Below are 1,153,433 nucleotides of genomic sequence, written 5' to 3'. Positions count from 1 at the left end.
GATATGGTTCTGCATATTTTTATCACGTAGTCACACAGCAATATAGACGTAGAAAAGCTATGTCCCTTCAACCATTCAGTTCTTGAACTAACCAATACACCCTCAACCATGTCCCTTTTGATCACTTTGCTCTGAAATGGAATTAGTTTATTTATTCTTTGTTCTAATTGTGTTCTTTCTTTTAAAAGTTGCATATTACTAATAGTACTAACAATCCTGAACACTGGGGATCTCTCGTGATCCTGAACACTGGGGATCTCTCATGATCCTGAACACTGGGGATCTCTCGTGGTCCTGAACACTGGGGATCTCTCGTGGTCCTGAACACTGGGGATCTCTCATGATCCTGAACACTGGGGACCTCTCATGATCCTGAACACTGGAGTCTCTCGTGGTCCTGAACACCGGGGCCTCCACACCAGGCGGAGGTGCAGCCAGTCAGAATGTCAACTTTACACCAACCATTGCTTCCTCACTTGGCGTGACTCCCGTGAACATCACTACAGACCTACTGCAAAGCCAAATTGATTGAGAAGAAGAGGTCCAGAGGAGTTATTGGTTTCCTACCCAATGTTTACCCACTAATCAAACCACGAGAAATAAAATCTCATTATTACCTGGTGAACTGACAGTGTGGAAGCATGCTGTTGTATTTCCTCTGATACAGAAGTGACTATGTTTCAAAATACTTCTTTGAGTTCAAAGCACTTTGAGATACTTGGAGCTCATGGAAGACAAAACAAGACAATTATAGTAAAAAGTTGTAATCTTTATCTGCCTCAAAGACTGGCATTCCTAATTAAAGACACAAGGAAAGATTGTCTCATCAATGCAGTGCCGAGTCTTTGAGCATATGGAAAGCGGAGGTTCATAGGTTCTCGATTGGTAAGGGCATGAAAGGTTATGGGGAGAAGGCTGGAGAATGAGGTTGAAAGGGGTAATAAATCAGCTGTCTCAATGGGCTAAATGGTCTAATTTTTCTCATATATCTTATGTTCATCCTAAGTACAGAAGTTTGATAAATGCTTTGCCATTAGGCAGTTGGAGACAGGCAGTTAAATACTGCTCAGCTTGTAAAGCCCACAAGGTGACTGTAGCAAAGGCTGCTGCACTTGAACACAGCAAGAGCCCATCACCACACCAATGGCACCATGAGATTTTTGTTCTGGGGGTCTGCTTCTATATTCTATTTTAAAGACTGCATAGTCCGCACTCCCTCAGCAATGGGAAATCTAGTCTTCAGCCCTTCAGGTCCCTGGAGGAGGACTTGAACTCACTCCTGAGCTGATAGCAGAGGAAGTGCTTGTTTGCCAGTTACCAAACCCTGACATCTTCGACTTGTTCTTTCATGCCCATAGTTTCCCACGTGGCCAAGGCATAACCCAATGCCAGATAACTGAACTCGAGTCTCATTGAGAACACTTCCTGTCGTACATCCTGCAAGGCAACAGTGTGAACAGCGGGACGAAACAATTCCCTGAGGACTAAGAAGTCAAAGCTGCTCTCAGGAAATGTCCTTCTTTGTGCCTGAGAATCTCTTTTGGTTCCACACTGCTTTGTCTCAGTTAAACAGCTTGCAGAGGGTGCATAAACACGAGAAATATTGCAGATTCGGGAAAACCAGAGTACACACACACACAAACACACACACACAAAGTGCTAGAGGAACTCAGCAGGTCAGGCAGCATCCATGGAGAGGAATAAAGAGTCGATACTTGGGGCCAAGAGATGCTTGATCAGGACTGGAAAGGAAGGGGGAAGAAGCTGGAGTAAGAAGGTGTGGGGAGGGAAAGGAGTACCAGCTGGAAGGAGAGGGTATTTAATAGTCATAATGCAGCAAAGCAAAGCAAGAAAATATAAGCCCTTAGTAAACACTCACTGAAAACATGAGAAGCTGCCTCCTTTATTTATTAAATATATCACAGCATCTTGTTGCTCATTCTTACAATATGAACAGTTCACTGTTGATACGAATATTGGAAATAGGAGCAGGAATGGTTCATTGAGACCTCGGTGTCTGTCCAGTCAATCAATAACGTTTCAACTGATCTTCAAACCCAGCAGCCCCTCTAGTCCAAACCCTATATCCCTCTGTTCCCTGAGAATCTCCAACAATCTACCAATCCCAGAATATACTCAGAGATTGAAACTCCACCAAAGGTTCACCACACTCTCTGGATGAAGCAATTCCTTCTCACCTCAGCCCCAAATAGCAAACTCCAGCTTAGAGAGTGACCCCAGTTCTAAATACTCCAAGAACCGAGCCCAGGTTCTAAATTCTCCAAGAACAACAAGAACTTTGTATGGTGCTGGAGTGGGGCAACTCATTCCAAGCTTTTCCCTGTAGATCCACTCATCACTTCTATTACAATCGTTCCATGCTTTTAACTCAAAATTCTCGGCTGCTAAGAGTTACTGTGATCTTGCACCTTCTTGTTTACCTGCAGTGCACTTTCTCTGTAGCTGTTACACTTTATCCTGCACTGTTATTGTTTCTCCTGTTCCCACTCTATGCACTGTGCAATGATATGATCTGGATGAACTGTACATAGGACCAAAGTCAAGGACAAGGATCAACGTCAGTCACCAGGAGCAGTTATATGTATCAGGAATTAGGCATGCTGGCATGACATGCAACAAAAACACCATTCAACAATCATAAGAATAAAGAACTATATAAAAATAAATTTAGAAATTAAAGCACAGATATGGAATAAATGTGCATAAATACATAAATGCCATTATATATTTACAATGTAAACAGCTTTATAAAAAATTGTTTGAAGTGTTTGCAGTACAGGGCAGTAACTACCCGAAACTACTGTGTCGCGCCAATGGCTTTTAGAACCACCTGGTAAAGGAAGCCATTGAAATAAAAGTAGAGGAAAAGAATTTTAACAAAGAGGAAGGTCTCCCTCCAAGTAAGAACGAGAATTCGATTGTAACCAAGGTGGGAGAGCAGAAACCTGATTGGATGAGGACTAACCAATCAGAAGGTACAGACAATGAGGTTATAAATACCAGCAGACTAGACATGCCCAGGCATCATCCCTGATGAGGATGGCAAAGTACCTGGCTGGAAGCCCGAGAAGAGTTTATTTATGGTTTAGTTAACATGCTACTCTATAATTGAGAGAAACATGACTTTGAAATTTCCCTTGTTGGTGATGATGTTCCCATAACCTTCATTAAGGAGCATGTTAATATTTTTGTCTAGTTGTTGCTGTAACCCAGGAGGTTCTGTACAACAATTACCTGGGACTTGAAGGGACGACTGAAGGACGGTTTCTGTGATGGATTGAGGGGTAACAACAATCTACACGATGGAACTACACAAGCTGCATTCATCAGTCAAAGTGAAGGGGAATTGAACAGCAAACACAATGTCCACTGCACAACACATCAGTGCAGCCTGCTGTCCCAGTGCCTTGACTGCCAGAATAAGCCAGAAGCCTGAAAGCTAATTTCTGTTCAGCATCTCAATGGCTGTTAAGCCAGGGAGTAGCAAGCAGTGTTAGGAGGCTTTTGGGAGACTTTTATCAAACCACATAGACATTAATTATCCTCTGGCAGGTAAAAACTCTTCAGGGAATGTGGCTGCATTTGCATATTAATGTTAGTGGCCCAGTGAGTGGGGAGAGCCAGTGACCGGGACATATTTCATTACAGAGAAGCCTTAGGGTCTAATTTCAGAATGGAGGTGGTGCCCTACAGTGACAGCTGCTAGAAATGCATTTTAAACATTCATACAGCCAACAAAAGACTGGTATTTGAAAGGAAAATGTCAAAGGAACTGTGCGTTAAGACATACAGTGAGGCTCTTAATAACTACCCGGTTAACTGCATCACCATCGTAAGCATGGCAGATGAGGTTTTGCTGAGGATGCTTCTCTCCTTAGCTCAGAACGTAGAACAGTGCAGCACAATAAGGCCCTTCAGCCCACAATGTTGTGCCAACCTTTTAACCTGCTCTCTAATCAGTCTGTCACTTCCCTCCATTGTTCTTTCATCCAGGTGCCTATCTAAGAATCTGTTAAAAGCCCCCAGTGTATCTGCCTCTGCCCCACCCCTGGCAGTGCGTTTCAAGCACCCACCACTCTCCGTAAAAAAAACCCGCCCTTGACATGAAGTAATGAATTAAAAGTATTATATATGGATGCACAGAGTATAAGAAATAAAGTGGATGAGCTTGAGGCTCAGTTGGAAATTGGCAAGTATGATGTTGTGGGAATAACAGAGACATGGCTTCCAGTGGACAGGGCCTGGGAAATGAATATTCATGGTTATATACGCCCTATCGAAAGGACAGACTAATGGGCAGAGGGGGTGGGGTGGCTCTGTTGGTGAGGAATGATACTCAATCCCTTGTGAGGGGGGACACAGAATCCGGAGACGTAGAGTCAGTACGGATAGAACTGAGAAATTCTAAGGGTAGAAAGACCCTAATGGGGGTTATCTACAGGCCCCCAAACAGTAGTCTGGATGTAGGGTGTAAGTTGAATCAAGGATAAAATTGGCATGTCGCAAAGGTAACGCTACAGTTGTTATGGGGGATTTCAACATGCAGATAGACTGGAGGAATCAGGTTGGTACTGGACCCCAAGAAAGGGAGTTTGTGGAGTTCCTCCGAGATGGATTCTTAGAACAGCTTGTACTGGAGTCTACCAGAGAGAACGCAATTCTAGGTTTAGTTTTGTGCAATGAAGCGGATTTGATCAGGGACCTCGAGGTAAAGGAGCCATTAGGAGGTAGTGACCATAATATGATAAGTTTTAATCTACAATTTGAGAGGGAGAAGGGAAACTCGGAAGTGTCAGTATTACAGTTGAACAAAGGGAACTATGGTGCTATGAGGGAGGAGCTGGCCAAAGTTCAATGGAACAATACCCTAGCAGGGATGGCAGTGGAACAGCAATGGCAAGTGTTTCTGGGAATAATGTGGAAGGTGCAGGATCAGTTCATTCCAAAGAGGAAAAAAGATCCTAAGGGGAGTAAGGGGAGGCCGTGGCTGACAAGGGAAGTAATGGACAGTATAAAAATAAAAGAGAAGAAGTATAACATAGCAAAGATGAGTGGGAAGCCGGAGGATTGGGAAACTTTTAAAGAGCAACAGAAGGTAACTAAAAAGGCAAACACAGAGAAAAAATGAGGTAAACTAGCCAAGAATATAAAGGAGGATAGTAAAAGCTTCTTTAGGTATGTGAAAAGGAAAAAAATAGTTAAGACCAAAATTGGGCCCTTGAAGCCAGAAGAGGGTGAATTTATTATGGGGAACAAGGAAATGGCAGACGAGTTGAACAGGTACTTTGGATCTGACTTCACTAGGGAAGACACAAACAATCTCCCAGATGTAATAGTGGCCAAAGGACCTAGGGTAATGGATGAATTGAAGGAAATTTATATTAGGCAGGAAATGGTGTTGGATAGGCTGTTGGGTCTGAAGGCTGATAAGTCCCTGGGACCTGATGGTCTGCATCCCAGGGTACTTAAGGAGGTGGCTTTAGAAATCGTGGATGCATTGGTAATCATTTTCCGATGTTCTATAGATTCAGGACCAGTTCCTGTGGATTGGAGGGTGGCTAATGTTGTCCCTCTCTTCAAGAAGGGAGGAAAGGAGAAAACAGGGAATTATAGACCGGTTAGCCTGACGTCGGTGGTGGGAAAGATGCTGGAGTCAATTATAAAAAATGAAACTACGACACATCTGGATAACAGTAACAGGATTGGTCCGAGTCAGCATGGATTTACGAAGGGGAAATTGTGCTTGAATAATCTTTTGGAATTTTTTGAGGATGTAACTATGAAAATGGACAAGGGAGAGCCAGTGGATGTAGTGTACCTGGACTTTCAGAAAGCTTTTGATAAAGTCCCACATAAGAGATTAGTGGGCAAAACTAGGGCACATGGTATTGGGGGCAGAGTACTGACATGGATTGAAAATTGGCTGGTTGACAGAAAGCAAAGAGTAGTGATTAATGGGTCCCTTTCGGAATGACAGGTGGTGACCAGTGGGGTACCGCAGGGTTCAGTGCTGGGACCGCAGCTGTTTACAATATATATTAATGACTTAATGAGGGAATTAAAAGTAACATTAGCAAATTTGCTGATGACACAAATCTGGGTGGCAGTGTGAAATGTGAGGAGGATGTTATGAGAATGCAGGGTGACTTGGACAGGCTGGGTGAGTGGGTAGATGCATGGCAGATGCAGTTTAATGTGGATAAGTGTGAGGTTATCCACTTTGGTGGTAAGGACGGGAAGGCAGATTATTATCTAAATGGAGTCAAGTTAGGAAAAGGGGAAGCACAACGAAATCTAGGTGTTCTTGTACATCAGTCACTGAAAGCAAGCATGCAAGTACAGCAGGCAGTGGAGAAAGCTAATGGCATGCTGGCCTTCATAACAAGGGGAATTGAGTATAAGAGCAAAGAAGTACTTCTGCAGCTGTACAGGGCCCTGGTGAGACCACACCTGGAGTACTGTGTGCAGTTCTGGTCTCCAAATTTGAGGAAGGACATGCTTGCTATTGAGGGAGTGCAGCGTAGGTTCACAATGTTAATCCCCGGGATGGCGGAACTGTCATATGTCGAAAGATTGGAGCGACTGGGCTTGTATACGCTGGAATTTAGAAGGTTGAGAGGGGATCTCATTGAACCATATAAGATTATTAAGGAATTGGACACGCTGGAGGCAGGAAGCATGTTCCCGATGTTGGGGGAGTCCAGAACCAGAGACCACAGTTTAAGAATAACGGGTAGGCCATTTAGAACGGAGTTGAGGAAAAACTTTTTCACCCAGAGAGTGGTGGATATATGGAATGCTCTGCCCCAGAAGGCTGTGGAGGCCAAGTCTCTGGATGCTTTCAAGAAAGAGATGGATAGAGCTCTTAAAGATAGTGGAGTCAAAGGTTATGGGGATAAGGCAGGTAAGTCAGTGGATGATCAGCCATGATCACAGTGAATGGCGGTGCTGGCTCAAAGGGCCGAATGGCCTACTCCTGCACCTATTGTCTATTGTCTACTGTCTATTGACATCCACCGTATACTTTCCTCCAATCACCTTAAAATAATGCCCTCTCATATTAGCTGCTTCTGGCCTCGGAAAAACTCACTGGTTGTCTGCCCTATCCATACCTCATCATTTTATACACCTCTATCAAGCCACCTCTCATCCTCCTTCGCTCCAAAGAGAAAACCCCCAGCTTGCTCAACCTTTCCTCTTAAAACCTGTTCTCAAATCCAAGCAGCATCCTGGTAAATCTCCACTGCACCCTCTCCAAAGCTTCCGTATTCTTCCTGTAATGAGGTGACCAAAATTGAACACAATATCCCAAGTGCAGTCTGACCAGAGTGTTTCAGAGCTGCAGTGTTGCCTCATGGCTCTTGGGTTCAATCCCCCGACTCATGAAGGCCAACAATAAATCTGTCCTTCCTTAGCATAAGGGCTGGAACAGCCCGGGGTAATCCGATCATTGTTGTGTGTCTCCTTCAGCGAAGACAACAAGTTGTGGGTACTCGTCCCACTCTTACAGAGCTCAGTTCAAAACTTCTAAGAGGAAGTAGGGACCTGATAGTGCTGCTGTAAATCAGGAGAGGGAGGAATCCCCAGTGTCCTGGTTATTTCCCAGTAAACACAGTGAACAAAAATAACCTCGGGACACAGGCAAGTGCAAATCAGTTGCTGCTTTTCACATTGACTACCCTGAACACAAGTCTCCCTGCATTACAAACACCCAACTTACGGACATCCCGTACGGCTGCTGGGCTGGATGGGGGATGGATTTGGTGGCTGCTGTGGGTCTGCAGCCATCTTCTACTGGGTGGAAGGGAGGGGGTTTCCACGTGCCTCAATACACAGGGAAGTAAGAAACTGTAGAGAGTGGTGGACTCAGCCCGATACACCACAAACACTTCCCTCCCCACCACTGGTCATATCTACTGGAGACGATGCCTCAAGAAGGCAGCATCCATCGTCAAAGATCCCCACCATCTGGGCCATGGCATCTGCTTAGAGCCACCATTGTGCAGGAGGTACAGAAGCCTGAAGTCCCACAACACCAGACCCAAGAACAGCCACTTTCCTTCAACCATTCGGGACCAAGCTGTACAACCCTAATCACCACAGTTCTGCAATAGCATTACATCCTTGCACCAAAATGCACCGTTGTTTTGTTTTCATTGCACTTCTCTTTCTTGTAAAAGTTGTGCATATTTTACGTTTACTTTGTACTTCCCTTGTGAACGCTGCTTATATGATGCCCTTTAACTGTGTTGCTGCTGAAAGTAAACATCCCATTGCATACGTGGACGTGAACTTGTGCCTACAATGATAAACTCAGCTTTGACTTTGACTGAGCCACAACAATCAGAATCAGGTTTGATTGTCACTGGAATGTGCTGTGAAAATTGTTATTTTGCAGCACAGCACATTGCAACACATAAAAAATACTATAAATTACAGTAGGAGCTACCTCAATATATATATGGCACAGTGCTGGAGCAATTTTGTGTATACTGGTTCAAAAAAAAATCATGACATGTGAGTGATGATAAACCTGATTCTGATGTGGGTCTGCATTGTGGTCTGAGAGCGGGAAGGGGGCAGGGAGAGGGGAATCATGGTTGGGAAAAAGGGGAAGGGAGAGGGGAGGGAGCAGGAAGCGTGAGAGACATTCTGTAATGATCAATAAGCCAATTGTTTGGAATCAAACGACCTTGCCTGGTGTCTCAGAGCTGAGCGTGTCTGCACTCACACCACCCCTGCCCCGGCTCTCCTTCTCTGCCACCTGTCCCACACCCCTCCCACAGCGCTCCACCCTCGCCATTTCCAACATCCTACGCTCCCACCAGATTTACAAACTTGCTCTCTGCTCCACATTGATAAATACAGTACTGTGCAAAAGTCTCAGGCAGCCTAGCTATAGCGGGCAGATGGGGCTCGTCAGCCTTGGACAGCAACCCGCCTAGGAGAAGGAAAACTCTGATTTGAAACCTCTGCTGTCTTGTAGCCATACACACCCATGGGAAAGGCTTCGGGAGTAAACCTCGAGGAAGAAATCCGGAGCCGGGTTCCCCAAGGCAGTTTAAAGTTGTTCACAACTTCACTCTGACAACCTCTGCGACGACATTGGTGCCAAGCTGTATCAGCACTTGCCCTTTCCCAGGACTACATCAGTGACGTAGAGAGGAGGAACCCACTGCATGGGCAACGATTGGCTCTTCAAATCCTCCTGCCCAGGCTTGCCTAAGACTTTTTCACAATACTGTACATACTATGTATTAACTTTGTATACATAAAAATTCAATAAGTAGTTGAAAGAACAGTAAGAATAGTGAGGTGAAGGGGGTGTTCATGTCTGTTTCTTGTATTATGGCAGAAGGGAACAAACTGTTCCTAAAATTTTAACTGTGCACCTTGAGGTTTTGAGGCTCCTGTACCTCCTCTTTGATGGTACTAGTAAGAAGAGAGCCTTTTCTGGGTGTTAGGGCATCTGAAGGGGCTAGGTTGGCCAGGAGCACCGAGCAGACTCACTTGCTCTCTGAGTGAGTCAGTCAGACCTGATGGCTGCTGCCTGCTAACTCCCCTGTCATCCTCCCCCTCACACAAGTTTTGTTCATTTCTGACTTACACACTGTCTGGGTTGCAAATAGTTTTGGTATGAAAATGCTTCAGGGTGGTGCATTTCACTGCATATTTTAATGTTTCAATGTTCATGCAACAAGTAAAGCTAATCTTTATCTTAAAGTTAATCATTCAATTCTCCAACTCTGGGTAAACAGCTCTTTCCTCTGTCCCTTTACTCTCTCCTCTTAATGCACTCAACTCCTCCTACCCTCAGCCAGGCTCCCCTTCACCCTGTTTCACCTACTCCATCTGTCCGTCACCCACATGATCCTCCCACTAGTTCCCCTCCCCCATTCCCATCTGCCCACCCCTCCTCCATTATTTGGTTCCATACTTCACCTTCCTCTCCTATCAGCTTCCATCATCTTCAGCTCTTTGTTACTTCCTAACCTCTGTCATTACTTCCTCTCTCTACTCCTAACACTCTTCCTCCCTGTTGCTCTTACAACAACGAACAGTTCAACATAACACGGGCCCTTTGATGCAAGATGTCGTGACAACCTATATATATCTACTCCATGATCAATCTATCCCTTCCCCTCTACACAACCCATAACCAGCCATTTTTCTTGCATCTCTTTAATGTCTCTGTTATATCAGCCTGTACTACCTCTTTCTCCATCCCCTCCTTCCACCTTTTCACACTGGCCAGGTCCTCTCCAGACGAAGGCTCTCGATCTGAAATATCAACCGTCCATTTTCTCTCCATGGACCCACTGAGCTGAAGCTGCACCTTCTCCATTGTTATCAATCAAGTTGACCATTTAGCAATTCCATGTTAGGAAAAGCCAGCCATTTGCATAAAGCTCTTTAAGATCAGACTCTGCCACTTTCACCTTGTTCGGACCAATTTATGACTTCAGTTCCACATTAAAATGGTTGACTGAACTGTCTTCTGAAATGGCTTAGAATCTAATCAACTGCAAAATGGAGGACAGCATCAACTCTCTTCAAAAGTGCCAGGTATAACCTTAGGGAGCTGTGGTGTTATACTCCGCTCTTAAATTGAGTCCAAATTTCAAAATGAACTGCACTGCCATACTTTACACTGATGGCCACTGACAGATGGTGAATTTCTAGATGAGAATCAGGTCAACACATGCAATTGTATTCCAGGAAGAGTTTGGTAATGTATGGGTGAGTCCTTATTCTGAAGGTGGGTGGTGGTAGGAATGTAACGAATCACTTAGAGACCAGAGAACTGTAATAATGTGTGCATTATGTAGATTTCAGTGTCTCGAACAACAGTGCCTGTCTCTGCATTCACTATATATGACATGTTCTTAGAGAAACTACAATTCCTTCCCCTTTCTGAAATTCCATATTATATTCTTTCTTTTTTATTTCTAGATCTAAGCTCTCTTTGATCTTCACAAACGAATTTGTTATAAGTTTATATCAACTTCCTGACTTGGGGAAGGTGACACTTGTTAGTTCAGTTATTCCTTCAACATCAGACTCCTGAACCAGTGTGGACGACTTTACTCTGAACTGATTCCATATCCAATGGACTCACTTTCAAACACTCGACAACTCAAGTTCTCAGCATTATTTACTTATGTATTTGCACAGATTGTCCAGATTGTCTTCTTTCGCACTCTGGTTGTCTGTCTGTTTTTCACTGATTCTACTGTACTTCATTGTACTGTGAATGTCTGCAAGACAATGAATCTCGATGTAGTGTATGGTCACATATACATTCGTGACTGGATAATACATTTACCTTCAACTTTGAACTCAGTTCAGTAGAATCTTGTGTTGACTCTCTCAAAGTCCCTCAGTTTCAGGACTATAGTTACAACCACATAACCCTTCCACAATTGCCTCTGTATCACTCGTTGGAGTGGTGTCATTCATGTGTATATTTATCATTCCATCCCTTTGTACCACATACGCCTGCCCGTTGTCTCCTCGGTCATCTGATTTCTGAATGATGTGAGTGTTAACACACAAACTCTGTCACGTTGTTTATAATGTTGGGGCTTAAACTCTAATTTTGTTTCATTCTCAACTGCCCCTCTTTCACTCTCCCCTAAAGATATGGCTGAACTAAGCTCAACTGTGTTCCACACATTGCTAACCCTGCAGGGTATGACATGCTGTGGAATGTGACCGCTTGCTAATTGATGTCTCATTGTTAAACATGAGTATCTGAATAATGCTTGCTTGTTTGCTTCCTTGATGTCACTGGTTTCTCTACCATGTGATCTAATACTGGATGAAATGGTGAAATAAGTACATGCCAAATTTTGTTTCACGAGAAGTTACAACAGGATGTCCTGAGTGGTCAGCAATGGAGAGAGTAAACAGCTTCAAGTTCCTGGACATCAACATCTCAGAGATTCCCAGCACATTGATGCAATCATGAAGAGGACATGCCAGTGCCTATACTTCATTAGGAACTGGAGTGGGTTTGGTATGTCACCAATGACTGTAGCAAGTTTCTACGGATGTACTGTGAAGGGCATTCTGAGAAGTTGCACCACTGCCAGGCACAGAGGCTCCAAATGGCCAGGCTGTGGAGGGTTACAGTCTCAGCCAGTTCCATCACAGCATGAGCCTCCCCACCACCGAGGACATCTTCAAAAGCCGATGACTGAAGAATGTCCTCACCAAATGGAACATGGCCTCTTCTCATTTCTACCATGATGGAGGAGGTACAGGAGCTTCAGACACATTAAAATTTTTAAGAACAGTCTCTTCCCCTCTGCCTTCATCCTTCTGAATGTTCCAATGAATGCTGCCGTATTATTCCTCTTTTGACTTTATTTATTTATTGTAACTTCTATTACAATGTAATTGTACTGTATAACCCAATAGCGCCTTACTGCTACCAGAAAACAACAAATTTCAATCCATATTTCAATAATTATTAATGGGATTCCGATTCTGATTCTGAGAAATGAACAGAGCTGGTGACCGTTCTCCGAGTCCAATTATCCGATAAGCCGCGATATGTGGAAATGGATATCAATTCATTAATAGCTCATTCAGTTGTAGTACAGGGCCCAGCACATTATACCTTGATCCATTTTGATTGATTACCTATGAGTACTGAAAACTTGTCAATTCCTTTTCCACAATAATCAATGCTCACACTGTGAAAAGGTCTCATTTTGAAGCAGGCTTTGCTGGCTCGCACTGCAGCCTTGAAGGTTTTCAGATTTCTGTCATTCTATGTTTGCAAACCATTTAGCCCAAAGTAAACTCTATCTTGTTCAGCAGGAATGAACACAAACTTTCTTTAAACTTTATATTGTGTTTGTGTGGCTGTGTACTGTATAACTTCCAGTATTTGAACAATTTCTCGTTTGGTACAGAAGTTGTCATTTGGATTGCATGACTTGTCCAAGGTAGCTTGAAAGATTCTCAGGGATGATTTCATGGCTTATCATTGACCATCAAACCTAGAACATTACAGCACAATGCAGCCCTTCAGCTCATTATCTTGTGCTGACCTTTTAATCTACCATAATGCAATCTCAGCCTTCCCTCCCACATAGCCCTCAATTTTCCTTCTGTCATCCACATGCACATCTAAGACTTTCAAAATGCCCCTAATGAATCTGCCTCCACCACCACCCCAGCAATGTGTTCCATGCACCCACCACTCTCTACCTCTGACATACCCCTATATTCTCCTCCAGTCGCCATTAAGTTATACCCCCTGGCATTATCCATTTCTACCCTGGGAAGAAGTCTCTGCCTAGCCACTCCATCAATGCCTCTTATCATCTTATACACCTCTATCAAGTCACCTCTCATACTCTACTGCAGGTTTAAATTGGTTTTCTTTACAAACACAGGAATTATGCTCGTTAATTGTCAAGTATTCCTGAGCATCCTGCCTAAGCTCAGCTGAGGAAATGAATGCGATAGACAGAAGAGATTCTGCAGATACTGGAAATCCAGAGTAACACACAAAAAGTGCTGGAGGAACTCAGCAGATGAGGTTGCGTCTCTGGAGAGGAATAAACAGTCGATATTTCAGACCAAGACCCTTCATCAAGATGTACACGGCTCCGGTGAGGTGGATAATGGGTACTGCTTGTCATCAACTAACTGGTTCAGTGATGCACCTTATAAACATAGTCAATCTCGTCCAGTTTGATTATCCTTGTGACTGGTGCTATCCGATCATTCTAGCTTGTCTTGACTACAGTTGCATTTCATTCCAGTTTCTCAAACTCTTCTTCTTCTGTATCTAGATAATCTGTAAAGGCTTGCAGCCCTGGCCTACTACAATAATGGGCATTATAATCTGTATTAAGCAATCTCGCATTCACTCTACGATAGAAATCTTTCCATCCATCAGGGAATTGCTATGGTAGAAGGCTTCCATATAAAATTATGAAATTGTAAGATAAGATGGAAGAAAGAATGTTATTTCCACTACTAAGTGACACTAGAGGAAGGGGAAATAGCCTCAAGATTTGGGGGAATAAATAATAGGACAGAGATGAGGAGAGACATTGTTTCCCTTCACATCTCTCCATTATCTTTTCCTTAGCAGGAGAGTCAAGAATCTGAGGGCACAGCCACGGAATAAAAGGACATCCTTTAGTACTGGGATAAGAATAGATTTCTCAGACTATAAGACCATAAGTCATAAAAGCAGAATTTGACCATTTGTCCCATAAAACTTTCTCTGCCATTATGATCATGGCTGATTTATTTTCCTTCTCAATGCCATTCTCCTGTCTTCTCCCTGTAACCTTTGACACCCATAATAATCAATAACATCAACTTCCATTTTATATAAACCCAATATCTCTGCTTCACGGAATCTGAGGTAATGAATTTCACATGTTCACCACCCTCTGGCTAAAGAAATTCCTCCTCATCTCTGTTGTAAAGGGATATCCTTGTATTCTGAGGCTGTGTCTTCTGGTCCGAGACTCCCCCACTATAGAAAACATTCTCTCCACATCCATCCTATCTCAGCATTTCAATACTCTATAGGCTTTTCAGCCAGATGGCGGTATCTGTGGAATTCATTGCCATAGAGTGCTGTGGAGTTGGGTGTATTTGAGACTGGGCTTGATTGTTAGGGGATTAAGGTTTATGGGAAGAAGACAGAAGAATGAGGTCAAGAAGAAAAAAATCAACCATGATTGAATGGTGGAGCAGAGTCAATGGGCCAAATGACCTAATTCTGCTCTTGTACTCTATGGTTTTATGAACAGTCCTTATTATTACTTTGCTCTTTAGCCAGTGAAGGATGTAGTTATTCAAACACGAGAGCTTAGAGGGCATCATAGAGTAGATGCTGTGATGTTTCCACTAGTAGGAGAATTTCAATTGAGGGGACATAGTTACAAGATTAGGGGCAGCCATTTAAAACCTGGATGCTTGGCAGCCTCTTCTTACAGTGGGTAGTGAAGCTGTGGAGTTTTCTTGCCTGGAGGGTTGTGTAGGCTGAGCTAAAGAGGTATACGAAGAGGAATTAGATTTTTTTAAAGTCAAGGAATCTTTAATATGAGCTCCATTTGTCACATATGCAGTGCAATGTGCCGTTTGCATCAACAACCAGCACAGTCCAAATACGTGCTGGGGGCAGCCTGCAAGTACATCAACATAGCAGGCCCACAACTTAGTAACGCTAAACTGTACATCCTTGGAATGTGGGAGGGAACCCACACGGTCACAGGGAGAATGTCCAAACTCTATACAGACAGAGTCGGGAATTGGACACCGATCTTCCGACCCCTGTGCTGTACAATAACCGCCGAGCTACAGTGCTGCTATGAGGAACTGAGGATAATGGGGAGTGGGTACAGAAGAGATGAGGAAGGGGCTGATTAGCCATGACATATAGAATGGTGGGATAGGTCAGAGGGGCTGAGTGGCCTACTGCTCCTCCTTTTCTTACATTCTTATGTATGGCACCAACGCATTCTAACATGTTCTGTTCATTATGAGCAATTGCGGTGCACAAATAGAAAGTTGCATTTCCCGCGTTATGACTATTTCAAACTGTATTTCAATGGCTGGAAAATGCTTTGAAAATAGCTGGTACTTTGAAAGGTACTTTGATTAACATTAACACAGAGAGATAAAAAGCAATGAAAAGAGGGTGATGAATCAGTCCTGATGAAGGGTCTCGGTCCAAAACGTCGACTCTTTATTCTCTTCCATAGATGTTGCCTGACCTGCTGAGTTTCTCCAGTATTTTGTGTGTGTTACTCTGATTTTCAGCATCTTGAAAAGAGGGGAGGTTGTAGCAGTAACATTGACTGAAGTCATTATGAACGTGATATTGTGTGGTAATGGTCAGACAAGATGAAAAAATTACATAGTGGCCCTATCAATGTTAAACACTAAAACATTTTTTATTCTTTTTGTTTTGAACAGCTCTGTGCCCTGCTCTGATCTTTTGCAATAATTTCTAAGCTATTCCTCAATGCAAGTGGAACTAGTAATTAAATCCCCATCATTGATTCAGTTGCATGCTCTTTCACGTTGCAAAAAGTCCCACTTTTAAGAAGCTCCCACCTCTGTGATTGTGTAAGTTTTTTTTTCATTTGCCATACTCTGCCAGAGCCTCAGGGACCACTTTTTTTTCAAGTGACTGTCTTGGAGGAAAGTTCTGTGAGTGGTCCCCCACGTCCTTCGCACAGTGCAGTTTTTTTTACGAGGCCGAGTTGCAAGTTCGACACTCAACCCAGCACGGATGGAAAGCATGCCTGGGGGCAGCCCGACTGGATTCGAACTCGGGACCTTCGCTCCGGAGTCCGGCGCTGATGTCACTGCGTCACCTGCCAGCGTGTAAGTTTAGGACCAACATCTCTTGTTTCAGCAGATGGCCAGACTTGAATAAGACTTGTGCTGATGACAGCAAAGAACTTCATCCATCCTAATTAATAGTCTCTGTTGGAAGATCCCTCTTGGGGCATTGCTCATGTTTTCAATCCATTGCAATCACTCTGAGTTATGACACAAGAATGGTGTGGTCACTTGTGTCGGATATGAAGTTCTCCTAAAGTGTTGTCCCCATTGGTGACGGTAGAGGCCAATGCGGGATCTACATACTCTGGTGCATTGTGGTTAAGAGTGGCTGTGGTTAGTGGCTGGGTCTTTTGGTTGTTGAGTCTCTCCTTTCACAACTGTCGCTTGTTCTCTGTGGCACATGGAGGTCTCTCATGTAGCACAGCTCCCTCTTGAACAGATTTCCTCCAGGTGTATCTATTGAGTGCCAGGTCTTCCCAAATTTTAGATGGAAAATTGAATTACTTCAGGCTGATTTTGATGTTACCTTTGAAGTGTTTCCTTTGCCCAACACGAACTCATTAACCTTCCTTCAACTGGGAGTAAAAGATCTATTTGGGGAGGTGTGAGTCTGGCATCCGAGTGATCCATCAGAGTTGGTAATGCTTTAACCCAGCAGCTGAAAGTAACGGTTAAAACAGCATCACCACTAAATCAAAGGAGTGAATTCTCAACATGTCTGGTGGTGTAATATGACATTGCTCACCCATGGAAAACTTAGACATTGGTATTATTACACCTGGAGAGTGGGATGAGCACTTGTTCACCCACCTGATACACCTGTTTGACTGTCAGCCCACAGCCAGCATTAACTCTGTACACCATCCAAAACTATCCCTCTAGTTTGTGTCATCAACAAGTGCAAGTCAAGCTTCCTCACTGGCCCTCTGAGCCTTTTATTTATATTGAGTCACAGAGCATGGGGAAAAAGCCCTTCTGCTCAACTGTCCCATATCTACCAAGATTCCCAGCTAAGCTAGCCCCATTTGCACGTGTCTGACCCATATCCCTCTGAACCTTTCCTATCCAGCTTCCTTTTAAATGCTGTCAATGCATCTGTCTCCATCACTTCCCCGGCAGCCAGGCCTGAGTTTTCGGGAGCCGTTGGCCATGCAAGCTCTTTATTCACTGGAGCAGAATGAGGGGTGACCTTATAAAAGTCTGTAACAGCACAAGGGGTACAGGTAAGGACTTTGTCTTTTTCACAGGGCTGGCAAGTTCAAACAGGTGCAAGAAAAGAGGAGAGAGATTGAAACTTCCGTACGCAGAGGGTGGAGAACAACTGAAATGAGCTGCCAGTGGAAGTGGTTCAGGTGGGTACGATTACAACATCTAAGATACATTTGTGCAGGTATATGGAGACAAGGGGCTCAGACAGTAATGGGCAACTGAGACTAGCAGGGAGAATGCTGTGGTTAGCATGGACTAGTTGGGCCAAAAAGCCTGTTTCCATGCTCTATTGACTCCATGATCTAAACCCACAAGCTTATATTGAGGTCGCACATCATCCTGACCTAGAACTGCATCTCCATTCTATCCCAATCGAATAATTCTACGGGAGAACCTTCACCAGAGTGACCGGAATGGTTCAAGAAGGCCACTCCCTCCCACCTTCTCAAGGACTATTAGAGACAGGCAATAAATGCTGCACTTGACAGCAATTCCCCCTCGTACAACTGAATGAAAACCAAATCACTGTCTCATAAAAATGTTTAAGCACCAGGGAACAGATATGCTGCAAGCTCACAGCATCAGTATACAGTGTGGTCATTAACCTAAAACAATTCTTAAGTAGGTACATACACACAGTAGACACTTTATTGGCCACATAATGAAGTGCTCACTGAGTGTGTGTTTGTGGTCTTCTGCTGCTGTGGCCCATCCACCTCAAGGTTAGAAACATAGAAACATAGAAACATAGAAAATAGGTGCAGGAGTAGGCCATTCGGCCCTTCGAGCCTGCACCGCCATTTATTATGATCATGGCTGATCATCCAACTCAGAACACCGCCCCAGCCTTCCCTCCATACCCCCTGACCCCCGTAGCCACAAGGGCCATATCTAACTCCCTCTTAAATATAGCCAATGAACTGGCCTCAACTGTTTCCTGTGGCAGAGAATTCCACAGATTCACCACCCTCTGCATGAAGAAGTTTTTCCTAATCTCGGTCCTAAAAGGCTTCCCCTCTATCCTCAAACTGTGACCCCTCGTTCTGGACTTCCCCAACATCGGGAACAATCTTCCTGCATCTAGCCTGTCCAATTCCTTTAGGATCTTATACATTTCAATCAGATCCCCCCTTAATCTTCTAAATTCCAACGAGTACAAGCCCAGTTCATCCAGTCCTAGACCAGTCAGTCCCTGACTAGGTCAGTCAAGGTTCAATGTGTTTGTGTGTTCAGTAATGCTCTTCTGCACACCACTGTTGTAACGTTTGCCCACTTGGGTTACTGTCACCTTCCTGTCAGCTTGAACAATCTGGCCATTCTCCTCTGAACTCTATCACAGTGAAGTGCTTTCACCCACAGAACTGCTACTCACTGAATACTTGTTGTTTTTTTGCCTCATTCTCTGTAAACTTTAGAGACTGTTGGGCATGAAATCCCAGGAGATCAGCAGTTTCTGAGATACTCAAACCACCCCATCTGGCACCAACAATTGTTCTATGGTCAAAGTCACTTAGATCGCACTTCTTCCTCATTCTACTGTTTGGTCTGAGCAATAACTGAACCCATTGACCATGTCAGTATGCTTTTATGCACTGAGTTGCTGCCACATGATTGGCTGATTAGATATTTGCATTAACAAACAGATGTACAGATGCACCTAATAAATTATCCTCTGATTGTATCTAGGCCTTTCTTTTATCAAGAGTTGGTTCCTACAAATATCCTTCTCATGTTGTTGGAAGGAATGGTTGCAGGTTTTTCCTGTATAGATAATTATCCATTCATAGTGAATTGGACAGCCCAGAGGGCAGAGCAACGACTCACAGTTGGGTCATTAATAGAGGCCTGTTAGAAAATGGGTTGTCTTCCTCCTGATGTTTGCTACTAACTAGCTGCAAGCCTCAATTAGCAATTAGTCTCACACTGAAAGCTTTCCTTGGGAATTGCAGGTACTGCTGCGGTTATTAACTGCAATCTGCTGACAAGATTGGTTCTGGCTGGAGTGCCTACTGAAATATAAGACTTTAAAAATAAAGCTGAGGCAGTCAGGGTTATGTTAATGGAGCAGTGGAAAAGTTTGCTCTATAGGTTGATGTGATAATGTAACTGTGATTTCTGAGATTTTCCTATAAGGCCCTAAATTCAATCTTGTCAAGAATGGATAAAACTCAACAAAATAAATAATTACATTTATTTAACATCATTTTTATCCCTTTCACAAAACCTAAAGTACTTGACAGATAATAAAATACTGGGAATGGTAGAATGAGAATGTAGAACTTTGCAGTGGTGATGGTATTGAGATCGCTGACCACAAAGCACTAAACTCAAATGAAGACCATAATCCCTTTCTGATATAGATACCTACAAGTGCCCTCACTAAAGGGAGATCGTGCTGTAACTACTCAATCTTCAAGACACTGGTTCACTTCCCTGTTTATCCTCCACAGTGAGTTTAGGTGCCAATGCTCACTATTTGAGTGGTGGGTCGCCCCACCCTGCCAAGGTGAAGATAGTTCCAGCTGACAATGTATCTGAGCACAGTTCAGTAATTTTCAGTGATACACGTTAAAATCCGGAAAACATTCTTAAACATACATTTAAACTCACGGAGGATTCCCATCTTATAAAAGATTTCCAAATTACAAACAAATTCAAAAACACAAAATATTCCCAAAACACAGGTGCTATTACCTAAAGCTAAAAACAAACGAATCTACAAGCTGCAGACGAACTAATCATCTGTCGCAGAAATCGCAGGCAGAGGAATTGATTCTATTTCACCCATGCTTCTGTCATTATTTTTGAAGTTCCGGAACCATTCCTAATAAACTTGAACTTCTCTCTTCATTTATACTATTTCTTTTCCACTTGGGTGACTTCACACACATATGATATTTTATCAGATACTTTTTAACCCAATGCTCCAAAAACTTCTGGAGGTAATATCCAGGCACCCATAATTAAATTTGTGAAGATTACTCTTTGAGTACATAAACCTTCTAATTTATTAACAGATTAGCTATTGATATGCTAAGTGATATTATCCATCTGGTCTGCCAGCTTCCTTGAACTAAACAACTTAGCCAGTGTTATCTGTTTTGAAACAGGCCAAATTAATTAACCTATGATCTTATACTGCATCTCTACATCAGTTAGCACAGATGCTGTGGGGCCAGCAAATCTGCCCTATGGACAGTACTTCTTTGCAAAGCCATCTTTCCAACTTCAAACTGATTACTGCTTCCCATTTACATTGAGAGCAGAAGACCGGCTCCCGTTTAGCACCAGAAGCTAAACAAAGAATATTAGTTGGAAGTTTAACATTAAAGAAACAATTTGATCTTAGAAGCTCACAGCTGCTAGAGTTTAGAAAGCTGAGCTTGGCAAAAACCAGAGGCCCCCTGGTCCAGGTTAGTGAATATCTATCACACAGACTAGTACAAGTCCTTCGGCCCATGATGTTGTGCTGAACTTTTAACCTACTCTATGATCAATCTACACACACAAAGTGCTGGAGGAACTTATCAAGCCAGGCAGCATCTATGGAAAAGAGTATAGTTGATGTTTCAGGTCAAGACCCTTCATCAGGACTGAAACATCGCCTTACTCTTTTCCATAGATGCTGCCTGCCCTGCTGAGTTCCTCCAGTGTTTTGTGTGTGTTACTTGGATTTCCAGCATCCACAGATTTTATCTTGTCTAGGATAAATCTAACCCTTTCTTCCTACATAACTCTCTATTTATCTATTATCCATGTCATTACCTAAGAGATTCATAAATATCCCTAATGTATCTACCTCTATCACTATGCACCCACCACTCCCTGTGTAAAAAAAATCATCTCTGTCTTACCCCCTATAAAGTACTCTCCTCCAATTACTTTAAAACTCTGCCCCCTTGTATTAGCCATTTCCAAGCTGGGAAAAATGTCTGACGATCCACTCGATCTATGTCCCATATCATCTTATACACATCTATTAAGTCGGCTCTCATCCTCCCTCACTCCAAATGGAATAGTCCTAGCTCGCTCAGCCTATCCACATAAGAAATGTATAGTGATCATGACAAAGTCATCCTATTTGATATTGAACCTGATAGAATCACTTATGAGATTATATGTAAGGTAGTTTGGTAGTTGTGGGATGTTCCTGAGTTCATATGGTTGCTGAATTTCCTCCATGATGCTTCTAAAGTGCTTCCTTGGTTGTGCAGAGTGTCCAGAGATCCTGAGGTCTGCTGAGATACATTACAAGCTGAAGTCCTATGCTTTGATTCACAAATGTGAAGAGCTGATCTGAGGAAGAACCTCTCGTTGCATCCGTGTGCACACTGACCCTTCTGGCCACCTGCATATATCAGGTCTCTATCCTATGTCTTGCCTATTTAATTCCCTGTCTTAAACATAATGAATGTATCTAATCCACCACATTCTCTGGCAGTGATTTCTAGATATCAACACTCTTACTCTAAGTCCAGTAGTATAGTATCCATTACAATTTGCATTTCAGCAAATACATATCAAGCTTCTTCAATGGTCTTCCAAGAATGTGAATTCAGTATACCGGGTATATTATATGCACTCTATATTGAGTTGGTTTATAGCTAAGCAGGGAGGAGTGTTGTGTATTTACTATTTCAGTAATATTTGAGTACTATTGTAAATATCATGTTTTCTTTTTTTTCCAGTATTTTTTATTGATTTCTATATAGAAGAATACAGAGTTCAAGAGAATACATATTATAAAACAAAAGAAAAAATATAATAACACCAGATACAGTATATTGAATCACATTAATAAACTCCTTACTCTATATTTATATAGATTAGATTAATTCATATATTAGAATATAAACAATTTTATTAAAAAATATCATGTTTGATGAAGAATTTTTTGTTGTTTACATAATGCATTTTTGGTTATATGTAAAAATACGCAAATGGAATACGTCATCATGCCACCATGTCATAAGCACATGCCTTGCTTAAAGCAAAAATGAAACTAACACACATACATTCCAGACTCTCTTGTTTTCATTTCAATTTGTTTCATGTTTTGGAGTTATGAGACATGAGAATGCAGAAATTTCCTCTTGTGGAAGGTAATGAATTTCTGCTATCTTCTACTGGGGAGAGTTGTGGAAGCTAGATCATTAGCAGGTATATAGAGTGGAGACTGATAAAATTTGGAAAGTAAAGGAAACCAGATGTCCATGAGCAGTCCTCATTGGAGGATCAGACACGCAGAGGATCAGTAGTTTTAAACCCCTCGGTGTTATTATTTCGGAGGATCTGTCCTGGGCCCAGCACATTAAGTGCAATTACAAAGAAAGCACAGCAGCATCTCTACTTCCTCAGGAGTTTGCGAAGATTCAACATGACATCTAAAACTTTGACAAACTTCTGTTGATGAGCTGTGGAGAGTATATTGACTGGCTACATCACAGCCTGGAATGTAAACACCAATGCCTTTGAGCAGAAAATCCTACAAAAAGGAGGAGATACAGCCCAGCCCATCATGGGATTTATCCCAGGTTATTGAAGGAGGCAAGAGATGAGATTGCTGAGGCCTTGACCAGTATCTTCATGTCCTCTCTAGGCACAGGTGAGGTCCCTGAGGACTGATGAGTGGCTATGTTTTACCTTTATTTAAGAAGAGAACAAGAGAAATTGCTGGGAACTATAGAACAGTGAGTCTCAAATCAGCTGTAGGGAAATTGCTGGAAAAACTTTTTAGGGATAGGATAAATGAGAATTTGGAAACCCATGGCCTAATTAGGGAAAGCCTGGACGACTTTGTGCAAGGCAGGTCGTGTCTTACCAGCCTGATTGAGTTTTTTCACAAGGTGATGAGAGAGATTGATGAGGGTAGTGCAGTGGATGTTGTCAAGATGCATTTTAATAAGATATTTGACAAAATTCCTCATGGGAGGCTAATCCAGAAGATTAGGATACATGGGCTGCTTGGTGAATTGTCTGTTTGATTCAGAACTGGCTTGTACATAGAAAACAGAGGGTGGTGGTTGAAGGGACTTGTTCAGGCTGGAGGTCTGTAATTAATGGTGTTCCACAGGGATCTGTGCTGGGACCTCTGCAGTTTGTGATGTATATAAATGACCTGGATGAAAATGTACATGGGTGGGTTAGTAAGTTTTCGGATTGGTGGAGTTGTGGATAGTGTAGAAGACTGGCAAAGAATATGGCATGATATAAATCAGTTGCAGATATGGGCTGAGAAATGGCAGATGGAGTTTAACCCAGGTAAATGTGAAGTGTTGCACCTTGGTGGGGCAAATGCAAGGAGACAGTGCTCCTTAAAGTTTTGTTAAACAGAGAGGTCTTGGGATCCAAGTTCATAGCTCCTTGAAAGTGGCTACACATATTGATAAGGTGGTTAAGAAGGCTAATGGAAGACTTAGTTGAGGCTTTGGATTCAAAGGTCAAGAGGTTATGTTCCAACTTTATGAAACTCTGGTTAAGCCATATCTGGAGTATTGTGTACAGTTCTGGTCGCCCCACTATAGGAAGGATGTTGAGGCTTTGGAGAGGGTGCAGAAGAGGTCTACCAGTATTCTGCCTGGTTTAGAGGGCATGTGCTAACATTAGAGGCTGGATAAACTTGGGTTGTTTTCACTGGAGCGACGGAGGCTTAGTGGAGATTGGTAGAGGTTTACAAGGCTATGAGAGGCATAGATAGAGAAGACAGGGAGTACGTGTTTCCTGGATTCAAATGTCTAATACCAGGGGGCATGCATTGAAGGTGAGAGGGGGTAGGTTGAAAGGGGTGTGAGGAGTAAGTTTTTTACTCAGAGACTGGTAGATGCTTGGAATGCGCTGCCTGGTATGGTCATAGAGGCAAATACATTAGAGGCTTTTAAGAACCATTTAGATAGGCACATGGATGTGAGGAAGATGGAGGGATATGCACTTGGTGTAGGTAGAAGAGATTAGTGTTTGGGTGTTTCTGAATTGCTTTTTAACTGGTTCAGCACAACATTGTGGGCCGAATGGCTTGTTCTAGGTTCTGTGTTCTAAAACATTCCCCACCATTGAGCACATCCACATGAAATGCTGTTGCAGGAAAGCACATCCATCATCAGGGACCCCCACCACCCAGGACATGCTCTCTTCTCACTGTTGCCATCAGGTAAAATGTACAAGAGCCTCAGTACTCAGACCACCAGGTTCAGGAACAGTTACTACCCCTCAACCATCAGGCTCCTGAGCCAAAGGGGATAACTTCACTCAACTTCACCTGCCCCATCACTGAACTGTTCCCACAACCTATGCACTCACTTTCAAGGACTCTTCATCTCATGTTCTCAATATTTATTGCTTACCTATTTATTTATTGTTGATATTATTATTTTTTTTTCTTTTTGTGTTTGCACAGTTTGTTGTCTTTTGCACACGGGTAGAAAGCTCAAGTTGGTGCAGTCTTTCATTGATTCTGTTATGATTGTTATTCTTCAGATTTATTGAGTATGCCTGCAAGAAAAAAGAATCTCAGGGCTGTACATGGTGACATGTATGTAGTTGGATAATACACTTACTTTGAACGTTGACTTTGAACTCTGGCAGCCAAGACTTCAGCAGCTGAGGTCTAAAGTTCTGAAAATCCCTTCCTAAATGTCTCTACCTTTCAATTCTCGTCCTCTTTTACAACAAGGGTGGTGTAGCAGTTAGCGCAATTGCTTTACAATGCCACTGATCACTGCTTAGGGTTGTTTTTCATCATTTAAGAGAAATTTGGATGGGCACATGGATGGGAGGGCAGGTGCAGTTTGAGGGGACTTGGGAGGTTAATGGTTCAGCACAGACTAGATGGGCCAAAAGGCCTGTTTCTGTGCTGTAGTGCTCTATGACATCACAAAACGCAACATCCATTATGAAGGACCCCTACTACGTGGGATAGACCCTCTTCTCATTATTACCAACAAGGAGGAGGTAGAGGAGTCCCAAGAACTCCCCTCAATATTTTAGGAACAGCTTCTTCCCCACTGCTGTCAGATTTCTGAATGGTCTATGAAGCCATGATCCCTATCTCACTATTTTTTACTCTTTATTGCACTACTGATTTATTCTTGTTATATCTATTTATTTTTGTAATGTATAGTATATTTTATGTATTGCACTGTACTGCTACTGTAAGAAAACAAATTTCACAGCATATGTCAGTGATTATATGTCTGATTCTGACCATTTGGGTATAAACAGCAGTATGCATCATTACCTGAATCTGAATGGAAAATATGTTTCAAAATCTCTTTATCTGTCTTAATCCTTGATGTAGTTTGCTAACACTTCCGAGAAAGGGCTTGGCATCTTTCGAGGGTGCTATGTAAGTGCAATTCGCTACACTGCATGTAGTTTGTAATTACAGTAGAGGAGAAAAGTCAGACATAGCTTGACTTAGAACATAGGCACAGCACAGCACAGCACAGGGAAAGGTCCTTCTGCTCACACAACATCCATTCCCCTCCATTCTCTCCAGGTTAATGTGCCCAACCAAGAGCCTCTTAGCTCCTCTATTCTATTTGCCTCCACTTCTGTACCTCTCTCTTAATGGTAGCTGTGAGAAAATGGTATGGCTTGGAATAGTGTATCTTGATTTGCAGAGAAGGAGGCGATGTGGTTTCCTGTAAGAACCACCCACTAAGCCACTTCTCCAGCTTTTGACCCACATCCCTGCAAAGCTCCTGTTCCACTACAGTACAGGCTGACTACACTGTCAGAGAAGATGATTTTCAAATGAAATATTAAACCGAGGAACAGCCTCCTCTCTCCTGTAGACCTACACTGTCCCACGGCAATCTTTACACCCGATATGTAGACTAAGAGCTATCCTTCAACCAACAGGCAAAATGGGATGATTTAGTCATCAACACATCGCAGTTTGTGGGAGCTTGTTGTATGGTAATTGGCAGCAATAATTCCGATATTACAGCACAGATTTCACGAATGCTTTATTGTATGTGATGCCCCTTTGGAGATATCTATAGAAACAGAATCAGAGTCTGGAGTAATATCATTGGTATGTCATGAAATTTGTTGTTTTGTTGCAGCAGTACATTACAATGCACATTACAAAATCTATAAATTACATGTAACTCTCGCTTCGGCTAGTGGCTTAATATAGGGGGTTATAGCCCCCAGCCCGGTCAAACTTAAGAAATCTCATTTGGAGGGATGCTGCGCGATGTGTCCCCTATGACAAATCAGTACCCCGAAGTAACAAACAGTACACAATATGCGATTAAACGATTAAGCTTTATAATTCTTAATTTGTCTATATGGTTAGTAAAGAAACAAAAGAAAGAAAAGGGCCCATTCTCATGAAACAGTCTAATGCGCAACCTTGGAGATCACTGACAAGACCATTCGTCCACCATCGACCTCCTCCGATCGTCGCTGACCTTCAAACCCTCACTCTAAGTCCACCCTGTCCGGCGGTCTGTTAACTCTCTCCATTAGTGTCTTCTGTCCTCATCTCTCCCCGGCAAAAGACCACGAAAATCTCTCTTCACTGATTCTACTCTGTCTTCGTAATGGGGGGTGGGGTGGGGGTGGGGGGGCAAAACAGTAGGAAGTCATTCAGAATCAGAATCAGGTTTAATATCACTGGCATGCATCATGAAATTTGTTGTTTTGTGGCAGCAGCACATTGCAATACATAGTAATAAAAACTATAGATTACAATAAGAAGCATGTATAAAGAAAGAAAATTAAACTAAAGAAGTAGTGCAAGAAGATGTCCTGGCTGTTGGGAGTCCTTGATGATGGAAGCCACCTTTTTGAGGCATTGCCTTTTGAAGGTGTCCTGGATGCTGGGGAGGCTGGAGCTCAGGATGGAACTGGCAGAGTTTGCACCTCTTATGGCTTTTTCCAATCCTGTGCAGTGGCTCCTCCATACCAGATGGCAAAGCAACCAGAGAGAATGTTCTCCATGGTACATCTGTAGAAATTTGTGAGTGTCTTTGGTGACATACCAATTCTCCTCAAGCTCCAAATGAAATACAGCTATTTTCACTACATCTGTGTTCACTCACAAACCAACACCATTCTCCACTCATTTTCCCAAAACATCTGTGTCAGATCACAAATGGATAACTTTAACCATTTCCCCAGTAGATCTGTGTTACCTCACAAGCCAATACCATTCTCCTGCCATTTTCACAGTAAATGAGTTGAGTCACAAAGCAACAACCATTCTCCACTCATTTCCCCTTTATCTTATTCTCTCCTTACTCCCATCACCTCCCACAGAATCCACCCCTCAGCTGCATTTAGTGCAATTTGGAGTGGGATACCTTTGTGATGCTGGAGGAATCCCACATGCTCACAGTGCGAACATGCAAGGCTCACACAGGCAATACAGGAGGTCAGGACTGAACCCGCTCACTGGGGCCGTGAAGCAGTGATCCATTCACATCGACAGCAATAAAAAAGTGGAATTTGAAACATTTCACAAAATGCAAATTAAAAATGAAGAACATACGGGCATAGATGAGAGGGAATAGGTTTACAGGGGAGTTGCGAAGCAACTTGTGCACATGGGGCTTGGTGAGTGTATGGAAAGAGCTGTAAGAGAAGTTGGGACGCAGGCACAGTTACAGAGCTTAAACCATGTGAACAGGTACGTGGATGGTAAAGACGTTTCACGAGGTACATGGATAGTAAAGACATTTGAACAGGTATATGGATGGCTAAGGTTTAGAAGAATGTGGGCCAAATACAAGCAAATGGATGGACTCCTTGGTTAGCATGATCGAGTTGGGTTAAGGGGCCTATTTCCATGTTGTATGATTCTGTGACTCCAGATAAAAGATTAGATTTATTTGTCACATGTACATTGAAACATCGAAACATACAATGAAATGTGTCTCTCGTGTCAACAACCATCACTGCTGGAGGATTGGGCTGTGATTGTTGGGGCTGTAATGTGATTGCACTAACTGCTACCGTGCTGTGTCATAGAGTTTTAAAAATTACTTCACTCTCCATGCAAATAGCGGTTGATGAAATCCAATTACATAATCATTGCTACGTTGCATATTCAGTATGTACATATAATAGTGAATCATTACCTTGTCATATTTTGAAATACACTTTTGAAGAAATAGTAGTCGAAAAAGCCAATAGGCTGTTAAGGTCAGTGAGTTTGATAAACTGTACAGGAACACACAATCATAAGATCATGGAGGCAGGAATAGGCCGCTCAAGTCTACTCCATCATTTATAGTGATCTTCAATGATCTCTGCTGGCCACAGCTCTTTCTCTGTTCTCATTTCCCATAACCATCAAATCCTTGACCTTTCAATCATTTGCCCCTGCATTAAATATATCTAATGATCTGGATTCCACCTCCTCCTCAGTGGGTAAAGTATGTCAGCGATTTACTATTCTTTCTTCTTCTTCCTCTTAAACCCATCCCCCCTGCTGGGGCACAGGCTGCTGACAGCAGCTCACCAAGCTCCTCTGTCCTGGGCCAGACTTTCAAGTTTCCTCAGGTGTAGCCCATCTTCTTGGTGTAACCTTCCTCTCCCAAGGATGAGGTCTTCGGAGCTTCTGTTGGTGATTCTGCAGCACAGGGGTTTTATAGGATGCAGTTCTTAGCTCATGCCCAACCCTTCTCCTTTCGTAGCCAGGCTTGGGATCGTCCATGGTGGAGTTCCTTTGAGATAAGAAATTTCTATGCACCTCATTTTTAAATGTTCCACCCCTGACTCTGTAAAATCATTATGGTTTAATTTGTCAGTAAGTATTCACTTACATCTCACATAAATAAGCACAATGTTTGCATTAAGACCAGACAGTAAATACTTGAAGATCTTGCCAATTTACCGAAGATTACCTTGGAGAATGTTGTAGAAGATTACACTGTGAGCAGTGGAGGGAAGGAACGTCAACTCAGACCATGAGAGGCCTGCGTCGGGCATTTTCATGCCTTATAAGGCACAGATTGGAAGTCTGTGTGGGGCGCCACTCCTCACACAGATACTAGAGCAATGTCTGGTTAAGTGCCTTGCTCTAGTACACAAATACGCTGCCACAGCTGAGGCTCGAACTAGCGACCTTCAGATCACTAGACGAAATCAAGGCTAAACTGGAATATTGATCTTGCAATTCACATTGCAATAACCTGATTACATTTATAACAAATTACTAAGGATCCGCTATCATCTTATTCCCTAGACGAACGCCTTAACCACTTGGCCACGTGCCCAACACTTGCAGTGAGCAGTGGAAAGGCATAATCTCTTGTCTTGCACCTTCTAACAGCAGATGGATGAGTTCTGAAGATTTACTGTGGGGCAAAGCCACACAGCACCATTTTTCCATGGTAACAAACTACAAGAATACAAGCTTATTAAACCCAGAAAAGAATAACAGAACAAGTTCCCAGGTTCTGACTGTCAAGTCCTCTGGACCGAATATATTTAATATTGGCGTGCCACTTTATATATATTGAACCAGTTATGGGGAAAGGTTCAACAGGTTATGACTTTATTCCCTGGACCATAGGAGAATTTGATAGAGGTATTCAAAGTTACAAAAGGTATAGATCAGGTAAAGGCAAGCAGTCTTTTTCCGTGGAGGTTGGTGACGACTAAAACTAGAGGTCATAGGTTAAAGATGAAGGGTGAAATATTTAAGGGGTACCTGAGAGGAAGCTTCTTCACAGACGGTAGTGTGAGTGGGGAGCAATATATTGAGGATATGGGTTCGATTTCAATATTCAAGTGAATTTTGGATAAGGACATGGATGGGATGCGCATGGAAGTCAATAGTCCAGGTGCAGGTTGATAGGACCAGGCAAAATATCTGTTCGGCATGGCCTAGATGGGCCGAAGGGCCTGTATCAGTGCTGTGCTTAACTACGATATCTACTTACCTCTGCCACACCAGAGTTGGACCATTCCAGCCAAGGGTTTGACAGTCAGTTTGATAACTTCAATATTTGCTAATTATCTTTGAATGTGTCTAAATCAGATTTTGAAGATGATGGTATAAGGAATAAAATGATAGCGGATCCTCAGTAATTTGTTATAAATGTAATCCGGTTATTGCAATGTGAATTGCAAGATCAGTATTCCAGTTTAGCCTTGATTTCATTAGATGCGAGGCTAATCCTGCTGGCACTGAGCCACATTCATCTGCTGGTGTTACATGCTGACTAAGAAGGACATCTCCTAGGATATCTCAGTTGCAGTTATTACTTCTATCTGCCTGAGCTGCTCCACCATCTTGAGACTATTAAAGTGTGTGTCTAGTACAAGGTGAATAGGAATTTTCTTCAATGAGCTACCGTGAAGGTTAAAGCCATTGGGCCAGACTTTGATGCACCGTCATCGCTGATTAACTGGTCTCTGAAAACTCACACTCATTCCTCAATCACACTTCATTTACTTGTGCACAAGAAGAACAGCGTGGTCCTTGTCACCACACTGTCTGAGGTTTGTTCAAAGAAGTACCACTTTTACAGAGAAATTGACCAGTGGACACAGATATTGACCAATTGCTAACTTTGTGTATATTCAAATTCCTTATTTGCATAATCAGTCACCAATCATACTGTGATAATATCGGGATTAATAGCCAAAAGAATTTATATGCTAAAAGCCAATAATATTTCAAGATTAGTAAAGTGACCAACTAATAGTAAGTGTCACCCTGGAATCCTTTGTTTTCATCCTTATCTTGTCTTGGTATGTCAAAAAGCTTTGGCTCCCCGCTGTGCAAAGGGAACTATGCTCTTCAAAGGCCTTTCTTGCCTAGGTTGATTGCACACTGTTTGTGAAATATCTTTGCTGGACATTACCTTAACTGCAACCTCCACAGCATGATCCATCCACTTGCATCATTAAGTGAAGGAAACGTTGAAAGGCAAGTTGATAGGAAAAGTAGGCGTTTGGTGCGTTGGTCTTCATTAACTGAGGGATTGAGTTGTAGAGCCAGGAGATAATGTTGCTGCTCTGTAAAGTAGTGCCTAGACCACACTTGGACTACTGTGTTTATTTGTGGTCACCTCAGTACAGAAAGGATATGGAAGCTTTAGAGAGGGTGCAGAGGAGATTTACTAGGATGCTGCCTGGATTAGAGGACATGTCTTATGGGGGAAGAGTTGAGCAAGCTAGGTGAAAGGCAATTTTATAGAGGTGTATATGATTATGAGAGGTATGGACAGAGTGGAAAGCCAACACCATTTTCTCAGGGTAGTAATGATCAATACCAGGGGAAATCCATTTAAGGTGAATGGAGGAAAGTTTCTGAGAGATGTCACTGCAGAGAATGGTGAGTGACTGGAACACGTTGGGGGCAATGTTAGAGGCTGATATGACAGGGATAATTAGGTAGGCACATGGATGTATGAAAGATGGAGGGACATGGGCTGTGTAGGAAGGAAGGGTTAGATTGATCATGGAGTAGGTTTAGATAGGTTGGCCTAACATCGTGTGCTGAAGGACCTGTAGTGTTGTACTATTCTATGTTCTATGAACACCCCACATTTCCAAACATATTCAATCCAGATGCAGGTAGTCCATCTTGGGCCTAGAACCATTCCAGTGTCCAAGGGTGAGCAGGGTCAGGGTCATGAATGGTACCCTGCAGTGTCATGGTCCGGTCCGTGAAGTTCACATTCCGGTTCACAGTCCAGTTGGTGGACTCAGGGCTCCAGGTCTTCCAGCTGTCCCTTGTTTGACTAAATCAAAGGCGCCTGATTCCCATCTTTGGACTTGCAATATAAGTAGTCTTGGATTGAGTGTGGGCTGCTGGTTTGTCTTGTCAGTCCTCCTTGGAGAAACCTGCTGATGGAAGGCTAGTGAAACCATTTGGTGATCTCTAGGCCTGGTTGGAGGACCACTGCTTCATGGAGCCTTGTTGCCACTCATTGGAGTGGTCTTTGCGGTGTGGATTCGGCTGTTTCTCAGCTGGCTGAGTGGCTGCCAACCACTCCAAGCTAAGTAGGGATCTGGCTGTTTCCTTAGCCTGCTGAGGTTGCTGGCTGAACTGAGACTCAGAGCTTCCCCGGAGCAGAGATGGAGCTGTCTGTCATTCTTTGGTGTTTGTCTCTTCTTGTCCTTGCCTCTGTGGGGCAAACCAGGCTGTTTTGCTGTTGTCTTACGGGGGGGATCTGTCTTGTCTTGTCCTCGCCTCCATAGGGTAATCCATGCCGTTTTACCGTTGCCCTGCGTGGGGACCTGTCTTGTCTTGCCTTGCCTCTGTTGGGTAAGTCTGGCCATTCTGTCATTACCTGACGGAGAGACCTGTCCCACCCTGGTGTGAAGATGAAGTTGAGTCCCGGCTTGTCTTAGGATAAATCCCGGTTCTATGTCTATGTTCTGTCCTGTCTCATGTTAGTGTTGTGTTAAAGATGAGTCCCGGCTTGTCGAAAGATAAATCCCAGCTCTATGTTGATGTTTAGCTCCCAGTCCGTCTCTGAGCTCCAAGAACCCAAGCCTTGAGGATCCCGCAGCCAAGCTCCAAGAACCCAAGCCTCGAGGATCCCGCAGCCAAGCTCCAAGAACCCAAGCCTCGAGGATCCTGCAGCCAAGCTCCTAGATCCCAAGCCCCCAGCTTCAAGCCAAGCCTCAAGATCCAAGACCCCAGCCTCAAGCCAAGCTTCAAGACCCAAGACCCCAGACTCAAGCCAAGCCTCAAGACCCAATACCCCAGCCTCAAGCCAAGCCTCAAGACCTAAGACTCCAGCCTCAAGACCCAAGACCCCAGCCTCAAGCCAAGCCTCAAGACCCAAGACCCTAGCCTCAAGCCAAGCCTCAAGACCCAAGATCCCAGCCCCAAGCCATGTCATGTCCTTGCCTGGTTCTGGGGTCCGAACCTGAGGCAAGACCCAGGTTCTGGGTCCTTGTCCAGGCTCGGAGTCCAAGCCTTGTCTCCTAGTCCATGGTTCCTAGTCCTGGTCCCGCTTTCCCTAGCCCAAGTCTGCGTTCTTGTCCTTGCTCCTTGCCTGAATCCTGTCATGTCCCTACTCTAGTCAAGTTCTGTTCCTTGTACTTCAGTGTCTGTGCCTTGCATTTGGGTCCGTTTCCAGCACCCGATCGTGACATGCAGAGAGCCCATCCATGAAGTACCCCTGCAAGCTGTGATAATCAATAAACTTCTGTCATCAGCTTTGCTGGCTGTCAATTCTACATAGAACTACCAATGTCTCTGAACATCTGTATCCCTCAAAAGCTGTGAAAACTAATAATGAATACTTTTTTAAAAATATTGAAATATTTGATAATGCTGATATGATCTCCCTTTGGAACGCTGCAATACAAATTGTCGTTTGGAGGTATAATATTAAAACTGACCTCTCTATAGATGTTGCATTAATTTATAGCAATCCTTCTAAATAGCTCTTGTTAATAATTAATAAGTACCTTGCCTGGGTAGTGGGGATCTTTAATGATAGCCGTTGCCTCTTTGAGATCGTGTCTCTGTAGTACTGCGTTTGTACATTCTCCCTGTGACCGTACTGTCTTCTTTTGTATCTTCCAGCTTCCGCCCACATTCCAAAGGGCTAACAAGTTGTGACCATGCTCAGTTGGCACTGAAAGCTGACACAAATGACACATTTCACGATATGTTTCATTGTACACATGATAAATGAAGCTAATCTTTCTGCTTTAGGAAAATATAATGAGGACAAAGTGCATAAGTGATTATGATTATACAATTCCACAAGTTCTTTGCTGACACCTGCCTCTCTCCAGATGTGATTGTCTCTGGTATCTTATAACTGAACATAAGGAGAAACAAGTCATTGTATGTACTTATCATTACAAGCCTTAGCAATGTTAAAACATGCACTTTGGTTTATCTGTCAGAGTAAATCTACATTGTACTCATGAGGTATGCCATATTGGATGGTTGTCCACTATATCTGCTTAACCTTGTTTACTTCAACAATCCTGGGGACCGATTAGTTTTTGCACAAACCATATCATAGCCACCTTAACCAGAATTGAATTGATAATTGAAAATCGGTTCACAAGAAAGTTGGTTCCCTTTGTGAATGCTGTGCCACAAGAACATGTTCTACTGTCTACAAATTCTCCCTGTTGTACCACTAGTCAGAAGGCTGCTGTTCTGATGCTATCCTCAGCCCTCACCAATTGACCAAGTTCATATCATGTTTGCATACTTAAGGTTCTGCATCCAAAGTTTCAACTGTTGGTTCCCCTCTCCTCCGAAGATGGCTCCTGACTTGCTGAGTTCCTCCAGTATTTTGTGCATGTTACTTAGCACAGTAAGGTCCTGAGGGGTGGAGGATGCTTCTCCTGGTGGGGTATCTAGAACCGCAGGGCATAATTTCAGGGTAAAGGTTTGGTCACAGAGACGAGAAAGCATTTCTTCCTTCAGAGGGTTCTGATTCTCTCAGATTTATTATCCTAGAGGACAATGAGTCATTGAATCCTCAAGATTGCAGTACCCTTCCCAAAGGAGATCAGAATCTAGCTGTTTGTAATTTTGAAATCATTTGCTCTAACTACTCGTAAAACCCGAGAGCTGCTGGAATCTGGAGCAACAGGCAATCTGCTGGAGGAACTCAGCAGGTCAAGTGGCAACTGTCAGGGGAAAGGAATTGGCAATATTTTGAGTTGAAACCTTGTCTCAGTCTGACCCAAAATGTTGTCACTTCTTTTCCTCCCACAGATGCTTCTCTCTCCGCTGAGAACTTCTTGCAGATTGCTGTCCTAACTACTCCTTGTGCTAGCACATTCTGCAAACAAACTATTCCCTGGGAGAAGGATTGTTCTCAAAACTCCTTGTTGGATTAATTAGTGACAATCTCCACATTGTGGGTAAGACAGTAGAGCCTCTGCCTCAGGGTGCTGTCTGTGTGGTGTTTGCATGTTCTTTCCGTGATGGCATATGTTTCCTCTGGGAGACCTGGTCTCCTCGCACGTCCCAAAGATGTGTGAGTTATTAGGGTAATAGGGCACAGTAAATTGCCACATTTGAGTTGGTGTGTAATAGAATCTGGGGGGATTTGGCAAAAATGTGGGGAGACGAACAAAATTGGGATTAGTCTGAATAAGTCTTAACGTCTTCAAGATGGCGCTAGTGACCAACACAACCAGTGGTGATGTCCTGCAGACAGTTCAGGTTTCATGGTGTTTCTTTGTTTTGTGATTGCCTGTGGGAGATCAAATCACAGGGTTGTATACCGTATACTGTGTATATACTTCGATAATAAATGTATTTGAATCGATGAATCTTTGAAATCTGGATTGGAGTAAGTGGTCATTGGTGTTCAGAGTGGATCAAAGTCCCTGTTTCTATTCTGCATGACTCCATGACTCTGCAGTGTACCATTGTGTGAAATAGTTCAAAATTCAAAGTTCGAGGTAAATTTATTATCAAAGTATGTATAGCATATACAACCTTCAGATTCATTTTCTTGCAGGCACCCACAGGCAAATAAAAGAAATACAATAGAATCCATGAAAATCCATGCAAAACGTAGACTGACAAAGACTCAATGTGCAATAGAGGGCAAGTAGTGAAAACGAAGGTTGAGTGCCCCTCATTCTTGGAGCTGGAAGTGCTTTGGATTTTGGAATATATGATGAGATAGCTTGGGATCACCATAATTTCCAACTCTGAATTTATGTGCTACAGGTAAGCAGTCCTTGCCTTACACTTGTCCATCACAAATATGTACTGTACAGTGTATAAGATTTTCATCAGCAACGATCTTGGCAAGCTCATCAATGAACTTCTCTGCGGCTTCATGATCAGCAGGCTCTTTATCACCACAAAACTTTAAAAATTTAATGCCGTGCCTTTTCTTAAGTTTCTCCAACAAGCCTGCTGAATATTCACTATTATTTTTTCTTTTCATTTCATCATGCTAGATCTTCGCTAGTTTCATGATCAGCATACTGTTAAGCAGTAAATGTTAAATCCAGTGCTGATGAGTCCACTCATTCAATGCACGTTCAAGATCTTCAATTTTTGCTTTATGCCATGTTCTCTATTTAACATTAACTTCTGCTCATTACATATGTGAGGTCACTTCTCAGAACTGTCCGTGGTGCGCAGGGACAAATGTATTGCCTGGGAATTTTTCATTTGTGAAGTCATGTTAGCGCTCAAAAGATTTTCAGATTTTGGAGGTTGTTGGATTTTGGAATTTCAGATTAGGGGTTCTCAACCTGTGTTCAAAAATTAAACAAGTGATGCTGAGAACATGAGCTGCAGAGTCCCCGAAAGTGAGTCCGCATGCTGTGTCGTCAGTTCAGCGCTGAGGCGAGGCGTGTGAAGCCAATAATATAAGCAAAATTATAAGCTTCACATAATTCTGTGTATGAGCAAAAAGCGACCCTGTTCTCACCCATGGATAGCTATATTTTGTTTCAAATATTTCTTGAAGTGTCTGCCCAAAAGATAGTGTCATCTGCAGTATCCGCTGTGCAAAGCATCTTTGCTCCATCAAGCCTCTGCATTAAAATCAATTCTTCTAGATTTTATGCTTAATCTTCTGTTAACAAATTTAAATTGAAGTCCACTAATCACCAACTCCTCAACTGGAGGAAACAGCCTTGAATATTTGCTCAATTGAAAAACTTCCTAATCTCAAAAAGAAGTCTATTTTTGCGTGTTCTTCTTTATTTCTTTATTTTCCTGTAATGCCTATCAGATATATAAGTACTTTGATCATAAATTTGCTTTGACTTTGACAATATCCTTGTGCACATGACAATAAACTCAACTTGTCCTAGTTCTTTTCAAATACCCTATTTGTAAAGCCAATATGGAGTTGTGTATTTGGGGAATTGGAACTGTCAACTATCCCTGCCACTGCCGAAGGGTCTCGGCCTGAAATATTGACTGTACTTTTTTCCACAGATGCTGCCTGGCCTGCTGAGCTCCTCCAGCATTTTGTGTGTTTTGCTTGGATTTCCAGCATCTGCAGATTTTCTCTTGTTTATCCCTGCCCCTGCCCATTTTCTTTTTCAATCTTTTTATTAATTTCGAAGTATAGAAACAAAACATAGCAATAATACAAATAGTAGGAGAAATGTTGTTACACTTAGGAAAAGTAATTGTAAAATCAAATAGTGTAAGTTAACAAAGCTCCCAATCATGTAGAACTGACAACGGATAATACAAATCAAAAAAAAACTGAAAAAAAAATCATGAAAAAGAAAAAAAAAACAAAACCAAAAAAAAAAACCCCATCCCCAAAGAAAAACAAAATTAATCAACTAAACTAAAAGACTTGGGCAAAACTAACAACTTAAAAATGGAAAAGAAGAAAACCTTAGTGTCGACGACTCCATTCCCCTCCAACAACAGTACAGAGAGATAAAACAAGTTTGGAAGCCCCTGCCCATTTTCAACCATTTTGTTAGATGGAAATATTCCATTTTGTAAGAACATAGGAGTATAAGAAATAGAAACACAAGGAGCCCTATAGCCTTTGTGATTTACCAGGATCATAAATGACCTGATCTTGGCCTCAACTCTACCCTTTGTCTTATAATCTATAATACTTGAGACCTTGGTAGTCCAAGAACTATACTTATCTCAGTTTTGAATACTGGATATTCAATGATTCAGTCTCCGTCAATGAAGAACTTTGAAATGGAATTATTGTTCACTCCTCAACATCAGTAAGACCAAGGAATTAATTGTGGACTTCAGGAAGAAGTTGGAAGAACACACACCAGTCCTTATCGAGGGATTAGCAGTAGAAAGTGTGACCAGCTTCAAGTTCACTGAATATCTACCCTGGGTCCAACAAATTGATGCAATTATGAAGAAGGCACACCAGTGGCTATATTCCATGAGTCTGAGGAGATTTGGTATGTCACCAAAGATTCAAGCAAATTTATAGATGTACTGTGGAGAGCATTCTGACTGGGGCTTCTCCATCTGGTATGGGGGCTCCAATGCACAGGATCAGAAAGACCTGTAGAGGGTTGGAAGCATATCCAGCTTCATCATGAGCACTAGCCTCCCCAGAATAGAAACATAGAAACATAGAAAATAGGTGCAGGAGTAGGCCATTCGGCCCTTCGAGCCTGCACCGCCATTTATTATGATCATGGCTGATGATCCAACTCAGAACCCTGCACCAGCCTTCCCTCCATACCCACTGATCCCCGTAGCCACAAGGGCCATATCTAACTCCCTCTTAAATATAGCCAATGAACTGGCCTCAACTGTTTCCTGTGGCAGAGAATTCCACAGATTCACCACTCTCTGTGTGAAGAAGTTTTTCCTAATCTCAGTCCTAAAAGGCTTCCCCTTTATCCTCAAACTGTGACCACTCGTTCTGGACTTCCCCAACATCAGGAACAATCATCCTGCATCTAGCCTGTCCAATCCCTTTAGGATTTTATACGTTTCAATCAGATCCCCCCTCAATCTTCTAAATTCCAATGAGTACAAGCCTAGTTCATCCAGTCTTTCTTCATATGAAAGTCCTGCCATCCCAGGAATCAATCTGGTGAACCTTCTTTGTACTCTCTCTATGGCAAGGATGTCTTTCCTCAGATTAGGGGACCAAAACTGCACACAATACTCCAGGTGTGGTCTCACCAAGGCCTTGTACAACTGCAGTAGTACCTCCCTGCTCCTGTACTCGAATCCTCTCGCTATAAATGCCAGTATACCATTCGCCTTTTTCACCGCCTGCTGTAACTGCATGCCCACTTTCAATGACTGGTGTATAATGACACCCAGGTCTCGTTGCACCTCCCCTTTTCCTAATCGGCCACCATTCAGATAATAATCTGTTTTCCTATTTTTGCCACCAAAGTGGATAACTTCACATTTATCCACATTAAATTGCATCTGCCATGAATTTGCCCACTCACCCAACCTATCCAAGTCACCCTGCATCCTCCTCACAGCTAACACTGCTGCCCAGCTTCGTGTCATCGGCAAACTTAGAGATGCTGCATTTAATTCCCTCATCCAAGTCATTAATATATATTGTAAACAACTGGGGTCCTAGCACTGAGCCTTGCGGTACCCCACTAGTCACTGCCTGCCATTCTGAAAAGGTCCCGATTATTCCCACTCTTTGCTTCCTGTCTGCTAACCAATTCTCTATCCACATCACTACCTTACCTCCAATACCGTGTGCTTTAAGTTTGCTCACTAATCTCCTGTGTGGGACCTTGTCAATAGCCTTTTGAAAATCCAAATATACCACATCCACTGGTTCTCCCCTATCCACTCTACTAGTTACATCCTCAAAAATTCTATGAGATTCATCAGACATGATTTTCCTTTCACAAATCCATGCTGACTTTGTCCGATGATTTCACTGCTTTCCAAATGTGCTGTTATCACATCTTTGATAACTGACTCCAGCAGTTTCCCCACCACCGATGTTAGGCTAACCGGTCTATAATTCCCCGGTTTCTCTCTCCCTCCTTTTTTAAAAAGTGGGGTTACATTAACCACCCTCCAATCCTCAGGAACTAATCCAGAATCTAAAGAGTTTTGAAAAATTATCACTAATGCATCCACTATTTCTTGGGTTACTTCCTTAAGCACTCTGGGATGCAGACCATCTGGCCCTGGGGATTTATCTGCCTTTAATCCCTTCAATTTACCTAACACCACTTCCCTATTAACATGTATTTCGCTCAGTTTCTCCATCTCACTGGATCCTCTGTTCCCTACTATTTCTGGAAGATTATTTATGTCCTCCTTAGTGAAGACAGAACCAAAGTAATTATTCAATTGGTCTGCCATGTCCTTGCTCCCCATAATCAATTTACCTGTTTCTATCTGTAGGGGACCTACATTTGTCTTTACCAGTCTTTTCCTTTTTACATATCTATAAAAGCTTTTACAGTCAGTTTTTATGTTCCCTGCCAGTTTTCTCTCATAATCTTTTTTCCCCTTCCTAATTAAGAATCGAGGACATCTTCAAGAGAAGATGTCTGAAGAAAGAGGCATCCATCATTAAAGTCCCTCCCCACCTAGTAAATGCCCTCATTTCATCACCACCATCAGGGAGGAGGTACAGGAGCCTGAAGGTACACATTCATCATTTTAGGAACAGTTTCTTCCCCTTTGCTGTCTGATTTCTGAATGTTCTATTGAGCCCATGAACACGACCTCACATTTCTGCTCTCTTTTTGCACGACTTATGTTTTCTTGTTATTCTTCTTCTGACTTTGATTAATTATTGATCTGTTGAACTGTACTGCTGCCATGAAACAACTAATTTCATGACATACGTCAGTGATAATAAAGCTGATTCTGATTGTTGTAGCATGGGACCCACACACCACGAGAGCTGCAAGGGAATCCATCATTGTCATCTTCTCTGGTCCAGTCTGAGGAACACAGACACAACTCCTTCTTTCCTCTTTGTTTTTTATCCCACTTTCTCTCTGTGGCAATGCACTTGAGGAAGGGCCTCGACCTGAAACATTCCTCTCCATAGATACTGCCTGACCTGCTGAGTTCCTCCAGCATTTTTCAATGTGCATGTAAATGACTTCATTTTTCAACGTGCATGTAACTTCTTCTTCAATCTCGCCTTACAACAGGTTAAGAGGGAATGTTATAAAAATGATGTTGACTGTGTTCCATTTAGATCCCTATCAGACATGACTTGGCTTCAATAAACCCATTAACATGCACTTTTGTTAATGTTATGTTGAATTATAGATTTAAAATGCTTGCCTGCATTTGCCTTTAATAAAACTGGTGAGTTGTTACTAATTTCATCTTCTCCCCTGTCGTTGAATAAACATGCTCAATAGGGCTTCCTTCCAGCCCGACAGAGTTTACTCAGTAAGTGTCTAGTTTCTGTCTGCCGTCAGGGGCTTGTGCTTTCAACCTTAAGTCCTGCTATTTTTTTTCGGAACTAGCAGAGTTTTTGCCCTTTGGAATATGTGGATGTGTGGATCACTCTTCAGATCTGTGTCTACAACATCTCCATGACTGAACAATGCCATTGAGAGCTTTAACTTAAACTGATCAAAGTCAAAGTTGATTTTATTGTCATGTGCACAAGTACATGTGTGTGCAGGTGCAATGAACAAAGGTGAGGAGGAATTTCTTTAGCCAGAGGCTGGTGAATCTGTGAAATCCATTCCCACAGATGGCTGTGGAGGCCAAGTCATATTTGAAGTTGAGGTTGGTAGGTTCTTGATTAGTAAGGGTGTCAAAGGTTATGGTGAGAAGGTAGGACATTGGGGTTGGAGGAAAATAAGTTTGTGATGATGGAACGGCAGAGCAGAATTAATGGGCTTAATGGCCTAATTCTGCTCTTATGCCTTTTGGTCTAATGAAAGGCTTTCTTGTAGCAGCATTACAGGCTCCTGGCTGTCTGCCATGGCGGTTCAAGCGCTCAGCCACCACTCTCTCAGGCAGTACCTTCCAGATCCCACCCACACTCAGTGTGAAAAGATTCTTCCTCAAATATCCTCTCAGAGTCCCACCTCTTATTTCAAACCTAGTCGTAAATACCTCAGGCAACGCACAAAAAATACTGGTGTCACAATGTGAGCTGCAATGTGGACCCTGAGTGTGGAGGAAAGAGAGGCACAGACGTTAGAGATGGTGACCAGTGTTTATTCACAATAATTCCAACAGAACATCGGTGGCTTGGCTGAGTGATACCACAAGAGAAAACATTCTCAAAACCAGGACCCTGCGATTAGCACTAATCAGGCGACCACTTAAATAATACAATTAACACAGAATCCCCGAGCCTATCAAAATAAGTTTAGCAAGTTTTAACAGAAGCACCAGCAGACTACATTTTAAAGAGTGAGTTACTCAAGAAAAACACAAGGAAATTAAATGAATAATGACTCTCATTAAATAGCAATTAACCAATTCAGCTGTTCTAAAGAGCTCAGAGCCCAACACTGTCTGGCTCCTCGCACAGGCCCAAAGAGCTCTTACATCTGCAGAAACTCAGCCGGTCAGGAAGCACCTACAAAGAGAGATTAGCAGTCAATGTTTCGGACTAGGATCTTTCAACTGGGGAACATACTCCTCAGTATCTACCCAACCTAACCTTTGATCCCTAGACAATAGATCTTATAGGATTCAGCTGAAAAATTATCTTGATATCACCCCTCAACAGACAGCTCCAATTTTGCTGGTATTCTCATTTCAGGCAACAAAGACACTAGTGGAAGTACAGTCACTTTACTTTCCCATCCATTGTAATCATTTTATACCATTAAGGCTGCTTTTACGGTTGGCAAGTTAGCAACGAGTGGCATGGTAGTGTAACAGTTTGCGAGTCGCTTTACTCTGCCAGCACTCAGTGATCGAGGTTCAATTCCCTCCACTGTTTGAATGTTCTCCCTGTGACCGCATGGGTTTCCTCCCACATTCCAAAGATGTACAGTAAGTTGTGGCCATGCTATGTTGGAGCTGGAAACTTAGCGACACTTCGGATGTGGCAGGTCATCTGCCCGTTGTTCCCTAGAGAACTTCATCTCTGCCCACTGTTGCTATAAAGGATTCAATGATATCAACAGAACAGTATTTCAGAGCCACTGTTTATATTAGATTAGATTATGAGGACACGCAGTCCTCTTTTACTGTCATTTAGTAATGCATGCATTAACAAATGATACAATGTTTTTCCAGAATGATATCACAGAAACACATGACAAACCGACTTAAAAACTAACAAAAACCACATAATTATAACATATAGTTACAACAGTGCAAAACAATACTGTAATTTGATAAGAACAGACCATGGCACGGTAGAAGTCTCGAAGTCTCTCGAAAGTCCCATCATCTCACGCAGATGGTAAACCTCCAGCGCCGCCAACTTGCCGATGCAGCATCCCGGAAGCATCCGACCACAGTCTGACTCTGAGTCTGTCCGAAAACTCGGTGCCTCCGACCAGCTCTCCGACACTGATGCACCAAGCACCATCTCTACTGAGCGTTTCGACCTCGGCCCCGGCAACAGGCAATAGGAAAGGCCGAGGATTTGGGGCCTTCCCCTCCGGAGGTTCTCAATCGCACAGCAACAGGGAAACAGGTATTTCAGAAGTTACTCCAGATGTTCCTCCGTGCTTCTTCACGTCTGTCTCCATCAAATCAGGATTGTGCACGGCATCCTACTTCACAGGTATGATATCAATTTGGAACGGCCGCGCGCACTGCGTCGCGCCGGCATCTTCTCCTCCCTCCCTGCAATACATCACTTTTATCATTATAGATTAGGGGTTAGTTTTACAAGAACATTGAGATCGAGTACATAGCTAGGTAAGGTTTTGAGAGATATGGGTCAATTTCAGGCAAATGGGACATGCTTCTCTGGGCACATTGGTGGGGATGAATGAGTTGGGCAAAAGGACCTAATTCGTGGACTCACAGATAATTACAGCACAGAACCAGGCCTTCTGTCCCATCTACTCTGTGCCAAACTATTATTCTGCCTAGTTCCATCGACCTGCACTTGCACCAGTGCCCTTCATATGCCTCCTGCCCAGCATCCTTGGACTGTGTTTGTCATTGATGTAAGCGACATATTTCACTGTAGTGATCGATGCTTCCGTGTAAATGTGAAAAAATAAAACTAATCTTTAATCTTTATTTTTTATTCTAGAATACTCCACGTGGAAGCCCTCTTAACTTAACCCTTTTTAGTATTTGGTGAGATGCTAGCTTCTGTGCTGGAAGTTTCTGTGGTCTCAGAATCGGAATCAGGTTTATTATCACTGACATATGTTGTGAAGTCTGTTGCTTTATGACAGCTGCACAGGAGCGGAATTAGGCATTCGGCCTGTCAAGTCTGCTCTGTCATTCCATTACGGCTGATTTATTCTTCCTCTCAAGCCCGTTCTCCTGCCTTCTCCCTGTAACCTTTTATACCCTTACTAATTAAGAACCTATTAAACCTCTGCTTTAAATATACCCAATGACGGCCTCCCCAGCTATTTGTGGTAATGAATTCCACAAATTTAGCACCCTTTGGCTAAAGGAATTCTTCCTCATTTCGATTCTAAAGTGACGGCCTTGTATTCTGAGGCTATACCTTCTAGTTCAAGACTCACCCACTATAGGAAACGTCCCCTCCACATCCACTCTATCTGGACCTTTCAATATTCCATAGGTTTCAATGAGATCCACATCATTTTTCTAAACTCAGGCCCAGAACCATCAAACAATTCTCATATATTAAGCCTTTCATTCTAAGGATCATTCTCATTAACATCCTTTGACTGCCATATAGCAATGAACTAATCTGAATTTGAAAAAACTAATTTGAAATTCTCTTCTTTTTATCATCACTTCTTTCTATCCATCCCTTCTTTCTCTCCTACCTTTTCTGCTGTCTTGCCTAACTTGTTTCTCTTTTTGTCAGCTCTGATGAAGGATCCCAGCCTCCCCAACTTCTCTCCATAGCCCAGTCCCTCAAATCCAGGTTGCATTCTCATAACATCTTTTTCTGAACTCTCCCTAGCTTCATGGCATCTTTCCTATAGCAGGATGATCAAAACTGAATACAACGTTCCCCGAAACATCGACTATTCATTCCTCTCCAGAGATGCTGCCTGACCTGCTGAGTTCCTCCATCATTTAGTGTTTATTTTTCTACTATCCAATGAAATGCCTTGCATTAAAAATTCTCTTTTAGAAGAACAAGAAGAAGCAGAAGACCCTCTATGGATGCAGAGTGGAGAGTATCACGGCCTGGTATTGGAAAAACAATGCCTAGGAATGGAAAGCTGGTGGAGACAGCCCAGTCCATCTCAGGCAAAGCCCTCCCCACCATTGTGCACATTTTCAACCTCTCACTGCTACGGGTAGAAGTTCCCACTTGCTTCAAAAAGGCAACAGTTATACCAGTGCCTAAGAAGAATAATGTGGGCTGCCTTAATGATTATTGCCCAGTAGCACTCACATCTACAGTGATGAAATGCTTTGAGAGGTTGGTCATGACTAGACTGAACTCCTGCCTCAGCAAGGACCTGCACCCATTGCAATTTACCTATTGCCACAATGTGTCATTAGCAGATGCAATCTCAATAGCTCTCCACATGGCTTTAGACAACAAACACCGACGTTAGGATGCTGTTCATTGACTATAGCTCAGCATTTAATACCATCTTCCCACAATCCTGATTGAGAAGTTGCAGAACCTGAGTCTCTGTACCTCCCTCTGCAATCGGATCCTCGACTTCCTAACTGGGAGACCACAATCTGTGTGGATTGATGATCACACCTCCTCCTCACAGATGATCAACACTGGCACACCTCAGGGGTGTGTGCTTAGCCCACTGCTCTACTCCCTATATACACATGACTGTGTGGCTAAGCATAGGTCAAATACCATCTATTAATTTGTTGACGATACAACTATTGTTGGTAGAATCTCAGGTGGTGACGAGAGGGCGTACAGGAGTGAGATATGCCAACTAGTGGAATGGTGCCGCAGCAACAACCTGGCACTCAACGTCAGTAAGACGAAAGAGCTGATTGTGGACTTCAGGAAGGGTAAGACGACGAATCCTCATAGAGCGATCAACTGGAGAGAGTGAGCAGCTTCAAGTTCCTCGGTGTCAAGATCTCTGAGGATCTAACCTGGTCCCAACATATTGAATCAGTTATAAAGAAGGCAAGACAGCGACTATACTTCATTAGGAGTTTGAAGAGATTTGGCATGTCAACAAATACACTCAAAGACTTCTGTAGATATACCATGGAGAGCATTCTGACAGGCTGCATCACTGTCTAGTATGGAAGGCTACTGCACTGGACTGAAAGAAGCTGCAGAGGGTTGTAAATTTAGTCGGCTCCATCTTGGGTACCAGCCTACAAAGTACCCAGGACATCTTCAGGGAGCGGTGTCTCAGAAAGGCAGCGTCCATTATCCAGCACCCAGGGCATGCCCTTTTCTCACTGTTACCATCAGGTAGGAGGTACAGAAGCCTGAAGCTACACATTCAGCGATTCAGGAACAGCTTCTTCCCCTTTGCCATCTGATTCCTAAATGGACATTGAACCCTTGGACACTACCTCACTTTTTAAATATGTATTATTTCTGTTGTTTGCACAATTTTAATCTGTTCAATTATACTGTAATTTATTTATTTATTTATTTATTTCCTTCCTTCTAGATTATTGCATTGAACTGCTGTTGCTAAGTTAACAAATTTTATGTCACATGCCGGTGATAATAAACCTGATTCTGATTCTGATATACAAGGAGCGCTGCTACAAGACAGCAGCATCCAACATCAAGGACCCACCATTCCAGTCCATGCTCTCTTCTCACTGTTATCACTAGGTAGGAGATACAGGAGTCTAGTCCGACACCACCCATTTCAGGAACAATTATTCACTTGTAACTGTCAGGCTCGTGAACCGGTGTAGATGCCTTCACCCACCTCAGATCTGAACTCATCTGCAACCTAGACTCACTTTCAAGGACCCTCGAACTCATTTTCTCAGCAGTGTTTATTTAATTTTCACAATGTGTCTTCTTTTGCACATTGGTTGTTTGTCAGTTTATGTGGAGCTTTTCCATAAAATCTACTGTATTGCTTTATTTTCCTGTAAATGCTACCTTAAGATTCATCTTGTTGCAAGCATTTACAGGAAAATAAAGAATTATTACATTTTGTAAACATTAACACTGAATGTTTCCAACCTCAATGTGCAAATTTCAACAAAAAAGTCATTAATGTTTGAATAATGATTGCTTTTTGTTCAAAATACCTTTGGATGTCAGTTATAAAATAATCACAATTATGTAGTTAGATCATTGCGTTTTCAGACAACACTTGAATAGAATCTTATTGACACCTTAATACTGCAGAATAATTGTTTGACGTCCTCTTTGATTTCTGACAAGTAGGTCTCCTCCAGACTTGCTTCAGAATCAATAATCCTCCCAAATAACAATTGCTTTTAATATGAAATCGACCTGTAGCTCATTTTCTGTGATAAGGGCTAATATTCTTTTTAACAGTCCTCTCCACAGTTTGGTTATGTTCCTGATGACTAAAGCAAAATGAGTGGCTCAGTTTGACTTATCCAGTTTGTAGATAATTTCAAGATTTAGCTTGTTTAGTTAAATACATTGAGAAGGTTAATTGAAGCTAGTAGATGCTCCTTAAGTGCCGTTTTACACTTTCCGTAGAGTGAGAAGATCTGTGTAGCCTCTTCATATTGCCAAAGGATAAACAGGGGATCAAGGGTTGATTACAATATATTGTGTTCTGGGCTTGTGGGATGCTATTTGAGGAAGGATTGTTTGGTGCCAGGAGTCACATATGGGGAAGATTAACAGGAAATCGGAGAATTAGGTTTCTCAACAATCAAAGTGAAAGTAAATTTATTATCGAAGTATGTATCAGTGTCAATAAAGTTTACAAAATGTGAAATAGACAGTCAGCCAATCTAGCCCCTGAGCAGGGCAAAGTGGGAGAGGATTGACTGACTGGAGCTTAGACAACCGAGGAACATCTAATTCTGTAGAAGTGACCTAAGATTAGGACTAATTGTATTGACAATGCGATTATAGTATCGGAGACACGTGAAAGTGAACACTGGGACAATCTCTCGATTGAAGGCTCGGAGTCAGAATCAGGTTTATTATCACTGGCCACTTTATTTGGTGCACCTGCTCCGTTACGTAAATATCTAATCAACCAATCATGTGGCAGCAACTCAAAGCATGAAAGCATGCATATGTGGTCAAGACATTCAAGCATCTGAGAGTATGATCATGGTCTTCAGCTGCTGCAGCCCATCCACTCCAAGGTTCAATGTGTTGTGCATTCAGAGATGCTCTTCTGCACATCACTATGGTAACACATTGTTGTTTGAGTTATTGTCACCTTCCTGTCAGTTTCAACGAGTCTGGTCATTCTCTGACCTCTTTCATTTTTGCCCACAGAACTGCTGCTTATTGGATGCTTTGCTTTTAGTTTCTTGCACCACTCTCTGTAAACTCTAAAGATGGTGGTGCATGAAAATCCCAGAAGATCAGCAGTTTCTGAGACACTGAGACCACCCCATCTGGCCCCAACAATCATTCAATAATCACATTTCTTCCCCATTCTGATGTTTGGAGTGAGCAACAACTGAACTTCTTGACCATGTCAGCATGTTTCCATTGGATCAAACTTGATCTCCTTGTGGACGTACAATAGGAAAGCATTCTTGGAAAGGGAAAATGAGAGCTGGAGTTAGCTTGGTTCCATCAGAACTATCCACTGGCTCCAGGTACCAGGAAAGAACTGATCTACTCAGTGGCCATTCCTATTGGATAGCTGACAGGTGGTAAGGATGGGCTCCATCACCTCTGCCCCTCTGCCCCTCAAGACAGGTGCCCCTCAGGGCCGTGTCCTGAGTCCCCTCCTCTACTCCTTTTGCATCCATGACTGTCCTCCCACACACAGCTCCAATCTGCTGATCAAATTCACAGATGACCTAACATTGATCGGTCTTATTTCTAGTGGTGATGAGACAGCCTACAGAGGAGAGGTTAACATCCTGACACAGGGGTGCCAAGGTAACAACCTCTCCCTCAATGTCCGTAACACAAAAGAGCTGATCGTGGATTACAGGAGGAATGGAGACAGGCTCACCTCCGATCAACATCAATAGGACTGCAGTTGAGAGGGTGAGCAATTTCAAGTTCCTCGGTATACACATCACCAATGATCTCACCTGGACTGTATTACCTGGACTTTGTGGCAAAAAAAGCACTGCCGCGTCTCTTCCACCTCAGACAACTGAAGAAGTTTAGCATGAGCCCTCAAATCCTCAAGACCTTCTATAGGGGCACCATTGGGAGCATCCTGACTGGCTGTATCACCTCCTGATACAGGAACAACACCAACCTTGATCGCTGGGCACTGCAAAGGGTGGCACAGGCAGCCCAGTGCATCTGAGGATGTGGACTTCCCTCCATTGAGGACATTTACAGCAGAAGGTGCAGAAAGAAGGCCTGGAAGATCATTGGGGACACCAGTCACCCCAACCATAAACTGTTTTGGCTGCTTCTCTCTGGGTAATGGTACTACAGCACCAAAGCCAGGACCAACAGCTGTGTGGCAAAAACAGCTTCTTTCTATAAGCCATTAGATTTTTTAATTCACATGTCTGTACACTGCGATGGAGTCATAACCCAAAGATTTTCACTCTCTCACATGAGGGACACATGTAAGATTTAAATAAATTCAATTCTCTAAGTTCACTAAATTCAATTCGCTGAGCTGCTGCCAAGTGATTGGCTGATCAGATATTTGCATTAACGAGCAAGTGTACCAGTGTACCCAATGAGGTGGCCACTGAGTAGATCATTTGTTTCCTGGTACCTAGAGCAAGTGGATAGTTCTGATGGAACCAAACTGACTCCAGCTCTCATTTTCCCTTTCCATCAATACTTTCCAATTGTCTGTCCACAAGGAGATCAAGTTTGGTGTATTGATAATTGATTTGCTGAAGGAAGACAAATCTAGCTGCTGGTCTAATGATTGTCCTGACAGGTAAGACGTGTCTGTTGACATATCACACTTATGCATTGTGGCCAGTTCAAGGATGATTAGAATCTTTATATAAACCGTGACAGGCTCTCTCCTGACTTAGTAATGTGATCCTGCTGATTTTGACTTTATTTGTACTAAGGATGCTTCACCCTTGATGTTTAAAGAATTGCTTTCCTCATTTGGGTAGTTTATTGGATTGCTGTACGTTATTGTGGAGTCACGGTCTGCTAAAGGCCTCAGGGATTGATGTCAACAGCGTTGGTTTAGGTATGTTTCTGGGATTTCTCTAAGGGTTACATCAATTGGTCGGCCAACGCGTAAGAGTTAGCGCAGTCGGTTTACAGTGTTAGCGATCACTGCTCGGGGTTCGATTTCCGCCGTGGTCTTTAAGGAGTTTGCATGCTTTCCTGTGTGGTTTTCTTTGGGGTGCTCCAGTTTCTTCCCACAAGACAGCTGGTTAGGGTGAGGGTTAGTAAGTCGTGGCCATGCTACGCTGCCGGCAGATGTGTGGCGATACTGGCTAGCTGTCCACAGCACAATCTTTGCTGACACAAGAATGATTCACTTTGCTGCATGTTTCCATGTACGTGTGGCTGACAAAGCTAATCTTTAACTATGAAGTTTGGACAGATAGTTCAGATGTGTAGTATAGTCCAAGCACCAGCAAGTGTGGTGCTTGTGGCACAACAGATTTGGAGCAAAATTGATTTTGAAATATGATTGGAACTTGCATATCACTGTTGATGCTGGTGTTCTTCACAGGTGGTCCATTTAATGGTGATGTTCCAACATTTAAGCCTGTAAACATGAGGGGCTTGAATGGTTAAACAGGGCTTAGCAGTTGCGGATAAGAAATAGAAGGAGTTGGACTGGTCTTCCATTGAACTGATTCGATCTTGGCTGCAGCTTCACTTTCCTGCCTGCTTTGCATTATTCCTGCAGTCTAAAAATCAATATCATCGGCTAATAGGGTCAATGATTCAGCCTCCATTACTCTCTTAGAATAAGTTTCAAAAAATTGACAACCCTCTGAGAGAAGAAATCATCCTTCATATTAAATGGACAACCCTACAGTCTTAACCAGTGCCATGGTGCTAGATTCCTCCACAAGAACAAACATTCTCTCAGCTTCTACTTATCAGCCCCCTTCATGTCTTATACATTTTATTAAAATCATCTTTCATTTTCCTGAACTTTATAGAGTACACACTCTACCCTCTCAGTCCCAGGAATCAACCATGTGAATCTTCTCTGCAGATAAGATTCCAAACCTGGATATAGATTTTACCTTGAGGTACACACACACACACACACACACACACACACACACACACACACACACACACACACACACACACACACACACACACACACACACACACACACACACACACACACACACACACACACCTGGAGGAAGTCAGCAGTAGAGTTTCAGGTTGACACCCTTCATCAAGACCAATGAAGTGTTCTGATGACAGGATCGGCCCAAAATATTGACTGTTTATTCCTCTCCACAGATGCTGCCTGACCTGCTCAGCTCATTCTGCATTTTGTATGTGAGTAACTCTGGATTTCAAACAAAACTCTACAGAATCTCTTGTGTTTAACAAGTGTGAAAAGTATGTGTGGTTGTTGTTAGGGATCATTCTGAGATTGTGAAATTATGGATTAATTAGAATGAAAATCTGTCTTCAGGAATTAAAACGTGTAAAAAATTTATCTTCTAACTGCTACTTTGAGTTGAGTCAACCCAATCAATGGGTGTGGCATATTGTGATTCTGTCCCATTGAAACTACATATGGAAGAGAATGCACAAGATATTCTGCAGAGCAACACACAGGCAACCTTTAAGCCATTTTACTGAAACTCAGTCAGCATCGAAGCAAATGAATAAACAGTCGATGTTTTGGGCCGAGACACTTCATGGGGACCCTGAACCTAACCCTGACCCTGACCCGAACCCAAACCCGAACCTGAACATTAACACTAACCCTAACCCTAACCCTAATTCGCATCCTAAACCTAACCCTAACCCTAACCCTAATCCTAATGCGTGGGCCAAAAACAAAGTGGCAGGGTTGCGTGAAATTGAACCAAGTGGTGTCGGAGCACAATAATGAAAGCCATGGGCCAGATTCACCTGGCTTCACCACGCAAGCCTATACGCCATAGCACCTCATACCTCACCACTCAAAACTCCACAGCCTTACCTCTCCCATTCACACATATACGTCCACCAGCCCAACAATCAAACCTAATCCTAACGTCCAAGGGGGCACACACCCCCACAAACCCTTGGCACATCCCGATTATCTCTGCCACACCCCCACAAACCCTAGGCACACCCCGACTAACCCTGGTCACACCCCCACAAACCCGATGACCTTTGTCAGGAGGGGCAAGATCCAAGAAAGGCAAGTGTTGGACCTGGTTAATGAAGGCGTGGGCCAGATCAAAGTGGCAGGGTCGCGTGAAATTGAATCTCAAGTGAGGAGATCAAAAAGCACAAGAGGGCTGATTTGCCCACTGCCCGCATACTCTCAACCTAACCCTAACCCCCACCCCCACAAACCCTCGGCACATCCCAGAGATCATGCCACACCCCCACAAACCCTAGGCACACCCCGACTAACACTGGCCACACCCCCACAAAACCGAGTACCTTTGTCAGGAGGGGCAAGATCCAAGAAAGGCAAGTGTTGGACCTGGTTAATGAAGGCGTGGGCCAGATCAAAGTGGCAGGGTCGCGTGAAATTGAATCTCAAGTGAGGAGATCAAAAAGCACAAGAGGGCTGATTTGCCCACTGCCCGCATACTCTCAACCTAACCCTAATCCTAATGCGTGGGCCAAAAACAAAGTGGCAGGGTTGCGTGAAATTGAACCAAGTGGTGTCGGAGCACAATAATGAAAGGCATGGGCCAGATTCACCTGGCTTCACCACGCAAGCCTATACGCCATAGCACCTCATACCTCACCACTCAAAACTCCACAGTCTTACCTCTCCCATTCACACATATACGTCCACCAGCCCAACACTCAAACCTAATCCTAAAGTCCAAGGGGGCACACACCCCCACAAACCCTTGGCACATCCCGATTATCTCTGCCACACCCCCACAAACCCTAGGCACACCCCGACTAACCCTGGCCACTCCCCCACAAACCCGATTACCTTTGTCAGGATGGGGCAAGATCCAAGAAAGGCAAGTGTTGGACCTGGTTAATGAAGGCGTGGGCCAGATCAAAGTGGCAGGGTCGCGTGAAATTGAATCTCAAGTGAGGAGATCAAAAATCACAAGAGGGCTGATTTGCCCACTGCCCGCATACTCTCAACCTAACCTAACAGTGACACGCTCTTCATTCTCCCGGTCGACAAAATGCCAAGAACAAAGCCCAGATGCCCAAACGGCAAGAGAGAACCAGAAAGTTAAACCCAAGCTGGGTCCACAGAAAACCAGTCACCACTAAACTCAGGTGCAGAGACACCGAATGCCCAGTAAACACTGTCAATTTAACCCATGCATCCCCAGGCATACAGATGCCAGGTAATGATGTTTAAAAACGGCATTACCCTCATAGTTACATGCCTCTCATTATCCTGTTCCATGGGAAAACACAAGCCGAGCTTGATCAACTCTGGCTGGGTCGCCTCGGGGAGGGTGTCTAACGATGAAAGACCCGAAACACCCCATGATCCGAGGATGCATTACTGATGATGTGTCCCAGTGCACACCCGGTCCATTGAACCAAGCGGTGTCGGACCACGATAATGAAAGGTATGGGCCAGATTCACCTGGCTTCACCACACAAGCCTATGCGCCATAGCATCTCATACCTCACCACGCCAAACTCTGCAGCCTTACCTATCCCAGTCACACATATACATCCACCAGCCCAACACTCAAACCTAATCCTAAAGTCCAAGGGGGCACACACCCCCACAAACCCTCGGCACATCCCAGAGATCATGCCACACCCCCACAAACCCTAGGCACACCCCGACTAACCCTGGCCACTCCCCCACAAACCCGATTACCTTTGTCAGGATGGGGCAAGATCCAAGAAAGGCAAGTGTTGGACCTGGTTAATGAAGGCGTGGGCCAGATCAAAGTGGCAGGGTCGCGTGAAATTGAATCTCAAGTGAGGAGATCAATAAGCACAAGAGGGCTGATTTGCCCACTGCCCGCATACTCTCAACCTAACCCTAACCCCCACCCCCACAAACCCTCGGCACATCCCAGAGATCATGCCACACCCCCACAAACCCTAGGCACACCCCGACTAACCCTGGCCACACCCCCACAAACCCGAGTACCTTTGTCAGGAGGGGCAAGATCCAAGAAAGGCAAGTGTTGGACCTGGTTAATGAAGGCGTGGGCCAGATCAAAGTGGCAGGGTCGCGTGAAATTGAATCTCAAGTGAGGAGATCAAAAAGCACAAGAGGGCTGATTTGCCCACTGCCCGCATACTCTCAACCTAACCCTAATCCTAATGCGTGGGCCAAAAACAAAGTGGCAGGGTTGCGTGAAATTGAACCAAGTGGTGTCGGAGCACAATAATGAAAGGCATGGGCCAGATTCACCTGGCTTCACCACGCAAGCCTATACGCCATAGCACCTCATACCTCACCACTCAAAACTCCACAGTCTTACCTCTCCCATTCACACATATACGTCCACCAGCCCAACACTCAAACCTAATCCTAACGTCCAAGGGGGCACACACCCCCACAAACCCTTGGCACATCCCGATTATCTCTGCCACACCCCCACAAACCCTAGGCACACCCCGACTAACCCTGGCCACTCCCCCACAAACCCGATTACCTTTGTCAGGAGGGGCAAGATCCAAGAAGGGCAAGTGTTGGACCTGGTTAATGAAGGCGTGGGCCAGATCAAAGTGGCAGGGTCGCGTGAAATTGAATCTCAAGTGAGGAGATCAAAAAGCACAAGAGGGCTGATTTGCCCACTGCCCGCATACTCTCAACCTAACCTAACAGTGACACGCTCTTCATTCTCCCGGTCGACAAAATGCCAAGAACAAATCCCAGATGCCCAAACGGCAACAGAGAACCAGAAAGTTAAACCCAAGCTGGGTCCACAGAAAACAAGTCACCACTAAACTCAGGTGCAGAGACACCGAATGCCCAGTAAACACTGTCAATTTAACCCATGCATCCCCAGGCATACAGATGCCAGGTAATGATGTTTAAAAACGTCATTTCCCTCATAGTTACATGCCTCTCATTATCCTGTTCCATGGGAAAACACAAGCCGAGCTTGATCAACTCTGGCTGGGTCGCCTCGGGGAGGGTGTCTAATGATGAAAGACCCGAAACACCCCATGATCCGAGGATGCATTACTGATGATGTGTCCCAGTGCACACCCGGTCCATTGAACCAAGCGGTGTCGGACCACGATAATGAAAGGTATGGGCCAGATTCACCTGGCTTCACCACACAAGCCTATGCGCCATAGCATCTCATACCTCACCACGCCAAACTCTGCAGCCTTACCTATCCCAGTCACATATATACATCCACCAGCCCAACACTCAAACCTAATCCTGAAGTCCAAGGGGGCACACACCCCCACAAACCCTCGGCACATCCCAGAGATCATGCCACACCCCCACAAACCCTAGGCACACCCCGACTAACCCTGGCCACTCCCCCACAAACCCGATTACCTTTGTCAGGATGGGGCAAGATCCAAGAAAGGCAAGTGTTGGACCTGGTTAATGAAGGCGTGGGCCAGATCAAAGTGGCAGGGTCGCGTGAAATTGAATCTCAAGTGAGGAGATCAAAAAGCACAAGAGGGCTGATTTGCCCACTGCCCGCATACTCTCAACCTAACCTAACAGTGACACGCTCTTCATTCTCCCGGTCGACAAAATGCCAAGAACAAAGCCCAGATGCCCAAACGGCAAGAGAGAACCAGAAAGTTAAACCCAAGCTGGGTCCACAGAAAACCAGTCACCACTAAACTCAGGTGCAGAGACACCGAATGCCCAGTAAACACTGTCAATTTAACCCATGCATCCCCAGGCATACAGATGCCAGGTAATGATGTTTAAAAACGGCATTACCCTCATAGTTACATGCCTCTCATTATCCTGTTCCATGGGAAAACACAAGCCGAGCTTGATCAACTCTGGCTGGGTCGCCTCGGGGAGGGTGTCTAATGATGAAAGACCCGAAACATCCCATGATCCGAGGATGCATTACTGATGATGTGTCCCAGTGCACACCCGGTCCATTGAACCAAGTGGTGTCGGACCACGATAATGAAAGGTATGGGCCAGATTCACCTGGCTTCACCACACAAGCCTATGCGCCATACCATCTCATACCTCACCACGCCAAACTCTGCAGCCTTACCTATCCCAGTCACACATATACATCCACCAGCCCAACACTCAAACCTAATCCTAAAGTCCAAGGGGGCACACACCCCCACAAACCCTCGGCACATCCCAGAGATCATGCCACACCCCCACAAACCCTAGGCACACCCCGACTAACCCTGGCCACTCCCCCACAAACCCGATTACCTTTGTCAGGATGGGGCAAGATCCAAGAAAGGCAAGTGTTGGACCTGGTTAATGAAGGCGTGGGCCAGATCAAAGTGGCAGGGTCGCGTGAAATTGAATCTCAAGTGAGGAGATCAAAAAGCACAAGAGGGCTGATTTGCCCACTGCCCGCATACTCTCAACCTAACCCTAACCCCCACCCCCACAAACCCTCGGCACATCCTAGAGATCATGCCACACCCCCACAAACCCTAGGCACACCCCGACTAACCCTGGCCACACCCCCACAAACCCGAGTACCTTTGTCAGGAGGGGCAAGATCCAAGAAAGGCAAGTGTTGGACCTGGTTAATGAAGGCGTGGGCCAGATCAAAGTGGCAGGGTCACGTGAAATTGAATCTCAAGTGAGGAGATCAAAAAGCACAAGAGGGCTGATTTGCCCACTGCCCGCATACTCTCAACCGAACCCTAATCCTAATGCGTGGGCCAAAAACAAAGTGGCAGGGTTGCGTGAAATTGAACCAAGTGGTGTCGGAGCACAATAATAAAAGGCATGGGCCAGATTCACCTGGCTTCACCACGCAAGCCTATACGCCATAGCACCTCATACCTCACCACTCAAAACTCCACAGCCTTACCTCTCCCATTCACACATATACGTCCACCAGCCCAACACTCAAACCTAATCCTAACGTCCAAGGGGGCACACACCCCCACAAACCCTAGGCACACCCCGACTAACCCTGGCCACTCCCCCACAAACCCGATTACCTTTGTCAGGAGGGGCAAGATCCAAGAAGGGCAAGTGTTGGACCTGGTTAATGAAGGCGTGGGCCAGATCAAAGTGGCAGGGTCGCGTGAAATTGAATCTCAAGTGAGGAGATCAAAAAGCACAAGAGGGCTGATTTGCCCACTGCCCGCATACTCTCAACCTAACCTAACAGTGACACGCTCTTCATTCTCCCGGTCGACAAAATGCCAAGAACAAAGCCCAGATGCCCAAACGGCAACAGAGAACCAGAAAGTTAAACCCAAGCTGGGTCCACAGAAAACAAGCCACCACTAAACTCAGGTGCAGAGACACCGAATGCCCAGTAAACACTGTCAATTTAACCCATGCATCCCCAGGCATACAGATGCCAGGTAATGATGTTTAAAAACGGCATTACCCTCATAGTTACATGCCTCTCATTATCCTGTTCCATGGGAAAACACAAGCCGAGCTTGATCAACTCTGGCTGGGTCGCCTCGGGGAGGGTGTCTAATGATGAAAGACCCGAAACACCCCATGATCCGAGGATGCATTACTGATGATGTGTCCCAGTGCACACCCGGTCCATTGAACCAAGTGGTGTCGGACCATGATAATGAAAGGCATGGGCCAGATTCACCTGGCTTCACCACACAAGCCTAAGCCCCATAGCACCTCATACCTCACCACTCAAAACTCTGCAGCCTTACCTATCCCAGTCACACATATACATCCACCAGCCCAACACTCAAACCTAATCCTAAAGTGCAAGGGGGCACACACCCCCACAAACCCTCGGCACATCCCAGAGATCATGCCACACACCCACAAACCCTAGGCACACCCCGACTAACCCTGGCCACTCCCCCACAAACCCGATTACCTTGGTCAGGAGGGGCAAGATCCAAGAAAGGCAAGTGTTGGACCTGGTTAATGAAGGCGTGGGCCAGATCAAAGTGGCAGGGTCGCGTGAAATTGAATCTCAAGTGAGGAGATCAAAAAGCACAAGAGGGCTGATTTGCCCACTGCCCGCATACTCTCAACCTAACCCAACAGTGACACGCTCTTCATTCTCCCGGTCGACAAAATGCCAAGAATAAAGCCCAGATGCCCAAACGGCGAGAGAGAACCAGAAAGTTAAACCCAAGCTGGGTCCACAGAAAACCAGTCACCACTAAACTCAGGTGCAGAGACACCGAATGCCCAGTAAACACTGTCAATTTAACCCATGCAATCCCAGGCATACAGATGCCAGGTAATGATGTTTAAAAACAACATTACCCTCATAGTTACATGCCTCTCATTATCCTGGTCCATGGGAAAACACAAGCCGAGCTTGATCAACTCCGGCTGGGTCATCTCGGGGAGGGTGTTTAATGATGAAAGACCCGAAACACCCCATGATCCGAGGATGCATTACTGATGATGTGTCCCAGTGCACACCCGGTCCATTGAACCAAGTGGTGTCGGACCATGATAATGAAAGTCATGGGCCAGATTCACCTGGCTTTACCACATGAGCCTATGCGCCACAGCACCTCATACCTCACCACTCCAAACTCTGCAGCCTTACCTATCCCAGTCACACATATACATCCACCAGCCCAACACTCAAACCTAATCCTAAAGTGCAAGGGGGCACACACACCCACAAACCCTCGGCACATCCCAGAGATCATGCCACACCCCCACAAACCCTAGGCACACCCCGACTAACCCTGGCCACTCCCCCACAAACCCGAGTACCTTTGTCAGGAGGGGCAAGATCCAAGAAAGGCAAGTGTTGGACCTGGTTAATGAAGGCGTGGGCCAGATCAAAGTGGCAGGGTCGCGTGAAATTGAATCTCAAGTGAGGAGATCAAAAAGCACAAGAGGGCTGATTTGCCCACTGCCCGCATACTCTCAACCTAACCCTAATCCTAATGCGTGGGCCAAAAACAAAGTGGCAGGGTCGCGTGAAATTGAACCAAGTGGTGTCGGAGCACAATAATGAAAGGCATGGGCCAGATTCACCTGGCTTCACCACGCAAGCCTATACGCCATAGCACCTCATACCTCACCACTCAAAACTCCACAGCCTTACCTCTCCCATTCACACATATACGTCCACCAGCCCAACACTCAAACCTAATCCTAACGTCCAAGGGGGCACACACCCCCACAAACCCTTGGCACATCCCGATTATCTCTGCCACACACCCACAAACCCTAGGCACACCCCGACTAACCCTGGCCACTCCCCCACAAACCCGATTACCTTTGTCAGGAGGGGCAAGATCCAAGAAGGGCAAGTGTTGGACCTGGTTAATGAAGGCGTGGGCCAGATCAAAGTGGCAGGGTCGCGTGAAATTGAATCTCAAGTGAGGAGATCAAAAAGCACAAGAGGGCTGATTTGCCCACTGCCCGCATACTCTCAACCTAACCTAACAGTGACACGCTCTTCATTCTCCCGGTCGACAAAATGCCAAGAACAAAGCCCAGATGCCCAAACGGCAACAGAGAACCAGAAAGTTAAACCCAAGCTGGGTCCACAGAAAACAAGCCACCACTAAACTCAGGTGCAGAGACACCGAATGCCCAGTAAACACTGTCAATTTAACCCATGCATCCCCAGGCATACAGATGCCAGGTAATGATGTTTAAAAACGGCATTTCCCTCATAGTTACATGCCTCTCATTATCCTGTTCCATGGGAAAACACAAGCCGAGCTTGATCAACTCTGGCTGGGTCGCCTCGGGGAGGGTGTCTAATGATGAAAGACCCGAAACACCCCATGATCCGAGGATGCATTACTGATGATGTGTCCCAGTGCACACCCGGTCCATTGAACCAAGTGGTGTCGGACCATAATAATGAAAGGCATGGGCCAGATTCACCTGGCTTCACCACACAAGCCTAAGCCCCATAGCACCTCATACCTCACCACTCAAAACTCTGCAGCCTTACCTATCCCAGTCACACATATACATCCACCAGCCCAACACTCAAACCTAATCCTAAAGTGCAAGGGGGCACACACCCCCACAAACCCTCGGCACATCCCAGAGATCATGCCACACCCCCACAAACCCTAGGCACACCCCGACTAACCCTGGCCACTCCCCCACAAACCCGATTACCTTTGTCAGGAAGGGCAAGATCCAAGAAAGGCAAGTGTTGGACCTGGTTAATGAAGGCGTGGGCCAGATCAAAGTGGCAGGGTCGCGTGAAATTGAATCTCAAGTGAGGAGATCAAAAAGCACAAGAGGGCTGATTTGCCCACTGCCCGCATACTCTCAACCTAACCTAACAGTGACACGCTCTTCATTCTCCCGGTCGACAAAATGCCAAGAACAAAGCCCAGATGCCCAAACGGCAACAGAGAACCAGAAAGTTAAACCCAAGCTGGGTCCACAGAAAACAAGCCACCACTAAACTCAGGTGCAGAGACACCGAATGCCCAGTAAACACTGTCAATTTAACCCATGCATCCCCAGGCATACAGATGCCAGGTAATGATGTTTAAAAACGGCATTACCCTCATAGTTACATGCCTCTCATTATCCTGTTCCATGGGAAAACACAAGCCGAGCTTGATCAACTCTGGCTGGGTCGCCTCGGGGAGGGTGTCTAATGATGAAAGACCCGAAACACCCGATGATCCGAGGATGCATTACTGATGATGTGTCCCAGTGCACACCCGGTCCATTGAACCAAGTGGTGTCGGACCATGATAATGAAAGGCATGGGCCAGATTCACCTGGCTTCACCACACAAGCCTAAGCCCCATAGCACCTCATACCTCACCACTCAAAACTCTGCAGCCTTACCTATCCCAGTCACACATATACATCCACCAGCCCAACACTCAAACCTAATCCTAAAGTGCAAGGGGGCACACACCCCCACAAACCCTCGGCACATCCCAGAGATCATGCCACACCCCCACAAACCCTAGGCACACCGACTAACCCTGGCCACTCCCCCACAAACCCGATTACCTTTGTCAGGAGGGGCAAGATCCAAGAAAGGCAAGTGTTGGACCTGGTTAATGAAGGCGTGGGCCAGATCAAAGTGGCAGGGTCGCGTGAAATTGAATCTCAAGTGAGGAGATCAAAAAGCACAAGAGGGCTGATTTGCCCACTGCCCGCATACTCTCAACCTAACCCTAATCCTAATGCGTGGGCCAAAAACAAAGTGGCAGGGTTGCGTGAAATTGAACCAAGTGGTGTCGGAGCACAATAATGAAAGGCATGGGCCAGATTCACCTGGCTTCACCACGCAAGCCTATACGCCATAGCACCTCATACCTCACCACTCAAAACTCCACAGCCTTACCTCTCCCATTCACACATATACGTCCACCAGCCCAACACTCAAACCTAATCCTAACGTCCAAGGGGGCACACACCCCCACAAACCCTTGGCACATCCCGATTATCTCTGCCACACCCCCACAAACCCTAGGCACACCCCGACTAACCCTGGCCACTCCCCCACAAACCCGATTACCTTTGTCAGGAGGGGCAAGATCCAAGAAGGGCAAGTGTTGGACCTGGTTAATGAAGGCATGGGCCAGATCAAAGTGGCAGGGTCGCGTGAAATTGAATCTCAAGTGAGGAGATCAAAAAGCACAAGAGGGCTGATTTGCCCACTGCCCGCATACTCTCAACCTAACCTAACAGTGACACGCTCTTCATTCTCCCGGTCGACAAAATGCCAAGAACAAAGCCCAGATGCCCAAACGGCAACAGAGAACCAGAAAGTTAAACCCAAGCTGGGTCCACAGAAAACAAGCCACCACTAAACTCAGGTGCAGAGACACCGAATGCCCAGTAAACACTGTCAATTTAACCCATGCATCCCCAGGCATACAGATGCCAGGTAATGATGTTTAAAAACGGCATTACCCTCATAGTTACATGCCTCTCATTATCCTGTTCCATGGGAAAACACAAGCCGAGCTTGATCAACTCTGGCTGGGTCGCCTCGGGGAGGGTGTCTAATGATGAAAGACCCGAAACACCCCATGATCCGAGGATGCATTACTGATGATGTGTCCCAGTGCACACCCGGTCCATTGAACCAAGTGGTGTCGGACCATGATAATGAAAGGCATGGGCCAGATTCACCTGGCTTCACCACACAAGCCTAAGCCCCATAGCACCTCATACCTCACCACTCAAAACTCTGCAGCCTTACCTATCCCAGTCACACATATACATCCACCAGCCCAACACTCAAACCTAATCCTAAAGTGCAAGGGGGCACACACCCCCACAAACCCTCGGCACATCCCAGAGATCATGCCACACCCCCACAAACCCTAGGCACACCCCGACTAACCCTGGCCACTCCCCCACAAACCCGATTACCTTGGTCAGGAGGGGCAAGATCCAAGAAAGGCAAGTGTTGGACCTGGTTAATGAAGGCGTGGGCCAGATCAAAGTGGCAGGGTCGCGTGAAATTGAATCTCAAGTGAGGAGATCAAAAAGCACAAGAGGGCTGATTTGCCCACTGCCCGCATACTCTCAACCTAACCTAACAGTGACACGCTCTTCATTCTCCCGGTCGACAAAATGCCAAGAATAAAGCCCAGATGCCCAAACGGCGAGAGAGAACCAGAAAGTTAAACCCAAGCTGGGTCCACAGAAAACCAGTCACCACTAAACTCAGGTGCAGAGACACCGAATGCCCAGTAAACACTGTCAATTTAACCCATGCAATCCCAGGCATACAGATGCCAGGTAATGATGTTTAAAAACGGCATTACCCTCATAGTTACATGCCTCTCATTATCCTGTTCCATGGGAAAACACAAGCCGAGCTTGATCAACTCTGGCTGGGTCGCCTCGGGGAGGGTGTCTAATGATGAAAGACCCGAAACACCCCATGATCCGAGGATGCATTACTGATGATGTGTCCCAGTGCACACCCGGTCCATTGAACCAAGTGGTGTCGGACCATGATAATGAAAGGCATGGGCCAGATTCACCTGGCTTTACCACATGAGCCTATGCGCCATAGCACCTCATACCTCACCACTCAAAACTCTGCAGCCTTACCTATCCCAGTCACACATATACATCCACCAGCCCAACACTCAAACCTAATCCTAAAGTGCAAGGGGGCACACACACCCACAAACCCTCGGCACATCCCAGAGATCATGCCGCACCCCCACAAACCCTAGGCACACCCCGACTAACCCTGGCCACTCCCCCACAAACCCGATTACCTTTGTCAGGAGGGGCAAGATCCAAGAAAGGCAAGTGTTGGACCTGGTTAATGAAGGCGTGGGCCAGATCAAAGTGGCAGGGTCGCGTGAAATTGAATCTCAAGTGAGGAGATCAAAAAGCACAAGAGGGCTGATTTGCCCACTGCCCGCATACTCTCAACCTAACCCTAATCCTAATGCGTGGGCCAAAAACAAAGTGGCAGGGTTGCGTGAAATTGAACCAAGTGGTGTCGGAGCACAATAATGAAAGGCATGGGCCAGATTCACCTGGCTTCACCACGCAAGCCTATACGCCATAGCACCTCATACCTCACCACTCCAAACTCTGCAGCCTTACCTATCCCAGTCACATATATACATCCACCAGCCCAACACTCAAACCTAATCCTAAAGTGCAAGGGGGCACACACCCCCACAAACCCTCGGCACATCCCAGAGATCATGCCACACCCCCACAAACCCTAGGCACACCCCGACTAACCCTGGCCACTCCCCCACAAACCCGATTACCTTTGTCAGGAAGGGCAAGATCCAAGAAAGGCAAGTGTTGGACCTGGTTAATGAAGGCGTGGGCCAGATCAAAGTGGCAGGGTCGCGTGAAATTGAATCTCAAGTGAGGAGATCAAAAAGCACAAGAGGGCTGATTTGCCCACTGCCCGCATACTCTCAACCTAACCTAACAGTGACACGCTCTTCATTCTCCCGGTCGACAAAATGCCAAGAACAAAGCCCAGATGCCCAAACGGCAACAGAGAACCAGAAAGTTAAACCCAAGCTGGGTCCACAGAAAACAAGCCACCACTAAACTCAGGTGCAGAGACACCGAATGCCCAGTAAACACTGTCAATTTAACCCATGCATCCCCAGGCATACAGATGCCAGGTAATGATGTTTAAAAACGGCATTACCCTCATAGTTACATGCCTCTCATTATCCTGTTCCATGGGAAAACACAAGCCGAGCTTGATCAACTCTGGCTGGGTCGCCTCGGGGAGGGTGTCTAATGATGAAAGACCCGAAACACCCCATGATCCGAGGATGCATTACTGATGATGTGTCCCAGTGCACACCCGGTCCATTGAACCAAGTGGTGTCGGACCATGATAATGAAAGGCATGGGCCAGATTCACCTGGCTTCACCACACAAGCCTAAGCCCCATAGCACCTCATACCTCACCACTCAAAACTCTGCAGCCTTACCTATCCCAGTCACACATATACATCCACCAGCCCAACACTCAAACCTAATCCTAAAGTGCAAGGGGGCACACACCCCCACAAACCCTCGGCACATCCCAGAGATCATGCCACACCCCCACAAACCCTAGGCACACCCCGACTAACCCTGGCCACTCCCCCACAAACCCGATTACCTTGGTCAGGAGGGGCAAGATCCAAGAAAGGCAAGTGTTGGACCTGGTTAATGAAGGCGTGGGCCAGATCAAAGTGGCAGGGTCGCGTGAAATTGAATCTCAAGTGAGGAGATCAAAAAGCACAAGAGGGCTGATTTGCCCACTGCCCGCATACTCTCAACCTAACCTAACAGTGACACGCTCTTCATTCTCCCGGTCGACAAAATGCCAAGAACAAAGCCCAGATGCCCAAACGGCAACAGAGAACCAGAAAGTTAAACCCAAGCTGGGTCCACAGAAAACCAGTCACCACTAAACTCAGGTGCAGAGACACCGAATGCCCAGTAAACACTGTCAATTTAACCCATGCAATCCCAGGCATACAGATGCCAGGTAATGATGTTTAAAAACGGCATTACCCTCATAGTTACATGCCTCTCATTATCCTGTTCCATGGGAAAACACAAGCCGAGCTTGATCAACTCTGGCTGGGTCGCCTCGGGGAGGGTGTCTAATGATGAAAGACCCGAAACACCCCATGATCCGAGGATGCATTACTGATGATGTGTCCCAGTGCACACCCGGTCCATTGAACCAAGTGGTGTCGGACCATGATAATGAAAGGCATGGGCCAGATTCACCTGGCTTCACCACACAAGCCTAAGCCCCATAGCACCTCATACCTCACCACTCAAAACTCTGCAGCCTTACCTATCCCAGTCACACATATACATCCACCAGCCCAACACTCAAACCTAATCCTAAAGTGCAAGGGGGCACACACCCCCACAAACCCTCGGCACATCCCAGAGATCATGCCACACCCCCACAAACCCTAGGCACACCCCGACTAACCCTGGCCACTCCCCCACAAACCCGATTACCTTTGTCAGGAGGGGCAAGATCCAAGAAAGGCAAGTGTTGGACCTGGTTAATGAAGGCGTGGGCCAGATCAAAGTGGCAGGGTCGCGTGAAATTGAATCTCAAGTGAGGAGATCAAAAAGCACAAGAGGGCTGATTTGCCCACTGCCCGCATACTCTCAACCTAACCCTAATCCTAATGCGTGGGCCAAAAACAAAGTGGCAGGGTTGCGTGAAATTGAACCAAGTGGTGTCGGAGCACAATAATGAAAGGCATGGGCCAGATTCACCTGGCTTCACCACGCAAGCCTATACGCCATAGCACCTCATACCTCACCACTCCAAACTCTGCAGCCTTACCTATCCCAGTCACATATACATCCTCCAGCCCAACACTCAAACCTAATCCTAAAGTCCAAGGGGGCACACACCCCCACAAACCCTCGGCACATCCCAGAGATCATGCCACACCCCCATAAACCCTAGGCACACCCCGACTAACCCTGGCCACTCCCCCACAAACCCGATTACCTTTCTCAGGAGGGGCAAGATCCAAGAAAGGGAAGTGTTGGACCTGGTTAATGAAGGCGTGGGCCAGATCAAAGTGGCAGGGTCGCGTGAAATTGAATCTCAAGTGAGGAGATCAAAAAGCACAAGAGGGCTGATTTGCCCACTGCCCGCATACTCTCAACCTAACCCTAACCCTAATGCGAGGGGCTAAAAGAATGGGAAGGGTCAAGAGGAAATGCACCATTAGAGGAAAATTTACCTTCAAGTGTTTTAACAAACAAGGCAGGCCCGTATCCTAGCAACAGTCAGAGGCTACAGCAGAAATGGACAAACAGGTTTGGTAAAACAATACAGAGGTTGGGGAGGGGAGTTGGGGAACATTTTAAAGGAAGACTACTTCAGTCTTTACAGAATTTCCTCTCAGGAAGCCACAGAGAAGAGGCGAAAATACAGACTCTCCCAGTCATAAACCAGCAGATAAAGGAAGCAGCATAGTTATCATGGACAAACAGCAATATTAGTGATAATTTTTCAAAACTCTTTAGATTCTGGATTAGTTCCTGAGGATTGGAAGGTGGCTAATGTAACCCCACTTTTTAAAAAAGGAGGGAGAGAGAAACCGGGAAATTATAGACCGGTTAGCCTAACATCGGTGGTGGGGAAAATGCAAGAATCAGTTATCAAAGATGTGATAACAGCACATTTGGAAAGCGGTGAAATCATCGGACAAAGTCAGCATGGACTTGTGAAAGGAAAATCATGTCTGACGAATCTCATAGAATTTTTTGAGGATGTAACTAGTAGAGTGGATAGGGGAGAACCAGTGGATGTGGTATATTTGGATTTTCAAAAGGCTTTTGACAAGGTCCCACACAGGACATTAGTGTGCAAACTTAAAGCACACGGTATTGGGGGTAAGGTAGTGATGTGGATAGAGAATTGGTTAGCAGACAGGAAGCAAAGAGTGGGAATAAACGGGACCTTTTCAGAATGGCAGGCAGTGACTAGTGGGGTACCACAAGGCTCAGTGCTGGAACCCCAGTTGTTTACAATATATATTAATGACTTGGATGGGGGAATTAAATGCAGCATCTCCAAGTTTGCGGATGACATGAAGCTGGGCGGCAGTGTTAGCTGTGAGGAGGATGCTGAGAGGATGCAGGATGACTTGGATAGGTTAGGTGAGTGGGCAAATTCATGGCAGATGCAATTTAATGTGGATAAATGTGAGGTTATCCACTTTGGTGGCAAAAATAGGAAAACATATTATTATCTGAATGGTGGCTGATTAGGAAAAGGGGAGGTGCAACGAGACCTGGGTGTCATTATACACCAGTCATTGAAAGTGGGCATGCAGGTACAGCAGGCGGTGAAAAAGGCAAATGGTATGCTGGCATTCAAAGCAAGAGGATTCGAGTACAGGAGCAGGGAGGTACTACTGCAGTTGTACAAGGCCTTGGTGAGACCACACCTGGAATATTGTGTGCAGTTTTGGTCCCCTAATCTGAGGAAAGACATTCTTGCCATAGAAGGAGTACAAAGAAGGTTCACCAGATTGATTCCTGGGATGGCAGGACTTTCATATGATGAAAGACTGGATCGACTAGGCTTATACTCTCTGGAACTTAGAAGATTGAATGGGGGATCTTATTAAAACATATAAAATCCTAAAGGGATTGGACAGGCTAGATGCAGGAAGATTGTTCCCGATGTTGGGAAGTCCAGAACGAGGGGTCACAGTTTGAGGATAAAGGAGCAGCCTTTTAGGACTGAGATTAGGAAAAACTTCTTCACACAGAGAGTGGTGAATCTGTGGAATTCTCTGCCACAGGAAACAGTTGAGGCCAGTTCATTGGCTATATTTAAGAGGGAGTTAGATATGGCCCTTGTGGCTAAAGGGATCAGGGGGTATGGAGAGAAGACAGGTACAGGGTTCTGAGTTGGATGATCAGCCATGATCATACTGAATGGTGGTGCAGGCTCGAAGGACCGAATGGCCTACTCCTGCGCCTATTTTCTATGTTTCTATGTTTCTATACCTATTTGAGGCACACAGACAATTAAGCAACACGGAACACTACACCAAACTAAGGGAACCCATATACTGGGAAACACACAGAAATCAGGAACATTTTGCGAGAACTGGAAAGGACTAGATACCTCGGGAAGAAGCAAGTGGAGTACCTGACAGGGATACAGCCACGAGCAAGAAAGTTCTATATCCTCCCCAAAATACACAAGAGCCCAGACTCATGGACTGTTCCGGGAGAAATACCACCTGGCCGGCTCATCGTGTCGGACTGCGGCAGTGAGTCATACAGGATAGCAGAATACATTGATGCCTTCCTTAACCCACTATTGCAGAAACACTCCAGCTGCATCAAGGACACGCACCACTTTGTCCAGATAGTCAATTCCATGTCAGTACTCCCTGAGGCCATACTCTTCACCATGGACATTGAAAGTCTGTACACCAATATAGAAATGGACAGGGGTATAGAAGCAGTGAGGGATACCCTACAGAAGAACCCTCAGCTAGAGGGACCAGACGAGGCCTTGATAGAACTCCTTCACCTCAGCCTGACTAAAAATGACTTTGAATTCGATAATGAATTCTAATTACAAGTCAAGGGCACAGCGATGAGAAGGAAGTTTGCTCCAGCCTATGACAATATATACATAGCAAAGTGGGAGGAAACAATTTATCCAAAGTGTCCCAAAAACCCCATGTGTCTCTGTAGATACCTGGATGAAATCTGGGGAGTGTGGACACACTCAGAGGTAGAATTAGAGGAATTTATTCAAATCCTAAACACTCACCATCCATCGATTAAGGTTAAGGCTGCAACAAATAGGGAGAAAATTGACTTCCTGGACACTACGGTATTTAAACTAGCACCAGAAAACAGCAGCCAGAAACTAGCCACCAAAGTATTCTTTGAAACCACAGACACACACACCCTCCTACACACCGGGAGCCACCATCCCAAACACACCTAGAGGCATTGTCAAAGGACAGCTGACCCTGTTTCACCGCATTTGCACCAGGGCAGAGGACTTCCATCAAGCCACTACTATCCTCTTCTCTGCACTTAGACACAGAGGCTACATCAAATCTGACTTTTTAAAAAGTATCACAAGTCCCCGACTACGGGGCAACACAACACGGAAACTACCCTTGATAACAGGATACAGTGGAATGGCAGTGAATATCCACAAGACAGTCAAAACACACTTTGATAATCTTAAAGAGGAAGGGGGGACACTGGGACAATACACCACAGTTTCAGCCTTCAAAAGGGGTAGAAACTTAAAAGACATACTAGTCAGTACCAAAGTACGAACAGCGCCAAACTGCGAGGTGGGAAACTGCAGGGCATGCATATACATCAGAATTTCAAAAAGAATACACAACAGAGCTACAGGAAAGTGAGCCGAGATAGAGCAGAGGATAACTTGCGGACAGAAGAATGTAGTATATGCAAACCAGTGTAAACAATGCCATATCATATACATAGGGGAGACAGGCAACAGCTTGAGAACCAGACTCACAGGACACCTCAGTAATATCACAAGAAGAAACCAAAACAGACCAATTAGCAGGCACTTCCTGGAACATGGAATGTATTCCTTAGCAATCCTGGGCCTGGAAACCAACATAAACTGGTCAAACCTCCAAAGAAAATGAGCAGAGAGGATATGGATTGAAAGACTACAGACGTATTCCCCAAACGGCCTAAACGAGGCCTAAAAAGCTAGGCCAACAATATACAATATACCCACTAGAGGGCCAACACTGCACCAATAATTAAAAACATTGAGAAAATTAGAGGAGGGAGGAAGAGAAGGAGCCCCTTCAGTCACCCACCCTGAAACAAAATTAAGACAGGTGACCATTAAATAGGAAAGGTACGTCTTTCTTGGAAAATAGAGCCTAACAACTAGGCCCCAGAACAGAAACTAATGCCCCAAATAGAGAGAGATAACGTGAGAATTTATAACTCTACAAGGGAGAAATTATAACTCTACACTAGGAAGAAGAGACTCGTAATGACTGGTTTGATCCAGACACAGCACTCGCCCCAACCTCCCAGCTTGCCCCATGGAGTAGAATGCATCCCCAGCACATGGCCCTGCCCTGAAACCTAACATCTTCACACCCCATAAACACAGGTCCTCTTCTCGCCAGAGGGCCAGACTCACCCCACACCACCAGTTATACCTCCCGCCGCCCAGTGGGTCCCCCTCAACCCTACCCCCCCCAACCTAAACCTATGATCCAAAGGACCACACACCGCAACTAAACCAGATGGCGACCTAGTGGACCCTGGCCACACCCGCACAAAGGGGCCTACTTAACACTGGACCCCATGCTCCTTTTCTTCCTGCCCCCTCCCCCCCATGGGTAGGCCTGAGTGCACATTCCTCGGCCATATCCACAAACATAAGGACTTCACCCATCCTACGCACCCCAATAAACCTGAGATCTCTCTCCACCAGGGGGCCAAGTTCACCCCACTACACCATCGGTTTGGGTGCTCTAATCCTAGCCCTAACCCTCCCACCACCGCCAGGTCCCGTGGCCCCACTTCCCAGCCATACACCTTAGCCTAACACCTCCAACCCTTCAGCACACCCCCATAAACCCTAGCCCTCTCCCCACCAGGGTGCCAGGTTCACCCCACATCACCAGCACCACACCACCCCATAAACATCCCCAACCCTACACTTCACCCTAATCCTAATTTCCAATGGACTGCGCACCCCAACTGAACCAGACAGCACCCCGAATAACCCAAGCAGCCTAACACCTCCAACCCTTCAGCACACCCCCATAAACCCTAGCCCGCTCCCCACTCGGGAGCCAGGTTCACCCCACATCACCAGTACCACCCCACCCCACAAACATCCCCAACCCTAACCACTCACCCTAACCATAACTTCCAATGGACCGTGCACCCCAACTAAATTGGACAGCACCCCAAATAACCCAAACCACACCACAGCAAAGGGCTTATGTACCAGTCCTTTGCCCTACCACTATACCTAACACCTCCCACCCTGCTACACACCCCCATAAACTCAAACTCTCACCCCATCAAGGGGCCAAATTCACCCAATATCACCAGCAGTTAGGCTCCTATTTCAGCCCTCCCCGCTACTGCAAGGGCCAAACACGCACCCCCGCAATACCATTTGCCACCTCACCCCACCTTCCTTCACCGTGAATCCTCAACCCCCATTACCTAACTCTACCCCCGGGCATGTCCCTCCCCACACACCCCTCAATTAGCTACGGCACAACCCCCAGATCACAGCACTCAGTCCCTATAAAAAAGCCCCCAAATCCAAAACACTATCCATAGGCAATAACTCCACCATTTTAACTTAAACTCCAGAATGGAGGTTAAAGAGGAGGAAGATCCCAATAAAGGCAAATCGGGGACAAAGTGGGCCAAAAACAAAGTGGCAGGGTGAAGTGATACTGCATCTCCAGTAAGAGATCCACAAACATTAGAGGGATATTTTGCCCACTGCCCGCATACTCGAATCCTAACCCTAAATTAAGAAATTTATGTAAAAATTAAATAATTCATGTGAAAAGAGAGCAAAAATAATGAGGTATCGTTCATGGATTCATTGTCCATTCAGAAATGTAACAGTGGAGGGGGGAGTATTTGTTACTAAGACTTTGAGTGTGTGTCTTCTGGCTCCTGTACCTCCTCTCTAATGGTGGTGGTGAGAAGAAGACGTGCCCTGGGTGGTGAGCGTCCTTAATTATGGATGCTGCCTTCTTGAAACATCACTTTTTGAAGATCTGCTCAATGGTGGTGAGGCTAGTGGCCATGCTGGAGCTGACAGACTCTATAACACTCTGCAGCTTTTTCCCAATTCTGTGCGGTGGTGCTGACATACAGATGGTGATGCAACGAGTTAGAATGGTCTCCACAGTACATCTGTAGAAATTCACTCCACCTTTTGGGTAGATATCAAATCTCCTCAAGCTCCTAATAACGATGTGCCTTTTTCATAATTGCATCAACATATTTCAATATTCAAAGGTGTTGACACCCAGGAACTTGAAATTGCTCAGCCTTTCCACTGCTGAACCCTCTACGAGCTCTGATGTGTGTTCCCTTGACTTCCCACAGTAAATGCAGTCCTGCACAGAAATCTTAGCCACATATATATAGCCAGGGTGCCCAAGACTTCTGCACATATGTGACTGATAAACCCAATTCTGATATGGGTCTCTATTGTGAACATAGAGTGGAAAGAGGTCAGGAAAAGGGGAATCACAGTCAGGAAAAGGGGAAGAGAGAGGGGAGAGAGCAGGAAACACCAGAGAGACATTCGATAATGATCAATAAACCAGATGTTTGGAATAAAATTACCTTGCTTGGTGTCTCTGGGCCAGGTGCACCTATAAAAAGTATTCAGCCCCCTGGGAAGCATTCATGTTTTATTGTTTTTTACAACATTGAATCACAGTGGATTTAATTTGGATTCTTTTGATACTGATCAACAGAAAAAGACCCTTACATGTCAAAGTGAAAACTCATCTCGACAAAGTGAGCTAAATTAATTACAAATATAAAACACAAATTAAGTATTCACCCACTTTAATATGACACACTTTATTACTTTATTGTCGCCAAACAATTGATACTAAAGTGTACAATCATCACAGCGATATTTGATTCTGTGCTTCGTGCTCCCTGGAGTACAAAATCATCACTGGTGCAGCCAATTGGTTTTGGAAGTCACATAATTAGTTAAATGGAGATCACCTCTGTGCAGTCAAGGTGTTTCAAATGATTATAGTGAAAATGCACTTGTATCTGAAAGGTCCAACTGGTGGTTAGTCAGTATCCTGGCAAACACTACATCATGAAGACAAAAGAACACTCCAAGAAACTCCATGAAAAAGTTATTGAAAAGCACCAGTCAGGAGATGGAAAAAAGAAAATTTCCAACTCACTGAATATCCCAGTTAAGTCAATCATCAAGAACCCGTCTCTTTTGTACAGGTCACACCTGCCCAGAAGAGATTGCAATTATCCAGAAATCTGAATCCCTGTCCCCTGCTCCAATTCTTCAGCCACACATTTATCTGCCACCTCATTCTATTCCTATTCTCTTTGTCGTGTGGCACAGGCATTAATCCTGAGATTACTACCCTTGATGTCCTGCTTCTCAGCTTCCTTCCTAATTGATTGTATTCTTTTTTTTCAGCACCTCCTCCCTTTTTCTACTGATGTTGGTATCAATATGTACCACAACTCCTGGCTTCTTGCCCTCCGTGAAAATGGTGTCATAGTTAGATAGTGTTGTACTGAGAGCTTTTAGAACACTGACCTTCATAAATCAAAGTATTGAGTACTGGAGTTTGGATGCTATGTTGAAGTGGTATAAGACGTCGGTTCAGCCTAATGTGGAGTGTAGTATGCAGTTCTGGTCACCAATAAATGCAAGTAAGCTTTTACCACTGCATTTGGGTGAGATGAGAAACTAGAGGTCATGAGTTAAGAATGAAAGGTGAAATATGTAAGGGGAACTTTGAGGGAGATCCTCTTTACTAAGAGGATAGTGTGAGTGTTGAACGAGCTGTCAGCAGAAATGGTAGATAAGAGTTCAATTGCAACATATTCGTAAATGGAAAGAATATGGCACAGCTGTAATTCTGACCATCCTCAAAGTCTGGGTGACCGTGCAAGAAGAGGACTAGTGAGGGAGGCCACCAAGAGACCTATGACATCTCTGGAGGAGTTACAAGCTTCAGTGGCTGAGATGGGAGAGACTGCACATACAACAACTGTTGCTTGGGTGCCTCACCAGCCATAGCTTTATGGGAGAGTGCCAAAGAGAAAGCTCATATGAACTCTCGGCTAGAGTTTTCTAGAAGGCATCTGGGAGTCAGCTGGAAGGAGGTTCTATGATCTGATGAAACCAAAATTGAGTTTTTTGGCCATCAGACTAAACGTTATGTTTGGTGTAAGCCAAGCACCGTACATCATCAAAAACACACGATCCCTACTATGAAGCATAGTGGTGGCTGCATCATGCTATGGGGATGCTTCACTGCAGCAGGACCTGGAAGGCTTGTGAAGGTAGAGGGTAAAACGAATGCAACAAATACAGGGAAATCTTGGAGGAAAACCTGATGCAGTCTGCAAGAGAGCTGTGACTTGGGAGATTTGTTTTCCAGCAGGGCAATAACCACAAGCATAAAGCCAAAACTACACAAGAATGGCTTAAAAACAGCAAATTTAATGTCCTGAAGTGGCCAAGTCAGAGTCCAGTCTTCAATTGAATTAAGAATTTGTGGTTGGACTTAAAAAGGGCTGTTCACTCTTGATCCCCATGTAATCTGACAGAGCTTGAGCAGTTTTGTAAAGGAGAATAGGAAAAATTGCGGTGTCCAGATGTGCAAAGCTGATAGAGACCTATCCACACAGACTCAAGGCTGTAATTGCTGCCAAAGGTGCATCTACTAAACACTGACTTGAAGGGAGTGAGTAATTATGCAATCAATTATTTCATGTTTTTTATATTTGTAATTAATTTAGATCACTTTGAGAGAGATTGGTTTTCACTTTGACATGAAAGAGTCGTTTTTTGTTGATCAGCATCAAAAAAAAGCCAAATTAAATCCACGCAACACACATCAAAGTTGCTGGTGAACGCAGCAGGCCAGGCAGCATCTCTAGGAAGAGGTACAGTCAACGTTTCAGGCCGAGACCCTTCCTCACAAAGGGTCTCGGCCTGAAACGTCGACTGTACCTCTTCCTAGAGTTGCTGCCTGGCCTGCTGCGTTCACCAGCAACTTTGATATGTGTTGCTTGAATTTCCAGCATCTGCAGAATCCCTCGTGTTTGTGAAATTAAATCCACTGTGATTCAATGTTGTAAAACAATAAAGCATGAAAACTTCGGGGGGGGGGGTGAATACTTTTTATAGACACTGTACTCTGCACCTGTCCCATACCCCTCCTGCTATACTCCACCCTCTCTGTTCCCAACATCCTTTGCTTCTGCCAAATACACAAACTCGCTCTCTGCTCCACATTGACAAATACCGTACTGTGCAAAAATCTTAGGCACTTAGCTAGATATATATGCCTTTGACTCTTCCACAGTACTGTATACAGTATTTTAAAGTATCAGATAATTATACATATAGTTTATAATAACAACAGAGTGATCAGAAAGAAAAATCTCACTGCCTTTTGGGTTTCCTAATTGCCACGGTAACAAGAAGGTTGCATGAAGCAATGGTTTTGTTTTAAAGCACACAAAACTGATGAATTTTCATTATAAAGCAAAGTATATTTATTTATAAATTAGATCAACTATTGTTGCATTCGATATCTGTAATATATAAATACAGGAAAAAGCTTGGATAATTACATCAACACAGCTTTCCACTTTATTACTTTATCACAAGCAATTCAAATCACATACACAGCAAGGAGCCAATAATTAGGAAAGGCTCAATGTTATCAGTGGTGCAATATTTCATTAGAGAATATCATGAACCAATCATCAAAAAGGATTTCACATATACTCAAAGGGATGACATGAGAAATTTGGCATTAAAACCTTTGGAATCATTAGCAATAATTGTCAGAATGCAAAATTAAATTACACGCGGGTAAATCGTTGCAGCAAAAGCAAGTTTAACTGGTGCAAGCTCAGTGAGGTATGTCCACAGATTTTACATTCTTCGTAGTCCTTCTGTTGGAAGTGTTTTTGATTTTTACATGACTCTGTAAGGCACACTGCAGTGAGGTGGTTAAGAAAGCAGGCCATTTGTCAGGTCAGGGAACACCTGGACACTGGGGAGACAGCCTGGTCGGGTTACAGAACTGGTTCGATGGGCCAAAGAGCCTAATTCTGCTCCAATGTCTTACGATCTGGAGCTTTCTCCTTTTTCACTGGTCACCCTCTGCAGAAACACCTCAGCTGTTCATGCAGAGAGCAATGAACCATCGGAAGACTGTTCTCCATGTCAGAATATGATTTACAACTGCACCTGTAAGACTGGGGCTGTATCCTGTAAGGAGTTTGAATATTAGTAAGTTGTGGGCTGCCAAGTATAATCCTCACTGATTTGATTTGGCTCGAATGACGCATTCCACTGTACTTTGGGATGTACATGTGACAAATAAGGCTAACATTTGAGAAATGCTGTAATCTCTTTCTTTAATTTTTGCTGGATTGGTATTCAGATGGCTGGAACTTTGATCTTGAGTTATGAGTTCAAATCCCAGCATGACAGCTGGGGAATTCACATTCAAATAAATAACTGCACTTAAAACAAGTGGTAAGCTCATTATTGGTTAACATGAAACTGGTGGATTATCACAAGAACATACCTGGTTCATTAATTTCTTTGGCAGATAGAAATCTGCTGTCCTCACTTGGACTGAATGCATGTGAGTCTAGACGCATCTCTGTGGCTGATGTTGTACTGTCTTTTTAGTGTAATGCCATGGAAAAGGTTACACTGCTAAGGTAATGGTCTTCCTGTAGACGCAGTGTCTGGGCTATGGTTAGATATAATCGGTGCTTCGGAATGTGAACCGTCCAGTCAGTGTGCCTGACACTGGTGTGAGCTGGGGCCTTTGTTCGGCGGGAGATGCAGAGAGAAGGCGCTGGAGAGATCTGGTCATAAGACACGACCTGGTGGGGACCTTGATTCGATGGAGCAGAGGTCTGAAGATTGGTGAATATGACTTTTGGAAGAGTTAAGCTCCAACTTCTGCATATTTGAGTGTTTAATTATAATGGGCTCTTTTTAGGTTTTTTTCTTTACTAACCCTTTAAGATTCAAATATAATTCCTTTAATCGTATGCAGTGTGCTGTCTGTTATTTCTTGGCACTGAGTTGTAACAGGGTAGCATCCACACAGACCGGAGTTTGGGGATAGAAGAGCCATCCCAATCTCACGGATTTGGTGGGACCGGAGTTTTTTATTCCCTAGACGTAAGCATGTGATGGCGCGTGGCCAAGTGGTTAAGGCGTTGGTCTAGTGAAGGTCGCCAGTTCGAGCCTCAGCTGAGGCAGCATGTTGTGTCCTTGAGCAAGGCACTTAACCACACATTGTTCTGTGCCGACACCAGTGCCAAGCTGTATGGGTCCTAACGCCCTTCCCTTGGACAACATCGGTGGCGTGGAGAGGGGAGACTTGCAGCATGGGCAACTGCCGGTCTTCCATACAACCTTGCCCAGGCCTGTGCCCTGGAAACCTTCCAAGGTGCAAATCCATGGTCTCGCAAGACTAATGGATGCCTATAGATGTACCCAGCCCAGGGAAACCAGGGTTTCATTAGTTTAGCTCCAACTGGGATAGATTAAAAAAGTATAGCCTTGTCAGTGACATCCATGTTCTGCGCATGATAAAATTAAAACTCTGAAGACCTATCCTGGACCAAACATATTGGTCCAATTATAAAGGAGGCTTGCCTATGGCTTGATTTCATTAGAAGCTAGAGGAGATTTGGTATGTCACCAAAGACTCCAGGCATCACTGTCAGGTATGGCGGGGCCGCTGTACAGGATTGGAAAAAGCTGCAGAGGGTTGTAAACTCAGCCAGATCCATCATGGGTACTAGCCTCCCCAGCATTTTCAAATGGCAATGCCTCAAGACGGTGGCGTCCATCATTAAGGACCCTCACCAACCAGGACGTGCTGCCTTCTCATTACTACCATCGGAGAGGAGGTGCAGGAGCCCGAGGATCCACACACAATAGTTAAATAACAGCTTCTTCCCTTCCACCATCAGATTTCTGGGTGGTCGATGAACCCATAAACATTACCTCACGATTTTGCTCTTTCTTTCATCACTTATTTACTTTTCTAAATTTCTTAATGTAACTTGCTGTGTAGTAAGTTGCAAAAAGTCCTGAAGAAGGTTCTCGGCCTAAAACGTGGTCTATCTATTCACTTCCTTCAGCACGTTGTTTGTGTTGCTTCCTGCACAGTATTTGTTTGTGCATCGTACTGTATTACTGCTGCAAACAACAACTCCCAATGATATTAAACCTGATTCTGATAAAATAAATGTTGAATTATGTGGTAAGAAGAGAGAATCTTGATTTCTCAGTCTTAAAAGAAAAACACTATTGGAAATATTTTCTTTGTATGTTGCCTTTCAAGTTCTTAGAGCCATGCTGCATTTACGTCCTCTGCAGAATGAGAGATCGTTGCAGTTGTAAAGTAGAAAACATAGCATTGAATTTTGCACAGGAAGCTCCCATACAGAGCAACGTACTGACCTGATAATCTCTTCATGCTGACTGACAAGAGACTGTTGACCAGGCCACCAGGAGTAACTCCTCCTTTCTTCTTCCCAGTGGTCCTATGGGATGCCATTTGTCTGACTGAGACAAACCGAGCCCTGGTTTAACTCTTCAACCAGGAGAGAGCACCTCTGGCAGTGTGGCAGTCCTGTAGGACTGTTCTGAATTGACGAGCACGGCTTTTGCTTGCATGAGGGACGGCCTCGGTCGGTGTGTCTCCACCAAGTATCAGAAACCTCACATCAGGAGGAAGGAGTAGCAGAGGGAACAGGACGCTTAAACACAAGAGATTCTGCAGTTGCTGGAAATCCGGAATAACACACACAAAATCCTGGAGGAACTCAGCAGGTCAGGCAGCATCCGGGGAAAGGAATAAAGAGTTGTCGGTTTGGGCTAAGACCCTTCATCAGAAAGTTTTATGTTCTCATTAGGTAGGTCAGTCAGGATTATTGTGAAACAAATGCTACTGTTAGAATCAAATGTGCCATATCATTAGTTTTGTGTTAGAGAAAATGTTCAATATAAAGATGTTACTTCTTAATGATGCCTAACTGTGACTGCAGGAAGATGAATTTACATCTTTCAATTCTGCTTCTTTAAGCTGTTATTCTCACCATTGTTGACTTCACAAACACTGTGCACGTGGTTCGTGTAGCACAGGTTTTATCACTGATGACTTTCAGGATTTTATCGTGTGTCTTCAATATTTAAGCATGTTACTGGCATCCTGCTTTAACACAGTGGCTACCTGTCAGGCACCAATTAATGATGCCACAATGATGAGACAATGTTGAACCATGACAATAGCTGTAAGAGTCAAAACAAACCAGCTTAATTGAGGTGAGCTTTTGTGTCAAACTAGAACATTTGTGATTTGTCCATCCCCTGCTTTTCCCATCCGCGACTCAATTATTATATGAACAATGGAGCACACAATGAAATGTGCCGTTTACATCGACAACCAACACATCCATGCAGCCCACAAGTGTCACCACACATTCCAGCACCAGCATACTCACAATGCTCAGCAGAACAACACAGAACACAGCAGAACAGAGTGACAAAGCCACAACAGCACAAGCTCCGTCTCTCTCTCGCACCCACACACACACATACACAGTCCTCTAACCTCAGGGCAGGCTGTCTTCTTTGGCCTCATCCTCCAGCGGACTGGTGGATTCACAGACACTGGGCCTTCACCTTCCACAGAGAACTCGCAGATGCGGCCTCTGGCCACTTGGCTTTGACTTCTGGACTTCCGACTGACCTTCAGAAACATTGAAACATGCAGTGAAATGTGTCTTTTAGTGGCAGCAACCAACACAGTCGGAAGATGAGCTGGGGTCAGCTTGCAAGTGTCTGAGGAAGTTTAGGACCAGAGGGCACAGCCTCAAAATAAAAGGATGTTCCTTTAGAACAGAGGTGAGGAGGAATTTCTTTAGCCAGAGTGTGGTAAATCTGTGAATGTATTGATGACTGTGGAGCCAAGTCATTGGGTATATTTAAAGTGGAGGTCGATAGGTTCCTGATTAGTCAGGGTGTCAAAGGTTACAGGAAGAAGGCAGGAGAATGGAGTAGAGAGGGGTAATAAATCAGCCTTGAAGGAATAGTGGGCAGACTCGATGGGCTGAATGGCCTAAATATGCTCATATCTTATACTCAACCTGGACATGCCCTCATCTCATTTGTACCATCAGAGAGCAGCTACAGGAGCCTGAAGACATACGCGGAACGTTTTAGAAACAGCTTCTTACTCTCTGCAAATACAATTCCATTGTTTAAGAAAGAACGAAGAGAGAAAACAGAACTTTAATCCCATTAACTGACATAATGATTAGGGAAAATAGAAGACGTTATTATTAAGCATCGAAAGGATGTTCAGGAAATAATAATGGTATTGAGTAGAGTTGATATGGATTCTGGCATAGGGTCAAGGAAGTCTTAAGTCTATTCCAGCCTTGAGGAGTGGAAGATGGCTGGGGAGAAAGTCTTTTCAAATGAGGTCGATGTTGGACAACAGATACAACACAACGAAAGAGAAGAACTGGCAGGGACTCCTGTTTGCAAGGATATCTGATCATATCTCACTATCCAAGCTTTGCTCTCTTCTTGCTGCTGCCATCGGGAAGGAGGCTGAGGTGCCACACCAGCAGGTTCAGGAAGAGTCACTAACCTATAACCATCAGGCTCCTGAACCAGCATGGATAACTTCACTCACTTCAACACAGACTGACTACTGAACACCACCTATCGACTCATTTTCAAGGACTCTACAACTCATGTTCTCAGTGTATATTTATTCGTTCATTCATTCATCTATTTATTTATCTTTTATTTGTGCAGTTTGTCTTCTTTTGCACATTGATTGTTTGTCAGTCTTTGTCAACAATTCAAAGATTCAAAATACATTTATTATCAAAGTATGTATGTAGTATACAACCCTGAGATTCATTTTCCTGCAGGCAGCCATGAGACAAAGAAATGCCATGGAAACCTTTCAAAGAAAACATCAAACACCCAACACACAACACCCAACAAATCGTGCAAATGGCAAAAAACAAGCGAATAATAGACAGAATATAAAACATCAAACCACAGTCCTTGCAGAGCCAGTCCACCCCAATCGAAATCATGCCAAATAGCAATAAACAAAAGGAGTACTCAGAAACACATCAACTGCTGAGTTTTCTAATGAGTCCAATCCACAGAGCATGCTGATCAAACCTTGCCCAAGACCCAAGGCCCAAGGCGCCCGCACCTTGCTATTCAACAGGAGGACAAGAAGAGGTAGTTTCATGGACTGTCTGCAGGTTGCATTGGTCGCTGGCACCATCTTGCCACAGGTTTGTAGTTTTTCATTGACTCTTTCGTATTTCTCTGTTCTATTGTAAATGCCTGCAGGAAATAGATCTCAAAGTAGTACATGGTGACATATACGTACTTTGATAATAAATTTACTTTGAATTTTAAACTTTGATCCAATTAACAAGCACCTGCTCCCCTCACATTGCCAGGGGCAGCAGGTTTATTAAAAAAGTTCTGGCAAGTTTCCACAGTCCATTCTGTCAACTGTTTGCACCATTGTCACAAGATGAATTGAATGTCAAGGGTGGAAGACTTCCTATTGAACAGGTTTCGGTATCCTAGTCTGCCTTTTGGGTTATAATCCTAATTTTCTACTTGTTTCCATCGTTTTCTTAATTGAAACACCATTGATTTGAGAAGTTGTCATCCTATCTCTATAATTACATTATCCTTCAGTATATAAACTGATTTATCTATGCAATGTTAGGAGAAGTAAGCTGTAATTACCTTACATAAGTGGCAGCTTTGTTCAGTTAGCCTGTGGACATGTAGTTTATATGCAAAACAATCCATCATCCGGCTAGGATTAGCAAAATGAGCATCAGTTCAATTATCTCAATCATTGCTTAAGGAAACACAATAACGAGAGTTAGAAAGCTGCTTTGAAGCATGTTTGATACTGTTGTGGCAGCACAGGTGCTCAAGCATTCATTCCTCAAAGGGCTCCGTTTTGAGAATCAATTTGAAAGCTGAAGAAAATGCAATCATTTTGTTCCAGCTTTATTTTCCTCTCACTTCTCAAAATGGTTTCATTACTAGCCCAGGAGCCCCCCCCCCCCCCCACCACAGTTAATTAGTTAATTCCTAAATATATCTTCCTCCGGGTACTTCATACTTAAAGCTTCAGTCTTCATGACTGATTTTATGAAGTCTTTTTAAGTTTCTTGGAACATTTGCAACCCTCCTGTAACTCTTCCAGCTCACCTGTAATCCTTCTAACGTTCATTGAACATTTCTATCCCTCCTGCAACTCTTCCAACTTCCTGATATACTTCCAATTCTCCTATCGCTTTGGCCATCTGTTTCTTTTCTTCTAGGTCATGAACAATTTGCATTTATTTCCAAGTTTGTGTGGGCTCTGGGGTGACTCATTAGTCCAACATGGGACCCCGCAGACTTTGGGAAAGTTGGTAGCTTGAGAGGTAGTGCACTTCCATTCTGGCATGGCCTCTGCGTGCTCCTAATGCATGGACATTCCCAAACATCCCTTCTCCATCTTGAAGAGTCATCTCAGAACTTCCAAGGAGACATTGGCTATTTAAATTACTAATCCACGTGATCTCTGGAATGTGGGAACAAACTGGACCAACTAGAAGAAATTCATGAGGCCAATGCAAATTGCACCTGGGCAGGATTGAGCTTCGATCTCCCATGCAGCAGGCAGCGACTTTACCAGTTGCACTATTGTTATATCCTGGGTTTTAACGACAGATGCAACAAGGAGATATGTGCATTCAGAAGGAAGGGCTTCAATTTCTGTTACACCCTTCATAACTTTAAGAGGTTTCTGAAGTGTTAGTAATCAACGAGTTATTTCTCAAGTTAATCCACTGAGATATATACAGGACAGGAGCCAAATTGTGTCTATCTGTCCCACACAGTCAATAGTCTGGTATTGAAAGGGAAGTCTGTTTTACTGATGTTAATAACCATTTATTTATGATGACACAAAGGAGAGCATTTGGCCCTTTGGATAGTACTGTTACCCAAGAGTCCTAATCCCTCTCACTTTCTTTAGCCTTACATACTGTATATCTTTCAACTTCCCTCTGCCATCCCCTTAAGATGTAATTTACAGTAGTCGGGTAGCCCACCAGCATGCCTTTGTGAAGAAAGCAGAGCACCCAGGAGAGACCAACACTTGCTCAGGACCCTCACCATCCAGGGCATGTCCTCTTCTCATTATTACCACTGGCCTAAACTCAGTGATTCCGTAATAATTTCTTCCATCAGATTTCTGAATGGTCCAGGAGCCCACAAGCATTACCTTGTTCAATCTCCATTACCAATTCTGACATGTTTGTTCATGGCTTCCTCTACTGCCATGATGAGGCCAAACTCAGGCTGGAGAAGCAACACCTCATATCCAGTCTAGGTAGCTTCCAACCTGATGGTGTGAGCATTAATTTCTCTAAATTCCAATAATTTCTCCCCCCCTTTTTTCCATTTCCATTCTGATTACTGAAAGTACGCATGTAGGTACAGCAGGCAGTAAAGAAAGCTAATGGCATGCTGGCCTTCATAACAAGGGGAATTGAGTATAGGAGCAAAGAGGTCCTTCTGCGGTTGTACAGGGCCCTGGTGAGACCACACCTGGAGAATTGTGTGCAGTTTTGGTCTCCAAATTTGAGGAAGGGCATTCTTGCTATTGAGGGAGTGCAGCGTAGGTTAATTCCCCCGTATGGTGGGACTGTCATATGTTGAAAGATTGGAGCATCTGGGGTTGTATACACTGGAATTTAGAAGGATGAGAGGGGATCTGATTGAAACATATAAGATTATTAAGGGATTGGACACGCTAGAGGCAGGAAACATGTTCCCAATGTTGGGGGAGCACAGAACCAGAGGCCACAGTTTAAGAATAAGGGGTAGGCCATTTAGAACAGAGTTGAGGAAAAACTTTTTCACCCAGAGAGTTGTGGATCTGCAGAACGCTGTGCCTCAGAAGGCAGTGGAGGCCAATTCTCTGAATGCTTTCAAGAAAGAGTAAGATGGAGCTCTTAAAGATAGCGGAGTCAAGGGATATGGGGAGAAGGCAGGAACGGGGTACTGATTGTGGATGATCAGCCATGATCACAGTGAATGGCAGTGCTGGCTCGAAGAGCTGAACGGCCTACTCCTGCACCTATTGTCTATTTACCCTCTCACCCCGACTCTTCTCCCATCTGGCCCATCACCTCACTCTGGTGCACCTCCCCTTCAGCTTCTTCCCTTGCACGATGCATCATGTCTGATCCTGAATCCCACTAAACCCCATATACCTGGCTTCTCGCCATATCCTTTGATGCCCTGACTGATCAGGAAACTATTAACTTCTGCCTTAAATATACCGACGGACTTGTCCTCCGCCGCAGTCTGTGGCAGAGAATTCCACAGATTCACTGCTCTCTGGCGAAAACACTTCTTCCTTACCTCTGTTCTAAAGGGTTGCCCCTCTACTTTGAGGCTTTGCCCTATGGTTCTGGATACCCCCACCACAGAAAACATCCTCTCCACATCCCCTTCCCTCACTGACCCACTATCCCCCTCACCTACCACCTTGTACCTCTTCCCCTCCCCCCACCTTTTTCTGCCCCCTTCCTCTCCAGTCCTGACGAAGGGTGTCGGCCTGAAACACCAACTCTTTATTCCCCTCCATAGATGCTGCCTGAGCGGCTGAGTTTCTCCAGTACTTTTTGTGCTTAGCACAAAATTTTCAGCATCTGCAGAATCTCTTGTGTCAGCCTCGTTATTCATGGTTTTTTGCACTGTATATTTATTTCTGTAATTTATTTTATGATTATATTCTATCCTGCAGTGGCAAAATACCGACAGCGCCCAAGGTTGGAATTGAACCGGGATCCCTGAAGCTGCTAGGCAGCGATGTTCAGAGCACGAATATCAGCCGGGGCACTGAGCAGAACTCGTATCTTATTCAGTACTTTACCGTCACCACACAAACAGGCAGATATTCATTTGACTGAGATCTCTGTAAGACACAAAAACATACTGCATTGCCTTGGATCGTTTGTCCTCTGGGGCAACTGAACAAATGAATTGTTATAACAATGGGTGTGAGCAGCAAGGACATTAAAATATTCCAATTAAATTATGTTTTGTGTAATGGCTTAATTATATTTGATATATTTGGATGATCTTGAACAAGGTAACTAATTAGGTAATAATTTCAAGAGTGATGAATCCCTAGAGCAGGAACGTAACACAATCATCCTAATATTGGGCTGCTATTTCAGCCATTGAGCAGAATCTTGGCTTGCCAGGACATCAACAGTAAAATCTGTCTTTAACTAAACAGTTATTCTCATTTTCCTCTTCTTCCTCCTCCTCAGCGATCAGCCCTCCTCGGTCACAGGGCCGCCGAAAGCAGCTCACCAGAGCTCCTCTGTCCTGGGTCAATAGAAGTTTGACTGGCCCTGTGGCTTTCGTTTTCGTCGCCCGACTCCAAATGTTTTCCGGGCAAAGATCCCTCCCCTCCCAAGGATGAGGTCTTCAGAGCTTCTGTTGGCCTCAACAATTTGTTTGAAACATGTTAATGCAGGTTGTTATCTTAAAAATGATCTGGACTGAATAGAGAGCAGGTATCTAAAACACTGAGACTCCCCAGTCCCGATGAAGAGCCCCGGCCTACAATGTCGACTGTTTATTCCCCTCCGTAGGTGCTGCCTGGCCTGCTGAGTTCCTCCAGAACGCTCTGCGTGTTGCTGAAGATTTCCAGCAAGTGCAGAACCTCTTGTGTTTATGACTTCTAATTAAACGACTTTGATCACTCTGGTGCGACAGAATCAGAGCCAGATTCATTATCACTGGCGTATGCCATGAAATGTGTTGTTTTGTGACAGGACATTGCAATACATAATAAAAACAATACTTTACAATAAGAAATATATATATATATATTCAATAAGTGGTGCAAAAAGAGAATTATATATATATAGTGAGGTAGTCAGTGTACATGGGCTCACTGAGCATCCAGAAATCTGACAGTGGTGATAAAGAAGCTGTTCCTAAACTTTTGAGTGTGTACTCAGCCTCCTGTGTCTCCTGTGTGATGGTAGGACATGAACAATCTACCGTTCCAGGTCCCGGCATCTGCAGTCTCCTCACTCACTCTGGGCCTGCGCACGTGAGGGAGGACACGTTGGCCTCAGAGAAGTTCACTGGAATGAAACCCGAGATAAAATGCTGGAAGCGGTAGATGTGATGCTAATTACAAAGTTGAAGAGGACAGGTTTATGCTTAGGAATGGTTTGGACGGGTATGCAAATGGCATTAGCTCGTTTCAGCCACTTAGCTGGCATGGTGAATTGGAGATGGAACTGGAATTCGAGTAGGAATTGGTTTATTACCGTCAGGTGTGCAGAGATACAGGGAAATGCTTGCCTTGCATACTTTTCATATAGATCAGTTCATTACACAACACACTAAGGTAGAGCAAGGGAAAAGCAATGACAGATTTGGGGGGGGGGGTGGTGGCCACAGTAGCGTAGTGGTTAACGTAACACTTCTACAGCACCAGTGATCCAGGTTCAATTCTACCGCCGTCTGTACGAGCCTGTGCGTTCTCCCTGTGACCGCGTGGGTTTGCTCCCACATTCGAACGGCGTTCGGGTGAGTTGTTTAATTGGTCACGTGCGTGTCATTGGGCCGTTCGGGCTCGTTGGGCTGGACATGCCTGTTTCCGTGCTGTATCTCCAAATGAAGTAAGAACGCAGAATAAAATGTGACAGTTGCAGAGAGAATGCAGTGCTGGTGAACAATGAGGTGCAAGATCATAGCAAGGTCTATGGATTGTGAATTCGAGGAATCTACCTTATCATACAAGTAAACAACAGGAATTCTGCAGATGCTGGAAATTCAAGCAACACACATCAAAGTTGCTGGTGAACGCAGCAGGCCAAGCAGCATCTGTAGGAAGAGGTGCAGTCGACGTTTCAGGCCGAGACCCCTCGTCAGGAGTACGTGCTTTCAGGACCGGGTACCTGTCTTCAGTTGGGCCGAAGGGCTTACTTCTGTCTGATATATCTCCATAACTTTGTAACTTTGTGACACTGTGGGAACAGGTTTTCACAGAATTATTCCTTCCAGTACAGGGCTGGTAAAAGATGAATCGAGTTTGCCAGATGGAAGGAGCACAGAGCAAGAAGAGATCATTTGAACTAGGAGCCATGCTGCTTCAAGCACCATATCATCCCACAGTGGAAGTGTGGAAGCCTTTTCCCTGGAGAAGCTGAAAGTGAATATTAAGACTGATAGATTTTTGTTAGCAAAGAGTATTACTGGTCATGAACCAAACAGAACACGTGAACCATAGTTAAGCTGAATAATGCAACGTATATACAGAACAATATTTTTTCTGTCAGCCCCAGTGAATCAGGAGTGAGAGAGGAGGCAACTCACAGGTGAGATTTAAAAAGGAACGTTTGCAGGATTTTAGCATTTTCTGGCAGCCCAATCAAATCACGATTCATTAGCAAGGGCAAATAAAAATAAGGCAGGGGCAAGCAGAGGGGCCATTGTTGGAGTTGGCCAGTGTTAGAGTGGGGAGGCTTTGGTAAAAACAGGCTCAGGTGAGGTAAGCATTCGGTAAGTTTCTTCTTCATCCTTCATTCTTCATCTGTTAGTACACAGCGCATTAAGAATGGCTCCAGGGGCTGTGTTGTGATCTTTGTGTGAGATGTGGGCATTCTGAATAACCACATCCACAGTGGACACATTGAGCTGCTGCTCCTCAGAGAATGTGTTAATGAACCCAATGACCTTCAGCTCATTTGGGAGACCGAGGAGGTGATCATATCACAAACCAGAGAAAATCTGCAGATGCTGGAAATCCAAAGCTACACACACAAAATGCTGGAGGGACTCAGCAGGCCAGGCAGCATCTGTGATGAAGTCCTGATGAAGGGTCTCAGCCCGAAACGTCGACTGTTTACTATTTTCCACAGATGTTGCCTGGCCTGCTGAGTTCCTCCAGCATGCTGAGGAGGTGATAGATTGGAGCTACAGGAAGGCAGTTGCAGGAGGCACTTACCTGGGTGACTGTCAGGAGGGGGAAAAGAAAAGGGCAGCCAGTACAGAACAACTCTGTGGTTGGTCCCCTCAGTAATAAGCAGATCTCTTTGGATATTACTGCTGGGGGGAATGACCTGCCAAGGGGTAGCTGCAGGGACTGGGTCTCTGGCACCGAGTCTGACGCTGCAGCTCAGAAGAGAAGTGGGGAGACGAGGACTGCTGTCGTGATATGGGATTCCTCAGAGGAGCAGACAAGAGGTTCTGTAGGTGTGATAAAGACACCCGGAGGGTACGTTGCCTTCCAGGTGCCAGGGTCAGGGATGTCTCAGATCAGTCCACAACGTTCTAAAGGGGGCGGATGAGCAGTTGGGAGTCTTGATACACGTTGGCACCAATGACACAAGTATGAAGAGGGAGAAGGTCCTGAACAGAGAACTTATGGATCTACGTAGAAAGCCTCCAGTGTATTAACCTCCAGATTACTGCCCATGTCGTTTCCAGAGAGGATAAGAATCGGGTGAATAGGGCAGATGAATGTGTGGTCGAGGAACTGTTTTTTAAAAATACTTTATTAATTTTTATTAAACACAAACAAAAGCAAAAACACTGGACATATGCTAACAAAGCTAGGGAATCACACATAAGCAGCAACAAATATATAACTATTAACTTTAAATATACAAACAAAAAAGAAAATCCACTCGAAATACTGCTGGACAGAAGGAACTATATCTAAAGGGAGTCACAAAACAAAAACATTTACAGAAATAACCCAAAACGTTGATAAATTTGTACAGTCTTTACAGCTTTCTGGTTACGGGAAGTTTTCAGAGTGTTAGTGTATAGTTTGAAGTCTAACGTAAAAAATATAAATGAAGGTTTCTTATTGCTTATTTGCATTAATGGATATAAAATTTACTGTAAATTAACAAAAGATTTATGATAAAGAAATTATCCTTATGAAATTTGTTATTATTAGTAAACCCAAATAAAACATTTTCAAAACAAAAAGTAAAATCCACATTAGTCTATTGATCTATAAATTGACAAACATCGACCCAATAAGTTTTAACATATTCACAATCCCAAAACAGATGAAATAAATCCTTTGGATATAAACCACAAAAAGAACAGTTAGTTTCAATATCAGAATTAAACCTTGTCAAATAGACATTGGTTAGATAATATCCACGTATAATTTTAAAAGAAATTTCTTTAATTTTATTCCTCAATAAAAAATTATTAAATGTCTCAAATACTCCTCCACGCCAGATTCCCCAAGTGACTGTTCCAAAAACTAACAGCCGTAAGAATAGAAGTAATGTCTTTTTGAAACAAACTTCTAATACCTCTTTTTTTTTTCAGAAAAGACAGAGGAAAACAAATCTTTCCTACAGCTGTACTGGATGGTCCAAGCTGGGTAATTCAGCTACTGAATATGATGTATTTCTGAACAACATAATTACACCAGAGGGAATTGCATCCATAACAACAGCAAATTCTTTTGGAATTTGGAACTGGTGCAGGGGGAAAGTTTTCAGATTTCACCATCATCACTATGTGCCATTTTGTATGACATAATCACTGTGTGCCATTGAATGACATCATCACTATAATACTGTGTTGAATAACATCATCACCATGTGCCGTGCTGAATGACATCATCACTATGTGCCATTTCGTATGATGTGGGCGACCATGGTTAATGACCATGATTGTTTTTGGCAAATTTTTCTGCCCATGTGGTTTGCCATCATCTGGTGCCAAGCTGTACGGGTCCTAATGCCCTTCCCTTGGACAACATTGGTGTCGTGGAGAGGGGAGACTTGCAGCATGGGCAACTGCTGGTCTTCCATACAACCTTGCCCAGATCTGCACCCTGGAGAGTGAAGATATCCAGGCGCAGATCCATGGTCTCGCAAGGCTAATGGATGCCTTTTTTTTTAGAGGAATGGGAATCTTTTAAACAAAAAACAACAGAAGAAGCCATCTTGCAACTAAAAAAAGGCCATAAAGAGGGAAAAGATGAAAAATGAAGGTAGACATTAGCAGGCAGTGTGTCAGAGGTTTAAGAGTGTCAGTGGGAAGAAGTGAGTGCAGTTGCTATTATGAGGGAGAAGGTGCTTGGAAAGCTGAAAGATCTGAAGGTAGATAAGTGACATGGACCAGATTGACGATACTGCTGGGTTTTGAAAGCAGACATCCCACCCTGCAAAAACTCATTTCAGGGAGGTAGCACCCCGCCCCCTGCAACCCCATATCCCCCCCCCACCAGTCGACCTCCAAGGGCGTATGTATACGGGACATTTGATTACAAAAGAGCACAATAATTTATTTGACACATATTGCAACTACACACACACACACACACACACACACACACACACACACACACACATATATATATATATATTCCTTGTTGAGTATTTTGTTGGCAATCTCAATGCTAATGCAAATAGCTTTTCCATTTCTTTTGCAAACTTTTCTTGTACTGTGATGTGGCTCTGCTGAAAAGAACTGTGAAATACTTGAGCAGCCTTCCCTGTGATTAGCCTCTGTAATATATTGTGGTCCCTAAAAGAAGTAAAAGCATAAGGTGTATCCTTACTATATTGTCTTATGTAATACTTTGTTCAGTGATTTTGCCTAATCTGTAATCTGTAAACTGGGTATATGCAGAAAATGTGACAATAAAATGTGTACCATGGAGTCGTTTTTTTATTCGATTACAACTTTAAGCACGTCTACAGGGAGTTTGGCCTCATCACGTAGGACATCAATAGAGTAGCTCCTTGGCAGCTGGTCAGCTAGTTTAAATAACGTTAGCTATGCTAATGAACGAATGACACCTGTTAAACTCACCTCAACATGTCTTTTACAGTCTTAACCCACCATGGGCAATAGAAAAGTCACTGTTGCAAAGAGTGCAGCGAGCAACACTGTCATTACTTTTGACTCCTATCAGGCAGGGGTACACTTTAGTGTAGTCTGGGGTGACGTACGTTTTATATTTTTTTTGAAACATTCTGCCATGGTGGTGCAGGACACTAAACTGAACTGATGGAGACAGAGGTCGACAGAGAAAACTGATAGGTCTACTTAGCACAAAGAGACACCAATCAGGATGCTCGCTCTCGCTCTCGCTCTCGCTCTTGCTTGCTCTCGCTCTCGCTCCCGCTCTCCCTCTCCCTCTCATTTCCGGGATATCGTATATAACTTGCGGGCATCAGGGAGCTGCTATTAATATGAGGGAGACTCCTGCAACTTCTGGGAGAGGTGGGATGTCTGAGAAAGAGGTAGCTGAAGAGATTGTGGAGGCATTAGTAATGATCTTTCAAGAATCACTGGATTCTGGCATGGTTCCAGAGGACTGGAAAATTGCAAATGTCACTCCACTTTTCAAGAAGGGAGGGAGGCAGAAGAAAAGAATTTATAGACCAGTTAATGTGACTTCAGTAGTTGGGAAGATGTTGGAGTCGATTGTGAAGGATGAGTGTTCGAGTTACTAGAAGACACGTGAAAAAGTAAGCCAAAGTCAGTCAGCATAGATTCCTTAAGTGAAAATCTTGCCTGATAAGTCTGTTGGAATTCTTTGAGGAAATGACAAGCAGGAAAGACAAAGGAGAGTTGATGGATGTAGTGTACTTGGATTTTCAGAAGGCCTTTGACAAGGTGCCACACACAAGGCTGTTTAGCAAGATAAGAGCTCATGGTATTACAGGAAATGTACTAACATGGATAGAGCATTGGCTGATTGGCAGGAGGGAGAGAGTGGGGTTAAAGGCAGTATTTTCTGGTTGGCTGCCGGTGACTAGTGGTGTTCCACAGGGGTCAGTGTTGGGACTGATTCTTTCTATATTATATATGTAAGTGATTTGGATGACAGAATTCAATGTCTTTGTCCTAATTTGCAGACAATAGGAAGATAGGTGGATAGGTGTGTAGTGTTGAGGGGGATGCAGAAGGACCTAGATAGTTAGGAGAATGGGCAAACAAGTAGCAGATGGAATACAGTGTTGAGAAGTGTATGGTCATGCATTTTGGTAGGAATAAAAGCATAGACTATTTTCTAAACAGGGAGGAAATTCAAAAATCAGTGTTGCAAAGGGATTTGGGAGTCCTGGTGAAGGCTTCCCTAAAGGTTAACGTGCAGGTTGAGTCGGTGGTGAGGAAGGCAAATGCAATGTTACCATTCATTTTGAGAGGAATAGAATATAAAAACAAGGACGTAATGCTGAGGCTCTATGAGGCATTAGGGAGGCCTCACTTGGAGTATTGTGAGCAATCTTGGGCCCCTTATCTAAGATAAGATGTGCTGACATTGGAGGGAGTTCAAAGGAGGTTCACAAAAATGATTCAGGGAATGAAAGGCTTACTACTGGAATTTAAAAGAATACAGGGGGATCTCATTGTAACCTATCGAATGTTGAAAGTCTCAGATGGCATGGTTGATTCCTGTGCTGGGGGAGCCTAGGACCTGAAGGCACAGACTCAGAATAGAGGGATATGCACTTAGAATGGAGGTAAGGAGGAATTTATTTTGCCTGAGGATGGTAAGTCTGTGGAATTGACTGCCACAGGCAGCTGTGGAGGTCAGGTGATTGGGCGTACCTAAACTGGGTGAAGATAGGTTGCAGGGAGAAGGCAGGAGATTGGGGCTGAGAGGGAAATAGATCAGCTATGATCAAATGGTGGTGCTCTTGATGGGCCGAATGGCCTAATTCTGCTCCTTTATCCTGTGGTCTTTTATGTATATGTGTAACGCGCTGTATGGTTTCACTGCTAATGTAATGGCTTCTCTGTAATGTTCACTGCCGAGGTAATGATTTCTCAGTAGCAGCAATGTTTGGGTTATGGCTGGAGATAACGGGATGCATGTTAGCCAATAAGAGGTTTTTGCTGTGTTTTGTGAGTCTGGAAAGGTGTTTTTCTCACGGTCTTTTGTCGAGGAGAGATGAAGAGGGAGGATGCATATGGAGAGAGCTGGTAGACCACCGGATGGAGTGGACTGGGATCTGAGGGTCTGAAGGTTGGCGACGTTCGGAGGAGACCGATGGTGGAAGAATAACTATTGAGTGAGCTCCAACGTGACTTTGACTTGACTTGGGCCCTTTTTTTGGTTTATTTTCATTACTAACCCCATATTCAGATTAAAGTTCATAAAGTTCAATCACTTAATTGCATATAGTGTACTGTCTGATATTTTGCATTGTGGGTTTGTAACTGGGGGTACATTACACAGCATCCACATAAACGTGATTACGCAGTTTGGCGGGGCTGAAGTCTGCTTCCTCTAGACGAACGCGAGCTGGGCAAGCCTGAGGGTTATATATGTTCCTGTACATCAACACAAGAAAGTGAACGTGAGGTACTATTTGGTGATATATATGTACTCTGATAATAAATTTACTTTGACTTTCTGAATGCTCCTTTGCAAAGTGGTGATAATGTTTTGGTTTAAAACCAGATTTAATTTAATTTGTGCACTCAGAAGTAAACCTCACCATCCCAGGATATCTCCAACACCTTACTGTCAAAACATAGTTTTGAAGTGTTCTACTGTAGGACTTGATGCAGTTACTTTCTGCACTGCAGGATCCCAGAAAAAATCAATTTAAAGATCCCATCCGTGTACCTATCCAAACTTCTCTTAAATGTTGAAATCGAGTATGCACCCACCACTTTCACTGCCAACTCATTCCACGCCATCACCACACTCGGAGTTAATGGGGGGGGGGGGTCCCCCTTAAATAATTTGCCTTCCAATCGCATGCTACCTCAGTAGCATTACTCCTATCTATAGCTCCTATAATTTTGTCTACCTCTATCAAATCTCCCTGCATTTACCTGTGCTCTTGGGATAAAAGTCCTCACCTATCCAACTTTTCTCTGCAACTCAAATCCTGGCAACATCCTTGTAAATGTACCTAGGGAACGTGCTTTTCTCCTTTGACAAGACCCCGGCTTTTATATATCCATGGCCAAAGGGTGTCGAGTGATGGACTGGGTGACCCATGAATGTGAGTTGCTACTCTGTGCTTCTTTTTGAGTAATTGAATTTTGACGTGTGTTCGGTATGACTACCACCCTTTAAAAAGGCTTTGTTGAAAACAAAGTTACAGATATCCAGAAAGCAGACAGAGGAGATTCACTCACCCCACCTTCTTACTCTGACTTTTCATCTTTTTTTTTAACCAGTCTTAAGGAAGGGTTGTCAGCCCACAATGTCAACTACTTACTCTTTTCCATGGATGCTGCCTTGCCTCCAGCATTTTGCGTGTGCCGGCTGCGGAATAGTTCAGCGTCAGGGTGAATGAAGTTGTCCACATTGGTTTAGGAGCCTGATGGTCAAGGGGTAATAACTGCTCCTGAACCTGGTGGTTTGGGACCTGAGGCTCCTGTACCTCCTGCCTGATGTTAGAAGTGATGGGAGACCGTGTCCTGGATGGTCCTTGATGATGGCTGCTGCTTCTTGTAGCAGTACTCCTTGTGTACGGTATCAAGATCTTTATCTAACGAAGGACGTCAATGAATTGGAGACAGAGAAGTTCAGAGAAGGTTTACCAAACTAAGACTTGGAAAAAATCAGACAAGCTGGATTTGGATCTTCTGGAGTTTAGAAGAATGAATGGGGATGATTGGAAGTGAAGAATCTAAAACTAAAGGTTACTAGTTAAAAGTTAGGAGTTGCCATTTTTAGACAGAGATCAATTGAAATTGTGTGTTTTCACATTTCTCTTCTTCAAAGAAACAACCTTTGGAAGTTTTTAAGGCAGAGTTTGAACATAGAGCAGTACAGGCCCTTCAGCCCATAATATTGTTCTGACCCTTTAACCAACTCCAAGACCAATCTAACAATTACCTCCTGCAAAGGTCTCTATTTTACTATTATCTGGGGTCAAGGATCAAGGGGCAACTTTATTTGTTATATACATTAACTGATATTAGGAATTTGCTGTGGTGTGTTGGTGTAACAAAAATAACAATATTCAACAACGATAAAGAATACAGGGTAGATTAGATTAGATTATGAGGACACGCAGTCCTCTTTTATTGTCATTTAGTAATGCATGCATTAAGAAATGATACAATATTCCTCCGGTGTGATATCACAGAAACACAGAACAGACCAAGACTGAAAAACTGACAAAAACCACATGATTATAACATTTCGTTACAACAGTGCAAGCAACACCGTAACTTGATGAAGAACAGACCATGGGCACGGTAAAAAAGTTCAAAGTCTCTCGAAAGTCCCACATCTCACGCAGATGGGAGAAGGAAGAAAACTCTCCCTGCCCTGCCCGACCACAGTCCGACTCTGAGTCATCCGAAAACTTCGATCCTCCAACCAGCCCTCCGACACCGAGCACCGAGCACCATCTCTGCCGAGTGCTTCGACTCCAGCCCCGGCCACCAGCAGCAGGCAAAGCCGAGGATTTGGGACCTTCCCTCCGGAGATTCTCAATCACACAGTAACAGCGGCAGCCAACTGGGCATTCAGAAACTTCTCCAGATGTTCCTCCGTGCTTCTCACGGCTGTCTCCATCAAATCAGAATTGTGCACGGTACCCTATTTAACAAATATGATATCATTTCACCAGAGAGCTGTGCGTGCTGCATTGCGTCGCCATCTTCTCCTCCTGATAAAAAATATATATAAAGTTTGAAGTTTGGATATGGTATAAACTGTGCACAAGATAGTTTGGTAGATGCTTCATAAGCAAAGGGAGTGAAAGGTTACCACCTGTAGATATGAATAAGGACTGAGGTTACAATAGCCATGATGCTATGAAATGGTAGCAGGCTTGAGTTGCCTCCTCCTCTCTTTAACTTATATGTTCAGAGGTCAGGGGAGTTCTCCCTCAAGCAATATTTCGAATGTAGAATATACCTTCGGTTGTGAAGTCAGTGATTTTAGGAGGTAGCTGTGTGAAAATCAGTAGCTGCGTTTCCTACGGAGAATCATACAGGTGCTGAGTTTGATCATGCTCAGGGAGTTTCACCACAAATGGGCAAAGATAATCTGAATCGGCCTAAGGCAGTGTGAAGCACGCCTGGTATTCATATCTCCCTGGTAACCAGGCAACTTTGGAGTCTGCTTTTGTAACTAGATCCACATAGATTGTCATTCAGGAGTACAGAAGCCTCAGGTCCCACATCACCAGGTTCGGGAACAATTATTACCCTTCAATCGTCAGACTCCTGAACCGAAGTGAATAATTTCACTATTCAGATTTATCACATGTGAATGTTAACATACAGTAAAAAACATTATTTGCATTGGCCCATAGTGGTTGTCAGAGCAACACAGAACATAGCAAAACAACATGTAACAAGCAACAAAACAAGGCCGAAGAATCCCCTTTCTCCTCTCCCACACACGGACAGTCCTCCAACTCCTGGACAAGCCTTGACCATCGGGTTTTGACTTGCAGACCCTGATCAACCTTCCGCATTCTATCTTGACTAGCCAATGACAGGACCCCAGGCTCCAGGCCTGAACTACAGGTGCATGCACTCACTGACCCTTGTGCTTCCTGCTCCCATGGTCATCCGATCCCAGGACCGACTATTGTTGGCCTTTGAGCGTGGCGAGGAGACCTGGACTGCAGATGTCCTTCATCGCTTTGAGTGCCGGGCAGAGGCCTAGTCTGTGGACATCCTTCTTCACTCATCCACATCATCGGACTTTGAACGCGGAGCACGGTGTGTCGGCCTGGCCTCTACCTTCTGTACATCCCTGTCCCTAAACCCTAACCTGACCCTTAAATCCACTCTCGGTCCCCAAAACCATCTATGCCTAAGCAACAAACTCGACAGAGGCCTCAGCTTGGTGCCAGCTTGATTTAAGCTCTAATACATTTGTTTACTTTCCCTGTAAATGCCAGTAAGAAAATGAATCTCAAGGTCGTCCAGTTTATGGTTAGATATAGTATACATATGGTGAATGTAAATTTATTTTCAATTTTTTGAACTTTGAACTGGGAAAATGGTACACATTCTGACCTTCAGAATCATGACATCCTGATCACCACATTATTGCAATCAAATCAGGGTCAGTCCAAACTCTAGCCTCGAATCCTGTTAATAAAATCATCAAAGTCATGACAACAGGGCCTGCGATGCGGCTAGATTTGTATTTGCAAAGATCACTGCAGACAGTTGGAGTTCACAGTGATTTCTGGAGCCGATATCAGTTTTGATGGTTTTAGTGCAGCAATCTGTATAAAGTTCCCACCTTCAAAGCTGCCAGGAAGATCGATTAGCTGTAAAAGTCCTGCCAGACTCCAGCTGCTTCCAACACTCCTTGAAGTTTCTTTTTTTGTTCATTCACTTGTTCACTGGAAGTGCAAATCTCGCACAGGACCTGCGTGTATTTCCTGCACTGACTGTCCCTGAATGATAGAGTCATAGAGTACTACAGCACAGAAACAGGCCTTTTGGCCCATCTAGTCTATGCTGAACTGTTATTCTTCCCAGTCTCATTGAGAGGCTCAGTTGATCAAATAGTTTGGTTAAAACAAAACTGACTTGTCATCAGTTTTGGGCCAAACCCCTTTAGGATGGTAGATTTTGGGCCAAGCTCTGTCTGCATGGTAGATTTTGGACCAAACCTTGTCAGGAAGGTAGATTTTGGACCAAACCCTGTCTGCATGGCAGATTTTAGGCCAAACTCTGCATGGTAGATTTTTGGGCCTAATCCTGTCAAGAAGGTAGATTTTTGAGCCAGACTCTGTCAGGAAGCCAGATTTTTTTGGGCCAAACCTTGTCATGATGGTAGATGTTAGGCCAAACTCCATCTATATAGTAGATTTTGGGCCAAACCCTATCAGGAAGGTAGATTTTGGGCCAACCCTGTCAGCATGGTAGAATTTGCTGCTTGCAATGAACCAAGTGGATTTTTACAACAACCGGTAGTTTTGTGATTACTGATTTAGGCTTTTTTTCAAGGATTAACTTTATTTGTCACATGTGCATCAAAACATTCAAGCATACAGTCAAGGATGTGCTGTGGTCATCTTGCAAACGACATCATGCTTCCAGTGCCAACATAACATAACATGCTCACAACCTACCGGCACGTACCAACCTGTATGTCTTTGGAAAGTGCGAGAAAACTGGAGCATCTGGAGGAAACCAATGTGGCCACACAGAGAACGTACAAACTGCTTAGAGACAGTGGTGAGAATTGAACGCAGGTCGCTGCTGCTATAATCAAAAAATGGGTTTCATTTTACCCAGATTTTATTTTAGTTAATTTAATCTAAATTTAAATTCCCCTATTTTATGTGTCAAATTAAGTTCACCTCTCTCATTGGGTCCTCTCACCCCTAGCACTCCCATCTGTCCTCCCCCACCCCCCCACCACCATCCCTTTATTCCATTGTCCAAATTCCTCTCCAATTAATTTCATCACTCAGCTCACAAATTCTGGTGTTATCTCCACTCTCCCGGCCCCTGGCCTTATCTCCATTCTCCTGGCCCCTGGCCCTATCTCCACTCTCCTGGCCCCTGGCCCTATCTCCACTCTCCCGGCCCCTGCTGTTATCTCCACTCTCCCAGCCCCTGGCCTTATCTCCACTCTCCCAGCCCCTGCTGTTATCTCCACTCTCCCAGCCCCTGGCCTTATCTCCACTCTCCCAGCCCCTGGCCTTATCTCCACTCTCCCAGCCCCTGCTGTTATCTCCACTCTCCCAGCCCCTGGCCTTATCTCCACTCTCCCAGCCCCTGCCATTATCTCCACTCTCCCGGCCCCTGGCCTTACCTCCACTCTCCCAGCCCCTGGCCCTATCTCCACTCTCCCAGCCCCTGGCCCTATCTCCACTCTCCCGGCCCCTGGCCTTATCTCCACTCTCCCAGCTCCTGCCATTATCTCCACTCTCCCAGCCCCTGCTGTTATCTCCACTCTCCCGGCCCCTGGCCCTATCTCCACTCTCCCGGCCCCTGGCCTTACCTCCACTCTCCCGGCTCCTGGCCTTACCTCCACTCTCCCGGCTCCTGGTGTTATCTCCATTCTCTCAGCTCCTGGCCTTATCTCCACTCTCCCAGCCCCTGACCTTATCTCCATTTCCCACTCTGCCATCTCTAGTTCAAGTTCAGCTTCACCTTTATTGTCATTGAACTGTACACATGTATACAGCTAAACAAAACAACATTCCTCGGGGACCTCTCTGCGAAACACAGTGAGGTCCACCTGCCGAGAGCACACACTATGGCATTACTTCACCTTCCCTTCCACCTCAGCGCCTCCCCCAGATCCTGTGCTGTTGCAGCTGAATCTCCAGGAGCAGGGACAAGGCTTACTAGCAGCTTTGACTCCCATCCTTCCACCAAACCTGAGTGCCCTTTGTGCCATGCTGGCCTGTCATTCTGGATTAGGAATGAAGGCCCACTTAGTGCAGCCACTCACCTCTGAGACCCTGTCGAGCTGCACCTTTCCAAGCATTGATCCCGCCTCACTCACCCAGCACTCAGCAGGCGGAGTGGGTCACCGCCTGTAATCCCTGGGGAAGGTCTGTTTAGAGCTTGCGTCCAGGAGACCCACGGTGGCGAGGACCCACTGCTTTTGAGCCCTCAGACACCCCCACCCATGTTGCTCATAATGTGGGTTGGTTTGGCCCCGAGTGGGATTCTCTATCAGAGGACACAGCGGTAGCTGTCTTCAACCATCCACACCCAGGAAGGGTCATTCCGAAACCTTGGGATGCCCCCCTGTCTCCGTTAGGAACGCGACGGATTTCCTGTATCAGCCAGGGTGCTGGTGCCCAGCCTTCTCCACAATCGTTGCTGCAGCTGTCGGGCTCTTCAGATGCTTCAGTACCCAGGTGGGAGAGGCCACACTCAGGACCCGTGGCCTTCTGGGGCCACTGGGTGTAGATGCGTTCACGTGGCGCCTCCACAAGCTCAGAGAGTGAGGGTCCAGTGGACATTGTCCAGTTCCAGACTCAGGGTGTCGACAGTATATCCAGAGAACAGGGTCCTGTGGAGAGGCTGGGAACTCCCCACTCCCAGGTGTCTCTGTCTCGGCAACAAACTGCTTCCCATTGGTGCCTCAGTGACAGGGTGAACTCACGGCTACGTCTGCCAGGGCCTGGCTCCCTCAGCTGCCCTGGGCCCCACCCTCACGAGTGGATGATCCAGACAGGGGCAATCCAGATCCCCTCTGGACTTGGGACGGCTCACCAGACCGAGGGGGCTGCTTGCGTCCCCAGACAGAAATCATTCTACTTGGGTTTCAGGGGAATGGGGTGACGGCTCTGCAGTCTGTGGTCCTTTCTCCAGTTCCTGTTACCAATCCAGCTGCCTGATCTCCAGGACGCTAGCGAATGCCGCACCGGATGGTGGTCCTGGTTAACCCTTTCCTGGCCTCTCACACTGTCCTCCTCATACACACTTGTGTTTCACCACTGCTGGGCCGGCTTAGGAGCCCCAGGAAGATGCCAATTTGTCTGACATTTAAAGACAAGCCAGCCTCTGTAGGGACTCTCTTCATCCCAACCTACCCCTCACACTGCTGAACTCTGTCTAACGGGACCTCAGGGTGAGGAAGGCAGACCTTGTCCGGCTCCTGGGACAAATTGCTCAAAGTGAGGGTTATTCCTGGAACTCCATCACCAGACCCAAACAGGAACTGAACGGTTAGGACATGGAACTGGACCTTCCAGCTTCTGACTGATGATCTGGCAATTTTGAGATGCCCATCAGATTCAGGAGTCTCAGCGAAGCGACATTCATAGAGGATCAAGCAACACACATCAAAGATGCTGGTGAACGCAGCAGGCCAGGCAGCATCTGTGGGAAGAGGTGCAGTCGACATTTCAGGCCGAGACCCTTCGTCAGGACTAACTGAAGGAAGAGTGAGTAAGGGATTTGAAAGTTGGAGGGGGAGGGGGAGATCCAAAATGATAGGAGAAGACAGGAGGGGGAGGGATAGAGCCCAGAGCTGGACAGGTGATAGGCAAAAGGGGATACGAGAGGATCATGGGACAGGAGGTCCGGGAAGAAAGACGGGGGGGGGGGATCCAGAGGGTGGGCAAGAGGTATATTCAGAGGGACAGAGGGAGAAAAAGGAGAGTGAGAGAAAGAATGTGTGCATAAGAATAAGTAACAGATGGGGTATGAGGGGGAGGTGGGGCCTAGCGGAAGTTAGAGAAGTCGATGTTCATGCCATCAGGTTGGAGGCTACCCAGAAGGAATATAAGGTGTTGTTCCTCCAACCTGAGTGTGGCTTCATCTTTACAGTAGAGGAGGCCGTGGATAGACATGTCAGAATGGGAATGGGATGTGGAATTAAAATGTGTGGCCACTGGGAGATCCTGCTTTCTCTGGCGGACAGAGCGTAGATGTTCAGCAAAGCGGTCTCCCAGTCTGCGTCGGGTCTCAGAAATATATAAAAGGCCACATCGGGAGCACCGGACGCAGTATATCACCCCAGTCGACTCACAGGTGAAGTGTTGCCTCACCTGGAAGGACTGTTTGGGGCCCTGAGTGGTGGTAAGGGAGGAAGTGTAAGGGCATGTGTAGCACTTGTTCCGCTTACATGGATAAGTGCCAGGAGGGAGATCAGTGGGGAGGGATGGGGGGTACGAATGGACAAGGGAGTTGTGTAGGGAGCGATCCCTGCGGAATGCAGAGATGGGGGGGAGGGAAAGATGTGCTTAGTGGTGGGATCCCGTTGGAGGTGACGGAAGTTACGGAGAATAATATGTTGGACCCGGAGGCTGGTGGGGTGGTAAGTGAGGACCAGGGGAACTCTATTCCTAGTGGGGTGGCGGGAGGATGGAGTATCATAGAGGATGCCGACTTTGGTCATGTCTGTGGAAAGCACTTTAAACCTCTCTTCCCTCTCTTCCATCCCTCCTCATCCTTTGGGCTAGTTGGTCAGTCGTCAGCAGTGTGTGGAGGACGCCCAGGATGAAGATCGACTCCCTTTTAGTCCTTCGTTCACTGCTCCCTCCTAAGTCCCTCTTCATTCTTCAGGCGACATTTTCCACTCGGTTTTCAGGGGAGTGAAGAGTCTGTTTGTTCCTGTTTCTGGGTTGTCTTTGGGTGTTAGACACGCTGAGTTCTGGAGCCTGCTCACAATTCCCCAACCACAGGAGCCGGGGTGGGTGGGAAAAAAACAGGGTGTGGCCTCCAAAGGAAAAGCATCCAAAACACATCTTCACACACCTGAAGACATTCTCCCCCACCAGTCACTGGGAGCTGATGTTTCTTCCAGACACTGCTGGCTCTAGAGTTCTAGACCAATCAGCACAGCCAGCCCTAAAGTAATGGCATCAGCTGTCAGCCAATCAGCAGCCATCACTGTGAGCACTATGGTACAGGATGGGAGAGGGTTTCAGGCCAACGATAGGAATCAGGGTTCTGTCTGGCTGCTGGTCCGGGGAAGGTACTAGACACCACTAAGACCAGGCTCTGAGCTCAGACGGAGAGAGTGGTCACCGAACGCAATATTGTTTCACTGGTTCGCTGTGATTGAAAAGTAAAGTGGAGCTGACCAGCTCTGGAGTGTTTGCTGATTTGTGCACAGGGAGATTGGGGGAGGGGCAGCGGGCTGCTGACTATCACCAGGCTCAGCTAGTTTTCTGAACGCCGAGACACAGACTGGTGAGGGGCATGGTAGCATAGCGGTCAGTGCAATCGGTTGACAACTCCAACGATCACTGATTCCACGTAGGTTTCCTCCAGATCCTCTGGTTCCAAAGAAGCATGGGTTAGGATCAGTAAGCCTTGCGTGGTAACTCGAATCACCACTGCTCTGAACTAATTCCACAACTGGCAGGTTTGTTTTTAAGGACTACAACTCATGTTCTCAGTATTATTTAGGCATTATTTTAATTTGCACTGTTTTACTTTATTTGCACATTGGTTGTTTCATATTCTTGGTTTGTGTATAGCTTTTATAAACCCTATTGTATTTCTGTATTTTTCATGTGGATGCCTGTAAGAAAATGAATCTCAAGGTAGTATATGGTAACTTATATGTACTTTGATAATAAAGTTTCCTTTATCTTTGACCTTGAACCTGACATTAGTTTTGGGTGATGTCTTCGCAACAAGTCCAGGTGTCGGAGCAACTTGGAATAAATCTGCCTGTTCTGCCTTTGCAGAAGAAGGCACTCATTCAGTTCCTCTTCCTCTCCGCCCCCCCCCCCCACACCACAGCACTCAGTTTAAATCCAGTTTGCTGCAGCAAGTTCCCATGGTTTGAATTAGAAACTCTGTAACATCTTCACCAATAACTCAGCAGTTAAATCATCCAGTCGCAAGACAGATGAAACGTGACATTGGCCCATTTTGTCTCTGAAGAATCAATGCCATTTTCAAAGACCCTGAACTGCAGGGAAGCCTGGTTAAACAAAATGTAAAATATATCCTTCAGCTGAAGATTGGTAACAAACTGCTTCTATGTCAGAAAAAATCAGGACTCTTTCAGTGAGATTGTGAAACTATTGTGGCGGAATTGATGATTGAATGATTGGCGATGTTTGGGGCGGATAGTGCATAATATTAAAAACTAGCGGAATGTGCACTTACCTCCCAGTTTAGGAAGCAAGCGCATTTAATAATTATTATGTAGATTATTGAGGGATGTCTAGTGGATTTGCATTTGAAAATGCGGTAATTTTGATTGCAAGATTCAAGATTGTTTTGTGCCATAAAGGAGAACAAAATAATTGTTACATGTATTACATGCTAAAGGAGATCTGTTGTTTTTTGTGAGAATGATGTAATGGTCTTTTGGAGGTCACCTGATGTGATTTTCCCGCCGATGTGAGGTCACGTGATGACATGTGCCCCGTGACTATATAAGGGTCGACCCAGGTGACGCAATGGGTTTTTGAGTTTGTAGTTTTCCAGGTAGAACGTGTTGTGCCTCTGTTTCTGTTGCGTGTTTGTTTTTGTGATGCAATTTCATTTTTAAAAGGTGCGTTCTCTTACAAGATATTGCATTTGGACTGGAAATTTGTGGCTGGAAGTGCCAATTTACTCAATTCCGACCGTTTTGAAGGGAGAGTGAAGAATTCATCGAAGTGAAGGATCGAGAGAAGTTGGCATCGTTTGGCAGTTTAATAAAGGATCGACCTTATTGAGTCTTCGTTGGAGAGAACCTGCATCGAGATAACTCTTGCAAAAGGGCAATGAGTTCATGCAAAAAGGTGCTCTCTCTCTCTAAAGGAATTTAAGGTCAGTTGATTTAAACTGTTTATTTTCGGCATCGGGAATCCTGTGGACAGAACCAGCAGTAAAGGTGCGTCTGTGAAGAAATCCTTCTCCAGAGAAGTCTCTCCCAATTGAATGTGTAAAACTGTTGGACTTTCGAAGTTGTTGCTTTTAAGAACTATATCTGACTGTATCGCTTTAAGAACTGTTTTCGCATTTAACGCTTTAAGAACCATGGCCGAGTGGAGTTGATGAACGGCTGCGTACCTGTTAACCTCTGGTTAAAGTTTTCCTTTGTTTTTTTTTTCCTTATCGTTTATACGTGTTTAATAAATGTTTGGTTGTTTTTAATATAACCTGTCTCGATTAATATTCATTGTTGCCGGTTACGTAACACATGGGATTTGATGCAGCACAAAAAGAACATGATAAAATAAACACAATGAATATAAACACATTGATAGTTTATGTACATAGACTGATTGTACTGTATGTGCAAAAAGTGATTTGGAAGTCTTCAAAGTTCATATTGTTAATATTCAATGAACAGAGGACTGTTGTATAAATGATAAACACAAGAGATTCTGCAGATGCTGGAAATGCAGAGTAACACACTCACAATGCTGGAAGAACTCAGCAAGTCAGGTAGCATCGATGGAGAGGAATAAACAGTCAACGTTTCATGTCCTGATGAAGGTCCTTGGCCCAAAGCATTGACTGTTTATTCCTCTCCATCGTTGCTGCCTGACCTGTTGAGTTTCTGCAGTACTTTGTGAGCGTTGCACAGTCATATAATTGCCTCTGTCAGACCAATTTTTGTTAATATTGAACTTTCCTTTAGCAACATGTGAATCGATCACATTTATAACAAGGTCCGATAAAATCTATAATGAAACACAAATTACTCTCATACCAGGCAGTGCCTGTTTAAAGAAAAATGGTTAATGTTTCAAGATTCCTTCAAACCCTGGGAGAGCTCGAGATAAAGTATCTTAAAATGCAGAGACAATGGCAATGACAGAGAGAACAAAACCAAATCACTGTTAAAGGACGTGGTTGAGTGAGATTGAAGGAGAAGAGATGGGATAAATCCAGGTGGGTGGGGTGGTATGGTAAAGGGACCAGTGAGTGTATAAAATGGTGAGAGGCATACAGTATATAAGGTAGGTAATCTTTTCCTCAGGGTGGGAGTGACAAGTATCAGAGGGCATGGATGAGGGGGAAGTGGGTGGGGGAGTTTCAAAAGGAGATGCACGAACCAAATTTTTTACAGAGAGTAGTACACACTGCCGATGTGGTGGCAGCAGATACAACTGCAGCATCTAGACAGACAAATAAACAATAGAGCGATATAGATTTCACACTGATTGTTCCTTGAGAATGCACTGTGTTGGCCTCAAATAGTAAGACCTTAAGAGATTGGAGCAGAATTAGGCCATTCAGCCCATCTAGTCTGCTCCACCATTCCATCATCACTGACTTATTATCCCTCTCAGCAACATTTTGCTGCCTTCTCCCTATAACTTTTAACACTCTTGCTAATTAAGAACCTATCAAACTCCACTTTAAAAAACCTAATGACTTGACCTCCACAGCTGTCTGTGGTAATGAACACCACAGATTCACCACCTAAATAAATTCCCCCTCATCTCCATTCTAAAGGAATATACTTCCATTCTGAGGTTGTGTCTTCTGGTCCTAGACTCCCCCATTATTGAAAACATCCTCTCCATGTCCACTCAGTCTAGGCCTTTCAATATTAGAAACATAGAAAACCTACAGCACAATACAGGCCCTTCGGCCCACAAAGCTGTGCCAAACATGTCCCTACCTTAGAACTACCTAGGCTTACACATAGCCCTCTCTTTTTCTAAGCTCCATGTATCCATCCAGGAGTCTCTTAAAAGACACTATTGTTACCACCTCCACCATTGCCGCTGGCAGCCCATTCCACGCACTCACCACTCTCTGCATAAAAAACTTACCCCTGACATCTCCTCTGTACAATACACCCTGGCTGCTGTATTCTGGTCGTCTAAGAGACCAAAGTGGGAATGGGATGAATTAAAGTGACAGGCAAGAGGTAGTTCCAGGTCACACTTGGTGACTGATTGGAGATGTTCTTCAACTGTGTATGATTTCTCCAAAATAGAGGAGAGCACAGGCATGGGAGAAACAACAGGATCTAAATGGTGTCGAAGTGACATCTTGCTCCACTTGGTTGTTGTGATAGTGACCATGGACTCTGAGGGTGTTGTACCTCCTGTGGTTGCATGGGGAGGTGCTGTAAGGAGATTAGAGAGTATTGGTGCAATCTGCAGGAAGTTGTAAACTCAGCCAGCTCTCACATGGGCACTAGCCTCCCCAGCATCGACGACACCTTCAGAAGATGATGCCTCAAAAAGGTAGCTCCATCATTAAAGACCCCCATCACCTAGGACATGTCCTCTTCTCATTGCTATCATCAAGGAAGAGATACAGGAGCCTGAAGACAGACGCTCAGCATCAACTCTGGCAGGATAGGCAGGACACTACTTCCTACAAAGTTAAACCCAATAGCATGAATGGCAGTGATGCTTCTCTACCAGATGAACTCAACGACACCTACGCCTGACTTGAAAGGGAGGCCAATGTTAGGCTGTCTGTAAGGAGGGTGAACCCTCGCAAGACAGCAGGCCCCGATGGAGTACCTGGTAAGGCTCTGAAAACTTGTGCCAACTAACTGACGGGAGTATTCAAGGACAGTTTCAACCTTTCACTGCTACAGGTGGAAGTTCCCTCCTGCTTCAAAAGGGCAACATTATACCAATGCCTAAGAAATGTAGTGTGAGCTGCCGTAATGAATATCATCCAGTACAGTGACGAAATTCTGTGAGAGGTTGGTCATGGCTGGAATGAGCTCCTGCCTCAGCAAGGACCCGGACCCACTGTAATTTGCCTATCGCCACAACAGGTCAATGGCAGATGCAATCTCAGTGGTTCTTCACTCCTGGATCACCTGGACAATACAAACACCTATATCAGGATGCTGTTCATCGACTATAGCTCAGTGTTTAATACCATCATTCCCACAGTCCTGATCGTTAAGCTACAGAACCTGGGCCTCTGTACCCTCCTCTGCAATTGGATCCTCGACTTCCTAACCGGAAGACCACGATCTCTGCAGATTCTTCTTCTTCTTCAGCTGTTCATCGAAATCCGATGACAACGTCCACTCCTTTAACGGTAAGATCTTGATGACTATACAGTCCTATCCTGGACCCACGAGCTCTACTGCAGGTGGGACATGTATACGTGGTAGTGGTGGCAACCGTGGCTACATTTCTCCTGGCTCTCTTCTGCTGTCTTCTGGTTGTTCTTTCCATCTCCAGAATACAAACCCTGTCCCTACACAGCTGTCGCCAGTGGGTATGGTCAGCAGCAACCTCCTCCAGGTCCTCAGGACTGATCTTGCACTTCCTTAAAGCATTCTTCATCTGATCCTTGTAGCGCTTCTTCAGCCTTCCAGCTGAGCGTCGACCATGAAGTAGCTGGCCGTATAACACTCCGCGGGGTAGCCAACATGGGGGCATCCTTATCACATTCCCCAGCCACTGCAGCTGATGCTGGGTGATCATGGCCTCAATTCTCCTGCAGTTGGTCTTTACAAGTATTTCAGTGTGAGGCACCCGCTCATGCCAGGTAATTCCCAGGATGTGCTGGAGGCAGCTTACGTGGAAGCACTCCAAGGACTTGATGTGACGGCTGTAGGTTACCCAAGCTTCACAGCTATAAAGGAGGGTGGTGACACAGACCGCTTAGTATATGGTGACCTCTGTGGAGGGAGGAAGGCTCCTGTTCTGAAAGACTCTACGCTGAATTCTCCCAAAGGCAGTTGATACCTGTTTAATGCGGCTCCGGATGTCGTTGTCAATGCCGCTATCCTGGACCATTAAGATACGTTAACTATGGCGCCGGTAACTGGCAACTTTGCGCATGCTCTCCCGAGCAAAATGTCCTCTCCACTATCCTATACCCGAGAAATCCTCCTAAACCTCCAATCTAGCAAGATCAAGATCAACAACACCCTGGCGAAGCTACTGACTGAGCTGGAGGCCACCGTGCCAGAATTGCTTCTGAAACTCCGGACCGCGCCTGGACCCGACCAGCGAGGCCCACCACATTCCCGGAGACCCACGGTCTGCCACTGTGCCGGAGCACTTGGAGACACGGCCCATTCCGACCAGCACCTCTCCGGAGCAGACGACCACACAGAAGTGACGGCGGAGAACTCAAGGTGCCCCAGACACTTCCTCGGAGTGACCACCGTAAAGCCCTGTTGGTGGCCATCCACAGCTGCCAGAAATGAGGCCTCCGCCGCCGACCTCGGAAATCGAGCCCGAGGCTCAGCCGGAGCGGAGGCCTCCGCTACCGTGACTCGGCTTACGGGCTTGTTTCAGCAAGGAGCCCAGCCATCGGGGATTAAGTGTCGGCTTCGGGGCCCGACCCAGTCAACAGCCCAGGCGCCCAGCAGCTGTAAGTGGCAGCGGAGCCTCCCTCGGTTACTTGGCCCGACCCAGAGCGTCTGACGACGCGACGGGCCAATCGATCCCAGCGGGATGCGTCCACCAACCGCAAAAAGCTGACAACAACACACCGTATCAATGGAAACCTGGAAAGATGCACTACTTACTGCTGGTCAGATTGAAGCTGAGGGGCTTCAGGGTCCCTATGCCCACATCCTACTAGCTAATGTGCAAGCCATAGAGAACAAGGTGGATGATCTTAAAGGGAGGCTCACCTACTGCAGGGAGATGCAGAACTGCTCTGTATTCTGTTTCACTGAGACCTGGCTCTCCCCTACCACCCCCGACTGTGCCATCCGACCGGAGGGATTTTCGATCCATCGGATGGACTGCACGGCGTCTTCGGGCAAGACGAGGGGAGCTGGTGTCTGCCTACTGATCAACACTGGGTGGTGCTCGGACACAGTGGAACTGACAAGCTCCTGCAGCCCGGACCTGGAACACCTGTCGGTGAAGTGTCATCCCTACTACCTGCCACGGGAATTCACCTCGGTCATACTGACAGCGGTCTACATTCGCCCCCAGCGGACGTGGAGTGTGCTCTGAACATACTGTATGCCAACATCAGTGAACTTGAGACCAGGTATCCGGAGGCTTTGTTCATTACAGCTGGGGACTTTAACCAGGCCAACCTCAGAAAGGCGCTGCCAAAGTTATACCAACATGTCTCCTGCCCCACTAGAGGCCCGAATATACTTGACCACTGCTACACAGCAGTCAAGGATACCTACCGTTCCGTCCCATGAACTCAGTTCGGAAAATCGGACCATCAGGCCGTACTCCTCCTCCCGGCTTACAAACAGAAACTGAAGCGGGAGGTCATGATGTCAAAAGTAGTGTCGCGTTGGACAGAGGAAACGGATGAGGTCCTCCGTGATTGCTTTGAATCTGGTTAATATTCAAGGACTCGGCAGCTAACCTCGATGAGTATGCCTCAGCTGTCACGGACTTTATTTGGAAATGCACGGAGGACTGTGTGTCTCGCAAGATGATCCGAGTATTCCCTAACCGGAAACCTTGGATGAATTATGAGGCCAAGTCCCTTTTAAAAGCTAGAGCTGTGACTTTTAGGTCCGGGGATACAAGTCGCTACATGGAATCTAGGCGTGAACTCTGGAAAGCCATTAAGGGTGGCAAGAGGCAATATCGAGCCAAGTTGGAAGCCCAGGCTAACCAGAGGGATGCCAGTAGACTATGGCAGGGTCTAAATGAGATCACTGGGTGCAAAGAAAAGGCTAGGAATATCAATAACTGTGGCGCTTCTCTTCCTGATGAACTTAACGTATTCTACGCAAGATTTGAACAGAAGAGGAGCGTCCCGCTCCCTCTGGATGAACCGGACCTGGTGACATCGAGATTCGTCATCACCGAGGAGGATGTTAGAAGGGCCTTCCTGAAGATAAATCCAAGGAAGGCGACGGGCCCAGATGGTGTCCCAGGATGGATTCTCCGGGCCTGTGCAAGCGAGCTAGCTGGAGTGTTTGCTGACATCTTCAACTGCTCCTTGCTTCAGTCTAAGATCCCCCTGGTGTTTTAAGAAGACAACGATAATCCCAGTGCCAAAGAAGAGCAAGGTGGCATGCCTGAATGACTCTCGACCTGTGGCTCTGACATCAATTGCTATGAAGTGCTTCGAGCGATTGGTTATGGCACACATCAGCCACAGCCTACCGGTCAACCTCGACGCTTTGCAATTTGCCTACTGGAGCAACAGGTCAATGGTAGATGCCATCTCTCTGGCCCTACATTCCTCCTTAGAACACCTGGAGAATAAAGACACATATGTAAGGCTCCTTTTCATTGACTACAGCTCTGCCTTTAATACCATCATTCCAAACAAACTGATTCCTAAGCTCTGGAACCTGGGCCTTAGCACTCAGATCTGCAGCTGGATCTTCAACTTCCTCACAGACAGGACCCAGGCTGTAAAAATAGGGGACAAGCTCTCCTCTACAATCACTCTGAGCACCAGTGCCCCACAAGGCTGTGTACTCAGCCCCCTGCTGTACTCACTGTACACCCATGATTGTGTAGCCAAATTACCATCGAACTCAATATATAAGTTTGCTGATGACACAATTGTCGGCCGTATCTTGGGTAATGATGAGTTTGAGTACAGAGAGGAAATTAAGAACCTGGTGGCATGGTGTGAAGACAATAACCTATCCCTCAACGTCAGCAAGATGAAGGAATTGGTTGTTGACTTCAGAAGGAGTAGCGGACCCCACGACCCAATTTACATCGGTGGTGCGCAAGTGGAACAGGTCAAAAGCTTTAAGTTCCTGGGGGTCAATATCACAAATGATCTGACTTGGTCCAACCAAGCAGAGTTCACTGCCAAGAAGGCCCAAAAGCACCTTTACTTCCTGAGAAAACTAAAGAAATTTGGCCTGTCCCCTAAAACCATCACTAATTTTTCTAGATACACAGTAGAAAGCATTCTTCTAGGGCGCATCACAACCTGGTATGGAAGTTGTCCTGTCCAAGACCGGAAGAAGCTGCAGAAGATCGTGAACACAGCGCAGCACATCACACAAACCAATCTTCCGCCCGTGGACTCACTTTACACCGCACGCTGTCGGAGCAGTGCTGCCAGGATAATCAAGGACACGACCCACACAGCCAACACACTTTTCGTCCCTCTTCCCTCTGGGAGAAGGTTCAGGAGCTTGAAGACTCATACGGCCAGATTTAGGAACAGCTTCTTTCCAACTGTGATAAGACTGCTGAACGGATCCTGACCCGGATCTGGTCCGTACCCTCCAAATATCCGGACCTGCCTCTCGTTTTTTTGCACTACCTTACATCCATTTTTCTATTTTCTATTTATGATTTGTAATTCAAATTTTTAATATTTACTAAATTTTACTATTTTTAATACTTTTAATATTTAATATTTGTAATCCAGGGAGTGGGAAGCGCAGAATCAAATATCGCTGTGATGATCGTACTTTCTAGTATCAATTGTTTAGCGACAATAAAATAAAGTATAAAGTATAAAGTATCCTCAGAGAGAATGCTCCCCAGATATTTGAAAGATGGCACTTTACTGACAAATTAGACCCTCACTGACCATCAACACTGGCGCACCTCAGGGGTGTGTGCTTAGCCCACTGCTCTACTCTCTCTATACACATGTCGGTGTGGCTAGGCATAGCTCAAATGCCATCTATAAATTTGCTAGTGACACAACCATTGTTGGTAGAATCTCAGATGGAGGTGAGAGGACATACAGGAGCGAGATATACCAGCTAGTGGAGTGGTGTTGCAGCAACAACCTGGCACTCAACGTTAGTAAGACGAAAAAGCTGATTGTGGACTTCAGGAAGTATAAGACGGGGTATCACAAACCAATCCTCATAGGGAGATTGGAAGTGGAGAGAGTGAGCAATTTCAAGTTTATGGGTGTAAAGATATCTGAGGATCTAACCTGGTCCCAACATATCGATGCAACAATAAAGAAAACAAGACAGCTGCTATATTTCATTAGGAGTTTTGGTTGTCATCTAAAACACTCGAAAACTTCTATAGATGTACTGTAGAAAGCATTTTGACTGGCTGCATCACCATCTGCTATAGGGGTGTGTCTACTGCACAGGACCAAAAGAAGCTGTAGAAAGCTGTAAAATTAGTCAGCTCCATCTTGGGTCCTAGCCTCCGTAGTATCCAGGACATCTTCAAGGAGCAGTGTCTCAGAAATGCAACATCCATTATAAAGGACCCCCATCACCCAGGGCATGCCCTCTTCTCTTTGTTAACATCGGGAGGGAGGTACAGAGGCCTGAAGGCTCACACTCAGTGATTCAGAAACAGCTTCTTCCCCTCTGCCATCCAATTCTTAAATGGACATTGAACCTGTGAACACTACCTCACTTTTTTAAAAAATATATGTTACTTCCCTTTCTGCACTATTTTAAAATCCATTCAATGTACATGTATATACTTAATGTAATTGATTTACTTATTTATTTTTTTCTTTCTATATTACCATGTATTGCATTGAACTGCTGCTGCTAAGTTAACAATTTCATGACGCAAACTGGTGATCATAAACCTGATTCTGATGTTTCTTATTTTAATTAACTGTCTTTTTAAATTATTATTATTTATTGCAATGTACTGCTGTCACAAAACAACACATTCATGATAAGAAAGGCAAGCATGCTGTCATTACCAATACACACAAAATGCTGGAAGAACTCAGCTGGTCGGCAACATCTCAGGAGGGGAATAAACAGTCAATGTTTTGGGCCAAGAGCCCACAATATTCCTCTCATCAATATACCTACCCGAACTTAGCTTAAATGTTGAAATTGGACCTGTATCCACCAATTTCACTGGCAGCTCATTCTATACTCACACAATCCTCTGAGTGAAGAAGATTCCCCTCATGTTCCACTTAAATATTTCACCTTTCACCTTCTATGACCTTTCGTTTTCGTCCAGTCCTCAGTGGAGAAAGCCTGTTTGCACTTACCTTATCTATATCCCTCATAATTTTGTATACCTCTATCACCTCTCCCCTCATTCTCCTACACTCCTGGGACTACAGTCCTCAAGTCCCGGCGAATGTTGGCAAATTTTCTCTGCACTTTTTAAACTCATTGATATCTTTCCTGTAGGCAGGAGACCAGATCTGCACAATGTCTATAAGACCACCAAGCATAGGAACAGAATTAGATTATTTGGTCCATCGTGGCTACTCTGCCATTCCATCATGGCTGATTTATCATCCCTCTCAACCCTATTCTCCTTCCTTCTTCCATAACATTTGACACACTTGCTAATTAAGAACCTACCAACCTCTGCTTTAAATATACCCGATGACTTAGTCTCCACAGCCTTCTGTGGCTAAGATTTCCACAGATCCCCCACCATCTGGCTAAAGAAATTCTTGCTTATCTCTGTTCTAAAGGGACCTCCCACTTTTCTGAGGCTGTGCCATCTGGTCCTAGACTCTCCCTCTATGGAAAACATCTTCTCTACATCCACTCTGTTTTGCCCTTTCAACATTCGATAGGTTTCAATGAAATCCCCCTTTATTCCAAGACCGAAGGAAGCTGCAGAAGATCATGAACGCGATGCAGCACATGACACAAACCAATCTTCCGCCCTTGGACTCACTTTACACCGCACGCTGTTGGAGCGGTGCTGCCAGGATGATCAAGGGCACGACCCACCCAGCCAGCACACATTTTTAATATTACTATCGATTTGTACTCCAAGCAGCGGGAAGCGCAGAATCAAATATTGCTGTGATGATTGTACGTTCTAGTATCAATTATTGGCGACAATAAAGTATAAAGTATTCTTCTAAACTCTAGTGAATACAGATCCAGAGCCATCAAACGCTCCTCACATGTTAACCCTTTCACTCCTGGAATCATTCTCGTGAACCTCCCCTGGAACACTCTCAAGTGCATTTGCTGCTCTTGTACGTTTCGCAACAAAAGCCAAGATATCACCTGCTTTCTTAGTCACTTCCTGTACCAGCTTGACAACTGTCTGTATCTTACACGTGAGGACACCACACTATCCTTCTGAGCATTTTCACTTCGGTTCTTATCAAGTCATCTGCTCCACCCAGGACCACAAGGCACGGCACAGAACTGTGAATGAGGGAAACCAGCTTCCTTTTCATTGACTCTATACCCCCTACTGCCTTGAGAAAAGTAGCTAACATCATCAAAGATCCCAGCTCAGCTTCTATTATGCTGTTATAAGACCTCTTATATATGGGAGGCAGCCGGCCAGCTCCTTGCACACTTTCCATCCACGCTCGGTTGTGCATCGAGGTAGCAACTCGGACTCATACAAAAATAGTTCAATGCTATGGAAACAGCAAGAATACCACCCGAAAAGGAGATATGGTAGTGCAGGCGTGCAGCAACAGTGTGGTAGCAGTTCGCACAATGCTCTACCGATCCAGTGATTGGAAGTCAGCTCCTGCAGCTGTCTGTAAGGAATTTGTATGTTCTCCCTGTGAACGTGAGGGTTTCCTCTGGGTGCTCCAGTTTCCTCCCACAGTCCAAAGACATTTACGGGTTAGAGTTAGCAAGTGTGGGCAAGCTATGTTGGCGCCAGAAGCCATGGCAACATTTGCGGGCTGCCCAGCACATTGTCAGACTGTGTTAGTCATCAGCACAAACGAGTCAGTTCACTGTCTGTTTCAACGTTTCAATGTGCATGCGACAAATAAAGCTAACTTTTAATCTTATGAGAAAAGATGAACTGGTGGTTCCTCAATCTAACGCAGGGGTTCCCAACCTGCGGTCCCCAAACCCCTTGCTTAATAGTATTGGTCCAGGGGGTGGAAAAGGTTGGGAACCCCTGATCTAGTGCATTGTGCCCTTTCCACCTTGTTTGTCTGTCTGCAGGACACTTACTCTGTAACAGCTCATTCCACAATCTGTTCCTCTTTCCTTCTGTACTGCTTTAATATCTATGGAGTGGTCTGTCAGGATGGCAGGCAGACAAAGGCTTTTCACTGTATCTCGGTACCTGTGACAATAACAAACCAATTATCTACTCATTTAGAGTCATGGATTCATAGAGCCCCAGAGCAAAGAAACTGGCCTTTTGGCCTATGTAAGGCCATAAGACCATAAGATATAGGAGAAGAGCTAGGTCATTTGGCCCATCTAGTGCATGCTGAATCATTAATCTGCCTAGTCCCATTGACCTGCACCTGGTCCATCGTCCTCGATATCCTTCCCATCCATGTACTTATCCAGATTTCTGTTAAATATTGAAATCAAAACTGCATAGAACATCAAACATAGAGTGTATAACATCGAACGCAAAACATGGAACATATATAACATTGAATATAGAAAAAAGAACATATAGCAGCGAACATAGAACATAGAACACAGCAAAGGAACAGGCTTTCACTGGCAGATCATTCCATATTCACACTATCCTGTGCGTGAAGAAGCTCCCCTCAGGTTATCCTTAAATATTTCACCTTTCGTTTAACTTATCCTCATTATCAAAGATGAAGATAAAAAAATTGCTTTTTTAATTTCTTACACCTTATGAATAGTTTACTGGGAATGACTAAACTTCGGTTTCTGCTCCTGTTGGACCTGGAGATGATCTTGTCCAGCATTCAATAATGAAGCACAAATCTTGTGGTTACAACTATTTTATCTCTTTGTTCATCACAAAGAAAAGACAGTAAAGTGCAGCAGTAGGGGACGAAGTAACTGTAAGCAGCTGACTCTAACAGAGAACCCGCCTCATGAGCTCACTGAAAACTGGTTCAAGCTGGCCAGAGAAAGCAGGATCTCCCAGTGGTCACACATTTTAATTCCACATCCCATTCCCATTCTGACATGTCTATCCACGGCCTCCTCTACTGTAAAGATGAAGCCACACTGAGGTTGGAGGAACAACACCTTATATTCTGTCCGGGTAGCCTCCAACCTGATAGTATGAACATTGACTTCTCTAACTTCCGCTAATGCCCCACCTCCCCCTCGTACCCCATCTGTTACATTTATTTATTGTTCTATCTATCTAATTAATTAATTAATTAATTAATCTTTTTTTTTTCTCTCCCTCTGTCCCTCTCACTATACTTCTTGCCCATCCTCTGGGCTCCCCTCCCCCTTTCTTTCTCCCTAGGCCTCCCGTTCCATGATCCTCTCGTATCCCTTTTGCAAATCAACTTTCCAGCTCTTAGCTCCATCCCTCCCCCTCCTGTCTTCTCCTATCATTACAGATCTCCCCCTCCCACTTTCAAATCTCTTTCTACCTCTTCTTTCAGTTAGTCCTGAACAAGGGTCTCGGCCCGAAATGTCGAATGTACCTCTTCCTATAGATGCTGCCTGGCCTGCTGCATTCACCAGCACTTTTTATGTGTATTGCTTGAATTTCCAGCACCTGCGTATTTCCTCGTGTTTGTGTCAAACTGGTCAAATAAAGGTTCCTCCCTGAAAAGAACAGCCTGTGAGACAACAAGCTCTATCTTGACACAGGCTCACAGACAAAGAAACCACAGAAATACAGACCCAGCTGCACTACAAATTACTGAAAATCCACTGAACATTTACAGACAAACAGGTCATCATACAAACATAAAGCTTCAAAGGTTTCTTTGTAACCAAAGTATATAACTCTGAAACCCATCAATTCTCCAGATATCCATGAAACCAAGAAAGAAAGGAAAAGAAAGGTGGGGGGGGGCACCATCATCGACCCCCAAATCCCACCTCCCTGCAAAAACAAAAGAACAAAAACAAAACAGGCCTATCAACCCCAAAATGCCTCCTCCCTCACAAAATCCGAGCGAAACGGATCAGGCACATCAACTCCCATAAAGAAATAAAGCAATGTTTGTCTAGCTTAAGGAAAGTTAAACCACAAGAAAAATAACAATTTAGGTCCCAATCCAATTCTCCTTTAACCACTTTTCCATTTAGCTACCAACAAGAACTGGAATTTGAATTGCTTTATTTTGTTGCGTGTACTGTGCCATCATACAGTGAAAAACTTTGTTTTACATGCCATCTATACAGATCATTGCATCTCATCTGTACACCAAGGTCGTACAAAAGAAAAACAACAAGAGAATGCAGACTGTCGTGTTGCAGTTACAGAAGAACTGCAGTGTAGGGAGACAATAAGGTGCAAGGCCACGTCGAAGCAGATTGTGAAGTCAAGGATTCATCTCCTTTGTACAAGATGTATCTTAAAATCTTACCCACAATACCTTGCACACTGGGAGGAACGTCATCAAATCCTTTTTGGAAATCAATACACACAATACCCACTGGCTCTGATGTGACATTCTTACAGAAACCGAATTCTTTTTTTCAAGCTTGATTTAATTCCTGATCTCCAATGCAAGCTGCCACTATGCTGAATTTTGATAAATGTTTCTGCATCTGTTACTAAGTCTCCAAACCTTTTCCTAAAAGGCTAACTGCTGGTTTTCCTACTTCAAGCTTCAAGACAACATCATTTATTGTCAAATGACATTCAGCTGGCAGCAATCTCTTGTTGGAAGCATCATAAGAAAATAAGACTGATAAGACGGAGGAGAAGAATCAGGCCATTCTGTCCATCGAGATTGCTCCTACATTCAATCATGGCTGATTGATTACTCCATTCTCCTGCCTTCTTCCCAGAACCCTTGACTCCCTTTCTAATCAAGAATCTATCAACTTCTACTTTAAATATAAACATTGCCTTGGCTTCTACAGCCATCTGTGGCAATGAATTGCACAGAATTATCACTCTCTGGCTGAAGAAATTCCTCCTCATCTCTGTTCTAAAGGGACGTTCTTCTATTTTGAGGCTATGCCTTCTGGTACCAAACTCTCCCATTCTCTGTTCCGAGTTCCTGTCTCACTCTAGAAACTTGTGGACAAAAGAATTAGGTGTCCAGTTCTGTGCAGCGGTGATGGAGTATGGTATTATTGGAGGCATGTTGACAATTGAGGCGGGAATGGATGTGCAAGATCCCAACATTCTGTATTGAAGAGTTAGGATGACCCTGGGTTGCAGGGAGAAGGCAGGAGAATGGGGCTGAGAGCAAAAATAAATAATCCATGATTGAATAATGGGGAAGGTTCAATGCACCAAATGGCCTAACTCTGCTCCTATATCTTGTGGATGCATTGGGAGCATCTCACAACTCCCCCGATCCAGGTCCAACCTTGACGAGGGCACTTTGCATGTATCGATTTAGCCAGGGTACACTGCTTTCCTCCCACACTCAACAATAGCTTAATTACAAGCATATCCCTCTCACTAATTTATTCTTGTGGAACATCCCAGCCTAATGGAGTAGGAATTCTTATGGATGAAAACATGGCAAAAAGCATTTTAGAACGTTGGGCAATATCAGAAAGAGTGCTCCTTGTTAGATTCAGAGGACAACCATTTGATTTAGCAATTATACAGGTATATGTACCAACAACAGATGGAACAAATGAGGATATAGATAATTCTATGAAGAGCTTGAACAAGCAAAGAATGGATGCAAATCTCAAGATATTGTTATTGTCATGGGAGATCTGAATGCTAAAGTAGGACAAGGTGCTGATGGAAATACCATAGGAAAATTTGGGCTAGGGGAAAGAAATGAAAGAGGGCAGAAATGAGTAGAATGGTGCAAGATGAATAATCAGATCATTATGAATACCTACTTTAAAAACCATCCAAGACACTTGTGGACCTGGAAAAGTCCAGGTGATAACACTAGAAATCAAATTGACTTCATTACTATAAACCAAAGATTTAGAAACTCAGTGACTCAATGCAAAACATATCCAGGTGCAGACTGTAATATTGACCATAACCCAGTAATATGTCATGTAAAAGTAAAACTTAAAAAACTAAAGAAGCAAACACCTGAACAATCCCTTGACTACTCACAATTAATTAAAGAAGAAAAGTTAAGACAAAAATTTACAATTGAAGTAAGGAATAGATTTCAAAGTCTAGAAATAGAATCTGTTGAAGATGATAGCAATCATGTAGAAATGAAGTTTAACTCTCTGAAGGATGCCTTGGTAGAATCAGCAAAGTCAGTGATTGCTAAAAAAAAGCACAAAGAATAAATGGATGACAGATGAAATCAAAATTCTAATGGAAGAAAGGAGACGGAAGAAAGCAAATCCTATGGAATATAAGTCCTAAGATAAAAAAGTTAAAAGTTTATGTCAAAAAGCCAAAGAAGTTAAACAAGGAATGTGAGCAACTAGAAAAAACCCTTATTACTGATCCAAAAAGGTTACATCAACAAATCAAGAATATCACTGGTAAAAAGCTCTTCTGTTCTTCAGGTGGATGTCTGAAAGCAAAGGACAGTACCATTATCATGGACATGCAGGTACAGCAGGCGGTGAAAAAGGCGAATGGTATGCTGGCATTTATAGCGAGAGGATTCGAGTACAGGAGCAGGGAGGTACTACTGCAGTTGTACAAGGCCTTGGTGACACCACGTCTGGAGTATTGTGTGCAGTTTTGGTCCCCTAATCTGAGGAAAGACATTCTTGCCATAGAGGGAGTACAAAGAAGGTTCACCAGATTGATTCCTGGGATGGCAGGACTTTCATATGATGAAAGACTGGATCGACTAGGCTTATGCTGTCTGGAATTTAGAAGATTGAGGGGGGATCTGATTGAAACACATAAAATTCTAAAGGGATTGGACAGGCTTGATGCAGGAAGGTTGTTTCCAATGTTGGGGAAGTCCAGAATGAGGGGTCACAGTCTGAGGATAAAGGGGAAGCCTTTTAGGACCGAGATGAGGAAAAACTTCTTCACACAGAGTGGTGAATCTGTGGAATTCTCTGCCACAGGGAACAGTTGAGGCCAGTTCATTGGCTATGTTTAAGAGGGAGTTAGATATGGCTCTTGTGGCTAAAGGGATCAGGGGGTATGGAGGGAAGGCTGGTACAGGGTTCTGAGTTGGATGATCAGCCATGATCATACTGAATGGTGGTGCAGGCTCGAAGGGCCGAATGGCCTACTCCTGCACCTATTTTCTATGTTTCTATGTTTCTATGAGATTATGAACAGATGGACTGAGTATACCCAGGAATTGTTTGAAGACAATTAGGGTGAAAAACCAGAAATTAAGAAGAACATTGAAGGTCCAAGTATTTTAAAATCTGAAGTTCGTAATGCAATAAATAAGATGAAGAAAGGAAAGGCAGCAGGTCCTGATGAATTAGTAATAGAACAAATTATTGCCCTTGAAGATAATGGAATTGAAAAACTTACTGATTTAATCAATGACATTTATGAGACTGGATTAATACTAGAAGAGATGAAAAAATCAGTATTTATCACTCTTCCTAAGAAACCTGGAGCAATAGAATGTGAATTACATAGGATCATAACTTTAATGAGTCATATCACTAAGATACTTCTAAGAATTTTGATGACAAGAGCTAAAAGTAATATACAAGCTGAAATAGGTAAAGAACAATGTGGTTTTGTGAAAGACAAAGGTACAAGAAACGCGATATTGATGTTAAGGATACCATCAGAATGAGCTATTCAAGTGCAAAAAGACTTGTTTGTTTTATCGACTACACAAAAGCATTTGATAAAGTGAAGCACAATAAGTTATTCGAAATATTCCAAGAAACTCTAGATCTAGATTCGAAAGACCTCCGCCTAATCAGAAATCTGTACTGGGAACAAACTGCCGCTGTAAGAATAGATGGAGAAGTGAGTCAGTTTATGAAAATCAAGAGAGGCATTAGACAAGGGTGTGTTTTCTCCTCTGATTTATTTAATGTGTACAGTGAAACAATATTACAAAAAATAAAAGTCATCTTGGGAATCAAAGTTGGCAGTGAAAGCTTCAATAATTTCAGATATGCAGATGACTGTGTTAATTGCAAGTACAGAGGAAGTACTGCAAAATTGATATAGTTGTTGGAGAAAGTGCAAAAATTGGTCTATCTATCAATCGCAAAAAGATAGAATGCATGGTGATATCCAAAAAGAAGGAGAATCCTATCTGCAGGCAAAAGGTGAACAGAGAAGACATAAAACAAGTACAGAACTCTTGCTACTTAGGAAGCTAGGTGACATCAGATGGCTGGTACGACGGGGAAATCAAACGAAGAATAGAGATGGCAAAAGACACCTTTAGGAGAATGAAGAGTATGATAACCAAAACTAAACTAGGCATGACAACCCGCCTCAGTGTACTGAAATGTTACGTTTATCGAGTTATATTATACGGATCAGAATGTTGGATAATATCTAGTAACATGAGGAAACAAATTGAAGCAGCAGAGATGTGGTTTTTGAGGAGGATGTAAAGAATGTCATGGACGAAACAAATACCTAATGAGGATGTCATGAACAGAGCAAGCACAAAAAGAGAAATAATGTATGAGATCATGAAAAGGCAACTCCCGAAACAGGAATGTGTAGGCGATGGCAGTCAAAGCTCAATCTGGGCGTGGCACCTGATGATGATGATGATCTCTCTCACTGGGATTCCTACACAACCTTGGCTCATCAGCTAACATTCACGTGACTCAGCGGTGAGAGCACCTTTCATAGACAGTATCTGTGTCTATGTTCAACCAACCAGGACCACTGGGAATTCCGATGAAATGAACCTGGACTTGAGCAAGTGCTGTGCAAATACCATCAGTGCACAGTTATCGGTGGGCAAGGAATAACTGATCATACACTGCATACAATTATAAGAATGTGTATTTTCCAATGTCAGCTTTATTAAACAGTTAACAAGATCAAGAAAAGACAAAGATAAAAAGGTGCAGTACAGTTAAACCAGTTCAATGTGCTCATAAATATTGGAGCTCATGTTGTTGTTGAGTGACTCACCGAGCTGGGTTGTTAACTTGCAGACGTTTCATTACCCAGCTAGGCAACAGCATCAGTGCAACTTCGAATGAAATGTTGGTGATCTACATGGTTAGTCTTTTACTTGTCCTGGGATTTGTGTGTGTGTGTGTGTGTGTGTGTGTGTGTGTGTGTGTGTGTCTGTGTGTGTGTGTGTGTGTGTGTGTGTGTCTGTGTATGTGTGTGTGTGTGTGTTTGTCTGTGTGTGTGTGTGTGTGTGTGTGTGTGTGTATGTGTGTGTGTCTGTGTATGTGTCTTTCTGTGTGTGTATGTGTGTCTCTGTGTGTGTGTGTGTGTGTGTGTGTCTGTGTGTGTGTATGTCTGTGTGTGTATGTGTCTGTGTCTGTGTGTGTGTACATGTCTGTGTGTGTGTGTATCTGTCTGTGTCTGTGTATGTGTGTGTGTGTGTGCATGTGTATGTTTGTGCATGTGTCTGTCTCTGTGTGTATGTGTGCCTGTATGTGTCTGTGTGTGTATATGTGTGTGTCTGTGTATGTGTGTGTGTGTGTGTGTGTGTGTGTGTGTGTGTGTGTGTGTGTGTGTGTAAGTGTGTATGTGTCTGTGTGTGCACGCGTTCACGCCATTTCTATTGGTTACCGATGATGTAATCCACGATAGGTTTGATTAAAATCCGATTAGGTCGTAATTGTTGTCCAGGCTACGATATTCTACCGTTATGTCGGATTAATGTCATCCTCATTGACTGACAAGCAAAAAAACAGGTGTGAATTGGCTCTTGGCTCTAGACTGACGACTTGACGCTGAAGTGGGATGTAAACTGTTTCGATGTCCTTGTTGGTAGAATTTGGTGTGGAGAACAAAGCCTCTAAGAATTCTCGGGCTTGGCCCAGGATAGTGACACTGGTCCAGTCGAATTGATGTGCTTCACTGTCACAGTTGACCATGGCGGTTTACAGCCAGTTGGTGTTCATGTATCCTTGTTGATAGTCTGTCCAACATACTGTGTTGGTGCATGGAATGTTGTACCGTATATGGTGTTCGTTCTGTACGTCGTAGCTAGGGGAACCTGCGAACAATAGAGATCACCAACATTTCATTCGAAGTTGCACTGATGATGTTGCCTAGCTGGGTAACGAAATGCCTGCAAGCTAACAAGCCAACAACATCATCCTCAACCCAAACTACAGATCTTTTCCAACATCTCATTGGATCTCATTCTGGAGTAGCCAGGGTGTATCACTTTACTCACACACTGAACCCACTATCTGCTTGAAAGTACCCACCACATTCCGAGCTTCGTTCAAAGACCATCTCCAATGAACCGGCTCTCTCTCAGGAGTATTGACCCTTTCATCTTGGAGCCATTCATCTGCACAAAGCACTTCTTGCAACGTGGATTCTCCTTTCAATGGCATCCTGCAGCATCTTCCCTTTTGTCCGCTCCACAGCTCCGCCAAAAGACGCCCAACCAGACCAATGTCCTTCAGAAAACTCTTCCCCACAGCTCTCTCAACCCTTCCCTCACATCCCACCATCCTGATTGGCTGACACACATTCCTAAGCCGGACAACATGGCTTCATTCTTTCCAGCATGGCGCACTGTTTTTACAGAAAACTGCTAAAATAAACTACCTCACAACATGGCAGTAGAAATCTTAACCAAGGCTAGTTTACGCTAGTTTAATGGGCTTCAGAGAAGGTAAAAGGCAAAAAAAAATTGAAGGGGTTATAGAGTCATATTGGAATGGAAACAGGACCCTGGGCCCATCAGATCCATGATGGCCAAGATGCCTATCTGATCTAGTCCCATTTGCTTGGATTTGGTCAATGTGAATGTGAGTGTGAATAAGTTACAGGGAAGTAAGAGATGGAGAGGATGAGACTGTTTGTCTGTGACCTTATCTAACAGCTCTCAAATGGTCCTGGCAGCAACATATTCCAGACACCCACCACTTTCTGTGTAAAACACTTGCTCTGTACACCTCCTCTGAGTTCTTCCTCCCACTCAACTTAAGTGGATGCCCACTGCTATTAGACATTTTGACCCAGGGGAAAAAAAAAGATTGCAGCTCTCTATCGATGCTTCTCATAATTTTGTGAGTTTTTGTCAGATCTCCACTGCTCCAGAGGAAACAAATCAAGTTTCTCTAACCTTTCCTGTTAGCACTAGCCTCTTCTGCACCCTTCTCCAAAGCCTCTGCATCCTTCCTATAATAGGACAACCAGGAATGAATGCGATACTCCAGCTGCAGCCGAATCACAATTGTGTACATCTGCAAAACAGTTTCCTGAATTTGAATCCAGTCCCTGAGCTGATAAAGACAAGTGTGTGGGACACTTTCTTTTCCATCCTATCAAATTGTGCAGCCACCTTCAGGAAGCCATGAACTTGGACCCCAAGGTACAGTTGTCTGTCACTATCCTTCACCCACTGAAGACACAGAAGAGATTCTTTGAACAATGCGGGTGAGGTAGGACGTAGATTCAGTGACAAAGGGAATACACTTCGACATCGGGATGGGGCGCAACGGGGAGGGGAACTGGTATGTGGTGGTGCGCATTTCAGCTACTGTGGGCTGGGGGGAGGGAAAAGTATGACCGAGGGATGTTGCTGAATGGGATGCTTGTTAAGAACGTGGCTTTGTCAGTTCTAAGGACACATTAGACAGACTGCGTTTGTTTTCCCTGCAGTGGATGCTGCGCGGTGACCTGCTACAAAATTATGAGGGGCCGAGATAGAGTGCGTTGTAAATATCTTTATTGGTTAATGAGGGGCAGAGATAGAGAGTGTTGTAAATATCTTTATCTGTTTATGACAGACAGAAATAGTGTATGCTGTAAATATCTTTATCTGTTAATGAGGGGCAGAGATAGAGTGTTTTGTGAATATCTTTATCAGTTAATGCAGGGCAGAGAGAGGGGGTGTTGGAAATATCTTTATCAGTTAATGCAGGGCAGAGAGAGGGGTTGTTGGAAATACCTTTATCAGTTAACGTGGGCAGTGAGAGGGGGTGTTGGAAATATCTTTATCAGTTAACGTGGGCAGAGAGAGAGGGTGTTGGAAATATCTTTATCAGTTAACGTGGGCAGAGAGAGGGGGTGTTGGAAATATCTTTATCAGTTAATGCAGGGCAGAGAGAGGGGGTGTTGGAAATATCTTTATCAGTTAATGCAGGGCAGAGATAAGGGGGTGTTGGAAATACCTTTATCAGTTAACGTGGGCAGTGAGAGGGGGTGTTGGAAATATCTTTATCAGTTAATGCGGGGCAGAGAGAGAGGGTGTTGGAAATAACTTTATCAGTTAACGTGGGCAGAGAGAGGGGGTGTTGGAAATATCTTTATCAGTTAACGTGGGCAGAGAGGGGGGTGTTGGAAATATCTTTATCAGTTAATGCGGGGCAGAGAGGGGGGGTGTTGTAAACAGCTTTATCAGTTAATGCGGGGCAGAGAGAGGGGGTGTTGTAAATATCTTTCTGTTAATGATTGGCAGAGATAGGATGAGTTGAAAATATGTTTATCTGTTATGAAGGGCAGAGACAGGGTGTGTTTTAAATATCTTTATCTGTTAATGAGGGGCAGAGATAGAGTGTTTTGTGAATAACTTTATCAGTTAATGAGGGGCAGAGAGAGTGGGTGTTGGAAATATCTTTGTTGGTTAATGACAGGCAAAGATAGGATGTGTTGTAAATATCTTTATTGGTTAACAAGGGGCTGAGATAGGGTGTGTTGAAAATATCTACCTGTTAATGAGGGATGAAGATTGGGTGTTTTGTAAATATCTTTATCTGTTAATGAGTGTACAGAGGGAGTGTTGTAAGTATCTTTATCTGGTTAATGAGGGGCTGAGATAGGGTGTGTTTTAAATATATCTATCTGTTAATGAGTGCACAGATAGGGTGTGCTGTAAATATCTTTAATGGTTAATAAGGGGCTGAGATAGGGTGCGTTGTAAGTAGCTTTATCCCATGATGAGGGACAAGATAGGGTATGTTTTAAATACCTGTCTGTTAATGCAGGACTGAGATGAGTGTGTTGTAAATATCTTTATCCCATGGTGGTTGTGTTATAAATACATTTATCCCAAGAAGGCATTGGTTTAAGGTGAAAGCAAGAATATTTACAAGATTGTTTCTGGTCCAAGTCCTTCAGTTTCCCTCTCCTCAGTTGCTACCTGACCTGCTGAATGTTTGCAACATTTTATGCTTTTGTTTCAAATTTACACATTTAAAAAAATTATTTACCATAACAAATGCCCTGGTAATTGTCCCAAGGTTGTTCATGGGATCTTGCTGTGCTGTGTGTAAACTGCCCACCACTTGCTCTGCGATGTCAACTATTTTACTACAGAGATTCAGCTTTCAGGCTGAACGAACTCATTGCACCCGATCACATCCATGCGACCATTTAACCTACTGACTCGTACGTCTTTGGAAGCTGGAGCAGCCGGAGGCAGCCCGTGCAGTTAATCAGGAGAACTCCTCACTGACAGCAGTGGGCATTGAACCCAGGTCACGGGCACGGTGATGGCGTTACACTAACTGCTACGCTACTGCGTTACCCATTTGGCAAGCATTTCTGGCACTGGTGAAGGTCCCGTGGTTTATTCATTCTTTGACTTTTGCTGAGAGGGACAACTTCAAGCAGTACAGAACGCTTTGATGAGCAGTCAAGCTTAATTAGCCACACAGTGTGTAACCACGGTCGGTAGGAAAGGTGCCCACAAGGGGCACTTAAACCCGTTTAGCTACTTTTCGCAAAGGGACAATAAAATCAGAATGCCTATGTGTACTTGAAAAGGTTGATCCTCACATCTCAAACAAAGAACAATATTAAATAAAGATTTCAGAATAAATGTGAAAGGTAGATTATGGTTTAGCCCAGCCAAGTGTTAAATTGGGTCTCCAGCATCCGGCTAAACTATTAGAAATGCTTTACTGCTTCACATCAATTCAGACTTGACTAAAAGCTATTAAAAAACATTCAACGCTCTGCGTTTCTTTTAATAAAGCACTACTCCAACGTTTACATTTCTCCTTTACAAAGGTGAGGAGTTTTAACCATTTAGCAGCAAGCTACTAAACAGAAAGAGAAATTTACACGGACGTTGCCGGGACTTGCGGAAGTGAGTTATAGGGAAAGGTTGCCTAGATTAGGACTTTATTCTCTGGAGTGTGGGAGAATGAGGGGTGATCTTATAGAGGTGTACAAATCATGAGGGGTATTAATAGGGTGAATGCAAGCAATCTTCTACTGAGGCTGGGTGAGTCATATTCAGGGTGAAAGGTGAAATGTCTAATTGAAACCTGAGTGGGTAGTCTTCATTCAAAGAATGTGGAACGAGCTGCCAGTGGAAGTGGGAATGGGGGGGGGGGGGTTGATTGCAACATTTAAGCGGTTTGGGTAAGTACATGGATAGGAGGAGTGTGGAGAGATAGGTGGGTATGGAGGGATAGCAAGGGTATGGAGGGATAGGAGGGGTATAGAGGGATAGGAGGGTATGGAAGGATAGAAGGGGTATGGAAGGATAGGAGAGGTATGGAGAGATAGGAGGGGTATGGAGGGCTATGGTCCAGGTGTGGGTCGATGGGACTAGGCAGAATAACAGTTTGGCATTGACTAGAGGGGCTGAATGGCCTGTTCCCGTGCTGTAGAGCTCTATGACTCTTTGACTGTATACTCTGATTTGGGCAGATATTGTTGAGAATGAGTTCCTTGGCTGGGGAGCTTCAAACGTGGGCGAGAAGGAATGAATGGATGGGGGCGGGGGTCAGTCTCAGGATGTCTCAGTCCATGACAACAGAATCTCTTCAGTCAGTAGAGGGACTCTCTGATTTTGGATGTTTGGTTGCTGAGTGTATTCAAAAGTTGAACTGATAGATTTGAGTCTACGTACAGTACATTGGCTTTACTGCACTGGCGATCACTGATCGGGGTTCCATGCCCACTGCTGTCTGTAAGGAGGGTGTACGTTATCCCTGAGACTGTGCTGGCCTCCTCTTGTGATCACATTTACTCACACACCCCGAAAGACAAACAGGTCAGATGGTTGATTGGTCACATGGGTGACATTGAGTAGCACGACCTCACTGGGCTGGGAGGGCCTGTTACGTTGCTTTATCTCAAAGCAAACAAATAAACAGACAGACATATAGATAGACAGATGGATAGATAGACAGATAGACATAGATCAACACACAGATAGATAGACATTGGTAGACATAGATCAATACACAGATAGATAGGCATCGATAGACATACGTCGATACACAGGTAGACACAGATAGACATAGATCAATAGACAGATAGGTACACAGATAGATAGACATCATTAGACATAGATAGGCAGAGAGATAAATAGACTGATAGATGAATTGATAGTGAGATAAATAGATAGATGGATAGATAGGCGGATGGACAGGTAGATGGACAGGTAGACTGATAGATAGACAGAGATAAATGGGGAGATAGATGGATAGATAGACGGACATATAGATAGATAGACAGACAGACAGATATTTAGATAAATAAGCTAAGAATGTATATCTTGAGTAGAGGGTGATGGTCTTGGACTGGAAACATCCAAAGGACCTGTGGATTTCTGGAGAGACTGGTATGCAGAATGGACATTGGACCCAAGTACATGTGGAAAACATGTAGTTCATATTCACCTGGACCACTTACCTTCACACAATGTTGTGGTTCAAAGCAGAGACATTTATGGACTCACACCCATTCATGAGAGTGTAGCAGAATCAATTCCACATGTGCTAACTATCCAGCCTTACCAGCGTTCCTTACTCCCAAAGGCCCCTTACACATTAATGGAAGACACCAGAGGAATTTCACCTTTGAAGTGCATCTGCCCAGTTGTGATTTGGCAATGTTCTCTAAGTCCCTGAATATGTTCTAAGGTTGAAGAGTCAGATTCAGCTGGTAGCTGTTATATTTTGTGTTGATGAGCAGATTTAATCTTGTTAGAAGAATTTTCATTGAAGATATATTATAATTGCTATTACAATCCACAAGACGCAAGATCACAGTCTACAAGTTGCTGTCTTCTTCCCACTCCCAATGGGCAGGAGATACAAAAACCTGAAAGTACATACCACCAGGCTCAGGGACAGCTTTTGTCGCCTGTTATAATTTAATAAACGGTTGCCAAGTATGATAAGATAGACTCTTGTTTAAGGTGGCACTGGTGAAGCATAGTGACGACTTTCTGGTAGAAAATGAAACAAAATATTTCTGTATTAATCACATTTTTTTCTCAGATACAATCACTGCAATCAGTTTCTTGTTAACTTGCCTGTAACTTCCCTCTCGGAGTTCAGCTGGTGGATCACCTGTAAAACCTGGCACTTTTGTGCAGTGAACTGAGTTAGAAGGTGCAGGATGATTGCAGTGTGGCGCCTATAGACTGAGTTGAGGTGGCAAGGCCCGGGCACAAGAGTGGGGAATAAGCCAGCGTTCGCACATTGCTGGAGTGGACTTGGATGTAGCAGAACTGAGGTAAGATGAGCGGAGGCGATGCAGGACCAAGGCAGTGGAGCCCAGGCCCCCGGCCAAGAGGGAGAAAAGAGCCGAGGTTTGATCGATGTAAACACCGGGCCAAATCGGAAAGCTTAGGTACGGGCCAAACTGAGGCGGTAGGGCCTGGGCCTGGGAGTGTTTTCAACTGGCAGGGCCTAATAGTGTGTTGAAGTGGCAGGGCCTGGGAGTGTATTGAACTGGCAGGCCTGAGAGTGTGTTCAACTGGCAGGGCCTGATAGTGTGTTGAGGTGGCAGGGCCTGGGAGTGTGTTGAAGTGGCAGGGCCTGGGAGTGTGTTGAAGTGGCAGGGCCTGAGAGCGTGTTGAGGTGGCAGGGCCTGGGAGTGTATTGAACTGGCAGGCCTGAGAGTGTGTTCAACTGGCAGGGCCTGATAGTGTGTTGAGGTGGCAGGGCCTGGGAGTATATTGAAGTGGCAGGGCCTGAGAGCGTGTTGAAGTGGCAGGGCCTGAGAGTGTGTTGAACTGGCAGGCCTGAGAGTGTGTTCAACTGGCAGGCCTGAGAGTGTGTTCAACTGGCAGGGCCTGATAGTGTGTTGAGGTGGCAGGGCCTGGGAGTATATTGAAGTGGCAGGGCCTGGGAGTGTATTGAAGTGGCAGGGCCTGAGAGCGTGTTGAAGTGGCAGGGCCTGGGAATGTGTTGAACTGGCAGGCCTGAGAGTGTGTTGAGGTGGCAGGGCCTGGGAGTGTATTGAACTGGCAGGGCCTGAGAGTGTGTTGAAGTGGCAGGGCCTGAGAGTGTGTTCAACTGGCAGGGCCTGATAGTGTGTTGAGGTGGCAGAGCCTGGGAGTATATTGAAGTGGCAGGGCCTGGGAGTGTATTGAAGTGGCAGGGCCTGGGAGTGTATTGAAGTGGCAGGGCCTGAGAGCGTGTTGAAGTGGCAGGGCCTGGGAGTGTATTGAAGTGGCAGGGCCTGGGATTGTATTGAACTGGCAGGGCCTGAGAGCGTGTTGAAGTGGTAGGGCCTGAGAGCGTGTTGAAGTGGTAGGGCCTGGGAATGTGTTGAACTGGCAGGCCTGAGAGTGTGTTGAGGTGGCAGGGCCTGGGAGTGTATTGAACTGGCAGGGCCTGAGAGTGTGTTGAAGTGGCAGGGCCTGAGAGTGTGTTCAACTGGCAGGGCCTGATAGTGTGTTGAGGTGGCAGGGCCTGGGAGTATATTGAAGTGGCAGGGCCTGAGAGCGTGTTGAAGTGGCAGGGCCTGGGGGTGTGTTGAACTGGCAGGCCTGAGAGTGTGTTCAACTGGCAGGGCCTGATAGTGTGTTGAGGTGGCAGGGCCTGGGAGTGTGTTCAACTGGCAGGGCCTGAGAGCGTGTTGAAGTGGCAGGGCCTGAGAGTGTGTTGAACTGGCAGGGCCTGAGAGTGTGTTCAACTGGCAGGGCCTAATAGTGTGTTGAAGTGGCAGGGCCTGGGAGTGTATTGAACTGGCAGGGCCTGAGAGCGTGTTGAAGTGGCAGGGCCTAATAGTGTGTTGAAGTGGCAGGGCCTGGGAGTGTATTGAACTGGCAGGCCTGAGAGTGTGTTGAAGTGGCAGGGCCTGAGAGTGTGTTCAACTGGCAGGGCCTGATAGTGTGTTGAGGTGGCAGGGCCTGGGAGTATATTGAAGTGGCAGGGCCTGGGATTGTATTGAACTGGCAGGGCCTGAGAGCGTGTTGAAGTGGCAGGGCCTGAGAGTGTGTTGAACTGGCAGGCCTGAGAGTGTGTTGAAGTGGCAGGGCCTGAGAGTGTGTTCAACTGGCAGGGCCTGATAGTGTGTTGAGGTGGCAGGGCCTGGGAGTATATTGAAGTGGCAGGGCCTGGGATTGTATTGAACTGGCAGGGCCTGAGAGCGTGTTGAAGTGGTAGGGCCTGGGAATGTGTTGAACTGGCAGGCCTGAGAGTGTGTTGAGGTGGCAGGGCCTGGGAGTATATTGAAGTGGCAGGGCCTGGGAGTGTATTGAACTGGCAGGGCCTGAGAGCGTGTTGAAGTGGTAGGGCCTGAGAGCGTGTTGAAGTGGCAGGGCCTGCAAGTGTGTTGAAGTGGCAGGGCCTGGGAGTGTGTTCAACTGGCAGGGCCTGAGAGTGTGTTCAACTGGCAGGGCCTGATAGTGTGTTGAGTGGCAGGGCCTGGGAGTATATTGAAGTGGCAGGGCCTGGGATTGTATTGAACTGGCAGGGCCTGAGAGCGCGTTGAAGTGGTAGGGCCTGAGAGTGTGTTGAAGTGGTAGGGCCTGGGAATGTGTTGAACTGGCAGGCCTGAGAGTGTGTTGAGGTGGCAGGGCCTGGGAGTATATTGAAGTGGCAGGGCCTGGGAGTGTATTGAACTGGCAGGGCCTGAGAGTGTGATCAACTGGCAGGGCCTGATAGTGTGTTGAGGTGGCAGGGCCTGGGAGTATATTGAAGTGGCAGGGCCTGGGAGTGTATTGAACTGGCGGGGCCTGAGAGCGTGTTGAACTGGCAGGCCTGAGAGTGTGTTGAACTGGCAGGCCTGAGAGTGTGTTCAACTGGCAGGGCCTGATAGTGTGTTGAGTGGCAGGGCCTGGGAGTATATTGAAGTGGCAGGGCCTGGGATTGTATTGAACTGGCAGGGCCTGAGAGCGTGTTGAAGTGGTAGGGCCTGAGAGCGTGTTGAAGTGGTAGGGCCTGGGAATGTGTTGAACTGGCAGGCCTGAGAGTGTGTTGAGGTGGCAGGGCCTGGGAGTATATTGAAGTGGCAGGGCCTGGGAGTGTATTGAACTGGCAGGGCCTGAGAGTGTGTTGAAGTGGCAGGGCCTGAGAGTGTGTTCAACTGGCAGGGCCTGATAGTGTGTTGAGGTGGCAGGGCCTGGGAGTATATTGAAGTGGCAGGGCCTGAGAGCGTGTTGAAGTGGCAGGGCCTGGGAGTATATTGAAGTGGCAGGGCCTGAGAGCGTGTTGAAGTGGCAGGGCCTGGGAGTGTATTGAAGTGGCAGGGCCTGAGAGTGTGTTGAAGTGGCAGGGCCTGAGAGTGTGTTGAACTGGCAGGCCTGAGAGTGTGTTCAACTGGCAGGGCCTGATAGTGTGTTGAGTGGCAGGGCCTGGGAGTATATTGAAGTGGCAGGGCCTGGGATTGTATTGAACTGGCAGGGCCTGAGAGCGTGTTGAAGTGGTAGGGCCTGAGAGCGTGTTGAAGTGGTAGGGCCTGAGAGCGTGTTGAAGTGGTAGGGCCTGGGAATGTGTTGAACTGGCAGGCCTGAGAGTGTGTTGAGGTGGCAGGGCCTGGGAGTATATTGAAGTGGCAGGGCCTGGGAGTGTATTGAACTGGCAGGGCCTGAGAGCGTGTTGAAGTGGTAGGGCCTGAGAGCGTGTTGAAGTGGTAGGGCCTGGGAATGTGTTGAACTGGCAGGCCTGAGAGTGTGTTGAGGTGGCAGGGCCTGGGAGTATATTGAAGTGGCAGGGCCTGAGAGTGTGTTAAACTGGCAGGGCCTGATAGTGTGTTGAGGTGGCAGGGCCTGGGAGTGTGTTGAAGTGGCAGGGCCTGGGAGTGTGTTGAAGTGGCAGGGCCTGCAAGTGTGTTGAAGTGGCAGGGCCTGGGAGTGTGTTCAACTGGCAGGGCCTGAGAGTGTGTTCAACTGGCAGGGCCTGATAGTGTGTTGAGTGGCAGGGCCTGGGAGTATATTGAAGTGGCAGGGCCTGGGATTGTATTGAACTGGCAGGGCCTGAGAGCGTGTTGAAGTGGTAGGGCCTGAGAGTGTGTTGAAGTGGTAGGGCCTGGGAATGTGTTGAACTGGCAGGCCTGAGAGTGTATTGAATTGGCAGGGCCTGAGAGTGTGATCAACTGGCAGGGCCTGATAGTGTGTTGAGGTGGCAGGGCCTGGGAGTGTGTTGAAGTGGCAGGGCCTGGGAGTGTGTTGAAGTGGCAGGGCCTGGGAGTGTGTTGAAGTGGCAGGGCCTGGGAGTGTGTTGAGGTGGCAGGGCCTGGGAGTGTGTTCAACTGGCAGGGCCTGATAGTGTGTTGAGGTGGCAGGGCCTGAGAGCGTGTTGAAGTGGCAGGGCCTGGGAGTGTGTTGAACTGGCAGGCCTGAGAGCATGTTGAAGTGGCAGGGCCTGGGAGTGTATTGAACTGGCGGGGCCTGAGAGCGTGTTGAAGTGGCAGGGCCTGGGAGTGTGTTGAACTGGCAGGGCCTGATAGTGTGTTGAGGTGGCAGGGCCTGATAGTGTGTTGAGGTGGCAGGGCCTGAGAGCGTGTTGAAGTGGCAGGGCCTGGGAGTGTATTGAACTGGCGGGGCCTGAGAGCGTGTTGAAGTGGCAGGGCCTGCAAGTGTGTTGAACTGGCAGGCCTGTGTCCGGGAGTAAGGAACGACCCAAGGAATGAACAATCTAAGCACCAGGGCAGATTGAAAAGGTCAGGGTGTCAGAGCCAGAAGCGAAGCAGGGGCCAGTGTTCAGCTTGTTTCTGCGCTGAACAGAGGCTGCGACCTGCAGCTAATGGGCTTCTGAACTGACTACAGTGATGACTGGCTTTGTGGCTGTGAATTCACTTCTGTGAACTTCAGTTCAGAATGTCACTTGTTTTCCATTATTGTTGGCATGGTTTTTTTTCCTGCACATTTGGTGTTTGACAATCTTCATTTTTTAATGGGTTCTGTTGGGTATCTTTGTCCTGTGCAGGCTGTAAGGAGACGATCTCAAGGTTGTATAGAGTATACATACTTTGATAATTAAAGTAATTTGAACTTTACCTGATCCTGTAGCACACCGTCCACCTGTACTGCTCTTCCTCCGTAACCGTCACACTGTATCCTGCATTCTGTTATCGTTTCCCCTCGGACTACTGCAATGCACTGCTTAATGAAATGATGAATGTGGATGGCAGACAAAATGAAGTTTTTTCACTTGCTATGTGAGACCATAATGAGGAATTAGCGCCACGGTCGCGTAGTGGTTGGCAGAACACTATTGCAGCTCTGGGCGGTCCGGAGTCTGGCTTTTAGTTCCAGTGCCGTCTGTAAGGAGTTTGCTCATTCTCCCTGCGTGAATGTATGTTTCCTCCGCGTGCTCTGGTTTGCTCCCACCATCCAAAGACATACTAGTTAGCAGGTTACCTGGTCATTGTAAGTTGTCCTGTGATTGGGCCGGTGTTAAATAGGTGGAGTATTTAATGACTCCATTTGAATTTCTTTTGCTATTTTAATATGGGCTGCTGTCTACCCAATGTGAACATGTTGCCAAAATAGCAAAGAAAGGAATGTAATCCAAATGTTCTATGTGCTTACATTGATATTGTGATTGACTCAGGTGACACTGGTATTGCCATTAATCTAGCTGTATCAATAAAGTATTAACTTGGGTTACATTGCTGGAGCAGAATTACCATTTTACTGTCATCCTGAGTAGGGATGACAGTAGAAAGGTAATCAATCAATGTTGATTAGTTAGGGCTGCATTGGAACAGTGATTAGCTCTTGCTACAGTACAGCAGTGTTGCTGTTAGTGCAATGCTTTAGAGCAGCAGTAATCACCGATCACGGTTCAATTCCCACTGCTGTGTGTAAGGAGTTTGCACCTTCTCCCCGAGACTGTGTGGGTTTGCTCCAGGTGCTCTGGTTTCCTCCCACAGTCTGAAGAGGAACAGCTTAGGGTCAATGCACCGTGGGCACGCAATGTCATGTTGGCGCCAGGAGCATGGCAATGGTTGTGGGCTGCTCCCAGTGGAATCCTCAGAGCGCTGGTGGTTGATGCAACATGATGCATTTCACCATAGATCTTTGGATATGCGTGTGAAATATAAAGCATATATCATGCTCACCTTAATAATTATCCGGGTTTGTGTCTTCAGTACATTAATGAGCTTGGGTTACTTCAGCATAATGACGAACGGAGGCTACATCAGTTAAATAATTGACGAGAATTTTTTTTCTTTTGGTAATTTATTTTTAGTCGATTCATTAGCTGGGCCAGCATCAGATTAACAGCTACAGAGAATGCGGATCCTAGAACCCGGATGCTAAAACACAAGCTACTGCAGCAACTTGCAGGTCAGGCGGAATTTATGGAGAGAAAAGGACATTTGACATTTTGACTCAAATCCCTTCATCTGGACAGGAGGGTCTCTGTTTATATGTTGTTCATAAATTCATTGCTTTTCTTTTTTTCCCTGCAAATGCCTGCAGGAAAATTCATTTCAAGGTAGTATACATGTAGCATATACAGTACATACTTTGATAAAAAAATTATTTTGAACTTTGAGATTCTGCCTGACCTTTTGAGTTCCTCCAGCATCTCGTCTGTTTAACACCAAACTTGGGCGGTCAGTCCATGAATTAACAACTGCTAATAATAGTTTAATAATTAACCAGCATTATAAAATGAACAATGAGGTAGATCATAATTGACTCAGTTTTATCCGTGCAGAAATTATTCAGATTACATCAGTTTAATAATTTACTTAGTTTACCCAGTCTATTAATTAACAATTACTACGATGGTTTTCAAATTCACCAGCATTATATACGTTTTCTCATTAGGGTTGTATTCATTTGAATAAATAACCTGTGTCAGATAAACACAGTATCTAAACCGTGAAGCATTTGATTAATAATTGGTTCAGGTTAAATCAATATTGATAGCTAATACTACATCAGACTAACAATTAAATAGACCTGGACCAATTCAGGTCCATGAATGTTATAACATTGCATGGTTTTTGTTCCATATTTAGTTCTACAGTGTGTATTGCCTCAGTCACTGTACTGCACTGTAGACACTTTAAACCACTTGTTATAATGCTCTTTACATTGTAAATATATGTTGGTATTTATTTATTTATGCGCATTTTTTCCATATCCATCCTTTAAACTCTAACTTTATTAGCTTTTTATATATAATTCTATTTTTATATAATTTTGTTTGTTATAATTGTTGAATGCTATTTTTTGTTGTCTGTTGTATCCTGACCAATGCACAACAGCAAATTCCTAATACATCTATATGTATATGGCCAATCCCTGGGGAAGCTTGACCTGGACTAGCAATGCACAATAGTGAACTCACAGATAGTAAAGAAGACAATCCTTAGTTCTGTGAAATTCACCAGTTCTCTCCATGCTATTCTGAACATCTTCATGCACTTAATCAAGGCTGCTACACATGGAGATGAATTAGTAGTTATGTACGATAGGCTGCTGGTATCAAAAGAGAGGATGGTTAACAACTTCAAAGTAAAATTTATCATCAGAGTACATACATGTTACCATATACAACCCCGAGATTCTTTTTCTGCGGGCATACTTAGTAAATCTATTTATACAGCGGTAACTACAAACTCTAAACAACCTGTGCAAATGCAGATATAAATAAACAGCAATAAATAACTAGTATAAAATAACAAGGTAACAGAGTCCTTAAACGTGTGTAGTTATCCCCTTTTGTTCAAGATTCTAGATGACTGAGGGGTAGTAATTGTTCTTTACCCGGTGGTGCGAGTTCTGAAGCATTTGTACCTTCTTCCTGATGGCAGCAGTGAGAAAAGAGCATGGCCTGGGTGGTGAGGATCTGTGATGATGGATGCTGCTTTTCTATGGCACTGTTTCATGTAGATGTGCTCAATGGTTGCGAGGGTTTTACCCGTGACGTACTGGGCCGAATCCACTACCTTTTGTAGGATTTTCCACTCAAAGACATTTGATTTTCCCATACCTGGCCAAAATGCAGCCAGATAGCAAACTTTCCACCATACACCCATTGAAGTTTGCCGAGGTTCTTGAAGACATGCCGAATCTCCACAGACTCCTGAGGAAGTAGAGGTGCTGTCGTACTTTCTTCACAATTATATCTACATGACGGGTCCAGGACAGGTCCTCTGAGATAGTGACACATCAGGAATTTAAAGTTACTGACCCTCTCCACCTCTGATCCTTCGATGATTACCGGCTCACGGACCTCTGGTTTCCCTCTCCTGAAGTCTGCAATCAGTTCCTTGGTCTTGTTGACATTGAGTGAGAGGTTGTTGTTATTACACCACTCAGCCAAATTTTCAGTCTCCCTCCAGTATGCTGATTCATCACCCCATTGATACAGTCCACAACAGTGGTGTCATCAGCAAACTTGTATATGGTGTTGGAGCTGTACTTAGCCACACAGTCACAGGTGTAAAGAGAGAAGAGCAGGGGGCTAAATACACATCCCTACGGTGCTCCTGTGCTGATGGAAATTGTGGAGGAGATGTTTTTGCCAATCCTGACTGATTATGGTCTGCAAGTGAGGAAATCCAGGATCCAATTGCACAAAGTGGTATTGAGGCCCCCGTCTTGGAGTTTACTCAACCAACACACATCAAAGTTGCTGGTGAACGGCAGCAGACCAGGCAGAATCCCTAGGAAGAGGTACAGTCGACGTTTCAGGCCGAGATCCTTCGTCAGGACGCTAGTGGTGCACCTGTGCTGATGGAGATTGTGGAGGAGATGTTGTTGCCAATCTGAACTGACTCGGGTCTGCAAGTGAGGAAATCCAGGATCCAATTGCACAAGGAGGTGCTTAGGCCAAGATGTTGGAATTTATTGATTAGCTTTGAGAGGATGACGTTATTGAACGCTGAACAGTAGTCGATAAGGAGCATTCTGATGTATACATCTTTACACTCCAGATTTTCCACCATATACTACATGAGATTCAAAGTAGAACAACGAAATACAACTGAATCAATGAAAAAATATACACAAATAAGTAATATACAAATGAACACCAGGGGTTCAGAGAGATAATAAATTAGTCATGATAGAATGATGGAGCAGACACGATGGGCCTAATGACCTAATTCAGCTTCTACAGTACGTCCTATGGTCTTGTATTCAACAGACCCAATCAGCTGGCTTTAATACGCTGAGGCTTCCTTGGAAGTCAATGTCCTGAATCAGAGGGAATACAATCTTTGCTTTTGAGATCTTACCTTCTAATTTAACCCCTCGCAACCAGGTACCATCTATTAGAAACCTATGGACTTGCTTGTCCAAAAGTCAGGCTGTGGTATTAAAGAAACATAGAAACATAGAAACATAGAAAATAGGTGCAGGAGTAGGCCATTCGGCCCTTCGAGCCTGCACCGCCATTTATTATGATCATGGCTGATCATCCAACTCAGAACACCGCCCCAGCCTTCCCTCCATACCCCCTGACCCCCGTAGCCACAAGGGCCATATCTAACTCCCTCTTAAATATAGCCAATAAACTGGCCTCAACTGTTTCCTGTGGCAGAGAATTCCACAGATTCACCACTCTCTGTGTGAAGAAGTTTTTCCTAATCTTGGTCCTAAAAGGCTTCCCTTCTATCCTCAAACTGTGACCCCTCGTTCTGGACTTCCCCAACATCGGGAACAATCTTCCTGCATCTAGCCTGTCCAATCCCTTTAGGATCTTATACGTTTCAATCAGATCCCCCCTCAATCTTCTAAATTCCAACGAGTACAAGCCCAGTTCATCCAGTCTTTCTTCATATGAAAGTCCTGCCATCCCAGGAATCAATCTGGTGAACCTTCTCTGTACTCCCTCTATGGCAAGGATGTCTTTCCTCAGATTAGGGGACCAAAACTGCACACAATACTCCAGGTGTGGTCTCACCAAGGCCTTGTACAACTGCAGTAGTACCTCCCTGCTCCTGTACTCAAATCCTCTCGCTATAAATGCCAGCATACCATTCACCTTTTTCACCACCTGCTGTACCTGCATGCCCACTTTCAATGACTGGTGCATAATGACACCCAGGTCTCGTTGCACCTCCCCTTTTCCTAATCGGCCACCATTCAGATAATAATCTGTTTTCCTATTTTTGCCACCAAAGTGGATAACTTCACATTTATCCACATTAAATTGCATCTGCCATGAATTTGCCCACTCACCCAACCTATCCAAGTCACCCTGCGTCCTCTTAGCATCCTCCTCACAGCTAACACTGCCACCCAGCTTCGTGTCATCCGCAAACTTGGAGATGTTGCATTTAATTCCCTCATCCAAGTCATTAATATATATTGTAAACAACTGGGGTCCCAGCACTGAGCCTTGCGGTACCCCACTAGTCACCGCCTGCCATTCTTAAAAGGTCCCGTTTATTCCCACTCTTTGCTTCCTGTCTGCTAACCAACTCTCCACCCATACCAATACCTTACCCCCAATACCGTGTGCTTTAAGTTTGCACACTAATCTCCTGTGTGGGACCTTGTCAAAAGCCTTCTGAAAATCCAAATATACCACATCCACTGGTTCTCCCCTATCCACTCTACTAGTTACATCCTCAAAAAATTCTATGAGATTCGTCAGACATGATTTTCCTTTCACAAATCCATGCTGACTTTGTCCGATGATTTCACTGCTTTCCAAATGTGCTGTTATCACATCCTTGATAACTGACTCCAGCAGTTTCCCCACCACCGACGTTAGGCTAACCGGTCTATAATTCCCCGGTTTCTCTCTCCCTCCTTTTTTAAAAAGTGGAGTTACATTAGCCACCCTCCAATCCTCAGGAACTAGTCCAGAATCTAACGAGTTTTGAAAAATTATCACTAATGCATCCGCTATTTCTTGGGCTACTTCCTTAAGCACCCTGGGATGCAGACCATCTGGCCCTGGGGATTTATCTGCCTTCAATCCCTTCAATTTACCCAACACCACTTCCCTACTAACATGTATTTCGCTCAGTTCCTCCATCTCACTGGACCCTCTGTCCCCTACTATTTCTGGAAGATTATTTATGTCCTCCTTAGTGAAGACAGAACCAAAGTAATTATTCAATTGGTCTGCCATGTCCTTGCTCCCCATAATCAATTCACCTGTTTCTGTCTGTAGGGGACCTACATTTGTCTTTACCAGTCTTTTCCTTTTTACATATCTATAAAAGCTTTTACAGTCAGTTTTTATGTTGCCTGCCAGTTTTCTCTCATAATCTTTTTTCCCCTTCCTAATTAAGCCCTTTGTCCTCCTCTGCTGAACTCTGAATTTCTCCCAGTCCTCAGGTGAGCCACTTTCTCTGGCTAATTTGTATGCTGCTTCTTTGGAATTGATACTATCCCTAATTTCTCTTGTCAGCCACGGGTGCACTACCTTCCTTGATTTATTCTTTTGCCAAACTGGGATGAACATTTGTTGCAGTTCATCCATGCAACCTTTAAATGCTTGCCATTGCATATCCACCGTCAATCCTTTAAGTGTCATTTGCCAGTCTATCTTAGCTAATTCACGTCTCATACCTTCAAAGTTACCCCTCTTTAAGTTCAGAACCTTTGTTTCTGAATTAACTATGTCACTCTCCAGCTTAATGAAGAATTCCACCATATTATGGTCACTCTTACCCAAGGGGCCTCTCACGACAAGATTGCTAATTAACCCTTCCTCATTGCTCAAAACCCAGTCCAGAATAGCCTGCTCTCTAGTTGGTTCCTCGACATGTTGGTTCAAAAAACCATCCCGCATACATTCCAAGAAATCCTCTTCCTCAGCACCTTTACCAATTTGGTTCACCCAATCTACATGTAGATTGAAGTCACCCATTATAACTGCTGTTCCCTTATTGCACACATTTCTAATTTCCTGTTTAATACCATCTCCGACCTCACTACTACTGTTAGGTGGCCTGTACACAACTCCCACCAGCGTCTTCTGCCCCTTAGTGTTACGCAGCTCTACCCATAACGATTCCACATCTTCCCGGCTTATGTCCTTCCTTTCTATTGCGTTAATCTCTTCTTTAACCAGCAACGCCACCCCACCTCCCCTTCCTTCAAGTCTATCCCTCCTGAATATTGAATATCCCTGAACGTTGAGCTCCCATCCCTGGTCACCCTGGAGCCATGTCTCTGTGATCCCAACTATATCATAATCATTAATAACAATCTGCACTTTCAATTCATCCACCTTAATACGAATGCTCCTTGCATTGACACACAAAGCCTTCAGGCGCTCTCTTACAACTCTCTTAGCCCTTATACAATTATGCTGAAAAGTGGCCCTTTCTAATGCTTGCCCTGGATTTGTCGGCCTGCCACTTTTACTTTTCTCCATAGTACTTTTTGTTTCTACCCTCACTTTACACCCCTCTGCCTCTCTGCACTGGTTCCCATCCCCCTGTAGTGAACTAACCTCCTCACGCCTAGCCTCTTTAATTTGATTCCCACCCCCCAACCATTCTAGTTTAAAGTCACCTCAGTAGCCCTCGCTAATCTCCCTGCCAGGATATTGGTCCCCCTAGGATCCAAGTGTAACCCGTCCTTTTTGTACAGGTCACGCCTGCGCCAAAAGAGGTCCCAATGATCCAAAAACTTGAATCCCTGCCCCCTGCTCCAATCCCTCAGCCACGCATTTATCCTCCACCTCATCGCATTCCTACTCTCACTGTCGCGTGGCACAGGCAGTAATCCCGAGATTACTACCTTTGCGGTCCTTTTTCTCAACTCCCTTCCTAGCTCCCTATATTCTCCTTTCAGGACCTCATCCCTTTTCCTACCTATGTCATTGGTACCTATATGTACCACGACCTCTGGCTCCTCACCCTCCCACTTCAGGATATCTTGGACACAATCAGAAATATCCCGGACCCTGGCACCAGGGAGGCAAACTACCATCCGGGTCTCTGGACTGCGTCCACAGAATCGCCTATCTGACCCCCTTACTATCGAGTCCCCTATCACAACTGCCCTCCTCTTCCTTGCCCTACCCTTCTGAGCTACAGGGCCGGACTCTGTGTCGGAGGCATGGCCACTGTCGCTTCTCCCGGGTAAGCTGTCCCCCCCAACAGTACTCAAACAGGAGTACCTGTTGTTAAGGGGCCCAGCCACCGGGGTACTCCCTATTACCTGACCTTTCCCCTTCCCCCTCCTAATCGTGACCCACTTGTCTGCATTTTCCTTTGCAAGCTGGACATTTCCAGGAACAGGGAGCAAAGACCATCCAGCCAGAAGTCTGAATGGACATCCGTTTGGATGGATGATCTGTTTGTCAGCTCCTTTTACCATTCAGGTTTGGTAGCCCTTGCTAAGCTTTGCTTTCCAGAAAGCCATGGTCCAGAAGTCAAGGCCCAATGGCCAGAGCCTGGGTCTGCAAGTCCGCCGGAGGGTGGAGGCCGAAGAAATTGCCTGTCCTGGGGTTAGAGGGGTGAGAGGGTAGGTGGCGGGAGGTAGGGAGGACAGGGGCTTTTTTCTCTGTTTGTGCTTTGTTGCCTGGTGTATTCCATGTAGTTCTGCTGTACATGGTGAGCATGATATGTTGGTGCCAGGAAGCATGGCAACACTTGTGGGCTGTCCCCAGCACATCCTTGAGAGTGTTGTTTGTTAGCGCAAATGATACATTTCACTATATGCTTCGATGTACATGTGATAAATACACCTAAATCTAATCTGATCTCAGGAACGTATGTTCTGAAACTGTCAACTGAATCGCTACCTGGTCTCCAGCTCAGAAAATCATGAGGGGCAAAGGTAAGTTGGATGGTCAGGGTAGTGGTGTTAGCAGACAGAGGTTTAAACTGAGAGGGGAAAGATTTAAAGGGGACGAGTGATGCAAGTTATTTACACTGAAGGTAGTTGGAATGAGTTTGCCAGAGGAAGTGGCTGAAATGGGTAACAATGATAAAGTTCAGAAGCTTTAGGGCCAAATGCAGGCAAATGGGCCTGGCTTGGACACACGTCTTGGTCGGCATGGATGAGCTGGGCTGAAAGGCCTCTTCTCCTACTGTATAACAGCATGATTAGCCCCCAGCAGTGTTCAGGAACAGAGCTGACAACCTGGTACGGCTTTAAATATTTCTTCATTGCATTTTGGAGCAGTGTTTCAGTTTGGTCACCCTGTCATGCAAATGGTGTGATTAAAATGGAAAGAGTGCAAAAAGATTTACAGTGATGTTATCGGGACTCAAGAGACAGTTATAGGAAGAGGTTCAACACATTCAGATTTCAATTCTTTTACTTATCACACGTACATCGAAACATACAGTGAAGTGCATCGATGGCAATATCAAACTCCACTATTATAGGAAACATCCTCCCCACATCCATTCTATCCAGGCTTTCAATAATCAGTAAGTTTCAATGATATCCCTCCTCGTTCTTCTAAACTCCAGCGAGTACAGGCCCCGAGCCATCAAATATTCTTGACCTTTCCCACCCACTTGGCTTCACCTATCACATTCCAGCTAGCCTCTTTCACATCTCCCCACTCCACCTATGTATTCTGGCATCTTCCCCACTCCTTCTCAGTCCTGAAGAAGTGTCTCACTGAAATGTTGATTATTTATTAATTTCCATTGATGCTGCTAGGTGTGCTGAGTTCTTCCAGCATGTTATATGTACAGCTTTGGATTTCCAGCAGCTGCAGATTTTCTTCCGTTTATGATTTGCTCCTCATACATTAATGCTTTCATTCCCAGATTTGTTCTTGTGAACCTCCTCTGGACTCTCTCCAAATCAAGCACGTTTACTTAGATAAAGGGCCCAAAACTGCTCACAATACTCCCAGTACGGTCTGACCAATTCCTTATAAAGCCTCAGCATTACATCCTTGCTTTTGTATTCAATTCCAAGTCCCTTTGCACCTCTGTTTTTTGAATTTTCTCCCCATTTAGAAATTAGTCTAGGCTTTCAGTCCTTCTACCGAAGTGCATGACCATACACTTCCCTACACTATATTCCATCTGCTTCTTCTTTGCCTGTTCTCCCAATCTGCCCAAGTCCTTCTGGAGACTCATGCTTCCTCAACATTACCAGCTCCTCCACCTATCTTTATCTGCAAATTCGGCCACAAAGTTATCAATTCCATCATCCAAATCGTTGACATAAAACATGAAAAGAAGTAGTCCCAAGGTTGACTCTTGCAGAACACAACTGGTCATCAACAGCCAACCAGAATAGGTCCTCTATATTCCGACTTTTGCCTCCTGCCTATCAGTCAATCTTCTATCCATACTCCTATCTTTCCTGTGATTCCATGGGCTCTCAACTTTTTAAGCAGCCTTGTGTGTGGCACCTTGTAAAAGACTTTCTGAAAATCCAAGTGCACAACAGCAACCGGTTCTCCTTTGTCGATCCTGCATGTTATTTCTTTAAAGAATTCCAACAGATCTGTCCGGCAAGATTTCTCCTTAAGAAAACCATGTTGACTTTGTCCTACTTTATCATGTGCCTCCAAGTACCCCGGACCTTCATTCCTAGTAATGGACTAAAACATCTTCCTAACCACTGAAATCAGACTAACTGGCCTATAATTTCCTTTCTTCTGCCTCACTCCCTTCTTAAAGAGTTGAGTGACATTTGCAATTTTACAGTCCTCTGGAACCATTCAAGAATCTAGTGATCTTTGAAAGACCATTACTAATGCCTCCACAATCTCTTCAGCCACCTCTCTCAGTCCATCCGATCCAGGTGACTTATTCATCTTCAGACCTCTCAGTTTCCCAAGCAGCTTCACCTTAGTGATAGCAACTACACTCAATTCTGACCCTTGGCACTCTGAAAGTTCTAGCATAACATTAGTGTCTTCTCCCTTGAAGACTGACGCAAAATACTTATTAAATTCATCCGCCATTTCCTTGACCCAATTACAATCTCTCCAATTTCATCTTCCAGCAGTTCAATATCCACTTTTCCCTCTCTTTTGTTCTTTATATATCTGGAAATAATTTTTGGTATCTTCTTTGATACTTTCGGTGTCTTCACATTTTATATTTCCTATCCTTATATTTTTAGTTGTCTTCTATTGGTTTTTAAAAACGTCCCAACCCTCTAACTTCCCACTAATTTTGCTATATTATATGTCCTCTCATTTGCTTTTATTCTGTCTTTGATTTCCATTGTCACCTACAGTTGCCTCACCCTCCCTTGTTGGGTAGATGGGAGGGACCTGGTTAAGGGCCCTGTGCGCATGACCCTCCGGATAAAAATCTCTGATGGGTAGATGAAAGACCTTATTGATCCTCTCAGCAGTGCTTGCAATCTTTTGCAGGGACTTGCAGTCAGACGCCTTACAATTCCCCTACCAGATGACAATGCAGCTGGTCAGCACACTCTTGATAGTGCTCCTGTAAAAATTGGTCAGAATGGGCTGGGGGCGGTGGATAGGGGCCTCACTCACCTCAACCTCCTCAGCAAGTGGAGACGCTGCTGTGCATCTGTGACCAAAGAGGTGATGTTGAGGGACCAGGTGATTTCATCTGTTTTGGTCCTTCCCAGAAACTTGGTGCTCCTAACTTTCTCCACGGAGAGGCCGTTTATATACAGTGATGAGTGGTCAGCCTCCACCTTCCTAAAGTCCATATTTGTCTCCTTGGTCTTGTCCGCATCGAGTCTCATACCATTCTACCAGCTGCTCTACTGCGTCTCTTGTCATTGATGTTGATCAGGCCAACCACTGTTGTGTTATCAGCGAACTGTTGGGACCCGGGACTAGACAGTACAGTCCTGTGTCAGCAGCATGAACAGCAGTGGGCTGGGCACGCTGCCCCGGGGGGTGCGCCAGTGCTCAGAGTGACAGAACTGGAGATGTTTCTGCCAACATGGACTGACTGTGGTGTTTCTGCCTAGAGGCCTAAGATCCATTTACAGAGGGAGGTGTTGACACTCAACGAGAACAGTTTATGCACCAGCTTCTGAAGAATGATGGTATTAAACGTCGGGCTGAAGCCGATGTGGCATCTTTGCGTATGAGGCACTATTTTCCGGGGGGGGCACAGGACGGAGTGGAGTGCAGTGGCTATGATGTCATCAGTGGACTGATTGGAGCAATAAGAGAATGGGTAAGTTTCCAGTATAACAGGATGGTGGGATTTAATGTGACCCATAACCAGCTGCTCAAAGCACTTCCCGAATCACCAAGTGTGGGCCGCTCAGTAGCATAGCAACTGGCGCGACACTATAACACGTGAGCGATCGGGGTTGAATTCCCGCTGCTGCCTGTACATTCTCCCTGTGACCGCGTGGGTTGCTTGCGGGTGCTCCATTTCATCCCACGTACGGGTTAGTGAAGATTAGTGAGTTGCGGGCATGCTATGTGGCCGCCGGAAGTGTGGTGACTTGCCCCAAATCATCCTCGGACTGTTCTAGTCATTGATGGGTTTGACTGTCCGTTTCAATACCTTGATGCACATGTGACAAATAATGCTCACCTGTGATCTTCATCCCTTTGAAGTAGTCATAAAAAAGTCATCTGATTTACAAATGTTTATGATTTTTATTATACGAGAAGGTATTTTACCTTTTTTTCTCCTTAATAAACAGCTTCGGTCTTGGTAGGGGTTAGATTCCTTTTTTTGTAATAAATTAGTATATTTCAATATAACTTTGACTAACCTGCATGAATACGGGGTAATGAGATTGTTATTATGAATAGATATAATGTAATTGGTAGTTGTTTTTTACGACCTTTACATATACTTTCTTGTACTCTGTATTCTTTTATGTAGAAACTAATAAAAATATTGAAAGACAAATGTCCTCCCAGCAAAGAAATCTGCCACTTTTACCTGTTTGACCCACCGCTGAGGTTGGGGCTTAAACGTCTCCACAGATAAAGCAATTTAGAAACAAAGAAGCAGAGTTTTGATTCAAGACGCCGACAATTCCTTCCTTCACGCAGATCCCTCTCGACACACTGATCTCCTCTAGCAGATTGCTTGTTGCAACACACACAGAATGCTGGAGGGACTCAACGGGCCAGGAAGCATTGTGTGTGCCTTGCTTGCATTTCCAGCATCTGCGGATGTTCTCGTTTGGTAGATTGTTTGGTGCCTCAGATTCCAACATCTGCACTCTCTTGTGTCTCTCAATAAAAAAAAATGCAAGTATTTTCAAATGGAACCACTGTTGTGCTGCAGGAGATGCAGCAGGCAATTTTGGCTCAGTGAGCTTCCCACACAGAGGAACGTGATAATGATCAGATAATCTGTTTTAGCAATGTTAATTGAGGAATAAATATTGGCCGAGACGCCAGGCATGGCTCATCTGCTCTTCTTCAGCATAGCACCAGGGAATCTTACACATCCAGTTGTGGGAACAGATTAAACTTCACTCTAACGCTTCTTCTGAACGTTGGCACTTCGAATGTGCAGAGTTCCCTTGGTGCTGCAGTGGAGGTCAGACTGTGCTTCAAAGCAGATCAGAAATTAATTCTTTGAAGCATTCTCACCTTCCAGAACAGCTTTTAATTGAATTCCTCAGTTTTCTTTATTGCTGCTCAAGTTTTAGTAGCTTCTTGCCGTAGAAACTGCAAACAAAATCTTAATTAGGCCATTTTTTTTTCAAAATATAAGGAAGCCTCATTAAATATTTTACTCACCTTGTGCTTGCAGATCTTGTGAGATCACCCCGTTTCCATGGAGACACAAGGGATGGCAGATGCTGGGATCTGGAACAACGCACCGTCTGCCAGTGAAGCTCAGCAGGTCAAGCAACATCAGTAGAGCAAAGGGGAGCTGTTGATGTTTCAGGATGAAAGACTGCTTCGGCATTCCATTTCCATGTCCCACTGTTTCCTTACCTTTTCCTGCAGCAGCCCACCCTCACCTTATTCACCTTCTCATGGTGTTTCCAAACTCCCTGCATTGTTCAAATCCTCCCTGTGGGCTTCCATGCTTTCCGTGGAGCCTGGGATGATGGCAGCTCTCTCGGCGACACCCCTGACTACCAGCAGCTTCTCACAATGTCAGATGGGGTTGAAACAAACCCTGATGCAGCTCCAGAGTCTGCAGTAGAATGCAAAAATGGGGGAAATCACACCTTGAAGCTTATTCTGGGTCATTAACACTAACGGTGCTCCAGAGCAGAGAGAAGATCTTCACATTCAGATTCGGATGAGTGTATTGTTACTTACACCACAATGTAACGAAATTCCTCGCTGGTGTGAACCTCAGAATGAGAATCAGGTTTATAATCACTGACGTATGTCATTAATGTTGTTATTTTGGGGCAGCAGTACAGTGCAAAACATAAAAAGACTATAAATGGCAAAAAGAAATATACATAAAAATTAAATAAGTAATGCATCAAGAGATAAAAGCTAGTGAGGTAGAGTCTATGGGCTCAGTGTCCATTCAGAAATCTGATGGCAAAGGTCTAGAAGCTATTTCTAAAACATTGATTGTCAGTCTTCAAGCTCCTGTACCTTCTCTCTGAGGGTACTAATGAAAAGAGGGCATGTCCTGGGCAATGAGGGTCCTTAATGATTGAGTTTGCCTTTTCAAGGCATTGCCTTTTGAAGATGCCCACGATGCTGGTGCCCATGGTGGAACTGGAAGAATTTACAACTTTCTTCAGCCTTTTCCAGTCCTATGCTGTGCTCTCTCCATACCGGACAGTGATACCACCAGTTAGAATGCCCTCCATGATACATCAGCAGAAATTTACTGGAGTCTTTAGTGACAAACCAACTCTCCTCAAACTCCTAATAAAATATAGCCACTGGTGTGCCTTCTTCATAATTGCATCAGTACGTTGGACCTGGAAAAGATCTTCGGAGATGTTAACACCCAGGAACTTGAATCCCACAGAATAATAAATACAACGATAACTACAGTGATGAGTGCAAAACAATAAAATGGTCCAAAGAATGACAGAGGTATCTAAGCTAGTGCAAATAAAAAGAAGACATTGAAGAGACAAGAAGAGGCTATTCAGATTTATTTATCACATGTACTTTGAAACATACAGTGAAATGCTTTGTTTGTGTTAACAACCAGCACTCCCAAGGATGAGCTGGGAGCAGCACACACTGTCGCAACACAGCATGCTCACCGTGCTCGGCAGAACAACACGGAACATAACCAAACAAGGCATACCAAGCAACAAGACAACAACATCAAAACAAGCCCCATTCACCCCTGCCCCCCACTCACACCCCCTGCCCCCCACCCACACCTCCTGCCCCCCACTCACACCCTCTCCCCCCCACTCACACCCCCTGCCCCCCGCTCACACCCCCCTGCCCCCCCACCCACACCCCCTGACCCCCACTCACACTTCTTGCCCCCCACTCACACCCCCCTGCCCCTCACCCACACCCCTACCCCCCACTCACACAGTCCCCTGACCAGCTCTGGCCTACAGCCTCCAGAGGATTCACAAACATTGGGCCTTTGACTTCCCCCGCGGACTCACAGGCATGGGGCTTCGGTCATTGGGCCTCAACCTCTGGGCCTCCAATTGACCTTTGGGCTTCGATCTTCAGTATCAACCCAGGGCTATCGATGACAATGAATGAGGACCCCGGATGAGGTAGAGTTAAGGATTTAAACTGTCTTTACAGTTCTTTCAAACTGGAAATCAAATACAACTGCAGATGCTAGGAGCTGCAAGGAGAACAGAAGAACTCAGCCAGTCAGTCAGCACCTGTGGAGCTGTAACACTTTATTCTGCACTCCATCATTGTGCTGTCCTTGTTCCACCTCAGTTCACTGTTGTATCGATTTGATCTGCAAGACCGGTACGCAAAGCAGGGTTTTCTCTGTACCTCAGTGCATGTGACAGTTATAAACCTACTTACCAATTTGTAGAACTAATGACTTCTTTCAGACTTCTCCTCTGAACCACTCATCTCTTTCACATCCCCTTCCCAGTGTTGCTGACACCTTCTCCAGCTCTGAATTGTGCCTGTCTCTGCGATTCCGTTGTTGTCACTGGAGCGTATCTTTTTGTTCTACTTCAGATCTCACTACAATGTTCGCACTTTTCCATCGTTTTGCCCTCATCGTAATGAGTATTATTAGTGTATCCTGTTTGTCCTGCAAAGGGATTTCAGCTGAGGAGTTGTGGAAGACCTTCAAGGCTCCTTTTCACAGTGCACAATAAAATTATATGCCGGTTAAAAGCCAGGGAGTAAAGGTGAGGAGAGTCAGCCTTGGAGAACTCGGAATCAAATTCAAGGCTCATGCATGCAATGTCATCAAGTGCAGTGAGGAACTGGAAGTTTGGCGGGTTGTGAAGATGGACCAGTAGGCTGTGTTATAAGGTTATCTACCCACTGTTCTACGATGATTGAACAGACATCTGGTACGATAAAGCTCTCTCAATCTAATCGATCATGGCTCTTGCTCTTCATTTGTTCACCTAAACTGCATGTCCTCTGTAACTACAGCACCAAATTCTGTTCTCCCCCCCGCCCTTGAAGTGCTTTTGTAAAGTGTGGTATGATCTGTCTGGAAGGGACTCAGGCAGATCTTTTCACCAGTGGATGGAAGTTATCCTTGGGCTTACTGGTACCTCTTCTCAGGTTGCCACTGACAGCGGAACCCCTTCCTCAGTCTGTCAGTCACCTCAGACTCCTTTCTCAGCTGAGTAACATATACAAAATACAGGAGTAACTTGGCAGGTCAGGCGACATTGATGGGCAGGAATACACAGTTGATGATCTGGACCGAGACTCTTCATCCAATCTGGAAAGGAAGGGGATAGAAGATAGGGGGAGGGGAAGGAGTACAAGCCAGAAGGTGATAGGTGAGGCCAGGTGAGGGGGAAGGTAGGTGGGTGGGGGAGGGGGATGTTGAGTAGCAGGGAGGTGATAGGTGGAAAAAGTAAAGGGCTTCTGGTTTTGATGAAAGGACTCGGCCCGAAATGTCATCTGCTTATTCATTTTCCAAAGATGCTGCCTGATCTGCTGAGTTCCTCCAGCATCTTGGGTGTGTTTCTCTGGATTTGCAGCATCTGCAGAATTTCTCGTGTCTATCCTTTATCACCATTACCATTCCCCTTCTCCTTCTTATCCTCTCAGGAACCCCACACAAACTGTTTCCAGTTCCTTCCTCCCCCACATATGCCGCTCAGCCGTGGGATTCCTCCAGCAGCTGGTCTGTCACTCACGATTCCAGCATCTGCAGAATCTCTTGTTATTTATCGAATAAATCTTCTACGGTCAAGGTGCAAAACACAGAACCAACAGTCACACACAGCACATATAGCACAAATAATTATGTTGGCAGAAAAACCTATGGTTATAAAAAATATTAATGTAGCCCAAGTCCCTAAGTGTCGTGCCTGTAGATTGATGGTGCATGGATGTTGGCCTGGAGCCATGTTTCTGAAAGAACAAGCCTGCAGCAGTTCCTCATCTCATGTAAGTGCAGTCCCAGATGACGCAATCCAGCTTGTCTTCGACCGAGCAATCAGTTTGCTTCATGTGGGAAGGAGATTTGCAGCCACTGAACACGGCAGAGTTCACCATTGCCCACTGAGCCACTTAATCACAAATTATAACACACTGCAGCATGGTTTGCAAAGCTGATATAAAGCAGACAGCTCTGAAACTAGAACCACTTTATGACACCTTCCCGCTGAAAACGTATCACTGCACTGACAGATGCAAAAATCATTTATTACAATAATTCAGAATAATTGATTGCAGTGTGACTGTAGCATTGTGCTGCTCATAATGAGCTCTGTGGGGAGAATTTTCACTGAATATGCAAATAGTCAACTCCAGAGATTGTGTAATGTTCATCCAATCTTTACTGAAGTGCTGGTTCTTTTTGCACAGTTAGTAACAAAGGACAGATTTTTGCAGTTTCAACCCCTGCTCTCTCCTATTTTCATTGCTGGGGAATGGGACAGCAGGGACAACTGACTCCTTGAAGGTTAAGTGGGGAATGGCTCTTTGAGCTTTGATTCTGATCGGTGGGTTCACACTTATGTACACTAGATCATGAGACATAGAAGCAGAATTAGGCTATTCTGCCCATCGATTCTGTTCCACCATTCAGCGGGAGGAGAGAGAGCAGCGCACCGCGCATGCACAGCCCTCTGATGAAAAATGATATCGTATCCGTTAAATGGGGTCGTGGACAATTCTGATTTGATGGAGATGGATGTGAAAGCACAGATGAACATCTGGAAAAATTTCTGAAACGCAGTTCGCTGCTGTTGTTACTGCATGATTGGGAATCTTTCGGAGGGAAGGCCTCAAAATCCCTGGCTTTGCCTGTTGTTGGCGACTGAGATGGAGGTCGAATCATTCGGATAGAGATGGCGCTCAGTACTTGGTGTCGGACAGCTGATCAGAGCTCGAAGTTTTCAGGTGACTCAGAGTCGGACCGTGGTCGGGTATGGCAGGGAGAGGTTTTCTTCCTTCTCCCGTCTGCGTGAGATGTGGGACATTTGAGAGACTTTGAACTTTTTACTGTGCTCATGAACTTCTTCATCAAGTTATGGTATTGTTGCACTGTTGTAACTATATGTTATAATTATGTGGTTTTCTTAGTTTTTTTCAGTCTTGATCTGTGCTGTGTTTTGTGATATCACACCGGAGGAAATATTGTATCATTTCTTAATGCATGCATTACTAAATGACAATAAAAGAAGACTGCGTGTCTTCATAATCTAATCTAATTCTGTCGTGGTTGATTTTTTTCTCTCTCTCAACCCCATTCTGCTACCTTCTCCACTTCTGACACCCTGACTAATCAAGAACCTATCAACCTCCGTTTTAAATGTAAGGGGGTTTCTTTTTTTTATGTCACTGCGTAATCTAATTAAAATGGCTTCTTTGTTATGTTATAATTGAAGGGGCTTCTTTGTTATGTTAACTGCTGAGAAAGTCCTTCCCACTAGCAGTTTGTTTGAATCACGTTACTGATAAGAAGATGTTATGAACCAGTTGCGATAGCTGTTATGTTTTTAGTGTATCTGTAAGATATTGTATGCGTGGGTTTTGGGGGAAAAGGCTGGAGAGAGAGACAGAGGATGGACCAGGTGATGTGAGTCCGTTAACAGGGTCGGACCCCGAGCGGGGCGTTCGGCGAGGAGAGGAGATGGAGACGGACTCGTGTGGAGCGTCTGGTCAACCACCGATGGTGATCCCAGGTGGCTGGTCGAGGTGGTCTGAGGGGTTGCAGGTTGAAGGAGAAGTTGGGTCCTGAGCTCCAACTGTTTGTGCACGAAGAGATTGAACTTTGATACGTGTGGCATCTTTTATTTTCCTTTTATATTTTATTCTCTATTAATTATATAGTTCCAGTAATATCTATAAACTGTATATCATTTAATCATATCTGGTGTATTGTCTGTTATTTGGTGGGGTACATCACACAGCATCCACACAAACTGATTCCCCAGTTTGGCGGGGCCGCGGCTGTTTCCCTAGACGATAGCGAGCCGAGCGACCCTAAGGCTGGCCGGGGGACTACATAAATTTTGTCACGTACCCCGTGACAGGTTAAAGAACCAGCAGAAATGGAAAACACTTTGGCGTCTGGTATTGCTATTAACTAATGGTATTTATTAGTAACTACGCAATACAGTAATATAAAATCATATATATCAAACAGGTTAGAAATGATTTTATATATATAAGTGTGGAAGTATAAAAAACAAGCTTCTTCAAACCTCAGGGTAAATGGATACAGTTTTACAGTGATGAGTAAGGTTCAGTTCAGTTCGTGGTATTGAGTTGAGTAGTGATGGAGAGAGAGAGGTGTTTAGTTCTTCAAGTGAGCTGATGCTGTCACTCTTTCCGTTGTCCTCCGAAACTTCAAAGTTAACCGTCTTCAACCCAGGCAAAGGTTAGACACACTGGTAGACTCCACAGGGTCCCTCTTTCATGCACTAATAATCACAGATCGATCCCTCAGAATCGATCCTCAGTCCCACACTCGTGGTCACCTGAACAGGATAGTGGTAACTTCACCATACCCTTGTGCGTCTGCACCCTGTCCTGTGAAACAAGCAATTACGCTGGTTTAAATATTGTTGTGCTGAACACCAGCTGTCCATCAAGTAGCTCCTCCCTTCTCTCTCCGTAGGAACTTAGAAGCTGGCAGTGTCCTTGCAGAAATTTCAAACAAACTGTGAGCAGTCTATGCCTCTCTCTCTCTCTCTGTAATAAGGTGTTTGTGCTGTACAACTGTCTCTCTCTCTCTCTCTTTTTAAGAACACAGTTTATAAGGATAATTCAGGATCCTGTCACAATATGCCCAGTGACATGGTCTCCACAGCCATCTGGAACGATAAATTCCACAGATTCACCACCCTCTGGCTCTAGAAATTCCTCCTCATCTCCATTCTAAAGGGACATCCTTCTATCCTGAGGCTGTGACCTCTGGTCCTGGACTACCCCACCACAGGAAATATCCTCTCCATGTGCACTCTTATCTAGGCCTTTCAATATTCAATAAGCTACACCTAAAACCCTCAGCCAATATCGGCAATCGTGACCAGGAAATTTTCATCAATGCCAACGTAATTCTAGAGCTGATGCTGTGATAACATACTCTATACCCACATGTCAATTATCACACACCCTCAGACCCCACTGATGACTAGTAATTGGTTTATTATTGTCTCAGTTGCTGAGATACAGTGAGACATCTTAGTTTGTGTGCCATCCGGACAGATCATTCCGTACATAAGTACATCATGGTCACACAAGAGGAAAACCAATACAGAATATAGTGTTAGGAAGTTAGATGTATTATCACTGTATATCACGGGAGATTCATTTTCATGCAGGCATTTTCAGAAAAATGAAGAAATACCAGAGCATTTATGAAAGAAGCTACACAGCCAAAGATTGACATACAACTCGTGTGTAAAAGAAGATAAATTGTGCAAATGAAGGTATAAATTAATTCCAGGGAAAGCGCAGTGCAGGTAGACCAGTACAATGCAAGTGCCAAGACGAGGCAGATTTCAAGATCAAGAGTTTAGCTTTATTTTACGAGAGGTTCGTTCAAGGATATTAGAGCGGTGGGATAGAAGCTGTCCTTGAGCCTGGTGTTTGGTATTCTCAGACCTTTGTATCTTCTGCCTGATAGCCGTGGGGAGAACAGAGGAGGTTACCGCAGTAGGTGGGTGGGGGGAGGTGTCTCTGATTATGTCCACATCTTGTGACACTTTATAATAGTGACATACTCCCAGACCAAATGTGGCACATTCCCAATCCTAGGACCAATAGGAGAACTCTCAAACAAGTAAATAACAACTCTTCAAGCCTGCAGCACATACAGTATGTATGAACACTGACATGTATACTGTACATTGAATGTTTCACTGATAAGTGTTTCTTTCATCATCTCCTTCAATCACCATGCCTTAACTCATAGAGTCCTACAGCACGGAAACAAGATCTTTGGCCGAACTGGTCCATGCCGGGCAACATACCCATTCAAGCTCGTCCCATTTGTTTGCATTTGCACTTAAAACCATGTACCACTACCGTTTAAGTGTTTGCTGTACCTGCCTTAACCACTCATTCTGGCAGCTCATTCCACTCTCTGTGTAAAACAATTGCCCCTCAATTTCCAACTAAATCTCTCCCCTCGTAACTCAAACCTGTACCCTCCAGTTCCTGATTCGCCAACCCAGGCAAAAGAGACTGTGGACATTCAGCCCATCTCAGAAACATTGATTTATTAGTTCCATTACTTCTATTTATCATAAGAAAATGCACCTTTGCATTAACAACCGGAGCAGTCCGCAGGCGATGCCGCATATTCCAATGCCAACGCAATATGCCCCACAATACTCAAAGCTCAAAGCAAGTTTATTATCAAAGTACATTCTATCTATGCCACCATATTCTGTCCTGGGATTCATTTCCTTTCAAGCATTTTCAGGGAAGATAAAGAAATGCCAAAGACTTTATGAAAACTCCACGTAACAAAGACTGTCAAACAATCAATGTGCAAAAGTGATGTTCAGCAGGACAACACAAGCAAAAGCAACAATGACAAAAAAGGCAAACCCCTTTCCCCCCTCCCTCCCTCCCACTCACACACACACAGACGGACCACCAGTGTCACAGCAGGCCACCTCCGGGCCTCCAGTCTCCAGTGCGCTCAAAGACATTGGGCCTCCGACTTCCCCAGTGGATTTGCAGGCTCAGAGACATTAGAGCTCTTGCAATACATATTCTTCATTTGACTTGGTCAAGCCTCCCGTTCTCCTGCCTCACAATCAATTTTACCCTCTTGTCAGCATTAATGCTTCCCTTACCCACTGACTTCAGGAGAGTGCTCATGTCTGGTCAGAGGCAAATGAACCAAACTGAGCATGAGGATTCTGCGTCCAAATAACCTGCCTCCACTCAGCCCTCTTCATTCTCCAGCTGAGAGTGGGCACGCTCCTGAGCTAGCGTGGCTTGTCATTCCATTCCGAGTTGGAGGTGAGAGCCAGGTTAGTGCATGAGCAGTGAGGCGGGTTCGATTCTGCTGCCATCTGTAAGGAGTCTGTACGTTCTCCCCGTGATTGTGTGGGTTCCCCCACCCCCAGATGCTCCAGTTTCCTTCCACATTCCAAAGACATACAGGTTGGAAGTTTAATTGGTCGCATGGGTGGAACTGGGTACGTGGGCTTGCTGGACCAGAATGGCCTGTTACGGTGGTGTATCTCTGAATAAATTCTTAAAAAAGGATCCATAAGACCGAAACACATAGGAGCAGAATTAGGCTGTTTTGTCCACTGAGTTTGCTCTGCCAATTGATCATAGCCAATTTATTTTCCCTCTCAACCCCATTCTCCTGCCTTCCCCCATGATCTTTGACCTATCAATCTCCGCTTTAAATATACCCCAATGACTTGGCCTCCACAGCTGTCTGTGGCAATGAATCTACAGATTCAACACTGTTGAGCTAAAGAAATCATCTCTGTTCTAAAAGGGCATCCTGAGCTCCTCCCCCTCCTCCAAGCACATCAGCGCATCACCAGCAAAGAACAGGCTGTTTCTCGTTGTGGGGGGTGGTCAAGGCCAGCTGATAATGACAGGATGCGTCAGACATAGCTGTGGAAAAGCTTGCGAAATATACACTCAGTGGACACGTTAGGTACATGTGTACACCTGCTCATTAATACAAACATCTAATGTGGCAGCAACTCAATGCATAAAAGCATGCAGACATGGTCATGAGGTTCCGTTGTTATTCAGACCAAACATCAGAATGGGGAAGAAATGTGATCTAAGTGACTTTGACTGTAAAATGATTGTTAGTGCCAGACAAGGTGGCTTGAGTATCTCAGAACTGCTGATTTCCTGGGGTTTTCATGCACATCAGTCTCTATTGCCTGGGGTTTTCATGCACAACAGTCTCTACAGAGAATGGTGTGAGAAACAAATTACATTCAGTGAGTGGCTTTTCTGTGCGTGAAAGCACCTTGTTAGTGAGAGAAATCAGAGGAGAATAACCAGAGTGGTTCAGTAACCTAAACAACCATGTATTTCAACAGTGGTGTGCAGAAGAACATCTCCAAACGCACAACATGTCAAACCTTGAAGTGGACGGGCTACAGCAGCAGTAGACCTTGGGCATACACTCAGTAGTGACTTTATTAGGAACAAGAGGGAGGTAATAAAGTGGCCATTGAGTGTATATTAACCTTCCCCAGCGTCCTGATCACCTCAGTGAGTCATTTTAAAGAACGATTCCAGCAGGGAATCTCTCTTGCTTTGTGCAGCGATCTCTCTCCTGAAGTTCTTGGGTTTTTTTTCTCTGACAGATAATTATTATTGTAAAGTGCAGAGGTGCTGCATGTGTGGGAGGTAGGAGCAGATGCCTCTCAATAAAGGCAGGCTGGGCGAAAGGGATCTGACATTATAGTGCAAACTCGATTAATCACCAGGCATCTGTTCCAGCACCACACAGTCTCTCCACAACTTAAGTCAAACTCTTGCTTTTGTCTAACACAATTTCTGTACGATATCAGTCTCATTAGAGCTTGTTGGTAAGTATAATCTTGTGATTGAGAGCCCTCCATCACTCGGAGTCAACCATGGATGATGCATCCCAGCTGCCACTGCATTACACAAGCCTGGGCAGTACGATATGGAGAACAAGCTGTTGCCCATGTAACAGGCTCCCCCTCTCCACACGACTGATGAATCCAAAGGAATGGCAGAGGCTGATATAGTTTGGCACCAGTGGTGTTGCCAGTCAACATTGAGCTCAATGTAGGACTGCCTTAGGGACTCCAGCTCTGCAATTTCCTTTGGGGTTTACTCCCGAAGCCTTTCTCATGAGTAGGTATAGCCCCAAGGCAGCGGAAGTTTGGGATCAGAGTTTTCCTTCTCCTGGATGAGCTGCTAACACAATGGATGAGCCCAACTGCTCAAAGCGACAGTAAACCACTTTTGCCCCTTCTCCTGTCAGTAGAAATGTTTCCGGCAGGCTTTGTAGCTAAGCCACATGTGAAGACCAGGAACTAGACACAGTTGTCAGAGGCTATTTGAGACGCACACCATTGGAAGCAATTAATAGGTAGTGGGAGCTTATCCTCACTGACAACCTTAAGGGTACTTCAATTTTGTGATACACAAATAGAAAAAGAATATGTCTTCAGATATTCGGCAAGCTTCATTAACCTAGACTTCTGTATTTGCAGTTAGCCTCCAGCCACACAGTGTAAAGGTTTCCAGAGGCACTCTGAAATGTAGTGATAACACAATAGGAGAAAGTTAATCTCTTTCACAAGTCTTGTTTTGCTCCATCACTGTCCAACATGATTATCCTCCTCCTTGTGCATTCGGTTAACTTCCCAATAGTATTTATTATTAATTAATTATTATTATTGTTATTATTTACATTTGCACATTTTGTCTTCTTTTACACATTGTTTGTTTGTCCATCTTTGCTTATGTGTAGCTTTTCTTTGTATCTGTTGTGAATACCCGCAAGAAAATGAATCATTGCGGGTAGATTTAAGGGAATGCAAGGGTAAGAAGAACAACGAGAGTTATATAAAGACCTCTGAACAGCTGCCAGAACATCTAGCTACAGATTACAAAGGGAGATAGAAAGTGCATATCAAAGGGGCAATGGTACAATTGTCATGGGGGATTTCAATATGCTGCTAGATTGGCGCAGATTTTTCACCCCAAGAGAAAGAACTTGTAGAATGTCTATGAGATGGTTTTAGAGCAGCTTGTAGTTCAGCACACGAGGAGATCAGCTATTCTGCATTGAGTGTGGTGTAATGAACTGGATTTGATTAGGGAGCTTAAGGTAAAGGAACGCTAAGGAGTGAGTGATCAAAATACGATAGAATTCACCGGCAATTTGAGAAGGAAATGGTAAAATCAGACGTATCGGTATTACACTGGAGCAAAGGGAATTTCAGAGGCAAGAGATAGCAGCTGGTCAAAGTTGACTGGAAGGGGACACTAGCAGGGCTGATGGCAGAACAACAATGGCTGGAGTTTCGGGGAGCAATTTGGAAGTCGCAAGATCCCAAAGAAAAAGTATTCCAAAGGCAGGATAATACAACCATGGCTGACAAGGGAAGTTAAAACCTACATAAAAGCAAATGAGAAAGCATATATGAGAGCAAAAATTAGTGGGAAGTTAGAGGATTGAGAAGCTTTTATAAACCAACAGAAGGCAACTAAAACGGCCATAAACAGGAAAAGGTTGAAATATGAAGGTAGCTAGCAAATAATATCAAAGAGGATACCAAAGGTTTTTCAGATTCTGCATAGTTCCAGAGGACTGTAAAATTGTAAATGTCACTCCACTCTTTAAGAAGCGAGGAAGGTAAAAGAAAGGAAATTATAGGCCAGTTAGCCTGATCTTAGTGGTTGGGAAGATGTTGGAGTTGATTATTAAGGATAATGCTTTGGGCTACTTGGAGGCATATGATAAAATGGGCCAAAGTCAGCATGGTTTCCTTAGGGAAATTTTTGCTTGACAAATCTATTGAAATTCTTTGAGGAAATAACAAGCAGGATAGACAAAAGAAGATGTTGTGTATTTGGATTTTCAAAGGCATTTGACAAAGTGCTACACATGAGGCTACTTCACAAGAGCCCATGGTATTTCAGGAAAGATACTGTCATGGATAGAGCATTGGCTGATTGGCAGAAGGCAAAGACTGGGAATAAAATTTTTCTGATTGGCTGCCAGTGACTAGTGGTATTCCACAACAGGTAAGCATTAGGACCACTTCTCTTTACATTGTATGCCAATGATTTGGATGACAGAATTGATCATTTTGTGGCCAAATTTGTGGACGATATGAAACTCAGTGGAGGGGCAGATAGTGTTGCGGAAGCAGGAAGGCTGCAGAAGAACTTAGACAGGTTTAAAAAATGGGCAAAGAAGTGGCAGATGGAGTTCAATGTCGGGAAGTGTATGGTCATGCTATTTGGTAGAAAAAATAAAGGCATCGCCAATTTTCTAAATGGAAAGAAAGTTCAATGCTCTGAGGTGCAAAGAGAATTAGGATCCTCGAGCAGGATTCTCTGAAGCTTACCTTGCAGGTTGATTCGCTGGTGAGGAAGGTAAATGCGACGTTTATTTGAGTGTATTTAAGGGGGTGGTTGATGGATCCTTAATTAGTTAGGGCATGAAAGGTTACGGGGAGAAGTCAGGAGATTGGAGCTGAGAGGGAAATAGATCAGCCATGATCAAATGGTGGAGCAGAGTCGATGGGCCGAGTGGCTTAATTCTGCTCCAATATTTAATGGAGTTATGGTAGAAGAAGTAAATACGATAGAATCTTTATACTTTATACTTTATACGTCATAGTCGCCAAACAATTGATACTAGAATGTACAATCTTCACAGCGATATTTGATTCTGCGCTTCCCGCTCCCTGGATTACAAATCGATAGTAAATATTAAAAATTTAAATTATAAGTCGTAAATAGAAAATAGAAAAATGGAAAGTAAGGTCGTGCAAAAAAATACCAAGAGGCAGGTCCAGATATTTGGAGGGTACGGACCAGATCCGGGTTAGGATCCGTTCAGCAGTCTTATCACAGTTGGGAAGAAGCTGTTCCTAAATCTGGCCGTACCAGTCTTCAAGCTCCTGAGCCTTCTCCCAGAGGGAAGAGGGATGAAAAGTGTGTTGGCTGAGTGGGTCGTGTCCTTGATTATCCAGGCAGCACTGCTCCGACAGCGTGCGGTGTCAAAATACAAAGAGAAATAATAATAATACTAGATAAATAGGTAAATAAACAAAACTGAGAACATCAGTTGTAGTGTCCTTGGAAATGAGTCCATAGGTTGTGGAGTCAGTTCAGTGTTGTCGTGAGTGAAGTTATCCATGCTGGTTTGGGAGCCTGATAATTGTATGGTAATAACTGTTTCCAACCTGGTGGCGTGGGACCTGAGGCTCATCAATTAATTAATGTCATTCAATTAATGGACAAACTAACACAAGTAGTGAGAATCACACACAGAGCGTGGGTTGTGAAATTAGCTTTGGAGCAGGAACGTGCCAGTCAAACTCAAGAGCTTCTTCAGCCTTTCAATTAGATGATAGCTGATCGCTATCTGAGTAACTTCTTGCTTTGGCTCTATAATCCTTTAACACCCTCACCTAACAACAAACTATCAATCACTGCTTTGAAATGTTCAATCTGTACTTCCAACGGCTTTAAGGGAAGAAGATTTGAGATTTATAGTGCTTTTTGTGGAAGGAAATGCTTCTTGACCTGAGCACTGAGTTGCTGAACTCTGATTTAATGCTGAATCCTCTTCTCCTGGATTCGCCCAAAAGAGGAAATTCTTTCAACCTCACCCAATTGGTTAAATCTATCGGTAAAATAAATTTTGTATTCACATTGCCTTCTAGCGTACGGCAAATTCAGTCTCCTGTTGGGAAACAAAACTGGCTAACTGGCTGATATGTCAGTGGGTGAGCACTCTAGTACAGCAGATGTTAAAACTATAATTGTTCTTCGTACCTGTAGAACCCCCAGGTCAATGCTTCTTCTTTTAAAATAATGATCTCTTTTGATGGAATTTCTAGCTGAGATTTTAGAAAGGAAAGTTATACTGGAAGCAGGGGGTATAATGTTACCTGACCCATTTTATTTTAGGTATAGTACATGCTGAGTTGCCCTCTCTGTGAGAAAGCATTCCTGACAGGCATCTTAAATGGGAGTATTTTGGTTCCTAAATTATTTTATTTCATTTAGCATGCTAATTGGCCGCTCCAGCACAATGTGCCTGCGTTGTCCATGTGACCAGTTAACCACTTACCCACAGCTTTTTGGAAAGCGGGAGGAAACTGGAGCATTCGGAGGAAACCTACACAAGAGAATGCACAAACTCCCTCCAGACAGTGCCTGAGTTGTGACAATAATAAACCAATCCTAACTCCAATCCAGTTCCAATTGTCAGACCTTGTTAAGGGGATTTTCACATTGGTCGGCAGTCAAACATTACGCAGACTGCCTGAGATTTCATCCTATCAGAGACGTTTCAGTAAACCAAATGATTTTTTTCTTACAACACAGGTCCTTCCCGTGTTACGATAGGGTTTCTGTTCCTGAGAACTGTTTGTAAATTGGAAGTATGGCAGCCTGACATTATATCTAAGCAGAAGTGTAAAACAGTAAAGGGCAACATGTTGTTAAGCAGGGGTGTTAACTCAACTATTTGGATTTCTCTGCCACTAACTGAGTTCCCACTTGGCTGAAGAGCTCTGCCTTCCTGCAGCTGGCACAGCCATCCCATCAGTGTCCAAATTGCCTGATTGTTTTCAAGGGCTGTACATAAATTATGCATCCATTACCTGGGCAGCTCCTGTGATACAGTAGGTTCATTGTCCTCATTCAGGTTACCGAAGGATTTAAACTTTCACTGCCCCTCTAATGAGATTTAAACTCGGCTCTCTTGCTTGTTAGATTTGGCCTCCAGGTTATAAATTTAATAGCTTTAATCTCTCCTGAATTCTCCCTGACTCACCTTACTTGCTGCTAAAACCTCCATCCGAGTTTTTGCTAATGTTTGAAAATTAACACCTCAACGTACTAAACCAAATATTAACACCAAAACTAATATCCCAGACACCGGGAGGGGGAGGGAGAGAGAGAAAGAAATATAGAGAGAGATGGACAGATAGAGAAAGAGAGAGAATTGGGTTGATAGAGAGATAGAGATAAAGATAGATAAAACATAGAAAGAGAAAGGAAGAAAGAGAGAGATAATGACAGAGAAGGAGATTGATAAATAGAGAGGTGGACAGATCAATAGAGTCTGGTTTAAGATGGCACTGGTGAATCTCAACAGCTTCTGGCTGATGGCCATGAAACAAGGAAAACAACTAAATACCTTGTTAATCACTCTTTTTCTGGCAAACAATCATCACAAACAATAGCCTGTAACTTCCCTTTGGACTTGAGGCAATTTGATGTGGGCAGAACTGAGGCGAGGCGAGGCAGCGGGTCCATTGTCAACAGCGTGGAAGACTCTAAAGCCCAATTTATACTTCTGCGTCAAATGTACGCCGTAGGTATCGCATACCGTATGTCGTACCCTACACCGTAGGATGACATGGGCCTCCCCAAAAAAGTAACTCACGCGTCGTGGCAACACAGACCGCAACAACTGTGACTGGTCCATTTGGTAGCATCACATTTCCTGTTGCTTTTCGCCACCATATCTGTACACTGATGTGAAGTAAATGAATGGAGACGATGAACCAAATCGTCAAATCTACCTGCTGACATCCGAAAATATTTGAAATGCATTTCCTCGTCCATGTCTCTCACGAAGAAACTCAACGCAGTGGCATAGAAACCCTACTGCCAACTAGCGTTTTGGCAGTGAATTGCAGAGCGACACAGACGCAACTACACATGCTCGCTACGACGTAGGGCTACGCAAAAGTATAAATCAAGCCTATGGTGTAGCCCGTATGTACAAGTATAAATCAGGCTTTAGTTCGATCTGTTTAAGCGCCAGGCTGAATCGGAAGAGTCGGATACGGTCTGAATCCAGGCAGCAGGGTCCAAGCCCAAAGCGTATCGGAGCGACTGAATCCAATGTTTGCACGACGATTCAGGTGCTGGGCCAGATTGAAAAGGTCGGGATGTAGGGACCTGAGGTGTTCAGCTTGTTGCTCTGCGATGTTTACTTGGTTCTGCGCTGAACTAAGGGTCCATAGACAAACTTGTTTTGTAGACTGCAGTTCAGAACGTGTTTATTGTTTGCATTTTTTTTCTCTCAGCACTTTGGATGTTTGACGGTCTTATATTTTTGGCGAGAGAGAAATGCGCATGCGTAGGGGAGTCATTGCTTTAAAAGCAATAGACCACGACATCACACGATTACACTTCCTCCCCCTTTAGATTACACATCGTAAAGCTGTATATCCACAAAGCACTCAATTTCCCTTTCCCAAATCATATTCAAATAAACATGCATTCACAATAACAGTACATAACTAACTTCACAGTTCTAAAGATCCAGACTTTTACGTGGTGCTCTGTTTCTTTCAGGATAGTGTCTCTGGATCAGTGGAGTGACATCAGGTTGACAGATGTCTTGTCTCAGACAACATTCTTGGTTTCTGGTGTCACGTTGCTGTCAGTGACATGTTCATCACTGCAAGGCAAGTCTGGTGTCTGTAATGTGTCTGATGTTGTTGGATGCAATCAATTCAGGTCTGTTCATCAGCTGAGCATCCAGTATCTGGTCCACATGACGTCTCCATGTCTGATCTCCCACATCCACTGTGTACATCAGAGGTCCAGTTCTTGTAGTTCTCCTACCGAGTGTCCACGTGTCCTCTTGGTAATCATGTGCTAAGACTTCCTGTCCAAACTTGAAACTCCTTTCTGCTTCACTTGGCAACTGGCTGAACTGTTTATTCTGCACTTCTCTCCATAGATCTATTTTCAGGAGGTCTATGGGAGATCTCAGATTCCTGCTCATGAACAGCATTGCAGGAGTTTGATTTGTCATCGCATGAACAGAGTTCCGATACACAAAAAGGAAATTGTCCATCTTGTGCTGTAGAGAAATGTCCTCCTTGTCCAGCACTTTAATGGACTTCTTGAAGGTTTGGATAAACCTTTCAGCTAACCTTTTCATTGCTGTGATTTGAAATGTCTGATGCCATTTTTCTTCATAAACAGCCTGAATTCTTCTGATGTGCATCACTCACAGTTGTTCTGGGAAGTCATTTCTGGCAAAGGTAGTCCTCAGAGTGGAAACAGTCTTTGCTGAGGTGATTGACCTCTTCATCATTCTTGTCAGTCACGATGATGTTCCTGGGATATCTTGGAGCCCTTGGCCCATTGTTCTTTGCCAAATTGCTGGAGCTGATGCAACACCAAAGACGAGACGATTATACTGGAACAGTCTCCTGTGAGTATTGACTGTGAGGAACTTCCTGTTTGACTCATCGATCTCCACTTACAGATAGGCTTGTGACAAGTCAATCTTTGAAAACCTCTTTCCTCCTGCCAAAATGTCTCCTATTCGTGGCAGGAGATACTGCACAGTACACAGCACTGGGTTGATGGTTGGAAATCCCCACATATGTGAATGGCTATGGCCTTCCCTTTCCTGATCACTGGGACAATGAGTGTGGCCCAATCGCTCCATTCTACCTTGGAGACAGTTCCAGACGTCTCCAAGTTCTGAAGTTCAGCATCAACGTTAGGATGTAGTGCATAAGGCACTGGATGGGCTTTATGGCATCTTGGTGTTGCTGCTTCATTCAATTCTGGCCTTTATTCCTTTGAGTTTACTGATACCCTTCTCAAACACCTTCTCATTAGCAGTAAGCAGCTGTAACAGTCTCTGATTAGTGGTACTGTTTGGGCTGCAGTTGCCTGTTGATGCCACACTGAGAGCTTTGATTGTGTGCCAGTCTAGTTGGATTTTTCTCAACTATTCATGTCTGAAAAGTGCTGGCCCTCCACTTTTCAACACATAAAGCTCTAACTGTTATACTTGCCCTCCATTTTCTGTAATTCTGCCACATCCTTTGCTGCAGTCGCTAATGATATTGCAATGGTCAATGCCTGTTCTGAGGTTAGGTCTCTTTCTGCCAGTAGCCTCTTTTGAGTGCTTTGACTATGCATGTCCCTAATGCATCAAAAAGTCCAGCTCAAAGTTCACAGCACTGGGAAAGTCCGCGCAGTTCTGCAATGTATTCAGAAATGCTTTCATCCTTTTACTGGTTCCTTTAGTGAAATCTAATTCTCTCTGCTATTACCAGTGATTTAGGGCTCAAGTCTAAAATTGCAACAATTTCATCAACTATGTTGCTTGCTGGCTTTGCAGGGGTTACCGAGTTGCACCCATTAAGCTTAAAAGCATGGGGACTTTCTTTTCTTCATCCAGATTGTTTGCATTACAATACAGTTCAACCCTCTTGCTATATGACTCCCAGCCATTAGTACTATTGAATGCACCAACTAAAGCCATTGCCATGATATTTTCACTTTAACTTTGCTGGTCACATCTTTCACTGTGCGCTATGTGGTTACTCATGTGTCCCTTTGTTAGCGTCCATGACAGCTTTCTGTACTGCTTATCTCTTTCTCCTCACTGTCCTGTAATTGTCCCATAACCTTTGGTTCATTTGGTAGTATTCTCTGACATATTTGTCACCAATTTGTAGTTTCACAGACACAGCATATACATACTTTGATAATAAATGTACTTTGAACTTTGAGATAGAGACAGTTAAGTCTATAGAGATAAAAACATCTATATATATATATATATATAGAGAGAGAGAGAGAGAGAGAGCGAGAAAATGAGGTGAGAGAGAGAGAGAAGGGGGTGAGAGAGAGAGAAAGAAAAAGAGAAAACATATCACAGCTGGCTCAGTCTGTGAGTAAGAGTTCCCAGTGACTTGTCATTTGAATTTCCCACCAACTCTCAATCCGATCCTTCTGTCTTTGAGCTCCTACATTGTTTCAATGAAGCCCAGGGAACAACACTTTCCCTTTCAAATATCTAACAATCAGCAATCCCAGTCTTTATATACTACATTTCCATAAGACCACAAGATGTAGGAGCAGAAGTAGGCTATTTGGCCCATCAAGTCTGCTCCACCATTCAATCATGGGCTGATCCAATTCTTTCAGTCATCCCCATTCCCCTGCCTTCACCCCAGACCCTTTGATGCCCTGGCTAATCAAGAACCTATCGATCTCTGCCTTAAATACACCCAGTGACTTGGCCTCCACAGCCACTAGTGGCAACAGATTCCATAGATTTACCGCCCTCTGACTAAAGTAATTTCTCCGCATCTCAGTTCTAAAAGGACGTCCTTCAATCCTGAAGTCATACCTTCCTGTCCTAGAATCCCCTACCATGGGAAATAGCTTTGTCATATCTAATCTGTTCCGGCCTTCTAACATTCAGAATGTTACTATGAGATCCCCCCTCATTCTCCTGAACTCCAGGGAATACAGCCCAAGAGCTGCCAGACGTTCCTCATATGGTAAACCATTCATTCCTGGAATCATTCTCATGAATCTTCTCTGAACCCTTTCCAATGTCAGTATACCCCTTCTAAAATAAGAAGCCCAAAACTACACACAATACTCCAAGTGTGGTCTCACGAGTGCCTTATAGAGTAGAGGTCCCCAACCTCTTTTGCACTGCAGACCAGTTTAATATTGACAATATTCTTGCAGACCAGCTGACTGGGGGGAGGGGGGTAGGGTTGCCAACTTTCTCACTGTGTTTACCCCAAGAAAGACTACCATGACCATGAAGTCTTGCGCGACCACCTGTGTGCGCATAAGTGCATACATTACGTGCGCTTGCTTGTACATGCCGATTTTTTCCACAAATTGTTTTTGGCAATTCTGTTCAGTGAAACTACATTGTACATACATTATTTCTACTTTATATAGGCTGTGTATTTATCCTATCATTCCTGCTTTTACTATATGTCATTGTTATTTTAGGTTTTATGTGTTATTTGGTATGATTTGGTAGGTTATTTTTTGGGTTTGGGAACGCACAAAATTTTTTCCCATATAAATTAATGGTAATTGATTCTTCGCTTTACGCCATTTCAGCATGAAAGGTTTCATAGGAACGCTGTACCTTAGCGGGGGAAATACTGGACAAGGGTGGTCCCGTATGGGACAAACCAATTTAGCCCAATATACAGGATGTCCCAGCTAATACGGGACAGTTGGAAACCCTGGGGGGAGGGGGTGGTGTGTTAATCACGACCGGAATATAGGTGATAAGTCAACTATAAGTCACTTATAAGCGGCTAATACACTCAATTTCATTTCTAAAAGGGTTTATCTAACGAATTTAATATTAAACACACAGTGCGTATTTTCCTCGCATGAATATAGTGATAAGTCAATCATAAGTCGCTTATAAGTCAATAGCATCATAACATTTTAAGTAACATTAGGATATTAAACACACAGCGCATATTTTCCGCGTATGAACATATGAATTCATTGCAACACACCAATATCGCTGAATCAGTGGGAGCCCTGAGCTTCTTTCCCTGCAACAAGACGGTCCCATCGAGGGGTGATGGGAGACAGCGATACTCGAAGGGGGTTCCTTATGTCCAGTCTATTCTGCAATTTATTGCAGAATTTTGCAGAAAACCCCGCTTCGCAGAGGTATGTTGGAAATGGAAGCAACGTTTTCAGTGCTCTCATGGCTGTCTTTGGATATTCAGCCTTGACTTTGATCCAGACTGCCGGCAGAGATGTTATGTCAAACATACTTTTCAGCCCATCGTCACTTGCAAGCTCGAGGAGTTGATCTTCTTCCTGCGCTGACATGGATGATGCGTGCGTAATGACCTCGCGTGCGTTCAAGTTCAACAGTGGGCGTGACAGGGGATGAGGAAAGGTGCAGCTGACTCATATCGTTCCATGTCGCCAAATCATACCGTTTCCTCGCGGCCCGGTAGCACATGCTTTGCGGCCTGGTGGTTGGGGACCAGTGATCTAAGTCTCTCTGCAGGCTCTCTGTTTTCTCAATACTACCCGCTCCTCCACCTATCTTTGTATCATTGGCACATTTAACCACAGATCCATTAATCCCATAGTCCAAATCATTGACATACGTTGTAAAAAGCAGCAGTCCCAACACCGCCTCCGTGGAACTCCACTGGTAACCAGCAACCAGCCAGAATGGGATCCCTTTATTCCCACTGTCTGTTTTCTGCCAATCAGCCAATGCTCCAACCATGCTAGTAACTCCCCTGTAATTCCATGGGCTCTTACCTTGCTAAGCAGCCTCATGTGCGGCACCTTGTCAAAGGCCATCTGAAAATCCAAGTTCACCACATGTACTGCATTTCTTTTGGTCATTTTTTCACTTTTGGAAATCTTACATATATTTGTTCACCCTCTCCTGACTAGCTAAACCTCAGAACTGCCTAATGCTTTATTGCCATTTTCACCACTTTCTGTCATCCTCTTTGGTACATAATCTTTCCGACCCTCCAGCAGAAAGGTGACCTTTCCATTCTTACCCTCTCCTCTTTCATTGCTCCTTCAAAGCCTTGTTCTTCTCTCCACGGGCATTATCTGGACCTGCTGACCGGCTTGGAGGCACAGGAGGTGGCAGATACTGGAGTCTGGAGCAACAAACAAGAAGCTGGAGCAACTCAGAATCTGTGGAGGGAATCATCTGCAGAGGATCGTAGCATCAGCCACTGTCAAGGACATGCTCATGAGGTGATAGTTCAAGCAAGCAGCATCCTTCGTTAAGGATCCTCAGAGCCCGAAGACTCACACTTAATGTTTCAGGAAAAGCTTATTCCGCTCCACCATTAGACTTCTGAACTCATGAACACAACCTCATTTTTTTTGCACCATTCATTTATTTTTGTAATTTATAGTGATGTTATGTCTTAGCACTGTGTTGCTGTCACATTGGTTCGACCACATTTGGAGTAATGGGAGCAGGTTGGGGCCCCGTATCTAAGAAGGGATGTGCTGACATTAGACAGGGTCCAGAGGGTGACCCTGGGAATTAAAAGATTAACATATGAGGAGCATTTGATGGCTCAGTGCTTCTACTCAGTTGCCCCTGAAGAATGAGGGAAATCTCATTGAAACTGACCAAATATTAAGTGGATCTAGATAGAGTGGAGAGAGGGTGTTTGCAGAACTGGGAGAGGCTAGGATCAGAGGGCACAGCTACAGAATAGAATTACATCTCTTTACAACAGGGATGAGGAGAAATTTATTTTGACAGAGGATGGTGACTCTGTGGAATTAATTACCACAAATGGCTGTGGTGGCCAGGTCATTGGGTATATTTAAAGTAGAGATGATAGGTTCTCGATGAGTAAGGGGTCAAAGGTTAAGGGTGAAAGCAAGAAAATGGGGAAAAGAGGGATACTAAATCAACCACAATGAAATGGTGGAGCAGACTTGATAGGCCAAATGGCCTAATTCTGCCTCAGTGTCTTACGGTCTAAAAAGACAAATTTCATGCCTTCTAAGTCGGTGTTACTGAATCTGATTCTGATGGACAGCCGATGTTTTGGGTCGTGACCCTTCATTTGGACTGTGATATTTCCGTCAATGTTTGTTTTGTTGAAGAGAGGGGTTTGGATAACAGTTGCTGAGTTCATCATCTTGGTAAGCAGAGAACAGGCAGAGATTATCTGGGCAGTTGAGGTAACTTGGAAGCTGTTTCAAGCGGCTACTTTGAAAACAGATGCTTTGTCAAGGAAACTCAGTAAATAATGGGCTTTCTCTTCACATTTTGTTTCCTATAAAAACACACTGCTTGCCAATCTATCTGTAATGCAATTTTGGTTTATAATTCTTACATTAAGGTTCTGTTAGTTTGATTGATTTGGCCTCAGTCCTGATTTCCATCCGCAGCTGTAAAGTGTGAAATAAATTTCATCACTGACAGGGCGCTGCCTCCGAATTACAAATGCAGTGATAACAGTCAGCAACACAGTAAATTGCCCTTGTGCTATTATGAGGTTATATCAACCGAAGACCAGTTTCAACTGGATCAGCCCAGCAATCTGCGGGAAGCTCGCAGCTCGCAGACAGAAAAAGGAATGCTCTTTCATGAAAGTTATCAATTCCGGCTCAGCTGGCAGTAGACACCGGAGAGGAGGAACCCCTCGGCCTGTTAACTGTCTCCAGCTGCCCATCGATCTGCGATGGACTTGTTCCACTCAAGTTCAGGTTGGAAAATCAAACACTGAAAATCAACCGAGTAGTGAATGCATTTCAACAAACAATTTACTGCTTGGCTCGCTCCATTTTTCACTCAAACAGGATTTCAAAGGTGGGATTCAATAAGTCTCGAGCTGCTTTTGCATCTCCCTGGGCCTGCACTCAACTCTGAACTGATTCCACAACCTAAAAATTCACTTTCCAGGACACTACAACTCACCTTCTCAGTATTATTTATTTATTTTTCTTTATTTGCACAATTTGTCCACTTTTGCACATTGGTTGTTTGTTAATCGTTATACATCATTTTCATAAACTCTGTTGGATTTCTTTATATTCCTGTAAATGGTTGCCAAAAAAATAAAATCTCAAGGTAATTCACGGTGACATCTACACTTAGTGGCCACTTTATTAGCTACCCCCTGTTGCTGCGGTAGCCCATCCACTTCAAAGTTTGACATGTTGCATGTTCAGATATGCCCTTCTGCACACAGTTATTTCAGCTGCTGTCACCTTCCTGTCAGCTTGAACCAGTCTGGCACCTCTTCTCTCATTAACAAGGCACTTTTGCCCACAGAACATTGGATTTTTGTTTTGTTTTTCACACCATTCTCTGTCAACTTTGGAGACCACTGTGTGTGAAACTCCCTGGAGATCAGCAGCTTCTGAGATACTCAAACCGCCCCATCTGGCACCAATCTGATGTTTGGTCTGAATGACATCTTAAACTCTTGATCATGTCTACATGCTTTTACGCATTGAGCTGCTGCCAAATGATTTGCCTTCATGATCAGGTGGTGCAAGTCTACCTTATAAAGTAACCACTGAGGGTGTGTACCTTAATAATAAATTTACTTTGAACTTTGACTTTGGATCATTTGGATAACAAAGACAACTATGTCAGACTCCTACTGACCACAGCTCTGCCTTCAATACCATATGTATCCTCATTGAGAAGAGCTGGTGCATTGAATTCAGGGTTAATTCTAACGTCTACTGTTGTGCTTTCTCGCACTGTATTCCCGTAAGTGGTGGCTTCCTCATCTCTCTCAGTTACCTTCCTGGGATCATCCTACTGTCCGGAGCAGTGTGGCCCAACCTCTTCCAGTCCAAATTTGGTGAGATTTCGGGTTGGATTTTGATTGGAACTGCAGACAAGGAGTGAGGGTTGGGTGGGTGTTGGCAGGATCAGAATCAGAATCAGGCTTATGATGTTTCGCAGGAGCAGTACACAGCAATACTTAAGCGATATTACTAATTACAATAAGAAAAATGAAATAAGGATGTAGTGGATAAAGAGAGCAAGAGCATTGTGGTAGTGTTCGTGAGTTCATGGTCCATTCAGAAATCCGATGGCAGATTAGAAGAAGCTGTTCCTAATAGGGTGTGGGGTGTGTGTGTGTCCATGTCCTCAGGTTCACATACAGTACCTCCTCTTTGACGGTAGTAATGAGAAGAGGGCATGTCCTGACCGGTGAGGGTCCTTAATGATAGCGCAATTGGTGAGCAAAGAGGGAGGAGTGTTAAGGAGGAGGAGGATAGAGGAGGAGAGAGGGACATACAGGAAGTAAAGGAGCACAGCAGTGCAGTGAGTAGAGAAAACTCTAACCTCAAACCTTCAACACACATCAAAGTTGTTGGTGAACGCAGCAGGCCAAGCAGCATCTGTAGGAAGAGGTGCAGTCGACGTTTCAGGCCGAGACCCTTCGTCAGGACTAACTGAAGGAAGAGTGAGTAAGGGATTTGAAAGTTGGAGGGGGAGGGGGAGATCCAAAATGATAGCAGAAGACAGGAGGGGGAGGGATGGAGCCAAGAGCTGGACAGGTGATTGGCAAAAGGGGATACGAGAGGATCATGGGACAGGAGGTCCGGGAAGAAAGACAAGAGGGGGGGGGACCCAGAGGCTGGGCAAGAGGTATATTCAGAGGGACAGAGGGAGAAAAAGGAGAGTGAGAGAAAGAATGTGTGCATAAAAATGAGTAACAGATGGGGTACGAGGGGAAGGTGGGGCGCTAGCAGAAGTTAGAGAAGTCGATGTTCATGCCATCAGGTTGGAGGCTACCCAGACGGAATATAAGGTGTTGTTCCTCCAACCTGAGTGTGGCTTCATCTTTACAGTAGAAGAGGCCGTGGATAGACATGTCAGAATGGGAATGGGATGTGGAATTAAAATGTGTGGCCACTAGGAGATCCTGCTTTCTCTGGCGGACAGAGCGTAGGTGTTCAGCAAAGCGGTCTCCCAGTCTGCGTCGGGTCTCGCCAATATATAAAAGGCCACATCGCGAGCACCGGACGCAGTATATCACCACAGTCGACTCACAGGTGAAGTGTTGCCTCACCTGGAAGGACTGTTTGGGGCCCTGAATGGTGGTAAGGGAGGAAGTGTAAGGGCATGTGTAGCACTTGTTCCGCTTACACGGAGAAGTGCCAGGAGGGAGATCAGTGGGGAGGGATGGGGGGGACGAATGGACAAGGGAGTTGTGTAGGGAACGATCCCTGCGGAATGCAGAGAGAGGGGGGGAGGGAAAGATGTGCTTAGTGGTGGGATCTCGTTGGAGGTGGCGGAAGTTACGGAGAATAATATGTTGGACCCGGATGCTGGTGGAGTGGTAGGTGAGGACCAGGGGAACCCTATTCCTAGTGGGGTGGCGGGAGGATGGAGTGAGAGCAGATGTACGTGAAATGGGGGAGATGCGTTTAAGAGCAGAGTTGATAGTGGAGGAAGGGAAGCCCCTTTCTTTAAAAAAGGAAGACATCTCCCTCGTCCTAGAATGAAAAGCCTCACCCTGAGAGCAGATGCGGCGGAGACGGAGGAATTGCGAGAAGGGGATGGCGTTTTTGCAAGAGACAGGGTGAGAAGAGGAATAGTCCAGATAGCTGTGAGAGTCAGTAGACTTATAGTAGACATCAGTGGATAAGCTGTCTCCAGAGACAGAGACAGAAAGATCTAGAAAGGGGAGGGAGGTGTCGGAAATGGACCAGGTAAACTTGAGGGCAGGGTGAAAGTTGGAGGCAAAGTTAATAAAGTCAACGAGTTCTGCATGCGTGCAGGAAGCAGCGCCAATGCAGTCGTCGATGTAGTGAAGGAAAAGTGGGGGACAGATACCAGAATAGGCACGGAACATAGATTGTTCCACAAGCCCAACAAAAAGGCAGGCATAGCTAGGACCCATACGGGTGCCCATAGCTACACCTTTAGTTTGGAGGAAGTGGGAGGAGCCAAAGGAGAAATTATTAAGAGTAAGGACTAATTCCGCTAGACGGAGCAGAGTGGTGGTAGAGGGGAACTGATTAGGTCTGGAATCCAAAAAGAAGCGTAGAGCTTTGAGACCTTCCTGATGGGGGATGGAAGTATATAAGGACCGGACATCCATGGTGAAAATAAAGCGGTGGGGGCCAAGGAACTTAAAATCATCGAAAAGTTTAAGAGCGTGAGAAGTGTCACGAACATAGGTCGGAAGGGATTGAACAAGGGGTGATAAAACAGTGTCGAGGTATGCAGAAATGAGTTCGGTGGGGTAGGAGCAAGCTGAGACAATAGGTCGGCCAGGACAGGCAGGTTTGTGGATCTTGGGTAGGAGGTAGAAACGGGAAGTGCGGGGTGTGAGAACTATAAGGTTGGTAGCAGTGGACGAGAGATCCCCTGAGTGGATAAAGTCGGTGATGGTGTGGGAGACAATGGCCTGGTGCTCCTTAGTGGTGCTCCCCAGTACTGACCTCTACCTTGCCGAGGCACAGCGACAACTCGCGGATACCTCCTCTTATTTACCCCTCGATCGTGACTCCACTAAGGAGCACCAGGCCATTGTCTCCCACACCATCACCGACTTTATCCGCTCAGGGGATCTCCCATCCACTGCTACCAACCTTATAGATCCCTCTGACTATACCCCATGCCCATCCTCTGGGTTCCCCCCCCCTTGTCTTTCTCCCCGGACCTCCTGTCCCATGATCCTCTCATATCCCTTTTGCCTATCACCTGTCCAGTTCTTGGCTCTATCCCTCCCCCTCCTGTCTTCTCCTATCGTTTTGGATCTCCCTCTCCCCCTCCAACTTTCAAATCCCTTACTTACTCTTCCTTCAGTTAGTCCTGACGAAGGGTCTCGGCCTGAAACGTCGACTGCACCTCTTCCTACAGATGCTGCCTGGCCTGCTGTGTTCACCAGCAACTTTGATGTGTGTTGCTTGAATTTCCAGCATCTGCAGAATTCCTGTTGTTAACCTCAAACCTTCGCTGTCTTGTGGCAGTGCTTACTCACGGGGAAGGCTTCGGGAGTAAACCCTGAGTGAAAACCTAGATCTGAGGCCCCCAGCGCAGTCTGACATTGAGTCCCATGCTGACTGGCAAGTCTGACTACACCGGTGCCAAACTTTATCGGTTTTTGCCGTTCCTTTGGATTCACCTGCTATGTGGAGAGGGGGAGCCCGCTACATGGACAACAGCTTGTTCTCCATATCGTACTGCCCTGGCTTGCATATCGGGTTCAACAGCCGCGACGCACCATCTCTGGTTGCCCCAGTTGGTGCTGCAGCCTCAGAGTTCTGGTTCAATCCTGACCTCATGATGCTGGATGCAATTACAAACTCTCCCTGCAATCACATGGATTTCCTCCGGGTGTTCCGGCTTTCTCCCACATCCCAGAGATACGCTGCCTGTTAGGGTAATTGGCCACTATTAGTGTGGGGAAGGGTGGGGGAATTAGGAAAACAGGTGGGAGTGCAAGTTGAGTTTATTGTCATTTGCTCAGGGATGTGTACAAACAGGGGAGGGTATGAACAGAGACGTATATGACAGGGACGTGTATGAATGGGCAAGTATGAACAGGGGCATTATGACAGGGACGTGTATGAATGGGCAAGTATGAACAGGGGCATTATGACAGGGACGTGTATGAGCAGAGACATGAATAAGCAGGGACATGAATAGATAGGGACATGTATGACAGGGACATGTATGAACGGAACATGTATGAACAGGGACAGGTGTGCACAGGTGGAATGGAAAAGTTACCTGTAACAGATCGCTGGTGCATGGCATCAGATAAGTTGATGTGTATGTGGGAATGAATAGGTTACAGGGAAGTAGGTGGGGAATGGCTGTGAAAGGATTGGTCTGAGAGCTGGCATAGATTCAACAGGCCAAATGGATTCCTCTGTCATAAGAAAATCTAATTTCGGACATGTGGAGGGAAAAGAGGGAGGGAGGGGTGAGAAAGCTCCGAGATGGAGAGTAGACAGTAAAAGGGGAAGGCAGGAAGGCTCCAGAAGGAGATGGTGTGTAAGGGACGGTGAGGAGAGGGAGCTCTGAGTGAACAGTTCCAAGCCTGGACCCATCTCAAGCCAGGACGTGGTCACCAGTTAGCAAGTCAAACCACATCACTGCTTCAATCAAAGGAGCTGAGCCAAGTTGTCTGATTTGATTTCTGTAGCCAGGAGGGCAAAGGTCAGGAGGAATCTGTCACTTCAAGGCAGAAAAGGTAAAGGATATATAAAGGAGGGGAAAAGTACCTGGGGGAAATACTTGAAGTTTGAACAAGAGAAGAGTTGGGTTACCATAATAATACTCATAAACTGAGGAAATTATATGAATATTGTGAAATAAAATGTGTATGGGACAGAGAGCGAGGACAAAACAGAGAGAGGATGGAGGAGAAAAAGAAAGACAGAGAGGAAATAGATGAAAGATGGATAGATTGATAGAGAGAAAGAATTCTGATAGAAACTGCAAGGAAAATATTAAAAGAATTCTCCCAAGTCCTATAAGAATAATCATGTGCAATGGACACAAAATGCTGGAGGAACTCAGCAGGTCGGACAGCATCTATGGAAATGAATAAACAGTCAACATTTCAAACTGAGATCCTTCATCAGGACTGGGAAGGAAGGGAGAAGATGTCAGTATAATAAAGTCAGGGGAAGGGGAGGAGAAGAGGCTAGAAGGTGATAGGTCAAGTGAAGTAGGTGAGAGAGGATGTATGAAGTGGGAAGCTGGAAGCTAAGTGGAAAAGGCAAAGGGCTGGAGAGGAAGGAATCTGATAAGAAAGAAGAGTGGACCATGGGAGAAAGAGAAGGAGGAGGGACACCAGGGGGAGGTGTGATAGGCAGGTGTGAAGAAAAGGTAAGAGGCCAGAGTGGGAAATAGAAGAAGAAAGAAGGGGGAGGGGGAAAAATTACCAGAAGTTGAAGAAACCCACCGCTGTCTGTGAGGAGTTTGTATGTTCTCCCCGTGACAGCGTGGGTTTCCTCCGGGGGCTCTGGTTTCCTCCCACAGTCCAAAGTCATACCGATTGGTAGGTTAATTGGTCATTGTAAATTGTCCCGTGATTAGGCTCGGACTAGGTTGGGGAATTGCTGGCCAGCGCAGCTTGAAGGGCCGAGAGGGCATATTCTGTACTGTATCCCAATAAATAAATTGTTAAAGATCGATGTTCATGCCACGAGGTTGGAGGCTACCTAGATGGAATACTAAGTGTTACTCCTCCAAACTGAGGCTGTTCTGATTGTAGCGAACAAGGAGGCCATGGACTGACGTGTCAGAATGGGGATGGGGATGGGGATGGGGCTAGGAATGAAAATGGCTGCAGTAACATGCTGGATGGACAATGATTCAACGGAGAGCTAAGACTAGCAGCTATGAGAGCTAAAATATGTTGGGTTACAACTTAAGAGGTTGCAGTTCTGTAATTTTTAATTAGTGGTGAAAGCTCAAGAAAAGAGGAATACAAGAGATACTGAATAGATGTAGTAAACAACCAGTCTGCAGATCTCGACGAAAGGCACTGCGCTGAATGTAGAGGAACACACTCAAATATTCAAGCTCATCTCCTGTGCTGTCAGTGCCACAGGCACCTTCCTTTCAGGTTTATCTTCCAGCAGCATCTCGTATTGTGACAGCATTACACGGTTCTCAGAAATCCCAGCTCCGAAAGATGAAGTGTACCTTCAGGCCTTGTTAGAAATGACTTGCTTGATCTGTTCCAGGACAAGAGGATATTCAGCCACAAGGTAACAATGGAGTTGTGCTGTAACATGTAAACAAAACAAGAGAAGTAAAGTCTTCGAGCCACAGATAGAGCCATAGAATCATGCTGCAAGGAAGCAGACTGGTCTCTGTGACCTAGATTCCCATCTAAGCTGTCTGTACCCTCTGTTCCTCTTTCTCCTTTGTTTCCTCACGTTCTGGTGGCCATTCCCTTCCCTTCCCCTGCCCTTGTGACCTACCCATCACCTCCCTCTAGTCCACCATCTCTTTCCCCGTTCCACTGTCCTCTGCTATCACATTTGTTCTTCTTCAGGCCTTTGCTTCTTCCCTTCTGCCAGCACATTTCTGAATGGTTCATGGACCATTAACACTACCTCGCTATTTTCCTCTCTTTTTGAACTATTTTTTATATATTTCTTATGGTAACAGTGCAATTTTTAATGTCTTGCACTGGACTGCTGCTGCAAAAAACAAATTTCATGACACTACACGGTGATAATAAATTTTTTTCTGATTATGATTCTATCAGTTCCTAGCTTCTCACATTATTCCCTTTCGTCTCCCTCCCCCACCCTGATACCTCCCCCCTCACTGGAGTCACCTGCCAGCTTGTGCTTTCCCCACTCGCCCCACCCCACCATTTTATCCCAGCTTCCTGCCTCCTTCCTTTCCAGTCCTGCTGAGGGGTCTCTGCCTGAAACATCGACTGCTTATTCCCCTCCATAGATGCTGCCTGACCTGCAGAGTTGCATCAGCTCTTTGTGTGTGTGTGTGTGTTGTTGAAGATTTCCAGCATCTGCAGAGTTTCTTGTGCCGCCTCCCATTTAAGCTCATCCCGTATCTCTCTAGTCTAAAACTTTCTGATCTGTGTACCTGTCCAAACACCTTGCAAGTGTTATTAACGCACCTGCCTCAGCTGCATCCACTGGCAGCTCATTCCATGCATGGGCCATCCTCTGGGTGAAAAAGCTGCCCTTCGCATTCCTAGTTCGTACTTTCTTTAGTTGCACACTCGTTCATTTGGATTCGGAAGGTCCACGTGTAATGAGGGCTGAGGGAGCACCACTGTTCTCAGTCAGAATGAGGATGAATGATAATTTACCAGTTATTTGCTGCGGTCTGTCACTGGAATTGATTACCTTCCACTTGTTGCTTTTGGCCTCACAAACGATCTTTCCCTGATTGGAGGGGCCTGACGTGGTCTCAGTCACAAGCGCAATATAACCAGACTCTAATTAAACACAGCCCCTTCAAGGTAAGTGCAAAGATTGCTATAAAGTAGGCTGTTTACTGTTAACATTCTGATAAATACCATTTGTTCCCAACATTTATCTGACACATCAATCCTGGCCCCACAAGATTCATGATAGTTTAATGTCATTTCCCATACACAAGTGAACAAATTAATTGCTACTTTGGATCAGATGCAGCACAAAAATAACACAATAAGATAAAAGACACGATAATAAAAAAGAACAAATATCAATCCATTCATTAGCTTATATACATAGATTGATTGTATGTACAGTACATAAAGTGACACTAAGCATAGGGGTGTCTGTACATAAGGCGACTCTGACAGGAAATGATAAAGTAGTGGTGGTTGGGGGTGTGGAGGCCTGGGTTAATGGATGGAGGTGTTGATCAGTCTTACTGCTTGGGGAAAGTAACTGATTTTGAGTCTGGTCGTCCTGGTGTGGATGCTATGTAGTCTCCCTCCCTAATGGGAGAGGGACAAACAGTCCGTGAGCAGGGTGGGTGTGATCCTTCATGATGCTACTGGCCCTTTTCTGACACCTTTCTTGAAGGCAGGCAGGCTGGTGGTCAATGTAGAGTGTCCCTGCCAGCTGCCTCAGCACCAGGCATGCCCTCTTCCCCGCTTCCCTCGGCAAGCCAGAAAGCATGCACCACAAGACTCAAGGACAGATTCTATCACTTGTTATAAGATTATTAAATGGTTCCTTAGTAACATAAGGTGGACACTGGACATCACAATCTATCGGCATGTCAGAGTGGGTAACACAGTAGAATATCGGTAAGCAAATGCTTTACTGCACCAGCAACTGGGTTTCAATAACTCCCCCCCCACCCACCCACTGTCTGTAAGGAACTTGAGACCGCACAGGTATCCACCGGCTGTGTTATTTTCCTCCCACACTTTGAAGACATACAGGTTAGCATTAGTAAGCTATGGGCATGTAATATTGGCGCTGGAAGCATGGCGACACTTGTGGGCTGCCCTCCTTGGACTGTGTTTCCTGTCGATGCAAATGAAGCAATTCACTGTATGTTTCAACGTGCGTGACAAATAAAGCGAATCTCACCTTGTTATCATCTTGCACCTGCAACCTGCACTTTCTTTGCAGCTGTTATGCCTCATTCTATTATTGTTTTACCTTGTTTTACTCAATGCACTGTGTGATGATCTGATCTGTGTGAACAGTGTGCAGGACAAGCTTTTCACTGTATCTCAGTACCAGTGTCAATAATCAACCAATTCCAGTTCCAGTTCCAAATCGCTGAGTGACCTTTCAAACTGAGCTCATGCCAAATCTCTCAGGAAGATGCAAGGTCTAATTGCAAGGAAGAGTAAGGCAGTTCTCACTGGTATCCTGGCTTTGAAGGGCAGAGTATATTCAAGCTATGTCTGAACTGGCTGGGACCTTTAATTAAGATAAAACATTGCAGCTTTACTTGTTTGTAAGGACAAACACAACTGAATGGAACATGCCATGATTTTAAAAGCAAAAATATCAGATGCTAAATATCTGGAACAGAAAATACTTGGAGTATTGTGCTCTATTCTGGCTTCCTCACAATTGGAAGGATGTGGAAGCTTTAGAGAGGGTGCAGAAGAAATTTACCAGGTTGCTGCCTGGATTAGAGAGCATGCCTTTTGAGGATAGGTTGAGTGAGCTAAGGCTTTTCTCTTTGGAGTGAAGGAGAATGGAGGTGACTTGACAGAGGCATAGATCGAGTGGACAGCCAATACCTTTTTCCCAGAATGAAAATGGCTAACAGGAGAGGGCATAACTTCAATGTGTCTAGAGGATAGTATTAGTGGGGGGAATGTCAGAGGTAGGTTTTTACTCAGAGAGTAGTGGATGCATGGAACACACTGGCAGTAGATGCAGATATGTGAAAAGAAAAAGATTGGTTAAGACAAATGTAGGTCCCTTGCAGTCAGAAACAGGTGACTTGATCATGGGGAACAAGGACATGGTAGATCAATTGAATAACTGCTTTGGTTCTGTCTTCACTAAGGAGGACATAAATAATCTTCTGAAAAAAGTAGGGGACCGAGGGTTTAGTGAGATGGAGGAACTGAGGGAAATACATGTTAGTAGGGAAGTGGTGTTGGGTAAATTGAAGGGATTAAAGGCAGATAAATCCCCAGGGCCAGATGGTCTGCATCCCAGAGTGCTTAAGGAAGTAGCCCAGAGTGGATGCATTAGTGATAATTTTTCAAAACTCTTTAGATTCTGGATTAGTTCCTGAGGATTGGAGGGTGGCTAATTTAACCCCACTTTTTAAAAAAGGAGGGAGAGAGAAACCGGGGAATTATAGACCGGTTAGCCTAACATCGGTGGTGGGGTAAATGCTAGAGTCAGTTATCAAAGATGTGATAACAGCACATTTGGAAAGCGGTGAAATCATCGGACAAAGTCAGCATGGATTTGTGAAAGGAAAATCATGTCTGACAAATCTCACAGAATTTTTTGAGGATGTAACTAGTAGAGTGGATAGGGGAGAACCAGTGGATGTGGTATATTTGGATTTTCAAAAGGCTTTTGACAAGGCCCCACACAGGAGATTAGTGTGCAAACTTAAAGCACACGGTATTGGGGGTAAGGTATTGATGTGGATAGAGAATTGGTTGGCAGGCAGGAAGCAAAGAGTGGGAATAAACAGGACCTTTTCAGAATGACAGGCAGTAACTAGTGGGGTACCGCAAGGCTCAGTGTTGGGACCCCAGTTGTTTACAATATATATTAATGACTTAGACGAGGGAATTAAATGCAACACCTCCAAGTTTGCGGATGACACGAAGCTGGGCGGCAGTGTTAGCTGTGAGGAGGATGCTAAGAGGATGCAGGGTGACTTGGATAGGTTAGGTGAGTGGGCAAATTCATGGCAGATGCAATTTGATGTGGATAAATGTGAGGTTATCCACTTTGGTGGCAAGAACAGGAAAACAGATTATTATCTGAATGGTGGCTGATTAGGAAAAGGGGAGGTGCAATAAGACCTAGGTGTCATTATACACCAGTCATTGAAAGTGGGCATGCAGGTACAGCAGGCGGCGAAAAAGGCGAACGGTATGCTGGCATTTATAGCGAGAGGATTCGAGTACAGGAGCAGGGAGGTACTACTGCAGTTGTACAACGCCTTGGTGAGACCACATCTGGAGTATTGTGTGCAGTTTTGGTCCCCTAATCTGAGGAAAGACATTCTTGCCATAGAGGGAGTACAAAGAAGGTTCACCAGATTGATTCCTGGGATGGCAGGACTTTCATATGATGAAAGACTGGATCGACTACGCTTATACTCTCTGGAATTTAGAAGATTGAGGGGGGATCTTATTAAAACATATAAAGTTCTAAAGGGATTGGGCAGGCTAGATGCAGGAAGATTGTTCCTGATGTTGGGGAAGTCCAGAACGAGGGGTCACAGTTTGAGGATAAAGGGGAAGAATTTTAGGACCGAGAAGAGGAAAAACTTCTTCACACAGAGAGTGGTAAATCTGTGGAATTCTCTGCCACAGGAAACAGTTGAGGCCGGTTCATTGGCTATATTCAAGTGGGAGTTAGATATGGCCCTTGTGGCTACAGGGATCAGGGGGTATGGAGGGAAGGCAGGTACAGGGTTCTGTGTTGGATGATCAGCCATGATCATACTGAATGGTGGTGCAGGCTCGAAGGGCCGAATGGCCTACTCCTACACCTATTTTCTACATTTCTATACATTAGGGAAATTTTAAAAGAATCTTAGGTAGGCACATGATGATAGGAAAATGGAGGTTTATGTCGTAGGGAAGGTTAGATTGATCTTGGAGTAGGTTAAAAAGTTAGCACAACATTGTGGGATGAAGGGTCTGTAGTCTTCTGTAATGTTCTATGTTCTATTTTCTGAAATGGTGAAAGAAACTCCAATGCCCTTGAGTGGAAAATTCTAGGAGAAGTAGTGGGTATGGTCCAGTCCATCACGGGTAAAGCCCTCCCCACCGTTGAGCACAGCTACCCTGCATGGTGTCACAGGAAAGCAGCATCCATCATCAAGGACCCCCACTAGGCCGGTGATGCTCTTTTCTTGCTGCTGCCATCAGGAAAAAGGTAAAGGAGCCTCAGGACCACACCCCCAGGCTCAGGAACAGTTACTACACCTCAACCATCAGGCTAATGAACCATAAGACCATAAAATATAGTAGCAGAATTAGGCCATTTGGCCCATTGAGTCTGCTCTGCCAATTCATGGCTGATTCATTTTTCCTCTCAGCCCCAATCTCTTCTCTTTGTATCCCTTCGTGCCCTGACCAGCCAAGAATCTATCAAACTCTGTCTTAAATATACATGAAGACCTGGCCTCGACAGCCCCTTATGGCAATGAATTCCACAGATCCACCACTCTCTGGCTAAAGAAATTCCTCCTCAGCTTCATTCTAAAAGGATGTCCCTCTATTCAGAGGCTGTGCCCTCTGGCCTTAGACTCTCCCAGCATAGGAAACATCCTCTCCACATCCACTCTATCAAGGCCTTTCACTATTCCATAGGTTACAATTAGAATTATGAATTCTGGTGAATACAGGCCCAGGGCCGTCAAACACTCTTCATGTGACAAGGCATTCAATCCTGGAATCATTCTTGTGAACCTCCTTTGAACCTTTCCAAAGTCAGCACATCTCATCTAAGATAAGGAGCCCAAAATTACTCACAATACTCTAAGTGAGCCCTCACCAGTGTTTTATAAAGTCTCATATTACATCTTTACTTTTATATTCTAGTCCTCTTGAAATGAATACTAACATTGCATTTGCCTTCCTCACCGCAGACTCAACCTGCAAATTAACCTTTAGGGAATCCTGCAAAAGTACTCCCAAGTCCCTTTAGCCTCAGATTTGTCTATTTTCTCACCATTTAGAATATAGTCGACCCTTTTATTTCTTCTACCAAAGTGCATAATCCATACACTTCCCAACATTGCATTCCAGCTGCCATTTCTTTGCCGATTCTCCTAATCTGACCTTCTGTAGACTCTCTATTTTCTCAAAACTACCTGCCCCTCCACCTATCTTGATATTGTCCGCAGACTTTGCAACAAAGCCATCAATTCCTTCATTGACGTATAATGTAAAAATAATCAGTCCCAACACAGCCCCTGTGAAACACCTCTTGTCACCAGCAGCCAACCAGAAAAGGCTCCCTTTATTCCCACTCTTTGCCTGCTGCCAATCAGCCACTGCTTTATCCATGTGGTAGTCAGATGGGATACACTCACTCAACTTTACTGAACCGTTCCCACTGAAATGTACTCACTTTCAAGGACAAACAAGAGAAAACCTGCAGATGATGAAAATCTGAGCAAGTCTCATACACAAAATGCTGGAGGAACCCAGGAGGCCAGGCAGCATCTATGGAAACACTCACAACAAGCTGGAGGAACTCAGCAGGTCGGGCAGCATCTGTGGAAACGATTAGTCAATGTTTCGGGCTGGAACCCTTCGTCAGGGCTCAAGAGGGAAGAGGCGGAGGCCCTATATAGAAGCTGGGGGGAGGGTGGGAAGGAGAAGGCTGGTAGGTTCCAGGTGAAAGGCCATTAAGGGGAAGGATTAAGGGGTGGGGGAGGGGAGGCAGGGAGGTGATAGGCAGGAAAGGTGAAGAAGGAAAAGGGGAAAACACAATGGGTAGTAGAAGGAGGTGGAATCATGAGGGAGGTGATAGGCAGCTGGGAGAGGGGGCAGAGTGACATAGGGATAGGGGAAGGGAGGGGGAGGGAATTACCAGAAGTTGGAGAATTCTATGTTCATACCAAGGGGCTGGAGACTACCTAGACGGTATATGAGGTGTTGCTCCTCCAACCTGAGTTTAGCCTCATCATTACAGTACCCATTGTGTTTTCCCCTATTCCTTCTTCACCCTTCCTGCCTATCTCCTCCCTGCTTCCCCTCACCCACCACTTTATCTTTCCCTTTACTGGTTTTTCACCTGGCACCTACCAGCCTTCTCCTTCCCACCCTCCCCCCACCTTCTTTATAGGGCCTCTGCCCCCTCCCTCTACAGTCCTGACAAAGGGTTCCGGCCCGAAACGTTGACTGTTCGTTTGCACAGATGCTGCCCGACCTGCTGAGTTCCTCCAGCGTGATATGCATGTTGCTTTGATCCCAGCATCTGCAGAATATTTTGTATTTAGCATCTATGGAAAAAAGCAGAGTCCACGTTTTGGCAGGACTGGGAAAAAAAGCTGAGGAGTAGATTTGAAAGGTGGGAGCAGTTCAAGCAGGCTCATCACTCTCATAGCCATGGATTCAAGCAGGCTCGTCACTCTCATAGCCATGGAAACTGCATAGCTGAATTTGGTGATTTCCTGCACAGCAAACTGGGCCTTGGTTTGTACAAAACCAGCAGTGACATTTTGCTCCCAAAACTCTGGCAGTTTCAAAGCAACATGTTCAGTAACTCTGGAATCATGCTTGAGCATCGGGGTCTCCAGTGTAAGTTTTCACAAATAAAACACAGTGAGGAGTTTTATGCTTAATGAAACCCATAACACATTTTATTGGATTTCAAAGCCTAAACCCAAAAGTACACTGAAAATCTTTACGTAACAATGTCAGACCATCCTCTTAAAGTGAAACCCCAAGGTCATTGTTGGCGGTTGTGAATTTATGTACGTTTCCACCAATTACATTACCCTACACATTTCGATAGGTTTCAATAGGTACATTGGGAACATGGTGGGTTTCAGCTGCCAGGGTCAGCCATTGCTCATTATGGACACCAATTTCAGGGCAGCGCTACCTTGTGGTGCTACCTGGCACCCCTTCCCTTCTGTCTGGTGGAGCCACGACTTTTCGGGGTCGGAGATGTCGTCTCTGCCCCTGAGCCCCAGAGGAGTCTGGTTCAGGGACAGGGTGTTGATCCAGGGGAACAGCAGTCCCCAATGCAGCCTGGGCCTGTTGAATCCGGGGTCCTTGTTGCAATCCCACCGCTACCTCTGTGAGCCCCGAAATGGCAACTGGCGCATCGTAGGGCAGCGGCAATGCCCACTGGGGGAATAGACCTCCTGGTATGGACGGGACGGCATTAGTATTCATCATCAAGCTGTTAATTTCCCTTTTTTGATCTTAAGTTTAGGGAGTTGTGTCTCCTCGCCTCCTCCTCCCATTTATTAAAGCACCATATCATTGAATCAAAATCCCACTTAGGATCCACATTCCCAGCCCTGGTTTCTCCTTTCCAATATCCAATTTTTATCCCACCAAAACATCCTCTATAGGGCCAATCTCCTTGACTCCAACCGCATAAATCACTGGAAGCTGTACCTGCTGTCCCGTTTCCAACCAAACCTTATCGGCGGAACAAGTAGGTCACCCAACACTCGCTTTGTCCTTTTGTATTTTATTGAACTTTATTGATTGGAGTCTTCATGATCGGATCGGTCGGACATCATTCATGTTGGGGGTCCCTTATCCTTTTTCGATGTTGATTGGTTGGCTTGACCAGGGACTTAACAGCCAGCCTAGTTACCCATTTTACTGTATTCTTACTTAATTATTAGTGCTCTATGCTTCTATACTAACCAAGCTTCATAATTGGCTGATTACCTGGGTCCCGTTAAATTTCATAAAATACTTTGTGTATTAGGTCTAATCTCCTTCTCCCAGTTTCCTTCTTGATCGAGCTGGAGCTCAGGAACTGGTCTCCAGCCGGTTAGGGACGACCTGCCTCATGTCTCACCCTGGTCCTGGCCTTGACTCCCACCTTTCAGGGAAGTCTCACAGGTAGGGTCTCAAATTTATTTATTTATTTTATTTCTTACATCCAAGGGAGTAAAAATCTTCATGCTGCTCCTCCGTCGCGATGTACAAGCATAAAGAGGGGAGCTATGGGAGGATAAAACAGCACCAAGTCATGAAACTGTTCGGAAAATTCTATTTCCACACCAGTCACGGACCTAGGTGTTCAAGAGACTTTTTATTTTACATGACACGGAGAGCTGCCCCTCCTGAGGGCAGTGACTTGGTTACAGAGAGTTCCTTTATGTAACGTACAGGACATGCAAGCAGTGTGGTTACACATTTCAACAAGAACGATCGTTAGAGATAAAACAGGAACTTTGACCCAGACCTTCTTCAACTGAATGCAAACACATAAAAACACTCTAGTCACATAATTTTGTGATTTACACATATAGTCTTGTGATTGACACCAGTAGGCTAACGGGCAGTACCTGATTTCTGCTGATCTACACACTGAGCAGTGCAATTCTATAGTCGTGCAAAGGTATGAACCCCGAGTTTGCCAAAATTCCTCCACAGTCACCCAGGGCTCTGCCAAAGAGAAGAGGGAGGTAACACCACAACACTCAGCTCCAAAGTACAAGAGATTCTGCAGATGGTGAGAATGCAGAGTTCCACAGGGTTTCAGCCCAAAATATCAACTGTTCATTCCTTTTTGTAGGTGCTACCTGACATGCTGAGTTCCTCAAGCATTTTATATGTGTTACTCAGCTCCAGAGAGCTGCCTGCAGATTTACAGCCATCACTAACAAACTGTAGCAGAAGTTAATTAAGTACATTTGTTCTCAGTATGAAAGCATTCTCAGAATGGTTGCACTTCATCTTCATTGATTTTCCATTCACTGGGTAGAGACGCACAGAGGAAACTTTACCAAGAAGCATTGCTGCTGCCAAAGGCAATCTTATTAATACAGACGAGGGCAACCGAACAACACAATTTAAAGAGCCATCTTTGTGACACTGCTTCAGGCAGTCCCTTTTAACCTGCTCAGCTGATGAATGCGACAATATTCTGGGTATCATCTTAAACTAAAGCGTGTCAGTAATGCTGGGGATGACACTTAAACTGCAACAGTTGATGTCCTTGAAGTAAATAAACATTGCATCACCCTAACCCTAATGCAAGCAGAGCAGTCCAGGGACCCACCTGTAATTAAGACTGGGTGATCAAAAAGAGGTGGTCCCTACAACGGGGGAGGGAAGGGTGGAGAGAAGGAGTGCTTTAGAGCAGGAATTTCAGGATTTGGACCATTTGAAACTGAAGATACAGCTGTTGGCGGTCGGATACTGAAAGAGGTCGGTGCGAAGGAGTGAAGCAATTTTGGAGCAACGTACCACCCGCACTTTTACCACTTTTCATAATGATGCTTACATTGTAAATACTTGCTGGTATTTATGTATTTATACACATTTGATTCTGTATCTGCTTTTCTAACCATATTTTTATATAATTCTTTATTTTTATAATTGTTGAATGTTACAATTTTTTGCTGCACGGCCTACCAACACACCGCAGCAAATTCCGAACAAATGTAAATGTATATGGGCAATAAGGTTGATCCCTGATTCACCATTTTTTTCACACAGCTTGGCTAAAGCAGTGAGAATGGGGAGACTTGTTTGATCCTGTTGACATCGATGAAGCAAGGTTGGATGTTTTTGTGTCGTTGTGGAGCATGTGTTGCTATGGGGATTGTTTGGAGAGGAGATTACTGGATGTGAGGAATTGTTGGCCATTCAGGTGCGTTTTGTTTTGGGGAGTAGACCAGCTTGCCTGTCGGATACACCAGAGACCCCTTCTCTGTTTGGTCTTTCCTGGTTGGTGACTTGGTCTCCACCCTCACAGTCCCAATGGATGATTGTATAAATCATGAAAGATTGAGGAGTTACTGTTAATAGGTGGTTTAGGGAACAAGTTTATTTAAAGCTGAGGGGTCTCAGTATTGTTTTGTGAAGATAGGTTGAACGTGCTAAAGGGCTTTTTTTCTTTGGAGTGAAGGGGGATGAAAGGCTACATGGATTTTCAGAAGGCCTTTGACAAGGTGCCACACATGAGGCTGCTTAACAAGCTACGAGCCCATGGTATTACAGGAAAGATTCTGTCATGGATAAAGCAGTGGCTGATTGGCAGGAGGCAAAGAGTGGGACTAAAGGGAGCCTTTTCTGTCTGGCTGCCGGTGACTAGTGGTGTTCCACAGGGGTCTGTGTTGAGGACCGATTCGTTTTACATTATATGTCAGTGATTTGGATGGTGGAATTGATGGCTTTGTTGCAAACTTAGCGGCTGATATGAAGATAGGTGGAGGGGCAGGTAGTTTTGAGAAAGTAGAGAGGCTACAGAAGGACTTCGACAGATTAGGAGAATGGACAAAGAAATGGCAGATGGAATACAGTGATGGGAATTGCATGGTCATGCACTTCGGTAGAAGAAATGAAAGGGTTGACTATTTTCTGAATGGAGAGAAAATACAGAAAACTGAGGTGTAAGGGGACTTGGGAGTCCTTGTGTAGGATTCCTTAAAGGTTAATTTGCAGGTTGACTCTGTGGTGAGGAATGCAAATGCAATGTTAGCATTCATTTTGAGAGGACTAGTATATAAAAGCTAGAATGTAATATTGAGACTTTATAAAGCACTGGTAAGACCTCACTTGAAGTATTGTGAGCAGTTTTGGGCCATTATCTCAGAAGGGATGTGCTGAAACTGAAGAGAGTTCAAGGGAGGTGCACAAAAGTGATTCCAGGATTGAAAGGCTTGTCATATGAAGAGTGTCTGATGGCTCTGGGCCTGTATTCACTAGACTTTGGAAGAATGGGGGGGGGGGGTGACCTCATTAAAACCTATCGAATGGTAAAAGGCTTTGATAGAGTGGATGTGGGGAGAAGGTTTCCTATGGTGGGAAAGTCTAAGACCAGAAGTTGCAGCTGCTGAATAAATGGACAATCCTTTAGAACTGAGATGAGGAGGAATTTCTTTAGCCACAGAGTGGTGAATCTGTGGAATTCTTTGCTACAGGCAGCTGTGGAGGCCAAGTCTTTATGTATATTTATGGCAGAGGTTGGTAGTTTCTTGATTGGTCAGGGTATGAAGGGATATGGAGAGAAGGCAGGAGATTGGGGTTGAGAAGAAATTAGATCAGCGATCAGCAGACTCAATGGGCCAAATGACCTACTACTGCTGTACATTATGGTCTTGATAGAGGTGTCTGAGTCCCTTTGTTGGTCGGGATCGACAGTAAATGTTGCATCCATTTGTCTACATGATACGCAGGCCAGGGCAGGACGACATGGAGAGCAAGCTGTTGCCCACGTAGCAGGCTCCCTCTCTCCACGCAGCTGATAAATGCAAAGGAACAGCAGAGACCAGTACAATTTGGCACCAGAGGCATCAAAGCTGCCAGTCAGCATTAAGCTCAACATAGGACTGCCTTAGGGACTCCAGCTGCAGATTTTTCCCTCGGGGTTTACTGCCAAAGCCTTCTCCATGAGAGGCAGTGGAGGTTTGAGATCAGAGTTTTCCTTCTCCGAGATGAACTGCCAACTGTGGCTGACGAGCCCCATCTGCTCGAAGTGACTGGCTTTAAGGCACCAGTAACTCACTTTTGCCCCGTCTCCTGTCAGTGGAAACGGTTCCGCCGGGCCTAGTAGCTAAGCCATATGTGAAGGCCAGGAGCTGGACAGTTGTCAGAGGCTGTTTGAGATGCATGCCATTGGGAACATTTAATAGGTAGTGGCAGAGTTTATCCCTGCTTCTCTCCCTGGCTATAAAAACCTTTAGGGACCTAATTGGCAGGGATGGTAAGGACATTTAAGAAACTCTTGGGCATGCACGTGAATGATAGGAAAATGGAGGACTATGTAGAAGGGAAGGGTTAGATTGACTCCTATTGGGTTAAAAGGTCAGCACAACATCTTTGGCCGAAGGGCCTGTTGTGTGCTATAGCATTCTATGTTCTATGCTGGAGGAACTTAGTGGTGTGAGCGGGACCTGAGGGAGAAAAGACACCGTCGACATTTCGGGCAAAAACCCTGCATTAGGAGTGAGTGATTTTGGAGGCTGTTAGAGTTGGAATGTGTTACAAAGGAGTAAATCCATTGTGTGGATTAGTTTTAACCTGGAGATGATTGCAGTTTGGAGAGAGTTACAGTACAGGCAGTGTGGTTGTTAGTGAGGTTACATTTACTTGCATACACAGCTTGGGAAATGTTGGTGGATTATGAGAGCAGTAACTCTTACATCTAATTAAAGTGAAGAGGGAGATAATTATTTACCAATCATTCTTAAAACAAATCTGGATCCATGGGATTAAATCTCTCTTCTATAAAGTGGCTCCTCCTGTGCATTCTGAGGTGGCTGACAAGACCATCGCAGTCCCCTCTTGTCAGTAGACAGTTTAGCCATTAGATGCTCTTGGAGAGGAGGCGTGAGTGAGGATAGAGGCACGGTGCTTGCCAAATCCCAACCCTGATGAGTTCAGCTTTTGTACTGCATCACGGTAAGGGGTAGCATAGTGGTTACAGTGACACTATTACAACTCAGGACGTTGGAGTTTGGAGTTTAAACCACCCTGTAAGGAGTCTCTCTATGTCCTCCCTGTGGAATGCATCATTTTTCTCTTGGTGTGCTGGGTTCCTCCCACAGTCTGAAAATGTACAGGGCAGGTTAATTGGCAGGATAAATTTATACCCTGTGGTTAAGCATTTTTTACAAACTTGGCTCTAGTTCCGTACTTTTTCTAACCTTAAAAAATTTAAACTTTGTAGTTTAATTTATTGAAATTAGTTTTTTAAGCCTTCGTTGAGTGATCCAATTTTTTTACTTTGGAAAAATAAAAGTATTAATTCTTTTTTCAATTTATTTAAAGAAGATAGACTTATGCCTTCTGAACAATTAGCTGATAAATATTCTCTTTCATACTCGCACTTCTTACAATACCTTCAAGTTAGACATTTCTTACAAAAATATTTAAGTAGTTTTCCTTACATATTGGATGCTGACCTGTTAGATACTATTATGAGTATGAACCCTTTGATGAAGGGTTCCATTGGAAGAATTTATAATTTACTATTACAATGGGATAAGCGTCCTTTATTTAAGATTCAACAAGATTGGGAAAAGGAACTTAATTTGACTTTTATGACAGAGGATTGGACACGGATTCTGAAGCTGGATAACTCTTCTTCGATCTGTGCTAGTCATTCACTGATTCAATTTAAAATTGTACATCGTTACCATTTGACGAAGGAGAGATTGTCTAAAATAGTCCCTAATGTTGATAGTTATTGTGATAGATGTAAAATTGAGACAACTACACTGACACACATGTTTTGGTCTTGCTGTATACTGGAACAGTTCTGGAAGTCAGTTTTTTTGAAAATTTCTAAAGCACTTAAAATTAATTTACAACTTAACAAATTAACTGTGCTTTTTGGAATAATTCCTCAAAATATCCGTGGTATCTCTTTGTCTGACCAACATGTTATTGCATTTGTTACATTGATAGCCAGGAGGGCCATTTTGCTGAAATGGAAGGATACATTGGCTCCCACTTTGTCACAATGGTTCTCTCAAGTGATGCTATGTCTTAGTTTGGAGAAAATTAGAAGTCAAACCTTTGAACCTATGTTTGATTTTGAGAAAGGATGGGGTTCATTTACTCGTTATTATCATTTAAGTTAATTGATAGATTTCCTCCACGATCTAATTGTAAAATTTTTGGTATTTTTTTCCCTTTCCTTTCTTTAGAAGCTTTTTGTGTGACGCATGGCTCCGGAGTTGAACACCTAATGGGGTTTTTTTCTCACTTTTTCTTGCTTAGTAGGGTATTTTTTTCTTTTTTTTAATCACCAAAATTTTTTCAATCTTTAAAATAATGTTTTTTTTTGAGACATTGTAAGTGTTGCTTACTTCGATGTACTCTTGTTAATTTTGGATAATAATAATAAAAAGATTTGAAAAGAAAGGTTAATTGGTCATTTAATTTGTCCCGTGATTAAGTTAGTGTTAAATTTGGAGTTGTTTGTGGTGCTGAGGGGGCAGCTCGAAGAGCTGAAAGGGCCTATTCCACATTGTATCACTAAGTAAAATAAATCACACACTCCAAAGGCATACGTGTTAATAGCTTAATTGGTCACACGGGTGTGGGTCATTGGGCCAGAAGGGTTTCTCACCATGCTGTATCTCTACATAAATTATTTCTTGGTGCTGTGGGACTTCAGGCTTCTGTATCTGTTTCCCCAATGGCTGCTGTGAGGTGGCGAGACCCAGATGGTGGGGATCTTTGATGACAGACGTAGCTTTCTTGAGATACGATAGATACAACTCATGGTGGGGAGGGAGGTGGCTGGGGTGGAGCCCAATAACTGAGAACAATTTCAGTGTCAGTCCAGGTGTAGAAAGCGAAAGCTTGAGAGGCAAGTAAAACAAGGTCATGAAAGCGTATGGTGGATAGCAAAGTTTTAAAAAAGTACTATTTTTAATTTACAACATTAAATATCTCCCCATAAGGTCAAAACTGAAAGAAGTGTCCTTTTGAATGGCACTGAGCATGAGGGGAACTAATTAACAGCTCTTGCTTCATTAAAACAGTACTTAGAACCCAGAAGAGTTGTCTAACAGGCCCTTCAGCCCATGATGTTTGTGCTGACCATGAAACTTATCCTATTTTCCTGCACGATCCCTTCCCTGCCTGATCATACGTCTGTCCAAGTGCTTCATAAATGTCACAACTTACAGTATATGCTTACACTGCTTCTCCCCACCTCCCGACAGTGCACCCACCTCCCTCTGTGTAAAAAGGTTGTCCCACACACTTCCCTAAAACTACACTCTCTACTATTTGATATTTTTACCCTGGGGAAAAGAGTATATCTACCCATTTTATAGACTTCCCTTAGGACTTCCCTCAGCCTCCTGTGCCCCAGGAGAAACAATTCGGGTTTTAATCCAGTTCGAATGACTCTCTGTGGTGAGTTGACATTGTGTCTGCTGCACTTCAACATCAGGAGGTGGTGAATTGAGAATTGGCTTATTATTGGCATGTGTATTGAGAAGCAGCGAGCAACCTTCCTTTGCTCGCCACCCTGACTAATCATTTCCCAGGTATGTACTGAGTAGCAGTGAGAAACCTTTCTTTGCCTGCCACCCAGACTGATCATTCTGTACGTAAGCACATTGAGATAGTAAAAAGGAAAACAATGTAGAATTTAGTGATGGCGTTACAGAGAAAGTTCAGTACAGGTAGACAAATCAAGTACAAGGCATGAAATGAGGTAGACTGGGAGGTCAGGAGTTCAGAATCGGGTTTATTATCATTGATATAGGTCTTGAAATCTGTTGTTTTGCAATAGCAGTACCATGCAATACTTAAATAAATATAGGAATTAAATACTAATAAATTAAATAAATAATGTAAGAAAGACAGCAAAAATATTGAGGAGGTGTCTATTGGTTCATTATCCATTTCAAAATCTGATAGCAGAGGGGAAGAAGCTGTTCCTTAAATGTTGAGTGTGTGTCTTCAGGCTCCTGTAGCAATAAGAAAAGGGCAGTTCACAAGTTCTCTAGCACAAGAGAAGTTGAAACAAGATTCTGATTACAGTAGGATGGAAGCTGTCCGTGAGGCTGGTGGTACGTGAGCTCAAGCCTTTGTACCTCCTGCCCAGTGAGAGTTGGGAGGGGTTAAGCAAGAGCAGGAAGCTGTTTTAGCAGTGGTGGTATTTCCAGTAGCCCTGCTTTCTCATTCCATCGCATATTCCTGACTGATGCCCACCATTAACCCAGCGAAGAATCCGAATCACTCAAAGTTTCAAAGTAAATTTATTAACAAAGGATGTACTGTATACGCCACCAGATACTACCCTGAGATTTATTTTCTTGCAGGCATTCACAGTGGACATCAGAGAGACAATGGAATCAATGAAAAACTACATACAAAGACTGACAAACCACCAATGCGCAAAAGAAGACAGTATGTGCAAATAATAAATTGGTAAATAAATAGGGAGGTAAGTACATAAATAAATATTGAGTGTAGATTCCTTGACAGTGTGCCCCTAGGTTGAAGTTTAAATAACTTCATTCATCTCAACTCTGAACTAGTTCAGGAGCCTGCTGGTTGAAGGCTAATAAATGTTTCTGGATCCGGTTGTGTGGGACCATTGGCTCTTGTACCTCTTGCCCAATATCCTGGAAGGTGGGGTCCCTGATGATGGATATTACTTTCCTGTGGCAGTGTTCCTTGTAGATGTACTCAATTCTGGAGAGGGCTTTTCCTGGGCTCTACCCACCATTTTTTTGAAGGCTCTTCCATTCTTGGGCAATGGTGTTTCCATACCAGGCCATGATGCATCTGGTCAGGATACCCTCCGCGGTGCATCTATAGAAGTTTGCCTAAGATTTAGATGACATGCTGAATCTATATGTAGCCCCCCAGCCAGCCTCAGGGTCGCTTGGCTCGCTGTCGTCTAGGGAAACGGCCCTCGGCCCCACCAAACCGGGGAATCCGTTTGTGTGGATGCTGTGTGATGTACCCCACCCCACCCAAATAACAGACAATACACCAGATACGATTAAATGATATACAGTTTATAGATATTACTGGAACTATATAATTAATAGAGAATAAAATATAAAAGGAAAATAAAAGGCGCCACACTTATCAAAGTTCAATCTCTTCGTGCACAAACAGTTGGAGCTCAGGACCCTTCGTCTTCACCCTGCGATCCCCTCGGACCACCTCGACCGGCCGCCTGGGACCAACAACGGTGGTCAACCAGACACTCCACATGAGTCCGTCTCCATCTCCTCTCCTCGCCGAACACCCCGTTCGGGGTCCGACCCCGTTAGCGGACTCACAGCACCGGGTCCATCCGCTCTCTCTCTCTCTCTTCTGCCTTCTGCTCCAAAACCCCGCGCATACAATATCTTCAGGCACACCAAAAGCATAACAACTATCCCAATTGGTTCATTCGTCCTCTTATCAATAGATACTCCAAAACAAACTGCTAGCAGGAGGACTTTCTCAGCAGCTAACATAACAAAGAAGCCCTTTCAACTATAACATAACAAAGAAGCCATTTTAATTAGACTGCGCAGTGACATAAAAAAAAGAAACCCCTTACACTCTCCCCCCACCAAATAATGTCATGTCCTCATGACTTCTAAATAACTCGCCAACCAGTCCTACAGACACAGAAACCCATCCAGATACACACAGTGACATTGCTCCCCAAATAGTGGACCTTCCGCCCATTCACGGGCGCTACATATACAAACTTCTAAGAAAGGAGAGGTGCATGGTGCTTTCTTTGTAATGGACCGATCCTCTGAAATGATAATACCAATGAATTTAAAGTTAGTGACCCTCTACGCCTCTCAACCCTAAGGAGGATTGGTTCATGGGTCTCTGGTTTCTTTCTCCTATAGTCAATAAACAGCTGTTTGGTTTTACTGGCATTGAGTGAGAGGTTGGTGTTGTGGCACCATTTGACCAGATTTTCACCCAGAGAAAAATAATCATAGAAAGTGTTTCTAATATTTCCCAACAACAGTTTTGCAGTTGGTCTGAAACAAAATTATCAATTAAAAATATAACTGTTTACTTTTACAGTTCCTCAGGCAATTACAAGGGCAGATGTTTGCTCAGTGTTTCATATTCTATGTTGTGTACAGCTGTTACATTTTAATTATGCTTACACTTAACAGTTTTAGCAAAATGATTAATCCATTTACCTCATGACACACTGGAGGTGGAATTGTTAAATGAGTTAATTTGTCACACAGTGATGAGTTGTTAATCTTGATGCGTGTTTAGTTTTCTGATCACAACCTAACAGTAGCAAGATGTGATAGAACGTATCCACCATATTGTTGTATGGCAGTAATGTTGCAGAAGGCCATTTGGCCCATTGTGTCCATGCTGTCTCTCAATAGTTCAGTCCACAGACCCATTCCCCTGCTGCTTATCTGTTGCCCAATCAGTTATTTTCACAATTTCCTTTAGAAACTCCTGATCGGGTTCGGCATTGGCTTATTATTTTCAGATGTACAAGATACAGTGAAAAACTTGTCTTGCATATTGTTCTTATAGATCAGATCATTGGCACAGTGCATTGAGGTAAAAGAGGGCAAGAAGGTGGGAGGTGATACATGAAACTGGGAGAGGAGGAGGGGGTGAAGTAAAGAGCTAAGAAGTTGATCGGCGAAAGAGATAAGGGGCTGGAGGAGGGGGAATCTGATAGGAGAGGACAGAAGGTCGTGGAAGTAAGAGAACAGCACCTGAGGAAAGTGATAAGCAGGTAAGGAGATAAGGTGAGAGAGGGAACCAGGAATGGAGAATAGTGAATATCGGGGGAGGGAATCATTACTGGAAGTTTGTGAAATCGATGCTATTGCCATCAGGTTGGAATAAAAAGTGTTCCTCCTCCAACCCGAGTGAAGTAGAGGAGGCCATGGACTAGCGTATTGGAATGGGAATGGGAAGTGGAATTGAAATGGGTGGCCACCGGGAGATCCTGCTTTTTGTGATGGATAGAGCAGAGGAGCTTGGTGAAGCGGTCTCCCAATCTGCGTCGGGTCTTGCCGATATACAGGAGGCTACTCTGGGAGCACCGGACACAAAATATAACCCCAACAGACTCACAGGTGAAATGTCGCCTCACCTGGAAGGACTGTTTAGGGCCCTGGATGGTAGTGAGAGAGAAGGTGTATGGGCAGGTGCAGCACTTGTTACAAGGATAAGTGCCAGGAGGGAGATCAGTGGGGAGGGACGAATGGACAAGGGAGTCACATAGGGAGCGATCCCTGTGGAAAGCGGAAAGTGGGAGGGAGGAGGGAACATCGACTCAGACCATGAGAGGCCTGCGTCGGGCATTTTCATGCCTTACAAGGTGCAGATTGGAAGTCTGTGTGGGGCGCCACTCCTCGTACAGACACTAGAGCAATGTGTGGTTAAGTGCCTTGCTCAAGGGCACAAACACGCTGCCACAGCTGAGGCTCGAACTAGCGACCTTCAGATCACTAGACGAACGCCTTAACCACTTGGCCACGTGGTGTTACAGCTACATAGGACCCTGGTCAGACCCCACTTGGAGTACCGTGCTCAGTTCTGGTCACCTCATTACAGGAAGGATGTGGAAACCATAGAAAGGGTGCAGAGGAGATTTACAAAGATGTTGCCTGGATTGGAGAGCGTGCCTTATGAGAATAGGTTGAGTGAACTCGGTCTTTTTTCCTTGGAGTGATGGAGGATGAGAGGTGACCTGATAGAGGTGTATAAGATGATGAGAGGCATTGATCGTGTGGATAGTCAGAGGCTTTTTCCCAGGGCTGAAATGGCTAGCATGAGAGGGCACAGTTTTAAGGTGCTTGGAAGTAGGTACAGAGGAGATGACGGGGTTAAGTTTTTTTATGCAGAGAGTGGTGAGTGTGTGGAATGGGCTGCCAGCGACGGTGGGTCTTTTAAGAGATTCCTGAATAGGTACACGGAGCTTAGAAAAATAGAGGGCTACGGGTAACTCTAGGTAATTTCTAAGGTGAGAACATATTCCGCACAGTATTGTAGACCGAAGGACCTGTATTGTGCTGTAGGTCTTCTATGTTTCTGTGGGGTGGAGGGAAAGATGTGCTTGTTGGTGGGATCCCTTTGGTTATGGCAGAAGTTACAGAGAATTATGTGCTGAATGCGGAGGCTTGTAGGGTGGTAGATGAGGACAGGAGGAACCCTATCCCTGGTATGATGGCGGGAGGATGGAATGAGGGAAGATATGCATGAAATGTGGGTGAGGGTAGCATTGATGGTGGAGGAAGGGAAGCCTCTTTCTTTGAAGAAGGAGGACATCTGGAATGAAAAGCCTCATTCTAAGAGCAGAAGTGGTAGAGACAGTGGAACTGAGAGAAGATGGAATTTTTACATGTGATGGGATGGGAAGAGGTTAGCACAATGACATTACAGCTAGGGGTGTCTGTAAGGAGTCTGTATGCCCTTCCCGCTAATGCGCGAGTTTTACCCGGGTGTTCCGCTTTCCTCCAAAGACATATCGAGCACGTTAATTGGTCATTATAAATCGTCCCCTGATCCGGTTAGGGTAAAACTGGGGTTGCCGGATCGCTGGGCCAACACGTCTTGAAGGGCCAGAAGGGCTATTGCACCCTGTATCATTAACTAATAAATAAATAAATAAAGTGATTCCTGCCCACTTGTAAGATCCTGAGATTCAGTAATGATTCCACTTTCCTGGCAATAACTTGCAGTCAATTCAAATGCACCCCCCGAAGACAGTTCAGCTCTTTCACTGCAACAATTAACATTGACCTTATTAATAGAGTGTGTACCGGCCAAGAGGGGAATGTGTCTGAACACACAACAGATAGTCAACTGTGCTGTGAGCAAAATCAATTTGCTCACTAGGCAGAGTCCACAGAACATAGAACAGTACAGGCCCTTCGACCACTGTGCAGACCTTTCAATGCAATCTAGGATTAATTTAACCCTTTCCTCCCCAATAACCCTCCACTTGACTCTCATCCATGTTCCTGATGCATCTGCCTCAACCACAACCCCTGGCAGTGCAGTCCATGTACCCTCCAACGCGAGTGTAAAAAAACTGCCTCTCACATTCCCCCCCCAACTATACTTCCCTCTAATCACCTCAAAATTATGCCCTCTCATAAGAACACAAGAAATAGGAGCAGGAGTAGGCCATCTGACCCGTCAAATCTGCTCTGCCATTCAATAAGATCATGGCTGATCTGGCCATGGACTCATCTCCACCCACCTGCCTTTTCCCAAAACCCTTAATTCCCCTGCTATGCAAAAATCTATCCAATCTCGTCTTATTCATTCGTAAGGCCAGTGATGTTGTGGGGATGGAACTGGACTCTCTGACGGTGGTGTCTGAAAAGAGGATGCTGTCCAAGTTGCATGCCATCTTAGACAATGTCTCTCATCCACTACATAATGTATTGGGTGGGAACAGGAGTACATTCAGCCAGAGACTCATTCCACCGAGATGCAGCACAGAGCGTCATAGGAAGTCATTCCTGCCTGTGGCCATCAAACTTTACAACTCCTCCCTTGGAGGGTCAGACACCCTGAGCCAATAGGCTGGTCCTGGACTTATTTCCTGGCATAATTTACATATTACTATTTAACTATTTATGGTTTTATTACTATTTATTACTTATGGTGCAACTGTAACGAAAACCAATTTCCCCCAGGATCAATAAAGTATGGCTATGACTATGACTATTAAATATACTTACTGAGGTAGCCTCCACTACTTCATTGGGCAGAGAATTCCACAGCTTCACAACTCTCTGGGAAAAGCATTTCCTCCTAATCCTCATCCTAAATCTACTCCCCCAAATCTTGAGGTTATGTCCCCTCATTATCAGCCATTTCCATCCTGGGAAAAAGGCACTGGTGTCTATTTGATCGACGCCTCTGATAATCATGTACACCTCCATCAAGTTCAAAGTCTAATTTAATGTCAGAGAAATGTATACAATATACATCCTGGAATGATTTTTCTTCGCAAAACATCCACGAAAACAGAGAAGTGCCCCAAAGAATGATCGACAGTTAAACGTGAGAACCACAAAGTCCCCCCCCCCCCAGCTCCCCCTCCTGTGCGTAAGTGGCAGCGAGCAACGATACCCTCCTCACCCCCCGACAAAAAGCACACCCGCTACCGGGCACAGCTGTGAGCTAGGCGATAGCAAAGATGCAGACCTTGCAGCTACCCAAAAGATTATCGCAATTCATCTGGCATTCGACAAACCACAGATTCTCTCTGTCCCTAATAAGGGAGAGTGAGCTGTCCCCCATTTTCACAGCGAGCGGGAGACATAACAACAACCCGCTGTTTTACAATGTTAAAAGTCTATTTTGCTGTTTATTACGAGTTCTGTGCCTGAAGATCGCAAAGATCTCGGGTCTTAGGGCCCACAGGGAAAGATTTTCTGACCTCCCCGACGACATATGAGTCTCCTGCCATGACACTGACCCTCGATCCACCCATCTCCAGACCCCCGAGATCTTAGGCTTCCAATCACTAGGCCACCTCTCAGGCTGAAAGCTTGGCATGCCAAATAACAATGGCCGGTCCTGAAACCCCAACAGCAGGCTCTATTTACTCAAAGAACTGAAGTCTGCATGTACCTCTTCAAAAGTACCCTGAAAGGGAAAAATAATGATATTAAAGGTGGAAATAGAGCTGTCTCTGAAGATGCAAACAAAGAAGTCACCGTTTAGCACTATCTTAACTCCATTTCCAACCTCCTTTATTGCAAAGAGAAAAGCTCTAGCTTGTTCAACCTATCCTCATAAGACATGCTCTCTAATTCAGACAGCATCCTGGTACATCTCCTCTGCAGCCTCTCTAAAGCTTCCACATCCTTCCTATAATGAGGTGACAAGAACTGAGAAAGAGTACAGGTAGAAACAGAAACTAGGGCAACTGGGTGAATTTCTCCAGAGGGGGAAGTGAGAGGGAAACAAGTATCATACCTCAGTGCTCAATCATATCTCCACCGTCACTGACCTCACAGAAGATAACACAATCATTTCCATTCTGGAAGGAGATACTAATGTCACCACTTACAGCGTAGAATTCAAAAGGTGAGTTTTGTCTTTATTCTTTCAGAACATATGGATCGATTAAAAATGCATTCATCATTGCTGTCATATACACAGAGGTACAGTGAAAAACTTTGTTTTACATGCCATCCATACAGATAATCTCAGCACATCAGCAGCGATACTGATGTCTCACTAGTTACACAATGATACATGTAACCTGTAAATAGTTATGGCTTGTCAGTACTTCCAGTTGAACTCTGTCTTTTTGCAGGCAGATAATAAGGTTTTCCCCCTAACTGTCAGTCTGTGATTTTGTATTGCCATGTGCTCTTGTCCCTGCTCCTGCTCTATTCCAGCCCCTGTATTACTGAGTACTCCGTCTCTCATCTGTCTCTCATTATTACCTGTATTGCTGCCACCCGTGTCTCATTGTGCTCCACCTATCATCTGCCTCTCTGTTTATTGCTCACTGTATTTCAGTCCTGTGTTTTTATCTGTTTGTTGCCAGATTGTGTCAGTGAGTTTTCCTGAGCCTTTCCAGCATTTGTATCTGAACTCTGTTGTCTGAATATTGACTCTTGCCTGTTTCCCGATTCTGGTTTTTTGGATTTCTCTGGAATTTTTAATCTCTGCCTGAACTTGTTGCCCCTCTGAATTTGCTACTCAGTAAATATCACAGTGTGCACAGTACTCGTTCTGCGATTGGGTCCCTGCTTCAGCACCCTGACATGGTTATAGAGAAAGTGCAAAGCAGGCAGATAATAAGGTAAAAAAAGGGAGATTGTGAGGTTGAATCTATTTTACTGTACTAGGGGACTACTCAATAGTCTTACACCGTCTGTCCTTGAGCCTGGTGGTATGTCCTTTCAGGCTTTTCTATTTTCTGCCCAATGGGAGAGGGAGAAGAGAGAATGTCTGGGTGGGAGCTGTCTTTGATAATGTTAGTGGCTTTACTGAGGCAGCATGAGATGTAGACGGAGTTCAGGGAGAGAAGCTGCTTTCTGTGATGTGATGAATATATCCACAACTCTCTGGAGTTGCTTGTGGTCTCTCCCAGAACACTTGTCACTACCAAGCCATGATGCATCCTGCCAGAAAGCTTCGTATGGTGCATCGATATAAAAACTGGTGAGGGTTGACAGAGACGTGATCAATTGTTTTAGTCTCCTGAGGAAGCAGAGGCACTGGTGCTCTTTTGTGATCATGCTGTCTATCTGATTGGACCAGGTCAGGCTATAGTTGAAGCAAACTGAAGCTGTCATACCTCTTGATCTCAGACCAATTGATGTAAATAGGAATGTGTGCACTGTACCCCTTCCAGTAATCTGTAGTTCTATTGTTTGTTTCTATTGCTGTTAATCTGTATTTCTACTTGCTTTTGCACTGAGCAGAGAGTGAGGAAGGGACAATGACACTGCTCTGGGCCTGCAGACTCGTATCGGCCTGGCTGTGTGAGGACCGGTTCCCCTCCCTGAACAGCATTAATAAACCAGACTGGTTCTTGCAACAGCCCAGTGATGTTATTATTGTCACGATTGTTCTAAACAACATTGAATTCCAACATTTATTCAGTAAAATAAGCTGAACTCACGGCTATCGGTTATTTTCCAAGCCCTCTACCCAACCCTGGCAGACTATTATCTAAATGGAGTCAAGTTAGGAAAAGGGGAAGCACAACGAGATCTAGGTGTTCTTGTACATCAGTCACTGAAAATAAGCATGCAAGTACAGCAGGCAGTGAAGAAAGCTAATGGCACGCTGGCCTTCATAACAAGGGGAATTGAGTATAAGAGCAAAGAGGTCCTTCTGCAGCTGTACAGGGCCCTGGTGAGACCACACCTGGAGTATTATGTGCAGTTTTGGTCTCCAAATTTGAGGAAGGACTTTCTTGCTATTGAGGGAGTGCAGCGTAGGTTCACAAGGTTAATTCCCGGGATGACGGGATTGTCATATGTTGAAAGATTGGAGCGACTGGGCTTGTATACTCTGGAATTTAGAAGGCTGAGAGGGGATCTTATTGAAACATATAAGATTATTAAGGGATTGGACACGCTGGAAGCCAGAAGCATGTTCCCGCTGATGGGTGAGTCCAGAACCAGAGGCCACAGTTTAAGAATAAGGGGTAGCCCATTTAGAACGGAGTTGAGGAAAAACTCCAGAGAGTGGTGGATGTATGGAATGCTCTGCCCCAGAAGGCTCTGGAGGCCAAGTCTCTGGATGCTTTCAAGAAAGAGATGGGTAGAGCTCTTAAAGATAGTGGAATCAAAGGTTATGGGGATAAGGCAGGAACTGGATACTGATTGTGGATGATCAGCCATGATCACAGTGAATGGCGGTGCTGGCTCGAAGGGCCAAATGGCCTACTCCTGCACCTGTTGTCTACTAACAATAACAGAATGCAGAATACCTTGTGATGATTATAGGGAGTACAAAGCAGGCAGACAATAAGGGGCAAGGCCATAACAGTGGGCAGGCTGAGAGGCCAACATCTCATCTTGTTATAGATCTAGATACAGCACAGTGACTGGCCCTTCTGGCCCAATGAACCCTTACACCGTGTGACCAGTTAACAAACTGATCCAGACACAAGGCCATCCAGGTGGTCATGGGAGAGCATTCAAACTCCTTACCAATGGTGGGATCGAACCCGGCTTGCCGGCGCTATAATTGTGTCATGCTAGCCATCATGCTACCTTGCCAACCAGAACAGTCCCCGTTCAGTAGCTTGATTCTTTGCTGGTGTTAGCACATGCAACAAGTGCAATGGCACTAATATCTTTTAATCTGAAATTGTCAACTCTTTCTTGGGGTCTCAATTAAATGGCTGCCCTAGCAGTGTAATAGAAGTCCATCCAGGTATCACTTCCATACGTGTGAAACAAGTCAGTGGATGTTCACGCAAACAGGAACACAACCTTGTCTGGAGGACACCATCTCTGTATATTATGGAAAGGGTCTTGGGAATGACAGGGTGAATGTATGAGAAGTTTTTGATAGCTCGAGGCCTGTACTCGCAGAGTTTAGAAGAACAGAGTTGGTGTCTCTCATTGAAACCTATTGCACTTTGAAAGGTCTAGACAGAGTGGATGTGGAGAGGATGTAGTGAGGGAGTCTAGGACAAACGGGCACAACCTCAGAATAGAAGGATGTCCCTTTAGAGAGATGAGGAGGAATTTCTTTAGCCAGCAGGTGGTAAATCTATGGAATTCATTGCCACAGATGCTGTGGAGGCCAAGTCATTTGTATATTTAAAGTGGAAGTTGATAGGTTCTTAATTTGTAAGGGCGTCAAAGCTTATGTGGAGAAGGCAAGAGAACAGAGTTGAGAGGGATAATAAATCAGCCATGTGAAAAAGGCAGAGACGACTAGATGGGCCAAATGACCTAATTTTGCCTGTTTACATCAGAAAATCTGCGGATGCTGGAAATCCAAAGCAACACACACAAAATGCTCAGCAGGTCAGGCAGCATCTATGGAAAAGAGTAAACAGTCGACATTCCAGGCGAGACCCTTCACGAGGACTGGAAAGGAAGAGAATAAGTCAGAGTAAGAAGGAGGGGGAGGGCAGGAAATGTACAAGGTAGTAGGTAGTAGGTGATAGGCAAAACCAGCGGGGGGGGGGACGTGAAGTAAAGAGATGATGGAGTGAAAGAGATAAGGGCTAGAGAAAAAAATGGTCTTCTGTCCTCTCCTATCAGAAATAAAACTTCTGGTAATTGCACTCTTCTCTCCCCCCACCCCACCCCTCCCACCTCTTCACCATTTCTGTTTCCCCCCTCTCGCCTTATCTTACCTGCCATCACCTCCCTCTGTTGCTCCTCCACTCTTTTCTTTCTTCCATGGCCTTCTGTCCTCCCCCTTCTCCAGCCATGTCTCTCTTTCACCAAAAAAAATTCCCAGCTCTTTACTTCACTCCTTCCCCCTCTCCCAGTTTCACCTATCATCTGCCACCTTGTACTTATTCCTCCATTACCCCCCCTTCTTACTTTGACTTCCTCTCATCCTTCCTGATGAAAGGATTCGGCCCGAAGCGTCCACCGTTTTCTCTTTTCCATGCCTGCTGAGTTCCTCCAGCATTGTGTGTGTGTGTTGCCTGTTTCATCTATTGTATGTTCCTCTATAATGTGTCAAGCACAATTACCAATGGGCAGTGAATTCCAACCTCTTCTCATCCTGAAAAGTGAATAAGTATTTTTAAAAAAAGGTGGTTTCATAATTGGTAATTTCCACGTGGGGCTGAACACTTTCCTCTGCTGGCTGTGTTAAGGCTTGAAGCAAAGCATTGAACTCCAGCTGTGAATGTGAAGGTGGAGATCAGCACAACACGAACAAAGGGAAACTGAAAAGCAATCCGACCTCTTTCACCCAATGCATTAATGACCCTTCTGTTTTGCTGTCAGAGGACGAGATCGCACAAAGACAGCAAGGGTACATTCCATCTTTTAAGGCTTTTGTTCATTTCCCCATCATTTCCCATGCTTCACAACTCTGAATACTTTTACTTCCCTGGGTTTGCTGTGGCACAAGTTCAACTGAACGGCCCTGTGGTTGGGAGACAAATAAAGCACATCAGAGTGTGTGTAGCTCAGCACTACCTCGTGTAGCTGGATTGTGAAGTGATCTGCATTCAGTCTGAGTTGGAGAGGCTCAAGTGATCATTCCTTCAGAAACAAGGCTCCCATACTGACCAGGATTCCCATCGAAGCTCTTCCTAAATATGCTTAGGACCATGTCCCTCTTAGCCTTTCCTGGCCATGGACCTGTCCAATACCGTGAGCACGAGAGATTCTGCAGATGCTGGAAATCCAGAGTAACACACACACACACACACACACACACACACACACACACACACGGCTGGAGGAACTCAGCAGGTCAGGAGCTCTGTGGAGAGGAATAAACAGTCAACATTTCAGGCCGAGACACCCTACCCCCCCCAGTTCTGATGAAGGGTCTCGGCCTGAAACGTTGACTTTTTATTCCCCTCCATGGACGCTACCTGGAGTTCCTCCAGCATTTCGTGTGTTGCTTTAAGTGTTGTTATTCTGCCTTAAACAATTGTAATGTTTAAAAGATATTTAGGGAGGTGCTGAACATGGAAAGGAAAGGTTCCGAGGAATTTGTCCCAAACAAGGATGCGGGGCTAGCTTACGTTAACAATTTGGTTAGCGAAGATGAGTCGGGCTGAAAGACCAGTTTCAATGATGTACGTCTCTGTGACTCTATAACATTGCTTTAATTATTTAGAGATATAGCACGGTAACAAGCCTTTCCGGCCAACGAGTCGAAGCTACCCAATTACCACCATCTGATTAATTAACCTTCTAACCCATTAGTCTTTTGGAATGTGGGAGGAAACCGGAGCACCCAAAGGAAACCCACACGGTCATGGGGAGAGCGTACTAACGCCTCACAGAACCTGGGTTGCTGGTGCTGATAGTGTTATACAAGCCACTATTGTACCCTGCAGCGTACAATAGGATTTTGTGCTCAATACCCATAAAACTAACGTTTTCCAGCAACCTATTTGCTGAAAAATATATTCTCCAGCAATAAATATCCACAAGACCCAGGAAAGTATTTTAAATATTTATACCATTGCTTGTCTTATTATAATGATGCCCGTAACATTAACGATAGTTCTTAACGATAGTTCTCACACTTTGTGTCAGCCTGTCAACCTTTAGGCCATGCCGCTCAGGGACTTGTGCTGACATTATTTGTGACCCTACTGTCTGTGCTGGGTCGTAACTATAGGTGTTGTGTGTGACTGTATTTTACACCTTGCCCCAGCGGAATAATGTTTCGTTTAGCCTTGCACGTGTGTGTGGTTGAATAAGCTTGAGCTTGAAATTGAAGAGAATGGATCACTTTCCATATCTTGCTGGCCTCGGCTGCCCCAGTCTGGGAGAAGGGGGATTTGGAAAAGTGTCCTATCCTATTTAGGGTGAGCAGACTGGCCCTGCAACAGTACGCCTCTCTGTTGTCAGCTGAGCCAGTCATCACCGATGCAATAGATAGATAGATAGATATACTTTACTAATCCCGAGGGAAATTTGGTTTCATTACAGCCGCACCAACCAAGAATAGAGCATAAATATAGCAATACAAAAATCCCCAACAATCAAACAATAATATGCAAACTATGCCAGATGGAAAATAAGTCCAGGACCAGCCTATTGGCTCAGGGTGTCTGACCCTCCACGGGAGGAGCTGCAAAGTTCGATGGCCACAGGCAGGAACAACCTCCCGGGACGCCCAGTGTTGTATCTTGGTGGAATATGGCCAGGGTCCAACAGCAAAAAGTTCAATATCCGGTCTACAAACATGTTCCTCGATCGTAATATGACCAGGATTGCACCATCTGTCGTTAACCAGAACAGCAAGCCCCCAACTCCTTTATGCTTACCACTTTCAGTGCACTTCCGGTCAGCCCGAACAGTCTGGAAGTCATCCATGGAAAAGTTTTGATCGGGTATGTCCTCGTGCAGCCCCATTCCAGTAAAACACATAACACTGCACTCCCTAAATGTTCTCTGACGCCTGGCTAGCGCTGTGAACTCGTCCATTTTATTACCCTCCGAACTCCTCTTCTCCATAAGTCTCTGTTGTCTCGACCTGGTCCTCTTTCCTCGACTTTGTGATCCCTCTCTGCATCCTCTGTGTGTTTTCCTCCAGATTTCAGCAGGGGTGTCTGCCGCTCTGTTCACTAAACCGGCCGGCATAAGTGCAATCATCTGGTCCCTGGAATAAACAATACGACTATACTGCTGCCATGCTAATGAGACGTGTCGGAATGTAACTATTTCCAGCCCTAAAAACCCAAATAAAACTCTCTCCACCAGCATGTTAGAGAGGGTGCAGCTTCAACGTGTTACCTTGAAAAAAAATACAACAAATAACGTAAGTTAAAAAAGTAAGAAGAAAAAAGTAAGAAAACTAGTCGGAACGGCTGTAACAGGCTGTATGCACGACTGGCGCATGCGCACCGGAAATTCAACATCATCTCCAATTTCCAATATAACCTTTGGCTGTTTAAGCACATAGTTCATCTCAAACTATGAACAAAACTCATGGCATTAGAATTGGATCTGGCCTATTACTGTCACATGGGCTGAGATACAGTGGAAGACTTGACTTGTAAACTGTTTTTACAGATCAGATCAGTACACATTGCTTCCTCTTCATAGATGTTGCCTGAACTGCTGAGTTCCTCCAGTATTTTCTCTGTGGAATATTTGTCATCGCAAGGTGTTACCAGAGCAAATACTTAAGGACGTACTTAATGCATCATGGGAAAAAATGTGACATCATCAGTTCCTGGCTTTTGACGAATCAAACTGAAGAAGGAACCTAAATACCTGGTGTCCAAATTCCCCACTAGATGGTCCAGTAAGTCAGTTTATGCAGATGGCCTTGTCAAACACCTCAGAGCCCACGGAACCAGATTAAAAACTGTTGAGTCCTGATACTTCTGTGATCCAAAGGTTCTTCAGTGGCTAAGCATGAGTCATAAAGCTTATTGCTTGCGATCTTTTTACTTACTCTCCTCCCATCCGGTAGGCACTACAGGAGCTGCCGCTCCTGAACCAGCAGGCACAGGAAGAGCTTCTTCCCTGAGGCTGTGACCCTGCTGAACCTCACATCACAGCGCTAGGCAGTATTGCACCCATATTGTACTGTCTCAGTACTTTTATATTTGAATACTGTAGCACTTACTTTTTATTCGCAGTTATTTTGTAAATAACACTATGCTTTGCATTTCTGGTTAGATGCTAAATGAATTTCATTGGCTTTGTATCTGTACTCGGCACAATGATAATAAAGTTGAACCTAATCTAATCTAATCTAATTTAAGTGTTTCAATGAGCAGAAAATGAACAAGAAAAAGAAGCGGAGAGAAGAAAGAAGAGATAAAGGGAAAAACAGTCGTGGTCATCTCATACTCAGTCCACAGAAGACAAAATTCCAGTGATTAAAAACTAACCAATCCAATCAAGCACATTATCTACAAGCCTGAGGAACTACCCAAGTAGAAGAATTTCCTTTAGCGGAGAGGTGTTCGACTGTCAGGGATAAATTTAAGATAATTGCTGTAAGTTTTGGAGGTGATTCAGAGCATTTGATCGCATAATGGTTCGAATACTCAGCTGACAGTCAAAGTTCTGAATCACTGATCCCAAGGCTTGACTACTTCCGGTAAGATGGTGGCATATGCTAATGCAGCGGCTGCTCTGGGACCAACCAAAAGTGATTTTTTTCTTTGTAAAATTATTTTTTTATGATCCAAAGACAATTCCATTCCAAGAATTTGTAGAGCAGTGGACGTAGTGTGTATGGATTTCAGTAAGGCATTTGATAAGGTTCCCCTGCAAGGCTCATTCAGAAAATATTGAGGCATGGGATCCAGAATTGCCTTGCCCACAGAAGGCAAAAGGTGGTGTAGATGGTTTGTATTCTGCATGGAGGATGGTGACCAGAGGTGTTCTGCAGGGATCTGTTCTGGGACCCCTCCTCTTTGTGATTTTTATAAATGACCTGGATGAAGAAGTAGAAGGGTGGGTTAGTAAATTTGCTGATGACACAAAAGTTGGAGGTGTTGTGGATAGTGTGGAAGGTTGCCAGAGGTTACAGCGGGATATTGTTAGGATGCAGAACTGGGCTGCAAAGAGGCAGATGGAGTTCAACCTAGATAAGCGTGAAGTGCTTTATTTCGGTAGGTCAAATTTGAAGACAGAATATAATATTGATGGTAAGACTCTTGGCAGAGTGGAGGATCAAAGGGATCTTGGGGTCTGAGTCCATAGGACACTCAAAGCTGCTGCGCAGGTTGACAGTGTTGTTAAGGAGGCTTACAGTGTGATGGCCTTCATCAACTGTGGGATTGAGTTCAAGAGCCATGAGGTAATGTTAAAGCTGTATAAGACCTTAGTTAGACCCCACGGAGTACTGTGTTCAGTTCTGGTCACCTCACTACAGGAAGGACATGGAAACTATAGAGAGAGTGCAGAGGAGATTTACAAGGATGTTGCCTGGATTGGGGAGCATGCCTTATGAGAATAGTTTGAGTGAACTTGGCCTTTTCTCCTTGAGCGATGAAGGATGAGAGGTGACCTGATAGAGGTGTATAAGATGATGAGAGGCATTGATCATGTGAATAGTTAGAGGCTTTTTCACAGGGCTGAAATGGCTAACATGCAGGGGCATAGTTTTAAAGTGCTTGGAAGAGGAGATGTCAGAGGTATGTTTTTCACACAGAGAGTGGTGGGTGAGTGGAATGCACTACCAGCAACAGTGGAGGAGGGGGATACAATAGGGTCTTTTAAGAACCTCTTAGATAGGTACATGGAGCGTAGAAAAATAGAGGGCTATGTGGTAGAGAAATTCTAGGCAGTTTCTAGAGCAGGTTACATGGTCGGCACAACATTGTGGGCCGAAGGGCCTGTAATGTGCTGTTCTATGCTCTAACTTCGGGTACTGCAAGGCTACTTCGCCAGTGAGCTGCCTGTTGCTCAGAGTAGCTGGACTGGTGTCGGCAGCAGCCGGCCAGGATACTGGAGAAGGAGCCAGCCGCGATATCGACCAGGATGTTGGAGAAGGAGCCAGGCAGGGTGTCGAAGAGGCCGCCCGGGATGTTGGACGTGGAGGCAGTCGGGATATTGGAGGACCCTGTGGGATATCAGAGGAGCCGGTATGGTTGGAAGGAGCCAACCTGGTAGCAGATCGTGCTGCTGCCCGCTACTCAGAAACCTCGGAATTGGCTCAGTATAACTGTGGGAGGTTGTCTCAGCCACTTCGCTTGCGATCGCAGGACTCTGCTGGACAGCGATATGTAAGTTGCCACAGGCCTAGGGAGGTAGGGAGGGGACAGACGATGTAGGAGCTTTGTACCCTTGGTTGTAGTGAGGACTAAGCCTGAAGGCTCAGGCTAGACCGCTGCTGCAGACCGGAAGAGAGGGCGCGGAAACATTACAGCATAGTGTCCCTGCTCCATTTGGGTCTGGCCTCTCCTGTCAGTGCTGCCCTCCTGTGTTCAAGCGGTGGAATGACAGGCTGGACTGCATGTGTCTGCACACTGCCGGGAGACTGTACCATCGACTGCCGGACACTGTTGCTCAGGGATTTAGACTATATGTCTTTTTTCAAGTGAAAGTGCTTCCCGGTCAATATTTTGAATTGTGTCACTCGCTATTTTTGAATGTCTGCTTGCTATTTTGAATGTCTTGCCCTTGGTCCTGGAGGAACACTGTCTCCTTCCGTAGTATCTATGTATGGTTTGAATGATGATTAAACTTGATCTGAGTTCAATTCCCAATAAGGGAGGCAGGCAAGTTAAACAGATGTGTAATTTTGGACAGCAGAATGGTGCAGTGGTCAGTACTGATTCCTCACAGCTCCAGCTGTCTACGTGGGCTTTGCACATTCTCCTTGTGATTGTGTGGGTGTCATCTCACATTGCAAATATGTGTGGGTTGGGTTAGGGTTAATTGGTCTCGCTGACTGACCCAAGTGTGGTTGTTGGACGGTAGAGGCAGCTGGAAGAGAAAATAGAGAGGATGTACATGGGGGAATGAGATGGATTTGGAATCGGAATCGAAATTGATTTATTATGATCACATGTACTGAGACACAGTAAAAACTGAGTAGTTTTGCAAACTATCCATACAGATCACTTCAAGACATACATAAGTACATTGAGGTAGTACAAGGTAAAAGCAAAAACAGAAGGCCGAAGTTAGTGTTACAGTCACTGTTATGTAACCGGCAACAATGAATATTAATCAAGACAGGTTTTATGAAAACAACCAAACATTTATTAAACACATATAAACGATAAGGGAAAAAAAAAGGAAAACTTTAACTGGAGGTTAAACAGGTACGCAGCCATTCATCAACTCCACTCAGCTCTGGTTCTTAAAGTGTTAAATGCGAAAACAGTTCTTAAAGCGATACAGTCAGATATAGTTCTTAAAGCGACAACTTCGAAAGTCCAACAGTTTTACACATTCAATTGGGACAGACTTCTCTGGAGAAAGATTTCTTCACCAACGCACCTTTACTGCCGGTTCTGTCCACAGGATTCTCGATGTCAAAATTAAACAGTTTAAATCGACTGACCTTAAATTCTTTTTAGAGAGAGAGAGCCTTTGTGCATGAACTCATGGCGCTATTGCAAGAGTTATCTCAATGCAGCTTCTCTTCAACGAAGACTCAATAAGGTCGATCCTTTATTAAACTGCCAAACGATGCCGACTTCTCTCGATCCTTCACTTCAATAAATTCTTCTCTCCCTTCAAAACTGTCGGAATTGAGTAAATTGGCACTTCCAGCCACAAATTTCCAGTCCAATTGCAATATCTTGTAAGAGAACGCACTTTCCGTTTTAAAAAATGAAACTGCGTCACAAAAACAAACATACAACAGAAACGGAGGCACAACACGTTCTACCTGGAAATCTACAAACTCAAAAACCTACTGTGTCACCTGAGTCGGCCCTTATATAGTCACGGGGCACATGTCATCATGTGACCTCACATCGGCGGGAAAATCACATCAGGTGACCTCCAAAAGACCATTACATCATTCTCACAAAAAAAAAGCAGATCTCCTTGAGCATGTAACATCACAATGAAAGTGACCTGCAGAAATATGGGCCATGATGGGGTACATTGTGAGGTCAAATGTTCATCTCTAAAGTACAAGGTCCATTCTAGTGTTTTAATACGGTGAGGTAGAAGTTGTCCTTGATCCGGGTGGTACGTATTTGCAAGCTTTTGTATCATCTGTCTGAGAATGGAAGATGGCCGGGGTGGGTGGGGTCTTTGATTATGTCGTTTGCTTTCCCAAGGCAGTGGGACGTGGAGTCCATGAAGGAGAGACTGGTTTCCATGATGTGCTGAGCTGAGTCCATAGCTCTGCAGTTCCTCGTGCTCTTGGGCAGAGCAGTTAGTTGGCAAGCAAAGCAGATAGGACACTCCTCCACTGTGCACTCTAGGCCAGTACGGTAGGTTGGCAATTAGCATAAACCATTACATTGCCAGCTTTAAGATATGGGCTCAATTCTCGCTACTGTCCGAAAGGAATTTGTACATTCTCCCTGCAACCGTGTGGCTTTCCTCAGAGTGTTCCAGAATCCTGCCACGTTCCAAAGACAGACGGGTTAGGCTAAGTGAGTGGTGGTCATGTTATTTTGGACCGTGTTGGTCATTGACACAACAACACATTTCACTATATTTCAATGTAGATGGGAGAAATAATCTTTAAATCCATAAAAAAAAGGCAAGGATAATGGGGGACGGGCTGGCTTTCCTTAGCTTACTGTGGAAGTCGAAGTGCTGATGTGCTTCCTTCTCCATGGTGTCTGTGGGATTCTTCTGTGAGCTAGTATAGACTCAATGGGCTGAATGGCTTCCTAGACAATTAGTAAAGCAAAACACCAGAGTAAAATCAGGTTTAAACTCACTGGCTGAAAGAACGTTGCAGACAGAAACTGCCAAATTTAGAAACTACCGGCATGGATTCTGACTACAGGTGAGGCTGGGAGGTGGCAGTAGTCTTTATGCTATTTTATTTAGAGATAGAGCGTTGACAGGCCCTTCCAACTCAATCAGCCACATTGCCCAGCAACCCACACTGACTTAACCCTAAGTTATTTATTAATGGGATTAACTTGCTCACCGGTACGTCTTTGGAACGTGGCGGGAGACTGGAGAACCCGGAGGAAACTCGTGCCTTCACAAGGAGGCCATGGAAACTCGTTACAGTCAGCGTCAGAATTGAACTCTGAACCCTGACAGTCTGATTTGTAAAAGTGTCGCACTAACCGCTACGCTACCGTGGCATTCCCCTACCCCCCCGCAATTCTAGTTCTAGAACACAGTTCAAGCTGTTCTAGACTCTCAGGCCAGCATGGACGTGGTTAACTTGCCCTGCTTGGTGCCTCGAGTTTCTATAGTCACATCATTACAGGGATCAAATAACTCACAGACAATTACTGCAGCATCGCTGGGGGATGCCTGTGCTGTGATAACCTTGGATGAGCCAGTGCAAGAAGGAAGGCTACATCAGAGGGAATAAATACATTTTAATGAAGAGAAGGCAAGGTTAATTTCAGCAGGCTCCTTGCTGGAGTTTAAAATGAGTCATCTTGTTTTCGTTATACCTGAACTTCTCTTTGTACTTTTCTGATGTGCAGCATCATGTTGCATTGTGAAGCAACATTTATTTTAGAATCTGGGCAATGTCTAAATCTAAAATGTCAGAGGCAGAGTACTGATGATTCAAACTGCATGAGCAGGTGTGAGGCCGAGAGTGCTGAATTATTTACAAAGTCAGTCAAATGTGCTACTTGTGCCTCATCCTTTCATATTTAACAGTCTGATGGTGCCTGTAAAGATGCAGGGGAAGGAGCACAGAGGGGAGAGTGGGGCTGACGATTGGTAGATCTATCAATCGGAGGAGGAGGAAGGGACTGAGGGGAATATCAAAGAAGCAGCAGTCAGGTTCCTCAAAGATGAAGATGTGAATTGAGAAGCAGAAATGGATCTTGTGTCAGTCATTGATTTGGTTTTGTATACAAACAAGGTGTATCAATGCAATAAAGAACTCAAACAGTCACCATCTAATTGAGTAATAGAAAAGTCTCGAGGGGCTGAATGGTCTCACGCTCTATTTCACAGGATGCCAAATGGGTAATGGGCTCAGTCAACAGTGGGAGCAGTGGTAGAAGGTCCAAGATCTCCACTTTAGGGAAAGTTGTCATAAGATTTTTGAGTGATTCCTTAGTGCGATAAAATAGCCTCTAGACCTCACAATTAATGTTGTTATGATGTTGCACCTTGCCATGTACCTTCACTGTACTTTCTCAGTGCTCTAACACTCTATTCCGCACTTAGTTATTGTTTTACGTTGTTCTACCTCACTGCACCGTTGTCATGATTTGATCTGTACGAACAGCAAGCAAGACCAGTTTTTCACCATACCACGGTACATGTGACAATAATAAACCAATTTAGTACTGGTAGTGCAATCGCGTGAATTGAGTATGATGTTCTCCGAAGTAGTTGTCTTCTGTGGGCCATCAGGTGGCTGTAAAGGCTAATCCAGGATCCACACAATCCGGGGTTTACGGTGGATTCCAGAATCCCTGTGCGAGACTTTGCTTTGTGGATCAGTAAAATCAACTTACCAGCTTACCAAGTGAGGAGAGTGTGACTTGGAGGGGAACCTGCACTAACTAGCATCCCAGGCCCCTGCTGCGGTTGGGAGTTGGAGGTCAGAGTTCTGGATCCTCATTTTTCCCCCTGATCTCCGCTCATTGCCTCTGCATTTCTCATGTGTTTCTGTTTACAAATAGATGAGCATTTCACATCTCTGCTAAATAATGCCCGAAATCATTTGCTTCATGTGTAATGAGTGGAAAATCATTGTTGAGGGTATTCCTCAAGTCCTTGCCAGCACTTGATCTTAAATCTATGCCTGGCCTGCGGCAGTGTGTGGCTGCCTGATATACCTTGGTCAGGCATTTTCAAAGAAACAAAAGATTCACACCACATGCATGTATGAACACAAGTGCTGGACAGTCACTCACCATCTGATCCATACTGTTACATGTCCTCTTCCTGCTTTTACCATCAGGAAGGAGGTACAGGAGCCCAAGTGTTTTTCTGGTGTTGGCATGGTTGTCCAGGAAGACTTATGTCATTTTGTGAACTCATTCGTAGTGGCTCTACTTCATTAGGACTCTGAAGAGGTTTGATATGAGAACAAAGGCTCTTACAATATTCTCCGGATGTAGGGTGGAGAGCATCCTGCCTTATTGCATCACTACCTGGTATGGAAGCTGAATCGCTAAAGGCTGCAGAGTGTTATAGACCCAGCCAGTTCCATCACGGGCACAGCACTCCCCACCACTGAGGGCATCTTCAAGGGGCAGTGCCTCAAATAGACAGTATCCATCACTAAGGACACTCACCCTCTGTGAAGTGCCCTCTTCTCATTACTACCACCAGGGAGGAGGGACAGGAGCTTGAAGACCCACAATTAATGTTAGCAGAGCAGCTGCTTCCCTTCCGCCATCAGATTTCTGCAAGGCCCATGAACCCATGCATCTCTTTATCTCCTTATTTCGCTTTTGCACTTTTCTTTTTTTGTAGCTTAAAGTAGTTTTTTATGTCTTGATAGGGTAGGATTTTCCCCATTACACTGTAAGGTTTGCGAGCACCATGCTGTTTCCCTCCTTCTAGCTCACTGACAGGGAACCGCAGGGAGGTGATGGACGGGTTAGGACAGCCTTTCTCAACCTTCGTGCCTTGGAGGACCCCTTGAAATAATTTTCAGGGCTCAGGGAACCCCTACATAAAGTTATTATAACTACAGCGCACGGGACATTAGCATGATCGATAAGTTGTAGATATAATAACCCAAAAATAATTGTCAATGCTCTTTTGAGTAGAGAATGAACTTCCAGCCAAACCTTTTTGGGAAAAAAACAGATAGTTAAGTTTAGTTTACCTTTCTTGAAATTATCCTTTCTTTCTCTTTCATAAATTTTAAAAACTCATACAGCAATTCTGGATCAAATTTGAGAAAAGCACACATGGATTAAATTGAAATGAGACAATTTCTATCCTTGCTCTCAATGCTTGTTAAACAAGAAAAAGCTTGCTCACACACGTAAAAGGTTGAAAACTGCAGCAAAATGTTCATTGCTTTCCTATGAATGGCAGGATACTCTTTCACAGAAATCCAGAACTTGTCCAGGGGCAGGTCAGGAAACCTCATCTTGAGTGCATGATCAGAGTGCAGCTCACAAAGTTTTTCCTCTTCTCTCAAAGTCAAGTTCTCAGGCTGAGTAGAAGATTCAGAGAAAGGGATCCAGCTATAGGCGTGTTGAAAGGGAGGAAATATACTGCTCAATTTTGTTCTGCAGTTCCTCCAGGTGATTCTCAATAAGACTCCAGACTTTCTGATATCCTTCCTCACTCTCAAGCCCAAGCAGCAGTGGAAACATTTCAAGGTTTCCTTTTGGGACATGATTTATCCAAAGATCCGGTCTCCTTTTAAATCCAAGAATCTTGTTACTTGAAGTCAAAATGTTTACCCCAGAACCTTGCAGAGACTTGTTTAACTGGTCCATGTCACGAAAAATAGCTGTTAAGTAGGCTAGTTCCTGCAGCCATTCTTCATCTTGAAAGTACTCCTGCAATTCACCTTTCAGCTCAAACACCCTGTTGAGAACTCCTGCTAAGACACCGGATTTCTGTATGTAACAGGAGATTGGTCTGCTCTTTGTCCAGGTTTTCATATAGTTTTTAAAATATTCTAGAGAGAACTGGTCTTAAAACTACTAAATAACTTGTTTTCTGAACCCTTTTATTGACTGTGACTTTACTTTCAAAAGCTTTAATCTGTTTGTTTTGAGATTCCAATTGTCATATAGCTGTGATTTGTAGTTGAGTATCCTTTTGCTGGAGCCATTACTACATTTGTAAATTGTCTGCCACAGACTAGACACAATGGAATAGGACAACTTGGATCACCAGTCTATGTAAAACCCATTGATAAGTAGCTTTCGTTGTAAAGACATGGTACCGGCTGATTATTTTAGTCCCGCCCACTGCTTTTGTCTCCAGGACCCAGAAAAGCCTGGTGGACTTCTGGGGCAAGAGATGCAATCTCATTGGCTCTTCATGTGGACAACACCAATACTGATGGCAGGCTGCTGTTTATTGACTACAGCTCAGTGTTTAACACAATCATTCCTACAGGTCTGATCAAAAAGCTCCAAATCTTGGGTCTCTGTATCTCCCCCTGCAACTGGATCCTTGACTTCCGCACCAGAAGACCACAGTCTGTGCAGGTCGTAAATAACATCTCCACCTCACTGATGATCAACACTGGCACACCTCAGGGATGTGAGCTTAGTCCGCTGCTCTACTCTCTATACACCCATCACTCTGTGGCTAGGCACAGGTCAAATGCCATCTATAAATTTGTTGATGATATAACTATTGTTGGAAGAATTTCAGATGGTGACAAGAAGGCGAGACAGATCAGCTGGTTGAGTGGTGTCCCAACAACAACATTGCCCTCAATGTCAATAAGACCAAAGAACTAATTGTGGATTTCAGAAAGGGTAAGACACACCTGTCCTCACAGAGGGATCAGAAGTGGAGAGAGTGAGCAATTTCAAGTTCCTGAGTGTCAATATCTCTGAGGATCTATTCAAAAGTTCAAAGGTTCAATTTAATGTCAGAGAAATGTATACATCCTGAAATGTTTTTTCTTCGCAGAACATCCACGAAAAGAGAGGAGTGCCCCAAAGAATGAACGACAGTTAAACATAAGAACCCCAAAGTCCACCCCCCCAGCTCCCCTCCCTCCTGCATGTAACAGCAGCAAGCAACAATCCCCCCTCCCCCCACCAGCAAAAAAAACATCAGCACAGTCACCGAGCACTCGGTGTGAGCAAAGCAATAGCAAAGACACAGACTTGCAGTTACCCCAAAGACTTCGTGTTTTACCCAGCATTCGACGTACTGCAGGTTCTCTCTCTCCCTAAAAACAGAGAAGGAGGTTTCTCCGTTTTTTTCCCAGTGAGCAGGGAGACATAACAAACAGCTTGCTGGTTTATGATGTTAAAAGTCCGTTACGTCGCTTTTTCTGAGCTGTGATCCCAAAGATCTCAAAGATCCTGGGTCTTTGGGCACACGGCAGTAGATTTTTTGACTCCCCTGATGACACACGGGTCTCCTGCCGTGACACCGACCCTCGATCCGCCCGTCTCCAGATTCCTGAGATCTTAGGCTTCCAAATCCGAGCCGGACTCTCAGGCCGAACCCTTGGCGTGCCGAACAACAGCCAGTCCTGAAACCCCGAGAAGTGGTCCCATTCCAGCAAAGAACCAAAGTCAGTGCGTCACTCCAGGTCAGGATCTTCAAAAGAACGCTGAAAGGGAAAAATAAAGATACTAAGGATGGAAATAGAGCTGTCTCCAAAGATGCAAGCAAAGGAGTCGCTGTTTCGTGCCATCTTAACTTCGCTCTGGGCCGAACATAGGCACGACAATTACTATATTTCATTAGGAGTTTGAGGCGATTTGGTACGTCACAAAGGGGAGGGAACGTCAACTCAGACCATGAGAGGCCTGCGTCGGGCATTTTCATGCCTTACAAGGCGCAGATGTCACAAAAGTCACTTGCAAAATTCTACAGATGTACCATGGAGAGAATTCTAATTGGCTGCATCACTATCTGGTAGGGGGGCACTGCTCAGGATCAGAACAAGCTGCAGAAATAAGATATATTTTCATCTGTATCTGATATTGACAGAAATCATTTTGTTCCATGTTTATACACAATGCATTGCCTGAAAAAGCTAATTTCGCAACATTCAATTATAATTCTCAATTCACTTAAGAAGGCTTTTTTCCCCCTTAGGGAAGCTTATAAATTACTACGATTGAATTCCCAGTTTACCCATTCACTGAAATGGTTTGTATTCCATTACTATACTTTCCTTCTCGGGTCTGGCATGCTTGCCCTATTAGTCGATATACTGAATTTAGGGGTCAGGAAGTTATGTTGAAGCTCTGGTTAGGCTGCATCTGGAATATTGTATTCAGTTCTTGTCTCCACATTAGAGGAAGGATGTGACGGTTTTGGAAAGAATGCAGAACAGATTTAGCAGGTTTTGCCTCAATAAGAGGGTAGGTGCTATAAGGAGAGGTTGGACAATCTAGGATTTGTTTCCTGTAGAGGGGAGACCTGACAGAATTTTGTAAAATGATAAGGGGCACAGATAAGGGTGAGATGTCTAATGCATTTACAGTGAGAAGCGGAGTATTCAGAGGAGATGTACAGGGAAGAGCTTTTCTCCGCAGAGATGCCTAGCGTCTGTGGCCAGGGAGGTGGTGGAAGCAGAACCAATAGACACAAGAGATTCTGCAGTTGCTGGAAATCCAGAGCAATACTCAACACGCTGGAGGAACCCAGCAGCTCAGGCAGCATCTATGGAAGGGAATAAACAGTTGATCTTTCAGGCCAAGACCCTTCATCCAGACGTATTTACTCCCTTCCATAAATGGCGAGTTCCTCCAGCATTTTGTGTGTGATGCAGGTATGAAAGCGGTGTTAAAGTGGCTCTCTGACAGGCAAAATGAAAACGCAGCAGTTGGAATAATATGGAACAGATGCAGGCAAAAAGGATTAGTGTAATTGGCCATCATTAGCCGATCTAGTTTAGCACAACGTGGTGGGTCGGAGAGTCTGCCCTGTGCTGTACTCTTCTGCCTTCTTCCATTGCTCCTCCTCCCTCTATGCTTTATTCCTGCTGAAGAGGCCATATTTCATTAGGAGTTTGAGCAGATTTGGTATGTCACCAAAGACTCCAACAAATTTCGACAGATGTACCATGGAGATCATTCTAACCAGTTGCATCACCTTTGGGTATGGAGTGGCCACTGCCACTGCTCAGGATCAGAAGAAGCTGCAGAAATCTGCAGACTCATGGACAGTTGCTTCCCCAGCTTCAAGGGCATCTTCAATAGATGATGTCTATTGCTGCCATCAAGAGTGGAGGCACAAGAGCCTGAAGATACAAATACAACATTTTAGGAACAACTTCTTCCTCTCCACCATTAGATTTCTGAATGGACAATGAAGCCATGTACACTGCCTCACTATCTACCTATCTATCTGTCTATCTATTTAATTATTTTATTTTCTCTTTCTTTGCACTACCTATTTAATTTTGTAATTTACAGTTTTTATCATGTATTGCAATATACTGCTGCTGCAGAACAACAAATTGCATGACATATGCCAGTGATATTAAACCCGATTCTGATTCAGAGGTGATCAAGTCTAAAGCTGGAGAAAAGCAGAGGCATCAGTATTCATGGAATGTTTGGAAATAGGAAGAGTTAATTTGGAGAAACCTCATTCATCCATCAAGAAAATTAGATTGAGCTGACGTTGACAAATAGCCAGATTGATTATAATTATTAACAGCGTGACAACTGAGTAATAAGGCCCAGGGTGCAGGAAGCCAGAAAACGTAGGACAAACATCAATACTTGCTCTGACCCCTTCACATCTATCATCCCCTTTAAGACTGTGATATACGTATGTATACAATGTAAGTGATTCACGTGGATGCAGAATATAATGCTCTCAATATGTAAATAGTGCCCAGTTGTTAGACTGGAGACTGCTATTGGTGTAACTTTAAGTGTTGCTGTGGTTGGAGTGTAACCACAATTCATCAATGCCCACTCCAGAATTTGTTGCAATTGGCAACAAGGATGGTGATCAGCTCTGACATGGATTAGTGGCAAAATCTTCAAGAGAAAGATCAAGCCAACAGGCTAGTGCTCCCAAGGAGGCTCACCAACCTCCCTCGTTCCTCAGGAGCCTGACCATGTGGACCTCCATCATAGAGTCATACAGCATGGGAACAGGCTTGTTGACAAGCCCCCGTCTACTCTGACCAATTTCCATTCAAGCACCTTCGAAAGCATTCTTTCTGGATGCTTGGTATGCCGATGGCTCTGCACGTGACTGCAAGAAACTGCAGGTAATTGTGGACACAGCTCAGCACATTATGGGAACCAAGCATTTCTTCAGATACATCAAGTGTAAAAGAGAGCTGAGAGTGGATAGCGGACTGCTAGAAAATGATGCTGGAGAGGTAGTAATGGGAGACAATGAAATGGTGGATGAACTGAGTAAGTATTTTGCATCAGTCTTCACTGTGGAAGACACTAGCAGTATGGTGGAAGTTCCAGGTGTCACGAGTCATGAAATGTGTAAAGATGCCATTACTAGAGAGAAGATTCTTCTGAAACTGAAAGGTCTGAAGGTAGATAAGTCACCTGGACCAGATGGTGCAGACTCGAGGGTTCTGAAAGAGGTGGCTGAAGAGACTGTGGAGGCATTAGTAATGAACTTTCAAGAATCACTAGACTCTGGAAGGTTGCAGAAGACTGGAAAATTGTAAATGCCACTCCACTCTTCAAGAAGAGAGAGGGGCAGAAGAAAGGAAACTGTAGTTGGTTGGGAAGATGTTGGAGTGAGGATTAAGGATGTTGGATTAAGGATGAGGTCTCAAAGTACTTGGAGGCGTGTGATAAAATAGACCATTGTCAGCCATGGTTTCCTCAAGGGAAAATCTTGCCTGACAAATCTGTTGGAATTTTTTGAAGAAATAACAAGTAGTATAAACAAAAGAGAATTGGTTGATGTGTACTTGGATTTTGAGAAGGCTTTTCACAGGGTGCCACGCATGAGGCTGCTTAACACTGGTAAGCCGGAAAGCAGATAAGCTGGTAAGAAGGCTGGTATTACAGGAAAGATTCTAACATGGATACAGTAGTGCCCGATTGGCAGGGGGCAAAGAATGGGACTAAAGGGAGCCTTTTCTGGTTGGCTGCCAGTGACTAGTGGTGTTCTACAGGGGTCTGTGTTGGGACTGATTCTTTTTACATTATATGTTGGTGATTTGGATGATGGAATTGATGGCTTTGTTGCAAACTTAGCAGCTGATGTAAAGATAGGTGGAGGGCAAAAAGTGGGAATAAAGGTAGCCTTTTCTAGTTGGCTTCTGGTGACTAATGGCGTTCCACAGGCGTCTGTCCTCAGGCCAATTCTTTTTACATTATATGTTAATGATTTGGATGGTGGAATTGATGGCTCTGGAGCAAAGTTTGCAGATGATTTGAAAATAAATAGTTTTGAGAAAGTAGAGAGGCTACAGAAGGACTTAGATAGATTAGGACAATGGGCAAAGAGAATACGGTGTAAGGAAGTGTACAGTCATGCACTTTGGTAGAAGAAATAAAAGGATAGACTATTTTTTAAATGGAGAGAAAATATAAAAACACCAGAGGTGCCAAGGGAATTGGGAGTGCCTGTGCAGGATTCGCTAAAGGTTAATTTGCAGGTTGAGTCTGTGGTGAGGAAGGCAAATGCGATGTTAGCGTTCATTTCAAGAGGACAAGAATATTAAAGCAAAGATGTAATTTTGAGGTTTTATGAAGCACTGGTGAGGCCTCACTTGGAGTTTAGTCAGCAGTTTTGGGCCCTTATCTAATAAAGGATGTGCTGACATTGGAGAGGTCTCAAAGGAGGTTCACAAAAATGCTTCCGGGATTGAACGGCTTGTCACATGAACAGTGTTTGATAGCCCTGGGCCTGCATTCATTAGAACTTAGAATGATGAGTGGTGACCTTATTGAAACCTATTGAATAATGAAAGGCCTTGATAGAGTGAACGTGGAGATGATGTTTCCTGTGGTGGGGGAGTCTAAGATCAGAGGACACAGCCTCAGAATAGAGAGGCATCCTTTAGAACAAAGTTGAGGAAGAATTTCTTTAGCCAGAAAATGTTTACTCTGTGGAACTCTTTGCCACAGGCAGCTGTGGAGACCAAATCTTTATGTATGCTTGGGTTGATAGATACTTGATTGGTCAGGACATGAAGGGATACAGAGGAGAAGGCAGGAGATTAGGGCTGAGGGGAAAATTGGATCAGCCATGATGAAATGGTGAAGCAGGCTCAATGGACCAAATGGCCTAATTCAGCTCTTACATATATCCTGTGGTCTTATGGAAACCAGCCTCCCATCCATGGATTCTGTCTACACTTCCTGCTGCCTCAGTAAAGTAGCCAGCACAATCAAAGACTTTACCTGCCCCTGACTTTCTCTCTTCTTCCCTCTCCCAGTAGGCAGAAAATACAAAAGCCCGAGCGTATGAACCAGCAAGCTCAAGGACAGCTTCTGCCCCACTGTTATCAGACTCTTGAACAAACCTCTTGAACGATATGGTGGACTCTTGGGTTCACAGCCTACCTCATTATGACCTTGCATTTTATTACTTACCTGCACTCTTTTAGTAGCTTTTGCTTTTTATTCTGTATTCTTATTGTTTTATCTTATTTTAGCCCCATACACTCTGTAATAATTTGATTGTATAAACTGTATATAAGGCAAGCTACCCACCGTATCTTGGCACATGTGGTTGTATAAACCCACACCACTGAGTTTTATATAAAGAAGTGACATCAAATATTTATAGATTCCTTTGAACGATTCTGGTTTCAAAGACCTGATTGCATGTTCAAAGATCCTTTAAGGAAACCAGTGTTCTAAATTTCACAGTGTTTGAGCCAGTGAGCAGTGACGGAGAGCTTTATAGTACAATTGACATTAGCAGTCTTTTGTCTTGACATTTAGGATAAAGGTCAACAATTCCAAATGCTGCCACTGTACAGTGTTAAATGCTGATTAAAGTCTGTTTATAGTATGTGACTAATTAAACCTAAACTTTACCATGTTACATATATCGCCTTTGTCCTATCCGTCTGTCCCTCCATCTTCTCTGCAGATAAAACCCAGATTTGTTGTCTTTATTTTCTAAAACATAAACTCTGTTTCTCTTTCCACAGATGTGACTGACTGCTCAGCAGTTCCAATATTTTCTTTCCGGTCCTGATGAGGGGGTCACAGCCTGAAACATTGACTGTTTGGTCCTTTCCAAAGACACTGCCTAGCCTGCTGAGTTCTTCCAGCCTTTTGTGTGTGTTGCTCTGGATTTCCAGCATCTGTAGAAACTCTTGTGTTTAGTTAATAGTCCTTTATTCACTGTGTTTATGATTTTCAAAATTTTCTGTATTTATTTCAGACTTAAGGCAGCTGCAGTATATTTTCATTAGCTAAACCTCTCATGCACCATTGTTCAGACAATGCGTGCCAGCACAAAACCAAAAGCCTAATATTTCTAAATTCCTAAATCACATCAGGCCACCCCATGTTGCAGATAGATCATTCTTAAAGACAAAAGATTACCTTTCCTATCTTCAGAGATTTTCAGCGACGAGAGTTAAAATGATTAAGAAAAACATTGAGTTATTTGTGACATTGAACATGAATAAGCCAGAAAATTAATCGTGCATGAAATTGAGCAGGAGTGCTAAATCGGACAAACCTCCAGAAGTGAGGCAGTAAAGCCTGTGATCCTATGACAATTATCAGACTATGAAGTTAATCACCTAAAACACTTCATCCGTGGAAGGCAAAATTTGGAAAAAAACACTTTGGATATCAAGTAGCACTTAGATTACTTGGGAAGATGTACATACTCAGTTGAGCTGTGACTAAATTACTATGAATTGCTTTGGGTTCAAAAACAGTAAAAGTCAGAAACCGTCATTTTTAATGCAAGTCAGTGTAAAAAGTTTCCAATATTGAAAGGCCTTGATAGAGTGGATGTAGAGAGGTTATTTCCTATAGTGGGAGTGTCTAAGACCAGAGGACACAGCCTCAGAATAGAAGAATATCCGTTTAGGACAGAGATGAGGAGGAGTTTCTTGAGCCAGATGGTGGTAAATCGTGGAATTCATTGCCATGGATGGCTGGAAAGGCCAAGTAAATTGGGTACATTTAAAGCAGCGGTTGATAGGTTCTTGATTAGTCAGGGTGTCAGATGTTATGGGGAGAAACCAGGAGAATGGGTTGAGGGGGATAATAAATCAGCCCTGATGGAATGGTGGAGCAGACTTGATGGGCTGAATGGCCTAATTCTACTCCAATGTCTTATGGTCTTATATTTAGAACTTACAATTTACAATTCATGACCTTTGGATAATCAATAATGCACTTTTTCATTTGTCATTGTTACTGCCAGTTAACACATCAGCAACCATCCCGTTCAGATCAAGCTCTCACAAAGCGGTGATGCCCAAATATAATCTGTTGATTTTTTTAATAAATGATGATGCTTCAGTTTATAACCAAGAGCATGGCACAAATGAGAAATGCATAGAAAATGCTGGAGGAACTCAGCAGATCAGGCAGTATCCATGGAGAGGAATAAAGACTCGATACCGTATTTCAGGCTAAGGCATGTTGCCCTGGATTTCCAGCGTCTGCAGAATCTCTTGTGTATATGGTTTGCAGCACCAATGAGAACCCTGCTCTTCCCTGAACTGTGCCAACGGATGACTTCGGCTGAGCCGACGCTGCCTCGGGTTAATGTCTCGTCCAAAGAAGATGCCCCTGACAGTGCTGTACTTCCACAGGAACTTGTCACATTGCCAGGCTACAGCACCTGCTCGAATGGTCTTGAATCTATGTCCAGTGAGATGAGCTCTCTTTATACTGAAAACAGATCCAGAATAAGCACAAAATGGCGGAGGAACTCAGCAGGTCAGGTAGCGTCTATGGAGAGGAGAAAACAGTTGACGTTTCGGGCCAAGACCCTCCATCAGGACTGGAAAGGAGGTGGGAAGGATCCAGAATAAGAAGGCAGGGGGTGGAGGGGAAGGAATACGGACAGGCAAGTGATAGGTGAAGGGTGGGGGTGGGGGAAGGGAGGTGAAGTGAGAAGCTGGGAGGTGATAGGTGGTAAAGGTAAAGGACTAAAGAGAAGGAATCTGATAGGAGAGGACAGTGGAGCATAGGAGAAAGGACCCGTGAGATGTTTTGAATGTGAAACTGCCGAAACTATTGACAAGTATGGAATCCTGTACAGGGCAGGTGCTCCAGCGTTAACAAAATGGGAATGACCCTAAGCATGATTCTGCTTTGTGGACAGTGGCACTTATTGAAAATTCAAGAGCATGTGGAAGGGAGAGAGGGTGAGGAAAGAGGAAGATTGAGGACTGAGGAGAGGGGAGAAGATGGAAAACTTTGAGACAGTGGTCCAGATTTGAACTGGAACCAGAAAAAAATCAAGTTTCATTTGTTCAAGTTTTGCACATTACACCTCTCTCGTTGGTGGGGATGAGCTGCCTTCTCGAACCATTGCATTCCTCTAGTGCTGCTACAGCATTGAAATAAATGCTGATAGAAGCCCATTTATTACACGTAAACTTAATTAAACCTAGACCACACCATGACATATATTTCCTTTGTTCTGTCCACCCTTCCCTCCATTTTCTCTGCAACGATAACCTGATAAGTTGCTTTTCTCTCCTGAAGCATTAAATCTGTTTCACTTTCCACAGATACTGATTGTTGCAACATTTTCCATGTTTATTTCAGATTTGCAGCGGCTGCAGGTGAGTGTGGAGTATCCTTCCAGGGGTGGTGGTAGAACCAGATACATTAGGGGTACTTAATGAAGTCTTGGATAAGTACATGGGCGATAGAAAAATTGAGGGCTTAAATTGGTCTTGGGGTAGATTAAAGGGTTGGCAAAATATCGTTTGCTGAAGAATCTGTACTCTGCTGTAGTGTTCCTGTCCTGTTTTGTGTGCTCCCTCAATGTTCCACACTTTGAACCCTGTTACAATAAAAGAAAGACAGTAAACAAATGACCCTCGATTTACAGGGAGACTGAATTCCAAGGAAACAGGCCAAACTGCCAGTTTCTGTAACATGAAGCCATATCACCTGCTCATGCAGAAAGATATGTGAGTCAAAGAATGATATATTTTAAGTTTGTTTATTTATATTTTTACAGAAACTATGTGAGCAGCTTTTTATTCTGCACAGGTATTCCAGATTTTTTGATAGTGAATTGTGATAAGGGCAAATTTCCCATTACCTGAACTTGGGGGAACTGGCTGTAGAATGAAGCTCCAATGATCCGGCATGCTCAGGGCTTTGAAAGGTTAGCAGATTTTATAGACCATTGGATATTATTTCAGTTTATACCACAACAATCTTCCAACTTACTTTTATTAATGTCACCCAGTGAGATAATAATTTAGCCAGTGAACCCAGTCAGCTGGATCATGGGAACCAGGACCCCAGTGAGTGGAATGAGAGCACTGGAACTTGACTCTAGCTGAGTGACTACCCAATCAGCTAGATTTCTAAAGAGGTTGCAGATTATTGGAGTTTCATTGTACTTCCAATTCAGAATCAGAATCAAATTAATTATTAATGACTTAGATGATGTGAAATTTGATGTTTTGCAGCAGCAGTATAATGCAAACACATAAAAGAACTATAAATTACAAATATAAATAAATAGTGCAGAAAGAGGAATAACTGGGTAGTGTTCATGAGCATTCATGGAGAAGCTGTTTCTGAATTCTGAAGTGTGGGCCGTCAAGCTCCTGTACCTCCTCCCCACTGATAGTAATGAATAGAGGCCATGTGCCAGATGGTGAAGGTCCTAATGTTGGGTGTCCCCTTCTTCAACCTCTTGAAGATATCCCGAATGGTGAGGAGGGTTGGGCCTGTCATGAGCTGGAGGGAAGCTGCAGACAGTGGAGTTCACTGACTGAATTGTCAGTGAAGGGAGGGGAGGAGAAGATGGCAGCGCGACGCAGCGCGCACGGCCGCTCCGAAATGATATCGTATTTGTGAAGTAGAGGCCGTGCACAATCCTGATTTGATGGAGACAGATGTGAGAAGCACGGATGAACATCTGGAGAAACTTCTGAAATGCCTGCTCCGCTGCCGCCTCTACTGTACGATTGAGAATCTCCTGAGGGGAAGGCCCCAAATCCTCACCTTTGCCTATTGCCTGTTGCCGGGGCCAGGGTCAAAGCGCTCGCAGAGATGATGCTCAGCGCTCAGTGTCGGAGGGCTGGTCGGAGGCTCAAAGTTTTCGGACAGACTCAAGAGTCGGCTGTGGTCAGGTGCTGCATTGGCAAGTTTGTGGCGCTGGAGGTTCATGGCAGGAAGAGTTTTTTTCTTCCTTCTACCACCTGCATGAGATGATGGGACTTTCGAGAGACTTCGAGACTTTTTTTTACCGTGCCCATGGTCTGTTCTTATCAAATTAAGGTATTGCTTTGCACTGTTGTAACTATATGTTATAATTATGTGGTTTTTTGTCAGTTTTTTAGTCATGATTTGTCTTCTGTTTCTGTGATATCATTCTGGAGGAACATTGTATCATTTCTTAATGCATGCATTACTAAATGACAATCAAAGAGGACTGCGTGTCCAATTGCCTTTGTCCTTATGGGTTTGAGAGGTGCCATTGGAAGGGTCTGGATACACAACTTACTATTGGTCCTGGCTGAGCTTGTGCAAGTAAATGAGTCCATCGGCTGCCCCCTGTGACCACTCTAAAGAACAAAGGCTGAGTACCACGAGGTTCTACTGTTGCTGGCAAGAGCTATGCTCATTGAATCTTGGCAAATTAAACAAACACGGGCAAACAATCAAAGTGTTTCCAGGTGAGGAAAGGCTAGAGCAACCTGAGCTCACTCTGAAGTTTGTGAAGGGAATTGGCAAAGCCAGTCTCAGCAAATTGACCAGAATCTCAGGAGAAAGCTGGTTATAAATTAAGAACAGGAAGCCACCTTTACAGGAGGATTATGAAATCTGTTACATGAAGAACCGTGACAAAGACTTTAGCTCAGAGTCCACAGGTAATGTTATCATATTCATTGCAAAATTGTCATCAGTGGGGTCTCTCATTTATGCAGATAACCATTTTAACATCTTCTTTGTTCAGGCCTCTGAACACCTCCATGATTTAACCAATATGACATGCTGAATACACTGGAGTGCAAGAAACTCCATAACAGTGCCTTCAACACTAATTTTATGCTTGAAACTCTGTCTATACCCAAATCAAAGTCAAACCTGAGTTTATTTCCCTATGCACAAGTTCATGTATGCCTGGGTGCAATGAAAAACTTACTTGCAGCAGCATCAGAGACACAAGAGATTCTGCAAATGCTGGAAATCTTCAGCAACACACAAAGTGCTGAAGGAAGTCAGCATCTATGGAGAGGAACAACAATCAATATTTTGGGCCAATGTTCTTCATCAGGATATAGCATTTTAGATACAGCATTCACTAGAAAAAATATAAATGAAGCATTGATTATATACAAAAGAATTTCAAGACAGAAATTAATGTCTGGGCCTATGTATTTGAGATATGAGGCCAGAATGTTTTTTTTTAAATTTTTTTTTCTCATTACCACTTTCCTGGGGAATATACACTTGAGAATGGTAAATATTTGCCAGTAATGTTGCTGACAATAGTACCGTGAGGTTTTACTGTCGCTGGCAAGAGCCTATGCTCATTGAATCTTAGCAAATTAAACAAAGTCACTGGAGAATATGGGGCAAACAATCAAAGTGATTCCTTTCAGGTGAGGAAAGGTTTAAGCATCTTGGGCTTGTTCTGAAGTTTGTGAAGGGAATTGACAAAGCCAGTCTCAGCAAACTGACCAGAATCTCGGGAGAAATCTGGTTATAAATTAAGAACAGGAAGCCAACTTTACAGGAGAATTACTGAATATGTTACAGAAAGAACTGTGACAGAGACTTTAGCTCAAAGTCCACAGGTAAATGTCACCATATTCAGGGTTCCTGCCTATGTCCTTCTAAATAAATGTATGCTGATCTTGCTGGTACCTGCTCCCAAGCCTTTTCCCTCATGTGCTCTGACAATGGACCACTAGTGGCTTCAAACTGAGAGAGCAAAGTTGCAGCAACCCCTCAAACCTTCAACATGTACATCGACTAAACAAAAATGAGCTCAGTTAAATGGTCCAGGCTGGGATAGGAACATCTCCATGCATTTAACAGGGGAGAAATGCTATGATGAATAATGTGGTTAAGGTAAATCCTCCAATAAAAATTGATTTATTTATGTCTTGGTCTTCATTTTTTTAAAGTTATATTTAATTTAATTCATTAATTTTTGATAGATTTAGAATGCTTAAGACACTCAGAAACACTCGGTGTTTTAGACAACTTCAACAGCCATCTAAGCCATGACAAGCAGATTTATGTGTTAACATCAGAGACTGTCATGTTGACTGCTGTACTTTAAACATTTGATATTAATATCAATGCTTACATTGCAGTTACTGTCTATGTATTGTTCAGTGTCCCTTAAAAGGTGGATTATATTAGATGTGGAAATATATCTGAAACAAGTTCAGATTACAGGCTCCAGATTCAGGAATAGCTATTCCCCTTCAACCACCAGGCTCCTGAACAAGTGTGGATAACTTCACTCATCTCAGCTCAGAAATGATTCCACAACCTTCTGAAATGCCTGCTTCGCTGCTGCTGCTACTGTGTGATCCAGAATCTCCAGAGGGGAAGGCCCCGAGTCCTCGGCTTTGCTTGTTGCTCGGAGCCGGGGTGGGGTCGAAGCGCTCGGCAGAGGATGGTGCTCAGTGTCGGAGGGCTGATCGGAGGCTCGAAGTTTTCGGACGGACTCAGAGTCCGCTGCGGTCGGGTGCTTCCAATGGTGCTGCATCGGCAAGTTTGCAGCGTTTGGAGGTTCATGGCAGGGAGAGTTCCTCCCTTCCACTGTCTGTGTGAGATGATGAGGCTATCGAGACTTGAGACTTTTTTTACAGTGCCCATGGTCTGCTCTTATCAAGTTACAGTATTGCTTTGCTCTGTTGTAACTAATGTTATAATTATGTGGTTTTGTCAGTTTTAGTCTTGGTTTGTCTTCTGTTTCTGTGGTATCTTTCTGGAGGAACATTGTATCATTTTTTAATGCATACATTTCTAAATGACAATAAACGAGGCCTGAGTGTCCTCATAATCTAAATCTAAATCTAAATCTAAATCTAAACAACCTATGGACTCACTTTCAGGAACTCTACATCTCATGTTCTCAGTATTATTCATTCATCTATCTATCTATTTATCTATCTATTTATTTAATAGTTTAGTTGTTAATTTGCAAAGTTTGTCCTCCGCACATTGGTTGTCACTCTTTGTGTGTAGTTTTTCACTGATTGCCTGCAAGAACATCAGTCTCGAGATAGTATATGGTGACACACAGAATACTCTGCATACCTTACTTATTTTGAACCTTGTTCTTTGAACATGGCCCTGAGTAATATACTGAATCATTAAGTATGATATGCTGTCCTCTGTGCATTGATTGGACAGGAGGGTCACGTGGTGTGCAGCAACATCACATCAGACCGGGCCAATAGTCGGATTATATTTCCCCATGGTGGCAATGTCATACACTAGAGAGCATAGGTTTAGGGTGAGAGGGACAAAGTTTAAAGGTGTGCGAGGCAGATTTTTTAATATGAAAGGTAGAAACAGATAGACTGAAAATGTTAAAGAGGCATTTGGACATGCACAGGCAGGGGATGGAGGGATATCGATAAGTTAGATTGGTGTCATGATCAGTACAGACATTGTCGGCTGAATGGCCTGTTTCTGTGCTATATTATCACCGACTGTACGGGACATTCAGTCTGCCATGCACACTTAAAATATAATGGCTCAAATGAGTTGCCTTTTAAAATAAACCATTAGGAAGCAGGTTATACACTCAGTGGCCGCTTTATTAGGTACACCTGTATGCCTGCTCGTATCTAATCAGCTAATCACGTGGCAACAACCCAATGCATAAAAACATGCAGACATGGTCAAGAGGTTCAGTTGTTGTTCAGACTAACTACCTGAATGTGGTAGATATGTAATCTAAATGAATTTAACTGTGGAATAATTGTTGGTGCCGGATGAGGTAGACCGAGTATCTCAGAAACTGTGGATTCCTGGGATTTTCACACAAAACAGTGCCTAGAGTTTACGCAGAATGGCGCAAAAAAAAAAAAAATCCAGTAGTGATAGTTCTGTGGGCAAAAATGACTTCCTAATGAGAGAGGTCAGAGTAGAATGGCTGGACCGATTCAAGCTGACAGGAAGGCAACTGTAAGACAAATAACCACACGTTACAGCAGTGCTGTGCAGGAGCATCTCTGAACACACAACTCATTGAACTTTGAAGTGGTTGGGTTACAACAGAAGAACAGACCAGGGTCTACTCCTGTACCTAATGAAGTGTCCATTGAGTGTATGTTTACAGGCAGTCCCTCCTGATGAAGGATAGGTTGAATTCACTTCAGTTTTATTGGTTCTAGGGTGGCTAATGAGGTCAGTGTTGGAACCAGACAGGACAGGAGGTACCTGGCAGTGTGGGTGGACAGGCACTTAAGTTCAATCAGGCAGCGGGATGCAGATTCTATCCGCTCTCAAATATCCTCTTTGTTTCCCCCCTTCCTTTCTAGTCCCAGTTTTTGTCACACAGGGAGTGGTGGGTCCATGGAGTGAGGAGGTGGTGGAGGTGGCTCCAGAATCAGGTTTAATATCACCAGCACACATTGTGAAATTTGTTAATTTGGTGGCAGCGGTACAATCCAATACATGATAAATATAGAAAAAACTGAATTATGAAAATATGTATATTAAATAGTTAATTTAAAATAAGTAGTTCAGAAACAGAAACAAAACAAGTAGAGAGGTAGTGTTCATGGATTCAATGTCCATTTAGGAATCTGATGGCAGAGGGGAAGAAGCTGTTCCTGAATGACTGAGTGTGTGCCTTCAGGCTTCTGTACCTCCTTCCTGATGGAAACAGTGAGACAAGAGCGTGACCTGGGTGTTGGGGGTCCTTAATGATGGACGCCGTCTTTCTGAGGCACCGTTCCTTGAGGATGTCTTGGATACTACGGAGGCTAGTGCCCATGATGGAGCTGACTAATTTAACCACAATTTTACAATTACAATGTTTAAAGATTTATTTATTTAGAGATACAGCACGATGACAGACCCTTCCAACCCAAGGAACCTGTGCTGCCCGTTTAGACCCATGTGACCACAACCTAGGAATGTGGGAGGAAACCAGATCACCCGGAGGAAGCCCATGCGGTCATGGAGAGAACGTAGAAATTCCTTACAGACAGCAATGGGCATTGAACCAAGGTTGCTGGCACTGTATTAGCATCATACTAACTACAACACCAGCATGCTGCCCTGTGGATATATCGATAGGAAAGGTTTAAATTGGTAAACTAGTTTATTATTATTATCACATGTACAGTTAAAAACTGCTTTTGCATGACATCCAAAGAGATCATTCCATTATCTCACTGAGCTGAGATAGTACAAGGTAAAGCAGAAACAAAAGGAATTCAGAATAGAGTGTTACAGTTACAGAGAAGGTGCAGTGCAGACAGACAATAAAGTGCAAAGCGATAATGAGGTAGATCGTGAGGTCAAGATTTCAGAATCAGAATCAGAATCATGTTTATTATCACCGGCATGTGATGTGGAATCTACTAACTTAATCTTATCTTTAAAATAAGATTTCATCTTATTGTATTAGGGAAGCATTATCTAGTTTTATAGACAATAGACAATAGGTGCAGGAGTAGGCCATCTGGCCCTTCGAGCCAGCACCGCCATTCACTGTGATCATGGCTGATCATCCACTATCAGTATCCAGTTCCCGCCTTATCCCCATAAACTTTGATTCCACTATCTTTAAGAGTTCTATCCACCTCTTTTTTGAAAGCATCCAGAGATTTGGCCTCCACAGCCCTCTGGTGGGTGAAAAAGTTTTTCCTCAACTCCATTCTAAATGGCCTACTCCTAATTCTTAAACTGTGGCCTCTGGTTCTGGACTGACCCATCAGCGGGAACATGCTTCCTGCCTGCAGCATGTCCAATCCCTTAATAATCTTATAATCTTATCACAGCGGAATAGAAGCTGTCCTTGAGCCTGGTGACACGTGTTTTCAGGCTTTTGTGTCTTCTGCTTGAGAGTGGAGTGCAGGGAGAAGTAGGCATGTCGTGGATGGGTCGGACTTTCCGTTATGTTGGTTGTTTTATTGAGCTGGCGAACAGAAGCTGATGTGATGTGCTGAACTGTGTTTGCCACTTTCTGCAGTTTCTTGTGGTCACTGGCAGAGCAGTTGCCATACCAAGCTGTTATGCATCCAGATGGAGCACTTTCTGTGGTGCATCAATAAAAATTGGTAAGTGTCGAGGGGGAAATGTCATTCCTGAGGAGATAAAGGTGTTGGTGAGCTTTCTTGTCCATAGCATGGGATAACTGTAGGCAAATGGGACCAGCTCAAGAAAGTACCTTCGTCAGCATTGGGTTGAATTATTCTGTACAGCTCTGTGATTCAATAGCACTAGACAACAAATATTATACTTTTGGGTGTATCTTATGGATTTTTGGGCTGTTTTTCATGAAAAACACCATAAAATTTCCCTAACATGCACCATTTTGAAACTCAATTCATAATTGATCAACATTATGAATTTTATTCAATTAATTTTTGTTGTTTCAATTCATAATTCAAGTCAATTAAAATGTTGCCCACAATGTAAGCTGAAAAGTTTTCTCTCTTGTCCAAGACCTGCTTAGGCAGGGTGGTGCTGCATGGCGGGACAGGTAGAAAGGCGATAAATTTCCATGATAGATATCGATATTTGAGACATACGTTTCCCAGAATAACTGATGCCAAGATTAAGGAAGGCATTTCTGTTGGTCCACAAGTCAAACAGGTCATCAATGACAGGCAATTCAAAGAGCTTCTAGTGGGACCAGAGAAAATCGCATGGAAGGCGTCCAAGGATGATGTTGAAAATTTTCTTGGTAACTACAGAGCACCAAACTATGCGTCGTTGGTTTACAACATGCTTCAAGCATGCAAAACCATAAAGTGCAAAATGTCACTAAAGATTCATTTTCTATATTCCCATTTAGACTTCTTCCCTGCAAATCTTGGCACTGTCAGTGACGAGCATGGTGAAAGGTTTCTCCAGGACATTGCGGACATGGAGAAATGGTATCAGGGCAACTGGAATCTATCAATGCTGGCTGATTATTGTTGGACACTTAAGCAAGAAGCTTCAAGCACAGTCCAAATGAAAATCATCAAGAAAACATTTTAGCTTAGTCGAACTATTGCAAAGTGTCAGCGTCATTATGCAATTAAACAAATTATATTTAATAAAAGTTATTTTTTTGTCTCTCCAAATTCCTTCATGATACCATTAGTCTGAAATTACATTTGTGTTCAATTTCAAGCAGTCTATCATAAACAAAAACAATTCTGAGGAGGGAAGGCAACGCTTTTGGAAAGATTTTCTGTCCAGCATAAATAATTTCAGATTTACCAGTGCAGTACACATTGGAATGTAAAAAAGGCTGGAGTAGCTGAGAGGTTTCTCCGGGAGGCAAAGAAAGCTGAGAGGATGTTGTAAAAAGCTACCCAAACATGTTGTTTCAGATCGAGTAGCTAAGGAGCAATGTCTGGTGACAAGAGACACAAAGACAATTGAAAATTGATCTGGGAAGGAGATGGTGAAAACTATCTTAAACCACAAATTCTTATAATCTGGATTGTTTGCTTGAGATCCAATGGAAACAAAATCAATAGCAACTTCTAAAGAGATTCAGGTTATGCATGAAAGAGAAAATCGTAGTAGGGTTATGGCTAAAGAACGGTGCAGTGGAGCAAAAAAAAAGCAAAGACATGTACCGTGGGAGGAAACGCCTCCTCACCACTGCAAGAACCTTTGAAGAAAGTCTTCAGAGTTCATTAGAGGATAAGAGCCTAAATATTTAAACTTGGAGAAATAAAACTTTTAAGTTAGTTTTGCAAAAGTTGTGACTGTGTTGTGAATACACATTTTCCGGTAACAAATGCCACATACTGTACATATATCTGCTGGAAAGCTGGTCCTTTGTGATAAAACCTATCTATAATTAATCAAAAATAAACCAAGTTCTTCCATTCATTTTGATAAGGGGTCCTCTTAAAACCCTGGTAGACTCTTAAAACTCCAGGCAGACATTTATGTTTTATATTTGATTGACTTCTTAAAAAGTTATAGCATTTCCACATCCTCTGTCAAGAAATGTGTGCAGCTTTGTATGATGAGGCAGATGGGTATCCATTTTTGTCTTTATTACCAGGGTGATGTCTGGACCATTCATTTCGCTCTACATCAGGTTTCAGTGCAAGGAGACAGCACATTAAATTACACCTGACAGAGACAAATGTAAAGGATGGCAGCAAATATAATAATAGTTGCATCGAGAGAGAAAACAAACCGGCAAGCTGCAAGCATTTGAAAATAATGCCTAGAATTAAAAAAAATTGACATGCAGCAGGGAAATCTGTTAGATTTATGATCACAATTGTTTATAGTTAATTAATTTAAAATAATCAAACCAGAAAATTGTAAGACAAAGGAGCAGAATTAGGCCATTTGACCCAGCGAGTCTGTGTTGCTATTCCATCATGGCTGATGTATTATCCCTCTCAATTCCATTCTCCTGCCCTCTCCCTGCAATCTTTGATGCCCTGACTAGTCAAGTACCTATCAACCTCTGCTTTTAAAATGCCCAATGACTTGGCCTCCACAGCCGTCTGTGGCAACGAATTCCACAGATTCACCACCCTCTGGCTGAAGAAATTCCTTCTCATCCATGTTCTAAAGGGACGACCGTATACTCTGAGGTGGTACTTCCTAGTCTTATGCTCCCCCACTATTGGAAACATCTTCTTCCAATCCATTCTTTCTAGACCTTTCAATATTCAATGGGTTTCAATGAGACTCCACATCCCATCCCATCTCTGCTGGTTGACAACATGCTTCAAGCATGCAAAACCATGAAGTGCAACATGTCACTAAAGATTTATTTTCTACATTCCCATTTAGACTTCTTCCCTGCAAATCTTGGCACTGTCAGTGACGAGCATGGTGAAAGGTTTCTCCAGGACATTGTGGTCATGGAGAAATGGTATCAGGGCAACTGGAATCTATCAGTGCTGACTGATTATTGTTGGACACTTAAGCAAGAAGCTTCAGGCACAGTACAAATGAAAATCATCAAGAAAACATTTTAGCTTAGTTGAACTATTGTAAAGTGTCAGCGTCATTATGCAATTAAACAAATTATATTTAATAAAAGTTAATTTTTTGTTTCTCCAAATTCCTTCATGATACCGTTAGTCTGAAATTACATTTGTGTTCAATTTCAAGTGGTCTCTCATAAACAAAAACAATTCTAAGGAGAGGAGAGGAGGGAGATTTTAATTTTCCACACATAGACTGGGAAGCCCATACTGTAAAAAGGCTGGATGGTTTGGAGTTTGTAAAATGTGTGCAGGATAGTTTTTTGCAGCAATACATGGAGGTACCAACTAGAGAAGGGGCAGTGTTGGATCTCCTGTTAGGGAATGAGATAGGTCAGGTGACGGAGGTTTGTTTTGGGGAGCACTTTGGGTCCAGTGATCACAATGCTACTAGTTTCAATATAATTATGGAGAAGGATAGGTCTGGACCCAGGGTAGAGATTTTTGATTGGAGAAAGGTTAACTTTGAGGAGATACAAAAGGATTTAGAAGGAGTGGATTGGGACAACTTGTTTTATGGGAAGAATGTAATAGAGAAATGGAGGTCATTTAAAGGTGAAATTTTGAGAGTACATAATCTTTATGTTCCTGTTAGGATGAAAGGAAAGGTTAAAAGTTTGAGAGAGCCATGGTTTTTAAGGGATATTGGAAACTTGGTTCAGAAAAAGAGAGATATCTACAATAAATATAGGCAGCTTGGAGTAAATGAGCTGCTCCAGGAATATAAAGAGTATAAACGGAATCTTAAGAAAGAAATTAGAAAAGCTAAAAGAAGAAATGAGGTTGCTTTGGCAAGTAAGGTGAAAATAAATCCCAAGGGTTTCTGCCATTATATTAACAGCAAAAGGATAGTCAGGGATAAAATTGGCCCCTTAGAGAATCAGAGTGGACAGCTATGTGTGGAGCCAAAAGAGATGGGGGAGATTTGGAAAAATTTCTTTTCTTCGGTGTTCACTAAGGAGAAGGATGTTGAATTGGGTAAGATAAGAGAAACAGGGAGGGAAGTTATGGAAACTATGATGATTAAAGAAGAGGAAGTACTGGAGCTTTTAAGGAATATAAAAGTGGATAAGTCTCCGGATCCTGACAGAATATTCCCTAGGACCTTGAGGGAAGTTACTGTGGAAATAGCAGGGGCTCTGACAGAAATATTTCAAATGTCATTAGAAATGGGCATGGTGCCGGAGGATTGGTGTATTGCTCATGTTGTTTCATTGTTTAAAAAGGGTTCTAAGAGAAAACCTAGAAATTATTGGCCTGTGAGTTTGACGTCTGTGGTGGGTAAATTGATGGAAAGTATTCTTAGAGATGGTATATATAATTATCTGGATAGACAGGGTCTGATTAGGAACAGTCAACATGGATTTGTGCATGGAAGGTCATGTTTGACAAATCTTACTGAATTTTTTGAAGAGGTTACTAGGAAAGTTGATGAGGGTAAAGTGGTGGATGTTGTCTATATGAACTTCAGTAAGGCCTTTGACAAGGTCCCACATGGAAGGTTGGTTAGGAAGGTTCAATCGTTAGGCATTAATATCGAAGTAGTAAGATGGATTCAGCAGTGGCTGGATGGGAGACACAAGAGAGTGGTGGTGGATAACTGTTTGTCAGATTGGAAGTCGGTGACTAGTGGTGTGCCTCAGGGATCTGTACTGACTCCAATATTATTTGTCATATACATTAATGATCTGGATGATGGAGTGGTAAATCGGATGAGTAAGTATGCAGATGATACTAAGATAGGTGGAGTTGTGAATAATGGAGCAGGTTTTCAAAGCTTGCAGAGAGATTTAGGCCAGTTAGAAGAGTGGGCTGAAAGATGGCAGATGGAGTTTAATGCTGATAAATGTGAGGTGTTACATTTTGGTAGGACTAATCAAAATAGGACATACATGGTAAATGGTAGGGAATTGAAGAATGCAGTAGAACAGAGGGATCTGGGAATAATGGTGCATAGTTCCCTGAAGGTGGAATCTCATGTGGATAGGGTGGTGAGGAAAGCTTTTGGTATGCTGGCCTTTATAACTCAGAGCATTTGAGTATAGGAGTTGGGATGTAATGTTGAAATTGTACAAGGCACTGGTGAGGCCAAATTTGGAGTATTGTGTACGGTTTTGATTACTGAATTATAAGAAAGATGTCAACAAAATAGATAGAGTACAGAGAAGATTTACTAGAATGTTACCTGGGTTTCATCACCTAAGTTACTGAGAAAGATTGAACAAGTTGGATCTCTATTCTTTGGAATGTAGAAGGTTGAGGGGGTACTTGATAGAAGTATTTAAATTATGAGGGGGATAGATAGAGTTGATGTGGATAGGCTTTTTCCATTGAGAGTGGTGGAGATTCAAACAAGAGGACATGAGTTGAGAGTTAAAGGGCAAAAGTTTAGGGGTAACATGAGGGGGAACTTCTTTACTCAGAGAGTGGTAGCGGTGTGGAACGAGCTTCCAGCAGAAGTGGTTGAGGCAAGTTCGATGTTGTCGTTTAAAGTTAAATTGGACAACTATATGGACAGGAAAGGAATGGAGGGTTATGGGGTGAGCGCAGGTTGGTGGGACTAGGTGAGAGTAAGAGATCGGCATGGACTAGAAGGGTCGAGATGGCCTGTTTCCGTGCTGTAATTGTTATATAGTTATATGGTTATTCCATTCTTCTAAACTCCAGCAAGTACCGGCCTAGAGCTATTAAATGCTTCTCATAAGTTAGCAGTCAGTAAATGTGAAAGCCTGTCAGCTTTCTACATTGACAGCAGATATATAAAAAATATAGAACAGGAGCAGGAGTCTGACACTGGAGCTCTGTTTTTCAAAAATTTGTAGAGGTTTTGAACTTTGCTCTTGGTTCTCCTGTCCACAAACCCTATAATTGCTGAATCTGTAAATTATAAAATCTATTCAGAGGAGATTTACCAGGATGTTGCCTGGATTAGAAAGTACGTTTTATGAGGACAGGTTGGGAGAGCTGGGTCTTTTCTCTTGGAGTGAAGGAGGTTGAAAGGTGACTTGATGATTTCAGATGGAAATGGCTAACATGAGAGGACATAATTTTAGGGTGATTAGTGGAAAGTATAGGGGGGAGTGATGCCAGAAGTAGATTTTCTATACAGAGCCATGGGTGCATGGAATGTGCTACTGGGGTTAATGGTAGAGTCAGATACATTAGGGATATTTAAGAGACTCTTAAGAGGCACCTGGATTAAAGAAAAATGGAGGGCTCTGTGGGAGGGAAGGGTTAGATTGATCTTGAAGTAATTTAAAAAGTTGGCACAACATCATGGGCTGAAGGCCTTTACAGTACTGTATTGTTCTATGTTCTATGTCCAATGCTCTATGTTCTACGTTCCATATTTTACACTCCATGTTCTATGTTCTATGTCCTATATTCTATGCTCTATGTTCTTCGTTTTATGTTCTATGTTCCATGTTTATATTCTATATTCTATGTTCTACATCTATGTTCTATGTGCTGTTCTACATTCTATGTTGTATGTTCTATGTTTTACGTTCTACATTCTATGTTTATTGTCTAGATTCTATGCCCTATGTTTTACATTCTATGTTGTATAATTTATGTTCTAGGTTCTATGTTCTACATCTATGTTTTACATACTATGTTCTATGTTCTACTTTCTATATTCTATATTATGTTTGGATATTTATCTAATAGCCTCGACCACCATTATTGTATCTGCTTCCAAGAAGCCACCTCCAGCTGATCCAGTCACCTAATCTGCCGCTGCTGCTCTACAGGTGAGTTTATGATATGATCCATGGTAAAATTTTATTAACATATGAGAGACGGCGAGGTGAGAAGAGACCGGTTACAGAAGAATCCACAGTTACCCTCGTCCAAGAAGTGCTGCAACTATATAGCTACATCCCTGCCTGGTTTACAGTCTGTAAACTTGTATGTGTTTAATGTTTGAAAATGGCAGTTTTGAAACAGCATTCAAGTTTGTCAGGGTTGCGATAGATGCATGATTCACAAATAATGTTCAGTTTTGCAGAATGTGTCTGGAGCAGCCCTGATTAAAATGTGTGCTAGACAGCAGCCTCCTGGCCTCTTTAAGAGTTAGATGGTGATGTTGCAAAGATGTATCCTCATTCCTCAAACACAGTAGACTGGAGGAACAACTTCAAACTATCCTTATAATTATTGTAAAAATGGATGCAAGAAACCAAGGGATCAGCTCAATCACTAAGGATCCACAAATGACAATGAAGGTTTAACTGCTTTGAGAGCTAAATATCAGTCAAATTGTTGCCATGTCTCCCCACTGGAGAGGGCAAGTGTGGCCTCAGTCTAATATCTCATCTGAAAGGTGATAGCTGATAGAAATATCTCAGAGCATTCATTTAGATTCTGTGCCCAACTCCCTAAAGTCGATTTAAAATGTTGCAAACAACTTTGTGATTCCCCACCACTGACTGAGTCCAGTGCTCCCGTCTCTGACACAGGACTCTTCTTCAAATCTGATCCTCTGCATTGATTGTGTAAGACATGACCGCTCTATAATATTGATTCCTTCAGAGTTTTGTCTATTTCCAATATTTTCTGTTTTTATTTATTACTGAATGGCTCCTTAGGAGATGAAAATTCAGCCTGAAGCTTTCCTCATTCATGGCTTTATGAAATGGAGGCAAGTTTACACTTTACATGGAATTGGTATTGGTTTATTATTGGCACACGTAGTAAGACACAGTGACAAGCTTGTCCTACATGCAGTTTATACAGAACAAATCATTACACAGTACATTGAACTAGATAGGTGGAGGGGCAGGTAGTGCTGTGGAAGTAGAGAGACTACAAAAGGACATATTAGGAGAATGGGCAAAGAAGTGGCAGGTGGAATACAGTGTTGAGGAATGTGTGGTCGTGCACTTTGGTAGAAGAAGTGAAAGGATTACGGGAAGAAAATTCGAAAATCTGAGGTGCAAAGGGACATGGTAGTCCTCATGCAGAGTTCCCTGAAGACTAATTTGCAAGTTGAGTCAGTGGTGAGGAAGGCAAATGCAATGATAGTATTCATTTCGAGAGGACCTGAATATAAAAACAAGGATTGAATGCTGAGGAATTATTAGGCACTGGTGAGGCCTCACTTGAAGTACTGTGAGCAGTGTTAGGCCTCTTATCTTAGAAAGGATGTGCTGACATTGGAGAGGGTTCAAAGGAGGTTCACGAAAATGATTCAGGGATTGAAAGGCTTGTCATACTGTATGAGGAGCGTGTGATGGCTCTGGGTCTATTCTTAGTGGAATTCAGAAGAGCATGAGGGGGATCTCATTGAAACTTATCAAATGCTGAAAAGCCTAGATAGATTGGATGTAGTGGGTGAGTCTAGGACTAGAGGGGCACAACAGAATAGAGGGGCTTCCATTTACAAGGGAGATGAGGAGGAACTTCTTTAGCTAGAGAGTGGTGAATCTACGGAATTTGTTGCCACAGGTAGCTGTAGGTAACCAGGTCATTGCGTGTATTTAAGGCGGAGGTTGATAGATTCTTGATAAATCAGGAAATGAAAGATTACAAGAAGAATGCAGGACAATGGGGTTGAGAGGGAAATGAATCTGCCTTGATCAATTGGCGGAACAGTCTTAATGGGCTGAATGGCCTACTTTTGGTTCAGTGTCTTATGGTGTAATAGGGTAAACAATAACAATACAAAATAATGTGTAAAATTGCAAAAAGCATGACGCAGGTAATTGATAATCTGCAACATCATAACGAAATAGATTCTGAGGCTGAGAGTCAGCTTGATGTACGTAAGGTCCATTCAGGAGTCTGAAAACAATGCGAGCAAAGCTGTCCGTGTGTCTGGTCATGTGTGCTTTCAGCCCGAGAGACGAGGTGGTATCAGAACTAGAGGTTACAATGATGCGTACTTCTCTCACCTACCATCTCTTTGCCAATTGTATCTCCTCTGTTGATTTGAGTCCACATTCACTTGATGTTATTCTTGACTTTGAAGTTATAACATGAACTAACTTGGAAATAACCTTGCCTTTGTTCATACTATATTGACAAAGAATCTTCGACCTGAAATATTGCCCAAGTTTCTCCTCCATGCAAGGCTTATTGAGAAAGTAAGGAGGCATGGGATCCAAGGGGACATTGCTTTGTGGATCCTGAACTGGCTTGCCCACAGAAGGCAGAGAGTGGTTGTAGACGGATCATATACTGCATGGAAGTCGGTCACCAGTGGAGTGCCTCAGGGATCTGTTCTGGGACCCCTACTCTTTGTGATTTTTATAAATGACCTGGATGAGGTAGTAGAGGGATGGGTTAGTAAATTTGCTGATGACACAAAGGTTGGAGGTGTTGTGGATAGTGTGGAGGGCTGTCAGAGGTCACAGCAGAACATTGATAGGATGCAAAATGGGCTGAGAAGTGGCAGATGGAGTTCAACCCAGATAAGTGTGAAGTGGTTCATTTTGGTAGGTCAAATATGATGGCAGAATATAATATTAATGGTAAGACTCTTGGCAGTGTGGAGGATCAGAGAGATCTTGGGCTCTGAGTCCATAGGACACTCAAAGCTGCTGCACAGGTTGACTCTGTGGTTAAGAAGGCATACGGTGCATTGGCCTTCATCAATCATGGAATTGAATTTAGGAGCTGAGAGGTAATGTTGCAGCTATATAGGACCCTGGTCAGACCCCCTTTGGAGTACTGTGCTCCGTTCTGGTCGCCTCACTACAGGAAGGATGTGGAAGCCATAGAAAGGGTGCAGAGGAGATTTACAAGGATTTTGCCTGGATTGGGGAGCATGCCTTATGAGAATAAGTTGAGTGAATTGGGCCTTTTCTCCTTGGAGTGACGAAGGATGAGAGGTGACCTGTTAGTAGTGTATAAGATGATGAGAGGCATTTATCATGTGGATAGTCGGAGGCTTTTTCCCAGGGCTGAAATGGCTGCCACAAGAAGGCACAGGTTCAAGGTGTTTGGGAGTAGGTACAGAGGAGATATCAGGGATAAGTTTTTTACTTAGATAGTGGTAAGTGCATCGAATGGGCTGCCGGCAACGGTTGTGGAGGCGGATACGACAGGGTTTTTTAAGAGACTTTTGGATAGGTACATAGAGCTGAGAAAAATAGAGGGCTATCGGTAACCCTAGTAATTTCTAAGGTAGGGACATGTTCGGCACAACTTTGTGGGCCGAAGGGCCTGTATTGTGCTGCAGGTTTTCTATGTTTCTCTATGCGCTGACCTGCGAAGTCTTTACAGCATTTTCTGCTTTTATTTTTTAATATACTCTATAAGTGACTGCTTGGACATGTTATTTTGGTAGCAAAGAAAGATTTTAAAGATTAGCTTTATTCGTCATTTGTCCATCTAAACATGGAAATGAAACGTTAGTGAAATGCGTCATTTTCCGTTAGTCTGAAGATGTTCTGGGGGCTCTCTGCACATGTCACTTTGCTTCCAGAGACAGCAGAGCATGCCCACAACTTTACTAATACTAATTCATAATTATTTGTTTTGGCATGTGGGAGGAAACCAGAGCACCCAGAGGAAACCCACACAGTCACAGGGAGAATGTACAAGCTCCCTACAGACAATGGTGCAAATTGAACCCCAATGACACTGTAGAGTGTTACGGTGACCACTATGTTATATTCAAGCAAAGTAAAAGCTGCCATGACTGTTGGTGTTAATCTCAGCCACATAAACCCAGAACTTTAAGTACTAGTGAGAGAAAAAAAAAGAGAAGGCAAGGATGGTCCAGCCTGGTCTTCTGCTGCTGTGGCCCATCCTGTTCAAGGACTGATGCACTGTGCATTCAGAGATGCTCTTCTACACAACACTGTTGTAGCGCGTGTTTACTCGAATTGTTATCACCTTCCTGTCAACTTGAACCAGTCTGGCCATTCTCCTCCTACTGCTTTCATTAACAAGGCATTGTCACCACACACAACTGCCACTCACTGGATTATTATTATATATATTTTTGGTTTTCACAATATTCTCTGTAAACTCTGAAGACTGTGAAAATCCCAGGAGTTCAGCAGTTTCTGAGATATTCAAACCACCCCATTTGGCACTAAGGATCATTCCACAGTCAAAGTCACTTGAATCCCATTTCTTCCCCATTCTGATGATTGGTCTGAGCAACAGCTGAACCTCTTGACCATGTCTGCATGCTTTTATGCAGTGAGTTGCTGCCACATGATTGGCTGATTAGATATTTGCATCAGCAGGTGTACAGAGGTACCCAATAAGTGGCCACCGAGTGTAGATGAGGGTACAGCAATTCCCCTGGAATCATAATGCCTGTTGGACAATCGATCAAATTGAGTTTTATTTCTGAATTTTGTTACCTTCTTCTACATAAGAAATGCAGAGAAATCAGATCAAAATAAAAGCAAGCTTTCCAACATTACAAATTCGGTGACTTACAAAGAAAGTTAGACCTGCTTCACAGTGCCCTGCCAGTTGAATAGATTGTAGAGCAGCACTGTCAATCCTGGTTAAATGCATCCCTCCCCTGTGGAATGGCACACTCGGAAGCAGCCAGTGGACGAAGTGAGATTGATTCCACAGATTAACGCAACCCAGCTGGAACCGGCTGCAGATGTGAGAATGGGACAGTCTCCCTGTGTCACGGGCTGACCTGTCGAGGTGAGAGGTGAGAGCTTGCTGCTTTGTTGCAGAGAGAGGCTGAGAAATGAGGTCGGCTCCTTCACCCAAGATTATCACACCACTGACTGCAGCAGCTAAGCTTATAGAATGTTTCTAGACGCTTACACTTTTCTTACTGTGGTCCAGAAATGGGACATGCCCCATTCACCAAGTAGAAACTGTTATGCTAAGTCGTAGAGTCATACATACTTGGAACATATTTTATTATTTGTTAATTTATTTGTGGTAATATTATTGTGTGTGTTATGTGCTGTGCATCTGGTCCCGGAGGAACATTGTTTTGTTCGGCGGCATACATGTATACACTTCAATGGCAACAAGCTTGAATGTGAAACAGGCTCTTCAGCCCATCACATCCATTCTGAACCTTTTTCCCCATCGATACTAATCCCATTTGTCCACATTAGTTCCATCTCTTTCTTTGCCTTGAGTATTTAATTTTCTATCTAAATGCCACTCACATATGGTGAAGCTATCTGATTCCACCACCTCCTCTGATAGCACGTCCCAGATATCAACCACATTAAAAAATGTATCCTTCAGATCATCTTTCGAACTCCTTCCTCTCACCTGAAGCCCATGACCCTCACTTTTGAATGAATTATTCAGGTATTGCTTGTCTGTAATAAAGGTAGAGTAAAAGTGAAGGCTTACAGTGAAAATTGTTAAACTGTGAAAGGAAGATTCAAAATCACGAACAATGTTGAGAGAATGAAGTTCACGTTTCAAGTTTATTGTCATTCAACCATACACATGTGCAAAACTATACAAAACATTGTTCTTCTGTGGCTAAGGAGCAAAGTACAGTACAGTGTGATGGTATGCACTCTGTTTTGCACCTTGATAGAGGCATATAAGATGATGAGAGGCAATGATTGTGTGGATAGCCAGAGGCTTTTTCCCAGGGCTGAAATGGCTAGCACGAGAGGGTACAGTTTTAAACGAGCTGCCGGCGACGGTGATGGAGGCGAATACGATAGGGTCTGTTAAGAGACTGCTGGATCGGTACATGGAGCTTAGTAAAACAGAGGGCTATGGTTAACCCTAGGTAATTTCTACAGTAAGTACATGTTCAGCACAGCATTGTGGGTCGAAGGGCCTGTATTGTGCTGTAGGCTTTCTATGTTTCTTCTATGTTTGACTTCAGAGGAACAATGTTTCATTTAGCTACAAACGTACATATGGTATGGTTGATTCACTATAACCTTGAACTTGAATCAACTGTTGGAAACTCTACCCAGCGATACAGGAAGCCCCAGAGAGAAACAGGTTCAAGTTGATTGGCCAAAGGTCCATTCTGTCTGTCTGCATCGCCATCCGGAAAAGAGACACCAATGTTCAGGATCGGGAAAAGCTGCAGAGGGCTGTAAACAGCCAGCTCCATCATGGGCAGCAGCCCCATCCCCCCACCATTGAGAACATCGTCAGTAGGTGACAGCCAAAGAAGCTGGACCCTAAGGAGGGTTTGTACGTCATTATGGACCATCACCACCCAGGACATGCCCACTTCTCATTGCTACCATCAGGAAGCGGGTACAGGAGCATGAGGACACACACTCAATGGAGCGAAGTTAAGATGGCACTAAACGGCGACTCCTTTGCTTGCATCTTCGGAAACAGCTTGATTTCCCCCTTTGATAAGTCTGGTTTTTCCTTTTCAAGGTTCTTTTGAAGACCCTGACCTGGAGTTACGCTCGACTTTGGTTCTTTACGGGAATAGAATCCTTTCTAAGGGCCTTGTGACTGGCCGCTTTTTGATAGGCCAAGGACTCAGCCTGGAAGGCTGGCGCATCCACGGAGTGCGGGATTTTCGTGACACTGGAGACGTGCTGATTCTAGGCCGGTGCCCCTGACTGAGGTGTCACAGGTGAACACTGAACATCCGGAGCAGCGGGTTAGCTGTTGTCTGTGTGTCCAGAGACCTGAGCCTTTCTGGGGGCAACTCTCCGGGCGCAGAGCTCAGAAAAAGCGACGCAACAAATTTTTAACATCATAAATCAGCGGGGACATCTCTTTCTCCCTTATTAGAGCCAGAGAGCCTGTGGTATGTCGAATTACCGGGTGAATGAGTAGTCTTTGTGGTACTGCAGGTCTTGCTCTTTATTGATGCTTTGCTGCACACTTGGGTGCTCAGTCGTGGGGGGGTGCCGATGCTTTTTTGCTGGTGGGGGAGGGGTCATTGCTTTGCTGCCGCTTGTGCATGGGAGGGGGGAGCTGAGGGGACTTTGGGGTTCTGACATTTAACAGTCATTCATTCTTTGGGGCACTCCTCTGTTCTCATGGATGTTTGTGAAGAAAAAGAATTTCAGGATGTATATTGTATATATTCTGACATTAAATGTACCTATTGAAGCTGATTGAAACATTTTAGGAACAGCTTGTTCCCCTTTGCTCTCTGATGTATGAATGGTCCATGAACCCATGAACATCACCCCATTATTTGCTCTTGTTCATCCTACATATTTATTTTCTAATATTTCTAATTGTAATATGGCAATTTTTAATGTATTGCTCGGTAATGCTGTCATGAATCAACAAATTTCATGCCATATGCCAGAGATAATAAACCTGATTCTGATTCTAATTTATTTTCGACTCAGTAATGTGTGGTGACTGCTCTTGCAATGGTAACCGTCAAACAGGAATGGGAAATGTGCTTTTGAAGCAGCTTTTGCAGAGATGTCGGGGGAGAACTGGCTGTTGGAGGCTCCACAAGAGAGTCAGTTAGACACGAGTCTCCCGGATTTGGCTTATTATTGTCACAGGCACCGAGCTACAGTGAAAAGTTTGTCTTGCACACTGTTCATATAGATCAGTGCAGTGAGATCAAATAAGATAAAAAAAAAGTAACTCTGCAGAATAAAAGGTAAAAACCACAGTAAATGTGCTGTCAGGTAAAGCACAAGATCATGATGAGGTAGATTGCGAGGCCAAGTGTCAATCTTATCACACAAGAGGATTTCCACAGGAATTGCTCCCTCCTAGTCCTTTTGCCCGTCCCCACTAATCTCCCTTCCAGCAGTGATCCCTGTAAATGGCCGAAGTGTTACACCTGCCCATTCACCTCCATTCAGGGCCCCAAACTGTCCCTCCAGGTGAGGCAGCACTTCACCTGCAAATTTGCTGGGGTCGTTTATTGTGGCCAGTGCTCCTGGTGCAGCCTCCTCTACATTGGTGAGACCCTGCGTAGATTAGCGGACCACTTCACCGAGCACCCTGCTCCATCCGCCACACATGGAACTTCTTGGTGCCCAAACATTTTAATTCCAATTCCCACTCCTGTTCTGACATGTCAGTCCATGGCCTCTTCTTGTGCCAAGGACAGGCCACCCTGAAGGTGGAGGAGCACCACCTTATATCTCTTCTGGGTTGCCTCCAACCTGAAGGTATGAATATCGATTTCATCTTACGGTAAAAAAAAGTTCCCCTCTCCCTTCTTCCTCTATTCCACACTCTGACCTTTTATCTCTTCTCACCTGCCTATTACTTCCCATGGGTCCCTTTCTCCCATGGTTCACTCTCCTCTCTTATCAGACTCCTTCCTCTCCATCTCTTGACCTTTTTGCCACTCCAATTTGCCTACTTGCACAGCAGATACCACTTCACTGGGTTTTCATTCACTCCTGGAACATCTGGACAGCAATAATGCATCAGGATGCTCCTTACTGACTACAGCTTGGCATTCAATACTACCAGCCCCTCAAAACTACTCAACATGCTTCAAAGCATTGGCCTCAATACCTCCTTGTGCAATTGGATTCTCAGTTTCCTCATTTGCAGGCCTCAGTCAGTTCAGATTCACAGCAAGTCTCCTCCACGCTCTGCATCAGCACAGGTGGACCACAAGGCTGTGTGCTTGGCCCCTGCTCTACTTGCTTTGCCCTTATGACTGTGCACAGCTCCAATGCCACATTCAAGTATTCTGATGAACCACTGTCACTGGCTGAATCAAAGATGGTGACGGATCAGCATATCAGAGGGAGATTGAAAATCTGGCTGGGTGGTGCCACAACAACACCTCTCACTCAAGCAACACACACAAAATGCTGGAGGAACTCAGCAGGCCAGGAAAAAGAAGTACAGTTTGACGTTTCAGGCTGAGACCCTTCAGCAGGACTCACTCAATGTCAGCAAGACCAAAGAGCTGATTATTGACTTCAGAAGGAGGAAACCAGAGGTCCATGATCCAGCTCTCATCGGAGGATGGGGTGTGGAGAGGTTCAGCAACTTGAATTTCCTCTGTCTTATCACTTCAGAGAATCTGTCCTGGGCCCAGCATGCAATTGCAATTACAAAGAAAGCTCGGCAGAGCCTTGACGTCTTCTGGAATATTGAATGTTGAGGTTGTAAGATTATTATGTTTTAAGTTCACTGACCTGTGCGGTGCTGATGTAGTATGAGATTTGTTTTAAGTTAACATCCTCTGCAGTCACCCACTGTACTGAAATAGTCTACAAAGGTTTCTTGGTAATTACCTTGACTTCTATGCCACTGTAGTAGAGTTAAATGTGTTCTATTGATGCCAGGTGAAATATTTCACGGCTCCTTGTAAATTTAGTAGAAATTACAGGGACAGTATGCTACATACATTAGCCTTTCAATGCACCTTCCACTCGAAGGACCATGAACCTGGTACCAAGAACGCTAGGGGTGGTATGGTAGCGTAATGGTTAGTGCAATGGCTTTACAGCTCCAGCCGTCACGGATTCCTGCTGCTCTCTATAACGAGTTTGTACACCCTCTCTGTGAACACACGTGCCTCCTTTGGGTGCTGCAGCTTCCTCCCACAATGTACAAGGGAGGGTTAGGAAGTTGTGGATGGGCTATACTGGTGCTGTACGTGTGGCGACATTTCTCCTAGTACAAACTTTTGACAGTGTTGGCCGTTTACGCAAAATGACCCATTTTACTGTCTGTTTCAATGACTTGATGTACGCGAGACAAATAATGCTAATCTCTTCATTTTTTAAACAAACCTTGTACTCAACATCAACAAGGCCAAGGGCTTGAGGAAGGTGATGTCCAGAGAACACGCACCAGTCCTCATTGAGCGGTCAGCAGAGGGACAGGCAAGCAGCTTCAAGTTCCTGGTTGTCAGCATCTTCAAGGATCTAACCCTGGGCCCAATATGTTGATGTGATCATGAAGAGTGCCACTAGTGGCTCTAGTTCATTAGGAGTTTGAAGATTTGGTACAGATGTCACCAAGGTCACCAGCAAATTTCCTACTGATGGTTCGAAGGACAGGTTGTATCACTGCCTGCTATCGAGGCTCCAATGTGGAGGATCGAAAGAGGCTGCAAAGGATTGTAGGCTTGGACAACTCCATCAGAGGCACAACTACCCATACCATTGAGGACACCTTCAAGCAGTGATGCTTCAAGAAGGCATTTTCCATCTTTAAGAGCCCTCACCATCTGGACACGCCCTCTTCTCATTCTTTGCTCATTATCAGAGAGCTTGAAGACCCACACTCAACTTTTTAGGAATGATTTCTTCTCCTCTACCATCCAATTTCTGAATGGTCAATGAACTCATGAACACTACCTCACTATTCATCTTTTTCACTATTTACACAAGTGAGTGACGCCTCCATCGCTCAGAGTTGACCATAGATATTGCGTCCGAGCTGTCTAGATACACACGCCTGGGCAGTACGATATGGAGAGCAAGCTGCTGCCCATGTAGCAGGTTCCCCTTCTCCATGCAACTGATGAACCCAAGGGAGCAGCAGAGACCGATATAGTTTGGTACCCAGTGTCGCAGGAGCTGCCAGTCAGCATTGAACTCAATGTAGGACTGCCTTAGGGTCTCCAGCTCTGGATTTTTCCCTCAGGGTTTACTCATGAAGCCTTCCCCATGAGTGGGTACAGCTGTAAGTCAGCGGAGTTTTCTTTCTCCTAGATGAGCTGCCAACCACGACTGATGAGCCCCATCTGCCTTGTGCAAACCATTGGGAGCATTTAATAGGTAGTGGGAGATTGCCTATTACCACCCTCACATTAAGAATTAAATTTATGGATTTAATAATTTTAATCATAACTTAAAATGATTTTATATTGTGTACTGTACTGCTGCCAGAAAACAAATTTCACAATCTATACCCATGATAAACAACCTGATTCTGAAAGGGTGAAGTGTCCATTTCCTGCCCGGCCATTGCCACCCATATTGGAAGGTATGAAGGAACTTTGCGTCACAGTACAAACCATTAACCCATCTGATCTGTGATCTTTAGGAGTTCTGACCCAAAGTGGTGAAAATTTCTTTCCCTCAATAGGTGTACAAGTACATCATTTCCTGAAAGTAGTGTCTCGGGTAGACGGGGGGTTTGAGGTGGCATCTCCCATGCTGGCCTTCATCAGTCAGGCCAGTGAGTATTGAAGTTGGGCTGTTATGTTGCAGTTTCAAAGGTACATTTAATGTTTGAGAAACGTATACAATATACATCCTGAAATTCTTTTTCTTCACAAACACCCACGAAAACAGAGGAGTGCCCCAAAGAATGAATGACAGTTAAATGTTAGAACCCCAAAGCCCCCCCCAGCTCCCCACCCACGCATAAGCAGCAGCAAGGCAACGAAACTGCCCCCCCCAACCCACCAGCAAAAAAGTATTGGTGCCCTCCACCAAGCACTCAAGCGTGCAGCAAAGCATCAATACAGGCACAGACTTGCAGTACCCCAAAGACTACTCGTTTACTGGGTATTCGCCATACCACAGGCGTGCTCTCTCTCTCTCTCTCTCTCTCTCTCTCTCTCTCTGTCCCTAATAAGGGAAAAAGAGGTGTCCCCAGTTCACAACAAGAGGGGAGACAAAACAACTCACTAACTTATGATGTTAAGAGTCTGCTGTGTCACTTTTTCTGAGCTCTGTGTCCAGAGAATCTTCCTTGGAAAGGCCCAGATCTCTGGACACACAGCCAGCTGCTAACCCGCTGCTCCAAATGTTCTGTGTTCTCCTGCGATGCCTCAGTAGGGCCACCAGTCTTGAATCAGCCCGTCTCTAGAGCCACAAAAATCTGGCACCCTGAAGGCATATTAGTCTTCCAGATCGCGTCCTTGGGATATCAAAAAGTGGTCGGTTGCAAGGCACTGAGAGCCTCAAAGAACCGAAGTCAGTGTGTAACTCCAGGTCAGGGTCTTCAAAAGAATCTTAAAAGCAAAAAAAAGAGATATCAAAGATAGAAATAGAGCTGTTTCCGAAGATGCAAGTAAAGGAGTCGCTGTTTAGCGCCATCTTGACTTTGCTCAGTTGTAGAAGGTGTTGGCAAGATTGCAGCTGGAGTATTGTGCACAGCTTTGTTTACACTGTTAGAGCAAAGGTGACATTAAACAGGAAAGAGCACAAAAAAAGACTCACAGGAATGTTGTCAGGGCTCGAGGGCCTGAGTACAGGGAGGCAGGGACTTTCTTCCTTAGACTGAGGGGAGACCTTACAGAGGTATATAAAATCAAGTGGCATAAATCGGGTGAATGCACAGTCTTTTCCCCATGGAAAGGAAATTAAAAATGAGAAGGTAAAGGTTTAATGTGAGAGAGGTAAGATTTAAAAGGGATTTGAAGGGTAAATTTTTCACACAGAGGATGGAGAGTATATGTAGTAAGCTGCCAAAGGAAGGTGTAGAGGGAGGTACGGTAACAAGATATAAAATACACTTGTACGGATAGGAAAGGTTTGAGAGGATATGGGCCAAATGTGGGCAAATGGAACTAACTTTGATGGAGATCTTGGCTGGCGTGGACAGATTGGACCAATGGGCTTTTTCTCTTACAGTATAGCTCTATGAAATGCTGTCATTCCCACTGATTACTTGCCGCTCCAGATTCCAGCATCTGCTGCCACGTGTGCCTCCTGGGATCCGTTAGCCACTCCCTCCAGATGAAGTTCACCAGGATCAGCGTCTGAGATAATGGCCACTCCCTCGAGAGGAAACTGCAGGATTTCAATGGGCGATCTCTGAAGACGAGAATTATACTCATTTTCTTCAGGGACAGAGCATTTTGAGAAATATGTAATGTGTGGAGATGCTGACTGGTGTAAACCCACCAGACTGATAAACATTTGAGTGCAATTTTAGACTCAGTACTTTCGAAATTATGTTACACACAATTGGATGGATGGCTGAACCCGGTTTAAATTGCTTTTGGCATTGAACTCATTCTCAATAAAAATGCATGAGGTTCCATTTCAGACCCATGAACAACCTCAGCAAGTCTCTTTACATCCACCAAGGTGCTGTTAAATCACTGTCATGCAGGAAACACAGCAGAATCTTTATCCAAATAACCAGGAGCTGTAAGATCTGTTTAGCTACAAATACAATGAAAGCAGAAATTGCTGGATATACCCAACAGGCCGTGTGGCATCTGGGGGGAGGGAGACAGAGTCAATATTTCAGAATGAGAACCTTCCATCACAACTATTCTGACAAGTAACCAACCCCAACATTTTACAGTTTCTCTTTCCCCAGATACTGTCTGACCTGCTGATGTTCCGATTTTCTTAAGAGTTCCACTATCTCAGTGGTCAAGTTTGTGTCTAAGAGGCTCTGTTTATTGCACCTTGCTGATACTGGAGATGGCTCAAGTTTCAGTGACATTGTGAAGGCAGTAGACGTATTAAACATTCAATGTGCTGCGCAAGGTTGCTTTGTCTTGGAGGAAACAGACTTTGGAGATGCATTCATCCAGGTAAGTGGAGAGTATTCCATCACGTTCCTGGCTTGTACCTTTATTTTGTTTAGAGACACAGCACAAAACAGGCGTTTTAGGCCCAACAAGACTCACCACCCAACAAACCAACTATTAACACTAGCCTAATCTAGGGACATCTTACAATGACCAACTAGCCTACTAACTGGTACAGCTTTGGACTGTGGGGGAAAACTGGACCCAGCGGAGGAAACTGAGGCAGTCACAGGGAGAACGTAGAGACTTCTTACAGATGGTGCCAGAATTGAACTCCAAACTCCTGCAGTGATAGTGTCGCACTAACTGTTACGCTAGCTTGGCGCATGATGGTGCAGATGGTGGAAAGTCTTTGAAAAGATAGGGAGATGAACAACTACCATACGTTACCTGGCTTGTTGTATTGTTCCTTTTGTTGGAGATAGTCACGTCCTGTCTTAATCACCAATTGCTCGTCAAAGTAATGAATACAATAACTTTCTGGTCAATGCTTACCTCAAGATAGTAATGGTGGGGAACTGAACAACACTCATGCTGCTAAACAGTTGATGGTAGACAATCGCTTCCAGTTTTCATCACCTGTCATTCTACTGAATAGAGAGTATGAACTAAACTTATCCAAGGATGGACAAGTTCCAATGTCAATGAGTCTGACAGTCCAGGGCCAAGGACTCTGGAGACTGCTCTGCAGTTATTTTGTTCTGTTGTTGCTGTTTGTGTTATTCTGCTGAACACTGTGGGCCTGCTACTTTGGCACTGGAACGTGTGGTGACACCTAGGAGCTGCCCCCTGCACAGCCTCAGTTTGTGTTGGTTGCATTTCATGCCATGTTTTGATAAATAAGTGAATCTGAATCTAAAGCATGACGACTTAAAGCTCACAGCAAGTGCATGTTGCACAGAAAGTTCCCACTGAGAGTTTATGACAAAAGATTCTTCAGCATCGCATTCACAAACAATGTGAACAGAAGCCCTCTTTCAACATACTGTGCTAAGACCACAAGTCATAGGAACAGAATTAGGCCATTTGGCCCATCGAATCTACTCTGCCATTCAATCATGGCTGATCCTTTTTACCCCTCCTCAGTCCCACTCCCTGGTCTTCCCTCCGTAACCTTTGATTCCGTGTCCAATCAGCAACCTATCAAGCTTTGCCTTAAATACACCCATCGACCTCCACAGCTGCCTGTGGTAATAAATTCCACAAATTCACCATCCTCCAGCTAAAGAAATTTCTCTGCATCTCTGTTTTGAAAGGGCACCCCTCTATTCTAAGGCTGTGCCCTTTTGTCCTAGACTCTCCCACCAGGGGGAACATCCTTTCCGCATCTACTCTGTCTAGGCCTTTCAACATTCAAAAGGTCTCAGTGAGATCCTCCCCATACTTCTAAATTCCAGCGAGTACAGGCCCAGAGCTATCACACGTTCCTCATATGATAACCCTTTCATTCCCAGAATCATCCTTGTGAACTCCCTCTGAACCCTGTCCAATGCCAGCATATTTTTTCTTAGATGAGGAGCCCAAAACTGTTCACAATACTCAAGGTGAGGCCTCATCAGTGCCTTACAGAGCCTTAGCATCACATTCCTGCTCTTGTACTCTAGACCTCTTGAAATGAATGCTAACATTGCATTTGCCTTCCTCAGTAAGGAGCAACAGTTACTTCACGTCGGATCGCAAGCTTGTTGAAAACCTTCAGTAATTCAGTGAGGCATCCAAATTAGACACAGCAATACTCTGACTAGTGGAATCTCTACATCTCCTGAGGCAAGTGAAAAGGAAAAGAGTGCCACCATCACAATATTACAGTCTGAGTGTTAATAATTAAATCACCACAAACATTTGAACTTGAAGCAGTTCCCTGATTATCTCTCGACCATGTTTGGCAAGGTGGTACCCCAGCAGAGTGGTGGCTGTCTGGGGAGATATTTAATTTGTGGGCTCACTGTGAGTAATTGAAGGTAGATGCTGGGATGAACCCTTCGATTAAACTGTCTGACCTTAATCACAGCTGAATTCACATCAGCAGGTCTGCAGCCGAGAGATAATTTGAGCTGTACATCAGAGGTTACTTGTTATTAAAAGTAATTCTCTTACAAACTTCTTAAAAGAGTTTACAAGTTGTTTCCTCCTTTACAATGCCAGACAAGGCTCTATAGGCATTATTGTAGTCTACAGGTCAGAAGAGTGTAAGTTCAAGAACCTGTAAGTCAAAAGGCTGTGAGTTCAGCAGTCCACAGGTCAGATTGTGAGTTCAAAGTTCAAAGTAAATTTATTACCAAAGTACATATATGTCACCATATACAATCGAGAGATTCACGGTCTTGCAGGAATACACAGTAAATCCAACAAGTACAATGGAATCGATGAAAGACCATACCCAACAGGATGGACAGACAACACACTGTGCAAATACAAAAGAGAAAATTAAATAATAATAAATAAATTAGCAATATATATTGGGAGCATGAGATGAAGAGCCCTCGAACGCGAGTCCGTGGATTGTGGTGTCATTTCAGTGATGGGACAAGTGAGGTTATCCCCTCTGGTTCAACAGCCTGATGGTTGAGGGGTAATAACTGTTCCTGGTGAGACTCCTGTACTTTCTTACTGATGGCGGCAGGGAAAAGATTATGACCTGGTTAGTGAGGTCTTTGATAATGGATGCTGCTACTAGTCAGAGAGTTGCGAGTTCAGGCATCTACAGGTCAAAGTGTTGCCAGTTCAGACGTTCACAGGTCAGGCGTTTGTGAGTTCAGGAGTTTACAAGTCACTCAGTTACGAGTTCATCTCCTCATTAAGATATCAGACTGAGGCTAGAGGTGTTGTCATTAGGAAGTAATTATAAATCTGGTCTACATCAAGTTCTAGTTCAAGGTGTCGTGGGCCCTGGTTAGCTCATCCGTTATGTGCACACTGTGGGATTTTGTACTCTTCACTTTCTCCACAGCAGAACCATTGATGTGCAATAGACAGTGGTTGACCTGCAGTCCGCAATAATCTCTTTTGTCCTGTGCACTCAGGTTGTTGTCCTTGGACTATCTGGAATCCATGCTGAAAAAGAATCAGGTTCTTCCACCCTCCAACCCCACCGGCCCCCTATACAGCCCCCTGCTCTGCTTCACTACAGATTTCAAATGTACACAAGGCTCAACGGAGGGAAGAGAAGATGGCAGCGCAACGCAGCACGTGCAGCTCTCTGGCGAAATGATGTCATATTTGTAAGTAGGATGCCGTGCACAATTCTGATTTGATGGAGACAGTCGTGAGGGCACGGAGGAACATCTGGAGTAACTTCTGAAATGCCCGGTTCGCTGCTGCTGCTACTATGCGATCGAGAATCTCTGGAGGGAAGGCCCCAAAACCCCCTGCTTTGCCTGCTGCTGGCGATCGGGGCTGGGGTCAAAGCGCTCGGCAGAGGTGGCACTCGGTACTCGGTGTCGGAGGGCTGGTCGGAGCTCGAAGTTTTCGGACGATTCAGAGTCGGACTGTGGTCGGGCATGGCAGGGAGAGTTTTCTTCTTTCTCCCGTCTGCGTGAGATGTGGGACTTTCGAGAGACTTTGAACTTTTTTACTGTGCCCATGGTCTGATCTTCATCAAGTTATTGTATTGTTGCACTGTTGTAACTATATGTTATAACTATGTGGCTTCTGTCAGTTTTTCAGTCTTGGTCTGTCCTGTGTTTCTGTGATATCACACCGGAGGAATATTGTATCATTTCTTAATGCATGCATTTACTAAATGACAATAAAAGAGGACTGCGTGTCCTCATAATCTTAAAAAAAATAAAAATAAAATACCTACATCTGACACCTCCCCCCAAAACTTCCTTCCAATCACCTTAAAAGTATGTATTTTTTGTATTAGCCATTTCTATCCTGGGGAAAATGTCTCTGGCTGTCCACTTTATCTATACCTCTTACCATCTTGTCGACCCCTATCAAGTCTCTAGTCCTCTTGCACTCCAAAGAGAATAACCCTGATACGCTCAACCTTTCCTCATAAGAAATGCTCTCTAATCCAGGCAGCATCCTGGTATACCTCCTCCGTGTATAGTTCTAGTCTGACCACCATTGTTGACCAGGGAGACCCAGCACAACAGGATCAGATCAGGAGGTGTGTTCTCCAATCATTCTACAAGATGCAGCAACATAAACGCTCTTTGGAGCAAACACAGCTCACTAAAGGAAAATTCTCGGCCAAATAATTTGCCTTTCAACACAGGCCATTGCATTCCCTGTGTGTTTTGAATAACTAACCCTCCCCTGCCTTGATCTCTTCATGACCACTGACCCAGCAACACAAGGTCCAGTCTCAGAACTCAATGGCATCTTCACTTTCAATAACTGCTATCCATCACTCTCCACACCCCAGCAAGACACTGACAGCATTGCTTCCCTTTGCAGCCGCTGTTTGATATTGAGGTTAACAGACGGTGACTGTTTTTTTACTGGACTGTACAGACATACTCTGCAGATCCCCAACAGTGAATGATAATTTCTGCAGGCCGCACATTGCACTGTAACTCTCTGATGTCGCTGCAGCATCGCTGCATTAATCTGCTTTGGAAAGCATGAAAGGGCTCTGTAGACAATGTCTGGTCATAAAGTCAGAAAAAACAAACCCTTCAGGCCAATTCAACCATACCAACCTGCCAGCACTTGGCCCTTATCCGTGTAAGTTCTTTCCTCTCCACGTACCTGTCCAAATGACTTTTAAACATTGTAATTGTACCTGCCCCGTCTCTGTCTGACAACCTGGGAGGACCAGAGTCCCCCAGGCTCAACACTCCTCCCCGATTATGAGTTGATTATTTTCACCTGTGCCTTGTTTTGTTCCTCTATGTAAGTTCCCTGTTTCGTTCATCTTTGCTCGGACTTGAGTTTATCTATCCTGTGTGTACTGATCCTTGAGTCCTAATCTCTGGCCTGTACTATTCAATCCACAGTAAAGGGTCTTTGTTCAATTCCATCCTTGTCTCTGGTATCCTCTGAACCTGGGTCCACCTGGTCCAAGTCTCTACTGTAGTCCACTGGTTAAAGGTATGGAAATTCACCATAATAACCTCGTTTCAAACACAGCCTGGAAACCACTCGGGTTACAGTACCCCCCCTCTATCACTTGTATTTCTAGCCTTTTTTATACACTGTAAATATCATCAAAAGTGGGAAGTTCACATCTACTAATGTGCTGGGCTGTCCGCACCACTCTCTGCAGAATCCTGTGATTAAGGGAGGTACAGTTCCCATATCAGGCAATGACGCAGCCAGTCAGGATGCTCTCAATTGTGCCTTTAGGATTTGGAGGCCCATACCAAACTTCTTCAACAGTCTGAGGTGAAAGAGGCACTGTTGTGCTTTTTTCAGCACACAGCCAGTACGCACAGACCACATGAGGTCCTCGGTGATGTTAATTCCGGTGAACTTAAAGCTGTTCACCCTCTCAACCCCAGATCTATTGATATCAATAGGGGTTAGCCTATCTCCATTTCTCCTGTAGTCCACAACCAGCTCCTTTGTTTTTGTGACATTGCGGGAGAGGTTGTTATCTTGACACCACTGTGTCAGGGTGATGACTTCTCTGCAGGCTACCTCATTATTACGTAGAAAACCTACAGCACAATACAGGCCCTTCAGCCCACAACGCTGTGCTGAACATGTCCTTACCTTAGAAATTACCTAGGCTTACCCATAACTCTCTATTTTTCTAAGCTGCATGTACCTGTCCAGGAGTCTCATAAAAGACCTTATCGTATCTGCCTTCACCACCGTCACTGGCAGCCCATTCCACGCACTCACCACTCTCTGTGTAAAAAACTTACCCCTGACATCTCCTCTGTACCTGCTTCCAAGCACCTTCAAACTGTGCTCTCTCGTGCTAGCCATTTCAGACCTGGAAAAAGACCTCTGACTATCCACATGGTCAATGACTCTCATCATCTTATACACCTCTATCAGGTCACCTCATCCTCCGTCGCTCCAAGGAAAAAAGGCCCAATTCACTCAACCTATTCTCATAAGGCATGCTCCCCAATCCAGGCAACATCCTTGTAAATCTCCTCTGCACCTTTTCTATGGTTTCCACATCCTTCCTGTCGTGAGGCGACCAGAACTGAGCACAGTACTCCAAGTGGGGTCTGACCAGGGTCCAATATAGCTGCAACATTACCTCTCAGCTCCTAAACTCAATCCCATGGTTGATGAAGTCCAATGCACCGTATGCTTTCTTAACCACAGAGTCAACCTGCACAGCAGCTTTGAGTGTCCTATGGACTCGGACCCCAAGATCCCTCTGACCCTCCACACTGCCAAGAGTCTTACCAGTAATACTATATTCTGCCATATTTGACCTACCAAAATGAACCACTTCACACTTATCTAGGTTGAACTCCATCTGCCACTTCTCAGCACAGTTTTGCACCCTATCAATGTCCCGCTGTAACCTCTGACAGCCCTCCACACTATCCACAACACCTCCAACCTTTGTGTCATCAGCAAGTTTACTAACACATCCTTCCACTTCCTCATCCAGGTCATTTATAAAAATCACAAAGAGTAGGGGTCCCAGAACAGATCCCTGAGGCACACCACTGGTGACCGACCTCCATGCAGAATATGATCTGTCTACAACCTCTCTTTTCCTTCTGTGGGCAAGCCAGTTCTGGATCCACAAAGCAATGTCCCTTGGATCCCATGCCTCCTTACTTTCTCAATAAGCCTTGCATGAGGTATTTTGTCAAATGCCTTGCTGAAATCCATATACACTGCATCTACTGCTCTACCTTCATCAATGTGTTTAGTCACATCCTCAAAAATTTCAATCAGGCTCGTAAGGTATGACCTGCCTTCGACAAAGCCATGCTGACTATTCCTTATCATATTATGCCTTTCCAAATGTTCATAAATCCTGCCGGTCACGATCTTCTCCATCAACTTACCAACCAAGATTAGGCTAATCAATGTAGTGTCGTCAGCAAATTTAATTGGCAGATTGGAGCTGTGAGTGGCGACAGTCATGAGTATACAGAGAGTAAAGGAGGGGGCTTAGGACACAGCCCTGGGAGCCACCTGTGTTGTGGGTCAGAGGGGCAGAGGTGATGGAGCCCACTCTTACCACCTGCTGGCGATCTGACAGGAGGTCCAGGATCCAGTTACTCAAGGCAGGGTGAAGGCCGAGGTCTCTGAGCTTCTTGCTGAGCCTGGACAGTGGATGATGAAAGAAAGGGCAGGTGGAGGGGCACCGGTGGGCAGGTGAGGAGAAGAAAAGGGGAGAAAGGGTAACCAGAATTGGGAATGGAAAAAGAAAGAAGGAGATGGGGAGTATTTACCAGAATTTAGAGAAATCGATATTCCTGCCATCATGCTGGAGGCTACCTGGAGAAAATATGAAGTGTTGAAGGAGCATAGCCTCCTCATGGTAGTAGAGGAGGACATGTTACCAGAAGTTAACATTTATTTTGTTTTTTTTCCTTCATTTATGGTCAAGTGTCACATTTCTGTCTCCATGGAGCCGACCTGGCCTGTTGGGTGCTTCCAGCTTTGTTTTATTTCAGATTTCTTTACAATCTGCAGTATATTTTCTGGGAGTGCTGGTGGAGTTGAATCTTTCTCCCTAGCCATGTCTCGTCCAGTGCCCTTGTGTGACTTCCATGACAAGTATGCACTGAAGATGTCTAACCCTTCTGTGCAGCAAAGTGTCGAGAACGATGCAGAACTGAGTGACACTCTGTCAAGAATCTAAAGGTTCCATTTTGAAGCCCGTTTCTAGGAGTTAACCACCCCACATCTCCAACATCTTTTTGACCAAATTTGTGACTGCATTTTGAAAGGGTGAAACACAATGATAGTCAGGGAGACCAAAAATTGGTGCCATCCGGTTTTTAAGGAAATTGTCCTTCAAATCTTTCTCAGTACCTCAAAAACATTGAGTTCATTGGACATCCAACAGTTGTCAGTCACTGTTAATTCAAGATTCATATCAATTTATTGCAGAATTCAGTAATAAAGAAATGTAATTTGCTTTCCATATTGAAAACTAATATTGAATAACAGAGACAACAGGAATTCTGCAGATGCTGGAAATTCAAGCAACACACATCAAAGTTGCCGGTGAACGCAGCAGGCCAGGCGGCATCTGTAGGAAGAGGTGCAGTCGACGTTTCAGGCCGAGACCCTTCATCAGGACTAACTGAAGGAAGAGTGAGTAAGAGATTTGAAAGTGGGAGGGGGAGGGGGAGATCCAAAATGATAGGAGAAGACAGGAGGGGGAGGGATGGAGCCAAGAGCTGGACAGGTGATAGGCAAAAGGGGATACGAGAGGATCATGGGACAGAAGGTCCGGGAAGAAAGACAAGGGGGGAGGGACCCAGAGGATGGGCAAGAGGTATATTCAGAGGGACAGAGGGAGAAAAAGGACAGTGAGAGAAAGAATGTGTGCATAAAAATAAGTAACAGATGGGGCACGAGGGGGAGGTGGGGCCTTAGCGGAAGTTAGAGAAGTCAATGTTCATGCCATCAGGGTGGAGGCTACCCAGACGGAATATAAGGTGTTGTTCCTCCAACCTGAGTGTGGCTTCATCTTTACAGTAGAGGAGGCCGTGGATAGACATGTCAGAATGGGAATAGGATGTGGAATTAACATGTGTGGCCACTGGGGGATCCTGCTTTCTCTGGCGGACAGAGCGTAGATGTTCAGCAAAGCGGTCTCCCAGTCTGCGTCGGGTCTCGCCAATATATAAGAGGCCACATCGGGAGCACCGGACGCAGTATATCACCCCAGTCGACTCACAGGTGAAATGTTGCCTCACCTGGAAGGACTGTTTGGGGCCCTGAATGGTGGTAAGGGAGGAAGTGTAAGGGCATGTGTAGCACTTGTTCCGCTTACATGGATAAGTGCCAGGAGGGAGATCAGTGGGGAAGGATGGGGGGGGGACGAATGGACAGGGGAGTTGCGTAGGGAGCGATCCCTGTGGAATGCAGAGAGAGGGGGGAGGGAAAGATGTGCTTAGTGGTGGGATCCCGTTGGAGGTGGCGGAAGTTATGAAGAATAATATGTTGGACCCGGAGGCTGGTGGGGTGGTAGGTGAGAATAATATGTTGGACCCGGAGGCTGGTGGGGTGGTAGGTGAGTTGTAGGTAGATTGAATAACAGAGATAAGGGTGGAATATATGACAATGGAAATTGGGTGTGTTATTCCTCATAATAGGAACATTTTAAATCTATTTTATTTCCAAAATGACTTTTGGGTAGTGTGCCTACTCCAACATGGTGATAAGTTATTATGTAGACCTGTGGGTGGTTGGGTGAAGGTGGAAGGGTAACATAGTGGTCAGTTTGATGCCGTTACAGCACCAGCGACCCAGCTTCGGTTCCTGCACTCTGTAAGGAGTTTACATGTTCTGACCGTGACCACATAGGTTTCCTCTGAGTGCTCCAATTTCCTCCCGTATCCGAAAGACCTACGGATTAGTGGGCTGATTGGTCACAAGGGTGTGATTGGGCAGTGTGGGCTGGTCAGGCCACAACGGCCTGTTGCCATGCTTCATCTCCAAGAAAAGGCGGGGCTAAGAGGTAGAAGACATTTGAACAGAATAGGCCACTCAGCCCATCAAGTCTGCTCTGCAATTCTATCATGGCTCATGGGATGATTCAATGAATCAGCACTAATCACATTAATGTACACACAGTACATCTTTGAATTTCACTGTTGGCATTTCCAGTTGAAACAACAGCATCCTAGGAGGGGATAACAGTCCTATGTCCTTTGAGTCCAGACCAACCATGTTGGATGCCACAGCCAAGAAAACTCACCAACACCTCTACTTCCTCAGGAGGCTAAAGAAATTTGGCATGTCCCCATCAACTCTTACTCATTTTTAATTGAAGCAACATAGAAGGCATTCTGTCTGGATGTATTAAAGCTTGGTACAGCAACTGCTCCGCCCACGATCACAAGAAACTGCAGAGAGTTGTGGACACAGCTCAGCACATCACTGCAGCCAGCCTCCCATCTACGGACCCTGTCTATACTTTCCGGTGCCTCAGTAAAGCAGCCAGAATAATCGAAGGCCCACCAACTCCAGACGTTCTCTCTTCTCCCTTCTCCCATCAGGCAGAAGATATAAAAGCCTGAAATCATGTACCAACACGCTCAAGGGTTGCTTATATCCCACTGTAATCAGACTTTTGCATAGACCCCTTGTAAAACAAGATACTCTTCACCTCACTATCTACCTTGTTATCATCTGGCATTTTATCGTTCACCTGCACTGCACCTTCTCGGTAGCTTTTACACTTTATTCTGCATTGTTACTGTTCTGCCTTGTTCTAGCTCAAAACACTGAGTAATGATCTAATCTGTATGAACAGTATGTAAGACAAGTTTTTCACTGTATCTTGGTGTTACGCACTGTAAGGTTTCACTGTTCATGTAATAGCCCCTCTGCAATGTTTCACTGCTAATGTAATGGTTTCTCTGTAGCAGCAATGTTTGGGTTATGGCTGGAGATAACGGGGCTTTGGAATGTATGTTATCTAATGGGAGAAATGTTGTTCTTTCTTGTCAGTCTGGAGGAGAGATTTTCGCAGTCTTTTGTTGGCGAGAGAAGAAGAAGGAAAACGTGTGTGGAGAGAGCTGGGAGACCGCCAGATGGAGTGGACTGGGAGCGAGGGTCCGAAGGTCGGCGATGCTCAGAGGTCGATGGTTGATGAATGACTGTACTTGTGAGCTCCAACATGCACTTTTGACTTTTCTCTTAAAATTGGGCCCTTTTACTTTTTATTTTCTTCACTAACCCTCTATCCAGATTGAGATGTATAAAGTTTGATCAGTTGATTGCATATGGTGTACCCCTGATATTTTGAGGTGTGGATTTGTAACCAGGCAACACATCACGCAGCATCCACACAAACGAGATTTCTCAGTTTGGCAGGGCCAGAAGCTGTCTTCCCCGAGACGAACACGTGCTGCCCGAGCCTGAGGGTTACAATGGTATATGTGACAATAACAAACCAACACCAATACCAAGATTCAAATTAGCCTCGCTTTAACTGAATAGCAGGACAGGCTTGAGGAGCTCAGTCAATTTTTCCTTTCCCTTGGTTACGACATGGTTGAAGAGAGATGAATTAAACAATCTGGACATCTTAAAGCAGGCATTACTTTCAACTATTTCAAGATGAGTGCATAACATTTACATATACTGTGAGGATTTAAAAGATGTCAAGTTGCTCGGCAACTTTCAAACTAATATAATGAATCCACCTGGGAGATTTCTAAAATTAGTCATTAATGTTCATAGAAAGATTAAAGTTTAATTTCCATTCAGTGACCATGGGGATCATTAATGTTGGATGAACAGTGAGTTAACTACCAAATCTACAGGTCCAGATATTCCCTAATTGCATTGAACAGGTACCTGTCTGATACCAGCAGATACTCCCTGTATAACTGACTGTGGGGTCTCAGAGTTTTTGAAGGACCTGCTTACTGTGACAGTTCTTCATGGCATTCTGCCAGGTTCAATGTCATCAGCCATTCCTGCAACTGGATTGCAAGCCTCCTGTGAGCAGAGCTTTTCCTTCTCAGTCCAGCCCTCTCAGTAAATTGTAAACAGTAGTGAGCTCCAGGGATCCAGGGCATGTCAGCTGTGTGGAACATACTGGACACAGTATGCACGTTGTTTGGTGCTGCTCTCCTTTCTAATGTAAGCTCAGAAGTCCATTGCCAGCTGAGATAGTGCAGAGTTCTCTTACTGTTGAACAATGAATTCTAGGACCTTCCCCCAACAAGGAAGATATGGCTGATATCTAAAGAAGTTGAAGATTAATGATTATGTTTATTTGTCACATGTACATTGAAACATAACTGCAATGCGTTGTTAGCGTCAATGACTAACAAAGTCCAAAAAGATGCTCAGGACTCCGGCGCTAATATAACATACCGACCCTTTCTAATCCATATGTCTTTGGAATGTGGCAGCAGCCAGAGGAAAGGTGATCGAGCTGCTACATCACTATGTCACCCAGGTTGCATGATAACCTGAAGGAGTTCTCATGTCATACGTACATTGAAACATACGGTGGAATGCCTTGTTTGCATCAAGACCAACACAGTCCAAATATGTGTCGGTGGAAATCCGGGAGTGTCACCATGCTTCCAGCACCAACGTAGCATGGCTACAATTTGCTAACCCTTACTAATCGTTATGTCTTTAAAATGCGGGAGGAAACCCACGCGGTCACAGTGAGAACATACAAACTCCTTACAGACAGCAGTGGGAATCAAACCCCAAACACTGTGAAGTGTTATGCTAGCTACTACGCTACCATGTTGTCCAGGTTGCATGATAACAATGGAGCTCTCGAGCACCTGCTCCCCTTACTTGTGTCTGAATGAAGGGTTTCAGCCCAAAACACCGACTGTTAATTCCTTTCCTCAGATGCTGCCCGATCTGCTGAGTTCCTCCAGCATTTTGTGTGTGTGTTGCTCTGCATTTTCAGAATCTGCAGACTCTCCTGTGTTTACACTCCCCTTATTTGTCCTGCTTGGTAAAGTCTAAATAGTCAGATTGCTTAAACTGCAGACTTTCTAGTTGGGCTAGTGAACTGGAGATGAGTCCAAGTTCTTGGAAGTCAACAGTGAAAGTGGATCCAAACACCTATTAACCAAAGATCAGAAGATCATATACCTGGGAGCTGGAGGCATTGTTCCAACAGTTCATCGGAACAAGCAAGCATTAGAACATGAACCAATTAATTAGAAACTCTGTCCTGGATGTAAATTAATGTGATGTCTCTCCAGGCATCAGAGACAGTAGTGAATGTGATGTCTGTCCAGGAATCAGAGACAGGAGTTTAATCAAATGATAATTAACATTAGAAGGTGCATGGGGATCTCACTGAAACCTACCAAATGTTGAAAGGAGTAGATAAAGTGAATACAGAGAGGATGTTTCCTGTGGTGGGGTATTCAGAACTAGAGGGCACAGCCTCAAAATTGAGGGGCAACCTTTTAGAACAGAGGTAAGGAGGATTTTTTTTTTAGCCAGAGTAGTGAATCTGTGGAATGCTCTGCCACAGACTGCGGTGGAGGCCAAGTCCGTGGGTATATTTAAGGCAGAAGTTGATCGTTTCCTGATCGGTCAGGGCATCAAAGGATATGGCGAGAAGGTAGGTGTATGAGGTTGAGTTGGTTCCAGGATCAGCCATGATGAAGAGCAGACTTGATGGGCTGAATGGCCTAATTCTGCTATGTTTTATGGTCTTATTGTACTCAGTTAATATTTAATGATGAAACACCCTTTCCTGACAGAAATCGAGATCCTGATGAGTATTAAATAATATTCCTGAACAAAATACATTTTCTCTCCACTTATCAGAAACAAACTGTAATGGATATTATTACCGGTAAATATGCACTTCAAAGAAATAACCTTGAATGACCATAAAAACATTTTAATCAAAGTACATCATTACAGAGTGCTGTGTTTGTGGCTTTGCTTCCTCTAGAGGTGAGGAGTGAGGTGAAGAGAAATTATTTAGTTAAAGTGGTGCAGGTTGAGGCCATTCAGTCCATTGTTGTCATACTGGTCCATGAAATAATTATTTAAATACTCTCATTTCCTTCTCCTTGACTCTCAGCCTATAACACTTTGCTCTGCATCCTGTTATTGCTTGACCCTGTACTGCCTCAGTGCCCCATGTAATGATTTCATCCGTATGAACAATGTTGCAAGACCAGCTCGTCACTGCAACTGTGAAACAAAAATAAAGCAGGAGCACTGATGAACTCCTCACAAGTCAGACTAGTCTGGACAGTCAGGTTATGTTTTTAGAACATTATTTGGTTGTCTGTGGGCCTGAACAGCTGGATTGTTCCACAAAGTCTCACTAATGAAACTTGGGCTCAAAGTATACATCCAGAACCCATCCTTTGGCACAAAACCATATTTGGAACCCATCCTTCCCCTGAACCCCCATTTCCATCAGCAGATCATTCATTGTGTATCCTGTAAGAGCCTGGCAATCACTCCTTACTCAACCCTCCTCTCTCCTTTTCTCTTGTTCCATTCCTCATTCTGGTTCCTCCTCTCTCATTCCATTCCTTGTTCTAGTTTCCCTCTCAACCCTTCCCTTCTCCTCACCAGCCCATCATATCCCTCAAGTTCCCCTCCTCGTTCCCTTTCTTCCATGGTCCACATCGTTACATCATATAACATATATCCATATGACAATTACAGCACAGAAACAGGCCATCTCAGCCCTTCTAGTCCATGCTGAATTCTTACTCTCACCTAGTCCCATCGATCCGCACTCAGACCAAAACCCTCCATTCCTTTCCTGTCCATATATCTATCCAATTTAACTTTAAATGACAACATCGAACCAGCCTCAACCACTTCTGCTGGAAGCTCGTTATGTTGGTTACTAATGCAGACGTTGCACTTCACTGACTGCCTCAATGTTCATGTGATAAATAAATGAATCTGAATCTAATTCTGTCCTCTCCTATTAAATTCCTCCTTCTTCAGCCCTTTCCTGCTTCTAGTTTCTCACTCCATTCCCCCTTTCCACCCTCCCGTCACTTGCTCTTGCTGATCACCTGCCAGCTTGTACTCATTTCCTCCATCCCCCCGACTTTTTATTCTGGTTTCTGCCCCCTTCCTTCCCAGTCATGATGAAAGCAGGAAGCTCCCACAGTTTATTCCTCTCCTTGGATGCTGCTCGATTCTGTGAAAATTTGCAGCATCTGCAGAATCCCCTGTAGTTGTCATCCTTGCTTGCTGCATTTCCTGTCAGGAAATTCAAATCCAGTCCTCTGAACCCTGTTTAAACAGGGACCATTCTGAAATAATAAACACTGAAATAATTAATTGCCTTATATTCAAACTGACTGCAATGTTGTATATGCTTCATTCTGTAAATGAAATACTACAGGGTACTAACTCCTGGAATGTGCAGAAGAGGCAGAGCACTGGATAGGCACAGAATTTATTCCTATTCTGCGCAGTGTTCCCAGTAAAGCACCAACAATGACCTTGCATTTAGTGACAGCATTCTATGGGGGAAAACATTTCACAGCCATTCAAAGCAGCTTTAACCATTGCCAAAAAGCAGGAGTTGTCATAGTCCGGTCCGTGAAGTCCGTGTTCTGGTTCACGGTCCGGTCTATGGTTCCTTGTTCCGGGGTTTCTGGTTTTCCCCAGTTTCTGTTGTGGGCACATGTTTCTCATTTTGGGGCTGGACATAAATACCTCTGCAAACCAGGGATTCCCTGCTGGACTATCCTGTTCCCCTCCCTGTCTTTTCCCCCTTGCTTGACTCTCTGTCTGGATAACTTGCCTGGATAACCCGCCTGTATCGCTGAAGCCTTACTGCCAGAGCAAGACCGGAGCCGTTTGCTGCTGCCTAGTGTTGGGATCTGTCTCTGTGTCCACACCATCGCTAGGTGGGTCCGGCTGTTTGCCGTCACCTTATGTTGGGATCCGTCTCTTCATGTTCAGTGTACCGTGTATGAGTCCCGGCCCTACGTCCTGTTCCCAAGGAGGGGTCCCGGCTCTGTGTTCCGTGCTCCTGTCTCTTCTAGTCCAAGGCTCCATGCTCCTGAAGGCCCTCATCCAGTCCGTGCCTAGTCCAGTCCTATCCGAGTCCCGTCCATGTGCCTTTACCTGTCCTTGTGTCTCGCCCTACCCAGGAGTTCCACACCCAAGCCATGTCCAGTCCTGTAGCCTCGCCTTGTCCTCGCCTAGTTCTGGAGTTTGAGCCCGAGTCAAGTACAAGGTTCTGTGTCCTTGCCCAGTCTCTGGCTCGGAGTCCATACCCAAGCCTCAAAGTACCCTAAATCCAAGACCCAAGACCCCAGCCTGCAGGCCTCAAGACCAAGACCCCAGCCTGTCTCCAAGCTCAAACCTCAAGGCCAAGACCCCAGCCTGTCTCTAAGCCTCAAGCCTCAAGACCCCAGCCCCCAGTCCTCCAGTCATATCATGTCCATGCCTGGTTCTGGGGCCCGAGCCCAAGGTAAGACCCAGGTTCTGGGTCCTTGTCCAGTCTCTGGCTCGGGGTCCAAGCCCTAGTCAGTGTTCTTGTTCCTGCTCCTTGTCTGTATCCTGTCACATCCCTACTCTAGTCAAATCCTGTTCCTTGTACATCAGTGTCTGTGTCTTGCATTTGGGTCCGCTACCAGCACTCCCATTATGACAGGAGTAGGCCACTTGGCCCCTCAGTGAAAGTTTATGTCAGGAAACGGAGAGGACGCCTGACCCAAAAGCAGAGCAGTGGAGACGATTCAGCAGTGAACGATAACTTTGATACTAGATTGCAAAAATAACAAAACACAAAGGGCCACTGACAAGGGAGAATGGATATTAATCATCGCCACAAGCAACAAGGTAACCAAAGGCCAGGAGCAACTGGTCAAGGCTGACTGGTTCAATGGGTGAACACACACTACGGATGGGAGCTGGGTTTATATAGGTTGCAGGTGATGAGTTAAAAACAAGTAGTAGGTGACTCCTGTTGGCTGGGTGGAGACTGGAAGGTGCCAGCCTATGCAGGCCTGACAGTTCAAAGTTCAAGATTCAAAGTAAATTGTTTATCAAACTATGCATGTGTCACCATATGAGATTCATTTGCTTGCAGGCATTTACAGTAGAACAAAGAAATACAATAGGAATCGATGAAAAACTGCACACAGAGACTAACCAATCTACAAAAGACGACAATTTGTGCAAATACAAAACAATAATAAATAAACAAACAAACAATACTGAGAACGTGAGTTGTGGAGTCCTTGAAAGTGAGTCCATCGGTTGTGGAATCAGTTCAGTGTTGAGTTGAGTCAGGAGCTTGGTGGTTGTAGGGTAATACAGAAACTGTTGTTGAACATGGAGGTGTGCGCCCTGAAGCTCTTCCACCTCAATCCTGCCCCTCTATTCAATATAGTCATGGAGGACCTGTCCCAATCCTCATCTCCTCTTTTGTACCAGTTCCACTTGGTCCCTAATTCCCTTCTCTTCAAATGCTATCAGTGTTCCTGCTTCCAGAATCTTCTGAGGCAGGGGATTCTAGACATTTACCACCCAGATTTGGCAAGTAAGGGACTAAAAGGAGAGGTGAACAGAACACTCGTCAAATAAGGATGTTTTTAAGGATCTTCAAAGATGAAGATTCTGGGATCAGGAACAGCCTCAAGGAAATTCAGGATTGTACAAGAACACAGTAAACTAAAACAAAAATTATTGTTGATACTCAGCAGGTCAGTCAGCATTCTTGGAGAGAGAATGAGTGAATGTTTCAGCTCATTGACGTTTCATCAGAACGAGGTAATGTTAGAAAGAACATGGCAGAGGGGTGGAGGGAGCAAAGAGAAGAACTGAGATAGGATGGAGACCAAAGAAATGACTTGATGCAGACTTTGCAGAAGACTGATGGGACGCATGGCCAAATTCTGAAAATAGGTCTTCTGGAAAGCTGTGATGAGCTCAGATGAGACAAGAGTTACTGATTTTAGACCTCAGCTGGGTGTCACGGGATAATATAAAAGGCCAAAGACAGAAAGATCAGATGGTGAATGAGATAAATAATTCAAGTGAGAGGCATCTGGAAACTCACATGGTTCTTGTAGACTGAACTGAGGTGTTCTCTAGAGCTTTACAGAGGTGGCCACACTGCAAACACCAAACATTGTGCCTTCAAATAGAAATGGAGTACAAATAAATGGTTGAATTGTAGGAATAAAGAAACTGAGAGCCTTTGAGGGGTGAGTGGCTTCTGTTTTTCACAAACAGAAGTGTGGGTGGCACGACTGGAAGGTGTGTTTACAGATATTTTTAATCTCTCCCTCTCTCAGTGTAAATTGCCCTCCTGCCTCAAAGCATCCACCATTGTTCCTGTACCTAAAAGACCAAGGTAACATGTCTGAACGACTGGCGACCTGTCACACTCGTGTCCATAATAAGCAAATGTTTTGAGAGGCTGGTCAAGGACTACATCTGCAGCATGCTACCGCCCACACTGGACCCCAACAATTGGCTTACTGACACAACCGAACGACAGATGATGCAACGGCCACAGCTCTACACACCATCCTTACACATCTGGAGAGGAAGGATGCTTATGTGAGAATGCTGTTCTTAGACTACAGTTCAGCATTCAACACCATAATTCCCTTCAGGCTCAACAAGAAGCTCAGAGACCTTGGCCTTCACCCTGCCTTGTGCAGCTGGATCCTGGACTTCCTGTCAGATCACCGGCAGGTGGTAAGAGTGGCCTCCCTCAGCTCTGCCCCTCTGACCCTCAACACAGGCGCCCCTCAGGGCTGTGTCCTAAGCCCCCTCCTTTACCTCTGTACCCATGACTGTGTTACCACCCTCAGCTCCAATCCGCTAATTAAATTTGCTGACGATACTACACTGACTGGCCTAATCTCAAATGATAATGAGGCAGCCTACAGAGAAGAAGTCATCACCCTGACACAGTGGTGTCAAGAAAACAACCTCTCCCGCAATGTCGCAAAAACAAAGGAGCTGGTTGTGGATTACAAGAGGAATGGAGACAGGCTAAGCCCTATTGACATAATGGATCTGGGGTTGAGAGGGTGAACAGCTTTAAGTTCCTTGGCCTACACATCACCGAGGATCTCACGTGGTCTGTGCACAACGGCTGTGTGGTGTAAAAGGCACAACAGCGCCTCTTTCACCTCAGGTGGTTGAAGAAGTTTAGTAATGCCCCCCAAATTCTAAAACTTTCTATAGTGGCACAACTGAGAGCATCCTGACTGGCTGAATCTCTGCCTGGCATGGGAACTGTACTTCCCTCAATCACAGGACTCTGCAGAGAGTGGTGCAGACAGCCCAGCGCATCTATAGATGTGAACTTCCCACTATTCAGGACATTTACAGAGACAGGTGTGTAAAAAGGGCCCGTAGGATCACTGGGGACCCGAGTCACCCCAACCACAAACTGTTCCAGCTGCTACCATCCAGGAAACAGTACCGCAGCATAAAAGTCAGGACCAACAGGCTCCGGGACAGCTTCTTCCACCAGACCATCAGACTGATTAATTCATGCTGACACAATTGTATTTCTATGTTATATTGACTGTTCTGTTGTACATATTTATTATAAATTGCACATGGCACACTTAGACTGAGATGTAACATAAAGATTTTTACTCCTCATGTATATGAAGGATGTAAGTAATAAAGTCAATTCAATTGAATCTCTTTAACATTAGGTTCTTTCTTTTACAGCCATTCACCACTTCCACCTATCCCCTCCCAGCTTCTTCCTATATTCCCCTTACCCACTCACCCAGATTTCCCCCTCACCTGGTCTCGCCTTGCACCTGCCAGCTTATACTCCTTCCCCAACTCCCATCTTCTTATTCTGGTTCCTGCCCCCTTCCTTTCCTCTCTGCCTGAAATGTCGACTATTCATTCCCCTCCATAGATGCTGCCTGACCTGCTGAGTTCCTCCAGCATTTTGTGCGTGTTACTCAAGATTTGCAGCATCTGTAGAATCTTTTGTGTTTATGAAAAAATGTGAGTTTTCATTTGTAGGAAATGTAGGGGGGGGGCTGGGCTGGAAAAATGGAACGGTCAGATAGGGTGAGACCAATGAGCTGGTGTGACAGCTGGGAGCAGATGATACTTCAATATCTGGTTTGTGTTGCTAATAGCAGGGATGTGGTATCTGTCCAGCTGAAGAGGTAGAGAGAAGGACTGAGAAAAAGATTACAAATGAATGATTGACAATCTTGGATCTGGTGATATTGATCCAGAGAGGATCTGCAAAAGCGGAAGAATGAGGCGTAAAGGTTGGTGGTTTCAGTTGTTTTATTGAGTGCTACAAGAATAAAAACCGAACAAAGTGAAAAGGAAAACAAGTTGTGGTCACCTCACAGTCAGGCATAAAACTGCTGAGGTATAATCCTGCGAGACATCCCCATTCTGGTGGTGTGACACCAGCTGCAGGAGAACTGAGGAGCCTGCAGAAGATACAGAATGAGCTGTACCGCAGTTGTTAGGAAATTTACGGAACATTACACACATTTGGGTGATAGTGTAAAAACTATAAGCTAGCAGACGAAGGTTAAACTACAAGGAAAATGCATAAAAATAACAATTCTACACTCTAATCCAACAATGAATAAGGCCAGTTCTGATATGGACAGAGAGAAAAAGAAAAAAAGATTGCTGATCTCTTTCTGAACAGTCCATGAAACCAGGAACACTGTCTATTTCACTCTCATTTTGCACTTTTAAAATATATTCCCACTGAAGCTTATAGTTTCTTCATGCTGCTGCAAAGCAACAATGTTCACGACGTGCGTTATGCCAGTGATAATAAACCTGATTCTGACCACAGGTGCTGGAATCAGGCAAATGGTGGAGGACCTATGTAGATCAGGCAGCATCTGTGGGAGGAAAGCAATTGTCAAATTGCAGTCCTGGTGCAGGGTTTTGACTCAAAACATTGACAATTCCTTCACCCCCAACAGATGCTGCACGACCTGGGGAATTCTTCCAGCAGACTGGTCGTTGTGAAAGAAAAAGCAAGTTACCTTAAGTCAGGACACAGCACTAGACCAGGGCAAGAATGCAGAAAATTTTAAAGGGACAAGTTCTTCATACTGCATATATAAAGGAAACTAACAAGTGGTAGAGGAGGATACTGTAACAGGAATGGTTTCCAGGCTGTGTTTGAAACGGGGTTATTATGGTGAATTTCCATACCTTTAACCAGCGGACTACAGGATAGACTTGGACCAGGTGGACCCAGGTTCAGAGACAAGGATGGAATTGAACAAAGACTCTTTTCTGTGGATTGATTAGCACAGACCAGAGACTAGGACTCAAGGATCAGTACACACAGAATAGATAAACTCAAGTCTGAGCAAAGATGACCGAAACAGGGAACTTACATAGAGGAACAAAACAAGGCACAGGTGAAAATAATCAACTCATAATCGGGGAGAAGTGTCGAGCCTGGAAGACTCTGGTGCCCCCAGGTTGTCAGACAGAGACGGGGCAGGTACAATTACAATGTTTAAAAGTCATTTGGACAGGTACGTAGAGAGGAAAGAACTTACACGGATAAGGGCCATTTGCTGGCAGGTTGGTATGGATGAATTGGCCTGAAGCGTTTGTTACTCTCTGATTTTATGAATGGACATTGTCTACAGAGCTATTTCATGCTTTTCAAGACAGATTAATACAGCGATGCTGCAGGGACATCAGAGAGTTACTGTGCAATGTGTGGCCTGCAGAAATTGTCATTCACTGCTGGGGATCTGCAGAGCATGGTGAACAGCTTTAATTTCCTTGGCATATACATCAACAAGAAACTCACGTGGTCTGTACATGCCGGCTGTGTGGTTAAAAAAAAGCACAACAGCGACTCTTTCACCTCAGATGGTTGAAGAAGTCTGGAATGGGCCCCCAAATCCTAAGAACTTTCTACAGGGACACAATTGAGAGCATCCTGGCTGGCTGCATCACTGCCTGGTATGCGAACTGTACCTCCCTTAATTGCAGGACTCTGCAGAGAGTGGTGCGGACAGCCCAGTGCATTGGTAGATGTGGACTTCCCACTGTTCAGGATATTTACAAAGACAGGTGTCTAAAAAGGGCCCAAAGGATCATTGGGGACCTGAGTCACCCCAACCACAATCTATTCCAGCTGCCACCATCTGGAAACAGTACCACAGCATAAAAGCCAGGACCAACAGGCTCCGGGACAGCTTCTTCCACCAGGCCATCAGACTGATTAATTCATGCTTATACAAATGTATTTCTATGTTATACTGTCTGTTCTGTTGTACATACTATTTATGACAAATTACTATAAATTGCACATTTAGATGGAGACGTAACGTAAAGATTTTTACTCCTCATGTATATGAAGGATGCGAGTAATAAAGTCAATTCATTCATTCATGTGTGGGTTTTACCCTAAGGCTGGAAGAAAAGCCCAAGGAGCACTGGAGTTGAAATGGAGTAGAGGAAAGAGTTGTCATTTCAGTGTTCTCCCTGATCTTTATACTTTATTGTCGCCAAACAATTGGTACTAGAACGTACAATCATCACAGTGATATTTGATTCTGCACTTCCTGCTCCCTGGATTACAAATATTAAATGCTAAAAACATTAATAATAGTAACAATTAGTAAATATTAAAAATTTAAATTATAAATCATAAATAGAAAATACAAAAATGGAAAGTAAGGTAGTGCAAAAAAAAACCGAGAGGCAGGTCCGGATATTTGGAGGGTACGGCCCAGATCCGGGTCAGGATCCGTTCAGCAGTCTTATCACAGTTGGAAAGAAGCTGTTCCCAAATCTGGCCGTACGAGTCTTCAAGCTCCTGAGCCTTCTTCTGGAGGGAAGAGGGATGAAAAGTGTGTTGGCTGGGTGGGCCGTGTTCTTGATTATTCTGGCAGCACTGCTCCGACAGCGTGCGGTGTAAAGTGAGTCCAAGGATGGAAGATTGGTTTGTGTGATGTGCTGCGCCATGTTCATGATCTTCTGCAACTTCTTCTGGTCTTGGACAGGACAACTTCCATACCAGGTTGTGATGCACCCTAGAAGAATGCTTTCTACAGTGCATCTATAAAAATTAGCAAGAGAAAAAAAGCATAATGTGGAATCTTGTGCTCTAGTTGTACAGAACGTGCAGTAGAGATAAGCCAATAGAGCGCAAGTGCCATGATGAAGTAGACGGAGGGATCAGAAGTTCATCTTTATCATATGAGGTCCATTGAAGATTATAACAGTGGGTTAGAAAATGGTGGAATGAGTTTTCAACCTATTGTATCGTCTGCTCAGTTGGGGGGGGAACAAAGGATGATGAACAGGTTGGGCAGGGCCTTTGATGATGTTGGTTGCTTTTCCAAAGCAACCAAACATGTAGACAGAGTCCGTGGAAGGGAGGCTGGCTTCTGTGGTTGACTGGGCTCTGCAATTTCTTGTGGTCTTGGGGTCGAAATTGGCAGTGGTATTTCACAAGTTCAAGAACCACTGTTGTTTGCACTTTATATTCATGGTATCAGAAACTATTTCTAAATTTACAGCAACGCCAAAGTGAGGAAGAGAGCCATTCGGGAGGAGGATAGAAACAGTGACAGAATATTAATAAACTTGCAGAGTGGACATGAAATCGGCAAATTAATTTCAGCATGGATAAATCTGAGTAGTGGGTTTCGAAAGAAAAGAGAGATTAGTTTTATTTGTAACATGTACAGTACTTTGAAACATATAGGAAAATATATCGATTGTGGATTGGGTGGGGCAGACACAAGAGTTTCCATGTTTCCAGCATCAACATAGCATGCCCACAATTTACTAACCCTCACAAACGTGTACAAGAAGTGATTGATAAGTTCGTGGCCTAAGGTAGAAGGAGTCAATTTTAGAAAACCTAGCACATTTATTTTTCCTACATTTACACAATTAGTCCAGCGGTCGTGGAGCATATGGATCCCTTCTTTGTAGAAGTCAGCGTCTTGGACCTCCAGAAGTGGTCCACAGCAGGGGTGATTGATAAGTTTGTGGCCTAAGGTAGAAGGAGATGAGTTATTAACTTCAAACTTGCTGCATTTTTTACTCAAAGAGTTGAACTGCACATGCATGAGCTGTATAACTCATCTCCTTCTACCTTAGGCCATGGACTTATCAATCACCCATCTGTGGACCACCTGGAGGTACAAGACACTCTCGTTACATGCACTTGCGTGTGTACATGTAGGAGGGGACTATGTTGAAAAATAAATGTGCTAGGTTTTCTAAAATTGACTCCTTCTACCTCAGGCCACGAATTGATCAATCACCCTGGTGAGTCTTTGTAAGCTGGGAGGGATTCAGAGCTCCTGGAGGAAATCCACATGACACGGAGAGAATGTACAGACTCATTCCAGGCAGCAGAGGGAATCAAACCCAGATTGGCGATTGCTGCCGTTGTAAAATGATTACACAATCACCACGTTACCACGCTGCCCACTCGAGGGGAAAGTTGAGCAAAGGGACAAATAGGCCAATGTCAATAGGTCAAAAATACCATAAGACCCCTGAATCAATAACTAGACTTTACTTCTAGATTCTAGAGCAGTCTTTCTCAACTTTTTTTTACCCTGGAGGAAGCCTTGAAATAATTTTCAGGTCTCAGAGCACCCCTGCATAAATATTATTATATCTAGAGCTCACGGTATGTTAGCGTGATCAGTAATTTGTAGATATAATAATCCAAAAATAATTGTCAATGCTCTTTTGAGTAGAGAATCGATTTTTAGCCAACCTTTTCTGAAAAAAAGCAGGTAGTTAAGCTTAGCTTACCTTTCTTGAAATCTCTTTCTTTCCCTTTCATAAATTTTTAAAAATCCTATGGCAAACATAATAAATTTCTGTTTTGAATAAGACTCTAGACTTCCTGATATCCTTCCTCACTCTCACTCTCAAGCCCAAGCAGCGGTGGAAACATTTCCAAATTTCCTTTTACAACATGATTTTTTCCAAAGATTCAGTTTCCTTTTAAATCCAAAGATCTTGTCACTTGAAGCCAAAACATTATCTCCAGGGCCTTGCAGAGACTTGTACAACTGGTTCACATGATGAAAAATGTCTGTTAAGTAGGCTAGTTTCTGCAACCATTCCTCATCTTCAAAGCACTCAGCAAAATCTGGCCTACTATTTTCTTAAAAGTACTCCTGCAATTCACCTTTCAGATCAAACACCCTGTTGAGAACTCTCGCTCTGCTAAGCCATCGAATTTCTATATGTAGCAGGAGATTGATGTACTCTTTGGTCAGGTTTTTACGCAGTTTTTTAAAACATTCTCAAGTGAACTGGTCCTTGTTTAATAAAGTTAACCATTTTTGCAGCATCATCCAGAACTATTTTCATTTCATCTCCAAGAGTCTTTGACATCAGCACCTTTCTGTGCAGAAAGCAGTGTGTTGTGACATCAGGATTTTATTTTTTTTGTGTGTGAGGGAAACTAAATGGCTCATGGAGCCAGCCATTGATGAGAGACCACCAGTACAGATAACACAGTTCCTCCAAGACAGACACTTTGTTTCCAGATATGAAGACAAACATTAAATGTATCTTGCCCTTTGCTTGTTTCGGGCAACTCTTTGCAACAGAAAAAGTTTTCTTGAATTTCACCATCATTTACAAATCTTACAAATGCATGACATTTATTAGTGAAATCGGATGACTCATCAACCTGGATAGAGAAGCTGTTGTTTTTCAATTTATCACACAAAACCTCTTCAGCGTCATGTGACATGCCATCGACACGTCAAATTATTGTACTGTATGAGAGTGAAACCATTTCAATTTCTCGTACTGACTGCATCTTGTCCTAACACAGGGGTTCATAAAATATTTAAAAAAGAACGGCATAGTCAGCAACTAAACAAGAAAATCGCAAGAAAATGAAAACTTTACGATACAATTCACCTAACCTACAAAGGTGCGTAAAAGTTGCTTCTTTAGAATGAAGATTTCCCTCCAATGTTCCACTACACTGGTAGTTTGTTCATTCCCAGGAGTCAGTCGGCGGTGCATCTGGGGAAGTTGGAGGGGGAGGGGGAGTAATTTGGGAGGCAGAGGCTGACGTCAGAGCCCACATTAGGCAAGTCCGTTCAATGCTCGGAAAATGCACCTCACGCTCCTCATCGGCCTACCGTCCCCTCCATGCAATACAGCGCTCACCAATTATCAGCCTACTGTCCTCCCCTGTGCAATTATCAGCCTACCATCCTCCCCTATCTCACATCAAAAGCTGAGAATGGACTCAAGCAAATAAACAGGGTCCCACCGCACACTGCCATACTGGGCTGAGAGACCTCCGAGGAGATTGTTAATGGGGCTGCTAGGTCACTGCCCACCACTACAAGCACTGGCACCATGCTTTGCGCCAAGTTCAGAAAAACCGTGTTTCTTTAAAATCATGATCTCTTACGGAACCCCGGATGAGAAACCCCACTCTGCAGGGTGGTGCCTATATTTCTCAAAGATAATACAGGAAAGATACTACTAAACCAGGAAGAGGGCAGGAAAGGACGTTGCCTGAACTTGGGGGAATTGAGTTACAAGGAGAGGTTGCGTAGATGCGAATTTTTTTCCCCTTGAAACAGGAGATTAAGGAATGAACTGATCTAGGTATATAAGATCACAAGGGGCACTGTGAAAGCAGATAGTCTTTTTCCCAGGAAGGGAATGTCACAGATTTAAGACCAAAGGCAAGAAATTTAAAAGAGTGCAAATACTCAGCTTTATGCAAAGGGTGGTGTGTATTTGGAACGAGCTGCCAGAAATAGTGGTGGAGTTGGGCACGTTCTGCAGGATGCAAAGGGTGGTGTGTATTTGGAACGAGCTGCCAGAAATAGTGGTGGGGTTGGGCACGTTCTGCAGGATGCAAAGCAACCACTACATCACAGAGATTCAGACACTCGTAAAATTAAATTTCCTCATACTAACATTTCAGTGAATTTTCATTGTGCTGTTATAGCACTCCGAAAGATTTCACTCAGCCCATTGAATCTATGTCAGATCCCAGGAGAATAACTCTTGGGAAGGTGAGAGTGGAGTGCAGGTGGATTTTTGGCGCCATCTGCCTGTGTTTGGCTGGTCTTCCTCTCCCTCTCGTTAGCTGCTGTTGGAAGAAAGTGCGGGAGTTGTGGGTTCCATGTTGCAACGATTGATTAGCGAGGTTTGTGGCTGTCGCATCGTTATAGGAGACTCTGAGGTTCCTGTTCTGTGTGTTTCTGGATTCCGATTACCCATTTTTGCTGTCTTTGAGTGGTCTGTTCGGGGCGATCAGGGCAGTGTGGGGCTCTTCAGCAAAGACTGGCTCTGGCCAGGTGCGCTACATTGAACAAAACTGATTGCTGCTGGACTCCTGGTTTGATGTTTGATATTCTGTGTTGTCTGCTCACCTTTTGCTGTTTGCGCAATTTGTCCTTTTTTTGTGCGTTGGGTGTTTCCTGCTTTCTTTGAACAGGTACCATGGCGTTTCTTTGTTTCATGGCTGCCAGTCGGAGGACGGATCTCAGAGTTGTATTCTGCATTCATCACCCTCTCTCTCTCTCTGGCTATCCATCCCATAGGATGATGATGGTTCCTTTCAGTAAGTTAGTGGAGTTTGTGAGGATACTCCACTCCTCAGAAAGGAACAGCGTGTGCCTGAATGGATTTTAGGTGAGTAGGGGGTTGCACAGGTCCAGACGCACCCTCTCGGCATCCCCTCCCGGATCCAGCAGCATGGTGGAGTCCAAGACAGCTGGGGGAAGTTCTGTTGCAGTGAATGGCCAGACCAAGCTTCGATGCAAGGGATGCCCTTTCCGCGCTTCACAGCACGTGTTTGCTAGATGGCCGTTGACCCTACGAGAGGGTTCACCTGCCCTTTGACAGGTCTGTTTTTCATCCTGCAGGGTGTCTAGCCACCCTCCTCACCAGGCAAGCCTAGTGGGGGAGCTGGTTTAGCCACCGACCACCCGACCATGTGACAGGTAGTACTGGGTTACATGGTACCAGTAGGACTCAATCAAGTGACCTGTATTCATACTTAGATAATAAATGTACTTTGAATCTTTTGTGTCTTCAGTGAACATAGTACAGCACAGTACAGGCCCTTCAGCCCACAATATTGTGCCAACCTATATAAACCCGCTCCACAATCAACCTAACCCTTCCCTCCTCAGCAACCCGTAACCCTGTGTTTTTCTTACATCTATATGCCTATTTTCGCATCTAGCGAAAAAAACCAAAAAAAAATGAATGAGAGATGAAGAAATGGAAGTTGTGACTATCTCATACTCAGACTGGAGATTAAGGAACGTTCTATCGATAGGGTGTAATCTATGAAATAGCCAGATTCTGGCGGTGGGACTCCTGCTGCTGAAAAGCTGAGAAACATCTAGAAAATATAGAATCACCTATTTTACTTAACAATTACACATATACTGTATATGTGATTATATAAAAATATAAGCGAGCATAGGAGAGTTAAATAGCAAGAAAATACAGTAAAAATAATAATTCTACACCCTAATCAAACACTTTCTGAAAGTCTCTTACATGTCCCTATGACGTCTACCATTATTACCGCCTCCCCCAGCCCCGCTGAGCAATACATTCCAGGTATTCACACTCTCTTCATAAAATAAAACTATCTCTGACATCTCCCCTAAACTTCCCTCCACTCACCTTAAACAGATGTCTTCTAGAATTGGCTATCCACTCTGTCTATGCCTCTCATAATTTCCCACATATCTATCAAGTTGCCTCTCATCCTCCTTCACTCCAACGAGAGAAGTTTTAGCTTGTTCAACTTTTCCTCATAAGACAAAAATGTTTCTGCATGTACTAGATCACGACAGTGACCGCATTTTTAATCTATTTCCTCGGTTGGAAATTGTCAGAGGTCTCAGAGTCATGAAAGTAACTGGTTCTTGCATCACATCATTAACACTCGTAAACACTTCAAAGAACTGTGAGACCATGCAAAGTTCTCCATCAGGGGCCTGGCAAGAAAATTGACTTCAGAATGTTTTCTACACTGCAGGAGCGGGCATGATCAGGAAACGAAGAGTAAGTTATCAAAACAGGTGAAGGTGACGGGGAGAAGGAATATTCATCACAATATACAAAGCTTTGGAGATGAAGACAAGAAAAGAGCAACAAAAAACAACAGCTTTGTGCAAAAAGCAAGCACAAAATTGGCCTGGCAGAACATCAGAAATATAATGAAACAAAAAAGGGCTGACAACGCCTGACCTTCGGTAAATTATTGGAAGTGAACTTTACTGGTGAGCTTACACTTACCAGGAATACGGACAATGGGCAAAATAAAGCTGAGCTAACTGTCATGTGCACAAGTACAGTAAGGTACAGCTACAATGAACACCCTACCTGCAGTTGCATCAAGGGCATGTAGGCATAGTCAAAACAGAAATCTGTAAAATAAATTATACATATGTAATGCCCTGGTTCATATTTTTACTGTTATGCCATATGTATTTCATTTTAGTAGTTCTGTAAGAACTGCTTGTTTTCAGCTTGCTCCATTTCAGCCTGTTCGGGTTCTTGTTGAAGATGAGGGATGATGTGGAATGTGTGCCATCCAATTAGCGGGAGCTTTTCTTGGTGAGGGACAGTAAGGTTGGTCTTGGGTATTTTTTTGTTCCACGGGAGAGGAAGAGGGAAGACGCTAGGGAGAACCGGTCGTTGCATTCGACCCAGTGGGAGACCCGTTTGTTCGAGATGGATTGCGAGCGACGTTCAGAAGGTTGTGTGTGCTTTCGTGCTGACAAGGGCCCAGTCCGTGAGTGGCAGCCAAGTTCAAGGTGAGCTCCAACTTGGGCACATTTGACTGTTTAATTAGAATGGGCCCTTTTCTTTTTGTTATTCTTTACTAAACCTTTAGTTAAGATTCATAAATCTACTTCCTTTAACTGTATGCAGTGTACTGTCTGTCATTTTGTGGCACTAATTTGTAACAGGGTAGTAAATTACCCAGCATCCACACAGACTGGGGTTTGGGGTGGGCTTATGCCTCAATCTCATGAGTTTGGTGGGGCCAGAGGTTGTCTTCCCTGGACTTACGCAGCCGACGAAACCAGGGGTTTCACTTACATAAAACCACACAGTGGAGGAGAAGAAGACTATGCAAATGTAGGACTTCAGTGCAAAAGAAAGCAAAGATGCAAATGAAGACAACTTCATAGTAGTTTAAGAGGTGGTGTGTAGTGTTCCATTGCTGAGGTATGGTTAGTGTTGTGCAGGTCAGTTTAGATACCTGATGGTTGTTGTTCCTTAGTGTGCTGTTATGTAGTACTGCCCAATGATAGTAGACCTGGAGAGGGTTCAGAAGAGATTCACCAAGATTCTGTCTGGATTAGAGGGCAGGTGCTATAAGGAGAGATTGGACACATTCTGGAGTGGCAGGGGTTGAGGGTAGACCTGATAGAAATTTATGGGATTATGAGTGGGATAGATAGACAACCAGTATCATTTCCCAGGGTCAAAATGCCTAATACTAGAGGACATACCTTTAAGGTGAAAGAAAGAATGTGTGGGGCAAGTTGCTTACAGAGAGTGAGTTGATGCCTGGACTGCACTGCCAGAGGTGGTGGTTGAGGCAAAGACAACAGTGATATATAAGGAGGCCCTTAGAAAGGAACATGGAGGTGCAAAGAATGGAGGGTTCTGGATATTGTGTAGGAAGAAGGGATTAGTTTAATAGGTTACTGATTCCTAGTTTAATTAATTTGGCTTAACTTTGTGGGCTGAAGGGCTTGTTCCTGTGCACACGTGCAAACTCAAAATGAAGCAGAGTGCCATTCACTCACAGTAAAGGAAAATTACTGTAGCCTTCCTTCAATCATCTGCAGCTTTGCAGGGATGTAGTTATTACCTGTACCTGCACCAAGTCAACGCCTGTACTCTCTTTACTCCTGTTAGTCATGGGTTGAGGTCAGTAACTCTGTCTATTTTGGCTTTCATTGGTTTACTTTAAAAGGTAAATCAGTTCTGAACAACATGTTGAATTGCTTTTAAGGCACTCTAACCCAACGCCGCCCTGGGAAGCAAACAGAAGGATTTCGGAGACATGCCCTGCTACCCAGTATACTTATTGAAAAGAGTTGGCAAACGTTAGTTCATCTGCCAAGGAGAAAGATATTGAACACTGACTATTCCATTATAATAGAAGCAATTTCTGTCTGTTCATTCTCAACTTTGCTTTGTCTCTTGGTATTTGACGGCTGTTTTACAAGCTTAAGGAAGAATGGCTTTGTTTCATAACAACATAGGGTATGTATATAGTTTTACATACCCTACATGCAGTGTGTAAGGAACACCATCAAATCCTTTGACTCTAAGGTAGTCAATGTACATAGACTCACACAGCAGACAAGTAGGCCATTTGGCCCATCATACCCTGCCAGCTCTTTGAAAGAGCTTTCAATGCCCTCTCCTTTCCCAATGTCCTGCATTTTTATGTTTTTTTTTCTAAGTATATTTCCGTTTTTAACAATTTCTGTCTGAAGACTGCCATTGAAACTGTTTCTATCACACTTTGGGGACGGTGTATATTAGATCAAAGTTAAAGTCAGAGTCGATTAATTGTCACCTCCACAAGTGAGTGTCTCTAATGAGAAACTTACTGGCACAGAGCATGAGAGACACAACATTCACAATACAAACATAAACTATATAAGAAAGAACACAATTAGAATAAAAAAGCAAGGTGCACTGTGGTTCAAAGCGATCATAGAGTTGCTTTATCGAGGTAGAGATCAGGGTTGTGCAGACTGGCTCAAAAACCAAGTTACTGAAAGGAAATGGCTATCCTTCAACCCAGTGGGGTGGGACTTCGGGCTTCGGTACCTCCTGCCTAATGGTAGCTGTGAGATGATGGTATGGCTTGGACGGTGGAGATCTTTGACGATATGAAAGTGGATAACTTCACTCACTCAACATTGAACTAATTCTACAATTCACGTTCTTAGTATTATTTATTTAATGTTTTTTTTTTGCATTTCCTCAACTTTTCTTTTGCACATTGTTTTTTTTGTGTGTAAATTTTCATTGATGCTATTCTATTTCTTTGTTCTACCGTGAATGCCTGCAGGAAAATGAATCTCAAGGTAATATATGCTGATACAAAGTGTACATACTTTGAAAATAAATTGACTTTGAACTGTGAGCAAAACTGGACACACAGTAGCTGCTGATAAGCTGTAGACAATTAACACTGATGATACAATGCTGATTTGCCAGGGAAGTTCTGCTTTTGGCAGATGGAATGGAGGTGTTTGACGGAGCGAAGTTGTGCAGAATGACATGGCTTGAGAAAGTTGCAGAGTCGCATCATTCTCAGCAACATCCACCATCTGCAAAGGGATCCTAATACTAAACACATCTTCACCTTCTCCCCAACACCACTTTCCACAGGGATCACTCCCGCCATGATTCCCTTGTTCATTTGCCCCTCTCCACTATTCACCCTCTTGGCATTCAACCCTGAAAGCGGACAAAGTTTCTCACCTTCCCATTCACCTCCTCCCTCACCTCCACTTAGGACCCCAAACAGTCTTTCCAGGTGAGGCAACACTTCACCTGCGAATCTGCTGGGGTCAGCTGTTATGCCTGGTGCTCCCAATGTGGCCTACTACTCTTCATTGGAGACCCAGGGTAAACTGGGGGACTGCTTCATTGAGCACCTCTGCTCCATCTGCCAAGAACGAAACTTCCCAGAGGCCCAACATTTTAATTCCAATTTCCATGCATTCCCATTCTGACATGCCAGTCCATGGTGTCCTCCTGTGCCACGATGAGACCACCCTCAGGGTGAAGGAGTAACACTTCATATTCTGTTTGGGAAGCCTCCAACCTGATGACATGAATATTGATTTCTCCAAGCAGTTAAAAAAATCCCTCCCACACCCCTCCCCTTCTTTTCTTTCCCACTCTGGCCTATTAACTCTTCTCATCTGCCTTTCACTTCCCCCTGGGTCCCCTCCTCCTCCCCTTTCTCCTATGGTCCATTCTCCTCTCTGACCAGATTCCTTCCTCTCCAGCCCTTGACCTTTCCCACCCACTTGGCTTCACCTATCACCTTCTAGCTATCCTCCTTCCTCTCCCCCCATATTTTTATCCTGGCATCTTCCCTCTTCTTTTCCAGTCCTGATGCAAGGTCTCAGCCCAAAACATTGACTGTTTATTCATTTCCACAGCTGCTGCATGACCAACAGAGTTCCTCCAGCATTTTGGGTCTGTTGCAATGTTGTGGTGACTAAACAGATCTGTTGATATTAACTGAGGGATACATCTTGACAGGAACCAAATAACAAATAGATATCAAGCTTTCTTTGCTATTTAGTAAGATCATTGCTGATCGATAATTTCAAGTCCAATTTCTTGCACAGTTCTCTGTTTCCCTTGATGTCCAGGGTTTCCTCCTTGCCAATGGTATCAGTGCTTGATGTTGTCATGTCATGTAGCTGACATTACAACAAGTTTATGATTTCAGTGTGTGTGTAGTTAAAACCAAACTCCCATTGTGCAATGATCTGAAGGTGATAAGAGAGCTTAAGGTTAAGGAACCCTTAGGGAACAGTGATCACAATATGATCAAATTCACTTTGAAATTTGAGAAGGAGAAACTAAACTCCAATGTATCAGTATTTCAGTGGAATAAAGGAAATTATAATGGCATGAGAGGGGAACTAGCCAAGGTTGACTGGAAAGGGACACGAGCAGGAAGGACAGCAAAACAGCAATGGCGGGAAGTGCAAGACAGATATATGGGACTAGCGGAATAATGTTTCGGCACAGACTAGAAGGGCCAAATGGCCGGTTTTCTGTGCTGTAGTGGTCTATGTTTCTATTCCAAATAAGAAGAAATTTTCGAATGGAAGAAGGACACTACCGTGGCTGACAAGTGAAGTCAGAGCCAAAGTAAATGCGAAAGAGAGGACATACAAAGAAGCCAAAGCTAGTGGGAAGATAGAGGATTGGGAAGCTTTTAAAAACTTGCAGAAGGAAACTCAGAAGGTCATTAGGAAGGAAAAGATGAATTATGAAAGGAACCTGGTGACTAATATCAAAGAAGGTATTAAAAGCTTTTTTAAGTATATAAAGGGTAAAAGAGAGTTGAGGGTAGATATAGGACCAATAGAAAATGATGCTGGAGATATTGTAACGAGAGCCACAGAGATGGCAGAGGAACTGAATGTGTATTTTGCATCAGTCTTCACAGTGGAAGACATCTGCAGTATACCTGACATTCAAGAGTGTCAGGGAAATGAAGTATGTGCAGTGAAAATTACAACTGAGACGGTGCTCAGGAAGCTTAATGGTCTGAGGATGGATAAATCTTCTGGACCTGATGGAATGCACCCTTGGGTTCTGAAGGAAGTAGCTGGAGAGATTGTGGAGGTATTAATGATGATCGTTCAAGAATCGATAGATTCTGCCATTGTACTGGATGAATGGAAAATTGCAAATGTAGCTCCGCTATTTAAGAAGGGTGGGAGGCAGCAGAAAGGAAACTATAGACCTGTTAGCCTGACATGAGTGGTTGGGAAGTTGTTGGAATCGATTGTTAGGGATGAGATTACGAAGTACCTGGAGGCACATGACAAGATAGGCCTAAGCCAGCACGGTTTCCTGAAAGGAAAATCCTGTCTGACTAACCTACTGCAATTTTTTGAGGAAATTACAAGTAAGGTAGACAAAGGAGATGCAGTAGATGTGGTGGACTTGGATTTTCAGAAGGCCTTTGACAAGGTGCCGCACTTGAGGTTGCTTAGCAAGATAAGAGCCCATGGAATTACAGGGGAGTTACTAGCATTGCTGGAACATTGGCTGATTGGCAGAAAACCAAGAGTGGGAACAAAGGGATCCTATTCTGGCTGGCTACCGGTTACCAGTGGAGTTCTACAGGGGTTGGTGCTGGGACCACTGCTTTTTACGATGTATGTCAATGACTTGGACTATGGGATTAATGGATCTGTAGCTAAACTTGCGGATAATACAAAGACAAGTGGAGGAGTGGGTAGTGTTGATGAAACAGAGAGCCTGCAGAGAGACTTAGATAGTTTAGGGGAATGGGCAAAGAAGTGGCAAATGAAATACAATGTTGGAAAGTGCATGTTCATGCACTTTGATGGAAGAAATAAACAGGCAGACTATTATTTAGATGGGGAGAAAATACAAAATGCAGAGATGCAAAGGGACTTGGGATTCCTTCCGCAGGATACCTAATGGTTAACCTCCAGGTTGAATCAGTGCTGAAGAAGGAGAAAACAATGTTGGCATTCATTTCTAGAGGTATAGAATATAAGAGCAGGGATGTGATGTTGAGGCTCGATAAGGCACTTGTGAGACCACATTTGGAGTATTGTGTGCAGTTTTGGGCTCCCTACTTTAGAAAGGATATACTGACATTGGAAAAGGTTCAGAGAAGATTCATGAGAATGATTCCAGGAATGAAAGGGATGATTGAGGAATGATCGTTCTCTGTGGCATAACGGAGCTCATTCTCGGACAGCACATGAGTTATACAACACAGTTAGAGGCTCTTCAACCCAAAACATTCATACTGACCATGTTGCCTAGCTGAGCCAGTCTCATATGCCTGCATTTGGCCAATATCCCTCTGAACCTTAAACACAAGAGGTCCTGCAGATGCTGGAAATCCAAATCAACACACAGTCACAAAATGTTGACAGAAATCCGCAGGTCTCAAACTTTCCTATCCATGAACCTTTCCAAATTTCTTTTCAACTTAATTGTGTCCACCTCTAATACTTATCTGACAGCTTGTTCCAGACAACTACCTGTCTCTGTGTGGAAAAAGTTGCCCCTCAGTGCCCTATTAAATCTTTCCTCTCTCACTTGTAAGTGTATAACTTCTGATTTTGGATTCCCCTACCTTGGGGAAAAGGCTGTGATCAACTGCTTCATCCATGCACCCCATGATTTTATTTCTATCTGGTCACTGTCAGCCTCCTTCACTCTGGGGTGGGGGGGGGGGAAATCCCCAGTTCATCCCCTCTCTAAAATTGTTTTCCAAGTTACTTGTGTTTGTTGGATACTAGGATGATGAGTGTTGTCAGGGATTTTTGCTACATTATAGCTCAGAAGTGCCTAATTAGTTGTGAAGTACTTTTGAGAGCTGCAGAGATCATAAAAGATATAAGAAAGGACTGTTGCTTCATAAACTTGGGTCCACTTTATTTGGAAATCCAGTTGCAGCTTGTGAAAGTTGGAGAGTAATTTGATTTTGTATATCACGGATGACCTTTTATCATCACAGGGTCGGCAATCCTAGATTTGCTTCAGAGGGGACAGAGGCTACTAATGAGAGCCACTTAGGTCTGTAAATTACTTCCAGCAGAAATAATTTACGTGAGTGACGTTTTCTGATTGTGGTGTGAATGCCATACTATCAGAGACACACTTCATGTTATTTTAATCTTTTGTATCTAAGCAACTGTCCTGAATTTTGATATAGGCTGAAATTGTGTTCACCTTTCATCAACCAAGCCTTGAAAACATAATTCTAATCTGTTATGTACCAGTCAAGTAAAAAGGCAGATATCTTGAGCATGGCGTTCAATTTGAGGAGTGAAGGAGACAATTTTTCAGAGATTCTCAATTTTATTCCGTCTTTGCAACATTTCACTTAATATTAAATTGTGAGTCAAATACATCTGGTCTTCAGTTCACTCAAACATCAATTAAACTTCCATTACGGCCAATGCAATCACTCCAGTCTTGTACTGTAAGATGAAAGATTATCCTTTGGGATTAATTATCCACAACATGAATTTTGCTTACAGTTGGACATTCAGCATTATTAATTTTTATTTCTTTCTGTTTAGGGACACAGCACAATAACCGGTCCTTCCAGCCCAATGAGCCGATAAGACATAGGAGAAGAATTAGTCCCATTGCGGCTGCTCCACTATGACATCATAGCTGATTTATTATCCCTCTCAATCCTACTCTCCTGCCTTCTCCAAGTATCCTTTGACGCCCTTACTAATCGAGAACCTCTCAACCACTGCTTTCAGTACACCCACTGACTTCGCCTCCACAGCCACATGTAGCAATGAATCCCACAGATTCACCACCCTCTGGCTAAAGAAATTCCTCTTCATCTCTGTTGTAAAGTGATGTCCTTCTATTCTGAGACTGTGCCCTCGGGTCCTAAACTTCTGAACTATATTTACCATCTATCACTCACTGACACTCGTACGTTCACCCCATCTCTTTTATTCTCCTCACAGATTCATGAATTCTCCCAGTTCCTACCACTCACACACTCACTAGGGGCTCAAGCGTCTGCGGGAGCTGGGAGGAATCTGGAGCACTCAGGGAAAACGCACACAGTTACAGGGGAGACAAACAAACTCTACTCTGACAGCACCCGAGGTCAGGATTGAATCCCTGCCTCTGGCACCGTGACAAACAAGAGAAAATCTGCAGATGCTGGAAATCTGAGCAACACATGCAAAATGCTGGAGGAACTCAACAGGCCATGCAGCATCTATGGAAAAGAGTAAACAGTCAACATTTCGGGCCGAGAACCTTCAGCAGGCTAGTTCTGCCGAAGGGTCTTGGCCCAAAACGTCGACTGTACTTTTTCCAAAGATGCTGCCTGGCCTGCTGAGTTCCCCTGGCATTCTGTGTGTGTTGCTTTGGCACGGTGAGGCGGTCGCACTACCAGCTGCTGCACCGTGACACCTGCTGTGACTTGGAGTCAAGAGTCATTAGTTAAAATCTGACAACAGCAGCAAGGATTTTCTCTCCTGGTAAAATGCAAGTCTTAATAACAGTTCCCATGAAACCAACAGAATGCAACTAAAACTTCTTTCATTCCGTAATGTCCTTTAGGGAAGGGACTCTCCCCTGCCCACTCACGGAAATCTGTAAAAATATGCCTTTCTATTTTCCTTTCATTGAATATGTTTGTAGCAGGCAGATCCACCAGCACGTAGCCATTAGCCTGAGCTATTGCAGCAAAAGCAACACGGATTCAGTTCCACAGCTGCCTGTATGGTGCTTGTACATTTTTTCCATGACCACGTACGTTTCCTTTGGGAGGTCCTGTTTTGTCCCACGTTCCAAAGAGTTCATTGGTGACATGGATGTACTGGGCAGCATGGGGCTGAGGCTTTATTCAAATTGCACTTGCCGTTAGTTTTGGGCCCCTTCTCGAAGAAAGGATGTGCTAGCATTGGAGAGGGTACAGGGGAGGTTCACAAGAATAATCTTTGGAATGAAAGGGTTAAAGTATGAGTGTTTTAACGACTCTGGGCCTGTACACACTGGAGTATAGAAGAATGGGGGTGTGGGAGGATGTTTATTGTGTACTAGGCACAGCTCAAATGCCATCTATAAATTTGCTGATGATACAACCACAGTTGGCAGAATTTCAGATGGTGACGAAAGCCTTAACACTCAGATCCACAGCTGGATCTTCAGCTTCCTCACAGACAGGACCCAGGCTGTGAAACTAGGGGACAAGCTCTCCTCTACAATCACTCTGAGCACTGGTGCCCCACAAGACTGTGTACTCAGCCCCCCTGCTGTACTCACTGTACACCCATGATTGTGTAGCTAAATTTCCATCAAACTCAATATATAAGTTTGCTGATGACACCACAATTGTAGGCCATATTTCGGGTAATGATGAGTTTGAGTACAGAGAGGAAATTAAGAACCTGGTGGCATGGTGCAAAGACAATAACCTATCCCTCAATGTCAGCAAGACGAAGGAATTGGTTGTTGACTTCAGAAAGAGTAGCGAACCGCACGACCCCATTTACATCAGTGGTGCACAAGTGGAACAGGTCAAAAGCTTTAAGTTCCTCGGGGTTAATATCACAAATGACCTGACTTGGTCCATCCAAGCAAAGTCCACTGCCAAGAAGGCCCACCAGTGCCTTAACTTCCTGAGAAAGCTAAAGAAATTTGGCCTGTCCCCTAAAACCCTCACTAATTTTTATAGATGCACCGTAGAAAGCATTCTTCTAGGATGCATCACAACCTGGTATGGAAGCTGTCCTGTCCGAGACCGAAAGAAGCTGCAGAAGATCGTAAACACAGCCCAGCACATCACACAAACCAATCTTCCGCCCGTGGACTCACTTTACACCGCACGCTGTCGGAGCAGTGCTGCCAGGATAATCAAGGACACAACCCACCCAGCCAACACACTTTTCGTCCCTCTTCCCTCCGGGAGAAGGCTCAGGAGCTTGAAGACTCGTACGGCGAGATTTGGGAACAGCTTCTTTCCATGTTTCTGATCACGTCCATGATATCCTGAAGTGGGAAGGAGAACAGCCAGAGGTCATGGTACATATTGGTACCAATGACATAGGTAGGAGAAAGTCCTGAAAACAGACTGAAGGGAATTAGGGAGGAAGTTGAGAAGCAGGACCTCAAAGGTAGTAATCTCGGGATTACTGCCTGTGCCACGCGACAGTGAGTATAGGAATAGAATGAGGTGGAGGATAAATGCGTGGCTGAGGGATTGGAGCAGGGGGCAGGGATTCAGATTTCTGGATCATTGGGACCTCTTCTGGGGCAGGTGTGACCTGTACAAAAAGGAAAGGTTGCACTTGAATCCCGGGGGATCAGTATCCTGGTGGGCAGGTTTGCTAAGGCTATTTGGGAGAGTTTAAACTAGAATTGCTGGGAGTTGGGAATCGAACTGAAGAGACCAAGGAAAGCGAAGTTGGCTCACAAATAGAGAAAGCTTGGAGACAGTGTGAAAGGGAGGATAGGCAGGTGATAGAGAAGGGACGTGCTCAGACTGATGGTTTGAGATCTCTCTACTTTAATGCGAGGAGTATTTTGAACAAAGCGGATGAGCTTAGAGCGTGAACAAACAACAAACAACAGGAATTCTGCAGGTGCTGGAAATTCAAGCAACACACGTCAAAGTTGCTAGTGAACGCAGCAGGCCAGGCAGCATCTCTAGGAAGAGGTACAGTCAACATTAGAGCATAGAGCGTGGATCAGCACTTGGAGCTATGATGTTGTGGCCATTACAGAGACTTGGATGGTGCAGGGGCAGGAATGGCTACTTCAAGTGCCTGCTTTAGATGTTTCAGAAAGGACAGGGAGAAAGGCAAAAGTGGTGGAGTGAGGTGGAAGATAAATGTAGGTAGCACTGTTGATCAGGGATAGTGTCACGGCTGTAGAAAAGGAGGAAATCATGGAGGGGTTGTCTACAGAGTCTCTGTAGGTGGAAGTTAGGTATAGGAAGGGGTCAATAACTCCACTGGGTGTTTTTTATAGACAACACAATAGTAACAGGGACATCAAGGAGCAGATAGGGAGACAGATTCTGCAAAGGTGTAACAATAACAGGGTTGTTGTGGTGGGAGATTTTAATGTCCCAAATATTGATTGGCATCTCCCTAGAGTGAGGGGTTTAGATGGGGTGGAGATTGTTAGGTGTGTTCAGGAAGGTTTCTTGACACAATATGTAGAAAAGACTACAAGAGAAGAGGCTGTACTTGATCTGGTATTGGGAAATGAAACTAGTCAGGTGTCATGTCCCTCAGTGGGAGAGCATTTTGGAGATAGTGATCACAACTTTACCATAGTGTTGGAGAGGGATAGGAACAGACAAGTTAGGGAAATATTAATTGGAATAAGGGGAAATATGAGACTATCAGGCAGGAACTTGGAAGCATAAATTGGAAACAGATGCTCTCAGGGAAATGTACGGAAGAAATGTGACAAATATTCAGGGGATACTTGCGTGGGATTCTGCATCGGTACATTCCAATGAGACGGAAAGGATGGTAGGGTACAGGAACCGTGGTGTACAAAAGCTGTTGTAAATCTAGTCAAGAAGAAAAGAAGAGCTTATGAAAAGTATAAAAACTAGGTAACAATAGAGATCTAGAAGATTATAAGGCTAACAGGAGGAGCTTACAAAGGAAATTAGGAGATCCAGAGGGGCCATGAGAAGGCCTTGGCGGACAGCATTAAGGAAAACCCCAAGGCATTCTACAGATATGTGAGGAGTAAGAGGGTAAGGTGTGAGAGAATAGAACCAATCAAGTGTGACAGTGGAAAAGTGTGTATGGAACCAGTGGAGATAGCAGAGGTACTTAATGAATACTTTCAGCATTCACTATGGAAAAGGACCTCAGTAGGCTGAAAAGCTTGAGCGTGTGGATATTAAGGAAGAGGATGTGCTGGAGCTTTTGGAAAGCATCAAGTTGGATAAGTCACCAGGACCGGATGGGATGTACGCCCAGCTACTGAGGGAAGTAAGGGAGGAGATTACTGAGCCTCTGGCAATGATCTTTGCATCATCAGTGAGGACGGGAGAGGTTCTGGAGGATTGGAGGGTTGCAGATGTTGTTCCCTTATTCAAGAAAGTGAGTAGGGATAGCCTTGGAAATTATAGACCAGTGAGTCTTACTTCAGTGGTTGGTAAGTTGATCGAGAAGATCCTGAGAGGCAGGATTTATGAACATTTGGAGAGGTATGATATGATTTGGAATAGTCAGTATGGCTTTGTCAAAGGCAGGTCGTGCCTTACGAGCCTGATGGAATTTTTTGAGGATGTGACTAAACACATTGATGAAGGCAGAGCCGTATATGTAGTGTGTATGGATTTCAGCAAGGCATTTGACAAGGTAGCCCATGGCTTACTGAGAAAGTAAGGAGGCATGGGATCCAAGGGGACATTACTTTATTCTGCATGGAGGTCAGTCACCAGTGGTGTGCTTCAGGGGTCTGTTTTGGGACCCCTACTCTTTGTGATTTTTATAAACGACCTGGATGAAGAATTGGAGGGATGGGTTAGTAAATTTGCTGATGACACAAAGGTTGGGGGTGTTGTTGATAGTGTGGAGGGCTGTCAGAGGTTACAGTGGGACATTGAAAGGGTGCAAAACTGGGCTGAGAAGTGGCAGGTGGAGTTCAACCCAGGTAAGTGTGAAGTGGTTCATTTTGGTAAGTCAAATATGATGGCAGAATATAGTATTAATGGTAAGACTCTTGGCAGTGTGGAGGATCAGAGGGATCTTGGGGTCCAAGTCCATAGGACGCTCAAAGCTGCTGCGCTGGTTGATTCTGTGGTTAAGAAGGCATATGGTGTATTGGCCTTCATCAACTGTGGGATTGAGTTTAGGAGCGGAGAAGTAATGTTGCAGCTATATAGGACCCTGGTCAGACCCCGCTTGGAGTACTGTGCTCAGTTCTGATCGCCTCACTACAGGAAGGATGTGGAAACCATAGAAAGAGTGCAGAGGAGATTTACAAGGATGTTGCTTGGATTGGGGAGCATGCCTTATGTGAATAGGTTGAGTGAACTCGGCCTTTTCTTCTTGGAGCAACAGAGGATGAGAGGATGAGAGGTGACCTGATAGAGGTGTACAAGATAATGAGAGGCATTGATCATGTGGATAGTCAAAGAAAGGCTTTTTCCCAGGGCTGAAATGGCTAGCACGAGAGGGCACAGTTTTAAAGTACATGGAGGTAGGTACAGAGGAGATGTCAGGGGTAAGTTTTTTTATGCAGAGAGTGGTGAGCGTGTGGAATGAACTGCTGGCTGTGGTGGTGGAGGTGGAAACGATAGGGTCTTTTAAGAGACTCGTGAATAGGTACATGGAGCTTCGAAAAATAGAGGGCTATGGGTAACCCTAGGTAATTTCTAAGGTAAGGACATGTTCAGCACAGCTTTGTGGGCCAAAAGGTTTGTATTGTGCTGTAGGTTTTCTATGTTTCATATATTGTATTGTACTGCTGCCGTAAAGTTTACAAATTTCACAACAAATGCCGATGATATTAAACCTGATTCTGATTCTGAAACTTATGAAATATTGAAAGCCCAGGTAGAGTGGATGTGGAGAGGATGTTTCCCATAGTGGGGGATTCTAACACCAGAATGCATTGCCTCAGAATAAAATGCTGTGTCTTTAGAAATCTGTGGAACTCATTGCCACAGCCGGCATGGGTTCACTGGGCTGAAGGGCTGTTTTCATGCTATTTATTTCTACCTCTCAGTAACTTAACCATTAGCCTACCAGAACTATCTTAATGTAAATGATAAAGCATTACCAAATGCAAGATACCATCTCCTTTTATGTGACTAATTTGGCTATTGGGGTTACACATACTCAGAGGGCTTTGCTAAGGATATAAAGTCACTGGGATGGAGTTGTGCAGAATTCAATGAGTAAAACTGTACTATTCACCAATTTAAAATTAAAAAATGGAATCTAATGTGAAGGGAATAATTTTTTTTAAAATACCCCTATCAATTAATAATTGAATCCCCTGTTCCATTGTTTCCATCTGCCCACCTTCCTCTCCTATCAGATTTAACCATTTGCAATCTTCTGCCATCTCCATGCATCACCTCCCAGCCTCTGTCACTATTTCTACTTCTCCCCTCCTCCATCTACCAACAGTACCTCCTCACCTGGAGGCACCTGTCTCTACCATCTCCTGCTCCATCCTTCTCCCCCCACATTTTGACACTGGTCATCTCCCTCTGCCTTTCAGTCCAGATAAAGAGCCTCAGCTGGAAATGTCGACTATCTACGTCTCTCCATAAATGTTGGAGTTGGAGGACTGTGCATATGCATGGGTGGGAAAGAGGGCGAAATGAATGAACATGGCTTGTTTTGTTGCTTGTTGTGTTCTGTTTTGTTCTGCCAAGCATTGTGGGCATGTTATGTTGATGGAGAAATGTGTTTCAACATATTTCTGGTGCATTGGTTCTCAACAAAATGGCACATTTCATTGCATGCTTCGATGTACGTGTGATAAATATTATCCCTCAGCCATCGGGCTACTGTACAAGTGTGGATAACTTCACTCACTCAACACTGGAGAGGTGAAATTTCACAATCTATGGACTCATTTTCAAGGATTTATCCACGCATGTTCTCTGCATTTATTTATTTCTTTGTTTGTTTGTATTTGCACAGATTGTCTTTAAAACCGATCAAATATTGAAAAGCCTCAATAGAGTGGATGTGGAGAGGATGTTCTCTATGGTGGGGGAGTCTAAGACCAGAGGACACAGCCCCAGAATAGAGAGGTGTCCATTTAGAATGGAGATGAGCAGGAATTTCTTTAGCCAGAGAGCAGTGAATCTGTGAAATTTGTTACAATGGGCACCTGTGGAGGCCAACTCATTGAGTATATTTAAGGCAGAGGTTGATAGATTTTTGATTCATCAGAGCTTGAAGGGATACGGGGAGAAGGCAGGAGAGTGAGGTTCAGAGGAAAATGGATCAGTCATGATGAAATGGCGGAGCAGACTTGATGGGTCAAATGGCCTAATTCTGTTCCTTTATCTAATCGACCTATGATCTTATGTTCTTCTTATGCACCATGATTATTTGTGTGTAGTTCATTTTATTCTGTTTTATTTCATTGTTCTGTGAATACTGATAAGAAAAGAAATCTTGGGGTTGTATATGGTGACGTATACATACTTTAATAATAAATTATTTTAAACTTTGAAATAAATCGGAATCAGATTCTAAACACTGGTTGGCCTGCGGAGTTTCCCATTCCAGCATCTTTTCTGCAGACTGAACTCATCTGTAGCTTTCTGGCATTGTGTACTGATTTAGGATGCCTTTTATTCGCATGTTCTCTATCAATCATATGAACAGCTTTTTGTGAAAAATACATTTTTTTTCTATAAGAATAACCATATGCCATCACTTTGATGCATATTGAAGTGGTCACTGTGTAACTGAGAGCTATATTCGAGTGTTTAATGCATCCAACTCCTGCAAGCACGATTTACTCATTCTGTTCTAATTCACAAATTTTCCAACCCTGTAACTTTCAAGTCTGTTGCACTTTATCCCTCTGAAACCACCTCTCTTGCATTTTGTGTCAGAGAAGTGAAAACTCCAGCCAGGATAAATATTGCTGTTGTAGCTCTGATTAGTGAATCAAGTCCTAATCCTTTGCATATCAGTGACATCACACGTCAGCCAGATTTACAGAGAGGACATAAGTAGGTTCAAATGTGTTGCCTATCTGAAAGCAGGGATAGTGATTAGCACTTATCAGGAGGACATCTTCCCCTGAGGGAAAATCAGTCACTTTCATTGGTCGTGCGCAAGGTAAGCTGCGCGCTCGTGCACGTGGCCTGCCCGCCGCGGTTCAGCCATCGGCGGTCCCCTCGATTCGGGGGATCCGCTGGGTGTCGCGGCGCCGACGCGCCCCCGGCCCACGTACACCCCTTTTTCTCTCTCCCCCAGGGTTCGTATGCGAGTGCCGAGAAACGTACCGACAATTTGCTGCACCGCCCGCCGGACCGCTCACAAGGCTCTCCTCGTCCCGAGGACACTCGCCTTCTGGCGGCCGGACGTCTCCGGCCTCTGGAGGAGCGGGGAGGGGACGCGCGGGTGCCGCCCGGCCGGCCGTCAGTCGGTAACACCGCACGCGCAGGGCCTCTGGAGGAGCGGGGAGGGGACGCGCGGGTGCCGCCCGGCCGGCCGTCAGTCGGTAACACCGCACGCGCAGGGCCTCTCCGCACGCGCAGGGCCTCTGGAGGAGCGGGGAGGGGACGCGCGGGTGCCGCCCGGCCGGCCGTCAGTCGGTAACACCGCACGCGCAGGGCCTCTGGAGGAGCGGGGAGGGGACGCGCGGGTGCCGCCCGGCCGGCCGTCAGTCGGTAACACCGCACGCGCAGGGCCTCTCCGCACGCGCAGGGCCTCTGGAGGAGCGGGGAGGGGACGCGCGGGTGCCGCCCGGCCGGCCGTCAGTCGGTAACACCGCACGCGCAGGGCCTCTCCGTCCTCTCCTTCGTGACCGAGGATCAACGCTTCGGTTGCGTCAGGCTGAACGGGCATCTCCCTGCCACTCTGGCCTATGGAACTCTCCCGACTCTCTCGCCTTGCCCCCGCGGCGCGAAAGAGTGCTGCTGCGCCCGTCCCCTGCTCTCTCGGGCCATGTCGTCGCAGTGCCGCGCCATCCCCTATCGAGCCGCGTCGCTGGCTGAGGTCCGCACCCACACCCTTCCGCCGAGCTGGCTCTCAGGGCGGTCGACGGTCGCCGCTCGCCTCCGTCGGCCCAGGGCCTAACGCCTCGCCATCCCACCCCGTCGATCGCGCCGGTGAGGTCCGCACCTTCACCGCCTAGGTATGCGCATGGGTGCACCTGCCTTCTCGGGATGGTCGACGGTCGTTCGACCGGCCCCCGTCATCTATGGGCACAGCAGTCCCGTCCGCCGGCGGGAGACTCCGTCAATCGATCGTGGTGCAAACGTGCGAATGCCCAACGGCAATTCCGCCCAAAGCATGAAGCCCTCGGTCGGCAATCGGGCCGCCCCGCGGCAGACCCAGCTACCCACCTCCGGAGATGGTAACGAGCCGAGCGCAGAAGTTCGGCGCACGTGTCGAGACCGTCGCTTCCACTCGGCCTCTCCCAAAGGTAGGACCGGCCAAGCCGGATCGATCGGGAAATCATTATTCACTTTCATTTCCATTATTTACTGCAACAAACCCTCTCTTGCTTGTTGCACACAGCACAGTTGGAGACCATGTCTCCCATTGTCCTTGTGTGTAGAATCAACCAATAAACCTTTTTACTTCCCAGCTGTCTGCTCAGAGTCCCACAATTCCTTCCTCTTCACCTAGGAAAGGTCTGATTAAGTTTTCATCATCCTTTTAGGGAACAGAATCTACAGCACAATAAACTATCATTTGAAAATAAAATTCTTGGTTAACCCCCTGTTTTTACCTTGTCTTCTGGTTTGGAGATCTTACTGAATGTTAATTGGCTACTCCAGTTCTGACAACACAACTGCGATGAATCATCACAATCCACGATGCTGTGAATGGCTGAATTGCAATATAGGTGCATTTAATGTTCAAAGCTACTTTTCAGCTGTGCTTATCAAAATATATTATTGAAGTATGTGTACCAGTTCTTCTTCCTCCAAAGATGCTGACTAACCCATTGTGTTCCTCCAGCAGATCGTTACTGCAGATTCCAGCATCTACAGCTCCCACATTTCCAACTGAATCCGAGCAACTGGATAGAGAAGAACATAATTTGATGTAAGCACAAGAGATTCTGCAGATGCTGCAAATCCAGAGTAACACACACAAACAATATCCTGGAGGAGCTCAGCAAGTCAGGCAGCATCTATGAAAAAGAATAAGGAGTCAATGTTTTGGGCTGAAACCCTTCAACGGGATTGGAAAGAAAGGGGGAAGACTGGTATGTCTACTCTGAGATTCATGTTCTCATAAGCAGTCACGGTACAGCAAAGAAATCAATGAAAAACTACACACAAATACAGACAACCAACCAATGTGCAAATGAAGACCATTTGTGAAAATACAAGAAAAGCAAATAATAATAATAATAAATTAATTACATGGAGAACCTGAGTTGTCGAGGCCTGGAAAGTGAATCCATAGATTGTGAAGTCAGTTCAGTGTTGAGGTGTCTCTTCAATATAATGAGGATGAAACACTTTAGAATAGAGGCTGATTGCTGAATACCACCCACTGTAAAAGATACACATGCCTGAATCCTCAAGCTTTTCACTTCCAACAGAATGGAATTTGAGCAGCAATTAAACATGAGCCCAGTGACAGTAGGAGATTGAGCGGCTGGTGGGTGGATGTGGATCGATTGGAAAGAAACATGTTTTGTTGAGCTTAATGTTCTACTGTTTTCTAAAGCTCTACAGCAGTCAGTGTAGTAGTCCAGTTTATTACGGAAGCTTGTAGAAGTGACTCAATTCTCCACTGATCATAACAAGACATCATTCAGTAGCCTTTCCCAGGTTTGGTAATCTGACAGAACTGGAGCCCCAAATCTGCAAATCTCAGCAAGTCCACCAGGGGAGTCAAAGGCCCAATGTCACCTTAGAAGGAGATCCCTTTGGAACAGAGATGAGGAGGAATTTCCTTACTCAGAGGATGGTAAATCTGTGGAATTCATTGCCACAGATGGCTGTGGAGGCCAAGGCTTTGGGTATATTTAAAGTGGAGGTTGAAAGGTTATGGATTAGTCATTGCATTCCTATGAATGGCAGAAATCCAGAACTTGTCCAGGGGCAGGTCAGTAAATCTGATCCTGAGTGTATGATCAGAATGCATCCCACAAAGTTCTTCCTCTTCTCTCAAAGTCAAGTTCTCGAGCTGAGCCGAAGATTCAGAGAAGGGGCCCCTCGCCCAGTCATACGCTTGTGTTGAAAGAGAGGAAGAATACTGTTCATTTTTTTCTGCAGTTCTTCCAGGTGGTTTTCAATAAGACTACAGACTTTCTGATCCTTCCTCACTCTCAAGCCCAAACAACAGTGGAAACATTTCAAGTTTTCCTTTTGCAACGTGATTTTTTCCAAATGTAGCCTCATTGCTACCGTAGAGGAGACCTTGGACTGACATATGGGAATGGGAAGTGGAATTAAAATGGATGGTCACTAGGAGATCCCGCTTCTTCCAGCGGTGTACGGCGAAGCAGTCTCCAAATCTACATCGGGTCTCTCCGATATACGGGAGACCACACCGGGAGCACCAGATACGGTAGATAACCCCAACAGACTCACAGGTGAGGTATCGCCGCACCTGGAAGGACTGTTTGGGACCCTGAATGGTAGTGAGGGAGGGGGTGTCGGGGCAAGTGTAACACTTGTTCCGCTTGCAAGGATAAGTACCAGGAGGGAGATCAGTGGGGAGGGACAAATGGACAAGGGAGTCGCGTAGGGAGCGATCCCTGCGGAAAGCAGAAGTCGGGGGGTGGAGGGAAAGATGTGCTTAGTGGTCGATCCCGTTGGAGGTGGCGGAAGTTACGGAGAATTATATGTTGTCCCGCTTCGCCCACACCTCAGCGAGTTCCTCGTTAGCCATTGCGCTGAACTCTTCTTCCGCCGGCTCCGTCTTCGAGCCTACTTCTTCAGCAAGGACTCTCCCACCCCCACCGATGACCCCTTCTCCCGTCTTCAACCTTCCTGCTCTTCATGGACACCTCGCTCTGGTCTTCTGCCTGCTCTGGATCGCTTTATTGCTCACTGCCGACGGGACATCAACCGACTCGACTTTATCACACCTTGTTCCCATTCCAAACTCACTTCTTCCGAACGCTCTGCTCTCCTCTCCCTCCATACTAATCCTGACCATAATATTAAACCCGCCAATAAGAAGGGTGCTGTTATAGTCTGGCGTACTAACCTCAACCATACCGAGGAACAGCGACAACTTGCGGATACCTCCTCGTATTTACCCCTTGATCATGACCCCACTAAGGAGCACCAGGCCATTGTTTCCCACACCATCACCAACTTTATCAGCTCAAGGGATCTCCCATCTACTGCCACCATCCTTATAGTTCCCACACCCTGCACTTCCCGTTTCTATCTCCTACTCAAGGTCCACAAGCCTGCCTGTGTCATAGTCCTGTCCATGAAGTCTGGATTCTGGTTCAAGGTCCGGTCCATCGTTCCTTATTCCAGGATTTCCGGTTTTTCCTTTTTCTGTTGGGTGCTCTAATTGAGGTAGCTGATTCACATTTTGGGCTGGCTACATAAATAGCTCCTTCGTTCAGCTTCAGTCGCTGGATGGTTCCCATCAAAACCCCCTGTCTGAATCCCTTCTCTGCCCCTTCCTCCTGAAGCCTTGCACTGCAACCAGTGTCTGGAGCCTTGCCTCGCCTGTAACCTTTGCCCACACCACTGTCAGGTTCAACTGCCTGTTGTTGTTCTGAACTGTCTCTGTGTCCACGCCTTCACTAGGTAGGTCTGGCCGTTTGCCGCTACTTAGTGTTGATAACCTGTCATAAGGTGGTGGCTGGGAACGGACACAAGTGCAAGACACAGACCCTGAAGTACTAGGGACTGGACTAGGATACAGGATGAGGGCTAGGACATGGACACGAAAACTGGGAACGTGGAACAGGTCTGGACAAGAGATCTAGGAGCCCAGGCTTGGACTCCGAGCCAGAGACTGGACAAGGACCCAGAACCTGGGTCTTGCCTCTGGCTCAGACCCCAGAACTAGGCAAGAATGTGACTTGGCCGGCAGGCAGGACGAGGCTGGAGTCTTCAGACTTGAGGCGAGGCTTGGGGTCTTGAAGCTTCTCCTGGGAGGGTGCGGATCACCTGGGCAGGACGCGGTACTCCACCCGATGGAGGCAAGGGACAGAACCAACCGCAGGGTAATGGCAAGATGGCCTGGTTTACCTGACGGAGGCAAAGGACAGGAAGGGACAGAGCCAACCGTAGGTAACGGCAAGACGGCCTTGCTTACCCGACGGAGAGAAGGGACAGAACCAATCATAGGGTAATGGCAATACGGCCTGGCTTATCCAACGGAGGCAAGGGACAGAACCAACCATAGGTAACGGCAAGATGGCCTGGCTTACCGGACAGAGGCAAGGGACAGAACTAGCCACAGGGTAACGGCAAGTGGGCCTGACTTACCCGGCAGAGGCAAGGGACAGGAAGGGAGCTAGGTACAGGGTGGCTCCAAGACAAGTCTTCAGGTGAGGTGAGAGTTACCAGCAAGATAAGGCAAGGCTTCAGGCAATGAAAAGCGAGACAAGAATTTCAGGTGAGGAAACAGAAGGCAGGAGAAGGGATACAAGGACAAAAACAATCCAGCAGCCATGCCCTGGTCTCTGGAGGTATTTACGCAGCCAGCCCCAATGAGAATCAGCTGCCTCAATTAGTGCTCAATAGGAACAGAAAAAGGGTAGACAGGAAAACCTGGAGCAAGGGTCGATGGACCGGAACATGGACTTCATGGACCGGACCATGACAATACTGTTCTCTGTGTCCATGCCTTTGCTAAGTAGGTCCAGCCATTTGCCGCAACCTTGTGTTGGGAACTGTCTCTCTGTGTTCTGTGTACAAGTTCTGGCCCTATGTCCTACTCCCTAGGAGGGGTCCTGACTCTGTGTAGAGCCCCAGCCCCAAGTCCTGTTCCCAAGGAGGGGTCCTGGTTCTGTATTCCATATCCCTGTGTTCCTGTCTCTCCCAAGACCAAGGCTCTGTGTTTAATGTTCCTGTTCTGCCAAGACCAAGTATCTGTGTTCCTGGTTCCTGTTCTGCCAAGCCCAAGTCAAGGCTTTGTGTTCTTGTTCTGTCCATGTGCCTCATCCGCTCTATGTGCTTCATCCTGTGATGGAGTTCCGTCATCTTGCCCAGCTGTCTCTCATTCTGTCCTGTAGCCTGGCCTAGTCCTGTCTCCCAAGACCATGTCATGTCTTCGCCTAGTTCCGGAGTCCGAGCCTGAGTCAAGACCCAGGTTCTGGGTCCTTGTCCAGTCTCTGGCTCGGAGTCCGAACCCAACCCTCGTCATGTCCTCTCCTCGAGGAACCCAAGCCACGAAGAATCCAAGCCTCGAGGAACCCAAGGCATGACCTGTCCTGTAGCCACATGTCTTCGCCTAGTTCCGGGGTCCGAGCCCAAGTCAAGACCCAGGTTCTGGGTCCTTGTCCAGTCCCTGGCTCAGAGTCCAAGCCCAGGCTCCTAGTTCCCAGATCCTTATCCTGGTCCTGCTTGCCTAGCCAACGTCCTAGCCCAAGTCTGTGTTCTTGTCCCAGCTCCTAGTCTGCATCCAGTCACGTCCCTAACTCTAGACACTAGTCCTGTCCTGTTCCTAGTACTTCAGTGTCTGTGTTTTGCATTTGAGTCCGCCACCAATGCCCCCTTATGACAGAACAGTCCACCCAGACATGGACCCAGCGACACAGACACTGTCGTTTAACTGTTGCTATCCTGGGATCTCTCCAGTTGAATCCCCCCCCCCCCGCTACCCACCCGTGTCATCCATAGTCTGGGGAAGCCTTTTGGGTTGCCAGGAGGCTCCCATGGGGTGGTGGGGGCGGGGGGTGGTTTCTGTTATGGTCCGGTCCATGAAGTCCGGATTCCGGTTCTCAGTCTGATTCATGTTCCTTAATCCAGGTTTTCTGGTTTTTCCTTTATCTGGCAGCTAATTTACGTTTTGGGCTGGCTACATAAATAGCTCCATGGTTCAGCTTCAGCTGCTAGATTGTTCCCGTCATAACCCCCTGTCTGAATCCCTTCTCTGCCCTTTCCTCCTGAAGCCATGCCCTGCAACCAGTGTCTGGAGCCTTGCCTCGCCTGTAACCCTTGCCTGCAACCTTTGCCTGCACTGCTGTCAAGTTCAACTGCTGGAGCAAGATAAGGAACTGTTTACCGTTGTTTTGAGCTGTCTCTGTGTCCACGCCTTCGCTAGGTAGGTCTGGCCGTTTGCTGCTACCTTGTGTAGAGAACTGTCTCTCTGTGTTCTGTGTACGAGTCCTGGCCCCACGTCCTGCTCCCTAGGAAGGGTCCTGACTCTGTGTAGAGCTCCGGCCCCAAGTCCTGTTCCCAAGGAGGGGTCCCGGCTCTGTGTTCCATGTACTTGTGTTCCTGTCTCTCCCAAGACCAAGGCTCTGTGTTCCATGTTCCTATTCTCCCAAGACCAAGTATTTGTGTTCCTGGTTCCTGTTCTGCCAAGACCAAGTCTCTGTGTTCCTGTTCTGCCAAGCCTAAGTCAAGGCTTCGTGTTCTCATCCTGTCCATGTGCTTTGTCCTGTGCTGGAGTCCCCACACCTTGCCCAGGAGTCCCTCGTTCTGTACTGTAGCCTCGCCTAATCCTGTCTCCCAAGACCATGTCTTCACCTAGTTCCGCAGTCCAAGCCCGAGTCAAGACCCAGGTTCTGGGTCCTTGTCCAGTCTCTGGCTCAGAGTCCGAACCCAAGCCTCATCATATCCTTGCCTCAGGGAATCCAAGCCTCGAGGAACCCAAGCCATGACCTGTCCTGTAGCCACGTCATGTCCTCGCCTAGTTCCAGAGTTTGAGCTTGAGTCAAGACCCAGGTTCTGGGTCCTCGTCCAGTCTCTGGCCTGGAGTCCGAGCCTGGGCTCCTAGTTCCCAGTTCCTTGTCCTGGTCCCGCTTGCCTTGCCAATGACCTAGCCCAAGTCTGTGTTCTTGTCCCAGCTCCTAGTCTGCATCCTGTCACGTCACTAACTCTAGTCTCTAGTCATGTCCTGTTCCTAGTACTTCAGTGTCTGTTTCTTGCATTTGGGTCCGCCACCAATGCCCCCTTAAGACAGCCTGTCCAGGTAGACCCATTGTCTCAGCTTGCTCCTGCCCCACCAAACTCATTTCTGCATACCTCGACACTGTTTTATCCCTCCTTGTTCAATCCCTTCCTACCTATGTTCGTGACGCTTCTTACGCTCTGAAAATTTTCAATGATTTTAAGTTCCCTGGCCCCCACCGCTTTATTTTCACTATATATGTCCAGTCCCTATATACTTCCATCCCCCACCAGGAAGGTCTCAAAGCTCTCCGCTTCTTTTTGGATTCCAGACCTAACCAGTTCCCCTCTGCCACCACTCTCCTCCATCTAGCGGAATTAGTCCTTACTCTCAATAAATTCTCCTTTGGCTCCTCCCACTTCCTCCAAACCAAAGGTGTAGCCATGGGCACCCATATGGGTCCCAGATATGCCTGCCTTTTTGTTGGCTTTGTGGAACAATCCATGTTCCAAGCCTATACTGGTATCTGTCCCCCACTTTCCTTCGCTACATCGATGACTGCATTGGTGCTGCTTCCTGCATGCATGCTGAGCTCGTTGACTTCATTAACTTTGCCTCCAACTTTCACCCTGCCCTCAAGTTTACCTGGTCCATTTCCAACACATCCCTCCCCTTTCTTGATCTTTCTGTCTCTATCTCTGGAGACAACTTATCTATTGATGTCTACTATAAGCCTACGGACTCTCACAGCTACCTGGACTATTCCTCTTCTCACCCTGTCTCTTGCAAAAATGCCATCCCCTTCTCGCAATTCCTCTGTCTCCGCTGCATCTGCTCTCAGGATGAGGCTTTTCTTTCCAGGACAAAGGAGATGTCTTCCTTTTTTAAAGAAAGAGGCTTCCTTTCCTCCACCATCAATTCTGCTCTCAAACGCATCTCTCCCATTTCACGCACATCTGCTCTCATCACATCCTCCCGCCACCCCACTAGGAATAGGGTTCCCCTTGTCCTCACCTACCACCAGCCTCTGGGTCCAACATATAATTCTCCGTAACTTCCGTCAACGGGATCCCCCCACTAAGCACATCTTTCCCTCCCCCCACCTCTCTGCTTTCTGCAGGGATCGCTCCCTACGCGACTCCCTTGTCCATTCGTCCCCCCCATCCCTCCCCACTGATCTTCCTTCTGGCACTTATCCTTGTAAGCAGAACAAGTGTTACACATGCCCTTACACTTCCTCCCTCACTACCATTCAGGGCCCCAGACAGTCCTTCCAGGTGAGGGGACACTTCACCTGTGAGTCAGCTGGGGTGATATACTGCATCCGGTGGTCCCGATGCGACCTTCTATATATTGGTGAGACCCAACGCAGACCGGGAGACCGCTTTGCTGAACACCTACGCTCTGTCTGCCAGAGAAAGCAGGATCTCCCAGTGGCCACACATTTTAGTTCCATGTCCCATTCCCATTCTGACGTGTAAAACCACGGCCGCCTCTACTGGAAAGATGAAGCCACACTCAGGTTGGAGGAGCAACACCTTATATTCCATCTGGATAGCCTCCAACCTGATGGCATAAACATTGATTTCTCTAACTTCCGTTAATGCCCCTCCTCCCCCTCGTACCCCATCTGTTATTTATTTATTTATATACAGACATTCTTTTTCTCTCAAACAACAGGAATTCTGCAGATGCTGGAAATTCAAGCAACACACATCAAAGTTGCTGGTGAACGTAGCAGGCCAGGCAGCATCCCTAGGAAGAGGTACAGTGGACGTTTCAGGCTGAGACCCTTCGTCAGGACTAACTGAAGGAAGAGTTAGTAAGAGATTTGAAAGTGGGAGGGAGAGGAGGAGATCCAAAATGATGGGAGAAGACAGGAGGGGGAGGGATGGAGCCAAGAGCTGGACAGGTGATTGGCAAAGGGGATATGAGAGGATCATGGGACAAGAGGTCTGCGGAGAAAGACAAGGCGGGAGGGAACGCAGAGAATGGGCAAGGGGTATAGTCAGAGGGACAACTATACCCCTTGCCCATCCTCTGGGTTCCCCCCCCCTGTCTTTCTCCCCGGATCTCCTGTCTGGACTGACGGGAAAACTATTTTTAATTGTTAATTTTTTGGGGGAAGCCATGAGATTGAATCAGGGCGAGTGGCTGCTGCATTACCTCAGCCGGGGGAATGGAATACTCATCTCTTTGAATCAGATTTGTGGATGTGAAAACGCTCAAGCCTGGCCTTCTCCTCGGTGGAAGGGCCGCTATCGCATGATTCGATTCTGGTGACAAGGACGGCAGTAAAGGTAGAAGGAAAGCCTGACTGAATTGACGGGACGCGGTGCAAGCTCAATCATGGTGTAGGACAGCCCGGTGACACCAAAGAAGAACGAAAGTTGTATCATTGCTTACTTTTTTATATCTTAGTTATGAACTTGCTGTATGCTTGAATACTTCTGCTTACTGGATTTGTACACATATACCGCATTATGGGGAGGGCAGGGGAGACATTCCCTTGGTTCTTGCCTCCTTCACCTTTCCCCAAATGGAGGCATGGCCACATTTTAATAATAACACGGGAAAGAGCCAGCAGAAGCTGATAGTACAGTCAGGGCATAGGACGACTGGGAGCAGTAAGACTAAAACCTCTGGAATCAATGTTGTTAGAAGACAAGGTAGGAGCCTCCGCCTACGGCCTAAGGAGGTCTCATTTATCATTCACTGTCTTTGATGGGTGGCACCTGTCCGCCTACAATAGAACTAGGGAACCCCGCCCCCCCACCCCCTCCGAGCCCCAACAGAGCTGGTGGAGGGTGACCAACGCCTATGCCAAGGGGTGGTTGATGGAAACAAAAAGTAGTAACTGCAAAGTAATTAATAACATCTCTCTACGCTTCCCTCAGCCTTCAATGGAGCACACAGGGTTTGCGGAGTGAGCTTGCCCTCAGACTGGGAGGGTTGTGTCATTGGCCAACATGGTACCCTATATGCATCAACTGAAGGATATAGCCAAGCACCTCTTTTGGTCTCCAAGCAAGAGGACCATTTCAGAAACTGAAAGGTTTTGGATGATAACATTTCCCATTGGAGAGCAGCAAGGGATTCACAGGAATTGATAAGATGGCCCCAGCCTTTGTGAAATTGGCCAATGATACAGTCACGGTCACGGCACCAGAAGATCCCCAGAAACAAATAAAGTGACAGCAGAGGTAGTAGCCATTAGAACAATAACCCTGAAAAATAGAATGACTCTGGACTTCATACTAGCTGCAAAAGGTGGAATCTGTGCTGTCGTAGGACAGGAATGTTTTACCTATATCTCCGATGAGCCTGACAAAAGATAACCTATTTGGTCAACCATATTCAGAAGAGTGTGAAACAAATACGTAAGGTAGGAGAATAATTCCACAACTATAATCCTCCTGGAGGCTGTTGGCCTTTGGGAATCTCTTAAGAGACTGGTGGACAACGGTTGTGCATTATGGATTGATAATAGTGGTTGTAGCGATCTTTAGATTTACGTGCGCCTTGGTACCCCAGCCCCGGCATGGACTCATAGGGATGTTTCCAAAAGTGAAGTTGGAACCCCTTGATCCTGAGTATGATGAAGATGCTTGTTTAGACATGCGGCCTCCAAAGCCCCTTATCCAGAAGATGAAGAGGAATAAATTTGATCTGATGATCAAAAAGGAGGTGACTGTGGATGAAAATTAAGCCTGTGAATTAAGGGTTAACAAGATCATGCAAATAGCAGGGTGAGAAGCAGATGGGGTCTGTCTACTCATACTAATTAACAATAAGTTCTGTTAGAAATGAAGAACTGATGGCGCACAGTTGTAGTAAATCATGTTGGCAATAAAGAACTGATAAACCATGGATGCGTGTGTAAGGAGGAACCCTTAGCCCTCAAGGCTACATGATTAACAGCTTGGTTTCTTCTAATTAATGGGGAACTGATGGTGTACATGGGGACCCTATGTCTTACTTTGTGTAAGATATAGAAGCATCCTGAACTTTGTCGATGAGATCTAAACAGGAACTCCTTACCCCCTGAAAACTGCTGAACTGCGTGTAGTTTAAGGTATTAAAGACTATGGTTGTGCTCTCTTTATCAGAGTCTCTTAGTGGGGCTTTCCATGATCACGTAGCAAAGTAATTAAACCGAATGCCTGGGAGGGTCTATGTCGTTATTTAAGTCTAATCGGTGATAGTAAATTTCTCTGACACCTTCTCAGCATATTTATTGCTGGAACTCTCACCTATACTTTTGTTACCACTGGACCTGACTCTCCCACCTCCTGCTCTTTTGCAGTCCAATATTCTGCTACCAAATTTGTCTGAAATATTGAAATCAAACCTGCATCTATTACTTAAGTTGGCAGCTGGTTGCACACTCGTACCACCGTCTGAAAGAAGAAGATCCCCCTCAGTTTCTCCACAAATATTTTACCGTTCACCCTTAACCTATGACCTCAAGTTCTAGTCTCACCCAACATTAGTGGAAAAACCTTGCTTGCAGTTACCCTATCTATACCCCTAATAATTTTAAATACCTCCATCAAATCTCCCCTCATTCTCCTATACTCCAGGGAATAAAATCCTAACCTATTCAATCTTGCCAAATAACTCAGGTCCTCCTGTCGTATCAACATCCTTGTATATTTTCTCTGCACTCATTCCATCTTATTGATATCTTTCCTGCAAGTAAGTGATCAGAGCTGCACACAATAATGTCCTAATATCGCTAACATTTTTAAAAATTTGCTGATGATATACATGGAATTTTTCTTTATGTCTCATTAAGGGCTTTCTTTATGATGTTGGAAAACATAGAAAACCTACAGCATAATACAGGCCCTTCAGCCCACAATGCTGTGCCGAACATGTACTTACTTTAGAAATTACCTAGGGTTACTCGTAGTCCTCTATTTTTCTAAGTTCCATGTACCTGCCGAGGAGTCTCTTAAAAGACCCTATCGTATCCACCTCCACCACCGTCGCGGGGAACCCATTCCATGCACTCACCACTCTGCGTAAAAAAAACTTACCCCTGACATCTCCTTTGTACCTAATTCCAAGCACCTTGAAACTGTGCCCTCTCGTGCTAGCTATTTCAGTCCTGGGGAAAAGCCTCTGACTATCCACATGATAAATGCCTCTCATCATCTTCTACATCTCTATCAGGTCATCTCCCATCCTCTGTCACTCCAAAGAGAAAAGGCCGAGTTCACTCAACCTATTCTCATAAGGCATGCACCGCAATCCGGGCAACGTCCTTGTAAATCTCCTTTGCCCCCTTTCTATAGTTTCCACATGCTTCCTATAGTGAAGTGACCAGAACTGAGCACAGTGCTCCAAGTGGGGTCTGACCAGGGTCCTATATAACTGTAACGTTATCTCTTGGCTCTTAAAATCAATCCCACGGTTGATGAAGGCCAATGCACCGTATGCCCTCTTAACCACAGAGTCAACCTGCACAGCTGCTTTGAGTGTCCTATGAACTTCGACCCCAACATCCCTCTGATCCTCCACACTGCCAAGAGTCTTACCATTAATACGATATTCTGCCATCATATTTGACTACCAAAATGAACCACTTCACACTTACCTGGGTTGAACTCATTCTGCCAGTTCTTAGCCCAGTTTTGCATACTTTCAATGGCCCACTGTAACCTCTGACAGCCCTCCACACTATCCACAACATCCCCAACCTTTGTGTCATCAGCAAATTTACTAACTCATCCCTCCACTTCCTCATCCAGGTCAGTTATAAAAATCACGAATAGAAGGGGTCCCAGATCAGATCCCTGAGCGCACCACTGGTCACTGACCTTCATGCAGAATATGAACCGTCTACAGACACACTTTGCCTTCTGTGGGCAAGCCAGTTCCAGATCCACAAAGCAATGTCCCATTGGATCCCATGCCTCCTTACTTTCTCAATAAGCCTTGTGTGGGGTACCTTGTCAAATGCCTTGCTGAAATCCATATACACTACATCTACTGCTCTACCTTCATCAATACGTTTAGTCACATCCTCAAAAAATTCAGTGAGGCTCATAAGGCATGACCTGCCTTTGACAAAGCCATCAACCAACACACATCAAAGTTGCTGGTGAACGCAGCAGGCCAGGCAGCATCTGTAGGAAGAGGCGCAGTCGACGTTTCAGGCCGAGACCCTTCGTCAGGACTAACTGAAGGAAGAGTGAGTAAGGGATTTGAAAGTTGGAGGGGGAGGGGGAGATCCAAAATGATAGGAGAAGACAGGACGGGGAGGGATAGAGCCAAGAGCTGGACAGGTGATAGGCAAAAGGGATATGAGAGGATCATGGGACAGGAGGCCCGGGAAGAAAGACAAGGGGGGGGGACCCAGAGGATGGGCAAGAGGTATATTCAGAGGGACAGAGGGAGAAAAAGGAGAGTGAGAGAAAGAATGTGTGCATAAAAATGAGTGACAGATGGGGTACGAGGGGGAGGTGGAGCCTTAGTGGAAGTTAGAGAGGTCGATGTTCATGCCATCGGGTTGGAGGCTACCCAGACGGAATATAAGGTGTTGTTCCTCCAACCTGAGTGTGGCTTCATTTGACAAAGCCATGCTGACTATTCCTAGTCATATTATGCCTCTCCATGTCGTGGTCCAGTCCGTGAAGTCCACATTCTGGTTCACGGTCCGGGCCATCGATCCGTATTCCAGGTTTTACGGTTTTCCTTTGTCTTGCTGTGTTCCTTATGTGAGGCACATGATTCTGATTTTGGGCTGGCTATATAACTAGCTCCTGGGTTCAGCTTCATTTGCTGGACAGTTCTCTTCCCTTCACCTTCCTCCTGAAGCCTGCAGTCTCTGCCTGAACTCTTGACCTGAAGACTTGCCTGCAACCTTGCCTGTATCGCTATCAAGTTTTATCACCGGAGCAAGACCGGAGCCTTGCTGTTTCTAGATAAGGAACTGTCTATTGTTGTTTGGAACTGTCTCTGTGTCCACGCCTTCGCTAGGTAGGTCCGGCCATTTGTCGCTACCTTGTGTTGGGAACCATCTCTGTGTCCACGCCTTTGCTAGGTAGGTCCAGCTGTTTACCGCTACCTTGTGTTGGGAACTGTCGTTCTGTGTCCTGCGTATGAGTCCCAGCCCCAAGTTCTGTTCCCGAGGAGGGGTCCTGGCTCTGTGTTCCATGTTCCTGTTCTCCCTCAACCAAGGCTCTGCATTCCTGTTCTCCCTCGACCAAGTCAAGGCTTTGTGTTCTCATCCAGTCCATGTGCCTCGTCCTGTGCAGGAGTTCCACATCCTGTTCTGTAGCCACATCCTGTCCTTGCCAAGATCCTAGTCCCAAGTCTTAGTCTAGACCCGGGTTCTGGTTCCGAGTCAAGACCCAGATTCTGGGTCCTTGTCCAGGCTCTGGTTCAGGAGTTCCGTGTCACTAGTCCAGGCTCCTTGTTCCTAGTTGCTTGTCCAGTTTCCATGTTTCTTGTCCATGTACTAGCCCAGGCCCTGCATCCTAGCCTCGTCCAGGGCCTGTGTCAATGTCCAGTGTCCTTTCTTCCCCACTTCCCTTGCTTTCTTGACACTCCGAGTCCTGTTCCTAGTACTTCAGTGTCTGTGTCTTGCATTTGGGTCCACTCCCAGAGCCCCCCATATGACACTCCAAATGTGCCTAAATCCTGCCTCTCAGGGTCTTCTCCATCAACTTACCAACCACTGAAGTAAGATTCACTGGTCTATAATTTCCTGGGCTATCTCTGCTCCCTTTCCTGAATAAGGGAACAATATCTGCAACCTTCCAATCCTCTGGAACCTCTCCCGTCTCCATTGGTGATGCAAAGATCATTGCCAAAGATTCAGCAATCTCATCCCTCACCTCCCACAGTAGCCTGGGGTATATCTCATCTGTCCCAGTGACTTATCCAACTTGATGCTTTCCAAAAGCTCCAGCACATCCTTTTTCTTAATGTCTATATGCTCAACCTTTTCAGTCCACTGTAAGTCATCCCTACAATCCCCAAGATCCTTTTCTATAGTGAATACTGAAGCAAAGTATTCATTAAAGTACCTCTTCCACCTCCTCTGGTTCCATACACACTCTTATACTGTCACACTTGATTGGTCCTATTCTCTCACGTCTTATCCTCTTGCTCTTCACATACTTGTAGAATGCCTTGGGGTTTTCCTTAATCCTGCTCACCAAGGCCTTCTCATGCCCTCTTCAGGCTCTCCTAATTTCATTCTTAAGCTCCTTCCTGCTAGCCTTATAAATTTCTAGATCTCTATCATTACCTAGTTTTTTGAACCTTTCGTAAACTTTTCTTCTTGACTAGATTTTCAACAGCCTTTGTACACCATGGTTCCTTACCCTACCACCCTTTCCCTTTCTCATTGGAATGTACCTATGCAGAACCCCACGCAACTATCCCCTGAACATTTGCCACATTTCTGCCGTACATTTCCCTGAGAACATCTGTTCCCAATTTATGTTTCCAAGTTCCTGCCTGATAGCTTCATATTTCCCCTTACTCCAATTAAATGTTTTCTTAACTTGTCTGTTCCTATCCCTCTCCAATGCTATGGTAAGGGAGGTAGAATTGTAATCACTATCTCCAAAATTCTCTCCCACTGAGAGACCTGATACATGACCAGGTTCATTTCTCAATACCAGATCAAGTACAGCCTCTCCTATTGTAGGCATGTCTACATATTGTGTCAGGAAACCTTCCTGAACACACCTAATAAACTCCACCCCATCTAAACCCTTTGCTCTAGGGAGATGCCAATCAATATTTGGGAAATTAAGATCTCGCACCATGACGACCCTGTTATTATTACCTTTCCAGAATCTGTCTCCCTATCTGCTCCTTGATGGGTAGTCTATAAATATGGGATATTGGGTAGTCTATAAAAAACATCCAGTAGTTATTGACCCCTTCCTATTCCTAACTTCCACCACAGAGACTCAGTAGACAATCCCTCTATGACTTGCTCCTTTTCTGCAGCTGTGACACCATCTCCAATCAGCAGTGCCATACCCCCACCTCTTTTGCCTCCCTCCCTGTCCTTTCTAAAGCATCTAAATGTTGATTGAACTCTTAAACTCAAACCATTACTTCAACTCGAATCGTTAACCTAAAAGCTGGGTCAAGGATACTCAGCACTGAATTGTCACCCTTTGCTACACGACAGCAACATTTGATTTATATATTCCTCATTAGATAAATCAGAAGAGCCTGCAATATTATCCTTATGTAATGGGAGAACTTATTCAGGATAATCACATTTAAGACAATACCTCAGATGAAGCCTTTTATCACCACTTTAAGATGGCAAAAAATAGCAGTGGTAAGTGGTGGCAATTTCAGACAGAAAAATTATTCTTTGTTGGATTCTAATTTATTCAATGATTATGTGCAGAAATAGACCATGCTTATATAATCAGACAGATAATTTGTTCAGAATTACCCACTGACCAACCAATTTATACTACCCTTTCTTTGTTATGGCAGAATCCATAGACTGTTCTCCGCAGCCATGTAAAATTCTGTGTTTTGTAATGAAGACTTATAGATTCATGAAGGGTTCACTTGGCAATGCTCTTGTTCCTGGCTCAGAGGGTGATGGGTTCAAGACCTGCTTCAGAGATTTGATTGCAGAAATGAAAGGTGATGCTGTTGTTCCCTGCTGTCATTCAGAGCTTTGACAGTTGCCCAGAGATTTGAGTTCACAGCAATCATGACATTCATGTTGAAATTCAGGGTCTGAAAGATAAAAGGTAATCTTTGCTGACTGCATATAGAATAGCATAGAATATCAATTTATTGTCATTACTCAACACCACGATATTGTGGTGCTACTCCAGTCCGTGCAAAAACAGGTATTTACAAATGCAAGCGGTCTGGCTTAATTTTTTTAAAAACTTATTGACAGCACATGCAACAAGTGACTTTGATCGTCCATAACACTGACTGCAAAACTATCATTTTTACACAGAAACCACTTTGCTTCACCTACACCTTTTGACCATAAGACCATAAGACATAGGAGCAGAATTAGGCTATTCAGCCCATCAAGTCTGCTCCACGATTCCATCATGGCTGATCCCAGATCCCACTCAATCCCATACACCTGCCTTCTTCCCATGTCCTTTGATGCCCTGACTAATCAAGAAATGATCAACTTCTGCCTTAGTATACCCAAGGTCTTGGTCCCCACAGCTATCTGTGGCAGAGCGTTCCACTCTCTGGCTAAAAGAATTCCTCCTTACCTCTGTTCTGACGGGTCATCCCTTAATTTTGAGGCTGTGCCCTCTAGTACTGGATACCCCCACCATAGGAAACATCCTCTCCAAATCCACCTGATCTGGTCCTTTCAACATTCGGTAGGTTTCAATGAGATCTACACGCATTCTCTAAATTCCAGTATGTACAGGCCCAAAGCTGCCAAATGCTCCTCATATGTTAACCCCTTCATTCCTGAAATAATCCTTGTGAATCTTCTTTGGACTCTCTCCAAAGACAACACATCCTTCCTGAGATATTGGGCCCAAAACTGTTGACAATACTTCAAGTGCAGCCTGACTTATAAAGGCTCGGCATTATCTCCTTGCTTTTATATTCTATTCCCCTTGAAATAAATGCCAACATTGGATTTGCCTTCTTTACCACAGACTCAACCTGTAAATAAACCATCTGGGAGTCTTGCACGAGGACTCCTAAGTCCCTCTGCACCTCTGATGTTTGAACCTTCTCCCCATTTAGATAATAGTCCACACTATTGTTCCTTTTACCAAAATGCATTATCATACATTTCCTAACACTATATTCCATCGGCCACCTTTTTGCCTATTCCTCCAATTTGTCTCAGTCCTGCTGCAACCACATTGCTTTCTCAGTACTACCTACCCCTCTACCTACCTTCGTATCATCCACAAACTTTGCCTCAAAGCCATCAATTTCATTATCTAATTCATTAACAAACAGGAAAATTTTAATTGGGGAAGGGCGATTATGAGGCTACAAGGCTAGAACTTGCGGGTGTGAATTGGGATGATGTTTTTGCAGGGAAATGTACTATGGACATATGTTCGATGTTTAGAGATCTCTTGCAGGATGTTAAGGATAAATTTGTCCTGGTGAGGAAGATAAAGAATGGTAGGGTGAAGTAACCATGGGTGACAAGTGAGGTGGAAAATCTAGTCAGGTAGATTACATGAGGCAGCATACATGAGGTTTAGGAAGCAAAGATCAGATGGGTCTATTGAGGAATATAGGGAAGCAAGAAAGGAGCTTAAGAAGGGGCTCAGAAGAGCAAGAAGGGGGCATGAGAAGGCCTTGGCAAGTAGGGTAAAGGAAAACCCCAAGGCATTCTTCAATTATGTGAAGAAAAAAGGTTGACAGGAGTGAAGGTAGGACCGATTAGAGATAAAGGTGGGAAGATGTGCTGGAGGCTGTGGAAGTGAGTGAGGTCCTCAATGAATACTTCTCTTCGGTATTCACCAATGAGAGGGAACTTGATGATGGTGAGGACAATATGAGTGAGGTTGATGTTCTGGAGCATGTTGATATTAAGGGAGAGGAGGTGTTGGAGTTGTTAAAATACATTAGGACCGATAAGTCCCCGGGGCCTGATGGAATATTCCCCAGCCTGCTCCATGAGGTGAGGGAAGAGATTGCTGAGCCTGTGGCTAGGATCTTTATGGTCTTGTTGTCCATGGGAAGGGTACCAGAGGATTGGAGGGAGGCGAATGTTGTCCCCTTGTTCAAAAAAGGTATTAGGGGTAGTCCAGGTAATTATAGACCAGTGAGCCTTACATCTGTGGTGGGAAAGCTCTTGGAAAAGATTCTTAGAGATAGGATCTATAGGCATTTAGAGAATCATGCTGTGATCAGGGACAGTCAGCATAGCTTTGTGAAGGGCAGATTGTGTCTAACAAGCCCGATAGAGTTCTTTGAGGAGGTGACCAGGCATATAGATAAGGGTAGTGCAGTGGATGTGATCTATATGAATTTTAGTAAGGCATTTGACAAGGTTCCACATGGTAGGCTTATTCAGAAAGTCAGAAGTCATGGGATCCAGGGAAGTTTGGCTAGGTGGATTCAGAGTTGGCTTGCCTGCAGAAGGCAGAGGGTCGTGGTGGAGGATACATTCAGATTGGAGGGTTGTGACTAGTGGTGTCCCAAAAGGATCTGTTCTGGGACCTCTACTTTTCGTGATTTTTATTAACAACCTGAATGTGGGGGTAGAAGGGTGGGTTGGCAAGTTTGCAGACGACACAAAGGTTGGTGGTGTTGTAGATAGTGTAGAGGATTGTCGAAGATTGCAGAGAGACATTGATAGGATGCAGAAGTGGGCTGAGAAGTGGCAGATGGAGTTCAACCCAAAGAAGTGTGAGGTGGTACACTTTGGAAGGACAAACTGCAAGGCAGAGTACAAAGTAAATGGCAGGATACTTGGTAGTGTGGAGGAGCAGAGGGATCTGGGGGTACATGTCCACAGATCCCTAGTTAAGAAAGCTTATGGGGTGTTAGCTTTCATAAGTTGAGGGACAGAGTTTAAAAGTCGCGATGTAATGATGCAGCTCTATAAAACTCTGGTTAGGCCACACTTGGAGTACTGTGTCCACTTCTGGTCGCCTCACTATAGGAAGGATGTGGAAGCGTTGGAAAGGGTGCAGAGGAGATTTACCAGGATGCTGCCTGGTTTAGAGAGTATGCAATATGATCAGAGATTAAGGGAGCTAGGGCTTTACTCTTTGGAGAGAAGGAGGATGAGAGGAGACATGATAGAGGTGTACAAGATAATAAGAGGAATAGACAGAGTGGATAGCCAGCACCTCTTCCCCAGGGCACCACTGCTCAATACAAGAGGACATGGCTTTAAGGTAAGGGGTGAGAAGTTCAAGGGGGATATTAGAGGAAGGTTTTTTACTCAGAGAGTGGTTGGTACGTGGAATGCACTGCCTGAGTCAGTGGTGGAGGCAAATACACTCGTGAAGTTTATGAGACAACTAGACAGGTATATGGAGGAATTTAAAGTAGCTCTTCTTTCAGTTAGTCCTGACAAAGAATCTCGGCCCAAAACATCGACTGTACCTCTTCCTAGAGATGCTGCCTGGCCTGCTGCGTTCACCAGCAACTTTGATGTGTGTTCCTGGAGTTACAAGCTGAATTTGGTTCTTTGTGGGAATGGGACCCATTCTTGGGATTTCAGGACCAGCTGTTGTTCGGCACACCAAGGGGTTGGCCTGAGAGGCAGCCTAGTGATTGGAAGCCTAAGATCTCGGGGCTCTGGAGACGGGTGGATCGAGGGTCGATGTCACAGCAGGAGACTCTTATGTTGTCGGGGAGGCCAGAAAATCTTTCGCTGTGAACCCGAAGACCCAAGATCTTTGCGATCTTCAGACACAGAGCTTGTAAAAAGCGATGAGATGGATTTTGTAGCATCGTAAACTAGTAGGTTTTTGTTATGTCTCCCGCTTGCTGTGAAAATAGGGTACACCTCCCTCTCCCTTATGGGTTGTGGAATGCCGGATGAATTGCGATAGCCTTTGGGGTAATTGCAAGGTCTGTGTCTTTGCTATCACCTAGCTCACACTTGTGCTCTGTAGTGGATGCGCTTTTCGTTTTGCCGGTGGGAAGGACGGGGGGATTGTTGCTCACTGCCACTTACCTGCGGGAGGGGGGTTCTTTGGGGTTCTCATGTTTAACCGTCACTCATTCTTTGGGGCACTTCCTTGTTTTTGTGGTTGTTTTGCAAAGAGAAAGCATTTGAGGATGTATATTGGATACGTTTCTCTGGCATTAAATTGTACCTTTGAACAACAAGCAACAAAGAGCAACAGCAAAATCAAGCTCTGTTCCTCCCTCCCACACACAGGCATATATAGTATTTTAACCTGACAGACCTCCAGCCTCTGTGGAGGCAGACTTGGGCTTGTAGACACAATGTCCCTAGCGGACTTGCAGAGATTTGCAGAGTTGGTTCTGGGCAACAAGACTCAACTTCCAGACTAACAGTTTGTCCTCAGGACTCAATCCTCGGCATCGTTCCCACAGCACACTAATCACTGAAGAATGAATCTCTTAAAAAGTTCTCCAAACCGGCCTAGTAACTTAAAGGATTCTCACTGATCCAGCCTAGTAAGTTCACAAGGAGACAGTGATCCGGCCCAGCAAGTGAACATTTGGGCAGGTGAACCAGCCCTTTCATTCTTAAAATGAATAAAAAGCAAAATGAATTTTTCAACTTGGATGACAACTCTGAGCTAAAATGGACTTTCTCTGCCAATTGTGTTCTTGTAAAAGTGTGTACAATTTATGTTTAATTTATGCTTTTCTTGTTGAGGTGGCTGATTTGATGCCCTGTTCCATCCAACAATAAACTTGACCTTGACTCACGACTTTTGTCAGAAATTATCTTTCTGGATGGGATGGAAGCAAAACTGACCGACAATACAGACTGTGAATATTTGGGCCATAGACTTTCTTCCCAATGGTTCACATTTTATAATTGACATTCTATTACTCTCGAGAAACTTGCTTCAAAATAATAATAACTCCAACACCTTTGATCATCTAGATGTGAAAGGAAAATTACATCTAAAGTGCTTGGTCCGTGATTTCATTGCTTGGAATGAGCTGGGATCCAGATGTTCTCTGGTTTGATCCCCATATTAGGTCAAGTTCATCAGTGTTTACTGAACCAGTGGTTTCCACAAGCAGCTTCTCTCAAAGAATTTCCTCTCTGAGAATGTTGCCAGGACACCAGGGTCTGGGTTGTAGGGAGCAGTTGAGCAGGCCTTGACTGAGGGGTGACCTTGTGAATGTTTGTAAAACTGTGACGGCCCCACACAGGGTGAAGGCACACAGCCTTTATCCCAGGGAAACAAAATCTGGAAGGCATTGGTTTACGGCGGTAGGTGAAAGATTAGAAAGAACCTGAGGGACGACTTTGTGCTACGTAGGTGGAATGAGTTCCCAGAGAAAGGGTCATAGGTCATAGAGTCACAGAAAATACAGCACAGAACCAGGCTTTTTGGCCCATCTAGTCTGTGCTGAACCATTTAATCTGCCTACTCCCATTGACCTACACAGGGACCATAACTCTCCATACGCCTACCATCTATGTACCTACCCAAATTTCTCATGAATGTTGAAATCGAGCTCACACGCACCACAAGATCACAAGACAAAGGAGCAGAAGTAGGCCATTTGGCCCATCGAGTCTGCTCCGCAGCTCCCCCATGAGCTAAACTATTCACCCATCTAGTTCCAATTTCCGGCTTTATCCCCATATCCCTTGATACCCTGACTAATTAGATACCTGTCAATCTCCTCCTTAAACACCCTCAATGATCGGGCCTCCACAGCTGTATGTGGCAACGAATTCCACAAATCCACGACCCCCTGGCTAAAAAAATTTCTCCTCATCTCTGTTTTAACCGGGCACCCTCTAATTCTAAGACTATGGCCTCTTATCCTGGACTCACCCACCAAGGGAAACAACCTTTCCACATCTACTCTGTCCAACCCTTTCAACATTCGAAATGTTTCTATGAGATCCCCTCTCATTCTTCTATACTCTAATGAATACAGTCCAAGAGCCGACAAACGCTCCTCATATGTTAGCCCCTGCATTCCAGGAATCATCCTTGTAAATCTCTGAACTCTCTCCAACATCAGTACATCCTTTCTAAGATAGGGGGCCCAAAACTGCACACGGTATTCCAAATGAGGTCTCACTAATGCCCCATAGAGCCTCATCAACACCTCCTTACTCTTATACACTATTCCTCTTGAAATGGATGCCAACATAGCATTCGCTTTCCTTACTGCCGATCCAACTTGGTGGTTAACCGTTAGGGTATCCTGCACGAGGACCCCCAAGTCCCTTTGCACTTCTGATTTTTGAATTTTCTCCCCATCTAAATAATAATCTGCCCAATTATTTCTTTTTCCAAAATGTACAGCCGTACATTTGTCAATGTTGTATCTCATCTGCCATTTCTTTGCCCACTCTCCCAAACTGACTAAGTCTCTCTGCAACCTTTCCATTTCTTCAACATTTCCTGCTCCTCCACCTATCTTGGTGTCATCCGCAAACTTAGCCACAAAACCATTTAATCCATAATCCAAATCATCGATATACATCGTAAAAAGAAGCCGCCCCAACACCGACACCTGCGGAACACCACTATTAACTGGCAACCAATCAGAATAGGATCCCTTTATTCCCACCCTTTGCCTTCTGCCTATCAGCCAATACTCCACCCGTTCCAATATCTTTCCTATAATTCCATAGGCTCTCATCTTATTAAGCAGCCTCATATGCAGCACCTTATTGAAGGCCTTTTGAAAATCCAAATACACAAAATCCACAGCCTCTCCCTTGTCAATCTTATTCGAGGTAACCTCAAAAAATTCCAATTGGTTGGTGAGGCAGGATCTTCCCTTCATGAAACCATGCTGGCTTCGGCCTATCTTGTCATGCTGCTTGAGGTATTTCATAACCTCGTCCTTGAGGATTGACTCCAATATCTTTCCAACTACCGATGTCAGACTAATAGGTCTGTAATTTTCTTTTTGCTGTCTCCTTCCTTTCTTAAATAGCGGAACTACATTTACAACCTTCCCGTCCTCCGGAACCATGCCAGAGTCTATTGATTCCTGGAAGATCATTTCCAATGCTTCCACAATCTCCAAAGCCACCTCCTTCAGAACCCTTGAGTGCACCTCATCTGGACCAGGAGACTTATCTATTCTTAGTCCACTTAGCTTCCCAAGCACTTTCTCTCTAGTAATCTTGACTGTACCTACTCCTATTCCCTGATACCTCTGGCTATCAGGTATATTGCTCATGTCTTCCACTGTGAAGACTGATGCAAAATACTCATTCAGTTCCTCTGCCATCTCTTTGTTATCCATTATAATTTCTCTAGCATCATCTTCAATCGGTCCCGTATCTACCCTTGTCACTCTTTTACTCTTTTACTCTTCATATATTTAAAAAAAACTCTTACATTGGTAGCTCATTTCACACTCTCACAACCTTCTGAGTGAAGAGGTTTCTACTCATGTTCCCTTTAAACTGTTCACCTTTCACCCTTAACCCATGACCTCTGGTTGTTATCCCACTCAACCTCAGTGGAAAATGTCTCTTGCATTGACATTATCTATACCCCTCATAATTCTGCATACCACTATCAAATCTCCTCTCAATCTTCTATGTTCCAAGGAATAAAGTCCTGACCTATTCAATCTTTACTTATAACTCATGTCCTCCAGATCCAACAACATCCTTATAAATTTTCCCTATACTCTTTCAATCTTTTTCACATCTTTCCTGTGGATAGGTAACCAAAACTGCACACCATACTCCAAATTAGGTCTCACCAATGTCTTATACAACTTCAACATAGCATTCTGTCTCCTGTTCTCAGTACTTTGATTTCTGAAGGCAAATGTGCCAAAAGCTTTCTTTACGACCCTATCTACGTGATGCCACTTACAATGAATTATGTACCGGTATTTGTTCTACCACACTGCTCAGTGCCCTACCACTCACTATGCAAGACCTACTCTGGTTGGTTCTACCAAAGTGCAATATATTGCACTTGTCTGCATTAAATTCCATCTGTCATTTTTTAGCACATTTTTCCAGCAGATGCTGATCCCTCTGCAAGCCATGATAGCCTTCCTCGCTCTCCACTACACCTTCATTCTTGGTGTCATCCACAAATTTGCAGATCCAGTTAACCACATTATTGTCCAGATTGTTGATATAGATGACAAACAACAATGGACTCCACTAGAAACAGGCCTCCAGTCAGAGAGGCAAGCATCTACTACCACTCTCTGGCTTTTCCCTCAAAGCCAATGTCTAATCCTAGTTGTTACCTCACCTTGAATGCTGAGCGACTGAACCTTCTTGTCCAACCTCCCAGGTGGGATCTTGTCAAATGCCTTACTAAAATCCATATACTGAATGATCTGCAAGAGGAAGTGGTTGAGGAACGTACAATAACAATTTTTAAAGGACAGTTGAACATGGGTAAGAAATGTTTAGAACATTGTGGGCCTAACATGGACAAAAGGGACTAGCTTGGAAGGATATCTTGGTTAGCATGGACTAGATGGCGCAAAGGGCCTTTCTCTCTGTGCTCTATGACTATGACTAACGATGGATTCAGAGGGTCAAACTAAACCTATCTACCTTTGCAAACTTTCTTGGGAACTGATGAAGGGTCTCAGCCCAAAGTGTCAACTGTTTACTCTTTTCCACAGATGCTCCCTGACTTGCTGAGTTCCTCCAGCATTTCGTGTGTGTTGCTAGGGTACTGAACAACTTTGTTACAAGAGATCTACCTGTACTCTCAGACAAGATGGGGTCTGTTATTGAAAGGAGATTCAGAGGTTGTGATAGTGGAGAAATGAGGAAGAGGAAGGAACTTTTGCCTTACAGCTCCAGTGATCTGGGTTTGATCCTGACCTCGGGCACTGCCTATGTGGTGTTTGCTCATTCTCATTGTGACCGTGTTGGTTACCTCCAGGTGCTCCAGTCTCTGCTCATATCATAAATACACATGGATGGGTAAGTAGGAGTCACCTAATTATACAGCATAAAAACAGGCCCTTTGGCCCAAATTGTCCATGCTGACCTATTTGTCTACTGAGCTAATACCATTTGCCTGTGGTTGGCCTTTAGCCCTCTATAACTTTCCTATCCATGTACCTGCCCAAACATTGTAACCTTGCCTGCTTCTACCACTTTCTCCAGCAGACCATTAACCACCCCTCTTTAAGCCTATCCTTTATAGCTTTATGCTTCTGGCACCAACATAGCATGCCCACAGCTCTTTAACCCTAAGCCATATGTCTTATAGTGTGTGATGAAACTGGAGCACTGGAGGAAACTGATTCGGTCACGGGAAGAAAGTACAAACTCCTTACAGACAGCAGCGGGACTGGAACCTGGATTGGTGACCACTGGTGGTGTAGAGTATTGTATTAACAACTGTGCTGCTGTGCCGTCTGTGTTCAGATGGTCGCTGTTGTTAAGGGTGCTAAGTAAATGGGAAGTAATGTTGCAGTCTTATATACATAATTAAAATTAACCTGCTAATCCTTTCCTTATTGTGTTGGTCCTTCTGTTCTTCATCAGGTCATCCACAAGTGCATCATCAGCAAATCATTTTTCCAAAGAAAGGAATGCCAACATTGCCAGAATGTTGTCTGGCTCTAGACAAGGTAATTTCCATAAAACGCAGGAGTAGAATTTAGCCAGTCGACCCACTGAATCTGCTCTGCCCCATTATCTCTCAGCCTTGTTCCTCATCCACCTCTATCTCACTCCATTGATTCCCAGGAATCAGATTCTTCTATTAAAAGGAATTTACAAGGCTGAGTGAAAGATGTTATCAAAACTGAAATGCATAGACAGAGTGGACATGGAGAGGATGCATCCTACAGCTACAGAGTCTAACAAAACAGGACACAACCTCCGAATTGAAGGATGTCCCATTGGAGAGGGTCCAGAGGAAGTTCATGAGAATGATCCTGATAATGAAAGGATTAACATCTGAGGAGTGTTTGATAGCTCTGGACCTGTAATCACTGGAGTTTATAAGAATGAGGGGGCACCTTTTTGAAACTACCCAATATTGGAAGGTCTAGATGGAGTAGATGTTGAGAGGATGTTTTCAACAATGCCGGGGCGGGGGGGGGGCGGGTGTTGGTCTAGGACCAGAAGGCATAGCTTCAGAATAGAAGGACATCCCTTTAGAACACAGATAAGAGAGTATTTCTTTAGCAAGAAGTTGGTGCATCTGTGAAATGTATTACCACAGATGGCTGTGGAGGCCAAGTCATTAAGTATATTTAAATCAGGGGCTGATAGGTTCTTGATTCATAATGGTGTCAAAAGTTGTGTGGAGAAGGCAGGAAAGTGAGGTTGAGAGGGAAAATAAATCAGCCAGGATCAAATTGTGGAACAGACTTGATGGGCTGAATGGCTTAATTCTGCTCCTAAGTCTTTATATTATTGTGGAAGTGTACTGGATTTTGAGAAGGAGTGGAATGGTATATGAGGATATATTGTTTCCTCTGGCTAAAGAGTCTAGAACAAGGATTCCTAACCTGGGATCCAAGGGCCCCGTGCTAATGGCATTGGTTCATGGTAAAAAAAAAAGAGTTCGGGACCCCCTACTCTAGAACCTGAGGGCTTGGGGAACACAGGTAATGGAACAAACATTTTGGATGAACATCTGGAGAAAATCAAAGTCAAAGTAAATTTACTATCAAAGTACATATTGTATATGTCACAATATATACTACTCTGAGATTCACTTTCTTGCAGGCAGTCACAATTAATGCAAAGAAACGCAACAGAGTGAATTAAAAAAAACAACAAAGACTGACGAACAACCAGTGTGCAAAAGGCAACAAAGTTATCGAGAACATGAATTGCAGAGTTGTTTGCACAGTGGGGTGTACATCTTGCTGAGCCAGCTGTGAAGAGCGAATTGTTGAAGATATCGAAGACCGAAAACCACACAGAATGAGAGGATACAGGGATGAGGATGAAGCACAGAATCTGGTGTTGTTTTATTTTATGATCCATTCCTGCTTTTATTTCTTATGCTTATGAGTGCACTGGTTCAAAGGTCACCTCATCATTGGGACCAGGACACTAATAAAATAAACTGAGTTGTCCGATGCAATGAGTAACTCAAAAATTCACTCCAGCATCTCTCTCCTTGCAAAACAAGGCTGTCTAAACTGCTTTCTTTAATAAATGTTTCTGCATCTGTCCTGGGAGTTCCAAATTATTGAAGTAATTGGAACTTATTGCAAGACAAAACCAGCCTGCCTTGTGGGATATACTATAATGGGGAGTTAAGACACCAGCTCTCAAAGAACTGGAATCTGAATTGGTATTGTGATTAAAGAATTGATATCTTGATACTCTTATATGACTGATAACCTGATTGCATTTTAATAGTAAGATGCACTATTGAAATCTTGACGTTATAAATGTTTGCCACTCAATACTAGATCCATCGCTACCTCTTTTTTTCTTCCTGTGAGCGAACAGTTCATCTCTTCTAACCACCCACACACCCAGCAGCTGGAAAAGTTATTCAAATTCTTATCTAGCTTCATCTCTTCTTCTCACTAATTCCATCTGCGGTATCTATTTGCCATTTCTGAATAAGCCTTTGAGCTCCAATTAGATAAAGGCTGTTGCAAAGTAATCCTAATCACTGGAATTGTAAGGAATTCATGTGTCTGGATAATTATTGGAGGGCTGACCCTTTATTCTGCATTGAATTAATGATCTTTTCATCTTAAAATAATTGAAAATCATTTTTAAACTTTGTATTCAGCATCTCAGTGGCTCCTTTATTAGTTATTTCCTGTACCTAATAAAGAGACAGCTGAGTGTATCTTTATGGTTTTCTGCTGTTCTAGCCCATTCACCTCATGGTTCAACGCGCTGTGCATTCAGAGATGCTCGTCTGCATACCACTATTGTAACATGGTTATTTGAGTTCCTGTTGCCCTCTTATCAGCTTGAACCAGTCTGTCCATTCCCCTCTGACCTCTCTCATTAACAAGGCATTTTCACCCACAGAACTCCTGCTCACTAGATTTTTCGCACCATTCTCTGTAAACTCTAGAGATGGTTGTGCATGAAAATCCCAGGAGATCAGCCGTTTCTTAGGTACTCTGGCATCAACAATCATTCCACGGTCAAAATCACATTCCTTCCCCTTTCTGATGTTTGGTCTGAACAACAGCTAGACCTCTTGACCATGTCTGCATGCTTTTTGGCATTGAGTTGCTGCCACATGATTAGCTGATGAGATATTTGCATCAATGAGCAGGTGTACAGGTGTAGCTAATAAAGTGCCCACTGAGTGTAGACTATCACAGAGAGAAGGTTTCCTGCACTGTACTGATGAAGATTTTAAAAAAGACAAGAGGTAAAATACCTTACGTTAATACAACAAACTTTGCTTTGAAATTGGGTTTGGTAGCTATAGTAAGGGATAGTAAATTCATAGTTGGGAAGAGATGGTGGGATTAGCATGTAGTAGTGAGATAAAGGGGGATCTAACAGGTTTGTACCAGGCAGCGAACACCTACAACAGATTCAACCCGCCTGAGCCATAAACTGCAGGTGAAAGTGAACTATAGTCACCTCATCCCTGACTACCAGCCTAGCAACAGTTTCAAAGTTCAAAGTAAGTTTATTATCAATGTATATATATGCCTCCAGATACAACCCTGAGACTTGTTTTCTTGTGGGCATACTCAATAAATCCAATAATCATAATAGGATCAATGAGAGCCTGCATTAACAGGGCGGACAAATGTGTACAGAAGACAACAAACCGCAAGTACCAGAAGAAAAAAATAAAGGAATAATAATAATAATAATAATAATAGATAAATAAGCAATAAATATCGAGAATATGAGATGACGAGTCCTTGAAAGTGAGTTAGTAGGTTGTGGCAACAGTTCAGTGATGGGGCAAGTGAAATTGAGTGAGGTTAACCCCTCTGGTTCAAGAGTCTGATGACTGAGGGGCAATAACTGTTCCTGATGATGTGAGTCAAACTCCAGGATAGAAGCTCGCCATTGTACAGATATATTCAAAGTGGAACTACACACAGCTCACATGGAGCAAAAGTGCTGAAGCTTGACTTACCTAACTCTATTACACACAGTGCGTGTAGGTGGACAGAGTGGGGGAAAAATAGGAATATAGAAAACCAACAGCACAATACAGGCCCTTTGGCCCACAATGCTGTGCTGAACATGTACTTACTTTAGAAATTATCTAGGGTTACCCATAGCCCTCTATTTTTCTAAGCTCCATGTACCTATCCAGGAGTCTCTTAAAAGACCTTATCGTATCCACCTCCACCACCGTTGCCGGCAGCCCATTCCACACACTCACCATTCCCTGCATAAAAAGCATACCCCTGACATCTCCTCTGTACATACCTCCAAGCACCTTAAAACTGTGCCCTATTGTGCTAGTCATTTCAGCCCTGGGAAAAAGCCTCTGACTATCCACACAATCAGTGCCTCGCATCGACTTATAAACCTCTATCAGGTCATCTCTCATCCTCTGTCGCTCCGAGGAGAAAAGTCTGAGTTCACTCAACCTATTCTCATAAGGCATAGAAACATAGAAAAATAGGTGCAGGAGTAGGCCATTTGGCCCTTCGAGCCTGCACCGCCATTCAGTATGATCATGGCTGATCATCCAACTCAGAACCCTGTACCGGCCTTCCCTCCATACCCTCTGATCCCTTTAGCCACAAGGGCCATATCTAACTCCCTCTTAAATATAGCCAATGAACTGGCCTCAACTGTTTCCTGTGGCAGAGAATTCCACAGATTCACCACTCTCTGTGTGAAGAAGGTTTTCCTAATCTCGGTCCTAAAAGGCTTCCCCTTTATCCTCAAACTGTGACCCCTCGTACTGGACTTCCCCAACAATCTTCCTGCATCTAGCCTGTCCAATCCCTTTAGGATTTTATACGTGTCAATCAGATCCCCCCTCAATCTTCTAAATTCCAACGAGTATAAGCCTAGTTCATCCAGTCTTTCATCATATGAAAGTTCTGCCATTCCAGGAATCAATCTGGTGAACCTTCTTTAGACTCCCTCTATGGTAAGGATGTCTTTCCTCAGATTAGGGGACCAAAACTGCACACAATACTCCAGGTGTGTTCTCACCAAGCCCTTGTACAACTGCAGTAGTCCCGCCCTGCTCCTGTACTCGAATCCTCTTGCTATAAATGCTGGCATACCATTCACCTTTTTCACCGCCTGCTGTACCTGCATGCCCACTTTCAATGACTCCCCAATCCAGGCAATATCCTTGTAAATCTCCTCTACACCCTTTATATAGTTTCCACATCCTTCCCGTAGTGAGGTGATCAGAACTGAACACAGTACTCCACGTGGGGTCTGACCAGGGTCCTATATAGCCGTAACATTACGTCTTGGCTCCTAAACTCAATCCAATGGTTGAGGAAGGCCAATGCACCGTATGCCTTCTTAACCACACAATCAACCTGCGCAGCAGCTTTGAGTGTCCTATGGACTCGGACCCCAAGATCCCTCTGATTCTCTACATTGCCAAGAGTCTTACCATTAATACTATATTCTTCCATCATATATGACCTACCAAAATGAACCACCTCACACTTATTTGGGTCAAACTCCATCAGCCACTTCTTAGCCCAGTTTAGCATCCTATCAATGTCAACTGTAACCTCTGACAGTCCTCCACACTATCCACATTCCCCCAACCATTGTGTCATCAGCAAATTTACTAACCCATCCCTCCACTTCCTCATCCAGGTCATTTATAAAACTCACGAAGACAAGGTGTCACAGAACAGATCGCTGAGGAGCACCACTGGTGACTGACCTCCATGCAGAATATGACCCATCGACAACCACTCTTTGCTGTCTTGTGGGCAAGCCAATTCTCGATCCACAAAGCAATGTCCCTTTGGATCCCATGCCTCCTTACTTTCTCAATAAGCCTTGCATGGGGTACCTTATCAAATGCCTTGCTGAAATCCATATACACTACATCTACTGTTCTACCTTCGTCAACGTGTTTAGTCACATCCTCAAAAAATTCCGTCAGGCTCGTAAGACACGACCTGCCTTTGACAAAACCATGCTGACTATTTCTAATCATATTATGCCTCTACAGATGTTCATAAATCCTGCCTCTCAAGATCTTTTCCATCAACTTACCAAAGCTGAAGTAAGACTCACTGATCTAAAATTTCCTGGACTATCTCTATCTACCCTCTTTCTTGAATAAGGGAATGACACCTGCAACCCTCCAATCCTCCTGAACCTCTCCTGTCCCCATTGATGATGCAAAGATCATTGTCAGAGGCTCAGCAATCTCCTCCCTTAAGTCTCACAGTAGCCTGGGGTACATCCCGTCCGGTCCTGGAGACTTATCCGACTTGATGCTTTCCAAAAGCGCCAGCACATCCTCTTTCTTAATGTCTATATGTACAAGCTTTTCAGTCTGCTGTAAGTCATCACTACAATTGCCAAGATCATTTTCCGTCGTGAATAGTGAGGCAAAGTATTCATTAAGTACCTCTGCCGTCTCCTCCAGTTCCATACAAACATTTCCACTGTCACACATGATTGGCCCTATTCTCTCACATCTTATCCTTTTGCTCTTAACATACTTGTAGAATGCCTTGGGGTTTTCTTTAGTCCTGCTCATCAAGGCCTTCTCATGGCCCCTTCTGGCTCTCCTAATTTCTTTCTTGAGCTCCTTCCTGCTAGCCTTATAATTTTCTAGATATCTATCATTACCTAGTTTTTGAACCTTTCATAAGCTTTTCCTTTCTTTTTGACTAGATTTTTAACAGCCTTTGTACACCATGGTTCCTGTACCCTACCATCCTTTCCCTGTCTCATTGGAACATACCTATGCAGAGTAACACGCAAATATCCCCTGAATATTTGCCACATTTCAGCCGTACTTTTCCCTGAGAACATCTGTTCCCAATGTATGCTTCCAAGTTCCTGCCTGATAGCTTCATATTTCCCCTTACTCCAATTAAATGTTTTCTTAACTTGTCTGTTCCTATTCCTCTCCAATGTTATGGTAAAGGAGTTAGAATTGTGATCACTATCTCCAAAATGCTCTCCCACTGAGAGATCTGACACCTGACCAGGTTCATTTCCCAAAATGAGATTAAGTACAGCCTCTCCTCTTGTAGGCTTATCTACATATTGTGTCAGGAAACCTTCCTGAACACACCTAACAAACTCCACCCCAATCTAAACCCCTTGCTCTAGAGAGATGCCAATCAATACTTGGGAAATTAAAATCTCCCACCACAACAACCTTGTTATTATTACTCCTCTCCAGAATCTGTCTCCCTATCTGCTCCTTGATGTCCCTGTTAATATTGGGTGGGCTATAAATACACATCCAGTAGAGTTATTGACCCCATCCTGTTCTTACCTTTCACACACAGAGACTCAATAGACAATCCCTCCATGACTTCCTCCTTTTCTGCAACTGTGACACTATCTCTAATCAACAGTGCCACAACCCCACCTCTTTTCCCTCCCTCCCTGTCCTTTCTGAAACACCTAAAGCCTGCACACTAAGTAATCATTTCTGCCCCTGAGCAATCCAAGTCTCTGTAATGGCCACAACATCATAGCTCCAAGTACTGATCCACGCTCTAAGCTCATCCACTTTTTTCATGGTGCGTCTTGCATTAAAATAGAACACATCTCAATCCATCGGTCTGAGTGCATCCCTTCTCTATCACCTGCCTATCCTCCCTCTGACACTGTCTCCAAGCTTTCTTTATTTGTTAGCCAACTTACCTTTCCTCCGTCACTTCAGTTTGGCTCCCAACCCCCAGCAATTCTAGTTTAAACTCTCCCCAATAGCCTTAGCAATCCTCCCTGCCAGGATATTGGTCCCCCTGGGATTCAAGTGCAACCTGTCTTTTTTGTACAGGTCACACCTGCCCCAAAAGAGGTCCCAGTGATCCAGAAATCTGCATCCCTGTCCCCTGCTCCAATCTCTCAACCAGAGGTGTGTTAAGTTTCATTAAGTCTTACCTCATTCTCTTATACAGAGTGCATGTAGGTAGAGATAGTTGGGAAAAGTCAATAAATAATATAAAAATAATGAAAACTTTGGACCAGGGATCATTTGTTCATGGTTGCACCCATTTGACATGTCATTCAAAACTTTGACAAACTTCTATAGATGCACAGTGGAGAGTATCCTGACTGGCTGCATCGTGACCTGCTTTGGAAGACCATTGTCCAAAGATGGAAAAGCCTACAAAACGTAGGGGCACCACCCAGTTCATCACTGAAAAAAGCTCTCAGCATCATTGAGCTCATCTACAAGGAGCACTGCTGTAAGAAGGCAGCATCCATTATCAAGGACATCCCCATCCAGGCCATACTCTTCTCACTCGTGCCATCGGAAAGGAGGTACAGAAGCGTTAAACTCCACACCACCAGGTTCAGGAACTGTTATTAGCTTTCAACCATCAGGCTGCTGAACCAGCATGGATAACTTCACTCATCTCAACATAGAACTCATGTTCTCAGTACTATCTATTTACAGACAGTATTGTGCAAAAGTCTCAGGCACCATAGCAATAAGTGAGCTCGAAAAAAATTAACGCAATGGACTTTTAACATCGTAAACCAGCGAACTATTTGTTATGTCTCCCCTCTCGCTGTGAAATGGCGACAACTCTTTCTCCCTTGACACAGAGAGAGAGAGAGAGAGAGAGAGAGAGAGAGAGCGCGCCTGTGGTATGTCAAATACTGGGTGAATGCGTAGTCTTTGGAGTACTGCAAGTCTGTGTTTTTACTGTTACTTTGCTCACACTTGAGTTCTCAGTGGCGGGTGCCGATGTTTTTTTTGCCAGTAGTGTTTGCTCGCTGCCACTTACGCGCGAGAGGGAGAGGAGCTGGGGGAGATACTTTTTTGGTTCCAACATTTAACTGTTGTTCATTCTTTGGGGCACTCCTCTGTTTTCGTGGATGGTTGTGAAGAAAAATCATTTCAGGATGTATGTTGTATACATTTCTCTGACATTAAATGTACCTTTGAAACCTTTGCATGTGCCTAAGGCTTTTGCACAGTACTGTAGGAGCAGAATTTTAAATTTCATTATGTCAACTGTTACGTACCCCGTAACTGGGTTGCCAAACCAGCAGAAATGGACCACTTAGTTGGAGTCTGGATTACTGGAACTAAGAAAGTTTTATTAAAGAAATAAGTAACACAGTACTCTAATAGTAAGGATATAAATGCAACAGGTTATCAATGAATAAACACACATGTACACAGAACTAGGATAATAGGATCAATCAAGCTCTATCGCAGTCTAGGGGTAAAATGATCAGTCTCAAGTGACATGGAGTTCAGTTCAGTTTCAGTTCGCAGTAATCGCCGTTGTGCCGTTGGGGAGAGAGAGAGAGAGCGAATGCTGATATTCAAATCCGATTCAACAGACCTTTGATATTCCTTGCAGTTAGCTTTCGGCGTGAGCCCTTTTTAATGTGTTGTAAGGTCACCGACTGTGACCCCTCCGTTCCGGATACAATCGTCCTTCTGCGGTGAACCCGGCACCCAGGCAAGGGTGGACACACACACTAGGTTTCCGCCGATCATACCGTCTCACCCTGTGCGTCTATAGTTGGTCCTGCGACCAGACCTCCAAAACTCCCACCAACTTGTGGGGGCACACTGCACTTCCAGGGTCTCATTATCTCGTGGTGTCGTGGTGTGTCTTGCCTTAGCGAACCTTTTCCTATTATCCCCCTGCTGGGGTATCGCCTGTCCATCAAACTTCAAACAGTTCAGGTTCAAAGCAACCGGTCTCTGACAATACTCGGAACCGTGTCTCCTATTCATTAATCCCTCTCGTCTCTTTTTTATTAGCATTTTGAATGTTTCCTCCATTTGTCTCTCGCTTATCTCTCTTATCGGCATCTTCTGATAACTTGGTCACACCCCTACCCTTCAAAGGATTTTTACCGGGGTAAAAATTATAGGCATGAATACATTATTAGATACACACAAATATACATGTTCATCAGTTATTTGGCTAATACAAAGAACTTTAAGTTGTCAACACTTGACAGACAGTCAGCAGTCACATTTTCTGTTCCTTTTATATGTGTTATTTTAATAATCTTCTAAAACCAGGCTCCAATTTAGCAAACTTCATAGTGGCCGAAAACACTAATGAATTGTGATCAGTGTAACTTCTCAGTGGTTTTCGCCCCGGACACAGATAACAAGGGTCGTCCCACACCAACTTAGCATTCTTTGGCAAGGGCTTAGTAAGAGGGTGGGTAATATCTGCAAAGTTTTTTTTTGCAAAACTTCCGATAGTACCCCACCATCTCCAAGAACCTTCTCAGGGCTCTCTTGTCTGTCGGAGTTGGGACGTCGGAGATAGCCCGCACCTTAGCTTGCATCGGAGCCAGCTGCCCCTGTCCTACCACAAATCCCAGATAAGTGATTTCTCCGTGGCCGAATTCACTTTTTGCGAGGTTCACTGTCAGGCTGGCTTTAGACAGCCGTTTAAACAGTGCCACAATGTGCTCTTCCCACATATCACTCCAGACTACTACATCACCAATATGTGCTTCTGTGTTCTTTAGCCCTTTTGTCACTGAATTAATCATCCTATAGGGATGTTGCTCACTAGGCTGATCTGATGTGACAACAACTCCATGTCCCAGCTCTTTGCATCGCCTTGGGACATCTGGACCTACGTGTGCGTGCTGTTTAATTAGCTCTCTTAACGGGTCGCTTTGTTCGGGGATTACGTGAGAGAACTCATCAGCAAAGTTGGTCAACACAATAGAGTTCTCCCATCTGGTCAGCACCACACTTATCTTTTCAAAATGGGTCCTCCCCTTACCAGGTGGCACCCTAGCCTCATTAATTTTCATGATATCACCAGCTAGATCTGTTTTCTGATCGTGGTGAGCTTTTAACATGTTAATAGCCTCTAACTGTGCTAACTCACATCTACAATAGTCAATAACATCCTTCCTCTTGTGCAGCCAGTAAAACTCTTTCATGATTCTGCCGACTGTTTTCCTCCCCGCAAAATGTCCACCGAGGGGTATCTTGTGGGCCAGGTTAAGAATCTCATCCCCATAAATTTTTGGCACCATCCCCCATTCCTCATCTGCGGGCGCGGTACTTGGTCTCCCTTTCTTCCTTAGCACTCCCTTCTCCACACAATAGCCCACTGGCTCCCTTTTTAATTCTGCTTCAGAGAGAGCTGTCTCCGCCGAAACCATCAGCTCCTCGTCTTGCTCCTGTGCCTGTACAAACTCCTACCTTGCTAATGCTAAGTCTGCCTCAGCTCCCTCACTTCCTCCTGTTTCACTACGCTCCTTCTTTTCACTTTCTAACCCCCCCCGTACAAGGCTGGTAAAAACGTCTCAGCCAATTCTGTAGTTACTTCGGCAGCCTTTCTGGAGACACGCAGAGTCACTGCGCAAACGGGATAAACGTGTGAGTCCATGGGCGGGGCCTCAATCCTGGCAGGCTGGCTTGTCAGTTTTACTGCTGAGAAAACATATCCGCCGGCGAGACCACGTCTTTCATCGGTAGTTCGGGCCTCACCCCGATCATGACCAGTCCGGAGACCAAGTCGCTTTTTAGGTGTATCTGGTGCAAAGGTACTGCCTCAGTCCCTTTCCCAATGCCTTTTATGACCCTGACTTTCCCAGTCTCAGTCTCTGAACTAAAGTCTAACACCCTCTTTAATATCAATGACTGACACGTTCCCGTGTCTCTCCAGATCCGTACTGGAACTGGGTTTAACTCTTCCTTCACCGACACCAATCCGGCCGAGATAAACCTCTCGCGCCCTTCCTGAACTTTGTCAGACCTCTTCTCTCCTAGCGGTTTGCTTACCAGCTCAATACAGTCAGTCGAAACTGCCGTTTTTCCTTTCCCCGTCTCCTTCTTTGGGGCAAAGCACCTGGACGCAAAGTGTCCGGCTTTCCCACAATTATAACATACGACCCCAGGAGATTTCCTACCAAACTGCTCCCGGTCTACCTTATCCTTCTCACTAGTCCCCGGCTTACTTTCTGACTTTTCTGGCGGTCTCCCCCCGCCGTCCTGACTACCCTTCTGGTAGCCTTTACTCGGGGCAAACTTCGTTTTATGTTTCTACGCGTACTCATCCGCTAATTTAGCAGTTGCGGCTAAAGTGTCTGCCTCTTTCTCATCTTGGTAGGGTCTCATACCTTCAGGGACACAACCTTTAAACTGCTCAATTAAGGTTAGTTGTAGCAGTCTGTCATAATCCCCATTGACAGCTTTCGAGGCGCACCAATGCTCACAATATGTCTGCAGCTCACGGGCAATCTCTAAATACGTGCTTCCTCGCATTCCGGAACCTCTGCCGGTATGCCTCCGGGACCAATTCATAAATCCTGAGGATGGCCTCTTTCACCACCTCATACCTCTGGGCATCTTCTGCGGACAAAGCCGAGTAAGCTTGTTGGGCTTTTCCTTTAAGTACACCCTGAAGCAAAACAGTCCACTTATCCCTCGGCCAGTCCTGACTTACAGCAACTTTTTCAAAATGGAGAAAGTACCGATCAACATCGGTCTCGTCAAATGGGGGAACCAGCCTAACCTCCTGGGTCTCCCTGAACCCTCCACCTTGGTTCGGAATGGGCCCCTGCGCTGCCCTCATCTTTATCCTCTCCAGCTCAAATTCCCCTTCCCTCTTTTTCTCTTCGTGTTCTAGCTGCCATACCCGGAACTCGTGCTCGAGTCTCAATTTTTCAAGCTGCACCTGTACTGCGTCTCTACCAGGTTTTCCAATAGATATCACCTCCAGCTCCCCTTGGGGAAACACACCTTTAGATACATAATGCTCTATGATAGCTCTGTGCATCTCCTCTCTCCTCATTGTCGACTTCCCCTTAAAAGATTCAACTGTTTGGCCACAGCTGCCAATTCTACTTTCCTGGCATCCTCTAATGCCTCCAAGGTCGGCGCCTTTAGAAATTCCTCAATCTCCATTTCTGCTGTTTGCCTTTTCTTTCTTTCGGGAATTTTAACCCAATCCATTTACCCAGTCCCAAATTTAGCGTTCAAAGTCGCAGACGAGAACCCTACTTATGTTACGTACCCCGTAACTGGGTTGCCAAACCAGCAGAAATGGACCACTTAGTTGGAGTCTGGATTACTGGAACTAAGAAAGTTTTATTAAAGAAATAAATAACACAGTACTCTAATAGTAAGGATATAAATGCAACAGGTTAGCAATGAATAAACACACATGTACACGGAACTAGGATAATAGGATCAATCAAGCTCTATCGCAGTCTAGGGGTAAAATGATCAGTCTCAAGTGACACAGAGTTCAGTTCAGTTTCAGTTCGCAGTAATCGCCGTCATGTCGTTGGGGAGAGAGAGAGAGAGAGCGAATGCTGATATTCAAATCAGATTCAATAGACCTTTGATATTCCTTGCAGTTAGCTTTCGGCGCGAGCCCTTTTTAATGTCTTCTGAGGTCACCGACTATGACCCCTCTGTTCCGGATACAATCGTCCTTCTGCGGTGAACCCGGCACCCAGGCAAGGGTGGACACACACACCAGGTTCCCGCCGATCGTACCGTCTCACCCTGTGCGTCTATGGTTGGTGTCCCGCGGCCAGACGTCCAAAACTCCTACCAACTTGTGGGGGCACACCGCACTTCCAGGGTCTCGTTATCTCGTGGTGTCGTGGTGTGTCTTGCCTTAGCGAACCTTTTCCTTTTATCCCCCTGCTGGGGTATCGCCCATCCATCAAATTTCAAAGAGTTCAGGTTCAAAGCAACCGGTCTCTGACAATACTCGGAACTGTGTCTCCTTTTCGTTAATCCCTCTCATCTCTTTCTTATTAGCATTTTGAATGTTTCCCCCATTTATCTCTCGCTTATCTCTCTTATCGGCATCTTCTGATAACTTGGCCACACAACCTATTATCCCTCTCAACCATATTATTCCTGCCTTATCCCTATAAACTTTGGTGTTCTTACTAATTTCCCTGATTTGGACTATGGGATTAATGGATAAATGGATATAAAGATAATTGGAGGAGCTGGTAGTGTTGAGGAAAGAGAGAGCCTGCAGAGAGACTTAGGTAGTTTTGAGGTATGGGCAAAGAAGTGACAAATGAAGTACAGTGTTGGAAAGTATATGGTCATGTGCTTTGGTGGAAGAAATAAATTGGCAGACACTGGTCGTAGATGTAGCAAAGAATCCCCCGCATCCTCCTTCTACAGGGAAAATCTTGTTCTTCCAGCCATTCTGAGCAGCTTCAGTTGCCAGTTCAGCGTACTTGGTCTTTTTCCTCTCATAAGCTTCTTCGACACCAGCTTCCCATGGTACTGTCAATTCCACAACGTATGCCAGCTTGGCTGTTGTGGACCACAGGACCATGTCTGGCCAGAGTGTTGTAGCTGCAATGTCTGGGGGAAACACAAGCTTTTTTTCCCAAGTCCACGTCCATTTTCCAATCCCGAGCAACCTGCAGAAAGCTTACCTCTTTTGATGTTATATGGTGTTCTGGAGGTTGGCCTGCTGGTACAACTCGTGTGATGTGGATATTTCCTGCCGATATTTGTGGGAGAGCATTTGTGGTGATTCACCTCTGTTCCAAGATTGATGACAGCTGTCTGAGAACTTGGTTATGCCGCCAAGTGTACTACCCCTGGGTGAGACTCGTGGTGCATCCTGTTAAAATGTGCCTTAGTGATCCAGGTGCTTGACAAAGAGAGCAAGCGGGGTCTTCTCCCCACCACTGGTTCAGGTTCTGGGGTGTGGGTAAGAGGTCATAAGTGGCTCTATTGACAAAACTTAGCCGAGATCCCTCCATCTCCCAGATGTCACGCCAGCTAAGTTTCCTCTTTTCCAGGCTCTCCCAATTAGTCCATTGGCTCTGCTTGGTCATTGAGACGGCCCTGGTGTTTCACTCTGCCTCTTCCTGTCTTCTCACCTCCTCCACCATGAGCCGTCTCTTCTGCACTGATGTTGCCTTGTGCCATTGAGGAGCCTTTGGGACAAGCTCGAGCCCGGCTCTCCCATGTTGGACTTGGCCAACCACATCCCTGAAGCGAAGAGCAGACTTAGCACTCTGAAGAGCTTCAGATGGGGTTCACTTCCTCCCTGTTACCACACGGGGGGCCACTGTTCGAATAACAGTATCCTCAGATTCAATGAGGGTCATGACCAGCCTTGCTTTGGTGCATTTGAATTCTTCCACAAGACTTGCAATTGGTAATTCCAATTTGCTTTTCCCGTACAGTCCAACAGGACTTAAGCATCGTGGAAGTCCAAGCCACTGTTTCACATGTGTGCTGATCACTCTTTCGAGCTTTTCCACCTTGCTGATGGGGATTTCATACTGTTAAAGGCCACATGAGTCTTGGGAGTATGCCGAACTGGAAGCCCCACAGCTTGAGTTTTCCTGGCAGCCAGGTCTTGTTGATGAGAGCTAAGTACTTGATGGTATCCTTTTTGAGTTGTTTAAACTGCTCGGTGTCCTTGAGCTTAGCATCATACCATCAGCGCAAGTTCATGAATCTATGTGGGAATTTCTAAGATTTACAATCCTTAGACTAAAGGAATCTCAGTCCTAAAAAGTTCAAATTTTAAAGTAAATTTATTATCAAAGTGCCATCACATACTACCTGATGATTCATTTTCTTGCAGGTATTCACAGCAAATATAAAGAAAGACAATAGAATCGATTAAAAACTTCACGCAACAAAGAGAGCAGAAGTGATGACACCCTCTTATTAGACTGTCTGTGGTAACTAATTTTTTATAATTCTTTCTATTTCTCTTCTAATATTTATATCTCTGTACATGTAATGCTACTGTGACACTGTAATTTCTTTTAGGATCGATAAAGTATCTATCTATCAACCAATGTGTAAAAGGCAAGAAGCTGTGAAAATACAATAAAAAGATAAAATAAAAATACAGACAGATAAATACAGATCAAGAACATGAATTGTGGAGTCCTTGAAAGTGAGTCCATAGTTTGTGGAATGCCTGACCCTGGAGCCCGAGTCCATTCTCCTAATTCTAGAATTTGCAGCATGATCCCACCCAACAGCAATGAATGGGAGCAAAACAGCAAACTGCTGGAGAAAATCAGTGTCTGTGGAGGCGAAGGCCCAGCTGACTTTTCTAGACCCTGTATCAGGACTGAGAGTGTGGAAGCACACGAGGAGTGAGAGGGAGAGGCTGGAAGGTGGGTGGTGGATTTACTTGTGGGGGCGGGGGTGATGGGAGGATAGTACCAGTTGGAAGAGGGTAACATCTCCAGGTAATGACAGTGGTAGGAAGAGGGGTCGGACAAAAAGAACAAAGGGAGATAGAAATTGGATGGATAGTGAGTGTGAGAAAGGAAGATGTGCTGTGGGTTACATTAAAGTGAAAACTTCATTGTTTGGGCGACTGACGAGGAGTCTACCCAAGTGGAGTATAAAGTGCTCCCTAGTTCCTGAAATGCGGACCATTTCTCTGATTCCACAGGTGCAGCCTGACCTGAGTGCTTCCAGGCAGTTTACTGACAGATCCAGATTCCGACGCCTGCAGTCCCTTTTCTCTCCAATGAATGGGATATTTCCAAGTCAGAAGAGTACATGATTTGGCGAGGTTCAAACGGCTACTGTAGACAGAAAGTATTCACACTGTCTGGGGCTTAACTCCAGAATAAGCTTTCTCTTTTTTACAAGCTGACGTCAACGGGGAGACGTTCAAAATTCAAAGTAAGTTCATTATCAAAGTACATAGAGTATATATCACTTCATTTTGTTGTAGATATTCGCAGTAGAACATTGAAATGCAATAGAAACAATGAGAAACTACACACAATCAATGACTAACAATTGATAGTAAAAGAAGGCAAACTATACAAATACAAATAATTATTATTATAATAATAATAAATAAATGCAGTACTATCTTACGCAACCTAGCTCTAGACTTTTGCATATTACTGAATGTCTTATGGTCTTATAATCATAGATCCAACCCTCCCCCCTGAATATTCTCTCTCTGTTCTCCATTCGAGCAGAAGATACAAAAGCCTGAAAGGAAATAACCACCAGGTTCAAGGTCAGTTTCTACCCCACCGTTAGAAGACAATTAAATGGCTCCATAATACAATAAGACCATAAGACCACAAGACAAAGGAGCAGAAGTAGGCCATTCGGCCCATCGAGTCTGCTCCGCCATTCAATCATGAGCTGATCCATTCTCCCATTTAGTCCCACTCCCCCGTCTTCTCACCATAACATTTGATGCCCTGGCTACTCAGATACCTATCAATCTCTGCCTTAAATACACCCAATGACTTGGCCTCCACTGCTGCCCGTGGCAACAAATTCCATAGATTCACCACCTTCGGACTAAAAAAATTCCTTCGCATCTCTGTTCTGAATGGGCGCCCTTCAATCCTTAATTCATGCCCTCTCGTACCAGACTCCCCCTCATGGGAAAAAACTTTGCCACATCCACTCTGTCCATGCCTTTCAACATTCGAAATGTTTCTATGAGGTCTCCCCTCATTCTTCTAAACTCCAAGGAATACAGTCCATGAGCGGACAAACGTTCCTCATATGTTAAAACCTCTTATTCCCAGAATCATTCTAGTGAATCTTCTCTGTACCCTCTCCAACATCAGCACATTCTTATTTAAATAAGGAGACCAAAACTGCCCACAGTACTCCATGTGAGGTCTCACCAGCGCCTTATAGAGCCTCAACATCACATCCCTGCTCCTATACTCTATTCCTCCAGAAATGAATGCCAACATTGCATTCGCCTTCTTCACTACCCACTAAACCTGGAGGTTAACCTTAAGGGTATCCTGTACGAGGACTCCCAAGTCCCGTTGCATCTCAGAACTTTGAATTCTTTCCCCATTTAAATAATAGTCTGCCCGTTTATTACTTCTGCTGAAGTGCATAACCATACACTTTCCAACATTGTATTTCATTTGCCACTTCTTTGCCCATTCTTCCAATCTATCCAAGTCTCTCTGCAGACTCTCTGTTTCCTCAGCGCTACCGGCCCCTCCACCTATCTTCGTATCGTCAACAAATTTAGCCACAAAGCCATCTATTCCATAATCCAAATCGTTGATGTACAATGTAAAAAGAAGTGGCCCCAACATGGACACTTGTGGAAAACCACTGGTAACCGGCAGCCAACCAGAATAGGATACCTTTATTCCCACTCTCTGTTTCCTGCCAATCAGCCAACGCTCTATCCACGTATGTAACTGTCCCGTAATTCTATGGGCTCTTATCTTATTAAGTAGCCTCACATGTGGCACCTTGTCAAAGGCCTTCTGAAAATCCAAATATACAGCATCCACTGCATCTCCCTTGTCCAGCCTACTGGTAATTTTCTCAAAAAATTGTAATAGGTTTGTCAGGCAGGATTTTCGTTTAAGGAATCCATGCTGAGTTCTGCCTATCTTGTCATATGCCTCCAGGTACTCCGTAACCTCATCCTTGACAATCGACTCCAACAACTTCCCAACCACTGACGTCATGCTAACAGGTCTATAATTTCCTTTTTGCTTCCTTGCCCCCTTCTTAAATAGCGGAGTGACATTTGCAATCTTCCAGTCCTCCGGAACCATGCCAGAATCTATCGACTTTTGAAAGATCATCGCTAATGCCTCCACAATCTCCATCGCTACTTCCTTCAGAACACGCTGGTGCATTCCATCTGGTCCGGGAGATTTATCTACCTTTAGACTATTCAGCTTCCTGAGTACTTTCTCTGTCGTAATTGTGACTGCGCACACTTCTCTTCTCTGCCACCCTTGAGTGTCTGGTATACTGCTGATGTCTTCCTCAGTGAAGACTGATGCAATATACTCGTTCAGTTCCTCTGCCATCTCCTCATCTCCCATTACAATTTCTCCAGCATCATTTTCTATCGGGCCTATATCTACTCTCACCTGTCTTTTACTCTTTATATACTTGAAAAAGCTTTTAGTATCCTCTTCGATATTATTTGCTAGCTTCCTTTCATAGTTAATCTTTTCCCTCTTAATGACCTTCTTGGTTTCCTTTTGTAAGGTTTTAAAAACTTTCCAATCCTCTGTCTCCCCACTAATTTTTGCTTCCTTGTATGCCCTCTCCTTTGCTTTAACTTTGACTTTGACTTCTCTTGTCAACCACCGTTGCATCCTTTTTCTATTCGAAAATTTCTTCTTTTTTGGAATATACCTGTCTTGCACCTTCCTCATTTCTCGCACAAACTCCAGCCACTGCTGCTCTGCTGTCTTTCCCGCCAGTGTCCCTTTCCAGTCAACTTTGGCCAGTTCCTCTCTCATGCCACTGTAATTTCCTTTACTCCACTGAAATACTGACACATCAGATTTCGGCTTCTCTTTTTCAAATTTCACAGTGAACTCAATCATGTTATGATCACTGCCTCCTAAGGGTTCCTTCACCTCAATCTCTCTAATCACCTCCGGTTCATTACACAATACCCAATCCAGTACAGCCGATCCCCTAGTGGGCTCAACAACAAGCTGTTCTAAAAAGCCATCTCGCAGACATTCTACAAATTCTCTCTCTTGAGGTCCAGTGCTGACCTGATTTTCCCAATCCACTCGCGTTAAAATCCCCCACAATTATCATAACACCGCCCTTCTGACAAGCCTTTTCTATTTCCAGTTGTAATTTGTAGTCCACATCACTGCAGGTGTTTGGAGGCCTATAAATAACTGCCATCAGGGTCCTTTTACCCCTGCTATTCCTTAGCTCAACCCATAAAGATTCTGCACCTTCCGATCTGTATCAGCTCTTTCTAATGATTTAATATCATTTCTTACTAATAACGCCACGCCTCCCCCTCTGCCTACCTTCCTATCCTTCTGATACGCCGTGTATCCTTGGACGTTCAGCTCCCGGAGACATGCATCCTTTAGCCAGGTCTCAGTGATGGCCACACTGTCATACCTGCCAATCTGTAGCTGTACGACAAGATCATCCACCTAAGGTGGACTCCTGACCTTACAATCTACTTCGTTATGATCTTGCACCTTGCTGTCTACCTGCACTGCCCTTTCACTGTCACTGCTACTCTTTATTCTGCATTCTGTACTGTTCACCTTGTTCTGTGTTAATGCTCTGTGTAATGATTCAATCTGTACAGACAAGCTGTTCACTCTGTCCTGGTATACGTGACAATAATAAACCAGACCAGATTGCAGTTCCAAAGTTGCTGAAGAGATTCAATGGGCAGCATCTGTGGAGGTAGAAGCAAAGGCGACAGTTCGGGTTGAAAACCTGCATCAAGACGTCACACCTGATCAATTCAATTAATAACTAATTAGAAGTGCATATAATTCAATTATTTGGAGCTCTTTAGCAAGAAGGTTCAAAATGTTTGGACGTTTATCACTGTCTCGGAGGTCGATGTCAGGCTGTTTTTCAGGAGGTTGAACCCTCACAATGCAGAAGGTCCCGATGGAGTACCTGGTAAGGCTCTGAAAACTTGTACCATCCAGCTGGTAGGAGTATTCAAGGACATTTTCAACCTCTTACTGCTATGGTTGGAAGTTCCGACCTGCTTCAAAAAGGCAATTTGCCTATCGCCACAATAGGTCAACGGCAGATGCAATCTCAATGGTTCTTCACACTTGGATCACCTGGACAATACAAACACCTACGTCAGGATGCTGTTCATCGACTATAGCTCAGTGTTTAACACCATCATTCCCACAGTCCTGATCAATAAGCTACAGAACCTGGGCCTCAGTATCTCCCTATGCAACTGGATCCTTGACTTCCTAACCAGAAGACCACAATCTGTGCGGATTGGTGATATCTCCTCCTCGCTGATGATCAACACCGGTGCACCTCTGGTGCTTAACCCACTGCTTTACTCTCTCTATACCTATGTCTGCGTAGCTAGGCATAGCTCAAATACCGTCTATAAGTTGCTGATGATATAACCATTGCTGGCAGAATCTCAGATAGAGACAAGTTTCTGCAATTTACTTTAATCTTGTGCAGTAACCCCCACCCTCCACCCATCCTCTCAATACCAGACAGTGATGAAGCCAGTCAGAATGCTTTTCACAGGACATTTCAAAGGTTTCAAAGGTACATTTAATGTCAGAGAAATGTATACGATATACATCCCGAAATACATTTTCTTCGCAAACACCCACGAAAACAGAGGAGTGCACCCAATGAATGAATGACAGTTAAACGTGAGAAAGGGAGAAAGAGATGTCTCTGTTTCACAGCGAGAGGGGAGACATAACAAGCAACTGACTGATTTATGATGTTAAAAGTCTGTTGCTCCGCTTTTTCCGAGATCGGTGCCCAAACAACTCGAGTCTCTGGGCACACAGCCAGCAGCCAGCTCGCTGCTTTCGATCTTCCATCTCCCATGGCACACCGGATTCCTGCAGAGTCACCGACCTTCGGTCCACCCGTCTCCAGAGCCACGAGATCCTGGAATTCCGAAGATGAGCTAATATCTTAGGCCACATCCTCGGCATATTGAATAACGGCCAGTTGTGAAACACCAAGAGCGGGACCCATTTCCACAAAGAACCAAAGTCACTGTGTAACTCCAGGTTAAGGTCTTCAAAAGAACTTTGAAAGGTAAAAATAGAAAAATTAAAGATGGAAATGGAGCTGTTTCTGAAGATGCAAGCAAAGGAGTTGCCGTTAGGTGCCATTGACTCCTCCTAAGCTCCTCCTCCTCCATTTGTAGAAGTTTGAGTGTTTCAGTTGACAAACCAAATCTGCTCAAGCTCCCAATGAACTATAGCCTTCTTTATGCTTTGTCCAGGTTAGTTCCTCAGCGATATTGATACCTAGGAACTTGAAATTGTTCACTATCTTCACTTATGATCCCTCTATGAGGATTGATGTGTGTTCCGTCACCTTACCCTTGCTGAAGTCCACAATCAGCTCCTTGGTCTTAGTTACATTGAGTGCAAGGTTGTTATTGTGACATCACTCAACTAGTTGGTATATCTCGCTCCTGTACACCCTCTTGTCTCCATCTGAGATTCTGCCAACAAGGGTTGTATCATTGCAAATTTATAGATGGTGCTTGAGCTGTGCCTAGCCACACAATCATGGGTGTAGAGACAGCAGAGCAGTGGGCTAAACACACATCCCTGGGGTGCGCCAGTCCTGATTGTCAGTGGGGTGGAGATGTTATTTCCAATCCACACAGATTGTGGTCTCACAGTTAGGAAGTCAAGGATTCAGTTGTAGAGGGAAGTAAAGAGGCCCAGGTTTTGTAGCTTTTCAATCCGGATTGTGGGACTAATGGTGTTAAATGCTGAACTATAGTCAATAAACAACATCCTGATATAGGTATTTGCATTGTCCAGGTGATCCAATGTCATGTGAAGAGCCAATGAGATCACCTCTCCTGTAGACCTATTGTGGCAATAGGCAGATTGCAGTGGGTCCAGGTCATTGCAGAGACAGAAGTTGTTTCTAGCCAGGACCAACCTCTCAAAGCATTTCATCACTGTAGATGTGAGTGCTACTGGGTGACACTGTGGTTTCATTGCTGCCTGTACCAGTGAGATTAAAAATATATTTACTGAGTTTGACTAAAGAGCCAGAGGGAAGAAATGGAGACAATTTTCACAACCTACTGTGTTTCAGAAAACACAAATGGAAAATTAAATGACACGTTTACAAGGAAATTGTATAAATATTTGAAGAAAGATACTTGAAGGGATTGGTGAAAAAGTGGGAGAACAGGAATAAATGAAAAGAACATAGGAAATAGGATTAAGAGCAGGTTTTCTCGTATCCTTGAAGCTGCTCCACCATTCAACAAGATTATGTCAACCTCAACATCACCTTCTGGCCAAGGTAACCCAGGAGAGCTGAAGTTTGCTAAAGCAACACAGATATAGTAATCTCTGGAGCTGTGGATACTTTGTAGAATTTATTTGATGACAGAGAGGCAAATTATGGTTTTCTTTACTTACAAAAGTTTATTCTTTGACAGAACACACTATGCAATAATCAAGCCAGAATTATTTCGCATTTCAACTTAAGAGTCTTCTTCGGTTGTCCATTGAAATCCGATGACGACGTCCACTCCTTTAACGGTAAGTTCTTGATGACTATACAGTCCTGTCCTGGACCCACAAGCTCTATTGCAGGTGGGACATGTATATGTGGTAGTGGTGGCGACCGTGGCTGCATTTCTCCTGGATCTCTTCTGCTGTCTTTTGGTTGTTCTTTCCATCTTCAGAATATGAACTCCGTCTCTGCACAGCTGTTGCCAAACTAAGATATGATTATTATTATCTACCAGACCCTTGAGCCCATGAGAGGCTCACCATTCCTGGAAACTCATGAACCACACGTGCTCCTTCTCCCAGGACAACTAGGCAAGGATGTAACACTGGTAATCGGCCCAGACTGAACCCTCAACTGTTCACTGCCTGGACCTGTGAATGGCCAGCTTGGCTAGGCCCAGGAACAAATTGACTAGGAGATCCCCTGAGCAGGCAACATCTCCCAGGCAAAATACTGTTGGATTAGAGTGTTTAAATGTTATTTTTCTCATTGTTTAACTTATACTGTTCTTGGCTCGTATTTTTATCACCTATATACATGTAATTATTCATTGAATTTTCTAATAATTATAGTATAGCTGATTCTGTATTTTCTGGAAGCTTTTTAATTTTTCTACAGCAGGTGTTATGTCACTTGGACCTATGTTGTTTGTTATCCTGGAATGTCTTATCTTTCTAGTGTAGGACAACCGTAACTTATTTTCCCTTTCTTTCTTGGTTCTTTTCTTGTTCTTATACCACTTAATAAACAGCCATAAACAGAAAATTTTATGCTTCATCTATTATAAACCTACCTATTCTGTCTGGGTAGCCTCCAACCTAATGGCACGCCAATCAATTTCTCCTCCTGGTAAAAAAAATACGAACAGCTCTGACCTTCGTTTTCTTGATCAGCAGAACAATAGGAGTAGCCCAATCACTCCACTCAACCTTGGAGGGAATTCCAGGCGCCTCTACGTTCTGAAGTTCCACAACCACTTTAGGACGTAGTGTGTAAGGCACTGGACGGGCTTTAAGGAATCTTGGTGTTGCTGCTTCACCCAGTTCAACTCTGGCCTTTATGCCTTTGAGTTTACCGATACCCTTCTCAAACACCTTCTTATTAGCATTAAGCAGCTGTGCCAGTCTCTGGTTAGTGCTACCATTTGAATTGCAGTTGCCTGTTGATGCCACACTGAGAGCTTTGATTGTGCACCAGTCTAGTTAGATTTTTCTCAACCATTCACGTCTGAAAAGTCCTGGCCCTCCACTTTTCAACACATAAAGCTCTAGCTATTGTGTTTGGTTTCCATACATCACACTCATCTTCAGATTGCCTTTGGGAGACACTTTTTTGACTTTGCAGGTCTTTAGCATCAGAAAGGTCTTTTCTAATGGTACCCTAGAAAACAGTATGTTGTAATTATCCTCTGGAATTATTGGCAAAGCTGGATCCAGTTTCATTTTCAGGTTTACACCAAACACATCTACTGTGATCCAGATGGTTTTGTGATCTGCTTCAGTTATACTATGCAGTTCTAGGCATGATGGTTCACCTTTGTCAGACTCTGTGTTGTCTTATTCTGTTTCATATTCAGTCACTTTATGCATTTGTTTGTTTTATGTGTGAAGCTTTTCACTCAGTGTGTTTTTTCTCATTGGTTGTGCTTTTTATTTGATTTGCACACTCTATCTGACCTTGTCTGTGACACTTTCTGCAAACTTTTTCCCTGAACCAACAGTCGTGTTTTGGATTTGCCACATCAATAACGTTTTTGGCTATTTGCACTATTTAGGGACATTTTGTCGATTTCACATTCTAATCTCCTTTTCCATAGTTCTGCTGCACCCGTTGCTGCAGTCTCTAATGATATTGCAATGGTTAAAGCCTGTTCTAAGGTTAGGTCTCTTTCTGTCAGTAGCCTCTTTTGAGTGCTTTGAATATACATGCTGCATACAAACCTGTCCCTTAGTGCATCAGAAAGTCCAGCTCTAAAGTCACAGTATTGGGAAAGCTTGCGCAGTTCTGCAATGTATTCGGAAATGCTTTCATCCTTTAACTAATTCCTTTTGTAAAATCTAAATTGCTCAACTATTACTAGAAATTTAGGGCTCAAGTGATCTTGTAAAATTGTGACAATTTCATTGAAAGACATGCTTGCTGGCTTTTCAGGGGTTATTAATTGTGTAAGAGACAGTATATTTTTGCACTCATTAAGCTAAGAAACGTGGGGGATTTCTTTGGCTCATCCATGCCATTTGGCTTACAATACAGTTCAACCCTCTCCATATCTAGCTTCCAGCCTTCATTAGTGCCACCAAATTCATCAACTTTCCCAACTGAAGCCATTGCCACGTTATTTTCACTTTAACTTTGCTAGTCGTGCTTTTCACTGTGTACTATGCACGAGTCTCTTTGTTAGCATCTGTGACAGCTCCATACTGTTTAACTCTTTCCTCTCACTGTTTCATCCTGTAACTGTCAGTGCAGTTGGTGATATTCTCTGACACTCATCCTCATCGCCAATTGACTGTGCACAAATGCATATCAATTAAAATAAAAAGAATGAAGGTGGGAAATGGCTTTAACTGGTGCATTCACATTGTAGAGAGAGAAAGAGAGAGAGAGGGAGAGCAATATGCATGTGTAGACAACAGATCATATGTAGCCCTAAGGGGAAATCATAGCTCTAAAAGAAATAGATCCATACATTTCAGTGACATATATGTACAGGTACTTTGATGTGCGCACAGGTGCAATGCAAACCTTCTTGCAACAGTATCACAGGCACAGACACACGACCTTCACAAGTAATGATAAATGTAAGTTATTCACAACTTTTACAAGAAAGAACCCAATTAGAACAAAAAATCAATTTTAGTGCAAAGTGTAATGGTTATCATGTTACCATACTCTGGTGTTATGTACTCCTAGGGTTCATATTTTCTGTGGACTGCCACTTTAAAACGTCGGGAGAATGAGACTGACTTTTGGGCACTGTTTGAGCTGTTACAGAGAGAGAGGGATGAAGCCTGCCTTGAGATAATGTTCATATGAACTCTAAAGCTTGTTTTGAATATACAAGGACACTGCCTGCTTGCGAGTTCTTACAGAGAGAGAGCTCGTGAGTCGTCATGGTGACCGAGGGCGGTGTTAATTGATGGTGTTCAACATGCTGAGATAAATACAAGGTCAGCTGGCTGCCAGCCGGACACACGGACACACATGGTTTTGGACACTGGATGAGCTTTGCTGTGCCCACAGAAAGGTGGGTTTTTGGAGGATCGATCGGGAAAATCGATCAGTGGCACTCGCAGTGTGGAAAAGCAGTGACTGGTGGGAAGCTATCAGTGTGTCCAACCCTCGCCTGGGTTGATAGCTTAAGCACAGAAGATGGTCTTTTTTTTTGTGGTCACATTCGGTGACTTTAAAGGATTTCAGAGGACAATGGAGGATCGATGGCAAAGGCTTACTTGGCTAACGAACCACACCTCTCTCTCTCTCTCATCCCAACATTACTCAACTCAATATCATGAACTGAACTGACCTCGCTTACCCACCGCTGTAAGACTGTATCAATTACCACCAGAGCATGGAAAAACTTAAGTCCTATATTTCCACACTTATATATATAATCATTGCTAACCTGTTTTTTTACTGTATTGCGTAGTTACTAATAAACTAGCTTTAGTAAATAGCAATACCAGACTCCAGGTGTATTCCATTGCTGCTGGCTCTATAACCCGTTACGGGGTGCATAACAGTGGTAACGTTTAGGATTGTGCCAGTTGGTTCAAGAATTGAATGGTTGAAGGGATGTAGCTTTTCCTGAACCTGGTGATGCGGGACTTCTGGCTTCTGTGCCTCATGCCCGATAGGAATTGAGGAGATTGTATAATTGAGGTGGTGGAAATCTTTGATGATCGAAGTTGCCTTCTTGAGGCGGTGCCTCATGTGCTGATGGTTCTGCAGTCGATCACATTGTTACCTCCACAGATATCTCCGGTGCTGGACGTCTGTAACTTACACCTTCTCTGCACATCCATGGTTTCCAATGGTTTCCTTCTGCATCCCAAAAACATGCTGCAAGTTTTATCGGGAGGTAGAATCTGGGAGATAGTCAGCGTGTATAGAATAACGGCAGACACTGAACTATATAAATCCCTACCCAGAATTAAAAAGCTCTAATTTTGAGCACTGTTGTGCTGCAGACAATCCCACACATCGCTAATAACCGCAACCAGTGCTGTCTGTGTGAAGTTTGCACATTCTCCCTGTAACCATGTGGGTCTCCCGTCAAATCCCAACTCCTAAGCGCCGTCACAAGGAAAGCGCGACAGTGCTTCCACTTCCTTTGGAGTCTGCGGAGATTCGGCGTGACATCTAAAACTTTGACAAACTTCAATAGGTGTACAGTGAAAGTGTATTGACTGGCTGCATCACAGCCTGGTATGGAAACACCAATGCCCATGAATGGAAAATCCTACAAAAAGTAGAGGATTCGGCCTAGTCCATTACGGGGAAAGCCCTCCAAACCAGCGAGCACTTCTACATGAAACACTGTCACAGGAAAGCAGCATCCATCGTCAGGGATCTGCACCACCCAGGACATGCTCTCTTCTTGTTGCTGCCATCAGGTAGAAGGTACAAGAGCCTCAGGACTCACACCTCTCAGTTCAGGAATAGTTACTACTCCTCAACCATCAAGCTGTTGAACCAAAGGGGATAACTTCACTTGCCCCATCATTGAAAGGTTCAATGACCCATGGACTCGCTTTCAAGGACTTTTCACCTCATGTTCTCAATACTTATTGCTATTTATTCGTGTTTAGATTTGCACAACTTGTTGTCTTCTGCACTCTGGTCAAACACCCTAGGTGGGCAGACTTTCATTGATTCTGTTATAATTACTATTCTATAGATTTGCTGAGAATGGCCTCAAGAAAATGGACTTCAGAGTTATACATGGTGACGTTTATGCACTTTGATAATAAAATTTACATTGAACTTTGGAATCCCAAAGAATTGCAGGTTGGTAGATTATCTCCAATCACTGTAACTTATCTCTAATGTAGGTGGGTGGAAGTAGAATTTGTTGTTCGGACAATTTAGATGCCAGGCCACATCGGAGGCCAGAGCCGATTTTGCTTGCTCTCCGTAATCTTCACTCCTCTCTCCAGGGTGCCAGAGCCTTTTACCGTTCTGTTGCTTGGTCAATTTAAACGCCAACCCTGATAGACTGAAAAGACAGGGTATCGGGATCAGGGAGTGGGGGAGAACCAATTTTGCTCATTCTCCGTGATGGTCACCTCCATATTGCTGAGGCTGTGAAGGCTGCCCCAGCTGCTGTGCTCCATGCCTGCTAGTGTGATGAAGTGATAAACGAGATAAATGAGACAGGGTTTGGATCTGAGGACTCAATTTTGGTTTCGAATGCTGTTGTTTGTTTCAACTCTTTGCATGATTTGTATCTTTTTCCTTCTCTTGCATATTCAGTGTTGGTCTTTCATTTGTGTTTTTTTTCTTTAATTAGGTTCTTACAGGTTTCTTGCTTTATGGCTACCTGTGAGCAAGCAAATCTCTGGGCTGTATAATTTATACATTCTTTGTTAAAAATGTACTTGAATCTTGTATTCACACTCATCAAGTCAGAGAGTAATACAGTAGGGAAACAGGCCATTTGGCCCATCTGGTCCATTCTCACCTAAACTAGTCCCATTTGCCCACATTTGCCCTAGATTCTTCTAATCATTTCTCTATGTACTTGTACAATTATCTATAAAATGGTGTTAACAACATCATCTGGCAGCTCATTCCATATACAGACCACTCTGAGTGAAACGGTTGCCCCTGAGGTTCCTTTTAAATTTGTCTTTTTTCTCCTTGAACCTATACGCTCTAGTTATTGCTTTCTCAACCTTGAAAAATGTTCACACAGACATATCCAGACCCATTTCCTGATGAACCTAATTTCAGTGATAAATACCTCATGTCATCTTTTGTATCCAATCACAATCCCAAATTCTAAATATATATTTTTCCCAAAATAAATCTAGCCAAAATTTAAATTTCAACTCACAATACATTGGCCTAAATAATCCTCAATATGATCACAATATTTAACTCAAATTCAATGGCTCAAAGCAAGATAAAAACATTATAATGATGAAAGCCCTATATTAAGGCATCTCAACAGGAAAAGTCAGGTCTAATCTTATAAATCAGATAAGAATCTCAAAAAAATAGCTGATTTAAAATGGTGGATCAGATCTCCACATTGCTCCCTTGCTCTTTCTCATTCTCCTTGCTCTCGGAGGACCTGCCTGCATTTATGCCTCGAACGTCAGTGCCTTTAACTGTTCAATAAACAACACCAAGTACATCTGGTTATAAATTGTCTGCCTGTGAATATCATTACAGTGAGAGAGTCTTCCACTGTTCTCATTGGTATTACAGGTCCGTCAAACACTCAGCCTCTGTATCTAATAATATATTCCCCTGTCTCTCTCTTGCTGCATTAATTCTTTTCATTCTGAATCGTGTTCAGTGCTGCATGTGGATGTAAGGAACAAATAAACTGTTTGACCTTTCCCCTGCAACTGACCCTGTGCATGTGAGTTGGGAACCCAATTGTTTACTTCCCATTAGGCTCTTCTTTCCCTGCACTCAAGACAAACAAGTCAAGGGTGGTGGAATCCGCAGACCTAGACAAATATCGTTGGATGTTCTGCCAGCAAGCCTGAGTTAATTATCCCAGGAAACCACCACATCAAAATTACTATATTGAAAGAAAATTAAACCATTCCATCAGACGGTTGCATCAAACTGTCCAATCAAATCATCATATTAAACTCTCCAATCAAATCATCACATTAAACCATCTAATCAGATCATCACATTAAATGTCCAGTCAGTTCATTCTATCAAACTGTACTTAATCCCATCAAATCAATGCATCCAACTCACCCAAAGGGATCATCTCATCAATATGCACATTTCCAATGAAGCTCAAAATAGCAGCCTACTGGACTTATTAATTTCAGTAACATTTCTGCTATTCACATTTATAGCTACTTTCTAGCTACTCATCATTTGCCTCATGATGTTTAATCTTTTTCTACCCAATAAAAACCTTTCTTTGTGCTCCCTTACAGAGTCAGAGAATGTTACAATGAGGAACCAAGACCTTCAACCCACTGACTGCATATCAAACAACCATTTACACTACACTACTCTCATTTTCATTCTCCACACATTCCCAGCAACTCTTGCCAGAGCAGACACCTTATCTACACATCTGGAGCAATTTTCCATGACCACCCAGCCTACCAACTTGCACTAACCTACCTTTGGAATGTGTGCTCAGCCCATTGCTCTATTCAATCTTCCTTCACAACTCTGTAGCTAAGCACAACTCAAATGCCATCTGTAAATTTGTGCTGAGAAGGCGTACAGGGGTGAACTAGATCAGTTGGTTGAGTGGTGTTTCAACAATAACCTCACACTCAATGTCAACAAAACCAGGTAACTGCTTGAGGACTTCAGGATGGGACAACAGGAGAACACACACCAGTCTTTACTGAGGGGTTACTGGTGGAAAGGATGAGCTGCTTCAAGTTCCTAGGCATCAATATCTCAGAGGAACTATTTGAGGTCCAACAGATTGATGCAATCATGAAAAAGGCATGCCAGCAGATGTACGTTGTTACGAGACTGAGGAATATTTCACCAAGGACTCTTGCAGGTTTCTATAGATGTATAATGGAGAGAATTCTGACTGGTTGCATTGTGGTTTGGTATGGAGGCACCAATGCACAAGACTGCAAGAGCCTGCTGAGGGTTATAGACTCGGCTAGTTCCACTACAGGTACAACCCTCTCCACCATCAAGAACACCCTCGAGAGGTGTTGTCTCAAGAAGTCAGGATCCATCATTAAGGACCCTCATTGTCTTTATCATATCTCCTTTTCATTACTACCCTCTGGGAAGAGGTACAGGAGACTGAATACTCATACTCAACATTTTAGAGACAGCTTCTTCCACTCCTCCATCAGATTTCTGGAAGGTCCATGAACACCACCTCACTAATCCTCTTTTGCATTATTTATTTATTTTCATTGTGACTTCTTGTTGTTATTTGTTACACCTGTCCCAAAAGAACATATATCACAACTTATGACAGTGACAATAATAAACCTGATTCTGATTCTCACAACACGCTGGAGGGACTCAGCGGGTCGGGCAGCATCCATGGAAATGATCAGTCAACGTTTTGGGTTGAGATCTTTTGTCAGGACTGAAGAGGGAGGAGGCAGAGACCCTATAAAGAAGGTGGGGGGAGGGTGGGAAGGAGAAGGCTGGTAGGTTCCAGGTGAAAAACCAGTAAGGGGAAAGACAAAGGGGTGGGGGAGGGGAAGCAGGGAGGTGATAGGCAGGAAAGGTGAAGAAGGAATAGGGGAAAACACAATGGGTCGTAGAAGGAGGCGGAACCATGAGGGAGGTGATAGACAGCTGGGGGAGGGGGCAGAGTGAAATAGGGATAGGGGAAGGGAGGGGGAGGGAACTACCGGAAGTTGGAGAATTCTATGTTCATACCAAGGGGCTGGTGACTACCCAGACGGTATATGAGATGTTGCTCCTCCAGCCTGAATTTAGCCTCATCATGGTAGTAGAGGAGGCCGTATATGGACATATCTGAATGGGAATGTGAAGCAGAGTTGAAGTGAGTGCCAACCGGGAGATCCTGTCTGTTGTGGCGGACGGAGAGGAGGTGCTCGACGAAGCGGTCCCCCAATCCGCGTCGGGTTTCACTGATGTAGAGGAGGCTGCACCGGGAGCACCAGATGCAATAGATGACCCCAACAGACTCGCAAGTGAAGTGTTTCCTCACCTGGAAGGACTGTTGGGCCCTGAATGGTGGCAAGAGAGGAGGTGTAGGGACAAGTGTAGCACTTACGCTTACAGGGATAAGTGCCGGGTGGGATATCCATGGGGAGGGACATGTGGACCATGGAGTCGCGGAAGGAATGATCCCTGTGGAAAGCGGAGAGGGGTGGAGAGGAAAAGATGTGCTTAGTGGTGGGGTCCTGTTGAAGGTGGCGAGTAGGTGAGGAGAAGGGGAACTCTGGCCCTGTTGTGGTGATGGGAGGATGGGGTGAGGGCTAAAGTGTGGGAAATGGAGAAGATGCAGGTGAGGGCATCATTGATGACAGCAGAAGGGAAACCACGATTCTTAAAGCAAGGGGACATTTGAGATGTCCTGGAATGGAAAGCCTCATCCTGGGAACAGATGCGGCGGAGACAGAAGAACTGGGAATAGGGAATAGCATTTTTGCATGTGGCAGGATGGGGAAGAGGTATAGTCGAGGTAGTTTTGAGAGTCAGTGAGCTTATAGAAGACGTCAGTGGACAGTCTGTCTCCAGAGATGGAGACCTCACCAGTTCCCCACCACTATCACCCTCCTTCGGTTGGCGGAACTGGTACTCACACTTAATAACTTCTCTTTTTTGGCTCTTCCCACTTTCTTTAGACCAAGTGTGTAGCTCTGGGCACTCGCATGGGCCTCAGCTATGCCTGCCTCTTCGGTGGTTATGTGGAACAGTTTGTGCTCCAAACCTATACTGGTACTGCTCCCCAACTGTTCCTTCTCTACTTTGACGACTACATTGGTGCTGCTTCCTGCACCCATGCTGAGCTCATCAATTTCATCGACTTTACTTCAAACTTCCACCCAGCCCTCAAGTTCACTTGGTCGATCTCGGACACTTCACTCCCCTTTCTCGATCTCTCGGTCATTTTTGCATGTGGTAGGGTGGGAAGAGGTATAATCCAGGTAGTTTTGAGAATCAGTGGGCTTATAGAAGATGTCAGTGGATAGTCTGTCTCCAGAGATGGCCATCGGTGAAACCCAACGCAGATTGGGGGACCGCTTTGTTGAGCACCTCTGCTCCATCCGCCACAACAGACAGGATATCCCGGTTGCCACCCACTTCAACTCTGCTTCCCATTCCCATTCGGATGTGTCCATACATGGCCGCCTCTACTGCCATAATGAGGCTAAACTCAGGCTGGAGGAGCAACACCTCATATACCGTCTGGGTAGTCTCCCTCCCCTTGGCATGAACATTGAATTCTCCACCTTCTGGTAATTCCCTCCCCCTTCTTTCACCCATCCCAGTTTCACTCTGCCCCCTCCCCCAGCTGCCTATCACCTCCCTCATGGTGCCGCCTCCTTCTACTACCCATTGTGCTTTCTCCTATTCCTTCTTCACCTTTCCTGTGTATCACCTCCCTGCTTCCCCTCCCCCACCCCTTTATCTTTCCCCTTACTGGTTTTTCACCTGGAACCTACCAGCCTTCTCCTTCCCACCCTCCCCCACCTTCTTTATAGGGCCTCTGCCCCGTCCCTCTTCAGTCCTGATGAAGGGTTCCGGCCCGAAACATTGACTGATCATTTCCACGGATGCTGCCCGATCTGCTGAGTTCCTCCAGTGTGATATGCATGTTGCTTTGATCCCAGCATCTGCAGAGTATTTTGTGTTTCTGATTCTCATGGAAGGTTGAATTGGAATCTTGACTTTTTTTCTATCACTCCCAAATAATCTCAAATATTTTCTGATTTGATTTTGCTTTGCTGTTTGTACATTAAATCTGCTTTATCATATTAATGTACACAGTATCTTTAACCACCTATACGAGTAAAATAAAGTTGTCGAGAAGTCACAAACAAGAGAAAATCTGCAGATGCTGGAAATCGGAGCAGCACCCACAAAATGCTGGAGGAACTCAGTCAATGTTTCGGGCTGAGACATCAATTGTACTTTTATTCCAGTTTTGCTGCCTGGCCTGCTGAGTTCGTCCAGCATTTTGTGTTTGTTGTTGAGAAGTTAACAACTTCTACAGACAGGTCAGTTTTCAATACCTAGATACTCTCGGTGGTATCAGATACCTCCTGCTCATGGTCTTCTGCTGCTGAAGCTCAATTACCTCAAGGTTTGATGTGTTGTGTGTTCAGAGATTATCTTCTGCACACCACTGTTGTAACATATTTGAGTTACAGTCACCTTCCTGTCAGCTTGAACTAGTCTGGTCATTCTCCTCTGACCTCTCTTACTGACAAAGTGCTTTTTTCCAACAGAATTGCCGCTCACTGAACACTCTTTTGTTTTTCACACCATCTCTGTAAATGTTTGTGCGTGAACATTCCAGATCAGTAGTTTCTGAGATACTCAAACCATCCCATCTGGCACCAACAATAATTCCATGGTCAAAGTCACTTTAGATCACATTTCTTCCCCGTTCTGATGTTTGGTCTGAACAACAACTGAACCTCTTGACCATGTCTGCATGTTTTTATGCATTTTATGCATTCTGATGTTTGGTCTGAACAACAACTGAATCTCTCAACCATGTCTACATGCTTTTATGCATTAGGTTGCTGCCACATGATTGACTGATTAGCTATTTGCACGAGTGAGCTGGTGTACAGGTGTAGCTAATAAAGTGGCCACTGAGGGTACTTGATCAGTGGCATTGAATTTACTTTTTGATATGCAAGTGTGTTTGCAGGCTTGTAACTCACCCGGACATTAAAAGGTTAGTGAAGATTTGACAGGGATTTCACATGGTTGCTTGTGGCTACGGGGGTCAGGGGGTATGGAGGGAAGGCTGGGGCGGGGTTCTGAGTTGGATGATCAGCCATGATCATAATAAATGGCAGTGCAGGCTCGAAGGGCCGAATGGCCTACTCCTGCACCTATTTTCTATGTTTCTATGTTTCTATGATAGGCTGGAATTAGAAAGACCTTGGATCCTAAAAGGCTGGACCTATAAAAGGGAACTGTCTGTGTGCAGGGCTGAAAGTATAATACTTCTATAGTTTACTCACATAAACAGACTCTGCCAGTTCCTCTGACCAATAGTATCCTGTAGTGCGGGTATCATTTCTCCTGGAGGCCACTGTTATTCCTTTTGTGGGTATTAATCACCACCAACATCATTTTCAGGAACTCTACAGTTCACGTTCTCAATATTTATTACTTAGTTATTTATTATTATTGTTTTATTTATTTCCTTCTTTATTTGCACAAATTGTCTTTTGCACATTGACTGTTTGTATGATCGGTTTTACACTGATTCTATTGCGTTCCTTTGTATTTAATGTGAATGCCTGCAGAAAATGAATCTCAGCGTAGTATATGGTCACATATAGGTACTTTGATAATAAATTTACTTTGAACTAACTTATAATTTTTTAAAATAGTACAGATCTCACTTCAACTGCAGTAGATGATCATACTATCTCGGGGGTATTTGAGCTTTTGATTCCAACACAGCTAGATCTTGAGTGTCAGTCAAGATGTGAAGAACTAAAGCATTGAAGGCTCTGAGGGAGATGCATATATAGATGCCGGGTGCTGCCTGCTCAATCTGGAGAGTCTTGGGAAAAGGGTATGGGCATCTTGGACTGAGATGAAGAGTCCCTCGGAAGGTTGAAAGTCTATCTCAGAGGACAATGCATGGTTATTTATTAAGTATATTCTAGGCTGAGAGCAGCTTCCAAGATGGAACAGGGAAAGGTCTTAAAACATAGGATCTGCATATTTTTTACACATTGTTAGAAGATCGGGTAGGCGGGCCATGTCTGAAGAATGACTGATGACAGAATACTTTATGGAGAACTAACTAAGAGCAATCATACAGTGAACAGTAAACAGAGATTCAAAGACCCTCTTATAAAATCTCTGGAGAGCTTCAACTTTGACTCAAACTTTTGGGAACAGCAAGCACTGGCTCGTTCTGTTTGACGTACCTGCATTAAAAAAAAGTGTTGACCGGAATGGAGATAGGAAAAAGGAAAAGAGAATCCTAAAGATCAAGAATTACTGATCCCTACACCTCTAGGTCATCCATGTTAAAGGAACAAGGTAGCCAAGATTACTCTAATCCACCATCATTTACAGTATATTATAGACTAGATGCTACTCAAGAAAAATGTTCCTTCTAATTTTTTTTTACAGCTGCATAGACCAACCTTTGCTCTGAGCAGGAAATTTTTTACATGGTCTGAAAACTGCATGGCACTTTAAATGCTCTTACTGTAATATGCATATCAAACAAACACAGACAATTCACAGCACAAGTAAAGAACGTTAAGCAATCAAAACCACTGCCAGGCACGATGGCAAAAATAAAATGTTTTGACTAGATGGCGTCGGCATTCAGCAGGTCGGTAGTTATTTGCAATGAGCTACTGAATTCCATTCTGCTTATTGTTACAAATGTAATAATGTTGTAACTGGAAATCGACAATGTAAGTACTTCGAAACTCTAAAATGTTGCAAAGTGAAGGTTGTGGTACATCTATTATTTTGGAAATTTAGGGATTACATTTATTAACAAATAATTAATTACTGGGTATTTCACAGTTATAGTAACAGATTTCAAAATTATGTTAGCATAATTTCAAATCTGTATTATTAGCAAGTATAATCAGTATGATTACATTTATTTAAAAGGAAATTCCAGCTGTGCAACAACAAAGGGTGTGTGTGCGGGAGCATTTCAGTTACTGTGTGGCTGTGCACCTGTGCAACTTAGAGAGAACAGCGACTGACAAATAACAACCATGAAGTTATTGCAAGGTGGAGAAGCTCAAATCATTACTGCATCAAGTTCTTATGCTTTGAAGGAGATTACTTTGCCCACTAAAACTTCAAAGCGTGTTTGACAGAGCAACCCCAATACTTAATGTTGCTGATTGAAAGCAAACAAAGATATTTCAAATGCTGGAAACCTGAAACAAAATTTAAAACACACTGGAACACTCAGCAGGCCATGCAACATATGTAGAGAGGGAAATAATTAATGTTTCATGTTCTGTACCCTGCATCAGTAGTGGGGGAGAGAGGAACATGAGTTGGTTCAGATAACAAAGACACTGGGAGAGAGGTTGGGTGGAACAAAGGAAATATTGCTGATAGGGTGAACTCAGAAGCCTAATATGGATTAGATTAAACTTCTTTATCTGTGCAGTGTGATGCAAGTGGTAAGGTAGAGGGACATGCAGAGTTAGCCAGACGGGCAGAAATTAATCAAAGAAAAATGGAGGAAGATGATGCAAAAAAAATGGTTAGTTCTGATTTAAATAAGGAAAGAGGGACCTTACCTGAAGTTAACAATTTGATCTTGAGTTCTGCAAGGTGCTTAGATAGAAGATGGGATTTTGTTCCTCATCTCCTCACCCAGTGTTGCCCTATCAGAGAATTTCCCCCTCCTTCATTTTCATTGCTAATTTGTTTCCTCCTCTCCTGTTGTTGACCAAGGAATACACTCCTGAAACAGTAACTGATTCTCTTTCTACAGACACTGCGTGACCTGCAGGCTTTTCCCAATACATTCTGGAAAAATCTCACACTCTCCATCTGTCTGTTACTTACACATTCCTCTGATTGCTTGTCTTCCCTATCTCCTTCCCTCCATTCCATCATCCACTGTCCTTTCCTGTCAGGTTCCATCTTCTTCAGCCCCTTGTCACTCCTGCCTTCTTACATCACTCAGACTCTTCCCACTCCATTTACTGTTCTGATACACCCCCACCCACCCAACATGGAGCCACCTAACACATAGAGCCAAAGAGTCATAGAACACCAGAGCACAGAAACAGGCCCTTCAGCCCATCTAGTCCATGCTGAACTGTTTTCTGCCTGGTCTAATTGATCTGCACCTGGACCATAATCCTTCATACCCCTCCCATCCATGTACTTATCCAAACTTATCGAAATCGAACCTGCATCCACAACTCCCGCTGGCACGCTAGGAAGAAGACCCCCCTCAGGCTCCCCTTAACCATTTCACCTTTCATCCTTAACTAATGACTTTTAGTCTCACCAAACTCAGTGCAAAAAGCCTGTTGGCATTTGCTCTGTCTATACAGAACATAATTTTATATAGCTCTATCAAATCTCCCCTCCTTCTAGATGCCAGGTAATGAAGTCCTAACCTAGTTTCCTATAATCATCCGCAAGCCCCGACAACATCCTCGTAAACTGTCTCTCTACTCTTTCAATCTCATTGATAGTTCCTTCCTGCAGGTAGGTGACTAGAAATGCACACAGTACTCTAGATTTGGCCTTACACGACTTCAACATAACATCACCTGCCAGCTATTGCTACAACTGTTTTCCATCTTTTTATACTGGTTACTCCCCCTCTCTTCTTTTCAAGTGCTGGTGAAAGGTCTCCCCACAAAATGGCAAATCTCCATTTCCCATCAGGGAGGTTGACTGGCCTGCTGATATCCTCCAGCGTATTATCTGCTGCTCCAGTATTCTCTAGGTTTTTAGCTGACTTCCAACAGCTGGAGTTGTACTCTGTCATCAATAATTGATAATTGAATGTCAGGAGAGTGGAAGTTAACAGGGAAATCTAATGTTACATGCCATCCAAATAACACTCTGGAAAGGGATCTATTGCAACAGAAGTCAAATCAGTTACACACTCAACAGCCTCTTTATTAGGAACAGGAGTAGAACCCAGTGTGGTCTTCGGCTGCTGTAGACTGTCCACTACAAGGTCCAATGTGTTATGCATTCAGATATGCTCTTCTGGATGCTACTGTTGTAATGCATGGCCATTTGGGTTACTCTCACCTTCTTGCCGGCTTGACCCAGTCTGATCTCTCTCATTAACATTTTCACCCACAGAACTGCTGCTTACTGGATGTTTTGTTTTTGTTCTTCACACTATTCTCTGTAAATCCTAAAGACTGTTGTATGTAAAAATCCCAGATCAGCAGTGTCTGAGATACTCAAGCCTCCCTGTCTGGCACCAACAATCATTCCACAGTCAAAGTCACTTAGATCACATTTCTTCTCCATTCTGATGTTTGGTCTGAACAACAACTGAACCTCTTGACCATTTCAGCATTCTTTGATGCATTTAAGTTGCAGCCACGTGATTGGCTGATTAGATACATGCATTAACGAGCAGGTGTACATTTGTCCCTAATAAAGTGGCCACTGGGTAAGAGCACAGTTACTTGGATACAGTATTGGAGAGGTAACTAATGTTGGGGAAGATGAATCAAACACAGGTTGGGACTAATGGTCTAAAAGGCTTATTTCCATTTTTAAACTGTCTTAATTTCTCAGTAAGTATGCGAGCTGAACGATTGGTGCAGGGAAAGGCTGCCGTGCATAAACTTGCAGCAATCTTTAAAAGAAAGCACTTTATTAGGAGCTTATCTCAGCTTACTGCTCCATTGGTTGATTAAATTGGAGCCCCCAGGGATGGGTGAAAATAACTACTCAGAGAAACATTGTCAGTGAATCTTAACAATTTCTCTTTGTGTGGCTATGAAACTGTCAAAATTTAATGTGTCTCACAAATTGTCAGACACTATTATTTGCTGAATGCCTGGCAGCAAGGAACACTGATTCATTAAACATTAATGTCAGGAGAAGCCTGTGCTATTATGACAGCACTTCACCTTTGTAGATCAGGCTTAATCTTAGTGGCATGAAAGGTGTTTTCTAGTGTTTTGAAATATAGTCTTGTGATCCAGTGGAAACAAAGTTAATAAATTTTCCTAAGGAGCAATAAAGTAGGTTATTTTAATGCCTGGGTAGAGCCGTGTGTTAGATGTCAACTTGTTGAGTACAGGCTAGGTTTGGAAATGGGCAATGAGTAGAATGGGAAGTGAAAACAGTCATGAACACGTACATATATCACATTCGCAGGAACAGTCCCCTTTGACCCACCGTGCCTGAGACGGATTTCGAGCTCCCATGTACACTCATCCTATTCTTAGACTATGAGTCTATAAGACAAAGGAGCAGAATTAGGCCATTCAGCTCATCGAGTCTGCTCCACCATTTCATCATGGCTGATTCATTATCCCTCTCAACCCCATTCTCCAGCCTTCACCCTGAAACCCCTGAAGCCCTGACTAATCAAGAACCTATCAACCTCCATTTTCAATATACCCAATGGTTTGGCCTCCACAGCCAGCTGTGACAATGAATTGCACAGATTTACCACCCTCTGCTTAAAGAAATTCCACCTCATCTTTGTTCTAAAAGGACGTTCTTCTATTCTGTGGGTGTGCCCACTGCTTCAAAACTTCCCCACTATAGGAAACATCCTCTCCACTTCCTCTATCTTGGCCTTCAGATATTCTTCCCTTTGTAAGTCAAAGTCAAAGTAAAATTTAATATCAAATTACTACTGTAGTCTCCTGGTAAGCCTCAGGCTGACTCAACTCGCTTTTGTCTAGGGGGAGCAGCCTTCGGCCCCACCAAACTGGGTAATCAAGTATGTGTGGATGCTGTGTGATGTACCCCACCCCGCCCAAATAACAGACAATACACCATATGCGACTAAATGATTACACTTTATAGATTCTAGTCAAACTATAGAATTAATAGGGATACAATATAAAAAGAAAGTAAAAGGTGCCAAACTTATCAAAGTTCAATCACTTCATGCACAACCATTGGAGCTCAATTAACGGGGTCTTCTGTCCACCAGTCAATCTCCTCCAACCTCCTCGACCCGCCACCTGGTACCAACAATGGTGGTCGACCAGAGAGTGTCCAGCACGTCCTTCCTCTTCAGTTCTCCTCCTGAAAAGCCCTGGGCCTTGGACTCCCCCTTCCGTCCGATCCTAGCCCATATTACAGCATCTCTCTTATCATGTCTCCTCTCCCTGACCCGTTGCGCCTTCTGCCCAAAGCCTGCGAAAACAATAGCTTACAGACACACAAGAAAGAATAACGTCTGTCCCAATTGGTTAGCAAATGAATACAATTCCTGTTATCAGTAATTATAACCCAAACAAGCTGCTACCGTTAACTCAGCAGTTAATGTTACAGAGAAGCCATTTTATTATAACATAACAAAGCAGCCATTTTATTAGCCTTAGCAAATAACATGAAAGAAGAAACCCCTTACACTTTCCCCCCACCAAATTTAGTCATGTCCTCATGACTTCTAAATAACTCGCTAACCCTTCCTGCAGACACAAAAACCCAATCCAGGTACAAACAGTCACATGGCTCCCCAAACAGTAGACCTTATGCCCCTGTTCCACAGGCGCTACATAGGCCAACTTATCTGGGAGTTTCCTAATCCTCTGAGACCTCTGTACCCGCTCACCTAAACCCTTCAGGCTCGGACACTACTGGGGATACCTCGGGTCTGCTTGCCAACTCCTCTCTCAATTTCTCACTCATGCCCCCACTGCAACTCAGAGCCCCCGTCCCGTGTCCGGGGCCCCGCTTCTTTTCCTTCAGGGTCCTGCTGTAACCCTGGCTGCCCACAGATAGCACTCCTCACTACCCCTGGCTCAGTGGGAGAAGGGCCAAAAGTCTCTTCATCCAACAAGGGAAGTTAGTGAAAGGCAGCATGTACCACACCTCTACCTCATCATCCATCGAAAACCTGCTGTTTGATTTTCTCCCAACTGGGCTGCCTCTGCAGCCTTTTCAGCCTCCTGCAATCGAGACGTCAGCTTCTTCTTGGACTCCTCCAACTCTCGCCTGGCTCAAGCTTCGCGTTCATCTCCATCTGGGACGCAAGTACACCACTAGCTTCTTCCAATCTTTTCTAAGTTGATTTCTTGAGTTTTTGCTGATCCTTTCGAAGGTTGGTAATTGTTTCGTCTCTCTGGATTAATTCATCAGTAAATGACCGCAGTTTCAGCTTAGAATTCCCTTTCCCCATCTCCACCTTGACAAGCGTGGACTCTGATTTTTCAATGGTTGTCCCAAAATTGCAGCACTCAGTCTCCAGCCTGCATTTCTGAGCATTCACTTCAGCGGTACAAATCTCCTCTCTCAGCCAAACACTCAGGAGCTGCATCCTTCTCTAGACCTGGCACTCATCCAAAGAAAGTTTTACTTCATTAATTCTTTGTGGCCCGGGATCCCTCACTCGCCTCGCTTCATAGTCTTCCAAAGCGAATCCCAATGCTAGGAGGTCATCCACATGCGCCAAAACACCAACCGTGCACGTCCCCCATGGTCTTCCCAATACCCCGCGGGATGGTTGCAGGGGCTCCAGATAGGCCCTGTGGCATCTTTTTAGACCAGAAGAATCCTAGGGGACCTATAACGGCCGTCTCCTCCTTGTCAGCCTCAGTCATCGGGATCTGGCAGCGTCCATTCCTCAGATCCAGCACATTAAACCGTATCGCACCACTCAGACACACCATTGCGTCTTCGGCCCTCAGGACCGTATTCTGGTCAATGACAGTGCGCCTGTTCAGAGTCCTGTAATCCACACACACGCTGCCTACGTCTTCCATGGCTGCAGGGGCCAGTCGCCGCGACCTCTGTCTCACCGAGGTGTCTTCAGCGGTCAACTCCCCTCCCTCATGGTATTTCAGAGTGTTCACTGAGAGGATCTCGCCCTCAGATACTCCACCAGGCCGTACCACCATTGGCTCTTGTTTAACCTCGGTACCGGCTCAATGCTGCTGCACACGAGCTAAGCAGCTTGAAACACTGAGTGCACAGATAATGCCCCCAAACAGCTCTCACCCTCCTCCTCCTGGCAGGCCCCCATGTGCCTCCTCATCAACGGGGTGCTTGTCCCCTCCAGAATCGAAACACAGCCTGTTGCACCAGGGTCCAGACACATTAGTATTAATGACTCACGACCCTCTGACACCCACACATTGGCCTCCGAGAACTCCAGTTTCACTGACCAATAACTGTCATCTGGATAATCACTGGCACTGGTACCTCGAATCTCCAGTGCCCTTAATGTTGTTAAGGGTACATACTTCAGAAACTAGTTGTAAAACGAACTGTACAACAACTTGACCTGCGCCCCAGTGTCAAGGATGGCTTTAGCATCGCTTCCCTCCATCCGTAACGACACCCTGGGGCGTGGTCCCTCTAAGCCTTCAGGAATAGGGTCTTTTCCTTTCAGGAGTTCCTTGATACATTGCTAGGAATGTGTTCCCCCAGAGACCCCAAGCCATTCCCCCACTGGGCCTCTACTAAGTTTCTCGACACTTCTCTGATCAGCTGAACAACTGAGGGAGGGGCTGATACCCCTGGCACCGCAAGCAATTTATCTGCCCCCCTAGCCAGAGAAGATACTCTGAAAACTTTCTACCAATCTCCTGACACAGGTATGGAAAGCCCCCAGGTGCTGCATTTTACTTCCAGTTGAACCAAATGCATTTTTCCCCGCTTTCAGATAACTGGCAGCTGTCACTATGGGGTAATTGAACCTGACAGTTCTGACAAAGTCCACAGCCTGCCTACTCAAACTTCCAACCAATCCCTGTCGCTTTCCCTCCGCCGAGCACTGCCACTCATCTAACAACTGAGAGGTCCGTTCCACCCACGCTTCCGCCCCATTAGGGGTGGACATTATCCCAGAAACCAGGCGGAGCCTGCCATAGCTGGAACATTTATTCGCAGACACTACCTCCAAATCAGACCACTCTTTCCTTTCTCTCCTAACGGTATGTCTAGGGCTCATCTAGGGAGGCTATTTGGGTGGAATTGAGGAATGGGAAAGATGTAGTAACTCTTATGGGGGTGTATTATAGACCACCAAATAGGGAGCAAGAATTGGAGGAGCAAATTTGTAAGGAAATTTGTGGTAAGCACAAATTCGTGACTGTGGGAGATTTTAATTTTCCACACATAGACTGGGAAGCCCATACTGTGAAAGGGATGGATGGTTTGGAGTTTGTAAAATGTGTGCAGGATAGTTTTTTGCAGCGATGCGTAGAGGTACCAACTAGAGAAGGGGCAGTGTTGGATCTCTTGTTAGAGAATGAGATAGGTCGGGTGATGGAGGTTTGTGTTGTAGAGCACTTTGGGCCCAATGTATTAGTTTCAATATAATTATGGAAAAGGATAGGTCTGGACCCAGGGTTGAGATTTTTGATTGGAGAAAGGCTAACTTTTGAGGAGATACAAAAGGATTTAGAAGGAGTGGAATGGAACAATTTGTTTTATGGGAAGAATGTAATAGAGAAATGGAGGTCATTTAAAGGTGAAATTTTGAGAGTACAGAATCTTTATGTTGCTGTTAGGATGAAAGGAAAGGTTAAAAGTTTAAGAGAACCATGGTTTTCAAGGGATATTGGAAACTTGGTTCAGAAAAAGAGAGATATCTACAATAAATATAGGCAGCATGGAGTAAATGAGCTGCTCCAGGAATATAAAGAGTATGAAAAGAATCTTAAGAAAGAAATTAGAAAAGCTAAAAGAAGATATAAGGTTGCTTTGGCAAATAAGGTGAAAATAAATCCCAAGGGTTTCTGCCATTATATTAATAGCAATAGGATAGTCAGGGATAAAATTGGTCCTTTAGAGAAGCAGAGTAGACAGCTATGTGTGGAGCCAGAAGAGATGGGAGAAATTCTGAACAATTTCTGTTCTTCGGTATTCACTAAGGAGAAGAATATTGAATTGTGTAAGATAAAAGAAGCAGGTAGGGAAGTTATGGAAACTATGATGATTAAAGAAGAGGAAGTACTGGAGCTTTTAAAGAATATAAAAGCAGATAAGTCTCTGGGTCCTGACAGGATATTCCCTAGGACCTTGAGGGAAGTTAGTGTGGAAATAGCAGGGGCTCTGACAGAAATATTTCAAATGTCATTAGAAATGGGGATGGTGCCGGAGGATTGGCTCATGTTGTTCCTTTGTTTAAAAAGGGTTCTAGGTAAACCTAGCAATTATCAGCCTGTGAGTTTGACATCAGTGGTGGGTAAATTGATGGAAAGTATTCTTAGAGATGGTACATATAATTATCTGAATGGACAGGGTCTGATTAGGAACAGTCAACATGGATTTGTGTGTGGAAGGTCATGTTTGACAAATCTTATTGAATTTTTTGAAGAGGTTACTAGGAAAGTTGATGAGGGTAAAGCAGTGGATGTTGTCTATATGGACTTCAGTAAGGCCTTTGACAAGGTCCCACACGGAAGGTTGGCTAGGAAGGTTCAATCGTTAGGTATTAATATTGAAGTAGTAAAATGGATTCAGCAGTGGCTGGATGGGAGATGATAGAGAGTGGTGGTGGATAACTGTTTGTCAGATTGGAGGCCAGTGACTAGTGGTGTGCTTCAGGGATCTGTACTGGGTCCAATGTTGTTTGTCATATACATTAATGATCTGGATGATGGGGTGGTAAATTGGATGAGTAAGTATGCAGATGATACTAAGATAGGTGGAGTTGTGGATAATGAAGTAGGTTTTCAAAGTTTGCAGAGAGATTTAGGCCAGTTAGAAGAGTGGGCTGAAAGATGGCAGATGGAGATTAATGCTGAAAATTGTGAGGTGCTACATTTTGGTAGGACTAATCAAAATAGGACATACATGGTAAATGGTAGGGAATTGAAGAATGCTGTAAAACAGAGGGATCCAGGAATAATGGTGCATAGTTCCCTGAAGGTGGAATCTCATGTGGATAGGGTGGTGAAGAAAGCTTTTGGTATGCTGGCCTTTATAAATCAGAGCATTGAGTATAGGAGTTGGGATGTAATGTTGAAATTATACAAGGCATTGGTGAGGCCAAATTAGGAGTATTGTGTCCAGTTTTGGTCACTGAATTATAAGAAGGATGTCAACAAAATAGAGAGAGTACAGAGAAGACTTACTAGACCTGGATTTCATCACCTAGGTTACAGAGAAAGGTTGAACAAGTTGGGTCTTTATTCCTTAGAACGTAGAAGGTTGAGGGGGGCTTGATAGAGGAATTTAAAATTATGAGGGGGATAGATAGAGTTGACGTGGATAGGCTTTTTCCATTGAGAGTGGGAAAGATTCAAACAAGAGGACATGAGTTAAGAGTTAAATGGAAAAAGTTTAGGGGTAACATGAGGGGGAACTTCTTTACTCAGGGCATGGTAGCAATGTGGAACGAGCTTCCAGCAGAAGTGGTTGGGGCAGGTTCGATGTTGTCATTTAAAGTTAAATTGGATAGATATATATGACAGGAAACCAATGGAAGGTTATGGGCTGAGTGCAGGTCGGTGGGACTAGGTGAGAGTAAGAGTTTGGCACGGACTAGAAGGGTCGAGATGGTCTGTTTTCATGCTGTAATTGTTCTATGGTTATATGGTTATATGGTTATGGACAGCCCATGGCCCCGCCTCACCTGGGGAACCAACAGACACTGGCAGTCCCACTACCATCGCGTCAGCGCTAGTCTGAACTCAAACAAAGAATTCCTGGGTAACAACAGCCACCCCACCCAACACACATGCAGTAATAACCAACAATTCCACCGAGGCACACCAGCTTTCCATCACTGCAGCATGCATAATTTAAACAGGGCGATCACACAGCTTCAACATAATCCAAACCTGGACGATGGCCCCCACAATGTAGCCCCCGGTAAGCCTCAGACTCGCTCAGCTCACTTTCGTCTAGGGGGAGCAGCCTTCTGCCCCGCCAATCTGGGTAATCAAGTGTGTGTGGGAGCCGTGTGATGTACCTCACACTGTGAATTAACAGACAGCACACAATGTATGATTTACAGATTACACTTTATAGATCTTACTGGAAATACGTAATTAATAGAGATACAACATAAAAAGAAAGTAACAGGCGCCAAACTAATCAAAGTTCAACTACTTCCTGCACAACTGTTGGATCTCAATTAACGGGGTCTTCTGTCCACCAGTCGATCTCCTCCTACCTCCTCGACCCGCCACCTGGGACCAACAATGGTGGTCGACTAGAGCGTGTCCAGCACGTCCTTCCTCTTCGGTTCTCCTCCAGAAAAGCCCTGGGCCTCGAACTCCCTCTTGGGTCCGATCCTTGCCCAGCTTACAGCATCTCCTCTCTCTGTCCCCATTGCACCTTCTACCCAAAGCCCGCAAAAACAATAGCTCACAGACACACAAGGAAGAATAACATCTGCCCCAATTAGTTAGCAAATGAATACAATTCCTGTTATCAGTAATTATAACCCAAACAAGCTGCTACCATTAACTCAACAGTTAACATTACAGAGAAGCCATTTTATTATAACATAACAAAGAAACCATTTTATTAGCCTTAGCAAATAACATGAAAGAAGAAACCCCTTACACTGTCACAAGTGCGGAGCAAGGGTGGACCCAAATGCAGGACACAAATACGTTTTGTTGGGTTAACTAAATAAAGTTTATTAATAATTACAAGGAAAGCCATGATGCAAGGATAGAAGAGTGAGGAATCAAGGAGAGAGCAAAGCGGAAGTGGGAATAAGCGTAATGGACTAGGACTCAGGCCCTGGACTTAAGCTGGGACTTGTCTTATTCACGGGACAGACTCAGACACAGGACAGAAAACATTGAGCCGGGAATCCTCCTTAGACCCAGGACGGAGTCGGGACTCTTCTTGACACAGGTTCAGGACCCTTCCAGGGTACAGGGCTGTACCCCTTTTAGACACAGGACATGGATACGAAGACCACACAACGATGGACAGTACAAGTATGCTCCAAGCAGCGGCGAGCTCTTGACTCACCCCGGCGGGTTAACTTTGACGGATCCGCTCTGGCAAGGGAAGGTGGCTTGCTGGCTCTTGCTTCGGGAGGAGACTAGGCTTGCTCCGGCAAGAAACTTAGTTGGCTCCAGCAAGATGACATTGGCCCGCAGTAGCTGCAGTGACTTTGTTAACATTCCATTATGCTCTCGTGCCGAATGGCTGAAAGCCAGAAACTTATAAACTGCCTGTTCAGTCAAGAGTAAATTGCCTTTAATCACCTAGCCTGAGGGACATGGGAAAACAGGGAATTAAAGGGGAACAAGGAGTCAATGGTCCTGATCGTAACACAAACAAAGGAAATTTAAACAGAACCCGATCTGGACCATGACATACACTACCTTGAGATTTATTTTCTTACAGGCATTTACAGGAATAGGAAGGGGCCAATAACTCTACCGGATGTTTTTTATAGACCACCCAACAGTAACTGGGACATCAAGGAGCAGATAGGGAAACAGATTCTGGAAAGGAGTAATAATAATAGGGTAGTTGTGGTGGGAGATTTTAATTTCCCAAATATTGATGGGATCTCCCTAGAGTGAGGGGTTTACAAGGAGTGGAGTTTGTTGGGTGTGTTCAGGAAGATTTCCTGACACAATATGTAGATAAGCCTACAAGAGGAGAGGCTGTACTTGATCTGGTATTGGGAAATGAACCTGGTCAGGTGTCAGGTCTCTCAGTGGGAGAGCATTTTGGAGATAATGATCATAATTCTATCTCCTTTACCATAACATTGGCGAGGGATAGGAACAAACAAGTTAGGCAAACATTTAATTGGAGTAAGGGGAAATATGTGGCTATCAAACAGAAACTTGGAAGCATAAATTGGAAACAGATGTTCTCAGGGAAATGTACGAAAAGAATGTGGCAAATGTTCAGGGGCTATTTGTGTGGGATTCTGCATAGGTACATTCAAATGAGATAAGGAAAGAATGGTAGAGTACAGGAACTGTGGTGTACAAAGGATGTTGTAAATCTAGTCAAGAAGAAAAGAAGAGCTTACAAAAGGTTCAAAAAGCTAGGTAATGAAAGAGATCTAGAAGATTATAAGGCTAGCAGGAAGGAGCTTAAGAATGAAATCAGAAGAGCCAGAAGGATCCATGAGAACCTTGGCAGACAGGCTTAAGGAAAACTCCAAGGCATTCTACAAGTATGCTAAGAGCAAGAGGATAAGATGTGAGAGAATAGGACTAATCATGTGTGGCAGTGGAAAAGTGTGTATGGATCCGGAGGAGATGACAGAAGTACTTAACGAATACTTTGCTTCAGTATTCACTATGGAAAAGGATATTGGCGATTGTAGGGATGACTTACAATGGATTGAAAAGCTTGAGCATATAGATATAAAGGAAGAGGATGTTCTGGAGCTTTTGGAAAACATCAAGTTGGATAAGTCACCGGGACCGGACAGGATGTACCCCAGGCTACTGTGGGAAGTAAGGGAGGAGATTGCCGAGCTTCTGGTGATGATCATTGCATCATCAATGTGGATGGGAGAGGTTTCAGAGGATTGGACAGTTGTGGATATTGTTTTCTTATTCAAGAAAGGGAGTAGGGATAGCCCAGCAAATTATAGACCAGTGAGTCTTACTTTAGTGGTTGGTAAGTTGATGGAGAAGATCCTGAGAGGCAGGATTTATGAACACTAGGAGAGGCATAATATGATTAGGAATAGTCAGCATGGCTTTGTCAAAAGCAAGTCGTGCCTTACGAGCCTGATTGAATTTTTTGAGGCTGTGACAAAACACATTGATGAAGGTAGAGCAGTAGATGTAGTGTATATGGATTTCAGCAAGGCATTTGATAAGGTACCCCATGCAAGGCTTACTGAGAAAGTAAGGAGGCATGGGATCCAAGGGGACATTGCTTTGTGGATCTAGAAATGGCTTGCCCACAGAAGGCAGAGAGTGGTTGTAGATGGGTCATATTCTACATGGAGGCCAGTGACCAGTGGTGTGCCTCAGGGATCTGTTCTGGGACCTCTACTCTTTGTGATTTTTATAAATGACCTGGATGAGGATGTGGAGGGATGGGTTAGTAAATTTGCTGATGACACAAAGGTTGAGGGTGTTGTGGATAGCGTGGAGGGCTGTCAGAGGTTACGGTGGGGCATTGATACGTTGCAAAACTGGGCTGAGAAGTAGCAGATGGAGTTCAACACAGATAAGTGTGAGATGGTTCATTTTGTAGGTTATATATGATGGCAGAATATAGCATTAGTGGTGAGGCTCTTGGCAGTGTGGAGGATCAGAGGGATCTAGGGGCCGAGTCCATAGGACACTCAAAGCTGCTGTGCAGGTTGACTCTGTGATTAAGAAGGCATACGGTGCATTGACCTTCATCAACTGTGGGATTGATTTTAAGAGCTGAGAGGTAATGTTGCAGCTATACAGGACCCAGGTCAGACCCCACTTGGAGTACTGTGCTCAATTCTGGTCGCCTCACTACAGGAAGGACATGGAAACCATAGAAAGGGTGCAGAAGGGATTTACAAGGCTGTTGCCTGGATTGGGGAGCATGCCTTATGAGAATAGATTGAGTGAACTCAGCCTTTTCTCCTTAGAGCAACCGAGGATGAGCGGTAACTTGATAGAGGTGTAAAAGATAATGAGAGGCATTGATCGTGTGGATAGTCAGAGGCTTTTCCCTGTGTTTTTTTTATTTTGCAGAGAGTGGTGAGAGCGTGGAATGGGCTGCTGGCAGCCAGGGTGGAGGTGGAAATGATAGGGTCTTTTAAGAGACCCCCAGATGGATACATGGAGCTTAGAAAAATAGAGGGCTATGGGTAAGCCAAGGTTGTTCTAAGGTAAGGACATGTTTGTCACGGCTTTGTGGGCCGAAGGGCCTGTATTGTGCTGTAGATTTTCTATGTTTCCAAAATAAAGAAATACAATAGAATTTATGAACAACTAAAATAACGAAGTCTGACAAACAACCAATGTACAAAAGACAAACTGTGCAGATTCATTAAAACAACCGAGAACATGAGCTGTGTATCTGTAGGTTATAGATTCTGATCAGAGCTGAGGTGAGTGAAGTTATCCATTCTGGTTCAGGAGCCTGGTGGATGTTAGAGTAATAACTGTTCCTGACCCTGGTGGTGTGGGAACTACATTGCTGTATATTCTTCCCCATGAAAGTCATGAAGAGAGCATGGAGTGGATGGCAGGGGTCCTTGCTGACGGCTACTGCTTTCCGATGTCAGTGATGGACAGGTCTTTGCCTCTGATGGACTGGGCTGCATCCTCAACTGTCTCTGGACTCCTTCCTGTATTCCCAAGACTTTTTTTAGGAGAAGAAATTTGAAGTGGAGAGGAGCAAGAGAGAAAAGTTGTGTTCTCAACAGAGACCGGTATTCAAAATGTTCAGTAGCCATAAAGAGCATACCACGAATTCAGCTCTTCAGATATAGAGAGAGGACAAAATGATTCATTCATCATGTCAGGAAGGGATACTGGTTGCATAACTTTGTTACATAAAGCACTTTGAGCCACACCTTTAGTTCCTTTCGCTTCCTTAGGTGATGTAAGCAGATTAAATATGAAGGATAGATGATGATTTCAGTCATATGTTCCACTGAATATGAAGTTGAAAAATAATAAAAGTTTACAGAGATGTAGAAACCAAAAATCCCAGGATGTCTTAACCCAGTTAGATGGTCTTTCCATTGTCACAATGAATCAGAACCTATCCTTGGCTAGTAGTTAAAGGTGAACCAAGCATCACTGAGTGAGATATACACTTTGTTTCTGTATTCACAGATGCTGCCTGAGCTGGTGAGTGTTTTCAGCATTAGCTGCTCATATTTGTTATCTTCACTTCAGAATAGCACTGGACTTGTGTGTAGGGTCCTTAGCATTGTCAATGATCCCTCCCATCCATCCAAATATCTTTGACTCCCCCTACCATCAGGCAGGAGGTACCATATCATTAGAACAGGACTGTTAGGATGGGAAATAGTTTCTTTCCCCAGGCCATGAAACTTCTGACCTCACCACTACCACCAAGGTCTCATCACATATGAAGCCCCAGAACTGTATACTGTTTACTCTTTGACTTCTGTCATAAATACACCTTATTTGTTAATGTATTGTGCTAATGTGACTGTATGTGTTGTTTATGAGTTGTAGATACTGTGTTGTGTGCCTTGGTCTGGAGAAACATTGTTTTGTTTGGTGATATACATGTGTACGGTGATTGACAATCAGCTGAACTTGAACTTGAGAAGGAATGACATTTGGACAACTCTGCTAAAAACTGATCGGAGCCTCTGTATTCGAGAAAAAGATATTTCAAAATTCTAAGTTTGAAGTAAAATTTATTATCAGAGTAAACCCTGCTGTTTTTCTTGCCTCATTGTGAACTGAGCACTTGCAATGGGATCTGAACCACAGACTCTAAAATAGTCACAGTCATAGTCATACTTTACTGATCCCGAGGGAAATTGGTTTTCGTTACAGTTGCACCAAAAATAATTAAATAATAATAAAACCATAAATAATTAAATAGTAATATTTAAATTATGCCAGGAAATAAGTCCAGGACCAACCTATTGGCTCAGGGTGTCTGACCTTCCAAGGGAGGAGTTGTAAAGTTTGATGGCCACAGGCAGGAATGACTTCCTATGACGCTCTGTGCTGCATCTCGGAGGAATGAGTCTCTGGCTGAATGTGCTCCTGTGCCCCCCCAGTACATTATGTAGTGGATGGGAGACATTGTCCAAGATGGCATGCAACTTGGACAGCATCCTCTTTTCAGACACCACCGTTAGAGAGTCCAGTTCCATCCCCACAACATCACTGGCCTTACGAATGAGTTTGTTGATTCTGTTGGTGTCTGCTACCCTCAGACTGCTGCCCCAGCACACAACAGCAAACATGATAGCACTACCCTCCACAGACTCGTAGAACATCCTCAGCATTGTTCGACAGATGTTAAAGGACCTCAGTCTCCTCAGGAAATAGAGACAGCTGTGACCCTTCTTGTAGACAGCCTCAGTGTTCTTTGACCAGTCCAGTTTATTGTCAGTTTGTATCCCCAGGTATTTGTAATACTCCACCATATCCACACTGACCCCTTGGATGGAAACAGGGGTCACCGGTACCTTAGCTCTCCTCAGGTCTACCACCAGCTCCTTAGTCTTTTTCACATTAAGCTGCAGATAATTCTGCTCACACCATGTGACAAAGTTTCCTACCGGAGCCCTTACGCAGCCTCATCTCCCTTGCTGATGCATCCAACTATGGCAGAGTCATCCGAAAACTTCTGAAGATGACAAGACTCTGTGCAGTAGTTGAAGTCCGAGGTGTAAATGGTGAAGAGAAAGGGAGACAAGACAATCCCCTGTGGAGCCCCAGTGCTGCTGATCACTCTGTCGGACACACAGTGTTGCAAGCACACGTACTGTGGTCTGCCAGTCAGGTAATCAAGAATCCATGACACCAGGAAAGCATCCACCTGCATCGCTGTCAGCTTCTCCCCCAGCAGAGCAGGGTGGATGGTGTTGAACACACTGGAGAAGTTAAAAAACATAACCCTCACACTGCTCGCTGGCTTGTCCAGGTGGGCGTAGACATGGTTCAGCAGGTAGTCGATGGCATCCTCAACTCCTAGTCGGGGCTGATAGGTGAACTGGAGGGGATCTAAGTGTGGCCTGACCATAGGCCGGAGCAGCTCCAGAACAAGTCTCTCCAGGGTCTTCATGATGTGGGAGGTCAATGCCACCAGTCTGTAGTCATCGAGGCTGCTGGGGCGCGGCGTCTTCAGCACAGGGATGAGGTTTCAATGCAACTTGCTGGATATTACAAAGTCAGATCATGAAAAACAAATGAACTTCCAACATTTGACCACAATCGAGCTACTGAGAACAGTCCATCTTCCAGACCCCTGTCCCTGAGCTCATGCATTACCAAACTTCAAGTAGAAAACTAGATTCATTTTAAATATGACAGGATTCCTGACTCAACAGCCCATGGAAACAATAAGACCCAGAGCACCACCATGTCTTGGGCAGAAGCATCTTCCTGAACGTACACTTCGTGCCTTCCAGTGATTACATTAAATTGATCATTTCTGACCAAAATTGCCCACCCTATCCGATTTGTAATACACAACAACCTCTGTCTGTTTAATGCTTTTCAGAGTCACTGAGTAAACCGCCACGGAAATAGGCCCTTTGGCCCAACTCATCCATGCTGACCAGAATGCCCATTGAAGCTGGTCCCATTTCCTCACAGTTGGACCACTTCCCTCTGAACCTTTCCTATCCAGGCCCCTGTCCCTGTCCCAGTGTTTTGTAAATGTTGTAATCATACCTGGCTCCAAGTACCTGTCCAAGTGTTTTATAAATGTTGTTTTCGCACCTGGTTCTATCACTCACTCTGACAGCTCGTTCCATCCTCTGCACGAATAAGTTGCTCCTCAGGATCCTTTCCCATCTCACCTTAAACCTATACCTTCTCATCTCCGGAACATCCTCCAGCAGGTACATATTGATTTTGATTAGATCTGGGGATCACCAGTAAGCTCTACAGTTATTAACCCTTGGCCAAGGTACCACTTTTGACCACATCAGAACCTGCTGTGTGGGTCTGAATTCTTAAGTAGGTTCCAAACTGGGAGCAAAATTGGGAAGATTCTCTTCCCCGGAGAGTCTGACTTGATTTTTAGATGACAACCCATTAGTTTCGCTGCTGCCATTATTTACACTGCTGACACTGCATTGAGCCCAATTTTAATTTCCCAGTACTATCAACTTATGTCGGCAGTCCATGTTTATTCCCCCAAATGTACTGACAAAAAAAAACACTTCAGCCCTTGGTCACTCACTACTGTCACTTTTTCTTTCACACTCTGCCTCAAATTCTTTAATGTCTAACACCCAGTTCTCTCCAGCCTTCCTCTCCCAAGAGCCAACTGCCCACCCCCTTTCCCAACTCACAGCTACGATTCTTAGCTTAGTCTTTCATATCTACAAGACAAGATATTTTTTCTGACAAGGACAACGTGGAAATCCATTGCCAGTTTGCACATCTACTGGTTACCAGACATGAAACAGATGATATTGACTCAGCAGGGATAAACTTCAACTATTAATCATATTCCTCAGTTGAAAACCATTTAAAAACATCACTTTGTTGGATCATTATAAATTAAATCAAGATTATTCTCAGCATAACTGATTAACACCGTACAGTACATGATTCCTTTTAAGCTTCTGGAAAAATAACCAACACAACAGCAGCTCCTGCATCACTGTAACAACAGGATCTGGTAACAACTGTTTTCATTTATAATTGGGACAAGGGGCTTCTGTGAATTTTATCAGACAAAATACTGAGCTATGTGAGGACTCTACAACACATGTTCAGTATTATTTATATCTGCATTTCTTTGTTTATTTGTATATTTATTTTTCTATCTGTCTATATTTATTTGCACGGCTGGTCTTCTTTCACATTAATTTGTTAGTATTTGTATGTAGTTTTTCATTGATTAGAGTTATAGAGTCATAAAAAAGCACAGCACAGAAACAGGCTCTTCAACCCATCTAGTGCATACTGAAACCATTTAATCTGCCTACTCCATTTGGCCTGCACTGGGACTACAGCCCTCCATGCCCCTACCATCCATGTAACTATCCAAACATTACTTAAATGTTATAATTAAGTTTGCATGCCCCACCTGTGCAGGGAGCTTGTTCCCCATCTACACATAGAATCATAGAAACACAAATCTACAGCACATTACAGGCCCTTCAGCCCACAATGTTGTGCTGACCATGTAATTTACTCTAGAAACTGCCTAGAATTTCCCTGCTGCTTAGTCCTCCATTTTCCTACACTCCATGTACCAATTCAAGAGTCTCTTAAAAGACCCTGTTGCATCCGCCTCTACCATCTTGCTGGCAGTGCATTCCACTCACTGTGTGAAAAATCTACCTCCGACATCCCCCTTGTACTTACTTCCAACCACCTTAAAACTATGCCCGCTCATGCTAGCCATTTCAGCCCTGGGAAAAAGCCTCTGGCTATCCACACGATCAATGCCTCTCATCATCTTATACACCTCTATCAGGTCACCTCTCATCCTCTGCCGCTCCAAGGAGAAAAGGCCGAGTTCACTCAACCTATTCTCATAAGGCATGCTCCCCAATCCAGGCAACATCCTTGTAAATCTCCTCTGCACCCTTTCTATGGTTTCCACATTCTTCCTGTAGTGAGGTGACCAGAACTTAACACTGTACTCCAAGTGGGGTCTAACTAAGTTCTTGGATAGCTGTAACATTACCTAACAGCTCTTGAACTCAATCCCACGATTGATGAAGGTCAACATACCATATACCTTCTTAACAACACAGTCAACCTGCGCAGCAGCTTTGAGTGTCCTATGGATACGGACCCCAAGATCTCACCGATCCTCCACACTACCATGGGTCTTACCATTAATATTATATTCTGTCTTCAAATTTGACCTACCGAAATGAACCACTACACACTTACCTGGATTGAACTCCATCTGCCACCCCTCATAATTTTGAATACCCATATCAAATCTCCTTTCAAACTTTATTTTCAAAGGAACACAGCCCTAACCTATTCAATCTTTCCTTATAACTCAGGTCTTCCAGATGTGGCAACATCCTTGTAAGTTTTCTCTGTACTCTTTCAAACTTGTTTACATCTTTTCTGTATGTAAGTGACCAAAACTACACACAATACTCCAAATTAGGCCTTATCAATGTCTTATATAACTTCAACATAACATCCCATCTCCTGTATTCAATATTTTTGCCTATGAAGGCCAATGTGTCAAAAGCTTTCTTTACGACCCTATCTACCTGTGATGCCATTCTTAATGAATTATAGACCTGGATACCAAATCCCTTTGTTCTACCACACTCCTCAGTGTCCTACTGTTCACACTGTAAGACCTACCCTGGTTGGTCCTACTGAAGTGCAACACCTCACACTTGTCAGCATTAAATTCCATCTGCCATTTCTCAGCCCATTTTTCCAGCTGATTCAGATCCCTCTGTAAGCCTTCCTCGCTGACCACTACACCCCCAATCATAGTGTCATCCACAAATTTGTTGATTCAGTTAACCACATGATCATCCAGATTGTTGATATAGATGACAAACAACAAAGCACCCAGCACCGATCCCTGTAGCACTCCACTAGTCACAGGGCTCCAGTACGAGAGGCAACTATCTACTACCACTCTCTAATATAAACTGGGATGTACTTAGTGCAAGAGGTTTAGATGGCGCTGAATTTGTTAAGTGTATTCAGGAAGGCTTATTAAATCAATATGTGGACAGTCCAACAACATGAGGTGCTGTAATGGACCTGGTGTTGGGTAATGAGCCAGGCCAGGTGACTGACCTCTCAGTGGGTGAGCAGTGACCACAGCTCCTTGTCGTTCAGAATAGCTACAAATAAGAATAGGTATGGTCCTTGCAGAAGAGTTTGAAACTGGAGTTGGGCAAATTACGAGGGCATTAGGCAGGAACTAAAAAGCATTAATTGGGAACACCTTTTTTTCCTGGCAAGTCTACATCAGACATGTGAGGTTGTTTAAAGATCAATTGCACAGAGTACAGGAAAAGTATGTTCCTGTTAGAAGAAAGGACAGGGATGGAAAAATAAGAACATTAGATGTCCAGAGAGGTGATGAATTTAGTCAAAAAGAAAAGGGAAAAGTATGTAAAGCTTCAGAACTTTGGACCAAATGGTTCACATGAGGAGCATAAAGAAACCAGAAAAGAACTAAAGAAGGGAACTAGGAAAGCCAGGGAGGAGCCTTGAAAGTTCCTTGGCAAGCTGGATTAAGATGAACCCTAATGCATTCTATACATACACAAAGAGCAAGATGATAACTAGGGAGAAGGTAGGTCCACTCAAAGATAAAGACATTTGTTTTGATACGGATAATGTGAGTGAGGTGCTTAATGAGGTCTTTGCTCCAGTATTTACTAAGGAAAAGATAATGGAGGACCAGGAGATGAGTGTATAAATACGTTAGGCCATTTAAAGGTCAAGGAGGAGGAAGTGTTGGTCCTCCTAATGAGTACTAAGGTGGAAGTGAAGGAGGCAAGAGACAAAATTGCTGGGGGCTTGACCAGTATCTTCGTGTCCTCTGTAGCCACAGGTGAGGACCTGAAGGACCAGTGAGTGGCTAATGTTGTACCTCGATTTGAAAAAGGAACAAGGGAAAATCCCAGGAATCATTGACCATGTAACTTACTCTAAGCATAATTCCATACAAAAGGAATCCAAGCTTTTCCCTATAGAAGCCAAGATCCTGCCCCTTTGTCTTGGTGAAAGATGGAGCTTCTACAAAACTTCAGCATTACAAAGGGATTTTGGAACCAAATTGTAAGAAAACTGTAAAACTCCACCCAAATTCCTTTACAAACCCAGACCGTAGGATGGGGACATCACTGTCCATAGGGTCCCTCCAAGTCGCTCACCAACCTGACATAGAAATGTAACTCTCAGGTTTGGCCTGCCTGCCTTTGTCTTGGGGAAGACAGCCTCTGGCCCAGCAAAACTGAGAAATCTCGTTTGTGTGGATGCTGCATGATGTGCTGCCCAGTTACTAATCCGAACTGCAGAATATCAGACAGTACGCCATATGCAATTAACTGATTGAACTTTATAAATCTTAATCTGACTATAGTGGTAGTAAAGAAAATAAAAAGAAAAAGGGCCCATTTTAATGAAACAGTCTAATGAGCAAGTTGGACCTCATGGTTCTGTCCAGTCATCCCCCATCAACCTCTTCCAAGCATCACCGACCCTCGGACCCTCACTCCAAGTTCACTCCGTCCGGCAGTCTACCAACTCTCTCCACTCGTGTCTTCTCTCTTCATCTCTCACTAACAAAAGATTGTGAATACCTTCCTTCAGACCCACAAGAAAGAAACATGCACAGATTCCAAAGGCTTGTTATCTCTATTCATAGCCCAAACATTGCTGCTGCAGAGAAACCATTACCTCAGCAGTGGAACATTACATTATCAGTGAAACCTTACAGCACATTACACTCTCCCCACCAAATTTAGTCATGTCCTCATGACATTGAGATAATTCGTCAACCCTTCCTGCAAAGCACAAAGTCCAACCCATGTGTAAAAGGCAGTGACATAGTTCCCCAACACAGTAGGGGTCACACTGTTCCTCCAGTGCTACATAGGCCAGCCTAACCGGTGGTGTCCTAATTCTCTGAGACTTCTGTTCCCCCTCACCTTCCCCTTCAGGTTCTGACACTACTGGGGATACTCTGGTCTACCTGGCGAAGCCTCCCCAGGTCTATAACTCGTTTCCACCTGCAACCTAGACCCCTCTGTCCCGAGGCCAAGCCCCATTTCATCTCCTGCAGGGTCCCGCTGCAACTCAAGCTGTCTCCCCACTTCACCTGACTCAGCGGGGAGAGGGGCTGGGAGTCTCTTCCTCAATCAATGGGAGTTAGTGAAAGGCAGCATGTACCACACATCCAGATCCTCTGAATCAGTATCCCTCTCAGGGGCAGGGCCCGGCCCAGCCTCTCCTGTTGTGGGGCCTGCAGTCGCCCTGCATCTCCGCAGAGTCTTCTTACTTGGTGCAGGCTCCAAGTTGGGCTCTGGGTCTACATGCTCCTCTTGTCCCAGGGGCAGCAGGTGGTTCCGATGGAGAATCTTGACCGGCCCATTCTCATCCTCTGGTTTCACGTGGAAAACTGGTAGGTTTGGTATCTGACTCTCCACTACATAGGGCATAGATGCCCAGCGGTTAGCCAACTTACACTTTCCATGTAGCCCCAAATTCCTTATGAGGACTCGGTCTCCCGGCAGGAGTTGGGAGAACCTCCTCTTATGTCCTCGATTCTGCTTGGCAACCGCGACCCCAACTAACTCATAAGCCCTTTTTCCAATAGCTTCTCCCCGGCGCGTCTCACAGGGACACTGGACATTACCGTCACTGGAAACAATTGCGCCAGGGGCAACCCCTGCCTGAAGGTGACCTCCCCCTTCATAGTGTTCCTGACACTCACTGACATCCTGCTTGCCTCGAGTGCTTCTGCAGTTTGGACCCCACCAGTACTCCAGCCGGAAATCCCGACTCCCCCTCGTGGTCTTCCGGAGCGTCCACTAAGAGAGCCTCACCCTCAGGCACTCTGGGAAATTTCGGGGTCCCCATCACTCTCACTACTTCCCCGGGCCATACCATCATTGGCTTCAACTGGGTGAACTACACAGTCCCTTGTCTAAATTCGGTATCCGACCCAATGCAGTCATGCACTTCTCAAAAGCCGCTCCAAACACTGGGTGTACAGGCAACATTCCCAGAAAGCTCTCGCCAGCCTTCTCCTTGCAGACCCCCATGAGTCTCCTCACAAGAGGGGTGCTGGTCCCCACCAGAACTGAAACTCTGTCCTTCTCAGCGGGGTCCGGACAAACCAGCACCAATATATCAAGGGCTTCAGACACTCCCACATCGGCCTCCGAGAACTCCAGTTCCACTGACAAATAACTGTCATATGGATAATCACCAGCACTGAGACCTCAAATCTCCAGTGCACTGAAAGGTGTCAAGGGTAAATGCGTCAGATACCAGTTGTAAAACAAACGGTACAACAACGTGACCTGCGACCCAGCGTCGAGTATGGCTTTAGTGTAAATACCCCCTATCTGTAGCGACACACTGGAGTGTGGTCCCACTAAGCCTTCAGGAATTTGGTCTTTCGTTTTCGGGGTACATTGCTGGGATCGTGTTCCCCTAGAGACACCACGCCATTTCCTCATGGGATCTCCTCTAAGGTTCCCGACACCTCGCCCTGCTTAGATACCCGTGGACTCACTCTCCGAGGGGCTTCCTGCTGCTCACATTCCTGCCCGAAGTGTCCCTCTTCCCCATAGTTACAGCACAGCTATAGCAGACGATACCTGGCTGCCCCACTTCTCGCAGAAGCCCAGTCCGCCTTTCTTCCAGTCCTATCGTACGGGGGGGGGGGGGTGGTTAACACCCAGGACATCTCAGTTCTCAGCTCTGCCACCAACTCCTTTACCATTCCCTGGGTTGGGCTGGCCGTCGTCACTTCACCACAAGGACCCCTCTCTCATACTCCTCTTCCCTCTCAGGGGTAGGTGTCAGTCCAGAGAATATTCTTAGCTTCCGGTGGGGACCCTCTGCCTGTGCACTGGGCCACTTATTCACCAGAGAGGTAAGGGCTGATGCCAACTCAGAACTCTCACTCTTCACTGGGGGACGGGGACTAATTGGGCATTCCAAATCCGACCACTCCTTGCCCTCACTCCTCAGAAGCAATAGTACCCTATCTTTGAAGACTCCGCCCCCAGCTACGGGAAGCTTGACTTGCGACTCGGCCTGCCCGGCTATACTCCCCTCCTCCCTGACAGTATGGATAGGCCATGGCCCTGCCTCACCTGGGGCACCTATAGAAGCTGGCAGTTTCACCACCGTTACGTCAACGCTAGTCTGAACTAAAACATGCCATTTTATCAGATCTCGGTCCTACAACCTCAACTTTACCAACAGCTTTAACAGTACTCAAAAATCGAATTAACAACTCATCTGGGGTACAAATATCCACCCCACTCAACATGTACATATTAGTTACCGGTAATCCCAGGGAGGCACACCACCGCTCTACCCAGGCAGCATCCATACCAGCACAGACTTAAACACACAACCCACTATTCAATGCCCAGGGCAATCACACAGCATCCAACGGAATCAATCCTGGAATGATGCCCCCACAATTGTAACCCTGAGGTTTGGCCAGCATGCGTTCGTCTAGGGGAAGACAACCTCTGGCCCAGCCGACCTGGGAATTCTTGTTTGTGTGGATGCTGCATGATGTGTTGCCCGGTTGCAAATCCATACCACAAAATATCTGACAGTACACCATATGCAATTAAACAATTGAAATCTATAAAACTTCATCTGACTACAGTATAGGGTTAGTAAAGAAAACAAAAAGAAAAAGGGCCCATTTTAATGAAACAGTCTAATATGCACATTGGAGCTCATGGTTCCATCCAGTCATCCCCCATCGACCTCCTCTAAGTGTTGCTGACCCTCAGACCCTCACTCCAAGTCCACTCCGTCCGGCCGTCTACCAACTCCCTCCCCTTGCGCCTTCTCTCTTCATCTCTTGCCGACAAAAGACTGCGAATCCTTTCTCTCAGCCCCACAAGAAAGAAACAACATGCCTCTCATTGGATGGCATACATTCCAAAGCCCCATTATCTCTAGCCATAACCCAAACATTGCTGCTACAGAGAAACTATTACATTAGCAGTGAAGCAGTACGGAGAGGCCATTACATTAGCAGTGAAACCTTACAGCACGTTACATGTTGGTCCTTCACGGTCACTGGGTCTAAGATTCCTGGAGCTCCGTCCCCAGCAGTAACATTGAGACACCTTTCCCCGAAGGATGCATTGATTCAGATGGGCAGCTCACCACTACCTTTCAAGGACAATTGAATATGGACAATAAATGCAGAATTTGACAGAAACATCTTCAACCTGAAAAATGTATTGATGAGAAACAAAGGGATTAATTGTGAAGTAACATGGAATGACTTAAAAACTACCATTTATAAAATTTCAGTTCAATAATATTCAACTCATCAATCCATTCTAAGAGTTTATTGAGTGATTGCAACTTTAATGTCCAGGTAATAATTTGAATAACTTCAACATCTTTCTTTGCGATTGAATAATATCTCAATGCTTTTTCCATTTTGTAGAGCAGTCAATAACAGCAGGAACGCCAGGTTTAAAAATGCACGGCATCGCTGCAGAAAGCTGACTTGGCTGAATCAGCACCAATGTGCCAGAAAGTGAATTTATAACGTTGCAGAATGCTTTAATAGACAGGGACAAAAATAGTAGGCTTTCTCCCATTGCCTTGACTAAGCGCTTCACATGTCAAGCTGCTGAAATCTCCGTAACCCCAGGACAGCACTCTCTTTGTCAATTTCATAGAAACCCTCAGAACGCTGAGAATAACAGAAAAGCAGAAATCAAAGTTGGAAGTCAGAAGTAAAATGAGAATGCTGGTGATATTCTTCAGGTCAGGCAGCACCTGGAAAGAGAGAAACAGGAATTAGTGTTCAGATTTGTTATCCTGCAGGCTAAAGGAGTAGATGAAGAAAGATTTAAGTTTGTGGAAAAAGAGGGGGATTGGTGGAGACTCCAAAGGGTGTGGGTGACAGGGGATGCTGTCACAGTGTGGAGAATGGGAGAAACCAAGAGACATGGTTGACAGTGGATCACACACAGAATGCTGGAGGAACTTAGCAGGTCAGGCATCCGTTATGGAGAGGAAAGAACAGTAAGCATTTTGGGCTGAGGTTCTTCATCATGACATTGGGACTCAGCCCAAACACCAACTGTTTCCTCCTTTCCATCGATGCTGCCTGACCTGCTGAACTTTAATGTGAGATGCTCAAGATTTCCAGCATCTGCAGAATCTCTGTGTCTGTGGACAATAGTGGAGCTGGTTGAGAGAAGGTGGCACAGGCTGGCCAAGTGGAGTTTACTGTCATGTGCACAAGTACAGAGAGGTACAGGTCCAATGAGAACCTCGCTCGCAGCAGCATCGCAGGCATCCACATACAGACAACACACAGAACATAAATGATGATACAACATAGGGTATTTACACAGTCAGTGCTGGATGCGTGGAACACCCTGCCGGGGTAGTGGTAGAGGATATATATTAGGGATATTTAAGACATTCTTAGATAGGCATATGAATGGAAGAGAAAATGGAGGAATATGGGCTGTGCAGGAGGGCAGGACAGGACGGTGAAAAAAAACAAGACATCAGTGCAAAAGGAAGACACAAGTCCATGGTAGTGCAGAGATGGTCTGCAGTCTCTGTTGCTGAGGCAGGGTTGGGATTGTGCATGTGGCTTCAGGAACCTGATGGTTGTAGGGATATAGCTTTTCCTGAAGATGGTAGTCAGGGATCTGATGGTTGTAGAGAAGTAGCTGTTCCTGAACCTGGTGGTGAGCGACCTGATGGGTGTAGGTAAATGGCTGTTCCTCAACTTGATGGTGTGGGACCTCATGGTTATAGGGAACTAGATGTTCCTGAACCTGGTGGTGTGGGACCTGATGTATGTAGGGAAATGACTGTTCCTGAGCCTAGTGATGAGGGACCTCATGGGTGTAGGGAAATGACTGCTCCTCAGCTTGGTGCTGTGGGACCAGATGGTTGTAGGGAAAAGGCCTAGCTTGAACCTGGTGGTGTGGGACCTGATGAGTGTATTGAAATGGCTGTTCCTGAACCTGGTGGTGTGTGACCTGATGGTTGCAGACAAATGCCTGTTCCTGAACCTGGTGGTGTGGGACCTGATGGTTGCAGGGAAATGGCTGTTCCTGAACCTGGTCGTGTGGGACCTGATGTTTGTAGCGAAATGGCTGTTCCTGAACCAGCTGATGTGGGACCTGATGTTTGTAGCGAAATGGCTGTTCCTGAACCAGCTGATGTGGGACCTGACGGATGTAGGGAAATGGCTTTTCCTGGACATGGGGTGTGGGACCTGATTGTTATAGGGTAATAACTGTTCCTGAATCTGGTGTTGTGGGACCTGATGGTTGTCAGTAAATAGCTGTTCCTGAGCCTGGCGGTGTGGGACCTGATGCATGTAGGGACGTGGTTGTTCCTCAACCTATTGGTGTGAGATTTGATGTTTGTAGGGAAATGTCTGAACCTGGCTTTGTGGCACCTGATGGTTGTAGTGAAATGGCTGTTCTTGAATCTGGTTGTGTGTGACCTGATTGTTATCGGGATATAACTGTTCCTGAAACTGGTTTTGTGCAACATGATGGTTGTAGAAATGTATCTATTCCTGAACCTGCTGGTGTGAAATATGATGGTTGTAGAGAAATGTCTGTTCCTGACCCTGATTGTGTGGGACATCTTAGGTGTACAGAAATAGCTGATCCTGAACCAAGTACTGGAGGACCAGATGGCATTGGGATAATGGCTGCTCCTGAACTTGGTGGTGAGGGGCCTGACAGTTGTTGGGAGATGTCTATTCCTCATCTTCGTGGTGTGCAAGCTGAAGGTTGTAGTGAAACAGCTGTTCCTGAACCAGGTGTTGTGGAACATGTTGGTCGTAGGGAAATAGTAGTCCCTCAAATGCTGGTATGAAAGCTGCTGGTTGTAGAGAAATAACTGTTCCTGAAACTAGTGGTGTGAGACCTAATGGCCATAGAGAAGTAACTGTTCCTGAACCTGCTGCTCTGAGACCTGATAGTTGCAGATATATCGCTGTTCCTGAACCTCGTGGTGTGGGACCTGATGGTTGCAGACATATAGCTGCTCCTGAAACTGGTTGCGTGGGACCTGATAGTATGGGAAATGGCTGCTCCGGAACCTGATGGTGTCGGACCTGTTAGTTATAGGGATTTAGCTATTCCTGAAACTGGTGTTGTGGAAAATGATGGTTGTAGCAATGTAGTTGTTCCTGAACCTGGTGGTGTGGGACCTTGTGTTTGCAGGGAAATTGCTGTTCCTGACCTGCTGGTGTGTGACTTGATGATTGTAAGTAAATAGCTGATCCTGATCCTGGTTTTCTCGGACCTAATGGGTTCAGGGAAATAGCTGTTCCTGAACTTTGGGTTGTGGATTTTGATGGTTGTAGGGAAATAGCTGTTTCTGAACCTGGTGGTGTGGGGCATTATGCTTTTAGGGAAATAGAGATTCCTGAACGCTTTTGTGCGGGAGCTGATGAGTGTAGGGAAATAGCTGTTCCTGAACCTGCTGCTGTGAGACCTGATAGTTGCAGAGATACAGCTGTTCCTGAAATTGGTGGTGTGGGACCTGATAGATATAGGGAAATAGCTGTTCCTGAAACCGGTGGTGTTGGACCTGATGGCTGTCGGGAAATAGCTGTTCTTAAACCTCATGTTGTGGGACCTGATGCGTGTAGGGAAATGGCTTTTCCTCGACTTAGTGGTGTGGAACATTATAGTTGTTGCAGTGTAGCTGTTCCTGAACTTTTGGTTTGGGACCTGATGGGTGTAGGGAAATAGCAGTTCCTGAATCTGGTGGAGTGAGACCTGATAGTTGTTAGGCTATAGCTGTTCCTTAAGCTGGTTGTGTGGAATCTGATGGTTGTAGGGTAATAACTGTTCCTGAATCTGGTGGTGTGGGACCTGATGCATGTAGGGACATGGCTGTTCCTCAACCTATTGGTATGAGACCTGATGGTTGTAGGGAAATACCTGTTGCTGAACCTGGTTATGTGGCACCTGATGGTTATAGTGAAATGGCTGTTCCTGAATCTGGGTGTGTGTGACCTGATTGTTATAGAGATATAGCTGTTCCTGAAACTGGTATTGTGGAACATGATGGTTGTAGAAATGTATCTGTTCCTGAACCTGCTTGTGTGGAAGCTGATGGTTGCAGGGAAATATATGTTCCAGAAACTGGTTGCTTGGGACATCATAGGTGTATGGAAATAGCTGATCCTGAACATGGTGCTGGAAGACCAGATGGCATTAGGATAATGGCTGTTCCTGAATCTGGTGGTGAGGGTCCTGACAGTTGTAGGGAAATGTCTATTCCTCATCTTGGTGTTGTGCAACCTGATGGTTGTAGTGAAACTGAGCCTGGTGGTGTGGAATATGTTGGTTGTAGGGAAATAGCTGTCCCTGAACCAGGTGATATGAAACCTGTTGGTTGTAGGGAAATAACTGTTCCTGAAGCTGGTGGTGTGAGACCTGATAGTTGCAGAGATATAGCTGTTCCTGAACCTGCTGCTGTGAGACTTGGTGGTTGCAGACATATAGCTGTTCTTGAAGCTGGTGGTGTGGGACCTGATGGTTATGGGAAATGGCTATTCCGGAACCTGGTGGTGTCGGACCTGATAGTTATAGTTACTTGATGGTTGTAAGTAAATAGCTGATCCTGATCCTGGTTTTCTCGGACCAAATGGGTTCAGGGAAATAGCTGTTCCTGAACTTTGGGTTGTGGATTTTGTTGGTTGTAGGGAAATAGCTGTTTCTGAACCTGGTGGTGTGGTGGGACATTATGTTTTTAGGGAAATAGGGGTTCCTGATCGTTTTCGTGCAGGAGCTGATGAGTGTAGGGAAGTAGCTGTTCCTGAACCTGCCGCTGTGAGATCTGATAGCTGTAGGGAAATAGCTGTTCCTGAACCTGCCGCTGTGAGATCTGATAGTGGTGTGAGACCTGATAGTTGCAGAGAAATAGCTGTTCCTGAACCTGCTGTTGTGGGGCATGATGATTTTAGTGAACTATCTCTTACTAAGCCTGGTGGAGTAGCACCTGATGGGGGTAGAAAAAAGACTGTTCCTGAACTGGCTGGTATGGGCTCTGATGACGTGGTTGTTCCTCAACCTATTGGTATGAGATCTGATGTTTGTTGGGAAATGTCTGAACAAGGCTTTGTGGCACCTGATGGTTGTAGTGAAATGGCTGTTTTTGAATCTGGTTGTGTGTGACCTGATTGTTATCGGGATATAGCTGTTCCTGAAACTGGTTTTGTGCGACATGATGATTGTAGAAATATGTCTGTTCCTGAACCTGCTGGTGTGGAATCTGATGGTTGTAGAGAAATGTCTGTTCCTGACCCTGATTGTGAGGGACATCATAGGTGTATGGAAATAGCTGATCCTGTACCAAGTACTAGAGGACCAGATGGCATTGGGATAATGGCTGTTCCTGAACTTGGTGGTGAGGGGCCTGACAGTTGTGGGGAAATGTCTATTCCTCATCTTGGTGGTGTGCAAGCTGATGGTAGTAGTGAAACAGCTGTTCCTGAACCAGGTGTTGTGGAACATGTTGGTCGTAGGGAAATAGTAGTCCCTCAAATGCTGGTATGAAAGCTGCTGGTTGTAGAGAAATAAATGTTCCTGAAACTGGTGGTGTGAGGCCTGATGGCTGTAAGGAAGTAGCTGTTTCTGAACCTGCTGCTGTGAGACCTGATATTTGCAGACATAACGCCGTTCCTGAACCTCGTTGTGTGGGGCCTGATGGTTGTAGGGAAATAACTGTTCCTGAAACTGGTGGTGAGGGACCTGATAGTTGCAGAGATATAGCTGGTCCTGAACCTGGTCGTGTGGGATCTGGATGGTTGTAGGGAAATAGCTGTTCCTCAGACTGGTGATGAGGGAGCTGATAGTTGTAGGGAAATGTCTGTTCCTCAATTTGGTGATGTGGGACTTGAAGGTTGTAGGGAAATAGATGTTCTTGAATCTGGTGGAGTGAGACCTGATAGTTGTTAGGATACAGCTGTTCCTTAACATGCTTGTGTGGGACCTGATGGTTGTAGGGTAATAACTGTTCCTGAATCTGGTGGTGTGGGACCTGGAAGTTGTCAGGAAATTGCTGATCCTGAGCCTGCTTGTGTGTGACCTGATGCATGTAGGGACATGGCTGTTCCTCAGCCTATTGGTATGAGACCTGATGGTTGTAGGGCATGTCTGTTGCTGGTCCTGGCTGTGTGGCACCTCATGGTAATAGTGAAATGGCTGTTCCAGATTCTGGTTGTGTGTGACCTGATTGTTATAGGGATATCGCTGTTCCTGAAACTGGTGGTGTGGGACCTGATGCATGTAGGGACGTGGCTGTTCCTCAACCTATTGGTATGAGACCTGATGGTTGTAGGGAAATGTCTGTTGCTGAACCTGGTTGTGTGGCACCTGATGGTTACAGTGAAATGGCTGTTCCTGAATCTGGTTGTGTGTGACCTGATTATTATAGGGATATAGCTGTTCCTGAAACTGGTGTTGTGGAACATGATGGCTGTAGAATTATATCTATTCCTGAACCTGTTGGTGTGGATCCCGGTGGTTGCAGGGAAATGTCTGTTTCTGAATCTGGTTGTGTGGGATATCATAGTTGTAGGGAAATGGCTAATCCTGAACCTCGTGCTAGAGGACCAGATGGCATAAGGATAATGGTTGGCCCTAAAACTGGTGGTGAGGGACCTGTCAGTTGTAGGGAAATGCCTACTCCTCATCTTGGTTGTGTAAAACCTGATGGTTGTAGTGAGATAGCTGTTCCTGAACCTGCTGCTGTGTGATCTGATAGCAGCAGAGATATAGCTGTTCCTGAACCTGGTGGTGTGGGATCTGTATGGTTGTAGGGAAATAGCTGTTCCCCTGACTGGTGATGAGGGATCTGATGGTTGTAGGGAAATGTCTGTTCCTCAACTTGGTTATGTCGGTCCTGAAGGTTGTAGGGAAATAGATGTTCCTGAATCTGGTGGAGTGAGACCTGATATTTGTTAGGATACAGCTGTTCCTTAACCTGCTTGTGTGGGACCTGATAGTTGTAGGGTAATAACTGTTCCTGAATCTGGTGGTGTGGGACCTGATGGTTGTCAGGAAATAGCTGTTGCTGAGCCTGGTGGTGTGGGACCTGATGCATGTCGCGACATGGCTGTTCCTCAACCTATTGGTATGAGACCTGATGGTTGTAGGGAAATTGTCTGTTGCTGAACCTGGTTATGATGCACCTGTTGGTTATAGTGAAATGGATGTTCTTGAATCTGGTTGTGTGTGACCTGATTGTTATTGGGATGCAGCTCTTCCTGAAACTGGTGTTCTGGAACATGATGGTTGTAGAAATGTATCTGTTCCTGAACCTGCTGGTGTGGAATCTGATGGTTGCAGAGAAATACCTGCTCCTGACCCTGGTTGTGTGGGACCTTATAGGTGTAGGGAAATAGCTGATTCTGAACATGGTGCTGGAGGACCAGATGGCATTAGGATAATGGCTGTTCCTGAACCAGGTGGTGAGGGGCCTGACAGTTGTAGGGAAATGTCTATTCCTCCTCTTGGTGGTGTGCAACCTGCTGGTTGTAGTGAAGCAGCTGTTCCTGAACCAGGTGTTGTGGATCATGTTGGTTGTAGGGAAATAGTTGTCCCTGAGCCAGCTGGTATGAAAGCTACTGGTTGTAGGGAAATAATTGTTCCTGAAACAAGTGGTGTGAGACCTGATGGCTGTAGGGAAATAGCTGTTCCTGAACCAGCTGCTGTGAGACCTGATAGCTGCAGATATATCTGTTCCTGAACCTCGTGGTGTGGGTCCTGATGGCTGTAGGGAAAGAGCTGTTCCTGAAACTGCTGTTGTTGGACATGATCCTTTTAGGGAACTATCTGTTCCTGAACCTGGTGGTGTGGGACCTGATGGGGGTAGCAAAATGGCTATTCCTTTATCTGGTGGTGTGGGATCTGATGGTTGAAGGGAAATAGCTGTTCTTCAGCCTGGTGATGAAGGAACTGCTGTTTGTAGGGAAATGTCTGTTCCTCAACTTGGTGATTTGGGACCTGAGGGTTGTAGGGAAATAGATGTTCCTGAATCTGGTGGAGTGAGACCAGACAGTTGTTAGGATACAGCTGTTCCTTAGCCTGGTTGTGTGGGACCTGATGGTTGTAGGGTAATAACTGTTCCTGAATCTGGCGTTGTGGGACCTGATGTTTGTTAGTAAATAGCTGTTCCTGAGCCTGGCAGTGCGGGACCTGATGCATGTAGGGACGTGGTTGTTCCTCAACCTATTGTATGAGATCTGATGTTTGTAGGGAAATGTCTGAACAAGGCTTTGTGACACCTGATGGCTGTAGTGAAATGGCTGTTTTTGAATCTGGTTGAGTGTGACCTGATTGTTATCGGGATATATCTGTTCCTGAAACTGGTTTTGTGCAACATGATGGTTGTAGAAATATATCTGTTCCTGAACCTGCTGGTGTGGAATCTGATGGTTGTAGAGAAATGTCTGTTCCTGACCCTGATTGTGAGGGACACTATAGGTGTATGGAAATACCTCATCCTCTACCAAGTACTGGAGGACCAGATGGCATTGGGATAATGGTTGTTCCTGAACTTGGTGGTGAGGGGCCTGACAGTTGTGGGGAAATGTCTATTCCTCATCTTGGTGGTGTGCAAGCTGATGGTAGTAGTGAAACAGCTGTTCCTGAACCAGGTGTTGTGGAACATGTTGGTCGTAGGGAAATAGTAGTCCCTCAAATGCTGGTATGAAAGCTGCTGGTTGTAGAGAAATAAATGTTCCTGAAACTGGTGGTGTGAGGCCTGATGGCTGTAGGGAAATAGCTGATTCTGAACCTGCTGCTGTGAGACCTGATATTTGCAGACATAACGCCGTTCCTGAATCTGGTTGTGTGTGACCTGATTATTATAGGGATATATCTGTTCCTGAAACTGGTGTTGTGGAACATGATGGCTGTAGAAATATATCTGCTCCTGAACCTGCTGGTGTGGATCCTGATGGTTGCAGGGAAATGTCTGCTCCTGACCCTGGTTGTGTGGGATATCATAGTTGTAGGGAAATGGCTAATCCTGAACCTCGTGCTAGAGGACCAGATCGCATTAGGATGATGGCTGGTCCTGAAACTGGTGGTGAGGGACCAGTCAGTTGTAGGGAAATGTCTACTCCTCATCTTGGTTGTGTACAACCTGGTGGTTGTCGTGAGACAGCTGTTCCTGAACCTGCTGCTGTGTGATCTGATCGTAGCAGAGATATAGCTGTTCCTGAACCTGGTGGTGTGGAATCTGGATGGTTATAGGGAAATGTCTGTTCCTCAACTTGGTTATAAGGATATAGCTGTTCCTGAAACTGGTGTTGTGGAACATGATGGCTGTAGAAATATATCTGCTCCTGAACCTGCTGGTGTGGATCCCGGTGGTTGTAGGGGAATGTCTGTTCCTGAACCTGGTTGTGTGGGATATCATAGTTGTAGGGAAATGGCTAATCCTGAACCTCGTGCTAGAGGACCAGATGGCATAAGGATAATGGTTGGTCTTGAAACTGGTGGTGAGGGACCTGTCAGTTGTAGGGAAATGTCTACTCCTCATCTTGGTTGTGTACAACCTGATGGTTGTAGTGAGACAGCTGTTCCTGAACCTGCTGCTGTGTGACCTGATAGCAGCAGAGATATAGCTGTTCCTGAACCTGGTGGTGTGGGATCTGGATGGTTGTAGGGAAATAGCTGTTCCCCTGACTGGTGATGAGGGATCTGATGGTTGTAGGGAAATGTCTGTTCCTCAACTTGGTGATGTGGGACCTGAAGGTTGTAGGGAAATAGATGTTCCTGCATCATGTGGAGTGAGACCTGATAGTTGTTAGGATACAGCTGTTCCTTATCCTGGTTATGTGGGACCTGATGGTTGTCAGGAAATAGCTGTTCCTGAGCCTGGTGGTGTGGGACCTGATGCATGTAAGAACATGGCTGTTGCTCAACCGATTGGTGTTAGACCTGATGGTTGTAGGGAAATGTCTGTTGCTGATCCTGGTTGTGTGGCACCTGATGGTTATAGTGAAATAGCTGTTCCTGAATCATGTTGTGTGTGACCAGATTGTTATAGGGATATAGCTGTTCCTGAAACTGGTGTTGTGGAACATGATGGTTGTAGAAATGTATCTGTTCCTGAATCTGGTAGTATGGAACCTGATGGTTCCAGGGAAATGTCTGTTCCTGAACCTGGTGGTATGGGACATCATAGTTGTAGTGAAATAGCTGATCCTGAACCTGGCACTGGAGGACCAGATGGCACTTGGATAATGGCTGTTCCTGAAACTGGTGCTGTGGGACCTGATGGTTGTAGGGTAATAGCTGTTCCTGATATTGGTGTTGTGGGACATGATGCTTTTAGGGAACTATCTGTTCCTGAACCTTGTGGTGTGGGCCCTGATGGGGGTAGCAAAATGGCCATTCCTGAACGTGGTGGTGTGGGATCTGAATGTTGTAGGGAAATAGCTGTTCCTGAACCTGGTGATGAGGGATCTGATGGTTGTAGGGAAATGTCTATTCCTCAACCTGGTGATGTTGGACCTGAAGCTTGTAGGGAAATCGATGTTCCTGAATCTTGTGGAGTGAGACCAGATGGTTGTTAGGATACAACTGTTCCTTAACATGGTTGTGTGGGACCTGATGGTTGTAGGGTAATAACTGTTCCTGAATCTGGTGGTGTGGGAGCTGATGGTTGTAGGGAAATAGCTGTTCCTGAGCCTGGTGGTGTGGGACCTGATGCATGTAGGGACATGGCTGTCCCTCAACCTATTGGTGTGAGACCTGATGGTTGTAGGGAAATGTCTTTTGCTGAACCACGTTGTGTGGCACCTGATGGTTACAGTGAAATGTCTGTTCCTGAATCTGGTTGTGTGTGACCTGATTGTTATAAGGATATAGCTGTTCCTGAAACTGGCGTTGTGGAACATGATGGCTGTAGAAATGTATCTGTTCCTGAACCTGCTTGTGTGGAACCTGATCGTTCCAGGGAAATGTCTGTTCCTGAACCTGGTTGTGTGGGACATCATAGTTGTAGGGAAATAGCTGATCTTGAACCTGGTGCTGGAGGACCAGATGGCACTTGGATAATGGCTGTTCCTGAACCTGGTGGTGAGGGACCTTTCAGTTGTACGGAAATGTCTATTCCTCATCTTGGTGGTGTGCGACCTGATAGTTGTAGTGAAACAGCTATTCCTGAACCAGGTGTTGTGGAACATGTTGGTTGTAGGGAAATAACTGTTCCTTGAAGCTGGTGGTGTGAGACCTGATACTTGTAGGGAAGTAGCTGTTCCTGAACCTGCTGCTGTGAGACAGAAGAGTCGCAGAGATATAGCCATTCCTTATCCTGGTGGTGTGGGACCTGATGGTTGTAGGGATATAGCTGTCCCTGAAACTGGTGTTGTAGGACATGATGGTTTTTGGGAAATATCTGTTCCTGAACCTCGTGGTATGGGACCTGATGGCTGTAGGGAAGTAGCTGTTCCTCAACTTGGTGGTGTGGAACATGATGGTTGTTGCAATGTAGCTGCTCCTGAACTTTTGGTGTGGGACCTGATGGGTGTAGGGAAATAGCTGTTCCTGAACCTGGTGGTCTGGGATCTGAAGATTATGTGGAAATGGCTGTTCCTGAACCTGGTTGTGTGTGACCTCATAATTATAGGGATTTAGCTATTCCTGAAACTGGTGTTATGGAATATGATGGTTGTAGCAATGTAGTTGTTCCAGAACCTGCTGGTGAAGTACCCGGTGGTTGTTGGGAATATGGTGTTCCTGAACTCTGTGGTGTGTGACTTGACAGTTGTAGGGAAACAGCTGTTCATGAACCTTATGGTGTGGGTCCTGATGGTTGTAGGGAAATAGCTGTTCCTGAACCTGGTGGTGTGGGACCGGATGGTTGTAGGGATATAGCTGTCCCTGAAATGATGATGTGGGACCTGATGGTTGTAGGGAAATAGCTGTTCCAGAACCTGGTGGTGAGGTATCTGATTGTTGTAGGGAAACAACTGTTCCTGAACCAGGTGGTGTGGAACATGTTAATTGTAGGGAAATAGCTGTCTTGCCAGTCTTGGGGGAACCCCCCTCTCCCGCAGAGTCACATCTGCCAGAAGTGCATACGGCTGGGCGATCTGGAAGACCATGTAAGGAATCTGGATCAGCACCTGGATGACCTTCTACTCATAAGGGAGAATGAGGCAGTCATAGATGAGAGCTACAGGGAGGTAGTCACACCTAGGTTGTCGGAAGCAGGTCGTTGGGTGACAGTCAGTGGGGGGAAAGTGAAGATGAGCAGACAGGTAGTGCAAAGCACCCCTGCAAAGCACCCCTGTAGCCATTCCCCTGAAAAATAAGTTTGCCGTCCTGGATACTGTTGGCGGGGACGACCGACCAGGTGTGAGCCACGGTGGCAGGGCCTCCGGCACTGAGTCTGACCCTGTGGTGCAGAACGGTGGGACAGAGAAGGGGAGAGCTGTCCTCACTGGAGACTCTATAGTCAGGACAGCAGACAGGAGATTTCGTGGACGTGAGAAGGACACCCGCATGGCTTGTTGCCTCCTGGGCGCAGGGCCCGGGATGTCTCTGACCTAGTGAATGATATCCTGGTATGAGAGGGAAAGCAACCAGAAGTCGTGATACATGTTGGGACCAATGATATAGGCAGGAAGAGGGATGAGGTCCTGAAGTGTGAGTTTCGGGAACTAGGCAGGAGGCTGAAGAACAGGACCTCAAGGGTGGCGTTCTCAGGATTGCTGCCAGAGCTACGTGACAGTGATGGTAAGAATTGGAGTAGATGGCAGTTGAATGTGTGGCTGAGGAGTTGGTGCAGGGAGCAGGGTTTTAGGTTCTTAGATCATTGGGATCTCTTCTGGGGAAGGTGGGACCTGTACAGATTGGATGGGTTGCACCTGAACTCAAGAGGGAGCAATATCCTTGCAGGTAAGTTCACTGGCATGGCTCGGGAGGGTTTAAACTAATTTGCAAGGGGGATGGGACCCAGAGCGATAGAGCAGTGAAAGAAGTGCATGGTAAAGCCAGATCTAACATATAGAGAGGTTTTGGGGAAAGAGAAGCAGAATAAACAGTGTAAAGACAGTAAGGTAGAAGGGCTGAAACGTGTGTACCTCAATGCAAGAAGCATCAGGAACAAAGGTGATGAACTGAGAGCCTGGATACATACATGGAATTATGATGTAATGGCCATTATAGAGACTTGGCTGGCACCAGGGTAGGAATGGATTCTCAGTATTCCTGGATTTCAGTGCTGTAAAAGGGAAAGAGAGGGCGGAAAAAGGGGAGGAGGGGAGGCATTACTGGTCAGGGATACTATTACAGCTACAGAAAAGGTGGGTAATGTAGCAGGATCCTCTTTTGAGTCAGTATGGGTGGAAGTCAGGAACAGGAAGGGAGCAGTTACTCTATTGGGAGTATTCTGTAGGCCCCCTGGTAGCAGCAGAGATACAGAGGAGCAGATTGGGAGGCAGATTTTGGAAAGGTGCAAAAATAACAGGGTTGTTATCATGGATGACTTCAACTTCCCTAATATTGATTGGCACCTGATTAGTTCCAAGGGTTTAGATGGGGAAGAGTTTGTTCAGTGTGTCCAGGATGGATTCCTGTCACAGTATGTGGACAGGCGGACTAGGGGGAATGCCATACTAGATCTAGTACTAAGTAATGAACTGGGTCAGGTCACAGATCTCTCAGTGGGTGAGCATCTGGGGGACAGTGACCACCGCTCCCTGGCCTTTAGCATTATCATGGAAAAGGATAGAATCAGAGAGGACAGGAAAATTTTTAATGGGGGAAGGGCAAATTATGAGGCTATAAGGCTAGAACTTGCAGGTGTGAATTGGGATGATGTTTTTCCAGGGAAAAGCACTATGGACATGTGGTCGATGTTTAGAGATCTCTTGCAGGATATTAGGGATAAATTTGTCCTGGTGAGGAAGATAAAGAATGGTATGGTGAAGGAACCATGAGTGACAAGTGAGGTGGAAAATCTAGTCAGGTGGAAGAAGGCAGCAGACATGAGGTTTAGAAAGCAAGGATGGGTCTATTGAGAAATATAGGGAAGCAAGAAAGGAGCTTAAGAAGGGACTGAGAAGATCAAGAAGGGGGCATGAGAAGGCCTTGGCGAGTAGGGTAAAGGAAAACCCCAAGGCATGCTTCAATTATGTGAAGAAAAAAGGTTGACAGGAGTGAAGGTAGGACCGATTAGAGATAAAGGTGGGAAGATGTGCCTGGAGGCTGTGGAAGTGAGCGAGGTCCTCAATGAATACTTCTCTTCGGTGTTCACCAATGAGAGGGAACTTGATGATGGTGAAGACAATATGAGTGAGGTTGATGTTCTGGAGCATGTTGATATTAAGGGAGAGGAGGTGTTGGAGTTGTTAAAATACATTAGGACGGATAAGTCCCCGAAGCCTGACGGAATATTCCCCAGGCTGCTCCACGAGGCGAGGGAAGAGATTGCTGAGCCTCTGGTTAGGATCTTTATGTCCTTGTTGTCCACGGGAATGGTACCAGAGGATTGGAGGGAGGTGGATGGTGTCCCCTTGTTCAAAAAAGGTAGTAGGGATAGTCCGGGTAATTATAGACCAGTGAGCCTTACATCTGTGGTGGGAAAGCTGTTGGAAAAGATTCTTAGAGATAGGATCTCTGGGCATTTAGAGAATCATGGTCTGATCAGGGACAGTCAGCATGGCTTTGTGAAGGGCAGATTGTGTCTAACAAGCCTGATAGAGTTCTTTGAGGAGGTGACCAGGCATATAGATGAGGGTTGTGCAGTGGATGTGATCTATATGGATTTTAGTAAGGCATTTGACAAGGTTCCACATGGTAGGCTTATTCAGAAAGTTAGAAGGCATGGAATCTAGGGAAGTTTGGCCAGGTGGATTCAGAATTGGCTTGCCTGTAGAAGGCAGAGGGTCGTGGTGGAGGGAATACATTCAGATTGGAGGATTGTGACTAGTGGTGTCCCACAAGGATCTGTTCTGGGACCTCTACTTTTCGTGATTTTTATTAACGACCTGGATGTGGGGATAGAAGGGTGGGTTGGCAAATTTGCGGACGACACAAAGGTTGGTGGTGTTGTAGGTAGTGTAGAGGATTGTCAAAGATTGCAGAGAGACATTGATAGGATGCAGAAGTAGGCTGAGAAGTGGCAGATGGAGTTCAACCCAGAGAAGTGTGAGGTGGTACACTTTGGAAGGACAAACTCCAAAGCAGAGTATAAGGTAAATGGCAAGATATTTGGTAGTGTGGAGGAGCAGAGGGACCTGGGGGTTCATGTCCACAGAGCCCTGAAAGTTGCCTCACAGGTGGATAGGGTAGTTAAGAAAGCTTATGGGGTGTTAGCTTTCATAAGTCGAGGGATAGAGTTTAAGAGTCGCGATGTTGTGATGCAGCTGTATAAAACTCTGGTTAGGCCACACTTGGAGTACTGTATCCAGTTCTCGTCACCTCACTATAGGAAGGATGTGGAAGCATTGGAAAGGGTACAGAGGAGATTTACCAGGATGCTGCCTGGTTTAGAGAGTATGCATGATGATCAGAGATTAAGGGAGCTGGGGCTTTACTCTTTGGCGAGAAGGAGGATGAGAGGAGACATGATAGAGGTGTCCAAGATAATAAGAGGGATAGATAGAGTGGATAGCCAGCGCCTCTTCCCCAGGGCACCACCGCTCAATACAAGAGGACATGGCTTTAAGGTAAGGGGTGGGAAGTTCAAGGGAGATATTAGAGGAAGGTTTTTTACTCAGAGAGTGGTTGGTGCGTGGAATGCACTGCCTGAGTCAGTGGTGGAGGCAGATACACTAATGAAGATTAAGAGACTACTAGACAGGTATATGGAGGAATTTGAGGTGGGGGCTTATATGGGAGGCAGGGTTTGAGGGTCGCCACAACATTGTGGGCCGAAGGGCCTGTACTGTGCTGTACTATTCTATTTTCTATAAATAGCTGTTCCTGAAGCTGGTGGTGTGAGACCTGAAGGTTGTATGGAAATAGCTGTTCCTGATTCAGGTGGAGTTAGACCTTATAGTTGTTAGGTTATAGCTGTTCCTTAACCTGGTTGTGTGGGACCTGATGGTTGTAGGGTAATAACTATTCCTGAATCTGGTGGTGTGGGACCTGAATGGTTGTAAGGAAATAGCTGTTCCTGAGCCTGGTGGTGTGGGACCTGATGCATGTAGGGACATGGCTGTTCCTCAACTTATTGGTATGAGACCTGATGGTTGTTGGAAATACCTGTTGCTGAACCTGGTTGAGTGGCATCTGATGGTTATAGTGAAATGGCTGTTCCTGAATCTGGTTTTGTGTGACCTGATAGTTATAGGGATATAGCTGTTCCTGAAACTGGTGCTGTGGAACATGATGGTTATAGAAATGGCTATTTGTGAACCTAATGCTGTGTGACCTGATGGTTGTAGGGAAATAGCTGTTCCTGAACCTGGTGGAGTGAGACCTGACTGTTATAGGGAAATGACTGTTCTACAGCCTGGTAGTGTGAGACCTGATGTTTGTGGGAATATAGTTCATCCTGAAAGTGATGGTGTGGGACCTGATGGCTGTAGGGTAATAACTGTTCCTGAATTTGGTGTTGTAGATCATGATGGCTGTAGGGAAATACCTGTTTCTCCATCTGGTTGTGTGAGACCTGATGGTTAGAGGGAAATGAATGTTCCTGAATCTGGTGGTGTGTGACCTGATTGTTATAGGGATTTAGCTGTTCCTGAAACTGGTGTTCTGAAACATGATGTTGTAGAAATGTACCTGTTCCTGAACCTGCCAGTGTGGAACCTGATGGTTATTGGGAAATGGCTGTTTCTGTACCTGGTGTGAGGGACATCATAGATGTAGAAAAGTAGCTGATTCTGAACCTGGTGCTGAGGGACCTGATGGATGTAGGGAAATAGCAGTTCCTGAAGCTGGAAGCATGAGACACGACGTTTGTCAGGAAATATCTGTTCCTGAAGCTGGTGATGTGAGACTTGAAAGTTGTAGGGAAATAGCAGTTCCTGAATCTGGTGGTGTGGGACCTGATGGTTGTAGGGAAATAGCTGTTCCTGAGCCTGTTGGTGTGGGACCTGATACATGTAGGGACATGGCTGTTCCTCAACCTATTGGTATGAGAGCTGATGGTTGTAGGGAAATACCTGTTGCTGAACCTAGTCGTGTGGCACCTGATGGTTGTAGTGAAATAGCTGTTCCTGAATTTGGTTGTGTGTGAGCTGATTGTTATAGGGAAATAGTTGTTCCTGAAACTGGTGTTGTGGAACATGATGGCTGTCGAGATGGATCTGTTCCTGAACCTGCTGGTGTGGAACCTGATGGTTGCAGGGAAATATATGTTCCTGAACCTGGTTGTGTGGGACATCATAGTTGTAGGGAACTAGTTGATCCTGAACCTGGTGCTGGAGGACCAGATGGCATTAGGATAATGGCTGTTCCTGAATCAGGTGGTGAGGGTCCTGATAGTTGTAGGGAAATGTCTATTCCTCCTCTTGGTGGTGTGTAACCTGATGGTTGTAGTGAAACAGCTGTTCCTGCACCAGGTTGTTTGGGACCTGACAGTTTTAGGGAAATAGCTGTTCCTTAGGCTGGTGGTGTGGAACATGTTTGTTGTAGGGAAATAGCTGTCCCTGAACCAGGTTGTATGAAACCTGCTGCTTGTACGGAAATAACTGTTCCTGAAGCTGGTGGTGTGAGACCTGATGGTTGTTGGGAAGTAGCTGCTCCTGAACCTGCTGCTGTCAGACCTGATAGTTGTAGAGATATAGCTGTTCCTGAAACTGGTGTTGTGGGACATGATGATTTTAGGGAACTATCTGTTCCTGATCCTGGTGGTGTGGGACCTGATGGGGGTAGCAAAATGGGTATTCCTGAACCTGGTGGTGTGGTATCTGATGGTTGTAGGGAAATAGCTGTTCCTCAGCTTGGTGGTGTGGAACATGATGGTTGTATCAATGAAGCTGTTACTGAATCTGTTGGTGTGGGACCTCATGGTTGTGGGAAATGGCTATTTGTGAACCTAATGCTGTGTGACCTGATGGTTGTATGAAAATAGCTGTTCCTGTACCTGTTGGTGTGGGACCAGATGGTTGTCGGGAAATAGCTGTTCCTGAACCTGGTGGAGTGAGACCTGACTGTTATAGGGATATGGCTGTTCTACAACCTGGTGGTGTGAGACCTGATGTTTGTAGGAATATAGTTCATCTGGAAAGTGGTGGTGTGGGACCTGATGCCTGAAGGGTAATAACTGTTCCTGAACTTGGTGTTGGGGATCATGATGGTTGTAGGGAAACAACTGTTTCTGAACCTGGCAGTATGGAAAATGATGATTTGGGGGAAATAGATGCTCCTGAACCTTTTGGTGTGGGACCTGATGGGTGCAGGGAAATAGCTGTTGCTGAACCTGGTGGTGAGGGACCTGATGGTTGAAGGGAAATGTCTGTTGCTGAATCTGGTTGTGTGGCACCTGATGGTTATAGTGAAATGGCTGTTCCTCAATCTGGTTGTGTGTGACCTGATTGTTATAGGGATATAGCTGTTCCTGAAACTGGTGTTGTGGATCATGATGGTTGTAGAAATGTATCTGTTCCTGAACCTACTGGTGTGGAACCTGATGGTTCCAGGGAAATGTCTGTTCCTGAACCTGGTTGTATGGGACATCGTAGTCATAGAGAAATAGCTGATCCTGAACCTCATGCTGGAGGACCAGATGACATTAGGATAATGGCTGTTCCTGAACTTAGTGGTGTGGGACCTTATAGTTGCATAGATATAGCTGTTCCTGAACCTGATGGTGTTGAAACTGATGGTTGTAGGGAACTATCTGTTCCTGAACCTGGTGGTATGGAATCTGATGGTTGTAGGGAAATAGCTGTTCTTGAACCTCATGTTGTGGGACCTGATGGCTGTAGGGAAATGGCTGTTCCTCAACTTGGTGGTGTGGGACCTGATGGCTGTAGGGAAATGGCTGTTCCTCAACTTGGTGGTGTGGAACATGATTGCTGTTGCAATGTAGCTGTTCCTGAACTTTTGGTGAGAGACCTGATGGTTGTAGAGAAATGTCTGTTCCTCAACTTGGTGGTGTGGACCTTGAATATGATAGGGAAATGGCTATTCCAGAACTTGGTGGTGTGGGACCTGATAGTTATAGGGATTTAGCTGTTCCTGAAACTGGTGTTATGGAACATGATGGCTTTAGCTATGTAGCTGTTCCTGAACCTGGTGGTTGCTGGGAACAGGCTGTTCCTGAACCTGGTGGTGTGTGACTTGATGGCTGTAGGGAAACAGCTGTTCCTGAACTTCGTGGTGTGGGTCCAGATGGTTGTAGGGAAATAACTGTTCCTGAACTTGGTGGTGTGAAACCTTATGATTGTACGGAAATAGCTGTTCCTGAACTGGTGCTGTGGGACCTGATGGTTGTATGGAAATGGCTCTTCCTGAACCTTGTGGTGTGGGACATGATAGTTATAGGGAAATGGCTGTTCCTCAGCTTGGTGATATGTGTCCTGATGGTTGTAGGAAAATGGGTGTTCCTGAACCTAGTGGTATCAGATGTGAATGTTGTAAGGAAATAGCTGTTCCTGAACCAGGTGGTGTGAGACCTGATGTGTGTAGGGAAGTGGCTGTTCATGAACCTAGTCATCTGAGACCTGATAGTTGTAGGGAAATACCTGTTCCTGAACCTGGTTGTGTGAGACTAGATGGTTATAGGGAAATGGCTGTTCCTGAATATGGTTGTGTGGAACCTGATAGTTATTGGGACATAGCTGTTCCTAAAACTGGTGTTGTGGAACATGATGGTTGTAGCAATATTGCTGTTCTTGAACCTGGAGGTGTGGGACCTGATGGTTGTAGGAAAATGACTCTTCCTGAACCTGGAGGTGTGGGACCTGATGGTTGTAGGAAAATGACTCTTCCTGAACCTGGAGGTGTGGGACCTGATGGTTGTTGGGAAACAGCTGTTCTTGAACCTCATGGTATCAGACCTGATGGTTGTAGGGAAATAGCTGTTCCTGAACCAGGCGGTGTGAGACCTGATGGTTATCGGAAAATGGTTGTTCCTGAACATGGTGTGGGGAAACTCATTGTTGAAGGGTAATGGCTGTTCCTGAACCAGGTGGTGTGGGAATTGATGGTTATATTAAATGGCTGTTCTTGAACCTGGTTGTGTGGTACCTGATGCATGTAGGGAAATAGCTGTTCCTCAGCCTGGTGCTGTTCGACCTAATGGTTATAGGGAGATAGCTGTTCCTGACCCGTGTAGTATGAGACATGAGGTTTGTAAGGAAATATCTGTTCCTGAAGCTGGTGGTGTGAGACCTGAAGGTTGTATGGAAATAGCTGTTCCTTTCTTTCTTTTCAAATCTTTTTATTTTATATACATATGAAAAATAACATGAGTACATCGAAGTAACAACACTTACAATGCCTCAAAAAAACCCATCATCTTAAAGAATGAAAACAAAATTTTGTGATAACAAAAAAAACCTACTGACCAGAAAAATGAGAAAAAAAAAAGAGAACCCATTAGGTGTACAACCCCGGAGCCATGCGTCATACAAAAAGCTTCTAAAAATAAACATCAAACCGCCAGCAAGAAAAGAAAATATACTAAAAGAATTTACAATTAGATCCTGGAAAAATTATATCAATTAACTCAAATGATAATAATGAGCAAATGAGCCCCATCTTTTCTCAAAATCAAATAAAGGTTCAAAGGTTCGACTTCTAATTTTCTCCAAAGTAAGACATAGCATCACTTGAGAGAACCATTGTGACAAAGTGGGAGCTGATGTATCCTTCCACTTCAGCAAAATGGCCCTCCTAGCTATCAATGTAACAAATGCAATAACATGCTGGTCAAACACAGAAATACCATGAATATTTTGAGGAACTATTCCAAAAAGCACAATTAATTTATTAGGTTGTAAATTAATTTTAAGTGCTTTAGAAATTGTTGAGAAAACCGACTTCCAGAACTGTTCCAATATAGAACAAGACCAAAACATATGTGTCAGTGTAGCTATCTCAGTTTTACATCTATCATAATGACTATCAACATTAGGAAAGATTTTAGAAAGTCTCTCCTTTGTCAAATGATAATGACGTACAATTTTAAATTGAATCAATGAATGGTTAGCACAAATTGAAGACGGGTGAACCAACTTCAATATCCGCATCCAATCCTTTGTCATAAAAGTCAAATTAAGTTCCTTTTCCCAATCCTGTTTAATCTTAGACAAAGGACGCTTATCCCATTGTAATAATAAATTATAAATTCTTCCAATAGAACCCTTAATCAAAGGATTCATACTCATAATAGTATCTAACAGGTCAGCCTCCAATATGTAAAGGAAATTACTTAAATATTTTTGTAAAAAATGTCTAACTTGAAGGTATTGCAGAAAGTGTGAGTATGAAAGAGAATATTTATCAGTTAATTGTTCAAAGGACATCAATCTATCTTCTTTAAATAAATCCAAAAAAGAATTAATACCTTTATTTTTCCAAAGTAGAAAAATTGGATCACTCAAAGAAGGCTTAAAAAAGTAATTTCAGTAAATTAAACTACAAAGTTTAAATTTTTTAAGATTGAAAGAATTGTGGAACTGGAGCCAAATTTGTAAAGAGTACTTAATCACAGGATATAAATTTAAATTAACAACTTTACCTAATTGCATAGGTAAAGGAGCCCCCAATAACGAAGTTAAATAAAACTGTTTTACAACTTTTAGTTCCAGATCTACCCAAATTGGCCGATCACTCTTATTATCTCAGTATAACCAAAAATACATATATCGCAGATTAACAGCCCAATAATACATTCTAAAATTAGGCAAAGCAAGACCTCCATCCTTTTTCAATTTTTGTAAATGACATTTACTAATTCTTGGTCTTTTATTATTCCAAATAAAAGATAAAATAATAGAATCAATCCGATCAAAAAACTTCCTAGTCAAAAAAACAGGAATATTCTGAAATAAATATAAAAATTTTGGTAGAATCATCATTTTAACTATATGAATACGACCAACAAGTGAAAATGTAAGTGGACTCCATCTACTAAATAAATACATCATAGACTCTACTGAGGGAACAAAATTAGCTTTATAAAGATCCTTATATTTTTTAGTAATTACAATACCTAAATATCTAAAAGAGTCTGAAACTTTAAAAGGAGTATTTTCATATATGGAAACAGAATCATTTAAAGGAAATAATTCACTTTTACTAAAATTAATTTTATATCCTGAAAAACCTCCGAATTCATTAAATAATTTTAACAGCGCAGGAATGGATGCGTCAGGATTAGATATATAAACCAATAAATCATCAGCAAAAAGAGAGACCTTATGCATGGTCTCATTCACAAATATCCATTGGATATTTTTAGCCTCATGAAGAGCAATAGCAAGGGGTTCTAATATTAAATTAAACAACAAAGGACTTAATGGACAGCCTTGCCTTGTCCCCCGTGAAAGCTGAAAAAAAGGAGACCTACAATTGCTAGTGACAACAGTAGCAATAGGGGCTTTATATATCATTTTAATGCAATTATTAAAATTAACACCAAAGCCAAATTTCTCCAAAACATTGAAAAAATAGTTCCATTCGACTCGGTCAAATGCTTTTTCAGCAACCAAAGATACAACACATTGTGGAATTTTAGAAGAGGATGAATATATAATATTAAGTAGTCTCCAAATATTTGAAAAGGAATAACGACCCTTTATAAAGCCTGTTTGATCTTTACAAATAATTTTACCCAAAATATTCTCCAACCGATTGGCCATTATCTTTGCTGTTCCTGATCCTGGTAGTATGGGAACTGATGAGTGTATGGATATGGCAGTCCCTGAACGTATTGGTATGAGAGCTGATGGCTGTAGGGAAATAGATGTTCCTGAACCTGGTTATGTGAGACCTGATGGTTATCGGGAAATGGCTGTTCCTCAATCTGGTGGTGTGGGACCTGACAGTTATAGGGATATAGCTCTTCCTGAACCTGGTTGTGTGGGACCTGATGGTTGTAGGGAAATGGCTGATCCTCAACTTAGTACTGTAGGACCTGCTGGCTGTAGGGAAATAGCTGTTCCTGAACCTGGTATTGTGCAACACGATGGTTGTAGGAATGTAGCTGTTTCTGAACCCGGTGGTGTGGAACCTGAGGGCTGCAAGGAAATGGCTGTTCCTGAACATGCTGTTGTGTGACCAGATGTCTGTAGGGAAATAGCTGTACCTGATCACTGTGGTGTGTGACCTGATGTCTGTTGGGAAATAGCTGTTCCTGATCATGGTGGTGTGTCACCTGACGTTTGTAGGGAAATATCTCTTCCTGAACCAAATGTTTGGGACCTGAAGGGTGTAGGGAAATGAATGCTCCGCAATTTGGTTGTGTGGGACCTGCTGTTTGTAGGGAAACAGCTGTTACTCATCCTGGTGGTGTTGGACCTGATGGTTGTAAGGAAATTGCTGTTCCAGAAGCAGGTGTTGTGAACATGTTGACTGTAGGAATGTAGCTGTTCCTGAAACTGGTGGTGTGAGACTTGATGGTTGAAGGGAAATGGCTGTTCCTGATTCTGGTGGTGTGGGAACTGATGGGTGTATGGAAATGGAAGTTCCTGAAACGTATTTGTATGAGAGCTTATGATTGTAGGGAAATGGATGTTCCTGAACCTGGTGGTATGAGACCTGATGGTTATAGGGAAATGGCTGTGCCACAGTCAATAAATAACGCGGATCGATTTGGAAGTCGCTGATTGGTTGAGCTCTTATTAATCATAGGATTTAAACAACAATTAAAATCTCCACTCATTATGAGCATATATTCATTTAAGTCAGGCAGTAAAGCGAATACCTTTTTAAAAAAAGAAGGATCATCTAAGTTAGAACCATACAAATTAACCAAAACGACTTTTCTATTACAGATTGTTCCTTTAACAATTAAAAATCTACCATTAGAATCTGATTCAATATCCTCTTGAATAAATATATTAGGTTTAATGAAAATAGACACGCCTTTTGTTTAACTCTGAGAAGTGGAGTGGAATTGCAAACGATTCCACCATCTAAAAAACCTGTTTTGATCTCCCGCCCTGATATATGTCTCTTGAGCAAAAATTATATCAGGTTGGAGTCGGTTAATAATTTTAAAAGTCTTCTTTCGTTTAATGGGATGATTCCATCCACATATATTCCAACTTATTATATTAATCCGTTTGAACAGCATACTATAATTTCATTCTATTTTATACATGCACAAAGCACATACCAATGCAGGATAATCAAAGGTGGCAGTGATGAAGAATACAACCAAATAAAAAACACGCATGCTCCGAACCACCCGATGGGAAAAAAACTAACTCTAAACCCACCCACCCACACCCAGAAACCGGAAAAAGGCAAGCGATCTACGATAGAATTCAAAGCTGCTGACTGCGCTGTCTGTGTTTTCTTTCCCTCCCCTCAGTTAGTAAAAAAGTAGAGTGACCTTGTGAGAAAGACAATAAAGTCTCAGGAAAAAAAGGTATTTACATTCCATTGACTGATAAACAAGAAAGAACCAAAATAATGTTATCTCTTAGAGAGAAAAACCAGCGCCAGGTTTAAGTTTAATATTAATTCCCTAAAAAAGCTTTAAATTCAGTTATAAAATGTTACAATACAACAGAAAAATATATAAAAAGCCCTGTTAGTAGGAAAAACTACCAATTAGCTACGAAGTACTAAATTAAAGGAACAAATCGCCTTATCTTCTTCCCTCAGTCATAAAATGTCCAGAGATCATTTGAGCAGAGATACTTAATCCGTAAATCTTTCCAAAGGAAAACCAATAATATGCAATAAAAAACAACTCCCCATGTTCTTTAATTAGTCTGTCGATGAAATATACAAGTGACTTTCATAAATCTTCTTTCTAAAATGTGAATAATATAGAAATAGCCAAACAGCCTTTCAGATGGATCATTCAACAGCAGTGTCGGTGACAGCGGCAGGCAAAGCTTGAACAAAATCCAGTGCAGCTTTTGGATCAAAAAAAGTACGAGGAGGAGGATTAGGAGGGAAAATATTAAGTTTTGTCATATACCTCAGAGACGGGAAAAGATTCTTATCATATGCTTGTTTCAATACCAGGGCAAATTTTGATCTTTGTTCCATTATCTCTCTTGGATAATCTTCATAGAAGTGGAGCTCAGATTCCATAAATCTAAAAACTCTCTGTTTTCTTGCCTGTCGTATTATTTGATCTTTAATTTTAAAGTGATGAAAGCAAACCAGAACAGATCTTGGTTTACAAAAACAACAGAAATTCTGCAGATGCTGGAAATTCAAGCAACTTTTATGTGTGTTGCAGATCTTGGTTTACTCGAGTCCTTCAATTTCGAGATAAACGCCCCGTGTGCCCTTTCTACAGCAGGCGGCTTTGATAGAATGGTAGGAAATAAAGTGTGGAAAAGCTTACCAAAGTAAGCCGTTAGATCTGCATCTTCAGCTCCTTCCTGCAGCCCAACAATTCTTATATTCGTTCGTCGAGACCTAGTTTCCAGGTCTATAATCTTATTTTGATATTTTTCCAAACGAGTTGTAGCTTCAGACAGCTTTTGCTTAGTTATCTTCAATTCCTCTTCGTGTGAAATAACTTGAATTTCCAGGTCTTTAAGTTTTCCCAGAAATGACTTCATTTCACTACTATTCTTTTCCAGTTCGTCTTTAATTGATCCATTCTGATCCTTAATTGAATTCAGTGTCCAAACAATACCTTCAGCCCACGATGGCATTTCATTGGATCTTTCCTTTTGCACCTTTCCTTTCCTATTACCTTTATCACTAGGTTCAGGTAAATTCTGCCCACTTCTTGCAGACATAGACATATTGATCACCCTCAAAAATCAACAAGTAAAAATTTTAAATTCAAAGCTTAAACTAGGGGGAAAGAAAGAAAACTAAGAGCAGCAGAAAAATACTGCTACTCCATTGCAGACAGGGGCGGTCCTTCCAGCTGTTCCTGAATCTGGTGGAGTTAGACCTGACAGTTGTTAGGCTATAGCTGTTCCTTAACCTGGTTGTGTGGGACCTGATGGTTGTAGGGTAATAGCTGTTCCTGAATCTGCTGGTGTCGGTCCTGATGGTTGTAGGGAAATAGCTTTTCCTGAGCATGTTGGTGTGGGACCTGATGCATGTAGGGACATGGCTGTTCCTCAACCTATTGGTATGAGACCTGATGGTTGTAGGGAAATACCTGTTGCTGAACCTGGTTATGTAGCACCTGATGGTTATAGTGAAATGGCTGTTCCTGAATCTAGTTGTGTGTGACCTGAGAGTTGTAGGGATATAGTTGTTCCTGAAACTGGTGTTGTGGAACATGATGGTTGTAGAAATGTATCTGTTCCTGAACCTGCTGGTGTGGAACCTGATGGTTCCAGGGAAATGTCTGTTCCTGAACCTGGTTGTGTGGGACATCATAGTTGTATGGAAATACCTGATCCTGAACCTGGTGCTGGAGGACCAGATGGCATTAGGATAATGGCTGTTGCTGAATCTGGTGGTGAGGGACCTGATAGTTGTAGGGAAACGTCTATTTCTCATCTTGGTGGTGTGCGACCTGAAGGCTGTAGTGAAACAGCTGTTCCTGAACCTTGTTGCGTGAGACCTGGTGGTTGTTGGGAACAGGCTGCTCCTGAACCTGGTAGTGTGTGAGTTAACGGTTGTAGGGAAACAGCTGTTCTTGAACCTCGTGGTGTGGATCCTGATCGTTGTAGGGAAATAGCTGTTCCTGAATCTGCTGGTGTCGGTCCTGATGGTTGTAGGGAAATAGCTTTTCCTGAGCATGTTGGTGTGGGACCTGATGCATGTAGGGACATGGCTGTTCCTCAACCTATTGGTATGAGACCTGATGGTTGTAGGGAAATACCTGTTGCTGAACCTGGTTATGTAGCACCTGATGGTTATAGTGAAATGGCTGTTCCTGAATCTAGTTGTGTGTGACCTGAGAGTTGTAGGGATATAGTTGTTCCTGAAACTGGTGTTGTGGAACATGATGGTTGTAGAAATGTATCTGTTCCTGAACCTGCTGGTGTGGAACCTGATGGTTCCAGGGAAATGTCTGTTCCTGAACCTGGTTGTGTGGGACATCATAGTTGTATGGAAATACCTGATCCTGAACCTGGTGCTGGAGGACCAGATGGCATTAGGATAATGGCTGTTCCTGAATCTGGTGGTGAGGGACCTGATAGTTGTAGGGAAACGTCTATTTCTCATCTTGGTGGTGTGCGACCTGAAGGCTGTAGTGAAACAGCTGTTCCTGAACCTTGTTGCGTGAGACCTGGTGGTTGTTGGGAACAGGCTGCTCCTGAACCTGGTAGTGTGTGATTTAACGGTTGTAGGGAAACAGCTGTTCTTGAACCTCGTGGTGTGGATCCTGATCGTTGTAGGGAAATAGCTGTTCCTGAACCTGGTGGTGTGAGACCTTATGATTGTAGGGAAATAGCTGTCCCTGAACTGGTGTTGTGGGACCTGATGGTTATAGGGAAATAGCTGTTCCAGAACCTGGTGGTGAGGTACCTGATGGTTGCAAAGAAATAGCTGTTCCTGAACCTGCTGGTGTGGGACCTGATAGTTATAGGGATATAGCTGTTCCTGAAACTGGTGTCGTGGAACATGATGGTTGTAGCTATGTAGCTATTTCTGAACCTGGTGGTGTGGGACCTGGTGGTTGTTGGGAACAGGCTGCTCCTGAACCTGGTAGTGTGTGATTTGACGGTTGTAGGGAAACAGCTGTTCTTGAACCTCGTGGTGTGGGTCCTGATCGTTGTAGGGAAATAGCTGTTCCTGAACTGGTGCTGTGGGACCTGATGGTTATAGAGAAATAGCTGTTCCAGAACCTGGTGGTGAGGTACCTGATGGTTGCAGGGAAATAGCTGTTCCTGAACCTAGTCGTCAGAGACCTGATAGTTGTAGGAAAATATCTGTTCCTGAACCAGGTGGTGTGAGACATGATGGCTATCGGGAAAGAGTTGTCCCTGAACCTGGTGGGGTGGGACCTGATGCATGTAGGAAAATGGTTGTTCCTCAAACTATTGGTATGAGACATGATGGCTGTAGGGTAATACCTGTTACTCCACCTGGTTGTGTGAGACCTGATGGTTAGAGGGAAATGGCTGTTCCTGAATCTGGTGGTGTGTGACTTGATTATTATAGGGATATAGCTGTTCTGAAACTGGTGTTGTGGAACATAATGGTTGTAGAAATGTATCCGTTCCTGAACCTGCTGGTGTGGAACCTGATGGTTCTAGGGAAATGTATCCGTTCCTGAACCTGCCGGTGTGGAACCTGATGGTTCCAGGGAAATGGCTGTTTCTCTACCTGGTGTGAGCGTCATCATAGTTGTAGAAGAGTAGCTGATTCTGAACCTGGTGCTGGAGGACCAGATGGCTGTAGGATAATGGCTGTTCCTGAGCCTGGTGCTGTGGGACCTGTTGGTTGTAGGGAAATAACTGTTCCTGAACCTGTTGGTGTGGGACCTGATGTTTGTAGGGAAATTGCTGTTCCAGAACCTGCTGATGTGGGATCTGATGGTTATAAGGAAATAGCTGATCATTAACTTGGTGGTTCCTGAACCCAGTGGTGTTGGACCTAATGGTTGGGGGGAAATGGCTGTTCCTGAATCTGGTGGTGTGTGACTTGATGTTTCTAGGGAAATAGCTGTTCCTGAATCTGCTGTGTGAGACCTGTTGGGTGTAGGGAAATGGCTGTTCTTGAACCTGATGGTATGAGATCTGATGGTTGTAGGGAAATATCTGCTCTTGAAGCTGGTGGTGCGAGACCTGATGGATGTAGGGAAATGGCAGTGTTTGAACCTGGTGGTGTGGACCTGATGGTTGTAGGCTAATAACTGTTTCTGAACCTGGTGGTATGGTACATGTTGGTAGTAGGAGTATAGCTGTTTCTGAAATTGGTGGTGCGGGATCTGATGGCTGTAGGGAAATAGCTGTTCCTGAACCTGGCGGTGCGGGATCTGTGGGGTGTAGGGAAATGGCTGTTCCTCCACTTGCTAGTGTGGGTCCTGATGGTTGTAGAGAAATAGCTCTCCCAGAACCTGGTGGTGTGGGACCAATTGTGGGAAGGGAAATGGATGTTCCAGAACCTGGTGGTGTGGGACCAATTGTGGGAAAGGAAATGGATGTTCCTGAACCTGGTGGTGTGGGAACTGATGGTTATACGGAAATGGCTGCTCCTGAATTTTGTGCTGTGGGCCCTATCGGATGTATGAAAATACCTGTTACTGACACTGAGGGTGCGGTCCCGATGTTTGTAGAGTAGTGGCTGTTCCTGAATCTGGTTGCGTGGGACCTGATGGTTGTAGGGAAATGGCTGATCCTCAACTTAGTACTGTAGGACCTGCTGGTTGTAGGGAAATAGCTGCTCCTGCACTTGGTGGTGTGGGACCTGAAGGGTGGAGGGAAATGGCTGTTCTTTAACCTGGTTGTGTGGGACCTGATGAGTGCAGGAAAATAGCTGTTCCTGAACCTGGTATTGTGTAACACGATGGTTGTAGGAATGTAACTGTTTCTGAAACTGGTGGTGTGGGACATGAGGGCTACAAGGAAATGGCAGTTCCTGAACATGCTGGTGTGTGACCAGATGTCTGTAGGGAAATAACTGTTCCTGATGTCGGTGGAGTGTGACCTGATGTCTGTTGGGAAATAGCTGTTTCTGATCATGGGGGTGTGTGACCTGACGTTTGTAGGGAAATATCTGTTCCTGAACCAGATGGTTGGGAGCTGAAGGACATAGGGAAATGGCTGTTCTGCAATTTGGTGGTGTGGGACCTGCTGTTTGTAGGGAAACCGTTGTTACTGATTCTGGTGGTGTGGGACCTGCTGTTTGTAGGGAAACCGTTGTTACTGATTCTGGTGGTGTGGGACCTGATGGTTGTAAGGAAATAGCTGTTCCAGAAGCCGGTGTTGTGAACATGATGACTGTAGGAATGTAGCTGTTCCTGAAACTGGTGGTGTGAGACCTGATGGTTGAAGGGAAATGGCTGCTCCTGATTCTGGTGGTGTGGGAACTGATGGGTGTATGGAAATGGAAGTTCCTGAACGCATTTGAATGAGAGCTGATGATTGTAGGGAAATGGATGTTCCTGAATCTGGTGGTATGAGACCTGACGGTTATAGGGAAATGGCTGTGCCAGAGTCTGGTGGTATGGGACCTGACAGTTGTAGGGATATAGCTGTTCCTGAACCTGGTGGTGTGGGACCTTACGGTTGAAGGGAAATGGCTGCTCCTGATTCTGGTGGTGTGGGAACTGATGGGTGTATGGAAATTGAAGTTCCTGAACGCATTTGAATGAGAGCTGATGATTGTAGGGAAATGGATGTTCCTGAATCTGGTGGTATGAGACCTGACGGTTATAGGGAAATGGCTGTGCCAGAGTCTGGTGGTATGGGACCTGACAGTTATAGGGAAATATCTGTTCCTGAACCTGGTGGTGTGGGACCTTATGGGTGTAGGGAAATACCTGTTGTTGAACCTGGTGTTGTGGAACATGATGCTGTGACAAATTTGCTGTTCATGAACTTTGTGGTATGGACCTGATGGATGTAGGGAAATGGCTGTTTCTGAACCTATTGGTATGAGAGCTGATGGTTCTTGGGAAATAGCTGTTTCTGAACCTGGTGGCGTGAGACTTGATGGTTGTCGGGAAATGTCTGTTCCTGAACCTGGTGGTGGAGGGCCTGATGGTTGTAAGGAAATCGCTGGTACTGAACAGGGTGGTGTGGAACATTGTGGTTGTAGGAATGTAGCTGTTCCTGAATCTGGTGGTGTAGGACATCATGGTTATACGGAAATGGCTGTTCCTGCACCTAGTGGGATGAGACTTGATGGTTAAAGCGAAATAGCTGTTCCTGAAACTCGTGGTGTGAGCCCTGTTGGTCCTTGGGAAATATCTGTTCCTGAGCCTGGTAGTATGAGTCCTGATGGATAGAGGGAAATGACTCAGTCTGGTGGTGTGGGACCTGATGTGTGCAGGGAAATGGCTGTTCCTGAAGCTGGTGTTGTGGAACATGATGGTTGTAGGAATAACGCAAACAACAGGAATTCTGCAGATGCTGGAAATTCAAGCAACACACATAAAAGTTGCTGGTGAGTGCAGCAGGCCAGGCAGCATCTCTAGGAAGAGGTGCAGTCGACGTTTCAGGTCGAGACCCTGACGAAGGGTTTCGGCCTGAAACGTCAGTCCTGACAAAGGGTCTTGGCCTGAAACGTCGACTGCACCTCTTCCTAGAGATGCTGCCTGGCCTGCTGCGTTCACCAGCAACTTTTATGTGTGTTGGTTGTAGGAATGATGCTTTTCCTGAACCTGGTGGAGCGGGACCTGATGGTTGTAAGGAAATAGATGTTACTGAACATGGTTGTGTGGAACATTGTGGTTGCAGGGAAATAGCTTTTCCTGTACCGGATGGTATGAGACCTGATGGTTGTAGGGAGATATCCGTTCCTGAACCTGGCAGTGTGAGACCTGATGGATGTAGGGAAATGGCAGTTTCTGAACCTGGTGGTGTGGGACCTGATGGGTGTAAGGAAATAGCAGTTCCTGAATATGGTGTTGTGCAACATCTGGTTGTAGGAATGTAGCTCTTTCTGAACCTCTTGGTGTGGGACCTGATGACTGCAGGGAAATGGCCGTTCCTGAACATGGAGGTGCATGACCTGATGTCTGTAGGGAAATAGCTGTTCCTTATCCTGTTGGTGTGAGACGAGATCGTTGTAGGGAAACAGCTGTAACTGAACCTGGTAGATTGGGACCTGATAGTTGTAAGGAAGTAGCAGTTCCTGAAGGAGGAGTTGTGAACATGATGGTTGTAGGAATATATCTGTTCCTGAAACTGGTTATGTGAGACCTGATGGTTGTAGGGAAATAGCTGTTCCTAATCCTAGTAGTATGGGAACTGATGGGTGAATAGATATGGCAGTTCCTGGACGTATTGGTATGAGAGCTGATGGCTGCAGGGAAATAGATGTTCCTGAACCTGGTTATGTGAGACCTGATGGTTATCGGGAAATGGCTGTTCCTCAATCTGGTTGTGTGGGACCTGACAGTTATAGGGATATAGCTTATAGCTGTTCCTGAACCTGGTTGTGTGGGACCTGAAGGGTGTAGGGAAATGGCTATCCCTTAAACTGGTTGTGTGGGACCTGATGAGTGCAGGAAAATAGCTGTTCCTGAACTTGGTATTGTGCAACACGATGGTTGTAGGAATGTAGCTGTTTCTGAACCTGGTGGTGTGGAACCTGAGGGCTGCAAGGAAATGGCTGTTCCTGAACATGCTGGTGTGTGATCTGACGTTTGTAGGGAAAAATCTGTTCCTGATCCAGATGATTGGGACCTGAAGGGTGTAGAGAAATGAATGCTCCTCAATTTGATGGTGTGGGACCTGCTGTTTGTAAGGAAACAGCTGTTACTGATCCTGGTGGTGTGGAACCTGATGGTTGTAAGGAATTTGCTGTTCCAGAAACAGGTGTTGTGAACATGTTGACTGTAGGAATGTAGCTGTTCCTGAAACTGGTGGTGTGAGACCTGATGGTTGAAGGGAAATGGCTGTTCCTGATTCTGGTGGTGTGGGAACTGATGGGTGTATGGAAATGGAAGTTCCTGAATGTACTTGTATGAGAGCTGATGGTTGTAGGGAAATGGATGTTCCTGAACCTGGTGGTATGAGACCTGATGGTTATAGGGAAACGGCTATGCCAGAGTCTGGTGGTATGGGACTTGACAGTTATAGGGATATAGCTGTTCCTGAACCTGGTGGTGTGGGACCTTATGGGTGTAGGGAAATACCTGTTGTTGAACCTGGTGTTGTGGAACATGATGCTGTGGCAAATTTGCTGTTCATGAAACTTGATGTATGGACCTGATGGGTGTAGGGAAACGGCTGTTTCTGAACCTATTGGTATGAGAGCTGATGGTTCTTGGGAAATAGCTGTTTCTGAACCTGGTGGCGTGAGACTTGATGGTTGTCGGGAAATGTCTGTTCCTGAACCTGGTGGTGTAGGGCCTGATGGCTGTAAGGAAATAGCTGGTACTGAACAGGGTGGTGTGGAACATTGTGGTTGTAGAAATGTAGCTGTTCCGGAACCATGTGGTGTAGGACATCATGATTATACGGAAATGGCTGTTCCTGCACCTAGTGGGATGAGACTTGATGGTTAAAGCGAAATAGCTGTTCCTGAACCTCGTGGTGTGAGCCCTGTTGGTCCTTGGGAAATATCTGTTCCTGAACCTGGTGGTATGAGTCCTGATGGATTGAGGGAAATGACTGTTACTCAGTCTGGTGGTGTGGGACCTGATGTATGCAGGGAAATGGCTGTTCCTGAAACTGGTGTTGTGGAACATGATGGTTGTAGGAATGATGCTTTTCCTGAACCTGGTGGTGTAGGGCTTGATGGCTGTAAGGAAATAACTGGTACTGAACATGGTCGTGTGGAACATTGTGGTTGCAGGGAAATAGCTTTTCCTGTACCGGATGATATGAGACCTGATGGTTGTAGGGAAATATCTGTTCTTGAACCTGGCGGTGTGAGACCTGATGGATGTAGGGAAATGGCAATTTCTGAACCTGGTGGTGTGGGACCTGATGGGTGTAAGGAAATAGCTGTTTCTGAACTTGGTGTTGTGCAACATCTGGTTGTAGGAAATGAAGCACCTTCAATTACTCCAAAAGACTAGGTTTGGTAAAATACTGAAAGGATTTTATTCGCCGTACAATATGCTGAGTGTCTGCCCCCGGACTGAGGGGGAGGGGCAAGGCGAACACCTTTATACAGTACTCTGTGGGAGGAGCCACAGCGGCAGTCAGCAGAGGGGTGTGTCCAGACCGGTAACCGAGTTACAACATATATACGTGGTTTACCACATTCACCCCTCCTTTTTTTTAAAAAGAGTCCCGCGGGGTGAAGTGACTGACAATATTTACAACAAGTATATTTACAGGTTAAGTCTATCAGGCAGTCGAGTCCGTCGCTGTGATCTACGTAGCACCGGCGATGGCGGTTGTGCTGGCTCCGGCCTGACTTCAGGTGCCAGCACGTTAGGTGTCGGTAATCCCTCGTGCGTGTACGTTGCGCCCGGTATGGGAGTGCCGTGTGGTGTCTGTATAGGGTTTGGGGTGCACGGTGTCTCATAGGTACATACATCGGTGGGTACGGGGTCAATAGTCAGCACGGAGTGTTCAGGGTAGGGGCCCGGTTCTCCTGCGGGCGCCAGGTCGCGGATGGAGACCGTGTCCTCCCGCCCATCAGGTAAAACCACGTAGGCATACTGGGGGTTCGCATGAAGTAAGTGAACCCTCTCAACTATCGGGGAGTATTTATTGCTCCTCGCATGTTTCCAGAGCAGCACTGGCCCCGGGGACGTCAGCCAAGATGGTAGGGTGGTTCCAGTGGTCGATTTTCTGGGAAAAGAAAAGAGCCGCTCATGAGGGGTGGCATTGGTGGCCGTGCATAACGGAGCGGATGGAGTGGAGTGCCTCGGGAAGGACCTCCTGCCAGCGGGAGACCGGCAGTCCCTTTGACCTGAGGGCTAAGAGTGTGGCTTTCCACACTGTGCCATTCTCCTTCTCTACCTGTCCATTCCCCCGGGGATTATAGCTCGTGGTCCTACTGGTTGCAATTCCCCCAGCCAGCAGGTATTGGCGCAGCTCGTCACTCATAAACGAGGACCCTCTGTCACTGTGGATATAGCATGGGTATCCAAACAGAGTGAAGAGCTTGCGCAGGGCTTTTATAACTGACGTGGTAGTGGTGTCGGGGCAGGGGATGGCGAAGGGGAACCGCGAGTACTCGTCGATAACGTTAAGAAAGTACACATTGCGGTCGGTGGAGGGAAGGGGGCCCTTAAAGTCAACACTCAGTCACTCAAAGGGGCGGGTGGCCTTGATGAGTGGTGCCTTTTCGGGTCGGTAGAAGTGCGGTTTGCACTCTGCGCAGACTTGGCAGTCCCTGGTCATCATCCTGCTCTCCTCAAGGGAGTAAGGCAGGTTCCGGGCTTTCACGAAGTCTACATGTAGGGTGTATAGCCGATCGATCTGCGCGCTGGCGCATGTTCCCCGGGATAGGGCATCCGAGGGCTCATTGAGCTTCCCAGGCCTGTACATGATGTCATAGTTGTAGGTGGAAAGTTCTATTCTCCACCTCAGAATTTTATCATTTTTGATTTTGCTCCGCTGCTGATTATTAAACATGAGTGCGACTGAGCGCTGGTCAGTTAGCAGGGTGAACCTTTTGCCGGCAAGATAGTGCCTCCAGTGCCTTATAGCTTCCACTATGGCCTGGGCCTCTTTCTCTACCACAGAGTGCCGAATTTCAGGGCCTTGAAGGGTACGGGAGAAGAACGCCACTGGTCTTCCTGCCTGGTTGAGGGTAGCAGCCAGCGCAAAGTCGGAGGCGTCACTCTCTACTTGGAAGGGAATGGCCTCATCCACCGCATGCATTGCTGCTTTGGCAATGTCCCCTTTTATGCAGCTGAAGGCCGCACGGGCCTCGGCTGAGAGGGGGAATGTGGAGGACTTGACCAGGGGGCGGGCCTTGTCTGCGTAGTTAGGGACCCATTGAGCGTAATATGAAAAGAAGCCCAGGCACCTTTTGAGGGCTCTGAGGGTATTGGGAAGAGGGAGTTCCAACAAGGGGCGCATACAGTCGGGGTCAGGGCCAATGACTCCATTCTCCATGACACACCCAAGGATAGCAAGTCGGGTGGTCCCAAATACACACTTGTCCTTGTTATAGGTGAGGTTGAAAGATTTGGCCGCTTGGAAAAATTTTTGGAGGTTGTTCTCGTGATCCTGCCGGTCGTGACTGCAGATGGTGATGTTATCCAGATATGGGAACGTGGCCATCAGCTGGCACTGGTCCACCATCTGGTCCATTGCCCTCTGGAAGACAGATACACCATTCGTGACACCAAAGGGGACGCGCAGGAATTGATAAAACCTGCTGTCTGCCTCGAAGACAGTGTAAGGGCGGTCCTCCCGGCGGATGGGGAGCTGATGGTAAGCGGATTTTAGGTCTATGGTCGAGTACATCTTGTACTGCGCTATCTGATTGACCATATCCGCAATGCGGGGTAGAGGGTACGCGTCGAGCTGCGTGAACCTATTGCTGGTCTGGTTATAGTCCACAACCATCCTATTCTTCTCCCCATTCCGAACAACCACCACCTGCGCCCTCCAAGGACTTGTGCTTGCCTCAATGACCCCCTCCCTGAGCAGTCGCTGCACCTCCGACTTAATGAAAGCTCTGTCCCCCGCGCTGTACTTCCTGATTTTAGTTGCCACAGGTTTACAGTCGGGGGTCAGGTTGGCGAACAGCAGTGGGGGAGGGATCCTGAGGGTGGAGAGGCCGCAAGTGGTGTCGGTAGTGTGGCAGTTGGCATGGTGTTGGGTGGGATGTGCAGGTCGGTGTGTGTGGGTGGTCAGTAGCGGGGTACGTGACATATCTCTACAAAACAGGGGATTTATGACAGTAATTGGCGGGAGGGGCTCATTATACTTCATTGTCATGCTTTTCAGGTGGCTCTGGAAGTCCAACCCCAACAGCACAGGGGCACACAGTTGAGGCAAGACCAATAACGTAAAGTCCCGATATTCTGTGCCCTGCACCACTAGCGTCGCTACACAACCCCCCCGGATGTCTGTTGTATGCGACCTGGAGATGGTGACCCTCTGACTTACCAGCCGTATCATGAGTCCACAGTGCTGCACCGTGGCCGGGTGGATAAAACTCTCCGTGCTGCCTGTGTCAAACAGGCAGCTTGTCCTGTGCCCCTCCACCAGGATGTCCATCATTGACCTTGCGAGCTGGTGGGGAGCGCTTTGGTCTAGGGTCACGGAAGCCAGGGCGGGGTCGCTGTCTTGGTCCGGCGCGGTGGGGTGGCCCATGAGCACCCGTTGGTCGTAGGCGGTGGGAGGTGGCGCCGACCAAGATGGCCGCCCCCATGTCTCGCACGTGGTGGTGGCGTGCAGGGAAGATGGCGGCAGGCAAGATGGCGACCCCCACGTCTCGCACGTGGCGCTGCTCGATCCCGCTTGCGGTTTTGACTTACAGATCTTGGCGAAGTGGCCCTTCTTTCCGCAGCTGGAGCAGGTAGCTTGTCGGGCCGCGCAGCGTTTCCGGGGGTGCTTCTCCAGTCCGCAGAAGTAGCACTTCGCGGACTCACGACTGGCGGCAGCCAAGGTCGATTCACCAGCAGGTTGCAGGGTCTGTGGCGCCCACGAGGCCATCGGGGGATCGCGTGTCTGGAGAGCCTCGGAGTTATGCAGAGCGGCCTCCAACGTATCAGCCAGCTCCATCGCCGAATTTAGGGTAAGATCGGCTTTTTCCAGCAGCCGCTGGCGCACGTACACTGACCTGGTCCCCGTGACGAAGGCGTCTCTCACTAGGAGTTCTGTATGCTGCGCCGCCGTCAGCTCCTGGCAATTGCAGGCTCGCACGAGTGCCCGTAGGGCCTGGACAAACTCAGCACTCGATTCCCCAGGTCGCTGTTGCCGTGTCGCAAAACGGTGCCGAGCATAGACGCTGTTTATCGGCCGCAGGTATTGTCTTTTGAGTGCGTTCATCGCACCATCATAGTTCGGCTGGTCTCTGATCAGCGAATAGACCCGTGGACCGACCCTGGAGAGTAGAACTCTGCGCTTCGCTACGGGGTCGGTCGCTTTAATCTCCTCTAGATACGCTTCGAAGCAGGCCAGCCAGAGTTCGAAAGCGTTTCCAGTGTCAGGCATTTGCGGATCGAGGTCTAATTTTTCTGGTCTCAGGGCCTGTTCCATGTTTTAAAACGTACAGCAAATAAAATTGAAGCACCTTCAATTACTCCAAAAGACTGAGGTTTGGTAAAATACTGAAAGGCTTTTATTTGCTGTACAATACGACCTCCACAGTGAGTGTCTGCCCCCGGACTGAGGGGGAGGGGCAAGACGAACACCTTTATACAGGACCCTGTGGGAGGAGCCACAGGGGCAGTCAGCAGAGGGGTGTGTCCAGACCGGTAACCGAGTTACAACATATATACATGGTTTACCACAGGAAAGTAGCTGTTTCTGAATGTGGTGGTGTGGGACCTGATGGCTGCAGGGAAATGGCCGTTCCTGAACATGGAGGTGCATGACCTGATGTCTGTAGGGAAATAGCTGTTCCTTATCCTGTTGGTGTGAGACGAGATCGTTGTAGGGAAACAGCTGTAACTGAACCTGGTAGATGGGGACCTGATAGCTGTAAGGAAGTAGCAGTTCCTGAAGGAGGAGTTGTGAACATGATGGTTGCAGGAATGTAGCTGTTCCTGAAACTGGTTGTGTGAGACCTGATGGTTGTAGGGAAATAGCTGTTCCTGATCCTGGTAGTATGGGAACTGATGAGTGTATGGATATGGCAGTTCCTGAACGTATTGGTATGAGAGCTGATGGCTGTAGGGAAATAGATGTTCCTGAACCTGGTTATGTGAGACCTGATGGTTATCGGGAAATGGCTGTTCCTCAGTCTGGTGGTGTGGGACCCGACAGTTATAGGGATATAGCTCTTCCTGAACCTGGTTGTGTGGGACCTGATGGTTGTAGGGAAATGGCTGATCCTCAACTTAGTACTGTAGGACCTGCTGGTTGTAGGGAAATAGCTGCTCCTGCACCTGGTTGTGTGGGACCTGATGAGTGCAAGAAAATAGCTGTTCCTGAACCTGGTATTGTGCAACACGATGGTTGTAGGAATGTAGCTGTTTCTGAACCCGGTGGTGTGGAACCTGAGGGCTGCAAGGAAATGGCTGTTCCTGAACATGCTGTTGTGTGACCAGATGTCTGTAGGGAAATAGCTGTACCTGATCACTGTGGTGTGTGACCTGATGTCTGTTGGGAAATAGCTGTTCCTGATCATGGTGGTGTGTGACCTGACGTTTATAGGGAAATATCTGTTCCTGAACCAAATGTTTGGGACCTGAAGGGTGTAGGGAAATAGCTGTTTCTGAACCTATTGGTATGAGAGCTGATGGTTCATGGGAAATAGTTGTTTCTGAAGCTGCTATGTGAGACTTGGTGGCTATCGGGAAATGTCTGTTCTTGAACCTGGTGGTGTTGGACCTGATAGTTATAGGGATATAGCTGTTCCTGAACCTGGTGGTGTCAGAACTGATGGGTGTAGGGAACTGGCTGTTCCTGAATCTAGTGGTATGTCATCTGATGGTAGTAGGGAAAAGTCTGTTCCTCAACCTGATGGTATGGGACCTAAATGTTGTAGGGAAATAGCTGTAACTGAACCTGGTAGTTTGGAACCTGATAGTTGTAAGGAAATAGCCGTTCTTGAACTTGTGTGGACCCTGATGGTTATAGGGAAATAGTTGCTCCTGAACCTGACGCTATAAGACCTGATGGTTCGAGGGAAATATCTGTTCCTGAACCTGGTGATGTGGAACATTGTGGTTGTAAGCAAATAGCTGCTCCTGAACCTGGTGCTGTAGGACCTGATGGTTATATGGAAATGGCTGTGCCTGAACCTGGTGGTGAGAGACATGTTGGTTGTTGGGAAATACCTGTTCATGAACCTTGTAGTGTGAGACCTGAAGGTGATAGGAAAATAGCAGTTCCTGATACCTGATGGTCCAACCATTAGGTGTTGGACCTAATGGTTCGAGAGAAATGGCTATTCCTGAATCTGATGGTGTGTGACGTGATGGTTCTAGGGAAATAATGTTCCTGAATCTGGCAGTGTGGGACCTGTTGGTTGTAGAGAAATGGCTGTTCCTGAACCTGATAGCATGAGACCTGATGGTTGTAGGGAAATATCTGTTCTTGAACTTGGTGGCGTGAGACCTGACGAATGTAGGGAAATGGCAGTTTCTGAACATGGTAGAGTGGACCTGATGGTTGCAGGGTAATAACTGTTTCTGAACTTGGTGGTGTGGGACCTGTTGGGTGTAGGGAAATAGATGTTCCTGCACTTGGTGGTGTGGGACCTGAAGTATGTAGGGAAATGGCTGTTCCTGAACCTGGTGGTGTGGGACCTGATGAGTGCAGGGAAATAGCTGTTTCGGATCATGGTGGTGTGTGACCTGACACTTGTAGGGAAATATCTGTTCCTGAACCTGATGGTGTGGGACATGAAGGGTGTAGGGAAATGGCTGTTCCATAATTTGGTGGTGTGGGACCTGATGGTTGTAAGGAAATAGCTGTTCCAGAAGCAGGTGTTGTGAACATGATGGTGGTAGCAATGTAGCAGTTCTTGAAACTGGTGGTGTGGGACGTGATGGTTGTAGGGAAACAGCTGTTCCTGAACGTGGTGGTGTGGGAACTGATTGGTGTATGGAAATGGCAGTTCCTGAACGTATTGGTATGAGAGCTGATGGTTGTAGGGAAATGGATGTACCAGAACCTAGTGGTATGAGACCTGATGGTTATAGGGAAATGGCTGTTCCTCAGTCTGGTGGTGTGGAACCTGACAGTTATAGGGATATAGCTGTTCCTGAACCTGGTTGTGTGGGATCTGATGGTTACAGGGAAATAGACATTCCTGAACCTGGTGGTGTGGGACCTTATGGGTGTAGAGAAATACCTGTTATTCAACCTGGTGTTGTGGAACATGGTAGTTGTTGGAATGTTGCTGTTCCTGAACCTGGTGGAGTGGGACCTGATGGGTGTAGGGAAATGGCTGTTCCTGAAACTATTGGTATGAGATCTGATGGTTCTTGTGAAATAGCTTTTTCTGAACCTGGTGGTGTGAGACTTGATGGTTATTGGGAAATGTCTTTTCCTGAACCTGGTGGTGTTGGACCTGATAGTTATAGGGATAGAGCTGTTCCTGAACCTTGAGGTGTGTGACCTGATGGTTTTAGGGAAATAGCTGTTCCTCAGCCTAGTGGTGTGGGGCCTGATGGATGTAAGGAAATAGCTGTTCCTGAACCTGGTGCTCGAGGACCTTATGATTATACGGAAATGGCTGTTCCTCCACCTGGTTGTATGAGACCTGATGGTTATAGCGAATAGCAGTTCCTGAAACTGCTATTGTAGAACATTATGGTTGTAGGAATGTAGCTGTTTCTGAACCTGGTGGTGTAGGACCTGATGGCTACAGGGAAATATCTGTTCCTGAACCTGACGGTGTGGGACCTGAAGGACATAGGGAAATGGCTGTTCCGTAATTTGGTGGTGTGGGACCTGCTGTTTGTAGGGAAACAGCTGTTACTGATCCTGGTGGTGTGGAACCTGATGGTTGTAAGGAAATAGCTGTTCCCGAAACAGGTGTTGTGAACATGATGGTGGTAGCAATGTTGCTGTTCCTGAAACCGGTGGTGTGGGAGCTGATGGTTCTAGGGAAATGGATGTTCCTGAAAATGGTGGTGTGGAAACTGATGGGTGTATAGAAATGGCAGGTCCTGAACATATTTATATGAGAGCTGATGGCTGTAGGGAAATAGATGTTCCTGAACCTGGTGGTGTGTGACCTTATGGGTGTAGGGAAATACCTGTTGTTGAACCTGGTGTTGTGGAATATGATGGTTGCGGCAAATTTGCAGCTCCTGAACATTGTGGTATGGACCTGATGGGTGTAGCAAAATGGCTGTTCCTGAACGTATTGGTATGAGAGCTGATGATTCTTGGGAAATAGTTGTTTCTGAACCTGGTGGTGTGAGACTTGATGGTTATCGGGAAATGTCTGTTCCTGAACCTGGTGGTGTAAGAGGTGATGCTTGTAAGGAAATAGCTGGTACTGAACAGTGTGGTGTGGAACATTGTGGTTGTAGGAATGTAGCTGTTTCTGAAGCTGGTTTATGTGGGTCCTGATGGTTGTAGGGAAATAGCCATTCCTGAACCTTGTGGTGTAGGACATCATGGTTATATGGAAATGGCTGTTCCTGCACCTAGTGGTATGAGACCTGTTGATCCTTGGGAAATATCTGTTCCTGAACCTGGTGGTATCAGACCTGATGGTTAGAGGGAAATGGCTGTTCCTCAGTCTGGTGGTGTGGGATCTTATGGGTGTAGGGAAAAACCTGTTGTTGCACATGCTGTTCTGGAACATGATGGTTGTAGGAATGTTGCTATTCCTGAACCTGGTGGTGTGGGACCTGATGGTTGCAGAGTATTGCAGGGAAGGCGGATGAGTTGAAGTCGTGGATTGACACGTGGAATTATGATGTTGTAGCAATTAGTGAAATTTGGCTACAGGAGGGGCAGGACTGGCAGCTTAATATTCCAGGGTTCCGATGTTTCAAATGTGATCGAGGCAGAGGAATGAAAGGTGGGGGAGTGGCATTGCTTGTTAGGGAAAATATTACAGCAGTGCTCAGGCAGGACAGATTAGAGGGCTTGTCTACTGAGTCCTTATGGGTGGAGCTGAGAAACAGGAAAGGTATGGCCACATTAGTAGGATTGTATTACAGACCACCCAATAGTCAACGAGACTTGGAAGAGCAGAGAGATAGCAGGCAACTGCAGGAAACATAAAGTTGTGGTGGTAGGGGATTTTAATTTTCCATACATTGATTGGGACTCCCATACTGTTAGGGGTCTAGATGGTTTAGAGTTTGTAAAATGTGTTCAGGAAAGTTTTCTAAATCAATATATAGAGGGACCAATTAGAGGGGATGCAATATTGGATCTCCTGTTAGGAAACGAATTAGGGCAAGTGACAGAAGTCTGTGTAGGGGAGCACTTTGGTTCCAGTGATCATAACACCATTAGTTTCAATTTGATCATGGACAAGGATAGATCTGGTCCTAGGGTTGAGGTTCTGAACTGGAAGAAGGCCAAATTTGAAGAAATGAGAAAGGATCTAAAAAGCGTGGATTGGGACAGGTTGTTCTCTGGCAAAGATGTGATTGGTAGGTGGGAAGCCTTCAACGGGGAAATTTTGAGAGTGCAGAGTTCGTATGTTCCTGTCAGGATTAAAGGAAAATTGAATAGGAATAAGGAGCCTTGGTTCTCAAGGGATATTTCAACTCTGATAAAGAAGAAGAGGGAGTTGTATTAAATGTATAGGAAACAGGGGGTAAATCAGGTGCTTGAGGAGTATAAGAAGTGCAAGAAAATACTTAAGAAAGAAATCAGGAGGGCTAAAAGAAGACATGAGGTTGCCTTGGCAGTCAAAGTGAAGGATAATCCAAAGAGCTTTTACAAGTATATTAAGAGCAAAAGGATTGTAAGGGATAAAATTGGTCCTCTTGAAGATCAGAGTGGTCAGCTTTGTGCGGAACCAAAGGAAATAGGGGAGATCTTAAATAGGTTTTTTGTCACTGTATTTACTAAGGAAGCTGGCATGAAATCTATGGAATTGAGGGAATCAAGTAGTGAGACCATGGAAACTGTACAGATTGAAAAGGAGGAGGTGCTTGCTGTCTTGAGGAAAATTAAAGTGGATAAATCCCCGGGACTTGACAGAGTGTTTCCTCGGACCTTGAAGGAGACTAGTGTTGAAATTGCGGGGGCCCTGGCAGAAATATTTAAAATGTCGCTGTCTACGGGTGAAGTGCCGGAGGATTGGAGAGTGGCTCATGTTGTTCCGTTGTTTAAAAAAGGATCGAAAAGTAATCCGGGAAATTATAGGCCGGTGAGTTTAACGTCAGTAGTAGGTAAGTTATTGGAGGGAGTACTAAGAGACAGAATCTACAAACATTTGGATAGACAGGGGCTTATTAGGGAGAGTCAACATGGCTTTGTGCGTGGTAGGTCATGTTTGACCAATCTATTGGAGTTTTTCGAGGAGGTTGCCAGGAAAGTGGATGAAAGGAAGGCAGTGGATATTGTCTACATGGACTTCAGTAAGGCCTTTGACAAGGTCCCGCATGGGAAGTTAGTTAGGAAAATTCAGTCGCTAGGTATACATGGAGAGGTGGTAAATTGGATTAGACATTGGCTCGATGGAAGAAGCCAGAGAGTGGTGGTAGAGAATTGCTTCTCTGAGTGGAGGCCTGTGACTAGTGGTGTGCCACAGGGATTAGTGCTGGGTCCATTGTTATTTGTCATCTATATCAATGATCTGGATGATAATGTGGTAAATTGGATCAGCAAGTTTGCTGATGATACAAAGATTGGAGGTGTAGTAGACAGTGAGGAAGGTTTTCAGAGCCTGCAGAGGGACTTGGACCAGCTGGAAAAATGGGCTGAAAAATGGCAGATAGAGTTTAATACTGACAAGTGTGAGGTATTGCACGTTGGAAGGACAAACCAACGTAGAACATACAGGGTTAATGGTAAGGCACTAAGGGGTGCAGTGGAACAGAGGAATCTGGGAATACAGATACAAAATTCCCTAAAAGTGTTGTCACAGGTAGATAGGGTCATAAAGAGAACTTTTGGTACATTGGCCTTTATTAATCGAAGTATTGAGTATAAGAGCTGGAATGTTATGATGAGGTTGTATAAACATAGAAACATAGAAACATAGAAAATAGGTGCAGGAGTAGGCCATTCGGCCCTTCGAGTCTGCACCGCCATTTATTATGATCATGGCTGATCATCCAACTCAGAACCCTGCACCAGCCTTCCCTCAATACCCCCTGATCCCCGTAGCCACAAGGGCCATATCTAACTCCCTCAATAAGGCATTGGTGAGGCCAAATCTGGAGTATTGTGTTCAGTTTTGGTCACCAAATTACAGGAAGGATATAAATAAGGTTGAAAGAGTGCAGAGAAGATTTACAAGGATGTTGCCGGGACTTGAGAAACTCAGTTACAGAGAAAGGTTGAATAGGTTAGGACTTTATTCCCTGGAGCGTAGAAGAATGAGGGGTGATTTGATAGAGGTATGATGGGTATAGATAGAGTGAATGCAAGCAGGCTTTTTCCACTGAGGCAAGGGGAGAAAAAAACCAGAGGACATGGGTTAAGGGTGAGGGGGGAAAAGTTTAAAGGGAACATTAGTGGGGGCTTCTTCACACAGAGAGTGGTGGGAGTATGGAATGAGCTGCCAGACGAGGTGGTAAATGCGGGTTCTTTTTTAACTTTTAAGAATAAATTGGACAGATACATGGATGGGAGGTGTATGGAGGGATATGGTCCGTGTGCAGGTCAGTGGGACTAGGCAGAAAATGGTTCGGCACAGCCAAGAAGGGCCAAAGGGCCTGTTTCTGTGCTGTAGTTTCTATGGTTTCTATGGTTGTAAGGAAATAGCTGTTCTTGAACATGGTGGTGTGAGACCTGATGGATGTAGGGAAGTGGCAGTTTCTGAACCTGGTGGTGTGGGACCTGATTGGTGCAGGGAAATAGCTGTTTCTGAACCTGGTGTTGTGGAACATGTTGGTGGTAGGAATATAGCTGTTCCTGAACTTGGTGCTGTGGGAACTGATGGCTGTACAGAAATGGCCGTTAATGAACCTGGTGGTGCGGGATCTGATGGCTGTATGAAAAGAGCTGTTACTGAACCTGGGGGTGGGCTCCCGATGGATGTAGGGTAGTGGCTTTTCCTGAACCTGGTGGTGTGGGACCTGAAGGTTGTAGGGAAATGGCTGATCCTTAGCTTAGTACTGTAGGACCTGCTGCTTGTAGGGGAAGTGGTTGTTCTTAAACTGGTGGTGTGGGACATGATGAGTGCAGGGAAACAGCTGTTCCTGAACTTGGTGTTGTGCAAGATGATGGTTATAGGAATGTAGCTATTTCTGAAGCTAGTGGTGTGGGACCTGATGCCTGCAGAGAAATGGCTGTTCCTGACCATGGTGGTGTGTGACCTGATGTCTGTAGGGAAATAGCTGTTCCTCAGCCTAGTGGTGTGGGACCTGTTCGTTGTAGGGAAACAGATGTTCCTGAAGCAGGTGTTGTGAACATGTTGGTTGTAGGAATGTAGCTGTTCTTGAAACTGGTGGTGTGTAATCTGATGGTTGTAGGGAAATGACTGTTCCTGAATCTGGTGGTGTGGGACCTGATTGTTGCAGGGAAGCAACTGTTCCTGAACGTGGTGTTGTGGGAACTGATGGGTGTATGAAAATGTCAGTACCTGAACATATTTGTATGAGAGCTGATGGTTGTAGGGAAATAGATGTTCCTGAACCTGGTGGTATGAGACCTGATGGTTATAGGGAAATGGCTCTTCCTCAATCTGGTGGTGTGGGACCTGACAGTTGTAAAGATATAGCTGTTCCTGAACCTGGTTGTGTGGGACCTGATGTTTGTAAGGAAATATCTGTTCCTGTAGCTGGTGATGTGGGACCTTACGGGTGTAGGGAAATACCTGTTGTTGAACCTGGTGCTTGGTATGAGAGCTGATGTTTATTGGGAATTGTCTGTTCCTGAACCTGGCTGCGTGGGACCAGATGGTTGTAAGGAAATGGCTGTTCCAGAAGCAGGTGTGGTGAACATGATGGTGGTAGCAATGTAGCAGTTCTTGAAACTGGTGGTGTGGGACGTGATGGTTGTAGGGAAACAGCTGTTCCTGAACGTGGCAGTGTGGGAACTCATTGGTGTATGGAAATGGCAGTTCCTGAAAGTATTTGTGCGAGAGCTGATGGTTGTAGTGAAATGGATATTCCTGAACCTGGTGGTGTGGGACCTGATGGGTGTAGGGAAATAGCTGTTCCTCAATCTGGTGGTGTGGGACCTGACAGTTATAGGGATATAGCTCTTCCTGAACCTGGCTGTGTTGGACCTGATAGTTGTATTGAAATATCTACTCCTGAACCTGATAGTGTGAAACCTGATGTTTGTAAGGAAATATCTGATCCTGAATCTTGTAATGGGGAATCTGATGGGTGTAGGCAAATGGCTGTTCCAGAACCTATTGGTATGAGAGCTGATGGTTCTTCAGAAATAGCTGGTTCTGAACGGAGTTGTGTGAGACTTGATGGCTATTTGGAATTGTCTGTTCCTGAACCTGGTTGTGTGGGACCTGATGGTTGTAAGGAAGTAGCTGGTACTGAACAGGGTGGTGTGGAACATTGTGCATGTAGGAATGTACCTGTTCCTAAACCTAGTGCTGTAGGACATCATGGTTATAAGGAAATGGCTGTTCCTGCACCTAGTGGCATGAGACCTGATGGTTAGAGGGAAATGGCTGTTCCTCAGTCTGGTAGTGTGGGACACGATGTATGCAGGGAAATGGCTGTTCCTGAACCTGGTGGTGCGGGACCTTATGGGTGTAGGGAAATACCTGTTGAATCTGGTGTTGTGAAACATGATGGTTGCAGGAATGTTGCTGTTCCTGAACCTGGTGGTGTGGGACTGGATGAGTGTAGGGAAATGGCTGTTCCTGCATCTAGTGGTATGAGACCTGATGGTTATAGCGAAATAGCTGTACCTGAACCTGGCGTTGTGGAAGATGATGGTTGTAGGAATGTAGCTGTTTCTGAACCTGGTGGTGTGGGACCTGATCTCGGAGTACATATCCACAGATCCCTGAAAGTTGCCTCACAGGTGGATAGGGTAGTTAAGAAAGCTTATGGGGTGTTAGCTTTCATAAGTCGAGGGATAGAGTTTAAGAGTCGCGATGTGATGATGCAGCTCTATAAAACTCTGGTTAGGCCACACTTGGAGTACTGTGTCCACTTCTGGTCACCTCACTATAGGAAGGATGTGGAAGCATTGGAAAGAGTACAGAGGAGATTTACCAGGATGCTGCCTGATTTAGGAAGTATGCATTATGATCAGAGATTTAGGGAGCTAGGGCTTTACTCTTTGGAGAGAAGGAGGATGAGAGGAGACATGATAGAGTTGTACAAAATAATAAGAGGAATAGATAGAGTGGATAGCCAGAGCCTCTTCCCCAGGGCACCACCGCTCAATACAAGAGGACATGGCTTTAAGGTAAGGGGTGCGAAGTTCAAGGGGGATATTGGAGGAAGGTTTTTCACTCAGAGAGTGGTTGGTGCGTGGAATGCACTGCTTGACTTAGTGGTGGAGGCTGATACACTAGTGAAGTTTAAGAGACTACTAACAGGTATATGGAGGAATTTAAGGTGGGAGCTTATATGGGAGGCAGGGTTTGAGGGTTGGCACAATATTATGGGCAGAAGGGCCTGTACTATACTGTACTATTCTATGTTCTATGTTCTAAGATGGCTGCAGGGAAATAGCTGTTCCTGATCATGGTGGTGTGTGACCTGACGTTATTTAGGGAAATATCTGTTCCTGCACCTGACGGTGTGGGACCTGAAGGACATAGGGAAATGGCTGTTCCGTAATTTGGTGGTGTGGGACCTGCTGTTTGTACGGAAACAGCTGTTACTGATCCTGGTGGTGTGGAACCTGATGGTTGTAAGGAAATAGCTGTTCCTGAAGCAGGTGTTGTGAACATGATGGTGGTAGCAATGTTGCTGTTCCTGAAACCGGTGGTGTGGGAGCTGATGGCTGTAGGGAAATGGATGTTCCTGAACCTAGTGGTGTGGAAACTGAAGGGTGTATGGAACTGGCAGGTCCTGATCATACTTGTATGAGAGCTGATGGCTGTAGGGAAATAGATGTTGCTGAATCTGGTGGTGTGAGAACTGATGGTTATAAGGAAATGGCTGTCCCTCAGTCTGGTGGTGTGGGACCTGACAGTTATAGGGATATCGCTCTTCCTGAACCTGATGGTGTGGGACCTGATGCTTGTAAGGAAATATCTGTTCCTGAACCTGGTGGTGTCTGACCTTATGGGTGCAGGAAAACACCTGTTGTTAAACCTGGTGTTGTGGAACATGATGGTTGTGGCAAATTTGCAGCTCCTGAACCTTGTGGTATGGACCTGATGGGCGTAGCAAAATGGCTGTTCCTGAACATATTGGTATGAGAGCTGATGGTTCTTGGGAATTGCTGTTTCTGAACCAGGTGGTGTGAGACTTGATGGTTATCGGGAATTGTCTGTTCCTGAACCTGGCTGCGTGGGACCAGATGGTTGTAAGGAAATGGCTGTTCTAGAAGCAAGTGTTGTGAACATGATGGTGGTAGCAATGTAGCAGTTCTTGAAACTGGTGGTGTGGGACGTGATGGTTGTAGGGAAACAGCTGTTCCTGAACGTGGTGGTGTGGGAACTGATTGGTGTATGGAAATGGTAGTTCCTGAACGTATTGGTATGAGATCTGATGGTTGTAGGGAAATAGATGTTTCTGAACCTGGTGGTGTGGGACCTGATGGATGTAGGGAAATGGCTGTTTCTGAACCTGGTGTTGTGGAACATGTTGGTGGTAGGAATATAGCTGTTCCTAAACCTGGTGGTGTGGGATCTGATGGTTGTAGGGAAATGGCTGTTCCTGAACCTGGTGGTGTGGGATCTGATGGTTGTAGGGAAATGGCTGTTCCTGAACTTGGTGGTGTGGGATCTGATGGTTGTAGGGAAATGGCTGTTCCTGAACTTGGTGGTGTGGGATCTGATGGTTGTAGGGAAATGGCTGTTCCTGAACTTGGTGGTGTGGGATCTGATGGTTGTAGGGAAATGGCTGTTCCTGAACCTGGTGCTGTGTGAACTGAGGGGTGTAGGGAAATGGCTGTTCCTCAACTTGCTGGTATTGGAACTGATGGTTGCAGGGAAAAAGTTTTTCCATCACCTGCTGGTGTGGGACCTGAGGTGGGAAGAGATATGGATGTTCCTAAACCTGGTGGTGTGGGAACTGATGGCTGTACAGAAATGGCCGTTAATGAACCTGGTGGTGCGGGATCTGATGGCTGTATGAAAAGAGCTGTTACTGAACCTGGGGGTGGGCTCCCGATGGATGTAGGGTAGTGGCTTTTCCTGAACCTGGTTGTGTGGGACCTGAAGGTTGTAGGGAAATGGCTGATCCTCAGCTTTGTATTGTAGGACCTGCTGCTTGTAGGGGAAATGGCTGTTCATAAACTGGTGTTGTGGGACCTGATGAGTGCAGGGAAATAGCTGTTCCTGAACTTGGTGTTGTGCAACATGATCATTGTAGGAATGTAGCTGTTTCTGAAGCTAGTGGTGTGGGACCCGATGCCTGCAGGGAAATGGCTGTTCCTGAACATGGTAGTGTGTGATCTGATGTCTGTAGGGAAATAACTGTTCCTCAACCTGGTGGTGTGGGACCTGATCGTTGTAGGGAAACAGTTGCTCCTGAAGCAGGTGTTGTGAACATGATGGTTGTAGGAATGTAACTGTTCCTGAAACTGGTGTTGTATGACCTGATGGTTGTAGGGAAATGGCTGTTCCTGAATCTGGTGGTGTGGGACCTGATTGTTGTAGGGAAACAGCTGTTCCTGATCCTGGTGGTGTGGGAGCTGATGGGTGTATGGAAATGGAGTACCTGAACATATTTGTATGAGAGCTGATGGTTGTAGGGAAATAGATGTTCCTGAACCTGGTGGTATGAGAACTGATGGTTATAGGGAAATGGCTCTTCCTCAATCTGGTGGTGCGGCACCTGACAGCTATAGGGATATAGCTGTTCCTGAACCTGGTTGTGTGGGACCTGATGTTTGTAAGGAAATATCTGTTCCTGAACCTGGTGGTGTGGGACCTTATGGGTGTAGGGAAATACCTGTTGTTGAACCTGGTGTTGTGGAACATGATGGTTGTGGCAAATTTGCAGCTCCTGAACATTGTGGTATGGACCAGATGCGTGTAGCAAAATGGCTATTCCTGAACGTATTGGTATGAGAGCTGATGATTCTTGGGAATTGCTGTTTCTGAACCAGGTGGTGTGAGACTTGATGGTTATCGGGAATTGTCTGTTCCTGAACCTGGCTGCGTGGGACCAGATGGTTGTAAGGAAATGGCTGTTCCAGAAGCAGGTGTGGTGAACATGATGGTGGTAGCAATGTTGCAGTTCTTGAAACTGGTGGTGTGGGACGTGATGGTTGTAGGGAAACAGCTGTTCCTGAACGTGGTGGTGTGGGAACTGATTGGTGTATGGAAGTGGCAGTTCCTGAACGTATTAGTATGAGATCTGATGGTTGTAGGGAAATAAATGTTTCTGAACCTGGTGGTGTGAAACCTGATGGATGTAGGGAAATGACTGTTCCTGAACCTGGTGTTGTGTAACATGTTGGTGGTAGGAATATAGCTGTTCCTAAACCTGGTGCTGTGGGATCTGATGGTTGTAGGGAAATGGCTGTTCCTGAACCTGGTGCTGTGTGAACTGAGGGGTGTAGGGAAATAGCTGTTCCTCAACCTGGTGGTGTGGGACCTGATCGTTGTAGGGAAACAGTTGCTCCTGAAGCAGGTGTTGTGAACATGATGGTTGTAGGAATGTAGCTGTTCCTGAAACTGGTGCTGTATGACCTGATGGTTGTAGGGAAATGACTGTTCCTGAATCTGGTGGTGTGGGACCTGATTGTTGTAGGGAAACAGCTGTTCCTGATCCTGGTGGTGTGGGAGCTGATGGGTGTATGGAAATGGAGTACCTGAACATATTTGTATGAGAGCTAATGGTTGTAGGGAAATAGATGTTCCTGAACCTGGTGGTATGAGAACTGATGGTTATAGGGAAATGGCTCTTCCTCAATCTGGTGGTGTGGGACCTGACAGTTATAGGGATATAGCTCTTCCTGTACCTGGTGGTGTGGGACCTTATGGGTGTAGGGAAATACCTGCTGTTGAACCTGGTGTTGTGGAACATGATGGTTGTGGCAAATTTGCAGCTCCTGAATATTGTGGGATGGACCTGATGGGTGTAGCAAAATGGCTGTTCCTGAACGTATTGGTATGAGAGCTGATGGTTCTTGGGAATTGGCGGTTCCTCAATCTGGTGGTGTGGGACCTGACACTTATAGGGATATAGCTCATCCTGAACCTGGTTGTGTGAGACCTGATAGCTGTATTGAAATAACTACTCCTGAACCTTATAGTGTGAGTCCTGATGTTTGTAAGGAAATATCTGATCCTGAACCTTGTGGTGGGGGATCTGATGGGTGTAGGCAAATGGCTGTTCCTGAACCTATTGGTATGAGAGCTGATAGTTCTTTGGAAATAGCTGTTTCTGAACTGGGTGGTGTGATACTTGATGGTTATTTGGAATTGTCTGTTCCTGAACCGGGTGGTGTGAGACTTGATTGTTGTTTGGAACTGTGTGTTCCTGAACCTGGTTGTGTGGGATCTGATGGCTGTAAGGAAATAGCTGGTACCGAACAGGGTGGTGTGGAACATTGTGCGTGTAGGAATGTAGCTGTTCCTAAACCTACTGCTGTAGGACATCATGGTTATAAGGAAATGGCTGTTCCTGCACCTGGTGGCATGAGACTTGATGGTTAGAGGGAAATGGCTGTTCCTGAATCTGGTAGCGTGGGACCTGATATATGCAGGGAAATTGCTGTTCCTGAATCTGGCGGTGTTGGGCCTGATGGTTGTAGGGAAATATCTGTTCCTGAACCTGGTGGTGTGGGACTGGATGGGTGTAGGGAAATGGCTGTTCCTGCACCTACTGGCATGAGACCTGATGATTATAGCGAAATAGCTGTTCCTGAACCTGCTGTTGTGGGACTTGATGGGGGTAAGGAAATAGCAGTTCCTGAACTTGGTGTTGTGCAACATCTGGTTGTAGGAATGTAGCTGTTTCTGAACCTCTTAGTGTGGTACCTGATGGCTGCAGGGAAATAGCTGTTCCTGACCACGGTGGTGTGTGAACTGACGATTTTAGGGAAATATCTGTTCCTGAATCTGCTGATGTGGGACCTGAAGGATGTAGGAAAATGGCTGTTCCGCAATTTGGTGGTGTGGGACCTGCTGTTTGTAGGGAAACAGCTGTTACTGATCCTGGTGGTGTGGAACCTGATGGTTGTAAGGAAATAGCTGTTCCTGAAGCAGGTGTTGTGAACATGATGGTGGTAGCAATGTAGTTGATCCTGAACCTGGTGGTGGAGGGCCTGATGGTTGTAAGGAAATAGCTGGTACTGAACAGGATGGTGTGGAATATTGTGGTTGTAGGAATGTAGCTGTTTCTGAACTTGGTTTATGTGGGTCCTGATGGTTGTAGGGAAATAGCTGTTCCTGAACCTGGTGCTGTGGGACATCATGGTTATACGGAAATGGCTGTTCCTGCACCTAGTGGTATGAGACCTGATGGTTATAGGGATATGGTTGTTCCGAACCTCATGGTGTGAGACCTGTTAATCCTTGGGAAGTATCTGTTCCTGAACCTGGTGGTATGAGACCTGCTGGTTAGAGGGAAATGGCTGTTCCTCAGTCTGTTGGTGTGGTACCTTATGGGTGTAGGGAAAAACCTGTTGATGCACCTGGTGTTGTGGAACATGATGGTTGTAGGAATGTTGCTGTTCCTGAACCTGGTGGTGTGGGTCCTGATGGTTGTAGGGAAATAGCTGTTCCTCAATCTGGTGGTGTGGGACCTTAAGGGTGTAGGGAAATACCTGTTCTTGAACCTGGTGTTGTGGAACCTGATGCTGTGGCAAATTTTCAGCTCTTGAACCTTGTGGTATGGACCTGATGGGTGTAGCGAAATAGCTGTTCCTGAAAGTATTGGTATGAGAGCTGATGGTTCTTGGGAAACAGTTGTTTCTGAACTGGATGGTGTGAGACTTGATGGTTATTTGGAATAGTCTGTTCCTGAATCTGGTTGTGTGGGACCTGATGGTTGTAAGGAAATAGCTGGTACTGAACAGGGTGGTGTGGAACATTGTGCGTGTAGGAATGTAGCTGTTCCTAAACCTACTGCTGTAGGACATCATGGTTATATGGAAATGGTTGTTCCTGCACCTGGTGGTGTGGGACCTGATGGTTGTAGGGAAATATCTGTTCCTGAACCTGGTGGTGTGGGAACTTATGGGTGTAGGGAAATACCTGTTGTTGAACCTGGTGTTGTGGAACATGATGGTTGTAGGAATGTTGCTGTTCCTGAACCTGGTGGTGTGGGACTGGATGGGTGTAGGGAAATGGCTGTTCCTGAACCTATTGGCATGAGAGCTGATGGCTCTTGTGAAATAGCATTTTCTGAAGCTGGTGTTGTGAGACTTGATGGTTATCGGGAAATGTCTTTTCCTGAAGCTGGTGGTGTTGGACCTGATAGTTATAGGGATAGAGCTGTTCCTGGACCTTGAGGTGTAGGAACAGATGGGTGTTGGGAACTGGCAGTTCCTGAACCAAGTAGTAAGACACCTTATGGATGTAGGGAAATGGCTGTTCATGCACCTGGTGCTGTAGGACATCATGGTTATAGTGAAATGGCTGTTCCTGAACCACATGGTGTGAGATCTATTGGTCCTTGGGAATTACCTGTTCCTGAACCTGGTGGTATGAGACTTGATGGTTAGAGGGAAATGGCTGTTCCTCTATCTGGTTGTGTGGGACCTGATGTGTGCAGGGAAATAGCTGTTCCTGAACCTGGAGGTGTGAGGCCTGATGGTTGTAAGGAAATAGCCATTGCTGAACCTGGTGCTCTAGGACCTTATGGTTATATGGAAATGGTTGTTCCTGCACCTACTAGTATGAGACCTGAGGGTTATAGCAAAATAGCTGTTCCTGAACCTGGTGGTGTGAGACCTTTTGTTCCTTGGGAAATCACTGTTCCTAAACTTGGTTGTGTGGGGCCTGATGGGTGCAGGGAAATAGCCGTTCCTGGACCCAGTGGTGTGGGACCTAATGTTTGGAGGGAAATGACTGTTCCTGAAGCTGCTGGTGTGTGACTTGATGGTTGTAGGGAAATGGTTGTCTCTCATCTTGTTACTGTGGGCCATACTGGTTGTGGGGAAATAGCTGTTCCTGCACCTGGTGGTGTGGGAGCTGATGGTTGCAGGGAAATGGTTGTTCCTGAACTTGGTGGTGTGGGACCTGATGGTTGTAGGGAAATAGCTGCTCCTGAGCCTGTTGTTATAGGACCTGATGGGTGTAGCGAATGAGCTATTCCTGAACCTAGTGGTATGAGCTCTTATTGTCTATAGGGAAACAGCTATTTTTGATCCTGGTGGTGGAGGACCAGATGGTTGAATAGTAATGGCTGTTCCTGAAGCTGGTGGTGTTGGAACTGATGGTTTGAGGGAAATATCTGTTCCTGAACCTGGTGATGTGGGACATGATGGGAGGAGGGAAACAGCTGTTCCTTAACCTGATGTTGTGGAACAAGTTGGTTGTAGGAATGTAGCTGTTCCTGAGTTTGGTGGTGCGGAATCTAATGGCTGTAGGCAAATGACTGTTCCTGAACCTGGTGCTGTGGTACCAGATGAGTTTCGGGAAATGACTGTTTCTGACCCTGCTTGTGTGGGACCTGTTTTGTTGTAGAGTAATGGGTATTCCTGAACATGGTGGTTTGGGACCTCATAGTTGCAGGGAAATAACTGTGCCTGAACCTGGTGGTGTGTGACCAGATGTTTATAGAGAAATAGCTGTTCCTGAACCTGGTTGTGTGGGACCGGATGGTTGTAAGGATATAGCTTTTCCTGAACCTGGTGCTCTGGGACCTGACAGTGGAAGGGAAATGGCTGTTCCTGAACCAGGTATTGTGGGACCTAATGGGTGCAAGGAAATAGCTGTTCTTGAACCTGGTTTTGTGAGACCTAATGCTTGTAGGGTAATTGCCGTTCCTGAACCTGGTAGTATAGGACCTGATCGTTAGAGGGAAATAGCTGCTCCTGAACCTGGTGGTGTGGGACATTATGGGTGTAGAGAAATGGCTGTTCCTGAACCTGGTGATGAATGACCAGATGGTTGTCGGGTAATAACTGTTCCTGACCCTGGTGGTGTTGAACCTGATCGTTGTAGGGAAATAGGCATTCCTGAACCTGGCGGTGTGGGACCTGATGGTTGTAAGGCAATAACTGTGCCTGAACGTGGCATTGTGAGGGCTGTATATGTAGGAAAATGGCTGTTCATGAACCAGTTGGTATGGGACCTGATGGTTGTAGGGAAAAAAACTTTTCCAGAACCTGGTGCTGTGGGACCTGATGGTTGTAAGGATATAGCTTTCTTGAGCCTGGTTGTGTGGGACCTGATGGTTGTAAGGTAATAACTGTTGCTGAACCAGTAGTGTGGGACCTGACGGTTTCAGGGAAATAACTGTTCCTGAACCTGGTGATGTGAGACCAAATGTTTATAGAGAAATAGCTGTTCCTGAACCTGATGGTGTCGAACCTGATGTTTGTAAGGAAATGGCTGATCCTGAACCTGGTGGTGTGGGAACTGATGGATACAGGGAAATAGCTCTTCCAGAACCTGGTGGTGTGGGAACTGTTGGTTGTAGGGATGTAGCTGTTCCTGAAACTTGTACTGTGGGATCTGATGATTGTAGACTAATAACTGTTCATGAACCTGGGTGTTGTGGAAAATGCAGGTTCAAGGGAATTATTTGATCCTGAACCTGGTGGTGTGGGGCCTGATGGCTGTAAGGAAATAAATGTTCCTGAACCTACTGGTGCGGTGCCAGATAGGTTTCAGGAAATGGCTGTTCCTGAACCTGCTGGTATGGGACCTGTTTTGTTGTAGGGTAACGGGTGTTCCTGAACATGGTGGCTTGGGACCTCATGGTTGTAGGGAAATAACTGTTCCTGTACCTGGTGGTGTGGGACCAGATGTTTACAGAGAAACAGCTGTTCCTGAACCTGGTTGTGTGGGACCTGATTGTTGCAAGGAAATATCTTTTCCTGAACCTGGTGCTCTGGGACCTGACGATGGAAAGGAAACGGCTGTTCCTGAAACGGGTATTGTGGGACCTAATGTGGGCAAGGAAATAGTTGTTCCTGAACCTGGTTGTGTGAGACGCTAATGGTTGTAGGGAAATTGTTGTTCCTGAACCTGGTTGTGTGGGATCTGATGGTTGCAGGGAAATAACTGTTCCTGAACCTGATGATGTGAGACCAGATGTTTCTAGAGAAACAGGTGTTCCTGAACATGATGGTGTGGGAACTGATGGTTATAGGAAAATAGCTCTTCCAGAACCTGGTGATGTGGGACCTGTTGGTTGTAGGGATATAGTCATTTCTGAAACTTGTTCTGTGGGACCTGATGGTTGTAGGGTAATATCTGTTCATGAACCTGGTGTTGTAGAACATTTTGTTTGTAGGAATATGGCTGTTCCTGAACCAGGTGGTGTGGGACCTGATAGTTGTAGGGAAATGGATGTTCATGAACCTGCTTGTATGGGACCTGATGTTTGAGGTTAATAATTGTTCCTGAACCCGGTATTGTGGAATATAATGTTTGTAGGAATATAGCTGCTCCTGAACCTGGTTATGTGGGACCTGGTGGCTGTAGGGAAATAGCTGTTCCTGAACCTGGTGAGAGGAGACTTGATGTTTGTAGGGAAATAGCTATTTCAGAACCTGGTGGTGTGAGACCTGTTGGCTGTAGGGAACTGGCTGCTCCTGAACCTGGTGGTGTGAGTCCTGATAGTTATAGGGAAATAGCTGTTGCTGAAGGTTGTGGTGGACTTGATGGTTATAGAGAAATAACTGTTCCTGAACCTGGTGGTGTGAGACCTGTTGGCTGTAGGGAACTGGCTGTTCCTGATCCTGGTGATCTGAGACCAGACGTTTATAGAGAAATAGCTGCTCCTGAACCTGATGTTGTCGCACCTGATGTTTGTAAGGAAATGGCTGTTCCTGAACCTGGTGCTGTGGGACATGATGGGTGTAGAGAAATGGCTGTTCCTGAACCTGGTGTTGTATGACCTGATGGTTGTCGGGTAATAACTGTTCCTGACCCTAGTGGTGTTGGACCTGATCGTTGTAGGGAAATAGCCGCTCCTGAAGCAGGTGGTGTGGGACCTGATGGTTGTAGGGATATAGCTTTCTTGAGCCTGGTTGTGTGGGACCTGATGGTTGTAAGGTAATAACTATTGCTGAATCCGGTGCTGTGGAACATTATGGTTGTTGGGATGTAGCTGTTCCTGAACCTGGTTGCATGGGAACTTATGGTTGCAGGGAAATAACTGTTCCTGAACCAGCGGTGTGGGACCTGATGGTTGTCGGGTAATAACTGTTCCTGACCCTGGTGGTGTTGGACCTGATCGTTGTAGGGAAATAGCCATTCCTGAACCTGGTGATGCGAGACCAGATGTTTATAGAGAAATAGCTGTTCCTGAACCTGATGGTGTTGGACCTGATGTTTGAAAGGAAATGGCTGATCCTGAACGTGGTGGTGTGGGACCTGTTGGTTGTAGGGATATAGCTGTTCCTGAAACTTGTTCTGTGGGAGATGATGATTGTAGACTAATAACTGTTCATGACCCTGGTGTTGTGGAAAATGCAGGTTCAAGGGAATTATTTGATCCTGAACCTGGTGGTGTGGGATCTGATGGCTGTAAGGAAATAGATGTTCATGAACCTACTGGTGCGGTGCCAGATAGGTTTCAGGAAATGGCTGCTCCTGAACCTGCTGGTATGAATCCTTATGGTTAAAGAGAAATAGCTGTTCTTGAAACTGTTTGTGTTGGACCTGATGATTGAGGGTAAAAACTGTTCCTGAACCTGGTGTTGTGGAATATGCTGGTTGTAGGAATATAGCTGTTCCTGAACCAGGTTGTGTGGGACCTGATGGCTGAAGGAAATAACTCTTCCTGTGCCTGGTTGTGTTTGACCTGGTGGTTGTAGGGAAACAGTTGTTACTGAACATTGTGGTATGAGACATGATAGTTGTAGGGATATAGATGTTCCTTAAAATGGTGGTGTGGGACCTGATGGTTGTAGGGAAATAACTGTTCCTGAACCTGATGATGTGAGACCAGATGTTTATAGAGAAACAGCTGTTCCTGAACATGATGGTGTGGAACCTGATGTTTCTAAGGAAATAGCTGCTCCTGAACTTGGCAGTGTAGGAACTGATGGATATAGGAAAATAGCTCTTCCAGAACCTGGTGATGTGGAACCTATTGGTTGTCAGTCCTGAAACTTGTTCTGTGGTACCTGATCGTTGTAGATTAATAACTGTTCATGAACCTGGTGTTGTGGAAGATGAAGGTTCCAGAGAATTATTTGATCCTGAACCTGGTGGTGTAGGTCCTGATGGCTGTAAAAAATAGATGATCCTGAACCTACTGGTGTGGTACCAGATGGGTTTTGGGAAATGGCTGTTTCTGAACCTGCTGGTGTGGGACCTGTTTTGTTGTAGCGTAATGGGTATTCCTGAACATGGTGGTTTGGGACCTCATAGTTGCAGGGAAATAACTGTTCCTGAACCTGGCGGTGTGGGACCAGATGTTTATAGAGAAATAGCTGTTCCTGAACCTGATTGTGTGGGACCGGATTGTTGTAAGGATATAGCTTTTCCTGAACCTTTTGCTCTGGGACCTGACAGTGGAAGGGAAATGGCTGTTCCTGAACCAGGTATTGTGGGACCTAATGGGTGCAAGGAAATAGCTCTTCTTGAACCTGGTTTTGTGAGACCTAATGGTTGTTGTTGTTCGCCCAACATTGACGTCGATGAGAACCTTGACACCATTATGATGGTGTCGAGACTAGCGCGTGATTTGGATTTAAGTGAGGGAGAGTTGTGCAGCGTCAGCCTCACTCTCTCTTCCTAATTCCCATCTGGATCCAGTGGCAAGACAGAGTCTAGACAGCTGGAGATGGGACTAGACGCAGTGGATGACCAGGATGTCTTCTGTGTCTTGTGCTGCTCTACACGTTCCACGACGCTTGCAGAGACCGCCTTCTTGACTGTTGGACCTTCCATTGGTCTCGTCCGCTCAATCCGCCGGAGTCTGTCTTCACATGCTGAGATAGACAACTCCCTATCTCACCGAGGGTTTGAGACCTGTCGGCTACCCTCACCTGGTTTAGCCAGCTTGTCGAAGCCGTTGCCCGAGGTGTGGCCGCTGTCGCATGCAAACAGCTACGGGGAGTCACAGGTGAGAGCTGAGTGCCAGGTGGGAACCAAAGGTAGACTAACCGCCCTGAAAAGGACGCGATATGTTCCCCCACCAGAGGTGCTACCCCTCCCTGACATCCCATACACCCAATGGTTGTAGGGTAATTGCCGTTCCTGAACCTGATAGTATGGGACCTGATCGTTAGAGGGAAATAGCTGTTCCTGAACCTGGTGGTGTGAGACCTGATAGCTATAGGGAAATAGCTGTTCCTGATGGTTGTGACAGACCTAATGGTTATAGAGAAATAGCTGTTCCTGAACCTGGTGCTGTGGGACATGATGGTTGTAAGGCAATAACTGTGCCTGAACGTGGTGTTGTGAGGGCCGTATGTGTAGGAAAATGGCTGTTCATGAACCTGCTGGTATGGGACCTGATGGTTGTAGGGAAATAACTGTTCCTGAACCTGGTGATGTGAGACCAGATGTTTATAGAGAAACAGCTATTCCCGGACCTGATGGAGTGGGACCTGATGTTTGTAAGGAAATGGCTGTTCCTGAACCTAGTGGTGTGGGAACTGATGGATATAGGGAAATAGCTCTTCCAGAACCTGCTGGTGTGGGACCTGTTGGTTGTAGGGATATAGTTATTCCTGAAACTTATTCTGTGGGACCTGATCGTTGTAGATTAATGACTGTTCATGATCCTGGTGTTGTGGAAAATGAAGGTTCCAGGGAATTATTTGATCCTGAACCTGGTGGTGTGGGTCCTGATGGTTGTAAAAAACAGATGTTCCTGAACCTATTGGTGTGGTACCAGATGGGTTTTGGGAAATGGCTGTTCCTGAACCTGCTGGTGTGGAACCTGTTGGTTGTAGGGATATCGTTATTCCTGAAGCGTGTTCTGTGGGACCTGATGGTTGTAGATTAATAACCATTCATGAAACTGGTGCTGTGGAAATGAAGGTTCTAGGGAATTATTTGGTCCTGAACCTGGTGGTGTGGGACCTGATGGCTGTAAGGAAATAGATGTTTCTGAACCTACTGGTGTAGTACCAGATGGATTTCAGGAAATGGCTGTTCCTGAACCTGCTGGTGTGGGAACTATTGGTTGTACGGATATAGTTATTCCTGAAACTTGTTCTGTGGGACTAGATGGTTGTAGGGTTGTATCTGTTCATGAACATGGTGTTGTGGAACAAGAAAATTCTAGGGAAAAAGGTGTTCCTGAACCCGGTGGTGTGAATCCTTATGGTTAAAGGGGAATATCTGTTCCTGACACTGTTTGTGTGGGACCTGATGATTGAGAGTAATAACTGTTCCTGAACCTGGTGTTGTGGAACATGCTGGTTGTAGGAATATAGCTGTTCCTGAACCAGGTGGCGTGGGACCTGATGGCTGAGGGTAATAACTCTTCCTGAGTCTGGTTGTGTTTGACCTGGTGGTTGTAGGGAAATAGCTGTTCCTGAACCTAATGGTGTGGGAACTGATGGATATAGGGAAATAGCTCTTCCAGAACCTGGTGGTGTGGGACCTGTTGGTTGTAGGGATATAGCTGTTCCTGAAACTTGTTCTGTGGGACCTGATCGTTGTAGATGAATAACTGTTCATGAACCAGGTGTTGTAGAAAATGAAGATTCCAGGGAATTATTTGATTCTGAACCTGGTGGTGTGGGACCTGATGGCTGTAAAAAATAGATGTTCCTGAACCTACTGGTGTGGTACCAGATGGGTTTCGGGAAATAGCTGTTCCTGAACCTGCTGGTGTGGGACCCGTTGGTTGTAGAGATATAGTTATTCCTGAAACATGTTCTGTGGGACCTGATGGTTATAGATTAATGACCGTTCATGAACCTGGTGTATGGAAAATGAAGGTTCTCGGGAATTATTTGATCCTGAACTACATGGTGTGACACCTGTTGATTGTAGGGAAATAGCTGCTCCTGAACCTGGTGGTGTGAGTCCTGATAGATATAGGGAAATGGCTGTTTCTGACCCCAGTGGTGTTGGACCTGATGGTTGCAGGGAAATAACTGTTCCTGAACCTGGTGATGTGACACCAGATGTTTATAGAGAAATAGCTGCTCCTGAACCTGATGTTGTCGGACCTGATGTTTGTAAGGAAATGGCTGTTCCCGAACCTGGTGGTGTGGGACCTGATGGTTGTAGGGATATAGCTGTTCCTGGAACTTGTTCTGTGGGACCTGATCGTTGCAGATGAATAACTGTTCATGAACCTGGTGTTGTGGAAAATGAAGGTTCCAGGGAATCATTTGATCCTGAACCTGGTGGTGTGGGACCTGATGGCTGTAAAGAAATAGATGTTCCTGAACCAACTGGTGTCGTACCAGATGGGTTTCGGGAAATGGCTGTTCCTGAACCTACTTGTGTGGGACCTGATGGTTGTAAGGAAATAGCTTTTCCTGAACCTGGTGCTCTGGGACCTGACGGTGGAAGGGAAATGGCTGATCCTCAACCAGGTATTGTTGCGCCTAATGGGAGCAAGGAAATAGCTGTTCCTGAACCTGGTTGTGTGAGACCTAATGGTTGCAGGGAAATTGCTGTTTCTGAACCTGGTGGTGTGGGACTTGATGGTTATAGGGAAATAGCTGTTCCTGAGCCTGGTGGTGTTAGACCTGTTGGTTGTAGGGAAATGGCTGTTCCTGAACCTGGTAGAGTGGAACCAGTTGATTGATGGCTGATAACTGTTCCTGAACTTGGTGTATGAGACCTGATGTTTGTAGAGAAATAGCTGTTCCTGAACCTGGTGGTGTGAGACCTGATAGTTACAGGGAAATGGCTGTTCCTGAATGATGTGGTGGACCTGATGGTTATAGAGAAATAGCTCTTCCTGAACATGATGCTGTAGGACATGATGGGTGTAGGAAAATGGCTGTTCCTGAAACTGGTGATGTGGGACCTGATGGTTGTCGGGTAATAACTGTTCCTGACCCTGGTGGCGTTGGACCTGATAGTTGTAGGGAAATAGCTGTTCCTGAACCTAGTTATGTGGGACCTGATGGTTGTAAGGCAATACCTGTGCCTGAACGTGGTGTTATGAGTCCTTCATATGTAGGAAAATGGCTGTTCCTGAATCTGTTGGTATGGGACCTGATGGTTCTAGGGAAAAGATTTTTCCAGATCCTGGTGTTGTGGAACCTGATGGTTGTAGGGATATAGCTGTTCCTGAAGCATGTTCTGTGGGACCTGATATTTGTAGGGTAATAGCTGCTCATGAACATGGTGTTGTGGAACAAGACGGTTCTAGGGAAATAGGTGTTCCTGAACTTGGTGGTGTGAGTCCTTATGGTTAAAGGGAAATAGCTGTTCCTGAAACTGTTTGTGTAGGACCTGATGATTGAGGGTAGAAACTGTTCCTGAACCTGGTGTTGTGTGACCTATTGGTTGTAGGGATATAGATATTCCTGAAACTTTTTCTGTGGGATCTGACGATTGTAGATTAATAACTGTTAATGAACCTGGTGTTGTGGAAAATGAAGTGTCTGGGGAGTTATTTGGTCCTGCACACTGGTGGTGTGGGACCTGATGGCTCTAAGGAAATAGATGTTCCTGAACCTACTGGTGTGGTACCAGATGGGTTTCGGGAAATGGCTCTTCCTGTATCTGCTGGTGTGGGACCTGTTGGTTGCAGGGATATAATTATTACTGAAACTTTTTCTGTGGGACCTGATGGTTGTAGATTAATAACGGTTCATGAACCTGGTGTTGTGGAAAATGAAGTTTCTAGGGAATTTTAAAAATGCAAACAACAGGAATTCTGCAAAATGATTTCTCCATCAGGTTGGAGGTTACCCAGACGGAATATAAGGTGTTGTTCCTCCAACCTGAGTGTGGCTTCAGCTTTACAGTAGAGGAGGCCGTGGATAGACATGTTGGCGAGACCCGACGCAGACTGGGAGACCGCTTTGCTGAACACCTACACTCTGTCCGCCAGAGAAAGCAGGATCTCCCAGTGGCCACACATTTTAATTCCACATCCCATTCCCATTCTGATATGTCTATCCACGGCCTCCTCTACTGTAAAGATGAATCCACACTCAGGTTGGAGGAACAACACCTTATATTCCGTCTGGGTAGCCTCCAACCTGATGGCATGAACATCGACTTCTCTAACCTCTGCTAATGCCCCACCTCCCCCTCGTACCCCATCCGTTAGTTATTTTTATACACACATTCTTTCTCTCTCTCTCCTTTTTCTCCCTCTGTCCCTCTGACTATACCCCTTGCCCATCCTCTGGTTCCCCCCCCCCCTTGTTTTTCTCCCCGGACCTTCTGTCTCATGATCCTCTCATATCCCCTTTGCCAATCACCTGTCCAGCTCTTGGCTCCATCCCTCCCCCTCCTGTCTTCTCCTATCATTTTGGATCTCCCCCTCCCCTTCCCACTTTCAAATCTCTTACTAATTCTTTCTTCAGTTAGTCCTGACGAAGGGTCTCGGCTTGAAACATCAACTGTACTTCTTCCTAGAGATGCTGCCTGGCCTGCTGCGTTCACCAGCAACTTTGATGTGTGTTTCTAGGGAATTATTTGGTCCTGAACCTAGTGGTGTAGGACCTGATAGCTGTAAGGAAATAGATGTTCCTGAACCTGCTGGGGTGGAACCTGTTGGTTGTAGAGTAATGGGTATTCCTGAACATGGTGGTTTGGGACCTCATGGTTGCAGGGAAATAATGTTCGTGCACCTGGTGGTGTGGGACCAGATGTTTACAGAGAAAAAGCTGTACCTGAACCTGGTTGTGTGGGATCCTAATGATGGTAGGGAAATTACTGCTCCTGAACCTGGTGGTGTGGGACCTGATGGCTTTACGGAAATAGCTGTTCCTGAACCTGGTGGTGTGCGACCTGTTGGTTGTAGGGAAATGGCTGTTCCTGAAGTTTGTGGCGGACCTGATTGTTATAGAGAAATAGCAGTTCCTTAAGGTTGTGCGGACCTGATGGTTATAGAGAAATAGCTGTTCCTGAACCTGCTGTTGTGGCACATGATGGGTGTAGGGAAATGGCTGTTCCTGACGCTGGTTGTGTGGGACCTGATGGTTGTTGGGTAATGACTGTTCCTGACCCTGGTGGTATTGGACCTGATAGTTGTAGGGAAATAGCTGTTCCTGAACTTGGTGGTGTGGGACCTGATGGTTCTAGGGAAATAGCCGTTCCTGAACCTGGTGTTGTGGGACCTGATGGTTGTAGGGAAATAGCTGTTCTTGAGCCTGGTTGTGTGGGACCTGATGGTTGTAAGGTAATAACTATTGCTGAACCCGGTGTTGTGGAACATTATGGTTGTTGGGCTGTAGCTGTTCCTGAACCTGGTTGTGTGGGAACTTATGGTTCCAGGGAAATAACTGCTCCTAAACCAGCAGTGTGGGACCTACCGGTTGTAGGGAAATAACTGTTCCTGAGCCTGGTGATGTGAGACCAGATGTTTATAGAGAAATAGCTCTTCCAGAACCTGGTGCTGTGGACCTGATGGTTGTATGGAAATAGCAGTTCCTGAAACTTGTTCTGTGGGACCTGATGATGTAGATTAATAATTGTTCATGAACCTGGTGTTGTGGAAAATGCAGTTTCAAGGGAATTATTTGATTTGAACCTGGTGGTGTGGGACCTGATGGCTGTAAGGAAATAAATGTTCCTGAACCTACTGGTGTAGTACCAGATGGGTTTTTGGAAATGGCTGGTTCTGAACCTGCAGTGTGGAACCTGTTGGTTGTAGGGATATAGTTATTCCTGAAACTTGTTCTGTGGGACCTGATGGTTGTAGATTAATAACCGTTCATAAAACTGGTGTTGTGAAAAATGAAGTTTCTAGGGAATTATTTGGTCCTGAACCTAGTGGTGTGGGACCGGTTGGTTGTAGAGTAATGGGTGTTCCTGAATATGGTGGTTTGGGACCTCATGGTTGCAGAGAAATAATGTTCGTGCACCTGGTCGTGTGGGACCAGATGTTTACAGAGAAAAAGCTGTACCTGAACCTGGTTGTGTGGGACCCTAATGGTTGTAGGGAGATATCTGTTCCTGAACCTGGTGGTGTGGGACCTGATGGTTGTAGGGAAATAGCTGTTCTTGAGCCTGGTTGTGTGGGACCTGATGGTTGTAAGGTAATAACTATTGCTGAACCCGGTGTTGTGGAACATTATGGTTGTTGGGCTGTAGCTGTTCCTGAACCTGGTTGTGTGGGAACTTATGGTTCCAGGGAAATAACTGCTCCTAAACCAGCAGTGTGGGACCTACCGGTTGTAGGGAAATAACTGTTCCTGAGCCTGGTGATGTGAGACCAGATGTTTATAGAGAAATAGCTCTTCCAGAACCTGGTGCTGTGGACCTGATGGTTGTATGGAAATAGCAGTTCCTGAAACTTGTTCTGTGGGACCTGATGATGTAGATTAATAATTGTTCATGAACCTGGTGTTGTGGAAAATGCAGTTTCAAGGGAATTATTTGATTTGAACCTGGTGGTGTGGGACCTGATGGCTGTAAGGAAATAAATGTTCCTGAACCTACTGGTGTAGTACCAGGTGGGTTTTTGGAAATGGCTGGTTCTGAACCTGCAGTGTGGAACCTGTTGGTTGTAGGGATATAGTTATTCCTGAAACTTGTTCTGTGGGACCTGATGGTTGTAGATTAATAACCGTTCATAAAACTGGTGTTGTGAAAAATGAAGTTTCTAGGGAATTATTTGGTCCTGAACCTAGTGGTGTGGGACCGGTTGGTTGTAGAGTAATGGGTGTTCCTGAATATGGTGGTTTGGGACCTCATGGTTGCAGAGAAATAATGTTCGTGCACCTGGTCGTGTGGGACCAGATGTTTACAGAGAAAAAGCTGTACCTGAACCTGGTTGTGTGGGACCCTAATGGTTGTAGGGAAATATCTGTTCCTGAACCTGGTGGTGTGATACCTCTTGGTTGAAGGGAAATGGCTGTTCCTGAAGTTTGTGGCGGACCTGATGGTTATAGAGAAATAGCAGCTCCTTCAGGTTGTGTGGACCTGATGGTTATAGAGAAGTAGCTGTTCCTGAACCTGGTGTTGTGGGACATAATGAGTGTAGGGAAATGGCTGTTCCTGATGCTGGTTGTGTGAGACCTGATAGTTGTAGGGAATTAGCTGTTCCTGAACTTGGTGTTGTGGGACCTGATGGTTGTAAGCAATAACTGTGCCTGAACTTGGCGTTGTGAGACCTGCATATGTAGGAAAATGGCTGTTCCTGAAGTTGTTGGTATGGGACCTGATGGTTATAGGGAAAAAAACTTTTCCAGAACCCGGTGTTGTGGGACCTGATCATTCTAGGGAAATAGCTGTTCTTGAGCCTGGTTGTGTGGGACCTGATGGTTGTAAGGTAATAACTATTACTGAAACCAGTGTTGTGGAACATTATGGTTGTAGGGATGTCGCTGTTCCTGAACCTGGTTGTGTGGGAACTTATGGTTGTAGGGAAATAACTGTTCCTGAACCTGGTGATGTGAGATCAGATGTTTATAGAGGAATATCTGTTCCTGAACCTGATGGTGTCGAACCTGATGTTTGTAAGGAAATGGCTGATCCTGAACCTGGTGATGTGGGAACTGATGGATACAGGGAAATAGCCCTTCCAGAACCTGGGGATGTGGGACCTGTTGGTTATAGGGATATAGCTGTTCCTGAAACTTGCTCTGTGGGACCTGATAATTGCAGATTAATAACTGTTCGTGAACTTGGTGTTGTGGAAAATGAAGGTTCTAAAGAACTATTTGGTCCTGATCCTGGTGGTGTGGGGCCTGATGGCTGTAAGGAAATAGATGTTCCTGAACCTACTGGTGTGGTACCAGATGGGTTTCGGGAAATGACTGTTCCTGATCCTGGTGGTGTGGGGCATGATGGCTGTAAGGAAATAGATGTTCCTGAACCTACTGGTGTGGTACCAGATGGGTTTCGGGAAATGACTGTTCCTGAACCTGCTGGTGTGGGACCTGTTTTGTTGTAGAGTAATGGGTGTTCCTGAACATGGTGGTTTGGGAACTCATGGTTGTAGGGATAAAACTGTTCCTGAACCTGGTGGTGTGGGACCAGATGTTAAAAGAGAAATAGATGTTCCTGAACCTGGTTGTGTGAAACCGGATGGTTGTAAGGATATAGCTTTTTCTGAACCTGGTGCTCTGGGACCTGACGGTGGAAGGGAAGTGGCTGTTCCTGAATCAGGTATTGTGGGACCTAATGGGTGCAAGGAAATAGCTGTTCTTGAACCTGGTTTTGTGAGACCTAATGGATGTAGGGAAATTGCCGTTCCTGAACCTGGTAGTGTGGGACCTGATGGTTAGAGGGAAATAACTGTTCCTGAACCTGGTGGTGTAAGACCCGATAGTTATAGAGAAATGGCTGCTCCTAAAGGTTGTGGCGGACCTGATGGTTATAGTGAAATAGCTGTTCCTGAACCTGGTGCTGTGGGACATGACGGGTGTAGGGAAATGGCTGTTCCTGACGCTGGTTGTGTGGGACCTGATGGTTGTCGGGTAATGACTGTTCCTGACCCTGGTGGTGTTGGACCTGATCGTTGTAGGGAAATAGCTGTTCCAGAACCTGGTGGTGTGGGACCTGATGGTTGTAAGGCAATAACTGGGCCTGAACCTGGTGTTGTGAGACCTGTATATGTAGGAAAATGGCTGTTCCTGAACCTATTGTATGGGACCTGATGGTTCTAGGGAAAAAAACTTTTCCAGATCTCGGTGTTGTGGGACCTGATGGTTGTAGGGAAATAGCTGTTCTTGAGCCTGGTTGTGTGGGACCTGATGGTTGTAAGGTAATAACTATTGCTGAAACCTGTGTTGTGGAACATTATGGTTGTAGGGATGTAGCTGTTCCTGAACCTGGTTGTGTGGGAACTGATGGTTGTAGGGAAATAACTGTTCCTGAACCTGGTAATGTGAGACCAGATGTTTATAGAGAAACAGCTGTTGCTGAACCTGATGGTGTGGGACCAGATGTTTCTAAGGAAATGGTTGTTCCTGAACCTAGTTTTGTGGGATCTGATGGATATAAGGAAATAGCTCTTCCAGAACCTGGTGGTGTGGGACTTGTTGGTTGTAGGGATATAGCTGTTCCTGAAACTTGTTCTGCGGGAGCTGATCGTTGTAGATTAATAACTGTTCATAATCCTGGTGTTGTGGAAAATGAAGGTTCCAGGGGATTATTTGGTCCTGAACCTACTGGTGTGGTACCAGATGGGTTTCAGGAAATGGCTGTTCCTGAACCTGCTGGTTTGGGACCTGTTGGTTGTAGGGATATCGTTATTCCTGAAACTTGTTCTGTGGGACCTGATGGTTATAGATTAATGACCGTTCATGAACCTGGTGTATGGAAAATGAAGGATCTAGTGAATTATTTGGCCTGAACCTGCTGTTGTGAGACCTGCTGGTTGTAGGGAAATGGCTGCTCCTGAACCTGGTGCTGTGAGTCATGATAGTTATAGGGAAATGGCTGTTGCTGAAGGTTGTGGTGGACTTGATGGTTATAGAGAAATAGCTGTTCCTGAACCTGGTGCTGTGGGACATGATGGGTGTAGGGAAATGGCTGTTCCCGATTCTGGTAGTCTTGGACCTGATGGTTGTAGGGAAATAACTGTTCCTGAACCTGGTGATGTGAGACCAGATGTTTATAGAGAAATAACTGCTCCTGAACCTGATGTTGTCGGACCTGATGTTTGTAACGAAATGGCTGTTCTTGAACCTGGTGGTGTGGGACCTGATGGTTGTAGGAATATAGCGGTTCCTGAAACTTGTTCTGTGGGTCCTGATCGTTGTAGATGAATAACTGTTCATGAACCTGGTGTTGTGGAAAGTGAAGGTTCCAGGGAATCATTTGATCCTGAACCTGGTGGTGTGGGACCTGATGGCTGTAAAGAAATAGATGTTCCTGAACCGACTGGTGTCGTACCAGATGGGTTTCGGGAAAAGGCTGTTCCTGAACCTGCTGGTGTGGGACCTGTTTTGCTGTAGGGTAATTTTTGTTCCTAAACATGGTGGCTGGGAACTCATGGTTGTAGGGAGATAACTGTTCCTGAACCTTTTGGTGTGGGACCAGATGTTTACAGAGAAATAGTTGTTCCTGAACCTGCTTATGTGGGACCTGATGGTTGTAAGGAAATAGCTTTTCCTGAACCTGGTTGTGTGAGACCTAATGGTTGTAGGGAAATTGCTGTTTCTGAACCTGGTGATGTGAGACCTGTTGGTTGTAGGGAAATGGCTGTTCCTGAACCTGTTAGAGTGGGACCAGCTGATTGATGGGTGATAACTGTTCCTGAACTTGGTGTTATGAGACCTGATGTTTGTAGAGAAATAGCTGTTCCTGATCCTGGTGGTGTGAGACCTGATAGTTATAGGGAAATGGCTGTTCCTGAAGGTTGTGGCAGACTTGATGGATATACAGAAATAGCTGTTCCTGAACCTGGGGCTATAGGACATGATGGGTGTAGGGAAATAGTTGTTCCTGAAATGGTTGTGTGGGACCTGATTTTTGTCGGGTAATAACTGTTCCTGACCCTAGTGGTGTTAGACTTGTAGTTGTAGGAATATAGCTGATCCTGAACTTGGTGATGTGGGACCTGATGGTTGTCGGGTAATAGCTGTTCCTGAACCTGGTGGTGTGGGACTTGATGGTTGCAAGGCAATAACTGTGCCTGAACGTGGTGTTATGAGTCCTTTATATATAGGAAAATGGCTGTTCCTGAACCTGTTGGTATGGGACCTGATTGTTCCAGGGAAAAGACTTTTCCAGAACCTGGTGTTGTGGGACTTGACAGATGTAGGGATATAACTGTTCCTGAAACTTGTTCTGTGGGACCTGATGGTTGTAGGGTAGTATCTGCTCATGAACATGGTGTTGTGGAACAAGATGGTTCTAGGGAAATAGGTGTTCCTGAACCTGGTGGTGTGAGTCCTTATGGTTAAAGGGAAAATGCTGTTCCTGAAATTGTTTGTGTGGGACCTGATGATTGAGGGTAAAAACTGTTCCTGAACCTGGTGTTGTGGAACATGCTGGTTGTAGGAATATAGCTGTTCCTGAACCCGGTGGTGTGGGACCTGATAGTTGTAGGGAAATGGATGTTTAAGAACCTGCAGGTGTGGCCCTGGTGGTTGATGGTAATAACTGTTCCTGAACCCGATATTGTGGAATAAAATTTTTCTAAGAATGTAGTTGTTACTGAAACTGGTGGTGTGGGACCTGATGGCTGAGGGTAATAACTATTCCTGAACCTGGTTGTGTAGGGCCTGGTGGTTGCAGGGAAATAGCTATTCTTGAACCTGTTGAGATGAGACTTGATGTTTGTAGGGAAATACCTGTTCCAGAACCTGGTGGTGTTGCACCTAATAGTTATAGGGAAATGGCTTTTCCATAACCTGGTGTTGTGGGACCTGATGGGTGTAGGGAAATAGCTGTTACTGAACCTTGTGGTATGAAATGTGATAATTGCACGGATATAGCTGTTCCTTAACATGGTGGTGTGAGACCTGATGGTTGTAGGGAAATAACTGTCCCTGAACCTGGTGATTTGAGACCAGATGTTTATGGAGAAACAGCTGTTCCTGAACCTGATGGTGTCGGACCTGATGTCTATAAGGAAATGGCTGTTCCTGAACTTGGTGGTGTGAGAACTGATGATTGTAGGGAAATAGCTCTTCCAGAACCTGCTGGTGTGGGACCTGTTGGTTGTAGGGATATAGTTATTCCTGAAACTTGTTCTGTGGGACCTGATCGTTGTAGATTAATGACTGTTCATGATCCTGGTGTTGTGGAAAATGAAGGTTCTGGGGAATTATTTGGTCCTACACACTGATGGTGTGGTACCTGATGGCTGTAAGGAAATAGATGTTCCTGAACCTACTAGTGTGGTGCCAGATGGGTTTCGGGAAATAGCTGTTCCTGTACCTGCTGGCGTGGGCCTGTTGGTTGTAAGGATATAGTTATTCCTGAAACTTTTTCTGTGGGACCTGATGGTTGTAGATTAATAAACGTTCATGAACCTGATGTTGTGGAAAATGAAGCTTCTAGGGAATTATTTGGTCCTGAACCTAGTGGTGTGGGACCTGATGGCAGTTTGGAAAAAGATGTTCCTGAACCTGGTGGTGTGGGACCGGTTGGTTGTAGAGTAATAGGTGTTCCTGAACATGGTGGTTTGGGACCTTACGGTTGCAGGGAAGTAATGTTCATGCACCTGGTGGTGTGGGACCAGATGTTTACAGAGAAATAGCTCTTCCTGAACCTGGTGGTGTGGGACCTGATGGCTGTAAGGAAATAGCTTTTCCTGAACCTGGTGCTCTGGGACCTGACGGTGGAAAGGAAATGGCTGATCCTCAACCGTTTATTGTGGGACCTAATGGGTGGAAGGAAAGAACTGTACTTGAACCTGGTTTTGTGAGACCTAATGGTCATAGGGAAATTGCTGTTCCTGAACCTGGTGGTGTGAGTCCTGATAGTTATAAGGAAATGGCTGTTGCTGAAGGTTGTGGTGGACTTGATGGTTATAGAGAAATAACTGTTCCTGAAATTGGTGCTGTGGGACATGATGGGTGTAGCGAAATGGCTGTTCCTGACCCTGGTGGTGTTGGACCTGATGGTTGTAGGGAAGTAGCTGTTCCTGAACCTGGTAATGTGACACCAGATGTTAATAGAGAAATAACTGCTCCTGAACCTGATGTTGTTGGACCTGATGTTTGTAAGGAAATGGTTTTTCCAGAACCTGGTGGAGTGGGAACTGATGGATACAGGGAAATAGGTCTTCCAGAATCTGGTGGTGTGGGACCTGATGGTTGTGGGGATATAGCTGTTCCTGGAACTTGTTCTGTGGGACCTGATCGTTGTAGATGAATAACTGTTCATGAACCTGGTGTTGTGGAAAGTGAAGGTTCCAGGAAATTATTTGATCCTCAACCTGCTGGTGTGGGACCTGTTTTGTTGTAGGGTAATGGGTGTTCCTGAACATGGTGACTGGGAACTCATGGTTGTAGGGAGATAACTGTTCCTGAACCCTGTGGTGTGGGACCAGATGTTTACAGAGAAATAGCTGTTCCTGAACCTCCTTGTGTGGTACCTGATGGCTGTAAGGAAATAGCTTTTCCTGAACCTGGTGCTCTGGGACCTGACGGTGGAAGGGAAATGGCTGTTCCTGAACCGGGTATTGTGGCACCTAATGGGAGCAAGGAAGTAGCTGCTCCTGAACCTGGTTGTGTGAGACCTAATGGTTGTAGGAAAATTGCCGTTCCTGAACCTAGTGGTGTGGGACCTGATGGTTATAGGGAAGTAGCTGTACCTGAGCCTGGTGGTGTCAGACCTTTTGGTTGTTGGCAAAGGGCTGTTCCTGAACCTGGTAGAGTGGGAACAGTTGATTGATGGGTGATAACTGTTCCTGAACTTGGTGGTATGAGACCTGATGTTTGTAGAGAAATAGCTGTTCCTGAACCTGGTGGTGTGAGACCTGATGGTTATAGGGAAATGGCTGTTCCTGAAGGATGTGGCGAACCTGATGGTTATAGAGAAATAGCTCTTCCTGAACCTGGTGTTGTGGGACATGATGGGTGTAGGGAAATGGCTGTTCCTGAATCTGGTAGTGTGGGACCTGACTTTTGTCGGGTAATAACTGTTCCTGACTTAGTGGTGTTGGCCCTGATAGTTGTAGGAAAATAGCTGTTCCTGAACCTGGTTATGTGGGACCTGGTGGTTGTAAGGCAATAACTGTGCCTGAACGTGGTGTTATGAGTCCTTCATATGTAGGAAAATGCTGTTCCTGAACCTGTTGGTATGGGAACTGATGGTTGTAGGGAAAAAACTTTTCCAGAACCTGGTGTTGTGGGACCTGATGGTTGTAAGGTAATATCTGTTCATGAACATGGTGTTGTGGAACAAAATGGTTCTAGGGACATAGTTGTTCCTAAACCTGGTGGTGTGAGTCCTTATGGTAAAGGGAAATAGCTGTTCCTGAAACTGTTTGTGTGGGACCTGATGATTGAGGGTAAAAACTGTTTCTGAACCTGGTGTTGTGGTAGCTGTTGGTTGTAGGGATATAGTTATTCCTGAAACTTTTTCTGTGGGATCTGACGATTGTAGATTAATAACTGTTAATGAACCTGGTGTTGTGGAAAATGAAGTGTCTGGGGAGTTATTTGGTCCTGCACACTGGTGGTGTGGGATCTGATGGCTGTAAGGAAATAGATGTCCCTGAACCTACTGGTGTGGTGCCAGATGGGTTTCGAGAAATGGCTGTTCCTGAACCTGCTGGTGTGGGACCTGTTGGTTGTAGGGATATAGTTATTCCTGAAACTTGTTCTGTGGGACCTGATGGTTGTAGAGTAATGGGTGTTCCTGAACATGGTGGCTTGGGACCTCATGGTTGCAGGGAAATAATGTTTGTGCACCTGGTGGTGTGGGACCAGATGTTTACAGAGAAAAAGCTGTTCCTGAACCTGGTTGTGTGGGACCCTAATGGTTGTAGTGAAATTGCTGTTCCTGAATCTGGTGGTGTGGGACCTGATGGCTTTACGGAAATAGTTGTTCCTGAACCTGGTGGTGTGAGACCTGTTGGTTGTAGGGAAATGGCTGTTTCTGAAGTTTGTGGTGGTTCTGATGGTTATAGAGAAACAGCAGTTCCTTAAGGTTGTGTGGACCTGATGGATATAGAGAAATAGTTGTTCCTGAACCTGGTGTTGTGGGACATGACGGGTGTAGGGAAATGGCTGTTCCTGACGCTGGTTGTGTGGGTCCTGATGGTTGTCGGGTAATGACTGTTCCTGACTCTGGTGGTGTTGGACCTGATAGTTGTAGGGAAATAGCTGTTCCTGAACTTGGTGGTGTGGGACCTGATGGTTGTAAGCAATAACTGTGCCTGAACGTGGCATTGTGAGACCTGTATATGTAGGAAAATGGCTTTTCCTGAAGCTGTTGGTATGGGATCTGATGGTTCTAGGAAAAAAACCTTTCCAGAACCAGGTGTTGTGGGACTTGATGGTTGTAGGGAATTAGCTGTTCTTGAGCCTGGTTGTGTGGGACCTGATGGTTGTAAGGTAATAACTATTGCTGAAACCGGTGTTGTGGAACATTATGGTTGTAGGGAAATAACTGTCCCCGAACCTGGTGATGTGAGAACCAGATATTTATAGAGGAATATCTGTTCCTGAACCTGATGGTGTCGGACCTGTTGTTTGTAAGGAAATGGCTGATCCTGAACCTGGTGGTGTGGGAACTGATGGATACAGGGAACTAGCTCTTCCAGAACCTGGTGGTGTGGGACCTGTTGGTTATAGGGATATAGCTGTTCCTGAAACTTGTTCTGTGGGACCTGATGATTGTAGATTAATAACTGTTCATGAACCTGGTGCTGTGGAAAATGAAGGGTCTAGGAAACTATTTGGTCCTGAAGCTGGTGGTGTGGGGCCTGATGGCTGTAAGGAAATAGATGTTCCTGAACCTACTGGTGTGGTACCAGATGGGTTTCGGGAAATGGCTGTTCCTGAACCTGCTGGTATGGGACCTGTTTTGTTGTAGAGTAATGGGTGTTCCTGAACCTGGTGGTTTGGGACCAGATGTTTATAGAGAAATAGCTGTTTCTCAGCCTGGTTGTGTGGGATCGGATGGTTGTAAGGATATAGCTTTTCCTGAACCTGGTGCTCTGGGACCTGACGGTGGAATGGAAGTGGCTATTCCTGAATCAGGTATTGTGGGACCTAATGGGTGCAAGGAAATAGCTGTTCTTGAACCTGGTTTTGTGAGATCTAATGGTTGTAGGGAAATTGCCGTTCCTTAACCGATGGTTAGAGGGAAATAACTGTTCCTGAACCTGGTGGTGTAAGACCCGATAGTTATAGAGAAATGGCTGTTCCTGACGGTTGTGGCGGACCTGATGGTTGTGGTGAAATAGCTGTTCCTGAATCTGGTGGTGAGGGACCTGATGGTTGTCGGGTAATAACTGTTCCTGACCCTGGTGGTGTTGGACCTGATCGTTGTAGGGAAATAGCTGTTCCTGAACCTGGTGGTGTGGGACCTGATGGTTGTAAGGCAATAACTGGGCCTGAACGTGGCGTTGTGAGACCTGTATATGTAGGAAAATGGCTGTTCATGAACCTGTTGTATGGGTCCTGATGGTTCTAGGGAAAAAACTTTTCCAGACCCGGTGTTGTGGGACCTGATGGTTGTAGGGACATAACTGTTCTTGAGCCTGGTTGTGTGGGACCTGATGGTTGTAAGGTAATTACTATTGTTGAACCCGGTGTTGTGGAACATTATGGTTGTAGGGATGTAGCTGTTCCTGAACCTGGTGATGTGAGACCAGATGTTTATTGAGAAATAGCTGTTCCTGAACCTGATGGTGTCGGACCTGTTGTTTGTAAGGAAATGGCTGATCCTGAACCTGGTGGTGTGGGAACTGATGGATATAGGGAAATATCTCTTCCAGAACCTGGTGGTGTGGGACCTGTTGGTTGCAGGGGTATAGCTGTTCCTGAAATTGTTCTATGGGACCTGATGATTGTAGATTAGTAACTGTTCTTGAACGTGGTGTTGTGGAAAATGAAGGTTCTAGGGAATTATTTAATCCTGAACCTGGTGCTGTGGGACTTGCTGGCTGTAAGGAAGTAGATGTTCGTGAACCTACTGGTGTGGTACCAGTTGGGTTTCAGGAAATGGCTGTTCCTGAACCTGCTGGTATACGACCTGATGGTTCTAGGGAAAAAACATTTCCAGAACCTGGTGTTGTGGACTTGATGGTTTCATGGAAATAGCTGTTCCTGAACCTGGTGGTGTGGGACCTGTTGGCTGTAGGGATATAGCTGTTCCTGAAACTTGTTCTGTGGGACCTGATGGTTGTAGGGTAAGATCTGTTCATGAACATGGTGTTGTGGAACAAGATGGTTCTAGGGAAATAGATGTTCCTGAACCTGGTGGTGTGAGTCTTTATGATTAAAGGGAAATAGCTGTTCCTGAAACTGTTTATTTCGGACCTGATGATTGAGGGTAAAAACTCTCAACCTGGTGTTGTGGAACGTGCTGATTGTTGGAACGTAGGTGTTCCTGAACCTGGTTTTGTGAGATCTAATGGTTGTAGGGAAATTGTTGTTCCTGAACCTGGTGATGTGGGACCGGATGGCTTTACGGAAATAGCTGTTCCTGAACCTGGTGATGTGGCACTTCAGTCTTCTGTAGCTCTTGCAATATGAAGAGTGTGTGACCTTGATTTTCAGGGTTTCTTGTGGAAGATGCCATCTTTCTGAGGCTGTACCTCACACTGATGCTGTGCATCGTGGGGAGAAGTGTGTCCATGTTACACTGGTTTGTGTTGACTACTCTCTGCAGCCCCTTGTGTTCCTGTTCATTTAAATTGCCATATCAGATCAGAATGCTGTCAGGATTCAGTCAGGATAAACAGGAGAAAGACAATGATATCCAAAAGGAAGAGGAAGAAGGCATTAGGACAAATGGTAATGGCAAATTGTCCAAAATGGTTCAACTCATCGTTGACTGCAAAAGGTTGCCAAGTATCTTCATAGCAATGGCGTGGTGCACATTGGCACCAATGACATATGTAGAATGAAGGAATAGGTCTTGTTCAGTGAGTATAAGCAGCAAGGGCAAAGGCTGAAGAGCTGGACTTCTGGATTACTCCTCGTTCCATGTGTCAGTCAGTGTAGCAATAGGATGATGGTATATGCTTGATGGCTTGCTCTGGCGAATGACTCTGCCAATACTGTGGAGAGTTGTGGACACAGCCTGGTACATCACGGAAACCAGCCTCTCTTCCATGAGCTCAGTCTGCACCTCCCACTGCTTCGGGAAAGCCACCAACATAACTGAAGACACCCCCCCGCCATGCTGGACATTCTCTTTTCTCACCTTCCATTGGAGAGAAGATACAAATTTTGAAAACATCTGTCACCAGGCTCAAAGCTTCTAATCCGCTGTTATGAGACATTGAATGTACAATAAAGATTAACTCTGGGCCTCTCAATCTACTTCACAATCACACTTGGACCCGATTGTCTACTTGAATTACACTTTCTCTGTAACTGTAACATTGCATTCTGTTATTGTTTTCCTTTGGTACCACCTTGATGCATTGATCTGAAGAAATGAACTGTATGGATGGCATGTGAAAGTTTCTTTACTGTATGTCAGGACACATAATAATAATAAATGTTGCCACTTTTCCTGTCCCAATCCACTTCTCTAGAATCCTGCAATATCCAAGAATCCGGCCTTCTCCCATGATGGACTGTCCTCTCTTATCAGATTCCTCCTTATTCAATTCTTTACCTCTTCTACCTATCACCTCCAGGCTTCTTACTTTATATCCCGTCCCCTACCCACCTTCCCCCTCACTTGGCCTCACCTATCACCTGCCAGCTTGTACTCCTTCCCCTCTCCCCACCTTCTTACTCTGCCTTCCACCCCCTTTGTTTCCAGTCCGGATGAAGGGTCTTGGATGGAAATATCGATAGTGATGGTGCCTGGCCTGCTGAGTTCCTCCAGCATTTCTCTAGATTTCCAGCATCTCCAGAATCTCTTGGGTTTACCTTCAGATCTCTGTTTCTGATTGAACTCGATGATGGCGTGTTCACAGACCTCTGCAGAGAATTCCAAATATTGAGACTGAAGAGATCTATCTCAATGTCAGTTCTGAATTCGGAATGTGTGCCCCTGGTGTGGACTTTCCAGCCAGGAGAAACATTGTCCCAGCATCCGGACTGGGGAACCCTGAAGTAAGTCTGCCTTCATCCTGATTCCCCGTTCCTAGTTTGTCATGGCATAACTGAACTACACCAAGGTGGCAATGGATTTGTCAGGTTAGACAATGCGTCCCCAGGAAAGGCAGGGATTCTGCTGCTGATCACTAGCAGGAAGATCCCGGAGGGTTTTGGTGTGCAAGTCAAAGGCTCCTCAGAGTGGTTAAAAAGACACATTGGATACTGGACTTCACTGGTCAAGAGCCTAAATACAAAGGCGGTGTTATGTACGCATGGAGCAAGAACGGCAATGGAGTGGTATAATTAAACACTTTTACCAAGTCATGTTAGTAACGGTACAGGCTAGGCAACTTACAGTGACAAACCCAGCCCGTAGAGAGGAAAACACGTGCCCTGAAAAACCAGCGCCCAAAAGAGAGCACGTAGGAGGCCCAGTCGATTCACCGCCCGACCGATGGGCTGCAGGTGCACCTGCCACATTCCTGCGATCGATCTGATACGGTAAGGGCAGGGAGGTTGTGTTCCCACTTTGTAGAACATTGGTGGAGCAGTGCACATAGTCCTCATCTCCGCATTATGGGAAGGGCGTGAGAATGCTGACGAGGGTGCAGAGGAGAGTCACCGGGGCGTTACCTGGGATGGAGCATTTCAGTTATGAGGAGAGAATGGAAAGGCTGTGTCGATTTTTCCTGCAGCAGCAGAGGATAAGACTGAGTACGACTGAGGTTATATAAATTTATAAGGGACATAGGTAGGTTAACTGTGGAGGGAGATACAACTCAAGGACCTGGTCAAAGTTGAAGTAAACTTTATTGTCAATGTACATGTGTATCACCATTTACTACCTTGAGATTCATTTGCTTACAGGCATTTACAGGAAATTAGAGAAATACAATAGAATTTATGAAAAAACTGTACGTACAGTCAAGAGACAGACCACCAACAACCAATGCACAAAAGAGGAAAAACAGTGTAAATAAACAGTGATAAGTTGTAAAGGATCCCTGAAAGTGAGTCTACAGGTTGCAGTATCTGTTCAGAGTTGTGGTAAGTGAGATTTAGGATAAGGAGTGAAATAGTTTGGGGGATCTGAGAGGGATCTTCTTCACTCAGATCGTGGTAAGTACCTGGAACATATTGCCAGAGAGAGTCTGGAAACCAGAATCACTGACAGCGGCTAAGAAGTGTCAGGATGACCTCTTGAATCTCTCACAAGCATAAGGCTGAGCGGCAAGTGAACGAAGATGGGAGTAGTATGGGTGGGTGCCCACTGGCCAGCATGCGCATGGCTTGTTACTGCTGTATGATTGCACGACTCTGTGACTCTATAAGTTGAGTTAACATCCATGCCAGACACAGTCACAGAACACTGGAGTGCAGATACAGACCCTTCGGCCTGTCTAATCTGTGCTGAACCATTAATCTGCCTAGTCCCATTGCCCTGCACCCAGACCACAGCCTCCCATCCATGTACTTATCTAAATTTCTCTTCAGTGTTTACATTTTTTTATCAATTTCCTTTTAATTCAAATGTTGAAACATTGCTTTCTGCCTTATCAATTGAGTGCAAAAAAGAGGAACTGCTTAAAAACACAGAGAGGTTCACGTCAGCGTCGAAATCACAGAAAGGGATCACCACCTTTCCTACTCGCGTAGGTCGCTGTAGAAAATATAACTGGACTGCACTTCGGATAATACAACACTCCAAAAATTCTTCATTGCTTGTAAAACATTTTGATATTTCACAAAGTTATAGAAGGTGTTACAGAATCCACATTTTCTTGATTTTTGGTACAGAGGCTCTTGGAGTATTAGGTAGGCTCTGGGTTCCTGCACCTGGCTTTGACATTGCAACACTGAGTATGTTTTTGCAGATATAAAGGTCTGTCAGCTTTCTGTTATTACAGTCTCTCGGGATTTTTCATCAAGGATTTTCATTGGAAAAATCGAGAAATTATTTATAATAGGTAAGTTCTCAAAATACTTGTACTATAAAGAATCTTCCCCAGTGTGGAAGCTAGAGTCATCTGCATGTAGGTGCCACTGCATTCAGTAATCAACATTTACAATGAGTGCTGAGAACAGAGGAGAGTCAGGGAAAACCCATTAAATCCTATTTTCTTTAACTGTGATTTATATTCTCATTAAATTGTGTATAAATCACTTGCAGACGAATATATCCTGGGGAGATTATTAGCGAGTGTAATCAGAATTGTTGCAGAATATGGATTACTGTACACTATAACACAGTGAAAGAATTGGAAGTGCTCTCATCCTATTAAGGTACAAACATTGTAATGATGTTTGTACCACTTATGATTCATCTGAACATGTATAATCTTGTCATATTTAATATCAGCTACAAAGTATATTAGCAGTGCAATGGTTATAACTGATGAATAATTGATTTTTTTTAATGAAAAGCAATCTGTTATTCTCTATTGCAATCATTGCTTGCATTATTTATGAGAACATTCCTGTGTTGTGTTGTACCCATAATATCCTGTGGTAGTTCAAAACGTAATATGCATACACATACATTCAGTTGCCTCATTATTACGTACACCTGCTCATTACTGCAAATATCTAATCAGCCAATCATGTGGCAGCAACTCCATGCATAAAAGCATGCAGACATGGTCAAGAGGTTCATTTGTTCAGACTAAACATCAGACTGGGGAAGAACTGTGATCTAAGTGACTTTGACTGTGGAATGATTGTGCCAGATGGGGTGGTTTGAGTATCTCAGAAACTGCTGATCTCCTGGGATTTACACACACAACAGTCTCTAGAATGGTGTGAAAAACAAAAAAAGAACATCCAATGAGTGGCAGTTCTATTGGGGAAGATACCTTGTTAATGAGAGAGGGTACAGGACATTGACCAGACTGGTTCAACCTGTCAGGATGGTGACAGTAACTCAGATAACCACAGTTACAACAGTGGTGTACAAAAGAACATCTCTGAATGCACAACACATCAAACCCTGACATTGATGGGCTACAACTGCTGAAGTCCGTGAACAAATACCCAGTGGCCACTTTATTAGGTACAGGAGCGAACTAATAAAGTGGCCACTGAATGTACATATCATGGGGTTTGTCTTTCAGTTGCTTTATACTTGCAGAGTGGTGGAGCTTTGCTGAATATCCATTCTCCTCTGCCACAAAGTGCTGGAGGAGCTCAGCAGGCCAAGCACCCTCTATTGAAAAAGAGTAAACAGTTGACATTTCAGGCTGAGACCTTCATGACAACAGGAAAGGAAAGATGAGAAGTCAGAGTGAGCAGGTGGGGGGAGCAAAGGAAGAAGTACAAGGCGGCAGATGACGGATGAAACTGGGAGAGGGGAGGGTGGAATTAAAGAGCTGGGATGTTGATTGGTTAAAAGGTTAAGGGGCTGGGGAAGGGAGAGTCTGCTTTCTGCAGGGATCGCTTCCTAGGCGACACACTTGTCCACTTGTCCCTCCCCACTGATCTCCCTCCTGGTACTTACCCTTGCAAGCAGAACAAGTGCTACACCTGCCCCTACACCTCCCCCCTCACTACCATCCAGGGCCCCAGACTTCTTCCGGGTAGCCTCCAACCTGATGGCATGAACATCGATTTCTCAAACTTCTGGTAATTGCTCAACACCTCATATACCATCTGGGTAGTCTCCGGCCCCTTGGCATGAACGTTGAGTTCTCCAACTTCCAGTGATTCCCTCCTCCTCCCTTCTCCCATCCCAGTTTCACTCTGCCCCCTCCCCCAGCTGCCTATCACCTCCCTCATGGTTCCGCCTCCTTCTACTACCCATTGTGTTTTCCCCTATTCCTTCTTCATCTTTCTTGCCTATCACCTCCCTGCTTCCCTTCCTCCACCCCTTTACCTTTCCCCTTACTGGTTTTTTACCTGGAACCTACCAGCCTTCTCCTTCCCACCCTCCCCCACCTTCTTTTTAGGGCCTCTGCCCCTTCCCTCTTCAGTCCTGAGGAAGGGTCTCGGCCCGAAACGTTGACTGTTCGTTTTCACTGATGCTGCCCGACCTGCTGAGTTCCTCCAGCATGTTCTGAGTGGTAATTGCCCTGCTATTTCACCGTTCACCAGTCCTATTTCCCTCTTCACCTTACCTCCTTGTGTGCCCATCACCTCTCTCTTTCTCCCCTTTCTTCCATGGTCTTCTAACCTCTCCTCGCAGATTCCCCACCCTCCAGCCATTTATCTCTTTCACCAATCAAGTTCCCAGCTCTTTAATTGCACCCTCCCCCTCCCCATTTCACCTGTCACCTACCACCTTGTACTTCTTCCTCCCCTCCAACCACTTTCTTCCTCTGACTTCTTTCTTTCCAGCCCCGATGAAGGCTCTTGGCCCGAAATGTTGACTGTTTACTCTTTCACTGATGTTGCTCAGCCAGGCTAAGTTCCTCCAGCGTTTTGTGTGTTACTTTGGACTTCCAACGTCTGCGTATTTCCTCATGTTTCTGATCCCTTCTCCACTTCCGTCTTTGACTCAAACCCTTCTCAACTTCTACTCTACTGATGCCTGTGTCCTCTGCATTTGCCTACTTATTAGAATGCATGCAAGAATGAGCACACTTCAAAAATAACTCAAGTGATATGGCTATGGAAACATTGCTGTGTCAGGCACTGTCAACAGTCGATACTCTATTTTCTTCCAGTAAGATGGCAACACATTCGATCACAGCAGTTTCTACAGGGTGAACCAAAGGTGTGATTGTCCTTTTTAAATGTATTTTTATAATCGCAAGGTATTGCTGGACATTAAGAACTTAAGGTATTGAAGGCCTACCTCCTCAACAAGTTGCTGTTGGCAGAGAAACTGAAGGAACTAGATTCACTGTGGATCACGATGCTGCCTGCGTCAGAGAGGAGTCATTGCACGAAAGCGGGGTGCAGACTAATAGCAAGTGATCATCTTAGTCGCAAGACCCTGCTGGACATTGCTAATGTGGAATCCTGCAAGTGCGATTCACTGAATTATTGGCAGACGGAGGGGCGGACAGCGGGACAGCAGAGGCCTGGGCCCCAAGCCGCAGCGTTGCCTGTTTACAGCCACCCAGGAGAGGGGTGTTGGAGTTGATGGGCTCCACGGGTGGTTGTATGGCGGCATCCGAACTGGAATCGATGCTGCCCCCCAGTGTTTGCTCAGCAGAAGACAAGCTGTATTGTGTTTGACTGCAACATTCATGGACTCTGAGACCATTTTTTTGTGTGGTTTGTATTTTACTGATATCTTGTATGTGCTTGCTATCCTATATGTGACTTGAGTTGCGTGTGTCTGCTGATTCTGTGTGTAGTACCTTGGCCATGGAATAACACTGTTTAATTCGGCTATATTTGTGGGTATTCATCTGTGGTTGAACGACATTTAAACTTGAACTGACTGCCTTCTATAAAGGTAGTCATGCAGATAGCCCTAATGAGAACATAGTACAGTTCAGCACAGAACAGGCCCTAAGGCCTACAAAGATGTGCCAACTTATATAAACTTACTCTGCTATCAATCTAACACTACCCTCCCACACAGCTCATCATTTCCTTTTTTCTTACATTCATATGCCAATCTAAGAGTTGTTTAAATGTCCCTATTGTATCAGCCTTTACCATCATCCCTGGCAGTATGTCCAGGTACCTATCACTCTCTTGAGAAGTGAGAATTGAGAAGTGTTCTTTGCGCACAGAACTGTGCAAAAGTCTTAGGTACATATATATTGTTAGGGTGCCTAAGACATTTGCATGGTACTGTAGTTCTCAACGTGGAATGGAAAGCGAGTTTGTAAATCTGGTGGGAGCTAAGGATGTAGGGAATGGCGAGGGTGGAGCGCCACGGGAGGGGTGAGGGACAGGTGGCAGAGAAGGAGTGCCAGGGGCAGTGGGGTGGCATGGGTGTGGGCACACTCAGCTCTGAGACACCAGCCAAAGTCATTTGATTCCAAACAATTGGCCTATTAGTCATTACAGATTGTCTCTCTGGTGCTTTCTGCTCACTTCTCTCTCCCTTCCCGTTTTCCCAAACATGATTCCCCTTTCCCTACCGTCCTCCCACTTAGTCCACAATAGAGACCCATATCAGAATCGTTTTTATCATCACTCATATATGTCAGGAATTTTTTTTGTGGCAGCAGTACAGTGCAATACATAAAATTGCTACAGTACTACACGTGCCAAAGACTTTTGCACAGTACTATAGTGCAGTTATTATGATGGAATATGGACATACTGGATATTCAAGTGAACTCCAGCGATTGAGATAAGTTCAGCCAATGGTGACACAACAGACTGTGGTTGCTGGAATCTGGAACAAAATATAACCTGCTGGAGAAACTCAGTGGGTTGAGCAGCATCTGTGGGAGGAAGGATACGATCAATATTTCAAGTTGAAACCCTGTCACAGGACTGGGTGATTTTGGAGGCTGTTGGAGCTGGAACCCTCCAAGAGGACCACAACCTTGCCGTTGGGTTTTGAGGTGTGTGTGCCTCAATAACCTGGAGAGCCATGTTGACTGGAGTCAGGGCTTTATGCTTTGGCTCTTGGTAGGGTCACCCATGCCAAACAGGTCAAAGGGAAGAGGCCAGACCAAAAGTTGTCCACTGGTCCTCCAGCTTCAGGGGCTCAGCTCAGGGCTAACAACCCTGACTGGTAAAACAAAGTTGTTACAAAAACAGTAATGAAGAGTCCTTCTACATCTGAGTTTGATGGTACTCCTGAGTCTCCAGCAGGGATTTGCATGACTGACTGTAGTGAAAACCTGAAGGAAGCTACTGACATGATGAAGGAAGTTCTGAACAGCACCAGAGATGGAGGATCTTCACCGCTGCCTTCAATGCCAGCAGTGTAACAGGCAGTAAGTAAGAGCTGGAACACATAACAAAGATAGAGAAGGGTAAGTCTATTGTGTGTTTAACCTGGAGATGAATACAACTTGGAGAGAATTACGATATAGGCAGTGCAGTTGTTAATGAGGTCACATTTACTTTAAAGTTCAAAGTACATTTATTATCAAAGTATGTATATGATATACAGCCTTGAGGTAAGTCTTCTTGCAGACAGCCACAAAACAAAGAAACACAATAGAACCCATTAAAAAAAAACACACAACCAGGACCGTCAAACACCCAATGTGCAACAAAAAGGAGCAAGTCATGCAAACAATAAAAAGTAAACTAATAACACAAGACATGAACCGCAGGGTCCACAGTCCACAGCCACGGGTCCAGTTCAGTGCTGGGATGAGTGAAGCAGGACCAGGAGCCCGATGGCTACAGGTCACAGCCACGGAGCCGGTTAAGTGCTGAGGCAAGGGTTGGTGGTTACAGGCCACAGTTGCAGAGTCCGCTCAGCACAGAGCAAGTAAAACTCACGGAGCAGTGAGCTGAACTCCAGTTTATTCCTCACCCTCAGCCTTGACGCCTTTATCTTTTTAGTCTGGCTTGGTGCTTAAATCAGACAAACACTGGCTCATTTTTCACTCTTGGGCCTGGACCCCACCCTTTTGATCCAGCCTCATCTGCTCCAGCAATGGACACCTCGGCCATAACTGCATTCTCGAGAGTCCAGTTTGCTGAATCGTTCAGGGAACGCAAAAATGCCAGTGGTATAGATGGCTCAAAAGCACAGATCTCAAAGGGAAATTTCAGGCCGTGGATTGCAGTAATTGTAGTCCAGAAGAAGTGTAATTAATAGAATAGTTAGTATTTTTGTTTGCTGATTGTAAAGCATTGCTATATCTTTACCACGTACACAGGCGTACTTGCACCTTGGTGGAACGTGAGGGAAATAATCCTTGTGTCTAATTAAAGTGAAGGAGTAGATAATAATTTGCCAATCATTCAGGATTTAACTGATGGATCTGTTTTATCAAGGGAATAAGAGGCAGTAGATGGACAGGGTGCTCCTGCTCCCGATTTTGATGTTTGTACAGAATAAGTGGAATAATCCTTGGAAGCTGCCATTGCAGCATTTTTATTGCCCTTCGCTATTAGTCCGAGAAGATGGCAGCAAGTTGCCTTCCTGAACCACTGTAGTTGTGAAGGTGTTGGGCAGGAGATTCCAAAATTTAGACATAGAGATGATGTCTGTACAGTTTCAAGTTAGGATGGTATGTGGAATGCAGTGGATCTTGTGGGTTGTGGTACTCCCTTGTCCTTCTATTAAGCTGAAGTCTCAGGCTTGGAAGACCATTGTTGAGTATTTGTTGATGATACTAAGTACTATGGTTTCAATCCTATGGACTTTAGTTAAAGGTTAAAGTTTAGCTTTATTTGTTGCATGTTCAGCGAAGCATAGAGGGAAATACTTTGTTTGCATCAACGACCAACACAGTCCGAAGAGTGTGGTGGGAAGACAGCCCACAAGTGTCACCATGCCTCTGACACAAACATAGCACGCCCACAACTTACTAACCCTAGCCCGTACGTCTTTGGGATGTGGGACAGAACCGAAGCACCCAGAGGAGACACACGTGGTCACATGGAGATCCCACAAGCCCTCCACAGACAGCAGTGGGAACTGAACTCCATCACTAAGTGCCGTAAAGCATTGTGCTCATTGCTACGCTAACATGTCATTTCTCATTTGTTTTCCTAGAGTGCATTATTGCACTGTACTGCTGCCACAAAACAACACGTTTTAAATCATATGCCGGTGATAACAAACCCGATAGTGATGACCTGGCATTTGTTTTGGTATCTGGAAATCACCGCCAGAGGATGTGGTGGAGTTAGATCCATTCATTATGATTAAGACCCATTTAGACAGGCAATTAAATAGGCAAGACATAGGATATGGACCTAATATATGCAGGTGGCCAAGAGATTGGTGTGGACATGGTGGAGAGAAGGACCTCTTCCTGTGCTGTACAACTTTATGACTATCCATTCCAATTCTTCTCTGAGGATTATCACCTTGTTGTGTTGAAGAGGCTTAGATCATAAGACCATAAGGCGTAGGAGCAGAATTAGGCCATTCATCCCATCCAGTTTGCTCTGCCAGCCATTCTATCATGGCTGATCCCGGATCCCACTCAACCCCATACACATGCCTTCTCGCCATATCCTTTGATGCCCCGACCAATCAGGAAACGATCAACTTCAGCCTTAAATATACACACGGACATGGCCTCCATTGAAGTTTGTGGCAGAGCATTCTACAGATTCTCTGGCTAAAAAAAATAATTCTTCCTCACCTCTGTGAGTTCCTGAGATTCTGTGAGTGACATCCTCTGGAGTTTAGCTCCTGGTGGGGTCACTGATGGTGCTAAGGGTATGTGGGAGATTCCAGCCAAACAGCAATCCAACCAAGACCTCAGCGGTAGAGCTGGTGGAACATGATGACACATCAGGTCAGCACTGAACGTGGAGGAAGGCTGCGGCTGTGAAGGTCCCCAGTCATCGTGTATTCCATGCCACTGGACACTGGTCATGATCTATCAAGGACTGTGTGCTGGATACTTGTGCATCAGGATCCCCATGTTAAACAGAGTCACACACAGGCATTCTCCGTTAAGGGAATAATCCCCTAGGAAAACATCATACACCACTCGAGTGATCGCTCTACCATCCCACCTACAACTTCCTAGGGTCAGGCATTGCCATGGATAGCTAAATAAACTGAACGGTGGTGTAATGTAGTGATATATAGCAAGAGGTGCTTCAATAGATCATCTCCTTCAGATTAGTTTGCAAGGAGAGCTGGCGAATTACCATCTGCACAATCAAAGCATAGGAGTTGTGTTAGGATGGCATTTCCACACATCTCAGGACCTCATGGGCACTCTGCACAACCGAGGAAGCTCCTTAGAAACACCATGTAGGAAATATAGTGACCATATGAACAAAGGAAGATCCTAGAAATACCAAAGTATCTTATGTGTAATCTCATAAATGATCCCATCAGGTTCAATATCAAGTAGGATTACTTTAGAAACCATAGAAACCACAGCATAGAAACAGGCCCTTTGGCCCTTCTTGCTGTGCCGAACCATTTTCTGCCTAGTCCCACTGACCTGCACACAGACCATATCCCTCCATGCACCTCCCATCCATGTATCTGTCCAATTTATTCTTAAATGTTAAAAAAGAACCCACATTTACCACCTCGTCTGGCAGCTCATTCCATACTCCCACCACTCTCTGTGTGAAGAAGCCCCCCCTTATGTTTCCTTTAAACTTTTCCCCCCTCACCCTTAACCCATGCCCTCTGGTTTTTTTCTCCCCTTGCCTCAGTGGAAAAAAGCCTGCTTGCATTCACTCTATCTATACCCATCATAATTTTATATACCTCTATCAAATCTCTACTCATTCTTCTACGCTCCAGGGAATAAAGTCCTAACCTATTCAACCTTTCTCTGTAACTGAGTTTCTCAAGTCCCGGCAACATCCTTGTAAATCTTCTCTGCACTCTTTCAACCTTATTTATATCCTTCCTGTAATTTGGTGACCAAAACTGAACACAATACTCCAGATTTGGCCTCACCAATGCCTTATTGAGGGAGTTAGATATGGCCCTTGTGGCTACGGGGATCAGGGGGTATTGAGGGAAGGCTATTGAGGGAAAACTGAACACAATACTCTAGATTCGGCCTCATACAACCTCATCATAACATTCCAGCTCTTATACTCAATACTTCGATTAATAAAGGCCAATGTACCAAAAGCTCTCTTTATGACCCTATCTACCTGTGACGACACTTTTAGGGAACTTTGTATCTGTAATCCCAGATCCCTCTGTTCCACTGCACTCCTTAGTGCCTTACCATTAACCCTGTATGTTCTACGTTGGTTTGTCCTTCCAACGTGCAATACCTCACACTTGTCAGTATTAAACTCCATCTGCCATTTTTCAGCCCATTTTTCCAGTTGGTCCAAGTCCCTCTGCAGGCTCTGAAAACCTTCCTCACTGTCTACTGCACCTCCAATCTTCGTATCATCAGCAAACTTGCTGATCCAATTTACCTCATTATCATCCAGATCATTGATATAGATGACAAATAACAATGGACCTAGCACTGATCCCTGTGGCACACCACTAGTCACAGGCCTCCACTCAGAGAAGCAATTCTCTACCACCACTCTCTGGCTTCTTCCATCGAGCCAATGTCTAATCCAATTTACCACCTCTCCATGTATACCTAGCGACTGAATTTTCCTAACTAACTTCCCATGCGGGACCTTGTCAAAAGCCTTACTGAAGTCCATGTAGACAATATCCACTGCCTTCCCTTCATCCACGTTCCTGGCTACCTCCTCGAAAAACTCCAACAGATTGGTCAAACATGACCTACCACGCACAAAGCCATGTTGACTCTCCCTAATAAGCCCCTGTCTATCCAAATGCTTGTAGATTCTGTCTCTTAGTACTCCCTCCAATAACTTACCTACTACTGACGTTAAACTCACCGGCCTATAATTTCCAGGATTACTTTTCGATCCTTTTTTAAACAACGGAACAACATGAGCCACTCTCCAATCCTCCGGCACTTCACCCGTAGACAGCGACATCTTAAATATTTCTGCCAGGGCCCCCGCAATTTCAACACTAGTCTCCTTCAAGGTCCGAGGGAACATTCTGTCAGGTCCCGGGGATTTATCCGCTTTAATTTTCCTCAAGACAGCAAGCACCTCCTCCTTTTCAATCTGTAGTTTCCATGGTCTCATTACTTGATTCCCTCAATTCCATAGATTTCATGCCAGCTTCCTCAGTAAATACAGACGCAAAAAACCTATTCAAGATCTCCCCCATTTCCTTTGGTTCCGCACAAAGCCGACCACTCTGATCTTCAAGAGGACCAATTTTATCCCTTACCATCCTTTTGCTCTTAATATACTTGTAAAAGCTCTTTGGATTATCCTTCACTTTGACTGCCAAGGCAACCTCATGTCTTCTTTTAACCCTCCTGATTTCTTTCTTAAGTATTTTCTTGCACTTCTTATACTCCTCAAGCACCTGATTTACCCCCTGTTTCCTATACATTTCATACAACTCCCTCTTTTTCTTTATCAGAGTTGCAATATCCATTGAGAACCAAGGTTCCTTATTCCTATTCAATTTTCCTTTAATCCTTACAGGAACATACAAACTCTGCACTCTCAAAATTTCCCCGTTGAAGGCTTCCCACCTACCAATCACATCTTTGCCAGAGAACAACCTGTCTCAATCCACGCTTTTTAGATCCTTTCTCATTTCTTCAAATTTGGCCTTCTTCCAGTTCAGAACCTCAACCCTAGGACCAGATCTATCCTTGTCCATGATCAAATTGAAACTAATGGTGTTATGATCACTGGAACCAAAGTGCTCCCCTACACAGACTTCTGTCACTTGCCCTAACTCGTTTCCTAACAGGAGATCCAATATTGCATCCCCTCTAGTTGGTCCCTCTATATATTGATTTAGAAAACTTTCCTGAACACAGTTTACAAACTCTAAACCATCTAGACCCCTAACAGTATGGGAGTCCCAATCAATGTATGGAAAATTAAAATCCCCTACCACCACAACTTTATGTTTCCTGCAGTTGCCTTTGTCATACATCACTATACATTTCTTATGTGGATAGGCTGAGCGAGCTAGGACTATTCTATTTGGAGTGAAGGAGGATGGGAGGTGACTTAAAAGAGGTGTATAAGATAATAATGGGGATAGCCATAGATGTTTTCCCAGGGCAGGAATTGAAAGGGGGCATAATTTTGGTTTTTTGTAGAAAAGTGTAGGGGGAATGTCAGAGAGTCTTCACATAGAGAGTAGTGGGTGTGTGGATCACACTGCCAAGGCTGGTGGTAGAATCAGATATATTAAGAACAGTTAAGAAACTCTCAGTTAGGCCCATAGATGATAGAAAAATGGGGGCTATGTGGAAGGGAAAGGTTATATTGATATATTGATCTCAGAATAGGTTAAAAGGTCAGCACAGCGCTATGGGCCAAAGGGCCTGTGCTGTGCTGTAATGTTCTAATTCTGTCATTCCTAAGTATTTTATTATCTGTCAAGTACTTTAAGGCTTCTGAAAGGGATAGAAAAGATGCTAAATATTGTAAGTATTTCATTTGTTGCATTTTTCTTTTGAGTGAAGTTTGTAAAATATATTTGAGAGAAAAAACTCATAGATCACATTAACATCACCACACTGACCTACAGTAAACTTTCCTGTACCTGTGTTAGCACACTCCTGTCTCAGCTTTATTTTTAATGCCTTATATTTCAGTAGGCACTCCAGCCAGAACCAATCTCATCAGCAGATTACAGTTAATAACCGCAGCAGTACCTGCAATTCCCAAGGAAAGCTTTCAGTGTGAGACTAATTGCTAATTGAGGCTTGCAGCTAGTTAGTAGCAAACATCAGGAGGAAGACAAACCATTTTCTAATGGGCCTCTATTAATGACCACACCGTGAGTCGTTGCTTTGCTCTCTGAGCTGTCCAATTCACTATGAATGGATAATTGCCTATACAGGAAAAACCTGCAACCATTCCTTCCAACAACATGAGAAGGATATTTGTAGGAACCAACTCCTGATAAAAGAATGGCCTAAATACAATCAGAGGATAATTTATTAGGTGCACCTGTACACCTGCTCGTTAATGCAAATATCTAATTAGCCAATCATATAGCAGCGACTCAATGCATAAAAGCATACTGACATGGTCAAGAGGTTCAGTTATTGTTCAGACCAAACAGCAGAATGGGAAAGGTGTGCAATCTAAGTGACTTTGACCATAGAACAATTGTTGGTGCCAGATGTGGTGGTTTAAGTATCTCAGAAACTGCTGATCTCCTGGGATTTCAGGCACAACAGTCTCTAGAGTTTGCAGAGAATGAAGCAAAAAAACAAGTATTCAGTGAGCAGCAGTTCTGTGGGTGAAAACACTTCACTGTGATAGAGTTCAGAGGAGAATGGCCAGATTGTTCAAGCTGACAGGAAGGTGACAGTAACCCAAGTGGGCAAATGTTACAACAGTGGTGTGCAGAAGAGCATTACTGAACACACAAACACATCGAACCTTGAGGTGGATGGGCCACAGCAGCAGAAGACCACAAACACACACTCAGTGAGCACTTTATTATGTAGCCAATAAAGTGGCTACTGTGTGTATGTACCTACTTAAGAATTGTTTTAGGTTAACGACCACACTGTATACTGATGCTGTGAGCTTGCAGCATATCTGTTCCCTGGTGCTTAAACATTTTTATGAGGCAGTGATTTGGTTTTCATTCAGTTGTACGAGGGGGAATTGCTGTCAAGTGCAGTATTTATTGCCTGTCTCTAATAGTCCTCGAGAAGGTGGGAGGGAGTGGCCTTCTTGAACCATTCCGGTCACTCTGGTGAAGGTTCTCCCGCAGAATAATTATGTTGGGATTTCCAAGACTTAGTCCTAGCAATGATGGAATGGTGATGCAGTTCCAAACTAGGGTTCTGTCAGACTTGAAAATCAGCTTGTGTGTTGAGTACATCTACAACATTTAAAAGGAACTTGGTTAGGGAAGTTTCAGGGAGATATGGGCCAGACACATGCAAATGGGATGAGCTTCGATGGGAATCTGGATTGGCATGGACCAGTTTGGCAGAAGAGCCTTTTTCCATACTCTATGACTTGACATAACTCAAAGGCTCAGAAGGCCAGGAAGGTAGCTCAACTTGTGTTGAGATGTCGCAAACCTTAAATAATAACTGAGGTGGGAGCTTCTTAAAATTAATAGTTTTTGCAATGTGAAAGAGCTTGCCACTGAATCAATAATTGAGACTTAATTACTAATTCCACTTGCATTGAAGAATAGCTTGGAAATTATTCCAAAAGATCAGAGTAGAGTGCAGAGCTGATCAAAATAAAAAAACACAGATATTTAGCATGACAGGGTCTCTATGTGATTTTTTTTGTCTCGTTTGACCATTACTACTCAGTAGCACATTTGTAATGACTTTAGTCAAAGTTCCTGATGCAGCTTCCCCTCTTTTCATAAACAAAGTGATTCAGCAGATGCTGAAAGTCAGATTGACACACACATAAGAACATAACACCATCAGAAAGAGGAACAAGAGTCGGCCATCTGGCCCATCAAGCCTGCTCTGCCATTCAATAAGATCATGGTTGACCTGGCCATGGACTTATCTCCACCTAACCGCTTATTCCCCTACTATGCAACATTATATCTCTTAAATATATTTACTAATCAAGTTCCTTTTAAATGTTGTACCTTCTCTTAAATATATTTACTGAGGAAGCCTCCACTGCTTCATTGGGCAGAAAATTTCACAGATTCACCACCTTCTGGAAAAAATATTCTTCCTCATCTCCATCCTAAATCTACTCCCCCAAATCTTCAAGCTATGCCCTTTAGTTCCCGTATCACATATCAGTGGAAACAACTTTTCTGCCTTTATCTTATCTAACCCTTTCATAATTTTATATATTTCTATAAGCTCTCCTCTCATTCTACTGAGTACAGTCCCAGGTGACCCATTCTTCCTCATAGTCTAACTTCCTCATCTCTGGAATCAACCTGGTGAACCTCCTCCGCACTGCCTCCAAAGCCAGTATATCCTTCCTCAAGTATGGAGACCAGAACTGTATGCAGTACTCCAGGTGCAGCCTCACCACTACCCAGTAACCTCCCGCTCTTAAATTCAAACCCTCTAGCAACAAAGGCCAGTACTCCATTTGCCTTCTTGATGGCCTGTTACATCTGCAAACCAACCTTTTGTGATTCCTGCACAAGCACTTCTAAGTCCCTCTGCACAGCAGCACGCTGCATTTTTTCACCATTTAAAAATAAACTGCTTTCATTTTTTCCTTCCAAAGTGGATGACCTTGTATTTACCAACAATGTACTCCATCTGCCAGACCCTTGCCCATTCATTTAATCTATCTACATCTCTCTGCAGACTCTCTGTATCTTCTGCACAATTTTTTTTTCCACTCAATTTAGTATCATCAGCAAACTTGGATACACTACACTCGGTCCCCTCTTCCAGATCCGTTAATGTATACTGTGAACAGTTATGGACCCAGCTACAACCCCTGTGGCACACTGCTCACCACTGATTGCCAACCAGAGTAACACCCATGCATCCCAACTCTCTGCTTTCTATTAGTTAACTAATCCTCTATCCATGCTAATACATCTCCCAACTCTATGCATCTTTATCTTACGGATAAGTCTTTTATGCAGCACCTTATTGAACACCTTCTGGAAATCCAAGTAAATGACATCCATCCGTTTCCCTCTATCCACTGCACTCATTATATCCTCAAAGAACTCCAGTAAGTTTGTCAAACAGGAAACAACAGGAATTCTGCAGATGCTGGAAATTCAAGCAACACACATCAAAGTTGCTGGTGAACGCAGCAGGCCAGGCAGCATCTGTAGGAAGAGGTACAGTCGACGTTTCAGGCCGAGACCCTTCGTCAGGACTAACTGAAGGAAGAGTGAGTAAGGGATTTGAAAGTTGGAGGGGGAGGGGGAGATCCAAAATGAGTCAAACAGGACCAGCCTTTTGCTGAATCCATGCTGCGTCTGCCTGATGGATCCATTTCTTTCTAGATGCCTCGCTATTTCTTCTTTAATGACAGCTTCAAGCATTTTCCCAATTCCAGATGTTAAACTAACTGGCCTATAGTTGCCTGCCTTTCTCCAACATCCTTTTTTGAACAGTGGCATGACATTCACCATCTTCCAATCCGCCAAGACCTGCCCAGAGTCTAGAGAATTTTGGTAAATCATCACCAAATCCTCTACTATAACTTCTGTCATTTCTTTCAGCACCCTAGGGTACATTCCATCAGGACCAAGGGACTATCTCTCTTCAGGTCCACAAGTTTGCTCAGCATTACTTCTTTAGTGTATCGAGGTCCTCACCTCCCAGCCCATCCATAACATCTCTCCTTGGCATGTTAGATGTGTCCTCCTCAGTGAAGACCGAATCAAAATAGTCATTCAAAGCCTCGGCTATTTCCTCATTACCCAATATCAATTCCCCCTTCTTGTCTTCCAAGGGACTGACATCCACTTTAGCCACTCTTATCTGCTTTATATAATCATAAAAGCTTTTACTATCCATTTTTATATTTTGTGCTAGTTTATTTTCATAATTTATCTCCCCTTTCTTTTGCTCTCTGAGTGGTACTTTGTTGCTTTCTAAAGTTTTCCCAATCTTCCAGTTTCACTGGTGTGTCCTCTTCATGATTGAGATGTTGATGTCCAGAAACGTGAAGCTGCTCACTCTCTCCATCGCTGACCACTCAGTGAGGACCAGTGTGTATCCTGTTGTAACTTTTCATGAAACAAAATTTGGCATGTACTTACTCCACCATTTTGTCCAGTATTAGATCACATGGTAGAGGAACCAGTGACATCAAGGAAGCAAGCAAGCATTATTCAGATACTCATGTTTAACAATGAGACATCAATTAGCAAGCCGTCACATTCCACAGCATGTCATACCCTGCAGGGTTAGCAATGTGTGGAACACAGTTGAGCTTAGTTCAGCCATATCTTTAGGGGAGAGTGAAAGAGGGGCAGTTGAGAATGAAACAAAATTAGACCTTAAGCCCCAACATTATAAACAACGTGACAGAGTTTGTGTGTTAACACTCACATCATTCAGAAATCAGATGACCGAGGAGACAACGGGCAGGCGTATGTGGTACAAAGGGATGGAATGATAAATATACGCATGAATGACACCACTCCAAAGAGTGATACAGAGGCAATTGTGGAAAGGTTATGTGGTTGTAACTATAGCCCTGAAACTGAGGGACTTTGAAAGAGTCAATGCAAGATTCTACTGAACTGAGTTCAAAGTTGAAGGTAAATGTATTATCCAGTCACGTATGTATATGTGACCATACACTACATCGAGATTCATTGTCTTGCAGACATTCACAGTACAATGAAGTACAGTAGAATCAGTGAAAAACAGACAGACAACCAGAGTGCGAAAGAAGACAATCTGGACAATCTGTGCAAATGCATAAATAAATAATGCTGAGAATTTGAGTTGTCGAGTGTTTGAAAGTGAGTCCATAGGATATGGAATCAGTTCAGAGTAAAGTTGTCCACGCTGGTTCAGGAGTCTGATGTTGAAGGAATAACTGAACTAACAAGTGTCACCTTCCCCAAGTCAGGAAGTTGATATAAACTTATAACACATTCCTTTGAGAAGATCAAAGTGAGCTTAGATCTATAAATAAGAAAGAAAGAATATAATATGGAATTTCAGAAAGGGGAAGGAATTGTAGTTTCTCTAAGAACATGTCATATATAGTGAATGCAGAGACAGGCACTGTTGTTCGAGACACTGAAATCTACATAATGCACACATTATTACAGTTCTCTGGTCTCTAAGTGATTCATTACATTCCTACCACCACCCACCTTCAGAATAAGGACTCACCCATACGTTACCAAACTCTTCCTGGAATACAATTGCATGTGTTGACCTGATTCTCATCTAGAAATTCACCATCTGTCAGTGGCTGTCAGTGTAAAGTATGGCAGTGCAGTTCATTTTGAAATTTGGACACAATTTAAGAGCAGAGTATAACACCACAGCTGCCTAAGATTATACCTGGCATTTCTGAAAAGAGTTGATGTTGGCCGTCACTTTGCACTTGATTGGATTTTAAGCCTTTTCAGAGGAGGGATTATTCAACCATGCTAGTTTGGAATAGAAGTCATAAATAAAGACAAACAAGGAGACGGTGGCAGGGTCTCATCTTAAAGAGCTTCCGCAAAGATTGGAGTTGCTCAATGGTCAACTTCGTTGATAACAACGGAGAAGGTGTAGGTTCAGCTCAGTGGGTCCTTGGAGAGAAAATGATCAGTTGACATTTCGGGTCAGAACCCGTCATCTGGGCTGGGGGTGGCCTAGCCAGTGTGAAAAGAGGGAGGGAAGTGGGTGGAGAAAGAGATAATCATAGTGGACTTAATGGTCATAGTGTTGCTAAACTGTGGTAATTAGGGTTGTATCACTTTGTGCCGAATGGTTGAAGGAAAGTGGCTGTTCTTGGGTCTGGTGTTGTGGGACTTCAGGCTTCTGTACCTCCTGCACAATGGTGGCCCTAAGCAGATGCCATGGCCCAGATGGTGGGGATCTTTGATGATGGATGCTGCCTTCTTGAGGCATCGTCTCCAGTAGATATGACCAGTGGTGGGGAGGGAAGTGTTTGTGGTGTATCGGGCTGAGTCCACCACTCTCTACAGTTTTTTACTTCCCTGTGTATTGAGGCACGTGGAAACCCCCTCCCTTCCACCCAGTAGAAGATGGCTGCAGACCCATAGCAGCCACCAAATCCATCCCCCATCCAGCCCAGCAGCCGTACGGGATGTCCGTAAGTTGGGTGTTTGTAATGCAGGGAGACTTGTGTTCAGTGTAGTCAATGTGAAAAGCAGCAACTGATTTGCACTTGCCTGTGTCCCGAGGTTATTTTTGTTCACTGTGTTTACTGGGAAATAACCAGGACACTGGGGATTCCTCCCTCTCCTGATTTACAGCAGCACTATCAGGTCCCTACTTCCTCTTAGAAGTTTTGAATTGAGCTCTGTAAGAGTGGGACGAGTACCCACAACTTGTTGTCTTCGCTGAAGGAGACACACAACAATGATTGGATTATCCCGGGCTGTTCCAGCCCTTATGCTAAGGAAGGACAGATTTATTGTTGGCCTTCATGAGTCAGGGAATTGAATTCAGGAACCATGAGGTAACATTGCAGCTCTAAGAGATCTGGACCCAGTGCAATTTGCCTATCGCCACAATAGGACAACGGCAGCTGCAATCTTAATGGCTCTCCACACAGCTTTAGTCCTCCTGGACAACACAAACACCAACGTCAGGATGCTATTCATTGACTATAGCTCAGCATTTAATACCATCATTCCCACAATCCTGATTGAGAAGTTGCAGTCTTGGGCCTCTGTACCTCTCTCTGCAATTGGATCTTCAACTTCCTAACCGGAAGACCACAATCTGTACAGATTGCTGATAACATCCCCTCCTTGCTGACGATCAACACTGGCACAGGGGTGTGTGTTTAGCCCACTGCTCTACTCTCTCTACACACATGACTGTGTGGCTAGGCATAGCTCAAGTACCCTCTATAAATTTGCTGATACAACCATTGCTGGCAGAATCTCAGGTGGTGATGAGAGGGCATACAGGAGTGAGATATGCCAACTAGTGGAGTGGTGTCGCAGCAACAACCTGGCACTCAATGTCTGTAAGATGAAAGAGCTGATTGTGGACTTCAGGAAGGGTAAGATGAAGGAACACATACCAATCCTCATAGAGGGATCAGAAGTGGAGAGAGTGAGCAGTTTCAAGTTCCTGGGTGTCAAGGTCTCTGAGGATCTAACCTGGTCCCAACATAGCGATGTAGTTATAAAGAAGGCAAGACAGTGGCTATATTTCATTAGGAGTTTGAAGAGATTTGGCATGTCAACAAATACACTCAAAAACTTCTATAGATGTACTGTGGAGTGGAGAGCATTCTGACAGGCTGCATCACTGTCTGCTATGCGGGCGGGGGGTGGGGGGGGGCTACTGCGCAGGACCGAAAGAAGCTGCAGAGGGTTGTAAATGTAGTCGGCTCCATCTTGGGTACTAGCCTACAAAGTACCCGGGACATCTTCAGGGAGCGGTGTCTCAGAAAGGCAGCGTCCATTACTAAGGACCTCCAGCACCCAGGACATGCCCTTTTCTCACTGGTACCATCAGGTAGGAGGTACAGAAGCCTGAAGGCACACACTCAGCGATTCAGGAACAGCTTCATCCCCTCTGCCATCCGATTCCTAAATGGACATTAAACCCTCGGACCCTACCTCACTTTTTAATATACAGTATTTCATTTTTTTGCACATTTTAAAATCTATTCAATAAACATATACTGTAATTTATTTATTTAATATTATTTTTATTTTATTTTGTTTTATTTTATTTTCCCTTCTATATTATGTAACGCATTGAACTGCTGCTGCTAAGTTAACAAATTTCACGTCACATGCCGGTGATAATAAACCTGATTCTGATTCTGAAAGACTCTGGTTAGACTGCACTTGGAATATAGTGTTCAGTTTTGGTCACCTCATTATAGGAAGAATGTGGAAGCTTTGGAGAGGGTGCAGTGGAGAGTTACCGAGATGCTGCTTGGATTTGAGAACAGGTTTTAAGAAGAAAGGTTGAGCAAGCTGGGGGTTTTCTCTTTGGAGCGAAGGGGGATGAGTGGTGACTTGATAGAGGTGTATAAAATGATGAGGTATGGATAGGGCAGACAGCCAGTGGGTTTTTCTGAGGCCAGAAGTGGCTAATATGAGAGGGCATTATGTTAAGGTGATTGGAGGGGGGATGCCAAGGGCGGGTTTTTTTACAGAGAATGGTGGGTGCGAGGAACGCACTGCCAGGGGTGGGGCAGAAGCAGATACACTGAGGGCTTTTTACAGACTCTTAGATAGGCACCTGGATGAAAGAACAAGGGAAGGAGGCCGGCTGGTGGAGCAACGACATCGGCGCCAGTCCTGGGAGTGGAGGTTCCCAGGTTCGAAACTAGTCGGGTCCGCTCCCGAGTATGCTTTCCATCTCTGCCGAGTTGAGTGCCGAGATCGCAACTCGACCTCGTAAAATAGAGGGAAAAATACTGCGAAAATGTCTGTGTGAGGAGTGGCGCGTCATACAGTCTCTCTCTCTCTCGCTCGGTGCCTTGTAAAAGCCATGAAAAGACATCATCACGGACGCACGCACGGACACACAGAAGCGCATGTACACACATGAAGATGCACACGCACAGACTCGCACACTCACAGGCACACGCCAAAAAAAAGGAGAATAATGGAGGGAAGTGACAGACTGATTAGAGAGCAGGTTAAAAGGCTGGCACAATGTTATGGGCTGAAGGGCCTTATTGTGCTTTACTGTTCTACGTTCTGAGCTAAGGAGAGAAGCATCCTCAGCAAAACCTCATCTGCCATGCTTACGATGGTGATGCAGTTAACTGGGTAGTTATTAAGAGCCTCACTGTATGACTTCATACACAGTTTCATTGACATTTTCCTTTCAAATGCCAGGCTTTTGTTGGCTGTACGAATGTTTAAAATGTATTTCCAGTAGTTGTCACAGCAGGGCACCACCTCCATTCTGAAGTTAGACCCTAAGGCCTCGCTGTGACGAAATATGTCCCGGTCACTGGCTCTCCCCCTGGACACTTCGCCATGATATTATGTGCAAATGCAGCCACATTCCCTGAATAGCTATTACCTGCCAAAGGATGTTTAATATCTATGTGGTTTAATAAAGATCTCCCAAAAGCCTCTCAAATGTACCCTCAACCGATCACTTGGTTGCTGAACAGAAATTAGCTTTCAGGCTTCTGGCTTATTCTGGCAGTCAAGCACTGGGACAGCAGGCTGCACTGATGTGTTGTGCAGTGGACATTGTGTTTGCTGTTCAATTCCCCTTCACTTTGACTGATGAATGCAGCTTGTGTAGTTCCATCGTGTAGATTGTTGTTACCCCTCAATCCATCACAGAAACCGTCCTTCAGTCGTCCCTTCAAGTCCCAGGTAATTGTTGTACAGAACCTCCTGGGTTACAGCAACAACTAGACAAAAATATTAACATGCTCCTTAATGAAGGTTATGGGAACATCATCACCAACAAAGGAAATTTTAAAGTCATGTTTCTCTCAATTATAGAGCAGCTTACGTTAATTAAACTAATTAATTTGTTGATAACAATAAATAATTGTTAATTGAATGAATCTGAAATAAAAAGTTAACAACAGCCAAGGCAGGCTATGAGTGTAAGAAACTAATGGGTGATCTTATAGTGGTGTTTAAATTAGGAGGGGCACAGCTTGATGAATTTCAAGGTAGAATATGGTAACATGTACATACTTTGAAAACAAATAACATTGTAACTTTGACTTTAGACAGAGTCATTGCACACCATTTTTTTCCCCAGGGAAAAGGAACTGAAATCGAGAAGGAGTAACTAGAATTGGGGACAGTACACTAGTGTAGTTGTGAAACACCTCGGTTTTCTTGGCTGCGTAGGTCTAGGGAAGACAACTTCCAGCCCCACCAAACTTTAGAGATTGAGGCACACTCGATCCCACCCCAAACTTCCATTTGTGTGGATGCTGTGTCATTGCTACCCTGTTACAAATTAATGCCACGAAATAACAGACATATGGTTAAAGGATTTATATTTATGAATCTTAAATGAAGGATTAGTAAAGAAAAACAAAAAGAAAAGGGCCTAGTCTAATTAAACAGTCAAATATGCACAAGTTGGAGCTCATCTTGAACTTCTCTGTCACTCATGCACTGGGCCCTCAATCAACGTGAAAGCACACAGCACCTTTCGAACATCGCTCGCAATCCATCTCAAGCAAGCAGGTCTCCCACTGGATCAGATGCTACGACCGGTTCTCCCCAGTGTCTTCTCTCTCCATCTCCCCTCGAACAAAAGCCCAAGACCAACCTTATTGTCAACAAGAAAAAGCTCCTGCGTATTGGATGGCACACACATTCCACATCATCCCTTATCTTCAACAATAACCCAAGCAGGCTGAAAGCAGAACAAACAGGTCTCACTGAGCTGCTAAATGAAATACCTACAGCATAACAGTAAAGATGTGAACCAGGGCTTTACAGTTGTTACCTTGTCAGTGACCCACGTTCAATTCCTCCACTGTCTGTAAGTAGTTTATATGTTCTCCTGGTTTCCTCCAGATGCTCTGATTTCCTCCCAGATTCCAAAGTCCGTAGAACCATAGAACCATAGAACACCACAGCACAGAAAACAGGCCATTTGTCCCTTCTAGTCTGTGCCAAAACATTATTCCGCTAGTCCCATTGACCTGCATCCAGTCTATAGCCTTCCAGACCTCTCCCATCCATGTACCTATCCAACTTATTCTTAAAACTTAAGAGTGAGCCTGCATTTACCACGTCAGATGGCAGCTCGTTCCATACTCCTAACACTCTCTGAGTGAAGAAGTTCCCCCTAAATCTTTCCCCTTTCACCCTAAGGCCATGTCCTCTTGTATTTATCTCTCCTAATCTAAGTGGAAAGAGCCTATTCACATTTAGTCTGTCTATACCCCTCATAATTTTGTAAACCTCTTTCAAACTTACCCTCATTCTTCTACGCTCCAAGGAATAAAGTCCTAACCTGTTCAATCTTTCCCTGTAACTCAACTCCTCCCGGCAACAGCTTAGTAAATCTTTTCTGCACTCTTTCAATCTTACTGATATCCTTCCTATAGTTAGGTGACCAGAACTGTACAAAATACTCTAAGTTTGGCCTTACCAATGTCTTATACAACCTCCCCATAACATGCCAACTCCTATACTCAATACTTTGATTTATGAGTGCCAGGATGCCAAAAGCCTTCTTTACAACCCTATCTACCTGTGACACCACTTTCAGGGAATTATGTATCTGAACTCCCAGATCTCTTTGTTCCTCCGCACTCTCCAGTGCCCTACCGTTTACTGTAACGGGTTTGTAAGTTACTTGGTCACTCAAGGATATTTGAACAGTGCAGGCTTGCTGGACTAGAAGGGCCTGTTACCATGCTATATTTCCAAATACAAATATTAGAAGTTCTAGAGGGGGAAGATTTGAGAGGGACCTGAGGGTTAGTTTCTTCACGCGGAGGGTAGTACTTACATACAATGAGCTGCCAGAGAAAATAGTTGAGGTAGGTACAATTATAACATGTAAAGGGCAACTGGGTAAGTACATAGATAGGAAAGATTATGAGGGATATGCATGAAATGTGAGCAAATGGGATTAGCTCAGCTGGGTATCTCGGTCATCATGGTGATGTTGGTTTGAAAGGCCTGTCTCTATGTTGTATCGGATTAGATTAGATTAGTTTCAACTTTATTGTCATTGTGCAGAGTACAGATACAAAGCCAATGAAATGCAGTTAGCATCTAACCAGAGATGCAAAGAATAGTGTTATTCACAAATAGTGTTATTTGTATGACCCTGACTCCTTGACTCTAAACCCACTAGAAGGCAATCAGTTCAAGAGGAAAAAATACTGGCCTGTAAGTGGGAAAATAGAATAGAAAGTAACAGTGATGTTTGTTTGGGACCGAGCATCCTTTTACACACATCTTTGAAAGTTACACACAGATACTGGAAGCAATCAGTATGCTGGTCTTTAATGCAAGAGACAAAACATCATATTGGAAGTATCTAGGGCATGACTGAGACCATACCTGGAATGTTGTGTAAAGATGTCATCTCCCTACCTAAGGAAGGATGTACTTGTGATGGAGGGAGTGCAATGGAGGTTGGCTGGGCTGATATCCGGGATCAGGGAGTGAGGTTTGGTCCTTTCTGATGACATCAAGCAGACTGGGACTATTCGTTCTCTGGAGGTGACCTCATTGGAATTGGGACTGGAATTGCTTTTGGTTTATTATTGTCGAGTGTCGCAAGATACAGGGAAAAGCTCGTCTGTTCCTCTCACAATATATGAAAATTACAGTGACCTGTCAGCTCAGCAGAGAAGGATATTGGCTGCAGTAAGCCATCACTGCAGGACTTGTGTGTATCCAAAAAAAAACTGGGTAGGAAATGTTATTGTGGGCTCTACCTGCCCAACAAACTGCCTTTTCCAAAATCTCCCTTCTGGAAAGTATGATAGAACTAGTAAAACCAAAACTTCATGATATCTCCAAAATATCTTCCCTCTGACAGTTAATCTGATCAACCATTCTGGTTAGCCACCTCTATCTCCCTCTATTACCTCAGTGACTGCCCTGCACTGCACTGTAAGCTCTTTAAACCACTTTTTATAAAGCTGTTTACATTGTAAATATAGAACATATGTAGAACAGTACAGCACAGGAACAATGTTGTGCCAAAGCAGCTAAAAGGTAAATTGAAAAACCTCCAAAGTCTAATCCCTCCAACCTACGCAATGTCCATATCCCTCCATCTTCCTCGTATTCCTGTGTCTATCTAAATGTCTCCTAAAAGCCTCTAATGTATTTGCCTCTGTCACCATTCCAGGCATCCACCACTCTCTGAATACAAAACCTTCCCCTCACATCCTGTTTAAACGTACCCACTCTCACCTTCAATACATGCCCTCTGGTATTAGACATTTCTACCCTGGGAAAAGGATACCACCTGTCTACTCTATCTATGCCTCTCATAATCTTATAAACCACCATCAGACCTCTCTTCAGCCTCCACCGCTCCAAAGAAAACAACCCAAGTTTGTCCAACCTCTTGTGATAATGCACACCCTCGAAACCAGGCAGCATTCTGGTAAACCCTTCTGCACCCTCTCCAAAGCCTCAACATCTTCCCTATGTGGGGCAAGCAGAACTGTACAAGGGGTGATTAATAAATTTGTGGCCTAAGGTGGAAGGAGTCAATTTTAGAAAACCTAGCACATTTATTTTTCAACATAATCCCCTCCTACATGTATACACTTAGTCCAGTGGTCGTGGAGTATACAGATCCCTTCTTTATAGAAGTGGTCTACAGCAGGGTGATTGATAAATTTGTGGCCTAAGGTAGAAGGACATGAGTTATACAGCTCTTGTTACATGCACGTGCAGTTCAACTCTTTGAGTGAAAATGCAGAAAGTTTGAAGTTAGTAACTCATCTCCTTCTACCTGAGGCCAAGAACTTATCAATCACCCCTGCTGTGGACCACTTTCTGGAGGTCTAAGACGCCGACTTCTACAAAGAAGGGATCCATATGCTCCACGACCGCTGGAATAAGTGTGTAAATGTAGGAAAAATAAATGTGCTAGGTTTTCTAAAATAGACGCTTTCTACTTTAGGCCACGAACTTATCAATCACCCCTCGTATACAATATTCCAGATGTGGCCTAAACAGAGTTTTATAAATTTGCAACATAACCTCTTGACTTTTGAACTCAATGTCTCAACTAATGAAATCAAGCACTCCATTAGTTTTCTCAGCCCTCTTATCGACCTGTGTGGTCACTTTCAGGGAGCTATGAACTTGGATCCCAAGATCTTTCTGCTCAGCAACACCGTTCAGGATCTTGCCCATATCAGCGTACTGTGTCCTTGCATTTACCCCACCAAGGTACCGCACCTCACATTTATTTGGGCTAAATTCCATCTGCCCACATCTGCAACTGATCTATGTCACACTGTATTCTTTTCCAGTCATCTACACTATCCACAACTCAACTAATCTTGGTATCATCTGCAAATTTACTAACCCACCCATCTACATTTTCATCCAGGTCATTTATATGCATCACAAACAGAGGACGTCTCAGCACAGATCCCTGCAGAACACCACTAATTACAGACCTCCAGCTTGAATAAGTCCGTTCAACCACTACCCTCTGTCTTCTCTGCACAAGCCAGTTCTGAATTGAAACAGCCAATATGCCGTGGACCCACGATTAGCCTCCTATGAGGACTTTGTCAAGTACCTTACTAAAATCCATGAAGACAACATCCACTGCCCTACCTTCATCAACCTCCCTCATGGCATACCCGCCCAGCAAACTAGCTTTTCCAAAAACTCCCTTCTGGAAAGTGCGATAGGACTAGCAAAACCGAAACTTCACAACTTGTTAAAAGTTTCTTCCCCAAGGCAGTTAATCTGGTCAACCATTCTAGTTAGTACCTCCACAACCCCTCTGTTACCTCAGTAACTGCCCTGCACTGCAAACACTTCAAACCACTTTTTATAAAGCTGTTTACATTGTAAATATATAATGGCATTTATGTACTTATGCACATTTATTCCATATCTGAACTTTAATTTCTAAAATTATTTTTATATAGTTCTTTATTCTTATAATTGTTGAATGTTGTTTTTGTTGCATGTCATGCCAGCATGCCTAATTCCTGATACATATAACTGCTCCTGGTGACTGAAGTTGATCCTTGTCCTTGACTTTGGTCCTATGTACAGTTCATCCAGATCATATCATTGCACAGTGCATAGAGTGGGAACAGGAGAAACAATAACAGTGCAGGATAAAGTGTAACAGCTACAGAGAAAGTGCACTGCAGGTAAACAAGAAGGTGCAAGATCACAGTAACTCTTAGCAGCCGAGAATTTTGATTTAAAAGCATGGAATGATTGTAATAGAAATGATGAGTGGATCTGCAGAGAAAAGCTTGAAATGAGCTGCCCCACTCCAGCACCATGCAAAGTTCTTGTTGTTCTTGGAGTATTTAGAACCTAGGCTCGGTTCTTGGAGTATTTAGAACTGGGATCACTCTCTAAGCTGGGGTTTGCTATTCAGAGCTGAGATGAGAAGTAATTGCTTCATCCAGAGAGTGTGGTGAATCTTTAGTGGAGTTTCAATCTCTGAGTATATTCTGGGATTGGTAGATTGTTGGAGATTCTCAGGGAACAGAGGGATATAGGGTTTGGACTAGAGGGGCTGTTGGGTTGGAGATCAGCTATAACCTTATAATTTGCCCATACAGACACAGAGGTCTCAATGAACCATTCCTACTCCTATTTCCAATATTCATATCAACAGTGAACTGTTCATATTGTAAGAATGAGCAACAAGATGCTGTGATATATTTAATAAATAAAGGAGCCAGCTTCTCATGTTTTCAGTGAGTGTTTACTAAGGGCTTATGTTTTCTTGCTTTGCTTTGTTGCATCATGACTATTAAATACCCTCTCCTTCCAGCTGGTACTCCTTTCCATCCCCACACCTTCTTACTCCAGCTTCTTCCCCCTTCCTTTCCAGTCCTGATCAAGCATCTCTTGGCCCCAAGTATCGACTCTTTATTCCCCTCCATGGATGCTGCCTGACCTGCTGAGTTCCTCTAGCACTGTGTGTGTGTGTGTGTGTGTGTGTGTGTGTGTGTGTGTGTGTGTACTCTGGTTTTCCTGAATCTGCAATATTTCTCGTGTTTATGCACCCCCTGCAAGCTGTTTAACTGAGACAAAGCAGTGTGGAACCAAAAGAGATTCTCAGGCACAAAGAAGGACATTCCCTGAGAGCAGTTTTGACATCCTAGTCCTCAGGGAATTGTTTAGTCACACACACACACACACAGACACAGAGTCGCGCGCACACACACACACACACACACACACACACACGCACACACACATCAAGTGCTGCTGGAGGATCATTGTCTCAGTGAAAGATGCCCTGTGGTTTTACCAGCACAGTGAGATGTCTGAAGTGGAATACTACCAACTGGCACATTGCAGGCTGCAGGAGTATGTGCAGAGTCAAAGTCAAATAGTCGGTTGTGGTTGGGTTCTTCCAGGGTGCTGCATCGGCAAGTTTGCGGCGCTGGAGGTTCATGGCAGGGAGAGTTTCTCCCTTCCACTGTCTGCGTGAGATGTTGGGGCTATCGGGACTTTGAGACTTTTTTTTTACCGTGCCCATGATCTGCTCTTTATCAAATCACGGTATTGCTTTGCACTGTTGTAACTATATGTTATAACTATGTGGTTTTTGTCAGTTTTAGTCTTGGGCTGTCCCATGTTTCTGTGATATCATACTGGAGGAACACTATATCATTTTTAATGCATGCATTTCTAAATGACAATAAACGAGGACTGAGTGTCCTCATAATCTAAAAAAATCTAATAAAAAATGCATTATCAGAGAACATAAATATTACCGTAAACTACCTTGAGGTACATGTTCTGGCACGCTGGATCAGGAGCTGAATGGTTGTGGTTGTTCCTGAACCTGATGGTGTGGGATCTGAGGCTTCCAGTCCTCCTGCCTAATGGTAATAGCCAGATGAGAGTGTGGCCTGCATTATGAGGGTCCTTGGTGAGGAACCTATTGGATGGAGGGTAAGGGGTGGGCAGACTGAGTGAGAAATCTTTTCAATTTCTGCAGGGGTGTACCACCTGAGAGGGCCACATGAGAGGCAAAAGTGCCATTGGCTTTAAGGAATGCAATTGAACACTAATATATTGTCGATAAATGTAAGAATGAAAAGTGCAATGTCTTTTTATTCTCTTGTAACTCAGGAACTACTTGTAGGTTTAATTGGTAGAGTGGAGAAGTGGAAGAAAATGTTTTAAGCAAGACAGTCTTTGGGTCTGGAACTCATTACCTGGAAGGGTAGAGGAATTAAAAACATTAACACTTAATAAAGAGTGCCCCCCCCCCCATTATCTAATTAAAGAACTAGCAGTAAATCACTCCAGAGTTGAGAATGATCTCCTCAGGGGTTGTCCATTAGTGGGTCCTCAGATGGCTGCAGAAGCATCTCCGGTCCACATATCATGATCTTGACCCATTCACCACTTTCCAATTGCCTCAGGACCTAATCTAGGATGTTAGGGTGGATTCGCTTCATGGAGAATGTCTGTGCGTGACTTTGTTTAACGTGGGGAGGCTGATGCACTAGAAGCCACCACATGGTCCTTGACAGATCAGGGTCAGAGTCCAGTCATATGGAATTGAAGACAACTGGAGGCCCTTCACTGTTGCAGTCTTCCTCCACATTCACTACCACCGTGATGTGTCACCGTCTTCCGCCAGCTCCATTGTTGAGGTCTTTGTTGAATCGTTCTTTGTATGCAACATCTCCCTTGATGTTACCACCATGGATGACGCTACCAGGAGCTCAGCATCAGGTGGCTAAACTCCAGACGGCTAAACTCCATACGGTGAAACTCCAGACAGCATCGCACTCGGGATCTCAGTTACAGACAATCATCTCCACCGTGACATGCGATGATCCTCAGAGGAGATGTGCACCTACCTGGCTCTTCTTTCACCAGAACAGAATCAGTGGGCTGAATGGTCTCCCTGTATCTGAAAGTCACTTTGCAATCCTATTCCGATGGAAGCTGCAGGTACACAGGCACTGAGTGCATTAAAGTTGGAGGTAATTGATTTTTGGACTTGCTAATCTGCAACTTTTCCACAAGGCATCTGTATTGATGTGTCGGTGCTATGCAATTGCTCAGCAAAAGGAAGTGTAAGACGCTCCTTCCATCTGATACCCTACAGGTCACCCTTGCGCAAGGTGTAGTACCTGTTCAGCCTCCCAGTCAAGGTCACAGGGAGCCATGGTTTGCAGGCAGTGGATGATTTTACAAGCAGATTCTACAATTGGAATTTATGGTTGTAAAACTAAATACGCTGCATAGATGAATCTGCTGATCAATGTCCAAGGTGGACGAATTAGAAGTTCAGATTGCTATTAATGATTATGATATAGTTGGGATCACAGAGACATGGCTCCAGGGTGACAAAGGATGGGAGCTCAACGTTCAGGGATATTCAATATTCAGGAGGGATAGACATGAAAGAAAAGGAGGTGGGGTGGCGTTGCTGGTTAAAGAGGAGATTAACGCAATAGAAAGGAAGGACATTAGCTGGGAGAATGTGGAATCGATATAGGTAGAGCTGCATAACACTAAGGGGCAGAAAACGTTGGTGGGAGTTGTGTACAGGCTACCTAACAGTAGTAGTGAGGTTGGGGATGGTATTAAACAGGAAATTAGAAATGTGTGCAATAAAGGAACAGCAATTATAATGGCTGGCTTCAATCTACATGTAGATTGAGTGAACCAAATTAGTAAGGGTGCTGAGGAAGAGGATTTCTTGGAATGTATGTGGGGTGGTTTTTTGAACCAACATGTCAAGGAACCAACTAGAGAGCAGGCTATTCTAGACTGGATTTTGAGCAATGAGGAAGGGTTAATTAGCAATCTTGTCGTGAGAGGCCCCTTGGGTAAGAGTGACCATAATATGGTGGAATTCTTCATTAAGATGGAGAGTGACATAGTTAATTCAGAAACAAAGGTTCTGAACTTAAAGAAGCGTAACTTTGAAGGTATGAGACGTGAATTAGCTAAGATAGACTGGCAAATGACACTTAAAAGGTTGACGGTGGATATGCAACAGCAATTATTTAAAGATCGCATGGATGAACTACAACAATTGTTCATCCCAGTTTGGCAAAAGAATAAATCAAGGAAGGTAGTGCATCCGTGGCTGACAAGGGAAATTAGGGATAGTATCAATTCCAAAGAAGAAGCATACAAATTAGCCAGAAAAAGTGGTTCACCTGAGGACTGGGAGGAATTCAGAGTTCAGCAGAAGAGGACAAAGGGCTAAATTAGGAAGGGGAAAAAAGATTATGAGAGAAAACTGGCAGGGAACATAAAAACTGACTGTAAAAGCTTTTGTAGATATGTGAAAAGAAAAAGATTGGTTAAGATAAATGTAGGTCCCCTACAGACAGAAACAGGTGAATTGATTATGGGGAGCAATGACATGGCAGACCAACTGAATAATTACTTTGGTTCTGTCTTCACTAAGGAGGACATAAATAATCTTCCGGAAATAGTAGGGGACAGAGGGTCCAGTGAGATGGAGGAACTGAAGGAAATACATGTTAGTAGGGAAGTGGTGTTAGGTAAATTGAAGGGATTAAAGGCAGATAAATCCCCAGGGCCAGATGGTCTGCATCCCAGAGTGCTTAAGGAAGTAGCCCAAGAAATAGTGGATGCATTAGTGATAATTTTTCAAAACTCTTTTGATTCTGGACTAGTTCCTGAGGATTGGAGAGTGGCTAATATAACCCCACTTTTTAAAAAAGGAGGGAGAGAGAAACCAGGGAATTATAGACCGGTTAGCCTAACATCGGTGGTGGGGAAACTGCTAGAGTCAGTTATCAAAGATGTGATAACAGCACATTTGGAAAGCGGTGAAATCATCGGACAAAGTCAGCATGGATTTGTGAAATGAAAATCATGTCTGACGAATCTCATAGAATTTTTTGAGGATGTAACTAGTAGAGTGGATAGGGGAGAACCAGTGGATGTGGTATATTTGGATTTCCAAAAGGCTTTTGACACAGGAGATTAGTGTGCAAACTTAAAGCACACGGTATTGGGGGTAAGGTATTGATGTGGATAGAGAATTAGTTGGCAGACAGGAAGCAAAGAGTGGGAATAAACGGGACCTTTTCAGAATGGCAGGCAGTGACTAGTGGGGTACTGCAAGGCTCAGTGCTGGGACCCCAGTTGTTTACAATATATATTAATGATTTGGACGAGGGAATTAAATGCAGCATCTCCAAGTTTGCGGATGACACCAAGCTATGTGGCAGTGTTAGCTGTGAGGAGGATGCTAAGAGGATGCAGGGTGACTTGGATAGGTTAGGTGAGTGGGCAAATTCATGGCAGATGCAATTTAATGTGGATAAATGTGAAGTTATCCACTTTGGTGGCAAAAACAGGAAAACAGATTATTATCTGAATGGTGGCCGATTAGGAAAAGGGGAGGTGCAACGAGACCTGGGTGTCATTATACACCAGTCATTGAAAGTGGGCATGCAGGTACAGCAGGCGGTGAAAAAGGCGAATGGTATGCTGGCATTTATAGCAAGAGGATTCGAGTACAGGAGCAAGGAGGTACTACTGCAGTTGTACAAGGCCTTGGTGAGACCACACCTGGAGTATCGTGTGCAGTTTTAGTCCCCTAATCTGAGGAAAGACATCCTTGCCATAGAAAGAGTACAAATAAGGTTCACCAGATTGACTCCTGGGATGGCAGGACTTTCATATGATGAAAGACTGGATGAACTAGGCTTGTACTCGTTGGAATTTAGAAGGGGGGATCTGATTGAAACGTATAAAATTCTAAAGGGATTGGACAGGCTAGATGCAGGAATTGTTCCCGGTGTTGGGGAAGTCCAGAACGAGGGGTCACAGTTTGAGGATAAAGGGGAAGCCTTTTAGGATCCAGATTAGGAAAAACTTCTTCACACAGAGACTGGTGAATCTGTGGGATTCTCTGCCACAGGAGACTGTTGAGGCCAGTTCATTGGCTATATTTAAGAGGGAGTTAAATATGGCCCTTGTGGCTAAAGGGATCAGGGGGTATGGAGGGAAGGCTGGTGCAGGGTTCTGAGTTGGATGATCGGCCATGATCATAATAAATGGCGGTGCAGGCTCGAAGGGCCGAATGGCCTACTCCTGCACCTATTTTCTATGTTTCTATGTTTCTATGTTACCATCCAGTATGAACACTGCAACTGAAGAAAGCAACGGGAAACCACTTCAGTATTCCTCCCTTGTACAACCATGAACTCAAATCAACTACGGTCTCAGCTCAAAGATGTGAATGGAGCCTTCACTGAAGGAGCCTCATCTGGTTGAGGATCTCTGCACCACAGGTGAACCTTGACCATTATCCAGTGACTGTCGGCAGATTAAAAGCAAAGAAAATCAGTCTAGCAACCTGGAATGTAAGAACCTTTAACCAAACTGATAAACCAGACAACATCACACAGGAAATGGAAAGATTAAAAATCAACCTCTTGGGAATGTGTGAGAAGAGGTGGAAAGGAGCTGGTAAAGCAAGCTCAGAGAGATATACCATCACTTACTCAGGAGGAGAAATACATGAAAAAGGTGTTGGAATTATGTTAGATGAAGAACATGCAAAATCAATAAAAGGCTATTGGACAACATCAGATTGGAATGTTACTTGTGAAACTACATGCAAAACCTTTTGACATTAACATCTGTTAGCTTATGCCCCAACAGCATACAGCAGTTAAAAAGCATCGATCAATTTTATGATGAACTAGAAACAGCATTAAGACAATGTAAAAGCTCAAAAAATACCATTATTCAAGGTGACTTCAACACAAAAGTAGGCAAGACCAGGGACGAGGACAATACTGGGCATTATGGCAGAGGTGAGAGAAATGAGAGAGGTGAACAACTAGCTACATGGGTCACAGAAAAAGTTTATATAATTGGTAATACTGTCTTCAAGCAACACCCGAGAAAACCATGGACATGGAAGAGCCCAGGGGATAACACCAGAAACCAGACTGATTATGTGCTTATAAGGAGAAGGTGTAGAAATGCCCTGAAATCATGCAAAACATATCCGGGTGTACACTGCTATAGTGATCACGTACCAATAATCAGTGTGATGTACCTGAGACTCAGAAAGCTTAAAAGACCAAGAGGAGAGCCAAAGCTGAATTTGGGACTTTTGAGAAAAAACAGTGACATCGAAAATGAATTCCAAATAACAGTGAAGAACAAATTCGAGGCTCTACAAAACATCACTACTATAGAACAGCAACGGGAACACCTCAGAAACAGCATAACACAAGCAGCACAAGAGGTGATTCCTAAACAACAAAAAAAACGCTAGAAAGAAATGGATGACAGAAGAAATTCTGAATCTTATGGAACAAAGAAGAAAATGTAAGGAAAACGAAAAAACCTATGTATCCTTGCATGGACAGATAACGACCAAGTGCAAGGAAGCAAAAGAAAAGTGGCTTAAGGACAAATGTGAGTTAATAGAACAATTGCAGAAGACCAACAACAGCAAACGTATGCACGACGAGATCAAAGAGGTCACGAATCGGAAGAAAAGCGGGGCAACAACAGGATGTATAAAAGCAAAAGACGGCTCTACAATTATGGAAAAAGGAAAAATAATGCAAAGATGGTCAGAATACATCAAAGACCTATACGACGACAAAGACCAAGAGGACAACTTTGATATTGGCAACAACAACGAGGGCCCAGCAATGCTGAAAGAAGAAGTGGAATATGCTATGAAGAAAACATTAAAGGGGAAATCATCAGGACCAGATAACATTCTGGTTGAACTGTATGATGCGCTAGAAGATTTTGGTGTAGAGAAATTAACAATCTTATTGAATAGAATATACAACAGTGGCAAAGTACCAGAAGATCTTTTAAAGACAGTAGTCATTGCACTGCCAAAGAAACCAGGTGCAACAGAGTGTGGACAACACAGAACAATTAGTTTAATGAGCCAACTCACAAAAATTCTACTTAGAATCATCATGCTCAGAATAAGAAACAAAATGAAACCAGAGATCAGGGAAGAACAGTGCAGCTTTGTCGAAGGCAAGGAAACATCAAACGCCACTTATATTCTCAGGAATATTATCGAAAGGTCAATAAAAGTACAAGACCTATACTTCTGTTTCATTGACTACACAAAAGCCTTTGACACAGTGAAACACCAAGTCACCATGAAAATGTTTAAAGATATTAATATCGACGGAAAAGATCTAAGAATAATCAGGAATCTCTACTGGCAACAAAATGCAGCCATACTGATAGACAGCGAGATTGGTGAATATCAGCCAGTAAAGCGAGGAGTCAGACAGGGCTGTATTCTATCACCAGACCTGTTCTCCCTGTACAGTGAAAACATCATGAGAACCATACAAGACCTACGTGAAATAAGTATAGGAGGATAAAATATCAACAACCTCTGCTATGTGGATGATATAGTACTGATAGTAAACAGTGAAGTAAATTTACAGAAACTAGTATCTGCCATCATCACAGAGAGCGAAAGACCTAACCTTAAACAAAAAGAAAACTGAAGTAATGGTAATATCAAAGAAACCTGATATCCCAAACTGTAGACATGAGGAAATCTGCAGATGCTGGAATTTCAAGCAACACACATAAAAGTTGCTGGTGAACGCAGCAGGCCAGGCAGCATCTATAGGAAGAAGTACAGTTGACGTTTCGGGCCGAGACCCTTCGTCAGGACTAACTGAAAGAAGAGCTAGTAAGAGATTTGAAAGTGGGAGGGGGACGGGGAGATCCAAAATGATAGGAGAAGACAGGAGGGGGAGGAATGGAGCCAAGAGCTGGACAGGTGATTGGCAAAAGGGGTATGAGAGAATCATGGGACAGGAGGTCCTGGAAGAAAGACGGGGGGTAGGGGGACCCAGAGGATGGGCAAGAGGTATATTCAGAGGGACAGAGGGAGAAAAAGGAGAGTGAGAGAAAGAATGTATGCATAAAAATGAGTAACAGATGGGGTACGAGGGGGAGGTGGGGCCTTAGCGGAAGTTAGAGAAGTCGATGTTCATGCCATCAGGTTGGAGGCTACCCAGACGGAATATAAGGTGTTGTTCCTCCAACCTGAGTGTGGCTTCATCTTGACAGTAGAGGAGGCCGTGGATAGACATATCAGAATGGGAATGGGACGTGGAATTAAAATGTGTGGCCACTGGGAGATCTTGCTTTCTCTGGCGGACAGAGCGTAGGTGTTCAGTGAAACGGTCTCCCAGTCTGCGTCGGGTCTCGCCAATATATAGAAGACCGCATCGGGAGCACCAGACACAGGTGAAGTGTCGCCTCTCCTGGAAGGACTGTCTGGGGCCCTGAATGGTGGTGAGGGAGGAAGTGTTAGGGCATGTGTAGCACTTGTTCCACTTACAAGGATAAGTGGCAGAAGGGAGATCGGTGGGGAAGGATGGGGGGGACGAATGGACAAGGGGGTCACATAGGGAGAGATCCCTGCAGAAAGCGGGGGGGGAGGATCATGGGTAACAGCTGATGGCAAATGCGAAACAGACATAAAAGCAAGAATAGCAATGGCAAGAACAGCATTTACAGAAATAAGAAACATTCTAACGAACAAGAAAATAGCAATTGACATCCACCTTAGAACTCTCAGCTGCTACATTCTTCCTACATTGATGTATGGCTGCGAGTCATGGACCATCACAAATGCAATGGGAAAAAGAATCAATGCAGCAGAGATGTGGTTCCTCAGAAGAATGCTATGCATACCATAGATGGACAGGATAACCAACGAAGAAGTTCTCAAGAGAGCAAAATCAAAACACACATTACTTTAAAAAATCGGAAAACAGCAATCAAAATTCTTTGGACATATCACATGAAGAGAGACATTAGAACATTTAGTTACAACTGGAAAACTGGGAGGAAAAAGAAGCAGAGGCAGACAGAGAATGAAAATGATAGACGGAATAACATCATGGTTAGAAACAGGGGAGGCAACAACTAACAATTCGGAGGGTCAGGGACTGTGATGGATGGAGAGATCTGATCGCCCACGCCGAACGGTAAGGCAGCTGAATGAATAATCTGTATTGGGGGAAGCAATAACAGATGCAAAGAGAAAAATATCTCAGTCAGCACATGTTGATATTGGTAAGTGAGAGAGATAAATTTAAATCACAAAACCAAGAAAATGGTTCCTGCAATCTTGAATCGCCTCGATGCACAATAGTTTGCTTTCAGCCAAGATTAGGTATTTGAAAGTAAGCTATATCATGATATTTGATAGTTAAAAGCTGAGTGTCTATATTTCTTTGTGTGTGTGTGTGTGTGTGTGTCTGTCTGTCTGTCTGTCTGTATGTGTGGGAGGGGAAGGGATGGTTATGGAATAACTCTGCAGTGACTGAGAAACACAGTGGTATGTGGTGACATATCAAATCAACTCAATCTCCTATTAGTATACAGGCACTAGTGTGCCTTCTTCATAATTCCATTCATATGTTGGGCCCAGGATAGATCTTCAGAGATGTTCAGAGACTGCCGTGCCCTGGATGAGGACTGGTGTGTGGTGCCTCAACTTCCTTTTCCTGAAGTTCACTATCGTTCAATTGAGGTACAGATGCCTGAAGTCACAAGTTCAAGAACAGTGACTTCCCTTCAGCCATTTAGTTCTTGAACCAACCAACTCTAATCACCAGAGTTTAGCAACGCTCTGACCATTGTCACCACTTTACACTAAAATGGACATTGTGTTCCTTCTTGTAAAAATTGTACTTAATTATGTTTAATTTATTTTTTAGTGAATGCTGCTTATCTGATGCCATGTGCCAGTGATGTTGCGACGAGGAAGTATTTCATTGCCCCTGTACATATATGTACTTGTGCAGATGATAATAAACCCGACTTTGAATTTCACTATCCATGTATCTCCCTAAATGTCTTTGAACCATTATAATTCTACCCACCTGAACAGTACATTACAGGAACAGGCCATTCAGCCCACAATATTGTTGCAAACCGGCTAAAAAGCAAATCAAATACACCCAAACACTAATCCCTCCTACCTACACCATGTCCATATCCCTCCATCTTCCTTACATCCATGTGCCTATCCAAGCATCTCTTAAAAGCCTCCAATGTATTTGCCTCTACCATCACACCAGGCAGCACATTCCAGGCATCCATCACTCTCTGAGTAAAAAACTTACCCCACACATCCCCTTTGAATCTACCCCCTCTCAACTTCAATGCTTGCCCTCTGGTATAGACATTTCAACCCTGGGAAACAACTATTCCCTGTCCACTCTATCTATGCCTCCCATAATTTTATAAACCTCTTTCAGATCTCCCCTCAACCTTCACCACTCCAGAGGAAACAAACCAAGTTTACCCAGCCTCCGATACTGACCACTCTCTCAGCAAGGAGCTGATTATTCATTTCAGGAGGAGGAACCAGAGGTCCGTGTGCCAGTCCTCATTGGGGAATCAGAGTTGGAGAGGGCTAGCAACTTTAAATCTGTCCTTAGTCCAGCACGTAAGTGGTACAATGAAGAAAACATGGCAGCACCTTTACTTTCTCAGAAATTTGCCAAGATTCGACACGTCGTCTAAAACTTTATCAAACTTCTATAGATGTGTGTGGAGGGTTCATTGACTGGTTGCATCATGGCCTGGTATGGAAACACCAATGCCCTTGAATGGAGGAGCCTACAAAAAAGAAGTGGATACAGGCCAGTCCATCGGAGAAAAGCCCACACCACCATTGAGCACATCTACATGGAGCAGGGTGTTGCAGGAAAGCAACATCCATCATCAAGTACCTCCGAACCCTCCATCCAGGCCATGCTCTCTTCTCACTGCTGACATCAGGAAAAACGTGCAAGAGCCTTAGGACCCACCAGGTTCAGGAAGCAGTTATTATACCTCAGACATAACTTCACTCATTCCATCACTGAAATGTTCCCACATCCCACAAAGTCACTTTCAAGGATGCTTCATCTCGTTCTCAATATTTATTGCCTGTGCATTACTGTTATTATTTAGTTATTCTCAGTCCAAGCTGGTAAAACCTGAGATATGAGCCAAGCATGCTCATTTCTCAATTATTAGCAACTTTTGGACTATTCTAGTGGTGTTTAGTATTGTGGCTTTCTGAAGATGTAGCTGTGTAGGCTACTTGTTTAATGCTATTGTGTAGTGCCAGTTGTAGATATTACTATTGGGACAATATATATTTTGTCAATCTCCTCTTTTAATTCAGCATATTTCTAGAGTTTTCACTTACTGAGTTCTATATATTAAGTGTTTAGAATGGTTATATCTATTAAGTAAATTGTTCTTGCTTGTTTATCCTGTATTGCTATATCCAGACCATTATTATGCATTGTCTTATCTGTAATAATAGATCAGTCATAATGTTATTTGTGGGATTCAGACTCTAAAAATGGAATAGGCTTGTATTTATAGTAATGTATGGTTTCTTTTACAAGTTGGTATTTTAAAGCAAGATTTTAGTGAATGACGTTTGCCAATTGATTGTGCCGGTGTAAGTAATCAGATTGAGTTAAATTGCTGCAGGATCCTATAATGTGTTGGATTGTCTCCTGACATTTTCTGCATTTATCATTTTGAATTTGTTGGTCTTTTATTATGTAGTTCTGATAATATTTTGTGTTAAGCACCTGGTTCTGTATTGCCAGAAGGGACCACTCTCTTACCGGGAAGAAGTCTTCAAATCTGAACCAGGCTTGGTTTGATGCTTGGTTATCGACATCTAGTCTGCTCAGATCATGGAGATGTTTTCCATGGAGGTCATGCTCTTCCATTGGTTAACTTTTTCTTCAATGGTGATAATCTATGTTCCCTCTAAGCTGTGCGCGTGTGCGTGCCCACACACATTTTTCAACCAGCGCACAAGGGAAATTAATGTGCACACAAAAGGTTAGTTACCTAAAGTACTGTAGTAATTAATAATTATACTTATTGAAAATAATCTTTCAACTAAATGTTTCTGTTAACTAGTTAGTCGGTTTTTCAAATACCACAATGCACGTCACTAATTTACGTCACCTCACCTTTCCTGTTCCGGGATCTGGGAGACAATGTTTCGTGGAGTGACAAAGTTGAAGTTTTGCTAAGCCAACAATGTGAAGAAAACATCACAGTAGATACAAGTTCGCTGTTGACTTTTATAAATAGTCTTTGTGTTCATTTAGAAGAAAGGTTTCCTGAAGGTGAGGTGCAAGAATGGTCAGCTTTTGATTTCTTCGCAATTGCAGATTGTGACTTCACATTTGGTGATGAACAAGTTAATGCCTTATGTCTAAAATATCATGATTTTCTAGCTGAAAATACTGTAATAGTTAGAAAATTTAATGATTTCAATTTTTCTGTGCAAGAAAAAACTAAATCCAAACTGATTTCAAACTTTGCTCAAATGGTGGCATTTGTGCTTTAAAATGAACAGTTTTGTGACCTTGCACAGTTGATGGACATTGGGGGAACCTTTCTTGCATCTAGTGCGGACTGTGAGCAAGGTTTTAGCCTAATGAATCAACTCAAAACAAGCTGAGAAACCGTTTAGGTGAATGTCATTTGGATATGTTAATGAGAATCAAAAGCTATCATTGAACCATAGAACATTACAGCACAGAAACAGGCCTTTTGGCCCTTCTTGGTTGTGCAGAACCATTTTTCTGCCTGGTCCCACTGACCTGAACCTGGACCATATCCCTCCATACACCTCTCATCCATGTACCTGTCCAAGTTTTTCTTTTTCTTTTTTTTATAATTTATTTTTTTATTGAATTTCATCATCAAACATTTCCATAAGATGTATTTCAGATACTGTACATATATAATCATATTTGTCACAAATCTCCACATAATATTTATCTGATAGAAAGGAGAGGAAAGAAAGAACAATCGAAAGAAGAAAACTATGTACAGAGTAGGGAGTGATCTTTTTTTAACAACATATTCATTGACTTGTGAGAATAAAATCAGACCTATGAGGTGTTATGTAGTTAAACCATTTTTTCCAGTATGAATAAAATTGTTCCAACTTATAATTAACAGATGCTGTTATCTTCATTTTGTAAATGTCCATTGTAATTTCGGTCCATACGTTTAGAGTTGGGCTTTCCTGTGATAATCATTTCCTGGTAAGTAAGGGTCTTTTTACCTGCCACCAGCAGTACATTCATTAAATATTTATCTCTTTTCAACCATTCTTGAGGTATATACCCAGAATATATAACCTCTCTGTTAGCTGGAGAAATTGTGGAAATCAAAATGCAAACCATTATCATATTTTCTGGGAATGCCCTGTTATCAAAGACTATTGGAATGGGATACATAATGCCCTACAAAACATCTTTAAATGTGAAATATCCTTTGCGAGTAAGACCATATCAATTGGTTGGTAGTTCTATTAGTCTAGATAGAGTTTACAAAGAATGGGTAAATGCCAAAGACAGGAGAGAGAAAAAAAATAACTGAGTGACTTAAATATGTTATTTTGTAGTTAATCTGTGCAGTTTTATGCCAAATATTTTGTAAAGCTACATAAACTGTGCCATGTGTGCATTCAGTGCGCACATACTTTTGTCACAGGAAAAAAAATTGCACAACATAAGATTTTTGTGCACACAGACTACTAAAAATTAGAGTGAGTATTGGTGATAATGTCTTTGTTTTTCTGGTTTGTGTTTTCATATAAGTCTAGTGGTGTGTCCTTCTTCTCAGAATTGCTTATGCCGCATGTGCCAAATCTTAGAATATCCTTAGAAGTTTTATCCGACTGTTGTGTGGATTTTTAATGTCTATTATTCAACTTCTCCCTTCTGTCCTAGGTAGTGTGAATCGAATCGTGTTCGAGAATACACAATGTTTTCTGAAATTTATGTCAGTTCTTATTTTTCTTTTAACTTTTCCAGATTGATTTTACACCAAGATATTATGCCAAAAGAATATGCTAATATGGGTATAACAAAAGTGTTCATTACTTTGGTTATGTTTTCACTGTTTAGCGCTGTTTGACACATTTTCTTAAGCTTTGAAGTAAATTCTGTCAAAAAATTTTCCTTCATTACACTATGATCTGTTTTCTTTGTTTGTTGATATCCCAGATGTGTTTCATATTCACCCATCGGTTGTGCTGTATCCAGCTGCCGTTTGTATTCTTTTAGCTCTATTGCACCTTTTTTCATGTTGAAATTTCATTTTATATCTTTTGTAAATAGTTCCATTCTGTAAATTTGAGAACGGGTTTAAAGCTAGACAGAACCATAGTGGTCTTGAGGGCCACCCTGGAAAATGGCTCGGTGTATTTTGATAATGGTGGTTGTTCGTTTTTGATTGTTAATAGGTAAGGTGATTATAGGACGCCAATGCTTCATCAGATGTTGCAGGAATTTTACAAGTATTGGGTGCAGTTTATATACACTAAGAACTACTACTAACTGTGAGAGTGGGACAGAGTCAAATGCTCGTTCATAGTCAATATAACGACATGAAAGATATCTACTTTTCCACCAGGCTTGATTTGGAATTACAGAATCTATTATCAGTTGTTATTTACATTCTTTCATACCCTCACGGCATCGTTTCTGCTCTTCTGTAAGTACATTGTGGGTATCTAAGTGAGTGGTGATTAGTTGCGAGATGCATGATATTACAATTTTATATATAGTTTGTAAACAAGTGATAGGACGATATTTTGATGAATCATTTGTGATTTCACCTTTAGGTAAGAGATATGTTTTACCTTCTTTCAAAAATTCAAGTAGTTTTTCAGGAATTATAAGAAAATTGTTGATATGCATTAATAGATACAGATGAAGGCGAGTTCAATTTTTACACCAATAATTATGAATATTATCACTGCCAGTACTTTTCCAGTGGTGGATACTTTTTATAACCACTTTCAGCATATCCATTGTAACTTCAGGTATTTGCATTTCTTCAATTGTGCATGTGTGTTCTTTTTCCTCCCTAATCCAGCTTGCCTCTTGATTGTGTGCCACCCTGGTTGACCAGATATTAGACCAAAAGTGCATTATTTCTGTTCATTGGTAATTCTGTGCTAGGGTTCATGACATTTTGGTGCATTGAATTTAGATTCAATGTCCTACATAAACCTTTTTCATTGTTTCTGAACTGATATTTCTGTTTTCTTCATCACATGCATTTCATATATATATATTTAGTCTGGCTTTGTATGCACCAAGTGTTTGTTTTAGTGTATCGATGAATTCTGCGGTGCTTTTATTAGGCTGATCGTATCTTCTATGGACCTTATATTTCCTTAGTATTTCCTTAACTATTCTCTTAACTTTCTTGCTTGAGTTACCATTTTATACTCCATTAGGCAGGCTATTTCTGCTCTTATGGTTTCAATTTTATTTTGTTTTTTAATCCCTTCTGCCATTTCGATGTTCTCATTTCATTACCCAATTTTAGGTTCCTATTAATGAGTCCCTCTATTTTGGAGCCATTGCACTGCACTGCTGTTAATGCTGCACAATATGCTATTGTGTGTAGTTCTTCAAATATTTTGAGTTTTCCTAAATGTTGTGGTAATAAAATATTGCTGAGAGTATTAACAATTTTTGCAAATTTTGATGATTTATTTGGTCTTTTTGTTGGGTCAATGCCCATACATTCTGTTAGTATGGCAGTAAGTATTGCAATAACTTTGTCTGTAAGCTCAGCTTCGTCATCAGCTTTCTGAAGAGACTCTAAATCTGTGTTGCTGCTGTTGCCAAATGATTGGGAAGCAGATGAACTAATTGTATTTTCATCAGTGCTTTGATAGGTTGCATCTTTATTATTTTCTTGCGTAGTATCATTGTGGTCTTTAGCTTGGTTTTTTTCCAGCTTTTGTGGAACTTCGTGTTTCATTTGGTTTAACATGTCTATAGGGGTTACATTATTTTTTACTATCACTGTACGTTGATCTGTTATTTGCTGTGCATTTACTTGCATGGAGGGATATTTTGTGCTATAAACTGTTGGGGAAGTTTGTCCCTGTATCCTGTCATATCAGTCTCAAGTTCCATTACTCGATAATATACACCAGGGGTCCCCAACCTTTTTTGCACCACGGTCCAGTTTAATATTGACAATACTTTTGCAGACCGGCCAGCCGGGGGGGGGGGTGTTCAAGTAGGGTTAAACTCACCTCAACATGTCTTTTACAGTTAAGGTTGCCAACTTTCTCACTCCCAAATAAGGGACAAAAGTAGCAATCAAATCCCGGGACACTTTACCCAAAAAGACTACCATGACTATGAAGCCTTGCGTGGGCACTCCTGTGTGCATGCGTGATGTGCACATATGTGATGTGCGCATGAGCGTACGTGCTGATTTTTTCCCCACAAATCAGTTTTGCCTTCATCTTTCTGACTACACTGTACATACATTATTTCTACTTTATATAGGCTATGTATTTATCATATCATTCCTGCTTTTACTATATGTTAGTGTTATTTATTTTTGGTTTTATGTGTTATTGGTATGATTTGGTAGGTTATTTTTTGGGTCTGGGAACGCTCAAAAATTTTTCCCATATAAATTAATGGTAATTGCTTCTTCGCTTCACGCCATTTCAGCACAAAAGGTTTCATAGGAACGTTCTACCTTCGTGGGGGAAATATGGGACAAACCAATTTAGCCCAATATACGAGATGTCCCGGCAAATACGGGACAGTTGGCAACCCTATGTTCAAGTTCAACAGTGCGTGACAGGGAATGAGGAAAGGTGCAGCTGACTCCTATTGTTTCTTCGCGGCCCGGTAGCAGATGCTTTGCAGCCCGGTGGTTGGGGACCGCTGATATACACATATTACGAATGTGTTTACTTCTAATGATCATTTCCTGTGCGTCTCTCTTCTCTTAATTGCTTGAGTGGTCTCAACTGTAAGTGGATGCTCCCCTGAGAGACACCTGCAGCAGTTGCACCTTGGGGTGTTGGTGGGCTACTTTGAGAACAGCCTGTATCTTTTCTCAGGTTTCCGAGTGCCTGCCCTTCTATTCAGCAGTTCACTTATTGACATACCTAACACTAGCTCCAGGCATGCCCAGACAATCCCCAGGCAGTGGCCGTGTCGCTCTGTTCCATACTTATGTCTCCATTTCTAAAGTGAAAGGGTATTGAACATGTGAACATGAAACAGAAGCAGGAGTCGGCCATCTGGCCCATTGATCCTGCTCCACCATTCAATAGGATCATGGCTGATCTGGCCATGGACTCATCTACATCAATCTGCCATCTCCCAAAAGCTTTAATTCCTGTACAATGCAAAAATCTATCCAACCTTGTCTTATATTTACTGAGAGAGCCTCCACTGCTTCATTGGGCAGAGAATTCCACAGATTCACCACACTCTGGGAAAAGCAGTTCCTCCTCATCTCAGTCCTAAATCTACTCCCCCAAATCTGGAGGCTATGTCCCCTAGTTCTATTCTCACCTACCAGTCGAAACAACTTTCCTGCCTCTATCTTATCTATCCCTTTTGTAATTTTATATCTTTCTATAAGATCTCCTCTCTTTCTTCTGAATTCCAGTGAGTACAGTCCCAGGCGACTCAATCTGTCCTCAGAGTCTAACTCCCTCATCTCTGGAATCAACCTGGTGAACCTCCTCTGAACTGCCTCCAAAGCCAGTATATCCTTCTTCAAGTAAGGAGACCAGAACTGCACGCAGTACTCCAGGTGCAGCCTCACCAAAACCCTGTACAGTTGCATCATAACCTCCCTGCTCTTAAATTCAACCCTTCTGGCAATGAAGGCCAACATTTCATTTGCTTTCTTGATTGCTTGCTGCACCTGCAAATTAACTTTTTGTGATTCATGCACAAGCACTCCAAAGGCCCTCTGCGTGGTATCATGCTGCAATTTTTTACCACTTAAATAATAATATGCTCTTTCATTTTTCCTTTCAAAGTGGATGACCTCGCATTTACCAACATTGTACTTCATCTGCCAAACCCTTGCCCACTCACTTAACCTATCTATATCTCTCTGCAGACTCTCCGTATCTTCTGCACAATTTGCTTTTCCACTCAATTTAGTATCATCAGCAAACTTAGATACACTACACCCGATCCCTTCTTCCAGATATTGAACAGCTGCGGGCCCAGTATCGGCCCCTGCAGCACATCGCTCACCACTTATTGCCAACCAGAGTAACACCCATGTATCCCAACTCTCTGCTTTCTATTAGTTAACCAATCCTCTATCCATGTTAATACATCACCCCAACTCTATACATCCTTATCTTATGGAAAATTCTTTATGTAGCACGCAACTTTTTATACCTACAGCCAGGTTTTGATTTCTGCCGTCCCTGAAAGGGGAGAGGCAGAGCCAAGTCAAGATGGCACGTAGCCTCGACTCCTTTGCTTGCATCTTCAGAAACAGCTCTATTTATATCGTTAATATCTTTATTTTTTCCCTTTCAGGGTTCTCTTGTAGACCCTGACCTGGAGTTACACTCTGACTACGGATCTTTGCAGGAATGGGACCCATTCTCGGGGTTTCAGGACTGGCTGCTGTTCAGCATACCAAGGGTTTGGCCTGAGAGTCCAGCTCAGATTTGGAAGCCTAAGATCTTGGGGCTCTGGAGATGGCGGATCGAGGGTCGGTGTCACAGCAGGAGACCCGTCTGTCATCGGGGGAGTTGGAAAATCTACTGCTGTGTGCCCAAAGACCTGGGTATGTCGAATGCCGGGTGAGACATAAAGTCTTTGGGGTAACTGCACGTCTGTGTCTTTGCTATTGCTTTACTCACACTTGAGCGCTCGGTGGCAGGTGCTCATGCTTTTCTTTGCTAGTGGGGGGAGGGGAGATCATTGCTTGTTGCTTACATGTGGGGGGGGAGAGGGCTGGGGTGTTACATTGAGGTTCTTACGCTTAACTGTCAATCATTCTTTGGGGCACTCCTTTGTTTTCGCGGATGCTCGTGAAGTAAAAGCATTTCAGGATGTATATTTTATACATTTCTCTGACATTAAATTTGACCTTTGAACCTTTGAACAGATGCTGACCAGAGCACTGCCCAATCTGGGTACAGACGTGCCCGGATTTGTTTATGGATCGGAGTGGGGAGGGAGCTGGACGCAGCTCATTTTACATCCTTGGATGTCCTCTCCCCACATGTTTTGCCCCAGCATCACAGACTGTCCCACAGAGTCCCAGCTCCTCTCCTGTCCTCCGAGTCCATGTGGTTAAGCAGCTCACCATCTAATGGGCTCTCCAAACTCTGCCCTCTGTTGCTGGAGGCCGGTGCTGTTGTCTCGTCCCATCCATGCCTTATGATTATTATTATTGCAATTTTATTTATTCTCAGTTCATGCTAGTAAAACCTGAGGTACAAGCCTAGCCAAGTGCCCTAATTTCTCAATTGCTAGGAACTTTCGAACTATTCTAATAGTGTTTAGAATTGTGGCTTTCTAGAAATTTACATAGATATTACTGTGTAGCCCTGATTGCTAAATGCTATCGTTCAATGCCTTTCGCATGGTACCTGTGGTAGATATTACAATCAGGACCATGTATGTACCCTGTTCATGCTCCAAAGTCTTTCAATTCCCACTATTAATTAAGCATATTTCTGGTGTTTTTCACCTATTGATTTCTGTATGTTATGTGTGTTTGGAATTGCTATATCTATTAAGTAAGTTGTTCTTGCTTGTTTATCTTGAAATATTATATTTGGACGGTCATTATACATTGTCCTATCTGTAATAATCGATTAGCTGTAATATAATTTGTAGAACTCTGACTCTAAAACTAGATCAGACTTCAATTTATGGTAAGGTATGGTTTCTTTTACAAGTTTGTATTGAATACTCAAAGAGGTTCTGTTAGTTGGTATGTGTTGCAATAGTAAATTTGCAATTTTGTACATTTTTCCAACAATATTCCAAATGCTAATGTTAAGTAAATGATGATAGCAATTGGAACTGTAGTTTATCATTTATTTCTACCTTAGTGTTGAAGAAATATAAAACATTATGTTAGGAGAGCAAGATTCGTTTGGATCCTCCTGGACTCCTTCGCTCCTGAAGGCTTGCTGTGAATAAAGACATCATCTTCCCCAGTTACAGCTTCTGTCCGTCACAACACCCAACACCCCTCTAACAGCACATCGGCATTGACAACTGGGCTCAAATCTCCAGAGAGTAGTTTGAACTGGCATCCTCTTGCTTCAGGAGAACGAGTGTTAGCCACTGAGCCATGGAGGAGACCCACAGCTTTAGCATTGAACACATGAGAGGAAGGCATCCAGGGGTTTTAATCCAGCCCATTAACTGACTGGTGATTGCAGTTGTTCGATGCATTATAAAATGTATTATAACCCTGCAGTAAATAGATATATTAAAAGTTCTACCAGAATGCATTATTTAAAAGTGTATGACACCATACACCATCCACAATATAGTTTGATTGGTGCATATTGAACTTGGCATTTACAGTTTCGTTTCCTGAGGGAGCTTTTGCCCTCACGGATTTGTGGTGGTCTGAATTTGTGTTCATCTTAACCGGTTCGCACCTCTGGAGATGCAGAACTCAATGTTGCTGCACACGTCTTTCAGCTTTCAGCTTTCATCTGTGCTCCCCTCCTGTATTCAAGCAGTGGGTTGACAGGCTGGATTACGTGCATCTGCGCACTGCCAGGAGACTGTACTATTAATTACCAGACATTCTCGCTCAGGGTCTTCGCCTGTATATAGTTGTATTTTTTTGAGTGAATATGCTTCTTTTGCTCGCTATTTTGAATTAAGTTACTCGCTATTTTTGAATGTTTGCTTGCTATTTTGATTGTTTTGCACCTTGGCCCCAGAGGAACACTGTCTCGTTCAGCTGTATCTATGTATGGTTTGAATGATAATTAAACTTGATTTGACTTTGATTTAATTTGATAATGAACATTGAAGAATCCCACTGTAGATATTAACCATCCTATTGGTAGAGTTAAACAAACGTTACAACCTCTAAAACCATGCTTTGTTGCAATGGTATTAACTGTGACTTTGCAATCAATAGATTCTGACAGGAAGATTGTAGGTTTGTCCCAGTCTGGGCTAATACCCTAGTTCAACATCAAGAGAACTATTGTAAGCATTATCTTTTAGATTTGACATTGAACCTTTTGGACACAACGTAATAGCTCCATTGTTTTTCGATTAAAAGCTTAGCTTTGTTTGTCACATGTACATTGAAACATCGAAACACACAGTGAAACACATCATTAGCGTCCTTGTCTGCGAAATGCTGGGGGCCAGCCTGCAAATGTCGCCATAGTTCTGGTGCCAACATAGAATGCCAACAACTCACTAACCTGAAACTGTAGGTTGTTGGAATGTGGGAGGAAACCAGAGCACCAAGAGGAAACCCACATGGTCAGAGGGGAAGGTACACACTCCTTATAGACAGCATCTGGAATCCACCCTGATCGGTGATCACTGGTGCCGTAAAGGGATTATGCTAACCACCAAGCTGTCCTGCCCACCTAATGCTACCACCCCAGTCTTGAAAGAAACTGTACCATGCTGTTTTAAAGAACAGTGGAGATATTTCTGGTATTGTCAATCACTATCACTAAAACAAATTAAATGCTCATTTCCACAGAGCTCTCTACGATAGCGAGTTGTGTTTAAGTCAGCTGTCTGGTGTCCTTCATTTCTCCGTGACTAAACTTCAACATGGACTTTACAGGCTCTAGCTATCCAGAGAGGAGAGGCCTGAAGATCTGCACCCAATGTTTCAGCAGCAGCTCCTTTCCTTCCAACATCAGATTTCTGAACGGTCCATGAACCCATGAACACGACATCACCAATCCTCTTCAGCACTATTTGTTTATTTATTCATTTGTTGGTTTGTTACCATAACTTATAGTAATCTTTATGTCTGGCACTACACTGCTGCCACAACCAACTTCACGACATGCATCAGCTCACATGTAAACTTGATTTCGATTCATTGTAATCACTGGGTTTTCCACATCATAAGAGTATTTGCAATTGGAACAGACATTGTTGGCTGGAAAGTGATTTGCCATGTCCTGAGCTTTGAAGGAGGTTATTATGCACAAGTTCTCCCACAGCCTCACAGGGGAAAGGTTGTGGAAGATGGGGCAAAACCAAGCTTTCACTGGTAGCCACCCCCTCATTAACTTGCACAGAGTACAGAGGATAATTATGAGAATACTGCTGGGACTTGTGGTACTGAGTTATGAAGAGAGGTTGAGTGTTTTAATTGAAGCGTTGAAGAATATGTTGTGATCTTATAAAGGTGTTTGAAACCTTGAGGGGCACAGATCGGGTGAATGTCTGCAGCCATTTTCCCAGCGGTGGGATTCACGAACCAGAGGATTTAGGTTTCAAGTGAGAGAGGAGAGATTTAACAGAATGCTGAGGGGCAGCATTTTCACCCAGAGGGTGGTTGGTAGTGTATATGGAATGAGCCGCCAGAGGAAGTGGTTCAGAGAGGTACGTTAACAACATTTAGAAGTTACTTGGACATGTTCATAATTAGGAAATATTTGAAGGGATATGGTCAATTGCAGTCAAATATGACGAGCTTAGATGGGAATCTAGGTGAGAAGGGACTACTTGGGCTGAAGGGCTTATTTCTGGGCTAAATGACTGTGACTCTCCATTGTTAGGTATGACTGGTGACATAAAGCTCTCAGGGTTTGTTCTGATGTAAAAAGCTTTCATTTTTAGCCTGGCCTTTACACCTACTTCTGTTATGCAGCAGCAAATGCACATCTTTAGAGATAGAACAATTTCTTCTAAGTTCTCCTGTGTTCCGTGACCTAGTTTACTCCAGAAAAATTCTTCAGTTTTTAAAGTTCTCATTCATGAGTTTGAGCCCTTTCAGGGATACAACTCTCTCCCTTTCAGCAACCTTCCCAACCACTGGAGAACTCAGCGCCCTTCCAATCCTGGCTTTTTGCAAACTCCCCAATTTCCTTCGCTCTTCTCTAGGCAGTTATGTTCAGGCTCTCCCCGATAATGAACTGGTTCTGTGTTGGTCCATGGTCTCCTGGGCTGGCAATGATGAGGCCACTCTTGGGTTGGAGGAGTAACACATCATATTCCATCTGGGTAACCTCCAGTCTGATAGTATGTACATCAATTTCTCTAACTTCCGGCAATTTTTCCCCTACCCTTTCCCTATTCTTCTATTCCCTACTCTGACTCCCCTCTTACTTCTTCTGGTGCACACCCCTCCATGCTTTTCTCTCATGATCCATTCTCCACTCCTATCAGAGCTTTGCTCTTCAGCCCTTAACTTTTTCTACCAATCAGCTCCCAGCTTCTCACTTCATCCGCCCTCCCCCGCCCACCTAGCTTCACCTATCACCTTCCAGATTGTACTCCTTCCCCTCGCCCCACCTTTTTCTTTTGGATTCTTCTCCCTTCTTTTCCAGTCCTGATCAAGACTCTTGGCCAGATATGTCAACTGTTTGTTCCTTTCCATAGATGCTGCCTGATCTGCTGAGTTCCTCCAGCATTTTGTCTGTGTTAGTCTGGGTTTCCAGCGTTTGCAGAATCTCTTGTGTTTCTGTTTCTACAGATGTCCATGAGTTGATTTTGTCAAAATGTTAGAAAATAAACCAAAATCACTCAATGCAATAATTATACCAACACAGTACTGTAATGAATTACGTAAAGAGGACACATGACTGTTAAGTAAGACAATTATTTAAAGTGGAGGGAGAGACAAAACTGGTTCTGTTGTTCATAGGTAGGAGGGAAGAGATGGCGGCACGACGCAGCGCGCACGGCCGTTCTGAATGAATATCGATATGTGCAACTAGGGGTGTCGTGCACAATCCGGATTTGATGGGTACAGCTGTGAGAAAGTGCAGAGGAACATCTGGAGTAACTTCTGAAATGCCTGCTTTGCTGCCGCTGCTACTGTGCAATCGAGAATCTCCGGAGATGAAGGCCCCAAATCCTCAGCCTTGCCTATTGCCTGTTGCCGGGGCTGGGGTCGAAACACTCGACACAGATGGTACTCGGTGCTCGGTGTCAAAGAGGTGGTCGGAGGCTCGGAGTTTTCGGACAGACTCGGAGTCGGACTGTGGTTGGATGCTTCCAGGATGCTGCATCGGCAAGTTCTCACAACCCTCTTTTTCACCCAGTAGGTTTGCCATCCTGTGACAAACCTCAGGTGAACGACTCATGTCCAGAATCCAATCACACCATGATTTTTTATGAACAAATGGAGATTAATTTTCCCTGAAAGTAACAAGGTAACAAACTTTTCTGGAGTGTTTTGTCTCAGGATGAAATTTACGATTGGACACTACTGAATGCAATTTCTGCATTTAGGCCATTCCCCCCTTTGGATCATTGTAGGAAGTTGTACCGTGTTGTCAGAGAGAATCTATTGCTAGGCATTCCCAGGCCAAGCAAGTTGAGAGGGTGGTTAAAAAGGTTTGCTAGTCTTCAAATACAATGAGTAACCTATAAAACCCTGGTTAGACCTTACGGAGTATTGTGTTCATTTCTGGATGTCTCATTACAAGAAGGATCTGGAAGCTTTAGAGAGGGTGCAGATTTCCCAGGATGCTGCCTGTTTCTGAGAATGGAACTTTTACCCTCTATCCAGTGGTCAAAGACTGTCTCAGGCCATTTGACTGACATAACCTTTCTACCTGAGTCAATCTCACCATTCTCCATTCGTGAAGTTCACTCATGAAATAAACACTCAAGAGACAACACTGCAGATCATAAGAAGAATATTTTAGTGCAGACCTGAGGGTAATTCAAATGAATACAAGAACTGGAATTCAGGAAATTGAACAAGATTTATTTTCTTTCATTTCCTCTCAGGAAATTCACATCTGGAAAAAATATCATATCAAATGATTACTTTTTAAATCCCCCTTTATAACAAAATGTTTCATTCATTTTGTGTAAAAACCTGTCCCATTTTGCGAGTGTAAAATATGTGTGAGTATCTGTGTTCTGCACAAAGATGGACAGTGACAATGATTTGCCACGTACCAATGTTAAATCTGACAAAGAAGCAGAGTTAAAGCCAGTTCACACAATCATTTGCATCATGTGCAATCCATTCAGTAACTTTGTGAGTTTATTATGGAACGGGGATCAAAGAATAGTCAGTATTTATTGTATATTCTGAGCAGAAAGTGACACTGTATTTGTGAAGGGGTTAGGGCCAAGAGGGCATTGAGAAAGGATCCGAGGAACTAAGTGCCAATTCCCCCTCCTGCTCCTCGCAGTGTGATTATATAACACCGGCCCATATGGACATCTGAATGCCTGATGGGTTTCCGATGCAGTTTTGGTCCCCTAATCTGAGGAAAGACATCCTTGCCATAGAGGGAGTACAGAGAAGGTTCACCAGATTGATTCCTGGGATGGCAGGACTTTCATATGAAGAAAGAATGGATGAACTGGGCTTGTACTCGTTGGAATTTAGAAGATTGAGGGGGGATCTGATTGAAACGTATAAGATCCTAAAGGGATTGGACAGGCTAGATGCAGGAAGATTGTTCCCGATGTTGGGGAAGTCCAGAATGAGGGGTCACAGTTTGAGGATAGAGGGGAAGCCTTTTAGGACTGAGATTAGGAAAAACTTCTTCACACAGAGAGTGGTGAATCTGTGGAATTCTCTGCCACAGGAAACAGTTGAGGCCAGTTCATTGGCTATATTTAAGAGGGAGTTAGATATGGCCCTTGTGGCTACGGGGGTCAGGGGGTATGGAGGGAAGGCTGGGGCGGTGTTCTGAGTTGGATGATCAGCCATGATCATAATAAATGGTGGTGCAGGCTCGAAGGGCCGAATGGCCTACTCCTGCACCTATTTTCTATGTTTCCATGTTAAACCTGCGGGAGAGGCCAAAGTGAGCCCACTGCACTCCAACTAAACAGGGAATTCTGGAGAAACGTCTTCACCCAGGGCCTGGACAAAAAGTTTAACTCCATTTCACTAGGAGAGTTGAGGCAAATAATAGATGTATTTGAGGGCAAATAAATAAAACTGTATGATGGAAAAATGATCTGCTTGTGGGATGGACGGCATAAACCCTAGCATAGGATTGTTGGGCAGAATGGTCTGTTTCTATGCTGTTAATTCCATCTGTTTCTGTGCAACAGGAAACAACAGCTCCTGCTGTTTTAGCAGAGAGCAGAGGACTGAAATGATGCAAAGGTGCATGTGGTGATGAGGGGACGAGTGGAATAGGGTGGCAGGGGTGAGTGGTGAAACTCACTGGCAAACTGATGGAAGGTCTGGGTGACGTTGTGGGTCCTCTTCTGTCTCTCCTCCGTTAGCTGCCGTAAATCCTGCTAATGATTCAGGTCTGTGTGGACCCCTGCCAATGGCAGCTCAACCTGTTTCAACATCGCTGGTGAAGAGCCTCTTTAACTCTCTGCCACATGTGCCAACACCCTCTCTTAATGAAGGTGGAAAAGTGGCTCACCCTCTCTTGTTCCTTTTTCTGAAAGGCATTTGCAATGAATTATTATCATATTAAATATGAAGCATAGAACATTACAGCACAGTGCAGGCCCTTCAGCCCATCATGTTATGCTGACCATTTAACCTACTCTAAAATAAATCTAATACTTCTCTTTCACATAGCCTTTCATTTTTCTATCACCCACATGCCTAAGAGTTTATTAAAAAAGTCACTAAGAGATATTTTTATATGTTCATTTTATGACCAGCTCATCAATTAATTTAGTGACGGAAGCGATGAGAATAAGATTGACTAAGAGGGCGAGGATTTTGGTCACATGATGAAGAACTGAGCCAGGTCTGACAACTCATCATGTCAGAAGATGAGGTTCTCTCTTAGGAATCAGGCCGATCACGATGTGGGAAATGGGAGATATGGACGTGGGTGATCAAATGCCAGAATCATTTCCTTCAAGGACACTTAGTTCTTCTTCCATGCTGGGATATAGGATAGATTTGACACTTTGACAAACTTCTATAGATGCTCTGTGGAGAGTGTCCGAACTGGCTGCACCATGGTCTGGCATGGAAACACCAACACCCAGGATCAGAAAGGGCTACAGAAAGTGGTGGATACGGCCCAGTCCATCACAGACAAAGCCCTCCCCACCATTGAGCACATTTACAGGGAACGCTACCACAAGAAAGCAGCGTCCAGCATTAGAGACCCCCCCCCAAAATCCAGGCCATGTTGTCTTCTCATTCCTACCATTGGGCAGGAGGTACAAGAATCGTAGCTCCCACACCACCATGAACAAGTATTACCCTACAACCATGTGGCTCCTGAACTGGCGTGGGTAACTTCAATCCTCACTCCTCCGAACTGATTCTACAACCTACCAACTCACTTTCAAGGACTCTTTTTAAATAATGTTCTCAGAATTACTATTTTTATTTCCATGGTTTGTCTCCTTTTTCACATTGACTGCTTGTCAGTCTTTTTCTGTTTATGTACATACATTATTGGGAATATTCCATTGTATTTCTATTTTCCTGTAAACTCCTACAAGAAAATGAATCTCAAGGTAGCATATGGTAACATATACATACTTTGATAATAAATTCATTTTGAACTTTACACTTTGACCTTTTGAACTTTGTAGATGCCACCTAAGTCACATTCATCCATGTAAAGGCTTCCAGTTTTATTTATTGGCATCATTGGCAAAGCTGGCACTGGGTAGCCATCCATGTCTGGGCTGGTGATGTTGTTTCTTGTGACACTGACAAAGTACATTCTCCTATTGCTGTCTGTTGGTTAAGAAGTCAAGGATCCATTTGCAAAGGGAGGTGCTGAGTCCCAGGTTTAGGAGTTTGGAGCTGGTTTTCTTGGGATTTTGTACTGAAGGCACAGTCCTAGTTAATAAACATTAGTCTAACTAGGAGAAATTCTAGGGATGTGACTAGGGCCAGGTGGAAAGTGTCTGCTGTTCACCTGTTTCAGTGGTAAGTGAACTGCAGTAGGCAGAGGTTGTCAGGAAGGCTGGAGTTAATGTGTGCCATGACTAGCTCCTCGAAGCACTTGTCTAATCCCAACAGCATATCCACGCCTGCACAAGTTACCACAGAATCAACCTTTGATACAGTACCTCTTCCTCTACACCCGATATCTTCCTTCAACTGGGAACATTGAAAAATATCTCCTCAAGCTTAACATAAATATCGGGGATGGACAGCTTTAATACTGCTCCCATCATCCACAGATGGAGAGGGTTAATTCTACCTCCCTTCATGCAGGGACAGAGAGGGTTAATTTGAGTCCCCATCACCTAGCAATGGAGAGATATAATTCAACTTCCCATCACCCGGGGATGGAGAAGGTTAATTCTATTTCCCATCACCCAGGGACAGAGAGGGTTAATTCTATTTCCCATGACCCAGGAATGGAGAGGGTTAATTCCAATTCTGATCACACTGCTTATTGCTCACAATCAATAAATGCAGCATTTTGCCTTAAATATATTTAGGTAAAATAACTTCCCACAAAGTTGTAATGAATTGTCAGCTGAATAAAAGACATATATCGCTCTCTTTAAACACAAATGTTTTTGCCCACATCGCCGTTGGATGTTAAATGTGGGACTCGGAACTCCGGACGTGGACTCAATGCTGGGTCGTAACCGTGGTTCTGACGTGGATTCAATGCTGGGTCGTAACAGTGATTCTGCTTTCCTGCTGAGTGATTGCAGGATCCCCTTACAGTTTACATGACTGAGCATTGAGCATCACCAGTGCTGTGGTATTTGTCTGCTTGATCACAGGAAGGCAGTCAGTCCCCTCAGCCTGTTCTGCTGTTCACTCAGATCACAGCTGACTTGCATCACCTGCCCAGTTTGAATTCAGTCCCTGTGACCTTTCGTCTGAACGCAGTTCATCAAACCAGAAGGAGACTCAGAGCCAACATGTTAGTCAATGACCTGAACACAGTGTGCTGAGGAATTTAAACACTAAGTGTGCTGGGAACAATTTCCTGAGGATTTGATCAAAGCTTGATCTGACCTTCATGTTGTTTTGTGCCTCTGCCTTGCTTCGGACGTACAGCTGGTAGGCATTCTGGTAAAACTGAACAATCGGATCCAAAACTGCAACTCCTCAGTGCTCGTCTTTAAATAGAAAGTCTGGAGGGGAGACGTAGTCAATGGACAAGAAAACGAGGGGAAACTAAACAAATGTAGCTTCTCTAGTAAGTCATCATAAATCTTCTCTGCACTCTCCCCATTGTAATCCCATCTTTCCTATATCAGAGTGGTCAAACTGAATACAAGATTCCGAACCCTTTTACCCCTTTCCCTTCGTCTCAGCTGCCCATCACCTCCCCATGGTGCCCGTCCTCCTTCACTCTCCTCCACTATCACATTCCTTCTTCTTCTGCCCCTTTCCATCTGTCACCTCTCAGCTTCTCACTTCATCCCACCTACCTTCCCTCTCACTGGGCTTCACCTGTCATCTGCCAGCTTGTTCTCCTTCCCCTCTCCCACCTTCTTATTCTGGCTTCTTCCTCATTCCTTTCCATTCCTGATGACGTGTCTCAGTCCAAAACATCAACTGACTATTCCTCTCCCTAGCTGCTGCCTGACCTGCTGAGTTCCTCCAGCATTTTGTGTTTTATTGCCCTGGATTTCCAGCCTCAGCAGAATTTCACGTGTTTACAATATTCCTAATGCAGCCTCGCCCATGACTTGTACAATATAATGTAACATCCCAACATCTACACTCATTGCCCTGACTGATGAAGATCAGCGTGGAAAGCCTTCTTCAGCACCCTTCAGTGATGCAACTTTCAGCGAGGATTGGGAAAGCAGGTTGCCGTGGAAACAACAAAGAACACACATGCAGCACTCTCAAAATGATGGAGGAACTCAGCAGGTCAGGCAGCATCAATGAAGAGGAATAAACAATCGACTTTCGGGCCAAGACCCTTCATCAGGACTGGAAAGGAACGGGGCAGAAGTCGGAATAAAAAGGTGGGGTGAGTAGAAAGAGCACAAGCTGAGGGGGAAGGTGGCTGAGTAGGGAAGTTGGGGAAAGGATGTGAGAAGCTGGTAGGTCATAGGCAGAAGGGGCAAAGGTCTGAAGAATCGAAAGGTCTCGGCCTGAAACAGTGACTGTTTCCCTCCGTAGATGCTGCCTGAGCTGCTGAGTTCCTCCAGCACTTTGTGTGTGTTGCACAAGGTTTACAGCATCTGCAGATTCTTTTTGGTCTCCGTCTTGCTGCAAGAACTCGGGTGGTTATGCCATTGATACAGAACGGGGGAAAGCACTGGATCTCGTAGTCATAGTCATACTTTATTAATCCCGGGGGAAAGTGGTTTTCGCTACAGTTGCTCCATAAATAATAAATAGTAATAGAACCATAAACAGTTAAATAGTAATATGTAAGTTATGCCAGGAAATTATGAAATAAGTCCAGGACCAGCCTATTGGCTCAGGGTGTCTGACCCTCTAAGGGAGGAGTTGTAAAGTTTGATGGCCACAGGCAGGAATGACTTCCTATGACGCTCTGTGCTGCATCTCGTTGGAATGAATCTCTGGCTGAATGTACTCCTGTGCCCAACCAGTACATTATGTAGTGGATGGGAGACATTGTCCAAGATGGCATGCAACTTAGACAGCATCCTCTTTTCAGACACCACTATGAGAGAGTCCAGTTCCATCCCCACAACATCACTGGCCTTACGAATGAGTTTGTTGATTCTGTTGGTGTCTGCCATCCTCAGCCTGCTGCCCCAGAACACAACAGCAAACATGATAGCACTGGCCACCGCAGACTCGTAGAACATCCTCAGCATCATCCGGCAGATGTTAAAGGACCTCAGTCTCTTCAGGAAATAAAGACGGCTCTGACCCTTCTTGTAGACAGCCTCAATGTTCTTTGACCAGTCCAGTTTATTGTCAATTCGTAAGGTATTCCAGGTATTTGTAATCCTCCACCATGTCCACACTGACCCCCTGGATGGAAACAGGGGTCACCGGTACCTTGGCTCTCCTCAGGTCTACCACCAGCTCCTTAGTCTTTTTCATATTAAGCTGCAGATAATTCTGCTCACACCATGTGACAAAGTTTCCTACCGTAGCCCTGTACTCAGCCTCATCTCCCTTGCTGATGCATCCAACTATGGCAGAGTCATCCGAAAACTTCTGAAGATGACAAGACTCTGTGCAGTAGTTGAAGTCTGAGGTGTAAATGGTGAAGAGAAAGGGAGACAAGACAGTCCCCTGTGGAGCCCCAGTGCTGCTGATCACTCTGTCGGACACACAGTGTTGCAAGCACACGTACTGTGGTCTGCCAGTCAGGTAATCAAGAATCCATGACACCAGGGAAGCATCCACCCGCATCGCTGTCAGCTTCTCCCCCAGCAGAGCAGGGCGGATGGTGCTGAATGCACTGGAGAAGTCAAAAAAACATGACCCTCACAGTGCTCGCTGGCTTGTCCAGGTGGGTGTAGACATGGTTCAGCAGGTAGACAACAACAACAGGAATTCTGCAGATGCTGGAAATTCAAGCAACACACATCAAAGTTGCTGGTGAACGTAGCAGGCCAGGCAGCATCTGTAGTAAGAGGTGCAGTCAACGTTTCAGGCTGAGATCCTTCGTCAGGACTAACTGAAGGAAGAGTGAGTAAGGGATTTGAAAGTTGGAGGGGGAGGGGGAGATCCAAAATCAGCAGGTAGACGATGGCATCCTCAACCCGTAGTCAGGGCTGGTAGGCGAACTGGAGGGGATCTAAGTGTGGCCTGACCATAGGCCGGAGCAGCTCCAGAACAAGTCTCTCCAGGGTCTTCATGATGTGGGAGGTCAATGCCACTGGTCTGTAGTCATTGAGGCCGCTGGGGCGCGGCGTCTTCGACACAGCGACGAGGCAGGACGTCTTCCACAGCACAGGAACCCTCCAGAGCCTCAGGCTCGGGTTGAATACATGGCGAAGTATTCCACATAGCTGAGGGGCACAGGCTTTGAGCACCCCCCTACTGACACCAACCGGTCCTGCAGCCTTGCTTGGGTTGAGACGTTTCAGCTGTCTTCTCACCTGTTCAGCCGTGAAGCCCACCGTGGTGGTTTCGTGTGGGGAAGGGGTATAGTAATGAGAACAGGGTGGGGGAATGTGAGAAGGGAGAAGAGGTTGCATAGCTAAGGAGATATGTATTACCACTGAAGGTTTGAAGAGAAGGTTGCAGAGATTGGCTGGTCAGGGTCAGGGAGGCTTGTGGAATCAGGTGTATGGAAGGAGGGTTTGAGGTACCAGGGATAGGGATGGATGGGGCAAAGAGGTAACTAACCAAGGAATGGGCGCTGGTGATCAGCTGTGGGGTGAAGCAAGGAGACCGGAATGAGTGGGAGTGCACGGTGGAAGGTAAGGTTGAGCCTTATTTGTCACGCGGACATCCAGACAGTGAACTGCAGCATTTTGTATCAACAGCCAGCACAGTCCGAGGCAGGACTGGGGGAAGCCTGCAAGAGTCGCCATGCTTCCAGAACCAACACAGCACGCCCACAACTCATTAACTCTAACGCATGTCCACAACTCACTAAATGTAACACATGCCCACAACTCACTAACTCTAACGCATGCCCACAAGTCATAACTCTAACGCATGCCCACAACTCACTAACTCTAACGCATGCCCACAAATCACTAACTGTAACGCATTCCCACAACTCACTAACTGTAACACATGCCCACAACTCACTAACTCTAACGCATGTCCACAACTCATTAACTCTAACGCATGCCCGCAACTCACTAAACCTAACGCACGCCCACAACTCATTAACTCTAACGCTGCCCGCAACTCATTAACTCTAACGCATGCCCACAACTCACTAACTCTAACGCATGCCCACAAATCACTAACTGTAACGCATTCCCACAACTCACTAACTCTAACACATGCCCACAACTCACTAACTGTAACACATGCCCACAACTCACTAACTCTAACGCATGTCCACAACTCATTAACTCTAACGCATGCCCACAACTCACTAACTCTAACGCATGCCCACAACTCACTAACTACAACACATGCCCACAACTAACTCTAACGCATGCCCACAACTCATAACTCTAACGCATGCCCACAACTCAATAACTCTAACGCATGCCCACAAGTCATAACTCTAACGCATGCCCACAACTCACTAACTGCAACACATGCCCACAACTCACTAACTCTAACGCATGCCCACAACTCATAACTCTAACGCATGCCCACAACTCACTAACTCTAACGCATGCCCACAAGTCATAACTCTAACGCACGCCCACAACTCACTAACTGTAACGCATGCCCACAACTCATTAACTTTAACCCGTACGAATGTGGGAGGAATCTGGAACTCCCAAAAAACCCATGGGGAGTTCGTAGAAACTCCTTGCAGACAGCGGTGAGAATTGAGTCCCAGTCTTACAGCTGGTGTTGCAGAGCGTTACGCTAACCACTGTGTACCCCACGGAAGTGCAGGCTGATACCAACACCCCAGGCAGGGAGAGGCCTGATCTGTCAGAGAGAACAGAGTGAAGCAAGGGAGAACTTTGAAGATATAGAGGCAGCAGGGGGCAGGGGAAGCACGGAGCCAGCAGGGTGATCCATTGTGGACGTGGGTCACCGGTCCAGACACGGCAGGGTGGAGCTGAGAAAGGAAAGTCAGGGTGGGGGAAGTGTCTCAGGAGTTTCTCTGGCAGATCCTGTCACCTAAACCAGGAGCAGAAAAGGACAGAGTGAAAGGGCAACTAGGCGCAGAACGAGTGAGAACAAGCAGCCGCAGGGGGAAGCATGTGGATGTGGGTAGTGCTGGGGACAGATACATCCAGGGCATTCATTAGATAGGTGCACGGATGAAAGAAAAATCAGAGGCTATGTGTGGGTTATTTATCCTAATTAACCCGTTGTACCTGATTACTTGCACTTCAGTCATTTGTAAAGTCCTGGATAACATTTCCCCAGGCATTCCACTTCTATTTTTTCCAGTAATCCTATTTTAATTCCATTGAAACAACAGTCTGTGGTGTGTTTGCTTCTCAAAATTATTACAGTTTTGCAGCAACAGCTTGGAGTTTCAACATTTAAATAAATATATTGCCATGCAAATACCATCTGTCTTGAGGATTGTTCCATGCATCACTCAGTCAAAATAACTTTTGTCGAGAATATTTTCAACAGACTTGGTTTTGCTGGTATTTTAGGGCCTTGGGGTTGTTGCCATTCTGCCTGATTGATTGCAAGAAGTTCCATCCTATTGGTTCCTCGCTTAACTTACCCCACCCCTTCTCTCTATCTCCATTGGTCAGCTGGCATGACCATCTTCCTTGTGTCCCATCTTCCCAAAGACAACCGAACAGCCAGCAAGCTGTTTCTTCCTCAAAATAAGATACAAGATAAGAGGGGAGATATTTGAAAAAGACTTTAGAGGTAACTTATTTACACAGAGGCAGTGAGTACCTGGAACGTGCTGCCAGAGGAAATGACTGAGGCAAAGCCCATTTCAAAGTTCAAAGTAAATTTATTATCAAATTACATATATATCATCATATACAACCCTGAGATCCATTTTCTTGTAAGCATCCTCCAAGAAGCACAATAGAATCAGTGAAAGACCACACCCAAAAGGACAAACAACCAATGTGCAAAATACAACAAACTGCAAATACAAAAATAAATAAGCAATAAATATCGATAACATGAGATGAAGAGTAAATGAAAGTGAGTCCATAGGTTGTGGGAACAGCTCAGTGATGGGACGAGTGAAGTTATCCCCTCTGGTTCAAAATCCTGATGGTTGAGGGCAGTAACTGTTCCTGAACCTGGTGGTGGGGGTCCTGAGGCTCCTGTTCCTTCTCCCTGATGGCAGCAGTGACAAGAGAGCAGAGCCTGGGTGGTGGGGGTCCGGAGGCTCCTGTTCCTTCTCCCTGACGGCAGCAGTGACAAGATGCAGGGTCTGGGTGGTGGGGGTCCTGAGGCTCCTGTACCTTCTCCCTGATGGCAGCAGTGACAAGAGAGCAGAGTCTGGGTGGTGGGGGTCCGGAGGCTCCGGTTCCTTCTCCCTGACAGCAGCAGTGACAAGATGCAGGGTCTGGGTGGTGGGGGTCCTGAGGCTCCTGTACCTTCTTCCTGACGGCAGCAGTGAGAGGAGAGCAGGGTCTGGGTGGTGGGGGTCGTTGATGATGGATGTTGCTTTGCTTCGACTCTGCCCTGTGTCAATGTGTTCAATGGTGGGGTGGACATTACTGGTGATGGACAGGGCATTTAGAAAGGTAGATGGAGGGAAAGGGCTTGGAGGGTTAGGGACCAAACACAAACCACAGGGACGAGCATGGACCACAGGGACGAGCATGGACCACAGGGACGAACATGGAGGATGCTGTGGATGACACGGGCCATTTCGGGTGAAGGTCCTGCTTCTGTGTGCTACTGGCTGTCTCTACATATGATATTCAACCAACAGCCAAATGGCTACTAATTCCCACTCCAGCATTTCAAAAAAGAGTGTTGAAAGATAAAGTTTCACAAATTTGTGATAGCTCTCCTTTTTTTTAACCTGCTCCCAAGAGAGATTATTTTTATTAATTCCCGTAGGGAAGGGTTTGACTAATTACTCTTATTATTAATCTCGTTATTATTATTTTGTCTTATTGTTACCCGATCATTCTCATGAATGTTATCAGCCTAAAACTGAGAAATACTCCAAAGTTGAGAAAGTAAATTCTACACTATATAGAGTGGAAATTCTGTCCTCTGTACCATGTCTGGAAGTTTTCTTAATTTCAGATTTACGGCACTTTTTGAAAGTTCAGTCCAAGCACACAGTTGAGTGAATGGGAAAAAGGGGCAGGGAGGACTCACTCAATATTTAACCCAAAATGGACAACGTTATCGAAGCACGGTGATATTCCACTGTTGAGAGAGTCCTGAATGGCTGCATCATGCTGTCGTACGGCAACTCAGCTGCGCAGGAACGTGAGAAGCTGCAGGGCAGTGGACCCTGTCGGATACATCCCTCCCTGTCGGTGATATCTACAGGAGGGGCTCTGCCTAAAGAAGGCAACACCCAACAGCAAAGGTCCCCACTGTCTGGGCCATGCCATCTTCTCACAGCGACCATCGGGCAGGAGGTACAGACATCACCAGGTTCAGGAACAGTTACTTCCCTTCAACCATTCCAGCCTGTACAACCCTAATCAGTGTAACAACACAATGACACTCTGATCACTTCATATTCAGATGGACTGCATTCATTCTAATAGTGTAATTCCTTGTATAATTGTGTATAATTTATGTGTTTTCTCGTGAATGCTATTTACAAATGCGAGGGTGCGGATGTTGGGGATTTACTGGATGAGAGAAGGTGGGGGTGGTGGGGATTTACTGGATGAGAGAGGGTGGGGATGGTGGGGATTTATTGGATGAGAGAGGGTGGGGATGGTGGGGATTTACTGGATGAGAGAGGGTGCGGATGGTGGGGATTTATTGGATGAGAGAGGGTGGGGATGGTGAGGATTTACTGGATGAGAGAGGGTGGGGATGGTGGGGACTTACTGGATGAGAGAGGGTGCGGATGGTGGGGATTTATTGGATGAGAAAAGGTGGGGACGGTGGGGATTTACCGGATGAGAGAGGGTGGGGATGGTGGGGATTTACTGGATGAGAAAAGGTGGGGATGGTGGGGATTTACTGGATGAGAGAGGGTGCGGATGGTGGGGATTTTCGGATGAGAGAGGGTGGGGATGGTGGGGATTTATTGGATGAGAGAGGGTGAGGATGGTGGGGATTTATTGGATGAGAGAGGGTGGGGATTTATTGGATGAGAGAGGGTGCGGATGGTGGGGATTTACTGGATGAGAGAGGATGGGGATGGTGGGGGTTTACTGGATGAGAGAGGGTGGGGATTTATTGGATGAGAGAGGGTGGGGATGGTGGGGATTTATTGGATGAGAGAGGGTGGGGATGGTGGGGATTTACTGGATGAGAGAGGGTGGGGATTTATTGGATGAGAGAGGGTGGGGATGGTGGGGATTTATTGGATGAGAGAGGGTGGGGATGGTAGGGATTTATTGGATGAGAGAGAGTGGGGATGGTGGGGATTTACTGGATGAGAGAGGATGGGGATGGTGCGGATTTACTGGATGAGAGAGGGTGGGGATTGACTGGATGAGAGAGGGTGGGGATGGTGGGGATTTATTGGATGAGAGAAGGTGGAGATGGTGGGGATTTATAGGATGAGAGAGGGTGGGGATTTACTGGATGAGAGAAGGTGGGGATGGTGGGGATTTACTGGATGAGAGAGGGTGGGGATTTATTGGATGAGAGAGGGTGGGGATGGTGGGGATTTATTGGATGAGACAGGGTGGGGATGGTGGGGATTTATTGCATGAGAGAGGGTGCAGATGGTGGGGATTTACTGGATGGGAGAGGATGGGGATGGTGGGGATTTATTGGATGAGAGAGGGTGCGGATGGTGGGGATTTACTGGATGAGAGAGGGTGGGGATGGTGGGGATTTATTGGATGAGAGAGGGTGGGGATGGTGGGGATTTACTGGATGAGAGAGGGTGGGGATTTATTGGATGAGAGAGGATGAGGATGGTGGGGATTTACTGGATGAGAGAGGGTGGGGATGATGGGGATTTATTGGATGAGAGAGGGTGGGGATGGTGGGGATTTACTGGATGAGAGAGGGTGGGGATTTACTGGATGAGAGAGGGTGGGGATGGTGGGGATTTATTGGATGAGAGAGGGTGGGGATGGTGGGGATTTACTGGATGAGAGAGGGTGGGGATTTATTGGATGAGAGAGGATGAGGATGGTGGGGATTTACTGGATGAGAGAGGGTGGGGATGATGGGGATTTATTGGATGAGAGAGGGTGGGGATGGTGGGGATTTATTGGATGAGAGAGGGTGGGGATGGTGGGGATTTACTGGATGACAGAGGGTGGGGATTTATTGGATGAGAGAGGATGAGGATGGTGGGGATTTACTGGATGAGAGAGGGTGGGGATGATGGGGATTTATTGGATGAGAGAGGGTGGGGATGGTGGGGATTGACTGGATGAGAGAGGGTGGGGATTTACTGGATGAGAGAGAGTGCGGATGGTGGGGATTTACTGGATGAGAGAGGGTGGGGATGGTGGGGATTTATTGGATGAGAGAGGATGGGGATTTACTGGATGAGAGAGGGTGGGGATTTATTGGATGAGAGAGGGTGGGGATGGTGGGGATTTACTGGATGAGAGAGGGTGGGGATGGTGGGGATTTATTGGATGAGAGAGGGTGGGGATGGTGGGGATTTCCTGGGTGAGAGAGGGTGGGGATGGTGGGGGACCCTCTCTCTCTGTCTGGGCTCGGCTCACAGCGAGGACTGGGCCTGGAACCACGGTGTCAGCCATTTGCAGCCACCGGAGCGAGCGGACCTCACCGGGGGCAGCGTCCAGATCAGAGTCGGCGGTGCCTTCCCAGGGTTTGGTTTCTCTCGGATGAAGACAAGCTCTGTTGTGGCCGACTATGGATTTTATTGTGGCAGCAACCAACAGACTTAGGCCTCAAGCTACGGGGTCGCTTGCTTTTCAGCCGCAGCAGGAGGAGGCATCCGAGCCGTCGCGCTCGACCGGGGACGACATAGTGCAGTTGTGGTCGACTGAAGATTTAAATTGAACTGAGGGGTCTGGACTTTACTTTTCTGGGTGTGTTTTTACTAATATTCCTTATGAACCTGTATATGCCAGGATTGGGCCTCTAAGCCGCGGTATCGCCTAACGGGTGTCTGGTGTCGGGTGGGTGGGTCGACATATGAACTTGGTGGGCTGGGAGATCTGGACTATATATATATTGTGTGTCGTTGTATTTTTACTATATCCTATATGTGCTTGTATATGTGAGAACTGTGCCTCTAACGCGCGGATTCACCAAGCGTGAGTCGGGCGTCGGGACGAGAACTGGACTGGGCCTCTAACGCGCGGATTCACCAAGCGGGAGTCCAGCGTCGGGGTGAGGACTGGACTGGGCCTCAAAGCCGCCGTGTGGCAGGGCGGGTTGTCAGATGATCTCGGTGGGCTGGTCTGGACGATATACATGCATATTCTGCCTTGTTGTATTTTACTGACATTCTATACGGGTTTGTTGATGTATGTGCAAAGACCGGGCATCATATCGCGAGGGGAGGACGTTGGGACTCTTATTCTGTGAGTGTGATCCTGTGTGTGACTTGACAATGTGTTTAGCACCTTGACCCCGTCTCCTTTGGTTATATTCACCAGCATTCATGGATGGTTAAATGACAATGAAACTTGAATCTGTTGTGTGTCCGTGATGCTGCTGCAAGTAACTTTTTCATTGTTCACACATGGCCCTGTGCTTATAACAATAAACCTGGCTTGACTTTGACATGCAAAGTCTATACAATTAAAGGTGTGTTTGTGTCTGAGCACACAAACATAGGGTCCTCCACACCATTGAGTCACAGCAGTTATAAGAGAGATTGGGATATCTCTGATTACCACCTTCTTATCCAGCACATTCCCAGTTCCAGGAATATTGTCAGCAAAATAACCATCATGAATACCTCCAGGCAATCACTACAATCAACAAGCAGAGGAATTATTATTCAACTCTTCATTGGCAACACCTTCCAACCCCAAAGTCCTTTTGTCCAAATTGGATGTTTTCTGTTGGCCAGACCTACTCGATATATTGATTTTTTTAAAATCAAAATTTCTAGTTCCACTACCTTGCTACCCATGGAAACTAGAATTATTAGTTATAAAAAAGATTCAAGCTTCTCTTTACTTTGATCACCAATTCCTCTGGAAACGCCATACCTCTTTCCAGTTGCCGTTGACAACAGTGGTGAATTCTAGGAATGACTCACTTCTTTCACAAAGGAATTTTACCAATGCACAAGACTAGCATTGCTCTGAAATTGCACTCCTCTGCACTGTCGTGTTTTTTACATATCTTGTATTTACTGTGTAGAGATGTTTTCTTAACATAAAGGGTCTGAATTTTCCTCGGCCATCCCACCAAGATCACTCCATAACCTGTGTGTAACAGCATCGAGAGTACTGCAAATCTGACACAGTGAAATCCTGCCGCCTTTGAAAAAATTCCACTTAATTGATGAAAGCAGACTGGGCTGGGGTTTAACATTCAATATATTTTCAAGAAATGGTGGGAACATAACATGTCATTTCCAAAAAAACATTTACATTATGGACAAATTCCTACATTGATCACTGTACTGATGGCTGACTTCTGTACCAGTGTAGAATTCATCATTTTTATCATCTTCACCACTAGCTTCCACTTCTCAAGTTCTTGTGGACCATTTCTGACACTTCTCTCCCTCTTCCTGATCTCTGATGGAAAGGTACCTGATCTTTATGCTTTATGACTCTATGACACTCTGTCTTCATCTCAGGAGACAAGCTCTCCATTGATATTTACTATTAACACTGACTCTCACAGCCTCTTAGACTGGACTTCTTCCCACCCTCTCTGTCTCCAACTCAGAAGACAAACTACACTGACTCCCACACCATGTCTCTTCTAAGGATAACATCTCTTTCTCTCAATTTCACATCCTCTGCCAAATCTGCTCTCAGGTCATCTGAAGTGTCGTCCTCTGTCAGGAAGTGTAGCTTGCTTTCTGTGGTGGTTGACGGAGTCCACTCTCACATCTCCTCTGTTTCTGCATTTCTACTCTCACCCCACCTCCCATCAGACCGAGCGGTTTCCCTGGTCTTCACCTTTCACCTTGTGAACCTCTGCACCCAACATTTCATCCTTTGAAATTTTCACCAGCTGCCACGCGATCACATCAGCAGCCACATCAGCTCCTCCCCACTCCTTTCCACCTTGCAGTCCCTTCGGCGAGGATTAACCCTTGCCCTCCTTCATGTCTTGGGATCCTTCCAAATGAGTGGGGACAATAACCAGCAGAAATGAGTGCCATGGTACTCGATACCCTTGTTTCATCTCATCCAAACAAGGGATTAGAGGCAGACATCGGAGGAGCAGTTAGCGTAGTTATCACAGCACTAGTGACCCGAGTTCAATTCCTCTGCAGTCCGTAAGGAGATTGTATATTCTCCCTATGATGTATGGATCTATTTCTTTCAGAGCTAGGGCACCCCGCGCCCCTTAGAACTATGAATTAATCTGTTGTCTATGCATGTACATTGTTCTCACTCTCGTTGCAATGTAGGCCCTTATTCTAGTATGGGGAATAAAGAAGTTCTACCACTAGTGACAGATCACCAGCCGCTTGTGTCCATTTTCAGTCTCAGGAAGGGAATTCCAGTGACAACTGCTAACGGGTTGCAACGTTGGGCGCTTTTCCCAGGAGCCCACTATTAATGACAGAGTTCAAGGATAACAACGCTGATGGCTTGTCACATCTTCCACTATTGGCAATCGAAGAAGGAAAGTCTTCATACTGTGATCAGCAGGAGTGTTTCACATCACACTGGTGGACCCGTTGTCAGTAAGAAATCCTGCAACGCAAAGGGAAACAAGGAGTGACCCGACAGTGTCAAACGTCTGTCAAATCATCACGCAAGGATGGCCAGTTCATGGTAATCCTATGTTTCCAGAGTCCTCATGTCGTGGTCCCCTCTAAACTGTGCACCAAAGTGTTAGAGAATCTGCATGAAGGACACTTGGGTACAGTCAAGATGAAGAGTCTCGCCTGGAACTACAGTATGTGTGGTGGCCCGGAATAAATGAGCAGATTGAAGACTTGGCCAAAAGATGCTCGGGATGCCAAAAAGTTCAAAATGCAGCCCAACACCCATGGGAGTGGCCGTCATCACCATGGCATAGATTACATATTGACTTTGCTGGACCATTCATGGACTCATGCTGTGGATGCTCGTTTGATATGGTTGGAGGCTATACTAATAAAGTCAACTGCCTCAGCAAAGACCCTCTGCTCTTAGGACCACCTTCACCAGAAATGGCTCACCAGAACAAATCGTGAGTGACAACGGACCACAGTACATACCCGAAGAATTCCGACTATTCATGAAGAAAAATGGCATCAGACATTTCAAGTCAGCTCCTCACCACCCAGCAACAAATGGTTTAGCTGAAAGGTTTATCCAAACCTTCAAGCAGTCCATTAAAGTGCTGGACAAGGAGGACATTTCTCTGCAGCACAAGGTGGACAACTTCCTTTTTGTGTATCGGAACTCTGTTCATGTGATGACAAATCAAACTCCTGCAGTGCTGTTCAAGAACAGGAATCTGAGATCTCATATAGACCTCCTGAAACCAGACCTCTTGGAGGACATGCAGAATAAACATTTCAACGAGTTGCTAAGTGAAGCAGCAAGGAGCTTTGAGATTGGACAGCAAGTCCTGGTGGGTGCTTACCAAGAAGACAAGTGGACACCCGGTAGGATACCTACAAGAACTGGACCACTGATGTACACAGTGGATGTTAGAGATCGTACATGGAGACGTCATGTGGACCAGATAATGGATGCTCAACCGAAGGACACACCTGAGTTGATTGCATCCAATAAGATGGGCACATTATAGTCACCTGACTTACCTCTCAGTGATGCTCATGTCACTGACAGCAATGTGACACCAGAAACTGAGGACATTGTCTTAGACAAGACACCTGCCAAACCTGATGCAGGTCCACAGGCGCTATCCTAGAAGAAACAGTGCCACCCAAAAGACTGAACCTTTAGAACTGTGAAAACATGTTTACTTGGAGTATGTGTTTATGAAAGGGAAATTGAATGTCTTGTACGAATACACTTTTTTTGTTGCATTAATCTAAAGGGCAAGGAATTTTAATATATGGGTTTATTTCTTTTAGAGCAATGACCTCCCTCCCTTAGCACTACCTTTTGACCTGCTGTCTGCACATGCACTGTTCTCTACATTGCTCTCTCTCTCGTTACAATGTGAATACGCCAGTAAAAGCCATCTCCCGCATGCGTGCTTTTATTTAATATATCTGTAGGTGTGTAGACAACAGATCAATAGGTTAATTTCCTCCCATATTCCTACATTACTTAGTTTGCACCGCTATACTTTGCACCATCTCATTTCGTGTTTGTCAGTGTACGTATTGTTAAAATTGTCATTACCATGTGTAACTGTTTACTGTCAGTTTCACGTGAGCCAGGAACTTCATTGCACCCTGGTGTCTGTGACAACAAACTGTCTGTTTCCTCATAGTTCAGCATAGACAGCATCTATCAGCAGGCAGACAGTGCAAAGCTGAACAGTTTCTGAGTTACCTGCTGCTTAGGAAGAGGTGGAAGATCAAACCAGGTGCTGGAAATCTAAATCCAATACTCAGCTCAGCAGTGCTAAGCTATTTATTCTGCAAACCCAACTAAACTATAACACCAAAACTGTTCATTAATGGATCTCAAATGAATGATTAGAGCAATTTTAGCTTTAAGAAAATGACAACACAGCAGGAGTCCATTTCTTCCCTTGTCCTTTCAATTTATCTGCAGTTTTATCTAGTTTGAATTTAATTACTTTCCTAATCCACTCATGTAGCTTCTCAAAGAAAATTGAATGGAAATGAGTGTTTTATTGAGTTACCTAATGTAAATAATTGACCTGAATTATATCTAAGTTCTCTCTCTTCTCTTTAGTCTCTTATTTGCAGTCTCTTTCTTTCTCTCTCCCTCCCCCTCCCTCTCCTCCCCTCTCATCCCTCTTCCCCCCTCCCCCCCACAACAAAGGCTCTGCGTCATATCAGTGAGGTAAGATCTGCTGCCATGTTTATAAAATACACTGGTTTCATTCTGAAATGTGTCACCACGGTTTAGCAGGTAGTGGAGGAGAGAAGTGGTTGATCGTGTTCTGAAAGGAGCAGGAAACAGGCTGTGATGTCCTGTCACGTTAAGTATGTTGATCATCCCAGATGTTCTTCATGAATGAATTTGCCAGGCCTGAACTCTAAACAACAGTCCAAAATCAATTCAGTTTTTGAGGAAGGTGTGGAAGAGCAAGACAGTGGCTGTGTTCTCAATCAAAGCCGGACAGGTTTGCACCTGATAAACCACTTGTGGTGTGATCCAGATGGGTGGGTGTTGGTTGAAATTAATAAGTACTTGCTTTCTCTGAACTTGCCCTCCTCTTCCCATTCCCTCCTTGGTAAAAAGGCTCTTGGCTGGTTCCTCCACATATTCATTCCAACCAATCACAGTCTCCACTTTTCTCTGCAACTCAGCTCCAGATTTGACAGTCCAAGAACAGCATTAAAAACAGTAGCAAAGGTATAATTCCAGTTCCTAAATGTCACAAAGCCCATGGACCACACTGATATCTCCCTCCATACCGTGGCAAACTCCACTTCCTGAATGTCACAAAGTCCACGAGTCACACTGGTATCTCCTTCCACACCATGGTAAACTCCAGTTCCTGCATGTGACAAGGTCCACAGGTCACACTGATAATCTCCTTCCAAACCATGGTAAATGCCAGTACCTGAATGTCACAAAGCCCATGGAGCACACTGATATCTCCTTCCACACCATGGCAAACTCCAGTTCCTGAATGTCACAAAGCCCACCAGTCACACTGATATCTCCTTCCACACTGTGGCTAACTCCATTTCCTGCATGTCACAAAGCCCATGGACCACGCTGATATCTCCTTCCATACCATGGCAACCTCTGGCTCCTGCAGGTCACAAAGCTCAAGGATCATACAAATACTTCCTTCTACATTGTGGCGAAATTCAGGCAGTCACTGATCCTGGCAACACTCTACTTCCGAAAGGCTGCTTCCTGGCATAACAACGCTCTACAGTTACTGACACCGCCAGCTGTTTATATCCGGTGAACTTCTTTCTAGATGCTGGAAGCACTTAGGAAGCTAATAGCTGTTGAATATTAAAAGAAGCCACCCACTGTGGGAGAAGGAATACTGACCGGGGAAAGAGAGAACACAGCTATGTCCCAAAAGCATTTACCAACAAAATCATCTGGGGGCGTAATCCTCAGGAACACCAGTTAGGTTTCTCAGTTTGAGGGCCACGTCTACAGTCTTGACAAAAGCATCAATCATTTTCCTCATCTCAGGAGTGTAGGGATCATATTCCAGTTTTCTGAGGCCAGAGCGTTTGAAGTTCCCATCCTTTTGGCTCTCCACACAGAGCAGCCTGTCATCGGAGACACTGAGGCCCAGGATGGACACCATCTTTTTCAGTTGGTTGAACAGATCGTGCTTTAGATCTTCATAGTGGACCACAAGGACTTCCTTGCCGTACTTTAACCAGTCGAGGGTGTGGGATGCCCACCAAGGTGCGTAGTTCTTCACAAACTCAGGCCATTCTGTAGAACAAAGGAAAACATTAAATATTAAAGACCTCTTTGGGTTAATTCATGCCAACACATTTTCAATAGGTGACGTTTCGAGAAGGCAGCATTCATCATTGAGGGTCTTCACCATCCAGGACATACTCACTTCTCATTGCTACCATCAGGGAGGAGGTAGAGGACCCCTGAAAACACACACTCAATGTTTTAGGGACAGCTTCTTCCTGTCTGCTATTGGATTTCTGAATGGATCATGAACCCATGAACACTACCTCCTTATTTGCTCTAATGTTGCACTAGGTATCTGTTTTTTAATATCTCTTTTTTTAACTTATAGTAATTTTTATGCACTATACTGCTGCCACAAAACAATAAATTTTATGACAACATCTCAATGGTCACTTTATTAGGTAAACTTCATTAACGGAAATATCTAATCAGCCAATCATGTGGCAACAACTCAATGCATAAGAGCATGTAGCCATGGTCAAGAGGTTTAGTTGTTCAGACCAAACATCAGAATGGGGAAAAAATGTGATCTAAGTGACTTTGACTGTGGAATGATTTTCGGTGCCAGACAGGGAGGTTTGAGTGTCTCAGAAACAGCTGATCTCCTGGGATTTTCTTGCACAACCATTTCTAGAGTTGACAGAGGATTGTGCAAAAATCTAGTGAGCAGGAGTTCTGTGGGTGAAAACATCTTATTAATGAGAGAGGTCAGAGGGGAATGGATAGACTGGTTCAAGCTGACAGGAGGGCAACAGTAACTCAAATAACCATATGTTACAACAGGGATGTAATCAAAAATCACTTGTGTTGCCGCCAAACCTCCACAGTGTTGTAACGAACAGCATCAAAAAATGGAGAGGGAGGAATCCAGTTATGCTGTTCATAGGAATGAACAGACAGTAGGTACATGCATTACATTGTTGAATTAAATAATATTGGTGGAGCCCATTCACATGTGTGGGTGGACATATACTCAGTGTTCACTTTATTAGGTACACCTGTACACCTTGTTAATGCAAAATATCTAATCAGCCAATCATGTGGCAGCAACTCAATGCATAGAAGTGTGTAAACATGGTCAATAGGTTCAGTTTTGTTCATGCCAGACATCAGAATGGGACAGAGAAATGTCATCTAGGTGAATTTGACTGTGGAATGATTGGTGGTGGATTGAGTATCTCAGAAACTGCTGAACTCTTGGGATTTTCACACACAAGTCTCTAGAGTTTACAGAGAATGGTGTGAAAAACAAGAAGCATCCAGTGAGCAGCAGTCGTCTGGGTAAAAATGCCTTTAAATGAGAGAGGTCAGAGGAGAATGGCCAGACTGGTTCAAGCTAACAAGAAGGTAACTAACTCAAATAACCACCCGTTACATCAGTGGTGTGCAGAAGAGCATCTCTGAATGCACAACACGTTGAACCTTGAGGTGGGCGGGTGACAGAACAGAAGACCACAAACATACTGCACACTCAGCGCCCACTTTATTAGGTACAGAAGGTACCGAATACAGTGGCCACTGAGTGTAAATTGGGTGTTGATAACCCAGGGAAAGACTGTATATAACAACAGAGAGAAACTAGTGACAGAACTAAAAATAACCATTTGCTCTTCTCTATGCCAAGGTTAGAAACATAGAAACATAGAAAATAGGTGCAGGAGTAGGCCATTCGGCCCTTCGAGCCTGCACCGCCATTTATTATGATCATGGCTGATCATCCAACTCAGGACCCCGCCCCAGCCTTCCCTCCATACCCCCTGATCCCTGTAGCCACAAGGGCCATATCTAACTCCCTCTTAAATATAGCCAATGAACTGGCCTCAACTGTTTCCTGTGGCAGAGAATTCCACAGATTCACCACTCTCTGTGTGAAGAAGTTTTTCCTAATCTCGGTCCTAAAAGGCTTCCCCTCTATCCTCAAACTGTGACCCCTTGTTCTGGACTTCCCCAACATCGGGAACAATCTTCCTGCATCTAGCCTGTCCAATCCCTTTAGGATTTTATACGTTTCAATCAGATCCCCCCTCAATCTTCTAAATTCCAACGAGTACAAGCCCAGTTCATCCAGTCTTTCTTCATATGAAAGTCCTGCCATCCCAGGAATCAATCTGGTGAACCTTCTTTGTACTCCCTCTATGGCAAGGATGTCTTTCCTCAGATTAGGGGACCAAAACTGCACACAATACTCCACAATTCACCAACGCCTTGTACAACTGCAGTAGTACCTCCCTGCTCCTGTACTCGAATCCTCTTGCTATAAATGCCAGCATACCATTCGCCTTTTTCACCGCCTGCTGTACCTGCATGCCCACTTTCAATGACTGGTGTATAATGACACCTAGGTCTCGTTGCACCTCCCCTTTTCCTAATCGGCCACCATTCAGATAATAATCTGTTTTCCTATTTTTGCCACCAAAGTGGATAACTTCACATTTATCCACATTAAATTGCATCTGCCATGAATTTGCCCACTCACCCAACCTATCCAAGTCACTCTGCATCCTCTTAGCATCCTCCTCACAGCTAACACTGCCACCCAGCTTCGTGTCATCCACAAACTTGGAGATGCTGCATTTAATTCCCTCATCCAAGTCATTAATATATATTGTAAACAACTGGGGTCCCAGCACTGAGCCTTGTGGTACCCTACTAGTCACCGCCTGCCATTCTGAAAAGGTCCCGTTTATTCCCACTCTTTGCTTCCTGTCTGCTAACCAATTCTCCATCCACATCAATACCTTACCCTCAATACCGTGTGCTTTAAGTTTGCACACTAATCTCCTGTGTGGGACCTTGTCAAAAGCCTTTTGAAAATCCAAATATACCACATCCACTGGTTCTCCCCTATCCACTCTACTAGTTACATCCTCAAAAAATTCTATGAGATTTGTCAGACATGATTTTCCTTTCACAAATCCATGCTGACTTTGTCCAATGATTTCACAGCTTTCCAAATGTGCTGTTATCACATCTTTGATAACTGACTCCAGCAGTTTCCCCACCACCGACGTTAGGCTAACCGGTCTATAATTCCCCAGTTTCTCTCTCTCTCCTTTTTTAAAAAGTGGGGTTACATTAGCCACCCTCCAATCCTCAGGAACTAGTCCAGAATCTAACGAGTTTTGAAAAATTATCACTAATGTATCCACTATTTCCTGGGCTACTTCCTTAAGCACTCTAGGATGCAGACCATCTGGCCCTGGGGATTTATCTGCCTTCAATCCCTTCAATTTACCTAACACCACTTCCCTACTAACATGTATTTCGCTCAGTTCCTCCATCTCACTGGACCCTCTGTCCCCTACTATTTCTGGAAGATTATTTATGTCTTCCTTAGTGAAGACAGAACCAAAGTAATTACTCAATTGGTCTGCCATGTCCTTGCTCCCCATAATCAATTCACCATGTTGCCAGCAAACATTTTCTCAGCTTGGTGTCACAGCTGACTGGCTCGGAGTGGGCTGGGACAGAGCCAGTGTTGCTCCTTGCTCTGTGATCAGATGTACCAGAGCAGATGCCTGAGTAAGCCGTTAACTCCCCACTGAACCATCAGAGACAGAAGCTGTTTCATTAAGCAGATTCAGGGCAATCCACCTTGTGTAATCACAGCACATAAAGCTTTGCTTTACAATGGCCCTGAGGAGATCATAAAACTAATGTCATGGAACAGTGTGACAATTTTGCAGACACTTCAGTTATGTCAAATGGAACAGCTGGGGCAACACGGCTGGAGCTGTACGACAAGGCAGGGGTCTTAGTCAAGTCTGCATGATTATTAGAATATATGTACTGGAACATTCCAGCCCTTGCAATAGAACGTCAAGATCAATTAAATTGTGCTTAATGTTATCTTTAACTAATTCAGACCCATCAATTTAATGGTTTCCATCTCAGCTTGGGATCTTCCAACACCTGTTCCTTCTTCTGTTCCATGGTAGGAATTCCATCTGCTCCCTCTCTCAGCATCACTGCTGTGCATGGAGACTCCAATGCACAGGATCAAAGAGGCTACAAACTCAAGACTCCCCACCACTGAGGACATCTTCAAGAGATGTGCCTCGAGAAGGAAGCATCGATCATTTCAGCCCCTCACTGTCCAGGTCTTGCCCTCTTCTCGTTACTACCATCAGGGAGGAGGTACAGGAGCCTGATGATGCACACCCAATGTTATAGGAGCAGCTTCTTTCCCTCTGCCATCAGATTTGAAAGTTGAAAGTAAATTTATTATCAAAATACACCTGGTATAAGTCACCAATTACTACTCTGAGATTCATTTTCTTGTAGGCATTTGTAGGAGGGCAAATAAATGCAATGTAATCCATGATAAACTGCACACAAACACAGCTGAGCAGCCAGTGTGCAAACGAAGACAAACTGAGGAAATATACACACATAAACAAATAAATAATCCCGAGAACCTCAGCTGAACCGTCCATGAACTCTTGAACTATCACTATTAACCATCTCTACGTGAACCTCACTCTTCCTCTTTCACACTAGTTATATATTCATTTATTTTTTTTTACCTTACAACAATGTTTTATGTCAGACACTGTGCTTCCGCCACAACACAACAAATTTCACAACTTTTAACAGTAATAATAAACCTAATACTGATTCTTCACTCGGACAAATGTCACTGAGATGGTGTGATACGTATCACTCGGGTGTTGTAAATGTCACTGAGGTGGTTGTGATATATATTACTCGAGTATTGTAATAAATGTCACTGAGGTGGTGTGACACGTATACGTCGAGTATTGTAAATGTCACTGAGGTGGTGTGATACGTATCACTCGAGTATTGTAAATGTCACTGAGGTGGTGTGATACGTACACCTCCAGTATTGTAAATGTCACTGAGGTGGTGTGATACATATTACTCGAGTATTGTAATAAATGTCACTGAGGTGGTGTGTTATGTATCACTCGAGTATTGTAAATGTTACTGAGGTGGTGTGATACGTATTACTCGAGTATCGTAAATGTCACTGAGGTGTTGTGATACGTAAAACTCGAGTATTGTAATAAATGTCACTGAGGTGGTGTGTACATATAACTGGAGTATTATAGTAAATGTCACTGAGGTGCAGTGATACGTATAACTTGAGTATTGTAGTAAATGTCACTGAGGTGGTGTGATACGTATCACTCGAGTATTGTAGTAAATGTCACTGAGGTGGAGTGATACGTATACCTCGAGTATTGTAAATGTCACTGAGGTGGAGTGATACATATAACTCGAGTATTGTAAATGTCACTGAGGTGGAGTGATACGTATACCTCGAGTATTGTAAATGTCACTGAGGTGGTGTGACACGTATACGTCGAGTATTGTAAATGCCATTGAGGTGGTGTGTTACGTATAACCCGAGTATTGTAGTAAATGTCACTGAAGTGGTGTGTACATATAACTCAATTATTGTAGTAAATGTCACTGAGGTGGTTGTGATACGTATCACTCGAGTATCGGAGCTTTGTAACCAAGCCATTCTTTGTGGGTGAAGATCTGCTGCCACTGGAAAGTGCCAAGACTTGCTACACACTGGGTGTGAGCAAAGCCAGCCGCGTCAATATAATGCCATAGGCCACGAACTAGACAAACTGTCAATCTCACTTGGATGATAAAATGGTTGGTTTGGGAAACTGCTTTGTCTCAACAGCAGATCTTCCATTGTCTTTGAGTAAATGAATCCCATGTCCTTACAAATTGGGATGTATCCTATTATGATCTCTAAATGAAGAAATTTTAACCCAAACCCAACCTTCTGTTATATCTTAACAGCAAAGGCATAAGACTGGCACTGGAACTGAAAGTAATCTCTCTGCCAACACTTCTTTTCCAATTCAACACATAAATATCTCAAGAAGCTTAAAAGGCTTACTGTGTCAGATTCACCACAGTTCTTTGTGTGAAGTGCTTTCTTTATTGCCTGTGTAGCAGATACTGTACATTTGCTGTGGGCACACAACGTCAAACTGCAAATCGGAGCTTCAGTAGGTGACCATTAACATTAAACTAGCACCTACACTACTTATTGGCTACTTTTTGAGTGTATGTTCCTGGTCTGCTGCTGCAGCCCATCCACTTCAAGGATCTGCACAAAGACAAGAAAAACTGCAGATGCTAGAAATCCAAAGCAGCACACACATAATGCTGGAGGGACTCAGCATCTATGGAAAAGAGTAAACAGTCGACGTGTCAGGTCGAGACTCTTCATCAGGACCCTTCATCCCAAGGAAGGGTCTCAGCCGGAAATGTTGATTGTTTACTCCTTTCTATAGATGCTATCTGGCCTGCTGACTTCCTCCAGCATTTTCTCTGTGTGTCACTTCAAGGTTTGTCTTCCCGTCAGCTTGAACTAGTCTGGCCATTCTCCCTTGACCTATCTTGTTAACAAGTCACTTTTGCCCACAGGACAGTAGCTCACTGGATTTTTTTTTGTCTTTTGCACCATCCTCTGTAAACTTTCAATACCTCACTTGGTTTCATTCTTCTGAAAGAATTCTTGTTCTCTACACAAATATAAAACCTGTTTTCCCACGAGGATGATTTCATCCAGTTCCTCTATATCAAGGAACTTATCATCATCCTTGGCGATTTCAACCATCTGACCTCCCCATCTCTTCAGACTCTTTTGCCTCAGTGATTTCCAGCTCAATAACTCTCTGAGATCTCTGCCCTCATCCAATTCTGGCCTCTTTCCCAGTGCAGCCTTTAGTCACTCGAATATTTTTCATTTGCATTTTCAGCTGCCTCAGCCTACACTCTGGATTTCTCCCTCCTCCTTCTCTCCTATTTCTACGTTGACTGAATTCTGCTTTCAACAGTGTACTCTGCATACTGTTTCCTTTGTGCTACCTCGATGTGCTTATGCACAGTGTGATCTGCCTAGACGATACATAAAGATTAGATTTAAAGATTGGCTTTATTGGTCACATGTACATCGAAACATCGAGACATACAGTGCAATGCATCACCTGCGCCAACAACCAACATGGTCCAAATATGTGCTGGAGGCAGCCCGCAAGTGTCGCCAACAGCATGCCCACAACTCATGAACCCTAACCATACAATTCTGGAATCTGGGAGGAAACAGGAGCACCTGGAAGAATCATACACATTCACAGGGTGAGTGTACAAGCTCTTTACAGACAACAGTGGGGATCAGACCCCGCTCAGTGATCACTGCCACTGTGACATGATTGCATTATTTACTTCAACTCTGTGCTGCCCCATGTAACCAGAAGCTTCTCACTGCATCCTGGTACATGTGACAATGATAACCCAACACTAACATCTATAAGACACTCCTTGAAATCTACAACGTTTGTACTTCTTTGACAAACTTTGATGATCTCCCCTGATGGTCATTCCCTGACCCCATCTGAAACTGGTTTCATTGTTGCTTCGGTGAAACACCTTGGGAGATTTTACTGGATCAAAGGCACCACATCAATGGACGTTGTGGCTCTTCTTCCTTCCTTCATTCTGACCCCTGTCACTGTTACAAAAGCAGCAAGTCAGCAAATATTTCAGCCAGGTTTGCATGCTGACCAATTGGTGGTGACGAATCAGCGCACAGGAGGGAGACTGAAATTCTGGCGGAATGATGCCTCAACAACACCCTCTCGCTCAATGTCAGCAAAAGCACAGAGCTGATTACTGACTTCAGGAGGAAACTGGAGATCGATGAGCCAGTCCTCATCAGGGAACTGGAGATGGAGAGGCTCAGTTTAAATTCTAAGGTGTTATCATTTCAGAGGATCTGTCAGGAGACCAGCATCTAAGTGCTATTACAAAGAAGGCATGACAGTGCCTCAACTTCCTAAAGAAAATTGCAGATTTGGCACACCATCTACAACTCTGAAAAACTTCTATAGATGCACAGGGGAGAGTGTCCTGACTGGTAACATCATGGCCTGGTATGGAAAAGCCAGTGCCCAAGAACAGAAATTCCCTACAGAATGTAGAGGATACAGTCAGTGGCATGTACACTTGGAGACATAACAATGTTCTCAAAGTTGTAACAGAAGCGGTTGAGCAGAAAGTACTGCAGCACAACTTATCTCATGCCCCATGTTGCACAGAACATCGCATATCATTTGTGAAAGAAGGCTCCAAGTCAAGGGTGTACGGCACAAGCCCACGATCAAGCATACTTTCTTCAGCCAATGATTGGTGTGTCAAGGCCGACCTGGATGGGAAAGGCAGCTTCCCAGAGCAAACAGCTTTCGCAACATTGCGTCCAGATATAATCGTATGGTCTGACACCAGTAGAGAAGCGGTTATTGGTGAACTCACAGTCCCCTGGGGAGACAACGTCGATGAAGCCCATGAGTACAAGTTAACCAAGTATGCAGAGTTAAGATCCGAGTACAGAGACAGAGTGTGGAAGGTCTCATGCTATCCATTCGAAGTAGGCTGCCGTGGCTTTATTGCGTTCACTTTCCAGAAGTGGCTGCGTGACCTTGGCTTCACTAGAAGAGAGATCAAGTCAACCAGCAGGGCTGCAGCTGAGGCAGCAGAGACAGGATCAGCATGAGTGTGGACCAAGTATGTCCAGAGGGGCAGATAGTCAGACAGTGTATACATCTTTTGCAAACCCTTCAATAGTTGCATAGACACCTAAAGAGTAGACTATCTCTTGCATGGAAGTGACCAACAACTCTGATAGAGGTAGATGCCAAGTTTTTAAGCTTACCAGTGGGAGGTGGTGCTTTAGCACTGCCGGCCCACCACCTCGAGGGAGTCTTGATCATAAGCGGGCCGAAACTCCTGAAGACAGGTGGCAGGTCAATTGATGATCCCACTGGTGATAGCACTGGACAGTTAGCATCTTAGTCCACGTGTATTTTCAATTCAATTCAGTCCAGCACATCACAAAAAGCCCTCTCCATCATTAAGCACATCTGTTTGGAGCATTGCTACGAGAAAACAGCATCCGTCATCCAGGAACCCCACCATCCAGTCCGTTCCATGCTCTCTTCTCGCTGCCGATGTTCCAAATTTTGTTTGTTTTTTCGCTTGTTCATTTATTTGCTTATTTATTTATTTACTATTTTGTTTATTACAATTTGTCTTCTTTGGCACGTTGATCGTTTATTTACTGAGATACACTACAGAAAAGGCCCTTCTGGCCCTTTGAGCCACGTTGCCCAGCAACCCCCGATTTAACCCCAGTCTGATCACAGGACAATTTACGATGAACAATTAACCTACCAACTGGTACAACTTTGGAAACCGGAGCACCCAGAGGAAACCCACGTGGTCACGGGGATTAGGTACAAACTCTCTACAGGCAGTGGTGACAATTGAACCCTGGTCACCTGTACTCTAAAGCATTGTGCTAACCACTACACTACCATGCCGCTCGAAAGAGTGGGCAAAGGAGACAGTGAGACAGGTAGGAGTCGAACCTACAATCTTCTGATCGCTCATCAGAAGTGTTATCCATTGTGCACAGGCGCAAACTTTGTCTATTGATTCTGTTGTGTTTCTTTGTATCTACTAGTGAATGCCCACAAGAAGATGATTCTCAGGATAGTATATAGTAAAAAACACACACTTTGATGTTAAGTTAATTTTGAATTTGACCAAATGCCCATCGAAGCTAGTCTCATTCACCTGGTTTTGGTCCATATCTCTGTATACCTGCTTCTGTTTCCCCACCCTGAGAGTGAAGACAAGCACAAATGGGAGGGAGTGTTCCTCTGCTCTCTCTGTTTGTTAATGTGACACTTTGCCACACCAGGGACACCAGAGTATTATGTTCATGGCCAAGAAAACTCAGCACCACCTTTACTTCATCAGGGGCTAAAGAAATTTGGCAGGTCCCGATCCTTATCGACTTTCATTGATGCTCCATGAAAAGCATTCTATCTGGATGCTTCACGGCTCGGTCTGACAACTGCTCTGCACGTGACTGCAAGAAACTATAGGGAGTTGTGGACACACCTCAGCACATCACAGAAACCAGACTCCCCTCGATGAAACCTCTGTGTACTTCTTGCTGGCTCGGTAAAGCAAACAGCATAATCAAAATCTCCACCCACCCCAGACATTCACTCTTCTCCCCTGTCCCACTGGGCAGTAGATACAAATGCCTGAGAGCAGACACCACCAGGCTCCAGTCAGATTTTATCTCACTGCCGTCAGACTCTTGTACATCAAGTGGACACTTGACCTCACAACCTACCTCATTATGATCTTTCACTTCATGGTTTATCTGCTCTGCACTTTCTCTGTAGCTTTTAAACTTCATTCTGCATTCTTTTTTATCTTGTTTCACCTCAGTACACTGTACAACGACCATGTGTATGAACAGTGTAGAAGACGAGCTTTCCGCTGTATCTGGGTTCAGGTATTTATTTATTTAGAGATACGGTGTGGAACAGACCCTTTTGTCCTCACGAGCTGCACCAGCAAACAACCGCAGCCGAATCACAGGACAATTTACAGTGACCAATTAACCAACTGACCGGTACATCTTTGGATTGTGGGAGGAAACCAGAGCACCCGGAGGAAACCTCCGCGGTCATGGGGAGAACGTACAAACTCCTCACAAACAGCGCTGGGAACTGAACCCAGATCATGGGCACTGTAGGAGCGTTACACTAACCATGACACTACTATGTCAGCCACGTGGCGCTACACGTGACAATAATAAACCATTACCAGTAACAATTGGCGTAAATGGCTGGTTGATGGTCAACATCAAGTCAGAAGGCCGAAGGGTCTATTTCTCTGCTCTGTCTCTCTTTGACTCTTTGATTTGTGATGTTGCCGCTCTCGTTCCCTGCAGAAGATCCCTGAGCTGCTGAGGTCTACAATATTTCTTTTTTTATTTTGCTTCCACCTGAAGAGGCCATTGGTAGCAGCCAAACAAGGTCTTCCTGTTACATCTGACTCCTGTGTACGGCTTTGCACCTGACATAATGCGTCCGGTTCCGACAGGGAATGGTAGCAATACCTGAAACAACACTTCTGGCACTCTGCTTTGCAGGAACGAGTGTAATAAGTGATATATCACGGAGCAGACGAGAGGTATTTTGTGTCAGATTTGCCTGAGCTACTCTGATAAAGACAGGAAGTTGCATTAACCTCTAGACGCGCTTGAACAGTGTAATACTGCTTCAGTAACGTGCTGGAAATGTCAGCCCGACTGCCTGTGCATTAACTTCTAGGTGGACTCAAACAGTGTAATACTGCTTCAGTAACATGCTGCAAATGTCAGCCCGACTGCCTGCTAGACCTGGAGTGTGGTTTCAATGTACAAATGATTCAGAAGTGAGACTGGCATGTCATGAGAACTCAAATCAGCTTCGAGGCATCGCAACGCAACAAGGAATTTTTGCAGTAATAGAAACAGTAACAATGTTCTTTCTTTTGTTCTGTTTGTCACTGAGCCCGTGATTAACTCAGGCACGGGCTGCTTGTCGAAGCTTTAAATCTATCAGCGTTCCCACAGACAAAACGGTGATTGCTCCCGCTGGTTTGCAGTCTTCTGTTAAAAAATCCTGCCATGATTGGAGGTGGGAGAGAAGGATTAACAACACTGCCTTGCCCTTTACATTTCTGACAGCTTTACAGACTCTGGTGCAGTACGGTACAAGACGAGGCCACTCAGCCCATCAATTCCAGGAAAGGCGGTGGAGACACAAGGGATTTGCAGATGGTGGAATCTGGAGCAGCAAGCGGTCTGCTGGAGGAACTCAACGGGTTGAGCAGTATCCATTGGAGAAAAGGAAGTGTCGATGTTTCTGGACAAGGCGCTGCTTCAGGAGATTGTTTGCATGCTGATGCAGGGTTTTGACCCAAAACGTCAAAGATTCCTTCCTGCCCACAGATACTGCTCGACCTGCTCAGTTCTGAGTGTTTATGCAAGTGTTTCTCCTTTCCCCGTGTCTCAAGTATGGTGACTGGATTTTTTTTTTGTTCCTTGTGCAGTAAACATTCTATATTCTGAGGAGGTGGAATGAAGGTATTGGTCTATCAACGAGGACAAGGAGTAATGGATTAGGTGCTCCAAGTTACGAAGACAGCAAACACGACGCAATGTTTTTTTTGTCCATTATTATTGGACATGGACTTGTGAATTATTCACAGAGTCTGTCAGGTCCTATAAATCCCAACATTGGTTGATAATAATTAGCTGTATGTATAACAAGCATGTTTCATGGTTAACAGGCTTTGGGTTTGATTTCAGCAACACACAATATTAAAATCAAACAGTAGTTCAAATGTTCGTGTATTACAGATCAGTTTCGTTCCACACCTTTTGGAAAGTGTTGTTGGTGTCTTTATAATAAAATGAAGGGAAAGGGAAAATATAGAGCTTTAAAAAGTTCATTGGCAATTTTATTGACTCCCATTTAAAACACACAATTCAGTTTCACTGTCATGTTAGAACACACAATGTACACTCAGTGGCCACTTTATTAGGAACCTCCTGCGCCTAATAAAGAGGTCATAGATTCTACATTTGTGGTCTTCTGCTGCTGCTGCCCATCTACTTAAGGTTCAATGTGTTGGGCATTCAGAGATGACCTTCTGTACACCACTGGTGTAACACGTGGTTATTTGAGTTACTGTCACATGAACCAGTCTGGCCATTCTCCTCTGACCCCTCTCATTAACAAGGGGCTTTAGACCACAGAACTGCTGCTCACTTTGGTCATCGCACCATTCCCTGTAAACTCTAGAGATGATTGGGCATGAAAATCCAAGGAGAACAGCAGTTTTTGAGATACTCAAACTGCACCTCTGAAAGAGAGAACGTAACTACAGCTCTGAGGAATCCAGTGGAACCCGGTGACCCCGTGATCTCTGTCTCAGACACCGATGTTAGGCTGTCTTTCAGGAGGGTGAACCCTCACAAGGTGGCAGGTCCCAATGGAGTAACTGGTAAGGCTCTGAAAATTTGTGCCAACCAACTGGCAGGATTTGAGGAATTTTTCAAACTCACACTGCTACTATCAGAAGATCCCACCTGCTTCAAAAAGGCAACAATTATTCCAGTGCCTGAGAAGTGTAGTGTGAGCTGCCTTCATGACTATCGTCCAGTAGCACTCACATCTATAGTGATGAAATGCTTTGAGAGGTTGGTCATGGCTAGAATGAACTCTTGCCTCAGCAAGTACCTGGACCCACTACAATTTGCCTATCGCCACAATAGGTCTACAGCAGGTGAAATTTCAATGGCTCTTCACGCGGCCTTCGATCACCTGGACAATACAAACACCTACTGTAGGTCAGGATGCTGTACATTGACTGTAGCTCAGTGCTTAACTCCATTATTCCCACAGTCTGATCAATAAGCTGTAGAACCTGGGCCTCTGTACCTCCCTCTGCAACTGGATCCCTGACTTCTTAACCAGAAAATCACAATCTGTGCAGATTGGTGATAATATCTCCTCCTCGCTGACAATCAATGCTGGTACACTTCAGGGGTGTGTGCTTAGCCCACTGCTTTACTCTGTCTATAACTATGACTGTGTGGCTAGACATAGCTCAAATGCCATCCATAAATTGGTTAATAACACAACGGTTGTTGATAGAATCTCAGATGGAGATGAGAAGGTGTAGAGGAGCAAGATGTACCAGCTAGTTGAGTGGTGTCGCAACAATAACCTTGTATTTAATGTCAGTAGGTTGAAAGAGCTGATTGCAGTCTTCAGGAAGGGTAAGACGAGGGAACACAAACCAATTCTCATAGAGGGATCAGAAGTGGAGAGAGTGAGCAATTTCAGGTTCCAGTATGTCAAGATCTCTGAGGATCTAACCTTGTCCCAACATTATCAATGCAGCTATAAAGAAGGCAAGGCAGCAGTTATATTTCATTAGGAGTTTGACGAGATTTGGTTTGTCAACTTAAATACTCAAAAACTTCTCTCGATGTACCGTGGAGAGCTTTCTGACAGCAGACTGCATCACTGTCTGGTACTGGTGGGTGGGCGGGGTGGAGGTGCTAATGTACAGGACCAAATGAAACTACAGAAAGTTATAAAATTAGTCCACTCCACATTGGGTACTGCCCTCTGTAGGGTCCAAGACATCTTCTAAGAGTGGTGCCTCAAAAAGGTGACATCCATTATTAAGGACCCCTATCACTCAGGGAATGCCCTCTGCTCACTGTTACCATCAGGAAGGAAGTACAGAAGCTTGAAAGCACACACTCAGCCCTTCATCCCCCTCTGCTATCCGATTTCTAAATGGACATTGAACCCATGAACACTACCTCACTTTTTAAAATATATATTATTTCTGTTTTTGCACTTCTAGTTTTAATCTATTCAATATACATATATATACTCACTGTAATTGATTTACTTGGTTACTTGTTTATTTTTCTTTCTATATTATCATTTATTGCATTGAGCTGTTGCTAAGTTAACAAATTTCACAACATACGCTGGTGATTTTACAGCTGATTCTGGTTCTTATTCTTTTGCGTTTGTTTTTTTACGTAGAACATAGAAATCTACAGCACATTACAGGCCCTTCGGCCCACAATGTTGTGCCGACCATGTAACCTACTCTAGAAACTACCTAGAATTTCCCTACCACATAGCCCTCTCATGTACCAATTGTGTCTGCCTCTACCACCGTCACTAGCAGTGCAATCCACGCACCCACCTCTGACATTCCTCCTGTACCTACTTCCAAGCACCTTAAAACTGTGCCTCCTTGTGTTAGCCATTTCAGTCCCGGGAAAAAGCCTCTGACACGATCAATGCTTCTCATCATCTTATACACCTCCTTCAGGTCGCCTCCATCCTCTGTCACTCCAAGGAGAAAAAGCAAGTTCACTCAACCTATTCTCATAAGACACACTCTCCAATCCAGGCAACATCCTTGTAAATCTCCTCTGCCTTCTGTGGGCAAGGCAATTTTGGATTCTATGCCTCCTTAGTTTCTGAATGAGCCTTGAATGGGGAACCTTATCAAATGCCTTACTGAAATCTATATACACTACATCCACTGCTCTACCTTCATCAATGTGTTTTGTTACATCCTCAAAGAATTTAATCAGGATCGTAAGGCACAACCTGACCTTGACAAAGCTATGCTGACTATACCTAATATGATTATGTCTCTCCAAATGCTCATAAATCCTGCCTCTCAAGATCTTCAACAACTACTTGCCCACTACTGAAGTAAGACTATCATTTCATGGGTTATCTCTACTCCCTTTCTTGAACAAGGGAGCAACATTTGCAACCTTCCAATCCTCTGGTACCTCTCCTGTCCCTATTGATGATGCAAAGATCATCGCCAGAAGCTCAACAATTTCCTCTCTTACTTCCTACAGTAGCCTGGGGTATATTTCATCTGGACCCGGAGACATACCTAACTGAATGCTTTTCAAACGCTCCAGCACATCCTCTTTTTTAATGTCTATATGCTCCAGCGTTTCAGTCTGCTGTAAGTTATCCCCACAATTGCCAAGGTCCTTTTCCCTGGTGAACACTGAAGCAAAGTATTCATTAAGTACTTCCGCTACCTCCTCCAACTCCATGCCCACGTTTCCACATCGTACCTGATTTGTCCTATTCTCACACAGCTCATCCTCTTGTACTTGTAGAATGCCTTGGGATTTTCCATAATCCTGCTCACCAAGGCCTTCTCATGGTGCCTTCTGGCTCTCCTAATTTCATTCTTGAGCTTCTTCCTGGTAATTTTCTAGCTCTTGGACCTTTTGTAAGCTTTTACAAGGCCAAGTTGCTTGCTTGACGCTCAACCCAGCACGTTGGAAAGCGAGCAAGGAGTCGGCTGGATTCAAATCCGGGATCACTCGCCTTGAAGTCCGGTGTGGATGTCACTACACCGCCAGCCAGCGGTGTGCATTGAGTTACTGCCACATGATTGGCTGATGATATATTTGCGTTAATGAGCAGTTGTACAGGAGTACCTAATACAGTGATCACTGAGTGTAGGCTCCCACTTCAAACACACATTTGAGTTTTATTGCAATGATGAAAACGTTAAAACACAAAGTGTACTTTGATACGAAAGCCACCATATTCAATGTATCTCATCTGCAAAACCTTTCTTTGTAATGCAGCTGAAATTCCACAGAGCTCCCCACCATCCTCTGCTACCACGCCCCCCGCCCCCCCGCCCATCTCCTCAACCTTCAGAAGCTTAAAGCAAGTATAACTCTCTGGTTAGGCTGCATGTGAGGTATTGCATTCATTTCTGGTTGCCCTTTCAGGGAGTTACAGTGTGGGAGCAGAAGAGGTTTACCATGATGCTACCTGGACTGCAGGGAGAAGTTGTACAAACTGGAGTTGCTTTTTCTGGAATGACGGTGGCTGAGGGAAGATCTGTCAGAAGTTTACAAGATAACGTAGAGAGTTGGAATCTTTCTCCCAAGGTTGAAATGTCTAATACTAGAAGGCATGCATTTAAGGTGAGAGGGAGAAAGGTCAAAAGAGATGTTCAGGCAGGTCAGGATATGAATGTTCAAAGTTCAAAATTCAAAGTAAATTTATTACCAAATACATATATGTCACCATATATTAGCTTGAGATTCATTTTTTGCAGGCATTTACAGAAAAATAAAGAAATAGAATAGAATTTGTGAAAATCTCTTAATAAGAAAAACTGACAAACAACCAATGTGCAAAAGAAGACAAATCATGTAAATAATAAAGAAAGTGTAGATAATGGAGGGATATGGATGTTTGTAAGCAGAAGGGATTAGTTAGTTTGCTGTTTAATTATAGTTTAATTGGTTTGGCACACTGTGGGCTAAGAAGCCTGTTTCTGTGCTGTATTCTATGGCTGTTCAAAGTATTCTTTGTGACCCTGATGAAGAACAAGGCATCCATTTAGACATTTAATAGGTTGTTTCAACAAATCACAAGCAGTGCCTATAATCCACCATCCACTGTCTGACCTTCTGTGTGGAGACTGCATCATGACATCACGTACAATGTCATTTCAACAGGCTGTGAACTTCTTTAAATGTGCAAAACTCATTTACTATGTTTCTGATCTGCCCTAGTGTTTTAATATTGTTATAACGGAACAGCGTTGTAAAGATTGATAGAGTAAGTTTAACATGGTGTAAGGTCATGAGGCAAAGCCTGATGGTCAGTTAACAGAAGGTGCTGAGCTGAATTAACATTGAAGCCTGCAGACTGTGAAGGTCAGGGCACTATTTTGAATGGTGGTGTTACATTGTAAGCTAACAGATGGCCCAAGTGCAGTACGGCAGTGTAGCAGTTAGTGTGATGCTTTTTACATCACCAGCAATGTGGGTTCAATTCCCACCGCTGCCTGTAAGGAGTTTGCACGTTCACCCCGTGACCGCGTGGTTTTCTCCCAGTGCTTTGGCTTCTTCCCACATTCCAAAGACGGGGGTTAATTAGTAACATGGGTGTAATTGGGTAGTGTGGGCTTGTGAGCTAGAACTGCCTGTTACTGTGCTGTGTTGTAAAAAAGTGCATTAAATCTACCAAGAAGGTGGGAACAATGCACTCGAAACAAGTAAGTTAGGGGCAGAACACAGTTACGAGATAGAGTGGACAAAGATGGGGTTGAAACATCCGAAGGGCACACTACTGAAACAAGTGACATTTGTGTCGGAATATGTCTGATACTCAGTGTGGGGTTCCTGAGAAAGCAAACATCATTTCAATCTGAACACATAGTAATCGGACTAGTAATTAGTCAGCATTAAATGACCAGGGATAAAGTAACTCAGGAGACCGACTGTTAGCAGTGATGATCAAAGAAAACAAATGTAAAGCAGGTGGAATTGGAGGGGAGGGTTAGGAGAGATAGAGAGTGAAGGAGAGAGATAGAGAGAGGGAGGAAAGGCAAGAAAGAGAGAGGGAACAAAAGAAAGGTAGAAAGAGTAAGAGAGACTGAGAGAAAGAGAGATAGGAGCATGAGAAAGAGAGAGTGAGAGGAAGAGAAAGTAAGTGAGAGAGAGCGGGGAGATGAACCAAGAACAAGATAGAGAGAAAGAATGAAAGAAAGAGCAGGAGAATCTCAGGGTTGTATGTGGTGACTTGTATACACTTTGACAAAAAATTTACTTTGACTTTGAACTGAAAAAGAGAGATAGGAGCAAGTGAGATAGAAAGCAGGAGAAAGAAAAAAGTATGAGACCGAGAGAGAGAGGGTAAGAGGGTGAATCTGTAGCTAACAGGACATAGCAGGGGGCAGTGAGCTTGTGTCTCCCTCAGAAGATGCCCAGTCTCTGGGGATGTCCAGGAGCAGACCATGATGAACTAAGTATTACTTCTCAATATTGGATGCATCACAATGAACCTGCTGTGCTTACAACCAGAGCTCTTACACCTTCTTGACTGTAATCATAAACAACTTGAGTTAATGTTGAATTACAACTTGAAAGTAAAAGAAAATTCTGAATTGGGAAAAATCCTACAAGTATTTTACCTCAATGAGTATTTCATGGAATCAAACATCTAGTTCAGCCATTTGAGCCTCTGTAACTCCCTCCAGCAAAATTATCCAATTAACCCAGCTTCCTGTTCTTTGTTTTTTGTAGTCTTGTAACTTAATTTCCCTTCAAATATTTGCCTGATTCTCTGACAACAGTTTATTTAAATTCCACCTCCCTTCAGGTAGAACAGCAACTCACAATATGTTTAAAATTAGAGTTTTGTTGTATCGCCGTTATTTATCTTCCTGAGAGCTCAGTCAGATTCAGGCAGGGGGGGTAAATACCTGCTCAGCATCATAACAGAATGGCATTGGCACTGACATGTGGTCAGGGTGTCCTTGGAATAAATATCGACAGCTTGTCCTCACTAGGACACTCACCATGACACAGACTGAGAGGTCACCCGACAGACCCACGCCACAGCAGTCTGAAGTTGTACGGGAGCAGCGGAACTGCGATCCTTCGGCCCAGGATGAGTGGGAGGAGTGAAGGATGAAAAGACCAAGGTGATTGGTGAGAGAAATAAAAGGGAGATGAGGCAAAACGTTTCAGCAAGGGGCTGGGAATCCATCGCTGGGGTTAGTGATGGAAATGACATTTGTCGATGGTGATAAACCCGATTCCGATTCTGCTTTGGTGGTTTGTGCAGTTCTGGAAAGTTGGACTCAGCTCATCACTGGACAGAAATGAGACTCTGGTGGTTGGGGACAGGAGAAGAGAGAAATGGAAAGATGGAAGCTGGAGTTCACACCCCTTCATCCTCCGCCCCAATTCAATCAGGTCATGGCTGACTGGCTATTTATTTATCTATTTGGAGATACAGGCCCTTCCAGTCCAACGCTTTCTGTAGCCAGCTAAGAGTCTTTCAATTCTTGTTTGGGGGATTTTCACACATTCTTCCTTGCAAAAGGCTTCTAGTTCTGTAAGATTCTTGGGCCGTCTTGGGCCTCCCAGCAACGCACCTCTTTAACACTAGACTAGTCACAGGACAGTTTACAATGGCCAATTAACCTATTAACCAGTAGGTTTTTGGGCTGTGGAAGGAAACCAGAGAGCACTCAGAGGAAACCCATGGACGTACAAACTCTTTACAGACAGGGCCAGAATTGAACTACGAACTCCGTCGCCCCGAGCTGTAACAGCATCACGCTAACCGCTACGTTAGAGACAGGGCCAGAATTGAACTTCGAACTCCGTCGCCCTGAGCTGTAACAGCATCACGCTAACTGCTACGTTACTGTGGCGGCCCAGCAGCACAGCTAGTAGAGCAACCATCTCGCACTTCCAGCAACTTGGCTCTGGCTTTACCGGAATGGTGCTCTCCCCATGATCCCAAAGACAAGTAGATCAGTAGGTTAATTGACCCTCGTGTCGGTGAATGGTGGAATTTTCATGCAGGGTGGGTGTTGATGGGATTATAGGGAGAATAAAAGCCAGCACTGATGTTAATGGCTCATTGACAGTGGGATTCAATGAATTCCACAGATTCAGCATTCACCACCCTCTGGCTAAAGAGATTCCTCCTCAACTCTGTTCCAAAGGGACGTCCTTGTATACTGAGGCTGTGTCCCCAGGTCTTCCACCATTGTAAACGTCCTCTCCACGTCCACTCTATCCAGGCCTTTCAATATTCAGTAGATCTCCCAATCTAAGAATGTTTGGTTTAGCTAGAAATACAGCATTATAATTAGATTTTTTTGTACTTTTGACAAAATGTTATTTTATATTTTAATGTAATACAGGTCCACAATCCCTTATCTGAAATCCTTGGGGCCAGTTGCATTTCAGAATTTTCGGATTTCAGACCCCACCCCCCCAACAGCACCCCCCCCGCCCCCGATACCAAAAAACACGTATGCTCAAGTCCCTCATTTAACCTGGCTCAATGCGGTGGACTTTAGGATCTAGCGGCGCACCATACCTACGCACATCCTCCTGTATACTTTAAATCATTTCTAGATTACTTATAATACCTAATACAATCTAAATGCTATGTAAATAGTTGTTATACTGTATTGTTCAGGGAATAATGACAAGAAAAAATTCTATTTCCAACAAAAGCATTAAATAAAACATAAAAATATACAGCTTCAAATGAACAGAATCAAACACATGGTAAATGACTTACTGGAATAATGTAGGACGCCACTGTCACTGTCACTATAAAACTTCAGTAACTTTTCTTTCTGTTTATTTAAATGATATACAGTGGTAGTTCCGACACTATTTTCTTCAGTAAGATGCCGCACAGGCACACCACGATCAAGCTTCTGCAATAACTCCACTTTCTGCGTTATTGTTAATTATAGGTGCTTCCTTCTCTTTTTCTCATTGTTACCCATAGGGGTACCTGCAGCTCTTTTTGAAATTTTCACAGTGAAATTAAACACAAAGTCAACAGTGAACACAAACTATCAGAGGACAGCAAATGCATGTGTAACCAGTACGAGCGCTGAGCCACAACTAACGTCTGGCGGCCTCTGCTACTGCTGCCACGTCACACCTGAGTGACGTCAGCTGTTGGCAAAAAAAACTTCTGTTTTCGGAGCTTTTTGGATTTCAGAATTTCGGATAAAGGAATGTACACCTGTATACAGTGACATGCAAGGGTTTGGGCACCCCTGGTCAAAATTTCTGTTACTGTGAATAGCTAAGCGAGTAAAAGACGACCTGATTTCCAAAAGGCATAAAGCTAAAGATGACACATCTCTTTAATATTTTAAGCAAGATTACTTTTTTAATTCCATCTTTTACAGTCTCAAAATAACAAAAAAGAAAAAGGGCCCAAAGCAAATGTTTGGGCACCCTGCATGGTCAGTACATAGTAACACCCCCTTTGGCAGGTATTACAGCTTGTAAACACTTTCTGTAGCTGGCTAAGAGTCTTTCAGTTCTTGTTTGGGGGATTTTTGCCCACTATTCCTTGCAAAAGGCTTCTAGTTCTGTGAGATTCTTGGGCCGTCTTGCATGCACTGCTCTTTTGAGGTCTATCCACAGATTTTCGATGATGTTTATGTCGGGGGACTGTGAGGACCATGGCAAAATCTTCAGCTTGCGCCTCTTAAGGTAGTCCATTGTGGATTTTGAGGTGTGTTTAGGATCATTATCCTGTTGTAGAAGCCATCCTCTTTTCATCTTCAGCTTTTTTACAGACGGTGTGATGTTTGCTTCCTGAATTTGCTGGTATTTAATTGAATTCATTCTTCCCTCTACCAGTTAATGTTCCCCGTGCCACTGGCTGCAACACAAGCCCAATGCATGAACGATCCACCCCCCGGCTTAACAGTTGGAGAGGGGTTCTTTTCATGAAATTCTGCATCATTTTTTCTCCAAACATGCCTTTGCTCATTGCAGCCAAAAAGTTCTATTTTAACTTCATTAGTCCACAGGACTTGTTTCCAAAATGCATCAGTCTTGTTTAGATGTTCCTTTGCAAACTTCTGACGCTGAATTTTGTGGTGAGGATGCAGGAAGGGTTTTCTTCTGATGACACTTCTATGAAGGTCATAGAACAGTGCACCACCACTCCAGAGTCTGCTAAATCTTCCTGTAGGTCTTTTGCAGTCAAACAGGGTTTTGATTTGCCTTTCTAGCAATCCTATGAGCAGTTCTCTCAGAAAGTTTTCTTGGTCTTCCAGACCTCAACTTGACCTCCACCGTTCCTGTTAACTGCCATTTCTTAATTACATTACGATCTGAGGAAACAGCTACCTGAAAACGCTTTGCTATCTTCTTATAGTCTTCTCCTGCTTTGTGGGCATCATTTATTTTAATTTTCAGAGTGCTAGGCAGCTGCTTAGAGGAGCCCATGGCTGCTGATTGTTGGAACAAGGTCTGAGGAGTCAGAGTATTTATAAAGTTTTGAGATTTGCATCATCTGGTCTTTCCTAACGATGACTGTGAACAAGCCATAGCTCTAACAAGCTAATTAAGGTCTAAGACCTCGGTAAAAGTTATCTGAGAGCTCAAATCTCTTGGGGTGCCCAAACTTCTGCATGGTGCCCCTTTCCTTTTTATCACTCTAAAATTGTACAAAACAAAAATAATACACTAATCATGCTTAAGATGTTGAAAAGAATGTTTCATCTTTAACTCTATGACTTTTGGAGATCAGTTCATCTTCTACTCACTTAACTATTCACAGTAACACAAATTTTGATCAGGGGTGCCCAAACTTTTGCATGCCACTGTACATTTTTATTTTAAATAATTATTACATTATTTTAATAAACTTGATCATTCATTATCATTAATAACAGTTGGTAGAGGAGAATTACACATCAATTTGCTTGTACAATAATGAGGCTTTTAGACAGACATCTGACTATGCAGGGTATGGAGGGATACGACTGTGGGAAAGGTCGTAAAGTTTTAGTTTAATCTGGTACAGACATAGTGGGCTGAAGGGCCTGTTCCTGGAGCATACTGATCTATGGGTCATTGACAGTGGGTTGCAGATCCTGTTTCAATGTTGCCTGACTCTCTATGACTCTTCTAACAACAACCACTCAATTTTGTTCATTTCCCTTAATAATGTCAGCTATCAAAAACTTAACAGTCCTAGGTTTTGAGATTTTCAATTGATCCACAGCACTTGAGGGAGTCTCAAACTCCCACTATCTTTTATATAGAGAGATGCATCTTGATCTCTCTCCACAGGAGCCTGGCTCAAAATTTAAGCAGCCTTTTTAAAGGATTTCCCTCTCCAGAGGACATGATTTTTGCTAACTACCTCATTAATCATCAAAAAACCTTTGCAAAACTTGACTTGTGAGGGTAACGCTCAGGGTAGAATTTTGCCTCAGTGGATTGATAGTGAAGTGCTATTCTCATCAGAGTGAGGAACACTGGTTCAGAGATCAGAGGAGCACTGATAATCCCAGGGTGGGCAACCCAAACCTTCTTGTGACTGGGCTATGAAGGAATAGGTGGACAAGTATTGACTGTCACAGTGTGGTCCAGAACTTGTACAGCAGCAGAAGGGAAAGCTCTACAATGTGTTGTTAAAACTGCCCAACACATCACTGGCACCAGCCTACGTGCCATCAAGGACAGATATAGAAAAAGGTGCTGAAAAAGGGCCAGAAATATCATGAAGGACCCCATCTACGATGTTTATCGACTGCCCACTCCCATCAGGGAAGAGGTAATGCAGTGCCCACAGTAGGACCACAAAACCCAAAAACAGTTTCTTCCCCAAAGTTGCCAGGCTGGTTGACACCTTCACCCATAAACCCAGCCCCACCCACTACATCCCCTTTACGTACGTACAATCAGTCTATGGATAGAAGCTAATCATATGTATATATGGTACACTCAGGTTACTTGTACATTGTAATCTATAGGATTGCTTTTATATTTATTTTATGTTCATATTTACAGTGTTTTTATGCCTGTTGTGTTTATTATGCTGCATCGGATCTGGAGCAACAATCATTTAATTCTCCCTTACACTCCAGTACTGAAGAATGAGAATAACCAATCGTCAGTCTTGTGACCCCTCCACAGTTGTGTCAATGTTAATAAGGAACTAGGAACATGTGCAATAAAATAATTCGGGGATAATCTACATCCCAATGGCCCTTAGGATGTGTTGCTGTAAATTGGTTTATTATTGTCTCATGTTCTGTGGCACAGTGAACAACCTGTCTTCCATATTATTCATGCAGATTCAACAGTGTGTTGAGCGGGTACAGGGGAACACAGTAACAGGGTGTAGAATAGTGTACTTACAGAGAAAGTGCAGTACAGACAGACAATAAGGTGCAGGGTCATAACGAGGTAGATTGCGAGGTTAAGAGAACATTTTATCATACGAGGGAACTGTTCAATAGTTTTATAACAGCAGGTTAGAATGTGTCCTTCGGCTTTCAGGCTTTTGTACCTTCCACTCAATGGGAGTGGAGAGAAGAGAGGATGTCTGGAGTGGGTGGGATCTTTGATTACATTGGCTGCTTTACTGAGGTAGTGAAAAGTGTAGGCAGAGTTTATGGAGGGGAGGTTGGTTTCCGATGTGCTGAGCAGTGTTCACAACTCCCTACTGCAGAGACTTGGGAATTATATCAGATGCCTGAAAAATGGAATCGTATGGAGCCAGCTTTCACTGAGCTACAAGGTCAGCAGAGGCCTTATTTATTTTGTTACATAAAATCAATATCAGTCAATGTCTTGACAAAAAAAATTACTAAAATAATTAGCATCTAACTAATGTCCACATTCGTTTATGCATTGAGTTTCTGCCACATGATTGGCTCAGTAGATATTTGCATTAAAGCAAGTCTGTGTGTGTATATATATATTTATCTCTCTGTGTGTGCTTATATAAAAATGTGTTCCTAAAGTGTTGAGTGTGTGTCTTCAGGCTACTGTACCTTCTCCCTGATGGTAGTAATGAGAAGCAGGCATGTCCTGGGTGAAGGGGGCCCTGAACGATAGATGACACTTTTTTGCACCATTGCCTTATGAAGATGTCCTGGATGGCGGCTGCTCGAAACATAGAAGCATAGAAAACCTACAGCACAATACAGGCCCTTCGGTCCACAACGCTGTGCCGAACATGTCCTTACCTGAGAAGTTACCTAGGGTTACCCATAGCCCTCTATTTTTCTAAGCTCCATGTACCTATCTAGGAGTCTCTTAAAAGACCCTATCGTATCCGCCTCCACCACTGGGACCAGCAGCCCATTCCACGCACTCACCACTCTCTGTGTAAAAAACTTAACCCCTGACATCTCCTCTGTACCTACTTCCAAGCACCTTAAAGCTGTGCCCTCTCGTGCTAGCCATTTCAGCCCTGCAAAAAATCCTCTGACTAGCCACACGATCAATGCCTCTCATCATCTTGTACACCTCTGTCAGGTCACCTCTCATCCTCCATTGCTCCAAGGAGAAAAGGCCAAGTTCACTCAGCCTATTCTCATAAGACATGCTCCCCAATCCAGGCAACATCCTTGTCGATTTCCTCTGCACCCTTTCTATGGTTTCCACATATTTCCTGTAGTGAGGCGACCAGAATTGAGCACAGTACTCCAAGTGGGGTCTGACCAGGGTCCTTTATAGCTGCAACATTACCTTAAACTCAATCCCACGACTGATGAAGGCCAATGCACCGTATACTTTCTTAACCACAGAGTCAGCCTGCTCTTCTTTTCTTCTTGACTGGATTACAACAGCCTTTGCACCCTACGGTTCCTGTATCTTACCATCCTTTCACTGTCTCATTGGAACGTACCTATGCAGAACTCCACGCAAATATCCCCTGAACATTTGCCACATTTCTTCTGTACATTTCCCTGAGAACATCTGTTTCCAGTTTATGCTTCCAAGTTCCTGCCTGATAGCCTCATATTTTCCCTGACTCCAATTAAACATTTTCCTTACTTGTCTGTTCCTATCACTCTCCAATACTATGATAAATTTGTGATCACTATCTCCAAAATATAGGTTCATTTGACCAGGTTCATTTCCCAATACCAGATTAAGTACAGCCTCTCCTCTTGTAAGCTTATCTACATACTGTGTCAAGAATCCTTCCTGAACACACCTAACAAACTCCACCCCATCTAATCCCCTAGCTCTAGGGAGATGCCAATTGATATTTGAGAAATTAAATCTCCCACCACAACAATCTTGTTATTATTACACCTTTCCAGAATCTGTCTTCCTATCTGCTCCTCGATGTCCCTGTTACTATTGGGTGCGCTATGAAAAACACCCAGTAGAGTTATTGACCTCTTCCTGTTCCTAACATCTACCCACAGAGACTCCGTAGACAATCCCTCCAGACTTCTCCTTTTCTGCAGCTGTGACACTACCTCTGATCAACAGTGCCATGCCCCCACCTCTTTTGCCTCCCTCCCTGTCCTTTCTGAAACATCTAAAGCCTGGCACTTGAAGTAACCATTCCTGTCCCTGAGCCATCCAATTCTCTGTAATGGCCACAACATCATAGCTCCAAGTGCTGATCCATGCTCTAAGCTCATCAGCTTTGTTCATAATACTCCTTGCATTAAAATAGACACATCTCAAACCATCGGTCTGAGCACGTCCCTTTTCTATCACCTGCCTATCCTCCCTTTCACGCTGTCTCTAAGCTTTCTCTGTTTGTAAGCCAACTGCCTCTTCCTCTGTCTCTTCAGTTCCGTTCCCACCCCCCAGCAATTCTAGTTTAAACTTTCCCCATTAGCCTTTGCAAACCTCCTAAAATATGCTCATTAGACTCATCTTCATCCTAAGGTGGAGTACAGGGTTAATGGAGTGTGGAGGAACAGGGGGGTCTTGGGAATCACATTCATGGGTCCCATAAAATTGCCACACAAGTTGATGCTATGGTTAAGAAGGTATATGGTGTGTTGGCCCTCATGAGTCAGGGGAATTGAGTTCAAGAGCCATGAGATAATGTTACAGCTCTATAAATCTCTGGTTAGACCACACTTGGAGTATTGTGTTCAGTTCTGGTCACCTCATTCTAGGAAGGATATGGAAGCTTTAGAGAGGGTGCAGAGGAGATTTACCAGGATTAGTGAGAATGTCTTATGGGGATAGGTTGAGTGAGCTAGGACTTTTTATCTTTGGAGGAGGGTGAGAGGTGACCTGATAGAGGTATAAAGATGGTAAGAGACATAGATTGAGTGCACAGCTAGAGACCTTTTTTCCCAGGGTGGAAATGGCTAATACAAGGGGGTATAATTTTAAAGAGATTGGAGAGAATTATGAAGGGTGGGAGGGGCGGGTATCAGAGGTAGTTTTTTTACACAGAGACTGGTAAGTGTATGGAAGGTACTGCCAGGGCTGGTGGTAGAGACATTTCAGAGACTCTTAGACACACGGGTAAAAGAAAAAATGGACGGCTATGTGGGAGGGAATTGTTAGATTACTCTTGGAGTAGGTTAAAAGGTTGGTACAATGGGGCTGTGCTGTTCTAGGTTAAAACAGATTTCAGCTTGTAAGCTATTTAAAACAGTCTGTGAACAGTAACAGTCGCAGAGATGTGGACACAGCTCAGTGCATCATGAAAACCAGTCTCCAGTCCACAGACTCTGTTCACACTTCCCATTGCCTCGCGACAGCAGAGAAGATCAAACCCAACCCAGTACTTTTATGTTTTCCTCCCTGCTGTAAGGCAAAATACTGTATACAAAAATCTTAAAAGCACATACCACCAGGCTCAAGGTTAGCCTCTACCTCACTGTTAGAACACACTTGAATGGACTTCTTGCCCAATAAAGGTGAAATCTTGATCTCTCAATCTACTTCATCTTGGTACTTACACCTTTTTTGTCCACCGACACTGCACATCCTCTGTAGCTGTAACACTATATCTGCAGTCTATTGTTTGTCCTTGTACTACTGTTTGCACAGTTAGAGGCACAGTTAAGAATAAGTACTCCATTTTTTAGTATAGTCAAGATAGAATTCTCCTCCCATCAGATGTGGGAATTCAGGATACCTGATGTTTCCCTGATGACTACATCTGCGGGAAGTGTACCCAACATCAGCACCTGACTAACCAGGTCAAGGAATTGGATGTTTATAGGATCATTTGGGAGGCTGAAGATATTGTAGATGAGGATTTTGAAGAGGAGATCACACCCAAAGTACAGGATTCGGACAGTAGATGTGTGACGACCAGGACAGGTAAGGGGATTAGGTCGTCAGTGCAGGGTTCCGCCATGGCCATTCCCCTCAGCAACAAGTATACCTCTTTGGATACTGCTGGGGAGATGACCCATCAGGGCACAGCAGCTCTGAGGTCGACAGGGAAGAGTAATATCAAGCAGTGCAGTCATTATAGTTAGGGGGACAGAAAAGAGATTCTGTGGCTGCATAAAAGTCACCAGCTTGGCGTTTTGCCTCCGGGTCTATGATGTGTCAGAGCGGCTGCAGGATATTATCAAGGAGGAGGGAGAACAGCCTGAGGTCATGGTGCATATTGACACCAATAACATAGTCAGAAAAGGGGAAGAGGATGTTCTACACAGTGAGAATACAGAGATGGGAAAGAGGCTGAAGAGAAGGACCTCCAAGGTAGTCATCTCCATATTCCTCCCTGTGCAACAGGCTAGTGCAGGTACAAGAGAGATGGGTTGCATCTGAGCTGGAGGGGAACCAATATGCTGGCCAGGAGGCTTGCTGATGCTCTTCAGGAGAGCTTAAACTAATTTTGCAGGGGGCTGGGAAAACGAGCCTCAGATCAGTAAGGAAAGGATTGGACCAGAGGGTCCCTAACTGATGACCTAATTAGGGAGAGCCAGCAAGGCTTTGTGTGTGACAGGTCACGCCTTACCAACTTGTTGAGTCTTTTGATGAGGTGACGAGAGAGACTGATGAGGGTAGGGCCGTGAATGTTGTCTACATGGATTTTAGTAAGGCATTTGACAAAGTCCCTCATGGGAAGGTCATCCAGAAGATTAAGATTCATGGGGTCCACGGTGAATTGGCTGTTTGGATTCAGAGCTGACGTGCATAGATGAGACTTATTTGAGCTGGAGGTCTGTAATTAGTGGAGTTCTGCAGGGATCTGTGCTGGGAGCTCTGCTGTAGGCGATGTGTATAAATGACATGGATGAAAATGTAGATGGGTGGGTTAGTAAGTTTGTGGATGACACCAAGATTGGTGGAAGTTGTGGATAGTGTAGAAGACTGGTAAAGAATACAGTACAATATAGATCAGTTGCTGATAGGGGCAGAGAAATGGCAGATGGAGTTTAACCCAGATAAATGTTAAGTATTGCACGGTCGTAGGCCAAATGCAAGTAGACCATACACTGTTAAAGGCAACATCCTTATCATAGCTCATTGCAAGTGGCTGCACCGGTTGATAGGGTGGTTGAGAAGGCTTATGGAATGCTTGCTCTCATTACTCGAGGCATTGAGATCAGAAGTCAAGAGGTTATGTTGCAGCTTTATAGAACTCTGGTTAGGCCACATCTGGACTACTGCATGCATTTCTGGTCACCCCACTATAGGAAGGATATTGAGGCTTTGGAGAGAGTGCAGAAGAGGTTTACCAGGATGCTGCCTGGTTTAGAATGAACATGCTAAAACGAGAAGCTGGATAAACTTGGGTTGTTTTCTCTGGAGCACGGGAGGCTGAGGGGAGACCTGATAGAGGTTTACAAGATTATAAGGGGCATAGATGGAGTGGACAGAGAATATCTATTTCCCAGGGTAGAAATGTCTAATACCAGAGGGCATGCATTCAAGGTGAAAGGGGGGTAGGTTGAAGGGGGATGTGAGGGGTAAGTTTTTTACTTGGAGAGTTGTGGATGCCTGGAATGCGCTGCCTGGTACGGTGGTAGAAGCAAATAAATGAGAAGTTTTTAAGAGCTGTTTGGATAGGCACATGGATGCAAAGAAGATGGAGGGATATAGACATGGTATAGGTAGGAGGGATTAGTTTTCAGGTGTTTTTGATTTGCTTTTTAGCTGGTTCAACACAACATTGTGGGTCAAATGACCTGTTCCTGTGCTGTACTGTTCTATGTTCTATGTTGTACTTAGGTTTGGAAATGGTGTGCATGCAAACAATGTTTTCCCTCTGTATCTCAGTAAACGTGACAGAAACGTTCAATACCAAAAGTGTCCTCAGACTCTCTGCTTCTCAGCTGCTGTAATATTCATAGGGAATTCCAGGCGGTTTGTGTGAAGTACTTTGTAAAGAAGCACGTCGAATTTTGAGCCTCTTGTGTTGTCTCAAGCTCACACTTGCTGTAAAGAACTTGATGGAGCGCTAGCAATCCACAAGACACACCAGAAGTACAGTGAACCCCAAGATGACTGCAAGGATAACCAGCTCCAGGAAGAAGAATGTGTTAAAGTAGGAGCCAAAAGAGCAAGTGAAGTCAGTGGAACCAAGAGTTTTATTGAAACAGTTCGGCCTTCAACCTCCAGGATTCTTTGTTGTGGCATTATTGAACAGGAGATTCATGCTGAGCCATTTATTAGATAAAGTTACCAAGACCATGCCTAAGAAGGCAAATTTAAGGAGTGCATTCAAGGGTGAAGAAGAGGAATGGGTGAGTTTCAGAGCTCAAGACTTTGGCAGTCAGTGATAAAGTGAATAGTTTAATTCAGGGCAGAATTAGAAGTGCTCTGTACTGGAATGTTGTAGATTTGGAGGACGTCACTGATAAAAGAAGAAAGGGGGGAGCTTTGGTAACAAATAGAAGAGTTTATACATCAAGGTGTTGCTTAAAGGTAAAGATAAGCTTTGTCTGTCACATGTACAACAAAACATACAGCAAAGTACATCTTTTGCTTCAAGGATTAGCAGAGTTCGAGGATGTGCTGGGGGCAGCTTGCAAGTGTCGCCATGCTTCTGGCTCCAACATAGCATAGCCACAGCTTACTAACCCTCACTAACTTGCTGAGAGGTGGAGACTGACATGGAGCTTGCTGACTGGCAGAGACCAGTTGGGCTGAATGGCCTGCATAATCCACGTGATCCCACTGTAGGGGAAAGGAAACTTATGTCCATCATTGATCGCTCACATTGTTATGGATGAGCCTCAGACCCCTGTCCCCGACATGGGAGAAACTACTTTCCAGTCCCCTTTTCGTTATCTGATTAATGTATTTCACCTTGGTTAATACTTCATTTAGTAGTCTAATAAAATATTTTGTTTCTTTATTTAAAGGGATTCTGAAAGTACAACTCAATAAATTACAGTTAATTTCTAACAAGCTTACAGCTCAGTTGTGTATATCATTAAAAATAACCCTTGGGACTTCCTCTTGATTTGGCAGCGTTCCAGGGCAATAATTCAATCGCAGGCTTCCAAGACAAAGTAGCCCATATGTTTAAGTCTTATTCAAGTCAACACTGAGGCATTTAGGTGAATGTCAAAGTGAACAGGGCTGTAGGAACTTGGTGTTTTTCGGACAGTGTATGCTTCTAGTCAAAACACAGAGGATGGATGTCACCATTCTGAGAAGATGCACAGGAGAGTTTTAGAATCAAGCCGGTGCCTTGGATATAAAACCTTCCTCCACTCTGGATTGGGTCTACACTTCTCACTGCCTCTGTAAAGCAGCCTGCACAATCAAAGACCCCCCACCTACTCTCGACATCCTCTCTTCTCCCCTCTCCCATGGGGCAGATACAAAGGCCTGAAAGCATGTACCACCAGGCTCAAAGGCAGCTTCTATCGCACTGATATAGGACCATTGAACAGACCCACTGTATGACAAGATGGACTCTTGACCTTACTGTCTACCTCATTATGATCTTGCACTTTACCTGCACTGCACCTCTTTATCAGGCCAGGCAGCATCTCTAGGAAGAGGTACAGTCAACGTTTCAGGACTAACATTAGTCCTGACGAAGGGTCTCGGCCTGAAACGTCGACTGCACCTCTTCCTAGGGATGCTGCCTGGCCTGCTGCGTTCACCAGCAACTTTGATGTGTGTTGCTTGAATTTCCAGCATCTGCAGAATTCCTGTTGTCTGCACTTCTTTAGTAGTTTTTACACTTCTGCACTTTTTCCAATGATTTACATTTGATTCTGCATTTAGACTGCCCTGGAATTCATTTTCTTTCAGCTTTGTGGGCCGAAGGGCCCGTATTGCGCTGTAGGTTTTCTGTGTTCTATGTTTTCTATTCACCGTAGAACAAAGAAATACAATAGAATCAATGAAAAGGTACACACAAAAACTGATAACACCCAATGTGCAAAATACAACAAACTGAGCAAATAGAACAAAAATAATAAGTAAATAAATAAATAAATAATACTGACAGCATGAGTTGTAGAGTCCTTAACAGTGAGTCCATAAGCTGTGTTCAGTGATCAGTTCAGTGCTGAGGTGAGTTAAGTTATCCATGCAGAATTAGGAGCCTAATGGTTGAAGGGTAATAACAATTCCTGAACCTGGTGGTGTGGGATCTAAGGCTCCTATATCTCCTTTGCGATGGCGGCAGCAAGAAGGGAAATAGCCAGGATATTGAGTTAACTAATGTGACTACAATCAGAAATAAAAGTAGGAGACTGCCTGCTGGCCACTGATGGAGTAACAGTTTTTTACTGCTGCTCCTAATTTATTTACTTTTCTCTCCAACCTTTTGAAATGCTATTGCTAGACGGGATATTACTTTAATATGACGACTAAAGCAGCTTTGGAAGCTATTACGAGTTCAATTCAAAAGCTTACTGAGGAGTTTCAACAGTTTAGAAAAGAAATCAGCGCTGAAATTAAACAAACAGGTACGAAACTAGAAGATATTCAAGCAAATCTAACCAAACATGATAAGAAGATAAAGGAACATGAAGGTGTTATTACTTTACTAGACAGGAGAATGGATGATATGCAAACTCTATATGAAAAACAATTTAAGACCAATGAAACGATGAGACAGAAGATTATTGATTTGGAAAACAGAAGGATGAGGAACAACTTATGAATCTTGGGACTCAAAGAACAAACGGAAGGAGATAATCCTAAAGAATTCTTTGTAAGTCTTTTGATGATATTATTCCGATATTGTAAAGTCTCTGCCTTTGATTGACCGTGCTCACAGGTCACTTATCTATGGATCGGCTTCAAAATCTAAACCAAGATCAGTCATTATATGTTTCCATGAATTTCAGATAAAGGATTGTCTGATTCGTGCTGCCCATGGAAAAGGTATGAGTGACTACCAAGATCAAAAGATATGTATTGTTCAAGATTTTTCATCAGAGGTTATGGCAGAATGTGCTAAGTTCAAAAAAATTATGACGGAATTATACAGTCAAAATTTTAAACCCTCTCTTCATTCTCTGGCTCAACTGAGGATTACATTAGAAGATGGATCATTTAAGTGGTTTTATATGAAGGAACAGGCGGAAGAATTTGTAGACTTTAAAAAACAATAATGACTGTATATATATATTGAATAGTCAAGAAATCTTGCAAAAGCAGAAATACTACATATTAAAAATGACTGTTTAATTTTTTTTAGTATGAATAATTGTTATTTCTGTTTGATAAACCCATCTAAGCTTGTTTCTCACTGTATATTATTTAGTCTTGGTTGGAGTAGTATAATAACTTGAATTCGTGGAGCGGTTCCAACAGGCTTTCTAAGGAAATGTGTTTAGAGGAAGTAGATAGTAGTTGCTCTATGACCGAGTTTCTCTCTTTGGGAGGGGAGGGAGGGATGGGGAGTCTTTTTTTCTTGAAGCTGATTTGGGAATCTAGTCAATTCTGTTGCTTAGTTAATATATTTCAGGGTTTATTATTTGGGTTTGATATACATTTTTCTGATTGCTCTTTTAATCTTTCTTATAAAAAGCCTTAAAATGGATCAATGTATTAATCTACGCAACACACATCAAAGTTGCTGGTGAACGCAGCAGGCCAGGCAGCATCTCTAAGAAGAGATACAGTCGATGTTTCAGGCCGAGACCCTTCATCAGGACTAACTGAAGGAAGAGTTAGTAAGAGATTTGAAAGTGGGAGGGGGAGGGGAGATCCAAAATGATAGGAGAAGACAGGAGGGGGAGGGATGGAGCCAAGAGCTGGACAGGTGATTGGCAAAGGGGATATGAGAGGATCATGGGCTAGGAGACCCAGGGAGAAAGACAAGCGGGGGGGGGAACCCAACGGATGGGCAAGGGGTATAGTCAGAGGGACAGAGGGAGAAAAAGGAGAGTGAGAGAAAGAATGTGTGTATAAAAATAAATAACGGATGGGGTACGAGGGGGAGGTGGGGCATTAGCGGAAGTTAGAGAAGTCGATGTTCATGCCATCAGGTTGGAGGCTACCCAGACGGAATATAAGGTGTTGTTCCTCCAACCTGAGTGTGGCTTCATCTTTACAGTAGAGGAGGCCGTGGATAGACATGTCAGAATGGGAATGGGATGTGGAATTAAAATGTGTGGCCACTGGGAGATCCTGCTTTCTCTGGTGGACAGAGTGTAGGTGTTCAGCAAAGTGGTCTCCTGCTTTCTCTGGCGGACAAATTATTAATCTACTTAGTTTTAATGTAAAAGGACTGAATCATCCCATGAAAAGAAATAAGATTTTTGCCTATATTAAAAAACTTAAGGTACAGTTCATGCTTTTTTCGACGGAGAGAATCTCATTTTCATTCTTTGTTTCAGACCAAAGCTAGGGAAGTTTGAATCCTCATAGATAATAAAGTTCCCTTTGTTCAACATAAAGTAATTTCTGATACTAATGGGTGTTTTGTTATAGCATCAGGGAAACTAAATAACAAATTAATAGTATTTGCCAATGTAAAAGCTCCGAATATGGATGACTCAGGTTTTTTTCATTTTTGCCAGATCTAAGTCTGTACTCATTGGTGATGGGTGGAGACTTTAATTGTTGCTTAGATCCTGTTTTAGATCATTCATCTTTTAAACCAATGATACCAAATAAATCAGCTGTGTTTATCAAATCTTTTTTAATGAAATGTGGCATTGTTGATGCCTGGCATTTCTTTTCATCTAGTAGATAAGGAATATTCATTTTTTTTCTCATGTTCATCATACATTTTCCAGGATTTATTATTTTTTTTATTGATAGCCAGATGATTCCATTAGTTCAATCCTGTGAATATAAAGAGATTGCTGTTTCAGATCACGCTCCTGTATTTCTATCTTTAAATCTTCCTGGTCTTCTTCAAACAAATAGATTTTGGCAATTCAATCTAACTTTGTTATCCAATAAAGATTTTTAAAAGTTTATGGAGAGACAAATTACCTTTTTATTTGAAGAGAATACATTAGAGGAGACTTCTAGTCTCATCAGATGGGATGCTATTAAGGCATACATTAGAGGACAAATTATTTCTTATACTGCAAGTATTAAGAGGAAAGCTCATAAAGAGAGAAGTGATTTAGCTAATCAGCTGAAACAATTGGACCAAAAGTATGCCTTGGCTCCAGAACCTGCTTTATATAAAAGACGCATTGAAAGTAAAACTAAGTATGATCTTCTTTTAACTAAAGGATGATACTGTAATGAACAATTTTTTAGATCAACTAAATATTCCTACAATTTCTGCCAACAACAGAAAATTGTTGGAACAACCTATTTCTTTTGAGGAAATTGTTGAGGCTGTGCGCTCATTACATTTGAGGAAAGCTCTGGGTCCAGATGGATTTTCTGGAGAATTTTACAAGACCTTTTCTTCACTGCTTATACCTCACTTATGTTCAGTTTTTTCAGATTCATTTAAGTCAGGCAGACTCCCTCAATCTTTTTATGAGGCTTCTATTTCGTTCATTCTTAAAAACAATAAGGATCCAACTAAATGCTCTTCTTATAGACCAATTTCTTTACTTCATGTTGGTGCTAAGATGTTATCTAAAGTTTTGGCTCATAGGATTGAAAATATTTTACCATCTGTCATTTCTGATAACCAAACCGGATTTATCAAAAATTGATATTCTCACTTTACTATTCACCGGTTATGACATGTTATTTATTCTCCTTCTAACATGGTGTCGGAATGTGTGGTATCCCTAGATGCTGAGAAAGCTTTTGACAGAGTTGAATGGAATTATTTATTTAAAACTTTAGAAAAATTTAATTCGGGACCTGTTTTCATTCAATGGATTAAATTACTTTATTTAGCCCCTTCTTCCAGGGTTATCACTAATTTTCATAACTCCAAACCATTTAAGCTTCAACGTGGCACGAAACAAGGCTGTCCGTTGAGCCCCTTGCTTTTTCATCTGGCCTTAGAACCTTTAGCCATTGCTTTTTCAGAATCTAATGATATCTCCAAATTTTTCAGGAGAGACACTATTCATAAAGTCTCGTTGTATGCTAATGAATTGCTGCTATTTATTTCTAATGTTGAGACTTCATTACCCCATGTGCTTTCTTTACTCTCCTGTTTTAGCCAGTTTTCAGGTTATAAATTACCTGAACTTTTCCCTTTGAGGAATTTGATACCAGTAAATTCTAACCTTCCTTTTAAAATTGTAAGAAACCAATTTACTTATTTAGTCACTAAAAATTATAAGCGTCTATTTGAAGAAAATTTTCTTATTTTATTGAATCATATAAAAAGAATACCATTAAATCGGTCGCCTCTTTTGTTATGGTTAATTGGTTGAATTGACTCCAACAAAATGAATATATTACCTAAATTTATATATCTTTTTCGGGCATTGCCGGTTTTCATTCCTATGTCCTTTTTTGATTCAAACGTAGAAACATAGAAACATAGAAAATAGGTGCAGGAGTAGGCCATTCGGCCCTTCGAGCCTGCACCGCCATTTATTATGATCATGGCTGATCATCCAACTCAGAACCCTGCACCAACCTTCCCTCCATACCCCCTGACCCCCGTAGCCACAAGGGCCATATCTAACTCCCTCTTAAATATAGCCAATGAACTGGCCTCAACTGTTTCCTGTGGCAGAGAATTCCACAGACTCACCACTCTCTGTGTGAAGAAGTTTTTCCTAATCTCGGTCCTAAAAGGCTTCCCCTTTATCCTCAAACTGTGACTCCTCGTTCTGGACTTCCCCAACATCGGGAACAATCTTCCTGCATCTAGCCTGTTCAATCCCTTTAGGATTTTATACGTTTCAATCAGATCCCCCCTCAATCTTCTAAATTCCAACGAGTACAAGCCCAGTTCATCCAGTCTTTATTCATATGAAAGTCCTGCCATCCCAGGAATCAATCTGGTGAACCTTCTTTGTACTCCCTCTATGGCAAGGATGTCTTTCCTCAGATTAGGGGACCAAAACTGCACACAATACTCCAGGTGTGGTCTCACCAAGGCCTTGTACAACTGCAGTAGTACCTCCCTGCTCCTGTACTTGAATCCTCTCGCTATAAATGCCAGCATACCATTAGCCTTTTTCACCGCCTGCTGTACCTGCATGCCCACTTTCAATGACTGGTGTATAATGACACCCAGGTCTCGTTGCACCTCCCCTTTTCCTAATCAGCCACCATCCAGATAATAATCTGTTTTCCTATTTTTGCCACCAAAGTGGATAACTTCACATTTATCCACATTAAATTGCATCTGCCATGAATTTGCCCACTCACCCAACCTATCCAAGTCACCCTGCATCCTCTTAGCATCCTCCTCACAGCTAAAACTGCCGCCCAGTTTCATGTCATCCACAAACTTGGAGATGCTGCATTTAATTCCCTCATCCAGGTCATTAATATATATTGTAAACAACTGGGGTCCCAGCACTGAGCCTTGCGGTACCCCACTAGTCACTGCCTGCCATTCTGAAAAGGTCCCGTTTATTCCCACTCTTTGCTTCCTGTCTGCTAACCAATTCTCTATCCACATCAATAACTTACCCCCAATACCGTGTGCTTTAAGTTTGCACACTAATCTCCTGTGTGGGACCTTGTCAAAAGCCTTTTGAAAATCCAAATATAGCACATCCACTGGTTCTCCCCTATCCACTCTACTAGTTACATTCTCAAAAAATTCTATGAGGTTCGTCAGACATGATTTTCCTTTCACAAATCCATGTTGACTTTGTCCGATGATTTCACCGCTTTCCAAATGTGCTGTTATCACATCTTTGATAACTGACTCCAGCAGTTTCCCCACCACCGACGTTAGGCTAACCGGTCTATAATTCCCCGGTTTCTCTCTCCCTCCTTTTTTAAAAAGTGGGGTTACATTAGCCACCCTCCAATCCTCAGGAACTAGTCCAGAATCTAACGAGTTTTGAAAAATTATCACTAATGCATCCACTATTTCTTGGGCTACTTCCTTAAGCACTCTGGGATGCAGACCATCTGGCCCTGGGGATTTATCTGCCTTTAATCCCTTCAATTTACCCAACACCACTTCCCTACTAACATGTATTTCGCTCAGTTCCTCCATCTCACTGGACCCTCTGTCCCCTACTATTTCTGGAAGATTATTTATGTCCTCCTTAGTGAAGACTGAACCAAAGTAATTATTCAATTGGTCTGCCATGTCCTTGCTCCCCATAATCAATTCACCTGTTTCTGTCTGTAGGGGACCTACATTTGTCTTTACCAGTCTTTTTCTTTTTACATATCTATAAAAGCTTTTACAGTCAGTTTTTATGTTCCCTGCCAGTTTTCTCTCATAATCTTTTTTCCCCTTCCTAATTAAGCCCTTTGTCCTCCTCTGCTGAACTCTGAATCTCTCCCAGTCCTCAGGTGAGCCACTTTTTCTGGCTAATTTGTATGCTTCTTCTTTGGAATTGATACTATCCCTAATTTCTCTTGTCAGCCACAGGTGCACTACCTTCCTTGATTTATTCTTTTGCCAGACTGGGATGAACAATTGTTCTCTTGACTCTATTGTATCTTCTTATATATGGAAGAATAAGCATTGTAGTTTAAGTAAAATTCATCTTCAGAGAGATATAAAGAGTGGAGGATTAGCCTTACCAAACTTTAGATTTTATTATTGGGCTGTTAACATAAGAAATCTTACATCTTGGTTATATTATATAAATCGTGAGGATTGCCCAATGTGGGTTTTTTTAGAAGCTATTTCTGTTAATAAATTCTCTATTATTTCTCTTCTTGGACCCTCACTTCCTTTGTCTTTGGATAAGTTAACTGATAATCTGGTAGTTAAACGTACCATGAGGATTTAGATACAATTCCAAAAATATTTTGGCTTATTGAGATTTTCTCTTTCGAGTCCCATTTTTTCTGATTATTTTTTTTAAACGCTCTATGATTGATGAGGCTTTTAAAGAATGGGATAGATTAGGTATTAAATGCTTTCAGGATTTGTTTGTAGAGGAAAGTCTTCTTTTGTTTGAACAATTGTCAACTAAATATAGTTTACCCAAAACTCATTTTTTCGATATCTAAAATAAGAGACTTTTTACGGTCTCAAGTAAGTACATTTCCTAAAAGTCCTGATATGAATCTACTAGATGTAATCTTTAATCTAACACCTTTTTATAATGTACCTATATCTAATATTTATAATATGTTGTTGAGAATTAGGAGTGTTCCTTTAGATAAAATTAAAAATCTTTGGGAATGAAATTTACGGACTTCAATTTTTGAGGAAACTTGGAATCAAATTTTTTAATTGGTCAACACTTCATTGTTATGTGCCCGCCACTCTCTCCTACAATTTAAAGTGGTCCATAGAGCCAATATGACTAATGATAAACTGTCTCGTTTTTATTTAGATATATCTCTGTGTTGTGATAAATGTAATAATGGAAAAGCTTCACTCATTCATATGTTTTGGACATGTCCGAGTCTTGGAAAATATTGGAAAGAAGTATTTCAAACCTCTTTGATACTTTTTAAAGTAAATTTCAAGCCTAATCCTTTGACTGCTTTATTTGGTATTGTTGGAGGAAAGGATATTATTTTGGAGCCATCTGATTTGCACATTTTGGCCTTTATGTCTGTTATGGCCAGAAGGACGCTTTTGCTTAAATGGAAAGATGTGGCCCCTCCTATTCATGTCAAATGGTTAAGTGATGTGATGTCATGTTTAAATTTAGAGAAGATTCGATTCAATCTTTGAATCTAATCAGGACTTTCAAACATTGTGGGGACCCTTTCTGAATTATTTTCAAAAACTATGATTTGCTGTTAAAGCACAGATGATGACTAACAATCTTTTTTCTTTTTATCTATTAATCAGCTTCAGTCTTGGTAGTGGGTTAGATTTTTTTTACATAAAAAATTATTATTTTTCAATGTTACGAACTAATTGATTTGTACAAATATAGGGTAAAAAGTCTTTATATGCGATTTAGTTTAATGTATTGACATTTATATTTTTCCTGTACTCTGTATTCTTATATATAAATTAATAAAAAAGTTGGAAAAAGAAATAAAAGTAAAGTTGCATTTACTTGTACAGGTGGCCCCCGTTTTCCGAACATTCGCTTTACGACACTTCGCTGTTACGAAAGATCTACATTAGTTACCTGTTTTCGCTAACAGAAGGTGTTTTCACTGTTAGGAAAAAGGCAGCGCACGCCTGAACAGCCAAGCTCCTCCCTCCAGAACTGCATTCTAGCCGCCATTGCTTAAACATGTGTTTTACCTCGATTTATTTTGTGCATCCGTTAGCAAGATGAGTTCTAAGGTATCGGAAAAGCCTAAAAGAGCTCGTAAGGGTGTTACACTTAGCGTAAAAGTAGACATAATTAAGCATTTCGACCGTGGTGAACGAAGTAAGGACATTGTCCGCGCGTTGAACTTGCCTGCGTCCACTATTCGCACTATTTATACGCAGAGAGAAAGAATTTCAAGAGCTGCCGATGTTACTGTTGGTTCTGCTCGAAGCAAAGTGGTCTCTCTTAGTCGGCATCCAACAATCAATAAAATGGAAAGTCTACTGCTTGTGTGGATTGATGGGTGTACAAAGCGTGATGTTCCGTTAGGTTTTCTTATACTTAAGGAGAAATCAGTCAGTCTTAATAAGCTGAAACAGAAAGCACTGGAAGATGGTGATGAAAGTGTTGTGAAAGTGGAATTTAAAGGTAGTCATGGGTGGTTTGATCAGTTTCTGAGGCGAGGGCAGCTTCATAATTTATCGTTTACCGGAGAGAGTGCTTCAGCTGATACAGAAGCTGCCGAAAAGTTCCCAGCGGAACTGAAGAAAATAATTACAGAAGGTGGTTATTCGTATAAGCAAATGTTTAACTGTGACGAAACTGCAATTTATTGGAGTCTTCCTAATTCCAGTAAGTGAAACTACACTGTACATACACTGTATATAGGCTGTGTATTTTTATGTGTTATTTGGTATGATTTGGCAGCTTCATAGCTTAAAGGTTACTGGAGAGCGTGTTTTTGCTGAGAGCGCTTGTTGTGCCGTGTTTCTGATGAGAGCGCTTCCGCCGAGTGTGCTGCCGTGAGATTTTCACTGCGCTAGACAGTGCTATAGAAAAGTATTTCTACTTTATATAGGCTATGTATTTATCACATCATTCCTGCTTTTACTATATGTTACTGTTATTTTAGGCTTTATGTGTTATTTGGCATGATTTTGCAGGTTATATTTTGGGTCTGGGAACGCTCAAAAAATGTTCCCATATTAATAAATAGTAATTGCTTATTCACTTTATGACATTCCAGCTTACGAACTGTTTCATAGGAACGGTCTACCTTCGGATAACCGGGGAAAACTGTATATTGATTGGTAATAACAGATTTACAGAACCATAATGATTAACAGTAGAGAGAAAACAATCTGCAGCAAGGTGCAGAAAGAATTGGTGCTTTTAATTTAAAGGCAGTTGTCAGCAGAATCTTTCAGCTGGTTGGGAGATTCAAGATTGTTTAGTGCCATTTCCTGCACACAAGTATAAGGAGAATGAAGTAATTGCTGCTCTGGATTTAATGCAACACAAAAAAAAGATAAAAGGTAAAAAACACAATAAATATAAATATATAAGAGAGCTTATAGATGTTTCATAATGGAGAAACAGCATATGCCCATAAAGTGACATTAGGCTTTACTTAAGGTGACTGATGGGAAATAATAAAGTAGTGGCAGAGTTAGTGGGTGGAGCTGTTGATTGGCCTTACTGCTTGGGACATGTAACTGCTTTTGTTTCTGGTGATCCTGGCATGGATGCTGTGTAGCCCCCTCCCTGATGTGAATGGGACAATCCATCCACGAGCAAAGTGTGTTCGATCCTTCATGATGTTATTGGCCCTTTTCTGGCACCTTTCAGTATATATGTCCGTGATGGCGGGTAGGCTGGTGCCAGTAATGCTTTGGATCGTTTTGACTATCCGTTGTAGAGGCTTCCTCCCGCTGCAGTGCAGTTTCCGTACCAAGCAGTGACACACCTTGTTAGGGTGCCCCTGCTGCACACCTGTAGAATGACATGAGTACGGATGTGCGAAGTCCAGCTCTCTTCAGCCTCCTCAGGAAGTAGGGGCACTGGTGAGCTTTCCTGACTAGGTAGGATATGTTCTGTGACCATGAGAGTTTGTGTGTGATGTGCACTCCCAGGAGTTTGAAACTGCTCACAGTTTCCATTGCTGTGCTGCCGACGTAACGAGGTGTGTGAGTGATGCGAGTTTCACTGGTTGACAAACATCTCCTTTATCTTGTTGACATTGAGGAAGAGGCTATCTGCCTGGCACCAAGCCTCGAGCTCTTCCACCTCCTCTCTGCACCATTGCCGGTGATGAGCCCTCCCACGGTCGTGTCATCAGAAAACTTGATGGCGTGATTACTCGGATGTTTGTCCGTGTAGTCATGTGTGAGCAGGATGTACAGCATTGGGCTCAGCACGCGGCCCTGGGGAGCATGCATGTTGAGAATTTATGGGGAGGGAGTTGTAGTTGTGCATCCAATTCGTTAGGAAGTTGAATGTCCAGTTGCACAGTGGTGTATTTAGATCAAGAATTAGGAAATTGTTCACCAATGTCTGTGGGACAATAGTGTTGAAATCCAGACACAGCATTCTGACATAAGTGTCCTTGTATGGTGGCTGGGCTAGACAACAGAACAGGCTGTGTTCTCAGGAAATGAGCACACCAGCTCACTAACGTCTTCATAGACATCTTCATAGCAATAAGAGGAAGTATTCTAAAGGCAGGATGACACAACCATGTCTGACAAGAGAAGTCAAAGCCAACATCAAAGAGAGCAAGAATTAGTGAAAAGCTAGATGATTGGGAAATTTAAAAACAGCAACAGAAGGCAACTTAAAAAAAAACATAAGGGGGAAAAAGATGAATTATAAAGGCAAGTGAGCCAATAATATCAAAAATGATACCAAAAGTTGTTTCCAATTTACGAAGAGGAAAAGAGAGGTGAGAGTAGATATTGGACCACTGGAAAATGATGCCAGAAAGATAGTAATGGGAGAGAGGGAAACGACAGGCAAACTAAATAGCTAGGTTGCATCAGTCTTCATTGCAGAGGATGCTAGTATATGCTGGAAGCTCGGGAGTGTCAAGGGGCACAAGTGAGTGCAGTTGCTGTTACTAGGGAGAAGGTGCTTTGGAAACTGAAAGATCTGAAGTTACCTGAATATGATGGACTACACCCCAGGGGTCTATAAGGGTAAATGAAGAAATTGTGAAGGCATTAGTAATGATCGTTCAAGAATCAATAGATTCTGGCATGATTCTAGCAGAACAAAGAGAATTATAGGCCAGTTAGCCTGACCTCAGAGGTTGGAAGTCAGCATGATTTCCTTGTGGGAAAATCTTGCCTGATAAATCTGTTAGAATTCTTTGAATAAATAACAAGCAGAATAGACAAAGGAGAATTGGTGGATGTCATTCATCTAGATTTTCAGAAGGCCTTTGACAAGGTATTGGAAATGAAACAAGGTAAGAGCCCATGGTAATGTAGGAAAGATACCAGCATGGATAGAACATTGGCCGATTGGCAGGAATCAAAGAGTGGGAATAAAGGGATCCTTTTCGGATTGGCTCTTGGTTATTGGTGGTGTTCCACAGAAGTTGGAACCATGCTTTTTTTATGCTGTATGTCAACGATTTGGATAATGGATAGACCATTTTCCAAATGGGGAAAAAAATTCAAAAATCGGAGGTGCAAAGTGAGTCCTTGAAGGATTCCTTAAAGGTTAATTTTCAGGTTGAATCAGTGTGAGAAAGACAAATGCAACATTGGCATTCAGTTAGAGGACTGAAATATAAAAGCAAGAATGTAAAGCTGAGGCTGTATAAGGCACTGGTTCAGAGGTGCAATAGTTCATTTAATGTATACAGTATACAATTTGAAATTCATACTCTTCACAGCCATCCAGAAAACAAGAAACCCCATAGAATCAATGTTAGAAACATCTAAGCTCCAAAGCCTCCTTCCCCCTCCCTTCACACAAGCAACAGCAAAAGCACCCCCCCCCCCACCCCGCCGCCAAAGAGTCCTTGATCCAGAGTCCAACACAGCTACAGTCCACAAGCTAGTACATCGGTATCGCAGACAGGATCTCTCTCCCAGAGAGGGAGAGAGAGGTTGCTCCAGCAACAAGAAGAGTGAAAACCAGCAATTCGCTGTTCTGGCGTTACAATCTTCCACGTTGCTTCTCCTAGCCTCCCCGCCTCGAGGACTGGCAGACTCTCACTCTCCATCAGAAGAGAGAGAGGTGGATCGCTCAACTACTGATCAAGACCAGCAGGAAAATTTCTGAACTAAATAAGGAAGGCGTCCAACATGGGCATGTCTGAATGAGGAGATGCCAGCAGGTGAAGCTGCAGCTTTGGACCACTACCTGCTTGGCGGCACAAACAGCATGCAATGGACAGGACTACAGCAAGTGTTCTCACAACCAATTTTTATCAAAGCACCAGATGAAAAGCATCCTGTCTGATTGCATAATGGCTTGGTGCAGCAAATACGGCAGCTGTTCTGCTCAGAGCCACAAGAAAGTGCCGAGCTGTGGATGCATCTCAGCACATACAGCTCCCTTCTGTGGACTCTCTCTATATTTCTCACTGCCTTGGAAGAGCACCCAGCATAACTAAAGAGCCCATCCAGCCCAAATGTTCTCTTTTCTCCCTCTCCAACTGAGCAGAAGACGAATAAACCTGAAAACACTTACCACCAGGCTCAAGACCAGCATTTGTCCCACTTATAAGACTAATATTTGGACCTCTTATACAATAAGACGGACTCCTGACCTCACAATCTACCTCATTATGATCTTGTACTTGTTTACCGGCACTGCAATTTCTCCGTAGCTTTTACACTTCATTCTGCACGCTGTCATTGTTTTACCTCATTGCACTGTCTGATGATTTAATCTGTTTGAACAAGACCAGTTTTTCACTCTACTTTAGATTAGATTAGGTTAGATTATGAGGACACGCAGTCCTCTTTTATTGTCATTTAGTAATGCATGCATTAAGAAATGATACAATGTTCCTCCAGAATGATATCACAGAAACATATGACAAACCAAGAGTAAAAAAAACTGACAAAAACCACATAATTATAACATATAGTTACAACAGTGCAAAGCAACACTGTAATTTGATAAAGAACAGACCATGGGCACGGTAAGAAAATGTCTCAAAGTACCAAAGTACTTCAGTACCAATTACAAGAGGAAACCAAATCCAATCAGTGGATCAGACTGAAACTCTGCTGTTCTGCTGCAGATAATCGTGAGTGGTTGTGGACAATAGATAGTTAAAAGCTGGGTGAAGGAGGCTCAGAGAACGCGAGTGGTTGTGGACAATAGATAGTTAAAAGCTGGGTGAAGGAGGCTCAGAGAACGTGAGTGGTTGTGGACAATAGATAGTTAAAGGCTGGGTGAAGGAGGCTCAGAGAACGTGAGTGGTTGTGGACAATAGATAGTTAAAGGCTGGGTGAAGGAGGCTCAGAGAACGTGAGTGGTTGTGGATAATAGATAGTTAAAGGCTGGGTGAAGGAGGCTCAGAACGTGAGTGGTTGTGGACAACAGATAGTTAAAGGCTGGGAGAAGGAGGCTCAGAGAACTTGAGTGGTTGTGGACAATAGATAGTTAAAAGCTGGGTGAAGGAGGCTCAGAGAACGTGAGTGGTTGTGGACAATAGATAGTTAAAGGCTGGGTGAAGGAGGCTCAGAGAGCATGCCCATTCCCAATGACCTGGGGTCCAGATTATGAGTGCTAAAAGCAAGGTTGAAGTTGCACCCAGCCAGAAGGGCTAAAAAGATGACCCATCCTGGCTTCTACCTGAGATCCTTACCATCATAATTGTTAGTCTTGAGCCAATTCCATTCAGTCTACAGGGGGCCAGGAAAAGCTGAAAGCAGTGGATACAATAGGGACCAGACAGCATCCCAGCTGTAGAACTGAGGGCCTGCACTCCACAACAAAACAATGGAAACAGTGAGGGTCCAGACAGCATCCCAGCTGTAGAGCCGAGGGCCTGCACTCCACAACTAGCTGCCCCTCTAGCTGCACTATGCCAGTACAGTACCAAAGCTGGCTTCTACTCGACAATGTGAAAAATTATCTGGGTCTATCATGTCCATAAAAAGCAGAACAAAGACAATCAGACTTATTGAAACTTCAAAATATAAAGTGAAATGCATCATTTCCGTCAAAGACAAACACAGTCCGACAATTTGCGAGAGGGCAGGCTGCAAGTGTTGCCGGGCTTCCAGCGCTAACATAGCATGCCCACCATTCACTAACCCTAATGCTAATCATTCGTTTTTGGAGGAAACTGGAGCACCTGGAGAAAACACACATGGTACAGACAATGGCGGGAAATTAACCTCGATCTTAAGATTGCCAGCGCTGTAAAGCGTTATGTTAACTAATACACTACCGTGCCATCCCTAACTTAAATACTGAACTGATCGTTCCTGTGCCTATGTTACATTACTCAGGATTGACATCACTGGTAAACATCTTTAGAGAGTGACAGCTGTAGATTTTTATGCTTCACGCACTGATTTCATCAAAATATGGCATTCAGTTCATATTATCTATTTCTTATAGTCTGAGGAAGACATCACTGAATGTAACTCAAGCTTCCTTTGACAGCTTCAAGCATTTAGTTGACATTTTAAAACTCTTTATTTGACAGAGAAGCTTAAAAAATACCAGAAGAGTAAGATACCATCTGTCCTTTTGGATACTGTAACCACCACTTCGAGATAATTTAGGGAAGATGGATGGTTTATTAAAACTGTTCTGAGATAAAACTAATATAGTAACATGGGAGGGGAAAGAGAGAGTCTGAGTCGTGTGTCTTTGAGGCTGCAGTGATTTAAAATGAGATTGTTTTCAAAAGCAGCAAGGCACGAAACAGTGCATCTCTCCCCAAGCAGAGGCTGATTGGGGATTTAAAACCAATCTTGACCTGGGAACAAGAAGGTCATATTATCTGGCTCTTTCCCTGGCTTTCTAACACATGGCCTCAGGGGCATGACATCTTCAGTCGACACAGGCTTTGTCTGAGAGTCATTCCCAGATACCTCGGCACCTGATCCTGAGTGTGGTTACAGATGAAAGATTAGCTTTACTTGTCACATGTATATCAAAGCACTGAAACAATGTGAAAAGTCTCATTCGTGTCAACAACCAACACAGTTCGAGGATGTGCAGGGGCAGAACACAAGTGTCGCCCGGCTTCCAGCACCAGCGTAGCATGCCCACACATTACTGACCATAACCCATCGTGTTTGGAACGTGGGAGGAAACCAGCATGTTCACAGCCAGGACAGATAAACTCCTTACAGACAGCAATGGGAAGTCAAGATTCAAGTTTATGTGTCAGGTGTACATTGAAAAGTACAGTGAAACAAGTCATTTGTGTTAACTTATGTACAGACTCTCCTATGACTACTTTATGGTCATACAGTCAATCTATGTACATAAACCATCTCATGTATTTATAGTTGTTCTGTTTTTTTATTGTGTTCCTTCTTGTGCTATAGAGAATCTGGAGTAACAATTATTTCATTCTTCTTTACATTTATGTACTGGAAATGATATTAACTAATCTTGAATCTTGAATCTAACAACTAACACACCTGAGGGTGTGCTGGGGGCAGCCCACAAGTGTCACTACACACTCCCGTGCCAACATAGCAGAGCCACAATGCTCAGCAGAACAACACAGAACACAACAAATCCCGTTCCTCCCTCCCACCCACACACGGACACAGCCCTTTGTCCCTGGTTGCTGGTGCTGTAAGGCTACTCTACAATGCTGGAGAAAAGCTTCATCTCTCCCTGGTGTCACACTCCCCACACGCTCCACAGAGACTCTCCTCTTGCCACACTGCTGTATTTTAAGTGAGTGCTGAGGGGCATGTAATTCCAGTACAGAGGTGATTTCTGTCAGCCAGCCCAGGCTTAGTCTCCCCCAAGTTGTCAACAGGTCCATAAGCAGAGTGCAGACCACATCGGATTTGTTTCATTGTAAATGTTGTAGCTGACACTCCTTTTTTTCACATCCCCATTGCTGTGTACCACACATAAACCACAGGGCAAAGCTACCTGCCCTCCCCTTAATAAAATCTAAAGATCTCGGGTCAATCCAATAAGCCATTAATTACTCACACAAGCAAGTAATGGTTCGGCTGTTCTTTTCAGCAGATGCCCCACAGAAAACAAATGAGCTAGATGGTGTCCTGAGTAAGGAAATTGTTATCCTATGAATTTGCAACGTTTATACTGGTTCACCCTCCACAGCTGCTGCCTGACCTGCTGGGTATATGCAACATTTTCTGATGTTTCAACCTACTCGATACTTTTTCACTGTCCTCTTTCTTCCAGGAATCTATATGTTCAATCTCCTCTGAACTGTGAAATGGAACTGCAGATGCTGAAAATCTGAAACAAAATCAGGACCTGCTGCAAACACTCAGCAGGTCAGGCAGCACCAGTGGAGGGAGAATTGGGATTAACATTTCCCATCAAAGGCCCTGAAGGATTTTTAAGTTTTAGAGAGGTTGCAGAAATGATGGATAAGGAATCGGTTGATAGAGTGTGTGGGGATAAGGTGTAGGGGTAACCTGGCTGAATACAGTTAGACACATGTGGTCACAGGGAGAACACACGAATTCTACACAGACAGCACCGGAGGCCAGGATCGAACCTGCGGTTGTGAGGCAGCAGCTGTACTTGTTGTGTCACTGTGCTGCCTGTTGTGCCCGTTTCTGTAGGAGTGTGCATGGGAGAATCAATTCTCATCACTTCCGCTTCTCATCTCACTTAAACTGCAAGTGTGGTGCATGGGTTTCCATATCAGTGGCTGTGTGAAAAGGTGAGGTGACATAAGGGTGATTCCCCTCCAGGCAATAGGGACAGTCACTCCACTAACTGCGTGTGGATGTGTATGATCACAGAGATACCATGATCTGGGCTGGGGAAGGAGGGACGGTGGGATGGAGGGAGAGAGAGGAGAGAGAGAGAGAGGGAGAGAGAGAGAGACGGGGTAGAGGGGGAGAGAGAGAGAGAGAGATAGGAGAGAAAGGGGAGAGAGAGGGGGAGAAAGAATGACAGAGAGAGAGAGGCGAGAGAGTGTGTCAGAGAGAGACAGGGAAAGGGGAGAGAGAGTGTCAGAGAGAGAGAGAGACAGAGACTGAGAGAGAGAGAATGAGAATCAGGTTTATTAATTAATTATAGTATCGCTCTTCACGATACATTTATAGAAGCTTTTGAGTGAATTAGTTGACCAAACTAAATATATTCAAATTCATAATGAAATATAGCCACTGTCTTGCCTTCTTTATAGTCGCATTGATATGTTAGGATCCAGGTTAGATCCTCAGAGATCGTGACACCCAGGAACTTGAAACTGCTCATTTTCTCCACTTCTGATCCCTTTATGAGGATTGGTATGTGTTCCTTCATCACACGCTTCCTGAGGTCCACAATCAGCTCTTTCATCTTACTGACGTTGAGTGCCAGGTTGTTGCTGCGGCACCACTCCACTAGTTGGCATATCTCACTCCTGTACGCCCTCTCGTCACCACCTGAGATTCTGCCAACAATGGTTGTATCAGCAGCAAATTTATAGATGGCATTTGAGCTATGCCTAGCTATACAGTCATAGGTTTAGAGAGAGTAAAGCAGTGGGCTAAGCACACACTCCTGAGGTGCACCAGCTTTGATCGTCAGCGAGGAGGATATGTTATCTCCAATCTGCATAAATTGCGGTCTTCCGGTTAGGAAGTCGAGGATGCAACTGCAGAGGGAGGTACAGAGGCCCAGGTTCTGTAGCTTATTGATCAGGACTGTGGGAATGATGATGTTAAATATTGAGCTATAGTCAATGAACAGCACCCGGACATAGGTGTTTCTATTGCCCAGGTGACCTAAGGCCATGTAAAAAGCCATTGAGATTGCCCCTGCCATAGACCTATTGTGGCGGTAGGCAAATTGCAGCGGGTCCAGGTCCTTGCTGAGGCAGGAGTTCAATCTAGCCATAACCAACCTCTCAAAGCATTTCATTACTGTAGATGTGAGTGCTACTGGGTGAGAGTCATCCAGGCTGCTCTTCTTAGGGATTGGTATAATTGTTGCCCTTTTCAAGCAGGTGGGTGGGAACTTCTGACCGTAGTAGTGAGAGGTTGAAAATGTCCTTGAATATTCCTGCCAGTTGGTTGGCACAAGTTTTCAGAGCCTTACCAGGTACTCTGCTGGCGCGTTCCACCTTGCGAGGGTTCTCACTCCTTAAAGACAGCCTGACGTCGGCCACCTAGACAGAGACCACAGTGTCAAATGGTGCAGCAGGGATCTTCACAGCTGTGGTTATACTCTCCCGACATAGAAGGTGTTGAGCTCATCTGGTACTAAAGCATCACTGCCATTTATGATATTAAGTTTTGCTTTGTAGGACGTAATGTCCTACAAACCCTGCCAGAGATGTCAGACATCCGATGTTGCCTGCAACCTCATTTGAAATCGTCCCTTCACTCTTGAAGTAGCCCTTTCAAGCCATATCTGGTTCTTTGTGTACAGAGGGAGAGAGAGAGGGAAAGAAAGAAAAGGGTGGGGGTGCAGACGGATGCATATAACGGTAAGGCAATTTCACAAACCAGTGCAACGATCCTGGGAATTGTGACTATTAAATGTTCATTTCTGCAGGATTCTTGGGAAATAAATCAGGACAAAGGAAAACAAAAGCTGCCTTGCCTAGCCTGGTTTGAACAAGGGGAGGGTAACCCTCCATGTGATCCTCCATTGCTTCGCCACGGTAACAACACTAATCATTTTGCTGCTTCTTACAACTCCCAGAGTACTCTTGTGGTTGTCGGTTGTACTTTCCTCAGCACTTTATCCTTCAGAACACAATTAAAAAGAAGTGCCTTTGTCCCCATGGCTAGTCGGCCATCCCACCTCTCCTGTGAAGTGAGTGTTTTGAGAAGTCTGGTATCTGTCATGTGATGCTGTGAGCAAAAGCTCTCGGGAAGAGTGAAGGGAGGCATCTGGCTCTAACTGACCATCTCCTGGGAAGCTAAGCAGGACAAATCAAAATCAGGTTCATTATCACCGACATACATAATGAAATCTGTTGTTTAGTGGCAGCAGTACAGGGCAAGATATGAAATTACATACAAGTTAAAATAAAAATGAACAACTGTATGTATACAAATTGTGCAAAAGAAGAATAGCAGGGTAGTGTCCATGGGTTCATGGACCATTCAGAAATCTAAGGATGCTAATGTGTCCTGGTCTGGCCATGCAGATGCCAAGGCCAACAAATGCATCAGCACTTCTACTTGCTCCGAAGTCTAAGGGAGTCTGTCATGTCCCCACTGACCATCATGACTTTTTACAAGTGTACCACAGAAAGCATCCTATCCAGATGCACCACAGCGTAGTACAGCAACTACCCTGTCCGTGATGATAAGCAACTGCTGAGAGTTCTGTACGCACCTCAGTCCATCACAAAAACCAGCCTCTCCCTCCATAGGCTCTGTTTACCAATATAATCCAGAAACCCAACCACCCAGAACATTCTCTCTTCACACCACTCCCATCAAAAGCCAGAGAGCATGTACCACCAGGCGAAGGACAGCTCCTATCCCATTGTTACAAGCCTCTTATTGAACAGATCTCTTATGTGATAAAGATGAATTCTTGCCCTCTCAATCTAACCCTTAGCCGTTTACCTGAGAACCTGCACTGGATTTTCTCTGTCCCTGTAACACTGTGTTCTGTTTTCCTTTGTACTATGAACTCGTACATGTTACAGTACCAAACCAATATCTCATTGTTAACATCAGATTCAGTCTGGTGCTGGTTCCATCTTCCCTTGGCTTCACCCAGTAAATGAACCCTTGGTCTTCAAACAAGCAAAAGGCAACACCCCACAACCTACCTTTCCCCCTCCAGTGGGCCTCGGAGGCAAAGCCAATGTGACCTCCGTATTTGCGGTTAAATTCAGCCATCAGTGCTTTGTAAGGATTCCGGATAAGAAGGATTGCGGCGTCGAATGATTCGATTTCCTTCCTGCCACTCTCGTGTGTCTTTATACAAATCAGCCGCCCACTTTTCCAGTGGTCCCGCTCTCCCTTGAAACCTGAGGAAGAATGAAGGAGAGAACAGGCATCACCATCAGCAGCTGATCCTGCTGGGCTCTGAGCAGTTCTGGGTTGAAATGAAGTCACCCTCTGGACAAAGGAAACGAGGACAGTGGACTTCTGCTCTTTTCCTCATCTGCCTAACACCTTCTCCTTCACCTTCTCCCACGCTCCACTGTCCTCTCTTATAAGATTCCATCTTCTTCAGCCCTTTACCTCTTTTGCCTATTGCTTTCCAGCTTCTCACATTGTGTGGAAAGGTTCCTAGGCCACAAGGTCAGAATTGATCATGACCTAAAGATTAAAGGTTAAATGTGTTTGTCACAGATATATGGAAACATGAACAGAAATGCATCATTTGTATCAAATCAAATCAGTGAGGGGCAGCCCACAAGTGTCACCATTCTTCCAGTGCCAACACAGCCTGCCCACAGCAGGAAACCAGAGTACCTGGAGGGAAGCCAAGGTGTAATGGGGAGAACGTACAGTCAGGGAGGGAATTGAGTTCGATCAGTGATCAGTGCGCTATAACACTGTTGTCCTAACCACTACACTACTGAGCCACCCTTAGTATTACAGTCAGGGAGGGAATTGAGCTCGATCAGTGATCAGTGCACTGTAACACTATTGTCCTAACCACTACACTACTGAGACAGCCTTAGTATTACAGGTAGTGGTGGGAATTGAACCCTGATCAGCGATGGGTGGTGTTGTAAATTGTACTAACCACTCTGCTACCGTACTGCCTCTGGCTCTCCTCCTCCCCCTGTCAGCTCCTGGTTTACCCTGGAGCACCGAGCCACAGATGGTACTATTGGCCAATCTTTGTACAGTCCAAATTTGTACCAAATTTCCCTCGGGATCAATAAAGTATGACTATGACTATGACTTACTGGCGCTCAGACCGTGAGACTGCTTGAAAATGGAGTCATCACATCTTGACTTCCCATTCCCATTCCAACATGTCAGTCCACAGCCGCCTCTACTGCCATAAAGAGGCCACGTTCAGGTTGGAAGAACAACACTTCATATTCTGTATGGGTAGCTTGAATATCAATTCCTCCAAAGTCCGGTAATTTCTCCTCCCTCTCCCTTCACTCTTTTTCCATTCCTCTTTCTGGTTACCCTCTCACCCCTCCTTTTCTCCTCATCTGTCCATCACCTCCCTCTGGTTATATCCTCCTTCCCTTTCTCCCATGGTCCACTGTCCTCTTATCAAATTCCATCTTCTTCAGCCCTTTACCTCTTCCACCTCTCAAACCCCAGCTTCTCACTTCATCCCTCCCTCGCCTACCCTCCCTCCTTCCCCTCACCTGGTCTCACCTCTTATCTTCCAGCTTCTACTCCTTTGTACAGTGAACAGATACTTAGCCACATTACACAGGAGCCATGGAATAAATCTATTGCTCGTCTTCAACATACAGTCATAGGATCTTCTACATCCACTGAGAGAGATGTCTCACCTCCAGGGAGTGTGTACCTCTAGACACTGCCCTGGCAATTGAATCGAGGTTGTTAAATTCAACAGTCTAGCTAAATGTACAATCTTTAGACTTGGAGGACAGAGGTAAACTGACAGCGACTCTCAGTATTAAGGGAACACTGTGATCTTTTAAAAGACATTTAGTTTTATATGAGATATTAAACCATTGTCAAAACACAAGAGATTCTGCAGATACTGGAAATCCAGGCAAAGCACTCAAAATGCTGGAAGAACTCAGCAGGTCAGGCAGCATCTATGGATGGGAATGTATGTTTGACGTTTTGGGCTGAGACCCCTCATCAGGAACCACGATAAAGGGCTTCATCCTACAACTGGCTATTTATTCCTTTCCATAAGTTCTGCCTGATCTGCTGAGTTCCTCTAGAATTTTGTGTCTGTTAAACCATAGCTTAATGTCCATGTTCAGGTTGACATAATAGGGACCTGTGGCTCTGTTCAATAAATGATGAGAAAGATCTCTTGGTCTTTCCACACCTTGAATAAAGAGCTGACAAATACACTTAGTGGCCATTTTATTAGTTGCACTTGTATACCTGCTCATGAATGCAATATCTAATCAGCCAACCATATGGCAGCAACTCAATGCATCACAGTTGAATGCACAACATGTCAAATCTTGAAGTGGACTGGCTATAGCACTCACTGGCCATTTTATTAGGTTTTGGAGATATTTAATAAAGTGGCCACTAAGTCTATGTTAAGGTACTGCATAAATATTTCAACTTCCATTTCAGCAGTCCACTGAAAGTTACAATCCACTGAAAGGAGATGACTGATGGAAATCTCTTTTGATGTGCTGTTTACAGGTCTGAGGAAATTAAAATAAACCACTACTCATTATTCTCTTTGTGCATTCCAGTGGTTCTCTGACTTTCAAATAGTCATTTCAAAACATACAAAACTTACATAATGTGTATCTGTTATTGTGAAAACAAGTTGACCCATTCGCAATCTTATTACAATGAAGTCTTGGGTCTTCCCCCATGTACAAGACTCAGCTCTCAAGGCTCTGTACCCTTGTGAGGCTCTTGTCGGTAACTTTTCTCCACTATCCTACACTTGCAGTGTTGCCAGGACTTGAGGGTCTGAGCGACAGCAGGTTAACATAGTGGTTAGCACAACGTTTACAATGCTAGATGTAAGATCTGGGTTCAGTTCCTGCCACTCGCTGTAAGGAGTTTGAAGGTCTCCCCTTGACTGTATAGATTCCCTCTGGTCCCCTCCCACATTCAGCAGACATTCCTTTAGTGTTAGTGAGTTGTCGACATGCTATGTTGGTGCTGGAAGCCTGTCAACGCTTGTGGGCTGCCCAACACAATCCTTTTTCACTCTATGTTTTGATGTAATTGACAAATAAAACAAATCTTTTAATCTTAAATCGTGTTTTTGTCTATAGGGAGAGGTTGGGCAGGCGAGGGTTTCTTTGTAACGTAGGAGATTGAGAGGTGGCTTTATCAAGGTGTACAAGACCATGTGGGGCATTGATAGAGTGAATGAACAAATCTTTTTCCTGGAGCTGGGGAATCAAAAGCTAGAGAGTTGTAAGAGAAAAGATTTAAAAGGGACCTGAACGGCAGTTTCCTGGACAAAAATGCCTTGTTAATGAGCGAGGTCAGAGAACAATGGCCAGACTGGTTCAAGCTGACAGGAAGGTGACAGTAACTCAAATAATCACGTGATATAACAGTAGAACATCTCTGAATGCACAACATGTCCAGTCTTGAAGAGGGTGGGCTACAGCAGCAGAAGACCACACTGGGTTACGCTCCAATGGCCACTGAGTGTATGAATGGTTTTGGAGTGTCAGTGAACACCATCCATAGACACACTGAAAAATGGACGGTACATTTACATAGAACCTATCACAATGCTCCAATGTCTACAACAAATGAAGCATTTCTAAAGTGCATTCCTGGCTGTGCCATAGAAAGCAAAGACTCTTTGCAGGAGTACAAGATCTTTCAGAGTTAGGAAGCCAATCGTGAGCAGAACATTACACCTTTTTAATCTGCAGATGCTTTTGCTAACATCAAGAAGTTGAACGATGGCCTCGGAAAGGTCAGGTTGTTCATTAATCCTACAGATCAGGCTCGAACTGCCCTTCCACACTCCGCTCCACTTACCAAATGTCCTGAGGGAAATTATGCAAAGGTTTCTCCCTGATCCGGAAAAGTATTGAAAACAAAACTCCAAAGAATCTGTCTAGGTCATGATATCCATTACTGAATGTCAGCCAGTTAATGAGGAACCCAGCATCAAGTTGTCTCCTTTGATCAGTCTGTTTATCTCAAGAATCTTCAACCTCAGTTCTAACCAGAGTGGATAACTTCACTCATCTCAACACTGAACTGATTCCACAACCCACAGACTCACTTTCCGGGACCCTACGTCATGCTCTCAGTATCATTAGGCTATTATTTATTGAGTCATTATTAATATTTGGTTCGTTTGCACAGTTTGTCTCCTTGTGCACATTGATCATTTGTCAGACTTTGTGTGTAGTTTTTACTGAAACTATTGAATTTCTTATTCTACTGTGACTGCCCTCAAGCATGTGGTGATATTTACATACTTGATGATGAACTTAGTTCAAAGTAAAATTTACTACCAGAGAATAATCATGTCACCACATACAACCCTGAAATTCTTTTTCTGTGGGCATATCTAGCAAATCTATTTGTACAACAGTAACTGTAAACTATAAACAAACTGTGCAAATGCAGATATAAATAAATAGCAATAAATAACGAGCATGAAATAACAAGATAAGAGTCCTTAAATGAGTGTAGTTATCCCCTTTTTATCAAGTGCCTGATGGTTGAGGGGTAGTAACTGTTCTTGAACTGGTGGTACGAGTCCTGAGTCACCTGTACCTTTGACCTGATGGCAGCAGTGAGAAACGAGCATGGCCTGGGTGATGAGGATCTTTGATGATGGATGTTGCTTTTCTCTGGCAGTGCTTCATGTAGATGTGCTCAATGGTTGGGAAGGTTTCACCCATGATGAACTGAGCCGAATCCACTAAGTTTTGTAGGATTTTCCGCTCAAAGGTATTGGTGTTCCCGAACCAGGCCGTAATGCTGCCAGTCAGCACAATATCCACCATAATTCTACAGAAGTTTGCCAAAGTTTTCGATGACACCCCGATCCTCAGCAGACTCCTGAGGAAGTAGAGGCCCTGTCGTGCTTTCTTCCCTTTTTCTTACTTTGACTTTGAACTTTGAACCTGATTAATAAAACTGTAATTATTGGCTGACGATGCTTTAAGGTTAACGTCAATCCCACTAACTAATTTTCATGTTTGTTTTTCAGTTTCTTCGCTCCCGGGTTCTGGACAACCATGACAACGCTGGCGTTTCCCCATCCCCAGTTGCTACTGAACCAAGGTCAGTAAGTTATGGGCATGCTTTGCTGGTGCCGGAAGCACGATAACGCTTGCGGGCTGCCCTCAGCACGTCACAATCTGTACTGGTCATTGACGCAAACAATGCCCATCACCGTATGTTTCGATGTTTTGTGGCAAATAAAGCTGATCTGTTATCTGTAACTAAGGTGGCACAGAGAACATGGAGCAGAACAGAACTGGATCAGGACCTTTGGCCATGTTGGTGAGTCTGGAGTCACATCGACACCACACCAGAGTGAACGATAGATTCTTTTCCCCAAAGGACACCTGTGAACCATCTGGTAGTTTCATGGTCAAGACTTAGAAGGAGACCACCAAGTGTATACTGGCATTTCAGAACAATCCCATCTGTTCTATTCCTCCCAATTCTTTCTCTGTTACCTGTTCTCTCTCATGTTCCCATCAACTCTCAGAATTAGAATCAGGTTTATTATCATTGACTGAGATATGTTGTTAAATTTGTTATTTTGAAGCAAGATTACAGTGCAGGACATAAAATTGTTGGTAGGTAGGTTTCACTGATTTTATTTTATTTAGAGATACAACCTGGAACAGGCCTGTCCAGCCCTTCGAGCCTCACCGCCAGCAACCCACCAGTTTATCTCTAGCCTAATTATGCAACAATTTACAATGAGCTACTAACTGGTACGTCTCTGGGCTGTGAGACGAAACTGGAGCACCCGGATGAAATCCACACATTCCACAGGGAGGAAATACAAACTCCTTGGAGTGGACGCTGGCATTGAGCTCCCAACTGTGATGCTCTGAGCTGTAATAGCATCACTACCGTGGCCAATTTTTATGTCTTGCATTCTACTCCTGCTGGAAAAAAATGAATTTTGCAACATGTCAAGATAAGGCAACCTTCAGGGTGGAGGAGCAACACCTTATATTCCATCTGGGTACCCTCTGTCCTTATGGAATGAATATCGATTTCCCATTCCAGTGAACTAAATTCACCCCCCCCCATTCCCCACTCAGACATTTTACTTCTTTCAGCTACCTATTACTTCCCCCTGGGTCCCCTCCTCCTTCCCTTTCTCCTATGGTCCACTCTCCACTCCCATCAGATTCCTCCTTCTCCAGCTCTTGACCTTTCCTACCCACCTGGCTTCACCTATCACCTTTCAACTAGCCTCGTTCCCCTCCCCCCACATTTTTATTCAGGCATCTTCCCCCTTCCCTCTCAGTCCTGAAGAAGTGTCTCGGCCCGAAATGTTGACTGTTTACTCATTTCCATCAATAGTGCCTGCCCTGTTGGATTCCTCCAGCATTTTGTTTGTGTCGCTAGAGACAGACGGCACAATGGGTGATGCTGTTGCCTTACGGCTCCAGTGTCCCCCAGTGCTGTGTCTGTGGTGCTGACAGTGTTCTCCCTGTGACTGCAAGGGTTTCCCTGCGAGCTCTGGTTTCATCCAGCATGCCAACGCTGTGTGTGGCGTTGGATCAATTGGCCACTCTGTCCTGTGTAAGAGGAATGTGAACGTGAGGATAAGGGTTACAGGGAGTGATATTGCTCAGTGAGCTGGCATCACTCAGTGGGCCAAACGGCCTCCTTTCTGTGACTTATGGAAACACAGAAATACAATATAAACTGTGGGCTTAATGATCACAAGGAATCTCCCTGTTTGGTTTCTATTGTCAGTGTCCTGGACAGCTACAATCCATTAACTCCTTCCCCAAAGACCAGCTTACTGATATTCCTCTATCTTTAAATGCTCAATTTATCAATGTTTCCTGTGACATCATTCATCATTTGGGGTACATCTTTGATTTGTGATGCTATTCTTTGCTATTATAAATCACTCATCACAGTCTCTGAATACACAGAACCAAAACTCCTGTCATGTAAATCACTCATCACACTCTCCCAATACATGGGACCAAAACTCCTGTCATGTAAATCTCACAGCACACTCCCCGAATACACAGAACCAAAACTCCTGTCATGTAAATCACTCATCACACTCTCCCAATACATGGGACCAAAACTCCTGTCATGTAAATCTCACAGCACACTCCCCGAATACACAGAACCAAAACTCCTGTCATGTAAATCACTCATCACAGTCTCCGAATACACAGAACCAAAACTCCTGTCATGTAAATCACTCATCACACTCTCCCAATACACAGAACCAAAACTCCTGTCATGTAAATCACTCATCACACTCTCCCAATACACAGAACCAAAACTCCTGTCATGTAAATCACTCATCACACTCTCCCAATACACAGAACCAAAACTCCTGTCATGTAAATCACTCATCACACTCTCCCAATACATGGGACCAAAACTCCTGTCATGTAAATCTCACAGCACACTCCCCGAATACACAGAACCAAAACTCCTGTCATGTAAATCACTCATCACAGTCTCCGAATACACAGGAACAAAACTCTGTAACGTAAATTGCTCATAACACTCTCTGAATACACAGGACCAAAACTCTGTAATGTAAATCACTCATCACACTCTGAATACACAGGACCAAAACTCCTGTAATGTAAATCATACATCACACTCTCTGAATACACAGGACCAAAACTCTGTAATGTAAATCACTCATCACACTCTGAATACACAGGAGCAAAACTCCTGTGATGTAAATCATATATCACACTCTCTGAATACATGGGACCAAGACTCCTGTCCTGTAAATCACTCATCATGCTCTCCGAATACACAGGACCAAAACTCCCATGATCCTTTCAAATGGCCATCTCAACTGAGAAACTTCAGTTCTCCAGGATCGCAACCCCCGGGGACCATTGCTCCAGCTCAGGGGTTCCTAACCTTTTTTATGCCATAGACCAATATCATTCAGCAAGGAGTTTCTGGACCACAAGTTGGGGACCCCTGCTCCAGCTGAAACACCGGTTGTTCATTCTTCTCCATAGATGCTGCCTGACCTGCTGCTCATCCGGCATTTTCCATGTCTTGCTCTGCATTTCCAGCATCTGCAGGATCTCTTGTGTTTATGTATTGTTCCTGCTGCCGGTTATTGCAATATCAATAGTGGGATCTCACTGTGCACTAACTGAAGTTGGATTTTCCCTCCAAGCCTTCCCTGGCTTACAAATGCCAGTCTTGTGCACACTCTGTTCATATGAATGAGCTCCCATTAATATTATTAAACTCAAATAGGAGCCAGTCTTGCAGAAACAACATCATCCATGTCACATCCCCACAGGAATCAGGCACCAATGCATCTTAAAGCAACAGAGAAACACAGGCTTCTGATTTTACCATGACAGGCCACTTAAGAGATTTGCTTTGAAAATTGATATTCAATCACTTCTTTAAGATGTTTACTCAATGCAACATACACTAATACTAATAGACCATTGAAACCAGCCGCTGGGTGTGGGTAACACCCAGATCTTAAGTTGCCATAGTAACGTAGCAGTTAGTGTGACACTGTTACATCTCAGGTCATTGGAGTTCAGAGTTCAATTCTGGTGCCATCTGAAAGGAGTTTGTACGTTCTCCTCGTTACCGACTGGCTCTCCGCCACTTTGTACCAGTTTCTTCCAGCAGTCCAATAACATAGCAGTGGGTAGGTTAATTGGGCATTGTAAATTGTCCTGTGATTAAGCTACTGATAAAGAGGTGGATTTCTGGGTGGCACGGCTCACTGGGCTGCCAGCATTGTTTGTGCTGTAACTCTAAATAAAAGAAGTAAATAAATAAATCTTGTGTCTTTGTTACTAGGCAGGTGGAGACAATAAATAAATACTTACATTAGCTGGCCTTCATCAACACCATTCCTGACAATATTGTGGAGGTATGAAGACGATATTCAGTGATTTTGTGCATTTTCTGGCATTGGACAAACTGGCTTATTGACGCTTGCAATGACATGACATGGAGACGGCCTGTGTGCAACAACAACTTGCGTTTGTATATCACCCCAATAATGTAGAGGCATAGGTGCCTCACATTGCCGACAATTTCTGAGATCAATGGGCAAAAGTACAATCAAATAGGTAAATGCTCAGGACAAAGTGAGGTGGGATATGCAGAGATTTAGAAGCCATTTCAAGATTCAAGAGTTAAGATTGTTTAATGTCATTTCCAGTACACAAGTGTAAAGGAGATCACAATAATTGTTACTCCTAATCTGATGCAGCACAAAAACCACAGTAAGATAAAGAACGTATAATATTAAAAACACAATAAATATAAATAATTTAAGAGCTTCTATGCAGAGATCGATTGTATGTCCATGAAGAGATGCTAGGCACAGGGCTGTCTGTGCATAAAGTGACTGATGGGAAATATAAAATAGTGGTGGTTGGGGGCATGGAGGGGTAGATTAATGGGTGGAGGTGTTGATCAGCCTTACTACTTGGGGAAAATAGCTGTTTTTGAGCCTGGTGATCCTAGTGTGGATACTACGTGGCCTCCTCCCTGATGGGATGAGGACAAACCATCCATAGACAGGGTGGGTGGGATCCTTCATGTAGTTGTTGGCCTACTTCCAGCATCTTTCTGTGGATATATTTGCCTCCTCGAGGCAAATGTCTCACCAGCTGAAGCCACTGTCACCCAATAGACCGTCAAGAATAGACAAATGATTAAGAGAACCTCAAACATTTTAGCTGCACTGATACATAGTGCTCTACACTGCAACTGATTGGATATTACTGAAATGTGTTTAAGAAAGTTTTCTCTCAGTGTAGCATGGTGTTTTTGCATGAGTAATTTTGACTGCTTTCGCAAAGTGAAAAATTCCATGGCTAAAAGTGATAATGAGAGGATAAATTCCAGCAGGATTAGCAATTATCTTCAAGCAGTAGGCTGCTTTGGAATTGTTAAACTGATAAACTGCTGAACATTCATTAATATCCTTCAACAGTAAGTGGTCAAAAAACACTGGCATTCATTATCCTGGCAGAGACTATACAGTGACCATACCTCCACAATATTGTAATGACTGGCGTTGATGAGGATCAATTAACATGAATCTCAAGGTTGTATATTTTATACATACTTTGATAACAGATATACTTTGTACTTTTGAGCTTTTGAGTTAGCTGTCCAGTTTCTCACTGAAGACTGGGATTGCAGATCAAATGGTACAAATATTAGCTGTCGAGTACATCACATCCCCATGGCTTTACCAGCTGTCAAACGTATCAATAATTCTGAATATCTCTGAATGTCACTGATCTTTTCACTAAGTTAAGTGAGTCACATGATATTAGACTCTGATGTTATGACTACATAGATAAACACACAAAACTTTCACCTGCGCTGGAAGGTCTCGGCCTGAAATGCTGATTGCCCATTTCCCACCACAGATGCTGCCTGACCCGCTGAGATCCTTTTCCAGCACATTGTAGGCTGCTCCAGATTCCAGCATCTGCAGACTCCATGAATGGGTGGATGTGGTGAAGACAGAATCATAGAGTTGTACACATACAAATAGGCCACTTGGCCTACAAGTCTATGCCAAATCTTTTGTCGCCCATCTGGCATAACAGTGTAGTGGTTAGTATAACACCATTAAGTGCCAGCAATCACAGACAGGGGTCCAATTCCTGCTGCTGTCTGTAAGGAGTTTGTATGTTCTCCCCGTGACCGCATTGATTTCCTCTGGGTGCTCCAGTTTCCTCCTACATTCCAAAGGTGTATGGTTGGGGTTAATGAGTTGAGGCCATGCTATGAGGTGATTGTTTCTACCAGATGAACAGAGCAGGTTTGGTAAACCAACCTGCCTTTGCTTGTTTTTCGGTATCTGATGTAAATTATTCGCAAAGTAATCATAGACTTTATTCTGGACCAAGATTTGAAACACAGACAGTGGACAACAGAGACAGTAGATAACAATTCACTGCTTGGAGGTTGATGGAGGGATTTACACCACCTTCACTTCACTAAAGAACTTTTATCCTGTCTCCTGAAGAATTAGTCTAGTCCCCTCTTTAGTTATTAATGGAGGTAAGCTGAAAAGAGCCCTTTGTGTTTCTAAGAGTGGATAGCTCCATAAATAACCATGCATCACCTGACAGGCGATAAACCACAATCATTAACCTGTAAATGATCACCGTCTGCATTGAAATAAATTAATAATGGGTGAGCTGCCTCTGACATTCATAAAACACACACTTCAGCTAAAGCTGCATGACTCCGACTGGTCACTGGCAAAATCTATTCAAATTAACTTTTAATAAAAGATGTGGTTTTGAAGTGTCCTAGTTTTTGGATTATCTTTAAATTAGTTCAGGAATCGCCCCACGGAACAGCGACTCCATTCATTTCCAGGGTGAGGCATTGCTGTACCAGATAAAATAGTGAGTCATTTCTATTTCTTTAATAAATTGGATTTAATTAAATTATTTTGTAATTAAGGTTAGTTTAGTCAAATTTTAGTAATATTTAAAATGTTATAATCTCATTGATTTCAATAGTATTTGGATGTGTTTGAAAGCGGTGATTTCAGCATCGCGAATATAAGCACGAGGAGCAAGACTAGGCTATTCAGCCCTTCTATCCTACCCCACCATTTATCAAACTCCTGGCTGATCTACCTGCAGCATTTTCTTGCCCTATCACATTATCTTCAACTTTCCTCAATGGCCAGAAACCTTTTCTCAATGAACTCAATGGCTGAAACTCCGCAAATCTCTGGTGCAGAGAATTCCAAGTCCATTGCCCTATGCATGAAGATATCGCTCCCTTTTCAGAATCAAATGGACCTCCCTCATTCTTTGACTTTGATCCCTGTGTTCCCATATCAGGATGAGATGCATGACCCTGATATGGCTCCAGGGTGACCAAGGATGGGAGCTCAACGTTCAGGGATATTCAATATTCAGGAGGGATAGACATGAAAGAAAAGGAGGTGGGGTGGCGTTGCTGGTTAAAGAGGAGATTAACGCAATAGAAAGGAAGAACATAAGCCGGGAAGATGTGGAATCGATATGGGTAGAGCTGCATAATAAGAAGGGGCAGAAAACGCTGGTGGGAGTTGTGTACAGGCCACCTAACAGTAGTAGTGAGGTCGGGGATGGTATTAAACAGGAAATTAGAGATGTGTGCAATAAAGGAACAGCAGTTATAATGGGTGACTTCAATCTACATGTAGATTGGGTGAACCAAATTGGTAAAGGTGCTGAGGAAGAGGATTTCTTGGAATGTATGCGGGATGGCTTTTTGAACCAACATGTCGAGGAACCAACTAGAGAGCAGGCTATTCTAGACTGGATTTTGAGCAATGAGGAAGGGTTAATTAGCAATCTTGTCATGAGAGGCCCCTTGGGTAAGAGTGACCATAATATGGTGGAATTCTTCATTAAGATGGAGAGTGACATAGTTAATTCAGAAACAAAGGTTCTGAACTTAAAGAGGGGTAACTTTGAAGGTATGAGACGTGAATTAGCTAAGATAGACTGGCAAATGACACTTAAAGGATTGACGGTGGATATGCAATGGCAAGCATTTAAAGATCGCATGGATGATGATACAACAATTGTTCATCCCAGTTTGGCAAAAGAATAAATCAAGGAAGGTAGTGCACCCGTGGCTGACAAGAGAAATTAGGGATAGTATCAATTCCAAAGAAGAAGCATACAAATTAGCCAGAAAAAGTGGCTCACCTGAGGACTGGGAGAAATTCAGAGTTCAGCAGAGGAGGACAAAGGGTTTAATTAGGAAGTGGAAAAAAGATTATGAGAGAAAACTGGCAGGGAACATAAAAACTGACTGTAAAAGCTTTTATAGGTATGTAAAAAGGAAAAGACTGGTAAAGACAAATGTAGGTCCCCTACAGACAGAAACAGGTGAATTGATTATGGGGAGCAAGGATATGGCAGACCAATTGAATAATTACTTTGGTTCTGTCTTCACTAAGGAGGACATAAATAATCTTCCAGAAATAGTAGGGGACAGAGGGTCCAGTGAGATGGAGGAACTGAGCGAAATACATGTTAGTAGGGAAGTGGTGTTAGGTAAATTGAAGGGATTAAAGGCAGATAAATCCCCAGGGCCAGATGGTCTGCATCCCAGAGTGCTTAAGGAAGTAGCCCAAGAAATAGTGGATGCATTAGTGATAATTTTTCAAAACTCTCTTGATTCTGGACTAGTTCCTGAGGATTGGAGGGTGGCTAATGTAACCCCACTTTTTAAAAAAGGAGGGAGAGAAAAACCGGGGAATTATAGACCGGTTAGCCTAACGTCGGTGGTGGGGAAACTGCTGGAGTCAGTTATCAAAGATGTGATAACAGCACATTTGGAAAGCGGTGAAATCATCGGACAAAGTCAGCATGGATTTGTGAAAGGAAAGTCATGTCTGACGAATCTCATAGAATTTTTTGAGGATGTAACTAGCAGAGTGGATAGGAGAGAACCAGTGGATGTGTATATTTGGATTTTCAAAAGGTTTTTGACAAGGTCCCACACAGGAGATTAGTGTGCAAACTTAAAGCACACGGTATTGGGGGTAAGGTATTGATGTGGATAAAGAATTGGTTAGCAGACAGGAAGCAAAGAGTGGGAATAAATGGGGTCTTTTCAGAATGGCAGGCAGTGTCTAGTGGGGTACCGCAAGGCTCAGTGCTGGGACCCCAGTTGTTTACAATATATATTAATGACTTGGATGAGGGAATTAAATGCAGCATCTCCAAGTTTGCGGATGACACGAAACTGGGCGGCAGTGTTAGCTGTGAGGAGGATGCTAAGAGGATGCAGGATGACTTGGATAGGTTGGGTGAGTGGGCAAATTCATGGCAGATGCAATTTAATGTGGATAAATGTGATGTTATCCACTTTGGTGGCAAAAATAGGAAAACAGATTATTTTCTGAATAGTGGCCGATTAGGAAAAGGGGAGGTGCAACGAGACCTGGGTGTCATTATACACCAGTCATTGAAAGTGGGCATGCAGGTACAGCAGGCGGTGAAAAAGGCGAATGGTATGCTGGCATTTATAGCGAGAGGATTCGAGTACAGGAGCAGGGAGGTACTACTGCAGTTGTACAAGGCCTTGATGAGACCACACCTGGAGTATTGTGTGCAGTTTTGGTCCCCTAATCTGAGGAAAGACATCCTTGCCATAGAGGGAGTACAAAGAAGGTTCACCAGATTGATTCCTGGGATGGCAGGACTTTCATATGAAGAAAGACTGGATGAACTAGGCTTGTACTCGTTGGAATTTAGAAGATTGAGGGGGGATCTGATTGAAACGTATAAAGTCCTAAAGGGATTGGACAGGCTAGATGCAGGAAGATTGTTCCCGATGTTGGGGAAGTCCAGAACGAGGGGTCACAGTTTGAGGATAAAGGGGAAGCCTTTTAGGACCGAGATTAGGAAAAACTTCTTCACACAGAGAGTGGTGAATCTGTGGAATTCTCTGCCACAGGAAACAGTTGAGGCCAGTTCATTGGCTATATTTAAGAGAGAGTTAGATATGGCCCTTGTGGCTAGGGGGATCAGAAGGTATGGAGGGAAGGCTGGTGCAGGGTTCTGAGTTGGATGATCAGCCATGATCATAATAAATGGCGGTGCAGGCTCGAAGGGCCGAATGGCCTACTCCTGCACCTATTTTCTATGTTTTCTATGTTTTCTATGACCCCTGTCTCCAGCCTGATGTACCCTGTAAGAATTCTGTATGGTTCAATGAGTTTCCCTCTTGTCCCAAATCCAAACTTCAACTGACGCGAGCAACTTTGCTATTCGAGGAACCAATCTTTAAATCTTTGCTGCAACTTTTCAATGATATGTGAAAAATATCTCTGCAAAGTGACCAAAACTGCAGCCCGTACAGTAGCCATGGTTTCCCCGAGGGCCCATATAATTGCAGCAAAATATCTCCTGTTCTGGGAATAACTGGAGCTTAAACACCATTCTTTATGGAAGCCCGCCAGTCACAGCGCTGTGGCCAGAGGATTGCAAAGGTCTATCGCTTTTTCAGTGAAGATACTTCTCCCCGTGGCCACACAGGTCCCAGATATGTTGTGTTTTGATTTTTGAGTTTGTGAGGATGGTTTTGTGGACAGGGAGGGGACTTAGGCGTCAGGTTAGGGGTTACAGACAGGAAAATTGTAAGGCCAGAGTCTAAGACTTCACTCTACATTTGAAGACCAACGACGTGGATGTGATACATCGTTGATCAGATGTTGGACTGGCAGAGAGTAGATGAAGATCGCCTCAGCTCAGAAAGTTGTTCATGGGTTCTGGAGTTAGAGCTCCAGGCTGACAGGAGAAACAAGTTCCAATGACCCCCTTGGGTTTGTGAATAGCTGAGACCAGTGTTCGGCATCCTGTCATCAGCGAGTCTGGAGTTCGAGACCTAGGATTTGGTGCTTGGCGTATCCTGGAAGTGTTGCTGACGATCGAGGCTCAAGAGTTAAATTGGAAGTCTGGATGTTGAAGCCCGTTGGCTGGAGCTGTGTCTGTGAGTCTCTGTGAGTTCGCTGGGGAGTTCAAAGACTAATATCTGCAAGCCCGAGCCCATGTCCACTGGAGGCTGGAGGTTGGATTCCTGTCCTGGGGTTAAAGAACAGTGTGTGTGTGTGTGTGTGTGTGTGTGTGGGTGGGGAGGAGGAATGGGGCTTGTTTTTGATGTTGTGTCTTTGTTGCTTGTTGTCGTCTGTGTTGTTCTGCTGAACATTGTGGGCATGTCGGATTGGCTGTGGAATGAATGACGACACTTGTCGGCTGCCCCCAGCAAACCCTGGTATGTGTTGGGTGTTAATGCAAATGACAGGTTTCACTGCAGGTTTCGGTGTAGCATGATAGATAAACTAGAATGGTGAATGTTGAATGTTCCTGGACTCACATGGGCCTCCCTGTTCTGAGCCTCTGATCCCCAGTGCCAGAATCATAAGCAGGTACAGCTGCCAGCTTGAGGAAGTGACATTGTTAAGTGTATAGATACCTGGCAAGCAAGGGCTCAATATCATGGGACAAGCCTCTATTCTGCTTGCAGTTTGAGGAGACTGCAAATGTCTATGGACATATGGAGTAAAACATTTTGACTGGTTACATCACAGGCTAACATTGAGATGCCAATGCCCAGGATGGCAAAAGACAGCAGAGAGTTGTAGCGTCAGCCAGTTCCAATCTTCCCCGCCATTGAGGACATCTTCAAGCCATGGTGCTTCAAGAAAGCAGCATCCATCATTAAGGACCCTCGCCATCTGGAACATACCCTCTTCTCATTGCTACCATCAGGGAAGAGGTACAGGAGCCTGAAGACTCACACGCAACAATCCAGAAACAGCTTTTTCTCCCTAATCAGTAGATTTCCGAATGGTCCATGAAACCAAGAACAGTCCCTCAATGTTTCTTCTTTTACATTATTTTTGCAATTTTTAGTAATTTTATGTCTTGGGCGAGACTAGAATGAGAGGTCATGGGTTAAGGGTGAAAGCTGAAATGTTTAAGGGGAACGGGTGGTGAGAGTGTGGAATGAGCTGCCAGTGGAAGTGGTGGGTGCTGGTTCAATTTCAGCACTTACGAGGGGTTTGGATAGGTCCATGGATGAGAGGGGCATGAAGAGCTGTGGTCCACTTGGCAGAATGTCAGTTCAGAACAGACGGGCCAAAGATGTGCTTTATTGTTCTGTGGCTCCATGAGTTTTCACTGTTCTGCTGCCCAAATCAACAAATTTCATGTCAGAATCAGATATACTATCACTGCTGTATGACAGTAAGTCAGTCAGAATAAATCAGATTCTGGTTCTTCAGAAGTACTCCTGAGTTATAAAAACTAAAGCCTATTCTTTAGAAAGACCAAAAGTCTAAAGATTCCCACATTCTCCAACATCATTCCGAGGGAAGAATCTTGGGACTCTGCAGCCTTTAAAACCAGTTGATTATTCTAACCTTATTGATCTATGAACTGGCTTTCAGGATCTCTTCTCTTGGCAAACACTGAGCAGTGAATTCTGAGTCCTGAGTTAAGAGTTTGGGGAATCAGTTCCTTACCTACACACAAGGAGTTGAAAGATCTAAGCAGGTCAGACAACATCTATGAAGAGGAATAAACAGTTGACATTTCAGGCTGAAACCCCTCATCAGGACCGCTGAATGAAGAGGCTGTTAATGTCGACTGTTTATTCTTCTCCATAGATGCTGTCTGATCTGCTGAGTTCCTTCAGCACTTTGTATGTGTTACTCTGGATTTCCAGCACTTGCAGAATTTCTTGTGTTTATCCGTTCCTTTATCTGATTCACCAGCTGGATTTATTCATAATTTGCAGTTCAAAAGAGCTGACGTACTGGGCATCCTGCATCAAATCCGGTATTTTACATTAAAGGCTGGAATGAAGCACTCCAGCCCTGTCTCCATGATTGATGGTGACACTGGCAGCGGGTGGCTGGAGGCTGCCGATGCCTCAGGGTCATGGAGAGCTTCTCAGTCACCAGTGAACAGCTGTCCAGTGGAATATTACAACGTGCCTTTACTAAATATAATCTCTAAAGTCACAGTGACATCTTTAACCTATTATTAATTCACAGACACTGCCAGCAATGCCACTATTTATTGTCTATGCTGAATTACCTGAGCAAAGGAGAAGTCAGCTATATTAGTGGTCTGGAGTCACGTAGGTCAGACCAAGGTATGGTTGTAGTTTTTCTTTACTGTAGGGTATCAGAGAGCCAGATGGGTTTCTATGGCAATTTGCCGGTTCCATGGTTACTGTTGACAATGCTTTAATAAATAAAAACTGCATTTTTATTTACGTAGTCACTTCAATTTAAATTCCCCAGCTGCCATTTGAACTCGGGCCACTTGTGTAATAATCCAGAATACTGGCTGTTAATTGAGCAACTTGCCCACTGCACCAGTACACCTAAGGTATTGTGTACAGAGACACAGAGTCATAGAGCACAGAAGCAGGCCCTTCAGCCCATCTAGTCCATCCCGAACCCTGCATCCAGTTAGAGATAGAGTGCAGAGTAGATCCTTCCAGACCTTTGAGACGTGATGCCCAGCAAATCCCGATTTAACGCCAGCCTAATCATGGGACAATCTACAACGAGCAATTAACCTACCAACTGGTACGTCTCTGGACTGTGGGAGGAAACCGGAATGGTCAGACGAAACCCACATGGTCACGGGGAGAACGTACAAAGGGCAGCAGCAGGAATTGAACCCTGGTTGCCTGAACAGTGAAGTGTTGTGCTAAGCACTACACCACTGTGCCACCAGACATTCTGCCTATTCCGATAGTCTGAATGACCTGCACCTGGACCATACCCTCCATAACCTTCCCAAAAATGTACCAATCCAGACTTCTCTTAAATATTGAAATCAAACCCATATCCACCACATCCAATGCAAGCTTGTTCCACACCACCCATCAGAGTAAAGAAGATCCCCCTCAGGTTCCTGTTAAATATTTCACCTTTCACCTTCAACCCATGACCTCTAGTTGTAGTCTCACCAAACTCAGCAGAAAAAGTCTGCTTACATTTACCTTATCTGTACCCCTGCTAACTTTGTACACCGCTATTAAATCTTATCTCATTCTTCTACGCTCCAGGGAATAAAAGTCCTAACCTAGATGCAGCTTAATGTGGATAAATGTGAGGTTATCCACTTTGGTGGAAAGAACCAGAAGGCAGATTACTATCTGAATGGTGTCAAGTTAGGAAAAGGGGAAGTACAACGAGATCTAGGTGTCCTTGTTCATCAGTCACTTATCAGTTATCAGTTTATCAGTTAGCATGCAGGTACAGTAGGCAGTGAAGAAAGCTAATGGCATGCTGGCCTTCATAACAAGGGGAATTGAGCATAGGAGCAAAGAGGTCCTTCTGCAGTTGTACAGGGCCCTGGTGAGACCACACCTGGAGTATTGTGTACAGTTTTTGTCTCAAAATTTGAGGAACGACATTCTAGCTATTGAGGGAGTGCAGCGTAGGTTCACGAGGTTAATTCCCGGGATGGCGGGACTGTCATATGTTGAAAGATTGGAGAGACTGGGCTTGTATACACTGGAATTTAGAAGGATGAGAGGGGATCTGATTGAAACATATAAGATTATTAAGGGATTGGACACGCTAGAGGCAGGAAACATGTTCCTGATGTTGGGGGAGTCCAGAACCAGAGGCCACAGTTTAAGAATGAGGGGTAGACAATTTAGAATGGAGTTGAGGAAAAACTTTTACACACAGAGGGTTGTGGTTCTGTGGAATGCTCTGCTTCAGAAGGCAGTGGAGACCAATTCTCTGGATTCTTTCAAGAAAGAGTTAGATAGAGCTCTTAAAGATAGTGGATTCAAGGGATATGGGGAGAAGGCTGGAAAAGGGTACTGATTGTGGATGATCAGCCATGATCACAGTGAATGGCGGTGCTGGCTCGAAGGGCTGAATGGCCTACTCCTGCACCTATTGTCTATTGTCTATTCAACCTTTCCCTATAATTCAGGACCTCAAGTCTCGGCAACATCCCTGTAAATTTTCTTTGCATTCTTTCAATATTATTGAAACCTTTCCTGGGGCTCGGACTGTTGGAGTACTGTGTGTTTCCTGGAATTGATTCTTTCCTGTGGGTCGGAGTACTATGTGTTTCCTGGAATTGATTCTTTCCTGTGGGTCGGAGTACTGTGTGTTTCCTGGAATTGATTATTTCCTTTGGGTCGGAGTACGGTGTGTTGCCTGGAATTGATTCTTTCCTGTGGGTCGGAGGACTGTGCACCGGAAACACTGTGGATCTCTAGTGTAGTGTTTATCACAGTGCCATTACAACGCCAGTGAAGAGTTCAATTCCTGCTGCTGGCTATAAGGAATTTGCAAGTTCTCCCCGTCATTGTGTAGGTTTCCTCTGAGTTCTCTGGTTGCCTCCCATTTCCAAAGTCATACAGATGGGTTAGGTGGCACTGGGACATTGGGCCAGAAGGGCCGGTTACCGTGCAGTATCTCTAATAAACAACCTTGCAGGCTGCCTCCCACACATCCTCGGACTATGGTGATTGTTGACTCACACAACACGTTTCACAGTATGTTTTGATGTTTCGATGAACAAGGACCATTGTCAGTTTGGAATCTCAGCTTTGACGTTCCTTTCTGGTGCCTCAGCGACCAGCAGGCGGGAGGGCTGGCTCAGAAAGTGTCAGTTTATGGATGTGAGACCCAGAAAGTATCGTCAGCCGTAATGGTAGAGGCTGAGACAATAGGGGCACTTAAAACCTCTCAGATAAACACATGGAGGTAAGAAAAATGAAAAGTTATAGGATGCGTTCAGGGGAAGCATTAGTTTGATCATGGAGCCGGTTGATATAGGTTGGTACAACATCCCGAGCTGAGGGACCAGTACTGTGCTGTACTCGTCTATGTCTGTGTAACACCTTGCTCAAATAAATACAGAGATTTTCACTGATTCTCAGTGCACAGAGGAAGCTGAGATTGAGAGGGTGGAGAGATACAAGTTCCTAAAAGTGAACATCACCAATAGTCTAATCTGGTCCAACCACAGAGACACCATGGACAAGAAAGCAAACGGCATCTCTACTTCACCAATAGTTTGACCTGGTCCAACCAGAGACACCATGAACAAGAAATTTTATCAGCATCTCTACTTCCCCAGTAGTCTGACCTGGTCCAACTACAGAATCTCCATGGACAAAATAGCAAACGGCATCTCTCCATCACCAACAGTCTGACCTGGTCTAACCACGGAGACACCATGGACCAGAAAGCAAACAGCATCTCTACTTCCCCAGTAGTCTGACCTGGTCCAACCACAGATTCACCATGGACAAGAAAGAAAATGGCATCTCTCCATCACCAACAGTCTGACCTGGTCCAACCAGAGACACCATGGACAAGAGAGCTTATCGGCACTTCTACTTCCTCAGGAGGTTTAAGAAATCTGGCAGGTCCCATTCGACCCTGAACAATTTTTACTGATGCACCATAGAAAGCATCTGGTCCAGATCCATCACAGTAACTGGTCTGCTCACAATGTCAGGAAACTGCAGGGAATTGTGAACAGAGTTAAACAGCCTCACTTCCATGGACTCTGTCCACACTTCTCAGTGCCTTGGTAAAGCAGCGGGCATAAAGACCGCACCCGCCCTGGACATCCTCTCTTCACCCCTCTCCCATCACCAAGACCCTGAAAGGACGTACCAGCAGGTTCAAGGATCTTTATGAGACTATTGAAAGGTGCCCTAGTCCAATACGATGAACTCTTGACCTCAATCAAACTCATTGTTGTCTTTGGACACTATTGTCTGCCTGCTCCACACATTCTCTGTCACAATAACACTTTATCCTGCATTCTGTTATTGTTTTCCCTCGTACGACCTCAATGTACTAATGTGATGAAAGGATCTGTGTGGATGACATGCAAAGCAAAGTTTTCACTGTACCTCCGTCCTCATGACAATAACAAATTATGGTAATTTTGACCATAAGAACATGTGATAGAGAAGCAGATTTGGGCCACTTAGCCCATTGTGTCTGCTCCACCACTTAAACGTAGCTGATGTTTTTTTCAATCCCATCCTGTCACCTTCTCCCCGTAACCTTTAACCCTCTTACCAATCAAAAGCCTATCAATCTCTGCCTTAAATACACCCAATAATTGTGCCTGAACAGCCATCTGTGGCAACAAATTCCACAGATTCGCCACCCTCTGGCTAAAGACATTCCTCCTCATCTGTGTTCTAAAGGGGCATCTTTGTGTTCTGAGAATGTGGCTTCAGATCCTAGGTTCTGCTGGTAATGGAAACACCTCCATGTCCAACCTGTCCAGACCCATCAGTAAATTCCAATGAGATATTCTCCTTTCCTCCTGAGCTCCTCAGAGTACAGGCCCAGAGACATCAAAAGCTCCATAATTTTAAACTTACTGCCTATTTAAACTAACATGTCAGAGAAATAATCCATTCAATTAAAGCAACAGGAATTCACAGACATTTTCTTCATATAATTTAGGGTGGCACGGTACCTCAGTGCCAGTGACCTGGGGGTGTAATGTCACCCACTGATGCAGAATGTCACCCGTCCTGTCCCGTAATCTGCATCCTGCTGTCTTTGGAGGCCTCCAGTGAGGTTTCTATGCTCTGCCTTCTCATCAATAGGCAATGCTGGCAGCACACTCACTTCAGCACCCCTGTCACCCAGGAATTGTTGCCTTGAAAGGGTGTCCATAATGAACAGTAGGTGACCCTGGCAGCTGGAACCCACTGTGTTCACAGACTTCTGATGTCGAAGCTGCAAGGCAGTCGGTACTTCATAGCATTCGTACCAAAGTGAGCACACGCCCGGCGTCATCTGTTTCAGAGTCGTGAATGTCCTTATGTTGGGGGCTTTGCTCTCCAGGCCTGTTGGCGTAGAGAGAGGAGGAGGAATGATGCACTGCTGCCTCGCTGAGTCTAGACTATCAGTCATTTTAGCAACCTCCCTGTAGTCCAGCACAGGTGAAATCCCGAGGGCTATGGGACTGGATCAGGCATTTGCTGCAAGATGAGTTCTTTAAAAATTAAACAAAGATGTTGATTTCTCAGGAGAGACAGCATCTGGTCCATTAGCTCCGAAGGCCTAGCATCGCTGAGACCGGATAAAAGGAGCAACTGTTTGGTGCATTCAGACTCTGAAAGTCCAAAAGGTGAGTTTTCAGCTATCGTTATTTATCGTGTTCAGGCAGGTGTCCAAGCAGACTTACAACTCTCACAGCCGTGGAAATGTTGGGCGATGTTATCACATAGTAGAATTTGGTGTTTTTGGTGGTGGTTTCTCACTGAGAAAACTGGGCCTCAGCTTGTACAAACCAAGTGATGGGGTTTTGCTCCCAAAACTCCGACAGTTTCAAAGTGATTGCATTGGCCAACATGTTCAATAATTCTGGAATCATCCTACAGCATCAGGGTCACCAATGGTTTTTGTAATTAAATTAAGTGAGGTGTTTTATGTTTAATGAAAACCGTAACACATTCCACTGAGCTTCAAAACCTAAACATAAAAGCGCACTAAAGTTTTTTATGTAACAACGTCATCTCATCAGACCAGCCCCTTAAAGTGAAACCCCAACTAAATGTTGGTGGTTGTGAATTATGTACATTCCACCAATTACATTGCCCTACAACGATCTCCCACAAAGCCCCTTTTCATTGGAATCCCTTGCGGACCTGAGCTAAGGGGGAAGGTTGAATGCTAGGACTTTGTTCACTAGAGTGTAGGAGAATGAGAGGGGTATCAGTAGGGTAAATACAAGCAAGTGATCTTCCACTGAGGTTGGGTGAATCTATAACTGGAGGTCACGTGTTATGAGTGAAAGGGGAACATCTTCACTCAGTGGGTGGTGAGGGTGTACAGCCAGCTGCCAGTGGAAATGGCAGATGAGGGTTCAATGTCAACACAGGAGAAATTTGGATAGGTACATGGATGGGGGGGTGTCTGGAGGGCCATGGTCTGGGTGCAGGTCAATGGGATGAGGCAGATTAATGGTTTGTCACAGACTAGATGAGCCAAAGGGTCTGCAGCGTTTGGTGACTCTTTGGAACGACGACAAACGGCAGGAGAGAAACAAAATGGGCCTTGCCCAATTTAATTAACTGATGGTGTAATGGCAACAAACAACACTAGACACAGGGATTGAGAGAATGGCAGAGAGCAAAGAAAGAGAGAAAGAGAGAGAGTGAGAAAGAGAGCGAGAGAGAGAGAGAGAGAGAGAATGTGGGGGGAGAGAGAGAGAGGGGGAGAGACTGGGACAGAGCGAGGAGGGGAGGGGGAGAGAGAGAGAGAGAGGGAATGTGGGAGGGAGAGAGTGGGAGAGAGTGAGCAGGGGAGGGGAAGAAAGAGATGTGGGGAGAGAAAGAGAGAGAGGAAGGGAGGGGAAGATAGAGAGGGAAAAGAGACTGAGAGGAGAGAGAGAAGGAGAAACAGAGGGACAGAGAGAGAGGGAAAGGAGAGGGGGAGCACAGATGAGAAAAAAGAGAGCAAGGAGAGAGTCAGAGAAAGAGAGGAAAGGAGAGAGAGCAAGAGGAGAGAGAGGGAGGAAGAGATAGGGAGAGAGAGGGGGGAGTAAGATCTAGAGATAGAAATAGAAAGAGAGAGATTGAGAAAGAGTGAGAGAGAGAGAGGGAGGAACAGAGCAAGACAGCGAGAGATGTGGAGGGGTGGGTGGAGAGTTCCAGAAGACAGGAACACAGAAGGTACGGTTGCCAATGGTGAAACAATGGACATCAGGGATAAGCTGCTTGCTGTGACAGAGGCCATTCAACCCAGCCAGTCCATGCCAGCTCCTGGTCGACCAATTCCATCGTTAGTAGCACAGCAGTGACCATATGCCAACAATGATTTTGGTTTAAGCTTCTTCTGCGTCGGGTCTCAGACTCCTGTCCGGAGACTCCTGCTGGGCCTTGAACCCGAGCTCTACATCCATCTCAGACAAAGCCTCTGGTGCTGCTGTATTTTTCCAAGGATCCTACCTTTGTTGTAGAGAGAGCCATCAAAGTAATAGCTGCCCGTGTAGTAGCCTGTGGTGAGCTCCATCAGGTGTCGGCCCCACGTGTTCCCCGCTCCCGGGAAGCTGGCCAAGGCCACAAGGCGTTTTGAGCGTACGGGCAGAAACCGCCGATCCATGCAACGGTTATCTGTAAGAACAATCAGACATTCACTGAAGCATTAGGCATCGAGCAGGTGGACCATTTGGTCAAGAGTCCAGTCCTTTCAGTAAGATCACAAGAAAGAAGGATCTCAGCAAGTGACGGCCATCTGTTGGGGGGGGGGGGGGAAGGAATTGTCAACAAAAGACAGGTCCTGGTGCAGGGTGTTAATCCTAAACATTGGCAATTCCTTTTCCCCCACAGATGCTGCTCGGCCCTCTGACTTGTCCTCATAGCTTGTTTTATTGCTCCAGATTCGAGCATCTCCATTTCTGAGACTGAACCTTATCCAAAACCCTGCCTGATCCTATAGCCCCAGTTCCCTTTGTCCATCTCCCAATCCATGAATATCCTCAACTACTGATCATTCACAGCTCTTTGGAAGAAACACTTGCACCCTGTCTTGAGTGAAGAGGTTTCTCCTCTCACATCCAAGTGGCTGATGTCTTATCTTAAACCCGAACCTTCTGGCCCAGACTCTCCACCTGGGACAGCAGTATCCTGTCAATCCTGTCCAGAATCCCACCCATATGAGCTCACATTGTACAACACACACTTGTTGTTTGTAACACAACCTACGCATTGTGACATGGCATATTGAGCAGATAAATTCCCTCCATGGTTACAACAATATCTGCGCTGAAATCAACACTGCACTGGCTATAAAGCACAAGGTGCTATGGAAATGCCTTTTCTCTTTTTCTCGTTGTGTGTGTGTGTGTGTGTGTGTGTGTGTGTGTGTGTGTGTGTGTGTGTGTGTGTGCATGTTATCAAGTTATCAATCTAATTGCAGGAAAACTCCAATATAACTTGGTAACTGCTGGACACAAGGATGATAGAAAATGGAGACTATGTGGGAGGGAAGGGCGAGATTGATCTTGGAGTAGATTATTAGGTCAGCACAACATCATGGACCAAAGGACCTGTACTGTGCTGTAATGCTCTATGTCCTTTGGTAAAAAAACTTGCCAAGTTATTATCTGCCACAGCAATTTGAATGCAGAGGAATGTAAGAAGCTGCAGAGGATAGTGAATTCAGCCCAATGCATCACAGACACATCCCTTCTCCCTGTTCAAAGTATCTCATGAGACATAGCCCCAAGTAGGCAACCATATCCTCAAAGATCCCCACATCTGCTCCATGCCATCTTCTCACAGCTACCATTGAGCAACAGGTACAAAAGCCTGAAGTCTCAGAAAGTTCAAGAACAGCTTCTTCCCCACAACCATTCTGTTCTTGAACCAACCTGCACCTTCCTAATCACCAGCTCATTATGGCCATTGCAATGCAATGGGCTTTCATTTCTGTTCAAATTGAGTTGCTTCTCTATAATTTATGTGTTCCTTGTCAATTTTGTGTCTCTAATGCTGCTCTGAGTAATGCACCTGTGTACAATGTACTTGTGCATACAGGAATAAACTGGCCTTTGATTTTACACCCTACCTTGCACTTGGGTTTGATAAACAACGTAGTACTCCACATTCCCGCAGTGCTCGTATTCCTCACCGGTGCATTTCTGGGCACACAGGTGCTCGTCCTCTGGGGCATGCAGTGTGAAATGCATGGTAGGAAAACCACAGTGACACATTACGCCTCCCAGCACAGCCAGCGTGTACTCCTGCAGAGAGAGAAGGCCACTGTACTTCAGCACAAAACAAAACCCTTATTTAAGAAAAAAAACTTCTTTGCATAAACACATCACTGTAGATTGAATCCTGAGACTGAGAACGTAGAACAGTATAGCACAAGAATGGGCCTTGGGCCCGTGACGCTGTGCTGAACTAATTAAACTAGTAATTAAAAGATTAACTAAACTAATCTCTCTGCCTGCACAATGGCCGTATCCATCAATACTTTGCACATTCATGAGCCTCCTAAACTCTATTGTATTTGCTTCCACTACCACCCCTGGTAGTGCATTCCAAGCACGCGCCATTCTCTGTAAAAACTGGCCCCGCTTTTGAAGTTACTCCCCTTCTCAGTTTAAATGCATACCCTCTAATTGGAAAGGATTTGACCGTGGGGAAAAAGTGGTACAGACTATTCTACTCTATCTCTGCTTCTCAAGGTCTTATCCAAGTCTATCAGGTTGCCACTCAGTCGCTGTGGCCACAGAAAAAACAAACCCAGTCTGTCCAAACTCTTTTTACATTTCATGCCCTCTAATCCGGACAGTATTCTGGTGAACCTCTTCTGCACCCTCTCCAAATCCTCCGCACCCTTCCTTTCATGAGATGAACAGAATTGGACATAATACTGAGGAAGTGGCCTGGCTACAGTTTTATAAAGCTGCAATGTACAGTATCCTCCTGACTTGTATTTGTGCTGCAGTAGTTAAGTTTCCAAACCGTTAATCTGAGTCCGAAATTCAATGTCAATCTATACAAGTAACTAAATAAATCTAATTAATAGAGCTATTACTGACAGAGGTAAAGTTGAAACTTAAAAAGAAAGACACTTCAGACTCGTTAAAGACCTTTACAGAAAGAAATCTGTCACTCTTACCCAATTTAGCCCATATGTGACTCCAATGCCCTGACTGTTTCCACAATGTTTCCTCAATACATTGAGACTTATGGATGGACGGCCAAAAGCAGAAGGTTTATAAACAAGACAACACACTAATTGCTGACACCTGAGACTGGAAGGCAGGCTACTTGTGACACAGTTACATTGATTGAGAACTAAACATCCTAATTAGATATTACATCACAATACAAACACATAGGCAGACATGGAGAAAATTGCATGTTTCACACTGAATGTACATCACGGGGATGGAAATAAATTCAGGTTTGTCCACTTCCTGTTCATGAATAAAGTGAAAAAGTATGTTTTATGGTTCCCTCATCCAAGAAGAAATTCTCAAAGATTTCTGTTTCTTCCCTGGGATTTTTATGTGATCCCTCTTATTCCAAACTTTATTCCGTCTCTGAAAAGTGGAACTCCAAGGTCATCCCACTGCTTGAAGGATGTAGACGAGATTTACCGGGATGTTGCCAGGATTAGCGCTCAAGTGCTGTAAGGAGAGGTTCTGCAGGTTATGTTGGCACTGGAAGCTTGGCGACACTTGCAGGCTGCCCCCAGCGCATCCTCGGACTGTATGCTTTAATGTTTCAGCGTACTTGTGACGAATAAAAGTAACCTTTATCATTATCTTTACACGGCAATGTTCCGACAAGAACTGTCTTTTGTTATTCAAATAACAAGCCATAGGTGACAAAGGACATTAAGGACATCCTGAACGCTAAAAAGAGGGCGTTTAGAGATGGAAATAGGGAGGAGCTGAGGGCAATACAGAGTGACCTGAAAGCCAGGATCAGGGAGGCTAAAGACAGGTACAGGAGGAAGCTTGAGTGGAAACTCCAGCAGAACAACATGAGAGAGGTCTGGAGGGGGATGAGGACCATCACTGGGTTCCGGCAAACTAGCAACAGAGGAGTGGAAGGCAGTGTGGAAAGGGCCAATGGACTTAACCTGTTCTTTAACAGATTTGACATTGTGACCCCTGCCCATCCCACACATGAGCCATTTGTGGTCGGCCCCCAACCAACACATATTTCACTCTCCCCTCCTACACCTCCTCACAGTCCCCCACCCTGCTCTCATGACTATACCACTTCGCCACACGAAACCACTACAGTGGGCTTCACAGCTCTACAGGTGAGAAGACAACTGAAACGTCTCAACCCAAGCAAGGCTGCAGGACCAGATGGTGTCAGTACCAGGGTGCTCAAAGCCTGTGCCCCTCAGCTATGTGGAGCACTTTGCCATGTATTCAACCTGAGTCTGAGGCTCCGGAGGGTTCCTGTATTGTGGAAGACATCCTGCCTCGTCCCTGTGCCGAAGACGCCGCGCCCCAGCAGCCTCAATGACTACAGACCAGTGGCATTAACCTCCCACATCATGAAGACCCTGGAGAGACTTGTTCTGGAGCTGCTCCGGCCTATGGTCAGGCCACACTTAGATCCCCTCCAGTTCGCCTACCAGCACCGACTAGGAGTCGAGGATGCCATCGTCTTCCTGCTGAACCATGTCTATGCCCACCTTGACAAGCCAGCGAGCACTGTGAGGGTCATGTTTTTTGACTTCTTCAGTGCGTTCAACACCATCTGCCCTGCTCTGCTGGGGGAGAAGCTGACAGCGATGCAGGTGGATGCTTCCCTGGTGTCATGGATTCTTGATTACATGCCTGGCAGACCACAGTACGTGTGCTTGCAACACTGTGTGTCCGACAGAGTGATCAGCAGCACTGGGGCTCCACAGGGGACTGCCTTGTCTCCCTTTCTCTTCACCATTTACACCTTGGACTTCAACTACTGCACAGAGTCCTGTCATCTTCAGAAGTTTTCGGATGACTCTGCCATAGTTGGATGCATCAGCAAGGGAGATGAGGCTGAGTACAGGGCTACGGTGGGAAACTTTGTCATATGGTGTGAGCAGAATTATCTGCAGCTTAATGTGAAAAAGACTAAGGAGCTGATGGTAGACCTGAGGAGAGCTAAGGTACTGGTGACCCCTGTTTCCATCCGGGGGGTCAGTGTGGACATGGTGGAGGATTACAAATAGCTGGAGATATGAATTGACAATAAACTGGACTGGTCAAAGAACACTGAGGCTGTCTACAAGAAGGGCCAGAGCCGTCTCTATTTCCTGAGGAGACTGAGGTCCTTTAACACCTGCCGGATGATGCTGAGGATGTTCTACGAGTCTGTGGTGGCCAGTACTATCATGTTTGCTGTTGTGTGCTGGGGCAGCAGGCTGAGGGTAGCAGACACCAACAGAATCAACAAACTCATTCGTAAGGCCAGTGATGTTGTGGGGATGGAACTGGACTCTCTCACGGTGGTGTCTGAAAAGAGGATGCTGTCTAAGTTGCATACCATCTTGGTCAATGTCTCCCATCCACTACATATTGTACTGGGTGGGCACAGGAGTACATTCAGCCAGAGACTCATTCCACCGAGATGCAGCACAGAGCGTCATAGGAAGTCATTCCTGCCTGTGGCCATCAAACTTTACAACTCCTCCCTTGGAGGGTCAGACATCCTGATCCAATAGGCTGGTCCTGGACTTATTTCATAATTTACTGGCATAATTTATATATTACTATTTAACTATTTATGGTTCTATTACTATTTATTATTTATGGAGCAACTGTAACAAAAATCAATTTCCCCCGGGATTAATAAAGTATGACTATAACTATGACTATGACGGCACCAAGCTGGCTGGAAAAGAAATGAGGAGCCGTGGGAGAACCATTCACAGTGAGTTTATTATCAAAATTGGGATATGTCACCAAATGGTACCTGAGAGTAATTTTCTTGTGGGCACTCACAATCGAACAAAGAAATAAAAACTGCTCACAAACACAGGTAGACGACCAATGTGCAAAACAAGACAAAATGTGTGATTTCAAAAAAAGAAACAAATAACAATAACAACATATAAGTAAATAAATAAATAAGAAATACTGAGTACATGAGTTGTAGAGACCTTGAAAGTGAGTCCATAGGTTGTGGAATCAGTTCAGAGTTGAGGTGAGTGAAATTGTCTCCACTGGATCAGAAAGCTGTCAGCTGGTGGGTAATAACTGTTCCCGAACCTGGTCATTTGGGACCTAAGCTTTCTGCAGCTCCAATGGACAAGCAAGACCCCATCACAATACCTGAAGAAAAATCAGGGAAACGTATGCCAGATACATCACTTCCTGTGAAACTCAGATGCCAAACATTGTCCATTTACACAGTTTGCTGTTTGTGGGAGCTTTCTGTGTATCCAAAGTTCATACAGCACAACTGCGGGCAGCACGGGGGGTGGGGGGCAACTAGTAGAGCCAGAACTTCACATCTCCAGCAGTCCAGTTTCAATGCCAGCCTTTGGTTCCCACTGTGGCCACGTGGGTTTCTCACACAGATCAATGATGAGCGGGTTAATGGATGTAAATTGTTCCCAGTGTGCAGGTGGGTGATCGAATCTGGGGTAATTCATTGTCCATTGTAAATTGTTCCCAGTGTGTAGGTGGGTGATCGAATCTGGGGTAATTCATTGTCCATTGTAAATTGTTCCCAGTGTGTAGGTGGGTGATGGAATCTCCGGGTAATTCATTGTCCATTGTAAATTTCTCCCAGTGTGCAGGTGGGTGATCAAATCTGGGGTAATTCATTGTCCATTGTAAATTGTTCCCAGTGTGCAGGTGGGTGATCGGAGCTGGGGTAATTCATTGTCCATTGTAAATTGTTCCCAGTGTGCAGGTGGGTGATCGGAGCTGGGGTAATTCATTGTCCATTGTAAATTGTTCCCAGTGTGCAGGTGGGTGATCGAATCTGGGGTAATTCATTGTCCATTGTAAATTGTTCCCAGTGTGCAGGTGGGTGACCGAATCTGGGGTAATTCATTGTCCATTGTAAATTGTTCCCAGTGTGCAGGTGGGTGATCGAATCTGGGGTAATTCATTGTCCATTGTAAATTGTTCCCAGTGTGCAGGTGGGTGATCAAATCTGGGGTAATTCATTGTCCATTGTAAATTGTTCCCAGTGTGTAGGTGGGTGATGGAATCTCCGGGTAATTCATTGTCCATTGTAAATTGTTCCCAGTGTGCAGGTGGGTGATCGAATCTGGGGTAATTCATTGTCCATTGTAAATTGTTCCCAGTGTGCAGGTGGGTGATCGAATCTGGGGTAATTCATTGTCCATTGTAAATTGTTCCCAGTGTGCAGGTGGGTGATCAAATCTGGGGTAATTCATTGTCCATTGTAAATTGTTCCCAGTGTGTAGGTGGGTGATGGAATCTCCGGGTAATTCATTGTCCATTGTAAATTGTTCCCAGTGTGCAGGTGGGTGATCGAATCTGGGGTAATTCATTGTCCATTGTAAATTGTTCCCAGTGTGCAGGTGGGTGATCGATGTCAATGTGGGGAGTATAAAATACTTTGTGTTGGCTTACTGTTTGTATTGTCCGTGTTACTCAGAATTAGGGTAAAATAGGTTTTTGATATTGGCGTTACTCAGTGGACAAGGGGATTTGTTTCTGTACTGTAAAGTTATGTCTGTGTGACAGCAGCTGAACTGCAAGAGTCTCGGAACATCCTGGGATCACCCTCAGTCGACACACTTATTTCTCTTTTAACAAGACAGGTTCACTTTATTTCAACAGGAGGGTGTTTCCAACACAAACCCATTATTATCTAAATGTAATATTCCATAAAACAAAGGTAAAAATCAATAGAATTTAAAAGCTGTATGGACAGCTGCATGGCAAATTGATTTCAAATTTTTGAAGTAGAAATACAATTGGAGCATTAGTTGTTTTGCCTGTATCCGATTACTGGCTGAGAGAGTGGGATGAATCATCACTTAGTGTGATTGCTTCACTTGGCTGAGCACATCTCCAATTAAGGACAGAGTAACAGGACGGTTAAGATAGTGGACAAGTATCAAGAGACTTGCATTGTTCGGTTCAAAGCCTGTCAGGGTAGCAGAAGAATTATAATTCAAGCAATTGAATAAATCTGGATCACCCCGTCTAGTACGGAGAGGCTGCAACACAGGATCAGAAAAAGCTGCAGGAAGTTGTAAACTCAGTCAGATCCATCACGGGCACCAACCTCCCCGGCATCGAGGACACCTTCAAAAGGCAATGCCTCAAAAAGGTGGCATCCATCATTAAGGACCCCCATCGCCCAGGACATGCCCTTTTCTCATTGCCACCATAAGGAGGGGGTACAGGAGACTGAAGATGCACACTCAACATTTCAGGAGCAGCTCCTTGTTCTCCACCATCAGATTGCTGAATGGATAATGAGCCCATGTACACCACCTTACTATTTTTCACTCTCTTTTTGCACTACTTTTATATATATAATATACATAGTTCTTTTTTATAGGCATCCGTTAGTCTCGTGAGACCATGGATTTGCACCTTGGAAGGTTCCCAGGGCACAGGTCTGGGCAAGGTTGTATGGAAGACCGGCAGTTGCCCATGCTGCAAGTCTCCCCTCTCCATGCCACCGATGTTGTCCAAGGGAAGGGTATTAGGACCCATACAGCTTGGCACTGGTGTCGTCACAGAGCAATGTGTGGTTAAGTGCCTTGCTCAAGGACACAACACGCTGCCTCAGCTGAGGCTCGAACTAGCAACCATCAGATCACTAGACCAATGCCTTAGCTACTTGGCCACACGCCAACACACAATATACCTCTTATTGTAATTTTTTATTACTATGTATTGCACTGTACTGCTGCCACAAAACAACAAATTTCATAACATTTGCCAGTGCTATTAAACCTGATTCTGGTTCTGAATCTTTTCTAAAAAAGGTAAGTTTGGTGTCCATGAAACTTTCAGACTGTTGTCAACAACCTCTTGATTCCTGTGCATGGGCTTGGTGGTAGGAAATCAAAGCGCTTTGATGTTCAGAGGTTCTGAAAGGTGCAAAAGGAAAGCAAGTCTTTCTTCATAAGTATTATGTGCTGCTGGGGACCGATGTTAATCACACTTCAGGCTCAGGCAGTGACTTACAGCATGGTATCTCCAAGAATTGAAATAAGAAGGTGTTACATCAAATCACACCAACATCTAAAGACTCGTGAGCAGAAACCAGTGTAGGTAAAATTTGATGACCAATAGGTGCATAGAAGATCCAATGTCATCTGTAGATATGATGGGGGAAGAATAGTCCTCCTTTTCACCATGTTTCTACCTTCATAATTATCCGATCCGCATGCATCACGGCTCAGTGATGGACGTTAGAAACACCTGATCCGCATGCATCACGGCTCAGTGATGGACGTTAGAAACACCCGATCCACATGCATCACGGCTCAGTGATCGACAATAGAAACATCCGATCCACATGCATCACGGCTCAGAGATGGACCACGGAAACATCCGATTCACATATATCACAGCTTGCCGATGTACTTTAGAAAGCATCAGGTCCACATACATCAGAGCTTGGGTTAGCACCTGCTCTGCCCAAGACCGGAATAAACTGCAGAAAGTTGTGAACACAGCTGAGCACATCATGAAATCCAACTCCTCCTCCATGGACTCTCTCCAAACTTCTTGCAGTCTCGGTAAAGCAGCCAACACAATCAACAATTGTACCCACCATGGGCAATATTCTATCTTCTCCCACCTCCCATTGCACAGATACAAAAGTCTAAAAACACACACCACCAAGCTCAAAGACAAATTCAATCCCACTGTTGTAAGACGATTGAACAGTACATTAAGATGGGTTCTTGACCTCATTATGACCTTGCCCCTTATTGTCTGTCTGCAATGCACTTTCTGTGTAGTAGGCATTCTGCTGTTGTCTTCCCTCTAGTTGTCTTCACTGATGAGATGAAATTATCTATATGGATGACACACAAAACTCAGTTTTTCACTCGACCTCAGTACAAGTGATAAAAATAAACCAATTTACCAGCTGAAGTAATCCTATTCCAGGGTGCACCGTGCAATTTTTCTGATGGGACATCCTTAGTCAGGAGGACCAGGAACCAGCTCCACAAGGCAGTAAGACATAGGAGTAGAATTAGGCCATTTGGCCCATTGAGTCTATTCCTGTATAGTCAGGAGGACCAGGAACCAGCTCCACAAGGCAATAAGACATAGGAGCAGAATTAGGCCATTCAGCCCATTGAGTCTGCTTTGCCATTCTATCACAACGAAATTACTTTCTGTTTCAATCCCATTCTCCTGCCTTCTCCCCGTAACCTCTGACTGCTTTACTAATCAAGAACCAATCAGCCTCCGCTTTAAATTTCCCCAATGACCTGGTCTCCACAGCTGTCCATGACAGTGAATTCCACAGATTCACCACCCTCTGGCTAAAGGTCAGTTCTGACTGTGATACCAGTCAAATTAATCCTCAACTGCCTGCACATTGTCAGTGTCCCTCCATTCCCAGCCTGTTTATGTATCTGTCTAAATTATCTTAAATATTGCCATCGTACCTGTATTTCAAACACTTTCCCTGATGGTGTACTCTAGTCCCCTCCCAAACTCCATGTTAGTAAAACTTCCCTTACACACAGAATCACAGAACACGCCCTTTTGTGTATCTAGTCCATGACAAACTGTTATTCTTCCTAGTCCCATCGACCTGCTTGTGGACCATAACCATCCATAACCCTCCCAGTTATTTACCTATCCAAGCTTCTCTTAATTTCACTTCGAACCTACATTCACCACTTCCGGTTGGAGATTGTTCCGCACCACCCTCTGAATGAAGAAATTCCAATTTAGGTTCCCAATAAAGCTTAAACTTTCCTCCTCTCACCTTAAACCTATGTCCCTTAGTGTTTGACATTTCTACACTGGGAAAAGGACTCTGACTGTTGCCCTACGTACGTCTTTCAAGCATCTATCAGGTCTCCCCTTGTCAGCTGTCTTCTATCAGGTCTCCCCTTTTCATCTGTCTTCTATCAGGTCTCCCCTTGGCATTTGTCTCCTCTTGTCATCTGACACTCCAGAGAAAACAATCCAAGTTTGTCCAGACTTTCCTTTTGCCTTTTCATTTCAGAACAATGACAGCAATACCGAGAGTTTCAATGCCAAATCCTTCAGTAGGTATCTACTCCAGTGTAAATTAGTGGGTGGTAAGTTACCTTCTCGGTGCAGTGGTCCACACATTTATGCACGGACATGTTCAGCAGGATGGTGCTGGTGGGCAGGGTGAGGGAAACGTTCGCTGGTCTTTTGAAACATCCTCGGAACAAGGCACTGCCATCTGGAACCAGACATCAAAGAAGATGGGAAGTCAGAGTGAACATTATACACTCTCTTTTGTGAAGGCATGTGTCTAATGGTTAATAATCTCAAGATCACACCACCAGGTCCAGGAACAGTTATTATCCTATCAACATCAGACTCCTGAACTTCACTCCCCTCAACACTGAACAGATTCCATAGCCTATGGACTCACTTTCAAGGGCTCGACATCTCATGTTCTCAGTGTTATTTAATTATTGAGCAAATGGTGTGGAGTAGGCCCTTCTGCCCTTCTGGCCATGCTGTCCCAGTAACCTCAACAACCCCAATTAACCCGAATCTAATCGTAGGGCAATTTATAATGACCAATTAAGCTACACAGTACAACTTTGAACTGCAATAGGAAACCAGTGCAGACAGGAAAAACCACACATTATACAGGGAGAATGTACAGAGACTCCTTACGTACAGTGCTGGAATTGAACTGTAGTGCTATTACAGCCAAACATTGAGTAGTCTCCCATACAGTTCCTCTACTGAACTCTCAACATGCAAATACCAGATACCAAATGACTCCAGCAGTAGAAATACTTCTATAGGACAAAACAATGATGTCAGGAGGGGGTGTCACACCCAAAAGATGAGTCATTGCAAGAGAAATCAACAAGACCATAAATGCAGAATTAGAGCAATCAGACCATTGAGTCTACTTTGCCATTTGAACATGTCTTATTTAATTTCCCTCTCAATCCCATTCTCCTGCCTTCTCCCTGTGTCACTGATGCTATCACTAAACAAGTAGCGGTTAACCTCTGCTTTAAGTTGGTGCGGAAGAGATTTACCAGGATGCTGTCTGGACTAGACAGCATGTCTAATCAAGATAGGTTGAGTGAGCTGGGGCTTTTCTGTTTGGAACAGAGGGAGATGAGAGATGACCTGATAGAGGTGTACAAAATGATATGTGGCATAGATTGAGTGGACAACCAGAGAGTTTATCTCAGTGCAGAAATAGCGAATACAAGGGGGTATAACTTTAAGGGCATTGGGGGAAGACAGAGGTGGGGTTTTTACATCAAGTAGTGGGTGTGTGAGATGCCCTGCCAGGGTGGTAGTAGAGGCAAATATGACAGGGGCATTTAAGAAACCTTAGGACGGCACATGGATGATATAAAAACAGAGGACTATATAAGAGGAAAGGATTAGATTGAATTTAACAACATCATGGGCTGAAGGGCCTGTACTGTGTTACAATGTTCTATGTTCTATGTTGTCTATAAACATACCTAATAACTTGGCCTCCACATTTGTCTGTGGCAATGAATTCCACCACAGTCTCATCACCCTCTAGCTACAGAAATTCCTTCTCATCTCTGTTCTAAAGGGACGAACTTCTATTCTGAGGCTGTAGCCTCTGGTCCTGGACTACCCCACCACAGGAAATATCCTCTGCATGCCCTGTTATCTAGACATTTCAATATTCAATAGCTTTCAATGAGATTCCCTCACCCCCAAATTCATTCCTCTAAACTCCAGCGAGTACAGGCCCAGAGCCATCAAACTCTCCTCATGTATTAAGTCTTTCAATCTCAGGATCATTCTTGTGAACCTTCTTTGGACCCTCTCTAATGCCAGCACATCCTTTCTCGATAAGTGGATCACAATACTCCAAGAGCGGCCTGACCAATGCTTTATAAACCTCAGTTGGAATGTTTCTGGAGTCTCTCAGCCTCTGCTGAGTAATTCTGACTGATGCTGAGCTGAAACAAATTCGGCCTGACCAATGCTTTATAAACCTCAGCTGGAATGTTTCCAGAGTCTCTCCGGCTCTGCTGAGTAACTCTGACTGATGCTGAGCTGAGACAGCAGCAAAATAAAAATGAGGACAGAAAGTTTGTGTAAAATTACAGACACAAGGGAAACCCAGAGAACCCACACAAAGTGCTGGAGAAACTCAGCAGGTCAGGCAGCATCTATGGAGAGGAATAAACAGTCAACATCTCGGTAACCCTTCATCAGGTAAAATTATAGAGGCTTCTTTAAAAATTGTTGGTTATGGCCCTAGAAGTGAAGTTGAATCTAAGCTGCTGGGAAACTGAAGAAACAACAGACAGGACGCCAAGTGGAGTGAAAGCTTTCCACTTGGTGTTAGACACAGAACTGCTTTCAATGATTTGTATTCAACAAATCGAGGTCCTCTTTCAACTCCAATTTTACCGGCTTCCCCCACTCTGTTCTGAATCAGTTTCTTTTCATTGCCATTTCACAAACCATTAACGAAATCACCGGCTATTAAACATGTAACATTCACAGGATGTGACCTCATCATCAGGAATGAATAATGAAACTCTACTACACTGTGAAATCACTGGTTATGCACTGTTCACAGAATGTAATCTCGTCATTAGGAATGAATAAAGAAACTCCACTACACTATGAAATCACTGGTTGTTAAATGTGTAACATTTGCAGAATGTGATCTCGCCATCAGGAATGAGTAATGTAACTCCACAGTGTACACCTGTAGTAACACTGCTTCAACACTTTCAAAGCAGATCATGAGCCACTCAAGCTAGATTAATGAAGATGTTCCATTTCTGCACACTGCTGTGGGGCTGATGTGCAGGCAGTATATCGGGGCAATACTATCTGTACTCAAGGTTCTGATCAAATGTGTGTCTGGACCCCACTTCAAACTCAAACTCCTCCAAACACCATCTCTCCTCCCAACCCAACACAATTCTAAACACAAACAAAGTACTGTAGGAGCTCAGCTGGGACTCAGGAGCATCAGTCCCACTGAATGGTCTCAGCCTGAAAGATCGACCATTCCTTTTCCTCTGTAAAGGCTGCCTGACCTGCTGAGCTTTTCCAGCATTCTGAGTGTGTAACTCAAGATTTCCATCATCTGCAGCATCTCCGGTGTCTATAGTTTTAAACGACAGCGGTATACGCTAAGTGGCCATTCATTAAGTACCTCCTCATAAAGTGTCCACTGAGTGTACAGCACATTCGTGGTCATCTGCTGCTGTAGCCCATCCACTGTTGTGCACAGAGGTGTTCTTCTGCACACCTCTGTTGAAATGTGTGGTTATGTGATTACTGTCGTCTTCCTTTCAGTCTGAATCAATCCAGCCACTCTCCTCTGACTTCTCTCATTAGCAAGGCATTTTTGCCCACAGAACTGCCACTGGATGTTTGTTGTTTTTTGTACAATTCTCTGTAAACTCTAGAGACTGTGCTGTGTGAACATCCCAGGAGGTCAGCAGTTTCTGAGGTACTCAAACTACCCTGTCTGGCACCAACAATCATTCTACAGTGCAAGTCACTTACATCACATTTCTTCCCCATTCTGATGGTTGGACTGAACAACAACTGAACCTCTTGACCATGTCTGCATGCTTTTATGCAGTGAGTTGCTGCCACATGACTGGCTGATTAGATATTTGCATTAACGAGCAGGTGAACAGGTGTAGCTAATAAAGTGGCCACTGAGTGTGAAGTCACAGAATCATGCTCCATAGAAACAGGCCCTTTGGCCAACTGACTCTGTTGTTCACTGTAACAACATCAAATTTACCAATAGTGAAAAATCAGTCTGTTTTACATCTTCCTCAAGGTTTTACCTGACCAATAGAAATTATAATTTGTATAGACATTGAGGGTCTCATCTCTGGAACCTGTATAGAGAATGGGGGTGGACAGAGGAGGAGAACCAGCATCTGATAAAACAAGAGGCAGCTATGTGGGCGAGTGATAGACTATGGCTGATGCATGCCTGCATCACCACCAAAAAGAATCTCGATTTTCTACAAAGCGCAGTACAAAGCATGTTACCATGCAGCATTACTGCACGGTGACATCCATAGTGCAGCAAACAGGGGGGCTCGGTAACCAATGTTTCCTCTCATTTTTAGTAGTCAGTGTGCACAAAAATCTTACGTTGTGCAAATTTTTTTCCTATGACAAAAGTAAGTGCACACCGAATGCACACACAGCACAGTTTACGTAGGTTTACAAAATATTTGACATTAAACTGCACAGAATAACAACAAAATAACATACATGTTTAAGTCACTCAGTTATTCTTTCCTCTCTCCTGTCTTTGGCATTTACCCATTCTTTGTAAACTCTATCTAGATTAATAGAACTTCCATCCAATTGATCGCTTTTATTTCTCATTAACATATCCAAATTACATTCACCTAAACGGTTTCTCAGCTTGTTTTTGAGTTGATTCATTAGGCTAAAACCTCGCTCACAGTCCACACTAGGTGCAAGAAAGGTTCCCCCAATGTCCATCAACTGTGCAAGGTCACAAAACTGTTCATTTTGAAGTACAAATGCCACCATTTGAACAAAGTTTGAAATCAGTTTGGATTTAATTTTTTCTTGCACGGAAAATTTGAAATCATTAAACTGTCTAGCTATTACAGTATTTTCAGCTGGAAAATCATGATATTTTAGACATAAGGCATTAACTTGTTCATCGCCAAATGTGAAGTCACAATCTGCAATTGCAGAGAAATCAAAAGCTGACCATCCTTGTACCTCATCTTCAGGAAACCTTTCTTCTAAGTGAACACAAAGACTATTTATAAAAGTCAACAGCGAACTTGCGATTTACTTGCCAAATGACGCTTCAAAAAGTCAAGTTTCCAAATATCATCCCACTTCTTTCCACTAGTAAATTCTCCAGCAACTTTTGCATCACAACAATACAAACAGATAACTCCAGTTTCTGAATCATACATAAATATTTCTCATTGCTGAACGTTCATAGCCTCATGAGCTTTCCGTGTAGCAGTTTCTACTATTTTGTTAAGGCATTCAACTTTAAACAAATTTACAGTTCTTTAGCACTTCACGCTCTTCGCTTCTTTTGAATTCGACATAGTGAATCAATATTTTTTTCAATAAAAACTTAGTAAGCTATCCCATCATCATCATCAGGTGCCACACCCAGTTTGAGCTTTGACTGCCATGGCCCACACACTCTTGTTTCAGGTCAAGTGGATCAATTCATTGATATTCATTTCTAGTTCTCTGGCTGCTGTCTTCATCATCATTTGTCTTTGTCTTCCTCTTGCTTTCTTCCCTTCAATCTTTCCCATAATTACTGTGCATTCTAACTCCTCTTTCCTATCACATGTCCAATGAAGTTATGTTGCCTTTTCATGATCTCGTACATTATTTCTCTTTTTGTGTTTGCTCTGTTCATGACATCCTTGTTAGATATTCGTTTCGTCCATGATATTCTTTGTATCCTCCTCAAAAACCACATCTCTGCTGCTACAATTCATTTCCTCATGTTACTAGATATTGTCCAATATTCTGAGCCATATAACATAACTGGATAGTAAGCTATCTACAGGATTTGAAACAGATCTTTGTAAACTTTATGATATGAACACTGTCTGCCAAACGTGGCTGCCGCCGTGATGCAGCTGTACAAACTGGAACAAGAAAGGTGAGGTGACGTAAATTAGTGACATGCATTGTGGTATTTGAAAACCGACTAACTAGTTAACAGAAACAGTTAGCTAAAAGATTATTTTCAGTAAGTCTAATTATTAATTACTACATTATTTTAGGTAACTAACCTTTTGTGCGCACAGTAATTTCCTTTGTGCGCTGGTTGAAAAATGTGTGTGAGTGCGCACACATGCACAGCTTAGAGGGAACATAGTCTGTAACTGGTTGTTGAAACAGCCCAGTGCATCACCGGTGCCAGCTTACCCAGCATGAGGGACATATATACAGAAAGGGACTGGAAAAATGCCCGTAGTATCATGAAGGATCCCACATCCCGCTCGTAGACTGCTTGACACACTCCCATCAGGGAGGAGGCTACGTAGCATCCACGTCAGCACCATCAGACTGAAAAGCAGTTACTTTCCCAAGCAGTAAGACTGATTAACAACTCCACCCACTAACCCACCCTCCACACCCCCACTACCACTTAATCATTTCCTATCATCTTACGTACAGACAATTCTGTGCCTAGCGTAACTTCATGGACATACAGTCAATCTATGTGAATAAGATATGTATCTTATGTTGTTATATTTACTGTTTTTATTGTATTCCTAATATTATTGTTTTTTTCTTGTTCTGCATTGGGTCCGGAGAAAACATTATTTCATTTTCCTTTACACTTGTGTACTGGAAATAACATTAAACAATCTCTGGAATTGTTGAATATTGTACCTTTCTCCAGATTTTAGTCACAAAGGGAAATTTAAAACTTATAGACGAAGAGGGTCTCATCTCCAGGCCTGACTCTGATACAGCATGGGGGTGGAATAGAGTGACAAAGGAGGAGTAAGAGCATCCGATCACGCACGGCATAGAGACGTGGGGGAGTGGCGGCGATCTGTTGATGCATGTCCCTGTCACATCAAAAAAATCCCCCTTCAATGTCTTTGGTAGCCGTTACCCACGTGACTGGACTGATTCCTCTATTGCTGTGAGCCATTCTGATATTCTGTACATTGATTGAAGGAGCTGATCATGTCATTCTAGTGACTGACTGAGTAAATGCAAATGTACGCCTCAGAGGAGAAGCAAATTACAGAAAATGATGTATTAAATAACAATCATTACCATCTACTTGAACTAAGGTATTCAGAACTAAATTACATTTCACTTAGTGTCGTGCAAACAAATTAACACGTGTGCTACTCCACACAGAGATTTATTTGAAGCTAGTATCGCTTGATTGAATTCTTGGAAAATCACAAGGTGGTCAAAATACTTTTAATACATTTGCTTTTTGTTTTATTCTGTGGTTTCTGCTCAGGTGTCAGTCCTGTCCGAGTGGGTCAGACCCTTGCTCTGCCGTGCAGATGTGGATCTTACTCCAGGAACTTGAGAGCATATGCCTGGGCTGACTGCGAGGTGCAGTTACTGAGTGAGCAGCCAGTGTTTCGGACCACTGGTTCTGAGACGCAAGTTCGAATCCCAGCACGGCAGCTGGGGACTTCAATTCAACTCGTTAAATAAATCTGGAATTGTAGTGAGTCTCAGTAACGGTGACAGTAAAACTACTGGACTGTTGTAAAAACCCATCTGGTTCTCTAATGGCTTCTGCTTTGCACTCAGGTACTCTCAGCACGCTTAGAAAGTAGCTGAATGAGCAGTTGAATCACTCAGGCATTTCAGGTTATGGGATTAGTATTGATAGTCAGTGTGAGCCTGTTGGGCCACTGGGCTTACTTCCATGTTCTATGACTCACTATGGCTCTAATTGGATGTCAGGGATGGATAACTTCCCAGCTCTTTATTGAGATACTGAATTTTCAGAGCGTGCCTGTAATGCTGACAGTCTCCAAGGTTTATTATGAATTTATTTAGAAATTCAGCGCTGAATAGGCTTTTCCAGCCCAACGAGCCACATGGTCTCGTAACCCAGCGTTTAACTCTAGCCTAGTTACAGGACAATTTACAATGACTAATTAGCCGACTAACCAGCAGGTCTTTGAATTGTGGGAGGAAACCCACACAGTTCAGGAGAGAACATACAAACTCCTTATAGACGGTGCTGGAATTGAACTCTGAACTCTGGATGCGCCAGGCTGTAACAGCATCACCCTAACCACTATGCTACCATGGCGCCCCATTTCAGGAAAGTGAGTTACCACACTTCAGGGAAAAGGCAAACAAGTTAGTCTGGAGTCAACTGCACCATGTGGAAGGTGTAAACAGTCTTCTGCTGAGATCTTCAAAGATGAGTAATAATGCACAGACCAAAAAGGGGAATTCATTTATCAGCAGTTCTAATTAAAGCTGAGTTACCAGTGTGACCTATAAAACATCTCCAGAGAAAACGTGCTGGTGAATCCATTCTCGAGAAGCAGGATGTCTTTAGTGGGAAGCTGAGATTGCTGAGAGATGGTAAGTTGTTTCCCTGGTGGAATAACACTTCACTAAACAAATATAATTGCTGTCAGGGAAGAATTTAACACACAAAACCCTTCCAGTTTCCTCGATATCCTACAATCTCCCTTTTGTAATTTAATCAAGGCGATGGAAACCAATTATGAGCTGTGCTTGTTTTGTATTCAGCTGGCAGGAAGGACCCTCTTTGAGTTCTGGAGAGATTTTTCAAAGCCTCCACATTACCACAACAATCTGCTTTACATTGTCTCCTTGGCACACTGAACTATTTCAAGGTGCTTCAGTGTAACATTATCAATCACAACAACAATAGATCAAGCAAAATAAGGAGGTAATGACCCATCTGGAACAACCTCAGTCAAAGAGGTAAGTTTGTGTAAGTATGCTCAGCGACCACTTTATTAGAGGTTCCTCCTGTAGGTAATAAAGTAGCCGCTGAATGTATGTTCATGGTCTTCTGCTGCTGTAGCCCGTCCACTTTCAGGTTCAGGAAATGTGTTGAGTTCAGAGATGTTCTTCTGCACACAACTGTTGTAATGCATGGTTATTTGAGTTCCTGTCACCTTCCTGTCAGCTTGAACCAGTCTGGCCATTCTCCTCGGATCTCTCTAATGAACAAGGCATTTTCACCCACGGAACTGCCACGCACTGGATGCCTTTTTTGTTTTTCTGTGTAAACTCTAGAGGTTGTTGTGCGTGAAAATCACAAGAGATCAGCAGTTTCTGAGATACTCAGATACACGCAGTATGGCACCAACAGTCATCCCATGGTCAAAGTCACTGAGATCACATTTCTTCTGATCATCGACTGAACATCTTGACCATGCCTGCGTGCTTTTATGCATGGACCTACTGCCATCGATTGGTTGATTAGATATTTGCATGAACAAGCAGGCGTACAGGTGTACCTAATAAAGTGGCCACTGGGTGTATTTCATTCAAACAAGAGGAGAGAGAAGCAGAGGGGTTAAAAGACAGAATTCAGGATGTCAGGATCCAGCCAGCTGAGGGCATGGCTGTCAATATTGGATTAAAGATTGGAGACCTGTCGCATCAGGAATTAAAGATGTAAGGGAGGGTCTAGTGCTGGTTGGGGAGTTTACAGAGAGAGGGGAGAGGGTCATATCACTGAAAATGCACGTGAGAATTTTAATGCTGAGTTACTCGGGCGGCGTATTGACCTAGTGGTTAGCACAATGTTTTACAGTGTCAGCGATCCAGGTTCAATCCCATCGCTGTCTGTAAGGAGTTTGCATGCTCTCCCCATGATTGTGTGGGCTTCCTCCAGGTCCTTCCACATTCCAGAGACGTTCGGATTTGGGTTGGGGTTAGGAAGTTGTGGACATGCTATGCTGGTGCTGGAAGCGTGGAGACACTTGTGTGCTGTCCCCAGCACAATTCTCAGACTGTGTTGGCTGTTGACGCAATCAATGTATTTCAATGTATGCTTCGATGTAAATGTGATAATTGCAACTAATCGTTGAATCTTTAAATGGAAGCTGCAGTAGAGCTTGTTGTGAGCTCTCTACATGGGAAGTTCACAATGTCCATGTTGAAGAACAATTATAAAACAATATTGGAAAATGAATTTGAAGAAGTTTTGAGACAACTGAAGTGAAATAAACAGCAGAGATTTTGTTTGTTAAACTAACTCCTCTTTCCCCAGATTCCAATGTGTCAAAGAAGCTCTTTGAAGCATATAGTATATCTGAAAGCAAACTATCCCTGAATCCATCTGCTTGACCCTGTGGCCTCTCATTTTTGAACAAGCAGCTGGGAAATGGGTGAATTCATTAAGTGCAAGATGCAGTAGGCAGAGTCCAACGTGACTGAAGAAACTCAGGCTGCAAGCTGATTTTGCAGAGACATTGTTCTGCTCCGCATCTATTCAAGAGAAGCTCACAGTTAACTCAAAAGCTTCATTCTCTTTAAAATGGTCCAGGCACTCTGACGTATCTACGCAGAAGGGATGAAAGAATAAATTATGGACAGAGACAAGACCATGGTGCCTTCATTGCGTGCTACATTAGTGCCTTTGCTCACTCCTTCCACAAACTTTACAACAGGTGTTATTTTCAGCAACAGAAACATTAAATGTCATAAATACACAGCACTTATAGAGAGATATAAACTGAGGTAATATTTCAGGTCAACAGGGGAAAGTTAGAAATATGAAGTTGCAGAGAAAGGCAGCTGGGGCAGAAGGAATTGGATGGGCCGCACTCGATTGTCACCAGGTTGTGGAATCAGTTCAGATTTGACGTGAGTGAAGTTATCCACACCAGTTCGGGGACCTGATGATTGCAGGGTAATAACTGTTCCTGAACCTGGTGATGTGGGACCAAAGGCTCTTCTGAGTCCTAAATGCCAGCCCCTTATTCTGAGAAAGGAGAGCCACATATCATTTTAATTACTCTCACGAGGAGGCTGTAAGGATGTTTCAGATTTATTTACAGGTACTGGGCCTAATAATGGACAATATATCAAATTTTATAACATTTCTTTCATCACAGGCTGCACAGAAATTGAAAATAGGCAAGATATCATTAATTTTTAATGACCTTTTACATACATAAGTGCAATGATTGTGGAATTTGTAATGAGGGATTGCATATCTGAATACTTCCTATCTGTAGGTAAAGAGCACAGGAACAATGTCAGCTCAGTAAAGACCTCCAATCCATTTGGGCTGATCTTTGTAAGTCCGTCGGTTGCGCCTCAGTGGGTGATAATCTTACATCAGATACTGAAGGCTGTGGGGTCAAATATTGAGATGGCCTGGTAGCGTAACGCTTCACAGTGCCAGTGACCCGGGTTCAATTCCCACCATTGTCTGTAAGGAATTTCATGCAACTGATGCCAAAGACGCCTGGGTTAGAAGGCTAATTGGTCACTTGGGTGTATTTTGACAGCATGGGCTTGTTCAGCTGGAAGAACCCGTTACTGTGCTGTATATCAAAATAAATAAAAAATTACTCCAGAGGTTGAGTACGAACATCAGGGTTGATGTATTGAGGGAGTCTGGCATTCTTGTAACTCAGTGGAATATTCAACTGAGACCTGCTCTCTGAGGTATGTGTGACAAGAGAGGTACCAGAGTATTGGAGGATTGCCAATGTTGTTCCACAGTTTAAGAAAGGCTCTAAAAATAAACCAGGAAATGATAGGTGGGTGAGTCTGACATCAGTTGTGAGAAAGTTATTGGAAGGTATTCTCAGGGAACAGATATATATATAGTGACTATAAAAAGTATTCACTCCCCATAGAAGGTTTCATGTTTTATTGTTTTACAATGTTTAACCACAGTGGATTTAATTTGGCTTTTTTGACACAGATCAACAGAAAAAGACTTGTGTCGAATTGAAAACAGATCTCTGCAAAGTGATTTAAATTAATTACAAATATAAAGCCCATCGCATCTGTAGTTGTGTACTTCCCATGATTCAGGACATTTACAAGGACAGGGGTGTAGCAGCATTGGGGACTAAGGTCATCCCAACCACAAACTGTTCCAGCTGCTACTATCCGGGAAGTGGTACCGCAGCATAAAAGCCAGGACCAACAGGCTCCGGGACAGCTTCTTCCACCAGGCCATCAGACTGATGAACTCACGCTGACTCTATATTACATTGACTGCTCTATTTATTATAAATTACTATGATTGCACATTGCACTTTTAGATGGAGATGTAACGTAAAGATTTTTACTCTTGATGTATGTGAAGGATGTAAGAAATCAAGTTAATTCAAAAAATTCAATTCAATTCACAAGATAATTGATTGTATAAGTATTCACCTCCTTTAGACAGTATTTAGAAGATGCACCTTTAGCAGCAATTACAATCTTGAGTCTACGTCTCTTTTCACTCTGCACATCAGAACACTGCATTTTTTCCCCATTATTCTTTATAAAGCTGCTTAAGCTCTGTCAGATTGCATGGGGATTGTGAGTGAACAGCCCTTTTCAAGTCCAGCCACAAATTCTCAATTGGATTGAGGTCTAGACTTTGACTTGGCCACTCCAGGACATTAACCTTGCTGTTTTTAAGCCGTTTCTGTGTAACTTTGGCTTGGTGCTAGAAAACAAATCTTCTCCCAAGTTGCAGTTCTCTTGCAGACTGCATCAAGTTTTCCTCCAGAATTTCCCTGTATCTTGCTGTTTCCATTTTGCCCTCTACTTTCACAAGCTTTCCCGGCTCTGCTGCAGTGAAGCATCCCCACAGCATGATGCAGCCACCGACATGCTTCACGGTAGGGATGGTGCGCTTTTGATGATGTGCAGTGTTTAGTCTGATGACCAAAAGAGCTCAGTTTTGGTTTCATCAGACCATAGAATCTTCTTCCAGCTGACTTCAAAGTCTCCCACATGCCTTCCGGCAAACTCTAGCCAAGATTCCATGTGAGTTTTTTTTCAACAGTGGCTTTCTCTTTGCCACTCTCCCAGAAAGCGCAACTGGTGAAGCACCTGGGCAACAGTTGTTCTTGTAACTCCTCTAGAGTTGGCATAGGTCTCTTGGTGGCCTCCCTCACTCATCCCCTTCTTCATGGTTATTCAGTTTTTGAGGACAGCTTGCTCTAGGCAGATTTAATCTGTACCATATTCTTTCCAGAGAAAGCAGGATCTCCCAGTGGCCACACATTTGAATTCCACGTCCCATTCCCATTCTGATATGTCTATCCACGGCCTCCTCTACTGTCAAAATGAAGCCACACTCAGGTTGGAAGAACAACACCTTATATTCCGTCTGGGTAGCCTCCAACTTGATGGCATGAACATTGATTGTTCTAACTTCAGTTAATGCCCCACCTCCCCTTCGTACCCCATCGGTTGGTTGGTTGGTTATTCATTCATTCATTCATTTATTTATTTATTTATTCATTCTCTCTCTCTCTCTCTCTCTCTCTCTCTCTCTCTCTCTCCTTTTTCTTCCTCTGTCCCTCTTACTATACCCCTTGCCCATCCTCTGGGCTTCCACCCTCCCCGTTTCTTTCTCCCTAGGCCTCCCATCCCATGATCCTCTCATATCCCTTTTGCCAATCACCTGTCCAGCTCTTGGTTCCATCCCTCCCCCTCCTGTCTTCTCCTATCATTTCGGATCTCCCCCTCCCCCTCCCACTTTAAAATCTCTTACTATCTCTTCTTTCAGTTAGTCCTGACGAAGGGTCTCGGCCCGAAACTTCGACTGTACCTCTTCCTAGAGATGCTGCCTGGCCTGCTGCGTTCACCAGCAACTTTGATGTGTGTTGCTTGTCTTTCCGTTTCTTGATGTTTTACTTAACTGTATTCCAAAAGATATTCAGTGACTTGGAAATTTTCTTCTATCCATCTCCTGATTGGTGCTTTTCAAATACCTTTTCACAGAGTTGCTTGGAGTGTTCTTTTGTCTTCCTGACTCACCAGCAGTTGGACCTTCCAGATACAGGTAAATTTTACTACAATCAATTGAAACACACTGACTGCACACAGTGACCTCCATTTAACTAATTATGTGACTTGTAAAACCAGTGATGATTTGGTGTGTCATATTAAGGGGGGAGAGGTGAATAATAGGCAATCAATTATTTTGTGTTTTATATTTGTAATTCATTTAGATCACTTTGCAGAGATCAGTTTTCACTTTGACATGAAGAGTCTTTTTCTGTTGATCATATTTTATACTTTATTGTCGCCAAACAAATGATACTAGAACTCACAATCATCACAGCGATATTTGATTCTACGCTTCCCGCTCCCTGGATTACAAATAAATATGAAAAATAGTTAAATTAGTAAATATTAAAAATTTAAATTATAAATCATAAATAGAAAATAGAAAAATAGAAAGTAAGGTAGTGCAAAAAAAACGAGAGGCAGGTCCCGGATATTTGGAGGGTATGGCCCAGATCCGGGTCAGGATCCGTTCAGCAGTCTTATCACAGCTGGAAAGAAGCTGTTTCCAAATCTGGCCGTACGAGCCTTCAACCTCCTGAGCCTTCTCCCGGAGGGAAGAGGAACGAAAAGTGTGTTAGCTGGGTGGGTCATGTCCTTGATTATCCTGGCAGCACTGCTCCGACAGAGAGTGAAGTGAGTCCACGGGCGGAAGATTGGTTTGTGTGATGTGCTGCGCGTGTTTGCGATCTTCTGCAGCTTCTTTCGGTCTTGGACAGGACAACTTCCGTACCAGGTTGTGATGCACCCAAGGAGAATGCTTTCTATGGTGCATCTATAAAAATTAGGGAGGGTTTTGGGGGACAGGCCAAATTTCTTTGGTTTTCTCAGGAAGTAAAGGCACTGGTGGGCCTTCTTGGCAGTGAACTCTGCTTGGTTGGACCAAGTCAGGTCATTTGTGATATTGACCCCAAGGAACTTAAAACTTTTGACCTGTTCCACTTGCGCACCACCAATGTAAATTGGGCCGTGTGGTCTGCTACTCCTTCTGAAGTCAACGACCAATTCCTTCATCTTGCTGACATTGAGGGATGGTTATTGTCTTCGCACCATGCCATCAGGTTCTTAATTTCCTCTCTGTACTCAAACTCATTATTACCCGAGATACGGCCTACAATAGTTGGGTCATCAGCAAACTTATGTATTCGGTTCGATGGAAACTTGGCTACACAATCATGGGTGTACAGTAAGTACAGCAGGGGGCTGAGTACACAGCCTTGAGGGGCACCGGTGCTCAGAGTGATTGTAGAGGAGAGCTTGTCCCCTATTTTTACAGCCTGGGTCCTGTCTGTGAGGAAGTTGAAGATCCAGCTGTAGATCTGAGTGCTAAGACCCAGGTTCTGGAGCTGAGGAATCAGTTTATTTGGAATGATGGTATTAAAGGCAGAGTCAAAAAGTGTCATAAAAGCCAAATTAAATCCACTGTGATCCAATAAAACCTGAAAAGTTCCAATGGGAGTTGCGGGGGGGGGGGGGTAAATACTTCTCATAAACACTGCAAGTATTTGGATTGACATGGACTGATTGAGGATAGTCAACATGGCTTCATGCATGGTAGCTCATGTCTAACAAATCTTACTGATTTTTTTGAGGAAGTTACCAGGAAAGTGGATGAAGGCAAGACAGCAGATGTTGTCCACATAGAAAGGTATTTGAGAAGGTCCTGCATGAGAGGTTTGTCAAGAAGGTCAGTCACTTGGCATTTAACGTAAAGTAGTAAACTGGAATAGGCGCAAACACGAGGAAATCTGCAGATGCTGGAATTTCAAGCAACACATATAAAAGTTGCTGGTGAACACAGCAGGCCAGGCAGCATCTTTAGGAAGCGGTACAGTCGACGTTTCAGGCCGAGACCCTTCATCAGGACTCATCAGGGTCTCGGCCCGAAACGTCGACTGTACCTCTTCCTAAAGATGCTGCCTGGCCTGCTGTGTTCACCAGCAACTTTTATGTGTGAAACTGGATCAGGCATTGGCTTTGTGGGAGAAGCCAGAGAGTGGTAGTAGAGGTTTGCCTCTCTGACTGGAGTGCTGCAGGGATCAGTACTGGGTCCATTGTTGTTTGTCATCTATATCAACGATCTGGATGATAATATGGTTAACTGGTTCAGCAAATTTGCAGATGGCCCCAAGATTGGGGGTGTAGTGGACAACGACAAAAGGTATCATGGCTTGCAGAGGGACCTGCATCTACTGGAAAAATGGGATGAAAAATGGCCATTGTAATTTAGTGCAGGCAAGTGCAAGGTGTAGCACTTTGGTAGGACCAGCCAGGGTGGGTCTTACACTGTGAATGGCAGGGCACTTAGGACTGTGGTAAAACAAAGGGATTTGGGAAAACAACTCCATAATTCGTTGAAAATAGTATCACAGGCAGACAGGGCCGTAATGAAAGCTTTTGGCACATTGACCTTCATAAATCTATGTATTAGGTACAGGAGAAGGTATGTTATGTTGAAGTTGAATAAGATATTGGTGAGGCCTAATTTGGAGTATTGTATGTAGCTTTGATCATCTACCTACAGAAAAGATGTAAACAAGCTTGAAAGAGTACAGAGCAAATTAACAATGATGTTGCTGGGTTTGGAGGACCTGAATTATAAGGAAAAATTGAACAGGTTAGGACTTTATTCCTTAGAATGTACTGTAAAAGATTGAGAGGAGATTTCAGAGGGGGTGTAGACAGGGTAAATGCAAGAGTGGGACTACAACTAGAGGTAGTTGGTTAAGAGTGAAAGGTGAAAAGTTTAAGGAGAACATGAGGGGAAACTTCTTCACTCAGAGGGTGGTGAGAGTGTGGAATGAGCTGCCTGCACAAGTGGTGGATACAAGCTCGATTTTAAGGTTTAAGCAAAGTTTGAATAGGTACACAAATGGTAGGGGTATGGAGGGCTATGGCCCTGGTGCAGGTCGATGGGAGTAGGCAGCTTAAACTGGAGGAGGAAGAGAAAATGGCGATGTGACGCAGCGCGCATGGCCACTCCGGGAATGATATTTGTTATGTGTCAAGTAGGGTACTGTGCACAATTCTGATTTGATGGAGACAGACGTGAGGGTACAGAGGAACATCTGGAGAAACTTCTGAAATGCCCGCTTTGCTGCCGCTGCTACTGTGTGGTCCGGAATCTCCGGAGGAGAAGGCCCCGAATCCTCGGCTTTGCTTGCTTCAGCAGCCAGGGCGAGGTCAAAGGCGCTCAGCAGAGGATGGCGCTCGGGAGGCTGTATTGGAGGGGCTGGTCGGAGGCTTAAAGTTTTTGGACGGACGGACTCAGTATTGGCTGTGGTCAGATGCTTCCAATGCACTGGCAGTTGTCGGTGCCTGGAGGTTTATGGCAGGGAGTTTCTCCCTTTTGCCGCCTGCTGTTGGAGACTCGGGAGTCGATCGGGGCTCTGAGACTTTTTTTTTACCCTGCCCATGGTCTGTTCTTTATCAAATTATGGTATTGCTTTGCACTGCTGTAACTATATGTTCTAATTATGTGGTTCTGTCAGTGTTAGTCTTTGGTTTGTCCTGTTTTTCTGTGATATCACTCTGGAGGAACATTGTATCATTTCATAATGCATGCATGCATTTCAAAATGACAATAAATGAGCACTGAGTGTCCTCATAATCTATGTTCCCTCTAAGTTGTGCGTGTGTGCGCGCACACACGTTTTTCAACCAGCGCACAAGGGAAATTAATGTGCACACAAAAGGTTAGTTACCTAAAATAATGTAGCAATTAATAATTATACTTATTGAAAGTAATCTTTCAGCTAAATGTTTCTGTTAACTAGTTAGTTGGTTTTTCAAATACCACAATGCACGTCACTAATTTACGTCACCTCACCTTCCCTGTTCCAAGATCTGGGAGACAATGTTTCGTGGAGTGACAAAGTTAAAGTTTTGCTAAGCCAACAACGCGAAGAAAACATCACAGTAGATACAAGTTCGCTGTTGACTTTTATAAATAGTCTTTGTGTTCATTTAGAAGAAAGGTTTCCTGAAGATGAGGTACAAGAATGGTCAGCTTTTGATTTCTCTGCAATTGCAGATTGTGACTTCACATCTGGCGATGAACAAGTTAACGTCTTATGTCTAAAATATCCTGATTTTCTAGCTGAAAATACTGTAGCAGTTAGAAAGTTTAATGATTTCAAATTTTCCATGCAAGAAAAAATTAAATCCAAACTGATTTCAAACTTTGCTCAAGCGGTGGCATTTGTACTTCAAAATGAACAGTTTTGTGACCTTGCACGGTTGATGGACATTTGGGGAACCTTTCTTGCATCTAGTGCGGACTGTGAGCAAGGTTTTAGCCTAATGAATCAACTCAAAAACAAGCTGAGAAACCGTTTAGGTGAATGTCATTTGGATATGTTAATGAGAATCAAAAGCTATCATCGAACCATAGAACATTACAGCACAGAAACTGGCCTTTTGGCCCTTCTTGGTTGTGCCGAACCATTTTTCTGCCTGGTCCCACTGAGCTGCACCTGGACCATATCCCTCCATACACCTCTCATCCATGTACCTGTCCAAGTTTTTCTTTTTCTTTTTTTTGTAATTTATTTTTTATTGAATTTCATCATCAAACATTTCCATAAGATGTATTTCAGATACTGTACATATATTATATAATCAGTTGATCTACAGGTGGCAGATCAACTGATGATCCCACTGGTGATAGCACAGGACAGTGAACATCTTAGTTCATGTGTATTTTTTTACCTTTGTAATCATATTTGTCACAAATCTCCACATAATATTTATCTGATAGAAAGGAGAGGAAAAAAAGAACAATCGAAAGAAGAAAACTATGTACAGAGTAGGGAGTGATCTTTTTTTTTACAACATATTCATTGACTTATGAGAATAAAATCAGGACTATGATGTGTTATGTAGTTAAACCATTTTTTCCAGTATGAATAAAATTGTTCCAACTTATGATTAACAGATGCTGTTATCTCCATTTCGTAAATGTCCATAGTAATTTCAATCCATACATTTAGAGTTGGGCTTTCCTGTGATAACCATTTCCTGGTATGAGTCTTTTTACCAGCCACCAGCAGTACATTCATTAAGTATTTACCTCTTTTCAACCATTATATACCCAAAATTTCATATTTATATACCCAAAATATATAACCCCACTGTTTGCTGGAGAAATTGTGGAAATCAAAATGCAGACCATTATCATATTTTCTGGGAATGCCCTGTTATCAAAGACTATTGGAATGGGATACATAATGCCCTACAAGACATCTTTAAATGTGAAATACCCTTTGAGAGTAAGACCATATCAATTGGATGGAGTTATGTATATTAGTCTAGATAGAGTTTACAAAGAATGGGTAAATGCCAAAGACAGGAGAGAGAAAAAATAACTGAGTGACTTAAATATGTTATTTTGTTGTTATTCTGTGCAGTTTTATGTCAAATATTTTGTAAAGCTACATAAACTGCACCATGTGTGCATTCAATGTGCACATACTTTTGTCACAGGAAAAAAATTTGCACAACGTAAGATTTTTGCGCACACTGACTACTAAAAATTAGAGGGAACATTGCACATAATCTAAAATCTAAAAATTAAACCTAAATGGTTTTGGCATGGACTAGATGGGCACAGGGGCCTGCTTCTGTGCTGTGCTTTTCTGTGACTCTCTGACTGTATAATACTGAGAGCATGAGTTGTACAGTCCTTAAAGTGAAGCTATAGTTGTGAATTTAAAAACGCAAACACGATGGAATCTGCAGATGCTGGAAATTCAAGCAGCACCCATGAAAAATGCTGGTGAACGCAGCAGGCCAGGCAGCATCTCTAGGAAGAGGTACAGACGCTGCCTGACCTGCTGCGTTCACCAGCAATTTTTACGTGTGTTGCTACAGTTGTGAAGTCAGTTCAAAATTGAGGTATGTGAAGTTATCCATGCTGATTCAGAAGCCTGATGGTTTCTGAACCTGGTGGTGTGGGATCTAAGGCTCTTGTACCTCCTGGTAGTAGCGAGAAGAGAGCTGGGCCTGAATGGTGGAGGTCCTTGGCGACGGCTGCTGCTTTCTTGTGATAGCTTTCCACGTAAATGTGCTGAATGATGGGGAGGATTTTGCCTGTGGCGGGCTGGGCTGTATCCACTGCCTTCTGTAGACTTTTCTATTCCATATCAGGCCATGGTGCAACCAATCAGGACACTCTCTACTGTGCTTCTACTGAAGTTTTTCAAAGACTTAGATGACATGACTACGCCAACTTCAAAGAAAGTAGAGCTGCTGCCATGCCTTCTTTGTGATGGCACTTGTATGCTGGTTCCAGGACAGATCCTCTGAAATGGCAACAAGTAGGAATTCAAAGTTACTGACCCTCTCCATCCCCGATCCCCGAATGAGGACTGGCTCGTCAACCTCTGGCTTCTTGCTCTTTGGTTTTGTTGACATTGAGTGAGAAGTTGTTGTTATTGTAACAACGATTCTCTGTTCGAAACTCCAACCCCTTTACAATAAAGACCGATACACCGTCTTCACCCTACTTTACTCACTGCACCTGCCTGGCAACTGTTTTATTTGATTTATGCAAAAGAACACTTAGATCCCGCCACAATTCACTCATTTACAATCTCTCTTTATTAAGTTGACAGTCTGCTTTTTGATTCTACTTAGTAAGAACATCAGCTCACACTTTCTCACATTAAGCTCCATTTCACCCAAACTATCTCTATTCTGGAGAGACAAGAGATGACAGAAGCTGGAATCTGGACCAGGACACTGAGCTGGTGGAGGAACTCAGTGGGTCAGGCAGCATCTGTGGAGGCAAACGGAGGGTTCAGATGAAGGGTCTCGACCGAAATGTCAACTATTTCCCTCCACAGATGCTGCCTGACCCACTGAGTTCCTCAGCATCTTGATCATCTGCTATTTATATCCCATTGTGGTCATGATATCCTGATCACAACATGACCTTTCACCTGTTTCTGTGCCAGTGACCAACCTGCATATCCCACATTCTGCCCATTCTCTCAGAGCTGGTATGGAGGCTCCAAAGCACAGGATCACAAGACCATCAGAGGGTCAGAGATTCATTCATCTCCATCATGGGCACAACCGTCCCCACCACTGAGGACATCTGCAAAAGATGGTGCCTCAAGAAGGGGACATCATCCATCGTTGAGGATCCTCGCCACGCGAGACATGCTGTCTTCTCATTACTTCGATTGGAGAAGAGACGTAGGAGCCTGAAGATCCACACTCAGTGATTTAGGAACAGTTTCTTCCTCTCTGTCATCAGAATGCTGAAGGATCCATGAACACTACCTCACTGTTCCTCTTTCACATTACTTATTTATTTATTGATTGATTGATCAATTGATTGTAACTTTTTACGCCTTGGACTGTACTGCTACCATAAAACAACGAATTTCACAACAAATGTCAGGAATAATCAACCTGATTCTGATAAATAGAAAATATTTGAGCAATCCTTTTGACAATTCCACGCTGGGAAAAAGGCTCTTCTTATTCACCTTGACTATATCTCTCATAATTTTACATACTTCTATCAGATCGTCCTTAAACCTGTTCCAAGTTTAATCCATCTTCTCCTTGTAGCTGATACTCACTCTCTGATTCAGACCACATTGAAGTGAACCCTTTCTGCACCCTCTCCAGAGCTTCTTTATCCTTCTGTAATGCTCAGTCAGAATTGCAAACAGTACTCCAAATGTGGCCTAAACAGGGTTTTCTACCACTGCAATATCTTGCCAACGCTTATACCCAATGCAATGTATTTGTAATGATATCTCTGCCACAGAGGGTTGGGTTTGATGAAGGGACGGGGCAGGAAGGTGGATTCAGTGGAGATGCAGGTGACTGTGAAACATAAAGGACCAAAATCCCAGAAAGATTTATAGAGCAGCATCTGGATTTTGGTCTTGATGTAGTGGATGTTGTAATGCATGGCACTACCAAGACCGAAAGAAGCTGCAGAAGATCGTGAACATGATGTACATCGTGCACATCACACAAACCAATCTTCCGTCCGTGGACTCACTTTACACTGCACGCTGTCGGATCAGTGCTGCCAAGATAATCAAGTACACGACCCACCCAGCCAACACACTTTTCGTCCCTCTTCCCTCCAGGAGAAAGTTCAGGAGCTTGAAGACTCGTACAGGCAGATTTGGGAACAGCTTCTTTCCAACTGTGATAAGACTGCTGAACGGATCCTGACCCAGATCTGGGCCGTATCCTCCAAATATCCAGACCTGCCTCTCGATTTTTTTGCACTACCTTACTTCCCATTTTTCTATTTTCTATTTATGATTTATAATTTAAATTTTTAATATTTACTAATTTTTACTATTTTTAATATTTAATATTTGTAATCCAGGGTGTGTGAAGCACAGAATCAAATATCGCTGTGATGATTGTACTTTCTAGTACCAATTGTTTGGCAACAATAAAGTATAAAGTAAAGTATTTCATTTAGAGCAATGACACCACCCCCCCCACCTCTCTTAGCACTACGTATTGATCTGTTGTCTATGCATGGACATTGTTTTCTCTCTCTCGCTGCACTGTGAATACACCAGTTAAAGCCATCTCCCGCATGTGTGCTTTTATTTAGTTGATAGGTAGTTATGCACAGACACACAGGTGTCACAGAGGATAGTCTGAGTGAGTGTCAGTCAATGAGAGAAACCTGTGTCTGACTCAGGTGACGATATAAATTGCAGATCTAATAAAGCATTGGTCAGACAGTACTTGCAGTTTCATGAACAATTCTGGGCCCCTTATACAGGAAAGGATGTGTTGGAGTTGTAGAGGATCTAAAGGATGTTCACGAGAATTATACTAGGAATGAAAGGATTAATGTATGAGGAGTATTTGACGGTTCTGGTCCTGCACTCGCTGGAGTTTAAAAGAATGAGTGGGGAAATCTATCGAATATTGAAAGGCCAAGACAGAGTCAATGCAGAAAGGATAATGAGGGAGTCTGGGACCAGAGAATAGAAGGACAACCCTTTATAATACTGATGAGGACAAACTTCTCTCGCCAGAGATGATGAGTGTGAAATTCACTGCCATTTCCACTATGGAGGCCAAGTCACTGGGTATATTTAAAGCAGAGATTGATTGGTTTTTGATTTGCAAGGATGTCAAAGGTCATGGGGCAAAGGCAGGGAGAATGGGGTTGGGAGGGATAATAAATCAGCCATGATAGAATGGTGGACCAGATTCGATGGGCTGAATGGCCTAATTCTGCTCCTTATGTTTTATGGTCTTATGGTCTAAAGTTTTGATGAGGACATGTTGTTTGAATCCGAACTGAAGGTCAATTAGAACACTGCAGTGTGCAGTATCTGGTTTAATGTGAATGAAAAGGCATTGAAGGAAATGGAACTAGGACTTCAGGGATCATTCCAAACCTTTCCCAAGTTACAAAGGGCATTGCCTATTGTATATTAATCGATACCCATTATATTTGCTTGATACGTCACTGCAATTAAACCGGACATTCCGCATTTCCCCTGTTCACATCGAGTACATCGAGAATAATCAGCCAAGGGTGAACCTGTCCAACCATGGAGAATTGGCCAATACAGTACTTACCCCCGTAACAGAAGCAGTAACCTGAGACTAATAACACTGAGGTGAGGGAAAGTGGAACTGAATAATAATTCGCTAACCAAGGTAAAAGTAATTAAAAATAATTCTGAAAGAACACAAGATTATTATTAGGAAAGTAACTGTAATTATTGTCATTAAATAATGCATAGATTTGTTGGATAACTCTCTCAAGTCTCCAGACAAAGTTCATCAGCACATTTGATCTTCAACCAGACGTAATATAAATGATTTAAGCACTGCTGTTCCTGCACCCTGAATGCAGATGAGACTTCACACGTAGTCAGTTAACTACAATACAATTGTTTCCATTCATAACAAAAAATTTAGCATCAATTAATATTTAATTTTGAAATAATTTTTTCAATGAAAAAATGCAATAGAATCAGTGAAAACTACACACAGAGACAGATTTGCAAAAGAAAATTGATATGCAAAAGAAAACAATCTGAGCAAATACAAATAAATAAATAAACAAACAAACAAACAAACAACACTGAGAACATGATCGTTGAAGGCCTTGAAAGTAAGCCAATATGTTGTGGGATCAGTTCAGATTTGACGTGAACGATGTTACAAATCATATTCTCAGTATTATTTATTTTTTATTGACACAATGTCTTCTTTTGCACATTGGTTGTTTGTCAATTTTTGGTTATGTATAGATTTTCATAAATGTATTGTGTTTATTTATATTCCCGTAAATGCCTGCAGGCAAATGAACTCAGGTTTCTATATGGTAACAAATACGTACTTTACTTTGACTTTGGCTTTGAAATATTGAGACAAAAGTGTCTTTGAGTGTTAGTTTTCCTCTAGTTTGAGTAGCTCTTTCCTTTATTTTCTGATACTTGGGTTTAGTTGAAGGAAAATCAGGTTCTGAGCTGCTCTGTTGTTTGATTGAAAATCACAAAAAAAAAATCTGCAAATACTGTGGAGCTGAAAAGATGATGGAAATACTCAGCAGGTCAGGCAGCAGCTGTGGAGAGAGGCTGTTAAAACCTCTAGTCACAGAGTCTTCATCAGAACTGAGAAAGAGGAGGTTTGGATAGGACAACGGGAATATTTCTAACAGAATGAACTGTTGGCCCAGCTCTGAGGGAAGATCTTTGACCTGAAACGGTAAGACTGCTTCCCTTTCCACAGATGCTGGCTGACCTGTTGAGTGTTTCCAGCATATTTGGCTTTCCTATTGACCCCACGGCCGGTACCATGTTTTCCATTAAAGCTTGATTGCCTTTGTGAAACAGCACAGGAAGACTCCATTTCTTTCCAGGATACCTGCGATTGTAGTTTGAAACAACAGCTGTTGTAGGCAGAATCTCAGAAGGTGACAAAGAGGCATCCAAGAGTGAGAAAGACTGGCTGGTTGAGAGGTGTCACAACAACAAACTTGCCCTCGACGTCAGTAAATCAAAGAAATCGATGGTGGACTTCAGGAAGGGAAAGACAAGGGACCACACGCCAGTCCTCATCGAGGAGACAGCTGTGGAAAAGACGAGCAGTTTCAAGTTGCTGGATGTCAATATCTCTGAAGATCTCTCCTGGGTCTAATACATCATCGGGAATCTGTGGATAGAACTCAAAAGAGCAGTGCATGCAAGGTGGCCCAAGAATCTCACAGAACTAGAAGCCCTTTGCAAGGAAAAATGGGCGAAAATCTCCCAAACAAGAATTGAAAGACTACAACTGGCTACAAAAAGCGTTTACAAGCTGTGATACTTGCCAAAGGGGTGTTACTAAGTACTGCCATGCAGGGTGCCCAAACCTTTTTTGTTATTTTCAAACTGCAAAAGATGGAAATAAAAAAGTTTTCTTGCTTAAAATATCAAAGAAATGTGTCATCTTTAACTTTATGCCTTTTGGAAATCAGTTCATCTTTTACCCGCTCAGCTATTCACAGTGACAAACATTTTGACCAGGGGTGCCCAAACTTTTGCATGCCACTGGATATATATTAGGTAAGTTAAAATAAGTTGTGCAAAAACAAACAGAAATAAAAAGTAGTGAGATAGTGTTCTTGGGTTCAATGTCCATTCAGAAATCTGATGGTAGAGGGGAAGAAACTGTTCCTGAATCACTGAGTGTGCAAAAACAAATTTACTGACATATGTCAGTGATAATAAATCTGATTTTGATTCTAAACTAACAGCAAAACATGGTCCATTTTGCAAACACCAGCAAAAGGAACTCATCACCAAAACTACTGCAAAGTGTTTTGGTAATTATTGATCCAGCAATGAAAGGGGGAGGGGTGATTATGTACAGTACAGCAGACTGAATTTTGTAAATCAGATCTTCTCAATCATCCCATTCCCGGGTCTTTAGGCATGATTGACAGGTTATTGCCCAACCAGCTCTGTTCCACCTAAAGACAAGAGAAGTCGCTCTGCGCAGTGTTTGATTGAGAAGTTGGTGTATATGTGTGAGAACGTTTCACACTGCAGTGCTATGGAGGGAATGGACTGTGAACATGCTGAACAACTGTTACTGGGCTTACAGCGTCTGGCGGAGTCATTGGTCAGCTCCAGTCGGTAGACAGACAGCCGGTTTGGGCCTCCGCACGTGCTGCTCTTTTCCCCCTTACACTCCATGTTGCACTCGGACTCAGTGGTGTTCTGGGTTTGGATCCTGTGTCCACAGTAACATTCAGCTCCGAACTCCAGGCCTGCGTACTGATAGCCCCTGTAGATACAAATGAGAGAGGCTGTTAACACTGTGGTGCAACTCCGCTGCTCCATCCTCCTGGGTTTAGGTCTGACCTCAGCCGCTGTTTGTGTGGAGTTTGCATGTTCTCCCAGTGACCATGTGGATTCCTATACAGGTGGTTTGGTAGCGGAGTGGTCAGTGTAACACTGTACAGCGTCGGCAATTGGGGTTCAATTCTGCTGTGATCCGTGAGATGTGTGCCTGCTCTCTCCGGGTGCTCTGATTTCCTCCCACGTTCCACAGACATACGGGTTAGGGTTAGTGAGCTGTGGCGTGCAGTGTTGGCAACAGAGGCATGGTTTGACTTGCGGCACATCCTCAGACTGTGCTGGTCATTGATGGAAACGACGCTTTTCGCTCTGTGTTTCAATGTTTCAATCTACATGTCACAAATGAAACTGATCTTTTATCTTTAATCTTGCCCTTGGTTGCTCTGGTTTCATCCCACATCCCAAGGACACGCGGGCGGATGTGTTAATTGGCCTAAGTTGCCTCTAGTGTGTAGGTGAGCGGTAGAATCCGGGCAAAATTCATGGAATGTACAGAGAATAAAGTGGGATTAATGTAGGGTTAACATAAATGGTCAGCACAGACTCAATGGGCCGAAGGGCCTGTTTTTGCACTGTATCTCTTGGTCACTCTATCACATCAGCAGCAGGGCAACAGAATGGCACACAAGGAAAAGATCATTTCAAAATGGACAAACTTCACAGTTTAGGAATCTAACTAATTGGTAAATTAGTTTGTTATTGTCACATGTACCAAAATATAGTAGTAAACTTAAATTTGCACGGCTTCCAAACAGATAATTTCAGAATATAAGTCTATTGGGTAGTACAAGTGAGAAGCAACAACAGGATGCAGAATAGAGTGATACAGTTACAGAGAAAGTGCAGTGTAGGCTGACAGTGAGATGCAAGGGTCATGACCGGGGTAGCTTGTGGGATCAAGGGCTCATCTTTAAATATAACAGCTGTGATCAAGGACCTGGAGAGGTGGGCTTCATCAGGATATGGGAAAATGCAGGGAATTGGAGCAAGCTGGAAGGTCACCACGGTCAGCAAAGACTCATTGGGCTGAAGGGCCTGTATTCGTGCTCTACTGCTCTGTGACTCTGGGGACCCCACCCCCGGAGATTTTCCTGTTCTTGGTGGTCACACAGCTTCATATGTCACTCAACACACATAAAAGTTGCTGATGAACGCAGCAGGCCAGGCAGCATCTCTAGGAAGAGGTGCAGTTGACGTTTCAGGCCGAGACCCTTCGTCAGGACTAACTGAAGGAAGAGTGAATAAGGGATTTGAAAGTGGGAGGGGGAGGGGGAGATCCAAAATGATAGGAGAAGACAGGAGGGAGAGGGATGGAGCCAAGAGCTGGACAGGTGATTGGCAAAAGGGGATACGAGAGGATCATGGGACAGGAGGTCCAGGGAGAAAGTAAAGGCTGGGGGGGGGGGGGGAGCCCAGAGGATGGGCAAGGGCTATAGTGAGAGGGACAGAGGGAGAAAAAAAAAGAATGTGTCACTGGTCCTTCGTTCTCATTGGATCTAAAAGCCGGAATTTCTTCCTCATTGGTACCGTGGAGGTACAGTCATTGGAAGGGCTGCACTTGTTCAAGAAGTCGCTTTCTCAAGGGCAATTTGGATGGACAATAGGGGCCTGTCTTTCCAGCCACGTCCATGTCCTTGGCTCTTTATCATCCTTCTATCTTGCTCTTGGTTTTTTTGTTTCTAATTAAGTTCCAAAGAAACTGGTGAAGCAGAGCATAAACAAATTGTCGTTGTCTCCTTAGAGTTAAATACCTTCATGCATTATTATGTCCTTATTACAGGGATGAGCATGAATGAAAGAGAATGATAAATGGAATTCCAAGACCTTTCCTTTCAGCACAGTTCTCCTGGCAACAAAATGGGGTTATCTTTCGGGTGAGAAGGGAAAGATTTAAAAGGGACCTGAAGGGTAATTTTTCACGCATGGGAAGGTGTGAATGGGAAGAGCTGCCAGGGGAAGTGGGTGAGGCAGGAACAGTAGCAGTGTTTAAGAAGCAATTGGATTGGGACATGGAGAGGTGGGGCTGAGAGGGAGACGGGCCGAATGCAGGAAATTGGGACGAGCCGGACGTCACCAGGGTCAGCATGGACTCACTGGGCCGAACGATCTGTACTGCTCTGTGACTCTGAGAATACCAGCCCCGGAGAATTTCCTGCCCTCGTTCACCACCCTCATACACAGTAAATGGAATTCCATGACCCTACCTTTCAGCACAGTTGTCCTGGCAACGAAATATGGTCATCTTTCTGTAGTCAAAGAATGCTGTTCCCCTTAATGCCCTCTGCTTGTTGCTGTCGAGATAACAGCCGATATATCTTGCTAGGATGGAGAGAGAGAAAGAAAGTAAACAAATTGCCACACAATACCAATAATTAAAACTTGAAGATGCAGTGTGCAGGTTCATCGTAAGACCATAATTCATTGGAGCAGGATCAGGCCATTTGGCCCATCAAATCTACTCTATCATTCCATCACGGCTGATTTATTATCTGTCTTAACCCCATTCTCCTGTCTTCTCCCCATAACCTTTGACATCCTTACGAATAAAGAACCTATCAACCTCCTCTTTAAATACATCCAATGACTTGGCCTCCACAGCCGTTTGTGGCAATGAATTCCACAGGTTCACCACCCTCTGGCTAAAGAAATTCCTCATCTCTGTTCTAAATGGACGTCCCTCTATTTTGAGGCTGTACCCTCTGGTCCTAGACACCCACTATAGTAAACATCCTCTCCACAAACACTCTGACCTGGCCTTCCAATATTCGATAGGTTTCAATGAGATCCCCTCCCTCACACGACATTAGTTCTGTCCTGGGGCGAAAAATTCCCACTGCTGCTTCATGATAAAACTTCTTCTGTTTCACAGCATGTCGGTTACAGGTGATCAACGGTGCTGCAAATTGGAACAGAGGCAGACATGGACATCTTACTTGTGGTGCATGGACAGACTGTGATAATCACAGGGAGCATGTATTTCTGAAATGTTAACGGGGGCTGTGCTGTCATTCAGGATGTCAGGAACAGGCATAAAGACAAAAAGATGGTCCCTGTTGGGTTCCATGGTCTCTTGTTCTCCCAAACAGTCCTGGAGTCTCCAGGCCTGGATGTCCAATGCTCCACTGAGAGACGAGTTTGCCAAAAGCCTTCTTCACCACCTTGTCTACCCAGGACACCTATTTCAGGAAAGATTATCCTTCCAAGCTTGAAGCAAAGCAACTTGGATAAGACTTGTAATGTTTGCTGATTCTTGTAAATATCCCTCATCAGGAGGAAGGAAATAGAAAAGGAATCAGTGCTGAACTGAAACAATACAATCAGTGGAAAGTGTTAACCCTTCCTCCCAGTACAGGCTAGTTCCTATTCCCCCTCATCACCAGATCCCTTCCTCGCTTCCAGTTTTGAGAATCCCAACTACATTTGTGCAAAGCAACTGGCCAGCACTCTATGAAGGACCCTGATAGTGAGTTTAGTTAGTGTAGACAAACAGAATCTTTTCCACAGGTAGAAATGTTAAGTAGTCATAGAGTGTTACAGACAGAAACAGGCCCTTCAGCCCAGCTGGTCCATACTGACCGCAGCATCCTCTCTGCTCACATTCAGCCCATCACCAGCCCAGCCTCCCCCCCCTACCAATCCAAGTGCTTGTTAAATATCTTTTTCCCAGATCAGTTCTTTGTCATTGCTTTTGAATAGCTTTTCAAAAATCTGATTGTATTTCTTTATTTATCTGCAAGTAAATCAATCTCAAGACAGAATGTGGTAACATATATGTACTTTGATAATAAATTTGATTTTGTCTTTGAGCTCTCCTATTGCAGATAGACATTGACTGGCATTTTTGTGGTTGAAAGTAATGTGTAAGCTGAATATTTACTGCTTTTTGCATTCTGTGAAATATCTTCCGGAGATCATTGGAAATACCACTATTATTAAAACACACCAGAAAGTGGAAAGGGTAACAATAAAAATGGTTTGGTAACTAACCCAGAGAAATGCAACACACATGAGGGGGATCCAGGAGCAGGTAAGACAACCAGATGATAAGATCCCAGAAGACTAATCTCTTCTTTAAGTGTCCCGTAAAATATAACAAGTCATTTCCCTGCACAGAGTTCCAGGAATCCTATGAAATTCAATGATAACTAAAGCAGAAAAAGACTGCACATCAATATTTTAAAAGGATTGTGTTTTAACTCCGACTGAGTTAGTCCTGGATTTTGGGGCTCTAGATATATAGATCTCTGACGGATGGTAAATTAAGTTTCACTGAATCTCAGGGAATTCTTCAATGAATATTAAACATAGGAAACTGGAATTCTTCCAAAAGGCACCGAGTAATTACAGCAAATACTCTAGTGTCACACAGTGACCTATTTATCAGAAACCCTTGCATAAACAACCTCATGCTAATTTGGTTTTAAAGCTAATTTCACAGAGTCATGATTTGTGAGGCTGGAGGGCATCTTATTCATAAATTAAAGATTAGAATTGTTGAATTTGCTGAAAAATGGGGAAGATTAGCAGATTAACCACTTGTTCAAACACACTGACAGGATGGCTTATGTTTTTAATTTCCTTTTTAATCACAGAGAAGCTTAGATCAAATTGCTGGCCATGCTGAGCAAATGAAGGTGGCATTATTGGGTTTGCGAGCCCCATGTGCTCCAGGTGGAAAGGGATTGAAGAATTTGACAGCTTCCAAGTAATGGTTACAAATGGCCCATGCAAAATTCCTGTACAGTTTTGGTTCCTTTAGTTAACAACAAATATGCTCACCTTACAGATTGGGAGAATAGTCCACTGAGTAATGTAAGACCCAAACCTCTCAACTTTAGAAAACCTTGATGAAATATATAGAATTCTTAATAGTGTTTGGCAGTGTAGATATTGAGTGCCTCTCCTGCAAGAGTCAGAGAGTCATAGAGCACTATAACATAGAAACAGGCCCTTTGGCCCATCTAGTCTGTGCAAACTGTTATTCTGCATAGTCCCAGCTGAATGAAAGCTCTAGTACAAATTCAAAACTAGCCCCAGTCAACCTGCACCTGGACCATAGTCCCTCATACAACTCAACCAAGTACTTAGGGTATAGTTTTAGTGTAAAGTGTGGGACTTCTGGGAATGATGTGAGAAGGATTCTTTTCTCACTCAGAAGTTTGGGAATCCTTGGTATTCTCCATGTAGGATGGCCATGGATATTCACTGATTTATATTAATTAGGGAAGCTCGGGATACAGAGGGCACATTGAATGGAACTTAAAATAGGAGAGAAGGCTTTAGTAAATGAGTGAGTAGGTGCCTATTCCCCACTCTTCTTCCCACAGAGGATGTGATGAGATTTAAACCTGTGCAGACTGACTTTCTCTCCATGCCTCTTTGAAGAAATGTAACATCCCCATCAAGTCCTGAGAACCAGGGCTGCCGAAAGCAGAGGTGGAACATTCACTCAAAAGAGTAAAGGACCTGTTTCCTATTATAATTAGTGTTTCCCTGTCAATTTATTTCAAAATCCTAAACCTCTCAAATTAGTCACCCCTGAAGATCACACATGCCTAGTCTAGATAATCTAACCCCAGGAGCTGTAGTGAGCTCGGGTGGAACGCTTTTGCCCTGCTAAGACTGATAACTCTTTGGAAGATGTAGTGAGTGCCCTGTGTACAAAGTTCCCAATGGGGTCCAACCACGAACAATGAGCTTGGCCAAAAGGTTTCTAAATCCTCCCTGTTTATGTTCTGCCATTCCAGTTATAAAGTGTAGTATCTCAGAAATATTTTGCTGACTTTTTTTTAATTTAAAAAATTAACTTTATTCCTAATAATACATTGAGGAAATACAATCTTTTCCTATAACATAGTCCAAGACCTTTTAACCCACTCCAAGATCAATCTAACCCTTCCCTCCTGCATAGCCCTACATTTTACTACCATCTATTTGCCTACCTCAGAGTTTCTTAAATGTCTCCACCATCCTGGCACCACCACTCTGAGTAATAGCTAGCTGACATCACCCCTATACTTTCCTCCAATCACCTGAAAATTATGCCACCTGGTGTTCACCATCTCTGGCCTGAGAAAACGGTGCTGGCTGTCCTGTCAGTCTCACACACATTATACTGCAGGACTTGGAATGAATGACTGCTGAAAATGTACTCTCCCTGCAAGAGCTGCAAGTGTGAACTCAGTGAGGAACATGTGACAGGCACCAAACCAGGCAATCAATATCTCCATCAGGAAACAATTGAATGACAAAGTCATTAACAGATTGTGGTCCTTACAATGAAGATCTTGGTTGCACTGAACGAGCTGAGAAAATGCATGGGAGGTATATTTACAAATGGGCATCACCTTCAGTCGTTCTACTCAATTGCCCTAAACAGAGAACTGCCCTTTTTGGTGTTGTGTTGATGCATTACTGATATTAATGTTGTCAGATGAGTTTGGGATGTGTAACTGCCAATATCTAAATAAAGATAAAGATTTAAATTGTTTATTTGTCACATGCACATCAAAACTTTGAAACATACAATGAAATGTGTCGTTTGCGTCAATGAACAACACAGTCAGAAGATATGCTGGGGGCAACGCGAAAGTGTTGCCATGATTTTGGTGCCAAGGTGACAGGCCCACAACTTACTATCTTTAACCCACGCATCTTTGGAAAGTGGGAGGAAAACATAGCACACGGAGGAAACCTATACGATCACTGGGAGAATGTACAAACTCTTTATAGACAGTGTCGGGAATTGAACCTCAATCACTGATGAAGAGTGGCTTTAGGAGTGAGATGGTTTTCACCTGTTTCTATATCGAGGTCTGAGATGGTCTGCACCTGATTCTATATGAAGGAGTGAGATGGTCTTAATCTGTTTGTATATGAAGGGGTTGAGATGGTCCAATGCTGTTTCTATATGAAGGAGTGAGATGGTCTATATCTGTTTCTATATGGAGTGAGATGGTCTATATCTGTTTTTATATGAAGGAGTGAGATGGTCTATACCTGTTTCTATATGAAGGAGTGAGATGGTCTATCCCTGTTTCTATATGGAGTGAGATGGTCTATATCTGTTTTTATATGAAGGAGTGAGATGGTCTATATCTGTTTCTATACTCAGTACTAAAGCTGATGAAGTCAAGCATGCCACATACCTTCTTCACCACTATGTATACAACTTTCAGGGATCTACAGGGTCACAGTTTGAGGATAAAGGGGAAGCCTTTTAGGACCGAGATTAGGAAAAACTTCTTCACACAGAGAGTGGTGAATCTGTGGAATTCTCTGCCACGGGAAACAGTTGAGGCCAGTTCATTGGCTATATTTAAGAGGGAGTTAGATATGGTCCTTGTGGCTAAAGGGATCAGGGGGTATGGAGGGAAGGCTGGTACAGGGTTCTGAGTTGGATGATCAGCCATGATCATACTGAATGGTGGTGCAGGCTCGAAGGGCTGAATGGCCTACTCCTGCACCTATTTTCTATGTTTCTATGTTTCTGCTGAATGTATTTATGTACCTGAGGTCTCTGTTCAACAACACTGTCCAGGACCCTGCCATTATTTTTCCATGCCCTGCCCTATTTCAACCTCCCAAAATGCATTACCCTGCACTTGTCTGAGTTAAATTTCATCTCAAATTCCTTTGCCCACATTCTCAGTTGATCAATAGTTTCTCTTCTCCACTCTCCCATCAGGCAAGAGGTATAAAATCCTTAAAACATGTACTACCAGGCTCAAGGACGGCTTCTATCCCATCATTACCAGACTCTTGTGTAATAAGATGGACCCTTGCCCTTACATTCATTACAATCTCGTACTTTATCATTTACCTGCACTCCACTTTTTCAATAACCCTTACACTTTATTCTACATTGTTATTCTAATGATATATTCTAGCTCAATGCACTGTGTAATGATTTGATGCGTGTAAACACTATGCAAGACAAGCTCTTCACTGTATCCTGGTACATAGAAACACACAGTGAAATGTTTGTGTTAACCTCAGGATGAGCTGGGGGCAGCCCGCAAGTGTTGCCACACGACATGGCGTGCCCCCAATGTTCAGCAGAACAGCACAAGCAAACAATAAAACAAAACAACAACAGCAAAACAAGCCCCTTTCCCACACTCCCACTCACACACCCACACACGCGCACACACTCCTATCCACCCACTCACACACACTCCTATCCACCCACTCACACACACCCACCCAAACTCACACACACCCACACACTCACACACACTCCTATCCACCCAAACTCACACACTCCCACTCACACACCCACACACGCGCACACACACACACCCACTCACACACACCCACACACTCACACACACTCCTATCCACCCAAACTCACACACTCCCACTCACACACCCACACACGCGCACACACTCCCACCCACACACACCCACCCAAACTGACACACACCCACACACTCACACACACACCCACCCACTCACACACACTCCTATCCACCCACTCACACACACCCACCCAAACTCACACACACACACACACACACACACACACGACTGGTCTCCAACCCAGGACAGGCCGTCTCCAGTCCTTGGTCCCAGATACTCAGACTTGTACACATTGGGCCTCCAACTTCCAGCCCCTGACCCTGGAAGAATATATAATGTCTTCTTTATGCCCTCCTAATTCCCTTCTTGAATGTGCACTAAATCCTTTCAATCCTCTGACCTCAGCTGCCTAGGTGTGGCATCCAGAACATAGAACAGCACAATACAGGCCCTTTGGCCCACGATGTTGTGCCAACCCTTTAACCTACTCAAAGGTCAACCTAACCTTTTCTCCTACAGAGCACTTCACTTTTCCATGTGCCTATCTAAGAGTTTCTGAAATGTCTCTAATAATAATAATAATAAATATACAGAGATGAACTGTTGTATATGTTTATTGCATTTAGTAGGAAAGATTTTCTGTAACGATCCTTGTGACAGCAGAGCTGAATGAGTCTGTCTGAAAAGGTGTTCCATTGCTGATTCAGTAGGGCATGGAGAGGATGTGCCAGATTGTCCATAATGGGTGACAGTTTGTTCAGTGACCTCCTCTCCACCTCTAACTCAAAAGAGTCTGGGTTTTAGCCAAGGATGGATCCAGCCTTTCTGATGGGTTTATTTAGCCTTTTTGCATCACCAACACCGATGTTACTCCCCCAAGACAAAGCCACAAAGAAGACTGCACTCGCTACAACAGTCTGGTAAAAGATCTCCAACATCTTGCTGCACACATTGAAGGATCTCATCTTCCTTAGAAAATAGAGTCTTTTCATCCCTTTCTTGTAAACAGCCTTGGTGTTGGTTTTCCAGTCAAGTCTGTTGTCGAGGTGAACACACAAGTATTTGCACTCCTCCACCACTGCAACTTCTTCTCCCAAAATGTATACATTTTGTTCACAGTCCTCTTCCTCCCAAAATCAATCACCATCTCTCTGATTTTGGCCACATTCAGGAGCAGGTGATTCCTCCTGCACCAATCCATAAACCTGTCCACCAGTCCTCTGTACTCTGACTCCTGCCCGTCTCTGATACACCCAACCACCACAGAGTCATCAGAGAACTTCTGCAAGTGACTAGACTCAGATTTGTACTGAAAGTCAGAGGTGTACAATCTCTCTGCCTCTAACATCATCCCTGGCAGTGTGTTCCATTCGCCCACCACTCTGACATTCTCCCTATGCTTTTCTCCAATCACCTTAAAATTATGCCCTTTGTATTAGCCCTGGGAAAAATTCTCTGGCTATCCACTCAAGATGCATCTGATCATTTTGTACACCTCTGTCAAGTTATCTCTCATCCTCCTTCACTCCAAAGAGAAAAGCCCTGGCTCACTTAACCTGTCTTCATATGACATGTCCTCAGGTCCAGACAGCTGGTAACTCTCCTCTACAGCTTCTCTGAAGTTTCCACATCCATGCTATAATGAGGCAACCAGTACGGAACACAATATTCCAAGTAATCTGGTAGATGCCTTCTTTCTCTTGACCAGATCCTCATCATGCCTAGTGAACCAAGGTTTCCCAATTTTCATCTTGCCCTTCGCCCTAATGGGAATCTGCTGGCTCCAAGTATTTCTTATCTCACTTTATCTCCTATCTCACCATGAAGGAATGATATTTGGGAATTCAATAGACAATAGACAATAGGTGCAGGAGTAGGCCATTCAGCCCTTTGAGCCAGCACCGCCACTCACTGTGATCATGGCTGATCATCCACAATCAGTACCCTTTTCCTGCCTTCTCCCCATATCCCTTGACTCAGCTATCTTTAAGAGCTCTATCTAACTCTTTCTTGAAAGAATCCAGAGAATCGGCCTCCACTTCCTTCTGAGGCAGAGCAATCCAGTTGAAAGTTATTATTATTATGCACATAATAATTCTAGTCTGAAGCTATCATTTGGACCACCACGAGACCCTGCCTCACATACTAAATGGCCCATCCCTTTGAGATCTGAGTCTGTTAAGCTTTGTATTCCAATGGGCACTTCATTCATCAGATTTAATTGTGCCAGTTCAGCCGGACCCATTCACATTCCAGGTGTCTATTCCGAGGATGTTGCAAACACTATCTGAATTTCCTGATGGACTAATCTCAGCTTTCCACTGCAATAAAGGCATGAGCACAAAACAAGGCAAAATTTAAAGAGGTACCATAAACATAACGTAGAAAAGCAATAAAGGAGAATTGTTAAAATTTTTCTTCAGAACTACGTAACTCCTGAAACCTGCAGTGGAAGGGACTGCATATGGGATCCCAACATAAAGTTCCCAAGCTCTCTAATTTTAAAATATTCTCCACAACCTCTCAAAGGTTTAGCCTTGGTGATGAAAACATCAATGAATTGTACCACCAGTGAATTCAGTTGGAGGTGTGTGGGAAGGGATTCAGTAGGTTTCAGCTTGTAAGCGTTGGCTTTTGTTAGTGTTGCTGCTGCTACACGACAAACATCTCTCCATTGGGGCTTGTTTTTGTCCTTCAATAGCACTGGAATTTAATATTCTGGATACAGTTCCAGAAACTCGTCTTTGCTTCAAACAGTGAGAAACAAAATCCCAAAGTTTTTATATATATATTGTTGGGGTGATGTGAAAGTGAAGGATCATGGGGAGAAAGTCAAGCTGAATTAGATCAACATTTTATGTCCAAAAAGGTTATTTGTGCTGCTCATTCTTATTCTTATAAGTACATGAGGGAGATAAAATAATGAGTAGCATCTCTGTGACAAGGGAATATGAACCAATCCTCATAGAGGGATCAGAAGTGGAGAGAGCAAGCAATTTCAAGTTCCTGTATGTCAATATATCTGAAGGTCCCAACATATTGGTGCAGTTATAAAGAAGGCAAGACAGCAACTATATTTAAGCTAGATTTCATTAGGGGTTTGAGGAGATTTGGTTTGTCATCCAAAACACTCAAAAACTTCTACAGATGTACCATGGAGAGCATTCTGATAGGCTTCATCACAGTCTGGTATGGGGAGGATGGGGCAGGGGAGGGCGGGGGTTGCTATTGCACAGGATCAAAGTAAGTTGCAGAAACTTGTGAAATTAGCCAGCTCCATCATGGGTACTGACCTCGTAGTATTCAAAACTTCTTCAAGGAGCATTGCGTCAGGAAGGCGGCATCCATCTTTAAGGACCCCCACCACCCAGGACATGCCCTCTTCTCATTGCTACCACCAGGGTGGAGATACAGAAGCCTGCAGGAACAAACTCAGCAATTCAGGAACAGCTTCTTCCCCTCTGTCATCTGATTCCTAAATTGACATTGAACCCATGAGCATTTGAAGGCATCCATTAGTCTTGTGAGACCATGGATCTGTGCCTGGAAAGTCTTCACTCTCCAGGGCGCAGGCCTGGGCAAGGTTGTATGGAAGACCGGCAGTTGCCCATGCTGCAAGTCCCCCCTCTCCACGACACTGATGTTGTCCAAGGGAAGGGCATTAGGACCCATACAGCTTGGCACCAGTGTCGTCGCAGAACAATCTGTGATTAAGTGCCTTGCTCAAGGACACAACACGTTGTCTCAGCTGGGGCTCGAACTCACGACCTTCAGGTCGCTAATCCAAAGCCTTAACTACTTGGCCACGTGCCCACACAGCATGAGCATTACCTCAGTACTTTTTTAAAATTTCTGTTTTTCTACTACTTATTTTACCCATTTCATATACATATATACACTTACTGTAACTCGCAGTCTTTCTTTTCTCTATTATCATGCTGTCATTATTGTACTGCTGCCACAAAGTTATCAAATTTCATGACCTATGCAGGTGATATTAAACCTGATTCTGATTCCGATCCTGAATACTCCCCTTTTTTACTTTCCCCCTTCCCTTTTCCATTCCTCATTTTCATGGCCCTCTCATGCCTTCTCTTTTCCCCCACTGCCCTTGTGACCTCATTGCCTCCCACTATCTCCTCACCTCCTTCTCTTTTTTCCATGGTCTGCTCTCTATCATACCAGATTCCTGCTTCTTCAGCCCTTTAACCTCCTTCACCCATCAGCTCCCAGATTCTCACATCAACAAGACCGTTATTTAGATATACAACACGATAACAGGCCAGCCCAGACTGAACAAGACTGTTATTTAGCTATACCACTGGATAACAGGCCTGTCCAGACCCAGTGAGACTGTTATTTGGATATACAACACAATAACAGCCCTGTCCAGATTGAACGAGACTGTTATTTAGATATACAACACAATAACAGGTCTGTCCAGACCCAGTGAGACTGTTATTTAGATATACAACACGATAACAGGCCTGTCCAGACCCAATGAGACCGTTATTTAGATATACAACACGATAACAGGCCTGTCAAGACCAAACAGTCCTACCAGACAAGATGGCGCCTGTTAACAACAATTCCTTGGGTGGCATGTTCCAGATAATAAATTACATCTTTGTGACTAACTAATCCATACGTCTTTAGAATACGTGAGGAAACTGGAGCACCCAGAGGAAGACCCATGTGGTCATGCTGAGAACCCACCAACTTCTTGCAGACAGTGGTAGGATTGAACCTGGGTCACTGGCACTGTAATACTGTTACACTAACGGCTATGCTACTGTGGCAGATTTTCCTTTTACAATTCAAGCACATTGGTTCTTGTTGCTTATGAAGTGTGCGAGTGGATACCTGTCTTCATTGGTACTACTGAATTTTGCCCTGGTGCATTCAGAGGAAGCCAATACTAATCAGGGGGTCGAGGTATGAACATTTTCCCCTTTGCATCAGCAATCTCACCTGACAAGGACCCAAGCTGAAAGTTCTGGCAATAGCTGCCACTGATTAAAGGTGTGATCAAACCTCCTGACAGATTGCCATTCTCTCCGTTATTATTGTTATTTCGTACTTCTACATTTAGTGGGTTGACCCTGTTGTTCAGCCCTCTCAGCAATGGGGTTGGGAAGCAATCACACACACAAATGAATTGGTCAAGGTTATTCAAAATGTGCACAAATCGTATCTGTTCCCCTGGGAGGCGGGCAGTATTGATGAAAGCATGGGAAAATGGAAATAGATTGTGTGTGTGTGTGTGTGTGTGTGTGAGAGAGAGAGAGAGAGAGTGAGAGAGTGAGAGAGAGACAGACAGACACTGTGTGTCTGAATATGTGTCCATGACTGTGTGTGGCTGTGTTTGTCTGTACTTCTGCATCCATGTCTGGAGTTATTTCATAACTTTACTGCAATGACTACTGTGCACAACTGACCTGAATGTGCGAAGCTCTGCGTTTGTTAAAGTACAGGGGATTCCAACCCCGTGCCACAGTAAAACAGTGGGAACTATTCCTGATACATACTTACACTAAAATTACTTGATGTTCTCATCAGGGCAGCCAAGTGGAAAATATACCTTCTGTTCCTATTGCTTTCACTGATGAACACAAACACAGAGGTGTGTTCAAAGCTTCTTCCAACTGGGCCGTGCACTGATCTATCCCCATCACCAGCCTCTCACCAACCAGACTGCACCGTAAGCAGTTCCTGAACACAACTGACAGATGTCCTCTCCGATATTGCTTCAGTCCTTCAGGAAGTTTGTCATCGAGGTAGTGGCACTTTCTCTTTGAACTTTATGTAATTGACAACACTACTCCCTACAATATACTCTGGCCGAGCCAGTAGACACTGTGTGTTACACCGTATTTGACACAGATATAACTTACAGGACAAAAAGTAATAACTGACAGAATGGCACAGATGGATGCATTATAACAGGGTGAGTGTTGTCTCTCTGATACAGAACAGGCTTTTATCGTGAGGGTTTGAATTTAACTTTGCTTAATGTTGAAGCAATGGTTATAGGAGTCATAGATATACATTCCATCTACTTTGTGCGCATGTGCCGGTCATGCATGCAGCCTGGTACAGCCGTTCTGATCTATTCTTTTACTTTCTTCTTCTTACTTTTAATTTACGTTATTTTTTGTATTTTTTTTCTCACAGTAACACGACAAAGCAGCACCCTCTCTAATATGCTGGTAGAGAGAGTTTTGTTTGGGTTTTCTTCACTGGAAATGGTTACATCCCGACACGCGGGACAGAAGCAAGGTTGCATTGTGTATTCCACGGACCAGCAAATTCCGGTCCGCTTAGTGAACAGAGCGGCAGACACCCCTGCTGAAATCCGGAGGAAAACACACAGACGGGGTCACAAAGCCGAGGAGAGAGGACCGAGTTGAGACAACAGAGACTTTTGGAGAAGAGGAGTTTGGTGGGTAATACCGTTCCGCCTGACCGGAAGTGCACCCAGAGCGGTAAGCGGCGTGAAGGAGTGGGGTGCTTACTGATCTGGCTAACAACGGATGGTGCAATCCGGGGTATATTATGGTCAAGGAACGTGTTTGCAGACCGGACATTGAACTTTTTACTGTTGGACTTCGCCACATTCCACCGTGATACAACACTTGTCGTTCCTGCCTGTGGCCATCGAACGTGCAGCTCCTCCCGTGGAGGGTCAGAAACCCTGAGCCAATAGACTGGTCCTGGACTTATTTTCCATCTGGCATAGTTTTGCATTTTGTTGTTTGATTGTTGGGGTTTTTGTATTGCTATATTTATGCTGTATTCTTGGTTGGTGCGGCTGTAACGAAACCCAATTTCCCTCGGGATTAGTAAAGTATATCTATCTATCTATCTAGAAGTAATAGAAAAAATCAGCTTGGAATCAAGCCATTTGGCCCATTGAGTGAGTGCTGACCATTAACCACTCATTCACATTTTACTACAGATCGTGGCAGATACAGCCCAGTCCAATCACAGGCAAAGTCCTCTCTACCAGTGACCACATTCACACTGAGCACTGCCAGATGAAAGCAACATGAATCATCAAAGACCCACCCCCACCATCCAGGTCATGCTCTCTTCTCGCTAGAGAAGGAGGTACAGAAGCCTTAGGTCCCATGGCACCAGGTTCAGGAATAGTTATTATCCTACAACCATCAGTTCCCACATGACCAGGTTCAGGAACAGTTATTACCCCTCAGCCATCAGGTCCCACACCACCAGGTTCAGGAACAGTTATTACCCCTGCAACTATCAGGCTCCCAAACCGGCGTGGGCAATTTCACTCACCTCAACTCTGATTCTAAGAACTACACACTCACTTTCAAAAACCCTTTACATCTCCTGTTATCAATAGTTTCCCCCTACAATTTGTTTTCTTTGTACATTGGTTGTTTGTCAGTATTTAACAGTTTTTTGTAACTTCTATTGCATTTCTTTACTTTTCTATAGATACCTGAAAGAAAATGAATCTCAATGAATCTCTAGAAGAATTTGCAAACTCCACACGGACAGCACCCAAGGTGAGGATTGAACTGGGTCTCAGGTGCTGTGAGGCATCAGCACTACTAGTCATGTCTCTCTGCTGTCGATAAACACTGGGCTGTCCTTTGTACATTAGGGAGACACTATACCGTATGTGAACTGTGAATGCTTTGCAAAGATGATGTTAAAAAAAGATTTCAGCATCCCATACGGCAGCTTCTCAATGAGCATCTATAAATGTCACCTGGATACACTGTTTGCAGGATTTATCTCCTGGTGACACGGTCATCTACCCAGAGGAAAGGTATCAATTTGATTGAAAGAGTATGGAGAAAGTCTACACGGGTGTTGCTGGGACCTGAGGGACTGATTTACAGGGAAAGGTTGAATAGCTTAGGACTTTGTTCCCTGGAGTGTGGGAGAATCAGGGGACACTTGACACAAGTATACAAAATTATGAAGGGGTTTATGTAGATAGGGTAAATACAAGGCTATTTCCACTGAGACAAGAACTAGATCTAAGAGTGAAAGGTGACATATTCAAGGGAAACCTGAGAGGCAATTACTCCACTCAGAGGGTGGTGCAAGTGTGGAATGAGCTGAGAGCAGAAGTGCTGGATACAGGTTTGATTGCAACACTTGAAGAGAAGATTTGCATAAGTACATGGATGGGAGAGTTTTGGAGGGCAGTGGTCCAGGTGCAGATCGAAGGAACTAGGCAGAATAACAGTTAGGCATGGACTAGATGAGCTGAAGGGCCTTCTTCTGTGCTGTAGTGCTCTATGATTCGATGACATTTGAGCAAGACCTTAGTGTTTCACATGTATTTGTTCCATTAAGATTAGTGACCTTTTTTTTTGCTTATTTTTCTGCTGAGCATTGTGGGCACGTTATGTCCTGTTGGTCAGTGTGGACACACTACGTTCATCGATCAGTGTGGACACGATACGTCCCATCGGTCACTGTGGGCACGTTATGTCCCGTCGGTCACTGTACCAGCAGAAAGCAGTTGGGCTGAATGGCCTGTGACTCCTGTTTATATCACCAGCTTTTTTGTGGGCAGAATGGATAATGGTTTCTTTACACTCTTTATTGGGATATAATCTCAATTGAAGCACCGGGAGCTCATAAAGAACTCTGGATAATTACTATGATGCATAGGTGTTCAAATTGCTGCTTATTTGCATCTCTATGCTAATAACCAGGCTTAACCAGTGAGAGAGACTCTCATCACAACAAATTAGCATTTTATGCATAACATTCTTATGTACTCCGACAACAGCAGTCAATGACTTTGACCCTTTGGTATGTTTAATCATACCAGCAGTATATAGAATATCCTTCTCTCACTGTAATATGTATTTTGCATGATTATGATTATTATTTTTCCCCACGAAAATGCATTATGATTAACACCTCAATAAACAAAGTGTGGATTTGCATGAGAATAATAGTCTATCACAATGGACTTCTCATGTGCTCATTTTCCCCAACAACAAGGAACACTCTGCTACAGTACTTGTATTGAGAAACTCTCAGTGGATTTCCTGAGCTAACTTTCTCTGGCACTGGTTATGGCAGCAAGTGATTTATTACTCCAGAGCCCTGCTCTTTGTTAAAGCTTTTCTTCATATTTATCTGTCTTATTTCTAATTATATGCCACACTGTTCCCTGCAGTGTACGAGAATAAGGGGAGACTTGATCGAGGTATACGAAATTATGAGGAGTATAGAAAGGGTAAATGCAAACAGGCTTTTTTCTCTGAGGTTTGCTGGGAGTGGAACTAGATGTCGTGGGACACAGAGTCAGAGAAAAGTACAGCACAGAAACAGGTCCTTCGGCCCCTCTACTTCATGCCAAACTGTTATTTTGCCTGACCAACCTCTCCCTATAGCTCAGTTCCTCGAGTCCTGGCAGCATCCTTGTAAATCTTTTCTTTCTTTCTTTTTAAATCTTTTTATTGAATAAGTATACAAAGGGTAAACCATAAAGGCACTAATACACTGTTAGAAATTACAGGAGATATTAATACAGAAGAAAAAAATGATATAAACAGTGCAATTTAAACATAAAATAATATGGTAAAATAATAGTATACTAATTTATATATATATATATATATATCAATAGAGAAAAGGAAAAAACCCCCAAAAAGTAAATCTTTTCTGTACTCTTTCCAGTTTAACGATGTTTCCTATAGCAAGACGACCAAAACTGAACGCAATATTTATTCAGTGTGCAGAGAAGGTTAGAGAGAGATAAGCAGGTGATGTGATTTATTGGCATAAACTCAATGGATCGGAATTGGAATTGGATTAGAATGGATTATTATTGTCACATACTGAGATAGAATGAAAAGCTTGTCTTGCATACTGTCCATACACATCAGATCCTTACACTGAAGCAGAAGGTAAAAGAATAACAATAAAGTGTAGCAGCTGCAGTGAAAGTGCAGTGCAGGAACAGCAAGGTGCAAACTCATAACGAGATAGACTGTGACGTCGAGAGCCCAGTTTATTGTACAAGGAAACCGTTAATAGTCTGACCCCAGCGGGTTAGACTCTGACTTGAGCTCGGTGGTACCAGCTTTCAAGCTGTTGTATCTTCAGCCCAGGGGAAGAGGAGAGAAGAGAGAATGTCCGGGGCGAGTGGGGGCTTCGATTATGCTGGCTGCTTTACTGAGGCTGCAAGGAGCACAGACAGAGTCCATGGAGAGGATGGCCAAATGGTCTTCTGGTTTGTAAGGAAAGATAACATAATCATCTCTATGTTGCTATTCCACCCTGTAGTCAAGAATACTGTTAGTCATAAAGTAAAGTAGAGGAATCCGTTAGTCTTGCGAGACCAAGGATCTGCGCCTGGAAAGTCTTCACTCTCCAGGGTGCAGACCTGGGCAAGGTTGTACGGAAGACCAGCAGTTGCCCATGCTGCAAGTCTCCCCTCTCCATGACACCGACGTTGTCCAAGGGAAGGGCATTAGGACTCATACAGCTTGGCACCAATGCTGTCGCAGAGTAATGTCTGATTAAGTGCCTTGCTCAAGGTCACAGCACGTTGCCTTGGCTAGGGCTCGAACTCACGACCTTCAGGTCGCTAGTCCAATGTCTTAAACACTTGGCCACATGCCCATACTGTTAGTCATAGAGTTGTAGAAAAATACAATGCATGCCAAGCACTTAAACTGCTAGTTCCATCGACCTGCACCCAGACCATTGTCCTCCGTAACCCTACCATCCATTTACCTATCCAAACTCCTTGTAAATGTTGAAATCAAGCTCACATGGAGTATTTGTGCTGGCAGCTGGTTCCACACTCTCACAACCCTCTGAGTGAAGAAGTTTCCCCTCATGTTTCCCTTAAACTTTTCACTTGTCACTCTTAACCCATGACTTCCAGTTGTTGTCCCACACAACCTCAGTGGAAAAAGTGTGCTTGCATTTACCATATCTATACTCTATCATACGTCCCCTCAATTTCTCCGTTTCAAGGAATAAAATCCTGACCTATTCAATCTTTCCTTATAGCTCAAGTCCTCCAGTCCCGACAACATCCTTGTAAGCTTTCTCTGTCCTCTTTCAACCTTATCCAAATCTTTCTTGTAGGTAGGTGACCAAAGCCGCCCAAAATACCAGGAATTCTGCAGGTGCTGGAAATTCAAGCAACACATATCAAAGTTGCTGGTGAGCGCAGCAGGCCAGGCAGCACCTCTAGGAAGAGGTACAGTCGATGTTTCAGGCCGAGACCTAGAGATGCTGCCTGGCCTGCTGCGTTCACCAGCAACTTTGATGTGTGTTGCCAAAATACTCCAAATTAGGCCCCACCAATGTCTTATACAACTTCAACATAACATGGCATCTCTGTACTCAGTACTTTGATGTATGAAGGCCAATGTGTCAGGAGCTTTTTGATGACCTTTTTGCCTGTGCCTCCACTTTCAATGAACCATAGACGAGTATTCACAGATCCCTTAGTTCTTCCACACTCCTCAGTACCCGGCCATTCACTGTGTAAGACCTACCCTGGTGGGTCCTGCCAAAGAGCTTTACTGAGGTAGCAAGAAGCCTTGTCCATGAACAATGTTCTCTGTGCTTTAGGCCCCAGATCCTCAATACCATTCCTGAATGATAAACAAAACATTCTTCCCCACCGTTTCTGATGAGTAAATTATAACCCCAGGGCTCTCCACTATGAGGCTAATGGTAAGAAATTGCTACTTTCCATCCCCAGATCTGAGCTCTGACGTCCTTGAAAGTCTCATGTGAATTTGCCTTCTATAAGTTGTGGCCAAGACATTAGAAGCCACTCCCGAATGAATGGATTGACGTGGGGACGGGGGAGCTAAACGAGGAGCCTGACAGGAACACAGAGTAGACAAGAACGGGACACTCACTTGTAAAGCCCCACCCCATCACTTCTGTCTTCTCTCTTCTGTTCAAAATCAAACTCCAGTCAGAGTCCATTTGCTCTCAAAGTGTGTTTATGTTACCATAGACAATCACAATTAATTTTCTTGGGGACATTTACAGGAAAATAAAGAAATACAATAGAATTTATGAAAAACTATACATAAACAAAGGCTGACAAACAAACAATATGCAAAAGAAGACAAATTATGCAAATAAAATAATAATTCTAAGAACACGGATTGTAGGCCCATGGGCTGTAGAGTCTGTGAAAGTGAGTCTGTAGTTGTGAGATCATTCCTCAGTTTAACTGATTTCTTGAGTTTTTCTTTTACCCCCTTTGTCTACCGTTTCATAACTGAAATGATTTTTCCTTCTTTCATTTTCAGCAACTGGACAACTTTCTTAGAGCAACTTTCGATTTACAAGTGGTGTGTGGACTGACCGCTAAATTCTAAAATGGAGCTAACCAAAGCTTCACACAACTGTAACTTCATTTCCATTCTTCGTATCCCTCTCTTGAGATTAAGATTCAAGGAAATGTTTAAATGTTTTGTTTGGACTGGTTCAGTCACCACCCTGGACAGGCTCTATTCTGATTGCTACCACCAGAGAGGAGGTACGGGAGCCTAAAGACTCCTGACACACTCAGCACTTTAGTAACCCCTTCTTCCCATCCACCACCAGATTTCCGAATGGACAACGAACCCATGAACGTCACCTCACTATCTTTTTGCTTTCTTTGGAACTTATTCACATTAATATATTTCTTATTATAATTTATTGTATATTTTATTGACTGTACTGCTGCCACAAAACAACAAATTTCACAACATATGTCAGTGATAATAAACCTGATTTTGAAGATCTAAGCGTCAGGCCAAGGACAGCATTTACAAATTTCAAATAAATTGGAATAATTTTTAAATGTAAATTCTCTAAAAACCAAGGCTGATTTGATTTTAAATTACTACTAATCAGAACACAAATCTGCTGGGATTAGTAAGAAACATAGCAAAACCTTTGCTAAATTTACCTTTTTAATTAACATTAGTCACCCTATTCAAATCAACTCCCTTATGTTCTACTTACAAGCAGGCTGAGATGTAACCTTGCAGACATTTATAAAATTATATGGAGCATTGACAGGGTCGATCGTCAAAGTCTTTCACAGAATAGGGAGACTAAAACTAAAGAGCATGGGGTTTAGGAGAGAAGGAAAAGTTTTAAAGGGGACCTGGGGCACAACTTTTTCACACAGAGGCTGGGGGATATAGACCAAGGTACCAGAGGAAGTGGTAGAGGTGGGAACAGTTACAATGTTTAACAGACCATGGCTAGGAAAGCTTTAGTGGGATATGAGCAACTGCAGGTGAGTGGATTCAAGTAGATGGACATCTTTGCGGTACTGATGGGCCAGATGAAGGGTGTATAACGTGATGTATCTACATCTGTATAAAGCTATATCCATCCCCGGAGCTCAGCACCTTGGAATTGTTGCTCTTATTTCTTGTGATCTGATATTTTGAAATAAAGTGCGTGCATTCAGTCAGGTATAGTAATTCAGGTAGCAAGTTTAATTGATGGGGCAATTATCCAATCGCTTTCACAGCTCCTTGGTACAGTGATGTCACCACTTATTCCAGCGGGCTGGGGACTCTACTGCTGTCAGATGAACAGAGATTGCAGATTATTCGATGTGGGAGGGAAGAGTTAGATTGATCTTAGAGTAGGTTAAAGGTTTGGTACAACATTGTGGGTTGAAGAGCCTGTACTGTGCTGTAAGTTAGTCCTTATTAATACTGTAACAGATTTATAACTTGATTTTTTTACATCTTTGTTAAATTTTGCTAGATCTACTTTTAAATGTTAACAAGGACACATTAAATTTGTGCAAAGCATTTTAATGTTAGAACACTTCAGGTTCTGGGAATTAAACAATGGACACATTATGGTGAGTATATTGGGCTTCAAAGTCGTAAAACAATGCTAGCTGGAGCACGGTTCTGTGTGCTGATAATGGTTGTGAGTAGATGAGATTTCGTTTGTACACCTCCCTAATATCTTAATAAATTTAAATCTTGGGTTCAGTCCTCCACTCATTAAATCCACCCATTATCACACCACACCACACCACACCCCCACCACCATTACAGTCATAGAATATTACTGAATGCAAACAGGCCTTTCTTCCCATCTAGTCCATGCTGAACCATTAATCTGCCTAGTCCCATTGACCTGTACCCAGACCATGGCCCTCCACTCCATACCCTCCCATCCATGTACCTATCCAAACTTCTCTTAAATGTTGAAATCAATCCTGAATCCACCACTTCCACTGGCAGCTTGTTCCACACCCTCACCACCGTGAGTGAAGAAGCTCCCCCTCATAGCCCCCTTAAACGTTTCACCTTTCACCCTTAACCCATGACCTCTGGTTCTATTTTGTTGTTTCCTTTCAGAGTTACCTTATGTGTAGATACTCCAGCACCTACTCTGATGTATTTATATTTACTGTGTTTTATTGTGTTCTTTATGCTATTTTTTTTAGTGTTCCATCGGAACCAGAGTAACAATCATTTTGTTCTCCTTTACACTTGTGCACTGATGAATGACAATGAACAATCCTGAATCTGGAGGTTTGGAAAGTGTTACTGAACTGGAAGGAGCACAGAAGGTTGACAAGGATATCACCAGGACAGAGTTACAGGGAGAGCTTGAGCGGGCTTGGAGTTCACTCCTCAGAGTGTAGCAGACAGAGGAGTGATCTTATAGAGGTGTATAAGATCACGAGGGGCATAGATAGAGTGAAGGCACACAGTATTTTTTCCCAGGGTCAGGAATCAAAAACTAGAGGGCAGAAGTTTGAGGTGAAAGGGGAATATTTTACAGGAATTTGAGTGGCAATTATGTTTCCCACAGAGGGTGGTGAGTATATGGAATGAACTGCCAGAGGAAGTAGTTGAAGTAGGAACAATATAACAAAATTAAAAGGTGCATGGGTAGGAAAAGTTTGGAATGTCGGCAAATGGGACAAACTTGTATGGGAGTCCTGGCTGGCATGGACTGAAGGGCTGAATGGCCTAGTTCTATTCTGTTTGACTCTGTGACTGTTAGCAGCAGTTTAAAAAAGCCACAGAAAGGAGGAGGGAGAAGTCAGGTGGTTTCCGAGTGACATTATCCATTTGGGTGTGGTGGACAGCACCCCACCATATTCCAGTGAATGACCGTCCAAGCAAGGACAGCAAAGAGCCACAAGTGTAATTCCCCCTATTTGGTGATTGCAGCGTAAGTGTTCTGTATCCTTGGGGAAGTGATCAAGAACATTCTGCAGATGCTTTGACCAATGTGGAAGTAACTTCACGTCGTTTCACGATGTATTGCAATGATTTAAAGATGGACCATGAAGGAAATGTGTTGGAAAACATCACCTGCTCTCCCTGGTCAGGGCAGCAGAGAAAAATGTATCTTTAATAAAGCTTCCAGACTTCAAATTGATGTACCTGCTGCTGGGAGAGGTCAGGAGGAAATGGCAGGCTGTATCCATTTTTCATTTTGATAGAGTCTTTCTGTTACATTGTAAAAAAATAAAATGTACAAATGGAATAATGTAGTCCTAATGGAGGAGCAGATTACATCCTTTTACAAGGTAGCTTGAGTGTTTCTTTCAAAAAGCGATGGCTGGCTGGAAAGCGCTGTCTGGGTTAGTGGCAGAGGCGTTTAATGCTTTTATCAGACAGGCACGTGAATGTGCAGTGAATGGAGAGGGTGATTCGACTGTGCAATGAGCTGCCAGCAGAAGTGGTAGATGGGGGCTCGATTGTAAAACTTAGGAAAAGTTTGGATAAACACAGGGATGAGAAAGGTATGGAGGGATATGGTCTGGGTACAGGTAGATGGAATGAGGCAGACCAGGCTGGCATAGACTAGATGGGCCGAAGGCCTGTTTCTGTGCAATGGTGCTCGATGATTCTACATGCAGGCAGAAGGGATTAGGTGCCATTAGCTTAATAAGTTCAGCACAGACAAGGCCTGGTCCACTGCTGTGATATTCTGTGTTCTGAGTTGAACACGTTTGAAATTTGTCTCCAAACTCTCTTGGAGGAAAATGAAACTTGGTGCTCCCGTTAGGCAGGAAAGATGCACCCGTTCTCCTGTATCGTCCTTTCAACTCTTCCGTTCCTCAAGAAGCGGATGTCCAGCTCCCCCTCCATCTGACTGACTGTACTTTCCAGACAGATGCCAGCACTTGTGGCTAGGCCTTTGCCCCTTTGTCCAGTTCAGGAAGATAATTACCTGCTGGGATCTCCCTCCACATTTGCCTTTCCACTAAACTTATCTCAGCACACATCGGATGATCGGGCCCAGTGTCACTTTATGTAAACTCCCCTCCCCTCCACGGACTCTGTCTACACTCCCCACTGCCTCGGTAAATTACCGTTATTTAGTGATAATGAACCCACAGCGCCCAGTTGCACCATGTGACCCGTTAACCTACAAACCCGTGCACCTTTGGAATGTGGGAGGAAACCAGAGCACCCAAACGAAACCCAGACGGTCACGGGGAGAGCGTACTAACTCCTGACAGGCAGCAGCAGAAACTGAACCTGGGTCACTGGCGCTGAAACAGTGTTACACTAACTGCTACAACACCGTGTCACCCCCGGTTCAGGTACTCTCTAACCTGCTGTGTGTATCCAGTGGTCTCTGCTCTTATTCCACAATCCCAGCAACGGCATTTTCTCATTAACATTTACAGCTGTAAGTGTAATCGAAGTCCAGGCCAGTAAAACCACACCCCTTTAAATCACCTACGCTCTGTCCACCGGACGGGGCAGGATCTCCCAGTGGCCACACATTTTAATTCTATATCCCATTCCCATTCTGACATGTCTATCCACGGCCTCCTCTACTGTAAAGATGAAGCCACACTCAGGTTGGAGGAACAACACCTTATATTCCGTCTGGGTAGCCTCCATCCTGATGGCATGAACATCGACTTCTCTAACTTCCGCTAATGCCCCACCTCCCCCTCGTACCCCATCTGTTACTTATTTTTATACACACATTCTTTCTCTCACTCTCCTTTTCCTCCCTCTGTCCCTCTGAATATACCCCTTGCCCATCCTCTGGGTCCCCTCCCCCCTCCTTGTCTTTCTTCCAGGACCTCCTGTCCCATGATCCTCTCGTATCCCTTTTGCCAATCACCTGTCCAGCTCTTGGCTCCATCCCTCCCCCTCCTGTCTTCTATCATTTTGGATCTCCCCCTCCCCCTCCCCCTCCAACTTTCAAATCCCTTACTCACTCTTCCTTCAGTTAGTCCTGACGAAGGGTCTCGGCCTGAAACGTCGACTGTACCTCTTCCTAGAGATGCTGCCTGGCCTGCTGCGTTCACCAGCAACTTTTATGTGTGTTGCTTGAATTTCCAGCATCTGCAGAATTCCTGTTATTTGCCCCTTTAAATCAGCTTAGGATCTGTAACTACATCAGGTATTTTACTCCTCCATATGAGGGGAGAGTGCTTTCCAGCATTGTAGAACTGAAGCTCCCTGCCTTCCCTTTGGGTTAAAACAACAGGCAAGGTTGGAAAGTCTACGTGTTTTGAGCACACGGATTTTACTCTTCGTGAGGAGTGTAATGTGTCAGACAGATGCATCTGAAGCTGAACATCGTGAATTGTAATCTCGTTGGATCACTTGTAGCTTTTCTCTTCCCCCACACAGTTACCTCAGAGGGTAAGGCATTTATTCCACAGATTGCAAAATAGATCTTTTAACTTGACGATCTTTCTGGTCATGTTGTAGTTAACTTGCTCTGACATGTGATACCTGGAACAAATGAACTAAACTCTCTCTCTGTGCAGTTTGTCCGCATCAGCAGTGCCAAAGGAGGCAACCATCCAGTTTCCTTACCACAGGGTGTTCTTAGCATCGACAAGTTAAATGGCTTAACCACTCGAGTTTCCCATCACCGTACTCTGCTGTGAGATTTGATCATGTTTCAGACCTCTCTTCAGATAAGGGAGTGGGATTGGAACGAGGACAGATGGGAGGAGTTCAGTTCTGACTGGGTACCATTGGGTAAATTGGACTGTTAATTATTACTGATTCAGTTACACCGCTGTACAATTCCTTTCTGTCTCTGCTTGAGGAGCTGGAACTCTGAACTGAGATTCTTGATTCAAATTCCACTCCACCACGTTTAAATGCTCACACCTGCTCTGGAGTTTTTGGGAGAATTGCTTGGTAGGAGATCTTACCTTACACATGAACATAAACTGAGGCCACGCATATTCTGTCAGGTGGATATAAAGGATCCCTTGGGCTATCCTGAGGGATGATAGGACCATAAGACCACAAGATATAGGAGCAGAATTAGGCCATTTGGCCCATCGAGTCTGCTCCACCATTTCACCATGGCTGATCCATTTTCCCCTCAGCTTCGATGTCCTGCTGTATCTCTGTATCCGTTCATGTCCTGACCAGTTAAGAATCTATCAACTCGTGTCTTAAATAGACATAAATACCTGACCTCCATAGCTGCTCATGGCAATGAACTCCACAAACTCTCTGGCTAAAGAAATTCCTCCTCATCTCTGTTCTTAAAAGACACCCCTCTATTCTGAGGCTGTGTCCTCTGGTTTTAGACAATCCTACCATAGGAAACATCCTTTCCTATCAAGGCCTGTCACCATTCAATTAGCTCACCCCTCATTCACCTAAATTACAGTGAATACAGCTCCAGAACTATCTTCATATGACAAGCCGTTTAATCCTGTAATCATTTTCATGAATCTTCTGTGAACCCTCTCCAGTTTCAGCACATCCTTTCTAAGATAAAAGGCCCAAAACTGCTCATAATACTCCAAGCGAGGCCTCGCCAGTGCTTTATAAAGTTCCAACATTACATCCTTGTTCTTATATTGTAGTCCTCTTGAATTGAATGCCAACATCTCATTTGCCTTCCTCACCAGAGACTGAACCTACAAAATTAACCTTTAGGGAATCCTGCACATGGACTCCCAAGTCCCTTTGTGCCTCAGAATGTTTTATTTTCTTTCCATTTAGTAAATAGTCAACCCTTTCATTTCTTCTACCGAAGTGCATGACCATGCACTTCTCAACATTGTATTCCATCTGCGACTTCTTTGTCCATTCTCCTAATCTGTCTAAATCCTTCTGTAGCCTCCCTATTTCCTCAAAAAACCTACCCCACCACCTATCTTCGTATCATCTGCAAACTTTTCAACAAAGCCATCAATTCCATCATCCAAATCATTGATATATGAGGTAAAAAGAATCAGTCCCAACACAGACCCCTGTGGAACACCACTAGTCACCGGCAGCCAGACAGAAAAGGCTTCCTTTATTCCCACTCTTTGCCTCCTGCCAATCAGCCACTGCTTTATCCATGCTAGACTCCCTCCTGTAATACTTAGGGCTCAAAGTTTGTTAAGCAGCCTTCTCAGAATCCAAGTACACAACATTGACTGACTCTCCTTCATCTATTCTGCTTGTCATTTTTTCAAAGAAGTTGTCCTTGGGTGTTCTGTATTAATCAATATCTCTACAAATCCGAAACCTGGTCATTGTCAGATTGATGTTTGTAGGAGTTTGCTGTGTGTAAATTGAGCTGTTCTTTCCAAAAATAAAGGGCTACAAAGAGCTCTGAAGGATTCAGAAGTGGCTATGAAAGGTGCTATAAAAATGCAAGGCTTATTTCTGGGGTAAAGAATGGAGGGAAGTTACTCTGTGAGATGAGGAGAAATTTCTTTAGCCAGAGGGTGGTGAATCTGTTGAATTTATTGCCATGGACAGTGTGGAAGCCAGGTCATTAAAATAAGGTTTGGTAGGTTCTTAATTAGTAAGGCCATCAGAGGATACAGAGAGAAACCAGGAGAATGGAAAATAAATTAGCCATGATTAAATGGCAGAGCAGATTCAATGGGCTGAATGGCCTAATTCTGCTCCTATGTCTTACTGTCTTATTCCTGAAGACTACCAGAGCTGATTAATTTTTTAGTCCTGAATGTTCGTGATACACACCTAATAGACCTTAAACCTCAAACAAATGCAGGAAACATGCAGCAGGTTTGGGTGCGTCAGTGCAAAGGGAGACAGAGTTTAACATTTTAACCTTGAGGAAGGTTCACTGCCCTGAACCAGTAACTCAGATGCTGTCTCACCTGCTGAGAGTTTCTGGTATTTTTAGTGTTTCTTTCAGACTTCCAACATCTGCAGTTTATTTGATTTCTAAACCTACAGCTTCAATGTACTGTATGTTATGGACAGACTGGATAAAAACCCTCCTTTACCTAAACACGAGAGCCTCTGCAGATGCTAGAAATTCAGAGGAACACACTCAAAATGCTGCAGGAACGCCTGATGAACGGTCTTGGCACAAAACCTCAACACTTGATTCCTTTTCGTAGATGCTGATTGACTTGCAGAGTTCCTCCAGCATTTTGTGTGCGTTCTTCCTTTACCCATTCCACCTTATGTCCGACAAAATGAGCAGAATATTCATTTTGACCCTTTATATAATAGATCTCCTTTCTATCTTGGAATAAATGCGTTAATTAGGCAACCCACATTAGCTTAGCAAACCCCAGTGTCAACTTGATCCACAGACATTCTCCCTGAGTCATAACTTGTACAGAAGAAAAGCTTAAGCTGAAATCCACAAAGGATTATAAAAAATGAATTAAAGCGTAGTGTAGTGACTGGGGTAATAGATGGCAGGGGTGGGGGGAGAGGCTAACCAGAATGGTTGATCACATTAACTGCCTGGGGGAAGAAATCTCTAGATGGTGTAAAATTATTTTGTTTTAAAGCCTGATAGTGAGTTCCAGGAGGAAATTTATTTATTCTTTCTGAGTTTTCTATTACGCTCCTGTAGTCCTGGAGTTGTATAGTGGCCCGAACTGTACACATTACTACAAGAGCAATCTAACCAGGGACTTTAAATCTGCCAGTTGTTGGAAAACACACACACACACACACACACAGGACCTTGGTGTTATGGGGCAAATGTGTAAGCGTGCTCCACAGCAAGGTGTCAAAGTGCACTGTTGGGGGTCAGCAGAAAAGCACTGACATTTTAAACCAAACTCACATGCACACTGGGCTCACAAACTGTTCCATCTATTAAATCGCAATTAGCAAGAGTTGGCAGAGACTGGTGAGGCTGCTGTCTACAGACGGGTAATGAAGATGAAAGGTCATCTGCCAGGACAACCTCTACATCTTCCCAGAAATTACAGCAGCATAATCCACGTAAACTTTCTGGGACTCCTAGTCCTGCTTCAAGCTTTATAAAAATTCAGAGTGCTGCACTTCACGTAATCCCCACAAGTTTACTTTTGTAAACAGCAGACATCCAGTTAATCTTGAGTTAATCTTGCTTTTACTTCGACAGATTTGTGTAAATAAAACTATGGCAATACTCTGAGCATGATTCTTTGCTAAAACTCAGAAGCTACTGCAGAAGAGATGACACATTGGTGGTCGTGCGATGTGAATCTGCCCCGGAGGCTGTCATTCCTTCATTTCAGAGGTTACTCTGAAATTAACGTCCATTGTATGTTAGAGCCACAAGAGTCGGCAGATGCTGGAATCGGGAGCAACAAGCAATCTGCTGGAGGAATTCAGTGGGTCGAGCAGCATCGGTGAAGGGAAATGGACAATCGATGTTTTAGGTCGAGGTCTTTCATTCAGACTGAGAGTAGAATGTTGTCACCATTTCTGGTCTAAACCTTAACTCAGGACCCATGATGTAGTCTTTCCATTATATACTGACCAGAACTGTACACAGTATAACACATGCAGTCTATTCAGGAGCATTAAATCCACCAGCCTTTGGATGCTATGCACTAAATAATGAAAACTATAATTATATAATGGCTGCTATGAAATAAAAAGATGGTATAAAGGCCTGATGTTGGAATATTCAACCTAAGACACAACAATTCTTTACGACAAGCCACTACCTCTCCCCATAAGTGCTGCTCAAGCCACTGAGTTCCTCCAGAGATTGTTTGTTGCTCTAATGTCTATGTTAATTCAATCTTGATTCAATATCAAATTTGATCTTTCTTCCAAACCAAGAGCTCTGATGGTACAAACGTTCAACTTTTCTCAGCTGAGGTCAATTCAGTGGTCCCTCTGGTACACCAGGGGGCACCTCACATAATGGAGAAGGTTACAGTCAACATGAGAGCTCACTCTGTGTCTGAGCTCCCTTCAAATGCTGGAAATGTTGGAGCTTCTTAACTACCCATTAGTTCCCAGGTGGGGTGGGAGGGGGCAGTTTGCCTAATATGCCTTTATGGAGACAGAACCACAAGACCCTCCAGGGTCTCACACTTCATCAGTCCCTCACATAACCTTCCCAGGCTCTCATCATTCTCTGTATTGGTTCCCAACTTAACCTGCCCAAGTCAAGTGGACAGCCAATACACACAATTATTCTGCACTGTCGACCAAGTAACCTGAGAGAGGAACGTCTTCAGAGTGAATGGGAAGAAAGATGTGAACACTCCAATAAACCTTCCTCTAAGTTTTTGGCTTCAGTGTCCAGGGCATTAATCATTTGAACATGGTGACACCAGTACCATCTAAAGATGAACAACCTTAGACCAAGGTGTTAAAGACTTGAAGAGTTCAAGATTGTTTAATGTAAAGTGGGCACGTGGCCAAGTGGTTAAGGCATTGGACTAGCGATCTGAAGGTCATGAGATCGAGCCCCAACCGAGACAGTGTGTTGTGTCCTTGAGCAAGGCACTTAACCACACATTGCTCTGCGATGACACTGGTGCCAAGCTGTATGGGTCCTAATGCCCTTTCCTTGGACAACATCAGTGTCGTGGAGAGGGGGGACTTGCAGCATGGGCAACTGCCGGTCTTCCATACAACCTTGCCCAGGCCTGCGCCCTGGAGAGTGAAGACTTTCCAGGCACAGATCCATGGTCTCACAAGACTAACGAATGCCTAAAAAATGTCATTTCCATTGCACAGGTGTAAAGGAGAATGAAATAATTGTAACTCCAGATCTGATGCAGCAAAAAAAACACACTATAAGGTAAGGAATAGCATAATAATAAAAATAAATGCAATAAATATAAATATGTAATATAGCTCAAATACATAGATTGATTGTATGCCCATAAAATGATGCTAGGCACAGGAGTGTCTGTTTTTATGGTGACTGACAAGAAATGATAAGGTAGTAGTGGTTGGAATGTGGAGGGCTTGGTTGGTGGGTGGAGGTGTTGATCAGCCTTACTGCTTGGGGAAAGTAACTGCTTTTGAGTCTGGTGGTCCTGGTGTGGATGCTACGTAGCCTCCTCCCTGACGAGAGTGGGACAAACGGTCCATGAGTTGGGTGGGTGGGATCCTTCATGATGTTACTGGCCTTTTTCTGGCATCTTTCTATATATATGTCCTTGATGATGGGAAGGATTTTCTATCTTCAATAAGATCATGGTCCAATGTATCACTCAACTCCACCTTCTCAAACAATTTCCATACTCCTGGATTCACTTAGTGTCCAAATATACTTCCGTCTCAGTATTGATAAGCCTTACATCAAATGTACACACCTTTCTAAATAAATTTCTCTTCATCCTGCCTTCTGAGAAATATTGGCACAAGAGATTCTATAGATGATGGAATCTTTAAGCAACGCTCACAAAATGCTGGAGGAACTCAGCATGTCAGGCAGCATCTATGGAGGGAAATGAACAGTTGATGTATTAGGCTGAGACCCTTCGTCCGGACTGGTAAGGAAGAGGGAAGAAGCCAGAATAAGAAGGAAGGGGAGGGGGAGGACGACAAACAGGCAGGTATTAAATGAGTTCAGGTGAGGAGGGAAGATAGGTGGGTTGGGGAGTGGGGATGAAAGAGAATGATGTAAGAAGCTAAGAAATGATAGGTGGAAAGGGTGAACAGCTGAAGAAGGAGGAATCTAATTGGGGAGGACTGTAGAACATGGAATAATGGGAAGGAGGTGGGAAACCAGAGGGAAGTGATAGGCAGGTCATGAGGTTGAGGAAGGGGAACACAAGGGGTGAAAGTGCCACCAGGATGAGGAAAACAAAAGTGGAGAGGAGAGGACAGAGAGAGGGGTTACTGGAAGTTAGAAAAATCAATATTCATGCCATCAGCTTAAGAAAGGTATGTTGTAATGAGAAGACCTCTGGCCTAGTTTTCTCACTCCCCACTGAGACTCAACAACTCCAAAATGTGATTGGACAGCAGTCAGGAGTGAGAACATCAGCTGACCAATCTCAGCTTCAGCTAGAACTTCAGAGCTACAGACTCTGTCTGCCATACTTTAGAATGGGCCAGAAGCTAAATTCAACAACATAGTTGTGTGAAAGTTTTCATCCCTTGCTGGACAGTGTTCCCATTAAAAGGGGAATTCTCAGGGCTTTGCAATTTAAAATTGGTAGGTTGATTTGCCCCTGTGTATGGCCCTGAGTGGGAGGGTCTGAAGGGAATTCCAAATTCAAGTTCAAATTTGTTGTCACAGCCAGGGTGTGGATGACATGAGGAAGCAGCTCTGTCCATTATAAATAAGACAAACATAAATTAACATAAAATAACATAAATTATAACTCACACAACAAAATTAACATAATAATTATCATGCAAACAGAGAAAGAGAGATAAGTAATAAATGCAAGGTAGACTTAAAGGGGAGTTGAGGGAAAGGTGGGCAGAATACAATGGGATTAGTGTAAATAGTGCCAGCTCGTTAGAATGGGCTCGATGGGCAGAACAGCCTGTGCTCATGTTGTGTTATTCTAAAATCATTTACTGTTTGCAATCCAATCCCTTCCAGAGCCTTAAGCTTTCTCTACCATGGAGACATCAGTTTTCCCAGCTTGTCTTCACTGGAGTTGTTCACATCAGCAAATAAGATTTTATCTTTGAGTCTCATTGACTAATGTCCCCAGCAAGCAGAAACCTTTTGCTTCAATCCTGACTGGAAGCACAATTTTATCCCTGCAAACCGAGTGAAAGTGTCAACCAGATACAATTAGCACAATGTTTACACTAGAAAACAATGGAATGACTAATCTAATAATTCATTACCTGGGAAACCTACATTTCACCAGACAGCTGAATTGTTAGTCATTTGATTTGGGAAATGTTGAGAATCCGATCAGACTGAAAAATTACAGATGCAAGGTTCGCATTGTGTGTAATTACACAAATTGCAGCTCAGAACTGAACCATTTGGTCTAGATTGTCTCTACTGGAGTTCATTCTCTGCATGAGTCTTGGTCAGTTGTATCCTCTTCTGACTCTCAGCATCTCTTTCCATCTCTTTTATCTCAAATACTCATCTAGTGTCCTTCAGCAAGTCCCTAACCTTGTTGGCTCAACTACTTCATGTGTAGTGAATATCACATTCTAAACACTCTTTGTATCTATCTGAAGAAATGATTAATGTAGAAGGTGGTGCCAGTGTGGGACAAGCTGCCAGTGTAAGCGGTGGATGTGGGTTTGATTTCAACACTGAAGAGAAATCTGGATCTGTACATGGATGGGAGGGGTGTGGAGGGATATGGTCTGGCTGTGGGTCGATGGGACTAGGCAGAACAATAGTTCAGCACAGACTAGATGGGCCAAAGGGCCTGTTTCTGTGCTCCATGACTCTATGGATCTATGTACCTTCGGCACAATCAGAAATGTTATTTTTCAGGGATGTATGAGTTGTTAAAGCTGATCGAGGGATCTAGGGAAGCAATTAAGGCATGGAAGTTGGAATACCCTTAATCATCACCTTTGTGAAGAGCAGGAATCGGTCACTGTTCATTAGATTGCAGGCTGAAAGTAAAAGGTCACATTGGGAAACAAATTATTTCTCCAAGGGAGGTGAGCAAAGTCTGAATTCATTGCCCATCCATAACAGCTGTTGAGAAAGTGACAGTTCATGAATTGTAGCCGTCATGTGGTGAATATCTTTCTGTGGAATTATTGGGCTGGGAGTTCCAAAAGTTTGACCCAGCGATATGAAAGAGGAATTGTAGTGATATACATTCAAGTCAGTTTGGTGCATGACATTGAAGTGCTCCTGTTCGTCTGCGGCTGACACCCTCAACAGTTACGGGAGTCACGGGTCTGCTGAGGAAGCCTTGGCAAGATTTTGCTGTGGAAGTGCTGGGTCAAGGAGTCCATTTCTGTTCAGAGACAAATTTTAAGATGGTCAGTGGGCAGCCAATCAGGTTAGTTTTTCTAGTTGTCACTGACCTTCTTGAGTATTGTTGGAGCCTCATCTTTCGGCAAGTGGAGATATTCCATCACACTCCTGAATTCTGTCTTGTACACAGTAGAAGCACTTTGGGGAGTCACTTGCCACAAGATGTTCAACCTCTAGAGTGCCATTGGTAGTCACATTTGATCTGATTAACTTCCTGAGAGTTCTGCTATCCAGGGCAGCCAGTAGAGGAAGCTGGTTCAATCCTGATTTCGGGAGCTCTCTATGTGGAGTTTGCACATCCTCCCTGTGACCATGTGGGCTTCCTTCAAGTGCTCCATCTTCCTCCCACATCCCAAAGACATGTGGGTTGATTGGTTAATTGGCCACTACAAATGTCACTGGTGTGTAGGTGAGCGTAGATTCAGGAAGGAGATGATGTGGATGTGGGGAGAATAGGAAACAGGGGAATAGGATTGCTCCACAAAATAATCTGCAGATGCTGGGGTCAAAGCAACACTCACAACAAGCTGGAGGAACTCCGCAGGTCGGGCAGCATCCGTGGAAACGATCAGTCAACGTTTTGGGACGGAACCCTTCGTCAGAACTGTAGAGGGAAGGGGCAGAGGCCCTATAAAGAAGGTGGGGAGAGGGTGGGAAGGAGAAGGCTGGTAGGTTCCAGGTGAAACACCAGTAAGGGAAAATGTAAAGGGGTAGGGGAGGGGAGGCAGGGAGATGATAGGCAGGAAAGGTGAGGAAAGAATAGCCAATGGGTAGTAGAAGGAGGCGGAACCATGAGGGAGGTGATAGGCAGCTGAGGGAGGGGGCAGAGTGACATAGTGATAGGGGAAGGGAGGGGGAGGGAATTACTGGAAGTTGGAGAACTCGATGTTCATACCAAGGGGCTGGAGACTACCCAGACGGTATATGAGGTGTTGCTCCTCCAACCTGAGTTTAGCCTCGTCATGGCAGCAGAGGAGGCCATGTATGGACCTATCTGAATGGGAATGGGAAGCAGAGTTGAAGTGGGTGGCTGCTGGGTGATCCTGTCTGTTTTGGCGGACGGAGTGGAGGTGCTCGACGAAGCGGTCCCCCAATCTGCGTCGGGTTTCACCAATGTAGAGGAGGCCACACCGGGAGCACTGGATGCAATAGATGACCCTAACAGACTCACAAGTGAAGTGTTTCCTCACTTGGAGGGACTGATTGGGGCCCTGAATGGTGGCAAGAGAGGAGGTGTAGCACTTGTGCTTACAGGGATAGGTGCCAGGTGGGAGGTCCGTGGGGAGGGACGCGTGGACCAGGGAGTCACAGAGGGATCGATCCCTGCGGAAAGCAGAGAGGGGAGGAGAGGGAAAGATGTGCTTAGTGGTGGTGTCCTGTTGAAGGTGGCGGAAGTTGCGGAGGGTAATGTGCTGGATCCGGAGGCTGGTGGGGTGGTAGGTGAAGACAAGGGGAACTCTGTCCCTGTTGCGGTGGCGGGAGGATGGGGTGAGAGCCGAAGTGCGGGAAATGGAGGAGATGCGGGTGAGGGCATCATTCTTCTGCTGTCATCAATGTGATCTTGACTTGGCTTTACTTTCCTGCTTTACAGGGTTTTACCATAAAAGTAAGACCTTCCAGCCACATAGATACTGTAAGGAATGGCTGACTGAACCAACATCAGTGGGATCAGCTATCTGCACAGGGGAAAACAAGTAACCACAACGCCAGAAACTAACCATGGTATCCCAGCAGGGAAACAAGGTTCAGGGAAATAGAAAGCTTTATATAACTTTAGAAAGAGTGCAGAAGAGATTTACAAGGATGCTGTTTGAGTTTGAGAGCAAGTCTTATGGGGATAGGTTGAGCAAATTTGGGCTTTTCTCTTTGGAGTGAAGGAGGATGAGTGGTAGCTTGATAGAGGTGTACAGGGGGATAAGAGACTTGGATCAAATGGATAGTCAGAGACTTTTCCCCAGAGTGGAAATGGCTAATCCGAGGGGGGCGTAATTTTAAAGTGATTGGAGGAAAGATTGGTGAGGGTATGTCAGAGGTAAGTTCGTTATACAGAGATTGTTGGGTGTGTAGAAAGTCCTGTGAGGAGCAGAGGTAGAGGCAGATACATTAGGGATATTTCAGAAATTCTTAGATAGGCACATAAATGACTTAAAATCTAAAGATATTTGCAAGAAGGAAGTGTTAGATTGATTTCAGAGTAAGTTATAATGTTGGCACAACATCATGGGCCTACGGGCCTGTACTCTGCTGTAGTGTTCTATGTGAAAACACTGAGAGACACGGACAGGTGCCTTTGATTCTGTCATTTTCACCATTCATAGTGATAATATTGTTATAAAGGCTCCAAAAATCATTAACTATTGAGTCAAAAACTGTTGAAAAAAATACACACAGAAAGATCACCAGTCTAGCAAACAAGCAAAACAACATTTTTGAACCTCTTGTTTAATCTCTTGTTTTATTCCACAGTTTCTGGCTCAGTTGCTTCCTCTTCTTCTTTTTCTTCCGTCTTGACATCAGACATTGGTGCTTCAGGAGCAGCCTGTTGTGAACTTGTGTCTGTGCTACTCATCAGTGATCAAAACTGAACAGGTGGTGGGAAGCTTTTGAAATTTTTATCTCCCATCTGGAATACACAGCATTGTGAACGTGTAATTGACTCAAAAGTATTTTTCCATTTGAAGCTTCATTGAAGCAAAAAGTTTATTAAGACTGACCAAATGGAAAGTATCTCAGAAATTATGTCAGAAATATTACAACATTAAAGGTTGTATCAGACAGGATCTGAATCAGAATCAGGTTAAATATCACTGGCATATGTTGTGAAATTTGTTGTTTTGCAGCAGCAGTACAATGCAATACAAAATAATAATAAAGCTATACATTACATTAAGAAATATATATATTAATCAATTAAGTAAGTACTGCAAAGTGAAGTAGTTTTCATGGTTTCATTGTCCATTCAGAAATGTGATGATGGGGGGGAAGAAACTACCAGTAATTCTGATATGTTGCATGTGTGTCTTCGGGCTCCTGTACCTCCTCACTAACGGTGGCAATGAGAAGAGCTGACACAAACACCAGGTGGGAGAGGGTAAAGTAGCTCTGATCATTGTTAACTCAGGCCAGGCGAGGAGGGACAAATGCAATGTCTCAAATTAAAGGCAATGAGAATAGCTATCAATACTCAACACCCACTCCTGCCTCAGCCCACCACTCATCCCTCACCCCTGTTCCATCTTTCCCTCCTGCCTCAGTCCACTGATCATCCCTCACCTCTGTGTAATCACTCAACACCCCCTCCTGTCTCAGTCTACCAATCATCCCTCACCTCTGTTTAATCACTCAATACCCCCTCCTGCCTCAGCCTCAGTCCACCAATCATTCCTTGCCCCCGTCATCACTCAAAGATTAGCTTTGTACTGAACATTGAATACGTCATTCCCATCAATGACCAACACAATGGTCCTTGCAGATGATAACCCACTAGACACAGCCCGCAAGTGTCGCCATTCTTCTGCACCAACATAGCATGCACACAACTTACTAGCCATAACCCTTTCCTCTTTGGAATGTGGGAGGAAACCAGAGCACCAAGAGGAAAGCACATGGTCAAAGGGAAGAATGTACAAACTCCTTACAGACAGCAGCAGGAGTTGAACCTCGATCACTGGTGCTACACAGCGTTGCACTAACCCCTACGCTGTCGTGCTCTCCTTGTCCAATTTAAACCAATTATTTCCCCCCTCCACTCTCCCGACACAGGTTTTCAACCCGAAATGTCGACAGTTCCTTGTTCCCACCAGATGCTGCTTGGCCTGCAGAGTTCCTCCAGCAGTCAGACCATTTTCGAATCATTACCAGGTTCCTAACCACAAATAACACACATCAAAGTTGCTGGTGAACGCAGCAGCCCAGGCAGCATCTCTAGGAAGAGATACAGTCGACGTTTCGGTCTGAGACCCTTCGTCAGGACTAACTGAAAAAAGAGCTAGTCAGAGATTTGAAAGTGGGAGGAGGAGGGGGAGATCCAGAATGATAGGAGAAGACGGGGGGGGGGGGGATGGAGCCAAGAGCTGGACAGTTGGTTGGCAAAAGGGATATGAGAGGATCATGGGACAGGAGGCCTAGGGAGAAAGAAAAGGGGGAGGGGGGAAGCCCAGAGGATGGGCAAGGGGTATAGTGGGAGGGACAGAGGGAGAAAAAGGAGAGAGAAAGAAAAAGAATGTGCATATATAAATAAATAACGGAAGGGGTACGAGGAGGAGGTGGGGCATTAGCGGAAGTTTGAGAAGTCAATGTTCATGCCATCAGCACAAATTACTGCCATGTTCATGGGATTTTAGTTCCCTGTTTTCTGTCTTTTTTTTCCGATTCTGAGACTACATTTGCAATGTTCCCATCCAAAGGGACCCAGGGATATCCAGAACAAGAGAGGATCTGCAGATGCTGGAAATCCAAGCAACGCACACAAAATGCTGGAGGAGCTCAGCAGGCCAGACAACATCTATGGAAAAATGTACAGTCAATGTTTCGGGCTGAGACACTTCGGCAGGACTTTGTGTGTGTTGCAGGGATATCTGTAACAGACTGATCAGTTTGGATGGACTTTTTTTTAAGTTGGTAAGATAGATTCCTGACCTCACAGTATACTTTGTTATGATTTTGCACTTTTGTTTATCTACACCACATTTTCTCTGTAGCTGTTACACTTCAATTCTGCATTGCTACTGCTTTATCTTGTTTTATTTCAATGCACTGTATAATGATCTGATCTGTATGAACAGTATTCAAGGCAAGCTTTTTCACTGTACCTCGATACCTGTGAAAACTATAAACCAATTCCAACACATACGAGTGAACATTTGGGAGAGCAGAGAATGGATTTGCCAGCCACAGGCATTTTCTCTGTGAAGGAACTCACTTCACAGCTACCTTTCCAACTCGCAGATTGTTCGTTTTATGAACAGCTCACGGGAGGAGAGACCTACTGCAACCTGGGGAAAACCCTGCTGTCAACTCCTCATGGAATCGCTCAACTCCAGACCCATCCAAGGCTTTCCCAATATTTTTGTTTTATTTAGATCTTACCTTACATTCTTTTTTTAAAAAAATCCAGCTGTTTAAACAAAGACTCTCCGAGTCAAGTGCCAGTACGGTAAGGAAAAATCTGCTCCCCTTGATGCAGACCTGATGAATTATACAAACTAACAAGCTTCAGTCTATTCCCCACTGGCAAACTGAAGATGCAAAGCTTTCAGCGCCTGTGCCTGGATCTGCTCTCTGCAACATGTCTGACACATACATCCAGCGGAATCAGTGGCCGGCCGCGGACAGGAATGGTCAGACCCTGACCACAACCCACCAAACTCTCACAATCCTGCCTCTAACTATACCTTCAGCGCACCGTGCCAAGCCTTGCTCAGAGGAGGGGATTCTGCGGGATTTCACAGATGAAATGGAATGTTCCTTTGCCAAGTTTCACTTGGAAGATTAATGCACCACATGCCAAGATTTTCCTAATGATTTATCTAAGAACAGGCAAGAGCTCAAACAATGGAATCCAACACAAACTGCTGATAGAGCTGAATAAATTTGAAATGGAAAGATGCATTTTTCAAGAGTCTCAACTGCTACTCAATTGTTACTCAGTTACTGACCTGACCAGTACAGTCTGCATTTTTACTACTGTCGTTTATTTCACTGATATTTTGAATGGTACATTGTCCATTTTTTTGCTCAAAATATCTTTATTTAACAAAGAAGATAAAGGATTTCAACCCGAAAAGTTGACTGTTTATTCTTCTTAGATACTGACTGACCTCCAGCATTTTGTTTGTGTTGCTCTGGATTTCCAGGACCTGCAGAATCTCTTGTTGTTATGAAAAGAAACTGATTTATATTTTTGTCATCAAGCTGACTGGACTGAGAGCCTTGTGGAGTATAAACTGGATGGTTCGAATGCTCTGAAGCTGACAGGTTCTACAGAGCTATACAATCACATTCCACAGGAGAAGCTCTCAGTACCAGTCCAAGTCAAGTTTATTTTCATGTCCACAAGTACAGTGAGGCACAGATGCAGAGAAAAAACTTGGCTTGCAGCAGCACCAAGGATCCGTAGGTTCAGACAATACACAGACAATAAAAAGATATAAGTTATACCAGACAGTTCAGGAAAAAGGAATGTGCAAAGGAAGACATTAGAGTCATAGAATCACGGTTATACAGAATGGAAACAGGCCATTTGGCCCAACTGGTCCATGCTGACCATGATGCCCCATCCATGCTAGTCCCATTCACCAACATTTGGCCAATAACCTCCTAAACCTTTGCTATCCATGTACCTGTCCAGTAGTCTTTTAAATGATGTTATGGTGCCCACCTCAACCACCAGGCTTACCCTGCAAACATCAGCCTCTTGAACCAGCGTGGATAACCACGCACCGCAATGCTGAACTGACTCCACAACCTACAGGCTCAGTGTGAGAAACAGAAAATGCTCACGGAGTTGAAAAACAGAGGATGATTCCTTCTGCTCATAAACTCCTGCCTGTAATATGTTCATCAACTGGACAGATGGAAGACCAAGGGGTGGAGATGTTTAAGATAATGAAAGCAGCCATTAGACTATGTTGGTGGTACAGCAGTTAGATTGCCGGACTGGTACATCAAGACTTGTATTAACAATCCAGAGACTCGAGACCAAACCCACAGTGACAGCTGTGGAATTTAAATTCAGTTAACATTCTGGAACATGTTCTTATAAAATTTCGTTGGTAATGATGGCTGCAAAGGTAACAGATTGTTGTAAAATCCCAGCTGGTTCACGAATGTCCTTCAGAAACAAAAATCTGCCATCCTTGCCCAATCTGGCCTACATGCATTTCAACACCCAACAATGCAGTTGATTCCTAAATGGCGAGTGACACACACAAAACGCTGGAGGCTCTCAGCATCTATGGAGAGGAATAAACAGTCAACGTTTCAGGCTGACACGTTTCATCAGGATGGATGACAGTCCTTGGCCCAAAATGTTGACTGTTAGCAAACTTGGAATCATAGCTTTCAAGCTCCTCAGTCAAATCGGTGGGGCCAAGCACATCATTGACCTGAGTATAAAACCCCAGGTTGACCCTGACTGTTCAGTGCTGAGGGAACTGCGATGACAAGCACCTTCTTCTCTCTAAGGTGGATGTACACAGGAATGTTCTCCCTTGTGCTCCGACCAATATTCATCCTTTCATTCATTATCAACAAAGCGGGTATCTGTTAGTTTTCTTGTGTGCTCCATTTCTAACATTACAATGGTCAAGGCCGATGGAATACAATGTGAAAAATCTCTAGTCATCTATTTTGACATACATATCTCAATGCAGGACATATTTTAAGACGGTGTGTGATTAGGTAATATCAACATTTAAAGAAACCTTCGTTCCTTGTCACACACATCTTAGACATGGCCATTTGGCTCTGGGGCATCCTGGTGTGAGAAAGGCATTTGGTACTTCTGTTCTTTTATTGCATCCACTTTCTCATTCCTACATGTGACAGAACAATCATTATCTCTGCCTCAAGCTTGCCTCAGGACCTCTGCACCACATGCCTTCCCCTCCCTCCAACTACCTAGTCACTTTCTCAAGCTGTGACAGAGTCCTACAGCAGGGAAATAGCCCCACTGAGCCTGTGATGACCATCAAGTACCAACATACACCAGTCCTACACCAATCCAACTTTTATTCTTCCCATATTGACTCCTCTCCCAAGACCCTCTCACACTCAGGACAGCTACCCTATTGACCTGCATGGTTTTGAAGTCTGCGAGTAAATTGGATCAATGAATAGGAAACCTATGTCAGACATTCCACCTCTCCCAGAAGTTCCGGGAGTCTCACGCATATTAATAGTGGCTCCCTGATGCCTGCAAATTATATACAGTATCCCGGAAATCAATTTTTTTGACAGCGAGTGAGCGAGCGAGAGCGAGAGAACGTGCGAGTGAGAGAGCGAGACAGCAACCACGAGAGAGAGAGTGCGAGAGAGAGAGAGCGAGAAAGAGCACGAGAGAGAGAGAGCATGAGAGAGAGAGAGAGAAAGAGTGCCATGGCAGAGTGTTCCAAACAAAAATATAAAACATACGTCACCCCAGACTACCCTTGAGGAAACTATAGCCTATTTTATTCTGTGCCTCTAAGTACCCTGAAACCACATCCTTAACAATCAATTCCAACATTTTCCCAACCACTGAGGTTAGACTAACTGGCATACAATTTCCTTTCTTTTGTCTCTCTCCTTTTTTGAAGAGTGGAGTGACATTTGCAATTTTCCATTCTTCCAGAACCATTCGAGAATCTAGTGATTGTTGAAACATCATTACAAATGGCTCCACATTCTCTTCAGTCACCTTTTTCAGAACGCTGGGGTGTACGCCATCCTGTCCAAGTTGCTTATCTACTTTCAGCCTTTCAGTTTCCCCTGAACCTTCTCCCTGAGAAGGTTGAGAGACTGGTGTAGAGGCAGGGCTTCGGGTTCCTGGATAACTGGGGCCTCTTCTGGGTAGAGGGGCGGTGGTATGACCCGTACAAAAAAGCACGGGTTGCACCTGAACCAAAATGGGTCCCAAAATCCTAGCAGGCAGGTTTAATGGAGCTGTTAGGGAGGGCTTAAGCTTATTTGGCAGAGGGATGGGAACCGGAGTGATAGGGCTGAGGAAAGGGAAAACTAAAATAAATCAAAGGTAGCATGCAACAGAAATGATAGACAGGACAGGCAGGAGATGAAGCATAATCACAACCGGTGGGATGAGTTACAGAGCAACAGAGGTATGGTGCAGTTAAAACAGAAAACAACAAATACTGGACAGAAAATGCACGCAGCTACAGATTGGTAAGTATGACATTGTGGCCATCTCTGAAACTTGGCTAAAGGATGGCTGCCATTGGGAGCTGAACATCCAAGGATACATGGTGTCTCGGAAAGATCGGCTAGAAGGCAGAGAGGGTAGTGTGGCCGTGTGTATAAGAAATAATATTAAATCATTAGAAAGGGATGACATAGGATCAGAAGGTGTAGAGTCTCTATGGGCTGAGATAAGAAATGGCAAGGGTAAAAGGACCCTAATGGCAATTGTATACAGGCCTCCAAACAGCAGCCGGGATGTGGATTACAAATTACAACAGGAGATAGAAAAGGCATGTCAGAATGGCAATGTCATGATAATTGCTGGGGATTTTAACATGAAAGTAGATTGGGAAAACCAGGCCTGTACAGGACCTCAAGAGAGAGAATTTGTAGAATGTCTACAGGATGGCTTTATAGAACAGCTTGTTGTTGAGCCCATTAAAGGATTGGCTGTGCTGAATCGGGTGTTGTGCAATGATCCGGAGGTGATAAGAGAGCTTAAGGTTAAGGAACTCTTAGAGAACAGTGATCACAATATGATCAAGTTCACTTTGAAATTTGAGAAGAAGAAACTAAATTCCAATGTGTCAGTATTTCAGTTGAATAAAGGAAATTACAATGGCATGATAGGGGAACTGGCCAAAGTTGACTGGAAAGGGACACCAAAGGAAGGACAACAGAGCAGCAATAGCTGGAGTTTCTCTGAAAAACGAGGGAAGCAAAAGACAGATATTTTCCAAATAAATTTTCGAATGGAAGAAGGATACTACCGTAGTTGACAAGTGAAGTCAGAGCCAAAGTAAAAGCAAAAGAGAGGGTATACAGGGAAGCCAAAGGGAATTTAGAGGATTGGGAAGCTTTTAAAAACTTGCAGAGGGAAACAAAGAAGGTCATTAGGAAGGAAAAGATGAATTATGAAAGGAAGCTGGTGACTAATATCAAAGAAGATACTAATAGCTTTTTTAAATATATAAATGGTAAAAGAGAGTTGAGAATAGATATAGGAGCAATAGAAAATGGCTCTGGAGATATTGTAATGAGAGATGCAGATATGGCAAAGGAACTGATGCATATTTTGCATCAGTCTTCACAGTGGAAGACATCTGCATTATACCGGATATTCAAGAGTGTCAGGAAAGTGAAGTATGTGCAGTGAAAATGACAACTGAGAAGGTGCTTGGGAAGCTGAATGGTCTAAGGGTGGATAAGTCTCCTGGACCTGATGGAATGCACCCTCGGGTTCTGAAGCAAGTAGCTGAAGAGGTTGTGGAGGGATTAACAATGATCTTTCAAGAATGATAGATTCTGGCATTGTACCAGATGACCGGAAAATTGCAAATGTTACTCCACTATTTAAGAAGGGTGGGAGGCAGCAGAAAAGAAACTATAGACCTGTTAGCCTGACATCAGTGGTTGGGAAGCTGTTGGAATTGATTGTTAGGGACAGAGATTACGGAGTACCTGGAGGCACATGACAAGATAGGCCAAAGCCAGCACCATTTCTTGAAAGGAAAACCCTGTCTGACTAACCTACTGCAATTTTTTGAGGAAGTTACAAGCAGGGTAAACACAGGAGATGCAGTGGATTTTCAGAAGGCCTTTGACAAGGTGTCACACATGAGGCTGCTTAGCAAGATAAGAGCCCATGGAATTACAGGGAAGTTACTAGCATGGGTGGAGCATTGCCTGATTGCAAAAAACAGAGAGTGGGAATAGAGGGATCCTATTCTGGCTGGCTGCCGGTTACTAGTGGAGTTCCACAGGGGTGGTGCTGGGACCGCCGCTTTTTACGATGTAAGTCAATGACTTGGACTATGGGATTAATGGATTTGTGGCTAAGTTTGCCGATAATACAAAGATAGATGGAGGAGCGGGTAGTGTTGAGGAAACAGAGAGCCTGCAGAGAGATTGTTTAGAGAAATGGGCAAAGAAGTGGCAAATGAAATAACAATGTTGGAAAGTGTACGGTCATGCACTTTGGTGAAAGAAATAAATGGGCAGACTATTATTTAGATGGGGAGAGAATTCAAAATGCAGAAATGCAAGGGGACTTGGGAGTCCTTGTGCTGGATACCCTAAATGTTAACCTCCAGGTTCAGTCGGCGGTGAAGGCGGCAAACGCAATGCTGGCATTCATTTCTAGAGGCATAAAATATAAGAGCAGGGATGTGATGTTGAGGCTCTATAAGGCACTCATGAGACCACACTTGGAGTATTTTGTGCAGTTTTGGACTCCTTATTTTAGAAAGGATATACTGACATTGGAAAGGGTTCTGAGAAGATTCACAAGAGTGATTCCAGGAATGAAAGCGTTACTGTATGTGGAACGTCTGGCAGCTCTTGGGCTGTATTCCCTGGAGTTCAGGAGAATGAGGGGGGATCTCATAGAAACATTCCAAATGTTAAAAGGCCTGAACAGATTAGATATGGCAAAGTTATTTCCGCTGGTAGAGAGTCTAGGACAAGAGGGCATGAATTCAGGATTGAAGAACATCCATTTAGAACAGAGATGTGGAGAAATTACTTTTGTCAGAGGGTGGTAAATCTGTCCAATTTGTTGCCACAAGTGGCTGTGGAGGCCAGGTCATTGGATGTATTTAAGGCAGAGATAAATAGGTTCTTGATTAGCCAGGGCATCAGAGGGTATGGAGAGAAGGCAGGGGAGTGAGGATAACTGGAAGCAAGGGATCAGCCCATGACTGAATGGCGGAGCAGACTCGATGGGCCGAATGGCCTACTTGTACTCCTATATCTTATAGTCTTATGGTCTAATAATGGTAACATCACACACTCATGAATCCAAACACATGGAACTTCCAGCAAACTGCTAGTGTCTCCCACAGCGAAGACTGATGCAAAATATCTATTCAGTTCATCCGCCATTTCCTTGTCTCCCATTACAGTACTACGTTGCCAGCATCGTTTTCCACTCTCCAATATCCATTCTCACCTCCCTTTTACACTTAATGTATCCGAAGAAACTTTTACTATCCTCTTTAATAATACTGGCTAGCTTACGTTCGTACTCCTTCTTTACCTTTTTTTTTTGTAATTTATTTTTTATTGAATTTCATCATCAAACAAACATTTCCATAAGATGTATTTCAGATACTGTACATATATATCATATATTGGGGAGCAAGGACATGGCAGACCAATTGAATAATTACTTTGGTTCTGTCTTCATTAGGGAGGACATAAATAATCTTCCAGAAATAGTAGGGGACAGAGGGTCCAGTGAGATGGAGGAACTGAGCGAAATACATGTTAGTAGGGAAGTGGTGTTAAGTAAATTGAAGGGATTGAAGGCAGATAAATCCCCAGGGCCAGATGGTCTGCATCCCAGGGTGCTTAAGGAAGTAGCCCAAGAAATAGTGGATGCATTAGTGATAATTTTTCAAAACTCGTTAGATTCTGGACTAGTTCCTGAGGATTGGAGGGTGGCTAATGTAACTCCACTTTTTAAAAAAGGAGGGAGAGAGAAACCGGGGAATTATAGACCGGTTAGCCTAACGTCAGTGGTGGGGAAACTGCTGGAGTCAGTTATCAAGGATGTGATAACAGCACATTTGGAAAGCGGTGAAATCATCGGACAAAGTCAGCATGGATTTGTGAAAGGAAAATCATGTCTGACGAATCTCATAGAATTTTTTGAGGATGTAACTAGTAGAGTGGATAGGGGAGAACCAGTGGATGTGGTATATTTGGATTTTCAGAAGGCTTTTGACAAGGTCCCACACAGGAGATTAGTGTGCAAACTTAAAGCACACGGTATTGGGGGTAAGGTATTGGTGTGGGTGGAGAGTTGGTTAGCAGACAGGAAGCAAAGAGTGGGAATATACGGGACCTTTTCAGAATGGCAGGCGGTGACTAGTGGGGTACCGCAAGGCTCAGTGCTGGGACCCCAGTTGTTTACAATATATATTAATGACTTGGATGAGGGAATTAAATGCAGCATCTCCAAGTTTGCAGATGACACGAAGCTGGGTGGCAGTGTTAGCTGTGAGGAGGATGCTAAGAGGATGCAGGGTGACTTGGATAGGTTGGGTGAGTGGGCAAATTCATGGCAGATGCAATTTAATGTGGATAAATGTGAAGTTATCCACTTTGGTGGCAAAAATAGGAAAACAGATTATTATCTGAATGGTGGCCGATTAGGAAAAGGGGAGGTGCAACGAGACCTGGGTGTCATTATACACCAGTCATTGAAAGTGGGCATGCAGGTACAGCAGGCGGTGAAAAAGGCGAATGGTATGCTGGCATTTATAGCGAGAGGATTCGAGTACAGGAGCAGGGAGGTACTACTGCAGTTGTACAAGGCCTTGGTGAGACCACACCTGGAGTATTGTGTGCAGTTTTGGTCCCCTAATCTGAGGAAAGACATCCTTGCCATAGAGGGAGTACAAAGAAGGTTCACCAGATTGATTCCTGGGATGGCAGGACTTTCATATGATGAAAGACTGGATGAACTGGGCTTGTACTCGTTGGAATTTAGAAGATTGAGGGGGGATCTGATTGAAACGTATAAGATCCTAAAGGGATTGGACAGGCTAGATGCAGGAAGATTGTTCCCGTTGTTGGGGAAGTCCAGAACGAGGGGCCACAGTTTGAGGATAGAGGGGAAGCCTTTTAGGACCGAGATTAGGAAAAACTACTTCACACAGAGAGTGGTGAATCTGTGGAATTCTCTGCCACAGGAAACAGTTGAGGCCAGTTCATTGGCTATATTTAAGAGGGAGTTAGATATGGCCCTTGTGGCTATGGGGGTCAGGGGGTATGGAGGGAAGGCTGGGGCGGGGTTCTGAGTTGGATGATCAGCCATGATCATAATAAATGGCGGTGCAGGCTCGAAGGGCCGAATGGCCTACTCCTGCACCTATTTTCTATGTTTCTATGTTTCTATAATCATATTTGTCACAAATCTCCACATTATATTTATTTGAGGTATACACTTATAGAAAAGAGAGGAAAGAAAGAACAATCGAAAGAAGAAAACTATGTACAGAGTAGGGAGTGATCTTTCTTTAACAACATATTCATTGACTTGTGAGAATAAAATCAGGCCTATGAGGTTTTATGTAGTTAAATCATTTTTCCAGTATGAATAAAATAGTTCCAACTTATGATTAACAGATGTTGTTATCTTCTCCATTTTGTAAATGTCCATTGTAATTTCCATCCATACATTTAAAGTTGGGCTCTTCTGTGATAACCATTTCCTGGTAAGGGTCTTTTTACCAGCCACCAGCAGTACATTCATTAAATATTTATCTCTTTTCAACCATTCTTGAGGTATATACCCAAAATATATGGTCTTACTCTCTAAGGGTATTTCACATTTAAAGATGTCTTGTAGGGCATTATATATCCCACTCCAATAGTCTTTGATAACAGGGTAATCCCAGAAAATATGATAATGGTTTGCATTTTGATTTCCACAATTTCTCCAGCAAACTGGGGGGTTACTATCATAATGGGATTTCTGAGACGGTGTAATAAAATATCATCAAGTTTTTCCACCCAAACTCCCTCCATTTCTGTGAACTGGTACACTTCCATTGATACCTCCATATTATTCTCCAGTCTCCTTCTTAATAACTTTTTTTAGTTGCCTTCTGTTGGTATTTAAAAGCTTCCCAATCCTCTAATTTCCCACTAACTTTTGCTCTATTATTTGCCCTATGGCTTTATGTTGGCTATGACTTCTCTTGTTAACCACGGTTGCGTCATCTTGCCTTTAGAATATTTCTTCCTATTTGGGATGTATATATCCTGTCCGTTCTGAATTGCTCCAGAAATTCCAGCCATTGCTGCTCTGCCATCATCCCTGTCAGTGTTCTTTTCCAATCAATTCGGGCCAACTTCTCTCTCATGCCTCTGTAATCCCCTTTACTCCACTGTAATAATGATACCTATGACATTAGCTTCTTCTTCTCAAATTTCAGTGTGAATTCGATCATATTGTGATCACTTTCCCAGAAGAGTTCTTTTACCTTCAGCTCTCTAAACAATTCCAGTTCACTGCACAACACCCAATACAACATAGCTGATCCCCTAGTGGGCTCAACCAGGAGCTGCTCTAAAAAGCCATCTCGTAGGCATTCTAGAAACTCCCCCTCCTGGAATCCAGAACCAACCTGATTTTCCCAATCTACCTGCATATTGAAATCCCCCATGACTATTGTAACGTTGGCCTACTGGCATCCACTTTCTGTCTCCCATTGTAGTTTGTAGACCACATTCTTACTCATCTGTCTCAACTGTCATCATACCGTTGCAGTTCCTTAGGTCTATCCATAATGATTCAACACCTCTTTCTAATGATCTGATTTCATTTTTTACCAGTGGAGCAATGCCACCCCTTCTGCCTTCCTGCCTGTCCTTTCAATACAATGTGTATCCTTGGACAGTAAGCTCCTAGCCACGATTCAGTGATGCCCACAACATCATACATTCCCATCTGTAAATGTAATGCAAGTTCATCTACCTTATTTTGTATACTGCGTGCATTCAAATATAACACCTTCAGTCCTGTATTCACCCTTTTCACAAACAAGAGAAAATCTGCAGATCCAAGCAACACACAAAAAATGCAGGAATAACTCAGCGGGCCAGGCAGCATCTATGGAAAAGAGCACAGTCAACATTTCGGGCTTCATCAGGACTAGAGGAAAAAAAAGATAAGAAGGTAGGAGAAGGGGAGGAAGAAACACGAGGTGATAGGTGAAACCAGGAGGTGGAGAGGGGTGAAGTAACGGACTGGGAAGTTGATTGGTGAAGGAGATACAGGGATGGAGAAGGGGGGGAATCTGATATGAGAAGACAGAAGCCCATGGAAGAAAGAAAAGGAGGAGGAGCACCAGAGGGAGGTGATGGGCAGGTAAGGAGATGCCCTAACAGATGGGAAATGAACAAATAAGAACACAGAGAGAGAGTAACTTACAAGACAATTTACCTCACCTCAAGTCTGATAAACCAAAGCCACTGGAAACACTGGCACACTCTCAAGAATGGCCACACCGCTTGCACTTGAGTTATTTTTATTGGCCTTTCTAATGAATTCCTCTTGCTGATTGGTTACTCCTCAACTCAGAGAACCTGACACAAAACTCTGCCTTTAAAATCTCGATCACCCCCTGGTTAAAAGCTAGCTCATTTTACGCACTCCTGATGTGGATTGTCCAACCCTGAAAAAACTGTGTGAAGCTCTGCTTTATAAATCTTGAAAATGGACTTAACTGAAAGGTAGCTTTATAATGACATAAACAGTTTAATGATAAATTCTATAGAATTGATGTCCTGAACTTGGACGAGATAATGATTATTAATCATAAAATGACACAGAATGAGGTTGCTCGGCCCACTGACTCAGTCTTCACTTTGTTGAAGACAAAACACTAGGGTCCCTGGAGTAAACATGATGAAACTGTAACAGGTGAACCCATTCACTCCAACCAACAAGGACTAATCTCATTTAGATACAAGACTGTGAGATGACTTGAAGGAGAAGATTCATGAAGATGTTTTTATCTCTGAGTGGGTGAGTCAAAAACCAGGGGGCAATGTTTCAAGATCAGGGGCTAACTATCTAAGGCAATGAGGAGCAATTTCTTTTCAGGAGGTGTGAGTCTTTGGAATTGGATTCATTGAGAACGTTCATAGTTGTTGGGTTTTTGGTCTACAGGAAGGCCAAAGGTTATGAAAATACAGGTGTCCCCCGCTTTTCGAACATTCGCTTTACGAAACCTCGCTGTTACAAAAGACCTACATTAGTTACCTGTTTTCGCTAACAGAAAGTGTATTCACTGTTACGAAAAAAGTCAGTACACACCCTGAGCAGCCAGGCTCCTCCCCCAGACCTGCATTCTAGCCGGGATTGCTTAAACACATGCCTGTGGGCAGCCATTAGCAAGATGAGTTTCAAGGTATCAGAAAAGCCTAAAAGAGCTAGTAAGGGTGTTACACTTAGCGTAAACCTAGACATAATTAAGCATTTTGATCGTGGTGAACGAAGTAAGGACAAAGTGAGTTTGGTTTGTGGAAGTTGACAAAGATGATGTTGAAGAGGTTTTGGCATCCCATGACTAAGAACTGATAGATGAATAGCTGATACAATTGGAAGAGGAAAGGATAACATTCGAAACCAAATGCAGTAGCGAACGGACCGAAAGTGAAGTCGTCCAGGAACTGAATGTGAAGCAACTGTATGAGATTTTAACTGCAATGATAAAGTACGACTTTAATTTTTAAAGGCTACGTAGGTTTAGGGCATATTTTCAAGATGGTTTGAGTGCTTACAAAGAACAGTATGATAGAAAAATGCGCAAGGCTAAGCAGTCAAGCATACTGTCATTTTTCAAGCCTTCCACATCAGCCACAGCAGACGACGAACCTCGGCCTTTGACATCGAGGTAGACAGACATAGAAGAAGATGACTTGCCTGCGCTGATGGAAACAGACGATGATGAGATGACACTCCAGTGTCCCACCACCCCAACCCCCGGGCTGCGGACTGATACATTGCCACGGAGAATGCAGCAGTAGCCGGGACGCACCCAACACATCTTTAAGAAAAAAGCCAAAATAAACAAGCTAATTAACTAGGTGCCACCCAGCACGTAAATGTCGGCCCACATCAGAGGCGACAGATCATAGGCTAACCCTAACCCTAATGCGTCACAATCGGCAATCGCCTCCGATCTGGGCCAACATTTACGTGCCAGGTGGCATCTAATTAATTAGCTTGTTTATTTTGACTTTTTTCTTAAAGATATGCTGGGTGTGTCCCATCTATCGCTGCACCACTCCATGCTTCGTGGATCGGTATCGGTTGGCAGCCTGGAGGTTGGGGACCACTGCACCACCCCAACTTACGACGACTCAGCCTAACACACCATCATCAGTGTGCTCGCTGTCTTCCCAATTCCAGTAAGTGATACTACACTGTACATACATTATTTCCACTTTATATAGACTGTGTATTTTTATGTGTTATTTGGTATGATTTGGCAGCTTCATAGCTTAAAGGTTACTGGAGAGAGTGTTTCTACCAAGAGCGCTTGTGTAATATTTTCACGACGGAGAACAGTGCGGCGATGATTGTAGAAAGTATTTCTACTTTATATAGGCTGTATATTTATCACATCATTCCTGCTTTTACTATATGTTACTGTTATTTTAGGCTTTATGTGTTATTTGGCATGATTTGGTAGGTTATTTTTTGGGTCTGTGAATGCTCATAAATTTTTCCCATATAAATAAATGGTAAATGCTTCTTCACTTTACGACATTCCAGCTTACGAGCCGTCTCATAGGAACGCTCTACCTTCAGATGGCAGGGGAAACCTGTAATTGAAGAAAGTGGAACTGAGACCAAGATCAACTTTAAAGTCAAAGTTCAGTTTATTGCCATGTGCACAAGAATATGTATGCAGAGGGGTAATGAAAACCTTACTTGTAGCATGAACAGACACAGAACATTAAAGATACAACGTACACAAGGAAAACATAAATTAACATAAATTATACAAGAAAGAACGGTCAGAATTAAAAATCATCCCTTTTAGATCAAAGTGATCAAAGTAGTCGTGGTGTTTCTAAACTTCAGTGACTATGCCAGTTGGTTCAAGGACCAAAGTTAAGCAACTGTCCCTGAACTTGACTGTGTGGGACCTCAAGGTTCTGTACCTCCTGCCCATTGATGACTGTAGAAAGGCGGCACAGCCTGGATGGTGGGGATCTTTGATGGTTGATTCTGCCTTCTCAAAATGCATGTGGACAGGTACATAGACTGGAAAGTTGTAAAGGGATATGGGTCTATTACAGACAAATTGAATTGGTGTAGACAGTCATCAGGGCTGGCAGAGAGAAGGGCCTCCTCCTGTATTGTGTGAATCTGTCACACTTGATTCTAGAAACGGCCTTATTAAATGGTGAGCAGGCTCAAGGAGCTGTGCGGCCTATTCTTTCTATATTTCTCCAGGTTTATTTTCCTGTGATGGACTTCCTACTCCTCTGGCAAGATTCTCCTCTTCAAGTATTTACGCGATTACATTCCCATCGCTTCCACTGAGTTTCCATCAGCTACTGCATTCTAAGTGCCAACCACACACTGTGTAACAATATTTTCCCTCATGCCCCCTCCTGTTCTCTTTGCCAATTACCTTAAATCCTCCTCCTCCCTGGCCATTGAAGCTCCATGCACTGGAAACAGTTTCTTTTCTCATACTCAAGCACCGAACATGTCAGCTTTGCCTTCACGCTTAACCACCACTCCAAGGTTAATAACCCAGCATCGGAAATGAATTATGTATCAGTTGTCAAGCCGGCAGCTCTACGATATAAAGTCTCCATAATTCCCTGTTGTCAGGTATTAACAAAGATCAGTGTGAGGGCAGTTAATTTGCCAGAGTGCACACTGGTGGGCTGTGTACTAAATTTCAGCCTCCACAAGCAATCAACACAGCCATAGATCACACCGTTCAGTCTCACACAGGCACGAGTTCCTTTAAACATATTCCGAAGCTTCATTACAGATGCCACATTCACTGTAGTGTCTTGACCTCATCTTCTTCTCATTGTTCTTCTCTGCTAAATGGATTATCACAAGTTGGAAAATGTCCAAACTTGAGATTTCAAATCCCTTCGGCCTCCCATTTCCCACTGAGAGTCTGCGACAAGAAAATATTCAGGATTATCACCCTTAACCTCAGTCTATTAAGTTGTCTTACAGCTCATATCCTGATTTTAATTTGCAGCTGTCATTGTGATAACTTCAAAGTTCAAAAACTTCGGATGTGTGTTTCTATGTAAGAGCAAGAAACAAATGTTTGGTCTAAGTTTGTATCAATGATTTAACATGCCTTATGCTTTTGTAATGTAATAATTATAAAAATGCTTTGATGGTTTCATTGATTTTAATAGTTTTAGATCTCAGAGACATTGATGGTTATTAATACATTTGACAGCTGACTAAGCCTTGGAGAAACTGCCAAAGCTTTCCAGGTTGCTTCTTGCTCCAGTCAATTAGGATAAGGCTGGCTGTGGAGAACTATCTCATCACAACAGATTCTTAAAAAGTATGATTGTATTTCCCTCTGAGTTTTCTGGCAAGTACAGGAGCCTCAGCCCTATCATGGTGTTCCAGCCCAATCATTGATAAATCTAAATAATTGTACAGGAATCCTTCAGGTACCAAAACCAACTTCATGGAAGTTCTCCTTTAATAAATAAATATTCAGGATAGCAATAATAATCATACAATATTTGGTGGTATATTTAAAAAACTGATTACAATATACACTCAGTGACCACTTTATTAGGTACCTCCTGTACTTAATAAAGTGACCACCGAGTGTGTTTTTTGTATCAGTAACTGTGAAGGACATCCTGTGATTTTAGACATACCAATCTCATTTTTTTGCAAACAAAGAAGTCCCCATTCCTTTGCTGTCCTTACAGGAGAAAAAAAATATGCAGTAGTAGTACTACTGCTTAGAAACATTCAGTAACGTGAGCTCTTTGCACCATCGAGGACATCGGTCACAGGAACGTGGCATCTACCATCTGGGAACCCCCACCATCTAGGTTATGCTCCCTTCTTGCTGCTGCCATCAGGCAGGAGGTACAGAAGACCCACACCTCAAGGTTCAACAACAGCTTCTTCCCCACTACCATTGGGTTCTTGAACCCACCTCAAAAACTCTAATTCTACCTTGAACTTATTTCCCTTAATTTACACTTATGTTGTTATGCATATTTTGTTTTATTTTGTAAACTTCTGCTGAAAATTGATAAATATATATTTATAAATATTCTTTAGTTCACTTCAGGGTTCAAGTTTCAGTCACACTGTACATTTGAACCCTTTTTAGTAAGGACAGAGGAATATTTTAGAACAAAGATATGATCATAATTGGTCATTATCAAGTTGTCTACCTGTGTCAAATAGATCCAGAGTCCAGGGATGTTCGGAGAACATAGAACATTGAATGCAGAATATTATGGCAAGTACAAGTCCTTAACCAATGTTGTTGTACTAATATTTTAACCCACTCTAAGAGTAATCTAACCCTTCCCTCCCACATATTTTTCTATCATCCTTGTGCCTATCTAAGAATCTCTTAAATGTCTCCGATGTATCTGCTTCCACCACCACCCCTGACAGTGTATTCCATGGACACACCACTCTCTGTGTAATAAACTTGCGTCTGACATCCCCATAAACTTCTGTCCAACCACTTTTTAATTACGCCCCCTATATGAGCCACCTCCATCCTGTGAAACAGTCTCCGACTATCCAGTCGAACTATATCTCTTATCATCTTGCTTTCGTCTTTCAAGTCACCTCTCATCCATCTTCATTCCAAAGAGAAAACCCCTAGCTCATATAACCTACCTTCATAAGACAAGATCTCTAATCCAGACAGCATTCAGATCCTCTCTGTACCATCTCTAAAACCTATTCATCCTTTCTATAATGAGGTGCCAAAACTGAATGCAGTACTCCAAGTATGGTGTAATCAGGGTTTTATAGTGCTCTAAACTTATTGCACAGAAGCTACTTTAATCAGAAGTATTTTAGCCCATTCAGCTTGTTAAATTATGTACAACGAAAATCTGTGCCAATGTTCCATCCAAATAAAGAAATGCATTTCAATGTCTCTTCTCATGCCCTAACCCTAACCCAAATATTTTGCACTTTTGAATAGTCACAGTTTGAAAGTAGACATCGCTGTCAACTTGTGCACAGTGAGATCCCACAGAATGCAGCATGACAATGAACAGTTTCAGTGCCATTCTGTGAGAGATGTACCCTGTCCGTGACGTTTGGGAGAACAGTCACAGCGCAAACTGGCAGCATACAATCACAGCAAATTGGAGCTGAATGCCCTAACAACCATGGAGATGCATGTCAACTTCACTAGAAATGTGTCTCCCCTCTGCCCACTCATCAAAAATAAATTGACAGCTAGACTGTTTCAACATTCGGATCCTGGGCGTTATTATTTTACAGGACCTCATGTGGGAGAACCATTTCTCCTCCATTAACAAAAAGCCTCCGACAACCAGAAGCTTTAACAGTTTCTCTGCCCAGCTGCTGCCTGACCTGCTGAGTATTTCCAGCATCTTTTCAGCTTCATGGCATTTGCAGTTTTTTGTGTTTGTCTGATTTTCAATCAAGCAACATAGCAGGTCAGAGCCTGACTTTCCTCCAACTAAACCAAGTATCAGAAAACAAAGGAAAGAATGACCCAAACCAAAGGAAAACTAACAGTCAAAAACACTTTAGCCTCAATATTTCAAAGTCAAAGTCATAGTGAATTTATTATCTAAGTATGTATTCGTTATACTATGTTGAGATTCATTTGCTTGCAGGCATTTACAGGAAAATAAATAAGTACATTTAATGAAAATCTATACATAATCAAAGACTTACAAACAACCAATGTGCAAAAGAAGACATATTAAGAAAATAAAAAAACAAATAATATTGAAAATATGATTTGTAATTTCATTCACGTCAAATCCGGACTGATCCCACAACCTATGGACTCACTTTGAAGGACTCAACAACTCAGCTCTCAGTGTTGTTTATTTATTTGTATTTGCACAGTTTGTCTTCTTTTGCACATCAATTGTTTGTCAGTCTCCGTGTGTGTTTTTCATTGTATTTCTTTGTTCTACTGTGAATGCCCACCAGAGAATGAATCTTGGTGACATATATGCACTTTGATAAATTTGATAATAAACTTACTTTGAACTTTGATTCTTTTATCTCCACGAGGCTTCAAAAGCCATCAGTCCCTCACTCAGCATCGCAGTGCAGTGTCACCCCAGATTTTTTGCCCTCAAGTCTCTAAATGGAGACAACTTTGTGGCCCAAGGACGTTTACCCAGCCAGTCACATGTTCCAGAAAACGTCCAGTCCTGAGGGATTCCCTCTCCGCTGGTCAACAGAGACCAAATAGAAGTCAGGATGGCACACATTAACGTGGGTAAATCAAAGTGACAGCAGCAATATCAAGCTTGAACTAAGCCATGATAGTTGTTCAGAGCAGAAAATCCATCCACTGCAATGCGAATAGATGAATCAAAAGCTTTCCTTAGCCCAGTTTAGTACAGCAATTGTAAACCAAACACTCACCACCACCCACAGCGATGTGCCTTGGCACTGGCAGTACCAAGGAGATGCCAATCACATCAATCAGTAACCTTCAAAAGTGTTGAGACAAGGCATGGTCTTGTTCTTATTTTTGGATGGGGAATGTTGTGGGTGGACAGAAGGGTCACATAGCCTTCTGGTTATATTGTGGACAACTTTTATCTGTGTGAGCTGGTTACCCAGTGAGTAAAAGTGCACACAACTTATTATCACTAAAGCAAGCATGATTCTGAAGGGGAATAAGGAGGAGGGTGTCGGTATCTCCACTGCTCTATTTGATACATTATGAAAAGTGTGCATTATTGTTTGCCTTAGACCCAGCAAGCATGTCAATGTCCTCTTCCTTCTTAAGCAATCCACCAGGATTAAGTAGACTTGCACCCGCTCTCGTTTTGTAGAATAATGAGATTGTTGTGGTAACCTCTATTGCTTCTACAGATCCTCTTCTTCCATTGCTTATACAGGGCTCCTGTGTACTTGCAAAGCATGCCCTTGAGATAGTCAACAGTATTTTGAATTAGACCATAAGACGATAGACCATAAGACCATAAGACATATGAGCAGAGTTAGGCCATTTGGCCCATCGAGTCTGCTCCGCCATTCAATCGTGGCTGATCCTTTTTTTTCCTCCTCCTCAACCCAAGTTTCTGGCCTTCTCCCTGTAACCTTTGATGCCATGTCCAATCAAGAACTTATCAATCTCTGCCTTAAATACACCCAATGACCTGGCCTCCACAGCTACACACGGCAACAAATTCCACAAATTCACCACCCTTTGGCTGAAGAAATTTCCCACTTTCTACCAGGAAACTTGTTTCAGCTGAGGTGCTGTGATATAGTGAAAAAGACTGAGAAGTTGGCTGGTGCAAGAGCACAGCCTTACTTCACTCCAGGTTGCACTTGTACAGGATCCTATATGGACCCATTCTGAAGATCACAGCTACCATAGCATCCAAGGGCAGATGGGGAAAGGTAATGAATTATTGAGGACAACTGATGTTGAGAAGGGACCTCCATAACCCCTCACAATGAGTCCAAGACATATTCTTGGGCTCAGTACATGGTGAAGACCATGTATCTGAATGGACAGAAACTGCCCTGTGGTCCAGTAGAGTAGAACCCTTGAAATGGTTTTCCTTGTGACAGATGTCAGAGAGACCCTTCAATAATTACCACAACTGGACTTATTTCCTTTCTTGAAAACTGTTTTCATATGAAGATTTGAAGATCATTTAAAGATTAGCTTTATCTGTCCATGTACATCGAAAGTATTATATGCGTCAAATCAAATCAAATTAGTGAGGGTTTGCAAGTACCGTCGTGCTTCGAGTGCCAATATAACATGCCCATAACTTACTAGCTCTAAATGTATGTCTTTGGAACGTGGGAGGAAACCAGAGCACCAAGAGGAAACCCACATGGTGAGAGTCAGCATCAGAATCAGGTTATAATCATTGACATATGTCATGAAATTTGTTGTTTTGCAGCAGCAGTACAGTAGAATACAATAAAATATTATAATTACCATAAGATAGATAGATATATATATAAAATAAAGTATGTAGTGTAAAAATAGAGCAAGAACAGTGAGGTATTGCTGAAGGGTTCATTGCTCATTCAGAAATGTGATGGTGGGTGGGAAGAAGCTTTCCTAAAACATTGAGTGTGAGCCTTCAGGCTCCTGTCCCTCCTCTCTGGTGGCAGCAAAGAGAGCAGCACACATCATGGGTGGTGGAGGTCTTTCATCAGAGATACCATCTTCTGAAAATGTCCTGGATGGTGGGGAGGCTGGTGCCAACACTGGACCTGGCTGAGTTTACAACTTTCTGCAGCTTTTTCCAAGCCTGTGCAGTGGCCCCGCCATACCAGACCGTGATGCAACCAGTCAGAATGCTCTCCACGGTACATCAGTAGAAATTTGCAAGAGCCTTTGGTGACACACCAAATCTTCTCAAACACCAAATGAAATTTAGCCCCCGGTGTGCCTTCTTTGTAATTGCATCAATATGCTGGGCCCAGGATAGATCTTCAGAGATGTTGACACCCAGGAACTTGAAACTGTTCAGCCTTGCCTTTGCTAGCCCCTCAAAGAGGACTGGTGTGTGTTCCCCTGCTTTCCCCTTCCTGAAGTCCACATCAATTACGATGTTGAGTGCAAAGTGGTAACACCTCTCAGCTTGCCAATCTATCTCACTCGTGCACAAAATCTCTACAGACAGCAGCAAGAATTGAACCCCAGTCTTCCAGCAGGCACTGTAAAGCATTATAGAAACATAGAAAATAGGTGCAGGTATAGGCCATTCGGCCCTTCGAGCCTGCACCGCCATTTATTATGATCATGGCTGATCATCCAACTCAGAACCCCGCCCCAGCCTTCCCTCCATACCCCCTGATCCCCGTAGCCACAAGGGCCATATCGAACTCCCTCCTAAATATAGCCAATGAACTGGCCTCAACTGTTTCCTGTGGCAGAGAATTCCACAGATTCACCACTTTCTGTGTGAAGAAGTTTTTTCTAATCTCGGTCCTAAAAGGCTTCCCCTTTATCCTCAAACTGTGACCCCTCGTTCTGGACTTTCCCAACATCGGGAACAATCTTCCTGCATCTAGCCAGTCCAATCCCCTTAGGATTTTATACGTTTCAATCAGATCCCCCCTCAATCTTCTAAATTCCAATGAGTACAAGCCCAGTTCATCCAGTCTTTCTTCATATGAAAGTCCTGCCATCCCAGGAATCAATCTGGTGAACCTTCTTTGTACTCCCTCTATGGCAAGGATGTCTTTCCTCAGATTAGGGGACCAAAACTGCACACAATACTCCAGGTGTGGTCTCACCAAGGCCTTGTACAACTGCAGTAGTACCTCCCTGCTCCTGTACTCGAATCCTCTCGCTATAAATGCCAGCATACCATTCGCCTTTTTCACCGCCTGCTGTACCTGCATGCCCACTTTCAATGACTGGTGTATAATGACACCCAGGTCTCGTTGCACCTCCCCTTTTCCTAATCGGCCACCATTCAGATAATAATCTGTTTTCCTATTTTTGCCACCAAAGTGGATAACTTCACATTTATCCACATTAAATTGCATCTGCCATGAATTTGCCCACTCACCCAACCTATCCAAGTCACTCTGCATCCTCTTAGCATCCTCCTCACAGCTAACACTGCCACCCAGCTTCGTGTCATCCGCAAACTTGGAGATGCTGCATTTAATTCCCTCATCCAAGTCATTAATATATATTGTAAACAACTGAGGACCCAGCACTGAGCCTTGCGGTACCCCACTAGTCACCGCCTGCCATTCTGAAAAGGTCCCATTTATTCCCACTCTTTGCTTCCTGTCTGCTAACCAATTCTCCATCCACATCAATACCTTACCCCCAATACCGTGTGCTTTAAGTTTGCACACTAATCTCCTGTGTGGGACCTTGTCAAAAGCCTTTTGAAAATCCAAGTATACCACATCCACTGGTTCTCCCCTATCCACTCTACTAGTTGCATCCTCAAAAAATTCTATGAGATTCGTCAGACATGATTTTCCTTTCACAAATCCATGCTGACTTTGTCCGATGATTTCACCGCTTTCCAAATGTGCTGTTATCACATCTTTGATAACTGACTCCAGCAGTTTCCCCACCATCGACGTTAGGCTAACTGGTCTATAATTCCCCGGTTTCTCTCTCCCTCCTTTTTTAAAAAGTGGGGTTACATTAGCCACCCTCCAATCCTCAGGAACTAGTCCAGAATCTAACGAGTTTTGAAAAATTATCACTAATGCATCCACTATTTCTTGAGCTACTTCCTTAAGCACTCTAGGATGCAGACCATCTGGCCCTGGGGATTTATCTGCCTTCAATCCCTTCAATTCACCTAACACCACTTCCCTACTAACATGTATTTCGCTCAGTTCCTCCATCTCACTGGACCCTCTGTCCCCTACTATTTCTGGAAGATTATTTATGTCCTCCTTAGTGAAGACAGAACCAAAGTAATTATTCAATTGGTCTGCCATGTCCTTGCTCCCCATAATCAATTCACCTGTTTCTGTCTGTAGGGGACCTACATTTGTCTTTACCAGTCTTTTCCTTTTTACATATCTATAAAAGCTTTTACAGTCAGTTTTTATGTTCCCTGCCAGTTTTCTCTCATAATCTTTTTTCCCCTTTCTAATTACGCCCTTTGTCCTCCTCTGCTGAACTCCGAATTTCTCCCAGTCCTCAGGTGAGCCACTTTCTCTGGCTAATTTGTATGCTTCTTCTTTGGAATTGATACTATCCCTAATTTCTCTTGTCAGCCACAGGTGCACTACCTTCCTTGATTTATTCTTTTGCCAAACTGGGATGAACAATTGTTGTAGTTCATCCATGCAACCTTTAAATGCTTGCCATTGCATATCCACCGTCAATCCTTTAAGTGTCATTTGCCAGTCTATCTTAGCTAATTCACGTCTCATACCTTCAAAGTTACTCCTCTTTAAGTTCAGAACCTTTGTTTCTGAATTAACTATGTCACTCTCCATCTTAATGAAGAATTCCACCATATTATGGTCACTCTTACCCAAGGGGACTCTCATGACAAGATTGCTAATTAACCCTTCCTCATTGCTCAAAACCCAGTCCAGAATAGCCTGCTCTCTAGTTGGTTCCTCGACATGTTGGTTCAAAAAACCATCCCGCATACATTCCAAGAAATCCTCTTCCTCAGCACCCTTACCAATTTGGTTCACCCAATCTACATGTAGATTGAAGTCACCCATTATAACTGCTGTTCCTTGATTGCACACATTTCTAATTTCCTGTTTAATACCATCTCCGACCTCACTACTACTGTTAGGTGGCCTGTACACAACTCCCACCAGCGTCTTCTGCCCCTTAGTGTTACACAGCTCTACCCATATCGATTCCACATCTTCCCGGCTTATGTTCTTCCTTTCTATTGCGTTAATCTCTTCTATAACCAGCAAAGCCACCCCACCTCCCCTTCCTTCGTGTCTATCCCTCCTGAATATTGAATATCCCTGAACGTTGAGCTCCCATCCTTGGTCACCCTGGAGCCATGTCTCTGTGATCCCAATTATATCATAATCATTAATAACAATCTGCACTTTCAATTCATCCACCTTATTACGAATGCTCCTTGCATTGACACACAAAGCCTTCAGGCGCTCTTTTACAACTCTCTTAGCCCTTATACAATTATGTTGAAAAGTGACCCTTTTTAATGCTTGCCCTGGATTTGTCGGCCTGCCACTTTTACTTTTCTCCTTAGTACTTTTTTCTTCTACCCTCACTTTACACCCCTCTGTCTCTCTGCACTGGTTCCCATTCCCCTGTTGTGAACTAACCTCCTCACGCCTAGCCTCTTTAATTTGATTCCCACCCCCCAACCATTCTAGTTTAAAGTCACCTCAGTAGCCCTCGCTAATCTCCCTGCCAGGATATTGGTCCCCCTAGGATTCAAGTGTAACCCGTCCTTTTTGTACAGGTCACGCCTGCGCCAAAAGAGGTCCCAATGATCCAAAAACTTGAATCCCTGCCCCCTGCTCCAATCCCTCAGCCACGCATTTATCCTCCACCTCATCGCATTCCTACGCTCACTGTCACGTGGCACAGGCAGTAATCCCGAGATTACTACCTTTGCGGTCCTTTTTCTCAACTCCCTTCCTAGCTCCCTATATTCTCCTTTCAGGACCTCATCCCTTTTCCTACCTATGTCATTGGTACCTATATGTACCACGACCTCTGGCTCCTCACCCTCCCACTTCAGGATATCTTGGACATGATCAGAAATATCCCGGACCCTGGCACCAGGGAGGCAAACTACCATCCGGGTAGTATGCTAACTGTTACACGACCATGTTGCCCAAACATTTATTGAATTGAATTGACTTTATTACTTACATCCTTCACATACATGAGTAAAAATCTTTATGTTATGTCTGTCTAAATGTGCAATGTGCAATTTATAGTAATTTGTAATAAATAGTATGTACAATAGGACAGTTAATATAGCATAGAAATACAATTGCATTAGCGTGAACGAATCAGTCTGATGGCCTAGAGGAAGAAGCTGTCCCAGAGCCTGTTGGTCCTGGCTTTTATGCTGTGGTACCGTTTCCCGCATGGTAGCAGCTGGAACAGTTTGTGGTTGGGATGACATGGGTCCCCAATGATCCTTCATGCCCTTTTTACACACCTGTCCTTGTAAATGTCCTGAATCATGGGAAGTTCACATCTACAGATGTGCTGGTCTGGCCGCACCACTCTCTGCAGAGTCCTGTGATTGAGGGAGGTACAGTTCCCATACCAGGCAGTGATGTAGCCAGTCAGGATGCTCTCAATTGTGCCCTGTAGAAAGTCCTCAGGACTTTCACCTCAAACTCCTTCAACTGTCTGGGGTGAAAGAGGCACTGTTGTGCTTTTTTCACCACACAGCCAACCACGTGAGATCCTTGGTGATGTGTATGCTGAGGAACTTAAAGCTGTTCACCCTCTCATCCCCAGATCCATTGATGTCAATAGGGTTAGCCTGACTCCATTCCTCCTGTAGTCCACAACTAGCTTCTTTGTTTTTGCAACATTGAGGGAGAAGTTGTTTTCTTGACTCCACAGTGTCAGGGTGGTGACTTCTTCTCTGAAGGCTGCCTCATTATTATTTGAGATAAGGCCAATCAATGTAGTATTGTCAGCAAATTTAATTAGCAGATTGGAGGTGTGGGTGGCATCACAGTCACGGGTGTACAGGGAGTAAAGGAGGGGCTTAGTACACCCAAACAATGCAAGAAAACTTGCCCAGGGTGTCTCCATCAAATACCCAGGAGCCCCTGTCAGTGTACAGTTCACAATGTAATTCACTCTGGTGCCATTCGTCAATAGCTGATGCAGTTTTTTTTATCATCCACTGAACTTCCATCAACTACTCTGGCCAGTTTTCAATGGCAAGGTTTTACTTACTGATAGCACTAAGACTCCAGTAAGAGAGATAAATGAGGAGTTATTTTCATAGTTTACACACCAAAGGACAGGTTTATAATTATAACCTCATTCAACAAACTATTGAAGATGGGAAACAGAGTGTTTTACTGAGTCTCTGAAATGAAATAGTCCTTCACAGAATAGGCAGAAACTTGTTTCCCAGGGTGGAGATGGCCAATACAAGAGGCATAATTTTAAGCAAAGCACAGGGGTGGGGGATGTAAGAGGGCTACACAGAGAGTGGTGGGTGCGTAGAATGTCCTTCCAGGGGTGGGGGTAGAGACAGATACCTTAGGGGCATTTAATAAATAGGTACATGGCTGATAGAGAAATGGAAGGCTGTGCAGGATTGATCTTAGAGTAGGTGAAAGTCTCAGTACAGCATTACGGGCTGAAGGTCCTGTACTGTGCTGTAATGTTCCACATCATGTTGCTGCTAAACCTGGACGGACTTCACACTGAGGAAACAGACTGACAATCCAATTCAACACCAACCTGCCGTCATCTGAAACCTGTCAGCTGCAAACCACAGAAAACTGTAAGGACAGAAACTGGATAGGTCCGTCCAACTGTCCAACAGCTCAGTGCCTGCTTTGATCAATAGCCTTTCATTTCCAAGCATTTGTTATGCCTGAATTCAGCCTCAATGCTGTTGACCGGGCCATGAGATGAGAGGGTAAATCCAACCTCACCCGTCTCATTTGGTGACTCCACCACTGTACGTGACTGAGATCAATCTTCCATTGTCCTGGAGAAATTGCTCCACTTGTATCAGGGGAAGTTGCTTCAGTTTCTTACCATCATTCTTTAAATTAGACTCTTTTCTCTGATTAAACTAGAGTCATAGAGAACTATAGCATATAAACAGGCCCTTTGGCCCATCTAGTCCATGCCAAACTATTATTCTGCCTGGTCCCATCGACCCACACTTGGACCATAGCTCTCCCCACCCCTCCCATCCATGTACCTATCCAGACTTCTCTTAAATGTTGAAATCAAACCTACATCTGCCACTTCCAATGGCAGCTCATTCCACACTCTCACCACCATCAGAGAGAACAAGATATCAGCCCACCCCCAGCCTTGTTCACCTTAAACTGATTTTGTTTGGTGCAGTTTATTTTATGGGCATGAGTCATCCCCCCTGTGATATCTCCGCCTCATTGTTTGAAGCAGAAAAGAGTCAACCACGCCTCCCGGTGATAATCTCCACCTCATTGGTTGAAGTAGTGATGAGTCATGCTACCCCCCACCCCCCCGCCTGTGATATCTCCACCTCTTTGGGTAAAGCAGAGATGACTCACCCCCTGTGCACCATGATATCTCCACCCTATTGGGTGAAGCAGTGACGATGATGACAATTCTGTATTTTTATATCCAAATAGAAATTCCTCAAACTGCCTTGGTGAGATTTGAACTGCTGTATAGTGCCTCCAAGGACATAAACATTGTACTCCTGCACCTTGTTGGTATATTTTTGGTATCTTCATTGTGCAAGGTTTATATTTTAGTAGACAAGCCTGATTTCCTGAAGCTTTGGACCTGAATTATTAATTCTTACTCCAATGTCAATGTCTGAGTGGAAAGCATCCTATTAATCACAGGACTAATTCCTCGTGCTTCCTTATTTCGAAAAATATTATCAGTAATGATGTGCTACTTTACCTCTGTCAGTGCCTGAGTTTTATTTTATAAAGAAACTGGAACTCAAATGTGCAGGAAATAAAGAAAACAAAGACTTTCATTCATTTAACACCTTTCAAAATTCCCTTTAGAACATCCTGTATTATACTTCCAAAAATATATGTTGTTCATTAAAATACAGGTTTCCCCCGCCATCCGAAGGTAGGGCGTTCCTATGAAACGGTTCATAAGCTGGAATGTCGTAAAGTAAAGAAGCGATTACCATTTATTTATATGGGAAAAATTTGTGAGCGCTCGCAGACCCAAAAATAACCTACCAAATCATGCCACATAACATATAAAACCTAAAATAACAGTAACATATAGTAAAAGCAGGAATGATACGATAAATGCACAGCCTATATCAAGTAGAAATACTTCTCTACAATCATTGCCGCACTGTTCTCTGTAGCGAAAATCTCACGCAAGCGCTCTCGGCAGAAACACAGCGCAAGCGCTCTTGGCAGAAACACTCTCTCCAGTAACCTTTAAGCTATGTGGCTGCCAAATCATACCAAATAACACATAAAAATACACAGCCTACATAAAGTAGAAATAATGTAAGTACGGTGTAGTATCACTTACTGGAATTGGGAAGAGAGTGCCGAGCACACTGATGATGGTGTGTTAGCTGAGTCATCAGAGGTTGGGGTGGTGCAGTGGCCCCCACCCTCCAGGCCACTGACCGATACCGATCCACGAAGCATGCAGGGGTACAGCGGTGGCTGGGACGCACCCAGCAGATCTTTAAGAAAAAAACCGAAATAAACAAGCTAATTAATTAGGTGCCGCCCTAATTGGCAATCGGCAATTGCCTCTGATCTGGGCCAACATTTACGTGCCGGACGGCACCTAATTAATTAGCTTGTTTATTTTGGCTCTTTTTCTTAAAGGTGTGCTGGGTGCCTCCCGGCTACCACCGCATTCTCCACGAATCGGTATCTGTCCGCAGCTCGGGGGATGGGGTGGTGGGACACTGAGGTGTCATTTCATCGTCGTCTGTTTCCATCAGGGTAGGCAGGTCATCTTCTTCTATGTCTGCCTGCCTCAATGTCGAAGATCGATGTTCCTTATCTGCTGTGGCTGATGTGGAAGGCTTGAAAAACGACAGTATGCTTGACTGCCAGCCTCGCACATTTTTCTATCATACAGTTCTTCGTAAGCACTCAAACCATCTTGCAAATATACCCTAAACCTACGTACCTTTTCAAAATTAAAGTCGTACTTTATCATTGCAGCGAAAATCTCACGCAGTTGCTTCACATTCAGTTCCTGGACGACTTCACTTTCGGTCCGTTCGCTACTGCATTCGGTTTCGATTGTTATCCTTTCCTCTTCCAATTGCATCAGCTCTTCATCTATCAGTTCTTGGTCATGGGAAGCCAAAACCTCTTCAACGTCATCTTCGTCAACTTCCACAAGCCAAACTCACTTTGTCCTTGCTTCGTTCACCACGATTGAAACGCTTCATTATGTCTAGTTTTACGCTAAGCATAACACCCTTACGAGCTCTTTTAGGCTTTTCCAATACCTTAGAACTCATCTTGCAAATGGATGCTCACAGATACGTGTTTAAGCAATGCCGGCTAGAATGCAGTTCCGAATCCCGGGGAGGAGCGGCTGGGGCGTGCGCTGCTTTTTTTCGCGCGCTGCCTTTTATCGCACGCTGCCTTTTCTCATAACAGTGAAAACACCTTCTGTTAGCGAAAATGGGTAACTAATGTAGGTCTTTCGTAACAGTGAGGTTTCGTAAAGCCAACGTTCGAAAAGCGGGGGACACCCGTACTGTGGTACTCTAGGGACAGTGCATTGTCTTCATACGCTGTACCAAACTCATCATTACATTCCTGATTAAAAGACAAACTGCTGGCCTAATTCAGCAGGAAGCAGAGGGAATGGGCAACCACCTGCTTGAGGACTGAGAGTTTTAAAAATTAACTTTATTTGTTACCTGAATATCAAAACATAGAGTGAAATGCGTCATTTACATCAACATCCAACACAGTCTGAAACTGTCTGGGAGCAGCCTGCAAGTGTTGCTCTGTTTCTGACACCAACACAGCATACCACAACTCACTGACCCAGACTCTTTGGAATGATGGAGGGAATCGGAGCACCCAGAGGAGTGAGAATGTACAAACCCTTGACGGACAAAAGGTGGCAGTTGTTTTAATTTGATATCATTAATAAACAAAGTGGAGATCCCGGGTTGAAGAAAACCAGTATCTACAAGTGCAAGTGGAAAGCTGGAAGGTGATGGGTGATAAATTCCCTGAAAGGACCCATTGCTCTGGTAGTGATGCTGGGTGAACAGAAGGTCAAGGAATGAGAGAACTGATTACAGCAGTGAGTGAGGGTTCCTGGGAACGTCACCTATCACCCATCACTTTCCCCTCCCTTTCCACTTTCTTATTCTGGCTTCAACCCGCTTCTTTTCCAGTCCTGATGAAGGGATTCAGCCCAAATCATTAACTGTCTGTTCCTCGTCGTTGATACTGTCTGACCTGCTGAATTCCTCATCACTGTGAGTGTGTTATTGAGAGATCAGATGTTCTCCCTCATCATACAGTGGGATAGAAGCTGCTCGGGAGCCTGGTGGTACTTATGTGGAAAACAGTCCGATGAGGAAAACTGGAATTGAAATATTAAGTTTATAAGATACCTCCACTGGACAAGTATCTGTTTTGGATCAATTATTTGTCCATACCCACTCTCAAATCACATAAAATCTCATTTATTTCAAAGTACATAATCCTCAGCTTGGACTAAATCACAATTGCACTGAACTGCTGATTCACTGGCAAATAAATCAGACCTCTCTGCAGCTCATGAGGCCAAAGATCTGGTGCCTCCTCATTCCTCACCTCAGAGCAGGAGCCAGGCTGGGTCGAGCAATCTCTGAGCAACTGGCCCCATAATAAATGAAGGCAAGATTAATTGATTGTGTCAGTAACTGCTGATTAAAATTCCAGCCAATCACTCAATTGGAATTGATTCATTTACACAGACCTCACTGTGGTTTTTGGTCACGAGTGCTTTAACATCACAATTCCAAGTTGTGTTCAAGACTGAATGCATCTGATACAGTTAAATTGGAATCTATAGCCAAGGAATAAAACGACAACATTTCCTTCATGGAACATTTATTCTCTTCACACTTTCCAAACCACATCAATTCACATGAACCAGTGACAGAGACTTTCATTTATAAAGCTTTTAAAAAGGCAGAAAGATCAGATGGCTCATTGTGGAAACATTGTTAACGAAATTTAACATCCAGCTCGATGTTAGACCCAAACTGAGTCTTGAAACACACATCCTTGTCACCACTAAAAATGTGTTTTTTTGAAGTCAGTGATTTTCTTCACCGGTCAGAGATACTGAGTGCCACACCGTGCAAACTTGCCCTTTGGTCCAACCTAGTCTGCATTGACCATCAAGCACCCATCTACGCTAATCCCGTTCTATTCTCCCCATATTCACACCAACTCCTCCCCTCCTGATTCTCTCTTCTCCCCTCCCTCACCAGGCAGAAGGAACAAACCCCTGAAAACATATACTACCAGGTTGAAGCACAGCTTCTATCCCACTGTTATCAGACTTTTGAATGGACACCAGAGACACTAAAACAGACTCTTGGTCTCACAATCTCCTCGTTATGATCCTGCATGTTATCATTTACCTGCACTGCACTTGCCTGTAGCGTTTACACTTTATTCTGCATTGTTATTGTTTTATCTGTGTGATGATCTGATCCATATGGACAGTATGTAAGAGGAGCTTTTCACTGTATCTCAGTACAGGTGACAAGAACAAACCAGTTCCAGTTCCAGTTCTGCCATTCACCTTCACCTGGGTTAGTTCACAGCAGACAAACAACCGAGCACCTGCTGCTTTGTGTGTTGGAGAAAACCAAAGCACCCAGAGCAGGAGCTCCCAACCTTTTTTATGCCATCGACCCTACCGTTAACCGAGGGGTCCATCGACCCCTACCATTAACCGAGGGATCCATCGACCCTAACCGTTAACCGAAGGGTCCATCGACCCCTACCGTTAACTGAGGGGTGCCTGGACCCCAAACATTAACCAAGGGGTCAGTAGACCTCTACCATTAATCAAGGGTTCCCTGGACCCCTACCATTAACAGAGAGGTCCTTAGACCCAAACCATGAACCGAGAAGTCCTTAGACCCCGACCATTAACCGAGAGGTCCCTGGACCTCTACCATTAACCGAGAGGTCCTTAGACCCCTACCATTAACCGACGGGTGGGTAGACCCCTACAATTAACCGAGGGGTCCTTAGACACCTACCATTAACCAAGAGGTCTGTAGACGCCTACCGTTAACCAAGGGGTCCATGGACCCCTATATTAACTGAGGGGTCTGTGGACCCCTACCATTAACCTGGGGATCCATGGACTCCTACCATTAACCGAGGGATCTGTGAACTGCTACCACTAACTGAGGAGTTCGTGGACCACTACCGTTAAATGAGGAGTTCGTGGACCAACACTATTAACTGAGGGGTCTGTGGTCCAACACCATTGACTGAGGGTCCGTGGACCAACACCATTAACTGAGCGGTCCGTGGACCCCTAACATTAACTGAGTGGTCTGTCTACCAACACCATTAACTGAGACATCCGCGGACCAACACCATTAACTGAGAGGTCCCTGGAGCAACACCATTAACTGAGGGGTCCGTGGACCAAATCCATTAACTGAGGGGTCCGTGGACCAAAACCATTAACTGAGGGGTCCATGGACCGACACCATTAACTGAGGGGTCCGTGGACAGACGCCATTAACTGAGGAGTCCATGGTCCCCTACCATTAAGTGAGGGATACGTGGACCAACACCATTAACAGAGGGGTCCGTGAACCCGTAACTTTAACTGAGAGGTCGTGGACCAAAACATTAACTGAGGGGTCCGTGGACCAATACCATTAACCGAGAGGTTCCTGGACAATTACCATTAACTGAGGAGTCCATGGACCAACACCATTATCAGAGGGGTCCGTGGACCAACACCATTGACTGAGGGATCCATGGACCAACACCACTAACTGAGGGATCCGTGGACCAACACCATTTACTGAGGGGTCCGTGGACCAACACCATTCACTGAGGGGTCTGTGGACCAACATCATTAACTGAGGGGTCCGTAGACTAACACCATTAACTGAGAGTTTTCTGGACCAACACCATTAATGAGGGATCCTTCGACCAAAACCATTAACTGAGGGGTTGGTGGCCCAACACCATTAACTGAGGGGTCCGTAGACCAACACCATAAACTGAGGGATCAGTGGACACCTACCATTAACTGAGGTGTCCGTGGACCCCTACCATTAATTGAGGGGTCCGTGGACCAACACCATTAATTAAGGGGTCCAAGAACCAAAATGATCAACTGAGAAGTTCCTGGACCAACACCATTAACTGAGGGCTCCATGGACCAACACCATTAACTGAGGGGTCCGTGGACCCGTAACATTAACTGAGAGGTCGTGGACAACAACATTAACTGAGGGGTCCGTGAACCAACACCAGTAACTGAGGTGTCCATGGACCAACACCAGTGACTGAGGGGTCCATGGACCAACACCATTAACTGTGGGGTCCGTGAACCAACACCATTGATTGAGGGGTCCGTGGACCAACACCGGTAACTGAGGTGTCCATGGACCAACACCAGTGACTGAGGGGTACATGAACCAACACCATTAACTGAGGGGTCCGTGGACCAACACCATTAATTAAGGGGTCCAAGGACCAACATGATTAACTGAGGCGTTCCTGGATCAACACCATTTACTGAGAGGTTCCTGGACCAACACCATTAACTGAGCGGTTCGTGGACCAACACCATTATCTGAGGGTTCCGTGGACCAACACCATTGACTGAGGGGTCCGTGGACCAACGCCATTGATTGAGGGGTCCGTGGTACAACACCATTAACTGAGGGGTCCGTGGACCCGTAACATTAACTGAGGGGTTGTGGACCACAACATTAACTGAGGGGTCCATGGACCCGTAACATTAACTGACGGGTGTGTGGACCAATACCATAAACAGAGAGGTTCCTGGACCAACACCATTAATTGAGAGGTCCGTGGACCCGTAACATTAACTGACGGGTGTGTGGACCAATACCATTAACTGAGCGTCCGTGGACCAATACCATTAACTGAGGGGTCCGTGGACCAACACCATTAATTGAGCGGTCCAAGGATCAACACCATAAACTGAGGGATCAGTGGACACCTACCATTAACTGAGGGGTCCGTGGACCAACACCATTAACTGAGAGGTTCCTGGACCAACACCATTAACTGAGAGGTCCGTGGACCCGTAACATTAACTGACGGGTGTGTGGACCAATACCATTAACTGAGCGTCCGTGGACCAATACCATTAACTGAGGGGTCCGTGGACCAACACCATTAATTGAGCGGTCCAAGGATCAACACCATAAACTGAGGGATCAGTGGACACCTACCATTAACTGAGGGGTCCGTGGACCAACACCATTAACTGAGAGGTTCCTGGACCAACACCATTAACTGAGGGGTCCGTGGACCCCAACCATTAACAGAGAGGATCCTGGACCCACACTATTAACTGAGGTGTATGTGGACCAGCTGCATTAATTGAGGGGTTTGTGGACCAAAACGATTAACTGAGGGGTTCCTGGACCAACACCATTTACTGAGAGGTGCCTGGACCAACACCATTAACTGAAGTGTCCGTGGACCAGCAACATTAACTGAGGAGTCCATGGTCCCCTACCATTAACTGAGGGATACGTGGACCAACACCATTAAAAGAGGGGGCCATGAACCCGTAACTTTAACTGAGAGGTCGTGGACCAAAACCATTAACCGAGAGGTTCCTGGACAATTACCATTAACTGAGGGGTCCATGGACCAAAACCATTATCAGAGGGGTCCGTGGACCAACACCATTGACTGAGGGATCCGTGGACCAACACCACTAACTGAGGGATCCATGGACCAACACCATTTACTGAGGGGTCCGTGGACCAACACCATTAATTAAGGGTTCCAAGGACCAAAACGATCAACTGAGGGGTTCCAGGACCAACACCATTTACTGAGAGGTTCCTGGACCAACACCATTAACTGAGGGGTTCGTGGACCAAAACCATTATCTGAGGGTTCTGTGGACCAACACCATTGACTGAGGGGTCCATGGACCAACACCATTCATTGAGGGGTCTGAGGACCAACACCATTAACTGAGAGGTTCCTGGAACAATACCATTAACTGAGAAGTTCCTAGACCAACACCTTTAACTGAGAGGTTCCTGGACCAACACCATTAACTGAGGACTCCATGGACCAACACCAGTGACTAAGGGGTCCATGGACCAACACCATTAACTAAGGGGTCTGTGGACCGGTAACATTAACTGAGAGGACGTGGACCACAACATTAACTGAGGGGTCTGTGGACCAACACCATTGATTGAGGGATCCGTGGACACCTACCATTAACTGAGGTGTCTGTGGACCCCTACCATTAACTGAGGGGTCCGTGGACCAACACCATTAATTAAGGGGTCCAAGGACCAACATGATTAACTGAGGGGTTCGTGGACCAACACCATTATCTGAGGGTTCCATGGACCAACACCATTGACTGAGGGGTCCGTGGACCAACACCATTGACTGAGGGGTTCCTGGACCAACACCATTAACTGAGGGGTTCGTGGACCAACACCATTATCTGAGGGTTCCGTGGACCAACACCATTGACTGAGGGGTCCGTGGAACAACACCATTAACTGAGAAGTTCCTGGAACAGCATCATTAACTGAGAAGTTCCTGGACCAACACCATTAACTGAGAGGTTCCTGGACCAACACCATTATCTGAGAGCTCCATGGACCAACACCATTAACTGAGGGGTCCATGGACCCGTAACATTAACTGAGGGGTCGTGGACCACAACATTAACTGAGGGGTCCAGGACCAACACCATAAACTGAGGGATCAGTGGACACCTACCATTAACTGAGGTGGCCGTGGACCAACACCATTAACTGAGGGTTCCGTGGACCAGCAACATTAACTGAGGGGTCCATGATCCCCTACAATTAACTGAGTGATACGTGGACCCACACCATTAACTGAGGGGTCTATGGACCCGTAACATTAACTGAGAGGTCGTGGACCACAACATTAACTGAGGAGACCGTGGACGAACACCATTGATTGAGCGGTCCGTGGACCAAAACCATTACTTCAGGGGTCCAAGGACCAACACCATTCTGAGGGGTCCGTGATCCAATACCATTAACTGAGAGGTTCCTGGACCAACACCATTAACTGAGAAGTATGTGGACCAACACCATTAATTGAGGGGTCCGTGGACCAACACCAATAATTAAAGGGTCCAAGAACCAACACGATTAACTGAGGGGTTCCTGGACCAACACCAGTGACTGAGAGGTTCCTGGACCAACACCATTAACTGAGGGGTTCGTGGACCAAAACCATTATCTGAGGGTTCCGTGGACCAACACCATTGATTGAGGGGTCCGTGGACCAACACCATTAACTGAGAAGTTCCTAGACCAACGCCATTAACTGAGAGGTTCCTGGAACAACACCATTAACTGAGAAGTTCCTGGACCAACACCTTTAACTGAGAGGTTCCTGGACCAACACCATTAACTGAGGGCTCCATGGACCAACACCATTAACTGAGGTGTCCGTGAACCAACACCATTGACTGAGTGGTCCGTGGAACAACACCAGTAACTGAGGTGTCCATGGACCAACACCAGTGACTGAGGGGTACATGAACCAACACCATTAACTGAGGGGTCAATGGACACCTACCATTAACTGAGGGATACATGGAACAACACCATTAACTGAGGGGTCTGTGGACCCCTACCATTAACTGAGAGGTTCCTGGACCAACACCATTAACTGAGGGCTCCATGGACCAACACCATTAACTGAGGTGTCCGTGAACCAACACCATTGACTGAGGGGTCCGTGGAACAACACCAGTAACTGAGGTGTCCATGGACCAACACCAGTGACTGAGGGGTACATGAACCAACACCATTAACTGAGGGGTCTGTGGACCCCTACCATTCACTGAGAGGTTCCTGGACCAACACCATTAACTGAGGGGACCATGGACGAACACCATTGATTGAGCGGTCCGTGAACCAAAACCATTACTTCAGGGGTCCAAGGACCAACACCATTCTGAGGGGTCCGTGGTCCAATACCATTAACTGAGAGGTTCCTGGACCAACACCATTATCTGAGGGGTTCGTGCACCAAATCCATTAACTGACGAGTCCGTAGACCAATACCATTAATTGAGGTGTCCGTGGACCAACACAATTAATTGAGGGGTCCATGGACCAACACCATTAACTGAGGGGTCCGTGGTCCAACACCATTAACTGAGGGGTCCGCAGACCAACACCATTGACTGAGGGGTCCGTGGACCAACACCATTGACTGAGGGGTCCGTGGACCGACAGCATTAATGAGGAGACTGTGGACTAACATCATAAACTGAGGGATCCGTGGACACCTACCATTAACTGAGGGGTCCGTGGACCCCCACTATTTACTGAGGGGTCCGTGGACCAACACCATTGATGGCGAGGTCTGTGGACCAACACCATTAACAGAGGGGTCCGTGGACGAACGCCATTAATTGAGTGGTCCATGGACCAACACCATTAACTGAGGGGTCCGTGCACCAACACCATTAACTGAGGGATCCGTGGACACCTACCATTAACTGAGGGGTCCATGGACCACTACTATTAACTGAAGGGTCTGTCGACCAACACCATTGATTGAGGGGTCTGTGGACCAACACTAATAATTGAGGGGTCCGTGGACAAACACCATTAATTGAGGGGTCCAAGGACCAACACCATTATCAGAGGGGTCTGTGGTCCAACACCATTAATTGAGAGGTCCGTGGACCAACACCATTAATTGAGGGGTCCAAGGACCAACACCATTATCAGAGGGGTCTGTGGTCCAACACCATTAACTGAGAGGTTCCTAGACCAACACCATTAACTGAGGGATACGTGGACACCTAACATTAACTGACGGGTGTGTGGACCAACACCATTAACTGAGACATCTGTGGACCAACACCATTAACTGAGAGGTCTGTGGAGCAACACCATTAACTGAGGGGTCCGTGGACCAATACCATTAACTGAGAGGTTCCTGGACCAACACCATTAACTGAGAGATACATGGACCAACATCATTAACTGAGGGGTCCGTGGACCTGTAACATTAACTGAGAGGTCGTGGACAACAACATTAACTGAGGGGTCAGTGGACCAATACCATTAACGGAGAGGTTCCTGTACCAACACCATTAATTGAGGGATCCGTGGACCAACACCATTAACTGAGGGGTCCGTGGACCAACACCATTAATTGCGGGGTCCATAGACCAACACCATTGACTGAGGGGTCCGTGGACCAACACCACTGACTGAGAGGTCCGTGGACCAACACCATTCACTGGGGGGTCTGTGGACCAACACCATTGACTGAGGGGTCCATGGACCAACACCATTAACTGAGGGGTCCGTGGTCCAACACCATTAACTGAGGGGTCCGCAGACCAACACCATTGACTGAGGGGTCCGTGGACCAACACCATTGACTGAGGGGTCCGTGGACCGACAGCATTAATGAGGGGTCTGGGGACCAACACCATAAACTGAGGGATCCGTGGACACCTACCATTAACTGAGCGGTCCGTGGACCCCTACTATTTTCTGAGGGGTCCGTGGACCAACACCATTAACAGAGGTGTCTGTGGTCCAACACCATTAACTGAGAGGTTCCTGGACCAACACCATTAACTGAGGGGTTCCTAGACCAACACCATTGACCGACGGGTCCATGGTCCAACACTATTAACTGAGCGGTCCGTGGACCCCGAGCATTAACTGAGTGGTCCGTGGATCAACACCATTAACTGAGAGGTTCCTGGTCCAACAACATTAACTGAGATGTCCGTCGACCAACACCATTAACTGAGAGGTCCGCGGAGCAACACCATTAACTGAGGGGTCCGTGGACCAACACCATTGATTGAGGGGTCTGTGGACCAACACCATTAACTGAGAGGTCCGTGGAGCAACATCATTAACTGAGGGGTCCGTGGACCAACACCATTGACTGAGGGGTCCGTGGACCAACACCATTAACTGAGGGGTCCGTGGACCAACACCATTGATTGAGGGGTCTGTGGACCAACACCACTGACTGAGAGGTCCGTGGACCAACACTATTCACTGAGGGGTCTGTGGACCAACACCACTGACTGAGGGGTCCATGGACCAACACCATTAACTGAGGGGTCCGTGGTCCAACACCATTAACTGAGGGGTCCGCAGACCAACACCATTGACTGAGGGGTCCGTGGACCAACACCATTGACTGAGGGGTCCGTGGACCGACAGCATTAATGAGGGGTCCATAAACTGAGGGATCCGTGGACACCTACCATTAACTGAGCGGTCCATGGACCCCTACTACTTTCTGAGGGGTCCGTGGACCAACACCATTAACTGAGGGGTCCGTGGACCAACACCATTAATTGAGGGGTCCGTGGACTCGTAAAATTAACTGACGGGTTTGTGGACCAAGACCATTAACTGAGACCAATGACCAACACCATTAACTGAGTGGTCCGTGGACCCGTAACATTAACTGAGAGGTCGTGGACCACAACATTAACTGAGGGGTCAGTGGACCAATATCATTAACCGAGAGGTTCCTGGACCAACAACATTAATTGTGTGGTCAGTGGACCAACATCATTGACTGAGAGTTCCGTGGTCCAACACCACTAACTGAGAGGTTCCTGGACCAACACCATTAACCGACAGGTCCATGGTCCAACACCATGAACCGATGGGTCCATGGTCTAACACCATTAACTGAGCGGTCCGTGGACCACAAATATTAACTGAGGGGTCCGTGGATCAACACCATTAACTGAGAGGTTCCTGGTCCAAAACCATTAACTGAGACGTCCGTCGACCAACACCAATAAATGAGAGGTCCGTGGACCAACACCATTAATTGAGGGGTCCGTGGACGTACACCTTTAATTGAGGGGTCCAAGGACCAACACCATTAACAGAGGGGTCCGTGGTCCAATACCATTAACTGAGAGGTTCCTGGACCAACACCATTAACCGACAGGTCCATGGTCCAACACCATGAACCGATGGGTCCATGGTCTAACACCATTAACTGAGCGGTCCGTGGACCCCAAATATTAACTGAGGGGTCCGTGGATCAACACCATTAACTGAGAGGTTCCTGGTCCAAAACCATTAACTGAGACGTCCGTCGACCAACACCAATAAATGAGAGGTCCGTGGACCAACACCATTAATTGAGGGGTCCGTGGACGTACACCTTTAATTGAGGGGTCCAAGGTCCAACACCATTAACAGAGGGGTTTGTGGACCAACACCATTAACTGAGACATTCGTGGACCAACACCATTAACTGAGAGGTCGTGGACCACAACATTAACTGAGGGGTCAGTGGAGCAATACCATTATCCGAGAGGTTCCTGGACCAACTCCATTAATTGAGGGGTCCGTGGACCAACACCATTAACTGACGGGTCCGTGGACCAATACCATTAACTGAGAGGTTCCTGGACCAACAGCATTAACTGAGGGATACGTGGACCCCTAACACTAACTGATGGGCGTGTGAACCAACACCATTGACTGAGGGGTCAGTGGACCAACACCATTGACTGAGGGGTCAGTGGACCAACACCATTGACTGAGGGGTCCGTGGACCAACACCATAAACTGAGGGATCCGAGGACACCTACCATTAACTGAGGGGTCCGTGGACCACTACAATTAACTGAAGGGTCCGTGGACCAACACCATTGATTGAGGGGTCTGTGGACCAACACCATTGATTGAGGGGTCCAAGGACCAACACCATTATCAGAGGGGTCTGTGGTCCAACACAATTAACTGAGAGGTTCCTGGACCAACAACATTAATTGTGTGGTCAGTGGACCAACATCATTGACTGAGAGTTCCGTGGTCCAACACCACTAACTGAGAGGTTCCTGGACCAACACCATTAATCGACGGGTCCATGGTCCAACACCATTGACTGAGGGGTCCGTGCACCAACACCATAAACTGATGGATCCGTGGACACCTACCATTAACTGAGGGGTCCGTGGACCAACACCATTGATTGAGGGGTCTGTGGACCAACACCATTAATTGAGGGGTCCAAGGACCAACACCATTATCAGAGGGGTCTGTAGTCCAACACCATTAACCGAGAGGTTCCTGGACCAACTCCATTAATTGAGGGGTCCGTGGACCAACATCATTAACTGAGGGGTCCGTGGACCAACACCATTAAATGAGGGGTCTGTGAACCAATACCATTAATTGAGGGGTCCGTGGACAAACACCATTAATTGAGGAGTCCAAGGACCAACACCATTAACAGAGGGGTCTTTGGTCCAACACAGTTAACTGAGAGGTTCCTAGACCAACACCATTAATTGAGGAGTCCAAGGACCAACACCATTAATTGAGGGGTCCATGGACCAACACTATTAACTGAGGGGTCCGTGGACCAACACTATTGACTGAGGGGTCCGTGGTCCAACACCATCAACTGAAGGGTTCCTGGACCAACACCATTAACCGTTGGGTCCATGGTCCAACACCATTAACTGAGCGGTCCGTGGACCCCGAACATTAACTGAGGGCTCCGTGGATCAACACCATTAACTGAGAGGCTCCTGGTCCAACACCATTAACTGAGACGTCCGTCGACCAACACCATTAAATGAGAGGTCCGTGGACCAACATCATTGACTGAGGGGTCCGTGGATCAACACCATAAACTGAGGGATCCGTGGACACCTACCATTAACTGAGGGGTCCGTGGACCACTACTATTACATGAAGGGTCCGTGGACCAACACAATTGATTGAGTGGTCTGTGTACCAACACCATTAATTGAGGGGTCCGTGGACGAACACCATTAATTGAGGGGTCCAAGGACCAACACCATTAATTGAGGGGTCCAAGGACCAACACCATTAATTGAGGGGTCCAAGGACCAACACCATTATCAGAGGGGTCTGTGGTCCAACACCATTAACTGAGAGGTTCCTGGGCCAACACCATTAATTCTGTGGTCTGTGGACCAACATCATTGATTGAGAGGTCCATGGACCAAAACCATTAACTGTGGGGTCCGTGGACCAACACTATAGACTGAGGGGTCCGTGGTTCAACACCACTAACTGAGAGGTTCCTGGACCAACACCATTAACTGATGGGTCCATGGTCCAACACCATTAAGCGATGGGTCCATGGTCCAACACCATTAATTGAGCGGTCCGTGGACGCTGACCATTAACTGAGGGGTCCGTGGATCAACACCTTTAACTGAGAGGTTCCTGGTCCAACACCATTAGCTGAGACGTCCGTCGACCAACATGATTAACTGAGAGGTCAGTGGACCAACACCATTAATTGAGGGGTCCGTGGACCAACACCATTAATTGAGGGTTCTGTGGACCAATACCATTAACTGAGAGGTCCGTCGACCAACACCATTAATTAAGGGGTCCATGGACCAACACCATTAACTGAGGGGTCCGTGGACCAACACTATTGACTGAGGGGTCCGTGGTCCAACACCATTAACTGAGAGGATCCTGGACTAAAACCATTAACCGACGGGTCCATGGTCCAATACCATTAACCGATGGGTCCATGGTCCAACACCATTAACTGAGCGGTCCGTGGACACCGAACATTAACTGAGGGGTCAGTGGACCAATACCATTAACCGAGAGGTTCCTGGACCAACACAATTAATTGAGGGGTCCGTGGACCAACACCATTAACTGAGGGGTTTGTGGACCAACACCATTAACTGAGACATTCGTGGACCAACACCATTAACTGAGAGGTCGTGGACCACAACATTAACTGAGGGGTCAGTGGAGCAATACCATTAACCGAGAGGTTCCTGGACCAACTCCATTAATTGAGGGGTCCGTGGACCAACACCATTAACTGACGGGTCCGTGGACCAATACCATTAACTGAGAGGTTCCTGGACCAACAGCATTAACTGAGGGATACGTGGACCCCTAACACTAACTGACGGGCGTGTGAACCAACACCATTGACTGAGGGGTCAGTGGACCAACACCATTGACTGAGGGGTCAGTGGACCAACACCATTGACTGAGGGGTCCGTGGACCAACACCATAAACTGAGGGATCCGAGGACACCTACCATTAACTGAGGGGTCCGTGGACCACTGCAATTAACTGAAGGGTCCGTGGACCAACACCATTGATTGAGGGGTCTGTGGACCAACACCATTGATTGAGGGGTCCAAGGACCAACACCATTATCAGAGGGGTCTGTGGTCCAACACAATTAACTGAGAGGTTCCTGGACCAACAACATTAATCGACGGGTCCATGGTCCAACACCATTGGCTGAGGGGTCCGTGCACCAACACCATAAACTGATGGATCCGTGGACACCTACCATTAACTGAGGGGTCCGTGGACCAACACCATTGATTGAGGGGTCTGTGGACCAACACCTTTAATTGAGGGGTCCAAGGACCAACACCATTATCAGAGGGGTCTGTAGTCCAACACCATTAACCGAGAGGTTCCTGGACCAACTCCATTAATTGAGGGGTCCGTGGACCAACATCATTAACTGAGGGGTCCGTGGACCAACACCATTAAATGAGGGGTCTGTGAACCAATACCATTAATTGAGGGGTCCGTGGACAAACACCATTAATTGAGGAGTCCAAGGACCAACACCATTAACAGAGGGGTCTTTGGTCCAACACAGTTAACTGAGAGGTTCCTAGACCAACACCATTAATTGAGGAGTCCAAGGACCAACACCATTAATTGAGGGGTCCGTGGACCAACACCATTGATTGAGGGGTCTGTGGACCAACACCATTAATTGAGGGGTCCGTGGACGAACACCATTAATTGAGGGGTCCAAGGACCAACACCATTAACAGAGGGGTCTGTGCTCCAACACCGTTAACTGAGAGGTTCCTAGACCAACACCATTAACATTGTGGTCCGTGGACCAACAGCATAAATTGAGGGGTCCATGGACCAACACCATTAACTGAGGGGTCCATGGTCCAACACCATTAACTGAGGGGTCCGTGGACCAACACCATTAACTGAGGGGTCCGTGGACCAACACTATTGACTGAGGGGTCCGTGGTCCAACTCCATTAACTGAGAGGTTCCTGGACCAACACCATTAACTAAGAGGGTCCTGGGCCAACACCATTATCTGACGGGTCCGTGGAGCAACACCATTAACTGAGGGGTCCGTGGACCAACACCATTAACTGAGGGATCCGTAGACCAACACCATTAACTGAGGGATACGTGGACCCCTAACATTAACTGAGGGGTTTGTGGACCAACACCATTAACTGAGACGTCCGTGGACCAACACCATTAAATGAGAGGTCCGTGGAACAACAACATTAAGTCAGGGGTCCATGGACCAACGCCATTTACCGACAGATCCGTGGACCAATACCATTAACTGAGAGGTTCCTGGACCAACAATATTAACTGACGGATACGTGGATCCCAAACATTAACTGAGAGGTTCCTGGACCAACACCATTAACTGAGGGATACATGGACCAACACCATTAACTGAGGGGTCCGTGGACCCGTAACATTAACTGAGAGGTCGTGGACCACAACATTCACTGAGGGGTCAGTGCACCAATATCATTAACCGAGAGGTTCCTGGACCAACACCATTAATTGAGGGGTCCGTGGATACCTACTATTAACTGAGTGGTCCGTGGACCAATACCATTAACTGAGAAGGTCCTGGACCAACACCATTAACTGAAGAGTCCGTGGACCAACACCATTAACTGACGGGTCCGTGGACCAATACCATTAACTGAGAGGTTCCTGGACCAACAGCATTAACTGAGGGATACGTGGACCCCTAACACTAACTGACGGGCGTGTGGACCAATACCATTGACTGAGGGGTCAGTGGACCAACACCATTGACTGAGGGGTCCGTGGACCAACACCATAAACTGAGGGATCCGAGGACACCTACCATTAACTGAGGGGTCCGTGGACAACTACAATTAACTGAAGGGTCCGTGGACCAACACCATTGATTGAGGGGTCTGTGGACCAACACCATTAATTGAGGGGTCCGTGGATGAACACCATTAATTGAGGGGTCCAAGGACCAACACCATTATCAGAGGGGTCTTGGTCCAACACCATTAATTGAGAGGTTCCTGGACCAACACCATTAATTGTGTGGTCCGTGGTCCAACACCATTAATTGAGGGGTCCATGGACCAACACCATTAATTGAGGGTTCCAAGGACCAACACCATTAACAGAGGGGTCTGTGGTCCAACACCATTAATTGAGAGGTTCCTGGACCAACACCATTAATTGTGTGGACCATGGACCATCACCATTAATTGAGGGGTCCGTGGACGTACACCTTTAATTGAGGGGTCCAAGGACCAACACCATTAACAGAGGGGTCCGTGGTCCAATACCATTAACTGAGAGGTTCCTGGACCAACACCATTAACCGACAGGTCCATGGTCCAACACCATGAACCGATGGGTCCATGGTCTAACACCATTAACTGAGCGGTCCGTGGACCCCAAATATTAACTGAGGGGTCCGTGGATCAACACCATTAACTGAGAGGTTCCTGGTCCAAAACCATTAACTGAGACGTCCGTCGACCAACACCAATAAATGAGAGGTCCGTGGACCAACACCATTAATTGAGGGGTCCGTGGACGTACACCTTTAATTGAGGGGTCCAAGGACCAACACCATTAACAGAGGGGTTTGTGGACCAACACCATTAACTGAGACATTCGTGGACCAACACCATTAACTGAGAGGTCGTGGACCACAACATTAACTGAGGGGTCAGTGGAGCAATACCATTAACCGAGCGGTTCCTGGACCAACTCCATTAATTGAGGGGTCCGTGGACCAACACCATTAACTGACGGGTCCGTGGACCAATACCATTAACTGAGAGGTTCCTGGACCAACAGCATTAACTGAGGGATACGTGGACCCCTAACACTAACTGACGGGCGTGTGAACCAACACCATTAACTGAGGGGTCCGTGGACCAACACCATTAATTGAGGGGTCTGTGGACCAATACCATTAATTGAGGGGTCCGTGGACAAACACCATTAATTGAGGAGTCCGAGGACCAACACCATTAACAGAGGGGTCTTTGGTCCAACACAGTTAACTGAGAGGTTCCTAGACCAACACCATTAATTGAGGAGTCCAAGGACCAACACCATTAATTGAGGGGTCCATGGACCAACACTATTAACTGAGGGGTCCGTGGACCAACACTATTGACTGAGGGGTCCGTGGTCCAACACCATCAACTGAAGGGTTCCTGGACCAACACCATTAACCGTTGGGTCCATGGTCCAACACCATTAACTGAGCGGTCCGTGGACCCCGAACATTAACTGAGGGCTCCGTGGATCAACACCATTAACTGAGAGGCTCCTGGTCCAACACCATTAACTGAGACGTCCGTCGACCAACACCATTAAATGAGAGGTCCGTGGACCAACATCATTGACTGAGGGGTCCGTGGATCAACACCATAAACTGAGGGATCCGTGGACACCTACCATTAACTGAGGGGTCCGTGGACCACTACTATTACATGAAGGGTCCGTGGACCAACACAATTGATTGAGCGGTCTGTGGACCAACACCATTAATTGAGGGGTCCGTGGACGAACACCATTAATTGAGGGGTCCAAGGACCAACACCATTACAGAGGGGTCTGTGGTCCGACACCATCAATTGAGAGGTTCCTGGACCAACACCATTAATTGTGTGTTCCGTGGACCAACACCATTAATTGAGGGGTCTATGGACCAACACCATTAATTGAGGGGTCCAAGGACCAACACCATTATCAGAGGGGTCTGTGGTCCAACACCATGAACCGCTGGGTCCATGGTCCAACACCATTAACTGAGCGGTCCGTGGACCCCAAATATTAACTGAGGGGTCCGTGGATCAACACCATTAACTGAGAGGTTCCTGGTCCAAGACCATTAACTGAGACGTCCGTCGACCAACACCAATAAATGAGAGGTCCGTGGACCAACACCATTAATTGAGGGGTCCGTGGACGTACACCTTTAATTGAGGGGTCCAAGGACCAACACCATTAACAGAGGGGTTTGTGGACCAACACCATTAACTGAGACATTCGTGGACCAACACCATTAACTGAGAGGTCGTGGACCACAACATTAACTGAGGGGTCAGTGGAGCAATACCATTAACCGAGAGGTTCCTGGACCAACTCCATTAATTGAGGGGTCCGTGGACCAACACCATTAACTGACGGGTCCGTGGACCAATACCATTAACTGAGAGGTTCCTGGACCAACAGCATTAACTGACGGGTCCGTGGACCAATACCATTAACTGAGAGGTTCCTGGACCAACAGCATTAACTGAGGGATACGTGGACCCCTAACACTAACTGACGGGCGTGTGAACTAACACCATTGACTGAGGGGTCAGTGGACCAACACCATTGACTGAGGGGTTAGTGGACCAACACCATTGACTGAGGGGTCCGTGGACCAACACCATAAACTGAGGGATCCGAAGACACCTACCCTTAACTGAGGGGTCCGTGGACCACGACAATTAACTGAAGGGTCCGTGGACCAACACCATTGATTGAGGGGTCTGTGGACCAACACCATTAATTGAGGGGTCCGTGGATGAACACCATTAATTGAGGGGTCCAAGGACCAACACCATTATCAGAGGGGTCTGTGGTCCAACACCATTAATTGAGAGGTTCCTGGACCAACACCATTAATTGTGTGGTCCGTGGACCAACACCATTAACTGAGGGGCCATGGACCAACACCATCAATTGAGGGGTCCGTGGACCAACACCATTGACTGAGGGATCCGTGGACCAACACCATTGACTGAGGGGTCCGTGCACCAACACCATAAACTGATGGATCCGTGGACACCTACCATTAACTGAGGGGTCCGTGGACCAACACCATTGATTGAGGGGTCTGTGGACCAACACCATTAATTGAGGGGTCCAAGGACCAACACCATTATCAGAGGGGTCTGTGGACTAACACCATTAATTGAGGAGTCCGTGGACCAACACTATTAACTGAGGGGTCCGTGGTCCAACACCATTAACTGAGGGGTTCGTGGACCAGCATCATTGACTGAGATGGTCGTGGACCAACACCATTAATTGAGGGGTCCGTGGACGAACACCTTTAATTGAGGGGTCCAATGACCAACACCATTAACTGAGTGGTCCGTGGACCCGTAACATTAACTGAGGGGTCAGTGGACCAATATCATTAACCGAGAGGTTCCTGGACCAACACCATTAATTGAGGGGTCTGTGGACACCTACCATTAACTGAGGTGTCCGTGGACTCCTACTGTTAACTGAGGGGTCCGTGCACCAACACCATTAATTGAGGGGTCCGTGGACCAACACCATTGACTGAGGGATCCGTGGACCAACACCATTGACTGAGGGGTCCATGCACCAACACCATAAACTGAGGGATCCGAGGACACCTACCATTAACTGAGGGGTCTGTGGACCAACACCATTGATTGAGGGGTCTGTGGACCAACACCATTAATTGAGGGGTCCAAGGACCAACAGCATTATCAGAGGGGTCTGTAGTCCAACATCATTAATTGAGAGGTTCCTGGACTAACACTATTAATTGTGTGGTCCGTGGACCAACACCATTAATTGAGGGGTCCATGGACCAACACCATTAATTGAGGGTCCGTGGACCAACACCATTATCAGAGGGGTCTGTGGTCCAACACCATTAACTGAGAGGTTCCTGCACCAACGCCATTAACTGAGGGATACGTTGACACCTAACATTAAATGACGGGTGTGTGAACCAACACCATTAACTGAGAGGTTCCTGGTCCAAGCCCATTAACTGAGACGTCCGTCGACCAACACCAATAAATGAGAGGTCCGTGGATCAACACCATTAATTGAGGGGTCCGTGGACGTACATCTTTAATTGAGGGGTCCAAGGACCAACACCATTAACAGAGGGGTCTGAGGTCCAACACCATTAACTGAGAGGTTCCTGGACCAACACCATTGACTGAGGGGTCTGTGGACCAACACCATTAATTGAGGGGTCCGTGGATGAACACCATTAATTGAGGGGTCCAATGACCAACACCATTATCAGAGGGGTCTGTGGTCCAACACCATTAATTGAGAGGTTCCTGGACCAACAGCATTAATTGTGTGGTCCATGGTCCAACACCATTAATTGAGGGGTCCATGGACCAACACCATTAATTGAGGGGTCCAAGGACCAACACCATTATCAGAGGGGTCTGTGGTCCAACACAATTAACTGAGGTTCCTGGACCAACACCATTAATCGACGGGTCCATGGTCCAACACCATTAACCGATGGGTCCATGGTCCAACACCATTAATTGAGCAGTCCGTGGACCCCGAACATTAACTGAGGGGTCCGTGGATCAACACCTTTAACTGAGAGGTTCCTGGTCCAACACCATTAACTGAGACATCCATCGACCAACATGATTAACTGAGAGGTTAGTGGACCAACACCATTAATTGAGGGGTCTGTGGTCCAACACCGTTAACTGAGAGGTTCCTGGACCAACACCATTAATTGTGTGGACCATGGACCATCACCATTAATTGAGGGGTCCGTGGACCAACACCATTAACTGACGGGTCCGTGGACCAATACCATTAACTGAGAGGTTCCTGGACCAACAGCATTAACTGAGGGATACGTGGACCCCTAACACTAACTGACGGGCGTGTGAACTAACACCATTGACTGAGGGGTCAGTGGACCAACACCATTGACTGAGGGGTTAGTGGACCAACACCATTGACTGAGGGGTCCGTGGACCAACACCATAAACTGAGGGATCCGAGGACACCTACCCTTAACTGAGGGGTCCGTGGACCACTACAATTAACTGAAGGGTCCGTGGACCAACACCATTGATTGAGGGGTCTGTGGACCAACACCATTAATTGAGGGGTCCGTGGATGAACACCATTAATTGAGGGGTCCAAGGACCAACACCATTATCAGAGGGGTCTGTGGTCCAACACCATTAATTGAGAGGTTCCTGGACCAACACCATTAACTGAGGGGCCATGGACCAACACCATCAATTGAGGGGTCCGTGGACCAACACCATTGACTGAGGGATCCGTGGACCAACACCATTGACTGAGGGGTCCGTGCACCAACACCATAAACTGATGGATCCGTGGACACCTACCATTAACTGAGGGGTCCGTGGACCAACACCATTGATTGAGGGGTCTGTGGACCAACACCATTAATTGAGGGGTCCAAGGACCAACACCATTATCAGAGGGGTCTGTGGACTAACACCATTAATTGAGGAGTCCGTGGACCAACACTATTAACTGAGGGGTCCGTGGTCCAACACCATTAACTGAGGGGTTCGTGGACCAGCATCATTGACTGAGAGGGTCGTGGACCAACACCATTAATTGAGGGGTCCGTGGACGAACACCTTTAATTGAGGGGTCCAATGACCAACACCATTAACTGAGTGGTCCGTGGACCCGTAACATTAACTGAGGGGTCAGTGGACCAATATCATTAACCGAGAGGTTCCTGGACCAACACCATTAATTGAGGGGTCTGTGGACACCTACCATTAACTGAGGTGTCCGTGGACTCCTACTGTTAACTGAGGGGTCCGTGCACCAACACCATTAATTGAGGGGTCCGTGGACCAACACCATTGACTGAGGGATCCGTGGACCAACACCATTGACTGAGGGGTCCATGCACCAACACCATAAACTGAGGGATCCGAGGACACCTACCATTAACTGAGGGGTCTGTGGACCAACACCATTGATTGAGGGGTCTGTGGACCAACACCATTAATTGAGGGGTCCAAGGACCAACAGCATTATCAGAGGGGTCTGTAGTCCAACATCATTAATTGAGAGGTTCCTGGACGAACACTATTAATTGTGTGGTCCGTGGACCAACACCATTAATTGAGGGGTCCATGGACCAACACCATTAATTGAGGGTCCGTGGACCAACACCATTATCAGAGGGGTCTGTGGTCCAACACCATTAACTGAGAGGTTCCTGCACCAACACCATTAACTGAGGGATACGTTGACACCTAACATTAAATGACGGGTGTGTGAACCAACACCATTAACTGAGAGGTTCCTGGTCCAAGCCCATTAACTGAGACGTCCGTCGACCAACACCAATAAATGAGAGGTCCGTGGACCAACACCATTAATTGAGGGGTCCGTGGACGTACATCTTTAATTGAGGGGTCCAAGGACCAACACCATTAACAGAGGGGTCTGAGGTCCAACACCATTAACTGAGAGGTTCCTGGACCAACACCATTGACTGAGGGGTCTGTGGACCAACACCATTAATTGAGGGATCCGTGGATGAACACCATTAATTGAGGGGTCCAATGACCAACACCATTATCAGAGGGGTCTGTGGTCCAACACCATTAATTGAGAGGTTCCTAGACCAACACCATTAATCGACGGGTCCATGGTCCAACACCATTAACCGATGGGTCCATGGTCCAACACCATTAATTGAGCAGTCCGTGGACCCCGAACATTAACTGAGGGGTCCGTGGATCAACACCTTTAACTGAGAGGTTCCTGGTCCAACACCATTAACTGAGACATCCATCGACCAACATGATTAACTGAGACATCCATCGACCAACATGATTAACTGAGAGGTTAGTGGACCAACACCATTAATTGAGGGGTCTGTGGTCCAACACCGTTAACTGAGAGGTTCCTGGACCAACACCATTAATTGTGTGGACCATGGACCATCACCATTAATTGAGGGGTCCGTGGACGTACACCTTTAATTGAGGGGTCCAAGGACCAACACCATTAACAGAGGGGTCCGTGGTCCAATACCATTAACTGAGAGGTTCCTGGACCAACACCATGAACCAATGGGTCCATGGTCTAACACCATTAACTGAGCGGTCCGTGGACCCCAAATATTAACTGAGGGGTCCGTGGATCAACACCATTAACTGAGAGGTTCCTGGTCCAAAACCATTAACTGAGACGTCCGTCGACCAACACCAATAAATGAGAGGTCCGTGGACCAACACCATTAATTGAGGGGTCCGTGGACGTACACCTTTAATTGAGGGGTCCAAGGACCAACACCATTAACAGAGGGGTTTGTGGACCAACACCATTAACTGAGACATTCGTGGACCAACACCATTAACTGAAAGGTCGTGGACCACAACATTAACTGAGGGGTCAGTGGAGCAATACCATTAACCGAGAGGTTCCTGGACCAACTCCATTAATTGAGGGGTCCGTGGACCAACACCATTAACTGACGGGTCCGTGGACCAATACCATTAACTGAGAGGTTCCTGGACCAACAGCATTAACTGAGGGATACGTGGACCCCTAACACTAACTGACGGGCGTGTGAACCAACACCATTGACTGAGGGGTCAGTGGACCAACACCATTGACTGAGGGGTCCGTGGACCAACACCATAAACTGAGGGATCCGAGGACACCTACCATTAACTGAGGGGTCCGTGGACCACTACAATTAACTGAAGGGTCCGTGGACCAACACCATTGATTGAGGGGTCTGTGGACCAACACCATTGATTGAGAGGTCTGTGGACCAACACCATTAATTGAGGGCTCCGTGGATGAGCACCATTAATTGAGGGGTCCAAGGACCAACACCATTATCAGAGGGGTCTGTGGTCCAACACCATTAATTGAGAGGTTCCTGGACCAACACCATTAATTGTGTGGTCCGTGGACCAACACCATTAACTGAGGGGTCCATGGACCAACACCATCAATTGAGGGGTCCGTGGACCAACACCATTGACTGAGGGATCCGTGGACCAACACCATTGACTGAGGGGTCCGTGCACCAACACCATAAACTGATGGATCCGTGGACACCTACCATTAACTGAGGGGTCCGTGGACCAACACCATTGATTGAGGGGTCTGTGGACCAACACCATTAATTGAGGGGTCCAAGGACCAACACCATTATCAGAGGGGTCTGTAGTCCAACACCATTAACCGAGAGGTTCCAGGACCAACTCCATTAACTGAGGGGTCCATGGACCAACACCATCAATTGAGGGGTCCGTGGACCAACACCATTGACTGAGGGATCCGTGGACCAACACCATTGACTGAGGGGTCCGTGCACCAACACCATAAACTGATGGATCCGTGGACACCTACCATTAACTGAGGGGTCCGTGGACCAACACCATTGATTGAGGGGTCTGTGGACCAACACCATTAATTGAGGGGTCCAAGGACCAACACCATTATCAGAGGGGTCTGTAGTCCAACACCATTAACCGAGAGGTTCCTGGACCAACTCCATTAATTGAGGGGTCCGTGGACCAACATCATTAACTGAGGGGTCCGTGAACCAACACCATTAACAGAGGGGTCTTTGGTCCAACACAGTTAACTGAGAGGTTCCTAGACCAACACCATTAATTGAGGAGTCCAAGGACCAACACCATTAATTGAGGGGTCCATGGACCAACACTATTAACTGAGGGGTCCGTGGACCAACACTATTGACTGAGGGGTCCGTGGTCCAACACCATCAACTGAAGGGTTCCTGGACCAACACCATTAACCGTTGGGTCCATGGTCCAACACCATTAACTGAGCGGTCCGTGGACCCCGAACATTAACTGAGGGCTCCGTGGATCAACACCATTAACTGAGAGGCTCCTGGTCCAACACCATTAACTGAGACGTCCGTCGACCAACACCATTAAATGAGAGGTCCGTGGACCAACATCATTGACTGAGGGGTCCGTGGATCAACACCATAAACTGAGGGATCCGTGGACACCTACCATTAACTGAGGGGTCCGTGGGCCACTACTATTACATGAAGGGTCCGTGGACCAACACAATTGATTGAGCGGTCTGTGTACCAACACCATTAATTGAGGGGTCCGTGGACGAACACCATTAATTGAGGGGTCCAAGGACCAACACCATTAATTGAGGGGTCCAAGGACCAACACCATTATCAGAGGGGTCTGTGGTCCAACACCATTAACTGAGAGGTTCCTGGGCCAACACCATTAATTCTGTGGTCTGTGGACCAACATCACTGATTGAGAGGTCCATGGACCAAAACCATTAACTGTGGGGTCCGTGGACCAACACTATAGACTGAGGGGTCCGTGGTTCAACACCACTAACTGAGAGGTTCCTGGACCAACACCATTAACTGATGGGTCCATGGTCCAGCACCATTAAGCGATGGGTCCATGGTCCAACACCATTAACTGAGCGGTCCGTGGACACCGAACATTAACTGAGGGGTCAGTGGACCAATACCATTAACCGAGAGGTTCCTGGACCAACACAATTAATTGAGGGGTCCGTGGACCAACACCATTAACTGAGGGGTCCGTGGACCAACACCATTGACTGAGGGGTCCGTGGACCAAGACCATAAACTGAGGGATCCGTGGACACCTACCATTAACTGAGGGGTCCGTGGACCACTACTATTAACTGAAGGGTCCGTGGACCAACACCATTAATTGAGGGGTCCGTGGACGAACACTATTAATTGAGGAGTCCAAGAACCAACACCATTATCAGAGGGGTCTGCGGTCCAACACCATTAATTTAGAGGTTCCTGGACCAACACCATTAATTGTGTAGTCCGTGGACCAACATCATTGACTGTGATGTCCATGGACGAACACCATAAACTGAGGGGTCCGTGGACCAAAACTATTGACTGAGGGGTCCGTGGTCCAACACCATTAACTGAGAGATTCCTGGACCAACACCATTAACCGACAGGTCCATGGTCCAACACCATTAACCGATGGGTCCATGGTCCAACGCCATTAATTGAGCGGTCCGTGGACCCGAACATTAACTGAGGGGTCCGTGGATCAACACCTTTAACTGAGAGGTTCCTGGTCCAACACCATTAACTGAGACGTCCGTCAAGCAGCACGATTAACTGAGAGGTCAGTGGACCAACACTATTAATTGAGGGGTCCGTGGACCAACACCATTGATTGAGGGGTCTGTGGACCAACACCATTAATTGAGGGGTCTATGGACCAACACCATTAATTGAGGGGTCCAAGGACCAACACCATTATCAGAGGGGTCTGTGGTCCAACACCATAAACCGATGGGTCCATGGTCCAACACCATTAACTGAGCGGTCCGTGGACCCCAAATATTAACTGAGGGGTCCGTGGATCAACACCATTAACTGAGAGGTTCCTGGTCCAAGACCATTAACTGAGACGTCCGTCGACCAACACCAATAAATGAGAGGTCCGTGGACCAACACCATTAATTGAGGGGTCCGTGGACGTACACCTTTAATTGAGGGGTCCAAGGACCAACACCATTAACAGAGGGGTTTGTGGACCAACACCATTAACTGAGACATTCATGGACCAACACCATTAACTGAGAGGTCGTGGACCACAACATTAACTGAGGGGTCAGTGGAGCAATACCATTAACCGAGAGGTTCCTGGACCAACTCCATTAATTGAGGGGTCCGTGGACCAACACCATTAACTGACGGGTCCGTGGACAAATACCATTAACTGAGAGGTTCCTGGACCAACAGCATTAACTGAGGGATACGTGGACCCCTAACACTAACTGACGGGCGTGTGAACCAACACCATTGACTGAGGGGTCAGTGGACCAACACCATTGACTGAGGGGTCAGTGGACCAACACCATTGACTGAGGGGTCCGTGGACCAACACCATAAACTGAGGGATCCGAGGACACCTACCATTAACTGAGGGGTCCGTGGACCACTACAATTAACTGAAGGGTCCGTGGACCAACACCATTGATTGAGGGGTCTGTGGACCAACACCATTGATTGAGGGGTCTGTGGACCAACACCATTAATTGAGGGGTCCGTGGATGAACACCATTAATTGAGGGGTCCAAGGACCAACACCATTATCAGAGGGGTCTGTGGTCCAACACCATTAATTGAGAGGTTCCTGGACCAACACCATTAACTGAGAGGTCGTGGACCACAACATTAACTGAGGGGTCAGTGGAGCAATACCATTAACCGAGAGGTTCCTGGACCAACTCCATTAATTGAGGGGTCCATGGACCAACACCATTAACTGACGGGTCCGTGGACCAATACCATTAACTGACAGGTTCCTGGACCAACAGCATTAACTGAGGGATACGTGGACCCCTAACACTAACTGACGGGCGTGTGAACCAACACCATTAATTGAGGGGTCAGTGGACCAACACCATTGACTGAGGGGTCAGTGGACCAACACCATTGACTGAGGGGTCCGTGGACCAACACCATAAACTGTGGGATCCGAGGACACCTACCATTAACTGAGGGGTCCGTGGACCACTACAATTAACTGAAGGGTCCGTGGACCAACACCATTGATTGAGGGGTCTGTGGACCAACACCATTGATTGAGGGGTCTGTGGACCAACACCATTAATTGAGGGGTCCGTGGATGAACACCATTAATTGAGGGGTCCAAGGACCAACACCATTATCAGAGGGGTCTGTGGTCCAACACCATTAATTGAGAGGTTCCTGGACCAACACCATTAATTGTGTGGTCTGTGGACCAACACCATTAACAGAGGGGTCCATGGACCAACACCATCAATTGAGGGGTCCGTGGACCAACACCATTGACTGAGGGATCCGTGGACCAACACCATTGACTGAGGGGTCCGTGCACCAACACCATAAACTGATGGATCCGTGGACACCTACCATTAACTGAGGGGTCTGTGGACCAACACCATTGATTGAGGGGTCTGTGGACCAACACCATTAATTGAGGGGTCCAAGGACCAACACCATTAACTGAGGGGTCTGTAGTCCAACACCATTAACCGAGAGGTTTCTGGACCAACTCCATTAATTGAGGGGTCCGTGGACCAACATCATTAACTGAGGGGTCCGTGGACCAACACCATTAATTGAGGGGTCTGTGGACCAATACCATTAATTGAGGGGTCTGTGGACAAACACCATTAATTGAGGAGTCCAAGGACCAACACCATTAACAGAGGGGTCTTTGGTCCAACACAGTTAACTGAGAGGTTCCTAGACCAACACCATTAATTGAGGGGTCCATGGACCAACACTATTAACTGAGGGGTCCGTGGACCAACACTATTGACTGAGGGGTCCGTGGTCCAACACCATCAACTGAAGGGTTCCTGGACCAACACCATTAACCGTTGGGTCCATGGTCCAACACCATTAACTGAGCGGTCCGTGGACCCCGAACATTAACTGAGGGCTCCGTGGATCAACACCATTAACTGAGAGGCTCCTGGTCCAACACCATTAACTGAGACGTCCGTCGACCAACACCATTAAATGAGAGGTCCGTGGACCAACATCATTGACTGAGGGGTCCGTGGATCAACACCATAAACTGAGGGATCCGTGGACACCTACCATTAACTGAGGGGTCCGTGGACCACTACTATTACATGAAGGGTCCGTGGACCAACACAATTGATTGAGCGGTCTGTGGACCAACACCATTAATTGAGGGGTCCGTGGACGAACACCATTAATTGAGGGGTCCAAGGACCAACACCATTAATTGAGGGGTCCAAGGACCAACACCATTATCAGAGGGGTCTGTGGTCCAAAACCATTAACTGAGAGGTTCCTGGGCCAACACCATTAATTCTGTGGTCTGTGGACCAACATCATTGATTGAGAGGTCCATGGACCAAAACCATTAACTGTGGGGTCCGTGGACCAACACTATAGACTGAGGGGTCCGTGGTTCAACACCACTAACTGAGAGGTTCCTGGACCAACACCATTAACTGATGGGTCCATGGTTCAACACCATTAAGCGATGGGTCCATGGTCCAACACCATTAATTGAGCGGTCCGTGGACGCTGAACATTAACTGAGGGGTCCGTGGATCAACACCTTTAACTGAGAGGTTCCTGGTCCAACACCATTAGCTGAGATGTCCGTCGACCAACATGATTAACTGAGAGGTCAGTGGACCAACACCATTAATTGAGGGGTCCGTGGACCAACACCATTAATTGAGGGTTCCGTGGACCAATACCATTAACCGAGAGGTTCCTGGACCAACACAATTAATTGAGGGGTCCGTGGACCAACACCATTAACTGAGGGGTCCGTGGACAAACACCATTAATTGAGGGGTCCATAGACCAACACCATTGACTGAGGGGTCCGTGGACCAACACCATTGACTGAGGGGTCCGTGGACCAAGACCATAAACTGAGGGATCCGTGGACACCTACCATTAACTGAGGGGTCCGTGGACCACTACTATTAACTGAAGGGTCCGTGGACCAACACCATTAATTGAGGGGTCCGTGGACGAACACTATTAATTGAGGGGTCCAAGAACCAACACCATTATCAGAGGGGTCTGTGGTCCAACACCATTAATTGAGAGGTTCCTGGACCAACACCATTAATTGTGTAGTCCGTGGACCAACATCATTGACTGTGATGTCCATGGACGAACACCATTAACTGAGGGGTCCGTGGACCAAAACTATTGACTGAGGGGTCCGTGGTCCAACACCATTAACTGAGAGATTCCTGGACCAACACCATTAACCGACAGGTCCATGGTCCAACACCATTAACCGATGGGTCCATGGTCCAATGCCATTAATTGAGCGGTCCGTAGACCCCGAACATTAACTGAGGGGTCCGTGGATCAACACCTTTAACTGAGAGGTTCCTGGTCCAACACCATTAACTGAGACGTCCGTCAAGCAACACGATTAACTGAGAGGTCAGTGGACCAACACTATTAATTGAGGGGTCCGTGGACCAACACCATTGATTGAGGGGTCTGTGGACCAACACCATTAATTGAGGGGTCTATGGACCAACACCATTAATTGAGGGGTCCAAGGACCAACACCATTATCAGAGGGGTCTGTGGTCCAACACCATGAACCGATGGGTCCATGGTCCAACACCATTAACTGAGCGGTCCGTGGACCCCAAATATTAACTGAGGGGTCCGTGGATCAACACCATTAACTGAGAGGTTCCTGGTCCAACACCATTAACTGAGACGTCCGTCAAGCAACACGATTAACTGAGAGGTCAGTGGACCAACACTATTAATTGAGGGGTCCGTGGACCAACACCATTGATTGAGGGGTCTGTGGACCAACACCATTAATTGAGGGGTCCGTGGACGAACACCATTAATTGAGGGGTCCAAGGACCAACACCATTAACAGAGGGGTCTGTGCTCCAACACCGTTAACTGAGAGGTTCCTGGACCAACACCATTAATATTGTGGTCCGTGGACCAACACCATAAATTGAGGGGTCCATGGACCAACACCATTAACTGAGGGATCCGTGGACCAACACCATTAACTGAGCGGTCCGTGGACCAACACTATTGACTGAGGGGTCCGTGGTCCAACACCATTAACTGAGAGGTTCCTGGACCAACACCATTAACTAAGAGGGCCCTGGGCCAACACCATTATCTGACGGGTCCGTGGAGCAACACCATTAACTGAGGGGTCCGTGGACCAACACCATTAACTGAGGGATCCGTGGACCAACACCATTAACTGAGGGATACGTGGACCCCTAACATTAACTGAGGGGTTTGTGGACCAACACCATTAACTGAGACGTCCGTGGACCAACACCATTAAATGAGAGGTCCGTGGAACAACAACATTAAGTGAGGGGTCCATGGACCAACGCCATTTACCGACGGATCCGTGGACCAATACCATTAACTGAGAGGTTCCTGGACCAACAATATTAACTGACGGATACGTGGATCCCTAACATTAACTGACGGGTGTGTGGACCAACACCATTAACTGAGACATCAGTGGACCAACACCATTAACTGAGAGGTCCATGGAGCAACACCATTAACTGAGGGGTCCGTGGACCAACACCATTAATTGAGGGATCCGTGGACCAATACCGTTAACTGAGAGGTTCCTGGACCAACACCATTAACTGAGGGATACATGGACCAACACCATTAACTGAGGGGTCCGTGGACCCGTAACATTAACTGAGAGGTCGTGGACCACAACATTCACTGAGGGGTCAGTGCACCAATATCATTAACCGAGAGGTTCCTGGACCAACACCATTAATTGAGGGGTCCGTGGATACCTACTATTAACTGAGTGGTCCGTGGACCAATACCATTAACTGAGAAGGTCCTGGACCAACACCATTAACTGAAGAGTCCGTGGACCAACACCATTAACTGACGGGTCCGTGGACCAATACCATTAACTGAGAGGTTCCTGGACCAACAGCATTAACTGAGGGATACGTGGACCCCTAACACTAACTGACGGGCGTGTGGACCAATACCATTGACTGAGGGGTCAGTGGACCAACACCATTGACTGAGGGGTCCGTGGACCAACACCATAAACTGAGGGATCCGAGGACACCTACCATTAACTGAGGGGTCCGTGGACAACTACAATTAACTGAAGGGTCCGTGGACCAACACCATTGATTGAGGGGTCCGTGGATGAACACCATTAATTGAGGGGTCCAAGGACCAACACCATTATCAGAGGGGTCTTGGTCCAACACCATTAATTGAGAGGTTCCTGGTCCAACACCATTAATTGAGGGGTCCATGGACCAACACCATTAATTGAGGGTTCCAAGGACCAACACCATTAACAGAGGGGTCTGTGGTCCAACACCGTTAACTGAGAGTTTCCTGGACCAACACCATTAATTGTGTGGACCATGGACCATCACCATTAATTGAGGGGTCCGTGGACCAACACCATTGACTGAGGGATCCGTGGACCAACACCATTGACTGAGGGGTCCGTGCACAAACACCATAAACTGATGGATCCGTGGACACCTACCATTAACTGAGGGGTCTGTGGACCAACACCATTGATTGAGGGGTCTGTGGACCAACACCATTAATTGAGGGGTCCAAGGACCAACACCATTATCTGAGGGGTCTGTAGTCCAACACCATTAACCGAGAGGTTCCTGGACCAACTCCATTAATTGAGGGGTCCGTGGACCAACATCATTAACCGAGGGGTCCGTGGATCAACACCATTAACTGAGAGGTTCCTGGTCCAAGACCATTAACTGAGACGTCCGTCGACCAACACCAATAAATGAGAGGTCCGTGGACCAACACCATTAATTGAGGGGTCCGTGGACGTACATCTTTAATTGAGGGGTCCACGGACCAACACCATTAACAGAGGGGTTTGTGGACCAACACCATTAACTGAGACATTCGTGGACCAACACCATTATCTGAGAGGTCGTGGACCACAACATTAACTGAGGGGTCAGTGGAGCAATACCATTAACCGAGAGGTTCCTGGACCAACTCCATTAATTGAGGGGTCCGTGGACCAACACCATTAACTGACGGGTCCGTGGACCAATACCATTAACTGAGAGGTTCCTGGACCAACAGCATTAACTGAGGGATACGTGGACCCCTAACACTAACTGACGGGCGTGTGAACCAACACCATTGACTGAGGGGTCAGTGGACCAACACTATCGACTGAGGGGTTAGTGGACCAACACCATTGACTGAGGGGTCCGTGGACCAACACCATAAACTGAGGGATCCGAGGACACCTACCATTAACTGAGGGGTCCGTGGACCACTACAATTAACTGAAGGGTCCGTGGACCAACACCATTGATTGAGGGGTCTGTGGACCAACACCATTAATTGAGGGGTCCGTGGATGAACACCATTAATTGAGGGGTCCAAGGACCAACACCATTATCAGAGGGGTCTGTGGTCCAACACCATTAATTGAGAGGTTCCTGGACCAACACCATTAATTGTGTGGTCCGTGGACCAACACCATTGATTGAGGGGTCTGTGGACCAACACCATTAATTGAGGGGTCCGTGGATGAACACCATTAATTGAGGGGTCCAAGGACCAACACCATTATCAGAGGGGTCTGTGGTCCAACACCATTAATTGAGAGGTTCCTGGACCAACACCATTAATTGTGTGGTCCGTGGACCAACACCATTAACTGAGGGGTCCATGGACCAACACCATCAATTGAGGGGTCCGTGGACCAACACCATTGACTGAGGGATCCGTGGACCAACACCATTGACTGAGGGGTCCGTGCACCAACACCATAAACTGATGGATCCGTGGACACCTACCATTAACTGAGGGGTCCGTGGACCAACACCATTGATTGAGGGGTGCAAGGACCAACACCATTATCAGAGGGGTCTGTGGTCCAACACCATTAACTGAGAGGTTCCTGGGCCAACACCATTAATTCTGTGGTCTGTGGACCAACATCATTGATTGAGAGGTCCATGGACCAAAACCATTAACTGTGGAGTCCGTGGACCAACACTATAGACTGAGGGATCCGTGGTTCAACACCACTAACTGAGAGGTTCCTGGACCAACACCATTAACTGATGGGTCCATGGTCCAACACCATTAAGCGATGGGTCCATGGTCCAACACCATTAATTGAGCGGTCCGTGGACGCTGAACATTAACTGAGGGGTCCGTGGATCAACACCTTTAACTGAGAGGATCCTGGTCCAACACCATTAGCTGAGACGTCCGTCGACCAACATGATTAACTGAGAGGTCAGTGGACCAACACCATTAATTGAGGGGTCCGTGGACCAACACCATTAATTGAGGATTCTGTGGACCAATACCATTAACTGAGAGGTCCGTCGACCAACACCATTAATTGAGGGGTCCATGGACCAACACCATTAACTGAGGGGTCCATGGACCAACACCATTAACTGAGCGGTCCGTGGACACCAAACATTAACTGAGGGGTCAGTGGACCAATACCATTAACCGAGAGGTTCCTGGACCAACACAATTAATTGAGGGGTCCGTGGACCAACACCATTAACTGAGGGGTCAGTGGACCAATACCATTAACCGAGAGGTTCCTGTACCAACACCATTAATTGAGGGATCCATGGACCAACACCATTAATTGAGGGGTCCGAGGACGAACACTATTAATTGAGGGGTCCAAGAACCAACACCATTATCAGAGGGGTCTGCGGTCCAACACCATTAATTGAGAGGTTCCTGGACCAACACCATTAATTGTGTAGTCCGTGGACCAACATCATTGACTGTGATGTCCATGGACGAACACCATTAACTGAGGGGTCCGTGGACCAAAACTATTGACTGAGGGGTCCGTGGTCCAACACCATTAACTGAGAGATTCCTGGACCAACACCATTAACCGACAGGTCCATGGTCCAACACCATTAACCGATGGGTCCATGGTCCAACGCCATTAATTGAGCGGTCCGTAGACCCCGAACATTAACTGAGGGGTCCGTGGATCAACACCTTTAACTGAGAGGTTCCTGGTCCAACACCATTAACTGAGACGTCCGTCAAGCAGCACGATTAACTGAGAGGTCAGTGGACCAACACTATTAATTGAGGGGTCCGTGGACCAACACCATTGATTGAGGGGTCTGTGGACCAACACCATTAATTGAGGGGTCTATGGACCAACACCATTAATTGAGGGGTCCAAGGACCAACACCATTATCAGAGGGGTCTGTGGTCCAACACCATGAACCGATGGGTCCATGGTCCAACACCATTAACTGAGCGGTCCGTGGACCCCAAATATTAACTGAGGGGTCCGTGGATCAACACCATTAACTGAGAGGTTCCTGGTCCAACACCATTAACTGAGACGTCCGTCAAGCAACACGATTAACTGAGAGGTCAGTGGACCAACACTATTAATTGAGGGGTCCGTGGACCAACACCATTGATTGAGGGGTCTGTGGACCAACACCATTAATTGAGGGGTCCGTGGACGAACACCATTAATTGAGGGGTCCAAGGACCAACACCATTAACAGAGGGGTCTGTGCTCCAACACCGTTAACTGAGAGGTTCCTGGACCAACACCATTAATATTGTGGTCCGTGGACCAACACCATAAATTGAGGGGTCCATGGACCAACACCATTAACTGAGGGATCCGTGGACCAACACCATTAACTGAGGGGTCCGTGGACCAACACTATTGACTGAGGGGTCCGTGGTCCAACACCATTAACTGAGAGGTTCCTGGACCAACACCATTAACTAAGAGGGTCCTGGGCCAACACCATTATCTGACGGGTCCGTGGAGCAACACCATTAACTGAGGGGTCCGTGGACCAACACCATTAACTGAGGGATCCGTGGACCAACACCATTAACTGAGGGATACGTGGACCCCTAACATTAACTGAGGGGTTTGTGGACCAACACCATTAACTGAGACGTCCGTGGACCAACACCATTAAATGAGAGGTCCGTGGAACAACAACATTAAGTGAGGGGTCCATGGACCAACGCCATTTACCGACGGATCCGTGGACCAATACCATTAACTGAGAGGTTCCTGGACCAACAATATTAACTGACGGATACGTGGATCCCTAACATTAACTGACGGGTGTGTGGACCAACACCATTAACTGAGACATCAGTGGACCAACACCATTAACTGAGAGGTCCATGGAGCAACACCATTAACTGAGGGGTCCGTGGACCAACACCATTAATTGAGGGATCCGTGGACCAATACCGTTAACTGAGAGGTTCCTGGACCAACACCATTAACTGAGGGATACATGGACCAACACCATTAACTGAGGGGTCCGTGGACCCGTAACATTAACTGAGAGGTCGTGGACCACAACATTCACTGAGGGGTCAGTGCACCAATATCATTAACCGAGAGGTTCCTGGACCAACACCATTAATTGAGGGGTCCGTGGATACCTACTATTAACTGAGTGGTCCGTGGACCAATACCATTAACTGAGAAGGTCCTGGACCAACACCATTAACTGAAGAGTCCGTGGACCAACACCATTAACTGACGGGTCCGTGGACCAATACCATTAACTGAGAGGTTCCTGGACCAACAGCATTAACTGAGGGATACGTGGACCCCTAACACTAACTGACGGGCGTGTGGACCAATACCATTGACTGAGGGGTCAGTGGACCAACACCATTGACTGAGGGGTCCGTGGACCAACACCATAAACTGAGGGATCCGAGGACACCTACCATTAACTGAGGGGTCCGTGGACAACTACAATTAACTGAAGGGTCCGTGGACCAACACCATTGATTGAGGGGTCCGTGGATGAACACCATTAATTGAGGGGTCCAAGGACCAACACCATTATCAGAGGGGTCTTGGTCCAACACCATTAATTGAGAGGTTCCTGGTCCAACGCCATTAATTGAGGGGTCCATGGACCAACACCATTAATTGAGGGTTCCAAGGACCAACACCATTAACAGAGGGGTCTGTGGTCCAACACCGTTAACTGAGAGTTTCCTGGACCAACACCATTAATTGTGTGGACCATGGACCATCACCATTAATTGAGGGGTCCGTGGACCAACACCATTGACTGAGGGATCCGTGGACCAACACCATTGACTGAGGGGTCCGTGCACAAACACCATAAACTGATGGATCCGTGGACACCTACCATTAACTGAGGGGTCTGTGGACCAACACCATTGATTGAGGGGTCTGTGGACCAACACCATTAATTGAGGGGTCCAAGGACCAACACCATTATCTGAGGGGTCTGTAGTCCAACACCATTAACCGAGAGGTTCCTGGACCAACTCCATTAATTGAGGGGTCCGTGGACCAACATCATTAACTGAGGGGTCCGTGGACCAACACCATTAATTGTGTGTTCCGTGGACCAACACCATTAATTGAGGGGTCTATGGACCAACACCATTAATTGAGGGGTCCAAGGACCAACACCTTTATCAGAGGGGTCTGTGGTCCAACACCATGAACCGATGGGTCCATGGTCCAACACCATTAACTGAGCGGTCCGTGGACCCCAAATATTAACCGAGGGGTCCGTGGATCAACACCATTAACTGAGAGGTTCCTGGTCCAAGACCATTAACTGAGACGTCCGTCGACCAACACCAATAAATGAGAGGTCCGTGGACCAACACCATTAATTGAGGGGTCCGTGGACGTACATCTTTAATTGAGGGGTCCAAGGACCAACACCATTAACAGAGGGGTTTGTGGACCAACACCATTAACTGAGACATTCGTGGACCAACACCATTATCTGAGAGGTCGTGGACCACAACATTAACTGAGGGGTCAGTGGAGCAATACCATTAACCGAGAGGTTCCTGGACCAACTCCATTAATTGAGGGGTCCGTGGACCAACACCATTAACTGACGGGTCCGTGGACCAATACCATTAACTGAGAGGTTCCTGGACCAACAGCATTAACTGAGGGATACGTGGACCCCTAACACTAACTGACGGGCGTGTGAACCAACACCATTGACTGAGGGGTCAGTGGACCAACACTATCGACTGAGGGGTTAGTGGACCAACACCATTGACTGAGGGGTCCGTGGACCAACACCATAAACTGAGGGATCCGAGGACACCTACCATTAACTGAGGGGTCCGTGGACCACTACAATTAACTGAAGGGTCCGTGGACCAACACCATCAATTGAGGGGTCTGTGGACCAACACCATTAATTGAGGGGTCCGTGGATGAACACCATTAATTGAGGGGTCCAAGGACCAACACCATTATCAGAGGGGTCTGTGGTCCAACACCATTAATTGAGGGGTCCGTGGATGAACACCATTAATTGAGGGGTCCAAGGACCAGCACCATTATCAGAGGGGTCTGTGGTCCAACACCATTAATTGAGAGGTTCCTGGACCAACACCATTAACTGAGAGGTCGTGGACCACAACATTAACTGAGGGGTCAGTGGAGCAATACCATTAACCGAGAGGTTCCTGGACCAACTCTATTAATTGAGGGGTCCGTGGACCAACACCATTAACTGACGGGTCCGTGGACCAATACCATTAACTGAGAGGTTCCTGGACCAACACCATTAACTGATGGGTCCATGGTCCAGCACCATTAAGCGATGGGTCCATGGTCCAACACCATTAACTGAGCGGTCCGTGGACACCGAACATTAACTGAGGGGTCCGTGGACCAATACCATTAACCGAGAGGTTCCTGGACCAACACAATTAATTGAGGGGTCCGTGGACCAACACCATTAACTGAGGGGTCCGTGGACCAACACCATTGACTGAGGGGTCCGTGGACCAAGACCATAAACTGAGGGATCCGTGGACACCTACCATTAACTGAGGGGTCCGTGGACCACTACTATTAACTGAAGGGTCCGTGGACCAACACCATTAATTGAGGGGTCCGTGGACGAACACTATTAATTGAGGAGTCCAAGAACCAACACCATTATCAGAGGGGTCTGCGGTCCAACACCATTAATTTAGAGGTTCCTGGACCAACACCATTAATTGTGTAGTCCGTGGACCAACATCATTGACTGTGATGTCCATGGACGAACACCATAAACTGAGGGGTCCGTGGACCAAAACTATTGACTGAGGGGTCCGTGGTCCAACACCATTAACTGAGAGATTCCTGGACCAACACCATTAACCGATGGGTCCATGGTCCAACGCCATTAATTGAGCGGTCCGTGGACCCCGAACATTAACTGAGGGGTCCGTGGATCAACACCTTTAACTGAGAGGTTCCTGGTCCAACACCATTAACTGAGACGTCCGTCAAGCAGCACGATTAACTGAGAGGTCAGTGGACCAACACTATTAATTGAGGGGTCCGTGGACCAACACCATTAATTGAGGATTCTGTGGACCAATACCATTAACTGAGAGGTCCGTCGACCAACACCATTAATTGAGGGGTCCATGGACCAACACCATTAACTGAGGGGTCCATGGACCAACACCATTAACTGAGCGGTCCGTGGACACCAAACATTAACTGAGGGGTCAGTGGACCAATACCATTAACCGAGACGTTCCTGGACCAACACAATTAATTGAGGGGTCCGTGGACCAACACCATTAACTGAGGGGTCAGTGGACCAATACCATTAACCGAGAGGTTCCTGTACCAACACCATTAATTGAGGGATCCATGGACCAACACCATTAATTGAGGGGTCCGAGGACGAACACTATTAATTGAGGGGTCCAAGAACCAACACCATTATCAGAGGGGTCTGCGGTCCAACACCATTAATTGAGAGGTTCCTGGACCAACACCATTAATTGTGTAGTCCGTGGACCAACATCATTGACTGTGATGTCCATGGACGAACACCATTAACTGAGGGGTCCGTGGACCAAAACTATTGACTGAGGGGTCCGTGGTCCAACACCATTAACCGACAGGTCCATGCTCCAACACCATTAACCGATGGGTCCATGGTCCAACGCCATTAATTGAGCGGTCCGTGGACCCCGAACATTAACTGAGGAGTCCGTGGATCAACACCCTTAACTGAGAGGTTCCTGGTCCAACACCATTAACTGAGATGTCCGTCAAGCAACACGATTAACTGAGAGGTCAGTGGACCAACACTATTAATTGAGGGGTCCGTGGACCAACACCATTGATTGAGGGGTCTGTGGACCAACACCATTAATTGAGGGGTCCGTGGACGTACACCTTTAATTGAGGGGTCCAAGGACCAACACCATTAACAGAGGGGTTTGTGGACCAACACCATTAACTGAGACATTCATGGACCAACACCATTAACTGAGAGGTCGTGGACCACAACATTAACTGAGGGGTCAGTGGAGCAATACCATTAACCGAGAGGTTCCTGGACCAACTCCATTAATTGAGGGGTCCGTGGACCAACACCATTAACTGACGGGTCCGTGGACCAATACCATTAACTGAGAGGTTCCTGGACCAACAGCATTAACTGAGGGATACGTGGACCCCTAACACTAACTGACGGGCGTGTGAACCAACACCATTGACTGAGGGGTCAGTGGACCAACACCATTGACTGAGGGGTCAGTGGACCAACACCATTGACTGAGGGGTCCGTGGACCAACACCATAAACTGAGGGATCCGAGGACACCTACCATTAACTGAGGGGTCCGTGGACCACTACAATTAACTGAAGGGTCCGTGGACCAACACCATTGATTGAGGGGTCTGTGGACCAACACCATTAATTGAGGGGTCCGTGGATGAACACCATTAATTGAGGGGTCCAAGGACCAACACCATTATCAGAGGGGTCTGTGGTCCAACACCATTAATTGAGAGGTTCCTGGACCAACACCATTAATTGTGTGGTCCGTGGACCAACACCATTAACAGAGGGGTCCATGGACCAACACCATCAATTGAGGGGTCCGTGGACCAACACCATTGACTGAGGGATCCGTGGACCAACACCATTGACTGAGGGGTCCGTGCAGCAACACCATAAACTGATGGATCCGTGGACACCTACCATTAACTGAGGGGTCTGTGGACCAACACCATTGATTGAGGGGTCTGTGGACCAACACCATTAATTGAGGGGTCCAAGGACCAACACCATTAACTGAGGGGTCTGTAGTCCAACACCATTAACCGAGAGGTTCCTGGACCAACTCCATTAATTGAGGGGTCCGTGGACCAACATCATTAACTGAGGGGTCCTTTGACCAACACCATTAATTGAGGGGTCTGTGGACCAATACCATTAATTGAGGGGTCCGTGGACAAACACCATTAATTGAGGAGTCCAAGGACCAACACCATTAACAGAGGGGTCTTTGGTCCAACACAGTTAACTGAGAGGTTCCTAGACCAACACCATTAATTGAGGAGTCCAAGGACCAACACCATTAATTGAGGGGTCCATGGACCAACACTATTAACTGAGGGGTCCGTGGACCAACACTATTGACTGAGGGGTCCGTGGTCCAACACCATTAACCGAGAGGTTCCTGGACCAACACAATTAATTGAGGGGTCCGTGGACCAACACCATTAACTGAGGGGTCCGTGGACCAACACCATTGACTGAGGGGTCCGTGGACCAACACCATAAACTGAGGGATCCGAGGACACCTACCATTAACTGAGGGGTCCGTGGACAACTACAATTAACTGAAGGGTCCGTGGACCAACACCATTGATTGAGGGGTCCGTGGATGAACACCATTAATTGAGGGGTCCAAGGACCAACACCATTATCAGAGGGGTCTTGGTCCAACACCATTAATTGAGAGGTTCCTGGTCCAACGCCATTAATTGAGGGGTCCATGGACCAACACCATTAATTGAGGGTTCCAAGGACCAACACCATTAACAGAGGGGTCTGTGGTCCAACACCGTTAACTGAGAGTTTCCTGGACCAACACCATTAATTGTGTGGACCATGGACCATCACCATTAATTGAGGGGTCCGTGGACCAACACCATTGACTGAGGGATCCGTGGACCAACACCATTGACTGAGGGGTCCGTGCACAAACACCATAAACTGATGGATCCGTGGACACCTACCATTAACTGAGGGGTCTGTGGACCAACACCATTGATTGAGGGGTCTGTGGACCAACACCATTAATTGAGGGGTCCAAGGACCAACACCATTATCTGAGGGGTCTGTAGTCCAACACCATTAACCGAGAGGTTCCTGGACCAACTCCATTAATTGAGGGGTCCGTGGACCAACATCATTAACTGAGGGGTCCGTGGACCAACACCATTAATTGTGTGTTCCGTGGACCAACACCATTAATTGAGGGGTCTATGGACCAACACCATTAATTGAGGGGTACAAGGACCAACACCTTTATCAGAGGGGTCTGTGGTCCAACACCATGAACCGATGGGTCCATGGTCCAACACCATTAACTGAGCGGTCCGTGGACCCCAAATATTAACCGAGGGGTCCGTGGATCAACACCATTAACTGAGAGGTTCCTGGTCCAAGACCATTAACTGAGACGTCCGTCGACCAACACCAATAAATGAGAGGTCCGTGGACCAACACCATTAATTGAGGGGTCCGTGGACGTACATCTTTAATTGAGGGGTCCAAGGACCAACACCATTAACAGAGGGGTTTGTGGACCAACACCATTAACTGAGACATTCGTGGACCAACACCATTATCTGAGAGGTCGTGGACCACAACATTAACTGAGGGGTCAGTGGAGCAATACCATTAACCGAGAGGTTCCTGGACCAACTCCATTAATTGAGGGGTCCGTGGACCAACACCATTAACTGACGGGTCCGTGGACCAATACCATTAACTGAGAGGTTCCTGGACCAACAGCATTAACTGAGGGATACGTGGACCCCTAACACTAACTGACGGGCGTGTGAACCAACACCATTGACTGAGGGGTCAGTGGACCAACACTATCGACTGAGGGGTTAGTGGACCAACACCATTGACTGAGGGGTCCGTGGACCAACACCATAAACTGAGGGATCCGAGGACACCTACCATTAACTGAGGGGTCCGTGGACCACTACAATTAACTGAAGGGTCCGTGGACCAACACCATCAATTGAGGGGTCTGTGGACCAACACCATTAATTGAGGGGTCCGTGGATGAACACCATTAATTGAGGGGTCCAAGGACCAACACCATTATCAGAGGGGTCTGTGGTCCAACACCATTAATTGAGGGGTCCGTGGATGAACACCATTAATTGAGGGGTCCAAGGACCAACACCATTATCAGAGGGGTCTGTGGTCCAACACCATTAATTGAGAGGTTCCTGGACCAACACCATTAACTGAGAGGTCGTGGACCACAACATTAACTGAGGGGTCAGTGGAGCAATACCATTAACCGAGAGGTTCCTGGACCAACTCCATTAATTGAGGGGTCCGTGGACCAACACCATTAACTGACGGGTCCGTGGACCAATACCATTAACTGAGAGGTTCCTGGACCAACACCATTAACTGATGGGTCCATGGTCCAGCACCATTAAGCGATGGGTCCATGGTCCAACACCATTAACTGAGCGGTCCGTGGACACCGAACATTAACTGAGGGGTCAGTGGACCAATACCATTAACCGAGAGGTTCCTGGACCAACACAATTAATTGAGGGGTCCGTGGACCAACACCATTAACTGAGGGGTCCGTGGACCAACACCATTGACTGAGGGGTCCGTGGACCAAGACCATAAACTGAGGGATCCGTGGACACCTACCATTAACTGAGGGGTCCGTGGACCACTACTATTAACTGAAGGGTCCGTGGACCAACACCATTAATTGAGGGGTCCGTGGACGAACACTATTAATTGAGGAGTCCAAGAACCAACACCATTATCAGAGGGGTCTGCGGTCCAACACCATTAATTTAGAGGTTCCTGGACCAACACCATTAATTGTGTAGTCCGTGGACCAACATCATTGACTGTGATGTCCATGGACGAACACCATAAACTGAGGGGTCCGTGGACCAAAACTATTGACTGAGGGGTCCGTGGTCCAACACCATTAACTGAGAGATTCCTGGACCAACACCATTAACCGATGGGTCCATGGTCCAACGCCATTAATTGAGCGGTCCGTGGACCCCGAACATTAACTGAGGGGTCCGTGGATCAACACCTTTAACTGAGAGGTTCCTGGTCCAACACCATTAACTGAGACGTCCGTCAAGCAGCACGATTAACTGAGAGGTCAGTGGACCAACACTATTAATTGAGGGGTCCGTGGACCAACACCATTAATTGAGGATTCTGTGGACCAATACCATTAACTGAGAGGTCCGTCGACCAACACCATTAATTGAGGGGTCCATGGACCAACACCATTAACTGAGGGGTCCATGGACCAACACCATTAACTGAGCGGTCCGTGGACACCAAACATTAACTGAGGGGTCAGTGGACCAATACCATTAACCGAGACGTTCCTGGACCAACACAATTAATTGAGGGGTCCGTGGACCAACACCATTAACTGAGGGGTCAGTGGACCAATACCATTAACCGAGAGGTTCCTGTACCAACACCATTAATTGAGGGATCCATGGACCAACACCATTAATTGAGGGGTCCGAGGACGAACACTATTAATTGAGGGGTCCAAGAACCAACACCATTATCAGAGGGGTCTGTAGTCCAACACCATTAATTGAGAGGTTCCTGGACCAACACCATTAATTGTGTAGTCCGTGGACCAACATCATTGACTGTGATGTCCATGGACGAACACCATTAACTGAGGGGTCCGTGGACCAAAACTATTGACTGAGGGGTCCGTGGTCCAACACCATTAACCGACAGGTCCATGCTCCAACACCATTAACCGATGGGTCCATGGTCCAACGCCATTAATTGAGCGGTCCGTGGACCCCGAACATTAACTGAGGAGTCCGTGGATCAACACCCTTAACTGAGAGGTTCCTGGTCCAACACCATTAACTGAGATGTCCGTCAAGCAACACGATTAACTGAGAGGTCAGTGGACCAACACTATTAATTGAGGGGTCCGTGGACCAACACCATTGATTGAGGGGTCTGTGGACCAACACCATTAATTGAGGGGTCCGTGGACGTACACCTTTAATTGAGGGGTCCAAGGACCAACACCATTAACAGAGGGGTTTGTGGACCAACACCATTAACTGAGACATTCATGGACCAACACCATTAACTGAGAGGTCGTGGACCACAACATTAACTGAGGGGTCAGTGGAGCAATACCATTAACCGAGAGGTTCCTGGACCAACTCCATTAATTGAGGGGTCCGTGGACCAACACCATTAACTGACGGGTCCGTGGACCAATACCATTAACTGAGAGGTTCCTGGACCAACAGCATTAACTGAGGGATACGTGGACCCCTAACACTAACTGACGGGCGTGTGAACCAACACCATTGACTGAGGGGTCAGTGGACCAACACCATTGACTGAGGGGTCAGTGGACCAACACCATTGACTGAGGGGTCCGTGGACCAACACCATAAACTGAGGGATCCGAGGACACCTACCATTAACTGAGGGGTCCGTGGACCACTACAATTAACTGAAGGGTCCGTGGACCAACACCATTGATTGAGGGGTCTGTGGACCAACACCATTAATTGAGGGGTCCGTGGATGAACACCATTAATTGAGGGGTCCAAGGACCAACACCATTATCAGAGGGGTCTGTGGTCCAACACCATTAATTGAGAGGTTCCTGGACCAACACCATTAATTGTGTGGTCCGTGGACCAACACCATTAACAGAGGGGTCCATGGACCAACACCATCAATTGAGGGGTCCGTGGACCAACACCATTGACTGAGGGATCCGTGGACCAACACCATTGACTGAGGGGTCCGTGCACCAACACCATAAACTGATGGATCCGTGGACACCTACCATTAACTGAGGGGTCTGTGGACCAACACCATTGATTGAGGGGTCTGTGGACCAACACCATTAATTGAGGGGTCCAAGGACCAACACCATTAACTGAGGGGTCTGTAGTCCAACACCATTAACCGAGAGGTTCCTGGACCAACTCCATTAATTGAGGGGTCCGTGGACCAACATCATTAACTGAGGGGTCCTTTGACCAACACCATTAATTGAGGGGTCTGTGGACCAATACCATTAATTGAGGGGTCCGTGGACAAACACCATTAATTGAGGAGTCCAAGGACCAACACCATTAACAGAGGGGTCTTTGGTCCAACACAGTTAACTGAGAGGTTCCTAGACCAACACCATTAATTGAGGAGTCCAAGGACCAACACCATTAATTGAGGGGTCCATGGACCAACACTATTAACTGAGGGGTCCGTGGACCAACACTATTGACTGAGGGGTCCGTGGTCCAACACCATCAACTGAAGGGTTCCTGGACCAACACCATTAACCGTTGGGTCCATGGTCCAACACCATTAACTGAGCGGTCCGTGGACCCCGAACATTAACTGAGGGCTCCGTGGATCAACACCATTAACTGAGAGGCTCCTGGTCCAACACCATTAACTGAGACGTCCGTCGACCAACACCATTAAATGAGAGGTCCGTGGATCAACATCATTGACTGAGGGGTCCGTGGATCAACACCATAAACTGAGGGATCCGTGGACACCTACCATTAACTGAGGGGTCCGTGGACCACTACTATTACATGAAGGGTCCGTGGACCAACACAATTGATTGAGCGGTCTGTGGACCAACACCATTAATTGAGGGGTCCGTGGACGAACACCATTAATTGAGGGGTCCAAGGACCAACACCATTAATTGAGGGGTCCAAGGACCAACACCATTATCAGAGGGGTCTGTGGTCCAACACCATTAACTGAGAGGTTCCTGGGCCAACACCATTAATTCTGTGGTCTGTGGACCAACATCATTGATTGAGAGGTCCATGGACCAAAACCATTAACTGTGGGGTCCGTGGACCAACACTATAGACTGAGGGGTCCGTGGTTCAACACCACTAACTGAGAGGTTCCTGGACCAACACCATTAACTGATGGGTCCATGGTCCAACACCATTAAGCGATGGGTCCATGGTCCAACACCATTAATTGAGCGGTCCGTGGACGCTGAACATTAACTGAGGGGTCCGTGGATCAACACCTTTAACTGAGAGGTTCCTGGTCCAACACCATTAGCTGAGATGTCCGTCGACCAACATGATTAACTGAGAGGTCAGTGGACCAACACCATTAATTGAGGGGTCCGTGGACCAACACCATTAATTGAGGGTTCCGTGGACCAATACCATTAACTGAGAGGTCCGTCGACCAACACCATTAACCGATGGGTCCATGGTCCAACACCATTAACTGAGCGGTCCGTGGACACCGAACATTAACTGAGGGGTCAGTGGACCAATACCATTAACCGAGAGGTTCCTGGACCAACACAATTAATTGAGGGGTCCGTGGACCAACACCATTAACTGAGGGGTCCGTGGACAAACACCATTAATTGAGGGGTCCATAGACCAACACCATTGACTGAGGGGTCCGTGGACCAACACCATTGACTGAGGGGTCCGTGGACCAAGACCATAAACTCAGGGATCCGTGGACACCTACCATTAACTGAGGGGTCCGTGGACCACTACTATTAACTGAAGGGTCCGTGGACCAACACCATTAATTGAGGGGTCCGTGGACGAACACTATTAATTGAGGGGTCCAAGAACCAACACCATTATCAGAGGGGTCTGTGGTCCAACACCATTAATTGAGAGGTTCCTGGACCAACACCATTAATTGTGTAGTCCGTGGACCAACATCATTGACTGTGATGTCCATGGACGAACACCATTAACTGAGGGGTCCGTGGACCAAAACTATTGACTGAGGGGTCCGTGGTCCAACACCATTAACTGAGAGATTCCTGGACCAACACCATTAACCGACAGGTCCATGGTCCAACACCATTAACCGATGGGTCCATGGTCCAACGCCATTAATTGAGCGGTCCGTAGACCCCGAACATTAACTGAGGGGTCCGTGGATCAACACCTTTAACTGAGAGGTTCCTGGTCCAACACCATTAACTGAGACGTCCGTCAAGCAACACGATTAACTGAGAGGTCAGTGGACCAACACTATTAATTGAGGGGTCCGTGGACCAACACCATTGATTGAGGGGTCTGTGGACCAACACCATTAATTGAGGGGTCTATGGACCAACACCATTAATTGAGGGGTCCAAGGACCAACACCATTATCAGAGGGGTCTGTGGTCCAACACCATGAACCGATGGGTCCATGGTCCAACACCATTAACTGAGCGGTCCGTGGACCCCAAATATTAACTGAGGGGTCCGTGGATCAACACCATTAACTGAGAGGTTCCTGGTCCAACACCATTAACTGAGACGTCCGTCAAGCAACACGATTAACTGAGAGGTCAGTGGACCAACACTATTAATTGAGGGGTCCGTGGACCAACACCATTGATTGAGGGGTCTGTGGACCAACACCATTAATTGAGGGGTCCGTGGACGAACACCATTAATTGAGGGGTCCAAGGACCAACACCATTAACAGAGGGGTCTGTGCTGCAACACCGTTAACTGAGAGGTTCCTGGACCAACACCATTAATATTGTGGTCCGTGGACCAACACCATAAATTGAGGGGTCCATGGACCAACACCATTAACTGAGGGATCCGTGGACCAACACCATTAACTGAGGCGTCCGTGGACCAACACTATTGACTGAGGGGTCCGTGGTCCAACACCATTAACTGAGAGGTTCCTGGACCAACACCATTAACTAAGAGGGTCCTGGGCCAACACCATTATCTGACGGGTCCGTGGAGCAACACCATTAACTGAGGGGTCCGTGGACCAACACCATTAACTGTGGGATCCGTGGACCAACACCATTAACTGAGGGATACGTGGACCCCTAACATTAACTGAGGGGTTTGTGGACCAACACCATTAACTGAGACGTCCGTGGACCAACACCATTAAATGAGAGGTCCGTGGAACAACAACATTAAGTGAGGGGTCCATGGACCAACGCCATTTACCGACGGATCCGTGGACCAATACCATTAACTGAGAGGTTCCTGGACCAACAATATTAACTGACGGATACGTGGATCCCTAACATTAACTGACGGGTGTGTGGACCAACACCATTAACTGAGACATCAGTGGACCAACACCATTAACTGAGAGGTCCATGGAGCAACACCATTAACTGAGGGGTCCGTGGACCAACACCATTAATTGAGGGATCCGTGGACCAATACCGTTAACTGAGAGGTTCCTGGACCAACACCATTAACTGAGGGATACATGGACCAACACCATTAACTGAGGGGTCCGTGGACCCGTAACATTAACTGAGAGGTCGTGGACCACAACATTCACTGAGGGGTCAGTGCACCAATATCATTAACCGAGAGGTTCCTGGACCAACACCATTAATTGAGGGGTCCGTGGATACCTACTATTAACTGAGTGGTCCGTGGACCAATACCATTAACTGAGAAGGTCCTGGACCAACACCATTAACTGAAGAGTCCGTGGACCAACACCATTAACTGACGGGTCCGTGGACCAATACCATTAACTGAGAGGTTCCTGGACCAACAGCATTAACTGAGGGATACGTGGACCCCTAACACTAACTGACGGGCGTGTGGACCAATACCATTGACTGAGGGGTCAGTGGACCAACACCATTGACTGAGGAGTCCGTGGACCAACACCATAAACTGAGGGATCCGAGGACACCTACCATTAACTGAGGGGTCCGTGGACAACTACAATTAACTGAAGGGTCCGTGGACCAACACCATTGATTGAGGGGTCCGTGGATGAACACCATTAATTGAGGGGTCCAAGGACCAACACCATTATCAGAGGGGTCTTGGTCCAACACCATTAATTGAGAGGTTCCTGGTCCAACACCATTAATTGAGGGGTCCATGGACCAACACCATTAATTGAGGGTTCCAAGGACCAACACCATTAACAGAGGGGTCTGTGGTCCAACACCGTTAACTGAGAGTTTCCTGGACCAACACCATTAATTGTGTGGACCATGGACCATCACCATTAATTGAGGGGTCCGTGGACCAACACCATTGACTGAGGGATCCGTGGACCAACACCATTGACTGAGGGGTCCGTGCACAAACACCATAAACTGATGGATCCGTGGACACCTACCATTAACTGAGGGGTCTGTGGACCAACACCATTGATTGAGGGGTCTGTGGACCAACACCATTAATTGAGGGGTCCAAGGACCAACACCATTATCTGAGGGGTCTGTAGTCCAACACCATTAACCGAGAGGTTCCTGGACCAACTCCATTAATTGAGGGGTCCGTGGACCAACATCATTAACTGAGGGGTCCGTGGACCAACACCATTAATTGTGTGTTCCGTGGACCAACACCATTAATTGAGGGGTCTATGGACCAACACCATTAATTGAGGGGTCCAAGGACCAACACCTTTATCAGAGGGGTCTGTGGTCCAACACCATGAACCGATGGGTCCATGGTCCAACACCATTAACTGAGCGGTCCGTGGACCCCAAATATTAACCGAGGGGTCCGTGGATCAACACCATTAACTGAGAGGTTCCTGGTCCAAGACCATTAACTGAGACGTCCGTCGACCAACACCAATAAATGAGAGGTCCGTGGACCAACACCATTAATTGAGGGGTCCGTGGACATACATCTTTAATTGAGGGGTCCAAGGACCAACACCATTAACAGAGGGGTTTGTGGACCAACACCATTAACTGAGACATTCGTGGACCAACACCATTATCTGAGAGGTCGTGGACCACAACATTAACTGAGGGGTCAGTGGAGCAATACCATTAACCGAGAGGTTCCTGGACCAACTCCATTAATTGAGGGGTCCGTGGACCAACACCATTAACTGACGGGTCCGTGGACCAATACCATTAACTGAGAGGTTCCTGGACCAACAGCATTAACTGAGGGATACGTGGACCCCTAACACTAACTGACGGGCGTGTGAACCAACACCATTGACTGAGGGGTCAGTGGACCAACACTATCGACTGAGGGGTTAGTGGACCAACACCATTGACTGAGGGGTCCGTGGACCAACACCATAAACTGAGGGATCCGAGGACACCTACCATTAACTGAGGGGTCCGTGGACCACTACAATTAACTGAAGGGTCCGTGGACCAACACCATTGATTGAGGGGTCTGTGGACCAACACCATTAATTGAGGGGTCCGTGGATGAACACCATTAATTGAGGGGTCCAAGGACCAACACCATTATCAGAGGGGTCTGTGGTCCAACACCATTAATTGAGAGGTTCCTGGACCAACACCATTAATTGTGTGGTCCGTGGACCAACACCATTGATTGAGGGGTCTGTGGACCAACACCATTAATTGAGGGGTCCGTGGATGAACACCATTAATTGAGGGGTCCAAGGACCAACACCATTATCAGAGGGGTCTGTGGTCCAACACCATTAATTGAGAGGTTCCTGGACCAACACCATTAATTGTGTGGTCCGTGGACCAACACCATTAACTGAGGGGTCCATGGACCAACACCATCAATTGAGGGGTCCGTGGACCAACACCATTGACTGAGGGATCCGTGGACCAACACCATTGACTGAGGGGTCCGTGCACCAACACCATAAACTGATGGATCCGTGGACACCTACCATTAACTGAGGGGTCCGTGGACCAACACCATTGATTGAGGGGTCCAAGGACCAACACCATTATCAGAGGGGTCTGTGGTCCAACACCATTAACTGAGAGGTTCCTGGGCCAACACCATTAATTCTGTGGTCTGTGGACCAACATCATTGATTGAGAGGTCCATGGACCAAAACCATTAACTGTGGAGTCCGTGGACCAACACTATAGACTGAGGGATCCGTGGTTCAACACCACTAACTGAGAGGTTCCTGGACCAACACCATTAACTGATGGGTCCATGGTCCAACACCATTAAGCGATGGGTCCATGGTCCAACACCATTAATTGAGCGGTCCGTGGACGCTGAACATTAACTGAGGGGTCCGTGGATCAACACCTTTAACTGAGAGGATCCTGGTCCAACACCATTAGCTGAGACGTCCGTCGACCAACATGATTAACTGAGAGGTCAGTGGACCAACACCATTAATTGAGGGGTCCGTGGACCAACACCATTAATTGAGGATTCTGTGGACCAATACCATTAACTGAGAGGTCCGTCGACCAACACCATTAATTGAGGGGTCCATGGACCAACACCATTAACTGAGGGGTCCATGGACCAACACCATTAACTGAGCGGTCCGTGGACACCAAACATTAACTGAGGGGTCAGTGGACCAATACCATTAACCGAGAGGTTCCTGGACCAACACAATTAATTGAGGGGTCCGTGGACCAACACCATTAACTGAGGGGTCAGTGGACCAATACCATTAACCGAGAGGTTCCTGTACCAACACCATTAATTGAGGGATCCATGGACCAACACCATTAATTGAGGGGTCCGAGGACGAACACTATTAATTGAGGGGTCCAAGAACCAACACCATTATCAGAGGGGTCTGCGGTCCAACACCATTAATTGAGAGGTTCCTGGACCAACACCATTAATTGTGTAGTCCGTGGACCAACATCATTGACTGTGATGTCCATGGACGAACACCATTAACTGAGGGGTCCGTGGACCAAAACTATTGACTGAGGGGTCCGTGGTCCAACACCATTAACCGACAGGTCCATGCTCCAACACCATTAACCGATGGGTCCATGGTCCAACGCCATTAATTGAGCGGTCCGTGGACCCCGAACATTAACTGAGGAGTCCGTGGATCAACACCCTTAACTGAGAGGTTCCTGGTCCAACACCATTAACTGAGACGTCCGTCAAGCAACACGATTAACTGAGAGGTCAGTGGACCAACACTATTAATTGAGGGGTCCGTGGACCAACACCATTGATTGAGGGGTCTGTGGACCAACACCATTAATTGAGGGGTCCGTGGACGAACACCATTAATTGAGGGGTCCAAGGACCAACACCATTAACAGAGGGGTCTGTGCTCCAACACCGTTAACTGAGAGGTTCCTGGACCAACACCATTAATATTGTGGTCCGTGGACCAACACCATAAATTGAGGGGTCCATGGACCAACACCATTAATTGAGGGGTCCGTGGACGAACACCATTAATTGAGGGGTCCAAGGACCAACACCATTACAGAGGGGTCTGTGGTCCGACACCATCTATTGAGAGGTTCCTGGACCAACACCATTAATTGTGTGTTCCGTGGACCAACACCATTAATTGAGGGGTCTATGGACCAAAACCATTAACTGTGGAGTCCGTGGACCAACACTATAGACTGAGGGATCCGTGGTTCAACACCACTAACTGAGAGGTTCCTGGACCAACACCATTAACTGATGGGTCCATGGTCCAACACCATTAAGCGATGGGTCCATGGTCCAACACCATTAATTGAGCGGTCCGTGGACGCTGAACATTAACTGAGGGGTCCGTGGATCAACACCTTTAACTGAGAGGATCCTGGTCCAACACCATTAGCTGAGACGTCCGTCGACCAACATGATTAACTGAGAGGTCAGTGGACCAACACCATTAATTGAGGGGTCCGTGGACCAACACCATTAATTGAGGATTCTGTGGACCAATACCATTAACTGAGAGGTCCGTCGACCAACACCATTAATTGAGGGGTCCATGGACCAACACCATTAACTGAGGGGTCCATGGACCAACACCATTAACTGAGCGGTCCGTGGACACCAAACATTAACTGAGGGGTCAGTGGACCAATACCATTAACCGAGAGGTTCCTGGACCAACACAATTAATTGAGGGGTCCGTGGACCAACACCATTAACTGAGGGGTCAGTGGACCAATACCATTAACCGAGAGGTTCCTGTACCAACACCATTAATTGAGGGATCCATGGACCAACACCATTAATTGAGGGGTCCGAGGACGAACACTATTAATTGAGGGGTCCAAGAACCAACACCATTATCAGAGGGGTCTGCGGTCCAACACCATTAATTGAGAGGTTCCTGGACCAACACCATTAATTGTGTAGTCCGTGGACCAACATCATTGACTGTGATGTCCATGGACGAACACCATTAACTGAGGGGTCCGTGGACCAAAACTATTGACTGAGGGGTCCGTGGTCCAACACCATTAACCGACAGGTCCATGCTCCAACACCATTAACCGATGGGTCCATGGTCCAACGCCATTAATTGAGCGGTCCGTGGACCCCGAACATTAACTGAGGAGTCCGTGGATCAACACCCTTAACTGAGAGGTTCCTGGTCCAACACCATTAACTGAGACGTCCGTCAAGCAACACGATTAACTGAGAGGTCAGTGGACCAACACTATTAATTGAGGGGTCCGTGGACCAACACCATTGATTGAGGGGTCTGTGGACCAACACCATTAATTGAGGGGTCCGTGGACGAACACCATTAATTGAGAGGTCCAAGGACCAACACCATTAACAGAGGGGTCTGTGCTCCAACACCGTTAACTGAGAGGTTCCTGGACCAACACCATTAATATTGTGGTCCGTGGACCAACACCATAAATTGAGGGGTCCATGGACCAACACCATTAATTGAGGGGTCCGTGGACGAACACCATTAATTGAGGGGTCCAAGGACCAACACCATTACAGAGGGGTCTGTGGTCCGACACCATCTATTGAGAGGTTCCTGGACCAACACCATTAATTGTGTGTTCCGTGGACCAACACCATTAATTGAGGGGTCTATGGACCAACACCATTATCAGAGGGGTCTGTGGTCCAACACTATTAACTGAGAGGTTCCTGGGCCAACACCATTAATTCTGTGGTCTGTGGACCAACACCATTGACTGAGGGATCCGTGGACCAACACCATTGACTGAGGGGTCCGTGCACCAACACCATAAACTGATGGATCCGTGGACACCTACCATTAACTGAGGGGTCCGTGGACAAACACCATTGATTGAGGGGTCCAAGGACCAACACCATTAATTGAGGGGTCCAAGGACCAACACCATTATCAGAGGGGTCTGTGGACTAACACCATTAATTGAGGAGTCTGTGGACCAACACTATTAACTGAGGGGTCCGTGGTCCAACACCATTAACTGAGGGGTTCGTGGACCAGCATCATTGACTGAGAGGTCCGTGGACCAACACCATTAATTGAGGGGTCCATAGACCAACACCATTAACTGAGTGGACCCCTCAGTTAGTGGTGCTGGTCCACGGACCCCTACCATTGACTGAGGGGTTCGTGGACCCGTAACATTAACTGAGAGATTGTGGACCAAAACCATTTACTGAGGGGTTTGTGGTCCAACACCATTAACTGAGAGGTTCCTGGACCAATACCATTAATTGTGTGGTCCGTGGACCAACACCATTAATTGAGGGGTCCATAGACCAACACCATTAGCTGAGGGGTCCGTGTTCCAAACCATTAACTGAGGCGCCCGTGGACCAACATCATTTACTGAGAGGTCCGTGGACCAACACCATTAACTGAGGGGTCTGTGGACCAACACCAACAACTGAGGGGTCCATGGACCAACACCATTAACTGAGGGGTCCGTGGTGCAACACCATTAACTGAGGGGTTCCCGGACCAACATAATTGATCGACGGGTCCATGGTCCAACACTATTAACTGAGCAGTCCGTGGACCCCGAACATTAACTGAGTGGTCCGTGGACCAACACCATTAACTGAGGGATCATTGGACAAATGCCATTAACTGAGAGGTTCCTGGACCAACACCATTAACTGAGGGATACGTGGACCCCTAACATTAACTGAGGGGTGTGTGTGGACCAACACCATTAACTGAGACATCCGTGGACCAATACCATTAACTTAGGGGTCCGTGGACCAATACCATTAACTGAGAGGTTCCTGGACCAAAGCCATTAACTGAGAGATACATGGATCAACACCATTAACTGAGGGGTCTGTGGACCCGTAACATTAACTGAGAGGTCGTGGACCACAACATTAACTGAGCGGTCAGTGGACCAATACCATTAACTGAGAGGTTCCTGGACCAACACCATTCACTGAGGGGTCCGTGGACCCGTAACATTAACTGAGAGTTCGTGGACCACAACATTAACTGAGGGGTCAGTGGACCAATACCATTAACCGAAAGGTTCCTGCACCAACACCATTGACTGAGGGGTCCGTGGACCAACACCAATAACTGAGAGATCCATGTTCCAACACCATTAACTGAGGCGTCCGTGGACCAACATCATTTACTGAGAGGTCCAAGGACCAACACCATTAACTGAGGGGTCCGTGGACCAACACCATTGATTGAGGGGTCTGTGGACCAACACCATTAATTGAGGGGTCCAAGGACCAACACCATTATCAGAGGGGTCTGTAGTCCAACACCATTAACCGAGAGGTTCCTGGACCAACTCCATTAATTGAGGGGTCCGTGGACCAACATCATTAACTGAGGGGTCTGTGGACCAACACCATTAAATGAGGGGTCTGTGAACCAATACCATTAATTGAGGGGTCCGTGGACAAACACCATTAATTGAGGAGTCCAAGGACCAACACCATTAACAGAGGGGTCTTTGGTCCAACACAGTTAACTGAGAGGTTCCTAGACCAACACCATTAATTGAGGAGTCCAAGGACCAACACTATTAACTGAGGGGTCCGTGGACCAACACTATTGACTGAGGGGTCCGTGGTCCAACACCATCAACTGAAGGGTTCCTGGACCAACACCATTAACCGTTGGGTCCATGGTCCAACACCATTAACTGAGCGGTCCGTGGACCCCGAACATTAACTGAGGGCTCCGTGGATCAACACCATTAACTGAGAGGCTCCTGGTCCAACACCATTAACTGAGACGTCCGTCGACCAACACCATTAAATGAGAGGTCCGTGGACCAACATCATTGACTGAGGGGTCCGTGGATCAACACCATAAACTGAGGGATCCGTGGACACCTACCATTAACTGAGGGGTCCGTGGACCACTACTATTACATGAAGGGTCCGTGGACCAACACAATTGATTGAGCGGTCTGTGTACCAACACCATTAATTGAGGGGTCCGTGGACGAACACCATTAATTGAGGGGTCCAAGGACCAACACCATTAATTGAGGGGTCCAAGGACCAACACCATTAATTGAGGGGTCCAAGGACCAACACCATTATCAGAGGGGTCTGTGGTCCAACACCATTAACTGAGAGGTTCCTGGGCCAACACCATTAATTGAGGGGTCCGTGGACCAACACCATTAACTGAGGGGTCCGTGGACCAACACCATTGACTGAGGGGTCCGTGGACCAAGACCATAAACTGAGGGATCCGTGGACACCTACCATTAACTGAGGGGTCCGTGGACCACTACTATTAACTGAAGGGTCCGTGGACCAACACCATTAATTGAGGGGTCCGTGGACGAACACTATTAATTGAGGAGTCCAAGAACCAACACCATTATCAGAGGGGTCTGCGGTCCAACACCATTAATTTAGAGGTTCCTGGACCAACACCATTAATTGTGTAGTCCGTGGACCAACATCATTGACTGTGATGTCCATGGACGAACACCATAAACTGAGGGGTCCGTGGACCAAAACTATTGACTGAGGGGTCCGTGGTCCAACACCATTAACTGAGAGATTCCTGGACCAACACCATTAACCGACAGGTCCATGGTCCAACACCATTAACCGATGGGTCCATGGTCCAACGCCATTAATTGAGCGGTCCGTGGACCCCGAACATTAACTGAGGGGTCCGTGGATCAACACCTTTAACTGAGAGGTTCCTGGTCCAACACCATTAACTGAGACGTCCGTCAAGCAGCACGATTAACTGAGAGGTCAGTGGACCAACACTATTAATTGAGGGGTCCGTGGACCAACACCATTGATTGAGGGGTCTGTGGACCAACACCATTAATTGAGGGGTCTATGGACCAACACCATTAATTGAGGGGTCCAAGGACCAACACCATTATCAGAGGGGTCTGTGGTCCAACACCATAAACCGATGGGTCCATGGTCCAACACCATTAACTGAGCGGTCCGTGGACCCCAAATATTAACTGAGCGGTCCGTGGATCAACACCATTAACTGAGAGGTTCCTGGTCCAAGACCATTAACTGAGACGTCCGTCGACCAACACCAATAAATGAGAGGTCCGTGGACCAACACCATTAATTGAGGGGTCCGTGGACGTACACCTTTAATAGAGGGGTCCAAGGACCAACACCATTAACAGAGGGGTTTGTGGACCAACACCATTAACTGAGACATTCATGGACCAACACCATTAACTGAGAGGTCGTGGACCACAACATTAACTGAGGGGTCAGTGGAGCAATACCATTAACCGAGAGGTTCCTGGACCAACTCCATTAATTGAGGGGTCCGTGGACCAACACCATTAACTGACGGGTCCGTGGACCAATACCATTAACTGAGAGGTTCCTGGACCAACAGCATTAACTGAGGGATACGTGGACCCCTAACACTAACTGACGGGCGTGTGAACCAACACCATTGACTGAGGGGTCAGTGGACCAACACCATTGACTGAGGGGTCAGTGGACCAACACCATTGACTGAGGGGTCCGTGGACCAACACCATAAACTGAGGGATCCGAGGACACCTACCATTAACTGAGGGGTCCGTGGACCACTACAATTAACTGAAGGGTCCGTGGACCAACACCATTGATTGAGGGGTCTGTGGACCAACACCATTAATTGAGGGGTCCGTGGATGAACACCATTAATTGAGGGGTCCAAGGACCAACACCATTATCAGAGGGGTCTGTGGTCCAACACCATTAATTGAGAGGTTCCTGGACCAACACCATTAACTGAGAGGTCGTGGACCACAACATTAACTGAGGGGTCAGTGGAGCAATACCATTAACCGAGAGGTTCCTGGACCAACTCCATTAATTGAGGGGTCCGTGGACCAACACCATTAACTGACGGGTCCGTGGACCAATACCATTAACTGACAGGTTCCTGGACCAACAGCATTAACTGAGGGATACGTGGACCCCTAACACTAACCGACGGGCGTGTGAACCAACACCATTGACTGAGGGGTCAGTGGACCAACACCATTGACTGAGGGGTCAGTCGACCAACACCATTGACTGAGGGGTCCGTGGACCAACACCATAAACTGAGGGATCCGAGGACACCTACCATTAACTGAGGGGTCCGTGGACCACTACAATTAACTGAAGGGTCCGTGGACCAACACCATTGATTGAGGGGTCTGTGGACCAACACCATTGATTGAGAGGTCTGTGGACCAACACCATTAATTGAGGGCTCCGTGGATGAGCACCATTAATTGAGGGGTCCAAGGACCAACACCATTATCAGAGGGGTCTGTGGTCCAACACCATTAATTGAGAGGTTCCTGGACCAACACCATTAATTGTGTGGTCCGTGGACCAACACCATTAACTGAGGGGTCCATGGACCAACACCATCAATTGAGGGGTCCGTGGACCAACACCATTGACTGAGGGATCCGTGGACCAACACCATTGACTGAGGGGTCCGTGCACCAACACCATAAACTGATGGATCCGTGGACACCTACCATTAACTGAGGGGTCCGTGGACCAACACCATTGATTGAGGGGTCTGTGGACCAACACCATTAATTGAGGGGTCCAAGGACCAACACCATTATCAGAGGGGTCTGTAGTCCAACACCATTAACCGAGAGGTTCCTGGACCAACTCCATTAATTGAGGGGTCCGTGGACCAACATCATTAACTGAGGGGTCCGTGGACCAACACCATTAAATGAGGGGTCTGTGAACCAATACCATTAATTGAGGGGTCCGTGGACAAACACCATTAATTGAGGAGTCCAAGGACCAACACCATTAACAGAGGGGTCTTTGGTCCAACACAGTTAACTGAGAGGTTCCTAGACCAACACCATTAATTGAGGAGTCCAAGGACCAACACCATTAATTGAGGGGTCCATGGACCAACACTATTAACTGAGGGGTCCGTGGACCAACACTATTGACTGAGGGGTCCGTGGTCCAACACCATCAACTGAAGGGTTCCTGGACCAACACCATTAACCGTTGGGTCCATGGTCCAACACCATTAACTGAGCGGTCCGTGGACCCCGAACATTAATGAGGGCTCCGTGGATCAACACCATTAACTGAGAGGCTCCTGGTCCAACACCATTAACTGAGAGGCTCCTGGTCCAACACCATTAACTGAGACGTCCGTCGACCAACACCATTAAATGAGAGGTCCGTGGACCAACATCATTGACTGAGGGGTCCGTGGATCAACACCATAAACTGAGGGATCCGTGGACACCTACCATTAACTGAGGGGTCCGTGGACCACTACTATTACATGAAGGGTCCATGGACCAACACAATTGATTGAGCGGTCTGTGTACCAACACCATTAATTGAGGGGTCCGTGGACGAACACCATTAATTGAGGGGTCCAAGGACCAACACCATTAATTGAGGGGTCCAAGGACCAACACCATTATCAGAGGGGTCTGTGGTCCAACACCATTAACTGAGAGGTTCCTGGGCCAACACCATTAATTCTGTGGTCTGTGGACCAACATCATTGATTGAGAGGTCCATGGACCAAAACCATTAACTGTGGGGTCCGTGGACCAACACTATAGACTGAGGGGTCCGTGGTTCAACACCACTAACTGAGAGGTTCCTGGACCAACACCATTAACTGATGGGTCCATGGTCCAACACCATTAAGCGATGGGTCCATGGTCCAACACCATTAATTGAGCGGTCCGTGGACGCTGAACATTAACTGAGGGGTCCGTGGATCAACACCTTTAACTGAGAGGTTCCTGGTCCAACACCATTAGCTGAGACGTCCGTCGACCAACATGATTAACTGAGAGGTCAGTGGACCAACACCATTAATTGAGGGGTCCGTGGACCAACACCATTAATTGAGGGTTCTGTGGACCAATACCATTAACTGAGAGGTCCGTCGACCAACACCATTAATTAAGGGGTCCATGGACCAACACCATTAACCGAGGGGTCCATGGACCAACACCATTAACTGAGGGGTCCGTGGACCAACACTATTGACTGAGGGGTCCGTGGTCCAACACCATTAACTGAGAGGTTCCTGGACTAAAACCATTAACCGACGGGTCCATGGTCCAACACCATTAAGCGATGGGTCCATGGTCCAACACCATTAATTGAGCGGTCCGTGGACGCTGAACATTAACTGAGGGGTCCGTGGATCAACACCTTTAACTGAGAGGTTCCTGGTCCAACACCATTAGCTGAGACGTCCGTCGACCAACATGATTAACTGAGAGGTCAGTGGACCAACACCATTAATTGAGGGGTCCGTGGACCAACACCATTAATTGAGGGTTCTGTGGACCAATACCATTAACTGAGAGGTCCGTCGACCAACACCATTAACCGATGGGTCCATGGTCCAACACCATTAACTGAGCGGTCCGTGGACACCGAACATTAACTGAGGGGTCAGTGGACCAATACCATTAACCGAGAGGTTCCTGGACCAACACAATTAATTGAGGGGTCCGTGGACCAACACCATTAACTGAGGGGTCCGTGGACAAACACCATTAATTGAGGGGTCCATAGACCAACACCATTGACTGAGGGGTCCGTGGACCAACACCATTGACTGAGGGGTCCGTGGACCAAGACCATAAACTGAGGGATCCGTGGACACCTACCATTAACTGAGGGGTCCGTGGACCACTACTATTAACTGAAGGGTCCGTGGACCAACACCATTAATTGAGGGGTCCGTGGACGAACACTATTAATTGAGGGGTCCAAGAACCAACACCATTATCAGAGGGGTCTGCGGTCCAACACCATTAATTGAGAGGTTCCTGGACCAACACCATTAATTGTGTAGTCCGTGGACCAACATCATTGACTGTGATGTCCATGGACGAACACCATTAACTGAGGGGTCCGTGGACCAAAACTATTGACTGAGGGGTCCGTGGTCCAACACCATTAACTGAGAGATTCCTGGACCAACACCATTAACCGACAGGTCCATGGTCCAACACCATTAACCGATGGGTCCATGGTCCAACGCCATTAATTGAGCGGTCCGTGGACCCCGAACATTAACTGAGGGGTCCGTGGATCAACTCCTTTAACTGAGAGGTTCCTGGTCCAACACCATTAACTGAGACGTCCGTCAAGCAACACGATTAACTGAGAGGTCAGTGGACCAACACTATTAATTGAGGGGTCCGTGGACCAACACCATTGATTGAGGGGTCCAAGGACCAACACCATTAATTGAGGGGTCTATGGACCAACACCATTAATTGAGGGGTCCAAGGACCAACACCATTATCAGAGGGGTCTGTGGTCCAACACCATGAACCGATGGGTCCATGTTCCAACACCATTAACTGAGCGGTCCGTGGACCCCAAATATTAACTGAGGGGTCCGTGGATCAACACCACTAACTGAGAGGTTCCTGGTCCAAGACCATTAACTGAGACGTCCGTCAAGCAACACGATTAACTGAGAGGTCAGTGGACCAACACTATTAATTGAGGGGTCCGTGGACCAACACCATTAATTGAGGGGTCCAAGGACCAACACCATTATCAGAGGGGTCTGTAGTCCAACACCATTAACCGAGAGGTTCCTGGACCAACTCCATTAATTGAGGGGTCCGTGGACCAACATCATTAACTGAGGGGTCCGTGGACCAACACCATTAAATGAGGGGTCTGTGAACCAATACCATTAATTGAGGGGTCCGTGGACCAACACTATTAACTGAGGGGTCCGTGGACCAACACTATTGACTGAGGGGTCCGTGGTCCAACACCATCAACTGAAGGGTTCCTGGACCAACACCATTAACCGTTGGGTCCATGGTCCAACACCATTAACTGAGCGGTCCGTGGACCCCGAACATTAACTGAGGGCTCCGTGGATCAACACCATTAACTGAGAGGCTCCTGGTCCAACACCATTAACTGAGACGTCCGTCGACCAACACCATTAAATGAGAGGTCCGTGGACCAACATCATTGACTGAGGGGTCCGTGGATCAACACCATAAACTGAGGGATCCGTGGACACCTACCATTAACTGAGGGGTCCGTGGACCACTACTATTACATGAAGGGTCCGTGGACCAACACAATTGATTGAGCGGTCTGTGTACCAACACCATTAATTGAGGGGTCCGTGGACGAACACCATTAATTGAGGGGTCCAAGGACCAACACCATTAATTGAGGGGTCCAAGGACCAACACCATTATCAGAGGGGTCTGTGGTCCAACACCATTAACTGAGAGGTTCCTGGGCCAACACCATTAATTCTGTGGTCTGTGGACCAACATCACTGATTGAGAGGTCCATGGACCAAAACCATTAACTGTGGGGTCCGTGGACCAACACTATAGACTGAGGGGTCCGTGGTTCAACACCACTAACTGAGAGGTTCCTGGACCAACACCATTAACTGATGGGTCCATGGTCCAGCACCATTAAGCGATGGGTCCATGGTCCAACACCATTAACTGAGCGGTCCGTGGACACCGAACATTAACTGAGGGGTCAGTGGACCAATACCATTAACCGAGAGGTTCCTGGACCAACACAATTAATTGAGGGGTCCGTGGACCAACACCATTAACTGAGGGGTCCGTGGACCAACACCATTGACTGAGGGGTCCGTGGACCAAGACCATAAACTGAGGGATCCGTGGACACCTACCATCAACTGAGGGGTCCGTGGACCACTACTATTAACTGAAGGGTCCGTGGACCAACACCATTAATTGAGGGGTCCGTGGACGAACACTATTAATTGAGGAGTCCAAGAACCAACACCATTATCAGAGGGGTCTGCGGTCCAACACCATTAATTTAGAGGTTCCTGGACCAACACCATTAATTGTATAGTCCATGGACCAACATCATTGACTGTGATGTCCATGGACGAACACCATAAACTGAGGGGTCCGTGGACCAAAACTATTGACTGAGGGGTCCGTGGTCCAACACCATTAACTGAGAGATTCCTGGACCAACACCATTAACCGACAGGTCCATGGTCCAACACCATTAACCGATGGGTCCATGGTCCAACGCCATTAATTGAGCGGTCCGTGGACCCCGAACATTAACTGAGGGGTCCGTGGATCAACACCTTTAACTGAGAGGTTCCTGGTCCAACACCATTAACTGAGACGTCCGTCAAGCAGCACGATTAACTGAGAGGTCAGTGGACCAACACTATTAACTGAGACGTCCGTCGACCAACACCATTAAATGAGAGGTCCGTGGACCAACATCATTGACTGAGGGGTCCGTGGATCAACACCATAAACTGAGGGATCCGTGGACACCTACCATTAACTGAGGGGTCCGTGGACCACTACTATTACATGAAGGGTCCATGGACCAACACAATTGATTGAGCGGTCTGTGTACCAACACCATTAATTGAGGGGTCCGTGGACGAACACCATTAATTGAGGGGTCCAAGGACCAACACCATTAATTGAGGGGTCCAAGGACCAACACCATTATCAGAGGGGTCTGTGGTCCAACACCATTAACTGAGAGGTTCCTGGGCCAACACCATTAATTCTGTGGTCTGTGGACCAACATCATTGATTGAGAGGTCCATGGACCAAAACCATTAACTGTGGGGTCCGTGGACCAACACTATAGACTGAGGGGTCCGTGGTTCAACACCACTAACTGAGAGGTTCCTGGACCAACACCATTAACTGATGGGTCCATGGTCCAACACCATTAAGCGATGGGTCCATGGTCCAACACCATTAATTGAGCGGTCCGTGGACGCTGAACATTAACTGAGGGGTCCGTGGATCAACACCTTTAACTGAGAGGTTCCTGGTCCAACACCATTAGCTGAGACGTCCGTCGACCAACATGATTAACTGAGAGGTCAGTGGACCAATACCATTAACCGAGAGGTTCCTGGACCAACACAATTAATTGAGGGGTCCGTGGACCAACACCATTAACTGAGGGGTCCGTGGACAAACACCATTAATTGAGGGGTCCATAGACCAACACCATTGACTGAGGGGTCCGTGGACCAACACCACTGACTGAGGGGTCCGTGGACCAAGACCATAAACTGAGGGATCCGTGGACACCTACCATTAACTGAGGGGTCCGTGGACCACTACTATTAACTGAAGGGTCCGTGGACCAACACCATTAATTGAGGGGTCCGTGGACGAACACTATTAATTGAGGGGTCCAAGAACCAACACCATTATCAGAGGGGTCTGCGGTCCAACACCATTAATTGAGAGGTTCCTGGACCAACACCATTAATTGTGTAGTCCGTGGACCAACATCATTGACTGTGATGTCCATGGACGAACACCATTAACTGAGGGGTCCGTGGACCAAAACTATTGACTGAGGGGTCCGTGGTCCAACACCATTAACTGAGAGATTCCTGGACCAACACCATTAACCGACAGGTCCATGGTCCAACACCATTAACCGATGGGTCCATGGTCCAACGCCATTAATTGAGCGGTCCGTGGACCCCGAACATTAACTGAGGGGTCCGTGGATCAACACCTTTAACTGAGAGGTTCCTGGTCCAACACCATTAACTGAGACGTCCGTCAAGCAACACAATTAACTGAGAGGTCAGTGGACCAACACTATTAATTGAGGGGTCCGTGGACCAACACCATTGATTGAGGGGTCTGTGGACCAACACCATTAATTGAGGGGTCTATGGACCAACACCATTATCAGAGGGGTCTGTGGTCCAACACCATGAACCGATGGGTCCATGGTCCAACACCATTAACTGAGCGGTCCGTGGACCCCAAATATTAACTGAGGGGTCCGTGGATCAACACCATTAACTGAGAGGTTCCTGGTCCAAGACCATTAACTGAGACGTCCGTCAAGCAACACGATTAACTGAGAGGTCAGTGGACCAACACTATTAATTGAGGGGTCCGTGGACCAACACCATTGATTGAGGGGTCTGTGGACCAACACCATTAATTGAGGGGTCCGTGGACGAACACCATTAATTGAGGGGTCCAAGGACCAACACCATTAACAGAGGGGTCTGTGCTCCAACACCGTTAACTGAGAGGTTCCTGGACCAACACCATTAATATTGTGGTCCGTGGACCAACACCATAAATTGAGGGGTCCATGGACCAACACCATTAACTGACGGGTCCGTGGACCAATACCATTAACTGACAGGTTCCTGGACCAACAGCATTAACTGAGGGATACGTGGACCCCTAACACTAACCGACGGGCGTGTGAACCAACACCATTGACTGAGGGGTCAGTGGACCAACACCATTGACTGAGGGGTCAGTCGACCAACACCATTGACTGAGGGGTCCGTGGACCAACACCATAAACTGAGGGATCCGAGGACACCTACCATTAACTGAGGGGTCCGTGGACCACTACAATTAACTGAAGGGTCCGTGGACCAACACCATTGATTGAGGGGTCTGTGGACCAACACCATTGATTGAGAGGTCTGTGGACCAACACCATTAATTGAGGGCTCCGTGGATGAGCACCATTAATTGAGGGGTCCAAGGACCAACACCATTATCAGAGGGGTCTGTGGTCCAACACCATTAATTGAGAGGTTCCTGGACCAACACCATTAATTGTGTGGTCCGTGGACCAACACCATTAACTGAGGGGTCCATGGACCAACACCATCAATTGAGGGGTCCGTGGACCAACACCATTGACTGAGGGATCCGTGGACCAACACCATTGACTGAGGGGTCCGTGCACCAACACCATAAACTGATGGATCCGTGGACACCTACCATTAACTGAGGGGTCCGTGGACCAACACCATTGATTGAGGGGTCTGTGGACCAACACCATTAATTGAGGGGTCCAAGGACCAACACCATTATCAGAGGGGTCTGTAGTCCAACACCATTAACCGAGAGGTTCCTGGACCAACTCCATTAATTGAGGGGTCCGTGGACCAACATCATTAACTGAGGGGTCCGTGGACCAACACCATTAAATGAGGGGTCTGTGAACCAATACCATTAATTGAGGGGTCCGTGGACAAACACCATTAATTGAGGAGTCCAAGGACCAACACCATTAACAGAGGGGTCTTTGGTCCAACACAGTTAACTGAGAGGTTCCTAGACCAACACCATTAATTGAGGAGTCCAAGGACCAACACCATTAATTGAGGGGTCCATGGACCAACACTATTAACTGAGGGGTCCGTGGACCAACACTATTGACTGAGGGGTCCGTGGTCCAACACCATCAACTGAAGGGTTCCTGGACCAACACCATTAACCGTTGGGTCCATGGTCCAACACCATTAACTGAGCGGTCCGTGGACCCCGAACATTAATGAGGGCTCCGTGGATCAACACCATTAACTGAGAGGCTCCTGGTCCAACACCATTAACTGAGAGGCTCCTGGTCCAACACCATTAACTGAGACGTCCGTCGACCAACACCATTAAATGAGAGGTCCGTGGACCAACATCATTGACTGAGGGGTCCGTGGATCAACACCATAAACTGAGGGATCCGTGGACACCTACCATTAACTGAGGGGTCCGTGGACCACTACTATTACATGAAGGGTCCATGGACCAACACAATTGATTGAGCGGTCTGTGTACCAACACCATTAATTGAGGGGTCCGTGGACGAACACCATTAATTGAGGGGTCCAAGGACCAACACCATTAATTGAGGGGTCCAAGGACCAACACCATTATCAGAGGGGTCTGTGGTCCAACACCATTAACTGAGAGGTTCCTGGGCCAACACCATTAATTCTGTGGTCTGTGGACCAACATCATTGATTGAGAGGTCCATGGACCAAAACCATTAACTGTGGGGTCCGTGGACCAACACTATAGACTGAGGGGTCCGTGGTTCAACACCACTAACTGAGAGGTTCCTGGACCAACACCATTAACTGATGGGTCCATGGTCCAACACCATTAAGCGATGGGTCCATGGTCCAACACCATTAATTGAGCGGTCCGTGGACGCTGAACATTAACTGAGGGGTCCGTGGATCAACACCTTTAACTGAGAGGTTCCTGGTCCAACACCATTAGCTGAGACGTCCGTCGACCAACATGATTAACTGAGAGGTCAGTGGACCAACACCATTAATTGAGGGGTCCGTGGACCAACACCATTAATTGAGGGTTCTGTGGACCAATACCATTAACTGAGAGGTCCGTCGACCAACACCATTAATTAAGGGGTCCATGGACCAACACCATTAACCGAGGGGTCCATGGACCAACACCATTAACTGAGGGGTCCGTGGACCAACACTATTGACTGAGGGGTCCGTGGTCCAACACCATTAACTGAGAGGTTCCTGGACTAAAACCATTAACCGACGGGTCCATGGTCCAACACCATTAAGCGATGGGTCCATGGTCCAACACCATTAATTGAGCGGTCCGTGGACGCTGAACATTAACTGAGGGGTCCGTGGATCAACACCTTTAACTGAGAGGTTCCTGGTCCAACACCATTAGCTGAGACGTCCGTCGACCAACATGATTAACTGAGAGGTCAGTGGACCAACACCATTAATTGAGGGGTCCGTGGACCAACACCATTAATTGAGGGTTCTGTGGACCAATACCATTAACTGAGAGGTCCGTCGACCAACACCATTAACCGATGGGTCCATGGTCCAACACCATTAACTGAGCGGTCCGTGGACACCGAACATTAACTGAGGGGTCAGTGGACCAATACCATTAACCGAGAGGTTCCTGGACCAACACAATTAATTGAGGGGTCCGTGGACCAACACCATTAACTGAGGGGTCCGTGGACAAACACCATTAATTGAGGGGTCCATAGACCAACACCATTGACTGAGGGGTCCGTGGACCAACACCATTGACTGAGGGGTCCGTGGACCAAGACCATAAACTGAGGGATCCGTGGACACCTACCATTAACTGAGGGGTCCGTGGACCACTACTATTAACTGAAGGGTCCGTGGACCAACACCATTAATTGAGGGGTCCGTGGACGAACACTATTAATTGAGGGGTCCAAGAACCAACACCATTATCAGAGGGGTCTGCGGTCCAACACCATTAATTGAGAGGTTCCTGGACCAACACCATTAATTGTGTAGTCCGTGGACCAACATCATTGACTGTGATGTCCATGGACGAACACCATTAACTGAGGGGTCCGTGGACCAAAACTATTGACTGAGGGGTCCGTGGTCCAACACCATTAACTGAGAGATTCCTGGACCAACACCATTAACCGACAGGTCCATGGTCCAACACCATTAACCGATGGGTCCATGGTCCAACGCCATTAATTGAGCGGTCCGTGGACCCCGAACATTAACTGAGGGGTCCGTGGATCAACTCCTTTAACTGAGAGGTTCCTGGTCCAACACCATTAACTGAGACGTCCGTCAAGCAACACGATTAACTGAGAGGTCAGTGGACCAACACTATTAATTGAGGGGTCCGTGGACCAACACCATTGATTGAGGGGTCCAAGGACCAACACCATTAATTGAGGGGTCTATGGACCAACACCATTAATTGAGGGGTCCAAGGACCAACACCATTATCAGAGGGGTCTGTGGTCCAACACCATGAACCGATGGGTCCATGTTCCAACACCATTAACTGAGCGGTCCGTGGACCCCAAATATTAACTGAGGGGTCCGTGGATCAACACCACTAACTGAGAGGTTCCTGGTCCAAGACCATTAACTGAGACGTCCGTCAAGCAACACGATTAACTGAGAGGTCAGTGGACCAACACTATTAATTGAGGGGTCCGTGGACCAACACCATTAATTGAGGGGTCCAAGGACCAACACCATTATCAGAGGGGTCTGTAGTCCAACACCATTAACCGAGAGGTTCCTGGACCAACTCCATTAATTGAGGGGTCCGTGGACCAACATCATTAACTGAGGGGTCCGTGGACCAACACCATTAAATGAGGGGTCTGTGAACCAATACCATTAATTGAGGGGTCCGTGGACCAACACTATTAACTGAGGGGTCCGTGGACCAACACTATTGACTGAGGGGTCCGTGGTCCAACACCATCAACTGAAGGGTTCCTGGACCAACACCATTAACCGTTGGGTCCATGGTCCAACACCATTAACTGAGCGGTCCGTGGACCCCGAACATTAACTGAGGGCTCCGTGGATCAACACCATTAACTGAGAGGCTCCTGGTCCAACACCATTAACTGAGACTTCCGTCGACCAACACCATTAAATGAGAGGTCCGTGGACCAACATCATTGACTGAGGGGTCCGTGGATCAACACCATAAACTGAGGGATCCGTGGACACCTACCATTAACTGAGGGGTCCGTGGACCACTACTATTACATGAAGGGTCCGTGGACCAACACAATTGATTGAGCGGTCTGTGTACCAACACCATTAATTGAGGGGTCCGTGGACGAACACCATTAATTGAGGGGTCCAAGGACCAACACCATTAATTGAGGGGTCCAAGGACCAACACCATTATCAGAGGGGTCTGTGGTCCAACACCATTAACTGAGAGGTTCCTGGGCCAACACCATTAATTCTGTGGTCTGTGGACCAACATCACTGATTGAGAGGTCCATGGACCAAAACCATTAACTGTGGGGTCCGTGGACCAACACTATAGACTGAGGGGTCCGTGGTTCAACACCACTAACTGAGAGGTTCCTGGACCAACACCATTAACTGATGGGTCCATGGTCCAGCACCATTAAGCGATGGGTCCATGGTCCAACACCATTAACTGAGCGGTCCGTGGACACCGAACATTAACTGAGGGGTCAGTGGACCAATACCATTAACCGAGAGGTTCCTGGACCAACACAATTAATTGAGGGGTCCGTGGACCAACACCATTAACTGAGGGGTCCGTGGACCAACACCATTGACTGAGGGGTCCGTGGACCAAGACCATAAACTGAGGGATCCGTGGACACCTACCATCAACTGAGGGGTCCGTGGACCACTACTATTAACTGAAGGGTCCGTGGACCAACACCATTAATTGAGGGGTCCGTGGACGAACACTATTAATTGAGGAGTCCAAGAACCAACACCATTATCAGAGGGGTCTGCGGTCCAACACCATTAATTTAGAGGTTCCTGGACCAACACCATTAATTGTATAGTCCATGGACCAACATCATTGACTGTGATGTCCATGGACGAACACCATAAACTGAGGGGTCCGTGGACCAAAACTATTGACTGAGGGGTCCGTGGTCCAACACCATTAACTGAGAGATTCCTGGACCAACACCATTAACCGACAGGTCCATGGTCCAACACCATTAACCGATGGGTCCATGGTCCAACGCCATTAATTGAGCGGTCCGTGGACCCCGAACATTAACTGAGGGGTCCGTGGATCAACACCTTTAACTGAGAGGTTCCTGGTCCAACACCATTAACTGAGACGTCCGTCAAGCAGCACGATTAACTGAGAGGTCAGTGGACCAACACTATTAACTGAGACGTCCGTCGACCAACACCATTAAATGAGAGGTCCGTGGACCAACATCATTGACTGAGGGGTCCGTGGATCAACACCATAAACTGAGGGATCCGTGGACACCTACCATTAACTGAGGGGTCCGTGGACCACTACTATTACATGAAGGGTCCATGGACCAACACAATTGATTGAGCGGTCTGTGTACCAACACCATTAATTGAGGGGTCCGTGGACGAACACCATTAATTGAGGGGTCCAAGGACCAACACCATTAATTGAGGGGTCCAAGGACCAACACCATTATCAGAGGGGTCTGTGGTCCAACACCATTAACTGAGAGGTTCCTGGGCCAACACCATTAATTCTGTGGTCTGTGGACCAACATCATTGATTGAGAGGTCCATGGACCAAAACCATTAACTGTGGGGTCCGTGGACCAACACTATAGACTGAGGGGTCCGTGGTTCAACACCACTAACTGAGAGGTTCCTGGACCAACACCATTAACTGATGGGTCCATGGTCCAACACCATTAAGCGATGGGTCCATGGTCCAACACCATTAATTGAGCGGTCCGTGGACGCTGAACATTAACTGAGGGGTCCGTGGATCAACACCTTTAACTGAGAGGTTCCTGGTCCAACACCATTAGCTGAGACGTCCGTCGACCAACATGATTAACTGAGAGGTCAGTGGACCAATACCATTAACCGAGAGGTTCCTGGACCAACACAATTAATTGAGGGGTCCGTGGACCAACACCATTAACTGAGGGGTCCGTGGACAAACACCATTAATTGAGGGGTCCATAGACCAACACCATTGACTGAGGGGTCCGTGGACCAACACCACTGACTGAGGGGTCCGTGGACCAAGACCATAAACTGAGGGATCCGTGGACACCTACCATTAACTGAGGGGTCCGTGGACCACTACTATTAACTGAAGGGTCCGTGGACCAACACCATTAATTGAGGGGTCCGTGGACGAACACTATTAATTGAGGGGTCCAAGAACCAACACCATTATCAGAGGGGTCTGCGGTCCAACACCATTAATTGAGAGGTTCCTGGACCAACACCATTAATTGTGTAGTCCGTGGACCAACATCATTGACTGTGATGTCCATGGACGAACACCATTAACTGAGGGGTCCGTGGACCAAAACTATTGACTGAGGGGTCCGTGGTCCAACACCATTAACTGAGAGATTCCTGGACCAACACCATTAACCGACAGGTCCATGGTCCAACACCATTAACCGATGGGTCCATGGTCCAACGCCATTAATTGAGCGGTCCGTGGACCCCGAACATTAACTGAGGGGTCCGTGGATCAACACCTTTAACTGAGAGGTTCCTGGTCCAACACCATTAACTGAGACGTCCGTCAAGCAACACAATTAACTGAGAGGTCAGTGGACCAACACTATTAATTGAGGGGTCCGCGGACCAACACCATTGATTGAGGGGTCTGTGGACCAACACCATTAATTGAGGGGTCTATGGACCAACACCATTATCAGAGGGGTCTGTGGTCCAACACCATGAACCGATGGGTCCATGGTCCAACACCATTAACTGAGCGGTCCGTGGACCCCAAATATTAACTGAGGGGTCCGTGGATCAACACCATTAACTGAGAGGTTCCTGGTCCAAGACCATTAACTGAGACGTCCGTCAAGCAACACGATTAACTGAGAGGTCAGTGGACCAACACTATTAATTGAGGGGTCCGTGGACCAACACCATTGATTGAGGGGTCTGTGGACCAACACCATTAATTGAGGGGTCCGTGGACGAACACCATTAATTGAGGGGTCCAAGGACCAACACCATTAACAGAGGGGTCTGTGCTCCAACACCGTTAACTGAGAGGTTCCTGGACCAACACCATTAATATTGTGGTCCGTGGACCAACACCATAAATTGAGGGGTCCATGGACCAACACCATTAACTGAGGGATCCGTGGACCAACACCATTAACTGAGCGGTCCGTGGACCAACACTATTGACTGAGGGGTCCGTGGTCCAACACCATTAACTGAGAGGTTCCTGGACCAACACCATTAACTAAGAGGGTCCTGGGCCAACACCATTATCTGACGGGTCCGTGGAGCAACACCATTAACTGAGGGGTCCGTGGACGAACACCATTAACTGAGGGATCCGTGGACCAACACCATTAACTGAGGGATACGTGGACCCCTAACATTAACTGAGGGGTTTGTGGACCAACACCATTAACTGAGACGTCCGTGGACCAACACCATTAAATGAGAGGTCCGTGGAACAACAACATTAAGTGAGGGGTCCATGGACCAACGCCATTTACCGACGGATCCGTGGACCAATACCATTAACTGAGAGGTTCCTGGACCAACAATATTAACTGACGGATACGTGGATCCCTAACATTAACTGACGGGTGTGTGGACCAACACCATTAACTGAGACATCAGTGGACCAACACCATTAACTGAGAGGTCCATGGAGCAACACCATTAACTGAGGGGTCCGTGGACCAACACCATTAATTGAGGGATCCGTGGACCAATACCGTTAACTGAGAGGTTCCTGGACCAACACCATTAACTGAGGGATACATGGACCAACACCATTAACTGAGGGGTCCGTGGACCCGTAACATTAACTGAGAGGTCGTGGACCACAACATTCACTGAGGGGTCAGTGCACCAATATCATTAACCGAGAGGTTCCTGGACCAACATCATTAATTGAGGGGTCCGTGGATACCTACTATTAACTGAGTGGTCCGTGGACCAATACCATTAACTGAGAAGGTCCTGGACTAACACCATTAACTGAAGAGTCCGTGGACCAACACCTTTAACTGACGGGTCCGTGGACCAATACCATTAACTGAGAGGTTCCTGGACCAACAGCATTAACTGAGGGATACGTGGACCCCTAACGCTAACTGACGGGCGTGTGGACCAATACCATTGACTGAGGGGTCAGTGGACCAACACCATTGACTGAGGGGTCCGTGGACCAACACCATAAACTGAGGGATCCGAGGACACCTACCATTAACTGAGGGGTCCGTGGACAACTACAATTAACTGAAGGGTCCGTGGACCAACACCATTGATTGAGGGGTCCGTGGATGAACACCATTAATTGAGGTGTCCAAGGACCAACACCATTATCAGAGGGGTCTTGGTCCAACACCATTAATTGAGAGGTTCCTGGACCAACACCATTAATTGTGTGGTCCGTGGTCCAACACCATTAATTGAGGGGTCCATGGACCAACACCATTAATTGAGGGTTCCAAGGACCAACACCATTAACAGAGGGGTCTGTGGTCCAACACCGTTAACTGAGAGTTTCCTGGACCAACACCATTAATTGTGTGGACCATGGACCATCACCATTAATTGAGGGGTCCGTGGACCAACACCATTGACTGAGGGATCCGTGGACCAACACCATTGACTGAGGGGGCCGTGCACCAACACCATAAACTGATGGATCCGTGGACACCTACCATTAACTGAGGGGTCTGTGGACCAACACCATTGATTGAGGGGTCTGTGGACCAACACCATTAATTGAGGGGTCCAAGGACCAACACCATTATCTGAGGGGTCTGTAGTCCAACACCATTAACCGAGAGGTTCCTGGACCAACTCCATTAATTGAGGGGTCCGTGGACCAACATCATTAACTGAGGGGTCCGTGGACCAACACCATTAATTGTGTGTTCCGTGGACCAACACCATTAATTGAGGGGTCTATGGACCAACACCATTAATTGAGGGGTCCAAGGACCAACACCTTTATCAGAGGGGTCTGTGGTCCAACACCATGAACCGATGGGTCCATGGTCCAACACCATTAACTGAGCGGTCCGTGGACCCCAAATATTAACCGAGGGGTCCGTGGATCAACACCATTAACTGAGAGGTTCCTGGTCCAAGACCATTAACTGAGACGTCCGTCGACCAACACCAATAAATGAGAGGACCGTGGACCAACACCATTAATTGAGGGGTCCGTGGACGTACATCTTTAATTGAGGGGTCCAAGGACCAACACCATTAACAGAGGGGTTTGTGGACCAACACCATTAACTGAGACATTCGTGGACCAACACCATTAACTGAGAGGTCGTGGACCACAACATTAACTGAGGGGTCAGTGGAGCAATACCATTAACCGAGAGGTTCCTGGACCAACTCCATTAATTGAGGGGTCCGTGGACCAACACCATTAACTGACGGGTCCGTGGACCAATACCATTAACTGAGAGGTTCCTGGACCAACAGCATTAACTGAGGGATACGTGGACCCCTAACACTAACTGACGGGCGTGTGAACCAACACCATTGACTGAGGGGTCAGTGGACCAACACCATCGACTGAGGGGTTAGTGGACCAACACCATTGACTGAGGGGTCCGTGGACCAACACCATAAACTGAGGGATCCGAGGACACCTACCATTAACTGAGGGGTCCGTGGACCACTACAATTAACTGAAGGGTCCGTGGACCAACACCATTGATTGAGGGGTCTGTGGACCAACACCATTAATTGAGGGGTCCGTGGATGAACACCATTAATTGAGGGGTCCAAGGACCAACACCATTATCAGAGGGGTCTGTGGTCCAACACCATTAATTGAGAGGTTCCTGGACCAACACCATTAATTGTGTGGTCCGTGGACCAACACCATTAACTGAGGGGTCCATGGACCAACACCATCAATTGAGGGGTCCGTGGACCAACACCATTGACTGAGGGATCCGTGGACCAACACCATTGACTGAGGGGTCCGTGCACCAACACCATAAACTGATGGATCCGTGGACACCTACCATTAACTGAGGGGTCCGTGGACCAACACCATTGATTGAGGGGTCCAAGGACCAACACCATTATCAGAGGGGTCTGTAGTCCAACACCATTAACCGAGAGGTTCCTGGACCAACTCCATTAATTGAGGGGTCCGTGGACCAACATCATTAACTGAGGGGTCCGTGGACCAACACCATTAATTGTGTGTTCCGTGGACCAACACCATTAATTGAGGGGTCTATGGACCAACACCATTAATTGAGGGGTCCAAGGACCAACACCTTTATCAGAGGGGTCTGTGGTCCAACACCATGAACCGATGGGTCCATGGTCCAACACCATTAACTGAGCGGTCCGTGGACCCCAAATATTAACCGAGGGGTCCGTGGATCAACACCATTAACTGAGAGGTTCCTGGTCCAAGACCATTAACTGAGACGTCCGTCGACCAACACCAATAAATGAGAGGTCCGTGGACCAACACCATTAATTGAGGGGTCCGTGGACGTACATCTTTAATTGAGGGGTCCAAGGACCAACACCATTAACAGAGGGGTTTGTGGACCAACACCATTAACTGAGACATTCGTGGACCAACACCATTAACTGAGAGGTCGTGGACCACAACATTAACTGAGGGGTCAGTGGAGCAATACCATTAACCGAGAGGTTCCTGGACCAACTCCATTAATTGAGGGGTCCGTGGACCAACACCATTAACTGACGGGTCCGTGGACCAATACCATTAACTGAGAGGTTCCTGGACCAACAGCATTAACTGAGGGATACGTGGACCCCTAACACTAACTGACGGGCGTGTGAACCAACACCATTGACTGAGGGGTCAGTGGACCAACACCATCGACTGAGGGGTTAGTGGACCAACACCATTGACTGAGGGGTCCGTGGACCAACACCATAAACTGAGGGATCCGAGGACACCTACCATTAACTGAGGGGTCCGTGGACCACTACAATTAACTGAAGGGTCCGTGGACCAACACCATTGATTGAGGGGTCTGTGGACCAACACCATTAATTGAGGGGTCCGTGGATAAACACCATTAATTGAGGGGTCCAAGGACCAACACCATTATCAGAGGGGTCTGTGGTCCAACACCATTAATTGAGAGGTTCCTGGACCAACACCATTAATTGTGTGGTCCGTGGACCAACACCATTAACTGAGGGGTCCATGGACCAACACCATCAATTGAGGGGTCCGTGGACCAACACCATTGACTGAGGGATCCGTGGACCAACACCATTGACTGAGGGGTCCGTGCACCAACACCATAAACTGATGGATCCGTGGACACCTACCATTAACTGAGGGGTCCGTGGACCAACACCATTGATTGAGGGGTCCAAGGACCAACACCATTATCAGAGGGGTCTGTAGTCCAACACCATTAACCGAGAGGTTCCTGGACCAACTCCATTAATTGAGGGGTCCGTGGACCAACATCATTAACTGAGGGGTCCGTGGACCAACACCATTAATTGTGTGTTCCGTGGACCAACACCATTAATTGAGGGGTCTATGGACCAACACCATTAATTGAGGGGTCCAAGGACCAACACCTTTATCAGAGGGGTCTGTGGTCCAACACCATGAACCGATGGGTCCATGGTCCAACACCATTAACTGAGCGGTCCGTGGACCCCAAATATTAACCGAGGGGTCCGTGGATCAACACCATTAACTGAGAGGTTCCTGGTCCAAGACCATTAACTGAGACGTCCGTCGACCAACACCAATAAATGAGAGGTCCGTGGACCAACACCATTAATTGAGGGGTCCGTGGACGTACATCTTTAATTGAGGGGTCCAAGGACCAACACCATTAACAGAGGGGTTTGTGGACCAACACCATTAACTGAGACATTCGTGGACCAACACCATTAACTGAGAGGTCGTGGACCACAACATTAACTGAGGGGTCAGTGGAGCAATACCATTAACCGAGAGGTTCCTGGACCAACTCCATTAACTGACGGGTCCGTGGACCAATACCATTAACTGAGAGGTTCCTGGACCAACAGCATTAACTGAGGGATACGTGGACCTCTAACACTAACTGACGGGCGTGTGAACCAACACCATTGACTGAGGGGTCAGTGGACCAACACCATCGACTGAGGGGTTAGTGGACCAACACCATTGACTGAGGGGTCCGTGGACCAACACCATAAACTGAGGGATCCGAGGACACCTACCATTAACTGAGGGGTCCGTGGACCACTACAATTAACTGAAGGGTCCGTGGACCAACACCATTGATTGAGGGGTCTGTGGACCAACACCATTAATTGAGGGGTCCGTGGATGAACACCATTAATTGAGGGGTCCAAGGACCAACACCATTATCAGAGGGGTCTGTGGTCCAACACCATTAATTGAGAGGTTCCTGGACCAACACCATTAATTGTGTGGTCCGTGGACCAACACCATTGATTGAGGGGTCTGTGGACCAACACCATTAATTGAGGGGTCCGTGGATGAACACCATTAATTGAGGGGTCCAAGGACCAACACCATTATCAGAGGGGTCTGTGGTCCAACACCATTAATTGAGAGGTTCCTGGACCAACACCATTAATTGTGTGGTCCGTGGACCAACACCATTAACTGAGGGGTCCATGGACCAACACCATCAATTGAGGGGTCCGTGGACCAACACCATTGACTGAGGGATCCGTGGACCAACACCATTGACTGAGGGGTCCGTGCACCAACACCATAAACTGATGGATCCGTGGACACCTACCATTAACTGAGGGGTCCGTGGACCAACACCATTGATTGAGGGGTCCAAGGACCAACACCATTATCAGAGGGGTCTGTGGTCCAACACCATTAACTGAGAGGTTCCTGGGCCAACACCATTAATTCTGTGGTCTGTGGACCAACATCATTGATTGAGAGGTCTATGGACCAAAACCATTAACTGTGGGGTCCGTGGACCAACACTATAGACTGAGGGATCCGTGGTTCAACACCACTAACTGAGAGGTTCCTGGACCAACACCATTAACTGATGGGTCCATGGTCCAACACCATTAAGCGATGGGTCCATGGTCCAACACCATTAATTGAGCGGTCCGTGGACGCTGAACATTAACTGAGGGGTCCGTGGATCAACACCTTTAACTGAGAGGATCCTGGTCCAACACCATTAGCTGAGACGTCCGTCGACCAACATGATTAACTGAGAGGTCAGTGGACCAACACCATTAATTGAGGGGTCCGTGGACCAACACCATTAATTGAGGATTCTGTGGACCAATACCATTAACTGAGAGGTCCGTCGACCAACACCATTAATTGAGGGGTCCATGGACCAACACCATTAACTGAGGGGTCCATGGACCAACACCATTAACTGAGCGGTCCGTGGACACCAAACATTAACTGAGGGGTCAGTGGACCAATACCATTAACCGAGAGGTTCCTGGACCAACACAATTAATTGAGGGGTCCGTGGGCCAACACCATTAACTGAGGGGTCAGTGGACCAATACCATTAACCGAGAGGTTCCTGTACCAACACCATTAATTGAGGGATCCATGGACCAACACCATTAATTGAGGGGTCCGAGGACGAACACTATTAATTGAGGGGTCCAAGAACCAACACCATTATCAGAGGGGTCTGCGGTCCAACACCATTAATTGAGAGGTTCCTGGACCAACACCATTAATTGTGTAGTCCGTGGACCAACATCATTGACGGTGATGTCCATGGACGAACACCATTAACTGAGGGGTCCGTGGACCAAAACTATTGACTGAGGGGTCCGTGGTCCAACACCATTAACCGACAGGTCCATGCTCCAACACCATTAACCGATGGGTCCATGGTCCAACGCCATTAATTGAGCGGTCCGTGGACCCCGAACATTAACTGAGGAGTCCGTGGATCAACACCCTTAACTGAGAGGTTCCTGGTCCAACACCATTAACTGAGACGTCCGTCAAGCAACACGATTAACTGAGAGGTCAGTGGACCAACACTATTAATTGAGGGGTCCGTGGACCAACACCATTGATTGAGGGGTCTGTGGACCAACACCATTAATTGAGGGGTCCGTGGACGAACACCATTAATTGAGGGGTCGAAGGACCAACACCATTAACAGAGGGGTCTGTGCTCCAACACCGTTAACTGAGAGGTTCCTGGACCAACACCATTAATATTGTGGTCCGTGGACCAACACCATAAATTGAGGGGTCCATGGACCAACACCATTAATTGAGGGGTCCGTGGACGAACACCATTAATTGAGGGGTCCAAGGACCAACACCATTACAGAGGGGTCTGTGGTCCGACACCATCTATTGAGAGGTTCCTGGACCAACACCATTAATTGTGTGTTCCGTGGACCAACACCATTAATTGAGGGGTCTATGGACCAACACCATTAATTGAGGGGTCCAAGGACCAACACCATTATCAGAGGGGTCTGTGGTCCAACACCATTAACTGAGAGGTTCCTGGGCCAACACCATTAATTCTGTGGTCTGTGGACCAACACCATTGACTGAGGGATCCGTGGGCCAACACCATTGACTGAGGGGTCCGTGCACCAACACCATAAACTGATGGATCCGTGGACACCTACCATTAACTGAGGGGTCCGTGGACCAACACCATTGATTGAGGGGTCCAAGGACCAACACCATTAATTGAGGGGTCCAAGGACCAACACCATTATCAGAGGGGTCTGTGGACTAACACCATTAATTGAGGAGTCTGTGGACCAACATTATTAACTGAGGGGTCCGTGGTCCAACACCATTAACTGAGGGGTTCGTGGACCAGCATCATTGACTGAGAGGTCCGTGGACCAACACCATTAATTGAGGGGTCCATAGACCAACACCATTAACTGAGTGGACCCCTCAGTTAGTGGTGCTGGTCCACGGACCCCTACCATTGACTGAGGGGTTCGTGGACCCGTAACATTAACTGAGAGATTGTGGACCAAAACCATTTACTGAGGGGTTTGTGGTCCAACACCATTAACTGAGAGGTTCCTGGACCAATACCATTAATTGTGTGGTCCGTGGACCAACACCATTAATTGAGGGGTCCATAGACCAACACCATTAGCTGAGGGGTCCGTGTTCCAAACCATTAACTGAGGCGCCCGTGGACCAACATCATTTACTGAGAGGTCCGTGGACCAACACCATTAACTGAGGGGTCTGTGGACCAACACCAACAACTGAGGGGTCCATGGACCAACACCATTAACTGAGGGGTCCGTGGTGCAACACCATTAACTGAGGGGTTCCCGGACCAACATAATTGATCGACGGGTCCATGGTCCAACACTATTAACTGAGCAGTCCGTGGACCCCGAACATTAACTGAGTGGTCCGTGGACCAACACCATTAACTGAGGGATCATTGGACAAATGCCATTAACTGAGAGGTTCCTGGACCAACACCATTAACTGAGGGATACGTGGACCCCTAACATTAACTGAGGGGTGTGTGGACCAACACCATTAACTGAGACATCCGTGGACCAATACCATTAACTTAGGGGTCCGTGGACCAATACCATTAACTGAGAGGTTCCTGGACCAAAGCCATTAACTGAGAGATACATGGACCAACACCATTAACTGAGGGGTCTGTGGACCCGTAACATTAACTGAGAGGTCGTGGACCACAACATTAACTGAGCGGTCAGTGGACCAATACCATTAACTGAGAGGTTCCTGGACCAACACCATTCACTGAGGGGTCCGTGGACCCGTAACATTAACTGAGAGTTCGTGGACCACAACATTAACTGAGGGGTCAGTGGACCAATACCATTAACCGAAAGGTTCCTGCACCAACACCATTGACTGAGGGGTCCGTGGACCAACACCAATAACTGAGAGATCCATGTTCCAACACCATTAACTGAGGCGTCCGTGGACCAACATCATTTACTGAGAGGTCCAAGGACCAACACCATTAACTGAGGGGTCCGTGGACCAACACTATTGACTGAGAGTTCTGTGGTCCAACACCATTAACTGAGAGGTTCCTGGACCAACACCATTAACCGACGGGTCCATGGTCCAACACCATTAACCGATGGGTCCATGGTCCAACACCATTAACTGAGGCGTCCGTGGACCAACATCATTGACTGAGAGGTCCGTGGACCAACACCATCAAATGAGGGGTCCATGGACCAACACCATTAACTGAGGGGTCCGTGGTCCAACACCATTAACTGAGGGGTTCCTGGACCAACATCATTGACGATGGGTCCATGGTCCAACACTATTAACTGAGCAGTCAGTGGACCCCGAACATTAACTGAGGGATACGTGGACAAATACCATTAACTGAGAGGTTCCTGGACCAACACCATTAACTGAGGGATACGTTGACCCCTAACATTAACTGACGGGTATGTGGACCAACACCATTAACTGAGACATCCGTGGACCAACACCATTAACTGAGAGGTCCGTGGAGACACACCATTAACTGAGGGTTCCGTGGACCAATACCATTAACTGAGAGGTTCCTGGACCAACACCATTAACTGAGAGATACATGGACCAACACCATTAACTGAGGGGTCCGTGGACCTGTAACATTAACTGAGAGGTCGTGGACCACAACATTAACTGAGGGGTCAGTGGACCAACACCATTAACTGAGAGGTTCCTGGACCAACACCATTAACTGAGGGATACGTGGACCAATACCATTAACCAAGAGGTTCCTGGACCAACACCATTCACTGAGGGACCGTGGACCAACACCATTAACTGTCGGGTCCGTGGACCAATACCATTAACTGAGAGGTTCCTGGACCAACACCATTAACTGAGGGATACGTGGACCCCTAACATTAACTGATGGGCGTGTGGACCAACACCATTGACTGAGGGGTTCATGGACCAACACCATAAACTGAGGGATCCGTGTACACCTACCATTAACTGAGGGGTCAGTGGACGAACACCATTAATTGATGGGTCCAAGGACCAACACTATTAATTGAGGGGTCCAAGGACCAACACCATTATCAGAGGAGTCTGTGGACCAACACCATTAACTGAGCGGTCCGTGGACACCAAACATTAACTGAGGGGTCAGTGGACCAATACCATTAACCGAGAGGTTCCTGGACCAACACAATTAATTGAGGGGTCCGTGGGCCAACACCATTAACTGAGGGGTCAGTGGACCAATACCATTAACCGAGAGGTTCCTGTACCAACACCATTAATTGAGGGATCCATGGACCAACACCATTAATTGAGGGGTCCGAGGACGAACACTATTAATTGAGGGGTCCAAGAACCAACACCATTATCAGAGGGGTCTGCGGTCCAACACCATTAATTGAGAGGTTCCTGGACCAACACCATTAATTGTGTAGTCCGTGGACCAACATCATTGACGGTGATGTCCATGGACGAACACCATTAACTGAGGGGTCCGTGGACCAAAACTATTGACTGAGGGGTCCGTGGTCCAACACCATTAACCGACAGGTCCATGCTCCAACACCATTAACCGATGGGTCCATGGTCCAACGCCATTAATTGAGCGGTCCGTGGACCCCGAACATTAACTGAGGAGTCCGTGGATCAACACCCTTAACTGAGAGGTTCCTGGTCCAACACCATTAACTGAGACGTCCGTCAAGCAACACGATTAACTGAGAGGTCAGTGGACCAACACTATTAATTGAGGGGTCCGTGGACCAACACCATTGATTGAGGGGTCTGTGGACCAACACCATTAATTGAGGGGTCCGTGGACGAACACCATTAATTGAGGGGTCCAAGGACCAACACCATTAACAGAGGGGTCTGTGCTCCAACACCGTTAACTGAGAGGTTCCTGGACCAACACCATTAATATTGTGGTCCGTGGACCAACACCATAAATTGAGGGGTCCATGGACCAACACCATTAATTGAGGGGTCCGTGGACGAACACCATTAATTGAGGGGTCCAAGGACCAACACCATTACAGAGGGGTCTGTGGTCCGACACCATCTATTGAGAGGTTCCTGGACCAACACCATTAATTGTGTGTTCCGTGGACCAACACCATTAATTGAGGGGTCTATGGACCAACACCATTAATTGAGGGGTCCAAGGACCAACACCATTATCAGAGGGGTCTGTGGTCCAACACCATTAACTGAGAGGTTCCTGGGCCAACACCATTAATTCTGTGGTCTGTGGACCAACACCATTGACTGAGGGATCCGTGGGCCAACACCATTGACTGAGGGGTCCGTGCACCAACACCATAAACTGATGGATCCGTGGACACCTACCATTAACTGAGGGGTCCGTGGACCAACACCATTGATTGAGGGGTCCAAGGACCAACACTATTAATTGAGGGGTCCAAGGACCAACACCATTATCAGAGGGGTCTGTGGACTAACACCATTAATTGAGGAGTCTGTGGACCAACACTATTAACTGAGGGGTCCGTGGTCCAACACCATTAACTGAGGGGTTCGTGGACCAGCATCATTGACTGAGAGGTCCGTGGACCAACACCATTAATTGAGGGGTCCATAGACCAACACCATTAACTGAGTGGACCCCTCAGTTAGTGGTGCTGGTCCACGGACCCCTACCATTGACTGAGGGGTTCGTGGACCCGTAACATTAACTGAGAGATTGTGGACCAAAACCATTTACTGAGGGGTTTGTGGTCCAACACCATTAACTGAGAGGTTCCTGGACCAATACCATTAATTGTGTGGTCCGTGGACCAACACCATTAATTGAGGGGTCCATAGACCAACACCATTAGCTGAGGGGTCCGTGTTCCAAACCATTAACTGAGGCGCCCGTGGACCAACATCATTTACTGAGAGGTCCGTGGACCAACACCATTAACTGAGGGGTCTGTGGACCAACACCAACAACTGAGGGGTCCATGGACCAACACCATTAACTGAGGGGTCCGTGGTGCAACACCATTAACTGAGGGGTTCCCGGACCAACATAATTGATCGACGGGTCCATGGTCCAACACTATTAACTGAGCAGTCCGTGGACCCCGAACATTAACTGAGTGGTCCGTGGACCAACACCATTAACTGAGGGATCATTGGACAAATGCCATTAACTGAGAGGTTCCTGGACCAACACCATTAACTGAGGGATACGTGGACGCCTAACATTAACTGAGGGGTGTGTGGACCAACACCATTAACTGAGACATCCGTGGACCAATACCATTAACTTAGGGGTCCGTGGACCAATACCATTAACTGAGAGGTTCCTGGACCAAAGCCATTAACTGAGAGATACATGGACCAACACCATTAACTGAGGGGTCTGTGGACCCGTAACATTAACTGAGAGGTCGTGGACCACAACATTAACTGAGCGGTCAGTGGACCAATACCATTAACTGAGAGGTTCCTGGACCAACACCATTCACTGAGGGGTCCGTGGACCCGTAACATTAACTGAGAGTTCGTGGACCACAACATTAACTGAGGGGTCAGTGGACCAATACCATTAACCGAAAGGTTCCTGCACCAACACCATTGACTGAGGGGTCCGTGGACCAACACCAATAACTGAGAGATCCATGTTCCAACACCATTAACTGAGGCGTCCGTGGACCAACATCATTTACTGAGAGGTCCAAGGACCAACACCATTAACTGAGGGGTCCGTGGACCAACACTATTGACTGAGAGTTCTGTGGTCCAACACCATTAACTGAGAGGTTCCTGGACCAACACCATTAACCGACGGGTCCATGGTCCAACACCATTAACCGATGGGTCCATGGTCCAACACCATTAACTGAGGCGTCCGTGGACCAACATCATTGACTGAGAGGTCCGTGGACCAACACCATCAAATGAGGGGTCCATGGACCAACACCATTAACTGAGGGGTCCGTGGTCCAACACCATTAACTGAGGGGTTCCTGGACCAACATCATTGACGATGGGTCCATGGTCCAACACTATTAACTGAGCAGTCAGTGGACCCCGAACATTAACTGAGGGATACGTGGACAAATACCATTAACTGAGAGGTTCCTGGACCAACACCATTAACTGAGGGATACGTTGACCCCTAACATTAACTGACGGGTATGTGGACCAACACCATTAACTGAGACATCCGTGGACCAACACCATTAACTGAGAGGTCCGTGGAGACACACCATTAACTGAGGGTTCCGTGGACCAATACCATTAACTGAGAGGTTCCTGGACCAACACCATTAACTGAGAGATACATGGACCAACACCATTAACTGAGGGGTCCGTGGACCTGTAACATTAACTGAGAGGTCGTGGACCACAACATTAACTGAGGGGTCAGTGGACCAACACCATTAACTGAGAGGTTCCTGGACCAACACCATTAACTGAGGGATACGTGGACCAATACCATTAACCAAGAGGTTCCTGGACCAACACCATTCACTGAGGGACCGTGGACCAACACCATTAACTGTCGGGTCCGTGGACCAATACCATTAACTGAGAGGTTCCTGGACCAACACTATTAACTGAGGGATACGTGGACCCCTAACATTAACTGATGGGCGTGTGGACCAACACCATTGACTGAGGGGTTCATGGACCAACACCATAAACTGAGGGATCCGTGTACACCTACCATTAACTGAGGGGTCAGTGGACGAACACCATTAATTGATGGGTCCAAGGACCAACACTATTAATTGAGGGGTCCAAGGACCAACACCATTATCAGAGGAGTCTGTGGTCCAACACCATTAACTGAGAGGATCCTGGACCAACACCATTAACTGAGGGATACGTGGACCCCTAACATTAACTGACGGGTGTGTGGACCAACACCATTAACTGAGACATCCGTGGATCAACACCATTAACTGAGAGGTCCGTGGAGCAACACCATTAACTGAGGGGTCCGTGGACCAATACCATTAATTGAGAGGGTCCTGGACCAACACCATTAACTGAGGGGTACGTGGACCCCTAACATTAACTGACGGGCGTGTGGACCAACACCATTGACTGAGGGGTCCGTGGACCACAACTATTAACTGAAGGGTCCGTGGACCAACACCATTAATTGAGGGGTCCCTGGACGAACACCATTAATTGAGGGGTCCAAGGACCAACACCATTATCAGAGGGGTCTGTGGTCCAACACCACTAATTAAGAGGTTCCTGGACCAACACCATTAATTGTGTGATCCGTGGAACAACACCATTAATTGAGGGGTCCATGGACCAACACCATTATCAGAGGGGTCTGTGCTCCAACACCATTAACTTAGAGGTTCCTGGACCAACACCATTAATTGTGTGGTGTGTGGACCAACATCATTGACTGAGAGGTCCGTGGACCAACACCATTAATTGAGGGGTCCGTGGACCAACACCATTAATTGAATCTTCCGTGGACCAACACCATTAACTGAGAAGTCCGTGGACCACCACCATTAATTGAGAGGTCCGTGGACACCTACCATTAACTGAGGGGTCCATGGACCACTACTATTAACTGAAGGGTCCGTGGACCAACACCATTGATTGAGGGGTCTGTGGACCAACACCATTAATTGAGGGGTCCCTGGATGAACACCATTAATTGAGGGGTCCAAGGACCAACACCATTAACAGAGGGGTCTGTGGTCCAACACCGTTAAATGAGAGGTTCCTGGAACAACACCATTAATTGTGTGGTCCGTGGACCAACACCATTACTTGAGGGGTCCATAGACCAACACCTTTAACTGAGGGGTCCGTGGTCCAACACCATTAAATGAGGCGTCTGTGGAACAACATCATTGGCTGAGAGGTCCGTGGACCAACACCATTAATTGAGGGGTCCGTGGACGAACACCTTTAATTGAGGGGTCCAATGACCAACACCATTAACTGAGTGGTCCGTGGACCCGTAACATTAACTGAGAGGTCGTGGACCACAACATTAACTGAGGGGTCAGTGGACCAATATCATTAACCGAGAGGTTCCTGGACCAACACCATTAATTGAGGGGTCTGTGGACACCTACCATTAACTGAGGTGTCCGTGGACTCCTACTGTTAACTGAGGGGTCCGTGCACCAACACCATTAATTGAGGGGTCCGTGGACCAACACCATTGACTGAGGGATCCGTGGACCAACACCATTGACTGAGGGGTCCATGCACCAACACCATAAACTGAGGGATCCGAGGACACCTACCATTAACTGAGGGGTCCGTGGACCAACACCATTGGTTGAGGGGTCTGTGGACCAACACCATTAATTGAGGGGTCCAAGGACCAACAGCATTATCAGAGGGGTCTGTAGTCCAACATCATTAATTGAGAGGTTCCTGGACTAACACTATTAATTGTGTGGTCCGTGGACCAACACCATTAATTGAGGGGTCCATGGACCAACACCATTAATTGAGGGTCCGTGGACCAACACCATTATCAGAGGGGTCTGTGGTCCAACACCATTAACTGAGAGGTTCCTGCACCAACACCATTAACTGAGGGATACGTTGACACCTAACATTAAATGACGGGTGTGTGAACCAACACCATTAACTGAGAGGTTCCTGGTCCAAGCCCATTAACTGAGACGTCCGTCGACCAACACCAATAAATGAGAGGTCCGTGGACCAACACCATTAATTGAGGGGTCCGTGGACGTACATCTTTAATTGAGGGGTCCAAGGACCAACACCATTAACAGAGGGGTCTGAGGTCCAACACCATTAACTGAGAGGTTCCTGGACCAACACCATTGACTGAGGGGTCAGTGGACCAACACCATAGACTGAGGGGTCCATGGACCAATACCATTAACTGAGAGGTTCCTGGACCAACACCATTAACTGAGGGATACATGGACCAACACCATTAACTGAGGGGTCCGTGGACCCGTAACATTAACTGAGAGGTCGTGGACCACAACATTAACTGACGGGTCAGTGGACCAATACCATTAACCGAGAGGTTCCTGGACCAACACCATTAATTGAGGGGTCCGTGGACCAACACCATTAACTGAGGGGTCCGTGGACCAACACCATTAATGGAGGGGTCCATAGACCAACACCATTGACTAGGGGTCAGTGGACCAACACAACTGACTGAGGGGTCCGTGGACCAACACCATTGACTGAGAGGTCGTGGACCACAACATTAACTGAGGGGTCAGTGGAGCAATACCATTAACCGAGAGGTTCCTGGACCAACTCTATTAATTGAGGGGTCCGTGGACCAACACCATTAACTGAGTGGTCCGTGGACCAATACCATTAACTGAGAAGGTCCTGGACCAACACCATTAACTGAAGGGTCCGTGGACCAGCACCATTAACTGAGGGGTCCACGGACCCCTACCATTGACTGAGGGGTCCACGGACCCCTACCATTGACTGAGGGGTCCGTGGACCCGTAACATTAACTGAGAGATTGTAGACCAAAACCATTAACTGTGGCGATTGTGGACCAACACCAATAACTGAGCAGTCCGTGGACCCCTAACATTAATTGAGGGGTTTGTGGACCAACACGATTAACTGAGACATCCGTGGACCAATACCATTAACTGAGAGGTTCCTGGACCAACACCATTAACTGAGGGATACGTGGACCCCTAAAATTAACTGAGGGGTTTGTGGACCAACACCATTAACTAAAGGGTCCGTGGACCCGTAACATTAACTGAGAGGTCGTGGACCACAACATTAACTGAGGGGTCAGTGGACCAATATCATTAACCGAGATGTTCCTGGACCAACACAATTAATTCAGGGGCCCGTGGACACCTACTATTAACTGAGGAGTCCGTGGACCAACACCATTGATTGCGGGGTCTGTGGACCAACACCATTAATTGAGGGGTCCAAGGACCAACACCATTAACAGAGGGGTCTGTGGTCCAAGACCATTAACTGAGAGGTTCCTGGACCAACACCATAAACCGACGGGTCCATTGTCCAACACGATTAACCGATGGGTCCATGGTCCAACACCATTAACTGAGCGGTCCGTGGACCCCGAACATTAACTGAGAGATCCGTGGAGCAACACCATTCACTGAGGGGTCCATGGACCAAATCCATTAACTGAGGAGTCCGTGGACCAATACCATTAACTGAGTGGTCCGTGGACCAACACCATTAACTGGGGGTTCCGTGGACCAATACCATTAACTGAGAGGTTCCTGGACCAACACCATTAACTAAGGGATAGGAGGACCCCTAACATTAACTGAGGGGTTTGTGGACCAACACCATTAACTGAGACGTCTGTGGACCAACACCATTAACTGAGGGGTCCATGGACCAACACCATTTACTGAGGGATTCGTGGACCAATACCATTAACTGAGAGGTTCCTGGACCAAAACAATTAACTGAGGGATACACGGACCAACACCATTAACTGAGGGGTCCGTGAACCAACACCGTTAATTGAGGGGTCCATAGACCAACACCATTCACTGAGGGGTCCGTGGACCAACACCATTAACTTAGGGCTCCGTGGACCAACACCATAAACTGAGGGATCCGTGGACACCTACCATTAACTGAGGGGTCCGTGGACCAACACCATTGATTGAGGGGTCTGTGGACCAACATCATTAATTGAGGGGTCCATGAACGAACACCATTAATTGAGGGGTCCAGGGACCAACACCATTAACAGAGGGGTCTGTGGTCCAAGACCATTAACTGAGAGGTTCCTGGACCAACACCATTAATTGTGTGGTCTACGGTCCAACACCATTAACTGAGAGGTTCCTGGACCAACACCATTGATTGCGGGGTCTGTGGACCAACACCATTAATTGAGGGGTCCAAGGACCAACACCATTAACAGAGGGGTCTGTGGTCCAAGACCATTAACTGAGAGGTTCCTGGACCAACACCATAAACCGACGGGTCCATTGTCCAACACGATTAACCGATGGGTCCATGGTCCAACACCATTAACTGAGCGGTCCGTGGACCCCGAACATTAACTGAGAGATCCGTGGAGCAACACCATTCACTGAGGGGTCCATGGACCAAATCCATTAACTGAGGAGTCCGTGGACCAATACCATTAACTGAGTGGTCCGTGGACCAACATCATTAACTGAGAGGGTCCTGGGCCAACACCATTAACTGAAGGGTCCGTGGACCAGCACCATTAACTGAGGGGTCTACGGACCCCTACCATTCACTGATGGGTCCGTGGACCTGTAACATTAACTGAGAGTTTGTGGACCAAAACCATTAACTGAGGGGTTTGTGGACCAACACCATTAACTGAGGGGTTTGTGGACCAACACCAATAACTGAGGGGTCCGTGGACCACTAACATTAACTGAGGGGTTTGTGGACCAACACCATTAACTGAGACGTCCATGGACCAACACCATTAACTGAGAGGTCCGTGGAGCAACACCATTAACTGAGGGGTCCGTGGACCAACACCATTAACTGAGGGGTCCGTGGACCCGTAACATTAACTGAGAGGTCGTGGACCACAACATTAATTGAGGGGTCAGTGGACCAATACCATTAACTGAGAGGTTCCTGGACCAACACCATTAATTGAGGAGGCCGTAGACACCTACCATTAACTGAGGGGTCCGTGGACCAACACCATTCATTGAGGGGTTCGTGGACCAACATCATTAATTGAGGGGACCAACGACCAACACCATTAACAGAGGGGTCTGTGGTCCAAGACCATTAACTGAGGGGTCCGTGGACCAACATCATTGACTGAGAGGTCCGTGGTCCAACACCATTAACTGAGAGGTTCCTGGACCAACACCATTAATCGATGGGTCCATGGTCCAACACCATTAACAGATGGGTCCATGGTCCAACACCATTAACTGAGAGGTTCCTGGTCAAACACCATTAACTGAGACGTCCGTTGACCAACACCATTAACTTAGAGGTCCGTGGAGCAACACCATTCACTGAGGGGTCCACGGACCAAATCCATTAACTGAGGAGTCCGTGGACCAATACCATTAACTGAAAGGGTCCTGGGACCCTTAAGATTAACTGAGAGATTGTGGACCAAAACCATTAACTGAGGGGTTTGTGGACCAACACCATTAACTGAGACATCCGTGGACCAACACCATTAACTGCTGGATCCGTGGACCAAAACCATTAACTGAGGCGATTGTGGACCAACACCAATAACTGAGGGGTCCGTGGACCGCTAACATTAACTGAGGGGTCCGTGGACCAACATCATTAACTGAGTGGTCCGTGGACCCTGAACATTAACTGAGGGGTCCGTGGACCAACACCATTAACTGAGAGGTTCCTGGTCCAACACCATTAACTGAGGGGTCCATGGACCAACACCATTAACTGAGGGGTTTGTGGACTAACACCAGTGACTGCGGGGTCCGTGGATGAACACCACTGACTGTGGGGTCCATGGACCAACACCACTAACTGAGGGGTCCGTGGACCAACAGCATTAACTGAGGGGTCCGTGGACCAACAGCATTAACTGAGGGGTCCATGGACCCACACCATTAACTGAGGGGTTCATGGACCCCAAGTTGGGAACTCCTGATCCAGAGGAAACTCACAAGTTCACAAGGAGTTCGTTGAAACTCCACTTAGACAGTGTCAGAGACTAGGATTCAACTGGGTCACAAGTGCTGTGAGGTACAGCCCCACAGACTGTCTAGGCAATCCATTAGAGGTGCGAAGACTGCCAGCCGATTCTTTGCTTCACACAGCTGCAAGTTTCAGTTGAAAGTGAATCCGATTATTTCCAGCAGTACAGGACTTGATAGATAAAATTTCATAATCAAATTTTCTGAGTGAAAAGTCTGCAGAAATATGTGAAGGACAATTAGCATGGTAACAGTCTAGAGGGACGGGTTACCATTCCAGGAGTAATTATATCTCTGATTAAAGCTGTTGAACAGCCTGAGACAATGATGTCAGGCACTGACTCAGCTCCATTGCTTCCACTCTGTGAACAGACTCGTGCTTCTATCGTGTCTTTACAACTCCTAGACATTGTCAAGTGCTTCACATCTAATGACAGTTTTTTTTTAAGGAGTACTCGCAGCTACAATGTAGGAAAATTAATCTTATGTCACATTGTTAGAGTGGTGTTAGAGCAGACGCATTGATTTGGATGAATTTTGAACATTCAAAGATGATGGGTCAACTGTATTCACCATATACATTCAAATGCATGAGGGATTTGCTGTGATGTGCTGCTCTGGGCTCATGCAACAAAAGATAGAGACATAAAGAATAAAGAATTAGATTAAAAAATAAAGTGTGAGTTTAAAGTACAAATATAGAATAAAATGTACATTTAGAATGAGCTGCCAGAGGAAGTGCTGAGGCAAGTACAATATTTAGAGTGCACTTGGACAGGTACATGGATAGGAAAGGTTTAGAGGGATATAGGCCAAACATGGGCAAATGGACAAGCTCAGATGAGAATTCTGCTCAGCATTGATCAGATGGGCCGAAGGGCCTGTTTCCACACTGTATGACTCTACAACTCCAGCAAAGCGTTGGACAACGAGTTGTCCCACAGCGTTAATTCAAGACCTTGCTTCCCAGTGTGAAGTGCTGGCTCATCGATGTCTCTTGTCACAATGGGAGTGCCCACTCTAACCACACACACAAATGCTGAGTGACGCAGTCTTGCTTTCTGCACATGCAACATAACTGCTTGACTTTTGAACTCAATGCTTTGACTCATAAAAGCAAGCATTCTTAACCACCCTATCCCTATTGAACTGTGTAGTCACTTTCGAGCTATGAACTTGGGTCCCAAGATCTCCCTGCACGCAACACCATTAAAGGTCATGCCTTTATGGTGTACTGTCTCCTTGGCCCTACCAAGGTGACACTCCTCACAATTATCTGGGTTAAACTCCATCTGCCATTTCTCTGTCCATACCTGCAACTGATCTATATCATGCCGTATTCATTGCCAGTCTTCTACACTATCCATAATTCAACCAATCTTGGTATCATCCACAAACTTACTAACCCACAATCTACATATTCAACCCATACATTGATAAACATCACAAACAGCAGAGGTCCCAGCACAGATCCCTGTTGAACACCACTAATTACAGACCTCCAGCTTGAATAAGTCCCTTCAACCACTACCCTTTGTCTTCTATGCACAAGCCAGTTCTGAATCCAAGCAGCCAATATGCCATGGCCCATGAATTTTAACCTTCTGGATTAGCCCCCCATGAGGGTCTTTGTCAAGTACCTTACAAAAATCCATGTAGACAACATCCATTGCCCTACCTTTATCTGTCTCCCTCATCAGCTTGACAAAAGTCAATCAAGTTAGTAAGACACAACCTGCCCCTCACAAAGCCACGCTGGCTCTCCCCAATTAGGCCATCGGTTTCCAAGTGTTCATTCATCCTGCCCCTAAGAATGTTCTCCAGCCATTTCCCTATATCTGGCTTGAGACTCACCAGCCGAGAGTTCCCAGGATTTTCCCTTGTTCCCTTTGGAAATAGTGGTACAACATTAGTCACTCACCAGTCTTCTGGGACCTCACCTAGAGAGGACACAATGGTCCTGGTCAAGGTCCCAGCAATCTCATATCTTGCCTTCTTCAATAACCTGGGGTAAATCCCATCAGGTCCTGGGGACGTATCCACCTTAATATTCATTATGAGGGACAACACTTCCTCCTCCTTCACCTGTAAATGCCCTAACATATTTATACACTCAGCAGTGACCTCCTGGTCCTCCATATCCTTTTCCTTGGTAGGTACTGAAGCAAAGTACTCATTAAGTACCTCACTCACATTCTCCGCATCCAAGCAAATGTTACCCCCTTTATCCTTGAGTGGTCCCATTCTCTTCCTAGTTATCCTCTTGCTCTTGATCTATGTATGGAATTCCCTGGGATTCACCTTAATCCAATTGCCAAGGACTTTTCATGGCCTCTCCTAGCTTTCCTTATTCCCTTCTTTGGTTCTTTCCTGACTTCTTTATATCCATGTGCTTCATTTGATCCTAACTTGCAAAGCTCTATATACTTTTCCTTTTTCTTCTTGAATAAATTCATCACCTCTCTGGACATCCAACGTTCTCTTATCTTTCCATCCCCGTCCTTTCTTCCAACAGGAACATACCTTTCCTGGGGTTGCCGTCACTGTTCCCTAACTGCTCATCTACTAAGAGTTCAGTCACCTGGCCAGGGTCATTACCCAACATCAGGTCCACTTGGTGGACTGTCCACATATCGACTTATGAACCCTTCCTGGATACACTTAACAAATTCTGCCCCATCTAAACCCCTTGCACAAGTTTATACAAGTGAAGTTGAAATCCCCATGACAACACCCTATTATTTGTACACATTTCCCTAATCTAATTACATATCTGTTCCTCAATGTCCCAGTGGCTATTGGGGGGTCTGTAGTACAATCCCATCAGAATGATTGCACCCTTCCTGTTCCTGAGTTCTACCCTAATGGACTCAGTGTCTGACCCTTCCATTTTGTCTCCCTGAGCGCAGCTGTGATATTGCCCCTGGTAAGTAGAACAACTCCCTCCCCTACCCTTTTACCTCTTCCTCTATCTTTCCTAAAACTTTGAAAACCTAGTACATTTATCACCCATTCCTGCACCTCTCTCAACCAAGTTTCAGTAATGGTCGATCCATGTTCTGAGTGCATCAGCCTTACCCATCAGACTCCTAGCATTTCACATACACATTTCAAACGAGTAGATCCATCATACCTATTATTTTGATTTTGCCTGGAGTTAGCTTGGTCTGATCTCGGGATCAAATCTCTGAGCTTCCAAAGGAAGTTTAAAGGAAATAAAGTAAGAAATCACAGTAATTTTAGTGCTTGCTTAATGACAAACAGTTCACAATTGTTGCATTAACACTTCCCCAACATTAGCAGAGTAACAGCATTAACTAAAGCTGGGAAATTAGCAGCGATGGAACAAATGGAAGGAGAAGATAGTTTAATGCCTATCGTTTACTTTAATTGGTAAAGAAAGCAGATGCAATATAAATTCAACACATCGTGGCACTATAAATGAGAAGCAGCAACAGCTCACTTAACTTTATAGCTTTCATGTAAAGACACTGTTGTGCTATCTCCGATAAAATGTCAATTTAATGCTTTCATCCCTTTTAGTTTGCAAAAAGCTAAAAAAACCATGAAAGGCCAGCCACACTGCTAATATTGCTTTGACCCATCGTTAAGGTGGCAGACAGTGATAAAGACAGCATATAACAAAAGGCAGCAAGGTGTATGTGACTAACCGAGGTATTGGCAATCACAGTGAGGACCAGACATCAGAACAACACACCATAAATATCCTTGACCACCTCTGTCTGCTCCAGCCCTGTGTTTCTAAAAGAATATGTTTTCCCTCCAGTCTTCTGGGATCCTGAGTTCCTGGTGGCCATAACACCACCATTTCAGCTCTGCAGTTCCCTCTCTCGACTCCTTTTAAAAGAAACACCCTAGAACTAGCTTTGTGATCAACCATTTGGTTTCCCTGTTGGAATAGAGATATTGGAACAGGAAATTAAAACAATACATAATGAGACTAGCGACAGTATGCTACCGAAACACAGGCAAGAGGGACCAGCTCAGATGGGTAACTTGGTCAGAATGAATGAGTTGAGCCAAAGGGCTTGTTTTCCATTGCTGTAAGAAGCTGCAGAGAGTGGACTCTGCCCAATACTCTACCCCCAAATCCCTCCCCACCATTGACTAAATCCACATGAGGCATTGTCTCCAGAAGGCAAAATCCATCAAATTTCAGAGTTCAAACTAAATTTATTATTAAAGTACATACGTTTCACCATATACCAGGGGTCCCCAACCTTTTTCGCACTGCGGACAGGTTTCATATTGATAATATTCCTGCGGACCGGCCGACCAGGGGGAGGGGGAAGGGGGGAGGTGGGGGTGCCAACGAATAATAGTCACAGTCAGATACGTTGGGTTTACCCCAAGAAAGACTACAATGACCATGAAGTTTTGCGCGGGCACCAGTGCGCATGTGTGATTTGCGCACCATGTACATGCCGATTTTTTTTTCTACAAATCGTTTTTGGCGATCCTGTTTGGGGGGTGGGGTGTTAATCACGAACGCAATATAGGTGATAAGTGGCTAATACACTCAATTTCATTTCTAAAAGGGTTTATCTAACGAATTCAATATTAAACACACGGCGCATATTTTCCTTGCATGAATATAGCGCTAAGTCAATTGTCAAGGGAGCTTGAAATAAGTGTTGAACGAACTTCCAGTAGCAGTGGTAGAGGCAGGTTTGGTATTATCATTTAAAGAAAAATTGGATAGGTACATAGACAGGAAAGGAATGGAAGGTTATGGGCTGAGTGCAGGTCGATGGGACTACCTGAGAGTAGTGTTCGGCATGGACTAGAAGGACAGAGATGACCTGTTTCCGTGCTGTAATTGTTATATGGTTATATAAGTCAATAGCATCATAACATTTTAAGTAACGTTTGGATATTAAACACACAGCACATATTTTCCCCGTATGAACATATAAAATCATTGCAACACACCAATATCGCTGAATCAGTGAGAGCCCTGGGCTTGTTTCCCTGCAACAAGACGGTCCTATCAAGGGGTGATGGGAGACAGCGATACTCGAAGGGGGTTCCTTATGTCCAGTCTATTCCACAATTTAGTTTTCGTTGCATTCATTGCAGAGATATGTTGGAAATGGAAGCAACGTTTTCAGTGCTTTCGTGGCTATCTCAGGATATTTAGCCTTGACTTTGATCCAGAATGCCGGCAGAGATGTCATGTCAAACATACTTTTCAGCCCGCTGTCATTTGCAAGCTCGGGGAGTTGATCTCCTTCCCGTGCTGACATGGATGACGCACGGGTAATGACCTCGCATGCGTTCAAGCTCAACAGTGCGTGACAGAGAATGAGGAAAGGTGCAGCTGACTCCTATCGCCAAATCATATCGTTTCCTCGCGGCCCGGTAGTTGGGGACCGCTGCCATATACTACCTTGAGATTTATTTGCTTGTAGGAAGTCACAGTAGAACAGAGAAATACGATAGAGTCAATGAAAAATCACACACAGAGACTGACAAACAACCAATGGGCAAAAGACAAACTGTAAAAATACAAAACATGTACATAAATAATACTGAGAACATAAGTTGTAGAGTTCCTGAAAGTGAGTCTGTAGGTTGTGGAATCAGTTCAGAGCTGAGGTGAGTGAAGTTACCAACACTGTGATCGTGAAAGATCCCCACCATCTGTGTAAAAATCTATTTCTGACATCTCCCCTAAACATTACTCCACTCAACTTAAACTGGTATCCTCCAGTATTACGCAAACACGAGGAAATCTGCAGATGTTGGAATTTCAAGCAACACACCTAATCAGTTCCCCTCTACCACCACTCTGCTCCGTCTAGCGGAATTAGTCCTTACTCTTAATAATTTCTCCTTTGGCTCCTCCCACTTCCTCCAAACTAGAGGTGTAGCCATGGGCACCCGTATGGGTCCTAGCTATGCCTGCTTTTTTGCTGGCTTTGTGGAACAATCCATGTTTCAAACCTATACAGTATTGGTATTTGTCCCCTACTTTTCCTTCGCTACATCGATGACTGCATTGGCGCTGCTTCCTGCACGCATACTGAGCTCGTTGACTTCAATAACTTTGCCTCCGACTTTCACCCTGCCATCATGTTTACCTGGTCCATTTCCGACACCTCCCTCCCCTTTCTAGATCTTTCTGTCTCTATCTCTGGAGACAGCTTATCTACTGATGTCTACTATAAGCCTACTGACTCTCACAGCTATCTGGACTATTCCTCTTCTCACCCTGAGTCTCTTGCAAAAATGCCATTCCCTTCTCGCAGTTCCTCCGTCTCTGCCGTATCTGCTCTCAGGATGAGGCTTTTCATTCCAGGACGAGGGAGATGTCCTCCTTTTTTAAAGAAAGGGGCTTCCCTTCCTCCATCATCAACTCTGCTCTCAAACGCATCTCCCCCATTTCACACACATCTGCTCTCAACCCAACCTCCCGCCACCCCACTAGGAATGGGGTTCCCCTTGTCCTCACCTACCACCCCACCAGCCTCCAGGTCCAACATATAATTCTCCATAACTTCCGCCACCTCCAACAGGATCCCACCACTAAGCACACCTTTCCCTCTCCCCCCTCTGCTTTCCGCAGGGATCACTCCTTATGTGACTCCCTTGTCTATTCGTCCCCCCCATCCCTCCCCACTGATCTCCCTCCTGGCACTTATCCTTGTAAGCCGAACAAGTGCTACACATGCCCTTACACTTCCTCCCTCACGACCATGCAGGGCCCCAGACAGTCCTTCCAGGTGAGGCGACACTTCACCTGTCAGTTGGCTGGGGTGATATACTGCGTCCGGTGCTCCCGATGCGACCTTCTATATATTGGCAAGACCCGACGCAGACTGGGAGACCGTTTTGCTGAACACCTATGCTCTGTCTGCCAGAGAAAGCAGGATCTCCCAGTGGCCACACATTTTATTTCCACGTCCCATTCCCATTCTGATATGTCTATCCACGGCCTCCTCTACTGTCAAGATGAAGCCATGCTCAGGTTGGAGGAACAACACCTTATATTCCGTCTGGGTAGCCTCCAACCTGATGGCATGAACATTGACTTTTCTAACTTCCGTTAATGCCCCACCCCCTCATACCCCATCCGTTATTTATTTTTATATACATACATATATATATATATATATTCTTCTCTCTCTCTCTCTCTCTCTCTCCTTTTTCTCCCTCTGTCCCTCTCACTATACCCCTTGCCCATCCTCTGGGCTTCCCCCCCCCCTTTTTTTTCTCCCTAGGCCTCCTGTCCCATGATCCTCTCATATCCCTTTTGCCAATCCCTTTGTCCGGCTCTTGGCTCCATCCCTCCCCATCCCGTCTTCTCCTATCATTTTGGATCTCCCCCTCCCCCTCCCACTTTCAAATCTCTTACTAGCTCTTCTTTCAGCTTGTCCTGACGAAGGGTCTCAGCCTGAAACGTTGACTGTACCTCTTCCTATAGATGCTGCCTGGCCTGCTGCATTCACCAGCATTTTTTATGTCTGTTGCTCCTCCAGTATTAGCCATTGTCACTCTGGGAAAAAGGTGCAGGCTGTTCACGCTGTCCATGTCTCACATAATTTTATACACCTCTATGAAATCACATCTCATCCTTTGCCACTCTAAAGAGAAAAGTTCACCCATGCTTTCCTCAGAAGGCATGGTCTCTCATCCCAGCAGCATCTTGGTAAATCTCCTAAAGCCCACGTTGGCTCATCTTTTCCTCAGAAGACATGCTCTCGAATCCAGGCAGCATCCTGAAAAATCTCCTTTGCACCCCCTCTAAAGCTTTCACACCTTTCCAATACTGAGGTAATCAGAATGAACACAATACTCCAACTGAACACAATACTGAAACCCAATATACAATACTCCAACTGAACACAATACTCACACCCAATATACAATACTCCAACTGAACACAATACTCACACCCAATATACAATACTCCAACTGAACACAATACTCACACCCAATGTACAATACTCCAACTAAACGCAATATTCACACCCAGTGTACAATACTCCAACTGAACACAATACTCACACCCAATATACAGTACTCCAACAGAACACAATACTGAAACCCCATATACAATACTCCAACTGAACACAATACTCAAACCCAATATACAATACTCTGAAATTTTATAGACCCGCAATATTACCTCCTGGCTCTTGAACTCATTCGCCAGACTAATGAAGACCAACACACCATACACCTTCTTAACCACCCAATTAACTGCATCTGTCCCTTCTCCGCCCAGCTCTGCATCCCATGTATACCCTATTGTGACCTACAACGACCTTCTTCACAAATACCTTCTACACTACCAGCACCTTCTCGCGGGCACTAAAGGGTGGGCAACAAATGCAGGACGTTTTCACAACGACCAGATACACATCCCCTGCCCCTCCACTGAAAACAAAATGTCTGTGCTGTTGTCCCTGTAATCTAGCACTGTTTGCCAAGGCAGTGTCCAAAATAGTTCCTTTGAAGAAAGAGGCTGCTCTGATGGATTGAATACCCTTTGTGTAAATGACTGACGGGTTGTTCTTGCAACAGGAACTCTTGCAGAATGAGCTTGTCATGTTGTTTCTCAATAGAGATGGCAGCTGGGGTCACAGAACCACAGTGTGACTGATTAAAGGGCGGCAAACCTCACTGTGACAAATGGTGCGAATTGAGACGTTATCCCTGCAGTCAACTCAATCACAAGCTTGCCACTTAAGCTTATGGACTGAACGCTGCCATCACACACCACCCCAGGTACTCCCAGGCACTGCTGGTGGCTGTCAACTCTTCTGCCATTGCTGTATATATTTATTAGTGCAAATACAGACCCAAAATAGTGAGGTAGTGTTCATGGGACCATTCAGAAATCTGATGACAAGAGGGAAAGATGCAGATCCTAAGCGTGTGTCTTCAGGCTCCTGTACCTCCTCCCTGATGGTAGTAATGAGAAGAGGGCATGTCCTGGGTGGTGGGGATCCTCAGTGTTGGATGCCATCTTCCAGTGGCAGTTGGATCCTGTTGCTCCCAGTTACACTCAACTGGCCTTGTTAGCCAGCTGTGACCGGAAGCAGGTCATCGCGGATCCAGAGGGACTAAATAAGAAGACAGGCTCTTAGGGTCATCGTGTGTACAGTGTGGAGAAAGGCCCTTCTTCCATAGCTGTCCACGCCAACCAAGACCCTCGTTCATGCTAATCTCATTTCACAACTCATGGCCCACATCCCTCCAAACTCTTGGCATCTCAATAAATGCCCACGTACTTCAGAAGTGTACCTGATATACCTGTTTCAACCACTTTCTCTGGCAGCTGGTTACGTACAACAGACAGGAATTCCTAGTGTCCACCCATTTTAATTCTACTTCCCATTTCCATTCTGACATGTTGGCCCATGCCCTCCCGTCCTCTCTCAAGTTGGAGCTCATATTCCATCCAGGTAGCCTCCAACTTGACGGCAGGAAGAACGATTTCTCTGGTAATTTTTCCCTCCTCCCACTGTCTCTTTTTCTATTCTCCATTCTAGCATCCCCCTTAGCCATTCTGTTCTTCTCTGCCCATCACCTCCTCCTGGTGCCCCTTCTCCTTCCCTTTCTCTCATGGTCCACTCTCCTCTCCGATCAGATTCTTCCTGCTTCAGCTTTTTCTGCTGATCACCTCCCAGCTTCTCACTTCATTGGCCCTTTCTACCCACCTGGTTTCACCCATCTCTGCCAGCTGATACTCCTTCCCCTCCCCCCCAAAACTTCTTATTCTCCCTTCTTCTCCCTTTCGTTTCTGATCCTGATGAAGGGTCTCAGTCTGAAACACTAATTGTTTATTCCACTCCGTAGATGCCGCCTGACTTGCTGAGTTCCTCCAGTATTTAGTGTGTGTTGCTCAGTTTATCTTTTGTACCTGAGATTCTTATTAAACCATTCACCTCGAATCTTAAAATGACATGAGTGGACCTTTTCCTAGTGCTAGGCAATGAGACACTAGATGGCATACAACCCGGATTGGCAGTCCTGCAAGTGGGGCAGAGGGACCGCTGCATTGTTGCTGATGCCTCATTTCAGATGAGCTCACCCAGAATCTGCTCCCTTTGTCCTGGGATCAGTGCTGAGTATCAAGGCCTGAGGGTCAATTAGAAGTTCGGAAATCGCGGACTGATGGTCAGAGCCACCAAGTCTGAGAATCTTTGAGAGTCCACTGGGAAAGTCAAAGCCCAATGTCTGTGAGGCTGGATCTGAATCTACTGGAGGCTGGAGACCCAAGATGGCCCGTACTGGGATGAATGGGTGGGTGGAAGGGAGAAGTGGGGCTTGTTTTGCTGTTGTTGCTTCATTGCTTGGAACGTTCCAATTTGCTGCATTCTGCACTGTTCTGCTGAACATTGTTGACATGCTATGTTGCCGCCGGAATGCGTGTTGACACTTGCGGGCTGCCCCCAGCACGCCCGAGGGTGTGCCGGTCTTTAAAGCAAACAACACAGAACACAGCAGAACATGTATGTTTCAATGTACACATGAGAAATAAACTTGATTCTTGAATCGTGAAAGGACGTAGGAGGTCCTGTGAAACTGGCAAAATATTTACCAAGGGATCCCATCTTTTGCTTTGTCCCCATCACAGGCAAAGCCCTCCCAAACACTGAGAGCATCTACAAGGAGCACCACTAAGAAAGCAACATCCATCATCAAGAACCCCTACCATCCAGGTCATGCTGTCTTCTCGCTGCTGCCATCGTAAAGGAAGTGCAGGGGCCTTGGGTACCACGCCACCAGGTTCAGGATCATTATTACATTTCATCTATCGGGCTCCTGAACCAGTGTGGATAACCTCGCTCACCTCAACTCTCAACTAATTCCACAACCTATGGGCTCACTTCCACAGACTCTGCAACCCAAGTTCTCAGTGTTATTTATTTGCACAGTTTGTCCTCTTTTGCGCATTGGTTGTTTGACAGTCCTTCCTTGTGTGTAGCTTTTCATTGGTTCTATTGTATTTCTTTGTTTTCCATGAATGTCTGCAACTCAAGGTAGTACATGTTGACACATACATATTTTAATCATAAATTCACTTTAAAGTTTGAACAACATTAATAAAAAAACTAACAGTTGTGAACATATTGTTGATTGTGAGAACTTGCTGCCTAGAAGCTGATGGATGTATTTCAGGTACTACACTAGTAACTGTAATTAATTTGCTAAAAGATGCCCCAAATTTATGAAAGGCTCCAAATAAATGCAAATTTAACTTTCTGTCTTTCTCCAAGGTTCCTGATTTGATTGTTGGTTGTGGTCAGACCTCTGTTTCTATTGCGAATGATGAACTTCAACAGCCACTCCTCAAAAGCCATTCTAAAGAAAAATAAGCGGTCTCTGAAGTTGATAAAATGATGGATTATAATTGGCTCTGACCTTCATGGAGACTTCAGTCTTTAGGATATGGTGATGAGCTCAAACTTCATTAAATTTCTCATTAAACCACACATGAAAGAGCCTGGAGCTAAAACCCACTCCACTCTTTATGGTTGAACTCTGAGTGAGAAACTCAGGAAAAGGATTGGAACTATCTAAAATGGGTTTTCCAATTAATTATTGAGTGAATATAGAAAATTGAATCTACCATTCAGCCTAACACACACAAAGTGCTGGAGGAACTCAGCAGGTCAGGCAGCATCGACAGCGAGGAATAAATAGTTGATGTTTTGGGCCGTGACCCTTCAATAGGATGTTCAGTCACTCAGTATATGCCATTCAGCCACTGTCTATTTTGCCATTCAGAATTCTTTTCATCAAAATATCCTGACTCTTTCTACTCACACCAGCTGAGGGTGGGGACTGTCCAAAACATTGATTGTTTGTTCCCCTCTACAGTTGCCAGCTGACTTGCTGAGTTCCTCCAGCATTGTGTGTGTGTTGCTCAAAACTTACATCTGCAGAATCTCTTGCATTTATAAAAGCAAATACAATGTGCTTTCCCTTTTGTGCTGATATTTGGTGCATGTTTTGGGAATACTGAAGTAATATTTACTTCTGAAAGAGTTGTGTAAAATGAGCTGTATGTACAAAGCATTGTGACTAAAGGTGACTACAACACTAATTCATCTGCTTCCCTGCATTCTCCCCTCCTGTAAGCAAGCCGTGTTAAGCTCGGAAGTCACCAGCAGCCTTATTTTGCTGCTGTAGAAACCTCTGTCGATCATTTATAACTTCCACTCGAGAACAGCGACCACTGCTTCCACCAGACTGTGACTGGCAGGTTGCCTGCCGAGAAACAGCACTCTGCTCGAGAATTGTCTTTTTCACAGCTTGGCAGGTCTGTTTGCCTGCTCTCAGCCAGGATAATGTCTTTCCTTTCAAAACCACTTGTCCCGTTGCCTCACATCCTCCCGTTATGTAATAACTCTCATTTTCCAACAAAGTGCTGGTGATGACCATGTTAGACATTCCTGCTACTGACTGAGGATTTTTTTTTCCTCTTTCCCTGGGGTGGCATAGTAGTTTGCACAACGCTTCACAGTACAGGAGATCCGGGTTCAATTCCCGCTGCTATCTGTAAGGAGTTTGTACGTTCTCCCCGTGACTGCGTGGGTTTCCTCCAGGTTATCTGGTTTCCTCCCACAGTCCAAAGATGCACCAGTCGGGAGGTTAATTGGTCATTGTAACTCTTCCTGTGATTTAGGCTCAGATTAATTGCTGGGGGTGGTGCAGCTGGAAAGGCCTGAAGGGCCTCTCAATTAAACAAAAATCACTGCAGCTGAGTTTCACATCCAGTGCCACTTCTCACATCACTTGGGGGGGGGAGGCAGCTTTGCGCCAGAGGACGGTGAACACAAACCACACTGGCAGGAACAGCCGAGACCCGCCTCCATCCTGATCAGCATCTCTTCCCGAGAGCGAAGTCCAAGCCCGTCAGGACCCGCTCACATCAGTTTCAGAAACAGGTCACTTCCTTCAACGGTAATTGTCTCAGACACATCACATGTGGCCTGAAACAGAAGAGGGAACACATACATCTGCTCTGACTCACAATAAGTTTTCCCAACCATCTGTTAGGGATATTCCAAGTGCCAGCTTTAATTATCGTGACAAGCTGAGTTACGAATCAGAGAGGAGTTTAATCATTTTCCTTCCTTCAAAATCTGCGCAGTCTTATTGACTTTTGTTACACACGCCAGGAGTACTATTTGTAAAAGTTTACTATTTGGCTGGGCTTAAATTCCCCAGGAGTATCACAACCATGAATTCGGCAGCTCAGCACATACGGCAATTGCGCTCATGAATATGCACGTGTCAGCTAATTATTATTTCATTGTGATAGTATTTAACTCCAATCATTCAGTCATAGTATTGGTCCAGACTTGGACACAGCAATGCTTCGCTGCCTGCTTGCATTTAGCCTTGCCTGAGAAAGTGGACCATCGAGTCAACTGAGTCTGAAGACTAGCAATATTCATTTTAGATTTAGTTATTCCTTTCAGCCGCGGTGTAGGCTTCATTTTCCATTTGAGAATTTTAGTTGATGGCCCTGTTTGGCCTAGCACTTACCATTTTCTTTTCCCTTTTAACTCTGTTTGAACTAAAGTCTGTGATCTATCAACCTGCTTCAGTGTCTGTCACTCTGCACTTGGGCCATATCTGAACCCGGTGACAACGAGCAGCCTGAGAATTAGAGAGGTGGGGAGAGTGTGGAAAGGATATTCTAAAAAAGCACCTTTAAAGTGCCCTGACAGTCACATCAATCTTCATCACCCTGTTCTAATTCCACAGGAAACTATGCAGAGGAACTACAACCACGGAACAAACAAGTGAGCCAGTGGAACCAGACAAATCTGTTCACTCTGCTAACATAAGGGATGTTGTTTTTTTTGAACACGGAGTAACAACTCTTTGCTTTGCGTGAAAATGACTAGGTACACCAAGAGCCAAATGAGAATTGTCCATGAGACCATAAAACTATAGAACATAGAAGCAGAATTAGGCTATTCGGCCCATCAAGTCTGCTCTGCTATTCCATCATTTCTCACCACCTGATTCTCCTGCCTTCTTCCCCGTAACCTTTGACACCCTTACTAATCAAGAACTTATCAACCTTCACTTTAAATATATCCAATGACTTGGCCTTCACAGCCATCGGCAATGAATTCCACAGGGCCACCACCCACTGGTTAAAGCAATTTCTTCTCATCTCAGTTCTAAAGGGACATCCTTCTATTCTGAGCCTGTACCCTCTGGTCCTAGACTTCCCCCACTATTGAAAATATCCTCTCCACATCAACTCTATCTAGGCTTTTCAATATTTGGTGGGTTTCAATAAAACCCTCCCTCATTCTTCTAAGCTCTGCAAGTACAGGCCATTAAACGCTCTTCATATGTTAACACATTCATTTCTGGGATCATTCTCATAAACTTCATCTGGACTCACTCCTAGGTCTTCATAATGAGGAGGATTTTAATAGAATTCAATGCAGACAGGTGTGATGTGTTGCACTTTGGAAGAACAACCCAGGGTAGGACTTACACGGTGAGTGGTAAGTGCAGTAGAACAGAGAGATCTGCAAATGCAGTTCCATATTTCATTGAAAGTGGTATCCCAGCTAGGTGGAATCATAAAGAAAGCTTTTGGCATATTGGCCTTCACAAATCAAAGTACTGAGTACTGAAGTTGGGATGTTATGTTGAAGTTGTATAAAATATTGGTGAGGCCTAATTTAGTGCGCAGCTTTGGTCACCAACCTGCATCAAAGATATCGATAAGGTTCAAAAGATGCAGAGAAAATTCACAAGGATGCCAGGACATGTTTGGCACAGCTTTGTAGGCCAAAGGGCCTGTATTGTGCTGTAGATTTTCTATGTTTCTATGCTTATCTGAGTTACAGGGAAAGGTTGAATAGGTTAGTGCTTTACTCTCTAGAGTATAGGAGAATGTGAGGAGATTTGATAGCGGTATACAAACTTATGAGGGATATAGATAGGGTAAATGCAAGCAGGCTTTTCCTACTGAGTTTGGGTGAGACTAGAACTAGAGGTCACGGTTAAGGATGAAAGTTGAAATGCTTAAGGGGAACATGAGGGGAAACTTCTTCACTCAGAGGGTGCTGAGAGTGTGGAACGAGCTGCCACTGGAAAGTGGAGGATGTGGGTTTGATTTCAACATTTGAGAGAAAGTTAGATAGGTGCATGGATGGGAGTGGTATGGAACGCTATGATTCAGGTGCAGGTCAATGGGACTAGGCAGATTAATAGTGTGGCATAGACTAGATGGACCAAAGGATCTGTTTCTGTGCTGTTGTGTTCTATAACTGTGTGGCTCGAAGGTCTACATTGACCTTTTGCCTTCGATAAAACAAATGTGGGCTTCAAAATTGAATTAAAGAACAAGTTTCTAAAAAATTAATAAGATAAAAACCACAAAATGGAATCAAAATGGAAAGGAAAGATAAAACTGGCAGAACATTGCATTTAACAGAACAAAAAACACATAAATATTGATGACTTGAATTTCCTTTCTATAATGTAAGTTCATGCAGCCTCGCAACTGTCATCAGCAATATGACATTGTAATTAGGTAGAGGACTGACAAAATGTGTTTGACCTGTCCTGGGTAGCAAATGAATATCTTATCTTTCAGCTGATGCCACCGGGTCTAAGATCAAACTCTTTTGTGCAACTTTGTGGAGAGAAGGATAAGTTTGTAAATCAGAAAAGGAACTGGATAAATATGGAACGGAAAAAGAATCTACAGAGCTATTAGGAGCAGGAGGAGTGTAAAATATATAACTGTTTGTTCAAAGATATACTAGATAGAGTTAAGATACAGGTCAGAAGTATGTGGACAGGTACAGTATATCAATGCCAGGAGTTTAGAGGGATATGGGTCAAGTGCTGGGAAATGGCATTAGCTTGACTGTACTGTACAACTCAGTCAGTCTGGAGAAGTACAGGCGGAAAAGCCCTTATTTCTGAGCTATGACTTTACAACTCCAGAAAAATAGAAAATGAGGGAAATAATTAGTGGTCAGGCAGCATCTGTTGGAAGAGAAGCAGAGTTAATGTTTCAAGACTGAGAACCTTCGTCAGAACCAGGGAAGAGAGGAGACAAAGTTTTAGTACTAGAGAAGGTGAGGGGGAGGTGGGGGATGGTAGAATTGTGGTTTGGCTCAGTGCTTCTCTCCAGTAGTAAAGTCTGACCTGCGGTGTATGGCCGTCAGCTCTGCCAATAACCATACATCCCACAAAGAGGCATAACTTGCATGTAACTAGCACATTGATGAGTTTGGTTTCACCCTAAGAGATATTTCCTTTGTCCTATCCATCCCTCCTCCAATTTCACTGCAACTAAACTTATTCTCTCTGTCTTTCAGCTGTGATACAGTGCCATGAATCTGAAATATTAATCCCATCCCTTCCCCACCTTCACAACTAATCTCTCTCTTTTCCAGCTATGATGAAGTGTCTTGAACATTAAATCGGAATTAGAATCAGGTTTATTATCACCAGCATGTGACATGAAATTTGTTAACTTATCAGCAGCAGTTCAGTGCAATATATAATCTAGCAGCAAGAGAAAAAAATAATAAATAAAATAAAACATAATAATAAATAAACAAGTAAATCAATCATGTTTATTGAATAGATTATTTAAAAATTTGCAAAAACAGAAATACTGTATATTAAAAGAAGTGAGGTAGTGTCCAAAGTTTCAAACCCATTTAGGAATCGGATGGCAGAGGGGAAGAAGCTGTTCCTGAATCGCTGGGTGTGTGCTTTCAGGCTTCTGTACCTCCTACCTGATGGTAACAGTGAGAAAAGGGCATGCCCTGGGTGCTGGAGATCCTTAATAATGGACGCTGCCTTTCTGAGACACCGCTCCCTAAAGATGTCCTGGGTACTATGTAGGCTAGTACCCAAGATAGAGCTGACTAGATTTACAACTTTCTGCAGCTTCTTTCGGTCCTGTGCAGTAGCCCCTGCATACCAGACAGTGATGCAGACTGTCAGAATGCTCTCCACGGTACAACTAAAGGTGATTTTGTTAACATGCCAAATCACTTCAAACTCCTAATAAAGTACAGCTGCTGTCTTGCCTTCTTTATGACTACATCAATATGTTAGGACCAGGTTAGATCCTCAGAGATCTTGACACCGAGGAACTTGAAGCTGCTCACTCTTTCCACTTCTGATCCCTCTATGAGGACTGGTGTGTGTTCCTTCATCTTACCCTTCCTGAAGTCCACAATCAGCTCTTTCGTCTTACTGACGTTGAGTGCCAGGTTGTTGTCACTCCACTATTTGGCATATCTCACTCCTGTACACCCTCTCGTCACCACCTGAGATTCTGCCAACAATGGATGTATCGTCAGCAAATTTATAGATGGTATTTGAGCTATGCCTAGCCACACAGTCATGTGTATACAGAAGGTAGTGCAGTGGGCTGAGCACACACCCCTGAGGTCCGCCAGTGTTCATCGTCAGCGAGGAGGGTATGTTATCACCAATCTGCACAGACTGTGGCCTTCTGGTTAGGAAGTCGAGGTTCCACTTACAGAGGGAGGTACAGAGACCCAGGTTCTGCAACTTTTCAAAATCAGGATTGTGGGAATGATGGTATTAAATACTGAGCTAAATGAACAGCATCCTGACTTAAGTGTTTGTGTTGTCTAGGTGGTCTAAAGCCGTGTGAACAGCCATGGAGATTGAGTCTGCTGTTGACCTAGTGTGACGATATGCAAATTGCAATGGGTCCAGGTCCTTGCTGAGGCAGGAGTTCAGTCTAGTCTTGACCAACCTCTGAAAGTATTTCATCACTGTCAATGTGAGTGCTACTGGGCGATAGTCATTAAGGCAGCTCACATTATTCTTCTTTGGCACTGGTATAATAGTTACCTTTTTGAAGCAAGTGGGAACTTCTGCCTGTAGCAATGGAGGTTGAAAGTATCTTTGAATACTCCCACTAGTTGGTTGGCACAGGTTTTCAGAGCCTTACCAGGTACTCCATTGGGACCTATTGCCTAGTAAAGGTTCACCCTCTTTAAAGAAAGTCTAACATCGGCTCTGAGACAGAGATCACATGGTCAACAGGTGCAGCAGGGATCTTCACAGCTGTAGGTGTGTTCTCCCTATCAAAGCGTGTATAGAAGGAGTTGAGTTCATCTGGTAGTGAAGCATTGCCGCTAATCATACTACTGGGTTCCGCTTTGTATTAATCACATCTCTTTCCCACCTTCACTCCAACTATTTTCTCTCTTTTCCAGCTGTGATAGAATGCCTTGAACCTGAAGTATTAATCCCATCCTTTTTCCACCTTCACCACAACTATTCTCTTTTCCAGCTGAAACATTAATAGCTTCTCTTTCCACAGATGCGGTCTGACCTTCAGAGAGTTTCCATTAGTTTCTGCTTTTATTTCAGATATACAGAATATGAAGGGTTCTTAAAATGTTCTGCTCCCTCAAAAAGCTGGGATAGGTACATGGGCTGAATGGCCTTCTGCATTGTGAGATTCTATAAGCAAAGGTAGGCTTTAGTTATGGGCAGCACAGGGAGGAAACTTACGGCAGTCTCCTCCTACCACATCTCCACTCCACTGCTTCCTCCTTTCATAGCTCTTCCTGCACAAAATTGTCCCATTGCCTGATGTGGCAAGATGCCAAGTCACCTCGATTCAGTGTCCAAATGTGCAGGAAGTGCCATCCACAGAGTCATCTTGGTCCTGAACACTGATGCAAGATCTGGGGAGAATTAGCCAATGAGAGAAACTATCCCTTCAAAAATGAGATGCAAACATGTGCATCCCATTCTACCACCTGCCAAAGTGAAAATGATAAAGCTATGGATTGAGCTCTCAAGGCACTTTGCTTAGCTAAATACTCCTCTCCCTTTGAGACCATAATGAAATAGCTGACTTTGATTGACTACTATTCTTCTCCGAGGATTGTCACCTTGTTGCAGTGGAGTCTTGTGAGTTCCGGAGATCTCGAAAGCAATGTCATCTGGAGCTTAGCCTTCTGCTGCTTTGCTCATTATAGGGTCACCCATGGTGGTAAGTTCAAGCGGGAGGTTCCAGACAAAAAAAATTATCCAACCAAGACCTCAGTGGAAGAATTGGCGGAAGATGATGACACGTCACAATGGTGGTGAAGACAGAGGAAGGCTGCAGTATGAAGGGTCCCCAGTCGTTTTGCATTCCACGCCACTGGACCCTGAGCCTGATCGGTCAAGGACTGTGTGGTGGCTGATTGTGTATCAGCCTCCCCATGATAAATAAAGTTACGCACAGGCATTCTCCATTAAGGGACCCAGCTAAACATCCTGGATACAGTATGTGGATTCTGGACTGGCCTCCACAGCCACCTGATAGACAACCTCTTAGGAGAACCTCATGCTCAAGTGCTCGCACTACTGCTACATGTAGAGTATCAGTGGTACAGCCTGTGGGGAACTGATGGGAACATGAGGAGAATAAATTGGAATTAAGAAAGAACTGGTGGAAATGAAGGCTTGATTAGCATAAATGCAATGTGTCGAAGGATCTGTTCCCATGCTGTGATCTTGACTGCTTTGCTATTCAATAATTAGGAAAAAAGAGTAACTTTCCCTAGAGGGGAACATTTTAAAATGGAGGAAAGTTATAACACAGATCAAACAATTTCCTTCAGAGTCAGAATCAGATTTAATACATTTGTGAAATTTGTTAACTTTGCAGAAGCAGCACAATGCAATACATGAAGATATGGAAAAATTACAGTAAGTACATATATATTAAAGAGTTGAATTAAATTAGTAGTGCAAAGACAGAAATAAAAAAGTAGTGAGGTAGTGTCCAAGGGTTTAGCGTCCATTCAGAAATCAGATGGCAGTGGGGAAGAAGCTGTTCCTGAATCACTGAGTGTTAACCTTCAAGCTTCTGTACCTCCTTCCTGATGGCAACAATGAGAAGAGAGCATGTCCTGGGCGTTGGGGGTCCCTGATTATGGATGCTGCCTTTTTGAAGCATTGCTCCTTGAAGATGTCTTTGATACTACGGAGGCTATGCCCATGATGAAGCTGATCAATTTTACAACTCTCTGCACTTTACATCAATCTTGTGCAGTAGTCTCCTGATATCAAGCAGTGATGCAGCCTGTCAGACTGATCTCTTTGGTACATGTGTAGAAACTTGCTAGTGTTTCAGGTGACGTACCATATCTCCTCAAACTTCTAATGAAATATATCTGCTGTCTTGCCTTCTTCATAGCTGCAACGATATATTGGGACCATGCTAGGTCCTCATATATTAACAACGAGGAACTTGAAATTGCTCACTCTCTCCACTTCTGATACCTCTATGAGCATTGGTCTGTGTTCCCTCATCTTACATAGAAACATAGAAAACCTACAGCACAATACAGGCCCTTCGGCCCACAATGCTGTGCTGAACATGTACTTACTTTAAAAATTACCTAGGGTTACCCATAGACCTCTATTTTTCTCAGTTCCATGTACCTGTCCAGGAGTATCTTAAAAGACCCTATCGTATCCACCTACACCACCGTCGCCGGCAGCCTATTCCACGCACTCACCACTCTCTGCATAAAAAACCTACCCCTGACATCTCCTCCGTATATACTTCCAAGCACCTTAAACCTTTGCTCGCTCATGATAGCTGTTTCAGCCCTGGGAAAAAGCCTCTGACTATCCACAACATCAATGCCTCTCATCGTTTTATACACCTCTATCAGGTCACCTCTCATCCTCTGTCACTCCAAGGAGAAAAGGCCAAGTTTATTCAACCTATTCGCGTAAGGCATGCTCCCCAATCCAGGCAACATCCTTGTAAATCTCCTCTGCACCCTTTCTATAGTTTCTACATCCTTCCTGTAATGAGGTGACCAGAACTGAGCACGGTACTCCAAGCGGGGTCTGACCAGAGTCCTATATAGCTGTAACATTACCTCTCAGCTCTTAAACTCCATCTCACAGTTGATGAAGGCCAATGCACCATATATCTTCTTAATCACAGAGTCAACCTTTGCAGCAGATTTGATAGTCCTATGGACTCGGACCCCCAGATCCCTCTGATCCTCCACACTGCCAAGAGTCTTACCATTAATACTATATTCTGCTATCATATTTGACCTACCAAAATGAACCTCACACTTATCTGGGTTGAACTCCATCTGCCACTTCTCAGCCCAGTTTTGCATCCTATCGATGTCCTGCTGTAACCTCTGACAGCCCTCCACACTATCCACAACACCCCCTACCTTTGCGTCATCAGCACATTTACTAACCCATCCCTCCACTACCTCATCCAGATCACTTATAATAATCACAAAGGGTAAAGGTCCCAGAACAGATCCCTGAGACACACCACTGGTCACTGACCGCCATGCAGAATATGACCCGTCTACAACCACTCTTGGCCGTCTGTGGGCAAGCCAGTTCTGGATCCACAAAACAAGGTTCTCTTGGATCCCATGCCTCCCATGCCTCCTTACTTTCTCAATAAGCCATGCATGGAGTACTTCCTCCATCAACGTGTTTAGTCACATCCTCAAAAACTTCAATCAGGCTCGTAAGGCACGACTTGCCTTTAACAAGGCCATGCTGACTATTCCTAATCATATTATGCCTCTCCAAATGTGCATAATTCCTGACTCTCAAGATCTTCTCCATCAACTTACCAACCACTGAAGAAAGACTCACCAGTCTATAATTTCCTGGGCTATCTCTTCTCCCTTTCTTGTATAAGGGAACAACATCCACAACTCTCCAATCCACCAGAACATCTCCCATCCTCATTGATGATGCAAAGATCATCGCCAGAAGCTCAGCAATCTCCTCCCTCGCCTTCCACAGTAGCCTGTGGTCCCGTCTGGTCTGGTCTGGTCCCGTCTGGTCTGGTCTGGTCTCGTCTGGTCCCGGTGACTTATCCAACTTGATGCTTTCCAAAAGCTACAGCACATCCTCTTTCTTAATGTCTACATGCTCAAGCTTTTCAATCCGCTGTAAGTCATCCCTACAACTGCCAGGATCCTTTTTTGTAGTGAATACGGAAGCAAAATATTCATTAAGTACTTCAGCTATCTCCTCCAGTTCCATACACACTTTTCCACTGTCACACTTGATTGGTCCTATTCTCTCACGTCTTATCCTCTTGCTCTTCACATACTTGTAGAATGCCTTGGGGTTTTCTTTAATCCTATTTGCCAAAGCCTTCTCATGCACCTTCTGGCTCTCCTAATTTCATTCTTAAGCTCCTTCCTGCTAGTCTTATAATCTTCTAGATCTCTATCATTATTACCTACTTTTTTTAACCCTTCGTAAGGTTTTCTTTTCTTTTTGACTAGATTTTCAACAGCCTTTGCACGCTACGGTTCCTGTACCCTACCATCCTTTCCCTTCCTCATTGGAACGTATCTATGCAGAAGTTCACAAAATATCCCCTGAACATTTGCCACATTTCTTCCGTACGTTTCCCTGAGAACATCTGTTCCCAATTTATGCTTCCAAGTTCCTGCCTGATAGCTTCATGTTTCCCTTTACTCCAATTAAACACTTCCCTAACTTGTCTGTTCCTATCTGTGACAAAGGCCCATCACTGACTACGGACAGCACATGGTGCACTCGGTAAAACACTCATCTCCAGCAGTAATAGTGACTGGGTCTGAACCAGAGTTGCTGCATGGAGCGATCTCATATGGAGGCAGCAGCAACCTGCACAGGTGTGCTGATGGTGGAGGATACCATCCTTAATTGGATAATTGAGTTAATTAGCTTTTGGTTGGTCTAGGGGGAGGGGCTTAGCCCCTCCCCCTATGTTTTTTTCCCCCAGTTTTTGTCTTGTTTTGAGGTAGATAAAAGCACCTCAATCTATTTTTGCGACTCAAGCCATCTGGTTATTTTTCTTAAACAATTGACCCACATTTTTTTGTGACACTATCCCTTTCCAATGCTGCGGTAAAGGAGATGGGGTTGCATCACTATCTCCAAAATGCTCTCCCACTGAGAGACCTGACACCTGACCAGGTTCATTTCCCAATACCAGATCAAGTACAGCCTCTCCTCTTGTAGGCTTATCTACATATTGTGTCAGGAAACCTTCCTGAACACACCTAACAAACTGCACCCCATCTAAACCCCTTGTCCCAGCAAGATGCCAATCAATATTTGGGAAATTAAAATGTCCCACCACAACAATCACGTTATCATTAAACCTTTCCAGAATCTGTCTCCCTATCTTCTCCTTAATGTCCCTGTTTCCATTGGGTGGTCGATAACAAAAACACCCAGTAGAGTTATTGACCCTTGCTGTTCCTAACTTCCACCCACAGAGACTCCATAGACAATCCCTCCATGACTTCCTCCTTTTCTGCAGCCCTGACACTATCTCTGATCAACAGTGCCATGCCCCCACCTCTTTTATCTCTCTCCCTGTCCTTTCTGAACATCTAAAGCCTGGCACTCGAAGTAACCATTCCTGCCCCGAGCCATCCAAGTCTCAGTAATGGCCACAACATCATAGTTCCAAGTACTGATCCACACTCTAAGCTCATCTGCTTTGTTCATGATGCTTCTTGCATTAAAACACACATTTCAAATCATCAGTCTGAGCACATCCCTTCTCTATCACCTCCCTCTCACAGTGCCTACAAGCTTTCTTTCTTATGCTTCCTGAAGTCCGCAATCTGCTCTTTGGTCTTGCTGATGGTTGCTGTGACACCACTCAACTAGCTGGTATATCTCACTCCTGTACACTCCCTCGTCACCATCTGAGATTTCACTGAGCTGTAGTCAATAAGCAGCATCCTGACATAGGTATTCGTATTGTCCAGATGATCCAAGGCTGCTTGGAGAGCCAATGAGGTTGCATCCACCATGGACCTATTGTGGCGATAGTCAAATTGCAGTGGGTCCAGGTCCTTCCTGAGACAGGAGTTGATTCTAGCCATAACCAACTTCTCAAATAATTTCATCATAGATGTGAGTGCTACTGGATGACAGTTGTTAAGGCAGCTCACACTGCTCTTCTTGGGCACTGGTATAATTGTTACTCTTTTGAAGCAGGTAGGATCTTCCAACTGTAGTAATGAGAAACTGAAAATATCTTTGAACACCCCAGGCTAGTTAGTTGGCACAGATTTTCAGAGCCCTATCATATTGTCCATCAAGGCCTTTCAACTTGTGTGAGGGTTCACTTTCCTGAAAGACAGCTTGACATTGGCCTCTGAGACAAAGATCACAGGGTCACTGGATGTTGCAGGGATCCCCATAGCTTTGGCTTTACTCTCCCTTTCAAAGCGAACAGAAAAGGCATTGAGCTCGTCTGGGAGTGAAGCCTCAGTGCCATTCATGCTATTGGGTTTTGCTTTGTAGGAAGTAATGTCCTGCAAACCCTGCCAGAGTTGACAGTCTTCCAACGTCACCTCCAACCTCACTCAGAATTGTCTCTTCGCTCTTGAAATAGCCTTCCGCAAATCAAGCCTGGTTTTCTTATACAGACCTAGGTCACCAGATTGCAATGCCACAGATCCTATCCCCAGCAGACTACAGTCCTCCTGGTTCATCCACAGTTTTGGATTTGGGAATGTACCTGTAGTTCTCGTAGGCGTACACTCATCCACACATGTTTTAATGAAGTCAGTGACAGTGATGTCTAAATATTGGTCAGGTCACTCCCCTTTGAACTAAGGCCTTGATATCATTTACATTCACTTCAGTTTAATGGTGCGTCTGACATACAGTGTCTTTGATAGAGCAACAATCCCATTTACTGTACTGAAATGTCACCTTTGGTTATCTGCTCTGGGTCTCGGAAAGTGTGCGTAGAGTGGTAAATAATTAAACGTAGAAAACTAGATTTATACATTTGTACTTGTAAAATGGAACAATGGGACCAGTTCCTAATCGAAAACTATATTATAATGAACATTTGCTTAGCCAGCAGAGGTATAAGTCACTGTAATAAATATAAGACCTTATTTCATTTTGGTATCATAAATCTCTGAAGGTACATTGTTCAGCAAATGCCATCATCTGATGTTTTTTTTATTTGCAGGACCTGTTATGGAAAGACCAGCATTTACTTCCCATCCCTATTTACCGTTGACATGTCCAGTGTGCAGGGTTATTTTAGAGGGCTTCTCAGATTCATCCCTCAATTCTAAATGGTTCCAGAATCAGACACCAAGAGATGTGTACGGGTGACAGATTACTCCCTGTGACACTCGTGGACCAGATTAAATTTTATAAGGATCTGGTGGCTCTGTGGTTAAAATTTTTATTTCTTCATACCTGATTATTAACAGAAAGTAAATGCCACTTGTGCTGTGGGGATCGGAAATCAGGTCTGCGGACCAGAGGTTGAATCGTTTAGCCACTGAGCCGTTACTGAATGTGAACCTGTTACATCAGAGAACATGGAACAGTAGAGCATAGGAACAGACCTTCAGCACAAGATATTGTGCCAAAGTAATTAAATTATTGTCAAGTGGCCAACTAACATAATCCCTTCTGCCTGCACAGTGTCCATATCCTTACATTTTCTGCACATCCATGTGCTTGTGTAAGAGCCTCCTGAACACCTCAGGTGGAGTTGCCTCCACCTCCACCCTTGGTAGCACATTCAGACACCCAGCCCTCACTCTGTGTAAACAACTTGTCCCACACGTCCACCTGCTCTGCACTTTCTCTGTAGATGTTACACTTTATTCTGCATTCTGTTCTTCTTTTCCCATGTACCCCCTCAGTGCAGTTGTAACTGTATGAACAGTGAACAAGACAAGGTTTTCACTGGACCGTGTACGACCTCAGTGCACTGTTGTATCTGTATGAACAGTGAACAAGACAAGGTTTTCACTGGACTGTGTGGTACCTCAGTGCACCGTTGTATCTGTATGGACAGTGGACAAGACAAGGTTTTCACTGTATCGTGTTCTAGCTCAGTGCAGTTGTATCTGTATGGACAGTGGACAAGACAAGGTTTTCACTGGACCATGTTCTATCTCAGTGCAGTTGTATCTGTATGGACAGTGGACAAGACAAGGTTTTCACTGGACCTCAGTACATGGAGTTATAGAACAATATATGGATCCAGGCCTTTCAGCCCAACAAGTCTTTGCAGACCGTGGTGCTACACAGCTAGTCCCCATTTCCTGCGTTTGATCCATATCCCTCTGAACCCATATCCCCCTAAGGTACGGCCCTTTATGTCCTTATCAAAGTGCTTTTTAAATAATATTTGAGTGTATTATTAGTACATTATATATAGTGAATTGTGTACTATCCAATGTAAAAGTATATAATGCCCCTCACATCTCCTTTGAACCTTGTCACGCAGTCACCGTGTGAACATGTGAACTCCACCACAGACAGCACCCAAGGACAGGATCAAACCCTCATCTCTGACATTGAGAGGCAGTGGCTCTACCCAAAGCTCCACTGTGCTACCCAATGTTTGGTTCATTTCAGCTGGTGGAGAATGAGGGGGATTATTATGCTGGTGAACTATCCCCTGCCCCCCTGCAAATATACCAAGACACCAAGACTAAACCTTCCCTGGAATGAGAGATGGCGAACTCGTCCCAAACCTTGTGGGACAGGATCATGTGTCAATCTGACAGGCAGAGGCCTCAGTTGCTGATCTGGAGACAGGAGTTTGCATTCCCAGAATGGCAGCTTGGAGCTTAAATGCAAGAATTAACCTGGACCTCAAAAAAATCTGGTAAACAATAAAATCACCAGTTTATCATGAAAACCCATCTGCTTCAGTCATGTCTTTCATTGATGGAAATCTGCCATCTTTAACCAGCCTGGCATTGAGACATTGAGAGATACAACACTGATTATGCCCTTGGTTCTCTGAATCCACACCGACCACTAACCACCCATTTCCACAAGCCCTTCATCACTGTAATTTCCTCAGGTTCAACAATTCACCTACACACTCGGGGCTTTTTCAAGTGGCAATACTGAGATGCAAAGTCCTTGGGAATGTGGGAGGAATCTAGAGGACCCAGTGGGAGATGGCTGGGTCAAAGGAGGGCACACAGAGAGCACCCGAGGGCAGGATCAAACCTGGCTCTCTGGCACCGTGGGGCAGCGACTCGACCAGCTGTGCCTCCGTGCCGCTATGTATGTGTGTGACTCCAGAATCACCGACGCTGTTGATCCCTGACTCTTAACGGTCATCACGTTATCCCGCTGCAGTAGGTGGCAGCTTGCTTCCTACGACAGTTCAAGATTAATCCACTGGGTGGAAAATGCAGTGAGACGTGGAGGTGAAGTTGTCCTGGGGCACAGAAAGAGACCATTTGGCCCATCACATGCATGCTCCCTTTCTCTCCCCATCTACACTAATCCCATTTGTCCACATTAATTCTGTGGCCCATGACCTGCCTATTTAAATATCTGACTTATACAGTATGCTGTGCCTCCGAAAGAGTCAGATTTATTAATCACATGTACATTGAGACAATCAGTGAGATGTGTAACCCATCCAACACACCCAGGGTTGTGCTGGGGACAACTCGCAAGTGTTACCAAGCTTCCAGTGCCAACACAGCGTCCCCACAACGTTCAGTGGAAGAACACAAGCAACAGAACTAAACAAGACAACAGCGAAACTATCCGGTTTCCCATGGTACCACATAAAACCATGGAGATTGCATCTGACTGCACTGTCCCCTCTGGCACTGTACTCCAGATATCAACCACTCTCACTCTGTGTAAAACAAAATATCCTCAGATTCCCTTTAAAAATCCTTCCTTTGGCTCTTGTTTTTGCTTCTGACCACCTGCCCTATCTTAATTCGTAATTTTGTACACTTCTAGAACACATTCTGAAAAATATATAACAAATGTATCACCATTTAAAAATATAAATGCAAACCAGCTAGTTATCAATGAATTTCAATCTCTAGAAGACACTGTGATGGATTCACACAGTTCCTGGCACAACGCAGATAAAGACTTATTGCACATTCCAAAACCAAAAGCCGTGGATGAACCAGGAGGTACGTCATCTGCTAAAGGCTAGATCTGTGGCATTCAAGTCTGGCAACCCAGGCCTGTACCAGAAAACCAGGTATAATTTGTGGAGGGCTATTTCAAGGATGGCAAGACAATTTTGAATGAGGTTGGAGGTGACATCAGATGCACGGCAACTTTGGCAAGGTCTGCAAGACATTACTTCCTACAAAGCAAAACCCGACAGCATGAATGACAGCGATGCTTCACTACCAGATTAACTCAGCGCCTCTGTGCACGCTTTGAAAGGGAGAACACAACTACAGCTGTGAAGATCCCTGCTGCATATGATGACCCTGTGACCTCCATCTCAGAGGCCGATGTTAAGTCTGTCTTTAAAGAGAGTGAACCCTCGCAAGGCGGAAGGTCCTAATGGAGTGCCTGGTAAGGCTCTGAAAACCTGTGCCAACCAACTAGAGGAAGTATTCAAGGACATTTTCAACCTCTCACTGCTACGGGCAGAAGTTCCCACTTGCTTCAAAAAGGCAACAATTATACCAGTGCCAAAGAAGAATTACGTGGGCTGCCTTAATGACTATTGCCTGGTAGCACTCACATTGAGAGTGATGAAACGCTTTGAGAGGTTGCTTAAGACTAGACTGAACTCCTGACTCAGCAAGGACCTGGACCCATTGCAATTTGCCTATCACCACAATACGTCAATGGCGGACGCAATCTCAATGGCTCTCCACACGGCTTTAGACCACTTAGACAACACAAACACCTACGTCAGTATGTAATTCATCAACTATAGCTCAGTATTTAATACCATCATTCCACAATCCTGATTGAGAAGTTGCAGAACCTGGGCCTCTGTACCTCCCTCTGCAATTGGATCCTCGACTTCCTAACCAGAAGACCACAGTCTGTGCAGATTGGGGATAACATATCCTCTTTGCTGACGATCAACACTGGCACACCTCAGGGGTGTGTGCTTAGCCCACTGCACTACCTTCTGTATACACATGACTGTGTGGCTAGGCATAGCTCAAATACCATCTATAAATTTGCTGACGATACAACCATTGTTGGTAGAATCTGAGGTGGTGACGAGAGGGCGTACAGGAGTGAGATATGCCAACTAGTGGAATGGTGTCACAGCAACAACCTGGCACTCAACGTCAGTAAGACGAAAGAGCTGATTGTGGACCTCAGGAAGGGTAAGACGAAGAAGCACACACCAATTCTCATAGAGGGATCAGGTGGAGAGAGTGAGCAGCTTCAAGTTCCTCGATGTCAAGATCTCTGAGGATCTAACCTGGTCTCAAGATATCGATGTAGTTATAAGGAAAGCAAGACAGCAGCTATACTTTATTAGAAGTTTGAAGAGATTTGGTATTTCAACAAATACACTCAAAAACTCCTGTGGAGAGCATTCTGACAGGCTGCATCACTGTCTGCTATGGAGGGGACCAAAAGAAGCTGCAGAAGGTTATAAATCTAATCAGCTCTATCTTGGGCACTAGCCTACAAAGTACCCAGGATATCTTTCGGGAGCGGTGTCTCAGAAAGGCAGCGTCCATTATCAAAGACCTCCAGCACCCAGGGCATGCCCTTTTCTCACTGTTAACATCAGGAAGGAAGTACAGAAGCCTGAAGGCACACACTCAGTGATTCAGGAACAGCTTCTTCCCCTCTGCCATCCGATTCCTAAATGGACATTGAAACTTTGGACACTACCTCACTTTTTTTTAAATATACAGTATTTCTGTTTTTGCACATTTTTAAAAAAATCTATTCAATACACGTAATTGATTTACTTTTTTATTTATTATTATGCTTTATTGTATTATTTTTCTCTCTCTACTAGATTATGTGTTGCATTGAACTGCTGCTGCTAAGTTAACATATTTCACGTCACATGCCGGTGATAATAAACGTGATTCTGATTCTGAACTCAACAATGGGCAGCAGCTTATTCTGTATAGAATGTTTACATTTCAATTGAGTCCTGATGTGCTTCTACAGAAACATTTATTGCATTTGAAGCAGATGGTTATCGACCCTAGGAAGTCCAAAGCGGTGAGGTTTATGTCAGGGAACCGGTCTAACAAAAGCTGATAAAAGATAGCCGGCAATCAATGCATCTGGAAAAGACTATTAAATGCTGTGTCACCTGGCTCAGGGAGAGAGGTGATGCTGAGTTCATCAGTCAGAAAGGAATGCAATTATTTCATATTTCTGATCCTGGTAAAGCAGTCAACCGATCAATAGTCATCACTTAGTGGACTTGCTGCATCCTCCACTGCTGAGAAGGGAGACACACACAGAGGTTCCAGCTTTCATTATTTCTGCAGAGAGACGGTAGGTAATTGCAAGACAATAATAAGAGGCAGGTGGGATTTTCCCTGTCAGGAGGGAACATTGTACTTGTACATCAGCACGTCTGCAAGACCAGAGCATCTCTTATAGAGCAACACACACAAGCTGCTGGAGGAACTCAGCAGGAAGGCAGCATCTATGGAAAGGAGTGTGTGTTGCTTTGGATTTCCAGCATCTGCAGATGTCCGTGTGTTTGCCATCATTTTTAGAGTGTGACCTGCTCCTGACTAGGAAAAGTACCCCATATGTGGTGTGCAGTGGATGAAAGGCTTGGACTGTCTTTTTTATCCATCTACCTTGATTGATCAGTTTATTTATTGTTTTATTGATTGATCGATACAGCACTGTAACCGGCCCTTCCAGCCCAATGAGTTTGCACTGCCCAATACCAACCATGTGACCATTTAACCTACAACCCAAATGGGACTGTGGGAGGAAACCGGATCACCCGGAGGAAACCCACATGTTCACGGGAAGAACGTACAAACTCCACACAGACAGTGATGGGATTTGAACCCGGGTCACTGGTAGTGCAATAGTATTACAGTCACCACTACACTACCATGTTGCCCTTAAGCCCACGCTGTCAGGGTGACTGAAACGATTGCCTTATTACAAACCTTTCTGAATCAGAGAGCCAGAGTGGGAACATTTTGTTCAACTTGTTGTTTAACGCCTTTGAAATCAGCAGTGTCTGACTGAAAGCACCGTCCCTGCACTTGTTCAGCTGTGGCTGCCTACACCTCCTCCTGTACTGCCACTGCTTCTTCCACCTCCTCCACTGGGGTCCCTTTACCTCAGACTCAGATTTATTATCACCGGCAAGTGTCGTGAAATTTGTTCCCTTACTTCCTCCGGCAACAGCATACCCATGGTTGTTTATTCTCAGACATTATGTTCTCCCCCTCTCTCTGAACCTTCCCAGTCTCTTCTCCCCTCCTCAATGTGGAGTTTGTTTGTTCTCCTTGAGGGTGGAATGGTAATATAGCTGTTAGTGGAACTCTATCACAGCGTCAATGACCCTAGTTCAGTAACACTGCTGTCTGTAAGTTTGTACGTTCTCTCCATGACTATGTTAGCTTCCTCCGTGTGTTCCGGTTTTCTCTCACATTCACTAGACATGCAGGTTAGTTGGTTAATTGGGCAGTGCGAGCTCATTGGACCAGAGGGCCTGTTACCGCGCTGTTTCCCTAAATAAAATCCACACGGAGAGCTCCAGAGGTCAGAATTGAACCCAGGTCACTGGAGCTGAGAGACAGCGGCTCTACCTGCTCTGCCACCATGTGGAACTGAAGATACTTTCTTCACCTCCAGCATTTGAAGGGGCGGAAGATGCCCGTGCATGAACCCATTACAGTGATGTTGTCCTTGAATACTGGTCACTGAGTGGTGTCGACAGGGTGAGATCTTCAGATCTTCATCCAGAGGCATTGAACCCATTACAGTGATGTTGTCCTTGAATACTGGTCACTGAGTGGTGTCGACAGGGTGAGATCTTCAGATCTTCATCCAGAGGCATTGAACCCATTACAGTGATGTTGTCCTTGAATACTGGTCACTGAGTGGTGTCGACAGGGTGAGATCTTCAGATCTTCATCCAGAGGCATTGAACCCATTACAGTGATGTTGTCCTTGAATACTGGTCACTGAGTGGTGTCGACAGGGTGAGATCTTCAGATCTTCATCCAGAGGCATTGAACCCATTACAGTGATGTTGTCCTTGAATACTGGTCACTGAGTGGTTTCGACAGGGTGAGATCTTCAGATCTTCATCCAGAGGCATTGAACCCATTACAGTGATGTTGTCCTTGAATACTGGTCACTGAGTGGTGTGGACAGGGTGAGATCTTCAGATCTTCATCCAGAGGCATTGAACCCATTACAGTGATGTTGTCCTTGAATACTGGTCACTGAGTGGTGTCGACAGGGTGAGATCTTCAGATCTTCATCCAGAGGCATTGAACCCATTACAGTGATGTTTTTCTTGAATACTGGTCACTGAGTGGTTTCGACAGGGTGAGATCTTCAGATCTTCATCCAGAGGCATTGAACCCATTACAGTGATGTTGTCCTTGAATACTGGTCACTGAGTGGTGTCGACAGGGTGAGATCTTCAGATCTTCATCCAGAGGCATTGAACCCATTACAGTGATGTTTTTCTTGAATACTGGTCACTGAGTGGTGTCGACAGGGTGAGATCTTCAGATCTTCATCCAGAGGCATTGAACCCATTACAGTGATGTTGTCCTTGAATACTGGTCACTGAGTGGTGTCGACAGGGTGAGATCTTCAGATTTTCATCCAGAGGCAAAGAGGTTCCAGACAGTTGGGGAACGGGCTTTGATACGGAGAACAAGTACATAAGCATGTATGCATGCACATGCACACCAACAAACACACACACACACACAAGAAATTATTGTTACAATAATTGTAGAAGACAAATTTGTCAAGTACAGAGTGAGTACAATTTAGAAAGGTGTCACTGGCTGCAAAGTATATTCATACCTTCTCAAACCGGGAAAGTTGCTACTGAAATGCAGCCCTTTCCTTTTCCAAAGATTTTATGAACAATTCATTCAGAATACCACATTACTTAATCAGTGTTGTGGGAGGAGGGAAAGAGGGAGAGTGAGAAGGAGAGGGAGAATGAGAGAAAATAGGGAAAAAGACAAAGGAAGAGAGAGACATAGACAAGGGGAATGAGAGAAGTGGAGAAAGAGAAGGAATGGGAGTAAGAGACAGGGAAAGGGAGAGGGGAGAGGTTGGGGAAGAAGGAGGGGAGAGAGAGTGGGAAGATGGAAATCAGACAAAGAGAGACAAAGACAAGGAAAGAGAAGGGGAGAGACAGAAAGAGGAAAAGTAAGAGAAACAGAAACCGAGTTAAAGATGGAAAAAGAGAGGGAAGGATTTGGTGGAGATTGCCTCAGGGTCCCCAAGCCTAACACACAGCAAACGTGTGACTACTGGCTGTAACGTTCCATCTTTTATGATCCAGGAGAGACCCCAAAGGACAAAAGTTCACGTGTGACACCTCCCATTGCCACCAGCATTCTCATGAAAGCCTCAAATGTGTTTCGACATTTGCCTTTGGTGATTAGCTCACTTTCGCTTGATGGAGAGTTTGCTGCCCCAAGCAGTGTCTGCAGATCACCCGGCAGAGAGGTTTCCTAGGACAGTATCCCAATACACGGACATGGACACAGAGATGGAGAGTTTGCTGCGCCTGATGTGCCATTGTCTCTGGTACACTCTGCTCAGTCTCGTGTGTCTCATTCACTTCACAGACCAACAGTGTCAGCAGATCACCCGACAGAGAAGTTTCCCGGAACAACATCCCGATACACGGACACCTGCAGGAAACGATGACAGGAAGAGTACAGCCACATCCTGTCCTTCTCTTTGAGCACGCAGCAAACTGCAGAACTGCAATACGAAGGGACATTTCAAACGGGGGTGATAATTGTAATCCGCCTTGCTTTCAAACACAGCTTCTACATGAATGCATCAAAACATGTCAAGCCTTCACCCCAGCTCTGCCTCTCAGTGTACTCTGCTGTTTAGCTACTCTCATGCTTTGCTGAACAATGTATCTTGATTTCCCTAAGCGCCATAGCAACATAATTAGTATTGATGTTGGTATCTACATCAAAACATACAAGGCTCTGGCTATAATACTGTTGCTAATTTCCAAGCTGTCACAATAGTCATGGTAACAGAAAAGACTACAGGAAGTGCTGGACACAGCCCAGTCCAGCCCAGGCAAAGCCCTCCCCACCACTGAGAACATCCACAAGGAGCACTGCCACAAGAAAGCAACGTCCGTCATCAAGGACCCCACCATCCAGGTCTTGTCCATCTCTCGCTGCTTCCATCGGGAAGGAGGTACACGAGCCTTAGGTCCCACACCAGCAAGTTCAGGAACAGTTATTACCCTTCAGCTGTCAGGCTCCTGAACCAACGTGAATAACTTCACTCACCTCATCACTGAAATGATTCCACAACCTCTGGACCCACTTTCAAGGGCTCTACAACTCATGTTCTCAGTGTTGTTTATTTATTTACCCATTTTGTATTTGCAGTTTGTCTGTCAGTCTTTGTTTCAGTATAGTTTTTTACTGATTCTATTGTATTTCTTTTTTTCCACTGAGAACGCCTGCAAGAAAATGAATCTCAGGGTAGAAGATGATGACATATTGAGAATAAATTTACTTTGAACTTTCCTGCTACATGTACACACAAGGCTAATAAAACAGACAATAATTGGGAAACAAAATTTACCGCAGAAATCAACTTGCTCTCTTCAAGGTCAGTTTTATTTGTCACATATACATCGAGACATACAGAGAAATGCATTGTTTCCACCAAGTCAAATCAGGGAGGATTGTGCTGGGCAGCTCGAAAGTGTCACCACATTTCTGGCACCAACACAACACGTCCACAACCTTTATGGATAATGTCACAGACAAGTATACGGTGATACTGAATCGTAGGATAAAACAGTGAGGAGGACATTCAGTCCATCATATTTTCCTACATTATTTGAGTTCATGTTTATTTGTTTTTAAGGTTATTACCATGGTTTACACGCCCAGAGTATAATTGCCATGAAAATTAGCTTGTGGTAGCAACAGCAGCTCAATACATCACAAATGTGTCCGACACAAATTGACACTTATAATTTATACAGCAAAACAAACAAAAATAAACATAAGCAATGGGTGGCATGCTGGTGTAGCAGTTAGCACAACATTTCACAGCACCAGTGAGAGCGGTTCCATTCCTACTGATGTCTGTAAGGAATTTGTACGTTCTGCTTTGTGTGGGTTTCCACCAGACGCTCTGGTTTCCTCCCACATTCCAAAGTTGTACTGGTCAGGGTGAGTAAGTAGTGGACACTATGTTGGCACTGGAAGTGTGTGACCTTTGTGGGTTGCCCCCAGAATATCCTAGGACTGCGTTGACTGTTGACCCACTTCACTGTATGTTTCAATGTACATGTAACAAATAAAGCGAAACTTTATCTAAACTGAGGGAAATATGGTCCGAGTTGGTATTTGGGTTTTTCAGATTGGGTCAATACAGTGGGGAAGAAGCTGCTTTTGAACCTTGAAGAGCAGACCTTCAGGGTCCAGCACCTCCTGCCTCATGGATCAGATATGCAGGGTCCAGCACCTCCTGCCTCATGGATCAGATATGCAGGGTTCTGTACCTCCTACCCCGTGGATCAGATCTTCAGGGTCCTGCACCTCCTGCCTCATGGATCAGATCTTCAGGGTCCTGCACCTCCTGCCTCGTGGATCAGATCTTCAGGGTCCTGCACCTCCTGCCTCATGGATCAGATCTTCAGGGTCCTGCACCTCCTGCCCCGTGGATCAGATATGCAGGGTCCTGCACCTCCTGCCCCGTGGATCAGATATGCATGGTCCTGTACGTGTTGCCTCATGGATCAGATATGCAGGGTCCTGTACGTGTTGCCTCATGGATCAGATATGCAGGGTCCTGTACGTGTTGCCTCATGGATCAGATATGCAGGGTCCTGTACGTGTTGCCTCATGGATCAGATATGCAGGGTCCTGCACCTCCTGCCTCGTGGATCAGATACGCAGGGTCCTGCACCTCCTGCCTCATGGATCAAATATGCAGGGTCCTGTACCTCCTGCCCCATGGATCAGATATGCAGGGTCCTGCACCTCCTGCCTCATGGCAGCAGTGAGAAAAGGCCATGTTTCCTGATGGTGGACGTCACCTTCCTGAGACATCGAGATCACCTCGTGTTGATGTCCTTGATGGTGGGGAGAGATAAACCTGTGATGGACCTGGCTGAGCCCAGCGCTGATGACGAAGAAGACATCAAAATGTTTTTCCTGTGTGAGCTGAATTTTGATCACAGAAGACCCCTGATATTTCCATCTGGGTAGCCTCCAAACCTGATGGCATGAACATTGACTTCTCAAACTTCCGCTAGAGCCCCACCTCCCCCTCGTATGTCATCTGTTATTTATTTATATACACACATTCTTTCTCTCTCTTTCCTTTTTCTCCCTCTGACTATACCCCTTGCTCATCCTCTGGATCCCCCCCCCGCCCTTTTCTTTCTCCCTCGGCTTCCTGTCCCATGATCCTCTCATATCCCTTTTGCCAATCAACTGTCCAGCTCTTGGCTCCGTCCCTCCCCCTCCTGTCTTCTCCTATCATTTTGGATCTCCCCCTCCCCCTCCCACTTTCAAATCTCTTACTCGCTCTTCCTTCAGTTAGTCCTGACGAATGGTCTCGGCCCAAAACTTCGACTGTACTTCTTCCTAGAGATGCTGCCTGGCCTGCTGCATTCACCAGCAACTTTAATAAATACCAGCATGTTTTTACAGTGTAAACAGCATTATCACAAGTGTTTACAGTACAGTGACTGACGTGTAAACTAGATCGGGGTGGGGTGGTTAACTAGAACAGTTGATCGGATTGACAGCCTGGGAGAAGAAACTTTGAAAATGGTGCAAAGTTTTTGGTTTTAATTACCCTAGAGCACTTTCTAGAAGTGAGTTTATGGAAAGGGCAGTTTGCTGGGTGGGTAGGGAGAAGGCAGACGAGATCAGTTTCGATTGGAATCAGTGTCAGCACAGATATCACGGGCTGAAGGGCCTGTTCCTGTGTGATAGTATTCGATGCTCTGTGCTCTCACTTCTCCATTCAGACTCAACATCTATTTTCTCATCTATGTTCATTTCCCGTCTAATTCCAGTATAGAGCATACAAAAAAACTCGGGATAGCTCTTCAAAAACCCTAAGTGGTAGGTAGCAGGAATTAAATTAAGATTTAATTCCTGGCCATCTAAAAATATATGTAAAAATATCATAGAAAAACTGGCAATCTAAAAACATACATAAAATTTCATGGAAATCGATTGTTCAGTATCTATGACTGATATTCAGAGCTCAACAGAACTATTTATCTAACCACTGACATTTGGAGTGAATTCACTAACTGAACACTCACTGAAATGTGCAATAAGACTGGTTAATGGTGAGAAAGGTCATTCTGGTCAGTTCCTATAGAACTACTTGAAATATTGACCACACTCCACATTTCCTGCTTGACTATGTTGGAATCAAGAATGTTGCTCATCTTCTTCTAGGATGCGCTTTTGCCAAGAAGGTATAGGTTAGAGATGTCAGCATGTCACCAAAGACTCTAGCAAATGTCTACAGATGGACGATGGAGAATATTCTAACTTTTTTCATCACCGTCTGGTATGGAGAGACGTCTCAGAGGATTGGAAGTTACTCAAGAGGGCTGTAGACTCTTCCCACCATCGAAGACATCTTCAAAAGGCAATGCTTCATAAAGTCAGCATCTGTCATTAAGGACCCCTACCACCCAGGGCATGCACTTTTCTCATTACTACCATCAGAGAGGAGGTACAGGAGGCTGAGGAGACAGCCTGGATGTTTTCGGAACAACTTTTCCCCCTCCACGATCAGATTTGTGAATGGATATTAAACCCATAAACACTACCTCAGTATATTTGCTACCTTTTTGCACGACTTATATATGCTCAGTGTTGTCATCGGGGACTCTCAGTGTCAGCTGCTGTAGAGAAACCATTGACATGGTGAAAGAAGCCCAGAACTCACTGGTGTCCCTAAGCAAGGTTTTGTCCATTACCAAGGATGGTGGATTCCGGTTAATTGGGACACATCCAGACCAGCACATTTTGACCCAGTTAAGCAGCTGCCCCAATTAGCTGAAGTTTCATGGAAATAGATCAGATTTTAGATTAGATTATGAGGACACGCAGTCCTCTTTTATTGTCATTTAGTAATGCATGCATTAAGAAATGATGCAATGTTCCTCCAGAATGATATCACAGAAACACAAGACAAACCAAGACTAAAAAAACTGACAAAAACCACATAATTATAACATATAGTTACAACAGTGCAAAGCAATACCATAATTTGATAAAGAACAGACCATGGGCACAGTAAAAAAAAGTCTCAGTGTCTCTCGAAAGTCCCATCATCTCACGCAGTTGGTAGAAGGAAGAGAACTCTCTTCCTGCCATGAACCTCCAGCACCGCAAACTTGCCGATGCAACACCCTGGAAGCACCCGACCACAGCTGACTCTTGAGTCCATCCGAAAACTTCGAGCCTCCGACCAGCCCTCTGACACCGAGCACCATCTCTGCCAAATGCTTCGACCCTGGCCCCGGCAACAGGCAATAGGCAAAGGCAAGGATTTGGGGCCTTCCCCTCTGGAAATTCTCGATTGCACAGTAGCAACGACAGCGAAGCAGGCATTTCAGAAGTTTCTCCAAATGTTCCTCTGTGCTTCTCACGTCTGTCTGCACCAAATCAGGATTGTGCACGGTACCTACTTAACAAATACAATATCATTTCGGAGCGGCTGCACGTGCTGTGTCATGCTGCCATCTTCTCCTCCCCAAAATAGTTTAAAATCAGAATCAGAATCAAGATCCTTTATTATCGCCAAGTATGTGGACACATACAGGGAATTTGATGCCGGTTTCCCTGAGTTCTCACTGTACAGAATCAAAAAGCAAACAAAACAAAACAAAATGTATAAAAAAGGATAAACTACCATTTGACTGAATAACAAATAATGTATTTAAATGAAATACAGAACAAATTAGAACACTACCAATACTATTACAGTACTATAAAATTGTGCATTAGTTCCTAATAGTTATTGAGAGGAATTAATCGGGTGTTTGCTGTCATGTTCTTTTGATTGACTGTAAATGAACAAAATCCATGCAGACACCTGGTGCAGATACTGTAATGGACTGCCTTCGCTGAATGCCCTCCAAATTTTCACTTTCATTGTAACATTCAAGGTGATTGTCAATACTTTCAAATTCTTCATAGTTCCTAAAAGTAGCAAAATCCTTTCAATTTCACTCCAGGCCATTTCTGGCATCTCCAAGCCTGAATGCTTGAAACCACAGTGAGCAAATCAGTTCTGAATTGTCTTAATGCTTATTTCTCATTAACTATCAGTGACTAAAATAGCTGCTTTTTGAACACAAACATGCAACTGATGCTACTTAAAAACTGTTAACTTGAAGCACATGGCATTACCGAACAGCCAGGCAAGTACATGTGGTTGGCACTAGTTCAGCAGCAGTCTTCTGTCCCTACTAAGCAGCAAAGTGCCTCAAATAAATGAAGAGAATCCCGGCTATTTTCTCGATTAGGTTTTGTTCTTTAAGAGTTGTCCCAAATAAGCAGCTGCCCCGATTAACCAAAGGCCCAATTAAACAGAATCCACTGTACTGCAAATTGCCTGCAAATAGGGCCCAGGACTAAGTGCTAAGGTTTGTGCTGAAGCTGTGTGCAACCTCGGCAAGTGGTCTCAGGGTAAGGGTAAGGCTCACAGTCTCACACATTGCACAACGATATTAGAATCTGTGTTCAAACTCCATGAACTATTGCTCAAGGGTTGCAGACAAATGATAGCTGGGGAGGTGCTACTGTTAAATAATTGTAATAATATAACATATAATAGAAACATAGAAACATAGAAAATAGGTGCAGGAGTAGGCCATTCGGCCCTTCGAGCCTGCACCGCCATTTATTATGATCATGGCTGATCATCCAACTCAGAACCCCGACCCAGCCTTCCCTCCATACCCCCGATCCCCGTAGCCACAAGGGCCATATCTAACTCCCTCTTAAATATAGCCAATGAACTAGCCTCCAATGAAAGTATATACTGAACCGTTCTGTATTTGAATCTTAAATAAATAAAACATGCATTGAGTTGAAATAAAACTCACCTCACTTTTCCCTTTAGAGAGACTGACAGGATTTGCTATTTATAGTGCACATATATTTCCCATCACAACAGTTCTGGACTCATAAAACATCCAGTTTGGAACTCTAGCAAAAAAAGACTTTTAATTAATCTAATTAACATTCATAACCCATTAATCTGCTCAACCATTATGGCTTTCCAGGTTTTGAAAAGTAGGCTTCATGTTGTTTGAGCTATAAATATAGTGTGCCTCACACAGATTTTGCATGGCCTAGTTATTTCCCTGCCCTCTCGTTAGTCTCCCTGTCTAACGAAGATTAAACCTGCAGTGAAGAGAGGCATTTCACCATCAGGGTACAATGTATCCAATACTGCGTGAAGGACTTGCGCAGTCAAAAGCGGACAGAGTTTGAAGATGAAAGAGTAAGAACAATCATATTTCGACTTGGATGTCCAAATACAATCACTGATTTCTGAACTGTCACAGGACATCACTGCAGCTGGAGAAGGCCACTACCTCAGTTCAGCGCAGAGCTGAGTAAATGTTGTGGGACTTCGGACGTGAAGCCAGGCATCACTGTAACAGGCCACCACCTTGGTTCAATGCAGAGCTGAGCAAATGTTGTGGGACTTCGGACGTGAAGCCAGGCATCACTGTAACAGGCCACCACCTTGGTTCAATGCAGAGCTGAGCAAATGTTGTGGGACTTCGGACGTGAAGCCAGGCATCACTGTAACAGGCCACCACCTTGGTTCAATGCAGAGCTGAGCAAATGTTGTGGGACTTCGGACGTGAAGCCAGGCATCACTGTAACAGGCCACCACCTTGGTTCAATGCAGAGCTGAGCAAATGTTGTGGGACTTCGGACGTGAAGCCAGGCATCACTGTAACAGGCCACCACCTTGGTTCAATGCAGAGCTGAGCAAATGTTGTGGGACTTCGGACGTGAAGCCAGGCATCACTGTAACAGGCCACCACCTTGGTTCAATGCAGAGCTGAGCAAATGTTGTGGGACTTCGGACGTGAAGCCAGGCATCACTGTAACAGGCCACCACCTTGGTTCAATGCAGAGCTGAGCAAATGTTGTGGGACTTCGGACGTGAAGCCAGGCATCACTGTAACAGGCCACCACCTTGGTTCAATGCAGAGCTGAGCAAATGTTGTGGGACTTCGGACGTGAAGCCAGGCATCACTGTAACAGGCCACCACCTTGGTTCAATGCAGAGCTGAGTAAATGTTGTGGGACTTCGGACGTGAAGCCAGGCATCACTGTAACAGGCCACAGCCTCAGTTCAGTGCAGAGCTGAGTAAATGTTGCTCAGCAGCAAGCAGAACCAGCCCTCGCCTCACCTCCTGTCCCAACACCCTGACCTTTACAATCTGGCCCAGTACTTAAATCGTCCAAACTGGGTCAGTCCTCAGTCTTGGACTGCTTAGGGCCTGAACCCTACTGCCATGATTTGGCCCTTGCTGACCTTTCCAACTTGGCCCAACGTTTAAATCAATCAGACATTGGGACCTCCCTCATTGTCGGGAAGGCCATGACTCTGCTTCAACCCCACCTCCACTTGCCTCAACCACGCCTTCCCTACTCCTCCATTTTCTTTGACAATTTCTCACAGCCGCCTCCACCTCTGCCACTGCCACTGCTAGCCTCTCCATTGTTAGCATGGATCATATTTTGCCACCAACAAGTAGTCGCTGGGCATCACCACCGCCATCTTAAACTGTACCGGCAAGCTCAAGGACAGCTTCTATCCACTGCTACCAGAAGCTGGAATGAATGTCTTGTACAAACAGATGGACTCTTGACCTCACTATCTACCCCGTTATAATCTTGCTCTTTATTGTCTACTTGCACTGCACTTTCTCAGTCATTTTTACATTTTGGTCTGCATTGTTATTGCTTTACTTTGTTCTACCTCAATGCACTGTGTAATTATTTAATCTGTATGAACACATATGCAAGACAAGCTTTTCACAAGGTTTATCATTGACAAATGTATCTCAATAACCTATCAATACAATTACTTACAAATAATCTACCAATATAATTTATCAATAGCACAACCAATAACCTATCAATATAATAACTTATCAATACCACTGCCAATACCACAACCTACAACCTACCAATCCAATCACTTACCAATACCACACCAATAAACTACCAATAACAATGCCAATAAATGACCAAAGACAAAAGCAATTAGCTACCAATACTAATACCAATACCAAAACTGGTGCACCATGTCTGCAAGTGCATCCCATCTACAAGGTAAGGCGAACAATATTCTTTGACAGCTACTGCCAAACCCCCAAGTCTTCCACTTAGCAGGATAATGTTAGTGGTTTCCTTCATGGTTTTACATTTATGCACATTCCATGAAGCCACGAGTGTTCTACATCATCTGCAAGATGGCTTGAAATCACATCCCCTCACATCCTGCAGAAGATCAACAAAAGATATTCTTCAGTCGTGAGATGTGGAGGAAATCAACAAGTCAGGCAGCATCTGTGGAGGAAAATAAACAGTCAAAGTTTCAGGCCAAGACCATAAGACATAGGTTATTTGGCCTATTGACTCTGCTCCGCCATTGGATCATGGCAGATTTACTATCTCTCTCAACCCAACATCCTGCCTTCTCCCCATAACTTTTGATGCTCTTACTAATCAAGAACCTATCAACCCCCACTTTAAATCTACCCAATGACTTGTTCTCCACAAACATCTGTGGCAATGAATTCCAGAGATTCGCCGTCCTATGACTGAAGAAATTCCTCCACATTTCTATTCTGAAAGGAAGTACTGGTGTTCTGAGAGTGCTCCCCCAGTCCCAGCTTCTCCCACGATTGGAAACATCCTCTCCATGTACAATCTATCGAGTCCTTTCAATACTCCGTAGGTTTCAGTGAGATCCCCACCTCATTTTTCAGGGCTTCCTCAGGACTGGGAGCAGGAGACATTAGATATAAGTGGAGTTATGAGCGGCATGTTTGAAAGGACTCATGAATGCCAGCAGCTGGTAAATCAGGATATGTTGCTCAATGAAACACAGAGCAACAGTAAGTCCAGTGCCCAATGCAATATGAAGACAAGCTGGTCTCACAATGCTTCAGTATACACCAGAGTTCATGTGTGAAACATTTAGTTGCGAGGAGACAATAATTAATTTACAGTGTTACGTAAACAGCAACAATGAATATCAATCGAAACAGGTTATATAAAAACAACCAAACATTTATTAAACACTGATAAACAATTATAAAAAACAAACAAAAACTTTAACCAGAAGTTAACAGATATGCAGCCATTCACCAACTCGCCACTCGGCTCTGGTTCTTAAAGCGTTAAATGCGAAAACAGTTCTTAAAGTGATAAAGTCAGATATAGTTCTTAAAGCGATAACTTCGAAAGTCCAACAGATTTACACGTTCAATTGGGAGAGACTTCTCTGGAGAAGGATTTCTTCACCGACGCAACTTTACTGCTGGTTCTGTTCACAGGATTCCCGATGTCGAAAATAGACAGTTTAAATTAGCTGACCTTAAATTACTTTAGCGAGAGAGAGCACCTTTTTGCATGAACTCCTTGCTCTTTTTGGCAAGAGTTATCTCGATGCAGGTAGCTACTACTCCAACGAAGACTCAAAAAGGTCGATCCTTTATGAAACTGCCAAACGATGCCGACTCCTCTCGACCCTTGGATCCTGCACTTCGATAAATTCTTCACTCTCCCTACCAATGTTGGAATTGGGTAAATCAACACATCTAGCAAAAATTTCCAGTCCAAATAATATGGTATTTTGCAACAGAATGCGCACTCCATTTTAAAAATGACACCGTGTCACCAAAAACAAACACGCAACAGAAACAGAGATACAGAACGTTCTACCTGGAAATCTACAAACCAAAAAAAACCCACTGCGTCACCTGGGTCGACCCTTATATAGTCACAGGTCACATGTCATCACGTGACCTCACATCGGTGGGAAAATCACATCAGGTGACCTCCAAAAGACCATTACATCATTCTCACAAAAAAAACAGATCTCCTTGAGCATGTAACAACAGCTATTCATACTTCCCATGAATCAAAGCATATTCCTTCAAAACAAATAATTATGTTTTGTATTATTCTAAGCACTGCAATGCCACCTAGCCAAGGCCATCATCACTAATATTAAGCTGGGTTTTATCTTTGATTCAGCCCGTGGTAATGTACATTTATTGACATTGGTTGGAAAAATTGAGTATTGTTGATTACTAAGAAAGAACCTTTTGAAAAGGAAAATGCATCAATTTTCACATTCTGTCCTAAATTGTTGTTATATTGGCATTGACTGCGGTACAAATCACAACATTTAATGCAGCTGTCACAAACTGTAGCTCCCATCAGCAGGGTTCAATTCTGACCTCCGGTGCTCCCTGAGAGGAGTTCGCAAGTTCTCCCTCTGACTGCATGGGTCTTCTCGGGTAACTCCTGTCTCCTCCCACATGCTCAGGTAGGTTAACGTGCTGGTAGGTTAACCTGCATGGGTCTTTTTGGTTAACTCCTGTCTCCTCCAACATGCTCAGGTAGGTTAACCTGCGTGGTTTCTCTCAGGTAACTCCTGTCTCCTTCTACATGCCCAGGAAGGTTAACGTGTTGGTTGGTAGGTTAACTGGTATCTGTAAACTTCACACAAGCACAAGGGATTCTGCAGATGCTGGAAATCCAGACCAACAGATACAAAATGCTGGAGGAACTCAGCAGGTCAGGCAACATCTCTGGAAAGGAATAAACAGTCACTGTTTCAGACCGAGACCCTTCCTCAGGTCTAATCCTGATGAAGGGTCACAGCCTGAAACATCAACTCTGTATTTCTTTCCACAGATGTTGCCTGACCTGCTGAGTTCCTCCAGCATTTTGTCTCTAAGCTGTCCTTAATGTAGGTGGGTGTTGGAGAATTAGGGACAGAGGATGGGAGTGAGAGAGGAACAAGATTGGATTAGAGTAATTGGTTTGTGGTGGTCAACACTGTTACAGTGGGCTGGCTTGGTGCTGTTGTGTCTGTGACTAGAGTAAGATTTACTGCCTGCAGGTCACCGACTACAGCTAGAATAAACAGGAACTTGGCACCCTGGGGATTGTGTGCTGTTGAGCCCACCGGCCAGTGGTACGAGGAATACAGATAGAGTGAATGGTTACAGGCTTTTTTCTTTCAGGATGGGTGAGACTAGAATAAACAGGAACTTAGCATCCTGGGGATTGTGAGCTCCCGAGCCCACCGGCCAGTGGTATGAGGAATACAGATGGAGTGAATGGTTACAGGCTTTTTCCTCTCAGGGTGGCTGAGACTAGAACTACATGTCATAGGTGTAGGGTGAAAGGTAAAATATTTAAGGAAAATCTGAAGGGGGGCTTATTTCTTGGATATTGTACCGTACTGCTGCTGCAAAACAACATATTTCACAATATACACCTGTGACCATGAACCTGATTCGGGAAATACTACACTCAAAGCGTGGTGCGACTGTGGAATGAGTTGCCAGTGGAAGTGGTTCAACTGCAAGACTGGAGAGAAGACTGGAGAGGTGCAAGGATCTGAGAGATATGGAGGTCCAGGTGACTAGACTGAAAACCAGGGTGGCAAGGACTAGATGGGCTGAAGGGCCTATTTCTGACCTGTAGTGCTCTATGACTACAGTTTTAATACTTGTCCCTTTGCTTCCTTGCACCAACCGTGAAGGGTGGACTTTTGACCCAAACGTTTAGGTGCCGCGATCAGCATCACAATAACTCCCAACCATCTCCCACTCTCACCGCAGTCTGGCAGACAGAAAATCAGCGTGCCAGAATTCTTACTGCTTATTCAAATTCAATCACAATCCATAACTACGTTCATGGATGTGCTGAAAATTTTCTTGAAGAAATGCAACATTCTTGCATGACTCATGGGAATCCCTGGGCCATGACCTCTCTCTCTCTCTCTCTCTCTCTCTCTCTCTCTGGAGAAGTGATTGTGAAGGCACTGAAAGTCTCAACTGTCTTCGTTCCTCATTGAAGACAAAATATGGGTCACTGCATTCTTTGAGATTGGTGAATTGAACAAAGACTTAACTAGAACATAGAACCTTAGCAGACAGTACAGGCCCTTCAACCCATGATGTTCTACCAACTTTTTAACCTCCTCTAAGATCAATCTACCCCTTCTCTCCTACATAGCCCTCCGTTAGTGTGGAGATGTTGTAAGGCATTGTACACAATCTACCCCTTCTCTCCTACATAGCCCTCCATTAGCGTGGAGATGCTGTAAGGCATTGTACACAACCAGTCATGGAAGTTCTCCTCTTGAAGAACTGATGCTTGCATTAATACAACTTTAATTCCTTTATAATTTCTCAAGAGATCCCAGCATATGTTTCACACTGTGATAGTGTAAAACCAAAAATAACAAGAACACTTTCAAAATAAAATTACCCTTGCCAAGCTTCATTCCTGACAAAAGAATACCAAACCTACTCTTCTGAAGTTAAGAACAAAATAATGTTCTGTAAAACATAGAGCATTGAATACACCACAGGCCCTTCAGCCCACAATATTGTGCTGACCTTTTTATTAATTCTACAGTCAATCAAACCATTCCCCGCACATAGTCCTCCAGTTTTCTTTCTTCCATGTACCTATCCACAAAATTCTGTATGTCCCTAAGGCATCAGCCTCGATCATGACCCCCAGAAGTGTGTTCCTTGCACTTACAACTCTCTGTGTAAAAAACTATCTGACATATACTCTTATACTTTCCTCCAATCAGTTTTACAAGTATGTCTTGTTCTTATTGTATTAGCCATTTCTGCCCTGGGGAAGAGTCTCTGGCTGTCCACTCTATTGATGTCTCTTATCATTTTACACACCTCTTTCAAGTTACTTCTTGTATCTCTGTATAAACCTGTTCAGATTTCTGAACAGTCCCTGGCCCATAAACACCTCCTCACTATTCCTCTTTTATTTGATATATTATTGTAACTTAAAGTATTTTTTTATGTCTTGCACTGAACTGCTGCCACAAAACAACAAATTTCACAACATATGTCAGTGATTCTGATTCTGATTCGACAGCCAGGTGGTTAGACATCCATGAAATACAAGAAGGGCAAGGTAGGAAGTCACCTAGAGTTGTCCTCATTACAGACCTATGCCAGTTTGGTGGCTACACTCTGTTCCCGGCCACACATCGGATGAACTTTGCTCCTGGGCCCTCCCTCACTTCTTGATGCAACGGACAACCAACCCACGGGTGGCACAGTAAGTTGGGGAAGCTTCCAGAAAATTGTTTTTTTTCAGTTGCTTTAGTCGGTCTGTGTGATTGTACTGCTAATGGGATGTTACGTTTCCCTATCAGAGGACGATGTGTGAGGGATGCACTGGGGGGGGGGGGGCAAAGGTTTGGTGGGGGGGAGCTTCTGTTTATTATCCATAATGTAATATTTCAGCATTCAAGGCTCCAAGTGGCAGTGAAACTGTCAAACCTCACTTCAAATCTCCAGGAGAAATCTTAAGGTAGAAGGGACGTAAACAGGGAATGTCAATGACTACAAGGAAAGACGCCTTTAGCAAATCATTTAAGATTTTTGAAAGGTAAAATAATTTCTGTTCTTTAATTAAAGCTGTTATGTTTTCTAACTTTGAATTATTAAACTAATTCAAAGGAAGACATGGGAGTCCAAAACGTGGGTCTAACTTTGTGTTTATTTTAAGCGAGGTGCAACCATATCATGTGTTAGCATGATGACATATGCAATTCACATATTCTTACATATAACCCATAATTATTCAGATGAGCAGTAATGCTTAACCAACCAATATATACACAAGATTACTCAAACATTACTGAAATATTAAATACACAACAAAAGCTTTTCTTTCTGTCAGCCACCAGAGACATGTTGTGAAGCTCTCCCTCATTATTTCCCTTGCATGCTAATTACCGCTAATTATTTTTGTTAGAAGTTGCCAGAGTTTCTTCCCAGGCACCTATGTTCTTGATGCATTTTGTTGGCAAAGTGCTGTACATCTGGAAAAGATTATTGAATAAATAAGAGTCAAATAAGTTTCTGCAGCAAGTCAGCGAGGTCACGGTGCTGACACAGGGTATGGTTTCAGATGAATGTAATGATCTTTTGCATGTGGCCAAAGTAACTTCAGTACCTTGTCTCAACAAAATAATGCAGCTGATGAAAATCTGAAATAAAAACTGAAATAGTTGGAACTACAGATTTCCCCCGCCATCCAAAGGTAGAGCGTTCCTGCGAAATGGTTCATAAGCCAGAATGTCATAAAGTGAAGAAGCAATTACCATTTACTTATATGGCAAAAATTCGTGAGCTTTCGCAGATCCAAAAAATAACCTACCAAATCATGCCAAATAACACATAAAACCTAAAATAACAGTAACATATAGTAAACGCAGGAATGATATGATAAATACACAGCCTACATAAAGTAGAAGTACTTTTCTACAATCATTGCTGCACTGTTCTCGGTAGCAAAAATCTCGAGGAAGCTCTCGGCAGAAAAACTCTCTCCAGTAACCTTCAAGCAATGAATCTGCCAAATCATACCAAATAACACATAAAAATACACAGCCTATATAAGGTAGAAATAATGTATGTACAGTGTAGTATCACTTACCGGAATTGGGAAGACAGCGCCGAGCACACTGGTGATGGTGTGTTCAACTGAATTGTCGGAGCTTGGGATGGTGCAGTGGACCCCAACCTCCAAGCAGCGAACTGATACTGATCCGCGAAGCATGCGGGGGTCCAGCTGTGGCCGGAACGCACCCAGCACGTCTTTAAGAAAAAAGCCGAAATAAACAAGCTAATTAGTTAGATGCCGCCCAGAATGTAAATGTCGGCCCAGATCAGAGGCGACGCAATCGGCAATCGCCTCTGATCTGGGCCGACATTTATGTTCAATTAGCTTGTTTATTTCGGCTTTTTTCTTAAAGATGTGTTGGGTGCACCCTGGTTACCACTGCATTCTCCGCGGCAATGTATCGGTCCGCGGCCCGGGGGTTGGGGTGGTGGGACACTGCGGTGTCATCTCATCGTCATCTGTTTCCATCAGGGCAGGCAGGTCATCTTCTTCCATGTCTGCCTGCCTCGATGTCGAAGGTCGAGGTTCGTCTTCTGCTGTGGCTGATGTGGAAGGCTTGAAAAATGACAGTATGCTTGACTGCTTATCTTCAGGCATTTTTCTATCATCTCATGCAGTTGCTTCATATTCAGTTCCTGGACGACTTGACTTTCAGTCCATTCGCTACTGCATTCGGTTTCGATTGTTATCTTTTCCTCTTCCAATTGCATCAGCTCTTCATCTATCAGTTCTTGGCCATGGGATGCCAAAACCTCTCCAACATCATCTTCATCAACTTCCACAAGCCAAACTCACTTTGTCCTTACTTTGTTCACCACGATCGAAACGCTTAATTATGTCTAGCTTTACGCTAAGTATAACACCCTTACGAGCTCTTTTAGGCTTTTCCGATACCTTAGAACTCATCTTGCTAACGGCTGATCACAGGCACGTGCTTAAGCAATGCCGGTGAGAATGCAGTTCTGAATCAGGGGGAGGAGCTTAGCTGCCCAGGGTGCACGCTGCCTTTTATCACGCACTGCTTTTTTTGCACGCTGCTTTTTTTCATAACAGTGAAAACACCTTCTGTTGGTGAAAACAGGTAACTAATGTAGGTCGTTTGTAACAGTGAGGTTTCGTAAAGCGAACATTCGAAAAGCGGGGGACACCTGTAAACACAACAAACTCCGAATTTCAAACCCCAGCACTAACATACAGAAACTATACACTTAACAATCCATAGCACTATCAGAGTGGTCAGAGACACAGCCAGTAAAATTAAACACAACAAACTCAGAATTTCAAACCCCATCGCTTACATATACAAGCTAAACAATTCACAAAAACAGAAATGGAATCCAACAGATACAAGCTGGAAATTTAATCAAATTGCATCTTCATTTTCTCAAACTGCAATTCGATTATGGTTCAAACTAAAACCCTTGCTAACTCTGGGGATAACAAAATCCCAGTAACGTAGCAGTTAGCCTAACACTTGACACCACCCGTGATATTGCGATGTGATTGAGATTCAATTCCCACCTCTGTCTGTAATGGTGACGGCACAGTAGCATAATCAGGAGTGTAACACTCTTACAGTGCCAGGGACTTGGATTAAATCAATTCCACTGCTGTCTGTAATGGCGATGGCACAGTAGCGTAGCGGAGAGCGTAATACTCTTACAGTGCCAGGGATTTGGATTCAATCAATTCCACCACTGTCTGTAAGGACTTTGTATGTTCAACCAGTGGTTTCCTCCGGGTGCTCCAGTTTCCTCCCACAGTCAAAAGACAAATGGTTGCAAAATACATACTCAGTATAAACTCACACTCAGCATAAACTCATACACAGTATAAATACACACTCAGTATCCTCCACGCTGATAACCAAATATCTGACAGGACTAATTGTCATTACAAAGTAACTTAACTGCAGGATTATCATAAATTGTAACAGTGATTTTATGGTCATTAATAATTCAGCTTGAAGATCAGAATAGGCCCACATGAACACAAATGAGATCCAAAACAATATAACTGAGTCACAAACCATCTCCAGTGCACACACAGAAAGCAAGATAACTGAATCACAGTCCATCTCCAGTGCACACAGAGAAACAAAATAACTGAATCACAAACCATCTCCAGTGTACACACAGAAACAATATAACTGAGTCATAAACCATCTCCAATGCAGACACAGATAACAATATAACTGAGTCACAAACCATCTCCAATACACAAACTGAAAAGGACACAACCTACAGTTATATTGCACAGATTCTCCAGTTTTAGTAGGTAGTCAATTGTTAAGCAAAGGTTTTGAAAGGATTTGGAAGTTGTTACTATGTACAAAGGCAGAGAGGAATAAATAGATGTGTTCAGAGGGAAGGTGTTCAAATGTGGTGAGGTCCGGATAGGATTCTGGTGATTGCTTGGATCTGCAGGACTGGGAGGTGCAACAGAAATACAGAAGTGAACTCTGTATTTAACACAACACTCAAAAAGCTGGAAGAACACTGCAGGCCTGGCAGATTCTGCGGAGGGAAATAGACAGTTAATGTTTGGGTCGAAATCCTTCATCTGGACTGGAAGAGTAGAGGGACGATGTCCGGTATAAAGAGCAGAGGGGGAAAGCTGGAGCAAGAACTGGCAGGAGGTTGGTGGATCAGGTGAGGGGGGAGTGACAGGGAGATGAAGGAGGGGAGATTGGGAATAGGGACAGAGGTTGGAAGGTGACAGGTGGAGGGAACAAGGGACTGCAGACGGTGGAATCTGATGGGAGAGGAAGGTGAAACATAGAACAAGGGCCAGTTTCTTTATTCCATCCTCCATCGTCCTGTCCCATGAGATTCCACCATCTAGAGTCCTTTGTCATCTCCACCAACCACCTCCCTGCCTGTCACTATTTCCACTCTAATACATTTATATATACACATATTTATTCACTATAATTGAATTTTTTCCAGATATCTGCCCTCTACTCTTTCAGTCCAGATGAAGGGTTTTGACCCGATTCGTTGACCATATATTTCCCTCTGCAGATGTGACTTGACCTGCTGAGTTTCTCCAGCATCTTGTGTGTTAATCCCAAGATCTATTGCCATCACCCTCCACCCATTCTACTCCTATGAAAGAAAGGTCAGGTGTAAGAGCAATTGTTGCGGTTGAAGGATCTCACCCACCTCTGTTCTCCTCCTGATCCCTTGACATTTTCCCCTTCAACACTCGACTCCAGCTGCCGATGGGCTCCCCAGATCTCAGCTTGTCCAGGGCGTCCTGCAAGACTGGTTTCAGCCACGGCGGTCCGTACCTTCTGGGCAGGGCTGGAGGCAAGGCCGGCCACTGCTCCTTCCGTGGTGCCTCCTGATTTGCCCTCCCGAAGGGCAAGAAGGAGAAATGTTGGAGGCCACGAGGAGAACCCAAGGCTGTGTGAGGTGCCCCCTCTCTGTGGGGTGAGGCCCTCCCAGCGACAGTGCTGTCTCCTACAAAGCCTGAGTGCAGGAACAGCAGACTTCCAGTCATGAGGTAAACCATAATGAAGGTGAAGAATCGTAATGGCTTCCTGTGGAAGCAGCGATGTATCTTGATCGCTAGTCTGGCCATTCCCAACACATAACTTTCCTTTAGTGCGTCGTAAAAATATGTAAAAATATAGATCTTTCAGACAAGCATTCCAAAGAAAGAAAAGGTACAAAATATTTTGTAATCCACGGCTAGCGCAGCCACACAATTGTCGTGTTGCTCTGCATCGACTTTCTCCCAACTTTGTGCTTCATCTGTTTTGTGCCTCCTTTCAGTGTCAGGAGAGAATCACCAAACAAGCCTCGTAAACCTTTCAGAGTCGGGGGAGAGTCACCAAATGAACCTTGTAAATCTTTCAGTGTCGGGGAGAGTCACCAAACGAACCTCGTAAACCTTTCAGTGTCGGGGAGAATCACCAAACGAACCTTGTAAATCTTTCAGTGTCGGGGGAGAGTCACCAAACGAACCTTGTAAGTCTTTCAGTGTCAGGGGAGAGTCACCAAACCAACCTCGTAAACCTTTCAGTGCCGGGACAGAGTCACGAAACGAGCCTCGTAAACCTTTCAGTGTCAGGAGAGAGTCACCAAATGAACCTCGTAAACCTCCAGGCCAATCGCTTACAACTTCACTATTATTGTCGTCAAACTCAGGGAGTTAATTGTATCCCTCCATCAATAAGGGATAGACAAATCCTTCCTCACCTTAACCTGCCTTCACCCCTCACTCACCCCCAACAATGGTCCACCTGGAGATGGTTATCCGGTTGACCAAATTTCTATCTACTGAGATAGTGACTGGTTGAGCATGCTGTAATTTTATATTCCACTCAGGGGCTGTCTTAGCAAAGTATTTTGATATCTGCTCCCTGTTTAAATTCTTTGGAAACCCTGAGACAGACTAGTGACTGACGAAGTTTATCTGGTAATTAAAGAGCATGGAGACTGATTGAAAGCAGATGAATAGACACGTTTCTCAATTTCCCTTTGAATGGCAGACACAGCATTCTTGTGGGCATCTTTTCTACCCTGTGGAGTTTATACCTCTAGACCCTGCTTCCCACCCAATTCCATCACCCCCCTCCCCAAACTACTCTCCCATTGCCCACCCCCTTCCTTTCATACCAACAAAGCTTGTTTAGATCATTGGGGGGGGGGACTCAGGGATAAGAAGCAGCAAGTCTGAGACAGTCTCTCTCCAGCAGCTCGACCCTCATCCACCAGGATTCACCTCTGCAAGAGAACAAGACAATGGTTTATTATTGTCGCACATAACGAGAAACAGAGAAAAGTACCCAATACAAATCATACCACACTGAAGTACATTGTAACGAGATGCAGAGAAAAGCACCCCATCCAAATCATATCACACTGAAGTACATTGTAATAAATGCAGAGAAAAATACCTGATTCAAATCATATCACACTGATGTACATTGTAATAAATGCAGAGAAGAGTACCCAATACAAATCATACCATACTGAAGTACATTGTAACGAGATGCAGAGAAAAACACCCGAACCAAATCATACCACACTGAACTACATTGTAATAAATGCAGAGAAAAGTACCCAATACAAATCATACCACACTGAAGTACATTGTAACGAGATGCAGAGAAAAACACCCCATCCAAATCATACCACACTGAACTATATTGTAATAAATGCAGAGAAAAATACCCGATTCAAATCATACCACACTGAAGTACATTGAGGTAGACAAAAGAAAACAGAAAGCAGATTATAGTGTCGCTGCAATGGACAAAGGAGACAAATAAGTGCAAGGTCTGTCACGAGGTCGACTGGGAGATCAAGAATTCATCGTTTAGAGTATGAGAAGTCCAGTCAAGAGTCTGGTAACAGCGAGATAGAAGCTGTCCTTGAACTTGAAGCTTCTGTATCTTCTGCCCCATGTGAGGGGGGAGAAGAGAGAATGTCTGGTGTGGGGGAGGGGGTGGAGTTTTTGATTATATTGGTTGTTTTCCCGAGACAGTGGGAAGTGTAGAGGGAGTGAAGGGAGAGGAGATTGGTAGAGGTGATGGACTCAACTGTGCACACAACTCCCTGCAGTTTCTGCAGTTGCTGTACCAGATACAAAAATAATTTTTTAAAGAAAGGGGCTTCCCTTCCTCCACCACCAACTCTGCTCTCAAACGCATCTCTCCCATTTCACACACATCTGCTCTCACTCCATCCTCCCTCCATCCCACTAGGAATAAGGTTCCCCTTGTCTTCACCTACCACCCTACCAACCTCCAGGTCCAACATATAATTCTCCGTAACTTCCGCCACCTCCAAACGGATCCCACCACTAAGCACATCTTTCCCTCCCCCCCCTCTCTGCTTTCCGCGGGGATCGCTCCCTACGCGACTCCCTTGTCCATTCATACCCCCCCGTCCTTCCCCACCCAATGTCCCTCCTGGCACTTATCCTTGTAAGCGGAACAAGTGCTACACATGCCCTTACGCTTCCTCCCTTACCACCATTCAGGGCCCCAGACAGTCCTTCCAGGTGAGGCGACACTTCACCTGTGAGTCGGCTGGGGTGATATACTGCATCCGGTTCTCCTGATGTGGCCTTCTATATATTGGTGAGACCCGACTCAGACTGAGAGATCGTTTCGCTGAACACTTACGCTCTGTCCGCCAGAGAAAACAGGATCTCCCAGTGGCCACACATTTTAATTCCACGGCCATTCCCATTCTGACATGTCTATCCACGGCCTCCTCTACTGTAAAGATGAAGCCACACTCAGGTTGGAGGAACAACACCTTATATTCCGTCTGGGTAGCCTCCAACCTGATGGCATGAACATTGACTTCTCAAACTTCCGCTAATGCCCCACCTTCCCCTCGTACCCCATTCGTTATTACTTATATACACACATTCTTTCTCTCTCTCTCCTTTTTCTCCCTCTGTCCCTCTCACTATACCCTTTGCCCATCCTCTGGGTTTTTTCTCCCCTCCCCCTTTTCTTTCTCCCTGGGCCTCCTGTCCCATGATCCTCTCATATCCCTTTTGCCAATCACCTGTCCAGCTCTTGGCTCCATCTCTCCCCCTCCTGTCTTCTCCTATCATTTTGGATCTCCCCCTCCCCCTCCGACTTTCAAATCTCTTACTAACTCTTCTTTCAGTTAGTCCTGACGAAGAGTCTCAGCCTGAAACGTCGATTGTACCTCTTCCTAGAGATGCTGCCTGGCCTGCTGCGTTCACCAGCAACTTTGATGTGTGTTGTACAAAAATAATGTAGTGACCAACATAGAGGCAGAGAAGCAGAGAGGAGGTAGGGGGAGGAGGAGAGGGGATGAAGGAGGTAGGGGAAGGGAGAGAGGAAGATGGGGAAGAGTGGAGGGGGAGAGGGAGACAGGTGGAGAGGGGAGACGGGGGAAAGGGAAGAGGAAGAGAGAGAGAAAAGGGGAGGGGAGGGAGAGAGAGGGGGGAGAGGGGAGAGAGGGGAAGGCGAGAGGGAGAGAGGAAGGGAGAGAGAGAGAGAGAGAATGAGAGAAGAGAGAGAGGGAGAGGGAGAAAGAGAGGGTAATATGGCAATTTTAAGCAACTCACAAAACCCTGGGAGAACTCAGTATGTCAGGCTATATTTAAGGAGGGGAATAAACAGTCAACATGCCTCTTCAGAAATGGAAAAGAAAGTGCTATGTTTTGTAACTTCAAAACATTAACCTAATTCAAAGAAAGACACAGGAGTCCGAAATGTGTGTCAAACTTCAAGTTTACTTTGGGCGAGGGACGCACATGTCACATGGTAGTGTGATGATGTATACAATTCAAGTATTTCTACATGTAACCTGTAATGAATTATTTAAACAAATAAGAATCTTTAATCAACCAACATATATACATATATACAATATTTACTCAAATACACGACAGAAAGGATCAGGGGCCAGAATAAGGTGGGTGGAGGGAAGGAGTAGAAGGAGAATGGTGATAGGTGAGTCCAGGTGAGTAGGAAAGTGTATGGATGGGGGACAGAAGATAAAGTAAGAAGCCTTTCAGCCCTTTCTCTTCTCCTCACCTGCCCATCACCTCCCTCTGGTTCCCTTCCTGTCAACTGTCCTCCATGGCCCATTGTCCCCTCCTATTAAATTCCTTCTTCTTCAGCCCTTCACCTCTTCACCTATCACCTTCCAGCTTCTTACTTCATCCCACCTCCCCCTCACCTGGTCTAACCAATCACCTGCCAGCTGGTAGTCCTTCCTTTCCCACCACCTTCTTATTCTGGCTAGTGCCCCCTTTCCTGTCTAGTCTAGATGAGGGGTCTTGGCCCTTAGGGTCGACTGTTCATTTCCCTCCATAAATGCTGCCTGATCTGCTGTTTCCCCCAGATTTTTTATGTGCTGGTCAAGATTTAAAGCATCTGAAGAACATCCTGAATTATGGCAAATGTCAATTTATAACCCCAAAGTGGAAATTACCTTTATTGATCAGGGATTGCATTTTCCAGCTGTAAACAAACTTGCAAAATGTCAGCAATTCCAGTGAAAATTACTGCCAGTTATGCCGAATTTGACTGAGAGTATACAATAGTATCAGGAACAAACCACACGGTCCCTTAGGTCTGCTCCCTCTTCAGTGAGATCATGGCTGATTCTGTGCCTCGTGTCCTTGACTCTGCCTGATCCCTGACATGAACAGTAACCTTTCTCCATCTGGGAGAAAAGCTGGATTGCCTTCATCTGCAGTTGATTCAGTAAGAGATGAGGAACTGCTGTGTGCTTGAAGTTGCCGAAACGTGGCTCCAAGACAACATTCCATGCACCATTAATTTTCAAGCTTTGCCACTCGGGGACTTGTGCTAATAACATTTTGTCACTCCATGTGCTATTGAAACTATATTTACTGTGCACTGTGTGTGACTGTATGCTCTGCATCTTGCACCGTGACCATGGAGGAATGCTGCTTCTTTTAGCTGTATACACATGTATGGTTAAATAACAATAAACTTGAAATTGAACTTGATTCAATGATTCTGCCACCTTTGCTCTCTGGGGTGGCAATTCCAGAGATTCATAACCCTCAGACATAAGAAACTCCTCTTCGTTCTCTTACCATGAGTATCCACCACCTTTAAAACTGCACCTCTGTTGTAGAGTGCCCCACAAGGAGATACAACTCCTTGGTATATATTCTATAATCAATCCTTCTTAAAGTTTATGTTTATGAGGACACTCTCATACATTAAACTTCACAGTATGAAGGCCAAATCTATCTAATACTGACAACAATTCCTTCATCCAAGAATGAAGCTGATGAATTCTCCCTCCCATCCCTTGAGAGCAAGCTTATCCTTGTTTAGAGAGAGAGATCAAATCTGTATGTAGTAAATCTCATGTGGCCTGAACAACAACTACCACAGCACTTCCCTGCTTGTGTAAGGAAATTTCTCCCAATTGGTTCAGATTGATTCTGAAATGTTTATTTCTTGTATTGTTATCACAGAAAACAGCTAATAAATTCCTCTCTTTTATTCTTGCTTGTTTAAAGGTTTACCTTGTAGAACTTACAGTGCCTCTGCTTCATTAGGAGTCTGAGGAAATTTAGTGTCAGCAAAGACTCTTGCAAATTTCTACTGAGGTTCTTTAAGTTTGCCGTAGGCAGGGCAGGCAGTGTGGATAAGCTCCCACTACCTATTAAATGTTCCCATTTCTCAAATAGCCTCGGACAACCAAATCCAGCTCCTGTGTGGCTCAGCTACTAAGCCCAGCAGAACTATTTCTACTGTGAAGGGGCAAAGGCTGGTTACAAATGCCTTAAAACCAGCCGCTTCGAGGAAATGGGGTTGGCAGCACATCTAGAACAATGGATCTCAACCTGGGATCCATGGACCCCTTGCTTAGTGGTATCAGTCTGTGGCATAAAAACAGCTGGGAATCCTTGATTCTCCTGAAAGGAGAAGGAAAACTCTGATCTCAAACCTCCACTGCATAGTAGCTATACGTACTCATGAACAAGGCTTCAGGAGGAAATCCCGAGGAAAAATCCAGAGCTGGAGTAGATAAGGCAGTCCTATGATGTTCAACGCTGATGGGCAACTCCTGCAATGCCACTGGTGCCAAACTGTATCAGTCTCTGCCATTCCTTTGTATTCATCAGATGTGTGGAGAGGTGGAGCCTGCTGCATGGGCAACAGCTTGCTCTCCATATCGTACTGCCCTGTCTCATGTGTATCATGAAGACAATAGTGCAGGTACACAATATCTATGGTTGACCCTGACCAAGGGAGGGCCTCAATATAGTGGAGAGCATTCCGATTGGTGGAGCCTCCAACGCACAGGATCACAAGAGGCTGCAAAGGGTTGATCCGTCACACCAGAGGATATCTTCAAAAGTCAGTGCCTCGAGATGGAGACATCCATCAACATCTGTGATGTGCCCTTTTCTTGTTACTACCATCAGAGAGGAAGGAGGTTGAAGACCCAATCTCTAAGCTTAAGGAACAGGTTCATTGCCTCTGCCATCAGATTTCTGAACGGTCCATGAACCGATGAGTAATACCTCATTAAACTACAAAGTTAAAACTTTGTAAGATTAAAAGAATTGCGGAACTGGAGCCAAATTTGTAAAGAATACTTAATCACAGGATATAAGTTTAAATTAACAACTTTACCTAATTGCATAGGTAAAGGAGCCCCAATAACGAAGTTAGATAAAACTGTTCTACAACTTTTAGTTCCAGATCTACCCAAATTGGCCGATCAGTCTTATCAACCTAGTTTAACCAAAGAGACATAGATCGCAGATTAACAGCCCAATAATACATTCTAAAATTAGGCAAAGTAAGACCTCTATCCTTTTTCAATTTTTGTAAATGACATTTACTAATTCTTGGCCTTTGTAGTTTAATTTACCGAAATTACGTTTTTAAGCCTCCTTTGAGTGATCCAATTTTTCTACTTTGGAAAAATAAAGGTATTAATTCTTTTTTGGATTTATTTAAAGAAGATAGATTTATGTCCTTTGAACAATTAACTGATAAATATTCTCTTTCATATTCACCCTTTCTGCAATACCTTCAAGTTAGACTTTTTTTACAAATATATTTAAGTAATTTTCCTTACATATTGGAGGCTGACCTGTTAGATACTATTATGAATATGAATCCTTTGATTAAGGGTTCTATTGGAAGAATTTATAATTTATCATTACAATGGGATAAGCGTCCTTTGTCTAACATTAAACAGGATCGGGAAAAGAAACTCAATTTGACTTTTATGACGGAGGATTGGATGCGGATATTGAAGTTGGTTAACTCTTCAATTTGTGCTAGCCATTCATTGATTCAATTTAAAATTGTACATCGTTATCATTTGACAAAGGAGAGACTTTCTAAAATCTTTCCTAATGTTGATAGTCATTATGATAGATGTAAAACTGAGATAGCTACACTGACACATATGTTTTGGTCTTGTTCTATATTGGAACAGTTCTGGAAGTCGGTTTTCTCAACAATTTCTAAAGCACTTAAAATTAATTTACAACCTAATAAATTAACTGTTCTTTTTGGAATAGTTCCTCAAAATATTCATGGTATTTCTGTGTCTGACCAGCATGTTATTGCATTTGTTACATTGATAGCTAGGAGGGCCATTTTGTTGAAGTGGAAGGACACATCAACTCCCACTTTGTCACAATGGTTCTCTCAAGTGATGCTATGTCTTAGTTTGGAGGAAATTAGAAGTCAAACCTTTGAACCTTTATTTGATTTTGAGAAAAGATGGGGCTTATTTGCTCGTTATTATCATTTGAATTAATTGATATAATTTTTCCACGATCTAATTGTAAATTGTTTTAGTATATTTTCTTTTCTTGCTGGCAGCTTGATGTTTATTTTTAGAAGCTTTCTGTATGACACATGGCTCCGGGGTTGTATACCTAATGGGTTCTCTTTTTTTTCTCACTTTCCTGCTTAGTAGGTTTTTTTTGTTATCACAAAATTTTGTTTTCAATCTTTAAGATGATGTTTTTTTTGAGGCATTGTAGGTGTTGTTACTTCGATGTACTTGCTATTTTTCCTATATATATAGGAAAAATAACGAGTACATCGAAGTAACAACACTTACAATGCTTCAAAAAAAACATCATCTTATATATATATATACACAATAAAAAGACTTGGAAAGAAAGAGTAATACCTCATTATTCCTTTTTTAAAAAGTAACTAGTGTGAGAAAAGAATTTATGAGGTAGTGTTATTGATGCTGTTATCTATAGGTGATGCCTCAAAAAGATGGCATCCATCATCATCATTAAGGACCCTCACCATCTAAAACATGCCCAGTGCTTGTTACTACCATCAGGGAGAAAGATTAGCCCTATCTTCCCGAAGCCTGATGACCCACAATCAATGATTCAGGAACAACTTCCTCCCCTCAACAATCTGATTTCTGAACGGCCCATGAACGCAAGAACACTGCCTTGTTATTCCTTTTTTTTTGCACTATTTATTTTCATGAGTTTGCTCTGCCAGAAAGCCTCAAATTTCACTTGGAAACATAGAAAACCTACAGCACAATACAGGCCCTTCAGCCCACAAAGTTGTGCCTAACATGTCTCTGCCTTAGAAATTACCAGGCTTACCTATAGCCCTCTATTTTCCTAAGCTCCATGTACCTATCCAAAAGTCTCTTAAAAGACCCTATGGTATCCACCTCCACTACCGTTGCCAGCAGCTCATTCCTCACACTCACCACTCTCTGAGTAAAAAACTTACCCCTGACATCTCCGTTGTACCTACTCCCCAGCATCTTAAACCTGTGACCTCTTCTGGCAACCATTTCAGCCCTGGGAAAAAGCCTCTGAGTAACCACACCATCAATGCCTCTCATCATCTTATACATCTCACCATCTTTTAGGTTGTGGATAATGAGCCTGATTCGGTGGTCCTTGCAGGAAATGCATTGCACTGCCGTGCTTAGAGCTTCGAAAGACATCAGAATGTGGGTCAGCACAACAGTGGCAAGTCACATCCAGCAGACTTTGTAGCATTGATCCGCAGCACTTTGAGAGAGACAGGGAATGTAGTTTCATTATTGTGAACACCAACCCAGATTGCTACTGGAAATCCACAGGGTCGTACTGGGTTAGCTCCACAAAACAACACCACAGAAAAACTCTCACCTGCTCGTTAATGCAGATGTCTAATCAGCCAATCATGTGGCAGCAACTCAGTGCATAAAATCATAAAGACAATCATAAAAGTTGTTGTTCAGACCAAACATGCTCTGTTTGGGGAATGGGGAAGAAAGGGGATCTAAGTGACTTTGACTGTGGAATGATTATTGGTGCCAGACGGGGTGGTTTGAGTATCTCAGAAACTGCTGATCTCCTGGGATTTTCATGCACAGCAGTCTCTAGAGCAGGGGTTCCCAATGTTTTTATGCCATAGACCTGTACCGTTAACTGAGGGGTCCATGGACCACAGGTTGGGAACTCCTGCTCTGGAGTTGACAGAGAACGGTGCAAAAAACAAAAAAAATCCAATGGGTAGCAGTTCTGTGGTGAAAATGCCTTGTTAATGAGAGAGATTTCAGAGGAGAATGGCCAGACTGGTTCAAGCTGACAAGGAGGCAACAGTAACTGAAATAACCACAGGTTACAACAGTGATGTGCAGAAGAGCATCTCTAAATGCACATGTGGAACCATGAAGTGGATGGGCTACAGCCGCTGAAGACCACTCCGGATTCCACTCCTGTGTCTAATTAAGTGGCCACTGAATGTATATTTCTTATTGTGATTTATAGTATATTTTACATATTGCACTAACCACTGCCTCAAAAAAACAAATTTCACGAAATAAATACCAAAGAGAAGTTCTGATTAAAGCTATATTTTAATCTTATTGTTTTATCTCTCTTTTTTTCTTTGTTAAATGTGATTTTTACATCGCAAAGCTATACTGGACTCCAAGAACTTCGGGTGCTGCAGGTCTATCCTATCAGTAAGCTGCTCGATGATCAGAATAGCTGGGCTAGGTGTCGGCGGAGTTGGCCAGCGTGTCAGAGGAAGTCAGAAGATTAAAACTATATCATAAACCTTCCAGTAAAATGGCAGCGGGTTCAGTCACAGCAGCTTCTACAGGGTCAGCAAAAGGTGCTACTGTCCTATTTAAACATCTTTAATGATCGCGAGTTGCTGCTGAGTATTAAGAACTTGAAGTACTGCAGGTCTACCCTGTCGATGAGTTGCTGCTGGCGGATATAATGAAGGAGCTGCACATGGTGCTGCTGGCTGAGTTGAAAGAGGCTTACAGTCTAATAGCAAGTGACTGTCGTCGACACTTTTCTTGTGATCACAAGAACCTTTGGACATTGCTAATGTGGAATACTGCAAGTTCGGGTCACTGATATTGGCCGAGAGCAGGGGTGGATGGCAGGGACACTGTGAGGCCTCGGCTGTAGCAAGGATTAGGCGTCAGGGCATGGTGTCCCCTGCTAACAGCTGCTGGGTGAGAGGCAACACAAATGGCATGCTCCACCGAAGGTGGTGTGGCACAGCATTGGGGTTGCCAACCGTCCCGTATTAGCCGGGACATCCCGTATATTGGGCTAAATTGGTTTGTCCCATACCGGACCGCCTTTGCCCGGCATTTCCCCCGCCAAGGTAGTGCGTTCCTGTGAAACCGTTCATAAGCCAAAATGGCGTAAAGCAAGAAAACAATTACCATTAATTAATATGGGAAAAATTTTTGAGCATTCCCAGACCCAAAAAATAACCTACCAAATCATACCAAATAACACTAACATATAGTAAAAGCAGAATCCGGAAGATTATGCCAAAACCGATTTGTAGAAAAAAAATCGGCACATCACACATGCGCACAGAGGTGCCCGCGCAAGGCTTCATGGTCATGGTAGTCTTTCTCGGGGTAAACACAAGTGTCCCGTATTTGACTGCTACTTTTGTCCCTTATTTGGGAGTGAGAAAGTTGGCAACCCTATCTGCCCCCCAAGTGTTTGCTCCACAGAACAATGGTCTCAAGGTCTGGGCTATGTACATATGCATTTTGTGTGACTGTATTACTGATATCTTGTATGTGCCAGGACTAGGCCTCAAGCCACGGTGTTACCTGTTTGCAGCTGCTGGGAGAGAAGCATAGGAACCCGAGCACTCCACCAGGGGCAGTGTGGTGCAGCATCCAGGCTGGAGTTGGTGCTGCCCTCCAGTGTTCGTTCGGCAGATGACAGGCTCTATTCTGGTCATCTGCAGATTGCGGCGATGTTGGCTGGCCTGAGTTTGGACTCTTTGAATTGAGTGGCTGCATCCTGTATCTTATGCGTACTATGTATACTTTGTGCTGTGTGTGACTGCTGGTGCTGTGTTTTGCACCTTGACTCTGGAGTAACGCTGTCTAATTTGACTGTATTCGTGAGTATTCATTTATGGTTGAATGACATTTAAAACTGAATTGAATGGAATTCCTTTCCAAAATCACTTCCCATCATCCTAGGGAAAGAAACTGAGGACTCAAGTTGTATTTTATTTACCTTTCACAGTGGCTTTCTGAAAATAACTATTGCTGTGTTTAACAGGATATTTCTCCATCTGCCCTTGCCCAGACGTTGGATTTCATCCAGGTTACTATCTCACAGCAGGCATTGTACCCTGGAGAGCTTCTTTGTATTTGTAAAGATCAAATGGGTATGATTCCTCAGGAAACCTGTTCCATTATTCAACTGGACGTGTCTCTCTGTCGACTGAGTGTACCTGCCTTGGCTCAGTGACACTAATGCCATCAACAAATAAAATCCATCAAAGAGCAAAAAAAAACAAATACTGAAAATCTAAAATAAAAATAGAACTTCGCAACAAATCAGTCAGCATCTATGGAGAGGGAAACAGAGCTAGTGTTTCATTATAGGTTAACAAAAACTAGCTCCCTGCCCACACACACACACAAACAACACAGGAGATGATATCTTTTCTTTACAACCACTATCCAATGAACACCAGCTCAGTATTTTCACTCTCTTTTTACTGTTCTTCGTACTCTGTCACCCCTGAAAATCCTAAAAACTGCTGGTGTCGGAAATGCTAAACGGAAACACAGCATCTGTGAACTGGGACACTAAACATTTTAGATTGAGGACCCTACACCATATCCTACCACCCTCATGGGGTTTGCTCTTCAACGATTACTAAACCTGGATTTTTTAACTCTTTAGGGTTAAATCGGGGGTTGCTGGACAATGTGGCCTGAAGGGCTGGAAGGGTTATTCCACGCTGATCTCAATAAATAAATACAATCTTGCTTCTCCACAAGTACTGATCTACTTTCCTGTGCCTAATGAGGATGCCTCCCACACCCCAAACTTACTTCATGTTCCCCTCTCACTTGCCTGATCCCTGGGGTTTAAATGTTAACTTTCAACCACAAGATTCACCTGGGAACAAAAAAAAAGCTTTAATTTTCACCCATCAATCTCTGAAGCAGCAATGCACAAGTGGCATTCTTGGTCATTTTGCACTGACAGGGCCGTACGTGGCTCTCATCACCAACACCGCTCGACTGTGGGACCTGCCCGTCAGCGTGTCATCACCAATTAACTCAACTCTGAAAACTCACACTTTATTTACTTTGCACAGGGAGAAGTGTGGCCCCTGTCACCACACTGTTCTGAAGTCTGAACAGAGAAATGGCATTTTTATACAGAATTGACTAGCTGTTACGGATATTGACTGTCTGGTAAATTGTGGATGTTTGAATTCCTTACTTGGAAGATCAATTGTCATTCACAATACAAGTGCTAAAAATCAATAGAAACTACAAGTTAACAACTGATGCTACATTAAAGTTCGTAAGGTAATTGTCCCCGAGCTGGTGAGGGTGCCCCTGACATCCTAACCTCGTCACAGTAAGCCAAATGGCTCCAGTTTGCTGTTGTAAAAAGGGAAGCTTTACTCTTCAAAGACATATTTCTTACCTAGGCTGTCTGCACTCTATCTGCAGCCTACCTTGCTTGGATATTACTTAACCCTTGCCTTGCTGTGACTTCCACAAGTGTGGTGTTGGAAATGATGAAGGTTTGCAATGGTAGTTGGAAATCAGAAAACAAGAACAATGGGCTGTTGCAAATATACAGAATCTTTGTTGGAACTGAAGACTTTCTTGGAGTATTCTGCTCACTTCTGGTCACCTCATTATAGGAAGGATGTGGAAGCTTTAGAATGGGTGCAGAGGAGATCTACCAGGATGCTGCCTGAATTAGAGAACATACCTTAAGTGGATAGGTTGAGTGAGGTAGGGCTCTCCTCTTTGGAATGATGGAGGGTGAGAGGCAATTTGATGGAGATGTTTAAGATTATGAGAGACATAGATAAGGTGGAGAGCCAGTAACTTTTTCTCAGGAGAACAATGGCCAATACCAGAAGATATCCTTTTAAGTTGAGCGAAGGAAAATTTAGGGGAGATGTCAATGGTAGGTTCTTTTCACACAGGAAGTGGTGGGTGTTGTGTCTGTGCACAACCGCATATCAATTCAATAAAAGTACACATGTGGAAGAAAGTTTTAACTGGGAGAGAGAGCGAGAGAGAGAGAGAGAGAGAGAGAGGGAGAGAGAAAGAGAGTGAGAGCGTGAGAGAGAGACAGAGAGAGAGAACAATGTGCATGCGTAGACAACAGATCAATGTTCGTGGCTAAGTTACAATGCTAGGTGGAGTCATTGCTCTAAAAGTAATAGATCTATACATTACACTGCCTCCCCTTTTAGATGAATATAATACAAAACATTCAACTTCCCTTTCACAACCCATATTCTAAGTAAATGTGCTTTCACAATAACATTCCGTAACAACTTCACAGTTCTAAAGATTCAGTCTTTTGTTTCTTTCAGGATATCGTTTCTGGATCTATAGAGCAGCATCAGGTTTGGTAGGTGTCTTGTCTAAGACACTGTTGTCAGTTTCCAGTGTCACATTGCTGTCAGTGGCATGATCATCACTGAGAGGTAAATCTGGTGACTGTAATGTGTCCGTCTTATTGGATGCAATCAAATTAGGTGTGTTCTTCGTTTGAGCATCCAGTATCTAGTCCACATGACATCTCCATGTCTGATCTGCAACATCCACTGTGTACATCAGAGGTCCAGTTCTTGTAACTATCCTATCGGGTCTCCAATTGCCTTATCGGCAATCACATGCTCGGACTTCCTGTCCATCCTCAAAACTCCTTGCTGCTTTACTTAGCAACTGATTGAACTGTTCACTCTGCACTTCTCTCCGGAGGTCTGGTTTCAGGAGGTCTATATGAGATCTCAGATTCCTGCTCATTAACAGCACTGCAGGTGTTTGATTTGTCATCGCATGAACGGAGTTCCGATACACAAAAAGGAAGTTGTCCATTTTCTCCTGTGGAGAAATGTCCTCATTGTCCAGCACTTTAATGGACTTCTTGAAGGTTTGTATAAAACTAATCCATTCATAGCTGGGTGGTGAGGAGCTGACATGAAATGTTTGATGCCATTGTTAGTCACGTACACTCAGAATTTTTCTGACTTGTTTTGTGGTCCGTTGTCACTCACAGTTTGTTCTGCTAAGCTATTTCTGGCAAAGATACTCCTCAGAGCAGACACAGTCTTTGCTGAGGTGGTTGACTTCATTGGTCTACCCTTCAGCCACTTTGAATGAACATCCACAGCAATCAGAAACATGGAGCCCATGAATGGCCTGGCAAAGTCAATATGCACTCTTTACCATGGTGACAACAGTCACTCCCACAGGTGTAACAGTGCCTGTGAGGGTGCATTTTGAACTTTATAGCATTCCAAACAGCTTTTGGCCAAGTCTTCAATCTGTTTATCTATTCCTGGCCACCACACGTAGTTCTGGGTGAGACTCCTCATCTTGACTATACCCAGGTATCCTTCATGCAGATTCTCTAACACTCTGGTGCACAGTTTAGAGGGGACCACAACATGAGATCCACATTCTTTGACATACAGAGAGTTGGTCTCATCTCATTGAGAAATCTGGAAAGATAGGGTTACCTTGAGCTGGCCATCCTTGCATGGTGATTTCATAGACTGGAGAGTACAGGCTGTGTAGAAGGGAAGGGTTAGGTTCATTGTGGAGTAAGTTTAGGTTAGTTGGCACATCATGGACCAAGGGGTCTGTACTGAACTGTACTGGTCTATGACATAATTAAATTAAATCCTGAAGATTGGTCTCTAATTGTTATTATACACAATTTTGATTTGGTTGTGTTTCATCAAAAACAAAATTCGATGCATTTCACAGTTTACCACATATTAACAAAAAACTCCTACACACTCAAACTAAAACAATGCAGTGAAAATGTCAAGCTCTACCTACTGCCAGCACCGCACCAGCTCGTTTGTGTTGAGCCACTGAATTCAAAGATCTGTTGATTGTAATCACATTGAGATGGTGTAACCCCAATATTTCAATCATTCCCAGTTTTGGCTTGGACACTAAGGGATCCTAGGACTTTGGGACTGAACAGGACAATAAATCTGAGCTGACACAACTTGACTATGTTGTCATTAAATATTTTGGTTCAAGGTTAGCTGGGCCAACCAGTTCAATACTGTGAGAGTATATCGTGTGTTCTGTTACTGTTTTTCCCCTGTGCTACTTCCATGTCCTTTAGTTTGTAATGATCAGTATGGATAACATGCAAAAACAAGACTTTCACTGTAGCTCAGAACATGTGACAATGGTAAATCAATTATCAATTCATGCTGCAATTCAGTATGTTATACAACAGACACAGTTCCATCAACTATGTATGGAATTAGAGGTCTATGAGCTCAGCTGGGGGTTGCATTTACAGAATGTGAGCATCATTGGCAAGACCACTATTTACTGCCCATCCTGAGAATTTGGCAGTAGGCTACCTTCTTGAATCTGTGTTAAAATTGCTCCTACTGCGCCGTTAGAGAAGGAGCTCCAGGGTCTGAACCCAGCAATGTTGAAAGAGTGGTGACATATTTCCACATCAGAGCTGAGTTTCAGTGTTGGGCTTGAAACAAGAATTACTCCAGTGTGAATGATGTCTGGCTTGTTTCAGCTCCTTCCATAATTTATGAAAGACCAGAGAAAAATTCCATTAATACTAATGTACGTTTGGTTATGAATCTCAGCTGAGGAAGCTCAGTGAAGTGGAAGGTTTTGCAGAACAGCCAGCTCTAAGCAAAACCCTGCAGCCAGACTGCCACTCATTTTAATTTGTCCGTAGGACTGAGAGGACACACACACCGCTCAGCATTTAGCACCTAACAGGGCTGGAAATTTTATGTCAGTGTGTGGCCGGATAAGTTAGTTTCCAGTGTACAGTGATCAGCCAATCTTCCCTTCAGCAACACAAAGTGGATGGAGGAACAGGCTGTACATCTTTATTGGTCTGAATCTTCATTCAATGATATCATTGTTGATCCAGTGTATTGCCCACTTTCCTACCTATTTCCAATATCCCAAAACATTTCACTCATCCCCACTTTAAGCAACTGGCCACCAGCAGACCTCTGCACCAGAGAATCCAGAAAAACTTCAGCCCTCCTAGTGTCGATTCCTCCTCATCTCAGAGCTGATCCATTATCCTGACAATATCTACTGGTTCTTTACACTCCAGGATACGAGAATGCAGAACTCCAGGCTGGTGATTGTGACAGGAATCAACACTCAGAAGCACAAAGAGTTGCAGCACAGAAGGAGGCTACTCAGCCCATTGAGTCAATGCTGTCTATTGTCAAGAGTGAAGAGTCCACTCCTCTACCCACTTCCCAGAGCTCTGCAAATTCTTGTTCAATGCCACAATTAAATCTACCTCCACCGACACTGTATTCTGGATTGTAACCAATCACCAACACAGAACATTGAATATAGAACATTAGACACAGAACATGGAACAGTACAACACACTACTGGCCCTTTGGCCCACAACATGTGAACTTTTAACCTACTCCAAGACCAATCGAACCCATCCCTCCTACACAGCCCTCTACTTTTCTTTCATCCATGTGCCTATCTGAGATTCTCTTCAATGTCCCTCATGTATCTGTCTCCAGCACCACCCCTGACAGCTAATTCCACACACCTTCCACTCTCTGTACAAAAACGAAGATAAAACATTGCTTTTCATTGTTCATTGTTTCGCCAATCATGGTCATTTCAGACCTTTGGTCCTTAACTGCACATAGAGTCACAGGGTCATGGAACAGTACAGCACAGAAACAGGCCCTTTGGCCCATCTAGTCCATGCCAAACTATTATTCTGCCTTGTCCCATGGACCTGCACTTGGACCACAGCCCTCCATACCCCTACATCCATTTACTCATCCAAACTTGGCTGAAATCGAACCTTCATCCTCCACTTCTGCTGGCAGCTTGTTCCACACTTTCACTACCCTCTGAGTGAAGAAGTTCCCTCTCAGGTTCACCACAAACATTTCACTTTTCATCCGTAATCCATGACCTGTAGATCTAGACTCACACAACCTCAGTGGAAAAAGACTCCATGCATGTACTCTATCACAACCCCTCATCATTTTATATAGCTCTATCAAATCTCCCCTCATTCTCCTACACTCCAGGGAAGAAAGTCCTAACCTATTCAACATATCTCTCAGCTGCTGAGAACAGTTTCTCTCTGCCTACTGTTTGAAGCTTTCACGATTTTAAATCGCTCCATCAGATTCATTTGCGATGGCATCTGTTGCAGAGAGAACAAGCCTAATCTCTGGGGTCTCCATCTTTCTTCTGCTATTCCTAAACCAGAAAGCATTTTATTACAATAACCTTCTGTTCTCTACTGGTCCATTCATGTAACCATTATCACCTCTGCCTCACTATGTCCTGTTTCTACACCTGCTTCACCATCACCCCTTTTCTTGCCATGTACCAGCATCTCCTTCCCTCTGTAGTTGCCGGCCAACCTGTTGAGCGTCTCTGACAATTCTTTTTTAAAAATGTTCCCAAAAGATTCATATGGAACCAAGTTACACCACGGCAGCTGGAGTATTTAAGTTTAATTACAGATAACAGATGGAAAATTGGAGCAGGAGTCGGCCATTTGACCCATCAAGTCTACTCTGCCACTCTGTATCATCAGAGCTGAGCATTGAAATTCTGTCCGGCTCAGCTCTTACCCCATAACCTTCCATCCCTCCAACCTTAAGAACAGTATCTAACCTCTTCCTGAATAAATTTAACAATTTAGCAAATGGTATAATGTGGGGCAGGGGAGGAGGAGTACAGGTAGGAGAGGGAGCAAAAGAAGGATATACTGATGGTGTCAAAAGAAAAGTCATTGAGCTGAAATGTTACCTCGGATTTTCTGGGAGGGGGCTGTTGTCTCACTATAGAGTGACTCAGGGAGGGGGGCTGTTGTCTGACTATAGAGTGACCCAGCGAGGGGAGCTGTTGTCTCACTATAGAGTGACCCAGGGAGGGGGGCTGTTGTCTCACTATAAAGTGACTCAGGGAGGGGGGGGGGTGTTGTGTCACTATAGAGTGACTCAGGGAGGGGGGCTGTTGTCTCACTCTGGAGTGACTCAGGGAGGGGAGCTGTTGTCTGACTATAGAGTGACCCAGGGAGGAGAGCTGTTGTCTCACTATAGAGTGACCCAGGGAGGGGGGCTGTTGTCTCACTATAAAGTGACTCAGGGAGGGGGGGGGTGTTGTGTCACTATAGAGTGACTCAGGGAGGGGGGCTGTTGTCTCACTATAGAGTGACTCAGGGAGGGGAGCTGTTGTCTGACTATAGAGTGACCCAGGGAGGGGAGCTGTTGTCTCACTATAGAGTGACCCAGGGAGGGGGGCTGTTGTCTCACTATAAAGTGACTCAGGGAGGGGGGCTGTTGTGTCACTATAGACTGACTCAGGGAGTGGGGCTGTTGTCTGACTATAGAGTGACTCAGGGAGGTGGGCTGTTGTCTCACTATAGAGTGACTCAGGGAGGGGAGCTGTTGTCTGACTATAGAGTGACTCAGGGAGGGGAGCTGTTGTCTCACTATAGAGTGACTCAGGGAGGGGGGCTGTTGTCTGACTATAGACTGACTCAGGGAGGGGAGCTGTTGTCTCACTATAGAGTGACTCAGGGAGGGGGGCTGTTGTCTGACTATAGACTGACTCAGGGAGGGGAGCTGTTGTCTCACTATAGAGTGACTCAGGGAGGGGGGCTGTTGTCTCACTATAGACTGATCCAGGGAGGGGGGCTGTTGTCTCACTATAGAGTGACTCAGGGAGGGGGGCTGTTGTCTCACTATAGACTGACCCAGGGAGGGGGGCTGTTGTCTCACTATAGAGTGACCCAGTGGACCAGGGTGTAGAGCCGTTACCTCACAGTGCCAGGAACCTGGGTTCAATTCTGACCTCTGACATTGTCCGGGTGGAATTTGTTTGTTCTTCCTGTGACTGTATGGCTTTCTCGGGTGCTCCTTTTCCTTCCCACATCCCATTTCTCCCCACTTCCCAAAGACGTACAGGTTGGTGAGTTATACTGGCCACTGTGAAGCATCCCTCGTGTGGGTGAGTGGCAGAAGCTGAGGGAAATGTGGGAAATATGAAAGATTTGACTAATGGAGGGTGAGGGGGGCAGATAGGGGATTCTGTGGATGCAAGATGGAAACACGATTGGTAGTTTGCCTCCCAGGTGCCAGGGTCCACAATGTTTCTGAACACGTCCACAATATCCTGAAAAGGTAGGGTAAGTGGTCAGAAGTCATCGTACATTTGTACAATAACATAGGTAGAGAAAGGAAGGAGTTCCTGACAACAGAATACAGGCAGTTAGGAAGGAAGCTGAGAGGCAGAACCTCAAGAGTAGTAATCTGGGGATTGCTGCCTGTGCTACACGACAGTGAGGATAGGAATAGAATGAATTGGCAGATAAATGCATGGCTGAAAAATTGGAATGGGGTCAGGTATTCAGGTTTCTGGATAATTGGGACCTCCTGGGGTAAGTGGGACTGTACAAAAGGGATGGGTTGCACTTGAATCCGAGGGGGACCAATATCCTTGTGGGTAAGTTTGCTGGAGCTGTTGGGAGTGGTTTAAACTAATATGGTAGGAGGATGGGAGCCAGTATGACAGAGCTGAGGATGAGCCAGCAGATTTACAAGTAGATGATGTAATATATAAGATGAATGTAAGGAAGGACAAGCCAATGACTGGGTACAAATGCAGTGAGAGTAAAGAGTTAAATTGTACTACAGATACAAAATTCTTAAGGGTGAAGAATGCAGGACTGAAGGTGTTGTATTTAAGTGTGCGTAGTATTTGGAATAAGGTGGATGAACTTGCGGCGCAGTTGGAGATTGGTCAGTATGACGTTGTGGGCATCACTGAGACGTGGCTGAAGGAAGGCCATAGTTGGGAGCTTAACGTCAAAGGATATACTTCGTATCGAAAGGACAAGCAGGAAGGCATAGGTGGTGGTGTGGCTCTGTTGGTAAGAGATGGAATTACATCTTGAAAAAGAGGTGATATAGGGTCAGAGAATGTCGGATCTTTGTGGGTGGAATTAAGAAACTGCAAGGGTAAAAAAATAAGCAGCCATGATGTGGGGTGGGGATTGCAAAGGGAGGTGGAAAAGGCATGTAATAATGTATATGTCACAATTGTAATGGGGGACTTCAATATGCAAGGGGATTGGGAAACCAGGTTTGTATTGGATCGCAACAGAGGGAATTTGTTGAATGCCTACAAGATGGATTTTTAGAGCAGCTTGTGCTTGAGCTTACTCAGGGAAAGGCTATCTAGATTGGGTGTTGTGTAATAACACCAAATTTATTAGTCAGCTTGACATAAAGGAACTCTTAGGAGGCAGTGATCATAATATGATTGAATTCCTACTGCAATTTGAGAGGGAGAAGCATAAGTCACATGTATCAGCATCACAATGGAATAAAGGGAATTACAGAGGCATGAGAGAGGAGCTTGCCCAGGTGGATTGGAGGAGGATTCTGGCAGGGCAGAGGTGGCTAAAGTTTCTAAGGATAGTTCACAAAGCGCAGGATAAATATATCCCACAGAGGAAGAAGTTCTCAAATGGTAGGGATAGGCAACCGTGGTTGACAAGGGAAATTAAGGACTGCATGACAGCAAGGAAAGGGCATAAAAGGTAGCAAAAGTGAGTGAGAAGTCAGTGATTGGGAATTACTTAAAATCCAACAAAAAGCAACTAAAAAAAGCTATAAGAAGGGATAAGATTAAATGTGAGGGCAAACTAGCTGATAATATAAAGCAGTATAAGTTTTTTTCAGTTATATAAAGAATAAAAGGGAGGTGAGAGTTAATATTGGACCACTGGAAAATGATGTTGGTGAGGTAGTAATGGGAGAGAAGGAAATGGCAGATGAACTTAACAAGTACTTTGCATCAATCTTCACTGTAGAAGACAATACCTGCATGCCAGATGTCTGTGAGTGTCAGGGAGTAAGAGTTAGTGTCACTGATATTACAAAGGAAAAAGTGCTAGGCAAACTGAAAGGTCTTAAGGTGGACCAGTCACCCAGACCAGATGGACTACATCCCAGAGTCCTGAGAGAGATTTTTGAAGAGATAATGGATGCATTGTTTATGATCTTTCAAGAATCACTTGATTCTGACATTGTCCCAGAGGACTGGAAAATTGCAAATATCACTCCACTCTTTAAAGAAGGGAGGAAGACAAAAGAGAGGAATTTTTAGGCCAGTTAGCCTAATCTCAATGGTTGGGAAAGTGTTGGAGTCAATTATTAAGGATGAGGTTTCAGGGTACTTGGAGACTAACGATAAAATAAGTCAAAGTCAGCATGGTTTCTGTCAAGAGAAATCTTGACTGACAAATCTGTTAGAGTTCTTCGAGGAAGTATCAAGTAGGGTGAACAAAAGAGAGGCAGTGGAGGTTATTCACTTCGATTTTCAGAAGGCATTTGAAAAAATGCCTTACATGAGGCTGCTTAACAAGATGAAATGCTATGGCATTACAGGGAATGTGCTGACATGGATACAGGATGGCTGACAGGCAGGAAGGAGCAAGTGGAAATAAAAAGGACCTTTTCTGGTTGACTGCCAGTAACTAGTGGTGTTCCACAGGGGTCAGTATTGGGACCACTATTTTTCACTTTGTTCGTCAATAATTTAGATAGTGGAATTGATGGCTTTGTGGCAAAGTTTGTGGATGATACAAAGATAGGTGGAGAGGTAGGTAGTGCTGAGGAAGCAATGCAACTGCAGCAAAACGTAGACAAATTGGAAGAACGGGCAAAAAAGTGGCAGATGGAATACAATGTTGGGAAATGTATGATCATGCATTTTGGTAAGATGAACAATATTGCAGACTATTATCTAAATGGGGAGAAAATTCAAACATCAGAGGTGCAGAGGGACTTAGAGTCCTCGTGCAAGACTCCCAGAAGGTAATTTACGGGTTGAGTCTGTGGTAAAAAAGGCAAATGCAATATTGGCACTTATTTCAAGGGGAATAGAATATAAAAGCAAGGAGATAATGCTGAGCCTTTATAAGACACTAGTCAGGCCGCACTTGGAGTATTATCAACAGTTTTGGCCTCCTTATCTCAGAAAGAATGTATTGTCTTTGGAGAGAGTCCAGAGGAGGTTCACAGGGATGTTTCCGGGAATGAAGGGGTTCACATATGACATGTGTTTGACAGCTTTGGACCTGTACTCACTGGAATTTAGAAGAATGCGTGAGGATCTCATTGAAACCTACCAGATGTTGAAAGGACTAGATAGAGTGGATGTGGAGAGGATGTTTCCTCAGGTGGAGGTATCCAAAACTAGAAGGCACAGCCTCGAAATTGAGGGGCAACCTTTTAAGACAGAAGAAAGGAGGAATTTCTTTTAGCCAAAGAGTGATGAATCTGTGGAATGCTCTGCCATAGACTGCCATAGAGCGGGTATATTTAAAGTGGAGGTCGATAGGTTCCTGACTGGTCAGGGCACCAAAGGATATGGTGAGAGGGCAGGTGTATGGGGTTGAATGGGATCTGGGTTCAGCCACAATTAAATGGTGTATGGGGTGAATGGCCTAATTCTGCTCCTTTGTCTTACGGTCAGTTAGCAGATTAACTAACATATTAGTGGACAGTTGCTGGTTGGCACAGACTCGATGGGCCAAAAGGCCTGTTCCCCTGCTACATCTGTCTATTATAGAATGTCAGAGCAGATTCGATGGGCCGAATGTCCCACTTCTGCTCCTATGTCTTATGGTCTTATGACTCTTTCTCCAATTGTACTTAAGTTTAGATGTCAGGAACAACAGAAACCTGAACACAAATAACTGCAGAAAAAGCAAAATAGGTTCTTGTTAAGTAAACCAATGCAGAGAATTTGAAACTTTCTTTCTGATGGACAGGAAGCCAATACCAGGAAAACATGACTGTAGTCTTAAACACTCTGTATGCATAATGTATCCTTCAGAAATTGCTTCAGAATTTTTGCACAGTCAGATATCTGGACATAAAAAGGGAAAATTTAAATCAATTGTTATGGGATCGTTATTCAAGCATGAGACATCAAAACCTGTTAAAAGCTTGGGGAAAATGTTGGCGCTTAAAATCAATTACACATTTTTTCAAGGTCATCACTTAATTGAAATGTAATATGTCAAGGGGAATTCATGATTGAAGGTGTTGGAATAATTTGATAAAATGCAAAGATTGTGAGGGGAGATGGACTCAAATCAGCATGGCTATTCAATCGGGACGGAAGATTCATTTTTGAAGTCAGGGTTGTAAGTTGTCAGGTGATATTCCCCAAAACTCTCCACACAAAGAACATGCACATCCTTACAGTTCAACAGGACCAAGAAAGTTCAAAGTAAATTCATTATCAAAGTACGTACTGTGTACGTCACCACATACGACTGAGATTCGGTTTCTTGCTGGCATTCACGGTAGAACAAATATACAACAGAATCAATGAAAAACTGCAGACAAACAACCAATGAGCAAAAGAAGACAAACTATGCCAATACAGAAAAAACTAATAATAATAATAATAATAATAAATAATTCTGAGAACAGGAATAGTTGAGTCCTTGAAAGTGGGTCTGTAGGTTGTGGATTCAGCTCATAGTTCAGATGAGTGAAATTATCCATGCTGGTTCAGGAACCTGATGGTTGTAGGGTAATAACTGCTCCTGATACTAGCGGTGTGGGACCCAAGGCCCTTGTACCTCCTTCTGATACCAGCAGTGAGAAGAGAGCGTGGCCTGGATGGTGGCGGCCCTTGATGGTGGATGCAACGGTCCTTGTAGGTGTGCTCAATGGTGTGGAGTGCTTTTCTGAGGATGGACTGGGCTGTATACACAACTCTTTCAAAAACCCACAGCTCATTTGAATTGTGTCTTTAATATTGTAGGTAGAGGCGTTAAAATCTCAGGATGGCCTTTGAGTTAATTGGTAGGTTTAGTGAGAAAAGAATTATAATTCAATAGTTTGGGGTGTGGAACTCCCTGAGAGGAAGGAGGTACAGGAGTCTGATGACACACTTTCAATGTTTAGGAATAATCCACCATCACATTTCTGAATGGACCACACTCACAACCTCAATTTTTGCTCCTTTTTTACACTATGTATTTATTTATTTATATTTCTTATAAAAATTACTGCATTTTTAATGTCTTGCATTGTACTACAGCCACAAAACAATAAATTTCATGATACACGTCAATAATAAATATCCTGATTCTAAAGCTTTCTTTAATAGCCCTTTCCAAATATAGAGCATTACAGTAAGGTTGAGTACAGGGCTATGGTAGGAAACTTTGTCACATGGTGTGAGCAGAATTATCTGCAGCTTAATGTGAAAAAGACTAAGGAGCTGATGGTAGACCTGAGGAGAGCTAAGGTACCGGTGACCCCTGTTTCCATCCAGGGGGTCAGTGTGGACATGGTAGAGGATTACAAATACCTGGGAATATGAATTGACAATAAACTGGACTGGTCTAAGACAACTGAGGCTGTCTACAAAAAGGTTCAGAGCCGTCTCTATTTCCTGAGGAGACTGAGGTCCTTTAACATCTGCTGGACGATGCTGAGGATGTTCTACGAGTCTGTGGTGGCCAGTGCTATCATGTTTGCTGTTCTGTGCTGGGGCAGCAGGCTGAGGGTAGCAGACACCAACAGAATCAACAAACTCATTCGTAAGGCCAGTGATGTTGTGGGGATGGAACTGGACTCTCTCATGGTGGTGTCTGAAAAGAGGATGCTGTCCAAGTTGCATGCCATCTTGGTCAATGTCTCCCATCCACTACATAATGTACTGGGTGGGCACAGGAGTACATTCAGCTAGAGATTCATTCCTCCGAGATGCAACACAGAGCGTCATAGGAAGTCATTCCTGCCTGTGGCCATCAAACTTTACAACTCCTCCCTTGGAGGGTCAGAAACCCTGAGCTGATAGGCTGGTCCTAGACTTATTTCATAATTTACTGGCATAATTTACATATTACTATTTAACTATTTATTACTATTTTCTACTATTATTCTATTACTATTTATTATTTCCATGACTATTACTATTTACTATTTACTAACAGTAGTATTACTATTACTATTTCTATTACTATTTATTACTTATGGTGCAACTGTAACGAAAACCAATTTCCCTCGGGATCAATAAAGTATGACTACTACTACTACTACTAACAGGTTTTTTGATCCACAATGTTGTGCCAAACTATTTCTACTAGCAATTAAACTGCTAACTAAGTCACCACATCCATATGCCTCCATTTTCTGTACATTGATGTGCTTATTGAAGAGCTTCTTAAAGACCTCTATCGTATTTGCTTCCACTACCAAACCCATGAGATCTACTTCCAACAGAGACAAGAAATACTTAAACAAGCAACTTTGTTTAAAACTCAGCCGCCCAGAAATTTCTGAACAGAAAGGTTCACCATGGTTCTAATTTGCCTCTCAAGGTCCCCGTTGTGAGAGTTGGAAAGGGGTAAGGGCTCTGGTGAAGCTGTGTAGGGCAATACACTGTATAGTGGATGACAGAAGCATCGATGAACTCCAACCATACCATCGAGGACGATGGACTTGCGAGGTCATTGATGACCTATGCTCCACTTAGGAGCTACGGGACCAAGTAAGTCAGTAAGTATGGCTCGAATTTAAATGAATGGCAAACCTGTTCTACTGATTCATCATACACCAAGATGAAGATGCTGGAAATCTTGAGCAACACCCAAAAAATGTTGGATGAACTCAGCAGACCAAGGGAAATAAACAGTAGGGCCTTGTTCTGGAACATGGACTACTTATTCCTCTCCATAGATACTGCCTGACTTGCTGAGTTCCTCCACCACTTGGTACCTGTTGCTACAGATACATTAGCAAGTAACAATATTGGTTAAGGATCACAACCTAATGGTGATCTCAGTAAATTTGCTGGAATCCGACGCAGGAAGCTCTGATCACCCAGTGTCAAGTCAACAACAATAAAGGAATGAAATTGCTCTCATTACAGAAGCAGGAGAGGAACTGTAACCTTAAATGCAATGGAAAATCCAATAAATTCTGCAATGAATCAGCAAATTGTTCTGACAGGTTATTACCCAGTGACTGTTGTTAACAACTGCTCTCCAGGAAAAGCTTTCAGAGCTCTTACAATATTTTCAATAGTGCAGAGAGCACAGGGGCCAGACAATGGCCATTGGTAACTTGGTTTATTATGGACACGCACTGAGGTAAAGTGAAAAGCTTGTCTTGTATACCATTCGTACAGATCAATTCATTACACAGTGCATTGAGGGTAGGACAAGGTAAAACAACGACAGAGTGCAGAATATAGTGTTACAAGTACAGTGGGGGTACACAGCAAGATGCAATATCATCACAAGGCATATTGACGGGTCAGGAGTCTATCGTGTTGTATTAGGGAACTATTTCACCTCTGCATCTACATCAGCCACTCCTCTCCAGAGCCCCTCAACACCCTTCATCTCTCCATGCACTGTCACATTACTGCTCATTGCATCTTATAGAATTGCTTTCATATTTATATTTATGTTTTTTATGCTGCATCGGATTCAGAGTAACAATCAATTCGTTCTCTTTTATTCTCGAGTACTGAAGATTGACACTAATCAATCCTCAGTCTTGAATACTGATGAAGCTGTCCCTGAACCTGCTTTCAGGCTTTTGGATCTTCTGCCTGACAGGAGAGGGGAGAAGAGAGAATGTCAAGGGTGGGTAGCTCTTGATTATTTTGGCTGCTTTACCAAGGCTGCTGCTGCTACCAGGACATATATATAGTACAGAAAGATGTCAGAAAAGGGCCAGTAACATCATGAAGGATCTCACCCACCCTGCTCATGGACTGTTTGCCCCACTCCCATCAGGGAGGAAGCTACGTAGCATCCACACCAGGAAAACTAGACTCAATAGCAGTTACTTTCCCCAAGCAGTAAGGCTGATCAACACTTCCACCCACTAACACACCCCTCCACACACTGCCGCCCACCACCACTACTTTATCATTTCCTGTCAGTCACCTTATGTACAGACACTCCTATGCCTAGTGTCACTTTATGGACATACAGTCAATCTAAGTATAAAAGCTAACTTACCTATTTATACGTATTGGTTTTTTAATTATTATTGTGTTTTTTGTGCTGCATTGAATCCAGAGTAACAATTATTTTGTTCGTCTTTACACTTGTGTACTGGAAATGATATTAAACAAATGAACAGGTGAAACGTATTCTGTAGTTCTCCATTGGGGTTCCTGATTTATAATACAGCTCAGACTCATGTTAGGATACACTCCATTTGCCTAAATGAGTACAAGAATTCACTCTTCAGATTCAGTTTCATTTTATTTATCACACGTACATCGAATCATACAGCGAAATGTGTCATTTGTGTTAGCAGCCAACCCAACCTTAGGATGTGCTGGGGGCAGCCTGCAAGTGTCGTCACATATTCTGGCGCCAACATAGCATGCCTACAGTGTTCAATGGAACAACAACAACAAGGGACCAAGCGCCCACCCATCCCACCAAGTTCAACATCATGTAGGTTAAAGTAGCCTACTTGATCCACGCTCTATCTTCCACCTTCACTGTTCACAACTCTGCACCATAGCTGCGGTGTGCCCCTGTAAACGTAATTTTGCTGGATCAAATAACGACAGCACAAAAAGATCGTTACTTATCTTTTCACCCGTTTACTTCTTCGAGCTCAGCCAGCGAGTGAACTTGGACCCAACATCAGGGAGAGACCCTTTCTCATCTCCCCGGCGGTTCTACAAGTTCACTGCCCAATGTCAGAATTATCAGAAGTTATAAGGCCACTGATACAAAAGAACAATCAGTTTGATAACCATTCCAGTCAAGTCAATGGATTATTGATACAGAGAACAATCAGTTTGATAACTATTCTGGCCAAGTCAATGGACTATTGATACAAAAGTACAATCAATTTGTTAGACACTCCAGCCACCTTAATTAAAGAAAGGAATGTCCTACCTGGTTTGCTGGAGCCACAGCTTAAGAACAAAGATAAGAACATCTGTCAAATTTGTGCTTTAATTAAGAAAGGAATGTTCTGTCTAATTTCCATCAGGTACTGCTTTTTGTCAAAATCAAAAGCCCAGAGACATATTATGTGGTTCTGGATGAACTTCAACACTTATCTAGCTCCAAAGAAAGCAGCTGTGAGACATTATTCAAACACACTGCAGTCACAGACATAGTCAGTACTGAATCCATTGTTTACAGGAATCTGAGAATCCCCCATTCCCTTAAACTTTATCACCCCATGGACACAGTTCACTCAGCAACTCAAGAAGTCTTCATTAACAGCATTGCTCAAGTAGGTGAGGGACAATAGCTGCAAGATATAGGAAGTTACACACCATCTTATCATAGAAATAACTTGCCCAGTCTTTTACTGTCAATGAACTCTCTACTCAGCAGTCCATGGATCTATGTTCGCCAGAGGAAATGCTGCAGCTCAGCAGAATGACTTACTGCCACATTCTGAAGGATCGTTAGGGTGGGCAATGAATCCAGGTCCTGCCAATAATGTTCACAATAAGTAGATGAACTTAAAAGATGGAGGGTGCAATTCCATACCTGGTTAAGTGGTTTGATAGTCTCAGTTGTTTGATCTTTGACTCATTGCCAAAGAAAATGTCTTTCAATCAGTCACAGGCTTAAAATGTTCCATTGCTCCTGACTCTGGCTAACAATGGGTGCCAGGTGAAATAGTGGCAAGTTACATGTGTTGACATTGAGTGCCTATCTCTGTGGTTTCCTTGCTCACAATCCTTCAGTAAAAGTAGCAGGAGCTAATGTACTGAGGTAAGAGCCAGGCCACACACACCTCCTTTTGTGCTTGCTCTTGGCCCCTGGTTCTGCTCTATGCTCCGTGTTGTTACTGCTGCTTTCATACTTAGGCCTTCACTGGCCAGTGAGAGCAGGTACCCCACCAATGAAGAAATCACAAGCAGCAAGTATAAAACAACTGTGTCCTGCTCTTACATCAGCCTGACAGCTGAAAACATCACCTTGCAACATAAACACCACCATTTCCAAGCAACAGGACAGAGCTCTGAGATTTGAGAAAAAGGCTGCCTAAATTACCACAACATCATCTGCTGGCTAAGAGACCTGATTGAACAGTGTCAACTGAGCACTAGGCGTGTGGAATGAGCTCACATTTCTGTAGTTGTGCTAGGATGTCCCACAGCACTTGAGAGTTAGTGAAATCACTGGCTCGCGATCCAGGTGAGAGTGCGGGGGAAGGCCAATAAATACACAGCAGGATCTCAGAATCTTCAATGTGATGACGAGCAGATATGGAAAGGCTCTCAAGAGCCTTACAAAGCTGATATTGTTTTCTGAAACCCCTTTCCAATCCAATCCTTCATCTGAGGGATTGGCTGGGCAAAGGGGACTGTGTGGGTCATCGTTGATTGCAATGAATGGCAGTGCTGGTTTGAGGTGTAAATGCCTACCCTATTACTCATGACCTAGTTTGTAAAGAAGTAGTAAGGAAGGCAACTTCCTCTCAATTCCCCTCATCTCCTCCATGAATTTCATCTACACTTCTTGCTGCCTCAGTAAAGCAGCCAATGTAAATTAAGATCACACCTGCATTCTCTCGTCTCCCCCTGCCATTGGGGCAAAACTACAAAAGCCAGAAAGCTCGTAAACCAGGCTCAAAGACAGCTTCGACCTCACTGATGTAAGACAATTGAATAGTTCCCTAGTAAGATATGCTCCAAGTGCAAAGAAAAAATTATCAAAGTACGCATATATCACCATTTACTACAGTAAGATTAATTTTCTTTCTGGCATTCGCAATGAATACAAAGAAACACAAAAGAATCAGTGAAGACCTGCACACAAAGATGGACAAACAACCAATATGCAATAGATCCTGATGGGAGGAACTAAAGATGGTGCCAGCGGTTTTTGCAGACCTGTGCGACTTCTTCCAGTTCATTTGCAAAACAGTTTAAATTTCCTGTTCTCATCTCTCTTTATTCCCTTTCAATGTGTCTGGGGCCCTAACAGAGTTGCACTCAGACTGCTTTCTTCATGGACAGTGGGTTCTCGCTGTTTGGAACTCACTGAGCGGCCTGTGCTTCGCTATCTCCAGGGGCAGCTTGGAAGACATGTGTCTTCAGGATGAGACAATACCTCACCGATGACACCAACTGAATTGTCGCGCGAGATTAAAACAGGAAGATAACGGGACCATCAGTCGGAGGCCTCTGCACGAGCAAGAGAGCGAGAGAGAGAGAGAGAGAGAGAGTGACTCTGCTGGACCTTGAGTCAGGGAGCTCGAATAAGCGTCACTGCAAACTGTAACATCGAAACGGTGAGCTGTTGGTCTACCCTCCCACTATGGCAGGAATAATATGTCTCTCTCTCTCTCTCTCTCTCTCTCTCTCTCTCTCTCTGTCTCCCCCCCCCCCCCCATTATTATTGAGAGCCTGTTGAGATAGTGAAGTGTTAGGATGGACAGTCATTTTCAATGGACTTTTTTTCGGTGTTTTCTATTGTTTGTTTGGTAGTGGGGGGGCTGATGCCTGCTGAAGTAAGGGGGGGGAAGGAGGGTTGATACTTTCGTTGCTGCTTGTGCATGGGAGGGGGGAGGAGGACTCTGGGATTTTTCTGCCATTGAGGTTTTGGGTTTTTTCTCTCATTTCGTGGATGTCTGTGAAGAGTAAGGATTTCGGGTTGTATACTGTATACATTCTCTGATATTAAATTGTACCACAGGAAGACAAACTGTACAAATACAAATGTATGAAGATATAACTAATTTGGCTGACCACATTCTTAAAGATCTACAAACTGATGGATGGGTTTCATTTAATTCGACTCACATTCATAGAAGCTGGGGTTACTCAATATTAAAAGTCCTAATATTCATATTAATATGCAATATTATAATCTAAGTTTGTGTTTGTTTTAAGGCGATCATCAACAGAATAATCCAAACTTGTATAAGTGTGCCTGATGTATCCAATCGTGACATAATGCTATAAACATTGAAGAACATGCATATATTCTTCGATATTATACAACTGAAGATGTTTTTGCTTACTCTGCAACATAGATACTTTAAGTTTTTCTGTCTCTGAACTTTCAGAAGTTATGATTTTAAATGTTTGATTTTGAATCAATGGAGGGATTGTTGGAATTGATTGTTCTTTATGCTTTTAATAAAGGTGTTAATTGAATTAATGAGTTTTAGCAAGACTGAATATGTAGTTTCACTAACATATAACTTGTATTTTTAACCTGAATCTTTCACAATATGTGGTGTTAGGCTCTGCCTACTAGTGGCAAAATGATGTAACAGTTACACAATGGGTTACCACCTTTCATTTTCCATTGGCTAATTGTTAGTCCTGATATACCTGTGTGTCTTCCAATAGGCTCTCCCTTATCTCAGGAATTTGCCTTACTCAATGTAAAAGTGCCTGTTTCTACAAAAATTGCCATCTTTTTTCTTAGCTCTTTGCTTCTTTAGTTTCTGCTCATCTCCTAGGAGTAACTATGGGCACATGCTCTGTGCCTGCTTCTTTGTTTTAAGGTTATGATAGACAACCATGAAGCAACAAGTTTTCAGCTCATTCTTGGACTCCTAAAAGAACCTGGGATCGGATATCACGAGGGGTAATAATTATTCCTCAACCTAGTGGAGTGGGACCTCAGGGTCCTGCACCTCCTTCCTGTACCAGATAAGGTGGACTTCAGACCTCACAACCTACAGTACCTCATTATGATCTTGCACCTTATTACTTGCCTGCACTGCACTTTCTCTGTAATCATTACACTCTATTCTGTATTCTCATTGTTTTTGTTAACCTACTGATATGAAAATTAATTTCTCCAATTCTGGAAAATTCTCACCCTCCCACTTCTCTGCTGTTCCGTTCCCCATTCTGGCTCTCTTCATACTTGATTTCTTCTCCTTGCCTGCCCTTCATCTCTCTGGTTCCCTCCCCCCCCCCCCAATTTCCCTTTCTCCAATGGTCCACTGTCCTCTCCTATCAGATTCCTTCTTCTTCAGCCTTACCTCTTCCTCCTATCACCTCCCAGCTTCTTACTTCATTTCCCCTCCCCATCTCTCCACCTTCTCCTTCAGCTGCTTTCACCCACCATCTGCCAGTTTGTTCTCCTTCCCTTCCCCCCACCTTCTTATTCCAGCTTCTTCCCCCTTCCTTTCCAGTCCAGGTGAAGGGTCTCAGACCACAACGTCAACTGCTTATTTCCCTCCATCAGTGCTCCCTGACCTGCCGAGTTCTTCCACTATATTGTGTGTATTACTCACTGTAACACACACAAGCTTTTCACTATATCTCAGTACACTTGACAATAGTACACCAATCCCAATTCCAAAATTGCCATGTTAGCATTGACTTTGAGATAACTAGGTGAAGAGGGAGGCCTTCTCTTGCTGAAGCCTATTTGAGACAAAGCATCAAACTCCACATTCTAACCCTATCCACTCCCATAATGACCACTCTGCTTATTTTGAAATTCTTTTCATCGGCCCTTGCCAAGTGCCTAATAAACCGCGATACCTCTAGCCTGCCGCAAAGGTCCAGAAGGGCTCACTCGCGTTTTAATTCCCATGCTCACTCACCACTAAACAATTGACGGATTATAATATCTCAAGCCCACTGAGAAGTTTTGAGAGGGTCTGCTTGCGATTTAATTCCCACACTCAGTACTGAAGTATTGATGGAGATTTACCAAGAGGATGACTAGATGACTAGGATGTCGGCTCACAAATGCTAATGACCAGCCACCAAATGTCAAGCAGCTTACTACCACCTCGCTGAACAAAATCATCTTCAAACCTAAAGGCGTCAGGAAAATTATGCAATAGCTTCAGCCTGATAAAGCATCTGGCCCTGACCAGATTCCAACTAGGGTCTTAAAGGAATGCAGTGCAGAACTTGCAAGTCCTCTCTGCCACCTCTTCCAGCTATGCTTCTCGAGTGGTGTATTCCCAGAGCAATGGAAAATAGCATCAGTAACACCAGTACACAAGCTGGATTCCAGAGCTGATCCTACAAATTACCGCCCCATATCCTTACTCAGTGTCATCAGCAAGGTAATGGAAGCAGCAGTCCACAAACAAGTTCAGAACTACCTACTCCGTAACAACTTAATTTCAAGTAGGCAGTATGGATTTGGACCTGATCACAGTACAGCCGATCTCCTCACCACCTTATCTCAAACATGGAACACCTTCTTAGACAAAGGTGGAGAACAGTCTGTCATAGCCCTGGATATCAAAGGAGCATTTGACAAGGTCTGGCATAATGGACTCTGTGGTAAGCTGAGATCCAAAGGAATATCTGAAAAGCTGCTTAGATGGCTGCAGAGCTACCTTCACGGACGGACCATCAAAGTTGTTATCTCTGGTCAGGCTTCTGATTCTTCAACCATCAATGCATCTGTACCACAGGGTTCAATACTTGGGCCACTTCTGTTTTCCATCTTTATTGACGACTTGGTTGATGTATGCAGTAACGAGCTATACCTGTACGTTGATGACTCCACACTATTTGCACCAATTAGAGCAGAAGAGAGTGATACAGTGGCAGCAGGCCTGAATAGGGATCTTGACAGGATGAAAGCCTGGGCAGACGACTGGAATGTCACCTTTGAGCCTACTAAGTGCAAGGTGATGGTGATATCTAGGAAGAGGAATCCATCTAACCCCGACCTGTATTTTGGGAACTGCAAGCTGGACTTAAAGAAGGAACTAGTAATCCTTGGTGTTAATATTGACAGCAAGTTGGTGTGGGATAAACACCTTTCCACTATTTCAAACAAGGCTAGACAAAGGCTTGGAGCTCTGCGGAAAGTAGCATCCAAACTAGACAAATTGGGCAGAGCCACAGTTTACAAAGCCCAGGTACGAAGCATCATAGAGTATGCCTGCTTATCATGGATGAATGCCTCACAGATTGTCCTCAGCCAGCTTGATTCCATTCAAAGAAAGACTTTCAGGATTATAGGTATAGATGAGGCCACAGCTTGTGAGAAGCTAGCCACCAGTAGCTTACACCACAGAGGACAGATTGCTGCGGCTACTGTGCTATACAAAATGCACACCAGCCACAGCCCTGCAGACCTTCACACCATGCTGCCTTCACCTTATGAGAGATGGCGCACCACACGATCAAGTTTATCTATGCCTGCTCATGCTGTTTCTATGCCTGATGCGAGAACCTACACACTGGATAGAAGCTTCCTTCACTGTGCTATCAGAATTTGGAACAGCCTTCCAGATGTTGTGGTTGGAAACATCTGCGACGATGGGGTCCAAGCCCTCAAGAGTCGAGTGCACAAACACCTATCATCTCTGGGAGGGAAGTCACATGCTTCTTCATATGCTATCATGAAGGGGACCAGGATGGCAATGCTTGGTTGTTGATAGGTAGAGTTAATATCCGACTTTCAAGAGCACTTGTGAGTTATGTTCCGGCTGGACTTAGTCCTTAAACTGCTGGAGAACAGTGCAGAAAGAACAGGTGCTGTTTTCTCCCGGTAGGGATTAGTTTTTAGTTCCAAGTGCTTCTGCCACGTTTTGTCACTCTGCAACCTTCAATCTCTTTGAATTATGGAGGACAGCATGTGTATAAATGTCTCTCTCCAGCAGACCATCATGATCATCATGACTCCAGTATTCTACAATTTTTTAATGTTTCTTAATTGTACATATGATTTCTTTGTGTTCTATCACTGAGCAGCAGTGAACCATCTGATTGGCCTATCAGAGTTCTCTTTGGGAACTAGTTGACTTGATCAGCATTTCTGATCTAGCTATTGTTCACGATTGCACTTAATAAAAAAAAATCACGGGACTTGGAACCACACGTAGTTGAGGTGAACCATCCTGCTGATTTTTAGAGGAAGCTGGTGTCGGGAGAGTTGGATGAGGGCAACACACAAAGAGGCTGCACTGCCAAAACAAACAGTGACTTAATGGCTAACAGCCAATTTCTCACAGGGCCTCTGAGCTGGGTTTAATCCCGACCTCCAGCACTGTCTGTGTGGAGTTTGCACGTGCTCGCTGTGACTGTGAGGCTTTCCTCCGCATGCTCTGGTTTCCTCCCACATCTCAAAAATGTGACTGAGGTTATAAATGTTGATGGCTGTGGAAGGGGTAGATGCAGGAAACTTTCCCATGGTGGTGCTGGACTTTTTACAACTGATGATCTCAGTATCATTTTTATTTTACAGTTTGTCTTCTTTTGCACATTGGTTGTTTGTTAGTCTTTGCCTATTTATATAATTTCTCATGAAAATTATATTACAATTCTTTTATCCTGTAAATGCATGCAAGAAAATGAATCTTGAGGCAGTATATCATCATCATATCCTGTGTTGTATACCGTGGACGATCATGGTCTTTGACCACATTTTTCTTGGTAAATTTTTCTACAGAAGTGGTTTGCCATTGCCTTCTTCTGGGCAGTGTCTTTACAAGACAGGTGACCTCAGCCATTGTCAATACTCTTCTGAGATTGTCTGCCTGGCATCAGTGGTTGTATAACCAGGATTGTGACATGCACCAGCTGCTCACACGACCATCCACCACCTGATCCCGTGGCTTCACGTGACCCTAATCGGCCGGCTAAACTGCTACACTTTGCCCAAGGGTGACCTGCAGACTAGCAGAGGGAAGGAGCACCCTACACCTCCTTTGCTAGAGACGTATCTCCACCCCGCCACCCAAAACATACAGTAGAAGGACTTTGATAATACATTTACTTACACCTTTGCAATGGTCCCACAGCAACCTCTTGTGCAACTCATGAGTAAATAATTCTACTTTTGTCATCAGTTCACTGAAGCCATGAGAGTGAGACTCTGAGATGACATTAAGCCAAAAACAGACCATTAAATTACAGGCTAGCCAAATTTGACAGGACCTTCTGGTGACAGGCTTGTCAAGAATGATGTCCCATTAAAAATGAGGTCTTTGATCTTGACAACCAATCCTCACCCCAACCACAGACACAAGTGCACACATACTTGTGTAGACATTACATAAAACACTTCACATATTTGCATTCTATAAATGACTTCACATTCTATAAAGGGACTGTGATCAGGAGAGAGAAGCCTATTAATTTTTCTTTTCTCTCTAGCTCAGATGCATCCAAACCAATTGTCCACATCCAGTTATACAACTGGAAGACACAAGAGACTGCAGATGTTGAATCTGGAGCAAAAACAAAGTATTCCTGATGAAAAGTCTCGATCTGAAACATTGCCACTTCCTCTCCCCCACCAAGATGCTGTTTGTCCCACTGAGTTTCTCCAACATTTTGTTTTCAGCTGTTAAATCAGGGCTCACCAGAGACTGATACAGGGCCAGGCCAGTTAGTGCTCACTGGATGAACTAAAGATTGGCTTTCTTTGCAACATACATATCAAAACAGAGAAATGTGTCATTGTGTCAGTGACCAACACAGTCAGAGGAGGAGCTGGAGACAGACTGCAAGAGTTGCCATGCTTCTGGCACCAACATAGCATGCCCACAACTCAGTGACACTGACCCTAACCCTCTTTGGAATGTGGGGCACCCAGAAGCACCCAGCTGGTGATGGGGGGAGTATTGGCAGTGGTGGGAATTGAACCCCAATCACTAGCGCTGTAAAGCATTGCATGGACCCCGCTCCGTTACCATGACACCCGCTTACCAGTGGAGACATGCTTGTGTCTGAAGCAGGAGGCTGTGGAGCTCTACTCCAGTGACAGAGGCACATTAGGACGATGCCTCGGAACAGCTACGAAGGAGCATCACACTTTGATTGTCCAGTGGGAGATTAGCAAGAGCACAATCTCTGTTAGATATGGATCACTGTGAAGTTGTTGGGTTTACACACCACGCCATAAACGAGCTCGTAGAACTCTTCGCACATTTACAGGCGTACGACAGCCTAGTTATTCCAGGCAATTAATCCGGAGGTAGATTGAAATCCCATCATGACAGCTGGGGTATTTACATCCATTTACCACACTGTACACCTGAAGGTCATGTTGGTGGATAAGAAGCCTCCTGAGATGACAGAGTTGCACTTGCCAACCCATAGAAGAACTGGGACACCACCTCCAGCTGATATTTATCGCTCGCTCAAAATCACAAAGCAAGGTCACTATCACGTTGGGATCATCTTGTGTATGACTTGGTCAACTGCGTCCTCGTCAATGTCAGAACAGTTTAAAAGCACTGATACATCCGGAGGTGGTCTCACAAGAGACGGCAGACGTCGGAATCTGGAGCAGCGGATTCTGAGGTTGGTGACGTGGAATTCTGACACAAAACATCGACGACTCCTTCCCACATCCCTCCCAGAGATGCTGCTTGACCTGCTGACTTCCTCCAGCAGAGTGTTGAACCAGAGAAGGTAGATAGTACCATGGAACTGTCAGCTTGTTTTATGGCGTCCCGATAAATTATCAGTACTAAAACTCTCACCTCGCCTGTTGGTCTTGTGATGTTCAGAGATCTCAGTGTAGATGAATCAGCCAGCAAGTGCCAGCACAAGCTGAATCCGGTCAGTAATATTGTTCCTCTTTCTACAAACCCCTGAGGCATTCCACCCCTTTACTTCCCTCTGTCAGCTGACTCCTCATGGCTCAAGACAATAATGAAAGTCAGTAGGCTGGGACACAAATTCCAGCACAGCTATGCTCAGACCTGGCTTAGTGCTGGGATTCCCCAGCCACCAATCTGACTGAGGATACAGTCTGTTCCACGTAAAACACACACAAAATGCTGGAGGAACTCAGAAGGTCAGGCAGCATCTATGGAAAAAAGTACAGTCAGCATTTTGGGCCTAGACCTTTACAGAAGCAGAGGACATCAAAAAGAGATGGCAGGAATACACAGAAGAATTGTATAGGAAAGATCCCAACAACAAAGACACCTGCCATGACTCCCTCATTGATCTAGAGCTGGACATTCCGGGCCTAGACGCTCTGTGCTCCCCCTCCCTTTCCTTTCTTCCACGGCCTCCTGTCCTCTCCTATCAGACACCCCCTGCTCCAGCTCTGTATCTCTTTCACCAATCAACTTCCCAACTCTTTACTTCACCCCTCCCTTCCTGGTTTCACCTATCACCCTGTGTTTCTCTCTCCCCTCCCCCAAATGTTAAATCTACTCCTCATCTTTTCAATTCTCCAGTCCTGCCGAAGGGTCTCAGCCCGAAACATCGATTGTACTTTCTTTTCCACAGATGCTGCCTGGCCTGCTGAGTTCCTCGAGCATTTTGTGTGTGTTGCTTGTATTTCCAGCATCTGCAGATTTTCTCTCATCTGTTCCACGTAACTCTAGTCTACATTTCACTAATTAAGATTTCATATTGCATGTGGAAAGTTGTTGTCATAGACCACTGAATGATAAAGCAGAGAAACAGCACTCTCAGTCCATCCAGTCAGTGCTAACCACTGACTATCCACTTACACAAGTTCCACTCCAGTCCTCACATTCTTATCAGCTCCTCCCTCTCACTGACACCCCAGGGGCAATTCACAGTGACCAACTAACCTCCCAACCTGCGTGTCATTGGGATGTGGGAGAAAACCCACAAGGTCACAGGGATAAAATGTAACTTGCAAGGAGACAGTACTGGTGGTCAGGACTGAACCTGGGTTACTGGGGATGTAAGACAGCATCTCTACTGGCTGTGCCACTGCACCATCCTTGTCCTTTCCTTTCTCAGTGCTCACACCCAACGGGTGCCAATGTAAATGGTATCAATGTTGAACTTTCAATGTTCATGCTGAGGAACTAACAGCAAGGAATTGATTGCGGACTTTGGGAGGGGAAAGTCAGGAACACGTACACCAGCCCTCAGTGTTGGGTGAGTGGTGAAAAGGGTGAGCAGCTTCAAATTCCTGGCTGTCAACATCTCAGAGGATGTGTCTTTGGCCCAGCATACCGATGCAATCATGAAGGGGGCACACCTGCAGCTCCATTTCATTAGGAGTTTGAGGAGATTTGGTATGTCACCAGGTTGGTGAATTTCTACAGCTCTACAGCGGAGTGCATTCTGCCTGGTTGCATCACTGCCTGGCATGGAGATCCCAACGGCTGTAGAGGGTTGTAGAGTCAGCCAGCTCCATCATGGGCACAAGTCTTCTGACCATTAAGGACATCTTCTAGAAGTGGCATCCATTATTAAGGGCCGTCACCACCCAGAACAAGCCATTATGTCATTATGAACATGAAGGAGATGGTACAAGAGCATGAAGAAACACACTCAAAGATTTAGGGGTAGCTTCTTCCCCTCTACCATCAGATCTCTGAACTGTCCATGAAGAGATGAATACTACCTTATTATTCAACTTCAACACGGTATGTTGTGTTTATTTTGTAACTTAAAACAATGTCTATGTTTTTGTACTATATCACTGCCACAAAAAGGCAAATTCCAATTCTTCTCCTTTCATCTATCACCAACCAGACCCTATCTCACCCTGAAATGTCAACTCTTTACTCCTCTCCATAGATGCTGCCTGACCTCCAACATTTTGTGTGTGTCACTCTGGATTTCCAGGATCTGCAAAACCTCTTGTGTTTAGGTCTCGAACCAACACTATTCCCTTCCTTTGTCTTTCTTAAAGCTAAATTCTGCAAAGCACACTGCATTATAGACAGTCAGCAAGTGCTTATGCACAGCAAGACCCGGTGAGCCACATAAAATTTTAATGGATGGTATTTATATTCAATTAACAGCAAAGCAGCCAGGCAATGCACCCTTGAACACATAAACTCTAATAAACTTTTCACCCTCATTTCAATTATGAAGTGCATTGTGGCAGGGCCACCATTCCTGTGGTGTCAGTGACTGTTTGAAGGAAGTAGGCAGTTTCTTTTTCTGAGTGAAACATATAGCTTCATCCCCCATAACAGTTATAAAGAAAATAAAAGATTTACAGCACTGGAGTTGACCATTATTCTCACTGGTCAGCAATGGGAAAACATAATATTGATGGGTGTAAGCAATGAAATACGTCCACTCTCTGCTCCGTAATCCTGTACCAACGGAACAGGTTATGAAGGGGAAGAGAATTGTACCCTTTGATAATCAGCAGTTCCATTGCCTCATTGGTGTGCTGTTAGCAGTCAAGAAATTCTTATTGCCATGGAGACGTGTTCTATAATAACCCTCTACTATCAAAGATAACAGGAGGTGAGTGAGGAAAGTGAGTGGGTTCATTCTCTTAAACAGGAAATCCACAGCGCGTCAATTAGAAGTAATAAAAACAATGGTACGTGGGTTAGATGGCAAATCTGAAAATTATTCACTGAAGGCATAGGGTACAAATGTAGGACCTTAACAGCGTGTCAATTTCTGTACCGGGTTAGGATTCAGTGAGAGTCATTGGTGGAGATGGGTTGTAAAGCCACTCACTTTCCTTGGGTTTGCACCTGTTTCCTTACTCATCATCAAACAATAGTCAAGTGTCGAGCTTATTGTCACTTTCACAAGTATATGTGCGTACGTACACAATGAGGAATTTGCTTGTACCAGCATCACAGGAACGTCGCATCATTAAAGCAGCTTTCACAATAAAAGCATGCACACATCAATTGAAAAACATAAATTAATCATACTACACGAAAACTATTCAAGGGAGAGCACATTTTGAACATAAAGGACATGGGTCATTGTAGGGCAAAGTGGTTACTGTGTTGTATACTGAGCTGGTGGTTGGTTCAAGGACCAAATGGTTGAAGGAAAGAAGATGTTTTTGAACCTGGTGTTGTGGGAGCTCATGTTTCTGTATGTCCTGCCCAATGGCAGCTGTGAGAAGATGGCATGGACCAGATGGTGGGGTTCTTTGATGATGGACATCTTTATTTGTTGTACATCTTTTCTTGAAACAGTCTCTGTCCCTGAACATCCACCATTGATGCTGTGATGTCCTGTTGGACTGGAGATTAATCTCTTCATCAACCTGTCACTTCGGGGCAAATCTACACTACATGGGCCCAAACCTTCCCAGAATGCTTTTCACTCAGCAACAATCTAAGGCATTACGGTGCCTTCATTCACTCTGCCAAGCACATTAAATATTCAGTTAACATTCTGAATATTCATTATAATCATTAAGTGAATATCAAATGTAAGGATTTTCTGCATTCTCCCCCTGACAGTGTGGGGTTTCTCCAGGCACACGAAGTATGTACGGGTTAGTAGGTGAATTGGTCAGATGGGTGTAATTGGGTGATGTCGTTGGGCCAGAAGGGCCTGTTACCTTGCTTATCTCGAAATAAAATAAATTCATGCTATAGTGGCAGGGCATCACATTTTCATGGCAAAAAGCTCCAGCAGAGATTAAGCTTTAGAGATCATTACACTGAACCTATCTACTCAACGCCTTCATGGAACAGCTTTAAGTACGTTTTTTTTTATTTACATGACAAATACACAAGGCACAATCCAGTGAGTACACTCAAATTAAAATATGGTTACAACCGTCTCTTAGGCAATCAATACCAGGGGGGGGGGGGGGGGGGGCGGCACTACTCCAGGAAGTGCCCTAATGTGCCCATTGTGACTGCATGCTCCCTCTCCAAGGACAGCCGGGCACAAACATATCCTCGGAAGAGTGGCAGGCAGTCGGCCTGGGCAGCACTCTCAACTTTTCACCCCCAGGACCCGTGAATGGCCATCTCGGCCAGACCCAGGACCCGTGAACAGCCGTCTCGGCCAGGCCCCGGACCCGTAAATGGCCGTCTCGGTCAAGCCCAGGACCCGTGAATGGCCGTCTCGGTCAGGCCCAGGACCCGTGAATGGCCGTCTCGGCCAGGCCCCGGACCCGTGAATGGACGCCTCGTCCAGGCCCAGGACCCGTGAATGGCCGTCTCGGTCAGGCCCTGGACCTGTGAATGGACGTCTCGCCCAGGCCCCGGACCCATGAATGGCCGTCTCAGCCAGGCCCCAGACCCGTGAATGGCCGTCCGGCCAGGACCCAGACCCGGACCCGTGAATGGCCATCTCAGCCAGGCCCAGGACCCATGAATGGCCGTCTCGGTCAGGCCCCGGACCCGTGAATGGACGTCTCGGCCAAGCCCCGGACCCATGAATGGACGTCTCGGCCAGGCCCCAGACCTGTGAATGGCCGTCTCAGCCAGGCCCCGGACCCATGAATGGCCAACTCGGCCAGGCCCAGGACCCATGAATGGCCGTCTCGGCCAGGCCCCAGACCCGTGAATGGCCGTCTTGGTCAGGCCCAGGACCCGTGAATGGCCGTCTTGGCCAGGCCCCGGACCCGTGAATGGACGTCTTGTCCAGGCCCAGGACCCGTGAATGGCCGTCTCGGTCAGGCCCCGGACCCATGAATGGACGTCTCGATCAGGCCCCGGACCCGTGAATGGACGTCTCGGCCAGGCCCCGGACCCCTGAATGGCCGTCTCGGCCAGGCCCCGGACCCGTGAATGGCCGTCCCAGCCAAGCCCTGGACCCGGACCCGTGAATGGCCATCTCAGCCAGGCCCAGGACCCGTGAATGGCCGTCTTGGCCAGGCCCCGGACCCGTGAATGGACGTCTTGTCCAGGCCCAGGACCCGTGAATGGCCGTCTCGGTCAGGCCCCGGACCCATGAATGGACGTCTCGATCAGGCCCCGGACCCGTGAATGGACGTCTCGGCCAGGCCCCGGACCCCTGAATGGCCGTCTCGGCCAGGCCCCGGACCCGTGAATGGCCGTCCCAGCCAAGCCCTGGACCCGGACCCGTGAATGGCCATCTCAGCCAGGCCCAGGACCCATGAATGGCCGTCTCGGTCAGGCCCCGGACCCGTGAATGGACGTCTCAGCCAGGCCCCGGACCCGTGAATGGACGTCCCGGCCAGGCCCCGGACCCATGAATGGCCGTCTATGCCAGGCCCAGGACCCATGAATGGCCGTCTCGGCCAGGCCCAGGACCAGGCCCACCAGCAGATCCTCCATCCGACTCGCTGCCTTCCGCACCAGGTGCCTGTATATGAGGAGCGCGGGACCAAAGTGCAACCAGTACCTGAGCAGCAGCCCCTTCAGATACTCACACAGGGGCTGCAACTTCTCACCCTCTTATTCAGTGCGGTACACTGACTCCTCCCGGCCACAGAATGGACAGGTAGATGGGGTGTCAGTGAACCCGCTTAAAGACTTGGTGCGCGGTATTGCCCGATGCAACACCTTCCACCCTGGGTCCCCAATGTACAGGGGAAGGACCCCTGCATGAAGGGATTTCCACTGGGGGCTGCCTCCGCTGTCAGATGGTAACACAGACCGCCAAGGCGAGTCTGGTTGGCAGACAAAGGCAAGGAAGTGCAAGGTGAGCAGGAGCAGCCCAAACAAGAAACGCTTTGGATCGTCACGGGTCAGCACGGCAGGCATTCCCATGAGACAGCTCACGTTGTGTGGGACCCTCTCCAGCGTGGTCTCCCGAGGCCTGTGTCCGACAGGCAATTCCAGCCGATCAGGTGGTGGTGCAGCCGAAACCCCTCCACTTCCCCGAATCCTCCCAACACCCACTGTAATAGGATTGGGACCAGTTCCCATCCATGCCCCCCCCAGCAGCCAGAACACCGTCCAACCTACCTGGATGAGGCCAGACTCCATCCCCTCCACAGTTCCCAGTAGAAGCGATGTAGTTCCCTCAGGGCAGCACGGCTGACACTGTCCGCTGGGATACGCCTGCATCCCTCAGCACATTGTCCCAACCATGGCAGTGCTCGCTGGTGGACCCCTCCCCAAGCTGGAAGGCCAGCAAGTTTAAAGCAGACCTGGGCATTTTCTTTTTCACCAACCTGATGATTTTCCAAGCAGCAGTCAATGTTTGCCTCGGTGTGTACCTAGAGAGAACTGGGTCCTGTGTTAAACAACTGAAACACAATCCATGTTTCTGGGTCTGATGGTAAATTAGTTCATTGTGGTCACAGGTACCAAGCTAGAGTGAGAAACTTCGTTTTGTAAGCCTTCATTTCATCACATCAGTACATCGAGGTAGTAGAAGGGAAGAGCAATGAAAGCATACAGAGTAAAGTGTCACAGAGAAAGTGAAGTGCAGGCACACAGTAAGATGCAGTGCTATGGTGGGGCAGGTTGTCAGGTTCAGAGTCCACTTTATTGCACTAGGAGACTGTTTGATAGTCTAGTGGGACAGAAGCTGGCAGAATGTGCTTTCAGGCTTCTGTACCTTCTGCTCAATGGAAGGGAGAGAAGAGGGTACGTTTATGGTGGGAGAGATCTTTGATTATGTTAGTAGCAAGGCAGCGGGAAGTGTAAACAGAGCATATGGAAGGGACATCACACACGAAATGATGGAGGAACTCAGCAGGTCAGTCAGCGGCGATGGACGGGGATAAATGGTCGTTATTTTAGGCTGGGACCCTTCAGGTCCTGATGACGGGCCTCGGTCTGAAGCATTGACCATTGTAACTTTCTATATTTAAGAAATTGGTGCTCCATCCCACATTCTCTTCTTAATGTGGATGTCTCATGCCAATTCCTCTCAAAGGTATACAGCTCTGGCAAAATGGAGACATCCGAAAAATTACGATGTCAAGGGGGCCTAACTAAACCTGACTCCCCAATTACAATCTATTTAAGCTTTGTTGATAGCCCACTGCTCTCATGAGGACAAGGGCAATCTGAAAATTGCAGGAACACCAGTGTCAACCTCTCCACCCCAATCTGTTGACAGACTGATGGCCAATCCAGATTACCTTGACCCACTTTGAATGTGGGAGCAGAGGGCGAGTCAGGTTGGAAATAGCAGCACTTTATTTGAAAATGGGAGCTTGAGGACATGTTCTTAAAGTGGGTTCTCAGAAAATGAAGATTCACCAGAACACCGCCAGAATGCGAGGGCCTAATCTATAGGGAGGGGTTAACATAGAAATAGAACAATACTGGGCTTTTGACCAAACATGGAATTTCGGATATAGTTTTGTAAAGTTTAAAGATTAGCTTCGTTTGTCACATGTACATCGAAACATGCAGTACAACAAAATACATCATTCGAGATGTGCTGGGGAAGCCCGCAGGTGTCACCATGCTCCTAGCACCAACATAACACAGCCTCAACTTACTAATTCTTCCTAACCCATGTGTCTTCGGAATGTGGGAGGAAACTGTGGCACCCGGAGGAAACCCACACAATCATGGAGAGAATGAACAAACACTCATATGTTTACCTAGTCACTCTGTAACACAGAAATATTAACACTGATCCTTCTCCGTGCTATCAGGCTCCACGTTCTCACTGGGTAAAGACATTTCTTCAGAATTCCTTACAATATGGCGGACCTTGGGCTTCAGATCAACATATAGAGTTCTGAAACCAGAAAAAATTGGAAACAGTTTACATAAAGTAACAGTGTCACACAACATGGGAGCAAGTTCAGTCACCCATATTGACCATCACATTCCCATTTGGTCGGCATGGTACCATAGCGGATATTTCAATCAACTTAAAGCACCAGCAATCACTGATTGGCGTTCGATCCCCTCCGCAGTCTATAACAAGCTTGTACCACCTCCTCATGGCCGCGTGGATTTCCTACTGGTGCTCTCGTTTCCTCCTGCATTCCAAGATGTACAGTTCAGGTTAGAATTTGTGAGCTGTGGACTTGCTGTGTTGACACTGAAAGTGTGCCGATACCTGCAGGCTGCCCCCCCCCAACCCCCGCACAACCTTTGCTGATTTAATTTGGCGCAAAGAACACATTTCATTGATATTTTGCTGTTTCAATATACGTGTGATGAATAAATCTAATCTTCAACCTTTACTATTACATCACCTCCTGGCAGGGAGTTTCCAATCACAGGATAGACAGAGGTTTCGAGATTTAGCCAAATCCATTGCGGGTATTAACCTTCTCACCATCTAAGACAGGGATTGCCAACCTTTCTTATGCTGTGGGCCAATACCAGTAAGCAAGGGGTCTGTGGACCCCAGGTTGGGAACTCCTGATCTGGGACATCTTGAAAAGGCGATGTCTCAGGAAGGCAGCATCCATCACAAAGGACCCACACCAGCCAGGACATGCCTCTACTCAGTGCCACCATCAGGGAGAAGGCAGCATAGGAGCCTGGAGACTCACATTAAGCATTTTAGGAACACCTTCTTCCTCTCTGCCATCTCAATTCTTGCAATGAACACTACTGCGCTACTCCTCTTTTGCATATTTATATTGTAACATACTACTTTTTAAAAATCCTGCACTCTACTGCCACAACAAAAGATACATTAGGGACATTTAATGTCCAAGGGGACATTACTTTGTGGATCCAGAACTGACTTGCTCACTGAAGGCAAAGAGGGGTTGTAGATGGGTCATATTCTGCATGGAGGTTGGTGACCAGTGATGTGCCTCAGGGATCTGTTTTGGGACACCTACTCTTTGTGATTTTTATAAATGACCTGGATGAAGAAGTGGAGGGATGGGTTAGTAAATTTGCTGATGACACAAAGGTTGGGGGTGTTGTGGATAGTGTGGAGGGCTGTCAGAGGTTACAGCGGGACATTGATAGGATACAAAACTGGGCTGAGAAGTGGCAAATGGAGTTCAACCCAGATAAGTGTGAGGTGGTCCATTTTGGTAGGTCAAATATGGCAGAATATAGTATTAATGGTAAGACTCTTGGCAGTGTGGATGATCAGAGGGATCTTGGGGTCCGAGTCCATAGGACACTCAAAGCTGCTACGCAGGTTGACTCTGTGGTTAAGAAGGCATACAGTGCATTGGCCTTCATCAACTGTGGGATTGAGTTTAAGAGCCGAGAGGTAATGTTGCAGCTATACAGGACCTTGGTCACACACCACTTGGAGTACTGTGCTCAACCCTGCTCGCCTCACTACAGGAAGGACGTGGAAACCATGTGGAAAGGGTGCAGAGGAGATTCACAAGGATGTTGCCTGGAATGGGGAGCATGCCTTACGAGAATAGGTTGAGTGAACTCGGCCTTTTCTCTTTGGAGTGACGGAGGATGAGAGGTGACCTGATGGAGGTGTATAAGATGATGAGAGGCATTGATCATGTGGTTAGTCAGAGGCTTTTCCCCAGGGTTGAAATGACTAGCACAAGAGGGCATAGTTTTAAAGTGCTTAGAAGTAAGTACAGAGGAGATGTCAGAGATAAGTTGTTTGTTTTTTTTTACACAGAGAGCGGTGAGTGCGTGGAACGGGCTGCTGGCGGTGGTGGTGGAGGTAGAAACGATAAGGTCTTTTAAGAGACTCCTGGATGGATACATGGAGCTTAGAAAAATAGAGGACTATGGGTAAAGCCTAGGTAGTTCTAAGGTAGGGACATGTTCAGCACAGCTTTCTGGGCCGAAGGGCCTGTATTGTGCTGTAGGTTTTCTGTGTTTCTATGACACTTACGAGATTCTTAGGTAGGTACGTCGATGAAAGAAAAATGGAGGGAAGATTCAGATTGATATTTGATGGCATATCATCATAGGCCAAAAGGCCTGTATTGTGCTTTACTGTTCTCTGATCCATGTTCCTCTCCTCCCACAGATGCTGCTGGATCCAATAAATTCCTCCTGAAGACTGTTTGCTGCTGCAAAACCCTCTGGCGGTTGCAGTCATGATTCACAGACAGGAAGGTGGTGATGGTTATCAGAGGTCATTCTCTCCAGTGTCAGGACATCGCTGCCGTGGAATTACAATGTCAATTTCATGGGAATAAACAACCTGCTGGAGCAAGCCAGCCAATCGAGCAGCATCTGTGGAGAGAAGATGAATCATCGATGTTTCAAGTCGAAACCTTACACCAGCTTTTGACCTGAAACATCAACAATTCTTTTGAGTTCCTCCAGCAGATTATTTGTAGCTCCAGATTCCAACATGCACAGTCTCCTATGAATCCAGTGTCAATACTAGTCAGGTAAGAAAGGTTTCCCTCCATCTCTCACTCTGGTTTTAGGACAGACTGAAATTTTGATACAAGTGTGAACAGACTCTTTCTTTACGTGTGCACGATCAGGGTGTCCGACAAATTGCTGTGCATTTTCATCTGTCGCTCTATGACCTTGTGCATCAACTCTGTCATTGCGTATTTCAGTCATGTCCAGAAAATCGTGCGACTCCCCAAAGGTCTCTCTTTAGTTTGTCACTTCTCATAACAAAGGTTACGGGGGGTTGTTGGGGGAGAGGAGGAAGAAGATAGCTCTGAAAGTTCAGAATTCATCATGGAGCACAAAGCAGGCTGCTGGGCAATTCCACTGGCTCGAGCAGCATCCAGAGGAGGAAAGGAATTGTCCGTGTTTCAGGTGAAAATCCTGCATCAGCACCAAATGCAGGGCTTCTCACTGGTCTTTTGATGCAGGTTTTGATTCACCTCGAAACAATGACAATTCCTTTCCAACCACATTCGCTGCTGGACCCGATCCCATCTGGAGGTCTCAGCTTCTCACAGCTGAGGGAAGGTCAGTGAGCCCCTGGTGTGCAAAGGAAAAGCTTCAAAGATAACATCAAAATTAGCCTGAAGACCTTCAACATGACATCTAAAAACTGGGAAGGCAATGCACTCAATAGATACACCTGGAAGAAATCTGTTCAGGAGGGAGCGATGCTATAGGAGAATGGCCTCTGTGCGCTGCAGAGTACAAGTGGCCGTTGTGAAAGAGGAGACTGAACAACCAAAAGGCCCAAACACTAACCCCAGCCACCACTTACTCGTGCCCACACTGCAGCAGAATATGCGGATCTTGGATCAGCCTCTACAGCCCCCTGAGGACCCGCCAATAGACAACCCCTCAGGAGAACATCATACATCTTTAGTGTTCACACTACTATTACAAGAGTCCCATTATTCATCCAGACAGGATGCTGACAGGTGGACTCTTCACCTCACTCTCTCCCCCCGATGATCTTGCACTTCATCATTTGTCTGCACTGCACTTTTCAGTGACTTTTACACTTTATTCTACAGAGTTAATGTTCTGCCTTATTGGAGATCAATGCAATGAGTAATGGCTTATCGGTATGAGCAGTATGCCAGACAAGCTTTTCAGTGTACCTTGGTACAGGTGGCAATAATAAACCAACACCAGTACTGTTATCGTATGCGAGGTCCGTTCAAGCGTCCCAGCGGGATAAAAGCTGTCCTTGAAACTGATGATTCGTGCTTTCAGGCTTTTGTATCTCCTGCCCGACGGGAGAGGGGAGAAGAGACAACGCTCAGGATGGGTGGGGTCTCTGATTAAACTGGCTGCTTTACAGAGGCAGAGTGAAGTACAGACAGAGTCCACAGAGGGGAGGCTGATCCCTGTGATGTGCTGAGCTGTGTCCACATCTCTCTGCACTTTCTTGTGGTCACGGGCAGAGCAGTGGCCATACCAATCTGTAATGAACCCAGCAGAATGCTTTCTATGGTGCATCAATATAAATTGGCAAGAGTTGATGGGGATGTGTCGAATTTCTTTAGCCTCCTCAGGAAGTAGAGGCGTTGGTGAACTTTCTTGGTCATGACATCAACGTGATGGGAAAGAAATGATTGCACTGGAAAGAATGCAGTGGAGAAACACCAGGATGTTGCCTGGACTGGAGGATTTTGGTTATTGGGGAGCGATGGGAAAGGCTGTGCTTGTTTTCCCTCGAGGGAAGGAAGCTGAGATGTGACCTGCTGGAAGTACCTCAAGTGATGAGATCCATAGAAGATGCAGACAGAATCTGTTTTCCATGAAAGGGGTATTGGAAACAAAGGGGGAATGGGTTTAAAGTGAGAGGATGGAGTTTTTAAAAAGTTTTTGTTCCATACAGAGAATGGCTGATATTTGGAACTCCCTGCCCTAGGAAGTGGTGGAATCAGATACAATCACTACAATAAGAGGCATTTAGACAGACACTGCAGTAGGTAAGGCAGAGAATGATAAAGCCCTAATGGGATTGGTGCTGATGGACAAGATGCCAACATGGATCGGGTGGGCTGAAGGGGTTGTTTCCTGTGGCTCATCAGTGATGTTGACCTTTAACAGCACCAGATCTCATCCACAGGTCACTACCTGCTAAAACAAACACATGCCTGGCTCCTTCCCCTTTCACCCAGTGGGGATGCCCAAGATAGCTTTATTTAATTTACTTATTCAGATATACAGTGCGGTGACAGAGCTTTCTGGTCCAACGAGCCCCCACTGCCCAATTACACCCATGTAACCAATTAACCCACCAACCATGTGCCTTTGGGATGTTGGAGGCAACTGAAGCCCAGGAGGAAACCCACACAGTCATGGGGGGAATGTGCAATCTCCTCGCAGACAACAACAGGAATTGAACCCCAGTTGCTGGGGCTGGAGTAGCATGACACTAACGGCCATGTTACCAATGCTTATGGTCGACATTTGAAGAAAGGTCACTGCTGTGATGTCGAGCCAGTAACACAGGAAGCTCCCACAAATAGCAACAAGATAATTATCCTTCTATTGACATTTGGGATAAGCACTGGACCCAGCATCAAATGTGATTCAGAATGAAAGTTTAAATAAAAACTGCAGATGCAGGAAGTCTGAAATAAAAACAAAATGAGCTGGAAACATTTAAGTGGACAGGAAGCATCTGATCTCTTCCCCCACTAGGCCAACGGCCTCAGGAGGGCCTTACTCCAGGAGTAAGGTTTTACACATCACATCTCAGTCCTTCCTCTGGAAAGAGCACGTGGCAAAGATCATGTTAGAGTCGAAGCCACAGCAAAGCACTTTGAACAGAAACAAACAGGAAGTTTCTCTTCAATCAAACCGCACTGTCTGTTAAACAAGCCTCAGAACAATAAGATGGCTTGAAGTTATTTAAATATGAATGGAAAAAGAATCAGCTCTGCAAAAACAGAAATCTCCTGGAAGCAGCTGCATATGCAATGTTCTAGAAGTCAGATACAGGGACCAGCAGTTGTGTGCACAAGGTCAGAACTGTCACTCCTTGTGCACACTCAACAGCAAACAATCTCATTTTAATTTTGAATCAGAATCGAGTTTATTGTCATTGATACATGTCATGAAATCTATTATCTTGTGGAAGCAATACAATGTACTGCAAAAAAATTACTGTGAGTCACAAAAATAAATAAGTAGATAGACAAAAAATGTTTATATACATACAGCACTGTACAGAAGTCTAAGGCACATATATATAGCCCGGGTGTCTAGGACATTTGCACTGTACTGTAGTAATTTTATATATTGCACTGAACTGTTTCCAGGCTGGCTGGTGGCGCCGTGTGGCATCAGCACTGGACTTGGAGGCAGATGGTCCTGAGTTCAAACCCAGCCAGGTCCCAACCTGGGCAGCAGCAGTATCTGTGCAGAAGGAAGAGATGGCAATCTGCTTCTGTACCTTGCCATGAAAACCCTATATGTGTGCGTTTTATTTATATATATGGCATATAACATCTAGATAGACTGAAAGTACGAAAGAAGGATAATGAGGTCATGTCCATGGGTTTGTGTCTGTTCTGAAGGCAGAGGGGAAGATGTTCCTAACGTGTTGAGTGTGGGTCTTCAGGTGCCTGTTGCCCCTCCCCGATGGCAGCAATGAGAAGAGGGCACGTCCTGGATAGCGAGGGTACTTAATCTTGAGATACTGATGTCGCTGCAACTCAACAGGATTTAAGTACAACCAGGCTGATATACAGACCTGTATTTCCCCAGGCAGGGACTGAAACCAAGAGCTGAGTATATGTTATAGGTATAGACTGGGACACAGAACAGCCCAGGCAAGTAGATAGTAAGCGGAGCAGGAAAGATGTAAAACCTAAGTGAGGATGATTTTTTTATGAAAAGGAAAGGTTGTCAAACTCAATTAGACCTCTCCTCTACTTGGGTTCTTCTGTTAACTCCAACTCCATAAACTTATCAAGTTGTCTATTGCATCTGAGGCTTAGCTTGTGATATCTTTCACGCCCGTGGCTGCACTTTAATGAGTTCTTAAATATTAAATGTCACTTAATGTTAGCTGCTGGGCTGAGAGCTGTTATAAAGTCAGTCAAGGGCTGGTGTGCATAAGTATCTAGTGACGTCACTGTGAGCTTGCAGTGACTGGCCACAGATTGATGCACAAGAGTAACAATTTATCTACTCGATTTCATTTTTTTAAATTTAGTGTTACGTACCCCGTAACTGGGTTGCCAAACCAGCAGATATGGAACGCTCGTTGGAGTCTGGATTACTAGGAACTAATAAAGTTTTATTAAAGACATAAGTAATACAGTACTCTAATCGTAAGGATAGTAATGTAACAGGTTAGCAATGATGATACACACATATACACAGAAATAGGGTAATAGGAATCAACCAAGCTCTATCGCAGTCTAGGGGTAAAATGATCAGTCTTAAGTGAAGCAGAGTTCAGTTCAGTTTAGTGCAGTTCGCAGCAATCGCTGTTGTTGTACCGTTTGGGAGAGAAAGAGAGAGAGAGAGAGAGAGAGAGAGAGAGAGAGAGAGAGATGCAATTTGGTTCAGGCAGACCTTTGATGTCTTCGCAGTTGGTTTCAGGCAGACCCTTTTATGTCTTCTAATACCGCTGTGGTCATCGACTGTGACCCCTCCGTTCCGGATACGATCGTTCTTCCACGGTGAACCTAGCACCCAGGCAAGGGCGGACACACACCCCAGGTTCCCAGCGATTGTACCTTTACACCCTGTGAGCCTCTGGTTGGTTCCCACAAACCGGACCTCCAAACTCCCACCACTTGTGGGGATACACTGCTCTTTCCAGGGTCTCGTGGTCTCGTGGTGTGTTGCGTGCCTTAGAAACCTACTCTTTTTATCCCCCTGCTGGGGTATCACCTGTCCATCAAACTTCAAACAGTTCAGGTTCAAAGCAACCGGTCTGTCAATATTCTGAATTGTGCTTCTTTTCCGTTAATCCCTCTCCTCTCTTATTAGCATTTTGAATGTTTCTCCATTGTCTTTCTTACCTCTCTCATCAGCATCAATCGTCCGATAGCTCTGCTTGGCATCACATTAGAGATACAGCACAGTAACAGGCCCCAATTAATACAATTACTACTATTAATGATAATAAAAATCCAGTTTGAGAGTCGGATGTCCTACAAATTATATTACGACACATCCGTTATTACAGATAGGACAATCCATAATAACTATTCAGATATAAAAATACAGGATAAACGCAAGGACAGCTTATTTAATAGATAAAGCCATTCCATAGCATACAGAAATCAATAAGTGAAAAACACCAGAAATATGCTGAATTAGACTAGGAAATTGAAAGACTATGGAAGACGAACAGGGTGTACATTGCCCCGATAGTATTATCTACAAGTGGTGTTATCCCAAAGGCACTGCACAGCAGCATTAAACAATTAGGCCTACACAGCAATACTTCTGCAAATCTCCAGCTAGCCTTCATACTAAACACCACTAGTATAGCCCAAAAGTTCCTAGCATTCGAAATAAATTTCAGTGTACTTGGCTACGCCCATACCTCGGGTTTTACCAGATTGAGCTGAGAAAAATAAATTTAAAAGATAATAACTTTCAATTAACTATTTATAAACATATTATTATCCATATAATACTATCTATTAATAACCAGAAAAGAACAACTACTGTTGTCAAGATAAACTGAGGCATTTTCCAGGGAAACTTGCTAAACCCACTATGGTTCTGTCTAGCTTAAAACCTGCTCTCTAGTTTACTGAATCAGATAAAAATTGATATCAAATCAGACACAGTCAAAGGAATTATAGCTTGACAAACCTTCTGTGAATGGACGATTTGAAGTTATATGCTCCTTCATCAGTTAAGCTAAAGTGATTAATTCAAATGCTGGAACTGCTTTCTAAAGGTATTCAGTAAATATGAACTTTGGACTGGATAAGTGCAGACCATGAAACACAAAGAAAGGAGCAGTAGAGCTAAGAGAATACAAAACAGAGCAGCAGGATACAATACAACTAATGGATGAATATGAAACATATTTAAGGTGTATAAGATGATGAGAGGCATTGATCGTGTGGATAGTCAGAGGCTTTTTCCCAGGGCTGAAATGGCTAGCATGAGAGGGCACAGTTTTAAAGTGCTTGGAAGTAGGTACAGAGGAGATGTTAGGGGTAAGTTGTTGTTGCTTGTTTGTTTGTTTGTTTGTTTACGCAGAGAGAGGTGAGTGCGTGGAATGGGCTGCCGGTGACGGTGGTGGAGCCGGATACGATAGGGTCTTTTACGAGACTCCTGGACATGTACATGGAGCTCAGAAAAATAGAAGTGTATGGGTAACCCTAGGTAATTTCTCAGGTAAGGACATGTTCGGCACAACTTTGTGGGCCGAAGGGCCTGTATTGTGCTGTAGGTTTTCTACATCAGTATCTGGGATATCAACAAGTAATGAAAATAGATCATAGTGTGATTAAAAAAAACATTCGACAGAAGTTACTTCAAGGCTTAAGAAAATCTGCCAGACAGTGCTCAATAGTAAAAATATAACAAAGGCAATAAACACTTTTGTTATACCCACATTTACATATTCTTTTGGCATAATATCCTGGTCCGAAACCAATCTAGAAAATTTACCAAGAATAATAAGAACTGAAATGACAAATCTTAGAAAACACTAAGGATACAATTACATCAATGAAAACAGGTTCAACACTCCACACGAGCATATGCAATTCTGATAAGAAGTACAAATCATAAATTTAATGAAAGCACAAACCAAAAAATGAAGACATTATCACTATTCAAGAAAAGGTTAACCAATGGAAGAGCATGACCCTCCATAGAAGACATTCCCACACTCTGAGAGGACTAGATGTCACCAAGGAAGCATCGAACACTTGGCTTAGCACTGGAAATCTCTTCCCAGGAACAGAGGGGTTCCTTGAGGTAATACAGGACCAGATGGTTAAGACAAAAAATATATCAAGAATACATAACTAAAGACCAACAAATTTTATATGATAAATGCAGAAAAGCCAAGAGAAACCAAAAACAACTGTAATGCCATGGTTCATTTTTTTTAAACTGTTATGCTGTTCTGTATTTCATTTTGTGCTGTTCTGTGTAAACTGCTTGGTCGGGTTACTGTCGAAGATAAGAGATAGGAAGATTGTGTGCCATCCAGTTAAGATGGCCGGATTAAGGGGAGGTTTCTCTGGTGAGGGACTCTAAAGTTAAGCTTGGGGCCTTTGTTAAGGCATTGAAGAGAGAAGACACTGGGGAGAAGAGGTTGTAGGAGTCAACCCGGAGCGGGGCCGTAATTCATTAAAGCCCAGGGCGAGATCAGCGAAGGAGAAACCGTGAGCTCCAACTTGCGCACATTACACTATTTCATTAAAATGGGCTCTTGTCATTTTATATTCTTTCTTTACTAACCCTTTAGTCAAATTAAGAATCATAAAGCTAAATCTTTTAATTGTATGCAGTGTACTGTCTGTTATCTCGGGGTACTCCTTTGTAACGAATCACACAGCAGCCACACAAACAGAGGGTTTGGGGTGAGCTCGCGCCTCAATCTCACACGTTTGGCGGGGCCGGAGGTTGTCTTCCTGAGACTCACGCGGCCGACAGAACTACAGTGTTTCACAGTCTAAAACATTACAGAATCCTCCAGCATTCTAACACAATCTAATTACTTACAGAGGCACAATTAAGTGGTAAACATTATTCACCAAAATCTTGATTTAAAATACAAACTCATAGAAGGCACAATACCTTACTATAAATACAAGCCTGGACCAGTTTTAGAGTCAGAGTCCTACAGATTATATGATGATCGATCTGTTATTACAGGTAGGACAATCCATCATAACTGTCTGGATATAATAATGCAGGACAAACAAGCAAGAACAACTTACTCAATAGATATAACCATTCCAAAAATATATCATTAAGCAAAAAACTTACAGAAATATACTGAATTAAAAGAGGAAATTGAAAGACTGTGGAACATGAACAAAGTATACAATGTCCAATATCTAAAACTGGTCTCATCCCAAAGTCACTACACAACAGCATTGAACAATTAGACCTACACAACAATATTTATGTAAATCTCCAGAAAGCCACAATACTAAACACCACTTGAATTGTCCGAAAGTTCCTAGCAATTGAGAAATGAATGTACGTGGCTTTGCCCATACCTCAGGTTTTACCAGCTTTAACAGAGAAAAAGCTAAAAACAAATTCTTTACTTATGAAACACTTTTGTTACAGACAATGTAGTTCAAAGTGCTTTACAATAGGATGAAGTGCAAACATAAAAATAAAAAATAAAAAGATGTTAGTTAATGCAAAGTTTTGAGCTGTGTTTAAAAGAGTCACCTGAATCTTCATCCCTCATAGTTTTAGGTACTGTATTGAGTTCCACAGTTTAGGAGTACAGTTCAAAAAAGCTGAGCTGCCAATTTTTTTTGAGGCAGATTGTTTAAATTTAAGAGTCCGGTGGAAGACGACCTGAGCTCGAGCAGGATTATAAAACAAAAGTCATTCTGTGTTGTACTCAGGACCCAAACAATGAAGAGCTTTGAAAACAAGTAAGAGAGCTTTAAAATCAATTTTAAAACATACAGGAAGCCAATGCAGAGTAGCTAGGATGGGAGAGCTATGCATCGTGGCTTTAGTTGAAAATCTAGTATTCTGAATGAGTTAAAGTTTATCAATAGATTGCTTGGGAAGGCCACTGTACTTTTAGTACAGTCCAGTTTATTTGACAGAACGATGTAAATTAGTTTTTCCGTATCATTAGGTGACAGAAATGGACATATATTTGCAATTTTTCTTAAGCGTAGAAATGCTGTTCTGGTCAGTTTCTTGATGTGGGATTTAAAGTTCAAATCTGAATCAAGGATAACACCAGCCTTGTACTTCTGCTTTTACCAAGGGGAGCCAGGATCCCTAGTTTATCAAGAAGTTTATCTCTTTTGGCTTTGGAACCAACTAAAATCATTTCAGTTTTATTTTCATTTAGTTTTCAGAAATTATTGCTCAACCATTTATTTATATCAGCCATACCACAAGTCAGAGAATATAAGGTGCTGTCATCATTGGGCTCAACCAAGATATACAATTGTATGTCTTTGCATAACTGTGGAAATCAAGTTAGTACTCTCTCATGATGCCTCCTAAGGGGAAGAGTAGGGGACCAAGACTGCTTCCTTGAGCAACAACAAAAACTTTCATCATATCTTTTTAAAAAAAATAGCTTCCAAGACAGACAAAAGAATGTTCTCTCTGAGATATATGAGTGAAACCAATGAAGGGCAGTAGCAGAGAGGTCAACCCAGTTCTCAAGGTGATCTAGGAGAACGTTGTGGTCAATTGTGTGGAAGGCAGCACTTGGATCTTGGAGAATTTTAACTGAGAACCCACTGGCATCAGTGCTGAGCCTAAGGTCATTGATAATTTTGGTAATGACCACCTCCATTCAATGGTTTGCTCTAAAACCTGATACAGAATTACAGGACAGTATGTCACAGTCAGAAGGAAGGACAGGATGGCAAGTTAACAGAACCTTGGATGTTGAGAGAGGTAATAAATTTAGTCAAGGAGAAGTATGTAAAGCTTAGGAAGCTGGAATCAAACAGAGCCCTTGAGGATGATAAGAAGCCAGAATAGAATTGATGAAGAGAATTAGGAGAGCCAGAACAGGCTATGAAAAGTCCTTGGCAAGTTGGATTAAAGAGAATCCTGAGGCATTCTATACATACATCAAGGGCAAGAGGATAACTAGGGAGAGGGGAGGACCTCTCAAGGATAAAGGGAGGAACATTTACATGGATGCAGAGAATGTGGAGAGTAGGAAGATCAGTGCCGAGTGTATTAATATGCTGGACATTTCAATGTAAAGTAGGAGGTAGTGTTGGGTCTCTAAGAGTATCAAGTTCTCAGGGCATGATGGGTTATTGAGAAAGGCAAGAGAAGAAATTGCCAAGGCCTTGATCAATATCTTCATGTCTTCTCTAGCTACAGACGAGATCCTGGAGGACTGGCAAGTAGCTAATGTTCCATTACTCAAGAAGAGAACCAAGGATAATCCTGGAAACCATTGACCATTGAGTCTCACATCAGTTATGGGAAAGAATTCTTAAAGATGGGATTTATGAGCATTTGGAAACTCACGGTCTAATTAGGGAGAGTCAGCATGGCTTAGTGCAGGGCAAGTCGTGTCCTACTAACTTGATTTGAGTTTTTTGACGAGGTGACCAGGGTGATTGGTAAAGGTACAGGCATGCATGTAGCTTAATGGATTTTAGTAAGGCATTTGACAAGGTCCCTCATGAGAGGCTCATCCAGAAGATTAAGATGTATGGTATCCATGATAAATTAAATATTTGGATTTGGAACCTGAGTGCCCATTGAAGACAGAGGTAGTGGTCAAAGGCACTTATTCTAGATGTAGGTCTGTGGTTAGCAGTGTTCCACAAGGATCTCTACTCGGACCTCTGCTGCTTGTGATGTATTTAAATGGCCTGGATGAGGATGTCAATTGGTGGGTTAGTAAGTTTACTGATGATATGAAGATTGGTGTTGTTGCGGATAGCAGAGAAGATTGGCAAAGATACAATGGGATATAGATCAGTTGCAGATGGACAGAGAAATTGCAGGTGGAGGTTAGCTGAGCCAAATGTGAAGTGTTGCACCTTGATAGGTAAAATATAAAGAGACAGTTCACTGCTAAGGGCAAGACCCTTAACAGTAATGATGAGCAGATGGATCATGGGGGTCGAAGTTCATAGATTGCTAAAAGCGGCTACGAAGGTTGAAAGGTTGGTTAAGAGGCCATATGACATGCTTGCCTTTATTAGTCGAGGCATTGAATGAAAAGCCAGGAACTATGTTCTAGCTTTTATAAAACTCTAGTTAGGCCACATCCTGACAATTGCACACAGTTCTGGTTGCCTCATTATAGGAAGGATGTTGAGGCTTTGGAGAGGGTGCAGAAGAGGTTTTCCAGGATGCTGCCTGGATTAGACGGCATGTATTATAATGAGAGGTTGTACAATATTGGGTTGTTTTCTCTGGAGAGGCAGAGGGTGCGGGGAGGTCTGATAGTTTATAAGACTATGAGAGGCATATATACAGTAGACAGTATCTTTTTCCCAGGGTAGAAATGCTAATACTAGAGAGCATGAATTTGAGGTGAGGGGCGAATAAATAAATTTATTTATTTATTAATGCATGCAAGTAAGCAAGCAAGCAGAGTCTGGTGGTTTCCTGGAATGCGCTGCCTGGGGTGATGGTAGAGGCGAATACATCAAGGACTTTTAATTCATGATTCCCCAAGCCTGTCCCACAACTCAGAAACATCAGAGCAAAACCACTGCATTGTTTATACTTGTAGTGATCACACTTGTATCGCACATCCTTCCATGAACCTTCCTGATCTGCTTCCCTGAACTCATTCCCCTTCAAGAGAATCTCTCTTCCTTTAAAATCGAGGAGATGGACATGGAGAGGACTGTTCCTCTAGTGGGAGAATCTGGAACCAGAAGGCATTGCCTCAGAATAGAGATGAGAAGAAATTCCTTTAGCTAGAGAGTGGTGACTCTGTGGAATTTGTTGCCACAAATGGCAGTGAAGGATGAAGTCATTGGGTATATTTAAAGTGGAGGTTGATGGGTTCTTGATTTGTAAGTGTGTCAAAGATTATGGGGAAGAAAGCAAGAGAGTGGCGTTGACAGGGATAATAAATTACCCATGATAGAATACAGGAGCTGACTCAATGGGCCGAATGGCCTAATTCTGCTCCTATGTCTTATGGGAAAACCTAAAGCTGGTTAGATTCCTGTACTTTATATTGACCTGCACATCAAATCACATATTGATTTTGCTACTTGGAATGTCAACTGTGTAATGTATTTTTAGAATCATTGTGACCTTCAATACTAGTAGAAAGACCCTCTGGGTTGGACAATTCTGATTGAAAGCCTTTTTAAAACTGCTCTGGGATGGCTTTGACAATCTATGGCCCTGCCAAACATTGGCAGATTTATATTTTGCCTGCAGTTCTTAAAACTAACAACCAAACAATTGGCACACTCAAGGGTTGCTGGAAAAAAAACAAATGAAGTCTTGCATCGATACAGTTTTCAGATCACTGCAAAGTACCTTGCAGCAGTTCTGAAATCCAGAGTAACATGCACAAAATGCTGGAGGTACTCAGCAGGTCAGGCAGCATCCATGGAGAGAAATAAAGAGACACGTTTCAGGCTGAGGCTCTTCATCAGGTCTGGAAAGGAAAGGGCAAGAAACTGGAATCAGAAGATGTGGTGAGGGGAAGGAGTACAAGTTAGAAGGTGACACTGGACAACAATTTTTTTACAGAAGTGTGGTTTCCTCTGAAACCTTTGGTGAGAAACTAGACTGCTTGACCCTGAATTCAGATATAATCTCAGACTACTTCCATCACATAGAAATCTGGGGAAAGAAGAAATGATCTTTTATTGAATATAATTTGTTTAATTGCATAATGGTGCTGATGCTTAGTAATAGTTCAATTTAGCTGAAAATGTTTTATTGATGATTTTCATTTCTAATCTGTGTCTGAGGCTTCTCGCTTAATTGTCCAACAATAATCAGCCAACATTGATGGATTCCAGTTGCCCTGATACCATTTCTCCATGACCACAATGTCCTGGTGAAACCTTTCACCATGCTCATCACTGACAATGCCAAGATTTGCAGGGAATTCATCTAAATGGGGATACAGAAAATGTATCTTTAGTGGCATGTTACACTTCATGGTTTTGCATGTTTGAAGCATGTTGTCAACCAGTGGCATGTAGTTTGGTGCTCTGTGGTTGCCAAGAAAACTTTCAATATCATCCTTGAATGCCTTCTATGCAATTTTCTCCAGTCCCAGCAGAAGTTCTTCAAATTGCCTGTCATTGATGACCTGTTTGAATTGTGGACCAACAAAAATACTTTTCTTAATCTTGGTATTAGTTATTTTGGAAGACATCTATCTCAAATATCAAAATCCTTCTTGGAAATTTTTGTGCCTGGCAACAGAAGATTCCATATTTTCAGTCTTGAACTCTGCAATTCTACTTTTTGCCTTTGACAAACCCAAATCTCTGACCGGGTCATGTAGCTCAGACTGAGTTATCAGATCAGGCTCACTCGACACAAAGGGTTCAAGACCTGTATCAGTATGTGTTGTTTTCCATTCCTGGCTCGTGCAACATGGCACCTTCATCTGCCTCCTCTAGACTCCATGTCTCTTATGGGTTCAGTACTGGAAGACCATCATCATGTGGCACAGGTCTCACAGCTGAAGGGAGATTCGGGTATTCAATGGATTTCCTGTTTAGCAGAGAAACCAGACACTGGTCAGACAGAAGTAGCAGTCTGTCACATGAACCTTCTGTTCTCGCCATATCATCAGGACAGCGAATGGCATTGATCTCTGAGTACCTCTGAGCCAAGCACTAAGATCAACAGTGCAAGTTGCGCAACAAATGTGAGAAGCCTAGGCCTTGCTTTTGTTGCCAAACTTACACCCAAAGTAAAGCTCGTAGGCTTTGTTAATAAGAGGAGTCATGCTCCGTCTTTGAGATTTAAGCATACTTGCCACAAATATAACAGAAGTATCATGACTATTAACACTGGTGAGACATTTTGCCAACACAAGTACTCCTGTAAATACAATTACTTTATTACAATGAGTACACACAATACATTACACACGTAGACCATGTGCATCAACGCGACCACAAACCGATATACATGCAAACACAATGCATAGAATGATGTGTGCATGGTGCTTTCATACCCTTTCTAAATCCCATCCTGCCATGCAGCATCCACCCTGCCTGGACAAGGTAGAAAACTTTTCTGCTTACATTGTGGGCAACATTTTAATTGATTTGAATGATGAATTTAAATAACAAAAAAGGCAATTTAAAAACAATGGTGCATGATATGGAAATTTCGTGGTTATTTTCATAATCAGCAGCCCAAAATCCATAAGATGCGCCCAAAAGCATTTGGGAAGCAAAATCTTTGTTGTCAAGTGTGATAGATGAAGTCAGGTGAGGGAGAAGGTAGGTGGGTAGTGAAGGTGGAATGAAGTGAGAAGCAAGGAAGTGAAAGGTAGAAAATATAAAGGGCTGAAGGAGGAGGAATCTGATAGGAGAGGAGGGGGGACGCCAGAGGGAGGTGATAGGCAGGTGAGAAGTAGAGGTAAGAGGAGAGCCAGAATTGGGAGAGAAGGAGGGTGGGGGAAGGAGGCAAAATTACTGGAAGTTAGAGTAATCAATGTTCATGCTGTCAGGTTGCAGGCTACTTACACGGAATATGAGGCGTTACTCCTCCAACTTGAGAGTGGCAGTAGAGGCAGCCATGGACAAACATGGTGGAACAGGAAGGGGAATTAAAATGCAGTCACTGATGTAATAGTATCAAGCTTCCTCAGCCAGCTGTGTTCAGCAATCTCCCACAAGCCAAAATCCATAATTAAACATAGAATAGTACAGCACAGTACAGGCCCTTCGGCCCACAATGATGTGCCGACCCTCAAACCCTGCCTCCCATATAACCCCCCACCTTAAATTCCTCCATATACCTGTCTAGTAGTCTCTTAAATCTCACTAGTGTATCTGCCTCCACCACTGACTCAGGCAGTGCATTCCACGCACCAACCACTCTCTGAGACAAATAACTTGTTATTATATTCATTAAGAACTAAATACCAGTCAGGGAGAACCCACCTGCCTTTTGAATTATTGTTATGGGCTCCCTTAGATTAACAATGGATCTGAAATATGGAAGCTCTAGCTGGGCAGTGCTCTCGCAGTCCGGGATTGGAAAGGCAAGCTGAACCGTTGTACTTCCAATCTCCAGAGTAGAGTGTCTGCTCCCTTGTTTGTCCAGCACTTGTACGTGTCCAGGGCAAAGAAACAGGCAGGAAAAACTGTTGCAGACACAGCCCACTGTCTTTTCTAAAAGCTGCCTTCTGGAAAGCTATGAAAACAATAAATTCATACCATCCTAAAAGTTTCTTCTCTCAGGTAGTTAATCTGACCAACCATTCTAGTTGGTACCTCCACACCCCCCTCTATCTATTACCCGTCACTGCACTGTGAACACTTCAAACCACTTTTTATAATGTTGCTTACATTGTTTACACACTTATTTATGTATTTATGCACATTTTCCTCCATATCTGTGGTTTAATCTCTAACTTGATATTTTATATGACTCTTTATTAGATGTTGTGTTTTGTTGCATGCTGCAGCCTGACCAGCACACCACAGCAAACTCCTAATACATTAATTATGGAAAATCATGTTCATCCTTGAACCTGTAAACTCAAAACTGTCTGACTCGAGGGAGAGAGCAGCCCCTTACGTGACAGCTGACAACAAACCGAAGACTATGGCACATCTCCAGTTGCCCTGTTTGATCCTGACCTCTGGTGCTGTCTGTGTGGAGTTTGCATGTTCTCCCTGTGAACATGTGTGCTCAAAATTCAAAGTAATTTTTAATCAATCCACACATATGTAACCATTTACTACCTTGAGATTTGTTTTCTTCAAGGCATTTACAAGAATATAAAGAAATACAATAGAAATTACGAAAATCAATAAAGACTGACAAATGTACAAAAGGAAACAGTTTCTCTAGGTGCTCCAGTTTACTGCCACATCTGAAAGACATGTAGATGGCCAGGTAATTGGCCACTGTAACTAGTCTCTGGTGTGTAGTTGAATGACAGAATCTGGGATATTTGTTAAAAATATGAGCAGAATGGGATAGAGAAAAATGAATAGGGAAATGAACCAGTCTGGGACTCAATGGACCAAATGGAGATCTATCACAAGGTGACCTAACAGTACAGCACAGTACAGGCCCTTCAGCCCACAATGTACATAGAACAGAACAATAGAGCAGAGTACAGGTCCTTCGGCCCACAATTCTGTGCTGAACTTTAACTTACTCCAAGATCAATCTAACACTTCCTTCCTACATATCCCTTCACTTTTCTTTCATTCATGCTAATATCTATGGAAATATGGTACAGTATTAACATCCATGTTAATATCTATGGAAATATGGTACAGTATTAACATCCATGTTAATATCCATGGAAATATGGTACGGTATCCAAGCAGGGGAGAAAGGGACAGGGCAGTTGTCATTTTCACCTATTGACTGATGCTGAGTACATCTCAGACTTAAATGGACAAGATTCACATACCCTATACAAACCACCAAACCCTTTCTGCAGGGGGTTGAATACTTTCCAAGGGGGTAATTTTTTTTTAAATCGGCACAATGTCACATGCAAATCACTAAACACTCTCTGCAGGTTACATTTTGTTCATATTAATTTGCTCTGTTCATGACACATACACAAACCATTGTCCCCCTCTCTCCCCTGGGGAAGTGGTAAAGTTTGGAAAGGGTCACACTGTAAGGCAAGTAACTTAGATTTGATGTTTGATATTGGAGTGGAGAAATAAAAGGTAAAGGGGCATTGAGAGTAAAATGAAATACTGAAAATCTCAGTAAAACACACTCAGGAATACGGCTCAAATCGATACCATTTTGTCTCAAGGGTATGCAGACTCCCAACTTAGCACAACTGATATGAAAGCAATGAGTTCAAATATCCAATCAAGGGAATATTTCACAGACAATATGTGTCAGTGTCTGTTATCTGAAACAATCCACGATAATTCACCACCATCCCAGAGCTATTCATTCACTTGTAAAAGTATTCACCCTAACCTCTTCCTCAGACAGAAACACCAGAGATTCTGCAGAGGCTGGAAATCCGGAGTAACACACACAAAATGCTGGAGGAATTAGGAACTGAGGATTGGGACACATTAGGACCTGATGTGTTCCTCCAGCATTGTGTGTGAGAGTTACTCTTCCTGAGGCAGGTCATCATCAAGAAAGAACACGCTGGAGAAGAATTAGGCTACTCTCTCCATGATATCACGTTTATAGTAAAGACCTCACCATCCAGGAGATGTCATGTCTTCAGAGATATCATTGTGCAGAAGGTACTGAAGCCTGAAGTCCCACACCAACAGGTTCAAGAGCAGCTACTTCCCTTCAACTACTTGGTGCTTGGACCAACAGGTACAACCCTAATCACAACCTCAGAACAGCAACACCATGAACACTTCGACCACTTTGCACTAAAATGGACATTGCGATTTTTGTTCTAATTGTGTTCTTTCTTGTTTAATTTTTGTTTTTGTTGTGAATGTTTTGGATGTGATGCTAGATGCCTGTGACACTCCTGCAAGCAAGTTTCTCATTGCACCTGTGCACACAGATACTTGTGCATTCAGCAATAAACTCAACATTAATGTAGTTTCACTTGACCTCCAAGACGAGACAACACCTCTCTTACATTCAGAGTACATACAGCCATTACATAGTGCGATAATTCCACTCACCAGGTAGCCATTGCCATTGTGATTCTGCACTCTTGATCCAAGGAGAGATTTATAGCAACCTGAAACGTGAATAAAAGAAATAGCTGTAAGAACATCAAACCGCTTACTTTCCAAACAGTTCTTCACTTATAATTAAGTTACCACGGTAAAAGCACATGCATGATAGTGCGTAACACACAGAAAGTGCTGCAGAAACTCAACAAGTCAGACAACATCTCTGCAGGGGAATAAACTGTTAAAGTTTCAGGCCGAGACCCTGTTTCGGGCAAAGACCAATCTTACTAAATGCTAAATTCCTTCAGCATTCTTTGTGTGCTGTTACTCAGGATTTGCAGCATCTGCAGTATCTCTCGTGCATAGTTGTGGATACTTTGAGTACTGAGATTCCAACAGAGAATAGAATTAACCAGTATACAGGTATAAAACTGGAACTGTTAAAGCACACTGACTACACAAGGAAAGGATGATCAAGTGTGGCAAAAAAATTATTATAAAATTGTCAAGTCAACCGAGAACTCTCAGCCCACTGAATGCATCTTACTGAATGGAAAGATTGAGTCTGGATCTGATGACTAGCAAGCACAGCACCAGCTCAAATTCAAAGTTCGAAGTATGTTTATTATCAGAGTACACGTATGTCACCATATACTACCTTGAGATTCATTACCTTGTGGGCATTCACAGTAGAACAAAGAAATGCATTAGAATCAGTTAAAAACTAGACACAAAGACTGACAAACAACCAATGTGCTAAAGACAAACTCTGCAAATTAAAAAATAATAAATAAATAAACAAACAATAATGAGATTATGGAATCGGTTCAGAGTTGAGGTGAGTGAAGTTATTGACACTGCTTCAGGAGCCTAACGGTTGAAGGGTAGCAACTGTTTCTAATCAGTGGAAAGCGGCCAATGAGTGAGTGGGCCAGTGAAGGAGTGGAGCTTTGAGGCTTTGACTCGAGAGGCTTCGATGAGAAGAGGCGGAGGACAAGCTTGCTCACAGTTAGAATTTACAATGCCTCCTGAGATGGTGATGTACTTCTCATGTGAGATGTGGCAGTCTTGGGGGAACACCCCTCTCCTGCAGAGTCACATCTGCCAGAAGTGCATACGGCTGGGTGATCTGGAAGACCATGTAAAGAATCTGGAGCAGCAGCTGGATGACCTTCGACTCATAAGGCAGAATGAGGCAGTCATAGATGAGAGCTACAGGGAGGTAGTCACACCTAGGCTGTCGGAAGCAGGTCGTTGGGTGACAGTCAGAGGGGGGAAAGCGAAGGTAAGCAGACAGATAGTGCAGAGCACCCCTGTAGCCATTCCCCTGAATAATAAATTTACCGTACTGGATACTGTTGGCGGGGACAACCGACCAGGTGTGTGCCATGGTGGCAGGGCCTCTGGCACTGAGTCTGACCCAGTGGTGCAGAAGGGTGGGACGGAGAAGAGGAGAGCTGTCGTCATTGGAGACGCTATAGTCAGGGGAGCAGACAGGAGATTTTGTGGACGTGAGAAGGACACCCGCATGGTCTGTTGCCTCCCAGGTGAAAAGGTCCGGGATGTCTCTGACTGGGTGCACGACATCCTGGTACGAGAGGGAAAGCAACCAGAAGTCGTAATCCATGTTGGTACCAACGACATAGGCAGGAAGAGGGATGAGGTCCTGAAGTGTGAGTTTCAGGAACTAGGCAGAAGGCTGAAGAACAGGACCTCAAGGGTGGAGTTCTCAGGTTTGCTGCCAGTGCTACGTGACAGTGATGGTAAGAATTGGAGGAGATAGCAGTTGAACGCGTGGCTGAGGAGTTGGTGCAGGGGGCAGGGCTTTAAATTTTCAGATCATTGGGATCTCTTCTGGAGAAGGTGGGACATGTACAGATTGGATGGGTTGCACCTGAACTCGAGGGGGAGCAATATCCTTGCAGGTAGGTTTGCTAGCATGGTTCGGGAGGGTTTAAACTAATTTGCGAGGGGGATGAGACCCAGAGCAATAGAGCAGTGAAAGAAGTGCATGGAGTAAAGCCAGATCTAACATATAGAGAGGCTTTGAGGAAAGAGAAGCAGAGTAAACGGTGTAAAGACAATAAGGTAGAAGGGCTGAAGTGTGTGTACCTCAATGCAAGAAGCATCAGGAACAAAGGTGATGAACTGAGAGCTTGGATACATACATGGAATTATGATGTAGTGACCATTACAGAGATTTGGCTGGCACCAGGGCAGGAATGGATTCTCAATATTCCTGGATTTCAGTGCTTTAAAAGGGATAGAGAGGGGGGAAAAGGGGAGGAGGGGTGGCATTACTGGTCAGGGATACTATTACAGCTACAGAAAGGGTGGGTAATGTAGCAGGATCCTCTTTTGAGTCAGTATGGGTGGAAGTCAGGAACATGAAGGGAGCAGTTACTCTATTGGGGGTATTCTATAGGCCCCCTGGTAGCAGCAGAGACACAGAGGAGCAGATTGGGAGGCAGATTTTGGAAAGGTGCAAAAATAACAGGGTTGTTATCATGGGTGACTTTAACTTCCCTAATATTGATTGGCACCTGATTAGTTCCAAGGGTTTAGATGGGGCAGAGTTTGTTAAGTGTGTCTAGGACGGATTCCTGTCACAGTATGTGGACAGGCGGACTAGGGGAAATGCCACACTAGATCTAGTACTCGGTAATGAACCAGGTCAGGTCACAGATCTCTCAGTGGGTGAGCATCTGGGGGACAGCCACTACCGCTCCCTGGCCTTTAGCATTATCATGGAAAAGGATAGAATCAGAGGACAGAAAAATTTTTTATTAGGGAAGGGCAAATTATGAGGCTATAAGGCTAGAACTTGCGGGTGTGAATTGGGATGATGTTTTTGCAGGGAAATGTACTATGGACATGTGGTCGATGTTTAGAGATCTCTTGCAGGATGTTAGGGATAAATTTGTCCCAGTGAGGAAGATAAAGAATGGTAGGGTGAAGGAACCATGGGTGACAAGTGAGGTGGAAAATCTAGTCAGGTGGAAGAAGGCAGCATACATGAGGTTTAGGAAGCAAGGATCAGGTGGGTCTATTGAGGAATATAGGAAAGCAAGAAAGGAGCTTAAGAAGGGGCTGAGAAGAGCAAGAAAGGGGCATGAGAAGGCCTTGGCGAGTAGGGTAAAGGAAACCCCAAGGCATTCTTCAATTATATGAAGATAAAAAGGAGGACAGGAGTGAAGGTAGGATCGATTAGAGATAAAGGTGGGAAGATGTGCCTAGAGGCTGTGGAAGTGAGCGAGGTCCTCAATGAATACTTCTCTTCGGTATTCACCAATGAGAGGGAACTTGATGACGGTGAGGACAATATGAGTGAGGTTGATGCTCTGGAGCATGTTGATATTAAGGGAGAGGAGGTGTTGGAGTTGTTAAAATACATTAGGACAGATAACTCCCTGAGGCCTGATGGAATATTCCCCAGGCTGCTCCACGAGGCGAGTGAAGAGATTGCTGAGCCTCTGGCTAGGATCTTTATGTCCTCGTTGTCCACGGGAATGGTACTGGAGGATTGGAGAGAGGCGAATGTTGTTCCCTCGTTCAAAAAAGGTAGTAGGGATAGTCCGGGTAATTATATACCAGTGAGCCTTACGTCTGTGGTGGGAAAGCTGTTGGAAAAGATTCTTAGAGATAAGATCTATGTGTATTTAGAGAATCATGGTCCGATCAAGGACAGTCAGCATGGCTTTGTGAAGGGCAGATCGTGTCTAACAAGCCTGATAGAGTTCTTTGAGGAGGTGACCAGGCATATAGATGAGGGTGGTGCAGTGGATGTGATCTATATGGATTTTAGTAAGGCATTTGACAAGGTTCCACACGGTAGGCTTATTCAGAAAGTCAGAAGGCATGGAATCCAGGGAAGTTTGGTCAGGTGGATTCAGAATTGGCTTGCCTGCAGAAGGAGGTCGTGGTGGAGGGAGTACATTCAGATTGGAGGATTGTGACTAGTGTGTCCCACAAGGATCTGTTGTGGGACCTCTACTTTTCATGATTTTTATTAACGACCTGGATGTGGGGGTAGAAGGGTGGGTTGGCAAGTTTGCAGACGACACAAAGGTTGGTGGTGTTGTAGATAGTGTAGAGGATTGTCAAAGATTGCAGAGAGACATTGATAGGATGCAGAAGTGGGCTGAGAAGTGGCAGATGGAGTTCAACCCGGAGAAGTGTGAGGTGGTACACTTTGGAAGGACAAACTCCAAGGCAGAGTACAAAGTAAATGGCAGGATACTTGGTAGTGTGGAGGAGTAGAGGGATCTGGGGGTACATGTCCACAAATCCCTGAAAGTTGCCTCACAGGTAGATAGGGTAGTTAAGAAAGCTTATGGGGTGTTAGCTTTCATAAGTCGAGGGATAGAGTTTAAGAGTCGCGAAGTAATGATGCAGCTCTATAAAACTCTGGTTAGGCCACACTTGGAGTACTGTGTCCAGTTCTGGTCGCCTCACTATAGGAAGGATGTGGAAGCATTGGAAAGGGTCCAAAGGAGATTTAACAGGATGCTGCCTGGTTTAGAGAGTGTGCATTATGATCAGAGATTAAGGGAGCTAGGGCTCTCGGGAGGAGACATGATAGAGGTGTAGAAGATAATAAGAGGAATAGATAGAGTGGATAGCCAGCACCTCTTCCCCAGGGCACCACTGCTCAATACAAGAGGACATCTTTTTATGGTAAGGGTTGGGAAGTTCAAGGGGGATATTAGAGGAAGCTTTTTTACTCAGTGAGTGGTTGGTGCGTGGAATGCACTGCCTGAGTCAGTGGTGGAGGTAGATACGCTCGCGAAGTTTAAGAGACTACTAGACAGGTATATGCAGGAATTTAAGGTGGGGGGTTATATGGGAGGCAGGGTTTGAGGGTCGGCACAACATTGTGGGCCAAAGGGCCTGTAATGTGCTGTACTATTCTACGTTCTATGTTCTATGTAACCTTGGTGGTGTGGAACCAAAATTCCTCTACTTCCTTCCCAATGGCATCAGCGAGAAGAGAGCATAGCCTGCAAGGTGGGGGTCCTTGATGATGGATGATGTTTTCTTGTGGCAGCGCTCTTTGTAAATGTGCTCAGTGATGTGAAGAGTTTTGCCTGTGATGGACTGGGCTTATATCCACTATTTTTTATAGGCTTTTTCCATTCACGGGCATTAATCATTCCAAGCAGACAAGTCTCAAGGTTGTATAATTTACATATTCTTTAATAATAAATGAACTTGGAATCTTTGAACCTTTGAATCTTTCCACACCAAGCCATGTTGCCACCAGTCAAGATACTGTGCATCTGCAGCAAGTTTTTCGAAGTTTTAAATAACACTGTGAACCTGCTGGAACAGGCACTGCTGGGAGTTCTGCTCCTCACATCACTTTAGTCTCTGTGTCTGAGGATTCTGTGTTCCTGTCAAATAACAATCTGTGGTGATGTTCTGGTGCTTACCCGAGGAGGAGCTGCAGTGCTGGAGGAGTGAGCTGTTGGAAGAGATTTTATACAGAGACACCTGTACACCTATTTACAGAAGGGTAGCTATCCCTAGTGTTCTGGCCAATATTTATCCCCAAAATCAAAACGTATGAAAAGTAGGTCACCTGATTAACATCAGATGCAGTTTATGCAAGTGCAAGTGTACACAGATTGGCTGTCATGTTTCCTACGTACAAAACTACTTCACTGATTACAAACTAGCCTACGATGACACCAAAGTGGGCCAAGCCTTTTAAGTTTTCCCAGAAATGACTTCATTTCATTACTATTCTTTTCCAGTTGGTCTTTAATTAACCCTTTCTGATCTTTAATTGAGTTCAGTGTCCGAACCATATCCTCAGCCCATTGTGGCATTTCATCAGATATTTCCTTTTCGCATTAACTTTGTCACTAGGTTCAGACAAGTTCTTCCCACTCCTCGTAAACATAGACATATTGTTCCCCCTCAAGAATCAGCAAATAAAAATTTTAAATTCGAAGTTTAAACTAGGGGGAGAGAAACAAAACTAAGAGCAGCACAAAACTGCTGCTACTCCATTTGCAGACAGGCAGCATCTGTGGAAGGAAATGGACAGACCGCATCCTGGTTGAGGTCCAGTCGACAGTATATTTTCCTCCACTGATGCTGCCTGACCTGTTGAATTCCTCCAGCATTTTGTTTGTATCTGACTGAGGTTAATTTTATTCAAGATTGAAAATTGTTTATTGTCATTCTTCAGTGCGTGAGTGTAAAGGGGAACAAAGTGATGGTTACTCCAGATCCAATGCAGCATGAACAAAACACAACAAATATAAATGCAATCCAATAACACACAATGTACAAGTAACAGTTGAGCATGGCTGTATATCCATAGGATCAGCTGAGATATAGACTGACTGTATGAACGGTACTGTGCAGAAGTCTTAGGCACATGTTAAAAAAATTCTGTAAAGTGAAGGTGCTTACAAAAATGATGAAATGCAAAGTTTCTAAATATCAAAAAATTACTATGAAGAGCAGTAAACAGGAAAAACTAAATGAAATCAATATTGAGTATGACCACCCTTTGCCTTTAAAACTGCATCAGTTTCCTCAGGCATACTGTTGCACAGCTTTATAAGAAAACTGGCTGGTCGCTTGTTCCAAGCATCTCGGAGAACTTGCCACAGTCCTTCTGCAGAGTTTGGCTGTCTCATTTGCTTCTGTCTCTCCAGGTAATCCCAGACAGCATTGATGATTCAAAGATTCAAACTACATTTATTATCAAAGTATGTTTACAGAATCTGAGTTGTACTCTCTATAGATTCTTTGATTATAAATGCACTTTGAATCTTTGAAGTTGAGATCAGGGCTCTGTGGAGACCATACCATCTGTTGCAGAACTCCTCCTTCCTTTCACTGAAGGTAGTTCTTTATGACCTGGGCCATGTGTTTGGGGTCATTGTCCTGTTGCAGACTGAAGTTGGGACTGATTAGACACTTCCCTGATGGTATTACATGGTGGATGAGAACCTGCTTGTACTTCTCAGCATTAAGGATTTCATTAATTCTGACCAGATCACCAACTCCATTTGCAGAAATGCAGCCCCAAACCTGCAGAAAACCTCCACCGTGCTTCACTGTTGCCTGCAGACACTCATCATGTAGTGCTCTCCAGCCCTTCTATCTGTTTGAGCCAAAAAAATTCACATTTTGAATCGTAACTCCAGAGCACTTGCTGTCATTGTTCAGCATCCCTGTCCTTGTGTCTTTGTGCGTGGGTGAGTCACCTGGATTTGTTTCCACTTCAGATGAATGGCTTTTTGGCCGGAAGTCTACCATGAAGACCACTTCTGACAGAACTTCTCTGGACTGTAGAGGTGTGTTTTCAGGTTCCAGTTGTTTCCGTGGGTTTAGAACTGATAACAGCGCTGGTCTTCTTCTGACTTGGAAGGGACGTCGGTTTGATATATCTCTTGTCTGCTGCACTCAGTTTCCGTGGCCGGCTACTGTGTTTCTTTGTGTTTCTTCAGAAGAACTTGGACTTGGGTTGAGATGGGAAAGGTTTTGAAAAGGGCTCATGGGGCAAAGTTGTCAAGCAGAGGGTGGCGAGTGTATGGAATGAGCTGCCGGAAGCGGTTAAGACAGGTAACATTTATTTACACGGAAGGGGCAGGGTTTGGATGGATATGGGACATGTGGACATGTGGACATTGGGACTAGCTGGGTGGACACAGAAGCTCTATGACTCTATTCCACACATTGTTTATAATACTAGCAATTCCACATACAGATACACCTCCCTGTATATACTGTACATCCACAATCAGGCTCACCTTGAGATTAATCCACGTTGATTAGCAGTTTTGTTAGTATCACGTTGGCTTTCCCTACAGCTGCATCTCTAAATTGAGGATCACACTATCTCATCATGACCCCCGATAAAATTCATTTGAAGCCCTCAGCCCATCAGTTTGAAGGTAATTGAGCTTCCTTACCTTAGACAGTTTGACATGAAGAGATGGTTTTATAACCTACCTAGTTACATCATGGCCTGATATGGAATCATCAATGCCCAGGAACAGAAAAGCCAGCAGACAGTGGTGGATATAGTCCAGTCCACTAAGGCAAAGCTCTTCCTACCACTGAATACACTGACGCAGAACGCTGCCACAAGAAAGCAGCATCGATCAATAAAGATCCCCACCATCCAGGCCATGGTCTTTTCTCAATACAAGCACCAGGCAGGAGCTAAAAATCCTTACACACACACCACCAGACTCAGGAATCCTATAAGCATTAGACTCCTGAACCGGTGTGGATAACTTCAATCACCACTACTCTGAATTGACTCTATGACCTGCAGACTCACTTTCAAGAACTTTAACAACTCCCATTCTCAGGATTATTTTTTATTTACAGTTTGTCTTCTTTTGCACATTTGTATTTGTCAGTGTTTGTCAGTTTATGAATAGTTTTTTTTTTGTAAATTCTACTGTATATCTTTATTTTCCTGTAATGCCAGCAAGAAAATGAATGTCAGAGTAGTATAACATACAGTGCCTATAAAAAGTATTCACCCCCCCCGGAAGTGCTCGTATTTTAATTGTGTTACTGCACTGAATCACAATGGATCTAATTCGGCTTTTTTTGACACAGATCACCAGAAGAAGACTCTTTCATGTCAAAGTGAAAACAAATCTCTACAAAGTGATCTAAATTAATTACAAATATATTACACAAAATAATTGATTGCATAAGTATTCACACCCTTCAAGTCAGCATTTAGTAGATGCACCTTTGGCAGCAATTGGAGTCTTGAGTCTGTGTGGATAGGTCTCTATCAGCTTTGCACATCTGGACACTGCAATTTTTCCCCATTCTTCCTTAGAAAACTCATCAAGCTCTGTCAGATTGCATGGGGATCATGAGTGTACAGCCCTTTTCCAGCCACAAATTCTCAATTGGATTGAGGTCTGGACTCTGACTTGGCCACTCCAGGACATTAACTTTGTTGTTTTTAAGCCAATGCTGTGTAGCTTTGCTTATGCTTGGGGTCATTGTCTTGCTGGAAAATAAATCTTCTTCCAAGTCACAGTTCTCTTGCAGATTGCATTGGGTTTTCCACCAGGATTCCCCTGTATTTTGCTGCATTCATTTTACCCTCTACCTTCACAAGCCTTCCAGGTCCTGCTGCAGTGAAGCATCCCCACAGCATGATGCAGTCACCACCATGCTTCACAGTAGGGATGGTGTATTTTTGATTATGTGTGGTGTTTGGCTTACGCCAAAGACAGCTTTTAGTCTGATAGCCAAAAAGCTCATTTTTGGTTTCATCAGACCTTAGAACCTTTTTCCAGCTGTCTTTTTTTTATAAACAGAGTATCCCATATGCTTTCTGGTGAACTCTAGCCAAGATTTCATGTGAGTTTTTTCCAAAAGTGGCTTTCTCTTTGCCTCTCTCCCATAAAGGTGCAACTGGTGAGACACCTGGGCAACAGTTGTTGTATGTGTAGTCTCTCCCATCTCAGCCACTGAAGCTTGTATCTCCTCCAGTGTTGGCATAGGTCTTTTGGTGGCCTCCTTCACTCGTCCCTTTCTTGCACAGTCTCTCAGTTTTTGAGGACAGCCTGCTCTAGGCAGATTTACATTCTTTCCATTTCTTGATGATTGACTAAACTCTACTCCAAGGGATATTCTGTGACTTGGAAATTTCCTTTTCAATAACCTTTTTGTGGAGCTGCTTGGAGTGTCCTTTTGTCTCCACGGTACAGTTTTTGCCGGGATACTGACTCACCAGCAGTTGGAGCTTCCAGACACAAGTGTATTTTTAATACAATCAGTTGAAACACTCTGACTGCACACAGGTGATCTCCAGTTAACTAATTATGTGACTTCTAAAACCAGTTGGCTGCACCAGTGACGATTTGGTGTGTCATATTAAAGAGGAGTGAATACCTATGCAATCAATTATTTTGTGTTTTATGTTAGTAATTAGAGCCAGCTGGTGGCGTAGTGGCATCAGCACTGGGCTACGAGGCGAGAAGTCCCGTGTTCAATTCCAGCTGGCACCCTTGCATGCTCTCCATCCATGCTGGGTTAAGAGTTGGTGATCTCTTTAAAAAAAAACTCAGCCGGCAGAAGGCAATGGCAAACCATTGCTGTAACTTGCCTCGTACACAATTTCCCAATATGTCAGAGCGGTGTGGAAGGAAATCACCCACTAACCAGAAAATTCTGAATGCAACATACCTTTTATTAATAATTAATTTAGATCATTTTGTATTGATCTGTTTTCACTTTGACACAAAGTGTTTTTCTGTTGATCAGTGTCAAAAAAGTCAAACTAAATCCACTGAGGTGCAATATTGTAAAAAAAAACATGAAAACTTCCAGGGGGGTTGAATATTTTTTATAGACACTGTGATAATACATCAACTTTGACTGTATAACGTTTTATTATTTGTAGAAGCATTTATGCAAATATAAGCAAAGTCTGTCCACATCCTTCAGTAAAGGCATGAATGTCAAAGAGTTGAGAGAGATGTTTGCAGACCTGTACCAGTCAGCGTTCCCTCGGTAGAGCTCAGACCATTTATCACCAACCTCTGCTTTCTGTTGCCAAGCCGATTTGCAAATCTTCTTTAAGAGCTTCGGTTGCTGAAGTACATCAGATACCTGTCAGGAGTGTGGCAAGATTATAAACTAGGATGGCCTTTCCTTATGCACGACTGACTGGCTAAGGGTTAGAGAGTGTGTTTGTTAATGCCCTGTAATTCTTTCCTCCTCCTATTCTAAAGATGCTGAGAATTCCAAGGTTCAATTCCATGGATACCATCCTCCACTGTGATTGAATAAGAAAGCTACTGTAAATCTTGAGCGATTTTTCTCTTTGGCTCAGCAACATTTATTGTCCTTGCAAAGGTGGACAATCCTGATACTTTCAGTAAGGTTCCCCAAAACCTCTCCCGTTTCACATCAATCCATACATAATACACTGAGGTAGTACTGAGAGGAAAAACAATAACCGAGTGCAGAATAAAGTGTTGCAGAGAAAGTGCAGTGAAGTAGACACTAAGGAACAAGACCACAACAAGGGAGAACAAGTGATCAAGAGTTTATCTTTATCAAAGAAGGAGACTGTTCAATAGTGGGATAGAAGCTGTCCATGAGCCTGATGGTCGAGGCTTTCAACCTTTTGTATCGTCTGCCTGGGGGGGAGGGGGAAAAGAGAGAATGTCTGGGGTGGGAGGGGTCTTTCATGATGTTGGATGCTTTCCCAGATCAGTGGGAGATGTAGACAGAGTCCGTGGAGATAAGTCTGGCACACACTTAGACATGGGTATTGGGTGAAAGAGAAAAGTAGAAAAAGCAAGAGCATCCTCATGAAAAATAGAACACTCCAGATGCTGGAAACCCAAGATAAAAAGTGGAAATGCTGGAAACACTCACCAGGTCAGGCAGCATCTATGGGAAGAAAAACAATTAACATTTCAGATCGGGGTCCATTTGTCAGAACTGAGAAATAGAGAACTTCAGTTTGCAGTAGCAGAGAACATGGGGGAGAGATGTGTAGAAAAAAAGAGCATCTTTCTCTAAATTTCTTCATTTTACTCTTTCATTAGTTCAGTCTGCCATGTTTGGACACGTCCCTTTATAAGCAACACAATACAGAATCAGAATCAGAATCAGTTTTATTATCACTGACTTTTATGTGAAATTTGTTGTTTTGCAGCAGTACAGCGCAAAGACACAAAATTACAATAAATTACAACACAAATAAACAGTACAAAAGGGGAATAATAAGCTAATGTTCACGGACAGTTCAGAAATCCAATGACGGCCAGTAGGTGGGTCTGTTCCTAAATCGTTAAGTGTTAAGAAAGTTATTGTGCTTTTAACTGGTTCAAGTCACTCGGGCTCACCCTATCATTGATATTTCCACTGAACCATCCCGTCCCCACCTTTCCACTGATGCTGCCTGACCCACTGAGTGTCCAACATTTTCTCCTTTGCTCGGGAATCTGAAATACCCTTGAAGCCAGGACTGAGGGAAGCAGATTCTGGTGGGTCTGCCCTCAGGACCCGGGGGTTTGCCTCCATTTCCCAGCAAGTGAAGTAATGAAGGCTTGGGGTGAGGAGAGGAATTTCCTCTGCATCTCTGAATCAAGCAGTGAGGCCTACAGTCTAACCCTGACAAATAAAGCCCAAACTCTCATGAAAGTATAAATTTGTAGAGCATTCAAACAGGTCCTTTGCAGACACCCCATCCAGCAAGAACTCATTTCAGGGAGGTAGCAACCCCCCCCCCCCAACCCCCGTCAACCTCCAAGGGTATATGTAATACTTTGTTTAGTGATTTTGTCTAATCTGTAAACCAGGTTGGGTATATGCAGCAAATGTGACATTAAAATATGTACTTATATTATCATGTTTATACTATTACAACTTTAAGTAGGTCTACAGGGAGTCCGGACTCATCACTTTGGACATCAATAGCGTAGCTCCTTGGCAGCCAGCCAGCTGGTTTAAATCAGAGGTCCCCAACCTTTTTTGCACCGCGCACCTGTTTAATATTGACAATATTCTTGCGGACTGGCCGACCCGGGGGAGAGGGTGTTCAACGCCACCAGAATATAGGTGATAAGTCAACTATAAGTCACTTGCAAGTGGCTGATACACTCAATTTTGTTTCTAAAGGGGTTTATCTAACAAATTTAATATTAAACACACAGCGCATATTTTCCTCGCATGAATGTAGAGATAAGTCTATAACGGTGGTCCCAAACCTCCAGGCTGCGAAGCGTGCAGTGGTAGCCGGAACGCACCCAGCACATCTTTAAGAAAAAAAGTCAAAATAAACAAGGTAATTGATTAGGTGCCGCCGGGCACGTAACTGTCGATCTAGATCAGAGGCGACGCAATCGGCAATCGCCTCTTATCTGGGCCGACATTTACATGCTGGGCGGCACCTAATTAATTAGCTTGCTTATTTCGGCTCTTTTCTTAAAGATGTGCTGGGGTCATTCCGGCCACCGCTGTATTCTTGGTGGCCTGGAAGGTGGGGACCACTGAAAAATAAGTCACTTATAAGTCAATAGCATCATAACATTTTAAGTAACATTTGGATATTAAACACACAGCACATATTTTCCCCGTATGAACATATAAAATCATTGCAACACACCAATATCGCTGAATCAGTGGGAGCCCTGGGCTTGTTTTCCTGCAACAACATGGTCCTATCGAGGAGTGATGGGAGACAGCGATACTCGAAGGGGGTTCCTTATGTCCAGTCTATTCCGCAATTTAGTTTTTGTTGCATTCATTGCGGAAAACTCCGCTTTGCAGGAAATGTTGCAAATGGAAGCAATGTTTTCAGTGCTTTCGTGGCTGTCTCAGGATATTCAGCCTTGCCTTTGATCAGAATGCTGGCAGAGATGTTACGTCAAACATACTTTTCAGCCCGCGGTCATCTGCAAGCTTGAGGAGTTGATCTTTTTCCCGCACTGACATGGATGATTCACCGGGGACATTCACAAATGGGTCACGGACCCATTCCTTTGCAAGTCTTGGGTCACTGATGACCTCGTTTGTGTTAAAATTCAACAGTGCGTGACAGGGAATGAGGAAAGGTGCAGCTGACTCATATCGTTTCATATCACCTAATCATATTATTTCCTAGCGGCCCGGTGGTTGGGGACCACTCTTAGCATGAAGAGGGACCAATCAGGATGCTCGCTCTCCCTCTCCCTCTCCCTCTCAAAAAAATCTATTCTTGAAATATTGTATATAATTTCTGGGCGTCAGGGAGCCACTAGCGATATGCGGGAGACTCCCGGAACTTCCGGGAGAGGTGGGATGTCTGCCTTAGGTCGATCACAATAATGCTGAACTTTTAGCCTATTTACACCAGTCCCCTTTGCCCTCATTAAGTCTGTATGTTTGTGGGCCTTGCCTACTGAGGAAAATGAGGGGAGATCTTAGAAAGGTAAGCAAAATTATGAAGGATATAGGTAGGGCTAAAGCACAGAGGCTTCTTCCCCTCAGGTTAGGTGAGACTAGAACTAGAGGTCATAGGTTTAGGGTGAAAGGTGAGATATTTCAGAAGAATCCGATGGGGAGCTAGTTCAGTCAGAGAGTGATGATAGTGTGGAACAAGCTGCCAGTGGAACTGACGGATGTGGGTTCAATTGTAAGATTTAAGAGAACTCTGGTTAGGCACATGGCTGAGAGTGGTATGAAAGGCAATGGTCTTGGTACGTTTGATGGTATTAAGCAGATCAGGTTGGCATGGAATCAATGGGCTGAAGGGCCATAGTTGTCCGTGATATTACTTCTTCTAAAAGCCTAGTATTTGTACCTGATTCCATCTCCTCCTCTGGTAGCAAGTTGCAGATATCAAACACTCTCCGTAAAAAAGAATCCTATCCCCTTTAAAACTCCTTCCTCTCACCTTAAACCCACGTCCTCCAGTTTCTGATACCCAGCCACTGGATAAAGATTCTAACTACTCAAACCCTACTTAACGCTGAGAATATGTTCCTTGGAGGTGGAGTGCCATGTAAATCAGCTCTATGCAGGGTCACGTGTGCCTGAATTTAAAACAATCAAACCCGAGATATATATTATTTTATGTAGACACGGTAATTCGTGGAGTAACAAATACGCAAATAGGCCGAACCTGTACATCAGTTGAGTGGCAGCAGTGAGGGAAGTGGGCGCTGGCCACAGCTCAGACGAGGGACCAGGCCTTGAGACCTCTCCTAACTTTGGCTTCTTCTTCAAGTCGGCGTCGAGATTTGACCACCTTATCTTAAGTTTCCCCTCACGAAGCAGTTCTCGGTGGCAGGGAATCATGATGAGATCTCCTCTCATTGCCTGATTGCTTTGCTCCCAGTCAGAGTCATTATCGATGAACTGGTCCATGATTTGAGTGGGTGGTTGAGGTGATGCCAGTGCTGAGGGATTTCGTGGTGAGGTTTCTTGGTGTTTTCTCCTCTCCATCGTGTCCTCAGATTCACCCAGGATGTGTTGCTCTGCCAGTTCGCGAAGCTGACGGTGGTGAATGCTGTCACCGTGAGAATGCAGTAACGCTTCAACATCACTATCGTTAACTTCCAGTTTGACAGCCCTTTCCCCGGACATCTGACGTGTTCTCACCTCGCTGGGAGTTACGGGCCGTTTTCCAGACTTGATGGGTGAAAAATGGAACAAATTGGCGACGGAGCAAGAACGCTTACACGGGTCGGGGGGCGGGGCAGAGCACGAACTAATACGTGACTGGCTGAGAGTGGCGTGTGAAGCGCTCCCATTGGCTAATTACTTAATGGCGGCCGCTAGAGAAATTTTAACTTGTTTAGAATTAATTTTTGTCATTTTAAAACATTTTATTAAAGAATTGAACAACCGCATTGTAACTAATCAGCGCTAGGCGGGTATTTACGCTCTCCAGGCCTCCCATACAACCGTTGGGTCACACCACTGGACAGAGAAATGCCCTTCGGTCACCACCTGTGACTTGGGGCATTTCCTCTGGACGAGACACACCGGGTGCCCGACAGCGTGGGCGCCTGACAAACCAGGAACCACGCCGGTGCTCTTGGCGAGAAGGGCGTGGAGAATTCACATTTGTTATTTGAATGCAGCCATCATTATATAAGGTCGCTCCACAGCATCGAGTACTGTATATGATGGGGGGAATGGGACTGAAAACAGCTCCGTCATAAATTATCACTTCAATTGAGGTGAGGTTGTCCTGCTCAGAATATGATAGTTTGGGACCTGGGAACTTCAGGTCAGAAATTCTGACATTGGCCCCCCATGCTCCACCTGCGTTGGTAGCCCACGAAAGAGTCTCTTGGTTTCACAACCGGTTTGACGCGTGGGATTGCGCTTTAATTGAATCCAGTTAATTCTGCCTTTCATTTATTTTCAACACTACTGCAGAGCAGCTGTTTAATTCTGTCTCCAGGCGGCACTGCAGTGACACACATCAAAGTCAGGTATCCTCTCCTGTACTCACTCCTCACTCTAAAGGTCTTTACCCCATGTTGGGCCCTGACATTTTAGGGGTGGCACTCTACAGAACTAGCAATTGTGGTTCGATTCCCGCTGCTGTCTGTAAGGAGTTTGTATATTTGTCCCGTGAACGTGTGCTCTGGTTTCCTCCCTCACTGAAAAGATGTAGAGTAGCTGTAAGTTGTACAGTAGATGTACAGTAAGTTGTGAGCATGCTATGTTGGCGCAGGATGCATTGTGACACTTGTGATTGCCCCCAGCTTCTCCTAGGACTGTGTTGGGTGTTGATGCAAACGCATTTAACTATGTTTTGATATACACGTGCAAATAAAGTGAACCTTTAAAGAGAGAAAGAAAGAGAGAGTGAGAAATTAAGCAGTTTGGGACTTCTTTTCACTGGACCATTGAATACAGGAGGAGATCTTATAGTCATTCATAAGGATGTTACTGGGACTTGAGGATCTGGGTTGCAGGGAAATGTTGAATAGGTTAGGACTTTGTTCTCTGGAATGCAGAGAATGCGGGGAGATCTTATAGAGTCATACAAAATTATCAGGGGTGAATGCAAACAGTCTTTTCCCCCTCAGGTTGGGTGAGACTGGAGTGCAGTAGGTTGAGAAGGGTGTCTCAGATTGCACATGAATGTACAGAAAATGGAAGGATATGGACACTCTGTTGGGGCAAGAGATTGGTTTAGTTGATTACTGACATAAATAGCCTGGCACAACATTGTGGGCTGAATGGCCTGTTCGTGTGCTGTACCTTTCTATGTTCTATGATTTTGCACATTCTCTACTACATCACCAGATTCTACCTACTGTATGTTCTCCCAGTGAAGACTGAATCCTAACTTGGTTGTTGAGCTTAGTCTGGAAGGTTAATTTTTAAAAAAAACTTTCTGGAAAATAAAAGGACAATGCACTCTTGCAGTCTGATAACTCAGAACCACATCACCACTTACTCAAAACATCCTGCAGTCAAGTACCAGACTCATTGGTTCAGAAAGCGTTTGAAGGAGGGGGATAAAATTTGTTAGCAACACACAAGAGACCCTTCATGAATTACAGCTCAGTGGATCGGAGTTCCACCACTAAAATAAATTAGTGAACGACGACCACCAATACAGTGGAACCAACCCGCACTACCCCAGGATAGCAACGCTCTAAAACCACTGTGCGATACCATGGACTTTTTCTTTGTTCCAATGGTATGCTTTCTTGAAAAAATATATAAATTTATGATTAAATTACATTTTTTCATGAATGCTGCTTATATGATGCTATGCACCTGTGAGTAAACATTTCATTATTGTCATGGTCCGGTCCGTGTAGTCCGTATTCCGGTTCACGGTCTGGTCCATCGACCCTTGCTCCAGGTTTTCCAGTCTACCCTGTTTCTGTTCTTGCTGAGCTCTAATTGAGACAGCAGATGCTTGTTGGGGCTGGCTGCATAAATACCTTCAGAGACCAGGGTGTGGCTGCTGAATTGTTCTTGTCCTACTCCTTGTATCCCTTCCTCTGCCTCCTGTTTCCTCGCCTGAAGCCCTGCCTTGTCTTGACGGTAACTCTCACCTCACCTGAAGTTCTCGTCTCGCCTTGCATTGCCTGAAGTCTTGCCTTGTCTTGCTGGTAACTCTCGCCTCGTCTCGCCTGCAGTCTTCTCCTGGAGCCACCCTGTACCTAGCTCCCTTCTTGTCCCTTGCCTCCAGCCAGGTAAGCCAGGCCGTCTTGCCATTACTTGCGATTGGTTCTGTCCCTTCCTGTCCCTTGCCTCCGTCGGGTGGTGATCCACGCCCTGCCCAGGAGTACCACGCCCTGCCCAGGTGAATCGCGCCCTGCCCAGGAGGAGACTGCCTAGCCTCAAGCCTGAAGACTCCAGCCTCCTACCTAGCCTCAAGCCTGAAGACTCCAGCCTCCTGCCTAGCCTCAAGCCTGAAGAATCCAGCCTCCTGCCTAGCCTCAAGCCTGAAGAATCCAGCCTCCTGCCTAGCCTCAACCTGAAGACTCCAGCCTCCTGCCTAGCCTCTACCCTGAAGACTCCAGCCTCCCGCCTAGCCTCAAGACTGAAGACTCCAGCCTCCTGCCACCTGCCAAGCCTTGTCTCTAGCCTCTAGTCTCTAGCCGGAAGACTCCAGCCTCCTGCCTAGCCTCAAGCCTGAAGACTCCAGCCTCCTGCCTAGCCTCAAGCCTGAAGACTCCAGCCTCCTGCCTAGCCTCAAGCCTGAAGACTCCAGCCTCCTGCCTCCTGCCAAGACTCGCCACAGGTCTCTAGCCTCTAGCCTCAAGCCTGAAGACTCCAGCCTCCTGCCTAGCCTCAAGCCTGAAGATGCCTGCCTCCTGCCTAGCCTCAAGCCTGAAGACTCCAGCCTCCTGCCTAGCCTCAAGCCTGAAGACGCCAGCCTCCTGCCTAGCCTCTAACCTGAACACTCCAGCCTCCTGCCTAGCCTCAAGCCTGAAGACTCCAGCCTCCTGCCTAGCCTCAAACCTGAAGATTACAGCCTGCTGCCTCCTGCCAAGCCTCGCCTCAGGTCTCTAGCCTCTAGCCTCAAGCCTGGACCCCAGCCTCCTGCCAAGCCTCTAACCTGAACACTCCAGCCTCCTGCCTAGCCTCAAGCCTGAAGATGCCTGCCTCCTGCCTAGCCTCAAGCCTGAAGACTCCAGCCTCCTGCCTAGCCTCGAGCCTGAAGACGCCAGCCTCCTGCCTAGCCTCTAACCTGAACACTCCAGCCTCCTGCCTAGCCTCAAGCCTGAAGACTCCAGCCTCCTGCCTAGCCTCAAACCTGAAGATTACAGCCTGCTGCCTCCTGCCAAGCTTCGCCTCAGGTCTCTAGCCTCTAGCCTCAAGCCTGGACCCCAGCCTCCTGCCAAGCCTCTAACCTGAACACTCCAGCCTCCTGCCTAGCCTCAAGCCTGAAGATGCCTGCCTCCTGCCTAGCCTCAAGCCTGAAGACTCCAGCCTCCTGCCTAGCCTCAAGCCTGAAGACGCCAGCCTCCTGCCTAGCCTCTAACCTGAACACTCCAGCCTCCTGCCTAGCCTCAAGCCTGAAGACTCCAGCCTCCTGCCTAGCCTCAAACCTGAAGATTACAGCCTGCTGCCTCCTGCCAAGCCTCGCCTCAGGTCTCTAGCCTCTAGCCTCAAGCCTGGACCCCAGCCTCCTGCCAAGCCTCTAACCTGAACACTCCAGCCTCCTGCCTAGCCTCAAGCCTGAAGACTCCAGCCTCCTGCCTAGCCTCAAACCTGAAGATTACAGCCTGCTGCCTCCTGCCAAGCCTCGCCTCAGGTCTCTAGCCTCAAGCCTGGACCCCAGCCTCCTGCCAAGCCTCATCTCTAGCCTCTAGCCTCAAGCCTGAAGACCCCAGCCTCCTGCCAAGCCTTGTCTCTAGCCTCTAGCCTCTAGCCTCAAGCCTGAAGACCCCAGCCGCCTGCCTAGTCTCAAGCCTGAAGACTCTAGCCTCCTGCCTAGCCTCAAGCCTGAAGAATCCATCCTCCTGCCTAGCCACAAGCCTGAAGACCCCAGCCTCCTGCCTCCTGCCAAGCCTTGTCTCTAGCCTCTAACCTCTAGCCTCAAGCCTGAAGACCCCAGCCGCCTGGCTAGTCTCAAGCCTGAAGACTCCAGCCTCCTGCCTAGCCTCAAGCCTGAAGAATCCATCCTCCTGCCTAGCCACAAGCCTGAAGACTCCAAACTCCTGCCTAGCCTCAAGCCTGAAGACTCCAGCCTCCTGCCTAGCCTCAAGCCTGAAGACTCCAGCCTCCTGCCTAGCCTCAAGCCTGAAGACACCAGCCTCCTGCCTCCTGCCAAGCCTCGCCTCAGGTCTTTAGTCTCTAGCCTCTAGTCTGAAGACCCCAGCCTCCTGCCTCCTGCCAAGCCTCGTCTCTAGCCTCTAGCCTCAAGCCTGAAGACCCCAGCCTCCTGCCTCCTGCCAAGCCTTGTCTCTAGCCTCTAACCTCTAGCCTCAAGCCTGAAGACCCCAGCCGCCTGGCTAGTCTCAAGCCTGAAGACTCTAGCCTCCTGCCTAGCCTCAAGCCTGAAGAATCCATCCTCCTGCCTAGCCACAAGCCTGAAGACTCCAAACTCCTGCCTAGCCTCAAGCCTGAAGACTCCAGCCTCCTGCCTAGCCTCAAGCCTGAAGACTCCAGCCTCCTGCCTAGCCTCAAGCCTGAAGACACCAGCCTCCTGCCTCCTGCCAAGCCTCGCCTCAGGTCTTTAGTCTCTAGCCTCTAGTCTGAAGACCCCAGCCTCCTGCCTCCTGCCAAGCCTCGTCTCTAGCCTCTAGCCTCAAGCCTGAAGACCCCAGCCTCCTGCCTCCTGCCAAGCCTCATCTCTAGCCTCTAGCCTCAAGCCTGAAGACTCCAGCCTTCTGCCTCCTGCCAAGACTTGCCTCATCTCTAGCCTCTAGCCTCAAGCCTGAAGACTCCAGCCTTCTGCCTCCTGCCAAGCCTTGCCTCATCTCTAGCCCCTAGCCTCAAGCCTGAAGATTCCAGCCTCATGCCTCCTGCCAAGTCTCGCCTCAGGTCTCTAGCCTCTAGCCTCTAGCCTGGACCCCAGCCTCCTGCCTCCTGCCAAGCCTCGTCTCTAGCCTCAAGCCTGAAGACCCCAGCATCCTGCCTCCTGCCAAGCCTCATCTCTAGCCTCTAGCCTCAAGCCACAAGCCTGAAGACTCCAGCCTCCTGCTTAGCCTCAAGCCTGAAGACTCCAGCCTCCTGCCTAGCCTCAAGCCTGAAGACTCCAGCCTCCTGCCTAGCCTCAAGCCTGAAGGCGCCAGCCTCTTGCCTCCTGCCAAGCCTCGCCTCAGGTCTCTAGCCTCTAGCCTCTAGCCTGAAGGCCTCAGCCTCCTGCCTCCTGCCAAGCCATGTCTCTAGCCTCTAGCCTCAAGCCTGTAGACCCCAGCCTCCTGCCTCCTGCCAAGCCTCGTCTCTAGCCTCTAGCCTCTAGCCTCAAGCCTGAAGACTCCAGCCTCCTGCCTCCTGCCAAGCCTTGCCTCTAGCCTCAAGCCTGAAGACTCCAGCCTCCTGCCTCCTGCCAAGCCTTGCCTCTAGCCTCAAGCCTGAAGACTCCAGCCTCCTGCCTCCTGCCAAGCCTTGCCTCTAGCCTCAAGCCTGAAGACTCCAGCCTCCTGCCTCCTGCCAAGCCTCATCTCTAGCCTCTAGCCTCAAGCCTGAAGACTCCAGCCTTCTGCCTCCTGCCAAGACTTGCCTCATCTCTAGCCTCTAGCCTCAAGCCTGAAGACTCCAGCCTTCTGCCTCCTGCCAAGCCTTGCCTCATCTCTAGCCCCTAGCCTCAAGCCTGAAGATTCCAGCCTCATGCCTCCTGCCAAGTCTCGCCTCAGGTCTCTAGCCTCTAGCCTCTAGCCTGGACCCCAGCCTCCTGCCTCCTGCCAAGCCTCGTCTCTAGCCTCAAGCCTGAAGACCCCAGCATCCTGCCTCCTGCCAAGCCTCATCTCTAGCCTCTAGCCTCAAGCCACAAGCCTGAAGACTCCAGCCTCCTGCTTAGCCTCAAGCCTGAAGACTCCAGCCTCCTGCCTAGCCTCAAGCCTGAAGACTCCAGCCTCCTGCCTAGCCTCAAGCCTGAAGGCGCCAGCCTCTTGCCTCCTGCCAAGCCTCGCCTCAGGTCTCTAGCCTCTAGCCTCTAGCCTGAAGGCCTCAGCCTCCTGCCTCCTGCCAAGCCACGTCTCTAGCCTCTAGCCTCAAGCCTGTAGACCCCAGCCTCCTGCCTCCTGCCAAGCCTCGTCTCTAGCCTCTAGCCTCTAGCCTCAAGCCTGAAGACTCCAGCCTCCTGCCTCCTGCCAAGCCTTGCCTCTAGCCTCAAGCCTGAAGACTCCAGCCTCGTCCTGCCTGCCTGCCAAGCCTTGTCCTTGCCTAGTTCTGGGGCTCGAGCCAGAGGCAAGACCCAGGTACTGGGTCCTTGTCCAGTCTCTGGATCGGAGTCCAAGCCAGGGCTCCTAGTTCTCTTGTCCAGTCCTGTTCCGGGTTCCCGGTTTTCCTGTCCATGTCCTTGCCCTCAGGGCTCAGCCTGTATGCTAGTCCTGTCCCCAGTACTTCAGTGTCTGTGTGTTGCACTTGGGTCCGTTCCCAGCCACCGCTGTATGACAATTATAGCTCTGCATGCATGTACTCATGCATCTTACAATAAACTCGACTTCTGATTGACAAAACGGCTGATGTCTTTAACTACCCAAATTTCGCAATCGTTAAATGAAATTTCTAGATTGTTAGCACAGTTGCCTGCTAATTGCTCCGGACTTCCAGCATCTGCAGTGCCTCTTGTGTCTATGGTGATTTAACCTTTGCATCACCGCCAGAATCCAGACTGAATTGTCAAAAGAGAGAGAATTTTTGGCAATGCCTGAAGTGCTTTAAGCACATTAACCAAACAGCTCAAACCCAGGTATCAAGTGTTTCAATTTAAATGACTAATCTCCACAAGGGGAAAGGTGTTTGCATCAGAAAGACATCCAAGGAGAAAGCACAGAGGTAAGAGTGAAATCAGAGGCAGCTACTCCTTTCATTGGAACATACACTCCACACACAGATAATACACTTAGTGGCACTACTGTGTGAATGCTCATGGTCTTCTGCCTACACTTTGAGGTTCGAGTGTTGTTGTCACCAGAAGTGCTCTTCTGCATACCGCTGTGGTTATTTGTGTTACTGTCGCCTACCTGTCAGTTTGAAGAAACCTGGGCATTTGCCTCTGACCTCTCTCATTAACAAGGTATTTTCACCCTCAGAACTGACACTCACTGGATGTATATTTTGTTTTTCACACCATTCTCTGTAAATTCTCCAGGCTGTTGCGCTTTAAAATCCCAGCAGATCAGCATTTTCTGAGATACTCAAACCACTCTGTCTGGAGCCAACAATCATTCCACAGTCAAACCCACTTAGATCACATTTCTTCTCCATTCTGATGTTTGGTCTGAACAACAACTGAACCTCTTGACCATGTCTGCATGTTTTTATGTATTGAGCAGCTGCCACAGGATTGGCTGATTAGATATTTGCATTAACAGGCAGGTGTAGAGTTGCACCCAATAGAGAGGCCACTGAGTGTATATTTCCAATGAAAAGAAAACTAGGAAGAAAGGACAGGGAACAAGAGTAAGATTGGTGACAACTGCTCGTTCCATTGGTACATACAACACAGTAAGAATAGAGAACAAAATTATTTTTCTCGAACGAAAGATTAGTCTAAATTTCACAATCATTAATACAAATCTGTTTTATCTTTGGAAAGAGATTAACCATTACCCTAATGAAATCATTAAATAAAAAAGTAAACTGAGAGTCAGCCCAATGAGTTGGTTCATCAAAACTGACGGCTTTCTACAATTCAGTTAGAATGATGAAAGTACTTCTTTTAAAAATCTTACAGTAATGGTGTTTTTAACGGACTACGTTAATGACTACTTCCCTAACTCTGGTTCCGTCTGATTAACGTCCTACACTGCCCCTGCCCGTGCCCATCCTATCTGGTCACAGACCCTGCACAGGATCTCCAGTTACCTGAATTCTCAGTCAGGTTTATTATCACTGACATACAGTATGTCGTGAAATTTGTTGCTTTGTGGCAGTGCAGTGCAAAACATAAATATACTATACATCACAATAGATAAAAATAAATAGTGCAAAAAGAAAGCAAAATATTGAGTTAGTGTTCATGGGCTCATGGACTGTTCAGAAATCTGATGGCAGAGGGGAAGAAGCATTTACCAAACATTGAATGTGGGTCTTCAGGCTCCTGTACCTCCTCCCTAAAGAGAAGAAGACATGTCCTAGATGGTGACACTGGTCCATGATGGATGCCACCTACCTGAAGCATCATCGCCATTTCAAGGTGTGCTTGATGGTGGGAAGGATAAGGGAGCACCACACTTGATGGTTATTGTCTTTCCTTGTACTCTCTCCATGCACTGCTGTAATGCATCAATCTGTACAGACAGTGTGCGAACAAGGTTTTACACTGTATCTCACTACATGTAACAATGATAGAAACCTTTTGGCCCTTCTTGGCTGTGCCGAACCATTTTCTGCCTAGTCCCACTGACCTGCACACGGACCATATCCCTCCATACACCTCCCATCCATGTATCTGTCCAATTTATTCTTAAATGTTAAAAAAGAACCCACATTTATCACCTCGTCTGGCAGCTCATTCCATATTCCCACCACTCTCTGTGTGAAGAAGCCCCCGCTAATGTTCCCTTTAAACTTTTCCTCCTTCACCCTTAACCCATGTCCTCTGGTTTTTTTCTCCCCTTGCCTCAGTGGAAAAAGCCTGCTTGCATTCACTCTATCTATACCCATCATAATTTTATATACCTCTATCAAATCACCCCTCATTCTTCTACGCTCCAGGGAATAAAGTCCTAACCTATTCAACCTTTCTCTGTAACTGAGTTTCTCAAGTCCCGGCAACATCCTTGTAAACCTTCTCTGCACTCTTTCAACCTTATTTATATCCTTCCTGTAATTTGGTGACCAAAACTGAACACAATACTCCAGATTTGGACTCACCAATGCCTTATACAACCTCATCATAACATTCCAGCTCTTATACTCAATACCTTGATTAATAAAGGCCAATGTACCAAAAGCTCTCTTTACGACCCTATCTACTTGTGACGCCACTTTTAGGGAATTTTGTATCTGTATTCCCAGATCCCTCTGTTCTACTGCACTCCTCAGTGCCCTGTATGTTCTACTCCAATTTATACTCCAATTTATCATCCAGCATAGAGAAACACACCAGTGAGAGTCCAGAGCTAATGATCAGGCCATCATAATCTTACTGACTGACAAAGCAAGCTTGACTCCTGCTCCTAGAATTACATTCCCCAACTTGCAACAATGCTGAGATACTTTGGTTTCCTCTATGCATGGTGTAGCAAATACAATCCAGGAATCGAGACTAAACTGACCTTACACAACCAGGCTAAACTGACCTCACACAACCAGACTACACTGACCTTACACAACCAGACTAAACTGACCTTACACAACCAGACTAAACTGACCTCACAGAGCCAGACTAAACTGACCTCACAGAACCAGACTAAACTGACCTTACACAACCAGACTACACTGACCTTACACAACCAGACTAAACTGTCCTTCCACAACCAGACTAAACTGACCTTACACAACCAGACTACACTGACCTTACACAACCAGACTAAACTGTCCTTACACAACAAGACTAAACTGACCTTCCACAACCGGACTAAACTGACCATACACAACCAGACTAAACTGACCTTACACAACCAGATTAAACTGACCTCACACAACCAGACTGAATCAGGAACAAATTCCTCAGGAGAAGTTTTTGTTAGGCTAAGGTGCCCAGACTCAGGAGGTGTTTAAATTGTTTATATTTGGGTTTGAGTTTTATATTTATACCCAAATTCTCCTCTGGTCCTTTAGTAACACATGGAATTTCAACAGAATCAGAATCAGGTTTATTATCACTGGCATGTGACGTGAAATTTGTTAATTTAGCAGCAGCATAGACACATAGAAACATAGAAAAATAGAAAATAGGTGCAGGAGTAGGCTATTCGGCCCTTCGAGCCTGCACTGCCATTCAGTATGATCATGGCTGATCAACCAACTCAGAACCCTGTACCAGCCTTCCCTCCATACTCCCTGATCCCTTTAGCCACAAGGGCCATATCTAACTCCCTCTTAAATATAGCCAATCAACTGGCCTCAACTGTTTACTGTGGCAGAGAATTCCACGGATTCACCACTCTCTGCGTGAAGAAGTTTTTCCTAATCTCGGTCCTAAAAGGCTTCCCCTTTATCCTCAAACTCTGACCCCTCGTTCTGGACTTCCCCAACATCAGGAACAATCTTCCTGCATCTAGCCTGTCCAATCCCTTTAGGATTTTATACGTTTCAATAAGATCCCCCCTCAATCTTCTAAATTCCAACGAGTATAAGCCTAGTTCATCCAGTCTTTCATCATATGAAAGTCCTGCCATCCCAGGAATCAATCTGGTGAACCTTCTTTGTACTCCCTCTATGGTAAGGATGTCTTTCCTCAGATTAGGGGACCAAAACTGCACACAATACTCCAGGTGTGGTCTCACCAAGGCCTTGTACAACTGCAGTAGTACCCCCCTGCTCCTGTACTCTAATCCTCTTGCTATAAATGCCAGCATACCATTCACCTTTTTCACCGCCTGCTGTACCTGCATGCCCACTTTCAATGACTGGTGTATAATGACACCCAGGTCTCATTGCACCTCCCCTATTCCTAATCGGCCACCATTCAGATAATAATCTGTTTTCCTGTTTTTGCTACCAAAGTGGATAACTTCACATTTATCCATATTAAATTGCATCTGCCATGAATTTGCCACTCACCTAACCTATCCAAGTCACCCTGCATCCTCTTAGCATCCTCCTCACAGCTAACACTGCCGCCCAGCTTCGTGTCATCCGCAAACTTGGAGATGCTGCATTTAATTCCCTCATCCAAGTCATTAATATATATTGTAAACAACTGGGTTCCCAGCACTGAGCCTTGCGGTACCTCACTAGTCACTGCCTGCCATTCTGAAAAGGTCCCGTTTATTCCCACTCTTTGCTTCCTGTCTGCCAACCAATTCTCTATCCACATCAATACCTTACCCCCAATACCGTGTGCTTTAAGTTTGCACACTAATCTCCTGTGTGGGACCTTGTCAAAAGCCTTTTGAAAATCCAATTATACCACATCCACTGCTTCTCCCCTATCCACTCTACCAGTTACATCCTCAAAAAATTCTATGAGATTTGTCAGACATGATTTTCCTTTCACAAATCCATGCTGACTTTGTCCGATGATTTCACCGCTTTCCAAATGTGCTGTTATCACATCTTTGATAACTGACTCTAGCATTTTCCCCACCACCGATTATAGGCTAACCAGTCTATAATTCCCTGGTTTCTCTCTCCCTCCTTTTTTAAAAAGTGGGGTTACATTACCCACCCTCCAATCCTCAGGAACTAGTCCAGAATCTAAAGAGTTTTGAAAAATTATCACTAATGCATCCACTATTTCTAGGGCTACTTCCTTAAGCACTCTAGGATGCAGACCATCTGGTCCTGGGGATTTATCTGCCTTTAATCCCTTCAATCTACCTAACACCACTTCCCTACTAACATGTATTTCACTCAGTTCCTCCATCTCACTGGACCCTCTGTCCCTTACTATTTCCGGAAGATTATTTATGTCCTCCTTAGTGAAGACAGAACCAAAGTAATTATTCAATTGTTCTGCCATGTCCTTGCTCCCCATAATCAATTCACCTGTTAATGTCTGTAGGGGACCTACATTTGTCTTAACCAATCTTTTTCTTTTCACATATCTATAAAAGCTTTTACAGTCAGTTTTTATGTTCCCTGCCAGTTTTCTCTCATAAACTTTTTTCCCCTTCCTAATTAAGCCCTTTGTCCTCCTCTGCTGAACTCTGAATTTCTCCCAGTCCTCAGGTGAGCCACTTTTTCTGGCTAATTTGTATGCTGCTTCTTTGGAATTGATACTATCCCTAATTTCCCTTGTCAGCCACGGGTGCACTACGTTCCTTGATTTATTCTTTTGCCAAACTGGGATGAACAATTGTTGTAGTTCATCCATGCGATCTTTAAATGCTTGCCATTGCATATCCACTGTCAACCCTTTAGGTGTCATTTGCCAGTCTATCTTAGCTAATTCTCGTCTCATACCTTCAAAGTTACCCTTCTTTAAGTTCAGAACCTTTGTTTCTGAATTAACTATGTCACCCTCCATCTTAATGAAGAATTCCACCATATTATGGTCACTCTTACCCAAGGGGCCTCTCATGACAAGATTGCTAATTAACCCTTCCTCATTGCTCAATACCCAGTCTAGAATAGCCTGCTCTCTAGTTGGTTCCTCGATATGTTGGTTCAAAAAACTATCCCACATACATTCCAAGAAATCCTCTTCCTCAGCACCTTTACCAATTTAGTTCACCTAATCTATAAATAGATTGAAGTCATCCATTATAACTGTTGTTCCTTTATTGCACACATTTCTAATTTCCTGTTTAATACCATCCCCAACCTCACTACTACTGTTAGGTGGCCTGTACACAACTCCCACTAGCGTTTTCTGCCCCTTAGTGTTATGCAGCTTTACCCATATCAATTCCACATCCTCCCAGCTAATGTCCTTCCTTTCTATTGCGTTAATCTCTCTAACCAGCAACGCCACCCCACCTCCTTTTCTTTCATGTCTATCCCTCCTGAATATTGAATATCCCTGAATGTTGAGCTCTCATCCTTGGTCACCCTGGAGCCATGTCTCTGTGATCCCAACTATATCATACTCATTAATAACAATCTGCACTTTTAATTCATCCACCTTGTTATGAATGCTCCTTGCATTGACACACAAAGCCTTCAGGCTCGCTTTTACAACTCTCTTAGCCCTTATACAATTATGTTGAAAAGTGGCCCTTTTTGATGCTGGCCCTGGATTTGCCGGCCTGCCACTTTTACTTTTCACCTTACTACTTTTTGCTTCTACCCTCATTTTACACCCCTCTGACTCTCTACACTCGTTCCCATCCCCCTGTTGTGAACTAACCTCCTCTCTCCTAGACTCTTTTGTTTGATCCCCAGTTCAATGCAATACATAATCTAGCAGAGAGAGAAAAAAATAAATTAAATAAAACATAATAAATAAATGAAATCAATAACATATATTGAATAGGTTATTTAAAAACGTGCAAAAACAGAAATACTGTATATTAAAAAAGTGAGGTAGTGTCCAAAGCTTCAATGTCCATTTAGGAATGGGATGGCAGAGGGGAAGAAACTGTTCCTGAATCACTGAGTGTGTGCCTTCAGGCTTCTGTATCTCCTGACTGATGTTAACAGTGAGAAAAGGGCATGCCCTGGATGTTGGTGTTCTTTAATAATGGACTCTGCCTTTCTGAGACTCTGCTCCCTAAAGCTGTCCTGGGTACTTTGTAGGCTAGTACCCAAGATGGAGCTGACTAGATTTACAACCTTCTGCAACTTCTTTCGGTCCTGTGCAGTAGCCCCTCCATACCAGACAGTGATGCAGCCTGTCAGAATGCTCTCCACGGTACATCTATAGAAGTTTTTGAGTGTATTTGTTGACATGCCAAATCACTTCTAACTCCTAATAAAGTATAGCTGCTGTCTTGCCTTCTTTATGACTATATCAATATGTTGGGATCCGGTTAGATCCTCAGAGATCTTGAGGCTGCTCACTCTCTCCAGTTCTGATCCCTCTATGAGGATTGGTATGTATTCCTTCATCTTACCCTTCCTGAAGTCCACAATCAGCTCTTTCGTCTTATTAACATTGAGTGCCAGGTTGTTGCTGTGGCACCATTTCACTAGTTGGCATATCTCACTCCTGTACGCCCTCTGGTCACCACCTGAAATTCTACCAACAATGCTTGTATCATCAGCATATTTGTTGATGGTGTTTGAGCTATGCTTAGCCACACAGTCATGTGTATACAAAGAGTAGAGCAGTGGGCTTAGCACACGCCCCTGAGGTGCGCCAGTGTTGATCGTCAGCGAGGAGGATATGTTATCACCAACCCGCACAGACTGTGGTCTTATGGTTAGGAAGTCGAGGATTCAGTTGCAGAGGGAGTTACAGAGGCCCAGGTTCTGCAACTTCTCAATTAGGATTGTGGGAACGATGGTATTAAATACTGAGCTAAAGTCGATGAACAGCATCCTGACGTAGGTGTTAGTGTTGCTCAGGTGGTCTAAAGCCGCGTGGCGAGCCATTGAGATTGCGTCTGCCATTGACCTATTGTGATGATAGACAAATTGCAATGGGTCCAGGTCCTTGCTGAGGCAGGAGTTCAGTCTAGTCATAACCAACCTCTCAAAGCATTTCATCACTGCCAATGTGAGTGCTACTGAGTGATAGTCATTAAGGCAGCCCACATTATTTTCTTTGGCGCTGGTATAATTGTTGCCTTTTTAAAGCAAGTGGGAACTTCTGCCTGTAGCAGTGAGAGGTTGAAAATGTCCTTCAATACTCCCGTTAGTTGGTTGGCACAGGTTTTCAGAGCCTTACCATGTACTCCATCGGGACCTTCTGCCTTGCGAGGGTTCACTCTCTTTACAGGCAGTCTAACATAGGCCTCTGAGACAGAGATCACAGGGTCATCAGCTGCAACAGGGATCTTCACAGCTGTAGCTGTGTTCTCCCTTTCAAAATGTGCATAGAAGGCGTTGAATTCATCTGGTAGTGAAGCATTGCTGCTATTCATACTTCTGGGTTTCGCTTTGTCGGAAGTAATGTCTTGCAGTCCCTGCCAGAGTTGCCGTGCATCTGATATCACCTCCAACCTCGTTCAAAATTGTCCCTTCGCCCTTGAAATAGCCCTCCGCAAATCATACCTGATTTTCTGGTACAGGCCTGGGTTGCTGGACTTGAATCCCACAGATCTAGCCTTGAACAGATGATGTACCTCCTGGTTCATCCACGGCTTTTGGTTTGGGAATGTACAGCAAGTCTTTGTGGGCACACACTCATCCACACAGGTTTTAATGAAGTCAGTAACAACTGCAGCATACCCATCCAGATTCAAAGATGAATCCCTGAATACAGGCCAGTCCACCGATTCAAAGCAGTCCTGTAGGTGCTCCTGTGCTTCCCTTGTCCAAATCTTCTTGGTCCTCACTGCTGGTGCTGCAGTCTTCAGTCTCTGCCTATACTCAGGGAGTAGAAGTACAGCCAGGTGATCAGACTTCCCAAAGTGAGGGCGTGGAATAGCACTGTAGGCATTCTTGATGGTGGTGTAACAATGGTCCAGTGTGGTATTGCAAGTGATCTGTTGATGGTAATTGCTTAGTGATATTTTTAGACTGGCCTTACTAAGATCTCCCAAAACGATGGTGAAGGTATTAGGGTGCGCCGTTTTGTGCATGATGATCCCATTGCTCAGATCATCTAAAGCCTGCTTGACATTGGCCTGAGGTGGATTGTAAACTGCTGCCAGAATGACCCCAGAGAACTCCCGTGGTAGGTAAAAAGGACAACACTTTACTGCTAGATATTCCAGGTCTGGTGAGCAGAATTGGGACAGCACTGATACATTCATGCACAAGTCTTCTCCAGCTAAACTGTGACACCAACTGATGAAGGATCGGGACCCATTCCACCATATACACAGGCCAATTACTTGATTCAAGCTGCACTGCTAGCTCTGTCTAAGCTTCACAGATGGGATAGAAGCTGCCCTTGAGCCTGGTAACACATGTCCTCAAAGCTTTCGTACTTCTGCCCAACGGGATGGAGGAGAAGAAGAAAGAATAACCAGGATGAGATGGACCCGTGACTGTGATGGCTGCTTTCCCAAGGGAGCAGGCAGTGAAGACCGAGTCCATGGAGTGGAGGCTGGTTTTTGTGATGGTCTGCACTGCATTCACAACTCTGCAACTTCTTGCAGTCTTGCGCAGAGCCATTGCCATTAGCAATTTTACAGCTACTGATAGTTCTGTTCTTAAAGTTCCAGACACTCACTTTAAAAAAAATCCAGATTTATTTAATTACTGGAATTTAAATTTCTCAGCTGCCTTGGTGGGATTCAAACTCTTGTCTCTACACCAGTGGTCCAGAACCCCAGCTGTTTGTATCTTAATCTGTCTCATATGTCCATGCAGTCTAGATTGGACAATTTTTAGCATGAGATGGAGAAAGTCACGTCTTTGTAAGATAGAGTGGCTCGGTGGATAAGTCACGTACAAGCCATTCCTCAGTCAGAGCCTTGCACTTCCTCAGATACTTCCCGTTATGGTCAATCATTGAAAACTGCAGCCTACAAGGTGGGCCAGCTGCTCTCTCCATCTTGGAGTCAGAAGGGGCTGCAGATGCTGGAATCTAGAACAAGAAGCAACCTGCTAGAAAACTCAGGGAGGGGGGCAATATTTGTGGAAGGAAGTGGACAGTCAACATTTCAGGTCAAGTGATCACAAGAAACTGCAGAGAGTTGAGGACACAGCTCAGCATGTCACAGAAACCTCCTCTTTATGGATTCAGTCTATATTTCTCCCTGCTTCAGTAAAGTAGCAGCATAATCAAAGAATCCTCCCACACAAGACATTCTCTCTTCACCCCTCTCCGCCAAGCAAAATATACCGAAGCCTGAAAGCTCAAAGACAGCTTCTGCCCCTCTGTATTAAGATAATCCCCCAGGACTCTTGACCTCACAATCTACCTCGATATGATCTTGTACCTTTGCAATGCACTTTACCTGTAGCTTCTGCACTTCATTCTGCACTGTTTTCCCTTGTTCTACCTGAATGGACTATGTAATGATTTGACCCATATGAGCCCAATGCCAGACAAGCTTTTCACTGTATGTGGCAATAATAAGCCAGATCCAATTCCAATACCCTTCACCTGAACTGGGACTTCCAGTCATCTTTGTAATGCATCCACGTTCTCAGGGAGATACATGATTCTCAGTGTGTTTCCATTGACCGGGGCGTTTGCTCCCATTTCTGTCTGCTGGTGCTGGGGTCTCCGTTGAACAACAGCAGTAAGTTAAGGTGTGAACTTCTGAGGACCATGAGGGGTTGGTGCTTCTGGACAGGAAGACTGAGAGAGAGCAGAGCTTCTGCCAAGCTCCGGACCAAAGTCCTTCGCTGTTTCTCATCCTCTCTTACAATGACTCATGGTGTTGTACCTCACAGAGGGAAACCCACCAGATCATCAGTCCAAGGTAACATCTTAAGAGTCATAAAGCACTACAGCACAGAAACAGGCCTTTCAGCCCATCTAGTCTCTGCCTAGTCTCATTGACCCGCACCTGGACCAAAGCCATCCATACCCCTCCTAATCGTGTACTTCTCTTAAATGTTGCAATTGAAGCCGCATCCACCACTTCTGCTGGCATCTCATTCCACACTCACACCACCCCGAATGAAAACGTTCCCTTTAGTTTCCCCTTAAATATTTCACCTTTCACCCTTGATCTATGCTCTTGTTCTAGTCTCACCCAATTAAGTGGAAAAAGCCTGTTTGCATTTAGCTTATCTATACCCTTCACAATTTTGTATACCTCTATCAAGTCTCCCCTCAACCTCCTATGCTCCAGGGAAAACTTATTCAAACTTTCCCAAAAACTCAGGTTTTCACTGGCAGAATCCTTGTAAAGAAAATTAAAATAAATCTCAGACATTCTTCAACTTTCGCTTTTCTAGTTGTTCTCACTTAATCTACCGACTTTACCACTGAATAATATTTGTCATTCTTTCACCTGTCTCAAATTATTTGTTTCATTATCTTCTCATCCCTCCAGTCTTTGCTCTGACAGGACACTGGTGTGTTCCCCTGCTTCATGATGTGCGTTCACAGTGAGACTTTGGGTAGAAACACTGCAGACCACAATAGTACTCATTAATTTTAGCCAAACAACTGATACAAAATGTTAGAACTATGAATAAAAAAATAACATTATTCTGCAAAAGTCTGACAGTGTCAGGCTGAATTCCTTCTGCAACCAGGCTTAAACCTCTGACCTCCAGTGAGAATCTGGATCTGAATGTGAAGACTCCGCTTTCCTGCTGCCTATTTAAGTATCTATGGGAAATTTTAAGTGTCTGCAGGATATTTACTATTTTGTTTGTTAGTTTAGGGCAGCACAGTTGTGAAACGGTTAGGGTATCGCTTTATAGTGGCAGCTGTAAGATCGGGGTTGAATTTGTCAGTAAGGAGTTAGTACGTTCCCTCTGTAACATGGGGGTCTCCTCCCACATTCCACTCAAGGGTAGTAAGATGTGAGCATGTTTAATGTTTAATGTGGGCACGTTGAATTGGCACCAGGAGCATCGTAATACCCATAGCACATCTCTGACTGTGTTGGTTGTTGATGCACATTTGACAAATAAAGCTAATCTTTAGATGTTTTCACTCACGATAACAAATCTTCCTTCTATAATCCTGTATCTATGAATGGGAGTAGCGGGGTGTTGGACACAGTTTGTGAATCTGCTGTCTGACCACTATCTGTGTCCAACACCCCCTGGGTCACTGGTCAGACAGCAGCTCTACTACCTGTGTCCAACATCCCCCGGATCACTGGTCTGAAACTGCTGTCTGAACAGTGACCCAGGGGGTGTTGGACACAGATAGTGAATCTGCTGTCTGAACAGTGACCCAGGGGGTGTTGGACACAGGTAGTGAATCTGCTGTCTGCCCAGTGACCCAGCAGGTGTTGGACACAGGTTGTGAGGCTGCTGTCTGACCAGTGACCCAGGGGGTGTTGGACACAGGATGTGAAGCTGCTGGGTGTCTGACCCATGACCCGGGGGGTGTTGGACCCAGGTTGTGGGACAGCTGTCTGACCAGTGACCCAGGGGGTGTTGGACACAGGTAGTGACCCAGGGGGGTGTTGGACACAGGTTGTGGGACAGCTGTCTGACCAGTGACCCAGGGGGTGTTGGACACAGGTTGCAAAGGCTGCTGTCTGACCGGTGACCCAGGGGGTGTTGGACACAGGTAGTGAAGCTGCTGTCTGACCAGTGACCCAGGGGGTGTTGGACACAGGTAGTGACCCAGGGGGGTGTTGGACACAGGTTGTGGGACAGCTGTCTGACCAGAGACCCAGGGAATGATGGACACAGGTTGTGACCCAGGGGGTGTTGGACACAGGTTGTGGGACAGTTGTCTGACCAGTGACCCAGGGGGTGTTGGACACAGGTTGGAAAGGCTGCTGTCTGACCAGTGACCCAGGGGGTGTTGGACACAGGTAGTGACCCAGGGGGGTGTTGGACACAGGTTGTGGGACAGCTGTCTGACCAGTGACCCAGGGGGTGTTGGACACAGGTTGTGGGACAGCTGTCTGACCAGAGACCCAGGGAATGATGGACACAGGTTGTGACCCAGGGGGTGTTGGACACAGGTTGTGGGACAGTTGTCTGACCAGTGACCCAGGGGGTGTTGGACACAGGTTGGAAAGGCTGCTGTCTGACCAGTGACCCAGGGGGTGTTGGACACAGGTAGTGACCCAGGGGGGTGTTGGACACAGGTTGTGGGACAGCTGTCTGACCAGTGACCCAGGGGGTGTTGGACACAGGTTGCAAAGGCTGCTGTCTGACCGGTGACCCAGGGGGTGTTGGACACAGGTAGTGAAGCTGCTGTCTGACCAGTGACCCAGGGGGTGTTGGACACAGGTTGTGACCCAGGGGGTGTTGGACACAGGTTGTGGGACAGCTGTCTGACCAGTGACCCAGGGGGGTTGGACACAGGTAGTGACCCAGGGGGGTGTTGGACCAATTTTAATACTGATGACCCAGGTTTAATACTGTTTTCCAGTTCTGGCAGTCTGCAGTTTTGTACGTTCTCTCTGTGAATTCCCCAGCGATGTTTGGACTGTAAGTTGCCCCAGTGTGCAGGTGAGTGTGAGAGCCTGGGATGAATTAAGAGGAATGTACCTGTCCCGAGCACCTGTCCAAATACCTTTCAAATGCTGTTAATGTATCTGGCTCAACCATGTTATCTAGCAGCTCATTCCACGTACGGACCATACTCTGAGTGAAAGTACTGTCTCTCAGGTTTATATTAAAATTTTCCCCTTTCACCTTAAACATCTGCCCTCTTGTCCTTGATGCCCCAACCTTTGGAAAAAGGCCCTATCTATGCCCCTCCTGATTTTATACACCTCTGTAAGATTGTCCTTCCTTCTCCTCGGCTCCAATGAATAAAATCCCTTTCTGCACAGCCTCTCTCTGTCACTCATTCCCCTGAGTCCATTGCCATTAATGATTGAGACATCTCCCTGCAGCATCATTTTGCAGTTAAGAAATGGGTCAAGGCTATTGCTGAAAGATGGCAGGAAACCAGGTAGACCATTAACACCATGAGGAAGTAAGAGTTCCGATCTTGCGGGCAGGGATACCAGGGGCCCAATGGTCTCATTTGATCTTAAATTTCAGAAAGGCAAATGTTTCAAGGAACAAGTACATAGCAGGAAAAGCCTTTCATTGCTGAAGGGGCCACATTCCTCTCGACTGGACCGTGACCTCGATCTGTCAATGACCATGTGGTGGCTGCCTCTCCATCAGCCTCCCCAGGTTAAACAAAGTCATGCACAGACATTCTCCATTAAAGGAATCCACCCGTTGTCTGTGTCTGTGTCGTGTCTCACCCATCGTGTCCAAGGCCTTCCTTTGTAATCACTGACTTCCCTTTGATCAGCCTCTTTTCTCTTACTGAAAGCTCCTCAGCTTGTTTGACTAAATGAGAGCCAATGGTTGCTTTCAGAGTGAGTGTAAGCAATGGCTGTGGACTCCGTCATTCAAATGCACAACCTGACCCAAGGATGTATTTTACTGTGATGATTTTGGGAAAACCACAAGGAAATTGCCAACAAAAACTGGAAGGATGTGAAGGAACCAAAGCATTGCCACAAAGTGTTAAATTCTCTTGTAACACTTCCAAAACTTCTCCCTCTAAATATTTATTCTTGTGAAATGAATATACGAATTGGCAAGATCTATAAATGGCTTCAAACCTTACTGGAGTGTTATTCAGGCTTACAGACCAGGGAGATGACTAGCCCCCATCCTGTACACAACGTCAGGCAGCATCTGTGGAGGGAAATCCACAGCGTAGCGGTTAGCACAACACGTTACAGCGCCCGCGATCAGGGTTCAGTTCCCACCACTGTCTGTAGGAGTGTGTACATTCTCCCCAAAACCACATGGGCCTCCCCTGGGCTCCGGGTTCCTCTCTCGTTCCAAAGACAAAGGGGTCGGTGTTGGCAAGTTGTGGACGTGCTATGTTAGCGCTAGAAGCCTGGCAGGCTGCGGGCTTGTGGGCTGCCCCTTGCATATCCTCAGTCTGTGTCGGTCGTTGACACAAAAGTCACATTGCACTGTATGTTTACAGCTTTCCAAGCACATAGTAAATGAAGCTCATCTTTAAAAAAATGGAAAAATGACATTTAAGCTCAAAATGTTTCATCAGCCCTCCATTCATTCACAATTTGTTTATTTATCGTGTATACATTGAAACATCCAGTGAAATGTATCATTAACAGCCAAACACACCCGAGGGCATGCAGGGAGCAGCCCACAAGTGTTGTTACACATTCCGGCACCAACATAGCGTGCCCACAATGTCCAGCAGAACAACAGAGACCACAATAAGCAACAAAACAATCCTCATTCCTCCCCCTCACCCACACGCTCCTCTAACTCCAGGACTGGGTGGCTTCTTCAGCCTCCTGCCTCCAGAAGACTCAGGCTCACAAACATTGGGCTTTGGATTTCTCAGTGGACTTGCAGAGATTGCTTTTCCCCAGTCCAGATGAAGGGTGTTGACTGAAACACTGATGATCTGTTTACCTCCGCTGATGCGTCCTGACGCACTCATCAGCTCCATCTGGCCCGCTGATCACCCCAAGTGTCTTATGTGTTGCTGCAGATTCCAGCATCTGCAATCTCTTGTCTCCAATTAGTCATGGATGGCTTCATAGCTGAGGTGTTTCACAGTGGGAAAATCTCAGGGTGGAAGCAATCAAATCAGCTACATGCACCCCAATCCGTCTCAATTAACCCCATTCCCCCCTCCCTGACCGCCTATCACAAAAAACTGTGGGTCAATTGTTTAAGAAAAATAACAAGATGGCTTGAGTCACAAAAATAGATTAAGGTGCTTTTATTTACCTCAAAACAAAACAAAAACAATATATATAGCCACCCTCAGACTAAACACAAAAGAAAACTAAACTCAAAGCCTGGGTAACCTGAGGCTTATTACTGCTAAGCCCCTCCCCCTAGACCAACCAAAAGCTAATTAACTCAATTATCCAATTAAGGATGGTATCCTCCACCATCAGCACACCTGTGCAGGTTGCTGCTGCCTCCATATGAGATCGCTCCATGCAGCAACTCTGGTTCAGACCCAGTCACTATTACTGCTGGAGATGAGTGTTTTACCGAGTGCACCATATGCTGTCCGTAGTCAGTGACGGGACTTCGTCACACCGCTTCCCCCCACCCTTCAACTCCCTGCTGCCCTGCCATCCACAACCCACCCCTCATCTCGCTTACTGGAAAGACATGTGACTGTCTCAGTGATGGGAAAGACCAGGATCAGGTCTGACTGATGTATCATCTAACTGAAGCACCAACACAGCATGGCCACAGTGACGGCAGAACAACACAGACCACAACAAGCAACAAAACAACAGCAAAACATGCTCCTTTCCTCCCTCCCTCCGTCCGTCACCCACGAACTGTCCTGCAACACCAGGACAGGCCTCCCATCTCCTTTACAAACATTACATTAATTGCCACATCTCGCAGTAACAGTGCAGTGCAAGATAGATTTTAAAGAACTGTGAGTTACACAGTTAAATAAATTGTGCAAAAGGGGAAAGATGAGGTGGTGTCCATGGGTTCATGGACTATTCAGAAATCTGATGGAGGAGGGGGAGGAAGCTGTCCCTAAAATATTGAGTGTGAGTCTTCAGGCTCCTGCACCAAGAAGAGGAAATGTCCTGGAAGTGAGAGTCCTTAGTGGATGCTGCCTTCTTGAAGCACTGACCTTTGAAGATGATCTTGATGGTGAGGAGACGAGCCTGTAATGGAACTAGCTGACCCTACAGCCCTCTGCAGCCTCTGTCGATCCTGGGTAACGGAGCCTCTGAGTCAGAATAGTCTCCATGGTACGTGTGTCAAGATTTGCCAGTGTTTGGTGACATACGTACCTAATTTCCTGAAACTCCAAATGAGGTAGAGGCACTGACATCCCTTCCTCATGATTAAATCATTGTTTTGGGCCCAAAACAGATCTTCCAAGGTACTGACAGTCAGGAACTTGAAGCTGTTCATCCTTTCCACTTCTGCCTCCTCAATAAGGACTGGTGTTGTTCTCCCAACTTCACCTTCCTGAAACCCACAATCAATTTCTCGGTTTTCCTGACATTGAGTGCGAGGCTGTATCTATTTCACTCCTGCACGCTTCCTTGTCACCATCTGATCAGATTAGATGAATTTCCACACTGCATAACTCTACGATGACCTGGATGACTAAACCCCGACTAATGTATTGGCTTCGTTGATCCTTTTTAATCTCCAGGTAAAAATAAGATTGGATTGTACATTATTAACCTTAAGAGCTTTGGGAGGCCAGTCTAATTGCTGTACGCTGGGAGAAAGGTTCTGACATCACTGGCATTGCCACTTTACGATCTGAACTGAAGAGCAAAATCTAATCTCTTTTTAAAGGATTGTAATGTTATAAAAGACTCAGAGGCAGCAACATTACTGCCGCCAGCAAGGAGATGTGAAAAACTGGCAGGTTTCAGGAAAATCCTAGCAGCATTGTGCTCAAGTTTTCCACTTGGAATAAATACATCCAAAAATTGCCGTGGTGTGGACCCACGTTTTATTTGTTACTCCAACTTCTGCTGAACTTCGTTTGAGCACAGATTCTCACTTCAACCAGTGTGATAAAATTACATCTTAAAGCATCATCAACAGTTTTAAAAAGTCACCTTAGAAAATATCCTTTGATATATGGCTTCACAAAATGGCCACGATTGACTGATACATCTGCTGCATTTATCACTTCAAAAAAAAAGATTTTAGATAAGCAGATTGGGTTTCTTCTGTCTGGGTAGCCTCCAACCTGATGGCATGAACATTGACTTCTCTAAGTTCCGTTAATGCCCCTCCTCCCCTTCTTACCCCATCCCTTATTTATTTATTTTTCCCCCCTCTCTTTTTTCTCCCCCTGTCTCTCTCACTATAACTCCTTGTCTGCTCTCCATCTTCCTCTGGGCTCCCCTCCCTCTTTCTTTCTCCCTAGGCTTCCCGTCCCATGATCCTCCCCCTTCTCCAGCTCTGTATCCCTTTTGCCAGTCTACTTTCCAGCTCTTAGTTCCATCCCTCCCCCTCCTGTCTTCTCCTATCATTTTGGATCTCCCCCTCCCTCTTCCACTTTCAAATCTCTTGCTATCAGTTAGTCCTGACGAAGGGTCTTGGCCCGAAATGTCGACTGTACCTCTTCCAATAGATAGTGCCTGGCCTGCTGCGTTCCACCAGCATTTTGGGTGTGTTGCTTGAATTTCCAGCATCTGCAGATTTCCTCATGTTTGGGTTTCTCAATCACTTATTTGTAATCAGATTTAAAATTTAAATTACCCTTAAAAAGAAATTTATTGTAGAGAACTAGCTAGCAGATGGTAAAGCCGCTGCCTCGTAGCGCCAAAGGATGCTGTCTTTGTGGAGTTTGCATGCTCTTCCTGTGACTGCGTGGATTTCTTCCGGGTGCTGCAGTTTCTGCCCACATCCCAAAGACATGCAGGCTGCTAGGTAAATTGGTGGCTCTGAACTGTCCCTAGTGTGCAGCTGAGTGGCAAAAACCTGTTCACCAGAGTTTTTGGAATCTGCCTGAGGTTTTGAGCGAACTCTGCCCAGAAACCAAACCAGTCTTTAATGTGGAATTTCCAGAGCAAAGACCCTGCAACTGATAAATGCCTTTAACATGACTGTATTGGGAAAGTCAGTCAACAGCAGTGTGGAGCTTGGCTTCACCATTCACAAGTAGTTGCCAGAAATGTATTGAACTGTGGTTTCAAACTGGCATAAGAAACAAGGTTCTACAATGTACCATCTCCCCAGGGTTCCACATTGTAAAATCTACACACATTTCTCAGTATAGAACCATTTACAACAATTAGAAACAAATTGTATTTAAGACCATAAGACAGAGGAACAGAATCGAGTCTGTTCTGCCATTCCCATCATGACAAATTTAATATCCCTCTGAATCCCATTCTCCTGCCTTCTCTCTATAATCTTTAACATCATGACTAATCAATAACCTATTAACCTCCACTTTAATTATACCTTTAACTTAGCCTCCACAGCCATCTATGGATTCACCAAACTCTGTCTAAAGAAATTCCTCCTCACCTCTGTTCTAAAGGGACAGATTTATTCTGACATTGTGCCCTGTGGTCCTAGATTCCCTCACTATTGAAAACCTCCTCTCCATGTCCATTCTGTCTCAGCCTTTCAATATTTGATAGGTTTCAATGAGATCTCTCCTCATTCTTCTAACCCAGTGAGTACAGGTCCAGAGACATCAAATTCTCCTCATAAATTAATCCTTTCATTCCCAAGATCATCCTTGTGAACCTTCTCTGGACCATCTCCAATGCCAGCACATCCCAGATGAGGGGCCCAAAACTGCTCACAATACTCCAAGTGTGGTCTGACCCATGTCTTATAAAGCCTCGACAAAGTGAAGAGTAACTCAGTGCATTCAAACATCAGGGGAGGCCAAGACAGAGTCAACATTCCAGGTGGAGACCCTGCACCAGGATTGGTAGAAACCTGATGAGCAATAGACAATAGGTGCAGGAGTAGGCCATTCGGCCCTTTGAGCCAGCACCGCCATTCACTGTGATCATAGCTGATCATCCACAATCAGTACCCTGTTCGTGCCTTCTCCCCATATCCCTTGACTCCACTATCTTTAAGAGTTCTATCTCACTCTGAACTGGCCTCCACTGCCTTCTGAGACAGAACATTTCATAGATCCACAACTCTCTGGGTGAAAAAGTTTTTCCTCAACTCTGTTCCAAATGGCCTACCCCTTATTCTTAAACTGTGGCCTCTGGTTCTGGACTCCCCCAACATCGGGAACATGTTTCCTGTCTCTAGCATATCCAATCCCTTAATAATCTTATATGTTTCAATCAGATCCCCTCTCATCCTTCTAAATTCCAGTGTATATAAGCCCAGTCGCTCCAATCTTTCAACATATGACAGTCCCGCCATCCCGGAAATTAACCTCGTGAACCTACGCTGCACTCCCTCAATAGCAAGAATGTCCTTCCTCAAATTTGGAGACCAAAACTGCACACAATACTCCAGGTGTGGTCCCACCAGGGCCCTGTACAACTGCAGAAGGATCTCTTTGCTCCTATACTCAACTCCCCTTGATATGGAGGCCAACATGCCATTAGCTTTCTTCACTGCCTACTGTACCTGCATGCTTACTTTCAGTGACTGATGAACAAAGACACATAGATCTTGTTGTACTTCCCCTTTTCCTAACTTGCCACCATTCAGTTAGTAATCTGCCTTCCTGTTCTTGCCACCAAAGTGGATAACCTCACATTTATCCACATTAAACTGCATCTGCCATGCATCTGCCCACTCACCCAACCTGTTCAAGTCACCCTGCATTCTCATAACATCCTTCTCACATTTCACACTGCCACCCAGCTTTGTGTCATCTGCAAATTTACTAATGTTACTTTTAATTCCTTCATCTAAATCAAGGAGATGCAAGATTACAGTGTGTGAACTAGACTGCAAGGCTGATGTCACAGTTGGATGTTGGACAGGCTGGTAGGTCATCTGATTTACACTTGCTTCTAACTAATTGGTAAGGTGGTCTACTATTGCCACATGTACTGAGATGCAGGGTAGAACATTGTTTTGTATGTCCGTGCAGACCATTTCATTACCACAACGCAGTGAGGTTGTTTTACTGTCCGTAAACACCATTTCATTACCACAACGCAGTGAGGTTGTTTTACTGTCCATAGACACCATTTCATTACCACAACGCAGTGAGGTTGTTTTACTGTCCATAGACACCATTTCATTACCACAATGCAGTGAGGTTGTTTTACTGTCCATAGACACCATTTCATTACCACAACGCAGTGAGGTTGTTTTACTGTCCATAGACACCATTTCATTACCACAATGCAGTGAGGTTGTTTTACTGTCCATAGACACCATTTCATTACCACAATGCAGTGAGGTTGTTTTACTGTCCATAGACACCATTTCATTACCACAACGCAGTGAGGTTGTTTTACTGTCCATAGACACCATTTCATTACCACAATGCAGTGAGGTTGTTTTACTGTCCATACAGACCATTTCATTACCACAACGCAGTGAGGTTGTTTTACTGTCCATACAGACCATTTCATTACCACAACGCAGTGAGGTTGTTTTACTGTCCGTAAACACCATTTCATTACCACAATGTAGTGAGGTTGTTTTACTGTCCATAGACACCATTTCATTACCACAATGCAGTGAGGTTGTTTTACTGTCCATAGACACCATTTCATTACCACAACGCAGTGAGGTTGTTTTACTGTCCATAGACACCATTTCATTACCACAATGCAGTGAGGTTGTTTTACTGTCCATAGACACCATTTCATTACCACAATGCAGTGAGGTTGTTTTACTGTCCATACAGACCATTTCATTACCACAACGCAGTGAGGTTGTTTTACTGTCCGTAAACACCATTTCATTACCACAACGCAGTGAGGTTGTTTTACTGTCCATAGATACCATTTCATTACCACAATGCAGTGAGGTTGTTTTACTGTCCGTAAACACCATTTCATTACCACAATGCAGTGAGGTTGTTTTACTGTCCATAGACACCATTTCATTACCACAACGCAGTGAGGTTGTTTTACTGTCCATAGACACCATTTCATTACCACAACGCAGTGAGGTTGTTTTACTGTCCATAGACACCATTTCATTACCACAACGCAGTGAGGTTGTTTTACTGTCCATAGACACCATTTCATTACCACAACGCAGTGAGGTTGTTTTACTGTCCGTAAACACCATTTCATTACCACAATGCAGTGAGGTTGTTTTACTGTCCATAGACACCATTTCATTACCACAATGCAGTGAGGTTGTTTTACTGTCCATAGACACCATTTCATTACCACAACGCAGTGAGGTTGTTTTACTGTCCATAGACACCATTTCATTACCACAACGCAGTGAGGTTGTTTTACTGTCCGTAAACACCATTTCATTACCACAATGCAGTGAGGTTGTTTTACTGTCCATAGACACCATTTCATTACCACAACGCAGTGAGGTTGTTTTACTGTCCATAGACACCATTTCATTACCACAACGCAGTGAGGTTGTTTTACTGTCCATAGACACCATTTCATTACCACAACGCAGTGAGGTTGTTTTACTGTCCATAGACACCATTTCATTACCACAATGCAGTGAGGTTGTTTTACTGTCCATAGACACCATTTCATTACCACAACGCAGTGAGGTTGTTTTACTGTCCGTAAACACCATTTCATTACCACAACGCAGTGAGGTTGTTTTACTGTCCATAGACACCATTTCATTACCACAACGCAGTGAGGTTGTTTTACTGTCCATAGACACCATTTCATTACCACAATGCAGTGAGGTTGTTTTACTGTCCATAGACACCATTTCATTACCACAACGCAGTGAGGTTGTTTTACTGTCCATAGACACCATTTCATTACCACAACGCAGTGAGGTTGTTTTACTGTCCATAGACACCATTTCATTACCACAACGCAGTGAGGTTGTTTTACTGTCCATAGACACCATTTCATTACCACAATGTAGTGAGGTTGTTTTACTGTCCATAGACACCATTTCATTACCACAATGCAGTGAGGTTGTTTTACTGTCCATAGACACCATTTCATTACCACAACGCAGTGAGGTTGTTTTACTGTCCATAGACACCATTTCATTACCACAACGCAGTGAGGTTGTTTTACTGTCCATAGACACCATTTCATTACCACAATGTAGTGAGGTTGTTTTACTGTCCGTAAACACCATTTCATTACGATAATACTGTGAGGTTGTTTTACCGTCCATAGAGACCATTTCATTACCACAACGCAGTGAGGTTGTTTTACTGTCCATAGACACCATTTCATTACCACAATGTAGTGAGGTTGTTTTACTGTCCGTAAACACCATTTCATTACGATAATACTGTGAGGTTGTTTTACTGTCCATAGACACCATTTCATTACCACAACGCAGTGAGGTTGTTTTACTGTCCATAGACACCATTTCATTACCACAACGCAGTGAGGTTGTTTTACTGTCCATAGACACCATTTCATTACCACAATGTAGTGAGGTTGTTTTACTGTCCATAGACACCATTTCATTACCACAATGCAGTGAGGTTGTTTTACTGTCCATAGACACCATTTCATTACCACAACGCAGTGAGGTTGTTTTACTGTCCATAGACACCATTTCATTACCACAACGCAGTGAGGTTGTTTTACTGTCCATAGACACCATTTCATTACCACAATGTAGTGAGGTTGTTTTACTGTCCGTAAACACCATTTCATTACGATAATACTGTGAGGTTGTTTTACCGTCCATAGAGACCATTTCATTACCACAATGTAGTGAGGTTGTTTTACTGTCCATACAGACCATTTCATTACGATAATACTGTGAGGTTGTTTTACCGTCCATAGAGACCATTTCATTACCACAACGCAGTGAGGTTGTTTTACTGTCCGTAAACACCATTTCATTACCACAACGCAGTGAGGTTGTTTTACTGTCCATAGATACCATTTCATTACCACAATGCAGTGAGGTTGTTTTACTGTCCGTAAACACCATTTCATTACCACAATGCAGTGAGGTTGTTTTACTGTCCATAGACACCATTTCATTACCACAACGCAGTGAGGTTGTTTTACTGTCCATAGACACCATTTCATTACCACAACGCAGTGAGGTTGTTTTACTGTCCATAGACACCATTTCATTACCACAACGCAGTGAGGTTGTTTTACTGTCCATAGACACCATTTCATTACCACAACGCAGTGAGGTTGTTTTACTGTCCGTAAACACCATTTCATTACCACAATGCAGTGAGGTTGTTTTACTGTCCATAGACACCATTTCATTACCACAATGCAGTGAGGTTGTTTTACTGTCCATAGACACCATTTCATTACCACAACGCAGTGAGGTTGTTTTACTGTCCATAGACACCATTTCATTACCACAACGCAGTGAGGTTGTTTTACTGTCCGTAAACACCATTTCATTACCACAATGCAGTGAGGTTGTTTTACTGTCCATAGACACCATTTCATTACCACAACGCAGTGAGGTTGTTTTACTGTCCATAGACACCATTTCATTACCACAACGCAGTGAGGTTGTTTTACTGTCCATAGACACCATTTCATTACCACAACGCAGTGAGGTTGTTTTACTGTCCATAGACACCATTTCATTACCACAATGCAGTGAGGTTGTTTTACTGTCCATAGACACCATTTCATTACCACAACGCAGTGAGGTTGTTTTACTGTCCGTAAACACCATTTCATTACCACAACGCAGTGAGGTTGTTTTACTGTCCATAGACACCATTTCATTACCACAACGCAGTGAGGTTGTTTTACTGTCCATAGACACCATTTCATTACCACAATGCAGTGAGGTTGTTTTACTGTCCATAGACACCATTTCATTACCACAACGCAGTGAGGTTGTTTTACTGTCCATAGACACCATTTCATTACCACAACGCAGTGAGGTTGTTTTACTGTCCATAGACACCATTTCATTACCACAACGCAGTGAGGTTGTTTTACTGTCCATAGACACCATTTCATTACCACAATGTAGTGAGGTTGTTTTACTGTCCATAGACACCATTTCATTACCACAATGCAGTGAGGTTGTTTTACTGTCCATAGACACCATTTCATTACCACAACGCAGTGAGGTTGTTTTACTGTCCATAGACACCATTTCATTACCACAACGCAGTGAGGTTGTTTTACTGTCCATAGACACCATTTCATTACCACAATGTAGTGAGGTTGTTTTACTGTCCGTAAACACCATTTCATTACGATAATACTGTGAGGTTGTTTTACCGTCCATAGAGACCATTTCATTACCACAACGCAGTGAGGTTGTTTTACTGTCCATAGACACCATTTCATTACCACAATGTAGTGAGGTTGTTTTACTGTCCGTAAACACCATTTCATTACGATAATACTGTGAGGTTGTTTTACTGTCCATAGACACCATTTCATTACCACAACGCAGTGAGGTTGTTTTACTGTCCATAGACACCATTTCATTACCACAACGCAGTGAGGTTGTTTTACTGTCCATAGACACCATTTCATTACCACAATGTAGTGAGGTTGTTTTACTGTCCATAGACACCATTTCATTACCACAATGCAGTGAGGTTGTTTTACTGTCCATAGACACCATTTCATTACCACAACGCAGTGAGGTTGTTTTACTGTCCATAGACACCATTTCATTACCACAACGCAGTGAGGTTGTTTTACTGTCCATAGACACCATTTCATTACCACAATGTAGTGAGGTTGTTTTACTGTCCGTAAACACCATTTCATTACGATAATACTGTGAGGTTGTTTTACCGTCCATAGAGACCATTTCATTACCACAATGTAGTGAGGTTGTTTTACTGTCCATACAGACCATTTCATTACGATAATACTGTGAGGTTGTTTTACCGTCCATAGAGACCATTTCATTACCACAATGAGATGAGTTTGTACAAAAGGAAAGCAAAAACAGAGAACAGAATAGAGTGTTACAGTACAGGGAGAGTGCAGTGCAGGCAGACAATAAGCAGCAGTTCCAGAATGGGGTAGATTGTGAGGTGAAGTGCTCACTTTATTGTATTAGAGGATTGTTCGATAGTCTTACAACAGCAGGGTAGAAGTTGTCCTTGAGCTGATGGTACGTGCTTTCAGGCTTTTGTATCTTCTGCCTGATGGGAGAGGGGAGAAGAGGGAATGCCTGGGCTGGGTGGTGTCTTTGTCTCCATTTCTCACTGCTTTAGTAAAGCAGCCATGGAGGGGAGACTGGTTTCTGTCATCTACTGAACCGTGTCCACAACTCTGTACTGTTTCTCCACAGTTGGAAATTCATGTGGTCACTAAAGCTGTGAGGAGCTTGTTCAGCGTCCGATAGTTGCGGAGCGGTGAGGGGAGTAGGGTGGATGGAGGAGTGAAATGAAGAGAACCAGATCTGGACCCAGTTCAACAAAGCATATTGAAATGTCAAAATGAGTGGACAATTGTTCTGAGCTGGAAAAGTTAAATCAGTATTTTGCCAGCACAGGAGGCCACTGAGCCCACGTTGAATATAACATCTCATCAGTCCCATTTTGATACCAAATCCCAGAATCCTGTCAATTAATCCTTGTGCCTGTCCAATTGCACCCTGAAAAGTTGAGTGAATGTTTTTACCACCTCTACAGAAAATGAATTCCACAACTTAACAACACAGTGTAAGGTATTTTCTCTGCTCAAATCCCCTCAGGATCTTTCATCCAATAAAGGGCAAAACCCTGTCCTTGAACCATCACCAATAGGAATACCTTCACTTAACTTGTCCACCTCTATCAAATCTCCTCAAATTTCTTTGTTAAGGAGAACAACCCCAATTTCTCTAGACTAATGTTGCAGCTGAAATCCCTCAAAGTTCAGTTTATTGCATACACATTTCCATATGCTGCCTTGAGATTCACTTTCTTGCAAGTATTTACAGTAAGGCAGTACCATAAAATCTTTAATAAACTCGACATAAACAAATACTGACAAACAACCAAAGTGGAAGAGAGGACAAACTATTCAAATAAAAATATTACATGAGTTGTAGAGTCATAGAAAGTGAGTCTGTAGGTTATACAGTTATACAGTCAGTCAGTTCAGTGCTGTGGTGAGTGAAGATCAGTCGTTCAGCAGCCTGAAGGTCATAGGGTAATAGCTGTTCCCGAACCTGGTTGTGTGGGACCTAATGGTTGTAGGGTAATAACTGTTCCTCAGCCTGGTGGTGTGGGACCTAATGGTTGTAGGGAAGCAGCTGATCCTAAACCTGGTGGTGTGGGACCTGATGGTTTTAGTGTAATAATTGTTCCTAACTTTGATGTCATGGGATCTGATGGTTGTAGGGTAGTAACTCTTCCTGAACCTGGTGGTGTGGGACCTGATGGCTGTAGGGTAATAACTGTTCCTGAACCTGGTGGTGTGGGACCTGATGGTTTTAGGGTAGTAACTCTTCCTGAACCTGGTGGTGTGAGACCTGATGGCTTCTGTATCTCCTGCCCAATGGCAGTGGTGAGAAGTGGGCATGGGCTGGATAGTGCGGTTCTTTGATGATGGATACTATTTTCTCGAGGTAGCACTCCCTCTAATTTTGCTGAATGGTGTGGAGGACTTTGCCTGTGATGGTCTGGGTTGTATCCATCACTTTCTGTCACCTTTTCTGTTCTTGGGATTGGTGTTTCCATACCAGGTCATGATACAACCAGTTAGCATATTCTGCACTGTGCATCTACAGAAGTTCGTTAACATTTTTGATGATACACTGAATCTGCACATGTCTCAAAGAAAGTCGAGGTGCTGTCATGTCTCCTTTGTGCTGGGAGTTTTGTGCTGGTCCCAGGACAAATGTCATGTTTTTCTATCTTATTTATGAAACTAAGGATCCACTATACTTTACTGACCATTACATCCTGACACTTAATAATTTAGGCATATGCTCACCCTCTTTCCCTCTAACTACTTGAGAACTATGCAGATTGAAATATATGAGAACTATGACGTATTCTGACTGGTTGCATCATGGTTTGTACTGCAAAGCACAGGGGATTGGTAGACATAGTCCAATACATTTCTGGTACATCACTCCTGCCATCAGTGATATATCCAGGAGGCACTATCAAAAGGAGGCAACATCTATCATCAAAGAAGTCCACCATCTGGACCATGTGGATATCCAGCAGCTACTGTTGGGCAGGAGCTTAGAGAGTCCTACATAGGACAGTCCTGATAAAGATGATAAATATTTAGGTTAGTTGTCACTTACATATGTCATGAAATTTGCTTGCAGCAGTACACTGCAATGCACAAAAACATCCGTAAGTTACAATGAGCTATTTACAAAAAAATTAGAGTGCAAAAAGAGAGCAAGATAGTCAGGTCAGGTTTATGAACTATTCAAAAACCTGATACTGAAAGGGGAAAAGCAGCTCCTAAGATGTTGAATGTGTATCTACCAACTTTAGTACCTCCTCCCTGATGGTAATAGTGAGGAGAGTACATGACCAGGATGGTGAGGGTCCTTAATGATGGATGCCACCTTAAAAATGGTAGAACACTAACAAAGAAAAGGAGAAAGACATGTAAAAGAAACAATGAAGACAACTTAAGTAAGTGGACAGTTCCAAAACTGAAGATGCAGTAGCTGGAATCTTGAACAATGGGATCTAGGAGGAACTCAGCAGGTCCAGCAGAATCTCTGCAGGGAAATGGACAGTCGATATTTTGGGTTGAGATGGGCCCAGGTGAAATGTCAACTGCCCATTCCCCTCCATAGATGCGGTCTGACCTGCTGAGTTCCTCCAGCATCATTAGTTGCACAACTCCAAAGCAAGTGAAGGAAACACAAAGCCCCAGGAACATCAGATGATATATCTCCATCTGAGGAGAAGGGAGCTGTGGAATAAATCAGTGTAAATTACCCTAATGCGGACAGTGCAAATAGATGTAAAAGACAATTAGAAGGAATTTTATGAAGGGAAAGTGGCCAAGAATATAATGAGATGATGGGATTTGATCAAATAAAACAAGTTGATAAGTGTTTTAATGTAGCTCATTACTTGCACATTTAGATCTTGTTCCAATATCTCTTCACTGGTTCCAGAACCTGCCTCCTCCCTCTAGAATAGCTAATCATATCAACTGTAAGTTTATTATCAAAGTACATTCATGTCACTGTATACTACCTTGAGATTAATTTTCTTGCAGACATTACAGGAAAATAAAGAAATACAATGGAAAACTATATACAACAACAACTGACAAGCATTCATTGTGAAAAAGAGGATAAATCATGCCAATATTAAAATTTTACAAAGTAAACAAATAACTGTGAACATGAGCTGTAGTCCTTGAGAGTGAGTCTATAGGTTGTGGAGTCTGTTCAGCATTATGATGAGTGAAGTTATCTACACCAGTTCAGGAACCTAATGGTTGTAGGGTGATACCTGTTCCTGAACCTGGTGTGTGATGGATATTCACTTGTTTTTTTTGCTAGGCTTGTTTTCTGAATAGATCTCCCACTTCTAAGTTCAAAAACAGTTGTAAGTAAACTTTCAACTATATTGCTTTGTTTAACTTCTGGTCATAAGTGACAGTTGGTCTTCTGTTCTTAAAATGTACATGGAAATCTGTAATCAGTTTGAAGTTAAAACAAAGTATTGTCTGTAGAACAGCTTTGTAAACAAACTGTGTATTTTGCAGATGCCCTGTCTGTGTAGAAGCAAATGCTTGTCACTGCACCTGCTTTGTAACTGCTCAAGGTAGATTATAAGGCAATGGGTTGTTTAATTTGAGTTTTTTCAAACAAACAAGCTGATTCTTAAATTGGTTAGTTCATGGAAGCTTGTAGAATGCATGGATAATATCATTTAGCATATCAATAACTGATGTGTTTATAGTTTGGAAACGTTATGTGGTGAAGGAAGTTAGCTTCACAGCATTTACAGCTTTAGTTGACATCTATATCTCAAAAAAATGCTTTTAGACCATTTGTGTTTGAAGGATATCTGAGGAAATACCACATGCTTGTGAAGTTACCCGAATGAGAGAAATGGGATATACCATAAATGTAGAGAATGGTTCAGGCTTATTAGGAATGGGGTAAGAAACATCAAGAAGAATCACGGAAGAAACACAGGGTGAACTAGATTCCATTCCCCCAGCTTTGGTTTCTAAGATGGGTGACTTATTTTAATATGTCTTTTTAGTTTATAGGAATTGTACCTGTTTAGAAATCCTTTGAGTACAAAAAATCTTTTGTGTTTTGGAAATCTTTTGAGTTTAAGACTTCTTTAATTCTTTGTGCTTTATGCCTTGTGTTTTAAAAATGGACTGTAACTTGGAAATGGTTTAATAATGTTTCAGGATTCAAGATTATGATTCAATGATTCAAGATAAGATAAAAATGCTCCATAAGAATTTTGAAATGTTTTAGATAGAAATCCTCTGTGAATTTTAAATGTGTTTTAAGAATATTGTTTGGATTTAAATGTGTTTTTAAACTACTTTGTTACCTGGAAGTATTTTCTCTTTGGTAAGAAGGGATTTACCACTCAAATAGTGGGATTTTGCAGCTAAACTCACCGTGGAGAATAACCAGGGGGTAAACAGCCCTTTGAAGATTGGGTAGTTACAGTAAAATCCCCCTTTAGTGTGGTTACTCATGCCTATTTATATCCCGTAGAGCTCAAAGTCCCCAGATGAGATTAGACTTCGCAGTCAGCAAACCCGATACCATCACAGATGGTGTGGAACCTAAGGCCACTCTATCCTCTACCTAATGGTAGAAGCAAGAAGAAAACATTGCCTGGATGGTGCGAGTCCTTGATGATGGATGCTACATTCTTGTGGCGGTGTTGCTTGTAGCTGTGCTTAATGGTGGGGAGGGGTTTGCCTGAGGTGGACTGGGCTGTGTCTATCACTTTCTGCTCATCTTGGAGCAGAGGTCACGAGTGTACATCTTCCTCTGGAAGACAGCGCCTCGAACAAAGTTACACGGGTTCCTCTAGCAAAGGATGTCCTCGGGCTCAGCAAAACCATTCTCCATCAGGCTGTGGTGAAACTGCCTGTTACCCTCTGCAGATCCATGGGACAGCTAAAACAACCAGACAGAGACCAGCCTGAAGTCTGAGAACCCTTTCTGTAGCATCCGTAAGAAGATTAGCTTCATTTGTCACCCGTACCTCAAAACATATATTGAGGTGTGTTATTTGTGTCAAAGACAAACAATTCAATAGACAATAGACAATAGGTGCAGGAATAGGCCATTCCGCCCTTTGAGCCAGCACCGCCATTCACTGTGATCATGGCTGATCATCCACAATCAGTACCCCGTTCCTGCCTTCTCCCCATATCCCTTGACTCCGCTATCATTAAGAGCTCTATCTAACTCTTTCTTGAAAGCATCCAGAGAATTGGCCTCCACTGCCTTCTAAGGCAGTGCATTCCACAGATCCACAACTCTCTGGGTGAAGAAGTTTTTCCTCAACTCCGTTCTAAATGGCTTAACCCTTATTCTCAAATTGTGGCCTCTGGTTCTGGACTCCCGGGAATTAACCTTGTGAACCTACGTTGCACTTCCTCAATAGCAAGGACGTCCTTCCTCAAATTTGGAGACCAAAACTGTATACAATACCCTAGGTGTGGTCTCACCAGGGCCCTGTACAACTGCAGAAGGACCTCTTTGCTCCTATACTCAACTCCCCTTGTTATGAAGCCCAACATGCCATTAGCTTTCTTCACTGCCTGCTGTACCTGCATGCTTACTTTCAGTGACTGATGAACAAGGACACCTAAATCTCGTTATACTTCCCCTTTTCCTAATTTAACACCATTCAAATAGTAATCTACCTTCCTATTCTTGCCACCAAATTGGATAACCTCACATTTATCCATATTAGACTGCATCTGCCATGCATCTGCCCACTCACCCAACCTGTCCAAGTCATCCCGCATTATCACGACATCCTCCACACATTTCACACTGCCACCCAGCTTTGTGTCATATGCAAATTTGCTAATGTTACTCTTAATCCCTTCATCTAAATCATTAATGTGTAAATGTGTAAATAGCTGTGGTCCCAGCACCGAGTCTTGTGGTACCCCACTAGTCACCACCTGCCATTCTGAAAGGGGCCCATTAATCCCTACTCTTTGTTTCCTGTCTGCCAATCAATTTTCTATCCATGTCAGTACCCTACCCCCAATACCATTTGCTCTAATTTTGCACACTAATCTCCTATGTGGGACCTTATCAAAGGCTTTCTGAAAGTCCAGGTACACTACATCCACTGGCTCTCCCTTGTCCATTTTCATAGTTACATCCTCACAAAATTCCAGAAGATTAGTCAAGCATGATTTCCCCTTTGTAAATCCATGCTGACTCCGACCAATCCTGTTACTGCTATCCAAATGTGCCGCTATTTCATCCTTTATAACTCCAGCATCTTCCTCACCACTGATGTCAGGCTAACTGGTCTATAATTCCCTGTTTTCTCTCTCTCTCCTTTCTTAAAAAGTGGGATAACATTAGCTACCCTCCAGTCCTCAGGAACTGATCCTGAATCTATAGAACATTGGAAAATGATTACCAATGTGTCCACGATTTCTAGAGCCACCTCCTTAAGTACCCTGGGGTGCAGACCATCAGGCCCTGAGGATTTATCAGCCTTCAGTCCCATCAATCTATCCAACACCATTTTCTGCCTAATGTAAATCTCCTTCAGTTCCTCCGTTACCCTACGCCCTCCTGCCACTATTACATCTGGGAGATTGTTTGTGTCTTCCCCAGTGAAGACAGATCCAAAGTACCTGTTCAACTCATCTGCCATTTCCTTGTTCCCAATAATAAATTCACCTGTTTCTGTCTTCAAGGGCCCAACTTTGGTATTAACTATTTTTTTCCTCTTCACATACCTAAAGAAGCTTTTACTATCCTCCTTTATATTCTTGGCTAGCTTGCCTTCGTATCTCATCTTTTCTCTCCGTATTGCCTTTTTAGTTATCCTCTGTTGCTCTTTAAAAGTTTCCCAATCCTCTGGCTTCCCACTCATCTTTGCTATGTTATATTTCTTCTCTTTTATTTTTATACTGTCCTTGACTTCCCTTGTCAGCCACAATCGCACCTTACTCCCCTTAGAATGTTTTTTCCTCTTTGGAATGAACTGATCCTGCACCTTCTGTATTATTCCCAGAAATACCTGCCATTGTTGTTCCACTGTCATCCCTGCTAGGGTATCTTTCCAGTCAACTTTGGCCAGCTCCTCCCTCATGGCTCCATAGTCCCCTTTGTTCAACAGTAATACTGACACTTCCGATTTTCCCTTCTCCCTCTCAAATTGTAGATTAAAACTTATCATATTATGGTCACTACTTCCTAATGGCTCCTTTACCTCGAGTTCCCTTATCAAATCCGGTTCATTGCACAATACTATATCCAGAATTGCGCTCTCCCTGGTAGGTTCCAGTACAAGCGGCTCTAAGAATCCATCTCGGAGGCACTCCACAAACTCCCTTTCTTGGGGTCCAGTACCAACCTGATTTTCCCAGTCTACCTGCCTGTTGAAATCCCCATAAGAACCGTAGTATTACCTTTGCAACATGCCAATTTTAAATCTTGATTCAACTTGCACCCAATATCCAGGCTACTGTTTGGGGGTCTGTAGATAACTCCCTTTAGGGTCTTTTTGCCCTTACAATTTCTCAGTTCTATCCATACTGACTCTACATCTCCTGATTCTATGTCGCCCCTCACAAGGGACTGAATTTCATTCATCACCAACAGAGCCACCCCACCCCCTCTGCCCACCTGTCTGTCCTTTCAATAGGACATATACCTTGAATATTCATTTCCCAGCCCTGGTCTTCTTGCAGCTATGTCTCTGTTATTCCTACAACATCATACTTACTAATTTCCATCTGATCCTCTAGCTCATCCACTTTATTTCTTATACTTCAAAGACATGCTGGGGGCAGCCTGCAAGTGTGGGTGTGATGGCAAGTGCTGATGGGGAGGACCAGTGATCTCCAAGGTTGCTGGGCCCAGAGATCGAAGGCCAATGACTCAGTCAAGGACGGCAAGAGCTGGGGTCAGGAGTCCATGCGGAGCAGGTCTGGGGACCCAAGGTCATTCAGCAGATCTGGAAATCTGAGACTGGTCAGAGGGTACGGATGTTGGACTCCAGTGATCCCCGAGGATAGAGGCTGGTGCTGAGAATGAAGACCTGCGATTCCTGAGGCCAAAACCCAAGGCCGGCAGGCTCTGACGATGAGGGCTGCTGATCCTCGATGGCCAGGGTGTGGGGGTGTGAGTAGGAAAGGATTTGTTTTGTTGATGTTGTGTCTGTCTTGTTATATATTGTTCTGCTGAACATTGTGGGCATGCCATGTTGGCACCAGAAGCACGGCAACACTTGCGGGCTACTCCCAGCACGTCCTCCTTAATGCTGAGGAAGCACCTCACTGCATGCTTTGATGCACCTACAGACTAATAAACCAGATCCAGGCTTATGGAGGCTGGCGTCAGCAGGGGAAGACCGAGGCCGTGCCCCAAGGGGGTGGGAATGAAATCTGCAAGCATGCCCCCTCAAACAACGTGGTCTGGCATTCAGTCTCAAAGCCCCCAAACAGTACCTGACAATGGGCCACTGAGAGCAGGCAGAGAGAATTCCAGTGTGGCCCTGTGCACTCTCAAATCCACGCCTGTCAACTTTAATTTATTTCAAGCAGTAACTCAGTTTGTTTTTCCCTTTATGCGCGGTGTGGTTGGGGGGGAGGAAATAATGGTTTCTTGGCTGCTCTTGCTGTCAGACACACTTCCATTCAGCACCATTCTACTCAACGTGACACTTCTCTTCACGAGACAGAATAAAAACCGGCAAGATCCTGACCCTGTCAATACCAGTGCCAGGAATTTCACAGCACTCCCCCTGAACACTCGTCCCAGTGGCTCAACGGAACCAGGAAAGGATTCACATCCGCTGCTAAAGGGTCTCAGCCCAAAACATCCACTGTTTATTCCTTTCCAGGGGTGTTGCCTGAGCCCTACTGAGTTCCTCCAGCATGTTAGGTGTGTTTCACATTTTAAAAAGATCAAAATAAGCTTTATTCACAATAAAAAATATCTACAAGCATAAACCTGCAATAGCTTTTCTACATCGATAATGTGTTATGTCATGATCTATTATATTCCTTAAAACCAATAGCTCTTGTGCCCCCCACCCCAGTGGTGCTCACCACTACATCAGTTGAGGAGCTTCCTCACCAATGTAGCCCATCCCTGTCTAGTAGAGGAGGAAGCCTATCTGGTGGTCCTCTCCTACTGACTCCTTGCGGTGGCTGCACCACCCTTAAGCATGTCCCTCAGCGCGTACTCTGCAGCTTGGAATGTGCCAGTCAGCAGCATTCCTGCATAAACACTTCCATGTGCTGGCAGACTAACGAGCTTTGCACACACATGATAGTCCTAGAAAACTCACATTATCAACTAGAAGGTGTCGATGTTCCGTGAGAAAGACCTTGATCCACCTCTCCATTTTGCCGGGTCACATCCGTCTGCTATCGTTATCTTCCTTCAATTCCAGCCTCTTGGTCATCCCCAGTTCCCCACAATCACCATGAACTTAATTCCTGAGTGCCTCCAGCTTTATAGAAACATAGAAACATAGAAAATAGGTGCAGGAGTAGGCCATTCGGCCCTTCGAGCCTGCACCACCATTCAGTATGATCATGGCTGATCATCCAACTCAGAGCCCTGCACCAGCTTTCCCTCCATACCCCCTGATCCCTTTAGCCACAAGGGCCATATCTAACTCCCTCTTAAATATAGCCAATGAACTGGCCTCAACTGTTTCCTGTGGCAGAGAATTCCACAGATTCACCACCCTCTGTGTGAAGAAGTTTTTCCTAATCTCGGTCTTAAAAGGCTTCCCATTTATCCTCAAACTGTGGCCCCTTTCACATACATACTCCCAAAAACCGATGGTTTCTGGTCACCATCTTCCCAGTTAAAGTTTTGATGACCTTTCAGTCAAAGGCTGAGATTTATTTTTACTTTGTTCAATAATGGGAATTTGTCATTCCAATTATTTTACAAACTATATCATTCAGAATTAGAATCTGGCTTAATATCACGGATATGCAGTACTCTGCAAAAGTCTCAGGCATCCTATTTGGTGTCAGATGGTAAGAAACCACTGCAGTTCTCTCTGTTCTTCAGGTGGTAGCCCACTGCTCTACTTCCTCTATACCCATGATTGTGTGGCTAGGTATCACTCAAATGCCATCTATAAATTTGCTGATGATACAACCATTGTTGGCAGGATCTCAAATGGAGATCAGAGGGCGTACAGGAGCGAGATTTACCAGCTAGTTGAGTGGTGTCACAGCAATAATCTTGCATTCAACATCAGCAAGACAAAAGAGCTGATTGGGGACTTCAGGAAGGGTAAGGCAAGGGAACACAAACCAATCCTCATGGAGGGATCAGAAGTGAGGTGAGTGAGCAGTTTCAAGATCCTGGGTGTCAAGATCTCTGAGAATCTAACCTGGTCCCAACAGAGCAATGCAGTATATTTCATTAGTTTGAGGAGATTTTGTTTGGCACCAAGAATACTGGAAACATTTTCAGGTGTACCATGGAGAGCATTCTGACAGGCTCTATCACTGTCTGGTATGGGGGGGCGGGTTGCAGTTGGGGAAGCTTCTGCACAGGATCAAAAGCTACAGAAAGTTGTAAAATTGGTCAGCTCCATCTTGGGTATTAGCCTCCGTAGTATCCAAGACATCTTCCAGGACCAGTGCCTCAGAAAAGCGACATCCATTATTAAGGACCCCATCACCCACAACAAGTCTTCTTCTCATTGTTGCCACTGGGAAGGAGGTACAGTAGCCAGGAGACACAACTCAGCGATTCGGGAACAGTTTTTTCTCCTCTACCATCTGATTCCTAAATGGCCAGCAAACCCATGAACACTACCTCACTTCTTTATTATTTATGTTTTTGCACTACTTTTAATTTAACTATTTAATATACATACACTCATTGTAATTGATTTACTTATTTTTTTCTATATTATCAATTATTGCATTGTTCTGCTGCCACTAAGTCAATAAATGTCACCACACATGCCAGTGATACTAATTCTGATTCTGATTCTGACTTCTACAGTGCCCTGATCTCAACATCATCAATGCTATCTGGAGTTACCTGGTGAAACAGAAGCAAGTGAGACAGCTAAAGTCTGGAGAAGAACAGTGGCAAGTTCTCCAAGATGCTTGGAACAAGCTACCAGCCAATTTTCTCATAAAACTGCACAACTGGGAGAATTGATGCAGTTTTAAAGGCAAAGGGTAGTCTGGCCAAATATTGATTTAATTTAGTCTTTTTACTGTTTACTGCTCTCTATAATTTTTTTGATATTTAGAAACTTTTCATTCATTTTTGAAAGCATCTTCGCTTTACAGATTTTTTTTTACATGTGCCCAAGACTTTTGCACAGTACTGTAACTTTGTTCAGAAATCTGATGGTGGAGTGGAAGAGGCCATTCTTAAAATGTCAAGTGTGTGTCTCCAGGCTCCCATGTCTCTTCAAGTGAAGAGCTAAGATCCTTTGTGATTAAAGTTGTCTCCTTCATGGAATCACACAATACAGATACATATCCTGTTGTTATACTTCCCTGTCAAAAACCAAGATCTGGATTCCCTCTCAAAGATAATGGGCAGTTTAGTATCTTTATCATGGCAATTAAGAAAACAGTTACTGTTGTCATGGTGAGTCTGCAGAAAGAGGCTCGAGTGGAAGGGATGGTGTGGTATGGAGTAAGATGGGGCCAGTTCTGGACCTGGGAAGCAGAACCTGGGCCAGAGGAGAGGTATTTGCCTGAGCTCACGGATTACGGAGAAGCACAGCTCGTAGAGCCACCATCTCACGGTACCAGAGAACCCAGGTTCAATCCCCACCTCAAGTGCTGTCTGCCTGGAGTCTGCATGTTCTCTCTGCAATCCCCCCACCCCCATGTATCCTGGTTTCCTCCCACATCGCAAAGAGGTGCAGGTTGGTAGATGTGATGTCTGAAAATTAATTCAGAAACAAATTGTCACATTATGTCACTCACTGCATGAAGCCAAGAGAAGCCGTCAGAATTAAGGCGAGCCCTCACACAAGGACAAGTTGAGGTGGAAGGGGAGGGGTCTCATGGGCATCACAGAGCACACTTCTCTGCTGTAATTTAATTCCCTAATTTTACTAGCCTTTTTTTTTTAATTTGTGAAATGTCCTCCCCAGGCACCCGGAGAACTACATGGTAATGTTTTCTGGAGTGTGATTACCTTCATTAAGTTTGTCTCATTCAGACATTGGTTTCCAAAAGCTTTGGGCCTCATGAACAAGTGCAGCTCACACAACAACAACAGGCACTCAGCCTTTCATTAGCCACAGAGCCCTCCCAAGGCTAATCTTGAAGCCTACACACTCCTGAACTTTTCTCATGAAGGTTTTGCTGATCAAAAAGTCTTCCAAAGACCAGCACTCAGTTTTCCATGGGACTGCAGCTCGCTCTTTGCCCTTTAAACATCACAAAGTTTAGAGTAAATATATTATCAAAGTTGGTATATGTCATCATACACTACTGTGAGATTCATTTTCTTGCAGGTATTCTCTGTAGAACAAAGAAATATGATAGAATCAATAAAAAATTACACAGAAAGACTGTTAACCAATATGCAAAAGATGAACTGTGCAAATACAAAATAATAATGATAATAATTAACCAGTAGAAGAACATGACCCTCCGTGGAAGATAATCCAATGAACTGAGCAGAACAGATGTTGACAAAGAAACATCTAACATCTAGCTGTTGCCTAGAAACAGAGGGATTCCTTGGGGCAATACAGGACCAGGTTATTAACTCATAAAAAAAAGTATCAAAAATACTTAATAAGAGATGACAAATGCAGAAAATGGCAAGAGAAACCAGAAACAATCCAACACATTATAGGATTGTGCAGAAGTTTAACTCAGTCTGATTTCTTATACAGGCACAATCATTCACCAAAATCTTGATTTAAAAATACAAACTCATAAAAGACACCATACCTTACTATAAATACAAGTCTGATCCAGTTTTACAATCCGCGTCCACAAAATATAACTGATTCATTATTACACATAAGACAATCCATAATTACCATCCAGATATAATAATTCAGGATAAACATGCAAGAACAACTTACTTGATAGATATAGCCATTCCAAACATACATAACATACAGAAATCAATATGTGCAAAACAGCAGAAATATGCTGAACTAAAAGAGGAAATTGATAGACTATGGAACATGACAGGGTATACATTGTCCCAATAGTAATATCTATAACTGATGTCTTCCCAGAGTCATTACACAATAACATTAAACAATTAGGCCCACACAACTCAATTTATGTAGATCTTCAGAAAGCCACAATACTAAACTCCACAAGAATAGTCTGAAAGTTCCTAGCAATTGAGAAATGAGTGTGCTTCCCTATGCCCATACCTCAGGTTTTACCAGCTTGAGCTAAGAGAAATATATAAATCATAATACTTAGAACACGAGTTGCAGAGCCCTTGAAAGTGAGTCCACAGGTTGTGGAATAAGTTCAGATTTGAGGTGAATGAAGTTGTCTCCGTTAGGTCACAAGCTTGGTGTTTGCAGGGTAATAACTGTTCCTGGAACTGGTGGTGTGGGATCTGAAACTGCTGTACCTCCTTTCCAGTGGTAGCAGCAATAAGACAGCATGGACGGGGTGACAGGGCGGGGGCAGGGTGCTTGATGATAGCTCCTTGTAGGTGTGCTCAACGGTGGGGAGGGCTTTGCCTGTGACGGACTGGGCTGTATCCACCTCTTTTTTGTAGGTTTTCATGTTCTTGTCACCAAGATAGACGTCAAATTTCACCTGCAAACCATGCTCCCCCTACCCACTCTAACTTTTGCAGCATGCTCCTGAACCGTTCTCCATAAGCTGTAAATGACTGACAAGAGATTTCAACTGTTCATTGAACTGCCTATTTAAAAGGCTCCTTCTGAACAAGTAATTATGTGTTGGACCCTCAGAGAGAAATGACATAATTGTGACTATAAATGCCCAGGCCTGGGATGGAATAAATTGAAAGCCATAAAGTTTTGAAAGAACTCAGAGCTCCAATCCATCAAGCTTTTTACAGACAGAACAGATTTTTCCTTTCAGAATCAGCAGTTTTCCTTTGCCTTCCTTTCACTCTATTCAGTCAATTCAACTTTAGTCACTGACACTGCAGTTCAACAAATCTCCATCTTTGGGACATGAAGGCCTTGTGTTAATCAGCCCTTCATTGCTGCTCCTTGTCCCCAACACCCCTCTAAAGTCACAGTCATCACAAAATTGTTACTATTGCAACATCAGGGACTGACGTTACTGTAACTCGGTAGAGGAAAACACTTCTTTCCCACAGCCTAATATGTAATAATGAGGGAGAAATGCTGGGACAAGGTGGTGTGGAGCAAGGGAGCAAATCCTCTCCCACTGAAATTATGCAGCCATTGGAAATCAGAAACAAAAACTGGTCATGCAGCATCTGTACAAAGAGAAAGAGGAGCTAATGTTTCAAGTTGAAGAGCACTCACTGGAATTTGGAAAAATACTCATGACCTCACAATCTACCTCACTTCATTGTCTACCTGCACTGCACTTCCTCTGTAGCTTTTACACTTTATTCTGCATTATTGTTTAACCTTGTTCTACCTCAGTGCACTGTGTAATGATTGTGATCTGCGTACAAGACGAGCTTTTCACTGCATCTTGGTACATGTGACAATAATAAACCAATGCCAATACACAAAATGCTGGAGGAATTCAGCAAGTCAGACTGCATCTATGGAGGGGATAAACAGTCGATGTTTCAGGCCTAGATACTTCATCAGTTCAGACCTCTCAACCTCCGACTCAATGTGACCAATTAACCTACTAACCTGCAGGAGGAAACCCAGAGGAAACACATGCAGAACCAACGCCCTTACGGACAACAGCGGGAATTGAACCTGGGACACTGGTGTTATTGTAGTGTCACGCAGATCACTATGCTACTATGCTGCCTGTGAAGGAACACTACTGAAACTCAAAAATGTGCATGCGGTCTTGCAGATGTGTCACTCTGCTGGTACAAAAAGGTCAAGGAAATAATGTTGAAAACAGGTGGAAAGACGTCACAAGTGCATCCAGCTGTTTATTTTAGCTGGCAAGATTCAGAATGTCATGTGATTTGAATACTTGCCTGCCAAGTAGATGATTTCATATGGAGGGGCTCACAAAACTTTGCCACAACAGTTATCCCTCAAGTAAAGACAGCCTTTCAGGTGGACACACGGAACATGCTAGATTCTGCTATGTAGGGGTCGATATCCTTGCTGTTAATGGAACAATACAACTGCACCAAGAAAGCTACACAAGGAATCTTCAGACAATTCAAATGGAATCCTCTAGTGCCATACAGCAGGATGACCCTCATTGAAGCTGAAGATGAGTAACTCAGGTCAAAGATAGGTCAGATTTTATGAATGGTAAGACAGAGCGACCTGACTTCATGTTTGATGCCTGCAACTAGGCGTCCTGCACAAAAAATGCCACAGCTCACCAATGCTTCTACTTCCTGAGGAGGCTGAAGAGAGCTGGACTTTGCACATCCATGCTCATGTCATTCTACAGAAGTGCAGCAGGGGGCACCCTAACAAGCTGTGTCACTGCTGGGTATGGGAACTGCAGCAGACAGGAAGGCTCTACAAGGTAGTCAAAACTGTCCAACATCTCACCAGTATCATCCTACCTGATATCATGGTCGAAGACATAGTAATGTGTCAGAAAAAGGCTGGCAATGTCACGAGGGATCTCACCCACCCTGCTCATGGACTGTTTGTCCACTCCCATCAGGCAGGAGGCTATGTAGCGTCCGTGCCAGGAGCACCAGACTCAAAAACAGTTACTTTCCACAAGCAGTAAGACTGATCAGCACCTCCTCCCATGAATCCACCCCACTGCACCCCCATAACCATTGCTTTATCATCTTCTGTCAGAGTCAGCTTACGTACAGACACTCCTGTGACCAGTGTCAATTGATGGTTGTACAATCAATGTGCATAAGCTACCTTCTGTATTTATATTGGTTCTGTATTTTTACTATTGTGCTCCTGATCTTATTGTGTTTTCAGTTGCGCTGCAGTTATTTTGTTCTCCTTTACATTTGTGTACTGGAAATGACATTAAACAATCCTGAATCTTGTGTCTCCATTTCATTTTCTTCGAAGATGCTTCCTTGCAACGTAGGAAGAAATTCATGTCTTTGAGGAATGCCATCAATCTCATACTCACAACTTTCCTTCTACAAGCTACACCATCACACACCCAACTCCACCCCAACTCTCCTGCAATCTACTCATCACCAAGGGTAGTCTATAGTAAACCAATTGATCTACCACCTTTGGCATGTGGGAGGAAATCAGAGCACCCAGACAGAACACACTTGATGGAGGAAAGAACTTGCAGACGCCACACAGACAGCACCCAAGGTCAGTTTGAACCAGGGTTATCGGACATATGAGGCACAAGTTACCTGATGTCCAGATATTCCACCGTGTCACCATTTTGTGCTCGTGCTTCAAAATCAGCTGGTTCTGATCCGTTACTGACTAGCAAACGGGAATATAGATATTCTCCCTCCTCCAGCTAAAACTTTACTTCTGTTAAAATTGTTAGGTTGGGGTGGGTATTGGGGAAATGAGGAACAAGAACTAGTCAATATGAGGTCTGGGGAACAACAGTGCTTGGAACAGGGATGGGAGAGGAATGAGGGACGGCATTTGAAGTTGCAGATTTAGTAAAAGTTGGGAACAGAGCCAGTGATCGTCTGAGATCAAGGATTCCATCAGGACTTTGGTGGGGTGTTGAGTAGAATGATGAAAATTAAGAATGAGGAAACATTTATTTGAACTGTTTATGAATGTTATTTTATTGTAACTTATTGTCGCTTTTCATAGTCTTGCCCGATACTGCTGGCACAGAAACAACAGATTTCACCACACAAGTCAGTGATGATTAACCTGATTCCTGTTACTGTAGAGACAGAGATAAAGAGGTTAACCTTGTCACATGTACATCGAAACATACAGTAAAATGTATCGATCGTATCAAATCAAATCAGTGAGGATTGTGCTGGGCAGCCCACACGTGTCGCCACACTTCCGGCACCAACACAGCATGGCGCAACTCACTAAGTGCATGTCTTTGGAGAGCATGAGAAGCTGGAGCGGAGGAAACCCACGCGGTCACGGGAGAATATAAACTCCTTACGGACAGCAGCAGGATTTGAACCCTGATCAGTGACTGCAGCACTGTAAAGTGATGTACTAACCGCTACACAACCATTCTGTCCCCTACACTACTGTGTTCCCACCACATTAATTAATACGCGATTATCCTTCAATCTATGCACTTTTCTGGGTACTTAGGTGGCTTTTGGACATGTCTAGTTCTCCCAAAGGCAGCAAATGAGCCCCTTGATAGCCTGGTCCATAAATCCCCTTAAACATTCCCCAAGGATTGCTGCACAAGGAATTCTGAGGGCACAATTGTCATTCACATCATGAGGGGCCCAGTTGAATATTACAGTTAAGTGAAGTGGCCTGGAAATAATTTCTATTACATGACACTAAAGGGAAAAATAACTGTTCCTTATCCTTAAATTTCTTTAGGAAAGTGAGTAAAGTTTACAGTGAAATAAAGTTGCCATCTTTGTAGAGTAGGTTTATACAGGACAGAACAACATTGTGGGCTGAAAGGCCTGTTCTCTGCTACACTGCTGTCTGTTCTATCTGGAATGAGTGTATTTCATCCAACTCTTTCTGAAGCCATTCCAGCTGAGAGGACAGGTGGTCATAAACAGATGGAATAATATTTACAGTGATAAACAAAACTTTACACAGTAATTTAGGTGTAATTTCTAGTACTACAGAGCCACTAATAATATCCATGGATTTATACTACTGTATTGTCATTTTCCAATGGTCTATATTATCATTTCTCCTTTGCTATTCTGATTTGACTTCAAAGATTCATTCAACAACAATCAAACTTTAAAGACTCACAATCCCCTTTGCTGATTTTGTTTTGAAGTTTCAATAACCACAGATTTATTTCTATAGATTGAGACTCGACACATTCCAAATTCCAAAAGTCAACCTCAAAGCTGTCAGCTATACTTAATTTATTTGCCATATTTGCTGTGAGTTGTTCTCAGTGGGTGTAAAATTAAAACTTCTCTGATTCCACCACCTTCCTTTCAAGGTCAAGACCAATATTACAGAGGGTTACAGATCACCAGGCTCACGTTAATGGTCATGTTTTTCTCTCGATCTCAGAGGATGTTCAATCTGTTTCCAAGTCTGGTACAACTCCACTGCCAAGTTTCAATGATACTTTCTGCTATCAGCTCAGTGGAAACCTCGAAGCTGCTTCACGAGCACCCGATAATCCCATCAAGCATTCCACCCTGCGCAGGTACATGTGGTGAAGTTGCCAATCTCCAGTTGTACATTGCCGAGAATTTTCTCAAACAAAATATTCTCAAATTAATGAGCATATCATTAAATACTAGTCACCCTATTCACGGTCAATCAATGGACAAGGTGGTGAGATGATGGCCAGATTACTGTTGCAACAAACAAACTCAAAATTACTGGGTTGTAAGAAAAAATATGCTAGTTTTAAGTACACATCAATGCTGACATTTTCCTCAAATTCCTCTCTCGAAATGAATCCAAAGAGGATACAGCCAAGTGTAGATGCAGACAGGTTTCGCACCCTGTGAGAAGTCTCTCCCACCTCCATTTTAAATCACTGCCCTATTCTTGTAACTTGTTCCACATAACCTTGAATTTTGGACGACAGGGAAAGTCAATCTGTTGGAAGCTTCAGAAAATAAATTGAGGAATTTATGACTGAGATTTCTGCTGGTGACTTGTTCTTCCTTGGTGATCAGTTTATACTTAATAAGTCAGATGTGTGATTGCTAACGTCCTGACCAGTTTCTGACCAGTGACTGTGGGACTTGAAATGGGCACATGACACCTCTGTAGAGGATGTACTGGATGTGAACCATTAATTATAAAGTGTTACTGGTTTCCCACATTTTTTATTGAAATATTATACACAATTCCTTTGCTGCTTTACACTGGGATTCCATTCACACTGGTGAGTTTACGTAGAATTACTCTCTGCACAACACAGTTACTCACGCGTTTAAGATAAACATTTTAATGATGAAGTTCAAATTTTACATGAACTTGTTAAACACTTCATTACCAAAGGAATTTCACCCCATTAGTAAGCTCAGACACTATATGATCTATTCAACAATGCACAGTGTGGTTCATTGGCCACATTCACAGGAGGGAACAATCCATAGGCGCTGGCATGCTGACTAGTACCAATACTTAACCAGATCATTGCTCTCTGTCCTTCGATCCTGGATTCAGACACAGAGGGAATCCCCAAAGACTTGCATTTATGGGGTGTTGTTCACCACTGCAGAGAGATCCTGATCAGGCAGGGAGTTGAGCTGAGGAATGGCAAATGGATTTCAACTTAAAGTGTGAGGTGATACATTGTGGCTGCTGAAACCAGGGCAGGGCCTATACAGTGAATTGCAGGACACAGACAAGTGTTGTGGAGCACAGGGACCTGGATTCACAAGTGCACAGTTCTCTAAACCAGCTGTGCAAGAAGACAGCTGTGAAGAAGCCGCTCAGCAGAATGGCCTTCAACAGTCAAGATATGGAGTTCAGGAGTGGGGCCATTATGCTGCAGTAACACAAATCACCGGTGAAGCCCCAGTTGGAGCATCGTATACAGCTCTGGTCACTCTGTTATTGGAGACAGACTGTGGAGCTGGAAAGAGTGCAGAGGGGACGAGTGAGGACTCTGCCCAAACAAGAGAGACGGAGTTATAGGGAGAGATTGCCTTGCTGGATCTTTATTCCTTTGACAGTCGGAGGGGTGGCCTCAGAGAAGTTTATAAAATCTGTATTCTGTGGGATATGGATAAGGTGGACTGTCAGGGTCTTTCTCCAGGGCTGGGGAGACCAAAACCTGAGGACACAGATACAAGATAAGAAGAGAAAGATTTAACACAGAGGGCAGTGAATACCTGGAATGAACTGCCAGAGGAAGTGGTCAAGGTGGGTACAATTGCAACATCTAAGAGGTATTTTGATAGCTTCATAGAAGGGGGGAGGGGGTTTGGAAGGTTATGGGCCAAGCATGGACCATTGGGACTAGCAGGGAGGATGCTGTGGTCGGTGTTGACAAGCTGGGCTGAAGGTCTGTTTCTGTGCTGTATTACCCTATGATTCCAATTCCCAAAACATCCCAGGTCAATCAGAGCCAATAAAGTACATTAAGTTGTAGCAAAAGGTGAGCAATAGTTTACAATCTTCAATAGAAATATATTGTAAGAAAAAGGTAATGTTTCAATGTGATTACAGTAACAAACACTGAGTGCAATGTATACCATCTGTAAAATACCTTGCAGTTACTCCTTACAGCATCTCCAAAGTCCTCAGTCTCTACCACCAAGGAGGACAAGGACAGAGATGGAATACAAAACCACCATGAAAGTGTCCCTTCATCTTGGTTTGGAAATGTATTGACGTTCCTTCATCATCACTGGATCTAATTCCTGGAGCTCCTGACCCAACAGCACTCTGGGAGTGGAGACACAAGAGACTGCAGTTGCTGGAATCCAAAACAACAAACTATCTGCGGACCCCTTCCTTTATGGTACTGATCCATAGCATTGAAAACGTTGGCAACCCCTGGCATAGAATCAAAGAGCACTCCAGCACAGAAGCAAGCCCTTTGGCCCATCTAGTCCATGTCTACCCAAGCTTCTGCCTAGTCCCATCCACCTGCACCCGGATCATATCCCAGCAAACCCCTTGCATCCAAACACCTATCCAGTGCTGTCAAATGTTACAATGGAAACCGCATCTGAAACTTCCACTGGGAGTGCATTATACATACATACACACACCACACACACACACCACACATACATACACACACACACCACACACACACACCACACACACACACCACACATACATACACACACCACACACACACACCACACATACATACACTCACCATACATACACACACCACACACACACACACCACACATACACACACACACCACACATACACACACCACACACACACACCACACATACATACACTCACCACACATACACACACCACACACACACACCACACATACATACACACCCAACACACACACACACACACACACACCACACATACACACAGCACACATACACACCACACATACACACACACACCACACCACACATACACACACCACACACACACACCACACATACACATACACACATACACACACACACACACACATACACACACTACACACACACCACACATACACACACCACACACACACACACACACACACACACACACACACCACACATACACACACACACACACACACACACACCACACACACACACCACACACACACACACACACACACACACATACACACACACACACCACACATACACACACATACACACACCACACACACACACACACACACACACACACACACACACACATATACACACACACACCACACATACACACACATACACACACCACACACACACACACACACACACACACCAATCTGAGGAGAAAAAGTCTGCATGCACTCACCCTATCCATACCCCTCATTATTGTGAATACCTCTGTAATACTTCCGCTCGTTCACCTGCACGCCAGTGAAGTCGACATCCTAAAAAGACAAAATCCAATGTGACTCCTCATCGCTAGAGAACTGCTTTGCATTTTACTATCTTGGCAGTGATGATTTACACCATTATTTTATATCTTGAGGAGCACGTGATCATCTTTGGTGAGTGTTCAGTCCGGGAGGAGACATTTCTTCACACCTCGGTAACTGCCTTCAGAATCGAACGGTCCACTTCATGCTTGGTCTGGGTTACAGGTGCTACCACCTTCCAGTTCTCAACAAGACAACCAAGGAACGCCTTCCACTCAACCATTTTATGTTCCTCACTCTCCATACCACACAGCCGCAGCTCAAACTCCTCTCCAAAAAAAAAGCTTCCAACAATGTACGTCGATGCGGTTTTGTCCAATTATCCTCTGTGTGTTAGTCTGGGACTGTCCCACCCAGCTAATTTTGCCTGAAGCATTTGAGACCCTCAAAAGCAGGACTGGTGTGGTTGGGCATGGAACGGGGAAAGGTGGATGTGGCAGGGGTGGGTGAGGGAGGCTGCCTTCTGTATGTGGATCTGAGTTTCCTCTGTTTCTCTCCCCCTCCCCCCTCACACCGACCGGCAACACACAAAATGTTGGAGGACCTCAGCAGGTTGGGCAGCATAAATAGTTAGTTTTATCAAGACTCAAACGATCTCAGCCCAGGATGTTGAATGCTTATTCCCCTCTCTGGATACTGCCTGACCTGCTGATTTATTTAACACTGTGTATACGTTACTCGGGATTTCCAGCATCTGCAGAATCTCTTGTGTTTATGCCCCACTGATTGGCAATCACTTCTCTGTTCAACTAAAGGCAGAGCTGATGACCAAAAGAATGGAAGGTATTACTTGATTGCTCCAATCCAGAAGGAATGCCTCCATCACTAAGCTGCAGGATAAAAAGGACAGTGTCTGTCACCTGCAGGGTAATACACTCAGTGACCACTTTATTAGGTAAACCTGCTCGTTAATGCAAGTATCTTATCAGCCAATCACGTGGCAGCAACTCACTGCATAAAAATATGCAGACATGGTCAAGAGGTTCAGTTGTTGTTCAAAAATCAGAATGGAGAAGAAAAGTGACTTTGACTGTGGAATAGATGTAGGTGCCAGACGGGGTTGTGTGAGTATTTGAGAAACTGCTGATCTCCTGGGATTTTCACACGCAGTCTCTAGAGTTTACAAAGACTGGTGTGAAAAGCAAAAAGCGTCCAGTGAGCAGCAGTCCTGTGGGTGAAAAGTCCTTGTGAATGAGAAAAGTCAGAGGAGAATGGCCAGACTGGTTCAAGCTGACAGGAAGGTGACGGTAACTCAGATACCCACATGTCACAACTGTGCTACACAGGAGAGCATCTCTGAATGCACAACACGTTGAACTTTGAAGTGGTTGGGCTACAGTGGTGGAAAACCACACCAGGTTCCACTCCTGTACCTAATAAAGCGGCCAGAGTGTTAATATTCAGTTCAGCTGTTTTTGACTCTACAATGCAACAGTGCTGTTAGGCTTCAGAAATTTCCATTTCTCAATTTTAAATAGCTTGCATTCGATGAGCTATCCTTAATCAGTTGGTTTCCATCATCTCTGTTCTCCAACAAATACTTCGATTGAAAGAGATTTAAAATATGTTTGATTTCAACCAGCCACAAAAAGCATATCCCTGCTTTCAGAGACCTCATACTGGGGCTTTCAGTGAACAAGGGTGATGAAGAAATGGAGGTTAATGCTTGAACTGCACCTCTGATAAAAGGATGAGATGGAAAATCAGCAGTGCAATTTATTTCGCAATTCACGCACATCCGTATTTCACGCTGGGCTTCTGAAAACCATGCAGCATCACCGACGCACAAAACACAGTTATTACAGAGCAGGGAGAAGCACATTATGATGTTCCATTCAAAGCCGCCAAATGACTTTAAATAAGCATGTTAACACAGAAGTGTTGCATGTGAGGGGAGTCTATGAAGATGAAAACAGAACTCACTTTGATGCAGTGTCATCAAAGCCCCTGGGGGTTTCCCGTTCAGTTTCATGAACCCACTAATTACTTTTTTTAGTTATCTTTTACATTGGAGAATTCTGCAGGCAGTAAGCTCCCACACACAGCTGACCTAATCCTCATCTATCGTCACTGCAGACATGACCTCTGTAACACGTGCCTGGCCTGGTATCCTCAGCTCATTCTCCACAACCACAAGACCATCCAAAACTGTGGACAGCAATCCGGCCCAAACTTCTCCAGATTATTCATCATTCCTGAGACGTTCGCAGTTTCCATGTTGAACAATCTGTTTGTAAACTTCTCAATCTGCTCTTAACTCTCCTCCACAGCCTTATTCCTCGCCAACTCTGTGCTCAACTTCAGAGCTGCAACCATTTCAGATCCCTGAACATCGCTAATTCTGGTCTCTTCGGCATCTGAATTTCACTTGCTCCACTGTTGTCGGACATATCTCCACCTTCCCTGGCCCCAGACTCTGAAAATACCTTTCATGAAGTTCTCTACCATCCCAATTACCTTTCAGAAACTCAGTAAGATCTCCCTCTTCGACCAAACCTCCCTCGCTGCCTCAAATTTTAATTAATAATTCTAACGTGCCTGGAAATGATCAAAGGTTTAATTTTACTCAGGATGGTCACAATCCCTTTTCCCATCAGCAATAGTGTACCCTTATATCATATTCAAAAGTTCTTGGACCTTGGGTGTGACTTATGCAGAGAGAACAGGAGGGCTCTAGAGCGGGTAGTCAAAACTGCCCAACTCATCACCAGCACCAGCCTACCTGCCATCACGGACATATATGGAGAAAGGTGCCAGAAGAGGACCAGTAACATCATAAAGCACCCCACCCACCCTGCTCATGGATTATTTGTCCCGCTCAGATCAGGGAGATGTCTACGTACGGTACCATCCATGCCAGGACCACCAGACTTGAGAACAATTACTGTCCCCAAGCTGTAAGACTAATCAATACCTCCACCCACTAACCCACCCATCCACACCCCCAACACAACTATTTTATCATCTCCTGTCAGTATGTTACAGACACTGCTCTGTCTAGCGTTACTTCATAGACATACGTTCCATCTATTCATACAAGCTATCTTATATTCGTTGTGTTTTTTTAATTCTATTTGTGTTCCTTATCTTGTTTTTTTTTTGTGCTGAATCAGATCCAGAGTAACAATTATTTTGTTCTCCTTTACACTTGTATACGGGAAATGACATTAAACAATCGTGAATCTTGGAGTAAGATGGATCGGTGTAAATGGAGCAGCAAGTTCTGGATGTTCTTGACCTCACAACCTAATTCCTTGAACTGGTAGCTAGTTAACCTGTTAATAACCACATGCAAAGATCACAACCTGGCTTATTTTCTGGAAGGATTATGCCAGCTGAACAGGGTATCCATTAGCTCTGTGGAGCTGGGTCTCCCTTATAGGCCATAGAGTCACAGAGCACTGCAGAGAGCAGCAGGAACTGACCTCCAGTTTCTGGCACTGACTAACTAGTACACGTCTGTGGCTTCACTGGTCAAAGCACCTGCCCAGTAAAACAGGAAATTGTGGGTTCAGATCCCATCACTGCTTTCGGACGGTACATTAGTATAATGCTGTTTCGGCACCAGCAAACCGGGTTCAATTCCTCTCTGTCTGTTCTCCTCTTGCCCATATGTGGGCTCCTTACGACCATAAGACATGCGAACAGGATTAGGCTATTCAGCCCATCCAGTCTGCTCTGCCATTCAATCACGGTTGATTTATCTTCTCTCACAATCCCATTCTCCTTCCTTCTCCCTGTACTCTTTGACAGCATTACTAATCAAGAACCTATCAACCTCCACTTTATACGTACGCAAAAACTTGGCCTCCACAGCTATCTCAGGCTTTCCCTGTGTGCCCTGGTTTCCTCCCAAATTCCAAAGACACACAGGTTAGAAGGTTAATTGGTCAGATCGGTTTAACTGGGCAACATGGGCTCGCTGGGCCAGAAGGGCCTGTTACTGAGCTCTATCCCCAAATAAAAATAAATAAGTTCCTTAATCTTAGGCCTAACTTCAAGAGGAAACAGCTTCCTCACCTCCAGAGAGAGAAAAGTTGGCCCTGTCCAAGAGGCAAGAGGTCATTATGATGATTGGTGGATGAAGAGAATGATAGCCACGGAGTCAAGGTGTAGGAAGCTCCCCAACCACACATCACACACCAGGGCAGCCACAAAGGGAGAACAGCCCTCACAATCTCTGCATTTAGCACGATGAACACCAATAACAAAACCTTTGAACTTTTATTAACCTGCATGTGATCAACTATAGAAGCCTTCAGAGTTGTAATTGGGCTCCTTATCAAATCGATAAGCCCATGACAATTCTCTCTCTTCTCGGCTGTCATTAGATTGTAATACAGTTATCTTGGCCTCCTGATGCATAGCAACCTGACAGGTCTGGGAGCCAATAACGCTGGAAAGGAACTCCCTGAAATCCTAGTGCCCGCCAGATTTGTTGATTGCTTCAGAAACCAGCCTAAATCACAAACAGAGTTAGAACAAGGTGTGTTCATTCTCCATCACAGGGAAACACAGAGCTCAGTAGAACATAAAGTGAAAGGGGTGCATTAATTGACTTGTACAGAATTAATTAAAGGAAATGAACTGTTTGATATAGGTGCATCATGGTCTAGTAAGCAATTCAAATGAGCAGGAATAGAAGCCGCAGCAGAGAATGGCGGACTCAGTCCAATACACCACAGGCACATCCTTCCCCACTATCAGAACTATCTGCAAGAGGTTATGCCTCAAGAAGGCAAGATCCAGTGATCCCCACCACCCAGACCATGCTATCTTCTCCCAACTACCATTGGGCAGGAGGTACAAAAACCCACAAGGTTCATGAAAACAGCTTCAACTATCCAAACGTTGGACAAACTGGTACAACGCTAATCACAATTTAGCAACACTACAACCATTGCGACTACTTTGCACTTAAGTGGACTTCCTGTTTTTGTTTTATTTCATGCAAACAACAGGAATTCTGCAGATGCTGGAAATTCAGGACTGACGAAGGGTCTCAGCCTGAATCGTCGATTGTACCTCCTCCTAGAGGTGCTGCCTGGCCTGCTGTGTTCACCAGCAACTTTGATGTGTGTTGTTTGTTTTATTCCAGTTGTGTTCTTTCCTGTTCAAACTCCGTGTTTGATTTATATTTAATTAAGATTTACCTTATGGATGCTGCTTGTATAATGCCATATGCCTGTGATGCTGTGAGTAGGAGAGAAAGGTACAGCAGGGAATCAAGGAGTGGCAGTGGAGAGAGCAGATGTGAACAGTACGGGGGAAGGGACACACTGGCTGATGGGCAGAGGCAGGAGCGGCAAGGAAGTGGTGAGGCTGAAAAGAACTGGGCGAATCAGGAAGAGAGAGAAAAGGGACGGGGTTGGGGGGGTGTCAGGTTAGCAGAAGTTGGAGAGTTCAAATGCTCATGCTGTTGGCTTGTAGACTTCCCAGCCAGAATGAGGTGTTGTCCCTTTAAACGATTAGCCTCGCCCTGGAAGTAGAGGAGGCAGAGGACAGACATGTCACAAAGTCATGGAATACCACAGAACAGAAGCAGGCCCTTCAGACCATCTAGTCCATGCTGACCCGTGTTTCTGCTAGTTCCATTTACCTGTACAGGGGCCATAGCCCTTGAAACCCCTGTTGTCCAAGTACGCATCCAAACTTCTCTTAAACCGAACCCACATCCACCACTTCCGCCGGCAGCTCGTTCCACTCTGAGTGAAGTAGTGCCCCCTCAGATTCCCCTGAGATATTTCACCTTTCACCCTAATCTATGACCTCTTGTTTTGGTCTCCATGTTGCGTGGGAGTGCGGAGGTGAGTTAAAATGGCTGATAGTCAGGAGCTCCGGACGGCCGTGTCGGATGGAGCGCGAGTGCCTGGCAAAGCAGCCTCCTAGTTTGTTTCATTGTTCATCGGCCAACTGCCTAGTGCACAGGGCAGGCCGGAGTGTTTACATAAAGCACATATTGCATTCTTTATCCTACAAGTTGTTACTAGTTTGACAGTGTTTAATTTCTTTCAGGCTACAGATTCCTAGTGTAAAGAAGTGCAGCTGCCATTGGTCCCCAGGTGACTCCATCTGTAAATACGCTTCCTGCTCTTACAGAGGAATTGCAAATCTCTCCGTGTTCCTCCTTCTGAATTCATCCGAGTTTCTCTGCCCCGATTTACAGACACCGAACATTTCCCAGCTGCCACACTCTGCTCCATTTCTATAGCTAAATTTAGACAATGGGACATCCCAAAGTAACTGCACCCGGCTGACAAGCCCATCCCATTAGAAATGCAGTGCTACAGAAACACCCACAGAAGCACCAAAGGCCTCGTCCCTGCAGAAGGAGGATACTCTGCGAAGATGGACTGCGCCTGGGGACAACTTGAAAGACTGGCCCAGGACAGTGGACTCTGGTGAGCTACGGTTGGGAGCCTATGTCCCAGTAGGAGTGACGGCCTTAAGTGGGTAAGAAGTGCATCCCAAAATGTCTTCCATCCAGTGAAGCAGCTTCGAGACTAGCGGCAGCAAAACAATGCATAGCAAGCTCCCACAAACAACAGCCAATTCACCTGTTTTTGGGATGTCGAACGGAGGAGGGTAATAGATTGGGGTGAGGAATAATGCCTTTATAGCATTCTCCGAGACCCCCCTCTTCGTCTGACAAGAACCATGTGGTCAAAGATTTGGGCACAATGAAAACTGACCCTTCAAACCAACTTGTCCTTGCCAACCAAGTTGCCTACTAAATCTAATCCCATTTTGTCCACATTTGCCCCATAACACCTTTAAACCCTGCCTATTTATGTACGCATGCAAATACCTTTTAAACACTTTCATTGTACTAGCCCCTCAACACTCCCCTGGCAGCTCGTTCCATATATGCACCATCTTCTACGTGGCCCCTCAAGTTCCCTTTGAATCTTTCCCCTCTCACCTTAAACCTTTTGCCTCTAGTTCTAGACCTCCCTGCACTGGGGCCAAGACTGTCACCACTCACATTATCTATATCCCTTCACGACTTGATGATTCTCTGTAACCTGCGAGTAACTTACTTCGGCCTGAGTGTGTGACCTACTGTCTCATATAAATGGGAACTTAGGGGCCAGTGCTGAGAGTTGTGCAATATTTCCGTTATCTCCTTTAGGCACTCCAAGCATCTGACTCCCCAACCACAGAGGAACCAATTCAAGGCTGATCAAAACTCTTGACCACAACACACTGGTTCAACTCCCCATGTTGGGAATAGACCCAACAAACTTCCTGACTCAAAGGCAAGAGGACTGGTCTAAGCCTCACTGGATTTATCAAGCCTGCTTTCCATGAGGACACGCACAGCACAGTAGCGTATAGGTTAGCACAACACTATATTCCCTCCTATATTCCATAGACCTACAGTTCGGAATAGTGAGTTGCAGCATGCTATTGTGGCACCAGAAGCTTGGGGGCTGCCTCTAGCACGATCGTTGAACTGACCCAGACCCCCTCGGGCCGCGCTGCCCGCTGGCCCAGCCCTCGGGCCCTGTTGGTTGTCGAATCAAACGCCACATTTTACTCTGCTTCAATTATAAGTGACAAATAAAGCAAATCTGATGTAATGTCTCACAGTACCGCACAGAAACAGGTCCTTCAGCTCACCGTATCCACACCAACCGTTTTTACCCGTTCATAGTAAACCTATTCCCCTTATTAGGACCAAATCCTTCTGTGCCCTGCCTATTCAGGTCTGTCTGAGACCTCTTCAATGCAGAGATTGTTTCCAATTCCACCATCTCTGGCAGCAAGTGTCAGATATTTACCATGCTCTGCGTAAAAATACAACTTATTCAAAATTCCTCCCTCTCATCTTAAACCCACACCAGCCTGTTTTGTTACTCCTAACACAGGAGACTCAACAGCTGCTGGAAATCTTGAGCAATCCACACAAAATGTTGTAGGAGCTTAGAAAAGTCAGGCTGCGTGGTCAGGCACGAACCTGACAGCATGAACATCAATTTCTCTAACTTCTGGTAACTTCTACCCCCCCTCCCTTCTCTACTTTCATTCCTCTTTCTGGTTCCCTCTCACCCCTTCTCTTCTCCTCATCTGTCCATCTCCTCCCTTCGGTGTCCCTCCTTCCCCTTCTTCCATGGTTCACTGTTCTCCCCTATTAGATTCCTCCTACTTCAGCCATCCTCTCTCACATGCTGACTTCATCTCCCTCCCCCACCTACCTACCTTCCTCCTCCGCTGGTCTCATTTATCAGCTGCCAACTTGTACTCCTTCCCCACCCCCGACTTACTCTGGCTTCTGCCCCCATCCTTTTCAGTGCTGATCAAAGGTTCAAGGTTCACAAATTATCAAAGTATGTATACCACATAAAATCTTGGGGTTCACCTTCCTGCAGGCACCCACAAAACAAAGAAATGCAATAGAATCCAACCAGCCCAAAACATTGACTGCTTATTCCCTCCACAGATGCCGCCTGACTTACTGAGTTCTTCTAGCATTTTGTGTGTGTTGCTTGTTACCCACTAACCATGGGAAATGATTTCAACTCTCTACCTAATCAATGCCTCTGATAATCTTACCCACCTCTATCAGATCTCCGCCCAACCTCTCTCGTTCAACCTTGCCAACTCTCGGCACAACAGAAGTCCTTGAACTCAGGCAACATCCCAGTGAACTTCCTGTGCACACTCTCCCCTTCACAACCACGTGCTCCATCAATTTGTCACTCGGCCAGAGGGGGGTGCAGGGCCAGGGTGTGGAGTGTGTCAGCCACCTGGATCGGTTCAGCACCCCATACAGGCTCACCTGGCGAAACACAGTGAAGGATCCCATGTCAGATTCACATGGAACATGGAACAGTCCCTCCATTCTCTGCACATATACCCATCGAAGAACTTCTTAGATGCCTTCTTCATATTTGCCTCCACCTCCACACTGGGCAGTGCATTTCAGATCATGACCACTTCGATGTACATCTCCTTTGAACTTGCCCCCCTCTCCTTCAATACATGGCCTCTAGTACTGGACATTTCCATCCTGGGACAAGGATTTACTGTTAGGCTGCTGCACCCTGCCTCAGAACGGTGAAGTTACAAAGGGATTATTATTTCCAGTAAACTAATGGAAGAAACTGTCAAACTTCAAACACAAAGCCAATTCATTTACTGTTCATCTCCAAGAGTTGTTCACTGATCCACACTGCGGTCCCCAGATGATTTGCAACATTGTTCATCTCAGTGATATTTTATTTATAAGCTGGCAACTTTCCCCCAGAACCATGCAGGCAACCTGAAATGAAGCCCGTGGAGGCAAGATCCCACCTACCCCTCCTTTCCCAGAACAACAGCACAACCTAATCAGAATCAGGTTTATTATCACTGGCTCGTGTGGTGAAATTTGTTAACTTAGCAGCAGCAGTTCAATGCAATACATGATAATACAGTAGGAACAAATAAGTACTGTACATCAATTACAATAAGTATATCGAATAGATTTAAAATAGGGCAAAAATGGAAAATATATATACACACACACACATATATAAATAAAAGTGCGGTAGTGTTCACGGGTTCAATGTCCATTTAGGGATCTGATGGCAAAGGGGAAGAAGCTGTTCCTGAATCGCTGAGTGTGTGGCTACAGGCTTCTGTACCTCTTTCCTGATGGTAACAATGTGAAAAGGGCACGTCCTGGGTGATGGGGGTCTTTAATAATGGACGTCACCTTTCTTGACACCCAGGAACTTGAAGTTGCTCTCTGTCTTCATTTTTGATCCCTTTATGAGTGGTATGTGTTCCCTCATCTTACCCTTCTTGAAGTCCACAATCAGCTCTGACATTGAGTGCAAGGTTTTTGCTGTGACATGATTCAGCTAGCTGGTCTACCTCTCTCCCGTATGTCCTCTCATCTCCATCTGAGATTCTACCCACAACGTTTGTATCATCAGCAAATTTAGAGATGGTACTTGAGCTACACCTAACCACACAGTCATGGGTATAAAGGGAGTAGATCAGTGCTGGTAACAGGGACAGTTCCAGGGCCTGGCTCAGAGAAGCTGCCACCAAGAAGCAATGGCCACTAATTAAAAAGCAGTTGGACGGGTCCTCAGATAGGAAAGGTTTTGGAGGTTATGGGCCAAATGCAGACGTAGCAGACTAGCCTGGACAGAGCATGAACCCATCGGGCTGAAGGGCCTGTTTCTATGCTGTGTGACTCCATGACGAATCCCTCCAGAAACCAGCTTCCGACAACTCACCACTCATTGCAGCTTTCAAAATCTACAGCAAGTCACAGCAATTTGAGGGGGCATTTGCTCCCCTCAAGCCTGTGATAGAACACCCCAGGACACCACCCCCCCAGCTGCTCTGTAAGGAAACAAAATGGTACAATGCCAAGTGTAATATTGTCCTTTCACAAGTAAAGTTTGCTACAAGTGACTGTCAGCAGTTGGAGCACTGAGGGCAGGAGCTGGAAAATTATACTGCAGATATATTATACACTGGCAAAGCCTCACTTGGCAGATTGCCTACAGTTTTGGCCACCCTGGAAAAATGTTATTAAACTAGAAAGAGTGCAGAAATAATTTTGTGCTCAGTGTGTTGCCTGGACGTGGGGCCCTGGGTTACAAGAAGAGGACAGGCAGACAAGGACTTCAGTCTTGGAACGTAGGAAATTCAGGAGCAACGTGATAGAGGTATACAAGATAAATTGTCCTGTAATTAGGCTGGCGTTAAATGGGTGGGTTGGTGGGTGGTACAACTCTTTGGGCTGGAAAGGGCCTGTTCTTCTCTGTATCTCTAAATAACACAAGACCACGAGGGTCGCAGGCAGGGACTTTTCTGCCCAGAGGGATGTGCTAAAATTAGAAGGAATTGATTTAAGATCAGAGATAGATTAAAAAGGAACATCAGGGACAATGCTTTCACACAATGGGTGTTGTGTATTTGGAATGAAGTAGCAGCTGAGCCAGAAACATTGACGCCAATAAAAGCCACCTTGGTAAGTAGATAGAGAGGAGACGTGTTCAACTGAAGGGCCTGTTTCCTTGCTGGGCGACTCCAAGTAAGCTGGGCTTCATTCTGTTAATTTTAAATCTTTTTTCAGTACGTGGACGTTATTGGCAAACCTGCATTTGTTCCCCACTTCTTATTGCCCTTGGCTTATTAGGCCCCTTCGGAGGGCAATTAAGAATTAATTGCATTGATGGTTCTGGAGTCACATATACTGAAGAACATTAGTAAACTGGGTAAGTTTTTAAACAGTCCAGTTGTTTTGTGGCCATTAATACAAAAGTTATCAGTAATAAACTCCAGATTATGAATGGAATTTAAATCGCTGTGGTGGGAATTGGACTTGGGTCTTCAGGATGATAGTCCAGGCCGCTGACACTTGCAGAACCAATGCAAATCTATATGAAAATAATTCAGCCCCTCAAGGTATCCCAAAGTGCTTCAGTAACACAGTACAGTCACTCTTGTAAATTAGAACATCAAAGTCCATTTGCATTGGCAACGTAAAAATGGCCTGATAGCTTCACTTGATAACATGCTTGAAGAGATGTTCTTTGAAAAGATGGACTAAGATCTCTTCCAGCCATGCAACTGTCAGCTTACTACCTCATATAGAAGACAGCAACACAGACAGTCAGCTCTCCCTCAGCCCTGCACCAATGGTCCTGCCTAGTTTTCTGCCCTCAGCTCTATGCAATGGGACTTCAATCTACAACATTTTGACTTGGAGGCTTGCTTTTGCCAAGGGAATTACTGCTTCAGAGATTTTCAAGCACTGCATTAACAATATGAGCAGGTTAAAAATACAGGCTAACACATTCAGTGCTATGGTGAAAGGACATTAAGATCATTCTCTCACTCTATCTCTCCCCCACCCTGACCATTATAAACAGGAGGTTAAAGGACTTTGGGTGGAACTGACTGCAATCTTGCTGCATTTACCATCGGCAATAAGGCAAACTCCAGCTGGAAAGGATTCTCCAATGATTCCTCTAGCTTCTGGTAATTTCCCCCCTCGTCCTTCATCCCTCTACATCCATTCCCCACTGGCTCCTCTCTCACCTCTCACCTTCCGATCATGTCCCTCTGGTGCCCCTCCTCCTTCCACATCCTCTCTCCTCTCCCATCAAATCCATCCTTTACCCTTTCCACCTATCACCTTCCTGCTTCTTACTTCCTCCCTGTTGTGTATTTAATATTTCAATAACATTTGAGTAATCTTGTGCGTGCGTGTGTGTGTGTGTGTGTGTGTGTGTGTGTGCGTGTGCGTGTGCGTGTGCGTGTTTGATTAACCTTTCTCGTTTGTTTTTATCGTTAATTTTGGGTTATATGTAAAGACATTAATTGAATAGGTTATCATGTTATCACATGATACATGCGCACTTCGCTTGATGTAAACTCAAAGTTACACCAGTATTTTGGATTCCCCATCTCTTCTTTGAATTAGTACTATGCTTTGAAGTTACAAAACATAATATTGGTGAGGTATTTTAAAACAGACTGGAGTAGACTACCGACCTGTTAAACGCAGTGAGACATTTGAAATAAAATAAAATGCAGCGGAAGCATTAGCAAGTAAAAAGGGCTCCCCAGCATGTGGAGAGATGGTTCAATTTATTTTTAAAAAGCAGATAACACATGGTCTTCGGAAGGGCAGACATGATCGAGTCTTTTTTTAAAAAGGCAGTAAAACAGAAGAATTCAGGGTTCATTAACTGTGAGTACTGAGTGATACTAATCTTTTTTTAAAAATCAGAAATGGCTGGTTACATCAGAAAGATTGATGAGTTTGATTCATGAGAAGTAATTAGCTCATGTATACTAAGCTATCGGAACAGTATTTTGAAGCCAATGAGAAGCGAGTGCCAATTTTGCTAAGTGCATTAAACATAGAAACATGGAAACATAGAAAATAGGTGCAGGAGTAGGCCATTCGGCCCTTCAAGCCTGCACCGCCATTCAGTATGATCATGGCTGATCATCCAACTCAGAACCCTGTACCAGCCTTCCCTCCATACTCCCTGATCCCTTTAGCCACAAAGGCCATATCTAACTCCCTCTTAAATATAGCCAATCAACTGGCCTCAACTGTTTCCTGTGGCAGAGAATTCCACAGATTCACCACTCTCTGTGTGAAGAAGTTTTTCCTAATCTCGGTCCTAAAAGGCTTCCCCTTTATCCTCAAACTCTGACCCCTCGTTCTGGACTTCCCCAACATCGGAAACAATCTTCCTGCATCTAGCCTGTCCAATCCCTTTAGGATTTTATATGTTTCAATCAGATCCCCCCTCAATCTTCTAAATTCCAACGAGTATAAGCCTAGTTCATCCAGTCTTTCATCATATGAAAGTCCTGCCATCCCAGGAATCAATCTGGTGAAACTTCTTTGTACTCCCTCTGTGGCAAGGATGTCTTTCCTCAGATTAGGGGACCAAAACTGCACACAATTCTCCAGATGTGGTCTCACCAAGGCGTTGTACAACTGCAGTAGTACCTCCCTGCTCCTGTACTCGAATCCTCTTGCTATAAATGCCAGCATACCATTCGCCTTTTTCACTGCCTGCTGTACCTGCATGCCCACTTTCAATGACTGGTGTATAATGACACCCAGGTCTCGTTGCACCTCCCCTTTCCCTAATCGGCCACCATTCAGATAATAATCTGTTTTCCTGTTTTTGCCACCAAAGTGGATAACTTCACATTTATCCACATTAAATTGCATCTGCCATGAATTTGCCCACTCACCTAACCTATCCAAGTCACCCTGCATCCTCTTAGCATCCTCCTCACAGCTAACACTGCCACCCAGCTTCGTGTCATCCGCAAACTTGGAGATGCTACATTTAATTCCCTCATCCAAGTCATTAATATATATTGTAAACAACTGGGGTCCCAGCACTGAGCCTTGCAGTACCCCACTAGTCACTGCCTGCCATTCTGAAAAGGTCCCTTTTATTCCCACTCTTTGCTTCCTGTCTGCCAACCAATTCTCTATTCTCATCAATACCTTACCCCCAATATCATGTGCTTTAAGTTTGCACACTAATCTCCTGTGTGGGACCTTGTCAAAAGCCTTTTGAAAATCCAAATATACCACATCCACTGGTTCTCCCCTATCCACTCTACTAGTTACATCCTCAAAAAATTCTATGAGATTTGTCAGACATGATTTTCCTTTCACAAATCCATGCTCACTTTGTCCGATGATTTCACCTCTTTCCAAATGTGCTGTTATCACATCTTAGGTTCAAAGGCAGACAGTTGCTTCAGGTTTGACTGCTGAACCAAACCATCAGCTTTGATACTATTGTAAAAGTGATGCAGGAACACTTAGAACCAAAACCATTGTTGATATCAGAACACTTTAGTTTTCATAAGCAGAATCAAAAAGAAGGGGAATTTATTTCAGCCGATGTGGCTGAATTGAAGAGAAGCCTGAGCATTGTCAGTTCAGCGATGGGCTTAATTTGTGGAATCTTACTGTTACGAAAACGGCAACAATGAATATCAATCGAGACAGGTTATATAAAAACAACCAAGCATTTACTAAACACGGAAAAACGATAAGGAAAAAACAAATAAAAACTTTAACCAGAAGTTAACCGCTATGCAGCCCTTCAACAAATCGTCACTCGGCACTGGTTCTTAAAGCATTAAATGCGAAAACAGTTCTTGAAGTGATAAAGTCAAATATAGTTCTTAAAATGGTAAGTTCGAAAGTCCAACAGATTTATATGTTCAATTGGGAGAGACTTCCCTGGAGAAGGATTTCTTCATAGACGCGACTTTCCTGCTGGTTCTGTCCACAGGATTCACGTGGCAGTAAATAAACAGTTTAAAACAACTGACCTTAAATTCTGTCAGAGAGAGCAAACCTTTGCATGAACTCTTTGCTCTTATGGCAAGAGTTATCTCGATGCAGGTCGCTACTCCTTCAACGAAGACTCAATAAGGTCAATCCTTTGTTAAACTGCCGAAAGATGCCGACTCCCCTCAATCCTTCGGTCCTGTACTTCAATGAAGTCTTCACTCTCCTTTCTACAGCTGAAATTGAGTAAATCAGCACACCTAGCCAAAAATTTCCAGTCCAATAATATTGTATTTTGCAATAGAACGCAACACTTCATTTTAAAAATGAAACTGCGTACCAAAAACAAACACCTAACAGAGACGGAGACACAGCAAGTTCTACCTGGAAATGTACAAACTAAAAACTAACTGCATCATCTGGGGTCTACCCTTATATACCAATGGTGCACATGTCATCATGTGACCTCACATTGGCGGGATAATCACATCAGGTGACCTCCAAAAGACCATTACATCATTCTCATAAAAAAAAGGTCTCCTTGAGGAATGTAACATTACACAAAAGCATTCAGAAGCAGCTCCTAACTGAAACACAGTTTATATTTCAAAGAACAGTTGAAATCACTGTATTAATGGAAACCACAGCCAGAGACGCAATGGAGTTGCAGTCTGGGATGAAAGCGAACATGAACAAAATTCCAATGTCCAAACAGAAACCTGCCTGGCCAAACAAATTGTGTTCCTGTTGTGGCAGGGGTTCACACACACCAGACAAATGTGGGTTTAAAGGCAAAACTTGCAGAAAACGCAACAAAGTAAGACACATGCAAAAAGCACGTTGGGCAGACAAAAATAACTAAACTGAACAGGGGAAAAATAAAACGTCAAGTTGCAGTTTCAAAAAGAGCACTAATCTGCTGTTGATGAAAAATCTGATAATGATGAGAGTGAACAGGACTGTGTAGCCTTGAAATTTATGATGTAAGAACTAACAACTGACAAGCAATATGGCTTATGCCAGAAGTAAATGGCAAATTAATTAAAATGGAATTGGATGCTGGTTCAGCTGTTTCAGACATTCCACACAATGAGTTTGAATGCAATTTCAAAGAAACTACACTGAAGCCTGCAAGTATCCAACTAAGAACTTAAACTGGAGAAAAGATAACTCCTGTGGGAAAGACATTCTTAACAGTGAGATACAACAATCATCAAGCCACATTGGTGCTTGTATGTGGTAAAAACAGAAGGTCGAACATTGTGGAGTCATGAGTGGCTGAGACAACTACAACTTGATTGGAGATCCAGCCACCATTTGCATGCCACATCCCCAGCAATGAAGCCATATGAAAGCGAATTAAGAAACATACTGGATGATGTCACAACAGCGTTCAAGGGCAGTATTGGAAAACTCAAACATATCATGGGTAAAATAGTGCTAAATGAAAATACTGCAGTCAAGTCTTGCAAAGCCCTTCAGGTTCCTTCTACCATCTGTGATAGAGTAACCAGTAAGCAAGATCGTACGGAGGCTGAAGGAATTCAGTCCAAGGTTGAGGCAAAGCCAGTGGTCCCAGAAACCAAGAAGAACGGGTCTGTGAGGATCTGTGGTGATTTTAAGGTTACCATCAACCCAGTACCCAAGGGCAGTGTGGACAGCGCCAATGAACTTAACCTGTTCTTTAAAAATTTGACATTGTGGCCCGTGCCCATCCACATGAGTCAACTGTTGTCGGCCCCCAACCAACACATATTCCACTCTCCCCTCCTACCCCTCCTCACAGTCCCCCACCCTGCTCTCATGACTATACCCCTTCCCCACATGAATCCATCATGGTGGGCTTCACAGCTGAACAGGTGAAAAGGCAGCTGAAATGTCTCAACCCAAGCAAGGCTGCAGGACCGGATGGTGTCAGTACCAGGGTGCTCAAAGCCTGTGCCCCTCAGCTATGTGGAGTACTTTGCCATGTATTCAAGCTGAGCCTGAGGCTCTGGAGGGTTCCTGTACCGTGGAAGACGTCCTGCCTCGTCCCTGTGTCGAAGACGCCGCGCCCCAGTGGCCTCAATAACTACAGACCAGTGGCATTGACCTCCCACATCATGAAGACCCTGGAGAGACTTGTTCTGGAGCTGCTCCGGCCTATGGTCAGGCCACACTTAGATCCCCTCCAGTTCGCATACCAGCCCCAACTAGGAGTTGAGGATGCCATCATCTACCTGCTGAACCGTGTCTATGCCCACCTGAACAAGCCAGCGAGCACTGTGAGGGTCATGTTTTTTGAATTCTCCAGTGCATTCAACACCATCCACCCTGCTCTGCTGGGGGAGAAGCTGACAGCGATGCAGGTGGATGCTTCCCTGGTGTCATGGATTATTGACTACCTGACTGGCAGACCACAGTACATGTGCTTGCAACACTGTGTGTCCGACAGAGTGATCAGCAGCACTGGGGCTCCACAGGGGACTGTCTTGTATCCCTTTCTCTTCACCATTTATACCTCGGACTTCAACCACTGCACAGAGTCTTGTCATCTTCAGAAGTTTTCGGATGACTCTGCCATAGTTGGATGCATCAGCAAGGGAGATGAGGCTGAGTGCAGGGCTACGGCAGGAAACTTTGTCACATGGTGTGAGCAGAATTATCTGCAGCCTAATGTGAAAAAGACTAAGGAGCTGGTGGTAGACCTGAGGAGAGCTAAGGTACTGGTGACCCCTGTTTCCATCCAGGGGGTCAGTGTGGACATGGTGGAGGATTACAAATACCTGGGGATACGAATTGACAATAAACTGGACTGGTCAAAGAACACTGAGGCTGTTTACAAGAAGGGTCAGAGCCGTCTCTATTTCCTGAGGAGACTGAGGTCCTTTAGCATCTGCCGGATGATGCTGAGGATGTTCTACGAGTCTGTGGTGGCCAGTGCTATCATGTTTGCTGTTGTGTGCTGGGGCAGCAGGCTGAGTGTAGCAGACACCAACAGAATCAACAAACTCATTCGTAAGGCCAGTGATGTTGTGGGGATGGAACTGGTCTCTCTGATGGTGGTGTCTGTAAAGAGGATGCTGTCCAAGTTGCATGCCATCCTAGACAATGCCTCCCATCCACTACATAGTGTACTGGGTGGGCACAGGAGTACATTCAGCCAGAGGCTCATTCCACCGAGATGCAGCACAGAGCATCATAGGAAGTCATTCCTGCCTATGGCCATCAAACTTTACAACTCCTCCCTTGGAGGGTCAGACACCCTGAGCCAATAGGCTGGTCCTGGACTTATTTCCTGGCATAATTTACATATTACTATTTAACTATTTATGGTTTTATTACTATTTATTATTCATGGTGCAACTGTAACGAAAACCAATTTCCCCCGGGATCAATAAAGTATGACTATGACTATGACTACTGAAAATAGATCAATACCCTCTGCCCAGGATTATCTTTGCAAACATTTCAGAAGAAAAGCACTTCAGCAACGTGGATTTAGCTGAGGCCTACTTGGAAATGGAGGTAGACAAAGAGTGCAAAGTGTTTCTCACCATAAACACGCACAAAGGGCTTTATTGATGTCATAGGCTTATTTTTGAAATGGCATCCAAACCTGTAGTTTGGCAGAAAGCTATAGCCCAGGTGCTACAAGGGTGTCCAGGCACTCAGTGTTACCTGGATAACATCATTATTACAAGTAAAGATGACAAGGAAGATCACCAAAACCTCAAGACAGTGTGAAAACGATTATGGGCTCAGAGCACAATGTGAATTCTTTAAATCAAGCATCAGTGAACATAACCTATGGATTCACTTTCAAGGACTCTACAACTCACGTTTTCAGTATTTATTTATTTATTGTTTTTCTTTTGTATTTGTACTGTTTTTCTTTCGCTCATTGGTTGCTTCTCGGTCTTTTTGTTTAGTTTTTCATTGACCCTATTGTATTTTTTTCAACTGTGAATGCCTGCAAAGAACAAGAGTCTCAGAGTAATATTGGATGAAACACGCATACTTTGATAATAAATTTACTTTGAACTTTGGATCAGAAGTTTGTAAATAACAGAATAATTGCCTCCAATTGTTGGGTCTGGAATTCTGTAGTGTGTCAGTTCACAATGGCGGGGCACTGGGAGCAAGGGTGGACCCAAATGCAAGACACATCTTGTGAGGTTAATTAAATTTAGTTTATTGTTCGATATCAGGAGAAATAGGCAGGAGCAGGAGTAGCGAACTGGAGAAGGACTGAGGACTACGACTAGGCTGGGACCAAGGGTCGGAATCGGCTCCCAGAACTAGAGGAGACATGAAGAGGCTAGGGTATGGACTCTGAGCCCGAGACTGGGAAAGGACCCAGTACCTGGGTCTTGCCTCGGGCTCGGACCCCAGAACCAGGCATGGACATGACATGGACTAGGGAGAGGAGAAACATGGGAACACAGAGCCTCGGTCTCGGGAGAGCAGGTACATGGAACCATTGACACATACACAGAACACAGAGTCGGGACCCCTTCTTGGGTACAGGAAATAGGGCTGGGACTCATGACCCTCCGCGGGGCAATGGCAAGATGGCCTGACCTACCCCACGGAGGCGAGGACAAGCACAGACAAGACATGACTCCCCGTGGGGCAACGGCAAGATGGCCTGACTTACCCGACGGAGGCGAGGACAAGACAAGACAAGACCAACACGAATGAGCACCGGACAGTACCTATCTAGCTCCAGCGATGGAACTAGGCCAAAGTGCAGGCGGGGGCTGCAAACAAGGGCTAGAGGCGAGAGGGGCAGGGAAGGGATTCAGACAAGGGGGTAGGACAGGAATCACAGACTGCCAGGGCCAGGACTTGACTTAGAACTGGGAAGCTGCCAGGGAAAGGACTTGACTTGGTGCTTGAATGCCACCAGGGCCAGGACTTGACTTGGTGCTTGAACGTCTCCAGGGACAGGACTTGACTTGGTGCTTGAATGCCGCCAGGGACAGGACTTTACTTGGTACCAGAATGCCGCCAGGGCCAGGACTTGACTTGATGCTTCAATGCCACCAGGGACAGGACTTGACTTGGTGCCAGAATGCCGCCAGGGCCAGGACTTGACTTGCTGCCAGAATGCCGCCAGGGCCAGGACTTGACTTGGTGCCAGAATGTTGCTGGAGCTAGGACTTGACTTGGCGCCTCCGGGTAGTGGCGAGCTCTCGACTTGGCTCGGGAACAGTAGACAGCGGTTCTTAATTCCCTCTGGCAGGTTAACTGACAGACCCACCTCGGTGAGGAAACTTTGCAGGCTCACTTTGGTGAGGTAACTGGACAGGGTTGCTCCGGTGAGGAAAAGGCGAATTACCAGCACTCACTTCTGCAGGGAGTAGGCTAGCTCTGGCCAGATGACATCGGCACACCATACCTTAGGTGACTTTGCAGACACTCCCGCACTGAATGGCTGAAAGTCAGAGACTATAAACTACCGGTTCAGCCGAGCGTTAATTGCCTCTAATCACCAAAGTCGAGGGACATGGGAAAACAGGGAATCAACGGTCCGGATCGTAACATAAACAAGGACCATGACAGTCGGCTATGAATATGCTGTTCTGAGAGTTTATGCAGAGTTTCATAGAAATAGTTAACAAGGTGAAGGGCAGAGAGGCAGTGTGATAAACCATTGGATTCAACTTTGCTGACTGAATGGAAACTCTCTGCAAAGTATTTTCCCTGTCTGCGTTTGACCTGATCAACACAGAGGAGCATGTGTTACAAGTGTTAAAAACACCATTAAGCATTTCAGAAGATCTTTCGCAGACAAATAATTTACCCAGAACATTGTGTAGGCTAAGCAGCCCACAGGAAGTTAAAGGCTCTGGTTTAAGGAGCATTTGAACTAAGGCTGCATCCACACTAGGCCAGATAAATCCGTAACCGAACCTTTTTCTCTTCGTTTTGACCCTCCGTCCACACTGAAACAGCGTTTTCCTCCAACAAAAACGGAGCTATTCTAAAACACTCCAGAGTGTTTAAATCTGAAAACACCGGTTGGCCGTTGTAGTGTGTACGGGGTAACCAGCTAATTTTAAAAACGCTGTCATGACGTGCCGGAACAAATGGTGGCGGCAGTGCGGCATTTCATTGTTTTCCTGAACACAGCCTCCAACACCACAACAACGATATCTGACAATAGATGTGTAACAGCCTAATGTAACATTGTATGGAAATACAAGATAACACTGATGCAGACATGTTTTATACATTTAACAAGTTGCTTTATTAATGTATTGCTGGTGCAACATTCAATAGATGCAATTGTCACTTTTGCCCCAGTAACTCATTTTATTGCACATGTTAAATACAGCAAAATAATACACAAAGTCATGGCAAAAGTAAAGGCAAACAAATGAGGTAACAGCAAATTTCACTTTTGCCCAGTAACAAGCCTTATTGCATTTAGTTGTAGCTGTCATCCCTTTCATCGGTGAAGAGACTATGGCTGTAGGAAATGTTTCTGGATAAACGCGCACCAAGTCTTTCGTTTGGCAATTTCCTTTTAAGTTTTTCTAGTCTGTAACTGGACAAACGTGCACCAAGTCTAGTGTGGACATAGCCTGAGATAAAGAGGGAATTCTAGAACTTAGGGCCCAGACAAAGGAGAGTACTGCTACCAGTGGTGGATTGCAGTATTTAAAAAGTTGTACAAGAGGTCAGAAATGACTACAGGCAGAAATCTCAGAGGATGTCTACTTAGAGGAGAATTTTAGAGATAGTGAGAATGGAGATCATAGTGGAAGGTGAAAATAAGTTGAGATGTTTATAACTGAGGCATTGCAGGACTGAGGAGCTGCATGAAGAAGGCATACCAGCAGCTACACTTCATCAGGAGTTTGAAGAGATTTGGTATGTCAAATACTCTAGAAAATTTCTACACTTGTAGCAGGAAGAGCATGCTGATTGCTTGTATCACTGTCTGGTATGGAGGCGTCGACACACTGGATCAGAAAAAGCGACAGAGCGTTGTAGACTCAACAAGCTCCATCGTAAGCACTAGCCTCCCCACCAGAGGACATCTTCAAAGGGCAGTGCCTCAAAGAGGCGGCATCCATCACTACAGACCTCACCATCCTGGACATAACCTCTTCTCATTACTACCGTCAAGGAAGAGGTACAGGAGCCTAAGGAAGACACACTGCATTTTTGGAAAAACTTCTCCTCCTCCGCTATCAGATTTCTGAACAGTCTGTGAACCCTCATTAATTTGCACTATTTTAATATACAATTTTTATTGTAACTTAGTTTTTTGATGTATTGCACTGTAGCTGGTAAGGAGATTATATAAGTATGGCAAGTACTTCTGCTATTTATAAAACGTGGCTATATTCCATAAATATTCATTCTGTTCTGTACTTCTGACCTAAAAACCTGTACTGCCAATAGCTGCCTGTGACTGACTGATCTCTAAGCACAAATTTGGTTCATATAATAAAGATTTTAAGATTCCAGGAAATACAGTCTCTAGTGGTCTTTGTACAATTAAGGTACACCATATTTTAAATCATTTTTGATTTTCAATAAACTTGTCACAGGTGTTCTTTTCTCTGGCAGGGTGCTGTAAGTAGTGTCCAGCAGATTATTGAGAGTCTCAGGACAGTGGAACAGAGGATAGCAGCTGGTCAGTGTAACACTCACTTTTACCAAGACAGCATCTCGCGCCTAGACCTGCAGCTGACACAAGCACCGACCACTTGTCCCATCACCAGGCAACTGGATTCTAGCAGGCTGGCAAATAGCATCGTCTGCCAAGAGTTCCCCACCAGATTCCGCTGCAGAGAACCAAACTCTCTTTTTTACAACTTCAGCATGTATTCGGAGCAAGGATGGAGATCCCCCTGCCTGACCACACAGCAAGAATTATGCAACTGTCAATGAATCGTGCCTCAATTTCATTTAAGCCCATGTTAAAGCAAGTGTGGTGCAGCCAAGGACAACTTCACCCCGGCTCCACCAACTATTGGCAAGCCAAATGCAAGTCAGGAAGGGTTTACTGGGAAAGTAATAAAATGGGAGGGGGGAGTGAGAGGGGAGTGAGAGAGAGGGGAGAAAGAGAGAGGTTGAGACAGAGAGAGAGAGAGGTGGGGGAGAGAGGGGGGATTCTGTCTGTGTGTGATCATGTTTACACCTTTCAGCTTCAGCTGGAACACAGGAATTTTCTTCATGCTACGTTCTCATTCTGTTGCCCTACAGACCTGACAGCTCATCAGATTGGTTCTGTTGAACATTTTCATTTGATGCTGGATTGCACATTTCACAGAACAAAAGCAAACTACTGGCTTGAAAGCCCCATTACACACAATAAAAACACCCTCGGCAGAAATGAAGAGTGTAGTGTTACCACTCCTGGGATTTCGGACACTCTGACACATCTGGCATTGGAAAATTTCTTCAGCCAGAGGGTGGTGAATATGTGAAATCTCTTGCCACAGGCGGCTGTGGAGGCCAAGTCATGAGGTATATTTAAAGGGGAGGTTGATAGGTTCTTGACTAGTCAGGGCCCCAAAGGTTACGGGGAGAAGGCAGGAGAATGGAGCTGAGAGGGATAATACATCAGCCATGATGGAATGGCAGAGCAGACTCGATGGGCTGAATAGCTAATCCTATGTTTTATGGTTCGAAAGCATTTTGCAGACAAAGATGTTCTTCTGAAGCAAAGTCACTGCTGTGCCAGAGGTAACAGCATCTGGTCCTTACACAGCAAGTTCCCATCGAAGAATCAGATTGTAATTCATTGATGGATAGACACTGATGAGGCATGATGGAGAACAGCCCAGCTCTAATTTAAAACAGAACCCTTCTCATATTACTGTAGATCAAGGATTGAAGTATTCCATTGGAATCCGGAGCCAAGCATTCAGTTCCCACCAGGGTGCTGGAGAACAGCTACAAGAGGCACTTCACAAACACAAGAGATTCTGCAGATGCTGAAGATCCAGAGAACATACACAAAATACTGGAGGAACTCAGCAGGTCAGGCAGCATCTATTGAAATGAATGAACAGTCAACATTTTAGGCCGAACCCCTTCATCAGGACTGGTCCAAAGCATCTCAGTCCAAAAGTATTTATTTCTCTCCATAGACGCTGCCTGACCTGCTGAGTTCCTCTAGCATTTTGTATTTACAAGAGGAATGTCTTGGGAAGGCAGCATTCACCATCTAGGGTCTGCCCTCTTCTCATTGCTGCCGTCAGTCAAAAGGTACAGGACCCTAAAGACCCACAGTTTCATGTTCAACATCAGTTTGGTCCCCACTGCCATCTGGTTCTTGAACCCAAATGAAAAACCTGAACACTGCCTTTCACTCTGACACTCACTGTATCCTGTATTCTGTTATTTCTCTCTTTCAGTCGTTCAGTCAGAAATTTTTGTTGATTTTTTATTAGAGACACAACACAGTTACAGACTCTCCCAGCCCAATGAGCCCAACCCACCCAATTGCACCTGTGACCAATCAATCTATTGTGACAAGCCCACCTGTGGCAAATTAATGCTTTTGGACGGTGGGAAGAAACCAGAGCACCCAGAGGAAACCCACATGGTCATGGCGGGATTGTACAAACTCCTTACAGACAGCAACAGGAATTGAACGAGGGTTGTTGGCACTACAGTACCGTTATGATAACTGCTAACTACCACATACCCCAGAAGAGGAGCAGCACAGCCTGGTTTTGAATAAGTAGAGAGAGAGTGGTGGGGCTGTTTGTGTCGGAGGTGCTGGATAAGCACAGAGTATGTACAGAACGGAGGAATGTGGACCAATGTTATCAGATGGTTTCTACAATAAGATAGAATCTAGATCTCTCAACCTACCTCGTCACGACCATAGACCTTTGCCTGCGCTGCACTTTCTCTTTATCTCTAACACTATATCCTGCATTCTGTTATTAGTTTTCCCTTGTCCTACCTCACTGCATCGATGTGGTGAAATGATCTGTCTGAATGGCATGGAAAGCAAAGTTTTTGTTACTGTACCTCAGTCACAAAACTGTACAGTTCTGTACAAAGTACCCAGGACATCTTCAAGGAGCGGTGTCTCAGAAAGGTAGCATCCATTATTAAGGTCCTCCATCACCCAGGACACGTCCTTTTCTCATTATTACCATCAGTCAGAAGATACAGAAGCCTGAAGGCACACACTCAGCGATTCAGGAACAGTTTCTTACCCTCTGCCATCCAATTCCTAAACGGGCATTGATCACTACCTCACTTTTTTTAAATAAGTATTATTTCTGTTTTTTGCAAGATTTTTAATTTATTCAATACACGTATACTGTAATTGACTTATTTTTTTTTCTTCTTCTTCTTCTACATTATGTATGGCATTGAACTGCTGCTGCTAAGTTAACAAATTTCACGACACATGCCGGTGATGATAAACCTGATTCTGATACATGTGAAAATAATAGGGTTAAATGCCTCAGGTTACAAGCAGTAAATACCGTTAAATTAATGAGTTTGACCCAACATCATCCTGATCCAACTTAAATATGTTGTCCTTATCCAGTCTGCCCTCCACACTTAGACAATGTAGTTATGGCAGTCCCTCAGGGAAGTGGCATCTATCATGAAGGACCCTCAGCATCTGGGACATGCCCACTTCCCAAAATGACCATCGGGGAGGACAAACAGAAGCCTGAAGACACATACACTCCACGATTCACAAACAGCTTCTTCCCCTCTGCCAGTAGATGTCTGAATGGTCCATGAACACTACCTCTCTATTTCTTTTTTTCACTCTTTGTTTTACTTCTTATTGTAACTTATCGTATTTTTTTAAAAAATCACTACACACAGACTGCTGGAAGAACTCTGCAAGTCAGGCAGCACCAACAGAAGGGAATAAACAGTTGCCATTTCAGGCTGAGACCATTCATCAGGACGTTACAGCCTCAACACAATAACCTTCATGGACTTAATGTATGTTAATAATTCTGAGTCCCAATTGCCATCTGAAGTGGGCCAGAAAGCCATGGGGTTCGTGGCATTCAGCGGTGCAGTCACTCGAATGAGTATGATGTTCTTCTTCAGGGTTATAAATCGGTGTCTCCTCAGGTGGCTGTAGAAGCCGATAGATTCTTGTGCAGTGTAGACAAGAGTAAGTGGTGGCTGTTGTTAGTGGTTGGGCCTTTTGATCGTTCAGTCTCTCCTTTCGCAGCTGCAGCTGGGCCACAGGGAGGTCGCTCTCATGCAGCGCAGCTCCCTCTAGATCAGATTTCCTTCAGGTGTATCTGTTGAGTGCCAGGTCTTCCCAGTTTTAAATGTCATGTTGAATTTCTTCAGGCTCATTTTGATGTTATCTTTGAAGTGTTTTCTTTGCACAACAGGGGCTTGTTGACCTTCTTTTAACTAGGAATAAATTATCTGTTTGAGGAGCCCTGAGTTGGGTATCCAGCTGGCCTGACCCAACATCAGAGTTGGCGTTGCCTCTTCGTGTTGGAGATGCTGTTCACATTGACCTTGCCCAGTTCGCAGGGTTTTCAGCTGACTATTTAATCATGGTACTTAGGGGTGAGAAAACCAGTAGAACGTCACCCAAAGCACAGCACGAGTGACAACACATCATCTCCACGGACACGTACTGGTGTGCTCTGCTCTTCAGCTCCTTAAGTTGAATGACAAGACCCACACTGAGAAGTGGGAACATTGAACCCCACTCCTAGCAGACTATAAAATTTCATTTTCCTGAACACTGTGGTCACCTGTGATTCACCCCACAACGTCTTTCAAAAGCTTCAGCCAGTTGTCTAGCAAGTCTGGGTGGATTTAAACTAATTTTCGAGGGGGACGGGATCCAGAGCGATAGAGCAGTGAAAGAAGTGCATGGAGTAAAGCCAGATCTAACATACAGAGAGGCTTTGAGGAAAGAGAAGCAGAATAAACGGTGTAAAGACAGTAAGGTAGAAGGGCTGAAATGTGTGTACCTCAATGCAAGAAGCATCAGGAACAAAGGTGATGAACTGAGAGCCTGGATACATACATGGAATTATGATGTAGTGGCCATTACAGAGACTTGGCTGGCACCAGGGCAGGAATGGATTCTCAATATTCCTGGATTTCAGTGCTTTAAAAGGGATCGGGGGGGTGGAGGGGAGGAGAGGTGGCATTACTGGTCAGGGATACTATTACAGCTACAGAAAGGGTGGGTAATGTAGCAGGATCCTCTTTTGAGTCAGTATGGGTGGAAGTCAGGAACATGAAGGGAGCAGTTACTCTACTGGGGGTATTCTATAGGCCCCCTGGTAGCAGCAGAGATACAGAGGAGCAGATTGGGAGGCAGATTTTGGAAAGGTGCAAAAATAACAGGTTGTTATCATGGTTGACTTTAACTTCCCTAATATTGATTGGCACCTGATTAGTTCCAAGGGTTTAGATGGGGCAGCGTTTGTTAAGTGTGTCCAGGACGGATTCCTGTCACAGTATGTGGACAGGCGGACTAGGGGGAATGCCATACTAGATCTAGTACTAACAGCGTTTGTTAAGTGTGTCCAGGACGGATTCCTGTCACAGTATGTGGACAGGCGGACTAGGGGGAATGCCATACTAGATCTAGTACTAAGTAATGAACTGGGTCAGGTCACAGATCTCTCAGTGGGTGAGCATCTGGGGGACAGTGACCACCGCTCCCTGGCCTTTAGCATTATCATGGAAAAGGATAGAATCAGAGAGGACAGGAAAATTTTTAATTGGGGAAGGGCAAATTATGAGGCTATTAGGCTAGAACTTACGGGTGTGAGTTGGGATGATGTTTTTGTAGGGAAATGCACTATGGACATGTGGTCGATGTTTAGAGATCTCTTGAAGGAAGTTAGGGATAAATTTGTCCCGGTGAGGAAGATGAAGAATGGTAGGGTGAAGGAACCATGAGTGACAAGTGAGGTGGAAAATCTAGTCAGGTGGAAGAAGGCAGCATACATGAGGTTTAGGAAGCAAGGATCAGATGGGTCTATTGAGGAATATAGGGAAGCAAGAAAGGAGCTTAAGAAGGGGCTGAGAAGAGCAAGAAGGGGGAATGAGAAGGCCGTGGCGAGTAGGGTAAAGGAAAACCCCAAGGCATTCTTCAATTATATGAAGAACAAAAGTATGACAGGAGTGAGGGTAGGATTGATTAGAGATAAAGATAGGAAGATGTGCCAGGAGGCTGTAGAAGTGAGTGAGGTCCTCAATGAATAGTTCTCTTCGGTATTCACCAATGAGAGGGAACTTGATGACGGTGAGGACAATATGAGTGAGGTTGATGTTCTGGAGCATGTTGATATTAAGGGAGAGGAGGTGTTGGAGTTGTTAAAATACATTAAGACGGATAAGTCCCCAGGGCCTGACAGAATATTCCCCAGGCTGCTCCATGAGGCGAGGGAAGAGATTGCTGAGCCTCTGGCTAGGATCTTTATGGCCTCGTTGTCCACGGGAATGGTACCGGAGGATTGGAGGGAGGCGAATGTTGTTTCCTTGTTCAAAAAACTTAGTAGGGATAATATGGGTAATTATAGACCAGTCAGCCTTACGTCTGTGGTGGGAAAGCTGTTGGAAAAGATTCTCAGAGGTAGGATCTATGGACATTTAGAGACTCATGGTCTGATCAAGGACAGTCAGCATGGCTTTGTGAAGGGCAGATCGTGTCTAACAAGCCTGATAGAGTTCTTTGAGGAGGTGACCAGGCATATAGATGAGGGTAGTGCAGTGGATGTGATCTATATGGATTTTAGTAAGGCATTTGACAAGGTTCCACACGGTAGGCTTATTCAGAAAGTCAGAAGGCATAGGATCCAGGGAAGTTTGGCCAGGTGGATTCAGAATTGGCTTGCCTGCAGAAGGCAGAGGGTCGTGGTGGAGGGAGTACATTCAGGTTGGAAGATTGTGACTAGTGGTATCCCACAAGGATCTGTTCTGGGACCTATACTTTTCGTGATTTTTATTAACGACCTGGATGTCGGGGTAGAGGGGTGGGTTGGTAAGTTTGCAGACAACACAAAGGTTGGTGGTGTTTTAGATAGTGTAGAGGATTGTCAAGGATTGCAGAGAGACATTGATAGGATGCAGAAGTGGGCTGAGAAGTGGCAGATGGAGTTCAACCTGGAGAAGTGTGAGGTGATACACTTTGGAAGGACAAACTCCAAGGCAGAGTACAAAGTAAATGGCAGGATACTTGCTAGTGTGGAGGAGCAGAGGGATCTGGGGGTAGATGTCCACAGATCCTTGAAAGTTGCCTCACAGGTAGATAGGGTAGTTAAGAAAGCTTGTGGGCTGTTAGCTTTCATAAGTCGAGGGTTTAAGAGTCGCGATGTAATGATGCAGCTCTATAAAACTCTGGTTAGGCCACACTTGGAGTACTGTGTCCAGTTCTGGTCACCTCACTATAGGAAGGATGTGGAAGCATTGGAAAGGGTACAGAGGAGATTTACCAGGATGCTGCCTGGTTTAGAGAGTATGCATTATGATCAGAGATTAAGGGAGCTAGGGCTTTACTCTTTGGAGAGAAGGAGGATGAGAGGAGACATGATAGAGGTGTACAAGATAATAAGAGGAGTAGATAGAGTGGATAGCCAGCGCCTCTTCCCCAGGGCACCACTGCTCAATACATGGCTTTAAGGTAAGGGGCGGGAAGTTCAAGGGGGATATTAGAGGAAAGGTTTTTACTCAGAGAGTGGTTGGTGCGTGGAATGCACTGCCTGAGTCAGTGGTGGAGGCAGATACACTAGTGAAGTTTAAGAGACTACTAGACAGGTATATGGAGGAATTTAAGGTGGGGTTTATATGAGAGGCAGGGTTGAGGGTCGGCACAACATTGTGGGCCGAAGGGCCTGTAATGTGCTGTACTATTCTATGTTCTATATGTTCTATGTAAGTCTAAAGGGGCTTTAAGGGTCTGGATGAAGTGTCTCAGTCCAAAATGTCGACAGTTGATTCATCTCCACGGATGCTGCATGGCCTGCAGAGGTCCTCCAGTATACTGAGTGTGTGCGCACCCACAGAAGCTTTTTAAAGTTTTTTGTTGACCTGCCAACCTCACATCTTTGGGACGTAGTTTAGATCTATTACACAATTGCTCTCAAAGGAAACTCAGATGATCACAGTAGGAGTGTGTATTGGTAGTACTGATGTCACAGAAGCCAGATGTGGATGAGTTGGCAGATCGCCTAACCTGGAGAAAACAGGGAACCAGATGTTTCTTTGAAATCAAACAACCCAGCACAGTGAAGGGAGCTGTTACAGGAACTTAAAACTTCAGATTTAATTACACAATTTAAATTCCTAAACTGCAATGGTGGGATTTGAACTCATACCTCCAGAACAATGGATCAGAACTCCGGGTGTTATTCCAGTAATTTAACCACTACACCACCATGGAAAAACATCTCTTTCAATAGCTATGCAAGAAAAACTTTAATACTTTATCCATTAGCATCCTTTTAATTGCATTTTGAAATATGTGTTGTTAATGCAGTTACTTAATTGAATGTACAGTCAAGCCCCATTTTCTCTTCAGTAGAAGTAATTTTCCCAAGCGACACACAAAATGCTGGAGGAACTCAGCAGGTCAGGCAGCATCTATGGAGAGGAATATGCAGACAACATCTCAGCTGAGACCTTTCATCAGTACTCCTGATTTTGCCTACTTCCCTTCCCTAACCGAGAAGATTTATGCTAGGCCCAACTCCAGGAGCCCCAGTGTTGAGAATGAAAACTTGCAATATTGTTCCCCCATCTACCAATCAGATCATGTATTAAAGTGGTTTTGACTTGACTCAAATCTCCATGGAATACCTTTCACATCCTTCCCAATCCAACAACTTGTCAGGGTTTCCATTTTGCCAAGAAACATCTTCTCTACCCATGCAAAACTTCCCTTCATTCTGCAGAGAAGATTTATAGAGCATGGCCGAGAAGGACAGGTTGAGCGAGCTTGGGCTTTTCTCTTTGGAGTGCAGGATGAGGGGTAACTTGTTAGAGTTGTACAAGATGACAAGAGGCATAGAAGAGGCTATGAACAGGAAAGGGTTAAATTGACCTTACAGTCGGTTAAAAGATCAGCACAAAATAGTGGGCTGAAGGGCCTGTATTCTATGTACACTGTGGCAAGACCTTTCATACTGATGTGAATGACACCATTGATGAGGGTCTATCTTCAACTGCCGGGGCTTTGAAGCCTCCTCACCCATGGTATCCACCCGTCCTCTAATGAAAACTTCTTCAAACTCACCTCCTTGTCTAAGCCAGTACTTATCTGTCTTGATACCTTGTAAAGATGTTCGACATCATGTACTGATTATTGACACTCTTGTGAAAAGCAATACCATGATTTTCTGTGTTGAGGTGCTGAACAATTATGGAACCTTCTCGAATACTATGGGTGGAGCTATGATGGCCCTAGGAAGCAGATTCTTCGAGCTCATCTGCAGAAACAGCTTCATTTCTACCATTAATGTCTCTCTTTTCCCCTTTTCAAGGTGGATGGGGTTCTGTCAAAGACCCTGCAGCTACACTCAGACTTCAGTTCTTTACGGCAATGTTCTTCGCACTCCCAGGGCTCACCGATTAACCGTCCTTTGATACCCCAAGAAGACAAGCGTGCCTTCGGGGTTGTAAGGCTTTGCAGCCCTGGGGATGAGCTGATTCTATGCCAGTGTCGCCGACTGAACCATCTCAGGAGAAAACAGAGTTTTGGAAACAGCTGATAGGGCTCTGTACACAGATACTCTCGTTCTCTCTTTCACTCTCTCATTCACTCACTCACTGAGCTCGGGGAAAGAAAAGCAACATGGCTGACTTCAATATTGTAAATCAGAAAGTGTTTTTTTTCATTTTTCTTTCTTTTTTTGTCTTGCTCGTCTCCCCTCTGGCTGTGTGACAGCTCTCTGTCCCTTTATTAGGGAGACAGAGAGCCTGTGGTATGTGAACGATTAGTTTTTGATGTACTGCAGATTGTGGTCTATCTCGGGGGCTTTGCTGTTGCCTGCTTGGTGGGTGGAGGGTGCCGATGCTTTTTTTTTGCTGAAGTAAGTCAGGGAGGGGATGGTCGTTGCTTCGCTGCTGCTTGTGTGTGGGAGGGGGGAGTGGGGGGGGGGCACTTTGGGGTTCTAACGTTTTTACTGTCAGTCATTCTTTGGGGTACCCTTCTGTTTTCGTGGATGTCTGTGAAGCACAAAAAATTCAGATTGTGTATTGTATACGTTCTCAAATATGAAATGGAATGATTGAAATATGTCAATTTCCGAGTCACAGAGCGTAACAGCAGAAACAGGTCCTTCAGCTCAGCCAAGACCATGACAGACCATGCCAAGCCATTAGTATCAACTGGCACTTGGACCATAGCCCTCCTTACCTCCCATCTCTGTACTTAACCAAACTTTCCTAATTCAGACCCATCTTTCCACATTTACCACCCTCTGAGTGAAAACGTTGCCCCTCGTGCTCCCCTTAAACATTTTACCTTTCACCCCTAACTCATGACCTCTAGTTCTAATCTCACCCAACCTCACTGGAAAAAGCTTCTTGCATTTACAAGGGGTATACATAGGATAATTTTATATACTTCAATCAAATCCCTCATTCTACTACCCTCCAAGGAATAAACTCCTAACCTATTCAACCTTCCTCAAAAACTCAGGTCTTCAAGTCCTGACAAGACCTTTGTAAATTTTCTCTGCACGCTTTCAAATCTTATTGACATCTTTCCTGTAGGTAGGTGACCAGAATTGCACACAATACTCCAAATGAGGCCTCACCAATGTCTTATACAACTTCAACATAGAAAGTCCAAATAAACGTCAGCCTCTGCATTTTCATCTATCTTCCCTTCTGTGAGTTGTTTTTGTTTGAAGTTTCTCTAACACTCTGCCTAATTCACCAGTTAAAAACACTTGCAATTCAAATGTTTTTGTTTCATTCCTTATTATAGCCCCCAAATTATTTAAAATGAATTGCAAAACCAATTGCCAACAATTGTCTGGCCTCTCGCCATCTTTTATTCCAGAGGTCTAATATTACAAGAGGCCTGGATAGAGGTAAGTGTGAAGGAGCGGCTTTGTGAATCAACTTAAACTGACAGACGAGTTAGCTGGGAGAAGAGGAAAATGTTCTTTCAGGGCAGGTCAGGAGGTGTCTGGAACTCTGACAGTACAGGCAGAAATCTCTTCACACATCACTGGGATGGCACTAGAACTGCTGTGATCAGTTGGACGGGCATGATCACAAAGGCTTCTCCGGTGTTTTAGAATTTTCCAGGATTCAAAGATTTCCTTTCCTTCTGTGCTCAGGAAAATTGTCCCTTGCCACAAAATTTAAGAGAATCAGAGTGCTATCATTTCAGCCCATATAACAATCCAGTTAGCTCCCTTCCCTTGACCTTTCACTATTTTCAATACATCATTTCTCCCCTTGAAAGCATATACATAGGAACAGAATTAGGCCATTTGGCCCATTTGATCATGGCTGATATACCTTCCATCTCAATCCCGTTCTCTAGCCTCCTCCCAATAAACTATGATACCCATACTAATCAAGAACCTATCAACCTCTGCTTTAAATATAGCCAATAACTTGGCCTCCACAGTCCCTGGGGCAATGAATTCCACAGATTCACTACCCTCTAGCTGAAGAAGTTCACAGAATATGTTTAAGATGGGCTTTAAATGGCACAGGTGATGCACAGTGACGACTTGCTGATAGCAAACCAATCAAACAATGCTATGAATTACTGTATTAATCACACATTTTCTCAATACGATCATCATGATCAATCGCCCGCAAGTCCTTTTCAGAGTTCAGCATTTGAACCACCTGTACAACTTTGCACTTTTGCGCTGTGAACTTAAGTCGTGAAGGTGCAGGACAGGCATGGTGCACAAGGGCTGAATTGAAGCAGCTAGGCCTGGGTCCAGAAGCAATGGGGCTTGGGTGCAAGACCACAAGATATAGGAGTAGAATTAGGCCATTTGGCCCATCAAATCTGATCCACCATTCCATCATGGCTGATCCAATTTTCCTCTCAGCCCAAATCTCCTGCCTTCTTCCTGTATCCCTTCATGCCCTGACCAATCAAGAATCTATCAACTTCTGCCTTAAATATACATAAAGACTTGGCCTCCTCAGCTGCCTGTGGCAAGGAACTCCATTCTATTTTGAAGCTGTGTCCTTTGGTCTTAGACTCTCTGACCATAGAAGACATCCTCTCCACACCCAATCTAGCAAGGCCTTTCACCATTCCATAGGTTTCAATTAGATCACCCCTCATTCTTCTGAATTCTAGTGAATACAGGCCCAGAGACATCAGATGATTTTCATACGACAAGCCGTTCAATCTTGAATCATTTTCATGAATATCCTTTGAACCTTCGCCACACATTTCAGCACATCCTTTCCAAGTTATGGGGCCCAAAACTGCTCAAAATACACCAAGTGAGGCCTCCTCAAAAGTGCTTATAAAGTTTCAACATTACATCCTTGCTTTTATATTCTAGTCCTCTTGAAATTAATGCTAGCTTTGTATTTGCCTTCCTCACCACAGACTCAACCTTTAAATTAACCATTAGAGAGTCCTGTACAAGGACAACCAAGTCCCTTTGCACTCAGTTTCTCTCCACTTCGAAAATAGTCAACCCTTTCATCTCTTCTATCAAAGTGCATGACCGTACACTTTTCGATACTGCTATTTCTTTGCCCATTCTCCTAATCTATCTAAGTCCTTCTGCAGCCTCTCTACTTCCTCAAAACTACCTGCCCTTGTACCTACCTTCAGATCGTTTGCAAACCTTGCAACAAAGCCATCAATTCCATCATCCAAATCAATGATATATAACATATATGTAAAAAAATCAGTCACACAGAAGAGCCTGTGGAATACCACTAGTCACCAGCAGTTTGCCAGAAAAGGCTCCCTTTAATCCCACTCTTTGCCTTCTGCCAATCAGCTACTGCTTTATCCATGCTAGAACCTTTCCAGTAATACCATGGGATCATAGCTTGTTAAGCAGCCTCATGTGTGGCACTTGTCAAAGGCCTACTGAAAATCCAAGTACACAACATCAACTGATTCTCCTTTGTCTAACCTGCTTGTTATTTCTTCAAAAAATTCCAACAGATTTATCAGGCAAGATTTTCCCTTGAGGAAACCAAGCTTACTACAGCCTATTTTATCATGTGCCTCCAAAGTACCCTGAGACCTCATCCTTAATAATTGACTTCAACATCTTCACATCACTGAGGTCAGATTAACTGGCCTATAATTTCCTTTCTTCTGTCTCTCTCCTTACTTGAAGAGTGGAGTGACATTTGCAATTTTCCATTCTTCTGGAATCATATAAAAACAAGGATATAATGTTGAATCTATTGAAAGCACTGATGAGGTCTTGCATAATTGTGAGCAGGTTTGGGCCCCTTATCTTATAAAAGGAGGCGCTGAAACTGGAGAGGGTTCGAGGGAGGTTCACAAAAATGATTTCAGGATTGAATGGCGTGTCACATGAAGAGTGTTTGATGGTTCAGGGCCTGTATTCACTAGAATTCACAGGAATGAGGGTGCCCTCATGGAAACCCATTGAATGGTGAAAGGCCTTGATAGGGTGAATGCAGTGAAGATGTTTTCTATGGTGAGAGAGTCTAAGACCAAAGGACACAGCCTCAAAATAGAAGGGCATCCTTTTAAAACGGAGATGAGGAGGAATTTCTTTAGCCAGGGAGTAGTGAATCTGTGGAATTCTTTGCCACAGGCAGCCCTGGAGGCCAAGTCACTATGTATGTTTAAGGCAGAGGTTGACAAATTCTTGATTGGTCAGAGCATGAAGGGATACAGGGAAAAGGCAGGAGATTGGGACTGAGAGGAAAATTGGATCAGCCATGATGAAATGGTGGAGCAGACTTAATAGGCCAAATGGCCTAGTTCTGCTCCTATATCTTAGGGTCTTATAAAAATAACCATAAACGAATCAATGGAAGACTGCATAATGACAAATAAGCATTAAATATTGAGAACATGAGGGAAAGAGGAGGTGGAACTAAATAGTTACGGTGCCCAACAGCAACTCCTTTGCTTGCATCTTCGAAAACTGTTCTATTTTATCTTTAATAACTCTATTTTTCCCTTGCAGGGTTCTTTTGAAGACCCTGACCTGGAGTTACACACTGACTATGGTTCTTTGCGGGAATGGGACGCGCTCTCAGGGTTCCACAATCGGCCACTATTCGGCACACCAAAGGCTTGGCCTAAGATTTCGGCACAGATTCAGAAGCCTGGGATCTCAGGTAACTGGAGACGGGCGGATCAAGGGTTGGTGTCGCCACAGGAAACCCGTGTGTCGTTGGGGGAGTCGGAATATTTGCTGTGTGCCTGGGGACCCTGGATCTTTGCGATCTTCAGGCACAGAGCTCGAAAAAAACGACATAATAGACTTTTCAAGTCAAGTCAAGTCACTTTTTATTGTCATTTCGACCATAACTGCTGCTACAGTACACAGCAAAATCGAGACAATGTGTAACGTTCCGTTATATTGGCTCGTGAATGTCTAGGGGAAATCCCGCCCAGCACCTGCTTCAACACTCCCCTCAGGGTCAATCGTCGCCCGAATCAATCACAAACATCAATCATCAGCCAGCACACCCAGTAAATTTTAACACATACACTTTATAGATATTACTAATTCTAGGGCATTAATATACATTTGATACAGAGAGGAAAGTAATGGGAAAAAAAAAGCGCCAACACTTATCAAAGTCCAAGTTCTTCGCGCGCTACCATTGGAGCTCAAGTTCGATGTCAGATGACCACCCGAATTCCGTCGACCCACAGCTCGGGACCACCCGAAGTGATCGACCGGAGCCTCTCCGCACGTCCGCCGTCCTCCTCGTCTCTCCTCCGACTCCCCACCAAAACTCAGTCCACAGTCATATCATACAGCATGGCATCCGAAAACAAAACGATACATAACCACCCATTGGCTAAAAGAACCTGGTTATCTCATTTAAAGTAAAACAAACTGTTAGCGCAAACTCTCTGCAGCGTTAAAACACAACAAAGCCGCATTCCACAGACTAATATAACAAAATCGCCATTTTAAATGTAACAAAAGAAAGACCCCGCACAAATGTTTTTCAGGACCGTGGTACTACATGAACAATACAAAAACTACACTGAACTAAGTAAAACAACATAAAAACTACGTTAGACTACAGACCTCCCCAGGTCTGCATAAAGTGCACAAAACAGTGCAGGCATTACAATAAATAATCAACAAGACAATAGGCACGGTAGAGGGCAGTAGGCTGATGTCAGTCCAGGCTCTGGGTATTGAGGAGTCTGATGGCTTGGGGGAAGAAACCGTTACATAGTCTGGTTGTGAGAGCTTGAATTCTTTGGTGCCTTTTGCCAGATGGCAGGAGGGAGAAGAGTTTGTATGAGGGGTGCGTGGGGTCCTTCATAATGCTGTTTGCTTTGTGGATGCAGCGTGTGGTGTAAATGTCTGTAATGTCGGGAAGAGAGACCCCGATGATCTTGTCAGCTGACCTCACTATCCGCTGCAGGGTCTTGCAATCCGAGATGGTGCAATTTCTGAACCAGGCAGTGATGCAGCTGCTCAGGATGCGCTCAATACAACCTCTGTAGGATGTGGTGAGGTTGGGCGGGGGGTGGGGTGGGAGATGGACTTTTCTCAGCCTTTGCAGAAAGTAGAGATGCTGCTGGGCTTTCTTTTCTATGGAGCTGGTGTTGAGGGACCAGGTGAGATTCCCTGCCAGGTGAACACCAAGAAATTTGGTGCTGTTAATGATCTCTACGGAGAAGTCGTCAATTTTCAGCAGAGGGTGGTCTTTCTGTGCCCTCCTGAAGTCAACAACCATCTCTTTTGTTTTGTTCACATTCAGAGACAGGTTGTTGGCTCTACACCAGTCCATTAGCCGCTGCACCTCCTCTCTGTACGCTGACTCATCGTTCTTGCTGATGAGACCCATCATGGTCGTGTCATCGGCGAACACGATGATGTGGTTCGAGCTGTGTGTTGCAGCACAGTCGTGGGTCAGCAGAGTGAACAGCAGTGGACTGAGCACACAGCCCTGGGGGGCCCTCCATGCTCAGTGTGATGGTGTTGGAGATGCTGCTTCCAATCCGGATTGACTGAGGTCTCCCAGTCAGGAAGTCTAGGATCCAGTTGCAGAGGAAGGTGTTCAGGCCCAGTAGGCTCAGCTGTCCAATCAGTTTCTGAGGAATGATTGTGTTGAATCCTGAACTGAAGCCTATGAATAGCATTTGAACGTACGTGTCTTTTTTGTCCGGGTGGGTTAGGGCCAGGTGGAGAGTGATGGCAATGGCGTCGTCTGTTGAACAGTTGGGATGGTACGCGAACTGCAGGGGGTCCAGTGAGGGGGGCAGCAGGGTCCTGAGGCGCCTCATGACGAGCCTTATTGTAAACCAATGAGTTGTTTGTTATACCTCCCCACTCGTTGGAAAATGGAGTTACCTTTCTCCCTTATTAGGAGTGGGAGAGCCTGCAGCATGTTGAATTATTGGGTGAACAATGTAGTCTTTGGGGTAACTGCAAGTCTGTGTCTTTGCTATTGCTCACGCTTGAGTGCTGGTAGTGGGTGAGCTTTATTTTTTGCTGATGGGGAGTGGGGATTGTTGCTTGCTGCCGCTTACACGTGGGAGGGAGGGGAGATGGGGGGGATCTTTGGGGTTCTAACATTTAATTGTTGTTCATTCTTGGGGCACTTCTCTGTTTTTGTGGATGTTTGCGAAGGAAAAGCATTTCAGGATATATATTGTATATATTTCTCTGACACTAAATGTACCTATTGAAACCTCTGAATGAGAGTCCATTAGTTGTGGAAGCTTTCCATGATAAGGTAAGTGAATCTAAGTGAAGTTATCCCCTTTGGTTCAACAGCCTGATGGTTAAAGGCTAGTAACTGATCCTGAACCTGTCGTGTGTCCTCTGAGGCTCCCGTACCTTCTTCCTGATGGCAGCAACAAGAAGGGTGAACACCCTGGGTGGTAGGGTTCCCCGATGATGGATGCTGCTTTCCTGCAACAGTGTTTCATGTAGCTGTGCTTTATGGTTGGGAGGGCTTTACCAGTGATGGACTGGACCATATCCACTACTTTTTGAAGGATTTTTCATTCAAGGACAGTGGTGCTTCCATATCAGGCTGTAGTGCAGCTAATCAATATACACTCCACTACACATCTGTAGAAGTTTGTCAATGTATTAGATATGCTGAATCTACACAAACTCCTTAGGAAGGAGAGGTGCTGCTGTGTTTCCTTCATAATTGTACTTATGTGCTGGGTCCAGGACAGATTTTCTAAAATAATAATACTGAGGAACTGGAAATTGCTAACCCTCTCCACCTGTGATCGTCCAATGTCAATTGGCTCATGAACCTCTGGTTTACTTCTCCTGACATCTATAATGAGCTCCCTGGTCTTGCTGACGTTGAGTAAGAGGTTGCTGTATTGACACCACTCAGTCAGGTTTTCACTTTCTCTCCTATATGCTGATTCATCACCACCTTTGATTTGGCCAACGACCATGGTATCATTAGCAAATTTGAATGTAGCATTCAAGTCATAAATATAAAGTGAGTAGAGCAGTGGGCTAAGCGCACAGCCCTGCGAAGCACCTGTGCTGATGGAGATGTTGTTGCCAAACCAAACTGACTGGGGTCTGCAAGTGAGGAAATTCAGGATCCAATTACACAAGGAGGTATTGAGACCAATGACTTGGAGCTTATTGATCTGCTTTGAGGGGATGATGGCATTGAATGCCAAGCTGCATACTTTTCTCCAATCATCTTAAAATTATGCCCCGTTGTATCAGCCATTTCCATCCTGAGAAAAAGTCTCTGCCTGTCCCTAATACCTATGCCTCCTGTAACCTGTTGAATGACCTCTCATTCTGTTCCTTGCATTAGTTTAGGCATCACAGTGATCCAGGTGGTAGAGCTGCAGCCTATCAACTCCAGTGACATGGCTCACTGACCTCTGGTGCTGTCTGTGTGGAGTTTGCAGGCTCTCCTTGTAACCGTTGGCTTTCTCCCACACGTCAGTCAGTTAATTGGCTGCTGCAAATTGCCTCCTGCGTGCAGGTGAGTGGTAGAATCTGGAGGGAGGGTTGAAGGGAACGTGGACAGCACACCATGGGGTCAGTGTAAGTGAGTGTTGGATAGTCAGTAGGGATTCAATGGGCTGAAAGGTCTGTTTCCTATCTGATCTGATGAGAATACTTCCAGGTCACCAGTGAAGTCCCACTGTACTAAATCTTCTCTGCATGCACTCTTAAGGTCATCACTACTTCCAGTAATGAGGCGACCAGATTTGAAAAGCAATACTGTAACAGCAGTTCAGTGAGTGCTTCAGTTAACAGGCTTTTTCCTGGTTTCTCTCCTGATCCTTGGCTGCAGTACAGAAGATCCCTGTGATTTATGAGCTCTTCTGGCCATCATTTCTCCTTGAGCCCTGTAATCTGGTGATCTACAATCTCAATATCCACCACCTCACTGAAAACAAAACTTCTTTGGCTCTAATTACCACCTAACACAAGGGTATCTGTTCCTAACTCTCACAAGCCCAATTCCTGACCTATTAGAAGTATGAGGCTATTATGAAAGTCCTTTCATTACATTTTGCATTGCTGATTTGTGGAGGCGAAGCTGGTTTCTGTGATGTGTTGAGCTGTGTACACAATAATCTGCTGTTTTTTTGCCATCATGAGCAGAGCAGTTGCCTTATCAAGCCATGATATATCTGCATTAGACACTTTCTATGGCGCATCAATAAAAATTGGTGCGGATCCAAGGGGACATGCCAAATTCCTTTAGCGTCCTGACAAAGTAGAGAAAACGGGAGAAGTGCAGAGGTGGGCTGCTGTATTAATTGGATGGTTCCCTCAAGGAGCTAGCATCAACATAGAGGGCTGAAGAGCCTTCATCTGCAAAATGTGCTTCCAAGTATATCCAACCTAGATCATAGAGAGTTCATCTGTTTTAAGAATATTAGTAAACAATTATTCCGACAAGATCTTCAACCACTGAAACAACAATTGAGTATAGGCCACCGCTAATTGATAGGAATTCCTCCACCTACTCTTTGGATTGCGTTTACTTTGTATTCCTTTTACTGAAGTACAGCTGTCTGGACTGTGACTGGGTGGCTGCCTCCAAATTCTTCCCTTTGCAAACACTGCACTGCAATTAATGCTGACGGCAGTGAGTTATTACAGAGCTTTCTGGACCGGGCTATCCGCCCCTCTGAAGGATGGACAATGGGAACATAATCACGACAGGATTATCAAGTGATAATCTGCATTTGGCTAGCAATAGAGGACATAATTAAGGTCAATTGAATTACCAAAAGCTTCTAAAGCAGAAAGGTCAGGGAATTAGTGCTTTTGAATTCCACGACAGAGCAACTAAACCATTGCAGAATTTGCAGTGAGGATTTACTGATTAATGAGATACTCAAGGATGGGCATTTCTGATCAGAAAGGAGCAGAGTTTTCTGTAGCAGGAATTGACTATTCCGTATTTCACATGGGGACATTACCATCAGAATGGCAGTCATACCACGGAAGGGTACCTGCAAAGGGACATGGACTTGCGCCGTATGGAATTCTCTTTACCTATGGAATTTACGTATGGAATTCTCAATACCACGGAAGGGTACCTGCAAAGGGACATGGACTTGAGCCGCATGGAATTCTCTTTACCTATGGAATTTACGTATGGAATTCTCAATACCACGGAAGGGTACCTGCAAAGGGACATGGACTTGAGCCGCATGGAATTCTCTTTACCTATGGAATTGACGTATGGAATTCTCAATACCACGGAAGGGTACCTGCAAAGGGACATGGACTTGCGCCGCATGGAATTCTCTTTACCTATGGAATTGACGTATGGAATTCTCAATACCACGGAAGGGTACCTGCAAAGGGACATGGACTTGAGCCGCATGGAATTCTCTTTACCTATGGAATTTACGTATGGAATTCTCAATACCACGGAAGGGTACCTGCAAAGGGACATGGACTTGCGCCGCATGGAATTCTCTTTACCTATGGAATTGACGTATGGAATTCTCAATACCACGGAAGGGTACCTGCAAAGGGACATGGACTTGAGCCGCATGGAATTCTCTTTACCTATGGAATTTACGTATGGAATTCTCAATACCACGGAAGGGTACCTGCAAAGGGACATGGACTTGCGCCGCATGGAATTCTCTTTACCTATGGAATTGACGTATGGAATTCTCAATACCACGGAAGGGTACCTGCAAAGGGACATGGACTTGAGCCGTATGGAATTCTCTTTACCTATGGAATTGACGTATGGAATTCTCAATACCACGGAAGGGTACCTGCAAAGGAACATGGACTTGAGCCGCATGGAATTCTCTTTACCTATGGAATTTACGTATGGAATTCTCAATACCACGGAAGGGTATCTGCAAAGGGACATGGACTTGAGCCGTATGGAATTCTCTTTTCCGGGTGCAGGCAGATGGGACTTCCTCACTTCCGAATACTTATTCCCTGTCAGCATGGACAAGATGTTTCTGTGCTTAGACCATAAGACATAGGTGCACAATCCACCCATCAATTCTGCTCCATAATTTCACCATGGCTGATTTATTATCCCTCTCATCCCCATTCTCCTGCCTTCTCTCCATATCCTTTGACACCCTGACTGATAAAGAAGCTATCAATTTCCTCTTTAAATAGACCCAAGGACATGGCTTCCCCAGCCATTTATGGCAATAAATCCAGACTCACCACCCTCGGCGAAAAAATTCCTCCTCACCTCTGTTCTAGAGGGATGCCCTGTGTTCTGAGGCTGTGCCCTTTGATCCTAGACCCTCCCACTATTGGAAACAGCATCTCCACATCCACTCGAGGACTCTCAATATCCAATAAGTTTCAATGAGATGCCCACCTCATTCTTCTAAACTCCAGCAACCCATCAAACGCTCCTATGTTAACCCTTTCATTCCCAGGATCATTCTGAATGGGTCCAAGGGCCTGTGCCTGTGCTGTAGTACTCTCTGACTCTATAAAAATAATGCAGAAAACCACTTGAAAAAGCATATTCAACAGGGGCGACATGGTAGTGTAGAGGTTAGTGTAACGTTATTATAGTGCCAGCAACCCAGACTCAAGCCTGCCGCTGTCTGTAAGGGGTTTGTACGCTCTCCCCATGTCCACGTGGGTTTCCTCCTGGTGCTCTGGTTTCCTCCCACATTCCAAAAGCGTACGGATTAGTAGGTGCACTGGTCACGTGGGTGTAACTGGGCAACACGGACTCGTTGGGCTGGAAGGGGCTGTCACTGTGTTGTACCACGAAATGACAACCAATATTTCGTCAGTACCTTTAACAACCCTGGACAAGATAGAGAATCATAATCTTTGTACAGAGCTTCGCCATGTCAAGTACCAGAAGACATCATTCCAGCTGAGAGGATGAGGTTTAAAGGAGATAGGTAGGACAAGTTTCTTTTAAAAAGGTGGGTGCCATGGAAACAGATATGACAGTGTGTTTAAGAGGCTGTTAGATAGATGCAAGTATAGGTACGGGGAATGGGGGAGTGCATCACATGCTAGCAGAAGAGTTTTAGAGTAATTCAACTTTGTGTACGGCACTGACATTGCAGGCCAAACACAACACTGAATTAAACTAGAACATGGAGTATATTAAACCACCAAAACACATTCTAACCAATGAAGAGGAGCAGAGGAGAATGAGGGGAGATTTAATGTATACTAAGTCATGAGGCACGTAAACACGAGAACGCCCCCTTTCCCCACTGAGGTTGCATGAGACTAGAACTAGAGCTCACAGGGTAAGGGTGAGAGGTGAAATGTTTAAGCGAGTTTCTTCACTCAGAGAATGATGTGTGTGTGGAATAATCTACCTGCCCAAATTTTAGACTGTTGGAGGAAACCCACTCCCACACGCGAAGGAATTTACAAACTTGCTTACAGAGCTCGCTGGAATTCAACTCTGAACTTCGACGCCCCCAGGGGTAATAGCTTCACACTGACCGCTCCACTACTGTGACGCCCCATGTCTCGTTGACCTTTGTTCTACGACTCTACGACCAACCTCTCCCATCGCTATCAAACGCGCAACTACCACTTCCATCACAGCCTCCACTCTATCATCCACCTTCTGTCTGGTTCCCTGTCTTCCTCCAACCGCTCAAAGTTCAAAAGAAATTACGTATACATCACGAAATTCGACCCCGAGATTCATGTTCAAATTTATTATCAAAGTACGTACATCACGAAATTTTACCCTGAGCTTTATTTTCTTGCAGGCATTCACAGTAGAACAAAGTAATACAAAAGAATGAATGAAAAACTATACACTGAAACTGCAAATACAAAAACTACTTCAATAATACATCAATAAAGCTGAGAACGAGTTGTAGAGTCTTTGAAAGTGAGTCCTCGGGTTGTGTTAAGTGTGGAGGGGAGTGAAGATGTCAGGAGTCTGACAGTTGAAGAGTAATAACTGTTCCTGAACCTTACAACTCAACACCGTACAGTTTATTCCTCTCCCCACCCCACCCCCTCGACCGTCTCTGTCCACCGTCACCGCCAGGCCTGTGAGCCATGACAGCGCTCGCTGATTCATTTTCTGTGCTTGGGACCCAGGAGCACGACTTCAAACCGAGCTAAGAGTAAGTGGATCACGGACAGCCCCCGCAACGAGCGGCATCGCTTATTAAAGATTATTGCAAAGCTAATTTCAAAAGACATAAAGGAATTGGATTATCTACCTTCTGCTGGTCTCACATAAAACCCAAAAGAAGTTAATGCCTGAGTTAAAATAACAGGGATACAAATTTAATATCAGCATATTGAATTGGGAACCAGAAGATCCAGCGTAAATGCAAACTCTACAATCCAAATCAGATTTTATCTTCACTGTTTGTTATCTTGTTTGTGCGGTGCTGAAGTTGACACGGACACGGACGGCCGATTATGGGCTCTGTACATCCTTCCCCGTGAATTCACGTTGATGATCATTTATGAGCCTTGCTCGGAGGTCTGGACAGTTCAATCTGCCCCTGGAGGGAGCCCAGACTGCCCAGTGTGACTCTTGTCGAGCCCGGCATTAATTAGCACAGATTTAGCGAGCTCCCTGCGGATGGTCACACGGAAGGTAGCGAGTGAGAAATGGAGGTGTCGGCAGACTGTGGTGGGCTGCCGTGCCCCTACAACAGACAGTCCACGTACTCGAAAAGAACATAAGAAATAGGAGGAGTAGGCCATCCGGCCCATCAAACCTGCCCCGCCATACAATAAGATCATGGCTGATCTGTCTGTAAACTCAGCTCCATCTACCTGCCTTTTACCCATAATCCCTTAATTCCCCTACTATGTAAAAACCTATCTAACTGTTTCTTAAATATATTTAGTGAAGAAGCCTCAACTGCTTCCCTGGGCAGAGAATTCCACAGATTCACCACTCTCTGGGAAAAACAGTTTCTCCTCATCTCCGTCCTAAATCTTCTCCCCTGAATCTTGAGGCAATGTCCCCTAGTTCGAACCTCACCTACCAATGGAAACAGCTTTCCTACTTCTATCTGATCTATCCCTTTCAAAAGGGTAACGGTTCTAACTAAAATCTCAGAAATCCACAGCAAGGAAGAAACAAAAACAATCTGCATTTATTTGGCACCTTTTATTGCCATGGAACATATTACAGCCAATGAAATTATTTTTAAATTCTGTCATTTTGCAAACAGTTGCTGTAAAATGTCTACAGTATGCGCCAATCAATTTAAACATGAAGTCACAGAGTAACACAACATGAAAACTGGCCCTTCGGCCCACTTATCCATACTGACCACAATGCACACCAATAGCCTGGGTTTGACCCATACCACTCCAAACCTCTCCTGTCCATTTAAGCAGGTTCCCACAGTCAGATAAAGTAAAGGCATCCATTAGTTTTGCGAGACCATGGATCTGTGCCTGGAAAGTTTTCACTCTCCAGGGCGCAGGCCTGGGCAAGGTTGTATGGAAGACTGGCAGTTGACCATGCTGCAAGTCTCCCCTCTCCATGCCACCGATGTTGTCCAAGGGAAGGGCATTAGGATCCATAGGACCTGGTGTCGTCGCAGAGCACTGTGTGATTAAGTGCCTTGCTCAAGGACGTAACACGCAGCCTCGGCTGGGGCTCGAACTCACGACCTTCAGATCGCTAGTCGAACACCTTAACCACATGCCACAGTCAGATAATGAAGAGACTTTTCCTCCCTGCAATGTTTGAAGAAGGCAAAACAAGAATTAACACAGCTTTGATGGACAATATTTAGATTCAGACACAGGATCCAAGTTTCAAAGTTTCATTAATCAGCATGTTTGACACCACTTCTCAGTCTCCCTCTCTCATTCATCCACTCAGGGTCTGGAGAGTAATCAATAATTTAAACAACAAAGAGAATCTATATGTAAAAAAGAACTTACACTGTGTAAAGCTGCGTTTCCTTGAGGTTTAGTGTACAAGTATAGACTACTTCTGTAAAGTTGTTCACTGGAGCGAATGCACAGACCAGCAGGTCACATGTCACAATTCTTAAGGGGGTATACACCCAATATCATTTACACCACGTGTATCACACTGACGTGGCCACCATCCCTGGTCTTATCTGAAACTGTGCCTTGGTGTGCCCGATGTCCCACTAAGAGAACAGGACAATGACGCCTCCAACAATGCAGAACCTGTACAGAGAGTGACCTTTGACCCCAAAACCATGTGACTCAGACGAGAGCAACGCGTCATTTATTACCTGCACACAGTACAGTGCAGATACAGAAACAGGGAAAAAGTTGCTTGCAGCAGTATCACAGGCACACAAGTACAGACAACACTCAGAACAGTTCAGGAAAGTGCTGAGGGATTTCCGAACGTTCACAGGGGTACCCACTTATTCACTCATCTACGCAAAACTGAAAGAGATTCCAACCAGAAACCTTCCACTCGGACAAGAGTTTCACCACCTATCAACATTGTGTCTACATTTCTAGTGACAACATTGTAAGATTAGCACTGTAAAGCAATATGTTATCTGCTATGCTACTGTGTCGATCAGTTTACTGGGATTGGCGTGGGAATAGGCAGGACACAAGATTTTGGAATGGGAATGTTAAATTGAAAATAAGAAATTGGTCTGAAGGTTGTCTTCTCATACTTGAGAGTCTGCACAGCACAAGCAAAACTGTACAATTTACAACTTCCTGCTTCCCTGATTGGGTAAGACAGGGAAAATCTGCAGGGCTGACGTGCCCAAGACACAGGTCCCTCACAATGGCGACCCAGTGATTCTGGAAGGGGCGATTAACCTCATCTCAATAGACTGCTTCACTTTGCAAGATTACATGCTGCTCTCTAAATAGTATTGTCAATATGCATGTCAAGTGCATGTATCATCAAATAAATTCTCTACTTCCTTTTCAATAAATCAATGTCATCAACTACCTTTGTTAGCTCGATAGCATGATTAATAGAAAACCTTGGAAAGCAACTTTCAATGTGCAGTATAAATATATGGTTTTAAAGTGATCCAAAGCACCATTACCATTATTACGTTGATTGGACATTGTTGTAACTGACACCAAAGACCTTGACACCAGTGAGACACCAATACAGAGAAGACACCCAGGATGTATCAAGATTGTTTAATGTTATTTCCTGTACACAAGTGTAGGGATAACAGAATAATTGTTACTCCAGATCAGATGCAGCACAAAAAAAACCCACAAAAGGTAAAGAACAAATAATGATAATAAAAATATACACAATAATAAATATATGAGATACCTTAGATATATAGATTAACTATATGTTCATAAAATGATGTGAGGCTGTACATCAGGTAACTTGAAGTAAGAAAATAGTGGTGGAGTTAGAGAGTTGAGATGTTGATCAGCCTTACTGCTTGGGGAAAGTAACTGTTTTTGAGTCTAGTGTACCTGCCATGGATGCACATCCAGTCTCAGATGAGGCAGTTCATTTGATGGCTAACATTAATTTACAGCAAGAACAGTGTTTACGACATAAAGGGCAAACAATGCACGGGAGCCAACAGTCTGAGGAGCATTTCACCACACAAGAAATGACTGGCAGGTAAGTGCAAACGAATTATAGACATCAATGGAATCCAGGTTACTTCAGTAGTGTGACCACCAATATTATAGAACATAGAACAGTACGGCACAATAGAGGTTCTTCAGCACAGAATGTTGTGCCAAACCTTTAATCTTCTGTAAGATCAATCTAAGTGTCCCCTCACACACAGTTCTCCATTTTTCTTCCATACTTATTCGAAGTTAATTTATAGATATTATTATTTTGTACTGCTGCAGCAAAATAACAAACCTCATGACATACATCGGTGATATTAAATCTGATTCTGGTTCTGAAGGAACTGGAACGTCTGAAAGAAAACCTTGTGGTTTCAGGGAGAATATGCAGACTCCAGACAGACAGCAACCAAGCTCAGGACAAAATCTGGATCACTAGAGCTGTGAAACAGTTACTTTGCTTGAAGGGTGAAGAATCTGTCCAGACTGTTGTGCTTCCTCTAAGTCACGAAATTAGTTTTTGATGAAAAACCCTTCCCAACCAGAGTTTTATCTACTGAGTGGCCAGCCAATAACTTCACAGTGTGGGTTCAGAGACAAACACCCTCCATTCCTGTAAGCATTCACCGTGTGGATCAGAGACAAACACTCTCCATTCCTGTAACCATTCACAGAGTGGGATCAGAGACAAACACCCTCCATTCCTGTAACCATTCACCGGATGGATCAGAGACAAACACCCTCCATTCCTGTAACCATTCACAGAGTGGGTTCAGAGACAAACACCCTCCATTCCTGTAATCACTCATAGTGTGGATGAGAGACAAACACCCTCCATTCCTGTAACCATTCACAATGTGGGTTCAGAGACAAACACCCTCCATTCCTGTAATCATTCACAGTGTGGATCAAAGACAAAAACCCTCCATTCCTCTAACCATAAACCGTGTGGATCAGAAACAAACACTCTCCATTCCTGTAATCATTCACAGAGTGGGATCAGAGACAAACACCCTCCATTCCTGTAACAATTCACCGTGTGGATCAGAGACAAACACCCTCCATTCCTGTAACCATTCACAAACTGGGTTCAGAGACAAACATCCTCCATTCCTGTAACCATTCACAGTGGGGATCAGAGACAAACACCCTCCATTCCTGTAACCATTCACAGTGTGGGTTCAGAGACAAACACCCTCCATTCCTGTAATCATTCACAGTGTGGATCAAAGACAAACACCCTTCATTCCTGTAACCATTCACAGTGTGGGTTCAGAGACAAACACCCTCCATTCCTGTAACAATTCACAGTGTGGGTTCAGAGACAAACACCGTCCATTCCTGTAACCATTCACCGTGTGGATCAGAGACAAACAACCTCAATTCCTGTAACCATTCACAGTGTGGGTTCAGAGACAAACACCATCCATTCCTGTAATCATTCACAGTGTGGATCAAAGACAAACACCCTGCATTCCTGTAACCATTCACAGCGTGGGTTCAGAGACAAACACCCTCCATTCCTGTAACCATTCACAGTGTGGGTTCAGAGACAAACACCCTCCATTCCTGTAACCATTCACCGTGTGGATCAGAGACAAACACTCTCCATTCCTGTAACCATTCACAGAGTGGGATCAGAGACAAACACCCTCCATTCCTGTCACCATTCACCGTATGGATCAGAGACAAACACCCTCCATTGCTGTAACCATTCACAGAGTGGGTTCAGAGACAAACACCCTCCATTCCTGTAATCACTCACAGTGTGGATGTGAGACAAACACCCTCCATTCCTGTAACCATTCACAATGTGGGTTCAGAGACAAACACCCTCCATTCCAGTAATCATTCACAGTGTGGATCAAAGACAAACACCCTTCATTCCTGTAACCATTCACAGTGTGGGTTCAGAGACAAACACCCTCCATTCCTGTAAGCATTCACCGTGTGGATCAGAGACAAACACTCTTCATTCCTGTAATCACTCATAGTGTGGATGAGAGACAAACACCCTCCATTCCTGTAACCATTCACAATGTGGGTTCAGAGACAAACACCCTCCATTCCTGTAATCATTCACAGTGTGGATCAAAGACAAAAACCCTCCATTCCTCTAACCATAAACCGTGTGGATCAGAAACAAACACTCTCCATTCCTGTAATCATTCACAGAGTGGGATCAGAGACAAACACCCTCCATTCCTGTAACAATTCACCGTGTGGATCAGAGACAAACACCCTCCATTCCTGTAACAATTCACCGTGTGGATCAGAGACAAACACCCTCCATTCCTGTAACCATTCACAGTGGGGATCAGAGACAAACACCCTCCATTCCTGTAACCATTCACCGTGTGGATCAGAGACAAACACCCTCCATTCCTGTAACCATTCACAGTGTGGGTTCAGAGACAAACACCCTCCATTCCTGTAATCATTCACAGTGTGGATCAAAGACAAACTCCCTTCATTCCTGTAACCATTCACAGTGTGGGTTCAGAGACAAACACCCTCCATTCCTGTAACAATTCACAGTGTGGGTTCAGAGACAAACACCGTCCATTCCTGTAACCATTCACCGTGTGGATCAGAGACAAACAACCTCAATTCCTGTAACCATTCACAGTGTGGGTTCAGAGACAAACACCATCCATTCCTGTAATCATTCACAGTGTGGATCAAAGACAAACACCCTGCATTCCTGTAACCATTCACAGCGTGGGTTCAGAGACAAACACCCTCCATTCCTGTAACCATTCACAGTGTGGGTTCAGAGACAAACACCCTCCATTCCTGTAACCATTCACCGTGTGGATCAGAGACAAACACTCTCCATTCCTGTAACCATTCACAGAGTGGGATCAGAGACAAACACCCTCCATTCCTGTCACCATTCACCGTATGGATCAGAGACAAACACCCTCCATTGCTGTAACCATTCACAGAGTGGGTTCAGAGACAAACACCCTCCATTCCTGTAATCACTCACAGTGTGGATGTGAGACAAACACCCTCCATTCCTGTAACCATTCACAATGTGGGTTCAGAGACAAACACCCTCCATTCCTGTAACCGTTCACTGTGTGGAGCAGAGACAAACACCCTCCATTCCAGTAACCACTCACCGTGTGGATCAGAGACAAACACCCTCCATCCCTGTAACCACTCACAGTGTGGATCAGAGACAAAAACCCTCCATTCCTGTAACCACTCACAGTGTGGATCATAGACAAACACCCTCCTTGCCTGTAACCATTCACAGAGTAGGATCAAAGACAAACACTCTACATTCCTGTAACCATTCACCGTGTGGATCAGAGACAAACACCCTCCATTCCTGTAACCATTCACAGTGTGGGTTCAGAGACAAACACCCTCCATTCGTGTAACCACTCACCGTGTGGATCAGAAACAAACTTCCTCCATCCTGTAACCAATCACAGTGTGGGGTCAAAGACAAACACCCTCCATTCCTGTAACCATTCACAGTGCGGATCAGACACAATCACCCTGCATTCCTGTAACCATTCACCGTGAAGGGACAGAGACAAACTCCCTCCATTCCTGTAACCATTCACAGTGTGGATCAGAGACAGACACCCTCCATTCCTGTAACCATTCACAGTGTGTGGTCAAAGACAAACACCCTCCATTCCTGTAACCATTCACCGTGTGGATCAGAGACAAAAACCCTCCATTCCTGTAACCAGTCACAGTGTGGATCAGAGACAAACACCCTCCATTCCTGTAACTATTCACAGAGTGGGTTCAGAGACAAACACCCTCCATTCCTGTAACCATTCACCGTGTGGATCAGAGACAAACACCCTCCATTCCTGTAATCATTCACAGTGTGGATCAGAGATAAACACCCTCCATTCCTGTAACCATTCACCGTGTGGATCAGAGACAAACAACCTCAATTCCTGTAACCAATCACAGTGTGGGTTCAGAGAAAAACACCCTCCATTCCTGTAATCATTCACAGTGTGGATCAAAAACAAACACCCTCCATTCCTGTAACCATTCACAGAGTGGGTTCAGAGACAAACACCCTCCATTCCTGTAACCGTTCACTGTGTGGATCACAGACAAACACCTTCCATTCCAGTAACCACTCACCGTGTGGATCAGAGACAAACACCCTCCATCCCTGTAACCACTCACAGTGTGGATCAGAGACAAACACCCTCCATTCCTGTAAACACTCACAGTGTGGATCATAGACAAACACCCTCCTTGCCTGTAACCATTCACAGAGTAGGATCAAAGACAAACACTCTACATTCCTGTAACCATTCACCGTGTGGATCAGAGACAAACACCCTCCATTCCTGTGACCATTCACATTGTGGGTTCAGAGACAAACACCCTCCATTCGTGTAACCACTCACCGTGTGGATCAGAAACAAACATCCTCCATCCTGTAACCAATCACAGTGTGGGGTCAAAGACAAACACCCTCCATTCCTGTAACCATTCACAGTGCGGATCAGACACAATCACCCTGCATTCCTGTAACCATTCACCGTGAAGGGACAGAGACAAACTCCCTCCATTCCTGTAACCATTCACAGAATGGGGTCAAAGACAAACACCCTCCATTCCTGTAACCACTCACCGTGTGGATCAGAGACAAACACCCTCCATTCCTGGAACCATTCACCGTGAGGGGTCAGAGACAAACTCCCTCCATTCCTGTAACCATTCACCCTGTGGATCAGAGACAGACACCCTCCATTCCTGTAACCATTCACAGTGTGTGGTCAAAGACAAACACCCTCCATTCCTGTAACCATTCACCGTGTGGATCAGAGACAAACACCCTCCATTCCTGTAATCATTCACTGTGTGGATCAGAGACAAACACCCTCCATTCCTGTAACCATTCACCGTGTGGATCAAAGACAAACACCCTTCATTCCTGTAACCATTCACAGTGTGGGTTCAGAGACAAACACCCTCCATTCCTGTAACCATTCACAGTGTGTGTTCAGAGACAAACACCGTCCATTCCTGTAACCATACACCGTGTGGATCAGAAACAAACACCCTCCATTCCTGTAATCACTCACAGTGTGGATGAGAGACAAACACCCTCCATTCCTGTAACCATTCACAGTGTGGGTTCAGAGACAAACACCCTCCATTCCTGTAACCATTCACAGTGTGGGTTCAGAGACAAACACCCTCCATTCCTGTAACCATTCACAGAGTGGGTTTAGAGACAAACACCCTCCATTCCTGCAACCGTTCACTGACTGGATCACAGACAAACACCCTCCATTCCAGTAACCACTCACCGTGTGGATCAGAGACAAACACCCTCCATCCCTGTAACCACTCACAGTGTGGATCAGAGACAAACACCCTCGATTCCCGTAAATATTCAGCGTGAGGGGTCAGAGACAAACTCCCTCCATTCCTGTAACCATTCACAGAGTAGGGTCAAAGACAAACACCCTCCATTCCTGTAACCACTCACCGTCTGGATCAGAGACAAACACCCTCCATTCCTGTAATCATTCACAGTGTGGATCAAAGACAAACACCCTCCATTCCGGTAACCATTCACCGAGTGGATCAGAGACAAACACCTTCCTTTCCTGTAACCGTTCACTGTGTGGAGCAGAGACAAACACCCTCCATTCCTGTAACCACTCACCGTGTGGATCAGAGACAAACACCCTCCATCCCTGTAACCAATCACAGTGTGGATCAGAAACAAACACCCTCCATTCCTGTAATCATTCACAGTGTGGGTTCAGAGACAAACACCCTCCATTCCTGTAACCATTCACAGTGTAGGGTCAAAGACAAACACCCTCCATTCCTGTAACCGCTCACCATGTGGATCAGAGACAAACACCCTCCATTCCTGTAACCATTCACAGTATGGGGTCAAAGACAAACACCCTCCATTTCTGTAACCATTCACAGTGTGGATCAGAGACAAACACCCTCCATTCCTGTAACCATTCACAGAGTAGGGTCAAAGACAAACACCCTCCACTCCTGTAACCACTCACCGTTCGGATCAGAGACAAACCCCCTCCATTCCTGTAACCATTCACCTTGAGGGGTCAAAGACAAACACCCTCCATTCCTGTAACCATTCACCGTGTGGATCAGAGACAGAAACCCTCCATTCCTGTAACCATTCACAGTGTGGGGTCAAAGACAAACACCCTCCATTCCTGTAACCATTCACAGTGTGGGGTCAAAGACAAACACCCTCCATTCCTGTAACCACTCACCATGTGGATCAGAGAGAAACACCCTCCATTCCTGTAACCACTCACAGTGTGGATCAGAGACAAACACCCTCGATTCCCATAAATATTCACCGTGAGGGGTCAGAGACAAACTCCCTCCATTCCTGTAACCATTCACAGTGTGGGGTCAAAGACAAATACCCACCATTCCTGTAACCATTCAGAGTGTGGGTTCAGAGACAAATTCCCTCCATTCCTGTAACCATTCACCATGTGGATCAGAGACAGACACCCTCCATTCCTGCTTACCACTCACCGTGTGGATCAGAGACAAACACCCTCCATTTCTGTAACCATTCACAGTGTGGATCAGAGACAAACACCCCCCATTCCTGTAACCATTCATAGAGTAGGGTCAAAGACAAACACCCTCCATTCCTGTAACCACTCACCATGTGGATCAGAGACAAACACCCTCCATTCCTGTAACCATTCACAGTGAGGGGTCAGAGACAAACTCTCTCCATTCCTGTAACCATTCACCGCAAGGATCAGAGACAGACACCCTCCATTCCTGTAACCATTCACAGTGTGGGGTCACAGACAAACACCCTCCATTCCTGTAACCATTCACAGTGTCGGGTCAGGGACAAACACCCTCCATTCCTGTAACCACTCACCATGTGCATCAGAGACAAACACCCTCCATTCCTGTAACCACTCACAGTGTGGATCAGAGACAAACACCCTCGATTCCCGTAAATATTCAGCGTGAGGGGTCAGAGACAAACTCCCTCCATTCCTGTAACCATTCACAGAGTAGGGTCAAAGACAAACACCCTCCATTCCTGTAACCACTCACCGTCTGGATCAGAGACAAACACCCTCCATTCCTGTAATCATTCACAGTGTGGGTTCAGAGACAAACACCCTCCATTCCTGTAACCATTCACATTATGGATCAGACAGAAACACCCTCCTTTCCTGTAACCGTTCACTGTGTGGAGCAGAGACAAACACCCTCCATTCCTGTAACCACTCACCGTGTGGATCAGAGACAAACACCCTCCATCCCTGTAACCACTCACAGTGTGGATCAGAGACAAACACCCTCCATTCCTGTTACCACTCACAGTGTGGATCATAGACAAATACCCTCCATTCCTGTAACTATTCACAGTGTGGGGTCAAAGACAAACACCCTCCATTCCTGTAACCATTCACCGTGTGGATCAGAGAGAGGCACCCTCCATTTCTGTACCCATTCACAGTGTGGGGTCAAAGACAAACTCCCTCCATTCCTGTAACCATTCACAATGTGGGGTCAAAGACAAACACCCTCCATTCCTGTAACCACTCACCGTGTGGATCAGAGACAAACACCCTCCATTCCTGTAAACAATCACATTGTGGGGTCAAAGACAAACACCCTCCATTCCTGTAACCATTCACAGTGTGGATCAGACACAATCACCCTGCATTCCTGTAACCATTCACCGTGAAGTGTCAGAGACAAACTCCCTCCATTCCTGTAACCATTCACAGAATGGGGTCAAAGACAAACACCCTCCATTCCTGTAAACACCCACAGTGTGGATCAAAGACAAACACCCTCCATTCCTGTAACCATTCACCGTGAGGGGTCAGAGACAAACTCCCTCCATTCCGGTAACCATTCACCCTGTGGATCAGAGACAGACACCCTCCATTCCTGTAACCATTCACAGTGTGTGCTCAAAGACAAACACCCTCCATTCCTGTAAACATTCACCGTGTGGATCAGAGACAAAAACCCTCCATTCCTGTAACCATTCACAGTGTGGATCAGAGACAAACACCCTCCATTCCTGTAACTACTCACAGAGTGCGATCAGAGACAAACACCCTCCATTCCTGTAACCACTCACCATGTGGATCAGAAACAAACACCGTCCATTCCTGTAACTATTCACAGAGTGGGTTCAGAGACAAACACCCTCCATTCCTGTAACAATTCACCGTGTGGATCAGAGACAAACACCCTCCATTCTTGTAAACATTCACAGAGTGGGTTCAGAGACAAACACCCTCCATTCTTGTAATCATTCACAGTGTGGATCAAAGACAAACACTCTCCATTCCTGTAACCATTCACCGTGTGGATCATAGACAAACACCCTCCATTCGTATAACCACTCACAGTGTGGATCAAAGACAAACACCCTCCTTGCCTGTAACCATTCACAGAGTAGGATCAAAGACAAACACCCTCCTTGCCTGTAACCATTCACCATGTGTATCAGAGACAGACAACTTCCATTCCTGTAACCATTCACAGTGTGGGGTCAAAGACAAATACCCACCATTCCTGTAACCATTCAGAGTGTGGGTTCAGAGACAAATTCCCTCCATTCCTGTAACCACTCACCGTGTGGATCAGAGACAAACACCCTCCATTTCTGTAACCATTCACAGTGTGGATCAGAGACAAACACCCTCCATTCCTGTAACCATTCATAGAGTAGGGTCAAAGACAAACACCCTCCATTCCTGTAACCACTCACCATGTGGATCAGAGACAAACACCCTCCATTCCTGTAACCATTCACAGTGAGGGGTCAGAGACAAACTCTCTCCATTCCTGTAACCATTCACCGCAAGGATCAGAGACAGACACCCTCCATTCCTGAAACCATTCACAGTGTGGGGTCACAGACAAACACCCTCCATTCCTGTAACCATTCACAGTGTCGGGTCAGAGACAAACACCCTCCATTCCTGTAACCACTCACCATGTGCATCAGAGACAAACACCCTCCATTCCTGTAACCATTCACAGTGTGGATCAGAGACAATCACATTCCATTCCCGTAACCATTCACCGTGAGGGGTCAGACAAAAACTCCCTCCATTCCTGCAACCATTCACAGAGTAGGGTCAAAGACAATCACCCTCCACTCATGTAACCACTCACCGTCTGGATCAGAGACAAACACCCTCCATTCCTGTAAACATTCACCGTGTGGATCAGAGACAGACACCCTCCATTCCTGTAACCATTCACAGTGTGGGGTCAAAGACAAACACCCTCCATTCCTATAACCACTCACAGTGTGGATCAGAGACAAACCCCCTCCATTCCTGTAACCATTCACCGTGAGGGGTCAAAGACAAACACCCTCCTTGCCTGTAACCATTCACCGTGTGGATCTGAGACAGAAACCCTCCATTCCTGTAACCATTCACAGTGTGGGGTCAAAGACAAACACCCTCCATTCCTGTAACCATTCACAGTGTGGGGTCAAAGACAAACACCCTCCATTCCTGTAACCACTCACCATGTGGATCAGAAACAAACACCGTCCATTCCTGTAACTATTCACAGAGTGGGTTCAGAGACAAACACCCTCCATTCCTGTAACAATTCACAGTGTGGATCAAAGACAAACACTCTCCATTCCTGTAACCATTCACCGTGTGGATCAGAGACAAACACCCTTCATTCCTGCAACCATTCGCAGAGTAGGGTCAAAGACAAACACCCTCCATTCCTGTAACCACTCACCGTCTGGATCAGAGACAAACACCCTCCATTCCTGTAATCATTCACAGTGTGGATCAAAGACAAACACCCTCCATTCCTGTAACAATTCACCGAGTGGATCAGAGACAAACACCTTCCTTTCCTGTAACCGTTCACTGTGTGGAGCAGAGACAAACACCCTCCATTCCTGTAACCACTCACCGTGTGGATCAGAGACAAACACCCTCCATCCCTGTAACCACTCACAGTGTGGATCAGAAACAAACACCCTCCATTCCTGTAATCATTCACAGTGTGGGTTCAGAGACAAACATCCTCCATTCCTGTAACCATTCACATTATGGATCAGACAGAAACACCCTCCTTTCCTGTAACCGTTCACTGTGTGGAGCAGAGACAAACACCCCCCATTCCTGTAACAATTCACCGTGTGGATCAGAGACAAACATCCTCCATTCCTGTAACCATTCACAGTGGGGATCAGAGACAAACACCCTCCATTCCTGTAACCATTCACCGTGTGGATCAGAGACAAACACCCTCCATTCCTGTAACCATTCACAGTGTGGGTTCAGAGACAAACACCCTCCATTCCTGTAATCATTCACAATGTGGGGTCAAAGACAAACACCCTCCATTCCTGTAACCACTCACCGTGTGGATCAGAGACAAACACCCTCCATTCCTGTAACCATTCACAGTGTGGGTTCAGAGACAAACACCCTCCATTCCTGTAACAATTCACAGTGTGGGTTCAGAGACAAACACCGTCCATTCCTGTAACCATTCACCGTGTGGATCAGAGACAAACAACCTCAATTCCTGTAACCATTCACAGTGTGGGTTCAGAGACAAACACCATCCATTCCTGTAATCATTCACAGTGTGGATCAAAGACAAACACCCTGCATTCCTGTAACCATTCACAGCGTGGGTTCAGAGACAAACACCCTCCATTCCTGTAACCATTCACAGTGTGGGTTCAGAGACAAACACCCTCCATTCCTGTAACCATTCACCGTGTGGATCAGAGACAAACACTCTCCATTCCTGTAACCATTCACAGAGTGGGATCAGAGACAAACACCCTCCATTCCTGTCACCATTCACCGTATGGATCAGAGACAAACACCCTCCATTGCTGTAACCATTCACAGAGTGGGTTCAGAGACAAACACCCTCCATTCCTGTAATCACTCACAGTGTGGATGTGAGACAAACACCCTCCATTCCTGTAACCATTCACAATGTGGGTTCAGAGACAAACACCCTCCATTCCTGTAACCGTTCACTGTGTGGAGCAGAGACAAACACCCTCCATTCCAGTAACCACTCACCGTGTGGATCAGAGACAAACACCCTCCATCCCTGTAACCACTCACAGTGTGGATCAGAGACAAAAACCCTCCATTCCTGTAACCACTCACAGTGTGGATCATAGACAAACACCCTCCTTGCCTGTAACCATTCACAGAGTAGGATCAAAGACAAACACTCTACATTCCTGTAACCATTCACCGTGTGGATCAGAGACAAACACCCTCCATTCCTGTAACCATTCACAGTGTGGGTTCAGAGACAAACACCCTCCATTCGTGTAACCACTCACCGTGTGGATCAGAAACAAACTTCCTCCATCCTGTAACCAATCACAGTGTGGGGTCAAAGACAAACACCCTCCATTCCTGTAACCATTCACAGTGCGGATCAGACACAATCACCCTGCATTCCTGTAACCATTCACCGTGAAGGGACAGAGACAAACTCCCTCCATTCCTGTAACCATTCACAGTGTGGATCAGAGACAGACACCCTCCATTCCTGTAACCATTCACAGTGTGTGGTCAAAGACAAACACCCTCCATTCCTGTAACCATTCACCGTGTGGATCAGAGACAAAAACCCTCCATTCCTGTAACCAGTCACAGTGTGGATCAGAGACAAACACCGTCCATTCCTGTAACTATTCACAGAGTGGGTTCAGAGACAAACACCCTCCATTCCTGTAACCATTCACCGTGTGGATCAGAGACAAACACCCTCCATTCCTGTAATCATTCACAGTGTGGATCAGAGATAAACACCCTCCATTCCTGTAACCATTCACCGTGTGGATCAGAGACAAACAACCTCAATTCCTGTAACCAATCACAGTGTGGGTTCAGAGAAAAACACCCTCCATTCCTGTAATCATTCACAGTGTGGATCAAAAACAAACACCCTCCATTCCTGTAACCATTCACAGAGTGGGTTCAGAGACAAACACCCTCCATTCCTGTAACCGTTCACTGTGTGGATCACAGACAAACACCCTCCATTCCAGTAACCACTCACCGTGTGGATCAGAGACAAACACCCTCCATCCCTGTAACCACTCACAGTGTGGATCAGAGACAAACACCCTCCATTCCTGTAAACACTCACAGTGTGGATCATAGACAAACACCCTCCTTGCCTGTAACCATTCACAGAGTAGGATCAAAGACAAACACTCTACATTCCTGTAACCATTCACCGTGTGGATCAGAGACAAACACCCTCCATTCCTGTAACCATTCACATTGTGGGTTCAGAGACAAACACCCTCCATTCGTGTAACCACTCACCGTGTGGATCAGAAACAAACATCCTCCATCCTGTAACCAATCACAGTGTGGGGTCAAAGACAAACACCCTCCATTCCTGTAACCATTCACAGTGCGGATCAGACACAATCACCCTGCATTCCTGTAACCATTCACCGTGAAGGGACAGAGACAAACTCCCTCCATTCCTGTAACCATACACAGAATGGGGTCAAACACAAACACCCTCCATTCCTGTAACCACTCACCGTGTGGATCAGAGACAAACACCCTCCATTCCTGGAACCATTCACCGTGAGGGGTCAGAGACAAACTCCCTCCATTCCTGTAACCATTCACCCTGTGGATCAGAGACAGACACCCTCCATTCCTGTAACCATTCACAGTGTGTGGTCAAAGACAAACACCCTCCATTCCTGTAACCATTCACCGTGTGGATCAGAGACAAACACCCTCCATTCCTGTAATCATTCACTGTGTGGATCAGAGACAAACACCCTCCATTCCTGTAACCATTCACCGTGTGGATCAAAGACAAACACCCTTCATTCCTGTAACCATTCACAGTGTGGGTTCAGAGACAAACACCCTCCATTCCTGTAACCATTCACAGTGTGTGTTCAGAGACAAACACCGTCCATTCCTGTAACCATACACCGTGTGGATCAGAAACAAACACCCTCCATTCCTGTAATCACTCACAGTGTGGATGAGAGACAAACACCCTCCATTCCTGTAACCATTCACAGTGTGGGTTCAGAGACAAACACCCTCCATTCCTGTAACCATTCACAGTGTGGGTTCAGAGACAAACACCCTCCATTCCTGTAACCATTCACAGAGTGGGTTCAGAGACAAACACCCTCCATTCCTGTAACCGTTTACTGACTGGATCACAGACAAACACCCTCCATTCCAGTAACCACTCACCGTGTGGATCAGAGACAAACACCCTCCATCCCTGTAACCACTCACAGTGTGGATCAGAGACAAACACCCTCGATTCCCGTAAATATTCAGCGTGAGGGGTCAGAGACAAACTCCCTCCATTCCTGTAACCATTCACAGAGTAGGGTCAAAGACAAACACCCTCCATTCCTGTAACCACTCACCGTCTGGATCAGAGACAAACACCCTCCATTCCTGTAATCATTCACAGTGTGGATCAAAGACAAACACCCTCCATTCCGGTAACCATTCACCGAGTGGATCAGAGACAAACACCTTCCTTTCCTGTAACCGTTCACTGTGTGGAGCAGAGACAAACACCCTCCATTCCTGTAACCACTCACCGTGTGGATCAGAGACAAACACCCTCCATCCCTGTAACCAATCACAGTGTGGATCAGAAACAAACACCCTCCATTCCTGTAATCATTCACAGTGTGGGTTCAGAGACAAACACCCTCCATTCCTGTAACCATTCACAGTGTAGGGTCAAAGACAAACACCCTCCATTCCTGTAACCGCTCACCATGTGGATCAGAGACAAACACCCTCCATTTCTGTAACCATTCACAGTGTGGATCAGAGACAAACACCCTCCATTCCTGTAACCATTCACAGAGTAGGGTCAAAGACAAACACCCTCCACTCCTGTAACCACTCACCGTTCGGATCAGAGACAAACCCCCTCCATTCCTGTAACCATTCACCGTGAGGGGTCAAAGACAAACACCCTCCATTCCTGTAACCATTCACCGTGTGGATCAGAGACAGAAACCCTCCATTCCTGTAACCATTCACAGTGTGGGGTCAAAGACAAACACCCTCCATTCCTGTAACCATTCACAGTGTGGGGTCAAAGACAAACACCCTCCATTCCTGTAACCACTCACCATGTGGATCAGAGAGAAACACCCTCCATTCCTGTAACCACTCACAGTGTGGATCAGAGACAAACACCCTCGATTCCCATAAATATTCACCGTGAGGGGTCAGAGACAAACTCCCTCCATTCCTGTAACCATTCACAGTGTGGGGTCAAAGACAAATACCCACCATTCCTGTAACCATTCAGAGTGTGGGTTCAGAGACAAATTCCCTCCATTCCTGTAACCATTCACCATGTGGATCAGAGACAGACACCCTCCATTCCTGCTTACCACTCACCGTGTGGATCAGAGACAAACACCCTCCATTTCTGTAACCATTCACAGTGTGGATCAGAGACAAACACCCCCCATTCCTGTAACCATTCATAGAGTAGGGTCAAAGACAAACACCCTCCATTCCTGTAACCACTCACCATGTGGATCAGAGACAAACACCCTCCATTCCTGTAACCATTCACAGTGAGGGGTCAGAGACAAACTCTCTCCATTCCTGTAACCATTCACCGCAAGGATCAGAGACAGACACCCTCCATTCCTGTAACCATTCACAGTGTGGGGTCACAGACAAACACCCTCCATTCCTGTAACCATTCACAGTGTCGGGTCAGGGACAAACACCCTCCATTCCTGTAACCACTCACCATGTGCATCAGAGACAAACACCCTCCATTCCTGTAACCACTCACAGTGTGGATCAGAGACAAACACCCTCGATTCCCGTAAATATTCAGCGTGAGGGGTCAGAGACAAACTCCCTCCATTCCTGTAACCATTCACAGAGTAGGGTCAAAGACAAACACCCTCCATTCCTGTAACCACTCACCGTCTGGATCAGAGACAAACACCCTCCATTCCTGTAATCATTCACAGTGTGGGTTCAGAGACAAACACCCTCCATTCCTGTAACCATTCACATTATGGATCAGACAGAAACACCCTCCTTTCCTGTAACCGTTCACTGTGTGGAGCAGAGACAAACACCCTCCATTCCTGTAACCACTCACCGTGTGGATCAGAGACAAACACCCTCCATCCCTGTAACCACTCACAGTGTGGATCAGAGACAAACACCCTCCATTCCTGTTACCACTCACAGTGTGGATCATAGACAAATACCCTCCATTCCTGTAACTATTCACAGTGTGGGGTCAAAGACAAACACCCTCCATTCCTGTAACCATTCACCGTGTGGATCAGAGAGAGGCACCCTCCATTTCTGTACCCATTCACAGTGTGGGGTCAAAGACAAACTCCCTCCATTCCTGTAACCATTCACAATGTGGGGTCAAAGACAAACACCCTCCATTCCTGTAACCACTCACCGTGTGGATCAGAGACAAACACCCTCCATTCCTGTAAACAATCACATTGTGGGGTCAAAGACAAACACCCTCCATTCCTGTAACCATTCACAGTGTGGATCAGACACAATCACCCTGCATTCCTGTAACCATTCACCGTGAAGTGTCAGAGACAAACTCCCTCCATTCCTGTAACCATTCACAGAATGGGGTCAAAGACAAACACCCTCCATTCCTGTAAACACCCACAGTGTGGATCAAAGACAAACACCCTCCATTCCTGTAACCATTCACCGTGAGGGGTCAGAGACAAACTCCCTCCATTCCGGTAACCATTCACCCTGTGGATCAGAGACAGACACCCTCCATTCCTGTAACCATTCACAGTGTGTGCTCAAAGACAAACACCCTCCATTCCTGTAAACATTCACCGTGTGGATCAGAGACAAAAACCCTCCATTCCTGTAACCATTCACAGTGTGGATCAGAGACAAACACCCTCCATTCCTGTAACTACTCACAGAGTGCGATCAGAGACAAACACCCTCCATTCCTGTAACCACTCACCATGTGGATCAGAAACAAACACCGTCCATTCCTGTAACTATTCACAGAGTGGGTTCAGAGACAAACACCCTCCATTCCTGTAACAATTCACCGTGTGGATCAGAGACAAACACCCTCCATTCTTGTAAACATTCACAGAGTGGGTTCAGAGACAAACACCCTCCATTCTTGTAATCATTCACAGTGTGGATCAAAGACAAACACTCTCCATTCCTGTAACCATTCACCGTGTGGATCATAGACAAACACCCTCCATTCGTATAACCACTCACAGTGTGGATCAAAGACAAACACCCTCCTTGCCCTGTAACCATTCACAGAGTAGGATCAAAGACAAACACCCTCCTTGCCTGTAACCATTCACCATGTGTATCAGAGACAGACAACTTCCATTCCTGTAACCATTCACAGTGTGGGGTCAAAGACAAATACCCACCATTCCTGTAACCATTCAGAGTGTGGGTTCAGAGACAAATTCCCTCCATTCCTGTAACCATTCACCATGTGGATCAGAGACAGACACCCTCCATTCCTGCTTACCACTCACCGTGTGGATCAGAGACAAACACCCTCCATTTCTGTAACCATTCACAGTGTGGATCAGAGACAAACACCCTCCATTCCTGTAACCATTCATAGAGTAGGGTCAAAGACAAACACCCTCCATTCCTGTAACCACTCACCATGTGGATCAGAGACAAACACCCTCCATTCCTGTAACCATTCACAGTGAGGGGTCAGAGACAAACTCTCTCCATTCCTGTAACCATTCACCGCAAGGATCAGAGACAGACACCCTCCATTCCTGAAACCATTCACAGTGTGGGGTCACAGACAAACACCCTCCATTCCTGTAACCATTCACAGTGTCGGGTCAGAGACAAACACCCTCCATTCCTGTAACCACTCACCATGTGCATCAGAGACAAACACCCTCCATTCCTGTAACCATTCACAGTGTGGATCAGAGACAATCACATTCCATTCCCGTAACCATTCACCGTGAGGGGTCAGACAAAAACTCCCTCCATTCCTGCAACCATTCACAGAGTAGGGTCAAAGACAATCACCCTCCACTCATGTAACCACTCACCGTCTGGATCAGAGACAAACACCCTCCATTCCTGTAAACATTCACCGTGTGGATCAGAGACAGACACCCTCCATTCCTGTAACCATTCACAGTGTGGGGTCAAAGACAAACACCCTCCATTCCTATAACCACTCACAGTGTGGATCAGAGACAAACCCCCTCCATTCCTGTAACCATTCACCGTGAGGGGTCAAAGACAAACACCCTCCTTGCCTGTAACCATTCACCGTGTGGATCTGAGACAGAAACCCTCCATTCCTGTAACCATTCACAGTGTGGGGTCAAAGACAAACACCCTCCATTCCTGTAACCATTCACAGTGTGGGGTCAAAGACAAACACCCTCCATTCCTGTAACCACTCACCATGTGGATCAGAAACAAACACCGTCCATTCCTGTAACTATTCACAGAGTGGGTTCAGAGACAAACACCCTCCATTCCTGTAACAATTCACCGTGTGGATCAGAGACAAACACCCTCCATTCTTGTAAACATTCACAGAGTGGGTTCAGAGACAAACACCCTCCATTCTTGTAATCATTCACAGTGTGGATCAAAGACAAACACTCTCCATTCCTGTAACCATTCACCGTGTGGATCAGAGACAAACACCCTTCATTCCTGCAACCATTCGCAGAGTAGGGTCAAAGACAAACACCCTCCATTCCTGTAACCACTCACCGTCTGGATCAGAGACAAACACCCTCCATTCCTGTAATCATTCACAGTGTGGATCAAAGACAAACACCCTCCATTCCTGTAACAATTCACCGAGTGGATCAGAGACAAACACCTTCCTTTCCTGTAACCGTTCACTGTGTGGAGCAGAGACAAACACCCTCCATTCCTGTAACCACTCACCGTGTGGATCAGAGACAAACACCCTCCATCCCTGTAACCACTCACAGTGTGGATCAGAAACAAACACCCTCCATTCCTGTAATCATTCACAGTGTGGGTTCAGAGACAAACACCCTCCATTCCTGTAACCATTCACATTATGGATCAGACAGAAACACCCTCCTTTCCTGTAACCGTTCACTGTGTGGAGCAGAGACAAACACCCCCCATTCCTGTAACCACTCACCGTGTGGATCAGAGACAAACACCCTCCATCCCTGTAACCACTCACAGTGTGGATCAGAGACAAACACCCTCCATTCCTGTTACCACTCACAGTGTGGATCATAGACAAATACCCTCCATTCCTGTAACCATTCACAATGTGGGGTCAAAGACAAACACCCTCCATTCCTGTAACCACTCACCGTGTGGATCAGAGACAAACACCCTCCATTCCTGTAACCAATCACAGTGTGGGGTCAAAGACAAACACCCTCCATTCCTGTAACCATTCACAGTGTGGATCAGAGACAAACACCCTCCATTCCTGTAACCATTCACAGTGTGGATCAGAGACAAACACCCTCCTTGCCTGTAACATTCACCGTGTGGATCTGAGACAGACACCTTCCATTCCAGTAACCATTCACAGTGTGGGGTCAAAGACAAACACCCTCCATTCCTGTAACCATTCACAATGTGAGGTCAAAGACAAACACCCTCCATTCCTGTAACCACTCACCGTGTGGATCAGAGACGAACACCCTCCATTCCTGTAACCATTCACCGTGAAGGATCAGAGACAGACACCCTCCATTCCTGTAACCATTCACAGAATGGGGTCAAAGACAAACACCCTCCATTCCTGTAACCATTCACAATGTGCGGTCAAAGACAAACACCCCCCATTCCTGTAACCATTCACAGTGCGGATCAGAGACAAACACCCTCCATTCCTGTAACCATTCACCGTGAAGGATCAGAGACAGACACCCTCCATTCCTGTAACCATTCACAGAATGGGGTCAAAGACAAACACCCTCTATTCCTGTAACCATTCACCGTGTGGATCAGAGACAGACACCCTCCATTCCTGTAACCATTCACCGTGTGGATCAGAGACAGACACCCTCCATTCCGGTAACCATTCACAGTGTGGGGTCAAAGACAAACACCCTCCATTCCTGTAACGATTCACAGTGTGGGGTCAAAAACAAACACCCTCCATTCGTATAACCACTCACCATGTGGATCAGAGACAAACACCCTCCATTCCTGTAACCACTCACAGTGTGGATCAGAGACAAACACCCTCCATTCCTGTAACAATTCACCGTGAGTGGTCAAAGACAAACACCCTCCATTCCTGTAACCATTCACCGTGAGAGGTCAGAGACAAACTCCCTCCATTCCTGTAATCATTCACAGTGTGGATCAGACACAAACACCCTCCCTTCCTGTAACCTTTCATTGTGTGGAGCAGAGACAAACACCCTCCATTCCTGTAACCACTCACCGTGTGGAACAGAGACAAACACCCTCCATCCCTGTAACCACTCACAGTGTGGATCAGAAACAAACACCCTCCATTCCTGTAATCATTCACAGTGTGGGTTCAGAGACAAACACCCTCCATTCCTGTAACCATTCACAGTGTGGATCAGACACAAACACCCTCCATTCCTGAAACCGTTCACTGTGTGGAGCAGAGACAAACACCCTCCATTCCTGTAACCACTCACCGTGTGGATCAGAGACAAACACCCTCCATCCCTGTAACCACTCACAGTGTTGATCATAGACAAACACCCTCCATTCCTGTAACCATTCACAGTGTGGATCAGAGACAGACACCTTCCATTCCTGCAACCATTCACAGTGTGGGGTCAAAGACAAACACCCTCCATTCCTGTTACCATTCACCGTGTGGATCAGAGACATACACCCTCCATTCCTGTAACCATTCACAGTGTGGGGTCAAAGATAAACACCCTCCATTCCTGTAACCATTCACAGTGTGGGGTCAAAGACAAACACCCTCCATTCCTGTAACCACTCACCGTGTGGATCGGAGACAAACACCCTCCATCCCTGTAACCACTCACAGTGTGGATCAGAGACAAACACCCTCCATTCCTCTAACCATTCACAGAGTAGGATCAAAGACAAACACCCTCCATTCCTGTAACCATTCACAGTGTGGATCAGAGACAAACACCCTCCATTCCTGTAACCATTCACAGTGTGGATCAGAGACAAACACCCTCCTTGCCTGTAACCATTCACCGTGTGGTTCTGAGACAGACACCTTCCATTCCTGTAACCATTCACAGTGTGGGGTCAAAGACAAACACCCTCCATTCCTGTAACCATTCACAGAGTGGTGTCAAAGACAAACACCCTCCATTCCTGTAACCATTCACAGTGTGGATCAGAGACAAATACCCTCCATTCCTGTAACCATTCACAGTGTGGTTCAGAGACAAACACCCTCCATTCCTGTAACCATTCACAGTGTGGGGTCAAAGACAAACACCCTCCATTCCTGTAACCACTCCCCATGTGGATCAGAGACAAAAACCCTCCATTCCTGTAATCATTCACCGTGAGGGGTCAGAGACAAACTCCCTCCATTCCTGTAACCATTCACGGTGTGGATCAGAGACAGACACCCTCCATTCCTGTAATCATTCACAGTGTGGGGTCAAAGACAAACACCCTCCATTCCTGTAACGATTACAGTGTGGAGTCAAAAACAAACACCCTCCATTCCTGTAACCACTCACCATGTGGATCAGAGACAAACACCCTCCATTCCTGTAACCACTCACAGTGTGGATCAGAGACAAACACCGTCCATTCCCGTAAATATTCACGGTGAGGGGTCAGAGACAAACTCCCTCCATTCCTGTAACCATTCACAGAGTAGGGTCAAAGACAAACACCCTCCATTCCCGTAAACATTCACCGTGAGGGGTCAGAGACAAACTCCCTCCATTCCTGTAACAATTCACCGTGTGGATCAGATTCAGACACCCTCCATTCCTGTAACCACTCACCGTGTGGATCTGAGACAAACACCCTCCAATCCGGTAACCACTTACCGTGTGGATCGGACACAAACACCCTCCTTTCCTGTAATCATTCACAGTGTGGGTTCAGAGACAAACACCCTCCATTCCTGTAACCATTCACAGTGTGGGGTCAAAGACAAACACCCTCCATTCCTGTAACCACTGACAGTGTGGATCAGACACAAACACCCTCCATTCCTGTAACCATTCGCAGTGTGGATCAGAGACAAACACCCTCCATTCCTGTAACCACTCACAGTGTGGATCAGAGACAAACACCCTCCATTCCTGTAACCATTCACAGTGTGGATCAGAGACAAACACCCTCCTTGCCTGTAACCATTCACCGTGTGGATCAGAGACAAACACCCTCCATTCCTGTAACCACTCACCGTGTGGATCAGAGACAAACACCCTCCATCACTGTAACCACTCACAGTGTGGATCAGAAACAAACACCCTCCATTCCTGTAATCATTCACAGTGTGGGTTCAGAGACAAACACCCTCCATTCCTGTAACCATTCACATTGTGGATCAGACACAAACACCCTCCTATCCTGTAACCGTTCACTGTGTGGAGCAGAGACAAACATCCTCCATTCCTGAAACCACTCACCGTGTGGATCAGAGACAAACACCCTCCATCCCTGTAACCATTCACAGTGTGGATCAGAGACAAACACCCTCCATTCCTGTAACCACTCACAGTGTAGATCATAGACAAATACCCTCCATTCCTGCAACCAATCACAGTGTGGGGTCAAAGACAAACACCCTCCATTCCTGTAACCATTCACCGTGTGGATCAGAGACAAACACCCTCCATTTCTGTAACCATTCACAGTGTGGGGTCAAAGACAAACACCCTCCATTCCTGTAACCACTCAACGTGTGGATCAGAGACAAACACCCTCCTTGCCTGTAACCATTCACCGTGTGGATAAGAGACAGACACCTTCCATTCCTGTAAGCATTCACAGTGTGGGGTCAAACAAACACCCTCCATTCCTGTAACCACTCACCGTGTGGATCAGAGACAAACACCCTCCATTCCTGTAACAATTCACCGTGAGGGGTCAAAGACAAACACCCTCCATTCCTGTAACCATTCACCGTGAGAGGTCAGAGACAAACACCCTCCATCCCTGTAATCATTCACAGTGTGGATCAAAGACAAACACCCTACATTCCTGTAGCCATTCACAGTGTGGATCAGGCACAAATACCCTCCTTTCCTGTAACCGTTCATTGTGTGGAGCAGAGACAAACACCCTCCATTCCTGTAACCATTCACCGTGAGGGGTCAGAGACAAACTCCCTCCATTCTTGTACCCATTCACAGTGTGGATCAGAGACAAACACCCTCCATTCCTGTAATCACTCACAGTGTGGATCAGAGACAAACACCCTCCTTTCCTGTAACCATTCACCCTGTGGATCAGAGACAAACACCCTCCATTCCTGTAACCATTCACAGTGTGGGTTCAGAGACAAACACCCTCCATTCCTGTAACCATTCACAGTGTGAATCAGACACAAACACCCTCCATTCCTGTAACCGTTCACTGTGTGGAGCAGAGACAAACACCCTCCATTCCTGTAACCACTCACCGTGTGGATCAGAGACAAACACCCTCCATCCCTGTAACCACTCACAGTGTGGATCAGAGACAAAAACCCTCCATTCCTGTAACCTCTCACAGTGTGGATCATAGACAAACACCCTCCATTCCTGTAACCATTCACAGTGTGGATCAGAGACAGACACCTTCCATTCCTGTAACCATTCACAGTGTGGGGTCAAACAAACACCCTCCATTCCTGTAACCAATCACAGTGTGGGGTCAAAGACAAACACCCTCCATTCCTGTAACCATTCACAGTGTGGATCAGAGACAGACACCTTCCATTCCTGTAACCATTCACAGTGTGGGGTCAAACAAACACCCTCCATTCCTGTAACCAATCACAGTGTGGGGTCAAAGACAAACACCCTCCATTCCTGTAACCATTCACCGTGAGAGGTCAGAGACAAACACCCTCCATCCCTGTAATCATTCACAGTGTGGATCAAAGACAAACACCCTACATTCCTGTAGCCATTCACAGTGTGGATCAGGCACAAACACCCTCCTTTCCTGTAACCGTTCATTGTGTGGAGCAGAGACAAACACCCTCCATTCCTGTAACCATTCACCGTGAGGGGTCAGAGACAAACTCCCTCCATTCCTGTACCCATTCACAGTGTGGATCAGAGACAAACACCCTCCTTTCCTGTAACCATTCACCCTGTGGATCAGAGACAAACACCCTCCATTCCTGTAACCATTCACAGTGTGGATCAGACACAAACACTCTCCTTTCCTGTAACCGTTCATTGTGTGGAGCAGAGACAAACACCCTCCATCCCTGTAACCACTCACAGTGTGGATCAGAAACAAACACCCTCCATTCCTGTAATCATTCACAGTGTGCGTTCAGAGACAAACACCCTCCATTCCTGTAACCATTCGCAGTGTGAATCAGACACAAACACCCTCCATTCCTGTAACCGTTCACTGTGTGGAGCAGAGACAAACACCCTCCATTCCTGTAACCACTCACCGTGTGGATCAGAGACAAACACCCTCCATCCCTGTAACCACTCACAGTGTGGATCAGAGACAAAAACCCTCCATTCCTGTAACCTCTCACAGTGTGGATCATAGACAAACACCCTCCATTCCTGTAACCATTCACAGTGTGGATCAGAGACAGACACCTTCCATTCCTGTAACCATTCACAGTGTGGGGTCAAACAAACACCCTCCATTCCTGTAACCAATCACAGTGTGGGGTCAAAGACAAACACCCTCCATTCCTGTAACCATTCACAGTGTGGATCAGAGACAGACACCTTCCATTCCTGTAACCGTTCATAGTGTGGGGTCAAACAAACACCCTCCATTCCTGTAACCAATCACAGTGTGGGGTCAAAGACAAACACCCTCCATTCCTGTAACCACTCACAGTGTGGATCAGACACAAACACCCTCCATTCCTCTAACCATTCACCGTGTGGATCTGAGACAGACACCTTCCATTCCTGTAACCATTCACAGTGTGGGGTCAAAGACAAACACCCTCCATTCCTGTAACCATTCACAATGTGGGGTCAAAGACAAACACCCTCCATTACTGTTACCACTCACCGTGTGGATCAGAGACAAACACCCTCCATTCCTGTAACCAATCACAGTGTGGGGTCAAAGACAAACACCCTCCAGTCCTGTAACCATTCACAGTGTGGATCAGAGACAAACACCCTCCATTCCTGTAACCATTCACCGTGAAGTGTCAGAGACAAACTCCCTCCATTCCTGTAACCATTCACAGAATGGGGTCAAAGACAAACACCCTCTATTCCTGTAACCACTCACCGTGTGGATCAGAGACAGACACCCTCCAGTCCTGTAACCATTCACAGTGTGGGGTCAAAGACAAACACCCTCCATTCCTGTAAACATTCACAGTGTGGGGTCAAAGACAAACACCCTCCATTCCTGTAACCACTCACAGTGTGGGGTCAAAGACAAACACCCTCCATTCCTGTAACCATTCACCGTGAGGGGTCAGAGACAAACTCCCTCCATTCCTGTAACCATTCACTGTGTGGATCAGAGACAGACACCCTCCATTCCTGTAACCATTCACAGTGTGGGGTCAAAGACAAACACCCTCCATTCCTGTAACCACTCACCGTGTGGATCAGAGACAAACACCCTCCATTCCTGTAACCACTCACAGTGTGGATCAGAGACAAACACCCTCCATTCCCTTAAATATTCACCGTGAGGGGTCAGAGACAAACTCCCTCCATTCCTATAACTATTCACAGAGTAGGGTCAAAGACAAACACCCTCCATTCCTGTAACCTCTCACAGTGTGGATCATAGACAAACACCCTCCATTCCTGTAACCATTCACAGTGTGGATCAGAGACAGACACCTTCCATTCCTGTAACCATTCACAGTGTGGGGTCAAACAAACACCCTCCATTCCTGTAACCAATCACAGTGTGGGGTCAAAGACAAACACCCTCCATTCCTGTAACCATTCACAGTGTGGATCAGAGACAGACACCTTCCATTCCTGTAACCGTTCACAGTGTGGGGTCAAACAAACACCCTCCATTCCTGTAACCAATCACAGTGTGGGGTCAAAGACAAACACCCTCCATTCCTGTAACCACTCACAGTGTGGATCAGACACAAACACCCTCCATTCCTCTAACCATTCACAGTGTGGATCAGAGACAAACACCCTCCTTGCCTGTAACCATTCAAAGTGTGGATCACAGACAGACACCCTCCATTCCTGTAACCATTCACAATGTGGGGTCAAAGACAAACACCCTCCATTCCTGTAACCATTCACAGTGTGGGGTCAAAGACAAACACCCTCCATTCCTGTAACCACTGACAGTGTGGATCAGACACAAACACCCTCCATTCCTGTAACCATTCGCAGTGTGGATCAGAGACAAACACCCTCCATTCCTGTAACCACTCACAGTGTGGATCAGAGACAAACACCCTCCATTCCTGTAACCATTCACAGTGTGGATCAGAGACAAACACCCTCCTTGCCTGTAACCATTCACCGTGTGGATCTGAGACAGACACCTTCCATTCCTGTAACCATTCACAGTGTGGGGTCAAAGACAAACACCCTCCATTCCTGTAACCATTCACAATGTGGGGTCAAAGACAAACACCCTCCATTACTGTTACCACTCACCGTGTGGATCAGAGACAAACACCCTCCATTCCTGTAACCAATCACAGTGTGGGGTCAAAGACAAACACCCTCCAGTCCTGTAACCATTCACAGTGTGGATCAGAGACAAACACCCTCCATTCCTGTAACCATTCACCGTGAAGTGTCAGAGACAAACTCCCTCCATTCCTGTAACCATTCACAGAATGGGGTCAAAGACAAACACCCTCTATTCCTGTAACCATTCACCGTGTGGATCAGAGACAGACACCCTCCATTCCTGTAACCATTCACCGTGAGGGGTCAGAGACAAACTCCCTCCATTCCTGTAACCATTCACTGTGTGGATCAGAGACAGACACCCTCCATTCCTGTAACCATTCACAGTGTGGGGTCAAAGACAAACACCCTCCATTCCTGTAACCATTCACAGTGTGGGGTCAAAGAGAAACACCCTCCATTCCTGTAACCACTCACCGTGTGGATCAGAGACAAACACCCTCCATTCCTGTAACCACTCACAGTGTGGATCAGAGACAAACACCCTCCATTCCCTTAAATATTCACCGTGAGGGGTCAGAGACAAACTCCCTCCATTCCTATAACCATTCACAGAGTAGGGTCAAAGACAAACACCCTCCATTCCTGTAACCATTCACATTGTGGATCAGAGACAAACACCCTCCATTCCGGTAACCATTTACCCTGTGGATCAGACACAAACACCCTCCTTTCCTGTAATCGTTCATTGTGTGGAGCAGAGACAAACACCCTCCATTCCTGTAACCATTCACCGTGAGGGGTCAGAGACAAACTCCCTCCATTCCTGTACCCATTCACAGTGTGGATCCGAGACAAACACCCTCCTTTCCTGTAACCATTCACCTTGTGGATCAGAGACAAACACCCTCCATCCCTGTAATCATTCACAGTGTGGATCAAAGACAAACACCCTCCATTCCTGTAGCCATTCGCAGTGTGGATCAGACACAAACACCCTCCTTTCCTGTAACCGTTCATTGTGTGGAGCAGAGACAAACACCCTCCGTTCCTGTAACCATTCACCGTGAGGGGTCAGAGACAAACTCCCTCCATTCCTGTACCCATTCACAGTGTGGATCAGAGACAGACACCCTCCATTTCTGTAACCATTCACAGTGTGGGGTCAAAGACAAACACCCTCCATTCCTGTAACCATTCACCTTGTGGATCAGAGACAAACACCCTCCATCCCTGTAATCATTCACAGTGTGGATCAAAGACAAACACCCTCCATTCCTGTAGCCATTCGCAGTGTGGATCAGACACAAACACCATCCTTTCCTGTAACCGTTCATTGTGTGGAGCAGAGACAAACACCCTCCGTTCCTGTAACCATTCACCGTGAGGGGTCAGAGACAAACTCCCTCCATTCCTGTACCCATTCACAGTGTGGATCAGAGACAGACACCCTCCATTTCTGTAACCATTCACGGTGTGGGGTCAAAGACAAACACCCTCCATTCCTGTAACCACTCACCGTGTGGAACAGAGACAAACACCCTCCATTCCTGTAACCATTTACCGTGTGGATCAGAGACAGACACCTTCCATTCCTGTAACCATTCACAGTGTGGGGTCAAACAAACACCCTCCATTCCTGTAACCAATCACAGTGTGGGGTCAAAGACAAACACCCTCCATTCCTGTAACCATTCACCGTGAGAGGTCAGAGACAAACACCCTCCATCCCTGTAATCATTCACAGTGTGGGGTCAAAGACAAACACCCTCCATTCCTGTAACCACTCACCGTGTGGATCAGAGACAAACACCCTCCATTCCTGTAACCACTCACAGTGTGGATCAGAGACAAACACCCTCCATTCCCTTAAATATTCACCGTGAGGGGTCAGAGACAAACTCCCTCCATTCCTATAACCATTCACAGAGTAGGGTCAAAGACAAACACCCTCCATTCCTGTAACCTCTCACAGTGTGGATCATAGACAAACACCCTCCATTCCTGTAACCATTCACAGTGTGGATCAGAGACAGACACCTTCCATTCCTGTAACCATTCACAGTGTGGGGTCAAACAAACACCCTCCATTCCTGTAACCAATCACAGTGTGGGGTCAAAGACAAACACCCTCCATTCCTGTAACCATTCACAGTGTGGATCAGAGACAGACACCTTCCATTCCTGTAACCGTTCACAGTGTGGGGTCAAACAAACACCCTCCATTCCTGTAACCAATCACAGTGTGGGGTCAAAGACAAACACCCTCCATTCCTGTAACCACTCACAGTGTGGATCAGACACAAACACCCTCCATTCCTCTAACCATTCACAGTGTGGATCAGAGACAAACACCCTCCTTGCCTGTAACCATTCAAAGTGTGGATCACAGACAGACACCCTCCATTCCTGTAACCATTCACAATGTGGGGTCAAAGACAAACACCCTCCATTCCTGTAACCATTCACAGTGTGGGGTCAAAGACAAACACCCTCCATTCCTGTAACCACTGACAGTGTGGATCAGACACAAACACCCTCCATTCCTGTAACCATTCGCAGTGTGGATCAGAGACAAACACCCTCCATTCCTGTAACCACTCACAGTGTGGATCAGAGACAAACACCCTCCATTCCTGTAACCATTCACAGTGTGGATCAGAGACAAACACCCTCCTTGCCTGTAACCATTCACCGTGTGGATCTGAGACAGACACCTTCCATTCCTGTAACCATTCACAGTGTGGGGTCAAAGACAAACACCCTCCATTCCTGTAACCATTCACAATGTGGGGTCAAAGACAAACACCCTCCATTACTGTTACCACTCACCGTGTGGATCAGAGACAAACACCCTCCATTCCTGTAACCAATCACAGTGTGGGGTCAAAGACAAACACCCTCCAGTCCTGTAACCATTCACAGTGTGGATCAGAGACAAACACCCTCCATTCCTGTAACCATTCACCGTGAAGTGTCAGAGACAAACTCCCTCCATTCCTGTAACCATTCACAGAATGGGGTCAAAGACAAACACCCTCTATTCCTGTAACCATTCACCGTGTGGATCAGAGACAGACACCCTCCATTCCTGTAACCATTCACCGTGAGGGGTCAGAGACAAACTCCCTCCATTCCTGTAACCATTCACTGTGTGGATCAGAGACAGACACCCTCCATTCCTGTAACCATTCACAGTGTGGGGTCAAAGACAAACACCCTCCATTCCTGTAACCATTCACAGTGTGGGGTCAAAGACAAACACCCTCCATTCCTGTAACCACTCACCGTGTGGATCAGAGACAAACACCCTCCATTCCTGTAACCACTCACAGTGTGGATCAGAGACAAACACCCTCCATTCCCTTAAATATTCACCGTGAGGGGTCAGAGACAAACTCCCTCCATTCCTATAACCATTCACAGAGTAGGGTCAAAGACAAACACCCTCCATTCCTGTAACCATTCACATTGTGGATCAGAGACAAACACCCTCCATTCCGGTAACCATTTACCCTGTGGATCAGACACAAACACCCTCCTTTCCTGTAATCGTTCATTGTGTGGAGCAGAGACAAACACCCTCCATTCCTGTAACCATTCACCGTGAGGGGTCAGAGACAAACTCCCTCCATTCCTGTACCCATTCACAGTGTGGATCCGAGACAAACACCCTCCTTTCCTGTAACCATTCACCTTGTGGATCAGAGACAAACACCCTCCATCCCTGTAATCATTCACAGTGTGGATCAAAGACAAACACCCTCCATTCCTGTAGCCATTCGCAGTGTGGATCAGACACAAACACCCTCCTTTCCTGTAACCGTTCATTGTGTGGAGCAGAGACAAACACCCTCCGTTCCTGTAACCATTCACCGTGAGGGGTCAGAGACAAACTCCCTCCATTCCTGTACCCATTCACAGTGTGGATCAGAGACAGACACCCTCCATTTCTGTAACCATTCACAGTGTGGGGTCAAAGACAAACACCCTCCATTCCTGTAACCATTCACCTTGTGGATCAGAGACAAACACCCTCCATCCCTGTAATCATTCACAGTGTGGATCAAAGACAAACACCCTCCATTCCTGTAGCCATTCGCAGTGTGGATCAGACACAAACACCCTCCTTTCCTGTAACCGTTCATTGTGTGGAGCAGAGACAAACACCCTCCGTTCCTGTAACCATTCACCGTGAGGGGTCAGAGACAAACTCCCTCCATTCCTGTACCCATTCACAGTGTGGATCAGAGACAGACACCCTCCATTTCTGTAACCATTCACGGTGTGGGGTCAAAGACAAACACCCTCCATTCCTGTAACCACTCACCGTGTGGAACAGAGACAAACACCCTCCATTCCTGTAACCATTTACCGTGTGGATCAGAGACAAACACCCTCCATTCCTGTAACAATTCACCGTGAGGGGTCAAAGACAAACACCCTCCATTCCTGTAACCATTCAGCGTGAGGGGTCAGAGACAAACTCCCTCCATTCCTGTACCCATTCACAGTGTGGATCAGAGACAAACACCCTCCTTGCCTGTAACCGTTCATTGTGTGGAGCAGAGACAAACACCCTCCGTTCCTGTAACCATTCACCGTGAGGGGTCAGAGACAAACTCCCTCCATTCCTGTACCCATTCACAGTGTGGATCAGAGACAGACACCCTCCATTTCTGTAACCATTCACGGTGTGGGGTCAAAGACAAACACCCTCCATTCCTGTAACCACTCACCGTGTGGAACAGAGACAAACACCCTCCATTCCTGTAACCATTTACCGTGTGGATCAGAGACAAACACCCTCCATTCCTGTAACAATTCACCGTGAGGGGTCAAAGACAAACACCCTCCATTCCTGTAACCATTCAGCGTGAGGGGTCAGAGACAAACTCCCTCCATTCCTGTACCCATTCACAGTGTGGATCAGAGACAAACACCCTCCTTGCCTGTAACCATTCACCGTGTGGATCAGAGACAGACACCTTCCATTCCTGTAACCATTCACAGTGTGGGGTCAAACAAACACCCTCCCTTCCTGTAACCACTCACCGTGTGGATCAGAGACAAACACCCTCAATTCCTCTAAACATTCACCGTGTGGGTCAGAGACAAACACCCTCCATTCCTGTAACTATTCAGCTTGATAGCATCACATTTGCTCAGACATATCAGTTGTGAAGCTGAACATTGTTGTCCTGGGCCACAACTGGCCTGTTCCACTCAGGTAATGATTATCAATGATGAAGTAGCTACCCTGCAACAGTTGTAACTACGTACACAGAAGGTTAGTTCCTGATTTCGGAATTGACCTTGTTGGGGCCCTTATGCATTGACCTGCCAGCATTGCACTTTCTCTGTAACTGCACAATATTCTGCAATGTTTTCTCTTCCCTACCTCATGGTAGGGCGTGATCTGCCTGGAAGGAATGCAAACAGAAGTTCTCTCTCCTCCAACCCATTGTATCTCGGTACACATGGCAACAATAAAACAACAGTTTAGACACTGGTTTGTTAAAACGTTCAGGACATTTCTTTAAAAAGGCATTGAAAAACAAACAATTTACACCTCCTTTCATCACCATCTTCAAGTGGGGGGAAATTGTGGCTTGACCATCAATTAAACAATCAAATCAAGCAGCGAGGAGTCTTACTTTGCCTTTTTTTAAGAGAGATACAGTACAGGAACAGGACCTTCCAGCCCTACAGGCCCCGCACCATCAATCCCACCGATGTGACCAACTAACGCATGTATCTTTGGAATATGGGAGGCCGATGTGACCAACTAATGCATGTATCTTTGGAATATGGGAGGAAAGCAGAGGAGCTGGGGGAAACCAGTGTAGTCGTAGGGAATTGAACCCGAGGCACTGGCACTGGAATGGTGTTACACTAACTGCTACACTACTGTACCACCCTAAAAGAAGAATAAGCCTTCCCACTCTGCACCTGGAGTGGGGAGGTTTCAGAAGACGATGATGTGCTGGGTGCCAGGAGTCATGCAATGAACCCTGAGGCCACATATGGTGGTGAGTAAGGGTACCCTTACAGTGTGGTGGTACTCCCAGTGTTGAACAGTCTAGATTGAGTGAATATGGAGAGGATGTTTCCTGTGGTGGAGGAGTTTAGGACCAGAGGGCACAGTCTTAGCATCTTCCTTTAGGACAGAGACAAGGAGGAATTTCTTTCACCAGACAGTGGTGAACCTGTGGAATTCATTACCACAGATGGCTGTGGAGGCAAAGTCATGGGTATATTTAAAGGACAGGTTTACAGGTTCTTAGTTAATCAGGACATCAAAGGTTATAAGGAGAAGACAGGAGAACAGGTTTGAGAGGGATAATAAATCATCCACGGTGGAATGACAGAACAGACCCAATGAGTCGAATGGTCTAATTCTGTTCCTATGTCTTATGGTTTCATGTTCGCTCAGAAACAGCCAAGCTTGGATGATTCATACCAAAATGCAATATATCATTGTTGCCTGGACTCGGGTTGTCAGTGCGAAGTCATTATATTATTTATAAAAGGAGGTGATGAGGTGTTGGCCTCTTTTCCAACATTGCAAACTCCAGGGCCAATGAGCAAAGTATCTCCTCCTTCACCCATGGTTTTGCAGGCTTGTGAAGCTGGAATCTGGTGAGGGAAGAGTCCCCCTGGAGGAGGGGTGGAACCCAGGGCAAAGCTGACAGCCATAGTGGGGCAATCGTACACACAAGAGATTCTGCAGATGCTAGAAATCCAGAGCAACATCCTTAAAATGCTGGAGGAACTCAGCAGGTCAGGCAGCACCGATGGAGGGGAACAGGCAGTCAATGTTTCAGGCCAAGACTCTTCATCAGGACTGGAAGGAAGGGGGCAAAAGTCAGAATAAAAAGATGGGGGAGGGGAAGGAGTAGAAACTGGCAGGGGATGGGTGAAGCCAGGTGAGGGGTGGGTGGGTGAAGGATGGGGGTTGAAGTAAGAAGTTGAGAGGGGATGGGTAGAAGAGGTAAAGGGTGAAGAAGGAAAACTCTGATAGCAGTGGAGAGTAGATCATGGGAGAAAGAAGAGGGAGTTGCACCAGTGGGGTAATCAGTTGTGGTTTCTAAATAATTCCTGGTGGATCTGCATCTTGTCAGACTGAACACAGTGAGGGAACAGTGGGGATCTTGAGACCCAGCGTGGTAAGCTCAAGGGCAAGATGATGTTACTGGGACTGGAGGATTGAGTAATGAGGCTGGGTCCCCCCCCCCCCCGCGATGTTCTGGAAGCTTCTAAAGTCATGAGAGGCACAGATAAGATGAAAAGTTGTGGTCTTTTTCACCAGGGTAAGGGAGTGGAGTGTAAAACTGGAGCGGGTAGCATTAAGGTGCGAGGCGAATGATTGCCAGGGACCCGAGGGGTAACGCTTTAAGCACAGTGGCGGGTATATGGAACAAGCTGCAGAGTCAAGTACAACTAGAATAGTTAAGTTTAGAGATGATGTGTCGAATGCAGGCAGTGGGACGAGCTCAGATGGATACCTTGGTCACCAAGGACACGAAGGGCCGAAGGGCCTATTTCCGTGCTTTATGGCGCCAAATCCTGACCCCAACGCATTGTAAAAGGGAATTCAATTCTAATTTATAAATAAAGAGCCTGTTGAAGTGACGGAGATCATTGGAAAAACAAAAGCCCTGTTGGGAAGCGAATGTACTGGTCTACTCTGGGTGACCAACACCGTCTGCTCTAGACAGACTGCCTCAACAGCATCTTCTCGGGACCACGCGGAATCGCGGGAGTTCAGCCATTGACCTTGAACTCTAAACAAAGCAAAACCTCCACTCCGACCAAAGGGGTCTGAATAGAGCAGAATTGTTTTTAACTGTCCACGGGTGGTATGCCGTCCTTTGCTGAAACTGTTCTAGCATTAAGTTTCATGTTGTAAACGGAAGGGGCAGCGGACGCACTTTCAATCCAACTTTCACAGAGGGAACAGGAATAACTAAAAGAAAACACGTACAGTATTTGCAGGGCGGCAGGGGAAGAGTTAAGGACGTGGGCTGAAGTGGATTGCTCTGGGGACGGCTGCGAGACTGCGGCGTTCGCCACGATTGCCTTCAAACCCTGCGAGTTTCGGTCCCGCTCCAGAAACTGAAATGCATTCAGGCTGACCCTCTGGAGGGGGAGAGCAATGCCGTCGAAGAATCTGCCTCCGGAGGGAGGGGTGGTAAATCGAGCCCTTAAACTCCCTCTAAAATGGTCAGCAAACATCCCGCGGTACTAATTCCTCCATCGGTGTTGCGTCACTTCTGAACGAAAGGCAGGGAAGCATTTCTCAAGTCCAGCCCGCTCTCTCTGAAACCTCCTCATCACAGCTCTGTTGTATTGGGGAACTGCATTCTCCGGACCAGAGTGAACCCCGCCGTCAACCGCTGTAAACGATACACTGCCCTCAATGAGATGATCAAACCCGCGTCCCAGCCGGGAATTGCAATATTTAGCTATTTCAATGACAGATCGTAGCTAATAATTACGCCCTCCTGATTACAAGTTTTGTTAATTGCGCTGTAGGAAATAACAACCATTTAATTACCAGTCCCCAGTAGCACGTCTACAAAAGAAACTGCGGGGAGATTCCGATCAAAGGCACGCAGTCTCCAGTTCGCCGTAAAATTAAACCGTCCCCTCGGTTTAAAATGTTGCATTTCATGGGCTATTAGGCGAGAGTGCAGTCTCGCCTTGAGCGTTATTTGCGAGAAAAAGCGACGCCATTCATTATTACAAGCAGCTCCTTTCGCAAAGTACAAGGTGCAGCGGTGATTCTCTCTCTCTCTGTAGCATTGAGAAAAAAAATCCCCGACACAGCACAGAGCTGTACTAGCGTGTGTGTGTGTGTGCGCGCCACTTTATAATCACTGAATGTATAAAAGTCAGAGTATGAAGTGTTTGTCAATGCAGATGTCAAAAAGTGTCAGCGAGGAACAGTCTGATTTCTCATTTGTTTCAAGTTTTTCATCGGACTCTACGGCCCTCTGTAATGACAGATTAATTGACAGACAGCCTATTTTACGCGCTGTTCCATCCCAGCGTATTGTTTAATTATAACAAGGCTCCTGCACCTTAAAAATGAATATTTATTTACAATTAGCTGGAAAAGTCAAACGTTTTCCTCGCCTGTTTGGACAAGACGGAATGTTTGCTACAACTGAACTCATCCCACACACCTCGCTTTAGAACCGGCACCACTCCATCATACAACTCCCCCTCCCAAGTCTACAGCCTTTCCCCCAATTATCTCCCTCTCCGTTCCTCCTTCACTGCCGCATTCAGACCCTCGGCCCCCAAACAACCCATGGTTTATTTTTACCCTCTCCCCATTCGACCTCCCACCCTAACCCCTTGGCCGGGGACTGAGTCACGCCGTCCATTCTAACGGCAGCACCCATTCAATATATCCCGCAGGAGCAACCAAGAAACAGGCGGAGTTTCCATTGGAAAGGACGCTGCTGTAAATAAGGAGCAAATCTTTCAAGGATCAAAGTTAAAAGCAGTTCAGAGTTGAAGACAACCGAAGAGAGAGAAAGAATATTTAAGTATTTAAATATTTCAGGCAATCGACAATAGTCTGAGTGGGGGCGGGAAGGGGGACTAGTCGTCACCCGGCGAATTGAAGTTGTCCATCAGTTCGCGAGGGACAGCTGCCCCTCACGACCGGACGCGGACATCGGCTCAGCCGAACCGCGAATCGACTATCCTACCTGCTCGGGAGCCAAGTCGGAAGGAGCCCCGGCGTCGCCGCAGCCTCGGGATGTTCGGCTCTCTTGTCCCACGGTACTCTCCCCTCTTCTCTACCGAACGTGGCCAGGGAGAGGAGTGGCAGCCGAGCACATAACTCCATGTATAATCCCACCAACTCGGGTAGCAAGAACACCGCGCTCTAAAAGCCTCAATGGGCTTTGGGTCTTGATTCTAATGAAGAAGCGGAGCAGTTAGGCTAATTCCATCTGATATTTCAGGAGATAAATATGGGCCACCCGACAGATCTGGTATTCATTATTATTATTATTATTGTTGTTTCGTTATTTCATCTTGCTCCCCCTCCCCTGCTCCCACCTCTCTTCTCCAGCAGTTATCTGGTATCTGAATTTAAACTCCCCCCCTCCTCCCCGCCTCCCCCCCCCCGGGCTCTCAGCCAGCACGCAAGCGCATTAAGCACAGCCACGCCGCTTAACGCGCATCAACTCTCAACTGCTCGTCCGTCTCCCACCAAAGAAAAATGTTTCCTGCCCCGTCTTTACCTCCCCTCACATGTATCTCCCAGTAAATACCAGCGTGGGGAGAACCCGGAAGAGTTTTGAAATGGGGACCAGACTGAGGTGTGAGTGGCCGCGTTAAACCAAGATCAATCAGGTAGCGATCCTTCACACAATGATTAGGTAATTCTCGCTCAGAGAATCGGGAATAGCATCCGATAGAGAATCGATGAGAAACAGGCGAGGGGTTCAGTTCCACAAGAGCACGGGGTGAGGGGCTGTCTGCTACTAATCGACACCTGAACTCACTGGGTAGACTCATCGCCTCATCTCACGGCCTGCACCCGTTCCCAGGGCAATTTATGGACATAAGGTTCAACGGAACGGGTGGGGCTTTCATCCAAATTCAGCCATAAAGAATTTGGTAAATATGTATAGGAGAAGAGTTTGAAGATTGTTTACTGTAATTTTCAGTACGCAAGTGTAAAGGAGAACACAAAAATTGTTACTCGGGAACCGATGCAGCATATACAAACAAAATAAGATAAAGAATAAACACAATATTAATAAACACACAGCAAATATAAATACATACGAGAGCCTATATACATAGATTGATTATATGTCCATAAAGCGACGCTAGGCACAGGAGTGTCTGTACATAAGGTGACTGACAGGAAATGATGAAGTAGTGGTAGTTGGGGTGTGGAGAAGTGTTTTACTGGGAGGAAGTGTTGATCAGCCTTACTGCTTGAGGAAAGTAAATGCTTTGGAGTCTGCTGGTCCTGGTGTGGTTGCCATGTAGCCTCTTCCCTGATGGGAATGGGTCAAACAGTCCATGGGCAGGGTGGGTGGGATTCTCAGTGATGTTACTGGTCCTTTTCCAACACCTTTCTGTGAAAGTAACTTTTGTAACTTAAGGAGCACACACATAAATCTGGTTTCAGACAACTCATAATCATATGGTAAGTAACGTTAAGAAGTTTACATGAAGTTAGCACTCAGTACTTCTGAGTAAAATTGAAATGTATACTCTTTTAATCTGAATGCATTACTTTCTGTTGTGTGCACTTTGTGAAAATATCTTTTGTAACTTAAGGAGAAAACACATAAAACTGGTTGCAGTCCACTCTAAATCATATGCTAAGTAAAATTAAAAGGTTACATCACGTTAGCATGTAGTACATTTGTGCAAAATTGAAATGTGAATCTGAAAGCATTACTTTCTACTGTGTGCACATTGTGAAAGTAACTTTTGTAACTTCAGGAGCACACACATAAAACTGGTTGCAGACAACTCATAATCATATGGTAAGTAAAGTTAAGAGGTTTACATCAAGTTAGCACTCAGTACTTTTGAGTAAAATTGAAATGTATACTCTTTTAATCTGAAAGCATATATGTCCTTGATGGTGTGCGGGTTGATGCCAGTGATGTGTTGGGCTCTTTTGACTATCCAAGTAGATTCCATACCATGCAGTGATGTAGCTTGTTAGGATGTTCTCTACCACAATCTGTAGAATGACCTGAGTATAGATGTGCAAAGTCCAACCTCTCTTGAGCTTCCACAGAAAGTAAAGTTTTCCTGATTGTGTAGAATGTGTTCTGGCACCATGAGAGGTTAAACATAAAGGCAGTAAAATGGAACTAACTACTGAAACAAAAACAACTGCAGATTTTATTATATAATTCAGCAAATAAAATAAAACCAGAAGATGTTAGAAACACTCAGCAAGTCAAGCTACATCTGAGGAGAGAGAAACAAAGCACTAAGGTTTCATCTCAGCAATGTACAGTGCCTATAAAAAGTATTCACCACCACCCCCCCAGAAATCTTCATGTTTTATTATTTTACAACATTGAATCAGAGTGGATTTAATTTGGCTTTTTTGACACTGATCAACAGAAAAAGACTCTTTTGTGTCAAAGTGAAAAGAGATCTCTACAAAGTGATCTAAATTAATTACAAATATAAAACACAAAATTATTGATTGCATAAGTATTCAAACCCTTTAATCTGACACACCAAATCATCACTGGTGCAGCCTATTGGCTTTGTAGTCACATAATTAGTTAGATGGAGATCACCTGTGTGCAGTCAGGGTGATTCAATTGATTGTATTAAAAATACATCTGTATCTGGAAGGTCCAACTGCTGGTGAGTCAGTATCCTGGTAAAAACTACACCATGAAGACAAAAGAACACTCCAAGCAACTCCATAAAAACGTTATTGAAAAGCACAAGTCAGGAGATGGATACAAGAAAATCCTCAAGTCACTGGATATCCCTTGGAGTACAGTGAAGTCAATCATCAAGAAATGGAAAGAATATGGCACAGCTGTAAATCTGCCTAGAGCAGGCCGTCCTCAAAAACTAAGTGACCGTGCAAGAAGGGGACTAGTGAGGGAGGCCACCAAGAGATCTATGACAACTCTGGAGGAGATACAAGCTTCAGTGGCTGAGATGGGAGAGATTGCACATACAACAACTGCTGCCCATGTGTTTCACCAGTTGCAGCTTTATGGGAGAGTGGCAAAGAGAAAACCACTTTTGGAAAAAAAGCACTCACATGAAATCTTGGCTAGAATTTGCCGGAAGGCATGTGGAAGGCTCTGAAGTCAGCTGGAAGAAGGTTGCATGATCTGATGAAACCAAAATTGAGCATTTTGACCACCAGACTAAATGTTATGTTTGGTGTAAGTCAATCACTGCACATCATTAAAAACATACTATCCCTGCTGTGAAGCATGGCGGTGGCTGCATCATGCTGTGGGGATACTTCACTGCACCAGACTCTGGAGGGCTTGTAAAAGTAAAGGGTTAGATGAATGCAGCGAAATCCTGGAGGAAAACTGCAAGAGAACTGCAACTTGGGAGAAGATTTGTTTTCCAACAAGACAATGACCTCAAGCATAAAACCAAAGCTACACAGGAATGGCTTAAAAACTACAAGGTTAATATGCTGGAGTGGCCAAGTCAGAGTCCAGACCTCAATCCAATTGAGAATTTGTGGCTGGACTTGCAAAGAGCTGTTCTCTCACAATCCCCATGCAATCTGAGCAGTTTTGTAAGGAAGAATGGGGAAAAATTCCAGTGACCAGATGTGCAAAGCTGATAGAGACCTATCCACACTGAGTCCAGGCTGCAATTGCTGCCAAAGGTGCATCTACTAAATACTGACTTGAAGGGGGTGGATGCTTATGCAATCAATTATTTTGTGTTTTATGTTTGTAGTTAACTTGGAACACTTTGTAGATGTCTGTTTACAAGTGGTGCATTGTAGTGCAGTGGTGCACTTCCAAGGGGAGGGGGAGGTGAATGCTTTTTATAGGCACTATATATCGAGACCAAGTGGTGCATTGTTCCAAAGGCTGTTCATAATGGATTGTATGACTTCCTTCTGCAATGACTGATTTCATTTCACATGTAGGGGTTTATATTGGATCTCTGTATTCTCAACTGCTGGATTATTAACAAACAATCTGGTGAGGGAACTCAACAGATTCTAGCGAGAGCATCCTATCAAGCAGCATTTGTGAGGGGAAAGTTTTGGATTGCAACCCTCTACTCATTTCTACCATCTGCGAGGAGGTGCAGGAGCATAAAGACACAAACTGAATATTTTAGGAATAGTTTCTTCTCCTCTGTCTACAGATTTTTGAATGAACATTGAACCCTTGTACACCACCTCACTATTTTTGCTCTCTTTTTGCACTACTTATTTAAAATAACAGCTTTCATGACATATCTCAGTGATAATAATACTGATTCCAACCATCAAGGAGAAGGTACAGGAACCTGAAGATACATAATCTATGTTTCAGGAACAGCTTCTTCCCCTCTGCCATCAGATTTCTGAATGGTCCATGAAGACTAGCTCACCATTTTGCTCTCTTCTTACACTGTTCATTTATTTATCTTCCCATTTCTTACTGTAACTGATGGTAATTCTTTTATGTATTGTACACTATTGCTGCCACAAAAAAACAAATCTCACAATGTGTCAATGATAATGAACCTGATTCATTCTACCCAGTCAGTAGATGATATCAAAACACACTGCTAGATATCACAAACAGAGAAAATCTTCAGATGCTGGAAATCCAAGCAGCACACACAAAATGCTGGAGGAACTCAGCAGACCAGGCAGCTGCTGAGCGAAGGATCTCGGCCCGAAATGTTGACTGTTCTTTTTACCATAGATACTACCTGGCCTGCTGAGTTCCTCCAGCACTTTGTGTGCACTGCTAGATATCAGCCACATTTGAGATTTTTCAGTGAGTGCCAGTATTTATGAAAAAGCAGTGGAGTGAATCTATGACTACATGAACTGCTGTAATACAGCCATGCTGTTTGAAACTTGGCATTCTCTTTCTCCTTTGAAATATTCCTAATTTATCTTAGGTTGTCTACTGGCCCAAGGTGAACTCACCTGTGTCACCATGCTTTGAGGAGCTAACTTAAATTCCTGCATTGAGTCAGTATAAAATATAGAAACTAGGGATTAATTTTAATATGAAATATAAACAGGAGATGCAGGAAACACTCAGCAGGTCAGGCAGCAACTGTAGAAAACAAAAACGGAAAATGTTTCAAGCCAGGAAATCTTACTCAATTCTGAATAGGGGTCTCAGCTCTGTTCCTCTTTCCACAGATGCTGCCTTGCCTGCTGAGTGTTATCAGAGTTTTCTGTTTTCAGTCAAAATCAAATTTGCTGCCGCATGCACAGGGGCAGAGCGTGATGGGCGCAGAGCATCAGAGACGCACCACTCACAAGAAAACACACATGGACATAAATTATATAAAATTATACACAAAAGAACACCGTTAAAACAAAAAAAGAAAGACAGAGAGTCTGTGTGGCCTGCATTTTACTATTCTGAGCTGCATTTTAAATGTAATCTTCAAATGCATATTCAAATCTGAAGGCTAGTGGCTGAAGTCAGTTAAGTTAATTGCTACATGTGCTCATCCAAGATCGCTCCAACAGTTCATTAAAGAATGAAGTGGCTGAAGGAATGTAGTGGTTCTTGATCCTGGTAATGTCGGACTTCAGGCGTCTGTACCTCCCACTCAATGGCTGATGCAAGGTGATGGCATAGCCTAGACCAATCTTTTTTATGTCATGGATCGTTACCATTAACTGAGGGGTCCGTAGACCTCAGGTTGAGAACCGCTGGCCTAGATGGAAACGATCGTCAGTGATGGATGTTGCCTTTTCATGGCAGGGAATGAATTACGTACTTCCAATCGTGTGGAGGAATGTGTCTCTGATGTATTGGGCTAAACCCAATATGCTGCAGCTCCTTGCATTCCGGCAGATTTGAAATGCTGTGCAAAACCTTAATATGATCAGTCCAAATATCTTTAGCCCAGATATCCAGTATCTGTCGTGTATCTTATCGATTTTCATTTACCATAAGACATAGGAGCACCACTTGGCCCATCGAGTCTGCTCTGCCTTTCTCTCAACTCTAATTTATTATCTTTCTCAAACCATTCTCCTGCCTCCTTCCGGTAACTTTTGACACCCTTACTAATCAAGAACCTACCAACTTCCACATTAAATATACCCAATGACTTGGCCTCCAAAGCCACCTGTGGCAATGAATTCCACAGTTTCATCACCCTCTGTCAAAGGAAATTTCTCCCCATCTCTGTTCCAAAGGAATGTAGGGGCGTCCCTCTTTTCTCAGGTGGTGCCCTCTGGTCCTAGACCCCACCCCCCGCACAGAAAACATCACTCTCTCTAGGTCTTTCAGTATTTGATAAGTTTTAATGAGAACTCCACTCATTCTTTTAGACTCCAGTCAATACAGGTCCAGAACCACCAAATACTCTTTATACGTTAACCCTTTGGATCTCCTCCAATGGCAGCATATCCTTTCTTCGGTAAGGGGCCTAAAACTGCTCACAATACTCCACGTGTGGTCTGACCAATGCCTCATATAGTCTCAGTATTGCATCCTTGCCTTTGTATTCTAGACCTCTTGAAATGAATGCTAAACTTTATGAATGATATGCGGACTTTTACTTCCTCCCAAAATCTTCTCAGAGAAGGTAAAAGGAAAACCTGGACTTCTACAAAGCCTTTTAATATTCCTTGTAGGATATCCCAAACTAGTCAATGTTGTAGGATAGTAAACATACAGGCAACTTGTGCACAACAAGCTCCCACAAGGAACAACATGAATTTAGCTGGATAGCTTGTCACACCAGTGGTGACGGATAGGTATACACACCCAAGTACAATGTACCCTGTCCTCCTGTTCCAGTGGATCATTTGCATCATCCCTGGATAGAGTTCAGGGGTCATTATTCTAAGATAAGATTACATTTATTTGTCACATGTACCTCAAAACATTCGGTGAAGTGCATCATTTGCGTCAAACCAAATCAGTGATGTTCGTGCAGGGCAGTGCACAAGAGTCGCCACGCCTCTGATGCTCTCATAGCATGCTAACAACTCACTAACCCTAATCCGTACCTTCTTGGAATGTGGGAGGAAACAGGAACACCCAGAGGAAACTCATATGTCATGGGGAGAATGGGCAATCTATATACAAGCAGCAGCAGGAATTGAACCCTGATCAGTGATTGCTACTGCTATAAAGTGCTACATTAACTACTATGCTACTGTTTAATATTTTACCTGAGAATTGGAACATCAGGTAAAATGGCTGTCCCTCAGTGCAGCAAAACTGTGGCTCAAGTTCTGTCCAAGACCACAAGAGATTGCAGATTAACGCACACAAAATGCAGGGGGACCAACCAGGTCAGGCAGCATTGATGGAGAGGAGCTGACACTTTGGGCTGAGGCCCTTTATCACGACTGATGAAAAAAAATTGCGAGAAATTTCACAGAGATTTGGACACATCCAAGTTTATCATGAAAATTGGCCTCCCTTCCATGTAATCTGTCTAAACTTCCTGCAGCCTCAGGAAAGAAGCCAGACATTCTCCTTTGTATTCCCTTCCATATGGTAGAAGGATCCCACCAACCCAGACATTCCTCCCTCTATTCCCATTCAGAAAGTACAAACACTTGAAGACATGCACAACCAGGCTCAGGTTTCTGTCCTGCTGTTATCAGACTCTGCAATGATAAAGGTGAACTCTTGACTTCACGATATTCTTTGCCAATGGCCTTACACCTTTGTTTTACTTACTCTGCACTTTCTCCATAACTGTAACAAGTTATTCTGCATTTTGGTATTGTATTTCCTTTTGCGCTACCTCGATGTAGTTATGTTGTGAAATGATCTGTACAGATGCCATGTAACACAAAGTTTGTCACTGTATCTTGATGCATGTGACAATAATAAACCAATTTCCTTCATCTTTTCAAATCTGGAGACAAGAGTCTCACCTGTGAAGTCACAACTGAAATAATGAGTAATACGTCCCAGAAACTGCCCTCAACATACATCTAACACACACTCACAGGCATCTGGTTTGATAGATTAAATTGCCCTGCAATTACACAAATATTTTTAACTTGGAAATTTATCATAGGCAACTCAGTCCTCTGTCTAAACTCTAATCCCCCTTAGATACACCTCACAGCATCTGGCACAGTGCTGTGCTTCAGAAGGCAATAACTGGGAAATGATGAGAGATGACACCATCATAACAGACGAGTTATCTGAAGTCATTATGATATTCTATAAGAGCCTTTTTGGCAATCTGAACTTAATTTATTAGTACACATTCACATCTTTGCTCGGCCACAGTGGCTGGAAACAATCTGCCTCCTTTGTGATATACTGCGTCTGGTGCTCCCGATGTGGCCTTTTATATATTGGCGAGACCCGATGCAGACTGGGAGACCGCTTTGCTGAACACCTACGCTCTGTCTGCCAGAGAAAGCAGGATCTCCCAGTGGCCACACATTTTAAATCCACATCCCATTCCCATTCTGATATGTCTATCCACGGCCTCCTCTACTGTAAAGATGAAGCCACACTCAGGTTGGAGGAACAACACCTTATATTCTGTCTGGGTAGCCTCCAACAGGCTGGCATGAACATCGACTTCTCTAACTTCCGCTAATGCCCCACCTTCCCCTTGTACCCCATCTGTTACTTATTTTTATACACACATTCTTTCTCTCACTCTCCTTTTTCTCCCTCTGTCCCTCTGAATATACCCCTTGCCCATCCTCTGGGTCCCCCCCCCCCCCCGTCTTTCTTCCCGGACCTCCTGTCCCATGATCCTCTCGTATCCTTTTTGCCTATCACCTGTCCAGCTCTTGGCTCCATCCCTCCCCCTCCCGTCTTCTTCTATCATTTTGGATCTCCCCTTCCCCCTCCAACTTTCAAATCCCTTACTCACTCTTCCTTCAGTTAGTCCTGACGAAGGGTCTCGGCCTGAAACGTCGACTGCACCTCTTCCTAGAGATGCTGCCTGGCCTGCTGCATTCACCAGCAACTTTGATGTGTGTTGCTTGAATTTCCAGCACCTGCAGAATTCCTGTTGTTTGCCTCCTTTGTCTTGGTTCTGGTGGATTCCTACTTTCAGCCTCTCTGCCTCTCCAGTAATAGACCAGCACACTTCACCACACACTGCACTCCTCCTCACAAACTAGGACAAGACCTGAATCTAATGGGAAAGCTGAGGAAAGGAAGACTTGCGTTTAAGTAGCACCTGTCACAACCGGGAGTAATCATCAAGTGGTAGTTGGTTTATTAATATCACATGTATTGAGGTGCAATGAAAAACTTAGTTTGCATGCTATCAGACTGATCACTCCCTACTTTGAGGTCACATGAATGGAAACTAACAGGATGTAGAATATAGTATTACAGTAACAGAGGAAGTTCAGTGCAGGTAGACAAATTAAATGCAAAGATGGAGTTTCATATTCCCATCGGGATTCTTTAAATCAGATCAGTGTCCAAACTGCTGAAAGTGGTTGAGCAGCATCTTTGGAGGGAAGGAACATACGAAATAGGAGCAGGAGTTGGCCATCTGCCCCGTCGAGCCTGCTCCACCATTCAATAAGATCATGACTGATCTGGCCATGGACTCATCTCCACCTACCTGCCTTTTCCCCATAACCTTTAATTCCCCTACTGTTGAAAAATCTATCCAACCTTGTCCTGAGGTAGCCTCCACTGCTTCATTGGGCAGAGAATTCCACCGATACACCACTCTCTAGGAAAAGTAGTTCCTCCTCATCTCTGTTCTAAATCTGCTCCCCCAAATCTTGGGGCTATGTCCCCTAGTTCTAGTCTCACCTACCAGTGGAAACAACTTTTCTGCATCTATATTATCTATCCCTTTCATAATTTTATAGATTTCTATATGATCTCCTCTCAGTCTTCTGAATTCCAGTGAGTACAGTCCCAGGCGACTCAAACTCTCCTCATAGTCCAACCCTCTCATCTCTGGAATCAACCCGGTGAATCTCCTCTGCACTGCCTCCAAAGTCGGTATATCCTTCCTCAAGTATGGAGACCAGAACTGCACGCAGTACTCCAGGTGCAGCCTCACCACTACCCTGTCCTGTTGCAGCATAACCTCCCTGCTCTTAAATTCAATCCCTCTCACAATGAAGGCCAACATTTCATTTGCCTTCTCAAAAGCCTGCTGCACCTGCAAACCAACCTTTTGTGATTCATGCACAAGCACTCACAAATCACTCTTCACAGCAGCATGCTGCAATTTTTTACCATTTAAATGATAATCTGCTCTTCAATTTTTGCCTTCCAAAGTGAATGACCTCGCATTTACCAACATTTTATTCCATCTGCCAGACCCTTGCCCACTCAACTAACCTATCTATACCTCTCTGCAGACTCTCTGTATCTTCTGCACAATTTTCTTTTCCATTCAATTTAGTATCATCAGCAAACTTAGAAACACTACACTTGATCCCCTCCAGATTGTTAATGTATATCATTAACAGCTGCAAGTCCAATACCAACCTCTGCGGCACACTGCTCACCACTTATTGCCAACCAGAGTAACACTCATGTATCACAACTCTCTGCTTTCTAGTAGATAACCAATCCTGTATCCATGCTAATACATCACCCCCAAATCTTATGGTTAAGTCTTTTATGCAGCAACTTATCGAACACCTTTGGAAATCCAAGTAAATAACATCCATCTGTTCCCCTCTATCCACTGCACTCATTATATACTCAAAGGACTCCAATACATTTGTCAAATAGGACCTGCCTTTGCTGAATCCATGTTGTGTCTGCTTGATGGATCCATTTCTTTCCAGATGCCTCACAATTTCTTCTTTAATGATAACTTCAAGCATTTTCCCAACTACAGATTTTAAACTAACTTGCCTATAGTTACCTGCCTTTTGCCAACATCCTTTTTTGAACAGTGGTGTGAGAATTTTGGTAAATTATCACCAAAGCATCTACTATAACTTCTGTCATTTCTTTCAGCACCCTGGGATGCCTACCATCAGGACCAGGGGACTTGTCTACCTTCCGGCCCACAAGTTTGCTCAGCACTACCTCTTTAGTGATAGCTATTGTATCAAGATCCTCACCTCCCACTGCATCAGTAACATCTCTCTTTGGCATGTTAGATGTGTCCACTATTGTGAGGACCACACAAAATATTCATTCAAAGCCTCTGCCATGTCCTCATTACCCAATATCAATTCCCCCTTCTTGTCCTCCAAGGGACCCATGTTCACTTTAGCCATCTTTTTCTGCTTTATATAATTATAAAAATTTTTACTACCTGTTTTTATATGTTGTGCTAGTTTATCTTCCCAATCTAGTTTCCCTTTCTTTATTGCTCGCTTAGTGGTTCTTTGTTGCTTTTTAAAGTTTTCCCAACCTTCCAGTTTTCCACTACTCTTGGTGACTTTATACGCACAAGCTTTTAGTTTGATGACTTCTTTTACATCCTTAGTTATCCAAGACTGGCTCTCCCATCCTTACTGTCCTTGCTTTTAACTGGAATATACTTTAGTTGAGCATCACGAAAAACCTTTGAAAGTCTTCCACTGTTGCTCAACCACCCCACCACATAGCCTGTCTTCCCAGTCTACACTGTCCAAATTCTCCCTCATCCCACTGCAGTCTCCATTGTGTAGGCATAATACACTGTTTTTAGATTGAACTATTGCACACTCCATTTGTATGAGAAATTCTATCATACTGTAATCACTCTTTCCAAGAGGACCACTAACTACAAGATCACTAATTTTACTTGTTCTTGAGAGATCAAGTAAAATTAATAAAATTATCAAATTAGCATAGGGTCAAGAAGATGAGACAGTTAAATATGTGGCTCAAGGATTGGTGTGGGAGAAGTGGACCAGATCTAAGATAGCACATCCCCTCGTAGGTTCAGTAACATGATGTTCAAGAAACCCATCTGAAGCACCTTCAATAACTCCAAAAGACTGAAGTTGGGTAAAATACTGAAAGGATTTTATTCGCCGTACAATATGCTGAGTGTCTGCCCCCGGACTGAGGGGGAAGGGCAAGGTGAAACACCTTTATACAGGACTCTGTGGGAGGAGCCACAGGGGCAGTCAGCAGAGAGGCGTGTCCAGTTAACCCAGTTACAACATATATATGGTTTACCACACCATCACAGAGGCATTCTATGAAGTTCTCCTCAAGACTGCCTCGACCAACTTGATTCACCCATCTATGTGCAAGTTAAAGTCCCCCATGATAATTGCTGTTTTATTCTTACATTCCTCAGATATTTCTCTGTTTATTGCCTGAGCCACTGTAATGTTATTATTCGGTGGCCGATAGACAACTCCCACCGATGATATTTATCCCTTTACCATTCCTAATCTCTTCCCAGATGGATTCAACATTCTGCTCCTTTGATCTTATATCATCTCTCACTATTGGCCTGATCTCATCTTTAATTAAGAATGCTACCCCACCTCTCTTACCTTCCTGCCTATGCTTCCATATTACCAGATATCCTTGGATATTTAATTCCCAATCCTGTCCATCCTGCAACCACATCTCTGTAATGGCCACTAAATCATACTCCCTTGTACTGATTTGTGCCACAAGTTCACTGACTTTGTTTCAAATACTGTGGGCATTCAAATGAAGTGCCCTTACACTCATTGTGCTTTTAAAAGCTTGTAATCTTTTGCTCTTTTGCACTTGAGTTTTCTTCACTCCACTCTAACTTTACTCTTCTTTTATCTTTTACTTTTTGTTTATCTTTAACAACACTTTTCTTTTATACTTTACTTCTTCAATCTGTTGAACCCACCTACCTACTATTTAGTTTAAAGCCCTATCCACAGACCTAGTTATGCGATTCGCTAGGATCCGGGTCACATCATGGTTCAGGTGAAGCCTGTCCTGTTGGTACAGCTCCCTCCTTCCCCAATACTGGTGCCAATTTCCCATGAATTCAAATCCACTTCTCCCACACCAATCCTTGAGCCACGTTTAACTGTCTCATCTTCTTGACCGTATGCCAATTTGCACATGGCTCTAGAAAGGAATTGTTTTGGGTCAAAAATCCAGCATCAAGAAGTTAAAAGCAGAGTATTGGTTGTAATGTAGGAAACACAGTCAATCTACAGATAACAAGCTTCCAGAAACAAGCTTCCAGAAACTGCAATGTGGCAAAGACTAGATCATCAATTTGAGCAACATTGGCTGAGGGATGTATGTTGGCCGGAATTTTTGGGACTTCTTCAAACTGGTGACATTAAATATCTTAGAGATCAGCTTTATTTATGACATGTACATCAAAACTTACAATGAAATGTGTCGCTTGCATTGAGGACGTGCTAGGGGCAGCCCGCAAGTGTCACCACGTTTCCTGCACCAACACAGCTTGTCCACAGCTTACTAAACCAAACTTTGTGACCCAGAGTAAACCCGTGCAGTCATGGAGAGAACACACAGACTCCTCACAGACATGGGCAGCAATTGGACCCCTAGCTGACCTCTGGCACGTTGTAAAGTGTTGCGCTAATTGCTATGATAATGTGCTGCCCCCCACATTAGTTTAACGTCCAGTCCCCTCTTTGTTAATGCACTGCAGTGTCAGGATAACTTTGGAGTCACTGAAGTCCCCAGAGTGGGAATTAATCACCAAGCGTTGGGCACGTGGCCAAGTGGTTAAGGCGTTCATCTAGTGATCTGAAGGTCGTTAGTTCGAGCCTCAGCTGCGGCAGTGTGTTGGTGTCCTTGAGTAAGGCACTTAACCACATGTTGCTCTAGTGTCTGTGCGAGGAGTGGCGCCCCACGCAGACTTCCAATCTGCGCCTTGTAAAGTATGAAAATGCCCGATGCATGGTCTGAGTCGACGTTCCCTCCCTCCATGATAATTTGGTAAAGCACACCAGGTCCCATCTGCTCCTGATGCTTCCTCAGGCATCATGGGCTCCCACTCAGGCTGACACATTCCCAACCTCAGCCCTTGAAAAGAAGAGGAGAAAATAGAGGTTAGCCAAGAGTTGATGATACTTGTTGGCAACAGGAAAGGAAAATGAATGAATGCTATCCCCAAACCACTTATAAATAATTTTCTCTTGTTTCCAATATTGCAGAGTGCTGTTGGTGGACATAATACTTTCTCACACCTAATAGAAGCAGCCTGAGGAAGAGAAATGTCTTTCCACACACTAATTTTGTTCTAGCAACATCAAGCCCATGTGTGTTATGAATGAAATAAACAGAACAGGGCCAGTAATTGTATTATAGCTGTGAAAGGAGAGACTGAACAGCCAAAAAACCCAACAGCTAACCACAGCTACTGCTTACTATTACCGACACTCCACCAGAATCTGTGGATTCTGATCAGCCTCTACAGCCTCCTAAGGACACAGTAGACAACCCCTAAGGAGGACATCATACTCGAGTTGAGTGATCACACCTCCATGGATAATACCAGGGAGCTGGATTTTAAGGTGATCAGAGTAAAGTATCGGGGGGGGGGGTTTGATGTCAAAGATGTCTTTTTACATAGATTAGTAGATGTGTGGAATGCACTGCCGTGGTTGGTGGCAGAGCAGATTCACTGAGGGCATCTAAGAAACTCTTAGATAGATGGATGACAGAAAAATGAAGGGTTATGTAAGAGCAACTGATCTTAGAGTAGATAAAAATGTTGACATAACATTGTGAGCTGAGGGCCCTGTATTGTGCTATACTGTGACAGGGCAGATTCCTGACACAGTATGTGGACAGGCCGACTAGGGGGAATGCCATACTAAATCTAGTACTAGGTAATGAACCGGGTCAGGTCACAGATCTCTCAGTAGGTGAGCATCTGGGGGACAGTGACCTCCGCTCCCTGGCCTTTAGCATTATCATGGAAAAGGATAGAATCAGAGAGGACAGGAAAAATTTTAATTGGGGAAGGGCAAGTTATGAGGCTATAAGGCTAGAACTTGTGGGTGTAAATTGGGATGATGTTTTTGCAGGGAAATGTACTATGGACATGTGGTCGATGTTTAGAGATCTCTTGCAGGATGTTAGGGATAAATTTGTCCCGGTGAGGAAGATAAAGAATGGTGGGGTGAAAGAACCATGGGTGACAAGTGAGGTGGAGAACCTAGTCAGGTGGAAGAAGGCAGTATACATGAGGTTTAGGAAGCAAGAATCAGATGGGTCTATTGAGGAATATAGGGAAGCAAGAAAGGAGCTTAAGAAGGGGCTGAGAAGAGCAAGAAGGGGGCATGAGAAGGCCTTGATGAGTAGGGTAAAGGAAAACCCCAAGGCATTCTTCAATTATGTGAAGATCAAAAGGATGACAGGAGTGAAGGTAGGATCGATTAGAGATAAAGGTGGGAAGATGTGCCTGGAGGCTGTGGAAGTGAGCGAGGTCCTCAATGAATACTTCTCTTCGGAATTCACCAATGAGAGGGAACTTGATGATGGTGAGGACAATATGAGTGAGGTTGATGTTCTGGAGCATGTTGATATTAAGGGAGAGGAGGTGTTGGAGTTGTTAAAATACATTAAGATGGATAAGTCCCTGGGGCCTGGTGGAATATTCCCCAGGCTGTTCCATGAGGCGAGGGAAGAGATTGCTGAGCCTCTGGCTAGGATCTTTATGTCTTCGTTGTCCACAGGAATGGTCCCGGAGGATTGGAGGGAGGTGAATGTTGTCCCTTTGTTCAAAAAAGGTAGTAGGGATAGTCCCGGTAATTATAGACCAGTGAGCCTTACGTCTGTGGTCGGAATGCTGTTGGAAAAGTTTCTTAGAGATAGGATCTCTGGGCATTTAGAGAATCATGGTCTGATCAGGGACAGTCAGTATGGCTTTGTGAAGGGCAGATCGTGCCTAACAAGCCGGATAGAGTTCCTTGAGGAGGTGACCAGGCATATAGATGAGGGTAGTGCAGTGGATGTGATGTATATGGATTTTAGTAAGGCATTTGACAAGGTTCCACACAGTAGGCTTATTCAGAAAGTCAGAAGGCATGGGATCCAGGGAAGTTTGGCCAGGTGGATTCAGAATTGGCTTGCCTGCAGAAGGCAGAGGGTGGTGGTGGAGGGAGTACATTCAGATTGGAGGATTGTGACTAGTGGTGTCCCACAAGGATCTGTTCTGGGACCTCTACTGTTCAAGATTTTTATTAACGACCTGGATGTGCGGGTAGAAAAGTGGGTTGGCAAGTTTGTAGACGACACAAAGGTTGGTGGTGTTGTAGATAGTGTAGAGGGTTGTCAAGGATTGCAGAGAGACATTGATGGGATGCAGAAGTGGGCTGAGAAGTGGCAGATGGAGTTCAACCCGGAGAAGTGTGAGGTGATACACTTTGGAAGGACAATCTCCAAGGCAGAGAACAAAGTAAATGGCAGGATACTTGGTAGTGTGGAAGGGCAGAGGGATCTCGGGGTACATGTCCACAGATCCCTGAAGGTTGCCTCACAGGTGGATAGGGTAGTTAAGAAAGCTTATGGGGTGTTAACTTTCATAAGTCGAGGGATAGAGTTTAAGAGTCGCAATGTAATGATGCAGCTGTATAAAACTCTGGTTAGGCCACACTTGGAGTACTGTGTCCAGTTCTGGTCGCCTCACTATAGGAAGGATGTGGAAGCATTGGAAAGGGTACAGAGGAGATTTACCAGGATGCTACCTGGTTTAGAGAGTATGCATTATGATCAGAGATTAAGGGAGCTAGGGTTTTACTCTTTGGAGAGAAGGAGGATGAGAGGAGACATGATAGAGCTGTACAAGATAATAAGAGGAATAGATAGATTGGATAGCCAGCGCCTCTTCCCCAGGGCACCACTGCTCAATACAAGAGGACATGGTTTTACGGTAAGGGGTGGGAAGTTCGTGGGGATATTAGAGGAAGGTTTTTTATTCAGAGCGTGGTTGGTGCGTGGAATGCACTGACTAGACAGGTATATAGAGGAATTTAAGGTGGGGGCTTGTATGAGAGGCAGGGTTTGAGGGTCAGCACAACATTGTGGGCCGAAGGGCCTATACTGTGCTGTACGATTCTATGTTCTATGTTCTATATTCTATGTTCTATTTTTTGACAGATTATTCCTGAATACCTGAGTTTCTAAAATTATGAGAGACATCAACATGAATCTGTGAATTCATTGCCACAGGGATCTGTGGAAGTTGATAGGTTCTTGATTAATTAGGGTGTCAAAGGTTATGGGGAGAAGGCAGATGAATGGGGTTGAAAGGATAATAAATCAGCCATGATGGAATGGTGAAGCAGACTCGATGGGCTAAACAGCCTTATCCTGATCCTGAACCAGTATCTTTTTTGTTCCCAGAGTTGAATTGCTTAATACCATTTTAATTGGCGGGAGCGGGAGGGGGAGTTCAAAGGAGATGTGTGGGACAAGTTTTATTGTATTTTACGTCGAGAGTGGTAGGTGTCTGGAATGTCCTGCCAGGGGTGGTGGTGGCAGATAGAATACAGGTGTTTTTGAGAAGTTCTTAGACAGGATTGTGAATGAAGGAAAAATTGCGGGCTATGTGGATGGGAAGGGTGAGATTGATGTTACAGCACAACATAATGTGCCGAAGGGCCTGGTCCTGTGTTGTATGGTTCGAAGTTCGACGTTCTCTGAATGTGCAGGAAATGACGGGATAAGGAGTCGGTAACGACAGAAGGGATTAGGTGTCATTAGCTTCAGTATTCCGACACTACATTGTGGGCCTGTTCCTGTGTTGTACTGTTCGATGTTCTATCTGCGCTTTCATGATTTCCTCAACTCCCACTCTTTCTGGATGTCTATCCAATTATCTCTTCAGCCTTTCTCTACCTCCCACTAAAATTATCGACCCTGTTAACAAATTTCACTCTTCTAGTAGTTTAGGGCCAAAATAAGTTTGTTCAAACTCCCCATTGCTTTTCCCAGACTAAATTTGAAAACTCGCACTTACAAGAAATTCTCCTGATGTAATTTTTCTGAGATTCTTTTATAAAACCAAAGGCTTTGGCACAAGATTTGCAATGGGCATTGGCATCCAATAGTCAATACAAACCCCAAAACTTGGATCCAAATCCCCGGATTACCTTACAGACACACTGCCATAGTTTAGAATCTATTCCTGTCCTGAAGCAGGAAAATCAAATTTAATCAACTTTCAGTGTCTAGCACAGGACATCGCACATCCCAGAGCTGCAAAAAAAAAAGATTTAAGCCCCTTGGTTCAGTTATCTCTGAGTATATCAGAATGCTGTTGTAGATTTTAAGAAACCTGCAGGTGAGATACAACTAAATAAGCTGAAGCCAGTGCTCACCAGGATGCCATTGCTGTAAATAACTTTTGTCAAACCTTACCAGATGAGCCCAAGCAGATTTTGAACACTCTACATTAACAACATGAAGAATGAGTTGCAAAAAGCCTCCAGCATTGGCAGACTGCAACATTAATGCGAGCACAGCTTGGAATTGTGAAATGAAGTTGCAAAAATTGTTGTTCCACTTGTTGTTCTCAATAGCTGGAACTGAAAGTGACCATTGCAGGATAGCGTAGGAACTCATAGAGTTATACAGCATGGACACAGGCCCTTCAGCCCACTGAGTCTGTGCTGACCCTCAAACACTCAAGTACACTAATCCTACATTAAACCTATTTGCAATTCTCCCCATGTTCCAACCAACTCCTCCCAATTCTACCCCCTACCTGCACACTCAGGGCAATAGGCAGAGGTTAATTAACTGGCAAATCTGCACACCTTTGGGATGTGGGAAGCTGGAGTACCAGAGGAAACTCACATAGCAACAGAGAGCAAACTCCACATGGACCACACCCGGGATCAGCATCAAACCTGAGTCTCTGGGGCTGTGAGGTGGTGGCTTTATCAGCTGTACCACTCTACAGAATCTGAGGAACTGCAAACTCCACATAGACAGCACCCGGGATCAGGATCAAGCCCAGGTCTCTGGGGCTGTGAGATGGTGGCTCTACCAGCTGTACCACTCTACAGAATCTGAGGAACTCCACAAGAATTAATCACTGCCTCAAAAGGCGGCCTGGTCACTTGAACAAAACACACACATAATGCTGGAGGAATTCAGCAAGTCAGGCAGCATCTATGAAGGGGAATAAACAGACAATTTTGGGCTGAGACCCTTCATCGAGACTGGAAAGGAAGAGAGTAGAAGCCAGAATAAGATGGTGAGGGGAGGTGAAGGAGTACAAACTGGGTGAGACCAGGTGAAGGGGAAGGTAGGTTGGTGGGAGAGGGTGGATGAGGTCAGAGGCTGGGAAGGAATAGGTGGAAGAGATAAATGGTTGACGAAGAAGGAATCTACAAGAGGCGAGTGGGCCTTGGGAGAAATAGAAGGAGGGACACCAGAGGGAGGTAATGGGCATGTGAGGAGAAGAGGAAACAAACAAATTTATACACTGAAAGCTCTTCAGAAACATCAGTTTGTTGATGAACGGATAATCAGTGCCTGTGAACCAAATGTTTTGAACATTCTTTACAGGCACAAAGCTGTTTTGTGGATATGACCTGCATTGCTCCCCATATCATTTCCAACTCAGTCCATCTAAAAGTTGCCATGGTACTTCCAAGTACCATTTTATTGCTGGTATTTGCCTTGTGCCAGTTAATGACAAAGCACGTGCCTCCAGTGATGCATCTGCACTAATCCTGATCCTAACCTGAATGTAGCACTAGTTATCATTCATGGTATATTTCTGCCAGTATTGTTATATCTGCCGTAATTTATAGCAAACTTCCTACACAAATCCCTGCAGAGATGCACGTTGCGATCCCTATTAGTATGTATATTACTTCTAAATATGCTTTTAAATATAGCTCTTTGAATTACTCCCACGGCAATCTGCAGCATGTAATTTCCCTCTAAGCAATGTACTCTTAAATCAGCTTAATGATCTACAGATTTCACGATCATCTGAAGGTGTCAGTGGACTGGGCAGTACGGCACTATTAAGTGGACAAGGATCCCTTGCCCTATCTGGAAGTGAGCCAGGAGGAAGGGACTCCAAGCCAGGCTGATTCACAGAGAGATGAGAACCCCCTACCCAGCATCTTGTTAGTATATGTGCAGTCGCTGGAGAACAAGATTGAGGACCTGAGGGCAAGATTGCTGTATTGGAGGGAAATGAGGCACTGTTGTATTCTATGTCTAAGTGAGACTTGGCTGTCTCCCAGCATGCAGGATACAGAGGTCAATCCAGAAGGCTTCTTGATTTACTGAATGGTCTAAACTGCAAAAGGTAGAGGTGTGCCTTTCATGATAAACTCTCAATGGTGCTCCGATATGGCAGTTTTGTCATACTCATTTTACACTGATGTTGAACACCTAACACTCAAAGGCTGTTCGTTCTATTTACCCAGGGAGTTCTCCTCCATAATCCTGACCACAGCTTACATACCACCAGCAGCAACTATAATCAGGCGCTTGAGATACTGCATGATGGCGTCTTCAAACAAGGAACAGTCCATCTCTGATGTATCTCAATCATAGTTGGGGTCTCCAACCAAGCTTGTTTGAAGAAAACCCTGCCCAATTTCCATCAGCACATAACCTGTAGCATCAGAGGTCCCAGCACACTTAGACCACTGTTACAGTAAGATAAGGAATGCCTACTGTTCCATGCCCAGACTGCTTTAGGTAAATCAGAGCACGTGGCTGTCCTACCCGCATGCAGGCAGAGGTTAAAGAGCAAAGCTTCAGAAATTAGGACAACAAACAGGTGGTCATGGGAGGCAGAGGAGTGTCGATGGGATTACTTTGAGACGAAGAACTGTGCTGTGTTCACGGAGTCATTTGTGGATCTGAATGAATACACCATGGTTGTAATGGATTTTATTAAAACAGTTGTAGACAAATGTGTCCCCACAAAATCATTCAGGGTCTTCCCCAGTCAGAAGCCCTGGATGAACCATGAGATCTGCAATTTGCTGAGGGCCATCTCAGAGGTATTCAGGTCTGGTGACCAAGAAAGTTACAAGAGGCCCAGGTATGATCTCTGGAAAGCAATTTCACAGGCAAAGTGGTGATTCCAGACAGAACTTGAATCAACGAAGGATGCTGGACAGTAATGGCAGGTCTTGAATACTATCACCTCTTATAAAGTTAAATTGAGTGACTTAGGTGACAGCAGGGCTTCACTTCCAGATGAGCTCAATGCTTTTTCTGTGCTCACTTTGATCGTCAAAACACAGATGAACCATCATGAACGCCCAGATGATCCTGTGATTTCAGTCCGACGTGCGAGCAGCCTTCAATTACCACTGTTCTCCGTGGGGAGTTTGTACATTCTCCCCGTAAGCATATGGGTCCTTTGAGTGCTCCAGTTTCCTCCCACGTTCAAAAGACTTATTGGTTAGTAGGCATGCCCTATTGGCACGGAAGCATGCTGACACTTACGCGCTGTGCCCAAGCACATCTTCGCTCTTGTTGTTCATTGATGCAATTGACACGCTTCACTGTACGTTTCGACGTATATGTGACAAATAAAGCTGATCTTCGCTTTGAACAGCTTGTGCCTGTGGCATGGGACCACTTGGTGGTATGTTCATTAATGAGGGAGAGGGCAGAGCACACCAGCATGGCAGCTTGTAGGATCTTCAACAGAACTTAATGGATAACCTTGCTTGAACAGATTGTGAACTCCTCCCGTGTGGGGGTGTCTAACTGAGTGGCACAGGATTAATCCACTAACTACCAGAGCATCTCCCCTTCTTGAAAAAAAAGGAAAACTGGGTATGTACTTCTTGTCTATTGAGCTGCATTGAAATTATAGTCACTGAAATTGAGTGATTCAGTTCACTTTACCCACAGCACGTAACTTATACTCCTCACATCGACATAAAATAGAATTGCCAACATTATAATTATATTTCTCTTTGTTTTTAAGTCTCTCTGTCTCTCTCTCTTTGTTTTCCACCCTTTTTCACCAATTTTCCCTTTTTTTAGAGCAGTCTCATTTTGTGAAATGTTTTCAACATTATGACTCCTTTTAGAAATCACTAACCTAATAGAGGTCAGGGTAGACTACCTGAACAGTCTGGCAAAGTGAGAGGATTATTCTGACTCTTTGGTCACTTACCCTAAGCTGTTAGGCTATGGACTATATCTCTGTGGTGGGACAGATAAATGGCCCGATTGTGTTTCAGTTCCTGGAAGTGTTGGAGTGGATGGAGATTCTTGAAGAGGTGCATCCACCTCAGGAAAGTGGTCCTTGTCAGAGGGGTCAGGCCACTCTATTTCATCCTCTACCTTTCATTGACTTTGAAGGCACACAACTGCACACCTGTTCCACCCAATTTCACCTTGTGATGTTCTGATCACAAACAGTTGTGGTGCATGCTGCCGGACTATTGTTCCTTTGGTGAGTTGGTCTGAAACCCAAACAGCTTCACCACTCCTGAGCGGCGACAAAGATTTTACTCTGTGTCTCAGATCATGCATGCTCATCCTTTTCTCATGCTGTGTTGTCTCAAAATTTCTCACTTTGCCTAATTCCAGTAAGTGAGGTTGGAGAAGGGAGGGGAAAATGGGTAGGCTTGTTCTCCAGCTCATTGAAGCTCTGATGGACTGTAGCCATTCACAATAAGTGTGGAGTGATAAGCCAGCAGTGCTTTGTAGGGTTTTTTTTTACCTTCAGTAAGAGACTCTTAACAGTTTGCACAGCTCTATCCGTTTCTCCATTTGCCTGTGGGTACTGTGGGCTGCTTGTCTGGTGTTTGAACTCATAGTTCCTAACAAAGTCTTTGAACTCTGAGCAGCTGAATTGGGGACCATTGTCTGACACATGTGTCTCTGGTATTCCATGGTGAGTGAGTACAGCTTTCAGGTGCTGCGTAACGGCTGCTGAGGATGTAGAGGACAGCTTGGACACCCCAACATTCCATAGGTTGTAAACCACATTTGGAAAATATTTGTCTCTTTTCAGCTTGGAAATGTCCGTGATTGCAATTTGCCATGGAAAGTCCAGGAACACTGAGAGGTTCCGCATGGTTTTTGTGCAGTTGTCTGCATGCTTCCCATTGCTTTACGTTCTCCAGCTGTGTGCTCAGGCCAGCCCACCGCATGGATTGCCTTGCTCTTAGGCGACATTTTGTGATGCCTTGATATCCTTAGTGGATTTGGCTGATGATATTGGCGTGTGTAGAGTCAGAAATGACAAGTCTGGATCCTCTTAGCAGCAAACCATTAAGAATGGTAAGTAAGTCTATTTCAAGCCAGAAAGGTCTGAGTTTGTGAGCTCCTTTTGGAACCACTGCATCCATGCTCACAGTATTGCATGACCAGGCTGCAGATTTGATCTTTTCCTGAAGCGAGTGAATTCCATCCAGTTTATTCTGTGATGCAAGAAAGCTCTCATGTACCTGAGCTAAATAGATGTTGCTATCTTCCATGAGGGCAGAGTCAGCTTCCGTTCCCTCACTTTTGCATGGCATCCTGACAGAGTGTCTGGTGTTGCGGAAGATTTGCTGGGGACATGTGCAATGTCGTTACAGTATCGCATAATCCTCATTCTGAGTCATTGCAAACATGGGGTGAAGTCATTCAAGTGCTTTGAGTTGAGGAGATTGACAAGTGGCTTGTGGTCTGTTTGAAGTAGTAATTTAGTGCCTTTCAGTAGCAGCTGAAGTGTTCACAAGCCCACATGAGAGCCAGCGTCTCCTTTAAAATTTGGGCATAATGCTGTTCAGTAAGAGTCAGTGTTCTTGATGCATATGTCAGTAGTTTCCATACACCATTAGAGTATTGCGTGAGTACTCTCCCTAGGCCAAAAGAAGAGACTACTGAGACCTCGATTGCTTTGATTAGATCAAAGAACACCAATATTGGCAGAGAGATAAGCTTTGCTTTAAGTGATTACAGTGACTTCTCCTGTGGTGTGTCCCAGATCCAAATGGTTCTCTGAGAGAGGAGGTATCATAGTGACTTTGTTTAATCTGCCAAATCTGGAATGAACTTTCCCAGCTGGTTCGTAATGCCAAGGAAACTGCAGATCTCTGATGTATTCGTAGGTTGTTCCATGTTTTGTAATGCCAAGGAAACTGCAGATCTCTGATACGTTCGTAGGTTGTTTCATGTTCCGAACTCCAGCCAGTTTGGCTGAATCTGGTTGCACTGTCTTTAAGAACTTTACCTCCAACTTTGCAAATTCATTTTTCCTTTTGTCCAGTGTGATTCCAGCCTGTTGCAGCTTCTACCCTTTTGTCACTTTCCTCACTTGAGCTTCCAAAGATGAGTATATCATCCATGTGGTGGACTACTCTTTCTATTCCCTCCAAAATCTGGTTTTTTATCATCTGAAAGAGTTCAGGGGCTGACAAGATGCCAAAAGAGAGTCTCTTGAAGGCATCACGCCCATATGATGTGATATAGTTTGGAGCTTCTGTGACTCAAGAGCTAAATGGATCTGCCAGAACCCTAACTTTGCATCTTGTTTGGTGGAGGACATTGCTCCACCCAGCATACCCAATGTGTGCCCAGCAGAGGGCAGAATAAACTTCTTCCGCCGCACTGCATTATTCAGTTTTGTTAGATGAACACAGATCCTCACTGTGCCCTCCGGCTTAGGAACAGGAACAATGCCTGCGCACCAGTCAGTAGGTCCATTCACTTTAGTTATGATGTCAAGTGTTTAGGGATGGAGGTAGTAAACATTCTTTTCACACTGAGCTTATGTTTCCCTGGCCCCATGAGCACTCTCTTTGTTGGATTTAATGTGACGCCTGTTTTCTTCATCACTTTTGTGAACAGATATTCGGAGATGGCTGTGACATCTGCCCCAGTATTCATTTTGAATATCACTGCCTCATTTTGCAACTGAACCGTAGTCACTAGCCTTGTCTGTTTGAATACAGAACCACAAGGAAAGCTCTCTCTTCATCTAAATCATGGTTTTCTTTGACTTGCTGAAGAATAGTTTTTGAATGACACTGGTTTTTATAATGGCCAACATGCATTGGTGGCATTTCACCTCTTTTGCAGGACAGAGCTCTTTGACATGGAATTGAGATTTGCCACATCTCCTGCAGTTTGACATCTTACCTGCTCTTTGTTTCACTTGTCTGTTTTGCTTGAGCTGAACTCTACTGTCACCTTTTTCTGTAGTCTTTCTGACTGCACCTTCTTTGTACCCTTCTTTTGGTACAGCTTCCTGCCTTACCTCAGCATCATTTTTGTGCCTGAGTTCTGCCTGGCGCTGATGAATATTCTCACTCTTTCTAAAGAAAGTAATAGCTTTCTCTAGTGTGAGATTTGCTTGCAACTGACGTCTCTCTGACAATTTGGTGTCTAGTAGTCTGACAACAATCCTGTCCCTAATGAGCTCATCTCACAGATTTCCATATGTACAGATGTCTGACAGGACATGCAATGCTGTGATGAAGTCATTTACACTTTTCATCCGGTTCCTGTTTTCTGGAGTTGAACTTTATCCTCTCATATATCACATTTCACTTTCCTGTGAAATATCCTTTGAATTTATCCTGCACTGTTTTGTACTCCTTTTCCTGAGCATCTATCAGTCCTAATCCAACCATGATGTCATCTGCTTTGTCCCCCATCTAGTATATCAGCATGCTTACTGGAAATTCTTCTGAAGCCTGAGTGAGACTGCTTGCAACCCTAAATCTCTCAGTGTCTGGTCTATCTCTTAAAGCCTCCTGGTTCAGAGAAATCAAATGTCTCAGAGGGTTTTATTTGGTTACTAGATGTAGGTACTGTAATTATTTCCTCCATTTTCCTGTTTGTTTGTTTAGTATTTTATTTATTTGAACTAAAAAAGTCTTCTTTTCTCTCCCTGAGAGTTTGACTGTCTTCTCTGACTTCTCTGCTCTGTCTGTGTCTCTCTGCACTTCCCCAGGCTAGTAGCTCACTGATTATTACAATTTTCCCCTCTTTTGGGTGCAACTCAAAGGCATTGTCTAACAACCCTCACCCTTTCTTAGCTCATGCCTCATGTTGCATACAAATTAGTGACAAGCATAGGCAGTCCAGGTCGACAAGCCCCTAGACACCTCTCATGGATATATGCGAACAAAACAGACCGGCTGCAACTTGCTTCTTGTTGGTCTGATAACCTTGCTTGTAAAATATGTGAATTCCTCCTCTGTGGGAGTAACTATCTGAGTGATATAGGATTCACCCACTAACTTCCACAACACTTGGGACTCAGGTGTCAATTTGGGAGGCAAGTGCAACATTGGAAAGGTTGGGGCTGTTGGTGTACTCCCATCCCCACTATTTCATTACCTCCATTACAGCTTGATCTGTGTCCACCCAATGGAGTTGGGGAAAGGGCTTTATTTAAGCTCTGACACTGTGGTGCTGACATGGCCATTGCAAATTCTGCCCATGTGGACCACACAAGTAAAGACTTTAATGTAGTTGGTCTATTATTATCACACGTTCCAAGATGCAGTGAAAAGCTTTTGTTTGCGTAGTTCGCAGACAGCTAATTCCATAAACAGGTGGAGCGTGGAAAAACAAAAGGAAAACTAAATGCAGATGAAAGTGTTACAGTTACAGAGAAAGTGCAGGGCAGTTTGGCTTCACACATGGATGAGGGTGAAGGCCAGCCTAACCATTCTTTATGCAGGTTTCCCAAGTTATCGTGGTCATTAGACTGGGCAACAGTCCCACACACAGGACACCACTTTGTGGATGTAAAAAGGGAGAAGTCCATTTTAGGATCATAGAACATGGAACACTGCAATATACTACAGGCCCTTTGGCCCAAGATGTTGTGTCGACCTTTTAACCAACTCCAAGACCCATCCAACCCAACCCTCCCATGGAGTCCTCCATTTTTCTCGCATCCATGTGCCTGTCTAAGAGACTCTTAAATGTCTCTAATATTCCTGCTTCTATCACCACCCATTTTCAGGTCAATGAGACAGGGGACAAAAGTACATTCTGTCTCACCTAGCAGCTTTCTCCAAACTAATCTCTGACACTGAGAAACTCCATTCAGAATCTACCTTGTTCTTCCTTTATCTAAACATCTTCAGAAAAGTCCTGCAGAATCCCAGCACACTGAGGGAATCCCATGGCATGCTAATCTATTTAATAGTATTTTCTTTAAAGATTAAGGCAGTGTGTCATCACAAATGGGAAGATGTCAGCACATAACTTGTCATAAACAGGATATGATCTTAGAGAATTAATGTCCTGGAAGTCACGAGGAACCAGACACTCAGCAGAGACCACAGGCCACAAGTTAATACTGCAGCTCTATAAAACCCTGGTCAGACCGCACTTGGAATATTGTGTTCAGTTCTGGTCTCTTCATTATCAGAAGGATCTAGAAGCTTGAGACAGGGTGCAGAAGAGATTTACCAGGATGCTGCCAGGATTAGAGAACATGTCTTATGAGGATAGTTTGAGTGAGCTTGGGCTTTTTAATTTGGAGTGAATGAGGATGAGAGGGGACTTGATAGAAATGCTCGAGATGATAAGAGTCATAGATCGAGGGGACCACCAGTGACTTTTCCCCAGGGCAGAAATGGTTAATAAAGGGGAAATATTTTTGAGGTGTTGGAGGAAAGAACAGGGAGAATGTCAAAGGTAAGTTTTTTTTTACACAGAGAGTGGTGAGTGTGTAGAGCATCCTGCCAATGTTGGTGGTTGAGGCAGATACGTTAGGGGAATTTAAAAAACTCTTAGATAGACACATGGATGATAAAAAATGGAGGGTTATCAGGGTAGGAAGGGTTAGATTGATGTTAAAGGAGCCTGGACTATGCTCTAGTGTCTATGTTCTATGTTCTGGGTTCAATTAGATCAGATACATAAATACCAAGGGCCCAGACAAGGTCAGGGGTTAGGTATCCAGCAATGAGTGACCCAACTCCTCATATTCAGCATCTGTCTACCATCTACATAGCACAAGTTGGGAATGTTTTGTTCGGAGATCCAGCACAATGAACCTGTGCTGCCCAAATACAGCTATGTGACCAATTAAACTGAACATTTTTGTAAAGTGGGAGGAGACCAGAGCACCCGGAGGAAACCCTCGTAGTCATGGGGAGACGTCACAAGCTCATTATAGACAGCAGTGAGAACCCACGTAGTCATGGAGTGATGGTACAAACTTGTCATAGACAGCGGTGGAAACCCACGTAGTCATGGGGAGACAGTACAAACTCGTTATAGACAGCGGTGGAAACCCATGTAGACATGGGGTGATGGTACAAACTCATTATAGACACCAGTAGAAACCCATGTAGACATGGGGTGAAGGTACAAACTCCTTATAGACAGCGGTGGGAATCCACGTAGACATGGGAGACAGTACAAGCTCGTTATAGACAGCGGTGGGAACCCACGTAGACATGGGAGACAGTACAAGCTCGTTATAGACAGTGGTGGGAACCCACGTAGCCATGGGGAGACAGTACAAACTCATTATAGACTGGGGAGACAGTACAAGCTCGTTATAGACAGCGGTGGGAACCCACATAGACATGGGGAGACAGTACAAACTCGTTATAGACAGCGGTGGGAACCCACGTAGCCATGGGAAGACAGTACAAACTCGTTATAGACAGCGGTGGGAACCCACGTAGCCATGGGGAGACAGTACAAGCTCGTTATAGACAGCGGTGGGACTGAACCTGAGTACGAGGCGGTCACACTACCATTACATTATGGTGCCCCCTAACACAATGGAATAGTCTGCACACAGAAAATTGTTGTTCTAGTATCTCATAAGCTGGAATTCTGGCAACTACTTTCAAAATCATTGAATTGAATTGTGTTGATTTTATTTTTTTTTCCCCAGTTTACCTCTCATTTATCATTGGGCGCCACAGTAGTGAAGCAGTTAGTGTGATACTATTACAGCTTGGGGCTTCAGAAATTTCGAGTTCAATTCCAGCATCCTCTGTAAGAAAGTTGTATATTCTTCCCGCGGGCGCGAGGGTTCACTCCAAGTGCTTGGGTTTCCTCCCACAGCCCAAAGACGTACCGGCTAGGAGGTCATTCAGAATCGTCCTCTGATTAGGTGGGTTGCTGGATGGTGTAGTTCATCCGGCCTGTCCACACTGTATCTCTAAATACAAGATAAAATAAATAAAATCTCAAACAATTAAGTATATTTTTTATTCCATCACCAGTGATGTCTGCGTCCCCTCACTGCTTGATAACCTTTGCCTCTTAAATCAAACTCCATATTTGACGAATCACAGTTGAACACGCTATTTATAACCTGTCTCATCTTGTGACCTTTCTTTCCATTGGCAGGCACAATATCACCTGACAAAAGCAATGACTCACAGTGCATAAAGTTAATGCAGGATTAGGTAGCTCTGACTGAATCATTTCTCCACGGATACTGGTTTATCTTTTCAATTGTGTTTACAGAAAAAAATCACCTGCAGGTCCCCCAGGAGCCCCTTAGTGAGATCAGCTGCTGTGTGGATATATGGGCTTCAGATGGCTCATAGCTCTAATAACCATCTCTCCAACTGGTTTTAGGTGCTGCCAGGTAAAGGTCAAATCTTATTGAGCCACATAGGGAGAGCCGAATGTGTTACGTATAATTACTTTTCAACAGAAAGTGAGACCGGAGCAATGGGAATAAAGGGGGAGGTGTATAGGAATGGCAAAGGGGACATATACAAACATGTATGCATACAGACCTCCGCACAGCAACGCAGAGGCACATACCATCACCAGTCTGTTTATGTGTAGTTTTTCATAATGTCTATTATATTTCATTTTGCTGTAAACACTTACAATGAAATAAATCTCAGGGAAGCATATCATAACATACACTCAGCGGCCACTTTATTAGGGACACTGTAAGCCTGCTGGTTAATGCACACTGGGTTCCACTCCTGAACCTAATATACCCCACTGTATATGCATGTTGATAATGAATTTAATTTGACATTGATCCACAAACATATACATAAAATCTCTGTCTTTATCTTATTGTGCTGTTTCTTGTGCTGCATCAGATCTGAAGTAACAATTATTCTGTTCTCCTTTACACTTGTGTCTGGAAATGACATTAAACAATCTTTAATCCTTTATCTTGAATATAAACCATTTAAAATGAGATTAGTTTTATTTGCCACATGTACATTGAAACATAGAGAGAAATGCGCTGTTTACGTCGAGGATGTGCTGGGGACAAGCCCACAAGTGTGGCCACGCTTCCAGTACCAACACAACACGCTGACAACTTACCAACCCTGACTCTAACCCGTGCCTCTTTGGAGTGTGACAGGAAACCGGAGCACCCAGAGATAACCTCAGTGGTTGTGGGGAGAATGTGCAAACTCCTTGTAGACAGAAACAGGAAGTGAACTCAGACAGTGATCATTAGTACTGTACAGTGTTACACTAATCGCTGATCACTAGTGCTGTAAAGTGTTACACTAATCACTGTTCACTAGTGCTGTAAAGTATTACCTTCCCAGCAATTCACCCAGCCTAATCATAGGGACAGTTTACAATGACCAACTAACCTATTAACTGGTACGTCTTTGGAATGTGGGAGGAAACCAGAGCATGCGGAGGAAACCCACTCGCACATGGGAAGGAAATTACAAACTTGCTCACAGAAGGCACTGGAATTGCACTCTGAACTCCGACAGCCTGAGCTGAAATAGTGTGGCGCTAACCACTGCACTACCGTGGTGCCATGGGAGTGAGAGAGGGGTTGCTGGGACAGTGTGGTGCCATGGGAGTGAGAGAGGGGTTACTGGGACAGTATGGGGCCTATAGGAGTGACAGAGGGGTTGCTGGGACAGTGTGGAGCCATGGGAGTGAAAGAGGGGTTGCTGGAGCAGCCAGGGGCCTATAGGAGTGAGAGAGGGGTTGCTGGGGCAGAGTGGAGCCATGGGAGTGAGAGAGGGGTTGCTGGAGCAGAGTGGGGGCATGGGAGTGAGAGAGAGGTTGCTGGGGCAGTGTGCCTCGAAGGGTCAGATTGGCCTACTCTGTGCTGAGTTAAACACAAGTTCATGGCCAGATTTTCTTTCTGATTATTGTTGATCATAAACCATGAGTGTAGCTGATAGTTTTGGGATAAAGCATCCAGACAATATTCCCATTCAGCCACTGTGAGGAGATTCATTTGATATTTAAGTTGTTTTTTTTTCATGTAAGCTTTCTTTACCCAGGTAACTGTGCTCCACTTCTGTTACAGTGTCCCTGTTGGTGATATTCTAAAATGGGGTTGGATAGCTACAAGTCTGCTCTTCTTGCATAACACAATCTCTCTCACCAAGCCCATTATTAAACTGGTCTGTTCTTTGTGGCTGTGATCTATTTCAGGAATGTGTATTTGCAAACTCAGGTTTTATTTTCTCTCTTTAGCTCTGGGTTGTGGCTATAATGGAGTCAAGATAGAAACAGGTTCCATCCAAAGAGACTGATGGACAAGCAGGAAACTAAAAATAGCACCAGACGGTCTGGATTCACACCAGCTTTTGTTGTGGACTCGGAGGAGGTTGCCTGGGTCAATACTCTCCTGCTGACTCTTCAGCAACTCTTCAGTTAGTCTCCCGTCTCCATTCATCCACTATCCTGCACAATCTTCCTTCTGACTGTTTGTCCACTGGGAAGTTACAGCTGAATCTGTCTCCTGCCCTTTCTGTTGTGGGTCTTAACAACTCCTAAAACAGCTACATATGATGAAATCTGACACAAAAAGACAGAAAATGTCGAAGTCATTATTAAAGTATGTCCCTATTACCTTGAGATTCATTTTCTTGCAGGTGTTCACAGAAAAATAAAGAAACACAATAGAATTTACAAAACTATGCATAAACAAAGACTGAAAAAAACAACCAATATGCAAAAGAAGAAAAATTGCACAAATTAAATACATTTTACTGAGAACATGAATTGCAAAGTGTTCTTGAAAGAGGAGAGCCCGTTGGTTGTACCTTAGATTCAGTTCAGAGTAGTAGTGATTCAGGTTACCCACAGTGGTTCAGGATCCTGATGGCTGTAGGGCAATAACTGTCCTTGAACCTGGTGGTGTGTTACTATATGTGTGTAATAAAGAACTTCAATTCCCAGTGGGAAATGCAAGGGGTTCACCCGGAACCGGAAGCTGGTGACAGGAACGCAAGTACACAGGTTGAGCAGCAGCTCAGTAATAAAATGTTCTAACACAAACCCATGACACATTTTTCTTTATTAAAAACATAACATGGTGTCTGAAGATGGCGTGAGGTCTGAACACGGAGAGTAAATGAATTTGGTGCGTGACTGAGAAAGAGACTGCGTGAGTATGAAAGGTGCTAGCAGCAAGTGAGCAAACAACAGGAATTCTGCAGATGCTGGAAATTCAAGCAACACACATAAAAGTTGCTGGTGAACGCAGCAGGCCAGGCAGCATCTCTAGGAAGAGGTACAGTCGACGTTTCAGGCCGAGACCCTTCGTCAGGACTAACTGAAGGAAGAGTTAGTAACAGGTTTGAAAGTGGGAGGGGGAGGGGGAGATACAAAATGATAGGAGAAGACAGGAGGGGGAGGGATGGAGCCAAGAGCTGGACAGGTGATTGGCAAAGGGGATATGAGAGGATCATGGGACAGGAGGTCCGGGGAGAAAGACAAGGAGGGGTGAACCCAGAGGATGGGCAAGGGGTATAGTCAGAGGGACAGAGAGAGAAAAAGGAGAGTGGGAGAAAGAATGTGTGTATAAAAATAAATAATGGATGGGGTACGAGGGGGAGGTGGGACATTAGCGGAAGTTAGAGAAGTCGATGTTCATGCCATCAGGTTGGAGGCTACCCAGATGGAATATAAGGTGTTGTTCCTCACCCAGACGGAATATAAGGTGATGTTCATCTAGCGGAATTAGTCCTTACTCTTAATTTCTCCTTTGGCTCCTCCCACTTCCTCCAAACTAAAGGTGTAGCTATGGGCACCCGTATGGGTCCTAGCTATGCCTGCCTTTTTATTGGTTTTGTGGAACAATCTATGTTCCGTGCCTATTCTGGTATCTGTCCCCCCACTTTTCCTTTGCTACATCGACGACTGCATTGGCGCTGCTTCCTGCACGCATGCTGAGCTCGTTGACTTTATTAACTTTGCCTCCAACTTTCACCCTGCCCTCAAGTTTATCTGGTCCATTTCCGACACCTCCCTCCCCTTTCTAGATCTTTCTGTCTCTGTCTCTGGAGACAGCTTATCCACTGATGTCTACTATAAGCCTACTGACTCTCACAGCTATCTGGACTATTCCTCTTCTCACCCTGTCTCTTGCAAAAATGCCATCCCCTTCTCGCAATTCCTCCGTCTCCGCCGCATCTGCTCTCAGGATGAGGCTTTTCATTCCAGGACAAGGGAGATGTCCTCCTTTTTTAAAGAAAGGGGCTTCCCTTCCTCCACTATCAACTCTGCTCTCAAACACATCTCCCCCATTTCACGTACATCTGCTCTCACTCCATCCTCCCGCAATCCGACTAGGAATAGGGTTCCCCTGGTCCTCACCTACCACCCCACCAGCCTCCGGGTCCAACATATTATTCTCCGTAACTTCCGCCACCTCCAACGGGATCCCACCACTAAGCACATCTTTCACTCCCCCCCCCCCCGCTTTCCGCAGGGATCGCTCCCTACGCGACTCCCTTATCCATTCATCCCCTTCATCCCTCCCCACTGATCTCCCTCCTGGCACTTATCCTTGGAGCTTGGAATATAAGTGGCCTTGGAGTCAAGTGTGGGCTGCTGGTTTGTCTTGTCAAGATCCCCTGGGAGCAACCTGCTGGTGGAAGGCTGGGGCGACCACTTGCCATTTTAAGTCGCGACTGGGGAACCATCCCCTCATGGAGCCTTGCTGTCAGCAGTCAGAGCTGTCTTTGCAGTATGGATTCGGCCGTTTCCTGGGCCAGCTGAGTGGCCGTCAGCCACTCAGAGCTAGGTAGGGATCTGGCTGTTTCCATAGCCAGCTGAGGTTGCTGGCTGTAACCGCTACTCGGAGCAACCCGATGCAGAGATGGAACTGTCTGTCGTTCTTTGGTGTTTGTCTCTTCTTGTCCTTGCCTCCGTGGGGTAAGTCAGGCCATTCTACTGTTGCCCTGCGGGGGGAATCTGTCTTGTATTGTCCTCGCCTCCGTGGGGTAAGCCAAGGCATTCTGCCATTGCCCTGCAGGGGGACCTGTCTTGTCTTGTCTTGCCTTTGCCTCTGTTGGGTAAGTCTTGCCATTCTGCCATTACCCGACGGATGGTCCTGTCCCACCTTGGTGTGGAGGGGTTGAGTCCCGGCTTGCCTAAGTCCTGGCTCTATGTCTATGTACTGTCCTGTCTCATGTTGGTGTCGTGTTAAAGATGAGTCCTGGCTTTTCGAAGGATAAGTCACAGCTCTATATTGATGTACATTTCCCAGTCTGTCTCCGAGCTCCAGCCTCCGAGTTATCAGCTTCCACATCCCAAGACCCAAGACCCCAGACCCCAGCCTGTCTCTGAGTTCAAGAGCCGGTAGTCATGTCATGTCCTTGCCTGGTTCTGGGGCTCGAGCCCGAGGCAAGACCCAGGTTCTGGGTCCTTGTCCAGTCTCTGGCTCAGAGCCCAAGCGCAGGCTCCTAGTTCATAGTTTCTTGTCCGGTTTCCCTGTTTCTTGTCCGTGTTCTAGCCTAAGTCTGCTTTCTTGTCCTTGCTCCTTGTCTGTATCCTGTCACGTCCCTACTCTAGTCAAATCCTGTTCCTTATACTTCAGTGTCTGTGTCTTGCATTTGGGTCCACCATCTACACCCACCTTTGTAACTGAAGATGCTTTGGACATCTATATCTGCTTTCAAATTGATGAGACAGTTTTTACATTGGACACCCTGATGACAAAATTTGAGGACTATTTGTCCCAGGTAAAAACATCACGTTTGAGAGATATGTTTTTTCTTTCCTATGACCAGAAACAAAATGTTAGCTTCCACCAGTACTCATCTGTGAATTTGAAGATTTGAGAAACTCACTGGTTAGAGATGGAATAGTTTGCAGAATTCCAGATAATGGACTCAGAGTAAGACGACTGTGTGAAAAAGATTTGATGCTGGAAAAGGCTGTGAATATGTGCAGGGCAGAAGAGACCACATGATCACAAGCTAAGGAGCTGCATAGGGCAGACACAACAGTGCATGCTGTGAAAACAGAGAAGCAATGCATGAGGCATTTCCCAAACCAACAGCAAAGCACAGAGGAAGGCTCAAACAGCAAATGCAGCAAACCTGGAGATAGTCACATTCCAAAGACATGTCCTGCTTATGGAAAGTCCTGCAATAACTGTGGGAAGAAGAATCATTTTGCAAAGTGCTGCAAAGCTGGGGCTACCAAGAGAAAGGTGCACGCAGTTGATGAGGAAATGAAGGAATCCTTTGTGGATTCTCCATAGACAGCTGGTGCTGTTAAAACAGAAAGGATTGTTCCAGTGATCATGAATGAGACAGTAATTCCATTCAAGCTTGACACCAGAGCCTAAGTGAATCTGTTGTCCATCAATGATTACAAGACTCTCACAGTAAAGATCAAAATTTACCCAATGAAGTTAAAAGAGTCAGGCTAAACAGAACAGAACAACATTCCAGTAAAAAGAAACAGTATAGTGACCTTTAGGCTCAAGGTGCAATTCCTAAAGTCACAGCTACTGGTTGTAGAAAAGAGAGTACAGCCAATGTTACATCTGAGTGCATGTGAAAAGCTCAACCTGGTGAAAAGAGTGGTCATAGTGGCTTCACAGACCTCAGACATCCACACAACAATCACGGAAGAGTATACAGATGTCTTTAATGCTTACCTGATGCACACAACATTCACATAGATGATACAGTGACTCCTGTTGTCCATGCATGGAAGAAAGTTTTGTTTCCACTTAGAGACAAACTTAAACAAGAGATAGCATGCATGGAATGGATGAATGTCAAACATAAAATTGAAGAACCAACAGACTGGGAGAGCTCACCAGTGGATGTGCCTAGACCCAAGAGATCTCAATAACCCAACATGACAAGAGATCATGTCCCTGTTTGCACGTGCCAAGTGATTTTAGCAAGCTCAGTGCGTCATCCGGGTTTTGGCAGATGAAGCATGATGCAGCAAGTTTGAGACTATGTACTTTTAACACACCACAGGGAAGATATCACTTTCTTTGGCTACTGTATGGGATTCTATCTGCACCAGAAGTCTAACATAAAACTATCCACATGATCTTAGAAGGCATACCTGGTGTCGAGACAACGATGGATGACATCATTGTCTGGGGGTCAACCAAGGATGAACATGATGCACAACTGAAACAAGAGCTTGATGTGACACACAATGTCAATTCGAGATTAAATAAAGAGAAATGTGATTTCGGTGTTAAGATGCTGACTTTCACAGGAGATGTCATATCGGAAGAGGGAGTGAAGCCTGACCCAAGAAAAATGTCAGCCTTTGAGAACATGGAGAGGTCCCAAAACAAAGAGGAGGTGAGAGGTTTCTTAGGAATGGTGACTTACCTGGTTAAGATCGTCCCTTGACTGTCAATGGTATCAGCACCATTTAGGTCACCCTTTGAACAGCGAAATGAGTGGATTTGGTCTCAAGAACAAAGAGAGTGCTTCCAGATGCTGAAAAGAGTTATAACTGAAGAGCCCATGCCGAAGTTTCAATTTCTGGAACGGTGTACTAAAGCCTTTGCTGATGCATCCCGGCATGGCTTTGAAGCAATACTACTGCAGCCGCATAATTACATATTATGGCCTAGGCACCAAGGGGGTTTAACAAGTTTGGAAGCCAACTATGAACGGATAGAGAAAGAGCTTCTCGCCAACACATAGGCATGTGAAGTGTTCCATCAGTACATCTATGGATGAGCTTTTGAAGTAGAGACAGACCATAAACAACTGGTCTCAATTATATCCAAGCCACTGAATGACTGTCCTTTGAGGATACAGCGCATGTTGATAAGGCTGTAGAAACATGATGTGAATATGATCTACGGGAAAACAAATGTTTCTACTGATGCGCTGTCTCGAGCAGTTGACAAGAAAGAAAGGAGCGACTAAGAGGTTAATGCAGATATACAGGCCGATGTTGACCTTTCTTCCAGTATCTCCTGATAGAACAGATCAGACTAGGAAAGCAGCAGAATCAGATGAAACAATGAAGGTACTCAATGATACAATATGGAAAGGATGGCTAGCAGCTAAGAATGACTGTCCAATGTGTATTTGGGATTATTGGGCATGCAGAGCTGAACTGCCAGTAGTGAAAGATATGGTCTTTAAAGGGATCAGGTTTGTGATGCTAGGCAAGGAAGTGCTCCAAAAGATACACAAAGGGCATTTTGGTGAGGAAAAATGTAAATGTAGAGATTGTGAGGTGATATACTGGCCAAGAATGAACCAAGACATCAGCCAGACGACTGCTTCATGTGAGATATGTCTTACCCACAAACCAAAGCAACAAGCAGAACCACTTTCACCACAACCTGTACAGACAGGGCATACTTCAAAGTTGGAGTGGATTTGTTTCATTGCAATTAAAAGAGTCATATTGTTGTAACAGACTAGTTTTCCAGTTACCCAGAGTTTGCAAAACTGCAATCGACATCCAGCAAAACAGTCGGTCATCACTTTCCTGAAAACTGTGTTGGTGAGGTATGGAGTTCCATGTGAAGTGGACGATGGTCTGCAATTTTTGAGCTGTGAATTTGAGTCCTTTGTGGATATTTGGGGGTTTCAACATCAAGCTCACACCACTCAAAGTCTAAAGGCCGAGAAGAGTATCTGGTCAAGGTAGTGAAGGGCCTTCTGATGAAAGCACAAGATGGGTGAGAAGATTTCCACTAAAGTCTGATGATTTACAGAACTGTAACACTGCAGAATGGCCTTTCACCAGTCCAATTGCTGATGGGTCGAAGCATACAGTAACCTTCCAATGCAGGAAAACATGTTGAGAGCCAAAGGAGCACACAATGACAAATCGGCTGAGGAGAAAGGGAAAGTAAACCAGAAACAGTGTCTAGATAAGAGTGTGAAAAGCTTACCAGTCCTGAAGCCTGGGGATCAAGTGCAAAGCTAAGATCAGAACTCTGGAATGTGGTCCATGAAAGGATATGTGCAAGAGGAATCTGGACCTACTCTGAAGATCACCTCTGGGAAGGAACCATGTGGATCTATGACCACAAGTTCGAACCCATAGCTGTGATTGTCACCTGTCAGTACACCAAAGGGGCCAGCATATTTAAAAAATGAACACGTTGATCAGAGTTCTCAGAAAGACACAAATATTAATACAGTAAATGCAAGCAATACACCTGTGGAGTCAAATAGTAGAGCAAAAAGGATCATTTAACTGCCTCAGAGACTGATTGAAAGTTGATGAGTGGACTGGGGACTGTAGTTGTTCATTAATATTGAAGATGAAATGTTGAACAATTGAAGGCTTGAAAAAAAAGAAAAAAGACTTTGAACAGAATTTAGATTTCTTTGTTGGAAAAGTTTACTGTTCCTTGCAGGTTTATAATGATATAATGTTGTGTTTGTTTTTCTTTGGGGGGGTCGTGTTATTATATGTGCATAATAAAGTACTTCAGTTCCCAGTGGATAATACGGGGGAATAATAAAATGTTCCAATGTCAACCCATGCCAAGTTTGTCTTTATTAAGAACAAACATAGGGGATGGCATGGGAGCCCAGACTTCTGTAACTCCTGCCCAATAGTAGGAGTGAGAAGAGTGGGGGTCCTTGATGATGGATTTTCCTTCCTTGTGGCAACACTCCATGTAAACATGCTCAATGGTGAGGAGGGTTTTGCTTGTCATTGATGGGAATATCAGAAGAAGTCAACTAATCAGGCAGCATCTATGGAAGGAGAAATCAGTCAAAGTTTTTGGTCAGTGCCTCTTCCTCAGAACTAAACAATATTTCCCTTAGCTCACCTCTAACTGTTTCTGCGTAGATGCAACAGAAGCATTCCTCTGTAGGTCCAGCAAAGAGGTTTTAAAAGCAGGAAGTTTTTCGTTGGGAGTCTTCGATTGGAGTACTGCAGAAACACAACAGAAGTGTTCCTGCACAGGTCCAACAAAGCTTTAGAAAACCCAGTCATAATAAAAGAGAGGTACCACAAGAGTCGACAAAGTCAGAGTAGTTTTGAGTCGGAGTAGTAAGGCTTTGGCTCAACAAGGGTTCGGCAAGAACAGGCGGAGGCAAGGTAAGTAGGTGAGTTCATTCTTTATTTCTTATTTAAATCTTGAGAAAATAGTGGGTATGTCTACAGAGCCATTGTTCTGTTCTAAGTGTCAGATGTGGGATTTCCAGGAGACTTCCAGCCTCCCTGATGGCCACATCTGCACCGGGTGCATCAAGATGCAGCTCCTTAGGGACCGAGTTAGGAAACTGGAGCTGCAGTTAAAATCCTATGTTGTTCCAGGAAAGATACAGGCATGGATAGAGGAATGGCTGACAGGTAGGAAGTAGCGAGTGGGAATAAAAGGAGCCTTTTATGGTTGGCAGCCAGTAACTAGTGGTGCTCCTCAGGGTTCAGTATTGGGACTGCTACTTTTCACATTGTTTGTCAATGACTTAGATAATGGAATTGATGGCTTTGTGGCAAAGTTTGCAGATGATATGAAGATAGGTGGAGGGGTAGGTAGTGCTGAGGAAACAATGTGATTGCAACAGGACTTAGACAAATTAGAAGAATGGGCAAAAGATGTGGCAGATGGAATACAGTGTTGGGAAATATATGATAATGCATTTTGGTTAAAGGACTATTATCTAAATGGGGAGAAGATTCAAACATCAGAGGTGCTGAGGGACTTAGGAGTCCTTGTGTACGACTCCCAGAAGGTTAATTTACAGGCTGAGTCTCTGCTAAAGAAGGCAAGTACAATGTTGACATTTATTTCACGGGAATAGAATATAAAAGAAAGGAGATAATGTTGAGCCTTTATACGACACTAGTCAAACCGCATTTGGAGTATTGTCAACAGTTTTGGGGCACATTTTTCAGAAAGGATGTGTTGTCATTAGAGACAGTCATGAGGAGGTTCACAAGGATGATTCTGGGAATGAAAGGGTTAACATATGAGGAGCGGTTGGCAGCTTTTGGCCTGTACTCATTGTAATTTAGAAGAAACATACCAAATGTTGAAAGGACTAGATAGGTGGATGTGGGGAGGATGTTTTCTATGGTGGAGGTATCCAGAACTAGAGAACAGCCTCAGAATTGAGGGCTGACATTTTAGAAGAGGTAAGGAAGGATTTTTTTTTTAGCCAGAGAGTAGTGAATCTATGGTATGCTCTGCCACAGACTGTGGTGGAAACCCAGTCTGTGGGTCTATTTGAGGCAGAAGTTGATTGTTTCCTGATCAGTCAAGACATCAAAGGATATGGTGAGAAGGCAGGTGTATGGGGTTGAGTGGGGTCCAGGATCAGCCATGATAGAATGATGGAGCACACTCAATGGGCTAAATGGCCTAATTCTGCTTCTATGTCTTATGGTCTTATGTTTCATCCTCAAACATTGACAGTGTTTCCTTCTTGTTAACGTCAGCAAAAGCCCTCTCAATTCTGAATGCTTCTTATCAATTTAGCTCTGAGCTAGTCTACTGTACAATTTTACACACAGCATCATCTAGCGTCCTCGTCAAAATCAACAAGGACCTTCCACAAGCAATCTTCTGGGCATTTGACTGATGAATTGCCTGAAGGTGGAAGAGAAATAATCAATACGCAGTGGAGAGGAACAGATGCTTGTATTGAAGTGCAAAGCCAGTATGTGAAATGAAAGGGACAGGATATGTGTTGGCTGTTATAAATCGTCATATCAGTGGGGAAAGAGGCATCTGCAATTGAAACACAAATGTAATTTCCACACTCTCTGTGGGATCATTCCCGTGATATATTGGCAAAACATTAAAAATGGTAAAACAGTGAACACTCCCAAACAACAACCCGTAAATCAAACAGAAATGGAGAGAGTATTGGATCCAAGGAGAATCTGTGAACTAGGAAACCCACAACCGTGTGAGTTTCAACTGAGCTCAGAATGAATTGAAAAAATTAATCCCCTCACTCTCTCTGATGACGTCCTAAATAGGATGTTGGGTTGTTCTCAAAACAACTCCGTTGGGTAAAATGGACAGAACTGTGCATAAAGCAATCGCTGTTATTGTGTTTGTGTTTGGGATGTAACTGAGCCCGTGGATGAGAGGATCAATCAACTGCCTGGGAGTCAGAAGTCTGTGGGTTCTGATCCAAAGACGTGGATAGAAACACTTCAGCTGTCCCCAGAGATGTACAGGAGTGTTGCACTGGAGCGACCGCCATTTAGAGTCATGTTAGACCAAGGCCATAGGTGCAGAAACTGGGTGGGGGGGGGGGTGGTGAAGTGAAGAGCTGGGAAGTTGATAAGCAAAAGAGATACGAGGCTGAAGAAGGGGGAATCTGATAGGAGAGGACAGAAGCCCACAGTAGAAAGAAAAGTTGCCCATTACCTCCCAGAGGGAGGCAATGGGCAGGTAAGGAGATAAGGCGAGAGTGGTCGTTGGAATGGGGAACGATGAAGGATGGGTGGGGCATTACCGGAAGTTCGAGAAATCGATTTTCACGTCATCAGGCAGTATGCTACCCAGACAGAATATAAGGTGTTGCTCCTCCACCCTGAGTGTGGCTTCATCGCAAAAGTAGAGGAGGGCATGGACTGACATGTCGGAATGGGAATGGGAAGTGGAATTAAAATGGGTGGCCACTGGAAGAACCCACTTGTTCTGGCGGATGGAGTGTAGATGCTCCACAAAACGGTCTCTTAATCTACGTCAGGGGCACCAGACACAGTAGATGACTCCAACAGACTCACAGGTGAAGTGTTGCCTCACCTGGAAGGACTGATTGGGACCCTGAATGGTAGTGAGGGAGTGGGTGAAGGGACAGGTGTGGCACTTGTTCCACTTGCAAGGATAAGTGCCAGGAGGGAGATCAGAGAGGAGGGATGAATGGACAAGGGAGTCGTGTAGGGAGCGGTCCCTGTTTAAAACAGAAAGTGGGGGGAGGGAAAGATGTGTTTGGTGGTTCCTTTTCCTATAAGTCAGGTCCCCAGGTTCCGGCAACATCTTTATAAATTGTCTCTAATGGAGAGCTCAAAGGGTTGAGAGCCTAACGCAGAACAAGTTGCCCAAGTGACAGCAGGGTGAATGGAACTTACAGCTATTGGTGTGAACAATCACAGCAGCACACACATAACGCTGGAGGAACTAAACAAGTCAGGCAGCATCTATGGGGAGGAATAAACTTCCAAGACCCACATCAGGCCTGTGAAGGAAGAGGGAAGAAGCCAGAATAAGAAGGTGAGGGAGGGGAGGGAGTACAGGCTAGAAGGTGACAAGGGAAAGCAGGTGAGGGGGTAGGTAGGGCGGAGATGGATTAAGAAGCTAGAAGGTGATGGGTGGAAAATGTAAAGGCCGAAGAAGAAGAAAGGATCTGATAGGAGAAGAGAGTGGACCAGTGTGAAAATCACCCTGTAACGTGTGGTGAGGAAGAGATACCCAAATCACCAGAGATCACTGGCTGACTTTTTGGAATGGCAGCCGCCTGTCAAACCTTCTCGTGAGTTTTATGAGCTTACTGCAATTGTGGTACAGTTGAACCTGGCACAAAAGGTCAGAGCTGGCGATTAACAGCAGAAATACCTTTTCACTGGGAATACTTGTGTTCCCGTAATGCCACTCGGCTGGATGGAGACAAAGGAAAAAGTGAAGTCTCTTCCATCAGGCAGTAAATTACTGATACAAGATTCTGAGAATTAAACCTCCCCCCCACCAGTATTATCTCCCCCTCCATACAATTTTCACTTGCCTCTGTACCTGATTTCTCCCTCTCTTTCTCTCTCTGCAAAATTAGATAAACTGTACAAGTAAAAAATAATACAGAGAACATGAATTGTAGAGTCCTTGAAAGTGAGTCTGTAGACAGTGGAATCATTTCAAAGTGAGGTGAGTGAAGTTACCCTTGTTAGTTTAGGAGCTTGATGGTTTTAGGGTAATAACTGTTGCTGAACCTGGTGAGGAGATAGCAGTGTCTCTACCTTCTGCCCAATGGTGGTAGTGAGAAGAGGACATGGCCTGCATGTGGCAGCGCTCCATCTAGATGCACTCAATGGTAGAGTTGGCTTTGGCTGTGATGGATTTGGTTGTAGCCACCATTTAACATAAAAAAGGGTAAACAATAATGGAATGCAAACTAAAGTGTTGCAGTTACAAAAAAAAATTGCTCTGCAGTCAGGCAGTAAGGTGCCAGGCCATAACGAGGACAGTGGTGGTGGCATCCATGAGTCTCACGAGACCATGAATCTGCACCTGGAAAGTTCCAGGGCGCAGGCCTTGGGCAAGGTTGTATGGAAGACCAGCAGTTGCCCATGCAGCAAGTCTCTCCTCTCCATGACACCGATGTTGTCCAAGGGAAGGGCATTAGGACCCATACAGCTTGTCACCGGTGTCGTTGCAGGAGTTGCCAGAACGAGGTTGAAGGCAACGTCGGACTGCCTCAGGGACTCCAGCTCCGGATTTGTCCTCAGGGTTTACTCCCGAAGCCTTTCCCATGAGTGGGTATGGCTGCAAGGCAGAGAAGGTTTGAAATCAGAGTTTTCCCTCTCTTAGATGGACTGCTTTCCCAGGCTGACGAGCTCCATCTACCCGGACAAGAGCCCATCTTGTCGTACAGGTAGACCATTCAATAGTTTCATAACAGCAGGGTTGAAGCTGTCTTTGAGCCTGGTGGTACATGCTTTCAGGCTTTTGTATTATACGTACACCTGATGGACGGGGAGAAAAGGGAGGATGTGGGATGTCTGGCGAGTGTGGGGGCATTTAATTGCATTACTGAGGCAGCAAGAAGTATAGACAGAGTCTATAGAGGTGAAGTGGGTATCTGTGACGTGCTGAGCTGTGATCAGCTCCCTGTGGTGACGTGCAGAGCAGTTGTCATTCTAAGCCGCGGTGCATCTTGATAGGATGTTTTCTGCGGTGAATCTATAATCATTGGTGAGATTTGATGGAGACATGCTGAATTTCTTCAGCTTTCTGACGTAGTAGAGTGCCGGTGCTCTTTCTTGGCCATGGCATCCACCAATCTATATATCTCCTCCAAGCCACTGACACGACCAACCTCCTTGAGAATATAGGACCAACACAGATCACGTAGAATGTTTTGGTGAATTATTGCAGAGGGAGCAGCAAGGAGTTTGCTTTCTGCTTGGATGCATTAGTGCTTCCTGTTTTATTGATTTGGTGTTAATTGTAATTAATTAATTCATTGTGTACATATTTTATGTACTGACTCTTTATAATTTTAGTTTCAATACAGCTTGGCCTCCAGGCTGCCGGGTTAATGAAAGGTAAAAAGCCAACCCGTGTTACATTTGGTTCTGCTCTGACCTCAATCAGGACAAACTGCTTTGGTGTAGCAGTCCCTGTGGGGAGGCACTGTCAGTTCAGTAGTGTGTCCGTGGGGAGCCCTCTATCGGTTCAGTAGTGTGTCCGTGGGGAGCGTCTGTCAGTTCAATAGTGTGTCCGTGGGGAGTCTCTGTCCGTTCAGTAGTGTGTCCGTGGGGAGCCTCTGTCAGTTCAGTAGTGTGTCCATGGGGAGCCCTCTGTCAGTTCAGTAGTGTGTCCATGGGGAGCCCTCTGTCAGTTCAGTAGTGTGTCCGTGGGGAGCCTCTGTCGGTTCAGCAGTGTGTCTGTGGGGAGCCTCTGTCGGTTCAGCAGTGTGTCCGTGGGGAGCCTCTGTCGGTTCAGTAGTGTGTCCGTGGGGAGCCTCTGTCAGTTCAGTAGTGTGTCCGTGCGGAGCCGTCTGTCGGTTCAGTAGTGTGTCCGTGGGGAGCCTCTGTCCGTTCAGTAGTGTGTCCATGGGGAGCCCTCTGTCAGTTCAGTAGTGTGTCCATGGGGAGCCCTCTGTCAGTTCAGTAGTGTGTCCGTGGGGAGCCTCTGTCCGTTCAGTAGTGTGTCCGTGCGGAGCCGTCTGTCGGTTCAGTAGTGTGTCCATGGGGAGCGTCTGTCAGTTCAGTAGTGTGTCCGTGGGGAGCCTCTGTCAGTTCAGTAGTGTGTCCGTGCGGAGCCGTCTGTCGGTTCAGTAGTGTGTCCGTGGGGAGCCTCTGTCCGTTCAGTAGTGTGTCCGTGGGGAGCCTCTGTCCGTTCAGTAGTGTGTCCGTGCGGAGCCGTCTGTCGGTTCAGTAGTGTGTCCATGGGGAGCGTCTGTCAGTTCAGTAGTGTGTCCGTGGGGAGCCTCTGTCAGTTCAGTAGTGTGTCCGTGCGGAGCCGTCTGTCGGTTCAGTAGTGTGTCCGTGGGGAGCCTCTGTCGGTTCAGTAGTGTGTCCATGGGGAGCGTCTGTCAGTTCAGTAGTGTGTCCATGGGGAGCCCTCTGTCAGTTCAGTAGTGTGTCCGTGGGGAGCCTCTGTCCGTTCAGTAGTGTGTCCGTGCGGAGCCGTCTGTCGGTTCAGTAGTGTGTCCATGGGGAGCGTCTGTCAGTTCAGTAGTGTGTCCGTGGGGAGCCTCTGTCGGTTCAGTAGTGTGTCCGTGGGGAGCCTCTGTCGGTTCAGCAGTGTGTCCGTGGGGAGCCCTCTGTCAGTTCAGTAGTGTGTCCGTGGGGAGCCTCTGTCAGTTCAGTCGTGTGTCTGTGGGGAGCCTCTGTCCGTTCAGTAGTGTGTCCGTGGGGAGCCCTCTGTCAGTTCAGTAGTGTGTCCGTGTGGAGCCTCTGTCAGTTCAGTCGTGTGTCTGTGGGGAGCCTCTGTCCATTCAGTAGTGTGTCCTTGGGGAGCCTCTGTCAGTTCAGTAGTGTGTCTGTGGGGAGCCTCTGTCAGTTCAGTAGTGTCTCTGTGAGGTGCTTCTGTCGGTTCAGTACTGTGTATGTGGGGAGCTCTTTTGAACTGACAGAGGCTCCCCATGGACACACTACTGAACTGACAGAGGCTCCCCACGGACACACTACTGAACTGACAGAGGCTTCCCACAGGGACACCACTGAACTGACAGAGGCTCCCCACGGACACACTACTGAACTGACAGAGGCTCCCCACCGAGGCACTACAGAAACGACACTACTGAACTCTATCTCTGTAGGGCAATCTCCGTCAATGAGTCTGTGGGAACCTTCTGTCTCTGTGGAGATATCTCTTTCAGTGTCTCCCTGAGAAGATCTCAGCCTGTGAATCTGTGGGGAACCCTCTGTCACTCCGGAGAGCTCTCTGGTTCCAGTCAGTTCTCGGTCCATTCTCCCTCTGAAGAGCTCTCAGGGACTGAAGCAGAAAATTACCATCAATGCTCCATCAACATGTCAGGCATCATCTATGAAGGGGGAGAAACAGTTAACATTTTGGCCTGAGACCCTTCGTCAGGACAGGAAAGGAATGGGGAAGAAGGTAGACTGTAGAAAACAGAGTCATATGTCCTTCCTGGGCCAACTTCTGATAACTCCCTCTCTCTTTTACCACTCTCCATTCTGGTTACCCTCTCATCCCTTCTCTTCTCCTCACCTGGTCACCACCTCCCTCTGGTGCCACTCCTCCATCCCTTTCTTCCATGGTCCACTGACCGCTCCTATCAGATTCCTTCTTCTTCAGTCCTTTACCTGTTCCACCAATCACGTTCCAATTTTTTACTGCATCTCCTTCCTGCAGCCACCATTTTCCCCCTCACCTGGTCTCATCTATCACCTGCCAGCTTGAACCCCTTTCCTTCCCCCCACATTCTTATTCTGACTTCTGTCCCATTCTGTTCCAGTCCTTATGAAGGGTTTTGGGCTGCAACAATGACTGTTTATTCCTCCTCCATAGATGCTGCCTGACTTACTGAGTTCCTCCAGTATTTTGTGTGTGTTGCTCAAGATTTCCAGCATCTGCATCCGGCACCTCCATCAAGGCTGAATGGCTTAATGATCTCATTCCCTGCATGTCTATATAAAAGTCCCTTAAATGCCACTATCACCTTGCCTTCCCCACTACCTCTGGCAGTACAATGCAGGCACCTACCACTTTAGACATAAAAACTTGCTCCACTTATCTCTTTTAAACTTTCCCTCTCTTACCTTAAATGCATGTCACAGTTTGCTTCTGGACAAAGTTCAGTCACAGAACCATAGAGTATTATGCACAGAAGCACGCCCTTCAGCCCATCTACTCCATGCTGAACTGTTGTAAAAGTTATTTTCTCTTTAATGTGCAAACAAATTTGCTTTCATTAGATTCAATGTATATAGTGCCTTTGACATAGCAAATGTTACAAGGGACATAATGGGAAACATTTAGATAACATTCGATATGAGTGTGTATTGGGACATGCTTCATCAAAGAGATATGTTTTAAAGGAGATGTCTGTGGAGGCTCAGTTGCCATGTACGTTCAGGACAGAGGTTGATGGAGTTTGGATATTGAGGAAGTAATGGCAAAGGTGGTTTGTGCAGGAACATGGTGGTTAGGTAAAAGATCAACCACTATCTTATAAAATGCCAGAGTGGACATGAGTCAGGCCATTGAGAATGGAATAGGGACATTCTGTTGCTGTTCTACAAGACACTGGAGTGTCTTGTAGAGTTATGTACAGTTTTGTTTTCCCTGTTTTAGGAAAGACATCATTGAACAGATTTCCAGCATCTGCAAAATCCCTTGTTTATTAAACTGGAAAAAGTGCAGAGAAGATTTACAAGGATGCTACCGGGACTCAAGCTCCTAAGTTAGAGGGAAAGGTTGGGCGGGTCAGAACTTTATTTCTTGGAACATAAGAGGTTGAGGGGTGGCCTTTCAGAGGTGAATAAAATCGTGAGGAGTTTAGATAGAGGGAATGCTTCTCATCTTTTTCTCAGGGAAGGGCAATGAAAATCTGGAGGGTAAATGTTTAAGGTGAGAGGTGAATGATTTCAAAGTGATTTGAGGGGAAAGTTCTTCAGGTGAAAGATGGGGTGAATATGGAACAAGCTGCCAGAGGAACTGTTGAGCCAAGTACAATAACAACATTTAAAAGATATTTTGATAAGAAAATGGTTAGGGAGGGTTTAGAAGGACCTGGGCAAAATGCAGGCAAATGGGACCAGCTTGGTGGGTATCACGATCGGCATGGATGAGTTGGGTCTAAGGGGTTGTTTTCATGCTAAGCAACTCTCTGTCTCTATGAGGGGGTCAGAGGACCTACTCCTGCTCCTGTATCTTATATTTTATCTTATTCTAGCATCTGACCCTTACTTTCCAGTCCTGACGAAGGGTCTTGGCCTGGAAAGACTGTTTATTCCTGACTTGCTGAGATCCTCCAAATTTTTGTTTGAGTTGCTCAAGATCTCCAGCATTTGCAGAATATTTTGTGTTTACATCTTACATTGTGTGTTTTTATGAGGGTCAAAAAGGTTTTGAGGAAGGGTTACAGAACTTAGGAGTCAGGCCACAGAATGATTATCAGAATGATGAGAACTGGGAACATATAGGAGGGAAGAGTTGGAGAAACCCAGAGATCTTGGAAGATTGTTGCAGTTGTGGGTGTAAGGTCATCACCTGGCTGCTATGGTAACCAGAATAATTGCCCTTTGTCTTCAAAGGACCAGCTTTCCTTCGTGGGTTTATGATGCTCAGACACGATGTAAACAGTCAGGTAAAAGAGAGGACAGCATGCCTCCTGCCATCTGTCCACACTTAGAACAGGCTGAGCTCACAATATTTCATCAAAATCCACAAAATGCCTCTTAGGGACTGCAGATGCTGGAATGTGAAGCAACAGTCTGCTGGAGGAACTCAGAAGGTCGAGTAGCATCTGTGCGAGGTGATAGGAACTGTTGACATTTAGGTTTTAGACCCAGCATCAGGACTGAGAGTGGAGAGGGGAGATGCTGGTGGAAAGAAGGGAAGGGAGTGGTGAGACAGGGGCTACAGGTGATTGGTGAACTGAGGAGTGATGCAAGATGATTGGCGGGTTCATCTGGGGGATTGGAAGACAGAGACACTGCAGATGCTGTAATCTGGAGCAACACACAAAATGTTGGAGGAACTCAGATGGTCAGGCAGCATTTGTGAATGGTTGAAGGGTCTTGGACTGAAACCTCTTTTCCATAGATGCTGCCTGCCTGCTGAATTCCTCTAGCATTTTGTGTGCGTTATTTGTGAAAGGAAATGGACAGCTCATATTTCAGATCCGCACCCTACACCTGAACTCTAGGGATTTGAAAACAAGATGAGCATTTTAACCAGATATTTAGGCTTTGCTTGCATGTATTAGGCTTTGACTCTGTCAGGGGCCAGATGACATAGTCCTTCTCTGATATCTTACATTTTATGTTTTTATGAGAGCTTTGAGAAAAAAATAGGAGCCAGAGCACAGAATAATTATCGGACTAATGAGGACTGGGAATATGTAGGAAGGCAGAAGAAAATAAAATGTTTGGAAAGAGACCAAATGTGTGAGCTTAAATGCATATTTGGAAGCATTGAATACATGGACTCTCCGGGTGCCTGGTCTGTCTCTATTGCTGTTTCACTGTTGGCCACAGGAGGGCGCATTAAATCGTTACTGTACTACAGTACAACGTCCCTGGCTGACAAACTCTTACCAATGACCCCCGTACAACCTCTGTTTGGGAGACTTGTATTTTTGAATAGTAGAGATATGGCCACGTCTCACATTTTTAACAAAGCAAAAGGTTTCGAATAATTCTCAACTGGAGAGAGAACTGAGATTATTTCTGGGCTGGATGAATACCAGCACTAATTGATTACAAACACGAGGAATTGCAGTTACGCCTGCAACAGGGATTCCTAAATCATTTAATGTTCAGTAAAAGTCCAATATTTTAACTATCAAAATCTGAAAGGAAAATGTCCGTAAAATGTGTTTGCGAATCTCATTGAATCTTATTGAGATCTGTCTCCAAGCAATGTAACCCTGCCAGGCTGCGTATCGTAATGACGAGAAAATCTGCAGATGCTGGAAGTCCAAGCCACACACAGAATATGCTGGATATGCTTGGGTCTCGGCCAACATCGACTGTTCACTGTTTCCCATAGATGCTGCCCGGCTTGCTGAGTTCCTCCAGCATTGTGTGTGGTGTTGCTACGCATCGTAACTGCTCGTTTCACCTCCCAGCACACAAACATCCTCCGGGCAACACACACAAAATGCTGGAGGAACTCAGCAGGCCAGGCAGCACCTATGGAAAAAAGGAGAAATTACAAAAGCCGAGACCAAGGCACTTGGGCAGCATGTTCCGCACAGTGAATCACAATCAGGTTTAATATCACTGACTTAGGTCATGAAATACACAAAATACACACAAAAAAACTATAAATTACTATAATATAAAACATATGATTCTAATTGCAATTATATATATTATTAGCACAAGAAGAGAGCAAAGTAGTGAAGTAGTGTGTTCATGGGTTCATTGTCCATTCAGAAATCTGATGGCAGAGGGGAAGGAGTTGTTTCTAAAACATTGATAGTGTGTCTTCAGGCTCCTGCTCCTTCTTTTGAATCAGAACTACAGAGCGGCGTGGGAGCTGAATTCTGAAGAAAGGCAGTTTTTTAAAAACTTCTTCAAGTGCAAGAAGGACGGGACTGCGCAGGCGTGTGACGTAACAGGACAGCGCGGAGAGTTTAAAAAGGAGACCACCCCATACAGCAGGCAGTTGTCGGAGCGGGCAGCGGAGTGAGTGGGAGCAGAGTGTAGGGCTTTGGTTTCAATGGGCTTCAGCAGTAAACGGTAAGAGGCGAGAGCGAAGCACCAACTCTTTTTTTCTCCTCCCCCCCCCACCGTGAATCGGCCCGGACAGACAGGAACAGCAGGTCTCTCACATCTAATGGGAGGAGCTAATGATTTAAAAAGTTCATTTGTTTGGCCAGGTAAGTGGGTGAGTCGACTTATTCTTCTTGTTTCATTCCTGTAGAATTAGATAGCATGCCTGCAGGGTTAGTGCTTTGCTCAGGGTGTCAGATGTGGGAATCCTGGGAGACCTCCAGCCTCCCTGATGGCCACATCTGCGCCAGGTGCACCGAGATGCAGCTCCTCAGAGACCGTGTTCGGGATCTGCAGCTGCAGCTTGATGACCGACTGCTTATCAGGGAAAGTGAAGAGGTGATAGACAGGAGCTACAGGGAGGTAGTCATCCCTAGGCTACAGGGGTCAGAAAACTGGGTCATTGTCAAGAGAGGGAAGGGAAATGCCCGGATAGTGGAGAGCACCCCTGTGGCTGTCCCCCTCAGCAACAAATATCTTGTTCTAGATGCTGTTGAGGGGGATGACCTGACAGGGGACGGCCACGGTGACCGGGTCTCTGGCATTGAGCCTGGCGCTGTTGTGCAGGAGGGAAGGAGGGAGAAGATGAATGCAGTAGTCGTAGGGGATTCCATAGTCAGGGGAATGGACAGGAGATTCTGTGAGCCTGATAGAGATACCCGCATGGTGTGTTGCCTCCCAGGTGCCAGGGTACGGGATGTCTCAGATCGGGTCCAGAATATTCCGAAGTGGGAGTGTGAGCAGCCAGTTATCTTGGTACATGTTGGTACCAATGACATAGATAGGACAAAGGAGGAGGTCCTGAAGAGAGATTTCTGGGAGTTAGGATGGAAGCTGAGAAGCAGGACATCCAGGGTAGTAATCTCGGGATTGCTACCTGTGCCACGTGCTAGTGAGGGCAAGAATAGTCAGATCAGGCAGATGAATGAGTGGCTGAGAGACTGGTGTAGGGGGCAGGGCTTCAGATTCTTGGATAGTTGGGATCTTTTCTGGGGGAAGTATGACCTGTTCAAAAAGGACGGGTTACACCTTAACCCGAAGGGGACCTATATCCTGGTGGGAAAGTTTAATAGAGCTGTTAGGGAGGGTTTAAACTAATTTGGCAGGGGGATGGGAACTGGAATGATAGAGTGGAGGAAGGGGAAAACAGAAATAAATCTAAGATAGTGAGCAGTAAAGATGTCAGGAAAGACAGGCAGCTGATGGGGCAAATTTGTAGCCATTGGGATGAGTTGCAGTGCAATAAAGTTGCAGTGAAATCAAAGCAAAAAGTACCAAATACTGGTCTTAAGGTGTTATACTTAAATGCACGCAGCATAACGAATAAGGTGGATGATCTTGTCGTACAGCCACAGATTGGCAGGTATGATATTGTGGCCATCACTGAGACGTGGATAAAGGATGCATGTCTCTGGGAGCTGAACATCCAAGGATACACAGTGTATCGGAAGGATAGGAAAGTAGGCAGAGGGGAAGGCATGGCTTTATTGGTAAGAAATGATATTAAATCATTAGAAAGAGGTGATATAGGCTCGGAAGGTGCAGAATCTTTATGGGTTGAGCTAAGAAATGGCAGTGGTAAAAGGACCCTGATGGCAGTTATTTATAGGCCTCTAAACAGCTGCAGTGATGTGGACTACAAATTACAACAGGAAATAGAAAAGGCTTGTCAGAAGGGCAGTGTTATGATAATTGTGGGGGATTTTAACATGCAAGTGGATTGGGAAAATCAGGTTGGCACTGGATCTCAAGAGAGAGAATTTGTAGAATGTCTGCGAGATGGCTTTTTAGAACAGCTTGTTGTTGAGCCCACTAGGAGATCGGCTGTACTGGATTGGGTATTATTGTGTAATGAACCGGAGGTGATTAGAGAGATTGAGGTGAAGGAACCCTTAGGAGACAGTGATCATAACATGACTGAGTTCACTGTGAAATTTGAAAAAGAGAAGCCGAAATCTGATGTGTCAGTATTTCAGTGCAGTAGAGGAAATTACAGTGGCATGAGAGAGGAACTGGCCAAAGTTAACTGGAAAGGGACACTGATGGGAAAGACAGCAGAACAGCAGTGGCTGGAGTTTATGCGAGGAATGAGGAAGGTGCAAGACAGGTATATTCCAAAAAAGAAGAAATTTTTGAGTGGGAAAAGGATGCAACCGTGGTTGACAAGAGAAGTCAAAGCCAAAGTTAAAGCAAAGGAGAGGGCATACAAGGAAGCAAAATTAACTGGGAAGACAGAGGATTGGGAAGTTTTTAAAAGCTTACAAAAGGAAACTAAGGAGGTCATTAAGAGGGAAAAAATTAACTATGAAAGGAAGCTAGCAAATAATATCAAAGAGGATACTAAAAGCTTTTACAAGTATATAAAGAGTAAAAGACAGGTGAGAGTAGATATAGGACCAATAGAAAATGATGCTAGAGAAATTGTAATGGTAGACAAGGAGATGGCGGAGGAACTGAACAAGTATTTTGCATCAGTCTTCACTGAGGAAGACATCAGCAGTATACCGGACACTCAAGGGTGGCAGGGAAGAGAAGTGTGTGCAGTCACAATTACGACAGAGAAAGTACTCAGGAAGCTGAATAGTCTAAAGGTAGATAAATCTCCCGGACCAGGTGGAATGCACCAGCGTGTTCTGAAGGAAGTAGCTGTGGAGATTGCGGAGGCATTAGCGATGATCCTTCAAAAGTCGATAGTTTCTGGCATGGTTCCGGAGGACTGGAAGATTGTAAATGTCACTCCGCTATTTGAGAAGGGGGCAAGGAAGCAAAAAGGAAATTATAGACGTGTTAGCTTGACATCGGTGGTTGGGAAGTTGTTGGAGTCAATTGTCAAGGATGATGTTACAGAGTACCTGGAGGCATATGACAAGATAGGCAGAACTCAGCATGGATTCCTTAAAGGAAAATGTTCCCTGACAAACCTATTACAATTTTATGAGGAAATTACAAGTAGGCTAGACAAGGGAGATGCAGTGGATGTTGTATATTTGGATTTTCAGAAGGCCTTTGACAAGGTGCCACACATGTGCTACTTAACAAGATAGGAGCCCATGGAATTATGGGAAAGTTACATACATGGATAGAGCGTTGGCTGATTGGCAGGAAACAGAGAGTGGGAATAAAGGGATCCTATTCTGTTTGGCTGCCGGTTACCAGTGATGTTCCACAGGGGTCCGTGTTGGGGCCGCTTCTTTTTACATTGTACATCAACGATTTGGATTATGGAATAGACAGCTTTGTGGCTAAGTTTGCTGACAATACGAAGATAGATGGAGGGGCCGGTAGTGCTGAGGAAACGGAGAGTCTGCAGAGAGACTTGGATAGATTGGAAGAATGGGCAAAGAGGTGGCAAATGAAATACAATGTTGGAAAGTGTATGGTTATGCACTTTGGCAGAAGAAGTAAACGGGCAGACTATTATTTAAATGGGGAAAGAATTCAAAGTTCTGTGATTCAACGGGACTTGGGAGTCTCAACGGGACTTGGGTTAACCTCCAGGTTGACTCGGTGGTGAAGAAGGCAAATGCAATGTTGGCATTCATTTCTAGAGGAATAGAGTATAGGAGTAGGGATGTGATGTTGAGGCTCTATAAGGCGCTGGTGAGTCCTCACTTGGAGTACTGTGGGCAGTTTTGGTCTCCTTATTTAAGAAAGGATGTGCTAACGTTGGAGAGGGTACAGAGAAGATTCACTAGAATGATTCCAGGAATGAGAGGGTTAACATATGAGGAACGTTTGTCCGCTCTTGAACTGTATTCTTTGGAGTTCAGAAGAATGAGGGGAGACCTCATAGAAACATTTCGAATGTTGAAAGGCATGGACAGAGTGGATGTGGCAAAGTTGTTTCCCATGATGGAGGAGTCTAGTATGAGAGGTCATGACTTAAGGATTGAGGGGCACCCATTCAGAACAGAAATACGAAGAAATTTTTTTAGTCAGAGGGTGGTGAATCTATGGAATTTGTTGCCACGGGCAGCAGTGGAGGCCAAGTCACTGGGTGTATTTAAGGCAGAGGTTGATAGGTATCTGAGTAGCCAGGGCATCAAAGGTTATGGTGAGAAGGCGGGGGAGTGGGACTAAATAGGAGAATAGATCAGCTCATGATAAAATGGCAGAGCAGACTAGATGGGCTGAATGGCCTACTTCTGTTCCTTTGTCTTATGGTTTTATTGTCTTCTCCCTGACGGTGGCAGTGAGAAAGAGGGATGTCCTGGTTTGTCCTGGGTGATGGAGGTTCTTACAGATGTATGCCGCCTTTGTGAGGCACCATCTGTTGAAGATGTTCTTGATACTGGGGAGACAAACGCCCATGATGGAGCTGGTTAGGTTTACAACCCTCTGAAGCCTTTCCTGCTCCTGTGCTGTGGCCCCTCCCCACCAGACGGTGATGCGACTAGTGATTAACAGGGAAAACCATGAATGAAGTTATGTTAAGGTCTTGGAGACGAGCAGGTGGTTTTTATCCTTTGATGAATGATAAGGACCCGGTATCTTTTCAGTTTAATCCAACAATCATCTTACACACTTGCCTGTATTATGCCATCCATTGTCCATTCAAATACTAATAGACAACCCAAGAATTACAGGTGCAGTCATCACAAAGTCCTTTTCTCTTGCAATCACATGAAACAATTCTTTTAGCTGGAATTTATTCTGTGATGGCAACATTTTAATCAGAATGTGTCAGGTTCAATACAGTAATAACCTCAAATCAATTAATTACCATCTGTGATGAATTTGTCACTAAATTCATGATGACGTATGCACAATTATGATAACTGGTTGGATTTGGCTGCTGAATGGATAAAATTTGCACGTTTAATACGTTAAAAAAATCATTAACTCGGAAACTCCGAGGCAAAAGGTTATGCCAAATAATTTCTGAATGATAAAGGGTCCTTCCTTCCTGAACTTGGAAATTTTACTTGGCTTCGTAATTCTAAATGCCTAATGTCTCTGGATCATTCACATATTCCACTGGAAAGTTTGGTCATTTCCCAGTAAAGCAGAAAATATTTTTTTCATGTGTACGGATTTCTTGGACATTATTCCAATCTGCACCAAATCACGCAGGGTCTCTTGCCTGCATTTCAGCTCATTACAAAATTGACTTCATGTGCTTTAAAACAAAAGTCACACACACATACATTCACAAATACCAAATACATACAGACACACAACTACACACACACTCACTACATACACATTCACAAATACACACACTCACACTCATTCACAAATACCAAATTCACTCACACACACACACACACACACACACACATTCACAAATACTGCTGTTAGTGTTTAGATGCTGTTATTCTGCTGCTCTTATTGCTTTGTTGTTCTGCCAAACATTGTGCTCATGTTGTGTTGGCACTGGAATATGTGATAACACTTGTGGGCTGCCTCTGAGCTAATCCTTGGGCGTTTTGGTTGTCAATGCAAATGATGCATTTCAGTGTATATTTCAATGTGCATGTGATGAATGAATGAATCTGAATCTGAATATACACAGACATTCACAAATGCACACAAACACACATGGGTGTGTCCATACACATTCACATATACTCATGCTCTTTACTATATTATAAGCAGACACACACACACACACACACACACATACACACAGATGCACAGAGACAGTGAGACATAGGATAGCATTTGAATGCTGAATTAGACGGAAACACAATAGAGAGTCTGATAAAGCTGCAAGTATGAGACAAGCTCAGATGAAGAAAAATGCAGAAGGATTCAGTTGCCTGGTGAACAGCAGTTAAACCCAGACAATTTGCTTTTCAATGACTATTCCTTCGTTATTAAAGCTGTAAATGAAAATATACCCACAGGCCAGGAAGGAAGGGCAGTAAATACAAAAATAGTTATATTTATATGGGAGAGAGAGGGGGAGATACAAACATGGGCTAAGAAACAAGTGAATCAACAGCACAAATCCTGCCTTACAGAGTGGTAGGTCTCACCATGGTTAATTAATTGCTGGATGATTAATTGGTAGTAGTAGTTTATTTAAAGGTTTTTGTTAGATTGGTTCTACGTTGCTTTGTAGTCATGGTTTAGTACTCTGGCATATTTTAACATACTGTATAACAAACCCAGTGGAAATATGCATATGTATTTAAACCTAAACAATTTGACACCACACTCCTACAAAGATTAAGCAGGAGCCTCTGCTGGTCCCAAGTGTATGAAGACTGATGAATGCACAATGATCTGACGACTCAGTTTGGTTCGGAATGTTGTTGCCCACTTTAATTGTTTACATGATTTGTGTTTTTTTTCCCCTTTCTCTTGTGCATCGAGTATGGCCCTTCTATTTTTTATTAATTGGGTTCTTTTGGGTTTCTTGCTTTCTGGCGACCTGTAAGCAAATAAACTTCAAATTTGTATAATTTATACATTCTTTGGTAATAAACGTACTTTGATTCTTTAATTCTACCACTTCCTCTGGCAGCTTGTTCCATCCACATCCTCCCCCTGTGTGAAGTAGTTGCTCTCAGATCTCTTTTGAATCATTCTCCTCTGACTTTAAGCCTATGTCTTTTAGTTTTTGATTCCTCAGACCTGGGGAAAGACTACCTGCATTCAACCTGTCAAAGCTCTTCGTGATTTGCAAGTCCTTTTCAGCCCGGTGATGTTTACCCTGTCCAGTACAAATCACTTTCAATTACCCTAAACCTTGCAAGCTTTTTAACCAAATGTAGAGTTTTAATTTTCAGTCAACGTGCAATGACAATTGCTGTCCCCAAATTAAATATAAAAAATAATTTGAATTGAACATAGGGAAAGGCCTTTCTCTTTGTCTCTCTCCATCTATCATTCATCTGTCATTGTCTCCCATCTCCCTCCCTGCTCTCCTCCCCTCTTGGCACCATCTGTCTGCCATCTTACACCCCCCCACTCCACAAATCACCTCGGACTCTTTTCCCCCCCTCCCTTCTCCTTATACTGGCCATCTCACCTCTTCTCTCGCAGTCCTATGTAGGATTTTGATCTGAAATGTGAACAATTCCTTTCCCCACACTGATACTGCCTGACCTGCTGAGTTCTTTCAGCTGACAGCTGACTGCTTGTTGGTCAGATTCGAGCACCTGCAGTCTCTTGTGTCCACACCTTAGGGCTCCACTGTGAAGTATCTTGAAGGTGCGTGGAATTTGAGGAGATTTTCTCCTCTCTCAGTTGGGAGTTGTGTGAGACCCTCTCTTACTGTTGTCTTCCAGTGTGAGTCTTGATGAAGAACTTTGACCTGAAATGCTAACATTTCCTTTCCCCCTGTAGATGCTGCTCAAGCTGCTGAGTTTGTCCTGCAAATTGCTGCTCAAGAGAGCATTGATGGATGTCCAAACTTCCAAGTAAATTTATTATCAACGTACATCTAAGTCACCATATACAAACCTGAGGTTCATTTTCTTGCAGAATTCACAACAGAACGAAGACGTACAACAGCATCAAGGAAAAACTACACCCAGAGACTGAGAAACAGCCAATGGACAATAGAAGACAATCTGTGCGAATAAATAAATAATGAACAAGTAAATATATAAACCGATAATAAATAAATAGATAGCTAGATAGATGGTTAGATAGGTAGATAAATTAATAATACTGACAAGTTGAGTTGTCAGGTCCTTGAAAGTGAGTCCATAGGTTGTAGAATCTGTTCAGTGTTGAGGTGAGTGAAGTTATCCATGCTGATTCAGGAGTCTGATGGTAGAGGGGTAATAACTGTTCCTGAACCTGGTGGTGTGAGTCCTGAGGCTCCTGCACCAACAGTGGGAAGAGAGCCTGGCCTGGATGGTGGAAGCCCTTGACAACGGATACTGCTTTGTACAGGCAGCGTTCCTTGCAGATGTATCTCTTCTCTTCCTTATGCAGGGAGACGAAGCTACCAATCTATTTACAGTCCTAACTTCCAACAATGGCATGCTCAAAAACAAAGGCTTAATTGAATAGGTCCATTTGTCATTATCATCCAGCCTTGGAAAAAATACAGATGTTATTTTTCATTGTACACACACGACCTTCACTTGCTGGAGCTTGAATTAATCTGTGGCAAGCAGCTTTTCCCATTTACAGATTTCAAACAAAGGCTCACCACATGGTCCACTTAAAAACATTTTCAGTCAACGGATATTTCGGTGCAGAACAATACAAAGTACCAAGGCTGCTGGGCGAGGTTAGGAGGACACTCACTAAGTTCCTCCCATTCATTAGAATACTTACATTACTGATGCAAATCTTAATTGTTTCTTTGATGAAGTCATGAGTCCAGTAAGCTCTTTCTCTCCCATCACACTCACTCAAAAATAAGCTTTGAGAGGCTGGTCAAGGACTACATCTGCAGCTTGCTACCACCCACACTGGACCCCTACAATTCACCTACCGACACAACCGATCGACGGATGATACAACAGCCACAGCTCAACACACTGTCATTACACATCCGGAGAAGAAGGATGCTTATGTGAGAATGCTGTTCTTTAGGCTACAGTTCAGTGTTCAACACCATAAATCCCTCCAGGCTTGACAAGAAGCTCAGAGGCCTCAGCCTTCACCCTGGCTTGTTCAGCTGGATCCTGGACTTCCTGTCAGATCACCGGCAGGTGGTAAGAGTGGGCTCCCTCACCTCTGCCACTTTGACCCTTAATACAGGAGCCCCTCAGGGCTGTGTCCTAAGCCCCCTCCTTTACTCCCTGTACACCCGTGACTGTGATGCCACCCACACCTCCAATCTGCTAATTAAATTTGCTGACAATACTACATTGATTGGCCTCATCTCAAATAATAACAAGGCAGTCTACAGAGAAGAAGTCATCACCCTGACACTGTGGAGTCAAGAAAACAAATTTTCCCTCAATGTTGCAAAAACAAAGGAGCTGGTGGTGGATTACAGGAGGAATGGAGACAGGCTAACCCCTATTGACATCAATGGATCCGGGGTTGAGAGGGTGAGCAGCTTTATGTTCCTCGGCATACACATCACCGAGGATCTCACATGGTCTGTGTGGTGAAAAAAGCACAACAGCGCCTCTTTAACCTCAGATGGTTGAAGAAGTTTGGAATGGGTCCCCAAGTCCTAAGAACTTTCTACAGGGGCACAATTGAGAGCATCCTGAATGGCTGCATCACTGCCTGGTATGGTAACTGTACTTCCCTCAATTGCAGAACTCTGCAGAGAGTGGTGTGGACAGCCCAGCACATCTGTAGATGTGAACTTTCCACTATTCAGGACATTTACAGAGACAGGTGTGTAAAAAGAGCCCAAAGGATCATTGGGGGCCCAAGTCACCCCAACCACATACTGTTACAGCTGCTACCATCCAGGAAACAGTACCACAGCATAAAAGCCAGAACCAACAGTCTCCGGGACAGCTTCTTCAACCAGGCTATCAGACTGATTAATTCATGCTGATGCAATTGTATTTCTATGTTATATTGACTGTTCTGTTGTACATAATATTTATTACAAATTACTATAAATTGCACATTGCACATTTAGAGGGAGACGTAAAGATTTTTGCTCCTCATGTACGTGAAGGATGTCAGATGTAAAGTCAATTCAATCCAATTCAAAGTGCCGACAAATCTCTAACGTTTGATATGTGAATATATACAATTTCAGATCTAAAGTAACTTGACAGGCACACTCAGCTCCTAGTGCCCTCCACAACCTCAATGAAAGAAGGGTTGTGTTGGACCTGGTGTATCAGTGTCCCTCAAACACGTAAGAACATTAAACCTGCAGATGCCGCAAATCTGAAACAAAAGTCGAAAAACCCGATAGGTCAGGCAGCATCTGTGGAAAATGTAACTGTCAATGCTTTGGGTTCTGTAGAATAGAGAGAGGGAGAAACTGATGCATGTTAGTTTTCAGGAGGGGAGCAGTTGCTGGAGGGATATGTAGAACAAAGGAAATGTCCATGATAGGACAAGCTGAAATGTCTCTGTGTTGCTATCTTTTAAATGTGCCATGCAAAATTATAATCTTCTTGGTGCGGGAACCTGTAAATACACACTCGATTAATGAATAGATTTCAATGTCAGAGCCAATGACACATAGCCTTTGGGAGTATGATTGCAGACAAATGCTGATCTACATTGTTACTGGTATTGACTGACTCTGAGAGAAATACTTATTATCAGATCCAGGGCTTTCATTGTGTAATTATCAATCAATCTGAGACTGGCTGGGAGTACAAAAAGAATAGTGATTCAGTTATATATTGGTACCATTTGCAAGGTTCCATCAATAGGACATGCCCTTGCTTTAATTTAACTCCAGCCCATTAAACTAAACGTGAGTAGTTGGAAGAGAATCCTGAATTTTCGTCATAATTCTCTTATGAGTTAGCCTTTTTTTCATTGATTTTATTTGCTGTAACCATTGCTGGGCAGAAGGACATCTCTGCTTACCCAACACTCAGTATCAAGTCACATTGATATTAACTGGAGTCAAAATCAGGTCAGACTGAATTCTGTCCCTCAAGGACATTGACAAACCAGTGTGGTAGTTTCACAGTGACCGTTACCAATACATTCCAGATTAATATCATTACTGAAACTTACATTGCCCAGTTGCTGTGGGATTCAGATTCACATCTCAACTGACCTGGTCTACCAGTTACTTAACCACAATGATGCATTAGCCTTACCTCACAGTAGCACAGCGGTTAGTATAACACTTTAGAGCCCCCGCGATCTGGGTTCAAGTCCCGCTGTGGTCTGTAAGGCATTTGCATGTTCTCACTGTGACCACGTCGGTTTCTTCTGGGTGCTCCGGTTTCCTCCCACATTCCAAAGATGTACAGGTGTTAGGGGATTGTGGGCATGTTATGTTGGTGTTGGAAGCATGGCGACGATTTTGGGCCATGGCTTCCTTGACACAGTTCATTGTATGTTTTGATGTACATGTGACAAAAAAAAATTAATTTTTCTTTAAATCTTTAATTACTCACAACGTAACATACCGAAAGCACCATTTACCTGACACTTTTTCCAAAACACTTATCAGGCACTTTATTTGCTTTCGATCTGGGATGTGGGTAAGTCACCAGGTCCAATTTAATATTTTTTACACAGGAAAAGTGTGGTGGTGGACAGGGAATATACTATGGAATTTGTCTAAATCTTAGTGCCTCTCAGCAGGTAGTAAGCTCAACGACTATCCAAATGTTCATACGGGTCACTTGAGACTCTTCCAGCATCCAACAACAGTGCCATTTGCTTGGTCTTTGCTCCATATCCCAGAATACATAATTTAAAATCACTAATACAGCAATGTTTCAAATGTCTGCTCGGCGCGAGATAGGTGCAGTGTTACAGTTCCAATAACTCGGATTCAGTTCTCACCTCGGGTGCTGTCTGTATGGAGTTTGCACGTTCTCCCTGTGAGATAGGTGCTGCTTTACAGTTTCAATAACTCGGATTCAATTCTCACCTCGGGTGCTGTCTGTATGGAATTTGTATGCTGTCATGGTTTCTGTGACCTCATGGCTTCCGCCGGGTGTTCTGATTTCCTTCTACAGCCCAAAAAAGTGCAGGTGGGTGGACTAATTGGCCATTGTAAATCACCCCTAGTGCAGGGGAGCTGTAGAATGTGGGTGGATGTCATGGAAATGTTGGGAGAATTGACTTAGGATCTATGTAGGATTAGTGTAAATGGGCAGTTGATGGTCAGAAGGGCCTATTTCCATGCTCTCTGACATTATGAGCTCCAGATTTCTACTACCATTTATGTAGAACTGCCTCAGATCTGAAGATAGACTCAGAAATCTCAACCTTCCCCTCTCCAGCACACAGTACAAATGTCACTCTGCTCTTCAAGAAGGGAGAGAGACAGAAGAAAGGAAATTATTGGCCACTTAGCCTGACCTCAGGTGGTTGGGAAGATATTGGAGCTGATCATTAAGGATGTGGTTTCGGAGTTCTTGGAGGCACATGATAAAGTAGTACGTAGTCAGCACAGTTTCCTTCAAGGAATATCTTTTCTGACAAATCTGTTGGAATTCTTTGAAGAAATAACAAGCAGGATGGACAATAGAGAATTGCTGGAAGTTGTGTACTTGGATTTTCAGAAGGCCTTTGACAAGGTGATACACATGAGGCTGGTTAACAAGTTAAGAGCTCATGGTGTTTATGAAAAGAGAGCATTGTCAGGAGGCAAAGAGCAGGAATAAAGTGAGCCGTTTCTGATTTGGCTGCTTGTGACAAGTGGCGTTCCTCAGCAGCCTGTGTTGGAACCGCTTCTTTTTATATTATGCAAACAACAGGAATTCTGCAGATGCTGGAAATTCAAGCAACACACATCAAAGTTGCTGGTGAATGCAGCAGGCCAGGCAGCATCTCTAGGAAGAAGTGCAGTCAACGTTTCAGGCCGAGACCCTTCGTCAGGACTAACTGAAGGAAGAGTGAGTAAGAGATTTGAAAGTTGGAGGGAGAGGGGGAGATCCAAAATGATAGGAGAAGACAGGAGGGGGAGGGATGGAGCCAAGAGCTGGACAGGTGATTGGCAAAAGGGATATGAGAGGATCATGGGACAGGAGGTCCGGGAAGAAAGACAAGTTGGGGGGGGGAACCCAGAGGATGGGCAAGGGGTATATTCAGAGGGACAGAGGGAGAAAAAGGAGAGTGACAAAAAGAATGTGTGTATAAAAATAAGTAACAGATGGGGTACGAGGGGGAGGTGGGGCATTAGCAGAAGTTAGAGAAGTTGATGTTCATGCCATCAGGTTGGAGGCTACCCAGACGGAATATAAGGTGTTGTTCCTCCAACCTGAGTGTGGCTTCATCTTTACAGTAGAGGAGGCCGTGGATAGACATGTCAGAATGGGAATGGGATATGGAATTAAAATGTGTGGCCACTGGGAGATCCTGCTTTCTCTAGCGGACAGAGCGTAGGTGTTCAGCAAAGCGGTCTCCCAGTCTGCGTTGGGTCTCGCCAATATATAAAAGGCCACATCGGGAGCACTGGATGCAGTATATCACCCCAGCTGACTCACAGGTGAAGTGTCGCCTCACTTGGAAGGACTGTTTGGGGGCCTGAATGGTGGTAAGGGAGGAAGTGTAAGGGCATGTGTAGCACTTGTTCCGCTTACACGGATAAGTGCCAGGAGGGAGATCAGTGGGGAGGGATGGGGGGGGACGAATGGACAAGGGAGTCGCGTAGGGAGTGATCCCTGCGGAAAGCAGAGAGAGGCGGGGAGGGAAAGATGTGCTTAGTGGTGGGATCCTGTTGGAGGTGATCTGAATTCAATGATCTGAATGACGGAATCGAGGCTTTGTTGCCAAGTTTGCAGACAATGCAAGGATGGTTGGAAGGCCAGGTAGTTTTGAAGAAGTAGAGAGGCTACAGAAGGACTTAGACAGATTAGCAGAATGGGCAAGGAAGTGGCAGGTGGAATATAGTGTCGGGAAGTGAACAGTCATGCACTTTGGTAGAAGAAATAAAAGCTTAAACTATTTTCTAAATGGAGAGAAAATTCAAAAATCTGAGGTGCAAAGGGACTTGGAAGTCCTTGTGCAAGATTCCCTAAAGGTTAACTTGCAGGTTGAGTCCGTGGTGAGGAAGGCAAATACAATGTTAGCATTCATTTTGAGAGGACGAGAATATAAAAGCAAGGATGTAATGTTGAGGCTTCACAAAGCATATGTGAGGACTCAATTGGAGTATTGTGAGCAGTTTTGGGATCTTTATCTAAGATAGGATGTGCTGACATTGGAGAAGGTTCAAAGGAGGTTCACAAAAATGATTCTGGAATTGAAAGGCTTGTCATATGAGGAATATTTGACGACTGTGGGCCTCTACTCGCTGGAATATAGAAAGCTGAGGGGCGACCTGAGTGAAGCCAATTGAATTTTGAAATGCCTTGACGGAGTGGATGTGGAGAGGATGTTTCCTGTAGTGGGGGAATCTAAGACCAGATGTCACAGCCTCAAAATAGAGGGCACAGCCTGTTAGAACAGAGATAAGGAGGGATTTCTTTAGCCAGAGAGTGGTGAATGTGGAATTTGTTGCTACAGGCAGCCGTGCAGGCCAAGTCATTGGATATATTTAAGGCAGGAGTTGATTGAGTCTTCCCTCCTACGGTATGAAATTGCATGAAGTAGGCCTGACCAACGTTGCAGCCAGGCGGAGACTTCTATCTCTAAGTCTCACCAGTTGGCCGGCCAGCCCACCTCAGTGGAGGTCAGGTAGACACCCAGACAGAGGAGGTGCTGGTGCTCCACTCAAAGGGTCGTAACCCCTCCAGCAAGGAGCCCACCTGCCAATGATCCTCCAAGAGGCCAGCAAGCACACTTTTCCCAGTTGATGCTTGCAGAGCACATGGCCAAGAAGTTCTAAAGGCAGTCTCGCATCCTTTGCAAGTCAATGGAGTCAGTGACCATGAGGAAGAAGTCATTGGTGTAAGCCAAAAAGACAAACTCCATGTCCACTTCACATAAAACCAAACACGCCAACCTCTTACGGTGGAGGGACAGGAATGGCTCCACACAGACAGAGTACAACTGCCCCAACATGGGGCACCCTACGACTCAGCCCTCTCCCAAAGTACAACGGCGCTGTCAAGGACCTGTTGACTTTAATAAAGCACTCCTCAGCAGCGTACAACAGTTGGATGCAGGACACAAGATGTCATTTGAGCTTGAGCGCATGCAGAGTCCCAAAAGGTACTCATGGTCCACCCTGACACCATGTCCTGATCAAGGGGAAGGAGAAGTCAGGAGAGCACATACCAGTCCTCGTTGAGGGGTCAGTAGTGGAAAGGGGAGGAGGGGAGGCTAAGTTTCAAGTTCCTGAGTGAGGATATCTCTGAAGATCTATTCTAGGCACAGCAATTAAGAAAAAGGTACACCAGCAGCTACATCTCATGAGGAGTTTGAAGAGATTTGGCATATCACCAAAGACTCTGGAGAGGAGAGGATTCTGACTGGTTGCATCACCTGGAATCGGATTGGAAAAAGCAGACAGGGGTTACATGTTCAGCCAGATCCATCATGGGCACTAGACTCGACAGCATCAAAGACATCTTCATAACCCGATGCCTCAAAAAGGCGGTGTCAATCATTAAGGACCCCCATCACTTAGGGCAAGCCCTCTTCTCATTCCTACCATTAGGGAGGAAGTACAGGAGCCTAAAGACACACTCTCCACATTTTAGAAAGATTGTTCCCCTCTGCCATCAAATTTCTGAACAGATAATGAACCCATAAACACTACCTCACTATTTTCACACAACTTATATAAAATTTATATATATATTTCTCATTATACAGTATATTTTATCTGTTGCACTGTACTGGTGCTGCAAAATAACAAGTCTCATAACATATGTCAGTGATAATGAACCTGATTCTGATTCTGCTCCTGCCTGGAGTTATCGAACAGTAACATGGGAAGTAGCTACAAAGACATAATTGACTTCAGCAGCTCAGTGTGTTTGCAATCGTGAGGGCCTCTTCCTAATCTAGTATTCTCAGCCGTCAACTCTGAGACAGACGAAAGTGTTTCCAGGGATTTGGGAGACAGTGCAAAAGAGTTCTTGAATAACCTAGCCTCATAAAATTGGAATTCCATTTATGTTTCCCTTTCAAAATATTTCATTCTATTGTGTCTAGACTGCACTTTTCACTGAATAGTAAAATATCCCAAGGCAATTCACAAGAGAGCTATCAAACAAAATCTGGCCTTGGGCCAACTCTGAAGAAAAAGGCGAAGTTCCTCGACCATGGATACGTCTGAAGGAGCATCACAAAGGAGGAAATAGGTTTAGGGAGGGAACTTTAAAGTATGGGGCTCAGGAAGCCAACAATGATGGAACATTTAAAATTAGGCATGACCAAAAGGCCAGATCTGAAGATGCGTAGAGCTTCCAAGGATTATAAGAGCAGCGGGGAAGGTAGAAATATGGAGGAAGTAAACAATGGAGGGCTTGAAAGTAAAACCTTTAAAACTGAAGTTAAAATTCAAGTTTATTGTACACAGGTCATGAATGAGGCATCAGATACCCAGGAGCTAATGGTCTTGTTTTCAAAATGTCTCCATAGGAACTGTTGTAATGTGGATGAAGTCACTGGAGAGACAGAGTCACTGGTAGATACAAAGCAGCTTGTTTATTCGATACAACAAGGTACAGCAGGCATCATACGGACAGAGACGCTTTCGGTAGAAAGGTCTGCTAGCCCAAAGTGGGCTCGATATTTATATGCTAAACAAAAAAGGCAATCGCTACTTACAAATTTATAGACAATGCATAGACAATGCTTCCTTTTGAAGCTACATACAAAACATCACACCTTCTGACTTCATCCTTTCCTCCTGACGCCAACATGTCTGGGTTGGTACTCACAGCCTTTAGGAGTGCAAGTCAAATCCACAATACATTTATTTGGCATTTTATGTGCTAACATAGAGGACAATTAATATTTATAAAGTATGGATAAGGCTGTCTTCAAAACTACCTGTAAACTTCACACTTCCATCCGCAGCGTCTGGCTAGTATTCCGATATTCACAGCTTTTAGGACATACATTGTTGTGAACTCAATCCACAGTACTTTGTCAAACAGGAGACTGGTGGCCAAGCCATTTAAGTGTAAATGAATCATCTACCCAAAAACTCAACTCTCACAGGAACTTTCCCACACATATGAGAGGATTAGGGGGTCTCAGGTTAACAGTTTACTTAAATACACCTCCCCTTCTGCTGTATCGTATTAGTTATGTCGTGCACTATTGGACATTCTATGTTGGTGTCAGAATGTGTGCCAATGCTTCTGGCCCCAGTACATTTAAAATTTTATTTTATTTAAGGATACGGCCCAATGACAGGCCCTTCCAGCCTATGAGCCCGTGGTGTCATGGTAGCCCTTCTGATCGGTGACAGGCATTCATGTTTCGGTGCTCCATCTCCCCGGAGTACGGTCAGCTTCTGCTGTCCATTTAAGACTCCAACTGCCAATTATTGCCTACTATGTTCCTTCATGGAATGTCTGTGCTTAAAGTCCTCGCACCGAGCACTGAGTGCTCAATCATAGGAGTTCCACTTGTATTTGTGTGTGATTTTGCCTTTGGATTTCGAGTCTGAGTCTGAGATCTTGCTCTGCACTTGGGTTCAGCACTGTGTCATTACATGCAGTGCCCAGTTACACCTACTGACCGGTACACCTCTGGTACGTAGCAGAAAACCCGAGCACCTGGAGAAAGCCCATGCAATCACAGGGTAAACGTACAAACCCTTCTCAGACAGCGGCAGGAACTGACGCCACGTCACCGGTACCGTA

General features: G+C 44.9%; 1 protein-coding gene and 2 long non-coding RNA genes across 5 annotated transcripts; 1 reads left to right on the top strand and 2 right to left on the bottom strand.

Moving 5' to 3' along the window:
* Positions 1-539,907: 539,907 nt before the first annotated feature.
* LOC140188944 (sialate:O-sulfotransferase 2-like) lies at positions 539,908-867,958 on the bottom strand. 2 transcript variants are annotated; one of them, XM_072245602.1, is made up of 8 exons: positions 866,562-867,958; positions 656,907-657,021; positions 654,444-654,628; positions 628,918-629,039; positions 619,741-619,915; positions 618,120-618,284; positions 593,621-593,821; positions 539,908-541,500 (listed from the first exon to the last, which is right to left on the bottom strand). In XM_072245602.1, exons 1-8 carry the CDS (start codon positions 866,980-866,982, stop codon positions 541,148-541,150), a joined length of 1,737 nt encoding a protein of 578 aa, XP_072101703.1. In that variant the 5' UTR covers positions 866,983-867,958; the 3' UTR covers positions 539,908-541,147. The 2 variants fall into 2 exon arrangements, with proteins under 2 accessions (XP_072101703.1, XP_072101711.1); XM_072245610.1 differs by lacking the exon at positions 618,120-618,284.
* On the top strand, positions 668,858-678,462 carry LOC140188954 (uncharacterized). Its single transcript, XR_011883420.1, has 4 exons — positions 668,858-668,950; positions 669,178-669,488; positions 670,468-670,538; positions 675,294-678,462. It is a non-coding gene; the product is annotated as an uncharacterized lncRNA (long non-coding RNA).
* Positions 867,959-867,967: 9 nt separating the features above from the next.
* Positions 867,968-1,085,872, bottom strand: LOC140188960 (uncharacterized). Of its 2 annotated transcripts, none has more exons than XR_011883421.1 (3): positions 1,085,542-1,085,872; positions 932,758-932,816; positions 867,968-868,130 (listed from the first exon to the last, which is right to left on the bottom strand). It is a non-coding gene; the product is annotated as an uncharacterized lncRNA (long non-coding RNA). The 2 variants fall into 2 exon arrangements; XR_011883422.1 differs by lacking the exon at positions 867,968-868,130 and adding an exon at positions 927,961-928,645.
* Between the last annotated feature and the right edge of the window lie 67,561 nt (positions 1,085,873-1,153,433).

Source organism: Mobula birostris, chromosome 2 (genome assembly GCF_030028105.1).
Source record: "Mobula birostris isolate sMobBir1 chromosome 2, sMobBir1.hap1, whole genome shotgun sequence".
In the NCBI taxonomy this organism is placed as follows: domain Eukaryota; kingdom Metazoa; phylum Chordata; class Chondrichthyes; order Myliobatiformes; family Myliobatidae; genus Mobula; species Mobula birostris.
Note: the sequence above shows the minus strand (reverse complement) of the source record. Positions and strands in the feature narration are given on the sequence as shown.

What these genes read in the sequence shown, in the direction of transcription:
- LOC140188944 (XM_072245602.1), bottom strand. Translation starts at nt 866,982, where the DNA reads ATGGCCAGACTAGCGATCAAGATACATCGCTGCTTCCACAGGAAGCCA. An exon ending in CAATGACTCCGCCAGACGCT is followed by an intron (nt 629,040 to 654,443) that starts GTAAGCCCAGTA and finishes GTCTGGTTCCAG; the next exon opens with ATGGCAGTGCCTTGTTCCGA. An exon ending in TTATCAAACCCAAGTGCAAG is followed by an intron (nt 618,285 to 619,740) that starts GTAGGGTGTAAA and finishes TTGTTCTTACAG; the next exon opens with ATAACCGTTGCATGGATCGG.